This window comes from Papio anubis, chromosome 6, assembly GCF_008728515.1.
Source record: "Papio anubis isolate 15944 chromosome 6, Panubis1.0, whole genome shotgun sequence".
Classification (NCBI taxonomy): Eukaryota; Metazoa; Chordata; class Mammalia; order Primates; family Cercopithecidae; genus Papio; species Papio anubis.
In genome coordinates, this window is record NC_044981.1 from 66,738,143 (window position 1) to 67,671,145 (window position 933,003).

At 36.4% G+C, this 933,003-nt stretch overlaps 1 protein-coding gene, 1 long non-coding RNA gene, 1 other non-coding gene and 3 pseudogenes across 53 annotated transcripts; 2 read left to right on the forward strand and 4 right to left on the reverse strand.

Annotated features, from left to right (window-relative positions):
- Positions 1 to 108,816: 108,816 nt before the first annotated feature.
- LOC110743012 lies at positions 108,817 to 111,004 on the reverse strand (annotated as a pseudogene).
- Positions 111,005 to 142,292: 31,288 nt separating this feature from the next.
- Positions 142,293 to 143,521, forward strand: LOC101009178 (annotated as a pseudogene). Its single transcript, XR_004184316.1, has one exon. The product of XR_004184316.1 is annotated as a keratin, type I cytoskeletal 19 pseudogene (transcript).
- A 68,390-nt stretch (positions 143,522 to 211,911) lies between these two features.
- LOC116275467 lies at positions 211,912 to 212,049 on the reverse strand. The gene has a single exon (XR_004184600.1). It is a non-coding gene; the product is annotated as a U4 spliceosomal RNA (small nuclear RNA).
- A 228,051-nt stretch (positions 212,050 to 440,100) lies between these two features.
- RIMS1 (regulating synaptic membrane exocytosis 1) lies at positions 440,101 to 932,446 on the forward strand. 50 transcript variants are annotated; one of them, XM_021937427.2, is made up of 32 exons: positions 440,220 to 440,484; positions 520,919 to 520,999; positions 644,623 to 644,836; positions 647,612 to 647,623; positions 708,313 to 708,653; positions 711,016 to 711,881; positions 762,018 to 762,085; positions 763,853 to 763,963; positions 765,589 to 765,688; positions 770,084 to 770,207; positions 773,570 to 773,616; positions 776,258 to 776,370; positions 778,542 to 778,672; positions 779,134 to 779,305; positions 779,428 to 779,581; positions 780,981 to 781,052; positions 786,652 to 786,808; positions 787,523 to 787,648; positions 789,233 to 789,295; positions 794,782 to 794,871; positions 812,411 to 812,482; positions 819,019 to 819,201; positions 820,274 to 820,386; positions 824,304 to 824,333; positions 838,239 to 838,351; positions 844,469 to 844,635; positions 867,353 to 867,588; positions 919,884 to 920,022; positions 922,009 to 922,121; positions 927,539 to 927,640; positions 928,241 to 928,380; positions 929,767 to 930,259. In XM_021937427.2, the coding sequence occupies exons 1-32, from the start codon at positions 440,321 to 440,323 to the stop codon at positions 929,983 to 929,985; spliced, it is 4,833 nt and encodes a 1,610-aa protein (XP_021793119.2). In that variant the 5' UTR covers positions 440,220 to 440,320; the 3' UTR covers positions 929,986 to 930,259. The 50 variants fall into 50 exon arrangements, with proteins under 50 accessions (XP_021793136.2, XP_009203768.3, XP_031523033.1 ...); XM_021937432.2 differs by lacking the exons at positions 812,411 to 812,482; positions 819,019 to 819,201 and adding an exon at positions 803,179 to 803,262; XM_021937433.2 differs by lacking the exon at positions 819,019 to 819,201.
- On the reverse strand, positions 634,409 to 668,833 carry LOC116275304. The gene is made up of 3 exons (XR_004184317.1): positions 668,684 to 668,833; positions 668,494 to 668,561; positions 634,409 to 634,491 (listed from the first exon to the last, which is right to left on the reverse strand). It is a non-coding gene; the product is annotated as an uncharacterized LOC116275304 (long non-coding RNA).
- Positions 847,576 to 848,407, reverse strand: LOC108585258 (annotated as a pseudogene).
- Positions 932,447 to 933,003: the final 557 nt, after the last annotated feature.

Below are 933,003 nucleotides of genomic sequence, written 5' to 3' on the forward strand. Positions count from 1 at the left end.
CATGGTTGCTTTATCCACAGGGAAAGCTTATGAGCTTATGACCTGGGGCAGTTGTGAGTTCTGAATGCAGGCTGCCTGGAACTTAGCTCGCTGCTTCTAGTGGAACACTGTGGGAGTGGGGTTTGCCTCAGTAAGTTTGTGGGATCTGTGTGGGACTTACTGCTGCCTGGCCTTCCCCAATCCCTGCACAAAGTCTTTTGTGCAGCAGAGGCAGAAACATTCCTTTCTGGAACATTAGCTCAGTGGCCTGAGAGCTCTTACTGTTCCCTGACACCTATGGGGCTGCTTCTTGCCCTGGACATGTAGAGTCAAAGTACAAATCCTCCTGACCCAGCCCCTGCCTGGGTTTGCTCTGTTACCCACCCTGGTAGCTTAGAACAAAGGACAAAATATTCGGGAGCTATGTGTCCCTGACCATTGCCTGAGAAACCAGAGTGACTCCACAAGCAACATAAGGCAAGCAAAAATCTCACCGCTACTACCATAACTGTCGCTCTATTGGAAGCACAATCTTCTGGCTGGAGGCCAACCAACACAGTCCATTGCAGCATCTCCTGGTAGAATAACACTGTACCCAGAAAGAAGAAAATGGCTGTGTGACCTCAGCTATCACCACTAGTTGTATCACTATGGATAACCAGAGGTTCTGGAGTCTATTAATGTGACCAGTTTATTACTATTGTAACTTATGCTCAAGAAAGCCAACACACCATGGCTATCTGTAACCAAGGAATCTCACAGAGTCTACATTACTCCTCTGACACCGCAATTAAAGCTGATGCTGCCATCCACTGCTGGGAGACTTGAGGACAGGTCACATAATCAGATATCTTGCAGACACTCCCCAGCACTATCCTGGAGTGAGGCAACTTAACTGGGTGGCTAGACCAGAGGAGCAACAGCACTCACAGTATTCTGGCTCCTAACCACTCCCACTTCTAGGCGATGGGGAGTACACCAAATAAAGGGAATACTTCATGGGAAAAAAGAATCCTGATGGCAGGCCTTGTGCACCAGATCTTTCCACTGGTGGGAAGTTTCTTTCAGCAGAGACACAGTTGCAGTGCTAGGCTCAGCAGGAAAAGTCTTCAGCTCTAACCCAACAGTCAGACAGCCCTTGTGCATGTGAAGAGTCTTGGATAAGGGAATGTCTATTGTTATTTATCTACCAACAAAGGCACATTTTTGGCTTCTCTTACAGGAGCTTGGCATGGGTGCAACTATAGAAAGATTTTCTGGAACACAACAGGGTGACTGCATTGCCACAGGAGGAGCACCCCCCAGGTTCAGGCTTGCATGAGAGACAGAGTCACAATTCCTCCCCACTTGAAATATCAACATTTCTACAGATGAAAATAGGTACCTGTTTGATATGAATAGCCAGAGCACTGGGACAGAAGTGTGTCTGAGAGGCAGATAGCTTTCCTGTTTGCCAGGCAGAGGAGCTAAGGTGACTTCAATTCATCTTTTTGATAAGACCTTAACGTGACTCAATTAAAGCTCCTCCAGCCACCTCTGTCAAGGCTGGGACCTCTGCCCACCATCAAGTATTGTATTCACCCATTTTCTTTAGCCGCAACTGGTCCCGACCTAGGGACACCTCCCTACTGGCCTGAAGGCTGAACCATCAAACCAGTAAATAATATACTGGGCTAAATAAATAAATAAATGCACAGCATGAGGAAATGAGGTAAACTTCAAGAGACCTCTACCATTCCAACCCCATAGGAGACAATGAACTTGCTCACACATCAAACATATTGCTACTACACCCAGCATATGAGAAATTCAACATACAAAGATTCTCTGCAACCAAGGAAATCTTATAGAGTCTTTATCCCTGAAAGCACCAAGAACTGAATTAGGCTATACATAACCATAAGCATTAAAGCTATATCTTTAAAGGGAAAAAAAAAAGCAGTAAAAGAAAACATATATTCAATAATAATTTTTAAAAATTCTACCCAAATTAGAAGGAACCAAAAAAGTAACTCTGGTAATATAATAAAGCAGGATTCTATAACACCCGCAAAAGATTGCACTACCTTTCCAGCAATGGAACAAAATCAAGATGAAATATTTGAAATACCAAGTAAAGAATTCAGAAGATCTATTATTAAGATACCCAAGAAGATCTGAGAGAAGGAGAAAATCATCATAAAGCAATTTAAAAAGCAGTTCAGAATTTAAATAAAAACATTTCTAGAGAGTTAGATATCATAAAATAAAATCATTCAGAACTTCTGGAAATGGATGGCACAGTTAGGAAACTACAAAGTGCAGTGAAAAGTTTTAACAATATACTAGAACAAGTAGAAAAAGCTTTTCAGAGATCGAAGACAAGGCTTCTGAATTTGCCAATCAGGCAAAAATAAAGAAAGGACAATCAAAAGAAATGAAGCCTTCAAGAAATATAGGATTATGTAAAATGTCCAAACCTAAGAATAATTGGTGTTCTTGAGGGAGAAGAGAAAACAAAAAAGTCTGGAAAACTTATTTGGGAAAAACTTTCCTGGCCTGCCTAGAGATTTAGATATCTAAATGCAATAAACTCAAAAAACTCCTGGGAAACTCGTTGCATAAAGATCTTCACCAAGGCATGTAGTCATCAAGCTATCTAAAGTCACCATGAAGGAAATAATTCTTAGAGCAAAATGACAAAAGCATCAGATAATCTATAAATGAAAAACTATCAGACTAATAGCATACTTCTCAGCAGAACCCTACATGCCAGAAGGGTTTGGAGTCTTATCCTCAGCCTCCTTAAGCATAACTGTCAGCCAAAAATTTTGTAGCCAGTGAAACTAAGTTGCATAAATGAAGTAGAAATAAGGCCATTTTATTATAAGGAAATGCTGAGAAAATTTGTCATTACAAAACCAGCACTACAAAAGAAAGCTAAAAGAAATTCTAAACTTTGAAATAAAAGTTTAATATGCACCAAATTAGAACTTCTTAAAAACTTAAAACTCACGGGGCCTATAAAACAATAATGCAATGAAAAAGTGAACTAGGTAGATAATAATTAGAATGATGAACAGAATATTACTTCACATCTCAATATGCTCATTGAATGTAAATGACCTAAATGCTCCACTTAAAATATACAGGAGGTAAAATGGATTTAAAAAATCACAAACCAAATATCTTCTGTCTTCAATAGACTCACTTAATATGGAAGGATTCATACAAACTCAAGGTAAAGGTGTTAAAAAATATTTCACATGAATGGAAACCACAAGCAAGCAGAAGTAGCTATTATTATATCACACAAAACAGACTTTGAAGAAACAACAGTTAAAAAAAGATGAAGGTCATTATATAATAATAAAATAATAAATTCACAAAAATATATTAAAATATTAAATTTATATGCACCTAAAACTGCAGCTACTAGATTCATAAAATAATTACTGCTAAGCCTAAGAAATGAGATAGACAGTAACACAATAATTGTAGGAGAATTCTAAACACCACTGACAACACTAGACAGTTCATCAAGGCAAAACGTTAACAAAGGAACAATGGACTTAAATGATATGCTGAAACAAATGGACTTAACAGATATTTACATAACATTCTAACCAACAAGTTTAGAATATACATTCTTCTCATCAGCACATAGAACATTCTCCAAGATAGACCATATGAAAGAACCACAAAACAAGTCTCAGTAAACTTTAAAACCACATACACAGTGTTCTTACTCATAAGTGGAAGTTGAACAATGAGAACACATGGACACAGGGAGGGGAAAAACACACACTTGTCAGGGGGTGAGGGACAAGGAGAAGGAGAGCATTAGGACAAATTCCTAATGCATGCGGAGCTTAAAACCTACCTGATGAGTTGATAAGTGTAGCAAACCACCGTGACACATGTATACCTATGTAACAAACCTGCATATTCTGCACACATATCCTGGAACTTTAAAAATATTGAAATCGTGGCAAATATCCTCTCACACCCTAATGAAATCAAAATAGAAATCAACTCTAGAAGGAACCTTCAAAATTATACAAATACATCAGAATTAAATAATCTCCCAAATGATGTCTGAGTTAAAAATGAAATCATTATAAATTTTAAAATTCCTTAAATTGAATGGTAATAATAGCTCAAGTTTTCAATAACTCTGGGATACAGAAAAAGCAGTGTTTAATAGGAAAGTCTATAGCACTAAATGCCTACATCAAAAAGCCTCAAAGAACACAAAGGGACAACCTAACGTCACACCTCAGGAAACTAGAGAAACAAAAACAAACTAAACCCAAAGCAAGCAGAAGAAAAGAAATAACAAAAATCAGAGAAGAACTAGATGAAATTAAAACAAAAGAATTAATTAAAAATCTGGTTACTTGAAAAAATAAACAAAATTGATAGACCTTTAGCTAGATGAGCCAAGAAAAAAGAGAGGATCCAAATAAGCACAATTAGAAATGAGACTGGAGACATTACAACTGACACTACAGAAATACAAAAGATTACCTGAGACTACTATGAACACTTTTATGTGCACAAACTAGAAAACTTAGAGAAACTAGATAAATTCCTGAAAAAGTTCAACCCTCCTAGATTAAATCAGGAAGAAATAGAAACCTGGAACAAATAACAAGCAGCAAGATTGCATTCATAATTTACAAATGACCAACATAATAAAAGCTCAGGACCTGAATTATACCAGACATTCAGAGAAATATTGTTATCAAGCCTAGTGAAACCATTTCAAAAGACTGAGAAAAAGGGACCTGATATCATTTGGCTGTGTCCCCACCCACATCTTACATTGAGTTTCCACCTGTTGTGGGAAGGAACCAGTGGGAGGTGATTGAATAATGGGGGCAAGCCTTTTCCATGCTGTTCTCATGATAATGAGCCTCATGAGATCTGATATTTTTAAAAAGAAAAGTTACCCTGCACAAGTTCTCTCTCTTTGTGCCCTGCCATTTATGTAAAATGTGACTTGCTCCTCCTTGCCTTCCACTATGATTGTGAGGCTTCCCCAGCCATGTGTAATTGTAAGTCCATTAAACTTCTTTCTTTTGTAAATTGCCCAGTCTCTGGTATGTCTCTATCAGCAGCATGAAAATGCATTAATACAGTAAATTGGCACCAGTAGAGTGGGGTATTGCTGAGAATATACCCCAAAATGTGGAAATCACTTTGGAACTGTGTAACAGGCAGAAATTGGAACAGATTAGAGGGCTCAGAAAGAGACAGGAAAATGTGAGAAAGTTTGGAACTTCTCACATGTCAAAATGACTTTGACAAAAAATGCTGATAGTGATATGAACAATAAGGTCCAGGCCGAGTGGGTTTCAGAAGGAGATGAGGAACTTGTTGGGAATTGGAGCAAAGGTGACTCTTGTTACGTTTTAGCAGAGAGACTGGTGGCATTTTGCCCCTGCTCTAGAGATTTATGGAACTTTGAACATGAGAGAGATGATTTAGGGTATCTGGCAGAAGAAATTTCTAAGCAGCAAAGCATTCAAGAGGTGACTTGGGTACTGTTAAAGGCATTCAGTTTTATGAGGAAAGCAGAGCATAAAAATTCAGAAAATTTGCAGCCTGACAATGCAATAGAAAAGAAAATCCCATTTTCTGAGGAGAAATTCAATCCTGCTGCATTAATTTGCATATGTAATGAGAAACCATATGTTAATTTCCAAGACAATGAGGAAAATGTCTCCAGAGCATGTCAGAGGTCTCCACAGCTACACCTCCCATTACAAGCCCTAAGGTCTAGGAGGAAAATGTGGTTCCATGGGCCAGGCCCAGGGTCCCCTTGCTGTATGCAGCCTAGGGAATGGTGCCCTGTGTCCCAGCCACTCCAGCTGTGGCTGAAAGGGGCCAATGTAGAAATGGAATGTGACTTCAGAGGGTGGAAGCTTCAAGCTTTGGCAACTTCCATGTGATGTCAAACCTGCAGGTGCACAGAAGTCAAGAATTGAGGTTTGGGAACCTCCACTTAGAAAATCCTGGATGTCCCAGCAGAATTTTGCTGCAGGAGTGGGGCTGTCATACAGAACCTCTGCTAGGGCAGTGTGGAAGGGAGATGAGGAGTTGGAGCTCCCACACAGAGTCCCTGCTGAGGTACTACCAAGTGGAGCTGTGAGAAGAAGACTGCTGACCTCCATACCCCAGAATGGTAGATTCACTGACAGCTTAGTCTGTGTGCCTGGAAAAGCCACAGACACTCAACACGAACCCATGAAATCAGCTGGGAGGAAGGTTGTACCCTGCTAAGCCACAAGGGCAGAGTTGCCCAAGACCATGGGAACCCACCTCTGGCATCAGCATGACCCAGGTGTGAGACATGGAGTCAAAGGAGATAATTTTGAAGCTTTTAAGATTTGACTGCCCTGCTGGATTTTGGACTTGCATGGGCCCTGTAGCCCCTTTGTGTATTTACCAAATGCCTGTATCCCCACTATATCTAGGAAGTAACTAACCTGCTGTTGATTTTACAGGCTCATAGGTAGAAGGTAGTCACCTTGTCTCAGATGAGACTTTGGATTGTGGACTTTTGAGTTAATGATGAAATGAGTTAAGACTTTGGGGAAATGTTGGGAAGGCAAGATTGGTTTTGAAACATGAGGATGTGAGATTTTGGAGGGGCCAGGGGCAGAATGATATGATTTGGCTATGTCCCTACCCAAATCCCATCTTGAATTCCCACATGTTGTGAGAGGGACCCAGTGCAAGGTGATTGAATCATGGGAGTAAGTCTTTCCTGTGTTGTTCTTATGATAGTGAATAAGTATCATGAGATCTGATGATTTTAAAAAGAGGAGTTCCCCTGCACAAGCTCTCTCTCTTTGCCTGCTGCCATCCATGTAAGACGTGACTTGCTCCTCCTTCCCTTCCACCATGATTGTGAAGCCTCCCCAGCCATATATAACTGTAAGTCCATTAAACCTCTTTTGTTTGTAAATTGCCCAGTATCAGTTATGTCTTTATCAGTAGTGTGAAAATTGACTATTGCTGACCTCTTCCCTAAATCGTCCTATAAATCCAGTATCACCCTTATAGCAAAACCAGGTAATGACATTAAAAAAAAAAAAAAAAAAAAAAAAGAAAGAAAGAAAGAAAAGAAAAGAAAAGAAAACTACAGACCAGTATTCCTGATGAACATAGATGCAAACATTCTCAACAAAATACCAGTTAACAAAATTCAACAGCATGTCAAAAATATAATACACCATGATTAAGTGGGTTTCATCCCAAGGATGCAGGGATAGTTTACATACATAAGTCAATAAATGAGACACATCACATACAAAGGATTAAAAGCAAAAACTATAGCATCACCTCAACAGATGCAGAAAAAGCATTTGATTAGTTGCAGCATCTCTATATGATAAGAAGTCTTAAGAGACTCAGCATTGAAGGCACTTACCTCAAAATAGTAGAATGCCATACCTGACAAACCCACAGCCAGCATCATACTGAATGGGGAAAAAATTACATTCTTCCTGAGAACTGGAATCAGAAAAGGATGTCCACTTTCTCCATACCTATTTAACATAGTTCTAGAAGTCCTAGCCAGAACAAAAACTCTTAGATTTGATAAACAAACTCAACAAAGTCTCAGGTTACACAATCAATGTACACAAGTCAGTGGCACTGTTATACAACAACAACCATGCTGAGAATAAAATCAATAACTCAATCTTTTTGACAACAGCTACAAAGAAAAAATAAAATGTTTAGGAATATCTTTAACCAGGGAGGTTAAAGGAGATCTACAAGCAGAACTACAACACACTGTTCAAATAAATCATAGATCACACACACACACACACACGAAATATGGAAACATTCTATGCTCATGAATTGGAAGAGTCAATATTACTAATACAACCATACTGGCCAAAACAATTTACAGATTCAATGTAATTCACATTAAAATACCAACATTTTTCACAGAATTAGAAAAACAATCCTAAAAATTGTATAGAATAAAATAAAAGCTCAAATAGCCAAAGAAATCTTAAACAAAAAGAACAAATCTAGAGGCATCATATTACCAACTTCAAATTATACTATAAGGCTATAGTTATCAAAACAGCATGGTACTGGTATAAATGCTGGCACATGGTCCAATAGAACAAAATAGATAACACAGAAATAAAGCCAAATACATATAGCTAACTGATCTTTGACAAAACATAAAAAATATAAATTGAGGAAAAGACACCCTATTTAGTAAACCCAAAACTCACTTTGAATTGTAAAAATCCCCATGTGTCATGTGAGGGACCTGATGGGAGGCAATTAAATCATGGGAGTGAGCTTTTCCCATGCTGTTCTCGTGATAATGAATAAGCCTCGTGAGATCTTATGGTTTTATAAAGGGGACTTACCCTGCACATGCTCTCTTGCCTGCCATCATGTAAGACTGGACTTTGCTCTTCCTTCACCTTCTGTCATGATTGTGAGGTCTCTCCAGCCATGTGGAACTGTGAGGCTATTGTATCTCTTTCCTTTATAAATTATCCAGCCTTGGATATGTGTTTATTAGCAGCGTGAGAACAAACTAATACATCTGATTTCCTGATAGTATCAACAAAAGTCCAGGAATTGAGTCTCATTGTCTCTAATTAGCTTGACCTTTGTCATAAACTCAATCCTGAATCAAAAACTATAGACAGAGGAATAAAATGTGATTGTTGTAGGCTTATGCCATAAATTTGTATCTATAGAGCTTGTATTATAGTTAGTTTCACCTGAAGTACATAGTGTGAAATTAAAATTAGGATATTTAAATACAGAAAAGTGGTTTCTGGGTGGCCAAAACAAAACAAATGTTAACTACAAGAAAACAGGTTACATAGCAGCACACACCTCAACTAAAGTGTATTTCATATGGAAATATATACTGTTCCTAGTACCAAGAGCTGTCACATGACATTGCATTTAACAATACCTTGTTAAAGTATTCCCATTACATAGACATAGGAAGACAGAAGAGAATAAAGTTCCAAGAAGTACAAGAAAAATCCCAAACATGATGTATAAATGTGTAATGTGAAAAGAGCAATGACAGAACAAACACCAGAAGAGAGCTATTATCTTATAGTCAGGAAAGGTCTGCCCAATATCTTATCTCCTTCCTCACATAGAGTCCTAACTTTATTTATACAGATAATTTTCCAAAGAAATACAATTCTAATGTTACAGAAAATATCAACAGAAAGCAGATTTTTATTTGCATATTTTATTACATTTATACCTAAGTATTTCATTTTGGGAGATGCTAATGTACATGGTATTGCGTACTTAATTTTGGATTCCAATTGTTGTTTTCTCATAATTTTTTAGTTTTAATTTTTGGGGGTATATAAGAGGTGTGTATTTTTTATTGCTTGTACATACAAAAGTGACTGAATGGCTTTTGTACATTAACCTTGTATCATTCAATCCTGCTATAATTGCTTATTAGTTCCAGGATAGTCAACCTTGTCAATTTTTTAAAAAATTATTCTACATGTGCAATCTGCGCACAATAACAACTTTACTGCTTCCTTCTCAATCTGTTTATCTTCTACTTATTTTTTTCTTGTCCTGTTGCATTCACTAAGATTTGCAGCACAATATTGAAAAGGAATGGTGAGAGGGACATCCTTGCCATGTTCCTGATTTTGGTGGTAAAATGTCTGGTTTATCACCATGGATTATAATCTTATCTGTAGGTATTTTTGAGATTCTTTATAAATTTTAGATAGTTTCCCTAGACTACAATACATTTTTATGCCTAGAAAACTTTGAGCTAGTCATGCATTAATAATTTGGTTTCCTTGAGTGTTCTTAGTTTTACAAGGCAATACAAAAATTCACACTCACATGGGGTCCTAGATGAGTTTTCTGCATTTTGAATTGATTATTCTGTACTGTAGGGCTGTCTAATCAGATACTACCACAGTCACTGAAAATGAACGCTTTCATAGATCCTTGCTCTCTTATTCATGTAACCACCATGCAAGGAAGACAGGGAGTGGGGCTGACAATTAGATGGCACACGAGGCTGTATTCCACTCTCAAGAATCCTCACAGGAACGGTTAGCAGCAGTAGAAAATAATGATGGAATCATTTAAAATGCTTTAATTCAACTCTAGGTCATATGCATATTCTTTAACAACAGGTAGTTTATATTCTGGCTTGGTTAGGTAAAGCATAAGTTAGAGGTGAAACGGGATAAGTTTTTGCCTTCCACTTGGAAATTAGAGACCAGTTTCTATTTTTTTAAACGTCTATTGAGAAACGTCTTCAACTATATAAGCAACAAATATCTGATGATACTAGCTAGCCTACTAAAATACAATGTGTGACTACGAAGTAAAGTGGAAGTCAGTCTAATTGTGTCAAACACATACATCAGTTTCAATAACCCAAGGATTTTATTGCTACTTTGAGAATTATTACTCAAATATGGATGGAGTAATAATGGGCAATAATGGGCTTATGGGCACAAACTGAGAAATCACTTTGGATTTTAATAAACTCTCACATCTGATTATATTTTCAATTTTAATGACCAAATATTCTTTTCCCTCACAAGTTATTTACAAATATATGGTGTGTGGATTACCAGCCTATCTTTTCATGGGAAGCTTCTGGTAAGGGCTTCAATGATTGTTTCTCTTTGTTCCATTCATTCTTCAGAATCCCAACATTGTATTGTTAAATCTGCCCCATTCTCTAGTTATAGACCTTGACTTCTAATTACTGCTGGAGAAAATCATATAAAAATGCTTTAATGTTAGGACGAGTGGGGCGGCTCATGCCCGTAGTCCCACAACTTTGGAAGGCCAAGGCAGGCAGATCACTTGAGGTCAGAAATTCAAGACCAGCCCGGCCAGTGTGGTGAAACCCCATCTGCACTAAAAATACAAAAAGTAGTCTGGCGCCATGGCACATGCCTGTAATCCCAGTTACTCAGGAGGCTGAGGCAGGAGAATCATTTGAACCTGGGAGGCAGAGGTTGCAGCGAGCCGAGATTGCACCACCACACTCCAGCCTAGATGACAGAGCAAGATGCAAGACTCCATCTCAAAAAAAAAAAAAAAATGCTTTAATGTTATCTATCACACTAAAATTATGTTAATATGGGGGACATATACAGCACTTTGGGATATACCTCTATGACATATACCTCTATGACATAGAATTACAACTCAACATGTAAACTAGAAAACTTACAGTAATTTACATTGATATTAAGTTACTTTCTCCACTTTATGCATCAATATATGTTTAATCAATGTTTTCAGCATTTTTAATCAAAACCAACTTCAAATATATGAATATATGACCATATATATGGTCACAGAGGCTGGTGTTGAACCTCTGGTACAGATTTTAATACATCATCCTTGCTTTGTTACACACTGTCATTACTAGTCCATGTGTGGTCCTGTTTTGCTTTTCTAATTAAGTATATGGCATATACCTCTACGACAGATTATAGTACAAAAAGTGGAAGCAAGGCTTTTTTCAAAATTTATGACAGAAAATCATTTAACTTGCCATATTGAGGTCCTTATACCACAGTAGAATTATATAGTCCTAGAAGACATACCAAGGGACCCAAATTTAGGACAAAAAAGTCAGAAATATGTTGAAATCACAGAAAATTAAGTTTAATTTTCAGGCATACAAGACATCTTCGGAAAAATCCAGAGATACTAAGAAAATGATTTGCATTGACTGAGGTCCTATGAGTGTTGGTAGAAACAAAAACCAGTAGAATTTGAGTTGTTAATAACAATTCACAAGCTGGTGTTGAACCTCTAGTACAGATTTTAATACATAATTTTTGTCTTGTAACACTCTCATTATTAGTCCATGTGTGGTCCTCTTTTGCTCTTCTAATTATATAGAAAATGCCTGAGAATTAACAACCCAACATAGAAACTAGAAAAATGACAGTAATTTACATTGTAATTAAATTACTTTCTCCACTTTATGTATCAATATATGTTTAATCAATGTTTTCAGCATTTTAGTCAAAATCAACTTCAAATATATGAATATATTTAGTGAACAAAATTGACATTGTGTCATGTCTAATGAGAAAATATAGCAAGCAAATAGAAGGGGCAGCAAAATAGTACTTAGGTAATGTCTTGCTTAAGATAAAATTTAAAATATAAAAAGGAGTTTGTTAAATGAAGGGATATATGGGGAGAAATGCCTATTTTAGATTGGAAAGGGTCTACAAGGGCTACCTCATCCAATCTTCTCCTAATTTAATAACCACTTCCCCTTATCTGTAAGGGGAATTCCAGCTTCCAATTAAAAACCTTTGGTAAAGGGAAACTCACTACTTCACTGTCTTGTTGCACATTTCCGATTGTTGGGAGATTTACTCTTATGTTTAACACTATTTCTTACACTATAAAACTAAAAACGTTGTAAGACATAATTAAAAGCACTCTCTGAGTGAAGTCCTCGCTTTGACACTTACTGACTGTGAGACTTTAGGAGTTTGTAAATCTCTTTAATTCACAGAGCTATAAATGAAATTACATTGTCATGGTTACCACCAACATTAAATGAATTCAGATTTCTTGTTAAGCATACTCATTTATCATATTTCCTGTATGTGCTATGGAGTAAAATAAATAGACATAACTTATTAGACTGCAAGCTCTAAAACTGCATCAATCTAATTTACCACTGTATCCCTGAAATTTAAAACACACAAAATGTACTCTAAAAATTGTTAAATGAACAACCGACTTTAAGGAATATACAACATCAATTAAGAACATAGATCTGAATGGGTCTTAAACATGAACTGCAAAGAATAAAAGATATGATGGGAAATATTACCCTAGCATTCATCAGTGGCCCCCAATTAACACAGTATTTGAGTTGTGCACAAAACGAGTTGACTGGTAAACAGAAGGTCTAAGGTCTAAAACTGTAGCTTTCCTTGTGTTTATTGTCATCATAATTATCAGTTGTCATTATCATCATAGCAACAATTATTGGGCATTTCTATGTTCCAGGCACTGTGCTTAGAGCTTTACATGAAATAACTAATTTAATTCTCACAATGCCTTAATGAAATAGGTACTATCATTATTGATCTCATTAGATAAAGGGCCTTGATAAATTAACTAAGTTGCACAGGACCAAATCTATAAAAAATTGCAGAACAGTGCCTCAAATGCATTCTATTTTTTATTCAAAGTTGACACTCTGAACCACTATTCTATATTTCTGCAAGAGTCACTCATGCCAGCAAGTGCTCTGGCTTTTCTGAGGCATGCCAGACCCCATGCAAGGGGTCCAAAATTGGGCTCCACCTGTGTCAGTGGCTTTGGCAAGGGTGAGAGTGGAGCTTGAAGAGCCAAGACCAAGGAGCGTGGTGCTGCGGAGGCACAGCTGTGAAAAATGCCTCTCTTAGCATTATGATGTTTTTTTCATCCATTCATTATATTGGCACAAGTCATTTCCAGGCTTTTTCAAAATGCCTCAATCTAAACCAAACATACCCACTTTGTTCTTTGTTACAAGCCCTATCCAGCTAGATTACTTCTAACTAACAGATACTCTTCTGAATCAAAGATTTAATTTACAGTCATGTACCACATAATGACATTTCAATAAATGATGGACCAAATATATGACGGTGCTCATATATGTTTATAATAATGTATTTTTACTGTACTTTTTCTATGCTTAGATATGTTTATATACGCAAGTACTTACCATTGTGTTACAATTCCCTACAGTACTCAGTATAGTCATATACTGTAGAGATCTGTAGCCTAGGAGCAATAGGCTACGCTATATAGCATAGGTTTAGACTGTACCATATAGATTTATGTAAACACACTCTATGATGTTGGCACAATGATGAAATTGCTAAAGGATACATTTCTTGAGAATGTATCCCAATTTTTAAGCAACACATGACTGTATTTGCATTTTAATGGAGTGCTTTGGTTATGTTATTTTATCCCTTAAGAGGTGTACTAAAATGGGACATGCTACCTCGGCAGCAGGTAGGTATAAGCAAACTGCTTATTGTTATCCTATTAGATATCCTGATCTAGACAGCAATACTCCACATACTTTAAGGTCATTCCTGTCTTTAGAAATCTGGCTATAATCTGTTTGAGTGTTGATATTTATGTCTATGTTATATGATATGGTTTTGCTGTGTCCCCATGCAAATCTTATCTTGAATTGTAACTCCCACAATTCCCACATGTTGTGGGAGGAACCCAGTGGGAGGTGATTGAATTATGGGGGCAGATCTTTCCTGTGCTGTTCTCATGATAGTGAATAAGTATCATGAGATCTTATGGTTTTAAAAATAGGAATTTTCCTGCAAAAACTCTTTCTTTGCCTACCACCATCCATGTAAGATGTGACTTGTTCCTTCTTGCCATCCGCCATGATTGTGAGGCTTTCCCAGCCATGTGAAACTGTAAGTCTAATTAAACCTCTTTCCTTTGTAGATTGCCCAGTCTCATATATGTCTTTATCAGCAATGTGAAAATGGACTAATACAATAAATTGGTACTAGTAGAGTGGGGTGTGGCTGAAAATATACCCCAAAATGTGGAAACTACTTTGGAACTGAGGTTGAAACAGTTTGGAGGGCTCAGAAGACAGGAAAACGTGGGAAAGTTTGGAAGTTCCTAGAGACTAGTTGAATGGCTTTGACAAAATGCTGATAGTGATATGAACACTAAGGTCCAGGCTGAGGTGATGTCAGATGAAGATCAGGAACTTGTTGGGAACTGGAGCATAGGTGACTTTTGTTATGTTTTAGCAGAGAGGCTGGTCACGTTTTGCCTCTGCCCTAGAGATTTGTAAAACTTTGAACTTGAGAGAGATGATTTAGGGTATCAGGTGGAGGAAATTTCTAGCAGCAAAGCATTCAATATGTGACTTGGGTGCTGTTAAAGCCATTCAGTTTTAAAAGGGAAACAGCATAAAAGTTAAGAAAATTTGTAGTCTGACAACGTGATAGAAAATAAAATTCTATTTTCTGAGGAGAAATTCAAGCCTGCTGCATTACTTTGAATAAGTAATGAAGAGCTGAATGTTAATCTGCAAGACAATGAGGAAAATGTCTCCAGAGCATGTCAGAGGTCTTCACGACAGCCCCTTCCATCACAGGCCTGGAGGTCTAGGAGGACAAAGTGATTTTGTGGACCAGACTCAGGGTCCCTGTGCTGAGTGCAGTCTAGAGACTTGGTGCCCTGTGTCCCAGCAACTCTAGCCATGACTAAAAGAGGCCAAGGTACAGAGCAGGCTGTGGCTTTGGAGGGTGCCAGCCCCAAGCCTTGGAAGCTTCCATGTGGTGTTGAGCTTATGGGTGCACAGAAGTCAAGAATTGAAGTTTGGGAACCTCCGCCTGGATTCCAGAGGATGTATGTAAACACCTGGATGTCCAGGCAGAAGCTTGCAGCAGGAGTGGGGCTGTCATGGAGAACCTCTGCTAGGGCAGTGTGGAAGGGAAATGTGGGGTTGGAGCCCCCACATAGAGTTCTCCACTGGGGCACCACCTAGTGGAGCTGTGAGAAGAGGGCCACTGTCCTCCAGATCCCAGAATTGTAGATCCACTGACAGCTTGCACTGTGTGCCTGGCAAAGCCGTAGACACTCATCACCAGCCAGTGAAATCATCTGGGAATTAGGCTGTACCCTGAAAAGCCACAGAGGCAGAGCTGCCCAAAACCATGGGAAACTACCTCTTGCATCAGCATACCCAGATGTGAGACATGGAGTCAGAGGAGATCATTTTGGAGCTTTAAGATTTGACTGGCTTGCTAGATTTTGGACTTTCCTGGGCCTTGTAGACCCTTTGTTTTGGCAAATTTCTCTCATTTGGAATGGCTATATTTACCTAATGCCTGTACCCTCATTGTATCTAGAAAGCATCTAACTTGCTTTTGATTTTACAGGCTTATAGTTGGAAGGGACTTGCTTTGTCTCAGATGAGATGTTGGACTGTGGACTTTTGAGTAAACGCTGAAATGAGTTAAGACTTTGGGGGACTGTTGGAAAAGTATTGGCTTTGAAATGTGAGGACATGATATTTGTGAGGGGCCATGAGTGGAATGATATGGATTGGCTCTGTCCCAACCCAAATCTCATCTTGAATTGTAACTCCCACAATTCCCAATTTTCATGGGAGGAATCCAGTTGGAGGTGATTGAATTATGGTGGCAGGTGTTTTCTGCACTGTTCTTGTGAGAGTGAATGAGTCTCATGAGACCTGATGGTTTTAAAAATGGGAATTTCCCTGAAGAAGCTCTCTCTGTTCTCCTACTGCTATCCACTAAGATGTGACTTGCTTCTCCTTACCTTCCACCATGATTGTGAGGCTTCCCCAGTCATATGGAACTGTGAGTTCTCCATTAAACCTCTTTTCTTTGTTAATTGCCCAGTCTCGGGTATGTCTTTATCAGCAGTGTGCAAATAGACTAACAGATTATGTAACAGCAATTAGTAAATATGTAATTAGACACTCCACCGTTAAGCACTTAATTCTTCATTAAAGAAACCCTCCCCTTTGAGCCACCAATATCCACAACATAAAAGCTGCTCACAGAAGAAGATCCAAGTCATTGAAAGTTGCCAATAAAGCAATCATTCAGGATTTCTTACTCCTCCATTAACATTAAGTGTACTTAATGTGCACAGCAACCGCCTGGGTAAAATTCAAAACCTGGATAAGACAGAATATTAGCTTAATAAAAAGGAGGATGGCGACTAGATGATTCTACCCTTACTATTTTATTTTCTACCTTAAGAAGAAATGCAGGGGGTGACATAAAAGGCAAGGATATAACCCCATTATCAAAGACTGAAAGAGCCCTAGAAAGCCCGGGATCTGTTTAAGGAAAGAAATGTATTCTGACAGCTAAAGTCTACACTTAACTGAGGGAGAATCCTTGTGGCCTTGAAGTTTCATCTTCTTGAGCCTCTTTGGGATCTGCATTCCTGCAGCACTTGTAATGTATTATCTAGCTCACTAATACACCTCTTGGCAAACAGCCTGGTATTATTTCTTCTCTGTTCACATGGGAGAGCAGGTATGAGCCTGGTTTTACCGAACTGCCTGAGCTTGAGTTTCAGGTTCTTGTTCATTGCATGTCTAACCTCAAGTAGGTTATTTAACTTCTCTATACCTTAAATTTTCTCATCTGTAAGATGAAGATAGTATTATCAATATACAAGAATATTGTAATAGTTTGTCTAGACAACGTACGTAAAGTACTTAAAATGATTCCTTGTACATTCTATAGACTCAGTAAACATTAGCTCTAATTATATTTACAAGCATCTTCTTACCTTAATGAGATTGTATATTTACTGAGGACTAAGTGCTTGGAGTGGAGTAGCCACTCGCCAAACGTCACTCTTTTATTTACCAAGTAAGAAGGAACAACCTCCTTAAAAATGCTTTGCCCTGTTTAACTACATGAAGACACTGGCTGCCAGACTCACACAAAATAAATATTTATGCAAATGAAAAGGAGAAGATGCCACATATATCTATAATAAAAATAAATACATTAACTAGGTTGTGTCACATTTATATCCTTTACAATGCACTTCCATATCCATTACTTTATTTTACACCTGTGGAAGCTGCAACTCAGAAAGTTTAGGCGATTCACCAGAAGTCATTCACCTAAAAGTGACGAAGCAAGAATTTAAACACATCTTTCCTGAATAGGAAATCCTTTCCATTTATCCCCCTAGTTTCTTTTGAAGCATCAGGCATGCAGCCATCTCAAACCAAACTCTTACACTTCCTAACTTACAGATGGTTGTATTTTAACCTTTTATTTGTAGGTTGGTTGCACTAGGACTCACAATGTATCTTATCATACACACAGTATTATGGCAGTTAAATCCCTACTCCAGTCCACAAAAACCTCTGTAACTCACATGTACCTGAGATCAGAAACCATGTTTTAATCATATTTCTCTCTGATTGCACCTAGAACAGTACCTTACACATACTAGCTATTCAGTGTTTCCTACATTGGCCGGTTAAGTCTGGAAGAGGGCGGCTTTAATTTCTTAACTTAAAGGCACCATTATTCAGTGAGACTTGGAGTCAGACAGTGTTGGCCTTGAGTCTCTACCTTAGAACTTTTGGAGTAATAGCCAGCAAATTCACTCTCCAGAACCTTGGTTTACTTATATTAAAAGTCAGAATAATGTATGGATTATTTAACATTATTTAATGAACACACTTGGCACAGTGCTTAGTGCATTGTTGGTTTTTAATTAAATTCATTGATTTTTTATTTATTTTTAATTTTAATTACTTTTGATACATAATAGTGTATATATTCAAAGAATATATGTGATGTTTTGATACAGGCATACAATGCATAATAATAACATAAGGGTTATAGGGGTATCCATTAACTCAAGTATTTATTGTTTCTTTGTGTTAACAGCATTCCAATTCCACTCTTTTGGTTATTCCAAAATATACAATAAATTATTGTTGACTATAGTCAACTGTTGTGCTATCAACTCCTAGATCTTATTCATTCTATCTAACTTTATTTTTGCACCCATTAATTGTCCCCACGCCACACCCCCACCCCCACTGCTACCCTTCCCAGCCCTTGGTAATCCTCATTCTACTTTCTATCTCCATGAGTTCAATTGTTTTCATTTTTAGCTCCCACATATAAGTGGGGACATGCAAAATTTGTCTTTTTTGTGCCAGGTTTATTTCACTTAATGTAATATCCTTCAGTTCTGTCCATGTTGTTTCAAATGATAGGATTTTATTATTTTTATGGCCGAATAACACTCCAGTAAATATATGTATCACATTTTCTTCCTTCATCTGTTGATGTACACTTTGAATGATTCTAAATCTTGGCTATTGAGAATAATGCTACAATTAACATAGGAGTACAGATATCTCTTCAATATACTGATTTTCTTATTGTTATCTACAGTGTCTGTACTAATTTACATTCCCAACAACAGCATACGAGAGTTCCTCTTTCTCCACATCCTCACCATATGCAGAATGAAACTAAACCTCTATCTCTCACCATATATAAAATCAAATGAAAATGGATTAAAGATTTGAGTCCAATATCTCAAACTGTGACACTACTAACAGAAATCAGTTCAGAAATGCTCCAGTACATTGGACTGCACAAACATTTATTAAATAATACCTCAAAAGCACAGGCAACAAAGCAAAAATGGACAAATGGGATCACATCAAGTTTAAAAGCTTCTGCACAGCAAAGAAAACAATCAACAAGATGAAGAGACAACTCACATAATGGGATAAAATACTTGCAAGCTATCCATCTGACAAGGTGTTAATAACCAGAATGTATAAAGAGCTCAAATGACCTGATAGGAAAACTCAAATAATCCAGTTAAAGAATGTACAAAACATTCAAATAGACATTTCCTAAAGAAGACATACACATGGCCAACGGGTGTATGAAAAAGTGCTCAACATCAATATCATCAGAGAAATGCAAATAAAAACTACAAGGAGCTATTATCTCACCCCAGTTAAAATGGTTTTCATCCAAAAGACAGACAATAATGAACACTGGTGAGGTTGTGGAAAAGGGGGAACCCTCATTAAATGCATTGAATATTTTATATGAAACTGCAGAGTTCCACTTAGGGACACCAAGCAGTCATAATGCTTGTTTTATTCTTATGACTTGCATTGGTGAGGAAAACACTTCTTTAGATACCCACCTTTTCTCCTTTTTCATATATAATCTCTAACAATATAAAAGAACAATAACATGTACTTTTTTTCTGGAGTAACTATCATCCGTTGGCATAGTTCCAGGCACTTTGCATCCATAGTCTCATTTAATCCACACTACAACTCTTTTTCTCCAAGAAAGATGCTTTGTAAGTAAAAAACAAATTTCTGCTAGATATTGTTAAATATTACCTGTCTTGAGATCTATGAGATTTATTTTATTTTATCCTATTTTAAATCAACTTAAATTTTATATTCAGGGGGTATATATGCAGTTTGTTACATGAGTATATTGCATGATGCTGAGGTATGGGATCCAAAAAACCCTGTCACTCAGAGAATAAGCACAGTACCAAATAGTTAGTTTCTCAACCCTCGTACCATTTCCTCTTCTGATAGTCCATAGTTCTGTTTGTTTGTTTGTTTTTTGAGATGGAGTCTCTCTCTGTTGCCCAGGCTGGAGTGCAGTGGCGCAATCTCTGCTCACTGCAACCTCTGCCTCCTAGGTTCAAGCGATTCTCCTGCCTCAGCCTCCCAAGTAGCTGGGACTGTAGTCACACGCCACATGTCAGGCTAATTTTTGTATTTTTGTAGAGATGGGGTTTTGCCATGTTGGCCTAGTCTCAAACCCCTGACCTCAAGTGATCCACCTGCCTTGACCTCCCAAAGTGCTAGGATTACAGGCGTGAGCCACCATGCCTGTCTGGTAGTCTGTAGTTTCTACTGTTGCCATCTTTATTTCCATGTGTGCCCAGTGTTTAGCTCTCACTTGTAAATGAGAACATGCAGTACTTGGTTTTCTGTTCCTGAGTTAATTCACCTTGGATAATTGCCTCCAGCTGCATTCATGTTGCTGCAAAAGACATGATTTTTGTTCTTTTTAATGTTAGCGTAGTATCACATGGTGTAAGTGTGCCACATTTTCTTTATCCAAGCCATAGTTTATGGCCACCAACGTTGTTTTCATGTCTTTTCTATTGTGAATAGTGCTGCAATGAACATATGCATACTACAACTCTTAAAAGAGAGATATCATTAACCTTATTTTACAGAAAAGGGAACTGAGGATCAAAGAAATTTAGAACCTTCTCCAATGTTAGAGAGTTTGTTGATGGCAGAATACAAATTAACCTGTTTCTTATATCATAAAGCTTCATGTTCTTTCTACTGTAGCCACTAATATGTTCACAGGTGATGAGAATCATGAAGTTTTGTATGCCTAAATGAATAAAACAAGATTGATTTGTATTTAAGAAATAAAATTAATCCATAGTTCTAGTTAGTTATCCATTCTTGACATTTTATACCAGGAATGAGGGCATGGGCTGAGGGCTTAGTGGAGACACATAGTAAGTTACTGCAGCAGGGTCATGGGATGGTGTAAAACCAACCAGTAGCGATGGCAAAAGATGAGAGAGTCTCTTGGATATTTTCTCCTGATTTTAACTTCTAGGAGCTACTCTGCCATGGAATTTGTGCAATATTTAGGATGAAATAAACAACATTTCAACAAATTTAGTTTAAAGATCTGATTGACTTTCATTAGCAGCTCATGATTCAGGCAGTGCCTTAAATAAAGAATAAGCTAAGTACTCTGTTGGGCATGGCGGAACTATTGGTTTTTATAAATAAGCTTGAGTAGAAACAAAGAAACAAAATTATACAAAAAGTGGATTGATTACCACCAGCTTACTTCAGGTTGCTTTCATTGTAAAGGTTAAAGCTGAAATAACTTCCTTGATACACAGGCTAAACTGGTCTGTTTGGGGATTTGGCTATCAGCTCTCTCCTGATTTCTCAAAAGGTCAGAAAAACAACTTAGTTTCAGTTTATTGACATGAAACTTGAGCATGAGTGACTCCATTTTGGCTTGGTCTTTTGGGGCATAGTGCAGGAGCTCAGTCCAAATAAATGGTCTCCCATAAATTTTAATTAACAAGGGATGGAGCATGAAGTTGCAGGTTCAGACTATTTTAAAAGGAGGGAAAGGAGACCAGAGGTATCTAGTTTCTAACTTGAAAATGAAAGAGAAGTGGGAGCTCCACATAGAAAACATAATATTTAGTACAGTGCTTTAGGATAACACAGACTGAGTTTCAATCTTTGTTTTAACATGTTTTATTTGAATGACATTGGGGATATTATTTCATTTTTCCAAACCCAATTTTCTCATCCAGGAGATATGGAAAATAATAGTACCCACTACATAGGATTGCTTAAATGATTAAATGAGTTAGTGCTATACTTGTAATGTTTCTGTGTTTAAAAAAAAAAAAAAATTATCTTGAAATCTAAATCCCTAAGGTGATGGTATTACCTTTGGAAGGTGATCAGTTCATGATGGCTTTGCTATCATAAATGGGATTAGTGTCCTTGTAAAAAAAAGGTTGAGAAGGTTTCTTTGCCTCTTTTACACTTTTCACCATGTGAGGACCTAGCAAGAGGCATCATCTATGAAGCAGAGAGTGAGTCTTCAGCAGACATTGAATCTACTGGCACCTTAAACTTGGACTACCCAGCCTCCAGAACTGTGAAAAATAAATTTCTATTATTTATAAAAATTATCCAGTCTAAAGTATTCTGCTAAAGCCGCTTGAATAAACTAGATATAGTGAAGAAACAATTATTGTTTCCCCACACCTTACAAAGACAGATAGTGAACACCAATTAATTAGACAGAACCAGGCACAGAAAATGTCCTCAATTAATGTTAACCATTATGATGACGATAATGATGATGTTGATGACAACAGTGATCATGATGAGCAGGATGATAGTTCCTATCATTGTTATGACAATCACTCTTACAATGGCAACTCAAGGTTTGTGGAAGCCATTTATACATAAGGGACACAAGTCTAGCATATGCGATAGCTGAATGAAATATTAGTATGAGAGGTTTTATGTTTACATCCTATGAGTATGAAGGCTAAAATAAAGTACAAAGGCAGCCATGAGGAAAGCTGAAATGGGACCCTAAATTTGTCTATGGATATTCCATAAAGTCAATAATTCACTGACAGAGAATTCATGAGCTCAGTTCAGCATTAACAGAAAATTTTATAAAAAGGTAAGAAAAGAGGACTTTAAATATTTCAAAGTACTAAATATCCCACATCCCCAAAGATACAGAGATAGGAGAGATGAATCTATTTGAATGAAAGATAAACTCACAGAAGGTGATGTTGAGAGATTAATTTCATTATTACTAGTGTATGGTAAATTATTTGCATTTTACTCAGGTATAACCATAGTCAGACATTCTGCTCTTGCTGATGTAAATTTGAACACAATCTTGTAATAACTTTCATGAATTATGCTGTAATAATACCCTCATTAATAGGAGTGGTAGTTGAGGTTGCTTAATGTCTAACACAAATACTAGACAAAGAGCCGAGAAGTCACTTACAGGGTTTACAGATGAAAGCTGCCCACCACCTCTTAAGTTTTGTGAAATTGTCAATGTCTCACTACAGAGATTCTTTTTGGACAGGGGAGGAGAAGAGGAAAAAGGAGACTGTGATACAGCCTACTCATTGTTGCAAAATTACAATTATTGTTTCTCCACACCTTACAAACATTTCACACAGTTTTACACAGTCCATGCCACAAAACATACCAAGCAAACAACTGACGCATTAGTTAAGAGGCCTTCCATTTTACTTTGACAGTTCACGATAATGGAATTTAATTGTGAAAAAAGCAGAATAATTTTAGCTTAATGTCATTAGGTTCATTCAAACTGGAAATCAGGGACATATTTAACAAAGGTTTTGAAACTTCTTTTGAAATCAGGAAGCTGCTCTGCACAGATAAGAGGAGAGGTTTAAGAATTCTCTATCAGAAATTTCAAGGTTTTTTTCCATCTGCTTTTTCAAATTAACTGGTAATTATCCAGAAAGGCACATAATAGCACAGAAATGACAGAAGCCAACAAAGGTTTTCCTAAGATATGTAAATTGTCAGTGATCAGCAAGGTGCAACAGAAAGGCTTTCTACAGCACAATTATTTATGCTAGTTCAGCTTGCATTTAGGTAGCAGTGAAGGTCTGTTACAGAGAAGCTCCTTATCATGGACCCTGCACATTAGCTTCCACCAGCACTAAGAAAACGTGGCAAAAAGGTTGCTTAAAAGACTGGTGATTGTTCTTTATGTAGAAATTGTTTTCCAAAAAACAATATTTTTTCCACCTACCTGCATATTAAACAATATAAATTTCCTTTATTTTTCTAGCATGCTATAGTTATTATATACTTTCCAGTTAATATTTACATATGAGTTTGTTCCCTCTATGAATGTGGATCTTCTCAAGACCCTATATACAATCAAACTATGTATCCTATGGGCAATCCATGAGTTTCTGGGACACTTTTAGAGCATATGCCCTCCTTATAGAGCCTCTTCCTGCCTGTAAAGTTTTCCCATGACCCATAAAAAAGAATATCCTGGCAAATCTGACTTGTCCAAAGCCCTTGATTTATTCAGTTAATACATTCTCTGGTCTCAAAGTCCTTGATTTATTCACTTAATACATTCTCTGCTCTCTTAACAATTTTCAAAAGCTCAGTAATTTTCCTGATATATAAAAGGAACCTAATAAGCAATAACAATATAAAACTTAAAATATTGATAATATTACTTACAACTATTATTTATGGAATGTTTACTAAAAGAAACAAATTAACTCATTATATGTTTACAACAACCCTATGAGATGCTTATTATTCTCCCAAGTTTACAGATGATAAAAGATACTCAGAAAAGCTAATTAACATGTCCAAGAACAAACTTTGTAGATACTAACTTAAAATTTAGATCCCAGGTCTATTTTATCTCTAAAGTCTATTATGTTAATCACTAGATGACATTATCTCTACAATGAGTATGTGTTGAAGAAAAAAAATAAATGATGGCATTCCTTATTACTTACCTCTCTCCAGAAGTCCCCTGTTTCTATCTGTCTCACTTCTTTTAGATATTCCATTCATTTCTTTTCCATTCCCAGCTTTGACTCTGCCTATGGATCTATATCACGCCTCAACTCAAAGATTCTATGAGAAGCCGTCCAGATGAAATCCTAGACTTCACTAGACCCTTGAAGCCTCTCCCCTTGAATCCTGTTCTATAGGTTGTCATAGTCTTCCTGGTCTTGTATGTAGGGTCTAAATATTGTTGAAAACAAAATATAATCGTCAAGAGAGTATTAAGCATTCCTTTGAAATTATATTTTCCATAAATAAAGTGTTCACCAAACTGAACTCTTCTGTTCTGGCCCTGTTGGGAGGCAGTCAATACTATACAACAGTCTATCTTAGGTTTAAAAATTGTTTCTGCTTTTTTAAGATGCTCTTCCAAAGACAGGATATTTCCATGAAAGTAAATTTTATTTTATTTTTTCTTCATTCTTTCCTCAAATATCACTAGATCTGGGGATATAGCAAATGTTTCTAAAGAGAGCAACCAAACTATTAAGCCTCAGGATAAGGTTTAATATTAACATTAGCTACATTTAAAAGTACTTGCATAATGAGATAGTATTTCGGGGTCTTCCTCTCTTCCAAACTCTCCCCACCATCAATAATATTGCCTAAAATTGTACATTTTAACTTCCAAGCATGTTTGAATATAAGGAGATCATAATCATCAATTTTAGTTCCTTTAGAGTTTTACAAGTGAGGTAATTGAAGTCAATAGAGGCAAAGCAGCACAGCTCATCAGAGGCTGAAGAGGCATGATGTACAGGGCATGTCAGCTATATTTGACTTAACTAAAATTTCCATCTACATGAAATTTTTCTAATCAAATTTCTTGCACAAGGATGCAATTTCAGGCCAGTGTTTTTGTGCGATGTTTGTTTATACCAGAGTGACCACAGGTGGAAACAGAATGTTCAAATAACCCAAAGAAAAATAAATTGTACAGTGACTCATGATGTAGTCTGACAAAAGGAGGTTTGCCAAATTAAAGTAATAGTAATTAATAACAACTACTATATTAAAGGTGCCAGATTCCAGAATTTTAGCTGGAAAATATAAAAAGGATTGTTGAGTAGAAAATACAAAAAGAGAGCAGACACACAGAGAAAAGCAAGAACTCCATGGTGGAAGTAGATGTGTCATGAAAGAGAAATACCAGAAGAAGGGAGAGGGAAGGGAGGGGGAAGGGGAAAAGGTGGAGAAGGAGGAGTAGGAGGTGAGACTTTGAGGCCAGGTGGAGACAGACAGACAGAGAGAGAGAAAAAGAGAGAGAGAGCAAGCAAACATTTATTCATAGACATGCTGCTTTGGACCCTAAAGGCTTCCTACTTCTAATACAGTTCATATGGATTTTGATAACAAATTTCATTTTTCTTATGTTAGTCCCAGTGACTCTCTTGGAACCCAAAGACTTTAAGAAGTACATATGTAAACCAAAGCCATTTGATTTCTGTAGATACAAAAAAGATGAAACATACTCTATTCTATAACCTTTATGTATATTGACTTCTACTATGTCATGGTGTCTCTTTTCATTGTAGCCTTTGGTTATAATCAAAGTCTTTCTTAACCAAAAACTTATATTCTGAAAGTTGAAAAGGCAGTCTATTAAAGCTAAACCTTATCTAGTCTTTCTTTGGAATAATTACCATAACATAGAGAAAGCACATAAGAAATAGTATTTATTTATTACCTATCTACTTATTTAGTTTAAATTGACAATAATTTTATATATTTATAATGTACGATATGGTGTTTTGACTTGTGAATATATATAGGTAGATTCAATCAATGTAATTAACATGTATATCACCTCACCAATTTATCATTTTACATGACCACAGTTAATATTGTATTTTATGTATCAAAATTTCTGAAATAAATTTTCACATTATTCCCTCAAGAAAAAATGTTTTGAAACTCACCTTAACCAACTGGCAGACTGAATCTTAGCTGGCAGTGTTTCTTTTTAATTTTGTGGTAAATGACAACATTGCCATATCAAGTTGGAAATGATAATTTTTACTAAGGCCTGAGATATAGAATTTCAAGAGCATATAAATTTGAAGAATAGTAAGTATTTGAATTGCCTGAAGGAAAGGATGTTGTTATAGAAGAAAGGCTAGTTTCCAGTTTATCAACTGCTGTGCAAACAATGCCAATGAAGCAATGCTGGTGCCATCTATATTCTTTTAAGCATTTTCTAGGAAAATGACAAGTTACATTTCTATGAGACTATTAATTCAAGAACTTCCACCTGCAGGTTTTAAATACAAAACAGAATTGAACAAAATAAGCCTGTATTGCCAATACCTTAGGATCTCAGTAATGATCTAGATTAGCATGGCTGATAATGAAACCCTGTAAAACTTGTTTAACTAGAGCTTTTAATGAACTTTAATTGTGCAGATTAATTTATTATTAGAAGGAATTGCTTTGTAGAAGATGGCAGGTAAAAATTGATATCAGGGATTTAGTCAAAACTTCACTTTGCTACTATTCAGGGTGTCTTTCAGTTTGTTAATATTCAGACTAAACTCTTAGAAACCTTAACATAAACTTATGTATGCAAAATAACAGCGTAGCTCTTTTTTCTAATAGAAAATACAGATTTTCAAATAATACAATGTACCCATAACAGATGATAATTTATCTCAAATGAATGTCTTTATCAATTTACAGTTTAAAATCTGTTAATGTCAGTCAACCCAGGACTTTGGATCTATTGATATGTAATTTTCATGTGTGACCATTAGCTTCTATGATATACCTTTTTGTGTTCCTTCCAAAATTGATATGTTGAATTCCTAATCCCCAATGTGATTCTTTAGGACATGTGCCCTTTTGGAGGTCATTAGGTCATGAGGGCAGAGCCCCCATGAATAGGATTAGTGTCCTTATAAAAGAGGCCTAAAAGAGAAACTCATCACCACTTCATCAGTTGAGAACACAGCTAAAAGGTGCTGTCTATGAATCAGAAAGTGGGCCCTCAGCAGACACTGAATTTTCAAACAACTTGATGTTGGATTTTCCAGTTTCCAGAACTGTGGAAAATACATTTATGCTACTGTAAGCTACCCAGTTTATAATATTTTGTTATGAATAGATAAAAACACTTAGAATGCTCATAAATTTGGCTAAGTTTACACTAGTTCTGTGCCTTACACAGAGTAGGTACTTAACAGATGCTTGAATGAATACATTCTGCACCTTATTTTTTCCTTAAATACTATGTCACTTCTTCTTTCCCATAGGTTCAGAGACTACTTTCCTGATTAAATCTCATGGAAAGGAAGCCTCATTAAAGAGACTAAGGACACTGACAGAGGAAACTTAACCCAAACCTTCAAACTCTGGTAGGTGCGTTCACTCAATTTAAATGCCATGGTGAAACTAACGGGAATATGGGTAGGATGTAGGATGAGCAACCATCCCAACCATCCTAGTTTGCCTGGGATTGTCTCGGTTTCAGTAATGAGAGTCCTATTTCCTGTAAATTGTCTCAATAAAGGGCAAACTAGGATGGCTGATCATGCTGGAGTTAGAGAAGCAGTGAAAAGCACAACAGCAGGCAAATTTGCAGTAGACATAAGGAGTGGCTGTTTAATGAGTATAAAGTTTCAACTATATAAGGTGAGTAGTTCTAGAAATCTGCTGTACAGTGTTGTGCCTACTGTTAACAACGCTGTATTTTGCAGTTAAAAATCTTGTTAAAATGGTAGATATTATTAATACTATAAGTGGTTATATACAAAGCAAACAAAAGGGCATAAAGAAACATTTGGAGACAAAATATGTTTATTACTTTTATTGTGGTAATGGGTATAAGAATATGTCCAAACTTACCAAATTGTATATGTTTCAATTTTTCTTCAAGAAATTTATTTAAAAAACAAAGTATATTTCTCATCTTCACATAAAAAGAAAGAAACAAAACTGATGGATTCAGTTTTACTCTGCTTAAACAGAAAAAATTCTCATCTTCACTATTTCTTTTTCTTTCTTTTCTTTTTTCTTTTTCTTTTTCTTTTTTTTTTTTTGAGACAGAGTCTTGCTCTGTTGCTCATGCTGGAGTGCAGTGTCATGATCTCTGCTCACTGCAACCACCGCCTCCTGGGTTGAAGTGATTTCCCTGCCTCAGCCTTCCGAGGAGCTGTGATTACAGGTGTGCACCACCACACTCAGCTAATTTTTGTATTTTTATTAGAGACTGGGTTTCACCATGTTGGTCAGGCTGGTCTCGAACTCCTGACCTCGTGATCCACCCACCTCAACTTCTCAAAGTGCTGGGATTACAGGTGTGAGCCACTGTGCCCGGCCCATCTTCACTATTTTAAAAATATTGTTTAGGAGATTTCAAGGCTATGATCAGGAGCCACAATATATTCTGTGAATAAGCATTTTAGGTTTCTGAATGAATGAAAGTTACAGCCCCATACATTAATTTTTTTCCTTGAACATTTATTTTTAAGTTCCCTGGTACACGTGCAGGATGTGCAGGTTTGTTATATAGGTAAACGTGTGCCATGGTGGTTTACTGTACAGATTAACCCATCACCTAGGTATTAACCCCAGCATTCATTAGCTATTCTTCCTTATGCTCTGTCTCTGCCCACCACCCACCAATAGGCTCCAGTGCGCCTATTGTGTCCATGTATTCTCATTGTTCAGCTCCCTATTATAAATGAGAACATTTGGTGTTTGGTTTTCTGTTCCTGAGTTAGTTTGCTGAGGATAATGGCTTCCAGGTCCATCCAAGTCCCTGTAAGTGACAATATCTCATTTCTTTTTATGGCTGCATAGTATTCCATGGCACATATGTACCACATTTTCTTTATCAAGTCTATCATTGATGTGCATTTGTGTTGATATCATGTTATGGCTATTGTGAATAGTGCTACAGTGAGCATATCTGTGTGTGTATCCTTATAATAAATGATTTATATTTCTTTGGGTATATACACAGTAATGAGATTGCTGGTCAAATGGTATTTCTGCTTCTGGAATTTTGAGAAATCGCCACACTGTCTTCCACAAAGATTGAACTAATTTGCACTCCTACCAGGAGTGTAAAAGTGTTCCTTTTTCTATACAACCTTGCCACCTTGCTAGTGATAATTTCTTTGGCTGTGCAGAAGCTCCATAGTTTAATTAGATCTCATTGTCAGTTTTTGTTTTTGTTCCTATTGCTTTTCGGATTTTTGTCATGAAAGCTTTGTCTGTGCCTAGGTTCTGAATGGTATTACTTAGATTTTCTTTTAGGGTTTTTATAGTTTTGGGTTTTATGTTTTACATTTAAGTCTTTAATGTATCTTGAGTTGAGAGAAGAAAGATTCAGATGATCGGTAATAACAAACTTCTCTGAGCTAAAGGAGGATGTTCGAATGCATCGCAAAGAAGGTAAAAACCTTGAAAAAAGATTAGATGAGTGGCTAACTAGAATAAACAGTGTAGAGAAGACCTCAAATGACCAGACGGAGCTGAAAACCATGGCAGGAGACCTACGTGACCCATGCACAAGCTTCAGTAGCTGATTCAATCAACTGGAAGAAAGGGTATCAGTGATTGAAGATCAAATGAATGAAATGAAGCAAGAAGAGAAGTTTAGAGAAAAAAAGAATACAAAGAAATGAACAAAGCCTCCAAAAAATATAGGATATGTGAAAAGACCACATCTCTATCTGATTGATGTACCTGAAGGTGAAGGGAAGAATGGAACTAAGTTGGAAAACACTCTGCAGGATATTATCGAGGAGCACTTCCCCAACCTAGCAAGGCAGGCCAACATTCAAATACAGGAAACACAGAGAATGCCACAAAGATACTCCTCGAGAAGAGCAACCCCAAGACACATAATTGTCAGATTCACCAAAGTCGAAATGAAGGAAAAAATGTTAAGGGCAGCCAGAGAGAAAGGTTGGCTTACCCACAAAGGGAAGCCCATCAGACCAACAGTGGATCTCGGCAGAAACTCTCCAAGCCAGAAAGGAGTGGGGGCCAATATTCAACATTCTTAAAGAAAAGAATTTTCAACCCAGAATTTCATATCCAGCCAAACTAAGCTTCTTAAGTGAAGGAGAAATAGAATCCTTTAGAGACAAGCAAATTCTGAAACATTTTGTGACCACCAGGCCTGCCTTACAAGAGCTCCTGAAGGAAGCATTAAACATGGAAAGGAACAACTGGTACCAGCCACTGCAAAAACATGCCAAATTTTAAAGACCATCGATGCTAGGAAGACACTGCATTAACTAAAGAGAAAAATAACTAGCTAACAACATAATGACATGATCAAATAAACATATAACAATATTAACCTTAAAGGTAAATGGGCTAAATGCTCCAATTAAAAGACACAGACTGGCAAATTGGATAAAGAGCCAAGACCCGTCAGAGTGCTTTATTCAGGAGATCCATCTCATGTGCAGAGACACACACAGGCTCAAAATAAACGGACGGAGGAAGATCTACCAAGCAAATGGAAAACAAAACAAACAAACAAAAAAGCAGGGGTTGCAATCCTAGTCTCTGAAAAAACAGACTTTCAACCAACAAAGATCAAAAGAGACAAAGAAAGCCATTACATAACGGTAAAAGGATCAATTCAACAAGAAGAACTAACTATCCTAAATATATATGCACCCACCCAATACAGGAGCACCCAGATTCATAAAGCAAGTCCTTAAAGACCTACAAAGAGACTTAGACTCTCACACAATAATAATGGTAGACTTTAACACCCCACTGTCAACATTAGACAGATGAACGAGACAGAAAGTTAACAAGGATATCCAGGAATTGAACTCAGCTCTGCACCAAGCCGACCTAATAGACATCTACAGAACTCTCCACCCCAAGTCAACAGAATATACATTCTACTCAGCACCACATCACACTTATTCCAAAATTGACCAAATAGTTGGGAGTAAAGCACTCCTCAGCAAATGTAAAAGAACAGAAATTAACAAACGGTCTCTCAGACCACAGTGCAATCAAACTAGAACTCAGGATTAAGAAAGTCAAACAAAATCACTCAACTCCATGGAAAATGAACCACCTGTTCCTGAATGACTACTGGGTACATGATGAAATGAAGGCAGAAATAAAGACGTTCTTTGAAACCAATGAGAACAAAGATACAACATATCAGAATCTCTGAGACACATTCAAAGCATGTGTAGAGGTAAATGTATATACTAAATGTCCACAAGAGACACCTAACATCAAATTAAAAGAACTAGAGAAGCAAGAGTAAACACATTCAAAAGCTAGCAGAAGGCAAGAAATAACTAAGATCAGAGCAGAACTGAAGCAGATAGAGAGAGAAAAAATCCTTCAAAACATCAATGAATCCAGGAGCTGGTTTTATGAAAAGATCAACAAAATAGATAGACCACTAGAAAGACTAATAAAGAAGAAAAGAGAGAAGAATAAAATAGACACAATAAAAAAATGATAAAGGGGATATCACCACTGAACCCACAGAAATACAAACTACCATCAGAGAATACTATAAACACCTCTACACAAATAAACTAGAAAATCTTGAAGAAATGGATAAATTCCTGGACACATACACCCTCCAAACCCTAAACCAGGAAGAAGTTGAATACCTGAATAGACCAATAACAGGCTCTGAAATTGAGGCAATAATTAATAGCCTACCAACCAAAAAAAGTCCAGGACCAGACGGATTCACAACCGAATTCTAACAGAGGTATAAGGAGGAGCTGGTATCATTCCTTCTGAAACTATTCCAATCAATAGAGAAAGAGGAAATCCTCCCTAATTCATTTTATGAGGCCTGCATCATCCTGATACCAAAGCCTGGCAGAGACACAACAAAAAAAAAAACAAAAAGAGAGAGAGAGAGAGAGAGAGAGAGAAAGAATTTTATAGCAACACCCCTTATGAACATCGATGCAAAAATCCTCAATAAAATACTGGCAAACCGAATCCAGCAGTACATCAAAAAGCTTATCCACCATGATCAAGTGGGATTCATCCCTGGGATGCAAGGCTGGTTCAACATATGCAAACCAATAAATGTAATCCATCATATAAACAGAACCAAAGACGAAAACCACATGATTACCTAAATAGATGCAGAAAAAGCCTTTGACAAAATTCAACAGCCCTTCATGCTAAAAACTCTCAATAAATTAGGTATTGGTGGGATGGATCTCAAAATAATAAGAGCTGTTTATGACAAACCCACAGTCAGTATCATACTGAATGGGCCCAAACTGGAAGCATTCACTTTGAAAACTGGCACAAGACAGGGATGCCCTCTCTCACCACTCCTATTCAACATAGTGTTGGAAGTTCTGGCCAAGGCAATCAGGCAGGAGAAAGAAGAACGGGTATTCAGTTAGGAAAAGAGGAACTCAAATTGTCCCTCTTTGCAGATGACATGATTGTATATTTAGAAAACCCCGTTGTCTCAGTCCAAAATCTTCTTAAGCTGATAAGCAACTTCAGCAAATCTCAGGATACAAAATCAGTGTATAAAAATCACAAGCATTCCTATACACCAATAGCAGAAAAACAGAGAGCCAAACCATCAGTGAACTCCCATTCACAATGGCTTCAAAGAGAATAAAATACCTAGGAATCCATCTTACAAGGGATGTAAAGGACCTCTTCAAGGAGAACTACAAACCACTGCTCAATGAAATAAAAGAGGACACAAACAAATGGAAGAACATACCATGCTCATGGATAGGAAGAATCAATATTGTGAAAATGGCCATACTGCCCAAGGTAATTTACAGATTCAATGCCATCCCCATCAAGCTGCCAATGACTTTCTTCACAGAATTGGAAAAAACTACTTTAAAGTTCACATGGAACCAAAAAAGAGCCCACATTGCCAAGTCAATCCTAAGCCAAAAGAACAAAGCCGGAGGCATCACGCTACCTGACTTCAAACTACACTACAAGGCTACAGTAACCAAAGCAGCATGGTACTGGTACCAAAACAGAAATATAGACCAATGGAACAGAACAGAGCCCTCAGAAATAATACCACACATCTACAACCATCTGATCTTTGACAAATCTGACAAAAACAAGAAATGGGGAAAGGATTCCATATTTAATAAATGGTGCTGGGAAAACTGGCTAGTCATAAGTAGAAAGCTGAAACTGAATCCCTTCTTTACATCTTATACAAAAATTAATTCAAGATGGATTAGAGACTTAAATGTTAGACCTAAAACCATAAAAACCCTAGAGGAAAATCTAGGCAATACCATTCAGGACATAGGCATGGGCAAAGACTTCATGTCTAAAACACCAAAAGCAATGGCAACAAAAGCCAAAATTGACAAATGGGATCTAATTAAACTAAAGAGTTTCTGCACAGCAAAAGAAGCTACCTTCAAAGTGAACAGGAAACCTATAAAATGGGGAAAAAAATTTTTACAATCTACCCATCTGACAAAGGGGTAATATCCAGAATCTACAAAGAACTTAAACAAATTTGCAGGAAGAAAATCGAACAACCTCATCAAAAAGTGGGCAAAGGATGTGAACAGACACTGAAAAGAAGACATTTATGCATCCAACAGACACATGAGAAAATGCTCATCATCACTGTCTATAGAGAAATTCAATCAAAACCACAATGAGATCTCACACCAGTTAGAATGGCGATCATTAAAATGTCGGGAAAGAACAGGTGCTGGAGAGGATGTGGAGAAATAGGAACACTTTTACTCTGTAGGTGGGACTATAAACTAGTTCAACCATTCTGGAAGACAGTATGGCAATTCCTCAAGGATCTTGAACTAGAAATACCATTTGACCCAGCCATCCCATTACTGGGTATACACCCAAAGGATTATAAATCATGCTGCTATAAGGACACATGCACATGTATGTTTATTGTGGCACTATTCACAATAGCAAAGACTTGGAACCAACCCTAATGTCCATCAATGATAGACTGAATTAAGAAAATGCAGCACATATACACCATGGAATACTGTACAGCCATAAAAATGGATGAGTTCGTGTCCATTGTAGGGACATGGCTGAAGCTGGAAACCATCATTCTGAGCAAATTGTCTCAAGGACTGAAAACCAAACACCACATGTTCTCACTCATAGGTGGGAATTGAACAATGAGAACACTTGGACACAGGATGGGGAACATCACACACCAGGGCCTGTTGTGGGGTGGGGGGACGGGGGAGGGATAGCATTAGGAGATATGCCTAATGTAAATGACGAGTTCATGGATGCAGCACAGCAACATGGCACATGTATACATATGTAACGAACCTGCACATTGTGCACATGTACCCTAGAACTTAAAGTATATTTTAAAAAAATAACTGTTTTTAAAAAAAAAAAAACAGCTCTCCATTGATTTTTTGAAGGGTTTTTCATGTCTCTTTCTCCTTCAGTTTAGCTCTGATTTTGTTATTTCTTGTCTTCTGCTAGCTTGGGGACTTGTTTGCTGTTGGTTCTCTAGTTATTGTAGTTGTGATGTTAGGTTGTCGATATGAGGTTTTTCTAGCTTTTTGATGTGGGCATTCAGTGGTATAAGTTTTTCTATTAACACTGCTTTAGCTGCCTTTCAGAGATCCTGATATATTGTCTCTTTGTTCTCATTAATTTCAAAGAACTTCTTTATTTCTGCCTTAATTTCATTATACACCAAGAAGTCATTCAGAAATAGGTTGCTCAATTTCCATGTAGTTGTGTGGTTTTAAGTGAGTTTCTTAATCTTGAGTTCTAATTTGATTGTGCTGTGGTCTGATAGATTATTATGATTTCAATTATTTTGCATTTGTCGAGGACTGTTTTATTTCTGATTATGCAATCTATTTTAGAGTAAGTGCCATGTGGTGATCAGAAGAATGTATATTCTTTTTGTTGTTGTTGTTGTTGTTGTTGTTGGAGAGTTCTGTAGATATCTAGCAGATCCACTTGATCCAGAGCTGAGTTCAGGTCCTGAATATCTTTTTTAACTTTCTATCTTAATGATCTGTCTAATATTGTCAGTGTAGTGTTAAAATTTCCTACTATTATTATGCGGGAGCCTAAGTCTCTTTGTAGGTCTCTAAGAATTTGCTTGAGAATCTGGGTGCTCCTGTATTGGGTGCATATATATTTAGGATGGTTACCTCTTCCTGTTTAATTAAACCCTTTACCATTATGTAATGCCCTTGTCTCTTTTGATCTTTGTTGGTTTAATGTCTGTTTTGTCAAAAACTAGGGCTGCAACTTGCTTTTTTCTGTTTTCCATTTGCTTGGTCAATTTTTCCCCATCTCTTTATTTTAGTCTAAGTGTGTCTTTGCACATGAGATGGGTCTCCTGAAGACAGAATACTAACGGGTCTTGACTATTTTTCCAGCTTGCCATTTTGTGTTTTATAATTGGGGCATTTAGCACATTTACATTTAAGGTTAGTATTGTTATATGTGAATTTGATCCTGTCATTCTGATGCTAGCTGGTTATTTTGTAGACTTGTTTATGTGTTTGCTTCGTAGTGTTCCTGGTTGTTGTACTTCAGTGTGTTTTTGTAGTGGCTGGTAATGGTTTTTCCTTTCCATATTCAGTGCTTCTTTCAGGAGCTTTTGCAAAGCAGGCCTGATACTAATGAATTCCCTATGCACTTGCATGTCTGAAAAAGATCTTATTTCTCCTTCACTTATAAAACTGAATATGGCAGAATAAGAAATTTTATGTTTTTTTTAAAAGAATATTAAATATTGGGCCCCAATCTCTTTTGACTTGTAGGATTTCCACTGGGAGATCCACTGTTAGTCTGATGGCCTTCCCTTTGTAAGTGAAATGGCCTTTCTCTCTGGCTCCCCTTAACATTTTTTTCTTTCATTTTGACCATAGAGAATGTGAGGATTGTTTGTCTTGTGGCTGATCTTCTTGTGGAGTATCTTTCTGTGGATCTCTAGGTTTTCTGAAATTGAACATTGGCCTGTCTTTGGTAGGTTAGGGAATTCCTCCTGGATAATATACTGAAGTATATTTTCCAACTTGATTCCATGCTCCTCATCTTTTTCAAGTACCCCATTCAGTTGTAGACTCAGTCTTTTTAAATAATGCCATATTTCTCAGAGGTTTTGTTCATTCTTTTCTAATATTTTTTCTATTCTTGTCTGCCTGACTTATTTCAGAAAGATAGTCTTCAAGCTCTGGGATTCTTTCCTCTGCTTGCTCTCTATTCTGCTATGGATATTGTAATTGTACTGTGACATTCTCAGATTGTGTTTTTCAGCTCCCTCAGTTCAGTTATTCTCCTCTCTAAACTGGATATTCAGGTTATCAGCTCCTGTATCATTTTATCATGATTCTTAGCTTCTTTGCATTCAGTTATGACATGCTACTTTAGCTCAGTGAAGTTTGTTATTACCCGTTTTCTGAAGCCTACTTCTGTCAATATAGGCATCTTAGCTTCAACAAAATTCTGTGCCCTTGCTGGAGAGGTGTTGTGGTCATTTGGAAAAGAAAAGGCACTCTGGATTTTTTAGTTTTCAGCATTTTCACAGTGATTCTTTCTTATGTTTGTGGGCTTATCTACCTTTGATCTTTGTGGTGGCTGACCATTAAATGGGTTTTTTGTGGGGTATTTTTTATTCATGTTGTTGTTGTTGTTGCTTTCTGTTTGTTTTTCTTTCCACACTTAGGCAACTCCTATGTAGGGCTGCTGTAATTTTCTGGGGGCCCATTCCAGATCCTCATTGCCTCACTTCCTCCCACACCTGGAGATATCACCAGTGAAGGCTACGAAATAGCAGAGATGGCAGCCTGTTTCTTTCTCTAGGAGCTCTGTCCCAGAGGAGCACCCACCTGATGCCAGCCCTAATGCTCCTGTAGGAGCAACCACCTGATACTGGCCCTAATGCTCCCGTCTGGAGACCCCTGTTGGGAAGTCTCACCCAGTCTGAAAGAATGAGATCAACACCCCACTCAAAGAAGCAGTCTGGCTGTCCCTTGGCAGAGTGGGTGAACTACACTGAAGGAAATCGCCCTCATTCAGACTGCCTGGACTGTGTAGAGACAGCAGGCTTGAAAGACTAAGTCAGCTAAACCACAGAGATTGCAGCTGCCCCTGCCCCTGGGGACTCCATCCCAGGGAGATATCAGAGTTCTCGTCTAGACTTCTTGGACTCCCTGGAGCCAGCAGGCTAGAATGGCTGACTCAAACTGCAGAGATGGTGGCTTTCCTTACCCCTAAGAACTCAATCGGTCTCTGGCAGTCTCCAGCCTGCTGCCACTGGCCAGCTGAAATTCTAAACCAGTGGGTCTTAACTTGTGAGGTGCCATTGGAGTGGGGCCTGCATAACAACACACTGTGTGGCTCCCTGATTTCAGCCCCCTTACTAGGGGAATGCATAGATATATCCCCCACCTCGTCAGAATTCCCTGGGCCAGAGTATGCAAAACTCCTGGGTTTCTGTGTGTGCTGGAGTGGCCACTTTCCCGAGACTCTGCATGGTTTTGTGCTTCAAACCCAAGGCCCTGGTGGTGTGGGCTCACGAGGGGATCTCCTGGTCGGCAGGTCACAAAGGTCCGTGGGAAAAACATGGCTTCCCAAGCTGGATTGCACAATCCCTCACCACTTCCCTTGCCTGGGGATGGGTGTTTATATGGTTCCATACCACTCCAGGGTTGGCCATTGCCTCACCTTGCTTTTCTTCACTCTCCATGGGCTGAGCCATCAACCTAATCAGTCCCAATGTGAGAACCTAGATACCTAAGTTGAAAGCGCAAAATTCACTTACTATTTTCATTTATCTACCCATACATTTTATGAGACAAATTTCACTTCACTTTTCCTTTCACTCGTTGGGCTCCAGTCACATTGGTCATCTTTCAGTTTCTTATATATAGCAGTGTGCTTCTTTTTACATGCTATTCTTATGGCTAGAATGCCACCTTTCTTATGACCCAATATAGTGTCTGTTACATGGTAATCACCTATTACACATGAGTTGGATAATTTTATTTTTTTGTAGAGGACATTAGCAATAGAGCGGAATGAAACATCCTTACACTTGTTTACCAAAAACCACAAAAACAATTAATAAGTGACTATAAATCAAGAAAGTCGCTCTCAGAATACTCCAAGCAACAAGGAAACAGCAGAAACCCTGTGAAGTACAAGAATAGAGGATGGTCATATAGAAAAGAGTAGAAAAGTTTTTATCAACATCAGCCCATCTCCCACTCCAGAGCAGACCGTAACTAAGGGTGATCCCCTCAAAGGGATTTTCCACTTTTGGGAGGGGGAGGGAAGTAGGAGAGGATACCAGCAGTCCTGTTCACCATCACAGTTACCTGCAGCTTTAGCCAGCAGGGACCCCTGAAGTTTTCACAGTGCTATGCCTAGCTGATAACTTCCCAGAATCCATGTGCAGTGTTCCCCAACAGAGAAGGAGCCACCACTGTGTCTCCCGCTCAGGACTGGAGCTGTCACAGGGCTGATCCATGGCCCCAGAGGCCTGAGTCACCACTGTGCTCTCCCTACAGGAATCAAAATACCATAGCTTCTCACGATCTTCAAGACTGGAGCTGGACTGCCCTGTCCTGCAACCCATCCCCGGGACCTGAATTTTGGCTGTTACCCAACAATACCAGGGATGTGTTGCCACTTTTCTTCACCCAACTCCCAGACTTCTGAGTCATGACTTCAACCCACCATTACCAGGATGCAACAAATAGTTGTATCGGGTGGGATTTATACTTGGCATGCAAGAAAGCTTCAACATGAAAATCAGTAAGTGTGATATACTGCATTAACAGAATGAAAGATAAAACTATCTGATAATATCAATAGAAGGTGAGTAAGCATTTGACAAAATTTAGCACACTTTCATGATAAAAACATTCAAAACACTAGGAATAAAGTAAATTTACTTCACCATAACAAAAGCCATATATGAAAAACCCACAGTGAATATAATACCCAACAAAGAAAAACTGAAAGTTTTTATTTAAGGTAAGGGAAAAGACAAAGATGCTCACTTCTGTCACTTCTATTGAACATAGAAATAGAAGCCTTAGCGAGAGCACTCAGACAAAAAATAAACTGATGACATCTTTATTGGAAAGAAAGAAATGAAATTATCTCTGTTTTCAGGTGATTAGAGCTTTCATATGGAACATCCTAAAGACTCCATTAAAAAGCAGTTAGAATTAGTAAATGAACTCAGTAAAATAACAAGATACAAAATCAACCTATAGAATCAGTTGCATTTCTATACACTAAAAACAGGTAGACTATTCAAAGAAGGTTATTAAACAAACAATCTTATTAACAGTAGCATCAAAACCAAAAGAAGCACATGGCCCAAATCTTCATCTCTACATAGAGGAGCAACACCCCGGCAACAGAGGACAGACTGCAGAGTTGCCTACCATGGCCTGAAGAACCAAATAGAACTTCTGGAATTTAAAAAAAAAAAAAAATCCAGGCAAACCTAGAGGTGGAAGCCTCAACAATAGATTAGACCAAAGAGAAGAAATAATTAAAGAGCTCAAAGACTGGTATTTTGTATTAATTCAGTCAGACAAAAATAAAGAAAAAATTTTTTTTAAATAAACACAGTATTTAAAACATATGGAACTATGTAAAGTGACCAAACCTACAACTTTTTGACATTCCTGACAGAGAAGAAGAAAAAAGCAAGCAACCTGGAAAATATATTTGAAGGTATAATTCAGAAAATTTTCTGAATCTTGCTAGAGAGGTTGACATCAAAATATAAGAAATGTAGATAAATCCTTCAAGATACTATAAAATATGACCATCCCCAAAGCATGTAGTCCTCACACTATCCCAGGTCAATGTGAAAAAAAAATCTTATATGCAGTGAGAAAGAAGATCAAATTACCTATAAATAAAATCCCATCAGACTGTCAGTGGATTTCTCAGCAAGATCCTTACAAACATGAAGAGATTGGGGCCTCATTTTTAGCTTTAAAAAATTCCACCAAGAATTTCACATCCGACCAAATTAAGCTTCATAAATGAAGGATAAATAAAGTCTTTCACATACAAGAAAACAATAAGGAAATTCATCACCACCACACTGGATCTACAATAAATGTTTAAAGGACTTCTAAATATGGAAATAAAGGGATGATACTTCCTATGATAAAAGCACATGTAAGTAGAAAGCCCAAACACCTTATAATGCAACTACAAAATGGAATCTACAAAACAATTAGATAACAACACAATAACAGAAATGAAACATCACATGTAAATATTAATCTTAAATGTAAACAACCTAAATACTTCACTTAAAAGACAGAGAGTAGTAAATTAGATAACAAAGCAAGACCAAACATTCTGCTGGCTTCAAAAAACTCACTTCGTATGTAATGACACACATAGACTCAAAATAAAGGGAGAGAGAAAGATCTATCAGGCAAATGGAAAACAAAACAAAACAAAACAAAATAGAAGGGCACACTCTTTGTGTATCAGATAAAACAGACATTAAACCAATAGTAACAAAAAGGGACAAAGAAGGGCATTACCTAATAATAAAATGTTCAGTGCAACAAGAAAATATAACTATCCAAATATGTATACATTCATATGCACCCAGCTTTATACAACAATTACTACTAAATATATATTTTTAAAAAAACAGCCATAAAATAATAGTGGTAGACTTCAACACACCACTGACAGCTTTAGACAGATCATCAAGACAGAAAATGAACAAAAAAATTCTGGACTTAAATAGAATATTTGACCAAATGGAATTGATATTGATCTAAATAACATTCTACCTAACAACCACAGAATACACATTCTTTCTATCTGTACACAGAGCAGTTTGACAACATTCTTGATCATAAGGTGATAATAAATACATTTAAAAAATCAAAATAATGCAAAGCATCTTATTGTACCAGAGTGGAATAAAAATAGAAATCAATACCAAGAGGACTTATGAAAATTACATAATTAAGTGGAAATTAAACAATTTACTCCTGAATGAATTTTAGGTAAACAAATTAAGGCAGAAATCAAAACGTTATTTGAAACAAATGAAAATAGAAATATGACATATGAAAACCTCTGGGATATAACAAAAGCAATGTTAGGAAAAAAGTTTATAGCACCAAACAACTACATCTAAAAGGGAAATATCCCAAATTAATAACCTAAGGTCACAATGAAGGAACTAGACAAATGAGAACAAGCTAAATCAAAAGCTAGCTGAGTGGAAGAAATCGTTATCATCAAAGCAGGAAGAAATAAAATTGTAATCAAATAACTATTAAAAAATCAACACTCTCACTCATAAGTGAGAGCTGAACAATGAGAACACATGGACACAGGGAGGAGAGCAATACACACTGGGCCTGTCAGGGGGTGTGGTTGGAGGTAGAGCAAGAGGAAAACGAGCTAATGTATGCTAGGCTTAAAACTTAGGTGATAGGTTGATACTTACTTCTCGATACTGAGATTGATAGGTGCAGCAAACCACAATGGCACACATTTACTTATGTAACAAACCTGCACACCCTGCACATGTACTCCAGAACATAAAATAAAATAAAAATAGATACGGAAAATCAACAAATTGGAAAGTTCATTGTTTGAAAAGATATAAAAGATTGATACACTATTAGCTAAATTAACAAAGAGAGAGAGATCAAAATAAGCAAACTTAGAAATGACAAAGTTGACATTACAACTGATACCAAGGAAATACAAAAGATCCTCAGAGACTGCAAGTATTCCTAGTGTTCCATTATTGGAACAATAAGCATGTGGGAGCTATTTATATCCTACTGCTCAAGGTCATCACCAAAGTCTGATTGCAAAACTTAAAAAAAATTGCAGCCTCAGGCTTAAATGGGTTAATACCTCTATACACACAAACAAGAAAATTGAGAGGAAATGGATGAATTCCTGGAAACAGACAAACTTCCAAGTTTGAACTAGGAAGAAACTGAAACCGTTAAGAGACCAAATATGACTTAATAAATTGAATCAGCACTTAAAAAAATATATATATCCTAGCAAAAGAATCTAGCCCTGCACCAGATAAATGGTGAGTCAAATGCTAACAGATGTACAAAGAAGAGCTGGTACCACTTTTACTGAAGCTTCCAAAAAATTAGGGTTTCTTTCCTATCTTTCATTGAAGGCAGTATAATCCTGATACCAATCCTGATACCAAAATCTAGCAAGGACGCAACAAAAAAAGAGAACTACAGCCTAATATCCCTGATAAACATAGATGCCAAAATCTTCAACAAAATTCTACTAAACCACATTCAACAGCCCATCATTCATCACAATGTAGTGGGCTTTATTCCTGGGATGCAAGGATGGTTCAACGTAGGCAAATCAATAAATTTCTGTTATCACATAAACAAAATTGAAAACAAAAACCATATTATCATCTCAATAGAAGCAGAACAATCATTTGATAAAATTCAACCTCGCTTCATAACAAAACCCTAAAAAAAACCTAGATGTTGAAGGAACAAACCTCAAAATAATAGCAGCTATTTATAAGAAACACAAAACAAACATCATACTGAATGGGCAATAGTTGGAAGCATTTCCTCTAAGAACTGTAGCAACACAAGGTTGTCCACTGTTACCACTCCTGTTCAACACAGTACTGAAAGTGATAGCAAGAGTAATCAGGCAAGAGAGAAAAATAAAAGGAATCTAAATATTAAAAGGGGAAGTAATATTATCTCTGTTCATTTTTGATACTACTGTAGATGTAGAATACCCAAAAGATTCCTCAAAAAGACTCCCAGATCTGATAAATTGATTCAATAAAGTTTCAGGATACAAAATCAATGTACAAATACCAGTATCATTTCTATACTTCAATAACATTCAAGCTGAGATCCAAATCAAGAATGCAATTTCATTTGCTGTATCTGAAAAAAAAAGGTGTACCTAGGAATACCTCTAAACAAGAAGGTGAAATATGCCTACAAGGAAAACTACAAATCACTGTTGAAAGAAATTGTAGATGACACACAAAAAAATGGAAAAAATATTCCAGCTCAGAGATTGGAAGAATTAATATCGTTAAAATGGCCATACTACCCAAAGCAATCTACAGATTCAATGCTATTCTAGTCAAACTATGAACATCATTTTCAACAGAATTAGAAAAAAATATAATAAAATGCATATGGTGCCAAAAAAAGCCTGACTAGCGGAAACAAGTCTAAGGAAACAGCCAAGCTGGAGAAATCACATTACCCAACTTCAACCTATATTATATGGCTACAGTAGCCAAAACTGCATGGTCCAACAAAACAGACTCATAAAGAACCAGAAAAGAAAATAGAAACCAGAAGTAGAATTGCATATCTACTGCCATTCGACCTGTGACAAAGTCTACAAAAATTAGCTGTAGGGGAAGGACTCTGTATTCCATAAATGCTTGTGGAATAACTGGCCAGTCATATGCAGATGAATAAAACTAGACTCTTACCCTCTACCATCAAAAAAAAAAAAAAAAAAAAAGTTAACTCAAGATGAATCAAAGACTTAAATATTAGACCTCTAACTATAAAAATCTTAGGAAAAAAACTAGAAAACACTATTTTGGTCATCAGCTTTAGGAAAGAATGTATGACTAATTCCACAAAAACAATTGCAAGAAAAACAAAAATTGATAAGTGAGACCTACTTAAACTAAAGAGCTTCTGTTCTGCACAGCAAAAGAAACTATCAACGGAAAGAAAACCCTAGAGAATAGGAGAATGTATTCATAAGCTGTGCATCTAGCAAAACACTAATATCCAGTCTATAAGAAAGTTAAACAATTCTACAAGTAAAAACCAAATAATTCCATTAACAAATGGTAAAAGGAAATGAATAAACACTTCTCAAAATAAAACATACAAGTGGCCGATAAAAATCAGCAAACATGCTCCAGATCCCTAATCATTAGAGAAATGAGAATGAAAACCATAATGAAATACCACCTCACATCTATTAGAATGCCTATGATGAAAAAGTAAAAAAAAAAAAAAAAAAATTGGTTGATGCAAGACAAAAGGCTGCATAGAAAAGGGAATGCTTATACATTGTTGATGAGAATGCAAATTAAAAAACACTTAAAACAGAAACAGAACTGCTATTTAACCTAGCAATCCCATTACTGAGTATTTGCCCAAAGGAAAATAAATTGTTCTATCTAAAAGACACAGGTACTCATATGTTTATCAGACAACTATTCACAACAGCAAAGGCAAGTAGTCAGCACAGGTGCCAATCAATGGTGGATTTTCATTCATAGGATTGAAGGAAGAAAATGTAGTATTACATGTACACCATGGAACACGATATAGCCATAAAAAACAAAATTATGTCTTTTGTAACAACACAGATGCAGCTGGAGGCCATCATCACAGGTGAATTAACAAAGGAACAGAAAACCAAATACTGCATATTCTCATTGATAAGTGGAAACTAAACATTGGATACACACGGACACAAAGATGTGGACAATAAACACTGGACCCCAAAGTAGGGAGTGAGAGGAACAAGAGCTGATAAAACTACCCATGTGCACTACCTGGGTGACAGTATCAATTTACCCCAAACATCAGCACCATGCAATATACTTGTGTAACAAATATGCATATGAACTTTCTGAATCTAAAATAACAGTTGAACATATTTAAAAAGTCAAATTGAACCCCAAAAGGGCACAAATAGCCATCGTAATTCTAAGCAGAAAGAATGAAGCCAGAGACATCACATTGCCTAACTTCAAACTATACTACGGCCCTGTGGTAACCAAAAAAGCATGGTACTGGTACAAAAATAGACACATAGATCAGTGAAACAAAATAGAGAACCCAGAAATAAGGCCACACATCTACAACCAATTGTTCTTTGATAAAACTGACAAAAGTTAACAATCAGTAAGGGACACCGTAGTCAATAAATGGTGCTTGGAAAACTGGGTACGCAGATACATAAGAATGAGACCCAATGCCTACTTCTCACAATAAACAAAAACTAACTCAAGATGATTTAAATACTTAAATATAAGTCCTCCTACTATATATATAAAAAAAAAAGTACTAGAAGAATACCTAGGAAAAACTTCTTCTGGACATTGGCCTCGGCAAATAATTTATGTCAAAGATCTCAAAAACAAATGCAACAAAAATTGAATTAAACTAAAGACCTTCTACACCATGAAAGAAAATATCAACAAACAGACAACCTAAAGAATGGGGAAAATTATCACAGAATATGCATCTGAAAAAAGACTAATATCCAGGTTATATAAGAAACTTAAGTAAATCAACAAGCAGCAAACATCTTCATGAAAAGTGGACAAAATACATGGACACTCCTCAAAGGAAGACATACAGGCAGTCAACAAACATAGGAAAGGGTTCTCCACACCACTATTCATCAGAGAAATGTAAATCAAAATCAGAATCAGATATCATCTCACACCAGTCAGAAGGGCTATTACTAAACAGTCAAAAATAACAGATGTTGGTGAGGATGCAGAGAAAGGGGAATGCTTATGCACTGTTGGTGGAAATGTAAATGACTTCAGCCCCTGTGCAAAATAAAAAAATGTATGGTACTGGCCTATAAATAGACATATATCAATGAAACAGAATCAAGTCTTCAGAAATAAACTCATGCAGATAAAGATCATTTACTCTTCCAGAAGGGGGCAAAGAACACACTGTGAGGAAATGATAGTCTCAATTTGGAGATTTCTCAATTGACTAAAAATAGAACTGCCATTCCTCTCAGCATGTCCACTACTGGCTATCTACACGCGTTAGAAAAATTGTTCCATTAAAAGTTGTTTGCACTTGTATGTCTATCACAGCACTACTTACAATAGCAAAGCCATAGAATCAGCCCAGATGCCCATCAATGATGGATTGGCTAAAGAAAAATTTTTGAACGTATACATCACAGAATATGATGCATCCATAAAAATGAATAAACTCATGTTCTTTGCAGCAATATGAATGCAGCTGGATGCCTTTATCCTACGTATATTGATGCAGAAACAGAAAGTCAAATACTGCATTTTCTTACTTATAAGTGTGAGCTTAAACTGGATACAAATTTATAAAGATGGAAAAAATAAACACTGGGGGGAAGGAAAGAAGGTGGGGGCAAGGCAAAGATTGACAAACTGCCTATTGGGTACTATGTTTACTATTTGGATGATGGATTCAATAGAAGCTTAAAGACCAGTATTACACAGTATATTTAAGCAATAAATTTTCCCATGTATTCCCTGAATCTATTTTTTTTAAACTTACATCTAGTTGTGATAAAAAGGTGGAATATCTGTACTTTGAAAACTAGGCAACACTGGTAAAATAAATTGAAAACAGAAGTAAATAAATGGAAAAACAGTGTTCATGAATTAGAAGAATTGATATTTTTAAAATGCCCATACTGTCCAAAGTGATCAGTAGATTTCAAGCAATTCCTATCAAAATTCTTACGGTATAGAAAAAGCAATCTGAAAAGAAGAACGAAGCAACAAAAATCTCTGAATAGCCAAAGCAGTATTAAGAAAGATTTCAGTGTTTTTAATGAGAACAAAGTTACAAATCTCAAAATTGCTTGGCACAGGGGCTATTCTTGAGAAAGAACAAAGGTGAAAGCTTCACACTTCCAGATTAAAAACTCTATTACATAGCTATAGTCATAAAAAGTATGGTACTGGCCTATAAATGGCTTATATACCAATGAAACAGAATCAGGACTTCAGAAATAAACACATGCAGATAAAGGTCATCTAATCTTCCAGGAAGTGGGCAAAGAATACACTGGGAGGAAATGATTGTCACTTCAATACATTGGTATTGGGGAAAACAGTGTCCCCATGCATGAACATGGGGAAAACAATATTGGACCATTTTCTTACATAATACACAAAAATCAACTCAAAATTGATTAGACTTAAATGTAATATCTGAAAATGTAAAACTTCTGGGAGAAAAGATAATAAATACAGTCCCTAATACTGGCTTTTTAAATGATTTCTTTTTTTAACTTTTATTTTATGTTTGGGAGTACAAGGGCAGATTTGTTATATAGGTAAACTTGTGTCATGGAGGTTTGTTGTACAGATTATTTCATCACCTGGGTATGAAGCCTAGTAACCATTAGTCATTTTTCCTGATCCTCTCCCTCCTCCCACCCTATACCCTCTGAAAGGCCCCAGCGTGTGTTGTTCTCCTCTGTGTATCAATGTGTTCACATTATTTAGCGCCCACCTATAAGTGAGAATGTGAGGTATTTCTTTTTCTGTTCCTGCATTAGTTTGCTAAGAATAATGGTCTCCAGCTCCATTCATGTTCCTGCAAGGGACATACTCTCATTTATTTTTTTATGGCTGCATAGTATTCAATGGTGTGTATGTACCACATTTTCTTTATCAAGTCTATCATTGATGGGTATTTAGGTTGATTCCATGTTTTTCTGTTGTGACTAGTGCTGCAATGAACATGTGCATGCATGTGTCATTATAATAGAACGATTTATATTCCTTTGGGTATATACCCAGTAGTAGGACTGCTGGGTTAAATGGTATTTCTGTCTTTATGCCTTTGATACAACCAATAATCATATGACAAAAAAATGCTCAACATCACTGATTATTAGAGAAATGCAAATCAAAACTACAATGAGATAAAATCTCACACCACTCAGAATGACTATTATTAAAATTTAGAAAAATAACAGATGCTGGTGAGGTTGTGGAGAAAAAGGAACACTTATAAACTGTTGGTGGGACTGTAAATTAGTCAATCATTGAGAAAGACAGTGTGGCAATTCCGGAAATGACTTATTTTGATGTGACACCAAACTCACAGATAAGAAAAGCAAAAGTAAGAAATGGGACTACATCAAACTAAAAACCTTCTACACAGCGAAGGAAAAGGCAACCTACATAATGGTTGAAAATATTTACAAGCCATATATTTAAAAAGAGGTTAATATCCAAAATATATTAGAAACTCATAATAGTTAATAGTAAAATAAAATTCCAATTAAATATGAACAGAGGCCAGGCATGGTGGCTCACATCTGTAATCCCAGCACTCTGGTGGGCAGATAACTGGAGGCCAGGAGTTCGAGATGAGCTGGACCACCATGGCAAAACCCCATCTGTGCTAAATACACAAAAAATTAGCCAGGCGTGGTGACACATGCTTGTAATCCCAGCTACCGAGGAGGCCGAGGCATGAGAATGGCTTGAACCCAGGAGGTAGAGGTTGCAGTGAGCCAAGGTTGCAACACTGCCACTAAGCCTGGGCAACAGAGTTATACCCTTTCCCCAACCTCCCCTCAAAACTGAGCAGAGGACTTCAACAGACAATTTTTCAGAGAAAACATACAAATGGCCAACAGGTCAGATAACTGCAAATCAAACCATCAGGTAAATGCAAATGAAAACCACAATGAGAAACCACCTCACATGTGTTAGGTTGGCTACTATAAAAATGAGAAGAGATTTATTTGAAGAAGAAAACCCTTGTACACTCTTGGTAGGAATGCAAACTGGATCAGGCATTATGATAAACAGTATGAGGCTTCCTTAAAAAATTAAAAATATAACTCCCACATGATCTAGCAATCCCAGTTCTGGGTATTTATCTGAAGAACATAAAAATAATATGTCAAAGAGATATATGTACTTTTATGTTCGTTGCAGCATTATTAAAAATAACCAAGATATGAAAAGCACTTAAGCATCTATGGATGGATGAATGTATAAAATAATTGCAGTGTATACATATACAATGGAATAGAATTTGTAGGATGTCATAGTTGGAGGATATTGTTTCCTTTTTTTTTTTTTTTTTTTTTTTTTTTTGAGGTGGAGTCTCGCTCTGTGCCCAGGCGAGGGCAATGGCACAATCTTGGCTCACTGCAACCTCCGCCTCCCAGGTTCAAGCGATTCTCCTGTCTCAGCATCCTGAGTAGCTGGGATTACAGGCACACGCCACCACGCCCAGCTAATTTTTGTATTTTTAGTAGAGATGGGGTTTCACCATGTTGGTCAAGTTGGTCTTGAACTCCTGACCTCAAGTGATCCACCTACTTTGGCCTCCCAAAGTGCCGAGAGTACAGGCGTGAGCCACTGTGCCTGGCCGAGCATATTATTTTACTCATTATATGTAAGTGAAATAAATGAGAGCCTGAGAGAAAAACACTGCATAATCTCATTTATACGTGAAATTTAAAATAGAGAGTGGAATGGTGTTTTCCAGGGGATGTTGGGTGGGGAAAATTAGAATATGTCAGTTATAGCATACAAACTTTCATTTATAAGATGAATAATTTCTAGAGATCTGATGAACTTCATAGTAATTATAGTTAATAATAATGTATTATAGACTTAAAAGGAATAGATACTAACTATCCTTATCCTACTTCTGTACACACATACGTACACGAAAAGGTAAATATGCCAGATGACATATATGTTAATTAGATTGATTTGGGAATTCAATACACAGAGAATACTTACATAAAAACATCACATAGTACCTTATAAATATATACATTTTTATTTGCCAGTCATACCTCAATAAACCTAGAACGAGTTACAAAATCTTTAGAAGAATGATAAACTCAGAGTAAAAGAGCTTTTAAGGTGTAAAAATAAAAACTTATTAAAAATGCACTTCTAGATACTTTTTACAAAAATTTAATAATTAATCATACATAACGTGAAAAAACATATATGTAACGAATATGAGAACACCAAATTCAGTTTATTTTACTATACTTTCACAGACCACTTCTGTGACCTCAAATGCGTGGAGAGTTTCCTCACAACACCAAGCAATTTTGTAGATGAATCATTCAGCAGACACCAGTTGGGTGTCCTCTAATTTTTGTCTTTCCACTTTAAATCTTTTTTTTTTTTTTAATTATACTCTAAGTTCTAGGGTACATGTGCACAACGTGCAGGTTTGTTACATAAGTATATATGTGCTATGTTGGAGTGCTGCACCCATTAACTCGTCATTTACATTAGGAGGTATATCTCCTAATGCAATCCCTCCCCCCTACCCCCTCCCCACAACAGGACCCAGTGTGTGGTGCTCCCCTTCCTGTGTCCAAGTGATCTCTTTGCTCAATTCCCACCTATGAGTGACAACATGCGCTATTTGGTTTTCTGTTCTTGCGAGAGTTTGCTTAGAATGATGGTTTCCGGCTACAACCATGTACCTACAAAGGACACGAACTCATCCTTTTTTGTGGCTGCATAGTATTCCATGGTGTACATGTGCCACATTTTCTTAATCTAGTCTGTCACTGATGGACATTTGGGTTGATTCCAAGTCTTTGCTATTGTGAATAGTGCCACAATAAACATATGTGTGCATGTGTCTTTATAGTAGCATGATTTATAATCCTTTGGGTATATACCCAGTAAGGGGATGGCTGTGTCAAATGGTATTTCTAGTTCTAGATCCTTGAGGAATTGCCACACTGTTTTCCACAGTGGTTGAACTAGTTTACAGCCCCACCAACAGTGTAGAAGTGTTCCTATTTCTATATATCCTCTCCAGCACCTGTTGTTTCCTGATTTTTTAATGATTGCCATTCTAACTGGTGTGAGATGGTATCTCATTGTGGTTTCGATTTGCATTTCTCTGATGGCGAGTGATGATGAGCATTTTTTCATGTGTCCGTTGGCTGTATGAATGTCTTCTTTTGAGAAATGTCTGTTCATATACTTTGCCCACTTTTCCATGGGGTTGTTTGTTTTTTTCTTGTAAATTTGACTGAGTTCTTTATAGGTCCTGGATATTAGCCCTTTGTCAGATGAGTAGATTGCAAAAACTTTCTCCCATTCTGTAGGTTGCCTGTTCACTCCGATGGTAGTTTCTTTTGCTGTACAGAAGCTCTTTAGTTTAATGAGATCCCATTTGTCAATTTTGGCTTTTGTTGCTGTTGCTTTTGGTGTTTTAGACATGAAGTCCTTGCCCATGCCTATGTCCTGAATGGTATTACCTAGGTTTTCCTCTAGGGTTTTTATGGTATTAGGTCTAAGATTTAAGTCTCTAATCCATCTTGAATTAATTTTCGTATAAGGAGTAAGGAAAGGATCCACTTTCAGCTTTCTACTTATGACTAGCTAATTTTCCCAGCACCATTTATTAAATAGGAAATCCTTTCCCCATTTCTTGTTTTTCTCAGGTTTGTCAAAGATGGCTGTAGATGTGTGGTATTATTTCTGAGGACTCTGTTCTGTTCCATTGGTCTATATCTCTGTTTTGGTACCAGTACCATGCCGTTTTGGTTACTGTAGCCTTGTAGTATAGTTTGAAGTCAGGTAGCATGATGCCTCCAGCTTTGTTCTTTTGGCTTTGAATTGTCTTGGCAATGCAGGGTCCTTTTTGGTTCCATATGAACTTTAAAGCAGTTTTTTCCAATTCTGTGAAGAAAGTCATTGGTAGATTAATGGGGATGGCATTGAATCTATAAATTACCTTGGGCAGTATGGCCATTTTCACGGTATTGATTCTTCCTATCCACGAGCATGGTATGTTCTTCCATTTGTTTGTGTCCTCTTTCATTTCACTGTGCAGTGGTTTGTAGTTCTCCTTGAAGAGGTCCTTTACATCCCTTGTACGGTGGATTCCCAGGTATTTTATTCTCTTTGAAGCAATTGTGAATGGGAGTTCACTGATGGTTTGGCTCTCTGTTTTTCTGCTATTGGTGTATAGGAATGCTTGTGATTTTTGCACACTGATTTTGTATCCTGAGATTTGCTGAAGTTGCTTATCAGCTTAAGGAGATTTTGGGCTGAGACAATGGGGTTTTCTAAATATACAATCATGTCATCTGCAAAGAGGGACAATTTGACTTCTTCTTTTCCTAACTGAATACCCTTGATTTCTTTCTCTTGCCTGTTTGACCTAGTCAGAACTTCCAACACTATGTTGAATAGGAGTGGTGAGAGAGGGCATCCCTGTCTTGTGCCAGTTTTCAAAGGGAATGCTTCCAGTTTTTGCCCATTCAGTATGATATTGGCTGTGAATTTGTCATAAATAGCTCTTATTATTTTGAGATGCGTTCCATCAATACCGAATTTGTTGAGAGTTTTTAGCATGAAGGGCTGTTGAATTTTGTCAAAGTCCTTTTCTGCATCTATTGAGATAATCATATGGTTTTTGTCTTTGGTTCTGTTTATATGCTGGATTACATTTATTGATTTGCATATGTTGAACCAGCCCTGCATCCCAGGGATGAAGCCCACCTGATCATGGTGGATAAGCTTTTTGATGTGCTGCTGGATCCGGTTTGCCAGTATTTTATTGAGGATTTTTGCATCAATATTCATCAGGGAACAACCTGACAAAACTAGAAAACTAGAAAACCTAGAAAAAATGGATAATTTCCTGGACACGTACACTCTCCCAAGACTAAACCAGGAAGAAGTTGAATCCCTGAATACAACAATAGTAGGCTCTGAAATAGAGGCAATAATTAATAGCCTACCAACCAAAAAAAGTCCAGGACTAGATGGATTCACAGCCAAATTCTACCAGAAGCAGAAGGAGGAGTTGGTACCATTCCTTCTGAAACTATTCCAATCAATAGAAAAAGAGAGAATCCTCCCTAACTCATTTTACGACACCAACATCATCCTGATACTAAAGCCTGACAGAGATACAACAAAAAAAGGTGTCCTCTAATTTAACTCAGTTCTGACACTATCTACCTAGAGATGGAGCTTTTGATTGATCTTGTGCTACTGACTGCTTCATGAATTTCTTCTTGGGTTTAATTTTTCTACAGTGGTTCAAAGAATCAGGGGAACATTTTATTTAAATTTTCCTATTTACTATAAAAGTATTACGAAGGATACAGATGAACAGCCAGATGTAAGAGATACATAGGGCAAAGTATGGGAGAAGGAGCACAGAACTTCCATGTCATCTTTGGTTGTATCAGCCTCCAAGAACCTTCACATATTTAGCTATCCAGAAGCTTCTAGGACTCACTTCTTTATAACTTTTTTTTTTTTTTTTTTACTTTTTAATTGTTTTGTGTACCTAGTAGGTGTATATATTTATGGGGTGCATGAGATGTTCCGATACAGGCATGCAATATAAAATAAGCCCATAATAAAGAATAGGGTATCCAATTCCTCAGAAATGTATCCATTGAGGTACAAACAGTCCAATTCCACTCTTTAAGTCATTTTAAAATGTACAATTAAGTTATTATTATCTATAGCTACCTTATTGTGATATGAAATTATTTTTGTACCTATGAACCATCCCCATCTCCTCTCCCACAGCACCCCACTACCCTTCCAAGACTCTTCTTGGAACCATTCTTCTACTTTCTATATTTATGAGTTCAGTTGTTCTGAATTTTAGATCCCATGAATTTTAGACTCCATGAATAAGTGAGAACATGTAATGTTGATTTTTCTGTGTCTGGCTTATTTCACTTAACATAATAATTTCCAGTTCCATTCGTGTCATTGCAAATGACTGCATCTCATTCCTTTTTATAGCTATTGTAAACAGTGTTGAAAGAAACATAGTAATGCAGATATCTCTTTGATATACTAATTTTCTTATTTTGGGTATATACCCAAAAGTGGAAATGCTGGATCATACAGTAGCTCAATTTTTAGTTTTTTGAGGAACCTCCAAACTGTTCTTCATAGTGGTTGTACTAATTTACATTCCCAAAAACAGTGTACAAGGGTTTCCTTTACACTCTATCCTTGACAGCATTTGTTACTGCCTGTCTTTTGGATGTACGCCATTTTAACAGGGGTGAGATAATATCACATTGTAGTTTTGATTTGCATTTCTTGATGACCAATGATGCTGAGCAACTTTTCATGTCTGTTTACTCTGTTGATCATTTCTTTTGCTGTGCAAAAGCTCTTTAGTTTAAGTAAATTTCGTTTGTCTATTTTTGTTGTCACATTTGCTTTTGATGTGTTAGTCATGAGTTATTTGCCTAGGTCAATGTTTGGAAGAATTTCTCTTAGATTTTATTATAGTATTTTCATAATTTCATGTCTTACATTTAAGTCTTTAATTCACCTTGAGTTAATTTTTTTCATATAGTGTGAGATGGGGTCTGGTTTTATTCCTTTCCATATGGAATCTAATTTTCTCAGGACCACTTAGTGAATATGATGCCCTTTCCCTAGTGTATATTTTTGTTAACTTTCTCAAAAGACTTTTTCAGTCAGCTGGAGGTATATGGCTTCATTTCTGGGTTATTTATTCTGTTTCATTGATCTATGTGTCTATTTCAATACCAGTACCATGTTGTGTTGGTTGATACAACATTGTAGTATAAACATTAATTTATTTTAATTGAAACATTGTAATTGTGTATATTTATGTGGTACTATGTGATTTTTTTTGTTTTGTTTTGAGACAGGTTCTTTCTCTGTCACCAGGCTGGAGTACAGTGGTGCAATCATGGCTCACTGCAGCCTTGGCCACCTAGGCTTAAGCAACCTTCCTATCTCAACCTTCCGAGTAGCTGGGACCACAGGCATTGCCACTATGATAATTTAATGTTTTAATTTTTTGTAGACATAGGGTGTGTTAGTCAGTGTTCTCCAGAGGTATAGAACTAGTAGGATATATTTATATATGGGAGTTTATTAGGGAGAATTGACTCACATGTTTACAAGGTGAAGTCCCACGATAGGCCATCTGTAAGGTGGGAAAGAGAGGAGCTGGTAGTGGCTCAGTCCAAATATGAAAGCCTTAAACCTGGGAAGCTGACAGTGCAGCCTTCAGTCTGTAGCCAAAGACTGGAGGGTCCCTGGCAAGCTGCTGGTGCAAGTTCCAGAGTCCAAACGCCAAATAACCTGCAGTCTGATGTTCAAGGACAGGAGGGCCTGAAGGAAGCATTCAGCATGAGAGAAAGAAGGCAGCCAGAAGATTCAGCAAGCAAGGTTATCCCAACTTCTTCTGCCTGCTTTGTTCTAGCTGTGCTGGCAGTCAATTGGATGATGCCCATCCACATTGAGGGTGGGTCTTCCTATCCCAGTCTAATGACTCAAATATCAGTCTCCTCTGGCGACACCCTCCCAGACACACCCAGAAATAATACTTTAATAGCTATCTGGGTATCCTTCAATCCGATCAAGTTGCCATCTAATATTAATCATCACAGGGTTGTCTTCTTATGTTTCCCAGGCTGGTCTTGAACTCCTGAGCTCAAGTGATCCACCCACTTCAGCCTGCCAAAGTGCTGAGATTATAGGCGTGAGCCACCGTGCCTAGCCCCATGTGATGTTTTGTTCTGTTTATACATTGTAGAAAAGTTAATCCACTTAATTAATATATCCATTACCTCACCAATTTATGTTTTTGTAGTGAGAAAGTTAAAATATATTATTTTACTAATCTAAAAACATATAATATTCAAATCTTAACTCTAGTCACTAGGCAATGCAATCAAACACTGAACTTAATTCTTTAGTGTAACTGATACCTTGTACTCTTTGATCAACATCTCCTCATTTTTTTGTTTTGTTTTTTTAGTGCAATCTTGGCTCACTGCAACCTCCACCTTCTGGGTTCAAGTGATTCTCATGCCTCAACCTCTTGAGTAGCTGGGACTACAGGCCACCACACCCAGCTAATTTTTGTATTTTTAGTAGAAACCATGTTGGCCAGACTGGTCTTGAACTCCTGACCTCAAGTGACCCACCTGCCTCGGCTACCCAAAGTGCTATGATTGCAGTCCTGAACTACTGTGCCCGGCCAACATCTTCTCTTTATCTACCCCTTCCTCTCCCTACCCCTAGGATCTAGTCAACAACTTTTGATTCTACGATTTCATAAGTTTTCTTTTCTCTCTATTTTTTTTTTTTCTTTTTTGAGATGGATTTTCACTCTTTTTGCCCAGGCTAGAGTGCAATGGCATGATCTCAGCTCACTGCAGCCTCCACCTCCTGGGTTCACCTGATTCTCCTGACCCAGCCCCCCAAGTAGCTGGGATTACAGGTGCCCACCACCAGACCCGGCTAATTTTTGTACTTTTAGTAGAGACGGGGTTTCACCATGTTGACTAGGCTGGTCTTGAACTCTCTGACCTTAGGTGATCCACCTGCATTGGCCTCCCAGGGTGCTGGGATTACGGGTGTGAGCTGCTGCACCCAGCATAAGTTTTATTGTTTTACATTTCACACGTAAATGAGAATATGCAGTATTTGTCTTTCTGTCTTAGGCATATTTTCCATAGCATTATGTCCTCAACTTCCATCAATGTTGTCATTAATGGCAGAATTTTCTTTTTTAAAAAAGGTTATATAGTGTTTTCTTGTGTATGTATACCACATTTTCTTTATCCATTTATCTGTTGATGAACACTTAGATTGTTTCCACACTTTGGTATTATGAATAATGCTGAAATGAACATGGGAATGCAGATATCTCTTCTACATACCAATTCCAATGCCTTTGGATATACCCTCATACCTCCATACTTCGGGAGAATTCTTTTTTTTTTTTTTTTTTTTTTTTGAGACGGAGTCTCGCTCTGTCGCCCAGGCTGGAGTACAGTGGCCGGATCTCAGCTCACTACAAGCTCCGCCTCCCGGGTTCCCGCCATTCTCCTGCCTCAGCCTCCCGAGTAGCTGGGACTACAGGCGTCCGCCACCTCGCCCGGCTAGTTTTTTGTATTTTTTAGTAGAGACGGGGTTTCACCGTGTTAGCCAGGATGGTCTTGATCTCCTGACCTCGTGATCCGCCCATCTCGGCCTCCCAAAGTGCTGGGATTACAGGCTTGAGCCACCGCGCCCGGCCACTTCGGGAGAATTCTTACAAGAACCCCCAAGGATATGAAAATCTCTGTACGTTCAATTCCCCAGTTCACCCAGTGGATCCTGAGGATACAAAAAGTCTGCCCTTTAGTTCTAAGAAGCTGGCATTCCAGAAATATTTTACTTTCAATCTACAGTTGAATGAATGCACTGATGTGAAAACCAGAGATACAGAGGGCTGCCTGTATTCCCAGAAGGTGGATTGACAGTTCATGTTGTAATTCTATTTTTAGGTTTTTGAATACCTTCCGTACTATTTTTCAAAATGGCTGCATTAATATACATTTCAGAAACAATGTACAAGAGTTCCTTTTCTCCACATCCTTGCCAAAACTTGTAATCAATTGTCTTTTCTTTTTATTAATGGCCATTTTCTCGGGTGTGAAGTGATATCTCATCATGGTTTGAATTTACTTTTACCTAGTGATATGGTGATATGATTTGGCTCTGTGTTTCCACCCAAACCTCACCTTGAATTATAACAATTCCCATGTGTAGTGGGAGGGACCCAATGGGAGGTAATTAAATCATGGGGTTGGTTTTTTTCGGTGCTGTTCTCATGATAGTAAATAAGTCTTAGGAGATCTGATGGCTGTATAAAGAGGAGTTTCCTTGCACATGCCCTCTTGCCTGGCGCCATGCAAGATCTTGTGACTTTGCTCTTCTGCCACCTTCAGCCATGATTGTGAGGCATGTACAGTCATGTGGAACTGTGAGGCCATTAAATTTCTTTCCTTTATAAATTATCCAGTCTCAGGTATGTCTTTATTAGCAGTATGAGATCGGACTAATACAGTAAATTGGTACCAGGAGTCAGGTGCAGATGTAAAGATATCCAAAAATGTGGAAGAGACTTTGGAACTGGGTAATAGGCAGAGGTTGGAACAATCTGGATGGCTCAGAAGACAGGAAAATGTGGGGAACTTTCTAACTTCCTAGAGGCTTTTTGAATGGTTTTGACCAAAATGCTGATAGTGATATTGACAATGAAGTCCAGGTTGAGGTGGTCTCAGATGGAGATGAGGAACTTTTTGAGAACTAGAGCAAAGGTAACTCTTGTTATGCTTTACCAAAGAGACTGGTGGCATTTTGCCCCTTCCTTAGAAATTTGTGGAAGTCTGAAGTTGAGAGAGATGATTTAAGGAATCTGATGGAAGACGTTTCTAAGCAGCAGAGTGTTCAAGAGTTGACTTGTGTTCTGTTAAAGGCATTCAGTTTTATGTATTCACAAAGATATGGTTTGGAATTGGAACTTATGTTTGAAAGGAAAGCAGAGTTAAAAGTTTGGAAAATTTGCAGCCTGATGATAAGATAGAAAAGAAAAACCTATTTTCTGAGGAGAAATTCAGGCCAGCTGCAGAAATTTGCATAAGTAACAAGGAACCAAGTGTTAATCATCAAGAAAATAAGGAGAATGTCTCCAGGGCATGTAAGAGGTCTTCATGGCAGCCCCTCCCATCACAGGCCTGGAGGCCTAGGAGGAAAAAATGGTTATATGGGCTGGGCCCAGGGCCCCCCTGCTCTGTGCAGCCTAGGGACTTGGTGCCTTGCATCCCAGCTGCTCCAGCCATGACTAAAAGGGGCAAACTACAGCTTGTGCTGTGATTTCAGAGGGTAGAAGCCCCAAGCCTTGGAAGCTTCCACATGATATTGAGCTTGCAGGTACACAGAAGTCAGAAATTGAAATTTGGCAGCTTCCACCTAGATTTCAAAGGAGGTATGAAAATGCCTGGATATCCAGACAGAAATTTGCTTCAAGGTTGGGGCCCTCATGGAGAACCTCTACTAAGGAAGTGAAGAAGGGAATTATGAAGTTGGAGCCCCTACACAGAGTCCCGTCTGGGTCACTGCCTAGTGGAACTGTGAGAAGAGGGTCACTGTACTCTAGAGCCCAGAATGGTAGATCCACCAACAGCTTGCACCATGTACTTTTAAAACTGCAGACATTCTATACCAGGCCACAAAAGCAGCCAGGAGGGAGGCAGTACCTACAAAACCACAAAGATGGAGCTGCCCAAGACCATGGGAACTGATCTCTTTCATCATTGTGACCTGGATGCAAGACATGGAATAAAAGGAGATGATTTTGGAGCTTTAAGATTTGACTTCAGTGCTGGATTTTGGACTTGCATGGGCCCTGTAGCCCCTTTGTTTTGGCCAATTTCTCCTATTTGGAATGGCTGTATTTACCCAATGCCTGTACCCCCATTATATCTAGTAACTAGATAACCTCATTGTATCTGATACCTAACTTGCTTTTGATTTTGCAGGTTCATAGGCAAAAGGAACTTGCCTTGTCTCAAATGAGACTTTGGAATGTGGACTTTTGAGTTAATGCTGAAACAAGTTAAGACTCTCGGGGACTGTTGGGAAGGCATGGCTGTGTTTTGAAATGTGAGAACATGAGATTTGGGAGGGGTCAGGGGTGCAATAATATGGTTCGGCTCTATGTCCCCACTCAAATTTCACCTTGAATCATAATAATCTCCATGTGTCATGGAAGGGACCCAGTAGGAGTTCATTGAATTATGAGGTAGGTTTTCCTCATGCTGTTTTCGTGATAGTGAATAAGTCTCAGGAGATCTGATTGTTTTAGAAATCATAGCACCCCTGCATATGCCCTCTTGCCTGCCACCATGCAAGATGTGCCCTTGCTCTCCCTTTGCCTTCTGCTATGACTGTGAGGCCTTCCCAGCCATGTAAAACTGTGAGTCCACTAAACCTCTTTCTTTATAAATTAACCAGTCTTGGGTATGTCTTTATTGGCAGCATGGGAATGAACTAATACACCTAGGTTTACAATTATCTACATGTTTACCAAAAGATGACAAAATAAACTGTATTGCCTTACATTACAATACTTGCCATTTCAATATGGTGAACTACTTTATATTTTATATATCACCCATCTCATGATCTTATTGATACATCTCAAAATTACCTCAATTACATTAAGTTGAAATGATCAAGAAACAAAACATCACCTGTAATCCCAGCATTTTTGGAGGCCGAAGTGGGCAGATCATCTGAACTCAGAAGTTGCAGACCAGCCTGGAAAACATGTGGAAACCCCATCCCTACTAAACACACAAAAATTAGCAAGGTGTATCAGCTGTAGTTCCAGCTACGTGAAAGACTAAGGCAGCAGAATTGCTTAAGCTCAGGATGGGGAGGCTGCAGTGAGCTGAGATTGCACCACTGCACTCCAGTGAGACTTCATCTGAAAAGAAAAGGAAACAAAACATCTATTTATGTTAGTTTTCTGTTGTTGAGTAACAACTTATTACAAATTTATCAATGTAAAATGAAACATATCTATCATCTCACAGTTTCACTGGGTCAAAAATCAGGCACAGTTTATCTAGATCTCCATTATAGCATCCCACACAACTGCAATCAGGTGTCAGCTAGGGTTATTGGTCTCATCTGAAGCATGGCATCCTCAAACAATTTCATTCATACTGTTGGCAGAATTCAATTTTTATTATGGTAAGAACATTTAACATGAGGACTACCTTTTTGACAAAATTTTAAGTGTGAAATACATTATTGTTAACTGTAGGCATGATGTTGTACAACATATCTCTAAAGTGTAATTATCTTGCATAACTGAAACTTTATACACATTGGATAGGAACTCCCCATTTTTTCCCTTCTCCCAGCTCCTGGCAATCACTATTTTATTCTGCTTCTATTTAACTATTTCATATACTTCTGTGAATTAGTCCATTCTCACACTGCTATAAAAAATACCTGAGACTGGGTAATTTATAAAGAAAAGAAGTTTAATTGGCTAATGATCTCACAGACTGTACAGGAAGCATGGAGCATCTGCTTGGCTTTTAGGGAGGCCTCAGAATGTCCGGAGCTGCGCGCCCCGGCCATAGCAAATAATAATTAATGATTAAACGCCCGAGCTCTATTCCTTTCCACCTTCTACCTCCTCCCTAGATTTGTTGTTTCTCTTTTGTATCAATACCTCATAAAAGATGGTGCTCTTCCTGTTTTTTCTTCACCTGTTTTTCCCCTGCGCTGCAAAAATTGTTACTTTGTAGCGCAGGCACCATCCCGTGCCCGGGAAAATTACCAACTGACAGCGCAGGCGCAACATGACGTCCGACCAGAGAAACCAATACCTACCTAGCCACACCCTCTGCGATGAGATCATCTCCGCCTCTGACCCAACCCCTTCCCCTCCAAGTGTATATAAGGCATTGCATTACCGCCATTAAACGAGACTTGATCAGAGCACTGTCTTGTCTCCATTTCTCGTGTCTCTTGTCCCCCAAATTCCCACTCCCTCCTCCAGGGCCTGCTTCGACGATCCCGCGGGCCGGGATACGTGGCGCCCAACGTGGGGCCTGGAAACGAGGGACTCCGTGAGGAAGAGGACGCCAAAGGACGGTCGACCGCTAACCCAGACAAAAGGAGTAAAACTCTTCCGATCACCGCGGGAACCTGCCGCGTCTGAATCGAAGGTAAGTGGCGCATCCGAAATGGGACAAGAATTAAGTCAGCATCAGATCTATGTAGGACAATTAAAAGAGGCTTTAAAGATACGAGGAGTAAAGGTTAAAGGTAATGATTTGTTTAAATTTTTTGATTTTGTAAAAGACACTTGCCCTTGGTTCCCACAGGAAGGAACTATTGATATTAAAAGATGGCGTAGAGTAGGGGATTGTTTTCAGGACTATTATAATACTTTTGGGCCAGAAAAAATTCCTGTGACCGCCTTCTCTCATTGGAACCTCATTAGAGATTTAATAGATAAGAAGGAGGCCGATCCGCAAGTTATGGCTGCGGTCGCTCAAACAGAGCATATTTTAAAGGTCAGCTCCCGCTCTAACCTTACAAAGCCTCCGCAAGATACGGAGGAGGATCTCATTTCCCTCGAAAGTGATCATGAGGAAATTAAGTCTCCTTCTGTAACAGATAAAGAAATGCCACACAAAAACAAACCAAAAAAATACCCAATTTTGCAGATGCTTCAAAAAGAGGAGGAAATTAATAAGCCTAATCAATCAGACATAAATTGGGATGATTTAGAGGAAGAGGCAGCTAAATATCACAACCCTGATCTGCCTCCCTTTACTTCATACCCGCCCCCATATAATAAGACATATAATGAGGCTTCTGCACCCATTGTTATGGCAGCAATAGATCCCAAAGAAGAATTAAAACAAAAAATTGCTCAACTAGAAGAGCAAATTAAACTTGAAGAGTTACATCAATCATTGATAATTAGGCTCCAAAAGCTAAAAACAGGAAATGAAAAAATACCCAACTCAGACGCTATGGAGGGTTCCTTGCGCCCACCTCAGCGGCCTGGACAACATGTTCCAAGAGGGGGGTTGGTTGCTAGCCGACATAGAGAAGACTCCTCCCCCAAAGACGTTTTTCCGGTCACTGAAACCATAGATGAACAGGGACAGGCTTGGAGACATCATACTGGGTTTGACTTTACTATTATAAAAGAGTTAAAGACTGCTGCCTCTCAGTATGGGGCTACTGCTCCATATACTCTTGCTATAGTAGAATCTGTAGCCGATAATTGGCTCACTCCTACAGACTGGAATACCTTAGTTAGGGCAGTTCTTTCTGGGGGAGACCACTTAATTTGGAAGTCAGAGTTCTTTGAAAATTGTAGAGATACAGCTAAAAGAAATCAACAGGCAGGAAACGGTTGGGATTTTGATATGTTAACTGGTTCAGGTAATTATGCAGACACTCGGGCCCAAATGCAATATGATCCTGGATTGTTCTCACAAATCCAGGCTGCTGCTACAAAAGCCTGGAGAAAACTTCCCGTTAAAGGAGATCCAGGGGCCTCACTCACGGCAGTTAAACAAGGACCCGATGAGCCATTTTCAGACTTTGTGCATAGACTTATGACCACGGCAGGTAGAATTTTTGGAAATGCAGAAACGGGTGTAGATTATGTTAAACAGTTAGCTTATGAAAACGCTAACCCCGCCTGCCAAGCGGCAATCAGACCTTATCGAAAGAAAACAGATTTAACAGGATACATTCGCCTTTGTTCAGATATTGGGCCCTCATATCAACAAGGCCTAGCAATGGCCGCCGCTTTTAGCGGCCAAACAGTAAGAGACTTCCTCATTAACAAAGGTAAAGATAAAGGGGGATGTTTTAGGTGCGGTAAAAGGGGACACTTTGCAAAAGATTGCCATGAAAACCAAAATAAAAATCCAGAAGCAAAAATCCCAGGCCTTTGCCCAAGGTGTAAAAGAGGAAGGCACTGGGCAAACGAATGTAAATCTAAAACTGACAGTCAAGGAAATCCTTTATCTCCCAGGCAGGGAAACGGGATGAGGGGCCAGCCCCAGGCCCCGAAACAAGCATATGGGGCAGTCAGCTTTGTTCCAGCCAGCAACAGCAATCCATTTCAAAGCTTAGTAGAGCAACCCCAGGAAGTGCAGGACTGGACCTCAGTTCCACCTCCCACACAGTACTAACACCTGAAATGGGACCACAAACCTTAAATACTGGAATATATGGACCCTTACCACCTAACACTTTTGGGCTACTTTTAGGAAGAAGTAGTGTCACCATGAGAGGCTTACAAGTCCTCCCTGGAGTTATCGATAATGATTATGAAGGGGAAATTAAAATCATGGCCAGAGCTATTAACAACATTATTACTGTCCCTCAAGGAGTTAGAATAGCTCAGTTAATCCTGCTACCTTTGGTTAAAACAGATAATAATATCCAACACTCTAATAGAAATATAAAAGGTTTCGGATCATCAGAGATATATTCGGTGCAACCAACTACAAATCAAAAACCCTCTCTAACCTTATGGTTAGACGGGAAGGCATTCACTGGGCTAATAGACACAGGGACTGATGTAACTATCATTAAACAGGAAGATTGGCCCTCTCATTGGCCTACTACAGAGACTTTAACTCAGTTGAGAGGAATTGGACAAAGCAGTAATCCTAAACAAAGTTCTAAATACCTAACATGGACAGATAAAGAAAACAATTCAGGCCTTATTAAGCCATTTGTCATCCCTTACCTACCTGTTAACCTTTGGGGGCGAGATCTGCTCTCTCAAATGAAAATTATAATGTGTAGTCCAAATGATATAGTTACTGCACAAATGTTAACTCAAGGATACACCCCTGGTAAAGGTCTTGGAAAAGGAGAAAACGGTATTCCACAGCCTATACTGGTTTCAGGACAACTTGATAAAAAGGGGTTTGGAAATTTTTAGCTCAGGTCACTGACATACCTGCACCCTAAAGGTGCGCTGACCCCATTACTTGGAAGTCAGATGAGCCCGTTTGGGTTGATCAGTGGCCTTTACTCAATGATAAATTAAGTGCCGCCCAACAGTTAGTGCAGGAACAACTGGAGGCAGGACATATTGTAGAAAGTAATTCTCCTTGGAATACACCTATTTTTGTTATTAAAAAGAAGTCTGGTAAATGGAGACTCTTACAAGATTTAAGAGCAGTAAATATCACTATGGTCCTCATGGGTGCCTTACAACCAGGATTGCCTTCACCAGTTGCGATTCCTCAAAAATATTTTAAAATCATTATTGACCTTAAAGACTGCTTTTTTACAATTCCCCTTCACCCTGCTGACCAAAAAAGATTTGCCTTTAGTCTTCCATCTACAAATTTTAGACAACCAATGAAGCGCTATCAATGGAAAGTCTTACCTCAGGGTATGGCCAATAGTCCTACCTTGTGTCAAAAATATGTAGCTGCTGCTATAGAGCCAGTCAGAAAAACATGGACACAAATGTATATTATACATTATATGGATGATATTTTAATAGCAGGAGAAATTGGCGAACAAGTCTTACAGTGTTTTGCCCAACTCAAACAAGAGTTAACAGCAGCCGGACTACAAATAGCCCCAGAAAAGGTACAATTACAAGATCCATACACCTATCTTGGTTTCCAAATTAATGGACCCAAAATCATTAATCAAAAGGCCGTTATACGTCGTGATCATTTAAAAACTTTAAATGATTTCCAAAAATTACTGGGAGACATAAATTGGCTTTGGCCGTATTTAAAGCTCACTACAGGAGAGTTAAAACCTCTTTTTGATATATTAAAAGGAGACTCTAATCCAAAATCTCCCAGGTCCATTACCAAAGAAGCATTAATAGCACTCCAACAGGTAGAGCATGCCATTGCAACACAATTTGTTACCAGTATTGATTATTCTCAGCCATTAATATTCATTATTTTTAGCACAACAATAACCCCTACTGGCTTATTCTGGCAGAACAATCCCATTATGTGGGTACACCTGCCCTCCTCCCCTAAAAAGGTTTTGTTGCCTTATTATGATGCAATAGCTGATCTAATTATCTTGGGAAGAGAAAACAGTAGAAAATACTTTGGAATAGAACCCTCTACCATTATACAGCCCTACACTCAATCACACATTCATTGGCTGTTACAAAATACGGAAGCCTGGCCAATTGCTTGCGCTTCTTACACTGGCACAATTGACAACCATTACCGACCTAACAAACTCATTCAATTTTGCAAACTTCATGCGTTTGTGTTTCCCCATATTACCAGTAAAGAACCTCTCAATGACACATTACTAATTTTCACTGATGGATCTTCCACAGGGCTTGCCGCTTACACCTACAATGATGTAATCGTTAAATTCCAGACCACTTATACATCAGCTCAGCTGGTCGAATTGCAAGCTATAATTGCAGCATTATCAGCTTTTCCTTGTCAGCCACTTAACATTTACACAGACAGCGCCTACCTGGCTCATTCAATACCCCTCTTAGAGACCGTGCCTCAAATTAAACATATTTCAGACACAGCTAACTTATTTTTACAATGTCAACAACTTATTCAAAAAAGGACTACTCCCTTTTTTCTTGGGCATATCAGAGCACATTCAGGATTACCGGGACCTTTAACACAAGGTAACGCAACAGCCGACACGGCAACAAAAACCATAGCCACAGTCACTACAGACAATTTGCAACAAGCACAAAAAGCACATGCCTTACATCATTTAAACGCCCAAACCTTAAGACTTATGTTTAAACTTACTAGAGAACAAGCTCGACAAATAGTTAAACAATGCGCCAACTGCATAACGTATTTACCTGTTCCTCATTTAGGAGTTAACCCCCGAGGACTCATCCCCAACGAAATTTGGCAAATGGACGTTACTCACCACTCAGAATTCGGTCAATTAAAATATATCCATGTATGCATAGACACCTATAGTGGATTCATTATTGCAACTCTCCAAACAGGAGAGGCCACCAAACATGTCATAGCTCATTTATTACACTGCTTTTCTATCTTAGGAATACCCAAACAAATCAAAACAGATAATGGCCCTGGTTATATAGCCAAAGCCTTTTTACAATTCTGTAATACCCTACAAATTAAACATACCACAGGCATTCCCTACAATCCCCAAGGACAAGGTATAGTAGAAAGAGCCCATCTGTCATTAAAAACTGTTATCACAAAATTAAAAGGGGGGAGCTGGTACCCCGTGAAGGGTACCCCCAGAAACATACTCAATCATGCCCTGTTTATCCTTAATTTTTTAAATTTGGACAGTCATGGAAAATCGGCTGCCGACCGTTTCTGGCATCCTGAATCTCAAAAACAGTTCGCAATGGTAAAATGGAAAGATCCACTTGATAATTCATGGCATGGCCCCGATCCAGTTTTAATTTGGGGAAGAGGCTCAGTATGCATCTTCTCGCAAAAAAATGATGCAGCCAGATGGCTGCCTGAAAGATTGGTAAGACAAATAAATCATAACCATTGTCAGTCCAGGGAAGATAAATCTCCCTGAGAAGTTTCTTCCTTTTTGTTTTTCAGAAAATGAAGCCTAAAATGAGATTCCTTTGGAAAATAATCGCTCTATATAGCATAGTGACAGTCTATGCAGGTTTTGGTGACCCTCGTAAAGCGAGAGAATTAATACGAAAACAATACGGCCAGCCTTGTGACTGCAGCGGAGGACAAATATCTGAACCTCCGTCAGACAGAATCACCCAGGTGACTTGCTCGGGCAAGACAGCTTACCTAATGCCAAACCAGTTATGGAAATGTAAGTCTACCCCAAGAGACACCTCACCTAGCGGGCCGCTCCTAGAATGCCCTTGTAGCTCTTTTCAATCTTCTATACATAGTTCCTGTTATACCTCCTATCAACAATGCAAATCAGGCAATAAGACATACTATACGGCCACGTTACTAAAAACACAAACTGGAGGTACCAATGACGTACAAGTATTAGGATCCACTAATAAACTTGTACAATCTCCTTGTAACGGCCAAAAAGGAAAGCCTGTTTGTTGGAGCACTACCGCTCCCATTCACATTTCTGATGGAGGAGGCCCATTAGATACTGCAAGAATTAAAACCGTCCAAAAAAAAATTAGAAAAGATTCATAAAGCTCTATATCCTGAACTTCAATATCACCCCTTAGCCCTGCCTGAGATTAGAGATAATTTTAGGCTCGATGCTCAAACTTTTGATATCCTCAATGCTACTTACAATTTACTTCAATTTCCAATACAAGCCTAGCCCACGATTGTTGGCTTTGTCTTAAAATGGGCCCCCCTATTCCTCTAGCTATACCTAACCTTTTGTCGTCCTATGTCAATTACTCAAATGAATCCTTGGTAAGTAATTCCTGTCCTATTATTTCTCCCCTCTTAGTTCAACCGATGACGTTTTCTAATTCCTCTTGCCTCTTTTCACCATCATATAATAACACGAAAGAAATTGATCTAGGCTATGTTGTGTTTGACAACTGTACCTCCATAATCAATGCCACTAACCCTTTGTGTGCTGTAAATGGCTCGGTTTTCGTCTGTGGAAACAACATGGCATATACTTATCTACCTACAAATTGGACAGGGCTTTGTGTTCTGGCCACTCTTCTCCCCGACATTGATATCATCCCTGGAGATGAACCTATCCCCATCCCTGCCATCGAACATTTTATTTATAGACCAAAACGAGCCATACAATTTATTCCCTTGTTGGCCGGACTAGGAATCACCACTGCTTTTACTACAGGAGCCACAGGCCTAGGAGTCTCACTAACCCAATATACCAAATTATCCAATCAATTAATTTCAGATGTACAGACCTTATCCAGTACTATACAAGATTTACAAGATCAAGTAGATTCATTAGCAGAAGTAGTTCTCCAAAATAGAAGAGGTCTAGATTTGCTAACGGCAGAACAGGGAGGGATCTGTTTGGCTTTACAGGAAAAGTGCTGTTTTTACGCCAACAAATCCGGAATCGTCAGAGATAAGATAAAAACGTTACAAGAAGAACTAGAAAAGCGCAGAAAAGGCCTGGCCGCCAATCCCTTGTGGACTGGACTCGATGGACTTCTCCCCTATCTCCTGCCATTCCTTGGTCCTTTACTTACTCTTCTACTCTTTCTCACTCTCGGGCCTATAATCCTTAATAAGCTTATGGCGTTTGTTAGACAACAAATCGAGGCCTTCCAGGCCAAGCCTATACAGGTCCATTATCATCGCCTTGAGATGACGGAAAATGGTGAGTCTTATTTACCTTAATAAGACCACCTCCCCTGTGTGCTGAACTGGACAGTCAATGACGGGTAAGAGGACACTATCCCCATCGGAGCCTAAGGCAGGAGGTCCGCCCTTGCTGCTGCCTTATCCCATGACGGGCCTAGAAGATGGGGATGAGATGACCCAACCTAAGACAGGCGCAGTTCCCGAGGGGTCATTTCTTATCATAAAATAATAAAAAGGGGGACCTGTCCGGAGCTGCGCGCCCCGGCCATAGCAAATAATAATTAATGATTAAACGCCCGAGCTCTATTCCTTTCCACCTTCTACCTCCTCCCTAGATTTGTTGTTTCTCTTTTGTATCAATACCTCATAAAAGATGGCGCTCTTCCTGTTTTGTCTTCACCTGTTTTTCCCCCGCGCCACAAAAATTGTTACTTTGTAGCGCAGGCACCATCCTGCGACCGGGAAAATTACCAACTGACAGCGCAGGCGCAACATGACGTCCGACCAGAGAAACCAATACCTACCTAGCCACACCCTCCAAGATGAGATCATCTCCGCCTCTGGCCCAACCCCTTCCCCTCCAAGTGTATATAAGGCACTGCATTACTGCCATTAAACGAGACTTGATCAGAGCACTGTCTTGTCTCCATTTCTCGTGTCTCTTGTTCCCCAAATTCCCACTCCCTCCTCCAGGGCCTGCTTCGACGATCCCGCGGGCCGGGATAGAAGCACAGAATGCCACCCAATTTGGCTGGCGGATGGTGAATTGGGGAGAAAGTTGAGCAAGGCAAAATCAGAGATATAGGCACGGGCTAATCACAAAAAGCCCTGAAGGTAATGGGAAGCCATTGGAGGATTTGTGGCTAGAGGAGGCACATGATCTGATTTCAACTTTGGAAAGATCTTTCTGGCTGTGTGTAGGCACTGGATAGTCAGAGGGTGGGAACGCATACAGAAAGAGAAATTAGAGGCTGTTGCAGCTGTTCTGAAGAGTGATAGTTGCCAACTGAACTAGGGTGGCCGCAGTGAAGTGGTAAGAACTGGTTGGACTTGGGATATATTTTGAAGACAGGGCTGACAGGACTTGCTAATGGAATGGGTGTGGGGTATGTGGGAAAGGGAAATTAAGGACAACTCAGCTGTGAGCCATGTGGTTGAAACCACTGTTAACTTCAGGTCTTTCATGTGAAAAAAAAAAGGTAATAACTGGACCTATCTTTGTGATATGACATACTTTATGGGACATTTCTTTAAAAAGCATTCAGCATTCAGTAGCTTCAAGAGATTCTTACTGCTCATGACCTCACTCAAGTTTATTGGAGTTGTTTTGCTTGGGAAAGGCAGCAAATACTGGCAGATACCTGGCTGTGTGAAATGAACTCTTTTCTCTTAAATTTTTGTGTCTTATGGAGACTTTTATTTAAGATTTTCTGAGCCCCAGTTATAGTTACTTCTTCATGAAGATAACACTAAAAAGCAGCTTATTTCTCAATTGCTACATTCCTTCTGCATAGAAAATATGGTCCTGATAAATACAAAAATCAAAAGGCAGTTTTCACTGTAATACAATCAAGCCTTGTGAAGAACCTTAGGTATTCAGTACCTATTTTTAACGCCAGCATGTATTGTTAACAATAACACCTCATGATTTGAAAATGATAAGGCACACAACTATGGGTACTATTTATGTTTGGAAAACTAATAGCAAGTTCTCTTATACTTTATCCTACAAGGGAAAGACCAGCATGAGTCACTGTGGCCATATTATGTTACAGCCCCCTAAATCAGCTGTTCTCTCACTCATTCACACACACAGATCCTAGCTACTTAATATACAGTTAAGTACATTCTCTAAAACAAAATTAAAATTCATTCAAATGCTGAACAGATGTGAATAAAAAGAAGAGGGTAGTTTAGAAATATTTCTGTTGCTATCAGCAATTATTTTGTTCCATGAATGACATTGGCTATTGGTGTGGAATGTGAATAAAGCTGGTTTGGTTACTGTGGGAGTTGGAACAATAGCAAGTTTCCCATTTTCAGTCCATGAGATTGTTTATTGAAAGTTCCTTATGCTTTTCAAGCTATATTTTAAATAAAGCATCAAATTAACATAAAAAATATTTCATATAGATAAGAAAATGATTCTGTTCTACACATTCACATAGATATGGTCATATACAAAATGCTACAAAAGCTGATTTTTAGAATATATTTTTTGAAATATTCTTAAACCTAAAAATAACTATAGCAATAAAAATTATTGCTATCTTTATTAATACAAAAGTATCCCCTTGAACCACATTCAAACAAATTAAATATTTAGAAATTGGTTTGTACTTGTAAGGTACTATTTTATTTAAGTACTACCATTAGTTTACTGGAAGATTAGATAATATAAATGTACTCTAGCAAATCAATTATATACACCAGTGATTTTTGAAATTCAGGGTAATATGAAGAAATCTGATGGGTGGAAATGAACTTTCTAAGTACAAAATTTTTATTAATAGGGGCATCATTTTATAAGGAGTCCATCCAAATGAAATGTCAACCAACTCATGGTAAAGACCAACATTATGATCAAAGGAGACAAAGGAAGCGAATACTACGCTTGAACTTAAAACATGATTCTAGGCCGGGCGCAGTGGCTCACACCTGTAATCCCAGCACTTTGGGAGGCTGAGGTTTGGCGTATCACGAAGTCAGGAGATCGAGACCATCCTGGCTAACACAGTGAAACCCAGTCTCTCTACTAAAAAATACAAAAAATTAGGTGAGCGTGGTGGTGGGCGCCTGTAGTCCCAGCTACTGGGGAGGCTGAAGCAGGAGAATTGGCGTGAACCCGGGAGGCAGAGCTTACAGTGAGCCGAGATAGCACCACTGCACTCCAGCCTGGGCGACAAAGCGAGACTCCATCTCAAGAAAGAAAGAAAAAAAAAAAAAAAAGGATTCTAATAGAAAAACTGGAATCAGAAAAGCTGACATCTCATATTAACCATGAATGACACTGGGCTATGTATATATCTAACTTACATGGAAATAAAACATTGTGTAATATAACTATATTAGTTAGGGCTCCCCAGGGAAACAGAACCAATAGGATGTGTGTGTGTGTGCATATATATATATATATATAAAGAGTGATTTATTTTAAGGAATTGGCTCAATATGATTGTGTAGGCTGACAAATCCAAAATCTACAGGATAGGCCAGCAGTCTAGACACTCAGGAAAAAATTGATATTGCAGTTTGAGGCTGAAGGCAGCCTTTTTGTAGAATTTTCTCTTCCTTAGGAGAGGTCAGTTTTTTTTTTTTTCTTAAGACTTTTAATGATTCAATGAGACTCACTCACAATATGGAGGGTAATCTGCTTTACTCAAAGCTTACTGATTTAAATGTTTATCTCATGTAGAAAATGCCTTCACAGCAAAATCCAGATGTGTTTGACCAGACATCTGGGAACTGTGGCCTAGCCAAGCTAACACATCAGATTAACCATTACAAGAATATGGTAAATCAGTTCTCTCACACATTGATGGTGAATGTACTAACTCTTCAATAATTCAAACAATTTTAATGTTTTATCAAGTTTCAAGATATTTACAGTTTTTTTAAACCAAGTAGTTACGTTTCTATTCTGTGGAAGTAAACCTAAGTGCATACACAAAGAGCATGAATCATAAAGGAAAAGATTAATAGGTGCAATATATTAAAATTAAAAATTTGTGTGACATTAGACATCATACACAGGTTGAAAGTAAGTAATCAGGCCAGGCACGGTGGCTCACGCCTGTAATCCTAGCACTTTGGGAGGCCGAGGCGGGCGGATTACCTCAGTTCAAGAGTTCGAGACCAGCCTGACCAATATGGTGAAACTCTGTCTCTACTAAAAATACAAAAATTAGCCAGGCATAGTGGCATGTGCCTGTAGTCCCAGTTGCTCAGGAGGCTGAGACAGAAGAATTGCTTGAACCCAGGAGGCAGAGGTTCCAGTGAACCAAGATTGTGCCACTGCACTCCAGCCTGGGCAACAGACAGAGACGCCGTCTTAAAAAAAAAAAAAAAAAAGAAGTCAAACAAGAAAGGTACGTGGGACACATACAGCAGACAAAAGATTAGTAACCAAAGTACACAGAGAGCTCTTACACTTCTACAATCAACAAGAAAAGGATGTAAAATCCAATGGAAAACGAGCAAAGGTTAAAGGGCAATTCTTGAAAGAGAACACCTGAATGACTAGCAATCATTCGAAAGAATATTCAGACTAAATTGTAATTAGAGAAATGCAAATTAAGACAACAGTCACTTTTCAAACTATCAGAAAGACCAAAATTAAAAGTTTAACAATTTCAGCTGTTGGTAAGAATATAAATTGGGATAATCACATTGGATAATAGTTTACCAATACCTAGGACAACTGAAGACGTGTATACCTTAAAACCTTAAAATTCTCCTCCTAGGTCTATGTAATGTAGGGAAATTTTGGCACATGAACATAGATGTGCAGAAAGAATATGCATTATTTGTATTATTATTTATAAATGCAGAAAAGAGCAAATAATTTATGTATCCAGCAGCAGAAAAATACATATAGCTTGATATAGTTAGCAAATAAAATATTATATGGCAATTTGAATAAACTAGATTTACATATATCAGCATGGGTTTATCATGAAAACATGTCAAGTGAAAAAAGCAAGTTACAAAATTATATATATCATATGCTTTCTCTTATCACAACTTTAAACACATTTAGTTGAGAAAGTCGAGTAAAAGGTTAAGAAATTATGCTACTGTATTATAGCATACTGTGCTATACTATACTATACATGCATATGTAGTAAGATTATTTTTTAAAAGAGAGCAAAATATCCACCAACATTAAAATATTGTTTATCTTTACAAAAATGGTGAGGGCAATGGGTGGCTGTATGTGCATGTGGGCACTCATGCTGTGTAAAAAGAAGGGAGTGAGGAGTTACAAAAAGGCTTTAACTGAATATGTAATGTTTTAGTATTTTAAACAAAAACAAGTTAAGCAAATATGGCAAAGTAATATGTTAAGAATGTACAACACCAAGAGTGAACACTAAGGTAAGTTTGGGATCTAGGTGATAATGATGCATCGTTCTAAGTTCATGTATGTTTAAATGTGTACCACTTTGGTGCTGAATGTTGATAGTAAGGGAGGCACATGCAGGGGCAGAAGGCATATGTGAACTCTCCGCACTTTCTGTTCAATTTTGCTGTGAACCTAAAACTGCTCTAAAAGTAGTTTACTAATTGAAAATAATGTAGGTGATGTTTACACTTTAAAAATTATTATTAGGACATAAAAAATTTGAAAAATTTAATAATAATATTATTGGTTTTAGGTCACTTCAAAATTTTATTTCAGGTGCATGGATTACTGCTATGTTAAATATAAATATAAGTAAACTTGAAAATTTACTTCTCAAAAAACTAAGATTGATATTTCTTGAGGGGAGATCATTTTAGATGATATACATATATTTATCATATATATGTAAATATATATGTGTATATGTATGTGTATGTATATACAGTCATATGTCACTTAATGACAGGGGCAGTTCTGAGAAATGCATCATTGGAAGATTTTGTCTTTGTGTGAGCATCACAGAATGGTACTTACACAAACTTAGATGGTATAGCCTACTATACACCTAGGCTCTATAGAATAGCCTACGCTCCTAAACTCCAAGCCTGGATAACATGTTACTGTACTGAATATTGTAGGCAATTGTAACACAATGGTAAGTATTCACGCATCTAAACATATTTAAAAATAGAAAAGATACAGTAAAACTACAAAGTAAAGATAAATAATGGTACATCTATTTAGGGCACTTAATAGGAATGAAGCTCTCAGGACTGGAAATTGCTCTGGGTGAGTTGGTGAGTGAGTGGAGAGTGAATGTGAAGGCCTAGGATGTTACTGCAGATGATATAAACACTGTACACTTGGACTACACTACATTTATAAAAACATTTTCCTTCTTCAATAAGGAATGAACTTTAGCTTACTGTAACATTTTTACTTTATCAACTTAAATTGTTTTAACTATTAAACTATATTGAAAATATTTAGCTTAAAACACAAACACATTGTACTTCTATACAAAAATGTTTCTTTGTATCCATTTTCTACAAGTTTTTGGTTTTCAAATTTTATTATTACTTTTTAAAAACTACGTAAACTTTTTTGTTAAAAACTAAGGCACAAACACACATTAGTGTAATCCTACACAGAGTCAGGATAATGAATATTACTCCCTTTCACCTCCACATCTTGTCCTACTGGAAGGTGTTCAGGGATAATAGCACACATGGAGCTGTCATCTTCTATGATAAAAATGTCTTCTTCTGGGATCCTCCCTGAAGGACCTGCCTGAGGTTGCTTTACAGAGTTAACCTTTTTAAAAAAATAAATAGAAGGAGTATTCTCTAAAATAATGATTAAAAGCATAACATAGTAAATACATAAACTATTCACATAATCTTTATTATCAAGTATTATGTACTGCACATAATTGTATGTGCTATAATTTTATATAACTGGTGGTGCAGTAAGTTTGTTTACTCCTTTATCACCAAAGAGATATGGGTAATGGGTTATGCTATGATGTTATGACACACCTAGGTAGGAATTTTTCAGCTTCATTAGAATCTCATGGGACTGCTGTTGTAGATGTGGCCCCTTGATGACCAAACATTGTCATAAGGTACGTGACTATACATACAAACACACACACACACATAAATACATATCCATACAAACATATTTTGCATTTTAGGAACATACTTTTCATTTCTGCAACTTAAAATATTAATGTTTCAGCTTTTTAGGTCAAATATGAGTGATGTATATATCAAGTATTTGCTTTATCATCTTTGTAAGGAAAAACACGTGATTTCCACAACGCTTTTAGTTGACTTTCTCACTCTACAGCTCTCATAGGATTCTACAGTTTATTTCCAAACTTCAGTCACTGTTTCTTGTTGCCAGCTAAATAGGAACCTCAAGATAATGACAAAATTACATATAATTGCTAGAAACAAATAAGTATCTTTATTATTCATAACAGAAAAGTTACTTAGCTCTTGAACAGAAAGGTTTCAGGATATTCCAGCTCAATTGTTCTATAGCTGCAGTTTTTAAAAATTCTGGCCGGGTGCAGTGGCTCATGCCTGTAATCACGGCACTTTGGGAGGCCAAGGCACGTGGATCACGAGGTCAGGTGTTCGAGACCAGCCTGGCCAACATGGTGAAAACCCATCTCTACTAAAAATACAAAAATTAGCTGGGCATAGTGGTGGGTGCCTGTAATTTCAGCTACTTGGGAGGCTGAGCCAGGAGAATCCTTTGAACTCGAGAGGTGGAGGTTGCAGTGAGCCGAGATTGTGCCATTGCACTCCAGCCTAGGCGACAGAGTGAGACTCCATACCCCTTCCCCCCCAAAAAAATCCTAGTGCCTAGGGACATCTCATACCCATTACATCAATCTCAGAGTAGGATCTGGCATCAGTATGCCACCAAAAATCCTTTGATAATATGTAATTCAGAACCGTAACTTTTCTTCTTCTCTTGAAGAAAGATATGTCATATGAGATTTTACAATTAGATTCCTATAGCAGCCATGATAATGCCTAAAATTGGTATAGTCTTCACAGCTTTGAACCTTAAAAACTCTATAAATCTTTGAATTCATAATGGGTCAGGAGCATGACCCATTATCTTGTTAGATTCATCTTATGAATACTGCTTTACTTATGTATGCTTTTTGTTGCTAATGGCAACAGCATCTAGTATTTCAAGTTTTGGCCAAAAATAATATCACAAAAATAGGTTATTTTGAAAAAGTTACAAATACTTACCTAGAGGGGCTTTTAAGAATGATTAGTTCTTTGGTAAAACTGAAAATCTGCAGTTAAGAAACCTCATTTATTTAAATAGCTGGATGATATTTATAACATTTTTTATAAACACAGTGATTAAAATTTTCATTGAATTTTTCATCATTTCCTGGAAGTTGGGTTTATGTTTACCATTGATTTATGTTTTTGTTTCATGTATAAAACAATAAAACCAGAAATGAGTGATGATTAAGATACTCCAAAAGGCAAACTATCCCTAGTGCATAATGTATTTCATAGAAGCTTAGTTACTACGGTTGAACATTGTAATTCAGTTTCAAGAACTGCTGAGAGACAGAATCTTATTCTGGATTTCTGACATTTGGTTATAAAGTTGTATGTCCCTCAATATGTACACAGGTGTCATGATATGCACTGAAGTATCAAATCTCATTTATGATATAATGATGTACTTTATATACGCCTCTCTTATCATTCGAGAAACTGATCTTGTAACTAAATCACCACCAACTTAAAGGTCTTGAAAGGTGAGTCAGACATATGCTGTGGTGGAATATGCAATTACTGATGGAGCATAATTTCAGTGATAATAGAAAGCTATTGTTTCTTTATTCATGTATTCATTTGTTTACTAAACTTAAATTGATTGAGTACCTATTTCATACACTATTTTGTATTGCAAATTATTTATTTTGCAACATTATTGCCCCTTAGGAAAAAGGGATTGAATCTCTTTCATTTCAACGAAATGGAAATTTGACATTGACTAGCAGAAAATCTTTGTAATACTTATTTGCCTGTTGGCATAAATTTGCTTCACAGATTAACTAGCTACTACAGAAGAAAACAAAGTTCAAGGATCTGTGAGGGGAAATTGAAGGGTTCCTCTACAACTCTATTTCACATATTTAAAGATTTTTCTCTTTTGTGAAAACCCTTCTCCTCTTTTAATATATCCCATAGTCATGTTATAATTTTTTTGCTTCTATTTGCTGTCAGCCTTGTAAAAGAAGTGTTCTACTATGCTGTTTTAATATCCTCATTAACAATTCACTTTCAAAAATTAATTATTGATTTTGTAAAGATGACAAATGGCTATTATAGAAGGAAATATAAACAATATTGAAAACTTAGAAAAATAATCTTAGCCCTAATTTTCCACCTCCTGAAAATCACAATCATAAACATTTAAGGAATGATACTTAGGAAATCTCTCTATGCATAAATCAATAGGGAGATAAATTTTAAAATATTAGAAAAATAGGATTATATTATTTATGCTATTTTCAAATTCAAGATATTCAATATTTATTTTTCTTAACTCAATAAGTGAAACATTTCATATACAATAAATTCCATTCATGTAGTTGCACAGCTCAATGAGTTTTGACAGTTATATACACTCATGAAACTATCATCACAATAAAGATACAGCAAACTTGCATCAATCCCAAAAGATTCCTCACTCTCCATTCCATGTCTTTCTGCTCCCTGTCCTAGGCAACAACTGATGTGACTTTTTGTCACTATAGGTTCATTTACATTTTTAAAAACTGGAATTATAGAGACTGTACTGTTCTTTGTCTTTCATGGAGAAGTTTTCTGAATATAATGTTGCATAAATGTCATTTAGATCCATGTGGTAATATTTTCTAGTTCTCCTATGTTTCCAGTGAATTTTTAGTCTCAATTTTCTATCATTTGTTTAGACAAGCATGTAACATTCTCCTCTTAAAATTGTGGAAATATTTGTTCCACTAATTCTATTAAATTTTGCTTCATGTGTTTTGAGGCTCTGTCATTTGGCACATACCCATGTATTATTTTTATGTCCTACTGATGAACTGGATCTTTTTTATTACAAAATGTTTCTCTTTATATGTAGTAGTACTCTTTGTCATGAAGTCTATTTTTGAATTTTTTTCTGGTATCATTTCTCTTTAGCCTGACGAATTCCCTTCAATACAGATCTGGAGGCAATAAGTTCCATTAGAGTGTTTATTTGTTTTACTATCTGAAAATATCTTTATTTCACCTTCATTCTTGCTGGATTTAGAATTTTGGATCAACAGTTTATTTTCTTTCAGTACATTAAGAACATTGTTTTATTGGTTTCTGGTCTTTATGGTTTTTGCTGAGAGGCAAGTGACCATTTGAATCATTATTTTCCCATATGTGAAGTAACATTTTTCTGTAGCCATTTTTAAGATATATTTGTTATCTTTGGTTTCCAAAAGTTGGACCATCATGTTCTTAGCCATGGTTTTCTTCTAACTGATCCTGTTTGGAGTTTACTGAGCTTCCTGAATATGTAAATTTATGGTTTTTGCCATTTTTTAATGCTTTCAGGCATTATATCTATAAATATTTTGTGTTTTGCATTTGAGAACGTCCATCCTCATTCTCTATCTCCTTTTTGGGACTCCAGCTACCCATATAAAGACCTTCAGAAATTGTGCTGCAGATTCTTGAAGCTCTGTTCTTGCTTAGTATAATTTCTCTCTCTTCTTCCTCTTCTTCCTCCTTTTCCTCCTCTTGCTTCCTGTTTTCCTCATTGAATAATTTTTATTGATTCATCTTTAAGTTCACTTACTCTTTCTTCTGTAATTTCCATCCTGCTATTAAGATTTCCAAGGAAATTCTTCTCACTTATGAACATATTTTTCTTTACTTCACTGAACAGAATTATGATACCTGTTGTGTAGTCCTTACCTGATAATTCCAACATCTGGGTCATCTCAGAGTTGGCATTTGTTGATTGTCTTTTTTCTTAGCAATGGGTCATATTTTCTGTACTTTTTGTTGAATAATTTTGGATTGTACCCTGGACGTTATAAATATTATGTTATATAGACTCTAGAATCCATCATATATTGCTTTAAAGAGTGTTGAAGTTTTTGTTTTAATCGATAGTTGACTAGGTTGGACTCAAATTGTATACTTTCATGACTGCAGTTGTTGACAGCTCAAATATAAGTTAATTCTTAGCTGCAAGTTACTTTTGGCTTGTTCCATAAATGTTTAGTTCAGAGATTATCCAGAGACTTGAGCTAAATTTAAGCGTAGAAGTTCGGTTTTTGCTTCTCTGGCTCTCCCCTTTCTCAGGTTTCCTTTTCACTCTGCATCAGGCTTGGTTGTCTTGGGGCCTTTTCTCTGGACATAAGAAAGATGAGGGATGTTTCTATAAGAGTTTTAGCCATTTTTTCTAATCATTCAAGTTTGATTGTCTAGTCATTGTTGACGCTGTCTCTTTTAAAATCTATTATCACTTGTTTCACAAGTACAAATTGTTGTTTCTTTTCTCTGTCAGCTGACTCCCAATGATAGTGATCCATTTTACTCTGTGAATTGTAATTTCTGTCATAGATTGTATGAGAAACCTGAGAGAGTAATTAGTGTTTGCTTCTGCAGGGGACTAATGGATTTTCACTGGTTCCAGATCATTTTTAAGTTAATTTCTCAGAAAGGGGTTTCTGTACCACATGGGTTGCTTTAATACTAACTACACATATGTGTGGCACAGGCCTGATTTTCTTATTTCTCACAGTTAAATATGTTTTTACTCATGGACCTGGTATTTTGACAAACTTTCCAATTGCTTTCCAGAGTCTGGTAGGTGCTGGTTTTCTCATATCTGTTTTGCCTATAGGGTGACCCTTCTTGATTCTAGGATTTCAGCTCCAGCTCTCAGTGAGCTTCCTAGGGCAAGTGTTACTGTCCATCCTAATTCTTGTGTCAAGCCTTCAGATTTAACTCCCTATTACCACTCTGACTTTTAGTTCAGTTCAGCTATGGATTTACTTTTGTGGTTGTAGTATATTTCTCAGTGGTAAAAATGGAAGAGGAGTATTTCACTTGGCATCTTACTCTACTATATTGACTAGAAGCCACTTTTCTATTCTTCTCTCACTTGTAGTCAATTAATGAAGCCTGACTTTTATTCCTCTGATAACCTTTCCTATATTTTATGTTTCCTTTTATTTTCACTCTGGTTCTCTAGCCCCAGTCCAGGCTCTTGTCATATCACACTGGATTAGTGCATTCATTTTCTAATTCCTTTTCCTACTGCCATGGTATCTCTACTGAAATTTATTTCAGATACTGCTATCATAACACTTGTCATAAAAATTCACTGATCATGTCACTTCTGTCTACACAAGTCTTTAATGGCCCTTCAGTGCCAAGTCCAAACTCTGTTTCCAGCATAACATGACTGAAACCTCTCTTTCTAACCATATCTTTCATTACTCTCAGCACAAACTCTGGGTTTCAGGTGAAATTTCTCTGTTCATTTAGTCCCTTTAGTCTGTTTGGTCATGCAACTTCCTCACTACTACTTTACTTCTGTTCTTATTATATCCCAAATGTGGAAAAATGTAAAGTTCCTTCCCCCAATTAGCATACTTTTCCAAATAATATTGACAAAGTTGAAGTCTCTCTCCTTCTAAGGGTTCTTTTCTGAGAGTCTCCCATGGGTCCATGTATATTTTACTAGTTGCTTCACAAGTCTTTTTCAATGTTTTTTTTTCTCTCTCTCTGGAAGCTCCTTGATAGCTGGAAGGGAGGTAAGAAACTTTACCTTCTGAGGAAAATTTGACTTGTAACATTTATTTTTCATAGTTACAAAATCTCTTGCATGTAAGTATTTTTTGATCTAGAAAGTGAGAAGGTAAACTTTGATATGAGAAAAAAGGGTATAAAAAGGAACAAGAAGTACAGTAATAATTGTCACTGAAATCTGGAAGAAACTTGAGACAATGTCTTAAGAATACAAGGGGCTGAAAAATCCCAGGCACTTGATTTTCACCTACTTGATTAGCCATTGTGCTTGGGGCAAGCCTCTGACGCTGCATGAAGGCATAGTCACTTCAAAAACAAACAAACAAAAAAAAAAAAAGAAAAAAAAAACCCACAACGACACAAGCACCAAACACGCAGCTCAATTCTAATGGAACTTATTTTTTAGGAAAAGCATAAAATTGTAAGTTGTTTTAAATAGTCATTGCTTTTGCTATTCTCATTTTTAACTTTTTTTTTAAACAAAAGAGAAGCAAACAAACAAGATAACCTACTAGAAAGTGCATCATACAGATAAATTTTATCCATCCATATCTAATCCTTGATAAAAACAATGACCTTTTTGCTTTGTGGCAGAATGTGTAAAAAATAGCTCAGGTTTTGGCTGACCACAGCTCAGTATCAGCACATAAAATAGTGTGGCAAAAGAAAAAATAATGAGACAGCATTGAACAATTCATACTTAGATCTGGGGACATGATCTTACTAAACACTTTACTCCATGTAGAAATTTCTAGAAGCATAATAACTTTTACATAGAAACGTAGAAACATAAGCACACAGTTGAATTTGTTTCTTGAAATACAACATCCAGGTAGGTGGGGATACCTGCCCCAGGGCAGTGATTTGATAAATGTGTTGGTAATTTTCTCATGTTAGAGATGGCAAAAGGTATTTAAAGAGAATTAATTTTCTCTTTTGCAGAAAAGGGAGTAAGGTGGCAATGTGTTGCTCTAAGGTGCAACAAAAGGACCACTGTGAGTTGTTCTAAAGAGGCAGCTTTCAGCTAGCTATGACAAGACTATAGACATCATGATGCTCACTAAATAGTTGCTCCCATATATTTCCAAGTCCTCCTGAATTTACACAGTGTGTGTGTGTCTTGTTCTGGATAATGAAATGTGAGCAGAAGAGATGAGTGTGACCTCTAGCTTAAACAGTAAATGCCATAAATGATTTTCCAGTCACTCTCTCCATCAAGAAAGTGTTGCATAATGACACCAGCCGCAAAATCCTGTAGTTTTGTCAGCTGCAATGTAAGAGTAGCTGTTTGAGCAGACTCCCCCCAAACTGCTACCATCACATCCCTTACACCTCACGAAACACTAATAGCAACACAGGTGTGGTTCTTTTAAGCCACTGGAATTTACTACCTGCAGATTAATAGAAGACAGTGAATCTCAACTATCTTTTATTAAGAAGATTTTAAAGACTTTTTTCCCTAATTGCTGCTCACCCTTACTTCACAATGAAGTTTTTATAATAATAATAATTAATAATAATAATAATAATCAGCTTGTTACCCAGGCTGGAGTGCAGTGGCATGATCATAGCTCACTGTAACCTCAAACTCCTGGGCTCAAGCAATCTTCCTGCCTCAGCCGCTGGAGTGGCTAGAACTACAGGCATGCACCTCCATCCCTGGCTAATTTTTGTTTTTCTTTTTTTTTTAGAGACGGAGTTTTGATTTGTTGTCCAGGCTCGTCTTGAACTCCTGGCTTGAATAGATCCTCCCATTTATGGCCTTCTAAAGTGTTGGGATTACAGATGTGAACCAGTGTTCCTGGCTTGCAGTTGTTTTAATAGCACAGATATACTGCATATGTATATGTTTATGCATATATATTTACACAAAAAGTAAAATTATTTTGGATTAACCCTAAGAACCAATTCTCCCCCTGTTGAGGGCAATATCGTCCCAAGAATGCAAGATAACCTATAACAACTACACTGGTTCAGTAGTGGAGTGCACTGTCCTTGAGAAGAGCTTCCCATAACAGGGATTGTTCATCCAGAAGGACATCTGCCAAAGATACTAAGTGCGTGCTTCCCATTGCAGCTTCTTGAATTCTTTAAAATTCTTATAGTATTTGACTTCTTCCTCGTTCCTGGCATATTGTCCTCTGGATTCTGCCATGATAAACCACATAGCTTTTGATGTTTCTATCTTTTATGTTTTCTCTTTCTTTCTGTGCATCTCAATTGTGAGTCTTTTATGAGGCTCAGTCCTTCACAGCTGTTTTTCTCTCTGTATTTGCATAACTAATTCAGTCTCAAGGTTCACATTCAGCTCTATGTATATAAATTCCCTGACCTCTCATTTGAACTTCAAGTTCGTATCTCCAATTATTTAAGATGTCTCTACTTAGGTGTCCCGTTATCATTGCACAAGTCCCCCTGTTTCCAGAAACCTAGCTCTTTCTTCCTACTTATTGCAATTCGCTGAAGCCACAATCCATGTGGACTGGCCTGAGCTTGGGGTCACAGCACTGGAACACACTCCAGCAGCAAAAGTATTTTCAAAGTGGTTAAAATTATCTTTTATGGTTGTTAAACATCATGACATAATATGTGTCCACAAAAATGCTTCTTAAAATCCTATTTTCCTTTCCTATCTACTTTGCCTGCATACCATGCTGTTATTCCCAAGTATTTCTTTTCCATAAAATTTCTTCAGCAGTTCTAGGTCATTTCTCTTTCTCTCTTCTCTTAACTCTGCATCATGAAAGTCTAAATTGCTGTTTGGCACAAAGTGGGGGCACATGTGTATGCCAAGTTTGCCATTAACATTACCTATTTTTATCACCAATTGTTGATAGACACCAGCCATCAAAAAGTCTTTTAAAGCTATACTTGATCAAACCCCTAATCAACACCTGTTGGAGTGTCGGCCCAGTATGCAAGCACTCCCTTATCTGCCTCCCTCCATCATAGTGAGGGGCTCTTCATGGTCACTTTCTACAACATCATCATATGGGCCTGGTTACAGATAATTAGACCCAGACTCAAAGTAGACCAATCAGAATTGGTCAATCAAAATTCTAGGGAATTTTCAAAATAGGACTGAGGGATAATTTATCTTGCAAGCTGGATATGCAACTTGTAAGCTCAAGAACTGGCAGAAGTCAAGAGGAAGCACTCATGATTTTCAGAGTGAGGCTACCCCTCTTCTGGCCTCCATACGTCTATTAGAAAGGGTGAAATGACAGCCCTCCCACATGAGGGGCGAGTCTGCCCCTTGAAGGCTTTGTGCCCCATTTGCAGAACTTAGCGGTAAACCCAGATACTCAGTGCAAACCGATCCCTGTATAGAGTCCATTATTCCATCAGCAAGGGTCCAGGGGAAGACCTAATTATCTGGGCTCTCCTTCAAAATCCTTCTCTTTCTCTCCTAATACTCGTAGCTTCAATGAGACCAACAGGAAAACTCTTACCATTCCTGTTTATATCAACTACCACTGGAAGCTTCCATGGTGCTATACTTTCCTTTTCTAACTCCACCTTCAACCTCCCCTCAATACCTAAAATCCTTTCACTGTGCCCTCTGGAACTTTTGCTTAGTTATCAGCATAAATCTTTGTCTCCAAGTTCTTTGCTGATAACTTTCCCTTGATGTTGTTCTAGTTGATATCTGGTTCTGCCCTGAGGTCATATTTTCTTTTAAACCTTGGTCTTGGGAGGGGGAACAGATATCTTTCTTGCTCCTCATTGCTGCTTCTAGACCCTTGACTCTTCCTCTGTCCTAAAAATCTCTGGGACTGAATTTCCTATCAGATTCTAGTATCTATTCTTTGCAGCAGTCATTGACCAGCCTCTGCGTCACTCTCCTTCTTTCTTAAAGACTACCAGATTACTGCTGGTCTCCAGAACACATTCCTGTCACATTCCTCAATGATTTCAAAACCCTAACTTTCTGGCCTTTCAGGAAACTGACCTCTTCTCCACTCATAAACTTTCTTTGAAATTCTCAGTTTCCTCTTTTCAGTAAAATAGATATAATAATGACTTCTTCTTAGAATTATAAGAAGTATTAAGAGATGCTGAAAAAACTAGCTACATAAAGGCTACCTGAAGTTGAATCTGAATGACATACCATTTTTAGCTTGGAAACTGTGCCTTAGATAAAATTTCATGCAGAGGGCTAAAGTATATAAAAGTGGAGCTGCTTTTGTTGAAATGAGGGAGGGTGATGAGAATGGAGAGTTCTGTGGAGCATGGCCAGCTACGTATGGAGGCCCTAGAACAGAATTTCTAGAGCTTGGCCCAGAACAGCTTGAAAATCACTGAACTACAAGCTGTTTAATTCTTGATCTTTTCTGTGTATGACCTATATATCAATTAGAGTCATTTACCTAAAAATATACTTTATTGCTTCATAAACACTTTTTGACAAGAGAAAGATTAAGGATTGAACTACTAATCTTGGCTATTATGGGTAGTTAATAAATGAAAGCTGGTCTTATAAACTTTTTGGTATTTTTGAAAATCTTTTATATATGGAAAATAATATAATTAAATTTTTCTTCTTTAAACTTTGAAACAATCAAATTTTGGGGATTGAAGCTTGAAAACGTTTATCCCTCTTGTTAAATTACTATACTTCCTTATGTTGGCTGATCATTATATAGTGTATTATAGTTTATTTTTTGTCTTGCCTGGAAAAATTTATATAAGCTGTCCTTAACTTATCTTTTTTTTTCAGGTGCAATTATCTTAACATCTTTTTAACTGGCTAATGTTGCTTTCTCCTGAGGATTTTGGTGACGTATATTTATTATGAAAACTTCAAATGTTTTAGCAATAGAAAATATGTAGATTAAAATTAACATGATCTAAATAATAATGTGTAACTAACTGTAGAACAACCATACCTCAATTTTGTTAGTAATTCGTATTTTTAGCTATTTACAATACATTTAAACTTTCAGCAGTTGAAAATACTGCAAACATTTTCCTTCTACAACTTTTTTTGGGAGAAAACACTCATTTACTCAATAGTATGTCCTTAGGAATTCCAGAAATATTAATGTCCTTAGTGAAAGTGGCTATACCTAGTCAGTCATTAAAGCCATCTTTTGATCACAGAAAAAAAAGGAAACATTCTATTCTGTTCAGCTCTGAGTGATAAGAAGCTACTTTATTTTAGAATACTTGTAAAACAGGTTTTAGTTTTGTAATGTTTAATGTTCATGTCAAGAAAAAGAGTGTCAGTTTTTTGGACAAAGTGCCAATAAACAACACGAAAAATATGTTATTTCATTATTGCATCATTAAAAAACTGTAGTTCTTATAACTGACAACTCACTGTGAACATATTGAACATTGTAGCACAGATTGGTAGTATCCTACAATAGTTTTATAAGAATCTATCTTTTGATAGATTTATTTAAAATCATACACTTAAAAGTTGACATTATGTAACAAATAACATTAATCCAAGATTGCCATGTAAACAGTACTGTAGGCACATTTTCCTTTTGAAAAGCACTCATAGAGATAAAAGAATTATAGAGTTTTAAAAAAGACTGGCATTGAACTTTGAATTTTAAGAACAAAAGAACAAATAAAAGTTATGATAAATAGAAATAGGCATAAAGAAGATAATTTCAACACCTAAAAGCAGATTAGATCATAAAAACTAACATTAGTTAATGGATTATAACTAAGCAATATTTTGGGAATAAGGGAAAGCAGGGGAGAAAAGTTGACCTTTTGTGTTTGTTTGAGTAAATGTATATTTGGCATATTTCCAAAAAGATTTTGGATGGAAGAGAATAGCTACAAAGAAGCCTATGTTTAAATATCACAGTTGTGACATAAACTGACAAACACCAGGCCCTTCAACCTGTCACTCTCCTTGCTGAAGAAAACAAAGCAGGGACCTGAGTGAAGAGTGGCATGTCCGTCGGAACGCACAATTTTCTGGCTTTTGTCATTATGTCACACATTGTATTTCTTTTAAAATATGCTTTTTTATTTTACACAAACCTTTCATAGATCTGGGGCATGTGACAAGCAGCCTAGAAAATAAAAAAATAAAAACAAAGGCAGTGGTGAAATTTAAAAATATATCCCTTAATCAATCATGTTAGGTGACACAAGACATGTCAGTGTGGGCAGCATGCTAAATACTGTGGTTAGGGAGACAAGGAGAGGAGCAGAAAACTTTAATGACTACATTTTTACATTTTTGAGCTGTCTGAAATCAACGCTGTATTTTTGTAGTTTATTTCTATCTCAATATGTCTACCAACATCAGTTGGTGAAAGTAATGAGAAACAATAGGTCACAGATTGAAAAAAAAAATGCAGCATAAAACACTATGTTTGGCCATTTCGCCCAGTGTTTATTCCTAATATTTTAGGAATGATTGCCTGACCCAGAGTAGTGTAGCTTTGTTACTGAACACCAAAGGGTGGATGCATCCATCCGCTGTGGTAATGACATCGATCATCCCTGAAACACCTCTTAGATTTGGCAAGTGGAATGCCCATTCTCTAGCGTGGAGTACTGTATACAAAATAAGCACACGACACATACCTGACCAAAACTGACTCCTGGACTTTCACCTAGGAAACAATGAATTACTTAATTCTATGATCTAATGGCCTCAATTATTCAAATCACCGTAATTGCAGCTGTCAGGACTCTATTCACAACTGACAGAATAAAACTCAAACTGACTTTGGGCATTTATTGTCTTATGTTTCTGAAAACTTTAGATACTTGCAGCCAGAGGCCAGATTCAAGTCACCAAATGATGTCATCTAGAATCCCTTTTTAAATCTTTTGGTTCTGTTTTCCTGTGTTTCCCTCTTTATCACACTGGTTCCTCCCATGCACTGGCAAAAATAGTGACTAGCAGATCCAGGCTCACTTCCTAGCAACTCGGCAACCCCAGCCAAAAGAGACCTTCTCTTTCCAAAAATTCCAACAAAATATACCAGATCACATTCATTAAACAGATTTGTTTTATTTGTCCATCTTGAACTAATTATCATGGTCAGAGGATGAAAGAGCTGATTAGCTGGGCCTGTGTCACATTCCCACCATCTCAATATCTTGGAGGGGCTGGAGGGCCTGGGGAGGGATGAATGTTTGGACTAGGTCAAACCCACACAAACAACAGGTTGAGAGTAGGAGAGCCTGATTTGCCAATGGAAAATGACTACCATAATAATCTAACCTTATTATCCCTAGTGTGACTCATCCTTTTTATTTTCAAGATGTCTTTGGACATCTTTCCTTAACAGAACCATATTTGATTAGTTAAATAAGAACTCTCAAAATGTTCCAGAGCTTCATTGTACAAATAACTGTTTTACAAATTTCTATATTTCACACATGCACAAATCAGTACTGTTTGCATGAATCCCATCAATTAAGGATTAGTTTCTACTCTTCATATATTTTACATCCTTGTGAAGAAAACTTAGCAAGCCACACAGCTGTGTGTAACCAGACCAAGTGTTCTATTGAATGAATGCAATCTAGTTATTGTTCCTTTCACATACGTAATAGATTCCTTTACTCATCTTGGCTGAATGAAAAAAGAGGCTGTGTTAGTCTGGATCCAATGAGGAGAGAGCAACCATGCAGTAAGTTGCACAGGGAAAGTTTCATATAAAGAATTATTAACTAGAACGGGGATTAGAATACAAGGGGTTGGGCAATAAGAGCTGGAAAGAATTGGAAAGAATATATGCATAACAGTGTGAAGAGAGACTGCTCTCGGGCTGAGAGAGCTCAGGTTGGAGCGCGCCCTCAGGCTGAGAAAGCTCAGGTTGGAGCACGGGCTAGATGCAGACTTGGTTGGGAAGGATCACTTCCCGGGCTCACTGGCTCACAGCGGAGTTGCTGTGGTGTCCTGTGGGCAGAACTTGTTGGCAATCCACCCTCGAGAGAGCCGGGAAAGCTGTTCATGGGGAGCTAGTTCACAGGAGGAGCTCCATAACAAACCATGTTAAGGGACAGTGGGCGAGGAAGCTGAGTGTGCTGACTACCATGCCCTGCAGGAACTGCACCCAGGAGACGCCGCACATGTCACAGGAGTTGGAAGCGCTCTGCTACAAATTCACGGCGTGGGAGGGGAGGGTTGCTGGAAAGAGCTACCGGCTGCTGAGTGCTGCTGACTACTGCAGACTGCAGAAACTGGACACTAGTGATGCTGTGAGTACCACAGGTACCCAGTGCTGGAACCTGCCGAGTGAGTACCCTGGAACCAGGAAGCAAAATTCTTTTTCTGGTGCAAAGTCTCTCTAGCACCTTCTACTCACAAAGCTTCAGGGCCAGCTGATATATATGTATTTAAAGGGCCGAGATCCATTTTTTATATAGCCGGAAAACCAGGTGAATTTGGACCTGAGAGGCAATAAATAAATAATCAACACAGAGGTATTGAAAAGCCATATTTTGACATTGGTGCTGTAAACTGTGCATATCCTTTATTTTCCTGATTTTCTTAAGTTTCTCTTCTAATGAAGATAGTGCGAATAAACATGTAATTCCATTCCTCAAGCAGTGAGTGCATCGATGATTCTAAACATCACTTGGCCAGCTGTGGAGGACGAATTAGTGAGAAGCCGTCTGAGTAGATTTCAGAAGCAGGCATCAAGTTCCAGACAATTTTAATTTTATATAGTAGTTTTCTTAACAACCCATGGGAAGTTATTTATTCTTTAAATTTAGAGAAACTGATTCTCAGAAGGTTTTAATAACTTTTACCATATATTCAACTCAGCTTATGGTAGGGTTAATTGTTAGTATATATTAAATTTCGGGACATTAAAAACAATGGTTCTTAAACTTCCAAAAATGCTATTTTCATTTTCAAGTATAATATACAAGCGTATTTTAAGTGCACAACTTGATGAATTTTCAAAAACTGAACTCACTTGTGTGACTAGTACACAGTTTTATAAAAGATTAAGGTGCTAGAAGCTCTTTTGAGAATCCAAAGAAAGTTGAAGCCTCTTGTTCTAGAATAGGCACTAACACAAAAAGATTAGCTTGAAATTTCAAAGTTTTCACAGAACCCCAGGAAAGAATGCCTGCATTTATTTAATAATAAAAACAAAGTAGATTTTCCCTACGAGAATACAACAGCCTAATTCATTTGGTTTTAGTTTCTTAGCTCAAAGAACAGGAGCAAATGATAATACAGAACTAACCCCATTGACTCTTGAAATCACTAAATAATTCATGTTGAGTTTTACATTTTAATTGGTAATACATATTAAATAATAAATTGGTACTAATTATATTGCCTTGATTAAAAATTAATGGATTTTGTTGCCGTTTTTCATAAAAAATATATTAATATATTTTTAGATGAATACAAATTTTTCTCAGAAGATAGTTGAGAAATTATCTTCATTTTTCTAAAATGGATTTTTGGCTCTTTTTCAATTTCAACTTACAATTTATTAATCATACACACTTTGGAAGAAATTAATCACAGGTAGAAACTGTAACAGTTTATAGATTAAATATATAAGAATTTTGGATTATGTTCTAAATTCTTCAATATTTGGACTCAATCGGACATTTTCAATTCAAGAAAGCATAGTGTATTCATCATAAACACATTATTGACTGGGAATTATCACTTTGGCCACCAGATGGAGCCAGTATTGTTTCAGAAATGCAATGAATCCTGTTATTTTTCACATTTTCACACTCTAACTCAACCTAAAAGTTTTAAATTTGCTTCTAAATTTGGTCAGGAATTCCAGAACTACTGCTATTAATAAAATATATTATCATTATTAAAAGCTATATTCATTATTTTCTATAAACAAACACCTACATTTCCTATGTGTAAAATGAAGGAACTGTTTTCGGTACCTATTAGGTCTCTTCCTAATTTAGAATTCTCTAATACATGCTGAGAATATTTTCATAGTACCATTTAAACTCCATTATGCTACCTTGATGGCATTCTTTGATATTTTATTATTCACAATCATGGAAGTCATTACCGATATTATAAATGAGAACTTAAAATATACATTAGGTAATAAGATGGGGAGAAACAGAGGTGGAATAGAAAAGATTCTTAATGGTATTTATTATGAAAGTCCACTGAATGTCTAAACAAAGTTCAAAATGTAGAGCCACCTGGTCCAAGAGAATGTAAATTTGTATGTCTATGGCCCCAGTCTGAGGCCTCTGCAAGTTCTGAATAACCCAACGTCAATTCTCATCAGAAAGATCTAGGGAGGTAACACTGAAATGTTAGTTATTTGCAAAGGTTGGAATGTTTAAACATTATCCTATGTTCAAATTGGATTTTTAAAAATTTGATACTTATGAGAACTTACGATATATTGAAGAAAACCCATGTTCATATATGCATAAATGCATGTATGTATCTCTCCCTTTCTAATGTTGGTTTCTCCTGTTCCTTTGTTTTCTTTTCCCATGTTTGGTGCATAATAAATACCTGTCTTCCAAGAAGTTGATTCATGTATGTATATTCTTAATGTTTCAACCTCACTGTTTTTGTCACATACTCTAATGAAATCATTGCTCATGTTCAAGTTTGAACATGAAGTTGCTGGTGAAAGGGAAAATTTGAGCTGAGAGAAGAAACATCCTCACAGTAACAGAAAAGAGCTAATACAAAATGAGGCCATGGCAGCATTTTAGGAAGATTGTGTACACGTTGGTGGCCAGGTGGTGACAGAGCTCAGTAACCTTTCAAAGCCAGTAACTCAGGGGAGTGGAATTCACACAATTAGTCTAAGCATGTAGTGTGAGAAAGGATTTGACAATATGTGAAAGGCAAGAACAGGATGCTGTAATTGATTTCACCGGTAAGAGGCCAGAAAGGAAGTTGTAGGTGAACAATAGGAGAAGTTGAGCTTTTGATGTTATATAAACTTAATGGGCATAGTTCAGAAATGGCATGTGGTCTCTAGGTTACTGTCAATTACAATATAAAAAAAGGAATGGTTGGTCTTGCTAGGACGGTACCTAAAGAGAATTGTGCTATGATTAGGTTAATGAAATATAAAAATCTGTTTTGGAGACTCATTCTGTAAATGTGAAATTAGGGGGTGTGAGAAAGGATGAAAAGGAACAAGGAAGTAGAGCTAATGGCTAAGAATATAGACTCAGAGGTGATATTGCGAGTTCTAATTCCTGTACTGCCACTTTTAAGCTGGGTGAATTCAGCTTTCTACATCTATGTTTTCTTATCTGGAAAAATGGAATAAAAGTGATATTATTGCAAGCAGTTGTTAAGATTAATTGAGATTATATGTAACAATAGTCCTAAATTTGTGATATATTCTTGATAATGTAATGATAATGGTAGTGAATAGTATTAATATCTCCAGACTATTTCTTTTCCAGGAGATGGTTGGATGGCACTGAGCAGCAAAGAACACCTCAGAGCAGGCAGTTTATCCTACTTACTTACTGGAGGAAATAGCAAATGGCTAAGATTTGCCAAAGGACTAAGTGCCTCTTATTATGGCAGGAAAAAGTATTTCATTCAGGTAATGAAGTCCCCTGGGGAAATACTATGAGGAGAAGAGCTGCTACCATCCAGGATATACATTTTCTAAGTGGCTTGCCTGTGGGTCTACTTTCCTGTTTAGTAGCGGGGATCCTTCAGAAATGTTGCTCAAGGACTGGGAAGATTGGACAAGTGTCCCACCTACTGCATCTCTTTATAGCTTGGGAAAGTGTCTAATTCTTAACAGAGCATTTCACTGATAAGGAAATTTTACTTACATAGGACAAAGAAAGATGCAAATATAATTATCTACCAGAAATATAGTTCTGCTAATAGTAGAATTTCTGAAAATTCTTTATTTGTCATGAGGACCTTTGATTGCTCAGAAAGTAGAAGGAGCAACGAAAAGGTTAGAAACTTCAGAGTAATGTGCTATGAATAGCAAACAAGAAGATGGCAGAGAATGGGTCAGGAAGGAGTTCTGGCACTTGTGGGACCCCAATTATTCCAGTCATGAAGGAGAAAATGTGAGCCTGATTCATATAGAAGCCCCATAACTACAGTGGGATACAAGCTAATGGAAAATGACTTATCAGGGGTTTATAAATATGGGGTATGTCCATTGGTTTGGAGTCTTAGTCTTTAAAAAACCTAAGAAGCAACAATTTATCATGTCATATTGGAAAAACCAAAGTAAATTTATGAACTTTAAAAGGAATATCCTCTCCAGGTCTATATGAAAAGTGACCAAGAGGAGCAGTGGTGTATTTGCCCACCACTGACATGGGAATCCACATAGCTCTGTGCACAGATTTGGTCTCTTACATTGTCTTCACAGAGAAATGCCAGCGTTCCTAGGGAAGTAGCGGATTCCGTATCTTAGGCAATGGAAGATTCAAAATAAGCAAAGAGCATCTTACTATTGCTGGAAAGCAAGAAATCTTTTCAAGGATGTTGGAGGTAGTGCTAAAAAAGCAAAAGGGCAGCTTAATGAAGCTCCTTTTGACCAAGTTGCGGCAATCCGATTTGAATTAATGGAAATAAGTATTTTTTAATTCTTGAAAATTTAAGAAATGTCAATATAAGGGGCACAATAACTCGAAGAGAAAATTTGTTTTAATGTTTATTTTTATTTTAAGTTCTAGGGTACATGTGCAGGATGTGCAGGCTTGTTACATAGGTAAATATGTGCCATGGTGGTTTGCTGCACCTATGAACCCATCACCTAGGTACTAAGCCCAGCATGGATTAGCTGTTATTCCTAATGCTCTTCTACCCCCCATGCCACCCACTAACAGGTCCCAGTGTGTGTTGCTCCCCTCCCTGTGTCCATGTGATCTCATTGTTCAGCTCCCACTTATAAGTGAGAAGAAAGAAAATGTAACGGTATTTGTTGTATTGTCTTTAATAAGTAGAGAATATTTATATATGAATATCTTGATTTATTATTAAATTATATTTATAAACTATAGATATGCTTTTATTTTATTCTATGTAATTAGGAATTGAGTGAATCAAATAGATGTGGGAAATGTAGTACCTGGACCAAGAACTTTGGTACTAGTGAGTACATTGAACAACCAGATACAACGGGGTCCCACATTCAGAAGGGTTGGTTCACGTATAACCAAGTAGAAAGAAATCAGCACTAGGGGTACTAAGATTGCGAATTAACTAACAAGAGATATAGGAATAAACAACTGAGCAAGGCCTAGGACTTATTTTCTATGAGATGAAACCTCAATGGTGCCTCTAATAATATGCTATAACAAAACATATGTGAGTTTCTGATAATGTTAGCAGTTCAGGTCCATACAAAATGATGAGATGAGTTATGAAACACCAGCCATACAAGATTGAAAAGGAAATACAGAAAAGAATGTGAGATGCTAGGCTGCAAAAAACCTAGGTGAAAAAAATGAAGTTAAAAAGCCTTAGTGAGCTAAAATATAAGATTTAACTATAAAAAGCATAACAAACAATTCAGAGAGATGACTAGTAGCTCACATGTGACTCATTTTGGCAGAAGTAGGCAGATTCTTTGCCCAGCCAAAAAACAACTGATTGGTTACCCAAATCCTAGAACCTCAACAAATCTGAGATGTTAATTGGAGAAGGAGGAAGCAGGTTCAGTTTCAAAAACATGCTATAATACAAGATGGTATAAAAACAAAAATGAGAAAAATATAAAATAATGAAGAAATACCCAGAAAAAATAAACTCAGAGTCTAACTTCTTACAAAATAGGTGTAAGTGTAGCAATACATTTTATACTCATTGGATTTGTACACATTTTGTCTCTTGTTTTTAGAGTTTAAAAATATTCAAAAGAATTATTATAATAGAATTATTATTTAAATCATGGAAGAGATTTTAATTAAGTAAAGCTTTAATCAATGTTTAACTGCTTAAGGAAATTTAATTTTCATAGTTTTGGAAATGAAGTATATATTTAATAAATTGGACATTAAATAAAATAAAAGTGATGGTAAGTGTTCCTTTCAAATAACAAAAAGCCCTTCCAGATATTAACTAACCTAGTCATTAAGTTAAATTAATAAAATCTTTAATTTAAACCAATAATTCAATTCCAACACTGCAGAAATAGGCCTACCAGAAACCATGTAGTGGGCACTGTCATTAGTAACTGGGCTGGTGTTCACAGTGGGGTGGGAGAGTGGATCAGATTGGGGGTGGAACAAGGAGTGAGACCACAGGTAAAGAAGCTTCATCCAGTGGTATACTTTCTGCTATTATTGGTAGGAATTGGTGAGAAGTGGTTTGGGAGGGTGGCTTCCTTTTCATTAAAAAATTATTTCAAGAATGATTTAGGGAGGATTTCTTCTTTCTCTATCTTTTGGAATAGTTTCAGTGGGATTTCTAAAAATAAAGATATACAAACAACCAACAAACATGAAAAAAATGCCCAAAGTCACTAATCATCAGGGAAATTCAAATTAAAATCACAATGAGATATTAGGTTGTTGCAAAAGTAATTGTGGTTTTTGCCATTACTTTTAACGCAAAACTGCAATTACTTTTGCACCAATCTAATACCACCTTACTTCTGCAAGAATGGCCACAATTAAAAAGTCAAAAAACAATAGATGTTGGCATGGATGTGGTGAAAAGTGAACACTTTTACACTGCTAATGGGAATGTAAATTAGTACAACCACTATGAAAAACAGTATGGAGATTCCTTAAAGAACTAAAAGTAGACCAGCCTGACCAACATGGAGAAATCCTGTTTCGACTAAAAATACCAAATTAGCCAGGTGTGGTGGCACATGCCTGTAATCCCAGCTATTCAGAAGGCTGAGGCAGGAGAATTGCTTGAACCTGGGAGGCGGAGGTTGCAGTGAGCTGAGATGGCGCCATTGCACGCCAGCCTGGGCAACAAGAGTGAAACTCCATTTAAAAAAAAAAAAAAAAAAGAAAAGCAATAACTAAAAGTAGAGCTACCATTTGATCCAGCTATCCCATTATCCCATACTGGGTATCTATCAAAAAGAAAGGAAGTCATTATATTAATATAAAAAGATACATGCACACACATGTTTATAACAGTACAATTCACAGTTGCAAAGATATGGAAGCAACTTAAGTGCCAATCGACCAATGAATGGATAAAGAAAATATGGTATATATACACCATGAAATGCCACTCAGCCATAAAAAGGAAGAAAATAATGTTTTTTTGCAGCAACTTGGATGCAGTCGGAGGCCATTATTCTAACTGAAGTAACTCAGGAATGGAAAATCAAATATCATATGTTCTCATTTAAAAGTGGGAGCTAAGCTTGAGGACGCCAAAGTATAAGAATGATATGATGGACTTTGGGGACTCACTGGGGAAGGTTGAAAGGGGGTGGGGGATAAAATACTACATATCGGATACAATGTACGCTGCTTGAGTGACAAGAGTGCACTAAAATCTCAGAAATCACTAAAAGACCCATCTATGTAACCAAAACATATCTGTTCCCCAAAAACTATTGAAATAAAAAAGTCATTTCAAGCTCTTCCTGAAGATGGATAATAATAAGGTGGGGCTTGTTCCCTCTTCATGTGTTGGTTCTCATTTGTCTGAATGTGAAATATGGTTCTTATGGGGCTAGAATATGTGTAGGTCGGACAGGAGTGAGAGGGGAAGAGGCAAATGCCAGGTCCAGTCACTCCCAGATATGATACAAGGACAGATCTGAGTGACAGGATTTTAAGGCATATTTTTGAAGTTGCCCTGTATTCTGCATGAGCAGCTTTTCTATTCAGATTCCACATTTAATGCTTGATCTGTCATCCCGACAAACAGCATCATTACTCACTTTTCCGCCTTGGATTGCAAAGATTTTCAGCAGTTTGAATTGAGTAACAAGAAGATTCTTACCATTTGCTGCTCAAAACTAGTCTCAGGAATGTCAATAGTTATTTTTCAATATAAGAGGGCTGTGTGGTCAAAAAATTTTGGAAACTACTAGATGAAACATGATTAAAACTATTTTCTTTATTGTAAGACTTTCTTTGGACAAGGACTCATTTTTAAGGTAGCCACTTGTAAGCCCAGGGTTCTTTAGAACATATTGTGGAAATTGCAGCTACTTCCAGTTTCCTTCCCATTCCCAGTGCTCTGAAGTCTGGTTAGGGCAAAAGAGTGGATCAGTAAAAATCAGTAACAAACAAGCAAAAAAGAGCTAAAGGTAAATATGATCTATTATTTGCATGATAGTGAATAACAGACAAAACAAAACAAAACACAACAACGTCCTCTCCTCTCCACTAGACAAGCAAACAAATGGAAACAACAAAAACATGGCCTAAGGTAGTAGAGACACCTGGCTTCACAGGGTCTTCGTTGCTTATGAAACATATGCAGGCACTGGGGTCTAGACCCTGCCTGCCCAGCTAAACTAATAGTGCCTTGAAGGATTGTGTGGAGGGCTAAATGAGGTTATACAATGTAAAATGTCAACTATAGTGCCTGTTACATGGTAGATGTTCAAGAGATGATAGCTGCTCTTGTAATTTTAATATAATCACATTACATTAAAATGTTCTTTTTTGATATAATAAATGCCTTTGAAAAAAATAAAATTTCTTCAAACTTTTATGCTATGAGTACAACCAGTGTCTCTAAATCTAGTTGACTGAAATTAAAGTAATACTGTTGATAAATTTCCCAAAATGTCTAGGTAAGTCTCAGTTTTCGATGTGTACTGTAATTTGATTACGGAAAAACTCCTAGGAGAGCCAGGATACGTTTAAGAGAGACTGTCCACTAAAAGGGTTCACATTTCCGAGAAAACTCTGCAGCACAGGCATAGGCTCCACCGGCTCAGACTCTTCCAACTACTAGGGATGGATTGATCTCTCAGGGTTGTACTGAGAGTATGGGAGCTCCGAAATACTCAAGTACAAACTTGACTAACGAGGCATTTACAATAAAAACAATAACTGCTGAGTGGACTAGGTTCCCAGATTCTTGTGTTTTCTGGCTGGCACAGCCTTTCTCTGAAGTGAGCATGAGAGAAGGCTAAATCATATTCTGAAGTTGGCTTGATGAGTGAGTCACAGAAGGGAAGTGGCTTATAATGACAGCTTGTTTGGTGTCTACCATGTGCCAGAAGCTCTGCAAACAGTATCTCATTTAATAGCTTCAGAAACATTCTGTGTGTTTGGTACCATTTGAGCCCCATTTTACCATGGAGAAAACTGAGAGATAAACTACCAATGAAGACATGGCTAGTGCCTTGGCGTTGTTCTCGACAGCTGTCTCTCTTACCCTCCACATCCAATCTTTCAAGAAATCATATTTTTCTCTCCTTTCGAAATATTTCCAGAGAGACTTCCTACCATTTTCATGACTACCACCCCAGACCCTACCACTGTCATCTCACACTTGAATTACTGCGGGCATCCTTACAATGGCCTACAGTAACCTCTTCTTTTGATTGTATCTCTTACTACTTTTCCATGTCTTCACTCAACTCCTGTCATCCTGGCCTTCTTGAAATTCCTCAAAAGTGCCAGCAATGTTCCCATCTTTGAGGCAGTTGCTGTAGCCATTCCCCCCTGCATGGCATGTTATCCTTCAGCCACTTGCAGACGCCCTTGCCACCTTCAGATCATTTCTCAAATACCACTTTTCAACAAAAACTCCTTGATCATTCAAATTAATTATATCTTGTTTTCATTTTTGTAGTACTTATTTGGTTTCTAAAATACTATATGATTTACCGGTCATGCTTAATGCTTATTGTCATCTGTTCCATAGAGTAGAGGGCTCTCTGTTTTGCTCACTGACACATCATAAGTGTCTAGAAAAGATATTTGGCACATTGTAGGTGCTAAGGAAATATTTGTATGGTGGATGAAAGACTTACCTGATTGCGAAGCCCATGATCCTCTGCTGTATGGCCATCGTCTCAATGAAAGAGAACCAGCCAGTCAGATACTCTGTTCAAAGACCCTCTTACCCAGAGACTTCTTAGAGGAATAATACCAAAGTTTTCATTTCTAATTTTGCTTCCATAGCAGATCAGTACCTTTCTGACAAAATTTTCATTTATATAAAGAAAAGTCTTTTAATATATAACACTCAATCCTGGCATACCTAAAGCTAGTATCTTTAAGGTAATTTTGTGTATCTATGTTTCCTGTTGAGGACCGTCTCAGGTCCTAATTTTTGAGCAGAGGCATCTTGCACAACACACTGAAACTGCCAAATAAATTGCTGCTATCTTGGTACCCACAAGCCATTGAATGTACCAAATTTACAATGTTGTATTCGAAGTAAAGTTTACCAATACCTAGGAAGAGCATTAAAATTGTTTTTGATCAAACCTTTTGTCCAGGGTTTTTGTTTGTTACATGTAGTTATAATGCACATTGGGGACAGCTTTTTTTTCCCCCCAGGGTCAGTTCTTTTCTTTGCTTATTTTGAACAGATGAGAAAATTAATAAGGTACTATTAAGAAAAGTAAAACTAAGAGGGCAGAGGGAAAGAAAATGATATTTGCATTCCCAGCTCTGACTGTGGCAAAACAAAACAACGATAACAAATTAGCCTCTTTTCATGGACTTCCCAATTAATTACATAAGCCAAATAAATCCTTCCCCCACGAAACTCCCCCACCATCCCACTGTTTAACAAAACTGGTTTGATTTTGGATTTCTTGCTTTTGCAACTGAAAAGTCCTGACTAAAAAAACAAGGTTCCACAGCAGAATCACCTAAATGTCCTGCATCTCATTCAGTTACATATAGAATTCATGTATAAAATAATGACCTGATGCTCTGAAAGTATAATGAAAAATCAGTATCAATCAATTATGTTTTAGTTTCTTCCTTTGCCCCTTCTCTTCTTCCCTCTTCTCTCTTTCCTTCCCATTTTTCCTACTCTGTTAGCCTCTGTCTTTATTCCAAAAGGTTTTAACTAGCTGCATCCACTACATAATAGGGAAGAAAAGTGGGTATTATGGGTAGACATTTGTGTCAATGGTTATAACAACACATTTTCTGATTATTCTTCAGCTATCAAGAAATTAAATAAAGCAGCATTCCCGTTCCCCAAATGCTCTGTTACCTGGCTAACAAATTTTCCTAGCAAGTAAAGAATCATTCCATTCCATCATTCCATGAGGTTTGTTTGTTTGCATTTTGCCACTTACTAGTTGTGTTACCTGTTTAAATTATTTAACCTTCTGAAACTTGGTTTTCTTATCTGTAAATGAGAATTTTGAAATCTGCCTGGAATTCTCCCAAACTGTAATAATGTAATAAGATAGTAGATACCGGTTTGGAGTAGATGCTCAATAAATGGCAGTTATTTTTGTATTATCACTATGACATTACTTTCGCCCACTATTTTTGGAATCAGGAAGGAGAATGACATAAAGGTGTTCTTACTCAGTCTTTAAGAATAGCTAAGGAAAATAGGACATTGCTAAGTAAGTAAGAAAACTCGTGTTCCTATTTCATGCTTACGCTTGCAACAATGTAAAAAAGCTAAAAATTAAGGTTTTTTATGGTAACCTCCCAATTTTCTATCCCTGTACCAATGATTTCCTGTGTTTCTCTTATTTTAAAGATTTGATCTGAAAGATAAAACCAGTGAGGTGTATCAGCAGAAGTGACAAAGTCCTAAGGGAAAGAATGTTCTTTACTCCCATGCAGATTCAGCATCCCTTTTCTAGAACAGAGCAAACCAAGCTTTACTGGGTTAGCTCCACATTGCAGATACTGTCCCTTAAGCTAGATTTTTACCAACCACAATAATGGCATCTATTTCTGTTGCATCCTTTCCATTCAACAAATATACATATTTTCAATGGCCTAAAACTCCAAGTATGCAAATCATGCAGCCAGGAAGGGTGAAAGAATGCTGAAAGAAGATTGGGAAGCAAACAGGGCATGACTTTGTTTTATCGGTTTTTCTTGGGCAAACTCTTTTGGATGGTTTTTTTTTTTCTTCTTCCAGTGACTGATTAAATGTTCATGTCTATAGCAATGAGGACCCTTAAAATTAACTGAATATCTTAAAGTACAGAGTTTTTCATAACCATGCAATATGTCTTGAATTAATCTTTTATTTTTCTCATAATAGGTATCACTGCAAAAATAATGTCTTACATTTGCACAGTGCTCAGAGATTTACAAAATGCCTTCATGCACTTTATCTCATTTTATCCTTCTAGTAAAATAATAATGGAGGTAGAGTTTGCCTGCATCTCTCTCTCTGCTTTAAAGTTGTAAAATTTGAGGTTTAATATGTGTAAATATTTGGCCAAAGGTCACAAAGTGTGTAAGTGACATATTTGGTATCGATTTCTGGGCCTAAGTGCAGCACCATTTTTTGCCATAGTATATTTCAAGGGTTTTTTTTTTTTTTTTTTTTTTTTGCTCGTTTAGCTATTTTCTCTGTTTCAACACACTAAACTTGAATATCTTCTTTGTACTAGTAAAGTCTTATTTTTCAGATGAATTCAGAACTCCTTTGTTTTCATTTGAATGAAGAAGTCCACTTACTTTCCTACTCAGTCAAGCTCCTATAAGATACTGATTTGCCTCATCATTTTAGTAAGCTGAAAGTGGTTACTTTGGAAGTATCAATAGCTGGCTTACAGCACACTGACTCCACTTCCTTACCTACTAAAATCCTCATTTAGTTCTACATAGTGGGGGCATAAGACTATGCAGCAAATTCTGCACATTCTTGGGGCATGTGTTTGAGAGTAGCTGTGAATAAATGGGGAAATCTCATGAAAGTTTTCCTGTCCTAAATTATTGAAGATTGATAAAGTGAGTGAGAGAGAGAGAGAGAGAGAGAGAGAGAGAGAGTTCTATGTATGCATTACCTCTTTATCCATGTTTTCTTTTTGTCTTCCTTAGTTGGGTAGTGATAAAAACTGGATGATGATATAGTATGCTGAAACAAAATGTCTGGAAAGATTTGTCTGGACTAAGGATGCTGAATTGAAAATAAGAGAAGTGCTAATATTTCTTATAACCCAGGTTTTGTGCAATACTCCCCTCTATGCACCTTGTTGCCTTCCTTATTCCCCCACTCTTTATTTTTCAATAACGGACCTTCCTTTTTATTTGATATCCAGATGGTTTTTCTCTCTCTCCCTCTCTTTCTCACTCTAGCAACAGCATATCATTAGTTGTTACTCAAGAGTAAATTCAGCCTTCTATTCTCTCAGACCTAATGGTCCGAGGAGTCTACAAACTCATCTGGAACAAGTGCTGGATATTCCTTTACATCTCAGCTCAGCTGAGTGTTCTTGCTCTGGCTCTGTTACTGTTAACAGGATTCATGTGGAAGTCACAAGTATCAAAAAACAAATGAAAATGCAAGAGCGCATGAGACTCAGTGAGATGATTAAACTTCTGTTTAATTGAAATTTCAGAAATGGGGAAGAGAGAGGATGAGGCAGAAGGAATATCTATGGCCATAACTATGTTAAATTCTCCAAAGTAAAGATTCAGGAAGCGCTACCAGATATAAGCAAATTCGTGTTGTATTAAAATGGCCAAAAATCAAAGACAACGCTAAGGAAAATAAGGCATTAAGGAACCACTGGTAAGAAACAGAACTGACCTCTATCACAGAAAATTCCCCATTCCCAGAGTTGTGGACTTTGACAACAAGTGCCTGGCAGGATTGCATAATTGTTATAAATTGGTGACCGCTATGATGCCTCTGTTGCTCTCCCTTCGGAATGTGAGAGTCTGAAGTTATCATCTCCTCATCTCACCAATGTATTTTGGATGTGTGGCATGAAAATAACTACTTAGCTCACAGATCCATGGCTTCTCTCAAAATGCTGCCCTTGAGAAATTCCACCTAAGAAGCCTCATTTGCATCAGGACCTCATGCAGATGACTGACTATAGCCTGGACTTTGAGCCTGATGTAGTGATTGGATGAGATTCTGGGGGTCTTCAGAGGTGGGGAGTAAATCTTGTGCGTGGAAGAGATGTGAATCCATGGGGCCAACAGAAGGACTAGGATAGATTTTTACAATAATACCCCCAGTGAATCAAGCCTCTCAGTATCCAGGTGGCATAAAAAGTAGGTATCTTAGTTAGCTAGGGCTACCATAACAATATATTATAATGTAGATGACTTAAACAACATATGTTTATTTTCTTACAGTTCTGGAGGCTGGAAATCTGAGACCAGGATGATGTAGCATGGTTCTGGTGAAGACTTGCTTCCTGGCTTGCAGATAGCTACTTATTCTCTCTGTCCCACATGGTAGAGAGATAAAAAGAGAGAGTAAGCTGTCTGGCATCTCTTCTTGTAAAAATACTGATCCCATCATGAGAGCACTGCTCTCATGGCCTCAACTTACCCCAACTATCTCCCAAAGGCTCTATTGCCAAATACCATCCATTAGGGATTAGGACTTCAACATACGACTTTGAGGGAAACAGCACTCAGTCCACAGCAGTGAGGGAAAAACAAAAAACAAGGAATCAATGCAACAAATAGAAAATAGTTATAAAGACAATAGATATTAATCCTTTTATATCAATAATCACTTTAAATGTGAGTGGTCTAAATATATCAACTAAAAGACAAAGATTATCAGAGTGGATTACAAAAAAAAAAAAAAAAAAAAAAAAAACAACCAAGTATATGTTGTCTGCAAGGAATGAATCTATGTTAAACATAAAACTCAGATAAGTTAAAAGTAAAGGAATGGAGGAATAAATATGATCCTGACACTCATCAAATGAAAGCTGGAAGAACCACATTAATATCACACATAGTGGATTTCAGAACAAGAAAGGTTATTAGGGATATAGAGGAGCATTACATAATTACACAGGAGTCCATTTTCTAAGAAGATATAGCAACACTAAATTTTCATGAACCTGAGAACAGACTGACAAAATACATGAGGCAAAACTTATAAAACTGAAATGAGAAAGAAAATATTCCACCATGATAGTTGGTAACAGATCTCTAGAAGTACATATAAACTAACAAAGTGATTTTCAGCTGGGAGAGGAACTGTGAATCTGGGGATAAAGACAGGAGAGTGATTTACTTTTTACTTTATGTCATTTTTTACCTTTTCACTTCTGTATCCTTTATATCTACTATGTATTAAAAATGAATACAAGAAAAAAGAAGGAAAAAGTCTTTGGAATGAGATTTGAATTGAAATAACAATTCTGCCACATAATTAATGCCTCAGTTTTCTTATCTGTGAAATATGAACAAGAGTATCACTCTTCCAAAATTACTGTGATAATTGAGGTAGATATGTATGTCAAATGTGGACGACAGTGCCAGACCCTTGATAAGCTCTTACTAACTACTACTTTTATCTTAGGTATGATTCACATAAAATTTAACTGTGGTTGTTCAGCAGCAAAGGTCTCTGTTAATTATTTTTTAGTGCCCTAGGTTCTCCAAATTGTATTGTGTATGTTAATTCTGTAACTTCCTGCCACTTACGTTAGATGATTCATATGCACAGAGCTCAGGAATTTATTCTCATGTCACCAATTGATATCACTGCATTAGACACCAGAGCATGTATAATTTGTGTCATCTTAATTGTGCCATTTTAATTGACACATAATAATTACACATATTTATGGGGCACCATGTGATGTTTCAATACATGTATACATTGTGTAAATGATCAAATTAGGGTAATTAGCATATCCATCATCTCAAACACTTGCCCTTCTTTTGTGGTGAGAACATTGAAAATCCTCTCTTCTAGCTATTTCAATATACTCAATATATTATTATTAACTATAGTAATCCTACTGTGCAATGCAACATCAGAACTTGTTCCTCTTGTCTACTTGTAATTTTGCACCCATTGGTCATTCTGCCTCAGTCCTCTCCTCTCCAGTCTCTGGTAACCACTGTTTTACCCTCTACTTGTATGAGATCAACTTTTTAGTTTCCATACATGAGTGAGATCATACAGTATTTGTCTTTCTGTGTCTGTCTCATTTCACTTAATGCAAAGTCCTCCAGGTTCATCAGTATTGACATCACAAATGTCAATATTTCATTCTTTCTGATGATTGAATAGTATTCCATATATACTTCATTTTCTTTATCCGCTCATCTCTTGTTGGACATTTAGGTCGATTCTATGTCTTGGCTATTGTGAATAGTGCCACAGCAAACATGAAAGTGCAGATTTATTTTCAACCTACTGATTTTATGTCCTTTGATTAAATATCTGGCAGTGAGATTGCTGGATAATGTGGTAGTTCCATTTTTTGTTTTTTGAGGAACCATCATACTGTTTTCCATAATGGTTATACTAATTCAACTTCTCACCAACAGTATGCAAGGGTCCCCTGTTCTCCACTTCCTTGCTAACACTTGTTTTCTTTTGTATTCTTGATAATATTCTAACTGGAGTGAGGTGACATATCACTGTGGCCTTGATTTACATTTCCTTATAATTAGTTATGTTGGACATATTTTCATATACCTGTTGACCATTTATTTGTATGTCTTTTTTTGAGAAATGTCTAGTAAGCTCTTTTGCCTATTTTAAAATCACATTATTTGTTTTTGGTTATTCAGCTGTTTGGGTTATTTATATAGTTTGGAGATTAATCCCTTTTCAGAATTGTGGTTTGCAAATGTCTTCTCTGAAGAGGTTGTCTCTTCACTCTGTAAATTGTTTTCTTTGTAGAGCAGAAACGTTTTATTTTGTCTATTTTTGTTTCTGTTAACCATGCTTTTGAGGTCTCATCCAAAAATCTCTTGCCTGGTCCAGTGTTATACAGTGATTCCTCTATGGTTTTGTTTGTTTGTTTGTTTGTTTTCTAGTAGTTTCATAGTTTCAGGACTTACTTTTATGTCTTCTCAAGTTACATTAAGCTCATTTCGAGCTGATTGTTGTATGTGGTCAGAGATGGGAGTCTAGACTTGTTCTTCTGCAAATGAATATCCAGTTTTCCTATCACTATTTATTTATTTGGAGATGAGTCTTGCTTTGTGCCCCCAGGCTGAAGTGCAGTGGTGCAATCTCAGCTCACTGCAACCTCCACCTCCTGGGTTCAAGTGATTCTCCTGCCTCAGCCTTCCTAGTAGCAGGGATTACAGGTGCACACCACCATGCCTGATTGATTTTTATAGTTTTAGTAGAGACGGGGTTTTACCATATTAGCTAGGGTGGCCTTGACCTCCTGACCTCAAGTGATCTGCCCACCTCAGACTCCCACAGTGCTGGGATTATAGGCGTGAGTCACTGTGCTTGGCCCCATACCACTATTTATTAAAGAAGCTGTCCTTTCCCTAATGTGTGTTCTTGGAAACTTTGTCAAGAATCTTTTTGCTATAGATGCAGAAATTTATTTCTGAGCTCTCTATTCTGTCTCATTGGTTTATGTTTCTGGTTTTTCTTTTTTCTTTTTGACAATACTATGCATCTTTGGTTACCACAGCTTTGTAGTATATTTTGAAGTCAGGTAGTATGATGCCTCCAGCTTTGTTATTTTACTCAAGATGCCTTTGGCTATTTGGGGTCTTTTGTGATTCCACATGAATTTTAGAATAGTTTTTCTATTTCTGTGAAGAATGTCATTGATATTTTGATAGAGATTGCATGGAACCTGTAGATTGCTTTGAGTAATATGACATTTTAAAAACACGAATTTTTCCAATCCATGAACATGGGATATTTTTCTATTTATGTGTCCTCTTCAATTTCTTTCATCAGTGTTTTCCAGTTTTCATTGTAAAGATCTTTTACCTTCTTGATTAAATATATTCCTAGGTTTTTTTTTGTACTTATTGTAAATGAGATTGTTTCTTGATTTCATTTTCAGATACTTTGCTATTGGTGTATAGAAATGCTACTGATTTTTATAGGTTGATTTTGTATGCTGCAATTTTACTGAATTCATATATTAGTTCTAACAGTTTTTGGTGGAGTCGTTAGACTTTTCTATATATAAAATCATGTAATCTGCAAACAGAGACAATTTGACTTCTTCTTTTCCCATGTATTTCTTTCTCCTGCCTAGTTGTTCTGGCTAGGACTTCCAGTACTATGTTGAGTAGAAGTGGTGAAAGTAGTTGTCCTTGTTTTATTTCAGATCTCAAAGGAAAAGTTTTCAGCTTTTTCTCATTCAGTATGATGCTATCTGTGAGTTTGTCATATATGGCATTTATTGCATTGGGATATATACTTTCTATACCTCATTAGTTGAGAGTTTTTTTCTTTTAATCATGAATGGATGTTGAATTTTGTCAGTTTTTTTCTGCATCTATGGAAACGATCATAGGGTTTTTGTCCTTCTTTCTGTTAATGCGATGCATCACATTATTGATTTGCGTATGTTGAACAAGTCCTGCATCCCTTGGATGAATCCCACTTGATCATAGTGAATGATCTTTTTGATATTCTATTGAATTCAGTTTGCTAGTGTTTTGTTGAGGATTTTTGCATGTATGTTCATCAGGAAACTCTATAGTTCTATTTTTTTTATTGTATCCTTGTCTGGTTTTGGCATGAAAGTAATACTGACCTCACAGAATAAGTTTGGAAGTATTCTTTTCAATTTTCTAGCAGAGTTTGAGAATAATTTGTATTAGGTTTTCTTTAAATATTTGGTAGAATTCAGTAGTGAAGTTGTCAGGTCCCAGGCTTTTCTTCAATGAGAGACTTTTTATTACTGCTTCTAATTCCTCACTCAATATTGATCTGTTTAGATTTATTTCTCTTCATAATCCAGTCTAGGTAAGTTGTATGTGTCTAGGAATTTATATATTTCTTCTGGTTATTCAGTTTGTTAATGTATACTTATTCAAGCCTGATTTTATTTATTTGTGTCTTTCCTCTTTTTTTTTTTTTTTTTGGCTTAGTTAATGAATTGTTCTTTTTTTGTTTTTTGTTATTTTAGATAGAGTCTTGCTCTGTCACCCAGGCTGGAGTGCAATGGCATGATCTCTGCTTACTGCAACCTCTGCCAGTTGGGTTCAAGTGATGCTTGTGCCTCAGACTCCTGAGTAGCTGGGACTGCAGGCTTGCGCCACCATGCCCCACTAATTTTTGTATTTTTAGTAAAGACGGGGTTTTACCATGTTGATCAGGCTGGTCTTGAACTCCTGATCTCAATTGATCCACCTGCCTCAGCCTCCCAAAGTGCTGGGATTATAGGTGTGAGCCACTGCGACTGGTCAAGAATTGTTCATTTTGTTTATCTTTTCTAAAAAACTGAGTCTTTGTTAATCTTTTGTATTGTTTTTCTAGTGTCCATTTCATTTATTTCTGGTCTGGTCTTTATTATTTTCTTTCTTCTCTTATTTTTTGTTTTAGCTTGTTCTTATTTTTATCCAGTTTCTTGAGTTACAACATTAAGTCGTTTATTAGAGATTGTTTTTCAACGAAGTTGTTTATTGGTGTAGTTCCCTTTTATAATAGTTTCTGGTATATCTCATAGGTTTTAGTATGTTATTTTTTCCATTTTCTTTTTTCTCAAGAAAATATTAAATTCTCCTTCTAATTTCTTCTTTGACGCATTGGTTATTTAGGAGCTTGTTTTTAAATTTCCATGCATTTGCAAAGTTTGTGAAGTTCCTCCTGTTATTGTTTCTAGTTTTATATCATTGTGGTCAGAAAATATACTTGATATGATCTCTATTTCCTTAAATTTGTTAGACTTCTTTTGTGGCCTAACATGTTTATCCTGGAGAGTATTCCATTTGCAGTTGAGAAGAATGTGTATTCCACAGCTATTTCACAGAATGTTCTGTAAATGTCTGTTAGGTCCATTTGGTCTGAAGAGCAGTCAAAATCCAATGTTTCTATGTTGATTTTCTGCTTGGATGATCTGTCCATTATTGAAAATGGGGTGTTGACATCCCCTCTTTTTTTTCCCACTTCCTCCCAAACACATATTGCAAGTATCACAGAAAATTGTAAACTGGTTTTCAACACATAGTGAGCTCAAGCACGAAGGGTGAGTACTGAAGATCTACAGAGGTCAGACTGGGAGCCCTGCCACAGGAAGTTTGAACCTCTCAAAACAGCTCTTTCCTCCCACAGTCCAGGCTCATCACTTCTTCCTAATCTAAGGTGACTTATCCACACACAGAAATATAGGCTGCTCCATATATGTCAATAATTGCTCTGCTGTGTTTCACGAGGGATCTTCACAAGCCAAACCCTGGCTCAAATTCTGTACTGGAAGTTCCTGTTGCTGTCAAAGAACTCTTGCCCCTTCTGCACTACTTTGCTGCTGAAGCGACCTAGATCCCCTGTCTTCAACTTCTCCAGCTTCTGATCACTTGGCAGCCTACCATCATCAGTTCTTCTGGTGCTCTCAGAATCACTGGCGTACTTCTGCAGCTCTCTCTGACAACCTAGGGCTGCAGCAAGAGGCACAGAGCTCTCCTTCTCCAGATTCTGGCTTCCTTTATTCTTTCCCTTCCATCTCCTTGGTACATTTGTCCTGTGAGTGTTTGACTCTATCACTTTCAAAGCTGTGGTGTGATTCGGGTCTTTGGATGAGGCTTCATGCCCTGGCATAAGCAAACAGCCTGATACAGAGTGCCCTGCAGGGAATGGCTTTGAGGTATTTCCAGGGCCCTGAAGCTGCTAGAGCAAGTGGGCAACCCCAGTTTTCTTAAGGACTTTTTGATCCTGCTTCAGTTTCAGCTCCAATGTGGTTACCAACTTGCTTTTTAAAACTCTTGAGATCACATCAGTGCTGACATCAAAGCCTTCAGCCAACCTGGGAACTGACCAGGGCTCTGCAAATTCCTTATGTAAATACTGGATCTACAACATGGGTTCCCATGTCAGGCTTCTGGGCAGAGCACCAGGTGTCTCCATTTGCCTCCAAATTTTCCGGAATCAGATTGCTTTTTTTCTATCACTGCAGGGTGCTAGGGTAGAGAACCAGTGGCAGAAGCCATGTGTGGAAGCAGGATGGATGTTTGAAGAGCCTCAGGCTAAATCATGGAGCACCCAGCCCTCTTCTCTTTGATAGCAAGGGCAATCGGGCCATGTCTGCCAGCTTAGAGCTGCTCTGCAAACCCAGAAATCTGACACCTAGAGCAATAACTGCCCATAAGCATGCCGAACTCTCTCTAAACTGGTGATGAAATATGTCACTGGTGAAGGGACTAGTGGTTCCAGGGGAGCTGGACACCTGACACTGTGCTCTGGACATTGGATAAGAAGAAACAAGGGCCCCTATGCATGTAGCAGCAGGACTCCTGGAACCAAGGGGGTGTGGCCTGGGGTGCCAGGGCGCAAGGCTCTGCTTCAAGCTGAGGGCCCAGGGAGGAGCCGGTACCTCTCCACCTCTTGTAGCTCCCATTCCTCTGGCTCCTAGTCAGAATCGGGGTCCAGCTCCCAGCTGATAGGGCCTGGGCCTCCACCCCCTAGATCATGAACCCACAGTGAGCAATGGCAACACAGACATGCCAGTCTAGCTAGAGACTCAGAGTAACTGCCATGTCAATGCATATCAGCCTTCAGCATTCTACAACATGGCAGCAACCTGACATCTCCGCTTATTATTGTATTGTAGTCTCTTTAGATCTACTAATATTTGCTTTATATATTTGGGTGCACTGTTGCTGGGTGCATATATATTTATGATATATCCTGTTGCTGAACTGATTCCTTTTTCATTATATAATGATAAATATTTTGTTTCTATAGTTTTGGATTTAAAGTTAATTTTATTTGATGTAAGTGTAGCTTATATTCATCCCTTCACTTTCAGTCTATGTGTGTTCATACAGGTGAAGTGAGTTCTTATAAGCAGCATATAGTTGAGGCTTGATTTTTTTTTTTTTTTTTTTTTTTTTTTTTTTTTTGAGACGGAGTCTCGCTCTGTCGCCCAGGCTGGAGTGCAGTGGCCAGATCTCAGCTCACTGCAAGCTCCGCCTCCCGGGTTCCCGCCATTCTCCTGCCTCAGCCTCCCGAGTAGCTGGGACCACAGGCGCCGCCACCTCGCCCGGCTAATTTTTTGTGTTTTTAGTAGAGACGGGGTTTCGCCGTGTTAGCCAGGATGGTCTCGATCTCCTGACCTTGTGATCCGCCCGTCTCGGCCTCCCAAAGTGCTGGGATTACAGGCTTGAGCCACCGCGCCCGGCCAAGGCTTGATTTTTTAAAGAATTATTTAACCACTATATATCTTTTAATTAAATAATTTAATTCATTTATATTCAAGGTTATTATTGATTGGTAAGACTTACTCTTGCCATTTTGTTAAGTGTTTTCTGGTTGTTTTCTTTCTTTCTTTCTTTCTTTCTTTCTTTCTTTCTTTCTTTCTTTCTCTCTTTCTCTCTTTCTCTCTTTCTCTCTTTCTTTCTCTTTCTGGTTTCCTGGTTTTCTGTAGTGCTAAGCTTTGATTTTTTTTCTCTTTCTCACATTTATGGACTTGAGTATGTTAAACACCCTTGCATCCCTGGTATAAAACCCACTTGATCATGGTGTATTATCTTTTTGATATGCTGTTGGATGCAGTTAGCTAATATTTAGTATTTTGCTGAGGATTTTGCATCCATGTTCATCAGGGATATTGGTCTGTAGTCTTCCTTTTAAGTTGTCCTTTTCTGATTTTTGTATTAGGGTGGTACCGGCTTCATAGAATGATTTAGGGAGGGGTCTCTATTTCACTCTCTTTTGGAATAGTTTCAGTAAGATTGGTGCCAATACTTTGAATATCTGGTAGAATTCACTTGTGAACCCATCTGGTCCTGGACTTTTTGTTGTTGTTGGCAATTTATTTTTAAAACTGGTTTCATCTCACCATTTGTTATTGGTCTGGTCAGATTTTCTATTTCTTTATGATTTAATTAGAAGGGTTGTATATATTTCCAGAATTTATCCATCTCCTCTACATTTTCTAGTTTGTGCATGTAAAGGTATTCATAGTAGCCTTGAAAAATTTTTTATATTTCTGTGGTATCAGTTGTAATATATCTCGTTTTGTTTCTAACTGAGCTTATTTGGATCTTCTCTCTTCTTTTCTTGTTTAGTCTTGCTAGTGGTCTATCAATTTTGTTTATCTTTTCAGAGAATCAGCTTTTTCTTTCATTTTTTAAATATATTTTTTATTTCAATTTCACTTAGTTCTTCTGTGATATTTGTTATATCTTTTCTCCTGCTGGGCTTCAGTTTGGCTTGTTCTTATTTCCCTAGTTCCTTGAGGTGTGACCTTAGATTGTCTATTTGTGCTCTTTCAGACTTTGATGTAGGCAGGTAATGCTGTGAACTTTCCTCTTAGCATCACTTTTGCTGTATCCCAGAAGTTTTGATAAGTTTTGTCACTCACTATTACTGTTCAGCTCAAAGAGTTCTTAAATTTCTGTCTTGATTTTATTGTTAACTCAAAGATCATTCAAGAGTAGATTATTTACTTTCCAAATATTTGTATAGTTTTGAGGGTTCCTTTTAGAGTTAATTTCCACTTTTATTCCACTGTGGTGTGAGAGGACATGATATAACTTTGATTTTCTTTTCTTTTTTTTTTTTTTTTTCGAGACAGTTTCTCTCTGTCATCTAGGCTGGAGTGCAATGGTGTGATCTTGGCTCACTGCAACCTCTGCCTCCCTGATTCAAGTGATTCTCCTGTCTTAGCCTCCCTGGGTAGCTGTGAATACAGGCATGCAACACCACTCCAGATTTTTTTTTTTTTTTTGTATTTTTAGTAGAGACGAGGTTTTGTCATGTTGGCCAGGCTGGTCTCGAACTCCTGACCTCAGGGGATCCACCCTCTTTGACCTCCCAAAGTGCTGGGATTACAGGTGTGAGCCACCATGCCTGGCCAATTTTGATTTTCTTAAATTTATTGAGACTTGTTTTGTGACCTATCACATGGTGTATCTTGAAGGATGTTTCATATGCTGAGGACAAGAATGTATATTCTGCAGTTGTGGACTAGAATGTTATGTAAATATCTGTTAAGTCCATTTGTTCTAGGGTAGTTTAAATTCATTGTTTCTTTGTTTACTTTCTGTCTTGATGATCTGTCTAGTGCTGTCAATGGAGTATTGAAGTTCCCCACTATTATTATGTTGCTGTCTATCTCATTTCTTAGGTCTAGTAGTAATTGTTTCATGAATTTGGGAGCTCCTATATATATAGGATTGTGATATTTTCCTGTTTGGCTAATCTTTATCATTATATAATGTCTCTCTGGTTTTTTGTTTTGTTTTGTTTTGTTTTTGTTTTTGTTTTTGTTTTTTACTGTTTTTGCTTCAAGTTTGTTTTGTCTGATATCAGAATAGCTACTCCTGCTTGCTTTAGGTTTTCATTTGGTGGGGTATCTTTTTCCACCCCTTTACCTTAAGTTTATGTGAGCTCATGTGTTAGATAGTTTCTTAGAAACAGAAGATACTTGCTGGGTGGATTTTTATCCATTCTGCCATTTGTATCTTTTAAGTGGAGTATTAGGCCATGTACATCGTTCAACATTAGTATTGAGATGTAGGGTACTGTTATATTCATCATGTTAGTTGTTTGTCTTCGTATCTTGTGTTTTGTGTGTGTGTTATTGTTCTATAGGCCTAGTAAAATTTATGCTTTAAGGAGATAATATGGTTTGGTTCTGTGTACCCACCCAAATCTCACCTTGAATTGTATTAATTCTCATGTTTCAAGGGCGGAACCAGGTGGAGATAATTGAATCATTGGCACAGTTTCCCCCATGCTGTTCTCATGATAGTAAGTGAGTTTTTATGAGATGTGATGGTTTTATAAGGGGCTTCCCCCTTGACTTGGCAGTCATTCTCTCTCCCGCCACCCTGTGAAAAGGTGCCTTCCGTCATGACTGTAAGTTTCCTGAGACCTCCCAAGTCATGCCTAACTGTGAGTCAATTAAACCTCTTTTCCTTATAAATTACCCAGTCTTGGGTATTTCTTCATAGCAGCTTGAGAATGGATTAATGAAGTAAATTGATACTGCAGAGAGTAGGATGCTGCTATAAGAATACCCAAAAATGTGGAAGTGACTTTGGAACTGGGAAACACGCAGAGGTTGAAACAGTTTGGAAGGCTCAAAAGAAGACAGGAAGATGTGGGAAAGCTTGGAACTTCCTAGACGCTTAGAGAGCTCAGAAGACAGAAAGATGTAGGAAAGTTTGGAACTTCCTAGAGACTTGTTAAATGGCTTTCACCAAAATGCTGATAGTGATGTGGACAATGAAGTCCGGGCTGAGATAGTCTCAGATGGAGATGAGGAACTTGTTGGGAATGGAATAATGATGATTCTTGCTACTCTTTAGCAAAGAGACTGATGGCATTTTGCCCATGCCCTAGAGTTCTTTGGAACTTTGACCTTGAGAGAGATGATTTAGGGTATCTGGCAGAAGAAATTTCTAAGCAGCAAAGCATTCAAGAAGAAGCAGAGCATAAAAGTTTGGAAAATTTGCACCATGATGATGCAATAGATGAGAAAATCTCTTTTTCTTGGGAGAAATTCAAGTTTGCTTCAGAAATTTGTATAAGTAATGAGGAGCCAAATGTTAATCACCAAGACAATGGGGAAAATGCCTCCAGGGCATATCAGGGACTTTCGTGGCAGCTCCTCCCATCACAGGCCAGGAGGCCTAGGAGATAAAAATGGTTTTGTGGGATGGTCCCAGGGTCCCCCTGCTGTGTGCAGCGCAGGGACTTTGTGCCCTGTGTCCTAGGTGCTCCAGCCATGGCTAAAAGGGGCCAAGATACAGTTCTGGCCATGGCTTCAGAGACAGCAAGCTCCAAACCTTGGAAGCTTCCATGTGGTGTTGAGCCTGCGGACACACAGAATTTAAGAATTGAGGTTTGGGAATCTCCACCTAGATTTCAGAGGATGTATGGAAATTCCAGGATGTCCAGACAGAAGGTTGCTGCAGGGAAGGAGCCCGTATGGAGAACCTCTGCTAGGGCAATGCAGAGGAAATGTGGGGTTGAAGCTCCCACACTGAGGCACTGCCTAGTGGAGCTGTGAGAAGAGGGCCACCATCCTCCAGACCCCAGAATGGTAGATCCACCGACAGCTTGCACTGTGTGCTGGAAAAGCCAGCCCATGAAAGCAGCTGGGAGAGGGGCTGTTCCCTGCAAAGCCACAGGGGAGGAGCTTCCCAAGGCCATGGGAGCCAACCTCTTGCATCAGCATTACCTGGATGTGAGACATGGAGACAAAGGAGATCATTTTGGAACTTTAAAGTTTAAAGACTGCCCTACTGGATTTCAGACTTGTATGGGCGTGTAGCCCCTTTGTTTTGGCCAACTTTTCCCTTTTAGAATGGGTGTATTCAGCGAATGTCTGTAGTCCCATTGTATCAAAGAAGTAACTAACTTGCTTTTGATTTTAAGGGACTTGCCTTGTCTCAGGTGAGACTTTGGAATGTGGACTTTTGAGTTAAGTGGAATGAGTTAAAACTTTGGGGTGATTTGGGGAAAAACATGATTAGTTTTGAAGACTTGCCTTGTCTCAGGTAAGACTTTGGATTCTAGACTTTTGAGTTAATGAGTTAAGACTTTGGGGGACTGTTGAAAGGGAATGATTGTGTTGTGACGTGTGAGGACATGAGATTTGGGAGGGGACGGGGGTGGAATAATATGGTTTGGCTCTGTGTCCTCACCCAAATTTCACCTTGAATTGTAATAATCCCCATGTGTCAAGGGTGGGACCAGGTGGAGGTAATTGAATCATGGACAGTTTTCCCCATGTTGTTGTGATAGTGAGTGAATTCTCACAAGATCTGATGGTTTCATAAGGAGCTTCCCTCTTTTCTTGGCTCTCATTCTCCTGTTCGCCTGTGAAGAGGTGCCTTCCACTATGATTGTAAGTTTCCTGATGCCTCCCCCAGCTACGCGGAAGTGTGAGCCAATTAAATCTGTTTTCTTTAGAAATTATCCAGTCTTGGGCATTTCTTCAGAGAAGCATGAGAATGGATTAATACAGGAGGTTCTATTTTGGTGTATTTCAAGGTTTTGTTCCAAGGTTTAGAACTCCTTTTAGCATTTCTTCTAATTCTGGGTTAGTAGTGGTGAATTCTCTCAGCTTTTGTCTGAAAAAGACTTTATCTCTTCTTCATTTATTAAAATCTTTTTTCTTTGTCTTTGTCTGATTGTGTTAATTCTAAAACTTGTCTTCAAGCTCTGAAGTTTATTCTTCTGCTTGTTCTAGTTTAGTCTTGAAATTTTCCAGTGCAGTTTGTATTTCTCTAAGTTTGTCTTTCATTTTCAGAAGTTTTGATTGTTTTTTCTTATAAGATCTATTTCTCTGGAGAATTTTTCATCCATATCTTGTATTGTTTTTTTACATTTCTTTAAGTTGTTTTTCACCCCTCTCTGGTATCTCCTTGAGTAGCTTAATAAACAACCTTCTGGATTATTTATCTGGCTATTCAGAGATTTCCTCTTAGTTTTGATCCATTGCTGGGGAGCTGGCATGATTTTTTGTGGGTGTTACAGAGCCCTGTTTTGTCATCTTACCAGAATTGCTTTTCTGGTTCCTTCTCATTTGGGTGAACTATTTTATTAGGAAGTCTGGAACTCAAGGCCTGCAGCTCAGATTCTCTTGTCCCACAGGTTGATTCCTTGATGTGGTGCTCTCCCCCTTTCTCTGGGGATGGGGCTTCCTAAGAGCCAGACTGCAATGATTGCTATTGCTCTTCTGGGTCTAGCCACCAGTGGGGCTACCAGACTCTGGGCTGGTGCTGGGGAATGTCTGCAAAGAGTACTGTGATGTGATCTGTCTTCAGGTCTCTCAGCCATGGATACCAGCACCTGCTCTAGTGAAGGTGACGTAGACTCTGTGAGAGTGCTTGGTTGTAGATACGTTTAGTGTTCTGGCTTTCTCAAATGCTAGTTATGCTAGCAGTGAATTTGTTGTGTGGACACACTGAAAACCTCTGGTTGACTGGGCACAGTGGGTCACACCTATAATCCCAGCACTTTGGGAGGCCGAGGTGGGTGGATCACCTGAGGTCAGGAGTTTGAGAACCCTGGCCAACATGGCAAAACCTCGTCTCTACTAAAAATACGAAAAATAGCAGGGAGTGGTGGCATGTGCCTCTAGTCCCAGCTACTGGGGAGGCTGAGGCAGAAGAATCACTTGAATCCAGTAGGTGGAAGTTGCAGTGAGTGGAGATCGTGCCACTGCACTTCAGCCTGGGCAGCAGAGCGAGATCAAGATCAAGTCTCAGAAGGAAAGGAAAACAAAACAAAACAAAACAACAACAACAACAAAAACCCTCTGGTTATCCAGGATGTTGCAGGCAGTGGAATTAGCTGTTGTCTTCTTCTTCCTGGGATCAGGGTTATTCTATCAGGAGTTGCTATAATAGCCTGAGTTGGTTAGTCTCCAGTCAGGATTTGGCACTTTCAAGAGAGCACCAGCTGCGGCCAGGAATTCTTTGTTATTGTAATGTTTCTGTAAGTAGATCCAAGATAAGGGGGCACACCAAGCCATGCAGGACCACATGCAGAAGTACCAGGTTGGTCAGGAAACTGAGGGCACATGATGATTTTTATGTGGCCACATCACCCAAATTTATTTGTCCATTTCTAGGCTTCTGAGGATCCTGGCATCTTAGCTATGGATCTCCCAACACCTGCCAGTCACAGCACCACAGAAGTTAACTGTCTAGGAGCAGAGAACACAGAGCAGTGATGACAAGATATAACTATTTCTTTTTTCTTTCAGCACTTTGATTCTATTGTCCTATTGTCTCCTGGCCTACAAGGTTCTGCTAAGAAATGTGCTCAGAGTCTAATGGGGAGTCCCTTATATCTGACTTGACTCTTTTCTCTTGCTAATGTTAGAATTCTGTCTTTGTCTTTGACTTTTGAAGTTTGACCATAATGTCTGTTGGGGATGACCTGTTTGCATTGAATTTGACCATTAAGCTTCCTAGGTCTGATGTCTATATCTTTCAGAAGATTTGGGAAGTTTTAAGCTATTTTTTTGTTAAATAAGCTTCCTGTGCCTTTCCCTGTCCCCTCTTTCTGAACATTGCATTGTGAATATTTACTTAATGGTGTCTCATAAGTTCTGTAGGCATTCTTTACTCTTTTTAATTTTTGTTTTTTCTGACTGGGTTGTCTCAAAATATCTGTCTTTAAATTCAAAAATTCCTTTTTTTTTTCTTTTGCTTGATCCAGTCTGCTGTTGTAGGTGGTAGTTGTATTGAGTTGTATTGTTCATTTCATGTAGTGAATTCTTCAGCTCCAAGAATTCTGTTTAGTTCCTTATAATAATATTTGTCTCTTTGTTGACTTTCTCATTCACATTATGAATTGTTTTCCTCATTTCATTTCCCGTATTCTCTTATGTCTCATTGAGTTTCCTTAAAATTATTATTTTAAACTCCCTTTCAGGCATCTCCTAAATTTTCTTTTGCTTTTTGAGGTCAGTTATCAGAGAATTATTGTGCTTCTTTGAGGGTGTTATGTTTTCTTACTTTTTTTGTTTCTTGTGTCCCTATCTTGATATCTGTACATCTGGTGGGACAGTTGCTTCTTGCATTTTTTTGGGGTAGCTTTCTTAGAGGAAGTTTTTTTTTTTTCCTTGTAGATGTGTCCTAGGATGTCAGTTGAGTAGTGTGCATTGGCTTTGGTTCTAGGTAGGTGCAAAGTGTGCTTCATGGGGTTTCTTCAGCTGTAATCAATGTCAGTGATGCCTGTGAGTTTCTCAGTGGCCTCAGCTGTAGAAGTTTGTGGTGGCAGTGGTATGGCTTTGCTGGGGCCAGGACAATGGGCTGCTTCTCAAACAAAGGGGGTTCATTGTCTTTGCCTCAGCATCCCTGTTGTGCAGAACCACCTGTACACTGGAGAATAGGACACTACATGGGCTTGGGTGCTGGGCTTACAGCTGTTATACTGCCTCGCTTCCAATTATTGATATTGTGGCACTGTAGCCAGGTGTGTGAGCATGGTGGAATGGCAGTGCAGCCTCAGAAATGGAGGAGTGCAGTGGCTACTGTTCCCTGAGCAGAATGTGACTTCAGTGACTTCAGATTCAATTCAGTGTGCCATAGCAGCTTGCATCATGGTGGGGTTGATGGGTCCTAGGGGGTTGGGGTGGGTTCCTCCTCTGGAATAATGCAGCCGTGTGAACTCCAGGCAGTTCCCTAAACTGGGCTAAGGGCGTTGTATTACTGCGGAATTGTCCAGTAGTAGAAACTTCAGGTATCTACAGTAGCAATGGAGTGGCAAACGGAGGGGGCCCCCTGTTTACCTTTTCCCTGCAGGGAGAAGTCTTTCTTAGTTTGGAGCTGATCTCAACTAGGGAGATGGGATGGAAGAGGTGTGGCATTTTCTTCCCTTTTCTATGCTGCCAATCCAAGTTTCTGTTCTCCATATCATTTTCTCTACTCTCCTCCACCCCCATCCATACTCCAGTACTCCCCTTTAGACTCTAGCTGAAATGTAGTTGCTTATTTATTGTTTTGGTCCTTTTTATGAGGTGAGACATATTAGGCACCTTTAATCAGCCATCTTGCTGACATTACTCATCATCTTCATTTTTGATTGGGTTTAGTGCCCAGTTCACTAAGACCTTATCACCTCTGCCATCTGTTGGGAACAGCTCTTAGTAATGAATACCAGCAGATCATTACATGGGTTTTTGTTTGTTTGTTTGTTTGTTTGCTTGCTTGCTCAAGCATCACAGGGCAAAGTGTAGAGCAAAACTGAGCAGAAGCTAAGAGTGTATGTAGGTAGGAAATAAGAGGTAAAATAATTGGTCAGGTTTTCCAGTTGGCTCAATTTTTTTTCCAGATCAATTCCAAAATTATTTGCTTAATAGTTTAGGTAATGAAGGACAATATTTATTTAGGCATAACATTGTAGTATATTGAATCAATACATAATCACTCTTAAGTCACTTCTATTTACAATGTATAAAAAGGTAGTGTAAGTTGGGCTGGGTGAGGTGTCTCACATCTGTAATCCCAGCACTTTGGGTGGCCGAGGCAGGTGGATCACGAGGTCCGGAGATGGAGACTATCCTGGCTAAAATGGTGAAACCCCGTCTCTACTGAAAATACAAAAAATTAGCCAGGCGTGGTGGTGGGCCCCTGTAGTCCCAGCTACTCGGGAGGCTGAGGCAGGAGAGTGGCGTGAACCCGGGAGGCGGAGCTAGCAGTGAGCCGAGATTGTACCACTGAACTCCAGCCTGGGTGACAGAGTGAGACTCTGTCAAAAAAAAAAAAAAAGTAGTCTAAGTTAAAACAGGTGTAATAATCATAGTCATTATTCAAAAGCACAATGCAGAATTTAACCATGAAAAGAAATTACATCACTTTGAGTAAACTTTTGAAGCTTTTTGACATTTTGAAGCTAAGAATTTATAAAAGGTTAAAGGATCAAAAATTAATTCGAAATAAAGGTTGGTTCATGCATTTTAAGGCAGGTCAGCCTTATATAAATGTACTGTGACCAGACAATATTGCTAGTGCTGTGGTATGAAATGTTTACAAAGGAAAAATCTTTGTGCTTTGTTGATTCAGAACTATTTATAATGTGCTATCTTTTCCTGTTATCCCCTACTACTTGTGTCTTTGTATTGTCCTTGAATTCTCAAAAGTGACACCTTATTGAGGTTTATCTTTGTATTTGGCAATTTTCTTCTTACTCCTACATGTCTAAAGTAACCATATTTCTAATTTTAAAAAATCATGTGGAAGTTATGCTTTCAATCGAGATGCAATAACAGGAACTGGATTTACAGTCTGGCCAAAACAAAAAAAACCGTACACATATGAAACAATGGTTTTCAATATATTGGACATCAGGCAATACATCACAGTGATTCCTGGGAGACAAGAAATGAACAAGGTATACAACGTTAGAGCCTTGAGAGTGTTTCCAGGTTGTGGTGTAGGGAGGGGAACCCAGTGATCTCCTTGGGTTAAGGAGACAGAGCTAACAGTCCAAGAGAATATAGTTACTACAGTTTGCTGGGCGGAGTACTGGATAGGAGAGATCTGTACAGAGAAATAACTCTGAAGATCTGAATAAGGTATTCTTTGGTATCTTTGGATATTAGCATTGCCGAAGGAAATATTGTGAACTTAAAGAGTCCTGATCAGTGTATTCAAGTGAGCAAACTACTCAAGGTCCAGAAAAGAACTCCTTGAAAGGTTTAGAGGGAATAGCATCCAACAATTAAACAGGGTTAAGAATAGTGCCAGTTTTTACCTGCTGGAATAAAAAAATCTTTACTTAATAGGGCATTGAGTAAAGTACACAGGGCCTTTCTTCAGTTGTAGGAAATAGCTATAGACTCAGCACTGCTCCAGTCCTGCATAACAAATATTAAAAGCAAGATCTGACTTACTCAAACTGTTGCAGGTAACTTAGCTGCATCCTAGAACAAAAGCTAAGAATATTTATAGCAGTTGAAAAAAATCAGTACTCAACAAGGTAACACAATATCTGGCATCCAATAAAAATTACTATGCATGCAAGAAGCAGAAAATCAAGATCCATAATGAAAAGAATAAGCAATTGAAACTGACCAAGAATTGACATAGAAAATAGAATAGCAGAAGAGGACATTAAACAATTATTATGGTTGTATATAATATGTTCCAAAAGTTAAGTGGAATACATGTAAGATATAAAAAAATGCCCAAATCAAAGTTCTAGAGATGAAAACTAAAATGTGCGAGTTGAAAAGTATGGTGGTTATGACAAATTAGCATTGCAGAAGAAAATATAGTGAACTTGAAGTTAAAGCAATAGAAATAATTCAAAGTAAAACACACAGAGGAAAAAGAATCAAATAACAAAGTACAAGACATTGATAAGTTGTAGAGAAATATTAAGCCATATATGTATGCAATTAGAATCCCTGAAGAGAGAGAAAATAAAAAAAATTTGAAGAAATAATAGTCAAGATTTTTCCAAATTGATAAAAGCCATAAGCCCACATATTCAAGAAATGCAGTAAATCCCAAGCACAAAAATTTTGAAGAAAATTGCATGAAAGCCAGATTGCTAAAACTACTGGGAAGAGAAAATCTTAAGATCGGCCAGAACAAAAAAGACACATAAGAGAAACAAAGAATGACAGAATTTTATTTTCATCAACAATGCAAGCAACATTTTTATGTGTTATATAAGAAAAAATGTTAACTCAAAATTCCATAGTAAAAATATCTTTGAAAACTTAAATGAAATAAAAATTTCATAGAATATTTTTAAAAACTGAAAAAATTCATCATTAGCAGGTCTGCAATATAGGAAGCATCAAAAAAAGTCCTTTAGTGAGAAGGAGAAATATATCAGATGGAAATATAGATTTACAAAAAGAAACAACAAGCACTGAAAATTATAACTGCATGAATAAGTGTATGAGATTTTTTCCTATTGTAAAAAATCTGTTCAAAAAATAATTGTCAAAACAAAAACAATAACAAAGTAGTGTAGGGTTTATAGCATTTGAAAATGTAAAACATATTGCAATGACAACACAAAAACAAGGATGAGAGTTAGAGTAATGTACCACTGTAACATTCTTATACTATAACAAAGTGGTATAATATAACTTGAAAATACACTGTGATAAGTTAAAGATGTATACTCTAAATCCTATAGCTGCTACTAAAATAAAAAATAAAGAACTAGATCTAATAAGCCAATTGGAGATGTAATTGAATCACTTAAAATATTAAATTAATTCAGAAAGGGAAGGAAAAGAAAACAACAGATGGAATAAATATGAAACAAATATCAAAATTATGGGTTTAAATCTGACCATATCAATAATAATATTTAACATAGATTATCTAAATACTTCAATTAAATCAGCAGTTATCAGACTAGATAACAAACCAAGACCCAGCTCTATGCTGCCTACAAAAAAAAAACCCTTTAAAAATAAAGATACAAATAGATAAAAAATACATAAATGAAAGCATAGAAAACATATACCATATGAACATTAATTAAGAAAAACTGGAATGGATATATTAGTATCAGAAAAACTCTTGCTCTGAAATCTGTGTATAAATATATTCATGGATAAAGAAAGTTATTTCATAATGATAAAGGATCAATTCTTTAGGAAGACTTAGAAATATAAAATGTTTTTATGCATCTAATAACTTCAAAATATATGAAGCAAAACACATAGATGGAATCTATTTTTAAAAAATACTGGGACTAATAAATGCTATTGGCAAGGTTACAGGATACAGTATCACTTAAAAAAATCAATTGTGTATACTAGCAATAAAAAATCTGATATTACAATTTAAAATATCATTTAAAATAGCATCAAAATATTTAATAACTGGAAATAAATCTGACAAAAGATGCCCTAGAACTATATACTGAAAATTGCAAAACGTAGCTGAGAGAAATTCAAGAAGCCCTAAATAAATAGAGAAACATAATACGTCTATGAGTTCAGAGGCTCAATATTGTTAAGATGTTAAATCTCCCAAATTGGTTTATAGAATCAATTCAATAAAAATGCCAGAGGGGTTTTTGCTTTTGTTTTGCAGAAGTTCAGAAACTGGAGTTAAAATTCATGTGAAAATGCAGAGGGTTGAGAATAGACCAAACAACCTTGAAAAAGAAGGAAGTTATAGAATTAAAATTACCTGACTTCAAGAATGCTTATAAAGCTACAGTAATTAAGACAGTGTGGTATTGGCATAAAGAGAGGGAAATAGAATAATGGAAAAGAATAGAGAACTCAAAAACAGATTCACACATGTATGAACAAAGGCTATTCAACAAAGGTGAAGAGAAAATTCAGTTGAGAAAGATTATTTTTTGCACTGAATGATACTGAAAAAGACCATATCCATATGCCCAAAAATAACTTATATTTATATCTCATAACATATATAAAAGTTTACTCAAAATGGATTATAAAACTAAATGTAAAACTCAAACCAAACAACTTATAGAAGTAAGCATATGAGGAAATATTTGTTACTTTGGGTTAGGCAGAGATTGCTAAGATAATACAGCAAAACTATAATTAATTTGGCTTCATCTAAATTTAAAACTGCTTTTTCAAAGATACTGTTAAGAGAATGAAATAAAAAAGCCACAGATTTTGAGAAAGTATTTTCAAATCTAATAAAAATCTTGTATCCAGCTTACACAAAGAACTCCCAAACTCAATGTTAAGAAAATGCTATACGCTGAATGTTTGTGCACCTACTCCCAACTCATGTCTTGAAATCTTAACCCCTATTTTGATGGTTTATCAATAGGTGATAAGTGCTCTCATAAAAGACACTTGGGAGGGCTCCCTCACCCCTTCTGCCATGTGAGGGTACAGGGAGAATATGATCGTGCATGAACTAGGCAGCAGGCCCTCACCAGCCACTAAATCTGCTGGTGCCTTGATCTTGGACTTCCCAGCCTCCAGAACTATAATAAATAAACTTTTATTGTTTATATGCCACCCAGTCTATAGTATTTTGTTATGACATTCCAAATGTGTTAAGACAGAAAACAACCTAATGTAAAAATTGGAAAAAATGCTTGAAGAGACATTTCAGTAATCAAGATACAAGGATGGAAAATAAGCACAAAAACAAAGATGTTGACCATCAGTGGTCATGAGAGAAATGCAAATAAAAATGACATGATACCATTATAAACCTTTAAGAATGGTTAAAATAAAAAAGACAAACTAAACTTACCAAGTGTTGGCATGTATGTGAAAGAACTAGAACGCATGCATTGCTGGTGGGAATGTAAAAAGTTGCAAACACTTTGGAAAACAATTTGGTACTTTCTTTAAAAGTTAAATAGATACAATACTTCTCTCTTATCTTCAGTTTTGTTTCCCACAGTTTCAGTTGTCTGCAGTTAACTGTGGCCCAAAAATATTAAATGGAAAACTTTAGAAATAAACAATTCATAAGTTTTAAATCACGAATTGCACACCATTCTGAATAGCATGATGAAATCTTGTACCACTCTGCTCTGTTCTACCTAAGACATGAATTACCCCTTTATCCAGTATTTGTGTGCTGTATACACTACATGCCCATCAGTCACTTAGTAGCCATCTTGGCTATCAGATCTACTGTCTTAGTATTATTTTATTATATTATTAATTATTATAGTTAATCTCTTACTGTGCCTAATTTATAAATTAAACTTTATCATAAACAAACATGTATAGAACAAAACATAGTACTGTATATATAGGGTCTGATATTATACATGGTTTCAGGCATCCACTGGGGGTCTTGAAACACATCCTCCATGAATAAGGGAATCTATTATAATATATTCCCTAGTATACAATCCAGCCATTCTATTCCTAGGTGTTTACCCCAAAGAAATGTAAACATATATTCAAACAAAGAGTTTTGTACAAATGTTCACAGCAGCTTTATTTATAATGTTTCCAAACTGGGAACAACAGAAATGTCCATCCAGATGTGATTAAATAAATATGCTCATGTCTGATTGTCCAGGGGGATACTACTCATTAATAATAATGAATAACCTATAGATACATAGTATAACTTTCAGCTGTGCCCAACCCTTTGAATGTGAGAACTTTTTTGCTTATCTGTGGTGGCAGATATCATGAAAATTATACACGGACCTTTTTTTGTTTGTTTTTTTTTTTTAAACTCATCAGCTATAGTCAGTGTTAATGTATTTTATGGGTGGCCCAAGACAATTCTTCCAGTGTGGTCTAGGGAAGACAAAAGTTTGGACACCCATGAATGAATTGTGTGAGTGAAAATAATTGTGCTGAGTGAAAGAAGTCAGACAAATGGAGTATAAATCTTGTGATTCTATTTATTAATAGATAACATTCTAGACAATGTGAATTAATCTACAGTGACCAAATTCAGATCATTGTTGCTTGATAATGGGAGACAGGTGGGTGGTATGAGGCAGAATGGGAAGGAGGGACATAAGGAATCTTTTGGGGGTGATAGATATGATCTTTATTTTGATTGTGGTATGATTTCATAATACACCCATATATTTATAATTGCGCACTTTATTTATGTCAATTTTACCTTAAGAAAGCCATTTAAAAAAAAAAATACAGGAGAAAGCCAGGAAACAAATTGAGACATACAACCTTAAAATATTTTTCCTGATTGTTGAATTTATAAGGTAAAATACCTTAGAACATATATTTAATAATTCATTCAACAATCATTTAAAAAACTATCTGAAACTATATAATTCAAGGATATCCAAAATGTATACTCACGATGTGCATATCCCCATCTAACTTCTACAGACGTCGATAGTTATCTGGCATTTCAAACTTTCTGAATGCAAATAATCTTTTTCAGGAGATACATTTTATTATTAGGAAACATTAGTAGGGTATTACAGAAAGTGTCTGCCATGGAGTCTTGGCTCAGATTCCTGCTGTTCCTGTGAACTTTGGCAAGTTATTTTACTTCCCAATGTGCAAAGTGATGCTCCAGCAAGATCTTCTGGTGTCCGTTTTACTATCTTGGTGGGCCTTTACCCTGTCTCCTGTGAGCCTGCCAGTTCATTTTCACACCCAGCCCCCATCCTTACACCTCCGTGGTCCTTAGCTGATGACTGACAGTTGTGGGAGTTAGAAAGTCTTGCCTGCCATTGCAGAGGTCTCTTGCCACATGAGGTTTCATGAAGCAGGACTTCGACTGAAATCCTACACATGTCTGGCTTCTTTCTGTCCTTTTCCTTGATTCCCTCACCCTCTTTCCTATTTTGTTGGGAGTGCTTCCTCCAAAAATCACTCGCTCAAGAATCTTCATTTCAGAATCTGATTTTGGGGAGCCAGATTCAAGATACTCCCCCTAAGTAAATGGGGATGGCAAAACGTACCTTGCAAATTTGTTGCTAGAACCATGATGTAAGTAAGGTCTAAAGCTACTGACACACAGGGCCTTCATTAAATAGCAAACACCCTCCACTTGTTTCCTAGTGCAAGTTAGCAGCCTAAATACAGCATAATAGTAAAGAGAAATATTGACAAGTAGAAAAAAATCATGAGCATTCTGATCAGAGCCTACTTGGGCTCATAACTCAGCCATGTCATTTACTAGCTATGTTGCTTTATAAGTTACTTCATTACTTTGTACCTATCTTTTTCTGTAAAATGGGGATAATAGCGCCCAAGGTTGATAGAAGTATGTTCTGTGTTATAACTGAGACTTAGGTCTGTCATGAGTTAAGCAATATTCCCTATTCCCTATGTATCTATTTAAATATCCTGCTGTATCTTTGAAATGAGATAACTTTTAGGAAATACGAATATGAAATGCAAAAATAAAATAAAATAAAATAAATAAAACAATAAACCAAACAAACAAAACCAAAAATTATTGAACATTGCTCACAACCAAGATTCAGACACAAAGAATTTTTAGCTAGCTTGGGCAAAGTGTGACAAGCAAGACAATTTTGGTGATGTGATTTTGGAAGCCCTGAGAATTCACAAAGGGGAGAAGAAGTGTAACACAATGAATCCACTTTATTCAGCAATGGGAAGTGCTGTAAAGGGACTAGTCATTCTGGACAGAGCTCAGGAAATGATTAGAAAAAGTTCTGACTCAAGAGTTTCTCTCACACTTTGTAATACTTTAGATTCCAACTAACTATGCTGTTCCATCCCCCAGAGCATTCCTCAATGGAGCCGTGGTGCTTTCATCTCACTCCCTTCATGCTACCAAATGACAGAAGCCATCTCAGGAGCAGAGGTGAACTGGGAGGGTTCTTTTCTTTTTAACTGTGGTAAGAATACTTAGTATAAGACCTGCCCTCTTAACAAATGTTTAAGTGTGCAATACATTGTAATTTGTCAGAGATACATGTTGTACTGGGAATCTTTAGAGCTTATTCATCTTGTTTAATGGAAACTTTAACCCTATTGATTAGTAACTTCCCATTTCATCCTCCCTTCAGCCCCTGGTAACCAACATTCCACGCTTTGATTCTATGAGTCTGACTACTCTAGATACCATATATAAATGGAATCTTATGGTATTTGTCTTTCTGTGACTGGATTATTTCACTTAGCATAGTGTCCTCAAGTCTCATCCATGCTGTCCATTTTGTGGAATTTTTTTTTCTTTCTTTTTTTTTTTTTTTTGAGACGGAGTTTCACTTTTGTTGCCCAGGCTGGAGTGCAAAGTCACAATCTCGGCTCACCACAACCTCCCCCTCCTGGATTCAAGCTATTCTCCTGCCTCAGCCTCCCAAGTAGCTGGGATTACAGGCATGCTCCGCAACGCCTGGTTAATTTTGTATTTTCAATAGAGATGGGGTTTCTCCATGTTGGTCAGGCTGTTCTCGAACTCCCGACCTCAGGTGATCCACCCACCTTGTCCTCTCAAAGTGCTGGGATTACAGGTGTGAGCCACTGCACCCAGCCTTTTTTTTTTTTTTGCTGAATAGTATCCTTCATTATGTATAAGTTTACATTTTTCTTTATTCATTCATATTTCAATAAACACTTAGGTTGTTTCTACATCTTTCTTATTATAAATAGTGCTGCAGTGAATATGGGAGTGCAGGTATCTCACTGGGATCCTGATTTCAGTTCTTTCAGATATATACCCAGTCGTGGGATTGCTGGATTGGATGGTAGTTTTATTTTTAATTTTTTGAGGAACCTCCATACTGTTTTCCATAGTGACTGTACCATTTTACATTCCTCCCAACAGAGTGCAAGGTTTCCAATTTCTCCAGATTCTTACCAATACTTGTTGTTTTTCGTTTTTATGATAATAGCTATCCTGACAGAGGTGAGAGGATATATCATTGTCGTTTTGATTTGCATTTCCCTGATGAATAGTAACATTGAGCATCTTTTTATATATCTGTCATCCATTTATATATCTCTGGAGAAATATCTATTCAAGATTTTAGCCCAATTTTAAATCAAGTTATTAGTTATTTTTGCTATTGAGTTATAGGAGTTCCTTATATGTATTTTGGAGATTAATGCCTATCAGATATATAGTCTGCAAATATTTTCTCCTACTCCATAGGTTGCTTTTTTTGGGGGGGGAGACAGAGTCTTGCGGTGTCATTCAGGCTGGGGTGTAGCAGTGGTGCACTCTTGGTTCACTGTAACCTCTGCTTCCCAGGTCCAAGCAATTCTCATGCCTCAGCCTTCCAAGAAGCTGTGTTTACAGGCGTGTGCCACCACACCTGGCTAATTTTTGTATTTTTCGTAGAGATGGGGTTTTGCTATGTTGCCCAGGCTAGTCTCCAAATCCTGGCCTTAAGCGATCCACCTGCCTTGGCCTCCCAAAGTGCTGAGATTACAGACATGGGCCACTGCGCCCTGCCTAGGTTGCATTTTCATTCTGGGAAGATTCTGCTCTTCGTGGAGGCAGAGGTCGGGGAGGCAGAGGCATCCAGGTCAGTGCAGAGGGCAGGCAACACTGGTGAAAGATGAGGGGAAGAAGCCAACGATAGGTGATCACTCAGTGGGTTCATGAACACATATTGTACATACTATATATCCAGTAAAACATGAATGGAGGTTTTCAAGAGATTAAGAATTCTGTACTGAGCAGGTAGGACACAGAGCAAACAAGATTGGATATTAACATTAATACAGACAGCCTCATTGTTATCCATGGGCATTTGAGGCCTAGGTACATTCATGCTACACAAGAATCAAGTGAGAAAATAACTATAAAAGGCTTAGTACTAGCCTAACTGTATTAGGCACTTATTTTCTTTATTGCTTGCTTATACGTATATAAGAGCAAGCTCTCTCTTTCTCTCTCTCTCTCTCTGTGTGTGTGTATATATATATATACACATATATACATATATACACATATATACATACATATATACACACATATATACATATATACACACATATATATACACACACACACTCATAATATTCTAATTGACATTTTTAGGAGAAATAAAATGGCATGAAAGGTATTAAAGAGGCTAGAAAATAACAGGAAAAAGTGTACTTACTTCTAAATTAGATAAGCACATTTTATCACATAAGCTTCATGAATAAAAAGCCTTGTAATAAGGTTTAATATTTGAACCTAAATTTCTTCAATAATTCATAATAGAAAAGCCTTGAAAAATATGGCATAATGCCCAAGCAGATTTATTACTTTAAAATGTAAATAAGAATATTCACTTTTTTAACCTCTCCTCCCAAATTAGCCATTAGAAACAGTGCAGCGGTCTAGAACACAACAGTTTGCAGCCTGTATTTCACAGAGCCTTAGGGTTTCCCAAAAAAGGCATGAAAGGTGTGAAGTTGTTAAAAGGAAGCATTGGTGAAGGGCGAATGATCCCTTTACACTTTTTCTGTTTTAAATACTGTGACTCAAGGCAAGATTTCATCTGAAAAAATAATTCTGCTATTGAAGAATAAAGATAACAAAAAGAAGAGGAATAAAAGCCATCATTATAACAGAAAGATCAAGACATGTGGGATGTAATCTAGCCATGTGATTTTAGGCAAAAAACTTACACTTTGAATTTTGACCTGCAAAGATTAAGTGCAACATAGCTTCTTTAACACTATTAAAGGACGCTGGAATGGATTAAGAAGTGATGCTAGTTTCAGCTTAAAAAAATTATTTGAATTTCAATTTCTTAGATATGTTCAAATGACTATAATTAAAATATCTATACCAAGTATTTGCTTTTAAAATTATGTTAATATTTAATACCTTGCCTATCAATAAAAGTTACTATTTATTGAAGTATTATTTCATTTAATTGAATTCATCCCAGAACCCTATGAGTTGCTATTATCTCCATTTTATTAATAAAGGACAATGAAACTCTGAGATATTCAAAGACTTGCCAAAATTAATTGTTTTCCAGACCTTTATGAGCCATGAGTCTTTCCTTCCTACCCCACAGGCAGCCTTCTTTTAGGATCATTTTGGACCAGTGGTGGAATTTATTTGTGGAATCAATGCCTGAGTGTCAAGGATACTTTGGGTTTCTGTAATTTAATGTATCAGTGTCTATTGGAATCAGTCTTAGCAAGAACATATACATGATGACCATACCGTCAAGATTTTCTTGAACAGACTCCATTCCAAGTGTTTTCCACCTGCTTTATTAAAGTATAATTGAGAAATAAAAATTGTATGTATTTACAATGTACAATATAATGGTTTGAGATCTGTATACATTTTGAAATTATCAAATCAACCTTATTAGCATGACCTTTATCTCACATACCTATTTTTTTGTGATGAGAACTATTAAGATCTAATTTCTTAGTAATTTTCAAGTACGCAATACATTATTATGAATTATAGTGACTATACTATACAATAGATCTTCAGAATGTATTCGTCTTAACTGAGACTTTGTACGCTTTAACCAGCATCTCCCCTCTTTCCACGCTCACAGCCCTTGGCCACCACCATTTTACTCTCTGCTTCTCTAAGTTTGACATTTTTAGATTCCATATACAAGTGAGATAATGAATTGCAACTATTTCTCCCCATTTGTTCACTAAGGGCAGAATTTCATTAGATATAACTTGCTTGGCTAGATAAGTGGGAGAGCAGAGCTGAGATTCAGACCTCCATCAGGTTCAAATAGCTGTGCTATTAATATTTGGCTTCCCAACACTTTCTTATCCAGTGAGTTTTAACACACCTCACTATCAACACTTTAATTCCAAAATAGTAATCCAGTTACAAAAATCAAACTAAAAGGATCTTAAGACATTGAGCTTCTTCCTCTCCTTTTCAGCACTTGACTTGTTTAAATGCTGCATCATTAATCCTAACAGAGATCTTATGTCTGAGCAACTTCTAAACTATTCAGTAACTATATTAACTCATTCTCTAAATTGTGGTGTCTGGATTAATGAGGCATATTTCTATGTACATAGAGTTATGTAAAAATGCTGTGCATCAATAAAATACATTTATACAATTTATTAGGCTTTCTTATTCTTGGGTTGTTACTGGATAAATTACATTAAATGATGACTACTCTCACTAGTTGAGTTGACAATGGGAAGATGAACGTCTTTGAAACATAGCTCAAAGTTATAACATTCAGTCAATCACACTGTTTATTGTTACTTTAATTTCGCTTCTGAGATGGTAAGTTATTTTTCCTGATTGTTAATCCAATATTATAGCTGGGTCTGAACTCTCACAGACTCCCTAAGCCTAAATATTTAATATATTAGGCTGGTTAAAATGCAAAATGGCTGAACTAGAGACTTCCAGCCTAAGGCTGCAGTTTAGATTTTCTTCTTCCTTTTTCCCCCCTGTATATTAAACATCACAGCAGGGTCCTGTTAACAATTGGTGTTTATTGGTTATGGGGTTTCTGTTTTACAGTGAGAGAAAAACTCTGCACACCATGAGGTACACAGCAAAAAGACTGCTATAATGAAACATTTTATAATTGGGTTGTATTTTATAATATCCAAAACTGACATAGGAAGAATTAGAGTTCAGACAGTTACCCTCAAAATTCAGAATTGAATCAGTTACTAGTGCTGCTAACATTCCCTTACCTTATTCATTTCCAAAATGATTATAAATATATATTATTACGGCAGCTGTCCTCCAAAGAACCTAAGGCACTTTGCACAGAATAATTCTCTCCCTGCCTCTGGGAAAAGGGGAGGAAGCTTACCAGAAACTGCTCTCACTCTAGTTCTATTCCATAGTCTCAGTGACCTAAGTACTATAATGGAAGATCTGGATTTCCAACCCCATAGGCCAATGGTTATGCATTAAATCAAACATATTACAGTACTATATAATTACATGAACCTGATAGACTGAAAAGTAAGATATATTTATTAATATTATTAAATGTTTCAGGAAAAGTAGTTTTGCATGAGTGTTTAAAAGCTTGGGTTCTCTTTTCAGACTATCTGAATTTGAATTCAGGGACCAGAACAAATAGCTTTGGTAGATTAATTACAGTGAATATAGATGAGCTCATGTCTCTCTCTCTCTCTCACCCCTTGTTTTCCCTTCGTTGTTCCCACTTCTCCCTGTTTCTTTATAAGGAACACTATGAAGAAACACTCTACCGTGCATCACAGTGGAGTTGGTGCAGCATTCCAGTGAACTTAAGGCCACTCAACTTCTAATTGCAGCTCTTTATCCCAATCCATTGCATAATTCTGCTTCCGTACAATAAGGGGGTTGGGCTAGGCCACTAAATGTTTGTTTTCTTTCAGACTATGTGGGAATAAATTTAACATGGTTTTTCTTTGTTCATTCTGAACCTGTGCTACCCATTCAGCTACCTACTTAAACAGGCTCTGGAAATATTGCTCACCTGCGTTCCCACAGAATTCTCACATTTTTGTCTGGGAATGAATAGCAAAGAAAACGCATTATTTTTATAAATTGTGGGTGAATCAGGCTCTTCCAGTTGTAGAAAATTTTGTAATTTAAATCAAATTAAATTTAATATGCATTAGTTTTTAAATTTAAGGAGTATGCTCCTTCTGGTGCTTAAAAAAATTGTAACTTAATTAAATGCATCCACATTCCCGTCCCAAGTCTGAACAAAATTTCTAATTCTGGAACTATCTTTATATGTGTATGTATATATTATTAATATCAACAGTGATATCCTTACTTATGGGGTTTTTTTTTCCAGCTTGTGATTAAGTTTTACCGAAATCTCTAGCTGTCATACTTACTTCCATTGTTTAGCTGTATCTCTTTCAGCTTTCTTTCCCCTATCTTTTATAAATAAAACATGATCCTTAAGAATGAAATATTATTAATGCTGTGTTATTAGACTGAAGGCAGCACAATATTTCATAGGCATGTCTTATAATGAATGAAATACAGCCACACAGAGATGTCCACAAAACAAGCACATAACATAGAAACATGTATTCATACTGAGGATAGAATGCTGAACAGGAATTCTATTGGCTATATTTTGTGATTTTGTTTTTCCTTTTGCCACTAACCTGGTATAAATGATTTAATGTTGTGTCTCGATCTTCCATTTGTAGAGGAAAACCAATAGCAAACCTGTTTAAACTGCAAGATGAGAGTTGGTGGTGACAACTTTGGCATTGGTAAATCATATTCTTAGTAAACCTGAAAACAGTCTGAATCTTGAAGCAGTTAAACTTGGGGATAATCATTTACTTTATCCAAAAGATATATCATTCATTTGTGGAACTCCACACTATGAGTGTCAGTGGACACATATATGAAGAAATATATTTTGGACAAGTATAGGGGACAAAAGTATAGAAATACACTATACATCAAAGCAGAAGATGATGTGTGCTTCAACACTAGCCTCAAGTTCTACAGAAATTAAAAGGTAGAAGGCTCAAGGGACAATTTTACTGTTTCGCTAGCAATGTAATCAGAATAACCTGAATTGGCAAATTAAAGGGGTAAATTACCAAATATCAAATACTGCAAAAAATTAGGTGATATTGTACTTTCCTAAAGATCCTTCTTGAGATTATATGGGTTACATGTTGAATGGCTATGTACTTTATCTTTCAAAACAGGGACAGTTTTGAGAGTGAAAGAAGATATACTAATTACTCTGGATAACAGGTATAAACTAGGACTATCTTGGGCTATCTAGAATGTAGTGTTAACTTTGAAACTCAACAGAGTTAGAGACATTAATATACTTGTAAGCTAACAAATTAGCCTGCCACTGTATGTCTGTATATGTGCATAATGTATGTGTATATATACATATTTATGTGTGTGTGCATGCATTTACACTCTAACAGAAATATGAGACCTCTAGTTGGATCAGAAAATAGATCTCTTATCTCTCTTAATAGAGCATCTTTTGTCAGTTTCCACACCCCAATTCCCCATGTGGCAATTTTGCGAGAGCCAGATATACCTGCACAGGTGGCACAAGAGAGAACACCACACTGTGAAACTCAGAACTTACATAGGGCAGCTGGCATGCCTGCACATCCTCTTTGCTGGGGAGAGAAAGAAAGAGTTAGAGAGATAGATAGAGATTCCTTTTCTCTGGAATGTGAACCAATCCTCTCTGGGGACAGAAGGGGAAGGTGTCTACTTCATCACCTTCACCACTCTGGAATGTAAATGAGTGACTCCCAGGAGCTAAATTTCTATGGGTCTCTGGAGGTATCTATCTTTAAGACTGCTATTCAGTTATCTGTTTTTGTTTGTTTGTTTGTTTGTTTTGCTTTTTTGTTTTGCTTGTTGCCCAGGCTGGAGTGCAATAGTGCAATCTTGGCTCACTGCAGCCTCCATCTCCCGGGTTCCAGCAATTCTCCTGCCTCAGCCTCCTGGGTATCTGGGGTTACAGGCATGTGCCACCACGCCTGGCTAATTTTTGTACTTTTGGTGGAGATGGAGTTTTGCCATGTTGGCCAGGCTGGTCTCGAACTCCTGACCTCAAGAAATCGGGCCGCCTTGGCCTCCAAAAGTGCTGGGATTACAGGCGTGAGCCACCGTGCCCAGTCTCAATTATCTGTTAACCCAGGTGACTGTGCTCTTTGCTCAGAAACATTATAGTGTTTATAAAACATTGCCTGCCAACTAGTCTGTCACCCTAGTTGAATATCACTGGGTGCATGATTATCTTTTCAAAACCAAAGACAATTACAGTTAATTTCAGAATTTTCAGTGAAACCTAATACTTCCCTAGGTTTCTCAGATAGCCTGTTTGGGGCTAATTTATGTATTTATATCTGAATTGCATATCCAGAGTGAATCCAGTTGAATTCCCCACAGATTTCTGGGATGAGAAACATAGGCATTAGGTCATTTTTGGTAGTAAACTATAGAAATCTGATTTGAGCTAGCTTATGCCCCCAAAATAGAATTTGTTGTAAGGCCATTGGGTGTCAGAAAACCTAAGCGAAAGACGAGCTGAAAGGAAGGGTTCTGCTTCCCTGCATCTTTTTCCTGTGTTTCTTCCTCATTCTTCTGTCTCATTGCAGATCAGCTCCCTTTGTGTCTCTGTCTATACGGCTTAATATGAAAAATAAAGAACACTTTTGTTTCAAAAAGTCATAGCATAGCTTTTAATGCATATTTTACATATCTCTCTGTCTTAGGCTTTGTGGCAAGAAACAAAGATTCAATCAAATTACTTTGGGCTATTTGTGCGATAACAAGGGAGACCCTGTGGAGCTTAAAATAGCAAGATTCATAGGTTTCCAGATAGGCAGAATCTGACACTGAGTCAGAAACTGGACTGGGTTAACTTTTAGCACCTAGGAAGTTAGATTTTGTTCATCTTTTGTGTTTAACATAACTCAGAAACACACTCTGTACTTTGGTGCTGCCCAACAATAGCCACATTACCACGAGACCGTCTTTCTGACCATTCCCACCCGAGCACCCTGGCCTCCCTTTGTATGTTTCCAGTTTCTGGGAAGAACTACTCAAGTCTCCTTTTAGTGGCATCTTTAGGATTTCTGTATGGCTGAGGCTCAAGGCAGGCATGAGGTTTGAAAAGGGCATTAAAATTATGTTTTCATTATTAATAAAATTGCCTACTTTAAGGAACCGAGGTAGGGAGTGATAAAGATTATGGAGCAGGAGTGAGTCTCTTTCTCAAGCCAATGTCAGGTCTAAAAATGTACACATTTCTGAAAGAGAAAATCTGATTGGAATAGAAAGTGTCTGTCATCTCTGTTTGGGCAGAGCTTTTGCACTGCCTTCAAGTCTTGTGATCTCTCCCTGACCTAATCAGGAGTGTCCAGACAGGCATGGTCACATGGCGTAGCTCAGGATTATTTCCACAGAAGGAGCTGCCTGGACCGTATTACCCAAGGTTCCCGTATCATCGCCACTGGTGTTCCTTTGATTAAAGCAGAGGGAAGCTTATTTGTAAGAGCACCCAATCATAGACTTGAACCCCAGCTCTGTGGTTTGAAGGGCTGGTGACTTTAGACAAGTTATTTCCTGTCTATGAGGCTCCGTTTTCTTGTGTTTGAGATGGAGATACTGACCCCAATTGAGAAAAGTAGCGAAGACGAAATGAGACAGTGGATATAAAAGAATTGTGTGGTTGGTAAAGCCTTTTGAAAGTAAACGGTTAACATTTGCAATGCTGTAAAACTTTCAGAAGACTTGGCTAATATTAATAATTAAATAGCCAACACTTCCTGAATGCGTCTGCTCCAAAAACTTTGTGCATATTATTTTAATTAGTCATCATAATTACTCTATGGGGTACATACTATTATTGTTTCTATTTTCAGATGACAAATCTAATGTACACAGAGGTTAAGTAACTTGCCTAAGGTCACACGGCCAGTAAGTAAAGTTAGGATTTCAACCAGATAGTCTGGCTCCAAAACCAGTACTCTGTTCTACCTAGGTCTCTAAGACTTTAATGAAGTTTCATGGTAACAAACAGTATAAAAATATAAATTAATCCATAAGGTAGGAAAATCAACTTCTGTACTGTCCTAAGGAGCTAGAGATAACGTTAAGAAACTAAGATTCTTGTATGAGAAGGGAGTCTAATTTATACACAATGAATCAGGCCAAAGTTGTGCCACTTGCTGGTTTAAAAAGATTACTTTTATTTTTTTTTTTAGTTTTGTTTTCCATTTAGATTGGGAGGCTTTCCTTATTCTGTCAGAAATACTCATAGGCGTTAGTGAACCCTGTTGGGTGTGTTTCTGGATTAAAGAAGTGCTAGGCCAACAAATTAAATCTTTTGATCTTTTGTAAAGAAATAGCTCTGTAATTGTCAACTCTTTCTGTTAAGAAACTCAGTTGCCTTGAACCATAAGTGATCATAGGCCTGTACAAACATTGATTTTTTTGAATTCCACAGTTTCTAATTTCCCTAGTTAATGTCTTGATGTATACATATAGATTTTCTGAAAATAACACAGAAAAATTCTACTGCTCAAAACTGGTTCCATAATAATTATGCAAAATTTTATAATTGAAAGGTTAGATGAACAGTTATTTTTTCTTTTTATTTTCACTTATTTTTGTTTTAAAAAATTAACATACATTTCATATTAATGCATAGTTATTTTTAAGTTAAGGGGTCTAAATACTTTGCATGATCCTCACTGTCCATGAACATACAGTACAAAAGTAGTAAGAAAACACTAGTGAATAGTAATTCACTAGTATTGTTATTGTTTTAATAGCTAACAATCATCACAGGTTTACTATGTTTTAGGCACTGTTTTAAATGTTTTTGTATGTAATTATTTTAATCCACACAGCTTTAAATCATTGGGGTGACAGAGATTACTAGTTTTCCCCCCAATTTCTGTTCTCCCCTCTTGCTATAGTGATAAAGTTTTATCAAGGCATGTGGCATCCCTTGAAATTAGATGTGGCCATTGACTAGGTTCTGGTCAATGGGACTGTGAGTAGGAGTGATGTGGGAACTTCTGGATCATACTCCTAAAGGAGATGAGGATATGTTCCCTTTTTTCTTATCCTCTTCTGCTAGCTAGAATGCAGATATCCTGGTGGCAGCTGGAGTAGCCATCATGGTCCATGAGACAGAAGCCACCTTTTGAGAGGGCAGAATAAAAAGACACAAGGAGTCAAGCTCCACAGAATCATGGTGCCACCTTAGCAGCTCTGGACTCCTATACTGAAGAGAAGCAAACTTCTATTTCATTTAAGTGGCTATTATCTTTGTTCTTATTATTATATAGTCAAACCACTACCGTAACTACTGAAGTCGATACCATCATCATTCTCATTTTAAAGATGGATAAAGTGAGACACACAGAACTTAAGTGATAGAGTGGCAGAGCCAAGGTTTGAACCAGAGAATCTAGCTTCAGAGTCTTCCCTCTTAACCACAGCCCTCTACTTTTTTACTTTTTCTGATAAGATACCATGCATATTTGTGTTTTATTAATTTTAACATGTGATTCTCTGCCATTTGTGACTTAGGGATGGGAGGATCAGAAGTTTTTTTTGGTTTTTTTTTTTGGTTTTTTTTTTGCCTTTGTGCCTTTTGTATCATGAAGAGGTCATGTTGAAATCAATCTGGATGTGTCTAGATTCATGTAGGGAAGGATGGTGAGGCCGACAATGGAACCAGAAACAGGGAGGCACAAGTGATGATGTGCAGAAGATAGGGATGGGGAGGTAATGAAATGGAGATGGGAATGTGATTAAAGAGAGCCATTTTCTGCACAGCTGATATGGAAAGCAAATAACAAGTGTGTGGAAAGAGGAAGGAGATAAAGTCAGTATTTTCATATCACTGACAGATCTGGTCCCATGTCAGGTGCAATCAAGGTTGCTTGCATCTTGCAGTTGGTCCTACTAGCTGTGGGTACCCTGGGACAACAATGATCCTGCAGCCTAAAGGAACACATAATGTTCTCGAAACCTGAGTTTCAGTGTGACCTTCTCCACAGGAATCTTTTCAGCTTTAGGTCTTCTGGGGAGGCCTCAGAGCAGCACTTCCTGAAGCTTCATTTAAAGATACTGTTTCGTTTCCCTGTCTGTCCTGGCTTCTCCTTCTGTCAGATTTGTGGCAGCAAAGGCAAGATAACCCTTGGTATTAGAAAGGTATGATGCCTAAAATTAGAAGACTCTGAAATCATTTCAAATTGACCCCTCACTTTTCATATAGGTTGACCTAAATTTCATTTCAGAACAGAGATTCTTCCTCTCACCACATAAGTTCTGAGCATGTTTCTTCACTTTTCTCTATTTCATTTTCCTTAGGTGTGAACAAAACACTTGAACTAAGTGAATGCTGAGGGCATTTACAGGAATAGCCTTCCATGGTTTGCCCTTCTCCATAGCTTAGTGTTTCCAAACCACTGAAAAAGAAGTCATAAACTATGCATTTTCTTCAATACTTCCTTTCTCTTCACTGCCTCAGTTACTTAGATAATGGGACGTTTTGTGTGTTCGTGCCTTTGTCTAAGAAGTCATGAAAGAGGAAGTGTCTCATTAGAAAAGGTGACTTCTATTTACTTACATTGCGACCAAGGCAAAAAGACAATTCCATCTTCAGGAAAGTGGATTTGTTCCAGGGAGAACAATGAGAGGATGTATCTGGACTCCACATTTCTAACATCTGGGATTGCTCTCTCATTGAAAGGAGAATTTCCTAACTTCTAACTTCATAAACATTGCTCTAGGAGAGGAGTAGTAATGACCCTCACTGACAAAGAATGCAATACAATTCAGAATATGCTTGACACAAATCATCATCAAGTTGATAGTGCTTTACACTTGGCAAAGTGCTCTCACAGTACAAGGCCCCCTGCCCAATGTGGGCAAAACACAATGAATAAAATATGATCCCCGCTCAGAAGGGGCCTATAATCCAGGGTAGAAAATAGACACGTGCATAAATAATTCTAACTCAAGACAGACCCCATTTCTGCTTTATTAGAGGTACAAAGAAAATACCAGCAGAACAGCAGAGGGAGAGGTTACTCCCCATAGGGTTGCAAATGAAGGTTTCTTGAAAAAAGTGAGAATGTGTCAAGGCTGTTGCTAATAGCAAACATAACTGGTTACTTTACCTATTTAATTTCTTTTAATTTTTACAATAACCCAAATGAGGATGTAGAAGATGAAGAAAAAATTGGAAAATGTAGGAAATTTGTTGTCTTATGGATACAGATAGAAGGGGTTGATGCTGCTATTCACCCCAGAGAAAACCACAGAGTTGCCTGTGTGAGAAGCGTCTAGATTTAGAGCACTTCTTATAATTGGAGAGTGTGTCCGATGACTTTTGACTTGTAGGCACATAAAGGGAATTTTATGCATGCTTCAACATATATTTTAAGTCTGACTATACCTAACATGCTTATCAACAGTAGTCATTTTAGTATAATGAGAATATGTGATTTTTCCTTTTATTTATTTTCCAAATACGATTTAAGGGTATGCCTTTAATAGAGACAGAAAATAAATAAAAAGAAATTAAAAATTAAAAAGGCATAGTGACAGAGTAAAAGGGAGAGTGAGACATGAAAATGTTTTTCATATATAGGTTTCTTACGTTTCATTTTTTTGTGACTGAATATATTGCAGTGCTTATCTTGATCCTTGAGAGTGCATATTGTTATTAGCAGACACTGTCAGCTGGTGGAAAGGGCACAGATCCGGAGACTTAGAAAGCTTAGATTTTAATCCCGGCTGTCTTGCAAAAAGGAAAAAGAAAAGAAACAAAAAAATCTTTTGGTAATATGCAGTTATGTGCGTGCCACCATCTTTCTTCTTCACTATAGGTCTGTGCTTTTTTTTTTCTTTCTTTCTTTAAAAAAAAAAACCCAAAAAACAGAGTCTCGCTTTGTCGCCAGGCTGGAGTGCAGTGGCAAGTGATGTCGGCTCACTGCAACCTCTGCCTCCTGGGTTCAAGCCCTTCTCCTGCCTCAGCCTCCCGATTAGCTGGGATAGCTGGGACTACAGGCGCGCGCCACCACTCCTAGCTAATTTTTGTATTTTTAGTAGATGAGTTTCACCATGTTGGTCAGGATGCTCTGGATCTCTTGACCTCGTGATCCGCCCGCCTCGGCCTCCCAAAGTGCTTGGATTACAGGCGTGAGCCACCGTGCCGGTCCAGTTCTGTGATCTTAATAAGCCATTTAACCTCAGCCTCAGATAGTCATCTGTTGAGCGGTCATTTCCCTCATCAAGTGCTTGTACGACATTGACAAACATATAATCTGATATTTATGTAAAGTAGCTATTTTTAAAAAAATTTTTATGGCTCCTCCCGCGAATCTCAGCCTCTGGCACCAGGGCCGCTCCGTCCGTGCTCCGCCTCGCCACGACTTCCTACTGCTACAGCCAGTCGTCTGCAAAGTCGTCCTTCCGGGGCCTGGGCGGCGGCTCCGTGAGTTTGGGGCCAGGGGTCGCCTTTTGCGCGCCCAGCATGCACTGGGGCCGGCGGCCGCGGCGCGTCCATGTCCTCCGCCAGCTTCGTGTCTGTCCTCGTCCTCCTTGGGGGGCTACAGCGGCGTCCTGGCCGCGTCCGACCGGCTGCTGGAGGGCAACGAGAAGCTCACTATGCAGAACCTCAACGACCGCCTGGCCTCCTACCTGGACAAGGTGTGCGCCCTGGAGGCTGCCAACTGCGAGCTGGAGGTGAAGATCCGCGACTGGTACCAGAAGCAGGGTCCCGGGCCCTCCCGTGACTACAGCCACTACTACAAGACCATCCAGGACCTGCAGGACAAGTTTCTTGGTGCCACCATTGAGAACTCCAGGATTGTCCTGGAGATCGACAACGCCCGTCTGGCTGCAGATAACTTCCGAACTAAGACTGACACGGAGCAGGCTCTGCGCATGACCGTGGAGGCCGACATCAACGGCCTGCGCAGGGTGCTGGGCGAGCTGACCCTGGCCAGTACCGTCCTGGAGATGCAGATTGAAGGCCTGAAGGAAGAGCTGGCCTACCTGAAGAAGAACCATGAAGAGGAAATCAGTGGGCTGAGGGGCCAAGTGGGAGGCCAGGTCAGTGTGGAGGTGGATTCTGCTCGGGGCACCGATCTCGCCAGGATCTTGAGTGACATGCGAAGCCAATACAAGGTCATGGCGGAGCAGAACTGGAAGGATGCTGAAGCCTGGTTCACCAGCCGGACTGAAGAATTGAACCGAGAGGTCGCTGGCCACACGGATCAGCTCCAGATGAGCCTGTCCAAGGTGACTGACCTGCGGCGCACCCTCCAGGGTCTTGAGCTGCAGTCACAGCTGAGCATGAAAGCCACCTTGGAAGGCACACTGGCAGAAACGGAGGCGCGCGTTGGAGCCCAGCTGGCGCAGATCCAGTCGCTGATCAACGGTATTGAAGCCCAGCTGGGCGATGTGCGAGCTGATAGTGAGCGGCAAAATCAGGAGTACCAGCAGTTCACGGACAACAAGTCGCGGCTGCAGCAGGAGATCGCCACCTACCGCAGCCTGCTCGAGGGCCAGGAATATCACTACAATAATCTTTCTGCCTCCAAGGTCCTCTGAGGCAGCAGGCTAAGGGGCTTCTGCTGTCCTTCGGAGGGTGCCTCCTGGGTGGGAGGATGGGAACGAAGGTACCCTTATCCCCTGCTCTTCCCCTGATCTGCTAATAAAATTTTATGGTCCAAGGGAAATATATATATGTATATGTGCATGTGTGTGGTTGTGTGTGTGTGTGTGTATAAAATAAAAACAATACATGCTTGTTGTAAAAATGTAGAAAACACGGTGAACTAATCAGAAATCCATAAATATCTCCCGTGACTTTGCCACCCAGTGAGATCCACGTTGCTTGCACTTTGTTGAATCTGCTTCCCATTTGTACTTCTGTTTCTCCATTTCTGCAGGCTAAGAAAGGTGAAAGCAGGGAATCCATCTGCCTTTATCCAACTCAATGATCCTGGTCAGGTGAGGAGGCACTTAACCTCGTGTTGAGTGGATAAGATATAAGCATGGTTTCCTTATTCTCTCTCTCTCTCTGTTTGTTGTTGTTGTTGTTTTGTTTGTTTGTTTGTTTGTTTTTGAGACGGAGTCTTGCTCCAGGCAGTGCAGTGGCAGGATCTCTGCTTACTGCAACCTCCGCCTCCTGGGTTCAAGCCATTCTCCCGCCTCAGTCTCCCGAGTAGCTGGGATTACAGGCACATCACCACGCCTGGCTAGTTTTTGTATTTTTAGTAGAGAGGGGGTTTCACCATGCTGGCTAGGATGGTCTTGAACCCCTGACCTCAGGTGATCTGACCACCTCAGCCTCCCCAAGTGCTGGGATTACAGGTGTGAACCATTGCACCTAGCTATTTCCTTATTTTTTTCAAAACTCTTCTTTGTGACTCAGGCTGAATTTATTTCATGCCTTAAATACAGGCCTTCTCAAAACTTGGTACCTCTTGATTTTTTTCAGGGCCTGGCTCCTGTTTATCATTTACTCTCCTAGTTATCTTGTGAGGCTTCTAGGACAGACTTCCCTTGCTCTGGTGCATACTTGTAGAATGATAGAGTGGTGGATGTAGACAGGCCCAGGGAATCTTTTGCTCTCTTCTTTAATTTCCGAGAGGGAAATCCAAGGCATCCAGAGAGAATTAGATCAAAGTTATAGAGAAGGTTCTCTGTGGAGCCTGGACTCACCTTGAAACTCCTGTAGCCCCCAACCCAGAATAGAACATCTAGAACCTGATGATAGAGTCTATCTTGAGATATTCCTGTCCTTGTACAGAGAAGTCAACTAGAGTTTAATTTATATCTCTCCTCCAACTTATGAAGCATTTCTTTGCTGATACAAGGTCTGATTTAGATTTTTTAGGCTTTCCTCCCCACTAACAGTACAAAAAAGAGTCCTTAGGGGTCATCCTCATAGCTGTCACATCGGCTTCTGTTGACCTTAAGTTTTCCTCTCAGAATACCCTGGGGCACATCATTTGGATTCTTTCAGTCTTATTTTTCTGTTTATAGTATTACATGTTCTGTCATCTGTACACATTTTTGTGAGCATAGTCTTTAACACAGGAATAACCAGGAGAGATCTGAAGAAGCCCAGTCAGCAGCCATGGTATGTAGTAATTCATGTTAGCACCTGAAATTATTGTGTTCATTTTAATAGAATTGATATAGTTTAGGCATAAATCTGTGTTGTTTTGGTGCTCAGCTCTACAAAAAACGTCCCCCTTACAATTATAAGAAATTTTCATGTTATCAGAAATAATCCTCTGAAGTATATTTTCGGTGTGGAAAGGCAGGGAGAGTCCATCTTCCATTCATCCTGAGTCTTCTGTCAATTGCTTCCTATGAAGACGCCAGTCGCTCAGTGATCTTGATTACAGGCTTGATTCTCAAGGCCCGGGAGCGGCTGAGCGCATTAAAACACACGCTTTGGGTGCTAAACAAACCACATAGTAATTCTGGGAGAGTTTTAGAAACATTTTGGCTTTGCAAAGGGCTTCAATCACATAATCTCCCATTTTTGTTTCTTTGTTATACATTTTTTTGTTTCTAATTTAATTTACAAATTAAAACTGTATAGATTTATGGTACACCACATAATGTTTTGAAATATGCATATATTGTGAAATGGCAAAATCAAGCTAATTAGCATATGCATTACCCCACATACTTATTAATTTGTGTTGAGAATACTTAAAATTCACTCTCAGCAATTTTCAAGTACACAATACTTTATTATTAACTATAGTCCCCATGTTGTACAATGGCAGCCTCTTCAATAAATGATGTTGGAAAACTGAATAGTACTAGGCCCTTATCTCACACTATATACAAAAGTCAACTCAAAAATAAAGACTTAAATGTAAGATCTGAAACTGTAAAGCTACTAGAAAAAAAATTATGTTTTTAAGAATTTTTATGCAATTTGTGTGTTATTTTTCAATATGGTACAGTTCCATATAATACGTGCAGATCGTTAGTACTGTATTCAAGTGTCAGGAAATTTTAATAAAGTAAGGGGATATATATTAAGGGCCACATATCTTCAAACACATTATGCCCTTCAAATTACTTCCTCTCAATCCCAGCAATGACAGAAATTAATTTTCATATGTAATGGGCTGTTTAAAAATAAAAGCTTTACACAAAAAAGAAAACAAATGGGAAGAATATGGCGATGTCTCTTTTAGCAGCAGGTACCAGTTTCCACACCTTGACCATGCAACGTTAACTGAAGCAGCCGCCAACTCGCTAGCCAGGCGCGCTGGTGAGTCTCCGGCTCCCCACTGCACCCCGAGCGCAGCCGGGGCGTTCTAGGAACCGAGGCCAGCCGGGCGCTCCTTCCCTCCCAGTTCACCCAGGACCCTGCGCTCGCGGAGCGGGTCTCCGCGCTGGCACCGCCCCACTGTAGTTTTCCAGCTGAGCTTTTTAGCCTCCGGTCCCCAAGCAGCGAAGTGAGCTTGGGGAAGGGAGCAAGTGGCGGTGGCGGCGGCGGTAGCCTAAGAGGCAGAAGGGAAGAAAGGTGCAAGGCCTGCGAGAGTTCCCCATGGAAGGAATTCCATTTTGTGCCTGCAGACCGTGGGAAGCTGGGGTCTCCCAGGGTGGAACTGAGGCACGCTCTCCTCCCCAAAGCGCAGAGGACAGGCAGCACCAGTTGCAGGAGGCACTGCGTGCCCATTTCCAGCTCTCCACCAGAGTTCAGTTCGGCGGAATTCTTTTTTTTTTTTTTTTTTTAGGAGTTCGAGTTCTTTATTAAACATATGTCTGTCTACAAAGTACAAACATTTGTATTTCTATGTGCTAAGTAGGGAGGGACAGATGCATGGAGTTGTGAGAGAGGCAGACAGTTCCAGAAAATAGGAATCATGCATAAAACCATAGGTTCTGAGAAGACCTGGGGTAACTTCCACAGCCAGGTCTAAGTGGGGCCATCTGCGTGTGGCCAGATGCTGGCTATCGGCCAAAGAGGGCTGCCTCCCTCCACCACCCCTTAGGAGAGGAAGCTTCTGCCTCATACCTGCCAATGATAAAGTGGTATTAATAAGGTGTGGAGTGTAAAGGGAAAACTGTGAGGTTTCAAGGCCTGGGCTTGTTGGACAGGGAGGAAGCGGGGGAAGAGTATGGAGAGGCAAAGGGTCTCCAAGGTGAAAGAGAGAGAGAGGGGTCTGTTTATCTGCAGTGTGTGGAAGCCAGCCTCCGCGAAGTGTCACTGCATCGCACCCAGCTCATTGGGGCTCCCTGAACGGAATCTTAAGCGAGAATCTGGGAAAGGACTTCCCACAACTAGCGAAGATGTGGCCTGTGGTGGTGGATGGATGGCTGGGCCAATGCTCTGGGCTGGATTTGGTTTGTGGCCTTGTTTGGTTTGAGGTTAGGAGCCAGGATTCAAGACAGAGGCCAACAAACACCTAATCCCTGGATCTGTTCATCCACTCCTGGGTATGAACAGGAAGGTGAAGTTTTCCCACACACCTCTCATAATCAACTAGACGTGGGGCAAGAGGACTAGTGGTGGGAGCTGAGGACTGGGAGATGGGGTGGAAGGCTGGACTCAGGGACAGCCTCAAGATGAAGCAGGCAGCCTAGACCCTTGGCTAATGCCAGTCGCAGCTAAGTTCAACCCTGGGGGAATTTGTCCCTAATTCCACTTCCAAGAACCCACCATTGGCCCCTCTGGTTGATGATTATGATTCATTAATTTTCTGTTTAAAACCTGCAGCATGTTCCCAATATTGGCACTTCTAAATAATTTTTCCCCCCTGGATCGTTATGGAACCTGCATGACTGACCTACCTCTCAGCCCCTTATTTATAGCGTCCTCAAATACGAAGTGTTTTAAAATCCTCAAAAACATGGCTGGCTCTTTGAACGCATTTGGGGCACCCGCTTTCTGGTATTGGTGTGTTAGACTTCTGTCAAAAATACAATTACAATGCAGTGTAAAAATACTGGTTTTTAGCCTTTTTTCCCCCAAGTAATATACAGCGTGAATCACGCTAGGAGCAGAGTCTGGAATTTTAACCTTGTTAATTAACATAATTTCCTCATCACGTCTGTGAGTCACGGTCATGTGAAAACTGCTGAGAGTTAGAAATAAGGTACAATGCAACACACCTTTTCTAAACGGAGACCCCAACGTGCTCCTCCCTACCTACTACAATTTCTCTGGGGATTAATGGGTAAGAGTTTAAAACCTTGTAACTATTAGCGATGGGAGCATACTCGTGAAAAAAGTTGCTAATTTGATTTGGTTCGGTGCTTTATCAATTCAGCTAATTTGAAAAATAATATTAAAGATAATGCTGAAATATAACTAATGCCTTTTGCTGACAGGGAGCAAAATCCAAGTGGGGTGTGGTTAGAGATGAAATTACAGACAATAGAAGATTGTGGGCCAGGGTAAGATATTGAAAGAAAGGACCTGGAGTTCCCAGCTCCCCTCCCTCTCCCTGAAGAGAAGTTCAGCTGAAGGTGTCCCGTTGTCTGCCCATCTTAGTAGGTGACATTTGGGGAGGCCCCCTTCCAGGGGCTGTGAGATTCCACGGCACCTCCTGCCAGAGTTAGCTTCCACCTAACAGTCTTTTCACTGTTCAATGCCCCTTGTTACTTCTCTTGCTAACCATAGGGCTTGGCCCATCTTCTCAGGCTTCCTGGAGCAGAAAAGGCAAGAATGTTCCAGCTTCTCCTGTCCTGTCTCCAAACAACTGTCTCAATCTTTTAAATACTTTGAAGATTTCCAACCCCATCATATAAATATAGAAATTGGAACAATTATACATCCAACTGCATCCTTGGGTTTGAATTCTGGCCCTGTCACTTACAGCTGTGAAAGTCTGGACAAGTTATAAAATCATTTCAAGCCTATTTTCTACATTTGTAAAATGGCAATAGTAATAGTGCCTGTTTCCCAAGGTTGTGGTGAGAACTAAGTGAGATATTACATGTAAAGCCCTGCTACATGACGAGCTATCAATAAATATTATTTCTTTTATTTTGTTCTTGGCTTCACTTCCTAAAAGCTGTGTTATTTTGGGGACAGTTCCTTCATCAAATGGAAGAGGGGCAGGTAATAGTAAAATCTATTGTTGATGTTGTTGTGAATATTACATTAATGGGTGAAAAGCATTTAGAACAAGACTGGGCTTATACTAAACGCTAAAGAATGTTAACTAACTTTATTCCATTCATTGATGTTTAGATCTAGACCCTTAATTAATGGTGGACACAGAAGGAACACAGAGTCAGTTCTCTTTTCTGTTCTCTAGGTGTTCAGTGATGAAGAAAGGAGCACACAGACTTCCTTCAAGAACTCCCAGACTGCTGTTCTCCTCAGTGTCCACTATTGACTTCCAACCTGCTTTCCAGGCTCCACCGCTAGGTCTTGCTCTGACCTGAGAGAGGGACTAAATGGAGGTAGAGCTAGTGTTTGTTTTGGCCCTTTCTTGAGGAATGGAAGACATGCAGGGGACACCTCTTCTGAAGACACAGAATCATCCTAAATGTATGGGATATGGAGTGATCTTGGGCTTTTGGTGTTCTTCAGGGACACTTGTGCTTCCCCCTTCAGGCTGACTGGTCATGGACATCTATTTTCTAGTCTTGATTACTTCAGTTTGAGGCTCTAGCACTTGCTCAATCACATAAGCCCTCGGGAGGATGTATGCCGTTAAGTTGTCTTCAGTCAACATTCCTCAATTCCTGCAGCCAGGATTGACTGAGCATCTGGTATGGAAGGTTGGATATTAGAGGCCAGATATATGGTGAAGAGAGCAGATGTGGTAAGCCCCCTTTACAGACATCAAAGGCATCCTTATAGCCCTTCATTGGCATTTGCTTTGCAGATTATGTAGTGGTGCAGGTACAGTGAACCTAAAGGTGCTAGGTTTTCATGAAGGAGAGAAGGCAGGCCAACCAGATGAGAGGAGTGAAAGAATGGTAACAAAAAGGTCCTTCTTGACATTTTTTTCTAACTGAGTTTTCACAGCTGGCTGCTTAAACACCAGGTGGGCCATGAGAGACAGGTTTGTCTTCTGCCACTTATCTGAAGTTTCCCAATTGCACCAAAGCATACATCATATACACTTTGAGAGGCAAAGCTCAGCATTTTAGTCCAATGGCCTGAGGAAACGGATACCCTGTCACCTGGAAAATGCTGCTTCTTGCTCTTAGGGCTTAATGTCGCTCTCTATAACTGTTTTGAAAATAGCATCACAATTGCGCACTTGGCATCAGGAATGGGGTGGTGATGGGGTTGATGAGAAAGAATGTGTTTCTACTATAAGTTAAAATATTTTAAAAATATTTGGATGTCAGATCTCCTTGGCTGCCAAATTCTTAGTTCAACTTTCTCTTTATTTTCACTAAAACTGAAGGCTTTTCTAAAGACAGAAGGCAGAGTACTTCCTGACATCTAGTACTAGATTTTTGCCTTACTAGCTAATGCTTTAGGGTTAAAACAGAATATATTTTGGCCATGTGGTTATCTGAGAAAAACTTTTGGTCATGTTTAGTTTGTGGAAAGAAAATTTTTTATCCTTTTTTAAGGATGATGAAGGATGGAAATGAGAACCAACTCCCTAGAAAAATCTGCAAGACGGCCTGTGAGATACAGATACTTGCCTCTTAAATGTAGGCAGACTGCTGAGTGTTTTAGATCCAGTGATTACACAATCTGTTACAACATAAATAGATATCAATTTTATGCTAAAAATGGATTTTGCTAGTGGGTCATGTGTAACAGTTCTCTCCAAATGAAAAAAAAGAATCTGATTGTAGTTAACTATGAGAATTTTAGCAGACTAGAACTATAAAAAAGATTAAAGAAGAATCTGTTTTCCATACAGTATATCTTTCTAAACCTAAACCAAAACCAAACAGCTATATGTGGATTAATTTTCTGAATAATCCTGGGAAAAGCCTCAGTTATGCTGGTGATTATATCTGTATACAAATGGTTGAGAACTAAGACAATTTTTTTCTTAAAACTATGCTTTTACTTTCATGGAAAATAACCCAGTGCACACTGAATTGGGTTGTTTGGTAGGCAAGATTTTAATCAGCACTATTGTAGGAGACAGTCAAATTCCTGGCAGGGCCTAGAAAAGAGGGTTTGGGGTCCATGGATATATCCATAAATATACTTATCAGATTTAATGTATAACACACAATATATATGGGAATTGCACAGTCTATTTGGAAACAGCAGCATTGCTAATATCCAAAGAAATGAGAGAAAGGCTTTGGCCTAAGTTCCTGGAACATTTGTGTGATTGCTGTTTTGAGTTCCAGGAATAATTTTGCAAAAAGTAAAGGGCTTTCAGAAAGACCACCTATCCCTACCCTACAGTGTTTAGTTAAATAATTTATAATTTTCAGCCACATTTAATTAATTTTCCACCTCATTACTCTTAAAAATGCTATCTCATATTGAATAATGACTTAGTGTTTGTTTATTTGCTGGGTAGACAAATTAAGTCAGAATAAAGTCAGAATAAAGGCTTTAAATTTGCAAATGTAGAAAACTGTTATTTAAACAATCAAAAAAGAAAATAAGAGACTGAATTTATTATATAGCATTTAACTATGCTATTTAAGAATGTTCACACAAATTTAAAACAGAATTTCTTAACCTGGGTCTGTGAACTATAGATCAATTGTTAGGGCACACAAGGTCTGTGAATTACTGATACATTATCCACAGAATTTCAAATGTGTGTTCCTATGTGCTCTTTATTGGATATGATTTTCTCACTTACATGAGATTGCAAAAGGTGTTCAAGAATTTTAAGAAACCCATTCAAAAACCACCAATTTAAAGGAGCCATGCATGCCAAATTTTAAGTAAAAAAATTAATGAATATGTAGATAATTTGTAAACAGTTCATAGAATTAATCTTCTTTAAATGATAATTGAAGGATATCTGAGAGCATCTCTTCAAATAAATATTTTTCTTAAGTGATTATTACAAGCAAATAATGCATTATGCTTTCTTGGCGTAAGGTACTTGTTCCAATGTTTAAGGCATGGACTTTGTCACACTGAGTAGTGACATTCATTTGTAAAATTGATAGCATGAAAAAATAGAACAAACTTGCTAATCTCAGGGAACTGAATATTTGGATTATTGAAGAATTATACAATGTAATAAACATGGATAACTTTTTTAGCAACTTAATACATATCTCTCACTTTTGATAAGTACTTCAGAGTTTCCCAATCACTTTCATATCCACTATCTTGTTTGAGCTTCACAACTACCTCATCATGCATAGATTGTGGGAATTATAATCCTCTTGTTTTTAGATAAGCAAAGAGAGGTTGTTGCATGAGTTCACCACAGCTAATATGAGCCAGATTTCAGTGTAGGTCTCCTGACTTCTAAAATCGTGGATTTTTTAAAATGGCAACTTATTCTTTCTCTATGTGTAACAATGGAAGCTATTATTCTTTAATAACTTAGAGGGCACTCTCAGGATCACATGTTGATTGTTACTATGACTGTTGTTTTCACTATATAGTTCAAAATGAAACTTCTCATGATTTAAGCCTTCTGATAATTTGGAGTCTAAGCATGGTGATAAACACTATCTCAGGATTGTTTTCTAATAAAAGTAATTTTTAACAAAGCTCACTTTGAAAGTGGCAAGTTTCAGACTCATTCATAGCCATATCAGTAAAATCATTACTTTTATCATATAGTTCATGCCTTAACCACTCTAACACATATCCACATTTTGTTTATATGCCACATATAACAAGACAAGATGTTCATCTCTGCAAAAAGCAGCATAAAATAAATACATTTATGGAATAGGGACATTAGAAAAATTTTCAGGTGATTTACATATGCATGTTTTGTATTATAAAATTCTAAGTTTGGTTCAAAATTATTGACTGAGTGCTTAAATTATCAGGCACTGTGATGGGCTCTAGGCATACAATGGTGAATATTATGAACCCTGATATAAGTTCTCAAGGAACTTGTATTTAATGGAGAATTGGGACTCTAAGATCCAGATTGTGTCCACTGATTTTTTTTATATACAATATTTGTATAGTGAACATGTGTGAATTCGTGGAAGCCAGGATATCGGGATATTGGTAGAGACCTCTTTCTACCAGTTAGTTTCATGTCGTGGATGGAATCTACAGAGTTCATGTTTGGTCTTTCTAGATGCCTGTCCTTTGTAAAGAAGAAAACTTTTCCTATTTAGGATAACACATTCTCTGGTATGAAGGATCTTTCAGCAGGGATTTGACAAGCTCTTGGAGAGTTGTGGAGGAAAATTCAAACATAAGTGAGTAGTCATTATAAGGAAAATTACAATTTTCTTCCAATTAGAGATCTCATGACTTTTGACAAACCATTTGAACTTAATGCGGCCTTAGGTTTCTTCAACTTATAAAATGAATTAAATATATTTTGTCTATATACATTATAGGATTGTGATAGCTCTCTAATTTAACAAATATATATTAATGAATAATTGCTGAAGATTAGCAATTTGCCTTGCCTGTTTTTTGCTTATAGTTTTGTTTTCTAGAAAAAAATCAATAATTTATATCCCTCCCCAAACTATAAAAAAGAGCCCAGATTTTTAATTTCTTGATAAAATCTCATTACTTTGGAAAAAAATATTAAATATAGACTCATTAAATTTACCTTTGTTGTTGGTTTATTGACAATAAATGGAGGGAAAATAACAGTCTTATTAAGTTATAACTTACATGCAATCAAATTCATGCTTTGTAAGTGACAAATGATTTTTAGTACATTTATAGAATTGTGCACTCATCTAGTTTTAGAACCTCCTACCATCCCCAAAATATCCTTCAAACACATTTGTAACCACTCCTTGTTCCTCAGCCCCAGGAAACCACTGATTTGCTTACCGCTTTTATAGACTTGCTGTTACTGGAAATTTCAGATAAGTGAAATTATGCAATCTGTAGTCTTTATAGTATGACTCCCTCTACTTAGCATAATGTTTTTGAGAATCATCCATGTTATCACATTTATCAGTGTTTCTTTCATTTTAATTCCTGAACAGTATTGTGTGGTATGAATATATACATTTTGTTGGTACATTCACTACTTTATGGGCATTGAATTGTTTTCAGTTTTTAACTACTATGAATAATGATGTTGTGAAGATTCACATACAACTGTGTGGATGTAAGTTTTCATTTCTCTTGGGTAGGTAGGCACTTTGGAGTAGAATTACTGAAATTTACAGTAAGTTCATGTTTAATATTTTTAAAAATTGCCATATTATTTTTTCAAGTAACTGTATCATTTTACATTTCCACCAGCAATGCATGAAGTTGCCAGTTTTTTCACATCTTTGCCAACACTCAGCATTGTCAGTCTTTTTGATTATAACCATTCTAGTCGATACATAGTGGTATCTTATGTGGTTTTAATTTTTATTTTTCTAATGACTAATGATTTTGAACATCTTTTTACATTCTAATTATCCATTTGTATATATTATTTGGCAAAATGTTGATTCAAATTTTTTGCTTTTATTTTAATTTGGTTGCTTATCTTATTATTATTGAGTTGTAGACCTTCTTTATGTATTCTGAATACAAGCTTTTTATTAGATACATAATTTGAAAATATTTTCTCCTGATCTGTGACTTGTCTTTTAATTTTCTTAACAGAGCTTTTGGAAGAGGATACTTTAATTATGATGAAGTCCAATTTATTAATTTTGGTTTTAGAGATTTGGCTTTTGGAGTTCAGTGTAGTCACTCTTTGCCTAATCCCAGGTATCAAAGATTTTGCATGTTTTCTCTTTGAAGTTTTATATTTATAGGTTTTACATTTACGTCTATGATTCATTTTGAATTAATATTTGAAAATAATGTGAGGTATTTGGAAAATTGGTCAGGAAAGCACTTTAGGAAAATAGTGCTTTAACTTGGAAAATAGTGCCTTTTGCAAGTAAATGTGTAAGAAACAAACTTCCTAAATGAACTCTTATCTTTTCTATTATAAAATGAGGATGTTCTTAATTCAAAAGAAGATTGGAAGGGATTTCTGATTTGCAGCATTGGAGTAGTAAGGACCAGATTTACCCTCTAACCTGAAACAACAACAACAAAAGGCAAAAATATACAAAACAATGTTTTTTAAGATACTGGACTTCAGGCAACAAAATGTAGTGACCATCGAGAGAAAGTAAAATGAGGTGAACCTTATGATTTCCGCAGTTTAGTGCCTTGACAGAAATTCCAGATCTTGGGCAGGGAGGGAGAAACCAAGTGGAGCCCAGCAGATTTTCTCAACTAGAAGAGCAAAGCACTTAGAATTCTTAGAAGACACAGAAATTTCTTAGAAGAAAACAGAAAGATACATAGGGAGAGAACTCGAGGTATTTGCAAACGGTCCCCTACAGTTTTCGACTGAGTATTGTTTAGTGCATGAATGTGAGAAAACTATGCCAGGCCAGAAAAAGAACTATCCAAAAGGTTTAGCTGTAACAGTTCATGTAGCTCATATCAGACCCTAAATTGTGTTTGTTCACACTAGACAAACTAGACAGTCTCATAATCCACATAGCATTAGAGAATAATTAGCTCTAAACTAAATATGCCCTGGTCCCACCTAAGAAATATAAAAATCAAGGCCCAAGGGGATCAAACTGTTTCCAAGTAACTTAACTGCACCACAGGAGAAAAAAAAAAAACCTTAAGCACTAGTTATAGGAATACAAAAATATCCAGCAACAAACAAGGTAAAATTCATAATTCTTGAGACTAATAAATAATTACTGATCATGCCAAGAAGGAATAAAATAGGACCTATGATGAGAAAAAAATTAATCTCTCAAAATTGACCCAGAACTGATGTTAAAATTTTCATATGAGAACATTAAAACAGCTATTATAACTTTATTTAATACGTTTATAAGTTAAGCAAAAACATAGGTAATATAAAGAAAAACACCCAAATCAAATGTCTAGAGAAGAAAACTACAAAATGGGAGATAAAAAATATACAGTGGGATGGCATTATGGCAGATTACACATTGCAGAAGAAAAGATTGATGATCTTAAAGGTATAGCAATATTAACTAACCAAAATAACACACAGAAAAAATAATAATTTTTAAAAAATCATCTGAGCATCAGCGAGTTGTGGGACAACTTCAAACAAAATTCCTGTATGTGAGGAAAACAGAGAGATCGAAAGTATTTGAAGAAAAATGGCCAAAATTTTTCCAAATTTGTTGAAAACCATAAACTGACATGGTTTTCCAAGAAGTTCAATCAACTTGAAACACAAGAAACAAAGACTACATCAAGGCACATCACAATCAAGTTGCTCAAAGCCAGAGATAAAGAGAAGAATCTTAAAAGCAACCAGAGAATAAAGACACACACACACACACACATACACATACACACATACACAATATAGAGTGACAAATGTAAGTTTGACATCAATATGTCATCAGAAGCAATGGAAGCAAGAAGACAGTAACACAACATTTTAAAAATACTGGAAGACAGAAAACAAAACAACAACAACAACAGTAAAACTCTGGAATTCTATACCCAGAATTCAAAATGGAGACAAAATAAAGACCTCTTCAGACCTACGAAAGCTAAAATAATTCATCACCTGCAGACCCTCACTACCAGAAATGTTACATAAACTCCTTCAGGAATAAGGAAGATGGTACCAGGTAGAAATATGAGTGGGTGATCTAAACAGAAGAGGAGCACCAGACATGGTAACTGTATTTATGTACATGAACTGTTACCACCAATCCTTTTGGATAGTTATTTTCCTGGTCAAGTGTAGTTTCCCTGCATTCATACAATAACAGTAGGAGACAGCTGAATACTGGAGGGGACTCTTTGCAAATATCCAGGGTTTTTTCTCTGTGTATCTTTCTGCTCTCCAGTACTCTCTTCCAATAATTCTAACTGCCTTCTTCTCCCCAATTTAGAGAGTCAGCTGAACTCCACTTGGTTTCTCCCTCTCTGCTCTGTGATCTGGAATTTCTGTAAATACAATAGGGCAGTTATAAGCCTCACCCCATTCATTTCCTGTCTCTCAGTGGTCACTGTATTTTGTTGCCGGAAGTCTAGTATCTTGAAAACCATTGTTTTATACATTTTGCCTTTTTTTGTTGTTGTTGCTCCAGGTTAGAGCAAACAAAATCTGGTCCCTACTACTCCAACGTTGCAAATCAGAAGTCCCTCCCAATCTTCTTTGGTAACAGGAATTTTCTCATTTTCCAATAGACAAGATAAGGGCTTATTCGAGCATACAATTTGTTCCTTACACATGCTAGAGATAGAGTTTTCCAAGTTAGTCTCCTGAGTTTTCCTGATCAATTTACTAAACTGGCAAAATATTTTTTCTTTGACCCCTATTGATCCTTTTAAGAACACAATAATGTAATTGATAACATTACTTTTATTATACAGTTTTCAATTAGTCTTGCTAACTTTCTTTTTATTGCTTTTCTCCTTTATGACTGGATTGCAGTCCCAGCAGAGGAAACCCACTCCTTTTGTCAAATATGCCTCTGAAAAAAAGCTTTTCGGGGCTAACTAGTCTATAGATGGTTTCTTCCAGCTGCAATTTAAAGTGTTGATCTGAAAGGAGAGCCTAATTTATTTGATTTCTGATTTTTATGATAATATAAGTCTCCCTAAGCACAGTAAAGAGTTAAGGTCAGCTGCAGCTAATCATCGCAGGATTTGAATTTCAAAAAAAAAAAATGGAAATGGAAGGTTTTTATTGAAAGCCCTTAGATCTTTTGCTTCCTTTCCAAGACTTACAAGAACATTTTTTTTTTTTTCATTCTCAGGGCAGAATGAAATCATTATTCAGTCTTGTCCTAAAGGAGTAAGACTTAGCTAATACCCATTTAAAAATATTTCCTTTTCTTAGCATGTATAGTCCTCAATGGATTTAGTGAGGACTACTGAGCTCTTGTTTTTATTTTTGTTTTTTATTTTTCCTTTTGTAAAATAGGTCAGGCTCCTTAGAGGCAAGTAATTCAATAAAATAGTTGTCTAACGTGTGAAGTTTAAAAGACATCTGTTTAAGAGGACTAGACAAGGGGAAAAGGGAGGAACTGACCTATATATATATCAAGGCTTCTGCATACAAATATGCCCACTCATTTTGTGGATGGAGACTTACTGGCAAATCCATTAGAGCTGCAGGGGCAGCCAAGGCTGTGAGCCAGGTTGCCTGGATTCAAGTCCTGATTCTTGCCCTTATTAGCTGAGCAATCTTGGCCAAGTTACATATTAAATAATTTCTGTGTATTTCCATTTCCCCAGTAGTAGGTGGGGGTAGTAAAATCACCTCTTTCACAGATTTGATATGAGGATAATTCAAGTTAATATTTATAAAGCACTTAGAATAATTCTTTGTGCACAAAACATACTGTATAAGTGTCATATAAAATATGCATTTAAAAATATATTTACTGAGAAATATAACCATTTGTTGACCCAAGAATCACCCCATATTTGGAACTGTCATTTATGCAAATGTTATGAAAGTCGAGCTCTAGTAAGAAATTTAATTCAAATATCTGTAAAAGTATTTACATAGAAAAGACTATTGTTTCCCACATATAGGAGCTTATAACAAAATGTTTTTAAACTGAAAGTGTATTGAGGGCTCTCCAGGTATTAAGCACCATGCAAGGCACTGAGAATTTAAAGACGAATAAGGCCCAACCTTCATTTAAAGAACACTGCAGTTAAGCAGACAAATAATTGGATCACTTAAAAATAATACACAGGTGCAGTACCAACAATGTTTCCAAAGAGTACCAGGTAAAAGCACCTAATTGCAGGAGTATGGGGGTGGGGAGATTGGGGAAATAGGCCAAAGAAAGCTAACTGGAGTTGTTGAGTGTAAATCAGGCCATGAGGCAAGAAAGGGTATTCCTGGCAGAGGGAGAGAATCGTCATTGTAATCCAAAGAACAAAGTCAGTCATATGTTCAGCATTGCTGGAGCTCCTAATGGGTCACTAGGTTTTGGGACTAGACTCGAGCTCTAAACTTTAAGATACAATTTTATTATTTCTCCCACATGTGAGCTCAGTCTTGGTGTTGAACCATAATAACTAGAGTCATAAGAAGCTGATTTTCAGCCATATATCACATTATGAGTGTACATGAAATTCGAAATCTTGTACAATAGCCAACTGACCATATGTTCACAGAACCTCCAATTTTTAGCCTGTTTGTTGAACTCATTTAGGAAATCAAATTAGACATCAGAATGTTGATCACTCAGCATCAAAATGGAACAAAGGTCATAGACATTCTTGGGACACATTTCCAACAAGCCAGGTTAGTGGATGCTCTTCACTTTTTCAATTTGCAAATATCTCAACCTCAATGACACCTATTGCTCCTTGAGGGTTAGAAGAAGCATCCTCTTCTGGAGATAACTGAATAAAATCTGATAACTTACTGCTTTATGACTCTCTAGTTTTAGAATTTGTGCAGGATTATGGATTTAAGATACCATATTTCAGGCTATTATATTACAGTATGATTGACTTGGCAACAACTTTCTCTAACACCAAATCAATAATTATGTATGTTGTTTTAAAGAAATGCTATGTATTCTTGATTGGATATGGTGGGTTCTTTTCTAGCCCCCCCCCCAAAAAAAATACAAAATCTTTCCCATTGTAATTTAATTCTGCCATGTTGATATTCATCAACTGTTGATTTTTGTTAGATTTCAAAATTCAGAAAATTTTTCTTTATCTTATCCCTCAATTCAGAGGCTTTTTAAAATTTTAATTTACTTTTGTAGCTGACTGCTTACTGACTAATGCACTTTTACTTCTAGGGCCAGGCAATGAAAGAACTGCTTAAATACGCATCTCTGGTATGCAGAGAGTATTAGAATTAAAGCTGAGAAATGAAAACCAAAACACTGTGAGAGAGAAAGTTATTATATCTCATTTTCAAACTTCAGACATAGAAGAGAAACCCCAAATGTACCATATTTTCATTTCTTGCATCTTTCTTCTTTGTATGTCATGCAGGCCAAATTCATACCTTGCCCTCTTCGACATCTTTAAGTCCATTTCTTACCATATAAACTCATTAAAAATTGTTCATGTTTTTTGAAATTTTGTCTTGCATTTAATAAATCAATAAATAATGATTTCCTGAGTTGAACATTGCAATATCTACCAAAGGGGAAAGAATCATCTGTGAAAAACATAGCCATAGTTCTTTGTCATTATGGATCTCGGATTATTATTGGGGAGACAAAATACATTACATGAAAAGATATCAAATATGTTTTTTATTAAAAATCAGTATGTAAAAATTGCTTTACTAGAGAATATAATCACTTGCGTTTCAAACAAAAAACCAGAGTTATAACGGGGGTTTAGAGTAGTTCGGAAGCTTTAATAATTCAGGAGGGACTTGTGGTGATTCTTAAAGCATGGATAGATTAACCAAGAAGTGGCACAGATTTAGAAAAAGATGAGCATGAGAACAAACAGAGATAGGAATGAGTGTGTGTTTGTGTGTCTGTGTTGATGAGCAGGCTGTAATAAATATCCCTATTGGGAGAAAGAATGTTCCTGTTCTGAAAGACAGGTAAATATATTTGAATATGTAAAAATAGCTATCATTTATAAAATGCTGACAATGCTAAGTGTCCTACATAAATTCTCTCTCTTCTTCCTTAACCAAAAATCTGTGAAGTAGATAGCACCATTTTCATCTCCATTTTACTGATGAGGAAGCTGGGGCTTCGAACCTAAGGTCACACAGCCAAAGAATAGTGAAGCCAAGATTGGCACTTAGAAAGCTTGACTGCTGAGTCTAAGACACTTTTAAAGGAGAATCAGGCCACATATTTAATGACCTTAATTACAAGAAACATGAATTCCGACATGATATTTTAAAGTAACAGAAGACCATTACAGTTCTGAGTGACACAATGAAACTGACATCTAAAGACGAGTTACCTATCAGAGGTCCATACAGTGATTTGGGATGAGCTCATGAAATCAATAGGGAGAGAGGAGTAAGAGTGAGGACAAGTCAATGATAAAAATTATCACCACTTCCTTATGTCTGTGCCTTGTTTGACTGTACTACTGACAGATGTTGGGGTATAAAAAGTTGTAGTAGTAAAAAGTTGGGCAGCATAGGCTGCACTCCTCCCAGCACTACTCATCCCCCCATTGAGCTCTTTCTGAGGTAGCTGAAGGAGCTAGACTGGGACCCATGTGGGAGCTACTTTAAGGTTTGAGTAATTTGGCCAGCTGTGGGGAGATTATTTTGTGAGCCAGGAAATAAAATGAAGAATACTCTAGATACCTGGAGTGGGTGTAATTCATTGCTTAAGTATGCATGATACTCACCTCAAGGCTCATTAGACCTGGCTGTAATTCAGGATATGCCATCATTTTTATTGACAGACACCATGACCATGAATGTGTTTCCGGTCTGCTAAGCATGGCAGTATGATATGATTTCTGACTTTCTCTTTTCTTCTTCTACTTACTCCTTGGCTTTTAAGTAAATTCTACTATACAATAGTCATTTTGACTGATTCATGCTTTTAATGTTTTCAAAAATTCCAATGTGCTTTGACACTGGTAGCTCTGTAAAACAATGATATAGGTAGAGAATTGAGTCCAAGCAGCAACAAATTTTTTCTTTTGAATTCAGCAGACAGAAATATTTTAACTTCCTAGCCTATGCAATACAGAACAATGTTCTTGTTAAAAAAAGGAAAAAAATAACTGAAGTATATAGGCACTATAATCCCTGAAATTTTCTGTAACAAAAACAACAAAATAAGAATGCTTTCATATTGTAGATAGCCATATTTTAAAACTCAATGAGCAGTATTATTGCCAAGAGTAATTAAGTTATTCAGATTTTGACCATATGGCATATAGCTACAATAACTGTTTTAATGTCCTTTTTTACTAATTCTATCACCTATGCTGCATTGTACTTTGGAGGCTGTTTCTATTGATTATTTTTTCCTTCTTTATGGGTTGTATTTCCCCACTTCTTTGTATATCTGTAATTTTTGACTGGATGACAGATGTGAATATCATGTTGTTCAGTGCTGATATTTTTGTTTTCTTTTAAATATTCTTAAGCTTTCTTCTGGGTTGCAGTTAAGTCACTTGGAAACAGTTTGATCTCTAAAGTTGCTCCTTTTAAGCTTTGTTAGGTGAGACCAGAGTATTAAATTTAGGACAAAATATTCCTCACTACTGGGGCAATACTCTTCCAAATACTCTACCGAATGCCTATTTTATTATGATTTTTCTCCATATTTTGGCTCGTGGGGATATGAACTACTTCCCACCTTGTGTGAGCTCTGGAGGTTCTCCTGCTTGCTCCTTGCTACTAGTTCTCTCCCTGCTCAGGCGGCTTCCTCACACACAGGTGCTCATCAGTACCCAGCTGAAGCCCTCTACCAATCTCTGGATCTCTCTTTCTCTTTCTCTCTCGCCCTCTCTGTGCAACTCTCTTGGTCATTCTCCTCTCTCTGTGCAACTCTTTCCTATCCAGTATTTTGCTCTGCAAATTCCATCCACCTTTGCCTCTGAATTCTCAACTCCGTCTCCTCAGCACAGGAAGACCTTCAGACTCCCAGCACAGTGGCCAGGAAACACTCTGCAAGCAGTAAGTGGGGACATCCTGGGGCTCACTTAGTTTGTTTCCCATTTCTCAGAGATCTTTCTCACACTCTCTGTTTTTTGATGTCTAAAATATATTTAGACTCGTTTCTTAGTTGTCTAATGATAGTGAGTATATCTGGTCCTGGTTACCTGTCTTGATTGGAAGTGAAAGTACAGTTATTCAAATTTTTAAATATGTCAAAAAATAAAGTAAAAATTTGAAAACTTTTGGTGCTTACAGTAAATTGTGAGACTTGTGCTCAAAATTGAATCTGGACTCAGAATATGTCCTTCAAGCCCTGTGAGCGGAGGATCTCTTCCAGATTCTCGTTATGTCTCTTCACAGCGAAAATTGATGTTAAAATTATATTGTCCTACATATCAAATTTTTATGAGCAGAAATGAGCCAAAAAAAAAAAAAATTTCCAGAACAGCAATTGTGGAAGTCTGTTAACCACATTTGGGATAGAAACAGTGGTGATATGTATATTTATATATATATGAAAACCTACATACTTTGTTTGGAGTGGTGTTATAACTGATTGCTGACAATAAAATGTTTGAGTGCAACAGGTGTTATGATTAATTGGTTAAATTAGTATTAGTTTGATACCTCTTGTTTTATTCCTTGCATTGAAAATCTTTCTAATATTGATTAATTTATATTCCTGGTAACTAGAGAAAATTTGATGTAATTAAGTTTTTGTGAACTTCATTAAGTTTATACTTTTCATATATCTATGATTCAAGCAGTGTATCTAGGTCAAAGTGTTAAACATAAGTAATCACTTTGTAGCACTGTAGATGTGGTTAATGTGGTTTCACTGGGGCTCAATTGTCAGTATATTGATCAGATAAAAGATATTCAGCATCTAGAAAACTAGACACAGATATATTCCCACATCAGGGCTGGCATATAGTCCAGAGGAGGTTCCAGGAGAGCAAGCAGGAAAGGTCTCGGCTAGTGGGGAGGCGACAACTAAGAATCTAGCAGGAGGTAATAGAAGGCTTACAGGTGGGAAGGAAGGTCTGACAGTAAATAGAACACTCCAGATCCAGGAAGACTGTAACTTTTTGAGACCTGGATGTGGGTAACCTGGGAAAACACATGGAAATTAGAATGTTAGTACCTGAAGAAGATGGAGTAGGGAGGGACAGGAAAGGCACTATTCTCCAAGGAACTGGGAGAATGAGAAGAGGGGACCTAGATAAACACAAGAGTAGAAGTACCCAGTGGTATTATAAAGTGACTTGATTAAAGTCATATTTGCTACAGGGATGAGGATGTGGTTTTCCTGCCACCTTGTCTGTGGCTATGGATCTGATCTGTTAAAGTGGGGTCACACTTAAACATGTAAATGACTGTAGACACCCATGTGAGAGACCTTAAAAAGAATGAGCCAGCCAGTTTGTTATAATGATGGAGAATGTGCTGTATGTACCATTCCTAACCCTTTAAATCAACTCCATATAACTCCACAAACATGTGCTGAGAGGGTGTTAAAAGTGGTCAGGGCTTATCACAGGGGGAATCAATCCACACCTCCTCTCTTTCACCTGCTTGCAATATTCCCTCATAGCAGCTCTCTTTGTGTTTCAGGACTTCAAATCCTCCAACTATACACTCTCAATTTTTCTTTTGACACTTGGCGCCTTGCCCTTAAGATTTTTGTTTGGACTGGTCTTTCTGAGCATGTTGGGCCTCCCTCCAGGACATTGCTTTGGAAATTCACTCTCTGATCCTTCGCATGCTGTAGACCTTGTACGCCATCAAAGACCCTGTGGCACTGATTGGTGTGTGTCCTTTAACCCCTTGATCAATGGACAGTCTCGACCCTGAGTTATATCCTAGAAATGACTTATTTGAATAAATACCTGAGGTAAGTTTGTTCTCTTTGGTTTGGTTCAACACCCTTATATTAAACATCTATTGTGAGTCAGGGCAGTTACCTAGTCCTGGAACTGCAAAGATCAGCCTCCACAGCTGAGGAGGTTGCAGTTTAGGGTGAAAAACACACAGGTAGCAGATAGTTACATTAGAGTGTGATGAGTGCTTTGAAGAAATCCACAGATGCATTTGTTAAGAAGAGGGGGCCATTTAACCACAGGAGAGAGACATTTAACCCAGTATGGAGATGAAGGGAAGGTTAGAAAATAGGAATGGTTTTCCCATTTGCCTCTTTTTGTAAACAAAAAGAGCATGGGAAAATTCTAATCAAATAGTTTTACCAGATGATCATAAGAAGTCTAATAATGGATTCAAAATATAGAACCATCTACAAAATACTTTGAGTGGACAGTTTTCATCATAGTGCTCTTGGAGTGTGGTTAGAGCCTAGTTTTAGGAATTACCAATCATTTGGGGTGCTGAACATAATTTCCGGCTCTATCATTCCCGGCTGCATTCATGTCTCCAAGCCTTGGTGTGTCCTGTGCAAGTATAGATAATAGTTGCTTTGCAAGTGTGTCAGTTATTAATTTATTGCCTCTCATTTCCACATGCACTCTTCAGTATATGTTCTATGATAACAGGAGTTTGTTTTAAAGCATTTTGAGCACAATGCTAGGTTTTCTTAATAGAGGATGCTGGAAGGACAATGGGAAGGAAGAGGTTTCCTGCAATTTCGGGTGTGGGCTGGGGAGATGAGCAGTGTGGGTGTGAGGACATCTGGGAGAGACTGTCCCAGTCATAGGCTCAGGATGCAGTTTCTCTGTGATCTTGCAGCCTTGGCCTGACAATGCCCATTCTGCAGCTCACTTTACATGGAACCCGGAGCACTGTGCAGCTTGTATGCAGCTGCAAGGGCCCAGAGAATCACAAAACAGGTCGTCATTCCTTCTGCATTCTCTGCCACATTCCCTGCATTCTGAAGGCCTAGCTGGTGCCCAGATTCCCACGCACATTCATGCCACCAGTTCCTGCTCACCTGCTCACTACTTACACTCTGGAAGGTGGCCTGTCATTTGCCCAGCAACTCTAGACCAATTCTAGCCTGGCCAGATTATCAAATGTCTCCACTCTGTAGTGGTTGAACCACCCCTTCTCCAACAAATCTTACCCACTTCCAAATTTCCTTTATTGGTTACTGTCAGTCCTGGAGTACTATATAAAATTTCTTCTTATCCGCGGTGACTCACGCCCGTAATCCCAGCACTTTGGGAGGCCGAGGCGGGTGGATCACGAGGTCAGGAGATCGAGACCACGGTGAAACCCCGTCTCTACTAAAAATACAAAAAATTAGCCGGGCGTGGGGGTGGGCGCCTGTAGCCCCAGCTACTCGGGAGGCTGAGGCAGGAGAATGGCGTGAACCTGGGATGTGGAGCTTGCAGTGAACCGAGATTGTGCCACTGCACTCCAGCCTGGGTGACAGAGCCAGACTCTGTCTCAAAAAAAAAAAAAAAAAAAAAAAAAAAAATCTTATCTTATAGTTTCTACTTTATTAGAGTTTAATTATTCTTTATATTCAACTTTCCCTGTTCAACCATTATATGGTTTCCATCTCCTGACTGGACCTGGACTGCAGCAGGATTTATCATGAGGAGTACATGATTCCTTATGATCATGATAACAATTATAGCTAATCTTGTTATGTCTTCCTTCTCTCCAACAAAATCCTAAAATTTGCTTGTAAAAATATGTGTGTGTGTTTAAGGACTTGTGTGTGGGTGTGACTAAGTTCATTCAATGCTAGTTGTGCTTCTCCTTCAGTGTGCCACACTGTCACTTACCAGAAATGCAGATTTTAGGACTGGAAGGAAACTTTCAGATCATCTAGTTCAACTTCACAGAAAGAAATTGATTAATAGGAAAGCTAAGATTCTTGCTCAACGTCACAGTGAATTCTGGGTGTACCTGTAAAAGAAGCCATCTATCTTGACAACCAGTCCAGGGTTTTCTCTTAGCTAGAATTTATTCTCTATATGAGTTTTAAAGACAGAATAATCTCGATGGCTGTATTAGTTTCCTAGGGCTGCCATAACAAATCACCACAAACTGGGTAGTTTAAAAAAATGGAAATTTATTATCTCACAGTTTTGGAGGCCGGAAGTTCAACACCTGGCAGGGCTGTACTCCCTCGGGGGCTCTTTGCCTCTCCCAGCTTCTGCTGGCTTCCCCTATTCCTGGGCTTATGGCTGTATCTCTGCCTCCATCTTCACATTACCTTCTCCTTTATATACCTGTCTTCTCTGCTTTGTATCATTTATAAGGATGCTTGTCATTGGATTCAGGTTTCATCTGAATAACCCAAAGTGATCTCCTTATCTCAGGTTCCTTAACTTAATTACATCTGCAAAGACCCTTTTCCCAAATAAGGCAGCATGCACAAGTTCTGCGGACTAAGATGCACATATACCTTTATTGGAGCCACCATTCAGCCCTGTATAATGTTTTGTGTGTTTTTTTATTTTTTCTTTCTTTTTCTCTTTTTTTTTTTTTTGGAGATGGAGTCTCACTCTGTCGCCCAAGCTGAAGTACTGTGGTGTGATCTCAGTTCACTGCAACTTCTGCCTCCTGGGTTCAAGGGATTCTCCTGCCTCAGCCTCCTGAGTAGCTGGGATTACAGGTGTGTGCCACCACGCCTGGCTAATTTTTTTTGTATTTTTAGTAGAGATGGGGTTTCACCATGTTGGTCAGGCTGATCTTGAACTCCTGACCTTGTGATCCACCCACCTCGGCCTCCCAAAGTGCTGGGATTACAGGCGTGAGCCACCGCACCCAGCCTGTTTTGTGTTTTTAAAATAGATTTAGATCCCTAAATTCCAGGATAAAGTGCTCCATTAACTCAGTTAATAAAACACAGAAATGTTTTTCCAATAGTTATTTATTCCATGGGCATATTATTTACCAAAGTGATTTGCTTAGATTTTGTAATAGTAGTCATGCTATGTGAACTTAGTGTGGGAAACACTTCGTCATTTTACTATTATGTATCACAAGTAGGTGTTTCACATAGCTGACAGGCTGATCCTAATGCAAACTTATGTATGACACACCCTTGTATAATATCTTCCCCACACCATCAGGCAGGGGCTTTTACTAATATCTGAGGTTAAGCTTTAGAGAACATATCTAAATCTCTAGGAACTTGCATAAAGCATTAGAAAATCCAAGGAGAATTTTGGGCCAGTGATCACATGGACCAGTCTGTTGGCTACATTTTATAGAGGTTTAACTGCAAAAGTTTCCTTCAGGGGTTCAAATATAACCCATTATTTCTCGCTGTGTTAAGCTGACATGCTGTAGAAGAGTTCCTCTTATAGCCTATAACTTTGCCCCTTTTTCTTTCTCTCACATTACTTTATGTTTAATCCCATTTAGGTGGAAGTGGTTTTTTTTAATATTCATTAAATTAAATGAGGTTAATCTTGAGCATAATAATAGACTCTGCTTGAGCAGAAGGAATAGGTGCTGTGGTTGTGGAAGAGGGAAGAAGACATGTTCTTACATAGGAATACGTAAAAATATGTATTAGATTCAGGATAATTGCTAGTAATTAATTCTAGAATGTAGACAGCTGGGGATGCAGGCTCACTCACCCTCCTATTACCCAACTGGATAAGTCTTCATAAAATTATGTTTTGTGATAGATCATTTAGTTCCATTTCTTACTGGTACTGGTGGTAAAAAAAAAAAAGAGAGATATGATTTCTAAAAAATGTATTGGTGACTATCTTTTCTCCCACATATGTTTGTCTTTATTATTTTGGGATATGCTAGGAGTGATGACTTTTTCTAAACCAAGTTTAGGATCTTAAGATACAAATTAAGTTGGATTGGCTGAAAGCTAAATTCAGATGATTATATTTGCTAAACTTAATGTCAAAACACAAGTTGTGCCTTCTTTTCTTGAAGCAGCTAAAAACAAAAATAAAAGCTAAACTCTGCCTTCTAAAAAATGGAATTCCCTACAGAGAAGATTCCCTACATTTTTTTCTTTCTGATGTTTAGTTGACATTGAGTATCACTGATTCTTCTTACACATGTTTTCTATCAAGAAAAACTCAGAATTTTCTTCGTAAAGGACAAAGCCATGAGTATTCTTGACACACAAATGCTTTAGAATCTGCTTACTTTCTCTTTAAAGTGCTCTCTATTTCAAAGTTCTTACAGTTCTTATGACTTCAGGTGGAAAATCTCAATCAGGATATTCTCTCTAACATCTGCAAATATTCTTTTCTGCGGGAAGACAATAGCAGTTGCATGGTCAGAGATTGGGGGTGAACCTCGCAGCGTGTGGGAGAGTAGCCACTTGTGTTTGGGAACCTGGAAAGCTTTGTCCCGTCACTTTTCACAGTGCAACTGATGAATGGATTAGCGGAATGATAAATTGATGAAATGACAATGGAAGAAAAGAAAGAAATGGGTTTGAAAATAGAGATTCTCTGGTTTGACTGAAAAATACTGTTTATGCTTTCTAATACTCTACTGTCTGCTCTTTGCCTTCTCCTTTCCCTTGGCCACACTCCTTCTCCTCTTCCATCCTGGTCGCAGTCTTTCACAGCTCCTCTTCCACTGCATGCTGGGAAAGTCTAGACATTCGTTCAGTCAGCAAATATTTGTTGGATTTAATCATGTGTTCTGCACTATGTTAGATGGTGGCTATAGAGTAATAAATAAACAAGATGCTGGCTCACATGGAGCTTTTAGTCTAGCAGGGAAGTTAGATCCTGAACTAGCAGTTCTGTGTGGCACAAAGTGGAAGAGTTCTTCACCAGAGTTCCAGAGAGCTGTTTTCTGTAAGGGAAGAGCTTCAGCAAGGTAGACCAGAATCTATATGCAGGGCTAAGAATAGGACGGAGGTTCCCAAGCCTGGTTGCCAAGTGGAGGGCAGACTGGAAGATGGGCAATAAAGGCTCTGGAAGACAGTGAAGAGACTTTTTGTAGCCACCTAGACTGAGAAGTTTTGAGAAGACAGAGAAATATCTAAACTGTTTTTTTGGAAAGCTTTCTGCATGAAGCACTATGTAAAAACCCTGGGCTTTTAAGGTAATACAAATAAAGATTAAAAAAATATATATTCTGGCTGGGCGCGGTGGCTCATGCCTGTAATCCCAGCATTTTGGGAAGCACAGGTGGGCGAATCACAAGGTCAGGAATCCGAGACCAGCCTGGCCAATATGGTGAAATCCCGTCTCTACTAAAAATACAAAAATTAGCTGGGCATGGTGGCACACGCCTATAACTCCCATCTTTGGGAAGCTGAGGGAGGAGAATTGCTTGAACCCAGAAGGCAGAGGTTATAGTGAGCCAAGATTGTGCCACTGTACTCCAGCCTGGGTGACAGAGCGAGACTCCATCTGAGAAAAAAAAAAAAAATCATTTTATATCTGGGTTTCCAGAATGGGATTTGCATTTGTTTGTTTCTAGGTAACAACCAGCACTACTGTGCTGAGAGGAGGAAAGGGGGCCTATAGACTGAGTCATCTCATCAGCATTCTTGATCACTGAGTCTCACTCTGGCTCCCTCTCTCCCTATCCCTCTCCCTCTCCCTCTCCCTCTCCTTCTCTCACTCTTCTTCTCTTTCTCCTTCCCCTACCTAGTGTTCTTAGCTGGTGTTTATTTAATTGTCAGCTGAGTTTCATCCTAAAGAAACCTCTTTTCCAATAATTCCTGCAAAAGTTCTACTAAAACTTTCGATTAACCCAGCTGTGCCACATGTCCATCCCAGAAACGATCACACAGGCAGAGTATGTAAAACTTGGAAGGGCCTCCCTAGAGTTAGGAGTTGCAATTTATTGAATTATGAAACATCTAAATAATTACTTACTAAGTATGCACAAAATGTTTGAAAAATATTTAGGAAAGATGAATGTTAACATAAATGATTAACAATATTTATAGCAGTACACACAATTATATAGGCTGTGTGTCATTCCAATCTTCTATTTATAAAAGTCATTGCTACTCAAAACAGTAAAAGAAAAATAAAAGGAAATAAAATCTTAATCTCTAGAGTAGATGAAATTAAGAGTGTTTTCTTTACATTTTGTTAAATTTTTACATATAAAAATGATGCAGATTATTTTAATAACAAGGAAAAAGAAATAATAAATGTTGCAGTGACTGTTCAGATTTATAATAGTAATACTGAGGAAAATCTTATTTTGCCATAATATAGCATATCCCATGCTAATAAACCACAGGGATTTTTTTTTTTTTCCTGTTAATAGCTAATTGTAATTCTTCCATTTTTTTTTTTTTTTATTTCTTGTAAAACCCTTCTACTATTTATTGATTTAGTGGCCTTGTTCATAGCATTTCTTTGATAATACATAAAGTATCATTTTTTTCTTCTCTTCTTACCTACATATCTTGACCTCTGTTGCCTTTACTTTAAGCCTTTCATTTTCAGACCTGTTACTCACTTTAGAACCTGTTTCTTTCTTCTTTTTAATTTTTTTTTTCTATTTAGAGAAAAGAACTCTGCCCTCACATAGTAACTTAGAAATCTAAGAACGCAGAATATAAACCTCAGTTATTTACTGTGTAGCTTTTTATGTTCTCAAGTAATTCCTTTAAGGTTTATGACTGCAAGATCCTCTGGAGAGATCATAGTTCAACCCATTTATTCTTTCTTTGTATCTTGCATTCAAAAGTGAATAAACTAAGGTTTAGAGGGGTTAAGCAATGGTTGAAAGTCAGAGAGTTATTTAACTGCTGAGCTGTCTAGGACTCCAGACAGCTAACCCAGTATTCTTTCTTTATATGCTGCTCCTGACTTCTTTCCTCTGTAATTTCCTAACCCATAAAATGGCATTAAGTTTTGGCTCCCTAATAGAAAGCAGGTTATCGTGCCATGGACGTCTCTCTGCAGATAAGAGTGTTGTCATTCAATATTGTCATTCAATGTACATACAAAAGGCAAAATCTGAAGAGACATATGTAATATCATAACCAAATACTAGAATATAGGTTATACTTAATGCTGTCAACAAATTTATTACTTCAAATTATTTTAATGCCAAGTACATTGTGTAAGTGTTCCTACTCTGATTGTTTAAGTTTGAATATGACAGAAACTGAACTCATGAGCTTCCTTTACAGTCCCCAAAGGTGTACCATCTCGCCTGTTGAATGAGATGAAACCCAGGTGATTTTACTTTCTCCTCTTTCTCTCTCATGCTTTTTATTCAATCCACTATACGGATCTGTATTAGTTTTAACTTCAAAGTGTCTCTTGCAACCATTCACTTTGTTGCCTCCATCACCCCTGCCATTTTCTCACCCATCCCAGACCTGTCATCTCTTGTAGAGGCTCCTGCAGAACCCCCTGACGTCCACCTTTCACTCATGGTGGTCTTTGAGAAATGCAAATCTGCTCACTAGATTCTCCTGCTGACAAGTTCAATGTCTTTCTTTTCTCTAATGATAAAGGGAAATCATCAGCATGACCCTCAAGCCTGCTCTGTTGTCTTTAGAATCTAACTCTGCTCTTCCTCTTGCTGGCTTTCAGCCCCTGGTACTTACCGTACTCTCCCCTCCTTCCCACCCCAAGGTTTGTGCATATGTTGTTTTCTCTACCCAGGCTACAATTCTCTCACTCTTTTCCTCTAAAGAACTCCTACTCAGTCTTCAGATATTTGCTCAATCTCTTCTTCCTCCCTCCGGGAAGACTTCTTAGTCCATCCTGCAATAGGGAAAAAAATCACTGTTAGATGCTGTTATGGCTCCTTCGTCTTTTCCTTTCCTTTTCTTTTCCACTACTGTGATTTTCCATTTATTTGTGAGCTAATTTGATTAATGTCTTGTTTCCATTAGACCACAGTTTCTAGTTTTTACTTGTAGCATTTAGAAGACACTCAATAACCAGTGATTGAATCAGTGAATGTTTATTTAATATTCTGCAAGTGTTACATTTATATCAGAGAGCCAGCCTATACATTCTCCTGCTGCATCTTGTTTAGGAAAGGCACTGGCTTCCATAAAAATAGGAATTTATCTTTTAGCTTTCAAGGAAATGCTGGAGAAAATCATGCAACTATTTGGGCTGTTGACCCCCAAGATATGTACTGTCCAAGCTTAACGTGGATGCTCCATGACACTTAGCAATCCTTGGCACATACTTGTTCAGCACACTCTTCCATTCATTCCAACTGTTCTTCCAAATCCAAGCTGTTCTCTTTAAGTTGCCTACTCTGCCTCCACAGTCCTCATCATTCTTAACTGGAGAGATCTCACCTGAGACTAGGGAATCTATCAAGACTGAAATCCCTTCCTATGTACACATCTGCAACTGTGCCTGTCTTTATTCCCTTCCCTCCCATCCAAGACAAATCCATGCTTGCATGTTCTAAATCCCACATTTTCTTATTCCCTTTAGGAACTCACTAGACCAATTCACCAGTCTTTCTTGTGTATTTCCAACTTTCTTTCTACTGGCTCTAACCCTCCAACATTTGTATTTATAATAAAAAATGTTATAAACAAAACATAATCTATAAATATATCATAAATAAAACCAGAAACCTCTCTTTGTAAAATGTAAGAAAATTAGATGCACCTTATCCTAAAAAACTGAATGTTTGAATTTGACTAACAGTATCTATACCAGTGATGGATAATACTTTCTCTTTCATTCATTTATGGTGACACTGTCATCTTTGCTATTCCTTGGACACCAGAGTACACTCTCAGTAGAGGGCCATTCTCCCTTTCCCTGTAACACCTTCCTCCAGATAACTCTGTGGCCTCTACCTTTATTCTAGTGTCTTTTCCAATGTCACTTCATCAGTGAGGCTTTCTGTGGCCAACATATATAAACCAGCTCCTCCCCAAACCCCCATCCTCCATTTCTACTCCAGGTTCCTGATCTTCCTCATAATGCTTTATTTTTTTGGCCACAATATAGTTTTGTCCTAAGCTCTTCTCCTCTAAGAAGACTTTCCTAAAAAAACAGATTCACCTCTATTTGTTAATTGATTAATATCTTCTTATCCTTTAAAACTAGTTTATGTCAGTCCTAGAATTTGGAAACACCCCTTTCTGCCCACACTCCGCCATCTGTCGACTAAACATTGTTTTTAGTAGCTCCTTGTGGTAGCACCTCCTATCCCCACGCTGCATCTTCCCTCCTGACTGGACATAGCTGCTTGGCTGGCTTCCTTATTTAACACTGCTCTTTTTTCTTTTATTTATTTATTTATTTATTATTATTATACTTTAAGTTCTAGTGTACATGTGCATAATGTGCAGGTTTGTTACATATGTATACTTGTGCCATGTTGGTGTGCTGCACCCATCAACTTGTCAGCACCCATCAACTCGTCATTTACATCAGGTATAACTCCTAATGCAATCTCTCCCCCCTCCCTGCTCCCCATGATAGGTCCCGGTGTGTGATGTTCCCCTTCTCGAGTCCAAGTGATCTCATTGTTCAGTTCCCACCTATGAGTGAGAACATGCGGTGTTTGGTTTTCTGTTCTTGTTAACACTGCTCTTACATGCGCCCCAACCACTCCATTGGTTTCCACAGTTCCATGCTGGTACCCGTTGCTGTAGAAAGGCCCAGGAACTGTGTCTGCTAGTTTTTCCACTGCACATCAGTGCTTACCCTAAGGTGGGTGTAAGACGCTGCTCAGCGCTAGTTGATTCATCTCCCTAGGTTACTTTTCTTGCAGTGACCCTCCAAACTTTTGCAATCCCCTTGAAGATTCACTTCTGCTCTGTCTCTGAAATGGCCAATTTTACTTTTACCTCGCCACTGGATAAGGACTACCAATTCCCTGATTTATACCTTCTACACAAAAGATAACATGCACATGCACACAAATTAAAAACAAAAAAATCCTCTGTGTTTGTTCTTCTCTTTATTGACTCTTACCTCGGTGGAAGTAGTTTCCTGCCTTGTGATTTGATACAATATCCTTTGATCATCTCCTGTTCATTTTATTCCATTCTCACTCACTCTCTTATTACAGTGATTCCCTTTTGCAACCTCTGAAAGGGCATTGTAAAAAATAAATAACCCCCAAACCCTAAACCAAAAACAGAACAAAATTCCAATAATTCTCTCCATGATGGACAGGGGGATTTTTCCATACACAATCTGGCCATGTGTCTACCTCCTTTCCTGCCCCTCACCTCAGGACATTTTAAGGCTTAGGATACATTTAAAATTCCCTCACATAATCTGTATAGTTACTCTCCCCTCAACTGTTTTAGGCTGTTCACACATTGCTATAACTAAATACCTGAGACTGGGTAATTTATAAAGAAAAGAGGTTTAATTGGATCACAGTTCTGCAAGCTCTACAGGAAGCATGGTGCTGGCATCATTTTGGCTCCTGGGGAGATATCAGGAAACTTATAATCATGGCAAAAGACAAAGGGGGAGCAGGCATGACACATGGTGAAGCGAGAGCAAGAAAGAGAGGGGGGAGGTGCCACACTTTTAAACAACCAGCTCTCATGAGAACTCACTCACTATTGTGAGAACAGTACCATGTGAGATGGTGCTAAACCATTCCTGAGAAATCCAGCTCCATGATCCAATCACCTCCCACGAGGCCCCACCTCCAACATTGGGGATTACAATTCAACATGAGATTAGGGCAGGGACACACATCCAAGCTATATCACCAGCTCTCTTCCTTTGACTGGTCTACACACTTTTCTCTTATCTGTGATAGTCTAACTTCCCAAAAGAATAAGCTACATATTCAAAATCACTTCCCAGTTCCTTCTTAATGCTTCTTTTCAGCATTCCATTGAGACTGCTCTTGAAAAGGTCACTCGTGATCCAAATAACAAGTCACAGCAAAACTAGTAGCCTGCTCTCTATCCTCATTATCCACTCAAATGTTTGAAGATGCTGTCCAACATTTCTTCTTAAATGCCTTCTTTTCTATTGACTTTCAAAGAATAAATTATCTTTTCATTACTTTCCTTCTGTCTCTGAGTTCACTTTTCTTAATGTATTCTTTCTGGGTCATCTTTCTTTCTCCACCTCCTACAAATAGACATTCTTCCAAAGTTATCTTTTCCATGTATTTCCCTCTCTGTACACCTGACTGGATGATGACTTTATTGCCTTCCTTGTGTTCCCAGATACCTTTCCTTTTGAAAGATTGCACTTACTCAAATCAAATCTGCCTAGTGCTAGTTCTACATATAGATAGTTCTAGAAATGCATAATGTATCCTCCTGATGTAGTTTGGCTCTGCATCCCCACCCAAATCTCATCTTGTAGCTTCCACAATTCCCATGTGTTCTGGGGAAGACCTGGTGGGAGATAACTGGATCATGGGGGCACGTCTTTCCCATGCTGTTCTCATGATAGGGAACAAATATCAGAAGATCTGATGGTTTTAAAAATGGGAGTTTCCCTGCACAAACTCTCTCTCTTTGCCTGCTGCCATCCATGTAAGATGTGATTTACTCCTCCTTGCCTTCCATCATGATTGTGAGAACTCCCCAACCATGTGGAACTGTAAGTCCATTAAAACTCTTTCTTTTTTAAATTACCCGGTCTTGGGTATGTTTTTATCAGCAGCGTGAAAATGGACTAATATACCCCCTTAATTCATTCCAGGACTCTTTATAGAAGGAACTGAGCTTTAATAACATTTATAGCTTCTTATATGCCCATCAATATGTGTGCATATTCTACATGCTTAGTATTGTTTGAATTAAATTAATGGAGTTTGGGCAAGCCAAGGTCATACACTAGATAGCATCATCCTATTCCATGACCATAGCTTAAGTCGGGGGCTTCATAGTTTTGCATTTTCTGCATCAAAGGCAGTAATAATTAACACATATGGACTAATAAATAAAATTTAATCATAGATCTTGGCAAAATAAATCAAAATTATGTACAGTCTGTAGTCAGCAGTCAAGTTTCATTAGGAATTGAGTTGAAAAAAATGCTTATTATTTTTCTAATACACAAAGTACAATCCAACTATTGTTTGATCAATCAACCAGTCAAGGAAATCACAGGGTTTTTGTTTTTGTTTTTGTTTTGCTTTGTTTTGTTTTTCTTTAGTATTATGTGAGCCTTTTGACTGTCTTTTAGTTCTGCCCATCAATCAAGGAGCTGGGAGACATAAAATAATACTATTCTCGTTAGCTACAATAACTATGTGCCAGGTATGAGCGGAACAGCTCCATCTAATCCTTACAATGCAGCATGTAAAATGTTATAGTCTCCATTTTACAAATGAATAAGATGAGGCTTATGAAGGTAAAATAACTTGCTCAAGGTAAAACAGCTAAGAGGCAAAGCTAGAAAAAAATGAGGTGGTATGTGACTACAATGCCCATGGTGTTAAAGAGTATGATTTCTAAGTAAGGATAAGAAACCGAGGGCTAGTCTTTCCCTGCAGAGGGGTTCTGTTTGGGTATTGGAGTGTTTATATATATTTCCACTTAATTTGAATGTTTTAGGTGGGATGTCCCCCAGGCCTAGAATTCCTTCATGAAGATCACCTGGCTGATTTGTACATCTGCCTAACACCTTTAGTCATGTGAACTCCTCCTCCATGATGAGGCATTATCTCTGGCTTTACTGAGTTTGTATTAGAACTGAGGGGACAAGGATAGAAATTAAGAAAATGTATCAATATAACAGTTCTAGTAGATGTTATGAAATATTTTAAGGTTCCCCATAGGTGAAGGAAATGCATATGAAGCTGAAGCTCACATTTATCCAGCCATATACTAGAAACAGTGCTATTTTATAATCATCATTTACACTTCCCAATAATTTTCTGAGGTGAGGCTTTCTAAATCACCTTTTATCAATGAGGTGCCTGGATTCTGGAGAGTTTAGGTCATTCCCCCAAGACCACACAGCTGGTAATAGAGGCAAGATTCAAACACAAACTACCAGACTCCAAATCCAAGATGATAAACAGTCTTTCATGCTGCTTCTGATTTGATCCATTGTGGTAAAAATAAAATGGCTATATAGAGGCACTTCTGGTGGGATTTTGAAAAGTAACATTTTTTCAAAGCATACTATATCTACAGAAAGGTACACCTATTAGAATGCACACTGCATTGACTTTTTACAAACTTACTATACTCAGACAGTCCTCACTGACCAGTCTGACCAGATGAAGAAATGGAACATTACCCTCAATTATTCCCACTCTCAAGCTGATGCTCCCAGTTGTTCCCACTCTCAAGGCTAAACACTGTCCTGATATTTAATAGCAGAACCAGTTTTACCTATTTCTCTGATAAACAGACTCACACAGTAAGTCCTCTTTTGGCTTTTGTTTTTCCCATGCATTGTTTGTGAAGTTTATCTAGGTTGTTGCACGTATTTGTAGATCAGTTCTTTAACATGGTGAAGTTGACTGGGATTTTATTATCATGTTTTACTTTTGTATTACATAAAGATACCACTGATTGTTTTCTCTCTCGATGCAGAATAAAATTGATGTTTAACCAGAGATTCCTAAAATACTATTATTTAGGCAGATGCAAAAAGTATTAAAAGGTGAGAACAGCTTATGCCAGGATATTATCCGTATGTTTTTGTAAATTTATAGTAGTTTTGATTGAGATTGTCACAGTCTATTTTGGAAGATTATATATTATCACTTAGTTTTCATAACCTCCTATACATACTTATTTTGTTTAATGGGAATTTTTATTCACTTTTTTGAAAGAGTCTTTATATTTGAAATGAGTCATATACAGGAAGATGGAAAATACCATAAGCAAAATTAATCATAAATATTTACATAGTAAAGTAAATCTCACATCTATGTTTTTAAATAGATTCCATAAAAATTGGGATGAGAAACATAAGCGTGAATAATATGTTTTCACTTACATTCTTTGAATTGTATAATCATTTAAATTATTTTGCCTTTAATCAGTTTATTTTTAATTCAAAAGTTTCTTCAAACCGTCCTTCAACTACTCATATATAAACCTGGAGGAAACTAAAGATTTATATTTAATCATCAATAAAATTTTCCTTTCATTAAGATACTCTCTCCTTTGGGCTTTTCATCCTATCTCTATAGCCCTCTACTCCTCCACCCAGAAGTATATGTTAAACAAAAATAACAAAAACAACAAAAACAGATGGATCTTCCAGTTATAGACTTATTTTATCAGCAAGATTGAGCAAAGGCACAGAAAATGCATGGCATACAGTAATTATTATTTTATAGTAACGTCTCCACTGATCACCTTGTTTTAATCTCTGGTGCATGTACAATCCTACTTTGAATCATTCTTCTGGTTCTGATCCAAATTGTGGTTTGGTTACTGGTTTCCAGAAAGGCCCTAGGCCAGGCTTGCTTCTACTCTGCCTCTAGTCTTGCTTTAATTCTTCTGGGCTAGATCTCCTGCCATCTCCACAGACTTCTCTGCCAGATCCTGGTGCTTTCAACACGATGTTGAACCTCCTGGCTATGTCAGTCCTCTTCCAGTCCATGGCCTGAAAGCAGCTGATTGGTTATCAGCCTGGGAGTTCAGTTTCCTTCAGAGATGGCTTGAGATTATTCTGCTTGCCTGTTGCATTAGAGCAGTGGTCATCAACTCTGGCTAACCATTATAATTAAGTAGGGTGCTTTAGGAAAGTTCTGAAACCCAGATCTCAACCCCAGAGATTCTGAATTGTTATAGGGTGTGACCCAGATAATGAGATTTTTAAAATGTATGCAGCCAAGTTTGAGAAACATTTGTGTTCCTCTTTTCTCTGAGGTGTAGGGTACTTTAAATATGAGACAGATTTCTGTTTTGACAAGACTTTGGGGGAGTATTTAGTTGTTTTCTTTTTGCTGGTACCTTCCTTCTGCTGTCTAATTTTTTGGCCCAACTCTGATTAAGAATACACTTGTATTCTCATCTGAGTTCTTAATCCTCTTACCTATTTCGACTTTCCTCCAGCTGTCTGATTTCTATTTTAGAATCCCACTTCATTTTACATGTGGCCCTTCCAGGAGCACCCACTCCCTGCTCTCCCTGTAGACCAAGCCCTGATCCTCTCCCTGTGGTTCCTCTGTGAACCCTTGGACCCAGTGGCCTTCCTGGATCTCCCCTATACCTTGTATTGTTAAGCTCTGTTTTGTTCGTTTCACCTCTTGTTGTTTGCCTCTGACACTAAACTTGCTTTACTTTGTGGCATAACTTTGAGGTGGAAGGCTGGGGAGTGTGTACGGTGCAGTGTAGGATGATGAGTGCAAAACTTCTCACTAGGGTTTCTCCAGGTCTATCAGTGATCATGTTCTCATCATCTGTTTTTTTCTGACATAGCCCCTAACATGGATGAATTTCTTTGTTTTGTTTTGTTTTGAGACAGAGTCTTACCTGTCACCCAGACTGGAGTGCAGTGGCATGATCTCAGCTCACTGAAACCTCTGCCTCCCGGGTTCAAGCAATTCTGTGCCTCAGCCTCCCAAGTATCTGGGATTACAGGCACCTGCCACCACGCCTGGCTAAATTTTTTTGTATTTTTAGTAGAGACGGAGTTTCACCATCTTGGTCAGGCTGGTCTTGAACTCCAGACCTCATGATCCACCTGCCTCAGCCTCCCAGCGTGCTGGGATTATAGGCGTGAGCCACTGCGCCTGGCCTGAAGTTCTTAACAACATGAATTTATTAACTTATTCATGAACATACACTGAGTATCTTGTGGTCTGTTTTTAGTTTTATAAAGTAATCAAAGGCAGACACATAGAGTCTGTTAGTTATTATTGTATTTTCATCTAGCAGTAAAGATGTCCATAGTGGATAAACATCATTTTATAGAGTCAATTTGCTGATGACTACCAATTTAAAGATATAACAGAAGTAGTCATCAATATCTTTGATACTATCAGAACATATTCTAGAATCTAGATTACTTGAGCAGGGTAATGGGTACTGGTACTACAAAATGAAAGTGACCCTTTTAAAATTAGTCTTTTGATGCATGCAACAAATATTAATTGAGCATTTATTATATGACAGATATTGCTTCTGTCAATATCTTAAAAATATACAGAATGTGATATACAGACATCTAAAAATAATAGTAACAGAATATGTGCCACACATACACACATGTATGAGAGAGGAGGATAATAGATAATGTGGTAGAAGCACAAAGCCCCCAAGAAAGTAACTCTACTTGAGAAGAGGGGCAGTTGGAAAAGTCTTAAAGACGAGGCACCATTTAAACTGTGTCTTGTAAAATTCTAGCAGGTGCGAAGAAGAAGAAGAGCATAGTCATTCCAGACACAAGACACCAAGTGTAAGGGAATAAGGCAGTGCGAAGGCTGCTAGGAGTATGAGTGGTTCAAGAGAAGTATGTACCCAGTACATAGCTCTAAGCAGATATCCTTAGATGGGTATCAAATAAATACCCTTAGGAAAGATTCCTGAAGGAATTCACTAGGTGGCACTCTTTCTTCTTTCGCAGTGTCTTCATACTAAGTGACAGAATATTTGGAATTATTGATGAATTTTTGAGTTTCCTCCAGGTGTGTGGTGTAAATAGATACAACCTGAGACAGTATAGCCTTTCTGTCTCTGTAGATGCTTCATGGAATGCCAAGAACGACGATTCTCAAGTGACATGAAAAACACTGACGGAATAATTGATTGAGATGCTTGCATGTGTGATAATCTGGAATTCTTTTTGCCTTGGTAGGTTTTTGTCTGTATTTGCAATTCTTGCATTTCAGTCCTTCATTTAAAGTTTTCCACTCCTGGAGAATGTTTGTAAAAAAATTTTTTTGATATATCATCTACCGACTCTATTAGAATAGAAACATTTCACTTTTCATTTTGCAAACAAGAATATTAAAACCTAATAAATCTAATCTAAGTTTCAACAATCTCAGTCATAAATAGAAGATGTCACAGAAAAGGATTTTAGTAATATATAGCTAATAATTTTTAATTGCAATGAACTCAATGTCTTCTGGAAATAGTTGAAATATACAAAATTCATAAATAAAATTCATACTGAGTCACATGTTAATTTTGAAATATACAGCTTCACAAATCAATTAATTATATATTATTTTTACCATTGATTTTGGCATCTTTGCAGAGAGACTGGCAGGTATTTGAATAACATGTGCAGTGAAGTGACAATTAAATCTAAAATTCTCTGGAATAATTACACTTCCAATTATCCTTAATAGTGCTGCAGATCACATTTTGTTGTTGTTGCTTCTTAATGAAACAAAAAATATTGTCCTGATGTGCCCTTTTCAGGTTCATCTTCTTAAAATTTTTTTAACTTTTTAGAAAAACTATGAAAAGTAGTTGCAATAGAAATTCACATTATAGCAAGATAATTTTTCAATGGAATTCTTATAAGAAAGTGGCAACAATGTTTTCTAAGATTCTCAGTTAAACTTGCCAACATTCTCATTGAGGATTAAATAATAAAGATAGGAGAGGATAAATAAAGAAAATAAATTTTAAAAATCAAACCTTAAAGAGAAAGTCTTTGTGTAGTATTTCTATGTAATAGATACATGGTTATGGAGAGTTTATTACATGTAGTAGAATATAATAAGCATTATGAAAGGAGAAGAAACAAAAGAAAATATACAAAGTTTGTTGTTTTTCCATTTTCTTATTGTTTGCACCTAAAGCAAATCTTACAGAATTATTGCAAACTTGTCTGGAAATTTCCTTGGGGTGAAATACTGATAACTATTTTGAAAGGTAGCTTTCTTTCACATGTAGGATTACATGGCTGACTCCTTCACTTCTGATTGCACTTCTCCCTGTGTCTCCCTTATGATCCATGGTCTATGTATGACAAGCTATGCCCTTGACATATTCTGTTCTTGAGTCCCAGAATGCCATCCCTGATTTCCCAGTGAACTGTTCTTCAAGGCTCAGGTTGAACATCACTTTCTTTTAAAATATCCTAGAACTCTCCTCTCTGTTCTCCCAGTCTGCTTCCATCCTGCCAAAGATGGTTGCTTGTTGTGCAGGTGGATGCTAATGCTTTTTAACTTTTGGGCTTCTCTTCTTCTTCTTAGGTCCCCATTAAATGATTCCTAGTTCCTTGCAGTTGAGGGGTACCATTTTGATTGTAGCCAATTGAATATGGATGAAAGGGATAAATGCTGCTCTAATATTTCATAAAAGGCTCTCACATGCAAGATTTCACTCTCTTGCCATTCTGACTCTGGAGACTATTTATTGAAGATGATTGCACCACAAAATGGGAAGAACCTGTGTGTCCCTGTGTTACTGCTTGGATTTATTCCACTATGAAGAGAGAAGGAAAGTTCAATGTATTAAGCCACACAATATTCTGGGGTTGATCCATTACACAAACTAGTATGACTGAGGCTCTTTGTCCTCACTCCATTCCTTGTTACCAGGTCTCGCCTCCTCTCAAACTACTTTCACTAAGATCTTCAATGATCTATTTATTGCTAAATCCAATGATCACTCTCAGTTGTTGGACTTTTCATTTTTGGACTACTCCTAAAGCAACATCTAACTCTTACTCCTGAGTTTCACACAGTGCATTAAGTACTTGATATGGTTTGGCTATGTGTCTCCACCCAAATCTCATCTTGAATTGTAATCCCATAATTCCCACATGTTGTGGGAAGAACCTGGTGGGAGGTAATTGAATCATGGGGGCAATTCTCGCCATGCTGTTCTCATGATAGTGAGTGAGTTATCATGAGATCTGATGGTTTTATAAGGGGCTTTTCCCTCTTTGCTCAACTGTCCTTCCTGCTGCCATGTGAAGAAGAAAGTGTTTGTTTCCCCTTCCACCATGATTGTAAGTTTTCTAAGGCCTCCCCAGTCATACTGAACTTTGAGTCAATTAAACCTCTTTCCTCTATAAATTACCCACTCTCAGGTATGTCTTCATTAGCAGCATGATAAAGGACTAATACAGTAAACTGGAATCACAGAGAGTGGGGTGCTGCTACAAGGATACCCAAAATTGTGAAGGTGACTTTGGAACTGGGTAACAGGCAGAGTTTGGAGCAGTTTAGAGGGTTCAGAAGACGACATAAAAATGTGGGCATGTTTGGAACTTCCCAGAGGCTTGTTGAATGCTTTTGACCAAAATGCTGATAGTGATATGGACAATGAAGTCCAGGCTGAGGTGGTCTCAGACAGAGATGAGGGACTTCTTGGGAACTGGAGCAAAGGTGATTCTTGCTATACTCTTGCAAACAGACTAGTGGCAGTTTGCCCCTATCCTAGAGATCTGTAGAACTTTGAACTTGAGAGATATGATTTAGGGTACCTGGCAGAAGAAATTCCTAAACAGCAAAGCATTCAAGAAGAAACAGAGCATAAAATTTTGGAAAATTTGTAGCCTGATGATGCAATAGAAAATAAAAACCCATCTTTGGGGAGAAATTCAAGCTGGCTGCAGAAATTTGCATAAGTAATGAGGAGATGAATGTTAATCACCAAGACAATGGGGAAAATGTCTCCAGGGTATGTCAGAGACCTTCCCAGCAGCCCCTCCCATCACAGGCCTGGAGGCCTATGAGGGAAAAATGGTTTCCTGGGCCAGGGCCAGGCCCAGGGCCCCTCTGCTCTTTGCAGCCTCAGGTCATGGCGGCCTGCGTCCCAGCTGTTTCAGCTCCAGCTGTGGCTGAAAAGGGTCAAGGTACAACCCAGGCCATTGCTTCAGAGGGTGCAAGCCCCAAACCTTGGTAGCTTACATGTGGTGTTAAGCCTATGGGTGCCTAGATTTCAGAGGATGTGTGGAAACTCCTGGATGTCCAGGCATAAGTTTGCTGCAGGGGTGGAGCCCTCATGGAGAACCTCTGCTATGGCAGTGCAGAAGCTAAATGTGGGGTCAAATCCCCCTACAGAGCAGCCCCCCGTGGTACTGCCTAGTGTAGCTGTGAGAAGAGGGCCACCATCCTACAGACCCCAGATTGATATGTCCACTGACAGCTTGCACTGTGCACCTGGAAATGCCACAGTCACTCAATGTCAACCTGTGAAAGCAGTTGGGAGGGGTGCTGTACCCTGAAAAGCAACAGGAGCAGAGCTGCCCAAGGACATGGGAGCCCACTTCTTGCATCAGAGTGATATGTGGATGTGAGACATGGAGTCAAAGGAAATCATTTTGAAGCTTTAAGGTTTAATGACCGCCCTATTGGATTGTGACTTGCATGGCACCTGTAGCCTCTTTGTTTTGGCCAATTTCTCCCACTTGAAATGGGTGTATTTACACAATGCCTGTACCCCCATTGCATCTAAGAAGTAACTAGCTTGATTCGGTTTTACAGGCTCATAGGTGGAAGGGACTTGCCCTTGTCTCAGATGAAATTTTGGACTTGAATTTTGGGTTAATACTGAAATGAATTAAGATTTGGGGGAACTGTTGGGAAGGCATGGCTGTGTTTTGAAATGTGGGGACATGAGATGTGGAAGGGACCAGGGACAGAATGATATAGTTTGGCTTTGTGTCCCCACCCAAATTTCATCTTGAATTGTAATCCCGTAATTCCCAAGTGTTGTAGTATGGACCTGGTGGTACGTAATTGAATCATAGGCTGGTTCCCCCATACTGCTTCCATGATAGTGATTGAATTATTATGAGATCCGATGGTTTTATAAGGACCTTTTTCCTCTTTGCTTGGCACTTCTTCCTGCTGCCATGTGAAGAAGGACATGTTTGCTTCCCTTTCTGCCATGATTATATGTTTCCTGAGGCCTCCTCAGCCCTGCATACTGTGAGTCAATTAAACCTCTTTCCTTTATAAATTACCCAGTCTTGGGTATGTCTTTATTAGCAGTTTGAGAACAGGCTACCATAGTACTTATTTGAAATCTTTTCCTAAATGTTTCTAAAATAGCTTGAATTGAATTCACCATCTTCCTTTCCAAATTTGCTTCTCCCCTTGTGTCCTTATCTCAATCACTGTTTCCCTCTAATCAATCCAGAAACTCCACTTTCTCCCTATATTGTCTATCCAATGAATTTCAAGTACTATTAATTCCATCTTCTAAGCATCTCTATATACATCAGTTTTCTCCCATTTGATGACCATCACCCTAATCTACAATACCAGCTTATCTATTTAGACCAGTGATGTCACCTAAGCATTGGTCCCCCAGAGTTTAAAGTAGTCTGTAGTCTGCCCTGAATCAGGATGATGAAATTCCAAAAATTCAAATCTGTCTATTTAAAACTCGTCAGTAATTTCCCCTTGCCTTTATGGTAAAGCCCTTGTTTTTCCCAGCCTTTCCATGTCCTGTGATTGCATACTTTTCCAGTATATTCCTCTTTCCACTCTCAGCATATGTTTCTAAGATAATAAACTTTTCTCAGCTCTGTTCAATTCTATCTGGCCTCTAGGCCTCCAGACATGCCAATTCTTTCACCTCAGGTTTGGTAAAATCCTAGTCATTCTTCAGGTAAAAGTTTAAATATACTTTCTTCAAGGATGCCTGCTGGATCTCCTAGACTACATCTCTTTCCAGAATGTTTCTTGTATTACATATATATCTTCAGTACTTACACTTTTCACCACTCTATCATAGGATCTTTTTGCAGTGACTAGCACAAAGGAGAAAAATTAAGGTTAACTAATTGAATTATTTTACTTATGAGATGGTAACATAAATGGTATTTTCTTTTTTTTTTTTTTTTTTTTTTTTGAGACGGAGTCTCGCTCTGTCGCCCAGGCTGCAGTGCAGTGACTGGATCGCAGCTCACTGCAAGCTCCGCCTCCCGGGTTTATGCCATTCTCCTGCCTCAGCCTCCCGAGTAGCTGGGACTACAGGCGCCCGCCACCTCGCCCGGCTAGTTTTTCGTATTTTCAGTAGAGACGGGGTTTCACCGTGTTAGCCAGGATGGTCTCGATCTCCTGACCTCGTGATCCGCCCGTCTCGGCCTCCCAAAGTGCTGGGATTACAGGCTTGAGCCACCGCGCCCAGCCATAAATGGTATTTTCATGTGTCTTTCTTCCACTGTATTTTTGAAATCTCTGAAGTCAGAGGCCAGAATTTTCATTGTTAGCATAGTATCTGGCACAGAGATGATATTTAAAGGCATTGAATGAATGAATGATTGAATTAGAAAAAGGAATCCTTGTGTTTGTCCCCTGTACTTAAGAGGTACGCTGTGGCAGTTAAGTGTGATCAGGGTTATGACTGTGGAGGTATAGAGTGCCAAGAGGCTATAATCTCTCTGCCAGGGGCAGGCTCAGGAGGGAATGCACATGCTCTTTAGGGCTCTACTCATCATGTATATGAAACTGGAATGTGAACTACAAATGTATGAGTATTTGTGGGCAGGTTTTTTTCTCTGACCCCTTAATAGAAGATATTGATGGAGCAAATGAGGAGTGAGGGAAAAGCCTTCACTGGTTGGGTAAAAGCTTTCAGTGCAGAGTTGAAAATGAGGTGTGAAGAATGAATCTTCAGACCATGTATGAGAGAAAAGACAAGTGAAGTGAAAGAAGAATGGGAGTGTACAAGGGACTTTTAAGAGCTTGTGGTTTACAAATCTATGTTCATTGAGGAACATAAATAATGATTTTAATGAATATTTAAGTGCTTCAGATATTGGGCTGTTTGAATTAATATAACTCCATACTGAGTGGGGGATCATATAAAACCAAGCAGTTTAGAAAAAAAAAATAAAAGCACCTTTTTTATTTATTTATTTATTTTTGAGATGGAGTCTCACTCTGTCACCAGGCTAGAGTGCAGTAGTGTGATCTTGGCTCACTGCAACCTCCTCCTCCCAGGTTCAAGTGATTCTCCTGCCTCAGCCTCCCAAGTAGCTGGGACCACAGACGTTCGCCACCATGCCCAGCTTATTTTTGTATTTTTAGTAGAGATGGGGTTTCACCATGTTGGCCAGGGTGGTCTTGATCTCTTGACCTTATTGTGATCCACCCACTTTGGCCTCCCAAAGTGCTGGAATTACAGGCATGAGCCATTGCACCCGGTCAAAAAGCACGTCTTAATTGAAATTTTTATTTTTTTAATTGAAAAATAACAATTGTACATATTATGGAGTGCAGTGTGATGTTTTCACGTGTCTACAATATATAATGATCAAATTAGGGTAATGAGCATAATTATCATGTCAAACATTTGTCATTTCTTTGTGGTGAGAACATTCAAAATCTTCTCTCCAAGCTATTTTGAAATGTACAATATATTATTTTTAATTATGGCCACCCTATGTGCAATGGAACACTAGAATTTATTTCTTTTATCTAACTATAACTTTGTACCCATTAACCAACCTCTCCCCATTCCCCCTCCTCCCTATCCTTGCCAGCCTCTGGAAACCACCATTCTAATCTCTACTTCTACTAGATCCACTTTTTTAGATTCTACATATGAATAAGATCATGTAGTATTTGTTTTAGCTGTGTTTGACTTACCCTACCTAACATAACGTCCCCCAGGCTCATCCATGTTGCTCTAAACTACAGAATTTCATTCGTTTTAAATGGCTGAATAGTATTCCATTATGCAAATATATTAGTATCCATTCATCTGTTGATGGACACTTAGGTTGATTACAAATCTTGGCTATTGTGAATAGTGCTGCATTAAACATGATGGTTTAGATGTCTCCTCAACATACTGATTTCATTTCCTTTGAATGTATGCTAAGTGGGATTGCCGGATGATATGGTATTTAATTTTTTGAGGAACCTCCATACTGTTTTCCATAATGGCTGTACTAGTTTACATTCCTACCCACAGTGTCTGAGTTCCTTTTTCTCCACATCCTCACCAGCATTTGTTCTTTTTTGTCTTTTTTTCCCCACACTGTGAATGTATTTAGTTTATTTGGCCTTTTATTTCCAGAACAAAGAGACTAGAGACAAAAATGTGTAAGTGAAGAAGGTATTCGGTATTCAGCTCAACTCTTAGGTTTTCTTTTTCCTTTGAAAAATCATGTAGAGGAGAAAAGAATAACCTGAGGAACAGGACAGAAAATTATGCAAAAACAAAGAGATTCTCCCCCTACACACTATTTAATAAAGATTGGATCAAAATAACCAACCAAGCACACACACACCTACACCCTACCAACCACCAAAAATCTTACAAAATGATAAAGAAGATACTTTTAAAAAGTCAAAAATATCCTAGGAAAACAAGAAAAATTGCCATCAACAAACCAGAAATGTTAAGAAAAGAAGAATGTAGAAAAATTACATCACAGAAAAATAAAATGAAAAGAAAATTCAACTTAAATTGTATGGAGGAGGCATCTAAGGCAAAGATGGGAGCAGTTGGGGAGAGGGTGTACAAACTCACAGTTAAGAGATAAAGAAGTGGGGAGAAGAAACTGAGGAACCGGTCAGGGAAAGTAATGGACGAAAGAGATTTGGAGTAGCTAGGCTAGTCAGCTCCTTCCTCCTCCCTACCTGGTTCTAAATTGGTGCACAGGAAGCTACAGACTGCCAGGAAGAACAGGCATCTCCCACTTTTTGAAGATTAGCTATTAATACACTCTTGCTTTGATTTTGGAGTTTTTAAAATTAACACATATTTCTACATATTTATGGGATACAGAATGATATTTTCATACTTTATGTAATGTGTAATGTATAAGGTGTAAATGTTCACCTCAAACATTTATTATTTCTTTGTGTAAGGAACATTCAAAATCCTCTCTTTTTGCTATTTGAAAGTATATAATAAATTATCCTTAGCTATAGTCACCCTACAGTACTATAGAGCACTAGAACTTATTCCCCTTCTCTAGCTGCAATTTTTTATTATTAACCAAACTCTCCCTACCCTCCCCACATTCCAGCCTCTAATAAGCACAATTGTACTCCACTTTTATGAGCTCAACTTTTTTAGCCCCCACATATGAGTGAGAAAATGTGGTATTTATCTTTCTGTGCCTGACTTATTTCATTTACCGTAATGTCCTCCAGGCTCATCCATGTTGCCATGAGCGACAGAATTTTATTCTTTTTTATGGCCAAATAGTATTCCATTGGGTATATACATACTACATTTTCTTTACCCATTCATCTATTGATGGACACTTAGGTTGCTTCCAAATCTTTGCTATTGTGAATAGTGATGCAATAAACATGGGTTGTATATATTTCTTTCTTCATAGCTTGAGGTCTTGGACTTAAGTCTTTAATGCACTTTGATTTGATTTTTGTATATGATGAGAGATAGGGGTATAGTCTCATTCTTCACATGGATATTCAGTTTTCCAAGTACAATTTATTGAGGTGTTTGTCCCTTCCACAGTGTATGCTTTTGGCACTTTTATCAAAGAATGAGTTTACTGTAGATGTATGGGTTTATTTCTGGGTTCTCTATTCTTTTGCATTGGTCTATGTGTCTTTTTTTTTTTTTTTTTTTACCCCAGTCCCATGCTGTTTTAGTTACTATAGCCCTGTAGTATAACTGAAAGTCAGGTATTATGCTTCCACCAGTTCTGTTCTTTTTGCTAGGGATGGCTTTGGCTATTCTTAGTCTTCTTTGGTTCCATATAAATATTAGAATTATTTTTCTATTTCTGTGGAGAATGTCATTGGTATTTTGACAGAAATTGCATTGAATATGTAGATTGCTTTCAGTAGTATAGATATTTTAACAATATTGATTCTTTAAATCCATGAACATGGAATAGTTTTTTTGATTTCATTTTCAGATAATTTGGTGTTGGCATATAGAAATGCTACTGATTTTTGTATGTTTATTTTGTATCCTGCAACTTTACTAAATTTATCAGATCTAATAGTTTTTTTGGTAGAGTCTTTAGGTTTTCCCAAATATAAGATCATTTGTAGCACTGGAGTAAGTTTGTGTATTCTGCAGCCATTGGGCAAGATGTTCTGTAAATATCTCTTACGTACATTTGATGTATAGTGCTGATTAAATCTGGTATTTCTTTGTTGATTTTTTGTCTGGATGACCTGTCAATTTCTGAAAATGGGGTGTTGAAGTCTCCAGCTATTATCTTCAAACAAGGATAATTTGACTTCTTCCTTTTCAATTCAGATGCCTTTTATGTCTTTCTCTTGTATGACTGCAAAAGCTTTCCATGAGTTCCCATTTAGTATGATCCTAGCTGTGGGTCTGTCATATATGGCTTTTATTGTGTTGTATGTTCCTTCTATGCCCAGTTTTTTGAGGCTTTTTTTTTTTTTGTCATGAAGGATGTTGAATTTTATCAAATGCTTTTTCAGCATCAATTGAAATGATTATATGGTTCATGTCTTTCATTCTATTGATATGATGTATCACATTGATTGATTTGTATATGTGGAACCAGGGATGTATGTGCATCCCTGTGATAAACCTAACTTGGTAATGATCTTTTAAATGTGTTGTTAAATTTAGTTTGCTGGTGTTTTGTTGAGGTTTTTGCACCAATATTTATCAGAAATATTGGCCTGTAATTTTCTTTTTTTGATGTGTCTTAGTCTGCTTTGGTATCAGGGTGATACTGGCCTCATAGAATGGGTTTGGAAGCATTCCCTCTGCCTCTATTTTTTAGAACAGTTTGAGTAGAATTGGTATTAATTCTTCTTTAAATGTTTGGTAAAATTCAGCAGTGAAGCCATCACGTCCCAGACTTTTCTCTGCTGGGAGACTTTTTATTATGGCTTTGATCTCATTAATTGTTAATGGCCTATTCAGGTTTTAGGTTTCTTCATGGTTCAGTCTTGGTAGGTTGTATGCGTCTAGGAATTTATCCGTTTCTTCTTGGTTTTCTAATTTATTGGCAGATTGTTGCTCCTAGTAGCCACTAATGATCCTTTGAATCTCTGTAGTATCCACTGTAAAGTCTCCATTTTCATCTCTGAATTTATTTATTTGGGTATTCTCTCTCTTTTTCTGAATCTTGCTAAAGTTTTGTGGTTTTGCTTATCTTTTAAAAAATCAACTTTTCATTTTGTTGATCTTTTATATCTTTTGTTTCAATTCATTTATTTCTGCTCTGATATCTATTATTTCTTTTCCTCTAATTTTGGATTTGGCTTGCTCTTGCTTTTCTGATTCTTTAAGATGTATTGCTAGATTGTTTATTTTATGTTTTTCTAGTGTTTTGATGTAGGCACGTATAGCTGTAAACTTTTCTCTTAATATTGCTTTCACTGTATCCCACAGGTGTTGGTATATTTTATTTCCATTATTATTTGTTTCAAGGAATTTTTCAGTTTCCTTCTCAATGTTTTCATTGGTCTACTGGTCATTTGGGAGCATATTGTTTCATTTTCATGTATTGGTATAGTTTCCAAAGTTCCTCTTGTTATTAATTACTGGCGTATTCCATTGTGATCAGAAAAAAATACTTGATATGATTTCAATTTTTTGAATTTTTTAAGACTTTTTTGTGGCCTAACATATGGTCTATCCTTGAGAATGATCCATGTACTGAGAAGAATGTGTATTCTGCAGCCATTGGATAAAATGTTCTGTAAATATCTCTTATGTACATTTGATGTATAGTGCTGATTAAGTCTGGTATTTCTTTGTTGAATTTTGTCTGGATGACCTGTCAATTTGTGAAAATGGAGTGTTGAAGTCTGCAGCTATTATTATATTGGGGTCAATCTCTTTCAAGCTGCAACAATATTTGCTTTATATATCTGGATGCTCCATTGTTGGGTGCATATATATTTATAATTGTTACACCCCCTTGCCAAATTGACCTTTTTATTGTTATATAATGATCTTCTTTTCCTCTTTTTATAATTTTTGTCTTAAAATCTATTTTTTTCTGATTAAAGTATAGCTGCTCTTGCTCTTTTTTGATTTCCATTGGCATGTAATATATTTTTCCATCCCTTTAGTTTCAGTCTGTGTGTGTTATAGGTGAAGTGTGTATCTTATAGGCAACAGATCAATGGGAGCTTGTTTTTTAATCCATTCAGCCATTCTATGTCATTTAACTGGAGAGGTTAGTCTATTTACATTCAATGTTATTATTGATAAGTAAGGTCTTACTACTGCCATTTTGTTATTTGTTTCCTGGTTGTTTTGTAGTCTTCTTTTCATTCCATCTTTCCTTCCTGTCTCTCTTTTTGTGAAGGCGATTTTCTCTGGTAGTGTGTTTCAATTTCCTGCTTTTTAGTTTTTTTGTGTGTGTTTTATGTTTTTTGAGTTGAGGTTACCATATGGCTTGCAAATAACATCTTATAACCCATTATTTTAAACTGATAACAACTTAATGGTGATTTCAAAAAGAAACTAACAAACAAACAAAGGGTAACTAATTAAAATTCTACCCTTTAACTTCAGCACCCCTGCTTTTTTACTTTTTGTTGTTTCTATTTATATTTTATTATACTTTCTATGGCTTGAAAATTTGTAGTTATTAATTTTGATAGATTCTTCTTTAATCTTTCTACTCAAGATATTAGTAATTTACACACCACAAATTCAGTGTTATAATATTCTGTGTTTGTCTGCTTACTTCTAATAACCAATGAGTTTTGTACTTTCAGATGCTTTCTTATTGCTAATTAGCATCCTTTTCTTTCAGATTGAAGGAATGCCTTTAGCATTTCTTATCAGACAGATGCGGTGCTAATGGAATTCCTCAGCTTTTGTTTGTCCAAGAAAGTTTTTATTTCTCCTTCATGTTTGCAGAATACTTTCACTAGATATACTATCCCAGGATAAAAGTGTGTGTGTGTGTGTGTGTGTGTGTATGTGTGTGTGTTTTCCTTTAGCACTTCAAATATGTTATGCCACTCTCCCCTGTCCTGTTAGGTTTCCACTGAAATTTACTACCAGACATGTTGGAACTCCTATGTATATTATTTGTTTCTTTTCCCTTACTGCTTTTAGGATCCTTTCTTTATCTTTGATCTTTGGGAGTGTGATTATTAAATGTCTTCAGGCAGTCTTCCTTTGGTTAAATCTGCTTGGTATTCTATAACTTTCTTGTGCTTGAACATTGATATGTATCTCTAGGTTTCAGAAGTTCTCTGTCACTATCCCTTTGAATAAACTTTCTACCCCTATCTAGCTCTCTACCTCCCCTTTAAGGTCAATAACTCTTAGATTTGCCGTTTTGAGGCTACTTTCTGAGTCTCGTAGGCATACTTTATTCTTTTTTTCTTTTGTCTCCTCTTACTGTATTTTCACATAGCCTGTATTCAAGCTCACTAATTCTTCTGTTTGATCAGTTCTGCTGTTCAGAGACTCCAATACATTCTGTAATATGTTAATTGAATTTTTCAGCTCCAGAATTCCTGCTTGATTCTTTTAAATTATTTTAATCTCTTTGTTAAATTTATTTGATAGGATTCTGAATTCCTTCTCTGTGTTGTCTTGAATTTCATTGAGCTTCCTTAACACAACTGTTTTGAATTCTCTGTATGAAAGATCACGTATCTCTTTCACTTTGTGATTGGTTGCTGGTGCCTTACTTAGTTGGTTTGGTGAGATCATGTTTTTTCTGTATGGTCTTGATACTTGTGGATGTTGGTTGGTATCTGGGCTTCAATGGGTTGGTTATTTATTATCATCTTTGTGGTCTGGGCTTCTGTATGCTCATCCTTCTTGGGAAGGCTTTCCAGGTATTTGAAGGGACTTGGGTGCTGTGATCTACATCTTTTGTCACTGCAGCTATATCTGCCTTAGGGGGCACCTCAAATCCATAATGCTGTGGCTCTTGCAGACTCATAGAGCTACCACCTTGGTGGTCTTGAGTAGAATCAAGAGCTTTCCCTGGATTACTAGGCAGAGACTCTTGTTCTCATTCCTGACTTTTCCCCCCCAAAAATGAAGTTTTGCTCTCCATGCGAAGCTACCTGCAGCCTGGTAGGGGAGTAGTGACACACGACCCCTGTTGCCGCCACCACTGGGGCTGCACTGGGTCAGACCTGAAGCCTCCATATCACTGGGTGTCACCCAAGGCCTGCCAGGATCACTTCCTGGTTACCACCAATGTTACTTCGAGGCTCTAGGACTCTACAATCAGCAAGTGATGAATCCAGTGAGGCTTGTGGCCCTCCCTTCAGGGCAGCAAGCTCCCCCTTTTTCTAAGGAAGGTCCAAAAATGTTGTCCTGGAGCCATGGCCTGGACTCAGTACCTTAGGAATCTACTTGGTGCTCTATTCTACTACAGCTGAGCTGGCACCCAAACCACATGACAAAGTCCTTCTTACTCTTCCCTCTCCTTTCCATAAGCAGAAGGAGCCTCTTTCTGTGGCCACCACTGCCCCAGGGACATAGCAAGTACTACCTGGCTACTGCCAGTGTTCACTCAAGGACAAAGGGCTATTCAGCCATGTGGTGAATGCTGCTAGGCATGAGTTTCTTACTTCAGGGCAGTGGACTACCCTCTGGCCCAGAGTCAATCAGGAGTCAAGGCCTGGAATTGATTACCCCAGGAGCCTGCTTGGTACTCTTCCTCACTGTGGCCGAACTGATAACCAAGCTGCAAGGCTGCACGGCTAAGTTCCCCTTACTCTTCTCTCTCCTTTTCTCAAGCCAAATGAGTCTCTTCTCATGACCACCACACCTGTGAATGTGCTGGGTCACACGAAAAGTCAGCACAGCACAGGGTCTCATTCAAGGCCTGCAGTGAGTACTGTCTGCAAAACACTGATGTTTATTCAAAGCCTAAGGGCTTTTTAGTCAGCAGGTTATGAATCCTGCCAGGACTCTGTCCTTCCCTTTAAGACAGTGGGTACCCTTCTAGTCTAGGGTGTGTCTAGAAATGTCCAGGAGCTAGGGCTTAGAATGGGGGCCTCAGGAATCTGCCAGGTGCCCTGTTCTACGATGGCTGAGTTGGTATCCAAGTTGCAAGACAAAATCCTCTTTACTATTCCCCTCTACTCCTCAAGCAGAAGGAAGGAGACTCACCTGGACCTGTGGGCTGTGCTGCCTGAGGTTGGGAGAGGGGCAACAGAAGCACTCACTTGGTTATGCTTGCCAATGGCTCACTAGCTTGCATGCATCCCAAATTCACTGGCTTTGAGCCCAGCACAGCACCAGGACATGTCTAGGAATTGCAGCTGTTTTCTATACCACCTTTCAAGTTTATTTAGGATCTCAGAGCACTTTAGCCCATAATGTCAGGGCTTTCAGGAACTCACATTCCAACCACTGGATAGATGATTTCCCTCTGGCTAGGGCTGATCTAAATGGTCACCAGCCCTGTGGCCTCTTCAGTCACTGGGGATTTCTGCCCTGTGTTGCTTTCCACTCTGACAGGCAGCACTGAGTTCCAATGCAAAGTCCCATAATCACTGTGCTCTCCCTAGCTCAAGTGCACAGATTCTCTCTCTGCACCACACAGCTGCTGCTGCTCTTGAGGGTTGGGGGAAGAGAGGTAGTGTCAATTCAAGTCTGTCTTTTCTTCCCTTTTCAGTGCTTCTTTTATTGATGTAATGTTAAAACCAGGTACTGCAGTCATTCACCTAATTTTTGGTTCTTATAAAAGTGCTTTCTTTTGTAGACGGTTGTTCAATTGGTGTTCCTGCGTGGAGAGGGGCAGCATTTGCTGGAGGCTTCTATTCAGGCATCTTGTTCTGCTTCCAAGTCTTTTTTTATTGTTTTGATAATAGTCATCTTGATTGGGTTGAAATGAATCTTTTTGTGCTTTCAATTTGCATTTCCCTGATGATTAATAACAGTGAACTTATTTTTCATATATTTGTTGACCATTTGTATGTCATCTTTTGAGAAATGTCTATTCAGATCCTTTGCCCATTTTTAATTGGTTTATTTGTGGGGTTTTCCTCTTTTGCTGTTGAGTTGTTGGATTTCCTTGTGTATTCTTAAAAGTAATCCTTGTCAGATACATAGTTTACACATATTTTCTCCCATTCTGTAGCTTGTCTCTTCATTCTGTTGATTATTTCCTTTTCTGTGCAAAAGCTTTCTAATTTGATGCAATCTCATTTGCTTATTTTTGCTTTTGTTTCTTGTGCTTTTGAAGTCTAGTCTAATCTTAAAAATCCTTGCTCGGACCAATATCATAAAGCATTTCTTCTGTGTTTTCTTCTAGTAGTTTCATAGTGTTAGATCTTACATTTAAATCTTATTCCATATTGAGTTTATTTTTGTAAGTGATGAGAAATAGAGGCCTAGTTTTATTCTCCTGCATATGAATATTCAGTTTTTCACAAATTCTTAACAAAATATTAACAAACTGAATCCAACAGTACCTCAAAAATATTTTTCACCATGATCAAGTGAGATTATTCCAGATATTGAAGGATGATTCAACATATGCAAATCAATAAGCATGATACATCATATTAACAGAATAAAGGACAAAACCCATATGATTGTCTCAACAGATGCAGATAAAGCATTTGATATAATTCAACATTCCTTTATGATAAAAACTCCCCACAAATTAAAAATAGAAGGAACATGCCTTAACACAGTAAAGGTCATACATGACAAACCCACAGCTAACATATTGAATGGTAAAAGTTGAAAGTTTTTCCTCTAAAATTTGAAATAAGACAAGAATGCTCATTCTCATCACTCTTACTCAATATAGTTCTGGAAGTCTTACACAGAGCAATTAGGCAAGAGTATGAAATACAGGGCATCTAAATTGGAAAGGAAGAAGTCAAATTGTCCTCTTTTTTTTTTTTTTTTTTGCAGATTACATGACCTTAAATATAGAAAATCTGACAGACTCCACAAAAAACTCTTAGAAATAATAAGAAAGATCAGTAAAGTTGTGGGATACAAAATCCACATCCCCCAAATAAGTAACTTTTTAAAATGCCAATAGCAAACTATTTGAAAAGGAAATCAAGAAAACAACCCCACTGATAATAGCTATAAAAAAATACAATACCTAAGAATAAATTTAATCAAGGGGTGGAAGATCTCTACACTAAAAACTATAAAATACTGATTAAAGAAATTAAAGAGGACACAAAGGAATGAAAAGATATCTTACATTCATGGACTGGAAAAATTAATATTTTTTTAAATATCCATTTTACCCAAAGTAATCTATAGCTTCAATGTAATCCCTATGATAACAACAATGATTTTCTTCACAGATATAGAAAAACAGTCCTAAAATTTATATGGTACCACAAAAGACTCAGAATAGCTAAAGCAATCTTGAACAAAAAGAACAAAGCTGGAGGCATCACACTACCTGACTTCAAAATATGCTGCAAAGGAATAGTAACCAAAACAGCACGGTACTGGCATAAAAACAGACAAAGAGACCAAAGGGACAGCATAGTGAACCTAGAAATAAATCTATGCATTTGTAGTCAACTGATTTCTGACAAAGGCCCCAATGGCACACATTGGGGGAAAGGACAGTATCGTCAAAAAAAAAAAAAAAAAACAACCAAACTTCTTATTGATCTTATTGATGTTCTCACATAGCTGTCTCATTTGAAATCTAATGAGTGGTATGGATTAGTATTATTATACCATTTTATGCACATAAATTAAGACATTGAGGAGTTGGGTGGCCTAATCAAATTCACAGATAGTACATGAAAAAAGGGAAGTCAGCCAGGTCTTCCCACGTTAATCCCACACACCACATGTTCTCTAGTACCCTCTATGCTACCACTGAAAAAAAGAAGACAGAATATTTTATTATTTTATGATTAAGCTTTTAAAAATGAAAATGGTCAGAATCAAAAGAATTATTACTTAAGAAAAGAGTATTTCAAAAGGTACATACAACTTTATGAAACAAATCTTGCCTTTAAACACTTGGAATACCAAACTCATGGCCTATTTGCTAACAGAGGAAACTATTTCTATTTAAGCATGTTTCTTTCTCTGGCTACCACATTAACTAAGCTTATGTATTTATACATTAATTATTTCATCTATTCAACAAACATTTATGAGCACTAGTTGATATCAACCAGAAGAATAAAAGATAAATAAGATGGAGTACCTGTTCTCAAGAAGTTCAGTAATAGCAGGCAAGAAGATATATTAATAGACAATGAAACACAATAACATCAAATGCATTGATACAAAATAGACACAGTGCTATAGGAGTACCAAGATGAGTCATATAATTCATTCTGGCACTGGGACCATGAAAGGTTTTCTTAGAGGCTGACCTGAGCTCAGTTATAGGTTGAGGAAGTAAGACAGTAAGACCAACGTAAGTGTAGAGTGTAGACAGAGAGGCAAGATACATGTGTTTGTGAGTATGTGTATGTGTATTTCAACTATAATCAAGTGCATATCTTGCAGAAGCATAATTACAAAATAAGAGGTGCAGAAAACATGACCAAAGTATGAAAGGTCTTGTACGTCATCCTGCCAAGGAGTTCCAACTTTATGGTAGAGATTCACAATGGAGGAATCATTAAAGAATATGTCATGAATATATTTGCATTCAGATAGGTGTCCCTTGCTATTGGGTGAAAAAATGGACTTAAATAACTGGACTGGAAGTATTTTAATTATCTTTAGGACAGGTTATTCTATGAAGCAAATACTAATCTAATTCATATATTCATGTGAACGAAACAACGGCAAAACAAATGAACAACAACAGACCTTATAAGAGTAGAACATAAGTCAATTTTCTCATATTTTGTAGTTTTGTTTACATAAACAGTGTCTAAGGATTTTGAGACTTTAGATTCTGTGAATTTCAAGTTCAGTGGGTAAGAGTAAATAAGTGATTAAATGATGAAAAACAGGTATTCAACAATACCATCATTAAAAAGAGACATTAACTGCTCAATAGGCAAAAGGTAATTTTTAGTAAGAAGCTGTTTCTGAAAAAAATCTGTAGGAAGAATTTAAAAGAAGGATGCTGGGAGCCTGTGATATGAGATGGTGAGTGATTAAGGTTGACAGATGAGGGCCTACCAAGTTGGTGTAACACCTGGACATTTAGATCACATGATTGAAGGTTTTTATCTAAATGGGTTTCTGCTAGTGAAAGAGCTCTAGTATCTTCAGACAATAGAGAATTAAGAATCCAACCAATGCTTCAAAATGACAGGACTAGAAGGAGTTAATATAATGAACAAGGTTTTATTTCTCTTACATTTTTCACACGTAAAATGATGAATACAGATATACCTTGGATTTAAAATCCCACAAGGAAATTGTATACTATATTTGGGATGACAAATTGTTTTCTATTGATCAGTGTTTCTAGGACCAGAGAAGTAGGCAAGAAAAAAGATCAATCTCAAGTTTTAAAAGCTCAGTTTGAGTTTCTGCAGATGGTATTAAGTGTCTTTCTGAATGATAGTAGTTGCTCTAATATAAAAAATGATACTGTTGAAAATACTCAAAAGAAGAAAAAATGGTGAATATTTTATCCAAATTTTGCCCCAAAAATAATTGTAGCTCTGTATTGCTTGACATGCTGTTACAAGCAAAAATAAAATCTTAGGACATAAGAGAGTTTTGAGGGAGTTCCCCTTGGCTCTTTCTATGGATCAAGTGAGGAGTCTCAAGGAGTAACTTGCATTTAAAGTTACTGCTAAAAGGAAAAAGCAGGTAGAAGATTCCTTTTAAGGAAAAAATACCATATTCATCCAAAATTGATCTTTTAAAAATTCTATATCTAGCCATCCTGACCACTTTAATTATTCTTAAACTTTGTTGGACATGAGAATCACTTGAAGAACTTGTTGAATAAATATCTCTGAGCTCCACCCAAAAACTACTGAGTTGGATATGAGGGAATGTCTCAGAGACAATATCTGCTTTGTGAAATATAAAAAGAGCATTTTTTTTACATTGGTGAGTTATGGCATAGTGCAATAAAGTAAGTTTTAAAAACTGATGGCTACTGTCCCTTGCCTTTGGTCCAGTAACACATATATACTTTTCCAATTTTGCTGAAAAGGGAATTTAAAGGGAAGATTAGTACTAGTTAGTGTAGTCAAAGATTATTAATCATGGCAGTTCAAGTCAGTTAAATTTTAGGATTCAGTTGTCCAAAGAGAAAATAATAGTTATGATAACATTTGAATTTTTGCAATGGTTGTTATCTGAGACTTGCTCTTTGTAGAAATATAGGTCTGAAGTGGGAGAAGTGGTCTTAAGTCTGTAGCTTTGGATAGGAACCACAAGTAAGAAGAGGAGAAACTTAAACAATAAATGCAATTTGAAATCATTGACACAGACATTTGAGAGCTAGGAGAGGGAAATGTCAAAGATTACTAAGGCATTTGGTTATCACTACCCTCTGGAGAAGGGAGCCTACCTGTATCTCCTGAATACAGCAAACTTCACGGCTCTAGAAATTATCACAGTTGCCTAATACAGTCAAATTTCTGTATTTGATGGAAATTTATTTGTCTCAGGGATTGTTACAAAGTTGCTTTAGTTCTTTGTATTTTGTATTCTACAATTGTTACATACAAATTGACTCGAGTACTAGTTTCCTTTTTAAAAAAATTTATTTATTTCTACTTAGCACTGAAAGGAAGTTGAGTTAAAGATTGTTGATGATGTACTCATTCTTTGTTAGGATTAACTGTCTTTGGGTATTTGAGCACCTCGCTCAAGTAATGATTAAATAGAATTTAAAAATAAAATCTTTAAAAATTCACAAAATTAGGTGTTCTGGACTGCCTTTACTTGCTTTTAGGAGGTGCACATATTGGAACATGGAAATGAATTTTATACAAATATCTGTTCTTTCTCTGTGTGTGTTCTTTGGCCAATATTATATTTGTATGATATTTATAAGAGAGAGGAAATTGATTAACTATCAAAAAAAGATTAAAAAAGGAAATGACACACTTTCTAGAACACTCTGTGATGGCCTGTGAGTTGTAGAACATCAAGCTTGTTTTCACAATGAAAACTTTCATTTCCTATATTAAAAAATAGACCATAGTACAATGACTCCAGAGAAAAGCTTAAAAAAAGAAATGCCTTCCTAAGTGACTTTTAGTGATCTTGTAAGAAAATATATTATAAAATAAGAATTAAAACTTTTCATAATCACACATGCATTTTTTATTTTCATAATTTTTACCAATAAATTACTCCAATCTGCAGCAGTTTAACAGTAATATTTTTGTGTTTCTTCATGTAGGCTACACAGAGGATAAATAAAGAAATAGGTTGATTATAGAAGTAGGTAACACCAACCTACACAAAAGTGTGGTATGTCTCACAGTGTGGTATGTCTCACAGTCTCAGTGAGTGATTCTGCTTTCTTCATTTCTTAAGTAAGGAACCTATTTCACCTTTGTGCATTCTGAAATACACTGGTTTGCCCAACTGCCTCCCCTTTGTTTGTCACCCACTTGACTGGCCTAACTGTATGATCAATGATGGCTATGCACGTGTCTCTTTGTATATATTCTGAGGGGTACAACATGTGCAGTAGTTCAAGACTTCTGAAAACACAAACACCAGGATAACAGCATTAACAGCATGGCAAGATATTACGGAAGATGTGGAGAGTCAGAGAAAGGGAATAAGCATCTAGAATGAAAAAGTAGGTGAGTTCAGAAGATTTTATCAAAGGGACAACAAATGAAGGGGTAAAAACACACATGGAATGACAAATCCTGTAAAAGGTGAAAGCTTGGAGTCTTCCCTGTCTTTTATCCCCATGAGTCCTAGACAATATATGATATATAGCGCAAACCTGTGCTCAGCAGCATCCTCACTTTTGGTACTTGGTATTCTTTATTGTGTCCAGAAATTGTTTGCAGGCACATCTCTTTTCTGGAGGAAGTATGAATACTTCAACTTGACTATTAGCATCAGACTTTTAGCAAATGCCATCATTTTTTGCCTTACACATTTCCCAACCAGCTTTCATTTTGGAGGGAAATAGAAGGTTAGGTTCTACAAATTGAGGTAACATACCTTCTGAGCTTTCGAGGTTTTGAGGGAAATACAGTACTGCATCAACTTAACTTTGAGGTGGGGGGGCAGTCAAATATTGATTAAATTACTAATGTATTTGTTTATAGAACAAATATGTAAGTTTGTACTAAATACAATTATACTGATATGGGATAAAATGTACGTATAGATTTTAAGATGAAATAGAAAACGTTAAATAAAGTTTAAACAGAGTTTAAAAGATAAAAATTAAAGAAATAGTTGAAAGCAGAATCAGAATAACACTCAATAAAGCACAACAAAGTAGAAGAAAATAAGAAAACAGTAGAGGATAAACGAATATAAAAATATATTAAAAGCAAATGAATGACATTAGTCCTTAGCAGAATTAAACTGTTTTTCTATCATCTTATTTTTCTTTGTTTCACTGGTATATTAATTCTATTAAAGGTATAGTTCTGTACTTTCATTTTTTTCTTTGTATACAGCTTTTGTTGTCAGATCACATTTTACCAATTTTATTCAATATCTAATTGTAAGATTTTAGTTTTATCTCTTTTTTCTCTTTTATCAGTTAATTTTGTATGTTCACATTATCTTATTTGTTTAATTTTATTTTCTAAATTTTGCCATACATAGAGATACAAATGATTTTTTATCCAGCCATGTTGCTAAATTCACTTATTAATTATAATGGTTTGTAGATTCTTTTGACTTTTTCTAGATATACAAAATTAGGAATGATAAAGACCTTTTTCCGAATTTTTAGGATTTAAATATTTCTTTCTAACTTTATTACACTGATTAGGATCTCAAGTATAATGTTGAATAAAAATGGAAATAGCAGGAATATTCTATATGATGTAAATTCTTTGACATTTCTGGAAACTTGTTCTATGGTTCAAACAATCAGTTTTGGTAAATATACCAAACGTGCTTGGGAAAAATGCCAATGTCAAGGGTAGTGTTCTAAATATCTCAATTAAGACAAGTTTATCAAAATTAGGGATGTTCAAGTCATCTGTATCTTTATTACTTTTGTATTTGCCTCTTCTATCAGTTACCAAGAGTGATGTGTTAAATCTTCCAACTGTAATTTTGGATTTCCCTATTTTTTCTTTTTTTATTTCTGATTTTTAAATTCATGTTGTAAAATTTTTATTCTATTTTTAATTGATGAATAGTTGTATATATTTATGGGATAAATTATATATATGCATAAATATGTATATATTCATGCATCATATGCAATGTGATGTTTTGATATATTCACATTGTAGAATGATTACATAAGCTAATTAAAATATTTATTACCTCACTTATGTTTTCTGGTGTGGTGAGAACATTTATAATTTACTCTTTTAGCAGTTTTGAAACATATAATACATTATTATCAACTATAATTATCATTCTGTACAAAAGATCACTAAAATTTATTCATCCTGTCTAACTGAAACTTTGTAACCTTTGACCAACATCTCTCTTCTCTCCATCTAACTTTCTCCCCAGCACCTGGTACCACTATTCTATTCTCTACTTCTTTTTTTTTGTTTTTGTTTTTTTTTTCTGAGACGGAGTCTTGCTCTGTTGCCCAGGCTGGAGTGCAGTGGCCGATCTCAGCTCACTGCAAGCCCTCCCTGGTTCACGCCATTCTCCTGCCTCAGCCTCCCAAGTAGCTGGGACTACAGGCACCTGCCACCACGCCCGGCTAATTTTTTTGTATTTTTATTAGAGCCTGGGATTCGCCATGTTAGCCAGGATGGTCTCAATCTCATGACCTCGTGATCCACCCGCCTTGGCCTCCCAAAGTGCTGGGATTACAGGCATAAGCCACTGCACCCGGCCTCTGTTCTCTACTTCTATGAATTCAGCTTGTTTCGCTTCCAAGTATAAGTGAGATCATATAGTATTTGTCTTTCTGTGCCTGGTTCATTTCACTTAACATAATATTTTCTAGTTTCATCCATGTTATCATAAATGGCAGTATTTCCTTCTTTTCTAAGGCTAACTAATAATCCGTTATGTATATATGCCACATTTTTTCTTTATTCATTTATCTGTTGATGGACAGTTAGGTTGTATCTCTATTTTGGCTATTGTGAATAATGCTGCAATGAACATGGGTATGCAGATATCTGTTTAATATACTGATTTCAATTCCTTTAGACACTGTCTTACTCTTTTTAGTGCTGCTATAACAGAATACCACAGACTGAGTAATTTATAATGAATATAAATTATTTCTTACAGTTCTGGAGGCTGGAAAGTCTAAGACCAAAGTGCCGCATCTGATGAGGGCCTTCTTGCTGCATTATCCCATGGTGGAAGAGCAAAAAGGAGAGAGGGAGTGGGAAAGGGAGATGGGGAGAGAGAGAGTGAGAAAGGGAGAAGGGGAGAGAGGGAGTGAGAAAGGGACAGGGGGAGAGAGGGAGTGAGAAAGGGAAAGAGGGAGTGAAAAAGGGAGAGGGGGAGAGAGGGAGTGAGAAAGGGACAGGGGGAGAGAGGGAGTGAGAAAGGGAGAGAGGGCGGGAGGGAGCAGGAAAGGGAGAGAGGGAAAGAGGGAGTGAGAAAGGGAGAGAGGGAGAGAGCAAGGAGGAAAGGGAGAGGGGGAGAGAGGGAGCGAAAAAGGGAGGGGGGAGAGAGGGAGCGAAAAAGGGAGAGGGGGAGAGGGGGAGCAAAAAAGGGAGGGGGGAGGGGAGAGAGAGAGAGAAAGAGAGAGAGAGAAAGAGAAAGAAGACTGAACTTATTATTCTTACTCCCAAGGTGACAAACCCATTCCTGGAAAAAAAAAAAAAAAAGCAGCATTAGGCTATTCATCAAGGTTCTGTCTTCCAACATCATCACATTGAAGATCAAGTTTTCAACAGAAAAGTTTTGGGGGGAACACATTCAAATCATATCATCTGCCTCTGGTCCCCCAAATTCATGTCTTTCTCATGTGTAAACTACATTCATTCTATTCCAATAGCCCCCAAACTCATTGTAGCATGAACTCGAAAGTCCAAAGTCTCCTTTAAAATCACATATAAATGAGACTCAAAACATGATTCATTCTGAGATAAGTTCTCCTCCATCTGTGATACTGAAATCAAAATGTATCCACTTCTAAAATACAATGGTGGGACAGGCTAGACATTCCCATTTCAAAACGGATAAATAAGTGAAAAGAAAGGGGAAACTGGTTCCACAAAAGTCCTAAAGCCAACAAGAGAAGCAACATTAAATCTTAAGATTCCAGAATAATCTTTAACTCTTTGTGTTACCTCTGGGCATACTGGAGCAAGGGTTTGGCCCCCAAAGACTTGGATAGCCCTGCCTTCCATGGCTTTGCTGGGCTCAGCCCACGAAACAGCTGTTAATGGTTGGAGACTCATGCCTGCAGCTCTCCAAGACTGGAATTTCAAGCTGGTAGCTTTACAGCTTTGTGCTTTCAGGGGTAGTCCCATCCCCACCGCTTTACTAAGCCTAGTGGGGACTCTGAAGTGGTTTCAACCTTACAGCTCTGCTGGGCATTGCCCTAGTGGGAACTCTGTGGTGGCACCACTCCTGTAGCAGGATTTGCCTAAGCCCCCAGGCTGCCTGATGCATCCTTTAAAATCCAGGTGGCTGCCATGGTCCAACAGCCCACACACTCTGAGGGCCTGTAGAATTAGCACTATGTGGATGCTGCCAAGGTTTATTGCTTGCACTCTCCAGAATAGCAGTCCAAGCTGCACTTAGGCCCACTTAAGCCATGGCTGGGGTGGCTGAGGGGGTGTTGTGCCAGAATGTAGGGAGCAGAGATGAGACATGAGGTGGCACAGGGCAACAAATGCTGAGGCCTCCAGGGTGCCTCTCTGAAAACCTTGCCCCAAGTCCTTGCTCTGGGCCTGTGATCAGAAGTGCAGCCCCAAAGATCTCTGAAATGCTTCCTGGCTTATTCTCCCATTGTCTTGATGAATAATACCAGCCTCTCTTTTCTATACCATTTTTTTTTCTTAGTCTCTTTTGTGTTGCTATGACAGAATATCACAAGTTAGGGAATGTAAAATAAATAGAAATTTATTTCTCATAGTCCTGAAGGCTGGGAAGTCCAAGATCAAGGTGCCATTATCTTGAGAGACACACACACAGAGAAATAGCAAACCTGCACCCAACAGGGGGCTAATATCCAGAATTTACAAAGGATTCAAACAACTGAAAAAAATCCATTAAAAAATCCATTAAAAATAGAAAAAGGAGGCCAGGCATGGTGGCTCATGCCTGTAATCCCAGAACTTTGGGAGGCAGAGGCGGGCAGATCACGAGGTCAGGAGATTGAGACCATCCTGGCTAACACGGTGAAACCCCATGTCTACTAAAAATACAAAAAAATTAGCCGAGCGTGGTGGCAGGCATCTGTAGTCCCAGCTACTATAGAGGCTGAGGCAGGAGAATGGCGTGAACCTGGAAGGAGGAGTTTGCAGTAAGCGGAGATCACACCACTGCACTCCAGTCTGGGCGACAGAGTGAGACTCTGTCTCAAACAAACAAACAAACAAACCAAAAAATAAGGAAAGGACATGAATAAACATTTTTCAAAAGGAGACATATAAATGACCAATGAGCATATGAAGAATGCTGAACATCACTAATAATCAGAGAAATACAAATTAAAACCACAACGAGATACTATTTTACATCAGTCAGATTTTCTATTACTAAAAAGTAAAAAAATAACAGATGCTGGAGACGATGCGGAGAAAAGAAAGGCTAATACACTGTAGATAGGAATGTAAATTAGTACAACCTCTATGGAAAACAGTATGGAGATTTCTCAAAGAAGTAAACATAGAACTACCATTTGATCCAGCAATCCCACTATTGGGTATCTCTCCCTAAGGGAAATAAATCATTATATCACAAGGACACCTGCACTTATATGTTTATAATGGTGCTATTCACCATGGCAAAGATATGGAATCAACCTAAGTGTCCATCAGTGGATGACTAGAGAAGAAAAACGTGATATATATATGCAATGGGATACAATGAAACCATAAAAAATGAAATCATTTCTTTTGCAGCAATATGGATGGAACTGGAGTCATTATCTTAAGTGAAACAACTCAGACACAGAAAGACAAACACTGCATATTCTCACTTGTAAGTGGGAGCTAAACAATGTGTACACATGGATGCAAGAGTGTGGAATGATAGACAATGGATACTTTGAAGGTTGCAAGGTGTGGGAGGAGGGTGTATGATGAGAAACTACTGAATGGGTACAATGTACATTATTCAAGTGAGGGATACCCTAAGAGCTTTGAGTTAACCACTAACTACACAATCTATCCATGTAACAAAACGACACTTGTAGCTCATAAAATTATACAAGTTAAAAAAATGTTTTTAATGATATAGAATTTCAAAGTTATTTTCTTCAGTCTCTTTAATAATATAATTTTCTTTTCTTCTGTTTTATATAATTTCCCCTGAGAAGTTGGTTTTTAGCAGTATCATTGTTCATTTGAAGGTAATATGCCATTTTCCTTTGACTGCTTAAAATGCTATTATTTTGTTTTGTTTTTGACTTTCAGAAGTTCAACTATGAGGCACCTCTGTGTGATTTTCTTTCAGTTTAAATTTATTCTTCTACAGATTTGTAGATTTCTGAATTTGTAGCATAATGTCTTTCATCATTTTGGAAAATGTTTGGTCATTTTCTCTTTATATATTACTGCTGTCATAATTCTCTATCGCCTGTACTTCTGGGACTACAATTGCACATATACTAGAACTTTTCACTATGTCTCACATTTTTCTCAAGTTGGTTTTTAAAATTTTTAAATATTTTTTACTTTGGTCTAATCTCGACATTTTCTATTGACTGGTCTTGCAGTTTGGTATCCTTTTCTTCTGCTGCAATAAATCTGTAATTTTGTTTCTAAAAATTAGTTGTTGCCCTTTGCATTTGATTTCATTTTAATAAATTTTTATAGATTTGATTTGACTTTTTAGTAGAGTCCAATATTGTGGTGAAATTTTCCATCTTTTCATTTATTTTCCTGAGAATCGAATTAGTTATTTTAAAGTCCTCTCTGACGACTTCAGTATCTTAATCACCTAATATTGATGAAAAATAGATCACCACGTATTTTTACTGACCTTTTTTCTCTTGGGTTTGCTAATCCTGTCTTATTTCTTGACATTCCTGTGTGTTATAGAAGATTGAATAATAAAAAATATTAGAGATATTTGGAGGCATTGGCTGCTGTTTTACTCTTCCAGAGAGAATTTATTTCACTTTCTCACAGGCAGTTAAAATACAGGAAGCTGGACTGGAATTAATTCAGTTTTGTGAGATCCACTCTATTTCCAACTTATTTTCACTCCTATGATACTGTTCTTTCTGACGTTTGCCTGGAAATCTTAGATGTTGATCAGGGACCCTTCTCCTCAGAGAGCTCTGGACTCCATTTTTTTTTCCTGTCTTTATGATTTTTCCAAGATCTCTGCTCATCTTTCCAGACAACTAGACACTGCTTTGTGCTTGGCATCTCTTCCTCAAGCTTCTGTGCTGCTTAACAGATAGCACATTCCTGCAACGGAAACATAAGGCAAGGTATTGGGCTCCCCTAACTGTTTTGTTTCTATCTGGATTAATTTTTCTTCAAGTCCAACCTGCATGGATATCCCTGAACTCCAAGTTCTGCCTCCCCAGTCTCCCCAAAATCTTATCTCAGGTTTCTGTTAGCAAGCTCTTTCTGCTTTTCTTTTCTTTCTTTTTTTTTCTCCAGCTTAAAAAACAACAAATGTCTCAAGTGAAAAAGTGCTACAGAGTATAATGTTCACCTAACTGAGTTTCTTTTCCATCTGAAATTCTGTGTCTCATGTCCTGTCTCCTCTGGTCTCTCATTCATTCCTTCAAATGGATATTTTTGTGCTATAGTCTGACTTTTTTAATGGTTCATTATGGGAGTCTTGGTCAATATCAGCTATTCCATCAATACTGAAAGCAGGAATTTTTGTTGTTGTTGTTGTATTTTCCATTCTTAAATTTCCATGTGGTTCATATATATATATATATATATATATATATATATATATATATATATATATATATATATATATTTTTTTTTTTTTTTTTTTTTTTTCTCAGAAAGTTTGCGGGTTTTTTTTTTTTTTCATTTCAAGAGGGTTCATAGTTGCTCTTTGAGGTATTTTTTAAAAATTATAGATGCTTTAAAATCTGGTCACATCATTCCAATATCTGTGCTTTGTAGATGTTGTGTCTGTTGATTGGTTTCTCTCATTAAACTTGACATTGTTCTGGTTCTTGGCATGACAAGTTACTTTTTATTGTATTTAGATCATGTTACTCATTAATACCAGGCTGGGGTGGCAGTCAGGCCCCTCTCACACACAAAGCCTCCACAGACACCTACCATCCAAGAGGGAGCACTATGTAGTTGCTACTGGGTTGTGGTGGTAACGTCTGCTGACATAGTCCTGGTATCAGCTGCTGCAAATGACAGGGTGGGGGAGGGCACATTTTTTCCTCTGGAGTGTTTCTGGTGTCACCCAAAAAGTTATGCCCTGCATAGGCACCCCCTTCCAGGTCCTTTGGCTACAGAAAATAGGCTTATTTTGTTTTGTTTTGTTGGTTGGTTTTTGTTTGTTTTGTTTTGCTTTTTGGGGGTGTGCACTTACCCTTCTTTCTAGCTTGTGAAATTTTCCAGTGTCCAGGCTAGGATATTTAGGAGGCAGAAAACATCCTGCCAGGTTATTCCTTGAGTATAACGTCTCTAAGAAAGATATCTTCTTTTCTTCACATTGCAGAATCTGCTTATGTTTGTTTTACACATTTTGTCCTGGGTTTTTAGGTGTTAATAGGTGAGAGGTATAAAGTGAAATGTGTCTACTACCTTTATATAGGATAACCTGGAAATCTTCATTATAATTTTTTAACATTTATATTCCATTTAAACATTATTTTACAAACGTTTAGCTCTCCAGCATCATGTAGAATGAAATTTTTATAGTGATCTTGCTCCTGGGTGGAAAGGAGCAGCCAGGACAGAGCATTGTACAAATCGCTTAGATTCCGGCCCCTCAGCTCATATGCAGAGGATAGAATCCTGGAGACCAGTATTCTTTTTTTTTTTTTTTTTCCTGTTGTAAAATGAGGCTGATTGTCCTTATTTTTCTCAATATAAAATCTTTTTTTTTTTACTAAATTTTTAAAATTCCTATAATTCTAATAAAAGTTTTAAAATTGTTCCAGATTCCCAAATCCAGGCATAAAAAATATATTTTATCTTGGTATATTTCATTACATTATTTTAAAATTATTTAATATTTTTAAAATTTTAATTTCTAATATCTCAAAACTTCTTCATTAGCAATGAAACATGCATATGTCTTTTATTAAAATTAAACAATAACAGCGTTATTTCCAGACTTTGTTTTCTTCTTTGGCTACCATCTAGCTCCTACTTCACTTGCTAGCCAAATTGTCAAAATATTTAAGTCTCCACTTCATCTTGTGTCACTTCACAAGCTGTTGCTGTCTGGATGCTCTTCAGACCCCTGAATCTTAACTCTGCAGGGTCACCGATTACCTCCCTTCTCCTAAATGTGGTGGACACTTTCTAACCTGTACCTTGCTTGACCTCTGCATTTGATTACTGTTTGACATTTCCTACTCCTTTCAGTTTTTTACTTTAAGTAAAAGAAACAACTTTATTTTTTCCAAGATGACTTTTTATTATTATTATTTTTTATCAGAAATACAAATTCCAGAGGAGGGTGCAATTAGGTTTCTGCTTATAATTTCATTAGATAAAAACTGTATATTTGACATGATACTATTTTGGTACACTTAAAAATATTCTCCTAACTTATGGTAATTGCCCTTTGGCCATCCCCCTTCAGATGATGTGAGCCCATGTCTTCAGAGAATAAAAGAATTTAAAAAATCCTTTCTCTGTTTTCTGGGTTTCAAATATCTGTTGAAACACATGTTAAAATAATAGTTTTGAGGAAAAAAGGTTTTAGGTTATGAAAACCTTTTTGAGTTATGTCCTCAGTGTCTTTTATCTCACAAAAATGATGCTCTCATCTGTACAGGTGTGCAATTCAGAAACCTGGAAATCATTGAAGCGCCTCACTCACTCTCATCCTCACATCCCATTAATTATAGAGTGCTACCAGTTGTATTTCCTAAATATCACTAGATTATTCTAGTTTTCTTTCATCTTTGCTACCATCACCCTAAACTATTAGAATCTACTGTATAGATTTCATTCTATTGTAGATATTATTCTTGTAAATCTCCATCCAAAGCTTATATATCTGGCTCACCTCAAAACTATTTCCATATTTGCAGCTAGAATGATGCTTTCAGAGTGCAAATGTTATTGTATTTTAAAGGTTTCAAAACTCTTCAGAAACTTTTTATTGCTTTAAGAATGGAATTTTTAAAATCCCAATCAAAGCCCTGCATGTTATGCCCCGATTTTAACTCTTCAGCCTCATTATTCATTCTCTATTACCTTACTCTCAGGTATGGTCATACTGGTTTCTCACTTCTTCCTGATATGGTCTGGACCTATTCACACACACTGAATTGACTTCCTGCACTTTCCTCAAAGTGCATTCTTAGATCATTTATCTTTTCTGATTTTTATTACATATTCTGATTTTTCTGTTATATTTTTAAAATTCCCAAATCATTTTATTATCTTGATACTTTCTAGAACTGATTTTCTTCTTTTTAAAAAAATCAGTCTCCTTACAGACTGTGAAAAATTATCAGTGTCAACTACATTGCAAGTCATCATGACAGGGTTTTGGGGGAAAGTTTTCAGTGAGCAATGATTGCATCTCAGACCTCAGTGGCTATGATACTACCACTGTGCAAAGCTAGAACTGATTTTCTTTAATTTTCAAATAGAAAATTGTATTATTCTTAAGTAACATTACCTACTTTACAATATTTATTCTGTCTGATTTCTTCCTTCTTATTTAATTATGTTGTTTAATACTTTCAGAACAATATTCAGTAATAATAGAAAGAGCAGGCATCTCTCCTGATTTTCTAATGTGTATCCAACCATCACACTCTCTCTCTCTCTCACACACACACACACACACACACACACACACACAGAGAGAGAGAGCGAGAAGAGGTAACATGGCAAAGCTGAGACTGCCATCTGTAGAAAGACTTGCTTGCAAGGTTGCCCCTTGGGTGGCATTTGGATCATGGTAGGATTCCTACCATTTCCTGTTAAGAATAGCTTACTATGTCTAAACTGTGCAAACAATATGGTTTATGCTGAACATCTTTCCTTCTGAAGTTTTAGAAAATGCTAGGCAGATAGTGTCTGCGTGACCAGCTCCCAGTAAAAAACTGGGGCACTGAGCTTCTAATGAACATCCCTAGTAGACATTTCACTTGTGTTGTTATAACTCATTGCTAGAGGAATTAGGCTCATTCTGTCTGACTCCACTGGGAGAGGATGCTGGATTTCACCCCGTGCCCTTTTTTCCTTTGCTAGTTCCATTTTCTATCCTTTCACCATAATAAATCATAGCTGTGAGTATATACAACTATTTGCCAAGTCCTGTGAATTCTCCTAGTAAACTATCAAAACTAGAGTGGTCTTGGAGACTCCCAAAACACACAACACCTGCATATATACACATATATAAACACACATGCATATATACATATGTATTATTATGTTAAAGGAGCACTTGCCATTAAAATATTCATTAGATTCTACCAGTGACTTTTTCTCATCTGTTGATATGATATTTTTTCTCCTTTGACTTATTAATATATATTTTATGAATAGATTTCTTATCACCAAGTCATTCTTGTTTCCCGACGCTCTGTCTTGTTGACTTCTGTGACAGTGCTGCACACTGGATTATTTCCCTCCCTCTTTGAAGGCTATTTCCATCCCCTTCCTGCATAAGTTTCTCCTCCTTTCTTTTTGTGTCCTTCAGGTATGTTTGTGCCTTGCCATCGGCTCTTTTTTTTCTCATTTTTTAATTATAAAGATTATAATTAAAAATTTAAATTTATTTCTCAGACTCTTATGCATATTCATTATTTGAAATATGGCCCATACGCATATGACATATCAAACTCAGTCTCCAGGAGTTCTGACCCCTTTCTGCACTTCAGATGCATAGATCGAATTTCCTCCTGGGCATCACCCCTAGATGTCTCATTCTCACTACAAACTCAATGTATTTAAAATTGAACTCATTATCTTTCCCTCACTCACTTCTTTGTTTTCAATCTCAGTTAATTACACTAAGCTATAAAACTGGGCTTTATCCTTGACTCCTTTCCCTCACTCAACCCACACAAATGATCATTCTCCAAGTTCAGTTGATTCTATACATCTTTCAAGTTCATGTAGTTTGTTCCCCCTCTACTTGTACTAGCTCTAGTATGGGTCCCTTCAACTTTGCTGCTATTACTAATAAAGTCTCCCACTGGACTCTCTGACTCCAGGCTGCCCATCAGCCAATACATTACCTACACTGAATTTACAGGTTTTTGTAACACAAATTTGATCAACTCTCTCCCCTGCACAAACTTACCATAATTCTCCATTGCCACTCAGAAGACGAATAGTTTTTACTCTGGCTTACAAAATTTTTCATATCCCCTAACAAATTAAGTTATAACCCCTTAAAAACACACAACTTCAAATAGCCACACTAAACTACTTGCTGGAGAAAAATTAACTGGACATGCTTTTCTGATGTTTCTCCAAGTTTGAGTTGGGATCTCTTTCAGGATGCTCTCCTATCATGTACACATGTGTATTGTAGCACCACGAACATGGATTTAAATTGCCTTTATTCTCTAAGCTAGAAGAGGTGTGAGAGCAAGGACCGTGCGTGCCAATGTTGCCACCTTATGGCGAGTGTTCAGTGCATACGTGTTGAGTGAGTGAATGGTGATACCATAAATGTAGTTTTGATTCCTGCTTTATTTAACATCAACATCAATGTGCCTAGTTCCCACAGGCCTTTCAGAGGGAAACTACTCTTTACTTAACCTAAGCTGAAAGGCAATGACAAACAGCCATATCTGGAAACATGTGGGCATGTGTGTTAGCTTTCCTATTGGCAAAAACGGAATTAATGGGATGGCTTTGGGAGAAAAAGAGACGCTGAGTGGACACATTAGCAGCATCTCTCCCAACTCCTCATGGCTTTTTAAATCCTTGTTAGTTTCACTTCATGTGTATCCTTATGAAAAAATTCCCCCTTACTTGAGATAACTTGAGTGGCTCTTTTCCTTCTAATGAGAAAAAGAGAAAATTAAAACAATAAGTATTTTTCTCATGTCATTTAAAGTTCTATAAAACCCCTTTAAGAACTGAATATATTCAATATGAATTAATGAGTATGTAACACTTTATGGATGTTTATTCAATTTTGTGGGGTGTTTTGTTTTGTTTTGAGAAGGAGTCTCGCTCTGTCGCCCAGGCTGGAGTGCAGTGGCGCAATCTCGGCTCACTGCAAGCTCCACCTCCCGGGTTCACGCCATTCTCCTGCCTCAGCCTCCCGAGTAGCTGGGACTACAGGCGTGCACCACCATGCCCAGCTAATTTTTAGTAGAGACGGGGTTTCACCATGGTCTCGATCTCCTGACCTCGTCGTGATCTGCCCGCCTCAGCCTCCCAAAGTGCTGGGATTACAGGCGTGAGCCACCGCGCCCAGCCTATTTCTTTTTTATTATAAATATCTGTCATATACATTTTTGTATTTTAAAATTTTTGTGTGCATTTAAAACTATTTCTTTAGTGTATAGTCTTAAAAATGGCATTCTGGATGAAATATGACATTTTTGAAAAGGCTATTGGTAAATATGGTCAAATTATCTAAATTGCTTTCCGGAAATTTTCTACTAACTAATCTTCCACTAAAATGGGTTTACTTTTCAAATTTTTATTGCAATTAAAAGAGGTAAATCCTTTGCTAATGGATAGTCATGGGCTGCAAAGTCAAGCTGGCTACTCAAACTCAGTGACAGTTTTTTTTCCCCCTCTCAACCCACTTTCTGCTGCTCTCCCATCTCACATACACAATGTGAGATGAAGGTCAGGTGAGACAAGGGTATTAGACATGACTTACGAAAGCTATAGGCACAGGATAGCTAGCTGACTTCTGGTATGGTAATAACAATATTGGTGTTACTATTTCTATTCCTACTTGCTTTTGGCACAATTGACTGTTCTCCAAATGCTAAAGCTGTTTTCCACTGCCAACATGTTCTTCTAATGATCACTGCAAAAATGCCAGCTGCAGCTATGGAGGGAAGTATTTTTCTGATTTTCCTGACTTTAGAAACAGAAAGAAGAAACAGTACCAAATGAATGTGAATTGGAAGCCAGTTAGGTAGAAGTCTTTCCTTCTCTGGTTCCGTACCTTCTACCCAAAGCTGTCACACTGCACTGCTAGGGATAAAATTCCCCATTTGCCCTCTACCCAGGTTTTTCTACTTAGACTGAGGATTGCATCCTCATTACATTCAGAAATGGGTGGGTCTGATCATTACATTCCTATGAAAATAGGAATAAAGGGCCAACTCTCCTTCTCCTGCACTACGCTGCTCACTAACATCTTTTGAAATTTCTGAAAGGTTTGGAAGGGGAATTGATGCTTCAGACAGTCTTCATTTAGTTTCCTCTGATCTCTGAAAGTGGTACCGATCAGGACCACACTGAGAAAGCACAAATGCTGCTCGGAATTCATAGCCAGAATCAAACTCAACCAGTGACAAGGAAACTACCTCTCTGAGAAGAGTTCTGGGAATGGGAGTGGGCAGGTTAATTGCACTCCACAATCCCCAAGGCCACCTGGCCATAGCATTCATATTTATTTCAGCCGTGGCCCTGTCAGGTTGATTACATAGTTAAAACCAGGATTGTTTTGCATAGGTTTTCTGGAGCACCTCAGCTGCTTAGCTACTCACAAGCGCTAATGACCTGGAATCAGAGTGACAGGAGAGTCTCAGGCCCCATTCCTCCACTGTGAGCTCCTGCCAATGTCTGTTTTTCTTCAAAAGAGCAACTCGAAAATAGGAAGTTTGTCTCAATGTTTGTTTGTTTGTTTTGCTTTTTTTTTGAGACAGAGTCTTGCTCAGTTGCCCAGGCTGAAGTGCAGTGGCATGATCTCACCTCACTGCAAGCTCTGCCTCCCGGGTTCACGCCATTCTCCTGCCTCAGCCTCCCAAGTAGCTGGGACGAGGCCTGGACGAGGCTCCTGCCACGAGGCCTGGGTAATTTTTTTTTTTTTCGTATTTTTAGTAGAGACAGGATTTCACCATGGTAGTCAGGATGTCTCGATTTCCTGACCTCATGATCCACCTGCCTCAGCCTCCCAAAGTGCTGGGATTACAGGCATGAGCCGCTGCACCCAGCCTTAATGTTGTCTTTCATGTACATTTTGTCTTTAATAAAAATGTGTATAATGCTCAAGGGCTTATTCTGTGCTAGAAGCCCTGTGTACATGATCTTCTATTCTTACAACCCTGCTAGATATTTTGGTTTCCATTTTCAAGGTGAGAAAACCAAGGTTCCAAGAGTTTAAGGAATTTCCCAAGGTCACAAAGCTAAAGCTAAAGCTGCTAAAGCCAAGATTTGATTCCAGTCTGCCTGATGACATGAGTTGGGCTTGTCCTCCCTGAAACCACTTCCCACAGTCATCATTCGCAGCTTCCATGAGGGCAGTGGGTATATTTTATCCAGTATTAGTGACTAGTATGATAGAAGGAAGCACAGAGAGCAGTGGTTCAGGCTAAGAACGGCAGCTAAATACATTAGGGTTGGGAAAGAGATATGGTATTTACAATTACCTAGAGATTGTAACATAAAGGACATTCATTATACTTAAAGCTGACTATTAAAACTTCACAGTAAAAATTGAAACTGCTCCACTTTCCCATTGGCCCAGCAGCTCTGACTTCTCTCTTGTTCTCCCAGTCCACACTAGCAAGGATCGAGGGCGCTTCTCAGGCTGTGTAAATCAGATCATGTCACTCCTTCACTTACAAGCCTTCAGTTTCCCATTGCCTTAAAGATTAATTCCAAACTCCATAAAAGAGCAAATTAAGTTCTTTTACTACTCCCCCATTTTTTCTCCAACCCCTCTTATTCCACCCATACTGAATTATCTGAAATTTCTCGAGCAAACTCTCTTTGTCTGTGTCTCGCAGTCATTGTATATGCCATTGTTTTCCGGCAGTAGGGTCTTCACTCACTCAACTCACCCCTCATCCCACTTCTCTCCTCCAAATCTCAGCCATGTCAAAGTCAAATACACTCTGAAGCCCTGCCTACTTATCCTCAGTTCCTCTCATGAAGCCTGGCCATGTGCTCCTTTTCTGTTGCTCTAGCTTTCTATACTGACCATTATCATTGCACCCTATAAGATGGCATTGGGCTACTTGACTTCTGACTAGACTGTGGATGCAGAAACGTGTTTTGCTCAGTAGCACATATTAAGCCCTAATAATAAATACTAAATTTAAGAATAAGGCTACGTTAGGCTTTCTCTGGCAGTTTCTAAATTCTTACCTTCCTTGGTTCAAAGAGGTAAAAGATTTCTGGATTACCACTTTTCCTGAACGATATAACTAATGTAGAATCAGCTCAATTTCAAATATTTACTGAATTTCTACAGCAGGCTTCTCTTGGAGTCCTATTTCTCCGTAGTAAAGAGAAATAGGGTTTATCTAAAATATAGTCCTTATAGAATGGTGTGTCCAGAATTGGTGGGTTCTTCGTCTCGCTGACTTCAAGAATGAAGCCGTGAACCTTATGGTGAGTCTTACAGTTCTTAAAGATGGTGTGTCCACAGTTTGTTCCTTCTGATGTTCAGACGTGTTCAGAGTTTCTTCCTTCTGGTGGGTTCATGATCTCCCTGGCTTCAGGAGTGAAACTGCAGACCTTCACAGTGAGTGTTACAGTTCTTAAGGCGGTGTGCAGCTGGAGTTGTTAGTTCCTCCCATCTAGAGTTGTTCATTCCTCCCAGTGGGTTCCTCCTCTCGCTGGCCTCATGAGGGAAACTGCAGACCTTCATGGTGAGTGTCACAGCTCATAAAGGCAGTGCGGACCCAAAGCGCAAGCAGCAGTAAGATTTATTACAAAGACCAAAAGAACAAAGCTCCCACAGTGCAGAAGGTCACCCAACAATGTTGCTGCTGGCTGGCTCGGAAAGCCTGCTTTTATTCCCTTATCTGGCCCCACCCACATCCTGCTGATTGGTCCATTTTAAAGAGAGCTGATTGGTCCATTTTACAGAGAGCTAATTGGTCCATTTTGACAGGGTGCTGATTGGTGCATTTACAAACCTTGAGCTAGACACATAGCACTGATTGGTGCATTTACAATCCTCTAGCTAGACATAAAAGTTCTCCAAGTCCCCACCAGGTTAGCTGGATACAGAGTGCTGATTGGTGCATCCACAAACCCCAGAGCTAGATACAGAGTGCCCACTGGTACATGTACAATCCTCTAGCTAGACATAAAAGTTCTCCAAGTCCCCAACCGACTCAGGAGCCCAGCTGGTTTTGCCTACTGGATCCCGTGCAGGGGCCATGGACGGAGCTGCTCGCCAGTCCTGCCGCATGCCTGCACTACTCAGCCCTTGGGCAGTCAGTGGGACTGGGCGCCGTGGAGCAGGGGACAGCAACCATCAGGGAAGCTCAGGCTGCGGGGGAGCCCATGTTGGGGGGGATGGGGGGGGTGGGGGGGGGAGGGGGGGTGGGGGCAGGGGGGGCGAGGCAGCTGGGGGAAGGGGCAGGCGCGGGCTCGGGCATGGTGGGCTGCAGGTCCCAAGTGCTGCCCTGCGGGGAGGTGGCTGAGGCCCGAATTATAGCACGACCCGGGTGGGCGGGCAGTGCTGGGGGACCCGCGCATCCTCTGCACCCTCTGCAGCTGCTGGCCCAGGTGCTAAGCCCCTCACTGCCCTGGGCCGGTGGCACTGGGGCTGGCCTGCTTGGAGTGCAGGGCCCGCTGAGCCCGCACCCACCTGGAACTCACCCGAGCCAGCCAGCGCTGCACACAGCCCTGGTTCCCACCTGCGCCTCTCCCTCCACACCTCCTTGCAAGCAGAGGGAGTTGGCTCTGGCCTCGGCCAGCTCAGAGAGGGGCTCCCACAGTGCAATGGTGGGCTGAAGGGTTCCTCAAGCGTGGCCAGAGTGGATGCGGAGGCTGAGGAGGTCCCGAGAGCCAGGGAGGGCTGCTAGCACGTTGTCACCTCGCAATGGGTTACAAGCTACAGTTTTTGAAACAAAAATTTGTTCCAAATAATGTAAACCATATATTGTATGCCAAATTGATGACATGCCGCAGTTGATAACATAAAGACCTGAGTCAGTCTGTACACTGATATTTGCTTTGACACCAAGTGCAATGAGTGGATGATAAGATCCTCTGGAGGAGTTAAATAATGGATGTCAAATATCTGCTTAAAATATATCTTCATGTAAGGCAAACATTTGAAAACAATATGAGTTGATTTGGCTTCAGATATATTATTCTTTATATTTTTGGTCTATGTGAGTGAGAGGAGGAGTTAAGAATAAGATTAGTTTAATAAAAGGTTTGGTTGAGCTTGAAATTAACATGTAAATAATTCAAATGCCTTATTTATGGGCAATACTTGTGTATTCTGTTTAGCTTAAGTAATTTAAAATGTGTAGCTGCACTGTGTTATTTTATACATAAATATCAATTACAAGTGATTGAACCACGGGATGGGACTTAGAAAGTCTAGGTTTTCAGTTCAGACCCTATCACAGGCAATGTGGTCTGCAAATGGATTTTAGTATAGACCCCCAGAGAAAGGATAATGGTAGAGCATATGAGTTTCTTCCACATTGATGGGGATTCTATTCATTCACATCATCCGCAATGTACTTTCCTTAGAAGAGTGCTTTAAGGATCCCTCTTTCAGAATAAAACAGCATAATTCCTTATTGCAGAAAGGAGTGAAGAGTATCATATATGAGTTTTCTTTTCAAAATAATTTTCAATTAACACATTAAATGTATGCATGGATTATTTGTACAAGCATTTCACATTTGAGAGTGAAAAACTAAAAAGAGTAGAGTTGGTCAGTGTGGTCAAAAAGTAAGCAACCTTTACTAGGTTTGAATAACTTGTTTCTAGATGGCTTGCCCTGCATTTCTCAACCTTTTTAAATGATTGTCTCACTGGACTAAAATGATTTTATAGAGCTTAACTTTTTCTGCTTGCACTATGAGCTTCATATTATTTGTTTCCAAAATGTAACAACATATTACTAGTCCAGCACTATGAGCTTCATATTATTTGTTTCTCACCCTTAGCAACGTATTACTGGTCCTGTTTCTGCAAATTGCGTAGTACCCTCACCCTACTACCTTGAAAATCACACGTCAACTTTTACATGCACAGAAGCTAACCCACCACTTAACCAACCACTAGACTTCAAAAGATAAGATTTAGATGAGAAAGTATTTCATGGCATCAGTTTCCTATCCAAAGTTATTATGCAGTTCTAAGGAAGATTCAGAAGATAAAGTATTTCATGGCGTCAGTTTCCTGTACAAAGTTATTATGCAGTTCTAAGGATATTTCCTTTCTGGTCCAAAAGATTTATTAAGGGAGGGGTATTCAATCCTGTAGGAGGTTAACCCTATCCTGTAGGAGGGGTTCCATGAAGTGACGACACCTCGAAAAGGAATTAATGATGTATGAAGTTCACTTCCTTAAAGACCAGGGTGCGAACGTAGGAAGATTAGGAAAACACCCAGTTATACAATTATATTGTCAGCTCTTCCCTTAAACTTCAAGAACTGATGCGGTGTTTCTATAAATGCTTACTTCAAATCTTGTGACCATACCTTCACTTTTAAATATCATAAAAATATCTATTGCTATATTTTTAAAAATAAAATACAAAAAATCTTTATGCCCTGTAAGTTGAATTTAGGTACATGATGAAACTTCATTAAGCGCACCCTAGCTAACAATCGTGACTAAACATTTGAAATTTAAAAGATGAATATTTTAGCCATTTTCCCTCTTGAGAACTTTCAATATGGTAATCTGTTTACTATTTCATTAGGTGAGCAATATAATCAGAGACCCATAGTAGCTGTAGAAATTACTAAGTTTAATGATTCAGGAATCCCCCTGAAGTAAAAATAACAACTAAACTGAATAATCTACATTGATTAGTTTTGCTTGTATCATAACATCTCTTGGGATCATAATATAAAACTTATCACTCCAGTGTTTTCCATTAATTCATTTCTTGTATATTCCAGTACCCAAAAGCAATTCTACAATGCAGTTTACCATTTTATTCTTTTTTTAAAATAAAATTGTTTTTGGCTTTGTTCCTCGGGGACTTTTAGATCTTATAATGAGAAATCATTATGTAAATCTCATAGCAAAATCTAAAGTTGTTTAAAATATGTGGGCTATTTCTCTGATTCTTGAATTATATGATGAAGCACTGTACACATCGTGTGGACTTCTGTCAGTAAATCCCACAATAGCCACTTCATTAGAAATAAAGCTGTTATGCATTGTGAAGAACATGAACATGTTAGGCAAAAATTCTGACCTCATGGAGCTTACAATCTTTGATTTTTAGAAGACAACATATAAAACAATAATTTTTGAATAATATGTGGCAGATTGGTGTGATTAAAATACAAAACATAATTTGTGTACTCAAAAGAATACTGTCATCCAAAGGGTTACTTGGGCAAACTAAGTCCGTTGGAACTGCCACAGCATAACAAATTTGGAATGCTGTCACGTGGATTTGCTTTCAGAGTGAGTTACAAAACCACGATGACCTGTCTCTTATTGACATACTTTTTTTAAAATCTGAAGATACTATTGCCCATTTTCATTGACTTGACTTTTACTGATTTTTCAACTGATTCAAAAAATCACATTTATAATGTCCTCATCCTGAGGATTAAATTAACTTTTATGGCCTTAAAACTTGAACCTTACATTTGTTTTATCTGAGTTCCTTCCTCAGGAAATGACCTTTAGGCCTCTCAAAAAAGTATCAAAAAACTGAAACTCACTAGTTTGCCACATACAGACAATGAGATGCTCAACCGCTTATTCATCATGATTGCTTCCTTGCCCTTCCCTAGTTTCTGTTCTCTTACACATTGTTACATTTCTTCCCTGCTATATAAACTCCTAGTTTTAGTTGGTCAGGGAGATGGATTTGGGAGTGAGCTCCCATCTCCTTGGCTGCATCACCAGATTAAAGCCTTCTTCCTTGGCAATACCTATTGTCTCAGTCACTGGCTTTCTGTGCAGCGAGCAGCAGCACCTAGACTGAACCCCTGGTGTTTCAGCAACACAATAAGGATGTGTGGGAATTATCTTTAAAAATGTATGATATCAAATTTGTATTTCTAATATTGGCATAAAATGTATGTATATATATAACACATATTTGTATGATAGAGTACAATCTTATGGGATTTTAGATGAATGAGATTTGGATAGCAGACAGAAGGGAGAAGGCATTCCTGATAGAGAAAAAAAATTAAAGGAATAGTGGAAGGAATTAAATAATGTTTCTAACCACAGGAAGCAGACCAGTGAACATTTCAAAAGTTGACTGAAAAGTGATTTTGACATATTTCGTAAAGAGGATTAAAAAGAAGGGGGGAAAAAAGATCAAAGATTTCTAGCTTTAGTTATTAGTGCCCATTATAGAATGAGAGGTGTTGACCCTAAAGTAAAGATGGTGATTTTGTGTTTAAAAACATGAAATAACCAATAAACTTTATAATTTAAAGAGATGAACTTTATTATATGTGAATTATATCTCAATATAGGTTTCATTAAAATAATAACAATGAGCTTAGTCATGTAATGCTTTTAAAAACCTTAAAATTAAAATATTTACCTGAAATTATATATTAATATGAAGGCTAGCTCTACCTGAATATACCTAATATGAACTCCCTGGAGTATAGTCCCTTTTCCACATCTAATCTCTACACATTAGAGAAAAGGCATGGGCTATTGAAAACCTTAAATTATACAAAGAACCATTAAATAATACAAAAATCCGTTTATATTTATGAAACATTTGCTACTGATTTTAATTTCTAATATTTTATAGTAAAGTGAAAGCATTATGAAATTGAAATACTTCTTGTTTATATAAGATCTTCAAAGTTTCAAATTAACAGTAAACTAGTTATAAACATCCTGAACAATATAAATATTTTATCTGTTTTTAAAACCAGTAGGAATCTGGTAGGTCAATATGAACTTTTATTCTTTCAAATTTTTATTTAAGAACTTTAAATGTCCCTCTTTGTCAAGGACAGAGTGTTGTAAGTTTACCAATTACGAACAATGAACAGATGTTATAGAAAGTAGTACATTGTTCCAAAATTAGTAGGTAAATAATTCTTGCCTCATGAAAAAGTCTTGTTCTGAAGTGATTCTATTTCTCATGATCATAATCACATTGATAGTTTATAATAACCAAAACAAACCTATTGTGTTGTCCTCGACATGTTTATTGCAGAAGACCTATATGTTTTTATTTTTTGCTATTGTTAATTTGTTTCATTATCTATGATATAAAAATAAGGAGGGGCTATGAGACTGCAATAATTGGGTTTAGTCTATAGTTTGCTTTGTTGCCAGACTTTATATTTGGGATGTCAGTGTGTCCAGAATTGGTGGGTTCTTGGTCTTGCTGACTTGAAGAATGAAGCCGCGGACGCTTGCGATGAGTGTTTCCGTTCTTAAAGATGGTGTGTCTGGAGTTTCTTCCTTCAGATGTTCAGATGTGTCCGCAGTTTCTTCCTTCTGGTGGGTTCATGGTCTTGCTGACTTCAGGAGTGAAGCATAGACCTTCACGGTGAGTATCACAGCTCTTAAAGGTGCTGCATCTGGAGTTGTTCATTCTTCCCAGTGGGTTTGTGTCTTGCTGGCTTTAGGAGTGAAGCTGCAGACCTTCGTGGTGAGTGTTATAGTTCATAAAAGCAGTGTGGACCCAAAGACTGAGCAGCAGCAAGATTTACTTAAAGAGCAAAAGAACAAAGATTCCACAGTGTGGAAGGGGACCCAAGCAGGTTACCAGCTGCTGTCTCAGGCAGCATGCTTTTATTCCCTTATCTGAACCTACCCACATCCTGCTGATTGGTCCATTTTACAGGGAGCTGATTGGTCCATTTTCCAGAGAGATTATTGGTCCATTTTACAGAGAGCTGATTGGTCCATTTTTACAGGGTGCTGATTGGTGTGTTTACAATCCCTGAGCTAGACACAGAGTGCTGATTGGTGTATTCACAATCCTCTAACTAGACGTAAAAGTTCTCCAAGTCCCCATCCGACTCAGGAGCTCAGCTGGCTTTGCCTAGTGGATCCCATGCCAGGGCGTGGGCGGAGCTGCCCATCAGTCCTGTGCCAAGTGCCTGGACTCCTCAGTCCTTGGGTGGTCAATGGGACCAGGCGCCACGGAGCAGGGGGCAGCACTCATCAGGGAGGCTCAGGCCGCATGGGAGCCCACCGCAGGGGTGCTCAGCCATGGTGGGCTGCACATCCTGAACCCTGGGTGGCTGAGGCCTGGTGACAATTTGAGCGTGGTGCAGGCGAGCTGGCAGTGCTGGGGAAACTGGCGCAAACTCCGCAGCTGCTGACCTGGGTGCTAAGTCCCTCACAGCCCGGGGCCGGCAGCACCAGCTGGCCACTCGGAGTGCGGGGCCTGTCGAGCCTGCACCCACCCAGAACTTGCGCTGACCCTTGAGCGCTGCACGCAGCCCCGATTCCCACCTGCACCTCTCCCTCCACACTATTTTAATGTCGTAGGGCGAGGATAAGCCAGTATAGGCTGTATTTGTTCCTTGCTGAGGACCCTGGTCCCTTAGGCTAAGATTAGGCCTAGATATTTGACCTGCCGTAGGCAAAGCTGGGCCGTCGACCTAGACACGTTATACCCTTGATTAGCTAGACAGTTCCAGAGATCTAGAGTAGCCTGCTGGCACAAGGCTTCCAAACTGGTAGCCAAAAGTAAATCATCCACATACTGAAGGACCAGAGTGCCTGGACTTGAGAAGTGGCCTAGATCTTGGGTCAGTGCCTGACCAAACAGATGAAGGCTATCCGTAAACCCTTGGGGCAAGACCGTTCATGTAAGGTGGGATGTGTGGTCTGTGGGATCCTCAAAGGCAAAGAGAAACTGGGAGTCAGAGTGCAGGGGAATACAGAAGAAGGCATCCTCGAGGTCCAGAACCATGAACCATTCTGCTTCCTCTGGCATTTAAGAGAGCAGGGTATAGGGGTTGGGTACAACTGGATATAGAGGAATTACTGCCTCATTGATGAGTCTAAGATCTTGTACTAGTCTCCACTGACCGTTTGGTTTTTGTACTCCTAGAATTGGGGTGTTGCAAGAACTGCTGCATTTCCTTACTAAGTCTTGAGCTTTTAAATGTTTAACGTTATCCCGTAATCCTTTATGAGCTTCAGGCCTTAAGGGATATTGCCTTTGGTAAGGAAAAGTAGTGGAGTTTTTTAGCCTGATTTGAATTGGGCGGGCATTTTTTGCCCTTCCAAATTGTCCTTCCAACGCCCAGCCTTCAGGGTTGATTCCCTCCTCAATTAGGGGACAACAAATGGGTAACTTGTCCCCCATATTCATGAAAATAATAGCTCCAGCTTTGGCTAATATGTCCCTCCCTATTAAGGTTATGGGACTTTCAGGCATAACAAGAGAGGCATGTGAAAAGAGCAAAGTCTCCCAATTACAACCGAGGAGGTGGGAGAAATACCTGGTTACAGGCTGTCCCAGGATTCCTCGGATGGTAACGGACCTTGAGGACAGTAGTCCAGGACAGGAGATTAATACTGAGAAAGCCGCACTAGTGTCCAGGAGGAAGTCAATTTCCTGGCCCTCAATGGTTAAATGTACCCAGGACTCAGTGAGGGCGATGACATGAGCTGGCACTTTCCCCAGGCACCCGTAGTCCTGTTGTTTGATCATCTGGTTGGGGGCTTCTGACCCAGAGAATCTTCATCCTTGACATAGTGGACATGGACAAGAGGGCAGCTTGTTTCTCATTGGATAATCTTTTTTAAAGTGTCCTAGTAAGCCACACTGATAACAAAGCCTACTGGGTGATTGGCCTGCTCCATTTTCTGTCCTTTCTGAACCACCAAGGTTTATTTGTCTGAGGGCCATGACTAAGGCTGTGACCTTTCTCTGATCTCACTTTTCCTTTTGGTCCTGTTCCTCTTGGTCCCTACTATAGAACACCAAGGTTGCCAAGTTTAATAATACCTCCAAATTTTGTTCAGGGCCCAGTGTTTGCTTTTGAAGCTTTCTCCTGATATCTGTGGCTGATTGGGTATTGAACTTGTCTTTTAGAATCAATAGACCCTCGAGTGATTCGGGTGACAGGGGAGTATATTTTCTTAAAGCTTCCTGTAGCCTCTCAAGGAAGGCAGAAGGATTTTCTTCCTTTCACTGAGTTATGGTGGACATCATTGAATTCATGGACTTTTTCCTAATTCTCCTTAGTCCTTCTAGAAAACAGGTTAACAGATGTTTATGACTCCAGTCCCCATTATCTGAGTCAAGGTCCCAGTGGGGATCCATACTGGGGATGGCTTGCTGACCGGTAGGGAATTTGTCCCTTTCTTTGGCTGTCATTCTATCATTTACTTGACTAAGATACCAGGTATCTCCAGACTCTCGGGCTATAGCTAGAGCCGCATTCTTTTCATTAAAGGCCAGGGTTTGATCTAACAATAGCATGCCATCTCTCCAAGCAAGATCGAAGGTTTGCCCTAGACCCTGTAGGACATCTGTGTACCTATCAGCATCATCTGAAAACTTCCCCAGGTCTGCCTTGATCTGCTTTAAATCAGAGAGGGAGAAGGGGACATGTACCCGGGTTGGGCCAAATTCCCCTCCCCCTACAGCTTGAAGGGGACATAACTGATAGCCTGTGGGGTTTTGGGGTCCTTTGGAGATTTCTTTGCTTATTTCTTTCTGGGCAGGGGAGATTAGAGGAGGCTTATCATTAATAGGAAGGGGAGCTATAGGGAGGCTAGGATATGGGGGTAAGCTGAGAGGTCCTCCGGTGGGATGTAAATGGCAAACTTTGCATAGTTGTGTATTCTCTTTCAATGAAAAGAAAGCTTGGACATAAGGTATTTCACTCCATTTGCCTTCCCTCTTACAGTAAAGGTCAAGTTGCAGGATAGTATTATAATTTCTACTTCCCTCAGGTGGCCATTTTTCTCCATCAGAGAGAAAATACTGGAACCAGGCTATAGTGCCTCTTTTTCAGTGTTTTTGGGTCAAATTGGTCCCAATGGCTTAGGATGCATTTCAAGAGTGAGACTGTTGGTGCCTGAGTGTTCCCCATCTGAAAGACAAAACCTCCCGCAGTTTTGGTTTGTTTTGTTTCTCCCCCTGCCCAGGAACCCGCAACAGTCCCTGGACCCTGCTGATTGAAATAGTTGTGCTCACCAACGCAGCAGCAGAAACAACCTCTGCCCAAGACCCCGCAACGGTCCCTGGACCCTGCTGATCAGAATAGTTGCGCTCACTGATGCAGCAGCAGAAACCCTAGTTTTCCTCCCAGACCACAAGGAGGACCGAGGAAGGTCAGATTTAGTGGCCCTTACCAACACATTCTCAAAAACCTGCACTTTTGCCTGTCCTTCTAGACCACAAGGAGGACTGAGAAAAATCGGATTTAGTGGCCCTTACCAACACATTCTCGAAAACCTGTTAGAGTCCTAAGCATTCTCCTGTTTGTATTGGGACCTTACCTGTGTCCTATAAAGATGTTATGCCTGCAAAATGAAGTGGAGGGCCACACCCTGAGGGAGGGAAGGCATCTCCAGAGTTGGAAGAGTGATGCTTTTTTTCCTCACTTATATGAATAGGAAGGATACAATTTCTGAGGTTCCCCATATCCTAGCTTCAGGAATAGCTTTTGTTAGGTCTGCTTATCTGAGGAGGGATCCTAAAATTCCAAATTGTACCCCCTACAATGGGGCTTTGGGCAAAAGTTATGTCTTTCTGATTGGTGAGCTCAGGTGCCTAAAGAAGGTAACAGAGTCCTGTAGTTTATACTAGAAATCATTCTTATAGGAGAAAGTAGAAAAGCACCAGAGACAGGGAGTGGTTTTTAGAAGCGGGGCTGGCCTCAGAGAAGAGAGGCGAGAGGAAGTTTGTCTGACAGGCATTAGGATCCAGGAGGCAAGGGTCAGGATAGACAGGATAGATGGGCGAGTCTCGCTTGGGCGACATGCCTTTGAGAGTTCCGCTCATGACTGCAGGGTCAACCAACTTGTTGTTGGGACCCTGGAACTCAATGGCTTTCCCCTCTGTTGACCCTCGACTCAGACCAGAAGTACAGGAAAAGTGGAAGCTGGTTCCAGGCAAACCAACACTCCCAACTCCGAAGAGTCGGGGGTTGTTAGAGACCCCTTTCCGAGAAAGCCTGACACCCATGTCTTTAGTCCAGCGGCCACGCTAGTTGCTTTTAACTGGCCGACAGGTGCCAGTATTTAACCCCCAAATTCTAGGGAAAAATAGGACAGAATAGCTAGCAAAATGGGTCCAGTGATACTCACCACTTGGTGATAGGTGAAAGTCTTACCACATGACAATAGGCGAAAGTCTCACTGCCTGGTGATAGGTAAAAGTCCCTTCATGGTTGCCAAAATGTGTCTGAAATTGGTGGGTTCTTGGTCTCGCTGACTTCAAGAATGAAGCTGTAGACCCTCGTGGTATTACAGTTCTTAAAGATGGTGTATCCAGAGTTTGTTCCTTCAGATGTTCAGATGTGTCTAATTTTTTCCTTCTGGTGGGCTCATGGTCTTGCTGACTTCAGGAGTGAAGCTGCAGACCTTCACGGTGAGTGTTACAGCTCTTAAAAGTGGCTCGTCCAGAGTTGTTCATTCTTCCCGGTGGGTTCGTGGTCTTGCTGGCTTCAGGAGTGAAGCTGCAGACCTTCATGGTGAGTGTTACAGCTCATAAAGGTAGTGTGGACCCAAAGAGTGAGCAGCAGCAAGATTTATTGTAAAGAGCAAAAGAACAAAGCTTCCACAGTGTGGCTTGGGCAGCCTGCTTTTATTCCCTTATCTGATCCCACTCACATCCTGCTGACTGGTCCATTTTACAGAGAGCTGATTGGTCCATTTTACAGAGAGCTGATTGGTCCGTTTTGACAGTGCTGATTGGTGCATTTACAATCCCTGAGCTAGACACAGAATGCTGATTGGTGTATTCACAATCTACTAGCTAGAGGTAAAAGTGCTCCAAGTCCCCACTAGATGAAGTAGATACAGAGTGCTGATTGGTGCATATACAATCCTGTGATTAGATATAAAAGTTTTCCAAGTCCCCATCCGACTCAGGAGCCCAGCTGGCTTCACCTACTGGATCCCATGCCAGGGCCATAGGCAGAGCTGCCCATCAGTCCTGTGCCACGCGCCTGCACTCCTCAGCCCTTGGGTGGTCGATGGGAGTGGGTGCCGTGGAGCAGGGGATGGCACCCGTCGGGGAGGCTTGGGCTGTGCAGGAGCCCACCACTGGGGGGCTCGGGTATGGCAGGCTGCAGGCCCCAAGCCCTGCATCATGGGGAAGCGGCTGAGGCCTGGCGAGAATTCGAGCATGGTTCCGGCGGGCTGGCAGTGCTGGGGGACCTGGTGCAACCTCTGCAGCTGCTGGCCTGGGTGCTAAGCCCCTCATTGTCTGGGGCTGGCGTTGCCAGCCAGCAGCTCTGAGTGGGGGGCCCGCCGAGCCTGCGCCCACCCAGAACTTGCGCTGGCCCATGAGTGCAGCCTGAAGCCCTGGTTCTCGCCTACGCCTCTCCGTCCACACCTCCCTGCAAGCAAAGGGCAGCCCTGGCCACCGCCAACTCAGAGAGGGGCTCCCACAGTGCAGTGGTGGGCTGAAGGGCTCCTCAAGTGCCGCCAGAGTGGACACCAAGGCCGAGGAGGCACCGAGAGCAAGCCCTGCTAGCACATTGTCACCTCTCATTAGGGGAGACAATTTTTTGTTGCCTAGTCTTTACTGCCGCCATCTTTATTGGCCTAGTCAGTAACTAGTCTGGTATTTTGTGTATTCATCTTAGTGTTGAAGTCCTCCTTGGACATGAAGATCTGCTCTAAATTGAAGACAATTTGATAGGGAATTCTCATACTTTATTTAACTCTTACGAAGTTGTTCTGAGAGGGTGGATATTTTTGAGACGTGGTTTTTTTGTTCCATCACTTCCAATGGTAGATTCTACCTTCCAATGGGCTAGTCTACTTGTTAAGATACTGACTTCTGATACAATATGGATGAACCTCATAAACATATCCTATATTGTATTAACTAGGGTTCTCCAGAAAAACAACAAAAAGTAGAATACATATGAACAGATAGTTTTGAGAGGATTTATTAGGTGAGGTGGCTCACATGATATTGGAGGCAGAGAAGTCCCATAACGTGCCATTTGCAAGCTGAAGAACCAAAGAAGATGGTAGGGTGGTTGAGTCCACTTTTCAAGTCATGAGAACCAGAAGAGCTGATGGTGTAATTCTCAGTTTGAGACCAAAAGCCTGAAAAAGTGCTGGTGGGGAATGGTAGTGGCTACTGCAAGTCCCAGGGTCAGAAGTCTAGAGAACCTGAAGTTCTGATGTCCATGTGATATAGTTTGGCTGTGTCGCCATGCAAATCTCATCTTGAATTGTAACTCCCATAATTCCCACATGTCATGGGAGGAACCCAGTGGGAAGTAATTGAATCATGAAGACTGGTCTTTCCTGTGCTGTTCTCATGATAGTGCATAAGTCTCACAAGATCTGATGGTTTTAAAAATGGGAGTTTCCCTGCATAAGCTCTCTCTCTTTGCCTGTCTCCATCCACATAAGATGTGACTTGCTCCTTCTTGCCTTCTGCTATGATTGTGAGCCCTCCCCAGCCATGTGGAACTGTAAGTCCATTATACCTCTTTCTTTTGTAAATTGCCCAGTCTTGGGTATGTCTTTATCAGCAGGGTGAAACTGGACTAATACACTATGGTCAGGAGAAGATGCATGACTCAACCCTCAGCCTATTCAGTGAGGGTGAATCATTTTACTCAATCCATTTATTTATTCTTCTGGAAACACTCTCACAGATGTACACAGAAATGATGTTTGCCAGCCATCTGGGTATCCCTTAATTTACTCAAGATGACACCTAAACCTAACCATCACATAAGTGAAAGAATCTTGTCACACAGACCACATGGTATATGATTTTGACACTTAATAGTCACATCTATAGGAACAGAAAGTAGACTGGTGCTTGCTTAGGGCTGTGACAATGGGGACATAGGAAAGGGTGATGGCTAAATGATAAGGGATTTATTGGTGAGGTGACAAAAATGATTTAAAATTGTGATGATAGTTGCATATATCTGTGAATATACTAAAAAACAAAATTGCATATTTTAAATGGGTGAATTGTATGGTATGTGAGTTATATCTCAATAAAGACGTTTACAATTAAGCCAAATGAGAACAAGGAGACATGAAAAAAAAAAAAAAAGATTGATCTCTGTAGGAACCAAGTCTGAATTTGCCACATTACTGCATGGGATTCCTAGTTATCCCCGGAACCACTGTTTTCCCTTCTCTATACCCCTACACACAAACACACACCCCTTGAGCTAGCTGCCTGCATTGGTTTCTCTGTTTTGCCTTATTTTGCTTGATTCCAGTTTCCTTCCTTTCATTCAGGTTCACTGCTCCTAGGGTCCCTGTACCTCCAGTGGTTGTGTCCTGTGCATATGTCTTTGCAATGTCTGCACTCTTCCCACTGCCCATGTGAATTATCTAAGATGTGGCACAATGTCTAGTCAAGTTTAAGGCTGTAGTAACTATTTTACTTCATGATAGAAGTAATATTTTAGTTGGGCCTTGATGGGCTTATTCTGCCCATAGATATGGAGAAGGGTCTATACTCCAGGCAGCAAAAGTCACAATAAGGAAAGGCATGCTGTATTTTTTTTCAAACCAAGAACCTTGTTAAAGCAAAGTATAGATGAGATGGATACTAGAAGAGGAGGCACAGCCACAAGTATGAGAGGTCTGACATCTTATGCTGAGAAGAGTCGGGAGGTGGTTAACCTTAGACAGTGGAGAATTCCTGAGTATCTGATAACTGAGTCAAATACAGGAGAAATGTTTGCCTGTGTATTATCACAGTGCCTCTTCATGGCATCAAATTCTATTCTGTATTTGCACCATATGGTCACACAAAACTAATCTTTCCTTGAAATGATCATTTTATGTTTTAAAACCATCATTAATTTAATTTTTATTCAACTCTAATGGTTATCATGAGTCACATTCATTATCATCATCATTATATAAGTTTTTGTGTTAAGTGTATTAACTAGGCTTTTAAATTTATAGCTAAATATTTTATCCCAGAACCTTGGATTTCATACTAGTTATTTTGTAGCCACGGCTGAGCAACCTAAAAGCTTCAAAAGTTTTGGCACACAGGTTGCATAAATTAGAGATAAATAGCTTCTTTAAAAATTAAAAAATAATGACAAACTATAAAATAAAATTCCTAAGCAAAACTAATACAAAACTCTTAGGGATCATACTGATCAGATTGTCAGATTGATTAATTTGCATATCATAGCCACATCAACAAGGTGTCTTTTAGTTATTGGCTCCCTGTCACATTTTATCTGACACCATTTTAATAAGATTCTGACAGGATCCAAAGAATCAGTTTTGTTCACTGTCACTCTATTTTCTTTCAACCTATTTAGGTAATTAATAGTTTGGCTGTGCTAATTATCATTGTTCTATTTACGAGCAGTCTCTAGAACATTCTCAAGTGGAAATGATCGCTATCTTCCCCTTAAGTCCCAGATGTTTCTGTTGTCACACATTACTCCTTTCACATCCTGCTTTGTATCCAGTTATTGTGCACCTTATCTCTTCCACTACTGACATGCTGCTTGAGGTCCAGAACCACATTGTTTTTCCATTCTCCAATGTGCCTGTCAGAGCACCAAGAAAGAGCAGGCACTGAAGTGTCTTTAAACATGAATAACAAAACAGTATCACTATATTTTCCTCATGATCCCCTTTTAAGCTTCCATCAGCCAAGCATTGAGCATCCTTTAGAAATTTTTACTGTCCTCCATACTTTAATGTAAATTATCAAATGCTATTTTGGAAAAAAACACTATCTTAACAGGACGAGGAGTAGACACATACATATCCTCTGTATAAACATACTACATATATATTTTTATGTAGTATGCATTTATATATAATATATATTTGAATTTATATATCCTTAAGAATATATATGTATTCAAATATTATTAGGGAGTACTACAGATATGTTTTATACAATTTAGTTACTAATTCTCAAAAGTGAACTAAAAGAAAATTTTCAAAACTGGAAATTCATATATTTCAAGCAAACAATTTTGGTTTGTCTGTTGTGACAAGAAGAATGTGTCTGTTTGTGCTGCTTTAAATTTATATTGATAACAGATGAGTTCCTTTAAGTTAAGGTCATGGATCAAATTTATTAATGTGCTCTTTCCCTAATCAAAATTATGTGTACATTTTGGTTGATAATTTGTGAACTATTTATTTTGACTTATTCAATGATTGGTTAATTCAACTGCTTTAAGCTTTTAAAACTCTCAGTTCCTATATAAAACTATGGCTCATGATCTTGGGATATATCCATGTGATGTAATTCTTTTTAGTGCCTCATTGTCAAGTGACAGAAAGAAGAATTTGATGGCAGGCTTTGGAATTCTTTTCCTGTAAGTTGATATGCAACACATTCCAAAATAGAATATCTGATATGTCCATAATTGGTAATGAATTTAGGTTACAAAATATTATTGCTACATTTATATGTTAGCCAACAGAAGGAAGCAAATTCTATATCTCTCCAATCTTCATCAAGATTCAATAGGTAATTTGGTTGGCCCTAAGGGTTTCTTGGCTGCTGAACAACCTTGACTAATGGGAAAAGATTCCTTTGAAATACTGTGGATTTTTTTCATAAATTAAATTAGTCGAAGACAATGAAGAATTGAGGATAGAGGATAAATCAGTGAAGAGATGAACCATTGAAAAGGAAGGAGAATCTTGCAGCATAACAACTTTGGGAAATAAGAAACTATAAGCTTACGTATTTGAGGATTTGAGGGCTTAAATGAAAATTGAAAGGAAAGGATAGATCTCTATGAATGATTAATCAAAAAACATAAAACTTAGCCAGAAGTAGTAAAGTTCACAGTCATTATTGAAAGTAAGAATGTATAATTTTTTGAGTTAAAATCTATGGCAAAATATCATAGAACTTGGAAAATAGTGTATCATTTTGGTGCTGCTAAGATAAGAGGAGAACATTGAACTAGAGAAAAAAAATTTCAGAATTTAATTTTGATGAATATGTTTCTGTCATTGTAACTTTGCCAATTATTGTAGTTTGATATTTTTATGCAAAAAATAGGGAAATCAGAGAAATTAGAATGTTAAGTCCAATAAAATGTTTAAAAAATAATTTCTAAAATGGCTTCCCAATTTGAATGAAAGTAAAATTCATAGTGTTAACCATGAATGAAAACCCCACCATGATCTGGCTTTGCTTATTTACCAAGCTTTCTGCCCTGATCTCCTACACCCATCCCTTACTTCAGCTGCACTGGCTGTCTCTGCTATTCCTAGGACATGTCAAGCACATTCCCACCTCAGGGCCTGGCTATGCTTTCCCATTGAAACACTTTTCTCTGTAATTTTGGCATGGCCAGCTCTTTTATTGCCTTCGGATCTCTGCTCCAATGCCACTTTATTGATGCGTCTTTCCTGACATCACTATATAAAATAACACTCTCCTTTTCCATTTCTACCCCCTTTACCTTGATTCATTTCTTTCATGGCATTCAATGCCCCTGACACATTATTTGCTCATGTGTATATTTATCTCCCACATGTAATGTAAGCTTCCTGAGGGCATGAACTTTGATTCATCACTGTGTCTCCAGTACATGAAACTGTGCTTGACATATAGTAGATCCTCAAGAAGTATTTGTCAAATAAACGAATGATCAGTAGTAATATATGCGACCTATTGTTTTAGAACTCCCTTAAATAACATTTTTAAAGGAAGACATGCTCCTGGTTAGTTGTGAGAACTTGTCGAAGGCAGGAGTAGAGCCATATTTGTCTGCTGATCTCTAGCATCCCACACTTCTGGAAAAGAAACAGAATGAACCAGCACAGGTAGACAGTTTAAAACGAATGATCAGTGAATAGTTGGAAGAAGCAGTGACACAGATAACCTGAAAGAGCGAGCAGTCCTAGAATCTTTAAAGTTGTACAAAAATAATCATATGCATACACACACAAAATTGGTGCAAATCTTCCTCTCCTAAAAAAGAATTCTTCATAGAGAGAGAGAGCACCTTCTTTCTCTGCTCATTGTTGTACATCCAGTCTGAACATTTTAATAGGGACTTACAGAGTGGGTAGTGAGATGCAATACTTCTTAATTTACTAGGAATTATCTGTGGAGTAAAATATGCATGTTCATTGACATACAGCCATGACTTAAGTCTAATTTTTTTATAACTTTTAATCTCAGGTGATTTTCACAGAGTGTTTTACAGACACTAATCACTATGAGATAACCAAAAAAAATGAATTCTTTCTTCAAATAATGTTAGAAAAGGCTGGGTTAAGCAAAGTTAAACAGGTTTCCATGACAAGAATTTCAAGATCCTTAAAATATACCTTGTGAATCAGAAAGAAACGGGCATCTAGATTGGCTCTATGCAGCTGTTTCTGACTGAATACCATGTGTTATCTTTCTGTCTCTTTTTCCAGTGTTTATAACATTTGTAATTTAAAAAGTAGAATGTTCTCATTCTATAATCAGCACACAAAGTAGTTGAGCCAGCTCCAGGCAACTTCATCCTTTATTTCGTTTGTTGTTATTTATCTGTCTTAGGTAGAACTGGTTTAAAACTTTTAAATATTTGTTGGAGATTAGTACTGTAATGTAAACTTTTTTTGATTCAAGAAAATATTGTGCATCCTTATTGGTTCTAAGGAAACAAAACTCTGGGAGGAGAGTTTTAAAGTTCAGGGGACTTTGGATTGATTCTTTCAGGGCTGTCAACCAAGTGTTAGTGGTCTTCCTGCTTTCTCCCCAGTTGCGTGACAATAGACAATGTGGAGAAGAGATCTGTGCCAGGGAATGCTCCTGTTGTACATACTATGTGGGCAACCTTCACCAGACTGACTTGCCTGGTCTCCAACCTCACCCTTTATACACTCTTCCCCATTAAGAAGGTATGTGGTGTATCTTTGGAGACTCACAAAGGGGTAATAATCTATTGAAATGCCACAGTTTGGGGGATTGCACTTCTCTTCTTCCAGACTAGCATGAGGTAAAGATCTAGGCAATTGTATCTGCTCAGGAGACCCATATGTTTCCTCGAGAGACCCATTCCAACATTGTTATAGAAAGTACCAATTCCTAGTGATAAATGGTAGATATGTTATTCTTCCCAATTTAAAAAAAATAAACTATTTTTTGAACAGGTTTAGAGTTACAGAAAAATTCCAATAGTTCAGATAGTTACCACATACCCCACATCCAGTTTCCCTATTACTAACTTCTTATCAGTATGGTACCTTTATTCCAATTAATGAACCAATATTGATATATTATTTTTAATGCCCATACTGGATTCAGATTTCCTTACTTTTTACCCAAGGTTCTTTTTCTGTTCCAGGATCCTATTCAGGATATCACATCACCTTAAGTCATCATGTCTCCTTAGGCTCCTCTTGGCTGTGACAATTTCTCAGGTGATCCTTGTTCTTGCTTTACTTGAGAGCTCTGAGGAGTACCAGTTATATAAATTGTAAGATGCCCTCCTATTGGGATGAGCTGAGGTTTTTCTCATGACTAGACTGGGGCAATGTGTTTTGGACAGAAAAACTATAAAAATACCATTCTAATCACATAATATTCAAAGTACTTACCATCAAAATGACTTTTCACTGTTGATGCTGATCTTGATCACCTGGCTGAAGTAATGTTTGTCTCGTTTTTCCACTAAAATGTTACTGTTTTCCCCCCTTTTTATAAGGTATCATAGGCAGCCTCATTGATTGTGCTTCACTTCGTTGCAGTCTATAGATGTTGCATTTATTATAAAGTAATGGCTTGTGCAAACCCTGCACCAAGCAAGTCTATCAGCTCCACTCTTCTAACACTATGTGCTAACTTCATGTCTCTGGGTTACATTTTGGTCCTTCTCACAATATTTCACATTTTCATTATTGTTTTATCTGTTATGGTGACCTGTGATCAGTGATTGTTAATTCACCCATCTTTGATATTGTTATCGTAATTGTTTTAGGGTACCATGAGCCATGCACATATAAGATGATGAATGTAATTGCTAAATGTTGGGAGTGCTCTGACTGCTTCAGTGACTGGCCATTTCCCCATCTCTCTCTCTCTCTCTTCAGGCCTCCCTATTCCCCAAGACACAATAATATTGAAATTCGTCCTATTAGCAAAATTCCAGGGCCTCTGAGTGAAAGGAAGAGTCACACGTCTTTCACTTTATTAAAAGCTAGAAATGATTAAGCTTAGTGAGAAGGTCATGTAGAAAGCCAAAACAGGCTGAAAGCTAGACCTCATGAGCCAAAAGTTAGCCAAGTGGTGAATGCAAAGAAAATGTTTTTTGAAGGAAATTAAAAGTGCTACTCTAGTAAACACACAAATGATAAGAAAGCAAAACAGCCTTATTGCTGATATGGAGAAAGTTCAGGTGGTCTGGATAGAAGATCAAATCAGCCACAGTACTCCCCTAAGCCAAAGCCTAAACCAGTGCAAGACATTTCAAGTCTGTGAAGGCTGAGAAAGGTAAGGAAGCTGCAGAAGAAAAGTATGAAGCTAGCAGAGGTTGGTTCATGAGGTTTAAGGAAATAAGCAGTCTCCATAAAAATGTAAGATGAAAGAGCAAGTGCTGACGGAGAAACTGCAATAAGTTATCTAGAATATCTAGCTTAGATAATTGGTAAAGGTGGCTACAGTAAACAGCATATTTTTGATCTAAACAAAACAGCCTTCTATTGGATAAAGATACCATCTAGTACTTTCACAGCTAGGAGGAGAAGCCAATGCCTGGTTTCAAATCTTCACAAGACAGTCTGGCTCTCTTGTTTGGAGCCAATGCAGCTGGTGACTTTTAAGTTGAAGTCAGTGCTCCTTTATCGTTATGAAAACCCTAGGGCCGTTAAGAATTACAGTACTTTCAGTACTTTACCTGTGCTCTATAAAGGGAAAAAAGGAAGCTTGGGTGATAGCATATCTGTTTATGCCATGGTTTCCTAAATATTTTAAACCAAACTAATCATTTGGAAGAATTTGATGACTGGGGGAGAGGGGCTCAAAACTTCAATGGAGGAAGTCACTACAGATGTGGGAGAAACAGCAAGGGAATTAGAATTAGAAGTTGGGACTGAAGATGTGACTGAATTGCTGCAATCCCACCATCAAACTTGAATAGATAAAGAGTTGCTTCTTATGGAGGAGCAAAGAAAGTAATTTCTTGAGATGGAATCTACCCATATGAAGATTCTGTGAACATTGTTGAAATGACAACAAAGCATTTACAGTATTACAGAAACTTAGCTGGTAAAGCAGTGGCAGGATTTGAGATTTGACTAAAATGTTGACAGTTCTTCCAGGAGTAAAATGCTATCAAACAGCATTGTATGCTATAGAGAAAGGAAGAGTCATTTGCTGTGTTAAACTTTATTGTTGTTTTATTTCAAGAAATTGCCATAGCCACTCAACCCTCATCATCTACTGCCATGATCAGTCAGCAGTGATCAACTTCAAGGCAAGATCCTCAAACAGCAAAAACATTGTGACTCACTGAAGAGTTAGATGATCATTAGCAATTTTGGGGAATAAAGTATTTTTAAATTAAGGTATATACAATTTTTAGACATAATGTTGTTGCACATTTAAGAGACCATAGTATAATATAAACATAACTTTTATATGCAGTGCAAACCAAAAAATTCCTATAAGTCTCTCTATTGTGACATTCTTCCATTGCAGTGATCTGGAACTGAACCTGTAATATCTCCATGGTAGGCCTCTGTTTCAAGGGAAGTCACTGTACAACCCACATTTAAGGAGTGGCACCACCTCCTTGAGGACTGAGTATATTCCGTTCAATTTTACCATCAGGCCTTATATATGTTTGTTTTTATGCAACATTTTACAAGGGTTATGCTAAGTTATTGATGATATTTATGCACGTACAAGACAACTGGCAAACTATTGTGACCTGGGTAAAGGTACAGAACTGGGTAAAGAAAGAAAATGTGCTTTTCATTTACTGGACACTTTGTGTGCAGTAAGACCCTGACCACAAACACAATGCTGTGGGTATCAAAGATCTGTTCTCAAGAAGGTTGTAGTTAAATACAATAAACTAATACAATTTTTTAGGTAGAAAATCTGTATGAAGGTATAGACAAGATAGACAAGAACTTTACGACACAAATAATTTTTTTTTTTTTTTTTTCTGCCTGGAGTCAAATTCCCACAGGTTATTTCAATGTCCCTCAGTCTACTAGGAATTTAGTGTAAATAGACATGCCAAGGTGGGTCTTCCAATGAGCCAGATGTGACCCCGTTGATGTCCTAGAGAAGAGGCATGGTATGTAACCCTTAGCCTTTGCTGGTGGGTTCCCAAAGGACCTGAGGGCAGCATGATCCCCTGAGGCCCCTGTGACATAAGCCATAAAATGACTGGGCCAGTGAAAAATTATTCTTCCATTTTACCCAAATTACTTTTTCACAAGCTGCCTAAGTTTATTTATATCTTCCATTTGGCCTAAAATAGTAATTTTGCTTCATTTCTTTAATCCTTAGCTAGGGCTTTAGAGCCTCAATTGCATATCCTTGACAAGAAGTTCCTAAAGAGTATTTCAGATCACCAGGTCACAGGATGTCAATATATAGTATACAAAAAAAATTTATTTCTACAAGCAAATAATCTTGAAGTTTCATTAGGCTTAGTGAACTTAAGGTTTATTTTCACTCTTTTCTTTTTCTTAATTAGACCTAAAATAAACACAGCTAGAAACAAAAGTATACTAATTGAATTCCAAATTATTCCTTTTTTTCTTTTCCCACACTGAAAGAAGCTTAGTTCTGTATGGTGTCCAGGTTGGCCCATAATGGCTGCTGAGTAAATTTTGATTGTTATAAACTGACTACAGTGATCCAGTCCCACCAGCCCAGAGTTGTTTAAGGTAGATTCTGCCACATTTCTGACTGAGACATAGAGGGAGTATGCTGAGAAGGCTTTGGGAAAGACTTAAGTTAGATGAATAAGGAAGAGATTTTGGATATCATTCTTTATGGATTGGTGCCTGGTCTGCTGTGGCTATTTGTGAGCACAAAGGGCACCTGCTTGGGGGCAGTGACATGCTGAAGATGGCAGAATAGAAAGATGAAAAGAACTTTGCTGCTTATAATGTCACTGAATGACCGAACTGACAAATCCTGGAGCCATTTGTGAGATGACACATTTTCCTTCTTGTTGTTTTAGCCAATTGGGTCAATAGCCAGTTATTTTCCATTTGTAGCAAAAGCATCCTACAAGATTCTAGGGTTGTCTTCATATAAACCACACACATGAAGGGATTTAGAGCTATTTAAGATAGTTCAAGGGTAATGTTGTCTCTACTTAGTTTTGCAATATGTGCAGACTTTAGAACCTCATCTCTGCTAAGAGGAAATGCCACAGAATAGGTTTATTGAAGAGAATTCTTCTTGGTAGTATCTATCTTGTTGTCTTAGACATATTTTGGGTTAATGTCCTAACATATGTTTCCTTTGGGAATTTTTCTCCCGATTATAGTGGTGGGTCTCATTGTATCTCAATAGCCTTAACCTCTAGTTATAGCTTTCTTTGAGATAGAAGGGAAAAAAGTGTTTTTCCTACTATCAAATTCACCACTTAACACTTTTGACACCGGATGTGTGGGCATTTTTCACCACACACCAAGCAGTTCTGCAGTGGATACTGACTAGATGTTCTACAGTTTAACCTAATTCCGATGCTACTCACCTGAAGTTAGATTAAGATCGTACAAGTGAAGGTTTCATTCCCACAAGACTGCGCCCACTTCACATGCCAATTACAAGTCGTTGTAAGTTGTCCCTCATACTTTTGACTGACCAGCTATAAACCGGAGTAACCATTACTCCCTTCTTAACTTCAATTAATTTGCTAGGACAACTCATAGAACTCAGGGAAACATTTACTTATGTTTATCAGTTTAATATAAAGAATATTACACAGGATACAGAATAACAGATAAAGAGCTGCATAGGACTAGTTACGTGGGAAGGGGCGTGGAAGCCCTCTTTGCGTTCATGAAGGTCAGGAACCTTCATGCGTTTAGCTATAGGAAACCTCTCTGTCTTTTTGCATTTTTATGGAGGCTTCATTATATAAGCATGATTGATTATATCACTGACCATTGATGATCAACTCAACCTTTAGTACCTCTCCCCTCCCTGGAGGTCTGAGAGTGGGCCTGAGAGTTCCAGCCTTTAATCACATACTTCATTCTTCTGACAACCAGCTCCTCCCATCCTACCTGGGAGCCCACCAAGTGTTACCTCATTAGAATAAAAGACACTCATATAATTGAGGAAATTCCAAGGGATTTAGGAGCTCTATGCCAGATACTCCTATTACTCAGAAAATGTCGAGGTGTTAGGAGCTCTGTGTTAGGAACTAGGTCAGAGACCAAATATTAGAACAAAAGATTCTTCTAACACCCCTATCTGCAACAAAGGGCAAAGACCAAATATGTATTCCTTATTATATCACAATATCACAAGTTTGGACTGAGATGCATGCCTGGCCCAAGCTGGGCCACTTAGGCCCAAATACTTCCAAGTACTCTCTTCAGGGTATTTGGATTTGGGTCTCCGAGGCATGGGTCAGTTTTTATTAGCTCTTGAACTGAGAAGTGATGCAAATTAAGGTCTGGGTCAATCATACTTGGCCTTGTGCATGTCAAAGTAGAGAAAGCAATTTTTTTAGAAAAAGAGGAAACTAAAGGGAGAAAAGCAGAAATAAGAGACCATGACATTTCAGAAAGACAAAGAGTGATTTTGGCTTTTTTATTATCCAGTTTCTGGATCGATTTGCTTCTGAAGGCTAGCCTTGGGTTCCATGAGATAAATTTATGCTTGCTAATGTTTCACTCTTTTTGTCGAAAAATCAGAGGCTTATGTTACTTGCAACCTTTTAATACTTGACCAAAATACTTGTGAACTGAAAGAGACATAACAGGATTTAATTTTTCCTGTTTTGGTAATGCCTCAGCAATTCACATTCATTTATGGCACTAATTTCAAACTACCTGTTCTTAGAGCTACATAGTGACCTTTGTAAACTATTTGGATAGTGTGTGAGTTTAAGAGCGAAGATTTGCCTTATTCATGTTTTTACTCATTAAATCTGGAGGTATGATTCTTTGCCTATAATAAGAATTTAAAACATTTGTTGAAAGGTGATAGCCTAAAGAAAGAGAAAATATTTTCAGCCATCCAAATTTAGTATTTATTTCAGGTATTTTATGAATAGCTCAAGTGCTGAATAAAGACACATCTTAATAGAAATTATTTGCTTATCCAAAGTTATGTAATACAATTAAATCCTTTTACAGGATTAATCAACACTGTTACCCAAAGAATGTTTCAAAATCATAACGGAAGCCATTGTAAGGTTTTGGCATATTGTTGGAGATTAAATAGTTCTTTTTAAAGCAAACATGTTCCTTTTTAATTAACTTGAAAACAATAAATTCCAAATGAGATTTTATTGACAATGATCTTAGAACATTTTACTAAGAGGAGGCATTGCTGTAGGGGTAGTGTTGCTCTAATTACCCTTCTTTTAAGCCATGCATGAATTATTCTCTTTGAATACCGAGAGTCAAAGAAACCCTGCAAATACTGTGAGCAAGATGGGCTTAGAGGTCCCCTCACCTTGATTAAATATTAGATAATCTTCTTCCCAACTCTAGGCCTATGATCTCCGTTTGCTTAGAGTGTTTACTGTAGAGAACTTGTCATTGCAAATTCTTACTCTGCCCCTCTGAAAGGTTTATAAATGTCCCAGCCTCTTGCCAGTTTTGCAAGTCAGGAATGTCTTTCTTAAGAACCTGCAAGCTATTCCTTTAAAGTGTAATTAAGGAAGATAGTGCAAGTGGCTATGGCTGGGATATCAGATATCTCCCAGTATTGATGTGAGGATAGAAGCCTAGCTTCCTTGGGAATTTTATCTTAAGAGAAAGTTTACATCTCTTTTAGGTAAGGCCAGTTAGCAAACACAGATATCCTACAATGCCTTTCCTCTCCCCACACCTCTTAAAAACTCTCCAGTGGTGCCTTTTTTGGCAGAGTTGAATACAGACTGGTTTCTGGTAGTTTTCCTTGTCTGTTTAACTTAGTCCAGTGAAATTTTTGCTTTGACAGTTTGAAGAAAAGAAAACGGTAATTTCCCTCAGCAGTATTTATAAAATGCTTTTGGGAAATTATCATTATTGAACATTTTCAATTTTGAGATATTTAATTGTCCTGTGCAATTTATTTGTGAGGTAGTAATAGATTCCCCTTAAATAAGGATATGCTAATAGTCTTTACATCACTTGCTGTCAGAGAACACCCTTCCCAGATTTTACTTCTGCCCAGTTTGGTGGGGGGAATGGCTCAGATTCCCTGGTAGTGCTGGGGTGTCTGGAGTTTGTGGAGTCATTTGCTTCCAAGACTCAGGGTGTACTCAAAGAGATCACTTTGTTAATAAGCAAGGATTGTCCTATTGAAATCTACCTTTGCGTACTGTCTGATTTTTACTGATTGTAATGCTTACCTTCTAAATGCTGCAGGCTTTAATAACTTTAGATAATAGACTTTCCCATCTGTATCAAGTATTTTCCCTTGCTTTGATAAGAGCATCTTTTCAGGTGAGCACAGAGTTTTTAGGGAACCCGCTGTAAGCAAATGACTGAACTGCTTGAAGGACTCTCACCTTCCAACTTTCTTTGCCTACTCAAGTACCTGGCTCTTACGGATGGCCCTCTTGTCCTGGGATTTCCCATCAGAAAGACTGTCTGAGGGCTGGATTGGAGAACTGCTCACAGATGAGAGGTAGTAGAAGGAGGAAGAGGATTTGCAAAGGAGTGTCAAGGAAAGAAGGGTTGGAGGATAAATGAGAAGTTACCACATGACATGGAAGAAAACTAGGGGAGCTAGAAGGGATCTTTGACCACAGAATGCTTGAGGAAACAAGAAATTTTCAAAAGAAAATTTTACAGTAAGGAAAAACACAAAAGATGATAAGACAGACACACATTCTCACCACTCAAGATTATTATCTATGAACATTGGATCACATTTGTTTGCACCTATCACCGCATTCAAGAACACAATTGAATCGATTGCGTTAACTAAATGATAACATTTCACCTCTATTCCTGTAATACTACCTATTCTAAAGTGTATTAAAAAAGAATTAAAGAATCATATAAATTTGGACTGTAATAATAGGAGTATTAGAATTAGAAAAAAGTTTCTATATACTTTTTTTACTTCTACTACCTCTTATAGGTATTCATCACTTTTTGAATCTTTGGAATTTTTCAAAGGTTTATTCTAAATTTTAAGAAGTATTTTTAATTTAGAATATCCAAATACCTAGATTGAAATATTTTCTATTTGTCTTGAAGTTTATTTTGAGTAATTGCTACTTAATGAGAGGTTTTAAACATAATGAGATCATAGTATTTTTAATTACTCAAAAGGTGGCCTGTCTGCTGGATCTGGTGCAAGAGAAACTTATGATGGAAGATGCATGGCAAAACCTGTGGAAGATGAGGGTAAAGCCATTGAGTGTGGAAGGTTAGAGAGAATGATAGGAATCCTGGCTATAGTGTGGCAGAAGAAGGATTTGGAAAAGAATACCTATGGAATGTAATATTAACTAAGCTGATTTCTGTGGGGTGTGCATTTAAACCATCCCCCTTAAAATCTTCAGGAGAATCTACTGAAAATATATATAGGAAAAAAATCTATATTTCTTGCTGCTGCCTTTGACGAGAAAGGATTTTTTTATGGTGAATAAAGATAAACGAAAGCTGTCTACAACAGAAGTTACACCTGAGCCAGCTGCATGAGAATTACCTCTAAAAGACTTTGTGCAGAACTCCTTCACCATGTACAAATGGAAGAGCAAATCAATTGTACATATTTAATGAGTACCTACACTGCATGAAATTTTTAATTGAATTTTGTATCTGATAAGAATTAACGTATGCTGTTGACACTATTTATCTTACACATTGAACAAGATGGTTTGTTCCATCATTTGTATACACTCTGGCTAGACATAAATATATAAGCATGACTTTCTTATTCCTTGATTATGGAATTACCCATTTGCTCAATTAACATTTATTAAGCATATACTATGCTAGATGTAATAATGCCAAAGATGGTTTCCTCAAGTTGCTCATGATTGAGGAGCTGAGACAGACATCTAAACAGGTGATTATGGTACAACACAACCTGTGAAATCATAGATGAATTTTTTAAAGTGTTATATAAGCATGAGAAAAAGAGAGTAGTATTTGGATGTAGAGCAGGTTAAGAAAAATACTAAATATTATATCTGCATATTCTATTACATTCCAAACCAGAACTTCCCTGCAACTTTAATAAAGGCTTTCCAATTAATATTTAGGGACAAGAACTGTTCTTATAACACAGATATCATTTGTTAGAATGTGACCGTTTTTTGTTTTCTGGTCAGTTAACAAACATTGGCATTCACATACTAGTTATAGAGATTGGCATCCAAATTTTGGAATGGAGAGGAGATCAAAGCAATCTGCTCCAAAATGAAGCCAACAAGATATTTCTGCCAAGAGATGATGGCAGTGCTCTAAATGGAATCTTCTTGTGATGGTAGAACTATTTCTCATTTTCCTTTCCTTTATAGCATATCTTGTTTACATTTGGTTAATAAATGCAAATGTAATTACCACCACAGAGCGGGCTGCTTTAAACAAGTCTATTTCCAGAGAATTTCATTTAGGCTCTGTTGACCCATATTTATCTGTGGAATGCCATCACTGTGTTATCCACATTTCATGCATCTAGATGTCACCTAGTAACAGGACTACTGAAAACATACTTGGTTTTCATGGGAGATGTTTGTTCATTTAGGCAGGTATTATAATTTCTGTGTTAGCAGTTGAATTCTGTAAATTAATCAAGGCATTGTGTACAAGTTCAAAAACCTGAAAACCAATAACTGATTATCTCTGCTCTACAAGTTGAGGCAAAATAAATATTTTTAGATAAGGAGAATATGCAGATATGTAAAGATTTAAAATTAAATAGTAACAATAAAAGTTTTAATTAAAAAAATTAAGGAAAAATTATAGCATAAGGAGCTTAGAGGATACAAAGCACAGGAGAATACATTGGAATCTTGGATACAAGATAATAGGAGAGAGAAGGAAATGTCCTCTCAGTAGAATACCATCTCCAGATGTGGTTGGTTGGTTGTTGCTGCTGTTGGTGGTAGTGGTAATGTTTTCTTTCTGTCAGTATTTTGATTCCTACTTTAGATAATTTAAAGTTTAACTTCCTGATTAGGATCATTTGTCATCCTGATTTAGTCATACTCTAATATCCCTGAACAAGTATAAATTCCTCAGTACCAGTGGGACCCACACTTTAGTAGGCTCTAGAAATATTTATGGGTGCTTAACTGAAATGCAGATTTCCAAGTTTCTTCTTTAAAATTCTGCATCAACATACCAAGAGCGGAGCCTCTGAAGCTGCATGCCTATGACTATCCCTAGGAGATTTTATCCTTATTTACTGTTAATATATTTGGTATACATTTATATATGGCATCTGTATTACTTCTTTTTTTGTTTGTTTGTTTTTTGTTTTGTTTGTTTGTTTGTTTGGATCGAGTTTTGCTCTTGTTGCCCAGGCTGGAGTGCAATGACATGATCTCAGCTCACTACAACTTCCGCCTCTGGCTTCAAGCAATTCTCCTGCTTCAGCCTCTTGAGTAGCTGGGATTATAGGCACCCACCATCATGCCTGGCTAATTTTTTGTATTTTTAGTAGAGATGGGGTTTCACCATGTTGGTCAGGCTGGTCTCGAACTCCTGACCTCAGGTGATCCACCCACCTAGGCCTCCCAAAAAGTGCTGAGATTACAGGCGTGAGTCACTGCACCTGACCTGCTTCTTTTTGTAGATTACTATTTTGTGTCCTTTGCCAAGTTTTTACTTTCTTTTTACTAATTTATAAAAAATATTACAAAACATATATCATCTTGATATATATCTATATCTTGATAATTGATCTATGGCATATTCCATTACTTAGAGAGAACTAGAGCGTTTGGTTTCAGTGGGATTATGTCTTTGAAATATTAGCAAAATTTTAATTAAATTTCCCCTGGAATTTTCTGTTCCCCTTTGTTCCTCTGTTGTCAATTCAAGGTGAGAGGTTATTCTGGATTCATGGCTTTAGAGTGCTAAAGAATGCGTTGGCAAAAAGCAGCAGAGGAGGAGCTATTTCTGGCTTTTAAATTTCCAGGTTCAGGCCCTGCCAGTAATAGAAAGGACTAAGGGTAGCAAACAATAAATTTGAGACAAAAATATAATGCAGTCTTTCTGCTTTCAAATTTTAGGGGGAAAAAACTAAGGGGAGAGAAGGAACTCTTAGTTTCCTTCTCACTTGGAAGGGAAACTAAGGGTTCTTGGGGACCAGGAGGCAGCCTGTGTGGAATGGGCCTTGTTCCTTCCCTCTCCAGGAGTGAGTGCAGGAACAGAACCCCTTACTTTTGTCCCCTCTTCTTGGTTGATTTGTTAGTTGATCCCTGGGGATGAGGCAAGTACCAAGAAACAATTTTGGTAATGTCCCTAGGAACACAAGACCCCAGCTAACCTTATAAAGTTTCTAGTTCTCCAATATGGTAGGAGGATGGAATGAGTTCTTTATTCTCGAGAGCTGAGAAAAAGTAGCAGAGGTTGACACTGGATCTGTGAAGAACTTGTAGATAGGAATAAAAGATGACCTGATAGCTAATTATGTAAAACAACGTTTGAGGATCTCGACCTCTTGCGCTCCCTTCATCCCATATCTTATTAATGTGCAAACTTGATCCTCTGATTGGATGCAGAGCCAACTTCAGGAAGAACGCAAAGGGAGGATCAAAATATAAATTAAATCAATTTCTGACATCTAGACAAAGGTATAGTCTGTGTACACCCATTCTGTGTGCAGTGCTTAGCCTGGTAAGATGTCGTCTTAAAATTGTAATGGAAGGCCAGGCACAGTGGCTCACGCCTGTAATCCCAGCACTTTGGGAGGCCAAGGCGGATGGATCCCTTGAGGCCAGAAGTTCCAGACCAGACTGGCCAACATGGCAAAATGGCATCTCTACAAAAAATACAAAATAAAATAAAAATTAGCCAGGCATGGTGGCACATGCCTGTAATCCCAGCTACTCAGGAGGCTGAGGCACAAGAATTACTTGAACCTGGGAGGCAGAGGTCGCAGTGAGCCGAGATCATGCCACTGTACTCCAGCCTGGACAACAGAGAGAGACACTGCCTCAGAAGAAAAAAAAAGAAAGAACTGCAATGGAAGCCAGGTGCAGACACAGAAAGGACACATGTTAAGAAGCACTCCAGAACCTGGAACACTCGATTCCCTTCTAGATCACCCCTGTCTTCAAACAGCTTTGTGTCAGTTGCATTATGAAAGTCCCATCTTTATCTTGGTTACCACTGTGGGAGAGGGCAGAGTGAGGTTTTCAAAACAGGTTATTATCACATTTGTGGCAAAACTTTGTCTGCTCTGTTAGTCCCAGGTCTGACCTTGTGAAATCAGTTTGGTATTTACAGAGTGAGCTGCTGAATCTCCTACATCACCTTTTTTTATCTTGTTCTCTTTCTTGATTCTCTTTTATTGGGTCTATAATTCTCTGGTGCAGGTTAGTTGCCTGCGTATCAGGAGGCTAACTTCTGTCTCCTAATCTAAGGCTGTATTTTCTGATTTAAGATCAGAGATTGGCAAACATTTTCTTCAAAGGCCCAGATAACAAATATTTTAGGTTTTACAGGTTATACGGTCTCTTTTGCCACTCTTCATCTCTGCTATTGCAGCACAAAAGCAGCCATGGACAGGATGTAAACGATAGGTAGGCATGGTTGTGTCCCAATAAAACTCTATTTACAAAGCAAGCAGTTGGCCAGATTTTGCCAGTGAGCTTAGTTTGCCAACTCCTATCTTAGATAGTAACTGCCTCCGCTTTTTGTCTAAGAAGCTGCTTGTTGGAAATCAGGACTTGAACTATGGTAGGAGGAATATTCAAATGTAATCTGTTCACCTTTCCAAACCAGATACTGGAATGAGCTTGCACAGCACCGCACTGACTAGACTATTTGTGTTATTTAAGGTTGACTAACACAAACTTTGAGAAGTGGGTTGAGCTCTGATCCTAACTATAGGAGTTAGACAGTCCACATTAATGGGGATGAGAGCCTGGTGTGCTAGCTCACATCTGTAGTCACAGCTGCTTGGGAGGCTAAGGTGGGAGGATTGTTTGAGACCAAGAGTTTGGGACTGCAGTGAGCTATGAGTGTGCTACTGCACTCTAGCCCAGGTGACAGAGTGAGACCCCATCTCCCCAGTCAGCCTAAGGCACGGACAGCATCTTCTCTCTTGAGGGATGAGATGGGCAGTGGGCTTGGGTTACACCTCACTTCTGATACATGGAGAGTCCTGTTGGGAAGGGTTGAGGGCACTTCACTGTGTGTGATCTTCTTGGGTTCTGGTAGGTCCTTAAGGTGGGGTTTGGGATCCTTTCTGGGCTGTCCTTCCCTTATCCCTGAGTTCTCAGAGAGACATAATAAATGTCACAGTTGTTCTTGGTTGTGCTGGGGGAACAGAGGAGAAAGTGCCTCCTCCATAGGCCAGGTGGGCACTTCAGTCATGGTCACTAGTTGTTTGATGGACAACCATCTGTAGCCAAGCGAGTGAGTGGTTGTGGGAGCCAGGGGAGATGAAAAGCAGCTGAAAGGCTCTCCTGGAGCATGTGTGGGCTGGTGACCCTGGAAACTTCCAGAACAGCTGCTAGAAACTTGGAGCAGAGCAAACTTTTGACAAACACACCAGTGGAGACTTGATTTAGAATTGGAATATAAAAAGAAATATAAGCTCATTTCATATTCAACAGCTGATGAGGGCACTGAAATAGGTTAAAACTGCTTTCTAAAGCCCACAGGTATACTTATCAATATACATATATTGTATTATGAGTTTGGTTTGTTGTGTACACCTATGGTCCGTTTTATATGGGGATTTTTTCCAAACATTTAGGATGATTCAAACTTTTCACTGTTATAACCTTTATAGCTATCATTGTGAATACAGTGTAGTCTGTTTTTAAAATGAATTCCCTGAGATAGATTCCTAGAAAGAGATCTGCTGAGTTAAATTACATGAACCTTTTTAAGATTCCTGGTATGCAATACCATCTTGTTTCTGACAGAGTATGAAAGTGCCTGTCTCATTTGGATATTTGGAGAGGTTATTGCTAACTCAATAGATATTTTAATTTTATTTATTTGAATACTAATTACATTGAATACTTTATGTGTTTTTAACCATGTGTATGTTATTTACTTTTTGAATTGGCAAGCATTATTAGCTTTGTTCTCCAGGTGAGGAAGCTAAGGCTGAGAAAGCTTAAATGCCTTGCCTGGAGTCAAACACAGAAAGTTGTAGCCCTGGGATGCCAGCCTAAATTCCGGTTCTTATTCAGGATGCCAGCCTAAATTCTGCTTCTTATTCAGTGCTCATTTCATTGTTCAATAATATCCTCAAAGAAGAAGAAATAGGGCTTTCTCAATTTTCTGTTTCTGATACTCACAAAGCATTCTTTTTTATTATTATTAATTCCTGGAAATTGCAACTGACACCAAAAATCTCAAGAGAAATTTATTATAAGTGCGTACAAAGCCTCATTCAAAGATGAAGGTCAACAGAGACAAAGTAGATACAATTTCAATCTGTTTTAATGAATCAAGACTGATGGAATGAATTCCCTTTTGTGGAAGAAAAAAAGACTGTTACTGTGGTTTCCTTTCAAAAGAAGATTTTATTCAGTCTTTGATTAGACTAAAGAGAACATAATATTTCAAGGACAAAATTCACCTTTCTCCAGATGTAGAATCATTTTTTCATTTGGAATCCATACTTATTTTGTATTAAAAATTAAATTTGTGGGAAAGTAGAATTGGGGTTATGTCAAAAAACATAGAAGAAAAGACTAAGAAAGTCCTTTAGCAAAAGCCGAAAGAAGTCTTCACTCAAATTGTTCCTTTCTGTTGAGTCCTTTCCCTTCTCAACTATAAAGAGCTGTTTGAAGTTCTTGTCCTGAGACTCTTGTTTCTCCTTCTGCCTCATCCTCTGATGTCCCTCCGGTCTGTAGCTCTTGCTTCCAACTTTTAATTTCGCTTGTTTTTTTAAATTAAAATTATTTTCTGTGTGTACATTTAAGGTATACAATATGCTGTTTGTGGATACATATAGCTAGTAAAAATAGTTACCATAGTGAAGCAAATTAACATATCCATGATCTCACATAGTAATCCATTTTTTCACATTTTCTCCGCTGGGGAATCCTTCTCAAAAGATTTCTGGACTGGGGCAGCTGCTAGGGGTGCTTTCCCATCCTGCTCACTTGGGATCCCAGACAAACATTCGCTGCTAGCAGATGCTGCTGCTGAAAATCCCTACTGCCCTGAGCCTCTGAATTTCCTGGACACCTTTCCCTCTTCTAGTGTGGTGCACATTTCCTTTCCATCATCATCTTCTTCTGCTGCCAATCTTTTCATGAGACCCCTCCTTTCAGTTCAGGTATGAAGGCTCAGGGGTGCATGAGTGGAACTTCTCTGTAGAAATGACTTGGGTGTGCAGGACTTTTGATTCTGGCAAGGGGAAAAAGTAGCATCCAGGAGGAAGGTCAAGGACTTTTCCCAGGTCCGTGTCTAGTTTTAGCCTGTGTGAAACAGCCAAAGATCTCGGAGACTCATATGAGGGCTAAGCCTTTTTCAAAAGTTTGAAACCAGATGGAAATTTGGGGTCAGGCTTAAGTTAGTGAAAAGCAATGACTTGAGAACCTGAGAACTCTGGCCATAACAGGAAGCTGTTGAAGATCCAGAGACTTGGAAAGATAACTTTCAAGTATCTTTTAAAGGTGTAAAACATTTGCTATAAGCAGCTGTGTTACTTTGTTGGCCCACTGGTGTCAGGTACACTTTGAAGTGGGTTTAAGGGTATGGCATGGGTACATATGTTAAGACCAATTCACATTTTGTGGGACAAAGTATTTTCTATTTACTATTGAAGATTATTCTTAAGTACCAAAGCAACAGAAGTTCTTCAAAAGCAATTGTGAATAAAAATTAATTTAAACAAATTATTAACTGGTACCTGTGGTCAATATTTTCATTATTTAATGCTTTCTTGATTTTCAAAAAACTCAAAAGTTCTTCTTTGAATTGCCTGAGTCTTTTATGCTTTAAAATATTAAACTCCAAATTCTGGTATGTTTCAATTTGGATGTTTTGTTTGTTTGTCTCTTAACTGTTTTTCTTGTCTCACATAAGAAATTGGTAAATTTACCAGTGCACATAGGTAAATTTACCATGCACATAGGTAAATTTTATTTTAAAGCCAAAATTTTAGATGATGAAAAAGATCAAATTGTTTCCTAAAAATATTTCTCTTTCTTTAATAGCAGAATTTTAATAGTGCATAAATCAAAGTGTATCAAAATAAAGATTACTTTAGAATATGAAATAACTGGAGAATTAAGACTTCAGAGTTAAATTTAAGTATTGTTCTTCTGAACCTCATTTTAGTTATTTAGAAACAAATAACTAATGAGATATTAATTCTGGCTACTATTATTCTTGTGTCAGTTCCAGCAGGAAAAGTACCAATCCCAAAAACTTTTTAAAAGTTTTCTTTTAATTTAAACATCATATTGAAAAAATGTTTTATATGGCATATTGATTTGTGACATTCTAAGATTAAAATGTTTAACCTAATATTAATATATTTAACTAAAATAATAAATACATAAATTTTAAACATTTGTGGAGATAAATCTAGAACTCTCAATTGCATGTATTATAAACATCTAAGTTGAAAGGTTATTCCCATGTGAATGTTCTAAAGGAGAACATATTGGGAGTATAGGTTTGTCATTGTAGTTAATAAAACTATGTGATTTTGCTTTAATTGAAATGTTATTAACAAAGTTCTCCTGAAATGGTGAGTTTTCTTAATGTGGCAACATCCAGTATCAATTTAAGAACTTCCAATGACTTGCCATTTATTGGTTCCTTGCTTAGTTCTTTAACTTAAACAACAAATATTTATTTCATAATTAAGGAAAAAAGTCCTGAACGTTTCAATGGCTAATGAGAAAACAGAAAATAATTTCATGTCTGTTTAACAGAAAAAAATAATGAGATATCCTTGCTGCAAGGGACTTTAGAAATAACAGAGTGGTGGAGCTGTGAGGGGCATCACAGCTTGAGACTTACGACTATAAACTTTTGGATAGAACAGACCAAGGCCCATATCCTAATCTGCCACTCATCAGCTCTGTCACCTTAGGTGAAATTCAGTTTCACCATCTGTAAAACAGAGATACTAACAGTCTCCTTCTCGAGGGATTTTTGCAAATGTCAAATGTGATAATAAATGTAATTGTGCTTGGCCTAAAGTAAGCACTCAATTCACTATAGGTGTTATTATTATCATGAATGAGACTTTATTTTATTAGATGAGGAAGTTGAGGTCCAGGAAGATAAATAACAAACTTAAGGTATTTCAGCTTATCTTTTTCATTCTATGTTAGATTTACAGAATCTAACTTGGTTAGCTAATTGAAATAAGAATTACAATCTGAACACTGGGGTCTCCAACATTCCCTAATATATCTCTCTCTGTCTCTCCACAAATATAAATATAAGGCTATTAAACACCTGAGGAGGGCAAACTCAAATCACACTTCCACAAAGAAAAGTGGAGGTAGACAAATATATCCTCATATATTGAGAAAAAAATGCATTATGTACATTTGCTATGTCATTATAGAACAATTACTCCCTGATGATGGAGAGAATGTTTTGTACATATTTTTATGAGTGTTCTATTCTAGAGACATCTGAAAGATAGACAAATCTAGCAATTGTCCAAGGGTTGGGACACCTGTATTCTAGCTTTTGTACCCTTTCTAAGCTCTGTGATATAAACAAGAAAATTAACCTTCCTTAGTCCTCATGTTCTCATCTATATGGGGAAAATGATTGTGTTTACCTCCCAGTGCTATTATAAAGTTCAACGCTTTTAAGGGTATAAATATGGATTTCAAACTCTAAACACTATACAATTGAGAAGGATTAGTGAACAAGCTTTAAACCCCAGTGGGTAGCAGGTAATTATGAAGGTTTATATAAAAACATGTTTCAGTTAACAAGATGAAAGAAAAGCATAGATTTTTGAGCTAAGGGGAAAATATATCAATAGATTTGAACATTTTATTTTAGCCTGGTCTGCCTTGATAGTGTTGCAATTTAAGACTGATTTTTTTCCCTATAATTCTATGCTGTTTTATTTGCAGTATGGCCTTCCAAATAATTTTATGTTTTGATTTCAACCCAATGTACAATATATAGCTAAAAACCAACCCATTTGAAATAAATTTACTTACAAGCAGTTGTTCATAACTCTTATGTATAAGCTGATAATTTTAGGAAAATTAAAACTTTTATTTTTATTCAGAGGGTACATGTGCAGATTTGTTACATTAATATATTGCATGATGCTGAGGCCTGGGGTAAAAATGATCCTGTTACCCAGGTTGTGAGCATAGCACCCACTAGTAAGTTTTTCAGTTCTTGCCACCTTCTCGTCCTCACCCTCTAGTAGTCCCCAGTGTCTCTGGTTGTCATCTTTGTGTCCATGTGTACCCAGTGTTTAGCTCCCACTTATAAGCAAGAATAGGCAATATTTGGTTTTCTGCAAAGGACATGGTTTAGTTCTCGTGTGTGTGTGTGTGTGTGTGTGTGTGTGTGTGTGTGTGGCTGTACCCCATGATATCTGTATTCCACAATTTCTTTATTAGATCCACCATTGACAGGCATCTAGGTTGATTCCATGCCTTTGCTATTGTGAATGGTGCTGCAATAATAAGTGCACGTGTCTTTCTGGAGGAAATATTTATTTTCTTTTGGATATATATCCAGTAATGGGATTGCTAGGTCAAGTGATAGTGCTAAGTTCTTTGAGAAATCTCCAAACTGCTTGCCACAATGGCTGAACTAAAATATATTCCCACAAGCAGTGTTCCCTTTTCACATAGCCTTGCAAAAGTCTGTTGTTTTGGGGCTTTTTCTTTTGTATTTAATGTTACTGAAGGCTTTATTAAAGCCTTAAAAACACAGAAGTTCTTGAACATACGTTTATTATCTGGAGGAATAAATGCACTCCAAATGCTTATCATCAGAACTCTGGAAAAAGACGTATAAGTTCTGGACTTTTTGGTAATAGCTGTTCTGATGAGTGTGAGATGCTATCTCATTGTGGTTTTGATTTGCATTTTTTTTGATGATTAGTGATGCTGAGCATTTTTTTAAATATGTGTGCATGTCTTCTTTTGAGAAGTATCCCTTCATGTTTTTTGCTCACTTTTTAATGGGGTTATATTTTATTGTTGAATTGTTTTAAGTTCCTTATGGATTCTGGATATCAGACCTTTTTGGAGGCATAGTTTGTGAATATTTTCTCCCATTTTATAGGTTGCCTGTTTACTCTGTTGGTAGTTTCTTTTGCTGTGCTTAAGCTCTTTAGTTTAATTAGATCCCACTTGTCAATTTTTGTTTTTGTTTAATTGCTTTTCCTCAAAAAGCATTTAGAATTTAGTCATAAATTCCTTGCCAAAGCTGATGTCCAAGTTGGCCTTTCATAGGTTTCCTTCTAGGATTCTTATACTTTGAGGTCTTACGTCTACATCTTTAATCCATCTTGAGATAAATTCTGCATATAGTGAAAGGTAGGAATCCAGCTTCATTCTTCTGCATATGGCTACTCGCTATCCCAGCACTATTTATTGAAGAGACAGTCCTTCCTCCATTGTTTATTTTTGTCAACCTTGTTGAAGATGTGATGACTGTAGGTATGTGGCTTTATTTCTTAGGTTCTCTATTCTTTTCCACTGGTCTATGTGTCTTTGTGTCAGTACTATGCTATTTTGGTGACTACAGCCTTTTATAATACCTTTTGTAACAGCATAGTTTGAAGTCAGGTAATGTGAGGTTTCCACCTTTTTTTGTTTGTTTGTTTGTTGTATACGCAAATAATTTTGAAGACAAAGAGGAGAAAAGATAAAGTTGCGAGTTTGAGAAGTATGGAAGAAGAGAATAAGTAGTGCAGATCAGAAAAAGAAGAGTGGAAAAGATTTAAGAGGACAAATGCTGTCCTTAATCTTTTCAGTGATGTTGAATTTGACTTTGCCATTAGTCATTGTGATGAAATCAGTTAGATATTGGGACCCAAAATGTTGTGATTACTTACTATGTAGATGGCAATTTAACTGTTATGAGATGAAATCACCTTAGAACAAAGTAAGGAAAATAACAAAGGCCAGAGACTGAAAAAGGAAACATCATTATTATATTATTTCTAAGCGGTAATGAAAGATGTGAAAAGACAACCAGCAGAGGATATAATCGCTAAATCCAGGGCAATAGCAAGAATGCGGAAGCTTAAGGAATGAAGGAAGGAGAATAAGGCCGGGTGCAGTGGCTCATGCCTGTAATCCTAGCACTTTGGGAGGCCAAAGTGGGTGGATCACGAGGTCAGGAGATCAAGACCATCCTGGCTAATATGGTGAAACTCCGTCTCTACTAAATATACAAAAAATTAGCTGGGTGTGGTGTCAGGTACCTGTAGTCCCAGCTACTCAGGAGGCTGAGGCAGGAGAATGGCGTGAACCTGGGAGGTGGAGCTTGCAGTGAGCCGAGATCGCGCCGCTGCACCCCACCCTGGGCGACAGAGCAAGACTCCGTTTCAAATTAAAAAAAAAAGAAAAAAGAAAAAAAAAAGAAAGAGGAATGAAGCAGAGGAAGATACACAATATATGGAGAATATGTTCCATAAATAAAAATGTAGACATTTTGTAGAGCTGTTTGAATTCATCCAGTTATGATCAAGAAGGGTCTCATTGGAAAGACAGAAAGTAGATATTGAGGGAGTTGGAGTGGGGAAGATACCAAATACATTCTCAGCCATGTTTTAAAATCCTTTTCCATTTGATTAACTGAGGTAATTTTTATTATTATGTATAAGATACTACTAATAGCCAGAAAACAAAAAGTTTGTCTGCAATTATTTTTCCATCATTTTCTAAAGACACTTCTTAGTGAATATATTTAGACATAATGTGTGTTTATGTGTATTTTTTTAATCATCAACATTTGTATAAGAGCTACAATCTTTATGAGAATATGCCAAAACAAGTTCATTGGAATATTTTACGTATAACAAGAACAAATTACACAATAGTGTCAAATCTAACAGAAATAAGAGTGCCTTATGTTTTCAAGGTGTTAATTGCTGTATTCAGAAAAATCACACCATTTTGTCTTGGGATGATTTCCAATTAGATTATTAAAATATTGGGCTACAGGAAAATGGCCTCCTAATAGGAGAGATGATCTAACTCAAAGCACTGTGATTTCAGTATGATTTTTTAAAACAAGTAAAACATGTCACCAGTTCAGTTTAAGAAAACATTAGTATATGAAACATAATGTTGGTAAAAATACAACACACCAAGCTAATGCAATTGAAAAGGTAAGTTTTATACTTTAAGATATATATATATACACACACACACACACACAAATACATGAAATGTTTATCTCATTACCTGCTTGAAAGAAAGAAACCTATTTAAAAATGTTAATTTACAATAGTGAAAACAGTCTCAAAAATTGTATAAGGTTTATAAAGAATTTTTAAAAAGTAGTTACTCAGCAAATAGCCATTCTTTGATTAACTCACTCTCAATACTCTCAATACATATGAAATAAACACCTGCTAGTAGCCAGGCACCACTCTGCATCCTGAATACAGCAGTGAATAACACAGACACAAGGTCCTGATCTTGTGTTGCAAGCATTTTGGTGGGAACACACAAACAATAAGCAAACAAATATGTATGTCAGTTAGTTATAAGGGCTGTGGAGAAAAGTTAAGCAGAATAAAGAGGGATGGGGTGAGAAGCAATGTTTAGACAGGTGGTGAGGGAAGACCACTCTAATGGAAGGTATTTGAAAAGCAACATGTAGGAGGAGAAGAGAAATAGCCATGTGGTCATCTAGGAGAAGAACATTTTGGCTAGAAGAACAAGAGCATGCTTGGAATATTCAGAATTGTGAAGGTGGAGAAAGAGAAGATAGGAGACTATGTAGAAGGCTTTAGAGGTTACTGTAGGACTTACTTGGAAGATCAAAAGCTATTGAAGAGTTTTGAACAGAGGTGTGAAATGACTTGATTTATATTTTTAAAAGATTGTTTTGGCTCTTGTGTGGAGAACAGATTGTAGGAGGAAAGGCAGAATTAGGAAGACGAGTTATAGTGATGAACAAATGCTAGACAAGAGTGGTTTGGAGCACAATGATAGGATAAATGTGACAAGAAGTGGTCAAAATCAAGATAGGTTTTGAGCATAGAGCCTACAGGGTTTGTCAGTTGAATGGCTAAGGAGCAAAATCCAGGAAAATAGCAAGAATGTGGATGCTGTTGGATTAAAGGAATGAAAGAAGAGGAATGAAGCAGAGTAAGAGGGAGAGAGAGAAAGATGCACAATATATGGAGGATATGTTCCATAAATAGAAACATAGGCATTTTGTAGAGCTATTTGAATTCATCCAGTTATGATCAAGGAGAAGGTTCAGAATGAAATCAAATTATTTCACTCCTCTGTTCAAAACTCTACAATAGCTTCTGATCTTTTTCCGAGTACATACTACAGCAAAGAGGAAGAGAAGAATGAGTCAAGGATGATTTCAAAGTTCAGGGCCTGAGCAACTGAGTGAAGTGTAGAATCAAATCTAGGGAACACCCCATGTCAGGGTCAAGTTTTGATGGTGGGTTTGGGAATGATCAGGAGAATAGGTTTGGGTGTGCTAAGTTGGAGATGCCCATTTGATACATAGGACTCCAGAGTTCAGGTGAAAACTATTGAGTGGAAATTCAATTTTACACATGTTTGGCATTACAGATGATATTTAAAGCAATTGGACTGGATGCACCATCTAGAGCATGTGTGTGGCTGAAGAAGAGAAGAAGCTCAAAGGTCTGATTCTTACAGGATCCTAAAGAGGCTCTCCAGCTAGTCCTTTCCTAGGAGGACTAGCAGAAAACACCAGTGTGTTAGGAGTTGAAGAAATTGTTTGAAGGTGTGCGTGATGACCTGTGTCAGATATTGAGTGACCACTGCATTTAGCAGCATGGATGTGAATGATGATCTTGACAAGAGGAGATCAGGTGGAACAATGGTGATGAGTCTTACCTGAGAGTATTCAAGAGAGAACAGCATTAATGGAAGTACAGACAGAGGAGTCACCACTTTCCAGAGTTTTGCTGTATAAGGAGGCAGAGAAAGGAAAATAGTTTTTTAGACGAGGATTAGGCAAAGTTGAGTTTAAGTATCATTTCAAAACATTTTTTATAACTCGGATAATACATATGATTGGGAGTGATAATATAAGAAACCTAGTTATGTTATTTTCAGGTATTCCAGGTGCTTCATTTGCATTTCTGAAAATAAATTTATGTTTTTATGCACACATTATGCTTAAAATTCACTGGAAAAGTTGCCCAAAGCACTGACAATGCTTCTGTCTTTTTTCATCCAAATCTCTTATGATCTTTATATCTAAATATTACATATACTTTAACTTGCTACAGGTAATTTCATTTGTCTTTGAAAATATAACCCAGAACATTTTTAAATCATGAAGATCATGTTAGACATTGTTAGCTGCCTGCCAGCAGCCATATCTCCTTCTTATTTTTTAATAGAATTCCAATTTTGTATAGAATGGCAACCTGTTTAGCTCCCAGTAATGAAAATTCCATTCCCCTTTGCCAGATATCATATGTGTGTATTAATAGCTGTAGTAGCCATCTTGTTATCATGAGGGGAAAAGCCAATAAGCTGAGGATGGGAGAGGAGAAGGATAGTAAGAGACTTGGTTTTGTGTGATACTGTTGCAGTTCTGTACCAAATCAGTAAACCCTCACCACTAGTCTTACATATATAAGATAATTAAATGTCTTTATTGATTAAGTCCTACTTCCTAGGGAAGTAAGAGCTGTCACTTGTAGCTGAGAACATACGTAACTGATACAATTTTGAGTTTAATTGGTGGCTAAAAATCAAAGGTGGAAGTAGCTTAGATTTCTTACTGAAAAACATCCTTTATTTCCATTGTGATGCTTTCATCTAAAGGAATCCATACATGCTTTATTATTAATAATAATAATATCAACAGTAATGGTAGCTACAGCTTATATAGTACCTACTTATATGTTCCAAGCACTGTGCTAGGTACCTTAGTTATATCATTTCATTTAACCCAATAAGGTAAATAATATGTTTTCCATTTTACAGATGAGAAGAGAGGCACAGAGAAATTAACCACTAACCTTCCCAAGGTTATACAACTAGTTATTAGCAAAGTTGAGATTAGAACCTGTGATGTCTGCCCCTGAAGTGTGTACTCACATGGCCAAGATTCCCAAGTGTTATGAAGAGAATCTCTGCTTGCCACTGTCTTCAACTTTTTCACCTTACTTTCCCATTGTGTTCCTATGGTCAACAAATTCTAATTGCCAGTTACCCTATCTAAATTTTTTCTTTTTCTTATTAATGTATCTTAATCATCTTATTCTTATTGTAGGGTGGAACAAATTCTTTATTTTCCAGGAAGAGGGGGCTTGAATGCAAGTATCCTCTCTTCTTGATACTTTGGGCTAGTCCATAATCTTGCAACACATTCTTGGACCTTCTTTCCACTTAGCAATTTTGTGTGATTATCAGTGCTGATTACTCTTCCATTTTCTTGGTAAAAGTAGTATGTTTCCTATTATTATATCAATTTTCTCTGTCAAGCAGCACTGCTAACATACACTGTAAGGAATACATGGAATATATATGGGCAGCCAAAAAATAGAATGTCTGCATGTATCCATAGCAACTAATATACATCATGTACAACCACTAAATAGGATATCTCAATGGACATGTGTATATTCTATAAATTATGTGTTTTAAGGTATAATATAAATTAGCTACCTATACACATTATACATACTGGGTATATTGTCAGTTAATTTTTGCAGATCCCTATGACATATTTTTAGCCCTCATTATATAGAGGCTCAGAGAGGTTAAGTAACTTGGCCAAGATCACACTGTTACTAAATAGCTATATCATCTCACCATAAACTTTTATGACATCTGGTACATCTTCCTAATGGTTATCCTCAATTGTAATGTGTACTTATTTTTATGATTGTTTGATTATTGTTTTACTCATCTATAAGGCAGAGTTTATGTCTTTTTTGCTTAGCATTTTATTACCGTAACCAAAAATAATGACTGATGCATAGTAGCTGCTCATGAGATATTGAAAAAAATTAAATTGTAAAATTATATTATTGTATTAAAGTAAAATATTTTTATACTTTTTTAAAGTAAAATATAGCATAAATAAAAGTTGCAGAGCCTATATTCAGACAAAATCTGACTCCAAATCCAGTCTTCTCTAGCTAGCTTACTGCTCCTCCTTTCAAAGTATCTTTATTTTATTTTATTAATTTTATTTATTTATTTATTTATTTATTTATTTATTTTTTGAGATGGAGTTTCGCTCCTGTTGCCCAGGCTGGAGTGCAATGGCTCCATCTTGGTTCACTGCAACCTCCGCCTCCCTGGTTCAAGCAATTCTCCTGCCTCAGCCTCCTGAGTAGCTGGGATTACAGGCATGCGCCACCATGCCCAGCTAATTTTTTGCTGTTGTTGTATTTTTAGTAGAGGTGGGGTTTCTCCATGTTGGTCATGAACTCCCAACCTCAGGTGAGCCGCCTATCTCGGCCTCCCAAAGTGCTGGGATTATAAGCGTGAGCCACCAGGCCCAGTCCTTCCTTTCAAAGTGTCTAAGAAATCATCTTAGTTACTACGACAGGGGTGTCATCTAAGTTCGAGGCGTCAAGTCAAGCATATATGCTGCCACTCTCTCCTTTTGTTCCCATGACATACATTGCCGAACAGTCATCGCCCCCTTTCCCACTGAGCCTAGATTTGTATTCATAATTCTTCTCCACTCAGGGCTTTAGACAATCACTACCTCTCAATTGTTGTTGACTAAGATGTAAATCTAGAGGATAACTGAAATAAAAGTTTGTCCAATTAAATTCATAGTAACTATTTCTTCCACAAACTATTCCAATACTGTGAGGGGTGGGGGCACAGTCAGAACATTAATATTAGGGACAATTAATTGTATTATGTCATCACATTTATTAACAAATTCTGAAAGTGAAAAACATTTATGTATCTATTTACCTATCTATACATCTGTGGAGGGTGAGAGAAAGAAAACACATGTTACCCTTCTGACAGAATCCCCCGGAAATCCCTTTTCTCAACACATAGGCCTGAAACGATAGGGGCCAGAATAATAGGTGCTCCTTTATCTCAAGTGAGTTATGTTTTTTCACAAAGGTGTCTGTACAGGGAAACTGTTATCTCGATTGGTCTTTGCCTCACATAATGATTTGTCCTTTCAGGAAGACTGCCCATCGATTTTGTCATACTCCCATAGTAGTCAAAACCAGCCTCAAAATGGTTGCCATGCTCACAGTTCTCTTCTGAGGAAACTTGCACATTTCCTGATGAGGGAAGTATCCCTAGGTAGTCCCTTAATAAGCTACCTGACTGGTGCTGCATGACCTCAGCCTTGATCACAAGTGATGGAATTGAATGTGGATATTGATGTAAAGAAAGTACAGTAATAGGCTAGGAAAATGGCTTTGAGGTCAAGTAACCCAGGGATTATCTCAGAAACTTTAAATGAGAGATACTGAGAAAGTTGAGGGTATTCGCAGTAGAAGCAGATGCTGAAAAGACACAGAGAGACACAACAGTAGGCAGAAGTCATGAGGCAATGGGCTTAGCAAGAATTTATTTTTTAAATTTGTACATCTGTACAAAAAAAAGTCAAGGCATATACATCTTATTGGTCTAATGTCCTGAGAAGTAATATTCTCTGTTAATGTGCTAAGACATGTTTTACATAAACCGGGACTTTTTTTTTTTTTAACAGTATCTTTAACCACAAATTACTTTCAATAATGTTCCTCCAGCAATTTCCAAAATATAAAATTAAAATTTATATTTTTTTACAATTTCTGGATTTGACTGTCTTTACCTTTCTGACAGTTAGTTCCTATTTGATTTGTATTCCTGAGAAAACACTTCATCTCTTTATAAATTCTCAGAACTTTATGTGTGCAATTCCCAGGGTGTTCTGGAGGTTATAATGCCAAATGTTTAAATTGGTCAATAATGACAAAGGATGTTGAGTACTTTAGGAAATGGAATTCTAACTTAAGAGACACAGTACCTCACAGAGGAAGAGAGAAGGAGATGGTCATTGATTAGGTGTTGGATGAGTGTATGGTAATGATTTGGGTAAATGGGATTCGCTAATTTTCTGTCTGAGTAAATACACTAATAAGAAGACTCACTTAGGTGGCTGTTAATCAGCATTTCTGTTAGCAATACGACTGAGAAATATTGATTTGGCTGTGATTGTAGGCGTCCAATAAATGTTGTGTGGTCTCGGGACTGGTCTGTTGCCACAGGGTATATTTGGCATAAATCAGGGTAATCAGGAAGCAATAGAGACACGTTAGACAATTCAACATGATCTGATGTCTTTTGCAATCAGCAATATCATCATTACTTATATTTTCTTTACTAATTAATGTGTGAAGATATTTTGAATTTAATATTTTTATTTGAGGCTAATGACAATTTTATAGTATTTATCAATTAATTTAATTGATTTAATTTAATTCTCTTTTTCTAATATATATCTCAATTTTATTTGATTTTCTTGCTCATTTTTGTTTTGTTCTATATGCAGTAGTAGTTATGACTTTTGTTAATATTTTATAGATAATTTTCATTATCTTTGGTTAAATATTTTTTTCTTGATCAGAATGCAACAGATTTTTATTGAAGAAAAGTTAGAACGTGCAGAGAAGTAGGAAATGAAAATAAAAATTCTTGAAATTATAAAGATGGCCAGTCTTTGTCCTGGAACATAATAAATTATTACTACAATAGTTAGAAGAAAATAAGATGAATTTGGGTGTTAGAGGGCTAATATTTATTCCACTTTCATATTTAATAGAGACAAGTTACAAGGGTAATCATATGTTTTTAAACTATAAGATGCAAAAAACAATTGTACCAACATCTTCTATTCTGAATATTAATTCGCTATTTTTACTGGTAAAAATATGAGCAACAAGATTAACTTCAAGTTTTGAAGAAGGAAAATTAATAAAAATAAGAGCAGAATTAGAACATTTATATGTAATAGTAAAGATCAATTACAAGGAGTAATTACAAGGAGTAATAATTTTTCCTTAATATCTATTCTATTTTTATTCTTACTAATATGGCATCCAATATTTAGATAGGCATAGGGTGGCCTAGAATAATAAATGCAAGTGCAGCTAGGTGTAGTTATGGGAATACACTTTGGTAATAAATGCAATTGCAACTAGGTATTTTATGGGAATAGATTCCAGCCAATGATGAGTAAGTGAACATGTTCTGTAGAAGCTTTGGAGAATCTTCCTTCAAAGAGAGCTACTGAATGTTCTCTGCTCTGTTCTTACTTCGCTTTTCCTGTCGTTTGGACCGTGAGAACAAAGGTAAAATGATGTACTGGAATAAACCCAATACTTAAGGTCTCCATGAATAAAGGCACTAATCTGACTTAAAGATCCCTCCCTGAACTTTTCTGGGAGACAGAGATAAAATTCTACATTTATTAAGCAACTGTTAATTGGAATTTCCTTGTAACTGTCATTTAAGCTAATTCTGTCTCATAAAATCAACAAAGCTAAAGAATGGCTCTTTGAAAAGTAATATATTTACAAGTCTCTAGGTACATTTACCCCTCTCTTCCAAAAAAAGGAAAACAAAACATGAGAGAAAGAAAGAAGGTTCAAATCTGCAACATGAGGGAATACACACTGGTACCTAAGTTCTACTGGCATTAGGAAGATAAAAAGAAGATATAGAAAAAGTTGTATCAGTAAGCTTGAAAATATCAATGAAATTCTAAGATTTTATTACTTATCAAATTGACTTAAGAAAAGATAGAAAACTTGAATAGTCTTATAATCATTAAGGAAATTTAATCATATTTTAAAGCTTTCCCATAAATAAAACACTGAAACTATTTTATACGTAAGTTCTACAAAATATTTAAGGCATAGAATATTAGTCAATTTTTGCCAGGTTATACTACATACAAGAAATCTTAAAGTAGCAGTGTCTTATGCAGCATGTCATATTTCTTGCTCACATTATAATATTATTTTGCCGCAGCTTTGCTGTAGCTCTTCTCTAGCTGTGCTTTAGAATTGTGTCTTCTACATGTGTCTTCTAATTCTGGGACTCAAACTGAGGAAACTTTCTCTATCCTGGATATGCCTTTCTCACTACAGGGGACACAGGAGGAAGAAAGACTGCATATGCATCCAGTTGTATTATGGCTCCTGCTTGGATGTGGCACATATTACATCCACTCACATTTCATTAGACTGAGCAAGTCACGTGACCAAGTCCACAGCAGTGGGATCAGAAAGCATACTGTTTTCAGAAAGTATAGAGCTAGGGAAGAGAGATATTTCTGAAAATAGAACAATGGACTATAATATAGTAAAACCTAATATTTAGATGAACTCAGCGTACAAACAAAAGTAAAAACCCTCCAACTTGCTTTGAGAAGATATTACAAAATTGAACCTGAAAACAAGCAGGAGCAGTACAAGAGAGAAATATGACAGCCAATCTTACTCATTAATACAGATACAAAAATTCCAAACAAGACCACAAACCTATATAGCAATATTTGAAAAGATAATATTTGATGACAAAGTTGCTTTATGCCAAGAGTGCAAGTTTTGATTAACGCTAAAAAGTAAAATAATGAAGCTTACCATACTAACTGATGAAAGAAAAAAATACTACCATCATGATAGATGCAGGGAAATCATTCAATACAATTCTCTTTTTAAAAAACATTTATTTTTTAACTTTTACATTTAAGGGTACATGTGCAGGTTTGTTACATAGGTAAACCTGTGTCATGAGGGTTTGTTGCACAGATTATTTCATCACCCAAGCGTTAAGTGTAGTACCCATTAGTTATTTTTCCTGATTCTCTCCCTCTTCCCATCCTCCACCCTCCTATACATAGGTCCTAGCATGTGTTGTTCCACTCTATGTGTCCATGTGTTCTCATCATTTAGCTCCCACTTATAAGTGAGAATATGCGGTATTTGGTTTTCTGTTCCTGTGTTAGTTTGATAATGGCCTCCAGCCCCATCCATGTTCCTGCAAAGGACATGATCTTGTTCTTGTGAATAAAATTCAAAATTGAATATTTCAATTAAAAATATAAGCAAATGAAGAATAAATGAGAACTTCTAAATTTTTAATTAAGAAATGTTTCCTTATGAAACAAGTTTAAACTTACCAAAAACTTGCAAAAGAATTTCTGTATACACTTTCTCAGCTTATCCAAATGTTAAGATCTTCCATAACCAAAGTGCAACTATCAAAACTCAGAAATTAACATCAATACAATACTTACTGAGTAATCTAAAGTCCTTATTCAGATGTCATCAATTATCCCACTAATTTACTTTCTCTGAACCAGAATCTAATCCGGAACCAGACACTTATTTTTCATATCTCCTTTGTCATTTTTAGTTTCTCACTTTTTTCTTTGCTTTTATAATCTTGATACTTTTGAAGAATAATGGCCAGTTACAGGCACACCTTGTTTTATTGCATATTGCTTTACTGTGCTTCACAGATAACTGTGTGTTTTACAAATTGAAGTTTTGTGGCAACCCTACATTAAGAAAGTCTGTTGGTATAATGTTTATAATAGCATATGCTCACTTCATGTTTCTGTGTCACATTTTGGTAATTTTTGCAAGATTTTATATTTTTTCATTTCATATGCTACAGTGATCTGTGATCAATGATCTTTGATGTCATTGTTAATTATTTAGAGGTTCTGTGAACAATGCCCATATAAAACTGCAAACTTACTAAATATTGTATGTGTTCTGGCTACTCCACTGACTAGTTTTCTCTGTCTCTCTCCCTTTTCTTGGAATTTCTATCCCCTGAGACACAATAGTATGGAAATTAGGCCAGTTATCAACCCTACAATGTTCTCTAAGTGTTCAAGTGAAAGGAAGAGGTTCAGGTTCTCTCACTTTAAATCAAAAGCTAAAAGTAATTAAACTTAGTGAGGAGGGCATGTACAAAGTTGAAATGGGCTGAAAGCTAGACCTCTTGCACCAGGTAGCCAAGTTGTGGATGTAGAGGAAAAGTTCATGAAAAAACTTCAAAGTGCTACTTCAGTTAACATGAATGATAAAAAAGCAAGTAGCCTTATTGCTGATATGGAGAAAGTTTAAGTGGTTTGGATAGAAGGCCAAACCAGCCATAACATTCCCTTAAGCCAAAGCCTAACCCAGAGAAAGACCTTAAATCTCTTCAATTCTGTGAAGGCTGAGAAAGATGAGGAAGCTGCAGAAGAAAATTTTGAAGTTAGCAGAGGTTGGTGCAGGAGGTTTAAAGAAAGAAGCTCTCTACAGAACATAAAAGTGCAAGGTGAAACAGCGTGTGCTGGTAGAGAAGCTGCAGCAAGTTACCTGAAGATCTAGCTAAGACAATTGATAAAGGTGGCTACACTAAAGAACAGATTTTTAATTTAGATAAAATTGCCTTTTATTGGAAGGAACAGCCATCTAGGACTTTCATAGCTAGAAAGAAGAAGTCAATGCCTAGCTTCAAATGACAGGTTAACTTTCTTGGTAAGGGCTAACACAGCTGGTGACTTTAAGTTGAAACCAATTCTCATTTAGCATTCTGAGAATCCTAGGGCTTCTTTAAGAATTACTCTAAATCTACTCTGCCTGTATTCTATAAATGAAACAACTTGACCCAGCATATGTTTATAGCATAGTTACCGAATATTTTAAGCCCACTGTTGAGACCTACTACTAGGGAAAAAAGATTCATTTCAAAATATTAATGTTCATTGACAATGCACCTCATCATCCAAAAGCTGTGATGGAGATGTAGAAGGAATGCACCTGGTCATCCAAAAGCTGTGATGAGGATGTAGAAGGAAAGTAATGTTGCTTTAATGCAACATCCATTCTGTAGCCCGTGGACCAAAGAGTAATTTTGACTGTCAAGTCTTATTATTTAAGAAATATTTTTATAAGGCTATAGCTGCCATAGATAATGATTCCTCTGATGGATCTGGGCAAAGTAAATTGAAAACCTCTAAAAACGTCTCACCTTTCTAGACACCAGTAAGAACTTTCATGGTTCATGGGAGGAGGTCAAGTATCAACCTTAACAGGAACTTGGAAAAAGTTGCTTCCAACTTTCATGGATGACTTTGAGGACTTCATGACTTTGGTGGAGGAAGTCACTGCAGATGTAAATGATTGTTACCAGAGACTTAGAAGGGTAACAGGGAGGTGGGGATAAATTGGAGATAGTTAATGGGTAGAAAAATGCAATTAGATAGAATAAATAAGATCTAGTATCTGGTAGCACAATAGGGTGACTATAGTTAATAATAATGTCATATATTTTAAAATAATTAAGTGTAGAATCAAAATATTTCTAACACAAAGAAATGATAAATGCTTGAAGTGATGAATACTTCAATTATCTTGATTTCTTCATAACACATTGTATACTTGTATCAAAACATCACATATAGCCCATAAATATATACAACTATTATGTACTGATAATAATTAAACATAATAAAAAAGAAATAATAGATTTAAAACTACAGCCTGAAGATGTGACTGAACTGCTGCAATCTCACTACTCAATGTAACAGATGAGGAGTTGCTTCTTATGGATGAGCAAAGAAAGCGGTTTCTTGAGATAAAATCAATTCCCAGTGAAGATTCTGTGAGCATTGTTGAAATGACAACGAAGGTTTAAAATATTACATAAATGTAGTTGATAAAGCAGTGGCAGGGTTTGAGAGGATTAACTCCAATTTTGAAAGAAGTTCTACTCTGAGTGAAATTGTATCAAACAGTATGGGATGCTGCACAGAAATCTTTTGTAAAAGGAGAATCAGTCTATGCAGCAAACTTCATTGTTGTTTTATTTTAAGAAATTGCCACAATCACTCAGCCTTCACCAGCTATCACCCTGATAAGTCAGCAGCCAGCAACATGGAGGCAGGACCCTCTGCCAGCAAAAAGATTATGACTCACTGCAGGCTCGGATGATTGTTATTGTTTTTTATTTTTATTTTTTAGCAATGAAGAAAGTTTTAATTAAAACATGTATGTTGTTCTTGTAGACATAATGCTATTGTATACTTAATAGACTACAGTATAGTGTAAACATAATTTTTGTATGCACTAGGAAGACAAAATATTCTTGTGACTCCCTTTATCGTTATATTTACTTTATTACAATGATCTGGAACCCAACCCACAATATCCTGAGGTGTGTCTATATTTTGTAGCATGTTCCTTAATTTGGGTTTGTGTTATAACTCCCAGTTGTTAAACTCGGGTTTCACATTTTTAGCAAGAACATCACAGAGGCAAGGTACCATCTCTGTACATCCTACTAGGAAACTTACAACATTGATATGTCTCATTAATTGGAATGCTATCTTTATTCAACTCGTTAAGGTAGGGTTTGCTGGGGTTTTTTTTTCATTGTAAAGATACTATTTTCCTCTTTCTAAATAGATAGGTATCTTGTGGAAATACTATTTGATTGTGTAAATATTCTGTTTCCCACCACACTTTTGCCCGCAAATTTCAATATTCATTGATGATGCTTGACTGCAAAAATATATTACCCTGGGATTTGCTAAAATGGTCATCTTTGATTTTCAAGATTATGTCTTCGTCTAATAATTGAAATTCAACTGTGAGGAAGAGCTTCTATTCTTCCCCTTTTATTTATTCATTCATGTGTTTATATTCAATACAGACTTGTGAATATTTGTATACTCTCTGGGTTATAATTCGTTACTCCCATTATATCTTTTATTCTTCAAATTATCCTAGTTTTGATAATTGAGTGCCACTTCAAGTTCACTCCTATGACCTTTTAAAATGTCCCCATCATTTTTTGGAGCACTTTCTTCTTTTAAAGGCTGAAAAGATGTTCCAGGCTCATTTTGTACTTTATGCGTCCAGCCTGATAATCGGCCATTTCTTCAAGGAACTCTAGCTCTTTGTATTGGAGAATGAGATTAGAAATGAAGATCTGGATGCAAGATGTACTCAGTGTTACTGATATTACTGTTTTTAGGCCTCCATCAGCAAAACTGAGCTAGAAAGTGTAACTATGTGTATATATATATATATAAATATTTACACACACATCTGCTTATAAATGTGTATTTAAATGTATGTTAAAATCATGAGTTCATGCTGATTATACCAATCCCATCTCTGAATGTATTCTAGCCTCTGGCCTGTCTCCTGAGGATCTGGGTGAGAATCAAATCCTAGTTTCCTGTCATTTCAGGTGGCTGCCCAGCATTGCTAGAGCTCCTTGGCTGTAACCACATCACTCCAGTCTCTTTTTCTGCCTTCCCATCACCTTGTTCTCTGTGTGTCTGAGTGAAACTCCGGACTGCCTCTTTCTTAGAAGACCCTTGTGATTACATTTAAGGCCTAATTAGATAATCCAGAATAATATTCCCACCTTAACATTCTAAATAATATTTATAAACCCTTTTCCCAACTAAGGTAATAATCACAGGTTCTGGGGATTAGGGCATGAAGAAATCTGTGGGAGCCATTATTAGCCTGCCACAGTAACCAGTCTCACTAATTTCTGGTTTATCTTTTCTGTTTTGTTTTTAGTTTTTCCACACATGAAAAGATACATAAATTTTCTTATTCCTCTTTTAATACGTAGCATACGATAGATATGCTATTGTAGCATATAAGGTATCATACAACAGATAATCTTTTGCATTTTACTTTTTTCATTCAACGATATATCTGAGAAATAAGTTTGTATCTAGTCACAGAGATATTTCATTTTTTACAACTTCATAGAACGCCACTTTATGGATCTACTATGGTTTTTTAATCCATTCTCCTATATAAGGATATTTAGGTTGTTACTAATAATTTACAATTTCAAATAGTGCTGCATATGTATTTTGGTATTGCTGGAGATGTATCTTCAGGGTGAATTCCTACAAGTAGAATAGCTGGGTCAAAAAATAAGGGTATATGTAATATTGCTGGTATTTCCAAATTCCCCTTGAGAAGCATCACACAGGTTTGCATTCTTACCACCAATATATCAGTTCCTGTTTCCCTAGTAGCTTCCCCACAGCTTATGTTGTCATACTTTTTAATAGTCACAAGCCTGATAAGAAATGTTTTAATTTTCATCTCTTTAGTCATGGGTGAGGTTGAACGTCTTTCCATGTATTTAAGTACCCTTTAATATCTTTTTATTTTTAATTGTCTTTTCATGCATAAGGGAATTTCTGTGACCAGGTGAATTGTGCCTCTAAGTAAATCTGGAGGCACATCAAATTAATAAATAATTGCTTAAAGTATTTCATTTTAGATTAGAAACAATAAAAGAATGATATTATCATTTTTATTCAACATTGAGTTAATTGTCCTGGCTAGCAAAGTAAAGCACAAAAAAAATAAAAGTAAAAGGATTAGGAAGGAAGAAAACAAAACCACCATTATTCATAGGTAACACAGTTGTCTGTATAGACAAACAGAAAATATTCACGGGTAATATATTAGAACTATTGAGATGACTTAACAATGTTTCTAGTTATAGAATCTAAGACAATTGCATTTATAAATACAAAAACATGTAATTTATAAAAACACAATGAAAACTGAATGTTAAATGCCTCGAAATAATTCAACTTAAACTTTCAAGACATTTATTGAGAAAATTATAAATTTCATATTTTATTGAAAGTTATTAAGGAAGATCTGAGGAATGGAGACATGTTTATGGATAAAAGACACATTGTATAAAATATAACTGTTCTGCTTAGGTTGAGAAGTACTAGATTCTGTTCAAAATCCCAAGCCATTGCAGTGCAACTTGTCTAGCTGAGCCTCACATTTACATGGAAGAGCAAAGACATTCCTATAGAAGTAAGAACCAGATGGAGCACTGGTCCTATGAGAAACCACGACTTCACAGAAGAGGAAACCCAACTGGTTAATAAGCATAGGAAAAGATGCCCAATTGCAGCCATATTCAGGAAAGTGTATATCAAAAATTTCAAGATATCATACCACATTTATCGAGTTAGCACAAATGATTAAGATGAACAAGCATAAACAGAAAGCAAGTGGACACTTTATACCTAGCTGGTGACAATGTAAAATTTAAAAACATAGTCTAAAGCATTCAATTGTATCAAAAGAAGGTAAAAATGGGCATGTATTTTCATTGGAGAAATTCTGTTTTGAGACACATACCTAAAATAAATTATTTGATATATATACTCAGAGATAAGCACAGTAACGCTCCTAATAGCAACATTTTTAAGAATAAAACACTGCTTAGCAACCCAAATTTTCTTCTGCCAAGGAATAAATAAACTATTGTATCATCAAACAATAACAAATTTATATAGTGGTGAAGAAAAATGACCTTCAGCTGCAAGTGTCAGTGTGGATAAATCTCATGAACAATACTGAGCAAAAATCAAGCTGCAGAAGAATATATATTCTATAGAGTTCATAAATAGATAAAGCTAAACAATGTATTGTTTAGGGATACATTGCTAGGGATATGTGGTAAAACCATTTTTAAAAAGTAAGGATATGATAAACACAAACTTCTTGATAGAGACGACATTCAGATGTTGTGGGAGAGAGTAGGCTGATATCAGGAAAGGTCACACAAGATTTTAAGGTTCTAGAGTGTTTTATTGCTTAAAATAGACATACTCATCACACCTTACATATGTGTCACACATACTTTTGTGAATATATAAAACCTGGAAAAAATAAGGATTGACTATATAAAACCTGGAAAAATACAGATATTAATTGGAAGCATCAACATGACTCATTATCCTTTGAGAAAATGGTTATTTATATGTTTTGTTATGAGAGAGCTGATAGCTCCTCTGTTCCTGCTCCACTTATCATTGGCACATACACTTATTCACCGCTGGCTGATTATGTTGGCCTAGAATATCATTCTCCACTAGAAAAAAAAAAAATCCAGATTCAGAATCCAATTTTATGTCTTGGGACAAGCAAAGCCCAGATGAGCTGTGACATCTTAACAGAAAGCAAGAAGCTTTCAGAGAGACAGAGGAAGACCCTTCAGCAGTGTCAGAAAAGGCAAAAAAGGAAGTGAATATTGCTGGTTTCCTAATACTGATAATTTGAATGTCTAAAGGAAAACAATACCATTATTTTGAACCAATCGAGTTTGGAAAAGGTCATGAGTCCATAATAATGCTTGAAAAGAGTAAAATGCTATAAGCTGCTGGAGAAGATCATGTATGTCAATAGGAGTCAATTTAGTAGAAGCCCAGTTTCTCACAGATGAAAACGTGGATTATGTCGAATGGTTTAAGGGAAAGTAGATTACTTTTATTTGTTTAATTAGAATAATGCTAACTTCTCATTGACTAGTTCAAGTAGTTATTGAAGTATTAGTAAGGAGCATTTGCTCTTCGCTGGCTGAGGTATAAGATGTGTCTTACAATGACAAAGAAAGATGAGCCTGCTGAGTTAATACTGTGAGATATTGATCTGAGACCAGAGGCTGGATTGCAAGTGCAGGCTTCAGGCATGGCAGAAGAGAAATACACCTGAGTGCTGAACTTTCAGGAATAAGCTGCAATGTATTTCACCTGGTGAGCAGGCAGGTATGGAGCCAGTATGCAGAACAGTTGAGGGGCTCTCAGGGGCTTCATGGAATGCTCAGTCCCATCAGGTGGAATTCTTGCCCTTTTGTATAGCTGTGGAGGTAGCATTGTTGTGTCCCTGTTCTGCAGATATATCTATTATATACTTTACTTGCATTAAAGTGTATGCATTCTTGGCTTGGGTCTGCCTTTTCATCAATCACTGACATGATTGTGTCAGCTCTGCATGTTTCAAAAACACTAGTTCTAAGGCACTTTGAAAAGTGTTATTGAAAATAAAAAGTATTGTGAGATCAAATAAAAGTGGAAAATTCTGTGCCAGTCAGCATTAAACAGGAGTCGCTGAGACTTCCTAGAGCCTTTAATAGTTATTGTGAATCTCCATAAAAGGAGTTGCATGTAGTCAAAATTTTCTACCCTGATTTTATCATTAATTCCATATATCAAGCAGACTTTCTTCTGATTCATGTTCAGAGAAATGTATTATGACAACTATAAGACTGTTCACTAGATGGATCATTCCTGCCCCTTCTCTGTAAATACCACATTTCCCTGCCTGAAGACACATGACATCCTGTGCAGTTGCGTAAACCAAGTGGAAAATTTGTATTTCTGGAAACTTCTCCCTGCATTACACTGGATTCCTAATCATCTCCTTCCTGGGCCACAAGAAAACAATTTTCCATTCCATTAAAGATTAGAATGTTTGATTTGTTAACAAAATTACTGGTACAATTGATTGGGCATATATGAATGGATAGAAACCATTAATAATAAATAACTTATTAGAGACATTGGAGCAGACCCTCATTATCTTCAGAGAAGACACTTTTCTAATAGAGAATGGAATCTTTAGACTTAGAAATGATAAGCTAAAGTACAAAGCACCAACACATTCATTTATTTTGGAGGGCATGATTTTGGGCTATTAGGCTAGGCATTGAGTCTTACCTAGAGATACAGAGATATCCCCAAGGAGCTCACTCACAGACCAGTAGGGCCTGAGGAACCAGCACAATCATCAGGACAGGGAGATGCATGCATGACAGGTATGTCAAGGAAGCTACTAGCACACAAGAAGGAAGGCACACAGACTTGGGGGGAACTAATTGGCATTCTTACCGACTTAGAGATCTTCTATGACTGACGCCCTGTCATGTTGTCATTAGGTCTAATAGCTCATAAATATGTCCAAAAGGGAACTCTGGGTCCCTATTTTCCAACCACCTTCTAACCCTATTCCTTTTCTATTCTTTCTTTTCTAATGAAGTAAATGCCACTGCCCTCCACCCATAAATTTGAGCCAAAACCCAATGAAACATCCTTGAAGGTTCTCTTTCTAGGATAAATTTTACTTCACCTTACCAATATAATGCAAATCTTACTGTTCTGTGATGAATATGTATCTTTAATATGTCAGCCACTCCTGACAGATTAAACACAGGTCATCCTATGTTTAACCTCTGTAATCTTTCCTCAGGAATGCGGAAATAACCTCCTAGTCTCTCTGACTCCACTCTTGTCAACCCATCTCTTCCTTCTACATTCAAATCTATTCCCTCTATCATTTGGTAAAATTGCATACGAAGGCATGTTATCCTTAAATATTATAGTTTGATGTTTTGTCATTACTTTTAGAGTAAAATCCTCAGTGTTTACTCAAGGCCCTAACACCTTGAATAATCTGGCCCCCGCCCCATTCTTCAGCATCATTTCCTACCACTTTCACCATTACCTACAAGACTCCTGTTTCTCCAACACATGATCCTCTGTCCTGTCTCGGTTTGTTTACATTTGCTGTTCACTTTCCTGGCTCAGATCTATCTTTTGGGTGGCAGCTGAAATGTCACATCCTAAGCTGCATTCTCCCTGACCATCCCATATCTCCTCTCCACCTTACCCAACTACTCATGGTCACATTACCCTCTTTCTCTCCTTCACTACACTTGTCACAATCTGAAATAACATTATTTGTGTGTTCCTGATTTTTCATTTGTATTGTTTTGTTTTTGTCTATTTCCCCTTGATTAGAATGCAAGCTCCACTAAGTAAGGCAATTTATCAATGTGGCTGTCTTCTGCATCCCCAGCACCTTGCGCAAATAGATGCTCAATGAATTCTTGGTGATTGAATGTGGAAGAATTGAGAGACCTGAGTGCATCAGGTCTTTGGGAAGGCTGGTCAATATAGTAAAGTAGGAGCAACAAAAATATCTACAATGGTTGTTATTTATTGAATGTACTTTTATGCCAGGTATAATTCTAGCCACTTTATATACATTATCTCACTTAACCTTTATAACAACCCTGTGAATTAGATATTATTATTGATAATGCAGTTGAGGCTCAGAGAGGTTAAGAAATTTGTCTGAAATATAACTTGTAAGCAGAAGAGAAGGGGTTTAAACGTAAGTCTGACTTTAACATTTGCACTCCCAATCACTCTTGCAGCCAAGTTCCACACAGCAACTTGTGGGAGAGATTTGAGGAATCCATCAGTGATGTGATGGCCATTCTATTGGAATTCCTGCCATCCAGGTTCCTCCTGGAGAGGCTCTATTTGTATAATTAAGGCACAATTAAAAGCTTGTTAAACTATTACCTAAATTAGTTCGTTTGTCTGATTTATCACTTTCTCCTTTCATCTGATGTAGAATATTGCCCCAAGTGAAATGAACATGGTAAGATTGAGTTTGATAAGTAAGATTGCTGGTAGAGGGAAATTTAGAAGCTTAATCAAGTAGAAGAAGGAGACACTGGGAAACTTAACAGGGAAATAGATAAATGAATAAATGTTACCTTTTATTCATTTTTGTTAAATTATTATTCTACTTGATTAAGCTTCTGTATTCTCCCAAATATAGACTTGAGTTTTCATATCAAAATAATATCATTACAGATTTTGTAGCAAGAAGGAACCCACATGAAATCATGCTGTCCACTTTTCTACCTTCAGCCAGCTAAGGTATTATCACCTATAGTTTGTCTGGCAAAGCCCAGAAAAGTTAAATATTTGCCCACATTTGGCCTGAAGTAAGAGGTATGTCTATAGAGAGGTCTCTGAGTTCTAGGCTTCTTCTAGAGATCAAGTTCTTTATAAAATATTGATGGCAGAATGTCCTCTTCTTACCCCTTGGATGTCCAAGTCCTTATCCCTAGAACACGTGAATATGTTACCCTACATGACAAAAAGAACTGTGCAGATGTGATTAAAGTTAAAGACTTTGAAATGGGAATATTCTGAAGTACGCAGATGGACTCATTTTAACCCATGAATTTTTAAAAGCAGGGGACCTCTTCCCTCTATAGTCAGAGGGAGCCATGACCACGTAAGAAGAGTTGGAGAGATACAAACTTGTTGGCTCTGAAGATGGAGAGAGGGAACCATGGTCTGAGGAATATGAGTAGCTTCAAGAAGCTAGAAAAGGCAAAAACTTCTCCACTAGAGCCTCCAAAAATGAATGAGGCCTACTAATACCTAGAATTTAGCCCTAGAATTTAGACTTTTAACCTATAGAACCATATGAATTTTTTTTTTTTTTTTTTTTTTTTTTTTTTTTTTGAGACAGAGTCTCGCTCTGTCCAGGCTGGAGTGCAGTGGCGTGATCTCAGCTTAGTGCAACCTCTGCCTCCTAGGTTCAAGTGATTCTCATCTCACCCTCCCGAGTTGCTGGGATTATAGGCATGCACCACTACACCCAGCTATTTTTTAATTTTTTATTTTTAGTAGGGACAGGCTTTCACCACGTTGGCCAGGATGGCCTCTATCTCCTGACCTCATGATCTGCCTGCCTCAGCCTCCCAAAGTGCTGGAATTACAGGTGTGAGCCACCATGCCCGGCCATAAATGTGTGTTTTTAAGCTACAAAGATTGTGGTAATTGTTATGGGAGCAATAGAAAACTAATATATACAAAATTAGAATTACAAACTATTATTGATATTTTACATAGAAGGACTCAAAACACAGCACATTTTAGTAACTCAGGTTGAAGGCCTGTATGACTTTATTACCCTCAGGATGCTCTCGAGTAAAAACATTCATTCAGTGAACATGGGTTACCTTCCTGCTTGTTGAAGGGACATATTCAGCTAGAGTTCAAAGCCTAAATAACACAAATTCCTCTTTCACAAAAGAACACATATTTCTTCCTTTGTCAGATGATGAGAGACAAAATTTCATAGGGAAGCTATGGCTCTGATTCTAGCCAGCAGACTTTGCTTATTGTTTGTTTTGTTTTGCTTGTAATATGGTTAGTTAATATCTCATCCTTATCATGAATTTGAGTCAGCTAATGAGAATTTAGAATTCTTATACTATTAAAAGATCAAGTCCGAGTTTAAGTTCAATCTGTGTTTTTATGAACCTACCTGCTTTTGGTTAATTTCCTGTTTATTCTTAAGACTATGTAGGAGTTATTATTGCTTCACCTCATTCATTGTAGAAAGTACAATCTCCTGATTTTTAATTCATCTTCTTTACCTTCTACCTTCTTCCCCCAGAAGAAAACAGAAAACAGCTACATTGAGAATTAGAACTGTTATCAGGCTCAAAACATTTAATTAAACAATACATTTTATTATTTCTAATCACGTTGAATTAATCTTCTTAGTTCTGCCTTTGTCAGGAAAGGCTGGGCTATGTTATAGTAATAAATAAATTATCAGTGGCTAAATACAACAAAAGTTATTTATCATTCAAAGTCTATACTATTTCTAAATCAGGTTCCTGTATGTAGTAAGTTAAAAAATCCAGATTTTGTTTTCCAAACTGTGGCTTAACATCTCATTTCAAGACCTCCATGTCTGTCTAGGCAAGAGAAAAGAGAGTGAGATTATTCTAGTGCACCAGCTTTTAAATGCATTGGTCTTGAAGTGGCATGGGTCATGTCTGCCTCATATATTAAGAGCAACCCTAACTTCACGGTAGCTGGGAAATTAAGAGGAGTATATGGGATTCAATAAGAAATATATACCTGCCACAGTCTTTCAAGTCCTAACATTCAATTTCACAAAAATGTCCCTATTACATGCAAAATTACTACTGGGGATTTAAGAACAAGAAATGTTGTAAGTTGCATTTTGTCATAAGGCACCAATTTGTCTGTCTTTGTCATAAAAACTCAAGCACAAGGAAGGAAAGTGGAAAAAAACTAATAAATACAAACGTTAGATCTGAGGCCCCTCAGTTATAAAGGAAAGCAGAGCATATGCAATATGTATTAATAGAAAGAGCATTGGTGAGGAGTTGGTTTCTGTTTCTAGCTCTGCACATAATAGTGCTTGGTAAATACTTGAATGAATTAATAAACTGCCATTGTAATCAGGATAAAGCCTCTTGATTCCTGTATTTTTATCTATAAAATGAGGATTCTGGTTGGCCAATTTAAACTTTTCCCATGCCTAAAACTCTATTAATTGCAGAATTAGAACAACCCAACTTCAAAGTGAATAATCCTCATGATTTATTTAAAGCAATCGTTTTCAAAGTCTGTGGACCCCTGCGGATTTCTGAGACCTTTTCAGGATTCAATGAAATTAAAATCACACATGAGTAAAAGATCCATTCCGAGTGAAAGGTAGACTGCTCAATTTTAATGTAATAGAGTGTGAAAGGTGATCGTGATGATTTTAGAGTCCACATTGCAAGTAATCTTTAAGAAATTACTACCTATTAAGTTTTGATGTAGTATTAATGAAGGATATCCATGATTATTTGAAAAGGCTCTTAAAATTATTTTCCTTTTTTTGACTACATATCTCTGTGAAGTCAGATTTTCTTCATGTACTTTAACCAAAAAACATACCACATTAGATTTAATTTAGGATTAGTTATGAGAATCCAGCTGTCTTCTATTAAGCCAGGCATGAAAGAGATTAGCAAAAATGTAAAACAACACCACTCTTCTCACTTGCTTTTTTTGAAAATTTAGTTAATTTTCATAAAAATAAGAAATTTATGTTAATATGTAATGGGTTTATTGTTTTTAAATGAATTAAGAAATCTGTATGCAAAACCACTCACTTTTAATGTCTACTACGGTACATATTCATATTTAATAATCTAATCTCTAAAATGGTACATATATCAAGAAATATGATGTATTTAAACAAAAACTCTTTGGGTTCTTTAACAGTGTTAAAAGTATGAGAGGGTCCTGAAGAGAAAAAATTTGAGAATGACTTGTTTAGAGGGTAAGTATAGCATTTGACATTGAAAACAACATGTCCTCAAATGTGATTTTTTTTCCATTGTAATTAGAGGGTTTTCATGTGTTTGTTTTTGAGACAGAGCATTGCTCTGTCACCCAGGCTGAAGTGCAGAGGTGCAATCATGGCTCACGGCAGCCTCTGGACCCACTCAGTGGACTCTCACTCAGCCACCTCTCAGCTCAAGCGATTTTCTCACCTCAGCCTCTTGCGACTATAGGCATGCACCACTATGCCTAGCCTACAGGTGTGTTTTTAAAGGCACATATTGAAAGAAATAATAATACTGTATTCTAACTGAGGAATGTGAAATAATTTACAGAATGCTTTTATATACTTTTCTCCTCTGATATGCAGTCTCTCTTTCTTTACTAAAAAAGCTAAAACCTGGGAATGGGGGAGGTTTCAGTTTTATCAGCTATAACGAACTACCCAGACTCCCTTGAAGATAAGTCAGCAAGTACCAGCCAATAAAACAGAATTGATGTAATTGGAAGTTACTGAGTGGGACTTCAGAAGTTTTTAAAAGACAGGGATTTTACTTGTTTTCTTTTTTTACTCTTGTTCCTTTTGCTATTTGCCCTTCTCCTTTTGCAAGGGACTATGATGTATTTTCCGGAACTCAGCATCCATATTGCCAGTGTGAGAACAAGGTTCATAAGGTAAGGATGAAGGAATAAAAAACTAGGAGCAGCCTTAGCCCCTGATAATATCAAACCACCACACAAATCTGTACCTGCCTACTCAGTGTATTTTTTTCTTAAAGAAAGAAACAAGTTCTTGTAGTGCTTAAATCATTGGTATTTGTGATTTCCCGAGTTCTTAACTGATGCACAGGTATTATCTCACTCAGTTTCAGTAATTCCTGAGGAGATCAATAAGAAGGTTGTTATTTTCATTTTTATAAATGAGACTCAAGGTCAGAGAGTTTAAGTGAAGTGCCTTTAATGTGTCCTAGGGCTGCCATATTAAAGTCTTGCAAACTGGTTGGTTTAAACAACAGAATAACTTATCGTCTTACAGTTCTGGAGTCTAGAAGTCTGAAATTAAGGTCTGTGCAGGGCTGGTTCTCTCTGTGAGCTGTGAGACAGAATCTGTTCTATGCCTCTTCCCCAGCTTCTGGCAGTTTGCTAGCAATCTTTGGCATTCTTTGGCTTGTAGATGCTTCAACCCAATCTCAGCTGTAATATTCATGTATTCTTCCTGTGTGCATGTCTCTGTGTCCAAATTTTCATTTTTTCTTTTTTTTTTAAAGAACATTGCTTATACTGGAGGAAGGCCCAAACTAATGACGTTATTTTAACTTGATTACCTCTGTAACGACCCAGCCTCCAAATAAGATCATGTTCTGAGTTACTGGAGTTTAGGACATATTTGGGAGGGGGTCACAATTCAAGTTATAATAGTACCCAAAGTCACACAGCTATTAATTGGCAGGATACTATACTCTAATCTTCTAACGTTAAGTCCAGTGCGTTTTCTCCTAAAATGATGTTTTTTAAAGTCTGAATCACCTTTGCCAGAACTACTTGAACATGCACCTGTGATTACGTTGTTAAAATTCAGATTCCTAAGCTCTACTTCAGGCCGACTGAGTCAAATACTTTGAGAGCGAGAACCTTGAATTTTATTTGTTAATATGTAGTAACATTGATTTGGGGGGTATAAAGTTCTAAGAGACTTAATACATGCACAGATTCATGGAACCACCACCATAATCAGGATGCAAAACTGTTTCCTCATTCCCCGAAAGGTGCCTATGTTATCCCTTTGTGATTACATCCCTATAACTAACCCCTACAACCACTGCTCTGTTCTCCATTACTGTGGTTTTTGTCAAGAATACAAGTGAATAGAAACATATAACATCTTACATTTCGAAACTGGCTCCATCTCCTCGTGATGCCTTTGAGATTTATCCAAGCTGTTGCATGTATCCATGGTGCCTCCCCCTTGATTGCTGAGGAGCACTCCACTGTGGCGATGGAGCAGGGGTGGTTGATCCATTTATCCATTACAGCACAATTATGAATAAAGCTGCTATATACACTTCTGTACAGGTTTTTTGAGAATATACGTTTTCATTTCTCCAGGGTAAATACCCTTGAGTGGGTTTGCTGGGTCATACAAAAAGTTTATGTCTAACTTTATGAGAAGCTGCCAAATTGTTTTCCAAAGTGGCTATACCATTTTTCTCTTGAATCTGATTTTTTAAACTAGCATTTTAGGTGATTCCTAGGAATAGGGCAGTTTAAAAATTCCTCACAAATGCCTCTAGTGGCTCATCCAGAGAGGAAATCTATTAGTTAATAATGATTGTGGTAAAATAGGATTTGTTTTTTCCTAAAAGAGTATTAGCTTTCTGTATCAAGAAAATTATAATCTATGTACAGAATTCTGTACTTTTCACTAATTTTCACTAATCTCCATTTCACTAATTTTCACTAATCTCCAAAGACAATAATACAAATATTCACAGACAACATGCCTTCACATTTAATAATAACTTGTTCTTTATTACGAAAATACTTATTAGAAAAGTTTCAAGGCCGGGCGCGGTGGCTCAAGCCTGTAATCCCAGCACTTTGGGAGGCCGAGACGGGCGGATCACGAGGTCAGGAGATCGAGACCATCCTGGCTAACACGGTGAAACCCCGTCTCTACTAAAAATACAAAAAACTAGCCGGGCGAGGTGGCGGGCGCTTGTAGTCCCAGCTACTCGGGAGGCTGAGGCGGGAGAATGGCACAAACCCGGGAGGCGGAGCTTGCAGTGAGCTGAGATCCGGCCACTGCACTCCAGCCCGGGCTACAGAGCAAAGACTCCGTCTCAAAAAAAAAAAAAAAAAAAAAAAAAAAAAGAAAAGTTTCAAAATGAACTATCTTAAATACACAGAGAGTGGAGGTTATGTATAAATATTGTGCTGAATAACCCAGAATTTTCTCTAGAAGTATATATTATTTAGAAAAACTGTCTCAGGTATATTTTCAATTTTTAGGATTTCCTTAATAAGTGGAATAAAAACTGATTTGAGACCTACATCAATAAAGAGGTAAACTCTTACTAATTCTTGGCTTTTAAAATCTCCTACAGATTAAAATTTGTCTCTTTATTCTGTGGGATTCTATCAATCACTACTGCATGCACACAATAGAATTTGCCAGGTATAAACATAATAAATATCTTTGGACCTTGTATATAGTAGTAGAGTAACATTGATCTAAATCTGTATCACATACAAAATGCAACTGGGCCAACAAAAATAATTAAGGGCTAGCTAAGATTGTTAAAAGAAAATAACCTAGACTCCTGGTACACTCTTTGGGTAACACTGATTTCTACCTCTGTTATTGGAATCAATTTGGTATCATACATACTCTGTAGAATAATTAGTTAATTTTTTGAGGGCATGAAGTTGACTGACATTTTCATATATTTTATTGTAACTGAGAAACATAATATGCAAAAGACTTCTGGTAGAAATATATTCTGCAGTGTTCCATATGGGAGACTCTAACATGGAAGAAAAATTGATAATAATAAGAGACTGTTCTCCTTTCAGGTGTGTATTTTGCAGCTCTCATTAGTCCTTGCATTAGCCAAATTACTTTGATCTATACTTCTTATCTGTATATTTGGAACCAACTAACATTATTGAAAATTGCCCAAACCATCTCTCTTGTTGGGTTTTTGGAGGAATAATTAATGAATATAAAGTGCTTTGCAAATTTAATATACTATTTAAGTACTAAAAATGTCTTTTGTTGCTCAATGAAAAGATCTAATCATTACAGAAGATTAAATTTTGTTTTCATTTATCAGATTATATTTTTGCAAAAGCATCATATAATTAAATGTTCATGGTGTCTTTTTTCATAAAGATTTCAATTTTTGTACACTTTTGTCATGAATGCTTGAAGAACAACCCTTCAGTAGCTACTAGATTTCATCAGAAGAGTGTCTAAATGTGTTTGATGACAAGCATTAATACTATGGAAAAGAATACACCCTCTTTGACATTATAAAAACATCAGAACTACTTTATAATTTATTTGCTTATATGCTAAGTTGCCGCTACCTTAACATTTTTGGTGAATAAATAGCGTATCAACATATGGCCTATGGCCTAGTTTATGAGTGGTTTGGGTTTTTTTTTGTTTTTTTTTTTTGAGACAGAGTCTCACTCTGTCCTCCAGTCTGGAGTGCAGTGGCACAATCTTGGATCACTGCAACATCCACCTCCTGGGTTCAAGGGATTTTCCTCCCTTGGCCTCCTGAGTATCTGGGACTACAGGCACATGACATCACACCTGGTTAATTTTTTTAGTTTAGTAGGGACGAGGTTTCACTGTGTTGGCCAGGCTAGTCTTGAACTCCTGACCTCAGGTGATCCGCCCAGCTCAGCCTCCCAAAATGAGGGTTTTATTAGTGTATCAGTGCTGGACATATTGATTACTGGTTTGTCACTAAGTCATACTTAATATCTCTGAGCCTCAATTTCCTATATATGATGTGAAGATTGATATTTTACTTCATAGAGTTACTGACAAGGCTGTTATTGCAGAATTCAGTTTACTTGATCTTGGAAAACTTTCTGCTTGGAAGATATTTAAGAAAGACTAAAATTGGTTATTCAAAAATTTACCCATTTGATATTTTCTACAATTTTCAGAGAGAACATATTTAAAATATGTTGTGCTTGTTATGAAGTGTCATTAAATGAATGTTCCTCAGGCAATCTCTAAATACTAGTGAAGTTTATATTTGCTGCTTAAAGGGCAAACCCACAAACCTAGGAGCATAGAACTGGACATATAAATGGTGCTCAATAACTGTATTAATAAATGAAAAAAGGGATTCAAAATAATTGAGTTCAGCTATCAAGCCAGGTATAATGATACATCTTCACATTTGTAAGTGATATGAAATAAAATCCTGTAATAAGCAAATTGAAACCCCTCTATCCACACTGAAATTATTACTAAAATGAAAGAGACTAGAATTATAAAATATGTCCTACTTATTATTGTTCCAATCATACACAGTTTGCCTGTCAATGGATGGTCTTAAATGGATGCCAGTAGGAAGATAAGAGCACCTAAATCTCAGAATTAGCCAACAGAGTAAGGCAATGACCATTGCTATATTCTTATTCCTGAACATAAATTCTTTGTTCTAGTAGATCAATGTACCTATGTTCAAATGATCAACAGAGAGAAAAAGCAACATGTCTATAGTAAGTCAAAAAGATCAAACAAAAACAATCTCTGAAGAAAATGTTCTCTATAAAATGTCAAAGCTTGACAGGGCAAGGGTGCTAAGAATTGAATACACTATCCTAGGAAAGTATTTCTTATTGTTTAGCAATTTCTGAGTTTCACTGAATCTAAGATGCCGTTTATTGAAAGGCACACTATTATTTTACATGTGACTAAGGAGCAAAAAGTCACTACCAATTATAATTATAGGATGTTATTAGTTATACAAATTTCAGACATCAAAAATGTGTATCATAGAATGAACAAAATACAGTATGCAAAGCACTAATTGGAGATAAAGAAATACTGACCAGGAAAAAAGAAAACAATGGTCAAAGCCAGAACAATTTGAGCAACAAAATAATGTATTATGTTAGTGCAAAAGTTATTGCAATTTTGCCATTACTTTCAATGGTGAAAGCAATAACTTTTGCACCAACCTAATAATACTGTATCATAGCCCAAAGTATAAAATATATCCATAAGTCTATACTTATACAAATGATTGAATAAATAAATGGGGGAGAATAGAGAAATCTGCCTTGCAGGAAAATTCCGAGTAATGTATATGGATACTCTGCCGTCAAGGAGGTGGCACATAACTCTCTACTGTTTTTGGTTTGTTTGTTTGTTTGTTTTAGACCAAGTCTCACTTTGTTACCCAGGCTGCTTGAGTGCAGTGGCATGATCTCAGCTCACTGCAGCCTCTGCCTCCTGGGTTCAAACGATTCTCCTGCCTCGGCCTCCCAAGTAGCTGGAATTACAGGTGTGCTGCACCACGCCTGGCTAATTTTTGTATTTTTAGTAGAGACAGGGTTTCACTGTGTTGGCCAGGCTGGTCTTGAACTCCTGGCCACAAGTGATCCACTCGCTTCAGCCTCTCTCTACTTCTTAAGTGTGGAGTGTACATAGGGACTTGCTTCTAAGAAGTACTGCATGGAAAGGAGTAAAAAACTTTGTGGTACAGAAACTTGACAAACACTACCTCAGCCAGGTAATTGAAGCCAGCATCAACAGTGATATGTCATGTTGATAGTACATACCCTTAATATGATGTGATGAAAATGACACTTTACTGCTGTGGTCTTCCTTCTCCAAAGCCATAACTTCAGTTTCATTAAGAAAACAGCAGCAAATCCCAATAGAAGGGCATCTTACAATATACCTGACCTGTACTCCTCAAAACTCTCAAGGCCATCAAAGACAAGGAAAGCCTGAGAAACTAACAGTCAAGAAGAGCCTAAGGATACAGAATCACTAAATGTAATATGGTATGCTGTATGGGATTGTGGAGGAGAAAAATCACATTAGGTACATAGTGAGGAAATCTGAATAAAGTATGAATTTTAGTCAATAATGTATCATTGTTAATTATTAATTGTAATAAATGTACCACGCTAATGTAAGCTGTTAATAATAGGCAAAATGGGGTTTGGGGGAGATGGGAACTCTCCACTATCTTTGCAGTTTCTCTGCAAATCTAAAACTGTTCTAAAATAAAAAGGGTGCTTTAAACTATGCATTGCAGAATCAAGAAAACACAGTGTATAAAGCACTCATTGGGGATAACAAATACTGCCCTCCCATCTTCCATCAGAAGAAAAACACTGGGAATGTGATATTGATTTGTGTATTAGCACCTAACGGATCCCTAATGAACTTGCCAAGGATAATTAATAAATATGCTAGTTCATGTTGTGAGCTTAAGTGAAAAATGTAGTTTTTATATTCCTTGAGCAAATTCGTTTTTCAAAGCATCATGCTAGGCACTTAGTTATTTAATGATCACATCAAACCCATGGGGATTATGCCTTTAAAAATATAAAAAAATAAAAAAACTAGTATCTAAGCTGTTAAGAAATATGTTTGCTACGGCTGCCATAAAAAAGTACCACAGACTGAGTGGGTTATTTTCTCACAGTTCTAAAGTTCAGAAGTCTGAGATCAAGGTGTTGGCAGGGTTTATTTCTTCTGGGGCCTTCCTCGGGTTTTCAGTTGGCTGTCCTAATTTCCTCTTCTTGAAAGGACATCAGTCATATTAGATTAGAGCCCACATGAATAATTTCATTTTAACTTAATTACCTTTTTAAAGACTGTATCTCCACAGTCACATTCTGAAGTACTAAGAGTTAGGATGGCAAATTATGCATTTTGTTGGGGGACACAATTTAGCCCATAACAATGTCCAAATTGATCTCTTTGACTACTACCCTCACCCCAGTGATGGAGGTATGATTCTAATCGAGACCTTTAGTACTCCAAAGCTGGTGCTCATTTCTTTATAGTATCATAGTGGTCACCACCCATGGTTTATTTATATCTCCTAGAATAGTTCAGCCACAGTAGAAGCTAAATTCATCCAGCTTTGTTTTATCTTTTTTTTTTTTTTGTCTTTTACATGATAATCCATAGTAAACATTTTACTTAAAAGTGGAAACTAGTGCTATAGTGACATAGTAGATTCCAAGACAGATCTATATTTGGATACTGTTCTGCTACTCTATACTAGTGAGCATTAAATGAGATACAGATAAACACTTGGCTTGAAACAAAAGATGATCAGCATTTCCCTTATTTAGAGAAAATAGTATTATAGCAAATCTACCTCTCTAGTCAGTACAGTAAATACATGAGGAGTACAGTGAAATGTTCTTTAAGAATTTGGAAGTGAAAGAAATATGATTGCCTTTTGAGAGTTAAACTTTAAAATCATCACATAATGGATAAAAACAGTCTCTTCTAGCAGCAGGAGTTGACGTAATACGACTGGAGCTATTAATACAGCTAACGGAAGGATGTGTCACTCCAAGGTAGGGGGTTGGACAGCCCATGGGAGCTTAGGAAAAGGAGTCACAGAGACAAATATTAGCAGAACCCATCTGGGTACTTTTGGGAAACCGGAAATTTCAGCCGGTAGATTTTTTAAAATATTAAGTTCCCATTGCCAAGTTTCCAACTGTGGGATTAATACTTTAGCCTGTTTTACTCTTAAACCATAAAACATTCACACATTCCAATGAGCTTCTTGTGCTTGAAAACCAATTTTACCTGATCTCAGTATGATGTAGATGTGCTTACAGAGATTGTGTGGGTCTATCATGCTAACCTGGGCATTTAGCAACCTGTTGGGGTTTTTTAAACTGTAAGTAAATAGACCTTTATGTACTTGGTTAATGTGGCTGAGCAATGGATCCATTATTTGTGTACTTAGAAAGTCTGGTTTCTGTCTCTAAATGACTATGAACCCAAGTCTTCCATATTTTGAGTTTAACCTATAAGGGCTAAGATTTAGGGTTGTTAGATTTAGCAAATAAGAATATAGAATACCCAGTTAAGTTTGAGTTTCAGATAAACAATGGATTTTTTTCAATATGTTTCAGACAAAATTTGGGATATACTTACATAAAAAGTATTGAATGTTCATTTGAAATTCAAATCTAACTGGCCATTCTGTACTTTACCTGAGAACTCTAGCGAGACCTCTTTTAATACAGCTCCTAGTATTAATATACTTAAAGCCCTTAGCACAGACTCACACATAAACTCTATAAATGGTAACACATTTCATGTCTTATGTAAACAAAGTTACAGTATATGAAAAGTAATCATCTTTGTTGATACCTATTAACTAAATAGAAGGCCCATAAACCTTTGTCCTTTTACTCTTCACAATGAAGACCTCAAAGGTTGGTTATTGACCCTTCTGTTCAAGTAAGATCATGTTGCTTGTATTTTGCCCATAAAGTTTCCAAATAATAAAATATTTATGAAATGGCCAAATAACTTTTGCTTCCCCTCTAAACCTGAGTGATTATAAAATAGTCTAAACTCTTCCCTTCAACATTCCTTCCTGCTGGCTGGGATGGACTTATGGTGCACCTTAACGCAAGAGTCCCAAGATTTAAAAAGTGCTTCTTTTCAACCAAGCCGTACTACTTCTAATCACTTTCTATTAGCACAGGGGATGTGGCATGAACGTGTAACTGACATGAACTGCTCTAAAACTTGTATAGGCAATTTTCCTTCAAGGTAAATGAGTGCCAGTGTAGGAGAGGATAAACATCTTTCCTTCACCTCTCCTAGGTTCATAGCTGAGGCCCCTATAACAAAAGACAGATTGGCAAGAGAATAGCGTACAGATTTATTTAATTTGTATATAAGATACAAATTTGTATGTGATACAGGAGACTTCATAAGGAAATAAAGACTCAAAGCAACAATTAAACATGACTGCATTTTACTGAAGGTTTGAAAAGTGGACCACCGTGGAGAGATATGATAGGATAAAGGGGATATAATCTAATGGAAACTAGGGGAAATTTAGAAAAGCCTGTTTGTTCAGATTCCTCTGTGTCCCTTCATCTTCAAATATAAGGATGTTCCTTTCCTCTGGATATAGGGAGAGCATTTCTCACAAGAGGGTCTTATGATTTGTTTTAGGGGAAGGTCAGAAAAACCTTCCTAGGTGTTATGACCTGTTTTACAATAAGAGGGTAGAGGAAGGTGAGAATGAACTTCCTACCTTGTGGTTTTTCTCAAATTCCTCAGCACTGTTTTTTATCCTAACTATAGTTGATCATTAAGGTCAGAATCAGCAGGCTATTTGCTTTATCCCACTCATGAGCTCCAGGCTCTTGGAGTCCCAGAATTTCTTTGCAGATTCTATTCATAGTACTCTTCTGTCTGGACTTAAAACTAAAGACATATCTGTTCATTCCTATTCCTGAACACCCTTAAGAAAGTAGGTCGGTTTGCTGTGTTTTAATTGTAAAGCATCTTGTGAGTCTCTGTAAAAGAAGCCGAGTAAGTGCTTGTTGTTGTCAGGGTAATTATTTCCTAAGGAATGCACACACTCTGACTTTGCCAACGAAATCACTCCACAAGACACATAATTTAAACCACCATTTTATCTTATTTGTTAAATTAAGTAACAGGAGGAAAGCTAGCCTTTAAAGCATGCTAGAAAAGAAAGGCCAGAGCTTCTACATATAATTCCCATCAATGAAAATTTGCTTTATGATACATTATTTTTCCTTTCAAATTATTGTTGTTATGTTAAAATAGATGTCCACATGAATGTCGAGTGCTGGGTATTAAGCTCAGTATCCGATAGATATCTTTTCTGCTCCTCTTCTCATGTTTTGTGCATTTACTTTTTGATAATGTCATTGTCTTTTCATAATAGAGAAAAAAGATATTAAAAACTCATCCATTAGCCAGGTCATCAGTGACTGACACACCATTTAAGTTGGTATTGGGTTTTGTGGGGATTTAATTCTGGAATGTGTAACTGGAGGGCTGAGCCACCTGAGCCAGGCAGCCAAAACCACCGACTGAGGACTACCCCATCTTAAGCTCCAGGTCACAATAGATTCTTGTATCACTGATGACAGAGGCCAACTTGTACTCTGAAGTAGAGTGTGTAGGGGGTAGGAGAGAGATGTCTACAACACAGCAGCCCGAGCTGAGCTCGGAGCACTTACGGAGTAGAACACCCTGGAGCCAGCAGTATATTAAATACCATCCTGGAGAGGCTTTTGTCACCAACAGTTCCGAAGGCTTTATCTCTCTGACTTTTTAAGCCAAATCAACTTTAGCCAAGTTGATCAGGCATCCACTTTGAATGCTGAGGGCATTTATCATCTCTGGCTGGTATTCCTCACCATTATGATTCTCTCACTGAGAGAAGGAAGAACTGGAACATTTCTTAGGGATTTGGGCTCAGCCTTCTGGTGTTCGTCACAGAGGCTCCAGGCCCCTAAAGGCGTAGTCATCTTCAGATACCTGCAGATGGTCAACCTGTACTATTTTAGTATGGAAATTAGAGTTAATAAAAATCAAGTGTTACACCTAAATTTATGTTTTAATAACAAACATAAAAAATATTTCAACATCAGGGTAGATCAGTAGTTTTCAACCACGGAAAATTTTGTCTTTTCAATTACTTGGTTTTTGAATTACAGGGGATATTCAGCAATGTCTGGAGACATTTTTTATTGCCACTACTCAGGGTGCTATTGGCATCTAGTCAGTATAGGCCAAGAATGCTCCTAAATATCCTACAATGCACAGGACAGACCCCCACAACAAAGAATTATCTGGCCTGAAATGCTGATGGTGTTCCAGTAGAGAGAACCTAGATTAGGTTATGTTGCATTCAAATTATTTTGATCTAGTTAGGGATACACATAAATTGAGAAAGTTTCAAGATAGTGAAATTATGACCTAAATTAGAATATGGGGACATATGCTGCAGGATTTGATAGAAGAGTCCAATTAGAATTGTATAGAATGGGTAGAGAAGCATTCAGGGAGGAGGTAAGATTTCAGCTGGGCTTTAACAATTGTATTACATAAGCAGCAAGGAACCAAGAAGAAACAGCATATCACCCCCAAAGAGAAGTGCTCAAAAGTGCAGCATAATGTTACTATTTCTCCAGTTCCATGCGAATACACAGAGTATTAGGGAGCCTCCAGGAATTTTCCTGTGACTGAGTGCCTTTCTCCTCTTTTCTGTCCCCTCCATATCCCAGGAAGTACCCCTAATGGAGAGATAAGGCAGAGAGCAGGTACTGGGTGTGGATTGTAGAATAACTTGCCAATAGCATGATGGTGCCAAGAGTGCTGCCAGTAAGGTGACCATGCCCACAGCCATGCAGGCTTTTTGATCTGCAAGAAGACTTAACTGCCAGCACATTTGTGCTTTAGTCAGAATGGGCTACTATAAGAGAATATCATAAACTGTGTGACTTGTAAACAATGAAAATTTTTTTTGCACAGTTCTGGAGGCTGGAAAGTTCAAGGCAATGGCAGATTTGGTGTCTGGTGAGGGCCTGCTTCCAGGTTCATAAATGGCATCTTCTTCCTGTGTCTTCACATGGTAGTGGAGGTAAGGGAGCTCTCTGGGTACTTTTTTTTTTTTTTTTTTTTTTTAGGGGTGCTAATCCCATTCATGAAGTCTCCACCCTCATGATCTAATCATCTCTTAAAGGTCCCACATCCAAACACTATTACATTGGGAATTAGGTGTCAATATATGAATTTAGGTAGGACATAAATATTCCAATCTATAGCAATTTGGTAGTTTACCAATTAATGTGCATCTCAATTTTTGTAGGCCTTTTACATTTCCTGTATTTGAGGATATGGGGCTCTGCCTCACTCACATGGGTTTATTAACAGCCTCTGTCATGTACTTCTTTGTCCTGTGTAGTAGCAAAAGTCGTAAGAGTCTCAACAATTCAGATATTTCAATTGGTCTGAAGAAAGAAGACTTTCTTTATCCTTCATAATTAATACATGTAGACACAGCAAAGTGGGGACAAGGTCAGGAAAAGGTGACTCTGAAACTGGAGATAATAATGAATGAAGTTATCCTTTTGCAGAATGGAATTCATCCTTCTAGATAGTCTAGGTGGTAACATATTTCAAGTCTCTATTTAATAGATCAGAATATATTTTCAGGTATAGAAGGGCTTCACTTCAACAAATACACAAAAACTGTTTTCTACAAGATACTGTATTGGGCTACATGACTAGTATTAAGTATGTGATAAGTAGTACTAGTAGTAACTGGTAGTAAGTGGATCTTAGGTAATAAAAATCAGAGGATGTGATTGGCAATTTGCTACCGGGAGGTTAGTGATCTATATGAAGTGTACAGAAAAGAAAGCCAAAGGACAAGTATTTGGTAGTTCATATTCACTAGTGTTCAGAAACAGAATACTTTAATTCTGGAAACTCATTACCTATTCTTGAGTTAATTAGAAACACTCCTCCTAAGTAAGATGGATCATTTCGAGCACTTTGTGACCATCTTTCCCCAATTTGTTTCGATGCTATTTTATTTAGTGACCTTCTGACCTTGAATTTGTTTCTTTCAACAACCTTGCCTAGTAGAGAGAAATGCCCTAAATAGTAATGGGCTTCAGCTCTCAAGTTAAGAACTTCTACCAAGACTTTCCACTTACAAAATACTTGAAGTTTTGCATGAGCTTATTGTACATGCTTGCAAATCCAGTGAGGCCGAGTGAACAGTGGTTTTTATCAATGCAGTCTATGGAAAAGGAAAGTAAGAAAGGCAAATTGGTTTCTTAAAGTTAGTCAGTTAATCTGTGCCAGAGTTGAAACCAAAGAGCGAGCCTACCAACTCTTTCCGTGATACTAATATCCTAAGAGAATTGATAACACAAAGATCAAGAGGTGAAAGAAGGAGCCCTAGAGACAAAACACGTGATGACTGCCCTCTGATACTTCTCCCAACCCATACTCCTTCCAGTTTGGCTGCCTGTCTCCTTGTGGTTTCTAGCACTTTGGTTTCTATTCAGGAGCCTGTTGGGTGATTCACATTTCTCTCCTGCACCATGGAGTCACTGGGGATGGCATCAGAGATGAGGGGAAGAGAAACTGTGGCATCTCTAGAGACATGCTTAGAAGAGGGGAGATTCTTCCATGTGGCCTGTAAGAGGAAGTGACAGTCACAGAGTTGAATGCCAGGGTGGCCTGGGGAGACAGATATTTTGAATCTTAAGCTTATTATGTCTTTCTGGATTTTTAGGTTTGGACAAATTGCTGCATCTGTCTGCCTTGGTATTGTTGTTTGTAATTCTAGAATGAGAATATAAAAGTGCTAAAAGGAATACTAGATGCTTTACTTTTAAAATTCCTGAGCTAACAAGTTAATGTGCTGGAAGGAATTGGATTTCTCAGATCATTTTGAGATTTGGCCAATCATTCATTTCATATACTCACCACATTTAATTAATCAGATATAGTAATCATTGTAAGCCTTAGAAAAAAATTTTCTGCCTTCTTTGTTTCTTAATAGTTAATTGATCCAATTCCTTTGGTAGGGTGACATACATGAGACTCTTTCTGGGACTTAGCTTTCTTTCCAAATTTTAAATATCACATGTTATTGCCATATGTGCTATATTAAGAAATTCTGAAAAATAAAATCTTTAAAGAAAATTCTATAATAGAAGGATTGTGGATAAACTCATCACATTTAAGACAATACTTAATTATCAAAATTCAGTAACATGTTTTAGGGGAATTTTACATTAACTTTTGTGTGATAAATAAAAAGTAGAGTAGGAGTTTGAGAAGTGGAATTACTGTTTTTATTATTACTTTTGAGGCGGAGTGTCACTCTTGTGGCCCAGGCTGGAGTGCAATAGCACAATCCCAGCTTACCACAACCCCCATCTCCAGGGTTCAAGCAATTCTCCTGTGCCTCAGCCTCCCTAGTAGCTGGGACTACAGGCACACATCACTATATCCGGCTAATTTTTGTATTTTTAGTAGAGACAGGGTTTCGCCATGTTGGCCAGGCAGGTCTCACACTCCTAAGCTCAGGTGATTCACCCTCCTCGCCTCCCAAAGTGCTGGGATTACAGGCCTGAGCCACCGCTCCCAGCCAATAAATACCTGCTCCTTATTCTTATTGGTTGTAAAAACTTATTAAATAAACTTATTAATAAAGTGCCACAAAGTCTTAGGCAAAGAGATAAAAAACCTCAGGAAAGTGAATCCCTGCCAGTAACAAGTTAATTATTCTTTTTGGCTTTAAACTGCCAGCTATTAGATTCCAAATTTACGTAATAGCTTTAGGGAAAACCACATTTGTTTCTACTTACGTATCTTCAGATGCAAAGGTTTGTCACCTGGTTTCAGCTTGAAACGATTCCTTTGAAAGCTTTGAGCTTTTCTCCTCAGAGCAGCAGCAATGTGGAATGTCGAAACTCTTAATTTTTTCGTGAAGTGCCACGTGCCTCTGGAGCTGCCTAGGTTCCATGACTATGTACTTTGTGTTCTGCCAATTTTGATTCATTTTTGTTCCTTATGAAATCTCTGTACCAGAAGATTTAGGAATAAAAAGACTTGCAACAATAACTTGTTACTGCACAAGAAGCAGAAACTGCTGCTGCCTATTTTTTTCTTCCCTAATTCAGTAAAGAAAAATGTTCTGAAATTGTATACCATAGAGCCTCCCAAGAACTTTTGCCTGTATCAAGACCCAAATCCAAAAGCCACAAACTGGAAAATTAAAACTTTAAAATACCCTTGACTAGTGTTTGTCGCCTAAATTTAACTGCAGTACACGGACAGGTTTTTAATTAGGAAAGTGTGAAAACAAATGGCATCCTAACCAAATTTCTTACTTTGGAATACTCTTGTGACGCTGAGGATGAAAGTTTGCAAGACCGCGCCTTAGTTTTGTAAAACCTTTTCTAAGAGAAAAGAATTGGGGAGTGATACATACAATATTGAAATAAATAGAAATGTGTGTTTTTAATACCACATGGTAGGCTCATCAATTGCTTGCTGGAAAGCAGATTCTTCTTGCTGTGAATCTCATTCCTGAGACTCTCTTGATTCATTTAATGGTTTATGCTAGGTAAATATTTCTCAAAATTCTCCCTTTCTTTCAGTGTTGTCAGCAGCAGACAAGCAACAATATAGTATTGTGTCCGGAATTGGTGGGTTCTTGGTCTCACTGACTTCAAGAATGAAGCTGCGGACCCTCACAGTGAGTGTTACAGTTCTTAAAGATGGTGTGTCTGGTGTTTGTTCCTTCAGATGTTCAGATGTGTCCGGAGCATCTTCCTTCTGGTGCGTTCTTGGTCTCGCTGTTAGGAGTGAAGCTACAGACCTTTGTGGTGAGTGTTGTAGCTCTTAAAGGTGGTGTGAACCCAAAGCGTGAGCAGTTACAAGATTTATTGCAAAGAGCAAAAGAACAACACTTTCCCCGGGTGCAACACCACCCCAGCACGTTGCCGCTGCTAGCTCCCACAGCCTGCTTTTATTCCCTTATCTGGCCCCACCCACATCCTGCTGATTGGTCCATTTTACAGAGAGCTGATTGATCCACTTTACAGAGAGCTGATTGGACCGTTTTGACAGGGCGCTGATTAGTGCATTTACAATCCTGTAGCTAGACATAAAAGTTCTCCAAGTTCCCACTAGGTTAGCTAGATACAGAGTACTGATTGGTGTATTTACAAACCCTGAGCTAGACACAGAGTGCTGATTGGTGTATTTACAATCCTTTAGCTAGACACAGAGTGCTGGACAGAAAAGTTCTCCAATTCCCCACTAGGTTAGCTAGACACAGAGTTAGCAAGATACAGAGTACCAATTGGTGTATTTATAAACCTTGAGCTAGACACAGAGTACTGATTGGTGTATTTACAAACCCTGAGCTAGACACAGAGTGCTGATTGGTGTGTTTTCAATCCCTTAGCTAGACATAACACTTCTCCAAGTCCCCACTAGGTTAGCTAGATACTAACTAATCAGAGTATTGATTGGTGTATTTACAAACCCTGAGCTAGACACAGGTGCTGATTGGTGTATCCACAATCCCCCAGCCAGACATAAAAGCTCTCCAAGTCCCCACTAGACTCAGGAGCCCAGTCCGCTTCACCCAGTGGATCCCTCACCTGGGCTACAGACTGCACCTGCCCGTCAGTCCCCTGCCGTGCACCTGCCCCACCCAGCCCCTTGGAGGTCTATGGGACTGAGCCCCTGAAGCAGGGAGTGGCACTCATCCCAGAGGCTTGGGCAGTGCAGGAACCCACTGCCGGGAAGAGGGTCGCGGGGCTTTGGGCATGGTGGGCTGCAGGTCCCGAGCCCTGCCCCATGGGTAGGCAGCTGAGGCCCTGTGAGAACTCGAGCGCAGTGCCCCAAGGGCCAGCACTGCTGGGGTACCCGGCCCACCCACTGCAGCTGCTGACCCAGGTGCTAAGCCCTTCACCGCCCTGGACCGGCAGTGCCGGCCGGCCGTTCCCAGTGCAGACCTGCGCCCACGGGCCACGCCAGCGCCCACGGGAACTCGCACTGGCCTGGATCGGCGCGGGCGGGCGCCCTGGTTCCCACCGGCGCCTGTCCCTCCACACCTCCCTACAAGCAGGGGGAGCTGGCTCTGGCCTCGGCCAGCCCAGAGAGGGGCTCCCACAGTGCAGTGGCGGGCTGAAGGGTTCCTCAAGCGCTGCCAGAGTGGACGCCTAGGCTGAGGAGGCACCCAGAGCGAGGGCTGCTAGCATGTTGTCACCTCTCAGTATTATAGTCTAAAAATTTCAGACAGGTAGATGTGATCATATTCAGGAACTATGTACTTTTGGAAAATAATTTATTTGGATGTTTTAGAATAAGGGATGTTTCATTCATATGATACAATAAAGAGGAAAGATAAGAAAATATTGTTCATATTTTGGTGGATAGAACGTCAAAATCTTGGAAACGTTAAGAGATACTCCTAGTAATCTGTTATTCAATTCTGAGAAATGTCTTTCTTGGCACAGTCACACTTGGGAGCACTCAAATGAATTCAACAGAATTGAATTTAAAGCACTTTAGTAAGTGTAGTGGAGGACGCAAAAGTTAAGACAGTGTACTTACTGTATTCTCTCATAGTGTGCTTTGAATGACACTGACTTTAGAATTCTACAAAAGCACTTATATTTATTATTTTTGGACTGCTTTTTCCTTCCTAATAGACTGCGAGTGCTTTGCACAGGAAAGCAGGATCTTGTGTCACCAACAGGTAGTACAGTGGCAGAATCATAGTAGACACTCGAGCGCGTTTGTAGAGTAAATGCTAAATTTTATTTTGTAATAGGAAAAGAAATGTTATCTTACGTTAATACATTTAAGTGTAGTTTCTTCTATTGACCAACGTTGCTAATCCTGCTAGATTAAAATAATAATAAAGAAAAAGAATTCCAGCTCTCCCCTCATTAAATCAAGATATACTTTGTTTACTAGGGGGTAATATCTAAAAGCAATTATTAATATTTCTCTTTTACTGTGCTTTCATGACTATGAATGTCACCCTAATTGCCCAGAGCCATCTTTTGGAAGAAAAACTTAGGGTAGGGAAATTAAGACTGTTACAAGATAAACGTAAAGAGAAAAATACAGGTAGGATGCAGCTTTGGATGCTCAAAGTTAGAAACATATCCTTTCAAGTTATGTTATTTTTCTGGAAAAGGATATTCCAGATTCCTTTAGCTCTCATGTAGCATACCAAGGGTTTAAATTGGCTTTATAGTCAGATAGAAGGATTTGATATAGGGAAAGTAAAAGGAAACCCAGGCTCTTTCCAATGCCTATGGATTATGGAACAAGTAACAGGCACAAGGAGAAAGAGCTATCAGAGCTAATCAGATGTATATGTCCAGATTTTACTTACTTTGTGCTTAGCTCACTAAGGGCTGATAAGTAAGGGTCTCATGCTAGCACACAGGGCCATGGGTGCTCCTAATTTTTAACTCGGGGAACAGATACTTTCTTTAGCTTCCCCTAAACAACTAGGGCGTGGCAACATCAACTGAAAGGCTCAAGGAGAAATTAAAGGCCTGAGGCATTTTTGTTCTCCTATACTACCCAGAGTTGCCTGGGGCATGGATGCTAAACTGAGGTGTAGAGGGTCAGCCATCAGGTCCTTTGTGGCAACAGAGGCTGAGGGTAAATGACCAGACCAAGGCACTGAATGGAGAAAGTGTGCAGATTTAGAGGTCTTTAGGGCATAGGAGTTGAAAAGGGACCCAATCAGCCAGGGAGCTTCACCTAGTTCTAACCAAGCCAATATCATACTGCACATTTCACCAGTCATGAATTGCACCAGCCATGAATGAGGGCAAGCAGAAAGCAGATGAATAATCCCCAGAGACTCCATGGCTGAACTTGACAATTTGTAAGTGAGAACTTCTAAAGGCTATGTAATCATATATGGATGAAAACTTTACCTTTTCTCTGCACATCCAAATTTTAATTAAATTCTGCCAACCTAATTATGAGATAGTAGTTGTTTGCCAAAGTCTGGGAATCGAATGGTCTGGTTTTAACCTGTCAATGATCAGGCAGTGTTGGCACAAGGTGAGGTCTCTCTTAATAGCCATTTGGAGCAATGCACTTGCAATTCTTTAATCAAAAACTGTTACTGATAGGAGAGCCTCACCCTGCTAAAGTCCTCTGAAATTTGTCATTCCAGATCAACTATAAACAAACTTGAGGACATTTATATTGATGGTTATATTGATGGATATAATGACTGCTTTCAATTCATTATTGATATCCATAATAATAATGACTTTTAATCAAAGATGTAAATTCCTAATTAGAAATTCTTTTTCCATTATTTCCTGTGCAGCAACAGAAATAACAGCTTACTGTATATTACATTTAATTTACAAATATAATCTTTTACAATCTCTCAATCACTCTGAGGATAGAAATTATTATCCCAATGTTTGCAACAAACTGACTTTCCAAGATTTCAGGTAAATTGCCAAATATTACAACTAATAAGAGTAAGGAGCAGGTACTTATTGGCCAGGAGTGGTGGCTCACACATGTAATCCCAGCACTTTGGGAGGCCAAGGTGGGCGGATCACTTGAGGTCAGGAGTTCAAGACCAGCCTGGCCAACATGATGAAACCTTGTCTCTACTAAAAATACAAAAATTATCCAGGTGTGGTGGCGGGTGCCTGTAATCCCAGCTACTAGGGAAGCTGAGGCAGGAGAATCACTTGAACCTGGGAGGCGGAGGTTGCAGTGAGCCAAGATCGCACCACTGCACGCCAGCCTGGGTGACAAGAGCAAGACTCCGTCTCAAAGAAAAAAAAAAAAAAGAAAAGAAAAAAGTAAGGAGCAGGTATTGATTAAATAAATCCTAATCATAAGAACTTTCCATAAGTGATTTGAATTAATCTTCAGGACAACCCTATCAAGTGAATATTCATGTCTATTTTATAGAGAAGAAAAATTAAGTAATTTGCTTAAGAATGCATAGCAAGATTAGAACCCAGGTCTGATTTGATTTAAAAGCTGCTGTTCTTTCCACTTTCTATTTTGCCTTATAATTGTGTCTGTGTGAAGATCAATTTTACCACTATTAATGTATAATGTATTAGAAAGCCTCATATATTATTGGAAGGATGAAACAGCAAATTAAAACAACAAATTGCAACACAGTCTAAACTTACTGAGTTCTTATTATTCTATGTTTAATTCTCCTATCTTGTAGGAATGAAATGAGCTAATATATTAAAAGTGAAAAAATAGGCCTAACACATAGTACATGTTTAAATCATTTCACTTCTCCCTTCCTCTATAAACTTAGAATATAGAGAGATAAATGGACAGACCGGTGTGCACACATAAACACATACTCCTCTATATATCTCTTTATCATATATACCTTTATATAGCATATAATACATATATAATTTTAAAGCCATGAAACTATAGTATTATAAAACTATAAAGGCTAAAAATAAAATATTTGAACTACTTGCATTTTGATTTTTTAATGCAAAATACTTTGTATATAAGTGAAAAATAATTTAAAATGAAATTCTTACAAAGAATACTTAATGACCACTTAAATAAAAAGAAATATCACAATTTGATCAAGCCTAAAACCATTCAATTAAATTATTAAAATTACAAAGCTTTATTTTAGTGTTAGTGACTATATATTATTATTGTTGATGTCAAATAAATGGTATTGGCTATAGTCAGGAGAAAGAGCTTAATGTTATTTGAAAATCAAAATGTTTGTTCTCACTCATAAGTGGGAGTTGAATAATGAGAACACATGGACACAGGGAGGGGAACATCACCCATCGGGGCCTGTCAGGGGGTCAGGGCCAAGGGGAGGGAGAGCATTAGGACAAATACCTAACACTTGCGGGGCTTAAAACCGAGATAATGGGTTGATGGGTGCAGCAAACCACCATGGCACATGTATAACTAGGTAACAAACCTGCATGTTCTGCACATGTATCCCATAATTTAAAGAAAGATTTAAAAAAAATCAAAATGTTTTAAAACATATCAAATTATGAGTTTGAAAAAACCTATAATTGGAGAAAATATACTCTGATAAATGCACAAAGCAAAAATACTCTGAAATGCTGGACAGTGGGATGTCTGGATGGCCCTCTTGCTCCCTGGGACTTCAGCCAGTCCATATGGTCATCTAATAGGAAGCCTGAAGACTGTGGGTGATCTTGCAGACCATATGTGCTGCAATACCTAGGAACAACTGGGGCTTGGCTAATGACGTGGCAAAAACCTAAATTTAGATTTAACTTGTTTTTATTGAGCAGAACCCAAACCTTCTGGTATTTTTGCACATTGCTTGCTTTGTTTATCAATAACTTTGAAATGAGACTGTAAAACTATAGCCCTTTCCACTATAGACATGTTTCAAGTGACCTATTTTGGAATGAAATGCCTTTCATTCTACAGAAATATTTTAAAAGCCAAAAGAAATAATGTTGTTGCAATTCTCATTGTGCTGAGAACTATTAAGACCAGAGCCCACCAGTGGTTTGGCATTAGAATTGCATCTGTAAATGATCCAGGGTACCTGTCTAAACCAAGATTGTCCTCTAATCTTAGAGCTGACATTAAAGAAAAGAAAACAAAAACCATGAATGTGTAGTTGCTAGGATTCTAGAAGTCCCTGAGGAGTGCTTAAACTCAGGAATGGACAAGAAGAAGGTCAAAATAGATAGAAATAAAGATCTGATGAGATGATCATGAAAATCATGAGATATAGCATTCTCCCTAAATCTTCACTCTGTTGTCTATCCTTAGATGAGCATCCTGTTTTGTGAAAGTCAATTTCATTTGAATACTTCACCTTCTTTATGTCATTTTAGCACCACTTACAAACACAGCAAAATTTATCACCAGGAAATAGAGTAAAGGAGACAGGGATAAGTAAGATAGAATTTAGGGGGTGTGATATTCTGAGCTGTGTTCTCTGTTTAAACTCACCAATTAATTTTTTGCTTAATCTCCAATTTTATATTGATTAATACACATCAATGAAGTACCAATAATATTAAGAAGCTTATTTTCAACTCAAGATTAATGCAAAATACATTATAAAATGGAGGAAAATTCCTTTACACAAAAGATAAGCGGGGAAATACTTTAAGATGACGGATGCACTTATTTTGAAGAAATTTAACACCTCCAACAAGAGAGATGGGTGTTTTCCATCAACAGAACTACTTTTCTAGCTCTTTGTGAACAATTTGCACTGGATTAAGAGGCATTAATTCTGATCCTCCTTCTTAGGTTTCACATGTCAAAGACTACATCTGATGTTTAGAAGCAAATTGAAATTCCAATTAAGCTTATGTAAATGTCAACATCTATTTAATTTTTTTTTACAGGTTAGAAATCAAAAGGGTGTGGGGCTCTCTTTTAGTTAGTATTGTGTTGCTTTAAATTTCTGTTTGTTCCAGATTATGATTTTAAAACTGGTAAATATGCCAAGGAGATGCCACATTTAATTCAGCAATGTGTTGTCAGATTGTTAGGAAGCAATTTTTATTTTCTTGAACAGAAGTGAGATCACTCGAGTAATATTAACTTTAATGTTCAAAATTGGCTTGGATTACCCTCAACATCACACTTGATGCAAGATTACAAAATGGGAGAACTAATGCTTAGGTGTTTAAAGGGTTCTGAACATGATAAGCACTAAATTCTCTGTTAATTTATCAGCAGGCTATTTGATTATTACCAAGTAACAATTTTTTTTCTATATTTGGGAAACTAATATAGAGAATGATATTGAGACCACAAATTGCTTCTCCATGTAGCAATGGTGTCATAAAGATGAGAAATATACTTCTGTTACTGGTTTTAAACGTTGAAGACTGAATTTCACACCGGACAGAAACTCCTATATACTTTAGATGAGCAACTATAGTTAAGAGGACAAAATAACATTTTCATTCAAAATAGAGACAATAAAAAAGAACAATGAGCAAGTAGAACCATGAAATCATGGTCATTGAGCTACATATAAAAATGAAATTAATATTCCAGATGATAGGAATTTCTATAACAAAAGTCCTGTGGGTATTCTCCCTGAAAATGTTGTGGAAGAGTCCCAATAGAAATAGATTTACTGATCCATTAGCAAATATTTATTGTATTTATCGACCAGAGACCATTCAAGAGACAAAAACCACATCAGTTATGTAAACAGAGAGAATTTAATATAAATAATTATTAATTAGGTATCCAGTTATTAAATAGATACCTAGTTAATGTCACAATTATTGTAATGAGCATCAAGGACAAAGTGGCACTCAAGAGAGCCTGACTTACAGAAAGCTATGATGATGTTTAATAAAACAGGATAATCCCAGAGGCAAGATAGATGGGAACCAAATGAGGGTTTTCTTTAATCTATACAACCCAAAGAAATCAAGGGTGGATGTTTAAGGGGCTGAGGCAGTACCCAATAAACTACCACAGCTCCCTTGATCGATTTAGATACTTGGGCTAGTTTTCAGACCCAGAAACCACAACTGAAGGAGAAGCTGAGTTTCTAGGATTAAGAACTCTGCAACACCATGGCAATTGCATGTAGAGTAATTATCTCTGCTTTCCTCTCCCACCACTTACTCAGGTTATCATACACTGATTAAAAGACAATGTTAACAATTTTGAGAGCTATTCAACACTATATTTGAGTTGACACTTATTCCTGGAAACCCACCAAAATTTTGTCATCCCATTCCTTCTCTTAGAGTAGAAGGTGCATGGGCAACAGGTAATGAATGGAGTCTTGGCTCAGGTCCATACAGCTCACAGTGGGCTGTCTATATCCACCCACCCACTCAGGGATCATTTTCCTGGTTTGTCAATGTATTTTACAGTGGACATATTTTGTAGTTACAGAAACTCACACTGGTTCTTTGACCTGTGGAGTAAGAACTATCACAGGAGCCAGGTAGAAACTTTTTTTTTTGAGACAGAGTTCCACTCTTATCACTCAGGCTGGAGTGCAATGGCACAAACTCAGCTCATTGCAACCCCTCCGCTTCCTGGGTTCAGACAATTCTCCTGTCTCAGCCTCCCGAGTAGCTGGGATTACAGGCGCCCGCCACCAGGCCAAGCTAATTTTTGTATTTTTAGTAGAGACAGGAGTTCACCATGTTGGCCAGGCTAGTCTCAAACTCCTGACCTCAGGTAATCTTCCTGCCTCAGCCTCCCAAAGTACTGCCCCATCCCCACTCCCCAAATCAAGATAGTAAATCAAAAACAGCATTGCATCCTGAGGAGACATCAGGAATTAGTGCCTCCCATAAGGACCTTAATATACAAGGAAGGGATTTGCCATCATATCTTCACTAATTCACCAGCTGTCCCCTGTGTAAATGACATAGATACTAGAGGGTAGCAGTGGAATACTACAAACTTAGCCAAACAAATAGTATCATTTATACCTGCTGTGCTACATATGATAGCTTTGCTAGAACAGATTAATAGAGCTTTGGGTTTAAATATGGCTATTCAGTGACTGCAATAATTCTCAACTGATGATGATTTTTTTTTTCTTTTGCTGTCATGACTGATATGGTGCTGTGGGCATCCAGTAGGTAGAAGCCAGAGATGCTGCTAAACATCATATAACGCACAGGACAAACACCCATGACAAATAATGTCCAGTCCAAATATCAATCGTGCTGATATTAAGAAACCCTGATCTAGTGAATGGAATGCATTTTCCATCTCCACTAAGAGGAAAGACCAGAAGCAGTTTACATTTACATGAGATGGACAGGAATAAACACCTAGATTCTTGGCTCTAGGGCTCTGTTATGTCTTCCATGCTATGTCATTTTATAATCCAAAGGCATCTGGACCATCTGGACATTCCATTGAATGTCACACTAGTCTAATATTAATGACTTCATATTAATGAGAACAGAAGACTATGTGCTCCAGAAGGTTGAAGATAAAGTCCTCAAAGTGTCATAGATCTGTGAAAAGTCAGTGAAATTTGTGGTCTTTAGTAATGTAGGACATGCTAAGATATGCTTCTACAAATTCAGGAACATACTACATCTCTCACTTCTCACAGCTAAGAAGGTAGCATAATGCCCTAGAGGCTTCCTTGTATTCTCAAATTCTGGAGGGGGCATATTACTCACATAGGAGTGGTGCTTAGACCCATTTACTGAGTGACATAGAGGTCTAGCTTTGAGGAGGGCCCAGAGGAGAAACGGGATCTAGGAATTAATGGTTGTAGTCCAGATGTTCCTGTCACATAGACCTTTGTGACCTAGCAGATCTCATGCCATTAGAGGTAACCATCGTGGGAAAAGATGCCACAGTGGAGTTCATGGCAAGCCCAGATATTAGAATCACAAGATAGAACCCAAGAGTTTTGGAGCAAAACCATGTCATGTGCAGCAGAAAATGTAAAACTATTCAAAAATCAGCTCCCAGCATGCTATTGCATCCTGATAGAAACAGCATCCCTGGCCATGGAATAAGTAACCATGGTCCTTAACTGTTAATTATGAGCTAGATTCTACAGGGTTGCATGGGCCTTGTAGCAATCTTTTATAGCACAGAAGTATTGTATCTACTATTGAGCACAAACAAGGCAAGAGGCACCAAGTGTGAAGATCTTTGCATTATTTATTAACAAATACCAGAGACATGTTATCTCCAAAAGTGTGTAATGAGTCAGCTAGTTGTCATACAATCTCTGTTACAGCTACCCCAGTGTTGGCCCCATAGGAGCATAAAGAGAGTATTGTGGTGCAGGGATAAAGGCTATCCAATTGTACTACTCTGTTATGGTATAAATGATAGTGTGTCTTCCAAAATTCATGTTGAAACTTAATTCCCAATGCAAAAGTATTAAGAGGTATGGCCTTTGGGAGGTGCTTAAATCACCTCCATCCTGAATGGAACCTATTATGATGACTAGGATTAGCATCCTTATAAAAGGGCCCAATGTTACAGGGAGTATTTTCTTGCCCTTCTGTTGTCTGCCATGTGAGGACACAGCAACAAGGTACCATCTTGCAAGCAGTGAGCAGCCCTAACCAGGCACCAAATTTGCTGATATTTTGACTTTGGACTTCTCAGCTTCCAGAACTGTAAGAAATAAATTTTGGTGTTTTATAAATTATCCACTCTAAGGTATTTTGTTATAGCAGAAAAAATAGAGTAAGACAAACTCTCATGCACTTAAGCTGACAATAGTTGCTGCTGCTGTCAAGTGTTCAGTTTGCCAAGCAACACTGACCATCCCAAGCTCCTGATAATGGCACCATCCTTTGAGAACACCAGCCAGCCACTTAGTAGAAAGTTGATGTTATTGAACCTCTTCTACTCTCCTACAGACAGCAATTCATCTTGACTAACATTAATGAATATATCAGCAATCTGTTTGGTTTCCTGCCTTTAGGACTCAAACACCACTACTATTCAAGCTTACAGAGTGTTCAATTCAAAAATATAGGAAACTGTCTAACACTGTATAAAACCACAGGACTCATAGGACCACTACAGGACCATGGGATCCACTGTTTCTCTCACATACTGCACCATGTAGAAGCTGCTGACCTGATAGAGTGATGGCCTCTAGAGGTGCTGGTTGGTGATTGGTAAAGAAGCCAACAACAAAAACTCCAAAACCTGTATGGTTAACTAATTTGGGGAAACTCACCATTCTTTCTCTTTTATTTATAGAATATAGAGCTTCCCAGATTTGGCTGCACATTAAAGTCACATAGAAAAGCTTTAAAAATCTGAATGTTCGTGCTATACATCATATCAATTAAGTCAGAACTTCTGGGGGTCAGACCAAGGCATCAGATTTTTTTTTAATTTAAAAAAAACCCCAGGTGATTTTAATGTGTAGCAAACACTGATTACTGCTGCCTTAGAGATTCTTGAGGCACGTTTGTGATTAAAGAGCCTGAGGCGTAGTGCAGTAAAATATCTGTTTTCTTTGTTTAACTTACAGTTTGCAAAATAAAGTTGTTCATTCTTTGTGTATCATTTATAATATCTCAAGTAATCCTCATATCGCATTGATATATTCTGAGAATACTTCTTCAGATAATTTAAACATAGCCTGCACCTTCCAAGTATATAAATCTGAAGGGTGAAACATCGCATCTCATTGTTTTATTCAATTTGCATTTCCTTGTTTATTAGTGAAGTGAACATCTGTTCAGATGCTTCTTTAAAGGTCAGAAAGCTTTCAGTGTTGCTGCTTGTGGTTATGGATAATTCAAACGAGAGATTAGGGGAAGAAGGTTCAGAACATAGAGGAGATGGAAGCCAGTGATCTGGGGAAATCAGTCATTTGGACTCAAAGCCCTGGGTTTTTCACTGATATCAGTGTGGCAGCATGCTTCTCCCATGCAAATTTAGAAAGGCAGTGACGTTAAAGAGCTTGGTCTCACATTCATCTGTGTAGCCGGAAATATTAGCACAGTGCATGTCAAGTTCTCCAAAAACAATGGTGAATGAACTTGTGAATTCAGTCTACTGCCATGGCATTCTGGAACCTCAGTAGGGGTTCATAGACACTGCATTAGTTTGTCAGGGCTGCCATAACACAGTACCATTGCCTGGGTGGCTTAAACAACAGAAATTCATTTTCTCACCATTTTGGAGGCTAGAAGTTCAAGATCAAGGTGTTGCTAGATTGTTTTTTTCTGAGACTTTTCCTCTCAGCTTCTAGATGGCCATCTTCTTCCTGTGTCTTCCCATGTCCTTTTCTCTGAGTGTATCTGTATTCTCATTTCCTCTACTTACAAGAATAACAGTCATATTGAAGGGGCCCACCCCAGTGACCTCCTTTTAGTTTAATTACCTCTTTCAATACTCTTTAAAGATCCCAAATACAGTCACATGCTGAGATCCTGGGGGTTAGGGCTTCCACATTCTACTTAGGAATTTTGTATGAAACACAATTCAGCCTGTGACAGACACTCTGCAGGCAACCATATTTCCAAGTGGTCTAAAGAAGTGGGGCTTTGGAGTTGTATACAAATTACCTGGAGTCATGTATCTAGCCTGAACTTTTGTGGATCTAGAAAACGTTTTTCTTCCTCCCTATCAGTGTGTGTGTTGGATGTGTGTGTCCCAGAGAAAGAGAAACTGTTAGAAACGAGTGCTCTAAATAAGTTAGATTATTGGAATATTCTAACAGGACCCTGGTCTGCACAGGCATTAATAAGGGTGAGAGACTGGTGATATTTCTCCTCTCCTGTCCACTTCCCTTGGAGAATTACATCTTTGCCTGACAGTTTGGAACCTCTGAAAAGGTTCTGGGAGATGCCTGGCAAATGTAGCATTGATGATTGTCTAGCCTCAAGACTGACTACAGATATAGTTCGTTCTTAATATTGCTTCCTTTATGCCATTGTAGAGATAGAATTTAAGGCAAGAAGGGCTTTAAAATACTGTGATAAATTTCTTACAAAGTAGAGATTATCTTTAAGACTTCACTTATATCTAGAGCTATTCTTTGCTCACTGAAGAATTTCAGCAGTGTTGTCTCCCATCTTAGGGTTTCTAATCATTCACATTTCCCTTGTATTACTGGGTTATTTTTACCTCAGTTTAAATGATGTAATTAAAAACAAAATACAAGAGGAGTCTGATAGAATAATATGTGGAACCACTCTTTTTCTCATTGAGTTTTCTGTCCATTGGGAAGACATATTGAATTGCTAATGTTTTCTTCTAGGACCTGTCGATATTTTCAGGTATTTTGTATCTTTCTTTGCAATTCTCAGTCACTTGAAGAAAATACCTACATTTTCATTTTCATTAAAGAGGAACAGAAGAGGCAGCAAATCAATCCAGACCCCTCAACCCCATCATGTGGGGCTAAATTTCATACTACAGTAAAGAGATAAGAATTGCAATACTTCATTAAATTTGATATAGCATGATTACTGAATTTATTTACTAGAAGCTTAAAACTGTCATACTTATGAAAATTTAGTTGCCTATATATTTCATGAATTTTTATATGACAAAAGAAACAAAAATATCTATAAGCCAAAGACTACGTAAAACATTATACTTAGGGAAATTGATTGGAGAAGAAATCTATGTGTGATCTTGCTTTTCTCGCTAAACTAATGCATATAAATGCAATTAACATGTCTCTATAGTAAGGACAATTTCACTTCTTCTGTAGTAATATTTTTCTAATAATGAATATAGGTACTATGAAGACATACAATATCCCAGTTATATCATTTATCTATTTATATACTTATCTGTTTACACTAGTTTAGTGAATTCTACTCTACCTCAGCTACCTTAGCTATTTTAATGTGTGATTAGAAGCTACAGTGTATATTTCTGAGGGATTGGGGTGAACTCTTTAGAAAAGTTTTACTTCTGGATCAACTTCTTAAGGTAAGTGTGCTTGATGAAATAATTCAAGCTATAAAATGGGTGTAATAATTGCATATTGAAATTGTGGTATTAAGTAATTTTATTAATATATTAATAAAATATATAGATACAACACACTAAGGGCTAGGCAATTGATGTAACCAAGGTTGTAGATTGTAACCAAGATTGTTTCAAGGACTCTTGCATGATAGCTGGAACAAGAAAGTAGAACATAACTGGTACAATGAGGAGCCTTGACTTATTGAGGTATGAAAAAGAAACAGTTACATCATCCCAGTAACTGTACTATCTGTGTGCTGCAGAATTCCTGTTTTACTCTGGAGGATGGCTCTCTTAACAACACCCCCAATCGGTCCTATGATTTTCAATCACTTTAGATTTTGTTAATACTGAAGACTCAGTTATGTTTATTCAGACTAGTGGTTAGTCATAATCGTTCTGCTGGCTCATTGTTGATGGCCCTACAGTAGCACATTTGACACCCGGGGAAGATAGTTTTATTTGCTTGTTTGCTTTATCATCTCTCTCTCCCATACAGCAAACTATGCTCAGTAATAATCATAAAATAAAATAAACAATATTAATGGCCAGAAAATAAGTAAGATTTTCTATTTAACTTCATATATATAATCATGCCAGTAAAATTTTTAACTACAAAAAACTATAAAAGTGCAAAAAGGAAAAAACTAATGGTTTGATACTGTTCAATTACACTAATAAATCTTTTGAAAAAGGAGAAAAATCTTGTACCTAAATATTGGGTTGTCACAGCAAAGAATAATAAAATTACAGTTTCTGTTTCAAGACAGTTTTATAAATTTGTCAATGATTTTGTGACAGTTGTCTCTTTTTTGTGCACATACGTGTTCAATAGATAGTATATGTAGATTCAATCCATCTTATGCTTCATTAGTTAACACTTATTAATTTTAATTTTTAAAAAGCTTCATTTTCATTAAACAACAGATATTCCAATTATTAGGAAAAGTTTTAAACATAAGGATACATTTGACAGAGATTTGTAAAAATTTTATTCATAATAAATTTTCGAAATTTCAACATGTGCTTCCCCCCAGGATTAATTGTATTAGCTTTCAAATGCCTGTGCAATGGGAAAAAAAATTAAACACAGTTAAAATCCTCCAAACAGTCATATAGCATGGCAGAATTGAATTAACTCAAGTTGTATCTCTTTGTCTCTATGATCCTTGTGCTTTTAATTGTTTTAACTCAGAAATTCATTGTCCTTCATGGGTTGGACTTACAAACACCCAAAGTGAGCTTGAATTATGCTGAATTATTTGTATCCTTTTGCAAACTTACTCTGTAAAGAAACATATGTGACAGTCTTGTGTGTTGGAACACTTACTGTATAACTGAAAGTTTCCCCACATTAACTCTGATATACATGTTATTTGTATTTAAGGATAAATAATAAAATGTTCTAATTTGAATATTACTCATATGTTATTCAAACTCAACTGTAATTGAAGCAAATGTAAAATTAGAGCAAAAAAAAAAAAAAAAACCACTTGTTTTGTTGTATTTTGTTTTCAGGAAAGAGCATTGATCACTGATACTATTGAAGATGCTGAATATCTGTCTTGCCTGCACCCAGGGAAGTCCTCTTCCATGTGTTCTACTCTTAGCCCTACTGTTAGCAAACAATATTTTACAGGTCTTTCATATTTCTGATTGCTTATAAGTGGCGGCACTAACTGCCTTTGTCCTAGACTGTCTTTCCACAAATGTTTGTATTGAGAACAGTCTTGAAAGATACAGTGTCTTCCTCCAGATTAAAGATATAGTGTCTTCCTCCAGATAGTAAACATGTGCTTACTATCCAGTGTATTAAATATAGTCTCTTCCTCCACAGCAAAGGACAATCATAACATCAATTGAAAAAAAAATTGAAGTTCCCTAACTTTGGAGTTCTCTTCTGTAACACAACCCACTGCATGGACAAGCATCACCCAGTCTTCTTCACATAACCCTGTGGAAATCAGGGCTCAGGAAACTAACATAGATGCTGATATTTTGGCTACTGCTATTGCTAAGAGTAATAAAGTTCTTTATTTCTGACCTGGGAGTCTCATGTCTTCTACCAGCATCCATGAAACTGTACCAGGCTAACATGCTACCTTGCAAATAGGGTAAAATCTCACTTCCCATATAACATGATTCTATTATACATATTTTGAAGATAAATTAACCTGTTAAAAGTACAAAGGAATGTAGATGACCTTTAAAAAATGAATAAGAGACTTTCGTGATTTCTTAGATGGATTATATATAAAATGCTTTGGTCTTTAAATGTTACCTGCATGATGATTGGGTCATCTGTGTGTTGACACAGTGACAAGAAGCATGTCAGGACAAAACCCAGAGACATTCAAGAGTCATGCAAGAAACAAAGAATGAGCAAGTGTTAGATGTGTTCCACAAGAAAGTAGTGGCTTACTGGAAGGGATGCAGCTATGGTTTCATGTGAGTGGTTAAACAGGAAATGCCATAAGGAAGCTGAGTGAGAGGCAAAGGACAAAAGTCAAAAACGAATGATGGCAGAAGAAGGTAAAGTAGCTGAAGGCTGACAGAGAAGGTAGTGCTAGTGCAACCTGATGGCCTTTGTCGGGTCCCCAGTCTTTTAACTCTGTTAAAAATATACATGGGCAATTCCATATCTTAACTTGCCGTCTCAGATCTGAAATCTGCAGGCATAATATACATTTAACTTGCTTTCTATTTCCTTTCTTTATGTATGTATTTTTTTTTTTCATTTTGGAATACTTCCTTTCAAAATTGAACATTTAAAGAGGGAAATCAATTAAAATCAGTTCATTGCAGTTTCCTACCTTTGGAGATCGTTGTGGAAGGGTTTCGATTGTTTGCTTTCCTTTATTTTAATTTACTGTTCATGATCTCCATTACAACTCATTTAGAGACTCTTTTACCCTGGTTACTGATCCCTTTAGAACTGATGGCTATTTCACAAGTACTAATATCATCATTATTATGCACTGTCATGTTCTTAGAGAGACAGAGTAGGAAATAGAAAATATCTACATCTTTTCCCTGTAGGAAACTCTAAATGGACCGTGACAGGGGCTAAAGAGACCATATTAATGTCACAGACTGTAGGGAATATATTATCTGCAGACTTTTATAGTCGTATAGATAGTATATTACATTAAAGATTAAAAATTGTACTTTAGACTAGAATTCTACTATAACTATTAAAGATGTAAAAATTTACATGAGACAGTTGAAAATGATTCCTTATTCCCTGGTTTTTAGAGTTAACTTAAAGCTGTAAGGGAAAGCTCTAGATTGAGAGACTAAGACAATCTGGGCATGCAATTCCATGTTTGTTGAGCACCTACTAGGTTCCAGGTTGGGAGTCAGTGCTATGGATCAGATCAGAGACCTATTAAGCAGCAGGACCTGCTCTTTAAAAACTATAATATTAATTTAAGAAACTAGGCATGAGTGTGAATTTCTTAAAGGATATTTCCAACATTTTAGAAAGGAAAAAAAAAACTTTAAATATTAATTCTAAATAAAAAATGTGAGTAATACTATCTCCTTTTAAAATGTTGATATATTTTTGTTCATTATTGGCGACAGAAATGTTGGTTTTAACCAGGCAAGCCTCTTGAATAAAACAATTTGTTTTATTTATTTTGTGCAATAAGCAACATTTTAGAGACAACTTACAGAAATGACCAGTGTTTCTCAGTACACGCTCTGAAAAAAAGCTCCAGATGAGGAATCTCATTAAAGAGGTAACTCACTGTCTTGAGACTGCACCTAATCACATCCTATCAGGCACGGTTTCAGATATGAAACTAGAGCATGTGAGTGGGAGTGAAATGAAACTTCCCTCCTTTGTGAGCAAGCGTCAGCACAAGTGAGCGATGCCAAATGCTTCTCAAGAGGTTCAGACCGGGTCCATGCCATGAGAGGCTCTGTAACCTCCTCCTTTTATCTCCGCCCCACCCCCACACCCAACCTTTTTTCCAACCACCTTACACTATTTTCAGATATTTGCTTGCATTTTCTCCACCACCCACAGTTTATCAAGTTTATCAAAAAGGGGAAGAACGGCACTTTCTTATTATGGGAAAGGGAAAAATGATTGGATACAATGAAAATCTAAAAATTAATTCAATTTTTAAAATCATCAGATAAAAAATTATTGAAAAAATTATGGAGGCTAAAAACAAAACAAATTTTAAAGAGTATATCTGAAGAATATTTACCACCCCTAACTTCTCTCTTTATTAGAAGTACTCAACTTTTACCAGTTGATATTTATGATGGATAGATTTGTAATTATCAAATGTGGAGCTATTTGTGCCATTTCCAAAGGAGTCAACATTGCTGTAGATACCTTAATCATGTTCATTTGCTGGTTATGTGCTAACCAAGGACAGAGGCTATGTTTTACTTCTAGTGACCATCAAAGAAGGAATGCAATAGAGTCTCCCGTAGACACTCAAAAGTGCTTGCTGAATGAACTAGTTTGCATGTAAAGAAATAGGAAGGGAAGTTTATGAAGAATTCTCCAAAAAGGTTTCTAAATGCATCTTTTTTGTTTTTAGGCGATCTTATACATGTTACATAATAATAATGCACTTATATATTTAACTGGAAATCTTTTCAGGACAGCAACTACACTTTTTTTTCACTTTTGGTAATTCCCCCAAGCCAGCACAGTGATAGAAGCATCACAGAGGGTCAACAAGTGTTTAATGTTTTATCTAATTATTTGTGGCTATTAATTTTTGCTGTGAGCAACAAGAGACCCTCCTCTCGTGCAAAGTTAAAGAAAAAACACAAAGTCTTTACCAAGTGACATTTAAAAAGAAAAAAACCCTAAAAACTTGAATAAATGAAAGACATTATGTTTCTGATTTGAAGATATTCAAATTGGTTTGAATATCTTAATATCTTATATTGGTTTGAATATATCTTAATATTCAAACCAATTTCAATGTTGAATGCAGTTCAATAAGAATGCAAATGAGGAAATAGATGGATAGATAGATACATGACAGAGATATTAATATGTTTTGGAAACTTATAAAGTGATTTCAAGTTTATTCTGACAAAAATAGCCATTTTGGGGAAAAATTGTCACAAGTGGGAAATGTATTAACAGATATAAAAATAAAAAACCTCATTAATTAAAAACATGTGGTTCTGAGAGAAGATGTACAAGCTCAAAGAGATCAGACTAGATAGCTCAGAAATAGACAAGGCATATGTAGAAAATTAGTGTGTGATAAACACGGTATCATAAAATATTTAGGAGAAGAATTGTTTAGGAAACTATGCTAAGTATTTGTATAGTTAAATGATCGCTTATCAGTGATACTGCTTTATCAAAATGGATTATAGAGATATTAAAAGTTAATTAGAAGACATAAATCTATTAGGAAAAAGAAAGACAATATGAAAGGTTCTTTTACTGATCTTGAGATGGAAAATTAAATTCTACATATAAAAGAAATGCAAGAACACTCAAAGGAAATAATTTATATTTTCATTACAAGAAGTAAAGAATTCTGTGTTATTATTCCAATTCAGAGAAAAAGCAGGGTAAATCAGAAAACATATATGTAACATATACAGCAATTTTGTTGTCATTTATATATAAAGATTTCATGGAGAAAACTCACTAAATCTACCCATTAAGGTGAACAAAGGACATCATCGCAGACAGTGCCAGCTGGCCAACAAAATTTCCCTCTTTTTCTTCAGTAGTGACAGAAATGTAGTCTGGCACATGGCTAGACTCACTCCCAGCCTACCTCATGGCCACATATCTAAGTCATCTCCAGTAGAATAGAAACAGAAATGATGTTCCACTTCAAGGCCAGGGCTTTTCAGAGGGTCCACATACTGTACCTTCCCCTCTCTCCTTCTTTCCTATTCTTCCTGTGTGGTATGACCCAATCTCAATAATAAATCTTTAGGGGGTGGTAGAGCCTGGGTCTCTCAAACAGCTTGTGTCCACCTGCCAACTTAACACCTGCTGGACAGGGTGATAAAGAAACCTTCTTTATTTCAGACTTTACTTGATATTAGCTCACCTTAATACACAATGCTTAAAAAAATGCAAATGACTGAAATACATTTATTTTCATTAAAAAACAAGAAAAATTAAAACACACACATACTTTTTGTCTACCAAATAATTATTGCAAACATGGAAACAACAAATGCAAAAAAGTTTATTTTTAGTAAAGGTTCAGGGAAACTACAATTCTCATATAATTACTGAGAATGCATGCTGGTCCCAATTCTTCCAAAATAATTTATATATATACACACATATATGCAGATATATATGTGTGTGTATATGCATGTGTATAAGCGTCTTGAACAAATCACATATTTTAACTTAACAATTTGTCTTTGATAAATTTATTCTAAGTAAACAGTAGTAATAAAGATATATGTGCAAAGATGTTCACTGCAGTGTTCCTTATAATGAAACATTTGGAAGGAAGTTAATACAAATAATAAGATGAATAACAGCAATTTAGCATATTCATATCATGGATTATTTAGACCCATTCAAATTGTGTTTAGGAAGTTTTTAAAATTACATTTAAATACTCATATCGTAATGGTTAGTATAAAAAAGCAGCGCATAAATGAAATACAGAATATGTTATCTAATATATGGAGGGAACACGAGAACTGTATATATTTATAAATATAGACAATTTAATTACACACACTCTTATATATTTGAAAGGATATATGACAAAATATTGTGTTTAAAACAAGTGATTTCTTTTTTATTTATACTTTAATTTCTAGGGTACATGTGCACAACAAGTGATTTCTATAATCTTCCCTTTACCTTTCCATAATTATTTCTTGAATTCTCCACAGTAAGTATGTATTAGTTTATAGCTAGAAAAGAAACAATTTTGAAAAGAGAAAACGGGCTGTCAAAAAACTAAGGTAGATTTGTGAAATTATATTTGTCAATATAGCAACCATTATAGCAATTGATTTAAAACTGCTGCTTTTTAGGGGACTGTGTTAGCTTTATTTAGTTTTGTTCTCTGTTTATAAAATATTTTATAGTTTTAGAGTTTCCAAGATATAGCATTTTCTACGGAGTATTATGAAGCTGACACTTCAGATATCAAATACTTAATAAAACTTTTTATTAACATATACATACAGAAAAAAATGCACATATTTAAAATGTATAGTTTTATGAATTTTCACAATTGAGAGGACCCATATAACCCATACCTAGCAACACCATCAGCACCCAGAATACTTACGTTCCCTTGTAATCACTTACACCCAAGGTAACTGTCTAGACTAATTTTGTAAATGTATTGAAAGGAATGAAATCACATAGTATGTTTTATATTGTGTTTTGTTTCCACCACTCAACCTTACGGGTGTGCAATTTATCCATTTTGTAGCACATATATATTTTTTGTTTTGTTTTGTTTTTTGAGACGGAGTCTCGCTCTGTCGCCAGGCTGGAGTGCAGTGGTGCAATCTCAGGTCACTGCAACCTCCACCTCCCGGGTTCAAGCAATCCTCCTGCCCAGCCTCCCGAGTAGGTGGGACTACGGGCACGTGTCACCCCGCCCAGCTAATTTTTTTTTGTATTTTTAGTAGAGACAGGGTTTCACCATGTTGGCCAGGATGGTCTCCATCTCTTGACCTCGTGATCCTCCCACCTCAGCCTCCCGAAGTGCTGGGATTACAAGTGTGAGCCACTGCGCCTGGCTAGCATATATTTTTAGATTATCCATTCTCGTTGCTGGGTGGGATTCCATTGTGGAAGTACATTCCAATTTATTTGTATATTCTACTGTTGATAGGCATGTGAATAGTTCTGATTTTCAGCCGTTGTGAATAGAGCCTATAACATTACTATACATGTTTTCTAGTGAACATATGTATGCAATTTAGTTAAACGTGTATCTAAATATTATTGCTAGATAATAGGGCATGTATATGATCAGCTTTAGTAGATATTGCCAAACATTTTTCCAAAGTTGTTTAATCATTTATATTCTCATCAGCAGTGCATGAGTTTTAATTGCTCTACATGCTCACTAACACTTAGAAGTATCTATTTTTTTTTCTTTTTATTTTTTTAGTCCTTTTGGTGGTGGTGATTGACATCTTAACAATATTAAGTCTTCCATTCAATTAATGTGGAATATTTCTCAATTTTATTCGTATCTTCTTTAAATTTTTCTCAATAATATATATTAGTTTAAAGTAAATACATATTAGTTTACAGAAGTACACTAAATTTTTCTTTAGATGTATTACTAATCATTGGATGTTATTTGACACCACTGTAGGTGGCATGTATTATTTTTTAAATTTTCTTTTCTATTTGTTTAAAGTGTTCTCTGGTGCTCTATCCTAAGAACTCTAGCTGCCTTGCTTTCCGCAGACTTTCATCTCTGTCTTCCCAACCCAGGGAGTTCTCCCTACTTATCCTGCTTCTGCCTTCTTGTGTTATGGCCTAGACACTCTCTCAAAACACTACGCTGGGATAAGTTTATGTCTTGCCTCATTCAGTTCCTGTTCCTCACAGATCATAGCCCTTCATTTCCTGATGTCCAGTTTCTTGAAAACCATTTTTTTCCATATGTTTTATCATGTGTGTTGGGGGGGGTGGGGTGTGATTGTTTCAGGCAGGAGTACAAATCTTGTTCTTTTTCCTCCATCCTGGCCAAAAAAAAACCCAGAATAAAGTCCAAAGTATTTATTTTATTATCATTTTAAAACAATATGGATATATTTTAGTACTTTTCTATGCATGTCAAGTTTTACATACTTACAATTTTTAATGAAATTCTTAGGATCTATGGAGTCCCTATTTTGAAAAGTTAACACAGTTTGAACATAGGTTAGCATATTATAAGATTTTTTTCAATGCCCTTTTTTGAAACATTAGCGGAGGAAGCAATAGGGGAGCCATACAGAGACTGTGAAATAATAACTGGGGTTTCTGTCACTGGTAAATAGAGGTAGTAAATGGACCACTATTTGTTGCTTCAGTGATGAATAGGTTATACGGGAAGCCTGTAGAAGCAGAAAGATGACAGAGTTGTAGAGTTAGAAATATAAGACCTAAAAGAGCCCTGGTCAATTTAAAAATATACAACAGAACGAGACCATTCTTTCCAAGTTTAGTGGAAAAAGCCTCACTAATTTAATGACTGTTTGGACATTTCAATGGCACTAATTCCCACTTAGGTTTTTGTACTCTTCTAGGATCCTTCCCTAAATTATGTATCTTTCAAAACACATCTACTTTGCTATCTTCTTGGACTTACATCAGTCACAAAAGACTCTAGCTTCAATCTGTTCTTCAGGGAAGTTAATTTGGAAGTCACAATGATAAACTCTCCAGTCCACCCTATCCCCACCACTTACTGTTACTCGACATTATGTCAGTTTCATTCTCTTAGTCTCTTGAAGCATCTGAATTTGTGGCTCCTCTTACTTGTACCCAGCTGTATGTAAAGGGCTTTCACATGTGATGTTTAAGACAACAATACTAAGAGGCAGGAAATTGAAGTTTAAAAATTATACATTATACAGTCAAATGAAGATTTGAACATCAATCTCTCCTTATTTTAGCATCTAATTCCTTTTCACACAGTCATTTGATTCTCCCCTGTCCTGATGGTGATGGTGAGGACAGGGCACAAAAGGAGAGTCAAACATCCGAACCCACCTATATGAGGTGACAACTGCCTTTCACCTGAAGTTGAACACCTGCAATCTGGAAGAGGAGAGAGGCAAAGCAATTCTAACTGGCCTTGCAGACTCAAACCTAAAAGTGAAAGCAAGGTCATCATAACAAATTTAGGTATCAACCCTAAGTCAAAACTCTGAAGAAAGGAGTATGTTTTATTCAGGCAATCCTGAGTTCTAGTCAGTCATAACTCTTGCACTTACTAGTGGTTCAACCTTGGGCAGGTAAGTACAGTTACTGAGCCCCAGTCTCCTACTCTGTAAGATGCAGGTAATAATACTCATACCAGTGGTGTGCTGGTAAATAATTAACGATTGACTCTTTCTGGAAAGTGTTTCCATATTTATACCTATTTAACTTTATTATAAATTTTTGATATAGATACTTTACAAATACTAAGATATGCAATATTATTTTTTTGCAAAGTGCACCTAACCATAGTAATTTCCATGTGATTTGCCATTTCTTTATAAATCCACTATCATTTTTATAATCCAACAACAGCATCACAATATCAGACTATGAATAAATGCTTGATTACTATCCAATTCAGCAAAGAAACTCTTCATGTCATTGACAAGTGAATGTAGTTCTGATGTGAATATTGGTTGATAGTTTTATTTATGTTAATGAGTAAGACAAAAATGAAACAGTGAAGACATGCTAGAATTTCACTCATTCATCAATGATGTGAATGAATTCTTTGTTGAATCTAATAATAGTTATCAAATACTGAAAGAATGTTTTCTAAATTTTTTGTCCTATTCATGGTATAATAGCTACTGACACATAGAAGCAAGAAATGGTCAGCTGTTTCCTGTTTTAAAGAAATTAGGCTAAGGTATATCAAGCTCTTTTTAGTGTGGTTGATTTCTATGATATAAAGACTCTTGCCATGGCCAATTTGAAGCTCCCTATGCGATGTCACTAAACATGGATTTAGGAAGAGAAGTGCAGTAGCACACCATTGCATGTTTCCACTACGTGCATACAAAAAGTATAAGGAGACTCAAGAGCATAATTTATATAAAATGTCCTAAAATAATTAGGAAGTATTGGTTTTAAAAATTTATTACCTGTGTTCTTAATGCAATTTATTTTTAATGTGAGTTTATATAATTTAATATTTAATAAGGATAATGTTTATTAAGTAGCTCAAAAAGTTCTGAAAATATAACAATCAACTCTCACTAGCTGGTGTAAGCTGGCTCCATCACACCCATCACACTCTTACTTCACTACAGGACAGTTGAGATGATCAGAAATTGCATAGCTAAAGTTCCTGATATATAGAAGCTGCTAAATATGTAGCTATAAGCTACACAACCCCCCCCCCCCCCCCCCCTCAAAGAAAAAAGGGCCACCAAAAAAATTTTTTTTTTGTTGTTTTAAAAAAGGTATCATATTGTGGAAAGATCTCTAGGGTCAGGATTCAGTATTTACTATTACTAAGGTTTGCTATTCTAAGCCTGCTTCTCCAGTAAGTAAGGATAATGATTATGTATGCATCATAAGGTTGTTGTACATTTTAAATAAAATAATGTCCACAGAGTCCCTACAACAGCACCTCATAAGTATAAAGTGCTAAGTTTAAAAAGTTATGGGGCAGCAAGTTTATATCTAATCTTGAAAGAGTTTCCGTTATTTGACAAAGGTCTTATTGATCCTTTCTGGCTCTATCTGTACTCACTCTGTTGTCACTCATCTTCTCAGCCCTGAAAACATCTTCCAGACCCCTTCCTGCAACATTTGAATGTGCTCATCACACATTGTGAGCTTTTTTGTTAAAGTGGAAGAAACAACAATATGAAAAAGTCAGTATCCACTCTTGGGTCATTACGCCCCCCAAACTGTATGAATAGTATATTACCCCCATTATAATGCTGTAAAGCATAGTTTTGTTATTTAAAGTGATTTAAAGTTTGATTTGGCTTACAGAATTTTTGAGAATTACATGATACTCCTTGAGATAATTGAAAACACTCCAGGTGTCACAAAATAGGAAAGGGAATTACTAACAGGAGCTTAGGCAAAGTGCTAATAAGCAGGGAAGAGAAAGTGGGCTGAGTGCTTAGCATCAGCTGTCTGATGGAGCAAGCCTGGCAATGAACCTAAGCCCCTAAAGAAGTTTGTACTGAAGAAAACAGATTGCAAAGGGAAACTGCAGTGACTCTCTTCCCCACCTAAGTCTGTGGTGGATTGGGGAAGGAGGACACTGTAGAAAGAGGAAGGGAAGAGAAAGGAATGCAGTGTTCTTTTCCCTCCCCAAAGGCCATTTTGCATGGGATCTGGAGCTTTCAGAATAACTAAGGAGGTGAGCATAGAGCTAGAAGACTGTAGAGTTGTATATTTTCCAAATCTGATTCTAAGAGCTCTGGAAGTTCTTCATTCAAATAAAAAAAATAAGAGGTTTTGTTGGTGGAGCAGAGATCAAGAAACGAAGCAGGAAGATCTTGCATGTCTGCAAGCATTATGAATAAAGTCAAAGATGTATAATGGTCTTAAGGGATCAAATAAGGCTTGTCAGTCTCCTACATCATTCAGTGATAGACTAGTTTAGTTTATGGGTGGGATTATACTGTAACCAGTTTTGTTGATGGGCTGAGCTCAGCAGTGCACACTTTATTTTTCTCTTTCATTGCTTTGAAATAGGTTCCATAAGATCTGTCAGCACTTGGCTAATGTCATAATTTTAGATCACTTTTAGGTGTAAGAAACAGATTCATTATCAGTAAAATCTCGGTGACTTTAAATATATTCTAAGATTATTCCATTTTTAGAGCCCAGGTTTGATCCATAGAATGGATTAACAGCAGAAAAGATAAGGATGGGTTGTAATTTTTACTTTCGTCTTTCTCCTCTTTCTCTCCCATGTACTATGCTATTCCTATGGCTTCTTCAAGTTTGAGAGATGAGAGGCAGGAAAGAAGAAGGAAAAGAGTAATGTATTTTTATTTAGCCAATGTGGCTTGTGATTCCTTTTTGGGGACTGGCATGTCATGGTAGGTAGACAAATACCCGGTCTTCCATAGAGCATCTCTCTAGAGATCCCCTTCTGAGAATCTGCACACCGCACTCTTCCCCAATATGGGTGTTATTCTCTCTGGCTGATTTCCTGATCTCTTGCTTCCTGTAACACATCTTTACCTTTTCTCCTGGAGTCTCCTCCCCTCCACAAACTGCTTTCCAGGTGGAGTCATTCCAAATGACTTGAGTCAAGCTAAGTGCTGTGGCATCCACTTGACTCCCCAGGTGAAAAGCAGCTGCAAGTCTTGATATGCACATGTAGTCTTAATATTCCTGGGTGCATATCTCAAGTTCTCTCAATATCCCTTGTGCTCTATTCTGAATAGTTCAGGAGAATATCAAAATTTCTACAGCTCAGTAGCCATTTAGCTAGGGCAGTGACAATAGGGGATGTCTCCCTGGGTGCAGCTAATAAGGAGAAGCATTTGGTGTAAAAATTTTAAAACAGTAATAAAACTCACCAAAAGTCAGTTTTTAAAATTATTACTAGGCACTTGACAATTCTAAACAGTATTAGTGATAAAATATTCCTTGTGAAAAAATATTTTGTTAGTCTAAATTCTTGTTGAGTATTAATAATACATAATAGGCTTCAAATTAGCATATTGTTATTACTTATCCTTCAGCAAAGGATTCCAAAAGGTCATTAATTTGGAGAATTCTTATTTATACAGTTGCCCCCTAATAGACAAAGTCTTGGCTTCAGGGATTCATATTTGAGAGTAACTTCCTAATAGTATGTAATGGTTGACGCTCACTTCAAGTGTGGTTTGTGTCTCCAACCCCTGTGGTACTACATATTACTGCATTTAAATGGTAGATTACAAATAAATAATGACTGCACAGTGATCATAGTGGCAAAGGAACAGAACACATGTTACTTCATTCCTGTCATTCATTGTGACCTCTTGGAGTTTGTATTTGTGTTTAAAATTTAAAACAGTGAAGCAGGTGCAAACTGCAAAGGGCAATATTTTTGTTTGGTAAATATAAATATTGGTTTACTCGTAAAACACTTTATTAACTTTAAAGCCGGGCACAGTGGCTCACACCTGTAATCCCAGCACTTTGGGAGGCCACGGTGGGCAGATCACTTGAGGTCAGGAGCTTGAGACCAACCTGGCCAACATGCTGAAACCCCATCTCTACTAAAAATACAAAAATTAGCCGGGTGTGGTGGTGCATACCTGCAGTCCCAGCTACTCAGGAGGCTGAGGCATGAGAATCGTTTCAACCCAGGAGGCAGAGGTTGCAGTGAGCTGAGATTGCACCACTGCACTCCAGCCTGAGCAACAGAGAGAGACTGTCTCAAAAACAAAACAAAACAAGACAAAAAACACTTTATTAACTTTAAATAATATTTTAAAAATAGAAACATTCTTTTAAAAAATTGCTTGTGCTCTTATTTTTTATTTAATTGTGCTAAATTGTAATGTTATTCATTACTGTGACAAATCAATATATAGATAGAATTTTATAATGTGTATATTAATGTAACTAACATGTTCATTTGTTGTATATTTCTTTGTAGTATATTTCTTTTTTGTACTGGGATGTTAATTTTGGCCATGCGCAGTGGCTCATGCCTGTAATCCCAGCATTTTGGGAGGCCCAGGCGGGCAGACCAGCTGAGGTCAGGAGTTTGAGACCAGCCTGGCCAAAATGGCGAAACCCCATCTCTACTAAAAATTAAAAAATTTTGCCAGGTGTAATGGTGTGCACCTGTCGTCCCAGCTATTCAGGAGGCTGAGGCGGGATAATTGCTTGAACCTGGGAAGTGGAAGTTGCAGTGAGCTGAGATGGCACCACTACACTCCAGCCTGAACAACAGAGCAAGACTCCATCTCAAAATATAATAATAAATAAAAATTTTATTGTTACTTTACTTTTTACTGACATATTTATGTATATGAAGCTCAATAAAGATTTTTCACAGTCTGCACTTATTTCTGGCTAATATTATTATTTGTTTCATTTTAGGGCTATTACTGATGAGATGTTTAAAAACCACCCTTAAATTCCTTTATAAAATTCCTCTACTCCTTCAGTAAATATATTTGTATGTGCTTGTGCAGGCTGGAGTATTAATCTAATGGAGATCAAAGGAATATGATGGCAAGAAGGGGGTCCTTTCTGACCCATTCCTTTCTGAGCTTGTGTTCATAGAGGGAAAGGTGGCGTAGTGGATTAGCAAGGGTTCTATGGGTTTACATAAGGGTTGATAGGTCATGCTAGAGAGTAGCTGCAGAGGAGCCAGCACAGCAGGAAGACCTACCTGGTACAAAGATGTGCCAAAAAGTTTCTAGGCTGAAGACTGAGACCAAACTTCTGATTTCCTTGTCAGTTAGGAAAGCCTGCACATTTGAAAAGGGAGCAAGCAATCTCAAGGGAGCTTCTGGGTTACAATTCTATTCTACAAGTGTTTGCAATTTATGGTGTGCCAGAAAAGGACAGGACTAGGTTCAATGTAATAGATACTCCCTGGTGTACTATATACCCCACAAAGCAGGCCATTCATTCTCGATGCTTTGTGTGCGCAAGAGTCAGCACAGAGGTGACATTCAATTCTGACATATTTCTTACTACAGCCCCTAAAGCCCTCTGCCCAGTTCCAATTAGCCCCTTACTGAATGCATGATGCATGATGTATTTCAACATCTTCACACTTTGTTGTTAAATGATTTTCATTCTCTAAGTTTGAACTAAAATGCCATTTTCTTGATTAAATACACCATAAAACCCTAAATTAACTATGTTTTCATTTGTATACTCATGATATTCTGATTTCACTTCTTTTATCATTTTTAATTTAATTTTCAATTGTATTTGATTTGTTTTCACAGCTGTTACCCTTGATAGACTTTAAATGCTTTGAAGTTAGATTTCATGTTCTGTGTACTTTCAAACTTATATCTACCTTTCTCTTCAGGGTTTAAGGAAACTAACACATTTAGTTAAATGCTAAAATAATGACTATGTTGATCAGAGTGGTTGCTGCATAGTAATCAAAAACAAGTTCCTAAAAATCTAACCAATTTCCAGTTTTTATTGAATACCTGTTATACTCTATATCATATTAGTAACACAGTAAATATTTCAACTAATGAAGAAAATGTGAAAAGCTTTGCCCGAATGCTTTGAGGATTCAAAATATAATTGTCAGATGAATTGGAACAATTAGGGAAAGAGAGTGTCTTAGTTCATTTTGGGCTGCTATAACAGGATACCTGAGACTAGGTAACTTACAAAGAACAGAAAAATTTTTTCTCATAGTTCTGGAGGCTCAGAAGTCTAAAATCAAGGCGCAGGCATCTGGTAAGGACTTTCTTGTTGTATCATATCATGGCAAATGTATCACATGGGAGAAAGGGAACACCTACTTCCAAGAATATGAACCCACGGCAGCAGTAAGGGCATGAATCCATTCAAGCGTATGGTCTGCCCTTGACTCAAGCACATTCCATTTGGCCCCACCACCCAACAACATTGCACTGGGGATCAAGTTTACAACAAATAAATTGTTAGGGACACACATCATAGCAGAGAAGTACCTTTCTTTGCTATGAGATTTCCGTTATCAATCTTACTGGGATTGATTTAATAAATCTAGATACAAGCCAAGGTCAAGACTCCTGAAATGAAATTGTACAAAGGATGCAGCTAGGAGTTAGCATAAGGTTACCTGCCCAGGTTTAGGGACATCAAGAGAGGGAGATCTGAGAGTGAAGAAACAAAAACCATAAATTAGCACAAGCCTGAGATCAGAGTGAGGTGGTAGGTAGAGGTAATTTGGTTCAGCCCTTACTGAAACAAAATGGACCAGAGAGTCAGATCATCATCAGGAAAGAAACTTTTAGGGGCTTTAAGGTTAGTGGAATCTATCAATGTCTTCTTTTTACTTTTCACTCCCTTTGATTTCTCTTTTGCAGGCTGTATTCCATGTGCCTAGACTAGCTTCCATTAAGGATCCTGATTTATTTGTGATTTTAATACAAAATAAGTATGTAAATAGATAAATAAATCCTCAACTAATTATATGGAAGCCACTTACAAGTTGGTGTATAGTTTTGATACAGAAAAAAAAAAAAATCTGCTTCAGTGTCTTATTCCTCATCTGAATGTTCTCTTTATATTCAAAGTCTCAAATAATACAGATGTGACCCCACTTTCTTAAGAGCAATCAGCATGGAAGGATTCATATTTTTATGATAGAATACCCTTATTTCATTTATCAAAGATGTGTTTAAAATATTGATATTGAAAATAACTTTTTTTGTTCTACTAAAGGTAGATTTTTGTCCATTTTTTATTTGTTTGTTTTTATACAATTCTGATTTACAGAGCTTGACCTGCGGAAAGGGACAAAAAATTTAACGTACCAGGTCGGAAATACAAGCAATTAAACATTCTAAAATGCCAACTGAAATTTTACTTCCTGAGTGAAGCCTTCCCAAGTTTCCTAGTCAGAATCCCTCATGTGAAAAATCAGGAAGGAAACCGAATCACTAAAATCATTTATAGAAGCATATTCCTTAATATAACAGAAAATCAATTATATAGAACTTCGGAAACTAAAATATTGCATAAAATTGTATGTTGGTGTGCCTCCTGCCAAGTCATGGAATACTAACCCTGTGTTATTCAGTATGACACATAGAAAACCTACAAATGCCAGTACTTTTGATCCCCCAATTTAAATCTTACATTTATATCCACCATTGCAGAAGCAAGACTAAAGAGTGCACTTTGTTGTATTAGTTTTCTATAGGTGTGCTATTCACCTACTCTTATTAGAAAAAAAGAATTAATTATGGTTTAGTGAGAAAACATTGGTTTGAAAAAAAGATCTGGATTTGAAAATGGACTTCTCCATTTTTGGGGTGGGTGAATTTGAGGAAGTCTCTCTGCCATTTTCAGATTTAGTTTACTTGACTATAAAAAAAGTAATGAACCTACTTCACATGCCTGTTGTGAAAATTTATTGGGATCATATCTGCAAATCATATTTTATACAATAGATAATCATATTTGTAATTTATGGTTTCAATAAGTTGCATATATCATTACCACTATGTAGAAGGTCAGTACCCCTTGCTTATTTGGTTTTCACTTTTAACAGCATACTGATACATTGTCTGCTCTTTTGTTTATCTGTTACTTTCAAAAGCAAAAGATGGGAGACACTAAAGGATGATATGGGATAATGTAAACTGGAGAGAGGTGTGTGTTGTAGCATAGCTTTGTGGAATTTTTCGTAACTGGAAAGAGCCATATGTGTAGATCCTGAAGGTACCTTGGAAAATCAAGGAGAGGTTCCATAGATCCAGGAATAAGTATGGCCGGCGGATATATTATTTGTTCACTGGGTAGCAGGGACTGGTTGAAGAATGGCCAGCACATAGGTACATTGTTGATGCTGGTGTTGCTTTAATTTGAATTAAGTCTCCTCGAGCATTTCTCCTAATTTTCATATATGCCCCTTATAGTACACAATGTGGAATTTGCTGTACCTTAACCCTTACAGCACGTGAATTTAGTCTCCTCCATCCCTTGGTTTACAGTCAGGTATCTAAGAAAGGTAACTGACTGATCCAGGGCAACGGAGTTCTTCATGGACAGAACCACCCAATTGAGTGGGAGGGTGCTAGCTCCATCTTCCCCATTTCAATATCTCAGAATTTTATTTCCTTTTTTGTAAAATGTGGGATTTGGCTAACACCAGATGTTCTCTTCCCTAGTTCTAAGGCTCTGAATTCAAGTCTTAGGAAGCTGAATCAAATGCTGTTTTCTATACAATCACAATTTCTCCATTCTCTCCTTTGAGGGAATAGGACTTATATACTTAAGAGCCAATAGAAATCTGACTTCAAAAAAAAGTCCCTATGTATGTATTTCATAGATTCAATTTTGCATAACAGAACTAATATACTGCCAACCTATGAACTGCTAAAATTGTTGATATGTAAAAGGAAAGCAAAAGGCCAAATAATTTGATTTTTTCTGATGCAACAAAGAATAAAAGTAATTTTGCATCTACTATTATGGCTATTGCTGACAATTTGTTGTATCAGAAAAAAATGGGTCAGGTTTAAATACTCTCTGCTTATAAAAATATCTGAAACTATAACACAGTCTTTGTATGTCTTTTCTTTGAAAGGGTGGATATTTTAAATGACCTGGCTGGCTTTGTGGATCAAGTCTTTGTTTCCATGACACTGCAACTAGCAGAGGGCAAAAAGCTGGTTGATTCACTGGCTTTTTCTAAGAGGCAGAGCTGACTGCAGCAAGTTTTCCTAACACCTACAGGGAATAAGAGCTTGTTGTATTAACTTGAGAAAGGATAATAGGAATTATAATTTATTTTAGTTAATTTTTACCCAATTCTCAACTTCAGTTCAAGAGGCGATTAAAGAAATTCCCCGAGACTAGGTTATACATTACACATTATACTCTATACTGATTTGTGGTCTTCATTTTATGATCCTCATCATCAAATCCCATATCACACATAATAAAGAAGATTTTGTCTCAATGCCACTCAGTAGGATGATCAAATCACTTATTTTTATTGCATCTTCATCTATGTACAATGACAAGATCTATTTTGTTTTTATCTCATGCTGAAGAATAGAATTTCTGGAGTCCGTCATGTGTTCTTTTATGTTGGGGCACTTGCCATAATCTATTTGCAAGATTATAAATTTATTTAAATAGCATAAAGCCAGCAACCTGACACAACTAAAAATGTACTTAATTTTGTTATTTTTTAAAATTCATCTCTCTCATTTTGATTTCCACCCCTAAGAAGGTCATAGGGCCACTTAGTTAGGGGGTAGAAGGGGGTGAGGAATGACTTATTGCTGCCTATAAATTGAATGAGTGAGGCAGAGAGTCACGAGAGAAGGAGATCTGAAGTTACATAGACCTTGAAGAGGCCACTTGGGGCTGCTTGTGCTGCCAAATCATCAGTATTTATGACATCTTCTTTGAGGCTGTAAAATGCTGGCCCTGGGTATTATATGGCAGTTATATTACAAGGGTCACCTATCCTGCTTCTGAATTTTTGCTCAAAATATTCCCTATGTCTAGACTTGTCTCTCCCTGCTCCTCGTTAAGTGTGACTCTTGTACCTAAACTTGAATCTAAACTCTAAACTTGATTCTTCAAGAAATCTTGTCTGAGTTGATACAAAAAAGGCATACCATCCTACCCCTCTAAGCATTCTTTTCAACTTTCTAAGATAATTATTTCTATGAAGTTTACATTTTAAAAGTATTCTAAATACCTACTATAAGACAAGCACCATAGTAGTTAATTTTGTAACCACCTTTGTGTGTATTGTCAGAATTTGCAAATATAGAATCTCAGATGTGACGAGAACTGAGTAGGACCTTCTGACCCAAGACAACCTCCCATCAATCAGGGCAGGAAATCCAATATGCCTTGGCCTTCTCTCTGGTTCTAAATTAAACACTCAACCCATGAGGGAAGTGACAACAAAATTTGTCATTAACACCTAGATGTGATGGGTTTACTCTTCAATATTAAGGGTCTAGAGAACTCTTATAAGGAAGAGAATGTGCTGTAACTGTAGGTATAGGTGACCATCTGAATCAAGCCCACAGCTTCCACATGCATCTTGAGCCATGCAAATCAGCTTTCCAGTGACCTTCTAGGAATTACTAGGAGCTGTCTCTGGTACAGTCTTCTCTCTAAGACCTTCTCTTCAGACAGCCAACTTTAAAAAAGAGAGACGTGTATTGCACGTTCAAAAGTGTTCTCTTTTTCATAGAAAATCAAAGAGCTCAAAATAGTTCATTCTCATCTCTAAAGGAACACTGTTACAACGTGAGTTTTCCTGAAGCAGAACCTCCTGACTGTGCCCTTGCTCTCATGACCTGTTTTGCTGTTACTTCTTGTAATGATAAAAAGGTCTTTCTGGTATTCCTCTATCTCCACTAAGGTTGCTTATAAAGCAAAATCATTTGTAGCAAACCCCATCTCTCCATTTACACACATTTAGAAGTAGGACATGGGTTTCAGTGAGGTGCCAATGAATCCCAGTCTCTGGAAGCCCTCACCCTGAACTTATTGCTCAGGTTGCTTGTAAGACTCCATTATGCACAGCCGAAAAACACTACACACAGCTCTGTTCTTATTTACTTAGGCAAAAATCTCCAGGACTTGTTTGGAATAAGTCTTTGTGGAGGGTTTAACTTAGTGGGCTCTTTGCCTTATCAATTGTAATACATTAAAAATCTGTATCAAATATCACTGCTTACCCATGAAGGAAACTCTCAGTATCCCTGAGGGCCCTGTAGTAAATGTTTGAAATGAAAAAAGAAGTCATTAACTACAGTTAAAAGAGTTGGCTTATTTGACAATAGAAATCTGACCTAGAGAAATTGGCTCTTCCTTCCTTCCCTTTCTTTCCCCTTCCTCTCTCAGACACACAACTCCCACTCAAAGGGCTGATCTCACCTAGTGTGATCTTTTTCCAGCAGGTGACAATGAAGTGTGATGGCTGTGAGATCTAACCTATGCAATGAAGACGTTTTAATTCAATTTCCCATTTCCTTGAGCTGGCAGCCTTCCTGTATCCCTGATTTGTTCTTGGAGGTATCCTAATTCCCTTTTTCCTCTTAGAATCTGGACTGCCCTTGCCACATATGCCTCTGACCTTGGTAAGGTGTTCAACATGTCACAGGGCTGAGCAAAGACTCCATCCAAAACAAAACATTAAGATTGTCAAAGCAAATAAAAAATCCCAGCAGAAATTCCCGCTTACAAAGGGTTTGAGTAATTCAGTTGTGTATAGAAGTGCTGCTGCAACAAATAATTCATTATTATTTCTACTATTACTTCTGAGTACCACATTTCCCCCTTTATTTTCTTAAAATAACTTCCAAAATATTTTTAATAATTCAAAAATTTTTTGCCAAACTAATACTTGAACACAGCTTAAAAAGTCAGTGTGTTCTAAATGGCAGGCTTACTGCACCCTTGCCCTATCCCCTAGTTTTGATCCTTAGAAACAATCACATTTAACTCTTTTACCTGTTTCTCTGGCACCTGCTTTCATATTTCTAGCTAGTATTCTTATTCGGCTTTATTTGTTAGTGAGTTTTGGCCATTACCTTTTTATTTGAAGACAGACAATTTAACTCGAAATCCAGACTCTTTCCTGCACTGCTTCTTTCCCATAAAGGGTAAATCAAATATTCTGTGTTTAAATTACTATGATTATGTAAATGCTGTTCTTACTCTGCCAAATATTGAACAATAATTTCTTTTCTTGTACAAATTTTTGATAATCCTGAAGTTAATAATTAGCTTGTTTTGTCATTTGATGAGTTTTACTTGTAAAGATTACTAATTCTTTCCACAACTTTCTTACAACTTCTTAGTGCGATTTGCCATATAGTCTTATGTTTCATTTTTACATTTTTTCTAGACACTTTCCTCCTGGAGCTCTGAGTCCTCCAGTTCAGTGCAGATTGCTGGCTCTCGAGGCCTGCTTGCGGATGCCATCTTGGAACTTCCTTATACCAGCATCCAGAGACTTCCCTTTGCCTCTTTTCTGTGTGGAATCTCCTGATAGCAGGACCCCCCAGTGCCTTCTCCTTTCTTGGTTAACTTCGTTGTTTTGTAGCTCATACCCTTGTTTTACCTTCTAAGAAAGGATGCCTAGGATGTAAAATTTTGAGATCTTTTAAATCTGCATATTTTTAATTCTGCTTCCTCATTATTTAACCAATAGTCTAAAAATCTAATGTGAAAATTATTTCACTCAGAATTTTGCAATTTTGCTTCTCAAAGTGATGTTGAAAAACTGATGTCATTCTAATTTGTATTACATTTTTATGTAATCTATGTTGTTCCACCTTGGAAAATTTTAAAGATTGTCTCTTTATCCTAGGTATTGTGAAATTCATAATGCTGTGTCTTAGTGTGTCTTTTTCTTTTTTCATGTATTCTGCTTAATTTCAGTAGACAATTTTAATTCATTGATGTATGGCTTTTGGTTTTAGTAAATGTTTTGTATTATTACTATTATTTTTTAACATATCTGTTTCTGTTACTTGGGAGTTTTATTTGGACACTGAAACCTTTAGAATTATTCTGACAATTTCTTATATTTTCTCTTCTACTGTTCATCCCTTTGCCCTTTCGTTCTACTTTCTGGGAGTTGTCTCAATTAGATTTCTGGGGTAGATATTACTGGTGCTCATCAACATATATGGCTCTCCTCTCTTTCCTGAACATGTGAAATTATTATGATTCCTTGTGTCGTTATACTTCAAAGAAGCTATGTGGCTTGGTTTAGCGAATGAAATACAGGGACTTTGGGTAAAACCATTTAAGAGCTGCTATGTGATTGTCCATGTTCTCTTTCCCTTCCATGGTGAATCCAGAAACATCATATTTAAATAGAAGCTTCACAAGTTTGGAGCAGCCTAGTGGAGAAGCTAAGACTCATAGAGAGAATAATGATGTTAGAGAATCACCCAGGTCAACAACGATGGTACAAACAAGAAATAAATTTTCATTGTGTTAAATTCCTGAGTTTTTTTAATGTTGTTGCCACAGCAAAATTTTGTAGATCCTAAATGATTACATTTTCTTGTGATTTTATTGGTCTTTTTCTGTGGCAATGCTTTCCTGTTTCATGGATGTAATAGTGTCTCATAACCTAAATGTGATAAGAATATCATGTTACCTTCCATTGCTTCTGTATAATCTGGGTACATTGTGATTTCCTAGTCTGCATTTCTTGGCTTCTGGCTTTCCTCAACTTTCAGGGGATTCTTAGTTTTCAGTTCCTTTTAGAGTGAGGCACTAAGAAACTGATTGGAAGAACTATTTCCATGGCATGGCTTTTTGGTTGTTGGACTTCACTGTACCATAGTCAGCATAGTCAAATGGAAGCCTGAGAAGTGCTCCTCTCTTCTGCCACTATTTTGCACTTCATGATACAAGCCTAGTTGCAAGTGTTAGGGGAGATAAGTAGATGAAGGGAAGTAGGAGAAGATTTCACCTCCCAGTATGACTATTTTAAATTAACTTCTCTATTTGTTAATCCATACCCACTTATGTGCTCTTGTACTGTCCCTGAGTCCCCTTCTCTGGTTCCAATTTTCCAGACAAAAAAATAATAAATCTCCATGCTCATGTAGAGCTGGGGCAGAAATTGGACTGTTTAGGGGCAGTGCTGAGGACCTGAAGACCTAATTGTTCCTTGAGCAGGACTATAACCAATTCTTTTTTTCTGGCTTCATGGTCATCCTTGCCTTTCACAGTAATTGCACCTATGGAAATTCTGAGACAAGCTGGGGTTCTGTGAGCAATTCTGCTTTCTTCTTATTATATCACTTCTGTCTGCATTTAAGTTCAAGTTTCTCTACTCTTCCATGTCACTCATCTCTCCTCTGCCTGCTGTTTATATTCTAACAATGGGTTGAAGCCTCTCATCTGCTGATGCTCTCATTTTCTGTTCCTTTCAGTTTTATACTTAATTTATCCCTCTACCGCCATTTTGGAAGATATTTATTTTTGAACAGGCATAAAGAGATATATGAAATCTGCCTGGTTTATCTAGAATTGTCTTTTTAAAAAACTCATATTATGAATTAAGATGGTCAACATTCAGAAACTGATTCATTCTATGAAACGCAATATGTGCCTTTGTGCCGTATGATGTACCAAGTCCTATATGAGGGGCTGTAAAGAATAAGTTGGAAACAAGGAAAAGTGAGAATGAGGTGTGCAAAGACACAAGATAAGCGTCAGTAATTGAAAGAAGGTCAGCTAGTTGGAGCACAGCATGGAGAAAGATAACGTTGGAGAGAATTGTAGGAGTAGTCCTGAATAGCCATGTTAAGAATTTGAAATTTTAATCGAAGGGTAACAAAGAGCCACCATTGCCTTTTTAGGAAGACAAAAAGTGACAAGATCAAATTTGCATTATGGAAAAATAATTCTGGCTGGAGTATGGAAAGACTAGAGGCAAGAAGACCAATTAAAAAGTTATCAGAAATGGTAATAAAATGATGGATGTTAACAAAGAAATGGGTATGGAGAATATGATGTGATATTTAGGGATACTGAGTTTGTCAATGATAATCCAATATGACCGATAGACAGTGGGAATCTGAAGCTCAGAAGGTCAGTATGACTTTTAAATGTACATTTGGGAAAGTAAATTGTAGTAGAGTACGTGGGGATTAATGAATAGCCAGAGTATGTGTAAAAATGACAAGAACAGCTGGCTTAGGAATCAACATTTGAGAAATGGATAGGAAAATTATTATCAAAAAGAGTCTGAGGAGTGATTAGGTGGAAAAAACTAAAACCAACGAAGTATTCGGCTATAGAGACCAAGGAAAAATTGCCTCTGGAGAGAATGATCCATAGTATCCACAGCTGAAGAGATACCAATCAATTTGAAAACTGAACAGGATGCGACTGAAGGATATTTAGGAGGTATAACTGACAGGAATTCTAGATTGGTTGATTACAGTGTGAGGAAAAAAATCTCCCAAGTTTCAGGGTTGGGTCCCCAGATGAACAGTGGTACTATTTCCCGAGATTAAAACTCCAGGAGAATGGTGAAGTTTCAAGCTTGGACAAGCAAAGTTTTGAGAGTTTGAAGTACCTCTCAAACATCCAAGTCAAAATGTTCTGTGTGGGTGTGTTTTTTGTTGTTGTTGTTTGTTGTTTGTTTTGTTTTCTTTTGAGACAGAGTCTTGTTCTGTTGCCCAGGCTGAAGTGCAGTGGCATAATCTCTGCGCACTGCAAGCTTCACCTGCCGGGTTCAAGTGATTCTCCTGCCTCAGCCTCCTGAGTAGCTGGGATTACAGACACATGCCACCACGTCTGACTAATTTTTGTATTTTTAGTAGAGATGGGGTTTCGCCATGTTGGCCAGGCTGGTCTTGAACTCCTGACCTCAGGTGATCACCTGCCTCAGCCTCCCAAAGTGCTGGGATTACAGGCGTGAGCCACCATGCCCGGCCCAAGACAAAATATACTTAATGAAATTTTATATGTGGGTCTCAGGCTTGGGATAGGAATCTGGTTTTCCTGATGTCAGGGAAGATAAGGACTAAGAAGACGATGGTTTATTCAATAATAAGGGCATTGTTTACCTTGATGAAGCAGATGCAATAGCTTGGTGCAAGAGAGAAGTCATATTACAGTGACTCTGGGAGAAAACGAGAGCGGATGAAGCAGATTCAGCCAGTGTGTGGGTCCACCGCCAACTGCATAAAACTTTTCCCTAAAACTTAGTTCAATAGTCATATCCACTCTCTATCTCACTCCCTTTCCCCTTCTGCTTCTCCAAACTTTCCATAACTTTCTGGTGTCATCCCTATATTCATAAAAAATACTATACTTACCCTGCCAATCCTTAAGGCTAAATTAATACAATCTCTGGCTTTTCTGCTCTATACCCAAGCTGTTAAATAATTTAATTAAATGCACATAACTTTATGGTTTGTTTCAAAAAAAAAAAATGTATGGTCACAAACCCTATTGTGGCATGGAAATCTTAAATAACTATTTGCTTTCTCATAATTCTTCAGAATTATTTCAAACCTCCAAAATTGTTATTGAAACTGAATGCTAACAACTTGCTTCCACTGGAAAAGTTCTGAACCCAGTGAGCAAGAGGAGGTCCTTCACATTTGTACCTGCAAGAATATGCATCTCAAACCTAAATATGCTTTCCTTCTTCTTGTAAAGGATGGTTTAGCACAATTATCACCTACTTCCCACCATGGAGGAGACCACAGGCAATCTATAAAGTGCCCTTATAGATAGGCCTAGAAGACATAGTTCCACTTGTCCAAACAATCCATCTCAAGCCTGGATCCATCTTTTTAAAATGCAAATGTAACTATGTCGCTGCCCACCTTGACTTGCTTCAAAGCTTCCTATTGCCTTCAGATTGAATCCAAATTACTTGGCATCCCGAATGTACTGTATGCAAATACATAGAATTGTGAACAAGCATGGTTCTTTAGGAGAACTGAAGTAGTATAGAGGTTGATAAAATATGGCTTGGTATGAGACTGAAGAGGTAGGTAAGGAATGGAACATGAAAGACATTGTATCACAATAATAAGTTTTTCTGTTAGTGCCCAGAAAGAATGAAAAGAACGAAACCACAGCTGATACGTCAAGGTGCAAAGGTTGGTCTCCATTGTGACCAGATAGAGGCGATATGGAAAGACAATTTAATATTTTATGTGATGATCTTTTGGTCTTAGAGTGAGTTCCTCCTTATTTCATTATCACTTGGAAGAATGTGGCCATTGCTAAACTAGGCTTGTGGGTAGGGTGTCAAGGCTGTGTTCACAGCCTCAAGTAACAGTATTCATTTTCAATTCATATAATTATTTCCCTCCTATTGGAGTTCCTGGTCAGGTCTACCATGCTTGCCTCTTTCTGCCCATACCTTGTATACAACCAATTGTAAATCTGAAATCTGAGTTAACCTTATATATTGGCAATGAGAAAGTACATGTCTAGTCATTACTAATATGCTCCACCTGTCCCCAGACAACTATTGGTTTGCTTTGCATCAGGTTAGTTTTTATTCCCCAGAGTTTTATATAAAGGAAATTATGTAATATGTACTTTTTGACCTGGCTTCTTGCTCTCAACATAATTATAATGAGATTTATTCATTTTATTGCATGTATCGGTAGTTAATTGTTTTCCATTGATGAATAGTAGTAGTTCATTGTATGGAAACCAAAATTTTATTTGTCCATTCACCTGTTGATGGATAATTAAGTTGTTTACAATTACTGACTATTACAAATAAATCTGCTATAAACATTGGAGTACAACTCCAAGTTCTTAAATAAACATATTCTTCTATTTCTTTTGAATAAATACCTAGAATTGGAATGGCCTGATAAACATGTATGGGTATTTTTAATTTTTAAGAAACTGCCAAGCTATTTTCTGAAGCAGTTTGCCATTTTTATAATTCCACCTGTGGTGTAGCCAGGTGCTCCACATGGTCATCAATCCTTAGTATAGTCCATTATTTTTTAAAATGTTAGACATTCTAATAGGTATTGTACATTTAGTTTGTATTTTCCTAATCATTATGATGTTGAATATTTTTTTCATGTGCTTGTTTACTATATGTATATCTTCTTTGGGATAGTGTTCAAGTTTTTTGCCCATTTGTATGGGTTTCTTATTAGTGAGTTTTGAGAGTTCATTATAGATTTTGGATAAAAGTTCAGTATTATACATATTCTTTGCAACTATTTTCTCTCAACCTGTGGCTTGTCTTTTCATATTCTTTTAAAAATGTTTTCAAAGGGTAATATTTTAAAATTTTGATGTTTAGCTTATCAATATTTTCTTTAATAGATCGAAAGTTTAGTGTTTTATCCAAGATAATTTTGCCAAACTTAAAGTCATAGTGATTTAGTTTATGTTTTCTCATAGAAATGTTAAAAGTTTTAGAATTTACTTTTGTTCTATGGCCAAGTTGAGTAGTTTTGGTATTTGGAATGAGTATGGACTAAGTTAAGATTTTTTGACATAGGGATATCTGGTTGTTTCAGTTCCATTCATTGAAAAGCCTATCATTTATCTACTGAGTCAACTTTGCTTCTTTGGAAAAAATCAAATATATATATGTCTGTCTCTGAGCTATCTATTTTGTTCCATTAATATATTTGTCTAAGTTTAATACCACCCTATCTTTGTTACTATAGCTTTATAATAGCTTTAGAAATCAAATAATGTTTTTCTTTCTACTTCATTTTTTCAAAATTGTTTTGGCTATTCTATGTCTTTGTAGATCCATATGAATTTTAGATCTCCATCTCATTTTCCAAAAACAAACACAACCCTGAGATTTTTGTTGAGATCACGGTTAGTCTATAGATCCTTTTGGTAAAAACTGTCTTCTTCACAATATTGAGCCTTCCAAACTAGGAGAACGCATATCTTTCCATTTAGTTAGATCCTCTTTAATTTCTCTCTGCAATGTTACACAGATTTCACTGTACAAGTCTATTCCATGTTTTATCATATACAAATGCATTCCTAAAAAAAAAAATACAAATGCATTCCTGTTTTTGATGCTGTTGCAAACTATATTGTTTTTCAATCTCAATGTCTTAGTGTTTGTTGCTAGTATATAGAACTATGATTGCTTTTTTGTATTTATCTTGTATCCTGAAACGTTATAAAACTCATTAGTTCTGATAGCTTATTTGTAGATTCTATTGATTTTTCTGCATGAACAAACATATTAGCTGTACACAAAGACAGTTTTACTTCTTCCTTTATCAGGCTGTACAGCATTATCTTCTTTCTTGCTTTATTCCACTCTCTAGAACCGCTAGTGCAATGTTAAATAGAGTTAAAAATAGACATTCTTCTTTTGATTCTGAACTTAGGGGTAAAGCATCTGGTCTTCCATGAATAAATATGATGTTAACCATAATTTTCTCAACAATAATCTTTGTCAGGTTAAGAAAGTTTTCTTTCATTCAAAGTTCTCTGAGAGTTTTCATCTGGAGTGGATGTTTGGCTTTGTCAAATGTTTTTCTTTATTAATACAATCAACTGTTTACTTTTTAAACATGTTTTAATATGATGAATTATACTGATTTATTTTGAATGTTAAACCAAGCCTGCATTGGTTTTGAATTGATATCATTTTGTTAAAAAATTGCACATCTCGGTTCGTGAGGTGTATTGGTTTGTAGTTTTATTTTCTTGTAATGTCTTTGTGTATTTTCATCATCAGGGAAATGCTGGCCTCAGAGAATGAGAGATACCTTCTTTACATTTTTCTGCATAAATTGGGGTAGAATTCATATGACTTCATTTTTAAATGCTTGGTAGAATTTTCTAATGAAATCATCTGAGCCTAGAGTTTTCTTTGTGAAAAGTTTTAAATTATAAATTCAATTTATGTTGCCCATTTCTTTTTGAATGGGCTTTGGTAATTTGTGTTATTTGCTGCATAAACCTTTAGGATTGTTATGCCCTTTTGATACATCGATGCCTTTATCATTATGAAATTATATTTTGTATCCCTGGCAATATCCTTTGCTCAGAAACCTGCTTTGTCTGATACTAATATAGTCACTGAAGCTTTATTTTTGTATTATTAGCATGGTATGTATCTTTCAATCTTGTATTTTTGACTTATATTTGTCTTTGTATTTAAAATATGTTTATTCTATGTAATATATTGTTGGGTCTTGTGGGGTTTTTTTAATCAATACAACAATTTTTATCTTTTACTTAGGGTGTTTAGGCCATTTATATTTAAAGTATAGATTATTGATTTGATTAGTTGTTCATCTATTATCCTGCTATTTGTTTTCTACTTTTCCCCTTGGTTATTTATTTTTCTTCTTTTTCTGTCTTCCTTTGTATTAAAAAAAATTGTTTTATTGTATTTATTTTATTGGCATATTAGTTAATAACTAGTTTTGTCATTTTAGTTGTTGTCTTAGGGCTTATAATATACATCTTTAACTTATCACAGCCTAGCTTTGAATAATATTTTAGCACTTAATATGTAGTATAAGGACAATATTTTCATGTCTTCCCTCCCGTATATAGCCTTTATGATATTTTTGTCATATATTTCAAGTATACACATGTTATAAACACCAAAATACGTTGCTGTTATTTTTGCTAAAGTGTCAGATATTTTAACAGAGGTTTAAATAATAAGAAAAATATCATTATCTACTCACATAGTTATAATTTCTAGTGTTGCTTGTTCTTTGTATAGACCCAGATTTTCATGTAGCATCATTTTCCTTCTGCCTGAAGTACTTCCTGTAACAATTCTTTTAGTGATAGTTTTCTGGTGATGAATTCTTTCAGTTTTTATATATCTTCACCTTAGATTTTAAATATATTTCTGATGTCTAATGAATTTTATACTGAGTTTTCTTTCAGTGTATTTTGTGTTGTTCCACTATCTTACCAGCTTGAATTTTTTACAACTAGAAATCTGCTGTTGTCCTTATCTTTATTTCTTTTTACACAATGTGTGTTTTTTATCTTACTACCTTTAAGATTGTTCTCTTTATCAACGATTTTGGACAATTTGATTAGATGTGTATTGGTATAATCTTTATCTTTCTTGTTCTTAGGATTTGTTCAGCTTCTTGTATTTGTGTATCTGTAATTTTGTAAACTTTGGAAACATTTTGGTCATTATTTTTTCAAATATTTTTTCTGTTCTTTCTCTTTTCTGTCTTTTGGAGACACCACTTACACGTATGTGAATACATTTGGTATTGTCCTAGTTCAATGGTGCTCCTTTTATTTTGATTCTTTTTTCTCTTTCAAAGTTTTTTTTTTTTTTTGAGTAGTTTATATTGTTATATCTTTAAGTTTACTAATTATTTATTCTTCAATGGCTGGCATTAATCTGACATTGATTCAATTCTGTGTGTTTTTCATCTCAGACATTTCAATTTTCATCACTAGGAGCTTGATTTGTATTTTTACATTATTCATGTCTCTAGTTAACATCTCAAATATATGGAAGATATTTTAATGTTTTTTAATGATCTTGTATGCTAATTCTAATATCGATATCATTTCTGAGTCAGTTTCGGTTAGTTGAGATTCCCCATTATGGGTTATATTTTCCTGTTTCTGTGTATGCCCTTTGATCGGGTATCAGATATTGTGAATTCTGCCTTGCTGAGTGCTGGAAATTTTTGTATACATATAAATACTCCTAAGTAAGTTGTGTTCTGAGATACAGCTAAGTTATTGCAAACAGCTGGATTCTTTCATGTTGTGTTTATAATATTTTTAGATGTGATCATTTCAGTGGTTAGTCTAGGACTAATTGTTCTTCATTACTATTCAAGACCAGTCTGAGTACTTTACTCAATGGCCTGAGAATTATGAGGTTTTTTTTTCAGTCTGCTGGGGAGTATGGGTACTGTTTTAAGCCCTGCATGACCACCAGGTACTGTTCCAATTCTTTTTCAAACATTACATAGTGTTCTTACACACAAGTGTTAGTACACTCAGCTAAGTATTTGAAAGGACCCTCTGCAGATCTTCAGAATTGTCCCCATGTGCAGTTCTCTCCTTTCCATTACTTGTACACACTCTAGTTGTGTCTCTCGGGATGTTCACTTCCATCTCATCAACTCTGAGATTCTGCTAGGGTCCACTTGGGTTAAATCCTCCCTTCACTGCATCCTAGATATTCACTCAAGGAAATGACCTGAGGGAGTTGTAGGGATCCCCTCACTTGCATGTCATTTCTCAGAGATTATTGGTTTTTGTTACCTGACGGGTGGTGTCCTGAAAACTGTTCTGCAGATATCTCGTCTGGTCTTGTGACAATTTCAGAGGGCAGAGTAAATCCAGTCCTTTTTAGTCTACTTTGACTGGAAGCGAAAATCCTGACTCATTTATTTTTAAAGTTTGCTTTTAAATGATAGGAAGATTCGTCTCTAGTATGTCGTTTTAGCTTACAGTATATTTTTATGGTAGATAATAGTAGTTTCAATTTATGCCTTGTAAATCATTGATGTAATTTTTCTGTCTGGTTACTTTCCTTATCCTTGTATTTAGAGATTCCCATCAGATAGCTTTTCATTCACAGAAAAGTGTTTGTTTAGATCATAATTTTTGCATTGAAATCTCCTTAAAAGTCCCTATATTAACTAATTCTTTTACACATATTCTCAATTTTATAGCATCCTATTATTAATTTTTACCTTTCTTAAGACCTACATAACTACAATTAAAAAGATGCTGAGCAGTGGCCATTATTTCCACATGTGATGTAAGCTTTTTCGTTACAATTTTTTAATAAGTTGTAACAAAGTCAATTTTCTCAGGAATACACTCATTTCAGAGCAGGTGCACAGATTTTTAAAATGTAACTTAGTATTTATATACTCCAATCCAAGGCACATTTTGCCCTATATTATATATTTATGAAAATCATAATTTAAAAAAGTGTTTTGCTTTGCTGGGGCAAGTATGACTCAGGAAAGATCTTCCCTGAAGCAATCTATTAATATACTTTTTGGCAAGAGTCAAGATCATATTTATAAGGGGGCATGTGATAGGTCAGTTCAATTTTTATCATATGTATATCTTCTCTTTTCATTGAAGTTTAATGTTGAGAAGCCTTAGTAATACTTTTTAACCTTTATTCTACTTTTTTTTTTTTTTTGCCACAGACTCATTGTTTAAGACCCAAACTCTTACTTGAACACTCAGTATGAAAAACATGAAAGCAGGTTGTGCACTGTTGGATTACTGACATCATGGAAGCACTGAAGCAGGAGGTATTTATCTCTTTTGTACTATTTCATTGGTGTCTTTTGATGATACCAAAGTGTAGGCAGAGCACCCCATATTTTCTTAGAAAGCCAGTAGTCAACATCTGATCCCAGTCCAGAGTTGGTGTGGACAAGCAGTTAGACTTATAAAGATTAAAAAGTTGTTTCCTGTCTCTTCCAAATTGTGTGATAGAATATGGAAGCTCTGGCCCAGCACGGTTGCTTATGTCTGTAATTCTAGCACTTTGGGAGGCCAAAGCAGGAGGATTACTTGAGCTCAGGAATTCGAGACCAGCCTGGGCAACAAGGTGAAACCCCATCTCTACCAAAACTACAAAAAATTAACTGGGCATGATGGTATGCACCTGTGGTGCCAGCTAACTGGGAGGCTGACGTGGGAGGATGGTTTGAGCCTGGGAGGTGGAAGTTGCAGTGACCAAACATTGTGCCACTGCACTCCAGCCAGGGCAACAGAGTCAGACCCTGCCTCAAAAATAATGATAATAAGTGAAATTTAAAATATAAAAGCTCTGATGGATGAGAGTAGCTTAAACAACCATATTTATGGCTTTTACATTGCTATCTGTGTTCATTCAATCAACTATTTGTGAGCATTGTGAATTGAATATTATAAAGAATATTATGGGAAGGGGGGCAGGCAAGTGGCTCACACCTGTAATTCTAACACTTTGGGAGGCTGAGGCAAATGGATTTCTTGAGCTAGGAGTTTGAGACCAGCCTAGGCAGCATGGTAAAACCCCATTTCTACAAAAAAATACAAAAATTAGCCAGAAAGGGTAGCACATGCCTGTGGTTCCAGCTACTCAGGAGGCTGAAGTAGGAGGATCACTTGAGCCCAGGAGCTCAAGGCTGCAGTAAGCCAAGATCATGTCACTGTGTTCTAGCCTTGGTGACAAAGTAAGATGCTGTCTTAAAGCAAACAAACAAAATAATATTATGGGGGACTAAGAGAAATCAAATTTATGGCTCCTGGCTATAACTTTGCATTCACCTTAAGCTCTGATGTCCTCATTCTTTATGAAATGAGAGTGTGAAACTGCATGTCAGCATTCAGTATGACAGGAGCATTGGAGCAGATTTGAAAAGGTGAGTTTCAATGTTTATAACAGCTTAGGGCATAAAACTGCCCAAATAGGTAGATCATCTAGTGATGCTTATATGGTATAATCTGTGAGCCAAAGATATCATAACTCCTCTGGGATAAAACGTGTTTTCTCCCTGCTGATCATACAGAGATTTTAAATCACTATTGCATAAAATTAATTCCAACTTTTCTAAATTGGGTCCACTGTCAATTAAAAACTGGACTACTATTTTCAGGGCAAAACTTTATTTATTTATTCATTTGTTTATTTATAATTCAAGTAAATATACATATGTAATTTATCTTCTTTATGATTTTTAAGTGTACAGTTTAGTGGTAAAAAGTATATTTATTTTTTTCCCTCTTTATCCCTCTCTCCTTCCTACCCTTTCTGACCTCGGCTAACCACCATCCTAATGTCTGTCTTCAAGAAATTCACTTTTTAACCTCCCACATGTGAGTGAGAACATGTGCTATTTGTTTCTCTGGGTTTGGGTTATTTTACTTATTATAATGGCCTCCAGTTCCATGTATTTTGCAGAAAATGATAGGATTTCATTCTTCTTATGACTAATATTCCCTTGTGTATATGTATCACATTTTCTTCATCCATTCACATGTTGATGGGCACTTACATTGATTTCATATTTTGATTGTTGTAAATATTGCTACAATAAACATGGGAGTTCAGACAATATTTTGAGCCTGGGATTTCCTTTCCTTTGGATATATACCCAGTAGTATAATTGCTGGATTATATGGTAATTCTAGTTTTAGCTTTCTTGAGAAACTTCTAGACCATTATCCATAGTGGCTGTACTAATTTACATTCCTACCAACAGTATACTAGGGTTTTCCCTTCTCCATATCCTCACAGCAGCTATTATTGCCTGTCTTTTAGATACAAGTCATTTTAACTGAGGTAAAATGATATCTCATTCTGACACTGATTTTCATTTCTCTGATGGTTAGAGCTGTTGAGCAGTTTTTCACATACCTGTTGGCCATTCATATGTCTTCTTTTGAGAAGTATTTTTTCAGATCTTTTGCCCATTTTTATTGGATTATTTGTTTTTCTTAATTTCAACTTTTATGTAAGATTCGTAGAGTACATGTGCAGTTTAGTTACATGGGTATGTTGTGTGACACTGAGGTTTGGGGTAAGAATGATCCCAACATCCAGGTAGTGAGCATTATGTACAATAGGTAGTTTTTCAGCCCTTACACCTCTTCCCTATCCTCTCTAGTAGTACCCATTATCTATTGTTGATTTTCTGTGTCCATCTGTTCTCACACTCTTATAAAGAAATACCTTAGACTGGGTAATTTACAAAGAAAAGAGGTTTAATTGGCTCATGTTTCTGCAGGTCCTGTAGGCTTCTGTTTCTGGGGAGGCCTCAGGAAACTTAGACTCATGGCAGAAGGTGAAGGGGAAGCAGGCATGTCTTACAAGGCAAGATAAGGAGGACAAGAGAGAAGGTGGAGGTGCTATATACTTTTAAACAACCAGATCTCATGAGAATTTGCTCACTATCACAAGAACAGCGTGGGGAAAATCTACCCCCATGATTCAATTACCTCCTATCAGGTACCTCCTCCAACACTGGGGATTATAACCTGACATGTGATTTGAGTGGGGACAGAAATCCAAACCATGTTTTTCCACCCTGACCCCTCCAAAACCTCATGTTCTTCTCACATTGCAAATACAATCATCCTTTCTTAACAGTCCCCCAAGTTCTTAACTCAAAAGTCCATAGTCCAAAGTCTCATCTGAGACAAGACAAGTCTGTTCTGCTTATGAGCCTGTTAAATAAAAAACAAGTTAGTTACTTCCAAAGTATAATAGAGATACAGGCATTGGGTAAATACTCCAATTCCAAAAGGCAAAAATCAGCCAAAAGAAAGGGGCTACAGGCCTCAGGCAAGTCCAAAACCTAGGAGGACAGCCATTAAATCTTAAAACTCCAAAACAATCTCCTTTGACTACATGCCTTACATCCAGGGCACACTGTGCAAGGGGTGGGCTTCCAAGACCTTGGGCAGCTTTGCCCCTGAGACTTTGCAGGGAAAGTTCCCATGGCTGATTTCCTAGGCTTCTGTTGAGTGCCTGTGGCTTTTCTAGGTGGATGGTACAAACTGTCAGGAGGCTGCACACTGCAGCACATCCCTGGGCCTGGCCTATGAAATTATTCTTCCCTCCTAGACCTCCAGGCCTGTGATTGGAGGGGCTGCTGCTGAGGTCTCTGAAGTATCTTCAGGGCCTTTTTCCCATTGTCTTAGCTATTGCTCTTTGCCTTCCTTTTAGTTATGCCAATTTCTGCATCCTGCTTCAATTCTTTCCCTGAAAATGGGGTTTTCTTTTCTAACACATGGCCAAGCTATGAATTTTACAAACTTTTACACTCTGCTTCCCTTTTAAATGTAAGTTCCAGTTTCAGGTCATGTCTTTGTTTCCACATGTGTGCATAGGTTTTTAGAAGCAACCAGGCCACATCTTGAACACTATACTGCTTAGAAATTTCTTCCACCAGATACCCTAAATTATCACTCTCAAGTTCAAAGTTCCACAGATCCCTAGAGCAGGGGCACAGTGCCACTGGGTTGTTTGCTAGTGCATAACAAAAGTGACCTTAGCTCCACTTCCCAATAATTTGCTCATCTCCATCTGAAACTTCATCAGCCTGGCCATCTCTGTACAGATCACTATCAGCATTTTGATCATTCAAGAAGACACTAGGAAGTTCCAAATTTTTCTTCATTTTCCTGTCTTCTTCTGAGCCCTCCAAACTGTTCCAGCCTCTGAACATTACCCAGTTCCAAAGCTATTTCCACATTTTCAAGTGTCTTTATAGCAATGCCCCACTCCTAGTACCAATTTTCTGTATTAGTTTGTTCTTGCACTGCTATAAATAACTACCTGAGACTGGGTAATTTATTAAAAAAGAAAGGTTTATTTGGCTTAAGTTTCCATAGGCTGTACAAGAAACATGGTTTGGAAGGCCTCGGGAAACTTTTAATTGTGGCAAGCCTCACAAATTGCTATTTCCAAAATGGCAGCATAGAAGCAAACTGGCTTTGCTCCCTGACATCCCCTCAGCACAGAAAACCAAAAACAAACATAACACTGAGGTTTTTTTTTTGGTTTTTTTTGGTTTTTTTTGAGATGGAGTCTCACTCTGTCACCCAGGCTAGAGTGCAGTGGCACAATCTCGGCTCACTGTAACCTCTGCCTCCCAGGTTCAAACAATTCTCCTGCCTCAGCCTCCCGAGTAGCTGGGATTACAGGCACATGCCACCATGCCTAGCAGATTTTTTGTATTTTTAGTAGAGCTGTGGTTTCACTGTTAGCCAGGAAGGTCTCAATCTCCTAACCTCATGATCTGCCTGCCTCAACTTCCCAAAGTGCTGGGATTACAGGTGTGAGTCACCAAACCCAACCAACACTGAGATTTTTACCAGTAATGTACTATAGCTCAAGTATAAGGATGAAATAGTTCCCACAGCCACAGAGAAGTGAAAAAATTTCAAGCAGATGATAAGAGAATCAGAATTCTACGTCCACAATGCCCCATCTCCCATTCTGCTTGTTACCAAACACTTGAAAAGTCTCCCCCAGCTCATAGTTTCTAAACTGGAAAAAGTGAGATTGAGGCTGTTAGCCATCTTCCCCCATCTTGGGTGCCTTTTCAGGAGACTCATCTTTGCTTTAAGCCAAGAGTTATAGAAGCAATATAAGTATGTGAAGAGAGAAGTATCCTTGAGGACAGCTGGAGATAAAGGATAGAACTACTGAGAGGTGAAGCCCGCTGGGTGTCTGGGTTGGGTGGGGACTTGGAGAAATTTTCTGTCTAGTTAAAGGATTGTAAACACACCAATCAGTGCTCTGTGTCTAGTTAAAGGTTTATAAATGCACCAGTCAGCACTCTGTAAAAATGGACCAATCAGCACTCTGTAAAATGGACCAATCAGCACTCTGTAAAATGGACCAATCAGCACTCTGTAAAATGGACCAATCAGCACTCTGTGAAATGGACCAATCAGCACTCTGTAAAATGAACCAATCAGTTCTCTGTAAAATGGAACAATCAGCAGGATGTGGGCAGGGCAAATAAGGGAAAGAAAGCTGGCCACCCAAGCCAGCAGTGGCAACCTGCTTGGGTCCCCTTCCATGCTGTGAAAGCTTCGCTCTTTCACTCTTCACAATAAATCTTGCTGCTGCTCACTCTGTAGGTCCACCTTTATGAGCTGTAACACTCACTGTGAAGGTCTGCAACTTCACTCCTGAAGCCAACGAGACCACAAACCTACCGGGAGGAATGAACAACTCCAGACACACCATCTTAAAGAGCTATAACACTGCAAAGATCTGCGGCTTCACTCCTGAAGCCAGCAAGACCACGAACCCACCGGGAGGAATGAACAACTCCAGACATGCCACTTTTAAGAGCTGTAACACTCACGGTGAAGGTCTGAGGCTTCAGTGCTGAAGTCAGTGAGACCATGCACCCACCAGAAGGAAGAAACTCTGTACACATCTGAACGTCTGAAGGAACAAACTCAGGACACCCATCTTTAAGAACTGTAACACTCACCGCAAGGGTCCACGACGTCATTCTTGAAGTCAGCAAGACCAAGAACCCACCAATTCCAGACACATTTTGGTGACCACAAAAGGACAATCACCAAGCGGTGAGTACCATTGGACCCCTTTCACTTGCTATTCTGTCCTGTCTTTCCTTAGAATTTGGGGGCAAAATACCAGGCACCTCTCAACCAGTTAAAAGTGACTAGCACAGCCAGTGGACTAAAGACACGGGTGTCAGGCTTTCTGGGAAAGGCCTCTCTAACAACCCCCGACTCTTCGGAGTTGGGAATGTTGGTTTGCCTGGAACCAGCTTCCACTTTTCATGTACTTCTGGGCTGAGTAGAGGGTCTACAGAGAGGAAAGCCATTCAGCTCCAGAGTCCCAACAAGTTGGTTGACCCTGCGGCCATGAGCGGAACTCTCAAAGTCATGTCGCCCAAGTGAGATTCACCCCTCTATCCTATCTATCCTGACCCTTGCCTCCTGGGTCCTAATGCTTGTCAGACAAACTTCCTCTCGCCTCTTTTCTCTGAGGCTAGTCCCACTTCTAAAAACCACTCCCTGTCTCTGGTGCTTTTCTAGTTTCTCTTATAAGAATGTTTTCTAGTATAAACTTCAGGACTCTGTTACCTTCATTAAGCACCCAGGATCAGCAATCAGAAAGACATAGTTTTTGCCCAAAGCCCCATCTTAGGGTGACTATCTGGAATTTTAGGAACCCTCCTCAGACAAGCAGGCCTAACAGAAGCTATTCCTAAAGCTAGGATATGGGGAGCCTCAGAAAGTGTTATCTTTCCTATTCATACAGGTGAGGACAAAAGGGGTCACTTTTCCAACTCTGAAGATCCCTACCCTCCCTCAGGGTATGGCCCTGCACTTCATTTTGGGGCATAACATCTTTATAGGACATGAGTAAAGTCCCAATACTAACAGAAGAGCACTTAGGACTGTAACAGGTTTTCGAGAATGCGTTGGTAAGGACCCCTACATCTGATTTTTCTCAGTCCTCTTTGTGGTCTAGGAGGACAGGCAAGGGTGCAGGTTTTCGAGAATGCATCGGTAAGCGCCACTAAATCCGACCTTCCTCGGTCCTCCTTGTGGTCTAGGAGGAAAACTAGTGTTTCTGCTGCTGCATTGGTGAGCACAACTATTCTGATCAGCAGGTCCAGGGACCGTTGCAGGTTCTTGGGCAGGGGGAAAAACAAACAAACCAAAACTGCAGGAGGTTTTGTCCTTCAGATGGGAAACACTCAGGCATCAACAGGCTCACCCTTGAAATGCATCCTAAGCCATTGGGACCAATTTGACCCTCAAACCCTGAAAAAGAGGCAGCTCACTTTTTCCTGCACTATGGCTTGGCCCTAATATTCTCTCTCTGATGGGGAAAAATGGCCACCTGAGGGAAGTAGAAATTACAATACTATCCTGCAGCTTGACCTTTTCTGTAAGACAGAAGGCAAATGGAGTGAAATACCTTATGTCCAAGCTTTCTTTTCATTGAAGGAGAATACACAACTATGCAAAGCTTACAATTTATATCCCACAGGAGGACCTCTCAGCTTACCTCCATATCCTAGCCTCCCTATAGCTCCCCTTCCTATTAACGATAAGCCTCCTCTAATCTCCCCCACCCAGAAGGAAATAAGCAAAGAAATCTCCAAAGGACCCCAAAACCCCGCAGGCTATCAGTTATGTCCCCTTCAAGCTGTAGGGGGAGGGGAATTTGGCCCTACCCAGGTACGTGTCCCCTTCTCCCTCTTTGATTTAAAGCAGATCAAGGCAGACGTGGGGAAGTTTTCAGATGATCCTGTTAGGTATATAGATGTCCTACAGGGTCTAGGGCAAACCTTCAATCTCACTTGGAGAGATGTCATGCTATTGTTAGATCAAACAGTGGCCTTTAATGAAAAGAATGCGGCTTTAGCTGCAGCTGGAGAGTTTGGAGATACCTGGTATCTTAGTCAAGTAAATGATAGAATGACAGCCAAAGAAAGGGACAAATTCCCTACCGGTCAGCAAGTCATTCCCAATGTGGATCCCCACTGGGATCTAGACTCAGATCATGGGGACTGGAGTCGTAAACATCTGCTGACCTGTCTTCTAGAAGGACTAAGGAGAATTAGGAAAAAGCCCATGAATTATTCAATGACGTCTACTATAACTCAGGGAAAGGAAGAAAATCCTTCTGCCTTCCTCCTGCGGTTATGGGAGGCCTTAAGAAAATATACTCCCCTGTCACCCTACTCACTAGAGGGTCAATTGATCCCAAAAGATAAGTTTATTACTCAATCAGCCACAGATATCAGGAGAAAGCTCCAAAAGTGAGCCCTGGGCCTTGAACAAAATCTAGAGGCATTATTAAGCCTGGCAACCTCGGTGTTCTATAATAGGGACCAAGAGGAACACGCCCAAAAGGAAAAGCAAGATCAGAGAAAGGCCGCAGCCTTAGTTATGGCCCTCAGACCAGCCTGTAAATAGGTATTTCTCCCACCTCCTCAGTTGTAATTGGGAGACTTTGCTCTTTTCACACGTGTTTCTTGTTATGCCTGAAAGTCCCAGACCCTTATTAGGGAGGGACATATTAGCCAAACCTGGAGCTATTATCTACATGAATATGGGGATCAATTGATGTTACCCATTTGTTTTCCCCTACTTGAGAAGGGAATCAACCCTGAAGTCTGGGCATTGGATGGAACAAACTCAAGCTCCAGCCTTAAGCCTTCCAACAGGAGAAAACTTCTCTTTATATGTCACAGGGAGAGCAGGAATAACTCTTGGAATCCTAACTCAGACTCGTGGGACAACCCCACATCAGTGGCATACCTAAGTAAGGAAATTGATGTAGTAGCAAAAGGCTGGCCTCACTGTTTAAGGGTAGTTGCAAAGGTGGCTATCTTAGTGTCAGAGGCTATCAAAATAATACAGGGAAAGGATCTCACAGTCTGGACTACTCAAGATGTAAATGGCATACTAGGTGCCAAAGGAAGTTTATGGCTAATAGACAACTGCCTAATTAGATACCAGGCACTACTCCTTGAGGGACTGGTGCTTCTAATATGCACATGCATGGCCCTCAGCCCTGCCACTTTTCTCCCAGAGGATGGGGAACCAATCAAGCATGACTGCCAACAAATTATAGTCTAGACTTATGCCAGCTGAGATGATCTCTTAGAAGTCCCCTTAGCTAATCCTGACCCTAACCTATATACCAATGGAAGTTCATTTGTGGAGAATGGGATATGAAGGGCAGGTTATGCCATAGTTAGTGATGTAACTGCACTTGAAAGTAAGCCTCTTCCCCCAGGGACCAGCACCCAATTAGGAGAACTAGTGGCACTTACCTAAGCCTTAGAACTGGTAAAGGGAAAAAGAATAAATGTGTATACAAATAGTAAGTACGCTTATCTAATCCTACATGCCTATGCTGCAATATGGAAAGAAAGGGAGTTCTAGGAACTCCCTAGGAACAGCAGGTTAGACCTCTGAGGGAACCCCCATTAAATACCACAGGGATATCATGGAGTTATTGCACGCATGCAAAAACCCAAGGAAGTGGCAGTCTTACATTGCTGAAGCCATCAAAAAGGGGAAGGAGAGGGGAGAACAGCAGCATAAGTGACTGGCAGAGGCAGGGAAAGACCAGCAGAGAGAAAGAGAGAGACAAAGTCCGAAACAGAAGGAGAGAGAGAAAGAGACAGAAAGAGACAGAGAGAAAGAGAGAGGAAAAGACAGAGAGACAGAGAAAGAGAAAGGAAGTCAAAGAGAAGGAGACAGAGTGGAAGAGACAGAGAGACAGAAAGTCAGAGAGACAGAGAGAGGAAGAGACAGAAGAAGTCAAAGAGAAAGAGAGATAGAAGTAGTAAAGAAAAAACAGTGTACCCTATTCCTTTAAAAGCCAGGGTAAATTTAAAACCTATAATTGATAATTGAAGGTCTGCTCTGTAACCCTATAACACTCCAATACCACCATGTTTGTCGGTGTAAACAAAGGTATAGCCCGAAAGCACTGAGACCACTGACAACCTGTAGCCTTCCTATCAAAAATCCTTAACCCAGCAGGTTTCCTAACAGGGGATGTAAATCTTAATTAATTACCATACAAAGTTCCAACCAGATCTAGGAGGAACTCCCTTCAGGACAGGATGATAAATGGTTCCTCCCAGGTGATCAAGGAAGAAAGACACAATGGGTATTCAGTAAATGATAAGGAAACTCTTGTAGAAGCAGAGTTAGGAGAATTGCCTAATAATTGGTCTGCTCAAATGTGCAACCTGTTTGCACTCAGTCAAACCTTAAAGTACTTACAGAATCAGGAAGGAGCCATCTATACCAATTTTAAGTTAACATAGACTGAACGAGGTCTTATTAATAGCAGAGAATAACTGAAATCACAAACTTACAAGGTTTTCAACAAAAGTAAACTTTGCTAAAAGTTAACAGTGTAAACATTTATTATCCTAACTTCTAATCTTGTGGAAATCAGACCCTATCAGTATCTCTCAAAGCTCAAGTCCATCAGCACAGAGCCATACAACTAATACCCCTACTTATAGGGTTAGAAATGGCTACTGCTACAGGAACCAGAAAAGCCAGTTTATCTACTTCATTATCCTACTACCACACACTCTCAAAGGATTTCTCTGACAGTTTGCAAGAAATAACGAAATCTATCCTTGTTGGGAGCAAGCCCCCCAAAATCTGGCCATAAACTGGCCCCAAGACTGGCCATAAACAAAATCTCTGCAGCACTGTAACATGTTCATAATGGTTCTAACACCCATGCTGGAAGGTTGTGGGTTTACGGGAATGAGGGCAAGGAACACCTGGCCCGCCCAGGGCAGAAAACTGCTTAAAGGCATTCTTAAGCCACAAACAATAGCATGAGTGATCTGTGCCTTAAGGGCATGTTCCTGCTGCAGCTAACTAGCCCAACCTATTCCTTTAATTCAGCCCATCCCTTTGTTTCCCATAAGGGATACTTTTAGTTAATTTAATATCTATAGAAACAATGCAAATGACTGGTTTGCTGTTAATAAATGTGTGGGTAAATCTCTATACAGGGCTCTCAACTCTGAAGGCTGTGAGACCCCTGATTTCCCACTTCACACCTCTATATTTCTGTGTGTCTTTAATTCCTCTAGCACCGCTGGGTTAGGCTGTCCCCAACCGAGCTGGTCTTGGCAATCCTTACTCTACAATCCCAAATAAATTCTTTGGAAGCAGTGACTCTCCAAAACCTCCTAGGCCTAGACCTCCTCACTACTGAGAAAGGAGGACTCTGCACCTTCTTAGGGGAAGAGTGTTGTTTTTACACTAACCAGTCATGGATAGTATGAGATACTGCCTGGCGTTTGCAGGAAGAGGCTTCTGAAATCAGACAATGACTTTCAAACTCTTATACCAACCTCTGGAGTTGGGCAACATGGCTTCTCCCCTTTCTAGGTCCCGTGGCAGCCATCTTGCTATTACTCACCTTCGGGCATATTTTTAACCTCCTTGTCAAGTTTGTTTCCTCTAGAATTGAGGCCATCAAGCTACAGAGGCTCTTACAAATGGAATCCCAAATGAGCTCAACTAACAACTTCTACTGAGGACCCCTGGACCAACCCACTGGCCCTTTCACTGGCCTAAAGAGTTCCCCTCTGGAGGACACTACAACTGCAGGGCCCCTTCTTTGCCCCTATCCAGCAGGAAGTAGCTAGAGTGGTCATCGGCCAATTCCCAACAGCAGTTGGGGTATCCTGTTTAGAGGGGGGATTGAGAGGTGAAGCCGACTGGGCTTCGGTGTCCAGTGGAGACTTGGAGAACTTTTCTGTCTAGCTAAAGGATTGTAAACACAACAATCAATGCTCTGTGTCTAACTAAAGGTTTGTAAATGCACCAATCAGCACTCTGTAAAATGGACCAATCAGCAGGACGTGGGTGGGGCCAAATAAGGGAATAAAAGCTGGCCACCCCAGCCAGCAGCAGAAACCCGCTGGGGTCCCCTTCCACTCTGTGGAAGCTTTGTTCTTTTGCTCTTAGCAATAAGTCTTGCTGCTGCTCACTCTTTGGGTCCACACTACCTTCATGAGCTGTACCACTCACTGCAAAGGTCTGCAGCTTCACTCCTGAAGCCAGTGAGACCACGGACCCACTGGGAGGAACAAACAACTCCAGACGCACCACCTTTAAGAGCTGTAACACTCATTGCAAAGGTCCAGATTCACTCCTGAAGCCAGCAAAACCACGAACCCATTGGGAGGAATGAACAACTCCAGACGTGCCAACTTTAAGAGCTATAGCACTCACAGCGAAGGTCTATGGCTTCACTCCTGAAGTCAGAGAGACCACAAACCCACCAGAAGGAAGAAACTCTGGACACATCTGAACATCTGAAGGAACAAGCTCTGGACACACCACCTTTAAGAACTGTAACACTCACCGTGAGGGCCAGTAACTTCATTCTTGAAGTCAGTGAGACCAATAACTCACCAATTCTGGACACACTACCATCCCCAGCCCTGGAAACTCTGCCCTGCTACTCAGCTAAGGGAGATGCTAAATTAGAGTGACTCTTCAGCATCACCATGGGGTAGGAGAGTCCGTGGTTCAATATGCATAAATTCCCTGATTCATAAATCCCTAGTTCCCTGGGCATAAACCTTGACACATTCCTGGGATAAATCCCTTGGAACTTCCCCATTTCAGGACAGGCTGCACTCCAATCATTTACTTGAACTAAAGCAAACTTGGGCTTAAGGTGCCAACTAGAGCTGGAAGGAGGCAGCAATCTAGTGGTAAAGATTAAGCTAATATATTCAATAAAAACCAACAGGCCATTCATAGAAAACTGGAGTAAATAACTAATCCTTCAATGAAAGACATAAATATATACTCCCCAAAAGGACAAATCTAATATCCATTGACTGACCCTAATGAGATGGCAACGTGTGAGCTCTCACCAAGAATTGAGTGCAAATCCTGAACAAAATTTCATAAACGATAAGATGTTCTTGGTGAGTTTCAGAATCCTAATTTTGAACTTTTTTCCCCTTAAACTGCTTTCTCCAATATAGTGATTTCTATGTTTTCATGTTGACCTGTGTCAGCATTTAAAAAAATTCCAAGACAGTTGCTTGGGAGACACGCATGCTAACCTTGTTTCTTCCACTAAGTAGCAGTTTCCTCATCTGCAAAATGTGGAATTTTACAGGCATAATATCTAAAATTATTGAAAGTTACCAAATTCTGAAATATTTAAGCTTCCCATCAAGGGGGAAAGGACTTAATATTTCCACATAAAATACTGGTAACATTTGTCACAAATAAAAAAAAAAAATGCATCTATAAGAGAGATACACTTAAAATGAATGTGCCAAATGTTGACAACCTTGGAATTAGAGCTTCATTATTTCTGCTAACACTATCATTCTGGGCCACTCAAATAAGCACACTTTCCCTTTCCGTTTGGATATGCTTTTTATTCACTTATGTACTTCACAAATACTAACCTAATAAATATTTACTGAGTGTCTTTTATGTAGTTCTAGGTGCTGTTGCAAATACTTCTAATTTCAGATTTTTTTCTACATGCTAATATAAAATGTAGAAAATTGTAGGATCTGAAGCAAGTACTCTATAAAAGTATGACACTGAAATGTATGTAAGAGGATGATCTGTCCACCAGCTGCCTCTCTCCCTATTCTTACACCCACCTGTGGCAGCGGTCCTCTCACGGGGGCACCAGTTGTGAGGGGTCTGTCCCTTGCAGACCCCTGACCGGAGGACAGACGAATGAAGTAACTGACGCACAGATATTCTGCTTTGCCAGTCCAGCTAATGGTGTCCATGCCACTTAAAGACTCCCTGCTGAGTGCTGCAAACAGTTGTGACTTTGAGTGCTGCAAACAGAGCAGCTAGTGAGACTCACATTTATTCAGTAAGATTAACAAAGGCTTTGGTCAACACTGTTAGAGGGTAATTGACATTGTGGACTTCCCAAGTAAAAAGCACTTAAGCACCCGCCGTTCCTCAAAGGTTAGTCTGAAGTTCATATGAGTAAACAAGCTAGCTAGGTAAACTACTCTGCCTTCCTTTATTACTACTTTAATTTGTTTAGCTAAAGGTAAAGGGACCAGGCTGCCTTCAGCCAGATCTGTTACTGAAGTTATGCAAACTTCTCGGCCTTCCAAGGAGATTTGTGTCTATCTCTGTAAATATCTCTAATATTTTTTCCACCAGCCTGATTGAACGCCAACACCCATCCACATCCTGACCAGTCCTTTAAACTTTCTTCCCAAATATTTTGGATGAAAGGGAGGAGATAATTTTGATGTATGAGGCAGAAATTATAGAAGGCATTATTTGTGTAAAATACTAAGGTGGGCACTCTATCCAAAGGATGGAGGAAAATATAGCCAGATGAGATGGAGGAGTCTAAGAGTAAAAGTGCGTATATACACACACACACACACACACGTATGTGTATATATATGTATATGTATACATATATATATATATATTTGCCAGCAATGTATGATAGCTTGTCTTTATGCATCACAGAAATAGATTTTTTTTGGTAAAGGTGCAGCCTGAATATATGTGTGTGTGTGTGTGTGTGTGCGTGCATGCACAGACAATTGTGTTTTCCCCCCCACAGAGAAAATATGTTTTAAATGGCTAAAGGTTTTTGTGTTTTTTACCTGCAGACATTCAAATATCCCATTTATTTTATCATACTTAGGATAAGTCTGCACTTCAAGGGAAGTCCCGATATGCAAAACTATAATTTAAAAAGACATTTGCATTAGAAATAAATGCCTTAAAGTAGTGCCCGCTTCTATGAGCTCAAGACTGAATCCTTCATGTCTAAACTATAGCATCCAATTTTTAAGGTTTCTCCAAGTCTCAGACTGTCATTTGTCATCATCATTTCATTGTTTACATGTTTATTTTGGGAATGCAACATTTAGAAAACTGGAATCTACTTCAAGAAATGTGAAGTGAGAATTTCATCACAAAGTAAATACTGAAATCAAGCAGCATTTATTTTCACACATCTTTTATTGAAATTTATATTTTTGGATATCACCTTTTAGCAAGCTTGCAATGAACAGGATATAAGACACACACCAACTGTCAACTGAAATTCATATGTTAAATTGTGTTAAAAGTTTGAAAATTGGAATTGATTATAAGGCAGTCTTTTTTCCTTTTGACTTCAGAAAGCTGAAAACCTAATTGTTGAGAAACTGAACAATCTTTTAAAGTCAAACTGCAAGCTAAATATCCTAAAATATCAGTACTGAAAGGCTTCAGAAAACATTCTGAAGCCACGATTTATTTAACAGATCCATATTGAAAACCTGAGATGTGTAAAACATGGTGATAGTCATCGAACAGGAAAAGAAACAATTACAGAAAAGTATAAGGCATGGGATTAACCCAAAAATGTTTACAATAGGAAAAAAAAAGAATTACCTCTGCAACTCTAGTAATCGACTTGTTGATAAAATATATGTCAGACACTTATAACATTTTTCTGTCTTTGGACAAACTAGAAATCATTTGCCTCATGGCTACTAATATTATAATACTAAGCAAAACTGATCTAAAGAGAAGCTCTTAAAATTCAATAAGAAACGTTCACCATAAAAGGGAATCTCCATCTTAGAAAGAAATCACTATTCTTGTCATTCATTCAACACTAGCTCAGACAGATCACAAAATAATAATGTTCACTCAGTATCCTGAGGAAATCAAGATGGCTCCTCCATACCACCAGCATGACATACCTGGCATTTTATGTTTTCTAGAGGTAAATTAGTATGTTGCAAGCTGCCCTTGGGATGACCATCAACATCATCACCTTCAGTTCCACTGACCATCTATGTCCACAGTTTAGTTCTTTAAGGAATCTCCACACTGTTTTCCATAGTGGTTGTACTAGTTTACATTCTCAACAGCACTGTGGAAGTGTTTCCTGATCACCGCATCCATGCCAACATCTACTGTTTTTTTATTTTTTGATTATGGCAGTTCTTGCAGGATTAAGGTGGTATTGCATTGTGGTTTTGATTTGCATTTCCCTGATCATTAGTGATGTTGAGCATTTTTTTGTTTGTTGGCCATTTGTATATCATCGTCTAAGAAATGTCTATTCATGTCCTTAGCCCACTTTTTGATGGAATTGTTTGTATTTTTTCTTGCTGATTTGTTTGAGTTCATTGCAGCTTCTGGATATTAGTCCTTTGTGAGATGTATAGATTGTGAAGATTTTCTCCAACTCTGTGGATTGTCTGTTTACTCTGCTGACTGTTCCTTTTGCCCTGCAAAAGCTCTTTAGTTTAATTAAGTCCCAACAATTTATCATTGTTTTCATTGCATTTGCTTGTGGGTTCTTGGTCATGAAATCCTTGCCTAAGCCAAGGTCTAGAAGGGATCTTCCAATGTTATCTTCTAGAATTTCAAGTTTCAGCTCTTAGATTTAAGACCTTAATCCATCCTGTGTTGATTTTTGCATAAGGTGAGAGATGAGGATCCAGTTTTATTCTTCCACATGTAGCTAGTCAGTTATCCCAGCACCATTTGTTGAAAGGGTGTCCTTTCCCCATTTTATGTTTTTGTTTGCTTTGTTGAAGATCAGTTGGCTGTAAGTATTTGGTTTATTTCTGGGTTCTCTACTCTGTTTCATTTGTCTATGTGCCTAATTTTATACCAGTGCCATGCTGTTTTGGAGACTATGGCCTTATAGTATAGTTTGAAATCAGGTGATGCCTCCAGATTTGTTCTTTTTGCTTAGTCTTGCTGTGGCTATGAGGGCTCTTTTTTAGTTCCTATGAATTTTAGAGTTGTTTTTTCTAATTCTGTGATGAATGATGGTGGTACTTTGATGGGGATTATATTAAATTTGTAGATTGCTTTTACAGTATGGTCATTTTCACAATATTGATTCTACTCATCCATGAGCATGGCATGTGTTTGCACTTGTTTGTGTCATCTATGATTTCTTTCAACAGTGTTTTGTAGTTTTCCTCATAGAGGTCTTTCACTCCCTTGGTTAGGTGTATTCCTAAGTGTGTGTGTGTATATGTGTGTGTGTGTGTGTGTGTGTGTGTGTATACATGCTATTGTGAAACAGGTTGAGTTCTTGATTTGATTCTCTACTTGATTGCTGTTGGTGTATAGAAGAGCTACTCATTCATGTACATTAATCTTATATCCAGAAACTTTACTGAATTCTTTGATCAATTCTAGGAGTTTTCTAGAGGAGTTTTTAGGGTTTTTGATGTGAATGATCATATCATCAGTAAACAGTGACAGTTTGATTTCCTCTTACAGATTTTGAAGTCCTTTATTTCTTTCTCTTGTCTGATTGCTCTGCCTAGGACTTCCAGTACTACATTGAAGAGGAATGGTGAGAATGGGCATCCTTGTCTTGTTACAGTTCTCAGAGGGAATGCTTTCAACTTTTCTCCTTTCATTATGTTGGCTGTGGGTTTGTCATAGATGGATTTTATTACAATGAAGTATGTCACTTGTATGCCAAGTTTGCTGAGAATTTTAATCATAAAGCAATGCTGGATTTTGTCAAATGCTTTTTCTGAATCTATTGAGATGATCATGAGATTTTTAAAAAATTTCTGTTTATGTGGTGTATCACAAAACATTTATTGACTTACATATGTTAAACCATCCCTGCATCCCTGATGTGAAGCCCACTTGATCATCATGGATTATCTTTTTGATATGTTGCTGAATTCAGTTAGTTAGTATTTTGTTAAGGATTTTAGCATCTATGTTCATCGGGGTATCGGTCTGTAGTTTTCTTTTTTGGTTATTTCCTTTCATGGTTTTGGTACTAGGGTGATGCTGGCTTCATAGAATGAATTAGGGAGGCTTCCCTCTTTCTCTATCTTGTGGAATAGTGTCAATAGGATTGGTGCCAATTATTCTTTGAATATTTGGTAGAATTCTGCTGTGAATCCATCTAGTCCTGGACTTTTTTTTTTTTTGCTGGTAATTTTCAAATTATCATTTCAATCTCACTGCTTGTTATTAGTCTGTTCAGGGTATCTAATTTTCCCTGATTTAAGCTAAGGGAGTTAAATTTGTTTTTCAGGAGTTTATCCATATCTTCTAGGTTTTCCAGTTTATGTGCATAAAGGTGTTTATAGTAGCCTTGAATGACCTTTTGTATTTCAGTGGTGTCAGTTGCAATATCTCCCATTTCATTTCTTACTGAGACTATTTAGATTTTCTCTCTTCTTGTCTTGGTTAATCTTGCTAATGATCTATCCATTTTATTTATCTTTTCAAAAACCAGCTTCTTGTTTCATTTATTTTTGTATTTTTTTGTTTCAATTTCATTTAGTTCTGCTCTGATCTTGGTTATTTACTTTATTCTCTGGGTTTGGGTTTGGTTTCTCTAGTTCCTTGAGGTGTGAACTTAGAGTGTCAGTTTTCCATTTTTCTGATGTAGGAATTTAGGGCTATGAACTTTACTCTTAGCACTGCCTTTGCTGTATTTCAGAGATTTTGATCAGTTTTGTCATGATTATCATTCAGTTCAAAGAATTTTTTTAATTTCCAACTTGATTTCGTTTTTGACCTAATGATTATTCAGGAGCAGGTTATTTAATTTCCATGTATTTGCCTGGTTTTGAAGGTTCCTTTTGGAGTTGATTTCCAGTTTTATTGCACTGTGGTCTGAGAGAGTGCTTGATATAATTTCAATTTTCTTAAAATTCTTGAGAATTTTACAGCCTATCATACGGTCTATCTTGGAGAAAGTTCCATGTGCTATTGAATACAATGTGTATTCGGCGGTTATTGGATAGAATGTTCTGTATATATCCATTAAGTCCATTTGTTCCAAGATACAATTTAAATCCATTGTATCTTTGTTGACTTTCTGTCTTGAGGGCCTCTCTAGTGCTGCCACTGGAGTATTGAAGGCCCTCACTATTATGGTATTGCTGTCTATTTCATTTCTTAGGTCTATTAGTAATTGTTTCATAAATTTGGGAGCACCAGTGTTAGGTGTATATATGTTTAGGATTGTGATATTTTCCTGATGGACAAGGCCTTTTACCATTATATAATTTTCCTCTTTGTCATTTTTCACTTCAGAGCATTTTGCATATCTATAAATGTGTCCAATGTTTCCTGAAGTTTTGATTGTTGTTTCTTTATGCTATCTATTTCCTTGAATATTTCTCCCTTCACTTCTTGTATCGTTTTTTGGATTTCCTTGCATTGGGCTTCGCGTTTCTCTGGTGCCTCCCTGATTAGCTTAATAATGAACCTCTTGAATTCTTTTCCAGGTAAATCAGGGATTTATTCTTGGTTTGGATCCATTGCTGGTGAGCTAGTGTGATTTTTTTGGGGTGTTAAAGAGCCTTGTTTTATCATATTACCAGGGTTGGTTTTCTGGTTCCTTCTCATTTGGGTGGGCTCTGTCAGAGGGAAGGTCTAGGGCTGAAGGCTGTTGTTCAGATTCTTTAATCCCATGCAGTGTTTCCTTGATGTAGTACTCTCCCCTTTTTCCTATGGATGTGGCTTCCTGAGAGCCAAACTGTAAAGATTGTTATCTCTCTTCTAGATCTAGCCACCCAGCAAGTCTACCAAGATCTGGGCTGGTACTCGGGGTTGTCTGCATAGAGTTCCGTGATGTGAACCATCTGTGGTTCTCCCAGCTGTGGATACCATCACCTGTTCTGGTGGAGGTGGTAGGAGGGTGAAATAGACTCTGTGAGGGTTCTTAGTTTTGATGGTTTAATGCTCTATTTTTGTGCTGGTTGGCCTCCTGCCAGGAGGTGGGGCTTTCCAAAGAGCATTAGCTGTGGTAGTATGGAGAGAATGGTGGGTGGGGCCCTAGAACTCCCAATAGTATATGTCCTTTGTCTTTAGCTACCAGGATGGGTAGAGAAGGACCACCAGGTGGGGGCAGGGCTATGCATGTGTGAGCTGAGACTCTCCTTGGGTGGGTCTTGCTGCAGCTGCTGTGGGGGATGGGGATGAGGTTCCCAGGTCAATGGAGTTCTGTACCTAGGAGGATTATGGCTGCCTCTGCTTAGTCATGCAGGTTGTCAGGGAAGTGGGGGAAAGCTGGCAGTCATAGGTCTCACCTAGCTCCCACACAATCTGAAGGGCTGGTCTCACTCCCACCATGCCCCCTACTAACAGAACCAAGTCTGATTCCAGGCAGTTGGAAAGTAGGGCTGAGAACTTGCCCCAGGCTACCAAGCTCCCAGCTGCAAAAAAAAAAGGGGGGGGGGCTTTAGTTCTTCCCCTGCCTGTTGAGTCTGCATACCAGATTCACACCCTCCCCCATGTTCTGGCCAGGAGGCTTCTCAACTGGTTCGAATTGTTACAAAGTTTAGCTGGAGACATCCTTCTACCTGTGGCATTTTTTCCTACACCTCTGGCCACCCACCCGAATGATCCGTGTGATGCCAGGCAGGAATGGCCTCCTCAGAGACCCAGCGAGCTCCCAGGCCCTTTCCCTCTCCTTCCTCTAGCCCTATATTTCACTTGGCTCTCTAAATTGACTCAGTTCCAGGTAAGGTCAGAGTCTTCTCCTGCAAGCTAGACCTTCAGTTTCCTCAGTGGGGGTCTGTGTTTGGGACTGGAAGATATCCCTTTGCCACTTCCACAGTTTGGGGACTCACATTATTTGGGGTGTCTCCTGAGTCCTGGGGGAGCAGTCTTCTTCCTTTAGAGGGTCTGTGGGTCCTCTCAGGATTCCTGACTTATTCCTGCAGTTGTTCTGGAGGAAAAATTCACAATGCAAGTCTCTGCATACTGCTCTGTCCATCTGAGTTGGAACTTTAATCTAGTCCTGCCTCCCATCTGCCATGATGATCCACAATCTCTATTTTAAAAGAGAATTTATTTTAACTAAGAACAGTCAAATAAAAAGAAAACAATCACTAAAACCTAAAAGCTTATTCACAATTTATAAAATTGATTTTAGCTTATTCATTTAACAAACATATTTTATAGATAAGACACTTTATCATACAGATGTAATCATAATCTTAAGTAATGAACTTCACTGATAGTGTTTCTTCATTGGGCATACATAGCTGAGGGATGTGTGCAAAATCTTCTGTACACTGAAAAATTCTCTTATCTGAGTGCTTGGACAAAGCCATCGAGATCATTAGGAAGGAGACCTTGCTCATTTTCTCTCTTATACTTTATAGTTTTATCTCTGCTTTGGATCCTCAATCTCAGTATACAAACATTTGTCTCCCCATATTCCTTTCATAAACTTAAGGATCCTCGAGGTACCACTATTTTTTTCCTTTCATTCTCTAAAAAGCCACTAAAAAAGCAACTAAGCAAGAAAAACAATAAGATAACATCTGCCTTTTCCATGGCCGTCTACTTCACCCCAACCTTCTCTAAATCATTGATATGGTTTGGCTGTGTCCCCAGCCAAATCTCATTTTGAATTGTAGCTCCCATAATTCCCATATGTCATGAGAGGGACCTGGTGACAGGTAATTGAATCGTGGGGTTGGGTCTTTCCCATGCTGTTCTCATGACAGTGAATAAATCTCATGAGTTCTCATCATTTCATAAAAGGTAGCTCCCCTGCCCACACTCTCTTGCCTGCCGCCATGTAAGGCATGCCTTTGCTCCTCCTTCACCTGTCACCATGATTGTGAGGTCTCTCCAGCCATGTGTGCATTAAACCTCTTTTTCTTTATAAATTACCCAGTCTTGGGTATGTCTTTATTAGCAGCATGAGAATGGACTAACACACGCATGATTAGGCAGCACATAGCATAGTAGTTTGGAATGTGGGCTCTGAAGCCACACAACATAGGTTCTACTCTTGATATTACACCTCCTGACTTTGTGACATCAGTTAAGTTTTCTTAATTTTTATTTGCGAAAATAACTTCATTTGTAAAATGAACGTTATGATCGTACCTACATCTTAGGATTGCTGAGAAAATTAAATGAGATACTTTTAACTACTTAGAAATGATAATACACAGTACTTAGTGTGTTCTGGAAATTGTCATTGTTATACTTCTTCTAAACCCATCATCTAAATCTTTTACTGGCAGAGATCATGAATGTCTCAAGTGACTATATTTCAAGAATTCCAGGGACAGTCCCAGTGTACACCTGTTGTCTCAGCATAATGATTGGTAGCATTCTGTTTTAATCTCAAAACTCTCTCAGTTTGGAAATAAATTACATGCTCATCCTAACACTGACTTGCAATTGAAAAAGCCAGTAGGCCCATTTTTGTACCTTTCCAGCATTACTTTAAACTATAGTGCATACTTTTATTTCTAAAATTCTTATTCTCAGGCTTCTGTAATTGGAAGAATCATGCCCATATCCACTGTACCTGCCCATGAGGGTTGCAAGCACTAGCGGGTGGCAAGCTCTCACACAACTTCTCACTGTGGTCCAGGACTTCCAAGGGAATGCTGGCTCATGGATTTGACCAGATCCACAAAGATTATACCACTTTCGCAATAGTCCTGTGATTATTATGTTCATATGTATTTATATTGAATATCACCTATACAACATTTAGAAAATAACTATGTCCCATTCTTATATTTTTCTAAACCCTTTCAGTAGCTGGATTTCCATTTCTTCTCCATGTTTTTAATTTATGGCTTTAAAAATTAAGGATTCTTGCTTTAAGTTCAACCCACGACATCTTTAATGAGTTAAAAACATCAGGATACAAAATAGCAGATTTCATTACTGAAAAAAAAATAACCCATCTAATTCAGAAAGTCTGTTTCTCTCAAAAAAAAAAAAAAAAAGTTCTCTGTGCCAAAACATGTGAAACCCTTGTCAAATCTCAATCCTGTGCATTCACTTTATGCCCCCAGAATGTGTTTGGAATAATGGAGCATCAGGTTAACTATAGCTGAACCAATGACCAGAAAATATCTTCCACCAGCATCACACTTTTTAAATCTTGACCTTATTTAAGAGAAGGGATGAGAGATGCCCAAGTAACAACTGAAATTAAGCCACTCCCCTTCATTTGAGAACAGATAATCTAACGCCATTGATTCTTCTTCATCCCAACCAAGCCATTCTTTTAATCAATTAAAAGCAGAGACTAATGCACCAAGGTGAAACTCTTACCTGTGTGTAGCAACAATATTGCAACATTCCCTGATTATTGTCAGGCCTTAAGACTCAGATTCTGCTCCGATTCCTCAGTTGACCATCTTTCCAATTAATACAAAATCTTTATGGGCTTGGATCAATTTTAAACTTGCAGTTCATTTAGCAGAGGCCCACATATTTTTCAATATACTTTTCAGTCTCATTCTAAAAACTATCTGGCCCTATCCATACTTCCTTGCCTGGATCTTAGCTATACAGAAAGAGAGCTCAGAACGATTGTTGCTGTAGATCCGACTCTTAAATATTACCTACTAACCAGATTCATTGCTTCCCACTTAACTGGATGTTCTAATAATAATGACTTGCAGAATTTGTTAGGTAGCAGTAGAGTATTCTTATTGGTTAGTTCTCCAGTTCCTCCCTTTGCCTCAGGCCTGGAGTATGCCTCTATTATAATATTCTCCCATGCTTTTGGGCATCCAGAGTGCTCAAGTCTGAATATATCCAAGCAAAAATAGTATTCTTTTGCTGCCACTGATTAGCTGTGAGATCTTGATACATTTACATATTACTCCTGTGACTCAGTTTTCCAATTTGTACAGAAGAGGATAATAATACTTTATCTGCCTATTCAACAGATTTTCTAGGGATGAAACAAGACTGTGATGTTATTCATTAAATGCTTTTTAATTATAAACTAATATACAAGTTACAGTATATTATCATGATGCTAGTGATTCACAGATGGATATGTATATAACTTCATATAATGCACTTTATTAGAAATAGAATCTTTGGTGTGTTAACTTTAATGTTAAATTTTAGTGTTTCTTTATGTCTCAGGCAAAACAAGGACTAGCTAATGCATTATTTACAATGGGGAAAACCACAGAGAAAAATATCATGTGACTATTATTTCTTTTTTTTGTGTGTACCTTGTCGCATTTTATATAAGCCTGATTCACTTGTCATTTTCAACATATAGGTGACTGTGGTGACAGGATAGTCAGCTTTGTAAAAAATGCATTCAAACCTATTGCTCCGGACAAAGGCCATCAACATACATTTAAATCATAAAAAGTGGATAGGATGCTGGACAGTCTAGTCCAAAGACTTGTCACCTTAGGTGAGCATAATACTGGAAGGGCCCTAAAGCTGCAAGATGTTATCTTTTGAGACATACTTTTTTGGATAATTAATTTTCTTATTATTTACCATTCTATTGCTGCCTTGCTTTTTACTCACTGACCTTTGTCACTTTTACTAATAACATTGTTTTTCTATCTAATTTATTTTGCTTATACCTTTCAATGGTAGATATTTTTAAAAGATGTGTAAATTTATTTGTAATAGCATAGCACCATAATTTTATACAAAGTAACTAGGTAGGATTATTTGACAAAAACATATATTTGAAAAAAAATTCTGAATACTACTGAAGTAATATAAAATGACAGTGGTAGATGAATTTCCAATGCTAAGTGTACAGTACTGATTATATTCCTGAAAAGCATGAATTTGTATTGCTAAACCTTCTATGCCAAGACTTTTCAGATATACTAACAATAGAACCTGTATTTATTGAGCTCACTCATTTTAAGTAAAACAAGTATTAAATACTGACAGATTAAATATACAGTTACAAAGAATCATTCACTTGCTGAACCCTTATTTTAAAAAGGAAAATTTTAGGAAAAAACAGTGAAACTTAGAACATGTTGTAAGAGAGAAAAGAAAGGAAGCTTGCATTTATCAAGAGGCATTGTAATAGTCTGTTTTCACACTGCTGATAAAGACACACCTGAGACTGTGCAATTTACAAAAGAAAGAGAGAGGTTTATTAGACTTACAGTTCCACATGGTTGGGGAGGTCTCAAAATCATGACCGATGGTGAAAGGCACATCTCACATGGTGGCAGATGAGAGAAGAGAGCTTGTGCAGGGAAAGTCTCCTTTTTAAAAATCATCAGATCTCATATGACTCATTCACTATCATGAGAACAGCATGGGAAAGACCCACCCCCATAATTCAGCCACCTCCCACGACATGTGGGAATTGTGGGAGTTACAGTTCAAGATGAGATTTGAGTGGGGACATGGCCAAACCATATCAGGCATATTCATAAATGGGGAAATAAAAGAGATTAAATTTAAGATTTGGTTGTTATGGCCTATGGGGCACAGGATCAGGAGACAAAACTCACAGGTAGAACAATGTGGAAAATATCATTGGAAACATCTTCATGAAAGTCTGGAACTCCAAAGAGCTCCTGTGTAAGAGCAAAGTAAAAATAACACCTATTATAAACTAAAAGAAGAAAAAATTACCTGTCTCAAATCTTGGCATTGAATTGAGTGAAAAACTCTCCTTTGGTTTATAACCATGAACTGTTCTTTATTTAAGTTTGAGGAAACTCAAATTTCTCTCACAGGTTAAAAATAAAGTCAAGTGGGAAGCCATGTTCAAGTTGACAAAGTGGTTGCAGCCACTCAGCACACTGATCAGCCTGGCACCCCACCCCCAAGGAAGCCACAGTTGAGTCAGCAAAGCAGCTGTGTCCCCTCAGTGCCTGAACTGATGTGGCACAATCTACCTTGCACCACAAATACCACAAAGCCCTGCAGCCACTGTTGACACAGATTACAGCTGAAGAAGCTGCACAAATAGTACACTACTACACCCACCCAGAACCAGAGCCTACCTACCCTACTCAAATGATATCCTAAGATGCATCTACAGATGATAGTGTTTCCTTACAAAACACACTTTATGAAATTGGAAGAGGTGTTTTTTACCCTGTCTGCATGGTTATCAATGCTAGGGCACAAGAAACATGAAAAAGCAAGAAAACTTGTCTCCACAAAGGAACATAATGTTTTTCCAGTGACTGACCCCAAAGAAATGGAAATTTATAAATCATCTGAAAATGAATCCAAAATAATGATCTTAAGAAACTACAACAAGATACAGGAAAATGCAGATAGATAATTCAAGGAAATTAGAAAAACAATTCATGGTCTAAATGAGAAATTCAACACATAAATAAATGTAATGAAAAAGAACCAAGCAGAAACTTTGTAACTGAAGAATTCAATGAATGAAATAAAAAATGCAACTAAGAACTTCAACATCAGACTAGATCAAGCAGAAGAAAGACTCTCTGAATTTGAATACAGGTCTTTTAAAATAACCCAGGGGAATAAAAAAGAAAAAGAATGAAAAAGAGCAAAGTAAGTCCACTGGACTTATGGGACACAATTAAGTGAATAAATTTTGGCATCATGGGAGTCAGAGAGGAAAAAGAAATGAAGAATGGCACAGAAGTCTTATTTAACAAAATAATTACTGAAAATGTCCCCAAGTCTTGGGAGAGATATGGACATCCAGATCTGCTGAACCTCAAAAGTACTCAAATAGATACACCCCAAAAGTGTTCTCTCCTAGGAACATTATATCAAACTATCAAAACTCAAAGACAAGGAAAGAATTCTAAAAGCAGCAATAGAAAAGCATCAAATCTCATACAGGGGAATTGCATTAGACTATTAGTGAGTTTCACAGCAGAAAATTTGCAGGCTAGCAGAGAATGAGATGATATATTTATAGTGCTGAAAGAAAAAGACATCTTCTAGAAAAGAATACTATACACAAAAATGCTATCTTTCAGTTACAAAAGATATATAAAGTCTTTCTACACAAGCAAAAGCTGAGGGAATTTATAACCACTAGACTGACATTACGAAATTATTAAAAGAATGCTTCTACTGGAAGAGAAGGAACAATAATTACAAACACAAAAACATATAAAAGCATAAAACTCACTCGTCAAGGTAAATTCATAATCAAGTTCATGACACTCCATTATTGTGATGGTGATGTATAAATATTTCAAATATCTGGTATACAGGTAAGAAAACAAATGGCCAAACATAACTATAATAGCTACAATAAGTTATAAAGGAATACACAGGCTGGGCATGGTGGCTCACGTCTGTAATCCCAGCACTTTAAGAGGCCAAGGTGGATGGATCACAAGGTCAGGAGATTGAGACCATCCTGGCCAACACGGTGAAACCCTGACTCTACTAAAAAAATACAAAAACTTAGCTGGGCATGGTGGCACACATCTGTATTACCAGCTACTTGGGAGGCTGAGACAGGAGAATCACTTGAACCCAGGAGGCGGAGGTTGCAGTGAGCCGAGATCACACCACTGCACTCCAGCCTGGGCCACAGAGTGAGACTCCATCTCAAATACATAAATAAATAAATAAAAAATAAATAAACAAACAAACAATATAAAAAATGTAAATTTTTGCAAGAAAAATATAAATTGTGTGTGTCTAGGGGGTAAAAGTCTAGAGCATTTGTATGTTACCTAAATTAAATTGCTACCCCATAAGATAATCTATTTTAATGATGAGATGTGCAATATAAGTCTCAGAAAACACAAAGTAAAAAATGACATTACATACACAAACAAGAAAGAGAAAGGAATCAAAACAGCACCATAGAAAAATTACCAAATCACAAATGTATCCATGAAGAGGGGGAAAAAAGCAACACAGGATCTATAAAACAACCAGAAAATAATTAACAAATTATAAGATTATGTTTTTACCTATCAAACATAACTTTGAATGTAAGTAAATTAAATTTTCCAACCAAAAGACACAGTGACTAAATGAATTTTAAAAATGAGATATAACTATATGCTGCCTGCAAGAATCATTTTTAGCTTTAAGGACACACATAGGCTGAAAATAAAGGGATTAAAGAAAATATTTCATGCAAGCCGTTACAAAAATAAAGCAGGAGTGGTTATACTTACATGAGATAAAAAGGATTCCAAGTCAAAAACTATTATAAGAGTCAAAGATAGTCATTATTTAATGATAATGATTCAATTTATCAAGGAAACATAACAAACATAGATATATATGCTCCCAACACTGGGACATCTAAATATATAAAGCAAATGTTAATGGACATAAAGGAAGAAACAGATAGCAATACAATAATAATATGAGACTTAAATACCCCTCTTTCAACAATGGACAGATCAATCAGACAACATTAACAAGGAAATGCTGGGCTTGAACTGTACTTTAGACCAAATGGGTCTGACAGGCACCCATAGAACTTTTTATCCAACAACAACAGACCGTACACCCTTTTCTAGTGTACATGGAACAGTCTCCAGAATAGAACATATGTTAGGCCACAAAACAAGTTTTAACAAATTCAAGAAGATTCAAATTGTATCTATATTGTTTTTGACAACTGTATGTAACTAGAAATCAATAACCAAAATTCTTGGAAATTTTCCAAATGCATGGGAATTAAGCAACATGTTCCAATGAGCCCCCCCACCCAAAAAAAAAAAACCAAAAGGAAATTTTAAAATATCTTGAGATACAAATGCGTACATTAAAAAAGAAGATACATTTCAAATAAATAGCCTTGAATTATACTTCAAGAAGCAAGAGAAATAATAAAATATCAAGCCTAAAGTTAGCAGAGAGGAAGAAATTATAATAAAGAATAGAACAGAAATAAATCAAATCGAGAGCAGAAAAATGGTATAAAAATTAGTAAAACCAATAGTTGGTTCTTAGAAAAAATAAACAAAATTGCCAAACTTATAGCTACACTAAGAAAGAAAAAGAAAGAAGGCTCAAGTAAACAAAATCAGAAAAAAAAGTAGAGACCTTACAACAGATGCCTTGGAAATAAGAATTATAAGGTACTATTATGAATAGTTATGTCCCAACAAATTGAATAACCTAGTGAAAAAGGATAAATTTGTAAAAAAATATGACCTATGAAGATTGAATCTGGAAGAGATAGAAAGCTTGAGAAAACCAATAACAAATAAAGAGATTGAATAAGTAATTTAAAACCTTCCAATAAAGAAAAACCCAGGACCAGCTGGCTTCATGGCTGAACTCTACCAAACATTCAAAGAATAATTATGACTAAGACTTCTTCAATTCTTCCAAAAGAAATGGAGCAGAGGAAATGCTTCCAAAGACACGTCATGAGGCCAGCATCATCTTGATACCTAAGCAAGGCAAATACACTCCACAAGCCAATATCTCTTCTAAGAAAAACCCCAGAAGCCAATATGTCTTCTAAATATCAATACAAAAATACTCAATAAATGTTAACAAACCAAATTCAACAACACATCAAAAAGATTATACATCCTAAACAAGTAAGATTCGTCTTGGGCATGCAAGGCTGGTTTAATATAAACAGATCAAACAATATGATACATCAGATTAACAAAATAAAAGATACAAACCACGTGATCATTTAAAGCATTCAACAAAGTTCAACATTCTTTCATGATAAAAGCTTTTAACACTTAGAGTAGAGAAGGAAAGTTCCTCAACACAATAAAAGCTGTTTATGAAAACCCCACAGCTAATTTCATAATCAACAGAGAAAAACTGAAAGCTTTTCCACTAAGATTCAGAACAAGGCAAGGATGTCCACTCCTTTCACTTCTATTGACTATAGTAATGGAAGTACTAGCAAGAGCAATCGGAAAAGAAAAATGAAATAGAAGGCATTTAAATTAGAAATGAAGAAGTGCAATTTTCACTATTTACCAATGATATAGTTTTATATGTAGACAACCCCCAAAACTTCACACACACACACACACACACACACACACTGTTAGAACTAGAAAATGAATTAAAGTTGAAGAACACAGAAATCTACACACAAAAAATTAGTAGCAATTCCAAACAAATAACAACCTAGCTGGAAAAAAATCAGGAAACAATCCCACTTACAATAGCATTTTTTAAAAGTACCTAGGATAAATTTAATCAAGGAGGTGAAATATTTATACACTGAAAACAATAAAATATTAATGAAAGAATTTGAAGCAGATACAAATAAATGAAAAGGTATCCCATGTTCATGGATGGAAAAAAATATGCTTAAAATGTCCATACTATCCAAAACAATATATAGATTTAATGCAATCTCTATAAGAACTCCAATGGTATTCTTCACAGAAATAGAAAAAACAATCCTAAAATTTGTATGGAACCACAAAAATACCTTGAATAGCTAAAGCAATCTTAAGAAAGTAAAACAAAGTTGGAGGCATTTCATTTTATAATTTAAAATTATATTACAAAGCTATGGCAATCAATACAGTATGGTGCTGGCATAAAACAGACACATAGACTAATGAAACAGAAGACAGTTCCCAGAAATAAATCCAAACATATATGGCCAAATAATTTTTGACAAGGGCACCAGGAGGAAACAATGGGAAATGGATAACCTATTCAATAAATTGTTCTGGGAAAACTGGTTTTCCACCTACAAAAACGTGTAAGTGAAAACTTATCTTACACCATACAAAAAAATCAATTCAAAATAGGTAAAAAACCTAAAACCACAACACTCTAAGAAGATAACATAGAATATAATCTCTACTTTGGTCTTGGCAATAATTTTTTTGAGTCTGACAACTAAAGCTCTATCTTCAAAAACAAAAATAAATAAATTGACTACATAAATCAAAAAGTCTCTGTACAGAAGAGGGAACAATCAACAATATAAAATGGCAATGTTTGGACTGGGAAAAAATGCAAGCCTCATATCTAATAAGGGTTTAATATATCAAATGTATTAAAGAATACTTAAAACTCAATAGCAGAAAAACCAATAACCCAATTAAAAAAGAGCAAAGGATCTGAACAGACATTAATCCAAAGAAGACATAAAGATGGCCAATAGGTATATGAAAAGTGCTGAACATCACTAATCATAAGGTAAATGTAAATTAAAACCACTATAAGGTATTACCTTTTACCCATAAGTACAGCTATTATCAAAAAGACAAGAGATAACAGATTTTGGTGTGGATGTGGAGAAAAAGGAACCCTTGTTCACTATTGTTAAAAATGTAGATTGGTACAGCCATTATGGGACAGATTATGGAGGTTCCTAAAGAAATTAAAAATAGAACTAGCATATGACCCAGCAATCCCACTTCTGTGTATATATCCAAAGAAGATGACATCACTACTTCATAAAGATATCTGCACATTTATGTTCATTGCAGCATTATTCTTAATGGCCAAGATGTGGAAACAACCTAAATGCACATTGACAGATGAATGGATAAACAAAATGTGCTATATACACACAGTGGAATATTATTTAACCTTTAAAAAGAGGGAAATTCTGCATTTACCACAACATAGATGGATCTAGAGGACATTATGCTAAATGAAATAAGCCAGACAGAGAAAGAAGGAAAATCTTGCATAATCTCACTTATATATGAAATATATTTTTTTAAAAAGTCAAACTCACAGAGGTAGAGAATGAAACAGTGGTTACCACAGGTTTGAGGAGGGGAGGAAATGTGGAGAGGTAGGTCAAAAGATACAAAAAAGCAAAAATTTGGGATGCACCAGTCTAGAGATCTAATATACAACATGAGGACTAAAGTTAATAAAATTCTGTTACATTCAATATATTTGTTAAATAAGCATATTCTAGCTGTTCTTGTCACAAAAAGTAACTATGTGAGATGACAGGTATGTTAGCATACTTTACTATAGTAACTATTTTACTGTCTACATGTATCTTATAATGTCATGTTGTAAACCTCAAATATACACAATAAAAATTATTTGGAAAAACTGAAGCCAATAATTTAGTTTAAAACCATTATTGTTTTATAGCAGATTTAAGCAATTGGCAGAAGTGAGTGCTGAGTCTCTCTGGAGCAAGTCATTTACAAGACTGTAAAGTATTCTCTCAGATAAAGACCTAAAAAGGATGAGCTCGCAATAAAAATAAAAAGAAAATATGAGGAAGTGCAAACAGGAAAACTGACAGCAGTGCAAAACCTGCACATTTTTAATATTTTGAAGTTGCTAGACCAAAATATTGGTAGTATGTATGATACGTTCAAGTAAATAAAAGGAACAACTGAAAATATTTGCAAGAACAGACTATTAAAGTGTCTGAACACATTTCAATAAAGACTTGAATGAAACCTCTAGCTGTGGAAAGTATGAACATTGAGATAAAAATTCAATAGATATGTTTTATTGGGCTAAAGAGAGAATTAACAAACTTAAATAGAAACCATAAGCTTTGTCTAAATGTTGTCCAAAGAGAAAAAGTGATCAGAAATATGGAAAAGTGTTAAAGGTATAATGGATACATGAAGATCTAATTTATATCTTACCTAAACCAGAAATGAAGAGAGGTTACATGGAACAATGAGCAAATACTATGGTAATATGTGATTAATCTAACTAAACATTGATTATATAAACCACAATTAAAATAATGCATTGCATGATAAAAAAAAATAGAACAAAATGTTTGGCAATATTCAATAGATTAGAAAATGGTCATTGTATTTTAAGTATAGGGAAGCTAAGTGGATTTCTTGGATAATAGTAACTACGTTACCAAATATTAGAATTTAAGAAATACACATCTTAAAAACTTCTTGAATTACTATGTAAAAAAGTAAAATAAATTGTACAATAGTAGTAGCAAAGAAATAGAATGAGAAAAAGTAATATATTTTAAAATGACCAACTATTAAAAGACAGAATGCAGACATGATAGGTCTCATAAAAATTACAAAATAACAAGGTATAAATGCTTTGTTTAAAAAAACTGAGTAAATTAAAAATGAATTCAGCTATATATTATTTGCAATACTCATGTCTGTATATATGTATACAGAAAGGTTGAAAATAAAAAAGATAAAAAGAAAATACTAAAAGAAATACAATTTATCTATATTAAGATCAGAAAAAAAGCTTTAAAGCAAAAATAATAATTTCCACTGCTAAAGAGGATTAATTATAATAATAAAAACTTCAATTTTCTAGGAAGATATAACAACTTTCTATGCACCTAATAACATATCATCAAAATGTTTAAGTCAAACCACAAAAACCAAGAAGAACAGTCAAATCCACAAATCACAATGGAGATTTTGATGTAACTTTCTCAGAAATTGATAGATGAAGTAAATAAAAATTAAGCATGGATTTAAATATCAGAATAACATAAAGTTTTTGCAAATAAAGTGATAGAATAAGAGTATCTTAGATTCTATACAGTGTATAACACATATCTCATTTGAACATATTGGGAGGCCGAGACAGGCGGATCACAAGGTCAGGAGATCGAGACCATCCTGGCTAACATGGTGAAACCCGTCTCTACTAAAAATACAAAAAACTAGCCGGGCGAGGTGGCGGGCGCCTGTAGTCCCAGCTACTCGGGAGGCTGAGGCAGGAGAATGGCGTAAACCGGGTGAGCTGCAGTGAACTGAGATCGGCCACTGCACTCCCAGCCTGGGCAACAGAGAAAGCCGAACTCCCGTCTCAAACACTCTGCCAGAGTAGGTTCCACAGCAAGTCACAAAAAGTTTCAGAGAATTGACCTCTTACAGACCATGTCCTCTGATCATAACTAATAATTATGATTGTAGTAAATAATATAACTTTTTAAACTTCATCTGTATCATATTAAGAAACATGCTTTTAAATAACTCATAAATCAAAATGAAATAGTAATTAAAATTTTAAAAATTAGATTCAATGATAATAAAACTATACAATAGTCAAATTTGTGGTATCTAGCTAAATAGTATTTAAAGAGGCGTTTATAGTGTGTGCATTAGAAATAAAGAAATTGTGTAAATGAATTTACTAAATATCTAACATTGAAAGTTAGTAAAGAACAATATAATATGCCCAAAGAAAGGAGAAGGAAGAAGATACAGATCAGAGTGAGAATACAGATCAGAGTGAGAAGCTAATGTAATAGGAAATAAACATAATATTAGAATCTGTAAAGCAAAAAGTGAAAAAAGTTACCTGAAAATATTAAGTATTGAAGTGATTAGAGTACTCATGTACTGCAAGTGCAAGTGTAACTTTTTTCACTTTTTACATTAGAGTACTCATGTACTGCAAGTGCAAGTGTAACTTGGTACAACCACTTTGGAATACAATTAGGCATATATACTATAGTTGAAGATGAACATACTGTACAACCCAAGAGTTCCAGTACTAGTTTATTATTTTTTTTTATATAATACAGAAACTATGGAGACTGTACACCTGGAAATAGATGCAGAAATCTTCATAGATGCACTCTCTGGAATAAAAATATATATATATATTTTAAAAGGTATGCACAACACAAATGACATTAAAAGTAAAATGGCCAAATTATGGTATATTCCTACAATGAAGTCCTAAAAAGTAATAAAAATTAAATTATAGCTACATGCAGTAATACTGACATATCTTAGGAAAATAATATTGATATAAAAGAGAAACTCAGAAAATAATAAGTGCTATATATTTTAAAATTTAAAAAAACATGCAGGAATAAATAATATACTATTATAGATAAATAGGCATATGGCAAAAGTATAAAGCAAAGCAAATAAATACAAATACAACTTCAGGATAGTCTTTTTTTTTTTCCAGAGAAAATGAGAAAAAATAAAATTTTTTTCTGTTGGAATCAGAAAGGGCCATGCATGCATCAAAGAAAATTTCTCTTCTGATATTGGGTTGTGAGTGTAGGAATGTCCATAGCTTTAGTACATTTATATCTTACAGATAATTTATAAACATTAGTTTGTTTCTACTTAACACTTAATAAAAATATTTTTTAAAATGAGCCCTACAGTTGGAAGATGAGACCTAAGGAGAAAAGATCCCCTCACTAGGGTAACTTGGACTGAGTATGTGGGCAAGTTGTGGGCAGGCTAGACAACCTGAACTAGAAAACCTGTTCACAAATAAGAAATTCGTAAAATTTTTTAAATGTGCTTTTTGAAATAGAAATGTCCTCTGTAAGAATCAAGCTCATAAAATCTTTACACGCCTATGAGCATTGCTTCAACCAGCCATTCCTTTCATCTACTCAGTTCTCTCCATGTCTGCACTACAATTAGTCCAAGTTGCCATTCTTTCTTCTTTGGACCACTACAGTCATCTCTGAATGAGCTGCCCCTCATTTGCCCAAGCTTCCTACGATCCATTTGTACTGCATAGTCAGATAATTTCTTCCTTCCAACAACAACAACAAAACATCCTATTACCCTCAACTCTTCCGTAAACTCCTACTCAAATTGTGCTTTCAACGATTTGTCATTGCTTTCATCACAAACACAAATGCCTTAGCTGCATCTGCAAGGCTTGGCACGGTCTGGCCCAAGCTTCTGCCTCTTTCTTTTGCACGTAAAGGAAGACATACAAGCAGCCACAAACATGAAAAAGTGTTCAACATCACTAATCATCAGAGAAATGCAAATTGAAACCACAATGAGATACCTTCTCATACCAGTCAGAATAACTATTATTAAAGAGTCAAAAAACAACATACGCTGGAGAAGCTGCAGAGAAAAGGGAATGTTTATACTCTGCTGGTGGGAATGTAAATTATTTCAGCTACTGTGGAAAGCAGTTAGAATATTTGTCAAAAAACTTAAAACAGAATTACCATTCAACCCAGCAATGCTTGCTGGGTGTATACGCAAATTAAAATAAATTATTCTAGCAAAGACACATGTGCTATGCTCATTGCAGCACCATTCACAATAGCAAAGACATGGAAACAACATCGATGCCCTTCAACAATGGATTGACTAAAGAAACTGTGGTACATATACATCATGGAATACTATGCAGCCAAAAGAAAGAATGAATTCATGTCCTTTGCAGCAACATGGATGAATCTGGAGGTCATTATCCCAAGTGAACTAATGCAGGAACAGAAATCAGAATATCACACATTCTAACTTATAAGTGGGAGCTAAATATTGAGTACAGCAGGACAACAGTGGACACTGAGGCCTACTGAAGGGAGAAAGCTGGAAGGAGAGTGAAGGTTGGAAAAAGACCAAAAAAAAAAGGTGAGAATAGGAAGAATTAATTTAGACTAGAGGGTTAAAAAGGAAAAACTACTATAAATCTTATATCATCAGGGGACATGATGTGAAGTGGTATGGCAAAGAAAAAGAGAATAACTCTTAACAGTGGAAAACAAAAATAGAGTTAAATCTTGTGTTGTGATGAACTTGGAGAATCAAGTATTAATAGAAGAGGACCAGTAAAGAAATTAACAGGAATCTAAGGTCTGTCATATTCTGTGCCATCCTGACATCTCTGTTTTCTGAAATAAACCCTCCTCTACATCCAGGTTATTGAGTGTGCACCAGTTGGGATTTGCTGGTTTCTCTCTTTTGCCTTTGTTCCTGCTGCAACTTTCTCCCAGAATGCTGTGCTATTCTCTCCTCCATTCATATCATGTATTTTATTCAAGACAGAGCTAAAGTTTCACCTCTCATAAGAAGCCCTCACTAATCATTTCCTACTCTAAAGTACTGTATATGTTCTAGTACTTAAGATTCCATTTAGTACTTAATTACTTGAGGTGATGTACCCAATTACCTAGGAGTCAGGCATCTTCAATTTCAACCATCCAGAGTAAAACAAGGAATTGGAAGCAATTTTTTCAAAAAAAAAAAAAGAAAAGACAGATGAATTGTAGAAAAAAATTAGCACTCTTTTAATCCATGCACGCATGAGTCAGTGTCACTTAAGACTCTAAATGTACCGAGGAGCCTTCTGGTTTCCCCAGAACACACAGGAACACACATATGGTTCACGAACTCTACCCTACTCTACTCTCTCAATTCCTGTTACAAAGACAATCAAAATTCTGTTTTGTTTTCACTTTCTGACAACCTAACTTCCTAGCCCACTGTATTGATCTGTTTTCATACTGCTATAAAGAACTGCCTGAGACTGGATAATTTATAAAGAAAAGAGATTTAATTGACTCACAGTTCCATGTGGCGGGGGAGGCCTCAGGAAACTTACAATCATGGCGGAAACAAAACCAGGAATGTCTTACATGGCAGCAGGGTAAGAGAGAAAAGAGCAATGGGGGGGAACTGCCAAACACTTTTGAAAACCATCAGATCTCCTGAGAACTAATTCATTATCACGAGAATAGCCTAGGGGGAAACTGCCCCCATGATCCAATTGCCTCCCACCAGGTACCTCCGGAAACATGTGGGGATTATAGGGATTACAATTAGAGCTGAGATCTCGCTGGGGGCATAGAGCCAAACCATCAACCACTAAAAATCAACTTTGAATCAACTGCTATGAAAAGGCCGTAATGTCAGGAAGCAAGTACTAATAAGATCCACAATACCAATGTTATTTTGGAGGGGAGACTTAGATGAGAGGCTGTGTTAACTATATTTAGGACAATTTTTATTTGGGTAATTTTGAATGGAATTGCACTCATATTCTAGGCATTATTTGAATCTGCGTAGAAAATAAGTGGATTTGGAAGAACATTGAATCTTAAAGGAAATGGAGAATCTATGCAATATTATAGAATTAACATCAGCAGAACTTCATGACAGTAATATTCAAACTGTACAGCTTACACCCTGCTGTTAAAGTTTTATTTTTCTAACTTAGTTGCCCAAACCTTCAAAGTTCAACAGGACTAGGGACTTATTTAGTGAGTTTTGGAAAAATTGTCCCAGGCCGTAGTAGAACAGGAAACATCTGATAAATCAAAAGTCAAGCCCCATCTGCTGATCACGTCTGAGCTTTTTGTTGAGTAGTTGCCTCAAGGCTGTATTTCTCAATCTGTTTATTATTATTAATTATTATTATTACTGCCCCTTTAAGGAGCTTTTAAAAATCAGTGTGACAAGACAGATTATCTGGGCCAGATTATCTATGCAGTTACCATTACCACAGAGCAGTCTCAGTAATGGTCACTCCAGCCTATTAATTCAGCATGTGGTTCATCATATGTATATATTTATCCTTTACCACATAAATAACTAAAAGGTGATAAAATATTTTATCTCGATTTTTCGAAATAAAAAAGGTCAACTATAAAAAAATATTTTTTCCGATCACTCACCCATCAAATTTTAATATCACAGGTGTAGTCTGTATCTGTTTATATAATCTATATTTTATATATATATATATCTATGTTTTATTTGCAAAAAGAATAGTTATTTTAGTTCAGTGTAAGACTAAGTACAAGTTTTAAACTAAAAGCTAAATTAAAAATCGCAAAGCTAATACATTTAATTTTTTAACTGTATTTGTTGACTGAACTTATTTAGTTACATAAATTACAGTGTTTCAAGATACACATTTAAGATATCAATTTATATAAAAAAATTTTTTTCTCTCTCTCTCTCTCTGTGGCTGCAGGCAAGTTTACTAGCTGAGTTGCAAAGCCCTGAACCAAGTCACTGACTGGTGTCCACCTGGGAAATTGCCAGCAGTAGCAAGGCAGGCTGCTGACTGGGGAGGAAAGCATTGGGCACCAGGAGGAAATAGGGGTAGAGAGGAAACTTGTTCTCTGCAGCTCCCAGTGGTACCCCTGTCTGTTGTGCTGTAGGTCTAGATTTGGCCTGTAGGTCACAATTTGCAAGTCTGTAACCTAAATTATTAACTTGTAAGCAGTAAATAGATTAGGAGGCTAAAGTGTTATGTGAAATTGTTCCATTGCCCAAAATGTTACATCAGTGAGTAACATTATTATGCTGTACTATATTTCTTTTTGTTTCCAATTAGCAGGGACATTTTTATTGTATCTGTTGATGGAAGTGTTTCTTTAGAAACAAAGTCCTCTAAACCAACAGAGACCAAGAATACAAAAATAGGAGGCAACCTTAGCAGGTATGTTATTACTGGGAGTGATGATACATCTACTCATGATTCCCAGATGTATTTATTTTGACTGTACCCTGTTCTATGGCAGAACACACCAATTCTGCAAGGGGTAATTTTGCAGATGGCAGTATAACTGAGCCTACCATGGGTCATTTTATCATTCCGCTGAGCCAGTAATTTCTGAGAAATGGAGTAAGTTGTAGGATTACTGCAATTCAGAAACATTGTCACAGTTGTTATGTTTCTTTTGTGGTGAAATGAGTCACTTAAGTGGAAACAATGTTATGCAGACTATGAAAACAGTCACTATGGCAATTTGAAAGTCCATAGATGATGGTGCTAGCAAAAGAGTGTGACAGCCATGGAAGACAAATCTATATCTGGAACATGTGTCTTTTGCTCTGAGGATATGTCTCTACCTCTACTATGAGGAAGATGAAGCAGATCTGATATAATTTATGGGTTAAAGTAGGGGGACCAAGGAACAAGTGGTCCCTCCAGGGCATGATGATTATTGACAACTAAACATTGGCTCCTGATGTTGGTAGGTTGGGCATTTAGCAGTGGTGGTAGTTGTCTCACACTTGGTGAGGTAGATGCCCTGCTGTTAAGTCCCTGCATAAGCCTCTATCACCGCCCTCATGGTCACTTTGTACATGGGTCCATTTGGCAAGTAGCAGGTGGCTGAGTAAAGAGAATGACTGACATTCACAAGCTGGTTCATTTAATCCACCTAATTATTAATAGCCTCGCAAAATTATACATGTTAATATTTATGTACCAAACATCTTGGTGGTTTAATAAACAAAATAAATTCTTCCAGAAAATCACGAAGAACTAAAAATTTGTGCACAAAATTATAGTGTTAGATTTTAGTATATTTTTTCAGAACTTAAACATCAGTAGATAAAATAAATTAAAACTGTATTTGAAGATTGAGTAAATGAGCTCAGTTTTTATTAATATAAATATACATGTAACTATATATGTGTTTGTACCTATACTCAAGACATTTTCTATTATGTCAGAAAACACCAAACTAATCATATATTAGACTGAATCACATAAAATAGCCATTTTTACTGATCAAAGTAGTAAAATATTGGTAATTTCATATGGTTTGATCTAATAATTAGAGAAGAAATTAAAGAAATATAATAAAGGCTATAGACAGTAATCTATGAGACAAGCAAACAATAAAACCTCTCCTGCAAAAAAACAACTAATAATCAAAACTAAAATTACAAGTTCATTAAAAAATTTAAGAAAGGAGGGGACAACATAAAAATCTATGGCATCTACATGAACTAAACTCAGAAGAAATTGTATTCTTAAAATGTACAACAGCAAGTTTTAAAATCAATGTATGAAATGTTAAGATTAAGAAACTAGAAAAGTAGTAAATAACTTTAAAAAATAGAAGAAAGGAATTATTCAAGATAAAATTTTAAATTTGATCTTAAAATCTTAAGATTAAAGAAAATAGGGTAGTAGGGAAAGACAGAAGCAAGCACCATATATATATGCTTCTATATGTATACATATGCTTATATATGTGTGTGTATGTGTGTATGTATATATATATAGAGAGAGAAGCAAACACTGTGTGTGTGTGTATATATATATTTACATACAGAAATAAAATTGATTCTGGCATTGTTGACCTTGAAATCTGTAACCTTGGTGAAGTTACTTAGTTATGATATCTTTTTACAGGTTCTTTAGTATCTTATATATATATTTCTTCCTTTCCCCACCCCATCTGTATTCCCTTCCTTCATTTTTCCTGTTACACTAACTAGGACCTCTGGTGAAATGTTGAATTTAAAAAGTGGGCCGGGCGCGGTGGCTCAAGCCTGTAATCCCAGCACTTTGGGAGGCCGAGACGGGCGGATCACGAGGTCAGGAGATCGAGACCATCCTGGCTAACAAGGTGAAACCCCGTCTCTACTAAAAAATACAAAAAACTAGCCGGGCGAAGTGGCGGGCGCCTGTGGTCCCAGCTACTCGGGAGGCTGAGGCAGGAGAATGGCGTGAACCCGGGAGGCGGAGCTTGCAGTGAGCTGAGATCTGGCCACCGCACTCCAGCCTGGGCGACAGAGCCAGACTCAGTCTCAAAAAAAAAAATAAAAATAAAAATAAAAAATAAAAAATAAAAAGTGAAAGTACTTAATAACCTATCCCCTGTAGGCTGCAGGTTGTAGGTTTCCTATTCTATTTCTTTAATCACATTTAGCAAATTATCTTCATTACTAATTTGCTAATAGTTTTAATCATGAATTAATATTGAACTTTGCCAAATGCTTTCTCTGAACTGTTGAGATTTGTTTTGTTTTGTTCTTTTTAGTCTGTTAATGTGGTGAATTATTTTGATTAATTTTAGATGTTAAACCTATCTTGTGTTTCTGGGATAAATACAACTTAGCAATTATATATTATTTTTAAAATATATTATTGGAATCACATTGTTAATATTTTGTTAAAAATGCTTACATCTACGTTCATGAGAATGACACTTTGTCACAGTTTTGTGTGTAAGGCATCTCTCTTGTTTTTGTATCAGAGTAATATGGGCATCAAAAAACGTTTTGGGATACATTCCATCTCTTCTACTTTCTGGAAGAGTTTGTGTGGGGCTGGTATTATTTCCTCTGCATGTGTTTGTAGAGTTCTCTGGTAAAGCCATCTGGACCTGGATTTTCCTTGGAGAAATGTGTTAACCATGAATTCCATTTCCTTAATAAACACAGAACTTTCAGGTAATCTATTTCTTTCTGTGTGAGCTTTGCTAATATATGTACTGTGAAGAATTAGTTTGTTTCACTTAATTTATTGAATTTATTGGCATACAGTTGCATAATATTCTCTTACCATCTTTCTATTGTCTACTGGATGTGCTCTGATGTTCTTTTTGATTTATATGATATTGTTTGTTAATTGGTGCTTTCTTTGTTTCTTGATAATTCTAGCTGGAGGCTTATCATTTTGTTGATATTAAAAACCACTTGTTGTTACACTGATTTTGTCCATTATTTTCTATTTTCTGTTTCATTGATTTCTGCTCTTGTCATCACCATTTCCTTCCTTATGTTTACTTCCAGTTTAGTATCCTCAGTTTTTCTCTAATTTAAGATAGAAGATCAGAGTATTTATCTGAGACGTATTTCCCTTTCTAATATATGCATTTAATGCTATAAATTTCTCTATTAGCATTTAGCTACACTACATAAATTTTGATATGTTGTATGTACATGTTCATTCATTACAGAATATTTTTATTCTCTGACTAACTTGAATTTTGGGTCCATTTTCTATTTATAAGTATGTATTTTTGTATTTTCTAGACATCTTTCTAGTTTAATTCCAGTGTGCTCAGAGAATATGTGTTGCCTAATTTTATTTCTTAGTTATTGAGATTTCTTTGATGGCCTAGAAAATAGTCTATCTCAGTGACTATTATTATGAACACTTCAAAGGAATGTCTGTTCCACTGTTGTTGGATAGAAAGTCTTCTAAATGGGCCAGGCACGGTGGCTCATGCATGTAATCTCAGCACTTTGGGAGGCCGAGGCGGGTGGATCACGAGGTCAGGAGATCGAGACCATCCTGGCTAACACGGTGAAACCCCGTCTCTACTAAAAATACAAAAAAAAAGTAGCCGGGCATGGTGGTGGGTGCCTGTAGTCCCAGCTACTCGGGAGGCTGAGGCAGGAGAATGGCATGAACCCGGGAGTTGGAGCTTGCAATGAGCCAAGATCACACCACTGCACTCCAGACTGGGTGACAGAACGGGACTCCATCTCAAAAAAAAAAAAAAAAAAAAAGTTTTATAAATGTAAATTCATTCATGTTGATTAATAGTGTTATTCAGATTTTCTATATTTATTGTTTTTTTACTTAAATCAATTACCAGATAAGTTATGTTGAAATCCCCAGGTATAATTGTAGATGTGTCCATATCTCCTTTCATTTCTAGAAGTTTTTATTTTATCTATTTTGAAGTACTGTTATTAAATGTGTGCACATTTAGAATTTTTTTCGTTCTTGGCTTGACCCTCTTTTCATCATGTAACATCCTGTTTACCCTGCTTCTACTCTTTGTTCTAAAGTCTTCTTCATCTGATATTAATAAAGCCCCTCCAGATTTCTTCTGATCAGGCTTGGATGGTACATCTTTTTTGAATTCTTTTACTTTCGCACTATGTATATGTTTATATTAGGGTAGGTTTATTGTAGACCATTAGTAAGTGGGACTTACATATTTATCAAGTCTGGCAATCTCTGCCTTTTAATAGACATGATGAGATCATTTACATTTAATGTAAATTTTATAGAATTGGATTTAAACCTATTGTTAGTCTATCATTTTTGAATTTGATCTAATTATTCTTTGTCCTTTTCTCTTTTTCTGCCTCCTTTTTGGATTATATTTGATTCCCTTTTATTTCGTTTAGAGACTAGTTATACTTCTTTGTTTTGTCTTTTTAATGGTTGCTTCAGAATTACAATATACTTTTATTTTCTTTTACATATTATGGTCTATATGCAAATAATACTGTGTCAGTTTACATATAACATGAAGACCTTTTAATTACATTAAGTTTCATCTTTCAAAGGGATTAAAAATATCCAAAATGCATTGTAAAATTTATTATCAATTCTATAATTTTCAGGTTTTTTATTCCTTTGCATAGATTCAAATTATATATTTCAAAATTCAAATATAATAATTTTCTTCATGTTTGAAACATTTCTCTTAAAAACAGTCCTTGTCTATTGGCAATAAATTCTATTTTTGCTTTTCTAAATAATTCTTTATTTCATTTAAGTTTTTGAAATTTATTTTTGTTGGACCTAGAATTTTAGGTTAACAAATTTTATTTTCTTCTGTCAGTAATTTACAATGTTGCACCATTGTGTGTTGGGCCTTATATAAGTTTCTGAATACAAGTCTTCTGTCATTCTCTGTTCTACTATACAAAATATATATCTTTTCTGGATGCCTTCAATATTTTATTTTTATCTTTGGATTTCAGCAGTTTGGTGATGATATGTCTGCATGAGTTTCTATTTATATTTACTTCGTTTAGAATTTTCTGAGCTTTTTCAATTTGTGGTTTGTTGTATTTTATTAATTTTGCAAAATTCTCATATATTATTCATTAGATATTTCTTCCATCACTTTTTCTCATTCTCTCTGCTTTTGGGACTCCATTTAAAAGTATGCTAGTTTGATATTGACCCATAGCTCCAACATGCTTTGTTCTTTTTATCCCATTCTATTTTTTAATTTTTTTCTGTTTGAGAAAATGTTATTGACTTATAATCAAGCTCACTGATTGTTTTCTGTATTGTAATCAGGTTGTAAATGAGCCCCTCAAAAAACTCCTCTGTTATCATGGTTTTCCTTTCTAGAGGTTTCATTTGATTCTTAAAACTCCCTATCTGTTCATTTATGTATTTTACCTTTTCCACTAGATTCTTTAGCCTATTCATCATAATTACTTTGAAGTTCATATTAGGTAGTTCCAATGTCTGGCCTATCTCTGGGTCTGATTCTGTTGACTGTCTTATGTATTGAAAAATGGACCCTTCCTTCTTATTTTTATATCTATCTTATGATATTTGATTGAGTGACAGATGTTATGTGTAACAAAACAGTCAAAAGGAGGAAATTGTATATATGTCCCAAATGGGTATGCCTCTTTAACTTTTAGGCCTTTAATGTGGGGGTTGAGTAGATCCAGTCAGTAGTTTTAAACTAGAGTTGAGTTTTCTTGTTGCCATAATTACATTCAGTGTTTCATAGGTTTCAAATTCCCCCAATGGTGAATTGCTGATATCTTATGCCTTGACTGAGATCAAGACTACCAGAGAATGGTTTTCAGTGTTGCTCCTCCATCTTCTGTGCCACTGAAGCAGGTCTCTCCCAAGCTATCTCCATCCCTCTGCAGTAGATTGCTATTGCTTGTTATTCAGGACAATACTTTGTGTGTGAGCAGAGTAGAGTTCTTGATTCTTCTGCTCCAGTGTCAGTGTCCAGCATTTGGCAGAAATTGTGCATCTAAATTTCATGGGCAGGGCAGTGTCAGTGTGTCAGATTGCCCTTTTTTTCTCTCTTTGACTGGGACTATCTCTGTCTTCTTTCACCCAGGCTGGTGTGATCACAACTCACTGTAGCCTTGACTTCCCAGGCTCAAGAGATCTTCCCATCTCAACCTTATGAGTAGTTGGGGCTACAGACATGTGCCACCAAGGGCAGCTAATTTTTTTTTCTTTGCTTTTCTTTTTTTTTCTTTTTTGTAGAGATGGGATGTTGCCATGTTGTCCAGGCTGGTCTTGAACTCCTGGGCTCAAGTGATCTGCCAAAGTGCTGGGACTACAGGTGTGAGCCACAGTGCCTGGCCCCCCTTTCTTAATGCAGGGTTTAGGTGCATTTGGTTTCCTGCTTTCACATTTTCCCATGGCAACCAAATTCTGCCTTGTATCATTTGGAGTCTTTAGTGTGAACAAACATTTGAGAAGCTGATCTGATATGGTATATTTACAATATCTAGTGTGAATGTATAGAGTGACATATTTATACTACCTATAGTAAATGGAAAAAAAAGAAAGAAAATGTGAGATCCCATCTCAAACAGTATAGATTTAAAACCTCTCATCTTGGTCTTAATACTATAAATTCTTGAGACTATGCTGATTAAGGTTAGTCTAAATGTTTGAAGTTTTCATGTATATTGGACACTTGCTTGAACCACAATCTGTCTGGAGACAGATCAGGAACTTCAGATGCTCATGGTAGCTCAGAAGCACAGAGACTGATGTTTAGGGAGGTAATGCATGTCAACATTTTGAGCTTAAAACTTACCAGTTTTTGCATTGTGAGATTCTAAGAGATTACCACAGAGTCTCTAGAGATGAAGCAGAGATTCTTCTGATGAAGTCCAGTTTTTAATAAAGTTAGATTCCAATTCTACTAAAATGAGTTTTTCTCTATGGATTCTATATCATACTTGATGTGGCATGTGGAAGGAAAAATGTTAAACTTTAGAAACTTTAAAGATTCTAACCTTATAAATTTTGAGATTACTCTGATAAATGGAGGAGGCAGTTTTCCAGAGATTGGAAAAGGAAAAGGCAGGCTGATGAGAGACCCAGACAAAACGTTGAGAATTACAGGCACATTTGGAAGAAATTGGGGCTGTATCAGCTGATTTTTATTGAAAGCAAAAACATACCTAGCTGCTTTAAATGAGTTCAAGTTTCCAGGCACTGATGAATTTCATTTCAAAGTACAGAAAATACTTGCAGATATGATTATATAATCAATGCTAGTCATTATATGGAGTTGTGGATCAAGAAAGAAGATTAAGAATATGAGAGATGAATGAGCTTTTAATTTTCAAAGTTCAAGAAAGCAGTAGATTCTGACTGGAAATAACATGGGTTTAAGATAAATTCTCAGTGAAATTTTACAGTTGTTTATTAGGCATATGGCTAGTGACAACTGATAAAAGGAGTTCACTAAAACATTATGAATTTTCTAAGAGCATGTCTTGTCAGCCAATTTAATTTTATTTCCTTTTAAACATTATGAAAACACAGTGTATTTTGAGGCATCAGACAAAGTCTCTCATGAATATATTGTAGATATGTGGAAATACATTGTGAAGTTGATTTATGATCTTGATTACAGGGTTCAGGTAACTCTGCCTTCAGCTCTGCCCGGTTTAATATTTCATCAACAACTTAATTGAAGATAAACGTGTCATGCTTAGCACATCTGGAGGCAGCAGAATCAGGAGAGTGGTTAACATGTTAAGTGGCAAAATCAGAAATCTAGAAGAACACGATAGCTAGAAATAACAAACTGAGATGGTATCTAAACAGAGTAACATAAAATCCTTCATTAAAATTTTAAAAAGTAAATCATATAGCCATAGACAAATTAACTTTGAGCCTAAAATCTATTTATTCGCTTCTTTTTGTTTAGCATAAGCTTATACTGACAAGTAGGCTGGGAGCATTGCTTTTTTTTCTTTTCATTTTGCTTATTCCTCTAATAAGTCTGCCTATATTAAGGCATTGCTCTTTGAAAGGGAACAATTCTTGTGACAATGCACATTGGTGCTGGCTTGGCAGGAATCAGCGAGCCTGGTTTAGGTCAATTCAGTGACCCAGACTGTGGTTGGAAAAGGATTTTGGTAAAGGATTTACAAAATAAGGACATGTTTCCAAGTCCTGAGGTTCAATATTTTGAGTAAGGGTAAGCATAATCAGGGCCTCAGACCAAATCCAGCCCACCTATTTTTATATGACTGATAAGCCAAGAATGGTTTTTATGCGTTTAAATGACTAAAAAAGAAGATCAAAAGAATAATATTTTATGACACTTGAAAATATTTGAAATTAAAATTTAAATGACTATAAATAAAGTCTTATTGGAATACAACCACCATATTTTGCCATTAATACATTAGGTCTTCTACTTCATTCTTAATGACCTTAGTGCATCCTTTTCTGGTGCCGAAAATATATGATGAATCTCTTAGAGTACCTTTATGCTTTTTGAAAATATTTTTGGAAACTCTTTTATAAACAGTGTCACTTGCAACAAACTTCACATGTTCATCAAAGTAACCAGGTACAGAGAGAAACTTCCTGAGCCCTATTTCTTACAAACTTTAAAGCTTTATCGGGTATAATTAATTTCCACATTTACACTTGGTTAACTCCTTCACCTTCTTCTTAAGAGGTCCTTCTTTGCCAACTTATTAAAATTGCAATCTACCCAAATATCCATTCTTGAATTCTACAGCACTTATTACATTCTAATGTACTCTATTTTTTGTTATTTATGACACTTATTGTTTATTATCTTCCCCCTTCCACTTTGGTGAGACATTTGTCTGTTTTATTTATCAGGTATCGTAAAACCTGAAACAATGCTTGTGACACAGCAGTATTGAATAAATATCTGCTGAGTGAATAAAGAGAGCAAAATATTTTATTGCTAGAAATCCTCCGTTTTCCTGAAGTAAAATGTAATGTTGACATCATGATTATGAAGTCTATTTCAACCTTAAAACCAGGCAGAAAATTTCTGATTATTCCTGTCACACGCTACATACTTCCTTAGAAAAGATTATTGTATGCATTCCCAGGTTTTAATTTAGCGGAGTCGCCACCAAAGCAATTATGCAGCTTTGTAATTAAGTAGGGCATGTATATGCTGGCTTTTGTGGCGAGCATAAATCACAGTCTACCAACTTAGCTGTGCAAGTCTCTTTTCATTTTTTATAACTCAAATTAATATCTCACCCCAAGCTACTATTTTACTGGTCTAGTAGAAAACTGAACATCTGTCCTTTTAGAGACAGAACCAAGACATTGGTAGAGAGTGAGCTGAGGGATATTAGTTCTCCATCATAGATCTAGCAGATGCTATAGAGACCAACATCACCCATACCCACCTTTCCTTTTCAGGTTCAGTGGTTGTGCACTGGGACCTATGGCTCTATTGCAAGAATGTCTGTGACCGAAAGTACTGCTTAGGAAGGAAGATAGAGCTTCTCTTTTATCTTCAGAACCATAGTCCTCTGTCTTGGTTCTACCTATCAAGCTGTGAAAACCTCTTTTTAATCTTTGGTCTTTGGGTTTTCTAGACATTCTGTCTATGTCTTGAAATTCCTTTCTGCCTTTTAAATCATCTTTAAATGTTCTAAGTTCTCCTAAGAGCCTAGGCTTTCAGAAAGCAAAAACCAGAGAGACTTCCATGTTATTTTGATTTTCATTCTGTCATACAGTTTCTCATGGGCATGAATAGCTGGTGGCTTCTTTAAAGAAAAAGGGGAAAATGGGGGAAAATAAAAACAATACTATCTCAAATTATACAAAACTTATTTTTAAAACTACCTTTACTCAGATGAAAATCAATGCCTCAGAGAGGTTATTAAATTCTCCTCTTCCTGGCTTTGCTAAGTGATTTTTGTGTCAAATAGGTGACCTCTCAGATAAATTAGGTAGGCATTAAAAGATAATTTTGAACATTTTGCTATTTTTTCAATCAAATAATTTTTAAAATACCTTCTTGCATTTTTAAAATGCTTCTTGCATGGTATTGATCATAGAGCCTTATTGATATATACAATCAGAGCCATGTTAAGAAGAAACAAAGCTTTATATGATTTAAGAGTAGCTTTAGTCTTAGGTGTTTTATGAAGAGGGGAAGGCAATTTAAAGTGAAAACTGCTTCAGGCTTTAGGAAGAAGTTTTTCTGTGCTGGAAATGACTACTTTGCCTAATTATTATTGAAAACATATTTTAAGCATATATATATGTATGCTTTTAAGCATATATATATGCTTAAAATACATATATATGCTGAAAATACACACACATATATGTACATATATATATATGTATATATATATGTATTTCTCAGAAAACTTTCCTTTGAGCCATTTCTTGCTAAGGATTCACTTCCTTCAAATAAAGTTACATAACCTTTTCAAGAAAGGGAAAAAAACAACTCCCCCCCCCCCCCAATGCTCATCTCTAGCAATTCCTTTTGTAAAACATTTTTATTGTGGTAAAAATATATATATTACATAAAATTTGTGATTTTAACCTTTTTTTTTTTTGAGGCGGAGTCTCGCTCTGTCGCCCAGGCTGGAGTGCAGTGGCGCGATCTCGGCTCACTGCAAGCTCCGCCTCCCGGGTTTACGCCATTCTCCTGCCTCAGCCTCCCGAGTAGCTGGGACTACAGGCGCCGCCACCACGCCCGGCTAATTTTTTGTATTTTTAGTAGAGACAGGGTTTCACTGTGTTAGCCAGGATGGTCTCGATCTCCTGACCTTGTGATCCGCCCGTCTCGGCCTCCCAAAGTGCTGGGATTACAGGCTTGAGCCACCGCTCCCGGCCGATTTTAACCATTTTAAGTACACAATTCAGTGATTCTAAGTACATTCACAATTCTGTACAGCCATCATCATTATCTATTTCCAAAACTTTTTCTATCACCCCAAACAGGAACACTGTGACTATTAAAAAACAACTCCTGCCAGCCCCTGGTAACTTCTTATTTGTTTTCTCTCTCTGTGAATTTGCCTATTTCAGATATTTCATGTAAATTGAATCATACAATATTTTGTCCTATTGGGACTGACCTATTTCTCTTAGCATAATGTTTCCAAAGTTCATCTGTGTTGGAGCATGTATGAGAATGTCAATCCTTTTCATAGCTGAATAATATTCCACCATACATATATAACACATTTTGTTTATTTACTCATGTGCTAATGGACCCTTGAGTTATTTACATCTTTTGGCTAATTTGAATAGTGCTGCAATGAACACTGACATACCAATATCTGTTTGAGTTATATATATATATCTGTTTCAATTATTTGAGGTATATACCTAGAAGTGGAATTGTCTGATCATATATAATTCTATTTAACTTTTTGCTGAATTGCCAAACTGTTTTCCACAGTGGCTGCACTATTTTACATTTTCACCAGTAGTGTATGAAAGTACAAATTTCTTCACATTCCTGCCAACACTTGTTATTTTCTTTTTTATTATTTTTATTACAGCCATCCTAGTAGGTGTAAAGTGAGATCTCATTGTGGTTTTGATTTGCGTTTCCCCAGTGACTAATGATGGTAAGTATCTTTCCATGTGCTTATTGGCTTTGCATATCTTCATTGGAAAATTGTCTATTCAAGTACATTGCCCAATTTTCAATTTTAAAGAAAAGACTTTATTATTTAGAGCAGTTTTAGGTTCACAGCAAAACTGAAGGATGGTACAGGGATTTCACACATACCCCTTCCCCCACATATACATAGCATCTCCCAATATCAAAATTCTGTACCACAATGGAGCATTTCTTATAATTCATGAATCTATGTTGACACAAAATTACCACCCAAATTCCATAGTTTACATTAGGATTCTCTCTTGATATCATACATTCGGTGGACTTTAACAAATGTATAATGACATATACTCACCAATGTAGATTCATGTAGAATAACTTAAGCACTAAAAATAGATCTGTCCCTCCACCCAACGACCACTGATACTTTTACTCTCTCCATTGATTTGCCTTTTCCAAAATGTCATATAGTTGAAATCATGCAATATGTAGCCTTTTTAGATTGGCTTCTTTGACTTAGTAAGATGCATTTAAGTTTTCTACATGTTGTTTCATTGATAAATCACTTCTTTTTTAATGCTGAATATTCCATTGTCTTAATGTCACAAAGTTTATTTATTCATTCACCTGCTAAGGAACATCTTGGTTGCTTCCAAGATTTGGCAATTATAAATAAACCTCCTATAAACATTCATGTGATAGTTTTTATGCAGATATAAGTTTTCAGTTAATCTGGATAAATACCAAGCAAGACAATTTATGGATCATATGGAAAGAGTGTGTTTAGTTTCTTTAAAACTAAATTGCCAAACTGTCTTCCAACATGGCTGTACTATTTTGCATTCCTCCTAGCAACGAAATAGAGACCCTGTGGCTCCACATTCTTGCCAGTATTTGGTGGTGTTATTGTTTTGGATTTTGGCCATTCTGATAGATGTGTAGTGGTATCTCATAGTTTGCAATTCCCTACTAACATATGTTGCTAAGTATCTTTTCTTATGATTATTTGCCATCAACATAATTTCTTTGATGAAGTGCTTGTTCAGGTCTTTTGCCCTCTTTTAAGATGTGTTGTTTGTTTTCTTATTGTTGAGTTTTAAGAATTGTTTGTATATTTCGGATACAGTTTCCTATGTGGTTTGCAAATGTTTTCTTCCAGTCTGCAGCTTGTATTCTCATCCTCTTGACGGTGGCTTTCACAGCACAGAAGTTTGTTAATTTTAATAAAGTCCAGCTAATCAATTATTTATTTAATGGTTTGTGCCTTTGGTGTCATTGCCACACCCAAGGTAATTGAGGTTTTCTCCTATGTTATCTTCAAGGAGTTTTACAGTTTTGCATTTTACATTTAGGTCTGTGATCCATGTTGAGTTAATTTTTGGGAAAGGTGTAAGGTGCATGTGGATATTCAGTTGTTCCAGGTTCATATTTTGAAAAGACTTTGTTTGCTCCATTATATTGCCTTTGCTCCTTTGCTGAACATCAGACATTTATGTAGGTCTATTTCTTGGCTTTCCATTCTGTTCTATTGATGTATTTGTTCTTCCCCCAGTACCGCACTATTGTGATTACTGCAGCTTTATAGTAAGTATTGAAGTCATATAGTGTTAGTCCTTCAATTTCTCCTTCAAATGGTGGCTGCTCTAGGTCTTTTGCCTCTCCATATACTTTCGAAACAGTTTATCAATACACACAGAATAGCTTGCTGGAATTTTGACTGGGATTTCATTGTACCTATAGATCAAGTCAAGAAGAACTGACATTTTGATGATACTGAGTCTTCTTATCTATAAACATGGACTATCTCTTCATTTATTTACTTCTTTGATCTGTTTTAATAGAGTTTTGTAGTTTTCCTCATATAGATCTTTTGCATATTAGATTTATACCTAAGTATTTCACTTTGTAGGACACTAATGTAAATAGTATTTTGTTTTCAATTTCAAATTCCACATGTTCATTGCTGCTATATAGGAAAGTGATTAACTTTTATATATTCACTTTGTATCTAGCAATCTCACTATAATTTCTTATAAGTTTCAAGCATTGTTTGTGTGTGTGTGTCAGTTCTTTTTAAATTTGTACACAATCATGTTTTCTGTGAACAAAGATCATTTTATTTCTTCCTTTCCAATCAGTATGTCTTTTATTTCCCTTCTTGTTTTATTGCATTAATTCAGATTTTCAGTGTGATGTTGAAAGGAGGTTGTGAGAGAAGACATTCTTTATCTTGTTCCTGGTCTTAGAGGGAAAGCCTCTAGTTTCTCAGCGTTACGTATAACATTAGCTGTAGGTTTTTTGCAGTGTTCTTTATGAAGTTTAGGAAATTCCCTTCTATTCCCGGCTTGCTGGGAGTTTTTTTTTTTTTAAGTTGTGAATTGATGTTAGATTTTGTCAAATGCTTTTTCTACATCCATTGATATGATAATGCAATTTTCTTCTTTAGCTTGCTGATGTGATGAATTACATTTTTGAATTTAGAACCAGCTTTGCATACCTAGGATAGATCCACTTGGTCATGGTGTTTAGTTCTTTTTATACATTATTAGATTTGATTTACTATGACTTTGTTGAAGATTTTGACAGTGGTATTTATGAGAGATATTAGTCTGTAGTGTGTTTTGTTGTTTGTTTGGTTGGTTGGTTTTGTTTTTGTCCTTTAATGTCTTTGGCTGATTTTGCTCTGATTTAAATACCTTAGTCTGATCAGCCTCGCAGAATGAATTAGAAAGAATTTCCTCTGCATTTTGAAGAGAAAAGATTACAGAGAATTTATATAATATTTTCCTTGACAATTTGATAGAATTTGACAGTAAGGCTATTGGGGCTTGCTTCTTTCTGCTTTGGAGGGTTATTAACTATAGATTCAATTTTAAAAATAGACATGGAGCTATTTAAATTGTCTATTTCTTCTTGTGTGAGTTTTGGCCAATCATGTTTTTCAAGGAATTGGTACATTTCATCTAGGTTGTCAAATTTGTGGGCATAGAGTTGTTCATAATATTTATTATCCATTTAATGTTCATAAGATCTGTAGTAATATCTTCTTTCACTTCTGATATTAATAATTTGTATGTTCTTTCTTTTTTTCTTAGTTATCCCAGTTAGAGGTGTATACATTTTATTGATCTTTCCAGAAAACTAGTTTTTGATTTTGTTGATCTTCTCTATTGATTTCCTATTTTCAATTTCATTGATTTCTGCTGTAGCCTTTATTATTTATTTTCTTCTGCTTAATTTGGATTTTATTTTCTCCTCTTTTTCTGGTTTCCTAAGGTAGAACTTAAATGGTTAATTTTAGATATTTAATCTGTTCTAATAGATGTGTTGGATGCTATAAATTTCCCTCTAAGCACTGCTTTCACTGCAACCCACACATTTTGATAAGTTTGATTTTCATTTTCATTTAATTCAAAATGCTTTTAAATTTTTCTTGATATTTCTTCTTTGTCCCAAGTGTTATTTGAAAGTGTGCTATTCGATCTCCAACCATGTGGGAATTTCTCAAATATCTTTCTATTGTTGACTTATAGTTTAATTCCATTGTTCTTTGAGAGCAGACATTGTATTATCTCTATTCTTTTTAATTTATTAAGGTGTGTTTATGCATCAGAATGTACTCTCTCTTGGTAAATACTCCGAGTGAGTTTTAGAAGAATGTGTAATCAGCTGTTGTTGAATAATCAGTATATTGGTCTTGCTATTTAGTTCAACTATGTCATTATAGATTTTTTGCCTGCTGGATTTGTCCATTTCTAATAGAAGGGTGTTGAAGTCTTCAGCAATAATTGTGGATTCATCTACCTCTCCTTGAAATCCTATTAGTTTTTGCCTCCAATATTTTAATGCTCTGTTGTTAGGTGCATACACATTAAGAATTTTTATATCTTTTCAAAGAATTGATCCCTTTATCACTATGTAATGCCCTTCTTTATCTCTGATAAATGCTCTTGCTCTGAGCCTTTGCCTCTAGACTATAAACTTCACACATGCTTCTCAGTTTTTCCCTCCTTAAGGTGGGCTAGGATGAATAAAATTGGCTGGAGTTGGGTATTTCCATTCTCCTACAGAGGCTGGAGAGGGCTCTAGTTGGATATTTTTCTTGCCCCAGGTTGGTTAGGCGCTGAGAAAAACCTGATAGTTTATGCTTTGGTAAATAGTTTCTCTTGAGGGCAGGCCTTAAAAGTAACAAAATGCTCTTATGTATTTCAAAATGGTTAATTTCCCATCCCTCTCCCAGTAGTATGAGGGAATTTTTCTTCAATCTTTCCTTTGAGAACCTGGTTGATCTCCTAGAGGTAAAAGTCACAAATATGTGCGGCCCCCCCTTATAACTGGGTCTCCCTGGAGTTTTTAACTCTCTGACTTGTCCACATTTACCTCAAAGTAATTCGTTAATTGCAGTTTAGGTTTTCCTACTACTGTGGTAGTGGGTCCCTCAGAGTTTCTACTTGTGCTCAGGTAACTTGGTGATTCTTTGTATTCACCTGTCAACTCATCCAATTTTGGGGCAGCGGTTTGCCCTGTGACTTCACTTCTCTGACAGATCTATGAAGAGTTGTTGATATTTCATTTTGTTTAGCTTTACTTTTTGTTGAGATGAAAGGAAGACTTCCAAGCTTCTTTCAGGCTGAACCAGAAACCAAACTCTCCTTTGTTTATCTTTAAATTGGGTTTTCTATAAGATTTTCTGTTTCATCTAGGGTCAGTTTAGGTAAACTATTTGTTTCTAGGAATAAAAATTCCTTTTTAAAAGGATTTGTGTTTTTGTGTAAGGCAGAGAGTTGAAGTTTACATCACTTTATTTCAGCTCATAAACTTTCACCCTGTACCTTAAAATCATCCTATAGCTCTTCTTAAAACTGAAATGTTTAACTTTCTCATTAGTTGTCTGTAATTATTCATCTCAATCTTTAAAATAAATTCAATAAGGCTCTTACACAATTATCTATATCCTGTGACTAATTTTGCCTCATCATTAGTGTTACAAAGGGCTGTGATGTGTGGTTAGCTGTTAAAGAACCAAATTTCTACCATCCTACCCCATCTGTCTCCTCTCTCCTCACTGTTCAATGGAAGCGAATCAAGGTTTCTCTTGCAATAAGTCTATTCTAACTGTGTAGGTGCTTATAACTGACTTACCCCTCAACTACCTGACAATGGTCACACTAATACATTTTTAAAGAGTATTCCACTTCTTAAAGGTGATAAGCTTTCAATATGTTAAAACAATGATCCTTTATAAATATCACTCTATGTATACAACAATGTTTTACCAATATTAGCAGTGATACAGTAATAGGAAAATAAGCAGAATGTGGATGTCAGATCAATAAGCCCAGCTCAGAATTTCAAGAGGTGCTTTATAATACTTGGTCATGTTCCTGTATGATGATCTCATGATGTAAGGTTTTTTTTCCAACCAGAATGACTATATTGTGTATATCACTATATACAACAGATAAATGGCTAACATACAAAAGAGAGGAAACATAGCTGTCATGTAAAAAATGGTTTTAGTTTCTCTTTATATCTTTTCTCTTTTTAAATAATGACAATGGTCACTGTTTCACAGGTACAATTTGTGAGGAAAAAATTATAATTGAGATTAAAAGTTCAGTAAATGAAAGAAACATGAGAATTATGTTAGCACATTACATTCTATGATAACACATTTTATGGTAAATAATTAGGCATCAGGGCAATTGTGAGCAGGTGTCTTAAAACAACTAACCTCTCAACTAGCCTTTGGGCATGTGTTTAGACATTTGACTGTTGGTACTGGTTCTTCTGAGAATATTGTCTCTGGAAGGCTTCCCCAAGGAGTTTCTTTCCACCTTCATCTTTTCCTAAGCTGGTGATGGCTATAGTCCCAGCGGGCTTCTGTTTTGCTTCCAGGGCTCTATGACTATCACTGCCTCTAGTAGGAGACTCCCCAAGGAGCTTGCAGCTACCTGCATCACCAGGTTCTCCAGAACTGAAGCTGTGCCATCTTCATTAAAGAATAAGCTCCTGTCTTGCCTCGAAATTTGGTTACTCATGCTGTGACTATAAAATATCACAAAATAAATCAAGATAAATCATGCTAATAAACATGAAATTTTTTAAAAATCTGTAACTATTACTGAACTGCTATCTAAGTTATTCCCACATCAAATACAAAAGCTACTGCAGTTAATTCTAAGGCATAATAATTTCTACTTTATTCTGAAAAGGAGTATATCCATGCTATCATTTCTACTTTATTCCGAAAAGGAGTATATCCATGCTGTCATCATAGGCTAAGGACCATTTCCCCAAAAATTAGAGGAATGTTATGCTACTGGTAATTATGCTGCTTTCACAAAACATTTCTCTGAAGATCCAAGAAGTAGCATTCCATCTGGAAAACTAGCAATATCAAATTCAGTATTTTTGCTAATTATTATGGTATAGGGCTTCCATATATAATTTTAGGGATTCCAAAAAGCATTTTGCTAATGATAAATTAACTATGAACATTTTGGTTCAATATATGTTACAGAATCATGCCATCTTTATCTTTCACTCTTATAATTAGAGAAAAATACATTACTTAAAATATAGTTCTTAATTTAAGTAAGCAACATAAAAGTAAATATTTATGCAACCATAGATTAGAGCATGACTACCTATTTTACAGAAAAGAAACAAAACCTTAGTTTATATACGGGGCTGGTAAACTATCATCTGCAGACCACCTGTTTTTGCAAATAAAACTTTATTGGAACACAGTTCCAATTAAGTGCTAATAATATCAAAGATACAAGCAATCAAGAGGAAGTGATGAAGCAGAGAGAGGTCCAAGACCTCCAGTGCAGCCTCCACACCCAGTACTTCATTCCTGAAACACCCGTCCTAGCCCTTGTTCCTGATCTGCTCATTTACATTTTTCCTGTGGCTACTTTTCTGATACAAAGGCAGAGTTGAGTAATTACAACAAAGATCATATGGCAAGCAAAGCCTAATATATTTACTACATGGAACTTACCAAAAAAGTTTGCCAATACCTGGCTTAGATTTTCAAACAGAGTGATAGGCATGATATCAATGATAGGCATCTCTGATGAATTTGAGGGTTTTCTTAATAAAACTTTAGCTTACTCATGACTTTTTGTGAGTGTATCTGCTATTTGTAGGAGATCCACCCATACTTACAATGACTTTGAAAAGCCCCATAATTTCCTTTTAATGCAGAAAGTCATTGGTTAATGTTCTATTAAAGGATGAGAGGTGATGCATAATTCTATCCTTTTTATATTAGGGACAAAATTGGTTGTCTATTAGCAGCAACCTATGTTTATATTAAGTAGCCAACCATGTTCGTATTTTGTACCAATGGATGGGGTATGGTGGGGCATGGGAACAAAGACTAAATTGACCTTTGGTTTTTAATACTTGTTCGTCAATGTCTGCAACTTTTTTGCTGCTTATCTACAGAAAAAAAATACACTACACTCGCATAGTGCAATCCTCTGTCTTTTCTGCAGTTATACCCAGGTTGCTTAGTACTGTTGGAGAAAATGTGCACATCGTTGCAAATTGGAGACACCAGATACCCATGATCTAACCTCAGTCAAATTTTCCTAAAATTCTTATTTATATGGTCATCTCCATTTCCCATTCCCATATATTTATTATATAACTTCATCATGATTCTTTCCTCATGAATTACTCTCAAAAGATTATCTTTACCTCTTCTTTTATCAAATGGCAACTTCCTCTATGTCCATCTCTTTCCCTCCAACATGCATTAATCTCTACATTCATACTAATTATCTGCTTTTCTTTCATTTCAAAATGACACAGAGGATCACACTTTAAAATCAAACTCATGTGAATCAGGGCTTTTATCCCTAGAAAGCTTGCTAATAATTTCAAAGATACAAGCAATCAAGAGGAAATGATGAAACAGAGAGAGGTCCAAGACCTCCAGTGCAGCCTCCACACCCAGTATTTCATTCCTGAAACACCCGTCCTAGTCCTTGTTCCTGATCCCACCCCAACTTTTCTTACTAACCACTCTTCGCCAGTGTAGATGATGCCTCTTCATTTGTTGCGACTCAATTTAGGTGCTGCTGCTTTCAGTAATCCTTCTCTGAATCCCTGTCTGGGCAGAGATGCTCAACCCATATGATTCCAGACACCCATGCTTGACTGCATCATGGTGCTCTCCTCTCTATATTGTATTTGTTTTTCTATCTCCTCCCTGGATGGTAAGCAATTTGTAAGTAGAATTTTTTTTTCTGTATCTCTAACTATTAGCCTGGTGCCTGCACCAAATTAGGTGTTTAATAAATGCTTGTTAAAGAATAAAAAATATTAAGGATCTCTGCCCTCTGGTACGTTATAGGTTAGAATGGGAAAAGCCACAGGGAGAGAATCGATATAAATACAGTGTAGCAAGGGCTTTAATAGATGAAAAAACAATAAGAAGATCGGGGAAACCACTAACTCTGTCCCAGGTAGTCAAGAGAATTTCATAAAGGCAGAGAAAAAATAAAGCTGCATTTTGAAGAGAGAATAGATTTTTTTCCAGGCAGAGACAAGAAGGAATGATGTGTGGGGTAGAGAGAACACCACATCTGAAGTCATGATTATCATTCTGCAAAACTCAAATATAACGATGAAAATTAGGTACCTCATGTGATAAATTATTCAAGTGTTATGCTTTTGTTTCATTATAGAAGGCATCTGGTATTTCAGTATTTACAAAGGAAGTGAATTTAGCCCAACATGTATTATTGGATGATGGAAGTATTTTTAAAATTAGTGCATAACTTGAATACATACTTTTTGGTGGCTCATTATGTAATGATTATTACAGATGTACTGTGAATTATTGATTTAGAAAGCAATTGAGTTTTAAAACTGCTAAAACTGAACTAATAAGCATTTCTTTTGTATGATTCATGCATCGGAGTACACAAGCCAATTATTTATATTTGTTAGTTAAGCAATTATTGTTATTAATTAAATGTTCAAATAACAAGTGGAAGTTCTCCATCATTTGCCCTAACATTCAAGATGAACTTTAAGGTAATATTGAAATCTTAAGGTACTATTTTCATTGTGAAAATGGATAGGAAAGATACTTTTGTAAAATAAACCAATGACACATAAGCTAGTTTTAATGGTTAGTGCAATGTACAGCATCTGATAAACATATCAAAATCTTTAAAAATTACATGTAGTGAATTGTAATTTGCAACAAGAACTTCATTTCTCACTGGTTGTTGGTATTCTCATTGTGATTTAATCTCATTACTGACCCAGTTTGGAGAATGAATGGGCTGGGAGAAGGTATAGGAGATACACAGAGATTATGAAAGTTTCCTGTGCTTTGAGTATTTACCCAGACAATTGTTTGTGGGTTTCTAGGTCTCCAGAGGAAAAAAGGATGCAGTCCACAAGGACATTTACATACTAGGGAAACCAGGCCCTGCCCACAGAGGATTATATATTCTATATCCCTGGAGAAACTAAAGAGAAATGATATACAATGGAAATAGTGCAGAAGGGACAGAGAAGGAAGCTCTAGAAGAGTGATTCTTTACCTGTGCTGATTGTGTCCTTCTCTTACCCCCAGGAGGAGATATTTGACAATATATGGAGACATTTTAATTGTCACAAGCAGAGGTTGCTACTGCCATTCGGTGGGTAGTGGCCAGGGATGCTTCTAAACATCTTATAATGCATAGGATCATCTTCACAACAAAGAATTACCCAGCCCAAAATGTCAAAGTAGTGCCAAGGTTAAGATACTGCACCATTACTGGCTGCAGTTGTTTTTATGTGAAGAAACAAAAGAAATATGGATAATAAATTAATTGGCATTCACTTTTAGGTTATAAATGCAAAATACAGTTTTATATGGTATGCAAAATGAAACATTTATTTGGCATATACAAAACAATATAAAGAAAAAATAAAAAATATCATCCCACCATCCAGAGGAAACCATTATTAAATTTTTAAATTAATTTCTAGAAGTTATTGCGTATTAGGTTAGAAGGACACTATTAATCAGATGGTAAATCTGCTGCATTGGAAAAGGGCATGCTATCAAGGTAAATCGGTAGAAATAACACGAGAAAAATTGGTAAAATTAAAGAAGAAATGTACAGGTTAATGAGAAATTGTGAAGAGACAAACAAGGAGAGAGAAGCTCAGGAATCTATTTTGAATGAATTGAGTAGAGTTAACTGTTTGCAGTGACACACACGCCCCATTTCCCATGATTCTAGCAATGGGACTAGTATCTTCTAATGTTGAATTGGAAAATAAAAACAAAACACTTGCAAATGAAATAAATAGTAGAAGCAGACACCTTGATTGGCAAGAACAAGTATGTGTACTACAGTCAGAATATGATACCTTGGGGGAACATTTTGCACTATGTATAAATTGGTTTAACTAGACCTGCATAAAAGAGAACTTTTGTATATGACATGCATTTGTTTCTTCCAGTGGTTTGTCTCAACCAGTGCCAATCACCCTAGCAATGAAAAATGCATACATCTTCATCTGTTCTCTACTTACTGACATTGTTGCACAGAAAACTTTGTATTAGGCAATGGCAGAACATTTTTTCTTGATGGCGTATGTCAACGGGTTTAGAATTAGAACAATTGTTAGTCAGTCTAACAGATCCTTCCTGTTGCCCAAATCAATGAGAGGAACAACAGGAATAGTACAAGAGGTTAACAACATGCACTGTGTAAACACACGCGTGTTATAATTATGTTATGTAAAAACTTGGGGTCATAAAGCATAGAGATTTAGTAGTCTATTTTTTCATTTGGCATATGACATGAGCATCTTCTCATTTTATTGGACTTCTAGACATAATTTTAACTGCTACATATAGAGAATTCATCACATGGCTCTACCATAATTTACTAATCCTATTGTTGAACATGTAAGCTGCTTATAACTCTTCTCTGTTTTAAAATACCTCACATCAAGCATCATTATACAATAGTTTTTAAAATGAAATATATTTAGAAATAAATGTTGGGTGTATAATCAATTCATTAGACTTTTTGCTATTAATAGCTTTATTGAAGTATAATTTACATATCATACAATTTACTCATTTTATACATATAATTCAATGATTCTTAATGTGTTTACAGAACTGTGCAACCACCACTACAATCTAATTTTAGAATATTTTCGTCACTCCAAAAAAAGTCTTGTGCCCATTTACAATCACTCCCTTCTGTCTCTGTAGATTTGCCTTTTTTGAACTTTTCATATAAATGGAATTATGGAGTATATGTTCTTTAGTGTCTGACTTCTTTCACCAAGCATAATGCATCTGAGATTTATCAATGTTGTGACATGCATCAGTACTTCATTCCACACTGGGCTTTTAAAGCTATCAATCACCGATCATGAGCATGCATGATTTAGGTAATTTGATTTAGAAACTTCTTTTTTTTCTTCCAACTTTTAGGTTCAACGGGGACGTGTGCAGTTTTGTTACATGGGTAAATTGCGTGTTGCAGGAGTTTGGTACACAGATAATTTTGTCACCCAGGTGATTGGCATAATACCCATTAGGTAGCTTTTCAATCTTCACCCTCTTCCCACCTACAAATTCAATAGGCCCTGGTGTCTATTGCTCCCTTCATTGTGTCCATGTGTTCTCAATGTTTAGCTCCCATGTATAAATTCTGATGTGTCTCACTATCTGGTGAGCAGGGTTGATGGCAGATCTTGGCTGAGTATCCACATGCCTCTTACACACCAGGATGTGAAGTTAATGACCTTTATTTTAATATTTGTATGCAGGTTAGGGCCTAGAAATTTCCCTGTTCTTCTCAGTTGGAAAACACATGATTTCTTCTTGCATTCCTTTTTTTCTAGGCGAGTATTTCAGTCATAAGATTATCCTGTTAACTCTAATAATGATTGATCAAAAGACAAAATATATATGTCTGACTGGAACTTTTCACCTAACTAATGATACTTTGCTGGTGATTAGCCATGGACTTGATTTATCATGGTAAGAGAGACACAAATATATTTTTAAAACAGTAAGTCATGTTTCAAAAATCCAATAATCCAGAGTACTTAAACTTAGTAGAGGATAGTTTACTAAAACCTCATAAACAAGAGTAGGGAAACAATAGAATGGCCCAGGATATATTCTAAAATATCTGAGGGGAAGGGATGTTTTTTGGAAATATTATTAAATGTCAAATTGTTCTAAAAATAAAAGCTAAGAATATAGATAACTAAGGTAGAGTGTGGTAAGCAGCATGATGACCCCCAAATGTGTGCACATCCTGATCCAAAATGAACTTGGCAGATGTGATTAAGGATCTCAAGATGGAGAGATTATCCTGGGCTGTCTAGGTAAACTCATATAATCACAAATGTCCTTACAAGGGAAAGAACAAGATATGAGAGTAAGAAAAGGAGATGTGACAATGGAGGCAGACATCAGAGTTATTCAGAACCATGGGCCAAAGAGTGCAGGAGGACACTTGGACTCCTGTAGCTGGAAAAGGCAAGGAATGGATTATTCCCTGGAATCTCGAGAAGAAACACAGGCTTGATTACTCCCTAATTCTGGCCAAGTTCCACCGCTTTGGATTTCTGACCTTCAGAATTATAAAAGCATATATTTATTTCATTTTAAGCCACTAAATTTTCAGTAATTTGTTATAACAGCAATAGGAAACTAACATATAGAGGCCTATGATAAGGGGAGAGGGAGAGGACTCTGACCAGCATTCAGGGGGAAATGCAAGGGAGAGGAATGCCAGGAAATCCTGAGCAAACCCAGCTTCTGGAATACATGCTGGGAGCAGGCCTCCAGCAGCAGTATCCAGGCTGGGGCCTGGCTTGTCCTCAAAAAGCTCTGAAATTCGAGCATCACACATCTTTCTGCTCTCCCTTCCCGCAACACACAAATGACTCCAAAATGACTAATTCCAGTTTACCTTCAAGATGGGGCTTAACTAAAATATAACTTAAGTGCCCCTTTGTCTTATGCTTTTACTTTGCCTTTGTATGTGAGATTGAAATTGATATTATTAGGCAGATCTAGTTTTGAACAATGCTTTTCCTACTTTCTAGCCATGCCGTGGTAAGCAAGTGACATAACATATTTACAATTTAATTTCCTCATCTAAAATTGAGGAAATATTCGTATCTACCTCATGGGGTTGCTAAGGAGATCAAATGAAGCAAAATGTTGGTGTTTAGACGGACATTGAAAACAGTAGCCATTATTTTTATCACCACCCCCCCCATTATTATCGTTTAAAATCACTTAGTACCTGACACATAGTAAATGCTGTATGTGTTGCCAATATAAATAAAAACAAATTAGGGGTCAGGTAGGGCCTGGAAATTGATGACCCTGAAAAACTCTGTGGATGTCACAGAATTGCTGATGGTTGGCTCCACTTATTTGCAAATTTGCTGTGAAAATAAAACTACATGCAGAGGTATTTCATCCTGCTCAGCAGGGCAGCCTCTTACTTTACCAGCTTTAAATAAAGTGGGATTACTTCAAATATACTTCTAGAGCTTACTTAATGGAATTAACAATAATTTGCTATTTTTTGCCCTGTCTGTATGATCATATAGTTGTAATTACAGGAAAAGTTTAAGAAAAACCCTTGATTTGTTCCATAAACAAAAATTATATCTGTGAATAGCCTTATTTTCTCACTAAAATATCCCTGCATTTAGGCCGGGCGCGGTGGCTCAAGCCTGTAATCCCAGCACTTTGGGAGGCCGAGATGGGCGGATCACGAGGTCAGGAGATCGGGACCATCCTGGCTAACACGGTGAAACCCCGTCTCAACTAAAAATACAAGAAAATTAGCCGGGCGAGGTGGTGGGCGCCTGTAGTTCCAGCTACTTGGGAGGCTGAGGCAGGAGAATGGCGTGAACCCGGGGGGGGGGGGGGGTGGGGGGGGCCGGGGACCGCGCCACTGCCCCCCACCGGGGGCCACAGAGAAAACCCCGCTCTCAAAAAAAAAAAAAAAAAAACCAAAAAAATAAAATATCCCTGCATTTTCCCATGTTACTTATGTTTTATTTTATACTACATGTAGTCTTATAACAGATGATGTGTTAAGACTTTATTTAACTCGTTTGCCACAGTGGGATGTATCTTCAGTGTCAAGTGTGCAATTAAAAAGATTTTTTTCACAATGACTGTGTACAAAAAAGATGGACAGTGTCAGTACGTTTTCCAGAGTAAATGTATTGCTCTAATCACTTGACTTGATGAAAAGAGCCAGTGTCTGCTTCCTCAGGAAAGTTCATAATGCATCCCTCATGTTTGATTATCTGTGTGGCTCCCTCTCATTCCTTTCAAATATTATCTTCTCAGGAGACCTTATTATCCAACAACCACTTTATTTAACTATCGACTGTTCCTTTTTCAGCATTCATTCTCTTTACTCTTCATTGTATCTTTCTCAGAAACACAATCTCTGCCACAATATATATTTTATTTATTTATTTACTTTCTGTCTTATCTGTCTCTCTATATATTTCATGAGGGCATGATTTTTGCATATTTTGTTTACTTCTGTGTCACCAGCTCTTATAACAGTGCTAGGCAAATTGCAGGGATTCAGCAAATATTTATCGAGTTAATTAATTAGCTGTGCTTTGTGTCTTGCTTCTCCAGTTCTCTAGTCCCAACAGGTTGAAGTAAAACTGCAAAATAGTCAAAATCTCATTTAAGGCATTTACTGCAATTTGTGGGAGGGTATAAGAGATAGCTTGGTGGCTGTTGTCAGGACATACCCCTTGTCCTCACAGAAATGGTGACAGATTGCTAGGCTTCAATCAGGGAATTAAGGGATGACGATTATTTCTGGGCTCGGAAGCTCAGGTGTAAGAGAATTTGAAATGAATTAGATCTGTATAAACCATCATGTATCCCCTTAAACCATTAGGCCTTATAGATCATTAATTAGACCGTTATCCCCATAGACCATTCTGTCTGATCTATGTGGCAGGCGGAGGAGGAGCCCAGGTGATAAAGCAGCCAGGCATGGAGACCAGTGCCTTCCTCATGGGCACAGGGAGGATTCAGCTACCCAATGAGGAGTTGCTGTCTTTCTTACCACCACTGCATGAAAATGGACTAATGACAACTTACTTAATTTTGAAGTGGCTTGAGCAATGGTGGCTGCTATAGTACAGAGAGTGATAGACCTGACCTGTCAGAATGCAAAGCACATTTAGGCGCTTATACAACCTGAATGAGAACATGTCTAATGACTCACGGTGCCCTGGCTCCAATTCCAAGTGGCAATGCCCCTATTTTAGGAAGATTTCCCTTGCTGGAGTAGAGCCCTCTTCTGGTTCTTATCCGATTACCCTGGATTGAGAATTAACAAGGCATTATTTCCTAATTTGTTAGGGCTTAAACTCTTAGAGTGACCTTTTACTCTGTTTCAATTAGGATTGTAGAAGAAATCCAACCACACTGGTTTAACTAAATATTTTCTTTTCCTGTCATGTAAAATGGAGTTCAGAGATAACTATACAATGTTATCAAGATTCTGTCTCTTTCTACATCCCCTGCGTGTGGCATTCATCCCTTTACTAGATGATTGCTACAACTCTAGACATCATGTCTATATCCTTTTCCCATGTTAAAGGAGGTGGGTGGGGGGAAAATACAAAAGGGAGATGCTAGCCGAGACTGTCTTCTTTTAATCAGGAAAATAACCATTTTCCATTAGATTTCTGCTTACATCTCATTGGATAAACTGGACCACATGGCACTCCTACAGGCAAGGGAATATGAGAAGTATTTTTGACTGAAATCACTGTGACACTCAGCAGAATCAGAATGTTCAGTTAGCATAGAAAAAGAAAGGAAGTCAATATTAGTTAAGCATTTAATATTAGTTAAGCAACATTCATTAATAATAGCTAATCAGAGTGTGCCATAAACTATTACCGCTTTCTTGCCTCCACACCCGCTTGCTTTTTCTTCCTCTCAGCCACCTTCCTCCACGGTTTCCATCCCACTGTGCTATCCTTATTGACATCCGTGCCATCTCCTGCATATACAGAACATGAGACACTCACCACATAGTGATCCCTGCTCTTTAACACTGCCACCCCAGATTCCTCTTCCCAAAGGAACACTCTGCATCCTTCCCTCACTCAGAAGCTTTCATTTATAAAACTTAGGTCTGGTTGGGCGCGGTGGCTCATGCCTATAATCCCAACACTTTGGGAGGCCAAGGCGGGCGGATCACAAGGTCAGAAGATCGAGACCTTCCTGGCTAACACGGTGAAACCCCGTCTCTACTAAAAATACAAAAAATTAGCGAGGCGTGGTGGCGGGCGCCTGTAGTCCCAGCTACTCGAGAAGCTGAGGCAGGAGAATGGCGTGAACCCAGGAGGCAGAGCTTACAGTGAGCCGAGATTGCGCCACTGCACTCCAGCCTGGGCAATAGAGCAAGACTCTATCTCAAAAAAAAAAAAAAAAAAAAAGTAGCCCTTAGTCTTCTATTCAAGGCATAACCTCAACTACTCTAGATGATGCAAGCTCATCCTCCAAGCCAGTCAGCAATGCTTATTTTTCTCAAATACTCACAGGGAGCCAGGCACGGTGGCTCATGCCTGTAATTCCAGCACTTTGGGAGGCCGAGGTGGGAGGATCACCTGAGGTTGGGAGTTCGAGATCAGCCTGACCAACATGGAGAAACCCTGTCTCTACTAAAAAATACAAAAAATTAACTGGGCTTGGTGGTGCATGCCTGTAATCCCAGCTACTCGGGAGGCTGAGGCAGGAGAATCGCTGGAACCCGGGAGGCAGAGGTTGCAGTGAGCCGAGATTGCGCCATTGCACATCAGCCTGGGCAACAAAAGTGAAACTCTGTCTCAAAAACAAACAAACGAACAAAAACAACTCATTGGGTTTTCCACACTTACAGAGTGTGGAATTACGCTTCCCTCTTTTTTTTTTTTTTTTTTTTTGAGACAGAGTCTCGCTCTGTCGCCTAGGCTGGAGTGCAGTGGCGCTATCTCAGCTCCCGGGTTCACGCCATTCTCCTGCCTCAGCCTCCCAAGTAGCTGGGACTACAGGTGCCCACCACCACGACCAGCTAATTTTTTTTTTTTTGTATTTTTTAGTAGAGATAGGGTTTCACCATGTTGGCCAGAATGGTCTCGATCTCTTGACCTCGTGATCCACCCACCCCAGCCTCTCAAAGTGCTGGGATTACAGGCGTGAGCCACTGCACCCGCCTATGCTCTCTTCTTGAGGGTGAAGTACCCACATAAATTATTTGGAATTCTTCTGCATAGGATGTTTGTTTTACTGCCCCATTTATTTATTTATTCAATCATTTATTTTATCAGTATGAAATCATGGCTATTTTATTTTATACTTTGGGTTTTAATTCTGTAATGCACTGAATGTTTTTGTCTTCCCAGAATTCTTTTGTTGAAGTCCTAACCCCAATGTGGTGGTGTTTGGAGGTGGGGCCTTTGGGAGTAATTTGGTTTGAATGAGGTTATGAGGCGGGGTTCCAGGATGGGATTAGCGTCCTTATAAGAAGAGGAAGAGACAGCAGAGCTCCCTCTCTCTCCACCAGGTGAGGACACAGTGAGAAGCCAGGGCAAGCTGGTAAGATGTCTCTTCCCACAGGGATTATTCAAGCCTCCTTTCCTTGTTTATTTATAAGATTTTGCTCTGGCAGGGAGAAACATGGTTCCCATGTACTGTCATCTCATGACACAATTGTTCAGTTCCATTATCAGAACTGTTAACCTGCACTCCCACAGGTAGTAACTTTATCAACTAAGAATGTTTCTTCTTGCATTTTGAAAGTTATTTACACTGGTACCTTTTACACTACTGTCTTCACTGAAGTTGTTTCATACATGGGTAATATGCTTAGATTTTCTTATCACAATCTGCATTCTTTCCTGTGACCTTCTGTCAACCTTCTAAATATATTTTTAATTAGCATGCATTAAGATTCACTCTGTATTGTGCAGCTCTATGGGTTATGGCAAATATATTACACTATGTCTTCACCATTACAAAACAATTCAGAATAGTTTCACTACATTAAAATTGTTCCTATGTTTCATCTGTTCAATCCTCCTTCCTGCTGGCAATCACTGGTCTTGTACTCTCTCTGTAGCTTTGCCATTTACAGAATGTCATAATTATAATCATATAATATGTAGCCTTTGTGGAACAGCATTTTTTCCTTAGCGATATGTGTTTAAAGTTCATTCGTGTGTTTGTGGCTTGATAGCTCACTCCATTTTATTGCTGACTAGTATTTCATTCTTGAATGTACTGATGTTTGATTATCCATTCACCTATTAAAGGATATTTTGATGGTTTCTAGTTTTTGGTGATTATGTGTAAAGCTATATATTTGCATGCAGATTTTTATGTGGTTACGTTTTCAACTGAATTGGTTAAATACCTAGAAGAGCAATTGCTGGATTGTATGTTTAGCTTTGTAGGAAACTGTCAAAACTGTCTTCTAAAGTGGTTGCACCATTTCGTATTTCCACTAGCAATGAAGTAGAATTACTGTTTCTCAGCATTCTTGACTGCATTTTCAGTTGGTTTGTTTGTTTTATCTCATTTTAGCCTTCCTAATAGCTGTGAGGTGTATCTCACAGTTTTAATACACAATTCCCTAATAGTAAGTTATGTTTGTCATACTTTTTTTTGTCATCAGTAGATCTTTTTTAGTGAGATGTCTGTTCAAATCAAATATTTTGCCCGTTTTCATTTGGGTTGATTTTGTTCTTATTATTTGAGTTTTAAGAGTTTTTTTGCATGCTTTGGATACAAGTCCAATATGATTAGATGTGTATTTTGCAAATACGTGGATATCAATCCAATAAAATTAGATATATGTATTTGTAAATATTTTCTTCCAGACTGTGGCTTGTATTTTCATTCTCTGAGCAGTGTTTTTTCACAAAGAAGAAGTTTTTTTATTTAAACATGCGTAACTTCATTCTTTATTTTATCATCATGCTTTTGATGTTATCCAAAAACTCATCGTCAAGCCCAAAGTCACTAAGATTTTTCTAATGTATTATTCTATAAGTTGCATAGTTTTTCACTGTACATGTAGATCTATGATTTACCTTTAGTTAATATCTGTAAAAAGTGTAAAATTGATGTCTAGATTCATCATTTTTGCATATGAATGCCCAATTGTTCAGCACTAGCTGTTTAAAGAACTACTTTTGTCTCCATTGAATTGTCTTTGCGCCTTTGTCAAAGATTGGTTGACTGTAATTGTGTGGATCTGTTTCTGGGCTCTGTATTCTGTTCCTTTGAACTATGTTTCTATGATTTTGCTAGTAACACTGTCTTGATTACTGGAGCTTTGTTGTAAGTCTTGAAGTCTGACTGTGGGGTCCTACAACTGTGTTCTTCTTGGCTTTTATTATTATTATATACTTTAAGTTCTAAGGTACATGCAGGTTCAGAGTAAACAGGCAACCTACAGAATGGGAGAAAATGTTTGCAATCTATCCATCTGACAAAGGGCTAATATCCAGGATCTACAAAGAACTTAAACAAATTTACAAGAAAAAAACAACCCCATCAAATAGTGGTCAAAGGATATGAACAGACAATTCTTAAAAGAAGACATTTATGCAGCCAACAGATGTATGAAAAAACGTTCATCATCATTGGTCATTAGAGAAATGCAAATCAAAACCACAATGAGATACCATCTCACTCCAGTTAGAATGGTGATCATTAAAAAGTTAGGAAACAACAGATGCTAGAGAGGATGTGGAGAAATAGGAATGCTTTTACACTGTTGGTAGGAGTGTAAATTAGTTCTACCATTGTGGAAGACAGTGTGGCGATTTCTCAAGGATCCAGAACTAGAAATACCGTTTGACCCAGCAATCCCATTACTGGGTATATACCCAAAGAATGATAAATCATGCTACCCTAAAGACACATGCACATGTATGTTTATTGCGGCACTATTTACAATAGCAAAGACTTGGTACCAACCCAAATGGCCATCAGTAATAGACTGGATACAGAAAATGTGGCACATATACACCATGGAATACTATGCAGCCATAAAAAAGGATGAGTTCATGTCCTTTTCAGGGACACGGATGAAGCTGGAAACCAACATTCTTGGCTTTTTTTTTTTTTTTTTTTAACCTATTTTTGGCTTTTGCCTTTCCATATAAACTTTAGAATCAGTTTGTAGGTATTTACGGAATAGCTTATGAGATATTGATTAAAACTGAGTTAAACCTACAGATAAATTTGGGAAGAATCAGCATATTAATAGTCCTGAGCCTTCCTACCAATGAATATGAACTATGTCTCTGTTTATTAATATTTAGGTCTTATTTGCTTTATTTCATTGGTGTTTTGTAGTTTTCTTTATACAAATCCTATACATATTTTTTTACATTTATACCTAAGCACTTCTCTTTTTGGGGGTGCTATTTTAATTTTTTAAATCTCAGATTTCAATCTTTTTTGCTAATGTATATGAAAGCAATTCAATTCTGCAAACTTACTATAATCTCTAGTTAATTCTAGGAGTTTTTTTGTCTTCTTCTTTGAAGTTCTCTACTTAGATAATCATTTGTAAACAAGGAAAGTTTCATTTCTTACTCTCAAATATATTTACATTTTATAGCCTATTTCACTGGCTAGGACTTCCAGTATGATCTGGAATAGAAATAGTAAGAGGGGATATCCTTGCCTTGTTCCTGATCATAGGGAGAAGGGAAATGCCCTGCTTCCCGCAATTAAGTATCATGTTAGCTGTAGATTTTTTAAAGATTTTTTAAATCAAGTTGAGGAAGTTTTCCTATGTTCCTAGTTTCCTGAGAGTTTTTAATCATGACAATTTTAAAAGCCTGACTTATCAATACTTTTTTCATGAATCATTCTTTGATATTATCAAACATGTAAAATATTTTTTCTGCATCTATTGATATTGATATGTTTATGTTGTTTTTTCTTCTTTACTCTGTTGATATGGCAGATTCTATCATCTGATTTTTGAATATCCATTCAGCTTACATACCACTTGGTATAATTATTTTGTACATTATTGGATTTGATTTACTACAATTTTCCTGAGGATATTTGCATCTGTGTACAAAAGAGACAGTAGTGTGTAGTTTCTTTTGTTTGTTTCTTTCTTTTTTTTTAATGTCTTTATCTGGTTTTGGTATTAGGGTAATGAAAGCTTAGTTAAGTAAGTTTAGAACTATTACCTTGGCTTCTATTTTCTAGAATACATTGTGAAGAATTGATATCATATCTTCTTTAAGTGAAGTAGAATTCGACAGTGGAACTATTTAGGTCTAGTGCTTTCTTTTTTAGACTATTAATTATGTATTAAATTTATTTAATAGATATGGGCCCATTTATATGATCTACTTTTCCTTATGTAAGTTTTGGCAGTTTATGACTTTCAAATAATTGGTCCATTTCCTTTAAATCATCAAATGTGTGAGCATAGGGTTGTTTGTGTTTATTCATTATCCTTTTAATGATCACGGGCTCAGTAGTGATGACTGCTTTTTCATTTCTTATGTTAGCAATTTCTCTCTCACCAATTTTTGAATAGCCTGGATAGCAGTTTATCCATTTTATTGATCTTTTCAAAAACACCAGTTTTTGAGCTCATTGATTTTCTCTAGTGTTTTCCATATCATTGATTTTTGCTTTAATTTTTATTTCTTTTGTTCTGCTTGCTTTAAGCTTAAATTATGCTTCCTTCTCTGGTGTAATAAAATGGAAACTTAGATTATTAATTTTAGCTCTTTATTTTTTCCTAATATATGCACTTTATGATAAAAATTTTCCTCTAAACACTTCTTTGCTGTATCGCTCAATTTCTAATATGCTGTTTTTTTCATTTGGTTTAAAATATTTCTTAATTTATCTTGAGAGTTCTTAGACTCATGTTATTTAGAAATGTTATTAAATATCCAAATATCTGAGTATTTTCCAGCTGTCTGTTATTGATTTCTTATTTACTTCTATCATCTTCTGAAAACATTTTTCATATTATTTCTATTCACTTAAAATTTTTAAGGTATGTTTTATGCCCCAGAATATGATTCATCTTAATCTGTCTTCTACATGAGCTTGAGGAGAATTTGTATTCTGCTGTTGCTGGAAGAAGTAGTCTATAAATGCCAATTTGATCAAGTTGATTGATAAGTACTCTTAACGTCAACTATATCTTTACTGGCATTCCAACTCCTTGATCTATCAATTACTGAAGGAAGGGCATTGAATCCTCTAACTATAGTAGTGCATTGGTCTATTTCTCCTTGAAATTATATCTGGTTTTTTTCTCATGTATTTTGATATTCTGATGTTAGGTTCATACAGGCTAAAAAATATTATGTCTTCTTGGACACTTGATCTCTTTATCATTATGTTATGCTAATTTTTCCCTGCTAATTTTTCTTGTTCTGAAGTATACTTTGAAATTGATACAGCTACTCCCACTGTCTTTTGATTAGTAATAGCATGGTGTATCTTTCTCAGTAAAGAATATCAGTGGTAGTTTTTTAATTGGTAGATAAAATTGCATGTATTTATTGTGTACAACATGAGATTTTGAAGTGTATTTATATTGTGGAATAGTTAAATCTAGCTAATTAACAAATGCATTACCTTAAACAGTTATCTTTTTTGTGTGTGTGAGAACACGTAATATCTACTCTTTTTGCATTTTTCAAGAATACAATATATCATCATTCCCTAAAGTCACCATGCTTTATCATAGAACTCTAGAACTTATTCCTCATACCCAAATGTAATTATATATTCTTTGAACAACATCTTCCCATCTTTCCCTCCTCTCTAACTATCCCAGCCTCTAATATCCCCACCCCAATCTAATCTCGAATGAGATCTCGAATTGTAATCCTCACGTGTGGAGGGAGGTAAATGGTGGGAGCTGACTGGATCATGGGAGTGGTTTCCCAATGCTGTTCTTGTGATAGAGAGGGAGTTCTTATGAGATGTGATGGTTTAAAAGTGGCAGTTTCCTTTCTCTCTCTCTCTCTCTCTCTCTCTCTCTCTCTCAATCTCCTGCCACCATATAAGAAGTACCTTGTGTCCCCTTCACCTTCCACCATGATTGCAAATTTCCTGAGGCCTCTCCAGCCATGTGGAACTGTGAGTCAATTAAACTTAATTTCTTTATAAATTACTCAGTATCAGGTAGTATCTTTATAGCCATGTGAAAATGGACGAATGTACCACCATCCTACTCTCTACTTTTATGAGATGAACTTTTTTAGGCTCCATTACTTGTGCCTGGCCTATTTCACTTAACATAATATCCTCCGGGTTTTTCCATGTTATCACAAATGACAAGATTTTGTTCTTTTTTATGGCTGAATTATATTCCATTGTGCAAATATACCACGTAATTTTTATCCATCTGTTCATTCAATGATGGACACTTGAGTTTATCTCCTGTCTTTTGTGAATAGCATTGGAATAATCATGAGAGTGCGTATATCTTTTTGACATACTGATTTCATATCCTATGGATATTTACTCAGTAATGGGATTGCTGGATCATGTGGAGTATTACTTTTAATATTTTGAGAAAACTCCATACTTTTTTCTATAATGGTAATAATCATATGCATTCCTGTTAGCAGTATGCAAGGGTTCCCATTTCTCCATATCCTTACCAACACTCATTATTTTTGTATTTTTGATAATAGCCATTATAACAGAAGTGAGGTGATACTTCATTGTGATTTTGATTTGCATTTCCCAGATTATTACTGATAAACAGTTTTTCATATACCTGCTGGCCATTTGTATATCTTATTTAAAAAATGTTCATTCAGGTTTTTACTCATTTTTACATTGGATTATTTATTTTCTTGCTATTGAGTTGAGTTCCCTAGACAGCAATACATAGCTAAAATATGATGATATGTCACAAAACTTTTGTAAAGGTTTGTAAAGTGATTTTGTCATGTGACTATTATAGAGTATACTTACACAAATGTAGATGGTATAGCCTATAGCTCTTAGGTTACAAACCTGTATGGCATGTTATTGTACAGAATACTATGGGCAATTGTAGTACAATGGCAAGTATTTGTGTATCTAAACATAAAAAGTATAGTAATAATATGGTATTATAATCTTATGGGACAATGGTTTGTTGCTGACAGAAACATTGTTATGTAGTACATGACTGATATTTTGTATATTAATTCCTCACCAGATGTATAGTTTGCCAATATTTTCTCCTATTCTATAAGTTGTCTCCTCACTCTGTTGATTGTTTCCTTTATTGTGCAGAAGCTTTTTAGTTTGATGTAGTCCCATTTGTCTATTTTTACTTTTGTTGTCTGTGCTTGTGAGGTCATATCTAAAAAACCACCGTCCAGACCAATGTCATAGAACTTCTCACCTACAATTTCTTCCAGTAGTTTCATAGTTTTAGGTTTTACATTGAAGTTTTTAATCCACTTGAGTCAATTTTTATATGTGGTAAGATATAACAATCTGATTTATTTTTCTTTTTTCTTTTTTTTTTGCAAAAGGATACCCAGTTTTCTCAAAACCATTTATTGAAGAGATTTTCCTTTGATCATTATGTATTTTTAGCATCTTTGTCAAAAATCAGTTGGTTGTTAATGCCTGGATTTATTTCTGGGCCTCTTTTTTCTGTTCCATTGGGTGATATGTCTGTTTTAATGCTAGTACAATGATATTTTGTTTAATATAGTTTTGTAGTATATTTTGAAATCAGGAAGTGTGATGCTTCCAGCGGTGCGTTTTTTGCGCAACATTATTTTGGCTATTCATGGTCTGTTGTGGATCCATATAAATGTTTGGATTTTTTTTTTCTGTTTCTGTGAAGAATGTCATTGGTATTTTGATAGGAATTGCACTGAATCTTTATGTTGTTTTGGATAATATGAGCAGTTTTACAATATTTATTCTTTCAATCCATAAAGACAGGATAACTTTTCATTTTTGTTTACTTCAAGTTTTTCATTAATGTTTTATAGTTTTCAGGGCAGAGGTTTTTTCCCTTTTTTTCAGTTTTAAGTTGTTGCCCAAGAGCTCACAGTATACATTCACCATTAATCCAAGCACCTGTTTAAATAACATTCTACCACTTCATTTGCATTGCATACCTCTTAATAGAGTGTTCCCAATTTCTTTTTCCCATGCCTTATAACATTTTTATCATTTATTTCACTTATCTATAAGATATAATAACACAAACCATTACTATTATTGTTTCCTTAAACTGTTATCATTTAGGTCAACTAAAAATAATAAAAATAAAAGATTTTATTTTACCTTTGTTTATTCCTTCTCTTATCTTTTTTTTTTTTAAATGCAGATCCAAGTTTCTGACTTAGATGGATTTCCTTCTTCTTGAAGAATGTTTTTTTTTTTAACATATCTTACAGAACATGCCTATGGAAATGAATTCCCTCAATGTTTCTCTGAGAGAGTCTTAATTTCTCCTTCACTTTTGAAGGATAGTCTTGCTAGATATAGAATCCTATGTTGGTAGCATTTTTTCTTTTAACACTTTAAGAATTTCATTACACTCTCTTCTTGCTTGCATGTTTTCTGAGGAGAATTTCACGGTAATTCTCATCCTTGTTTGCTTTTGGTTTTCTATAGTCTGAATATGATAAACCAAATAATAGTTTTTTTGTCATTATTTACTCTTCTTAGTGTTCTCTGAGCCTCCTGGGTCTGTGGTTTGATGTTTGTCATTCATTTTTGTAAAGTTTTCAGCCATTTTTCCTTAAATATGTCTTCTGCCTGGTTCTTTCTTCTCTTTCTAATATTTATATACATATTACAACTTTTGAAATTGTTCCACAGTGCATATTCTGATTATAGTTACTGTTACAGTGTCTTTGATATCTATCATTTTTTATATTTTCTTAGAGTTTTCATCTCTGTGCTTATGCTACCCACTTGTTCTTGCATGTTGTCTACCTTTTCCATTAGACCCCTTAACATATAAATCACAGGTATTTTCAATTTCCTATTGATAATTCCAAAGTCTATGTTTATATCCAGGTCTGGTTCTACTGCTGGCTTTGTCTTTTCTGAATAGGCTCTTTTTTGCCTTTTGGCACACTTTGTAACTTCTTATTTTAAAAATGGCTTCTTATTCTCTTCAGTAGGAATTGAAGAGAAAGGCCTGTGGTGTGAGGTTTTGGTTGATCTGGCTAGGAGTTGGCTGTGTTTACTGTTTGCTGTGGCTGTAGTAGCCAGAAGCTTTAAATTCCTCTAGGATTTTCATTTTTATTTTCCTGTAGGCTTCCCTGGAACACCTCCTTAAATATTATTTGTGCTTTGCAGTTATAATCCAGTCTTATTTTGTTGGAACTCTGTTGCTTTGGTGATAAATTACGGAGGAAGGGGAGTACCTTATAATATTTTGATTAAATCTCAGTTTTTCATTAGGCCTTTCTCCCTAGAATGTGACATTCACAGTGTTTCCTAACTTTGCTTCTCCCCGTAGAAGAGAGATTGCAAGACTAAAGGTTTCTAAAGTTGAATAAATACCCTTCTCTTTAGGTGTAATAAGGCTATGGTAAAGTCTTCTCCCTAGAGAGTAACTCTTTGCAATGAAGAAAACTCTGGGTTTATTGCAAAAAATTAATTTCCCTCTCCCCCTTATTAGAGCCACAGGAGTGTTTTTGTTTTGTTTTGTTTTGTTTGTTTTTGTTCTTTTGGCTCTGAGAACCTGGTGGGATTCCTCAAATTAAAATAGATGAAATGTGGGGCTCCTCCTAAGACAGCAGCCTCCAGAAGTTCCCCATTCTCACACTAGAACACAATCAGCCCCCAGAAATTAGTCAAAATTACCATTAAAGTTTTCCTACCAGTTACTGGCCCCAGTGGTTCTGCTCCCAATAGGCTGATCTCAGCTGTAATTTTCTGTGTTCACTTGTATCTTGAGATTTCAGGGTAGTAGTTTGCTCTGCAACCTCAGTTCTCTAATGGATCTAAGAAAATTCCTTAATTTTCTGTTTGTTCTCTTTGGTTCTTATTGTGAGGATGGTTCTTATTGTGAGTGACAGCTTCCAAGCTCTTTTCATATCAAACTGAATCTAGAAACCCCCATATAGTTTTTCATCTTTCCATTGATTGCCACCATACATTATCTGTCCAGTGACATCACAGGCTCCCAATACATATTGATCAAATCTAGCCAGGCACTATTGATTACTGTAGCATGTAAAGTGTAAGCAGCACCATGATGTAATACCTCAGTTTCTCCTTCTGAACAAGTGCGGTCAAGACAGGGCATTGTTTTTATTTTCATTGGATCAGGTCAACTTGGCCTTTGTCAAAATTATCACACTTATTAACATTTGGTATTCAACATATGATTCTGCTTGATTGAGTTCTATGTGAGAATGATCAAGGAGAAAAGGGAAAAATGATCTCTACTTGGTATTAAAATATGAATTTCCTTATAGTACCTAGAAAATGTTTGGATCACAACAGGGAAGATTTATTTCCTTGTCTGGGAAAAACAAGACTATTCTATTATTACAAATATAAGAAAGAAAAAAGGAACTCTAAGGCAGTTCCTTTCTGGGAAACATTGATAGTTGAGTAAATTATACTATAATTTTCACTTGCTGAGTCCAAAAACATTACCAGAAAATGACATTTAGGCTTTTGTAGTCCAGGCACATAGTTAGAGAATTTTTCCTGATACAAGTAAATATTCCACAAAATATATTTTTATAAGTTAAGTATGATACAGGTTGAGGAGATACATTTATCCTAAAAATATCAATGATAGATTCTAATATTCCAGTAGTTAAGTCTTAGAAAATAGTGGTATTACTTGTAATTAAAGTTAATAAGTAGAAAAATATTCAAATTTGAGGCATAGAGTGAGAATTAAAGGAAGAGGGAGGAAGGGAAGAAAAGGAGAGAGAGAGTGATCACATGTGGAAGTAAAAAGAAGAGAAGCTCTAATAGTTTGGGTGGGTTTTGGAAAATTGTGGATCATAGAGTAAAGATTCAAAAATATAAGCTTTCAAAAACAGGAACTTTAGTCTGGAACATACGAGTATGCTAAGGTCACCTGGACACAGGATTCACTTGAAGGCTGGAGGCCAATACCAGATTATTTCTCATGACTCAGGGAGTAAGTAGAAGTCAAAGGCTTAGAAGGGGCTCTAAGCTAAGCCAGACAAATGGGACCACTGAGGCAAGTACAGGAGGCCAGGGCTGGGTGTGGTGGCTCATGCCTATAATCCCAGAACTTTGGGAGGCCAAAGCAGAAGGATCACTTGAGGCCAGGAATTCAAGACCAACCTGAGCAATATAGTGAGACCTTATATCTATAAAAACGTAAAGAATTAGCCCCCAACACATGCCTATAGTTCCAGCTGCTCAGAAGGCTGAGGCAGGAGGATGGCTTGAGCCCAGGAGTTCAAGGCTGCAGTGAGACACACCCATGCCACTGCACTCCAGACTGAGCAATGCAGCAAGACCCCATCCCAAGAGGGGGCAGGGGGAAGTACAGGAAGCCCTGGAACAGAAGAAGCCATAACTAAACTCAACTTTGCCTCTGAAATATTGTTTTCCTTCCTTTTCCTGAGTGTGGCCAGCCAGCTTGGGAAGGCTAGCCAACTTCATCTGCCATTGCAAAAACTCAAGAGTTAGGTGCCAAGCCTCATATACAATAAAAGGGAAATGAATGACTGTGAAAATAATGTAAGGGTCATAGTAAAATCTGATGAGTCTCAATCATAGGAATTGTGAATCAAAGAGAAGTATAGTAATATCTGACTTCAGAAATTGTCAGTTCAGCCAAAGAGAGCAGCAACTATGAATGAAAAACTGATACATTATCTGAATATAGTCCATTATTTGATAAATGTATGAGCCCGTGTTGCTACTTGCTGTCTCAATCTACTTCACTAAACATATGACACGATTTATAAATCTATATGTTGGTCCACACACTTCTGCTGCTCAAACTACTAGTTGTGAGGGATACAGCAATCTGTTCAATGCAATTGGAATATGGCAGCCCTGCCTTTAACTCTTCTGTGACTTCCCTCCCCCTTCTTATTAGGGCCAGAATTCATTGTTACCTACAAGCTTTTACATGACCTGGCATTAACTACCCTGTAGTCTGATCACACACTCATGATTGTTTATGGAAGTGATATTCCATAGAACTCTCTGCAATGATGGTAATGTTCAATAGCTTTAATGTCCAATACAGTAACCAATTGTCACATGTGACTATTTTAGTTAAAATTAAAAATTTAGTTTCTCAGTTGCAATAACCAGATTTCAAGCACTCAGTAACCATATGTACTAGTGGCTATTGTACAATGCAGAATGCATTGGCTATTGCATCAATGCGGAATGGTCTATTTGACAGTGATCCTTTAGATAGATTAACCTTGCTTCAGTTATTCAAATACCCCAAAATTCTTCTCACATGAAAGCCTTTCCAGATGTCCTCTCTCTCCCTACCTCTTTGCCTAGCTATTTCCTATTCATTTGGGAAGAGGTTTTAGAACCCAAAGGTTATATTCCTGTGGATTACCTCCCCTTCACGGTACTTTTAATAATTTTAATTAATTATTGATTGATTCTTTCTCACTGCATTGTAATCTTTATTATGACAGAGACTATGTCTGTACACCCATTTCTAGTACATCTGACAATTAATGGTCATTGAGGGTTTATTTAGTAAAAGAATAAATAAATGGATAGAAAATAGATGACCATATAGGATCGAGGATATTTTTCTTAAGAAAATGTTTAAATAAGAGAGTTGGGAAAAAATTAGTTTTGGTAAGAAGCTTAATATTAGTTTATTATTAGACATTTTATCTTTGAGATGATGGTGGGCCTGCCTATTTAGTCATTGGAAATGTTGAACTGAATGCTGGGAGAGAAAACTGGTCTGGAAATGTAAAAGTCACTTGCCTAACTACAAGAGTTGAAGACCTGGGAGTGAGTGAAATCTATGCAATAGTATAGTTAGAGACCAGGTGACAAAATGTGTTCCACCCACCAGATGGGGAGAGAGAAGAGAGAAATCATTAAATAAACCAAAGAAGGGTCAGTCAGTGAGACTAAAGTGCTCCCAAACCATCTAACATCATGGAAACCAAGGAAGGAGAGTGTTGCCAACAGGGTCATGTGATAGGCCCAGTCCAATCAGAAAAATTTGTCATTTAATATCCTGCTAGAGAAATAAAAGGTTAACCAGGGTTGGACGTAGGTGCAGTCAACATTGTAGAAGAAAAAAATAGTGCTACGGTTTGAATGTAGTTTCCTCTCCAAAATTCATGTTGAAACCTAATCACCAAGGTGATGGTATTGGAAGGTGGTTGAGTCATGAGGGAACCTCCCTCATGAATAGATTAAGGCCTTATAAAAAAGGCTTGCAGGAATGGGTTCACTATCTTCCATTCTTCTGCTATGTGAGAACAGAGGTCACCCCATCTTTCTCTTCCACCTTCTCCCATGTGAGGATGCAGCAAGAAGGCCCTTACCAGACACCTTGACCTTCGACTTTGAGCCTCCAGAACTGTGAGAAATAAATTTATAATGTTTATAAATTACCCAGTCTGTGGTATTTTGTTACAGCAGCTCAAACAGACTAAGACAGGTAGCAAAGTAGCCTATGAATGAAGGCTTAATCTAAGCGGGAGATCCTGGAGCCCAGGTTGGTTAGCTGTCATTCTATTCACACAAGCAGGAGTAGATGGGCTTCCTGGGATGGAGGATTTAGTGATCACAGACAGTGATTTGAATAAATGTGCTTAAGGCATTGAGAAGTGCAATGTATGTTTTACAGGTCAAGTTCTCCAAGAAACAGACTGTAAGACTCTGATATTTGTGCATAGGAAGTATTTATCATAAAGTGTTCTTGGGATCAACACCTGGGAGGAAACAAAGGAAGTAGGACTGACCAAAACAAAAGACTAGACTGTGATGAAGGGAATTATAACAGTGTCTTCAGCCAATCCTATAAGGAACTCTGAAACTGAGAGGGCCCTTCAGAAATGTCACTATCCTTTCTTTCTTTAAACTATATAGATGGGGCAAATCCTTATTTTTTAGATTTGTATAGATGAGCAATTAGCCATTTCCACAACTGCCACCCCGTCAACCTTCTTGCTTATTATAACTGTATCCGTCTGACCTCTATAATTTTGGCATCCTGTCATCCTCACTTCTGTCAGGGAGCCTAGTCCTGTAACAGCATCTCTTAATATCACTTCTGGCATAGAGAGGGCAGCCACTATTGAGATTTTAAAGGTGCTGGTGCCTGTTCCACAAGCTTATTCCTCATTGTTTTGGTAAATGGATTGTACTCCAGGCTCTTGTTCAGAAGATATTTGGCTGTTAGTTTTTTTGGCCTTCTATCGTAAATCCACTCTAGCATGCTCCTTTCTCTGATGTTTTTGATCCCGTCTCCCACTGTCTGTCCCAGAAGTTCTGGCATTTCTAATTCACTTATTGTGGTCTGACACTTTTCTCCATGTTTCCAAGAGCAATCCCAGGAATGTGTCAGCACTGTCTCCCAGAATCCTTGTGAGGATGTGCATCCTGTATCATGAGGAAGTGCTTCTATATCCACATTGATAAACATTCCACTATCCAACTTTATTTCCAGTCTCTCTTGATCTAGTATATTCAGGGTCCAGGACCGTAAGTACTTCTCAACTCCTGCTGATACATGTTGGCAAGGTCCTATCATTCCTTCAGAGTCTAGTCCCTGTTCTCTGTGAACAGGCTCAGCACTACTCTGGCTGGGTTATATTATGACAACCATAGTTACTATTGGTCAGGTGGTCAGAAAGAAAGGTGAGGTAATATCTTATGAGAATACTGAATCTGTCTTCAGATGAGGACCCCCAACCCTTTAACACAAAGGAATGAGCTACTTTGGCTCAGAGAGTTCAAGGTAATCTGGGTATTTAATCTTTCTGAATGCATAGACTGACATATTCTTATCCCATGTCTCAAGGTTCCAAGCCTTCTCAATTCAGCTCTGATCTTGGTGGAGCAGGGTTGCTGAAGTTGAGCATTAAACCAACTAAAATGTTTTATTACTATTAGAATTAAGACCTGGGTCTGAATCTCATCTTTTTTTCTGTTTTCTAGCTGCAGGAGATGAGGCTCTTTTTTACATGCTGCTATCTTCATCTGTTTTGTGCTGCTGTAACAAAATAACTGAGACTGGATAATTTATAAAGAACAGAAACATATTTTCTCATAGTTCTGGAGGGTTGGAAGTCCAAGATCAAGGTGCTTATAGGTTTGGTTGTCTGGTGAGGGCTGGTTTCTGCTTTTAAGATGGTGCATCCTACAGAGGAGAGGAATGTTGTGTCTTTAGAGGGCAAAAGGTGGAAGGGGAAGGACAAGCTAACTGAATGTTAGGTGTAGCTTCTTTTCTATGAACTTTGATCCCATTAACAAGGACAAAATCCTCATGACTAATCACCTCGTAAAGACCCACCTCTTAATACTATCACACTGACAACACCTGAATTTTGGAAAGAACACATTCAAACTGTATCAGCCACCAAGGAGGTTCCTTTGACTTTTACACCTAGACCATTATTGGTGATCAATCACCCTAAGGCACTCAATGTCTTTTTCCAATGCATCAGTGAAACCTAACAGCAACCATCCAATTCCATAGTCTTCGTAGTTATACTTCTCCCGTGTCTCTCAAATGCCTGGATTATTGCACTCATAAGTGAAGTCCTGTTTGTTGGTGTTCTATCCTAGCTCACTACCAATACAAATTCTAGCAATTGCATTATTGCTAAATGGGAGGGGCTATACATATTCTACCTACAATTAGTGACAGGTTCTTCATGGTCAGCTGGCCAGCAGGTGATTCAGCTCCACAATTACATTTTTGAGTCTACTTTATTGGACCATTTATGGTAGAAACTGTTGAAGTTCAGGTTCCCAGGGAAACATTATGAAACTCTATGATTAGCATGCAGGAGGTTTACTGTGGTATACTTTAGAGAACACCTGTGAGGGAGAAAGAAAGTAGGAATTGGGCAGGAAGAAAATTTAGCTGCCACACACCTGCAACTGTAAACTCCACCAATTGCATGGGGACCTCTAAGGTTAAGATGCCCTCCTCCTTATACCAAATGAAAAGCCTGATTATTTGTAATTTTGCAATATTAGCCAGTCATGGAACAAGAACGCTTCTTCTCAGAAGGGTATATAAGGCAAGAATGCTTTCTTAGTCTCAGGACACAGCTGTGTTTTGTGATCAGCCAAACTAGTGGCCTCAGTGGTGATATGTACTTCAGTTCTGAAGGGGGATCTCAGTGAAATATGACAACATCCACTACAGTATAGATTCCACTGGAAAAATCAGAAGGTACTGCACGTAAGATTTCTGAAGTACAGTCGACTGAAAAATATAAGGTTAAGTCTGTGGATTGAGGAAAACATGCAGAAAGTTAAGTCTTGGAGGAAATGGTGATAATATGTTGCCATGGATATCAGAATTCCCAAAGACTTTATGCGACTAGAGATTTCATGACTATGATTTTGTAATTCTATTATGCTCATCTATATCTTGCAGTAGGATCATTATTTTTATACTATACTCACTGCATATATTGTACTATAACAGAGAAGGGATAAAATATATAACTTAAACATTATACAGATGAAATGTATTTTGATGTAGAATGAAATGATGTGTTATTTTCAACGTCATCTGCATAGAATATGCCTACCTATCACCAGACATAGGCCAATTTGTGAATCGGTACCCGTGGCCAAGGTAATACTATACACTATGGTGAGAAAAAGAAAGTTCACAGCATGGCTTAGGCAACTAAGTCCCAATCCTGAAACTGGGGTCAACCCCCAAAGCCACACATTTATAGGGGTAAAATAGATGTAGATGCGAGCACTATTTGATGTAAATAAGAAATAAGATAAATGGCAACATTTTAAGCTTTTATTTTGAAATATTTATAGACCCACAGAAGACTGCAAAAATAGTAGAGTCCAATGTACTATCACTAAGCTTCCCTCAATGGTGACATTTTATATAACTGTAGTAGAATATTAAAACCTGGAGGGAATTAACTTTGGTACAATTCTGTTAACCAGACCCATTCCATTTTATTTATTTAGTTATTTATTTAGAGATAGAGTCTCCCTCTGTCTTCCAGGCTGGAGTACAGTGGTGTGATCTTGGCTCATTGCAACCTCCGCCTCCCAGGTTCAAGTGATTCTCCTACCTCAGCCTCCTGAGTAGCTGGGATTACAGGTGCCTGCCACCACACCCAACTATTTTTTGTATTTTAGTAGAGATAGGGTTTCGCCATGTTGTCCCGGCTGGTCTTGAACTCCTGACCTCAGGTGATCTGCCTGCCTTGGCCTCCCATAGTGCTGGGATTACAGGTGTGAGCCATGGTGCTCAGCCCCAGTTGCAGTATTTTTTAAACATAGAATCTTATATGTATGAGGGTGAGGTGAAAGGGTGTAGTTCTAGCAATTATATCTCATGTATAGATTCAGGTAATCACTACCTGCTGTTTTATCAGCATAAAGAAACCACCTAATGCTCATGCTTTACATCTATATTCACATCCATTATATTACCTCATCTCTATCCCCTAGCAAACACTAATCTATTCTCCACCTCTATAATTGTATCAATTAGAGAATGTTATATAAGTGAAAATATATAGCATGTGACTTTTTGCTCTCATCTTTTTTCACTCCACAGAATTCTCTTAAGATCCATCTGAGCTGTTGCATGTATTAACAGTTCATTATTTTTTTTATTGCTTAGTAACATTCCATAGGTATGCCAGTTCCAGGATTTCTTTAACCATTTACCCACAGAAGGACATTTGGTTTGTTTCCATTTATTTGCTATTACTAATACATCTGCTACAACACATATGTATATAGCTTTTTGTGTGAACATATGTTTTCATCTCTCTGGGAGTAGTGCTCACTAATGTGACTGCTCGGGTCATATAGTAAGTTCAAGTTTAATTCTATAAGAAACAACCAAACAATTCTCTAAAGTGGCTATAACATTTTACATTTCCACCAGCAATATATGAGAGATTTATTTTCTCTTCATCCTTGCCAGTATTTGCTATTATCGCTATTTAAATTTTAGTTCTAATAGGTTTGTAGTGTTATCTCATTGTGGATTTAATTTGCATTTTTCTAATGACTAATGATGTTGATAAATAATCAGGTTTTTTCTTCTTTTTCTTTTTTTCTTTTCTCAAGCCTATGGTAAACCAGGAGATAAATGATCAGCTTTGATTCAAATAAATTGGCTAGGTTAATATTTCTGATTTTCCTGAACATACCTTTTCATTATATGATACTCTTATTTCATAAAATAATTCTTAAACTCTGTTAAATACTGACTGCCATATATTGTTTACTACCTTTTTGTACTTTAGAATGTTGGAGATTTCTAGATCCTTAAAGATTACTGGTGAAATCTGTAATTTTACATAGTAGTAAACTGAGGCCTAGGAATATTAAGTAATTTATTCAAGATCACGCCATCAGAGCTAGAATCAGAATCCAGACAACCAGTCTCTTGGTTCAGCACCGTTTTTTGATACCACTGTGTCTTGTGAAACTGTATGTGTGTACCCACAGATGTATGTGTGGTTGATGAATGGTTTTAGGTTTAATACTTTTTTAGCACCCTAGCCTTCCAGTACCATTAATTGGAAGAATAAAAAAAAAACCACATATCATTATTTAAACTTATACAACATTGCAAGTTCTGTCTAGCTGGACCCCTGGGGACATATAAAGTTAAGGGAGTGGGGATAGGGTGACCAGGGAGAAATAAGGGTAGATGCAAAATTCAGTCAGTAGAAAAGTGAGCAGAGCTTTGAACTGCTCAATTTTGAAGATGGAGAGAAATACAGAGAAGTAAATCTAGAGAAAAGAGAATACGTTTAGAAATGGATACTCCCATGAGGTAATAAACTGGGAAAAATTTAACTGCTTGATAGCTTTTCCTTGAACTAAAATAAGGTCAATTTAACTGCTCGATAGCTTTTCCTTGAACTAAAACAAGGTCATATATAGCATTTAATTTAAATTTCTTCCCTTATATTTTATAATTTGCTTTGGTTCCTACTATATTTTTGATAAAGTCTGATATATTCACTGCAATGGTCCAGATGTTTGTGTGCCCCCAAAATGTATATGTTGAAACTCAATCCCCAATGTGATCATGTGAAGAGGCGAAGTCTTCAGGAAGTATGTCATGAAGACAGAGCCCTCATGAATGGGCTTGGTGCCCTTATAAAAGAGGCATGAGGCAGCTTGTTTGCTCCTGCTGTCATGTGGGAATGCAACAAGTCGAGGCCTTCAATGAACCAGAAGATGATTCTCACTGGACAACAATTCTCCTGTCACCTTGATCTTGGACTTCTCGGTCTTCAGAACTGTCAGAAATGAATTTCTGTTGTTTATAAGCTACCCAGTCTATAATATTTTGTTATTGCAACCCAAATGGACTAAGACATTCATCTTGATAAAGTCTGAGATACACTCCTAACTCTCTGTGGAGATGGTAGATGGAAATAAGAGTCAAGACCAGGTGAAAATGGCCTTATCTTTCTTACCCCATTCACTATAATGGTTCTGAAGCACCATCAACCAGGATGCTGAGGGTCTGTAACCTCCAAGTTCCAGCTGACCTTGAGGAAATTGTGCAACTGGCCATGGCAGAGAGAAGATAAAGATGGCCAGAGAAGTAGCAGGAAGCAGGCAGTCCAACTGAGAGAATACATGAGACAGCACACTCTGCTTGCTTCCCTCTTCAAAAATACTAGAAGAAGATAACCACACGAATGGGGAGAAATAGGATTTTATATCACTAAAGAGGGAATTATGTAATATTGGCTGACTATGAAGGTAAGTAAAACTAAAATCAGACTCAAACGGAAAAAATAAGATAACAGTGGATTGTAGGTATCCAATTTATCAAAGAGCTATAGAAAGTAATGGTACTTGTAGTCAATAAAGGGAGATTTGAATTGGGGACTTTTGGAAATGGTACAGTTTATACCAGAGTCTAGGGAATGGCCATGAAAATGGATGCTGAATGAAGTAGATTTGAGAAAACTGAGATATGCAGAGATCAAGGTATTAGACGGATCATCTATGGGGATGTTGAATATATTTCCCATGAGAGCAGAAGAGCAGATCTTGGGGTGAAAAGGAAGACTGTGAACTAAAGTCTTTGGTAAATGAGATCAGGGCATGGTAGAACAATTCTGGAAAGGAGAAAGGGTTGTACGCAACACATTAGAACACATTGTACAAATTGGAAGGAGAATAATAATCTGAAAGCTGCACTTGAGGGACCAAGGAAAATACTTGGTCTAGCTCCTGATGCTGTGAAACAGAAGATGAAGGACAATGATCTACACCAGTCATGCTAATATAATAGAACCCCAAAGGATATTAATAATGCATACCCATTGTTAGAAGAAAAAATATGATAATGCATCTAGAACATTTAACACAGGCCAGGAACATTTAATAGGCTCAGTACATGTTATTACTTTTATGCAAAAGCTGAGAATATTTAAAGGAAATATAACTGTTTCCATTTTACAGCTAAGAAAATTCAAACTCAGAGAGATTAAGTGACTTGCTCAAGTCTGTAGGCCTGATGAGTACATGAATAAGGAGCCAAATCCCTGTAGTCTTCTATCAGATTTTCTCTTTGCCTGCAGGGGCTGTGCCACTATGGATAGAAAGGAGTTTTGTCTAGGACTTCTTTGTGTGGGGTTGGATTGCCCATCTCAAAGTAGTGAGTGGAAAAGAGGAAAATAGTCAAAAAATCTTACCAGGAAATAGTTTCAGGGTTTCAAATTAGAGCATTCTAGGAAGGAGTGTTTATTTAAATCTGATTTTTAAGTATCTCTATTTAAATCAAATATTATTTTAATAAAAAGATAATAAAGATTAAATCTAGTAATTGTGTTTTCCAACTTATTAAAAAACTAGCGCTTATAAAATAATCTAGCCTTAGAAATTATTACCCAAATCCATTTTCCACTTAGGAAAATGAATGTTTTTAGCTTTTTAGATGGTAAAGATAACATTTCTTTTAAAGTAAATTTAATATGTCATACTCTCAAGCAGAGATCCATCATAATTAGAGAAGAATCTTACTCAAAAGCTGGACTAGGGAGAATGAGCTCAAGACTTTCGCACTTCAGCTGGGCTCAGTGGCTCACCCTATAATCCCAGTACTTTAAGAGGCCAAGGTGTAAGGATCCCCTGAGGCCAGGAGTTTGAGACGAGCCTCTACAACATAGCAAGACCCCATCTCAATACATACATACATACATATATACATGCATAAAAAGTCTTTGACATTTCAGTCCATCCAGCATTAGCTTACAGAAGACACTCTCAGAAAAATAAAGCTAATAAATTGTTAACGTATCTAAAATGAAGACACTTTATATCAGATAAAATCAAAATAACTCATAAGAAATTACTGAATGCAAAAAAGGAAATTGGAAGAGAATAGAATGTGGAGAAATTACTCTAAAACATTGCCAATTAAACATGTTAAGTCTGACTAATATGGAAGGTGATCAGCCTCAGAAGAATGCAAAGAGTCTGTGAATTCTGATTTTGAATGAGGAGACAAGTATTGAAGAAAAATACCTCAAACTGAAAATAGCTAAGAATGTTAATCCTTGGAGGAAGTATATCCATGGCTGGTATGACCAACCAGAAAAGAACAGAATTATGTCCCTTCTTCTAGGTCCAAGGACAAAAACATTCCCACACATTGAATTCCTCAAGAAATAAATGACAATAGTGGAACCTTACCAAAAATCAGATTAAAATAGGTATTTGGCTGAATTTGAGCCAAAATATGATATGATATCTAGTTTCAGCCAAATATGTTCAGTGAAATCTCTTGAGAGCCAAATGTTCTTTGAAGCCAAAAGACTATATTTTTGCAAATTACTATAACTGTATATAAATAGAGTGGCAATATAATCTATCATACAAACTAGGACACTTTTAAGTGAAAGGAGGTGCTGCTGATAATTAATGCCAGTACAACAGGGGCAAACTCAGATGGTCCTGGACAAATCAAGACATATGATTACCTTATATATGAAGCATTTTATTATGTAATATATTATGGTGGTGCTCACAAAAGAGTGCTGAAAAAACATAGGTAGACGTGATGATAACAAGTCAAAACTCTAGGATTTGAGTTTATTGGTTAGTCAAGACTCCATCTCATTAGGTATTGAAGATATTCCAAAATAATTTATTTCAAAACTTTCTAGAAATTAAAAACAATTATAGCTTGTGTGTACAAAATCTTGAAACCACAAATCTGTTACTGGCTTATTTTTTGGAGTAGAAATTAATTGGTACCTTGTTTTTAGTTCTTATGTGAATGAGAATGTGTGCACAAATTTCTACTGATTATACATTAATGGAATCTTCACCTTTCCCATTATCAAGAGAGCTACAAAGACCCTTTTAGCCTTCAGGCCAATCTTTGATAGAATTTTCAAAAGGAAAAGAAACATTGCTTTTTTAAATTTTAGGGAAAAAAATGGCCAGAGAAATCAATTAACAAATTAAATTTAAACATATTTCTCCTTTTGAAAGTTTTGCTGCTGATGATGATAGTAATGATGATGATGACAAAATGATGAAAGGCTCTTGATGTCCCTATCTTACCACCTGTTCCTTCTCTTAACACACACCCAAATTCCCCATCTCACTATACGGAACCACCACCCACTGACTTACCGCTCAGACCAAACAAGGAATGATAATTGATCTTCTCTTCATACACTCCATGCCTCATCACTCAACAGATCTCCAGGCTCTATTTGCAAAGCACATCTTGCATGTGTCCACCTTTCTCCATTCATATCACACTACACCAGCCCAAGCCACTTTAACTTCTCCTAACCAGAATTCCTGTTTCTTCACTCCTTTGCTGCCACAGTTTTCCCGCGACCCACAGAAGGAAAAATCTTTTCAAAAATGCAAAGCATACGTTTAACTTCTTACTTAAGCTCTTCACTGGCTTCCCAATGTACAAGAATAAAATTTCACTCCTTGACCTGGCTGACCAGGCCCTCTGTGAGCTCATCTCCTGCCATTTTCTCCTCCCTTTGCAATGGTCCTGCCTCACTGGCCTACTTTCTGTTCCTCCAGAACACTGCTGTTTCCTGACTCAGGGCTTTGTCTTTAGCTTTCCTCCGCTTGCAACACTCTGTGTTGAGCTCTTCTTAGGCTAGTTCCTTTTTATCCTTCAAATCTCTGCTCTACAGGACCCCTTCTTAAGATTCCCATGGCTACCTATTTTACCTATTTTCTCAACGGTTAGGCTTTATTATATCTGGCAAGTTTTTTCTAGAGTAATTATTATGCACTAATTGTTCTTGTGTGTATATTTATTTATGCCTATTTTCTCCAAGTATATTGTCAGCATCTAGAGCAAGGGTCAACAAACTTTTTTCTATAAAGAGGCCGATCGTAAATATTTTAGGCTTTGTGAGACATATGGCTTCTGTTGCATCTGCTCAATTCTATCCCTATAGCATGAAAGCAGCTATCGACAATACATAAAATAAGTGGTGTGTCTGTGCTCCAATAAAACATTATTTACAAAACAAAATAAAAATAAAACCACAGTCATTGGGCTGAATTTGGCTCATGGGCCATAGTTTGTCAATCCTCTCTAGGGCCCTTATATGCTTTTTTTCCTACCGTATCCTCAGCACCTCACACAAAGCAGGTGTTTGGGAAATACCGAAAGAATGAATGAATGAAGTTCCTTCTATTTTCCAGGCACTATATACATATTCATAACCTTTCATCCCTAGTAAACCCCTGGAAGCTAATCATTTTTATTTCCATGTTATAGAAGAGTAAAATAAGGCTCAGAAAAGTTTATGAATTCATCAAAACCTCCATAGTTATTGCATTAGTTTCTTAGGGCTGCCATTGTGAAGTACCCCACACTGTGTGGCTTAAAACAACAGAAATGTATCTTCTCACAGTTGTTGAGGATAGGAGTCAAAAATCAAAATGTCAGCAGGATCATGCTCTCTCCAGAGTCTCTAGGGGAGAATGATTCCTTGCCCCTTCTAGCTTCTGGTGGCTCTTGCCATTCCTAGGCTTGTGACGACATAACTCCATTCTCTGCCTGTGTCTCCACATGGCCTTCTTTCCTCAGTGTCTGTGTGTCTTCATATGTGGCCTTCCCTGGGTGTCTGTGTGTTCTTTTCATTTATAAGACGCCAGTCATTGGGTTCAGCACTCATCCTAATCCAATATGACTGCATTTTAACTATTTTCAATCTGTAGGGTCACGTTCTGTGTTTCTGGATGAACATGATTTTGTAGGCGGCATAGTATTCACTCCGCTACGGCTATAAAATGGTAGTGTGAGGATTTGAACCTAACACCATTTCAATAATTTTTCATTCTGAAGTTATAACCTCAGCTATTAAGTTAAATTAACAGTTAACAGTGGTGTCAAACTTTAGAGTTCTTTTGAGAAAAGATGATATGCGAGCATCAGTGGAAAGGAGAGCTAAATACCTACCTTTTAGGAGTTTTGTGTATGTCATAGTTTCTGACTAATATCCTAAATATAATGTTACTGTTGAATTTAAGGGCATTTGATACATATTTTATTACTAGAAATTTAAGATGTGTTTCTACAGATATCATTGGTTGAACAAGGAGAATCACATCCAAAGTTTCCGTTTCTTTGATTAACATCTTTGCATACCAGGCCTGTAACTCAGGGTTTTTCCCAAAGCTTGTCTAAAGCATGTTTCCTCCATCAGGGAAGAACATAATTCTATGGTCTAATCCATTTGGGAAACGCCAACCCAAACCAGGTAAGACAGATTTCTTTATTGCAGTAAATACTTGCTTGTTAGCATTGTTTTTATTTATTAGAGTGTCCTGTGAATTTCTAAGAGAGAGGTATTATGAAGCTTTTTCCACACTGATTGAGCATTTTCAGAAACTAATCTGTGCTACACACTTCGGCACACTTACTTTGGGTATTTGCTCACTTATCTAAGTGCAGATAAGTTCTCTTTTTCTGGAGGTAAATCTGTGAAGACACTTCTCTTGGGTTTTAGAAATTGATTCTGAACCCCTCTGAAATGGATGAGATTCCTAATAGAAGAGGAGATACTGTTGGGTTGCACCAAGGCTCTACTAATTTACTCATTTACTCATTCATTTATGCACTCACTTATTTCTCAAAGACACATGGAGCCCAGGGAAATAACTATAAAAATGATTGAGAAATAGATTTCTCTTCATTAAGTTATCCAGATAATAGACATCAATCATTATTTCTCACAGTAATTTTAATGAATGGAAACCACCTATTACGGACTGAATTGTATCCCTCTCAAATTCATATGTCCGAGTCCTATCCTCAATTACCTTAGCATGTGACTGTATTTGGAGATAGTGTTCACATTAAAGACATAATTAAGGTTAAATAAAGAAGGGTCCCTAATCCAATAAATCTAGTGCCCTTATAAGTAGAGGGAGAGACACCAGGGATGCATGTGCACAGACAAAAGGCCATGTGAGGACACAGCAAGAAGGTGACCACAACAAGGCTAAGTAAGAGAGAGGCCTTGGGACAAATCAAACCTGTTGACACCTACACCTGGGATTTCTAGCCTCCAGAACTGGGAGAGAATAATAATTTCTGTTATTTAAGCCACCCCGTCTGTGGTATTTTGTAATGACAATTGGAGCAAATTAAGGCACTGCTATTAATTGTTCATTAGGTCCTTGCCTTCAAGAGCTTTCCTCAGCTAGTTCTAATGTCTACTGAAACTTTATAATTCCTTTATTTGTATTTTAGAAGAATTTTATTAGAACCAACTAGATTGTAAACCTCTTGAGAACAAGGCATTTGTCCATTGTATCACTGCATTTCCTCACTGACTCACAGAAAGGCATCTGTGATGCTATCATCTATATTTCTACTTCCTCTGTATATTAATAATTGAGGGATGACCTAATACATCTCTTGGAAAGAGCAAGAAATAAGAAAAAGAGAACTACAAAGTGTTAAGCCCATAGTTAAGATGCTTCACGTGTCTTCTTATTTAATACTTTTCTTCTACTGTGAGATAAATACCTTTATCCCCATTTTGCAGATGAAGAAACAGAGTTCAGAGAGGTTAAGTGATTTGCCCAAGATCATAAAATCATAAAATGTCATCAATTGCTTAATTATAGGAAAGAGGAAATCTGGCTATACAGCAGAACTTATGAAAAACAACTAAAACTTTTAGTGGACTACATGTTTATTTCAGTGACATCCTTATAAGTGATACGGCCATCAAAAAGTTAGAGCAATGTTAAGTTATGCAAATAAAAATAATGACTATACTGCGTTATTGGGCATTCACTAAGTGTCAGGCACTGTTCTTGGTTACACATATTCTTGATACATATTCTGGAAGGCTAGTGAAAAAAAACTTAAGTGTGTTCAAAGGCAGATGATCAGTCTTTAAAATGAGGCTATACTGGTTGGATAAACTGTGAAGATTTACTATGGAGAAGATTGAAAAGAACGTGATAGCTGTGTCAAATATTTGAAAGGTTTTCAGTAAGAAGAGGGAGTTAGATGTAGCAATGGAATTCAGAGGAAGTGAACCTACCACTACTGAAAGTATTAAAATAGATGTGTCCACGTAGAAGCAACTCCTGCATTTTATGGGAAATCAACTAAAGTCTTAAGTTCCTTACACTTGAAGATTTTAAGATTAATAAGTATCATCATCCTAGTCATCTTCTCCATTAACAAAGTTAGGCTTGGAGGAAAAAACATGAGTGCTGACTTCCTTCTGGAGCTATTCTGAACAGCGAAATAAACTATCATCAAGGTGAACAGACAACCTAAAGAATAAGAGAAAATTTTTGCAATCCATCCTCCTGACAAAGGTCAGATATATCCAGAATCTACAAGGAACTTAAATAAATTTACAAGAAAAACAACAAACAACCCCATTAAAAAGTGGGCAAAGGATATGAATAGACACTTCTCAAAAGAAGACATTTATTCAGGCAACAAACATATGAAACAAAGCTCAATATCACTTATCACTAAATAAATGCAAATCAAAATCCCACTGAGATACCATTCATGCCAGTCAGAATGGCTATCATTAAAAGTCAAGAAACAAATGCTGGTGAGGCTGTGAAGAAATAGAAACACTTTTACACTGTTGGTGGGAATGCAAATTAGTTCAGCCATTGTGGAAGACAGTATGGCGAGTCCTGAAAGACCTAGAACCAGAAATACCATTTGACCCAGCAATCCCATCACTGGATATATGCCCAAAGGAATATAAATCATTATACTGTAAAGATACATGCACATGTATGCTCATTGCAGCACTATTCACAATAGCAAATACATGGAATCAACCCAAATGCCTGTCAACGATAGACTGGATAAAGAAAATGTAGTACCTATACACCATGGAACACTATTCAGCCATAAAAAAGAATGAGATCATGTCCTTTGCAGGGACATGGATGGAGCTGGAAGCCATTGTTCTCAGCAAACTAACACAGGAACAGAAAAACACCAAGTTCCCACTTATAAATGAGAGCTGAACAAGGAGTACACACGGACACAGGGAGAGGAACAACACACACTGGGGCCTGTGGTGGAGCGCAGGGAGAGCATCAGGACAAATAGCTAATGCACGTGAGGCTTAATACCTAGGTGATGGATTGATAGGTGCAGCAAACCACCGTGACACATGTTTACCTAGGTAACAAACCTCCACATCCAGCACATGTACTCCAGAACTTTAAATTAAATTAAGTTAAAAAAAATAGCCTAGGAGAGAAACATATCAATTATCTCATCATCTTTGCTCAGGAGTCTTGACTAGGAAATTGTTGTTCAATTTGAACCCTTTTCTATATTGATTATTTTATAATTATATCAAGAAAATTCAGTCTCCAGGTTTCAAAGCTGATAGCATTACCTATTTTGAAAGGATTGCCTATTTATTTTTGCCTTTATCAGCAAGAGAAGCTCATCCTTAATGCCTATCATTGGGCTAGGCATTAGCAGAAGCTTCTTAAATACAATAGGATATGGTTGAGTGTTTTTCTTATCTGGGATCAGTGTTTCTTGAGAAGTAGCTACAGAGATACTCTGAACTACATGTGAGTGAGTATGATGATAGTGAGCATCATTAGAGGAATTAGAGTAGATAACCCATGTGCAAGCACCAGAGAGCAGTTATGTGATGTGATGGGGCTACCTACAGCCAAAAATGACAAATGAAAGAGTTACCGTGTTGTGGGGCATCTTGATACACTGCAGAACAGTCCTAGTGAGGACGAGTCAAGAAAGACACTGCATTGATGAGTACAATGTACCCAGAAAATCTAGGCTGTTGGAGGATGTGTGTGTCTGTGTGTGTGTGTATCAAAAGCATCCAAAAAAATCACATTGTTGTGGCTGTGAACACTTAACTAGTAAATAAGAAAGACACGGTGGCAGGGAGGAAAAAGAAAATGTATCCACAGGGTGTTCCATTCTGCCGTTCAGAACATTGTGGTTGCTCAAATAATATTAATGCTCTATGATGAAGATGGTAGCGAGGATGATGATGATTAATGCAACCCATGCAAAATAGGGCTGAGGAGGATGACACAGGCGAGGGACCAGAAGAGGGAGGATGACTCATGGGTGAGGGGTACCTGGGGATAGAGCGAGGTGCTGTGCACGTTGGCGGGTGTGAGGGGAGCGGCCGGGGCACGCGTGGCTCGGACTCGGGGAGTGGGCGGGTGGGTGCCCGTGGGCGGAGCGGCTCCGGGACTGAGTGGCTGGCAGCTATGTCTGCGAGAGCAACGGCATCACCCTGGATGGAAGCCTCCGAGACTCCGCCTAACTGACACCCAAACTCTCCCTCTCCCTCCCGCAACCCCAAACTGGAGGCAGCAGAGCCTGGGAGCAGCCTCCGCGGCGGCAGCGGCCGCCACAGCCCCAGCCCCAGCCCCAGCCCCAGCCCCAGCCCCGCCCCCGCCCCGCGCCCCGCCTGAGACGCCCGGATCGGCGGAGCCTGGCGCGAGCCCTCACCCCCTCGCCGCGCCCGCCGCGCCTCCGCCTGCCCGCCCCCGCCGGCCGAGGCTGGGCTGCGGGAGGCGGCCGGGCGGCCCCGAGCCTCGCTAGGGCGACCAAAACAAAGGCAGCATCCGGGGCTGGGTGGATGCAAACAACCATGAAAGACTGGGTTCTCGCTCTCCCCGGCTCTGCTGCTGCCGCCGCCGCCGCCGCCACCGCCGCTGCTCCTCCTCCTCCTGCCGCCGCCGCGAGGGCTCCGCTGTGAGGGGAAAGCAGGGGCGCAGCTGCTGGGCGTGCATCGGAAAGGTGAGAGCCAGAGAGCGAGCGGAGGGGGCGGGCAGGCCACGAAAATGTCCTCGGCCGTGGGGCCCCGCGGTCCTCGCCCACCCACGGTGCCTCCCCCCATGCAAGAGCTGCCCGACCTGAGCCACCTGACCGAGGAGGAGAGGAACATTATCATGGCAGTGATGGACCGGCAGAAGGAAGAGGAGGAAAAAGAAGAAGCCATGCTCAAGTAAGCCAGCCCCAGCCGCGCCATCCGTGCCTCCGTGCCTCCATCCGTCCATTCACCACTCACTCCCCTAGTCCTCGCGGCTGAGTGTGGGGAAGGGGCGGCCAGGGTGCTGGGTGCGGACGGAGGCGCCCGCCAGGGGCGCGGGGCTTGAGCAGGGAAGAGGTCAGGGGACTGGAGGAGGGAGGGGATATGCCACAGATCCAGGAACCCAAAGACAGGGGGAGGATGGCTTGAGACTGGGGTGCAGAGGAGGAATGGGTGGACAGGGGCCACGCTCGTGGTGGGAGGTGCAGAAGCTGAGAGGTGCTGATCCCACCCAAGTGGAAGGTCCCTGGGCTGGGAGCAGGTTAGGGGGCAGGGGATGAGTAGAAACAAGGGGAGGCAGGATGAAGAGGTGCTGAGGACAGCTCCTCTTCTTTTCTTGGAGTTGTTTAGCTGGTCGGGGTTACCCCAGTGAAGGTTGCCTATATTTATATAATAAAAATGCTTATTTTTATTGTTAATTTGAGTAATCATTCATCTCACAGATCAAGGTTGGGTCTTTTTCTGGGCAGTTGCCATCTTTGGTAACCTGCCTCTCCAGCTTCTCTTTAACCTTTTATTCAGAGTCTTCTACACAGCATACCTGTGTGAAGACAGATTCTCTTCCCCACATGTAATGCCATTGGCAATACAAAGTTTTTAATCATGGGAGAAGCTGCCAGGGGGACTCTGGCCTGAATAACATAGAGGTTCCTCTTTACTGCTTTCCAAGAGACCTCTGGGGCCTGTTCAGTTCCTGGAGGAAACAGTCCAATAAGGGATTGGAAATTTGCACTCCTCCTCACTTCTTTAGAGCACATCAACCCTTCAAGGGATCTCTGTCTGATGCCCCATTTTCCTGGGGATAGAGAGAAGATGGGGCTCCTTGCTGGTGGTGCAGGAGTGTGTGACACTGTCTATGCTGCTACTTGCCTCAGACAAAACTGCTTACAAGGGACTGGCAGAGAGATGGGGCTTTCCTTGCTTAGCATCACCCATAGAGTGGAGGAGAAGGAGGCTTCAACCGTGCCTTCTCTTGGGAAGTCTTCATGTATTCAGGAAAGTTTTCACTCTGAAGCAGGGGAATTTAGGGGCCCTGACTGTGAGTGACTCCTTGGTGTCCCCTGCTTAGGCTGGAAGGTGTATCTGGGGTCAGGGAATTGGCATGAAGAGCCAAAGGGAACCTGTTGCATCTGGAGTTAGCTGATAGCGAAAGAGGGGTGGGGAGGGAGCAGGTGTGAAACCCAGACACAGAGCACACTCAGCATGACCTCTCCCCCACCCCCTAGAAGTGCCTCCTGGAGAGAAGACGCTGCCGAGGAAGATTTCTTCCGCTTCCCCTCAGTGCAGCAGTGCCTCATAGGAGAGGAATGGAGGGAGGTTGCATTCACAGACTGTTGGCTCCCCAACCACGGCAACTGACACTCAGATATGGGAGGGGGATATTGAGGGAGAGATGTGGCTGTTAGGTCACAGCAAAATAGTAGAAATCCAGTCATTCCTGTCCTTTCATTGTAGATTCAGAAAAGGGCCATTAACTCCGAAGGCCAGAGCTGGCCTGGTTCTATAAAGAGCAGCAGGTTTCTGAATTCCCTGCTCCTTCTCATCCAAAAACCAAATACTTTAAGCCTGCCGGCTTGAGGGAGGCAGTACCCTTGTTAATCTGCTGCCTGTCCCTAGTGGAAGAATGACGTCCCTGATGCTGCAGGCTTCCCCTCTTCTGAGACTGGAAGTAATGGATGGTGTCTAATGGTGCTGCTGTCTGTCTGTCTGGTTGTCAGTCCATCTGTCCTCACTGGTTGCAGCCTTTGCCACCTGTCCTGAACACCTTTTATGCTTGTCAGGATTTACAGGTTTGCTGCTGTTCCTTTTGCTGTTTGCTGCAGACAGCAGGTGGATGGAGGCCTCCAGTAGCTAGTGGAAAATATGGGCTGCTGCTTGCCAGAGTCCGGATAGGAAGGGGAAGGCACAGTGCAAGTAGTGGCCATCACACCTCTTCACTGGCTGTCTCAAGCGTGGTGGAGAGTGAGGGATTTTAAGTGGGAGTGGGTGAGTTTTAGGACAGAATTCCAAATCTGCCAACTGCCAAAGGACAGCAATTATAGATTGTATGGGCTTATGTGGGCAAATACAAATTAGGAGCACTGTCCAACTGCTCGTGTCTAACACATCTTTTCCACTGCTTTTCCTGTGACTGCTTTCTACTGGCTTGCATATATTGTTCCTTTATTGCATGGATTCACAAAATATCACAGTATGTGATGCTGTTATACAACAGCTCTCTGTAATCCTGGACCTCTGTATTAACTTTATCAGTCAGCCTCCTCTGCTAATGTCTTGGCCTTTTGGTCAGTGACAGATTGGTGAGTGTTTTGGAATCCCAGTTTGCTGCCATGTAAGCATGTCATATTGTCTGCAATTAGTGGAAAAGTGCTGTACTTTTTTTTTTTTATAGGGGACACTTTATGTCTTAAAAACTGGGGATAATGGGAACTATACAGATGACACATATATATGAGGACATAATGACACATAGTCATAGATGGTTGCCTTTTTAAAACTTTGTGTTAAAATAGATTGGAAAACAGGATTCTTTTAACAGAGCTTTAAAATATTGTTACATCAGAGAAAAGTTTTTGTGGTAATTATTGGTGATCATAATCACATATCTGAGAAATTACTTTCACAAAAGGCACTACAAAGCTTAGTTCTGGCAATACAGCAATTAGACTTAAAATTCACTTGTGTTATCAGTGCAGAACTATCTCCTTAATCTACCTACTATGCATGCTGTCTCTCTTCACAGTGTATACAAATAGGCACCCAGAGAAAATAGAAAATGATGGATGAATCTGTGAAACCAACATTAGAAAATATCAATTAAAATGTATTTGTAAGTTTCATTGGCCTTGATTGTAAATTACTAGTTGAATTTGGTTTTGAGAATGTCTTTAAATATGTATAAATGGAAAAAAAATCAAGCTACTTTCAAGTCAAGATTTTAGAAAAATTTTATTTGAAATTGAAAGTACTTTATCATAAAAAGATTTCATTTTGTTGGTAAAGTACACTAATTTTAAGTTCCATGGCCATATAACTGGAAATAGTTGGCTCCCACAAATTATGTTTAATGATTGACTTAATTATCTGCAAATTAAATTAGAGGTCTTTTCTTAATAGTGTTTTGGATGTGAGTGTGTGCATGCATGTGTACACACACGTATATTCTGAAGGCTTTCTGAAACCTAACTTTCTCAATGAATACTCCTTCAATTAACTGTTACTAGACATCATGAGCCAATATATTGCATAGGCTGAAAACTGCATTATCTGGGACCTAAATCAGAGAAGAACTCATTAGATCTAGAATCTTACTCCTTTTTGTAAAAAAAAAAAAAGAAAAAAAAAAGCAAAAAAAAGTTTCATAGAGAAAGCAGCTACTGAATAGTAAGAGAAGAGAAAAAATGTAGAGAGTTAAGGCGATGATTTGAGGATGAGAATTGAGTACCATATTGGAATATAATGTAAATAGCTAACATTTATTGAACATTAACCTCACACTAGCTCTTATTCTAAGTTATTTAATCTAATGCCAAATAGTTAAACTGTGCTCAAGTTTATTATAAGTATAAATATTTGGATTCTCACAATAGCCTGTGCAGAAGGTAAACTAAATAATATAATTCTCACATCCTCACACTACACTCAGAGAAGTTCAGTAATATCCTAAACTGACTCACATAAACATGGTCCAATCAGGATCCAAAATCAGACCTTTTGGTCTAAATCCAAGTATTTGCCTGTACACTACACTGTCTTCCTACCAAGAAGAAGCGTCTATTTCATTTATCTTTTCTTTAAATGAATTTATAGTCTTTTCTCAGTTGCAGAGAAGTGGCTTGGCAAAAGATTAGGCTGATTCAGATCAACTGCTTCAGATCATAACAGAGCCTGGGGCTTCACCTATACTCTTTCATAGAGTGCTAGAAGATAATGAAAAGTGTCACAATATAGTGGAAAGACCATTAACTTTGTATCCAAGTGTTTTTAGGTTCTAGTTCTAGTTCTGCCACTTACTGTGCAAACGTGGACAAGTAAATTAAATTGAGATTGTATGAAGTTTCATTCTTTCCTACAAATCCTTAAATCCATGGTATGAATTGATTTATAAAGAGTATTGACTTTGGGCTTCTCCTTCTCTTCTTAACAGGTAACCTAGCATTTGCTTTCTAATCATCCATAATTACTACTTTTTTCCTGCAAAGGAGACAGAAAGTAGAATGAGAAGAATTCCTATAACTTCAGCTTTCCTCCTCCTTTTACTTACTTTACACAAATACAATATTGTGGCCTGAAATATATCCATAAGGCTCATTATGAGAGATCCCAGTTACCAACTGGGAGAAAAAGAAAAGTGGAAGGAAAATCTGGGAAACCTTGAGGGGGATGAGGATAGAATTCGCATGTATGCAGGTATCATATTTTCATTATGGTTTGCAAAGATTTTAATACCTTACACCCCAAAATATGAAAAAGGCATTATTTAAGTAAATAGATTACTAAATTAGAAGGAGAATATGGAAACCAGTGTGGGCTGGATGTGCTACTGCTCACTTGACTAATAGGAGCATAATGTCTTTGGAATGTTATTTGCTCAACTTTTTAAAAGAGGAGAACAATTTGTGTAAGCTTGTGCAGTGAGCTTCCTGGAAAGATATCAAATACGAATTCCTAAAATCATATTATTATGCTCCCATACCTGTAATAAGCAGATGGATGAGGTTGCAGTACCGTGGATTATAAAGTCCATTGTATTGCATTTCATTTGTCCTCATGGACTGTCTTCTACTTTTATACATTGGGTCATGTGACATGAGTTGGGTATTTTAGAGCTAGTCCTGAGAGTCGAAGTAAATTTGCCCGAGGCACATGGCAGCTAGCATAATGAATCCAGAACCCATGTACACTGACATCCAACCTTTAATGTTCTTTTAAGTCTTTAAAAAAGTGCATTGAGTGGTGGGTATTATGTTTCCTTCATCTATTGGGAAGAAGACTAACATTTATTGTGTGCCTTCTACATGTTATGCATTTGGCTGGATGCTTTATGAATTTTACTCACCGAGGCTCACCTGTTGATGAGAAGTCTAGCCTGTGAGTATTTATTAGTTTTCCAGTATTAGTGAAATTTCCCAGAACTAGCTCGGTACCTTCCTGACCCTTTGGTCATGACATTTGATTCTGGAGTCCAGAGAACAAAACTTAAAGGAGTAAAAGAGGAGCTTCATGTGACTGGTAACATGTTCCGCCCTTTTCTGAGGGTGGGCTCTCCAGAACTGTCTGGCCTCCCCTGTTCTGGCCCGTGGTGACTCTCTGACCTCATTTGTACCTGGAGTTTTCCTTATCTGCTTGCTGTTTTGCCCATGGGGTTCCCTAATACCATAGCATTTTCCCACCATTCCACCTAACCATGAGTTATCTTTGTTTGCCACTATTGTTCTGAATTTTACTTATTAAATAGACTATTTCTAACAAAGTGTTATATGATATTTAATTCAACAAGATCCTCATTTCAGGTATTAAAATTGGGTCAAGCATTAGGCTGTTGGGGTAGAATAAAGGCAAATCCTCTGCTTACAGCCCAATGTTGGCTGAGTTCCTATCATTTTATAATTGCCATAGTCAGAAAAAGAGGTGAGTGTTGGATAGTTGGATAGAACACTGGACTAGATTCTGGTCTTAACATGAGTTTTTATAGGTGTGAACATTGTCAAGATAATCCATCTAAGCATCAGATTTTATATGTAAAGTGGAATTTATAATGGCAGTCCTTCTAATTTGGGAAGCTTTAAAATGATAGTGGAGGCATCGTATCCTCCAAATTGCTGTTTCCAAGAAAGGAGCCATTATTATGCTTAGTCATTAAAACTGTAGAAGAATACCAAGATTATATCTTCCGGTAGTCTTTGAAGGTACTAGGGGGCTTGGGAAGATGAGCTCTTGGAGAACAGCCCATCTATCCTTTCATTCTAGCAATGCAGTGTTGCCAGGGTTGCAGCTCCCAGCGTGAGAATTTGACAAGGTGTTAAAAGGTAAAATGAGTTCAGGGCTTGGTCTGAGACTGTATTTACCTTCTTTCTTTTCTTTTTTTTTCCCTCTCATTAAATAGTTTGTACATGTTTTTAGCACAAAAAGGAATGTGGGCAAAATTGTAAAGTTTGAAAGATGTAAAAGGCAATCGTAATTAAAAAACGAGAAGAGAAGAGAAGAGAAATTAGCTTGGGGTAATTTCCTCATCTTTTACAGAAAAAAATTTGGAGAAATACAATGATAATTTTAGTGTCACTGGGTTTAATAAATCATTCATTTTCAGAATTAGCTGAATAAGGGGTCGTATATTTGTCAGGTAGTTTTCTTTCATGTAAACATACCAGTTTACCATTGAGTGATGTAATAAATTGCATGTGTTTAAGAACTTTTTAAGATTCTTTATTGGACCACTTAGGTTTTCTGTATTTATATTCTGACATGCTTACATCGAGTTCATATACACTTATTTTGACTAGGTTACTTTTGTGTGGACAGCAAGAGGGAGATATTCAGCAGAATTGATTTTAGATGTTTCTGCTTCTGTTGCAATATTGTGAAAACTTCCTGTTCATACGAATGCTTACTTAAAGGCAAAATAGAGCTGTTTAAAAGGAAGGTGACTGCACATTTTGATTTTCCTTTGTCTCTTTATACCAATTTCCTGCTATAATTATGTGTGGTAACCTCTTCTCTCAATTTTGAGTTTCAGCCCGGATGATAAATTATATTGTCTTCCTCTTTTTAAATCTTGCTTTCTCTGCCCCAAATTCTTCATTTATGACTTCAGAAAATCAAGTAATTAACAGTCTTAAAATATATCTCATCAATAAGTAATGCAAGCGAGTGGTAGATATAAAATCTTGGTCATTGTTTGGTAAATGGGGAACACTGTTTCTGAGAGTGAGATATTATCAGCCGGGCGCGGTGGCTCAAGCCTGTAATCCCAACACTTTGGGAGGCCGAAGCAGGTGGATCACTTGAGCTCAGGAGTTTGAGACCAGCCCAGCCAACATGGTAAAACTGCGTCTCTACTAAAAATACAAAAAAGTAGCCAGGTATGGTGGAGTACACCTGTAATCCCAGGTACTCAGGAGGCTGAGGCAGAATCACTCGAAACCAGGAGGCAGAGGCTGCAGTGAGCTGAGATCCTGCCACTGCAGTCTAGCCTGGGCAACTAGAGACTCTGTCTAAAAAAAAGCAAAAAAAAAAAAAAAAAAAAAAAAAGGGAAATAAGGTATTATCTTGTATGGAATCTCAACAGAATGACACTTTTTATGGCAAAGCTGAATTTAAAATTTCAAAACAGTTTTCAAATAATAGTGGTTATGAATTGCAACTTCATACAGGAATCTCTTTATGAGAATCCTCCTTTGAGCCTTGCAAAGAGCAGCCTGCAGTTTAGCGAAGACATCTTTAATGTGTGAGAATTTATTTAAATAGATTTTGGGATGTAATATTTTGATATTCCTCTGAGTTTAGATGGCAAAATAAGGTAATGTTACAGAAAGTAATTTCATGTTATTTGTAATATTTTGATAATTCCTCTGATGTTTAGATAGTAAAATAAGGTAATGCTATAGAAAGTAATTGCATGCGATTTGTTAGTAATCAATGCGCTTAATTATAATATTAGCTATTTTGAAGAAGCATAATGAATGAAAGATATTTTATGTAATACAGAAAATAATACCATACTAATTATTGATACATTATTTAGTATTTGTTTGTATTACCCATCATTATGCCAGGTAATTTAATTATGGTCTGGAAGATGCTAGTATATTTACGTAGAAAAGGTATGTGAATTGAAAACCAATTAAGATATCTGTACTGTCATATAAATGTCTTACACTACTTAGCTTCTTTTAATGGACTCTCATGCATAATATACACACTGACAAGTAGAAACTAATGTAGTAATATTGATGGAGTTTTCTTGCTGTATTTGCTAGACTTTGCATCATCTATTTGATTAGTTCACAACTTACATACCTACATATGGCTTTCTATACTTAAAGCAGTATTGCTTAATATTTGAAGACTATTCTTAATCTCAGGAATATATTTTAAAGTTGTAAGTTATTGGTGCACAAGCATTGTGTGCCACATTATTGTTTTTGTTGTTTAAACATAGCTTTTAACAAATGTAGCAAGAAACTCTTTGAGGCCGGGTGTGGTGGCTCATGCCTGTAATCCCAGCACTTTGGGGGGCTGAGGAGGGCGGATTACCTGAGGTCAGGAGTTTCATACCAGACTGGCCACATGGCGAAACCCCGTCTCTACTAAAACTAAAAAAATTAGCCAGCGTGGTGATGCATGCCTGTAATTCCAGCTACTTGGGAGGCTGAGGCAGGAGAATCTCTTGAACCCAGGAGGCGGAGATTGCAGTAAGCCGAGATTGCACCGTTGCACTCCAGCCTGGGTGACAGAGCGAGACTCCCTCTCAAAACAAACAAACAAACAAAAAACAGAAAGGAAAAGAAACTCTTTGATAGGATGTCTAGCTGTTTTGTTTTCAATTTATGTGGTTTTTATTCTGGAAAAAGCAGGCAGATTGTATATGAAGTACCTAGGGTATGTAAAAATCAATGTATTGGGTTTCTTTAACTATATGGTAGTATATATCCACATTTAGAGGTTCTATCGAGGTCAGAAAGATTACTTAGTGTGTTGGTAGAAAGAGACGAAAACAGAAGTAAAGTAACCAAATGGCTTTTCCTTTTATATTTCACACAGCTTAGCAGATTTATCTTCCTTGGCTATCTCTGTATTGCAATATATTGGAGCTTAAGTCTTCTTTCCTAACCCCTTTTTTTCTGGGAAAAAATGAAGACATTTTACATCCTAGTATCTGAAATAAAGGGATATTGAAATGAACAGTCTCATTTATTTTAGATATTAAAATTTTGGTAAGATCCAAAATCCTAAAGAGATTGTACTTTTATATTATTCATGATCATGACAATTTTCATAAAATGTAATTTTGAAAAATAAAATACAGTAAAATCTTCTTATACTGAGAATGGATATTTCAATTTACAACTGTCTATGTACCCTAGGTCAAATCTAGCCACTTAATATATAGCAACCTGGAGTAAAAACTTGATGCTATTCTGAAAAAGATATTATGGTCTAAGTATCATGCCAGACACAAGCATTAGAAAAGGATTTTATGGTATTTAGAGCTCCAAAAGCCTAAGCTCTAGCAGTCACTATTGGGTGCAACTATGACTGATAAACAGTCAAGGGGCTATCTAGTCCCTGACTTCCATAAATGCAGCATAGTTAAAGGCTGTAGGAGGTCCACATGCAATATACCAGGCCACAAGAAGATAAACATGGTACCAGGCCACAAGAAGCAGATACTTTTGCTGGTAAGGTTGTGCAAATTTTTAAAAATATGACATACGCACTTTGGGAGAAGACTAAATACTCAAGAACACAAAATAGTGCAAATTGAGTGGTGGTTATGATAAGAGGTGAAGAAACTTTTGAAGCTCCCTCTTGCCCTTGCTTCTATAATTCCATATCCTTTTGATTTGCCTTCAGTGTTTCTAAATGCTTCTATTTTATCTTCTCTCGAATCTCAAATGTTGGCATTCTCATGGGGTCCTATTCTCCATATTCTCCCATTTTATATGCAGTTCCTTGTGAATCTCCAACAATGGCTCCAACCATATATATGTCAATGATCCCCAGATCTATATTACTGCATTAGAATTTTCTACTAAATTCTGGATTCATGTCCTTAACCACCTGTTAAATTTCTCTACCTGAGTGTCCTGTAGGCACTTCAACTTTATTGTGTCCTGTTATAAATTTCTTGACTTTCTGCCTGAAATCAGTGTCTCTGTATTTCTTGTCTGTGCAAGTAGCATCACCACTGCAACTCCTCATTTCAACCATCATCAAATCCTACAGATTTAATCTTTTGGAATATTTTAAATGTCTATCTTATTTTCCAATCCCATTGTCATTACCTTAATGTAGGCTCTCTTCAGTACTTATCTGGATGCCTGAAGGAACCTCCTGATTCATTTTTCTACCACTAATCAGAATTCCTCCAATCTGATCTGATCTCCATATTGCTGCCAGATAAATATTTCTAAAATTCGTCTGATCATGTCTCTCCCATAAAACCTGCTTGCTTTCAGAGTAAAGTTTAAACTTCATAATCTGGATCCTACTTGCTATTTCTGTTCTCTGGTCTGTGAATACATTCCTGCCATAGTCTTGCTGAACTAGTTCTGAAGGGTAATTGCTACTTCACAACATGGTGACCCAACTCATACTTTTCTGTCCATCAGAAATATCGTTTTAAATCTGACTAAGTTTTACCTAGCCTTTTTAATTAGCTCAAGTGACACCTTATTTGTTATATCTTCCCAGACTTTCCAAATAGATTTTGGTATTTGTCTTAACCTCTTTTGATTGTTTTATTTGATTTTTGTCATAACCTCTTTCTCTTAACGGTTTCCTCTCAGTACAGCATAAATTCTGGAAAGGAGGATCATTCTTATTTGAATCCCTCATATAAGCGTATTACCTGGAATAGAATAGGTGACCATTTTTTTAAACTGTGTGTATGGATGAATGAATGAATAGATTCAGGGGATGTGGACTGGAGGAGTCACCCAGGGCTGCTAAGGGTATAAGTAGGAGGATAGAGTGGGATGGTTATTCTAACCACGGGAATTCAGTCAGCAAATTTTGAAAACAAGCAGTGAGTTGAGTGCTTTTGGTTATTGAGAGAACCAGGTTGACTAGAGCTTATGAGGAAAATATATTGGACACTAGACATTATAAGATAAAATTAATGTATAATTTTTGATGGCCTGTTGTATCTTGATTTATCATTCTTAGGTTTTTGAAAGATGGCATTCCTAAAGTATTTGAATATAAGGAGGATGTAAATAATATATTTTAAAAAGTAATCCTCTGGACGGACATGCTTAATGGAAACATTTTCTTGAAACAAAACATCACTAGCTTCCATGACAATGTATCACACAGTACTGTTAGTTTTCTGATTTGATATTTAGAACTAGATCAGTAGTGTTTCCAGAAAGCATTCTACTGATTATATTTTTAATGAAAGGATACCTCAGTTAGGTCATCTTCTAGACTTAAAATCCTTGAAGGCAGGTATCTTATATTAATCATCTTTTCATTTTCATTGCCTAATTCTGTAACCCATACGTAATGGGCCTCCAGCAAGTGCTGTTGAACTAAGTTGTATAGCCTGTGTGCCCAGGACACAACAGCACTGACTTTTGCATTTCAGAATTAGGCTGAGTTGAGGTGTGAGTGGGAACTCAGTGTCTATGTCATCCAACACTGGTAAATTCTCAGCTCACCTGCAAATACCTGTACCTAGAGCAGCATCACTAATACATATCAGATGTCTCAGAACCTTTCTGAACATAGTGGTCCGGGCCATCAACTAATAAGAGTTGGCAGGAAAGATGGCAATAAACATTTAAGCCACTGAGGATTTATTTCTACTCTAAGAAGAGAAAACTGAGGCCAGAGACTCAGGATTTCGTTTTTAATTAGTGAGAGAGCTAGGGATAGGACTCCAGATCTTCTGTGTCCTAGTACAGTGGTTTTTTCCCACCGTCACCCTTTTGACACTTGGTTTCCTTTTAACTACCAACACATTCGAACATTTAATTTTTTTTTCATTTCTGGTTTTATTTGCTTGCTCTTTAAGATACTATTTGTTATAGAAAACTCCATGAGAACTTATAATTACTTTGTTCATTTTGAATTTGGTTTTATTAAGTAAATAATATATAAGTAAATTATTGCCGGGTTATATAAGTACATTAGTGCCAGGGACTAAGAAATATTTTATTTAAAGATTCCCTTTGGAATCGTATTTGTTGAAATTTTATTTAAGCTATATCAACATTTCTTGATTGTGATAATTTTATTTTTAATTTTAAATTTTTCCCTGAAAAGTACATTTTTACTAGCAGTAATTTATTTATGATTCCAAATAACTTTTCCTATTATGCTTTTGAATTATGTATATATCAAAATATATATTTTTTAATATATATATATATATATATAAATATATTTTTTTACTTTTAAAAGCCAGTTGATTTTTGCTCACAACGAAGAAGAGCTTTCTTTGGTTCCTCTTCACTTGGAGGTTTGACTTCAATTAGACTGTGGGTCAATAACTCAAGGAAAGTTAGTGGGATGAGGCATGAATGACTACTCATATATATATCTAAGAACTTGTATTTGTATACACACACACACACACACACACATATATATATATACTCTCATCTCACCTGTGCCTCCATACATATAATCTCTCACACCCATGTTCCTGAAGTCTTGAAACATTCTTCCTATAAAGTCTTAAGGAAGTTAATTCTATCTAATTTACCAGAATTTGTATATTTGTATGATCTAGACATGCCTTGCAGTACCTTCTGCACCCACAGCCCTTTCTATGGATTTTATGCCAGTGGCTATTCTGGAAGAAGCAGCCCTACATCCATATGATCCCAACATGGCTATAGCTAACTGGACTAATGGTGGACAGTTGACCCAAGACCAGGTGATTTATTGACTGGTCAAATACTAATGAGAGTGTCTTTCAAATTAATTTTTAAATAGAAAATAATCAGAGGGCCAAAGAAAATGAATGATCCACATTCGTTTGTTCTTGAAGCAAAAATGGATTGAGCACTACTCATGATATACTAGGTGTGGTACTAGAATTAATAGCCTTTTGTAGAAGGAAGTAAATTTTCTTGAATAATCATCCATGTAAAATTAAAATCTATGATAAAGGCAGCACAGAACATTGTGTAATATTTTGATAAAACAATGCCTATCAGGAATGTTGACTAAGATCAGGTTATCCAGGTGTACTTCCCATGGAAATGACAAGTGAGGGCTGAGCTAAGATCTGAGAATGAATAGGAGTTAAGCAGGCAAATAGGGGTGAAGTACCCTCTAAAAGGAAAGAATGAGAGCCACTGATGGAAGGGGGAGTGGTGAGCCTGAAGGACTGGAAGGAAGCCAGTCTTGTGGAAGAGGAAAAAGTCTGCAAAAGGCAGGAGGTGTGTGGTTTGAGAAGAATTTGGAGAGGTAGGCAGAAACTAGACATGGTAGGGTCCACTAGGTCATGTTATAGAGTTTTTTCTTTAAGAGCCAAAGGGTTTTGAAGAGAGATATGATATAATCTTATTAGAATTTTTAAAAGATCATTCTGGCTGAAGTATCAAGAATAGATTAGATGAAGTCCTGGGGCATGTATGTGTAGAGACCAGCTGGGAGGCTATTGTAGAAGTCCAGGTGGCAGATATTAGAAGCAAAAACTTCGGTGGTGATGGCAAAATGTTAATATTTCAGAGAGATTTGGGAAGCAAAAGCCACAACTGTTGTTATTGTTGTTTTAATTGATTGAATATGGGTTGATGTCAGACTTGTGCCACCAAGTTTTGGGAGTATCTGGAGTGATAGAAGAGAGATCCCAAATTCAGTCCTGGTTATTTGGCTTTGTGGTAACTTAGAGAAATCCAAGAGAGATATTAAGTAGGTTAAAGGTCAGGAACTCAGAAGAGAGTGTGGGCTAGAAATGTAAATTTATGAGTCATGTGTACACAGATCGCCATGAAGCTATGAGTGAGGCTGAGTGATTAAATTCAGACAAGAAGAAAGTCTAAGGATAAGCTTTAATGAAGTTTCGCTTTTAAAAATTGATAGAGGACAATAGCCCTGCAAAAGCATTAAAGAAGAAATGGCCAGAGATATAGGATAAAAACCAGGAGAGCCTTGTTTCATCAAATCAAAAGGAAGAGAGTATTTTAAGGAGGCTAAGGCACACTCACTATGATAGCTAAAATTAAATGAACAAACAAAGAATACTGGAATCTCCTAATGTTGACGAAGATAATGAACAACTAAAAGTCTTATATATTGTTTGTGGGCATGATAGAGCCACTTTAGAAAACTCTGGCAGTTTCTTAAAGAGTTTAGCGTGCATCTACACTATGACATAGGAATTCCATTCCTAGATATTCATGTAAGAAAAATGAGAACATACACTCACAAAAAGACTTATATGAGAATGTTCATAACAACCTTATTGTTAATGACCCTAAAATGGAAATAGCTCAGATGTCCATCAGCAGAATGAATTTAAAAGCTGTGAAATACTCACACAGTGAAATATTTACTATTCCACAATAAACAGGAATAAAACATTGATACATAAACAACATGGATGAATCTCAAAAACATTATGGTAGATAGGAAAAGCCAGACACAAGTCAGGTAGCCTGCATGATTGATTCCATTCATATGAAGCTCCAGAATAGGGAAAACTAATCTATGGTGGTGGATATCAGATTGGTAGGCTCCTCTATGGTGGCAAGGGTGAAGGACTGGCTGGAAAGGGGCAGGAGGTGACTTTCTGGAGGGACGTAAATGTCTTAAATATTGATAGAGGTGTGTATTATACATATGTATGCATTTGTCAAAACTGGCCAAACTGTTTACTTACTATGTGTGCATTTCACTGTATTTAAATTTTACGTGAATCATTTTTTTTCAAAAAGGGAATTCTGCAGAGACATCAAATAGGATGAGAACTAAGAAAGAGCTATTGTATTCAGAAACAAGGGGATCACTGGTAACTTCAGGAAAAACTTTTTCTGTAAATTTATGGGCCCACAGCTAGATTGGAATGGGTAGGATGGGAGAAAGATGAATAAAAACATATAGTTATGACATGTAAACCTTTCAAGGAGCTTGGCTAAGAAGGGGAAAGAAGCATGAGGAGATAGCTAGAGGAGAATGAGGAGTTCACTTTGGGTTTCTTTAAGATAGAATTTAAATGGATAAAGTTAAGAATGTTTAGAAATCAAAGAAGGAGAGAATGCAGTGGAGGAGGTGGTTTGAATAAAAGGGAGAGTGTATTTTATGACTGGAAAGAAAAGATGAGGGACCTTCTGGCTGTTTCTATTTTTTTCTGTAAGTAGGAGTTGGTTCATCTCTTGAGAGTGAGGGGAGTTTGAGATTTGAGGATAAAGAAAAACGTCTGAAATAGGTGAGTTGGGGAGCAAGAATGTGGGTTTATCAGCAAGACAATTGATTACTGATTTACAGATGAAGCCATGCTGGGTCATGTACAAGATGAGTCAACAGAAAGGGAGAGACTGACAAAAACACATAGATAAGAGAGGCTTTTTGGGCCATGGGACACCAAGAGAAGAGTCTTTGATATGACCTCTGAAGCTGAATCATTGTGAAGCCTGGGTCAACAATTCCCTATGTATGTGATCTTTCTTTTTTTTTCTTGAACTGTTGTTTTAAGTTCTGGAGTACATGTGCAGGATATGCAGATTTGTTATAGGTAATTGGTGGTTTGCTGCACTCAGATCAACCAACCTCCTAGATGTTAAACTCAGCATATTTTAGCTATTCTTCCTGATGCTCTCCCTCCCCTGCCCCCCGACAGTCCCCAGTGTGTTGTTTCTCTCCATGTGTCCATGTTTTCTCATTGTTCAGCTCCCACTTATAAGTGAAAACATGTGGTATTTGGTTTCCTGTTCCTGTGTGTGTTTGCTGAGGATAATGACTTCCAGCTCCATCCATTTCCCTGCAAAGGACAGGATTTCATTCCTTTTTATAACTGCATAGTATTCTGTGGCGTATATGTTTCACATTTCCTTTATCCAGTCTATCACTGGTGGCCACTTGGGTTGATTCCATGTCTTTGCTATTGTGAATAGTGCTGCAATGAACATACATCTGCGTGTATTGCATGTACCTTTGTAATATAATGATTTATATTCCTTTGGGCATATACCCAGTGATGGGATTGCTGGGTGAAGTGCTATTTCTGAGTCTAGATCTTTGAGGAATTGCCACACTGTCTTCCACAATGGTTGAACTAATTTACATTCCCACCAACAATGTAGAAGCATTCCTTTTTCTCTGCAACACCACCAGCATCTGTTTTTTCTTAACTTTTCAATAATCGCCATCCTGACGGACGTGAGGTGGTATCTCACTGTGGTTTTGATTTCTGTTTCTCTAATGATTGGCGATGTTGAGCTTTTTCTTCATATGTTGGTTGACCACATGAATGTCTTCTTTGAAAGTGTCTGTTCATGTCCTTTGCCCCCTTTTTAATGGGGTTCTGTAAAACTCAAAACTATAAAAACCCTAAAAGAAAATATAGGCAATACCATTCAGGACATGGGCACAGGCAAAGATTTCATGACCAAAACATCAAAAGCAATTGCAACGATAGCAAAAATTGACAAGTGGGATCTAATTAAACTAAAGAACTTCTGCATAGCAAAAGAAACTATGATCAGAGTGAACAGACAGCCTACAGAATGGGAGGATATTTTTGCAATCTATCAATCTGACAAAGGTCTAATATCCAGAGTCTACAAGGAATGTAAACAAATTTACAGGAAAAAAACCAATCCCTATGTAATCTTAAACTGACTTTGTTTGAGTAGTTTCTATTTCTCCCAAACAAAAGATCCCTGATAAGAATTTTGTAGTGTGTTTTTTTTTCTACACAGAATTAGACTAAGTCTGCATTCATATTAAGTCTGCACTAGAAATAGCTAAGTTTTGAGTTTCCATGTTGAGACAAAAAGGATATTTCCATTTCAATAATTAATACATCTGTTTTTATACATGTATCTGTACATGCATGTACATATACACAAATGCATATGTAGTCTCCATAAATTGGCATCCTGCCAACAAGGTAAATTATCCTTCCTCTTTTTCACATGCATTTTCATCTAGTCAGTTTATGTTTTTGTCCTTTCACCTAGGATGACCTTGTTTATTTTAACTTGAAAGGTTTGGAGGATACAGAATAAAGAATGGCATTATTTCCTTCAGATCTTTTACCATGAGGGACAGTCTGATACCCACAGTGTGATAGGGAAAGCTCTGACCACACTAGTTTGACTTGTTTCCCATTTCATGGTTGCAGAGGAATTTGGATTTGTTTTAGGCCAGGCCCCTCAGAAGCAGACTCTGAGATGGAGATTATTGTGCAAGAAGCTTATTAGGGAGTACTTTCAGGATCAACACCTGTGTGGGAAGGGAACTCAAGAGGTTGGAAAGTAGGAGAAAGTGGACTATAATACAAATACAATAAGGCCTCAATGAGTCCCTTGGGAGTTCTGAGACTAGCTGGAATATCTTGCTTTGACCAGTCACTGGATTCAGGCTGCCTGGGGAAGAAGATCTAGCCTTAGGAGAGGTGGCTGGCTTTAGCAGAGGGCGATTTCAAAGGGAAGTCTGACAACTAAGAGCATCCTGACATCTGGAGGAGTAAGACCCCAGCCCGGCAACGGACATCTGGGCAGCTTAGTGCAGCATCCACTCACTGATTTTAGCTGAAAATTCAAATAACAAGTTTGGGAAAGCTAATATTTCTTAACTACCTAAACATTAAAGGAATTCACAGGTGAAATATCAAGTCAACCAGTAGGACGATGAGAAACCTAAGACTTATTGACAAAATGGAATATATAAGTCAACTGGTAAGACTGTCCAGATTGTGGGCCTCTTTTGGGGATTTACAACATCATCCAAATCTTAAATTGCAAGTCTATCTATAGAACACTTGCAAATGCCTGTGAGGCAATGAATAAGAGTTGTGGAGGGTAGTGACTTCACTGAGGACATTTAATTTGAAAGGTTTGCTCTCATGAAATCTTTAGCTCTATAAGATTTCATTTCACTATTTTTTTGTAAATAAGACAATGTAGCAGGAATCTTATACAGTATTGAAGATATGCAATAATGGGATTTTACTTCAGTGACCTAAGTTATAGGGCAACTATGGCATATGGTCTTTGGAAAATTCCCTCCTCCCATTGAAGCCATTGTTCCAAAAACAGTCCTTACCTCTTCCTTTGGTGTGGGTGCCTTCTGTTAGCACTAAACTCTGACGACTCTTTTTTTATGTGGGAAAATACAGCGGCACATTTTAGAAGATCTACTCAGTAATTTAGTCCAAATATCTCCGCTAAATTAGAAGTGTGTTTTTGTTAGAAAAATTAACACAAACAGCTTTCACATCTTAGTAACCTAGCATGATAAAACTTCCTCACAAGCATAGGTCAGTGTGGATCAGGTGGTCCTCTTCTATCTTGAAGCAGTGATTCCTGAAACACATGGCCACAGCTGGGGAAGAGAGGGATAGAGCAGGTAGAATTAACATACGTTATTATTGCCATTGGCCAGGACCAGGCAACTGCAGGAGATGACAGGAAATATAGGAGAGCACATGGGATATTTGGTGAGCACTAATTTCAGAAAATTTAAGTTAGAATAATTTAGCAAATTAATATTTTATTAATTAAGCTACCTATTTCCAAAAATGGAACTAGTTTACTTTCCTTGATTTAAGAAAAATAAAATTAACTTGTTAAAGACAGAAACAAACTGGGATGTGTGGGATTTGAGTGAGAAGAGCGTTAGCCTCCAGATTAGTGGTTTCCACACTGTGTCTGGTGCAGTTATCCCAGAGTGTTGGGGAATAATGTTGACTGGACAAGAAGGCAGCAGGGCAGGCTCCAGTTGTCTTGGCTCTACACACTACTGCTTGATTGCCAGCTCTTTGTATTTATCTGGTTTGTATTTTGTGATTTGGGGGAAAATTAGTTCTGCTGCAAAAGGAAGTATCTGGTAACTACTCATCTACTCTATCGCCCTCCTTTTAAAGCTATGGGGTTTTACACAACCGTCTAACCAATACTTTGGGGCTGTAGGGACAAAGTCCCTGTCCTCCTTATGCTTGTACTCCAGTGTGTCCCAGAAAGGTCCAGTGATTTCGCAACATCAGAATAAGATCTAGAACCCATTTTTCTAACTTTCAGTCCTGCCTCAAATGACAGTGAGATTGTCAACTGAGAATATTCTGAAAATTTTGGCATGGAAATGGCTATCTAGGGAGTGTCTAAAAGAGTGGCTTCTATCTTGGAGAAGGGACACAAACCTCCTAACAGTTATTTTAAGTCTAATATGTGGACCTTGTTTGGGCTTCCCTTCTTTCTCACTTATAACATTTAGTGGTGAACAAATTCTCCTCTCAGAGTACAGTATGTTTGTTTTACAGCAAAGTGTCATCATCAGCAAATAACATTGCACCAACAGCAAAAGTGCTCACATGTGCACTCCTTGTTATTCTTACTCTGACTCCCTGCAGTTGATGTGACAGTTATTGATACTATCCCTACTTTACAGAAAATGAAACAGAGAAAAAATAATTTAAATGAAGGTTACACAGCGCAAGTAGTAAATGTTCCACAGAACTGGGAAACAAAGTTAACTATTATTACAACTTGATACTAAAATGCAGGTAATAAATGAGAATTTAAACTCTTACCACTAGTAGTAGTAATAATTATTATGGGATGCATGGAGGGGAGTGCCTGAGTGTGTGGATTTCTAAATCAGTGAGGCCTGGGTTTGAATCCTCAGCGCCGCCACTTACTATATGGTCCTGATAGGTCATTTAAACCCCTCCCAGTTGTCTTATTTGTGAAACGGGGATGGGTGGGAGGAGAAAATAAGATAACAGTGGTAATATATTAAGAATACACTTAGCACAGCTTCTCATACATAGGCAGGATTAACAACTTTTGGCTATAATAATGATTATTTTATAACAGTGTGAATTCAAATAGTATTACACACTCAGTATTCACATCTCTTTGAGTATAAGGACAGGTGCATCTACACTGTGTGAGCACTGTTCCAGCTCAAAAGTACAGTACTTGCTGTGTTGATGCTATATAAAGGAATTTTGAATCACAATTGGAGCTTTGGTTCTTACATTGTGCTAAGCCAGAAGACTATTATTCATTGTAGTGATTTTAGCACAGTGCAGTTACCTGAGCTTTGGGAACACACATAAGTTGGGGGCTTTCTTTTGAACTAGGGTAGTAAACCTTCTTTTAGCAGCACTTTGGAATAGATTTACCCTGCATTATGCTCACAGATTTAATTCTTCACATTTGTTGTTTTACTAAGGAAACATTTTGGCTTACCCCTTCAGTTTATAATCTCATATGAATGCATGGGGATTTACATACATTATTCATATGGTCTGTCTTCAGTGGAAAAAAATACCCTATCTTGAGTTTTTAGCATGGAGAAATACCCCAACTAGGGAAATTCACTGTATAAGAATACCTTACTTAAATAATTAACAGATTTTTCACCCTTAATCAATGGCATTCCGGAGAAATATTTAAAATAAATGCTGTAAAAATATCTAAAATGCTCTTTAAAAATGTTGCTTGAATGTAGGTCTAATGTGGACTTAGAGCACAGAACAGTTGACATAATGCTGATATTTTCACACAAAATTAGAAGTGATAGTTTAAAAATTTTCTAATATTTTAAAAATACAGACATCACAGCTCTACACCTTTGCTGAGATCAAAAGTATAATAAAAATATTCAAAAAATAATCCAATATGGAATAAAAATTTCTAACTATCAATACCAAGTTCTAGCTCACAGCGTGTAAACATACTTCCATAATACCACTTACATGTCAAATTATCTACATTTAGCTCATGAGAAAATCAAGTGCATGAAACAAAGACCTGTGTTTTGTTGGTGAAACTCTAGTAAGTTGGATATATTTTCCATAGCATTTAATGACAATTTTCTAAAAGATGAAATCCTTCCAGAATTTTATTTATACTTAAGCTGGCAATGACTTAAAAAGGATTTGTGTAACTCTGAGAATTAGTCCTTAATTATTTTTCCTTCAAATTTGAAAGCAAGAGGCTTTTGCCTTTAATGTAGCAGGCATTGCTAAACCTTTCACACCACATGGCATGAAAAGTGGGCAATGTGTTTCTATTTACCTTTTTGGACTCTTGGTTCAAGACCAAGCCTGGTCCTGGACCCCTGCCTCTACCCTGACCCCGAAGAGGCAACTCCTTGGCTTTTAGTTTCTGTTTTTATTTCTTTAGGGAAGAATTGATGGATAACTTGGGAGAAATTTAGTCACTTTATATATATATTTCCCTTTCTTTGCTCTCTCCTCCTTCTCATTACAGGAGACAGAAATTTGAGAGCCCCAGTGGGGAATTTTCCCAGAAGACAGAAATGAGGCATCTGCTGGTCTATAATGCCAGTCATTTCCAGAGAGGAGTGATTTTTCTTGTCTGGCCCTTAGGGCTGTCTTCTTCTGGGTGAACCTAGCTCTTTGTGCCATCTGCCTCAGGGATACTGGGAGGGAGACCTGGAGAGGAGTGGTAGATATAGGAGGTGGACACTACTTAATTTGAGCCTCCTCTACATAACTGCTACTTCTTAGAGAGTCTTTCTGTCAGGGTGCAGTCACCTTCTCTAACTTTAAATGGGTGGCTGCATATAAGTATCTAATTTACTCATAGGCTCTGAGGTGTTAACAGGCAAAACAGTAACTCTGAGTGAGGCAGAAAGCACATTTAGAAAGGAAGAGGATGCTGCGTTGGCAGCACAGTCATTGGTAAAGTTTGAGCACCCCCTGTTATTTTCCCTTCAGCATGATGTTACAATATGTTTTGTTCAAGCCTAAATGAACCTTTTCATCTGGTAATTAACATTTTTACAGTGTTTCTCCTACCACCATATATTTTTGTTTAGAAAATTAAGACCCAAGCCAAAGTCAATGAGTAATATGTTTGTTTTGCAAAGAGTATGTATTTAAACCTGTAAGAGATGATTAGAGAAAATTAACAATAATTTAATCTCAACTTTCTTGATTTCCTCATATATCAATATTTAGATTCTACTGTATTTCTTTTTCCTTTTATTTTATTTTATCCTATTTTATTTTATTTTTTTGAGGCAGAGTCTCACTTTGTCGCTCAGGCTGGAGTGCAGTGGCACAATCTTGACTCACTGGAAACTCTGCCTCCCGGGTTGAAGGGATTCTCTTGCCTCAGCCTCTGGAGCAGCTGGGACTACAGGCGTCCACCACCATGCCCAGTTAATTTTCTTTTTTTTTGTATTTTTAGTAGAGATGGGGTTTCACCAGGTTGGCCAGGCTGGTCTCAAACTCTTGACCTCAAGTAATCTATCTGCCTCGGCCTTCCAAAGTGCTGGGAAGGGTCCAGCCCTTCCAAAGTGGCCAGCCTGCTGTTTATTTCATACTTAAAGTTTTAAATATGTTGATGAAACAGTCTTTTTCTAACATTAAGTGATAGATACCACTGAGTGTATTTAGTGGCGTACCTTTCATGACATGCATTTTGACATATACGAAGAGTTGACTCTGTGAATTCTATGGGGCAAATTGACATCCTAATCACAAGTTAGCTGAGGAATTCCTGGATTCTAATCTTGATTCCACTGTCTCTTATCTAACCCTCTAGGGTCTCTGAGTTTTCAAGAATGTTTCATTCATCTTAATTAATTACTTAATTAAATAATGTTTTCACTCTGGCTTGCATTAGAAAATACAGAGGTGCACTAAAATTAACAATAATTATGTGATTCTGTAACTTACTGCCAAGCCTATTAAACTCTCAGGAAGCTCTAGTTTTTATGTATATGTCAGAGCTAGTTTTTAATTTATCTGAAGTGGTTTGTAATTATTGGTAATGCTAATAATAAAATTTATACTATACTGTTTGGATCAGAAAAAAAATTAAAGTAGACTCTGCCTTTTATTGAATACAGTTTGGATTCTAAAATGTGCTTGCTGGCACAACAATCTGCATATTGTTGGTGTGATCCTGTCTGCCCTCCTCTCATAGAACACAAAAAAGCAGCCCGGATGAGGAGTCAACTTACCTCTTTCTAAACACTAATTATTTGCTGTAAGTTAAATGGTCGGAGGATGTCAGCATGACTGTCTAGGTCTTTGTTTAAAGATCTAAAAGGCAGCAGGGAAAAGTTAACTTAAGTATGGCAAATAACTTTTCAGTAGTAAGGACCTCTGGAAGGCTATGAAAATCAGAAAAAGAGAGAGAGGTACTTATCTGAACACATTCTTCTCCTGGTCAGGAGAAATTTAAAAATGACTACCCATTTAACATAATGTCTGTTAGATAAGCAGACAACCTCAGGTTTAAGTATAAATACAAAACTCTGCATTTAAAAAATATATTATTTTTAGGAGTAAAGATCACAAAGTAAAACAAAGGTCTCAGTGTATTTGTCTGACCCTGGAAGCTTTGAAACACAGCAAAATATTGTGCATTCTTGGACTGGACATATTTTGGTCAATATGCTGACTATGGAATCCCTGGGCTGAAAAATGATCTGGCCCAGGCAGTGGTAGCCAGTCGGTATACAATGTCCAGTCCATGTGTACACACTGGGCCATATTATGAATACTGTCCAAATTTTATGACTTGAACATATTCTTTCCTGTTCACTCTCTAGGTCTTATCAAAGCACCTACTCCCTTCACTCTATTCTGTATCCCTAGTTATCCAGAATTTATTTTAGAGACACTTCATATATGTTTTGTGGTGATGTGTAGCACACATAATGTTGTTCGTGGAGAACCTTGCATACATATTGTGTGCCTCTGGTAGAGTGCACACACAGAGAACAAAGCTGCGTGGGGTAATTTCTAAGTGAGTTTGGATATTCCAAGGAAAGCATGTAAAAGGTGCCCTCAGATAATTTGAGCATTTACCCTGAGCCAAAGTTTAATTAATTTTTCACTATCTTTTGGTCTAGTAAACAGTGGAGAAGAACTTGGGGAGAGTTGGCAGCTCTGGAGGATGAGATGATCAATCTGGCTGCAACAGGAAGATTAGATTGGAGAATGATAAAGGGATATTGGGATGATTAAAGCTGTGCCAGGGTGAAGGTTATAGAGAAATCGAATCTAATTTAGGCATTAGGTTCTAAAGGTAGAACAGTATAGAAAGAGCCACTTGAGTATTGTTGAAAACCTCTTTGGAAGAAGCCATATTGAAGACAAACATCACAGTTATGTCCCACACAGGCAGTTTGCCCTTCGACATTTGAATGATGCAGTTCTGTTGAGCTCCAGATTCCATTGTTGGCTTATGTTTTAAGGGCCATGTTGCATTGAAAAATGTGTCCATGTGTCATTGAACTCATTGAATACCACAGTCTTACTCAACTTGGAGAGGTCATCTGTGGATGAGAGCCACACAAGAACTGAATTTGCCCCTTGAGTAGAAGATCTTTAGGCTCATTTAGGGTAAATACTTATGGAGATAATTAGAATGGTGAATGGACTTCTGCCCACTATTTAAAACAATTTTCTTATCTATCTCTCCGTCTCATGCATATGGTTAAATTCTCATAAGTTAGATGTTTGTATGATGCAGATGGATTGTCCTTGTGGTCACTTGGCAATAGTAAAGGAAAGAAGCTTCCCTTAGATCCCTATACTCTGGCCCTTGCTGGATTTAGCACTGGAAATATAAACATTCATTTAAATAAAATATTTCTCTTTTCTCCATGGATCACCTCTATGGAAATAGGCTACTGTTGTTCTCACAAAATCTCATTCACCAAAGCTTTGAACATGCAAAAGTTCTGAGATCTTTGCTTCTTTAACACATATCTGTCTAAAGGTGAACTACTGAAGGGTGCTTATTTGTTAAAAATCTGTTGGTGCTTTCAAAGTGTAAGACATTGGCCCTGATGAGTCAGTATATAGCAAGAAACACGTATTTCAGGTCTTGAAGGGATTTCCACTTTTGGCCTTGCTATTTTTTATGTTTGATATTTCTTAAATTTGACCTCCCTTTACTTTGGTTTAAGACCCCTGGGAGTGAACTCCTATCAATGGTACTTTTGCTGAAAGAAGGAAATGCTCTTCCCTCACCAATGTCAAAACTTTTGTATTCAATTTCAAAAACATGTTCTGAAATTTTTACTGCTCTTCTATGGATATAAAATTTTTATTAAACCTTCAGGTTCATATCTTGAAACTAGTCAGTTGAGTCAAGAGAAGAATTTGGAATTAGGTGTAGAAGAAAACTGAAGATGAAGAAGTTAGCTTAAAATGTGGGACTTAACCCTGTCTCTTCTGTGGTCTACAAACCTACATCAGAAGGAAATACACGTTTCAAAGAGGCAAAGACAATTCTCTTGTTTTAGATAACACATTTTTCAGTTAGTCATAATTTATTTTGTTATTGAAACATTTGAAAACAAATCTCTGATACCCAAATTAATTATTTCTCACCATTCCTCCCTTCCCCGGGCTATTTATTTCTTGCTTTGTTGTGTCTCCAATAAAGCAAGCATAAAATACTGATGTAAAATGTTACAGTAGAATTTATATAATCTACCTTGTTATTGCTGTTGTTTATTATAACTGCTATTAAATTATAATAGTTTATTTATAAAGCCTGAGTGCCTTTAATGACTTTTTTGTATGATTACATATTTATTTAAAATGTCATAGAGTTGTTATTAAGGATAGTTCCATAATCTTCTCAAAGCAGTGACTTGTTGCAATGACCAGGAACATCTTAAATGGTAAAGAAGGTGTTCAAGAGGTCCCGATGAAACATTTGGCAAATATTAGACCTTAGAAATGAACACAAGCTTAAACATTTAATTTAATGGAACAAATATTTATTGAGTAAGTATTATGTGTCAGGTACTGAATCATATTGCCCAATAGAAAAATCTATTAGCAAAATAAATAGAATTTAAAGGAGAAAAGTATTTTCTGTCTACTGTGAACCCAGTGGCATGGGAAAGAAGGATTTGATTTTTCAGTATTATTTTGCAAACAAAAGACAAATACCTTTATTTCAAAATTCTAAGTAAAAACAAATGTGAAAAATGAGCTTCTTGCAAGCTTCTTAAATTTCACACACCATCCTTTGTTCTGAAAACAATTGAATGTAATCAGGTATGGTTTGAACTTTTTAAGGGAAATGGACTCAGACTCTCTTTTTCTTTATTCAACCAAAAGCACCTTTGATCAAATTACTAAATCTAGTACGTATGCACTAATGCCTTAATATAGCCCAAAGTTTCTATAGTGTCTGTTTTTATTAAAAGATGTATACTTATTTGAAATATGTGAAATATTTTATTAAAAATTAGTAATATAATTGTATATTATAAAATACTTAAATGTGGGTCTTATTAAAAAATGTTGCACGGAGATAATTAGGCTTGGCACCTCCACCCATAGATAAATAGATGAATTGACATGATGCAAAAAGGAGGGGCTTGAAGGGACAGTTACTTGGTAGAGCACCAAATGTATTTTGACAGACACTAAATGCTTTCTGTAGACAATAATGTTGTTTTGGGAAAATCAGTTTGTCTTTTTATAAGTTTTGCAATCTACTTGAATGTGCTTGAAGAATGTATTTTATATTTCTCCTGCCCCCGCCCCATCTCTTTGTCTATACTGGGAATTCCATAATGTAACACCCTTAAATAGAAAACCGTTACAGCTAATCCTATTTAAAATGGTTGCTAAGGGACTATTCATAGGAGCTTAGAAATGACTCAAGATCTCCCTTTAAGGAGTAAAGGAGGAAAAGTAAAGAAAAGAACACTTCTAGGAAGAATTTTAACATATGGCTCTGTGTCATGTGGTTTCTGGTATGTAGGATGTAGGAATCATTTCCCAATCTGTGAGTTCCAGGCCTTCCATTGAGCCCTGAACCTAATGCCAGCACACTTCTCTCTCCTCAACTCCGGAGGACACCCCTGGGCAAATGGGGTTACACAGCTGGGGTTAGGGTAAGAGGGACACTTCCTTTCTCTACAACTCAGGTATGGTAGAAAGTGACCTTATGATAGCTAAAAAGTATCTATAGCACTACTAACCAGCTCCTTCAGAAGAAGAGCCAAAGTGGTCACTGGGGTGTGGTGGGGAATAAGGATAGCTGACCAGCTGTACTCCACTCTTTACTGCCCATTTTAGGAAAGGCGGAGTCCTATTCCATTGTGCTCTGAATGTATGACTTCTCCTTTTCCTGTTTCAGGATGAATGTGCAATATATAGTTTTCTCTTCATCTATGAGAGTGACTTGTATATTACTTTTTGAATAGGAAAATATGATCCCGGGGTTTGCCATATACCAGGCAGATTATGCTTCTACTATAAACAATGTTTTCTCTCTCTTTTTTTTTTTTTTTTGGTCAGTTGCAAATATTCATAAGCTTATAAGATAAAACTTAGAATGCCAAACCAGATATTCCTTCTGACAAACAGGAAGTTAGAGATTTCTTTTTCCACACAAAAAATTTAAGAGTGGATACAAAGACTTCTTTAAAATATGGCCAAAGATTTTAGAGCAAATAACACAGTCAGAAATTTCTAATTCTAACTAAAAAAAAAGGGTTAGGGTGAATTAGTTCTCAAAACTAAAAGTAGAATTAGGGTGTGATTAAATATCTAATTTTAATGATAAGTGCCTCAAATTATTCTTAGATGTTTACATTAAGAGTAATTTAGATATGTTAGAATTTATATTTAGAGTAATTCAGATATGTTTATATACCTATGTTAGCCAATACTTACTGATTACAAAACACAGATTTCTTGTTCTATAAAACCACTGAATCGGGAAATCATTGTAGTCTGCACCTCACTTTGCCAAAAAGCTTTGAGATCTATCTGAGACACCATAATTTTATTTGTTTTTCTTTCTAAAGTTGACTCTTTAGGGACAAATGGCCTCTGATTACAAGCTTCTCAAATCCAAACAAATCAAATGTTAAGAAACAAAACATGCTACAAATTTAGGGCCTCTTCTGCTGGTTTTAGGTTGCATGAGGATCAGAGTCATCCTAAGTTAACAAGCTTTGTGTTTCCTGCATCACTATCAGAGTACCTTAAGTACAGTGGGCACTCAGCAAATATTTGAATGAGTTTAAGTATATAAGCAAATGTACTACTTTGATTTAATCCTATTTGAGGAGCTTGTTTTTTTATAATGATGACATCGATTTCCACATGGCGAAAGTATCCCTAAATTTTGCATACAGACCCAAGGCCTTCTATTCTTGTTTGTGGGTTATTATTCAGTGTTTTCCTATCTGTCTAAATCCTGTCCACCTATATATTGACAACTTTTCTATTTACAGTTATGCTGACTAATGATATGTATGTATATGTTTTCTTTCTTTTCCAGATATTACTCTTTATCCTTCCCCAGTTCTGTCACTTATACTTTCCACTTTTATCTCCACTTTCCAACTATGGTCAGGCTGATCCAGAAGAAATCAGTCTAGTGACATATGAGATAATCTGCCTTTCTTTAAATAATAGTTCTGAATGTAAAAGGCCAGCATCATGGAATGTGTTTGCTCTGTGTAGGTGGTCCAAGCTATTTTCTAATTGTTCCCATGCCTTTTTTCCACACACCTGTGAGTCTTTTTCACTCGAGAACACCTAGTATCCCTTGCTCCACAAACTCTGGTTCTTCTCCCTCATGTATAGCAACAGTATGGCTACTAAGAATGTCAGGGAGATAGCGGAGCTTAGGCAAGTCACTTAGCTTCTCTGTGACTCAGTTTCCTCTTCTCACAGGATTGTTTGGAGAATTGCATGAGGTAATATTTATAAAGCATTTAAAATAGTGACAGACACATAGTGAGCACTTTATTAGCCTGTTCTCACACTGCCAATAAAGACATACCCAAGGCTGGGTAATTCATAAAGGAAAGAGGTTTAATGGACTCACAATTCCATATGGCTGGGAAGGCCTCACAATCATGGCAGAAGGTAAAGGAGGGGCAAAGTCACATCTTATATGGCAGCAGTCGGGTGTGTGCAGGGGACCTCCCCTTTGTAAAACCATCGGATTTCATGAGACTTATTCATTGTTGTGAGATCAGCCAGAGAAAGACCCTCCCCCATGATTCAATTACCTCCCACCGGGCCCCTCCCACAACACATGGGAATTGTGGGAGCTACAATTCAAGATGAGATTTGGGTGGGGACACAGCCAAACCATATCAGCACTCTCAAATTCTTTGGTAAATAAAATGGTCATGGAGGAAAATTAGTGGTGAGAAAAATGGCAATATTTAGAAAGCAGAATAGGAATTTCTCACTTCCAATGTGAAGAGTTTAAGAGTTTTGTGGATTAGTGCTTGGAAAAGCTGGAATGAACTCCCTGGATAGGTTTTCAACTCAATAGTCAAGTTGCTTCTAGCAAAAGCTAACTAGAGTAACTGGAATTCAAAAAGATCATTTCATTGATTAGAGTGTTTGTAGGCTGTTTCCAAGGTTACAGAGCATTTTCTCACAGACTCTGTAGCTGAAGCCATTGTCCTACTAAGCAGTAATAAAATTTTACTTTCCTCTATCTCTTCTAAAAATGTACTGCCTGCTCTCCTTCCCAGTGGTTAATGAGTCACCTGAACCAACTGGTATTTGTATTCTAAGAATTCACCCTATCTTTGAGTAATTCTAAGCTGATTTTTAAATTACCCTTATAAAATTATTATTGCTCTGGATTTCTGAGTATATAATTAATTTTCTAATCTGGAGATCATTCCTTTCTAGAATTATAGTGAACCAGGAATACTTTTTGAAAGATGCCTTGAGAATTCAAAAGGGATATTGCTCAGTTAGCAAATTTTATCTTAAAGACTTGATTCATAGGTAGACTTGCAGGCTCACACTAAGCCCGTTTATTCTAACTTGTCTAGGTTATGATGTAATTAAGTAAGTTAGTTAATTAGTTAGTTATTGCCAGTTAGTATGGGAAGTGGGACAACCAGAGGCTTTATTTCTTCATTTACTATTTATTAACTGAGTGCCTGTGCTTCAGAGGATGTTACAGTAATGACAGTCAATGATCCTACCCTCACAGAGCTTACATTCTAGGAACTAAATGTAGTATTGTGCAATTGGAGGTGTTTATATTCCAGTGTTTGAGGAAAGACTTACATTGTCATTCTGCTGCCTACTGTGTGACTATGACAGATTTTTAACTTCTCTGTGCTTGTTTATATGTAAAGTGGCAATAATAAAATTACTTACTTCATAGGGCTGTTTTAAGATTAAATGAGTTAAATACACATAAAGGGCTTAAAACAGTGCCTGTGACATAAGGACTATATAAACACTGGCTATTACCATTAATTAGTTATATAACATTATATGAAGTAAGTGTATAAAGTGGGGCAGAATAAGGGGATAGAGAAAAATAGGAGCTGCTGTTTCAGGTAAGATTGTCAGGAAATCTTTGCCTGAGAACGGGATAATTTGAGCCAAAACCTGAATGAAACAGATAAATGAACAGTGCTAACATCTGGTGGAGAAGAATTCCAGGCATAGGGAGCAAGTAGTGAAAATGGCATGAGGTAGCGGAGTGCTTACATGTTGAGAGTAGTGTGTAAGTCTGTGTGATGGAAGTTCAGTGAGCCAAGAGAAAGGATTAAGCTAAGAGACTGAAGAAGAGGGAAGAAGGTCACCTAGGGCATGGTGGAACAAAATTTTCAGCAAGGGATTATAAATTCTAAATAATGAAAAGCAAGCAGAGGCTGAATCAGGGGAGTGACAGGATTCTGTTTGAAGAATATACTGTGAGGAGACCAGCGTGGACCTTAGGAGACCATTCAGTAGTCTATTGCAGATATTCAGGTGAGAGATGGTTATAGCTTGAACCAACCACAGCAGTAATGAGGATGGGTTGGTGAGTAGTGATTGAGTACAAAACATATTTCAAAAGTGAAGTGAAAAGATTTTCTTACAGATTTGATTGAGTGTTAGTAGAATAAAGGAGTCTAAAATGTTTCCACTTTGGGGCCTGGGTATCTGGATGACTGAGATACCATTTGCTGTGATGGTGTTCACTTGGAGAGGAGGTCCAATTGACGGGTGGTATTTTGGGACGTGAAAACTTTGAGATGATGATTAGGTATGCAGTTGGAGATACTAAGTAGGTAGTCAAATATTCAAGTTGGGGAGTTTAGGGAACTATTTGGGGCTGAGGATATAAATTTGGAGTGGTCAGATTGTAGATGTTTTAGGAAGCCACGGAACTTGAATTAGATCACCAAGACTAAAGGAGATGAAGAAGACAGGAGAGGTGAAGATTGAGCTGTGGAAGTGCTAATTATTAGATGGAGAGAAGAGATGCAGAGCCAGTAGAGGAGATAGAGAGAGGTGATCAACGAGATAGAAGATGACCAGGAAAGTGTAGAGTTCTGGTAGCCAAATGGAGAATCATTTTTAAGAAGGGTAGAATGAAATAATCCTGCCAGATGCTTCTGAGGAAGGGAGTAAAGATGAAGGATGACAGTTGCCTGCTGAATTAGACACTGTGGAGGTCACTTGCACCCTTGTCAAGAGCAAGATCCTTGGAATGGTGAAGACAGAAACATAATTGGAGTGGATTCAAGAAAGAATGTGAAATCGCAAAGATGGGCAATTCTTTTAAAGAGTTTTGATATAGAGGGGACAGAAGTATGGGGATAATTTGATGGGGTCATGAGGTTAAGTTTTTCTTTTAAAGGAGAAATATCACAGTGTATGTGCTGTTGAGAACAGGCCAATTAAGAGTTTAAAAGAAAAATCTTGATGGTGTATAGGAGAAAGGGGATAATTATGGGATCAAAGTCCTTGCATGAGCCACTGGGGATGAGCTTCAACAGAAAAGAGGAAGAATAGACTAGAGAGCCAGGATGGTTCATGCATTGAAACTGATAAGAGGTAAATTAAATGGATACAGACCAGGAAGGTAGTAGATGTTAGAGTGAACGGCGTTTGCTTGGCATTAGCATCCTTCTGTCTGACTAAGGCCAGAGAGAAGGCTGGGTAAGAGAGAAGGCCCTAGTCAGATAAAAGGATGCTAATGCCAAGCAAATGCCTTTCACTCTTAGGCAGCAAAGATTAAAGCAAGACTTAAAGGTGTACCTTAACTTTTTTAACAAAAGAACAACATAGTTAGATGTGGGTTTCAGGAAGATAAATTATGCATCCCAGTGTCCATTATTGGAGGAGGAAGAGTTTGGGGAAAAGAGTCAAGTTAGGAGGTATTAAAATAGCACAGGCAAAGGGCACTTTATATTTGTTTTATAACTTATAAGTGCCCACTATGGTTGATGCTACTAGTGATAGTGTCAGTGGGGAGAGATAGGTGGGAAAAATTAATGAAACTAATAGAGATTCAGTCAATAAATGTGGACAACTGATTGGATGTGGTATTGAGGAAAAGATAAATGGGGGTCAGGAAAATGCCAAAATTTTGACCACGGCTAACCTGAGATAGCATGGTATCATAAATGTAAACAGAAAACACAGGAAGGAAGAAAAAACAATTATGGGTGGGAAGATTATCAGTGCAGTTTTGGCATATTCAGTTTGAAATGCCAGCTAGCATCTAGGTAAAGTTGTCTAGTAGGTAATTTAAAATTTAAGACTGGCACTTGGGAGTCATCAGGATACTGCTGACAGTAAAAGTCATGAGACTAGAAAAGAAAGCCATGGAAAGGGTGAGTGGAAGAGAGAATTAAATAGTGTCAGTGATGCAACTTCATAGCCTATTTACATTATGGAAGGAGAATGACGAAGAGTAGCTGGAGATTGAGGTAGATGCTGGGTGGTGAGAGCCAGCTAAAGAGTAAGCCCAGAAGACTGTAATGTTACTGAATCTAAGAGAAAAATAAAAATGTTTTAAAGAATGAAAGCGCTGTTCAATGGTATCAGAAAATCCAAAGAGGTTAAGAGCAAGAACTCAAAATAGGTTGTTGGATTTTGATCCTTCATAATTGATGGATGATAGCCAAACAACATAAGTAACAACAAGCACCACAACTCTGACTTCAACTCCAAGCTTCAACTCTATGACCAACACAACAACAATATTTTGCCACCAGGGGAAGAAACAGACAATAAAAACACCATAAACATGAGAATGTACTCAAATTTACTGCTGTCTGGGGCCAGCTAGTATAAGATTCAAAGAATGCAACTCATTTCAACAAACCCTAAAGGAATCAGTAAATTATGGTTTAGTGTAATTGATGCTTATAATGTTGAAACATGAGTCTTTAAGAGAAGATTAATTCACATTAGAAATTCTTGGTTTAAAAATCAGTTGCACTAAAATGCAATGTAGTATCCTGAATTGGATTCTGGAACTGTGAAAGGACATTAATAGAAAAACTGGTGAAATCCAAATAAAGTCTGTAGTTTAGTTAATAGTCATATACCACAGTCAATTTCATAGTACAATATGTCTGGTAATATATAACATTAAGGGACACAGAGTAAAGGGTTGTCTAAACTGTCTTTACTATCTTTATAACTTTTTCATAAACCTAAAATTATTACAAAATAAAATGTTTAATTTTTTTAAATGACCAAAAAAAAAAAAAAAAAAAATCCATTGACACATGTAATGTAGACAGATTTTCTACCCAAATAATTAAATGAATAAACTCTTGGTGCTTATGTAGGTAAAATTTAATTAATGGGTATTCTGTTTTTGAGAATTAACTCATTCCATCAATGTTTTCATACAAATGAGGTATTATGTTCTGAGACTAAGTAGCAATATGAATAAATCTTCCTATAAGTCATCTGCTTTCTCCAGTTGACTTTTAGATCTATAGCTTAACTAGCCGGCATTAAATGAGCCTATTTACACAATGAAATGAACTGCAGTTCTGCTTTTGTATTTGGTCTTTCCTCACAAAAAATAGTCAATCATATTCCTTCTTAAGAACAAGAAAGAGAAAGGTACCACTGTTTATTAAACAAACCAACAAATAAGTTGTTGTAATATTTTTTAAAAGCACTTATTACTTATTTGCCCTTCCTGAGACATACATCAGATAAGTTTAGTGGGTAATTATTTGCACATGTAATTCATATTAACAATAAGCAAAGCCATTCTTCTAGAAGTCCTGGATCGGAGGACATCTGTGCAGCTGAGGCAGACATGCCTCTCCCTGGTCTCAATGAAGTCAGTGAGGTTGTTAACTAAAGCTCTGGTCGTCAATACAAGCCATTATTTAGCTACTTTCTTGTCAAAGGGAAGCTAAAGTTCCAAACTCCTATTTTCCAATGCAAGTATTAAACTTTACAGACAATTGTTCTGAGCATAGTGATTCACAAATACAGACTTGATTTGGCCTCTTGCACAATGATATTTACTGAATTGCATTTTGGCCTTACAGGAAGTTTGCCTACTGAATTAGCAAGCATTAAAACAAATTTGCTTATGAAAAAGGGATGACAAGTTTTTGAAGGCTTTTTTCATAAGTAGTGAATCATTCAAAATCTAAACTTTGTATATATATCATACTTCCTCTAGTGGGAACCACAAGTGTAAAAAAAAAAGTCATTTAATACAGATAGCAACCATAAAGAAACCTATTTTTGTCTTTATTACGCAAATGCAGTTGAGGAAACTTGCCACCACATCTTGAGGTATTTCCTTTATGAGAATTTCTGATGACATTTCTCTCTGGTTTCTTTACCAGCACTTATCCCAAGCAATTATTCTGGTTGTCATTTTGTGGATATTGTAAATTTTTGTTTTGGTTGCCAAGAAAACCAGAACTAAATTCGCATCTTACCTTTAACCATTATATAGGATCCAGTGGCGTACATATGTATCCTCACCCAACTTCGGTCTATTTCCTACTCTTATTTCCACGTAGTTCCACTTCTCACATATACATAATGCTGTTTACACATTTCTTAGTTCTTCCTCAAGTCATTTTTCACTGTACTAATATATATATATATAAAATATATATAATACTTATCATTTTAAGCATTTGTAAAGTGTACAATTCAATGGCATTAATACACTCGCAATGTTATGTGATCATCAGTATCTATACTCAACTATATCTTGATCCTCAAGAAAAACCCAGTACCCAATAAACAATAACTTGCTCTTCCCCCCTCTTCTCATCTCCTGGTAACTCTATTATACTTTCTGTCTCTATGAATTTGCCTATTTTAGGTAACTCATATAAATGCACTCATGCAATATTTGTCTTTCTGTGTGTGGCATGTTTTTGAGGCAGGTCGATCGATTGAGCCCTGAAGGTTTAGGCTGCAGTGAGACATGCACTGCACTCCAGCCTGGACGATAGAGCGAGATCCTGTCTCAAAAACAAAACAAAACAAAACAAAAACCAGAATAATGTTTTCAAGGTCCATCTATTTTCTAGCATACATCAAAGTTTCATTGCTTTTCATGGCTGAATAATATTCTCCCAAAATCCTTTTTGAATGAAGTAAGGTATACATAAAAAAGGAGGAGGAAGACGAGAAAGAGAAGAAAAAGGAAGAGGAGAAGGAAAGCTGGTATAGTTTATTCCTATGAGAGGAGTATTAGGTTATGTGTTAGCAGAAATGGAGTAGGATGTTAGTAGATGTTAGCGGAAATGGATATTGCTGCCTGCTAATTATGAGCTTGGAAAAGTCGTCTTATTTTCTCAGCAGTAATTTCTTGTGTTCAGTAGGAGCAGTGACCAGACTCCATGGAGGAATAAATTAAATAAAATAAAATATGGGAATATGCCTAAGATGTACATGTTCCATAAAAACAATAACTTGAAAAAATATTGGTGTTTAATTGGCTGGCACCCAAGATCTGCCCATGGGCTAACTTGTGAGATAAGTTAAATTGAGATTTAGGACTTTTCTCCTGTCCACTGTCGGGGCCTCTCTCTCCTCCCTCAACTTCCATCCTACTCTTCCAGATCTCAAGGCACTCATGTTTCATTTGTAATGTTCTACAGTTTTCAGAGATAGGGTTCTATATTTAAAACAGTTTCTAAACAGTTCCCAACTTCTTTAGAGTTCAACTCCTAATTAACCTTAATAGGCTAGCATGTGATAAATTCATAAGGGGCATTAATATTTAATAACAAGCAAAAAATCATGCAATGCTCTTTGATTGATTGAAAGGTGTTAGAATTCTAGTTTAGAATTTCTGATCCTACAACTGTCTTATGTGGTGAGGATTTTCCTCAGGATACAATGTGGTTAGATGGGGGCACTGTCTTTCTCAGTCTCCTTAAGCCATATTAAATGGAAAGGGGCATGCGTCACTGTCATCTCCACCCTGTGGTAAGGACACCCCTGTCGATAATGGTTACAGGACAAGTTCCACACCTCAACATGCTGCCTAATACTATACCTCTTTTTGTGACTTTTTTTTTTTTTTTTTTTGAGATGGAGTTTTGCTCTTGTTGTCCAGGCTGCAGTGCAATGGCGTGATCTCAGCTCACTGTAACCATAGCCTCCCAGGTTCAAGCGATTCTCCTGCCTCAGCCTCCCAAGTAGCTGGGATTACAGGCATGTGCCACCATGCCCGGCTAATTTTGTATTTTTAGTAGAGACAGGGTTTCTCCATGTTGATCAGGGTGGTCTCAAACTGCTGACCTCAGGCGATCCACCCACCTCAACCTCCCAGAGTGCTGGCCAGGCGTGAGCCACTGCGCCTGGCCTTTGGGACTCCTTAAAATGGCATTTGAGGAATCACACTACCTAGATATATTTTGTTGCTTTTTCTGCTTAGAAAAGAGGGACTGATTCTACTCTTGTTTTGGTAATTAGCTAATCATGTGTATGTGTATACATTTTCCCTGAAAGATCTTACTAAACTATCTTTCCTTGCCATTGTATTCTTTTTTGCCTCACTTTCTGCTAAATTGTTTGTTTGATTGTGGTTTTGTCTTATTAGACACTTGCATGTTTCATACTTGAAGTAGTTTTATTTTACTATTGGATAAATTCTACCATCTAAATATCTGGTAATTGGGACCTAGGTTAGAGCTTATAATATGATGAAGAATACAAACTACATATAAACAGGAATTATGGGGGTAAGGCTGATGGGAAAAATAATTGCTAAAGGGAAGGTAATTAGGTATAAATGCAATTGAGAACAATGATGTAATAGACAATTGGTGTTCTACTAAGTTGGAATATCAATTTGATGTGGTATATAAAATTTGACTAGTTAGATGAAATTTTTAACCACAATGTTGGTTGATATTACAAATTATAATGTCATAGAGTAGAATTTGTGGGAAATGCAAAGGTGCAAAATGGTCCAGCTGTTTAAGTTAATGACTGGATTACTGCATATTCTAATTTGAATAAATAAAGAAAAATTTAGACATTAAAATAAAATTAGGACTTTGTTAAAACTTTCAAAACTAAGGATTGGCTTTAGTCTGAGTGATTATGTCTTTGGATAACCATGTTGTTGTCTTACCAACTACATTATTTTACAGGTATTATCTCTGTGAATTTTTTTACAAGAAATGTTTTTACTGAAATATACATAAAGAAAAGTTAACATATCATAAATAGACAACTTGGTACATTTTCATAAAGTGAATACATCCTTGTAACCACCGAGCATATCAAAAAACAGAACATTTCTGTTCGTTCCCCATTTCAACTGTTACTTTCAAAAGTCAATACACTCTTTTTTGTTGTTGTTGAGACTGAGTCTTGCTCTATCACCAAGCTGGAGTTCAGGGGTTTCACCATGTCGGCCAGGATGGTCTCGATATCTTGACCTCGTGATCCACCTACATCGGCCTCCCAAAGTGCTGGGATTACAGGTGTAGGCCACTGCGCCTGGCCCTTCTTGTGCTTTTTAAAATATCAAAGATTATATTATATGTTTAATCTGTTAGAGAATTGGTAAAGTGCTCAATTAATTCAGTAAATGTAGATATGAATTTTGAATTGCTAAAATAAAAAATATTTTTCTCCTCTAGAAAACTTTCCCATGTTTAACTATACAAAAGTCTTCCATCTCAGGTCACATGAATAATGACACAGATTTGAAGACCCAATATTTCCAAGTATGAAATAATATCACACACATTAAAATACTGCAATAAAGTCATCTATATAAAGCTGATGTAATTTTTAAGTGTTCACATAGATCTCTGCTCAGCATTGTACAAACAAACCCAAACCTGTCTCTCATTTCTTCAGTATAATCAGAGACCAAATATTGCTATTACTTGCTTCGGGGATATAGTTGATACCCATCAATTAAGTTAATGGGTAAACCTATTATAGAATTCAAGATATAACAGTAGCCCAAACATTTCTAAGTGTTTAACGTCTAAGTTAACACCAGCCTTGTAACTTTTGTATTAGTTATGATGTAAAATTTAACTACATAGGTATGTTTCATGGTCATTTTACAAAATCAGGATATAATATTTGTTAACTACCACCTAGACCAGCAGAGATAATAGGCATTGTGCTGGGTGTAGAATAGAAGGATGAATAGGTGTTATTACATTGATTTCAAATATTAGAAAACAGAGTGAAGCTTATACACCCAACAAATGGCAAACCAAGCTATATCCTGAGTCTGTTTGGATCCAAAGTCAGTGTTCTTTTCACTTTGCCATATTGCCATTCCAAAGTACTGCCATTCCAAAGTGAACTTTATCTGAACTGATTAGAGATACAGAAAGAAGGCAGAAAATATTTTAAAAGAAATGAATGGCAATTAATAATTTATCCACATGTGTATTCACTCTAAGATAGGAAAATGGGGAGAATACAAGAATCTTTCTCAATATCTGTGTCCCACTCTACTCTCTTCAGCAACCTTCTGTTTTAAATTAACAGAACATGGCTACTTAAATATAAACTTAACAGAGTTACTCTGAAGGATGAAGACATTCGGAGTATTTAGACCTGACTGATTCACAATTTTCTTGCTTGTTACTGCACAATGTTGTGCAATGGTTTGTAAAATTATTACAGTTAACTGCGTAACATAATAAACTCAAATAGTGTTGAATATGTATAAGTGTATCCTGTGATGAATAAAAAAAGTCACAGTGAGTTAGAATTGAAAGGCTAGTCTTCGGTGAGTAAAGGCAGATGTTATTAATTGACTGATTAGACAAAATTCATTGAAATTCTCAAGGGCATACAGTATGAAATACAAGACTGTGAATTTGACTGTGTGGAAATATGTTAGGATTATTTTTGATTACATAGTAGGGAAATATGTTATTGAATGGTACTGAAAGTTATTGTTTAATTTATAGGGAAATCTATACTCCTTAATATTCTGGCTACATACCAAGTAATGGTTAGCTCTTCTTTTTTGAACATTATCATTACTTTGAAAAAGGAGGACTGTATTAGCATTACTATCCTAAAACCGCATATGTTAAAATAAAAAAATTAAAGATCAATTTATAATATTTGAAAAATAAAATTAAATTGCCAGGTGGGCAGAAAGCTTTTATAAATCGCCACTTGCCAATTTTATTTTTGAAACTACACAATCTTTTACAGAATTCTACAGTTATTTTATGGTTGAAATCATGGAGGAGTCTTTATATTTTTCATAAGCTAGAAAGTTAGTATGCTCTGCAGAAATTGCAGAAATCAGAATCTTACATTTTTCAAATAATAGAATGCATGCTCATTTTTTTAAAGAGCTGAGCATATGGTAGTGTATTAATGAAAAGACAAACTCTTTGCCCTGCCCCAATCACATTCTGCAGAAAAGTATGTGATGATTCCAGACATTCATTCTTTGCATATATAAACAAATTTATCAGTATTTATACGTACATCTTTACATACATATAGGTACAACAGATAATTTCATTAAACTCTTTTGAAATCTGATTTTTAAAAGATTTAACAATATTCCCCGATCATCCTTTTATTCAGAATATGTGGAATGACATTATTATTTTAAATGTTACCGTATTCCTGTAACAATGTTTATTTAACCAATTATTTATTGATAGTTTTTCCTTGTCATTATTTGAAATAATGCTCAAAGTCCATCTTTCTACATATATCCTCTAAACTGATTAAATTTGAATTTATTTTTGCCAACTGTTATCTGATTATCCTATGGAAGGTATATTAAAATCAATATTAATTACTGAGTTATAGAAAATTTTAGTTTGTACATGTTCTTTTCTATAAGAATAACATTTATATCTATATATTCTTTACTAATCTATCATTTTGACTAAAAATTAGCTAATACTTTTTTTCTTCATCAAGTCCTTGAATTTCTAGAGAGCGCTGCATACAGCTGTGTTTCTCAATCTTGACTGCACATTGTATTTTAAAAATCTTGATTCCCAGGCTGCAGCAATTGAATTTGAATCTCCAGGGGTGGAACCTGGGCTTAGTACAGTCGTCCAGATGATTTTAACATGCAGCCAGTGTTGAAAATCATTGACTCAGAGTAGCTTATTTTGAATGAGATGTTTCCTGGAGAAAAATAGAGAGGAAATAAGAACAATTTTAATAAATCTCAAAAGAAAAATTTTACCAAGTTAATGTGTCATCAAGAATTTACTGTATGTGGAAAACATGCTCACATAGTGCTCTTTTTTGGTAAGAGACTGAAAGGCTTCATTTTCAGGTGGAATTTGGTTAGTGAAAGTAAAGAGAGAAATGGCAGCATCTTGCTGTTGGTCCTATTGCGTGCCATAATAGCTTGTGGGCACCTCTCCTTAGCACTTGTCTGGGTTGCACTGTCTATTTTCTGTTTTTTTGTTTGTTTGTTTGTTTGTTTTGTTTTTTTTTTTGTTTTTTTGCATCATTATTTAATTCCTGTTTTTCTTCCCTGGTAGAGGGTACTCTTCATGAGAGCAGAGCTTCAGTCTGTTTCAATTCATGCTGTGTTCCTAGGGTCAGGTATAGAGCCGACACAGTTGGTGATTGGTCAGTATTGGCTCCATGAGTTAATGACTAACACTTTGGTAATTCAAAGGAAGGTAGAAGGTAATTAGAGAATAGAGGTGACAGCATGGGAGCAGATAGCCTTTATTTTGCATTGCTTAAAACTCTTATATGCCACATTTAGAACAAAGTACATTTTATTTGGAGAAGTCAAATGGGGAAAAGTGTGAGAAAATGATAATAAAGAAAATTATTGGAGAGAAAAAAGACTATTTAACAAGTTAGTGAGCACATTTTTTAGTAAGGGAGAAAACCAGTAAGGGAGAAAAGCCTGTCATGTATTTAGGCAGGGAATTATTCAAAGAGGACTTGGTTCCCATAAAGTCCATTTTAATCAGAGAAGATTTGGAATGGAATGAAGATAGAATATAAAAGATCTGGGTCAGTTCAGCACTAGAGGGAGGTTTTGAAAACCCTAAATTATAAAAAAATTGTCTAAAAGTTCAGTTGAGACCGCAAAAGATACGAAAGTTATCGTGTTTAACATGTAATATTAAAATTAATGGGACTGGCATCACGTGAGAAAGAATAAGAATGATCCTAATGTGCTCCAAGACTCTGTAAAACTTGGTGTGAAATATTGTATTCCAATTGCCGAGAAAACAAACAAACAAACAGTATTTTGGTCTAGTTTTGAAAACTTTTATTTGTATATTTGAGGAAATAATGAGTAATATTTTAATGGTCAATGACATTATGCAGATGATGACAAATATTGTCAGATTAAGATAGACTTGGTTTTATCGTGTAAATCCTGAAAAGTACCAAGTGAATGGGAATATAGGTGTGAATACATGAAAATATGTATGTGTAAAAAAGAAAATAAACTAGGTGGCCTATTGAAATGTTTATAGTTCCTTATTTTGTCGTATTCTCATTTCTACCAATACTATTTCTCACTCTGTGCCTGCTGAGAAAAGGACAGAAGAGTATTGTAATAATGCTAAATGGTGGCATTAAGAAAAATTCTAATTAACATTTAGAGACATTTTTCAAGACTATTTAAATATGATATCTTCCATCTTAATTTATTTTAGAATATTTTAAAAATTAACATAACAAACATGATAAACAAGAAGGTTATTATAATAAACCTGAAATTCAATAAAACTTGGTATCATTTTTGTGATGCTAGTCTTTCAGATTTTAGAAGGTCTGAACATTTCATAGAATCAGAATTCTATTGCTGATGGAAAGACCCTAGAGATTAGTCAGTCTCTTACCTTGTTTTATAGATGAAAACTGAAGTCCAACAGGTAGTTACTTTGAAGGCTATGAGCCATGATCAGAATCTAGGCTCCTTTAATTTATTTTCTGTTGCTCTTCTGTATAATATTTTACTGGATTTTTAGTGAATCAGGTCCAAGTTTGTGTCCTCTATGATTTCCCTTTTCTTTTACAAACTCAAAATTCCTTTTCATAACAAAAATCAAAACTATCTACTCTCTATGCTCTGAAGCTTGCTTGAAGATTTACAAATGGAAATAATGTTAGCACAGCCCAAATGTGAAGATGTCTGGTATAAGTGTTTAGATTTTATTAAGGTAAAGGTCAGGACTGGAAAAGTCAGAATGGATTAAAAGCAGAACCAGTGTAAGCACAAAGACCAGCATCCACTCAATATGCAAAGCAGAGATTGGCCTCATATTGACCCTTTTATATTATGAAGCCACTAAAAATAGAAATAAATCCTGATATAACTAAATACATATTATTGACACTGGTGTTTTTGACACTTGGAATAGATTTTTGTATTCATGGTGTCATGTATTCCTGTATAACTGCTATTTAAAATACCAAATTCAAATACATTGACCCTTAAGGAACTTAATGCTTTCCAGTTCAAAAATAATAAGCCCTAAATAATTTCATCAAATTATTTTGCATTTAAAGCGGTCATGTAAGACCTCAGGAGAAATACTTGCTTAATGTCATATATTTAAATACAGGGCATTTACATCCAAACTCTAATTTACATATGCTTATGAAATATAAAAGAGAACAGCAAGAAAATCTGACAGTAATACAAGATTTGACCCAAAGAAACGCAACCTTATTTTCAACAAGTAGGCTCTACCATGTATCGAGGAATTTAAAAATAGCCATTTGCAGACATATTAAATTATCTGTCATCTAATAATAATAATGACAAATTCATCATTAGTGATGACTAGTGAGTGTCTTTCAAGAAAACATAGCTTGACTTTCAAATGTTCTACAACATGCCACGAATTTTTTCTTTTAAGAGACAAGGTCTTTTGAAAAGTGTCTGTTCATGTCCTTTGCCCACTTTTTTATGGAGTTCTTTGGTTTTTTTTTTTCCTTGTAAATTTGTTTAAGTTCTTTATAGACCCTGGATATTAGACCCTTGTTGGATGCATAGTTTGCAGAAATTTTCTCCCATTCTGTAGTTTGTCTGTTTATTCTATTGATAGTTTCTTTTGCTGTGAAGAATCTCTTTAGTTTTTTGTTAGATACCATTTGTCAATTTTTGCTTGTGTTGTAAATGCTTTTGGCATCTTTGTCATGAAATCTTTGCCTATGCCTATGTCCTGGAATGGTATATATGCGGTCAGCAATCGTATAAAAAAAAGCTTTAACATCACTGATCATTAGAGAAATGCAAATCAAAACCACAATGAGATACCATCTTACACCAGTCAGAATGGCTATTACTAAGACGTCCAAAAATAGTAGATGCAGGCAAGGTTGTGAAGAAAAATGTACGCTTATACACTGTTGGTGGAAGTGTAAATTAGTTCAATCATTGTGGAAGACAGAGTGGCAATTCCTCAAAGACCTAAAGACAGAAATACCATTTGACTCAGCAACCCCAATACTGTGTATATACCCAAAGGAATATAAATCGTCCTATTATAAAGACACATGCACACTTATATTCACAATAGCAAAGACATGGAATTGACTTAAATGCCCATCAATGATAGACTGGATAAAGAAAATATGGTGCATATAACCACAGAATACTATGCAGCCATAAAAAAGAATGAGATTGTGTTATTTGCAGGGAGATGGATGGAGCTTAAGGCCATTGTTCTTAGCAAACTAAGGCATGAGCAGAAAACTAAATCCTGCATGTTCTCACTTATAAGTAGGAGCTAAATTATGAGAATACATGAACACATGGAGGGGAACAACACACAATGGGGCTTTTCAGAAGGTAGAGGGTGGGAGGAGGGAGAAGATCAGGAAAAATCACTAATGGATACTAGACTTAAAATCCAGGGATGAAATAATCTGTAAAACAAACCCCCATGACACAAATTTACCTGTGTAACAAACCTACATTTGTACCCCTGAACTTAAAGTAGAAATTAAAAAAAAAAAGAGGTGGAGTTTTACTGTGCACTATGTTGCTCAGGCTGGTCTCTAACTCCTGGACTTAAGCAATCCTCCTCCCTTAGCCTCCGGAGCAGCTGGAACTACAGGCTTGTGACACCATGCCTCACTGTATTTTTAAGTTAGAATATCCCATAATAAAATTTTGTGGAGTGAGATTGGGAAGTATGTTAATTTGAGGAAAGAAACTTTAAAGTGACATGTTTGGAAAAAAAAATATTAAAAAAAGAGGAGCAAAAGGAATATAAATTTAAAATTCTTCATTGGGTTCCTAATATATCTTTTTGAAATAAAATTTATTGAGCACGTACTTTTACGTTCAAGGCGCTGTTCTAGGTATTAAAGGATATAACAGTGACCCAAATGAACAATACTCCATCCCCTCAAGGAATTTGCATTCTAGTGATTTGCACTTCTTATTATCAAAGGCATATCATCAGTGCTTCAGATATGTATAAAGAATGGGAGAGTGGGGAGTAAGGTGGAAGATTAAAGAGAAAGAGGATAGAACAGGAAGCAGTGAAGGGCAGAAAAATTGTGAAAGAGAAGTAGATTAATTTCTGGGGCTATGTCTATTGTGAAACGTCCTCTGACTCCACTTCTACCTGCGGTATCCTCTCATGTACCCTAGTAGGTTTGCCTGTTTTCACCTCGGCATTCATCATCCCACTTTTTTTCCTGTGTGTTTTCTTGTCTTTCTCCCCAGTTGACTCTGATCTGCTGAGTCATTGATCTTTATATCACAGAGTCAAACATGGTTTCTGGCACACAGTAGATGCTCTAATCTATATTATTTGTTCAACAAATAGTAATTGCAGTTATCTGACAAAGTATTCAGTTATTTTGGAGAAACACGCATCTCTGTATTTGACCATCTGCATTACATTGGAAACGGAAATGGACTTTTTTATTGATACATAATTTCCCTTTGAATTTTTTAAGACCAAAATACCAGTGGCAGAGAGAAGAAATGCTGTGAGGCAGAGGATTTTAGCTGCCTTACTTCCCTCAAATAAATGTCTATCAGCTCTTCCTCAATCACACACACACACACACACACACACACACACAAAAATTGTATTGAAATACAATATGAAATTAGTTTCAAAAGAGTTTCATAGGACTTTCTTCCAATCAGATTTCCATTCTAACACAGTCATTCCAGAACCAATACCATGCAATTACTATCCATTGGAAATAATTTCAAATCTTAGGAACACTTTAATGTATCTTTTAATTATTTAATAATTTTATAAAAACGCAATATGCAAAACAAAAGTCCAACCTGAACCTCTTACTCTGTGGGCCTTACTGGACTAAGCGAAATCCATAACTTTGATGATTGCAGGTAAAAGTATACTTGAATTAGTGCCTGGAGAACTCTCCCACCTCCTCAAGTTTCCATGGCAAGTACAGTTTTAAGTTCTCTCTCAACTCTGTGCAGAAGATCCGGGATGTGGGAGTAAAAGGGTGAGCATCAGTGTGTGCTTAGTTCAGTTAAAATTAAATTCCAAGAGTTCCCTAGAGCACTTTTATATCAACTTGACCCAGCATTACCTCTGGTATCTGCTTCAGCAAATCATTTAAAACACATAACTGTTGTCTTTGTTTTCAAGTTTATAGTCAGAGTGGTTTGAAAACTCTTGGCGCCTAACATAAAAGCCAGAAATAAATATGGAACATATTAACACTGAATATAGGTTGTGATGAATCACAGTTTGTCAGCTTTCAAGTATTACAATTATCTACCTAAAAATACCCTACTGTACTCAGTCACCCTCCCTAGCTGTTTACCCTGCTCGTCACTGTAGCTTCTAATGCTGTTATACGTTTGTTTTTAAGTTGTAATTTTAGCAGCCCTCAATATTTTATACTTAACAGTTATCTTTGAATTACCATATGTTTATCTTTTGAGATAAATACAGTGGTTCACTAATCACACTAATTGTAGGTGGGCATTGCTAGCATTACTGAGATTTATAGATTAGTCATTGTGGGAAGGAAAGGGAATCAATATTAGTGGGATTATATTAGTGCTGGCTAATTGAAGAGGAAAAAATGTTAATGCAGACTTTGATCTTGGACTGAGTCTCCTAAGAATAACTCTCAAATGACACCAAATTCCTGCTGTTTAATATTAAATATCTGAAGCACATCTGTGCATTTTATTAGCACACTTGTGCGATTATTGGAGAGCTCTGCCATTATTATGTTTATTTATAAATTCCCTGAATTGTATTTGTAGAAAAACCACCTTTTCTTCCAGAATTAATGTGTATTTGTGTTCATGTGTGCATGTATGTTCGCCTGTAACAATAGAGGTGAGATAAAATTCAGAATTAAAACCCTAAAATTGGTTTTTAACATTGAGACCAGTGATAAAGTAAGCAAGTTGAATAAAAAGATAAATTAAGTAAGTGCAGTTTGAGTGGTGAAAAAAAGTGTAAACAAAGAGAAAGCATCATACTAAGGTAGCCAGATGGATTGGTTTCCTTGGAGCTTTTCTTGCAGTTCTGAGTGAGACAAAAATTAACCTAAAGAATTAACCCTTTTCTCTTACTTCTCAGATACTAAGTTAGGTATTATATTGGAAACTCTTGAATTCAAACAGAGATGAAGAGTCAATATTTTATCAAGTAATATGGATTGATGAGGCAAAAGGATTTCCTTTCCACCAGCCCCTATCTTATTCTGTAAGCAAGACAAGATAATTTATGTATCAATTAATAGTATGTCAGACACAATCTTACCTGATTTAAGTGTTATAAATAATTTTTCTGATGCCATATATTTTCATATGTGTTGTTTTCATTTTGATAAGAAAAAAATGAAAAATTTTTAATCACATAATCTGTTAAAAAATGTTTTTAAAAGCATAGGGTTTTCTTGGGCAAATATGGTTTGGTGTAGATGTGGTAGCTGGGCAAATTAAAGTAACAAAATAGCTTGTTCTTGCTTGTATAAATATTTTCCCTCTGGCCTGTTTGCTTTTTGCCTCTCTTCTTATTTATTGCTGTGTCTATCCTGTCTGGACTCAGACCCATTCTGATATGGCCTTAAAAATGTGTACAAATACGAGTTGTAACTGAAGGCTGCAGGAACTGGCTGGACTTTCTCCTGTCTTGTCAAAGCCATGACTAAAAGTTTAAAGTAGATTCTGTGAACACAATTTCAAAATCTCCCTCTCATGATTTCTGCTGTTCTCTCTAAAATATTATGGACATAGAAATTTTCCTGAAGTAATCTTTCACTGGGAGCACCAAAGAATCAAAACTGAAAGTATGAACTACTGAACAATTAATCATGGCTGTTTATGCTGGAAGCTGACCAGGTAACTTCTCCAGTTCACATCTCAGAAAGAAAATACTGAGAAATCCCAGTGACTATCCTTTGGGCGCTGATAGAACAGTTGTAAGTTTGAAGAAAAGGAAGTTGTGAGGAATGGTTATGAGGGACTGATGACTGTAAAGTACAAGTAAAAGGGTTCTGCACCTATGGATTAGTTAACCAGCTGCCCCCCTACACCACCTAAAGCAAAAATAATCAACAAAAAGCCAATAAAATGCCCACACAAAGCAGAATGTTAGTTCAGTTCTTCCCTTTGGAAATAGTAATTTAGAACAATGAACAGTATTATCTTGAGAAAGAAAATAGAGCTTCCTCTATGGAACCTGCCCTAGATTTCTGTGTTTTTTCTATTGGAATTAAGCACACAACTAGCTGAGTTTAGAGAATGATCTGGTAGATGAGAGAAGTTTTGGAAGATTGTTTTTGGCTTTGGGGGATAAAATGCCTTCTGGTGACTACTCTTCTATCCAGGGCTGCATCCATTTTGTAAAACTGATTCTGAATAGGAAGCCCTATAAAGCCCACTTTTGCTAAAGAAGGTTGTGTGTACAGTAGAATTAGAAGTTACTCCCCATGTTCTTTTACAGTTCTCTTAACCATCAGCTGAACAGTGGTGTGGTCAAATGGCTCACAGTCAGGGAAGACTAAAGTATTAACTTTCTATCACTGTCCAGTTCTGCTGTTGAACTCTGGGAATCTGGAGGAGTTTGAGAAGAGGTATCACTCTCTGGCTTACCTCTGGGGTCTCACCAGCTGATGGTCGGTGCTTTCCTGTTAGCCAGTGTAACTATTGGCTTTTCTGCCTCAACTTACCCATGTAGGCTTAACAGAGGCAAGCACTTTTCAAAGACAAACTAATGGGGACCAGTGTCTTAGTCCATTTTCTGCTGTTATGCCACAAAGCCACAGAATAGGTAATTTATAAAGAATAGAAATGTATTTGGCTTGTAGTTCTGTAGATGGAAATTTTTTAAATTTAATTAATTAATTTTTTGAGGTAGAGTCTTACTCTGTCACCCAGGCTGGAGTGCACTGGTGCAATCACAGCTCACTGTGGCCTCAACCTCCCAGGCTCAAGCGATTCTCCCACCTTAGAATCCTGAGTAACTGAAACCACAGGTGCATGCCCAGCTAATTTTTGTACTTTTGTGGAGACAGGGTTTTGCAACGTTTCCCAGGCTGGTTTCAAACTCCTGGGCTCAAGCAGTCTGCCTTCCTCGGCCTCCCGAAGTGCTGGGATTATGGTGATGAACCACCACACCTGGCCAGATGTGGGAATTTTAAGATTAGGGGCCACAACTGGTGAGGCCTTTTTTGCTGCATCATAACATGGCAGAAGGCATTGCATGGCGAGAGAGGGTGAGAGTACATGAGACAGAGGGGGAAAATGGGGGCCGAACTCCTGTGATAATGGCATCAGTCCATTCACGAGGACAGAGCCTAATAACCTCATCACCTCTTGAACGCCCCACCTCTTAATGCTGTTTCAGTGTCAGTTATATTTCAACATAAATTATGAAGAAGACATTTAAACCGTAGAATTCTACCCTGGGTCCCCAAAACTCATGTCCTTCTCAGATACAAAATACATTCATTCCATCCCATTAGCCCCTAGAATCTTAATTTATTCCAGCTTCAACTCTAAAGCCCAAAGTCCAGAGTCTCATCTGAATAAAATAGGGGTGAGACTCAAGGCATAATTCATCCTGAGGCAAATTCCCTCTAGCTGTGAAATCAGCCATGTTTTCTACTTACAAAATACAATGGTGAGACAGCCACAGGATAAACATTCTCATTCCAAAAGGGAGATACAGGCAAGAATAAAGGGGTAACTGGTCCCGAGTAAGTCCAAAACCCAAAAGGGTAAACAAAATTTAGTCTTAAAGCTGGAGAATAATCTCCTTTGACTCCATGTCCCACATCCAGGTCACACTGAGGGGGTAGGTTGGAGTTGCGCCTGCAGTCTTCCCATGCTACAGTTGTATGCTGGTGGTGGATGTACTGTGCTAGGGTCTCTGAGGTGGCCTTACTTTCATGCCTCTACTAAACGTTGCCCTTCGGGGACTCTGGCAGCTCTGACTTCACATGTCCATTTGGCATTTCCCTAGTAGGGGCTCACTGTCATGGCCCCACCCCACAATAGTTTCTGTCTGTGATATTCTTTGAAATCTATGTAGAGAACACATGCCTACACAACTGTCGTATTCTGCATGCCTGAAAAATTAGCACCACATGGATACTATTCATGTTTATGGCTTGTATCTTCCAGAGTGGCAGGTCAAGCCATACCTGGATATGCATGAACTGTGACTGGAGTGGCCACAGAGCACTGTGCCAGAATTCAGGGAGCAGAAACCTGAGGTGGCTCTGGGGAGTGAACATGGTGGGTACACTGGGCCCACCACCTAAAACATTTCTGCCTTCCTACAGCTCTGGACCTGTGATGGGAGGGGCAACCTTGAATGTCTCTGAAATGCTTTTAGGGTCTTTCTTCTATTGTCTTTTGAAGACATAGTACCTGGCTTCCTTTTATCTATACTTATCTCTATATCAAACAGTCCTTTGATCACACCCTTGGTTTGCTTTCCCGAGCACTCTTTACATGATCAGGCTGTGAATTTTCCAAATCTTTTCATTCTACTTCCTTTTAAGTTATAAATTCTGTCTTTAAGTCATTTCTTTCCTCTCACATTTCACTGTGTGTAGTTAAAAGAAACCACCCAGCAGCCTGAATGCTGAATGTTTTGCTGTTTAGGTATTTCTTCTACAAGATATCCTAATTTATCTCTCTTAAATTATGCACTCCATAAATTCCTAGGATGTGGACACAACTGTGCCAAATTCTTTGCAACTATATAACAAAGATGGCCTTTACTCCAGTTTCCGGTATCTTGTTCCTTAGTACCATCTGAGATGTCATAAGAATGGTCTTTACTTTCCATGTTTCTATCGACATTCTGATCACTCAAGTAATCTTTTTGTGAAGTTCTAGACTTTCCCTACAACTCTCCTCTTCTGAGCTCTAACCAAGATCAATCTTTATGCTCTACTCCTGGCAGTACAGGCTTTTGGTAGCACACTTCTCCAGTTTCTTCCAATCTGTACACATGACCCTGTTCCAAAGCTGCTTCCACATTTTCAGATATTTGTTATAGCAACAAGTCCACTTCCAGTACCAATTTTCTCTTTTACTCTGTTTTCTGCAGCTATAACAGAGTATCACAGACTAGATAATTTATAAAAAATAGAGGTATATTTGCCTCACAATTCTGGAGGCTGGGAATTTCAAGACGGAGGGGCTGCATCTGGTTAAGGGCCTTCCTGCTGCATCATGACACTGTGGAAGGCAACAAATGGCAGAGAAGGTGAGAGTGCAAGAGACAAAGAGGGATAAAGGGGACCGAACTCCATTATAATTGATCTAATTTATTCATGAGGGCAGAACTTTCATGACCTAATAACTGCTTAAATGTTCTACCTCTTAATACTGTTACAATGGCAATTAAGTTACAATATGAGTTTTGGAGGAGATAGTCAAACAGTGGTTAATATTACTAACTCTAATTTGGTCTTCTGAGATAAATAACTCAATTGAAATAACCATATAGTGGTAAATGGAGCTACTGGGCCTAGAGTTAAATACCCGCTCTGTTACTAAGTATCTGTGTGAACTTAGGCAAATTAATAAAGTTATCTGATTTTTAATTTCCTTATCTGAATGATGGTAATCACCATATTCACCTCACTGTGTTGCTATGAACATTAAATGAGACCATTGTCATGAAGGATGGTGTCTGTCCCTTAATAACTACTCAAGTTATAATAATCATTCTTACGAGGAATTAAGATGTGTTTGGGGCTACAGAATGGCATTATAACTAAGATTCTGGAATTCTTTCTTCTAATCACATCCATATTTCTGTTCTTGCTCTTTTCACAAGCATTACTATAGTAGCATATATCCAAAGATGAAACAAAATATTACTGTACTATCAGCTGGCAGAATTTTTCGACACCTCACTGGAAATTCGGGAAAACACAGGGTTCAGACTTGGAGTCCAGCAAAAATCTAAACTCCCTGCAAAACTTTAAACCTTAGGATATTACTCTATCAGTATGGTTGCATGGACGGAAGAGTGAAGAAGAATGCTGAACTACCCAATCTCATGGAATGGGTCAAAGAGAGTGCTTTTAAAAGCACAGTAAACTTGCCCACAAATAAAGTGTGGTCTGTCAAAGAAAACTGTACTGCGCAGAGTTAAATCGGCAAGGAAGACTTTATTCAAGACTATTGCAATAAGGGTTAAAACTATTGCAATAGGGGAGAGAGATTGAACTGAATTCTGCTAAAACAAAATGCAGAGAGATTTTCAAGTGCTAGGGTGAACTCATGGAAAAGTAATGGAAGATTTGGGGAGGCAGGTTGGCCAATGGGATTAGGGCATCTGTGTTTGCTAATTGGCACTTAGTAGAAGTTAGGTTTCTCCATTCCCACAGAGAAGGGAGTTAGGGGCATTATCTTCTGTGAAGATTATATTTCAAAAGGATGGCTTCCAGGTCCTTGAAAAAAGACATTTTAGGGTTGTGAAAGTGGCAAGAGGCTCAAAAGATTTATGTCTCAAAAGGGCTGAGAAAGAGTTTGTAATTGCAAGGTTTTTTTTAAAGTAAATTCTTTGAGAAATGGAAAGTCAAGGTCTCATAGTCAGTAAGAAACTTGTCAAAATGTAGTCAAGTTGAGAACTTTAAGGCTGACTTGTTCGGGTCTATGATTTTCACAATACAATTCCTCTTTCTTTATATCGTGATGTATCAGTGTAGTTTTTTTCACCAGGGTATATTTAGTTCAGTACTTTACTCACCGAATAAACCTATGTAATCGTCCATTTATTCTTTTTATAAATAGATATGTTTTTCTAATTATAAAAATAAATGTTATTGTATAAAAGTGTTGTACCTAAATTAAGAGAGAGAAAATAAAATTTACCACTACTTAAAGATAATTACTCTTTGCATTCTGTTGAATTTATCTACCCCATCTTTTGCTAGTTACACACATTTGTTTTATAAAAGTGGCAATCATAATTGTAATATCCATTATCATCTGCTTTTCTACATAGAAGTGTGTTATAAATATTGTTCTGTTATTATTTCACATTCCATGTTTTATTTACATTTTTTTACTTGTCCCTCAGTTTTGATGATTAGCAATTTGGTTTTATTTTTGGCTGTGGTCTAACATGCAAGGTTTTCTTCCCCCTCCTATGCCATCTTCCGAGTTCCCTCATCCTTTCTTCTGTTTCTTGCTGCATAGAAGTCAGCCTTTTCCTCCACAATATCTCCAGCTGGTGGAGCTAGCCTTTTGCTCCATATTATGTCTCCTTTGAATCCACTTGTCGCATTCCTAGTTACTGCTTCTCTGCCCAGATTCTTCTGAGTAAAACATGGGTTGAACTGTCTGCTTGGTTTTAGTGGGACATTATCTTTCAGAACTCACACATTACAGCAATTGGGTGCTACACCAATCCAGGGCAAGCCTAGGCTTCCTGATCTGGAATAGGGAGTCCAGGTTCATACAGGAAATTAACAGTCACTTCCCATCAGTACTCTTCTAATTCGATGCCAGTTTTACAAGACTGTCTTTTCTGCCAGTTGAAAGCTTGCCTTTGAAAGAGCAAATCCTTGGTAAATGTATGTGTAGGCACTGATTGATCAAGTTATCTTCTTTCCCTTTCTTTCTGGGTTTTCTGGTGCCATGCTTTAGAATGTTCAGGAATGACAGTATGTACCACCATGGTGCCCGAGTGGAGGCTGAGAGCACTTTCTTTTATTCTGCAGATCTTCATGGAATTCCTTGTCGTGGCCTTAAACACAGCAAATGGCAATCATTGACTCTGTGTAAGGCCACTATAGGTAACTCCGTAACTGCTAAAACTGAGTCAGGCAACTAATACTATGTTCATTGCTGTGCTATTAATGTAACAATTAAAAATTAACTGCTTAACTCCTCCCTTGACCAGACTCCACAGAGAGGAGTCATTTAGGTTGTAAATGACACCTAAAATTGATCCCTCTAAATTTAGTTAAATATTTTTAGTAGAGGTCATTTTCCTTGGTTTATATAGCTATTATACATATATTCTGGCAATTGGAATTTTTTATTTGGATGTCAAAATATTCAAACATGTATAGTAAAATACTTTGTTATTTTTCTGCAGCATATTTTATGTATGTTATATATTATGGTTACAATTTTATGCTACATTTTATTGTAACATTTGTTAAGCAACACAGGGATACAGGTAGCTCTTCTAGATTCCTGGAGGGTTTTTTGTTTGTTTTTTAAAAAATGTATAATCTGTTACTATATTATCAGAAGTTACCTGGTATTTTGTAAAGAGATATCAAAAGTGACAAAAAAATTAGCTTTGAATCAAGAATAAAAAAAGAAAATCATATATAAAAATTAGATGCTTATAAACTATAGTTTTTTCTGAATCTCTGAATATTTATGTTTATCCATGGACAATTTATCTAAACATGCACTAATTTTGAGCACTACTTTTAAGTGAAAAATGGGTACAAATATTAAACGTAAATTTATATAAATATTAAAACTAACCATAAGTATTTAACGACTTGTGCTTTAAAAAGGGAAAATGAGTACTAAAAGGGAAAGACATGTTTTAGATAAGATGTAAGTCAAAATATATTATAACTAGTATTTTAAAGAGTCAAGATACCGTACAATTTATTTGTATATGTTCTCACATACCATGGTTACTATTAAAATAGTACTGGCATGTCTTTATGAAAAGAAATAAAAAATATTTTTACCTACCACTGAGTTGTAAATAATTAATTTCATTTGTAGCTTGAGCTATTTTTAGGTGACATTGTACCCTCAAATTTTAACTATAATTTTCTAATTTGGTTACCATATTTTCTGACTATGCTTAGCTATTTGAAACCCATTATATTGGTGACCAATCAGAACACGATTCCTTTGGGAACAATTTGTTGATTTCTGTTAATTTTAAGGTTATCTAGGAGGGATGACTTTATATATAATTTCCCACTGGATTATTCCAAACATTTTTGCCCAAAGACTCATCATTCTGAGAGGGGTTAGAGTTTGTGATTTCTGTGAAAAAATATTTAACATGGATGAGGAACCAGTCACTCTTTGAGAAGGACAAACTTTCCTCTTTAATTTGTTGAATTTTTACCTGTGCTTAAATTTAGCACTGCTTTAATAATCAGTAATTCTAATGATGCAGTGATTCTGTACACATCAAAGGACTGGCTGTTAGTGTGAATGCAGCATAATGCAAGCTGGTTACTTAAGGGCAGTTAAACTTTGTTCAGCATGTACCATATCATATAGGTGATAAGCATTTTTTTCCTTTCAAAAGTAGCAGTTAATTATTATAAATGTCAAAATTGTAGCTGTCATAGTTGTTTTGCTTCCAAATCATTGCAGCATATCAGCTTTCTGATGGCATATTTGAACACTAAAGTTATGATCCATTCTTTGAGTGGAAGCCCTCACATGTAAAATTGCTGATCCAAAGTCTTTAATGGCTTCAGTCTACTAAGTGATAGGAACTTACAAACTGGTAAACTTAAGTTATTTTAATATTATTCAACAGATACAAATTGTTTAGTTAGAAATTTTAATGTGTAATATAGGAAATCAAATTCCTTTAAAACTTCTTAATTAAGCATTTTTAGTTAATTTTCTTGGAACATATCATAGCTACATAAAATATATAATGCCTAAAATAGTTGATGCCTGTCAAACTCTTTAAACATTACATCTATTACTTGGCAAAATCTTATTATGGTTAATATAAAATCTAAGATAAATTAGGTATTATTTGCATCTTTACAATGTGTCTTATTACAAAAATTAACTGAGATATTTAGTATTTAAGAATAGGCTACATACATGTATGTGATTCTGTATTGCTTAAGACTTGTAAGTGACTGCTGTGTGCATATTTTGAGAAGATTGATAGAAAATAGATGTATAAGCATAGAATTGGGTAGAGAAGAGGAGGCACCCCTTCCTCTTGTGCTTGTAGCCTCCTACCTGGGGGCACAGTGTTGGGAGTGGAGGGACAAGCCAGCACTTGTCAGGGCATAATGTGCAACCATTCTGGGAAGCTTTGCTTAACTCTGATGTGAGAGAGGTATTGAAGGCTATGTTGAGGAAGATGGAGTAATATTAGAAAATGTGGAGTTGGTGTGAAATGGGTGTTAGAGAGAAGAGAAAGGGAAGTTACCATCCTGGTATGAGGCAGAAGAGTAGTGAGACCATTGAGAAATAAGAGAAAATAATGGAAGTAAGGCTGGAGAATTTTTATGAAAAACAAGCTAAAGATTTTGTAACATTATCAATAAAATCCATCCGTAACATTGGCGTGTGGACTTTATCTCATGTGATCTACATAGAAATCATGTGAGATGTTGGCCTAAGAATACGCAGCTAAAATATTACAATGTATGCACTGGCATTCAGATCAGACATTGATCTTTATCTGGATTATAGAAAAAAAACTCTTTTTTGACAATGTGCCACTGACTTTCAGTGAATTATTTAGACATTGGATTGTTATCTTAAAGGTAGTCACAAGGGTCTAGGTAGTAGCAGAGGTGGTAAAGGGAAGGGTCCTGCAGATTTGGCCCCATACAGAGAAGTATAACATCTATGTTTTCCTGAGTATACTACGTGCAAACTTTCAAGACCTCTATCTAAATTATCTCCTGTACTAGTAGGGTTCTAGTAGGAAAGAGATGACATGGAAAAAGTGGTAATTTGGACAGAGTTTAATAAAAAGACTAACTACAAAAATGTGGGCAGCATTTAGGACAATCAGCAAAAGATGGTGAAGTAATTCAAAGCCAGTAACAGCACAGGACTGTGCCTTCCCAGTCCTGAAAGAATAAGGAGAAAGAATACTGAAAGCCAGAAAGACAGCTATGGGGAAAAAAAGAGATATGGAGGGTTGCAGCTCTCAGCAAAGGGACACAGCACTGGAGGGACATACACATGGATATGATCTAAAAGGCAGGGTGCTGTGGAGATAAATACCTCATCCAGCTCACTCTCCACCTTCTGGTTTGCCTGTGTGTCCCTTTCATTGGCAAGACCAATCCAGAGCCAGAGGGAAGGAGTTCTATTCACACAGTACAAATAAGTAAGCCTCCCAGGCCTCAGAGCAGTGAATACATGAACACAATAGAGACCATGTATGACAAGCCCATAGCTAGCATCATACTCACCAGTGAAAAGTTGAAACCTTTTTTCCTAAGATCAGAAACAAGACAAGGATGCCCACTCACACTACTTCTATTCAACATAATACTGGATGCCCTAGCCAGAGCAATAAAAGGTATCCAAATTGAAAAGAAGAAGTTAAATTGTCTTTGTTTGCAGATGATGTAATTTTTTTTTTTTTTTTTTTTGGAGATGGAGTTTTGCTCTTGTCACCCAGGCTGGAGTGCGGTGGCCTGATCTCGGCTCACTGCAACCTCCGCCTCCAGGTTCAAGTAATTCTCCTGCCTCAGACTCCCAAGTAGCTGGGATTGTAGGCACCTGCCACTATGCTCAGCTAATTTTTGTATTTTTTAGTAGAGACGGGGTTTCAGAAAACCTTAAATATTCCACCAAAAAACTGTTTGAACTGATGAATGAATTGAGTAAAGTTACCTGATACAAAAGCAAAATCCAAAAGAGAAATTAATGAAATAATCTGATCTACACTTGCTTCAAAAAATGAAATAAAATACTATGGAATAAATTTAACCAAGAAGGTGAAAGAGGTATACACTTAAAATTATAAAGCATTAATCTATGAAATTGAAGAAGATACAAATAAATGGAAAGATACCTGTGTTCATGGATTAGAAGAGTTAATATTTTTTAATGTCTGTACTAGCCAAAATGATTTACAGATTCAATGCAATCCCTATCAAAATTCCAATGACATTTTTAAAATAAACAGAAAAATACAATTCTAAAATCCATATGAAATCACAAAAGACCCCGACTAGCCAAAGCAATCTTGAGCAAGAAGAACAAAGGCAGGGCCATCACACGATCTAATTCGAAAATTTACCACAAAAGTGTAGTAATCAAAACAGCATAGTGCTGGCATAAAAACAAACATGTAGACCAATGGAACAGAATAAAGAACATGGAAATAAATTCATACATTTATGATCAATTTGTCTTTGACAAAGGTGCCAAGAACACACAATGGAGAAGGGACAGTTTCTTGAATAAATGGTACTGGGAAACCTAGATATCCATGTGAAGAAGAAAGAAATTAAACCCTCATTTCACACCATATACAAAAATCAACTCAAAATGAATTAAACACTTAAATGTAAGACCTGAAACTCTAAAACTATTACAAGAAAACTTATAGGAAAAGCTCTGTGACATTGGCCTGGGAAAATAATTTTGGGGTATGACCCCAAAAGTGTAGGCAACGAAAAAATAGGCAAGTGGGATTATATCAAGCTAAAAAGCTTCTGCCCAGCCAAGAGAACAATCAACAGAATGGAGAGACAATCTAGGGTTTTAGAGAACATATTTGCAAAATGTACATCTGATAAAAGGTTAGTATCCAAAATATAAAAGGAACTCAAATAGCAACTCAACACCAAAACAACTCAATAGCAAAAAGACAAATAACCTGATTAAAAAATAGACAAAAGACCTAAACAAACGTTTTTCAAAAGAAGACATACTACTGGCCATCAGATATGTGAAAGAAATCCTCAACATCAGTAATCCTCAGAGAAATGCAAAGTAAAACCACAATGAGATATCACTTTACACCGTTAAAATGGCTAATATAAAAAAGATGAATGGTAACAAGTGTTGGCAAGGATATAGAGAAAAGGGAATGCTTTTTAAATGTTTGTAGGAATGTAAATTAATACAGTCATTATGAACAACAGTATGAATATTCCTCAAAAGATTAAAAATAGACCTATCATGTCATCCAGCAATGCCACCATTGGATATATATATCTCAAAAATATGAAATCAGTTTGGTGAAGATATATATGTACTCCCAGGTTCACTGAAGCATTATTCACAATAGCCAAGATATAGAATCAACCTGTGTCCATGAACAGATCAATGGATAAAGAAAAGGTAGTATATATACATAATGGAATACTGTTCACCCTTGAAAAAGAAAATCCTGTCATTTTTGACAACATAGATCAACCTGGAGAACATTATGCTAATTAAAATAAGCCAGGCACAAAAAGACAAATACCACGTGATTTCACTTATATGTGGAGTGTAAAAGTGAAACTCAGAAACAAAGAATAAAATGGTGGTTATCAGAAGCTGGGGGTGAGTGAGAGGATTGGGGAGATGTTGGTCAAACGACATAAAATTTTATTTAGATAGGAGCAATAAGTTTAAGAGATTTATATTACATCATGGTGGCTACCATTAATAACAATATATTGTATAATTGAATATTGATAAAAGTAGGTTTTAAATGTTCTTGCCACAAGAAAACAATAAGTATTTTAGGATAGGCATATAATTTAGCCATTGCATAGTGTGTACATATATCAAATATGTTACAAACCGTAAACATGTACAATTTATACTTCTCAATTAAAAAATAAAATTAACAAAATACAAACATATACATACACATATATATTATATATGAACGTACTCTATATATCATAGTAGATATGTTTGTACAGGCACTCTAAATTTCTTAGTAGGCAGGCATTATATTTCATAACTAGTTTTAGCTTAACAAGTACCTAGAACGCTAATCTCTCATTAAATTCTTATTAAATAATTATAAGTGAATATATTTAAGATGGATAAATGAATGTGTTCAAGATACTAAAGTAATGAGATTAATTTCATAAGACATCAATTGAAATCAATATTATTAGCAAAGAGTCACAGTTTGTGTATCTAATATTCATTTAGTTCATTTCTCCAGCATCCATCAAATAGGCCTCATACATATTACTAAATGCTGAGGATATCAAATGAGCTAATCATTAGTGTTGTTCATCAGATATTTTTGGTTTTCCTTCTTCTTTGCACTTGCTAGGATTATGCTTCTCCAATCTCTTAAATTAGGCATGGTCATGCAACTTACTTTGACCAACAAAATGTGAAAATAAGTAACATTGAATATTTCTTAATAGAAGCACTTAGGAAGCAGTGTTCAGTTTGCCACCTTTGTCTCCCTTTTTCTCTGGCAATTTATGATGACGCTAATCATAAAGCCTTCTTGAATGGGAACAGTATAGAATAGAGCCCCTGCCTACCTGACATGGCACATGCTACATGGCTTTCTGATGATACACGATTTCTCCTCTGTAAATTAGAGACAATAAGACCAACCTCATAAGGATGCTGTGAAGATTTAATGCTCTTAACAAAGTGATTGGCACATAATGAGTGTGCAAAACATGATTTTTATAATTATTACTAGTAATACTACATAGGCCATAATAATTTCATTGATGGAGAGAATAATAGGTTGGGCAGTGGGGATGGGCACAGCTAACCTAAAGGAGAAGTCAGGAAAGAACACTACAGGTTGAAGTGACCTGCGAACTCCTCTGGGCTGTCAGAACAGGGATGCCCTGGGGATGTGAAAGATTCTGTAATGCTGACCTTTCCAATTCGCATCCCCTTATGTTTTCAGTCTTTAAAGATTAAGGAGAATCTAAGTTTACTCATCAAACCTATAAATAGAGTGAGGGCATAAGCTAATTCAGGCCTGCAAAGCAGAGGCCTGCAAAGCAGAGGCAAGGGACAATTAGCAGGGCTTCAAGTACAACCATCATATGTAAAGGCTGCCTTGTCCCTGGTGATTAAAGTACATTTCAAACTCTGCTGAATACATTTTTGTAGTATGAGAATTGGTCCATCTAAGTGCTTATGGGTATATTTTTATGCCTTTCAATGCAATATCCTAGTGCGGATTCGGGATATATTGGAATAGGAATGAAAGAATGAACATGACTTGCAACTCTGATCTCAGTACCCTATATTAGGATGTATACTCTTTTGGCGACATCATCTCCTAAATTCCTGGTTCTGGGCATAACAAGTTAACAAGAAAGGTCCTCTAAATTATATGATTATCTTTTTATCTTCTTTCTCCAAACATGGGGAGAGAAAAGAGTGAGAGAACAACTCTGTGCTCTATTCGCCATGCATCATTAAATGCATTTTTTGTAAGCAACCACCAGTTGTCTTCTACACACTGAGGCAGGCTATGACTGAGGCTATAGACTGCCTCAGATAATGTTTGAAATTTGTCACTTGTTTTATGGGCAAAGTCACCCCTCTAAACTTCAGTTTTCTCATCTGAAAATGAAGAATAATAAATATACCCTCTTCACAGGATACAGGAAAAATGAAATGAGCTAGCCATGCTCATAATCTCCATAAATGTTAAACTTACTTAACTCAAATGGCTGTGAGTTGTCAAGTCATCATGTGGTATTACATACAGTGTTTAATTATAAGATTTCCATTTAAGAGTTAAGGACAGAGTAAATGGAATTCTCTTACACTGCTGACAAAAATCTAAAATAGTATAGCCACTTTGGAGAACAGTTTGACAGTTTCTTGTAAATTAACATACACTTGCCATATGACCCAACAGTTCCACTCCTAGGTATTTACTAGGGAGAAATGAAAATTATATACCTTCACAAAGACATGGCTTCAATATTCATAACAGGTTTATTCATAATAGACAAAAGCTAGACACAATAAAATGGCCATCACCTGGTAAATGAAAAAACAAGTCATGGTAAATCCATAAGGTGGAGCACCAGTCACAAATAAAAAGGAACCAACTACTGATACATGCAGGCACAAACAAATCTCAAAAAATTATGCTAAGTGAAAGAAGTCAGACAAAAATTACAAATTAAATTATTTCATTTACTTAACATTCTAGAAAGGGCAACATAGAGATAAAACAGACATCATTGATTATTATGGGGTCTAATGAGGAAAGGGGAAGGAGGTTGACTACAAGAGATAGTAGAGAACTCTTTTGGGTGATAGAAGTGTTCTTATTTTTACTATGGTTGTGGCTACAGGACTGTGTATATTTGCTAAAGCACCTCTAACCGTACACTTAAAATGGGTGAATTTATTGTATGTAGATTATATCTTAATCTGAAAAAAAAGCAGTTATGATGGAAAACTAGGTAGTAAGAACACCAGAAACTAGTCAAGAATTGCAACCCAGAAAATAATTCCAGAAAGGAGAAAGCCAGAACTTGGATATTGAATGTTCAGCCTCCCTGTTCACAGTAGTAGACACTGGACATTTGAGCCTATCATTAAAGATTTGGTGATAGCAAACTAAGTCAAGATGTGAATTAAAAGAACAACCTTTAGGACACCTTCAGTTGCAAGGTTATTAGAATAATTTTGGAAGTTCCTTTTCTAATTTCTGTATGTGTGTCTGAGAACTAAGATTTGTCCAAACATTTCAAGATCTGTTTTTAAAATAGCTTGTTTCCCTCCAGAAACATTTTTTCCCTATTGAGACAGCTTCTACCTTTACAGCTAGTTTTGAAGTATTATAATCTGATGCATTTTTATCCAAAGTGATGAAATAACATGACTTTCTTGATTTTATTTTTTTTTTAAAAAAGGGGAAACTCAAAAGGAAGAATGCCTGAAGCAAGCCTTTTGTGCATGCTTGTTTTTCTTATTTACATATTTTATTGGGCTGCCTTGACAAAGAAAGCCAGCATTTTAAGATATTATAACATTTTAAATGAAAAGACATATACTGTTAAATAGCTGTAAATCTTGGCATTTAAATTCGTTCTTAAAATCAGCATGCAAAAATCAAATACACTAATGGTCAGTCCACAGTTGTAAGATTGGACTTACAGTCTTACATGATAAATCAAAATAAGCACGTATGAAGATTAAGATGTTATTTTTATACTTTTTTTCCCTTTTCTCATCTATGAGGTACTGTTCAGATTATGTTTCCTTTGGTGGATGGATAACATGGTGAATGAAGACATGTTTTCTTTAATTATTTTTCTGCCTAAGGCTTGTATCAACTTCAACTTGGTTAGCTCTTTATTTCAGGAGGTTTTGTTTTGTCTATTTCTTGTTTTCAGAATCACCTGATGCTGACAACATTGCATCACTGTATTAAAATGACGACATTCACTCAAGTGCATTCTTACATTCAACCAAACATTTTGGAGTGCCTTTCTAATGTAACATTTCAAGTAGGGTAAAAGACCATTTTTTCATTTTTCTTTTTCTTTTTTCTTTTTTTTTTAATTTGTGACGGAGTCTCCACTCTGTCACCCAGACAGGAGTGCAGTGATGCAGTCATGGCTCACTGCATCCTTGACCTTCTGGACTCAAAGGATCCTCCTGCCTCAGCCTCCTGAGTAGCTAGGACCACAGTGGTGCACCACCACACTCAGCTATTTTTCTTTTTTTCTTTTTAAATAGAGACAGGGTCTTTCTGTTTTGCCCAGGCTGGTCTCGAACTGTTGGGCTCAAACCATCCCCCACCCCAGTCTCCCAAAGTGCTGGGATTATAGGCGTGAGCCACCATGCTTGGCCTATTTACCTTAAATTTTCTACTCAGGCATGTAGTAAACCAAGCCTTGAACTCAAGTCTTCTGACACCTTGCCCTGTTGCCCTACCACACTTGCCTTTCTTTATAAGACAATATCCCTGCTCCCTAGTAAGATGAAAATTGGACAATTGAATGTGGATGTGAGGTTGTCATGCTTTCTCCACCCGGGTCTCATGGAATGAAGTCAGATGGAGTGTTAAGAGTCCAGATTGGTGGCCCTATGACAGTTCCATCATGGACAGTCCTGACCCTGACTTACAATGTGTAATGTGCAGTGTTGTGTACTCTTATGTAGAGTTGGTGGGAATCCTACCTGGGATTATTTATGGAACCCTAGGAAAAGCCTTGTGAGTCTCCAGTTTACCTCCCACTGCCCCCACTTCCCACCATCACTCTATGCCAAAATTCTCTAGCAACTCTGTTATTTGGATGAATGTATCAAAGTGACCCACTAAATATAGTCATTATCTATGTTGAAAGAAAAGTTCTAGTATGTTTATTCATTTATTTAGCAAATATATATTGAGCACCTATTATGTGCCAGACAATTTCCTAGCAACGAGATATAGTAATGAATGAAACAAAGTCCTGTCACAGAGACTGTAATCATTCTCATTGATATTACTACAGATTCCCTTCTGAAATAGAGAAATTTGTGAGGCCCTTGGGAATCTATATTGAATGAGGTAACTAGTTGATGGAAGAAGGTGGTGTCTTCTCAGAGAGTAGGCCTAGGGCAGGTTCCTACTACGAAATACCAGGAAAACTGGAACTTGGGCATCCTGAGAATATGCTAGGAAGTTTGGACTTTCTGCAATGGGAGGAAATGTCTTTTTTGAAATCGTGTAGCTGGATATCCCCACAGGACTAAGTAATGATTCTGGAGTAGAGAGGAGAAATATGAATCTCAGGGCACAGCGTTTATTTCTTGGGTGGTCTGTGGGACAGCTGAAGGGTCCCTGCTGATCTCAGCTGGGCTTACTCATGCTTCCTCAGGTTGGCTGGATGGAAGTCACCTATGCTAGGCTTGGCAAGGCCAGGCCTTCAAGCTGCAGATTGGGCACAGATTTGTTCCGTGTGTTTCAGGTTTGTCTCACGATAATGGCAGTCAAGAAGGAAGCACATCTTTTTTCTTTTTTTCATTTTATTTTTTGAGACAGAGTCTCACTTTGTCACTAAGGCTGGACTGCAGTGGTGTGATCTCAGCTCACTTCAACCTTTGCCCACTGGGTTCAAAGGATTATCCTTCCTCAGCCTCCCAAAGGAGCTGTAATTAACAGGTGCATGCCACCACACCCAGCTAATGTTTTGTATTTTTAGTAGAGTCTGGTTTTCCGTATGTAGCCAGGCTGGGCTTGAACTCCTGACCTCAAGCCATCCACCCACGTTAACTTCTGAAAGTTCTGGAATTACAGGTGTGAGCCACCTCACCTGGTCAAGGAGCACATGTTAAGCCCTTTCTTGTGTTATTTGCTAACATCGCATTGTCCAAGGCAAGTCACGTGGCAAGGCCCAGTTCACATGGCAGGAAATAAATACACCTTGGCTACTGTGAGGTTAAAGCAAATGGCATAGCTAAACTTGGTAACAAAGAAGTGGGACAGTGGGGTGGAGGTAAAAATGAGTGAGTATTTTTGAACAATACTTGAAACAGAGGGGGAAAAGGTGTTAAAAGTAGAGAAGTAGATCCATTGATGTAAATTGTTTTTGAAAGCATGTTAACATTCTGACTTATTTCTCATTATTTTTCCATTATTTCATATCCTCCCATTACCACTGTACTTTTCCCTTTCAGAATTAGTTTCTTTCCTAAATATAAAAACATACTTACCTATTAGAATAACAGTACATTGAAATAGCTTAATTTAGTGACTTCCAGCTGACTCTCCAGGATTCTCAAACCACTTAGGACTGAGTTTTCAATGAGGAAGAAAGCCAAAGCAAATGCACCTGCTCTTCTGTTGCGACCACTGAGTTGCAGCAGCTCTAATAAGTACATGAGAATTACAGCTCTGAGACTATTTTCATGCTTCTCCCCAGCCAAAGAGATTGAATTAAAGGAGTGTTGCTTTTTACCTTTAGAGTTTTAAACTATCTATGCCTATAGAAGAGTTAAAGAGGGTTAGAACATAGTGATGGACAATTTCCACTTATTTATCTAATTTTTAAAGCAGTAGAAGTAGATGAGACTTTCATGGTTTTTTTTTTTTTTTTTTTTTTGCCTTTTTAGGTATGTTTTTAATTAAAATAATTTTTAAAGCCTTTGGTATGAGATGTTGCTGTTAGATACTGCAGCTAATGCCCAGGATTTGTTAGAAAATAAATGTCCTTTTCCTTACCATAAGATATATGATGTAAGACTTATTTTGGTTCTACATGGAATGTAGATAAAGCCTTTCAAAATATCATTTTTAGGATTTTCTCAGCAATAAATGTTAATATAATCTTAAGTAATATTTTCTGAGAAATGTTGAATGCAAATTTACCTTTCAAATAATCTACATAACAGGTAATGCTTTTTAGCATACAGTACCATGGTTTGGACTTTTCCTGAACTTTGCTTTAAAGCTCCTTTAAGATTTTCATGTATATGAAACAATTGATCTTGATGCAGAATTTTCCTACATAAACCTATTTCTTAGCTTTAACTATATTTACATTTAACTATATTTACTTTAACTATATTTACATCTGATTCCAACATGGTATAAAGAAGTAAATTATTTTCTTTGAAAAAGTATATTAATTATTTGACTTCCATAGTTGTTTATTGGAATGATTGCTTTCCAAAGCACATTAAATTATATTCCACTGGCATGAAGGATGACATATCCTTAAATTAGTAGAATTTTGACTTTTTCGAGTCTATTAGTAATTTTTCTTCTTTTATTTTTTACTTTTTTATTGAAATATAACTTATAAAATAAAATGCACAGATCTGAAGTGCCTAGTCTGATTAGTGTTCACATTTGCATGAACTGTGTTACCACAATCCAAACCAAGCTATAAAACATCACAATACCACCCCTCAGTGTGCACGCACACACACACATGCATGCACACACACACCTAGAGGCAACTACTTTCTGATTCTTGTCATCATTGATTACTTTTTGCCTATTCTTAGGCTTTATAAAAATTGAATTATATAGTAAGAACTCTTGTGGCTGGCTTCTTTGCTCTAAAAATATTTGAAATACCTCCATATCATTGCATATGTTAAAATATATTTTATTCCATGAATATGCCATTTTTTTTTTCAGTTAGTTATTCTATTGATGGACACCTGGATTATCACTAATTTTAAGCTATTATGAATAAGACTGCTATGAACATTCTATGGACTTTTTTTTTTTTTTTTTTTTTTTTTTGGTGAGACAGAGTCTTGCTGTGTCACCCAGGCTGAAATGCAGTGGCGTGATCTCAGCTCACTGCAACCTCTGCCTCCCAGGTTCAAGCAATTCTCTTGCCTCAGCCTCCTGAGTAGCTGGGTTTACAGGCACCAGACACCATGCTTGGCTAACTTGTATTTTTAGTAGAAACGGGGTTTCACCATGTTGGCCAGGCTGGTCTCGAACTCTTGACGTCAGGTGATCCTCCCATCTCAGCCTCCCAAAGTGCTGGGATTACAGGCATGAGCCACCGTGCCCAACCTATGAACATTCTGATACAAATCATTTTGTAGACCTATATTTTTGTTTCTCTTGGGTAAATATCGAGAAATCAATTCCTAAGTCATAAGATAGTTTGCTTTGTTATTGATTTACAGTAATTCTTTATGTATTCTGGATTGAAGTCCTATCTATGTACACATATGTAATATATATGTATATGTACATAGGTACCTAATTATAAGTAATTTATATTTAAGATATGTAATGCAAATATTTCCTCTGTGTCTAGGAGTGCATATTTATAATTTTAATAGTGTCTTTTGGGGAAAATTATTAGGATTCTGCTAAAGTTTAGTATTTAAATTTTTACTGTTAAGGAAAGATCAGTAATTCTTAAGTACTTTGTGTCAAAACTAAAAGATTACTTCTAAAGTAAGGGGGTTATTTTGAGTTACATAGCAGCAAACTATGGGTGATTTGAATTGATAAAAACAGTGTCACATTTACTGTTTCTTGCCAATGTTTTAATTGGCTAATTTACTACTTAATGTTATATGTAAGAGGAAAAGGCAGCAAAGTTTTTCAATAAGGTAATTACGTAGTTTTAGAGACAATGTCTAACAAAATTTCTCTATAGGTAAAAGAAGATATAGTTATTTGCCTAAAAAAATACATATATGAAATGTATGTATGAACAGTAAAAATGTTTAATTTGTAATATTTCCACTCTACTGTTAGCATGATATATGTAGTCTTCTTACTGCAAGGATTAAATTTTCCCACATATCTAATTTAGGAAATACAGAAGTACTTTAGGATTTTAAGATTGTTGTATTGTTAGGTTTTAATCTTTCTCTTTCTTTCTCTCTTTCTTTCCACAATTCTATTTTTCTTCTCTCAACAGGATTTCACATAAGGCATTAATATAATATAAATTAAAACTTACAACCAAGAAAAAATTGATATTATAAACATGTTTGCTATGTAAACAGAGTTATTATAGTAAACTTTAAGTTTTGCTCTGAGCTTCCTTTGATCCCCAACCAAAACAAATCATGATAAACATTTGTAGTATAAGAAGAGTATCATTTTTCTTGGTGTTAGATTTTGAAAAATAATAATGTGGAGTTTATTAGAATGGAATCAAACTGATGTAATAGTCAGCAACTTCACCACTATTTTACAGTAAAGACAGAAACCGACTTCATGCAGCTATTTCTTGTATCGACCTCTCATAAAAGCTGAAGGCATAACATTAAAATGCAGTTCAGGGAAAGCTCTTTTATGACGGACTATGATAATGTGGTCCAAGTTTTGAAGTCCTCTTGTGGTTTAGTTTCCTCTAAGGAAAGGACTCATTTCATCTAGTTGAGTGAATGAATGACTCATTCTTCAACAGCAGTTCCCAAACACCTGCCTGAACACACTAGAGTCACCCAGGAGAGCTAATAATATGAAAATTTCTGAGCCCAAATCCCAGCTCTGTAGGTCCAAGCTGGGACCCAAAGAAGTCTTCCCTTTAAAAGCTTCTTTAGATATTTCTGATGGATAGCCAGGTTTGGAAGCCATTCATAGATAATTTGCCCTGAATTTCATTTCTGTCAGTTGGTCTTTTCACATGATCTGGTTATTGGAGAGGGTTGTAAAATCTGCATTTGTATTGGACCTAGAGTAAAAATATTGCACAACAAAGGGAGTCAACTTTTAAGAAAGTTATTAACCAAAAACTTCTCTGGAGTAGTTAGGTCTCTGGAATATATGCTTAGTGAGAGACAGTTGATGGACTGGTGAAAAACAGAAGTGAAGAGAGGATAAAGGGGAAACAGGACCACTAAATTTAAATATATGCAGAGATGTTCTTTTAGAAGAGCAACAAACTTACTCTATGCAGCTTTTCAAGAGCAAAGTTATAGGAGTGATGTATGAAAGTTACATAAAGGCAGATTTCAGTAAACATTTTAAAAATAATATTCCAATAGTAAGGAATTTTTAACATTAGAGTTAGATATCCCAAGGCCGATGAATTCTCTGTAGTTTTAGGTTTGCCTACAGTAGAAGCATGAATGCTAACGAACAAGTTAATGGCTTTGACAAAAGTGGTGACAGATTTCAGTCTTAGAGTTTGAAACACTCTGATGTTTTTCTATATACATGAATCTATAAATAAGTACATGCAAAGTAAATGCCGGGGTTAATTAGAACTCTGGAAGTGACATTAAAGAGCAAGGTGAATATTAGTTATACATGATAATATAATTAAAATTATTTTACAACCCTCAAGAACACTAAATGACATGACAGTGTATATACATATTAAAAGTATAATAAACTAAAATTTTATTATATAAAATAAATATATTTTATATTTAACATTTTAGGGTAGAAAGAGTCAGCCTTTATTATGTTATTAGTTCAAGATTCCTATGCTTGATCTTGTTATTTTTATCTATATTTGGATATAATTAAATTTTAATTAAAAATTAATTTAAGCAACTTCAAGGAAATAAAATGGTTTAGTAATAAAATAAGAGTTCAGCTTGTGAATCTAATGCTGTGGCAACTTACACAGGGCAGAGCTGTGTAAAGGCTTTATCAAGATGTTATTATTTAACCTGCTTACCACATAGAGTTGCTGTGAGGAACAAATGAGTTAATGCATACAAAGAGTTTAAACAAGTCCCTATCATAAGTGCTCAATAAATATAAGTTATTATTATTGCTACTATTGATGAATAGAATGACTTGTTTTTGGTTGGTGATCATAACATTTGTCATGGTACGTGGCACAGAGCAGGTTTCCTGTATTTGTTCATTGATTACATTCAATCACTATGTAAAGATTCGATGTCATAATCATCAGGGTTTCCCAGTGAAGCTGTGGAGTCCACTACCATTTCATGTATTTCCAATGTAGACATTTCTTGAATGTTTTCCCAGTAGCTGGACTGTTGCTATTAAACAAATTCTCTTATGCTTATATAAGAATGCATGTTTCCTGAAGAAGTCGGTGGTGGATAAATGAGAGTCCATAGCCTGAACTTATTTCTGGAGTTCATTACATTTGAGTTTTGAAAGGACTAAAAATTAAAGGAATGGGAGAAGGGGTCAGGTAATTTGATGTAAGAAAAGTAGAATATGGAAGGGAGATTAAAGTGACAAAATGATGTTCTAAAAATGTGACGTAGATTTATCTGACTTAGGTAATAAACTATATTAGGAATTATGAATTTTTGGTAGGTACAGATTTAATACATGACAGGTAATGGGAGGTGAAGTCTTGAAATGACAATTCAGGAATAATTAGCTCAGGTGAGGCCACAAAAATGACAGCCCTATCAGGTCAAGGAGGAAAGCAGATGTCTTGGAGCATGTTCACCTTTGTTAGCGAGGAGTAAGAAATCCTATTTGCTAGATTAACTTTTCAAATGCTGTACTGTTCATCCATATTTTCCTAAATGTTTGCTCATATGTCCATCAGTTTGGATGAAGGGGATGAACAAGTTATTTACAAGATTTATTTGCTTTACTCACTCTACATGCAAAAGACAGAGAAAGAAGCAATCATATTCCAGTATTAAAGTTGTCATGTAAGTGTCAAACTGATTTGGTTTCCTTTTTTTTTTTTTTTGTCATATTTTAGGAAAAAGAGGCCCATGACCTCTTGACAAAATAAAGAAATATTCATTCACAATAGAAAATGAAAAGTGTATATTTCTCATATGGCACTTAAATATTTTTCCAAAAGTAAAAGCCCATGTAATAACACATTTTCATATCTTATTGGCTCCAGTTTTCTCTAACTTTGTAGGCAGGTGAATCAGTTGAAAAAATAGTTACAATTAATTGAAAGTAGTGCCTGAAATGGTTCATTAATGCTTTTCCAAGTTTCATTTTCCCATTTTATTTTAGCTATTTAAAATCCACTTAAATCCCACCAAGGAAGAACCATTGTAGGACCTCTCAGTAGATATGTATTTAGCTATTGGGCTCCCAGATGAGGGAGGAAAATTAATGCTTTGTGGGGAAAAGACATACTTAGATACATAGAAGTACCTAAAAAACATTATTCAAAGAGCTGTGATTTTGTGATACAAATAGAAAACAGAAAACTCTTAGTTGTAAAATAACTCTGGCAATTATCCTTACAAATGGCATCAATTTCCCCCTCTGCTACCAAATTTCATTTTTTTTATCCTGAACATTTAAAGTGTGGACAACCATTATCTGACAACTCTCTCTTACTCTTTTACAACATTGCAGTAGGCAAGAGGATGTGAATTAAAGACTAATGCTTGCAACTTGAAATATTCTATTGTAATTTTATGGCTCCTGCTACAACTTGAGTGACAATGAAATAATTTATTTGCTCAACACAAAATACTTCACAGATATCAGGTAATTTTGAAATGATGAACTGTGCTTATAAGAAGAAACTATGATATTTCACAAATAAATTTTGTAATTTGGGTGGCATTACCCTTTTTTAAACTCACAAAGCACCAGTAATAATATATGATATGTGACTATGTGGCATGACCAAAAGCATGTGGGATTCAGAGCATGGTTCCAGGCCCACTTTAGGTGCCAGAAATCTTAGCTGGTGTTATTAACTGTTGTTTTCCTGTCTTCTTCTTGTTTGCTTTTCATATCAAAATAGGTTTACATTTCTTGACATTCATCTTGTTTTGCTGAAGTGATTTTTTAAGTTAATTAAGACCATTTTTAGTTATTTGCCTCTCTTTGAGAAAGTTAATATACCTGTTTAAGTTGATCTTATTGCCTACTGAACAGTCTCTCACCTCTCTCTCAATGAAGTTAGTGATTGTTTCTTACGATGGAGAGACTACACACAGCCTGGCTTGTGACAAAGCCAGCAGGTGAGACTAGTGGTTTTCAATTGGGCTGTAAGACATAAATTAGCTGTGAGGGGTGTTGGAATTCTTTACTAGTAGAAATGGAAATACTAAAAGCTATGAACAATTTCATCTTTAAGATAACCTATGTTAGTTCCTAGATTATTCCTGTAATACTGTCATTCTCACTTTTTGATCAATATGTTTTCTTTAGTGGAAAAGAAAATGACTGGGACTTTTGTTTATACAACTGAAGCCCATGATGATGTTTCACACAGAAGCACCTTCTGTCATGGGTCATGGAACAAAACAGGCTGAATCTATGGATCCAGATTATGTTTCCTACCTTGCTGGAGATATTAGACGTCCTTGTAGTTTTTCTCATGTCCTCTCTAATTACTGCAGATTGTCATTCCCAAATTAGTTTTCTTTTTTTAAAAAAACTCACTCTAAATCTAAAAGACTAACCCTTCTAAGCAGGCTTCAGATGTGTTTACCTAAATATTCAAGTAGACATGGGTTAGTGAGAAAGAAAGAAAGAGAGTTAGCTAGAGTTAGAAGCCTGGCAGAGTCTGCCCCACCCAGGCCTGCCCAACAGTGCTTCCTGTAGAGAAGCTGGGTACTCAAGAAAAAGTGAAAAAAAAATTTTTTTTTGCATTCAACAAGCCAAAGAGGAAATTGCCAATTTCTTCCTGCAGAAGACATAGTGACCCCACTAAATAGTGAAAACGTAACTATTAGTGAATGATAGGTGGGAAGAGAGAGTCCTCTCAGATGTCTCCTCTCTTCCCCACCTCTGGTACAGGTACAGGTGGGAAAGAAGTATCAAGCCAAAGTTTCTGCCTCTAGGAACTGAGTTAGAAATACGTGAAGAGATAGAGAAATCATTTTCATTCTCTAAACCTTTCCAAAATGAATCTAATGCAGCATTGTCCTGCATGGATCTTTCTGGGAGAAAATGGAGATGGCCATTATGGTCAAATGAAAGGTGACATTTTGAGAAATAATTCCCTATGTGTTTATTTCATGTAATCCCTGTTTACCTCCTCAGCAACTTTGTTTCCTCACTAAACTCTTCTCCTCTTCTCTCCCTCTCCCCCTTCCTCACCCTACCACTTGCTTCCACTTCCCCTTCTCTCTTCTCTTTCTGTATCTTTAACTTCTCCCTTTCCCATGGGTAATTACTCACCTAGAATTATACCCGTTAGTAAAAAAGACCATCTTCCCTTCATTATACCCTCTTTTCTCAGTTTGGCTTTCGTCTATGCTTGTAGCAATTATCTTCATTCTCTCTTTATTTTCACATCAACCTACTTCTCAGCCCACTGCAGTTCCACTTGAGCTTCACCTCTTTCTCCTTCTGGAGAGTTCAAAGCATGATTTCAGACCTCATGTTATTTGATACCTCCTTCTGATACACTGACTATTGCTTCCTCTTCTGGAAATTCCTTACTTCTCGATGGATAGGTGTTGTTTTGTTCTGTTATCATATGGAATGAACAGGTTTTCCTTTGCAGGTTTAGTGGCAGGAAATTTCCGGCATTCTAAGTTTTTCTAAAGTTATGTTGGATTTGCAGGCAGCACATGGTTTTTGGAGAATTAATGCAGGTTAGTAAGTAGAAAAAAAAGCAAATAGGAGAATGAATATGTAAGGAATGGTAGCAGATATAAATCCATAAGTAAGTAAAGTAAGTATAACATTTTAAGAATTGCTGGATGGAGAAATAAACTGATTGTGTTAACAGAAAATAATAGCTTGAGTAAAAAGAGGTTAATGGGACATGTTGCCAAAATATTGGAAACAATATGAGAAACTTATAGAATCAAGCTTGTTTGTATGCTGGAGATCTAAAGGATGATAAAGGGGTGGATTTCAATGATTAAGAAGACCGGAGACTTGACTTCTTACCTATTATTTTCTTTTCTTATCAGTCTTTGAAAAATTTGATTTCCAAAATTTAAAATCTCCCATTAATCTCTGCAGTGAATCTTTAGTTTGTTATCACCTTTATTTTAGAATCCTAGCCTTTTCATATTGTTTTGTGAATAATTTCCTGGGCTCTTCAGGGGAAGGTCAACATTTCTCATCACTAACTGTGAAAAATGGCCAGCTGGTTTCCCTTGTCTTATAATTAGGAACCTACTTCACCTATCTTCCATACCTTTTGAAAGTAAAAATTACTCATAAACTCCTAAATCTTCCCTGAATACACACTGGTGGTGTAACAGGACCTGATGGTTTGCGATTAGTGTATCTGGGTTTTTGAAATGTCAACATTCGCTTTTCCCTTCTGGTGTAGAATTTTCACTGTTCCATCTTCATCTTATGGGTAACAGTCATCGTGCTCATTTCTTCACTGATAATTGACATGAATATACAAATTTCTATATAAAATGAGTTTTAAAATAATATTCTTCAGCTTTTCCTCTTTTAGGATTTGTGAATGGAAATGAGGTCACTTTTAAAGACCTTCTTTAAAATATATATTTGAAGATATTTTTATCAATTGCATGCTACTTGTCTTGCAAAGGAATCTTTTGTCTTTTCACCTTTCTTTTTTTTTTTTTTTTTATTATAGAAACCCTTTCTCTATGTACCAGGTAATTTGTCTTGAATTTCACATTTTGCAGTATTCCAGTTTTGCCATTGGTCTTAAGGTCACTTTACCCTTCTAGTTTAGCCAGCTCAATATTCTGATGTCACCATTGTTCTGCTGTTATGTAATATTTCGTGAATATGATCTGGTAATACTAGAATAATGTTTAAAGGACACTGAATTATGTAGGATGATTTGAATACTTTCAGAAATATACCTATATCAGGAAATCAATGATATCGAAACATGTCTGAGGATGCTGGACTCTGTAACTTCATAGTTGATGTTTATCAGTTTCCGTTCATCTTTTAAGTATTAAAGACAGATGGCTGCCTGGAATGGTGGAAAGCATGTTAGTTTTAATACCAAACCAACCTTAATTAAAATCCTGACTTCTTACGGTTTCAACATTTGCCATTTATCATTGGAAAAATAATTTAACCTCTTAGATCCATAGTTTCTTCATCAGCCAAGTAGGAGAATCATATCCCCCAGCAGGGTGGTATGAAGAATACGTGACATATGCTGTGGGTATTTTGGTACATGATAGGTATCAAATAAGTAGAAGTTCTTCTTATTTTCCTACCCTCTTCAGAAAAAATCAGAAAAAAAGGATGAGTTTTCTCTACTATTAAGAAATTTCCCCATATATAATTACTTTACTGTTTTATTTGATAAAATATTGGTACACCAGATGTTAAAAAGTATTTCACTGGTTCAAAGCAGTAATTGTATATTAAGGAGTCCTTTCCACTACATAAGTCATATTCTATGAAATACTCTCTTTCTTGTTGAGAAAGAGAGTGAACCGTACTCAAACCATATGAACACAAATTTAGTGAAGTTAGTGAAATCATAAAACTTGTTGGTCATTTATATTTTATAAATACTGTATAGAAACTTGCTATGACAAAAACTATTACCTAGACTCTGTTTTAAATCACTGTATTTTACCATATTAAATTAGTTACTCAAGCTTGAAATCCATAGATTTTCATTCTTTGTATCTTCTTTATTCATTGTACAAATATGTGGTGAGTTGCTATCACATGTAAGACACTGTTCTAGGCTCTTGGCATATGTCAGTGATCCAAACAGACAAAGATCTCTGATCTTGAGAAGTTCATATTTCAGCAGTAGGAGACTGTACATCTCAGAAAATAGTAGAGCAACGTGAAGCGTGCATGGAAATATTTGGATGTGATGAGAGGAGCAGATTGTAGTAGTAAGTAGGATAATTAGAGTAGGAACCATCAAAAACTTGACAATTGAGCAAAGACTTTAAAGAAGTAAGGGGTTTAGTCATACCAGTATTCGGAAGAGCTATCCAGACAGAAGGAAAGGTTGGTGCAGAAATCTCAAGGCAGGAAAGGTAGATGCAGGGAGTAGTGCTGGGAGTTCTGATGCTATCCTAAGGACTCAGGCACTTCCTTGTGAGTAAAGTAGGGAACTATTGGGTAGAGATGGCAGGACCTGATTTATATTTCAAAAGAGTCACTTTGGCTGTTGTGTTGAGAATAGACTCCAGGAGGAGAACAATAGTAAATGCTGGGTGACCAGTTAAAAATCTATGGTGAGAATTCAAATGAAAGACAATATTGGCTCAGGACAGGGTGGCAATAGTGGAGGGGTTGGTAAGTGGTCAAATTCTGCACAAATTTAGAAAATACATGCAGTCTGGTAGATAGGACACAGGATGTGAGAGAAAACAAGGAGTCAAGTCTAAAGTTTTTCACCTGAACAGCTGGAGAAACGTAGTTATGAACAGCCAAGGTGGAGATGGCTGCTGGTGGATCAAGTTCGGGGGGAAAAAAAGATGAAAAGTTCCATTTTGGAGATGCTGATTTTGAGAGGTCTATTAAATACCCAAGTAAAAATGTCAGGAGGCAGTTAGATGTCTGACTGGAGCTAAGAAGAGAGACTCAGGCAGGAAATAGGAATTTTGCATGGATTGGGGGTACTTTATGGTTAATGTCATGTTGATGAATGGCATGAAGCACTGAATGGGGAGTGTTGAAGGAAAGGTGGCCAGCTACAGAGTCCCTGAAGTCTCTTCTTGTCTGTTTCTAGGTACTTTTAATCAGTGATCAGCAAATCAGAAAATTGTATATTTAAAAAACATTTCATTTTGTCAATCTTACATTATCTTAACTGCTCCTAAGGTCTCTTAGGACCAATGTGGACTACTACAATAACACTTGGGAAGTAGACACAAACACATGTATTTCTCCAACACTGTTTGGAGATAATTGTCTCCATTTATTATAGGAAAATTCAAAAACCATAACATTGAGAACAGAAATGTAAACGTGCTATAGTCTACTATTTGGCTGCTTCCTGCACAATAACTAGTTTCCTGACATTAGTCATGAAAGATAAAACCATTTAAAGTTCAAATTCAGATAAAGTTTAACATAAAATAGTGGTTTTTTTTGGGAGGGAAGGTAGAGGGTAGTGATTGCAGGCACCAAAATGGAAAGTCAAAAGAGAGAAGGTAATTATGTAAATTGTGTTTCTTGAAGGCATTTAGAATTTTTAATTCACATACTCTAAGTATCTGAAAGCACATTTAGTTCCTGTTTGGAGAGATGAAAGCCTTGCCATAGCTTCATCTGCAGGCTTGTGGCAATGTTAGTCTCTCCCGTGTGTACGTGCACTGAAGAGTGGAAGTGGCTGAGTGGGCAGTTGGCAACCATTCATCGCATTGATTGCAGCCATTCATAAAACCCAGCAGCGCTGAGGGTGGAGTCAGGAGGAGCATTCCCCTGAGGCGGTTGCAGAATGTCTTATTTGCATAAATCTTCAGTGATGCTTCAGTGATGAGGGAATGCTCACATTCAGTTAGAAAACTGTGGAAGAGCCCCAATCTGATAAAACTGAGTAATTAAAGACTTTGCAAAGGACAAGAGGTCAAACCCTTTGAATTCCTAGTCCCTCAATCCATGGTAATTCTGGGAAGTCAGCGTTGTGGCAGCGTTTGTGGTCTTCTTATGTCTGGCTGAAGGAGTAAATTACACACAGAGACAAACACCTTAAAAGCTGCAACATACTGAAATATCATTGTTGTGTTTCTTAAAGTATGGGGGGTTTATATTATTATACCAAGTCTAATGCATAGGAGATAGTGGAAATTGCTGAGGTTACACAGTTTCCATATGTTAAAACTGTCAAAAGTGTTAAGGTTTTATCCCTCCAAACTGATGCAATTTAATTATAATTTTAAAGAAATGGTAACCTACACAAGCAAAAATCTTGTGAGTATACTTTTGATGTGTCTTACTCTGAGTGTAGGGAACTTTCTTCCTTTTCTTTCTTATATCTAGAAAAAATTTTAGCTAAAAAAAAGTCAAATTAGAAAATGCAGGAATATCTATTGCTATGATTTAGAACCCCCTGAAATTGGGTAAATAATTAGCAACCTGAAACAATTAGTTTCCTCCCTTTAAAACGCAGATTCAGCAGCTAGCTGCTTTGCTCTAGTCTTGAATATTTGTCCTGTGGCCAGGATATATCCTATTATGGAAAATGTGTTGTTTTCCTGTTTTATTCAAATTAATTCTAAATATGTTGCTTTTGAACACTAATGTGTTTATTTTTATTATTCAATAAAACTTTAAAGTTCAAAAAATTGAATGAAATTTTTATCAGAAAGATTCTATAACATACGTAGACAGAAACAGTATATCAACTTGTAATTTTAAACCAAAACCACTGGGACTTGAAATTAGACAAGAATTTTCTTACAAAGATAGGGCCCTTTTTAAATTGTTATTTTATTTTATTTTTTTGTTTGAGATGGAGTCTCGCTGTGTAGCCCAGGCTGGAGTGCAGTCGCACGATCTCAGCTTATTGCAACCTCTGCCTCCCGGGTTCAAGCAGTTCTCCTGCCGCAGCCTTCTGAGTAGCTGGGACTGCAGGCATGCACCACACACCTAGCTAAATTTTGTATTTTTTTAGTAAAGATGGGGTTTCACCATGTTGGCCAGCCTGGTCTCAAACTCCTGACCTCAACTGATCCACTGGCCTTAGCTTTCCAAAGTGATGTATTACAGGCGTGAGCCACCACGCCCAGCAGATAGGGCCTTTTAGTCAGAAAAAAAAAAGTTTGCTTACAAACCTACCTTTAGTGTTGCTTAATACCTTATATTTGTTAGAAAATAGTTACTTCAGCACATATTTTTAAAAAACTATTAAGTAGTAGATTTGTTTTCTTTGAAAGCTTTGTATGAATACCTATGACATGAGGGGAAAAAAAGAGATGAATTAAGGTTTCTCATAGATTTAATTCTTTAGCATTTTTCCAAGTTGGTGATATTTCAGATATTTTCACAAATCAGTGCGTGTAGATTAAAAATGCTGCGGCCAGGCGCGGTGACTCACGCCTGTAATCCCAGCACTTTGGGAGGCCGAGGCGGGTGGATCACGAGGTCAGGAGACCGAGACATCCTAGCTAACACGGTGAAACACCATCTCTACTAAAAACACAAAAAATTAACCAAGCGTGGTGGCGGGCGCCTGTAGTCCCAGCTACTGAGGAGGCTGAGGCAGGAGTATGGCGTGAACCCAGGAGGCGGAGCTTGCAGTGAGAGGAGATCACACCACTGCACTCCAGCCTAGGCGACAGAGGGAGATTCCGTCTCCAAAAAAAAAGGGCATATGTGAGAATTGCTAAACATTTTCAAATGCTATGAAGTTTAACTTGCTGGACTTTTTAGCTTGTGTAAGTTTGATTAAAATTTCAGAGCTCAGAAATCCTAGGACATTACACTTCCCTAGCAACTGCCTTCTGAATGTTTTAAAGGCTGATGCATGATTGGCCTTCTTCCACGACACTGGGGAAAGAACACAAGGCTTTGTGGTTCCTGTGGATGTCGTTGACTCACATCTCTTGACCAATTCATTAAAAGTTTAGCATCAACTCTTGATGAACACCACTTTTTAAAATTTTTATCCCAAAGGGAAGGTGTGTTGAGGCTTTGAAATGGCACCGTTTTCTTTTCTTGTCACGTTACATATTGATTTGGAAGTCTTACTGACCTTGTTTGGAATGAGCAGTGTGTGTGTGCACGTTTCTGTGCGTTGTGTCCATGTTTTCCTGTATCATTTCTTTCAGAAGTGGAGAAATTTGCCATGCAGCTTTAAGCTCTGGGAAAAGAGTTTATCTACCACTGCTTCACCAGCGATCCACTTCTGGAATAACATGACTGGCCATAAATATGAGCAGGGTAGTCAAATCTCCAAGAAGCCTCCATGAAAGCTCTTAAGAACCAGATTCATATTTGAAGCCTTCTGGATCCTAAGGGGCATTCCATTTAGCAAAGACTAAGATGTGAGGTCTAAGTTTTATAACCAAGCCTTCTCTATTCAAAGCTATGTTTATTTTAAAGCTTTTGAGGAGAAGGAATATCTGAGCCATCCATGTTCATCCTCAGAGGGAGGTGTTTTCTGATTTCTGCCAATAAATGTCACCAGTGCTCTGTAAGCGCTGTTTACATGAAAGTAGGAATATCTCTTCCTGCTGCCCTTTGGAGCTTTGTTATATTGTCTACCATCTACATTTATTTTGTGATGGATGACTTATGACACAAAGACATTTAATTACTTTTTTCACATTTTGGAGTATCCTTTCTTATTTTACGCGCGCGCGCGCGCACACACACACACAGACACTTTATATATGAACCTTGTCTTTGATCTCTTCCTCCCTCTTAGCATGAGGAAATTTTGAACAAGGGGGATGCCTTGAGGCCTCTCAGATCTTTTTGCACAAACAAAGACCTGTGTGGTGATTGATGGTGTGAAACAAAAGTCCGTATTTTTTAGTAAAACAGCAAAAGCCACAGAATATCCTGCTCAAAATGTAACATATCAACGCAACAGCTGTTCCTATTTTTAAGCTTTCAGACATCTTCATGTGGTCATGCCAAAGCTTTCAGTAGCTTTTCTGCTATGGGAAAAGCTGCTGACAATCATGTTATTGATGCTAAAAGGAAAGTCAAATACAGAGGCTAGCACAGATTTTATTTGGGTATAATTGAGCTTTTGGAAGCCTGAGTCAAAGATTTCCAACTCCAAAGACTTTGCTGGGGCCCCAAGGTTAATATTGAAGGGGCTTGCAAAGACTTTCCCTTAGATTGTTTTTCAGTACCGTGTTTAATTTCTAGATATGTTCTACCCTTTTTATAATTAATAGTGCGTTGTGCTGTCTATCATGCGCCCCAGGTGTGTTGTCAGGGACATGGCGAAGCCTGCTGCCTGCAAAACACCAAGAAATGCTGAAAACCAGCCCCACCAGCCTTCACCGTGAGTATGGCATTGGTTTTATTGACTGAAAATGTCGTCTCTTACGCAGATCATGGTTACAGATTTATTCACATTGCATGTGAGAGTAGATACTGTGGCTGCTTTTGTATATGTAATAAAAAGGCTACTGTTGAATTAGATACAATTAGCTGAGCTCTGGATTTAATATTTTTGTTAAGTGATGTTTCTAATACCATATTGAAAGGATTAAACTAGTTGGAGGAAGGGGACTGTTTTCTTAGGGCTCTAAAGTGACAGTAGTTCTTTTCCTGTTTGTTTGTTTGTTTGATTGTTTTAGATTTGGAATGCGTATGAGCTGGAACATAATACCTCAGGGAAGTAGGGAGGCAAAGTACAGACAGGCTGCCAAGTGGGGGCTAGTGTGTTTAAGGGAAATGCATAGGTAGTCCATTATCTAACCTTCAAGATATATTATTTAAAGGTAACTGACAATTTTTAAAAGTGGATTGTCAGCTGGGCGCAGTGGCTCATGCCTGTAATCCCAGCACTTTGGGAGGCCAAGGCGGGTAGATCACCTGAGGTATGGAGTTTGGGACCAGCCTGGCCAACATGGTGAAACCCCGTCTGTACTAAAAACACAAAAATTAGCTGGGCGCCGTGGTGGCCGTCTATAATCTCAGCTACTTGGGAGGCTGAGGCAGGAGAATCATCTGAACCTGCGAGGCGGAGATTGAAGTAAGCTGAGATCGTGCCACTGCACTCCAGCCTGGGCGACAGAGTAAGACCCTGTCTCAAAACCAAAAACAAAAACAAAAGTGGATTGTCCGTCTAGTTTCATTTTTATTATTGAATTCTTAAGTGTTGGATTAAATGACCAACCAAAAGAGTCTCATTCACTTTTGAAACTCAGAGTTGACTGATTTGATTTTTTCTCTACTCCCTGCTTTACCCTTAATTTGGTCATTGAAATGCTTATATTTTGTATATTACATACAGTAACATATCATTTAAAATTATTTGTGTTTTAGGATATGAAATGTGGTAAATTTCAGGAGGTTTAATAGGTGTTATAGGTTTTACCTCAATAAGTATACTTGAATATCATCTTCTACATTTAATCAGTATTTTCCAAGGAATAAAAACAGTTTTGAATTAGTAATAGTAAAAATGATTGATAATTACATTTTAAAAAGTACAAACTTAAAAGAAGTACTTTAAATGATGTTGTCATTTTTCTTTTTTCTATAGATATTCTGACTGTATATAAAGCCATTTTTGTATGATGGAACTTTTTGGATAATTCATAGAAAACTTACATCCCCAGTTTTCATCTTATATTCTAGGAATTAGAAAACATTTCAGTTATTTTAGAATTGAAGTTCTTTGAGGAATTAACGTTGATTTTAAAATCTCTTTATATTCCACACATCGAGGTTTCATTTTAATTGGTCTTACCTATTCCAAAGTTCATTTTAAATTAGACATTATTGAATATGAACTAGCATTTGCCCTCCTCCAAAACAAGACGTTAGATAATTTTTCTCTTATTTTGTTTTCACTTTCCACAGACTTACAGCCGTGGGAATCTGTTGTCACTTTAATTGCAGCTAGTGGAAACTTCCCTGTGGCTCTTTGAGTTTAGTGGCCAAGAGGAAGCAACTGTAGATTCTTTGGATCCTGCTTTTTGGCAATCTCTTTGCTCACTCAATTCTTTTCTGTTTAAAATAATGAACCTCTCTGTCGGTGACTTGAAGAATTTAAAGTTTGCTTTCATTCCTTATGATAGCTGATTCTCTGTGGAGAGTAATGTTTGTGAATGGAACTCTCCGTAGCCACATAAATCCCTTTTTAGGTTAACATGGAAAGGACAAAAATAAATTGGAAGGGGATAATTGAGGACAGGCTTTAGTTTATAGATCAGTATTTTAAAATTTGTAATTTATGATTTTCAGTGGGTCTGAAAATCAATAGAGGCTAGTGACCAGACCTCTTTTAATATTTTTTAAAAAATAAAAGATAGTAGAAAATCTAGGAGTGCCTCCCAGGTTAGTATTTTAGGACAGAACTTAGATTTCTCTATATGGTAACTGTGTCAAAATACAAAATTTAATAAACAGTGCAGTTATTTATGAGGATTGCATTAATGGGTTTTAATTAGGAGAATGGCATAAGCAGATTTGCTTTATCAGTAGATGTATGTATATAGATAATATGTATTAATTGCTTTGGGAGAAGTAGGGAAAAGGGACTGTGAATGTGAAGTGGGCAAAACTAGAGACAAGTAAATCAATTAACAAACTATTGCAATAGGTCAGGGAGAGATAATACGGTCTTAACTTAGAGGAAGGAGTAATAGAGGTTATGGGAAGGAGACATTTCAAGAGCTAAGTGAGAAGTAAAATGGCCAATGCTTGATTGCCAATTGAATATGGGTTGTAAGGAAAGAGTTTAGGGGGATTACCATATTAATGACTTGGGTGACTAAGAGCCGCTACCAAGAAGTTGAATTAAAATTGTAAACCAAAACTAGGCATAGATGGTGTATTAGTCTGTTTTCATGCTGCTGATAAAGACGTACCTAAGACTGGGCATTTTACAAAAGAAAGTTTATTGGACTTACAGTTCCACGTGGCTGGGGAGGTCTCACAATCATGCTGGAAGGTGAAAGGCACATCTCACCTGGCAGCAGAGAAGAGAAGAGCTTGTGCGGGGAAACTTCCCCTTATATTGCCATCAGATCTCCTGAAACTTTTCACTGTCATGAGAACAGCATGGGAAAGACCTGCCCCCATGATTCAGTTACCTCCCACTGGGTCCCTCCCCCGATACATGGGAATTCAAAATGAGATTTGGGTTGGGAACACACCCAAACCATATCAGATGGACAGTGGTGAGTTCAGATTTTCATATAGTGATTTTTTAATACCTGTAAGCTATCCAAGCATATATATCTAACAAGAGGTTGGCTCTGTGAACCTTTAGCACTCAGTTAACTGGGGAAATAGATGACATCACTAAAGATTACATAGAAAAAAAAAATAAGAGTGAACCCAAGGTAAAAGCAATGCTTAAGGAACGGGTAAATTATGAGGCCAACTCAGTCAAGAAGTAATAGTTAAAGAATCATAAGAACCAGAAGCCAAGGTAGTACAGGGATTCAAGGGGAATGCCCAACAGTGTTAAATGCAGCAGAAAATCAAGAAATAAGGGATGAAAGGTGTGCTTTGGTTTTGGTGACATAGCGGCCATTGGTGGCATTTACCATAGCATTTTCAACATATAAGTGGGTGGAAATGGTGTGTTTCTGTAGGCTTGAGGAGGAAATGAAAGTCAGGAAAAGGGGAGGGTAAATGTACATGACTTTTTCTAAAAGTTTAACTGAGTAGGGGAAAAGAAATAGAGAGATTGGTAGAGAGGAAGCAGGGCGATAGTACTCATATCACTTGGTATATTCTATCATGCAAGTCTAGATTGATGGATACACATGTCAATATACTTTATATTTTTGATAACTATGTATATAAACTATCCAAGTGTTCCTTTTAAGTTATTATTAAAATGTCACTCAGTCATATTTTAAGCATGCTGCCTGAGTTGTCATCATTTAATTGAAGTAATAAATATATCAAAATATTACTGGAGTTCAACAAATTGAGTCATATGCCTGCTATTCCTTGGGTATAAGATAGAAAAATGAGATATATAAATGAGATAGAATCTTTTTCTTAAGAATTTCTTCTCAAGTTGGGGGAGGAGAGGATAGTTAGATAATCAAAATAATACTCAATAATAAATACAATACTAAAAATGTGTTTAAAAAGAAAAAAATGATTTATTCTGTTTGGGCTTGATGTGGTCAGGGAAGGATTTACAGAGCCTGCAACAATAATATGGATTTTTTTTTTTTTTTTTGAGACGGAGTCTCGCTCTGCCACCCAGGCTGGAGTGCAGTGGTGCGATCTCGGCTCACTGCAACCTCTGCCTCCCAGGTTCAAGCGATTCTTCTGCCTCCTGAGTAGCTGGGATTACAGACATGCACCACCACACCCAGCTAATTTTTGTATTTTTAGTAGAGACAGGGTTTCACCATGTTGATCAGGATGGTCTCAAACTCCTTACCTCGTGATCCGCCCCTCTCGGCTTCCCAAAGTGCTGGGATTATAGGCGTGAGCCACTGCACCTGGCCAGTAATACGGATTTTAAAGACTGAATAGTTTAGTAGGTATGCAAATTTGAGGTACAGTCTTCTAGAAGCAGAAAACAATTACCCTGAGACCCAGAACATCAGGTTGTACTGGGTAATTTAAACCATATACTGACTACTGGAATCTCTATGCATTGTATTTTTCTCTACTTTGGTCTTGAGGTCTCTCTTGAGAGTTGCTATAAACTCTAGCCCTGTGTCAGTGGGGCTCCAGCATGGTGGTCATGGATGTTCACAGTGTGCCTTTCATAGAATAGTTCTTCATCTTTGTGGACAACCTAATGCTGAAGTGCCTCACCCGTGACCAAATGCCCCTCTCAAAGGAAATTTGTTCATAATGGCAGACACCCCTGTGGCTCTTAACTGAGCTGTGTCCAGTTTATTTCTACCAAGATGTCAGGAGAGTTGTGTAGGACAGCCCTGGCTAGGAGGAGAGTTAGGTTCAGGTGTGTCAGTCAAGGGAGACACAGAGAAGGCAACACAGTAAAACACATGAAATAACAGAAGCAGTGTGTCACTGACAGATCCTAGCGAGAAGGGGTGGGCATGCCTCCAAGGGCCAACAGGAAGCTGGGAGCTGTCCGAGAAATGCACGTGCAACTAGCTGGTGGGGAGCAAGAAAGAGAGAGTGAGGGACTCACAGGCCAGAGCCTTTACTGGTGTCCAGGCTGTTACCCACGCAGGTTTACCTCATGGAGTTCTAATTGGTGAGTGTAGAGCAAGCAGGGACTAGCTCAGTGGAGTCATGCTGTACTGAGGGGTGGTCCCTGTGGCATATCTGGGGAGGTGTTGGGGGTCGGTGGGCAAGTCACATAGCTGTAACTAGCTGTCCCATGGGAAGTTGTCACCAGGAGGCAGTTGTATGAGGTAGATCTGTATTGATCATCTTAAGGGACAGGGAGGAGGCAGAGAACTGGCAGCTGGGCCAGTGGTGGCTAAGCTCTGCTTCTGGTATGAGAACCTTCAATTTATATTTAAAATGGATGCCAAGGTAACATAAAATTATAAGAATTCAGTGCAGTGTGTGTGTATGTGTGTATGTGGTTTCATGAGTGGGTGGGAATTTGTGTGTGTGGGTGCATATGGGTATACATGTGTTAAAGAGAGAGAAAGATCAGAGGCAGGAAGTGCTGCATCAGAAGAATAGGACAGTTATCTAATTTGGAGAAAATAAACAACTCGTGCCTTAGCTTTGGTTTTACTTTTAATACTACTTTTTATTTTGAAATTTGATGTAAAATAATGGGGTTTTTGTGTTTTCCAGACTTATCATGGATTTAAAAAGTCCAAGAAACACTTGGCTACTCTTCAATCTCAGGCACATATGTTAGGGAGACTAGGTAGAAGAGGCAGGAGGTAGCGAAGAGTTGAGAAAATTTCACATGTGGTATAATTAGAGTATAGTGATTCATTAGATGTGATAGGAAAGCAAAGGAGGCAAGATAACTCATTTTAGCTCAGGAGATTAAATGGATGTGATAAAATCAAGAAGAGAGCTAATTTAGGCACTAAGGCAGGTTTACACACAGCATTAGATTCGAGTATTAATAGCCAAGGAAATCTCCAATTGGAACACTCAGAAAACAGTTGGCTATTCTGTTTCAAACTCAGGAGAGACTTAGAAAAGATACACTAATTTGTAAGCAATTACCTTATAACATTAACCATTAAAACAAGTGAAATTGCATTGGGAGGAGGTGTAGAGATAAAAGGAAGGAATATAAACCGGTGATGGGTGCACCAGGTTCTCACAAATCTCCACCTAAAGAACTTACTCATGTAACCAAATACCACCTGTATCCCAATAACTTATGGAAAAATTTTTTTTTAAAAGCCAGACACCAGTGATACTGAGACATTAAGTGTTATGTCATTGTTTAGCATAGAGTAGGTGATAAACATCATGTTATTAAAAATTCTGTCAATATATAAGCATTTCATATATGCAAAAAAAAAAAAAAACAGTCTGTAGTGGGTATAAGCAGTACTTAAATGAGGATTGGAGGACTTAAGAAAATTATGCAACGTCATGCAAAAACTTTCCATGTTTTAGCACTAAAAATCCCATGTTCTGAGAACTTCTGTTAGACCTAGGCAGACTGAATGGTTGGTCACCCTAGAACTAATAAAGTTAGAATTTGAAGGTAAAAATCCAGAAAGGAAATATGATAGCCAAGGAAAAACTATGCTTAGCCAAATTATGTTTGTGTTTCTGTGGAAGGTGACATTATTAGGAGTAAATTGAACCATGGTACATGAATCGGTAAATTCTGCTTTTTTGTTTTATTTTTAGTTTTTGCTGACGATTACCTGTTTTTAAAAAATTGAGATACAACGCACATACCATACAATTCACCTTTTTAAAGAGTACAATTCAGTGGTTTTCAAAAAGCTGTGCAGCCATCATCATTATGTAATTCAGGAATGCTTTCATCACACTGAAAAAGAAATTTCATACCTTTTAGCTTTCATTACCCCATTCTCCTCAAAATACAGCCTCTGAAACCATCGCTTTCTGTATTTACGAGTGTGCCTATTCTGGACATTTCCTATAAAAGGAATCATATTATATGTGTCTGTTTATATCTGGCTTTTTTCATTTAGCATAATGTTTTCTAGACTCTGAGTATGTATCTGTACTTTATCCCTTTCATTGCCCAGTGATTATATCAATATATCAGGTTTTGTTTATTCATCCATCAGTTAATGGACATTTGGATTGTTTCTATTTTTGACTATTATTAAAAATATTGCTATTAGCATTTAGGTACAAGTTTTTGGGGGTATGGGTGTTCTCAATTCTCTTGAGTATACACCTAGGAATAAAATTGCTGGGTCATATGGTAACTGTACATTTAACTTTTTGAGAACCTGCTAAGCTGTATTTCAAAGTAGCTGCATTATTTTACATTCCTATAAATAAGAGAATTTCAATTTCCCTAAATTCTTGTTAACACTTGTTATTGTCTGTCTTTTATATTATGGACGTCCCAGTGGGTATAAAGTAGTGTCTTACTGTGGTTTTCATTTGTGTTTCCCTAGTAAATAATGACATTGATGAACTTTTCATGGGCTTATTGGCTATTTCTATATCTTCTTTGGAGAAATATCTATCAAAATATTTTCTTCAGTTTTAAGAATAAAATTGGTTTTCTCTAAAGATGATCCACCTATCGAAATATGAGTTATTTGTCTTTTTTATTGTTGAGTTATAAGTGTTCTTTACATGTAATGGATAGAAGATCTTTGTCACATAAATGATTTGCAAAATTGTCTCCCATTTAGTGAATAGTCTTTTCATTTTCTTTTTTTTATGATTTTTTTTATTATATTTTAAGTTCTAGGGTACATGTGCATAATGTGCAGGTTTGTTACATATGTATACTTGTGCCACGTTGGTGTGCTGCACCCATCAACTCGTCAGCACCCATCAACTCGTCATTTACATCAGGTATAACTCCCAGTGCAATCCCTCCCCCCTCCCCCCTCCCCGTGATAGGCCCCGGTGTGTGATGTTCCCCTTCCCGAGTCCAAGTGATCTCATTGTTCAGTTCCCACCTATGAGTGAGAACATGCGGTGTTTGGTTTTCTGTTCTTGCGATAGTTTGCTGAGAATGATGGTTTCCAGCTGCATCCATGTCACTACAAAGGACACAAACTCATCCTTTTTTATGGCTGCATAGTATTCCATGGTGTATATGTGCCACATTTTCTTAATCCAGTCTGTCACTGATGGACATTTGGGTTGATTCCAAGTCTTTGCTATTGTGAATAGTGCCACAATAAACATACATGTGCATGTATCTTTATAGCAGCATGATTTATAATCCTTTGGGTATATACCCAGTAATAGGATGGCTGGGTCATATGGTACTTCTAGTTCTATTTCCTTGAGGAATCGCCATACTGTTTTCCATAATGGTTGAACTAGTTTACAATCCCACCAACAGTGTAAAAGTGTTCCTATTTCTCCACATCCTCTCCAGCACCTGTTGTTTCCTGACTTTTTAATGATCGCCATTCTAACTGGTGTGAGATGGTATCTCATTGTGGTTTTGATTTGCATTTCTCTGATGGCCAGTGATGATGAGCCTTTTTTCATGTGTCTGTTGGCTGTATGAATGTCCTCTTTTGAGAAATGTCTATTCATATCCTTTGCCCATTTTTTGATGGGGTGGTTTGTTTTTTTCTTATAAATTTGTTTGAGTTCTTTGTAGGTTCTGGATATTAGCCCTTTGTCAGATGAGTAGATTGCAAAAATTTTCTCCCATTCTGTAGGTTGCCTGTTCACTCTGATGGTAGTTTCTTTTGCTGTGCAGAAGCTCTTTAGTTTAATTAGATCCCATTTGTCAGTTTTGGCTTTTGTTGCCGTTGCTTTTGGTGTTTTAAACATAAAGTCCTTGCCCATGCCTATGTCCTGAATGGTACTACCTAGGTTTTCTTCTAGGGTTTTTATGTTATTAGGTCTAACATTTAAGTCTCTAATCCATCTTGAATTAATTTTTGTATAAGGAGTAAGGAAAGGATCCAGTTTCAGCTTTCTACTTATGGCTAGCCAATTATCCCAGCACCATTTATTATATAGGGAATCCTTTCCCCATTTCTTGTTTTTCTCAGGTTTATCAAAGATCAGATGGCTGTAGATGTGTGGTATTATTTCTGAGGACTCTGTTCTGTTCCATTTGTCTATATCTCTGTTTTGGTACCAGTACCATGCTGTTTTGGTTACTGTAGCCTTGTAATATAGTTTGAAGTCAGGTAGCGTGATGCCTCCAGCTTTGTTCTTTTGACTTAGGATTGTCTTGGAGATGTGGGCTCTTTTTTGGTTCCATATGAACTTTAAAGCAGTTTTTTCCAATTCTGTGAAGAAACTCATTGGTAGCTTGATGGGGATGGCATTGAATCTATAAATAACCTTAGGCAGTATGGCCATTTTCACGATATTGATTCTTCCTATCCATGAGCATGGTATGTTCTTCCATTTGTTTGTGTCCTCTTTTATTTAACTGAGCAGAGGTTTGTAGTTCTCCTTGAAGAGGTCCTTTACATCCCTTGTAATTTGGATTCCTAGGTATTTTATTCTCTTTGAAGCAATTGTGAATGGAAGTTCATTCATGATTTGGCTCTCTGTTTGTCTGTTACTGGTGTATAAGAATGCTTATGATTTTTGCACATTAATTTTGTATCCTGAGACTTTGCTGAAGTTTCTTATCAGCTTAAGGAGATTTTGGGCTGAGGCAATGGGGTTTTCTAACTATACAATCATGTCATCTGCAAACAGGGACAATTTGACTTCTTCTTTTCCTAACTGAATACCCTTGATTTCTTTCTCTTGCCTGATTGCCCTAGCCAGAACTTCCAACACTATGTTGAATAGGTGTGGTGAGAGAGGGCATCCCTATCTTGTGCCAGTTTTCAAAGGGAATTTTTCCAGTTTTTGGCCATTCAGTATGATATTGGCTGTGGGTTTGTCATAAATAGCTCTTATGATTTTGAGATACGTTCCATCAATACCGAATTTATTGAGAGTTTTTAGCATGAAGGGCTGTTGAATTTTGTCAAAAGCCTTTTCTGCATCTATTGAGATAATCATGTTGTTTTTGTCTTTGGTTCTGTTTATATGCTGGATTACGTTTATTGATTTGCGTATGTTGAACCAGCCTTGCATCCCAGGGATGAAGCCAACTTGATCATGGTGGATAAGCTTTTTGATGTGCTGCTGAATCCGGTTTGCCAGTATTTTATTGAGGATTTTTACATCAATGTTCATCAGGGATATTGGTCTAAAATTCTCTTTTTTTGTTGTGTCTCTGCCAGGCTTTGGTATCAGGATGATGTTGGCCTCATAAAATGAGTTAGGGAGGATTCCCTCTTTTTCTATTGATTGGAATAGTTTCAGAAGGAATGGTACCAGCTCCTCCTTGTACCTCTGGTAGAATTCAGCTGTGAATCCATCTGGTCCTGGCCGTTTTTTGGTTGGTAGGCTATTAATTATTGCCTCAATATCAGAGCCTGCTATTGGTCTATTCAGGGATTCAACTTCTTCCTGGTTTAGTCTTGGGAGAGTGTAAGTGTCCAGGAAATTATCCATTTCTTCTAGATTTTCTAGTTTATTTGCATAGAGGTGTTTATAGTATTCTCTGATGGTAGTTTGTATTTCTGTGGGGTCGGTGATGATATCCCCTTTATCATTTTTTATTGCATCTATTTGATTCTTCTCTCTTTTCTTCTTTATTAGTCTTGCTAGCAGTCTATCAATTTTCTTGATCTTTTCGAAAAACCAATTCCTGGATTCATTGATTTTTTGGAGGGTTTTTTGTGTCTCTATCTCCTTCAGTTCTGCTCTGATCTTAGTTATTTCTTGCCTTCTTCTAGCTTTTGAATGTGTTTGCTCTTGCCTCTCTAGTTCTTTTAATTGTGATGTTAGAGTGTCAATTTTAGATCTCTCCAGCTTTCTCTTGTGGGCATTTAGTGCTATAAATTTCCCTCTACACACTGCTTTAAATGTGTCCCAGAGATTCTGGTATGTTGTATCTTTGTTCTCATTGGTTTCAAAGAACATCTTTATTTCTGCCTTCATTTCGTTGTGTACCCAGTAGTCATTCAGGAGCAGGTTATTCAGTTTCCTTGTAGTTGAGCGGTTTTGATTGAGTTTCTTAGTCCTGAGTTCTAGTTTGATTGCACTGTGGTCTGAGACACAGTTTGTTATAATTTCTGTTCTTGTACAGTTGCTGAGGAGTGCTTTACTTCCAATTATGTGGTCAATTTTGGAATAAGTGTGATGTGGTGCTGAGAAGAATGTATATTCTGTTGATTTGGGGTGGAGAGTTCTGTAGATGTCTATTAGGTCTGCTTGCTGCAGAGATGAGTTCAATTCCTGGATATCCTTGTTAACTTTGTGTCTCGTTGATCTGTCTAATGTTGACAGTGGGGTGTTGAAGTCTCCCATGATTATTGTATGGGAGTCTAAGTCTCTTTGTAAGTCTCTAAGGACTTGCTTTATGAATCTAGGTGCTCCTATATTGGGTGCATATATATTTAGGATAGTTAGCTCTTCCTGTTGAATTGATCCTTTTACCATTATGTAATGGCCTTCTTTGTGTCTTTTGATCTTTGATGGTTTAAAGTCTATTTTATCAGAGACTAGTATTGCAACCCCTGCTTTTTTTTGTTCTCCATTTGCTTGGTAGATCTTCCTCCATCCCTTTATTTTGAGCCTATGTGTGTCTCTGCACATGAGATGGGTCTCCTGAATAAAGCACACTGATGGATCTTGACTCTTTATCCAGTTTGCCAGTCTGTGTCTTTTAATTGGAGCATTTAGTCCATTTACATTTAAGGTTAATATTGTTATGTGTGAACTTGATCCTGCCATTATGGTATTAACTGGTTATTTTGCTCGTTAGTTGATGCAGTTTCTTCCTAGCCTCGATGGTCTTTACATTTTGGCATGTTTTTGCAATGGCTGGTACCTGTTGTTCCTTTCCATGTTCAGTGCTTCCTTCAGGGTCCCTTCCAAGGCAGGCCTGGTGGTGACAAAATCTCTAAGCATTTGCTTATCTGTAAAGGATTTTATTTCTGCTTCACTTAGGAAACTTAGTTTGGCTGGATATGAAATTCTGGGTTGAAAATTCTTTTCTTTAAGAATGTTGAATATTGGCCCCCACTCTCTTCTGGCTTGTAGAGTTGCTGCCGAGAGATCTGCTGTTAGTCTGATGGGCTTACCTTTGTGGGTAACCCGACCTTTCTCTCTGGCTGCCCTTAAAATTTTTTCCTTCATTTCAACTTTGGTGAATCTGGCAATTATGTGTCTTGGAGTTGCTCTTCTCGAGGAGTATCTTTGTGGCGTTCTCTGTATTTCCTGAATTTGAATGTTGGCCTGCCCTACTAGGTTGGGGAAGTTTTCCTGGATGATATCCTGAAGAGTGTTTTCAAACTTGGTTCCATTTTCCCCCTCACTTTTAGGCAACGCCAATCAGACGTAGATTTGGTCTTTTTACATAATCCCATACTTCTTGCAGGCTTTGTTCATTTCTTTTTCCTCTTTTTTCTTTAGATTTCTCTTCTTGCTTCATTTCATTCATTTGATCCTCAATCGCTGATACTCTTTCTTCCAGTTGATCGTGTCGGTTACTGAGGCTTGTGCATTTGTCACGTATTTCTCGTGTCTTGGTTTTCATCTCTGTCCGTTCGTTTATGGTCTTCTCTGCATTAATTATTCTGGTTATCAATTCTTCCACTCTTTTTTCAAGATTTTTGGTTTATTTGCACTGGGTACATAATTCCTCCTTTAGCTCTGAGAAGTTTGATGGACTGAAGCCGCCTTCTCTCATCTTGTCAAAGTCATTCTCCGTCCAGCTTTGATCCGTTGCTGGCGATGAGCTGCGTTCCTTTGGAGGGGGAGATGCGCTCTTATTTTTTGAATTTCCAGCTTTTCTGCCCTGCTTTTTCCCTATCTTTGTGGTTTTATCTGCCTCTGGTCTTTGATGATGGTGACGTACTGATGGGGTTTTGGTGTGGGTGTCCTTCCTGTTTGTTAGTTTTCCTTCTAACAGTCAGGACCCTCAGCTGTAGGTCTGTTGGAGATTGCTTGAGGTCCACTTCAGACCCTGTTTGCCTGGGTGTCAGCAGCAGAGGCTGCAGAAGATAGAATACTGCTGAACAATGAGTGTACCTGTCTGATTCTTGCTTTGAAAGCTTCCTCTCAGGGGTGTACTCCACCGTGTGAGGTGTGGGGTGTCGGTCTGCCCCTAGTGGAGGATGTCTCCCAGTTAGGCTACTCAGGGGTCAGAGACCCACTTGAGTAGGCAGTCTGTCGATTCTCAGATCTCAACCTCCGTACTGGGAGATCCACTGCTCTCTTCAAAGCTGTCAGACAGAGTTGCTTTCGTCTGCAGAGGTTTCTGTCTGCTGCCTTTTTTTTTTTTGGTGGTGGTGGTGTTGTTTAGCTGTGCCCTGCCCCCAGAGGTGGAGTCTACAGAGACTGGCAGGCCTCCTTGAGCTGCTGTGAGCTCCACCCAGTTCGATCTTCCCAGGGCTTTGTTTACCTACTTAAGCCTCAGCAATGGCAGGCGCCCCTCCCCCAGCCTCGCTGCTGCCTTGCAGTTAGATTGCAGACTGCTGTGCTAGCAATGAGGAAGGCTCTGTGTGCGTGGGACCCTCCCGGCCAGGTGTGGGATATAATCTCCTGGTGTGCCTGTTTGCTTAAAGCGCAGTATTGGGGTGGGAGTTACCCGATTTTCCAGGTGTTGTGTGTCTCTGTTCCCCTGGCTAGGAAAAGGGATTCCCTTCCCCCTTGCGCTTCCCAGGTGAGGCAATGTCTCGCCCTGCTTCAGCTCTCGCTAGTGGGGCTGCAACAGCTGACCAGCACCGATTGTCCGGCACTCCCCAGTGAGATGAACCCAGTACCTCAGTTGATAATGCAGAAATCACCTGTCTTCTGTGTCGCTCGCGCTGGGAGCTGGAGACTGGAGCTGTTCCTATTCGGCCATCTTGCTCCGCCCCAGTCTTTTCATTTTCTTGATAGTACTTTTGAAGCACAAGGTTTTAATTTTGATGAAGTCTAATTGATCTATTTTTTTCTTTGGTTATTTGTGGTTTTGATCTTGTATCCAGGAAATCATTCTCATATCCAGTGTCATTAAGATTTGCCCCCATGTTTTCTTCTGAGAGTTTTATACTTTTAGATCTTACATTTAGGTCTTTGATTCATTTTGGGATAGTTTTTATATATGATGTGTGTGTTTTTATACGTGTGTGTGTGTGTATACTTTTCCCATAGCATGTTAGGAAATATATATGTTTATGCTTGAAAACATGATTTCTCATTTATAATCACATATCTCATATTGCATTTATGTCTTACATCAGTTAATAGATTAAACAAAAGTGTGAATGGGTCTCTGATATTGTGAATAGTTGGATAAAAGCTCTTGTCATTATTTCTCTAGGACTTTAAGCTCTGCATACTAGACATGATCTTCAGGCTGTGTGGTCTAATGTTCACAACTCTGTGTCTTCCTACAGTAGTGGGTGGCAGAAATGTCAGGGACAACACAGAAGAATGAATAATCCACTTGGAGACTGTTACCACCTCAGACACACCCCTATCATGAATATAATTTCTCCCAATGTCTGGGAAAGACCCTATGAACATTGAAAACTAGCCCACCTTTCTGTTTTCGGAGCTGTTGCCCCTTTGCTGCTGCTGAACCATGTGGTCTTTCCTTCTCTGTTAAAACAGCTTTGGCTGAGAAGGTAGCGTTAAAAGGAAGAGAAATGAATTTCTTCAACTGGTGGAAGAGTGTGCAGTAGAGGAAACAATTCATTGCTTTTATGCCATGAATTGGCCTATTTATTCTCTCTTCAACAAATATTTAGTTTGTACTGTGTGCATAACATATTGCCAGGCACTGGATATTATCATGAACAAAGCAGAGTCTTTGTCCTTGTAAAGCTTGGGGTATGGGAGGAGACAATCTAAACAGCAAACAAAAATAGATGATAAAACCCTTTACTTTTAACGAAGGCCTAACCTGAATGCAGTGAAAGAGAACTACACTGGGAAAGCTATTTAGAAAGTATGCTCAAGGAAGGCTCTAAGAGGAGGTGGCATTTAAAAAGAGACTTGAAAGGTGAGAAATCAGTCTTGTAAAGAGCCAGGAAAAGGGAATTCCAGGCAGAAAAGATGATGGTATGTGAAGTGGTCCTTATGTGGAAAACAGAGTATCATGTTTAGGGAAGTAAAGAAGCCCAGAGAAAGCAAGTAAGGAGAAAGAGCAATGTCTGAGACAAGCAAGGGTTCCATCCTAGAGCTCTTGCAGGTCTTTGGCTTTTATCTAAGACCTATATTGAGAAACCCTTAAAGCACTTCAAAGAAGGGGGAATCATGATCCAGTGTTGTGTAGCAAATGGGTTGTAAGGAAATAAAATAACTTTTAGGAGATGGTTGTGGCAGTTGCGGCAAAATATAATGGTGGTCTGGATTCTACTGGTGGCAGCTGAGATGAAGCATGTGGAATTTGGCCACATGCCAAAAATCATGAAGTTTTGAAAGCAATGAGGGAGAAGAGAGAAGAGGAGCTTCTGTGCACTAAGGGGAGGAGGCTCCAATCGTATGTGTAATCTCTAATATGCTTAAGAGGATCACTGTTCTTTGAATGCAGAATACGTATGTACTTATTTTCTCATTAAATCCTAAGCATCCTACTATGGATGCAATTGTATCTTAAATGGCATCTATTATTGAATACTTTAGAAATCTTGCTTGTGTTACTTTAGGTATACTTATATAACACTTGAAATATTGAAGGCAAAAATTATGAAAAGTAAAATTGAATAAAAATGGAAACATTGCTAGATTTTTCCACTTATTTAAACTTATTTAAAGTTTGTTTATTGTGATTTTTTTTTTACTCTGATACTCTTTTGGGACAGAAGATTTAGTAATTTTGTAGGTGTTTGGATACCCGTGAAGAAACTGATTTTTAAAATATATGCTAGATACAAATATTGCACCTTTTAAAAATATATCTCATTTACTGAGTAAAATTCAGTCAAGAAGAAAAAGAATATGTTATCAAATGCAAAGGATCTTTTAGTCATATATTTCATCATGAATGAAAGTTATTTTTCAGAGACAGGCCTTCTCTGTACTATTTTTAGCCATGTTTATAACAAAATTGCATTGAGTTTTAATTTCTTGCTTGGTTAAAAGTTATTTTCACATAAAATAAGAGATGTTTAATATCACAGGCTGTAGTTGTATTACCACCTGCAGTAGGGATTAATATCAATTTTCTATTGATATTAGAAAAAAGATCCAACTAGGAAAAAAAGTTTTCGCCTTTTAGAATAAAGACAGTAGAGCCAGTAATTTGAAAATAGAGAATTCTAGGAACACTGACATTTCCAATTCATGGTTATAATTAGGAAGTGACAGAATTTTAAAAAGTTGTGAGGCTTTTATAGTCTTCATTCTTTTTATATGATTTGCTGGCTTATGCAAATCATTCTATGCCAATTCACAAAGTCTTACAAAGCCCCTTGTTCTGCCATAGCTATTTTAATGATAATATTGTGTTTTTCTCTTTCTGAATGCTCAGAGAAGATGGTGCCCTCTTCAATTTCTTGGCTATTAAAAGCATTTAGTTCTGGAAGAGTAGAACTTAAGTAGTTCTACTGTGTATGTGTGTGTGTGTGCGTGTGTGTGTGTGTAACTAAGGTCGTGCAAGCCCAAGCAGACTTTTGATTGAGTTTATTTAATGGCAGCTTTACATTAAGCCACATGATGTGGCAACAACCAAGATCTGATGATGCTTGTACTTGGCCTGCATATGGAAGACAAAACATGAACTATATTAGTGGCTTGCCCCAGGGTCACCCAGCAGGACAGGGGAAGATAACTGGATTCTAGACCTGAAAATCCATGAAATTTTAGACATATACTTTGAGAGCATTGTGTATTCCGTAAAGTTCTATATAAATATTGTTCATATATTCTACTCAAGTATCAGTGAAAAATCTCTACTTTATTCATTTATTTCATTAATTTAACAAATATTTACCAAGATCTTATAGTGTACTTGACACAATTTGAGAATAAATTTTCTGGTCAATCCTCTCAAAATATAGGCTGTATCTTTATCTCTGTATGTTTCTTATTGAGGGAAATGATGTAAAAAGGCATAGAATCAGTTTTTAGAAGGTTATATTCCATGACACACTACCCCATTATGTATCAAATGCTCCTTACTATGCATGAGTAGGGAAGCCAGGAAACATGTATTTGGAAAATTTTCCTAAGTGATTTTGGCATACTCTCTTGATTTAGAATCATTGATATGTACCACTAATATGCTCAGTAAAAATGAAGATTAGATGAGATGGGTGACAATTTTGTAAGTCAAAATTAATGTGAATATCACTGAATTGGACCTCTCTTTCAAAACTCATGTACAGATGTTGCAAGGATAAATAAATATTGGCAATATTATTATTAGAAAGTTGCTGTGCCTCAGGGCTCAGCCTGGTTACTCTGTGAATCACCGGTATTTCCTCTGCTCTCCTACAGAGTCATTTGTCCAGGATGAGAACAGTCTGCCTGTGCCAAGAAAACAGTTGGTTGTTGTGAAAAAAAACAGGAAGCTTATAGGCAAAGAAGGCAAAATATGATGGTGGTGTGGACTCTACTGGTGGCAACTGAGATCGGTACCCACTGGCTACTGCACTAGTGTTAGAAGGAAGATATTAAATAAAAGAAAAAGATAATACCTAGGACCTTGGGCAAAGCATGCAGTGAATTAATGTGTATTTAGTGAAAAATGATAATGGTGAAATGAATGCACTCATCTATTATACATATAACAAATCTTAAACATTATGAATGTGGGTAAAAGTTCAGGAGTCAGAATGAATTAGCCAGGCAATGGGGACATTGAAAATATAGTCTGATTTGAAAAGTGTATTTGGCCAGTGAGTTAGAGGAATGCAAACCTGTGAAAGGCAGTTGAGGCCAGTTTATGAATGTCCTTGAAGTCCATCTTTGATAAACAGATTTTACTCTGAAGGGAGATGTGAAAGTATCTGAACATGGAGCTATCCAGTTGAAAGGAAAGTTTCAGGATAATGAATTTGTCTGGAATATGCATGATGGATGAGCCTATGGCATTCCTGAAGACAAAGGGACCAATTAGTAGATGATTAGAATAGATGAGACATGGCTAATAATACTAGGAATAATGGCAATGACTCCAGAAAAAATGGATGAGAAAGATATCTGAAAGAAGAAACTGGTATGCCTTAATGACAAGTGGATGTAGTTATGAAAGGGACAAGGAAGAGACAAGACAAAAATTTTCTGAGATTTTGGGACTGGGAATTACCAAAGGAAAGTTAATAAAAAATAAGGATAGAAAAGGCAAGTACTTTTAGGGAATTACATTCCCTAAAGTATGCATTTCTTTTCTGATTCCTTAGAGAAATCCACAGAAAAGAAGATTCTGCGGCACAATAGAGTCATTCCATATGGGAACATCAAAAAGAAAAAGAGCACACATCTAAATTTTCAAAACTTCTCACCGGTCTAAGTTCTGCATAAAATTAAAGCAGAAGAGTGTCTAATTTTAGCTTTTTGCTGATTTTCTATCAACTCTGGTAACAATAACTGCAATTATGTGCTATTCTGTTTTAGGCACTTTGTGTGCATTTAACCCTCATGAAACTTTATAAAGTATTGTTACTGTCTCCATTTTACATATAAGGAAACTGAGGCACATAAAAGAAAATTATTTGCTCATTTGCATTTACCCACTAATAATCATGTTCATTTACCCACTAACTTCTGGTTATTCATTTTAACTATTCAGATCAGGATTCACTGGCAGCATTCTTCTTGCTCAATCTACTGGGGCTAGAAGACAAGAATACCGTAGGATTCTTAATTCAAATAATTTATTCTAGTATGGTAGGCATGATATATAATCAGTGAGTAGGTCACGCTCTTTGTGGTATTCACCCATATTAGAAAAAATTCATAGAAAAGATGAAAGTTGACAGAGAATGTACAAAATTACAATTGGTAATGTTTTTCATCTAAGTTTCATTATTTATAAACCATGAAGGCTCTTCTTTATTTTGTTTGCAGAAAGGGGGTTTAATCTCTAATCCTGCAATACTTTTAAAGAGCACTAGTCATTTGGCAGTAAGTAGTGTGCTGTCTAGGGATATGTTTTCTCTGGTAGCCTTAGTTTATTATTATTTTTTAAATCATTCACCTTTTCGTTTCCTTTGTCTTGTGTCCCCAGCTGCAGTGTTCATCTCTTGAAGAAAGAGACTGTATTGAGGGGAAGTCATTGGTGTACTATAATGCATATGACTAAGCTATGCCATTGGAACTTGATATAAATTGCTTTTTTGTTGTTGTTTGAACTATGATTTGATTTGAATACTGAATGCCAATTGACAAATGATTTCAAGATGGATTATATTATCTCCCTTATTGATAATGGCAAACTGAGCCGTTAAATTATGGAGTAGAGGATATGGAGGATCAGGGAGGAGAATAAAGGCATCTTTCATTTTATCACTTTGATTTTTCTAACTGCATTTCCATGCAATTCCAGGGAGCCATTTCCACCTTCTATTATCCTTTGAAGCATTAAAAATACTCAGACTGGTCTTTTGCAGTGTTACTTTACTATGAGGCCTTGTTACTTAGTATGATACCTCAGCTGATAGTCTTGGGACACATTTATGAGAAATGTTCAGGCTTGGAAAACGTGTGACTTTGAGTTCTATTTCTGTGTGTGTGTGACTGTAGGTATTAACACAAAACTTAAAGTTTTTGCCTCTCTACAGTGCATGCTACTTTACACATAAGGGTGCTCAAATATTATGTTGTTTGTTCCAAGTTAAAATGGAACTGAGCTCGGTATTTCCTTCCACATCACACCCCAACAAACCCAAGCACAATCACAGTCATGCATCCGTCTTCACCTTCTCTCATCTATTTATGACATTTCATTTCTCACAGTCACGCAGATGGGAAACCCCTGAGTCATCTTCAGCTCCCCACTTCCTTGTGTGCTCCCTAAGTGTAATCAGTCACTGTGTCCTGTCAGGTCTAATTCTGAATCTCTGAATCGTCTCACATCTGTTCCTTCTGTCAGTTCTCACTCCCATCCTCATATTTCAGGCTCTCCTTTTTGCATGGAGTTGGATACCCCTTGGCCTTTTGTCTTCTATTTCTTTGCTAGTCTAATTCATCCCACCCAGCTTTGCTCAGAGCAGCTGCCCTCTCTGGAGGCCTTTAGGCCTGCACAGCGCCTAATTGTCTTCTCTTTGACAGTACCTTCTCTGGTCTAAATGTTTTACAAAACCACATTATTCCCTACTCATTGAAGATGTCCTTCCCTTCTATTTCCACCCTGAGCTTTTGCCACTACTTGTTTTAATATCTCACCCACTCCTCCTTTTCCACCAATGATAATCCTGCCTGTGGCTCAAGTCTCTGCTCCAAAACAATTTCCTCCAAAACTTACTTGGCCACCCCCCTCACCAAAAGTTTTTCTTCCCTGAGCTTTGGTTATATCCGTCTTACCTAGAGCACACATCATGTTCTACCTCTTATTTGTGTGTTTCTTGGATCTGCTGTAAGTTTATGGGTTCTCTTTTAGTTCTCTATTATTTTCCTAATTGTTGTAAAAAAGGGTCAATAGGTTCTTAAGTGGGATTGGATACCAGAATGAAACCACCAAGAGCGTGCTCATGCTCTCACTCTCATACTTGGTCTCTCTTTCTATTTCTCATTTAAATATTAAGTTTAGAGATTAAGTTATACAGGGAAAGACCCAGTCAGTATTGTATAATCAGAACAAAAGAGCTTTTTTATTATTGACATAAACTTGATTTTTTTCTTTTCTTTCAACATTGGCATAGGGACTGTGACTTTTTTCTTTTGAGAAAATGTCAGATTGTACAGTAAATCTGTACAATCTGACATTGGTAAATTCTCAGTTAAAAGTAAATAAGTCATCAGATGTGGTTACCAGAAGAGTGATGTTGTAGAATACACAACAAGAAAAATGATTACTTGCCATCTTCTTTGTGTTTTCTTTCCAGACTGTCCTGAATGCTTAGATGTGGAGCACAGGGACAGATTTATGTTTTCTTCTGCACAGATTTTATGTCTACTAATTACACAAAACTTGGGGAAAATAAATTGTGGATAAATTTTAAGTACAATATGAAGAAGCTACTTACATAGCAAACCATCTTTTATATTTAAAAGATGTTCTTTCTTAAATTCCATTTTTATCATATTACTGTCTGATTCAAAAATGTATGTTGGTTTGCTGTTGCCTATCATGTAAAGCCTAAATTCCAGTGTCTGGATTTCATGGCATTTCTCTATCTTTGTTAATGTATATTATGTTTATCATAGGTTTCCACATGCTTTCAGTAACATTCTGTAACTTATGAAATATGTTAATTTTTACTTACTGATTGATTTGTTTATAATCAATTGTAAGTATAGTTGATTGTTTCGACAGCTGTAACCAGAATGCATTAGACACAAGGAAACTGTGTCTAATGAACATTGGATTTCTCTAATATGTTTATATCAACCTGAGAAGAATGCAAAAAGGCTTAAAAAACATCTCTCTATTCTGAAATGCTAAATAATTCTTAGATGAAATAGAAGGAGGCACAGAAAGGGAAATGGGAAGTAAAGGTTGTGGACATGCCTAGAGGGACTCAAAGCTAATGTTAAGAGGATGATCTTGGAAGGAAAAGAAAAAAAAACTGTATTGCTGGAGCTATACTGTGACAAATAGGGCTGTGTCTCTACCTTTTACAGAAGCAGCTTTACCTTTTACAGAAGCAGCAAATGCACAATCTTATAAAAAAAAGTAGAAACCACAGTGATACTAAGATTTTTATCTGGCAATTTATAATTTACAAGCCCTCAACACATTAAACCTTAGGTAATTTTTTTTCCCAGAGAAGAAGGCATTATTATATTATACTTTGTGCTTTGAGAAAATTAATTCTCAGACTGGTTACCAGTAAGTGATGGAGCTATTACTCAGACCTCTGATTCCAGGTGCTCTTTTTATTTCATTGCATAGAAACAAACAGAACACTGTAAGCTGAATCCTGTAAGTTGAGATTGTAAACCTTCATCTCTATGTATCCATCTATATATATATGTATGTATGTACATATCTATCTATTTATCTATTATCTTTGTATCTATCATCATTATTGCCTATCCATCTATCTTTCTATAAGCTGATGAGGGTGGTATAAAAGGAAGGTCCAACATCCTCCCCTTCGCTATCCCTTAGCACTCCTACACTCTCCACCCTTCACACAAACACTTTGTACTCCACCAATACAGATTGTAGTTCACCAGCACACAGTAATGTACATGAGACAGCCCATACTAGCTTGGGAGAGTCAACTGTTAAATATTCAAAAAGTTTGCAATCTAGTTTAAATAGGGCTATTATTAAAATTGAATTATGACGGGGCATGATGGCTCATGCTTGTAATCCCAACTCTTTGGGAGGCCATGGCAAGAGAATTGCTTGAGCCCAGAAACTTGAGACTAGCCTGGGCAACATAGTGAGATCTCTGTCTCCAAAAAAATTAAAAAGTAAAACATTAGCAGGCATGGTGGTGTGTGCCTGTAGTCCCAGCTACTCGGGAGGCTGTGGTGGGAGGGTCACTTGAGCCCAGGAGTTCGAGGTTATAGTAGGTTATGATTACACCATTGCACTGCAGCCTGGGTAACAGAGTGACACCCTGTCTAAAATCAAATCAAATCGAATAAAATAAAATAAATAAATTATATTAAAATAAAGGTAAATGCTCAACTCACCAACTTCCTAATTATATTGATACACATCACTGTCTATGCTCTTGAGTTATGCACATCCATTATATATTATATCTTCATGGTGGAAATATTACACTACACATCTTTTACCAATTCCATGTTAAAGTGACATCCTATTTAAAGTTTGAAGTATGTCTTGGGTGGGAGTATGTACACCATGGAAATTGACAAACCCTGCAATTCAATAATTGGTATTTTTTTTCTTTTCTGTTTTTATTTATCTAGTTTTGAGAAACAATTTGTTAAACATTATCAGCACGCCACTGCAAACACAGTGTGTTGAGTCTCTCCTTCCTGCCTTTGCAAGTGTTCTTTCCTCTGCCTAGAGTGCCCCTCACTTTGTCTGAGACATACATGTATATGTATGGACACACACACACACCAGTAAACTTCTTTTAATCACTTTAACTGGTGTCATTTCTTTCCAAAGGCTGCTTATGCCTCCCAGGCAGGGTTAGTCTCTCTACTTTGTTACTATAGTTTGAATATCTTTACTTTAACATATGTCATTATTTATTACACTTAGAATTGCTAGATTTAGCAAATAAAAATATCAAGCCCTCAGTTAAATTTAAATTTCAGATACAGTTAATTTTTTTTTCATAAAAGTATGTCTTATTCGATACTTGGGCATACGGATACTGAAACATTATTTGTTGTACATCAGAAATTCAAACTTAACTGGATGTCGGGAAACCATAAGAACTTTGGGTTTTGTTTTGTTTCATTTTTTAAATGTTTCACCTTCTTTGTAGAGAGATACTAGGTCTTTTCTCATGGTATCCATAATGTCTAGCACAAGAATGCTCATAATAGGAAGCTTGTTTTAGTAATATCTATACCGTGACTTTTTCTTATTCCTCGTCTGACTGAATCACTTGTAAATGTTTCTGGTGGATGAAATCAGGAAAATGGAGATGGTGGAATTAGCACAACCAGATAGAAGGCTAAGGCAATAGGCCAGATGAGCGATGGCAATGTGTGATCAAGAAACTGATGATACCTTGTGGTGGGGAGGAGAGTATGGATTATGAATAAGAATCTAATGCAAAAACAACTAGACATCATCACTGGATATAGATGTTGAATAAGGGGAAAATAGAAATTACTCTGAAGTTTCTTATTTGAGCAGTGGAGTTGATGGCACCATTAACTGAGAGAGAAACAAATGATGTGTAGTTGATAAGAAGCAGTAGAAATAATTGAGGGATTCCATTTGGGATATTCTAAGTTGGATGTATTGTGACCAGGCATGATATGAAAAATATTTATCCACCAGTGCAGTGTGGGCATTACCAAATAGAATGAATATCAATCAACCAGAATGGGCAATAGCCCAAGGGTCCTGCTGTGTGACAGTGCTTTCGACTCAGTAAAAATGTCCAATAGGGAATCATAACTAAGGGTCTGAAACTCTGGGCAGAATTTGTGAAAACTGTGGGGTTCCTGAGTTAAGGTGACACTGATGCTTAGGGAGTGGATGGTAGCATTACAGAGTATTTGGAGAAGAGGATAAATGATGGAGCCATAGAGAATATTAATATTTACAGGACGTACAAAAGAAGTAAAAATAGTCAAAGAGAAAAATGCAGAGTGGTTAGATTTTGTATATGGTAGAGGTGATGGATTATTTTGCTTTCACATCAAACTGCTCCACATTTTTTTTTGATAGAGCAATTGTTGTGTTATAACTGATATTGTATAAACCTAGGGGCTTCTGTAAAATATCATCTTGGTTCAGGCTACTATTTAAAAATGCTTTTGACTAGGTAGCTTTAAAAGCAGACATTTATTTCTCGTAGTTCTGGAGGCTGAAAGTCTGAGATCAGAGTGCCAGAATTGATTAAGTTCTGTTGAGGACCCTATTCTTGGTTTACAGACAGCTATCTTCATACAGTGTCCTCACAGGCAGAGAGCAGAGATAGACGAAGCAAACTCTCTTGTGTCTCCTCTTATACGGGGCACTAATCCCATTTATGAGGGCTCTGCCTCATGACTTAACTCTCAAAGGTCCCACTTCCAAATACCATCCCATTGGGGATTAGACTACAACATAAGAATTTTGGGAAGGTACAAACGTTCAGTCCACAACAAATACCAAACACCACAGATACCTAGAGACTTGACCTTTTGTGCTATAATAAGACTACACTGGCTAGACCTAGTGGTTGATGAGAGATACACAATATCATTATCATTCCAGAACGGTCAGCTAGGATAGAAAACAAAGATATGTAGACTGAGAGGAAGGTGAACTTATTAGTCAAGGGTTTGAGGTTGATTGGCTGAGCAGCCTTTCTGGTTTCATTTTGTGAGAAGAGAAGAAAGGGCTGGGAATAGAGAGTTGCCTGTGGTGTGTCATTGATTGTGTCCTTAGAGGGCTTTTGCTGTTGTCATATTTCTCAAACTTGATAATAGGAGCAATTTTGAGTTGATGAGAAAGCATTTGCATTTGAACAGTGAGTGTTGTTCTAGTTCTGTTACTCAAGGAGTTTCTAAGGAAAGTAAGACTGCCAAAGTCCATATGGTCTGGAAAAGAACACCATGCTCAAATATGTGTGGGTCAGCAGACTGCTGGAGTTTTTTTTTCTCTTCCAATTCTGAAAGGATGCTTAATCATTTGTCCCATTATTGCAAATGTCACAATAATAATTATAAATGGTTCTTTGTTTCCTATAGCAGCAAATCTGAATTCTTTCAGTTGACATCAAGATTCATGCTAGCCTGTTTTCAGTAACCAATTTCTCGTATCTAATTGCCCCAAAATTATACCACCAGCTTTACTGAGTCTGAATCCTGATTGCCACATGGGCTCATCTTGTTGTTTCCTATTGCCATTTCCTCATCTATCTTACTCTTTCCATTCAAAATTCCATCCAGTTTCTGCTTTGCCTATCCAAGTTCTTTGGGGTCCATGAGAACTAAATTCAGAATCCGAAATTCTTTACTTAGGAATTAAAAACAAAAACAAAAACAAAAAACTATGTATACTCATTGAGCTAGTAATCCCATTTCTGGGAATATTTCAAGCAGAAATCAGATGTCAGTATGTAATAATATATATACCAAAAGTATTTACTGTGATAAATTGGAAAAACATGAATGTCTACCCATAGAAAAATGGCTGAATAAATTATGGTATTGCCCTCCTGTGAAATTCTTGTTATTCTTTGGAGCTTCTGAAAAGAATTCAGCATCTTCAACTAACCAGTGGGTGAACCAAGAGAGTTGTTGGAATAATTAATTAAGCTGTACAATTGTGACTGGCCCATAGCAATCTGTAATACAGAGTAACCATTATTACAACTATTGGTAACTTTTTTTTTTTTATTAGAAAACATAGGAACAGGATATTTTTAAGTGAATAAAGTAATTTGTATGTTACCATCTACATGCGGGGGCCATTTGTTAATACAACAACATCATATATACATGCCTAAGTTGGACTGATTCAGATTATTAAACAATTATTAAACAACTTGTAAGGAAAATGCACAGCTTAATAAAAGGTACCCTAGCTCTGAGCAGCTGGATTGCCAACACCAGTTTGTAGCTAGCTCTTTAAAAATCCAACACCAAAGACTATTGTATAAACAATGGAAGAAGTATGGAAGTATATGCACACCATTGTCAATAGTGGTGCATTATACACATGGGAAGGGAGAGGAGGAGATCATTCTACTAGAATACTGCTCTTGCCTGAATTGCTACAATAAGCATATATTACTTTCCAATTAAACTGACTCAAATTAAAAATAATGCTTTTTTAGTACAGTGACTAGCACATAACAGGTGCTCAATATTTGCTGTTATTGTCATTATAGGCAGTCATTATTACTGCCTCAAGTTCCATAAACTCCAGAAATCTTCACTAACAACATCTACCCTATCCCTCAGAACGGAACACTGATATGTGCAGCTTCTTTACAAAGCACTTAATTTCATGGGTAAGGCTTCACTCACCAGGGGGTTGCCTGCATTGAAGTTTTGTTTTGCTCTAAGGGCATAATTTTATTTAAGATGAATTCACATTTTGTACTTAATTTGTCTCATCCCAAAGCATGAGAAAAATTACAATTACAATTAATTACAAACAAAATATTGGCAAACAGTTGCAATCAATTTATTCCAAATGGGTAAGAATGTATGTGCTACAGGTTCTTGATTACATTTGGTGGTAATCATTGATCGATTCATTAATGCAGTAGATACAGGTTGAGCATCTGCTACATACCAGGTACCATGCTAGGAACCAGAAATACAACAGTGAGTTAGACAGATAAGGCCCTTCCTGTCATGGAATAGGAGCTATTCTGCTGTCAAACTCAAAATAAGACCCACAGTCTTTGCTGTGCCCTGCATGACCTGGCCTGAGCCTGCTCCTCCAACCCCACCTCAGGCCACACTAACCGTCGCTCAAAGTGTTCCAGGGACATGTTGCTTCTGATCTCAGAGCATGCTGTCCATCCTGTCAGGGACACCCACGTTCCAGCTTTTCCCAGACTTTGTCTCCTCACTTTTCAGCCCCTAGGTCTGTCATGGAAGCTATCTCTGATTTCTGTATTAAAGTAGGCCCCTTTGCTATTCTCTACCATTGATTGCCCCTATTCATTTAATTCCTACCTCCTATCACAACCTCTATATATTTATTTATATATTTACAAATATATATTTACAGAGTTTTATTTGAATGTCACCCAGAATTACATAAACTACACAAACTCCAGAAATGTTCCATAAACTCCAGAAATCTTCACTAACAACATCTCCCCTATCGTTTGGAACAAAACACTGATATGTGCTTTTTTTTTTTTTTTTTTTTGTTGAGACGGAGTCTTGCTCTGTCTCCCGGGCTGGAGTGCAGTGGCCCGATCTCAGCTCACTGCAAGCTCCGCCTCCTGGGTTCACACCATTCTCCTGCCTCAGCCTCCCGAGTAGCTGGGACTACAGGTGCCCGCCACCTCGCCCGGCTAGTTTTTTGTATTTTTTAGTAGAGACAGGGTTTCACCGTGTTAGCCAGGATGGTCTCGATCTCCTGACCTCGTGATCTGCCCGTCTCGGCCTCCCAAAGTGCTGGGATTACAGGTTTGAGCCACCGTGCTTGGCCGTGCTTATTTTTTTTTGATACAGATTCTGGTTCAGTCGCCCAGGCTGGAGCACAGTGGCGCCATCTTGGCTCACTGCAAGCTCCGCCTCCCAGGTTCACGCCATTCTCCTGCCTCAGCCTCCCAAGTCCCTAGGGCTACAGGCGCCCGCCACTACACCCAGCTAATTTTTTGTATTGTTAGTACAGACGGGGTTTCACCGTGTTAGCCAGGATGGTCTTGATCTCCTGACCTCGTGATCCGCCCATCTCGGCCTCCCAAAGTGCTGGGATTACAGACGTGAGCCACTGGGCCCGGCCAAGTGCAGCTTATTTACAACGCACTTAATTGCACCGTGAGGCTTCACTCACTGCAGGGTTACCTGCATTGAAGTTTTGTTTTGCTCCAAGGGCATAATTTTATTTAAGATAAAGTCACATTTTATACTTAATTTGTTTCATTAAACAAATTGAATTAAAGATAATTAAATACATTTAATGAAGCCTGGTAAGACTGTGGTCAGCTATTATTAATAGGTGATATTATTCGATAATGCCACTATCAAACTTGGAATAAAACCTGCAGTCTCAACTGTGCCCTGCATGACCTGGCCTAAGCCTGCTTCTCCAGCCTCAGGAGGCCCAGAGGGGCCTAATTTAATAAAGAAATCGGAGATGGCTTCCAAGTGAGACCTGGGGGCTGAAAAGTGAGGAGAAGCGGTCTGGGAAAAGCTGGGACATGGGTGTCCCTGACAGGATGGGCAGTAAGCTCCAAGATCAGAAGGAATGTGTCCCTAGAACAGTCAGAGTGAGGGTTAGTGTGGCCTGGGGTGAAGCTGGAGGAGCCTGGGTCGTGCAGGACATGGTAGACTGCGGGTTTCATTTCGAGTTTGATAGTGGTATTCTCACATAATATCATCTATTGATAATAGCAGACCACAGTTTTATAAGGCTTCATAAAATGTATTTTATAACAAGATAACAGAATGCTGTCACATCTAAGAAGGCATATCTAACAATGCTCTAAAATATAAATTTATGTACATTAGATTTTGGTCTCAAACTATATTTAAGGAAACAAAATGAAACAGAAAGACCAATGGGTTTTTTATAAGGTCAAAATTACCAGCCTCAGTTATATACGATTTATTTTATCTAGGACTTGCTTCACTAAGCCGTACTGAAAGGAATGTAGCAACCACTTTATTTTTATAAATGCCTTCCTTTAAATTGCAGACTTTATTTTTGAAATTGCCTCTGGACTATATGAATCACTTGTCGTTTTAATTAAAAAAAGAAAAAACTTTAGTTTTTTAACAGCGTTTTATGTCGATTTCCCCAGAACATCTGAATATGTCTTTTAAAAATGCCTAATTCTATACTGTTTACTTTATCATTTACTTGGCCATATTCTTTTTTAGTAGCACATCCTAAAACCCAGATTCTTTCAGTATTTTTAGGTCATACAAACGACTATGTTTAACAGATATTCTCCAAATTAAGTGTAGTTTATTTAGTATTCATTTAGTCATTGAACACAAGCACATACTGTGTACGAACCACTAGGTTAAATATTATGACAGATATCAGACCGGATTCCTGCCTTCAAGAATATTCGGTTTCATAGCAGAGTTTCAGTCTAGTGCTCAAATGAAATGCAGAGTCCTTTATATGTTACATTAACAGGGGAGAAATAAAGTACTGTAGTTTAGAGACATCATATATCTAGTGAGAGATACAAATGCATTGTTATGGGAACTTACTTATTTAAAAAATTAGGCAAAGCACGGTGGCTCACACCTGCAATCCCAGCACTTTGGGAGGCCAAGGCGGGTGGATCACCTGAGATCAGGAGTTCGAGACCAGCTTGGCCAACATGGCGAAACCCCATCTCTAATAAAAATACAAAAAGTTAGCCAGGCGTGGTGGTTGGCACCTGTAATCCCAGCTACTCAGGAGGCTGAGGCAGGAGAATCGCTTTAACGGGGAGGCAAAGGTTTCAGTGAGGCAAGATCACACCACTGCACTCCAGTCTCGGCAATAAGAGTGAAACTCCGTCAAAAAAAGAAAGAGAGAGAGAGAAAGAGAAATTATAGAAAATAGAGAAGTCAGGATTTTGGAGCTGAAAGAGGTTGAAAGGATCATCTAATCCAGTTCCCTTGCTAAACATGTAACGCCATTGAAGTTCAGAGAGGTCAGATTAGAATATCCTGCCCAATGGTACACAGGGAGTTTGGGTGGGGTTTTCCTGACTGTCAGAGGTACTTGCTTCCACTGCAGTAGTGTCATTGGTGCCAATTTGTGCCAGGAATGTTATGCATGACAGCCAAGGCTTATCCGGAGAATATAGTTTAATCTTTTTTCCTTTTTCTTTGTTTTCTTCTTTTTCTTCTTCTTCTTCTTCTTCTCCTCCTCCTCTTCCTCCTTCCCCTCTCCCCCTTTTTTTTTTTCTCCCCCCCCCCCCTCTTTTTTTTTTTTTTTTTTGAGACACGGTTTTACTCTGTTGCCCGGTAGGGGGTGCAGTGGCGTGATCACAGCTCATGGCTTACTGCAGCCTCAACCTCCTGGGCTCAGGTGATCCTCCCATCTCAGCGTCCCAGGTAGCTGGGACTACGGGCACACACCACCACACTTGGCTAAGTTTTTGTATCTTTTGTGGAGATGGGGTTTCGCCATGTTTCCTAGACTTATCTGGAACTCCTAGACTCCAGCGGTCCACCGGTCTTCGCCTTCCAAAGTGCAGGGATTACGGGTGTGAGCCACCATGTCTGGCCTTTGTCTTTTATAATTTTCAAATAATCACATTTCATTTTCAAAGGACTGCTAATTGGAATTTAAATGAGCAACTGCACTTTAATCAGGTTCTTTTTATCTAAACACACAGAAGACTGTTAAGGAGAAACTGGATTTAATAAAATCAGTTGAGAAGTTGATTAGTTATAGGAAAAGCTGCTTCTTGATGTTCAGATAACTATAACACCACAATGATCTGTTAAGAGAGGTTTTTAAGACTCAGTCCCCATCATTTTAAAAGAGAGAAAAGAAGATTGTTTTGCCTACAGGTCCCAGACAGTAACTGGCCACAAGGTCTCTCAAGGCCCCTCTGTTCTGTGACTTTATTTAAATTTTCTTTTGATTTGTTTTCAACACTGTGTAGAGAGGGAAAGCTCCAGGTGGAATCTGCTGATTTCTGTTTGTTCTCTTGCCCAAAGTTCATGACATGCAAAGCAGAAACATAAACAGGAACACTGCTATTTTGGTATGATTGGCATTTTGACTTGGCATATTTTTGGTGTGATTGGCATCTTAAATTGGCCTATTTTTTAAATGGGAAGACTTCCTTGGTAGAAATTAATCATGGAAAGGTCTCTGTTTCTTCTTCCTGTCTTTGGTACATTAAGGACAAAACAACCAGAAACCTGAGGACAAAGCAACAACAAACCAGTTGAACATGTCCCCTTGCAGCATACAAACAGTGACAGCTCTGTGTGAGTTTCAAGTTGAACCTACATCAACTATTTTTATTCTTTTCTAGGTTTATAGTTATTTTCAAATTGCAAAGTTTATGGAGTTTGGTATATAGGGGATTCTATCTAGATTTCATATAGTGGTAGGGGGATATTTCCTTACAATTTTAAAAACTGGAGTTCTTTCAGAAATTATGGCTTAGGTACGCACACAATATATTTTTATTTCTATTAAATGGTCACAAATTGAAGATTTTTATATTATCATTGGTTAAATGAACAATGTTTAAGCAATTTTGATAGTCAATATTCTCACTGCGATTTTTGAAATGTTTTATTTTCTAAAAATAGATCTGTGTGTGACTACAATTCAAGAGCATTATACTCTAAAGTCAGTGAGAGTGGAGAATGATCAGTGATGGTTATAGTTTGTTTGATCAAGACAGCTCGTGGGAGATGGTAATGGGAATTCCCCTGGCTTCTTTTGTTTATTTTTATCTCCCTTGTCATTTTCAATATGGAGGATTTATTTGGGTAATTTCATGTTATTACTTTAAAATTGATCTTCAGAAAGATAAAGCAAAAATCATTTGGGGTTTGGCAAAACATTTTATTAGAAAAGAAGAGAAAATATTTTCAGCAAATACATGTTGTAGAAACCCTCTTGGCTTCTTTACCTTACCATATGTTGATAGGCCAGCTGTTGTTCAAATAATGCAATGAAACTACTGGATAATTGTTGTTGGAAGGATAAATGTGCCAACAGAAAGTACCCGCCCTCAAGAAGCATAGAACATAAGACACAGCATGGTATTGGTATAAGGCATTTTAAGAGCACTATTTAGACAAGTCATTTTGATAATATAATGGGGATATTTTGTCATGTCTTAAATATAGTTTTTTAATTGCCCAATGAGTCTCAATCTATTCCTGAGCCTTATCCAAATGGTATTTTTCTATTTAGCTGCCTCAGAATGCTTCACCCTTGTCATCATAACTACCCAAAAGAATGTGTCAATCTCACCAGCTATTCTTTTGAATAAAGGAAAATAAACTGGGCCGGGCGCGGTGGCTGAAGCCTGTAATCCTAGCACTTTGGGAGGCCGAGACGGGCGGATCACAAGGTCAGGAGATCGAGACCATCCTGGCTAACACGGTGAAACCCCGTCTCTACTAAAAAGTACAAAAAACTAGCCGGGCGAGGTGGCGAGCGCCTGTAGTCCCAGCTACTCGGGAGGCTGAGCCAGGAGAATGGCGTAAACCCGGGAGGCGGAGCTTGCAGTGAGCAGAGATCCGACCACTGCACTCCAGCCTGGGTGACAGAGCGAGACTCCGTCTCAAAAAAAAAAAAAAAAAAGAAAATAAACTGAAGTGGCAGTCCGGTTTTGCCAGTGGAACGAAGATTGTATATTACACATATTAAAAAGATGTGTTATAATTTCTTCCTTAAATTATGTTTGTTGCCTTGCATGCTTCTTTCTCTAAAGCTGAACCATCATACTAAGTGCCTGGGGAAGGAAAGGGCGGGTATATTGCCCAGAACACAAAGGCCATTGTTCTGCTTTTGCATCCCAAAGCCAAGTCTTTTGTTCTAGTCTTTAGAAAAGAAATTATTTTGAAATATTGCCTTTATTAGAAAGAAATAGATGTTCTGAATTATGTGAGATCTATTAACATATCAAGAAGTAGGCTAGGATCACAGAATTCTTCATAGTATAGATTTAATACTCTTTCTATCATGAAGGGTGAACCATGTTTCTCTGGGAAGAAAAGACATGTGATGTAGGGGAGGTCCATTGAGCCACTCCTTAGGAATTATTTATAAAAAACAGAGAAAATGAAGCAGAACTTTGAAAGCTGAGCTTATGTCTAAAATGCACTGTTCAAAACTAAAAGGAAATTAATTTAGAAATGACTGTTTCCAAATTGAATTTCCAAATGTTAAGCTAGTTCCTCAACTATTTCTGCCTCAGACTGTATTTTCTTTGTACTCTCGAGGATAAGTAAATTGTAAATCACTATCCCCTTTTACAGTGATGCAGTATGAACTGAGGCAAGCTGTTCTGTCTCTGGTTTTAGATTATTTTAATCTGTAATACGCTGTGTGTTTGTGTATGTGTGTGTGTGTGTGTGTTTGTGTCTGGGCCTCTCTGCTTATTTGTGTTTGTGTGTCGGTGTTTACTGGATGTGTTCTAGATGATCTTTTTTTGTATTTGTTTTCTTGGGCTGCCATAACAAAAGATCATAGACTCAGTGGCTTAAACAACAGAAATGTACTTTCTCACAGTTCTGGAGGCTGGAAGTCCAACATCAGTTTCTTCTGGGTTTTCTGGTAAGAGCTCTGTTACTGGCTTATAAAAGGCAGCCATCTTATTATGTCCTCACCTGGCCTTCCCTTGGTGCCTTGCTGCATGCAAAAGAAGAGAGCTTGAGTTCTCTGGTATCTATCTATTCACGTATGTTTTTAGACAGTCTCACTTTGTCGCTCAGGCTGGAGTGCAATGGCGCGATCTTGGCACACTGCAACCTTGGCCTCCCCAGTTCAAGCAATTCTCCTTCCTCAGCCTCCAGAGTAACTGGGACTACCACCATGTGAGTGCCACCATGCCTGGCTAATTTTTGTTGTTTTAATAGAGATGAGATTTCATCATGTGGGCCAGACTGGTCTCAAACTCCTGATCTCCGTGATCCGCCCACCTCCCAAAGTGTTGGAATTACAGGCATGAGCCATCACACCTGGACATCTATTCTTATACGGACGCCAATCCTATCAGACCAAGGTATTATTTAACCTTAATTTAATCATCTCTTCCTTAGAGGCGTCATCTCCCAAGTATAGCCACACAAGAGGTTAGGACTTCAACATACAAAATTTGGAGAGCCTCAAACATTTAGTCTGTAACATCTTCAAGCCTAAAATTTTGTATTCAACATATACCATGATGTTAAGTCAATCCCATTTTTATATAATCAAATTGGCTATAAATAGCATCTATGTCTAAGTTCAAAACCTTATTAAAACCTTGCCTCCCTACTAATGCTAAGTGTTTGTGTTTTATACCTTTACAATCTATACTTTCACTATTATGTTTTTCACATTTATAACTAGCAGAATCAAACTTACAATGGCTAAAGGAAAGAGAATTTAATGGAGAGATTCGGGGGTACATCAAGACCTAAAGTTCTCTTTCCTAATTTGTACTTTATTCCTTTCTCTTTCAATGGACATTTTATCTGCACTATTTATAAAGACTGAAGAAAATGACAAGCTCATCCATGAGCTTACATTACCTCCCAGCCATAGTGCCTGTGATCACTTCACTGACATCTATTGTCTTTGTACAGAGGGACTGTGTAGGTACAGACCAGGGGTTCTGACTGGCACAGCCTCTGCATAGAGAGAAGTGACAAAAACAAGGCAACACAACCTTGGAGACCCATCATGCTGCTGGAGGAGCATTTCTTAGGGGAAAAAAAGGAGTCTTACTGCAAAGGTACTTTATACTCTGCCCATTAAAATTGCGCTGGATTTGATTAATGATACAAGTTTCAAATTAATAATGAAATTAATTTGTAGATTTTATAATTGATAGGTAATAACTAATCAGATGTAGTAACTGCGCTATAATCATAAAGTGTGCACATGGAATGACAGATCAATTTTCATCAGTGTGGTCTTACTGAAATTTTAAATTTATTTTGATAAATCACTTTTTCCTTAAAGCAATACCAACATTTTGGCTGAAATATTTCTTAATGACTACTCTGCACAGAATGTATAATATGAAGTAAATTAATTACTTTTGAAGAAAGGCAAAGTTAACTTTCATATAATTTTAGAATAGAGGTAAAATAAACTTTTTCATATTAATGAAGATTGGGATTACCTGCCCCTAAAATGATTAAACCTTGGCATAAGTTTTCAAATTTAGCTTCATTTTAGACTAATAAGAAATAGAAATAAATATATTTAAAAACTAGATGATAACTATATGCAGCAAGGTTTCTTTGAATACAGTATCAAAATTCCTGGTTGTAGAAAGCAAGCTGGCTAGAATTCAAAAGGAATGCAAAAGCCATAAAATAAAATAGCCATTTACAATATTTAATGAAGTGTGAACAAAGCTCATGTGCTTTAAATGGTTGTCCCTTTCATTAATTTCTTCTCTAAAACCTAAACAATTAGGCTGAAATGTTAGAAATCATCACAAAATTTAAATAACACTTTGGGGAATGAGGTGTTTTGAAGGAGGTGTTATTGCGTAAGAACTGCAAACATGAAAATAATTTTATCTCATCATAGCAAGTTAGATGTGTGTTCTATATAGAATGGAAAAAGAGAAAAAGGAAATTTTAATGCAATTATAGGCAACAGGAACCATTACAAATATGCATGTTCTTGTAAGAGAAGCTGGCTAATCAGGCTCCTATTTTAGAATCTTATAGTTTTTAAAATACTAAATGAAATTGATAGGAAAGCAAAATAAGTACAACATATCCAGGTGACTTTTTTAAACCTATCTCTGTGGTTACTACTTTGCCACTCTATTCTAGAGAAAAACAGGTAAATTAACTTGCTCTTCTTACAAACTTTTAATGGTGGAATAGTATAAAAATGTATAAGAATTGAAGGAAGTTGTCCAGCATGAACAAATGCTGGACATTTGTTCACATCCAGCATTACCAGTAAAAAATATTGGCATCTAAAATGTTTAATGATTACTGGCAAAGATTAGAGAAGCTTCTCTCAGGATGGGATCCGTGAGTCTCCTGCCACCGCCTCCTCCCTTTCAATATGGTATTATGCTTAGAATGTTTCTCAGCACTTTATTATTTAGGAACATTTACCTACTTTATGTGGATTTTCAATATTTTTGTTTCTAAAATTTAGAATATTTATTGTAATCGTCCTCAGTGGTCAACTCACTTATTTACTGCTTTCCTGGACACGTGCATGGTTGGCCGTCCCCGCCATTCTTCAGTTTCCTGTTTCCCTTTTTCGGAAGGAGCTTTCCTGGTGCCTTTATCTAAAGCAGCGCTGGATCAGCACTGGTTCTTGCGCCTCTTCCCTGTGCTGTGCTATTATTCCTTATGTTGCTCATCACTACCTTCACTGAGTTGTGAATCTGTTTGTTTATGGCATATCTCCTCCATTAGAATGTAAACTCCAAGAGAGCAGGGAACTTTAATCTCTTTCCCACTCCCTGTTCAATATTTAGAATAATGCCTAGTAAATGGTTGTTGCTCAATAAATCTTTGCTGAATAAAAGGCTAAATTAGTAAATCCATATAATCGATTTGAAATTGCACATTTTTCATATGTCTATCTGTATGTTGATAGTTTTTAGAGTCTCTTTTTCTTTCAGATCCATTTTTGAATGCTACATTGTGTTCATTAGTATTGCTTTAATATACACTTTCATACCTTAAAAAGCAAAGAGCAAAGAGCTCCTCATTTCCTTTCCATTTCGAATACATTCTGACTATTCTATATTTATTTTTCCAGGATGAGCTTTAGAATAAATCTGTCAGATCCCAATGAACCTCTCATTCATTAGACTAAATTTATAAATGAATTTGCCTCTTTTAATATTGTCTTCTAATTCCAGATCAAGAGTAGCATTACCCTTTTTCTCATTTATTTTTATGTCTATCGGATTAGTTCTGTAGTTTTCTATATAGGTCTTTTGCAATTCAATTTAGGATATTGTTATGATGTTTCTTTCTACTTTTTAATATGACCCCTTTTATAATATTTTTCCCTGACTATAGAAATATCTTTATTTTAAAATAGATTACAACTGATCACCTAATCAAAATCTAATTTAAATACATAATTTTATTTCTGTTTGTTATTCTTTCAAGATAGACAGTCATACCAAATGTTGGTAACCTTACTTTCTCTTTTCTAATTTTTAGATTTTTAATTTTATGTCTGTATTGAAATACATTGGAAAGGACTTCCAGAACAATACTAAATACTAATGATGATGATGATCCTTGTTTTGTTCCTGACTTGAATGAGAATGCTACTACTGTTACCAATACACATAGCATACATAGTCCTGGCTATTAGTTGGTGGGATGGACAAAAAATACAGAGATTCAGTCAAAGATAAGGATATGAAATGAGTATCTTTTGTTCTATGAATTATGTATTCTGTGCTATCTTTGTTAAGTTTTCCTTTCAGAATTCTGTTGATTCTGCAAAATAAATTGACAAGAATCCTAACCTTGGATGGTTTTAATAGTATATAAACATTGACGGCTTAAAATTTGGTCTCAATCTGGCATTTTGAGGTAAGAAGGTGTAATTCTTTGGTGATTAAAATTGTCCGCCTTTAATAATATTTAATGCACACCTCTTTTAAATTAAACGTTGATGTTTACTAGTGTGGCATTAAGCAGGCAGGACAATTACCTGAATTTTCTAATTACTTTTTGTTAGTTGTGGGGTGAGATGTCTTTAGTGAAGTATTTTCGTCTTCTGTAGTCAGCACATATTTCTAGCCTATCTCTCTCATAATTGGATGTTGATTTTTTTCATAATTTCTTCCAGTTCCTGTGTCATTTTACTGTTCTGAAGGATAGTTGAATGTCAAATTCCACCATCTTATTACACTTTAGATTGAAATACTCTCTAACAGGTAGTTCTCAAAATTTAAGGTATTAATCTGTTGTTCATTATTTTTAGCATTGATGAACTTTTCTTCTCTAATTGGTTCATTTTAATCAGTTTCTGAGAATGGATCAAATGAGGGAAAAAGAACAGTGTAAACTTTCAATTTACCCTATCCTTCTTGGATATCAGTATATGATATGATATGATATATTAATAACATAAATCTTATATGATATCAATAAATCTTATAAATCAAGTGGAAAAACATATCCTGATTCACAAGTGATACAGAGAGTTCTTGGGATATAGTATAAAATAACAACCCAAATTTTCTCCTGTAGGTAATTTATTTTTTATCAACTGAGCTCAAGATATGGCAAAATTTCAAGTTACATAAATATATTCCTCAAGCATATCTAGCAGATTTATAACACTGTCTTTGGAAAATAAATGACTAATAAGTTTATCACCTCTGAGACTCAGTATGGTGATTGCTACTACATTCTTTCATCTTCTGTTTCTCTTCTCTACAGTCTTTTCTACAACTCACACTTAAATAATCTTACCATTTGCAAATAAACAAGTGGATGAGCCTTTCCCTAATGCATCTACCCCACTTCTCCTGCTGTTCTAGCTTCCTTATCTTTTCTATCACACCTCATCAAAGGGAGGGCTGCTTCTAAAGCCTTAAAGTTTGACTGCTCCTCTTGCCACTGCATTCAAGGCTGCCCCCTCTAGCCACAAATACATTTCCAGTTACCAAATCTAACTGTTTTATGTTTATTGTCATGAGACTTCCTTAGCTTTGGACATTTTCCAGTGTTTATAGTCCTATCTTTTATGAAATTCTCTCTTCTCATTACTTTTACAGCTATTAACTTTCCCACATCCTCCTCAATAATCCTTCCCTCAAAGTCTTTTTCTGTCAAGCCTCTTCTGTCCACTTCTCAAATGTTTTTTTTACTACTATTATGTTGCACATGTAGAGATACATTATGTTGTACATTCTGTCAACTAAATATTGCTGTCTTCATAGTCTGCGGTCATCCTAAATTTAAAACACCTGTGCAAAATTCATATTCTCTGCTTCTAGTCACTGTTTCTCAATTCAATTAAGGTCATCAATTTCACTCATTATCTGAAGCTGAAAATATCAGAATTACCTAAAGGAGGAAACTTGATCTCCTTAGCATACTATATATGACTCTCTAGAGCCTGACCATACACTACATTTCCAGGCATTCTGTTGCCCCAGCCTCACTGCACATTCTCATCATGCTCTTCTGGTCTTCATCCTTGTGCATTCTTACACATTGATATATTTTACTTTGTTCTTCTCTTGTCCTGAAATGCATTTCCATTCTTCCATATATGAAAAATATTACTTAAACATTAGATTGCAGTTCACATATAATCTCATCCTCATAATTGGCATTTTGTTCTGTATGGATCCACCGTTCTTGGACATGTTACCATTTCAGAACTAATTATATTACTATTTATTGTTACTGATACCTTTTTCTCTCTTCTTTCTACTCACCCCCCTGCCCCATATACACCTGAATGTGCTCTTTGTTAGGGAAGGAATAATATCTAATGTAATAGTATTATGTAAACAACAAAGTTTTGCTAAATAATAAGCATAAAGAAGGATGGGAGAAAGGCAAGCATTTATTCCTATAGGTTACTATAGACTAAAACTTTGACTAATCTAATACTGATTTTGATTGTATGTTGTATCAAACCCCACATATTATAGTTGTCTATAGCAGTATAAATAGTTTTCTAGGGCTAAATTTTAATGAATTTGTATTCCTTGAGGTTTCCTGACTATCCGTAACCAGGGACATCCATCTGATATTTTGGATAGCGGAAGGATCTTATTCTGCTTAAAATGTGGTACAGAACATTCCACAAAGTAAATAAGTGAATGAGTGATGAGGATGAGGATATGGAAATCCTCAAAAGAGCTTAAAATGTTCATTTTATCTTCACATCTCTATAATGTAAGCTGTTCAAATGACTTTAAAAAGTCGTTAAGTTAAAACTAAGGACATGGTAGGAGAGAAGTTTGTTAAAGTTTGCCACTGTGTTGGTAAGAAAGCCAAAGATGAGAGATCTCACACTCCATTTTCTGGCTCTCACCAGTCCATCTTGCTGTTAAATGCATGCTGAGTTATTACTTATAAAAAAGTTACAAACGGCAGTAGGTTAAGAACATAAAGGAAAAAAATGTCAAAAAATAGGAAGTAGCAGAACGTTTTTAAAAGTTGCTTGAACTCTGTCCTGGGAGCAGCTGTCACTAAGGCTCCAACAGGAGGAAAAGATGTTATTAGCAAAAAAATTCCAAAGTTCTAAAATGTACAGCATATGAAAGGTGATGCAGCAGCTGAGGCACCATTATTGTCACACTTGGCCAACAATACTCCAGAAGTCTGGAAAGGGGAAAAAAAGGTTCAAAATAGCATCCTAAAGATAAAATGTTTAAAAATACCTCAGTGGGACCGGAGAGAACAAAAGACCAAAGTTGTATGGGGTGGGAGTGTGCAGACGCTGCCACAGTGCTCCTGTAAGCACATCATCCCAGGCAGGGAAGCATGCGTGGCATCCTGAGGAGGTGGCAGTGACAAAGCTGGATTTCACTGAGCAAAGGCAGAAAGCTTGTGCATTCAGAAACAAGATCACTAGTGATGCCTGTGGAACCCACAAAGCTGTGTGAACAGGGAACTCAGGGCAGGATCAGGCAGGATGTAACAAAAATAGGACTGGGTAGGATGAGTGATGAGTAGATGAAGTTGAAAATCAGAAGTACAGGAAAAAAATAGAACTCACCTGGAGTGCTGTTTACCCTTTCATCCAATGAAAGAAAATGGCTAAATCCCATATCAGAAATCCCATAAAGGAATAAAGACTCAGTGGAGTAATTGTCCTTTTACATAGCAGAACCTGTGTGTCTGAAGCTGCTAGTCTCCTTACTTCTGTCTCTATCTCCTGCACCAGTGGGGTCACAGATATGCTTTCTAGCCTCTAATGAAACATCCGTTTTTATCTTTTCTCCACAGGGTCAGCTTACAGGGTGGCCAGATTATAAGAGAATTACCACAACTCAATGGCTGAAGTAGGGGAGAGAGGAGGGAGGACTCAAAATAACTCTTAAGGTGATTATGGGGGTGACTGTGATAGGTTGGGTATAGAGGGAATGATCTCATCGACACCCTGATGTGCTTAGAGATCTCTTCATTGTCAGATCTTATGGCCCTTTTCTTGCCTAAGTTCTTAGTATTTCTGTAACACTTGGCACCCTTACTTAAACTTTTCCTTCCTGAAATGCTCTCCTTTTCTGTATTTCTTGGTATCAGATTTTAAGTTCCATAGGGCAGTGATCTTATTCCCCATGGCACTTCACAGAATGCCTTCCTACCTGCCTGAGTGGATGAATACATGAACGAACGAATGAATGAATGAATGACAGTTCAGCCGTCTTCCTCACTATTCCTTTCTATTTTTACTGACACCTAATTTTCAGCTTACTAAAGTTATCAGATTTAGCAAGTAATGGGTTTCTGAAAAACAAAAATAATAAAGTTATCAGATATATAGTTTTGCTTGCAGGTGTGTGTGTGTGTGTGTGTGTGTGTGTGTGTGTGGTCTGTGTGTCTGTGTGTATGATAAGAATTTACCTAGACTCTCTGCCTAAATTATCCCTGCTATATGACTGTGTCCCAAGTGTATGTCTCCAACAAAAGTGGTCAAGTCACCTGCTGAATATAGCTATGTACTTTTAATTAACTGTTCACAATGGTGGTTCTTTTTCTTCCGTTCAATTTTAAGCAATTTGAGGAATGAGGCTAGAGATCATCTTCCTTTTCTTTACCCCTTAGGAATTAATACAGAGCTGATCAGTAAGTATTTGCTGATTAATCAATTGCTGGGAAACAGGTTACTTACTTTAGCTTAAAAATTATTTGCTGTTTGAGAAAATTGTATTTGCTTTCCCTTAAATTCAGGCAAGTAAGTAGATTAGAACCATAATCAGGTACCAGGAAAGACACTGACTTGCCTCTATTACAGTAATTCTGGAATTCACGGTCCTGTTGTGCTGGTAAAGAAGGCTGTTTTTAACAATATTTACTTATTCAACTAAAAAAACATGCTAGATGGCTATTCTGAGCTTAATACTAGAGACAAAGTAAGGAATTCGATAGTTTGATCTCTCCTGACATGGTACATGTAGATTAGTGGGAGGCAAAATATAGTTCAGAAAACAAGTAAATGAGATATTTATGAAATCATAGTTCTATCAATGTAACACAAGATATAGTAAATGGAAAGACTGATGTCTTAGTAAATTCAGGCCGATACGGCAAATTATGATAGATTGGTTGGCTACTAAACTACAAAAATTTATTTTTCACAGTTTTGGAGGGTGGAAGTCCAAGATAATGGTGACAGCATGGTTGGGTTCTGGAAGTGAGGGCTTGCTTCCTGGTTTACAGATGGCCTTCTTGCTTTGCTCTCAAGTGGTGGAGAGCAGAGAGAGGAAGCAAGCTCTCTTGTGTCTATTCTTATCACGGCACCAATTCCATTCATAAGGGCTCCACCCTCATGACTTAATTACCTCCCAGGGGTTCTACCTCATAATACTATCCTATTGGGGATTAATATTTCCACATATGAATGTTGCAGGGGACACAAACATTCATTCCATTGCAACTTAGGGTTTTCAAGAAGCACCTATTTAGGAAGATAACATTAAAGTTGAGACTTGAAGGATTCATAACTAGTCATTAAAAACAAATAACAGAAGTGGAGCTTGTGGGGGAAAAAAAGCAACATGGGCATATGTTTTGAGGCATTGAAGAGAACTTGATGCATGGTGGGACCTGAGAGGACCTGAGAGTGCTCAAAAGGATGGTGCCACAAGGTGAGGGTGGAGAGATGTACACAGCAAAGTTATAATGAAACTGCCTGGCATTGGTGAAGAATTTAGATTGGATTTGGAATGTGATGTGAAGCCTTTGAGACCTTTAAGTAAGAGAATCACATGACTTAAATTATGTCTTAGCAAAGACCGCTCTGCTATATTTCCGGTATTGTGCGCTCAGGTGATAAATCAGAGGTGTTTGGATTAAATTGTATGTTGAGAGCATTCATTTTGTGAAAGTATGCATTCCAGGGTTATTTGATCTTAGGGCATGTTTTGCAAAGGCATCACTGCATTTGGAATCAAGACACCTGTGTTTAAATTATGCCTCTCACTATGTCTATGTAGGTGACACTGTGCAAACCACTACTTTCGTTTTTGGTTTCTTAAACATTGCTAGGGTGGATTTTATCACAATGACTCTTAAAGTCCCTTCAAGCACTATAACTATATAAATCTATTCATGTATTTGTGTGCCAATCACACGTATAATGTGCCAAGTAGACCTATTAGAGAATGCCCAGGAAATAACCCCAATATTGCCTAGGCCTATCTGGAGATAGCTAACAAATCTCTGAACACCGGTCTTTGCCCATGAAAAGAACAGCAATATAATTTATAAATATTATGTCATAATAAGTACAGGATTTATAATTAAGAATATTTTTTACTCTAATTCTGATTATTCTGGCCTTTTATTCACCAACCATCTTTTAAATGTCCAGTGTATATGTTAACTGTACTAAATGCCATGGCTATGTAGATAGTATAAGACAAAATATGTGACCCTTACAAGTATCTAGAGAAATGAAAAACACTGACCTGTGAACATATGATGACAATATACTGTGATTGTTATGTGAAAATATGGACTGAGTGTCCTGAGAATCCAGAAGAGAGGCAAGCAGTTTGCCTAAGGAGACAGTAATGACATTTATAAGGCTAGGTCTGTCATTTTACTTATTGGCTCAATTTCTCCTTCATTTCAAATGCTAGATTTAGGAAAGCTTAAACTCAGTAGTCTTCTTTTAAAATAACATCTTTATTGATATACAATCTACATACTATAAAATTCACTGTATTAAAATGTGCAATTCACTGGTTTTAGTTTATTCACAGAGTTATGCAACCTTCACCACTATGTAATTGCAGAACATTTTCATCACCCCAAAAAGAAAATACATACTTATTCACAATTGTTCCCCATATATTTTATACCTAATCCTTGGTAACCACCAATCTACTTCCTATCTCTATAGATTTGCTGAACCTAGACATGTTACATACATGGAATCACACAATATATGGTCTTTTATGTCTGACTTCTTTTCACTTAGTGTATTAGTCCATTCTCACACTGCTAATAAAGACGTACTCGAGACTGGGTAACTTATAAAGCAAAGAGGTTTAATTGACTTACCGTTCAGCATGGCTGAGGAGGCTTCAGGAAACTTATAATCATGGTGGAAAGGGAAGCAAACATGTCCTTCTTCCCATAACAGGAAGAGAAGTGAGTGGCAAGCAAAAGGGGAAGCCCCTTATAAAACCATCAGATCTTGTGAGAACTCACTCACTATTAGGGGAACAGCATGGCAGAAACCACCCCCATGATTCAGTTATCTCCATCTGCTCCCTCCCATGACACGTGTGGATTATGGGAACTACAATTCAAGATGAGATTGGGGTGGGGACACAGCCAAACCATATCATTTAGCATAATCTTTCAAGGTTCATCCTTGTTGTTGCATGGAGCACATACAAGTATTTCATTCTTTTTTATTGCTGGATAATATTCCATTATATGGAATACCACTTTTATTTATCCAGTCATCAGTTGTTGGACATTTGGGTTATTTCCACTTCTTGGCTATCATAAATAATGTTGCTATGAACATTCATGTACAGGTTTTTGTGTAGGCATTTGTTTTCAATTTTTTTTTTGACATATAAATAGTCATGTGGTAACTCTATGTTTAACATTTTGTGGAACGGACAAACTGTTTTCCAAAGTGGCTGCATCATTTTATAAACCCACAGGCTATGAATGAGGTTTCTAGTTTCTCCACATCCTTGCCTTGTCATTATCAGTCATCTTGATTTTAGCTATCTTAGTGGGTATGAAGTGATATCTCATTGTGGTTTTATTTGCAAATCGCTAATAAATAATAAGGTCAAGCATCCTTTCATGTGTTTATTGGCTGTGATATATCTTCTTTGGAGAAATACCTAATCAAATTCTCTGTAACTGATGTAACAGGACATGCTGCCATCTCTTTCTGTTAGTGTTTATTCCCTATTTTTATCCCTGCTCTATCTTAATATTTACGTATTTTGGTTCAATTATTAATACATAAATTTCATTTTAATGGGAGCACATTAAGGCTGAAATATATTGCCAGTGAAAACTGTGGTAGTAATAATTTGCTTTTTTGTAAATAACACAAATGCCATTATGGTGGTTTGGTAAAAACTACACTTTGCTTCTTGAGATGGTGTACAGTACCTCTGTAGATGTGATTCTTTCCATTTTACCAATTGGATATGACAGAGCCAAATTCTTTTATTTTAAATAAGAAATAATACACACAATGGAGAACTAATATTAAAAATAAAGTAAGGTAAAAACATTAGCATGGTGGATGTACACAGTGCATCACAATGTTGGCAAATGTTTATTTATTTAAAAATATTTCAGAGCATTTATTACGTATCAGAAACTGTTCTCGATTCTTGAGATACAGTAGTGAATAAGAAAGATAAATTCTATTAAGGAAGAGTCATGATAAATAGATGCAGTTCAATTTTCAAAAATACTTAAGGAGAAAAATTTCAAAATAAAAGAGAATGGGGCAGGGAGTATTGCCACAATATTGCAGTAATGTGTAAGAAAGTGACATTTCAGTAACAACCTGAAAGAATTGTGTGTGAGCCATTCTGGGCAGAAGGACATACAAGTGCAATATCCACAAAATGGAACTGTGCTTGGATCACTGGGGAGCCATGTGTGCTCACAGCAGAATCAAGGCCAAAGAGGTTTCAAATGGCAGATCTTTATCAGCCAATGGAGGCACTTTGGATTCTGCTTTGTGTGAAGTAGGGAGACACGTGAAAAGTTTGGCCTGAGAAGTGATATGATCTGAGGTACATTTGAACCATATCACTATAGCTGCTGGGCTAAACATAACCCATAAGAGTGCAGGCTAGAAACAAGGATATTACTTGAGGGCTATTGAAGTAATATAGATGAGAGGCAATAACTTTGCTAAGCGTAGTAGCAGCCTACGTTTTAAGTATTAGTTGAATTCTAGATATATTTTGGAGGTAGAATTGAAAGGATTTTCAGAGTCGAAATGAAGAATTTTCAGAGTAGAATTGAAAGGATTCCAATAAAAATGGAGTGTAAGAAAAAAGAGTCAAGAATAATTAAGTTTTTTTGGTCTCAACAAACATAAAAATGGAGTTTCCATTTACTGAGATGGGGAAGACTTTTAAAGAAACGGATTTACGTGTATGTGTGTGTGTGTGTGTGTTGGTAGGGGTGGAGGTTGAAATATCAATAGCTTGATTTTAGACAAGATAAATCTGAGGTGCCTATTAAACATCATAGATGGATATATAGAATAGACGTTTGTATACACAAATCTAGAGTTTAGGAAGATGTCTGAGCTGGATAGATAGACTGAAATTTATCAGGATACAGATGTCATTTAAAGCCATGGGCTGGGAAGATAACCAAGGATGAGAGTATTGGGAGAAAATAGCAATGATCCCAGGTATGAGCCATGGGGACATTTCTCCATTTAGAGGCTGGAGAGAAAGGCAGAAAACCCAGAGAGTGTAGTAACCTGGAAGCCAGTGAAAGTGTCTCAAGGAAGACAGTGAGCAGATTAAGACTGAGACTTGGCCATTTGGTTCAGCAATATAGAAATCATTGATTAAGCAGATATTCTCCCCAAGAATGTAAAATTTATAATTTCAATGAATTATGTGCCATATTGTAGACCATAGTGCTCAACATTTTAACGGATGTTAAAAAAGATGCTGAGTTGGAATGCACAATCATAGTCATTAGGGAAGAAGGCCTCCACTGGCTTTTTAGATAACCTGCTTGATTAGATAAGAAATTGACTAAGAGGTGGTAGCGTGATTCCTGCCCTGTGTTGATGTATCATGGAGTTCTTGTAAGACAAGTGCAAACCTTGTGGCTTTCCCTATATTTCCATACTGAAAAATCCTTATGTGGTATTACTTCGCATTTGAGGTATGGTAACTCCAAACCCATTGGATGAAAATATTTATATGAATTTTGAATGAAATCAGATTTGTAGGTGTTTGTACATGTATACTTGTGCTGTCAGTATAGTATAATTGGCTTTCCATTTTAGAAGTTTATTTAGGCACTAAACTGTTGTGATATCTGAGATCCCTTTATAGATTGCAGTCAACACAAACCTTGGTCAGCAAATGAGGTCACTAATATTTACTGTGTCCACTTGCCAGTGCTCAAGTGAGGATCAGATAAGAAAATTAAAAGGAGAAAATCATGTGACATTGTCACGTTATTCATAAAAGGTTTTTATATATAAAAACCTTTGCAGGTGTTATAGTGATCACTATAGTAAAACCCTTTTACATTTTCTATTTAAGGGAATTTGTGATAGAGATAATGCAAAACACAGACTAATCAAAATGTGAATTTATATTTTGGATTTTTGTAATGTAATTTGAATGGCTGTAGACTTAACATTCTGGAAAATTATTTCTTCCTGATAATGTGACTAAAGGAACTAGGAAATTATTTATATATATTTTCCTTTTCCCGTACTTCTTGGTTTCTGTGCTGAATCTTGGCTCTGTGGGAATGTGGGTCCTATGTCTTTGGAGGGGGATGAGAGTGATGGCATTTTATCAGTTTAGTTTGAAGTCTGGTTAATTGTAGTTTTTTTCCCCACATAGGCATGTGAATTTACATATATTGCCCAGATGCTTGGTCCTAATGTGGTGTTCACTATTGTCTTGTAAGATCCTTGAGAATTGGGGGCGTGTCTTGTTTGCCAAGCTATACCAGATATTCTATAACTCTGAGAACTGATGTAAGAACACCCCAAAGAGCTTAGGCTTCAGAGGCAGAAAACTGCGGTTCAAATCCTCCTCTATCACTTCCACAACAAGTCACTCAACCTCTCGGAGTCTGTTTTCTTATTTAAAAATAACAATAATTACACTTACTTGGAATAACATATCAAAGTTAGTTCTACATATAGTCAGTTCTTACTCTTCTTAATATAGCAGTCAATTCGTATTAATTAATAATTGCTACTAATACTATAATGATAACATTCTATGATGCAAGTTTGTCCTACCTTCTTTTGAGGTACTGGAGACGATAAAGTGTCTGCATTGCAAAATCCTTTTCAAATAGTTTGCACAATAGCCAAAGTAAACCTTTAAAATCGCGTAGTTTTTCCTGCTTAAAGCCTGTTGGTGTTATGTTTGTGAAAACGTCTTCAATTGTTTGGAAAGCCATGATCTAAACTCAAGCCCTTGACCCACTTAGCCTCTTTGCACCATGTACCAGCAGCCCTTGCCTTCCTTCTGCTGCCTTGTTGTGCCAAAGTCTTTCATGCCTCAGAGTCTTCACTACCTGCTAGGAGTCTTCTCACTCTCCTTCCTTCGTTCCATCTATTGGTCAATTCCCACTCTCCTTTTATGTCTCCATTTACAGTGCACTTGATATTTCAATGGTGTTTGATGGTTTGTGGCTGGAAAAGTCAGAGATGTTGGACTAATCTTCCCATGAAATTCACAAAGAACAATAACACATGGCAAAGAACTACTGCCTCTTTAGTGGGCTAGTGCTGGGAATTCACAAAGGGTACTTTAGTGAAGCAAGTTGGAGAACATGGCTTAGACTGGCTAAAAGAGTGCAAGAAAGATGCCCAGACCCCATTAGGAATCTGACTCAATTTACCCATATTTTTAAATGTAAGCATTCTTTTCTGAAACTAAAACCTGTTAGAATACTACCACTATTTTAATATGCTATCGCTGAGCACCTGCTATATGTGATATTGTACTGATTATTGTATTTGTTTTCTTTTAATTATAAGATATTCCAGATCCATTTTCTAACTAAAGTTGTAGTGAATGTGATAGAATAGATGATTCAGGCACTCTAATTTGGCTACATTCATAAAAACGTGCCCGTAGATAGATAAAAGTTAATGATCTTACCCCATATTTCATCATAAAGAGTTGGCTCACTTTAGATTGAAATTGTCTCTTAATTCTCCCTCCAAGAAGGCATTCTATGTGAAACCATAATTTTTTAAAACAATAATCTTAATAAATTTGTTTCTTTGATTGAAATTAAGGAATTCACATGTTTATGTTGAAAGAACTTGTTGTTTCATGCAAATATGCTAGAAACTTTCAAACTGCTGTTATAGGGGTTTGGGTATTGAAACTGACAGATGTTGATGAACAGTACTTGCCAGTGATATACTCAATTTGGTATACAACAACTCTTTTTAAACATTTATCAAATCTATACTATTTTCCATATGCTTGGAGATTACAAAGGTAAATAGAATGCAGTCCCTGTCCTTGAGGTCCTTATCAAGATGAATAAATAATTGTAGCAGCATGTAGTAAGTTATGTGTAAAACTTAAGCCCAGTATACCTAGTGCACAAAGAAAGAACACAGTGTCAGTTGGGGTTATATTTGTCTGATAGTAATAATAACAACAGAATACCCCAAATAACAAGATCAAAATTTACTTTTCTCTCAGGTCCAACAAGAATATAGTAGGAAGTGTGTGGTGCCTCACCAGGTCCAGAGCTCAGGCTTCTCTCCTGTCCTGTTACTCCCCTGTTTGTGGCTTTCATTCCCAAGCTCTCTCATGGTTCAATGTGACTGCTGGTATACAGTTAGGTCTGCATGGAGCCATCAGAAAGCAGGAAGGGGAGAATATAGAACTCACCCTCACCTTTGAGGAATAAGTCCCAGAAATTGTACTTAGTACATTGGCACATATCCCATTGACTAAAAAGTGGCCCCATGGCCATACCTGCATATACTGAGAGTTTGGAAATACAATTTTTCTTCCAAGCAGTTTTATCCTCAAGTAGAATGATAGGCTATCTTGCTATGAAAGAGAGAAAGAATGGATGTTAGGGGACAACTAACTATAACAAAATCCCACCCAGCTAGGAGTGAAAGTGAAAAGAACTATCAAGTGTTAATAATAAAATAATAACATTAGTGTGTGATGTTTTCACTTCAAGTTATATTATTTTTCAAAAAACATTTACAGAAAATTTATAGTTTAATTGAAAACTCACCATAACAAACTTGCAGCCATTGACAGCGAAACGTTTAAGTTGTTTACACATAAAGGTGGAGCGTGCTGCAGGGGTATCTTAGCAGTTCTCCCAACAAGATGGAGTCCCCTGTTTCCCTTGTTCAAACTTGGGCATTATCGTTATTATTTCCCCAAATTATTACATGTAAATGCTTATGTGAAAGTGCAAAAGCTCCTTGTAGAGAGTAGGTGATTCACCTTTCTAACATATTCTAATACATTAGGTACATTTATATTACATATTTGTTGCAGTATAGAAGAAAAAGTATTCAATACCTTAGTGTATTGTTGTTAACTTCAGACAAAATACGTAAGCTCATTAAGCTCATTAATCATTAAATAATTAGGCAATTAGTGTCCTAAATGCTGTACATTATGCAAAAAACCTTGGTGAATTGTTAAGTATGTTTAAGAAGATTTTAGTCATGTTCAATGAAATTGGTTCAAGATGTTCGGATAGGCTTTAAGTTCTTTATTATTTTTTTCCCATTTAAAATATTGAAACACAGACTCTCACTATCTGAAAATTTACTATCAAACCCATTTTCTGGAACATATTAGGTGCAAATAAAGAGGAATGCCTCTAATGAATGAATTCCAAAGCAGGAGGACACAGTAGGGAGGAGACTGACTAGAAAGACAGAGACTTTTTTCATAATGTATTCTTAACGTAATATGAATATTGAAAGATGATTATTATATGTGACATTAAACACACACATCCAGATACACATAAAGTAGAGATTTGGGTCCTTTCATTCCCTTACCTTTGACTGCTTACTCGTGCATGAGTTCTCCATCTATGGAAACAGTTGAGAATTGCAGGCTATTTTTTTTTAAGGAACAACTCTGGAGTGATTTTTGAATTATTTTGCTTTCTACAGAGAAATTCAACAAAGGAAAAAAATAGTCATTTAATCTTAACTGGGAAGCTTTTCAATATGATTTAAATTATCCAAATCATGCAAAAGACTCATTTACATTCTGAAAGAGCAAGAAAAATATTGTTAAACGTTTGATTTGACAGCTAACATATACATTTTAGGTCTAATTTATGATATAGAATGGTGTCATACTTACATGTTTTAAATAAATAGCACAGTAGCTTTCTAATGTAATCAAAGTTTTAAACACACTTGATAATTTTAAATAATTCATATATAATTCCAATAACTTAAATTGTTACAATATTTTATAGTTGTAGGTTTTAAAAATTATTTTAAAGTATCTAAAATTCACTCTCAAGAAATCTAGATTTACATTATGTTTCCTATAGAAAAATGTGATCTTATTTGATAAAACATTTTTTCTAGTCAATGTTTTGAAAAATAGAGAAAGAGAAAAACTTGCAGTAATTATTATGTTATTTGAGGTATGGGAGACATAGGTTTGTGATCTTTTTTAATTTGTAAGTGTTTTTCATTCCTATGCTATTTGTAGCTTAGTCAAGAATTTCATTGATTTGGATTAGACAGAACTGTTACATAGTATCATTAAACTATGCAGGTATCTTGTTTGTGTAGAATATTGAAACCCAATTTATTTCGTGCTGAATTTATAGAGATACTTACTTCATAGAGATATTTACTCCATAGAGATACTAACTCTTAGAGATATTTAAATAAATACACTTTAAATGTCCTAAATAGTATTTAATAAGAATCTAGTGTTAAGCAGATGATATGTTTCAGACCCTATACTGAAAATTTTATGTAAGCTAACATGTGAAAGGTTGACTCCTTCAAAGATCATGTCCATCTAGAAGATGAGAGGACTGTGTCCTAATGAGGTGAAACTACAAAGCTTTAGGGTCTCAATAACTTATCACAAAAATCAGCCTATAAAACATGATTTTAGTGTACTGATTAGCTTTAAAGGAAATCTACAGGTGAACTTATGAAGCAAAGTTCCTTTACTTGCATCTCAAGGATTTCTCTTACATCTCTCTTTCTGCCTACAGGTTTTTTATTTTATTTTCTTAACTCTTTCTTCCTTCTTGGCTTCTTTGTTCCTCATTGTGATGTATGCCCATCTTCTTCTGATTCCTAGGATTTCTCTACAAATTCTCATTTTTACTCTTATTGTAGTTTTCTCTAGCAAGATGCACTCCTACTTCTGAATCTAATAGACTTTGACTTTATCAAAATTTACACATCATCTCTTAGTCTTAGTTTCTTCATTTGTGAAATGGAGATGCCAATCCTGACCTCATAAGGTTATTATGAAGATTAAATGAAATAATGAATGTAAAATGTTTGACATATACAAGGCACTCAAATAACATTTGTTATTTGTATTAAAATTTGGCTCCCAGGATTTCACCTAATATCATTGTCAATATCTTTAGTCAGCAATGGGTTCTTTAAATTTTCTCAGTTTTCAGGGGTCTGCAGATCATCTACACTTGATGATTACTAGGCTACAAATATCTCCACCAGTTTTCAACTTAATAAAACCAAAATAACTTAAAGTCAAATGAAATACTTACAAAGCCTACTCTGTAACAGGCAACATATTGGGCACTGTCCCATATATTATCAATTTAAGTCTCATAGTACTTTCCTATTTTTCTGAATAGAGTGGTAATAAATTGAAATTTAGAACAACTGACTTGTCCAATGTCACATAAATAATATATAGTAGAGTAGAGTACAGAGTTGAACTCAAATTTCTTAAAATATGATTTTTAAAAAAATTTTTTTAAATTTTTTATTTTTTGAGGCAGAATCTCCTTGTTGTCCAGCATGGAGTGCAATGGCACTATCTCGGCTCACTGCACCCTCCGCCTCCTGGGTGCAAGCGATTCTCCAGCTTCAGCCTCCTGAGTAGCTGGGACTACAGGCTTCTGCCACCATACCCGGCTAATGTTTATATTTTTAGTAGAAACAGGGTTTCACCATGTTGGCCAGGCTGGTCTCAAACTTCTGACCTCAAGAGATCTGCCTGTCTCAGCCTCCCAAGTGCTGGGATTACAGACATGAGCCACCACACCTGGCCAAAATCTGCATTCTTTTTTTTTGCCACATGCTCTTTATATTTGTTTTAGACTTTTACAGACATTTGCTTCTTTGAGTTTGGTTTTTCCCAAGGGTCCTTTATTGTGATGGTAAGTAGGGCAGCTTCGCACTCACAAGTAGTGTGAAGATGTGAAGGGATTTACTCACATAGGTGGAAGAGCTGAAATTTAAAAACAGGTTAATCTACTTCAGTGTCCTGCCTCTGCTGCTTCTCTAAAATGAAGCTAGTAGTTTGCAAAATAGTTGTATATCTCTAGATAATAGTCTATCTATAATGTGATAGAAGTAATATACCACACACTGTTATTCTACCTATAATGGAATGTGTGTCAATACTGCACACATAGTGCACACAGTTGCACTAATTTTCCAAAATAATATTTTGTCTAGTAGAACTCCCAGTTGAGTTGATGGCTGGGACCTTTTTGTATTAGTTATCTATTGCTTCACTCTCATAAATTACCCCTAAATGTAGTATCTTCGAACAACTATAATCGTCTCTTATATCTCATGGCTTCTATAGGTCAGGAATTTGAGAAAAATTTCTATGAATGGTTCAGGCTTGGATTCTTTCTTGAGGTTGCAGTCAGATGTCAGCTGATGCTGCGTTCAACTAAAGACTTGACTAGTGCCGGAAGATTCGCTTCCAAAGTGATTCACTGATGTGACTGGCAACTTGGCTAGAAAAGGTCATCCTTCTACAAATGAATCTCTCCATGGAGCCACTTGTGTATCCTCACAAGATGTCAGCTAACCTCCTCTAGAGCAAGAAACCCAAGAAATCAAGGCAGAAGCTGCATGTCTTTATGGCCCAGACTTAGAAATCACATACTGTCACTTCCTTCATATTTTATTAGCCTTACAGACCAGCCCTGCTTCAATGCGGAGAAGGCCTAGATAGAGCCCGAATATTACAGGTGTGGATTATCAGTGGCTATCTTGGAAGTTGGCTACCACATTTCAAGAAAAACAGCAACATTTTATTATTTGTTGAGCACAGAGAGGCAGTCTGTTGGGTCTGAAAGAGGACAGATGTTGAATCTGATAGCTCTACCTTCCACCTCAGATTTATCACATACCAGCTGGTGGCCTATGGTATATTATATCTAAATTACCTTTTAGAAAACTTTGGTGATTCTTTACTGTCAGTTGAACAATGTATACACACTAGCCTGGCATTGTAGACTCAAAAATTCTGTCCCTAATGTATTCTTCTCCCCCCACCCTCCCCCCGGCCTTTTATTTATTTATTTTTTTTCAAACTATTCTTTTTGACTAGGGAAGAATTTACCAATTTAGAGTCCATTTGGGTTTTTTGAACTGTTCAAACCTCATGAATTATGTAAAATAACATATATAGGAATATGTCCTTTGTTTCTAGAGAAATTTGCTCAGATTTTCTACCATTCCTTCCTTCTTGGAACAACTTAAATGAAAACTTATACATGAAAACTTTAATCAACAGATAGAAAGATCATTTCCACCATCACCTCACATAACCCCTCAAAAAATTAAATATTTCGTTTTCAGTATGTAGTGGCACTTTTTGTATACTTCTTTGTATCACCATTTTTTAAGTTCATTTATTATCTCTTCAAAAAACTTTTAAAACCCTTGAGGGCAAAAGTCATTTCTAAATTACTTTTGATTCTTCCAAGACTTTTGATTTTCTAATTCAAATAAAACGAGTTCTTATTAGAAAATTTGGAATGTATAGAAAATGAGATGGGAAAATCATTTTCATCCATCATCTGCAGTTTAAGCTCTAAATTCAAGGAGAGAAATGAAGAACAATACATTAACGAATTTTAATCACGTGTGCATATAACTATGAATGATTTAAAATGTACTAATATATTAATATTGGTCAAATTATTTGGACAGGCAAGATTTTTTATTGTGTAATGTGACTCCTTAATTTTCTATGTATTCTAAGACCAAATTGGCATTCTTCTGGTTTATTGGCAGCTATGCAAACTCTCTTACATCAGAAATAGGTGAACCCAGAACCTGAGCCCAGGAGGCCTTGTGGCTCATTAGCCTGGAAGACTGGAATTGCCAAACAGGTCATGTGACCCTGTGACTGGGGCAAACAATTTTTTGCCTCTCTGAAGGGGCAACCACAAGAATGAGCTATACAAAATGATCAATTTGACAACATTTCTACCACCAAAACTCTTAAAAATTAATATGACACATATAACAGGTACTTCTTGGGAATGCCCTCAGAGAATGTAAATAGTATATATCAAAGCAGATTTTTTATTTGCTGATAACAATCTAATATAAATATTCCCTTTTTACATGACCTGTAGTCCTATCTCCCTATCAAGTTACTGGAAATGAACTAAAGGAATACTCCACACTTAGAAATGTACACTTGCCTCTCTCTTCATTGAACAAAAAAAGCCCTAAGAAATTTCCTTGGTCTCAGCCTCTTTCATAGATAGCTTCTTACTGTCATAAAGTTATCACATGAGACTATATCCCATGCCTTAATTAATCCAATAACAACAGTTTCAATTTTTATGGGTTTTTTATGGGAGTATAGGAGAAATTAGAAACTCAAGGATTATCGGGTTTACTTTGCATGATTTAGATTTTGAATACTTATCAATAGATGTTCATGGTAGCATCAATAATAATAGTCTTGATGGTTGTGTTTTGCTATGCTGTTGAGGCATTAAGTATATTAGAGACATCTGTTTTCATTTCCATGTATATTTGTTTTTGCTCAATAACAACAGTGTGCAAAATTACTTATCTTTAGAATTCAAATTAAAGGAAAGCTTAATCAAACTGATATGTACCAGGTTGTATAGGCTATCGAATTGTTATTAAATGGAGGGAAACATATTCTGAATTCTGACTGGATGTGTTAAGTACAATGATTATTTGATTTAGCGAAGCAGTCAACAATAACTGGTCTTATCTAGTCATGCAATATTAATTTAGTAAAAAGAATCATGTAGCCCAGTGCAATTCTTAAGCTTTTGGTCATAATATTTCTAATATAACATTTCTAAAAGAGTATCTCATAAGAAATAAATATTTAGATATGTTTGTTAAACTAGTAAATATTTTGACCTAAGAAGTCTATGTAATTATTTGGTTACTATAACTTAACTTTGTAGATATTTCTTGTAAATATTTTATTTTTAATATCTGTAACAACCTAAAAATTTGAAAATATATTTGCAGTGTGGAATTTCACACGTAATTTGGAAATCTACAATCTGCCAGATAGGCCAACAATGGAAGCTGAGTAATATTTGACAATCTTGTCCTAAATCAGTATCATTTTCAACATGATGGAAAATGAAATGCTTCCTTTTTCACCTTCTTCATTATCACATTGGTGATGAGTCAACACACCTTTCTACCAAATTCCCTGCTAAAAAGACAAACGAAAGCATGGATGCCTTTCAGTTATTTTAGTTAAATTTCCTTAGATTAAAATAGGATATTTCTTAAAATATTTTAGAGACTAAAAGTACTCAGAAGTATTCAGAATATATATTTCTTTTACCAAACATACAGACTCTTAAAATCATCTGGATGCTGAAAGAAAAGTCTGTGTAAAAATGGAGATTCAATAAACATACATGTATTGTGCACCCTCTGTGAGCTCGTCTTTCCTTTATATTCTGCAGAAGCAGTTGGACACTGGCTTTACTTATAGTCAGAAATGTGCCATAGTGGTTCTGAAGAAAATGGATAATCAAGGTGTTAGACTTTTGTCTTGTCATATCTGACATTAAAGTTTTTATTGAAGTTTAAAGAGTTTGGTAACCACAGTTCATGTAAAAAGGGAGTATGGAAAAGAGTTTTGCTTGGAAACTCTTTAAGCTTCAATAAACAAAATTCAAGATGAATTTTTGCTTTATTATTTTCTATGATGTGGCTTGATCCTGCCACCTCTCTCTCTGCATTTTACATACAAAAGTCTCAATAAAACTATTGAGATTTTTGGTCAAATGCAGCAAACATTTGGATCAAATGCAGAAAAAATACTTTGTGATTTTTATAAGTTAGATAAATAGCTCTCCATGTAATTTTCATGTTAAGTTATAAATAATAGTTTCTATATACTGTAGTCTGAATATATCTCCTCACAAACATATATGTTGAAACTTCATTGCCAGTGTAAGAGGTTGGACCTTTAGGAGGTGATTAAATCATGAGGAATTAGGGCCATTACAAAAGAGGTTGAATGGAGATGCCTTGCCCCTCTGCCATGTGAGGACACAGCAAGAAGGTGACATCCAGAAGGAACAGGGCCCTCACCAGACACTGAATTTGTTGGCATCATGCTATTGGACTTCCCAGCCTCTAGGACTGTGAGAAATAAATTTCTGTTGTTATCCAGTCTAGAATATTTTGTTATGGAAGCCTGAACAGGCTAAGACTTACTACAAGGTAGCACCAAAATCTTTGAAGTAGTGAATGAAGGTGGGAGATGGAGGAATATCAAAACATCTGTCCCATATGTTCAAACACTCTAGCTCCTGGCATTTTATTATCTCCAAAATTAAGACATTAAGCAATTCCAAAGATGTAGCTAATGTAAGTTACTACTGTTATATTTGTTGAGTGATGTCATACTTAGGCAAAGCAGGTAGATACATCAATTAACATTGTCACATAAAAAAAGAACATGTGAGTGAATGGGAACTAGAAATGGTATATTTCAAAGAAGGGACAAGATGCATAGAGAGACCAATCTAGATATGATTTGGCCTTGAGAAGTCGCATGCAAGTAAGCACCCGAGATGCCAAAGGAAGACTAAAGGAAATCAATGTCAAAAGTTTATTCAGGGCCAGACCATGTCATAGGTATGAATGTTCTTTGATTTCAAGGTACGGACCAGTGCTTTTCAATCTTTAATGAACATACAAATCACAACTAAAATGCAGATTTTGATTCATTAGCATGTGGTGGTGCCCAAGATTCTGCATGTCTAACAGGCTTCACGTAATGTGATGCTGTGGGTCTTTGGACTACATTTTGATGTGGCTATTGGTTGCTAAAATTATTTTACTTGATTCAGAGAGACTTTTCCCTCTATCAGTTACTACAGAGACTTTATCTATAATTTTAGCAGAATATACTTTTGACCTTTTATTTTTACTTAAGCTATTCTACTGTTAGTACTATCATAATGGATGTTTGAAATTAATGTATTAAAACATAATGGAATATAGATGTGTTGTGTTAATATGTATAATTGCAATGACATTTTTCCATAGTTTTTTGCATTAATTTGCCATGTCATAGACCATGATTTATTTCTATGATTATAAAATAATATGAATTTTAAAAGATACACTACACAGTTACATTTTAATTATAATAAATTTGAGATTTAGTTTTTAAATGGAATTTTTAATGTTATATTCACTTTTCCAAAATCTTAAATGATGTAAAGAAATCTTTGAATTCAAAATCCATGTGATCTTTTTAAACAACACTATTATGCCATATAAATAGAAAGGCAAAATTTAAGAAACATTACTTTCAATTGCTAACTTTTATTTCCATTCTATTTTCACCAAAATAGATCACAGATCAAAGAAAGATTTAGTTCAAACTCTGTTTGTCTTACTGTTCTATTGTTAGGAAAGACAGCGCACAAAGTAAAGAGCACAGAAGCTATTGAAATATACTTTCTGTGGATTTTTAACTTTGGTTCTATTATTTGTCTACCATCCCTTTCTAACAAATCTCATGTGAAGGCTTTGAGGTCTTCTTGTTAGAATAAAAACAAATAAGTAAAATAAATACAACACATGGCATGACAGTTTTTAACATTATATCTTGTGATTATGAAACTTTCTTTTGCAAACCTTTACTTTACCTGTGATCACTCCCATGTGACAAAAGATTACACAGATGGTCATAAATAGCAATAAGAACAAACTATAAGATGACAGCTTGAAGCTACATTAAAAGAAGTGCTAAAAGAAGAGATATCACCTCTGATTTTCTGTCTGAGGGAAGTGTGGGGATTTTAGTTCCACCACTTCCTGTACATATTTAGCAGTATATAAATGATTAAACAATACTTCTGTCAGAGCCCCTAGCCCATTCTTTATATCTCAACGGATCCACCCAAGAAAGCATTTTCATTTATAGCTTAGAATAGCAGTTTATACTTGAGTATAATTTGCTAGTGATTCCAAATAAGGAAATGTTATTCTTGCAACTGGGATTAAAAATATAGAAAATGTTTCTCAATATAGGAAAGTAATTATAGAACTCAGATTCTCTTGAATTGATGTAAACTAAAATCCGGGGAACATAGTTGGATAGGAAAAAATTTCATATGGGTAAACACTCAGGAAGCAATAAAACAAACCTAGGGCATTATGGTCCAGCTTCTGAAGTATGTGGTGGTTAATGCCAGGCAGAGGTAAAAGCTTCTCTGAATGTCGGTATGATTCATTTGTGGTGAAATCCTGAAATCCTTACATTTCAACATCTATTTATTTCTATTTAGTTCTTTATTTATTTATTACTCAAATACCTATTACTTGAACATTTATTAGATGCACAGCAATATATGCTGTGTTATTAAGGGTGAGAAAAAGCAGATTAGAAGAGAAAGACTTTGCCTTTGAAGCTGTAATAATGGAGATGGAAATAATAAGCATACATAAAATAATTAGAATGCATAAGCAAATGTTTGATAATATAATGTAACGTATTGGCTTTAAGAGAAAACAATGAGGAATATATTCAAGGAAATCTTCTTGTAGATGGTCATACTGGAGACTAATGATGCATGTATATCAAGGGAAAGGAAGGAATGCAGAGTCTAGAGAACATAAGCAAAGTTGTATAAGAGAGAGTGAGAGGTGTGTGTGTGTGTAGGGGTGTGTGTTTGTGGGGAGGTATATGTGCATGTAAATGTGTACATGTGTTAGGGTATTTCCGTGTGGCCTTAGAAACAACAGATCACCCATAATTAAACAGAAAGAATGGAATGTATGAGAGGACTAAAAATACAGCAAGAACTGATTCGTTGTCAGTTAGAAGTACTGTCTTCCTCAGTTGTTTCATGTGTGAATTTCCAGACTCCTCAAATAGACTTTAGCTTCCTGGAGCTCTCTCTGCGGTACTCACATTATACTGATATATATGGGTTTAGAATTTGGCTTGTCCTAGAGTACTGGGCTCTTTCCTTTTAGCTGGAAATGAATGGTATCTGGGAGAGAAGACGGGATACCCCTGGCACATCATGGATTTATATTTATTCATGAGGGTTTGTTTAAGAGGAGTTCTGTCTGTATAAATCCTCTGTAAATAAAAATGCTCTATTGCATTTCACCCCCACTCCTTAAGAAGAACTGTAGAATTTTAAAAAATAAAATGTGTAAAATAAATTCACAATGGGAAGCAGACCATGAAGAAGTGGTATCTGAATGAAAGATCTTGTATGTAAAATTCTGTGATCTATATGTCTGATTATTTCTGTCCTCTATCTTACATGACCACTTATGCATTTATTCAGAAGGATCTATGTGCCCTTATGAGTGACACAACTCCTATTCTCAAATAGCATTTGCCTTGTAGGGGAAAACAGACATTTGGAAACCTAACTCAGTCTAATAAGACAGTGGCTATGTGGGAGCACTGAAAGGTATATAAAAAATACCAGGAAGTTCTAAAGAAGAAATAACTAGCCAGGCCTGCAGCGATTTGTGCAGATGGGATGACAAAAGACTGAGAAAGATTTGCAGAGGAGGAAAACTGGAATTGGGTCCTAAAAGATAAGTAGACATTTTTCAGGAAGTGAAGAAGAAAATGAACATTCCAGGCTTGCCTGACCCTCCCATTTCTTTGTAACTGGCTGTTGCTTTTTCCAGAATTCATCTTTGTATCTCTTTGTTCACCTTAGATCTACAGTTTAAAAACCAAAATCACAGCTGCGTAGTTACCTTCTGTTCACTAACCATCCAAATTAAAGCCCTTTTGACAAGTTGTATGTTACAGTATGCTAACCTCAGTGGCAGTGTGGGGTTATATGTGGGCATCTTGCCCTTATTCCACCAAATAAGCTCCTGCCTATTGCTTGCCCTATCCTGGGCATGTAATTGTTTCATGTTAATTACCTAATTAACAATCATTTACATCTATACTTATCACATCATGTGCCTCTTTTCAAAAACAAGTTTCACTGATCATCTCTTATCTCCAAAATTGCATTTTTTTTTTTTTCCTTGAGACCATGTTTTGCCTTTGTCACCCAGGCTAGAGTGCAAAGATACGATCTCGGCTCATTGCTACCTCTGCCTCCCAGGTTCAAGCGATTCTCCTGCCTCAGCCTCCCGAGTAGTGGAATTATAGGCATGTGCCACCACGCCTGGCTAATTTTTGTATTTTTAGTAGAGACGGGGGTTCACCACGTTGGCCAGGCTGGTCTTGAACTCCTGACCTCAGGTGATCCACCTGCCTCAGGCTCCCAAAGTGCTGGAATTACAGGTGTAAGCTACCATGCCCGGCCATATTCTTTATTTTGTTGTTGTTTTGCATGAACGTTCCTTTCTACTAGTATAACAGCGATTAAAGAAAAACCATTAGGAAATTAAAGGACAACAACTCTGAGAGGGTTAGTTTATAGAAATTTTTGTTTTAATATTTTACTACCCATAGCCTGTTTGAATAGTAACCAGTATTACAATTTAGTCTTTTTCTATATAAATGATAATTTGATGTTGGATAGGCACAGATGTCTACAAAATGAGGAAAATTAAATGATACCTTAGACTAGCATTTCTCACATGCATGCTCAGTGGTTCGTAAGTTCTAATTATTTTATTTTGGTTTTCTATTTTCATCTCAAGTGAGTGATTCATTTACTAGTAAAATTACCAGAAAAAATTACAAGTACCCAGTAAAATTTAAATTTCTGGTAAACAGTGAATGATTTTTATTATGTCCCTAAAACTTTTAGTATGGTACATACTTATCCCTTATATGGGGATGTCCCTCAGGAGGACATACTGAAAAGTTATTCTATGTTTATCCAAAATTCAAATTTAACTGGTGTCCTCTATATTTATTTGCTAAATCTGTCAATCCCACTTATTAATAATAGAAAGCAAATTTCTCTTTGTGAGGATGATTCACGAATACAAGATATTTCCACGGTACGAGAACTGAGTTTTTGGAATCAGTATTTCTCAGACTGGGCAACTATAGGAATGTGTTTTGCAGCTCTCAGGAATTATGTTTTCCTGGAACAGGTGTGGTGCTCCATACGCTGGCTTTTAAAACTCTCTTATTAAAGTGGCAAACTGTAAAATTATGGAAATGCTTCCTCATTATCTGAGTTATTATCAAGTAGATAGAACAAATATCGAGAGACAACAGAATTCTAGGAATTTGGAGTTGCAAGAAATATTAAATGTCACTTTGTCTAAGTAATTTTTATTATTGCTAAGAAACTGAGCCACAGCTTCTGTTGTTAAGTGACTTATTAACGAGTTAAGTTAATAAGCTGAGACTGATCCCAAGTCTTCCAGCTCTCAGTCTGATGTTACACAGGTATGTAAATATGAAAATGTGTGCTCCTATTTACATATGAGCTTAATTGCATAATTAAGATGCATAATTGTTTGGTTGTTTAAATGAGCAAATTAATTGAATACAAGAACTTTGAAACGCTTCTGTTTGGACATTATAAACCATAATAACAATCTCCAATAGCACTAATTGTTTACTATACTCAACTACTTATCCATTGCCAGTTGTAACAGCCGGGAGCCATACTGCTTAGTTTAAATCCTTGCTGCACCACCAACTCGCTATGTTACTTTGGGCAAGTAACTTCTTTGTTCCTCAATGTCTTTATCTATAAAAAGGGATTATGGTAATGATAGCTACATCAAAGACTGTAGTAACAAATTATGAAGATCTCTGTAAAGAATTTCTAGTAATGCCTCAAATTGGTAAGGGTCTAATAAGAATTACCTATTATTATCTTGTTGTTATTCTTGGTGTTATTAATATATCAGATACCTACAAATGGTGAGGACTGATTATTTCCCAACCTTTATCAGAGTATATGTGATTAAGAATGTGATAAAAAGCTGTAATTTAGATATAGATTTTTAGTACTTTTATGGAAGACTCAAAGGCATAACATTCAATGCTTTGTAAGGTTGGTGCTTTAATGTTTTTAAAGCGCATTAGACTCCCCTCTTTTAATTTAGCAGTAAAGACAAATATCCAAGTTTCTGTCCTACTGAAGGCAGTAGGACATGTCTGACATTCAGCCCCCATTTCTCCTCTCATCTTTTTAAGGTTAGTTAGAAAAATGTGCCCATAGTAGAAAATTATTATTTGAATTTGTGTGTTTATGCCATCCTTTCAGTGACTCAAGAAAACCAGTCATGTTAAGCCTCAGGTTGCCTTAGTGACTTCCCAGGAGGCTCACTTGTTCACTCATGGGAAGAAGAGAAAGAGTGGCTTCCCCCTTCAGTTCTGTTAATTCCAATTAGGGATTTATAACCAGCAAGGTTTGGGATATGTTTCCAAATTTAGTGGCTGTAGTGTGTTAAATTCTAGAAGAACCATAGGGGAAACTGATATATTTATCTCAGTAATACTTTTGGGCAAAAAAGACCAAGTAATACTTTTGAATAGAAAGGTCTTAAAAAAAAAAAAAAAAAAGATACTCTAAGGCACAGAAGAGCTGCATTTTTTTTTCCCCTGAAATACTCAAATTCATAAAATTCTGCTAACAGTTTATGGCAACATGATCCAGATCAATTTCCTTTATGTTGGTCTCTTAGCATGACTGTGGCAAAGAGTGAATCATTGTGTGTTCCTAGTCCTCTGTGAGACCTAGGGAGACCTATTACTTGTTGTTCTTTTAAGAGCTGGAATTTAGTTAAGGAGTTTCTTCATTTCCAAAAGCTGTAGGTAAGGAGAAGTGAAATGTAATACAGAAAGGCAAGACTCTCCTGGTTTGCAGTAATGTCGGGAATATCTACTGTGGAAAATCGTATCCATTCATTTCTTCACAGACCTGTTTGTATGTTTATTCATGCATCCCTGCACTTACCTATTCATTCATTCATGCCCAAGGACTATGCAAGGTATAGGAGATACAAAGACAAGTAAGTATAGTACCTGTACCCAAAGCTGCTGTTGGAAATTTATACCAAAGCCTACAAAGTAAACAGATCTACTTCCAGCCTCAGCTCTATAAGTCTGGCTCTAAAATAAATTTAATAAAATCCTGGAAAATATTTTCACTTAATAACTGAGTTTTGAAGCAAATTATAATCTCCATATTAGCAGTAACCACATATTTAAAACTATATTTTCACTGTGCATGACATATAGTAGATAAATAGTTGTTTAAAGAATGGAGTAATAACTAGATATATTCTTCAAAAAGCTGTGTGCTTTTTAGGTTCAAACAAACTGTAAGCCATCTAAAATAGAGAGCTGTTTACGTTGTCATGCCTATAAAGAGTTGTTCTCAAGCTAGAAGTGAAAGGGGGCAACATGGGAAATTTTAATGCTGTAGTGGAAGTTATAACCTCCACTTTGCTTTTAGATCAATTAGTAAATATTAGCCTGAACTTTCTCGTAGCAACCAGAATCTCCAAGTAAGTATCACATTCATACCAGAAACAACAGCTGTGATTTGTACATATTAAAATGATGAAGTTCTTTCCAGGTCTCAGGCCCAGAACCCTTTGCCATCACCCTTTGCCATCATAAAATCCTTAGTGAACTGAGTTATGTATATTTACTTCCTTATACCAAAGGCGGTTTGGAGGTTGGGGGTGGGGGTGGCAGGCAGCATTCTATTTTGGCATGTGGCTGAGGTGACGGGAGGATTTTAGCAGCTCGTGGGTGGGTGTTCAGGGAGCAGGTGGCATTGGGAGAAGGAAGTGACTGTCAGGATTTAGTGGCATTTGGGGGCGTGTATAGGCAGGCATTAAAAAAAAAAAAAAGTTGGATATTCTAAAAACACTTTGGTATTCTCATAATGGGAAATGTAATCCAGGGCTTTTGCTGTTCCAAGGCACGGCATTTTAGTTTGTCACCCTGTGCAGTTTTAGGAAAAGAGCCCAAAGGGTTAAAGTTAAATAAGAGCAGTAACGAATGCACAGAGTGTGTTAACAAAATACGAATGATCCCTTGAGGTTTTAGTTTTTTTAAAACAGCTTTGTTGAGGTGTAATAGAAGTATCAAATAAAACTACATATATTTAATATGTACAATTTGATGAGTTTGGACATATGTGTAGACCATGACACCATCATTACAATCAAGATAGTAAACATATCCATCAGCTGCAAAAGTTGTCTTGTGCCCCTTTGGGTTTTTTGTTCTTTCTTTTGGTGCTTGTTTGTTTGTTTGTTTTAAGGCAGTGCTTTTGCTGGTCAATAGTAGCCTTTTTAATGTTCTTACTTTATCAGAGAGCAAACAGTTTTTACCTCACTGTTCCTATTTTCCATTGATTTGAGGGACATCAATTGCCTCAAATGAAATGAAGCTGTTTCTGTGTATCAATTAGAACCGTATCAACAACTGGTTACCTTTAACATGTGGTGTTATGTGGCATATATGTCCTGAACTGCATCTTGAGTTGCTCATCTCTTAAGAAATCTGGGCACTCTGACGTGTACAATGAAAGCATTTCTTCAGTTATTGATCTAACCATTATGATCCCAGCCTCTTTGGAGATATGGGGAGAATCAGTTTTGATTTAGTTCTCTGTTGGACAAACAAGCAAAACATATATATATAATCCATATATAACTTCCCCACCCCCAGTTTTTCAAGGACACTATTGAAGTCTTCAGTAAAAAAGGTTAAACAATAGAGATATGAAAAACCCAGATATATTAACCACAATGATGTTACAAAGATATTTCTAGAAATGAATAGCAAGTCTCTTTTTTAAGTAGGCTTTTGATAATCTGTGGTAATTTGTAAACACTGTCACATCAGAGCCGTAAAAAAGACAGTATTCAAAATCTTTGGGAAAATAGTTTTTCATAATTCAGTGTAATGTTTAAAGATAAGAATACCCTTCAAATGCTCATGTCACTTTAAAGACGTGTTAGGGCTTAAACACCTTAAATGTAGAAATTCAAATAGAAATTGATGTATTAGGCCTTAACTGCTGAACCTTTATAAGCTCATACTGAAATGGGAAATAGGGAGTTTTAAAACAAGTGTTTACTTAACCATTTATTAAGGGTTATGAAGGGGAAAGAATCAAGGTCAGTTATGCAGCAAATCAGTGGTTGTGTGGTGAAAGCGGCGTCAGTAACAGATAGCCCCAACTGAATATTTTGTTCCTCACAGGAAGAGTGTTCAGGCTGCAAGTACATTGGAAATAACAAGGGTATCTCTTGCTGTTCAGGGCTTTGCAAGAACCTGCTGGGAATGAAGTATCCAGGGCTCTTATGTAGTTTGTGTTGGGATTTCTTCAAGTTACCATAATGAGGTATTTTCCTATTACCCTGAACTGGCTGGGCTATGAGAGTCTGCTTGTGCAGTGATTGTTTTAAAGTGTCTCCTTCTTAGGTGTCTCCTAATATATTTACAGTTTATAACTTGAAAAAATATTTCTTTTAATTAGCAGTGATAATATGAAAAAAATTAAAATAGGATTTCACTGACAATTCAACATGAAAATGACCTTATTTGACTTTTCCTGACAGTTTTCAAGTGGTTTTTGAATGCTTTTTTGTTTGTATTCATTTCTCCTCCAGAAACTACCATTCATTAAGTGCTTTCCAAAAGAAGAAATGCCAGTATTTTTCATAAGTACAGGTGTGAATTAGCAACATACCTGTTTCAAATAATGTTGATTACCAAACATTATAGCATATTGTCATCATTGGTGTCAAATATAGAAACCAATTTAATGATTCTTATATATTTTTGGCAATGAAAAGCAAAAAATATGAGGCATGTTTCTCTTAATCTTACAAATGCAGAGAGAAAATGTTAATTTTTTTCTGAAGCAGATCTTCCTTTGTACCTGACATTCATTTTGACAGTATGAAGAACCTGTAAATGGATTGATCAAAGTGTGTTGACATTTTAGTGGGTTTTAAATGATTCTGGTTATTCAGGCAAGGCTGATGGCTTCATCTGCAGGTGAGCCATATTGTTAAAATATTGAAACACTTCCTTACTGCTCAGAAAAAGGTGCCCTGCATTAAATGTCTCCAAAGTACCTCTGCCTCCCAAGCACCAAGACCCTCTGTGATCCAACATCTAAGGGAGTTTTGGGACAATATATTTTTTGTATTGGACAGTCTATCTGGTTCTGTGATTTGGGTGGAGTTATTAGTTTGCATATAAAAATGTATATTCAGAAATATTCATGGGTTGTTATTATTTTAAAACCCCAAAGGAAGTTTTAACCCAATGTGTATTGTATCAGAGAGACTTATCTAATGCGAGTACAATGATTCAAAGCATTCCCTGTATTTAAAAAAAAAAAACTGGTATAATTAATATGGCATTCTTTGGTGGGCAGGATTAATAAGGAAGGAGAAAGAAATACTGGATCATACCAATTATTACAATGTTTGTCTTAACATTGTTTTCACTTTTTTTGCATAACTAGAGGCTATAAGCCAAAACTGGTAACTTAAACTCACAGAGACTGCGAATTAGCATTGTTCACAGCACATAGGTTTAGCTACTAACACACACACACAAAATTAAATAATTATTTTGCTCCTGTTAGACTCTATGATATGGGATAGAAGGTACTTAGTACCTAGGGACCTTAACTTTCTCATCTGCAAAATGCAGAGTAGAACTAGGTTCTTTCTTCAGTTCTATAATTTGTATTCTTATGTCCAATTTTCCCTTATGCATGATAATTCCACTGGAAGACTAGTGAAGATAGACCCTGGTGTCCAGTTACAGTTTCTAGCCATCTGTTATTTGGAGCTAAGTGAGAGCAATAACAGGACTTAATGAATAGTAGTCACAGACTTTCCTAGGCAGCATGACAATAATGTGATGTTTGAAAATGCCTGTCTAGATTTTGAATTCTAGCATATAGGATGATACTTTTATTTTACAGATAAGAAACACTGTGCCCTGAGAGTTAAGCCTGAAGTCAAGTTAGACAATTTCTTGAACTGAAATTTAGGATTTGGGCAAGTATATTTGGGGGACATAAGTAACATTTTGAAAATTAGACCTGTACGCTTTCATATATTATAATTACTATTATATAAAATATGTAAGTACTTTTAGGATGAGATGTCTCAGCAAACTACAGAATCTATGATTAAAAGAATATCAGTGCCATACAGTAGCACCTAATGACTAAACAAACTTGGAAAGCTAAAATAAAGCTAATAAATAGTAGATTGTTAGGTAAAAGACCATTTTATTGTTTCACTTTACTTTTGTTTACTCATCATTTTTCTAATATTCCTTTAAATTTTAACTTTAATTTTATAAAATTCTTTCAGATGTTCAAAAGATATAATTTATTTTATTATTAATAATATGGTTTAAAAAATACTTGGTGTGTCTCTACCACCGTACAACCCCCCAAAAGCCTAATTGTTATCCGGCGGTCATTTGTTTTTAGAATATAATGACTGACTTCATGCTTACGTATGTTTGTGTGCTTATATGTGTACGTGTGAGTGCACATGAGAATACATATTAAGTAGCTCCAGATGGGCTTTATGCACATAATTATTCAATTTTGAAAAAATAAACAAACTGAAGTTCTTTCTGTCTATCTGTCCATCTGACTGGAATCACACTTATTGAGAAGACAGAACATCGCATTCTGGCCATGGAGAAAACACTGAATACCTGGCTATACCTGCTAAAGTCAGCCAATGCCAACAAATTTTGTAGATTTTTTTTCATTTTTAGATAATAAAGAGGGATTTTGAAAAGGCTTTATAAGAAGGTTGTACAATGTGAAATCCTAAAAGGTTGTCTGGATATGGTATCAAAAGTAATAGTTTTTATCTTGATGACTTAAGATGAAGGGAGGATGCTTTTCTATTAAAAAGCAGAGAAATGAGATCAAACTCTTTTCTTAGGTTGTATCTCAATTTTAGGGCTTGATGAAATTTTACATGTGTATGAAATCTGTTTTACTAATATATTTTAAATTGTACTGCTGCTATTTCTCTCTCTTGTCTAATAAGATGTGGCCTTGCTCCCTTTTCCCTGCAAGTGAGATCTCCTTCCACATGTCTAAGCCTTCACTGAACAAAACATAACTATAGCATATGCATGAGTTATCAGGGAGCATGGACCCCTAGCATTGATGTATATTTATTACTGAGCACATATTCAATGTTTTGTGCAGGCACAAAACACATATCTTCCTTGTATGTCATCGTTGAATCTTCACAATAACCCCATAGGGTAGTTCCTTGTCTTATTTTATTTAACAGTTAAGGAAACTGAGACTTAATAAGGTAAAGTAATTCGCCTACGTAAACAAAACTGATAAATGACAGAGCAAGGATTCACACCAAGACTGACCTAACCCCAGACTTCAACTCTAAACCATTATGTTATCCTACTTCTCTCCATGATAGGAAAATTTTACTTACAACATTTGTGTCTGAGAAGCCCAAGTCTCGCTTTATACTGTATTTTTGTCTTCTTATAGTTAAATATTTGTTGATATCACAAAAACATCTTTTCTAAATGAGCATATTTTAAGATAACATACAACATTGCTATTAGTTTCACCACAAATTTACTAAACTTTCAACCCAGATCAGATAGTACAGAAAGCTGAAATGTCTTGTATTAGTAGTAGAAAGAGGGCTCTGCTGCACACTCGCTACAGTTGGGAGAAGAAACTCTGCTGATCAGGAACTGCCCTCTTTTGGAGAAAGGCTATGGCAACATACTTTTACGGAAGTATTATTCCGATAGCTGTGCCTTAAGATCTCACAAGTTTCTACTGTTACTTACAAAGATTTTTTTAAGACACTGGATAAATAAAAGACAGTTATAAAAATTACTCCCAATTGTATTTCCATGTTTAATTAGGTCTTAAATTATATGTAACATTTTATGTCAATGAGTGTTCTTGAACCACATTATATTTAATATTTGGAGAATATTTCCCTGTATACATGTGCCATAATTTATTTTTAAAATTCTTTACCCACATCCTACATAGTGTGTCTCCAATTTTTCCAAATTACTAACAATGCTGTATAACACTTGTACTTTCTCCGCATGCTGCATTTTGTTTCTAAGGTTTTCCTCTGTTGAGGTTAACATACTGTGCTTAGGATTTACAAATAAATAACAATCTGTTCTATCTCTAGGAGTATTTCTAATGGAGTTGCCTTTCCCTTTCACATTATAAATGCTCTTAACAGGCAGACCATGATAAAAACTTAAAAATGGGTCCCCAGAATTTCCCCAAATGATGTTTGAATAAGATGTAAAATGACCACCCACAGTACTTGGCCAAATAAGTATTCTGTGAAATTAGTCAGTGGAAAAAGCAATATCCTTTTACTACTCAAAATGCTCAAAAGAAATATAATTTTAACAATCAGAAATCACCCGAGAGCTAGCTTCAGACACTTGAATTGGATATGAAAATGAATTCCAACTTCTACTTTGCTTTTTTAGCTCTTACACTACACCCACTTGGTACTAATTATAATTTTTGCCATGTTTCAATTTATCTTAGACTCTGTGCTGTATAATGCCATAGTCATAGAACTTGCACACACACACACACGCACACACGCCTGCAAGATCACTTACATCACTGACACTGGGAATGCAAATAAGAAATTCCTGAAAAGGCAAGTTCCGCCCTGCCAAAACTATCATTCTTATGAAATAAGAAAGAGAAAAGGTATGATAAAGAAAGAAAAATGTTTATAGTTGTCATTTTTATCTTTCTACCTTAAAATCTAGGAAGAAAATCTTTTAAAAGAAAATCAAACAATTCTTTATGTTTTGTATGCACTGTATGATACTAGTGGAAAGTTCCTGATGACCTGTGAGTGTGAGAAAGGAGGTCAAAAGTAGAACAACGTTAAAATTGGATGTTACGGCACAATGAAATTTTATGGCTAAATCATTCATTGACTTTTTATCTTCTTAAGGATATGTTCTGTTGAGAACATTTGGTTTAACTTTAAAATTCTGAGTCTGTTCCTTTGAGAATATTAATTTCACAGTAAAATTGTCAAATATAATCTGATGCTTTTAGTAAATGCTAATGTAGTATTAACTAGATTTTGTCCCCTTTTCTGCCTGACTTAGTACAACCTTACTTTATTTACTGATGTAATTATTAATTCTACTCATAGCTTAAATAAAAAGTAACTCTGAAGAAGCATTGAATCAAAAATTTTAATGAATAAAATTTCAAAGTGTTTATTATAATTTGTATATACATTAATGAAGAAAAATTTAATGAAATACATAAAAGAAAAGTAAAATTACCCATGATTAACCCAATAATCCCTGTGTGTATATTTTGGTACATATAGTCCAGATATATACACACTGTTTTGCTTTGCCAGCTTTTTCTTTTTACCTAATGACATAATTAACATCTTAATATATTATTAATATTTTATTAAAGCATTTATTAAAAACTGATGTATATTTTTGTGAGAAGTCAGTAAATGTTTAAAAATAAATAGGTTTTTTAATTAAGTGTGGAGACCTTTTCAAAGATGCCAAAGTAATTCAATAAACATTGCTGAAACAACTGGATATCCATCTACAAAAAACAACAACAAAAAAATTTGGACCTGTACCTCACACCATATATAAAAATTAACTCAAGATGGATTATAAACCTAAATATCAGAGCTAAAACTAGAAAACTATTAAAATAAAATATAAGAGAAAATATTTTTGTTTGTTAATTGGGTAAACATTTCTTGGAATGGCCACAAAAGCATAAAACATAAAAGGAAAAAATTGATACATTGTATTTCATCAAAATTAAAACTTCTGTTCCTTGAAAGACACTGTTCAGAAAATGACTGAAAACCAGACTTAAAGAAAAAGTTTATAAAGCACATTTTTAATAAAAGACATATACTAACTAAAGACATATAACTAAATAATGAGACAGCAGGCAACTCCCTGATAATGGGCAAAATATTTGAACAAATCCTTCACCAAAGATGTAAAATGGCAAATTAGCATATGAAAAGATTTGCAACATCTTTAGTTACCAGAGAAATACTAATCAAAACCACAGCGACATACCCTTCATACCCACTAGAGTGACTAAAATTAAAAACACAAACATTAACAAGTGTGGACAAAATCTTGGTGTAGTTGAGATTATCATAGGTTGATGTTGGGAGCATAAAATGGAAAGCTACTTTGGAAAGCAGTTTGGCAATTCCTTAAGTTAAATATATGTTTAATATATTTCCCAGCAATCAAACTCCAATTTAGCCAAGAGGAAGAAAAACTCACATCCGCACACAGATATATATTCCAGTGTTCACAGCAGTTTTATTCATAATAGCCACAATCTGTAAACAACTCAGATGTCTTGGCTGGTGAATGAATACACAAATTATGGTATATCTATACTACTACTGTTAAGCAATAAAAAGGAACAAACCATTGATACATAAAACAACACTGATGAATCTCAGAAACATCATGCTAAGTAAAAGAAGTCAGACTCAAAAGTCTACATTCTATAGGATTCTATTCATATAAAATGCTAAGAAAAGCAAAAATGATAAGGTCAGAAAACAGTAACTGGGGGAGAGAGTGGGAATTGACTGCAAAGGGGTATAAGGGTACTTGTAAGGATGATAATATTTTATATCTTTATTGTCAAAATGCACCAAACTGTACACTAAAATATGATGAGTCATATTATATTACTTTATATTTTAGTTAATTAACCTGACTTACAAAAAATAAAAGACAGAGGAACACTAGATCCCTCTTAGAGATTCACCAAACATATTCATTATCTTAAAAACTCTAAGACCTGAAGAAAACAATTTTTATTTCACTTTAGTAGGCTGGGAAATCCATAATATTTAATCTCATGGATAAAATATATTCTAACTTATTTAAAATGCTTTCAGCATTTTGTAATTATTAAAAAAGCTACAGTGCTATTTTATTAAAATTAATTAGAATAAATTATAAAAGTTTAATGCTTTTGTTATATATTGACAGATGTCTTCCTGAAAGGCTGTGCCAATTTTCATGACAGTGACTATTTCCACAGATGCACAGGACGTTGTATGTTTTTAAATCTTTTCCAGCTTTATAAGTAATAAGTGGTTCTTTTTTATTATTTTCATTTTTTTTTTACTACTAATAGTAAATATAAATATTTTCCAGATGTTTATTGGCCATTTATAATGTTTTCATTTTGAATTTTTTATACACATTCTTTATTCTTTCCCCTCCCTCAATTTGTTTTTTTGTATTATTTAGTGGTGTATAAGGTTTTTTCTTAATTGAAACCCTTTAATTTAAGATGTTATGTTAAATTTCAGTGTTGTTATTTTTGAAATACATTTATTTTTAATGTTTTGATAATAGAAATTTTCCCTTATAGTGTATATGTCTTTGGAATAATGTTAAAGACATAATTTTCTTTTAAAAAATTATCACTGCTAATATAAAAGCAATGTATAATATTTTGCTTCACAGATAAGAGGTTTAGTAATTGGACTGATAGTGACTGATTCTGCACTCATGTGTCTCTTTTGAACTCTTGTTGTTGAGCTCCTGGGACCAGCCTGTGATGGTATTAACCTTAGTATCAAGTTGTCTATTTACATAACCCTCTGGTCGGTTCAAAAGGTGCTGCCTGGTGCTGTTCTCATATCCATCATTGTGTGTGTGAGAAAAAGGGTTGGGAGGGGAGTGAGATAGGGTAGAGATTTTATTGTTGGGGGAAGGTGTTGACATGGAAGAACTTTGACCATGTTTAGATGCTAGAGTCAATAATTCCCGAAAAGTTTGAAAATAGTATTCCTGAGAATATTGCAGGGGTCCACATCCGAACACATTTAGAGGGATTAGCCTTGATTAGAAGAAAACTGTTGCCTACTAGGCCACACAGAAGGATGGGAACAGGGAAAGGGATATTTGCAAACAAGATGTGGGAGGACTTTGAGGTGAATCTTACCCAATTACCCATATCATTTCTATGGAACAGGGCAAGGTTGTTTGCTACAAATTGGGGGTTCAAGGCAGGTACCAGTTATTCATTTGAAAATTCTTACTGAGAATTGGAATTTTAAAATTCATTTTTGAAAACAAGGAATTCCAGAAGAGTATTTCTTACTTTTGTAAGAAATATTTGCCTTAAATATTTGTTTCAGGCCAATAGATCATATAAAATATATGTCTGAGACTATTTTAACAACTTCTACTCCCATATTTATACTTCTCTGTTCTTTTAACTATGAGCTATAGTGTTATATAAAAAATTACAATAATACAAATAAATTACCCCCAAAGAATGCTTTTTGTTTTGTATTTAGGAAATAAAATTTGAAGTCATATGACTCAGGAAAGTAAATAATATTTAGTAAATAAATTACTCAAATACCTTTTTCACTGTAGGAAGGTTATGATATATGTTTGACCAAAACAAAGTCTGTTTTAATGTTATATAGCCTAAAATGAAATGTTTTGTAATTTACAGTGTCCTATGTAAAGAAACAATAGATATTTTTTAAAGCAACTTCAGGTTTCTAGTTTTAGCTCCTCATTGCTTTTTTGTGTGACCCTCCAACTTGCAGATTGATTTTCTATGTGTGCTTCTGTTGCAGTTTTGAGATTCTTTGAATAAGCTCATCAGACATAAACTACTTAGTAGAGCTTTATTTCTGAGAAGCACCATTGTGACACTCAACAATTCCAAATTAATTCCCAATGCAAACCATGGAATTTTCAGCTTCTCCATTTCTTTGAAGGCCTGATAAATACTGCAGAGGAGGGATTCTGGGCTGAAGTAATTCTAGAAATGATGATCACATTAGACATTGCTGAGCTACCTTATTTTAATTTTCACCAGCCTTAAGCAGTTTATTAATCTGCCTGAACTAAACACCTTGTAATCTCAAAGCTAAAGATTTGAGCATAATATGTGAAAGAAAGAAGTTTAATGGAACAGAAAAACAGCTTTTAAAACATGTACCTACTAGATCTATAAACTGTGGGGGCTAGTTTGCAGCTATTTTGGCCTCATTGGCAATCTGGAATGGAATAAATTAGAGGACATACAAATAATCTAAATTCCCTGCTTTGATAAAATTTACATTAGGCCACTAAAAGAAGCAAGAAGTTAGTATCAATTACATGATTGAATTAGGTTACTTTTAACATCATCTTCCCAATCAGAAAGTCTTTGTTAATTCTATTCTCTTTATGTGGTTTGTGATTGAATATGTCAGTTGGATACCGCTTGGGACTATTCACCAAAATCTTTGGGTTTATTGGGCAGTTTGTTTGTATTTGCTTTCTACTTCTGTTATTCCAGTTAGTAAGCAAGTCGTAATGGATTCAAACCCATCACTTCTACTAGCAAAATAACTTACACATTCAACAATTATTTGCTCAGCACTTGGCACTTTTCTATGTATTTGGAACACAAACTGAACAAAGCAAACAAAAATCCCACTCTCATGAAGCTACATTTTATTGGAGAGTGACAGAAAATAAACAAAATACAATGTTTTTACGTAGGAATGGTAGACAATGGAGCACAAAATAAGTATTTAAAAAATCTTCATGTGGCAAATGTAATAAGAGCTATTTTGACTCATAGTCCAAAAATCTAGCCCTGAACCAGAGCTCTTTCATCCAAAGCAAGAGGATTTCCCACTAAAACATTTAAACATTATCAGCTTCATGGGTGTCTCAGTGCTTGCTTTCTTCCAACGAAGTTCCTTTGCTAGGGCTTAGCCAGGACGGCCTGTGTCCTTTTTGGCTAACACCGTAGCCTTCTCCTGAGTCCTGAGCCCACAGCACAGTATTCATTAAAGCTGACAATAATTTGGTTTCATTCATCAGTGACTTTCAGAAAAATGTGGACTAAAAGTTGCCTTCTCAAGAGTTGTGTGATAACATCTATAGGATATAGAAAACAAAATAAAATAGAAAAAAAGTTTGAGAAAGGACAAACCTGAATCTGCAGCAGTGGGTAATACTACCATAATGAAGGATCTGGGCCTGGTGGATGAGGTGTTCCATCAAGAGCCTGCTAGGAAATAGGTTAAATGCAAAAATGTTAATGAAAAACGATATTCTCCTATCAAAGTTATTTTCTTACCTTTAAAATTTAATCATGAAAATAGATTGAGACCAGAGAGTAAATTCATTTTTAATGTCTGAGATTAAGCTCAAATTCCCACTGGAGTTAAAATATTGAGGAAGGGGCTGACTGCAGTCTGTATAAGCCCTACCATGTGTTGACTTTTCACCCTTGACCTGCTGTCCCTATCCTGCCCTCATGGTGGGCATGATCCAGGGCGTTGGCAGGTGAGACAGGGAAGAAAAGTAAGGATGCAGGGAAAGATTGCACAAAGCTGGGAGGTGGCCATAGGGGAGAAGGTGGAGTGCTGCTGATGCAGAGGACTCCGAGTGTGGCTAAAAAGCAGGACCACCAGGGGCTGAGCTCAGAGCAGACCAAGCCTACACTGATTCAGGAGGACACAGGGCCAGAGACCAAGATCAGGAGCCAAGTTCAGAGGATCCAGAGTCAAATAAGAGACTGAGGAAACAAAAGTGTCTGAATCCTGGCAGCCTGGGCCCCAAAAAGGACACAAGAACTGGGAAAATTCTGCCTTGCCCTGTTGTGGGGAAACAAGTTTTTTTTTTCCTTATATGTTCACTAACTGGGTTGGAATTAACTTCCAGAGTTCAGAGCCCGTATCTGGGAACTCACCCCCTCTTTCAATTTAGTAGGAGGGCAAAGATGACTGAGAACTTTTTACTACAGAATCATCCATCACAAGTTGCAACATCTGATTATACTTTATTTCAGATATGATCAAATTCAATAGCAGTAAGATAGTGGGCATTCTAATAACATTAAGTGTAGCATCAGGAAGTGAGAAAGTGGGAGGATTAAGTGTCATTGCTTAACTTAAGCAACAAAGAAAGAACAGTTTCCCAAATTGCTTAGGTTTGCATAATACAGAGATACAAGGTAAGGTCACAAACAACATAAAAGAAAATAAGTTCTTACTTCACTCCCAACCCTTAAAAAGACTTTGGGTATAATTTTTGCGTTGTAGACATATGGCTTTTGTGTGGGGAAAAAATATTAAGGATAATGTGGGAGAAAATATTAAAGGATAATTAAGGAAGAAGTGCAGTAATACTTCTTAGTGCTTCCATTATTGATCCTTGTCACCTATTTTTAGCATTTTATTCTAATATTTTCACAGTTTTTTTTTTCAGAAAAAGCACTTATTTTATATTATAAACTCCACATTGAGTAAGTATGTATTACTCTTGTGAAAATTCTCTTTTTAAGTGTAAAATTGAAGAAGCAATAATGAAGGCATGGTCAGAGAAATTAAAGAGAATAGGATGACTCTGCTTCCCAAAACTTAGAGAATTACTTAGGGAAAAGTAAAAATGATTTTTAAGAGGCTAAAATGTTAAATATCAATAAAGAGTTTGCACCTGACCCCCCTCCCCACCCCCACCATTGGTTCTGCTGAGAGATGGATCTGGGCTGAGTGGAGGATGATCCTGAGCACAGATTTGTGTAGTGTTCTTGACCATGGCAAAAATTGTAATATCTACTTTTTAAGAAAATGTTTTGATTGAGAACTCTCAACTTAGAAGGACTAGACATCAAATTATTTCTATTGTTTTCAGTGAAGACTACCTCCTGAGAATTCTCCTGCTGTGATTCTCCTGCTATGAATTCATCTCTCTAAAAGTATTCTCTATCCAATTCTGTCACTTTTCAGTCACTTTCATTTAGTAAGGATAAACTGGTGTCAGGAGTGAGTTATCCACCCTCTTTAATATTTCAATCTCACATTTGATCCCAGGTTCCTTCCTTCCACACCTTGCTCTCTCCCCTCTCTCCTCAGTATATGTCACTGTGGCCCATACCCGTGGTGGAGGGTGTGGGCTTTGGGGTGTGAGCGTGTCTTCCGCCCTCAGACACTTGCCTGCCTCTTCCTGCCCTGTCCTCCTACTGCTGGGGCTTGGAGCTGGGAGGGGAGAAGACAGTCCTCCTGTGGCATCCAGGGTATGTCTGGCCTTCCTTGGGGAGTCGTCACTGCTTCTCTGACTCACATTGACCAGCCCTCAGTTCGCTCTGTGGGATGAATATCCAAATGCCTGTCTTCCCATAAGGTTTATGTGGTAGACTTTTAGAAGGCTCTATGGGAACCTGCACAGTGCTCCAGTGTGGGACATCTTCCTATCTTTTCTTGCCAAATGGTGAGAATGCAGTCTGCTAGCACTCTTCATATTGCTCCTTTTTCCAGTTCCAATGGCATCAGACATACCTTTGAGACAAGAAGCAATCACCAGTTCCCAAGTCACAGAATTATCAGTGTGAATCAAGTGTGAATTACCAAATTTCACACTTGAAAAAAGGAAGTGTGAAATTGAAGGGAGAGAGAGAGTCACCATTATTTCAGTTCAGTACATCTTCCAAAAGATAGTTTCTTTTTTCCTCCTACCCTTTTCGTTATCTCACTCTGACAAAGGCCAGAGGCTGCTTTGTCTTCTTTTGCCTTTGAGGGTATGAAAAATAGGACCCACTTTGAACTTGGCCCTGGAAATTTTAGGGGTTTGTTTCTCAACTTTTCTTTTTTCAAGGTACCATCTTTGCAATAATCTCATTCTGTTTTGTGAAGGGTAGGGAGAGAAGGACTTTACATTATCCTTCTAGTAATACTAAAAGTTTACTATGTGTTTAGAGGTATTTCCTAACTCATTTGAAACTGAGGCCCAGAAACCTTTGTCTTGTCTGTCCAAGGTCACGCAGCTAGTAAATGGCAGAGTCAGAATTTAAATCTGAGTAGTCTAGCGAGAAAGGCTGAATTCTAACCACTTCCTCTTGAGGCTTGTAAAATGTAATGCCTAGTCTTGGCTTGTGAAAACCTAATCCTAAAACAGTAGGGTGTGGCTCTTAGAGGACACACCTGAGAATATTCCTTTTACGAGTGAGAATTCCAAGTCTTAATGCTGTGAAGCCTCATTAAAGCTTGGTATCAGCTACAAGACAGTAAATCACTGACCCCAGAGATGGTAAGATCCCAGTAAATTTGCTTTCTGTCTAAATAAAAAGCTTATTAAAACAAATGATACTTATTTTAGTGTACTCTCCTTCTGTGGTCTAATTAACCACAAAAGTGGTTAATCTTGCAAAGTATTATATAATTTAGTGCCCATTTAGCTGTTTTCTTTTTTCAATTTAGCACACCCAAACATAAACAGTAGTAGATTTATTAGATGATCACAGAAGTTTTAAAAAATTATGCTCACAGATTAGTGGTAGATTCAAGCAAGGTGGAAACAAATGAATAATTTTATGCACTTTTCATGATATATTATGCTTTGTAAAAATTTCACAATCAATGGTAAATCTCAGAAATCTAAAGCTATTTATTGTAAAGATAATGGTGTACATAGTTTAGTTTCAAGTGGTTAAAACTATGTTGATGTCCTTTGGAATACAGTTGCACTTTCTCAAATGAAATGTTGATTCTGTCTCCTTCAAGATGAGAGTGTAGTCCTCACAACGTTAGAGGAATCTGAAGCTCCTCCAGCTTCCTTGGTTATCAGTTAAAGGACCTGCTGCCTCTGTAGCACATGTATGTAATAGGATATTTTCCATTGTAAGTTCAGGGAACTCTCTAGGTTGCTTAAGGGATATTGCAGTATCTTGTGGAATTCCAGGAGGAATGATGTAGAAGGAACAGAGTAATAGTGAGAAATAGGGACAAGAGTACTCAGAGGAACCCTGGAAACTTTCACTTCCACTTTATCTCTGCAGGTGTACTTCCCTGGTTGACCACTCACTGACCTGCTTTCACTCTTTTTCATCTATTAAAATTAGAAAATATTCATCATCTACATTTCTTTGAAGTGTAAGCATGGTAGACTGTAAATATCATGGACTTTGAAATTGGACTGACCTAGATTTTGTGTTTCGGTTTTGCCACTTGCATATGTTGGGCAAATCATTTAATCTGAATTTCCTTATGTGTAACAATAATATGAGATTTACTGAGGTTTAATGAGAACTAAATGAGATGCCATAGGTAAAGCATCTGTATTTTTTTGTCTATGTGTTATTCTCTTACTTGTTGATTTAGTTGTTGTTTGGCTAATAATATAGCACAAACATAATCATGCCATACAAGACACTTTGTTTGATCGGGTGTTTGTCAATTTACACTTTTAGTATGAAAAGGGAAAGCACAAAAGTTGTATTCCCAAGCTGGTGGGGAATTTGCTTCTGAGTGAGAGGGTCCCTGCAGTTGCATTAGTTCTACTATGTTGGACCACAGGGTTAATCTTATTTAACCCATTTACTAGCTGGAGAGACAGGAAGAGCTGAATAACCTTCCAAGTTTAATTAGGTCCCAGAACCCAGGCTGTTTCTATAAGCATTTCTCTCAGGATCTATCCCAAAGTCTCCAACTAGCCTTGGCATACAACTGACTCCTCTCTCTAAAGTGTCCCCAGTCCCTTTGTTTCTCACCATGACCAGACTCTTTGAACTGTATTTCTTTCCTCCCCATGTCTCATACGTACATTCTGGTAACTGTAGCTCATGTAGAAATGTTTGCGCCATAGTCTCCTTCCATCTGATTTTTTAGATGGCATATTTATGTTGCCTATTTAATTTCTTTCTGTGTTTCTCAAATTTCTGAGAAAGAAAACAGAGGATCAGTAGACCCTTGGCTTTGGTGGAGAATTATCTGTTGGATTTACTCTTTATGAGTGACCCCGTCAGCCCCGTTCCTGTAGTGGTTTGTTACTTTGTGGAAACAGATTTGGATTGTTTCTAGCATGAGATAAGATAGACAGGAGTAAAGATTACACAGAATACTTGCCATCTACCTAGAGTGTTTCTGGCATCTCCTTGAAAATTCATGGACTGTATTCATAAAGATATATGCAGTTATTCTCCCTAAGTGAGGTGCATTTCATTCCTTTGTGAAGAATGTTCCTGGAAATGAAGCCTATTTTAATGGCTGGTATTGGAATAGAAAAGAACACAAAGAAGTCAAGGAATAATGCTTTTGAATCAGGAAATAAATTCACGTTTACAAAACTTAAGAGTAGAATATCAGATTTGGCAGTAATTAATATATGTGACATGAATAAGTTTACAATACTCTGTAAATACAATCAAGCAATAATGATTCATAAAACTGTTTCACAGAGTATTGAAACCAGTCCCTAAATTTTATTTTATTATTTTTATTTTTATGTTTTTATTTTGCTTTAAGTTCAGGATACAAATGTAGAACGTGTAGGTTTGTTACATAAGTATACGTGTGCCATGGTGGTGGACTTATCAACCCATCATCTAGGCTTTAAGTCCTGCATGCATTAACTGTTTGTCCTAATGTTCTCCCTCCCTCGCCCACCACCCCCAAACTGGCCCTGGTATGTGTTGTTCCCCTCCCTGTGTCCATTTGTTCTCATTGTTCGAGTCCCACTTATGAGTGAGAGCATGTGGTGTTTGGTCTTCTGTTCCTGTGTTAGTTTGCTGAGGTTGATGGCTTCCATTTTCATCCATGTCCCTGCAAATGACATGATCTCATTAGTTTTTATGGCTGCACAGTATTCCATGGTGTATATGTACCACATTTTCTTTATCCAGTCTATCATTAGTGGGCAGTTAGGTTGGTTCCATGTCTTTGCTATTGTAAATAGTGCTGCAATAAACATACGTGTGCATGTGTCTTTATAGTGGAATGATTTATATTCCTTTGAGTATATACCCAGTAATGGGATTGCTGGGTCAAATGGTATTTCTGGTTCTTGATCCTTGAGGAATTGCCACATTGTCTTCCACAATGGTTGAACTAATTTACATTCCCACCAACAGTGTAAAAGCATTCCTATTTTTCCACAGCTTCACCCACATCTATTGTTTCTTGACTTTTTAATAATCGACATTCTGACTGCCATGAGATAGTAGCTCATTGTGGTTTTGATTTGCAGTTCTCTAGTGATCAGTGATGTTCAGTTTTTATTCATATGTTTGTTGGCCGCATAAATGTCTTCTTTTGAGGAGTGTCTGTGCATATTCTTTGTCCACTTTTGATAGGTTGTTTGTTTTTTTTCTTGCAAATTTGTTTAAGTTCCTTATAGATTCTGGATATTAGACCTTTGTCAGATGGGTAGATTGCAAAAATTTTCTCCCATTCTGTAGGTTGCCTGTTCACTCTTTTTTTTTTTTTTCTCAAATTTCTTATTTATTTATTTATTATTATTATTATATTTTAAGTTCTAGGGTACATGTGCATAACGTGCAGGTTTGTTACATATGTATACTTGTGCCGTGTTGCTGTGCTGCACCCATCAACTCGTCAGCACCCATCAACTCGTCATTTACATCAGGTATAACTCCCAATGCAATCCCTCTCCCCTCCCCCCTCCCCATGATAGGCCCCGGTGCCTGTTCACTCTAATGGTAATTCTTTTGCTGTGCAGAAGTTCTTTAATTTAATTATATCGCATTTGCCAACTTTCGCTTTTGTTGCAATTGCTTTTGACGTTTCATCATGAAGTCTTTGCCCATGCCTATGTCCTGAATGGTATTCCCTAGGTTTTCTTCTAAGATTTTTATTGTTTTGAGTTTTACGCTTAAGTCTTTAATCCATCTTGAGTTAATTTTTGTATAAGGTGTAATGTCCCTCTATTATTTTCATCATGAAATAATAGAGGGACATTAGAGAACTGGGGAGTTCACAGAGGTCTTGGGATGTAAACTTTGTGACTGTTAAGAAACTGCTTTTCATTTCTTTTTAAAATAAGAATAACAGTGGCATTTCATGAACACCTGCTACATTCAGGGCACATTCCTGGGTGTTCCTTATTTATTATTATTTTTATTTCTCACAAGTACATGAGGGAGATCTTAATTTTCCTTTAAAGATAAATAAACTGATTCACAGGGGTAAATTTTCATGTCGAAAGTCACACAGTTTGTGTTTCTACGAGTAATCCAAAAACATTTTCAAAAATACTGTAAACAGGTAGAGTTTGACTTCTTCTCTTCCTATTTACATGCTTTTTATATTTTTCTCTTGTCTTATTGCTCTGGCTAGGATTTCCAGCACTGTGTTGAATAGGAATGGTGAGAGTGGGCATTCTTGTCTTGTTCTGGTGTTCAACGGGATAGCCTCCAGCTTTTGTCCATTTAGTATGATGTTGGCCATTGGTTTTTCATAGATGGCTCTTATTATTTTTACATCACTAATTATTAGAGAAATCAAAATCAAAATCATAATGTGATATCATCTCACTTCAATCAGATTGGCTATTAAGTCAAAAAATAACAGATGCTGGTAAGGTTGTGGAGAAAAAAGAATGCTTATGAACTACTGGTGGAAATGTAAATTAGTTTATCCATTGTGAAAAGCAGTTTGGTTATTTCCCAAATAACTTAAAACAGAATTAACATTTGACCCAGGAATCCCATTATTGGGTATATGCCCAAAGGAATATAAGTTGTTCTACCATAAGGACACATTCATGCCTGTGTTCATCACAGCACTATTCACAATAGGAAAGATATTAAATCAACCTAAATGCCCATCTATAGTAGACTGGATAAAGAAAATGTGGTACATATGCACCATGGAATACTATGAAGCTATGAAAAAAGAATGAGATCATGCCCTTTTCAGCAACATTGATGGAGCTGGAGGCCATTATACTAAGCAATCTAACACAGGAACAGAAAACTAAATGCCATATTTTCTCCCTTACAAGTGGGAGTTAAACACTGAGTACATATGGACACAAAGAAGGGAATGATAGACACCAGAGCCTACTTGAGGGTGGAGGGTGGGAGGCAGTGAGGATCAAAAAAAGCTGCTTATCAGGTACTATGCTTATTACCTGGGTGACAAAATTATCTATATACCAAACACCCATGACATGTGGTTTCATGTCTAACAAACCTGTACATGTACCGCTGAGCCTAAAATAAAAGTTGAAACATAAATTTAAAAATGTAAATTATAGAAGTTTAAAAAATAACTATAAAAGAATGCCTTATGCATTATTATGCATAACTGAAATTGTTACTCTGATTTTTCTCCTCCAAACTGGAAAGACAGTAGACTTTTTTCCTTTCATATTTTCATATTTTGACTTCGGTATATGAATTCTCTTGCCTAAAAGCTTAATTCTACCATGCCAGCCCTATGAGTGCTGCATTTGGCCTCTAATCACAAATATGACCATTATCTTTTAAATGGGTAGTTGTCTTAGAATATTTGTTTTAATTCTTAATTTCAATATTCATTTAGCACTTTTACATTTACAAAGGAAGTTGAAATTGCTTGTAAGTTAAACATAATAGAAAATAAGAAAATTAAGGTTAAATAAGTAAATAGATTACCTAAACTATATAGAGTAGATATTAAAGAATACCTAAGAGAAGCTCCTTTGTACACCTAGATTCTAACATTAGTCTTAGTTTTGTGGCAACTAAAACAAGGAAAATACATATTATAATCTACATTACTTTTCTAACACAAAGTAATCTGCAGATACTTTTCTGAAGCTATGCTTAAGAAGAGCCTATCAGAGGGTAGAGGATGGGAGGAGGGAAAGGAAAAATAACTAATGGATACTTGGCTTAATACCTGGGTGATGAAATAATCTGTACAGCAAACCCCCATGACACAAGTTTACCTATGTAACAAACCTGCACATGTACCCCAAACTTAAAATAAAAGTTAAAAAAAATTCAAACTCACATATTCAGGTGTGGCTTTCCAAACTGGCGAATTTCATTTGGTGCTGAGATAGCACTGTCTGAATTCACTGCTTTCTGGACATCCAACCATATAACCAATACATACTCCAAATACAGGAGAATGGATACTACCATGCCAGCAAAATTGTAGCATATATTGTCTAACTAAAAGAGAATCATTAGCAATGTTTGGATGCAGCAAATTCAGGCTCGGATTCTTTGACATGGCTGTCATGGGGATAACCTTCTCTACTAGTTAAAGGTTCTGTTGTTATTATAATTATTGTCCAAACCAGTACAATTTTGACAAAAAAATACCAACAGAAACTATCCCAGGCAAACTGGGATGAAGGTAACCCTAGTAAAAGTGATCATTTGTTTAGATACCAGCCAGAATAACAATTGTTAAAGCTGTTGGAGAACATACTTATATATTCACCCATGTAGAGGCTTCCCTACTTAATATAGGTGCAGTTGCATAGGTGCTTAGAAATCAGAATTGCTTTACACAATATTTCCAACAATATCATGGATTTATAAGGTACTTACTTGATTTCCCTGAAGGTGGATACAAAGTTGTTAGGGAAACCAACTGGTCCTCTTAAAGCAAAAGAAATCAAACGCTGATCTTGTAAATTTTATATAGAGAAAAGACTTCACAGCATGACTTTCTGACCTTGACCTTTATTCCCAGAACTTACCTTACTTTTTGGAATTTCTCACTTATCACCATTAAAACCTCCAGACTCGCCTTAGAGAGGTTCTGTAAAGACACATTTTCTGTAATTCTTCTTTTCAGAGATACACCCATCTTTATAATTTAAACAAAATTTTACAAAAGGATCCAAGTTTATAGATAGAAATACCCAGAAACTGATAAGCATCTTGATTACGTGGTTTGATTACAAAATGATCTACCCATCTTCATTTTGGAAGCCCCTCTGGGGTTGCACTGCCTGCCAGGTTCTCAGTGTATCTCCACCTGATTGAGTCTGTCTTTTATCGCCTATCCCTGTAGGACCCCTTTCATATGTGTTTGTGCTCCTAGAGGTTCATGCAGAGGAGAGGGTGGCCCAGAAATTTGTGTTTTCTCTCTTCCTGCTTTGGGTTCTCTCCTAGGTTCTGGTTCCTCCCCAAAGACCTTTTTCTTGAATTATTGACAGCAGGTCTGTGGACCCATTCAGAGGAGTACTCCTTCATCTTATTTCTTGCCGAGGACATCCCAAATTCTATGAGCACACCTTATAAGACAACTTAACATGAACATGAGAAATACAAAGTTTCCTGGAAAATGCTTTGCTTCACATAATTCACAGAAGCAGTGCACTTGGTCTGAAAATATTTGTTAAAGTAGTACCAGACAACCTCTTTATCTGTATAATAAGTATTGAAAATATTTGCATTATTAAAACTAGCTGTGGAAGAAAACAGCCTCCTGACTGGGTGTTTAAGGTACTACAATAGAGCTATTAATTACTCATTTTAACATATTAATAGTGGTAGTAAAAGGAACCTCCATTCAGAACTATGTATCTACTATCTGTACTATCTTCTTATTTCTACCTTTAAATTCATGATTATCGTTGGGAACTACTATATGGTATATATGCAGAATATAACAATGACATGGTTCTATTAGATTTTTCATACAAAATATATATGTTTCATGAGTTCATATAACTATGACATGTTTCTGCTAGGTATTTTGTTTCATTTTTAATTTTTTTGAGACAGATTCTTGCTCTGTTGCCCACGCTGCAGTACAGTGCTACAATCACAACTCACTGCAGTCTTGATCTCTGGGGCTCAAGCAATCCTCCCTCCTCTGCCTTCTGAGTAACTTGAAACCCCAGGTTTCTGCTACCATGCCCTACTAATTTTTTAAACTTTTTGTTGAGACAGGGTTTTGCCATGTTGCCTAGGCTGGTCTTGAACTCCTGGGCTCAAGCCATCCGCCCCCCTCAGTCTCCCAAAGTGCTGGAATTACAGGTGTGAGCCACCATGTCTGACCCTCTACCAGATATTTTAAATGACTTCTAAATCATATTGATTTAGACTTGTTAACTACTTTGTATTAAAATTCAATTTATTGATTGATTAAGGTATAAGAAGGAATAGTTAAACATAATAATGCCATTATACAATTTGATGCCTTATTAATTTATGTCAAAATCATTCTAATGTACTTATAGTGGTGGTCCTGTTGAAAACTGATAGCCCATGAACTGAATTCGTCTTTCAGTCATCAATCAATGAATCAATCAATTAAATGTGAATTATTTTAAATGTATGAATTAGAAAGTTTCACATCAAAATCTGGATTTGCAGTTTTTCTGGAATAACTGAAATATTTGGTAGAATTGGATATGCCAAATTTCATATGAGCTAGGACTGAGTAGGTCCTCAATGAAGCTACTTTTTATTTTTATTTTTTGAGACAGAGTTTTGCTCTTTCCTGAGTAGCTAGAATTACAGACATGTGCCCCCACGGCCAGCTAATTTTGATTTTTTTTTTTTTTTTGTAAGTAGAGACAGGGTTTCTCCATGTTGTTCAGGCTGGTCTCAAACTCCCGACCTCAGATGATCCACCCGTCTCGCCTCCCAAAGTGCTGGGATTACAGGCGTGAGCCACCGCGCCCGGCCTGAAGTTGCTTTTTATGGAATCTTCCTGACCTTGATAAGCACTTGAATTTGCAGCCCCTGATCTAAACACTTACTATTTCAGTGCCTCCTACACTCTGCCTCCAGATTAAACTTCCATCTGCATTACAGTAAGTGTGTCTCTCTACCACTTTTAGTAAACTTCCTCAGCTCCTCATTGACTCTGTGACCTGACCTCCAAGGCCTTCCTGTTCTGCCATCTACCTGTTTTTGTTCTGCCTTACTTTCTGCTCTCCACCACTAGGTACTATTGTTCTGATCAGTAGGGCTACTTGTTACCAGATCACAGCTTGTGCATTTATACCTCTTCTCTTTCTTATGCATTTTCTTCTCTCTCAAATTCCTTCCCATCTGTAGTTGTGTATGAATACCAAAGCCATTTTTTTAGGTCCTCTAAGCCTGGTTCAGCATCTCAGTTATAGCTTCCCTGAATAGTGAAGATGGTAGTAGTTCTTCCCTCTTTTAGACTCATAACACTGATTTTTCTGACTTTCAAATTACTGAATGCATAATCTTTTATATTGAAATTATGTGTGACCAAGGCTTTTTTCAAGTACTGGATAGGGTCTAAATCTTGTTCACTTTGAATTCCACATGTACTTAACACATTTCCTTATATTTATTTGCTGCTCAATAATTATTTGTTGAACGAGAAAATTTTCTTCTTTTTCTTTTTTCCAGTGTACTCTATGTGAGTAACATCTTCTGAGACACAGATATTGATATTAATATTTGCATTTCAATTAGGTAAATGATAGATGTGTTTATTTAAAATATTGACTTTTGTGAAGTATGTGATTATTTGGAACTCTAGGGCCTTGTATATAATCAAATATTTGACCTTCTTAATCTTTTTTTCCCATAATTACCGTGATACAGCTTGGTTCTTAATAGCTCGGACTTACTAAAATAATTCAGAAGGAATTATGAAATACCTGCACTATATCTTTGTTGACATTATAATACTATTATATACAAGCTATAAGAAAAACTGTTAATTCAAAATTGTAATGTGGTGTTAAATATTAGGTTAACTGGATTAAATGTGAAGCTTGACTGGAAATATTGTGGCATGACACCAGCAAAATTTAATATCCTTTTAGTTGCACAGTTAGGCTGGTCATTGCTCAATGTTACTAACTCAAAAACATGTGCTTACATTTAGATTATGTTGAATAGTAACTATGGGTTGACAGTCTGTTTGTTTCCACGGATGGACTGGTCCGCTTTGCACTTACTCAGCTGCTGTGTATTACCGGCTTTCTGACTTCTGATCCTCTTCTGGCTTTTCTTCTGTTTCTTGTCAAAGTGTGGGTTTAGGTAAGGTGGTGGTGGTAGATGGAGAGGCCTGGAGTTCACCCTTGGTTCCCGGACCCTCCTCTAGTTTTCCACTAAGCTTGTTTCAGCATCTCCGAGAAAATAGCTGACTGTAAAATGAAAAGAGCCGCCAAAGTTGGTCAATGTATCACATGCATAAAGTTCAAGTAAAAGTATTTTTTCTTTTAATATTTGAAATATGTTACCAGTAATTCTAGAAAAGATTTATACCACAATAACATTTTTATTTTTCCCCTAGGGGGAATCTTTAATTGTTTTTAAGACAGAAACAATTGCAGTCTCATAAATATATTCATGGCAGTGTTCATAAATATAATTATTCAGCACAGCTATGTCAGCAAGAACTACGGGGATAACTTGTGCTTGACCTTTACTCACAGTAGAAAATAAACCATTTCATGTTGGCACTTTAAATCTCTCAGGGGACTATTGCGACAGAGTAATATAGCCTGCAATGAATAGCATTTAAACTTATGTAGTGTCTATCTAACAGGGAACTTTGAACATGTTTTCGAATTCATTATTAGATTTAGGGGTTTTTTTCCTACTTATTTCTTAATATTTTATATTTTATTTAAAAGGAGTAATGAGGCAACTTAGTATGACAATTCTGTCTTTGTGACACAACTATAAACTGGCCATTTCCAAATAGTAGTTCAACTTATTTGATCTATATTATGTTTTTCAATTATCTGTGTTTATGTGTACAAACTACTTGGATCCTTTTTTTATACCACTTTCTCCCTTCTTCCCTCCTTCTTTCCCTCCCTGTCTCACTTCCTTTCCAAACCTTTGTTAAGTACTGACTATATGGAGAATGGTTTGCTAGTTATCAGAAGGGTTAAAAACAGCAGAAAGCTCAATGTTTTTTCTAAAGAATCTCAAAGCCAATTGGAAAAATACATTTTAGTTAAGCAGACTCTGAGATAATAGTTCAAGTTCAAGTAGTTTATTTGGGAGGTAAAGGAGCTACCTGTAAAGAATGGAAAAGTGAGAAGACAGGTATAATGGTTTCCTAGGGCTGCCTTAACAAAGTACCAAAAACTCGGGGGCTTATAGCAAGAGAAATGTATTGCTGCACAGTGCTGGAAGCCAGACATCAGAATCTGGGGATTAGAAGGGCCATGCTCCCTTTGGAGGCACTAGGGACAGAACGGTTCCATGCCACTTCCGTAGCTCCTGGTAGTGTCAGGTGTCCCTTGGCTTGTAGAGGCATCACTACAACCGCCATCTTCACAAGGCACATCATCTTTCCTCTGGACTTTTCTGTCTCTGTGGCCGATTTTCCCCTTTTCATAAGCCCTAATGGATTAGGGCTTTCTCTAATAATCTCATTTTAATTTAATTACTTTATAAGGACTCTGTTTTCCAAATAGTCACGTTCAGAGGTACTTGGGATTAGGACTCTAGGACTCCAGGATATCTTTTTTTGGGAGGACATAATTCCACCCATAACAACAGGTACGATAAGGAAGATGAAGAGTGAACTTAATTCCAGGAAAACAACACCTAGGAACAGGCTGAAAATACAAGTCTCAGAGTTGTCACACTAAAAGGGACAAAGGAGCAGGAGTATATATTTACAAACTCCTATCAGTCATGGGAGAGGAAGTATTAATTCCCCCTTACCTTATTTCTGCTCTGTACTTGAGGCAAAGCAGGCTCCAGTGCTCAGAGAAAGCCCTGAGGCACAGAAAGGCAAGTGATGGGAGCTGGGGGAATATGACTCCCCAGTGAAATGGAGGAAGGGAACGTGGGAGGGACACCAATGGCATCTGCGACAATGCCTGAAACAATAAGTGTAAAAGAACACAACCCAAACTGGACTAGGGAGATACCAAGCGAGTTAAAATCTGGAGTAGCAGATGTTAACCAGAGCAGGACTTTGGGCATACCTTCAAACCCTGAAGGAACTAGTGAATGTTGTCCACTAGTGAGAGACTGACCAAGGAAGCCACAACACTCAAGGACTGGATAAAGTAGGAAGCAATCCATGTGGAATAGATCAGAGGAGGGACCCTGCAACTACAGTGGTGTCTCGTTCTAGGCAGGTGATTCACATTTACTTCTAGGTGAAATTTCACATTTCTTAACATGGTTCTTAATGATGTGGCCACTGCATGTTTCTTAAATCTCATCTCTGTATTACTCTGTATTTGTTTTATCTGTGAAAACTAAAGTTGCCATCAGTTTGCTAGGGCTGCTGTAACAAAGTACCACAGACTGGATGGCTTCTGGAAGCAAGAAGTCTGGGATTGAGGTGTGGCTGTGTTGGTTCCTTCTGAGGCCTCGTTGGCTTGTAGATCACTATCTTTTCCCTATGTTCTCACATCATCTTCCCTCTTTACCTCTTTACTTGTCTTTCCTAACCTCCTTTTATAAGGAGTCTAGTCATATTAAATTAGTCTAATGAAATTACTTGGCTGGGCATGGTGGCTCACACATGTAATTCCAGTACTTTGGGAGGCTGAGGTGGGCGGATCATCTGAGGTCAGCAGTTCGAGACCACCCTGGCCAACATGGTCAAACTCTGTCTCTACTAAAAACACAAAAATTAGCTGGGCATAGTGGCAGGCGCCTGTAATCCCAGCAACTCGGGAGGCTGAGGCAGGAGAATTGCTTGAACCCAGGAGGCAGAGATTGCAGTGAGCTGAGATCGCGCCATTGCCCTCCAGCCTAGGCAACAAGAGCAAAACTCCATCAGAGAGAGAGAGAGAGAGAGAGAGAGAGAGAAGGAAAGGAAGGGGAGGGGAGGAGAGGAGAGGAGAGGAGAGGAGAGGAGAGGAGAGGAGAGGAGAGGAGAGGAGAGGAATGGAATTACATTTTGAGATACTGGGGGTTAGGACTTCGGCATATGAATTGTTGAGGGGGCATGATTTATCCCGTAACACTCTGCCCTCTGGGAGGGAGGGAGGGAAGGAAGCAAGAAATTCATAAAGGGAAGAAGATCTGCCCACTTGATAGGAAGCTGTGAATGCAAGGCTGTGACAATGTGGTTCCAGCACAGCTGGGTGCATCATCTTGATCAAGCGATTTAACCTCACTGGACTTCATCTGGTAAATAAAAGAGCTAGACTTTGTTTTTCATCTCTATGATGATGAAGTTTAAAAAAAAATTGTTTTTCAGCAGCTGAGAGTGGATTTAAGATGTGCTCAGGGCAGGCTGGGCTCTGAAGGACCACCCTAGGAGTCTGTTGTATAAATACAGGTGTGGGGTTCTGTTTGAAAGAAAGCTAAAATGATGAATTTTGTTTGGGGTTATGGTTTGGACATTCAACGCCTGCATTATGTTCCTGTTTTTTCTAGTGTATACCTTTGCTGGCATGTGTTTGCTGTAACATAGGCGTGGTGTATACTACAGTCACCTCTTTAAAATACTGTTATTCATTTTCAGTATATAATAGAGAGCAATAGTATGAAGGTTATTTATTTGAAGTCCTGTTTAAAATATCTGTTTATGTTGTTAATCTAAATTGTGGAGATATGATTAGTTATTAATTATCTGTGATTAGAGAACGTGTCCTGGTGAAAGGTGCAGGGAAGTCTTTCATGGATTAACATGGAGCAAAAAGAGAGCCATTTGGAGCTGAACAGGTCTTAGGCCAAACCCAAGCCTGAGAGTGATTTTGTGGTGCCTAATGGATACCAAATTCTTGTCAAGGCTCCTCTCTCATCTGCACTTGTGTTACCAGTAACTTGACAGAAGAAGGAATTATTTTTATGAGAAGTTGAATCACAGTATCCCATTGAGATCTGCTGAAGACATGTATGAAAGAATAATAACACTGCCTAATTTTACTAATAGAAATTGCAAAAGGTTTGTCAAAAACCTTTTGTCCTTTTAAATGTTAAAAATTTTAAAATTATTAATTTTAACTTTACTTTTTATAATTTTTATCTTTTTGTTGTTTATTCCTCTCCTAGGGAAAAAGAGACAAAGGACACTTGGAATTCTAAGTACATGTAAAAATAATAGAAATAATAGAATAATGACAATAATAATGTTAAACTTTTATTGATCTCTTACTCAGTGCCAGGTACTTTATCAAAGGTTTTGTCTTTATTTATCTCGGTTGATACTCATATAAGGAATATTCTATTATCATGTCCATTTTACAGGTGAAAGCTTCCATAAGGCACAGAAAGGTTCTGTGACTTGCCCTTGACCGCATAATGGTAAATGATGGAGCTGAGATTCACATTCAGGCTAGCTGACTCAAGAAATCATGCTTTTAACCAGATATGCTATATTTATAGAAGTTGATAATAATCACTTGCAGAATAGGAATCAGAAATAATGTTGAGAGAGAAACAATAGAATGAGAAGCCGAAAAAGAAAAGGAATGTTGGATGTGGATATTCCAACTGAATTTATATTGTTTTAGGAATACTCCAAGATTAAGTACAGGAACACATGCCTTTTCAATTCAATTGAACTTTTTCTCAGGGGTAGTTATATATATGCAGGTGAAGACCATGGAGGAACTCAGATTAAATGAAGTATATGGACAACCTCCTTTCTTGAGATATTTAAGTGCGTTTGAGATACACACAAGTTGGTAAATGATTCATTATCTTCTCACATATTTACAGATTTCAATATTCCCTTTAAATATGTAGTTAGCCAAGATAAAAATATTTAGAGTTTTCAGTTTTCTTCGTTGCTTTCCAGGTACATCCTTGGCAGATTGGACCTATTATGTGACTTGATAAAATATTTCCTTGCATTTCACTGACTGAAAAGCTGGAATCTTCTTTTTGAGGTCATTCAGTATTATAATTAATGCTATTATTGGATCTCAGTCAATTTCCAAGTTTGTTTTGTCATCATACATTTTCAGATTTTTGCTACTGACTGCAGTTGGATTTATCTCCTCAGCCAACGCAAATATTAGTCCACCTATTTATAAAGAAACTGGATCCTTTTCCTCTTTTGTTTTCTTTATAACCCTTCCCTGTGCTCAAAAGCAAATTATTTTGTTTCTTCAAGCCTGTTTTCTCTTCTGTAAAACTGAGATAATAATAGTTCTTACATCTTAGAACAATATGAGCATTAAACAAGACTTACATGTGTATCTTTACCCCAAACCACTTTCCCGAGGGCCTGATACTTATAAATAACTGCTTATTCAACATCTTCATTCACATATCTAGTAGGCTTCTCAAACCTAACTTAATCTAGATGCTACTCTTGAATTTTCTCCCTCAAATAAACTCCTCCCCTGACTTTCTAATCTTCATAATTTACCTAATTGCTGGAGTCAAAAACTTAGGAGTCACCCTTAAAACTTCTCTTCCATTCATACCTTCTAGCTGATACCTTAGTAAATTCTGTGAGCTCCGCCTTCAAAATAAGACCTGAATCTGGCCATTTTCAGTACCTCCCTTGCTATCACCCTAGACCATCCTCCACTTCATACTACAGATATGATTTGCTCTGGTGAACCCCATCTTCTTCACCAGAGCAATTCATAATAAGACCTGAATCTGGCCATTTTCAGTACCTCCCTTGCTATCACCCTAGACCATCCTCTACTTCATACTACAGATATGATTTGCTCTGGTGAACCCCATCTTCTTCACCAGAGCAATTCATATCTGTTCTTTCTACCCCCTACTCTTGACTATGGATTCCTCCTGCCCCTAGAAGCAGCCAGAGTGATCCTGTGCATCTTTCAGTGAGATCATGTTTCTCCCCTGATTAAAATACTCCAGTCAGGTTTCATCCCACTAAACATAAAATGTATGCAATTTGTCATTGATAATAGGACCCTACAGCATCTGCCCCCTGGCCATGTATTCAGTTTCTCCTACATTGCTCATGCTGAGGCTGCCTCACTCACTTTCCTGCTGTTACTTAGTTACTTCAAGCTTGTTCCTCCCTCAGTGCCTTTGTATTTGCTATTCCCTCTACCTAGAATATTCTCCCTTAGATATTTGCATGACCTGTTGCCTCACCTTATTTGCATCTCCATTCAAATTCACTTGCTCATAGAGGGGCTGGGTCAGGCCTTTTTAGGATAATTTATCTAAAACTGCCCTCCCACATGCCTAGTTACTCCTCAGCCTCTTACTTAGTGATCATAGGATCTATTATTTGTTGTGTGATGTCTTTATTTGTTTATGTGCTCTCTCCCCATCTAGAACATATACCCCTTGAGTTCAGGATCTTTGTCTTACTCAACATGATATCCCCAATGCCTGCAATAGCACCTGGCACATGGCAAATTTGCAGTATAGATTTGTCAAAATAAGAATTGATGAATAAAAGGCACTTAACATATATTGCCTGGAGCATACTGAGTACTATACTGTTTTCCAATGACACACATTAGAAAATCAGAGCCTGTTATATTCTTCATTAATGTGGCTCAGGTACTGTAAAAAATCTATTTATATATTCCTCGTAAATTATGTGAGTGCAATGTTTCCATTTTACAAATGGAATAACTGAGAGCTTAGAAAGATGGATAACTTTTCCAGAATCACCTTATCATTAGAAGTTCATGCTTGACCCAAACTGTTCAGGAATCATACAATAGAAGGTGATTTAAATGAAAGGATAGCACTCTTTTGATCACAAGATTTGGCTGATGTCACTGCTGGGCCAGTGCCTCTTCTTTTTCATGCGTGGAAGAAGATAGAAACATCCCACAGGGCAGGGGACCAATTTTTTTGGTCCATGGTAACGAGTATACTAGAAAATGTTCTAATATCCAGTGATATTATGCCTCACAAACCCCTGCCATGAAACCAGCCTCAATTATTTTTTTCTGTCAAGCTTTGTAGCTTTTTTTTTTTTTTTTTTTTTTTTATTGATTTTCAGCTTACATGGTATGGGTAATTATTATGCAAAACAATTTGAAACCGTTTTTTTTTTTTTTTGTCCACAAAAAGGAATCATGCTTAAGTGCTTATAGATAAAATATGTTCTTTACTCTTACACACTAATTGCAGGTCGGCTCAGTTGTCCTCAAAGGCAGAAAACAGGTGAGGAAGAAAAAGCAGATAGCAATAAAACTGGGAGAAGTGGAGGAGTAGGGGGAATAAATGAGAAAGAAACAGTTCAAAGCTATGAGAAGATTGAAGGGAGATGACCAGAATTGCAACAGTATCATCAGTGATGAACAAGAAGTGGCAATGCCTGATAAGAATTTATAAGGTGCCATGAGCCGATGGGACTGCTGAAAGGAACTGAAGTGAAGCAAGCAGAGGAAGAGGAAAGCTCCAGAAATAACAAACAGAGGGAGTAATCTATAGGAGATGGCGAGGTGTTTGGGAGTAATACAATTAAAGTACACTGGACATACAGTGGAGGCTAACAATGGTTGTAACAGCTAAGGAAGTGAATGTAATATTGTCATATGGCGGAAGCATGACTTTAGTGCTTTACTGAGTTGGGGGAAAAATGGGAAGCTGGACCTGATTTTCCCTGCTACTGATTTTACTGCCATAGGAGATACTCGTGGCACCTAAGTGCTTTGCTGCTGTTAACGCTGCTATAGTATTAGAATAGCAGCCGCTTCTGTTGTGGCAGTGCAAAAGGAAAAGGTAGCTGAAGGCCCTGAACAGTCAGGGAGCTAACAAACTGTAGCTCACTGTCCAGCTTCTCTAATAGAAGTCTCCGGTGGTTTGTTGAGCCTGTAAGGGCAAATTCAGCAATGCTTGTGATAAATATCAGATTGAAATTATTTCAGGAAGCTTTAGCTCTGCAAGTTAGTGTTGTGGCAAAGGTAAATGAAAAATATATGTCTCAGGATTTTCAAAAATGATGCAGTTGTTTCTATTTCTTTTGAATATGAAGTCAATGCTTTGTTTCCTGAGTACCTGCATTAATATTACTCACCCTGTGATCTACATGTTGCTGCTCAAAACCTTTATTCTTGATGCTCCTGAGAGATGAAGCTCTCTCTTTTGTTCTTACAGTATCTTTGAGCATAGGCCAATTATATGATTTTTGTTTTTTACTAGTAAATTGAGGCTTCAGATTGAAAAGTTCATCTTAGATCATCACTACAGCAGTCAAGACCTCTCCTATCCATGCAAGCATTCTTGGTTTTGTTTTCTGGTCCATGCTTAACTTCATTTGATTTATTTGTATGTGTTGGGATGAGGTAGAGGTGCAGATACAGTGTTCAGAATAACTATATGAATTGTTGCTCCCAGGAAAACATGTATGACACTTAAATTATGTTATCAATAGTTTCAGCGGAAATTTTAATTTGACACAGTTGTTTTGCTTATCATACCTTCCCAATTTTTCCTTTAATACCTTGCATATTATTCTCTTATATTAATGTATTTAATTAACATACTTGAATAACAAATATTCTATATGCTAGGCAAGATTCTAGGAACTAATAATACAATGATGAGCAAGATAGTGTGTAAAAATTAGCACACAGATAATTCTTGGATCATTTTATAAAAGAGGTAGTTTGAAATCTGTCATTTAAAAATATGTAAAATGGAAAATAATATGAATTATTTTTATTCATATTTCATATTTCATTTTATTCATATAATCATATGAAATATTATTACATTTATGAACACATATTGATTTCTGATTATGAATAATACAGTGATATTAGCCCAAAGGAGCTTATGGTCAACTAGAGGAAAGGCATTATAATAAATGATTTCAACAAAATATCATTATATGATGAAGTCTGTTAGGGCAAGTACTGTTGCCTGTGTTGCTCACCATTATATTCTCAGTACTTAGTCATAAAAACAATAAAGATATTCTTCAAAAGAAATTCAGAATTTTGAATTTCTTATTCCTTTTTTTAGACAGAGTTTCACTCTTGTTGCCCAGGCTAGAGTGCAATGGTGTGATCTCAGCTCACAGCAACCTCTGCCTCCCATGTTCAAGCGATTTTCCTGCCTCAATCTCCCTAGTAGCTGGGATTACAGGCACATGCCACCACGCCTGGCTAATTTTGTATTTTTAGTAGACACCGGGTTTCTCCATGTTGGTCAGGTTGGTCTCGAACTCCCGACCTCAGGTGATCCACCCACCTCGGCCTCCCAAAGTGCTGGGATTACAGGCGTGAGCCACCGCACCCGGCCTGAATTTCTTATTCTTAACAACAACTTTAAAATCAGGTTTTAAAACCTGTGCTGTACCAAAGCGACGTCCAGGTAGTGTTTTCAAAATACACATTCCCGAGCCACTCTCCTGAACCACTGAACAAAGTTTTGTGGGGGATAGAGCCTCAACTTTACATTTTAAAATTTCTTTGGTCAATTTTATTGCTAAGCCCTCGTTATGAAGGAATAACCTGGAGGGAGGTTTTTGTGCATGTCAAGGAGCTTTGACAAAGGCCCTCACATTCACATCACTTTTAGATTAGCAGTCAGCAAACCATAGTTTGGCCTGTGGGCCAAATCCCTCCTCCCACCTGTTTTTGTATAGCCTGTGAGGTATGAATGACTTCTACATTTTTAAATGGTTGAAGAAAATCAATAGAATAATACTTTGTAACATGAAAATTACATGAAATTTAAATTTCAATGGGTACAAATAAGTTTTATTAGAACACAGATGTCCTCAGGAAAAGTTTGCCTATGGTGATGAGAACAGAATATACATTACATTTCATAAGATATAAATCTAGGAAAAATAGGCTCAGCACAGTGGCTCATGCCTGTAATCACAGCACTTTGGGAGGTGAATCACGTGAGGCCAGAAGTTCGAGATCAGCCTGGGCAACATAGTGAGACCCCCCTCTCTCCAAAAAAATTTAACAAATTGACTGGGTGTAGTCATTCATGCCTGTAGTCCCAGCTGCTTGGGAGATTGAGGTGGGAGGATAACTTGAGCCCGGGAGTTCAGGCAGCAGTGAGCCCTGATCACAGGTACCACTGCACTCCAGTCTGGGTGACAGAGTGAGACCTTATCTTTAAAAAACAAACAAAGAAAACTTGGAGAAACAGTAAGTTAGATAAGATAGTCACAGTCTAAAAGTATTTTGTCCTTATGGAGGTATGGGCTAGATCTAGCAAGATAAAATTCAACAGGTAAGACAGTAAGGTCCTGTATGTTGGCCTAAATAAAACAACCATGCAATTAGAGCAATTTAGCTTTTGGAAGTGTAAAAATGACATTGGAGTTTTAGTTGACATTAAGTTCAAATAGGTATCAGTTGTGTGATTATGACCAAGAAAAATCTAATGTGATATGGACCTATAAATAGAAGTATAGAATGTAAAATAAGGAATAGAAAGACTACACCTAAATAATTGATTCCAGTTTGAGATGTCCTACTTTCATAATGGAATAGATATCTGAAGCATTTTCATGGGGAAACTATTAGGGTGGTGAAGGGCTAAAAGATTGTGCCAAATAGTAAATGACTTAGCCTGAGGAAAAGAAGACTCAGGAAAGGACATAGCAGATAGTAGTCTTCAAATATTTGGATTAATGTCATGTGGAAAAAGAGTTAGGTTTATTCTGAATAAGCCAAAAGGGTAATGCCAATTATGGAGATAGGGCAGACATGTTAAGCTCAATCTAAAAAATATACTAATTATTGTAAATATGGAATTACATGCCTCACAAGGTGATTCCCTTATCTCCCTTGAAGGTGTGGGCAGAGTCTGGAAGAACTCTGGGTCAGGATGATGCTGAAGGGATTTGAGGATCAGAAGGAAATTTAGATTAAATTACACCTAAAATCTCTTTCTACATGAAGTGTCTCAGAGAATAATTCTGTTGTATTATGCATATATTTTAATATTCATTGAGCATTCACTATTTGCAGTGTGTTTTTTAAATAATTGTGAAGGATACAAAGGCAATCCAAGATATGGCTTCCAGGAGACAAAGGAATTTTGCAAACAAGACAGAGCCACATAAAACATCAGGAGGAATGGTACATAAACTGAAATTCTATAGTCATTCAAAGAAGGTGGGATCAGTGAAGACCTCCAGAAGGAAGTGAACTCCGAAAGGAGCTTTGAAGATTGGTTTGAATTTGAATATGTGGTGGTAAGGCACAGGGGGTCTAGGTAATGAAACAAGCAGGAACAACTATCAGTTGGGAAGCAGATATGTATGATGGGGAAGAAAACTGCTGGCTAGAACAACATTCATTCATTATTCATTCAACACTTAAGGAGCACCTTGGGAAACCACAATGCAAAGCAAGGTGTGAAGGGGGTTACAAAGATGAACAAAAAAAGATTCCTGCCCTCAAGCAGCTCCCAGCCCAGTAAAATGAAAACCAATGTCAACACCTCCCTTCTATAGTAACTTAACTCCGGGTGATTCAACCATAAGATAAGTTACTGGAAATTTCTTGGACTATATTCCTGCAGCTTAAAAAGCTCATCAACATTTCATTCAACAAATATTTAATGAACTTCTGAATTGTTCTATCTCCTTGGTATATATCAGTGAGCAAAATAGAGCCCTCATGCCGACCAGTATGTAAGCCAAACATATATTTTTGTTATTCCCTGGTTCTCCAAGAAAAATAAAACAATATTTATTGTTTTACAAATTTTGAGAGAGCAAAATCAATAGAGAAATACCTTTTGGGGCTTTCAGAAGGGTATTTCGAGCCCTGGCGGTGGAGCAAATGGCATGAGTTACTCAGCGGTATCTCTTTAAACCTGTGCTCCTTTCTTGAGCAGCATTTATATTTTTGTCATCCATGCCATTTTTAGGGGGTTTTGTTTTTGTTTTTTACCACCTGCAAAATTTAAACTGGAAATTTCATCCTTTGTGTCTTAGCTCTTGTCACTCTAAACATCTCTTGTGTGAATCCGTATTGGCTCTTCATACAAATAAAATGCAAATCATATCCTTGCCAGAGCTAAACACTTATCTCAACGAAATCAGAACAAATACTTGAAGGTTAAAACTGAGACTCACTGCTAGCAGAATAAAGAGAAAAACACTGAATACAACATGAATTTTCCACTGAGATGAATTCAAAATGCGAGCCAAAAATTCAGTAAAGATAAAAAACTTCTCATGTCAAATGATGGGTTTCGCTCTTGATAGATATCAAACTTCTATCTCCACCATTTTTCTTTCACATGAAACTTAACACTGAGCATCTGATTGCTTCTCACTATTGAAAAATGCCATATTAAATTTCACAAAGGGAAGCATGTTACCTTTGGTGTCCAGGTCAAATGACTATTCAAAAGGAGTGGCTTTTCTGGTCAAACACAACTAAGTATTCTGCTCACTGATGAGTCAGTGGCCTGGATTTTGTTCAGTTCTGCCTTTTTCTATGTAATTACTTCCCTGGTCCATGGTTTCCTCATTTGTTAACTCTATGAGGCTATGAATATCACTATAGGGAGGTCATTGCTTTGCCCCTTTAAGTACACATCAGTTTATTATATTACATTTTTTAAAGTATTCTCCTTAATGTGTCCAAGAACTTAAAATGACAGTATGTATGCTTACATTAAAATTGTGTTTATTTAATATTTTGATAGCATTTTAAACATAATTAGTTGCCTTTATTATTCTATGTATTTTCTGATATATGCTTAAAAATATTAATCTGAGAAGGGATCCATAAACTGCCAAAAGAGTCCATAACACAAAATTGGTCTGGAACCCTTAAGTCTCATATATTTCTGGTAAGGGAGTAGGGCACATTCTCTGACCCACTCTCCATTTGCCCCTTACTACCTCAAGAGAGGTAGTACTCTAACTAGATATGCTAATAAATGAAATAAGATACCCACAAAGCAACATTCATTTACATAGTGGATTGTATTATATGGTATTCATAGTTATTTTTTGTGTTCTTGGTATATTTTTATTTTGTTTGAAATCTAGGCAAAAACAGAAATACTAAAATTTAGATTTGACTTATTGAAAATCATATTAGAGGTCAAGCACAGTGGCTCATGCCTGTAATCCCAGCACTTAGGGAGTCTGAGGTGGGTGGATCACTTGAGTACAGGAGTTCGTAACCAGCCTGGGCAATATGACAAAACCCCACCTCTGCAAAATATACAAAAAATTACCCGGACATGGTGGCCCACACCTGTAGTCCCACCTACTCAGGAGGCCGAGGTGGGAGAATTACCTGAGCCTGGGAAGTCGAGGCTGCAGTGAGCCGTGATTGTGCCACTGCATTCCAGCCTGGGTGTGGGAGTGAGATCCTGCCTCCAAAGGGGAAAAAAATATATCATATTAGAGTGAAACATTGTGTCCATTAGCAGGGCAGTATCTTGAAGATTATTGAGCTAAGATAATTAAAGTATGCGTATTGTTTCTGCAGTTTAGATAGCTGCTGCTGTAAACAGTAAGTACTTTCCAAGAGTGTAAGCTGATTTCCGGATTTAATTAACATAAGCAAATATCCATCACAGAATTCATAGACATGAAATCTGTGGATTAGTTAATAGAAACTGTGCAATTGTAGTTATCCTTTTAGGTATTTTCTTTTTTATTTCTTTTTAACTAAAATTAAGAAATCAAGTCTCACAGTATTACCAAGGTTGATCTCAAATTCTTGAGCTCAAGGGATAGTCCTGCTCATCCCCCAGGTAGCTGGGAAAACAGATGGGAGCCACTGTGCCTGGCTTCACTCTTTTGTTTTGAGACAGGGTCTGGCTTTGTCACCCAGGATGGAGTGCAGTGGTGCAATCACAGCTCACTGCAGCCTCGAACTTCTGGGCTCAAGCAATCTTCCCAGCTCAGACTCCCAAGTAGCTAGGACCATATACCACCACACCTTAACTAACTGAAAAAAAAAAAAAAATTGTAGAGATAGGGTCTTACTGGTTTTTCCAGGCTGGTCTCAAACTCCTGGGCTCAAGAAATCCTCCTGCCTCAACCTCACAAATTGCTGAGATCACAAGCATGAGCCACTGTACCTGGCCTCTTTCAGTATTTTCTGACAGGAAAAGGGGAAGTTATCCTTCTAATGATAAATTCCATTATTCAGAAATCATCTTAAGAAGAAACTTATAGTAATCATTTGGAAGAGGTGTTACTTTATATCATATTCTGGTCGTGGTAAACTTCATTTTTCACTTCTACACGGACTATCATGTAAAGAGCTTTAATCCTGGCATCCGCGCTTAATGAAGTTAAAAAAGATTATCATTCTGTTTAACTAAGATTAGAAAGATGAAAACAGAATGTTCACCAGCCCACCTGTAATCCTCATCAGTTCACTGGAAATCCCGTCTATGTGTCTCTAAATAACACAAAAGTTCAAACATTACAAGTCTATATCTGTCTTACAGCTCTAAATAAGATTTTTTAAATTAAATAGTAAGAATTGTTTTTATAGAATTCTTCCATGAAGGCTGTTCTTTTAGACTAGATGTTTAACATATTCATCCAGCTAGGGGAAAAAAGAAACACAAAAATTCTCTATGAGTAAATACACAAGTATGTGACCTGTTTGTTCATGTGTGAACTACATTTATTGTAAATATTCACTGGCAAGCTTGAAGACTTTTAAAATTATTATTCCTATGAATTTAACCGTATTAATCATTATGACTTGAGAATATTTTAGTTACATTAATTGTGGCTGCTATTTATCCAGACACTGTGCTAAGTCCTTTACTTATTTTATTTCATTGAGGTCTCACAACAATACTATGGAATAAACAATATTATTATTCCCATTTTACTGACGAGGAAACTCAGTATATTAGCTTAGGCTTCCATTACAAATTATCATCGGCTGAGTGGCTTAAAGTCCATGATAAAGGTGCCCATCAATTTTGTTCCCTGCCAAGGGCCATCCTTCTGGCTTGCAGATGGCCACCTTCACACTGTGCTCTCACATGGTGGAGAGAGGGAGAGGGTTCTGGTTTCTCTTCCAAGTATTGTATGGACACTCATCCCACCTTGAGACCCCCGCCCATATGGCCTCATCTCCACCTAATTATCTTCCAAAGGCCCCACCTCCAAATATGACCCCTACACTGAGGGGTAGGGTTTTAACATGTGAATTCTGGGGTAGCACAGATATTCAGTCCATAACACTGAGGGTTAAAGGAAGTAGAGTAATTTGCTTAGTGTTACAGAGCTAGTAAGTAGTTACAAATGAAGTGCACTCCAGAGACTTCCAGGGATGATGCTATCCTGGGAAATAATTTTCTCTGCTAAAATAATATTTTACATTGGTGTGAGGGCTTAAAAAAAATCCTCAGCTTGACTTTTCCTTACTACCTCCAGCATAAGCACTCTTTCAAAGAACCATGTGGCTTGCCTCTCTCCGGGACTGCCTTGCTTATGGTCTGGTTTCCCTGGGAAAAACAAAGGGATTCTTTCAATTCTCTATCTCATCATATAAATTTGTCAACAAAAATCCTTTAGTGGCCTCCCATTCTACTTAGAAGAAAATAAAAAATCCCCTCCATGGTTCTCAAGGCATTCCTGACTTCATGTAACTGACCTTATCTCCAATCCCCACTCCACTCTGCCTTGTTCACCCTGACCCAAGCTCTTTCCTGTCCAGCCTTTGCACTGGCTGCTCCATCTGCCTGGAATCCTCTTCCCTACACAGGCAGAAGGCATGTTTCTTCTCATCCTTCAGGATCCCACTCCTCACTCAGGCTTCCCTGACAATCCTGTCTATGTAGCCATGCCCTACCCCTAGCCAGGGGCGTGTCTGTATGTTTCCCTCTTTTATTCGTCTTCCTAGCTGTTAAAGCTACCTGTTATTTCTCTATGTTCTTTTGTTAATGTGATTTAACAGTTGCCTCTCTTAGTTACATACAAGTTTTCTGTGAACAAGGACTTAGTTTTGTTCATGTTTATATCACCTGGTATGCAGTAGATGCTCAATTATTATGTGTTGAATTTATGAATGTATCACTCTTAAGAGAGAGAAAGAATCCCAGCTCAGAAGTGCTAAGGGGCTATGTCCAAAGTTGTCCAGGATGTAAGAGACAAAACTGCAACTCACACTTAGGTCTTCTTACTTTATTGGACTTTCCATTCCTCTCTCCTACCATTTTCTGTAGAAACAGAATAAGGGGCAAACCATACTCCTCTGAAAGTTGAAAGTGGTGAAAGAGAACTGAGATCTACTAAGCATTAAAGCTGTGTCAGATATTACACCAATATTCTCTAAAGTCCTAAGAGGTACAGTTACTACCCTCAATTTACAGATGAGGGAAATAAAGTTTATATGGACTAATTCACTTATTCATGATCACTCAGCAAATCACTGGCAGAGCCTTTCTTTCAACCCTGGCTTGTGTCTGGTAATAATGCCCTTACTCAGAGGATGCTGACCATGGACATTCAATGAAACACTTTTCTGGGCTTTCATTAACTCAGGAATCAAAGAAAGGGGATAGCTTCACCTTAGATGATAGTGAAATTTTCTAAAATTTATAACACAATCCCCCCTTGCCTCATGCCTCTACGCTTTTGTTTACTATGATGGTATTTAAAGCTAAAACAAAACCCAGAAATCTTTGGGTTTTGAAAGCAATCTGTTAAAAACTATAATAATCCATGTATCCTTAGACTTGAGAGCATTTCTAAATGAAGCTTGCAATCTGATCATTTGGTGATGTTTGGATTATGTGGTTATAGTAGGATTTAAAATGCCTTTTCACACCGATACTATAGAAAGGTGAGCAGCAGGATGCACACAGTGACAAATTAGCGGTGCTCTTAGCCAGGCCGTTTAAATTATTTTTAGGCAGGAGACATACTGTACACACCAGGTTTTAGATGCAAGTAATTAATATGAAATGTTACCTCACTCTTTGCCTGTAGTTAATCTGAGCTCTCCTTATTTCCGTCTCTTTCCTTCCAGTTCTATTCCCTAGTACTTCATGTATTATCTTCCTTGCAAGTTCCCTTTTTCTGTGAAATTGTTTCTTGTTATATTGGCAAGGATACCTATCCTTACTAAACTGGTGGTGGCTGCAGCAGCCATGCCCAGAGCTTACTATGCAGAGACTAGTGCCTATATCTGGAGTTGAGACAGGTTACTATACCACAACTATCTTTAGTTCACTACCTGTTTGCTCCATTAGGTAGAAGCTTTCTCCTAGACTTACGAGAAGCAAAAGCAAACACAAACAAACAAAAACAATGCTCCTTTATTTAAAGGAGCATTTTCTCAGCATCTGAACCAATTATACATGCCTATTTTCCATATCTAAATTTATAGCAATGCACAATGAAAACTCATATTAAATTGAAGACTTTGAGGGTCTGCTGTATCCTGGATCATCTAACAAAGTTTTTTTTAATATATTTATATGTGTGTATATATCTGTAAACACATACACACAGATACACATGCATACCCAAGCACTGTACATACTAAACATTTAACATATTTGAGGAAGTTAACTTTATCACATCACAGTTCACATTTGTGTAACTTCCTAAGAAAAGGTGAAATCTACTACAAAACAAACAGAAAAAGATGATTTAAAAAGCCCTTAAGAGTTGGAGCTATTTTTATTCCTTCATAGAGCCTGCATTCTAATAACCATTTAATATAACCTCTACCTTGATTTGTACATGGACTAAAAAGGTGTGACCACTGGGGCTTGGCACTGAAGCAAGAAGAAACAAAAAAAGGGTTGAAGGAACATGACTTACATAAGATTTCCAGACGTGAGATTACTGTGTATTCAGATTCCCTACACAATGTTAATAGCACATATAAAATAACTAAAATTTCTGGGAACTTTAAAGCTGTTTGATGTATCAAGCAGGGTCTACCTTCACGTTACAGTGATTGCCAGGTTTTAGATGCTGGGTAGGTGTCAGGTGGGTACTTCATTCATGATGCCAATAGAGTGTCAAGTAAACATGGATTTTCTGACTATGAGATAATATATTATCGTACTTCTGCATCCTCTTCCAATTATGAGACACAGTTTTCTTTGATGTCACTCAGGCTCGGAAAGTTGAACACCCTTCACTTGGTGTGATTTGGCAATAATTGTCTTTGATGCTGAGAAAACATGCACAGTATGAAATAGAAAAATGCAGCTGGGTGAGGTGGGTCATGCCTGTAATCCCAGCATTTTGGGAGGCCAAGGCAGGAGGATCAGTTGAATCCAGGAGTTGGAGACCAGCCTGGGTAACATAGTGAGACCCTGTCCCTACAAAAAATGTAAAAATTAGCCAGGCATGGTGGGGCATGCCTGTAGTCCCAGCTACTTGGGAGGCTGACATGGGAGGATTGCCTGAGCCAGCGACTGAGGCTACAGTGAGCTGTGATTGTGTCACTGCACTCCAGCCTGCGTAACAGACAGAGACTCTGTCTCAAAATTCAATCAATCAATAAAATAAAATAGAAAAATGCAACCTGATAATCGTGTTTTTAAAAACAAAACAGGGGCTGGGCACGGTGGCTCACTCTTGTAATGCCAACACTTTGGGAGGCTGAGGCAGGAGGATCACTTGGGGCCAGAAGTTCAAGACCAGCCTGGCCAACATGGTAAAATCCTGCCTTTACTAAAAAAAAAAAAAAAAAAATACAGAAATTAGCCAGGCATGGTGGCAGGTGCCTGTAATCCCAGCTACTTGGGAGGCTGAGGCAGGGGAATCACTGGAACCTGGGAGGCAGAGGTTGCAGTGAGCCGAGATCATGCCACTGCACTCCAACCTGGGCGACATAGTGCGACTCCATCCCAAAAATAAAATAAAATACAAAACAAAATACATAACAGTCATGAACATAAAATATGCTTGCCTACACAGACTCTGGGAGAACTAAAGCAAGGTAGAAGGAAGATGTATCTGAGCACTCCCCACCTCCACTATCAGAGCTATGGTCCAGACTTCTATTGTTTGTAAACTGGATTATTGCCAGGCCTCCTGACTGGAGTCTCAGCTTTCCTCCTTGCTGTCTTCTATTACAAACATAAGAGCCAGAGGGAGCATATGAAAATGTCAGTCCAGTTATCTGATTCCTCCACTCAGACTCTTCCAGTGACTTCCCATTCACCCAGAGTAAAAGCCAAATCCCTATGACGGTGAAGAAAGCTCACATAACGTGTGTACCCTCTTCCTCCTCTGCCTTTGCTCAGTCCTTCCCCACCACAGGGGCCCACTCGCTTTGCCTCAGCCTCACTAGGTGGGCTCCCACTTCAGGCCTTTCACACTTGCTGCATCCTCTACCAAGCCCCGATCTCCGTAATGTGCTCCCTCACCTCCTTCAGTTCTTTGCTCAGATTTCATCTTTTGGTGAAGCCTTTTCTAACTGCCTTACTTAAACTTTAAAAAGCAGGGAAATCAGTAGTAACAAAATGTTACTTAGCATTCGAAGTCCTCAGATGATGATACAATATGAATTTCAATTTAAATAGCTACAGTATTTTCAGTATGCTAAGTTTAACCGTAAGAAGGGCAAAGGGCAGTACAACTTAAAGAGTCAAGGGACAAGTAGATTTCTCCTTAGAATCACAGGGTTTCTTTCCTGGGCTACTGCACTGAATAGCTTTCAGTTCAATTGAACTCTAAATATTTACCAATTGCCTGTTATAAGGGACCTGATGCAGGGGTTAGTGAATTGGATAAGAAGGCATGAAACCCAGATTTTAAGGTTAAGATGATTCATCAGAGGGGATTACTCAAATACTCAAAAGAAATGACCAAAAATATATAAAATAGGGTGTTGCTCATAAGTGAAGTATAGCAAAGTGTTTTCATTTTGACCGATTGCTACAAAATCAATAGAACTGTTGACTTGGAATTAGATTGTGATTTGATTGTATCATGACAGTGACAAAAACTGCAAGATTTTCTGTCCAGGGTTCTGACAGTCTATTGAATTAAATGTGGTTCAAATTCAAAGTACCTTGATATTATTCACAGTTTTTCATAGATGGTGCAATATTAGGAAAGGTAAAATAACTGCTCCTAGCTTTGTGTGCACTGTGATTAGTGAAAGCATTATGATACGTTTTTTTTTAGTATCTAAATATACCATACCATAAAACGGTAAGTTTTAAAAATAGACTTGATTATTACCAAGCAGTGGTTGGTGAGAGTAGAAGAAGTTGTCTGGAGTTGATTAAACAATGGTAGGGGTTCTGGGTTACATGAAACAGATATAGAATACATCTGTATTTGTATAAATTAAAAATTCTTCTGATATTCTCTGGAATTTTATATTCTACATTAGCAGTAATATTTGAATTATTTGTTTTATGATCTCTCTTTCATAGATATAAAAGAACTTAAGTTATTTACAACACCTGTTATATTATTTAGATGATAGTTAGGTTTTATATGCATATTAACAATGTATTTTAATTAAATGATGAAAACAGATGTCATCATTAGCAAATGTAATGGGAAGAAAATTACATCTTGTCACTTACCTTGAAATGCACTCCAGAATGCATTAGAAAATACTGTACCTAATGATAGTTGGCTAATTCAGTACACTGTGCAAGTAAAATTCAGGAAGCTTGTATTCCTCTGCTTTTAAAAGTGAAAAAGAGCAAGTCTTTTTGGAATAAACTTTTTATTACCAAGCTATTCAACTTAAGCTTTAGAAATAGAATATTTGATGGCACTGCTTTCAAGAATCTGGACTCAATCTATATATTTTATGTCATAATTCTAGATCCTATTTATGTATTTCAATCCATTGAGTAATGTTACACTTCACAGGACCATAATAGAAGTTTTATCTGATTTTTGTTCACTCTTTTCTCTATACATTATAAAATAGCTAATATTTTACTGAGTACTTACTATTGTCTCCACCTCCCTAAGTACTTTGCACATACATATTAGCCATTTTAATCCTCACAACAACCCCACAGTAGGTGGGCATTATTATACTCATTTTACAGAGGAAGAGGTGGAGTCTTTGCATGTTAAATAACTTGCCAGGTCAGAAGCTAATAAGAGGGAGAGCCCAGGAAAGTTTTGAACCCAGGAAATTTGGCCCTAGAACCACTGGGCTCTGCTTTTTTCTCAAGTATTGGCACACACGGAGATTAAATCTAAAACCAAGAAATATGCTTGTGCATTCACTTCTTGGGGTCAAGAAGCAAGTAATACACTTTCCTTCTACACTCAGAGTAGGAGCAGTATATCTTCGTTATCCCCTCACTAGGGATAAGTGGGTGTTCAGAACCTCTGAACAGACAAGAGAGAAATGTCACAGGTGGCCACATAGAGACCCTGGTAACCAGATGGGTGAGCACAAACTTTACCAACAGAAGAATTTGTCCAGGGAGATGAAGTCATTAGATGTTCTGGAAATTAGGGGACATTGCACTTCTCATTTATTCCCTTGTGGCTCTGTGATTTCTGAGAAACAAAGCAGCTTGAAGAGCTTTATAGGACCATTGAGGTTTTAAAGGAATTATTCTGATCAAATATTAAAAATGTAAGGTAATACTTTGTCAAAGTAACATTGAAAGCCCCTTTCCCTTAACTAACACATGCCTGAACATAGTTTATCATCTAAAAGAAGAAAAGGCAACAAAATGTGGTTAACTCACTAATAAGAAGGATACATTCGATGTTTGTAAATTTATCAGACATTAAACATGAAAAGGAAAACAAGTCTTTCACATTAAAATTTTTCTGTATATCATTCATTCACCAAGTATTTCAGAGCATTGGAAATATTTGTGATTCAGGCAATTTACGTTTATCAGTGCAGTGATAATACTAATGATAATATTCTTTTTATAAATATCAGATTTTTAGAATCTCCTTTCTTTTTGTTTGTTTGTTTGTTTGTTTGTTTGTTGTGAATCAGCAATGACCATAAAAATGCCAAAAAAAATTTCAGACAAAATTACACATGTTCCACTAGTGGTTGTATTTTCTGGAGTTTCCACAAAACGGATTTTACTTGTGGGTTCCTTTTTCACTCTGACTTCCATCTTACAAGATGACCTTTTTTCCCCTCACTAGTGGTCTATTGATAGATCATCCAAGCCACTCATACTAATCCCCATCTGCCAGGAAATCCTGCCAGTCATCACTGCCTCCCAAAGTTATCAGCTAAGTGTACTCAGAAACTTAAAAGCAAAGTACTCTGTTTCCCTCATGTATTATCTATGTCTACGTATAATAATAATAGCTAATATTTATTGAGCTTTTACCATAGGCTAGACACGGTGCTAAGCACTTTACATTGATTATCTCAATTAACCCTCTCAACAATCTTACAAAGTTGCTATTATTATCACCAGTTCATAAATGAGGAGACTGAGGAACAGAGTTTAAATAACTTCTTCATGGTCATGAAGCTAGGAAATAGAACTAGATTTGATCCTGACCACACCAGGCTCACACTTATGTCTGAACTATTATATTTAATTCCTTCCAAAAAGTGTCCCGTTGTATAATGTCAGTGGGTTGGTTTTTTCCCTCCTTATAGTAACATAACAAAGCAATTCTGGTGAAGATAGTTGACAATACAGCAAAGGCAGTGTTTACAGTGGGTTGTGCATTGCAGAAGATGCAAGCATGAATTGGTTACCTAACACTTTGGCTTGCTCATATGTGTAGACATCACTGTCTTCTAAATTGCCAACACATGGTGTTTGCTCTTTATGCATTAGGTAGGTTGGCATGATCACGTGACACATTCTGGAAACGTTTGCATGGAGTATGATTAGACCTATTTAATATCAGTTGATTACATATCTGTTATATAGATGATCCCAATATTACCTATTAAGATTATTTCCTTAAAACTTACCTTCATTCCTTTTAAAAATTATATTCCTAATTCATATCCTACTTTATGATTTCTCATAATTTTACTTGATTTTCTTCTCTTCAGTTGTACTGTGAATGAAATAACTTGTTTGCCAAAATATTAAAATGACCCTTTCTTGAACCAGGTTTTCAGTTTCAGACCTCTGATATATCTCTAATATTAGAAAGCAGTAATATTGTTCCACAATATCTAGAAACAGTATTTCTAGGACCTAACATATGAACCTTCTACACATGCAGTACCTCACAGCATTCAGGAACACAGTGAAAGTATTTATTGGGAGATGGAGTGCAGCAGAAAACTTAAATCTATGCTAGTGGGCTTCCATGTCCTCAGATGTCTTCATTTAATGCTTACTCAGGAGTGGCCTCCTATGGTAAATTGAAAATGGAATTAAAAATAAATGCTTGACTGAAGTAATAGACTATACAACACAAATAGCTAATCATCAGTTATGCTCTTATTTTTCGTAAGTGTCATCTCTCAGTGCTTTCAGAACACTGTGGGATGCTGATTGGATGAACTTCATTTTTAACAATGCTAAATGGAGGACCATAAAAACTACCAACAATAGAAAAATATACAAAAACCCTTAATATATAATATTTTAAAAGGTTATGTAGAATGATAGTCCTCCACAAAAGAGCAGAAGTTGCAACATTTTATAAATTTTTCTTTTGTTCTTTTTCAGCCACCTCTGAAAACACATTTTCCTAGTAACTCAAATCTCCTGCTGATTGTACTAATTTTTTTTTTTTTTTAACACGTAAGATGTTTTAAAAAGTAATTTAAGTAACTGTGACAGAATTGAATGCAAAAATAAAAAGCTTTAGTGCCATCTGCTGGATATTTGCAATAAGAAAAAAGTATATTCATTTTAAACTAAAGACCAAACGTGTTTTTAAGATACAAACTGATAATTTGTTGAACTGTAGTAATTTTCAAAAATTACTCAATAACATCGGGGGTAAATTTCTGAATTACTGAGATATTTAGAATATTGCCTCTGAAGCAACCTATGTTTAAGCCTGTGTACAAAACACTATGATGCTTTTTAAAACTCACAAATGTGCACATTTCTTTGAGTCATAAAATTGTAAGTTTTAAACAATGATGATTATCAGGTTAAATATGTGTATATACCATAATATTAAATTATTCAGCATATTTCCAGAGGGGTAGTGCCCCAGATTTTGCATTTACGCTTAAAATTTCATTGGGATGATTATTTTTATGATGTGAAATGACAGATCTGTGAAAAAATTGCCTTCATCTTCAAGTTTATTCTTAATGTTTGCAGTCTCCGCCACATGGTGGTCTCTGGATAATTTGCACCAGAACTACTAAAAAAGCTTCTTCCTGGAATTTATCCCAAACCTACTGAATCAGAAGCTCTGTAGGTTCGTCCAAAAATTTGCATTTTAACAAACCCTTTAGATAATTCTGATGCATATTAAGTTTGAGGATACCAAGGAAACCCCTCTTACAAAGCAATAACTTTCCATTCCTTTAGCCATAATTAAAATTAGCATTCTGACAATAGAATGGTGTAGTGGAAAGTTTGAAATAGAGGACCTAATTATCACCAACCATTTTACTAGCCTTATGTAAGGCACATAAAGCATGTCCCTAAATGTTCCCATTTATAAAATGAGGAAATTGTACCCTCTAATCTTCAGAGTTTCTTCTCCTGTGTCTGTATTTTCCCAAATATTTTCATTTTACACTGGGTTTTGGAATCCTTCCTTTATCTTGTCTCACTCTAAGAAAAGTGTTTAAACGATGTCATAGTGATGAACCCCAAGTCCTGGCAAAGAAGAAAACCATCGTTTTAAGCTTGTACAACTAGATTTCTTAAATTTCAGCAGTGATTCACAAAAAGAGTTGAAGCAGACAACAAAGGCAAATGGTAGAATAATACATAGTTCTTCCAAAAGAGAGCCTGTATGCTCATATCTAGAATAGCGTATTATATCCTTACAGCTGGTGTTAAGTGAAAAATTCACCTAAGTAAATTTATATTAGTAAAGTATTGATAAGTTTTGATGATACTTGGTAAGGGTTCAAGCTATGAAAGGAAGTTCAAAGCTGAAGGAAAAATACACTGCTGTAAAAGCGATTTCATCTGAGTTACATATGTTTGCAATTGCAGTCACTTCCTTTTGCAGGATACTATGCATATGCCTGACACCTGTAAACAACTTGTATTTATAATAAGAATATCAGGTAATAAAATAATTGAAACTCAAAACCTTCTTATGCTACTTTCTTTGTACTCCCGGAGCCTTAAGGAGTGTGGGTTGTGCAACAGACCTCAATGTATGTTTGTTGAATTGATGTTTGGAAGATTCTACTGTGTTTGACAAATAGCTAGAAAGTTTAATTTTATTGTAGTGTAAGATGTATGAGAAAACGTATGTGAGAGATTCTAATAGATAAGAAAGTGGGGACCTTGTACCACAGGATGAGAAATTGAACTACCTCAGAGATGATATTTAATCAGTAGATTGACATGATTGGTTCCATTTATTAGGAAGATCATTCAGGCAGTATGAAAGATGCACTAGAATGACGGAATCCATCGGCAGGAAGCCTAGTTAGAAAGCTAATGAAATAATCCGAGCTAAGAATAATGAAGGCCTTCATTCACATGGGATAGATTTGTGCTGTTCATCAAATCACTACGGAAAGAAGGAGGTTTTTTGTTTGTTAGATTGTATATGTACCTTGTATCTCAGTCCAAGTTTTACGTTGATTTACTGTCCCTGCAGCTTTTTAACCAGATAAAATGAACTAGACAGACACGCGTACATATATCCACAAAGTTTGTAGGAAAAAAAGGGATTAAAAATTTAAAAATTGCAAACTTTATTTCTCAACATAAGATCTATGAAGTTCAAGACACTTTTATAACCCTTGATACTAGCCATTTAGGAATTCAATTTAGGACTGTAAGGTAGATGCCTAATGATTGCCTATCAAAACTCTGGCAGAATTGCCCTTGTTTGATGAGAGAAATGAGCAAGAACATTGTCATGGTGGAGAAGGACTCTCAGATGGCACTTCCCTGGGACTTTTTCTACTAAAGATTGGCTAACTTTATCAAAACACTGTCATAATAAGCAGATGTCATCATTCCTTGGTCCCCCAGAAAGTGAGCAAGCAAAATGGCTTGAGCATCCCAAGAAACTGTTGCCATGACATTTGCTTTTGACTGGTCTGCTTTTACTTTGACTGGACCACTTCCACCTCTTGAAGGCCATTCTTTTGATTGTGTTTTGTTTTCAGGATCATACTGGTAAAGCCATGTTTCATCTACTGTTAGAATTCTTCAAATAAATGCTTTAGCATATTTATCCTATTTTAAAATTTCCATTGAAAGCTCTGCTCTTCTCTGCAGCTGATCTGGGTGCAATGGTTTTGGCACCCATCAAATGGAAAGTTTGGTCAACTTTAATTTTCCAGTCAAAAATGTGTAAGCTGAACCAATTGAGATGTCTATGGTGCTGGCTACTATTTCTGCTGTTAATTGTCAGTACCCTTCAATTAGGGTATGAACAAAATGATTTTTTTCCTCACAAATTGATGTATGTGGTCTGCTACTGCAGGCTTCATCTTCAGCATCATCTCATTCCTTCTAAAAATGAGTTATCCATTTGTAAACTGATGATTTATTTGGAACATTGTCTGATAAATTTTTCATAAAGCATCAGTGATTTCACCATTCTTCTGCCCAAACTTCACTTGAATTAATTTTTATTTATTTTATTTTGTTTTGTTTTGTTTTATTTTTTTGAGATGGAGCCTCACTCTTGTCCCCCAGGCTGGAGTACAATGGCACTATCTTGGCTCACTACAACCTTTGCCTCCCAGGTTCAAGTGATTCTCCTGCCTCAGCCTTCCGAGTAGCTGGGACTACAGGCACCTGCCACCATACCTGGCTGATTTTTTGTAATTTTTAGTAGGGATGGGGTTTAACCATGTTGGCCAGGCTCCAGGCTGGTCTCGAACTCCTGACCTTGGGTAATCCACCTGCCTCGGCCTCCCAAAGTGCTGGGATTACAGACGTGAGCCACCGTGCCCGGTCACTTGAAATTTCATGTTTGTTCTTGCTTCAATTTTAGAGGAATTCGTGTTGCTCTCATAGGAGCTCTTTTCAAACTTATGTTTTATCCTTCTTAGTGCCTCGAACTGTTAATAGATACTTTTCAGACATGTTATAACAAGTTAGTATAAGTTCATTTTGGTGCAAGAAACTTTTGGAATCTATGCATAGCTTTTTAGTAATACTCATTTTCTGTGAACTTTTTGAAGACCCCTCATATAAGTAATTTGCTTGGGGAACTGAATCTATTTTTTAAAATTTCCTGGTGGTGGTGAAATGCTTTCCATAGTAATGTGTGCTTAGTGTATGATGAAGAAAAAGAGAGGGAGGAAGAGGAGAGAAACGAAGAGAGGGAAGGAGAGGTGAGGGGAGCAGAAGGAAAGGAGGGAAGGAGAGGGAGGGGAGAGAGATAAAATGGAAAATGAATGGGAAAGGGAGATCTTAGGTATTGTTCACCCATGGTACAGTGGAAGGAATTAAGCAATTTGACATAGATTAGAGGTTTGTAGCTGAAGTGGAAGACTGACCCTCACAATATATATTTCAAAATCATTTTAGGAAGTCTTATGAAAAAAGTAGAAATCTGAAAACTGAATTACATAGACTCTCCTGCAGCTAGAATCCCTGATGTAATTTAGGTTCCATCAGTCGAATGTGCTTGCATGAGATTTGAATGGAAACTGAATTAGATGCAGAGCCGAAACAACATACTGGGCATGATTTTCCTGGGATCTCCTGATGTGGCTCTGGTGGTGGCTTCTAGATCAGAATACCTTAGCAGAGGTGGTAGGACAGTAGCACCAGCCATTTGGACAGTGGCTTTCTGATTTCTGCAGCTTTCTGATTGAGCAGCTTTGTTATTTTTGTTTTGTTTTGTTTTTTTGTATTCGACAGGATCTCACCCTGTCACCCAGGCTGGAGTGCAGTGGCATGATCATGGCTCACTGTAGCCTTGACCTCTGAGGCTCAAACAATCCTCCCACGTCAGCCTCCTGAGTAGCTGGGTCTGCAGACATGCACCACCATGCCTGGCTAATATATTTTTAAATTTTTTTATAGAGATTGGGTCTAGCTTTGTTGTCCAAGCATTTCTCAAATTCCTAGGCTCAAGTGATTCTCTCACCTTGGCCTCTCAAAGTGCTGGAATTACTGGCATGTGCCACTGTGCTTGGCCTGATGGTGGAACTTTGAGGAGTTAGCTTGTGATCTTGTTTTGAAGGGCATTCCAAGAGACCAATCCAAGACACCACAACCATCCCTCTTCCAACTGTTTTGTAGCAGAAAACCCCATTATTTAACATTTTGGTCAAAAAGACTGTGCTGTTTATTATTTTCTACTCAACTCTGACACAAGAAGCCACTATTTGCAAACATCATTAAAAAAAAAACAATAGTGACCCTTGAAATTTTGTGAAATTTTACAGCTCCTCTATTATGGAGTGAAATCAAAAAGGCAGTTTCACTAAAAGGAGGACAGTTGTGTTGTCGGGACAAGAAAGAGTTTTTTAACTGTACAACTATATGACTTACTGTCCTTCTTTGACCCTGGTACATGCTGTCATAAACTGCTAATTTATATTTATGTATAACTTACTTTCTAAACAGATTATTCATTGAAGTCAAGAACTGTGAATTTATGTTCAACAGTATAGTGTGATGTCAAAATGTGTATAAACAAGCCTCCAACCTACTAGACTAGAAAAACATTGAATTTCAGACATTATTAGGGCTCCCTCTTGGACAACCCCATGTTTTTTGGAGGCTCTTAATCAGTCCATCATTCTCAGAACAACTCTCCTGCCTTTAATATCCATGCCACTAACCCCATAAGGCCTTGGTGGTGCCTATGTGCTAAGGTTGACGAAGGGAACACATGGTGGATGGTACTGATCTGTTTTCTGTGCCAAGGGCGACAAGGGAAACAGAGGCCATGCTTATTGTTTTCAGCACCCATGCCCCTACGCCAATGTATACACATCCTAAAGCAATCCTCCATTTGGGAGTACTGCATGCAAACTATCCTGGCCTCTGCCCTGCTTTTATCTCAGAGAAAGCCCTCACCTGCTCTTAGAACCTGCCACTTGGAGTTTTAAAACTTTAAAATGATAGCTTCCATCCTTTCCTCCTCTGGAAAAATCCAGTTCTATTTGCCTAGACCTCATAAAAGAAAGCCAGGAAGAAAGGTAGAAGTTTCTGCTAGATTCTCATTTCTTTGGGAATGGGAGAAGAAAAAATTCAAAACAGAAAAATGTGAATTGCTGCGCTAATTAGAAAGATTTCTCTACATTCCACTATTACTATTTACTTGTTCAACAAATACTTATTAATTTGTGCAAATGTCATCAATAATTGCTTGTTTAAATTATTTATTTTGCATTGATCACATGATATTTAGCTTTTGAGACATTTACAGAATGATATTTAGGTTTTTAGGCATTCATCTTTGTTTCTTTCAAAATATATACTATTAGTCACCCAAACAACTTGTTTATAAATTAAATTTTAGAGTTTCTTGAATTGAATGTACAATTATTAAAATAATGCAACAATTATTATATAGTAAAACAATGAAAAAAAATCATATCCTAGGAGAAAGTTTCAGTATCACTGCTTTTCTTTTGATAGCATTGTGTATTTTATAATACTCTCCATTTTCCATATGGATAATTTAAATCTGTGATTTGCGATTATATATTTTGTCAACCTCACTAGTCAATAAGAATATATTGTTAACTCTAAAATTGAAGTGTACAAATAAATTTCACAAAAAGCTTTTACATTTGCAGTCCCACATTTACTATAAGACCATATAATAAAATATGTATTTCCATTTATTATTCATAATAGAACACTGTCACAAATTTGATATAGATTAAAGCATTAAAACATCAGATACAAAAAATAAATATGCTGTTTATGGTTTCACTACCAGTATCTTGCTTCCAAAGGCATATTTTATTATGAGGACAGCATCTTGACAGCATGAGATATCAGAGTAATGTAAGGGGAATATGAATTGAGAAAAGGGCATTAAGGTTGTATTTTAAGAGAACAATTTAATAGAGTAGTGCAGGTTATGGAGTAGGTAGAGATTTATGATGGAGGAGGAATTCTTCCTTCCATCCTCCTGGCCTCCCTTTGCCTCCTCCCCCTTCCTCCTTCCTCCTTCCACCCCTCCTCCTTCCTTCCTTCCTTCCTTCCTTCCTTCCTTCCTTCCTTCCTTCCTTCCTTCCTTCCATGTCTGTAGCTAAGGAGCATCCAGGAAGAAGTTGGAGAATGATGGGGACTCCATGGCTTTTTCTTCCAGAGTAGAATATATAATCCATTCTAAAGTAAAGGAAAAAACCCAGAAAGAAAATACTCAAGATCAAGAGAAAAAGCACTTTTCTTCCTTCTATAATTTACTGGGATGTCTATACTAGTAGTTTAAACAAGGACTGCTGCTGAAAACGAAAAAGGAATTTCTAAATTTCTAAAGCACATGAGAGGAAGGCATAGATGGGTAAAGTTCACCAAGGGCCAGCATTCAGAAGGATGTGATTCCTTGTAGAGTTTGGAGTGATGACTGTGTGAATGGCCTCATCAACTTTGGGAGGAAGCACTTGGTGAAAAGCTGCCCCAGGTCACTTAGGTATGTCCCTCTGGGAGAAGAACACTGTCCCCTGGTGGCTGTCTTCCTTAGGACCTACTCCAAGATCCCCCATGGAGAAAGTGAGAAGCTAGAGATCTCACTGTCATACCTCAGTGGGGAAGTCTCATCCAACCAGCTCATTTGCCATGACCAACTAGAAAAGGAACAGTTGCTGCCTACCCACCTGTCACAGCCAGGAGACCTTCAATTCTATGTAGCCCTGATTTGTTGTTCAATGCTATTTGATGAGCTAGAAATGAATCTTTTTCTTTCTAATATTAAATTGTTCATACATACAAAACAGTATTATAAAACATATATGTAAGGTGTAAACAAAAAGTAAAACCTACGTCATGTAACCCCTCCTCCACCAGCTTAAGAAATAAAATGATTTTAGTACTTTTGAAGCCCAGAGTTTGGGAAAAGTTTAGATATGTGTTAAGCATATGTGTGTGTGTGTGTGTGTGTGTGTGTGTATAAAAGCATGTGTATGTATACGTATATACATATATACACACACACAGAGAGAACTCAACAAGATTAACAAGTGAGTTTAATCTACTGTATAGATACACATATGTTATATGCAATTAAGTTTATAATTGTCATGTAAAAAATAAAATGAATACTTTTTAATAGAAGTTTACACTCTGTAGTAATGCTTTTAAATTTAAGTTCTATACCAGTTTTTGTTTGTTTGCTTTTCTGTTTGTTTTTCTTAATAATTCCCTGGGATCTCTTTTTTCTATCCTTTTATTTCAAACATTCTGTGCCTTTATGTTTTGGGTATATCGCTTCAGAACTTCATTTAGTTGGATTTTAAAAATCTAATGTGATGATCTTTGTCTTTTGATGATGCTTCTTTTAATATATAATACTTGTGATTCCTCATGTGTTAGATTTTTTTTTTTACCATTTCATACTGTCATAATTAATTGTTCTGCTTTGTTTATGTTTATGTATTTATTTATTTTAATTCTTATCTTCTTTGGGTTGACTTTTTTCTCATTCCATATTTTGTCCGCTACTGGTTTGGATATCATGCACTCTATTTCAATTATTTTTGGTGAATACCTAACTAAAATTTTATTTTCAATCACTTGTACAAGAGTTAAAACTGAAGTTCTTGGTCACAGAACCTAGTACATGTTTCTAGCATCTGCTTCAGAGATATGTTACTTTTCTGAATTACTGCTTCTCTTTCATTTTTGTCCTTTGAGAATTTTGCATACTTTCTCTCCAGCTCAAATGTACATTAAAAGTTATATTTTTAAATATTACACCCAGAATTTTCAATGTTTTGTGAAGTAGGGTGTATTAGGATATTTTGTCCTCAATATGAACTTGTTTGTAAATTGTATGGATTTTTTTTCTCAAAACAGACTAAGAAAAGTAATACGTATATGTATAAATTTTCCATTCAGCAAATATGAGAAGTATATGTCTGAACTGTTTGCTAAACTGTGGACTTCTAATATTGTTTACTGTTTGATAGAAGAGAGGTGTTAAGTACAGAAATAGCAATAAAACATAGTAAAAATATCAAATGGTCTATAAGTGACCCAGATGAAATGCTATGAGATTGTAATAGAGTAAGGTTTTCTCTCAGTGGTCAGTGCCCTGCATGTATATATTGTACAAAGATTTCCTGAAACAAGTTCCCTTTTGATTGGGTCATATAAAATTCCTTTATGTTTGAATTTAAAAACACGCAGAGGCTTTGGTTTTCAAGCCATTATATCTTAGCATAAAGCACATACTAATCTGGAATTGACAAACTGCTTTATGGGCAAAATCTGGACTACTATCTATTTTTGTAAATAAAGTTTCACTGGAGCATATTTACATTCATTCATTTACATACTATCTGTGGCTACTTTCCTGCTACAGCAGAAATGAGCAGTTGCAAAAGAAACTACGTGACCCTCAAAGTCTAAAATATTTACAATCTGCCTTTTTTTCCGAAAAGTTTGCCAACACCCGTACTCCATCATGTTCTATATTTTAGAATAAGTTTATAGGGAAACTTTCCTTAGCCTAGTTTTCGCCTTCTCATTTATATTTACTTAAATGGATTTGATTTGGTAGTTCTCACAATAAGTATTTATTTATGTACTCCCTCTATGCTTGGAGTTTCCTTGGTTAGAAATATTTCCTTGCTCCCATTCCTTAATTATTATTATTATTATTATTATTATTTTAATATTTTTTTTCTTTTTTTTTTTGATGGAGTCTCGCGCTGTCACCCAGGCTGGAGTGCAGTGGCACGATCTCGGCTCAGTGCAAGCTCAGCCTCCCGGGTTCACGCCATTCTCCTGCCTCAGCCACCCAAGTAGCTGGGACTACAGGCGCCCGCCACCACGTCCGGCTAAATTTTGTATTTTCAGTAGAGTCGGGGTTTCACCGTGTTAGTCAGGATGGTCTCAATCTCCTGACCTCGTGGTCCGCCCGCCTCGGCCTCCCAAAGTGCTGGGATTACAGGCATGAGCCACTGCGTCCAGCCCTTCCTTAAAATTATTTTCTTTAGTGGAAGAAGTAAGATTGTCACTGCAATTTTACATGATAACTTTTGAAATAACAAATGCCCACACTTGTTTTCTACTAACTTGACCCTAGTTTTTATACTTAAAATATAAAAACATCAACGTATCAAATAACTCTTCAATAAATTGACCAGGTATTCTTGCATTCATTAAATGAAATAACACATATATTCCTTTGTAAAGTGAAATTAGCTGGCCTTTTAATTGGGAAATATTTCAGATCCTAAACTACACTGTTATGTGCTGGTGCTTGTATGTTTGCTTTAATTATTGGAATTAAATAGAAAAGGTGTCAGCTGGCAAAACTGCAAAGGGATTTGAGAATTTTTAAGGTAATCACAGAAGTTCTGCTTAAGAACTATTACGGTTAAAAAGAAAATATAATGAAGTCTCAATACCTCAAACACTGCAGTACCTGGACCTAACTTATTTGATTCTATTTCCAGGGAGTATCAGTTCCTCACAGTTATCTTAGATTGAGAACATCAGACTAACTGCCTGAATTAACAAAAGCATCCGTGTACTCTGTGTTCTAGGGAATACTCAAGTCTGGAAAACTAGCTCAGATACCCAGATGAATTTGAGCAGGAGTCCCTCTTTTGGCAAAATAGCCAATAACTATTGGCTAGGCTCAGGACAACTCTCAGTTCTCATTTTCAAAACCAAGACATCCTTCCACTGGGGGATTCACTGGATGTTCTTGTGTTCTATTCAGAACAGCAAACAGTTCTATTTATAGAGATTTAAGATTGGAATTTGAACTGATGGTGATGGGAGGAGACTTTAATCACATTAAATGTGAACATTCTAATGGGAAGTTTCCCAAGACAACTTTAGCTGTCCCCACAGACGGTAGTTAATCAGGAGTGGTTGCTAGCAAGCTTCATACATATTACCTGGTTAAAATAATGAAAAATTGGACTGTGTAAAAATCTGCATGTCTACAAGGTAAGATTTAGAACTTTTAGTGTGAACTGGAAGAACTAGGAACTCAAATATAATGCAAAAGCTAACATTCTGTGTAATGTATTAAATTAGATACTTGATGCCAAATAGGTAAGTAGCTTCCAGGAATGGGGGCAAAGGAATCTATTTTGTAGAAGACAGATTGCCCAGCAACATAGTCTAAAACAATATTTTTCAAAGTATGCATCATGCTCAAATACTGGGTCATGGAATCAATTTACTGTGACAAACTTATTTTTGAATTATATTCAGTATTAAAGTTAGAATAGGATAGAAAATATTGGAGCACATCGTATGTATTTAGGCTAAATATTTTGTGTAATTTTTGTTTCAGTTATATGCACACATGCCTGTAGTTGTAAAGTGTTAAGCTCTCAGTTGAAATATTTTGAAAAATCTGAAAGAAACAGAGGCAGGGAATAGCTACACAAATTTCACTGCTGGCGATAAACAGTGCTTATATAGATTCTACATACACATAGTTCAGTGCTAATGAGCAAAACTGGGATTATGGAATCATGCTAATACATATCCTACCTTTGAAGGTAAGGTTAGTGGGGAAAATAGCTTGTATGTTTTGCTTTAGTTCAAATAGCTATGCTTCCTTTTTGTTAGAAAAATTCCTTGTTTTGTTTGTTCTGGTTTTGTCTTCCACCATTTACTTAGTTTGCTACCATTTTCTCTTTTGCCTAGGAGATTGCATCAACAGTTTGAAAGCTATAAAGAACAAGTGAGAAAAATAGGGGAAGAAGCACGGCGTTACCAGGGCGAGCACAAAGACGATGCTCCAACTTGTGGAATCTGTCATAAAACAAAGTTTGCTGATGGGTGCGGTCATCTCTGCTCCTATTGTCGCACTAAGTTCTGTGCACGCTGCGGAGGCCGCGTGTCTCTACGGTCAAACAACGTGAGTATTCCATGAACATAAGGGGCGTTGTGAATGTGGATAAAAACTATTATGCCTTCCAAACATGAGAACACATGCATCTTAGAAAGCAGACATGTGCATAAACATACACATTAAAATTAACCTCCCTCATTTTGTTCATGTCCTTAATAAGGTAGTGGAATGCTGATGAAAATAATTCCTAAAAAGAAGTTACTTTATCTGTATTTCTTAATAAATGATTCCAATTCAAAACCAACAGATTACCTGTGAGAATGCATTTAGTTTTTGAAAAATGCAGTTAATGTAGATTTAATGTTATCATGAATTATAAAACTCTTGAAAGTTATGACCAATTATTTTTAAAAAGCTAATTACTTTTGATTTCTGTAACATTAGTGTTCAGATTGAATGCACGTGAAATGCAAAATAACTGGCAATGATTAGCCTCTATGAGAGTAAATTCAGATTTACTGACATGTTCCAAGCTTATTTCATGGAAATTATTTAGATATTTAAAGATGATTGAGATTTGCACTTCTCATTTTCTTCTCTATAAGATATATTCTCACCTGATGATGTTTCCTTATTTGGCTTAAAAAAGAGCTACTCCTCTTATGCCAGTACTTTAAATAAATGCAATTTTTGAAGCGTTAAGATGCTAATATGGTAGGAACCAATATTATTATTTATGAAATACTAGAGTAATTCTAATAAATATTTAGTTTAGAATACATTTTAATGTTATACTTTATCATATTCTCTAAAATAGTACAGTATAATTATTTATAGGGAAATCTGAGTTTTCTTTAATAGAGATCTGCAGCTTAATGTAGAACAGTTACAAGTATGTAGCTAATGAATTCCCAGTGTTTCTGTAAAGAATTTGTCATATTATCTAATCATTAATAGATTATAATATAATACAAGGTCATGTTTAAAAATAACATGAAATCTTTAAGCCCTTTTGATATTTCTCTAATTTGCATATTACAGTTAAATTTAAAACAAATCTCCCAATAAACATTATATTCTTTAGTAGTCTAGTTGAGTTATAAGTCAGATATTCTAAAATTTATTCCACTGGACTTAAGACACTGAGTATCATATATCTATCTATCTATCTATCTATCTATCTTGAGACAGAGTCTTGCTCTGTCACCCAGGCTGGAGTGCAGTGGTGCTCGGCTCACTGTAAACTCCACCTCCTGGATTGAAGTGATTCTCCCACCTCAGCCTCCCGAGTAGCTGGGATTATAGGTGCCCGCCACCACACCTGGCTAATTTTTGTATTTTTAGTAGACACAGAGTTTCACCATGTTGACCAGGCTGGTTTCGAACTCCTGACCTCAGGTGATGCGCCTGTCTTGGCTTCCCAAAGGGCTGGGATTACAGGTGTGAGCCATTGTGCCTGGCTGATCGATATATCTTATACTTTAAGACGAGACTGTTACTATCTCTGTGGCTTTAGGAAGATAATGAACTTCTCTGAACAGTTTCTTTACTATGAAAACTAGATAGTAATATTTACCTTGTATGGTTATGAAATTTTAATAAAAATAATTAAAATCTAGATCTTTATGATATGTATATTTAATCTTTCTTTAGGGTCCCATTCTTACGACTGCATAAGTTTTATTTTCCTCTCCTAATAGTGATTTGTTATAAGCCATCCTCATATGCCACCTTACAGGCTTTCTAAAATAAGCTTGGGTAGTAAGGTTGTATCTGGCACATAGAAAGTATGTAAGATCTATTTGTTAACTTCCCCTTCTATAGTGCTCTTTAATACACTATTTTGAAATACATTCTTACAGGTAAAACTTGGAGGCAACATCAAAATATTTAACAACCCATGTGGTAAGGACACTGTTCAGTCCGAAAAGATGCTGGCAGTGAACAATGAGGTGCAGATCAGCTAAGTGCTAGTGCTAGCTAAGCACCCACAACTGTTAAATGCTTTTAACTTCCCATTAGAGGTTTGAGACAAGTCAATAGCAATACAGTTAATGATTGATATATTAAAGTCATCAGGTCTTAAAAAGGAGAGGGTGTTTAAAGAAAATTGAGCTAGGAGGTACTTACGCTTTAGAGAGGACACTCAGGCCTAGTGTAGTTCATCTTTACTAAACCCAACCAATCTTTAAAAAATATTTAAAGGAACAAAATAAAAGAAAGCACACATCTTAAGATATTTCAATTGGAACACAAGACAAAAACATTGTATACAGTTGTTTTTTTTCTATAACATAAATGTTGAAATGTGTAGCACAAATAAGTATTGCCGGTGGAATAGTTTATAGTCAAAATAGTTAGCATATTTCTCTTCCCATTTTTATTTATTACAAACATTTCTCATTCCTAGATTTTCCCAAGTTATGACTCTCAATATTTTAACAATAATTTGACAAAATTATTCATACAATTTTATGCATTTTAATAAAATATTTTTCAATAATAGGAAGACTACATGTGGTAGTGAATTAACCTTCTTTATGAAGAATATTTTAAATCTAGATTTACTAATCCAAGTTCTAAAATTTTAGGAAATTATTCTGCCTAACTCGTATCTAACGTATAGCAGGACCCATAATATGGGCATTTTCAATGAAGGATTGAACAATGACTAATTTTTAGGGAGAGTAAACATTTACTTTTCAAAATTGTTGTGCTTTAGTACTTTGAAGAAACACATAATTGTTTTCTTAAAGCCAATTTATTAATACATGGCTCAATTTTGTTTTTCTCTTCTTTTTCTTCTTTCTCTACCCTGCTTCCTTGGATGCTTTCCCAAAGGAGGACAAAGTGGTTAGAATCCATACTTTCTTTTCTAATATTTGTTCTTGTATTGTTGTGAACTTTATTAAGTGAATGTTGCACCTAGTGTTGTGAATAACTATATTTCACAAAGAAATTATATACTAGGAAGAGCTCATTTCCAGTTCTCATGAAAAAAAAAATGAACATTTAAGGCTATTACAGAGTTTGCTATTAATAGATGAAGTCTGGATAGTTTGAGTTCATGATGACAGTGAAATTTTAATATAATTTATATCATTGCAAGCTCATTTATCTGCTTAACTCTGAGTTTTGATGATTATTCCAACTACTTTCAGAAACAATAAATTCTAATGGGCTCTACCATTTTCAGCATGCAAAGGCAGGTGATTTGAAACTTTATTGTGGAAGGAATGGAAAGCACTTAGTAGAGGGAATGGATCAAATGCAAGTAAAGAGGCCAAAGTATAATCGGTTTTCTATAGAACACAAGTAGCAGAGTTGTCATATTGAACCACATTTTGCCTTTTTCTTCTCTCCTGTGCATGTGAATAACTTGTTAGGAGAGTAAAAGGTCACTTTTAACTCTTATCAGCTGTAGAAACCACAGAGGCTGTTTGTGCCTGGGAAGATAGGATCCAAGTAGACTCTTCAGTCAGCCTTTCCTTGGTATACATACTATACACCTTCATTTGGTGTAAATTACAACTTCCTCACAGCTCATTAATCTACGAATATGAGACTGAGACAATGAGTATTTCAGGTTCAATATATCAACTGAGCTGCCTTTGTTCAAAAATTGTATAGCTTATGTGATACCATGCAGTGCATAATTAGCAAGCATGACATTAAATTGAACATTAATCTGTGTTTTTAAACGTATGCTAGTATATGCTCATCAATTTTTTCTATGAAAAAGAAATAGAGTTGAAAAATCATATAGGGTAATCTATTTTTGCTACTTATTTTTGCCTGTGCCATTGATTGTATGTGGGATAATTTTAGGGGATATTATTATAATGCCAATTTTATCAATATTATTACTTTGGATGAGTCCACAGTCAAACGTGGGTAATTTTAAGTTCCTTTTAAAGAGTAAAAGTGTAAGTAAATAATGCTGACATTTAGGCAGATTTGGTGATGAAATTTAAACTGCTCTCCTGTAGGGCTGGCCAAACTCACTATCCCTTTGACAGCACTTCCCATAATGGTAGGTTATTTGTGCTTGTTATGATTATAGTGTAATGAGAATACAGGTGGGTTTTGTAGACTCAGACTAAAAATAGAGTGGAAAGACCTGTAAAATATAATCACTTTCAATTATTTTCTTCACTTTGGTTAGAATGCATACATCTATCAATTTATTTTTAAGTACTCTGTCATAATTTCTTTAAAAACCATTTTAGCCTATTGAAGGAGTTCAATGAATGACCTTTCTAGCCAAGGGAAACTGAAGCCACATTTTGTCTTAGCCATGTTAAAGAGCATAACTGACTATTAAATGAAATATTTCGTTGCCGGTTCTTTCCCTATTCCTCTGATCTCTTTTATTTTTTAGTAGAGAAATCATAATTTATATGTGTGTGGTGTTGGCATGGGTGGAAAGAGAAGAGAGATAAGGGTGAATAAAACTTTTCTAAAGGTAATCTTCATCTTGATCAATATAATAATAATAAATTCTACTTGATCTGTTAAATTGGTGAAGAGCTGTGATTAAAATAAAGGAGTATGTGATATGAAGTCCTAAGAATAGCTAATTTATAAATATTTCCTTTGTTAAGTCCAGCAAAAGTATTGTCATATTTTCCATATCAGCAATATTTTATTTTAAAACTTCATCCTCAGCCTAAATCATATCTAATAATAATTTGGAAGATTTTGTGTTTACTTGTAAAGAAAATTGCTGTCATAAAGAATGACTTTGTAATGGACATATGTAATGGTTGATAAAAGAAAATGATGTTGTCAAGTACATACTCTCATTGGCAAAATTATGATTATATTTTTTACTTCATTAAAAGCCCTCCTCGAAGCCTAAATATATAGCAATACTGTAAAATTTCCCATAGCCTGTTTAAACTACTTTTATCTTTGTTTTACTATTTGGTGGCAGAGGATTGAATTTAGATAGCTCTCTTGATAATATTTAACACTTTGCTGCTGTTAAGCCAACTGAATTGAGTCCTGCAAATTTAATTCCTTGGGGATTTCCCATAAATTTTCATCACTATTTTTTTTTAGTAGGGACGATTTGTTGATGACTATAGCAACTAAAATGAACTTGCTATGTTTCTAGTTAATCTATATTTTCAGAAAGAAAGTGTCAGGTTTTATAAGTTAAGATTATTCTACAATAAATGTTAGCATTACTCTGAAAAACAGAACCTTACTATTTTCTTATTCTTTCAAAATATGAAAGCTGAACATACCTACCTTTTAAGTATCACATATACAAAATAATTTTTATATCAAAGTAATAATAAGGCACTAAATTGACAAAGTTAAAATTTTCAACTAGTTTTTCATAACTATCCATTGATGTTTAAGACATCATACTAAATGATATGTTAGTAAATAAATATAATTTTATAGAAAGACTTATAAAAGGTGGGAATTGGCTTGGATGGGACAGGATGTTGGCTTGAATGGTACAGTGCCAACTGAATTTGAAGCTGGCTGTATTATAAGGTGATGTCTGTGGGATGGTTGATTCTTAACAGCTTAAAAAACATTACTCTCAGACTCAACTCTTTAAATACCAAAGTGATGATTTGTTTTTTCTCTGGCTAGCATTAAAGGCAACAAAGAATAATAACCATTTTAAAAATGATTTGCATGATTGCATTAAATATTTATTCTTATTATGAAAAGTCTTCTCAGAGTTATCCATATTTAGCTCTTGGCATGATGAAGCATATGATTCTAATTTACAACCTTCAATCTTTTGAAAAAGTTATTGTAAGAGTTTGCCTGGACCCACTTTTATGTTTTCTTCTTTTCATCTGAAAGTTTTGATAGATTTCTCTGTCAAAAGTTCTCTTTGAAATTCTTCCCAGAAAAATAACATAAGTCTGTATAGAAAGTTTATAAATATAGATAAATATATCAATAAGAAAAGTTTAGAATATATCTAGAGAACTTTCATTTGGCAGTTTGGGTGATTAAATTTCACAAGTTGTCTGGTTTTGCTGAGCTTATCCTAGAGAGGAATAAAACATCACATTGCAGAAACTTTTATGGAAGATAATTCAGAAAGCTGTGAATTTTTTATTACAAATCTATTTTTGAAATTTGCTAGCCTGTTTTTGAGATTTGCTAGCCTGTTTTAACATCTTGCATTCAGCATTACTATTCTTTAAACTTCATATGATTATTGCATATTGTGTATTATTGCATATTATCAAAGTCCTGGTTAGTCTTGGTTTTGTACCATCCTGCATCATCTTTTAGTACAGTTATAACATCTGTTTCAATAAATTATAATTTTTCAAATCAGTATTAAATAAGGATTCACAGTAGGACTATGGGAGCTGCTCAAGGGTATAGAAAAGTAGCCTTTTCTAGTGTAAGGAAAGGGCTATGGTAGAAACAACTTCCACAAAGCTAAGGACTATGGACAAAATTATTGATATTTTGGTGAACATACATTGTCAAATCTTATGTTTATGTATCTAGGAGTGGAATTACTGGGTCACATGAAAACTCTATGTTTATCCTTTTGCGAAACTGCCAAATTTTCCCCAAGCAGCTGCATAGCAGTAAATGGGGGTTTCAATTTCTCCACGTTTGTCAATGTTTGTTACTGTCTTTTTGATTAGGAGCCATCATACTGCATGGAAATGAAGTAGTCTCTCATTATGGTTATCATAAAACTTCTTTTAGCCAAAATTATCAAACTTGTTTGATATCTCCAATGATTTGGTTTGTGTGAACTTTTGTTAATACATAAAAATGCTTCTAGGTTACTAATTTCTTGAGAATGAGACTTTTAAAGACATAGTCAAAGTATTAGAAATTCGGTGTTTTCTTCTCTGGGGATTCTTTATTTCTCTAAATTAGAATTATATAGGTACTTATTAATATGTATAAGTCAATCTGAACAGGAACTCTGAAATTTAAGGTAACTTGGAATTTAATATCTGTCTGTCTGGACTAACTATCCCTAGGATGAAAAGTAAGAGATTTTTATGACCAGTTGAAATGACTAATTTTTAAGGTCACAAAGAGAACTAGCAGTTTCAGTTTTACCTCTCAGCCGTAGGTCCACGATTAACAGTGAAACTTAAGTGCCTACTTTAAAAGGCTATTCTTTCATGGTGCATAATGTATTTTCTCTAGTGAGTTTTCAGTAGCATTCAAACAGAGGCACATAAATACTGACAACCAGATTTTCTGTCATCTGCCACCCAACTTTCAATATACGCCTCATACCTGCCATCCAACAGATTTCATGGGCAGGGAGCCCCTGACCACTCCACTGCAGGTACCTATAATGGAGCTTCTGAACCATAGAGCTGGAAGTGGGGATAAGAAATGTTGGTAGCTGCTCATTCTGGGACTGATACTGTAGTCTTTGAGAACTGGGGAGAGAGAGAGAGCCCATGCACTTGGCTGTACCTACCAAGAATATAATTTCCATCTTGAGCATGGAGCAGAGAAGAAAGGAAGCTGGTTGTGGCTCAAGTCTCTTGGTGTTCTTATAAAAATTTAGTAGAGTTTCTTGAATAAATGTTTCTACATTTGCTGTATACACTTCAGACAATTTTCAGATACTTTAAATGGCTGTTTTTTAAAAATATAATAATAATTTTTATTAGTTATAGTGGTTTTGCTGGGAAGAAGGATCTGCAGAGGTCCTTACATTACCAGTCTGGAGCTACACAAATAGACTTTTCATAGTTTTGTGTTAATTCATCCATGCACTTATTTATTTATTGAGTTATTTACTTTTGAGAAAGGGTCTCACTCTATCACGCAGACTAGAGTGGCCGTGGCACAATCACAGTTCATGGCAACCTAAACCTCCCAGGCTCAAACCGTCTTTTCACCTCAGCCTTCTGAACAGCTAGGACCACAGGTGTGCCTGGCTAATTTTTTAAAAAACTTTTTTAAAGTTTTGTAGTTATAGGGACTTCCTGTGTTGCCCATGCTGGTCTCAAACTCCTGGGCTCAAGTGATACTCCTGCTTTGGCCTCCCAAAGTACTGGAATTACAAGTGTGAGCCACCACACCAGCCTTTTTATTCATTTTTTTATTCATTTATTTATTCATTTGTTGGCTTGCTGTCATCAGTAGTCTCATATATAATTATTTTTATTTCAAAATTACTATCTCATTATTTTCAATAAATGCATTTTGCCTGGTAATTCATGCCAAGATGCTCTCTTTCTGTTCATTTTAATATAAGTTATTTGTAGTCAAGAAAATTCAATTGCATTTCATCACTAAGCTTACATTTGTTTAATCAAGCAGCCACTAATATTAATTATTATAATTAAGAGTAAAGTCTATTCCTTGGGTTACATGAACTCATTCATTTATTCATTCATTCAGGGACTTTTAATGTAATTTTATTAAGATTACATTAGGTTAAAAAGTTAATACGCAACATAGATAAACACTTTCTTTTGCAAGTTTATTATTTAATAAATTCAGCTTAAAATGTGTATCTATATGCATATGTATACTTATCATATAACTATAATGCTATATTGATGCATAATAATTTTATGGAATGTTGTATTAAGGAATAAATAGAATTCCCTCAAATTTCCCCTTAGTGTTCGGGATGACAACTGTCTAGTAATTCAGCCAACACCCCACCAAACCTTTTAGTGCCAAAAGCATCTTGTGCCGATTGGCTTTTAAGCCACAAACCTACTAGACTATGACTCTTCCTCGTATTCTATTTATTAAAGCAGTTTTGAAGATATTTTTCAAATATGGGAAAATATGTTCTAAATTTATTAGTTTTGCAGTTACTTTAAAAACTTTAAAAATATGTTCTAAATCTTGTAATCATAACTTGAAATTAGATATGTAGATCTTAAAAAATCCTTGTTTTTATTTATGGCCTTACTAAGGCATTTAACAAATACATTTATTCATTGGCCAATTTATTTTGTTTTTGTATGTATATATATATATGCAATAGTTTTTTCATACATAAGCTTCAACAGCAAATGTTTTGTTTTCAGAAAGTAAGCCATTTGAATCACTTTATAATTGTGGAAAAATAATTTTGTGGATTTAATTTATGAACATCTTTATTATAAAAGACTTAATTTTTATAAAAATCAATCAAGTATTTTCATTGACCAATAAAGTGCTGTTACAGCAAATTATATGGGAAAGAGTAGAAAACTAAATCTTTCTTGGAGAAAATAATATGCCTCATGACTCTTCAACTACTTCTACGGAATTTGAAAATGTCCATGTCTTTTAAACTACATAGAAACACAGAAGACCAACAATGTCAGTCATTGAGCCAATGTGCAGTTATAATGTTTTTCAACACAAGCTAAAACAGGAATGACAATCACAAGGAGAAGATGCACTTAATGGACAGTATCAGAGAAGTTTCTAGGTAGGGCAGTAAGTCAAGCCTCAGATCGGTAGTTGGGATTTTTCTTGTTTTGTTTGTTGCTGTTTTTATTGTTTGTTTGTTTATTTTAATTTTAGACATGGTTAAAACTTGCATTACGGCCGGGCACAGTGGCTCACGCCTGTAATCCCAGCACTTTGGGAGGCCGAGGTGGGCGGATCACAGGGTCAGGAGATCGAGACCATCCTGGCTAAGACGGTGAAACCCCGTCTCTACTGAAAATACAAAAATTAGCTGGGCATGGTGGGTGCCTGTAGTCCCAGCTGCTGGGGAGGCTGAGGCAGGAGAATGGTGCGAACCCGGGAGATGGAGCTTGCAGTGAGCCTAGATTGCACCGCTGCACTCCAGCCTGGGCAACAGAGCGAGACTCCACCTCAAAAAATAAATAAATAAATAAAAATAAAACTTGTATTACTTTTTACAATGACTTTGTTAAATTATGTGTCAGACTAGTGTATGATTGTTCTCCATAAAAAATATATCCCTCTACACACTGCTTTAAATGTGTCCCAGAGATTCTGGTATGTTGTGTCTTCATTCTCATTGGTTTCAAAGAACATCTTTATTTCTGCCTTCATTTTGTTATGTACCCAGTAGTCATTCAGGAGCAGGTTCTTCAGTTTCCATGTAGTTGAGTGATTTTGAGTGAGTTTCTTAATCCTGAGTTCTAGTTTGATTGCACTGTGGTCTGAGAGACAGTTTGTTACGATTTCTGTTCTTTTACATTTGTTGAGGAGTGCTTTACTTCCAACTATGTGGTCAATTTTGGAATAAGTATGATGTGGTGCTGAGAAGAATGTATATTCTGTTGATTTGGGGTGGAGAGTTCTGTATGTCTATTAGGTCCACTTGGTGCAGAGCTGAGTTCAATTCCTGGATATCCTTGTTAACTTTCTGTCTCGTTGATCTGTCTAATGTTGACAGTGGGGTGTTAAAGTCTCCCATTATTGTTGTGTGGGAGTCTAAGTCTCTTTGTAAGTCTCTAAGGACTTGCTTTATGAGCCTGGGTGCTCCTGTATTGGGTGCATATATATTTAGGATAGTTAACTCTTCTTGTTGAGGTGATCCCTTTACCATTACGTAATGGCCTTCTTTGTCTCTTTTGATCTTTGTTGGTTTATAGTCTGTTTCATCAGAGACTAGGATTGCAACCCCTGCCTTTTTTTGTTTTCCATTTGCTTGGTAGATCTTCCTCCATCCCTTTATTTTGAGCCTATGTGTGTCTCTGCACATGAGATGGGTCTCCTGAATAAAGCACACTGATGGATCTTGACTCTTTATCCAATTTGCCAGTCTGTGTCTTTTAATTGGAGCATTTAGTCCATTTACATTTAAGGGTAATATTTTTATGTGTGAATTTGATCCTGTCATTATGATGTTAGCTGGTTATTTTTCTCATTAGTTAATGCAGTTTCTTCCTAGCATAGATGGTCTTTACATTTTGTCATGCTTTTGCAGTGGCTTGTACCTGTTGTTCCTTTCCATGTTTAGTGCTTCCTTCAGGAGTTCTTGTAGGGCAGGCCTGGTGGTGACAAAATCTCTCAGCATTTGCTTGTCTGTAAAGGATTTTATTTATCCTTCACTTATGAAACTTAGTTTGGCTGGATATGAAATTCTGGGTTGAAAATTCTTTTCTTTAAGAATGTTGAATATCAGCCCCCACTCTCTTCTGGCTTATAGAGTTTCTGCTGAGAGATCTGCTGTTAGTCTGACATAGTGTTGGAAGTTCTGGCCAGGGCAATCAGGCAGGAGAAAGAAATAAAGGGTATTCAGTTAAGAAAAGAGGAAGTCAAATTGTCCCTGTTTGCAGATGACATGATTGTATATTTAGAAAAGCCCGTCATCTCAGCCCAAAATCTCCTTAAGCTGATAAGCAACTTATGGAATCAAAAAAGAGCCTGCATTGCCAAGACAATCGTAAGCCAAAAGAACAAAGCTGGAGGCATAATGCTGCCTGACTTCAAACTATGTTACAAGGCTACAGTAACCAAAACAGCATGGTACTGGTACCAAAACAGAGATATATACCAATGGAACAGAAAAGAGCCCTCAGAAATAATACCACACATCTACAACCATCTGATCTTTGACAAAACTGACAAAAACAAGAAATGGGGAAAGGATTCCCTATTTAATAAATGGTGCTGGGAAAACTGGCTGGCCATAATTAAATGAGAGAAGAAATAGGTTCATTTCAATTCTGACATATTATATGTATATTAAATGTTAATAGTGTAGTTGCAGTAAATCATTCTTAGAAACTAATGTTTATTAGGCATGTCTTTCTCAAACACTAGATTGATCACAAAGCCTAATTCCTGTGGTGTTTATATCAGAGATTCCACAACAGCCTTAGCATTTGCTCGTATCAGCCCAATTCCATTCTGTTTTTTTGTTTGTTTGTTTGTTTGTTTGTTTGTTTTTGGTTTTGTTTTGTTTTTTTCAGACAGGGTCTCATTCTGTTGCAGGGCTTACTGCAGCCTTGACTTCCCTGGGCTCAGGCTGTCATCCTACCTCAACCTTCTCTAACTGGGACTGAAGTGAATCTCCTGTAGCTGAGACTGACGTGGCTGAGGCCATCTTGGCTTCCTGCAGCTGGGACTACAGGTGCCCACCACCACACTTGGCTAATTTTGTGTGCATGTGTGTGTGGAGACTAGGGTTTTACCATGTTGCCCAGGCTGGTTTGGAATTGTGGGCTCCTGCCTCTGCCTCCCAAAGCACTAGGATTTCAGTTGTGAGCCACTGGGCCTTGCCCAGTTCCATTGTTTTTAATTGTTATTCTTTGACCACATCATCACCGCTGAACTATTTTAAGAAACAAAACAATACTGTCACCTAACTTAGTATTTCATTTCTATTATGTACGAGGATCATATGTTCTCTTATTTTTTATTTAAAGTTCTCTCTTTTCATGGAGATTGAGGAAACAAAAGATTATCCTCCTGTCCTCACTGTGGGTTAACTACAAGTAAATGTATCTCATTTTCCCCTATCTATATTTGATCCGATTTTTCCTCTATCTTTGAAATTTTAAAACTAAAGTTTCAGTTTTTAGTGAAGAGTAAAAGTTGTGATCATAAGATTAATTTGTGGATATGGTATATAAAAGGTAATAGGGAGTGTCTAAAATAAAGAAATTGTATATTAGCACTTCTTATGTTTCCACCTCAAAACTATTCTTTAAAAAGCAAAGTAATTTTGATGAGTCTGTTTTGGATGTCTTTAATGTTTCTTTGTATTCAAGATAAAAGAAAAAAAAAATGTTTAAAGACATAGATAATTGGCAGTGTCTTATTAAAGTTGCTTAGTTCTTTGTGTGTTTTTTTTTTTTTTTTGGAGACGGGGGTCCCCTTGTTCGCCCGGGTTGGGTTGCGTGGGCCGGATCCAGGCCCACTGCAAGCTCTGCCTCCCGGGTTTACGCCATTCTCCTGCCTCAGCCTCCCGAGTAGCTGGGACTACAGGTGCCCACCACCTCGCCCGGCTAGTTTTTTGTATTTTTTAGTAGAGACGGGGTTTCACTGTGTTAGCCGAGATGGTCTCGATCTCCTGACCTTGTGATCCGCCCGTCTCGGCCTCCCAAAGTGCTGGGATTACAGGCTTGAGCCACCGCGCCCGGCCTTTGTGTGTTCTTTTGATCTGTAGGCATGCCTTTCTTTAGCCTTGATCATTGTTTCTCACCTATCTACTTTGACCTCTCCTTTCTATTACCCAATGTATGTTGAATTATCTGTACCTACCTTCTCATACTTTTTCTCATCATCTTCACCACCTTCCATTAGTAATATTTTTCAAAATCTCAAAGCTACGCTTACATGATTATTCATCCAGGTAAATTTGAATGATCTGAAAACAAAATTTTGTGATATCACGTTGTCCTGTTTTCATGGAAAAAATGTCTTCTCATAACCCCTTACAAATATGAATTGCGTTTTCTTTTTAATGTAATTTTCCCAGATTCTTATAATACTGTATAATATGGCCGTTTCTCAGAGAAACATTTGCTCTGATTCCTCAGTAAAGTTCCAGTTTTTTGAGTTTTCATCCACTGGTTCGTTTTTGGAATTTTATATTGATCTTCTTCTAAATTTTAGTTTTAGATAAAGAGGAGAATTTTACTTTTCTATGAGTCCCATCTGTCCATTTCTTGAGAAGTCTGTGAATGAGGCAACGAGTAGGATGCCAGGTAGCAGGGAGTTCAGGGCGGGGTTTCTGGGAGAGGTCTCTCTCTGGGCCACTCCCACTCTAGCATTCCTAGTCTGCATTCCTTTGGTAGCGTCCTCAGTACTGTTCAGGGGATTCAGATTTCTTTCCCTCCAACTGTCCCGTGGATCACACTTGTCTCCAGCCTCTGGAGGTACCTCTGAACTTCCAAGTATCTATAACAGAGTTCTAATTGTCCTAGTAAATAGTGAGACCACCAAAGAGGCTTCAGCCTGGTAGCCAAATATATTAGCAGATGTTTAATAAGCATCTCAAATTTAACATGTAAAACCCAATCCCTGCTTTAGCTCTCCAAACCTGCTTATTTCGGCCTTCTTCATTGCAGTAAATGACTAATACATCATTAAAGTTAACAAAACTAAAAACTTTGGAATCCTCCTGGCCTTTCTTCCCTCCGCATCTAATTCATCAGGAATTTGGCTCTGTCTTCAAAATATATCCACAATGCAACCTCCTCTTACCACCTCCACTTTCGTCAAACTGGTTCAAGACACCTTCTAGTCTGGTTTATTGCATTGAACCCCTAATTGGCCTTTCCTCCTCAACACCTCATCTTCCTCCCCACTCCCAAAGACAAATCTGAGTGAGAATAATTGTTTGAATGTGTAAACCAGACCATACCATGTACATCTCTGCGCAGAACCCTCCAGTGGCTTCCCGTCTCATCCAAAGTGAAAGCAAAGACACTACAATTATACCCAACACCCTGCATCATCTGTACTCTACACATACACACGTCATCTCCTGTCACTGTCCTACCTGCCTGTTACCTTCTGCTCACTGTGTTCTTCCTGGTCCTAGTGCATACTAAACAAAACCCTGCCTCAGGCTCCTAGCATAACTCTTTTTTTTCCTGGAACATTATTCCCACTTCTCACTCCCAAACTCTCTTCAGGTCTCTGTTCAAACATTACCTTATCAAAGAGGCCCACTATAATTACTCCATATAAAATTATAGCCACAGCCCAACCATAGAACATCCTTTCTTTTTACCATGTTTGATTTTTCTCCATAGTACTTCACCCTGTGAAATACATATCTATCTATTTCTTTGTTCATTGCCAGCTCTGTAGAAAAGGGGGACCTTAACTTTGTAGTATTCTCAGTGCCAGCAACCTTGCCTGGCACAGGTAGGCACTCGAAATATGTGATGAATGTTGAGAAGTGTTTGACTTCTGAGTTTGTGGAGTCAGCTTCATGTTACTGGGGCAAAGTATCACCTCTCAATTGGCACAATCCCTCTACCTTGAGAATCCCAACAGGCAAAGCCCTGCTGTACCTGGTATGCTATATTTGAAATGGAAAGGTAATGAAATAAGTGAAATTTGCAGCCACAGGGCAGTGTGCAGGGTCATGGTATAGTTATTAAAGGCTTTTTCTGCCCTTACCCACTACACCTCCCGTTTGGTCTGTCCTTACTCTAGGATCATGTGTCATTTAATTTAGGGATCTCTGGAGAAAACCTGTTTACTTCAAAGGTTTCCCTTCATCTGTCTTAGATCGTGGATTGACCATTGTTTTACTAGGCTTGATTCTCATCTCCATAACTTCCAAAATTTTCTCAAGGTTTCTACTTTATTAATGATATCCATCCTTGTGTCATGGAATATGTCTAGATTTTATTCTTATTTTTATACTTACATAGCATTTGAAAGATTAGGAAATTGTGTTTTTGAACTGAAACTCTGTTGAGTAATTTTGATAAATTTGAACTTTTGGAAAAATAATAGAAGGCCTTGAATAGAGTAGTAGCCCTCTGCCAATTGAATAACTTCTAGCTTTTATGTTGACATTCTACATGATTAATTTTTAAACTTTCTTTTGAATTCTAGAATAAGCAGCAAAAAATAATTAAAAATTACTTTTTTGGTAAATATATTCAAATATTACTTTAGTACTTTTATTTTCTTTCTAATAAACCCCAAGTGTTTTTTCCTCTTTAATTCTTAATATTTTCAACTCTCACTGGGCTGACCATGCATTAGTGAAATTCAATGAGTTTGTATCCTAGTGACTGCAATGGGAAAATACACACCAAAAATGCAAATGATATTGAAATATCAGAGAAAAATATAGAATTCTCAATTAGTGGTTGGTCCTATGCAATAAATGCTGTATGCAAGCCACTTTTTAATCATTTCACTCTTTGCCCTAAAACACATTAAAAGACACAAATAATGTAATCTATAGTATATTCATTTTTTAATAATGGGACTGTTTTATGAACTATAATTATGTCAAACATCAAATGAACATTGAGTAATTATTCTCTAGTGCATCTTGAAATTATTTTAAAGAGAAAAACGTTTCAATTGTAGAAACTCATTGTTGAACTGTAGCTACTTTGTCATTGGTGAAGTAAGATATTGTGATGATAAGAGAAAATGAGGAAATTAGAATTTGACTTGACACAGTGTAGTAAATGTAAGTCAGTCAAAAATATACTTTTATAATTTGTTTTTAAATTTGTGTATTATTTTAAATGTATACAGAGTAGTTTCTAATATGCATTATTTCATGGAATTTTATTCACACTGGAGTCATATTAGTTATTACAGGCAAAATTCTTTATAGGTATATAAGAAAAGTGAGGCCATAGAAGTTTAGTGATTTTCTATACATCATAAAGTTGACAGCATGTGGTTGAAAATCCAGGGCACTTATGTCAGAGCTCTTAAATAAGATCATTTGATCATCATTTATGTCAAGACAAATTCTTGTTATAAAAATTTTATGCTTATATATTTTAAAGGAAATATCAAAAATTTTTTTGTTAATTTCTTCACTTTGCTGTTTGCCTGGGTGACGTGAGCCATGCTTAATTTCCATGGTGCTTTTGCTCGGTGTTTATAGTGCTGCAAGTATAGTAAACACTCAGTGAACTTTGAATGAATGAGTGAATGAATGGCACTTCTCTATACCTTTTTTTCCTTAATTAAGTTGTTTTGAAACTCCAGTGTTTGAAACTATAAAACATAATTTTGTATTTTGGGATATCTGTTTCCTAAAATAAAATCATTAGAACTGTACTTAGCTATTGTTGTGGAGCTGTCTCATCAAACCTATCATCTCTGGCTTTGAATTCTCTATTCAGATTTTATGGTATGAGAGGGATGTTTGGTCATCTTCCTCACACAAAGTTCTAGAAGATACTTGAGTTGAGCAGAATAAAAAGAGGCTCCCACAAGCTCTTTTGTTTAACCATGTCCAAATATAAATTGCCTACTGAACACTGCATATATGATAAGTGGAAACAGATAGATTTTAATGTTTTGGACCATTCACTCAAATATTTCAAGTAATCCAGTTGCTGTTTCATGAATGCGTCTTAATCTTACACTTCTTGGTCAGTGATTTATTATTAATTAGAATGTATTACTTAAATTCATACCTTTGATTGGCATATGAGTTTGATTACAGACATTGAATTTTCTTAGACATACGTAAAATAGCACATTTTTAACAAAGCACAGTATTATTAGAAACTGATTTCATCCATTACTTTAATTCACATTTTTATTAGAAAGAGCATCTATTTAGAATTCTGTGACCTAAATACATAATGTATATAGTATTTTTGCTCTCCTTCTTATGTCAATCAAATGTACAGTGTCAAGCTGATGAATTTACAAAGTGATTAAATTTGTTACCTATATTTGAGATTGCCTTTATCTAGATTTGTCAATACTCTGTAAGAATTTCTTCCCACTTAGACTTTTGGTTAATGCATTAGAAAGTATTTGAGTAAATAAAATATTCTAAAATAATATTATTCCATAATGTTACTGTATGTTTTTGTGATTTTTAGAGGCTTTTGCTGGTGTTATTTTTGCTTTTAAATTTCAGGAAGCTAAAACTTTGTAACAAATTGTACCATGAGAATTGGATATAGCAAATAACTAATGTCCTACATCTCTCTCAACTGTAGGGTTAATACTATTTAATGTAGGGTATATATGGAAAAATCACAGCTGAAGGTTCATTCGTATCCTTTAGTTCTTTTTTTCATATCTTTTATTTCTTATATTAAGATGCTTTCATTCGAACCCAACTTTTTTTTGTTTGCATTCACAGAAACCTTCAAAAATATCTTTAAAATATTTCATTCAAAATTGTGATACAGATGTAAATGTACATGTTTAAACATATTTTAGAACTAGAAACTATGGCTAGCAGGAATAATTCTTACTGACAGAATATAAATATGTAATTACTGTATATTTTTGTTTAGGAATAGTATCCATCTTTTCTATTCCTACTTGATGTATTTCTTGTGATATTGCTGAAATGACCAGTGAGGCAGTCTGGACTAGAGTGAGAAGCACTGCAATGAATGCTAGAGAATCTGAATTTAGTCACAATCTAACCTGTCTTCTAAGTATTGGCAACTCACTTGAAGTATCTCTTCCTCAACTCTTACACAGAAAAATAGGCAGTGCCCAACACTATTTCTCTTACTGCTTGGCTTAGACCATGGGGATCTTTATTAGGTTGGTAACAAGAGTCATCAAGATGTATCAGTACAGATGTTGGAGGAAGGGATGTTGTCACATCAGAAACTAATTCTGAGTGGGAGTCAAGGTGTACAAAAAGGAGATGAAAGAGAGCTAGCCCAGAGACCATTGTTAGAATCCAAGAAAACTGGAAGTAGACTGAAGACAGTTTTGCTGTGTAGTGTTTCATATAAACGTAACACAGGATGCAGTTCCACAAATTTATGCTCACATGATTTACTCTTTCAAATCCCCACTTACGTACATTTAGGCAATTATTTAATCTTCTTAATTTCCCTACTTTATAGAGGTCTGCAAACTTTTTCCATAAAGGACAAAAGAGTAAATATCTTAGGCTTTGTGAGCTTTACAGTCTCAGTTACAACTATTCACATTTGTCTTTATGCCTATATATAGTCATAGATAATACAAATAGATGTGGCTATAATCCAATAAATTACATATGGAAACTGAAATTTTATGTAATTTTTATGTGTCATGAAATATCAATTTTTAAATTTCTTCTCTCACCATTAAAAATATAATAGCTATTAATTTCAAAACATTACCATTGAAAATATTACCAATGGCAGAGGCAGACATTTTTGGACTAATATTTATTGAGCACATAATATTGTTACAGTGTTCTCGGTTGTAAGTGTGTGTGTATCATAAATTCATGTGTTTTTATTTAATCATCATGACAACCTTATTAATATCTCCATGTGAGAGATGAGAAAATTGAGTCACAGCACAATTGCTCCAGGTCATGTTTGATTTGCTCTATGCTTCTCTTGGAGAATTCCGTTCCTCTTATCTGGTCACTTTAAACTCTAAGCCAGTGCATATACATCTTCTGAGGGGCTTGTTTAAAGGTAGGTTTGTTGGTGTCACTCCCAGAAATTTTAATTCAGTAAGTTTTGAATGGGGCTAAAAAATCTGCATTTCTAATAATCTTTCTCTTAGTTCCTGAGCCATACAAAATGGATGGCAGGCAGAATTTGGCCTGTAGGTCATAAGTTTCCGACCCCTCTTTAGTACAATAGCTCTTTCTTCTGATCAGTACTGTCAGTCAGTCCTAAGTGGAACAAAAGAAGCAGTAAGAATGTTCTGTAAGTATCTGTTAAGTCCATTTGTTCTCTGGTATAGTCGAAGTCTGTTGTTTCTATGTTGACTTTCTCTCTTGATCTATCTAGTCCTGTCAGTGGAATATTAAAGCCTCTCACTATTATCGTTCTCATCAGCCCATATAACATTCTCCAAGACAGACAAAAACAAGTCTAAATAAGTTTAAGAAAATCAAAATCATATCAAGTATCTTCTCAGACCACAGTGGAATAAAACTGGAAATCAACTTTAAAAGGAACCCTCAAAACTATAGAAATACATGGAAATTAAATAATATACTCTTGAAAATTATTTTTAGGTTAACAATGAAATGAAGATGCAAGTTAAAAAATTCTTTGAAATGAATGGTAGTAGTAACACAACTTATCAAAACCTCTGGGATTCGGCAAAAGCAATGTTAAGAGGAAAGTTCATAGCGTTAAATGCCTACATCAAAAAGTCTGAAATAGCTCAAATAGACAACCTAATGTCACATCTCAAGGAACTAGAGAAACAAGAGTAAACTCAACCCAAACCTAACAGAAGAAAAGAAATAACAAAGATCAGAGCAAAACTAAATGAAATTGAAATAAAATAATACAAAAGAGAAATGAAAGTAAAAATCAGTTATTTAAAAGATACACAAAATCAATAGATCGCTGGTGAGATTAACCAACAAAAGAAGAAAGAAGATCCGAATATGCTCAATTAGAAACAAAACTGGAGATATTATGACTGATACCACAAAAATATGAAAGATCATTCAAAGCTACTATAAAAACCTTTATGCACACAAACTAGAAAATCTAGAAGAGATGGATACATTCCTGGAAATATACAACACTTCTAGATTAAATCAGGAAGACACAGAAACCCAGAACAGATCAATAACAAGATTTGGTATTTGCCATTATGGGAGGCTTTATCCACTGATTCTCCCTATTTTATTTTATTTTTTTCAGTAATTAAAAAAAAAATGCGAATAAGTAAAAGTCCAGGGCCAGATGGATTCACAGCTGAATTCTATCTCTCAAAGAATTGATACCAATATTATTGAAACTATTCCAAAAAAATATAGAAAGATGGAATCCTCCCTAAATCATTCTATGAAGCCAGTATTACCCTAATACCAAAACCATGAAAGGCCATAACAAAGAAAGGAAACTACAGACTGATATTCCTGATGAACATGGAATAGATGCAAAAATCTCCAACAAAATACTAGCTAACTAAATCCAACAGCATATCAAAAAGATAATACATCATGATCAAGTGGGTTTCATACCAGGTATGCAGGGATGTTTTCACATAAGCAAGTCGATAAATGTGATACATCACATAAACAGAAGTAAAACAAAAATCATATGATTACCTCAATAGATGTACAAAAAGTATTTGACAAAATCCAGCATCCCTTTACTATAAAAATTCTCAACAAAATAGTTATAAAAGGGACCTCATTCAAAGTAATAAAAGCCATATATGATAGACCCACAGCAAACATACTGAATGGGGGAAAAGTTGAAAGCATTTCTCCTGAGAGCTGAAACAAGACAAGGATACCCACTTTTACCACTTCCATTCAGCATAGTACTGGAAGTCCTGGCCAGACCAATTGGACAAGAAAAAGAAATAAAAGACATTCAAATTGGGAAAGAGGAAGTCAAACAGTTGCTGTTCACCATTGATATGATTGTATACCTAAAAAACCTTAAAGACTCGTGCATAAAGCTCCTAGATCTTGTAAACGAATTCAGTAAAGTCGCAGGGTACAAAAATCAATGTACACGAATCAGTAACACTGCTACACACCAACGACTGAGCTGAGAATCAAATCAAGACCTCAGTCCCTTTCACAATAGCAGCAAATATTTATAAAATACTTAGGAATATACTTAACTGAGCAGTTGAAACACCTGTACAAGGAAAAGTGCAAAATGCTGCTAAAAAATAATAGATGACACAAGAAAACAGAAATACATCCCATGCTCATGGATGAGTAGAATCAATATTGTGAAAATGACCATAGTACCCAAAGCAATCTACATATTTAGGACAATTCCCATCAAAATACCATCATCATTCTTCACAGAACCAGAAAATATAGTTCTAAAATTTATATGGAACCAAAAAAGAGCCTGAATAGCCAAAGCAACACTTAGAAAAGAGAACAAATCTGGAGGGATCACATTACCCAATTTCAAATTATATTACAAGGCTATAGTTACCAAAACAGCATGGTACTGGTATAAAAATAGGCACCTACACCAGTGGAACATAATAGAGAACCAAGACATAAAGCCAAATACTTACAGCCAACTGATCTTTAACAAAGCATACAAGAACAAAAATTGGGGAAAGGACACCCTATTCAATAAACAGTGCTGGGAAAATTGACAAGCCACATGTAGAAGAATGAAACTGGATCCTCACCTCTTACCTTAAACAAAAATCAGCTCGAGATGAATCGAGACTTCAATCTAAGACCTGAAACCATAAATATTCTGGAAGATAACATTGGAAAAACTCTTCTAGACATTAGCTTAGGCAAAAAATTCATGACTAAGACCCCAAAAGCAAATGCAACAAAAACAGTAATAAATAAAATGGGACCTAATTAAACTGAAAAGCTTCTGCACACCAAAAGAAATAATCAGCAGAGTAAGCAGACAACCCACAAAATGGGAGAAGAGCTTCACAAACTATGCATTCAACAAAGGACTAATATCCTGAATCTACAAGGAACGCAAACAAATCAACAAGAAAAAAAAAATAATTCCATCAAAAAGTGGGCAAAGAACATGAATAGACAATTCTCAAAAGAAGATATACAAGTGGCAAACAAATATATGAAAAAATGCGCAACATCACTGATTATCAGGAAAATGTAAGTTAAAACCACAATGAGATACCACCTGCAAGAATGGCTATAATTAAAAAGTTTAAATAAAAAAAAAAGATGGTGACCTGGATGTGGTGAAAAGGGAGCAGTGCTACACTGCTGGTAAGAAGGTAAACTAGTACAACAACTATGGAAAACAGTTTGGAGATTCCTTAAACAACTAAAAGTTGAACCACCATATAATTCAGCAGTCCCACTACTGGGTATCTAGCCAAAGGAAAAAAGTCATTATGTGAAAAAGATATATACACATGCATAATTTTGAAAATGAAGATCCAAAGTTCCTTCTCAAAGCTTCTGTGTATTCATGTTTGGTAAATTTGCTTATATCAGAGAAGAAACACCCATCCCAATGTGTATTTCTCCACTACCAGAGGATTTTTCCATATATTTTGGTGCGTAGAGATGGTATTATTGACGTTATATTTTATATTTGTCTCTTTTCAGCAAAAGAAAAGTATCAGGTAGTTTTTAATTTGAGAGCTTGAATTTACTTCACCAACTATAGCTGCATTAATACCAGTACATGCTGTGAAGGGTTTTTTTTTTTTTTTTCCTCCTTGTGTGTTTTGTGTCACTTGTGTATATTCCACTGAAATGTATTCTGTTTTTCAACTTTTAGGGATATAAACTGTGCAGTGTACATAAAGTTATTTAAATTATCTTAATTGATTTTCGTTAACTTAATTATGTTTTAAGAGTTTATTTTGTGAGGCCAGCCAGGAAGTCAGTCTCAGTAATCATTGAAATTTAGTCCTCCAGTTCTCCCAGGACCTCAGAGATGTACCTTATATAGACACTATCAAAGCACTGTAAAGGCCCTTCCAGTCATCAAGTCTACACTGGCTACTACAGACACTCTCCACAGGTTCTATGCCCTACTTGATGCATGGCTATCTTTGATGAAGCTGAGTCCCTGTTCCTCTGGTACAGCTTTTGGGGGAAATATAATTAAAAATAAAATCTTCTTCCAACCCAGAAATCTTCTTCATGAAGGTAGTGGAGAAAGAAAACACTTTTTTGTTGAATAAGCATTAAGCCAAAATGTGATGCCTATTGCAGGCAATCTGCTGAGATTGCAGAGACGGAAATAAATCTCACCCTTACATACAACCAAGTAGATACAACCCATTCCATACATGTTCTCAAGATTAAAAATAACTAGTCCTCTAGTAAGACTTGGCAGCAGCATTTAGCACACATAGTTTGCCCTAAATTGGTAATTTGGGTGAATTGGTAACTATCTGTGTTAGGGAATTGGCTTCGTCCAAAGGGAAAATAAGCTTCTCCTATCCTTACGACAAGAGGTTGTTTGGCAACATGGAGCAAGGTGCCTGCTGAAGTTAGATCCCTACAATTCCACACAAACCTAAAGAGGGGCGCTATCTTCCTGGATGATTGCATTTCAAACAGATGGCTCCAGGTCCTTAAAAAAGACAATACTGGGTCATAAAGCTGGCAAAAGGCTTATTTAACCTTAAAAAAAGATGCACATATATTTCAAAAGACAGAGAAAATTTAAATTAAATGCTCCAAGGAAACCAGAGAAGGAGGGAGTACTTTCACTTACTTTTAAGAAGGAAAACTGTCTCCTCCTCTCCTCTCCACTTCCTTCTCCTCCCCTCCTGCTTCTTGTCCCTTAAAAAATAAATAAATAAATAAATAAATAAAAATAAAATTGTATTTGCCCTTACGGAGCTTCCCTACACCCAGAACACAGCCATCCTCTTAAAGGTGTTACCACATTCTCAGGACATTACCAGCTAACCATGAGTGAGTCTCTGCTGTCCCCTAGGCTGCCAGCCTCCAGTTTCTTCAAGACTGGGGAATCTTCCAGAATTTCTCTCTTAAAATTCACAATGTGTTTGCTATTGTACAGAAAAATAAGAAGTCCCTGAGACAAATAAATCAAGAATATTCTGTCTGATTTGAATGTGACTTTAAAAATCCAGGAACAACAAACAGAGATTAATATCTTAAATTACTTTCCACCACACCACCATCATTACTTTTACTCCTTAAGTGTGTTTGAAATAAACCAAACTGACCAGATTTTATTAAATACAACAATTTTTTTGTGTGGAAATATTTCTTCTTTCTGTAGCCTTAGTACCATATACATCATTGAGGTGTTAATTTCCTTTGTGAGAATAATACTCATCTTTAATATTCCCACCTTGTATACAGTAATTCCAGATCATTTTATGACATTAAATCAACTCATCAGAATCTGTAACATAGCATAATTATTGTTCCCATTTCATTACTGCCTTTAACAAATTTTACATCTGTTTCCTCCACATTTGAATTTTTTCCTTCAAAATTGTTTTTAATATGCTCTGTTAGCTCTTCTGGATTCCAGGAAGCCTGTGTCTTTTAATTTGTCTTGCCCTAAAATTATGTTTGAAAATTTAAACTGGTGACAAGTTTACATGTGGTTAAAGAACCATTTATATTGATCTATCCTTATGAAATACTATCTGTGAAGCATCATAATATTCCATAATTACCTCAGCAGCATGTGAATCTGTGTGTCGAATGGTATATACATTTCACTATATAGAGAATTAATAATTTTCACTGGGTATAAGAGGTAGCCATGTTTAGGGTGATGAGATTAGTGACACACTAGGAGTTGGATCATTTTGGTCTGAGTTGCAGTCCTGTCACCTGAAAAAAAGAAAACTCACAGCTTCTCTAGGTTTTGTTCTTACTTGTAAAAATGAGAATAATATTATTACCCAATACATACTTCTTAGAGCTATTGAGCAGATAAAAATAGTAAGAAATTTCTAATATCAGATTATATCTTATTAGTATAAGGGTTTTCTAATTTATGTTTTCTTGCATATAATTTGGATTCTAAGTAAAACAGAAAGATCTAAATGAGCCTTAATCAGTACTTCTCATTTAATGCAGATGGGACCCTTTGTGATTTACTTCTCTTAAAATGTATTAAACCAGAGAAAACTGCTAAAAAAAAAAAAAAAAAACATAGTTCAGCTTTGTTGGTTTGTAATCTTTGCGGTAAAATGGCAACTGCATTCAACCATTACTTTAGGGCTGCCTGACCAAATAATCTTGAGAAACATACATGAATTTTAGTAAACAAAATGTGGCCTGGAAGGTCACGGTGCAAAACTAGATCATCTGTTACTTATGATTTCTGTTCAACTATTGTGATGTATGACTTTTCTGTGATTCCTCCTTTACAAGTTTTCTTTTCTACCTACATTATTTCAGGATAATATCATTTTCAGTCTTGTAAAATAAGTAGAATTAAAACCGGTTCAATAAGTTGATTTTAGTTAGAAAGTTCAACCGATTTTGTTTCACTTACTCTGGAAAAATATATTTATTTACTTTATCTTGCTGGCTACTTTGAAGTTGAAATTATTGTTTTCTCTGAATGCACCAATTATTTGTGGGAGCCCAGACTCTCTTGACAAGATGATTATTTCAGAAACCTTATTATTTAATATGTTGAATGATATTTACTTTTATGTGGTGTAAGCCATTCCCAGCTACTTTTTTTTTCTGAATGTATTATTTTGTATACCCGCCTTATTTTTCAGAGAAAATCATTTTTTTACCTTATTCACATATTCATTTCTTTGCTGTGAGGTTTGAATATTTTTAGGTCAAAATTTAACAGTGCTATTGCTGTGCCATTAAGCATAAATTGTGTATATTCTGCTTCTGTTTTTAAAATATAATATCAAGGTAGGAACCGATTATGAAAGTAGGTCATAATGATGGATAATCTCCTTAGAGACATGTGTTTTGGGGATATTGTGCTGCTTGATCCACTAAATTCTATTATGGTAGCAGCAAGATGATAGTGTTATTGTACATTTTTTAGTTTAGTCCTTTTATTGTTTTAGTTATTACCTTTCTTCCAACACACATTGTTTTTAAATATATTTTGGAATACATATATGAGAGACATTTATGTTGCAGGAAAATATTAAGTACCACAACTATTTGGGGAGTTTATAAAAGGTAAAAGTATTGACATTTTGATATGCCTTGAGGAAAATACACTAAGGCACTGAAAAATAATATTTATAAGGCCATAGTAAGAGATACAAAGGCCAGGCATTTCTTTGCAAAAATGAAGAAATTGGCAATATATTTTTCAAAAAGCCTTGAGAGACTCCCCCAAACAGGAAATATTCTATGTTGTTATTTCAAAGAAATTCAACATTTCAGAAAGTGCAAAGTTAAAAATGAGAGGGAAAGAAGGAACTAGGAATTTTCAATTTGGTTTCCCAGACATTGATTAATTTCCTATGGTGTTCTTAATATATCTTTTTGACTTGGTTCCTTCCTTTCTAATGGGGAAAGTACCATCTCCTACATCTGTTGATATTTCAAATTTTGATTGGAAAGGAGAAATTCATTAATCTTCATTCTTCAACATTAAGGAAGTTAGAATTCTCCTATACTGAGCATAGTGGAAAGTGGACCTGTTTCTCTCTAAAGATAAAGTAGGAGTATGATGACCTAACAACTGTGACTAAATTATCATTATTGACAATTAATGTCAATAATATCATAGAGTTAATTCATAAAACATCACTTGAAAATATCACCAATTGTTGAGGCAGACATTTTTAGACTAATATTTATTGAGTACATAATATTATTGTAGTGTTCTTAGTTGCATATGTGTATGTCATATATCTATATATTTTTATTTAATTGTTAATGTAAACTTATTACTATCTCCATGTGACACATGAGAAAATTAAATCATAGCACAATTGCTCCAGGTCATGCCTGACTTGCTACATGCTTCGGTTGGAGAATGGTATTACTCAAATATGGTCACTTTAAACTCTAGGCCAGTGCACAAATCTCTTAAGAGGCTCATTTAAATGTAGATTTCTTGGGCCCACACCAAACATCTTATACTCTCATATTATGTCCTAAACCTAGAATGTGGTTTAGTAATGAAGTAATAGCTCATTTATCCAAAACTCAGCTCTCTATCAACTTCACTTTTCTTGTCTGAAAAACAGACATTTTTGGATTAATATTTATTGAGCACATAATATTAAAACAGTGTTATTTGTTGTATATGTGTGTAAAATATCCATATGTTTTTTATTGTCAAAACAACCCTATTCCTATCTTCTTGTGACAAATGAGAAAATTGAGTCACAGCACACTTGCTCCAGGCCATGCTTGACCTGCTCCATGCGTCACTTTGAGAATGCTGTCTAAAAAACAGACAGATAACAGGAAATCAGCAAAAAGATAATGTGGAATTTCACAAATAATTTGATCATGTCAAATCCATGCCATTGATTCATAAGAGAACTTAGTGTACTCATAGTTTATTCATAGCTGTCTTTTTTTTTTTTCCTCTCTCTCTCTCTCTCTTTTTTTTTTTTTTTTCTGAGACAGAGTCTCACTCTCTTCCCCAGGCTGGAATACAGTGGCTCAATCATTCATAGCTCTTAAAATCTAGGTTTTGTTGCTAGCCTTCAAGTTTGTAAAATGCGTTAGAAAAAAAGAAAAGCTGCTCCAATTTAGCAGATATGATGGGTGAGAAGAATCTTACAACTTCAGAAGATAGTCAAAACTGGAAAAACAGACACAAGAATTCAAAAACTTAGCAGTTTGGATCTATGACATGCACAGTCCAGCTGGCTTGCACATATCGGTTGGACTTGACTATTTACAGTTCTCCCTCGCTGCAGCATGAGCAAATAAATCCGCTTCTTCCAGTGATGGCTATAGAGAGAGAAAAGAGTATGTAGAGTAAAATATATTCCATTTGGAGTAGTTTCAAATCTCATCTCATCTACTCACTGACTGTAGATGACACTAAGTTTTCTGCAACTAAGTTTTTTGTTTGTTTTTGGTCTATGAGGCAGTCATAGCAACAACCTCCCTAGATAGAGTAAATAATGCAGGTGGGAAAATTCCCTATCAGGATACCTAGCACATAGAAATCCAAGCCTTTCCTTTGTCATCTTCCAGAAGCATGGAAGATAGTTACAGAGGGTGGGATATGGTGTCAGGCAGCTGTGGACTCAGATCCTGGCTGCATAGTTATTAGCTGGATAACTTTAGGAAAATGATTTCAACTCTCAGTGCCTCGGTTTTTTCATTTGCAAAGTGGAGTTAGTAATGCCTATTTTTCTGGGTTAATGTAAGAATGATCAATAATATAGATACAGCACCTTTAATATATTAGGCCTTCAATAAATAATAGTAATTATTATATTCCTAATTTTCAATGTCTTCTTTTAAAGACAATACTGCAGATGTGTTATACATTTTGGAAAGATTTGTATCCTAAATCATAAACCATTAGTATTTCAATATAATTTATTCATCATGTTCCTGGTTGTTTATAGGTTAATGTTTAAGCCTCACCTTCATACAGAAAAAAATACATACTTTATTATTATGAATATTTATTGTGATATATATTTATATTTATAAACATATGTTTATATGTGGATTTTCATTTTTCCTACATTCTCAGCATTACACACAGCTTTATATCTTTACTCTTACAACATTAGCTTGTGTAGATTTATTTTGGGATGAGAATTTCAGATTTTAATACACTTTAATATTGTTATTATTACTACTTAGGAAACTAACAGAAAAACACAGTTAGGATTCTGAACTTAGAAGTGTAAAATAATTAAAACCAGTTGGGCACAGTGGCTCATGCCTGTAATCCCAGCTACTCGGGAGGCTGAAGCAGGAGAATCGCTTGAACCTGGGAGGCGGAGGATGCGGTGAGCCGAGATCGTGCCATTGCACTCCAGCCTGGGCAACAAGAGTAACTCTCTGTCTCACCAAAAAAAAAAAAAGAAAAAAAAGAATTAAAACCTGGCTTCTCTACTTGTGAGTTCGGTAACTTAGGATGATCTATGAAACTTCACTGAGCCTCAGTTTCTTATTAATAGAGGCAATAATATTCCCTACTTAGTATTTGGGGATTATTACTAGCATTTATAATGTGTTTAACACGATACACATTATAAATTCCTAAGATGAGGTAGTCTAGTCTATTTTTCATTTGACTGTCACATTTGATAGTGATAGTAATAAAATTTGATTACTTAGTTTTCAATAATTAGGTTCTAAAAAAGAAATAAAAATACATTCTCCCTAGTTGCAAGGACAACACACTTAATAGATAGACAAGCATAAACAAATGAATACCAGTAAGGATCACGGATGTTTTAGATGTTTTGAGTAAGTTAAATGGGAGAAAGAAAGGGAGTGATTAATTCAACCTGGAGAAATCAAGGCTTTCCAGAATGTGACATTCAGTTTGACTACATTTAGCTCAAGCACAAATTTTCCATTAAATGATAATAATAAATATATAATGCATAAGACTGGATCAAGATACTGACTAGAACACACATTTAAACACCTTACCACCCACCCAAAATTCATTTAAATAACAAGGAAAATTTTTAGATACAGACAAATTCAGAACAAAGTTAAATGTAAGAAAAGATGTTATTAGCAGACCATAACTTTTTAAATACTCCTCAAAGACAGAAAACCCAAAAGAGTTAATTAATAAAAGCAAACCACATCCGAGCTCAAAACACAAGCGATAGAAAATTATTAAAACGATAAAAGCTGGAGAGTTTATTATGTTTATTGATAGGCAATATAAATATTAAAAGAAGAGGAAACTGTCAGTGCAATTAGTCAAAAATATCATGCATGCTGCCATGGACATTTGAGTTCACCTCACCTCCCAGCACTACTCCTTATATATCCACTTAAAGAAAAAATGCAGCAGCTAACACTCTAACGCTTGAGAACTTGTAGTCAGTAATCTAAGAAAATTTAGCGACTTATTTGAGGAAGATGCTTAGTATGGGCATCGGTGTCTGAGAATGGATGCTTAGTGTGGGTGTCAGAGTATGAAGGAATTAGAGAGCCTGAAGTAACTTGATATCCAAAACTGACTTGGAAAGGAGAAGAAAAAAAGTTAAAGCAGCTACATCACAGGGAAATTCACTAGGATATTCTACAATCAGAGAATGGCCAACTTTGTTTCAATAAGTGAAAAACTAAGAAATGTTTTTATGGGTTTAGGTAGCAGTGGGTGGTCACTGCCATTCTGCACATGTGTAATATGCCTAAGTGATACAACAAAGCCAGTCGGTCAAGGTACCTACCCATTTACACCAAACCCACAGTGACCCCATCTGTTTAGAAGATGGGGACCCTTAGAAAATAACCCTATTACCTGCATAATGGCAGAAGAAATTCACTCCAGAATGAACAAAGATGATTCCATGAAATCTGAAATAACAAAGATTTGCATACACCAAATAAAAACAGTCTGCTGAGGAAAGGGGCAATGAGAGGATAAGAATGAGTTAGGAATTAAAATAGATTTGCAATAATTGTTTTTAAAAGTTAGTTTAACTGGTAAATAGAGCAGACAGAGCTAAGGATGGAATCAGTAATCTATAAGATAAATATATGATATTTTCACTGGTTTAAGAAAAACAAATACTTAGAATGTTAGAAGAGTTAGTCATAGATACTTAATCAAGGAAGTCTAACTTCAACTAATAGGAGTTCCAGAAGATGAAAAAAGAAAATAATCAAGAACATAAATACAAAAATGGAGGAAAATATTCCCAAATTGTTAAGTATAATTGTTGAAAAAATACTTATACAAATATGCATCTTGGTGGAATTTTATTACTTTTAGTATAAACAGAAGAATCTAAAATAATTCAAGGCCGGGCGCGGTGGCTCAAGCCTGTAATCCCAGCACTTTGGGAGGCCGAGACGAGCGGATCACGAGGTCAGGAGATCAAGACCATCCTGGCTAACACGGTGAAACCCCATCTCTACTAAAAAAATACAAAAAATTAGCCGGGCGAGGTGGCGGGCACCTGTAGTCCCAGCTACTCAGCAGGCTGAGGCAGGAGAATGGCGTGAACCCGGGAGGCGGAGCTTGCAGTGAGCTGAGATCCGGCCACTGCACTCCAGCCTGGACGACAGAGTGAGACTCCGTCTCAAAAAAATAAATAAATAAATAAATAAATAAAATAAAATAATTCAAGAAGAAAATGAAGGAAATGTGGCACATATACACCATGGAATACTATGCAGCCATAAAAAAGGATGAGTTTGTGTCCTTTGTAGGGACATGGATGCAGCTGGAAACCATCATTTTTAGCAAACTATCGCAAGAACAGAAAACCAAACACTGCATGTTCTCGCTCATAGGTGGGAATTGAACAATGAGATCACCTGGACACGGGAAGGGGAACATCACACACCGGGGCCTATTATGGGGGGAGGGAGCGGGGAGGGATGGCAATGGGAGTTATACCTAATGTAAATGACGAGTTGATGGGTGCTGACGAGTTGATGGGTGCAGCACACCAACATGGCACAGGTATACATATGTAACAAACCTGCACATTGTATCACATGTACCCTAGAACATAAAGTATGATGATAATAATAATAATAATAATAAATAAATAAAAGAAAATGAAAAGGTTTACTTAAAAAGAAATGAGAAACATTGCATTCTGATTTATCTTTAACAAAACGTTAGACATTAATTAAGCAATATATTCACTGTTCTGAAACAAACATAAATCTTTGAAATCTAGAATTCTGTGTCTAACTAGTTGTGAGGGCAAAGTTAACAAATTTTTGGACATACAAACATTCAGAAAGCTTATCTTTTACATACTGTTTCTAAAATAATCACTGCAACATTTAGTGCAACCAAATGATCAAATAATGTTTACTTTTGGAAGATAAGGATGGTTCAACACCAAGAAATCTAACAACATAACTCAGTGTATCAAACAAGTAAAGAAGAAAATTGTATAATTAAATCAATAAATGCCTGAAAAATGTTTGGTAAAATTGATGGTGAGTTCTAATGAAACACTAGCTTTAAATATAATAAAGCCTCCTAAATATGAATAGGAACATTTACCAAAAGTTAACAACAGTTACTATTTTTACAGGTGAAACACTAAAACTATTCAGTAAAAATCAAGACATGGGACACTAACTGATTATCATTTAACATAGTCTTGGATGTTTTAGTTAATGTGAGACAATAAAATAAAATAAGTAGAATAAAAGTGGAGAGAAAGAAGTAAAGAGGTATCTTTTTGCTGACTGTAAAATTGTATACCATAATAAAAATTAATGAGAAATTTAGTGAGGTGGCTAAATATAACATAAATTTGAAAAATCCCTTATGTATATCCCATAATTTATTCACCATTGTTGTTGTTTTAAGGATTTTTAAGAACAACACCACAGTTTTCCTTGTGCATATATTCTTAGTAGCATTTTATATTGTAAGAATGAATTCCAAAAAAATAGGTTATTTTCAAACTGCTTTCCAAAACTGTTTTAGTAATTCAGTAATATCTGAAAGTATACATTTCTCACATAGTACCAATAATAAATGTTAATACTTTTCTTTGAATCCTGTGAACATGATACATGTAAATTAGCATTTTATTAATTTAATTATTTGCATTTCTTTGATTTGTTAAGCTTATGCATTATTTCATGTGTTTTGAGACATTTAATTTTTATTTTTCTGAGAATTATTTGCTCGTAACCTTTGCTCATTTTTCTATTGAGTCGTATTTTTCTTGTCCATTTGTAAGCACTCTTTTTATATTAAATGTGTTAGCATTTTTAGCTATTAAATGCATTTTAAATATGTATATATTTTCCAATCTGATATTGTTTGTTTACTTTATAGCTTTCTTGTTTTGTTCTTCTGTCCTAAAATTAAGATGCAAAGTTGTCTGCAAAAATTAACTCTATACAGTCTTTATGCAAAGATCATATGTGAGTCTGTGTGTGTGTGTATGTATATGTGTATAGAAGGTTCAAAAAGGTAGACTTTCCTCCTTTTAACTTTTAGGGATATCTATGATACATTTTTATTTAAAAAAGCAAGTTGCTAGAAATGTGTATACATCTTTTTCTTTAAACAATTGATATATACAAATGAAACTTATTATTTTGAAATGTACAATTTAATGTTTCTTAGTAACTTTCAGTGTTTCTTGGTAATGTTACAGAGTAATGCAATCATCACCACAAATCAGTTTTAGAACATTTAATCTTCCCAATAAAATCCCTTAAGCCCATTTACAATTAAACCTCATTTCTGTCCCCACCTTCAGGCAAAAACTAATCTACTTTTTATCTCTATAAATCTGCTTTTTCTGGACTTTTCAAATAAATGAAAATCAAATAATTTTATATATGTGTAAAGATGTTTGTGTACGTTTGTATGAATAGGAGAAAGCTGAGAAGGCATACACATCTGGCTGTCAACATTGGTTAAAATCGGAGAAGTGGGATGAGAACAAGGGAGGCAAAACAAAAACGACCAAATAGACACTCTTAAATAAAAAATAATTCAACAAAAACATATGAAAAGTAAATTTGCATAAGATATATCACCAAAAATGAAGAAACATATTTTAAAAAATGAACTGTAATGAGCAATGAAAAATCATTTTCACTATCAGATTGACAAAAATTCATAAGACTAATAACACCTAGTGTTGTTGGTGGTTTTCAGAAGTGGTCACTATCATATGTTGCTGGTGGAAGTGTAAGTTACTACTGCTTGTTGTGAAGGGCAATTTGTTAGCCTCCATGAACATTTAAAAGGAGTTCACCATGAACAATTCTACTTTTATATTTTTAAATTCTATGGAAATTACATATGAGCAGTGCTGTATTTTATAATAACTTAATTAAAATCCCTATAAACACAAACATAAATGCATATAAGTGTCTACATATATATATATGTAGATACACACATGTACGTATACATAGAGAGAGATACCTCTCCCTGTGTGTCTGTGTGTGTGTGTATGTGTGTATCGAGTGTTGGAAGGATACATATGAAAAGAGCCTGGCCTTTTCTAGTCACTAAAACGTCCTGTTAGAGCTGTAGGGCTCCTCGTCTTCACCACACCTCTCCCAACTTGATCTCATCTTCTCATATAATCCCCTCCAAACACAATGGTCACTTTGCTGTTCATGAGCACACCAAGTAAGGCCTTGACATTTTCAGCTTCCTATTCCTAGAATGACTTCCTTTATCACTCTGACCCAAGGTTTGTGCCTCTGCTCACTTGGCATCTCATTGGAGAGGCCCTTTCTAAAAACTCCTTCTTAAAAAGCATTCCCTACCCACCTCTCCTGCCCTGCACTGGCCCTTTTTGCTAATTTACATTTGATATAGCACTACCTAACATAGTATATACTGTCAGTGTATCTGCTTCTTCCCACTATATTATAAGCTTTGTGATCATGGAGACTTGTTTCCCTAGGGTCTGATTAGTACTTGGCACATAATAGACACTAAATAATATGTATTAAGTGTTATGTGGATGAACTAAATTATAATAGATTTGGTATAAAGGGAAAGTTTCAGATTTCAGTTCTTAATCTATATAGTTCTTTATTTTTAATATTTTTTTCAAAAGAATACATTTCCCTACTGTGTACATTGTTGTTTTATTAAGTTATTTAAAAATCACAGACCAAATGCAAATCAGTCTCTCATCTTTCCAAATTAATCCAGGAGGCATGTTTTTAGTTACATTTTTCCAAATTACCTAAACAAATTCTAACTTAAAATTAAATAAAGCCTTAATTTTACATAAGAGGCTTGAAGGTTGATTTAAGATATTACATGAACAGTCATGGAGGAAACAGCATGTTAATTTCTTTGTATTTAACTTTGTGGGCTAACTGTAGCATTGGTCCAGACAGGGAACAGGTTTCCTTATTTCTGCTACTCTAACCGAAAAATGTTCCTCATTCTTGTGGACATCTGAACTCTAACTAAGTGGAGCTGCCTTGGTTTAGAAAACTGTTCTGATCAGTAATCTATAAAACACTGATTTATTTTATTGTGACCTTTTTTATTTTAAAAAAATCACTTGAACTGCCAACCTTTCTAAAGACCTTTTTTCTTCACTTTAATACTTTTAAATGTATAATTATCAGCAAGGAACACTATTATTTTAATTTCCATATAATCCTATCTGCCAAGTAGTAACAGAATTCAAAATCAGAAATTATGTGGGTAACATAATTAAACAGAGGCTACAGTCTATATAAGGAGGATATCAAGATATTGAATCATTCCAAGGTATTTCAGTACATTTAGAATTTTAAATATTCTTTAATATTTTCCCTGGCAGAATTTACAAAGCATCGGGAAGAGAAAATGTCCCTATCATACAGTATGATAGATAATGGTGAAATATTTCCACTTGGCATGATTACTATATTTAAAACTTAATGCCTTGCACCCTTTATGATAGTTATTTTTATTTTGTCTGAGTTTATGAGAAAAAGCACCTTGATTTCTCCAACAAGAAAGCAGAGCCCTGTTATGTGTGTCAGGGCTGTAAGACCTCTAACATCCCAGAGTTTTTGAGATCAGAAAAGAAGACATGTAGATTGCATTTCCCATCTTTGGATTATCAAGGATTACAGACCATTTTAGTTCATATTAGTATTTCTGTCCTTAAAATACATCAACATTTATATAATATGCACTCAAATATAACTGTTTTCCTGTTGTCATATCGATGTAAAGATACTTTTTAGCAAAAGTACATAGTTTTCCTAAGGGTTTGGGGTTGAGAAAACTAAGTTGGGAACGAGTCTCCAAGGAGGGAGGAATTTATTTCTTAAGATGATGATGTTCTCTATCCTTCTGCAGGATGGCAGGAAAAGCTTGGTAATTTACCCAATTGATGAGTAGTAGGTTATACATATCTGTATTTTAAGGTGGGTATGACTTCCAATATTTCCAACAATATTTTGATAGACATTTCTGCATATCTTCTAGGAGTAGATAATGTTTCCACTAATAGTTTAACAAACTATTTGAAACAAATCTATAAAGTTAGCCATCTAATAACACAGTTGTGGAGTTTAGATAAAGATTCATTGAGAAGCCGTATGGTCTATGAATATATGGGAAGGATAATAAAAGCATCAGTAACATAGTGCCAGACAGTTGAGCATGAAGGCCATCAGCGTGCTGTTACTAGAAAACAACTCCAATGGAACTTTTAATGCTATTAATTTTCCAAATTCCCTCCTCCCCCTCAAAAAAGATTTAAATGTACTTCCAGGTTTTGAGTATTTAAGTCAAATGACTAGTAAATCTGATAACCCATTATTGTGACACTTGGTAAATTAGAGGCTGCAATTTGAGGCAACGCTCTCATTAAAGTTACATTTTCCCTAAGAATAATAGTGTTGAATGGTGTCCAGCATGCTTAGTACTCAAAAGGATAAAACTTGCCTTCAAATGAAAGAAAATAAGGAGGGTATTAATTTTCCTCATATTTTGACATTTTATAAAGTTATTTAAATTTTACCACACAATTTAAATAACCCATGATACAGTAAATACTAAAATTTTAAAGTTTTAAATAAGCGTTTAAGCATAGTGAAAAAAATCTTTGGTGTTGTATTTTTAAAATGTGTTTTTCAGAGTTTCATGGTAAGTCACTAGACCTGAATTAAAGCAGTTGGATCTCACCTCAGCTGAGCTGATAGTAAAATTTATCACTGTGGACAAGTTATCTAAATGTAGTTTCCTTTCCTAGAGAGTGATAGGTATTGAATTAGGTGGCCTATTATCTTCCTTCAAGTTCTAACATTTTTGTAATAAAAGTAGTTATAATTTGTGTTCTTTGATAAAATATTTTATATTATGCCTTTAAGACATCTATTAAAAGTGACATTCTGCATTTGTCTTAGTTGTTAGTGGGTCTTTTAAATGTTATATAATGTCCTATAAGAGATCACTGTTTTTAAATTTGTACACTAAGTACATGACTGAAAATTAATTTAATCTGGCCCCTGTAAATATCAAGCCATTTAATAGTTTATCTCTTCTGGCAGAAAAAAAAATCATTGGGTTAAACATTATTGTCCTCCCTTTATAGGAGAAAAGTAAATTGACCTACTATATTTACAAAGCAGGTATACCTAACTCCAAAGACTATGATTTCCCCCCCTACAGTGCCATTTTAAATGAAAACACATTATTTATTCCTTAGAACAAAATATGTGGTATTTTGTTGTTATTTTAAAGTGATATTCTGACAGAAAGTAGTAGAACATTGTTTTATGTATTTTAAGAGGTTAGATGGTAAATTCCTTGTCTATGATATGACCTTTTTCTATTTCCTGAAAAAAAGTAGACAATTATTCATATATTGCTTTTAAAATCTATCAGAGCCACCCCAGATCATCAATAAAAGATAGCTCTTTTATGAGTGGTCACAGACTGATCTCAGTGTGAAATCACTGTCAAATAACATTTTCCATTATGTATACAGAAATGAGGTTACCGCCAGCTTAAAATTAAGCAGGAATCATCTTGCAATGACAGCTGTTTCTGCTTTGTTATAATATCATTTCCATGGAAACTAAACAGAGCACCATAAAGGAAGGATTACGTTAGCAGGTGTGAAATAAACAGCAGGAGGACACTTACAAAAACTTTATAAAAACTTGAAGATAGATGACATTTTTAATAAACATTGCAACCAGCAATAATACATATGGACTTAGGAAGGGAATAACAATTTTACCAAGTCTACGAAGTACATGGTGAAAACTATTGTAATACTAATTTATTAGAAGTAGAGAAATTTATGCAACCAGCTTTCTCCATAGGACAGTTTTATTTAAGTAGGCTATTTTTGCAAATTCTTTGATCACCATGGTAATTGTGATCAAAGAATCATGATGTTGTGATGTATTGGTGTAGTGGATAAAATTATATCCAGAATATAGTGTTCATGGGGGTTGGTGTGCCTGTTTTCCTTTATTTTTAATTGAAAGCTGTTTCCATTTGTTTCTAACATGTAGGCTAGTGATAAAATTCTCTTAAATATGATACTTATCTCAAGACTATGAGCAGAAAGATATATAATTTCTTTTTAAATATATACCTAGTCTTGGTTTCTGAGAGGAAGAAATACATTTTCAATGACTGGGATGTGGATTTTGCCTTGTTTCTATTTCAATTTAAGCTATATCAAAATAGGATATTGTTAAAGTGCATAGTTTTGGAGAAAAGACAGTCAGTTTAAATTACTTAATGGGAGCTGGGCATCATAAAGGGAATCCAAAACAAAATACTGGGTTCACAATGTCTCAACCCAGGGCCTTCGTATTTGGGAAAAAAGGGTCAATTCCAGAAAGTAGATCTTGGTTGAGGTCGGGATGAAGTCAAGCGGCTGTCAGCAATGGAATGTGGAAATGTGTGCAGTATTTCACAACTTCTGTGATTATGGGCTATGGCACTGAAGGCAGAGTGGAAGGTTCTACATTGAAATCTTGGTGATGAACCAGCCTTCCTTCTGTCATGCTCTGTTGGTGTTTAGTTGATGTTTAGTGCTGACTATGAAGATCAAACTCCAGTTTGAGCAGAGGATGGCTCCAGACAATGCCAAAGGGGATATAATTAATTTCTAAACACAGTTAATACTTTCTACATTACCATATTTTCACATCTATTCTCCTAGAAGCATTGCACTTCAACAAATGACACATTACTGGATAAAGCCCCATTTCTTGAATGAAAACTCTGAGCCATCTATAGTTTTTGGAAATTAAAGGATAGCATATGTATCCTGGAATTGGTGAGTAAGAGCATAGGGAAAAGTAAAGAAAAGTAAGGTTGGCAATAATAGCAAGTAAATATGTCCTGGACCACAGTATTTTAGGTGGATAAAATTATTGCATGAAATTCATGGCTTTCAGTTCTTCCACTATAGCAGCGGATGCAGGCCAGTATTACTGAAGCAGCATGTCATTATTTAAACCGATTTAATATACAGTCACAACAAAAATGACGACTATTCATTATACATCTATTAATTGTTATTCAAGCAGTTGGTCATTAACAAAACAGTGTACTTTAAGGCCATATTCATTTTTACTCAAGATTACTTCTTGCCAGTGCATCAATGGTTCTGAATTTCAGAAAAACAGCTAATATGCACTCTGTCAGAGATTACTGGTTGGTTCACGAGAATGAGGGTTAGTCTAAAATGCAGACAAAAACTTAAAAACAACTAATGAGACTAGAATGCAATGAGAAGTGTATGAAAAGCTTTTTGTTTGTTTGTTTATTTTTTGAGATGGAGTTTTGTTCTTATCACACAGGCTAGAGTGCGGTGGTGTGATCTTGGCTCACTGCAACCTCTGCCTCCCGTGTTCAAGTGATTCTCCTGCCTCAGCCTCCTGAGTAGCATGATTTTTCTCTCTCCAGTTCTTATTTGTGTTAAAAACAAATCGTAATAGAACTGAGTTGTTTGTAAAATAAACTTTAGTCTTATACTTAGCCTGATTATTTGCATAAAGTAATAATAAGCAACAAAAGTAATTATGTTTCCCATAGGCTTTTTAAAATTGGCTTTGATGGAACTCTGTTTCATAAGGAATCTCAGATAAGACCTTATAAAGCCAAGGCCAGCCATGGGTTTGCACCTTCAAATACCTATGGGTTGGGTAAATTCCTCTCTTCTTGATGTCCCCAAGATAACTTGGGCTTCTAGACCTGTTAGAAAGTGACATTTTTGGCTGGGTGTGGCAGCTCATGCCTATAATCCCAGCACTTTGGGAGGCCAAGGCAGGCGGATCACAAGGCCAACAGATCCAGTCCATCCTGGCCAGCATGGTGAAACCCTGTCTTTACTAAAAATACGAAAATTAGCTGGGCATGGTGGCACGTGCCTGTAGTCCCAGCTACTCGGGAGGCTGAGGCAGGAGAATGATTTGAACCTGGGAAGCAGAGGTTGCAGTGAGCCCAGATCACGCCACTGCATTCCAGCCTGGTAAAAGGGTGAGACTCCATCTCAAAACAAACAAACAAACAAAAAACCAAACAAACAAACAAAAAAAGGAAGTTACATTCTTTACTGACGACAGGTTAGGAACTGGGTATAAAAACTGTGTAGGCAAGTTATGAGGCCAGACCAGTTTTCCCAAGGGACTTCCATTGGCTCTGCAAGTTAAGCTTGATTCCTTAAAGGGGAGCACACCTTTCCAGTCAAAGCCTTGGCAAAAACAAACAAACAACAACAAACAAAAAACAGTTTCTCCAATTGCATCCTGTTGCAAGAGAAAACAGATTCTTACTGAGCTTATGCAAATAGCTGTATTGTCATAAGTTAAGAATACTCACGAATCGTTTCCAAATTGTGGAGAAACCAGGCAGAGAGAAACAAATATGCTGGAAATTTTGTTCACAGAAGTATAGCTTACTCAATTGTTAAAAGCTGTAAATAGCTCAAAATAGAAATTTTCTGGACTCTGAAGAACAAAGGATCAGCAACATTTTAAGCAAAAAATAAAAAATGATTGCTTCAGTCCTTTATTAGTTTAGTTCATTCAGTTAATTCTTGTTCTGCATGACATTCATGAGTCCTGAACATTTTTCCTCTATTCTAATGTCACAATATCTACAGTTATCAGAAACCTGCACTTTACGACTTGTCAAAGTCCTATAGCTGATTATAAATCATCTTTAGAAGGGGGTTAAAACAAGACAACAATTGTTTGTGAATGACAAAATGTCTTAGGGTAGATTCCTTATGCCTGAGAGTGATGGGGGTGAGAGGTGGTGGCAGGGCCATGCCCTCATCCTGTCTTCTCTAGCCATGCCATTCACTTTTAACAGCCTAATTGGAGGTACAGTGCTTATCTGCCTTCAGAAAAAAGTCTGAGGACAAAAAGTCTTGGGAAAAAAGTGAAGAATCGTATGCCCACATTCACTCACCCTCTGACAATCCTGGATGAGCCCCTAGGAATGATGCAGGATTTTTCTTATTCAGTTTGGTAGTTGGGGGCTTCCACAGCCAGTGACATCCTTGTTCAAGCCTTGCTTGGCCCTAGGGCTGCTGCAGGATGTGTCTCATTCACTCGGCCCACTGGGCCACACCTGCCTTGCACAACCAGCCTGGATTCTGTGCTCACCAGGGGTCCGTTCTCAGCCTGTGGCTGAGCATGCCCTAGCCTGCCTGTTTTACAGCTCATACTCATGGTCAGTGGTTCCCAAATTCTTTTTCTACATGCAAGAAGAATGAGGTTACACTGACAATCGAAAGGTGAGGAGGGTGGAGAGGAATTTTATTTCATGACAGAACAGCTTTCAGCAGAGAGGGGATGTGAGGGTGGTCCCCCATCTAAAGTCGGGTGGTTTCTCTCAGTGGGCTGGGCCTGGGGCTTTTATGGACTCAGAATGGGGAGGGCATGCTGATTGGTTTGTGAGTATGCAAAAAAAAAGGCTAAAAAAAGGCCAGTCAAAAGTGGGCATGACAGTGTAAAAAAACCAGTTATGGAAGGGTAGGTATATGTAAAATATGTGAAGGGTGAGGATCAATTGGAAGAAAGCACCAAATGGGAAGAGAGGTTCTCAATTTGGTCTGTGGATTTCACTTGTATTTTGGCTTTCAGACTTTAAACTGTCTTTTGGCTTGAAGGTGGGGTTTCACCAGGGACCCACCCCTATCTGTTTAGGATTTGTCTGCCTCCTGCCACTATTATCAGGACATGCGATATTGAAGACATTGAAATATGGGTTGTGAAGACTTTTTCTCATATTTGTGAGGAAAAATATTCGAGAATATTTGACCCCATTGTCCTCATTAATCATAGATACAGGTTATTGTGCAGAAATCTCTCAAGCTAGTATAGCCAGAAATGTGTCACCTTACATGTGATCTAATGTCACAAACTAGTTTTGTAGGAACTGAAACAAACGAATATGCAATAGTAATTGCCTGTTCCTTTTGTTTGCTCATTACTATTCACATGTCTCATTCCCCTAAGTCTGACTTTTTGTTTTCCTTTCCATTCTACCTTTCAGGGTTCCCCTCATGCTCTTTTCCTCAAATTAAGGACATCTGCTCTAAGGTGAAGGGCCACAGGTTCCAGATTATATTGTTGCAATTTGATGTCTTTTTCTGCTTTTTAACCTTGAGGAATGTAATAATTGCAGACAGAATTATTGTTATATTTGGTTTAGATGGATCATGGCGACAGTCATAAATGCATTTGAAATCATTTTTGGTTAGGGTTTCTGAAAGCAATTAACAAAAGTTGGAAAGACATATATTCTATTTTAATGGAAACTGTAACCAGCTGAATCAGGATTAAAGTCTAAAGATGTGATATCTGAGTCTTAAAATTATAAAGAAGAAATATTGAGAGGTTTTCTGATTTTTCTATAGCTTCCTCATTACAGCCTACTCATATTAGTGAACTAAAAATACTCTGATAGGGAAGAAAAACTTGCAGTCCTTATTTTCTGAGCTGTATTTGGCATCTTGTATTGTCAATAAGTTCTTCCTCATATCAGATGCTAATCCTTGCCAATACAGTAGGAGCTCTTATCACTAATTCTTTGTTCTTATTCTTTGAATTCTTTGAATTATTTCCTGAAATATGTCATTGCATATAGGGCAGGACATTTTACTTTAAGAAAGGATAGCATGGTGTGTTAGTTTTTGTGTTGCTATAATGAAATACCTGAGGCTAGGTCATTTGTAAGGAAAAGAAGTTTAATGGCTTACAGTTCTGCAGGATGTACAGGAAGTGTGGTCAGTATCCACTTCTGGTGAGGGCCTCAGGAAATTCCAAACATGGTAGAAGGCAAAGGAGGAGCCAGTGTAGCACATGGCCAGATTGGGAACAAAGACAGATGGGAGAGGTGCCACCCTCTTTTAAAAGAGCTCTCCCATGAACTCATAAGGAGGACTCACTGATTACCATGAGAATGGCACCAAGGCATTACTGAGGGATTCTCCCCCACGATCCCACCTCAAGTATTAGGGATTACATATCACTATGAGATTTGGAGGGAACAAATATCCAAACTATGTCACATGGGTTGGATGCAAAATACTCATTTTTAAATGCCATATTTCATTTTCTTAACCAACATTTTTATAGCACTTATTATGTGCTACGCATTATTCCAAGCACTTCACAAATGCTAATTTAACTCTTACAACACCCCTATGGGAGAGGTACTATCACTATGCCTATCGTACAGACAAGAAAACTGAAGCAGAGAACAGTTGGGTAGCTTGTCTAGGATCACAGACTGGTTAAGTGACAGAGGTGACTCTTAGCCACTATGCTATGCAGCTCTTTGTGAAATCATCTGCCTGCTTTTCTGACATCTTTAAGGCATTTTTTATGGTTCTGTTCTCCAACTGTATCACCAACTTTGGATTTATACTACAGATTTTTCCAGTGTTCTTGTGCAGTGTATATCTACAATGTATATGCATGTGCTTGTAAATATGTGCTTGCATGTGTTTGATATTATCACAGCACTTCAGGAGATTCTGGCACAAGTGAAACCTTACATTAGGAGGAAAGAATATATTATATATTCCCCTTATGTCCTCCAATAAACCTCATAACGAATTGCATGTGAGACCATGGACAATTTATGACACTTCTGAATCAATTCAGTTATATTCAAAATAAGGGAGTTGGACTAGTTGATTTTTTTCATCTTTAAATTCTAGACCTGAATCAGGAATTTCTAAAGCAACCAGTAAGGAGATTTTTTGTTTTTTCAGTATAGAGCAAACCCTTGACATTTGAAAGAACTACTTTCTATTTTGGTTAAATATTTTAAACCTTAAACAAGCCTAAGACTTTTAAAAATCTCTAAGTTTGTAAGAACCATAATAATATATCATTTTCTAGTATAAAATAAGTAAAATGTTTACATGGCCATGTTCTAATCTCTATTAGCTCTAAAAATACTGCAGTAAATAATATATAGTTTTTTTTACAATAAATTATGCAATGAAATAAAAATGGACATTACTGCATTATATAATAATCAGATAAAACTACCCCCAGTATACTTGCAGTGAAACAAAATTTGTGTTCTTACTGCACCAAGGGAGAATATTCCAGAGGAACTTTAGAAAACATTTGGAGGAGGGGCTATGGAAGAAGACCTAATTTGATTGGGTCTGCCCGTTCATACTGGTATCTTCTTAAATATTTTGAAAAATCTGATGAGTATAACAAACAGCTGCATTTATTTGTTTCTTTGTATAGGTGGTTGTAATGCTAAACTCTTTTTATCGTTTAAAATGCTAAAAAGTGTACAAAATATTGAAATGTATAAGGCATGAAAAAATAGAACATCTTTGCCTGCTAACTAGGTATAAAAATGCAGAAGGAGATACTATTGAGAACATAACTCTTACCTAATAAAGGAACATAATTATTATCTTGAATATGCAAATAATTATACTACTTCATAATGTTTCCGCTTAGCAGAGTGCTTGATTCCTGGAAAGAGAAAAAAAACACACAAGCACGCACACACACAGACAGGATATATGGAATAGCTGTATATGAAATAGCTATAAATTTGCATGCTAGGAGAATAATTACTTGTGGAAAAAGTTATGTGTTTTACAGACAGCAAAATCTTTCCATTTTATCTTTTGCTTGAGTTTTTTGGCTCCTTCTATGAAGGACTATGTTGCTATTCTTGCAGACAACTGACTGATAGATGGATGTATTGATTGTGTAATTATAAAATACATGGCATTAGTTATGCCTAGGACATATGATGTTTGATAAAACAAAAGGAAAAAGATTCACCTGTCAAGGAATTGCGGTTTATTAGAGATTAAAATAATGACCAAAATAGCAAAAAATCTAAAGACTAATGTAAAGGCAAAAATGTGTCAAAACATAATATGAGAAGTTTACAAATGAGAACAACCTGTTGAATTGAATGAGTAATATCAGCAAGATGAGAGACTAGACTCTTTCTATCATCATGCCCCTGTGCAAGTATCAACTTTGACAACTACCCACAGATAAGAGTACATTTGTGAGAATCTAGGAGTTCACTGAAGTTCCAGCACATCATCAAAGCAAGAAATTTAAGAATAGAAACATCAAAGAGGATAAGAAGAACAGTTTCACTTCTTGTATCCCACTTTCCTCAAGGTGGCACAGCTCAGTTCTAAGAGAGACTTTTAGCCCACTATGTATCCCATGGGGAAAAATGAGAACATAGTGCTTGAACTCCTGACTCCTTCTGCTGTGCAGGATGCTGCCCTAGAGGCATACTTCTTTCTTGCCTCACCCAGATTACTGAGGTAATCATCATAGCCGAATGGTTGAGAGAGTCTGGGAGCAGGAAGAGAGGCTGTGGGCTCTACTTACCACTCCATGGATTCTATCAGGAAGCCTGACAATGAACTGCTCTCATGTTGACACCCCTTAACCCTCTCATGGGCGCCCCAAGAATCTTGCTGCTGACACTAAAAATAAGCATCTTGCTTAGAGAGCTGGTTCGCCAGGAAACCATCTTCTCCTAGGCCTCCAGGCCTGTGGTGGGAGGGGCTGCTGTGAAGGCCTCTAACATGCCCTGGAGACATTTTTCTCATTGTCTTGGGGATTAATCCTTTTCTATCACATTGTCAGGCTGCACATTTTTCAAACTTTTATGCTCTGCTTCCCTTATAAAATTGAACATCTTTAACAGCACCCAAGTTACCTCTGGAATGCTTTGCTGCTTAGAAATTTCTTCCCCCAGATACCCTAAGTCATCTCTCTGAGCCCTCCAAACTGTTCCAACCTCTGCCTGTTACCCAGTTCCAAAGTTGCTTCCACATTTTCAGGTGTCTTTTCAGCAACACCCCATTCTCAGTACCAATTTACTCTATTAGTCCATTTTCACGCTGCTGATAAAAACATATCCAAGACTGGGCAATTTACAAAAGAAGGAGGTTTAATTGGACTTACAGTTCCATGTGGCTGGGGAAGCCCCACAATCATGGTGGAAGGCAAGGAGCAGCAAATCATGTCTTACATGGATGGCAGCAGGCAAAGAGGGTGCTTGTGCAGGCAAACTCCCATTTTTTAAAACCATCAGATCTAGTGAGGCTCATTCACTATCATGAGAACAGCTCAGGATAGATCTGCCCTCATAATTCAATCACCTCCCACCAGGTTCCTCCCATGACATGTGGGAATTATGGGAGTTACAACTCAAGATGAGATTTGGGTGGGGACACAGAGCCAAACCATATCACTGCCCCACAGGTATATCAGTAGGGGCTCAACATCACTAATCATCAGGGAAATGCAAACTACAACCACCATGAGATATCACCTCACACCTATTATCAAAATGTTAGAAGATAACAAGTATTGGTGAGGATGTGGAGAAAAAGTAACCCTTATACACTGTTGGTAGGAATATAAATTGACATAGCCACTATGGAAAACAGTATGGAGTTCCCTCAGAAAATTATAAATAGAACTACTATATGATCCAGCAATCCCACTTCTGGGTATACATCAAGAGCAAATGAGATCAATATTTTGAAGAGATATCTGCACTTCCATGTTCATTGTGGTGTTATTCACAATAACCAAGAAGTGGCAACAACCTAAATGTGCATTCACAGATGAATGAAGAAAATATGATAAAAACATACAATGTAATATTATTCGGCCTTAAAAAAGAAGGAATTCCTATTATTTGTGACAACCTGGATGAACCTGGAGGATATCATGTTGAGTGAAATAAGCTAGGCACAGAAAGAAAAATACTACTTATCACTTGTATATGGAATCTGAATAAGTTGAACTCATAGAAACCAGAAGAATGATTGCTAGGCAGGGCCTGGGGGGATGAAGGAAATGGAGAGAAGTAAGTAAAAGGGTACTATCTTTGAGTTATGATCAATAGGTCTGGCTGCCTAAAAGACAGCATGTTGACTGTACTGAATAATAGTGTATTGTATACTTGAAATCTGATAAGAGAATAGATCTTAAGTGTTCTACCTCCCCACACAGGCAGAGAAAAGATAACCACTACTACTTGAGGTAATGGATATGTTGATTACCTTGATTGTGGTAATCATTTTACAATGTTTATGTACAATGTTTGCATATCTCAAATATATATAATTTTATTTGTCAATTACAGTTCAATAAAGCTTAGAAAAAATGCGAATGGATTAATTAGAAAATTCTTACAAATGCAAAAGCATTTATCCACATGTAGTTAAACATTTTATTAATTGACATTTACGGAAAGAGTTAAAGTACATGAATATAAGACTACCAGATAATCCAACATGTAATCATGTATAGGTATCTTATATTAATTTCTTTTAGAGCAGATAATAGTCATCTACCTAAATAATATAGAAATAACTGTGATTGGTCTAGTAGCACTGATACTTAAAAAAGCAATCTGTCTGTACTTTGGAATGCTGGAATAAAAAACAGTATAAGTCTCTTAAATTTTTCTCTTTCAAGATTGTTTTGGTTCTTCTTTGTCTTCAGAATGTTCATGATAATTTTAGATTCTCTTTATACAATTCTCGAAAACCTTTTTGGGATTTATGTGTCAGGTGTCTGGGGGGCAGACTGCATCAAATATATAGAGCATTTGTAGAACAACATATTTACACTTCTTATTCTGTAGTTAACAAGCACAGCTCTTTTTATATGTGTCAGTGAGATCAAATTTTTCCAACTCTTCTATATCCTTGCTGTTTTTATTCTTTATGTTCTGTCACAGATGTGTTTGTCTCCCACTATATTTGTGATTTGCCTATTTTTTAATTTAAGTTTATATAGGTTGAGACTATGTTGTTACTGCATATGAAATTAGAGTTGTGTGTCTTTTCGGTGAAGTAATTTTTCATCATAATTAAATGCTCCTTTTCATCTCTAGTAAGGTTTACTGCATCAAGTCTACTTTGTGTGATGGCTATGTTATCGTTATTATAACCATACTAGCTTTCTTCTATTTAGTGTTTGTATAGTATTTCTTTTAGTCTATCTTTCTGAATCCTTAAGCTATAGTAGTTTTTCTTCTAATTAGCAAATCACTGGCTTAGGTTGTGTACAAAGTCCATTGTGATGATTGTTTGAATGGGAAGATTTAATTTTCTTACATACTGTAGGTGGCACTGTATTTATATTGAAATTTGACATCTTCCTTTATATTTCTCATTTCCCATTTTATTACCTTCTTTTGGATTAGTTATATTAGCATTCCATCTTTTCATTATCTTGCCAGTAATACACTCTTTTGCTATTATTTTGATATTCATAAAATCTTATGTTATTAATGCTTTGTATATACTAACATATTTACCATAATATAAGAACCTCATTCCACATTAACATAGTTTATCCCCACAAATCTTTTATGTTATTATTGTGTGATTTATTCTGACAACTATTTTAAATTATGCTTGTTTATCATCAGTATTCATTTATATTTACCAACTGTTGCTGTTTATTCTTTCCTGTATTTTTACAAGGCTTCACTGTGTTAGCCAGTATGGTCTCAAGTGATCTGCCCACCTCAGCCTCCCAAAATGCTGGGATTACAGGCATGAGCCACCGTGCCTGGCCCTAAACTAATTTATTAGTCTCAATAGTGTTTTGTAGATTTTTTTAGGATTTTCTACATATACTATCATAACTTCTGCAAGATAGATTTACTTTTTCATTTTTAATCTTATTTTTATTGATTGATTATATTTATTATGATCTCTATTACAATGGTGTATAGAGGTTTAAAAAGTATATATATTTGCCTTGTTCCTGATCTTTAGTAGAGAACATTTGCCTTCTATCCTTGCATGTACTGTTAGTGGTATGTTTTTTGATGAGTACTTTATCATACTGAGGAATTATTCTGAAATCTTTTTTATGTCAGTTTGCTGAGCATTTTTCTCATTAAAAGTGTTGGATTTTGTCAAATACTTTTTCTTAAATATGTATTTATACACACATACACATATATTTTATAATATAAAATATATATTTATTTTGCATATGTGTGTGTATATATATATTTTGCATTGCTAGGATAAATCTCACTTCGTAATAATGTTTTTATGTGGTTATATAGTACTGTATTAGGTTTGATAATTTTTTTCTTAAATGTTTTTGCTTCCCTGTTTGAGAGACATTGGTTTTTAATTTTTAATCATTTTCAAAGTTTGTTGTGTCAGGACTTTAGTATTAAGGCTAAGCTGATCTGATACAGTGAGTTCAGAAGTGAGCATGGTTCTCCTCACTCTTTTTAAATATTAAACTTCATGTAAGATTGATATCATTTGCTCTTTAAATAGGTTTTAAGGAATTTGCCAGTGAAGATATTTTGTTCTGGCATTTTCATTATAAATTGGCTTTCGGCCGGGCGCGGTGGCTCAAGCCTGTAATCCCAGCACTTTGGGAGGCCGAGGCGGGTGGATCACGAGGTCAGGAGATCGAGACCATCCTGGCTAACATGGTGAAACCCCGTCTCTACTAAAAATACAAAAAACTAGCCGGGCGTGGTGGCGGGCGCCTGTAGTCCCAGCTACTCGGAGGCTGAGGCGGGAGAATGGCGTGAACCCGGGAGGCGGAGCTTGCAGTGAGCCGAGATCGCGCCACTGCACTCCAGCCTGGGCGACACAGCGAGACTCCGTCTCAAAAAAAAAAAAAAAAAAAAAAAAAAAAATTGGCTTTCAATTATTAACTCAACTTCTTTAATAGCTAAAGGACTATTCAGGTTTTCTATTTCTTTTTTGTGTCAGTTGTTGTAGTTCGAGTTTTTGAGAAATTTTTCTATTCATGTTACTGAATTTATTGACATACAGTTGTTCATAATATTCTCTTATTTGTATTTTTAATAATTCTAGGCTCTGTAGTGCTGTCCTTTCTTTGGGTAATCATATTTTCTGTTATTTTTCTTGACCAGTGCTGTGGGATGTTTATCAATTTTATTAATCCCTTTAGCGAGCAAATTTCTGGGTACATTGATTTTCTCTAGGTTTTATTGGTTTTCAGTTTATATTTCATTTATATTCACTCTAATATTTATTATTTTCCTCTTTATGTGATTTTTGGCAATTTAAAATTTTGAAAGATCTGGAAATGGTATGGATAATTTATTGCAGGAGCAATAAAAAAGGCAAAAACATCAATTAGGATATTAGTTATGGCAATACTTGCTGTTAGAGATGATGGCCCAAATAAGGCAGTACAATGGGGATAGACATGAGGGAATAAATTTGAGTCATTATGCTCCAGAATCAGAATTAAGAAGATTTGATGAAGGATTGGGGAGAGGGTGTTAGCAGTGGCAAATCCTTATGAGTGTGCAGCAACCTCAATTCTTGCCTTCTTAGATGAAAGAATTTGAGTGAAAGGCATAAGGCAGATGAAGAGACTAAGGCAAGTTTTATAGCAAGAGTGAAAGTTTATTTAAAAGTGTTGGAGCAGAAATGAAAGGAAAGTATACTTGGAAGAGGATCAAGAAAGTGACTTGTGAGATCGAATGCACGGTTTGACGTTTGGACTGGGGTTTTATATGTTGGCATACTTCTAAGGTCTTGCGTCCCTTCTTTCCTGATTATTTGTTTGGGGTGAGCTGTCCACATGTGCAGTGGCATGCTAACACTTGGGAGGGGAGCATGCACAGTGTGTTTACTGGAATTATATGCAATGCTCACTTGAGTTTTTCTTCCTTTACCAGTCTAGCATTCCTAGAGGAAGGTCATATACCAGTTAAACTCTGTCATTTTGTCTCACAGTGCACGTGCTTGAGCCCACTCACCGAACTCCTGAGATCTTACTGGGAAGCTGCTGATCACTAGTTTCAGGGTTTTTTTTGTTTTGTTTTTTGTTTTTTGTTTTTTTTTTTATTGGGAGACTGCCTTTTCCTGCTGCCGGCTGAGATCAATTATTATTTTAGAGAGACAATTAACAACTTTGCCCGACCATCATCTGATAGTCGCCTGACATTCCTGGTGGTGGCGGGGAGCCCTCTCCTGCCCTGCTCATGTCTGTCTACTGTAACAACAGTAGGCTAAGATCAATTTTTGATCAACATATCGAGTTACTCTGCAGATGGTGGTACTGTTAACTAAAACAAGAAGTACTGGACAAGAAAGTTTTTGAGAAGCATAATCATTGCTGTTTTGTATATTTTAAGTTTGAGGCTCCTGTGTAACATTTAAGTGGCCATATATAGTAAATAAGAAGATAAATGGATTTGGATATTTGTAAAGGTGTCTGAGCTAGAAATTATGATTTTAGAATCAGCAGTTTATAGTGCAAGCTATTCTTTTTGGGTACAAGATAAAATTGATATACTATTGATATTTTTATCTTATTTTAATTTCTACTTCTGCATGTTTTATAATGCAAATGCAGTGTTATTCTAATAGGCATGCATGCATAATGCATTACACAAATATTTATTGTATAAGCCTTCTCAAAAATATTTTTTCACAGGGCTTGAAATCAAAATGTTTGGAAAACTTCACATCTTTCATGAAGCCTATTTAAGTAACAAATGTAGAAGAGCAAGAATTGAGTCCTGTGTAACATCAACATTTAATAAAAGAGTAAAGAAGGAAGATTTTAGCCAGGAATATGAGGTGACACAAATAGGAAGAAGACCAGAAAAGAAAATTGTCACTGAATTTTAGAAACTAAAAATGAGGGGTGGTTAGGAATTACAAATACTCAAAGAGCTTATTAAGAGGAGAGTTAAAAAGTTGCGCTAAGTAGAATTGGCACTATGGAAGGGATCACTAATGTCCTTGGAGGAAAAGTGTAATTGTAGGGATGAGTCAGATTTCAAGATGGTGGGATTAAATGAGGTGTGAGAAAGTTGAGAGGCTATGAGTTTAGGTTACTTTAACAAGTGGCTTAGTTTTAAGGAGGATAATGAAAAAAGTGACGAGAAAGAGGAGGCTCAATTTGTTATTACTGGAAGAAAAGTCTTGATTATTTTGTGTACTTTTGTGGTTATATGCCAAGAGGAAAGGAGTAGTAGAGAAGATGAGATTGAAGACTAAGGAAAATAAAGGAGTCAATGATAAGCGAGGTCCTCAATCAGCAGAAAATGAAATTCAGTGCATGAGTCTATGCATTTACTTTTGATGAATGGAGGACCTGAGATAAGACAGGGAAGTAGGAATTGCTGCATATTCAGGTGCTATCATAACACAAAAATTATCAGTTGGATCCAAAATACATTTCAGCCTTGTGTATCAGAGGTAACACCTCCAACAAAGTAACACAAAAAGATAAACTAAAGGAATGAGAGAACACATCTGGTAAAGATGAGCTAAAGGAGAGCAAAAATTGCAGTAATAGAATTCAAGTCACAAATATTCCATAATTGATTCCCTATATTTTATTCTCAATCAACAACCAAAGAGATCCTATTAAAAGCCAAGTTATATCTGGGCATGGTGGCACATGCCTCTAATTGCAGCACTTTCGGAGGCCAAGGCGGGCAGATTGCTTGAGCTCAGGAGTTCAAGACCAGCCTGGGCAACATGGCGAAAGCCTGTCTCTACCAAAAAACACAAACAAACAAACAAACAAAAAAACCACAAAAATTAGCTGAGCATGGTGGTGCCTGCCTGTAGTCTCAGCTACTTGGGAGGCAGAGGCGGGTGGATCACCTAAGCCAAGGAGGTTGAGACTGCAGTGAGCTGTGATGGTGCCACTGCACTCCAGCCTATGTGACAGAGTGAGACCCTGTCTCAAAAACAAAAGATATATGAGATGACTTCTCTGCTCAGAATCTTCCAATGGCTCCTCATTACTCATCATAAAAGTCAAAGTCATTGCTATAGTCCACAAAGACCTACTGGGTCTGACTCCTTACTCTACTGAACACATCTTATACGACCTGAACCTTCACTTACTCGGCTGCACCTGTGCTTTGAAACCACCAGGTATAAGCTCCACAAAGTCCTTTTTATTTGTTGCTTTTACAGCCTGAGATGCTTTCCTCCAGATACCTGCATAGCTTACTCTTACTCAAGTATCACTTTCTCAGTGAAGTTTTCTTTGACTAGCCAATTTTATATTGTATTCTACCACCACTCGGAGTGCCCAATGCCTTTTTCTTTTGCATTTATTCCTCAGTACTTATCACCATCTATAATACCACATATGTTTACCATTATGGGTTTTTCATGGTTTTTTGGGTCTTTTTTTGAGTCAGAGTCTTACACTGTTGCCCAGGCTGGCATGCAGTGGTGTGATCTTGGCTCACTGCAACCTCCACCTCCCAGGTTCAAGCAATGATCCGGCCTTAGCCTCCTGAGTAGCTGGGATTACAGGTGCCCACCACCACACCTGGCTAATTTTTTGTATTTTTAGTAGAGATGGGGTTTCACTATGTTGGCCAGGCTGGTCTCGAACTCCTGACCTCATGGTCCACCCACCTCAGCCTCCCAAAGTGCTGGGATGAGCCACAGCGCCGGGCCTACCATTATGTTTTGTTTCTGTCTGTCTTTTTTCACTAGAACATAAACTCCTTGAGGAGAATTTTTGTCTATTTTTTTCAGTGCTGCATCCCTAGCACCTAAAACAATGCCTAACACATAACAGGCACCTAAAATATTTGTTGAAATCAAAAATATGTACTGAGTGTAGCACTTTATATTGCAAAATAAAATAATATTTATTTACCTGCAGTTTGAAGACACATCAGCAATAAATGTTGTATGATGCTAATAAAAATATTATTGAATATTTACTATGTGTCAAACATGGTTTTGTATAACTCAGTCCTAACATAGAGTCTATGAAATCATTATTATTATTCTCCCTGCTTTATAAATGACAATACTGAAGCACAGAGAGATGATATAATCTGTCCTAGGTGGGATAATGAGAATGTCAGCAAATAAGGATTCAGGCCCATATATTCTACTTCCAAGGGCTGCTCCTTAACCATGATTCAGTATTCATTGCTGCCTTTTACCTGCCATTACCTACACAGAATCAATGTCATAAAAATTTTAGTCATTTACAGAAACAAGAGAAGTGAGTGACAGACCATTAGATAGTGTGTAAAATCAACTTTAAAATGTAGAGACTTTAAATAATGTAATTCATATTATTGAATTTATGTATATAATACATATATTTTTATATAATACATATACATACATATATAATATATACAATAAATACATATATGTAATACATACATGTGTATATATATATATACACACACACCCCTCCATGGGAAGAAATAATTTTCATTAAGATATTGTATGAATCTGATAGTCGCCCCGAACCTTTTGGATAATGATAAAATAACCATTATAATGCTGATAATACTTGCTTCCTATATTTCAGGAACTATGCTAAGCAATTTAGATGTATTATCTCATTTAATTCTCAAAATAACTCAGTGAGATAAAAACTATTATTACCCCCTGTCTAGAGATGATGGCAATGAATCTTTGGGAGGATATGAAAGTTGGCTTGAGCAAATTGCAAGTAAGTGGATTGACAGATGGACCTGAGATGAGAACCTAGGCAGTTTAACTCTAGAGATCACTGTTCTTTGCAGGTTAATAGTGAAATGAAGTATCCTTCAGTAAACATGTTGAGACGGTTATCTATGAAAAGAAATCAGTGTAGTTCCCTAACACTTGTTATACCTCAAAATAGATTCTGAGAGATCAAGAAAGACAATGTAAAATGTTCAACCATATAAATAGTCAATGAAAATAAAAGTGAATATTTATGAAAGCACTTTCTGAGCTAAAGTACAACAGAAGGATTGCAAAGGAAGAGAATAATAGATGATATAAAATGAAAATCATCTTTATGATAACAGAAAGTAACCAATATGGCAAGTAACAAAATTAAAAAAAAAAAAAACTGTATCAAGGAGTTAATAAATCAATTAAAAATGGTAAGAAATCCTATGAATTTAATTGATAAATACACAAAAACCTGATTAGTTTACATGCTAACAAACATGGAAAATATTCTAAACAAAATGTTTACCTTAATGGTACAACTTAAATGAATAAAAAATGATAAAGTAATCAATAAATGGTAAATGATCCAAAAAATATATTTTTTATCATATTATGAATATGTTAAAAGATAAGTGTATATGTAATACTACATATAACTATGTAACTGTGTATATGTGGATAAAAGATGAAATAGAAGGCTTATAATAAAGAGCAAAAGTCTTTTGACTATTCTTCCCGAACTTTTTCTATTCATGAGCGACAAGGCACTATTAAGCATTTATATTTGGACTAATCAACTCTTCACAGCTCATATAGTATTGCAATGACATATAAAAATAAAGGAAGATACCGAAGCACAGAGATGTCATTTGGACACTCCTCTGTCCTTCCACCCAGAATCTCTATTTTGTTTCTTCTATGGTTAACTTCTGCAGCTTAACACAATTATTATTAACCATAGAGCCAAGCAGCGAATTCAGATTATGCTTCTTATTTTATGGGTCGGATATCATGACCACTGTCCTACTTGATGGGAAATGTTCTTAGCTTCAAATACAAATGAGTCCTCCCTTTAGCTAATTCCTTTATCCTATGAAGTTTTTGTTTCATTTGTTTTGTGTTCAAAATCGCACTATGCATTTGATCAATTTGCCTTTGTGTTGTTGCTGTTGTCTTCTGGTTTATTTAATTTTTGCTCCCAGAATCCTCATTCTAGAGTCCATTCTCCTGCTCGAAATTTCTCTCTAGGGTTTCAAAAAGGGCTCTTCATCCTGGGACGTCCCTTAACACTTGCTCTTCTGTGAAAACCATTTGCTTCCTGGATTTCCTCTTTCTTGGTAGACTTTGTTTTGCTAACAAGGATATGTGAGTGGTAAATTTTCCAAGTTCTTCCAAATTCTGATAATTTCTTAAACTGCCTTATACTTGATGGTTTACCTATATATAAAATTTCAGGACCCCTATCATTTTCCCAAAGACTATTGATAGTATTTCTCCCTTGTCTTCAAACATCCAGTATTGTTGATGGGAATTCTGATACCATTCTATTTCCTATTCCTTTCTCTAGGACCCAGCCTTTGCTTTCTGGAAACTTTTAGTATATTTTCTTTAGCTTTGTTATGTGGAAATTTCATAATGATTTTTATCTTGGTAGTTTCTTTTTCCATTCATTGTGTTAATATGCAATGACTTGTCCATTCTGGGAATTTGTCTTCTATTATTTTTGCAACTTTATTCCCCTCCATATTTTGTTCTTTTTTTTCTAGAACTCTTATTTTATCTCATGTTTTTTATTTCATGTTTTATCTCTCTAACATTTTATCTCATGTGTTTTATCTCTTGGTTTTTCATACATCCTTTCTTTTAAATTATTGGGAGAACCCACTGCCGATGGTTATGTGGGTTCTTTTATATTTCCTAGGTGTCTTGGCTGGTTTGAGAAATAAAGGGAAAGAGTACAAGAGAGAGAAATTTAAAGCTGGGGGTCCGGGGTAGACATCACGTGTCAGCAGGATCCGTGATGTTTCCTGAGCCGTAAAACCAGCAAGTTTTTATTAGCGATTTTCAAAAGGGGAGGGAGTGCATGAATAGGGTGTGGGTCACAGAGATCACATACTTCACAAGGTAATAAAATATCACAAAGCAAGTGGAGGCAGGGTGAGATCATAGGACCACAGGATGGGGAGAAATTAAAATTGCTAATGAAGTTTCAGGCATGCATTGTCATTGATAACATCTTATCAGGAAACAGGGTTTGAGAGCAGACAACCTGTCTGACCAAAATTTATTAGGTGGGAATTCTCCTCCTCCTAATAAGCCTGGGAGTGCTATAGGAGACCGGGGCTTATTTCATGCGTTTGGCTTCGACCATAAAAGATGGCACGCCTTAAGGGGGCCGTCTGTAAACCTACCCTCAGGGTGCATTCTCTTTCTCAGGAATGTTCCTTGCTGAGAAAAAGAATTCAGCGATATTTCTCCTATTTGCTTTTGAAAGAGGAGAAATATGGCTCTGTTCTGTCCGTGTCACCGCGGCCAGAAGTCTTATCTCTGGTGTTCCCTGAACATTGCTGTTTCCTATTCTTTTTTCAAGATGCCTAGATTTCATATTGTTCAAACACACATGCTCTACAAACAATTTGTGCAGTTGATGCAATCATCACAGGGTCCTGAGGTGACACACATCCTCCTCAGTTTACGAAGAAGATGACAGCATTAAGAGATTAAAGTAAAGACAGGCATAGGAAATCACAGGGGTATTGATTGGGGAAGTGATAAGTGTCCATGAAATCTTCGCAATTTATGTTCAGAGATTGCACTAAAGACAGGCATAAGAAATTATGAAAGTATTAATTTGGGGAACTAATAAATGTCCATGAAATCTTCACAGTTTATGTTCTTCTGCCGTGGCTTCAGCTGGTCCCTCCGTTAGGGGTCCCTGACTTCCCGCAACATTAAATCCTTCTTTTATTGAGATAATTTTACCATTAATTTTAAAAGCTCTTTTAATTTTGACATCTGAACACTAAGTAGAGGTTATTTTAAGGTTTCTTTAAGGTATTTCCTGGAATTATCTCTTACTCTTCTAACATTAATTCTTATCTATGTTGATTTTAGCCTTTCTCTTCAATGTTATAGTTTTTATTTTAATAGTTTAGTGTTCCTTGATTAGCCATATATAGGGGAATAAACAAAAACGAGGCATGAGAATGGATGATTGGGGTGTGTGTTTGTGTATGCATATGTGGGAGGTGTTTTTGAGTGAACAACTGGAGAACCAGCCATTAGGATAGAGAAAATCTACCTGCCAGAATGAGAAAGGCTCTTTGCAGGTCAGCAACACCTGTCTGTTTCAGATTTGTGAGAAAGTGGTCATTCTGCATATGGAAAATAAACTTAAAAAAAAAAAAGACAAATAGTTATCTGTTTTAATTCTATTTCTCACTTCTCTCCTGCCATAGTATCTGCCATCTAACCTAGATCTTCTCGTGGGTTCTGCAGAGAAGATCAGCTCCATTCTTGGTTACGGCCCTCCTCCATCTGTGATTTGAGCTACAGCTTCCTCCATTTTGTTTCACTTACCACTCTTTTCCATGCATACACTTAGCAGCTTCTAGAAATTCATTGTTATCTCCCTTCCTTGAGGTTCCTTTTTGCTGTGTGGCTTATGATTGTATTATCTAAATGAATCTCACTATATTATTTCAAATTTGAAACATTTGTAAGAGTATAGGGTTAGGGGCATTATTAAGTCATTAGATTTTAAAGTGCAGAATTGATATTGTCACTTTTGGGTACAATTTAGCACCCCTTTTGGGAAGCTATTTTGCAAATTATACAGAGAGCCCCAGCTATTACCACACAGTGATTATAAGAGAGGAGCTTTAAATATGTTCTAAAATTTTACCAAATAATTTGATTTTTTCCAATGTATCCTAAAAAAAAGACCATAAATATGAAAAAAAGTTTGATCAACACACTTTTCACTGCAGAGTTCAGTGTTAATGTGAAAGGTTATAAGCAGTTTAAGGGCTAGGTAAGTGATATTCCATCTCTATAGAATATTTTGTAGATATTAAAATTCTTTAGAAAAGTTTAGAATCACTATAGCACAAGTAGAAATACTTGTGCTATAATATTAAATATATAAATAGGATATAGAGTTACAGTGGAATCTCAGTTATTTTAAATTTGCATAGAAAATTATATTAAAATGCTAATAGTAAGACAGTGGTATTGGATGTGATTTACTCATTAAAAAGAAACATTCTATATCATATTTTTGTCTTTCATAAAACCACATATTTTATGAACTTCCAAAGGGAAATAAATTTATGAAATAGCAATAACAACAAAAAAAGACTAAGAGAACATACCCACATACCCCCACCCATTCCCACCCACATACACATTCACACTACCAGAACCAAAAGGAACTCATTCTCATTTATTCTGACATCTACTGTTTTCTACCATCTCATCTACTTTTATCAACAAAGTTGAAATATTGCCTTGATAATTTTGTCCCTAGTTTCTGCTAGAGTGAGTACTTATTGAATAGAGAAAGTAAGGAAAATGAGTAAAAGTATTCAGAAAATGCAGCAACTGCAATTGAGTATCTCATCTTCTTTTTCATGTTTTTCAAAATGGTAGCATAATAATTTTTAAAAACATCCTATATTAGTTGAAAATCGATCTTAACATTTATCTGTAAAAATATCAAATGAAAATTGAATCACAATCTCTGTCTTTTTTTAAACCTTCATGCTTATATTTATTCTTTATGTTATAATACTAAATACCTCAGATGGATTCTTATAAGGAAGACATTTGTGTTAATATAAGAATTCTGGGTTGGGTGCAGTGGCTCGCACCTGTTATTCCAGCACTTTGGGAGGCTGAGGAGGGTGGATCACCTGAGGTCAGGAATTTGAGACCAGCCTGGCCAACATGGTGAAACCCTGTCTCTACTAAAAATACAAAAACTTGCCGGGGTGGTGGTGGACAGCTGTAATCAGCTACTCAGTAGGCTGGGGCAAGAGAATCGCTTGAACCTGGGAGGTGGAGGTTGCAATGAGATGAGATCATGACACTGCACTGCAGCTTGGGCAACAGGAGTGAAACTCCATCCCAAAAAAAAAAAAAAAAAATTATCCTGGACCTTGTCATGAATCACCTTAGTAATATCATCAAGAATAAATCAAGAAATACATTTCTTTTGTTCTGTGTCTCCAGCTCTGTAAATATTTCAATATTTCTTCCACTCGAATACCTTTTTAGTTTTTCTGCCAAACTTGTGGTTTTATCTATGGAATTTTCTGTATATGTATAGCAGAAAGTGTTGCAATTTTTATTTCTCTGGGTAAAAAATTCCTGTGGGTTTTATAAAATAGTTTAGTGTACTGCTTAAGAATTAAGAGGAAAAGACAATTAAAAATGCAGTTACAGCAAAAAGTCAGAATACAATTTTCAATCCTTCATATTTTCTGATATGTGGCATGGTGTTTCAAAAGTCATGTAACTTCACAATAGTATTTGAATCAAGTTTGTATGTGATTGCTTAAAATCTGTAAATTGTTAAGATCAGTTATTGCACAGGCCTACTTTAGATTAGTTTGGAACATATCCCAGGGTATTTAATCAGGGTATAATCCTCCATAGTGCAATTTCTAAAAGGTGTGTTTGTGTGCTTTAAATAAATAGCATTTTTTTGTAGACAAAGTTGTGTCTTAAACTCTTTCTTAAAAAAAAATTGTTAAAAATGTCTCCCTACCGCACTCCTGTATTATCTATAGCTTCAGGCAAATATAATACTTAATACTGACTTCAAAAAATGTATTATAGAGGTCTGCAATGTTTGGTATTAACTGTGCTGAAATGTATGACAATATTCTATTGTAATCTTATATATTTTTCTTTATAACTCATATGAGCAATTTATTTTTTATTTGTAAAATTTGTGGTATGATTAATTTTTAGAACTGCAAATAGACTGGGAGGTGATATTTTAATAAAAATAAATATTTTAACATTGTTATGGTTAATTTTAGTTTCAATTTGGAGGATGGATTGACTACACTCATAGTTAATTTAAAAATACAAATTTAAAAGTGTGGTATACAAGGAAATAAGACATAGGAAAAGTTTGGAATTATACAATATTTTAGTAAATGTTAAAAATAGAAAAAAACTAATGAAGCATCACAGACTTAAATGAATACACAGTATTTTAATAATATTATTTAAAATGCCTATGCTGTTTTGACAAAGTCACTAATGTAACCTTTTGAATAAACAGGAAGTGAAATTAAATTGTAAAATTCAACTTAATAATAATAAATTGTGTTTCTTTTAATTGATCTGGTAGCAATTCTGCACATATTCAAAATCTGGAACATACCCAAATCTGGCAGTTAGTTCTCATTGACCCATTTTTTGTAACGTTTACAAATGTGAAGCAATCAAAATAAGATTGTGATAATGATTTCTAGAAAATATTCAGATGTAAAATGAAGAGTATCCTTTACCCTTCTATCAGTATTATTGTGCTCCTTTGGGCTTCTTTATTTGGCTTTATTCAATTTTAGAAACTTTGTAATTGTAAATTTGTGTTTTCTGAATGGTTTTTTAAAAACTGCATATTTATCCTAAGTATACCTTGATATTTCTGTAGTAAAGAACCTACTTTATTTTATTTCTTATTATTTCTTTTGAGATAGAGTGTCACTCTATCACCCGGGCTGGAGGACAATGGTGGGATCTCGGCTCATTGCAATCTCTGCCTTCTGGGTTCAAGTGATTCTCCTGCCTAAGCCTCCTGAGTAGCTGGGATTACAGGCGTGTGCCACCACACCAGGCTAATTTTTGTATTTTTAGTAGAGACGAGATTTCACCATGTTGTTGGCCTGGCTGGTCTCGAACTCTTGACCTCAGGTGATCTGCTCCCCTCAGCCTCCCAAAGTGCTGGGATTGCAGGCGTCAGCCACCACACCTGGCTGAAAAGAACCTACTTTAAATGATGAGTAATAAGTTGCTTATTATTAGTCTAAGAAATATTTATTTGATGTAAAATAGTCAAAATTTCATACCAATCTTCATGAATTACAGGATTTCAAACTTATCACAGTCTTGTCAGCTAAAGAGACAAAAACAACAACAACAACAACAACAACCACCTTCCTGCCGCACACATGTCCCCTGTCCCCACTCAGGGTTCTGGGCAGAAGAGACTCAGTGTCACTGACTGTTCATGAAGGTCCTGGCCCTGGAGTATTGCACCTTTTAATGTTATCCTTGATATGTCCATGTTCAAACAATCAGGACTTCTGAGGGACCATCTCAGTAATAGATTTTGTAAAATATACCCTTATTTGGCTGGCACTTAAATTCAAGTTGCTTTCCATAAACCCCTTATTTTGATATAGGCTTATGCAATGAATTGTTCATCTTGTTTGACATCTTGGTAGATGAGAAATCCGTAACACTGGTTATTATGCTTTGTGTAGATGTTATACCTAACTGCTTTTTTGAACCTAGTACACTTCATTTTATGACTGGGAGTCTAAATAAATCAATTAACCTTCATGAATTTTAAATTTTTTATAGCAATTATTTCTCTTCAGTCTTAATTTTTCCTATAATCCATTTGAGTTTTCTTGCCTGGAAAGCAGTTCTTAATTCATCTGCAGTATTTTCCTTTTAAAAAAATGTATTAGTTTTTTTCCTGTCTTTTTCTTATTTTAGCTTCATCTTATTCTATGGCTATAGTTACAGCTTTTCCCTATTTATCTGAATATTTTCAGTAGTTCATTTTCTTCATTTGACCTACTAAACAATGCTTCTTTTACTATTTTCTGTTGCTTCTCAATTAATGTATCTACGATTTATTCATCCTGATACAATATTTTTGAGTACTTGTGGATTGAGTCAGTATTTGTGAAAAGGAAGCCTAGAGTTTGGTAATTAGCTTTTCCTGTGGAGGTAGTTCCTGACGTACAAACAAACACAAAACACCTGAAGTGCCTTTGGAGGCATGCAACTGAGGCAGCGATGTAAAATCACAGCACAAAGAAACAGAGGTACTGAGGATATTTGAAAAGATGGCTCATGGGGCTCTTAGCACCTATCTTTGCCCCGTGACAGCTAGTCATTGCTGCTATTATTATTTTTTATTACAACAATCGTCCTCATTATTACATTCATTTTAAAGGTCATCAAATGGAGAACGGATATATAGGTTTATTTTAAGTGGTGCTACATCTTATAATTTATCAGTGGATATGTTGCTAAATGATGGTTCCCAAATAGCTCTCCTTGGGAAACATTACATTGGAGTGGTCACATATGAATAAACTCAGAGTCACATTTATTGCTTTAGTAAATATGTGCATGGAAAATTATATTTTATAGCATAAATAAGCTTAAGGTTAGTTTATTGCTAAGAAACTAGAGAAAATATACAGATTGACCTTTTTTGTGGGCCTACTTTTTTATGTTTGTTTCTTCTATATGAATATTTTTAATATTGCCTTTAATTGTGGGTGATTTTTGAAAAGACAGGCTTTTTAAAAATACTTGCAAGTACTGTATATACATATTGATTCTGTAGTTCTGGGTAACATTTTTCTTTTTTCTTTTATTTCCTGGTAACATTTTTCTAACCAGTTAACTACCTTGCTTGGAACATTTTTGCTAATACTCCAGAGTCAATTATAAAAAATATGACAGATATATGGTAAAAGGAAAAACAGAATCATCAAATTAGAAATGCTGAGGAAAAAACTCTATTCTGGCTGCCCAGAGGTTCTCTAGCCTCAGACAAGTCCCTGTCTAGGCATTCATATATTTGACTATGACTTGTGGGAGGACCATTTTCTCAAGAAATTTGCAAGGATAAATATGAAAATGAATACTGTTCTTTTTTCCTTACATTTTAAGATACTGAAAAATTATTTCCAAGAGGGCATAAAAATTTATATTGTTCTTTCTTCTTCAAATAGGTTATGTGGGTATGCAATTTATGTCGAAAGCAACAAGAAATCTTAACCAAATCTGGGGCATGGTTCTTTGGAAGTGGCCCTCAACAGACAAGTCAGGATGGAACCCTGAGTGATACAGCTACAGGTGCTGGCTCTGAGGTACCAAGAGAAAAGAAAGCACGACTCCAAGAGCGATCGCGGTCTCAGACACCCCTGAGCACAGCAGCTGCCTCCTCCCAGGACACTGCTCCTCCCAGCGCACCACCAGACAGGAGCAAAGGGGCTGAGCCCTCACAGCAAGCCTTGGGGCCTGAACAGAAGCAGGCTTCATCCAGGTCTAGAAGTGAACCTCCTAGAGAGAGGTAATAGTTCTTTCACCCTGTAAGCAAAAGGCAAGATTTTGCTAGGAGAGCAAACGCGTTTTCAAGAATTTAACTTCTATTAATGGAAGGAATATGTGGAAGTACTAATTCTCAGATCCCACATGGAAAAACAACAGGCCTGAGGGGTGTTGTCTATCTCTAGAATGTACTCCTTAGGAGACCTTTGTTGAAAGCTTTTCTTTCATATCAAGCACAGACGTAAACACGAACTAAGTCACCCAGCTGAGCTACCAACTTCCAACGGTGAACTCAGAACAGCTCTTAGATCATGTTTCACTTATAAACCTAGCCCTTTAATTAAAAGTGCTCTGAGAGCATGTGATGGGGGAATCTGACCTATCAGAAAGTATGTGGACACATCAGAGAAACCTTCTTTAAGGACATTTCTTTTATGCTGAGCTCTAAAGAGTGACTTTGGAATTAACCAGGAGAAGGGTAGGATGGGTGCTCCAGGTATCTGCACAGGCACATGGCCTGAGGGAACAAGCCCAAGGTGAGGGTTTCCTAAAGGATAGCTGCTGGCTACAGTGCAAGTAGCAGAGGGAATGTTGGGGAGAAAAGGCTAGTGAGGTAGTGAAGGGACAGGTTACATTTTATAGCTTTTATTGTAGGCGAAAGGGAAACCACTGAATATTTAAACAGAGACTAATATGATCAGATTATTTACTTTGATTGATTCATTCATTCAAAAATGTATTCATGGGCAAACATGAAGCTATGCACTGGGAAAAAGTGTTGACAAGGAAGACAGGCTCACGAGGCTCATGGTTTGGGGACCAGGACTTTTGTTAGGACCTAGACTGGGCTTGTTATTTTTATATGTGTAACCATTACTTGGAGAAAGGAGGCTCCAAGGAAAGCTTTTGAACCCCTTTTCAAGCAAAGCCCATACAGTAAAAGATCAAGGACTTCAAAGTTAAAGAGGTCTGGATTCTAGTCCTGGCTCTGCCACAATAGTCAGTAAAAACTCACTTGCAGGGTTGTGGCAGGTATTAAAAGAGAACATGTGTTCTTCCCAAGCTGGCACATGGTAGACTTTCAGTGAATGTAGCTATTATTCAAGCCAGCAGTCATTGTGTATTTACTACAGATAAACACTGTGCCAGGAACCAGAGGGTATAAAGATGATTAGAACATACATGGTCGCTTTTCTGACAAATCCTAGGGAAGAGACCACACACTATCCTAGGGAAGAAAGACACCTAGGCGATTAACCAGGATGCTAATTTGATCAAAGCTAGGCAATACGTATAGTATTTTGAGAGCCCTAGGAAAAAGGAAGTGACTTCTGAATTAAGCTTTATAAGGTACTCAGGAGTTGCAGGGGAGCTACACAGCATATAAGAGGGCAGTACGAGAGAATGAGTGTAACTAAGCTATTTGGAGAAAGGATAGAAAGGACACCAGAGATATCTCGGGGAAGGTAGAATTAATAGCATTTGGTGACAAATTGTTGTGGGAGAAGAAGAGACAAAAATACTGAAGATGCAGTTTGGAACTGGTTGGAAGATGATATCTTTAAATAAGATAGAGAATTTGGAGCTGTAAAGTTTCTAAAGAAAAGAGTTCTGTTTTTGACATATAGTGAAAAACTACAAAAATTTCAAGAACGAGGGCTGAATAGAGACTTTTTGTTCTGACTTTTTAGTTAAAATTTGAAGATTGATAGGTAGGAATAATTTTACTAATGATATAAATTCATAGGAAAGCGATGAGGAATTGGGAGGTACAGGAGCAGGAAGAGAGGTGGCCGGTGTAAAGAGCTGGCCAACTTCAGGGAGAAGCAAGATTGAAAGAGACACTGTTTATTTGTTTTAAATTACTGAAGAATTCTTGACCATAGTTTGTACACTGTCAAGGAGTCAGAAACAGAAAATTAAAGGCAGAGATGAGAAAAAGTATAATTAGTAGAACAAAGAATCAGACACTGGAGAACTGCTTCCATTTGCATGACACTCTACACTTTCATAAAACATCTTCACAGATGGTGTCTCTAATCCTCACATGAACCCTGCAAGGTAAGTTTTATCAACGTTTCAAGAAAAGTAAATTGATTCAATGTAAACTTCTAACAAGAGCAACGACGCTTCAGTGAGCTGCTAAATGTAGTACAATCATCACACTCATGAAAACTCTATTTGGTAGTAATTAGTACGTGTTCCCATTAGATCCCTTACACATTGTAAAATTCCAACACCTTTACAGTTCCACCTTCAGATCCAAATCCCTATAACTAATTATTTTAACTGAAATGATTTAAGACTGGAATGAAAAGAAAACACGTTTTTTATGTCTATAAGTTTATAAATTGCTCTCCTTGACGTTTCTTTGTATACCATAGAAAGAAGACCCCAGGGCTTTCCGAGCAGAATGGCAAAGGAGCCCTAAAGAGCGAGCGGAAACGCGTGCCAAAGACCTCAGCGCAGCCCGGGGAGGGGGCCGTCGAAGAACGCGAACGTAAAGAAAGGCGGGAAAGCCGAAGGCTTGAGAAAGGGCGATCACAGGATTACCCAGACACGCCGGAAAAACGGGATGAGGGCAAAGCGGCGGATGAGGAAAAGCAAAGAAAGGAGGAGGAATATCAGACCAGGTACCGCAGCGACCCGAACCTGGCTCGGTACCCGGTGAAACCGCCGCCTGAGGAGCAGCAGATGCGCATGCACGCCCGGGTGTCCCGCGCGAGGCACGAGCGTCGCCACAGCGACGTGGCGCTCCCGCGCACCGAGGCGGGCGCGGCGCTGCCGGAGGGCAAGGTCGGCAAACGCGCGCCGGCGGCGGCCAGGGCCTCGCCGCCGGACTCGCCGCGGGCCTATTCGGCTGAGAGGACTGCGGAGACCAGGGCGCCGGGCGCCAAGCAGCTAACGAACCACAGCCCGCCGGCGCCCAGGCATGGGCCGGTTCCCGCAGAAGCCACGGAGCTCAAAGCCCAGGAGCCCCTCAGGAAGCAGAGCCGCCTGGACCCCAGCTCGGCGGTCCTCATGCGGAAGGCCAAGCGCGAGAAGGTGGAGACCATGCTGCGGAACGACTCTCTGAGCTCAGACCAGTCCGAGTCGGTGCGGCCGTCCCCGCCCAAGCCGCACCGGTCCAAGAGGGGCGGAAAGAAGCGGCAGATGTCGGTGAGCAGCTCTGAGGAGGAGGGCGTGTCGACGCCCGAGTACACCAGCTGCGAGGACGTGGAGCTGGAGAGCGAGAGCGTCAGCGAGAAAGGTAAGGGGGCGGCGCCGGCCGTGCGGGGACCTCAGCCAAGTGCAGAGGCCCGTGTGCTTGGCGAGGTGCAGGGTTCCGCAGTGAGGCTGGGAATGCTCACAGATGAGATAGCCTTACCGCCAGTCTTATGTTTATTAATTTAATTTTATTGATTGATTCGTGGGATTTTAAAACACAACAACCTCCAAGTTGAGGCTACAAAAGTTCTTGGTGATTTTGTGTCCTGTCATTCTGGTAAATTTGGTATGCAGTCTAATATTTTTAAGATATTATTTTAGAGTGGATTTATTATTCTGTGAAAAACAATTTGTTTGCCAGAAAATGAAAATTATGCCTTATAAAGGAAGTAGATATTTTTAAAAATCACATCAGTTATGTAATACTCCAGTTGCAAAGGTAGGTTTTTTTTTTTCAAACTTCAAATTAATCTTTTCTCACAATTTGTGAACAGATTACAGCTTATTCTTGAACAACACAGATTTGAACTGCATGAGCCCACTTATACGTGGATGGTTTTTCAATGAATATACTGGATTTTTTTTTTTTTTTTTTGAGAATTGCAGCAATTTAAAAAATTTGTGGACGCACCAGGTAGCCTGGAAATACTTTAAGAAAATAAGAAAAAGTTAGGTATATCAGGAATGCATGCAATATATATAGATAATAGTCTGTTTTATCATTTACTACCATAAAATATACATGAATCTATTATAAAAAGTTAAAATTAATAAAAACTTACACACTTATAGACTATACATGGTGCCATTTGCAGTGGAAAGAAATGTAAACATGTAAACATGCGGTGTTAAATCATAGCTGCGCGAAGTTAACTGTAGTGCATACTGTATTACTGTAATAATTTCTTAGCCTCTTCCAGTGAGCGTTACTGTTGCGCGCACCACTTTAAAATGCCCTGTGATGCTTATCATCCCCCTGTGAGCAGTTTCTTTCTCCAGGAAATTGCGTGGTATCTTGTGGTTCTCACATAGTTTTTGTGATGTTTAGTATGATACCATTAACCTTGAGTAATACCATGAGACCCATACAGAGTGTCATTAGTGACACTAGAAGTGCTCCCAAGAAGCAACGTTATGACATTACAGGAAAAAGTTGAATTGCTTGATGGGTACCGCAGATTGAGGTCTGCAGCTGCAGTTGCCCACCATTTCAAGATAAATTCATCCAGTGTAAGAACCACTGTTGAAAAAGAAATTTGTGACACTGTTGCTGCAGCTACGCCAGCAGGAGCAAAACCCTTGCACTTTGTGTGAAAAACTTTGATCTCGCCTTAAAAATGCAGCTTTTCTGTGGGTGCAGGATTGCTATAAGAAATGTGTATCTATAGACCCTAATATTAAGAAAAAGCAAAGTCATTATATGACAAAGCAGAAGGATAGTGAAGGACCTACAGCTAGAGAATGTAATGCCAGAAAAGGATGGCTTGATCATTTAAGGAAGAGGTTTGGCTTTCAAAAAATATCAAAAGTAGAAGCAGCTTCTATGGACCAGCAGAGATGAGTTCTAGATGCCATTAAGAAAATTATCGAGGAGCAAGTATATGTGCCTGAACAAGGTTTTAATGCAAAGTGCTTTATTCTGGAGGGGAAAAAAAAAAAAAAAAGTGCCATAAAGAACATTGAGTAGTAAGGAAGAGAAGGAAGCACTAGTATTTGAGGCAGGAAGGGATAGGCTAGCTATACTGTTTTGTGCAAATGCAGTAAGGGCTGCCTCTGTATATAATGTTGTTAACCCTCTGAGTGTTGAAGGGAAAAAATAAACACCAACTGCCAGCCTTTTTGTTGTACAAGAAGGCCTAGACAAGAGTTCTTTTCCTGGACTACATACATGGATGTTTTGTCCTTGAAGTCAGGAAGTACTTAGCTAGTAAAGGGACTGTCTTTCAAAGTTATTGTTATATTGAACAATGTCTCTAGCTACCCAAAACCCCATGAGTTCAACACAAAAGGTGTTGAAGTGGTGTACTTGCCTCCAAACACAAAGATTCCAGTTTGGCTTCTGGACCTTAAAGGCTCATTTCACATAATACTGTATGGACAAGATTGTAACGCTATGGAAGAGAACCCCGATAAATAGAATATCATGAAAATCTGGAAGGATTACACCATTGAAGATGCCATCGTTGTTATAGAAAAAAAAATGAAAGCCGTCAGGCCCAAAACAATTCATTCCTTCTAAAGAGAACTGTATCAGATGTTGTGCATGACTTCATAGGCAAATCAAGGAAATCATGAAAGAGATTGTGGATATGATGGAAAAAAAAGGTATGGAGTGAAAAGTTTCTAAATATAGATTCCAGAGTTAATAGACACCACACCGGAGGGATTAGCGGAAGATAACTTGATAGATGAGTGCTTCTTAACCAATGACAGACAGTGAGGAAGAAGATGTAAAAGAAGCAGTGCTGGAAAACAGGTTGACATTAGACAGTCTGGTAGAGGTTCCGGTTATTCAAGACTCCTTTTGACTTCTTTTACTACGTGGATCCTTCTATGATAGAGACAATGACACTAAAGCAAATGGTGGAGAAAATGTTGGTACCATACAGAAACATTTTTAGAGAAACAAAAAAGCAAAAATGTCAGGCAGAAATTACCATGCATTGCCATAAAGTTACACCAGGTGTGCCTGCCTCTTTTGCTTCCCCTCCCATCTCCTCCACTTCTGCCTCTGACATCCAGAGACAGCAAGGCTCTTTCTCCTCCTCCTCCTCAATGTGAAGACGATGAGGATGAAGACCTTTAGGATGAAGACGTTTTTGATGATCCACTTTTACTTAATGACTAGTAAATATATTTTCTCTTCCTTATGATTTCCTTAATAACTTTTCTGTCACTTACTTTATTGTAAGAATAGAGTATATGATACGTGTAACATACAACATTTGTGTTAATTGACTGTTTAGTCTCAATTAAACGGTCAACAGTAGGCTGTTAGTAGTTAAGGTTTTCTGGAGTCAAAAGTTTTACTCAGATTTGTGACTACTTAGGGGTCAAACCCTAACCCCTGTGTTGTTCAAGCATCAACTGTACTTCACAAGTATTGTATCAAGCAAGGTGTTATGTATGGTGTTCTGGGTAGTAACTTTGAGGTAAAAAGTTCTTACTCTAAAACTTGTGGGAATATTGTATAATAGTCTGAATTTTCATTGTATAATACTGTAGCCCCATGTAGCTATTTAAATTAAATAAAATGAACTTAAAACTCCCCTTCTTCTGAAGAACTAGCCAAAACGCCTGGTGCTCAAGAATGATTATCACAAAAAGTTCCATTAGATAGTGCTTATATAGAAAATGTTTCAATGCAATATTAAAATTATGTGCTTATTTTGAAGATTCTCCTCATTTTGCTTCTGTTCACTCAGATTTAAAGTGGCCACAGTCCTAAATTCAATGGTGCTGGTCATCATCCTTGTAGAAGTGTTGGAGTCTTTTAGTGTTTCTTAATGTTTTTGTATTTAGGGGGACTGTTTGCAGTTTTGGGCTTTCTTTATAATTGCCAAATTGCATAATAAATTATATACAAAACATTATAATTTAAGAATTACTTCGCTTCCTTATTCTATGTCAAAACTGCATGTATATATGTATCCCCCCATATATATGTATCAATACAATCTTATACTATATATAGGAACAATTAAAACTCATTCTGGCTGGGCGCAGTGACTCTCGCCTGTAATTCCAGCACTTTGGGAGGCCAAGGTGGGCGGATTGCCTGAGCCCAGGAGTTCGAGACCAGCCTGGGCAACACGGTGAAACCCCATCTCTACTAAAATACAACAGATTAGGCGGGTGTGGTGGTATGTGCCTGTAGGCTACTTGGGAGGCTGACACAGGATAATTGCTTGAACCCGTGAGGTGGCAGTTGTGGTGAGCCGAGATTGTGCCACTGCACTCCAGCCTGGACGACAGAGCAAGACTCCATCAAGAGAGAAAGAGAGGAAGAGAGGGAGGGAGGGAGAGAGGGAAAGCTCATTCTGTTATTGTTGCTGCAACCCAATTTAAAATATGGGATCAGTCAGCTCACCTTCCAATGACTTCTCTTTATAAGTTGCATATTATTTATGGGCTTGTAAAAAGTCAGATGGCGAGTAGACTCTCTTGACTGCCTTTTGTGCCTTAATATTGTTTTATGAACACATATGTTTTCCCTGAAGTAATAAAGTAGGTGTTAAATAATAAAAATGTAGATATACTTAATTTGTGTCCAGATACTTTTTATTTATTTATTTATTTTTTGAGACAGTCTAGCTCTGTCACCAGGCTGGAGTGCAGTGATGTGATGTTGGCTCACTGCAACCTCTGCCTCCCTGCAACCTCCATTTCCCGAGTTCAAGTGATTCTCCTGCCTCTGCCTCCCAAGTATTTGGGACTATAGGTGCGTGCCATCACACCCAGCTAATTTTTGTATTTTTAGTAGAGACGGGGTTTCACCATGTTGGCCAGGATCATTTCGATCTCCTGACCTCATGATCCGCCCACCTCGGCCTCCCAAAGTGCTAGGATTACAGGTGGGAGCCATTGCGCCGGGCCCAGAAATCTCTTGATGGAGATTGATATGTGTATGAGGGTTCTCTAGAGGGACAGAACTATAGGATAGATGTATATATAAAGGGGAGTTTATTAAGAAGTATTGACTCACATGGTCACAAGGTGAGGTCCCACCATAGGTTGTCTGCAAGCTGAAGAGCAAGGAAGCCAGTCTGAGCCCCAAAGCTGAAGAACTTGGAGTCTGATGTTGGAGGGCAGGAAGCATCTCACACAGATGGAAGACTGAAAGGTTAAGCCAGTCTAGCCTTTTCATGTTCTTCTCCCTGCTTTTATTGTGGCCGTGCTGGGAACTGATGAGATTGTTCCTGCCCAGGTTGAGTGTGGGTTTGCCTTTACCAGTCCACCGACTCAAATGTTAATCTCCTTTGGCAACACCCTCACAGACACACCCAGGAACAGTACTTTGCATCCTTCAATCCAATCAAGTTGACAGTATTAACCATCACAAGTCCACCGCTTGTCAACTTGAACTCGTACACATCTCCTGAAATCATACATCATCTTCAAATAAAGACAATAATAAGGTCATAATTATGCCTAACATAATACAACTATTGTTTGTACAACCAGAAAGTACCAGTCCCCGACCCAAATGCTATTACATGAAGTTAACAACACTTAAATGCTGATATGAAGTCAATAAATCTTATGTCACATGATAAAGGAAGAAGGAAATAAGGTGAAGATATTTTCTTAGTACAAGTGTATACATGCACAAATATGTTCTTAACAAAATAAGGAAGAAATGCTTATGATAATTACAGTTCTTGTTTCTGCACATGGTCACGTGGCCACAGCTGGAATTGATGACTACCTACTTCTACTACCCATTCTTTATTTCCTTTGTCTTCAGCAAGCACTTCAGCAGTTTGTGTTTTTTTTTTACCTGGTAGAGTCACCCAAACCTTTATTCCTGAAGGGTTTGGGCCATTTATAGTCCTGCCTGGATTGTGCTGTTGTAGTTTTCCATTTACCTCAATCACAGGGCATGGCAATACTAAGAGATACCCTAAGGGATCTCCTGTAAGGGATCTCCTGTATTCCATGCATACCCTTCCTTACCTCCATTGTGGAGTAGTAGACTGATTTCATCTTGATAGTCCAGGTCATTCACCCAAGCCAACACTACAATTCCCTTCTTGGCCTGTTGACTTAAAGGTAGGAGGACCCCAAAGTGGCCAGGTAGCAATATTAACTTACAGTTTAATGGAATCGTTGTGTCTCCTGGTGACAGGTTCCTTTCTCTGGAACTAAGACCTTTAGAGCAGCAGAGCTTAATGTTGTGGGAATGGGAAGCAAAACTTTTGCTAGTGGGTTTCTAGGGATGATGGTGAGTGGTGCCACTTCCACTTCCACCTCTTGATACCTGAACCTGTGAATCCTGGCTATGAGAGAAAGAGTACCATATATTGGACGCTGATTCAGAGCATACACAGCCCTCTGGAGAACTTTTCCCCAGCCCTGCAAAGTATTGTCACCTAGTTGGTGATGTCATTGTGACTTCAAAAGGCCATTCCACTGTTCTGTCAATCCAGCTGCTTCAGGATGATGGGTAACATGGTAAGACCAGTGAATTTTGTGAGCATGAGCCCACTGCTGCACTTCTTTAGCCGTAAAGTGAGTGCCTTCATCAGAGGCAATGCTGTGTGGAATACCATGACGGTAGATAAGGCATTCCAAAAGTCCATGGATGATAGTCTTGGCAGAAGCATTGCATGCAGGATAGGCAAGGCCATATTTGGAGTAAGTGTCTGTTCCAGTGGGGGCAAACCACTGCCCTTTCCATGATGGAAGAGGTCAAGTGTAATCAACCTGCCACCAAGTAGCTGGCTGATCACCCCAAAGAATGGTGCCATATTAAGGGCTCAGTGTTGATCTCTGCTGTTGGCAAATTGGGCACTCAGCAGAGGCCATAGCCAGGTCAGCCTTGTGAGTGGAAGTCCATTTTGCTGAACCCTCGCGTAACCTCTGTTCTTGCCACCGTGGCCACTTTGTTCACGGGCCCATTGGGCGATGCCAGGGGTGGCTGGGAAAAGAGGTTGTGTGTTGTCCACAGAACAAGTCATCCTATCCACTTGATTATTAAAATCCTACTCTGTGGAGGTCACTCATTGGTGAAAACTCATATGGGATACAAATATCTTCAGTTTTTGACCACTCACAGAGGTCCATCCACATACCTCTTCCCCAGATTTCTTTTTCACCATTTTTCCAGTCATGCTTCTTCCAAGTCCCTGACCATCCAGCCAAACCATTGGCCACAGCCTGTGAATCAGTATGTGTTCACACATCTGGCCATTACTCCTTCCATGCAGAGTGCACAACCAGGTACATTTGTCAAAGTTCTGCCCACTGGGAAGATTTCCCTTCACTGCTGTCCTTCAGGGATGTCCTAGAAAGGGGGTGTAGAGGGACTAGGGGTGCTGGCTCATGCCTGTAATCCTAGCACTTTGCAAGGCCGAGAAAGGCGGATCACCTGAGGTCAAGAATTCAAGACCAGCCTGACTAACATGGAGAAACCCCATCTCTACTAAAAATACAAGATTAGCCGGGCATGGTGGTGCATGCCTATAAGCCCAGCTACTTGGGAGGCTGAGGCAGGAGAATCATTTGAACCTGTGAGGCAGAGGTTGCTGTGAGCCCAAATCATGCCATTGCACTCCAGCCTTGGCAACAAGAGTAAAACTCTGTTTCAAAAAATACATAAATAAATAAAAATTTAAAAAGGAAGGGGCTGTAGTGCTGCAGCTGCCCGCTTTCAGGTGGTGCCTGCATATGGTGCAGAACCATCTGTGAACCAGGCCCTAGTCTCCTCTTCCTCTGTCAACTGATTATAGGAAACTCCCAATGAGACCATCAGTGCACGCTGTGGGAAAGAAGGCAGGCTGGCAGGAGTGGAGATGATGGGCATGGGCATTTGAGCCACTTCCTCATGTAACTTACTGGTGCCTTCAGGACCTGCTTGAGCCCGATCACGTATATACCACTTCCATTTGATGATGGAATGCTGCTGTGCACACCCCAGTTTATGGCTAGATGGGTCAGAAAGTACCCATTTCATGATAGGCAGTTCAGGTTGCATGGTAACTTGACCCATGGTCAAACATTCAGTTTCCACTAAAGCCTAGTAACAGGTCAAGAGCCATCTCTCAAAAGGAGAGTAGTTATCTGCAGAAGATGGCAGGTCCTTTCTCCAAAATCCTAGGATTCACCTATGGGTGCCTGCCAAAGGCTCCAAACAGCATCTCTGTCTGCCACTGACACCTCAGGCACCACTGGATCTGCTGGGTTATATGGACCAAGTGGCAGAGCAGCTTGCACAGCAGTCTGGACCTGTTGTAGAGTCTTCTCCTACTCTGGACCCCACTCAAAACTAGCAGCCTTTTGGGTCACTTGATAGATGGGCCAGAGTAACACGCGCAAATGAGGAATGTGTTACCTCCAAAATCCAAATAGGCCCATTTGGTGTTATGCTGCTTTCTTGGTTGTAGAAGGGGCCAAATGCAGCAACTTATCCTTTACCTTCCTTAGAGGGAGTATCTCGACAATCCCCACACCACTGGACCCCTAGAAATTTTACTGAGGTGGAAGGTCCCTGAAGTTTAGTCGAATTTATTTCCTATCCTCTGGCACACAAATGTTTCATCAGTAAGTCCAGTGTGTTTGCTACTTCATGCTCACAGGATCCAGTCAGCATAATGTCATCGATGTAATGTGATACCTTGTGAAAGGGAAAAGCAATCAAGCTCTCTCAGAACAGGATTATGACACAAAGCCAGAGAGTTGATATACCGCTGAGGTAGAACAGTAAAGGTATATTGCTGACCTTGCCAGCTGAAGGCATATTGCTTTTGGTGGGCCTTATGGACAAGAATGGAGAAAAAAAGGATTTGCCATATCATTGGCTGCATACCAAGTATCAGGAGATGTGTTAATTTGTTCAAACGATCAAACCGCATTTGGTATAACAGCTGCAATTGGAGTCGCCACCACTTGGTTAAGCTTATGATAATTCGCTGTCATTCTCCAAGATCCATCTGTCTTCTGCACAGGCCAAACAGGAGAGTTGAACGGGAATGTGGTGGGAATCACCACCCCTGCGTCTTTCAAGTCCTTGATGATGGCACTAATCTCTTCAGTCACTCCAGGGATGTGATATTGGTTTTGATTTACTATTTTTCTAGGTAGAGGCAGCTCTAGTGGCTTTCATTTGTCCTTTCCCACCATAGTAGCCCTCACCCTACCAGTCACGGAGCCAATATGGGGGTTCTGCCAGCTGCTAAGTATGTCTATGCCAATTATGCATTCTGGTACTGGGGAGATGGCCACAGGATGTGTCCGGGGACCCACTGGACCCACTGTAAGTTGGACTTGAGCTAAAACTCCAATAATTACCTGACCTCCATGAGCCCCTGCTTAAACTGGAGGACCACAATGATATGTTGTGTTCCCTGGAATCAGTGTTAGCTCAGAGCCAGTGTCCAGTAGTTCCTGAAATGTCTGATCATTTTTTCCTTCCTCCAGTGCACAGTTACCCTGGTAAAAGGCTGGAGGTCTCCTTGGGGAAGGGTGGGAGAAAGAGTAACAGCATAAATTTGTCGATAATGTAGTGGGGTCCTTTCTCAAGAGGACCCAACTTCCCCTTCATTCAATGGGTTCTGGGTCTATAAACTGTCTCAGGTCTGGAAGTTGATTGAGGGGCCATGATTCTCTGTTTTAATAATTCAAATTAGTCTTTTGTCCACTCAACCTGGAAGTTTTCTGCTTATACAAATTAAGTAATAATGCATTAGGCGTCCTATCAATTTCACTTCTAGGAACACTGTGATTAATTAGCCAATGCCAGAGATCTACATGAGTCAGGCTATTCTGATTGCTGCTTTGCCTCTGCTGTCCATTATGGTAGCTATGCCTACCTTGTCTTTGACGGTTGAGTGCTGCCCTTGGCTCCTGCCATCTGAGTATCTAGTTATTCCAATTGCATTCAAATTTTGTAGTTGATGACCACAGTTCCCAGTGTCAGATTTGGCATACAGAGAAGAGCAGTCACCGGGCTCTTCAAAGATACAAGTGCTGCCCTCACAAATCTGTTTCTGAAAGTATTGGTCAAGGGTATATTTTCTGGACCCTCCCAGCTGGGATGTATAGGTCTAAAGTGACTTATCCACCCTAGCATTCCGATCGCCCTAAGTTTTTGGAAACCTTCCTCTACATTAAACCAAGGGAGATTAGGCATTTCCAGCTCACTCACGGTGGGCCATCTTTTAATCCATATTTCAGCTAATTAAGCAAATTAACTATCAGAACCTTGTTTTAACTCCCCGAGCTGCAACATTAAATGCAGAATCCCTGTTTAGTGGGCCCAAGTCAATAAATTCTGCATGATCCAACTCTGTGTTCCTCCCACCATTATTCCACAGCCTTAATATACATTCCTATGCCTGTTTTCCAGATTTCTGCTTATATAAATTAGAAAACTCGAGCAGTTCTTTTCAAGTGTGGCATACCTTCTCATGGCTCACACTCTGAACCATGCCTCTAGGGACCTGTCAGGACTTTAGCCTAATTATAGGTCTAGAAGCAAACAGAGGTGTTGGGGGATGGGTCCTGAGGAAAATCAACATTGTCTTGCCTGGCAGCTGCCTCAGGGGAGGCAGACCATCACTCTTGCCTCAGGCAACACAGGGTTTATTTCCCCAGACAAAGGTGGAAAGGCTGATGTCAGCATGGGTCAGGAGGGGATGTTGCCACTACTGGGATGAGGAAGCTGTTTCTTCTGGCAAAAAAGACTCATCAGAGTTTACAACCTCAGTGTCCTCAGCTTTGTCAGGGTCCTCCCACATGTCCCCATTCCATGTTACAGGGTCCCATTCTTTTCCAATCAATGCTCTCACTTTAAAAGTAGACACCTGGCAAGGCTGTGTGTATACACACCTTTTGTTGCAGGTTAGCCACTCACATGATAAGAGCTTGTGTCTGATTTTCCACAATTTCATCTCTTTTTGTATAGGAGAAAAGACTGTCACTCAGGGCAATGTGAGAAGATTTGAGGCTCAGTATCTGCTTAGTTTATCATTTTCTTTTATCACTTTGCCCAGTGAACTTAGGAGCAACCATCCAACTTCATTATATTCCTTGGTTCTCCACATATGGTCAAAGGTATTATGTATAGAGTCACTAAGCTCCTTGCCTCTCACAAGCAGTGAATCAGGAGTGCCAAATGCATTTATTTTGCATAACTCTCTAAACAGTTTACGCCAAGGACTATCAGTATTGTCCATACTATTAGAAGTAGAGTCCTTAGCATTTGGGGGTCTAATCCAAACCCCAAAACCAACAAAATAACTCCATCCTTAATATTCTGTTCCTCTAATATTCTGTACCATTCCCGGTGCCAAATCTGTATTAGTTAGGGTTCTCTAGAGGCACAGAACTAATAGGATAGATGTATATATAAAGGGGAGTTTATTAAGGAGTATTGACTCACACCGTCACAAGGTAAGGTCCTACAATAGGCCATCTGCAAGCTGAAGAGCAAGGAAGCCAGTCCAAGTCCCACAGCTGAAGAACTTGGAGTCTGATGTTGGAGGACCAGCAGCATCCCACACAGATGGAAGGCTGAAAGGCTAAGCCAGTCTAGTCTTTTCATGTTCTTCTAACTGCTTTTATTTTGGCTGTGCTGGCAGCTTATGAGATTATGCCCACGCAGATTGAAGGTGGTCTGCCTTTCCCAGTCCACTGACTCAAATGTTAATTTCCTTGGCAGTACCCTCACAGACACACCCAGAATAATGCTTTGCATCCTTCAATCCAATAAAGTTAACACTCAGTATTAACCATCACAATATGTGTATTTTCCCATTCCTTAAAGGGCTCTTCACCAGTTTTTTATTGAATATGTGTTATAAATCACAGTGAGCATGCAATCAGACATAATTAAATTCTAAAATTATTTACAATAACAACAGATGATGAAAGAAACCTGACTAGTGGCATGGGTAGTTGGAGGGATGGAGCTTGTCTGATGCGAGGAGCTTATTGCCTCACCGTTATAAAGAATAATTACACAATAAAATACGAGTTGATAAATGCCTCAAAGGAACATTTCTCTTTGATGTATTGATATAATTTTCCTGTGTGTTCTGCTGTCTCACAAAACCAAAAGATAACCTGGTCAAAATGGCATCTGAAAGATAACACAGCCTTTATAGTCAATATAATCTTTTAAATGTAGTTTAATTCCTTTTAATACACATATGCATAGCGCGTGCACACACACACACACACACACAGATTAACAATGAGCTCTATCTAGTGGGATTATCTAAAAATTGAGGTTAACAGCCAGGTTTTACAAGTAATTGCCATTTATACTGCTATTGCCAGGTGAGAAAAATTGGGCATCTCTTGTCTTTTAGCTTATAAATATTAACTAATATAAATCTCTCTAAATGGAAGAAAAAGAAAGTGAACTAAATCCTGCTTATAAAATAACAGTTAAATTTAAATGAAATATGTATTATAACTCATTGAGAGAAGATGTACTGAAGATTCATACCTGTGAGGAATAGAGTAAAGAGGCCTAAGAATAAGCAAAGAAACAAAGGTGCTGTCTTGATCCAAGGGAAAGCCACTTATACTTAAGGAACTTAATGTATAAATCCTAAGGCAGGGAATTGGAAGAAGAGCCTGGCATAGGATAACAGGATTTCCTTCTTTCTTTACCTTCTCCTTGCTGACTTTCAGTAAACTGAGAAGGTACAACGCTAATTATGCCTTTGAATTTCTACAGTGCTTTGTGAATGGCTTCAGATGTCAACCTATATAACAAGGGGCTATTGGTTGGTTTATAACTGTTACTGCTAGGCAGTGTTTAGCAGTCTTTTGAGGAGCATAAGGTTTCTGGATTAGTCTAAGAAATGATACCTGCAAGAATATCAAACAATGAGTAGCTGAATAAGACTGAGGACCCTTAATAACAGATGTGACTTTTACCCCTAAATATAGAGATAGTGTTAGGGGACCAAGGGTAGATTGTGGGTAATATGAATAATTGCCTGTTAAGTTTGGGTACCTGACAATCATTGGGGAATCAGGAACTCTTATAAAAATAATGTGATACATCCTTTAAATGTAACTTATGCAATGGTTTATATGATTACTTAGTTCTTTAAACGTACTGGGTTTATCCTCTTTGGGCTTCAGCAGTACAATGCCTACTGCTCACATAGTGCTTATAATTTTGACTAGAAGTGTATTAGTTCATTCTCATACTGCTATAAAGAACTGCCTAAGACTGGGTGATTTATAAAGAGGTTTAATTGATCATAGTTCTGCCTAGCTGGGGAGACCTCAAGAAACTTAGAATCATGATGGAAGGGGAAGAGTCGTGTCTTACATGACAGCAGGTGAGAGAGAGCCAGAGTGTGAAGGAGGAACTGTCAGATACTTATAAAACCATCAGATCTTGTGAGAATTCACTATCGTGAGAACAGCATGGGGGACACTGCCCCCATGATCCATCATCTCCCACCGTGTCTGTCTGTTGATACATAGGGATCATGGGGATTACAGTTCAGGATGAGATTTGTGGGGGACACAAAGCCTAACCATATCAAGAAGTTATTGGTTTATGTATATTTCCTGGGAGCAAAGAATTAGTGTTCTTCTCATAGTCCTAGTATTTTTTCTTATAACATTAAGAGGGTTTGCAATTCAAAAATTTGGCTATTATTTATTTATTCATGTATTAATTGGTTTAATAAATATCTACAAAGAACCTACTGCATTATGAGTGCACTGTTCTAGCTAGTCAATTAAAAATGCCATGAATGCAAGGACCATGGATATTTCCTTATCTATCCATCTATCTGTCTCTCTCTCTCTCTCCCCCTCTCTCTCTCTCTAACTGTGGACTTTATAGAGAGACAGGATGCTTCAAAACAAAATCAGGCTCTGTGGTAAGAATTTAGCTACACATATTTTAAAAGTTGTAACCTTAAAACAATTACAACTTAACCCATTTCCCGTTTGCCCTAAAAGTACTGTGCTGGCAGCCAGCTGCACTTTTTTTTTTTTTCTAAAAGGGAAATGGGTTAAAAGGAGCTTTCTTTTCAAATGGCTGTCAAATCTCAGCATTTGTTTTTCTTACTCCATGGGACTCCCATAAAATACTCATAAAAGTGATGAGAAAAGGTGAACTATGGGTAAATGAGATGTTTATAGAAGATGGAGAGGGGAATACAGCCTGCTTTTCCACATAAGAGCTTGCCAAGTAGGCATGAGGGTGTGGTGGTGGAGTAGAGAGCTATTTGCCATAAAGCATCTTGTGAAGACTTCAGGCTCAGAGACATCAGATTCAATGGAGCTGAAGTGAGAGGGGGAACTTCAGGTTGGCACGTCCATTCGGTATTGTTGACACACTCTTTTACATCACTCTTCTTACCATTCCCCCTTCCTCTTTATTGTCTTGCACACAATAAAGGCCCAACATTTAAATCCCAGGTAAATATCAAGAAGCAATTCAGCGAACTGCTTAAGCAAAAATCAGATACTGGGAGTATGTGCCTCTCCATTGTGGAGTCCCCATCCATACCATCCTGAAGTTGAGCTTCACACCTCGTTCATCCTAAAGTGAAAGGTATCCATTCACGTACTCTATTCACAAATGTCAGAGATACACTTAGTATCTAGTAGAGCAGCCAAGCTAAAATGATCTACGTGGAAACACTCATCAGCCACACAGGAAAATCCACCAATTGGTTGCCCATTTTGAATATGAATGAACAACAAAACCCAAGAGATAGCAAGAGATAGAAAGAACCAAGATAAACTAAGAACCAAGATAAAGACCAAGATAAACCAAGACATGTTGACCCTGGAAATAAGAGATAATTCAAGAGCAGAAGAATGTTTAAAAAACAAACAGAACAAAATGCCGCACATGTTGGTCAAGTTTAGTATAATACGTCCTGAAATATCTAACCTCCACCCACGGGGAAATTTGTTCACCCAAACACACAAATATTCTCTGTAAAACACTTTTTTAAGTATTAAAGTTATTAACGGAGCTCAAGATAAAGAGAAAGCTCTGGGAACCACAATTCAGAGCATTGAAGTGCTTGGACAAAGGTGACTGGACAAAATACAAGATTATATGACCAAACTCAGTATCACACACTTGCCTACAGGTATGATATCTGGACAATTCTCCAAGCCAGGAAATAAAATAACCTGATCTTAGGCATTAAAATAAAACCTGAAGTAAAAATGATGAATTTTGAAACTACAAAGAGGCAAACATTAAACTTACCTATGAGGAAGCCCATACAGCCATGGGGATGCCCAAAGATGAGTATAAAGATTATAATTGTGAAACATAAGAGGAACTCCAACACCATTAAAGATGCCGAGGAAAAGGGGAAAAATGTATAAGCTTTTGGAGGTTAAAAAATAAACCAAGTCATATACAAAAAAGAGTTAACTGCCTTTATAGTTCTCATCAGCAATGATAAACTACAGACTGAACACAGACTACAGTTGATGAATGCCTTCAAAATTTTGAGATTTCTCTAAAAACAAAATAGAACAACCATATAATCCAGTAGTCCCACTACTGGTATTTATCCAAAGGAAAGGAAATCAGAATATCAAAGGGATACCTACACTCGCATGTTTATTGAAGCACTATTCACAATAGCAAAGATACTGAATCAAACTAAGTGTCCATCAGTGCCTGAATGGTTAAAGAAAATGTGCGTATACACAATGAAATACTATTCACCCATATGAAAGAATTAAATCCTCTTATTTGCAGTAACATGGCTGGAACTGGAGGATATTATGAAATAATCATCATCATCTGCAGTAACATGGATGGAACTGGAGGCTAAGTGGAATAAGTCAGGCAAAGAAAGCAAACATCACATACTCTCACTCATATGTGGGAGCTAATAGAATTGATTTCATGGAGGTAGAGAGTAGAATGATAGTCACCAGACATGGGGAAGGGTGTGTTGAGGGGAGAGGGATGGAAGACAGAGGATGGTCAATGGGTACAAACATACAGTTAGATAGAAGGAATAAGATCTAATGTTTGATAGTAGATAAGTATAATATAGTTAACAACAATGTATTTCATATTTCAAAATAGCTAGAAGAGAGGACTTAGAATGTTCCCACCATATGGAAACAATAAATACATAAGATAATGGATATCTTAAACACCCTGACTTGGTCATTACATATGCTATGCATGTAACAAAATATTACATGTACCCCGTAATTATGTGCAAATATTATATGTTAATAAAAATAAAACATACAGAAACAATTATAAGCAAAGTAATTTTGAAGCCACAATTCTGTATTCATCTAAACTATCAACTGCAAAGGTCTCAGAAAACCTACTTGTTATTCTCATTCTGAGAATGTTATTTAAGGATATATGCACCCGAGAAAACTGAATAATAATCATGTAGTCAAGACAAATAATAAACGAATAGTAGAACTAACCCATAAATTCAATGCAAGGAAGTCCCCGAATGACATGTGCAAAAAGAAGTTCATTCAAATTAAAACTGGAGGTCATTTCCGGGAGGCTCCAATAAGAATATCTGTATTAAGAAGAATGTCATGGATTCCAGGAAATAACCAATGATTAATGAATGAGTTACATGACATCATAGACTTGGTAAAGAAAGGCTGTGCCTTCTTTCAACAATAAAATGGGGCAATTAAAAATTGATAAAAAATAAACTTAAAAAAAATCCTTGTCCAAATGTGAAGCAAGATAAAATATGATATAATTTAAGTGACTGATACAGCCAATTGGGCTATAAAGTTAACTACATTTTTGTCTGAGTGCCTGACAGTGCATCTATAGAAAAGGAAATTTAACCTTTGCACATTATTGCCTTTTTCTTGGTTCTGGAGTATTTAGATGTAATGATATTGTAAAAGCTGCTTATTGGTTTTCAATTTTTAGAATAAACCCTTTTCTACATTGAATACTTAAAAATGTCTACACAATTGAATATGAATATTGTGTCTGCATCAAAATAAAGGTAAAACTGACAGATATGGGAGCTGAAGTACTCTGAAGAGGGCAGAGGTGGAGGGATAGGCAGGAATATGAATAGTCTTATGTAAAATGTTCAAGAGTTAAAAGATTCTGTTCAGATTTTAGGATGAGAAATAGAGGATTAAGTATGTTTAAATATAGAATTGTAGAAAGATAAAACTATTGTCTTCTGAAATCAAAATGTTGTAAATAAAGTGAGCATCTCTCTTTAATCAGTTTTAACAATAGGTAATATTTTAAAATTAGAAACTAGTAGATAATATTACAAATAAAGCAGTCAACATATAGAGACAAATTATTTTAAAATTAGGATGTTTTCCATTAGAACAACTAAGAAAATACCTAAAAATAAGGTTGGGAAGTAGAATTGATACTGTGGGAAGAAGAGCTATGAGGAGAAACAATTACTATAGCTATGCATGGGAAGCCCTTATTTATTTTAATTTTTATCATATGCATGAATTAATTTGATATTGTTTCAAATAAGAAAATAAAAAGTTCTATTTAATATTCCTTTTATTAAATTGCACATAACCAATTTTGGTGTCGTCTAGGGCCTGCCATAATTGGTATTTTATCAATCAGAACATCAAAAAGCAGTGGGTTCACATGGAACCGTAAAAGCCTTGACTTCTCTTTTTATAGGTTTCTCTTTCCTTTCTCTTCATATATTAATTTTTCATTGAGCTTCCACTATATGACAGGCACTTACCGGGTTTGGGGAATATATTGATTGAGCATAGTCCCTGACCTCAATGGCCCTCTCAAAAGAGTCCACCTGATTTATTTTGTGTTTATCCCTTTTATCTACATCTGCCCTGGCCCCTTTCCCACATAAGGTGAGGAATACACTTTCAGATACCTCTACCTCCACTTCTCAACAGTGAGCAAAATGCTTTCTGTAGTTTCTTCTTTAATTATTCTAACAGAGGAAAGAAATTGCTATAGGGAAGCATTTGGACAGTTGGACAGGTTGACATTTCGCACTAATGCGCAACAGTTTTACCTGGCCTGACTTTTTTTGGTCTTATGAAGGACAGAGATGAGAATAGGCATAAAACAGAGGACAGACTACTGTCTGCCATTGATGAGGGAAGGATAAACAATTCTCCCTCTTAACTACTGAAAGAGAGACATATGACTTGGGGCATTAGATGTTTCAATCTAATGCCCTAGAGAGAGAAAGTCTGAGAACTAATTTATTCTTACTGTGGATATGGAATGGACATTAGCTGTTTTAATCGTCTGTGCAATTTAAATCTTGATAAGAGATTGAAAGAACACTTGTGTGTGTGTGTGTGTGTGTGTGTGTGGTCTGAGCTAACATACTAATTTCTAATTTCTAAGAATATGCATTAAGAAAAATTTGGAAATCATGGTGAGAGGCTGGATTTTCAGCTTCAATTTCTGCCTAATATATAAACGACCGAAAAAAAAGTCTCCTTGATTCTAAAACAGGAGTTATGACTAAACATAAGTTCTATAAAAAGGAAAGAAATTAAGTTGGTAAATCTAACATGATTATACCCAATAATATTTCTTCTAAATTAGTCCATGGCTAGAAATATTAGTCATTTAGTTGCATTTGAAAGAAATTTCTATTCTTGAATCAGGAGAAACTAAATTAACATCAAGGCTACATTTTCAAAAATAATCATACAAATTTTACATGTAATATATGCTTACAACTTTAATATAGAACTTTTAAAAAGATATGTAACTACAGGTCAATTTAAGGGGAAACATTTATACTTCAAAGTTCATTTAGAAAAAGATTTGATATTGAAGATTTCAGTATCACCTGTTTTATCTCAGTAAGTTGTTCTTCGGTATCCTTTTAAAATGCAGAATCATACTGCAGTGTTTTTGACCCATTTTATCCAGTGAATGAAAAAGTTGTCCTTACTTTTGGTTCAATATAACAGAATAACAGAAATCTCAGACCTGAAAGAGGGTTCAGAAGCAAACAAAAATCTCTCCTTTCACGCAGTGTTGATCAGAGAAGGCAACATGGGTGTTGAGATCTGCTGGATTTCCTGCCCTTGAAGTCCTTTATTCTTTGCAGATGGGAGAGCTTGAAATTCATCGTTTCCAGCTTCAGCCAGACCCTCTGAGGACAAGCATTTACTCAGTCCTTCTACTTGTTCTGTCTGCAGTCTGGGCTCAACCCTAGCAATCTTACTTTTAACGTATTCCTGAGACGAGGTTCCAGAGTTGTGCCTTATTTTGGTTATTAGATCCATTTCCCTAGATCTTGTGGCTGAATCTGATTCTGTTGCCCAAGTCTTTAGAACTGAAGCTTTTGCTTGCCCTCACTAATCCCTGTCCAGGAGTTAGATAGAAGCCGGATCCCTAGATACTGACTGATGTCACCTACTGTATTGGAAATTCAGATATTACCTTCCATTTCATTCTTATTTATACCTTGTGGGGCATTTCTGATTCTTACTGCTATTCTAGGTTTATTATATATAGCCATTTTCTTTGTATGTCTTGTTTTAACTACTGAGCTGAACTTGTGCAATTGAGTCTTTTTAAAAGCACATGTTTCATCCCAAAGGGCAGATCTAATTTTAATTCCAGTAAATGCTTCTGAGGCTGCTGTGTACCACATGAGATAATAATTGTATTAGTTTCCAAGAGTAACCATAACAAGATACTGCAGACTGGGTGTCCTAAACAACAGGAATTTATTTTCTCATAGTTCTGGAGGCTGGAAGTCTGAGATCAGGGTGTTGGCAGGGTTGGTTGCTTTGGAGGAACATGGGGAAGGATCTGTTCTAGACCTTTCTCCCTGGTTTTTCCCTATGTCTTCACGTGATCTTCCCTCTGTGCATGTTGTGTCCAAATTTCCTCTTCTTGTAAGGACACCAGTCATATTGGATTAGGAACCTCCCTACTGGCCTCATTTGGTTTAAATGCATCTTTAAAGACTATCTCCAAATGTAGTTACAGTCTGAGGTAATAGGGGTTAGGACATCAACAAATGAGTTTGGAAGGGGACATAATTCAACTCAATGATAATATTCATAGGAGGAAAGAGACAAAGGCCTGTAGATGTTTGTGTACATACATGATAAATACTGATTTTGGCATTTGTCTCCATTGTCTGTGAAAAACATATGATCATGAAGAACCTTGTTGAGTAGTTACTTTATGAAGAGGGTTTAATATCGCAGATCATGAGGACATAAATAAGTTTTAGACATAGCCAGAGACTAATAACCCAGGACATGTTACTTAACTCCCTCTCTAAGCCTCACGTTCAATCGTTTTAGAACCTGGAAATAATAATCGCATATACTGCATGAAGTAGTTGTAAAGATTAAATGAGATTATGTATGGCCTTGTGTGCCTTGTACCTGATACATATCAAGCACTCAATAAATATTATTTCTTTTTTTTTTCTTTTTTTGAGATGGAGTCTCGCTCCGTCACCAGGCCAGAGTGCAGTGTTGTGATCTCGACTCACTGCAAGCTCCGTCTCCTGGGTTCATGCCACTCTCCTGCCTCAGCCTCCCAAGTAGCTGGGACTACAGGCACCTGCCATCATGCTCAGCTAATTTTTTTGTATTTTTAGTAGAGATGGGGTTTCACCATGTTAGCAAGGATGGTCTCAATCTCCTGACCTTGTGATCTGCCTGCCGTGGCCTCCCAAAGGGCTAGGATTACAGGCGTGAGCCACTGTGCCCGGCCCCATAAATGTTATTTCTATGGCAGCAAATAAGATGCATAGATAAAAGATTTTACAAGAGCGAGGAGGGAAGCTTGAATGCCAACCTTTAATATTAGAGCTGGGGTAGATTTTGGGCAGAAATAACCAATGTGTCATTCTAGTGAGGGAGACTGGCATGAATAAAGAAAGACAAGCATACACACTGTTATAGGAAGAATCAGCTTATAGACCTGTAGAGAGAAAAGAGCCCAGAGGTTACAGGTTGAGGGAACAGTTTATCCTAGTTCTGTCAAGAACTGGGTTACCTTGGGCAACAGAAGGAGAGGGTTGGATTAGATCAATGACCCTAAAATTTTTATATACTTATAAAATTATCTGAGGAGCATTTAAAAATATGTGCTGGGGGAGCACCAAAAACTAATCTAATTTAGTCAACGTGGAGCAGTGCCCCAAATTTATTTTAATGTGTAGTTGAATACATTCAGTGCACATTGCAATCACTTGAGGGAGGAGATTTTTGAAAAACCTGCTGCTATTCAGGTCCCAAGCCCACAGATTTAGATTTTAGTGTTCTGGGTTGGGGCCTGAGTATTATTCTTGGCAAATCTCAAAACTGACCCTTCATAAATTATGAAGTGCTAGTCCTCCCATGAGAATTTTTATTTTGTATCGTAAGATGAGCTTCCAATAAAAAGTTGCATATTAATTTGATGAGCCCCCAATAAAAAGTAGCATATTAATTTGAAGACACATTTGACTTGGAAAGTATCCAAAATGATTGAACTTATGTTTAGGGGGTAAAATACGGAGTTATATGTTTCCAGGTATATTTTGGAACTCTAATCCAGGAATTCACTTTCTGACTGACTAGCAGGTGTAAATTCTGCCTGGGATAGCTCTGTAGTGCTTGGGAGAGATTGAGGAACAGAAGAGTGACTTTGCATGTATTTGGAACAGAAACTGAAAGTCATGTCTACTTTGAGATAATAAATGGGAAAGTACTGCTCAGAGTCTTGAGGATCATACAAAGGTAGTAATTGTAACTGTCCTAACACGGTCATTCCAGTCGGTGTGGTGGTGAAACTCCTATAGGTTAGGTTATCATTATATACAGAATGAAATCCAAAAACTTCAGCCAAGCCCTTCAATCTTCACAGTGTAGCCCTAACTTGTCCTCACACAGTCCCCTCTAGAACTCTGTTCTTCCTGACTGATTAGCATTTATTTCCTATATTTCACACTTACCGTACACTTTTCCATCTCCATTATTTGGCAGCGTTCTGCCTTTTTAAAATGTCCTCTATCTCTAGCTGTGATTTAAAACTAAAATCAAATTTCACCTTCTCCTCAGTCATTCTCTTGGAGTACTCAATTTTATTCTTAAGGTTTGCATGTGCTTTCCCAAGGGAAATTAATTATAAGCATAAATGGAGAAATCATCTTTCTACATTTATATACTGTTTTATAGTTACTGAAGTGATAGTTTACAGTTACATACGTGGAATTATAGTTGTTGGATTAAGTTGTACACTGTTGAATCTTTTTTTTAATTTGTAGAAGTAATTAGAAAGTAAGAAACTAATAAATTTTATAATTGTATATAGAGAAAAGATGTATATCAAAGTACTACTGAGGATGATTGGGTTTGAAAAAGGGTAGTTTTTCTTGTCTTCTAATTCTTGGTATATCTGTTAAGTTTATTGATTGTATGGCCATGCGTTTGGGAAAAATTACTTAGGTCAATAGGTACCTTTTCATTGGATGACAGAATATTATTTACTTTGTTTCTTGTGTAATTATGGAAACTTCTAATTACAGAGAAGTAATTACTTCTGTGTTCTCAGGATTCTGTTTCTTTAATTATTTTAGTAATTTGGACATTAATTTTTGAACTACAAACAGGTAACTGTAATATTCCTACCATTAGACATTAACTTAGTGTGTATTTTAATGAAAGAAAAAAAAATATGCACAGAAAAACTACATGAGTTATTGAGAGAATTGCTATTCGATTTAAGAAAGAAATAAAGCAACATCACTAACATCAATAATAATAGTGAAAAACAAAACAGATTAGGAAGCTCAGACTGACAAGTAAGTGATCAGAAGGAAAGAAGCTGAAATTTTAATTGTCATAATCCCTAGAAAGAATAAGAGCTCTAAATTAGGTGTAGGGGCTGCCAAGACAGCTCTTTCTTTGGGAAACCATGAGTTAGGTTAGAAATTAAGGACTTTTGGGAAACTGAGTTGAATTGAGCATGAGATTGTGTATTTCACAGTTAATGGGGGAGCTAGAATAGTGATTGGAGTAGCTCAAACTCAAACAAGCCTGGTATTTGGAATTGAAATCATGTAAGAACTTGTCTGTAACCCAAATAATGAGTCAACTTGTCAAATTTATTTAATAGCTGCAATCATTAACTCTAACTGACTTATTTATATTTAGTTTATAAAATGTGGTTGAATCACAAAGAGTATCTTGACATAATAAATACTTTATGATAGATATGGGCAAATATTTTTTATGATAACAAACTCTATAATATAAAAATTGGAAGTCAGCTTAGTTTCCAACAATAAGATACTGGTTAAAAGGCACTGTTTACAGGAATATTGTGTAGCCATGAAAATCTTGTTATATATTGTTATATTTAATGACATAAAAATATATTTGTGATACTTCAGGGAAAGGGATTGCTAATTATATGTATACTATATGGTATGTTTTTGAAAAAATGATTACATATATGCACAGAGAACTAACAGGATATATATCAAAATGAGTATACTTATATTTTTTTCTGTTGTCTTTTTGTTTTGTTTTGTTTTGTATTTTTAAACCCCTACCATAGACATATTCTCTTGTATTTGTATTTGCTCAGGTTTTCTATTTACCATTCATTCCTTGGCTTTGCTTTTTTACCTTTCATGCATTGTTAAAGATAGAACAAGTTGTTTTCCATGTCTCTTCATTTCTTTTAGAGTTTAAGGCATTATGCATTTCATTTCTATCCTTTAATGCAAACCTTAACTTTTCAATGAAGTACTTAATTTTAGAACTTTTTAGTAAAATCTAAAATTAAATCATATGTCTACGAAAGAAGACTTTAGCATTCTTTCACTTTTCTCAAAAATTTACTGTCTTTATTCTATCTTCTATGATATGATTTGGAATTTAAGTTCAACTTATGTTTCAATATTCACATAAGTAGATATCAGTGTTATTATGGTTAATACTTAATTGCCAGCATGTTTAAATGATTTCATTGTTCTTGGTTACTTCTCATTTTCCCTTTCTGCTTTATTTTTCTTCTTGTAAGGGCATGTCCTTTGTTAATTTATTCAGTGAGAGTCTGGGGATAGTAAGATGCCGTTAGTTTGTTATCATTTCTTGAATGATATTCTTGTTGGGTATATAGCATAGACTTTTTTCTTCCATAGTTTCCAGTACCTTGATCCCAAGTCACAGGGTATATGGCACATTGCAAGTAGCAACCCTGGGAGAGATTGATTGGGGTTTCTTTTAGCCCAATTAATGGGAGGAGCTTTAGGCATGGACTGACTTCTCTCCTGGCAGGACAGGACATTGCAGCTCCAGTAGCCTCTACCCACCTGCACTGCCTTTCAGTGGGCTGGGTGGCTTCAGCCACTCTCACCACTTTACTTTTTAAAGATTCTAGCTCTACATTTGTCTTATTTATGTTTTATAGTGTGACTGTTTATTTTTTGAAATAAATATTGTTCTAGAGGTAGAAGACTATATGTGTATCTGTATCTTGACACAAAGTTCATAAATATTTTTAAGAAAAAATTTTCAAAATTATTTGAGAGAAGAATAAACAAGCAAGAAGTAGTCTGGTCCTGTAGGCAAAGTATAACCCAGAGAAAGTACTGGCCTTATGTGATTTGGTTGGAAATTTAGCTGAGGTAGAATTTAGGGAGCCTTCTATTCTGGAAAACCACTGGTTTTGATTTGTTTTGTTTAATTCCTAATAGATTTTCAAAATACTTCTCACATAGAGAGGACAACAGGTGGATACATATAAATAGAAAAGTAGAATGATGTGCAGAAATAATGGAGTGAGACACTTCTGTGTAGCATTTAATTACTTAGCTTATACATCATGTAAATGATCTTGACTCGACTGTGTGCTTTCTTTAATAACTTGGTATTTTAAGTCTCGTCATATTTTGTGTAACATTTCTACTTAGCTTGTTTGATTTGTTGATTTTTTTTTTTTTTTTTTTTTTTTTAGCGAAGAAATAGCTGATGTCCATGACCATACCTAGGAAGCAACTAGGTGTGTAGGCAATAGGATAATAAAGAAGGCACTGTTACTTCAGATAGCATTACTTGAATTGTAGTTCTGTGAAGACAAATAAATATATCCAATTAATGGCATTTGAACTGACAAATCAGATTTAAAACTGTCAGCATATCAAAGGGAAAAAGCTAACTAGGACACCACTTGAAATTACTTCCAGTTTACAGTAACATGGCTGCTGAGGCTAAAGAAATTAAAAGTAGGCAAAACAAAAAAACAAACAAAATTCTCCCCAAACCCCCCAAATTCCACTGAGAAAACCTATAAATGATGCATAAAGATAACATTTTTAAAAGCATAGCTGAATTTGTGTGAAAGAGAAATCTCCAACCTCCAAGTGCCGGAAATGAAATGAGAAAATTAGATCTGTAAGTATGTGAAGTGATACTTCAGCAATATGCCTGAATAAATCAAGACTTACAATGGTGGGGGGGCTTGCATTTTTAAACCACACAGGGCCATGAGAATGTTTCCCTCCTAAGAAGCAGGAAATTGCAAATTTTTAACCTCTTTTTTAACTTTGCATCTTTGTACAAGACCAGGACACTCAGAGTGCTTTCTCCATAATGAAAGGATGAATGTAAAACTTGACACAGCTTAGGTAAATGAGTAATCTTATTTCTGTCTGAACCTTGGGTGAAAACAAAAACACACAATAAGTCTGTTGCAATAAATTGAAATCTCATTCTGCTCATCTGTTCGTTAAGTGGATTTTATAGACTGAATTTATATTGCCTACATTGTAATATAATCCTACATCAAGAAAATAACATTAAATTTGGTCCTTGGTCAGTGATACCTCATTCTATAATACCTTTCCCACCTAGTTTTAAGCTCAAAACTTTTTCCATTCCTGTGGGATCAATTATTAAAGTTACAAAGAACAGGCAGATGCTCAGAAATGGTGCTCAGAGAGCTAAAATGTTGGCTTTGTAAATTGGAAACCTTTTTCTTCTGACATGTTTTTTGTCTTTTACAGAGGAATACAGTAATGACTAAAACATTTGTGCCCATCTTAAGACTGAAATTGTCAGCTTGTGATTATCCTTTAAATATCTCATCACCATGAAAAGCACTCAAAAGATCTCCTGTAGGTAATGTGTAAGATCAGTCAGAAGGTAAAAATTGGAGGAGAGACATTCCATGGTAGTAGGTGAATCAGGTTTATTAATTAGGCACACTACAAACTTACCTTTTATATCTTTCTTGATCTTCCTGTCCTACCCAAACATCGTCTCTCCAAATCTCCTAAAAATATTATCTCTGAAAAATTCCCTTCTCAACCCTGGGTCACATCCTGGCACTGTCTGACATTTTGACATGTTTGCTATTGTGATCCCTTTTATTCCATATCCAGTAATTGCCTCAATTTCTCCATATGGTTAGGTCAGGGTCTGGAAGCTGTAGGGCTCCTTAGCTTAGAAAACATGACAAATCAAAGCAAATGATACAGACCAGTTCTCATCGAAGATCTCTTTTAAACATGCTTGTCCTTTAACACACTGTAAAACAAAGAATATAATTCATTGGGTGCTCATATTCATTTATAAGTAGCATCATTACTACACTTTGAAAACAATAATTTCCATACCTGTAACTTAATTTGAATTTGAATTTCAGAGCAATTTGGGATCCAGAGGCCCCTTGATAGCGTCAAATACTTGGAGTCTTTTTTAACCTTTTACATTTTTCCAGTTAGGCATTTTATAACCAGAGTTGCTTCTAATGTCCAAACCACCCTTGTGGAAAGCCTATAAATAGTGATATAAGAGGAATTGAAGCCTTATAACTCAGGAAATTGTAATTATGAAAGAGATTCTCAATCCTGGAAGAAATTGAACTAAATATGTTAATTTCCCAAATCCTAATATTTTAAGAATTCTTATGTCTTCAAAACTAATTTTGCCTTCTATCTTGTTATTGTTACTCCACAAATTGTATCTTGAATATTGATTTATTTTGTGTTTAGCTATATGCAATTGGAATTTACTGGGCTATGTCAGTTGGACTTTGTCTTGAAATATTTTAAGTTTCAGCAAAAGAAATAAACATATGCCGGGCGCGGTGGCTCATGCCTGTAATCTCAGCACTTTGGGAGGCCAAGGCAGGTGGATCACGAGGGCAGGAGATCAAGACCATCCTGGCTAACACGATGAAACCCTGTCTCTACTAAAAATATGAAAAATTAGCCGAGTGTGGTGGCGGGTGCCTATAGTCCCAGCTACTCGGGAGGCTGAGGCAGGAGAATGGCGTGAACCCGGGAGGCGGAGCTTGCAGTGAGCCGAGATCCCGCCACTGTGCTGCAGTCTGGGCGACAGAGCGAGACTCCGTCTAAAAAGAAAGAAAGAAAAAGAAAGAAAGAGAGAGAGAGGGGGAGAGAAAGGAAGAAAGGAAGAAAGAAAGGAAAAGAAAGGGAAAGAAAGGAAAAGAAAGGAAAAAAGAAAGAGATGGAGGGAGGGAGGGAGGAAGGGAAAGAAAGAAAGAAAACTAAAAACATTTGCCTCCATTTGATTATGTAGAGTTTAATAAATGGAACTTTGGTACAGAAGCTGTCCATCTGGGTCAGGAGGGATGGCTGAGCTGATAATTTGTGGTAGCAGAAACACAGATACCACAGTGACAGAACAAGACATGAGTCCCTTTTATTACAGAAACTACCTAAAGGAACGACATGGTCCTGAACATCAACTCTTAATCTATAAAATGGGATCCAATACTTCTCTCTCATTCTTGTTCCTCAGGATAGCTTAACAAAAATCAGAATACACAGTATTAATAATGCAAGCATTTTTCCAACTATTACTGCAAAATAACGGGCTTAGTAAATGTTGCCAAAAATATTGTTTATGCTCAAATAAGTTTAGCCAGTGCTAACTTTAGCTGAAAGTGTCCTCAATGCAGGACTTCTGACCACCTTTTCTGGTAATGTGCCTTGTTACTTTTCTAGAAAAGACTAGAATATGCAGTGTGTCCTGAATACATGTGATTGGGGCCCTTTTATTTTAAACCATCTGCTAACATCTCTGTAAACTGGTGTTGTGAGATCATGGCATGGCAGAGCTATACTGGATTCTCACAGAGGACCTTAGCCAATAGCATAATGTATGTTTTACTTAGTGCAGATTTATTTGCCTCAATCACAAACTACCAAGAACACAGCCTTGAACCAGATGTCAGGTGAGAGCCCCCAGATTTAAGGAAGTGGTAATGTAAAGCGATATTAACTTTGATTATTATTGCTTTTGTTGAATTCAAATTCTGGTGTTGCCACTGACTTGATATGTCATTTATCATACCTAAGCCTCGGTTTCCTCATCTGTAACATGGGAATAATAATAGCATTTAAACGTTTAAGGCACAGACCTGTTCTGTATATTTTTTCCTTTTACTCCAGTGCTTAGTATAGTTGATATTCAAAATTTTTGTTAGATGAAAGAAGTTTTGAATGCATGCATGCAGGGATCAGTGAAAATTGGAAGAAATAACAGAATGAAAGATTATGTAAGACTGGCTCTCCCTTGAAGACCTAAAGGGAAGTACTAAACAATAAAAAGATTAATGTGCATTGGGTTTAGTCATTGAAAACCTCTCAGAGGAGGTATCGTGAACCTGAACATAATTTTATGCCATAACCTTTCATAAATATTACATTCTACTCCTGGTTGTAAAGATTAAGAATCTTGGTATTACTAAAAGGATCTAGAGTTTCCACATGTACAGATTAAAAGACAATATATTTACCCTCCTCTATCCAGAGTTTGTCCTGCTATTGATTCTTAAGTGCCAGTACGTTAATACAATATAGCAGGGCTCACACAGCAGATTTAGACAGTCAACTCAGTAGTAATGTGTTAGTTCTACCTGGGCAGTCTTCATTCTGTAGTCCATAAAGAATGAGATGCTAGATTTACATCCTATCAACAGTAAATTATGTAGACATCCTCATTATTTAAAATGATTGGTATATTTGTTTATATGGAAGTATACATTTTTTACAAGGTATAATTGTAAGCAACAGATGATATTACATAAGTAAGTCAGCTATAGATGAGTAGAGATGTTTTTCAGCTTTTGAAAGTACTTTGGAAGAGTTTGGAAATAATATATACATTTTTTGTATAGTACTTCAGTACTGTCCCTAATACGCTGGTGGTGTACAGAACTTAGAAAATCAATACATTATTGATTATTACTTCAAAGGATACTTGTAGGAGATTTGTGATTTGAAAATCAGATTTATTTTGCGTATGGAATTAATACGACTATGGAGGAATAAAAAGGAATTTCTAAGATATTATATGTGATTAATATTTCAACATTAAAAATATTGGCATTTGATAGAAATAGGTTTTTATCTGTACTTTCTGGCTATATATTACTACCAAAGTTTAATTTGAAAATGAAAGTTTGGTGAAGTAGAAGCCTTAGGTTAGTGACTTAGGAATTTCATTTCCAGGATAAACCAGTCTTGGTAATACTCCATGTCTGTTTCTCTACATGGTTGATTCTCTTGTTAATGCTGTCCATCTTTGTTACCTCTCAGATTCATTTTGAAGCACATGAATATTATTTAGGAAGTGTGAAATATATGTAAATGCAAGGTGATTGTGTTATTTTTGCTATTTACAACATTTTCTCTATTGAACTCCAAAACATTAATAATTACCTGCAGGAATATATGCTTAAATTAAAATTACATGTGGCCGGGCGCGGTGGCTCAAGCCTGTAATCCCAGCACTTTGGGAGGCCGAGACGGGCGGATCACGAGGTCAGGAGATCGAGACCATCCTGGCTAACACAGTGAAACCCCGTCTCTACTAAAAATACAAAAAAAACTTAGCCGGGCGAGGTGGCAGGCGCCTGTAGTCCCAGCTACTCGGGAGGCTGAGGCAGGAGAATGGCGTGAACCCGGGAGGCGGAGCTTGCAGTGAGCTGAGATCCGGCCACTGCACTCCAGCCTGGGTGACAGAGCCAGACTCCGTCTCAAAAAAAAAAATAAATAAATAAAAATAAAATAAAATAAAATTACATGTGAAATTTTTAGTTTGTTTGTTTTAGTGAAAAGACTACAGTTAAGGTAGATAAATATACATATTTTTTTCCATAAAGTAGGAAAATGCATCTCATTTATCAGAAGGTACAGCTCTTCATATTTCAGAAGTGTGTATTAATTTTGTACCATGTCACATATAATAGGAATCTATATATAATATATTCACATATATATGTGTTTGAATCTGATAGAAAAATAAAACAATAGGGAAAGAGGACCTACTTTAAAAAGTTTTTGTAATAAGAGGTAAGTATTATGTAAAGAATATATAATAGTTAAAAATACAGCCTAAGTTCAAATATTTCAAGAAGAAACAAAAAAAGTGTTTTTCTTCATAAATCAAAGATATAATAATAAGTGCTCCCATTTAATTAATTTTAATAGTACTGAACAAAAGCAGAAGAGTTATGTTAAGAAATCGTTCTATGGGCCAATGGCCATTTCATTGTCATAAAAATCCTTTATTTAGCCTTCTCCACAAATAAGCTCACAGCAGGACAAAGGACACTAGTTAGAGTAATTTGGGCGATAAGTAAACAGAAGGAATGGCTAGGAGCATAGTGTCATCTGGCAGAGAGCTTATTTCCTGAATCCTGTGGATCTGGTTAAAACCCAACAGAGATGCCAATATGCTTCTCCTCAGTAAATGCTACCAGTCCCCACACCACCAGGCCCACCGAAGCTTGTCTACAGTATTTTATCCAAGCAATCCTTTGGGTAACTGCACAGTGCCTGCAGTGACCTGAGTCAGTCATGCAAGGAGACTTTCTTGTTTTCACACCAATGTTTTATTTCAGTTTCCGTTTTCTGCTGGTCCTGTTGTTCAATGATATAAGCAGAGTGATGAAGGAGGCACTTCACACTCTTCTTAGATAAGATCTTGAGCAGCAGAGACTGGTTTAAACAGCAAAGCTTAAATCTCTGAAGCTGGATTTATTTGCAAGGTTGCTGTCATGTGCGCACCTGGGATTCATGTCTCTTCAGAAGGGTGGGAAGAAGTAAGGTCTGTTGATTCCGAAGAGAGAACAATTGAAGCTCGACGAGGAGTTGCTGGTAAGAAATAGATAATGGTAATCCCACTTCATTTTTGTCCCAGTTGTACCCAGATCTCTATTTAACACTCCCTCTGTATCTATTTTCCAGTCAAAATATTTCTATTCTCTGTGTGTCAGGGGTACAGTGTTCTTAATTGAATAAAGTTTCCAGTTACCAACTTTATCTTTAATCTGTTTCTCTGAAATGAGATTGTAGGGTTTATAATATAACCCTAAAGATTTTAAGATGATTAATTATATTTATGATTTATTCCTGTGTAATAGTCACATCAAGAAAGATTTGAAGATGAGAAAATCAATGTCCTGTGAAAATAATTTAAAAAATAGCAGGTTACTTAATTGTGCATGGGTTTTCTTTTCTGTCAATGTGTTCTATGCTTTACTATCTCATACAAAGAATGAGAGATACATGACAAATTGCAGTCATCATTAGTGGAATGTCAATTCAAAAATAGGAAGTTTGTGTCACTTTTTAAAAATAATGGTTCCTGGGTTCTTGTGAAAGAACCAAAACCTTTTCACAAATGCAGGCCTTGACCTAAACTACAATAGGACAAGGTCAAATGGAATATATGAAGCAAGCTCAAAATTGCAATTGATGTTAGATTTTATGTGTTCTCTCCCAAGGGAAATCAGTTTTCTGGTCTTTGATATAGCTGTGGAATCACAACTAAGTATGAGGCTGTGAAATATATAACCCAGAAAAAGGATATATATGACTCAAGATGGAAGAGTTGTAGAAATATTTTAAATGAGTAAATATTGTTAACATAAATTTTGGAATTTAAAAAATGAAAATAGAAAGATTTTTTTCTACTTTTACCTAGACAGTGGCTCCAGTGAATAACACTTGTTACTATGCATGAAAGCTCATAGTATGTGGTACCCAGAAATGAGTGAGGATATTTTAGAGTAAGGTCAACATTAATCTCTTCTAATATTGATTCTCTGCTTTGATTCTGTAATTTTGAAAGCCATGAATACCATTTTGATTAATAAACCCTGTTTGGGTTTATTAAGTAGTTTCTGTTAGAAATGCAATTTGTTATCAAACCCTCTTTGGTCTATTAAGTATTTTCTGTTAGAAATGCAATTTGTTACTATTTGATAAATTTTCTTGTATCAAGGCACTTTAGGGAACTCAAGGTAATTATAATAAATTAATAAAAATTCATGAGATGGAATGAGGGACAAATATTAGATTAATGACATTTAAAATGATTTTATAATTTGAAATAAGCCCATACTGGATAATAAACAAAAGAAATAGGAATAGAGAAATAAATATTTTTTTAAAATCTCACAACTCAAGCACAACAATAGACACATGCAGTGTATTAAAATATTTTATTTCAGTTGACAAGCCTACATAGGCTTATATGATTCATGCATTTTTTTTGGGGGGGGGGAGATGGAATCTTTCTGTCACCCAAGCTGGCGTGCAATGGCACAATCTTGGCTCACTGAAACCTCTGCTTCCTGGGTTCAAGCGATTCTCCTGCCTCATCTTCCCGAGTAACTGGGATTACAGGCACCTGCCACCACACTCAGCTAATTTTTTGGATTTTTATTAGAGGTAGGGTTTCACCATATTGGCCAGGCTGGTTTCAAACTCCTGACTTCAGGTGATCCACCTGCCTCAGCCTCCCAAAGTGGCGATATTATAGGCATGAGCCACCGCGCCCAGCCTGATTCATGCATTCTTAAATTCTAGTCAAAGAAAAGTATATGGTAATGATTTCGACCAGACAAAAATGAGTATGTTGGTTGTTGAAAGTTTTGACTCGCTTTCTATTGTTTCTCTTCTGTATACTTGCTGGGCCAGCAGGTCTACCTCTAGACCATGCCATCTGTATGTCTTCTTAATGACCATATCATAATGGAAGCAACTTAAGTTCAGCAAGTATAAGACTTCAGCCCCATTAACTGCTCCGGAAAATCCTCACCACCTCCAAACATGAGAAATAGAAGTTTATCATTATAGGGCCCCGCTGCACCGCCAACAAGTCACGAGTACTTGCACAAAAACTGGCATAACTTTGAAGTAATTCAACAAAATAATTGCAGGAACTCCTAACTACCGTGATGTAGTGAAAAGCTCATACGTGGCTTTCAAAACAGAGAAAGCCAACTTCAAATTCCAACTCTGCTAATTATAAATCATGTGACTTTGGGCAAGTTAACTAGCTTTTCTAAACCCCATCTCTAATATAGGATAAGTATTACTGATTTTTTATATGCCTATGAGAAATAAATTTATTAAATAAAATTAATAGACAGTATAATATTTGGCACTTAATAAGCATTCAATTAATGTTTATTTCCCTTTTGCTTTTCCCAACAATAACTTGGTCAGGTTTTGACTACAGCTAGCTTTAAGCATAGGCGGAAGTTTGAGAAAAGAAAAAAAAATATTCTGAATGAGACCATAAATATGTTCTTTTAAGAGAGAAAAATTGTTCAAATTAGTGATTTCATTTAAGGCTGATATTTTGCAGTTGTTTTGGTAATGAGATGATCCATGGTTCAGTTTTAATTTTTTTCTCATGAGATAATTATTTTTGACAAGTACATGTAATTTAAGTAAACATAGTGCCATTTGTTTTAAATAAATGAAAGATGTTCCTCATTTTCTCTCTGTTATCATTTGACCATTTCATTTTCTAAAACAAACTAGAAGCAGTCCACCTTGATTGTTCAGCAAATAATCCCAAGATGATTAGAGAAGTATGTCATTATTCATTGCTGTTTCTGGAATCTGAATGTTATACTACATTAAAAATGTAATTGAGATAGTAACAATTTCAAATCAACTAATTTTGTTGTTACTGTTGCTGTTGTTCTGTAACACAAAATATGGGTGAAGTAAAATGTAGGTGACCCAATGAGAGGATAATTATTCTGTGTCTCAGAAAAAAATCTATTGTATTATGAATTATGCATCTACAGTCATCAAAAATATGCATCTTTAAAAATATCAGAAATACGAGCCACCTTCTCCTGTCCCCAACTCCCTGGCAAAACCTATTTGAGGTTGTCCTTTTGCCCTCTGGAGATGAGCCACCATTAGCACTAGGCTGGCTGTACCAGATCAGCCTGAAGAAGCGCTTTTGCCTGTGTTCCCAACAATCGATTGTATACTCTTGGTTTATGCTTTCTGGTGCCAGTTGTTGTCATTGAGCTGAGTAAGATTCCTCAGTTAGGGAAACTGCAGAGGAAATGATCTGTTACACAGGGCTTGGCAGGACCATTGCCAGTGATTGATAATGGAACCAAATCATTTCAGGTGAGTTTTCTGTGGTCTGACGGTCAGGCGTCTGCTCAGCCTTGTCATCTTAACCCATAGGTATTGCAGTGAGTGTCAGTGGGTGCAAGATGAGCTCCTGAACATTTGCCTGAGTCTTTTCTTCTGTGTTAGCTTTAAGGACCACAGCGTTTCATCTCTCTGGCTGCAGGAAGGTAGCAGCTTCTGTACATTGTTTTAGGAAATGGTTAATTGCGGAGCTAAAAGAGCTTTAGTGTATGCTACTCTGGGAGCCACTTTAGTACAGCACAGAGCACTATAGATTAATGCTGTAATCAATGAGAATCTGTACACTGCAGAGATCTGTTTTGATGACAGCAGCACTTATGGCCTTGTTTAGTGTCACTGTTGTATAATGTTGGACACTGCAGGCTTTTTTGACTTTGATTTAGAATGCAAGGACCACTGGGAATTTTATTTAAAATTTTTTATTTTGGTGGATTTTTTAATTGTGTTGTGCATTTGCTGCCATTGCTAGCTGAAATTTAATGATTTGATGCCAGTGGCATTTAGTTAACCACTCCGATGCTGCTGTTATGTTTGCTGGGTTTCTGCAGTTTCTACTACTTCATACATTGCACTCAGAGCACAGGTAAACTAAATTATATTAATCTATGGATAAATGTAAAGTTAATGGAATTTATTGTTTAGTTATCCAAAAGAGTAAGATATTAAAATGTTTCATTTAGATTCTATCAGTAGAGAATAAGGATGTTTTGCTTTATATAAATATGTTATTTTAGGATGCTATAATGATTACTTGTATTACATGAAGTTATTTTTATGTTTTAAATGTTTATCTGAAGTGCACATTAAATTATATATATTTTAGTATTACATTTAAGTCTTAACTTGAGATATATATATAATATACAATTAATTCAGAAGGTATACATTTTTCTTCTCTGATGGATCAAAGATTTGCTTTCCCTATTTAGTGACTTTCACTAAAATTAGAAAACGTCAGAGCTTAATCTTCTTGAAAATACAAAGATTTAAGTATATATAGATTGTTCTTTTCAAGTGTTTAGAAAAAAGTCTGAGAAGGATCGGTTTCTCCTAATTGACAGTCCTGATTATAGAACACATTCATGGAAATGTCTGTGTTTAGTCTGTTGACTAAAGGGAAAACTGTTCAGATGAGGGGAACAGAGAGCCCAAGACACAAAGAAGGAAAGAGAAGTGTAGTCTTTTGCATCAGAGATTTAGGTGTGTGACCTTGGGTTAAAAGAGTAACTAGTGACTAACCCCTTCTGACCCTTGTTTCCCTTCTGCCAGTTTGGAAAAAGACTCTCCTGTTATTCTCTGTAGGAATGGCAAAACATTCTTTTGGGTGTTCAAGATCATCTATTGATGATTTTCATGTAGAAAAAAGACACAATTATTAAATGTTTAAAGGTATGCGGTTTTCCTAATACAGGGGGGTAAATACAGCTTTCTTTTTTTTTTTTTCTGTTTTTATTTGTAGTGTTTTAGCTGCCAAGGCTTTTTTAAAATTTATTATTTATTTATTTATTTATTATTTTTTGAGATATGCCTCTTTTAAATTAAGGTGGTGAATTTATTGGCTTCATTGTAACTATTTTGCCAAATAGGCATTGAGTAAGTTTGAGGTGTCCCGAGGGCACCTGCCGTTAAGACTACACTCCTTGGGAGAGGAAATAGGCATCACAGTTGTGCTGCAGCCTGATGAGGACCTGGATCCTGAGAGGCACTGGGGCTCTCTGAAAGTTGGCCAGGGACAAGGGCTCTCCTCACTGCTCCCTTGCTCCTTGTCAGGTTCAGTGTGTATTGCTGAGGGCAGCTGAAGAGAGCTCCTGCCTTCTTTTCTCAGCAAATGTTTTTCAAGAGGTCCATTTTCTGATGAAGGCAAGCTCAAAATCCAAAGGGTCAGAGACAACTGGAAAAGCAGTAACCACCTTCCACTTGCAAAAATATGAATCTGATTGCTGCCTACCAAATACTAGTTGAAGTTTGTGAGTCTAGACTAATTACATACATTCTTTAGTGAGAATGGGAGGATTTTATTGTAAATTGAACAGTGTGCTTGCAGAGTAGCTAATCATTGCCAGTTTATAATGATCATGAATCTTGTGTTCATGTTTATACTTGCTGGTTCTTCTTAATAATAGACACCCACCATTATGAGAGGAAGGCTAAGGCAATGATGGTTCATGCTCCCACACATATGTACATGAGAGACAAAAGAAAAAGAAAAAAACAATGTGATTGATTTATGTGTCTACTTCTGAGGAACCAGTCTGAATTATGGTCTCTACACATATATTTATGAGGGCAATAACTTTATTAGAAAAGTGATTATCCATTCCATAGAAGTTTATCTGCTCAAGTCTCTTCCAACTTTCTGATTTTATGGGGTGCTGCTATTTATTTATTAGTGCATAGTTAGGAAGATCTTCAAGGAGAATAAGATATTTTCGTTTTGAAGTATTACCTGCGAATGTTCCTCCAAGAGTTCTGTTAGAGAAATGAAGAAGTCATTTGGAAAACAAAAACAAAAATTAATCTCAATGAACAGCAAATATATATTGTCCTCTGTCCTTCCCCAGGTCATCTGTAAACACTTTTAATAAGTAAAACAAATGCTTGCCATTCTCAATTTTCTAAGGCTAGGGAGATTGGGAAGAAGCATGTCAATTTATAAAAGAAGATAAATTAATGAAAGAATTCGTGATTATTTTATACTATGATAATAGTCAAGAAAACTTTTAAATACTTATCAGGCCTGTAAGTTGTAGGCTAATGATTTTAGATTTTATGTAACCTGCTTCAAGTAGGCCAATCTTTTGTCTTTAAGAAGGGAATCGTCAGAATCATATTATGAGTTGGTCAATTACTTGCAGAAATGTAACCAAAAATCTTGATTGCATAGTTAATTTAAATAAGTTTTAGAGAAGGTTTTATGTGACTTCTATGAGTCTTGAATGTCTGGGAAATAAATTCTTATCATGATGAACTATAAACATTGAACAGATATCAAAACTGACTTCAGAAAGGGGGGCATATTGATATAGTGGCTGGTGAGTTTTAACAAACGTATTTCAGTACTATAACATCTGTCATATATTTTAGGCTTATAAATAGCTTTGAGGGTTTTTGTTGTTGTTGTTACAAGAGGATGTTAGCCCTGCAGTGTTTTGTTGTTTTTCTCTCTAGAGAATGCTTAGCCCTTGAAACTTGTTCTTCTGAGTAGGTTCAAATTGCAACAACATTTTTATCCACTTAAATTTTTTTTTTTACTTTTATTTCAGGATTATGTTCTGTAATCGCTTATTTAGATTATATGAAGTTTGTTATATTTTCTATATTTTCCTATTTAGCATATATCTTTGAAATTAAGGTATTCATCAGAGAAGAGATGTTAGTATATTTGTGTGTAATATTTCTCTTGCCTATTCTATATTAAAGGCTTTTTAAAAATATAATTCATTAGAGTCTTGATAGGTCGTGAAAGTGCTTTTTGAGGTGAATTCCCTTGCTCTCTATATGTACTCACAAAGCTCATTTTCTCTGAGTATGGTTTTTTGATTTCCTCAGTGCCTGGCTTAAATAGTGATCTTAATAAAAGCATACTGCTGAGGCTAGGCACCTGCAAGAGAGGATAATTCCGGGAGCTAAAGGTAAAGCAGCAAGTCCATATCATAATACCCTACTCAGAGTCACTCATTCCTTTAGTCCCTTTAACCATTTGTTCTTAATTTGGAGAGAGATCAGAGGCCTTTGAGAAATAAAGAAAGCAATGGACTCTTGGGAGAAAAAATACTTTTGCACACAAAATTTTACTTAGAATTTAAAAGAGTGCGTGGATCCCCTAAATATAATTATGGACCATGTAAAAGGACTTGCACAACTCAGGTTTATAATCCTTTCCTTAAAAGTCACAACAAAAAAAGTACTTGACATTCAGTGGTAGAAAAAGTCCTGCCTACACAAAGGTACACCACTTCTCTCTATGGTTAGTGAGTAAGCCCAAGACCAGCTTCAAATTGCTCTTGCTAAAAAAAAAAAAAAAAAAAAAAAAAGAAACCTTAGTTACTATTTGCTGTTTTCATGGGCTCTGCCATTTTATATCATAAACAAATGCACCCAAAGCTTAAATCTCCAAAAGATAAATATGTGATGATTAGACCCATCATTGACATTAGCAAAGACATCAGGAATGACTGCAAGTTCATTGAGCTTGTTTCCATTTGGAATGGCTTGACAGAGACTAGGTTTCTTATGACAATAGGCTTCTTTGGCAAGTATGTTGTGATTTCCCGATTTCAGAGGCTAGTTTTATTTTAGGCAGACATTTAGTTATAGAGTTCTCTAGGTAAGGTTTGTTATTATGAGATTTTACTGTAATCAGAGCTATTCAATTAAGGCATAAAAGTGATGGAAAAATTAAGCACAGAATAAGGGGCTCTAAGACATCTATTTAATATGAAAGACCCTTTGAGTATTGGTAAGAAACATGTGGTTTGTAACGAGAATAATCTTTCTGAAGTTTTTGCTTGAAGCTGTCCTCTTTGAGTTTGCTATATAGAGTCTTTAAACATAATATCTTTTTTCTCCACAGATTTCCTGGATGGTTTAACAAAACTAAATTACAATGGATACAGTTTGCATACTTGTGAACTAAGTGCACATCCATATGTGTGATCTGAAATGTGATACAGTGATAATTATGTGAGAGATTATGTAGGCCCAAAGATCTGGGTGTGTGTGTGTGTGTGTGTGTGTGTGTGTGTATGTGTATGTGAGAGAGATTTTTTTTTTCCCTCATTAAAACTATTGAAAAACAAATAGAACCATAGAGCTTCTTGGTAATAATTTAAATTATAAAGGTCAATCAGATGTTGTTTTTCAGTGTTTTTAGTCCCTTTCAACTGTAAATAATGCAAAATGGCTAGCCTAAGGTAGTAATGAGTTTCTCATTTGAAAACTAAGCCATTAGAATACAGTTGCAACGATTATCACAAATTCTTTACAAATATATTTCAAATGTGAATAATAAACATTTTATAAGGTAAACGCTACTTACAGTCTTGCCAGTTAAAAAGAAATTGAGGTTGAGTTTAGAATGTGCTATTGACTGGCTCTTTTATTTTAAAATGGAGACCAGCCTTTAATTTTATTTATAGTATACCTGTATATAACATAATGTCTTGTTTTATAAAAGATAAAATTAAGCTATGATATTTTTTCTTCATATTGGGATTATTATAATTACTATAATTCGGTATTTCTCATGGATTCTATATTTCTCCAGCTCAATCCTTCTGTGATCAGTAAGATATTTTAGCTAGCATTTAGGTTGGTTTTTATAGAAATTAGATGAAATAGAATGATGCTATATTGTTAAGATTGGTGACATTATTAGGTCAATCTTAAATGTGCACATTTTTATTGAGAGAACTGGGTTAAAGATATTTACTGTCTTTGTGAGTGATGTAACCTTATATCTCAATGGGGAACATTTTGTTATGGAGTTATAAAAAATTATAAAGTATGAAAAATTGACTTTTTAACATTACTAAAATAATATTCCATTTAATTTTTTATAAATGTAATCTTTCAAGTGGTAATTTTAATTTTCAAATTTAGTGTTATTGAATAGTTTATCAGTGCTAATGGTTTGCAATTTTTTTTTTTGACCTAATAGCTCTTAATTTCACAATTTAATTCAGTTACATAATTCTCTAAAAATATAGTTTTGTTCACTTGATTTGCTCTTACTTGAAAGCCATTGATTTAAGAATCTTTAAAAGATAATTCAGCTACTCTGTGTGGGGAATATTATGCAAAGAGCACTTGATCTTTTCCGTTTTTTTGTACTGCATTCAAAATATATCAGGAAATAGCACATGCAAAGGGATAAGAGTTATTTACAGTGCATTTAATCTTTAAATTAAATTCATGATTAATTTGAAGCAATATTTAATAAACAGTTGCTGTTTCTGCTTTTTGTTGCGTTGATGAATAATGACTTAATTGTAAAAACTTAGCTTAGATACCTTATTATTGACAGCTGAGTTTTTCGATGTGCCAAATATTTGCCAACCAGCTTATTGTTATGATTATTGCTATTTGTTTACATTGTTTTAATTAAAATTTATCTCAGAATTATAATTTACCAGCCTTTTTTTTTTTAATTGGGAAAGCTATAAAGGGATTTCATCCTTGTTTTTATAAAAATTTACATGCTATAATGTCTTTAGTTGTTGCTTAATGGATATTGTTTTAACATCAATGTTTTGCCCTTTAATCCAGTTGTGTTCATATATAACTGTTCATGCACTCTTTAACACAGTTATGTTCATAGAGCTACACACAGTATCACAGTGTTGAGGGCACATAGACTCTTAGCTGATTTGTTTGTTTTTGTGTATTTGTTGTTGGTTTCTTTAGGTTTCCCTGTCCCCTTTCTTGTGAATAATTGTTGTTGTCAATGTGTTTATTTGAACAAACCATTTTCCCATTTACAGTGTGCATCTTTAATGATTTTGTGGGGTTGAATACCAAAGAAACTCTTGTATTATTGTGGCTATAAAGTTATGAGTGAGGGCCTAGTGTGTTTTTCTAGGAATAAAGTCTAGGAGCTCAGATTTTGTTCTATTGCTTTTTGCCAGATGAGAAGACCTTTTCACTTACTTCCCATCCTTTGGCAGGACTCTCAAATAAATTAAGATAACTTGCTATTTACTGTAAACTAATACTTGCACATTAGTTCCATTTTGTTGTTTTCTGTTGAATCAAAGTTATTTTGAGTTTAATGGAGGGAAAACTGCATTTTAATGAAAATAGAGTTACAATAAATATACTAAATTATATTGTGTACATATTCATTTAATCTGATTTTAATTGCTATGTTAATGTCATTTTAAAGCCTATTTTAATATCAGAAGTGATTTACAATAGCAACGAAAATGTAAAAATGTAGCCATGTGAAATAAATTTAAAATACATAGAAAACATCAGTAAGGGAAAATAAGGGTAGAAAATTAGACTGCATATTTAATCACAAATATCCCAACACAAAAAAGTGTCATTCATTACAAATGCACAACATCTTTAACATAAAAATAAGTCAGTTGCGGTGGGCATGGTGGCTCACACCTGTAATCCGAGCACTTTGGGAGACCGAGGCGGGCAGATCATGAGGTCAGGAAATCGAGATCATCCTGGCTAACACGGTGAAACCCTGTCTCTACTAAAAATACAAAAAATTAGCCGGGCATGATGGTAGGTGCCTGTAGTTCCAGCTACTTGAGAGGCTGAGGCAGGTGAATGGCATGAACGCGGGAGGTGGAGGTTGCTGTGAGCTGAGATCGCGCCACTACACTCCAGCCTGGGTGACAGAGCGAGACTCCATCTCAAAAAAAAAAAAAAAACCAGTTGCATAAGTGCAATTATTCCTGTTACTGACACCAAAAGAAAGTTTATTTTCTGTTATTTCATAGAGGAGATTATCAGCAGGAGCAGAAGCAGCATGATCCACATACTATCAGAATCATCACCACCGTGATCTATATAGTAAACACCCTGATATAGTAATGATAAAGAACAATACAATAAAAGGAACTGTAGGGGCAGCGAGGGGAGAGGGACTGTCTAGAAATATAGTGTGTTCCAGGTGCATGGTTGTTTGATGGTGTGAATTAATTCATAGTTTTGTTTTAGAAAATATAAGTTGATTTACCACATAGCCCTCACAAAGACTTCTGTATATATTGTTGCTTTATGTTAAACATTTCAGAAATTTGTAGGGCAGTATCTTCAAGGATATATTCTCTAAAGTGTACTTGTGGGTAGTTCCGTGCAGCTAGTGATTGTGAAGTCATGTATTTAAACAACCAGGCAAGCTGGGAATTGGATTCTCTTGCACCTGTGACAAAGCCAAGAAACCAATGTTGAACAATTTTAGTCTAGGTCAGTGAGGCTTACTTATTTTTTAAAGTAACAATTCTAACATGAAGATATTTTTAAATAATTATGCTGGAAATACAGATTTAGAACTATTTATTCAGTCAAATATTTAGGATGCCTGGAAGATAATTTCTTTCTTGAGTCAGTAAGTTAATCTTTGACCAACATTAACTTAGTTTGCTTTTTAATAAAAATGGTATATACAATCCATATGGATTTGTTGATATTGCTTCTTTATCCTCAGTTTTTTGTGGTTTATCTTATTTAAATTATTTACTTCTGTCACATGGAGTTGGAGTACAGTTGAAAAAAAGTGACTTTATAAAGCTTGACCCCTTTTGCATTGAGTCAGAGATTTAGACCAGTGACTGCAGTGTTTTGCAATCTCATTTCCTATGGCTGTAATTTTGGAGTTTTATGAATATGGCTATCTAGAAGTTTTCTCAGAAACAATGCTGAGGCATAAAATAAAATGTTCTCCAAACTTCTATTCCTGGTGATTTTCCACTGCCAGTCAAGGAATTTCCAACTTAAAAATAAAGTCCTTTAATTTATCTATAAATTATTTGTTTGCATAGCCAAAATGAAAACAAAGACAAACAAACCAAAAAATAAGTAGAATAAAATAGAAAAGAAAGGCAAAAACAACTATTCATAGTCACTCAAGGGATCTCTGGTGTCAAAACTGGTTTATATTACCCACTATTTGCTACAGTATAAACTTTTCTACTTTTCTACTTTTTTTGTAGATTAATAGTATATTTTAAAATAAGAAGTATCAGTCCCACATAAGTACTTCTGTTTTGTTCTGTGTACCCTTAAAATTCATCTTTATTATCATCTTACTGTTTTCATTTATATCACTAAAAGCATATATCCATCTTTACATTTTTATTTCCTTGTCTTTGGGATATAGAGGCAGGTAAAAATTGATTTGACATTCAGAATATTATTTCAACTTAATGCTGTTTTGCTAGTGTTGCCTGGGTCTGGATAAGGACTAACATTTTCCTTTATCAAAGATATTTATATGTAGAGTTTGTTCTTGTAATGTCACTGCTGTGAACTTGCCCAGCACAACAATTTCTTAAACCTATGGTTAACATCCAGTCCCCAAACAATGAAAACAAATAAACCCCAATTTTTTCCACAGGGTTTCCTGGCTGGTTATTCCGCGACTTTGCACTTGACAACCTGTTCTCCCACGTGAATGGAATACTCAGTGTCAATGTGGAAGCCTGGTCAGTTGGAAAGTTGCAGTAAAATATTTCCCTCTGCTGTACAGCACTTCCCAAATTCTTATTTATGAAGAGTCATTGTGTTGAAAAAACAAGTATCCCTAAGATTGTCAATTTTGTGATTTGTTATCCAGGTTACCTTACTATTCTATATTTAGATTCTGGGGGAGAAATTTCTCAGTTATTAGGCCTCAGGTCATATTTACACATGAAATTTATTCTTCTCCAAACTGTTATGTGTGGAAAGCATTTTGGCCATTATCAATGACCTTGGAGACTTTTATTCAGATACATTTTCATTGTCATTTAATACAGATAATACAGTATGGTCTACATTTCTTGAAGACCATGACCACATCCTTATTTTATAATCCTAAGGCACAAAGTTGTGTGTGCATGCATGTGTGTGTATGTGTTTGTGTGTTTGGTGTCCAAGGTTTCTGGAATTTTAATTTATAAAATTTATCTAAGGCCTTATAGCACCAGGCCAATGTAGAGGTAAGAAAGATGGCATTGAACATCATGGTGTTTTGGGAATGTTTCTGGACCCCAAAGCTTCATGTTATGTCAAAATCTAAATTTATATAAATGTACATAACTTTTAAAACTAGGAAGAATTAATCCGATGACTGATATTTACTATCTCCAATTTCTTTTAATTTCTCAATACCGATTACCCTTTTCAAAGCAAACCCACAATGTTTTCTGTGTTTTCTCAAAGCCCCATTATCTACAGTAACCGTATTTCATGTTTAAAGTTAGAATAGTTATTTTCTTACTACTGTCAATCCTATTATTGTTTAGATAATTTTTTAAGGAATATAAACCCCAAAAATGAGTTACAGAAAGTTAGGAAGCTTACAACCTATTAGAAAATAAATATTAAAATATATTTTACGACTATTGTCTACTAAATAATTTTTAAGGTATAATACAAGCTGGCTTAAAGGAAACATTGTTAGGGATATCTTGAATAATCTGGCCAGTTAATAAGTTTTACAAACAACAGGACTTCATCATTTTTCTAAGCCCATTTCAAAGCATATTTTGCAAAGATTACAGATATTACGTATATTTTGTTTGCGATCACTAATTAACTGTAAGTCTGATCTCTAACACCATGATTTCATATTCTTCATCTTAAGTGTGTAATGAGACATTAAGCTCTATTTCTAAACTCCTTTACAATTCACAATACTGACATATTTCAGTTAATCCTCATAAAGTGCTTATGAGGGGAAAGGCACTATTCTTATTTTGTAAAAGAGGACAAGGTTAATAGAGATGAGGAGATATTATCAAGAGAATGCACCTCATTTGGCAGATTTAGGATTAGTCACAAGTCTCCAACTCTGAGTGCAAAGTTCTTTTTACTGCATAATCACTGATTTTATAAGTGTTATATGAATATGATTATAAATATTAGCATAAAATAATGTCGATGGAGAAATTAAAGCATAATGAAGTTTTGTGATTACTCAAGATTTCAAATAAACTGGGTAGAAAAATACATTTTTCTTAGTTTGTACATGCTATTAGAATTGACAGAAATGCTTGTAATTATAAAAATGCAAACTGTTTTTAGTATACATTTTTATACTCTGACAATGTGGATTTCTGTGGTGCTCTATACTTATAAAACAGTTTCGTGCACATGATCTCATTCTACCCTCAGAAGAAAGAGGGGTTCTATGAGAGTTATCTTCTGAGTTGAATGACTGAGCTTATGATTCAGCCAGAAATTTTGATTCTGAGTTCCATATAACTGCTTTGTAGAGTTGTGTCATGGTGGTGTCTGCATCCCAAAAATTTGCTCTCAAATTAACGAACAATACATACAACCAGAAAGAGTACTGCCTCTACCAAATATGTTAATAAAGTTCCCCTTTCCCTGGACCAGCTACTGAGTTTCCTTGCCTGTGTCCTAAAATTGTAAAACATAAAGGTGGCACCACACGGCTTCAAGCAAATATTTAATCACTCTCTGGGGTAGTTCAACTCTGGAGGTTTCACTGAGTGTGAATAATTTCTGAATACAAACATCTTTGTCACACCAATAACTTAATAAATAATAATCGATACATTTACATAAATCAATTCAATAATACTTAAGTTTACCTGAATTATCAAAGTTACATATCAGAGAGAAAGACACAGGGATGTTCTTGGTTTTAGGATGGAAGCAGAGTGCAATTATGAACAAAGCGGAACTTTAAAAGGGAAATATTTTTCTTTTTTAAAAAAGCACTTCATTGAGGTATATTTGACATAGAAAAAGCTAGGCATGTTTATTGTATACAACTTAATGAGTTTGGAGAGAAATATCCACTCCTAAAACTAGCACCACATTCTATGCCATAAACATATCCATCACCTCCGAAACTTCCACCCTCTTTATTATTTTCTTTTTTGTAATAAGAATACTTAAAGTTAAGATTTACCCTCTTAGCAAATTTTTAAGTATGACACACAGTATTGTTAACTCTAGACACAATTCTATACAGTAAATCTCTAGGGTTTATTCATCTTGTATTACTGAAACTTTGTACCTTTTGACTAATACCTCCCCATTTCCCCTGTTCCCCATCTGCTAGCTACTGCCACTCTATTCTCTGTTTCCATGAGTTTGACTATTTTAGATTCCTCATATAGTACTACTTATACTCCTCATTATATTCCTTGTATAACACTGTCCTCATCTGGCTTACTTAGCACAGTATTCTCAAGTTTCATCCATGTTGTCAAAAATGGCAGGATTTCCTTCTTTTTCAAGGCTTAGTAATACTATGTTGTATGTTTATACCACGTTTTCTTTATTCGTTTGTCTGTGGACATTGTTTCAACCTCTTGGCTATAGTGAATAGTGCTGCAGTGAACATGGAAATGCAGATATATCTTTGAGATTCTAATCTCAATTCCTTTGGATAAGAAGTGGTATTGCTAGACCTTATGGTAGTTCTATTTTTAATTTTTTGAGGAACGTTTATACTGTTTTCCATAGTGACTGTACTGATTACATTCCCATCAGCCATGTAGAAAGATTCCAAAATTTCTCCACATTCTCATCAACACTGATTTCTTTTTAAATTTTTATAATAGACCATCCTAACAGGTATGAGATGCTATCTCATTGTGGTTTTGATTTGTATCTCTTTGATTGTAATTTATGTTGAGTATCTTTGGTGGTAAACATAGCTGCCATCCAAAGTGAAATTTCTAAGATGCATTTAGAAAACAATAGCGCTAATGAACTCCTAATGGCTAGAGATAATATGCAACTCTCCCAAGGATTTATACCTTTTCTTGGTCCTAGAACCAAAACAAGAAATTTGATTTTAAGTTACTTAAAATTGTTAAAGACGTTCTTGCTGAAGCCCCGTGATCTGGAGAGGCCTCTAGCCCTGCTTTAGGCCTTGAGCTCAAGGGACAAAAATCTGTATTACCTAATTTTATGCAGTGTTTGCCTTCAGATATGTTTAGGGAGTGAATATTGGCCTGAATTTAGAATAAAATTAACAAAAAGTATTTGAGGACCAGTATTTTCACTATGCTAGGAACTTTGACAATAATTCAATCATGAATGACAGTAATTCAATTGTGAAAGATAATTTATATAAATTTTGCAACAGTACACATAGATTTATTTATAAAATACACTTTAATGTTTTATAGATTGTATGATTAATGATTAAATTTAACAAGTGTATCTTCTCATTTTATTGTAATGCCTAGATAATAAGCACTATTAAATAATATTTGTTTCTTATTCCTGACCTCTAGTTAGGTGAAATTAGACTTTCTAGGACTTTGCTGTATAGCAAATTACTGCTTATTTATTCCAAAGTTAGCTCCTCTATTGTATAATCTAGGGGAAGTGGAAGCATACTTTTCCATTGTAGGCATGGAACCATCTTAAATAGACTTCTGAAACATGAAGAAACATTTCAAAGTGGTATTTTAAGTATACTAATCCAGAGTTAAGAGTTTATCTTAGTTCTTAGACTTCAGATTTTAACTCTTGTCTATGAGAAGACTGTTTCCCAAATGAATATCCCTGTAAAATATTAAAATGTGTGTATTTTTAATATCACAGTGTAACTAAAACAATATTTAACTCGTGTGTGCTGACCATGGTACGTGTCCACGTGTCAATATCTTACCTTGTCTCAACTTGAAAACCTGTTCTTAGAACTCACTTGGCTTTTTGTGTATGCAGTGCGTAAAAACATTCAATAAACATATTTTCTTCAATGTTTCGTTTAGTTCCAACTCACATCCTGCTATAGAGGACTCAAAAAAGTAAAAGACGAAAATATTTTAAGAGGTTCAGCAAATACGTGGGAAGGATAATTCTGATTCTTGGTCTGTGAAATTTACTTTTTTTTTTTTTAATGGAAATCTATTAACATCTAGGAAGAACAATCTCTTTTTGAAGGTGACTGCATGTATGTATTTGAAATTGCTATTCATTACTGTGAGTTGCTGCGAGCCAATCTTAGAATTGGTTTGAATTCCATCTTTTATTATTATTCATTATAATGATATTAAAAATACGCTGCATATTACTTCTAGAGATAGTCAGGAAGTTCAAATTTTCTAATACTTCAAGGCTTTGGGACAGATAAGGTTTCCTTTACTACGTGCACATTCACTTGGTCAAGTAGAGCTGTCATGTAAATTGCTAAATAGATATTTAATATTTGAAATTAGAGGAATGAAATTAAAGTAAGTAAAACTTACTTTTACTAAGTATACTAACATACACGTGCTCAATCGTGCATGTATATTATTTGAAGGGAATTTTGTTTAATTGGCATTGATTGATCTTATTGAAATCTATTGTGCTTTAACACTAGACATCATAAGATACACAATTCTAAATTATAGAGATAGAGATACATGTTTATGCCTTGTTACATACTCTAATAATAATGACCTGGGTTTAGAAAACACTAGTTCTCTTTATAGAAAATTCGTGTGTAATTTAGCTGACTTTTATTTCTGCCTTGATAGTTGTGTGTTTATTAAGTTTAATAACCTACTTTTTCACGAGGTATAGTATAAAAATTTTTAAATCCTTCACAAAAAATGATTTTCAAAATTACAACACTTCATTGAACTTGGCTAGTTATGAACTTGAGACATTTCCATAGACACAAGCAGCTAACATAGTTCGTGATTCTAAATTAATGGGAATAGTGAATTAGTTCCTTGGGGATTCCATTGGCTGTTAGGACCAAGGTGCTTTTGTGTTGACTCCACATGCAGATACCATGAATTTACCATTTTGCAGCTATGCCATCTGGCAGTCAATATCTTTAATCAACTATTACAAAAATAATCAAGGAAAATGTTTTGTGTTAATGAAATACTAGATTCTGAATATTTTAGGAGCATATTTTGTTGGGTGTTGCTTATTCCGTTAATAATAGTGAAATCTGAGTTATAAAGACCAATTAAGAGTGCTTAGGAGTTCAGTAATATCTTTCAAACAGTAATTACAGGGATAGAAAAAACAAATATAGTTTACAACTAAGTATTTAGATTTTAGATTTTATTTTTTATAAGTCTTTAAGCAAAAGTGTTATATTTTAATGGGTAATGATGAAAACTATTAGAAGCCATTCAGAATATGAAGGAGGTATGATTGTATACTAAACTATATACAAGTATTGTATGCTAAAATAATGAATGTGTTTTTTACATTTACATTTGTTGGCAATATTTAGTAGATAGCTACAAAACTATGTATGACCAAAGTTGGAAAAAGCAAAATTTGTTAAGCTGCAATATCTGTAGCATCCGTTTTATTACAGGATACTATAAGAGTCCTGGCTGCTCACTGGAATCATCTGACAGACTATGTGTAATATTTATCCAGTACCAAACCAATTAAATTAGATTCTCCATTCAACATCATTGTTCTACAAAGCTTCTGTATCATAGAATAGCACTGCTTAATAGCACTGTTTTCATAATAAAGTGTGTTGAGTATCACCATTGAATCTTACCCAGAAACATCAGCTTTTGGTCCTTTGCCTATAAGGAACAATTTTTTGCAGATTGAGTATTCACCACATATATATATTCACCATATATAGTTTCTCCATATATATATTCACCATATATATACACACACATATATATATATAATATGGTGGTTCAACTCCATGTTTCACTCATATTAGATGTATAATATTAATAGATTCACTTAGGATAATATGAGTGAGACAAGGGGTTGAACCACCATGTGAGAAATTGGGGCATGAACGAGAGAAGAATCCTGAGGAGTAGTTTTCAAGACCTAAGTCAGGTTATTGAGGGATACAATGAACTTTTGTTTTCTTGAAGTGTTTAGGATGAATTTTTGTCATTTTTTTAAACTTCAAAGACTTCTTAAAGTAGCTTTTAATTCAATGATCAATTTTTCTTTTTGGGGGAAATATAATTCTCTTTCTCTGCAAATATCTCAGTGTTTCTATTAATTTATCACAGAATTTCAACATGAATCAGCATTCAGGAAGTCACTAGGCATTTTTACTAAGTTTAAATTATAGGATAAAGTTTTGCAAATTGCAATAATTACCTTTTGAATAACAACATTTGTGGGAGTAGTAATTTCAATTTTATTAATTTTCTGTACACTTATATGTGTTTCCAGACTGATTTATGAGAGAAAAAGGTAGTCATTCATTGTATGAAGTGCATTTGTAGCATACATTCATTCCAGTGATTCAAGTCACAACTTTTGCAACACAGATGTGCATCATTCTGCAATGTACACGCTCAAGCTTATGATATTATAACGCTTTACTTTATAGATTGAAGAAGTAAAGCTTAAAGTGATACACTCTTCTCTTTAACACCATTACACTTTTCATTCTTTTTTCTATTGCACAGGTGATTTGGATTATTATTGGTTGGATCCTGCCACGTGGCACAGCCGGGAGACATCACCTATTAGTTCGGTAAGTTTTCTGGGAAGTGTGTTTGAAGTTTAGGGAATGTGTGTGCTCGTTCATTGTCCTTTGTCTGATATGTGATATCTGCTCCATTATTCATTTGGTAAGGGCAAATATTGATTTCATTTAAGATAGTACAGTTTTGAAGAAAAAAGCAGTTATTACTGAATAATTACAACAAATTTTAAGTTAAGTAAAAAACGATTATTAAATAATGACTGTAAGAAAGATTGAGATGTTTAGTTATGGATATTGACATTAACAAGTCAACATACAGAATCAGTTTTCTTTATATAAGCAGATATATTTTTAAATTTCAATTAATTCCATTTTAGAACCATTTAAAAATGTATATTTATTTGCCAACCAGTTTAAGCAACTTTTAGTATAAATTTCTGCTACAAATGAAATATAGTTATAAGCCAAGGATGGAGTCCACTGAAATTTCCTCTAGAGTGTCTTTTAACTGAGGAAATTGCATCATGCTACAACTAATAATTTGTGTCTATAGGAAAGAAAGCAAGTTGTTTACTTTTTAAAAGTTTAATAGGCCTTTTCGAGCAGTTTTAAGTTTACAGAAAATTTGAGGAGAAAGTACAGAATTCCCATATACTTCCTTATTCCACCCCTTTCCACCTGTTTAGCTGGTTATTAACATCTTGCATTAGTGTGGTCCATTTGTTATAACTGATGAGCAAATATTGATGTATTATTATTGACCAAAGTCCATAGTGTACATTAGGTTCATACTTCATGTTATACATTCTGTGGGTTTTAACACATTTATAATGTCATGTATCCACCATTACAGTATCACACCGAATAGTTTTACTGCTCTAAAAATCCCTGGCACCACTTATTGATCCCTCTCTCCTTTCTTCCCCGCTGAGTCCTTGACAGCCACTGATCTTTTTATTGTCTCTGTAGTTTTTCCTTTTCCAGAATGTCCCATGGTTAGAATCATACAATTTATAGCCTGTTCAGATTTGCTTCTTTCACTTAACAATATGCATTTAAGGTTCTTCGCTGTCGTTTTGTGGCTTGGTAATGCTTTTTGGTTTGTTTATACCATTGAATAATATTTTTGTCTGGATATGCCCAGTTTATTTATCAATTCCTTAGGATTTAAAAATACTTTTAGGTTGATATTATAAATGAAAATATTTTTCAATAATGATTTCTAAGTTACTCTGCCAGTTGTTCCTATTATTTGTCTTATATTTTATTTTTTAATTGACACATAATAATTGTACATATTTATACAGTACATAGTGATGTTTCAGGACATATAATGTATAGTGATCAGGTCAGGGTAATTAGCATATCCATCACCTCAAACATTTATCATTTCTTTGTATTAGGAACATTCAATGTCCTCCTTCTAGCTTTTAGAAACTATATATTATTAACTATAGTCATCCTATAGTGCTATAGAACACCAGAACTTATTCCTCATATATAGCTGTAATTGTGTATTCTTTAACAAATTTCTCCCTATCCTTCCCTTCTCCCTGCCTTCCCAGCCTCTATTATCCTCTGTTTTACTTTGTACTACTATGACATCAACTGTTTTTTTAGCTTCCACATGTGAGTGAGAATATGCAGTGTTTAACTTTCATGCAGGAACTAACATGTCCCTGGCTTATTTCACTTAACATAATGTTCTGCAGTTCTATCCCATGTTACCTCTAATGACAAGACTTCATTCTTTTTATAGCTGAATGCATTCTACTCTGTATATATTACTTTTTAAACTCGTTCATGTTTTAACAGCATCCTGTAACGTGGCAGCCATCTAAAGAGGGGGACCGATTAATTGGACGTGTTATTCTTAACAAGAGAACAACCATGCCCAAAGAATCGGGTGCATTGCTGGGTCTGAAAGTAAGTATGCTGGTTTAAAATGTTTCTTAAAGGGTGAATTACACTATGGTCTGCATTCATCAGAGTTTCTGGCAATGATTTTTAAATGTCATTTTAATATTTTATATAATTTTATTGATATAGCATATAGATGTGTTAGGAAAATTGAATAAACTTTAGGGAAACTAATGTATTTTTTTCTGACTATAAAGTTCAGGATGATTTCTTGCATTAAGATTTAAATGGAAAGTAGCATAGATAATGTGGACTTTTATTGTAACTTGAGCAGCAACATAAACATTAAAGGGATCACTTTCTAATTACAAGAGTTTTGTAAGAATTTTTTTAAATTGATGTACTTAATAGTGCCCTCTTGTTGATTATTACCGTTAATTACTCCTGTGTGAAATAATTCTGATTACCTCCACTAATGGGTGTGCCACTAAAGAATTGTTGATGAATCTCAACTTTTGGTGATATTCTCTTCATTTTAAATTATATATATTTGAGCCCCTGCATTGGAAGAACTTAAACATAGATTTTAAAATATTCTATAATAAAACTCAGATTTTGATAGTCTTATGGGCATAGATACATATTTCAGATGAGATGGTCAGCTGCAGAGATGCATTTAGGCTATTAGGCTTTGCACAATGGTAAATTGCTTCCCCCAAATGTCATTTGCTTGGCTTGAATCTAGTCTTTATGGTCATAGACCTACATTTTACTACAGATATACAAAAGAGATCAAGATCTGATCAAGATCTGATACTGACAATGGGATATTATCTTCATGTAGAAATAATAATTCAAATGGTACACATGAATTTGAATGATAAAGAAAAATGAACTTTAATGTAAACTGTCAAACACTTGCTGTTTGATACTAAGTGAGGAAGACCTGGCACCTGTTTTCTAAGTATATGCATTATTTATGGTGCCCTTTTATTGTTAGGTCACTTTAAGACGGGGCTGTTTAATCTTTTGGCTTCCCTGAGCAACATTGGAAGAAGAAAAATTGTCTTGGGTCACACATAAAGTACATCAACACTAACAACAGCTGATGAGCTAAAAAAAAAAAAAAACCTCATAATGTTTTAAGGAAGTTTACAAGTTTGTATTGGGCCACATTCAAAGCCATCCTGGGCTGCTTGTGGCCCACTGACAGCGGGTTGGACAAGCTCGCTTTTAAGAAATCAGTACAGACTAGGTGCAGTGGCTCATGCCTTTAATCTCAACACTTTGGGAGGCAAAGGTGAGAGGGTCGTTTGAGCCCAGGAGTTTGGGACCAGCGTGGTCAACATGGTGAGACCCCTTCTCTACAAAATTTAAATTAAAAAATTAGCTGACTGTAGTGCCTGCACATGCCTGTAGTCCCAGCTATTTGGGAGCCTGAGGTGGGAGCATCACTTGAACCTGGGAGTTCATGGCTGCAGCCATCTATGATCATGTCAGCTGCACTCCATCTGTGGGTGACAGAGTGAGAGCCTTGTCTCAAAAAAAAAAAAAAAAGAGTGTTTCACTTCATTAATGTTTCTACATGCAATTTCAAGTACATCATAAAAGAATGTAGGATTAATTCCTCAAACTAATAAGCTTATGTTTTGGTATGAGTCTTGGAAACTTAAAAATTTGTAATTATCCAGGTTGTTGGAGGAAAAATGACTGACTTAGGACGACTTGGTGCTTTCATCACCAAAGTAAAGAAGGGTAGCCTAGCAGATGTAGTTGGACACCTAAGAGCAGGTAAAGTTTCTTTTTTTAATATTTAAACAGTGTTTTCTCCATACATGAACATGAGTTGGTGGTTTTCAATTTGGGGTTAGTTTTATACATACATACATACATATGTATATGTATGTATGTATCAATGAAGTCACTAAATTTTAATGCATGAATACAGATTTTTTTCCTGATGTAAATATTTACCAATTGCAATAGTAGGTAACTCTACATCAGCAGCAATCTGGAGAGTAAGGATAGGAATCTTTTTTATTTATATAAAAATAAAAAGATGTAAAATATAGAAGAATTACTCATTTTTGGAGATGACATCATAATATTGCTACAAAACTTGAAATCTAAAACAATTTGTGAAAAAAAAATTATATCACTATTTAGTTATTTAGTTTATATTTTAAGCTACAGTAATTACCAAATTTTTCAGAGCGGTCCTGAAACACTTATTCAGGAGCAGTGTTTTTAGTAAAACATAATCATTATAACATTTCTTACACAGATTGTATAATAAAATATTAGTTAATTTAAAAGTGGCATATACTGTACTCATGCAGATGTGCTGCCTCTTGGTATTTAGAAATTTATTTTTGTTGCCCTATAACTGAACATGGCACAATGGAATTATTTAATATATGTTAATGTATCATATATTAAATAGTAACACATTTTAAAATCTATTTTTAGTAAATAGTTAACTTTTCATTTTCGTTAAAATCACTTTAAAATATTTCTTCCAGTTGACTTTACTGCAGAGCTTAGTAGAAATATTTTTGTTAGATGGCTGTTTATGTATTTGCCAGACAACTATAAAGGAAACACAGTTGGCTAAGCTGTGGAATTAAAGATTAATAACCCATAACACAGACTACATTTCCAGGTGATATTCTTAACTTTTAAACCTTAAGTTAGTGATTCTTGAAAACTTTGGCAAAATATTATAGGACTCTTAAAGACTTTTCAGTGTGTTTGTTTACCAGGATATCAGTTCAAAATCATTTTAGTTTTTTTTCTTTTTTTTTAATTTGACAAGGACTTGCTGTGCAGGTGTATAGGAAGAAAACTCCATACAGATGGATTTTTCTCCATCTGCTATATGACTTTGAATATGTATAGAGATATGTTACACTGTTATTTCTTATGAAGTACTAGTTATGATTCAGTAGGAAAATAACTCATTCAGGGTTTATTGTGTCAGTAAACTGAGTGTGTGTTTGTCTAATGACTCAAAAATAAGCCTCAGAAAGTCTGAGAATCCCTTGTTGGCTAATGTAAGATAACTTTAACTACAGAAACCTGAGTTTGCAGACCACATTATAAACATTATATACACATTATACACACATTATTATGTTTTAATGGGAAGTTACTTAGGAAGTAAAAGAAGAGGGGTGTTCTATATAAAATATCTGTTAATGATTCATTTCAAGAGCCAAGAGCCCGAGAAACTTAAATCTGAAATATTAAAAGCTCAGCTTAACTATAAAGCAGACAAGTGTACTTTTCATTCTAAGCAATTTATGTATTTGAAGAAAGTAAAGTGATTTTACAGACTCAATCATCTATCCTATTTGATTTACATTATAATTTAGGAACTGACTAAATATTTGCATATTTGCAAATAGAATTATTTGCATATAAACATCTTTAGCCAGTTTTTTAAAAATCAATGTGACTTTTATTTAACATTTGCAATCTTGCTTTAATCTTGCAATATCTTTATCCAGTACTGCCCCGCTTCAAGTCTATGCACTGTACTGCTACTTCATTTAACCTTGTAAAACACAAAAATGACACTGACACTCTCTTTATTATGAAGATCCTTCAGTGTTTCCTAGTTATCATTTGTTCAAGTCAAAGCTCTGTAGCCTTGTCCTCTACTAACACTTTCAGCTGTCCAGGATGTTGGTCCACCTGTAGGTTCCTGTCAGGCTGTTTCCCACCTAGAAGACGTGGTCAATGACTCTTGTCTACCTAGTTTTCTACTCCTCCTGTTGAAGGCCTTTCCATCCTTCACAATTCATCTGAAGTTGCCTTAATTCTGAAGTGGTTCCTAATATCTCACCTGGAACAATAACTAATTACTATGTTCCTGGCACCACTTGACTATTTCTGGTTCTCAAATGAACTTCTATTGTTGCATATAAAATATTTTATTAAAGTTATTTGTTTCTGTATCATTTCTTCATGACCAAATTTAAAGACCAATAAAATGTCATTTTCATCTTTGTACCCTCGTTGTCTACATCCCTGCTTGATTATCCACACATAAATAGTGTTAAAAAAAAAAAAAGCATTCTGGTTTAGGAATTATTAATCTGTAAATAAATATGCATATGTATTAAGTTAATTTATATTAAAAGTTATGTGTCCAGGTTGCTGCTTATGAAAAGGAGAGTTTTAAAATGCAGTGCTTTTGCAAACTGCTGGTTGCAACTTATTATTGGGTAGTAAAATCAATTTAATCGTTTGCACCTACCACTTTAAAAAATTGAAGTAGAACATAATAAAATAGAAAAATCAGGGTAAGTATTGTTTTACAAATTTTTTAGTGTGTATATATATGTATGTACTCATATAATATGAATGTATATATATACACACACACACATATATATAGTGTTCATATTATATGGGTACAGGACCATGATGTCAACTTTGTTTCTTTTCTTGGTCAAAAAATTTTGAAGGCACTCTTGATGTATTATAAATTTGTAATTATCATTTTTCTTTCTTTTTGTTTTTTTTACAGTGAAGTATGTTCATTGCCTATTTGAAAAGCTTTTCTAGGTAACAGCTTAGGGCAGTCTATTAGAATTGGTGGCCGGGCACCGTGACTCACACCTGTAATCCCAGCACTTTGGGAGGCTGAGGCGGATGCATCACCTGAGTTCAGGAGACCTGGCCAGCCTGGCCAACATGGTGAAACACCGTCTCTACTAAAAATACAAAACTTAGCTGGGCATGGTGGTGGATGCTTGTAATCCTAGCTACTCAGGAGGCTGAGGCAGGAGGATTGCTTGAACCTGGGAGGCGGAGGTTGCAGTGAGCCAAATCACGCCACTGCACTCCAGCCTGGGCAACGAGAGTGAAACTCTGTCTCAAAAAAAAAAAAAAAAATTGGTGATTACCATAGTATCTTACCAAACCAAAGCAGCATCATGTACTTTTCACATATTTGCTTTTTACTCTTCAGTGAGCAAACAACTGGAAAATATAATTACTTTAAAGTAATACTAGCAAAGCAATTTTCCTACTTTTATTTAAAAAATTCTAGCTACACATTGAAAAGATTTTATGCTTATACTTGGCTGTAAAATGTACACTGATGATATTGACCCAGTATGTCAACACAAATTTACTTTGCTCATAAAATGTTCTAGATACTGAGAACAACAAAATAAACATAAACATCAACAAATTAAGACACCTCAGTGCATCAATGAGGTTGGAATATTTCAGCTGAGACTACCATTTTGAATTGAAGGGTCTAAGGCAGAGAACCATTTGGTACCTACAACTTCTTAAATATTTATGAAAATAAATAGTTTTTTTCACGTGACCTATGGTGTGAAAACCGTAGTTAAAATAACAACTATAAGTTGTTAGCCTGTATTTTTTTAATGCAACATCTTTTAGCTCCCCTTGATTAATCTTAGAATATTTAAACTACTACGTACTATATTAATGTTTTGTTAAAGTGTTTTCTACTTGTACTTTAATGTTCACAATATAGATTATGTATAGTATATATGTGTTTTGAACATCTGGAAGTGGGTTAACTGTCATGCAACAGTTTTACATCTGCTTGCTTTGTAATTTTGCCATAGCTACCTGCGTTAACTGATGGGTGTGAATTCAAATCCTTTCATGCATTTTTATTCTGTTGTGCATCTGGTGAAGACATTGAAGCATGACTTGTAATTGGGAAATTCATGCTAACAAATATTAATTGCTCTTTCTTCCAAAAATAAAACAGGATTTATGCACAGTTTAATAAGAATATTTCAAAAATAGAGCCGCCTACATTTATTATATGGAGGGCATGCTGCTAATTATTATTTTTTAATGTTTCCAAATAGGCTGTGCTAATTCCATCCCATAGCATGAGATTATTTTTATATGATTTCTGGTATATCTCAAAAGACAAAGGTAGTTTTGTATTGTACTGTTTCCAGTCACCAATAATATTCTGGGGGAAAAAAAGAAAAACAAAGAAAAGAAAAAGTGTTTAGAAGAACCATTTAGCTGACATTATATGGCAATCAATTTGCTTTTGAAAGCAGAGCCTAGACAATTAAACTATTTGTATATGTTTTGCATTTCTTTGTTAAAAAAGAGAAAAGATACGAAAAATAAACAGAATATATAAGGTAAAAAAATACCCTTTTTTTTAAATTCAAGGGGATGAAGTTCTAGAATGGAATGGTAAACCCCTGCCGGGAGCTACAAATGAAGAAGTTTACAACATTATTTTAGAATCAAAATCAGAACCTCAAGTTGAAATTATTGTTTCAAGGCCTATTGGGTAAGGCTAAAAAAACTTACTTCTTAAGTTTAGTAAATTACATGTATTAGTAGGGTTTTAAAAAGAATTTTATACATTCATACAGTACATGTTAACATGGATAGTTTTTTCATCAATTATGGGCATACATTTTTAGATCATTAAAAATTTCTTAATTTTTTAACTGGAATACTGAGTTTACTTCACTACATTTTAGAAGCTCCACACTTTAATAATTGTAATATCAAAAAATATCAATATGTACTTTTTGCAAGAGAAATATAAAGTAAAATTTTCTTTTAATGGCAGATATATTTAAGTAATTCTAATTTAATAAGTAGCATTTCCTTTAAGAGAGACATTAACAAACTCCTTGTGTTATTTAAAATATTAATGATTTCATATGTCTACAGGAACTTTTTATTATTCTACTAAAGAATAGAACATTTTTTTCTGTCTCTTTACCCGTAATTTCAACTTTTATTTAAAATCAAGCGAGAAGTATTAAATATTTTAACATTTTAATTGGTCGTAATGATATTTTTAAACCTCAATTTTCTGTACAATTTAATTATCTATAGCCAGTGGGATATTTTCTATGTATGTATATAGATTTCCCCATATCATTACCTTTTTTTGGCAAACCCACATGGTCCAAAATAAATATTCATTTTGCCAGTCTGTAATTTTTAAAGACATTTTGAACTGTTTTATTATACTTGGCTTAATGTTTAAATGTATTCTTGGAAATGATTCTTTTTTTCCCTATTCTCCAAAATATAATACAGCCATTACTTCAAGGCTTTTTATGTTGAAAAAGTGCTAACCTTTAATTTGTATTGGCCTCTTGAATATATGTCAATGCAAAACATACAAGAAAATATAATTATCATAATTCTCAAAGAATGAAAATGTATGATCATATATCAAATAATATTAATATATAAAACTCTAAAATAAAGGCAAGCTTTTAACCAATTTTAACTGGTGATTATTAAGAGTGAACACTGAAGACATTTGCAAAAGTGTTGTACATTTCCATGTAGACTTTTAAAATAACAATACTACGATTTATGCTAGTTTTACATGACATATGTTCTAGTGCTGAGGTAAATATAAGGCTGGAAAAGAGGTAAGTAAATTGGAAAATGAATCAAAAGTATGAAAGCTAAAGTTTAGAATCAAGCATTGTGCACTTGCCAAATACTTTCAAATATATAGTGGTTTAAAAGTCAACAACTAAAACAGAACTGATTCATGGTGACTTAAAAAAGTAACAGACAATTAAAGTAGACTGGAGTAACATTATTTTTACTTTTTATGAAAATTAATTAAGAAGTAATCATCTACACAGCCAAATTCTAAACACATTATAGATTATAGAATTGAAAGGAACATAGAATACAAAAATTATAATTTATAGATTATAGAAGTCAAAGGATGTGGAATGCAAAGATTATAATTGAATCAGAATCAAAGGTGATACCAACTTTCTAATAAATACATTATTAGAATCCTAGAAAAATAATTTTAGCTACTTCTTTTTTTTTTTAAGACACGATATTGCTCTGTTACCCAGGCTAGAGAGCTGTGTTTTAATAGTAATATTTAATGTAGTTCTGTTTAGCAACTATAATTAAAGGAAAAAGAAAATATTCATAATTTAGTGGCATAGTGATTTCAGGAATCATTCTAAATATAACTTGCAATCACGTTGATCAGTATACACTAAGAGGCATCAGCCATCTTGAGGTATTGACTTTTTTTGTGAACCCACCAAATACAATATCTTTGACCTTTATGCTTTTAATTGTTCCCTAACTGGTAGGTAGAACTAATAAAGAATTCCACTGGATATGTAAACATCCAGTGGAAATTTATGCCTGAAAATATTACTGAAGCAATTAACATGAATAAATTTTAACTAAAAGTCACTTTGACATATTTTCAACAACTTCGCCACCATTCTTTTTTCACAAGACGCGTAAATTCCAAAGTTTGTACCTGGCTTTAGAGTTTCAAATTCTGATTCCATAATGGACTATGAAGCTGATTTTTTAAGAAGTTACACTATCTAAAAATTGATTGTTCCTCGATTTTTTTTACAATTTACTTTTATTTGCTTACATTAATTTAGAAGAAAGTAGCAGAATATAGTTTTTTGTGTGTTTTAGGTATTATAAATTAGTCTCTTAATTATAAATTCATTCAAATGATTTTATATAAATGTATAGTCATACAAAAATATATAATAAAATATATAAAATACACAACTTAGGCCGAATTGTCATTTTTAAGAAGTATAAATTATAGTTGGTTATGAGAATTACTTTGCACAAAATAGTCAAAATGACAACTCCAGAGAACAATCAAACAGGGAAAACTCTTTTTGTTTTCATTCCCCCAAAAAGTGAAAAAAAAAAAGTGAAGTTAGGTCATAAGGTAAGTGGTTAGAAATTCTTAAAAAATATGCCGATAATGTTGTTGAGACTAGCTAACTCCAGTCTGCTTTAAATGTCATGTTAATACTTGCATATTGTTAATCTTCTTAAATTGATATTAAAACATCTTTGAAAAATGAGAAGTAATATAGTCCTATGCAGTATAATACCTAAGCCAAGGTGATCTAGGGTTCTTAAGGGCACAGTGGGTAATGGATTAAGTTGAGACTATAGTACATATATTTCTTCAGAGTAATTTATCAGTGTGGCAGGAATGGGTGGTCTCACAAGTCACTTTCTAACCATATAGTAAATAGCCATATATTTAGCTAACTTCAGTATAGAGATATGGATCTCTATAAAGGGTATATATGTGTATATGTATTATATATTCACATATATAAAATAATTTGGCTTTTTTGTTGCAAGCTTGAACCATTTTTACTTTCCAAAGCAACTCATCCTTTTCATTTAACTTTGCCCATGATATTCACCATATCATTTTTTTATTGAGATGTTCCCATCCCTTTCACTCAGTAAACTCTTTCAGATGTGTTTGTAAAGCATATTACTGATTTGTAAAATTTGTGTCATTTTGATTTCCTAGAATTGAAGGAAAGTGTTACCTTTAACATTTTTTATTTCCAAACCTGCTGTTTTGGTAGTAAAAATATTGTGGTGATTTTAACCACAATATTAGTCTGATTGTTGTCATGTTAAAGTATTTTGCTCTTAAATATATAAAAACTTTTTTATTGCAGTTTTTTTTTGTGTGGTGTTTGACATTCATGCACATTAGTAGTTGCCTTAATAGTAACTCCTATTCATTTCCACACCTGTAAAGACCCAGCAGGATTTTTCACATCACATAAAATGGGCTATGATTGCCTCAGGCAGGGTCATTTAGTTAATGGGATTTTCACCATATCCTGTTTCTTTTAGTGACATTCCCCGGATTCCTGAGAGCTCCCACCCTCCGCTGGAGTCCAGTGAGTATAAGATTTCTTTGTTATTATAAAAGTATTGAACTAATTGAAAGTAAAGATTTCTAATTTTCTTTAGTTATTTGATATAATGAATTAGGATTCCTATACTAAAGATGTCTCCATTGGTACTAGATGTTGGCAATGATGCCAGTAACTGGAAATCCAAAGAAGTTCTACTTTAAGATTTTTCTTCCTCTACTTTTTTATGTGGTTTAAAGAAAAAAAAAAATCTTTACCGGGAATACTCTTCAGCATCATAACAGTCAGGACCCTTACAGAGCTTAATATATCAGGAATAGTTCTATTTACATAAACATTTATTGTGATACTGGATTATTCAGTTTGATTGCTAAGCAGCTCAGTCTCAAGAGCAGCCTAGTGAAGAAACTAGGTAGGCACTTTAACAAATAATTGTATTACCAAATAACTGTCTTGCTCGTCTGTGTGAAGAGACCACCAAACAGGCTTTGTGTGAGCAATAAAGCTTTTTAATCACCTGGGTACAGGCAGGCTGAGTCCGAAAAGACAGTCAGCGAAGGGAGATAAGGGTGAGGCCGTTTTATAGGATTTGGGTAGGTAAAGAAAAATTACAGTCAAAAGGGAGTTGTTCTCTGGCGGACAGGAGTGGGAGTCACAAGGTGCTCAGTGGGGGAGCTTTTTGAGTCAGGATGAGCCAGGAAAAGGAATTTCACAAGGTAATGTCATCAATTAAGGCAAGGACCTACCATTTTCACTTCTTTTTTTTTTTTTTTTTTTTGAGATGGAGTCTCGCTCAGTCACCCAGGCTGGAGTGCAGTGGCGCGATCTCGGCTCACTGCAAGCTCCACCTCCCGGGTTCACGCCATTCTCCTGCCTCAGCCTCCCGAGTAGCTGGGACTACAGGCGCCCGCCACCACGCCCGGCTAATTTTTTGCATTTTTAGTGGAAACGGGGTTTCACCGTGTTAGCCAGGATGGTCTCAATCTCCTGACCTCGTGATCCGCCCGCCTCGGCCTCCCAAAGTGCTGGGATTACAGGCGTGAGCCACTGCGCCTGGCCCATTTTCACTTCTTTTGTGGTGGAATATCACCAGTTAGGGCAGGGGCAGGGCATTTTCACTTCTTTTGTGATTCTTCAGTTACTTCCGGCCATCTGGGTGTATATACATGCAAGTCACAGGGGATGCCATGGCTGGGCTTGGGCCCAAAGGCCTGACAATAACAAAGTGTGTGGATTGTTTTTAGAAATGAATGGGTAGAGTAAACTTCACTAAACATAATGGGTCAAGGGACTGTGAAACCAGAGGGTTGAAAGAGTTATCTGTATGGGAATTAAAGTCATTTCTGTATGAGAGAAGATGATATTGTGTGCAATAAAGTATAGACAATTAAGTTTTCAGTGATAATGCAGAAGTGACCCAAATATTTTCTTTGCAATGGATGGGAATTAAGTTAATACTTGGACTTGATTCCCGAGATGTTCTTACAGAACCCAGGTTATAGAAGTAGAGAATAAAAGGTGATTTAGGGGAAAACCAGTGATAGTGATTAGAAGGGAGAAGAAAATATGAAAGTAGGATAAACAAGGAAACAGACACTAGGCTAGGTTATCATCTAAAATGCATACCATCATGTTCTGCTAGAGGTGTACCCAGTTTTGGCTTTGAGCTTTCTGGTGATCAATACAAAGAAGAAGTGGGACTAATTGCATAATTTATATTATTGATATGATTAAAAAATACACTGATTGCCATAATATTACAAACAAGCATTATTAGAAATAACAACGTTCCTGTTGTGAGACTCAAGGAAATGTATTTTAAATATACCTGGGAAAATACACCCAGTAACAATTTTATAGAGCTGTTTTTTATCACTAACAGTTTTTGGAGGGCACAAAATATGACATGAGAATTAATTTGTAGTTATAGAAAAAATGTGTGGATTGCACATACTCAGGCAATGCTTCATAAACAGTATTTCTCAATGAAGCATTGGCTAAGTTTGAATGGTGGTGAGTTCAAGGTTATACTTTCTGGATCAATAGCCTTCTATAAACACTCTATATTGCTCTGTGTGTCAGGGTACACTTGAACAGTGAAGAACTCCACCAAGTGGCCAAGAGGAGACCCAGCCTCCTTCGTGTGAAGTTGAAGCAAATCACTAGTCGTGAATTACTTGAAGTAGCATTTTCAGAGGTTCAAGATACTCATTTATAAGATCAAAACTAAGATAGATGGTATATCTGATTTTAAAACAATGACAAAATCTGGTTTAGATGTGGTTCATAAATTATATTATGTATGCATTCGTTTTAATTTCTCAGTAAGAACTTTAGGCAAGATAATTAGTGTTAACAGGCACTATCTTCCTTATCGCTGAAGCAGACCTTTACCCATATGTGAAGTCATACAAGAGTCTGTGTAATACCATGCACTCCAGAAATGTAGATCAATTATTTCCAATTGAAATAAGCACAACACTTCATTATATCATTCTTAATATTTCTCAAATAGACAATTAACTGAAGACAAAATCTACCCGATTAAAAGTAGGTTCTGTTATCAGTGGTGGTAATTATGGTTTTATGCAAATAAGGATGCATTTAACATTTTATTAAAAATATTTTCTACACTTACAAATATTACCTTTTTTTCTTTTTTTAGGTTCAAGTTCCTTTGAATCTCAGAAGATGGAAAGGCCTTCCATTTCTGTTATTTCTCCAACAAGTCCTGGAGCTCTAAAAGATGCTCCACAAGTCTTACCAGGGCAACTTTCTGTATGTATTTTTTGTACATGTTGGAGAGTGTTAGTATTTGCATATACTGTCTGAGTCTGTCTTTAAATATGTTCCCTTTTCCTTGAAGCCTGCAATACGTAGTCATTTAACACCATAATCTACTTCATTAGTTTTTCATGCATTTTTTAATTATTCCTTTATTCACATATTTATTCAGAAATACTTACTGAGTGCTTGCAATGTGCCAGATACTCTGAACATTAATTGATGAATGGTAACATAAGTAAATATTCATATTTTTGGTGTAAAAGTTTCTAAGGTAAATAATTGTTTACACATAATATTAGGAATTCATGCCCCATTTATGTAACAACCTTATGAGCCTAGAGCCTGAAGAGCCTAAATTTGGAATATTCTTTTTAACTTCCTAAGGCATTTGGCAAAACTCTTTGTTGCCACTGAAAGCTCTCTGAAAAAGCTACCATTTTCTCACTATTGCCTTATTATGTGATCTGGAGAAACCTGGAGTGAAGAAACTAGGGTTAAGTATAATGAACAGCCATATATTTGTAGCTTATGATGGAAAATGTTATGTTGATATTATAATTTAAGGACTTCGGACTATTTGTTTCAAGTTGTTATACAGAAAATGACCTTTTGCTCCTCTGATAATGTGTGGATTTCTGTGGTCTGCCTTTGTGGTTTTCTCTTGGTTTTAATGAGACAGAGAAGATATATACAAGCTTATTTCTCTAGGGCTTTTATGGTTTTAACTTTTATTTTTAGTATATTGAATATCTTTGTAATACCCTTTGGGTTTATCTGCCCTGCCATCTTTTTCTTCAGTGTATGTGTAAATCTCTCGTATTCTCCACATATTTTAAAAGAGGATGGAAACCTATTCTGGTTCTGTGAAAACCACATCTTAGGTATCAAGTGGGAATCAGACAGATCCAGGTTTGAATTCTTAATCTGTTCCTTACCATGAAAAGCTAATCCTATGTTAAATTAGTTTATTTCGTTATGATGACTCTCAGATATGTTCTAACATATACCCATTAACAGCATATGCTTACTCAAACATAGAATGAGAAGTAACTTCTAAATTAAAGGAAAAAAATTAAAGGTGATGACATTGTTAAAGTGTCATTACCACTGCCAGGGCAGATACTGTAATGACTGATAAAATCCAATTCTTATGAGTTTGACAGGATTTTAGTATGTTACTTCCCCAGTATTCTTTGGTCTACTGTCATGAAATCTTGGTTAATAGAAATATCATTTGGCCTTCTTGTAGTTTGAAGATATCGTTTGTGTATTGTATCCTTTGTTTTTTCCTCCTTCTCTCATGAAAAATAACGTGTAATAGGTTAATTCTAAAAATTAAATGAGGGCTTGGTGCAGTGGCTCAGGCCTTTAATCCCAGCACTTTGAGAGGCTGAAGAGTTCAAGACCAGCCTGGGTAACATAGCAAGATCCCCAATTCTATAAAACATTTTAAAAAATGGCCAGACATGATGGTGCACACCTGTAGTTCCAGCTACTTGAGAGGCTGAACTGGGAGGATTGCTGGTTCCAGGAGTTTGAAGCTGTGTAGTGAGCTATGATCATGCCACTGCATTCCAGCCTGTGACAGAGTGAGACCATGTCTCCAAAAAATAAAAAAAAAATGTGAGAAAAAATACCAGGAAATACTTAGCAGTGCCTGTATAAAATAGGCCCACAGTAAATATGTTTTATGATCTCTTCTAATTCTTTGTATGTCTTATTCCTAATATCCAAACTCTTTTTTTTTATTTTAACTACCTGTGACACCAGAAAAAGCATTTAGTCATGCTATAATCATTTAGACACATATAATCCTCAAACTCTTATTTTTAACATTTAAGAACAATAGTAATGATTTTATATCTCCCTCTTCCCTTAGTTTTTTGGAAAAATTATTATTAGTTTTATTTTATAAAATGATATGTGAGAATGTACAGTAACACTGAAGGCCTGCCAGTTGTAAGTTATATTTAAAGTACTCAAAGAGCAAAGTAAAGTTCTGTGTGTTTATGCTTTCAAATTGGTATGTTTTTAGAAATATCTGTTTTGCATTATATTGTAATTCAAAATTTCCTCCTTTAAATATAACTTTAATTTTGTTTTACGTAAAATTGTAATGCCTCATGATTTTTACAAATAATTCCTTTCCTCATTGCTTCTAGGTGAAACTGTGGTATGATAAAGTGGGACACCAGCTGATTGTAAATGTTCTGCAAGCAACAGATCTACCTGCTAGAGTAGATGGGCGTCCTCGAAATCCCTATGTAAAAATGTATTTTCTTCCAGATAGAAGGTAGTGAATAATTTTAGAAAAAAAGAAAAATCCTAAAATCTATACTAATAGAAAAGGTAGAATTTTCTCTTTTGGGATATTTTTAAAAAACATAATAGATAATTCTTTCTGAGGGGATAAAAGTACATTATCTCTGAAAAAGGAAGTCCCTCAAGCCTTGTGTTGGAAATATTTGAAAATAATCTGCCAATTAAAAAAGAAATCTATTACCTTGTTTATAGACATATTAGTCTTTGATAGCGACACATCATTTAGAATGTACCTTTGTATGTGTCCCTATAATTACAACTACTGCTTATATTGTAATTGAAGTTAGATTATTAAACTCTAGTATCTTTTTATAGACTTTCAATGAGTTATAAGTTAAAATAATATAAATACCAATGGCAGTTTTACATGTGACTACAGTAGATGGCAGCATATACTTGCTTTTTCATTTACAAAACATACTTATTTTTCAGTGATAAAAGTAAAAGGAGGACCAAAACAGTAAAGAAAATACTAGAACCAAAATGGAATCAAACTTTTGTCTATTCACATGTACATCGTAGAGATTTTAGAGAACGAATGTTAGAAATAACTGTGTGGGACCAACCCAGAGTGCAAGAAGAAGAAAGTGAATTTCTTGGAGAGGTGATGTATATTTTAAAAACTCAAGTCAAATAGTTAATAAAGTTTTGTGATATTTATTACGATTGCTATTACATTATGTTTTGATAAAGGTACTTGATTTAATTTGAGAATTACCCTCTCAGATCCTCATAGAATTGGAGACAGCGCTTTTAGATGATGAACCGCATTGGTATAAACTTCAGACACATGATGAGTCTTCACTACCTCTGCCTCAGCCATCACCTTTCATGCCAAGGCGACATATTCATGGAGAAAGCTCTAGCAAAAAGCTACAAAGTAGGTTAAGGTTGTTTTAGTTGCCACAAAGTAATTATGCTGTAATGATCTAATTAGTGATTAATAATTCAAGATGTTTTTGTTTTTCAAATGTTTTATTAGAGATCAAAATATTGGAAAATTGTTCATTTTTATGAAGAATCTTGGCAAAACTGTTTCTACATTTTCACAATGAAAATAATATAGCATAGCAGAGTAATTCCAGAGCTGAAAGCCAAAAACCTCTGAATTAAAATTCTTGCACAGGGCCAATTGAGCTGTTGATTATTGACTGATGGAATAATTTCTATCATCATTGGTGGGTTGCTACATGTGAGGTCTTAATAACTTTATAGTTCATAGTTTTGTTTTTGTTTTTGTTTTTCCCCCGAGAGAGTCTCACTCTGTTACCCAGGCTGGAGTGTGTTGGCATGATCTTGGCTCACTGCAGCCTCCGCCTCCCAGGTTTAAGCAATTCTCCTGCCTCAGCCACCAGAGTAGCTAGGATTACAGACACGCGCCAACACGCCTGTCTAATTTATTTTTGTGTATTTAGTAGAGACGGAGTTTCACCATGTTGGCCAAGCCTGGTCTTGAACTCCTGACCTCATGATCCACCCCACTCGGCCTCCCAAAGTGCTGGGATTACAGGCGAGAGCCACCATGCCCAGCCAGTTCATAAATATTTTAATAGTTATTCATAAGAAATATTGTTTAAAATATTAGAAGGTTATGTTTATTACGATTCATCTAGTGATTGGGAAAAGCTACTTTTTTCTGTACTTATCGAGTAATTTTGGAGTCATAGCTACATTTCTAAGTTAACAACTGAAAGACGCCTCATTTTGGTAATCTGGAACTAAATTATTTTTCTCACATAATTAAATATTTCATGTTGATGTTTCCCTGATCAGTAATTTCCTCAAAGTCAATGTTTAGTGAAGTATAGTGACTAACTTGGGGAGCTAAACATAAATATTTTATAAAGGGCCCTGATGTTTTTTCATAAAACAGGCTGAATAGAGCTCCAGCCAAGAAATGTCTCTGAACCTTTCCACTCAGCCCTATCCTCTCTGAACTGCAGAGGAAAGCACTTAATTGTGTAGAAAACAATGTACTGTATATACTGTGCTACAGGCTTTTAGTATAATATTTTAATTAAAGAATTAATCCAAAAATCTTACTTGGTAAAATCCCCTTGTTTCTATATGTCTTTGGTGTAATGAGGAGAAAATACTGATAAAATGTTATCCTTAGAGAACAAACATTTCTTTTAAAATTAGCTCAGTGTGTACTGTATTAGTCTTCGTAAGTTTTCAGTAGTAATGTAATTTACTTTTTTAAAAAAGTTTAACAATGTCCTTTACATTTCATAAACCAACCAGACACAGAGGTATCTGTTTGCCTTACTGTTGTGCAGGATCTCAGCGAATCAGTGATAGTGACATCTCAGATTATGAGGTTGATGATGGTATTGGCGTAGTTCCTCCAGGTGCGTGAGTGAAGAGCATGGCCCTGCTTCACTGTGCTGCTTTGCTTGTTTTCTCTGTCAGCTTCCAGACCTCTTTGGGATACTAAACTGAAGATTTATATCACAGAGAAATCAGTATTATATTATTCCATGGTGACTTACATTTCAAATTATTATGTTTATTTTATTTTATTTTATTTTATTTTTAGACGGAGTCTCACTCTGTCACCCAGACTGAAGTGCAGTGGCCTGATTTCGGTTCACTACAAGCTCTGCCTCCCGGGTTCATGCCATTCTCCTGCCTCAGCCTCCCTTGTAGCTGGGACTACAGGCGCCCGCCACCACACCCAGCTAATTTTTTGTATTTTTAGTAGAGACGGGGTTTCACCGTGTTGGCCAGGATAGTCTCGATCTCCAGACCTCGTGATCCGCCCGCTTTGGCCTCCCAAAGTGCTGGGATTACAGGCGTGAGCCACCGTGCCTGGCCACATTTCAAATTATTAAGAAAGTTTTAAATGTACTAGTCTCTGCTAATTAGCATTCCCACTTATTTTAGTGAGGTTCTTCCATAGAAACATGGCTAACTAGGTGAAACAAATCATTATTTCACAATGCTCTGAGCATAAGTGAAAATATGAATTTTATCTTGAAAAGATGGGGTTATTAAAAATTCCGTTGTTCTATGTTTTATATTGCATTTCTATGATTTTCCTTCCACCATTTCTGAAAATAATGTAGCCTTCCATGGAATATACTGAGAAAAGTGCATGGCCAGGTTTAAAATTGCATGTGTGGCCTGGCTATAACTTTTAAAGCTTTTGTGATGTGTTCCCCACTGATTGTAGCTAGAATGTGTGTATATGTTTTAAAATAGTAATATGTTTAAGAAAGATGAAGTACTCATTTGAAGTGAACATCTTTTTGTCATTGTGTAAGTTAGTAAGACTTCTGTGATGTTCTACGTTTTAAATGTTTCTCATCTGACTTTTGTCAGAGAAGTGTGTAAAATCAAGTGATAAAGACTTTCTTGGCACTAATTCTATACTTTTTAAAAATTTACTAATGAGAGGAGAAGTAAATATTCAAATAAGAAGAAATGAAAGAGACAGTCTTAAAATGTATAAATATGAATTTTAAAGGCAGTTTTTAAAGACAATATTGAAATGTATGCCCTTCATTTATGTAATTTCTCAGATGGTAGTGTACTTAATTTGAGGGCAATGGTTTTGCTCAAGTTGATAAATTCTACCATACTAACTTCACAGTTTGGAGAGATGCATACAACTTTACTAAAACTGGGAGAAAATTATGGAGAGTTCTCTAAAATCAAGTTGCATTTGTTCCCTATAATTCAGAGAAAATATAGTATGTATGTAGGTATGTATGTATTTAAGACAGAGTCTCACTCTGTCGCTAGGCTGGAGTGTAGTGGCACGATCTTGGCTCACTGAGACCTCCATCTCCCAGGTTCAGGTGATACTCCTGCCTCAGCCTCCGCAGTAGCTGGGACTACAGGTGCGCACCACCATGTACAGCTAATTTTTATATTTTTAGTAGAGACTGGATTTCACCATGTTGGCCAGGATGGTCTCGATCTCTTGACCTTGTGATCTGCCCACCTCGGCCTCCCAAAGTGCTGGGATTACAGGTGTCCACCATGCGCAGCCAAAAATGTAGTATTTAATCACTGTGTGAAAGTAGAAAATATTGTTAAAATAATAAATCTAGTGCTGTGAAAATCTATATACTTATATATTAATCTTTAATGTCAGTGTATTGGTGAGAGATTTAGATCATACTGGAGAGCATTTCATTTTTGCTTTCTGTTTTTATTTCTTAGAAGGCCATAATAATTACACACATTCTCAACAAAAAAGTTCACACAAAATGTAACATCATATTAGTTTGTCATTAAATTGAAAGAGTAAAGTGATTATACATTTAAATTAATTTGGGATATTCAAATAGGAATTAGATTATTCCTGGTGGAAAAATCATCACCTCTAACAAGAATCTTTACCATTAATCAACCTTAATGTTGTCATTACCAGTTTATCTAAATAGAATTTACTTCTTTGAGTGGTTCCCAATTTTTGTTCACCTGAAATTTCATATTTTTTGTTATGAGACAGGACAGTGAATGAAATAAATGGCCAATTAAATAAATCCTTACACAAATGATGAGTTTCTTCCTCTTTCTCTGAGAGAGCAACATGGATAACATCTTGTGAGAAGTCAAAGTGAGTTATGGAATCCACCAGAGATGGGATTAGTGCTTAAGTATCAACAAGGAGCACTGAATTCTAAATATACCTATATTCCATACTGAAATATACCATGTCCCTCAGAGTGTTTGCAAACATGCATAATCTCTGTTATACAGAAGCAGTATTTTTCAAATAATATTGTTCATTTTTATTTAGCATTTTAAAATGTAATGAGTCAAACTTTAATAGAATGTGACTAGTAACTTATAAAACCAATAAGTAATATTTTATGTTTCAAAGATCTCCTCATAAATTAAAGGAGATCATGTAATTCATTAATATTTTCAGATACACTCTTCATTGATCGATTGTGATTATGTGGTAGTATCTGTATGGCAAATATCGTTAGTCACATAGTAATATACAATACATTTTAAGTGAAGAGGAAAGATGAGTCAGTAAAATAAGGACAAGAAGCTAAAATAAAGTGAGGTGATAAGTTAGCACAGTGCATTCCTACGTACTTTTAAATGTTGGTTACAAATTTGCTTCTATATTTCTAGCATCCAATATGAAGAAAAAATTTGTTTAGATATGGAAGTCATCTTCTATATATGTTTAATGTACTCAAGGAAGTTCCTGGTTGTATATTATCTAGAGAAGCTCAAAAGCTCTATACAAAATGTTGTACTACAGGCAAAACTTAAACTTCCTAATGCCTTGGCTTTTCTAGAACACAAAATTCTCTGTTTTTGTTTCATGTGCTTACTATCTTTTTCCAGTTAGGGAAATATAGCAGGTTTTCAGCAGTTGAGACTGCCAGAGCCACATTTTATTAACTTTGTAGTTATAGCCTTATTGTTATTTAAAGTAAAAAATTTTAGCTGATTAAGAAGAATAAAAATGACCATATACAGAATGCCCTCATCTGAGGTGAGGAATCTAGCAACTTCAACCGGAAAATGAGAAAAAAGAATCTCTAATATCTAACTCTGAGTCAACTAAAACATTGGGATTACCACAAAATAGTTTCATCCTAGCCGGGCACGGTGGCTCATGCCTGTAATCCCAGCACTTTGGGAGGCCAAGGTGTGCAGATCATAAGATCAGGAGTTCCAGACCAGCCTGGCCAATATGGTGAAACCCCATCTCTACTAAAAATACAAAAATTAGCTGGGCCTAGTGGCACACACCTATAATCCCATCTATTTGGGAGGCTGAGGCAGGAGCATCACTTGAACACGGGAGGCAGAGATTGCAGTGAGCCAAGATCATCCAGCCTGGGCGGACAGCGAGATTCCGACTGGGAGAAAAAAAAAAAAAAAGTTTGATACCAGTCGTGGTTCTGAAGATAGAGTGCATGTTGTCAACAATAAATTAAACATCATGTGAAGAAAATAAAATTTTTTTTAAAAAGCAACTATAAATTTAAAAAGCAAAGAACTTTTTCTTTGTAAATTGCAAAGAACTATAAATGCATATTTATTTGAGATCATTTACTATAGAGTCAAATGTTAAAACTTTGAATATTATAGCATATGTTATATTCAAAATTACTTTGAGTCACCAAAATAGTACACATTGCCTTCAGTGTACTTTCTCTTTATGAATTCAGAACTTTCTAAGTTACATTGAAAGTTGTTAATATATTAAAAGTTTTAAGATTTCACTTGTTTCCTTAAAGTCCCTTCTTAATAGGACAAAAGAGACATTAATTTCTATATAAACACAAAGAATCCAAGAAACAAATTATATATCTTTAACAGCAAGATGCCAAAATTCTCTAAAATTTATTCTGTAATAATTAATTTTACAGAATCTATTTATATACCTTGAATATGCGCTTAAATCTCGAAATAGGGCTCATAAGTCAATATTGGCCTTCCATAAAATTATTGTATAATTGATACCAAATGGTAACTAAAAATGTTTAAGTAATTCAGACTATGGATTAATTGTCTTTAAAAAAACAGTCACTTTTTTTTTTTTTTTTACAATGAGCTATGTATTAATAGTGTATGCACTACATGTTAACTTAGTGGGTCTCTTTCTAGCCTTAATATTATAATTTCTAGTCTTAAAATTACAATATAATATTACATGTGAATAACAGACTTTTTACACAAAACTCAATAGCTTAGTTGGTATTTTGATAAGATAAAAAATTAAAGTATTTGAAATTATAAATTATACCATTTATGATCATTAAACATATGTTTTTACAGAGTGACAAAATGGTTGTATTTATTTGGTCTGAATATTGTCAAAGTAAGTGTAATGAAATGTTTGAAGTCCCTTAAAAGTAGGCATAAGATCATGGATTCACAGTATATAAACTGCTAGGGACTATTAGCCTGCCTTTACTCATGATGTTTCATAACATATTTTTGAGATAATGTGAGAGTTACCAAGTAAAAAATGAGCAACAGTTTTAGCTTCCCAGTTAAATTTAATGTATTTATGGTTTATGTATGTTTTATGTAGTTGTAAATATAGTTTTTTGTTTTTACTTTGGCCACATAATTTTTTAATTTTCCTTATGATAATAAAAGACAGTGACCCTTGTGAAAAAATTTTAAACTCTAAACTCTTATTTTGGTTTTGAGATTACTGTTTTATCTTAACCATATCAGAGACAATATAAACCTTAACTTCAGGGGAAAAGTAGCTGTTATAATTAATTTCAAATTGCAATATGTTAACTATATTATCTTAATTATGCTAATTAAAATAATTATGGAGTAGTTTCAGATGTGTAAGGCAGATTTGGCAGTTGGTTCTTTAGAAGGGTTCATTTTCTCTACATTATTGTGATCGTCATCTTCAGTCATATACTACATTTGAAAATTGCAGTATTATTTGTGGTTTCACAATCAGTATAATGGTATACTTAATCAGTATAATGGTGAAGATCTCCTACTCTTCTTTGTTAATTAAAACTGAAATAATATATTTGTTTTCTTATTAAAGAGGCCATTTGCAATCCAACTAAAGTAATTTATCCTCTACAATAAAATTGAAATGAATAATTTATTTAAATTTATTTAAATTTATTAAATATATTTCTAAGCATTGACTTGTATATTAACTATAGTTTCCTGTCAAGCGCTTCATTTGTGTTACTAAGTCACGAACTCATTCATTATTTACATTGAAACAGTATCCCAACTCATCATAATGTCTGAGGCATCAACTGTCATACTCGTATTAGTATCTCCATGGTACCTTTGAGCCAACTGTAACCTGTTTCAGTGCATGTATATGTTACACTCTATGTAGGTATACTTAACTGATTGCATGACATGTATTCTTCATAGATCAATGGCTGCTTTAGTGTAATTTTATATTTCTGTGTTAATGTTTGCATTACGGAAGAATACTGACTAAATGTTTTCTGTGTGTACTCTTGCCAGTAGGCTATAGGTCTAGTGCTAGAGAAAGTAAATCTACAACATTAACTGTGCCAGAACAGCAAAGAACAACTCATCACCGCTCACGTTCAGTATCTCCTCATCGCGGCAATGATCAGGGAAAGCCACGTTCACGTTTACCAAATGTGCCATTACAGAGGTAGGCTTTGAAATGGGCTCAGTGTCCCTGGCAGTGCCCCAGACATTTTTATTATAATGCAGTGTAAATTGCTGCAAAACTAACTGAAATGAAAAAATAGTTTGGTCAAATTATTTTTTTCAGAATTAACTGTAGGCAAAATGCTTTTTTATTCTTTGTCCAACCTATATGGCAGTCTATTTTAATCTGAATAAATTCCCCAGGGAGTAGAAATCGTTTGTGTCCTAGGAATAGTTTTTGAATAATTGGCTTGTATTCTGTTTGCTAGTTTTCTTTCTTGTTAGAAAAAAATTGTAGCAAATCAGAATTGTGGAGAGAAGTGGCAAAGAGGATAAGGTTGAGACAGAATGGACTTTGAAGAGTTTTAGGATTGTCTCTTTGAAGCACTTTAAATGATTGGAAATATAAATAAAACATATAATATACTGCTCTACTTCATTTTACTCTGATACACACTCCTGAAATTGTAATTAATTATGCCGATGAAAATTGTTTTTTGGTAGAAGTGTGAAAGAAGGTTGGAGAAATGCAGCCACAGGCAAAAATTCGTAGAAAATAAATACTCTTAACTCATTGATAAAATAGGTTTTGATTATGATGCAAATACTTTTCAGTGTTTATTTGCATATCACTGTCAGTTCCTTCACTTTAGTCTGTCTGCCTGTTTTGGGAAGATGAAACAATTTGACACATAGAATTTTGTAATCATTTTAGGAGTTTAGATGAAATTCATCCAACAAGAAGGTCACGTTCTCCAACCAGACACCATGATGCCTCCCGAAGTCCAGTTGATCATAGAGCCAGAGACGTGGATAGTCAGTATTTATCAGAACAAGACAGGTATTTGTCAAAATTATGATCTCAATGTTATGAATTTTTGTTCTGTTTTAATATATGCAGATATTGTGGCATAGCACATTAGAGAGTAAAAGTATCACTCAAAAATGAACTTCTCTCAAGCAACAGCTGTTAAGATATTCTAAAATGCAACTCTAGGAAATATTTGGCTAATATTATATTGTTATAATTATCCAATTTCTTTTACAAAATCAGAATTTATGCTTAGACAGCTTTAAAGGTACAGCTTGTTGACTTAGATGTTGACCTAAATTAAAGAAGGGAGCCTGCATAGGCAGTTTTTAAATACTTTATTTATTGTGGATCACAATATTTGAGGTATTAGTAATCATAAAAATTATGTTATTTATATAATTTAAAACATTGTGGATACATGTCATTTGAAAGTTAATTTCAGAGTTTCTATGAGGACTTCAATAATAATGTTTCTGTTATATATCTCTTTTCATAAAATCTCTTTCTAGAAAATGTCTAGAATACGAACTATTGAGATGAATTCTTATGGGGACATGTACTTAGATTTAATTCTGCATTTGTGAACTAATGTTTCATGGAAACAGTTACTATAAGTCTACATTATGAATCTGTTACTTTGCATGCCCACAGACTTTCTTCTTGAAGTAACCATATACCTGTACATTTAGCCTGATTATAAGCTCAGGATCTGATTTAAGGTTTTGTAATACCCACCTTGTTGAATATTCTCTTCTGGCTTTTTAAAATGGAGAAACTTTCAGTAGGAGTAGGGTCATGATAGTGGTGCTAAATGATTTTTTCGCCATGGAGTCAAGGACACAGAACCCAAGTAGAACTTCTTAACCTACCTAATTGCCATCCTACTGTAGAAAGTAGGGTTGTGACCTTCAAGAATGGAGTCACAATAGGTACCAGGATGAAGAGCTGCTCTGAGGAATAGGATTCCAGACATCTCAGCTTGAGTTGAATGAGGGCTGTTTTATCAACATTCATTTGGGACACCATGAGTTTAGGTGAGGAGGGAAAACACAGGGCTACTTGACCAGGGCAGTCAATATTGTGAAATTAATTTGGATATAAAGTATTAATTTTAAAATAAAAATTCTAATCAATTATATTGTTAGTTGGTTAATAAGAAACATAATATGGTATTGCATTTTCAGTGGCTATAAAAGCCAAGAAAACTACCATGCTTTAATTTGTTACAGAGATATAAAAATGTTCGGAGTTCCCATTGGTATCAGGCCAAATTTATAGTATTAAAAAAATGCTCAGTTGTCTATAATTGGAGACAGATTCCTATATCTTATTTGAGGAATATTTAATTTTGTTTTGTTTTAATATTCTATAAAATCATTTTGAAATACAATAGCAAATCAGCAACAGCTAGGACTTCAATCATAATATTTGTACTTTATTGTTTAAAATTTTTAAATGCTTTCATGTTTATTTTTGTTTAACCTCTCAAGCAAATATGCTAGTGCAGACAATCTGGTTTCTTCCCTTTTCATGTTTTCATTGGCATACCATTGGCATAACCCATGTCTCATAATTTATCTGTTTCACTCACCACCCATCCTGTCTGTGCAGTGAGCTTCTTATGCTGCCCAGAGCAAAACGAGGACGAAGTGCAGAATGCCTACATACTACCAGGTAAATACAGGGATTTGGTAATGGTGATTGTGTGTGATGACTCTCTTTCCATTCTATTATTCTTCCGTCTCTCCCTTAGTGGTATTATTACAAGCAGGTCAAATAAATTTCCCAAGTATTCCAAATTTGTTTTGTTTTATATTGAGGTTATGGAAGACGTTCCAAATATATTTCAGTTCTGATTCAGGCAGACTACTTTGCCATCTCCACATTCAAAAATCCAGAGACCAGTGGGCCTCTCTGGGACTGTTTTAATTCCTAAAACTGAGGAACCAGTTTCTGCAATTAAAATTCTAAATGCTCACTGTGAGTGCCCCCAACTTCCCACACATATTCCTGTCTAGTCACAAGAGGTCTAATCTGTGTATGGCAGTATCATTGTTTCATAATTGTGAGTTTGCTCTGTTTTAGTCTTTTTTTATTTCCTTTTAGAATTTATTGTTGTTTATATTCTGTTTGCTTTTGATAAAATCTTTAACAGTTCATTTTTAATGGCTGAGCTTCAGCTTCTTTCCTGATGAAAAATGAAGATGTTCAACCTGATCTTAACTATCCTAGCCCACTGGTTGTCAGAAATGCTGTAGTACAAACTTTCCCACAAAGGCATATAACAATATGAATACCTCTTTAGAAGCGACAAAATATATACTTTTTGCTTCTAAATTGGAGCTTAGAGCCTGATGCTTTATGTTAATCTCATTACATCTTTAATTTCATATCCAAAGTAAAACTTCTTACAGATTACTCATGGAGCATATTCTATAAATACTTAATGTATATTTGAAATGAATATAGAAGTTAAGGAAGTAGTAAGTCAGTGAAACAAACTTAACACATAATAACCAAACTCAAATATTTTAGCCAATGAAAAGTAAGAGGAAAGAGAAGGAAAGAGGTATAACCGCAGTACTTGCGATGCAAAGACAAATGCATGATTTATGATGTCTGTGTGTAATATGTAGTTCTGCCCAATAATGCAAACAAAATTGGGCTAATAAAATTTGTTTGAACTTTTTACAGTCTAAAATTATACTACTGATAACTGCTGCCATGTTTGCTTGAAGTGCCACAGGAAAAAATCGAGGAAATTATTAGTTCTATTTGCTGAGAAAAAAATGTAAAATCATGCATATTATAAAAACCTACTGAAAGTCAAAGCATAAACTATCCAGGTTTATTATGACTTGTTCTTCTTAACAAACAATTTCATAATAATAATGGTTTATTTACTAATTCTGAAAGTTTTCTCACAGTCCTGTTGATGTGACTAAAGCTGCAAAAGAAAAAAAAAAACACGCACACAAAACAAACACAAAAAAAATCATTACATTTTAAGCTACCTAGTATGTGCCTGGCACTCAGTGTATGAATATTTCTAGGATACTCACACCAGTAGTCTAAATATAATAACTAAAGGTATTTTTTCTTTCCCTTATTTTGTACTTGTAAAATATTATATACTTATATAATATTATATAATAGCTGCATCATTTTATACAATCTTATCCTTAAGATTGGTGCTTTGCTAATAATTCTGAGCTCTGCAAGTCCTATTTAATAGACCCTGTATGTTGACTTTGCATTTCCTGATTTAAGCAAATAATCATATTTGTATGTATACAACTTAAAAATAGATGAGTATTCAGTGAGGCAGATCACGTTCTGTAGACAGGTACTACAACAAGATAGGAAGCGGAAGCTGAGCTAGCCAAATGTGTCAGAGCAAAACGTATGTCACCAGTGGCTTTTCTCCTTCCTGTCTTTCATTCTGTAATGTGTAATGCTAAAAGTATGGAGATAGAGACAATATGAGTTCAAAAATATGTGCGTGTATGTATATATAATCTCTTCTATGTTTATATTCATGTATTTATAAAAACATTTATATCTGAATAAAAACGAATGTCAAAATGTGTAAATATATATAACCACAGCTTTATATGGATATATCAATAATATAATTTGGTTTCGTATAAACTATGGACATTTATTATTTATATAACTATCCATGGCTAAAATCTAAAGCTTTCAAAATACATCATACCATGTTCACTTAGGACTTTTAAAAATAAAGTCTGAGGATTTACTAGTCTCCAGTAAACATAAGGAAAATAACACTTATTTAATAACAAGCACAGTGTTAAATATTTAATGTACTTTATGTCAATTTCCTGACAGTAATTATATGTTATGAATATTATTATCCTGATTTTAGAGATGAGGAAAAAAGCTAAGAAAGTTTATTTGACGACTAATAGAGCAAGGATTCAAAATCAGATCTACTTGATATCTTCTGCTTAACTAGTTTTTCCAAAAATAGGGAAACTTGTCCTATGAGATGTTTCACCAATAAAAGTTTTTGTGAGTCAAATACATTTTGGAAACTTTGCAAATGAGTGTCTACCTTGAAATTTAGTACACACAGCATATTAAAGTCATGTTCTAAAGAAATCTGTATGTTTAATTTCTTTTCTCCCAAATTATTTAATTGCCCAACCTTTTTTTAGTAAAATGTGTCTCGAGGAAGTGGTAGTATAGAGAAAAAGTTGTAGTTGCCTTACTGTATCCTAGTGTGTCCTAAATATTGTATACGTGTTATCATATACCCCTGTTAAGTGGATGTTATTTCTCACATTTTGTGGATGTAGAAACAGGCTTGGAGACTTAATGGAATTATCCAGGTCACAGCCAATAAGTGGCAAAGCCAAGACAGGAACTTGAACATTCAGACTATAAATTTTGTGCTATTTTCTAGCTGTTTCCCATTCTATGTTGGTCCCATTCTTGAAAAAAAAAAAAATCACTTTTGAAGCAATACTTAGAAAAGTTTTATAGCAACCTATTACTAAAGATATTTGCCTGAGGTTAGGAGTTGAAAAGAAGACTCCACTGTCTAGAAAGGAGGCTAAATCCTTAGTTTCAGTAAAATTTGTCCTCAACTTGTACTTAATAAGGAGGAAGCTGAAGCGGGCAGATCACTTGAGGTCAGGAGTTTGAGACCAGCCTGGCCAACATGGTGAAACCCCATCTCTACTAAAGAAAAAGGAAAACAAAACCAAAAACACAAAAATTAGGTGGGCATGGTGGCAGGCGCTTGTAATCCCAGCTATTTGGGAGACTGAGAGAGGAGATTTGTTTGAACCCAGTAGGCAGAGGTTGCAGTGAGCCAAGATCACATCATTGCACTTTAGCCTAGACAACAAGAGCGAGACTCTCTCAAAAAAGAAAAGAAAAGAAAATGGCATTTTAGTTCATTTTTTAACTGAAGATTTATGAGATTTCCTTTGATTTGATCATTAATATAAACATGATTAAACCAGTGAGGTGTTTGATGTTTAGGAAGTCTTTGAGGCCGGGCGCGGTGGCTCAAGCCTGTAATCCCAGCACTTTGGGAGGCCGAGACGGGCGGATCACAAGGTCAGGAGATCGAGACCATCCTGGCTAACGCGGTGAAACCCCGTCTCTACTAAAAAATACAAAAAACTAGCTGGGCGCGGTGGCCGGCGCCTGTAGTCCCAGCTACTCGGGAGGCTGAGGCAGGAGAATGGCGTAAACCCGGGAGGCGGAGCTTGCAGTGAGCTGAGATCCGGCCACTGCACTCCAGCCTGGGCGACAGAGCGAGACTCCGTCTCAAAAAAAAAAAAAAAAAAAAAAAAAAGGAAGTCTTTGATAAATTTTTATTCCATTCCCTCTTGGTTGTGCTTTACTGCTAGCTGAAGTAGACGATAGATTTTCATAATTAGTCAATTAAATTTATAGAACGTTATTAAATTATCAAAAAATATATGGCTTGAACTAGTTTGTCCTTCATGGCATAGACAGTCCAGAAACCCTCACAGATTTTAAAGGAATCAGGTGCTGTTGGGCCAATTTTCTGCCGGTTCAAAATCCGTATTCTGGTTTGCATCTAATGCCTACCTTATCCTACTTCCAAAGGTAAATTTCCTGTGATTGGGTCTGGATCCAGACAGAAGCTGATAAGTAGAAAGAACTTGCTCCTCTGCAATCAATTCTTGGCTTTTTGCTGTTTTCTTTTTTTGCTGCTGTCTGGTACTATAACCAGCTGTGTCCCTGGAATGCTAGTCAACACTTTGTTTTGTTTTAGAACATTAACTCTTTTAGTCATATTGTAACTCCAAAATTATATAAATTAGTTGATTTTTACTTTTAGCTATGAGTTGTTTACTTCCATAGAAGTAGGCGTAATATTAAATCAGAGATTAAGTAGCACATTTAACTATTGATCAATAATTCCTAGAGTTTGGTCAGCAGGTATTTTTCTAATTCAGATAATTAAATAATGAGTATTTTATGAAGTCAAATGTCTATGATTTCATATTTTAATAATTGTCTTCCCTTCAAATAGTTATTGTGGTTCTTTTGAGAAAAAAGTGACAAAAGATTTATCTATATAGCTTTATAGGCCTCCTACTTTCTGAATATCTTAAAAAAATTGGTTTCATATATATTTTTCTGTTTCCTGCGTGTTTGTGTTGCTACGTTCCAGACATCTTGGTAGGCACTATAAAACATTACCTCCCAAGATGCCTTTATTACAGAGCAGTTCTCACTGGAATATTTACAGGTAAGAGCCACAACAGTGAGTCCCACCCAGTTATACAGTAATTCCTAATCCCTTGCCTACTAAAAATAGAAAATTCACATTCTAATAAAACATTAAATAGAAAATATTTACATTCTAATAAAATATTCTTTTGAAATAATTATACAGTGAGAAACATTAAATTAATGATATCTAAAATCGTTTTAACTATAAAACTTACTACTAGAATAATTCTCTAAATGAAATCTACTAACTCAAATGTCAGAAGTCTAGTTGCTTTGTCATTTGTATATTGTACTTGTTGATTTTAATTATAATTTATTTTATTTTTGTGTAATTTTAATTTGTGAAGCTCAGTTCTGCCTGCACATACTAAGACCAAATCAGTGACTAGACAGGACATTTCCCTTCATCATGAATGCTTTAACTCAAGAGTATTGAGATTTACTGATGAAATACTGGTTAGGTAAGAACATATGGAAGTGATATCTTCCATTTCCCTTGTCTATTGTTGTGAACCAAAACAGTTGAGTTGTAAAATTATTTCTCCTCTGATGTCCTTCATTTTGTTTTGGTGTGGCATCTGTTCTTGGTAATGAAATTCTAGGCATTTTGTTTTATTGCTTTCTGTATCCAGTTTTTTTCATAAGTAGGTGTGATTTAGTCTCATTTTTCAGTCTGAGACACTTCTAAAAATTATGCAAAGCAATTTAAGCATAATCTTTGTTTAGCTTCATTTTCTAAACAAAATTTTACACTGTCATTCTGTCAACTCTCTCACACCCTTATGAACTGAATCCCAGTGATTCTACATTTTGTGTAAAGGGGACATTATTTTATGCTTTACTCTCTAACATGGTCTTCCTTTCTTTGTTTTCTCTGTCTTTCTCTTCTACCACTGGATGCAATGCACTGGCACTAGTGAACTGCAGCCCTTTCTTGACAGGGCTAGGAGTGCTAGTACCAACTGCTTGAGACCAGATACTAGTTTGCATTCACCAGAACGAGAAAGGTATAAAATAAAGACTTTCTTAATTTCTTATCATTTGTACTAGTGATTTTTTTTCAATCACTTTGTTTTGTTTCATGACAGCCTCACAGGTTTATTCACTCATGTTCACTTTGCTAATTGTCTACATTTTCCCCTCCCTTATTATACATGTCTATGTAGAGATATGCGTACGTGGATAAACCCAAGGGTACACATACACATATTTCTATGAATGTTGTTGCAAATGGTGTGATGTAATTTGTAACTGCTTCTGGCTGCTGCTTTTCCCCTTTTGTTGCTGTTCAGTCGTTTTATTGACTATTCAGGAAGCCTTCAGTATGCTGATAATGTTATAGGGTCCAGTGAATTATCTGAAGGGGAGGATCACTTTCCTCTTAGTACCACTGATAAATAGTATTTATAGGTTTAACAACAATCTTATGTAAACTCATAACAGGAATTCTTTTTAAATAGAATACTTCCTTTGTATATCTACATTCATTTTTAATCAATCTACTCTTCAATATAATGTTTTACGATAAATTATGCTTTGACAACAAAAATGATGTTATTTATAGATTTCCTGATGCCTAACAAAAAGAAATACATATATACGTACACAGACAATTTTGCTTAAAACTTTAATGAATTCTGATTTCAATTCAAATATATTCATTGATGATGTGTTACACTGTCTCTTAGCTGTAAGCATCTAATTTTTCCATTGTGATGGAACTATTTTAATAGACTTAGTTATAATTGATAGTCTTGTTTATAATTGCTATCTCTTTTTAATTAGAGGTCATTCAGAAGACATTTGCATACTACCTCTTTACAAATCCTGAAGAAAAACATTTAGTTGTGCTAATGTAACCCACTTCTCCTTCTTAGTAGGCTACTCAAAGCTTTTCTTTAGGTATCTTTCTAATCTGAGTCTATTCATTTATTTGTAAGATATTTATTTCTGGAATTGAACAATAAGTACAGGTGTGTATATACCTTGTTTTAGCATCTTAAGAATTTACTTTTAAATTGTGTATTCTTTTATATTTGTAAAATGTGTAATAGAAAAAAGTGAAATTTAATTTGTCTTGTATCCCTTTTGTAATATAAATTTTAGTTGAAATGACTATAGAGTCTTCTAAAATCATAATTGGAATCGTTTTATCATTCTCTTTAGTCAAATATAACCCCTCCCCCAAATAATTTCAAGAGTAACAAGAAAATTTTAAAATATGTTTAGTTATTATTTTCTTACATGTTTCTGGTTAGTAGTAAAACAAGGATAGAAATTCTCAAGTCAGTAGAATCTTCTGACCATAGCAGCCTGACATTTTCAATATTATCCATATCAGTGCCATCTGATAGAAACATAACACAAGCTGATACTTTAATATTTCCTAGTCGCAATACTAAAAAGATTAAATTAATTGTAATTTTTTAACCCAGCATATTCGAAAAATAATTTTCACATGTCATTATTATACAAACTGTTAGATATTTTGCACTCCCTTTTTTCAGCATAATAAGTCATAGATACTAAAGATAGTTTGTACTTGCAGCACATCCCACTTTGGACTAACCACATTACCGTGCTCAATGGTTTCATGTGGCTTGTGGCTTCTGTACTGGACAGTGCAGGTCTATTGTTATGGTGAACCTATCTAGCATGTGTTCCCTTGTGACACTGAAGCCACAGAGTTTATAAATCTCTGTGTTGGTAAATTTAAAACAGCTCAACCAGTAGACAAATAATCTAGGGTCAGTTGTTGCACAGGTTGTTGTAAAGTCCAAGTGAGTGTATTTACCTTGATTAGAAGAAGAAAAAATATCATTGAAAACATATATTCACTCTACATATTGAATAAAAAGGAATTTTTCATTTAAAAACTCAATGATAACAAGTCTTGGTATTATCAATTATCCTAAGTTTATTGGGATCACTTTGTTGCCAAGAGGAACAGCAATTTTATGTAATGTAAAATAAACAACAATTATTTTATGTAATGTAAAATAAAACTTAGATAAGGTTTCATCAAATAATTACAGAAGCTGTAGATGCTTATTGGTTTGGAGGATACAGACTACATGTACCCTTTGTGAACATGCCTATAAAGCAGCTTTGAAGCAGAAGATAACAATATCAAGAGTGGTGACTTTGTTATCTTTGGAGAATGCATCTGAAGCCCCCAGACAGTATGCGGAGAGTAGGAGAAGGGAGTCTTAGAGGGTTTTGAGGATACTTAATTTCTCTAATTTACCACAGGGATTATTGTATTAATGTCTAATATATACATAGTAGATAAAATGTTAGAGCAAATGTTTTAAAAACTTAATTTTATATTCTTAAGAGATGAACATTATTTCTACAAATTTGTGAACTATGTATGGTCAAGCAATTTGATTATTCTAACCCATTTTGATTAACATTTACATGCCTTTATATCAACTTAACTCCTCACCTTTAATACAAGTTTTCTGTTAAGATAAAGGGTGAAATTGTCAAAGCACACTCAGTACTCAATATAATACTTTTCTAATGATTCAGAAGATAAAAGAGCAGCATTCTTTTTCTGAAGGAGTTGAAAACCATCAGATACACCTGTCTTTTCTCTCTTGTTACATGGTTTGGCCTATTTTAACAGATGACTTTTGAATAATGCATGTAAAAAGCAGTTTGGAAAGGAAACCGTTTTAGTTTAGGAGCACCTCCATTTCATGTTCTGTTGATTACACAAATGGAAAACATACTTATGGGTTACCATAATTCAGTGAATTATTCCAATTCAGTTTTGCTTCTTAAATCAATATATTTGAGGTTTATTTGCGATAAGAAATAATTTATCATTTATATCTTCCCATTTCCCTTGCTTCCCTGGATTGGCAAGGAGTGAGTTACAGGCCTGCTATTAACCTTTGTTTTTCTAGGTTTTCAAACAAATTATTACTTACATGTTCAGAAGCAATGATTTTTAGAGCCACTAGAGAAAACTTACTTTTCTTGGATGGTTTATCTTCTTCCTTGACCTTTCAGAGCAATCATATCCTTGATGAAGGCTTATGAAAAGGTAGTTTATACTTACTGCCTGCATTTTTTACCTTCCAGTAATTCCTGCAATCTGACGTCTACTCATTCCTAGTGCTCTGTAGCTGTGCTGAAATTCTTCTGTGGTTTACATTGGCTCCCTAGTTGTTCAGCAGCATCTTGCAACATTTTACATTGCCCATGCTGTCACTTGAATCTCTCCTCCATTAAGTACCTCTACAGATTTTCTTAAAACCTCTGTTATGATGTCTCCTTTGAAGGCTTGTCTTTCTCCCCTGTCCCATAAAGATAGGTATTTCCCTAGCTCCACCTCCAGTTTTCCTCTTTTGCCCTACCATACTGTCCTGTTCCTTAAATTTTATTTCTATAAAAGGTTCCCACTCCAATACATATGAAGACAACCCTCCACTGTGATTGACCAGGCCTAAATTTCTAAATGGTGATGTCTAAATCAACTTCGTTATCCCCGCTTCAGTCCCTTTACAGCAAAATGCTTCCTCTTTCTAAATATTCCTCTCATTTTATGGTTTTGACATATAACCAGCCACATAATCTGGAACTACTTCTCTTCCTGCTCCGTCACAAATTCAGTCACAATAAATTCAATCACTTCCTTTGGAACAGGTCCCTCACCTTGAATATATTGATAGATAGCCCTTCTCCAATTCCAGTGACACTCCTGCTCCCATTAATTTTCTTAAGTTCTAATAGTCTTTGTTAACTTATATCTCATTTTCTTTCTATTAAAATTAAAATATTCTTCTTTGTTGTCTGCCTAAATATTCTGCTCATTGTTCAAAAATATAAGTTAAATACCATATCTTTGTAAAACCCTTCTTAACCTCCTCCCCTGTTCTCAGTCCTCCCATCAGCATGCACGCATACTTCCCTTTCTTTTGCCAGTCAGAATTATTTACTACCTTTTCTGGGCCCACCTAATTTTATATACTTATATTAAAATACATTGTATTTTACTTAGTACTGTAGTATGTTTGTGTCTTCCACTATATTGTGCTGTTCTTCCATGATATCACCATATAGTGGAAGAAACACACACACTAGGCTTAAGGAAAAGGAAATTCTTAGCTAAAAATCAACAGCTGTGCATTGAATTGAAATAGATATCATAGGTCTTGTTTCAGAGTATAACTATCTATTAATTAAAATAAGTTAAATTTAGTTTAAAACAATATTGGGGAAAAAATCAAGGACTGAAGTGAATAATGAGAACAGACAATAAAAATACATATGTGTATAATCAGTTACCTCATTTGGTTTGGTTTTTAATATTTCTAATTGAGGGCAGGGATAATATCCTATTTCTCTTTTCCATCTTTAGTGGCAACATGATATACTTCTTACTTGGTAAATGTTTCATTTGGGGAGTTTAGGGGCTTAAAAAACACCTTCTACTTTTCACTTCAAATTTGGATTGAGCTGTGAGTTAGACCCAGGTACTAGAAAGATAGGAGATTTCATTTTCACTATAAGTACTTTGAACAGAATTGAAAGCTGTGGCTTTGAGTCTGCAAGATGGCTAATAACTAATCCCAGAATCAGCCAGATTCACTGAGCCACACAAACTTCTGCTACAGGGTCAGGCCTCAGATTTCATCACTGCTTTACAAGTCTGTCTGTTGTGCTGTTTGCAGGCATCATAATTTGGAAAAAGGAATCCAGAAAGGGCTAAGTTTCCTGTGCCCGATTCTTTACCATGGTCACCCATCATATAAGCCACTCTTTCCTCCTTGGGGTGCGATGAGGAAAGGCTTACTTGAATGAATTTCCCTCATAATGGAAACATGAGACTTAAGGGAAAGGAGGTTCCTACCTAAAAATCAATAGTTATATATTGAATTGAAATATATATCATAGATCTTGTTTCAAAGTATAAGTATTGGATGGGCGCGGTGGCTCACTCCTGTAATCCCAGCACTTTGGGAGGCTGAGGCGGGCGAATCACTAGGTCAGGAGTTTGAGACCAGCCTGACCAACATGGTGAAACCCCGTTCTCTACTAAAAATACAGAAAGGAGCCGGGCATGGCAATATGTGCCTGTAATCGCAGCTACTAGGAAGGGTGAAGCAGGAGAATCGCTTGAACCTAGGGAGCAGAGGTTGAAGTGAGCTGAGATCATGCCACTGCACTCCAGCCTGGGTGACAGAGCAAGATTCCATCTCAAGGAAAAAAAAAAAATATATATATATATATGTATATATGTGTGTGTGTGTGTGTGTGTGTGTGTGTGTGTGTGTGTGTGTATGTACATATTTATAAGTGAAATTTAGTTTAAAATAGAAAATTTTAAGGACTAAAATGATTAATGAAAACACAATAAAAATATATGTGTATAATCAGTTATCTCATTTGGTTTCTAATGTTAAAATACCTCATATTTTTAATTTGTGCTATTTATGGAATTAATGATTTACATTTTTATATAATGCCTTTTTTAGATAATTAAGCTTCTTAGCCATGTTCTGCCAAGACATATGCACCATTAAAAGATGTGTCTGTATGCAAGTGTAGGTGTTAATAGCACATTTAAACACACATATACATTTGTTTTAAAGTTTATCAATGCCTGGGGGAGAGGGAAGAGCTCCAACATAAGTATCATTTAATTGCTTTCTGAGGCCTATCAATTCTCAATCCCTTTATATCAATAGCACTCTTTATTTCTTGGTTAAGGTTCTCATTATTCCTTATCCCCCAAGCCAATAGCCTTATATCATTATTTACTTAAATATTCACAAATATTTATTCTGTGCTATGCATAATGGATGCAATTGTCAAAAAAAAAAAAAAGCCTCACTATTTCCTTCTGCAGGGAGTTCACAGCCTGTTTATTCAGTCCTATAGCCTTCAGAGTGATCTTTCTTCTTTTCTTCTGATCACAGTGAAAGGAGTGGGCTCCCAAGAAATAGATGTTCCTCAATTAGTGAATTTAGAATACCTGATACTAAAGTACTAATGATTTCCTAAAGTAACTAAGCAGTGAACTTTTAGGTAGGCTGGTTTGGAAATACAAATCAAGAAAGGACTGGTTTAGTTCAACTTTATGATTAAAATCTCCAACATAGCCTGCCATATTAGCTTGTAAAATGAAAATAGAAATGAAAGTTGAAGCTATGTATATTTCTCATTAACCAGAGTTGGGAAGAGAGATAAAGATTCTAAGCTTGGTCATTCCTTGTAATAGGAAAAAAATAGAAACAGCACCTATTATAGAAAGCATATAAAATATGCTAGTATAGTTAAAACTTAGAAAGATGTGTTATTAAAACTCAAGTGACATCTGTTCTTAGGACGAAAACTTGGATGTAAATTGATCCTGCTCTTGTTGTATCCACTGTATGTGGGAAAAAGCAAACAGATTTATTCTGTTGGTACTACATATCAGCATATTCAGAAGGACTTTAAGTGTACAAATATACATGTATTAAGCCAAATATTTGTTTAAAATTACCTTTTAATCGCTTGCATTCACAATTGCTTGTTTCTAAATGTACATCTTTCTCCCTCACAGCTTTCACTGCATGTTTCATAATTAAGCCATTTTTACTTGCTTTTTCTTTACTTTTATGTTTAAATAAGCACAAGGACTGGAATTTTACCCTAGGAAGCAAGGTTATTCATAATTCTGTCAAGTTAATATTATTGCTTCACGGAAAAATACTAAGTCTATATTTGTGTTTTCAAATAACACCAAAAGTTTTAACACAACGGAGTATATACTTTAATGTAGAAAATGCTGTCATTGTAATTGTTTTCCAATTGTTTTACAAATATTTCTTTATTTTATCTATAGAACAAAAGCCAGTACGGTGAAAAGAAACTTTTTAAAACATTCAGATTGGATTGACCAATCCTTGAAATAATTTTAAAAAATTAAATAATTTAAAATTAATGCAAAATGTTATTTTATAAACATTTACCACGTTTAAGAGTATGTTCCACACATTTTTATCTTCTGCTCAAAATTTGCTATTCAGTATCTTCACTTGCTTCATGGCTTCTTCAAAGCCTGACTCGAATCATGCCAAGTTTGTCTATTTAAGATTGATTAAACAGAGGCTTCCAGAGGATTTCAGAATCAGTATCTGATGACCTCGCATATCCTGAGTGACAAAAACCCTTTGCTATGTTTGGCCGGATGGTCTAAAATATCCAAGTTGTATCTGGTAAGTTTTCAAAAAGAAAACTTTCTTTTTGAAATGTTAGGACTAAACTCCTTTGGAGAGTTATAAAGTCTTATACCTAAATGAGTCTTTTAAGACTATCCACTTATTCCTTCTTTCATACAAGAAAGCCAATATCTATAGAAAAATATCCTGTTAGAATTTTCATATATAATAAATAAAAAAATTTAATTCTGACCCATTCAGTGTCTTATTTCCTCAGTTTTAACTAGATGTTTGAAATCTGTGGCTGTACACAGACAGAATCTAAAGGTAACTTAACAAAGGAATGAACCAGTTGTCTAACTTGGGTTTACTGTTAATCACAAGAAAAGTATTATTGTAAATGCTGAGCTAAAAAGCATCCATTTAATTGACATACTTTTGCAAATAAAAACCAGTGAAACTAAAAAAAAATTAATGCTAATTTATCATTTCATATGTCTGTGTTCTTTGCTTTTGTTTATCAGTATCGTTTACTTACAGCTTTTAAAGTTCAGTAATTAGCCCTGTGGTTTTTGACAAGAAAATTTAAGAATTCACTGGTAGCTTTCCCATGAATTATTTCTTCATGTCACTGTTTCAACACTAAATAACATTTTTATTTCTTCTACCTAACTGTGTTCCTACTTTGTATTAAATTCACACATCCCCACCTTTGCAACTCTACACAGTAATTTCAAGGCCTGGTATCACAAAATCATTGGTACCTTATTAAACCTATTTATTCAAACATAAGCCAGATTCCTGAAGATGCATCTTTAAAAACTTAAAGTTACATTAATATATATATATTTATAGATTAAATATGCACATAGAAGCACATTTTGGAAGAACAAAACTACACTTACTAGGCGGATTCCAAACATCTCCTAAATAAATTGTTTCTTTATTCACTTGTAAGATTATAGGTTTTAATGTTCTTAAAGTATTGTAACTTATCTTTCCAAGGCTTATAAAAGTGAAAATTAAATTATGGAGCAAAGAATCTACACTTTGCCTTTATGGGGTGCTTTTCCAGTCCTGTTGTTCCATGTATTCTTTTATTTTAGGAGTTACTAAATGTCCTGTTTTTTCCTGTCTTGTTCACTGGGCAAACAGGGGTAGATGGTCCCCCTCCCTAGATAGGAGACGACCTCCTAGTCCCAGGATTCAAATCCAGCATGCGTCTCCGGAGAATGACAGGTACTAGTCAACTCCTCCTCACAGACAAGTGGCTTCTAGAAGCTTATAGGCCACCAACTGAAGGATAACCAAGAGAAATGTTGAATGTGATGTGCTTTATTCCAGAAGCCAGAGCCAGATATGTTGGATGTAGCCAACTCTAGTAAAGCACCTCAGAATATTTACTGAAATGAGGATAGCATACAAATGGCAGAGTTTAAACACAGTGAAGTCAGGATCCATTGAAAGAATGTTCTGTTTTGAAGAGCATTGTGTTTTGAATTTCTGGAAACAAATTTAAATACTGTTTTTGTTGACAAGTAAATAAATAAAAATTCTCAGGTGCTTTAGATTATACTAAAATCTGTCACAGAGCCTATTGTTTGTTATATTGGTTGATGATTTTATCTCAGTTGTCTTGTTTTGCTGCTGTGTACACTCATTAACAATGAGGTTTAGGCTTTGATTATATTAAGAAATGTCTGTTTTATAAAGTAAAATACCTGGTTTTTATGTATTTTATAAATATTGTATTGTTAAACACAATATTGTCCGGGGCTAAGGCGTCAGTACACAAGGTAGGTTTTTAAAAATAGCATCAGTGCTTTGAATCCACTTTATGCTGGTATGTCAGAAGTGCCACAACATATATTTTCCATTACTTTGTTCTTCTCAGTTTGAAGTTGACCCAGTTTTCCTATTTTATGGTGTTTATAGGCTTTATCTTTAAATGTGTTTTCCTGACTGGTCACAAAGGTTTTTGGGTGTTTGAGATGCTTCTCTTCTGGTTCAAGCAGAAATTCAGCCAACACATTGGTAATATTTATTCAGCAGATAAGTAGATGTGGTATCTCAGAAGCAGCACAACTAGTCATGTAAACATACAGATTTTTTTTAGTATCTGTATGTATAGCAGAGTAATTTAAGTCCTAGTTAAGCGCGATACAATTTATTTTCTGTGTTTGTAAACAATCAAGATATCCTCAGGATTTTAGCTTGAAAGAAAAAGGAAACATTGTCACCAAGAAAAAAATTAAGGTTGTTTTACGGATATTGGAAAATACTACAAACTGATATTTTATGAAGGTTTCAGGAAAGTTTTAGCATCTTTTAATCTCTAAGATACTTGCCTCAATGTGATTTATACTTACGTATTTGGAAATTAAATGTAATTCTTTCTGCTACTGTCTGATTTCTAGGATAGAAATTCTAGGACTAGAAAAACTAGTAACCAATCTAAAAAGTGTTACAAATGTAGAGTCTTCTCAAAAAAGAATATATAATAATTGTGTAAATTAAATAAAAATTTATATCTATATTGCTACTCATTTATTCAATAAATACTTACTGTACCCCTACTATGCACCCTATTCTAATGACTAGGTCACAACAGTGATTAAGACAGACAAAGTCCTGGCCATCATGGAACTTAGAATTTTCTTTTAGAAAAGATAATTCTGTGCCAGGCATGGTAGCTCACACCTGTAATCCCAGCACTTTGAGATGCCAAGGCCAAGTGGGGAGGATTACTTGAGCCCAGGAGTTTGAGACCAGCCTGGGCACCATAGTAAGACAGCACCTCTGCAAACAGTTTCAGAATTAGCTGGGTGTGGTGGCACATGCCTGTAGTCCCAGCTACTCAGGAGGGTGAGGTGGGCACACAATCTGTGAGCCTAGGAGGTCAAGGTTGTAGTGAGCCATGGTCATACCACTGCATTCCAGCCTGGGCAACAGAGTGAGACCCTGTCTGCCTCTCATCCCCAAGAAAATAAAAAAAGAAAAGATAATTCTAGAAAACCTTTGTGTGCATTCCAAAACAAATAAAATAGTAGATTTCATCTTCTGTATTGACTGAGTATAGGAAAATTAAACATGATGATCTTTGTAATGAATATAAATGTAAGTTTATCTGGGCATTGATTAAGCAAAATGGAAATTCAAATAATACTTTCAGTTCTTACATACATGAGATGTTATTAGCTGAATTTACTGGTATATGAATTATTCCATTTGATTGTCTAGATTGTATATATAACTATAAGAATAGATTTTGGGAACAGAAATGATCCTTTTAGATAAGATTATTAAAATAAATTCTTACTAAATACATAATTTTGAGTACATATTTTGCTTTTTTATGATGACATATTTATAGATAAGTCCTATGTTCAACCAAAATAAATACATTTTATATCTCTTGATACTATTATTTATTTCTGTAGAGAATAGAAAATTATTACAATTGTATTAAAATATAAGATGAATATGTACTTATAAAATGAGAGATAAATTATGTCAACTAATGTTACATTCATAGGTTACCAGGTCAACCACTTGACAAATCATAATGAACACTGGCATTTCATTTCTCATCAGCTCTGATTTTACTCATTCAGAAGTTTCTGCCAATTTCTAAATGAAGTAAATATGGCATGAGATTTGGATATAGTGAATGTTCATAAGAATTTAGGCATTAGGTCACTTTTATCATTGGACACTGGTAGCCAGGAAAATATTCTAAAGTTAATAATAATTTATACAATTCAGTTTTGGATATCTTCTATCAGGGCCGTAGTTGATTATTTTGAAAATAACATTGTAATGCAGAACGTAAATTATTCCTTAAGAGAGTTCTCTAGTACATTCAAATAAACTGAAAAGTATTTAGTTGCCCTCTTGTTTCCCACAGCATATATTTGTACACAAACACATAATGTTTAGTGAACTATTTCTCCATAATTTAATTTTAGTAGTAAGCATTCTCAGTTTTATCTCAAGTGATACCATAGATTTATTTGGAATTAACATGAAGATAGGTTTATCTAAGAATATTTTCTAGAAATTGAGGAAATTTAAAACATTGATGAAGAAAAAGTACATAAATTTGGAATCCCAGGGCATATTTCTGATTTTAAAATTATAGTGAAAATTTTCTTGTAGTTTTATTTCTAAAACTGTTGACCCTTAAAAAAAAATCATTCCAGGCCGGGCGCGGTGGCTCAAGCCTGTAATCCCAGCACTTTGGGAGGCCGAGACGGGCGGATCACGAGGTCAGGAGATCGAGACCATCCTGGCTAACACGGTGAAAACCCGTCTCTACTAAAAAATACAAAAAAAACTAGCCGGGCGAAGTGGCGGGCGCCTGTGGTCCCAGCTACTCGGGAGGCTGAGGCAGGAGAATGGCGTGAACCCGGGAGGCGGAGCTTGCAGTGAGCTGAGATCCGGCCACCGCACTCCAGCCTGGGCGACAGAGCCAGACTCAGTCTCAAAAAAAAAAAAAAAAAATCATTCCAATAACAAAGCATCTCCTTATAAATAACATTATTTTAATACATGAAAATACTAATGAATATATATGTAATTGTATGAGTTTTAATTAAACTTAGATTGAGTTGTAGCTTGAAATTAACCAAAATTTGTCAATAGCCATTTAGAAAAAATATATTTTAATATGGCCCTGAAGCATCAGAGTTCTGAGTTTAGTGCTTACAGTTTAATCGGTCATCTTTAAGAATGAAAGGCCAGTGTAAGTTATTATTGAATAAAACTCTAAACTATTTTGGTAAATGTTTTATTCAAGAAAATGCAATATTTTCATTGGGTCCATTTTGAGGTATATTTTAACATGTCACTGGCTTTAACAAATTACTGGAGTTACTATCTTCAACATTTTGATTGAGAATGGTATATATACGTATGTGTGTATATATATGTGTGTGTGTGTGTATAGCACATTAAGACAGTATAAGCCATCTAAGTAGTCAGCCATATATATACACACATATATGTATATACACACATATATATGTATATATGATTTTTAAGGGTACAATTTAGTAGTGCTTAACTCAAATACCAAAAATATTTGGTAAAATAATCTTATTTCCAGAACTTTAAATTTTTCAGTTAAGTAAAGCATCCCACTATATTTAATTTCTGAGTTGTTCTGCTAAAGTGGCTCTAATTTCTTTTGCAGATAACCAAATTTGTGTGGTTTCCTATGCCTATCAGTTGGTAGCAGCTACTTGTCTATAAGAATCCTCAACCAAAAGTGTCAAGTGGTTTATTTTGATTTAAAATGAATTAATCTTATTCCTCCTTTGAAAATATTCTGGGACAAACAAGTCACAAACTTTTTCACTTCCAGAATTCATGGCAGTTGCCACATATTTTCAGAGTTGGTGTAGAACCACTTATAAATAAATTCAGTACGTTACCTTATTTCTTTTTGATCTATAACATCCTTTATTATCTGTGCTTTTCAAAAATACTCTTTGAATGAATGAACAAAGTGTATCCATGAACTAAAATATGGTGAGTCTATTTAATAGCTACAGTCATATACATAAATATCAATAATATACAGGAAGATAAATGTATCTTAATTGCATGCATCCATCTTCACTGCATAGGAACATCTCTTGTTTAGGTTGATTCTATTCCAATTTAATTTTTCCTTCCCAAACTTAATGAGTAAATAGGGTGATAGAAATTTGCATTGCACATTAAGACAGTATAAGCCATCTAAGTAGCCAAAATATAGACAGATATATTCTTATGATACAAGTGTTAGCTCTAATTAAATGAAAACATTATGTAGTAGGCTTTTGCTACAGTATTTCCAAAGCAAAAGAAAAGTCTACTACGTAATGTTAATTTTGTCCTTTAATAACATTTTAGTATTAATTTTGTCATTTAATAAAATTTTAATGCCTTCAGAAAAGCTTTATTTACCTATGTCTTTAGGGAGTTACCCTAACTGAAATTAGATATTGAAAAGGAAAAGAAAACACATAAATTTTTAACAATTATCTCTGTTTTTCATCAGTTCATTTTATAAATCTTCACACTAAATTAATAGAGAGGAAATAATCACTGAAAATGGAACTTCAAAAGAATTCAGGTTTAAGTAGAAACATCCCATGTTCTGATTTTTACTCTTGCTTTGATTTAATAATAAAATAATTGCTCTATACCTCACATTTGAATGTACCTTTATAGCTTTAAAAGAATTTCTTTAGTACACTGTGAACTAGAAAGCATAAGGCCAAAAATTACGTAACAATTCAGTTGTGAATAAAGAGAGAAAAACTCAAGATTTCTGATTCTTGCATGTGTAAACCAAGTAAATATTCTTTATGAATAATACTGTAAAGATAAAAAACTTATACCAGAACAAAAAAGCATGTTTAGACTTAAAAAAAAGTCTAATGACTATAAACATAATGAAAACACTGAAACAGTCTTGTGTTGTTCACTCGTGCCCAGGGATCTCTCAGGTAAACATCTAATCATTCAAAGTGAACATGTGGCAGAGTCAGCAGATAACTTAAGCACTTAGGGGTGTGATGGTGTTATCCTCATCAACTTATTAAGGTCTGTCATAGCTTGGATAAGACACTTAAACTTTTGTGGACTAACTTTCCTCGTCTCTAAACTTAACTAGTTATACATGGAATAGTGGAATTTTAATGTCTATAGGATTTTAATGTCTATAAAATTCCTATGGATTGTTCTAACTTTTCCTATTTTACATATCTCAATCCAATTTATTCTAAGAAATGGCTGTGTTAAAATATACAATATTTTGGCTATAATTTAGGATTGAAAATAGAAAATAACGTTAGAATTTTCTATTTTATTCTCTTCTGCTTTACAGGAAATTATTGCAATTAAGTGCATATCATTTTAACTCAATTTGCATATTCTTTTAAGGGGTTAGAAGAATTGTAAAGACATATCCTTTGTAGTTATCTTTAGGAGAATCTTTAATGAAAGTAAATTTCATTGATATTTGAAGAGAAAAAAGGGGCATCCTCAATAAGAGGGTTAAAAATGAAAACAAAAATTAAAAAGTTAGATTATGAGCCTTTGCATGAATATTTGTTATCCAGTTATAGAGCACTGGCTCTGAGTTTTATATTTTTATAAATGAGTAAGAAAAGTCTTTGCCTTCAAAAAACAAATATTTAAAGCAATATTTTAATAGCACCACTTGCTAATTCCAAGTAATGCAAAAAACAGTCAATTCTAATTCTATGTAATACTACAAAAACTACAAATACTACAACACTAACTACTGAAATATTTAAAATTAGCAAAATCTGTGCAGTGGTAGTGGTATTATGGCCACTCTTTAGGTAAAAGAAAACTAAAGCATGGAGACATTAAGTAACTTCACCAAAATCGCCTGACTAGCCAGAAACAGAGCTGAGATTACACCCAGTCTGACTCTAGATTTAATTATTTTAGCCACTTATGCCAGAGATACAACATGATTACTGCTGTTCAGATTATGGACACTCAGTTCACCTCCTGGCTAGATGTTGAATGACCATGTAAGCTAGAACAAAGTAATCTCTAACTCTCAATTTGCTTATTCCTAAAAAGAATAAAAGAGTAGTACCTACTTCTGAATTGGAAAGAAGGTATAAGATAATGCAGATAAAGTGGACATGCTAGCACAGAGAAAGCTCTCAGTAAATGTTATATATTAGTAATATCATCATCACTGTTTTAACAATCATTGATTACTGTGATAATCTAATATATGAATCCATTACATTTTAGGAGATGAAAAGAGGAGGAGGAGTTTGAAAGTTTCACAGAGGAAATGAAATATCAATTGGGTCCAGAAATTAATAGAAGTTGCCAGGGATCAGAAGAAAAGCAGGCTATTTCAAAAAGATGCCTATAACCCTTTGATTGTGCAGAAGTCTTATTCAAGGGCCCACCAGATTCTACACGATATCTCTGTCTTCTCCTATAAAATTTTTCATCTGAATCACCTCTCTTGACCTCTGCCTCCTTATTATTTCTTATTATTTCTTCCCTTTTCCTGAGATACTTTTTCTCTAACAATATACATGGCTATCTCCTTCACTTTACGTCTTTGCCAAAATGTCACCATTTCAATAAGTCCTTTCCAACCACCCTACTTAAAATTGCAATCTGCCCCTGCCCCTAAACTCCCACCTTCTTACCCTGGTTTACTTTTGTTGTTGGCATGTATCACCTTTTCCCATACTATATAATGTACTTATTTGAGCTACTTTTTGTTGTTTATTTTTTGTCTTGTATCAACAAAATGTACATTTCTTGAAGGTAGAGATAATTGTGTTTTTTTTCCACAGACATATTCCAACCACCTAGAACAGTGCCTAGTACATACACATGCACAAGTATTTGTTGGATGAATGAATGAATGATTGGAAATCTTAACGACAGTGAGTTTTGTGGGTCTTCCTGAATCTGTCCACTCTCATCTGCTCTACTTGTGTTGAAGATGAGAAAAGGAGCATTTGATCTTCCAGTCAGTTGCCCAAGCACTGTGGGGACCAAGCGTAAATTTCCCATAACTATATTTTTATTTCGAGCTCCAATACCTCCTGAGCCTGCAGATCTAATTACCAATCCTCTCTTCTCCCCTTACTTCTCATCCTCCCACTATGCTTATGCCTTCTTCCCTGTGCTTCAGGAACAAGATTCCATTCCCAACAACATCTCCCATTGGTTTCAGCCATGAAATCAATCATGAAGTCTCTGCCCGCCTACCACCCATGATCCCCTCTCCTGACCATAGAAGCAATCAGGTAAATAAGAACCTTAATGTCAGAGAGAGAGAGTCATCTGTTAGTGATTTCCTGGCACCTGATTTCATGGTTTCATTTCTTCATTCCAGAACAAAGATACACCCATAAGGCGTGTGTTAGAATCTATGTCTTCCACTCTCTTTGCTGTATAGTATATAACAGAAACAGCTTAGGAGCCAGATAGACTTAGATTTTAATCCTAGCTTTGCCACTTTCTAACTGAGTAGCCTTTCCCTAAGCCTGTTTCTTCATCTACAAAATGGAAATGACACATTCTTAAAGGATTTTCATGGAGTTTAATACGTTCATACCCCCCCCCCAGTGCCTGCCATAGTTATCCCTCAATATATTGAGTACCCTCTTTTCCAACTAGTAAGGGAATATGATGTCTCCTTCCTCTATTTCTTCCTTTTTTATCTTAGAAGTGGGATGTCAGATTAACACGAGTCTGAAAACACACAGCGGAAACGCTGAATTGAAGGGGCAAGAGAGTGTGAACACAATTTCTGGGGAAAGTGGAAGAGATTGGGAGAGATGAGCAGTGACAGGCTTGTACCTTGATATGTGTTCCTAGTGCCCAGCAGAACTTGGTATATACTAGATACTTAATTAGGATGTCACACATTAATAAGTAAAGACAGATACTTGTCTCAACATTGTTGGGGGAAAGGGATTATCAGTAAAGAAAAATAAGCTTAATTTGTAGATAATAACATTAAATACACATTCTTAGGGTTTCACTCTTTTTTTGTAATAAGTGTGAGCTTCTTGACCACAATATTTTACATTGCTTATTTCAAATATATGGTACGTCAGACATTTTAGGCTAATTAGACATACGTAAGCTGCCGTGGAGAAGCAAACTTTTTATAGAAAAATTATTTCTGTGGGAAAAATGCATTTCAAATGTTCAGTGTACACATGTACTTTTAAACAGTAGAATAAACTGGGGACTGTGGTTTGTAATGTGATTAAAATGCTATGTGCTTTTTAAAATACTATATAATTTATACAAGCATCTTTATGAAAAATTTTTTAATGATTTTAATAGTTTATATAAATACTTTCATTTATGTAAAACATCTTTAACTATAGCATTTTTCTTCTCTTTTCTTCACAATTTGTGGGGAACAGAACGAAAAAATCTTTGTAGCACCAAGTTTCAACTTGTGAAAGTGGAGGGCATTTCACCCCTTTGAAGCCTTTCAGCACCTAAACTATTACCATCATCACATTTATCATTATTACGTTTCACCATTGTATTTGTTTGGTCATCGGCAGAGGCTGAGTTGCTCAGTAGGGGTTCATATTGTAGACATATTTGTCTAGACTAATGAAATGTCAGCTTCTCACATCTTCTGTTGGGCAACTTGTGTCTTCCACTTGGCACCAATTCTGGTTTTCATTTTATTTATTCATTCATCATTCATTCGTTTATTTATTTTTGAAAAGTACTGACTGACAAAATCATTTAGGTAATATAGTTGCCATTTTTCATGTCTATTGCGTTTATCATTGTATGATGTTAATGTAGCTTTATTCATCATATATTTTGTGTTTAACATTTCATTCCACAGGCACTCCAGAAAGTCTGAAAGATCTAGCATCCAAAAACAGACTAGGAAAGGCACTGCCTCTGATGCAGAAAGGTAGGCTTGGTGTTGTGGTGTGCTGACATCTTCCATTTTATGAGTATATTTAGGGGTGCTGTCACTCTCATTTTACATGATCAGTTCTTAAACACAAATTGTGATGTTTAAAGGCATTCATGTAACTAAACCTACCCCTAAATGGAAATGATCTCATTGAAGAAGAGAAGGATAATTTCAAGGCATTTCTTAAATCTTAGGGTTCAAAAAATAATTATGTATTTTTCTTAGTGATCATTCTGATTACTAATAAGGATTAAATCCATACTCATTCCTATATACATATTAGAACATTAATATTTTGTTTCTGATATCATTTTAAATGTTACCAATGAATGTAGTGCCTGGAATATGCAAATTATTGACTGTCTTATTTATCTAAATAATGCCATCTTTTAAAAAAATCACTTTTCTACAAATGTATATTCTAATATTCTACTGGTATATTATAACCAAGGATATACATTGAGTTAGTGTAAAAATTATAAGGGATTGCTAACCTTTTGTTTGCAATTTGTCCAATTCCACAAAGGTTTTAAGTATTTTTAGGTACAACATATTGACACTTTTTGTTGTTAACATAGTGTAAAAAGATCTAAGAATTGCAACTAACATATATTCATTCACCCATTCATTTATCCAACAATGATTGAGAGCATGTAAAGGGACACAGATGTAAATAAATGAATGTATTCAAGTATCACAGCTTTCATTATAGAGGTATGCACAGGTACAGTATGAACATAAGGAAAGGTGTGGGGTAAGGATATAATTAGGAAATGCTTCATAAACAGATGTCCCTTGAGCTAAATCCAGATACATAAAAGTATGTGTGAAGAGTGGAGTATTCTAAGAGGGGACAACGTGAGAAAACACTGAGATTGGAAATATTTTCTTGAGTTTGGGGAAATGGTACCAGTTTTGGGATGGAGAACAGGATTCAGTGGATAGAGAAGAGGCCTGAAAATAAAATCAGAGAAATTCTGAGAGGTTAAATGAGTGACATCACTATGCCATGTTAATACCATGCTAAAGAATTTCAACTTCTTTATTGATCTGTGAGCCACAGGTGTACTTTAAACATGGGAGGCAGAGGATCTGTTTTGAGTTCCAGAATTATAAATCACTTTGATTTTTGGAAGGTGGACCAAAGGACCTAGGGGTAGATGCAAGGCATCAGCCAGGCTATCCCAATAGGCCTAGTAGAGATAGAATTTGTACAATTCAGTGATTCATTCATTTAACAGATATGTACCAACTATGTGCTAAGTTCAAGTAATAAAATAACAAGTAGCAAAAAAGAAAAGCTTTCCAGAGGATATTAACACTGAGTTGAGATCTGAAAAATGAGTAGGTGTGAGACATATCAACAGATATGGTAGGTAAAAGGGAGATGAAATTTACTTCTGGACAGTGGTCCGTGGAGATGTGACTATTTAGGGAACTTGATTCACAATGGAGTAAGGATACAGGGGACTCACAAAAAGTGTTGAGTAGTAAAAGGAGTTGGACTTTGAGGAAGGAAATTGATCGATTGATAGATAGATAGCCTTTGATGAACCAGTGTTTGTATTTTCACATTCTTTAATCCCAGCTCAATTAACTGCAATTTCTTTACCATCATTGTAAATAACTATGATTTCTTAGATAAATTTTCAGTCTTCAACCATCATTTTCAGCCCCCTTTACAGAATTTCAATTATTTTGATACGACTAAACCTTTTCCTTGAAGTTGTGTTCTTTTAATTCTATTCAGTATTCTTTCATTCATTTTTTAAAAATACTAGTTGAAGCTGGGCGTGGTAGCTCACACCTGTAATCCCAGCACTTTGGGAGGCCAAGGCAGACAAATCACCTGAGGTTGGGAGTTTGAGACCAACCTGGAGAAACCCCATCTCTACTAAAAATACAAAAGTAGCTAGACATCGTGGTGCATGCCTGTAATCCCAGCTACTCAGGAGGCTGAGGCAGGAGAATCGCTTGAACCTGGGAGGCGGAGGTTGCGGTGAGCTGAGATTGCGTCATTGCATTCCAGCCTGGGCAACAAGAGCAAAACTCCGTCTCAAAAAAAAAGAAAAAAAAATTGCTAGTTGAGTGACTACTGTGTGTAGTTATATATTAAGGATATATCAGTGAACAAGTTTTTTGGCAATAGTGTACTATTTTAGAAAATGCGATGATGTCAGAGTCAACTGGAGGTGCTTAACTCCAGATTAGTGATATTGAGGCATCTGCCTTTGCAACTCTGAAAGTAATCTGTGAATAAACACTAATCCTCCAATCAGAATAGCAAGGATTTGATAGACTTTCATTTTCAAATGTATGGCACTTACAAATTATATTCCTAATACCCTTGCCTTTCTTTTGCTTATAGTTTAAAGCAGAAAGCTGTAACCTTTTAGATGTGCTTGGTTATAATTAAAGCTTTTCATTGATTTTTATTAGAGTGTAAGCTACATGCCTAGTTTCTGTGTGAATTGTTGAATAGCAAGTTACAAAAGAAGAACTGTCCTGGGTTTTCTAATTTATGTTAGCTATGAATAAGAGCTATCAAGAAGATACCTTGAATTTACATCTAGCTACACGTGAACCGAAGACACAGCATAAATGCTTTGGACACTGACTCCTGGCCTTTGAGAGTTGATACTTCCCAAAAGGAGTCATACTACACAGTTTTGCATTGGTTTCTGGCAAAATTTGCTGTTTAATGATCATAATTTTAGAGGCCTTTTATTGCCCTCAACAAACGTAACCTCATGACAGATAGCCTTGTAAGAATATATTTCGAAAGAGATGATGACCAGTTGTTGTTAGGAGACAAGTAGAACTGATTTATATCTTTTGTGCCAAGCCACTTAAGCATCATATTTTCTTGGGAAGCTTCTTGATAAGATAAAAGTCTAGCTTTTCATGTTCATGTGAATTCACCCATGAGAACTGCTGCCCATCATTTCTGCATTCCATTCTAGTGACTTCTCTTCTTGTGGAAACTACACTCTACATTCTAACTGGGGGATGCTTTATTTCTTTATTGGGACTACTATTTAGAATTGCTTACATAGGCATTTTATGGTGTGTTCTTGCAAAAGAGCCTGTGCAGGCCTGTAAGGGACCAGCACAATAGGAACCACTTTGAAAATTTGACCTTAAATACCACATACATGTCCATCCTTTAACAAGTTGTTTAAAAACAAAAACAAAAAACAAAACCATATTTTTTTTTTTAGGTTTTGGTATAAGCAATTTACTGCAAGTCCATTTGCAGCAACAAAAATGTCTGACTAAAGATTCAAATTTTTATTGAGAAGTGTGTTTTACTTAAGTGTAAATCAAAACTCTAGTCTTAGATGAAGGAGAGTACGCATGGATTGAACTCAGTGGTAAATGTTTAGATACATATTTGGAGATGGTGAACTAGAGTCAGACATACATAAGTTTGAATTAAACCTCTTTTTTTTTTTTTTTTTGACAGTCTCGCTCTGTTGCCCAGGCTGGAGTGCAGTGACATGATCTTGGCTCACTGCAACTTCTGCCTCCCAGGTGCAAGTGATTCTCCTGCCTCAGCCTCCTGAGTAGCTGGATTACAGGTGCACACTACCATGCCCAGCTAATTTTTGTATTTTTAGTAGAGACAGGGTTTCACCATGTTGGTCAGGCTGCTCTTGAACTCCTGACCTGGTGATCCGCCTGCCTCAGCCTCCCATAGTGCTGGGATTACAAGCGTGAGCAACCATATGCGGCCACAAACCTCATTTTTTAAAAAGGAAGAGATACAGATATACATATTAGAGTGGTAGTTGTTAAATACCATTGTCCATATATTTTGATTCCACAAACTCTCAAACACAGTTCTGTTAAGTCCTGCCAAATAATTTGATACTTGGACATATGATTTGTGTTATAAGATTCATGGTACATCCTGAGATGTGAAATTACCATTTTTTTCTCATGATACGCAAACAATCCTATCTCACTAGACAGAAAAGAGAGCAAGCATTGGAGCTGGACAGACCTGTGTGGATCCTGCCTCTACCACATTTTAGCTGTTTATCTTTCTCCAGGTCACTCTATGACCCTCAGTCATAAAATAAAATAGTAATAATAACACTTCCTAGTGTGTGAGAATACAAAAAGGTACATAGGTATATACTTGTGTGTGTACACATATAGATACATGTATGCATGAATACATGCAGCGTGCCTGCATATGCGCGCAAACACTTTCAGTTCCTGTCATGAATAGATGACCCTATATTGATCCTCAGTAAGGAACAGCTGTTACTGTTATGTTATTTATCCATCCTACACTCCCTGTTTCATTCTCTAACGGGTTGTTCTAAATCTCTGTCATTCTTCTTAACATCCTTACATTCTTAGCACACCCCATTTCACTGAAAAGATCAGGGCACAACAGCCTGGATTCTTTCAACTTTACACCCTGTGCCTCAGAATTTCTTGATTAATTGTCCTTTCCTCTTGCCTAAAAACAAACTATACTTGGTTCTATTATCTCTCCTCTGCAAAACCTTGCTCTTCTCTCTCCAAGCTCTGCATTTTTCCTCTCCCCAGCTTCCCCTTCATAATTCATCATTGCTACCACATTCCTTACTTCCTCTGGCAAAGTGGCTTTCTGTGCTTCTCTTTTGGTCTGTGATCTCATGCTTGTTACAGAGTGGCTGGGGGCAGGAACTCTTTCATTATTGAGGGACTTTTCATGTCAAAGAAAAAAGCATATCTTGTGCTAAACGATTAACGTCAAACATTACAGGCTGTTTTCAGACACTGCAAGCCTTGTGGTTCAGGAGATGGAACACTATATGTGGTTGAGCTGTGAATATTCACCCAGGAAGCCATTTATTTGCTCCTGAAATTGCTTTTTATACTTTTGCCATTTAGTTTGGTGTCACAGAAAGTTCACCTAAATTATTTACATTTCAAGTCACATTTGAGTTTTTCTTTTAGTGCTTGTGAATTGCTTTAAGGAATGGAGCAAGATTTAAGTGAAATTGTAATATCCATGACATTTCTCAGTAATAAGGTGAAAACTGTGTAATTCCATTTGCAAGCCACGTTTAGAAAGTGTATCTTGAACAAGGATTGAAGTTTATTGTCATGATAATGGCTTTCAAAGAGTAATAGATAAAACTCTTATCGCTGGAAAGGACTTGATGATGTACTCTATCCGATAGAAATTAATTCTATATAGTTGAGTTAATGTCGATAGTCAATTTAGAATAAACAGATTTAATATATAGAACACTATGAGTTACTTTTTATTTTAATTTGGAAATTGAGGAAACAGCCCAGGTTTCAGGGTTTGAACTATAGTGTGATAAAGCACTAATTGATAGCTCAAGAAAGTAAAATACACCTTTATTAAAAATCTAAGCTGAACATCTTTTTGTTGTCTTCAACCTGACTTTTTCCCGTTTTGTTGTTCTTAAATGAATAAATACTCAGAATCAAAATCATTATAGCTTTAAAAATAATTTTACTTAAAAGAAAAAGAAAAATTGCCAATCTGAATAGAAGTTGAATGACACTGCTTTATGTGCTTTTGGTAATAAATATGTATTCTTTGTTCTCACACATTTTTAGTCACTAAGTGAATTTTACAGTATTGCTTTAAAAGGGATAAGGTATCATTTTATTTCTGTCAAAATAATACATGCTAGGTATTTTAATCATGCATTTTGTTTAAAATATATACCAAAATCAATGAAAAAGGCCAAAGCATGCCTTTATAAAAATAAGTACGTATATATAAACATCGTTTTTTAATTTTTAATTCATTAATTGGCTTTACAATAATTTTAAGCACCATAGTAATATAATCATCAAAATATGGATACATACATTTTCAGATATAGTTATATCTGAGAGAACATGTTTTTATCCATATTTAAGCCATTTATATTTAATCAGATGTATAATTAACGAAGCATTCTCCATCTTATATTGTTTTAATTTTTTTGTCTACTTAGATTAACCTCAAAAGCAGCCTTCTTCTGTTGTTTTTGGCATAGTCTTGCTTATTAGAGTAAAATTATGAACATTGTAAAAACATAGAGGCCTACAGTATTTCTTCTTGAAGGCAAGCACTTGAAGCTTCCTTGTATTCATCATCCTAATTACAGTCACTCATTCAAGCAACATAACCTTTATTGAGCTCTTGCTCTCTATGCAGCTATGTTGTAGGCACTCGAGATAGAGCTCTATAAAACAAAACAAAACAAAAACAAAACAAAAAGCAAACAAAAAAACAGAGACAGGAATCTCTGCCCTTGGTGGAACATACAAGAGGTTTATTACGTTAGAACAACACCAATTAGCCTTTTAAAACCACATGGCATTCACATTTGCAATAATAACTTGTCAGTTTGATTGGAATTCCATTTCAATAATTGCGTGATGGGTTCTCTTCTTTGAAATTACTGTCATGTATGAGTAACCAGGTTTTCCTTGGACAAATGTGTTGGTATCAAAGTTAATGTGAACCTGCTGACTGAAGATCTTTTTTGGCCCTAATGTTTTAGGGTTCTCCCAACATGTCTTTCTAGAAGGGGACACGCAGCCCCAAGAGCAACTGATCAGCCAGTCATTAGGGGAAAACATCCTGCTCGCTCAAGGTCGAGTGAGCACTCTAGTGTCAGAACACTGTGTTCTATGCACCACCTTGTCCCTGGAGGGTCGGCGCCACCTTCTCCGCTTCTGACAAGGTCGCTATTCAGTGTCCCCCTCAGCATTCATGTCCTGCCTCCGGGTGTTGGTGTGGTGTTGTACCTTCCTGAGCACTCGAAGCTTTCACTCATTTTGACACCATAACTTTTAATCCTTTCTTTGTGACACTTAAATCTCTCCCACATCCTCTTTTACTTGCATCTATCTTCACTGTGCTGGTGGTATTCTATAGTTTCTGCCAATTAGCTCTCATTGAAAATTAAATTTGGCTGTGTTATGTCCTTTCATCTGTTTGTGGCATATTCATATATAATTTTTTTAATTATGTGAAATTTTTATGATAAATTACCTGGAATTAAATGTGTGCTTACTTTAGAACGCATAAGAGGAAATTTTAAGAATCTTTTATATGTGTTCATTAAAGTGTTAGAATGTATTAAAGTTCTTTAGTTTGAAAAGTGTTTAAATGCTAACAGATGGAAGTCCGCATAATCCTGGGCAGTAATAATACATCTGCACACTTCTCAAATTTTTATTTGTAATTTTAATGCTAGCACCAGTGTATTTCATAACATATGTCCAGGATTATTTTAAGTATCTTTCAAATTTGTTCCTATTTAGAAATAAAGTACAAGTGAGTGGTAATTTATAAAAGTCTGCAGCTAGAATTCTTATCAGTTATAAATAATTCTATAGTCTAGATCAACTTAAGAGTAGCAGTTTAGGCAACAGCCTTTCTTACGTCGCTTATACATATTGTTAAGATCCAGAGGCTGTAATTAGATATATTTGGTTCAGTAATGCCGAAACTGAATAACTTGCCCAGGTAGAACAACTTAATAGAAAGTTAATGAAAAGAAGTGAATTGGATTCTGCTCAGTTTAAGAATTCATTATGTAGAACTGTGTGTGGTGCACATTGCCCTATCTCATTTAACCCCTTTTTGTAATATTCCATTTATACATATCATAAAAAGTGTTTGATTCTGCTCCCATTGGCCCAGTGAGGGGGGTTATGTCTATTTTAATAGTAACAGAAAGGAGGAAAAGATTTTTGTCAGACCACGTTGGAATTTCATTATTTCATGCCCACTTTGCTTTTTGCCTGCAGAATGCACCGACAGAGAAGTCCAACACAATCTCCTCCAGCAGACACATCGTTCAGCAGTCGTAGGGGAAGACAGCTCCCACAAGTGCCAGTGAGAAGCGGCAGTATAGAACAAGGTATCCGATAAAGAGAGATCATTGTCCAAAAATCTTGGATTTGAGAACCTCATCTATTTATACCCCTTTTATTAAATGAATAGTATTTTGATTATATATAGTTTGCTGAATCCTAAAAATTTAATTTTCTTACAGTCTATCCCCAACACCTAGTGACAGTGGTTCATGGCATGCACACAGTTTTTGCTGAGTGAGTTTTGCTGGATGAATGAATTTTAGATGGTCGTTTAACAGAAGGGATGGAGGCCTAGAAACATCTTATTCCAAAGGGACAAAGGAAGAAAATAAAATTTTAAAATCGCAGTACGATATGGCATTTTATGTGTTAAAAGAATATTTTACCTTTAAAATATGTTTTAAAAATTAAACTTAATCATTCTGAATCCTTTACTATTTTTTTCGTTTAACTTGATTAGCAGTAGCCTATATTTTAACATAAGTTTGATGATGAAAAAAATGACAGAACACATGTTTTAGTGTCTTCAGCAATTCATATTGCTTAAAGATTTTCTTATTTTATGCATATATTATTGCTTCATTTTCTGAGCAACAAAGAAGGAGAGAGAGAGAGAGAGAATGTATACAGTCTGATTTTAGTAGAAACTAAATTCTCTAAACTACCTGAGCTAGATGATTTAGACACTAGGTTAAAGTAGTATTCTTCATGTGACCCAAAGTGCTATCACATATCTTAGTAGGTGAAATGATTTGTATCATTATTTTTTATCACATATTTTTAATCAGGGATTTGGTAAGCAATTTACTAAAATAATTTCTACTTTGGGATTGTAATATAAATGTAATAGAATCATTTTTAAGATATTTATTAAAAACCTTCATCCCTGTGAAACAACTGAAAGGTTAACACTTTGATTATTTTTTTTAGCAGTGTTATTGTTGCTGATGGAAAACTTGCATTTCATTTTATATTGAGGGTACAGGGGTACTTGTTTTTCTCACTTAACTGAAGTTCTTTACTGAATGTATCACAGAAATGTTAAAGATCTCAGAAGGTAAATGCATTGTTTCAAAGACTGATGTGGCATAGATTGCCATGCAGAATACTTGATTATAGGAAAATTAGTGTAGATTTTTAAAGGTATCAACTTATTAATAGAGTAACACTGGTGTGATAAACTCTTGAGTTTATATTTTTAAAAATACATTCTATTGATGCTCCATGCTTTAGTTTTCAGGGTTGCTAAAAGGGTTTTCATTTAGTGAACCATGAAAATATGATGCGTTGTGAAACTCTGACTTTCTTTTTTAAAATAGCAGTTAATTCATTGGAATTATTAATTGACATGTTTAACATTTTTCCTCTCCTCTCTGGGAACATTTTAAAATTATTCATAATTAATCTGGCAATAACCCAGATGAAATTGTTTTAAAATTTATTTTTTAAAACAAAAGTTGGTGTTTATTTAACGTATCTATTCATGAGCTCCTGTTGCACAACTGAAAGAACTACAAATGTGGGTGTTTACTTACAAAGTCGGTGTTACCGATCATATTTTACTAAAGATTGATATTCTAAAACTCGTGTGCTCCTAAAATTCTTTGCATTTCCTCCAGTTGCAAATAAAATATTTTATGGGTTCAAAAGCATATAAGGGTACTGCATATAACTCTCCTATAGTGAGATTGTGGTTACATTATTTCATTATTTCTGTATAAATAAGAATTGCTTCCACAAAATCAGTTATATTGTACGTTGGATTTTGGTTTTTTTAAAAAGCTCATGTTCTATTGTTAATATCAATGTTACTGTTTATGATATTCGTATTCACAGTTGTCTTTCAGAGAAATCATCAATTTGTAAGGATTGAATTAAGGTGGGAAGAAGGGAATGACTACATTGGTGGAGTTATTTTGATATTTAATATGACAAATACACTAATAAACATTTTGGTTATTTGAGTTTCCTGAAATATATGATCCTTAGAGTTATATATGTACAGCTTTTAAAAAATGTGACAACAAGCGTGTATTTTATATATATAAATGTCCTATAAATAAAAGAGACCTGGTGTTTTTTTATGATATAAATATGTGCTTTGGGACTTTTGGTAAATGATCATACTGTCTGCCATCATCTTTTTATGATTCTGTTTCAAAATGAACAGTCCACATGACAGCTTTGTTTGTCCTAAAATATGTTTATAAAAGTAAATTTTGATTTGATGTATGAGTTAGATAAGATTTAGCATGTTCTATTTAAGATTGATTTTATTGTTGTTCTTAAGGCTATAGAATTATGTCATTTTATTCTTTTGATATTATTTGTTAAACTTTAGTTCCATCTCCCATGAAGATTAATGCTGACCACAGTCTATTACAATTGATTAAGCCCCTACTGCATGTAACTTCCTTCCCATTTTTTTTTTTTTTATTTTTAACAAAGGGTGGTTTTCTGTTTAGAAAATAATTTGATAAACAGCTGATTGGTAAGAACAAATATTTCAAATGGTTTAGATTACTAAATACTGATACTCCTTCTTGAGGCACTTATAAAATAATTTTATTCATACACAGTTTCTGGGTACAGTTATCTACATTACTGATTTTGGAATGTATGCCGGGACAATTTGACTGTTTCACCGAAAGTATGTTTTTTTTGTTTTTTGTTTGTTTGTTTGTTTTTTGTAAATCAAATATACTACTCTCTATTTATACCATAAAGGCAGTAGCTCTTAAAGGCTAACATACATGAAAAGACATGTTTACTCAATTTTTGAAAAGGTGTTTTAAAGTTTATTTTAAAAATTTAGAATGCTAGCCTGTTTGCTACATAGAGCCTGATTATGTTAAAGTAGATTTAGGGGAAAAACAAAGAGGTGATCACAATACAGATTTTTGAGGTAGAGTACTTGAAAAAGTAGCCTTATAATTTAAGTAACTCTAATGGTATGTGATAATTGAAAGCAAAGACTTACACAACATTTTTCTGGTTATATTTCAACACGATATCCCAGCATATCCCTTATGTATAGTAAGGCTGAAGACAGCTTATTTGGTTGTATAAAAATGGATTTCTGAAACCAACCAGTAACTTTTTTTCTGCTCAACTGGGTCTTTTAAAGAAGTATTTAGAGATCATTCACAAACTAACAGTAAATGATGTGTTAGTTATGTTTTATATCTTCCATTATTATATCACCTACCTAAAACTCCAGTGATATTCCTCCTCAGGAATATAGAAACAGGCCATTAGTCTTCTGTAAATAGTACAAAATGAAGAGGTGGATATAAAGCCTTATAAAATGTCTAAGAAGTATAGTCTCTACAAAACAACTAATTTTACTTTGGTGTATTTTAATGTAATTAATTTGAGAAGAAAGAAAGGATTACTTAAATTAGAATTTTCTTTCATGTGGAAAGTGTTACAGAATAGTTTCCATGGTGCAAACAAAGTGTAAAAATGGAGTTCATTTTTTATTTATCAGATAAAAAAATAAATTTCATTTTATCATATGAGACTTTATCATATGAACTTTCATTTTTGAAATGATAAAAATTTTTGTTATGAAAATTAAGTATGCTTTTAAATACTTTTCCAACAAAAATCACAATGGATTTGAGATGTTTTAATAAAATTGGTACTGAAATTTTATACAGCTCTTAAAAGGAAAGAAAAAATAATACAGAATATATTTTTCAAATGCCAAACATACTAATTTCCCAATGTTTTTGTTTCATTTTAAATCTTTAAATTGCTGTATTCATTCTTTCTTTGATTAATTTTAGTACCATATTTGGGAACTCATGGTTTTTCATTGCAATTTATCATGTCACATTATATGTTATGCATTTTAATTATTCATGCCATTGTGTTAATTCACATTTCCATGTCTAACTATAAATTTGCTGATTTCTTTCTTTTGTTTCCATCATTATGTGCATTTAATTCATTGAAGAACAAGAAAAATATAACTCTTCCACAAAAGGTAAATATTAACATAACTTTTTAACCATTTAATATTGTTACTTTTAAAAATAATATACAAGAGTTATATAACGGTATTTATTGAAATAATGAGCAAAATTAACAGGTAGCTATTTTCCTGAAATGACTTTGTAGTGTATTTGATATTAATTATTTCATATTCTATGTTTACATCAAAGAGATTACTTTAAAATTAATGTTTTTTTTAAAAAATTATTTAAAATTAATGTTTGTTTTTTTTTTTAATTTATCTACACTGACAACTAGAAAACAACTCTCCTTGGAAAATGACATTTTCTTTGTTTCTGTTTGTTTGCATTCCCCTGCTCTCATAGATAAAAGATTTAATTCTTCTATTCAGGGTGATACCTGGTAAAAGTAGAAAATCTCTGGATTTTACTTTCCAGATAGCAGTAACCTTAGTGAATGTTCTGGCCCTGGCTGCAGTCATACATCTGAGAAGCTGCTGCCTAAATGTTACTTTGGTTTGCCTCAATACTGTTAAAATACCCACTAATTTTATCTTTCTGAGAGTCATAGGAGAGGAAAACCATTCAGCACTTTTGGTCTTTGCACTTGAATTTCAAATAGGTTGCAGGATTCCCCCCACGGTCATATGCTGCCCACACCATTTTCTGTTCAGAGTTGCTGTTGGCCTGATGATTAACTATTTGAACATACGTTTTCAGCTTAATGTGATAAGGTTAATTATATTTAATAATTGTGTAATTCTGTATAATTTAATAAAAGTACATTTTCTCAATATTTGAAAGTGGACTAACGATTGAATTAATTTGTTGTCCATAGTAACAACAAATTAACGCAAAGCTAGTTCTGAAAATAGCATCATTCCTATTTTATGAATAAGGAAACAAGTTTAGAGAGAATATGACATTTGCCCAAACTGCTCTTCAGTAGTAGACTACAAACCCAGATCTTTTTACTTTTGACCTTTTCCACTACATGTTGGTGTATCCTATTTTAGTAAGTACAAATCCCAAATATATTATTTCTCACTCTTAGTGTATCTAGTTATGTGTTATGTATCTCAGTATTACAAAGAGAACATTTTCAGTTACATATTTAATCTGTATTTATAAAAATGTATTTAACAATATTTATATTCAGGCACTATACATATATATTATTCTGGCATAGTGTCTGATATATTAGGCAATACATATATTAATTAAAAATTTAAAAATTCAATGAGATCAAGATGTTTTGGCCATAGATTTTGCATAGATTTCTAGCCATCCTGCATTTTTACGTCAGATATTGGAAACACAACATTAGATTCAGTAGTACAAGAATGACCAATGTAATTTTACTTAAGTGCAGAAAAATGTAGTTGGATTTGCAAGATAAATTTTAGTGTGCTAAAAGTATTAGATTCATATTAGAAATGGCCATGACCTAATTCCTTTATCCAAAAGAAAGAAAAATATAATAATTCTTCATTTAGAGCTCTTTCCATATATATTACTAGGAAAAGCTGTACTTAGCTAAATAAAACAAAACAAAATCCGTAAGTATAACGTAAAGTCTGCATGAAATATGCACATTTAGGGCCTCTCTGCAGAGCATGTCAATTTATGTTTTTATATAGTCAGTGTGTCCTGACTGAGAGGTGTCATCACCCTTCCAAGCATTCCTTGGAAACAGGATGTAGAAATGCCTCACAGAATAGACCTCATTTTTAGAAACAACCAAAGAAGCACATCCCAAAATGCATTCAGCAAGGTATAGGTCAGAAAAAGGATGCTGCGCCTCTTCTTAGGGATTTAAGATGGCACACTTTAGCCACTGAACATGGCTCTCAAAACCTCGAAAGGATAGAAGCAAGCTCAAGAAATTTCATTAAAATCATATTTTAAGCTCACATAGACCAAAAGAAAGGAAGAGTTCACAGCATAGAAATCCCACTTCTGTGAGCTGAAGTTTATCTTTACTGGGATCTCTCTCATTAGAGAATTCAGATTATCGTGAGTAAATCCCGGATAAATGAAGACCAGTACGCAAGATAAGGGGTTCATTAGTCACGGTTTGTTTTTGATTAACTGTAGATGAACTTGTAGGACAACCAGTGGTTCCAGTTTGTCAGGGACTGAGAGTTTTCCCAAGATGCAAGACTTTCAGTGCTAAAACTGGGACACTTCTAAGCAAACAAGAATGGTTGGTTACCCTATAGGGAATCAGTCTATTAATTTTCCAGCATATGTTTGTAAAGTCACATAAAGAGAAGTGTAAAATACTGAAAACATTACTAATGGTAGATAGGCTATATTGAGCACTTACTATATGTCAGTGACTCTACTAAAAGTGTTACATATTTATCTCATTATATTTTCACAACAACCTGAGATCTGACTATTACTATGCTTATTTTCCTGCTGAAAAGTTAAAAGTTAGATTAAAAACTTGGCCCCTTGTCAGTCAGTATTTCATTTTATAAATGATAGAATAGGAAACGAGACAGAAATCCCTCTCCAGGGAACTTGTTCTCATCCACTTTGCTCTGTAGGCTCTTCAACATTCAGACAGCATTTACTGAGTACCTGCTTTGCATGCATCACCACATAATTATAGTAACACATATACAACTGCAAGGAAGGTTTTTTTCACCCCATTTTATTGAAATCAAGGGAAAGAGGTTAAGTTGAATGCCAAAGGTAACAAAGCTGCTGTGAGGCAAAACCAGATTTTGAATCCACAGCCCATGTTCTGTGCCCCACACAATGTTCCTGTAACAATCACCACTCAACACTGGGATTTTGGAGAGGCCCACTTAGTTTTTCCTCCCTTTCCTTATTGATTCAGTTTTGCATCTCTCAGTTAAACCTTCTGCATTTGGCCTGCTCCTCCAATTGACATACAGATAACAAATCCTTTGGCTTGAAAGTTAACAAAGTTAACAAAGATAACACATCCTTTGGCTTGAAAAGTTAACCAAGGAACTATAAATGTTCATAGTACTTTGTTTGCATTTTAACTCCCTCTTTTATGTTGACAGCTTAAAGACCATATCATTTTAGTCTTCACAAACTGCTTTATAGGCCTATTTTAAATTATTCATTCTAAAAGTAAGCCAATTTTTCCCTCTCTGCTACATTTCTTGGACAGTTTTAAAGAGCCCATGAATGTAGTTTGGGGGCATCGAAATAATGATATAAGAAGATCAAAACTGAACCAGAAATTAAATGACTTCAAGGTGAGAAAAAATGTTATTGTCATAATAAATTTATGATTTATATGCCTTTAGATAGAATTTTTTAAATGCATTAAGTTCTTGGCTCTTGGGAGCAATTTTGAATCATAACAAAACACATCATATTATCTTTTCTACAAATATGAATTTCCTTTATCATAATGGTGTGTAATTTATACACATGGATAATGAAAGGCAATTAAAGTAAGTAAATTATTTATAGGAACAAAATAAATAGCATTTTGGTCCTTTTTGCTTCTCTGTTCACTAATAAAATATGTAATAATTATTGTAACTAGATCTTAGAGATTGTAACTAGATCATTAGGATTGTCTCTAATCAACTATATTTTTAAGTACCAGGTTTCTTTAATAAGTTCTCTAATAAGTTAACTTTGCTTTCCTTCTTTAAATGTCAGTAAGAGCAGTTTGAATGCTAAGTTATGCAAACTATATTTTCCGCAAAACTTATGAGCATTAACTTTAGTGGAATTCAAGTAAAGAAGTGAAAAATATTAATTTTGGTAATTTTTTTACAGTTGTATAAATAAAAATTAAGCACATTTCAATAGCGTACTGTGGTTGGGAAACACTCTAAGAACAAATTATGTACTCTTTTTAAAATAAGTAAACCAATTTTTGCATTTTTCAGAATCAGCATTCTTTTAACTGTCATTAAGTAGCAAAGGTCTCAGTTTTATTTACATTTTTATTATTAGTGGTAGATGCATATTGGGCCAGGTGAATCATTTTCTGTTATTGTGTGTTAAGATTTTGAAAATACAAGTTTCTTAATATTCCTGGGCATTGCTTCTCCTGAACACTTATTATGAATCTTTAAGAATATTTACTCATAATATTTAGAGCTCTATTAGGAAAAGTAATTTATCCATTTCTTTTTTTTTTTTTTTTGCATAATCTCATGAGTATATTGTCATTCTAGCCTTCTCTTTAAACTTCAGGAATCCAGAGGGTTAAGCAGATTGATTAGAAAAATTCAGAAGTAATGCTTTTGACCCTGTTTTCCCATTTGGTGATTCAGATGTGTTTATTTATAGTATCACAGGCTTTTAAAGCTTCAAAGGCTTTAACACATATTAACCAAGACGCAACTTGGAAGAGAGACCTAATTGAGGGAGAATGGATGTCTAACCATGAACCCATGAACGGGCTCTTTGATATATTTTCTCTGAAGTTGTATATGTTCCCCAAATATTGTAAAACACAGGAAAAGACTTTCAAAAATCAAATTGAATTTAGCAGAATTGTGCCAATCAAGTCTTTCAGGATAGATTCTGGATCCATTAGTATTATTGGAGTAATGAGAAATTATGGCTAAATATTTTAGATATCACTTGGTATAAACAACATGACTTCCTCTGTGATTGGTTTTGTTATCCCCCAAAGAAGGCTTAATTACACAGGTTGCTTTTTATAAAAATTGTATTTGAAGCGCATCTTATGGGAGATAGTGTTCACTCTCAAAACCTAAACATGCTTTTAAAAGCTGTTTAACTTTGTGTAACCCTAAAGGACAAGGTATATAACAAATTTTTTTATAAGAGCCTGACTTTCTTACTTGTCAATGACTAGTATTTTCAGTGACACTCTGGGAATTGGCAGTTTTTACATTGAGAAATTATGTCTGGAGTTGGACATCCTGAGCTTCAATTTAGATAGTTCAATGGGCATAAGTACGCTAAAACAGGAGATGGTCTTGTAGTTTTGGCTGCAGTGAGACTTGAGTGATTATATATACAAATTGCCTCTTTCGCCAATGCCAATGTTCAATTTCACTTATCTAAACATAGGAACTTTAAAAAGTCCATAAGGCAATGTGGTATTTTCACTTATGTGTTATTCACTTATTGCATTTTCTGTTTCTCATGCTGGTAGATGTTTATTTTATTGGTAGATGCTGGGTAGATGTTCTTTTATTGTTTACATTATTATAACATAATCCTTAACATCCAAGAGAATTATATAAGACAAAAAGGGAGACTACTTGGAACATTTTTACACTTACAAGTTGAAAGGGGTCGTTTTATTCCAAGAAAATGTGCCCGAACTAGGGCATTTCTATGTAGTCAAAATATTTTAAACATTTAATCTTTATTTATAGTATATATATATATATGTGTCAAAATGTGGAAGTTGGATATGCATTACATCAAAGTTTCTCACTATGTTTGCATGACTCCAAAAATAAGGATCAACATGAAAATAAAACATTGCAGTTGGCCCACAGCATCCATGGTTTCCACGATGGTGGCTTCAACCAACCATGAATCAAAAATCTTTCAGGGAAAAAATGATTGGTTGCATCTGTACTGAATATGTACAGACTATTTTTTTTCTTGTCATTATTCTATAAACAATACAGTATGACAGATTTTTGAGATGTTTTTAAGTCATAAGCCATTTAATAATATGAAAGGGATAGATTTAGAAAAATACATATAGGCACTGTTTGCATGACATTTTCCTTGTATTAGCTCTTATAAGTAACCTAGAGATGAAAGTATATGAGATGGGGTGCTTAGGTAATATACAGATACTATGCCATTTTATATAAGAAACTTGAGAATCCGTGAATTTTGGCACATGTGGTGGGGGGTTCCTGGAATCAATCCTGAACAGATATTTTTTAAATTGGGAAAAGAACATGATAGAAAATAGTGGTGTAAAATACAACTGGTGATTTTTTTTCCTCATAACACCTATAGTAAATTGGCAAATTTTAAAATGCTGGAAATTAGGTAATAAAGCAAGAGACAAAGTCATTGAGATTCCTATTTTTTGCAAATAAGAAAAAATAAATATTTTAACAATACCCTATTGAAATACTATAGAATCATAGACTATAACTGCTGGAGGGTTCTCTGAGCAGTCTCTTCTTTTTTTTTTTGAGGCGGGTCGCTCTGTCCTCCGGGCTGGAGTGCAGTGGCGGATCTCAGCTCACTGCAAAGCTCCGCCTCCAGGTTCACGCCAGTCTCGGCCTCAGCCTCCCGAGTAGCTGGGACTACAGACGCCCGCCACCTCGCCCGGCTAGTTTTTTGTATTTCTTAATAGAGACAGGGTTTCACCATGTTAGCCAGGATGGTCTCGATCTCCTGACCTCGTGATCCGCCCGTCTCGGCCTCCCAAAGTGCTGGGATTACAGGCTTGAGCCACCGCGCCCGGCCCAGTCTCTTCTTTTTACAGATAAAAACTCTGTAATGGAGGGATATATCAGGAATTGATCAAAGGAACATTGAGGAACTGATGAATGGTGATGGATCTAGGGCTGTAATCTATGCCTAGTAATTCCCATTCCTAGGTTCTTACTATTTTGCCACATTTATTCCAGGTATATGCAGAATGCTTATCCACATAAACAATTCCTGTTTCTCTGAAGTCTAAAAAAACTGTGAGCAGAGACTAGTATTGTATTTTTGAATTTTCAAATAAACCATCTTTCTTGATATATTTTAAGACATAGTTTATACCTTAAATATTTAAGATCTGATCTTCCTATTAAGTCTTGGTATAGTCTATATTGATTCAATTAGCTAAACGTTTTTCAGCTTTTCTTGTTAATCTCAGCTCTTTTTATTTTGCTGCAGTCAATAACTGAGACATAGGAGGTGTGTCATTTATATTCCTCAGTCTACCTGACAACTTCCAAATAAGCGGTCATTTATCACTGCCCTTCCTGAGAGATTACTGGAACAAGAATGGGACTGCACTATCATGGAACTCTCATTCTGTTGCTATGCAGCGAATAAGCAGAGACACTAATTTTTTCATTCATAAAATATGATAGCACATCTTAGTTAACTAGACAGGCTTAAATATCCTGTCCAGATGTTATCATGTGTCAACTTTGATACTTATATGAGCTGAACTTGTTAAAAAATAATTTTACATTAATATTTTAATATTATAAAACTTCTACTTATTTCTGTCCTTTTACAGTCATATTTCATCTAATGCTTGAAAATATTAGGAGGTTTACCAGTATATTTATATAAATTATTTTTTGCCTACAAACACAAACATTTGAAATTTCAAATTCATTTTAATTTCAAGCAGCATAGAGAGAAATGTGAAAGATTTAAGGAATTTTGAGATCCAAATTTATTTATTTATTTTTATTATTATTATTATACTTTAAGTTCTAGGGTACATGTGCATAACGTGCAAGTTTGTTACATATGTATACTTGTGCCATGTTGGTGTGCTGCACCCATCAACTCGTCAGCACCCATCAACTTGTCACTTACATCAGGTTTAACTCCCAATGCAATCCCTCCCCCCACCCCCCTCCCCATAATAGGCCCCCGGTGTGTGATGTTCCCCTTCCCGAGTCCAAGTGATCTCATTGTTCAGTTCCCACCTATGAGTGAGAACATGCAGTGTTTGATTTTCTGTTCTTGGCAATAGTTTGCTGAGAACGATGGTTTCCAGCTACATCCATGTCCCTACAAAGGACACATACTCATCCTTTTTTATGGCTGCGTAGTATTCCATGGTGTATATGTGCCACATTTTCTTAATCCAGTCTGTCACTGATGGACATTTGGGTTGATTCCAAGTCTTTGCTATTGTGAATAGTGCCGCAATAAACATACGTGTGCATGTGTCTTTATAGCAGCATGATTTATAATCCTTTGGGTATGTACCTAGTAATGGGATGGCTGGGTCATATGGTACTTCTAGTTCTAGATCCTTGAGGAATCGCCATACTGTTTTCTATAATGGTTGAACTAGTTTACAATCCCACTAACAGTGTAAAAGTGTTCCTATTTCTCCACATCCTCTCCAGCACCTGTTGTTTCCTGACTTTTTAATGATCACCATTCTAACTGGTGTGAGATGGTATCTCATTGTGGATTTGATTTGCATTTCTCTGATGGCCAGTGATGATGAGCATTTTTTCATGTGTCTGTTGGCTGTATGAATGTCTTCTTTTGAGAACTGTCTGTTCATATCCTTTGCCCACTTTTTGATGGGGTTGTTTGTTTTTTTCTTCTAAATTTGTTTGAGTTCTTTGTAGGTTCTGGATATTAGCCTTTTATCAGATGAGTAGATTGCAAAAATTTTCTCCCATTCTGTAGGTTGCCTGTTCACTCTGATGGTAGTTTCTTTTGCTGTGCAGAAGCTCTTTAGTTTAATTAGATCCCATTTGTCAATTTTGGCTTCTGTTGCCATTGCTTTTGGTGTTTTAGACATGAAGTCCTTGCCCATGCCTATTTCCTGAATGGTATTACCTAGGTTTTCTTCTAGGGTTTTTATGGTATTAGGTCTAACATTTAAGTCTCTAATCCATCTTGAATTAATTTTCGTATAAGGAGTAAGGAAAGGATCCAGTTTCAGCTTTCTACTTATGGCTAGCCAATTTTCCCAGCACCATTTATTAAATAGGGAATCCTTTCCCCATTTCTTGTTTTTCTCAGGTTTGTCAAAGATCAGATGGCTGTAGATGTGTGGTATTACTTCTGAGGACTCTGTTCTGTTCCATTGGTCTATATCTCTGTGTTGGTACCAGTACCATGCTGTTTTGGTTATTGTAGCTTTGTAGTATAGTTTGAAGTCAGGTAGCGTGATGCCTCCAGCTTTGTTCTTTTAACTTAGGATTGTCTTGGAGATGCGGGCTCTTTTTTGGTTCCATATGAACTTTAAAGCAGTTTTTTTCCAATTCTGTGAAGACACTCATTGGTAGCTTGATGGGGATGGCATTGAATCTGTAAATTACCTTGGGCAGTATGGCCATTTTCACGATATTGATTCTTCCTATCCATGAGCATGGTATGTTCTTCCATTTGTTTGTGTCCTCTTTTATTTCACTGAGCAGTGGTTTGTAGTTCTCCTTGAAGAGGTCCTTTACATCCCTTGTAAGTTGGATTCCTAGGTATTTTATTCTCTTTGAAGCAATTGTGAATGGAAGTTCATTCCTGATTTGGCTCTCTGTTTGTCTGTTACTGGTGTATAAGAAAGCTTGTGATTTTTGCACATTAATTTTGTATCCTGAGACTTTGCTGAAGTTTCTTATCAGCTTAAGGAGATTTTGGGCTGAGACAATGGGGTTTTCTAAATATACAATCATGTCATCTGCAAACAGGGACAATTTGACTTCTTCTTTTCCTAACTGAATACCCTTGATTTCTTTCTCTTGCCTAATTGCCCTAGCCAGAACTTCCAACACTATGTTGAATAGGAGTGGTGAGAGAGGGCATCCCTGTCTTGTGCCAGTTTTCAAAGGGAATTTTTCCAGTTTTTGCCCATTCAGTATGATATTGGCTGTGGGTTTGTCATAAATAGCTCTTATTATTTTGAGATACGTTTCGTCAATACCGAATTTATTGAGCGTTTTTAGCATGAAGGGCTGTTGAATTTTGTCAAAGGCCTTTTCTGCATCTATTGAGATAATCATGTGGTTTTTGTCTTTGGTTCTGTTTATATGCTGGATTATGTTTATTGATTTGCATATGTTGAACCAGCCTTGCATCCCAGGGATGAAGCCAACTTGATCATGGTGGATAAGCTTTTTGATGTGCTGCTGGATCCGGTTTGCCAATGTTTTATTGAGGATTTTTGCATCGATGTTCATCAGGGATATTGGTCTAAAATTCTCTTTTTTTGTTGTGTCTCTGCCAGGCTTTGGTATCAGGATGATGTTGGCCTCATAAAATGAGTTAGGGAGGATATTAAATTTATAAATAATATTTTAAATATATTAATGCAAGTTTAAATTATAATGGTCCTAAATTACATATAACTATAAATTTACGATATTTTAAAGCAAATTACAAATATGTGATAAGTCAAAGAGGTTTCCTAGAAAATTACATTATATCTATGAAGGATGTTATATTATAGAAATTTTTAAATGATGGATTAGGGAAGATTTTTAAAGGATTTTTGAGGGCATTTTTTAGAGTAATAGGCCTTTTAATAATACGAAAGGGACAGATCTAGAAAAATGCATATAGGACAAACAAGATTATTGAATGATTTTAGTTTCTTCATAGATTTGTTAAAGATCATTGATAACACTCAGTTAGGAATCCTTAGCAAAGAATTTGAAAAGAAAAGTAGTTATTTTAATATCTCTATTTTTAATACTAATACTTTCCATTTGAAAATTGTGATAATTACCGTACTTTGTAGATTGTATTTGCTTTTCTTATCTTGCATACTCCAATCAGATTCTTTCTTGTTGAGCTTTAGAAGACAAGAAATTATTTCACAAATACGGTTTTCATTTAACTCTTAAAAATAAGTTTCAGTTTTATACTTTCTTAATTTTAGCATTGAATTGATTTGTGACATACATAGATTAATTATTTAAAAAAACCACAGCTTGGAAAGAACAATGTATTTAAAGTTGGAATAAGTAAAATGGATCTTGTTCAATATATACATTTTTGTAAACTAATATGTGCTTTTAGAAAATACCATTTTTTAAAACATAAGACACATAATTCAGTTTGTACCTTATAGTGAAATATTTCAACCCTTCAAACCCATTTTTATAAAATTACAATATTACATCTGAGGAACTAGGATACATACATTTTTGATATATAATCACAAAATCTATAATTAATGCTGAAATACAGTCTATAGTAAATATCCTTATCTTTTGACTTTATTATGCATAAGCTAAATTTTCATTAAAAAACTAAATGAAATTGCATGGTAATTATATTTCTTGTAAGAAATGAGAGGTATTATTTAGCTCTTGATTATGTGGCATTTATGAAATTTTTAAAAATAAAAATCCCATAGCCTCCCAGTTTTAAATGTTTTATAAAGAAATAGCAACTGGCATTTTAATGATTTAGTTAGTTTACAATACTGTTAACGTTCAGAATGTTCCTAAAATGTGAATGTAATGCTAGGATTTGTGGGATAATTGGAAAATATTTTATTTACTATTTTAGTTTTGCTGTTGGGTTTAAAATTGTTAAAATAATATAAAAATTTTAATGATAGTAGTCTTTTTTTAAAGGAAGATATTTTAACTGAGTTACAGTTAATTTTACTTATACTAAGATACTAGAGAGACAATCACCTTTCAATTAACTTTTACTCGTTACTACTATTCTCCACATAAATAATATAACTTATTGGAATAATGCCTTCTTGTTCAAATTTGTGGTGATTATCTTATTTTCTAAATTCGTCTTAATATTTGGCTCAACACATCTGTAATCCAGAAATAATGTCATTTTATTCTAGATATATAGTTGAAAAATAAAAATGGAAATCATGTAAGATCTTTAGCAAAGTTAGAGAATCTCCACGTTTACACTGAAGATTTTTCAGTGATTTTGAAAAAACTTTTACTGAAGCACAATAACTTGTATAAACAGTTATTTCAGAATATGCACTAAGGCACATGTCACTGGGAAATAATGAAAAGTACTACAAAAATGTGTGTGATATTATGTAATTATCTGGCTTTTTGCTAAGAGTAAATAATTGTAAGCTATTGGCATTTTGGTTTTGTTGCTGGAATCCAAGAGCAAGCGGTGAGGATAGCGTAGCAACTACATCTTTGATGGAGAGTCAAGGGAGTCTACTCATTATTTTGAATAATAATGTTAATTTGGAGATTATTTTTTACTTTCACAGATTAAATAAGGTCAGTTTTAACTTCATTGGGAATAAATATAGTATAGTAATGATTTGAGGGAGGTAAATGAAATAATTTAGAACCATTTTTAGATTCATTTTAGTTATGTTACCACTGTCTTTTTATGATTTAGTTTTACATTTTGCAAATAAAGATTTAAGTGCAGCCATAGCATAAGCTAAGTAATCCTATTAATGTTTAGAGAAATGAAGTTTTGTCCTAGCAAGATTCAGTCCCTAGATCTGTGTCAGACTGCTCCTGGCCAGTAGCTATTGGGAGATAATTATCAGTGTCTAAGTAACCATCTACCCTGAAAATTACATGGCACTAAAAGATTGCAAAGCTGTGGGCTGATCAGTGTCAACATAGTTTTAAGCAAAGTTAATATTATTTTATGAGAATAGTTAAGCTAACACCATTTAAGTCTGTTTTTATTGCAAATTGAGATTGTTTTGAGTTGCTTTAAGCTTTAATTATAGAGCAGAACTAAATTTGCAGTCCATTTGACTTACTCAAAACTCAAAGCAAAGTAATGAATTTCTGAATCACATTTCTCAAGCTCTCCAATGAACTATCCTGTAATGGTAACAATAGTCACAATTTATTATCTCTGAAGTCAACATTATTAAAGCAGGGGTGTATCGTTGCTTAGTTTGCATAACTAAGGGTTGTTAGGGATTTGAGATTGGTTATCTACTGAATTGAAACAAAGTGAAACATTTTATAATTTAGTGCTAAAAGTATGATTAAAACACTTAGCCACAAATTCCAAATTTTATTATCTCTTGTGCTATTGGTCTGCACTTGAACACAATAAAAGTTACAGATTGATTTCTTTTTTTAAAGTATGTGTTGGCGTTTTATAATCAAGGATAGTAGGCCACATTTAGTCATTGCAATGGAGAAAATTGTCAGCAAATGCCTTTATGAACTCCTTGTAAGAGATAAAATCAGCAGCCAAGTCAATCAGACATGTCAACATTTCCATTAACTCATAAACCATTGGTCTCTTGGCAAAAGCTCCCAGTACATCAGTCACCAATAAACAATTTTCCATACACATACATGTGTGTGCACTCACACACACACAGCCCTATCACTTAAAAATCTGAACACTTGTTGCAGAAGTTGAGTTGTCTGGGAAGTTGGTAAATGTTGTATAAAGTAAACATAGGTCTCATACAACATAAGTATAAGCTTTTGAATCGTTTACCCTACACATGACTGTACCTTAGCTGTTTCTTTCTCTTTCATTTGTAAAAATGCAAAATTTAAAGGCAGGGTTTTGAAGTGATGTTGCTGATGGTAGATTCTAACTTAGAACAATTCATACTTTATCAAAGGCTGCAATTCTTGCCCTCCTGTGCTACTTAGGAGGTTGATAAAAGCTTAAAAGCATTCTTTACGTATTATAAATTAAAGGGCTAAAAGTCATGTATTCGTTTTCAAACTTACAAATTTTATGTATGTGGTCCAGATATAGCCGTAAGAAATAGCGAGCTAATCTTTTAGTAAGTCCATTTTAAGGACTGACAAAGTCATGAGAAGCCACTGACAGAAATTAACGATTTATAAGAATGCCTCAGTAAAGTAGATACTTATTAATTAAAGCAATTTTTAGGTGACTACTGTTAGCCGAGGGTGTTAAGTGGGTGTGTGCATGCATGTAAGCATGTGCATATATGTGTGATGTTTTAAGTATGCATACTTGTTTTCTCTATATATGTACATGCAACAAACAGTTGTTTAAATTGAAAACATATTTTTACAATTAAATTTGGTTTCACATAATCATTTATGAAGGAAATTGAAAATATGTCATATAAAATCAAGAAATAAAGTGTATTTTGTTACTAACATTTACATTCCCCATTCTATGTAATTTGAATCATGTTCATCTTTAGATTAACAGTTGCTAGTACTGTGTATTCTGCATTTTGTTTAATTTATTAATCATGTGTTATTTCTAAATTTTATTTAATTGAAGTCATTTCAAAAGCATTGAAATCTTAAACCATTCAGTTCCTGAAAGGTTCTTCATGTGTTTTAATAGGCTTCCATTATGTGTTTTTGCAGCAAGCTTAGTAGTGGAGGAGCGAACAAGACAGATGAAAATGAAAGTGCATCGATTTAAGCAGACAACAGGGTCTGGTTCTAGTCAAGAACTTGATCGCGAGCAGTATTCCAAGGTAAAATTAGTAGTATCCAACAAATAGTTTCCCTTTTAAAAATGTGTAGTGTCTATACCAGACAGGATTAGAAAGCACCGAATTATATAAGAAAAGGTATCATTTGGGCCGGGCGCAGTAGTTCATGCCTATAATCCCAGCACTTTGGAAGGCCAAGGTGGGCACATCACCTAAAGTCAGAAGTTCAAGACCAGCCTGGCCAACATGGTTAAACCCCGTCTCTACTGAAAAATACAAAAATTAGCCAGGCGTGGTGGTGTGCGCCTGTAATCCCAGCTACTTGGGAGGCTGAGGCAGGAGAATCCCTTGAACCTGGAAGGCAGAAGTTGCAGTGAGCTGAGATCACACCACTGCACACCAGCCTGGGTGACAGAGCGAGACTCCATCTAAAAAAAAAAAAAAAAAATAAGAAAAGGTATCATTAAATAATAGTCCTGCATCATAATTTCTACCAAAGCCGGAAAAAAAACCCTCTTTCCTCTTGATATTTTCATATGATATAACTTCATTGAAATATTAACTTGGATTTGATTTTTTTCTAAAAATATATAAATATTTGATATTAAAATCATTGATGATTGATTAGCATTAGTCAAATTCACATAAATAAGCAAGATATATGAAGCCATTTTGTTGCTTGAACATCATTTAAATATTGCATTTAAGATATTAAGGTATATATTTATAGTCTTAAATACAACTTTGGATTGATATTTGACTATTGATATTTGTGAATGATAAAAATTATGTAATATGAGATTTCTTATTGCTCTGTCTTTAGTAAGAAAAGTAACTGATTTCAAACTTCTAGAAACTGAAATTTACACAGTTTTAAGTGCCAATAAGCATTTAATTTTTATTTCAATAATATTTTCTAAGGAAACACTAAGGAGTTTATAAACTGCTAACATCTGATAATTTTAAATAAAATAGCATAGATTTTTGTTCTTTATAAAGTAATTTCAAATATATTATCTGGTTTATTTAAAAGCCTTTTTTCTTTATAGAATACTACAAAAGTAGCAGCAGCCATTATAGGTCGACCTTTGTTGTAATTTAATATCACCAAACTCTTTTGGAAGTAATAAGCTATTAGAAATCAAAAGTAAATAAAGCTACACTAAATTAATATTATTAGCTTGAAATATGGACCTAGAAAAACCTACTTATTTTTAAGCAGTGGAAGTGGTTCATTATCTTTCCAGATATTCTGTGACTAAAAAAAAAAAGAGGTAGCTACAAAATATGATTTATCACCAGGACTGCCATAGAGGCATGTGTGTTTGATACAGTCTATCACTTTATGTGTTAGGTTAGATGCAGAAGGGCTTCCAAATGATACAGTGCGGAGGGTCACTGTGATTGGTGATGCCCAACTCCCTAAGAGTCTTACCAAAAAAATAGTAAGCAAAGTAACTTGATGTCCCATAGTATTGGCTATTTCAGCTCTGTGCAGATTTATCTTCTCTGCAACTTGTTATTTATGGTATTATCACCTAATCAGCCTATTTATCTGTCTTCATAGATATCATCATTGTTTTTGTTTTCTTACTACAAATGCAGTTTGAATTAGACGGCAGGGTAATTTGGGGTTTTATTTTCCCTCTACAGTTGGATGCAGTTATTTGAAAGTTTCTTTAAACTGGAAATGCTCCTTTTAAGCTGACAGTTTTTATCAGTTTCTTAGCTTTATTTCAAAAGATGAGGTCAAATAGAACAGCAAGGAGAGGTAGAGCCAGTATAGGAAACAAGAAAGAGGCAAGTAAAGAATCAGGGTAAGATACTGAAAGCCTTTCTGGATCATCCTGAGCTGGGACTCTAATCATTAATTAGTCGATCCAAAAAATCAATGAAATGAAGTACTCAGAAGTCTAAACCCCCACTAATAGTCATAGTAAACCAAAGGTAGGTGTATCTTGTTTGGCAGACTCCAAATTCTCTGACTCATAACATTAAAAACTTGAAAATACCTCAAAATCTACTCCAGCTCACTTATTTACCAAATTTATGAAAACTGGGGCTCAGAAGCAAAGAGGTAATTTATTAAAATTTGTATTAAAATTAGTAGAGCCTGTCTGTATAGTGAAGAGGCCTAGAACAATGGATTTGGGACTTAGGGAATGACTTTGTTCTACTTATATCATTGAAATGAACACATTACTCTAGGTTCCCATGTGGCTTTCAATTTACATAAAAATTAAATTAGCATATTCTGTCTTTCCTCCCTCCTTTGCACAGGCACCCTTTTTCCTTTCCTCTCTCTTATTGTATTTGAATATTTTAAAACCTATTACTTTCAGATATAGTACTATGACTCTTACTGAATAGATACTACTATGTTAAATAAAATTATAATAGCTAAATATGAGATCAAAGTTATGGTAGCTTTAAAAACTTGTAAGAATATAGGATAGGAAATTATATAAGATAAAATAAATGATTAACGTTTTCTTATATGTCAAGTAGAAGATAAAATACTCTCCACATCTCTAATATTTATATTATATACTAACACAATAGAATTTTTTGTTTTCAGTAGCCATTTTTGTTAATTCAAACCTTTTGCATATACTTGAGAAATTATCTTTTTCATTTTTATTATTTTACATCACGTATTTTATAACTATTTTACAAAGATCTATTTTATGGCTATAATTAAGAGCCAGTATTGGCACAAATTTTATATTGATTAAATTTTGAACCTTAGTCTTTTACTGACTCTTTTTTAGTATCTTAATCCATTTGACATTTTGGATGAAGCTACAAACCTTAGTTGAAATTTATACCAAGCAGAAGTTAGTTAACCATTCTCAGAATACTTTTAATCAACCACTAGTAGAGCTGGACTTTTTTCAGGGCAAAACATTGTCAGACAGTTATAATTCCTGAGATGCTTCTTGAAACCTAGTACCTCTTTTAGAAGATTAAATGACCCTAACATCCATCCTGAGTAAGGAATTAGCACTAACTTTGCTTTTGAAAAAGCACAATGATGCTGCTTAGGTATCCTTGAAATGTGTCACCATTCTATTTTTTTATTGGTGTTATACAGAGTTGCATGCCTTAATGATGAAGTGAAATTCATAATAAGGAAGTGAAATCACATTTAGGCACTCACAATTTAAAGAATGTTTATGTTTCTGTAACCCAGGAACAGCAACCAAGAGTGATGTGATGGGTTTTGTAGGTAGCTGAAGAGTGTTTATTATTACTTACTTCTAAGAATAGTAGTATTTTATTATTTCTCTCACATCAATGACTTATTTTCCCTCTGTAGGATTGGTATAAATTCCTCCTGAGGAATTATGTTCTTCAAAATATATTTTATGTATTTGCATTAAAATATTAAATTGTTACATTTGAAATTTAACAGATCATGCCTGATGAAATTCAAAGTGATTAAAATGTTAACATATTAAATAGTTAAAAGTGAATATAAAAGTATTTCACTTTCTTCAAATAATCAATGTGATTAAAACTGTGATATCATATCAGAATGATAGATTGTTCTTTATCTCAATGTAGAACAATTTATTATGGCATAATTTTTGAAATCCCTTTTTGTCCACTTTCTGGAATAAGCAAGGTCTGTATACAAAAAGGTTGAAGAAAAGGTGGCTTAAGTAAAGCCATCTTTTGGCTTATTTCCAACTAAAAATACTTTAGTTGGAAAAATATTTTCATATACATTCACATACCTATATGCTTTAGTGTACATTGCTTAATATTGTCAAATATCAAATAAGGGGAGCATTTGCTCTGGGTGTCAGCACAATACTGACACCTAGAACAGAGAATATTTTATGTTCTGTCATGGGCAAGGTATCATTCCAATACATTTGGAAACTATAATTACATAGCATCTCTCTTTTAGCACAGTGTTTCAGAAAACCAACAATATAGGAGTTGTGTTTGTAATGCAGCAACAGTGTTAAATTCAGGTTTTACTCTGTAAACATAATTGAATTTTTAGCACATATACCTGTAAACTGAAAACAGATCTGATTAAAATGAATTGTGTCAGTCAGAATCATGTTATTAAATATAACTGATTTTGCTGGTAAACCATATTGTCACATTGCTTTCAGTACATTATCTTAAATCACATTAATTTTAGATCAAACATGAAATCATATAAATATAGCTCAGTTTAGATACAATAACATATATGAATTTCCTTTAAATTCTAATTTGGCATATGACCTTGAGAGATAAATCACACAGTTATGAAAAATCCTTGGGAAAAATAATTGTATATATATCCTATATATTGGGAATTATTTTCATGTCTGATATGAAATTATTTTACGAACACATACACATGAGAGGCAAAGAAATGAAACTCACATTCAGGAAGGCCAAGGCGGGTGGATTGCCTGAGCTCAGGAGTTTAAGATCAGCCTGGGTAACACGGTAAAACCCCATCTCTACTAAAATACAAAAAACTAGCCAGGTGTGGCAGCCTGCGCCTGTAGTCCCAGCTACTTGGGAGGCTGAGGCAGGAGAATTGCTTGAATCTGGGAGGCAGAGGTTGGAGTGAGCCAAGATCACGTCACTGCACTCCACCCTGAGCAACAGGGGAGAATGTGTCTCCAAAAACAAAAACAAAACTCACATTTAAATGTTTCAATCGTAAACTACTCTCATATAAGAAATTATTGAATAAACATGAGACCTTTCTCTAGGATAATTTTTTAAGTGTTATTGTCTAATCTTCTTTTTAGTACATATAGACCCAGGTTGTAGCATCAGTTAATTTAGTATGTTTTGGCAAGATAGTTCAAATTCATTAAAATTCCTCTGACATGGAACATCACAAAGGATAGATGACTTTTTCTACAGATTTAATAAACATTTGATATTTTCATACTTAATTTCTCATAAATCTAAAATTAATTGCTTGCGAAAAAACAAACACCCATATGTTATTTTGTTTTACAAAAGAAGTTATAGTATCTTACCTTCCAGTATCTAAGAGAACTACTTACATTTTAGGTATCTTTCAGTTATTTATAGTTATGTAACCTATTTATTACAATTATAACATGTATATAAATAATATGTAATACATAAGCTATTCACTGTGTGATTCATCACAATAAGACAGTGAAGTAGAAATAAGAGTAGATAATTGCTTTGACAGCTTTGCGTATTTTAATCTTTTACTTGATTCCTAAAATTTTAGGCAATGAATATCAGAGACAAATTTAAAGACATCTTTGAATATAAGATATAACGTACAATGAAATTTTAATAGGGATCCAGTATTCTAATTTTGATACTAAGTTAGGTTAAATCTGAAACCGTCTAATGAAGCCATAGTAGAAAGGTAAAGACCAGTCACTACCTCTTTACTCAGTCTGTATCAGGCCTTGTTTTTGAAAAGTTATATATTTTTAAGAAATGTTAGACACTATAATGTCTTGCCAAGTATTTAACTAAATTGACTAGTTTCAGAAAGTATCAAAAAGTATGTACAGATGGAACCAGTCTATACAGGTCAAGTATCCCTTACTCAAAATGCTTGGGACCAGAGGTGTTTGATATTTTGGATTTTTTTTTCATATTTTGGTATATTTGTACCATATACATTGTATATTTTCCAGTTGAGCATCCTAATCTGAAAATCCAAAATGTTCCAGTGAACATTTCTTTTGTGCATCATGTCGGTGCTCAAAAAGATTTTGGAGCACTTCAGATTTTGAATTTTTTGATTAGGAATGCTCAGCCTGTGCTTTGACTAGAGTAGAAGGTGAATAAAATGGACAAGAATGAAAATGAAAACAAAAAAGAGAAGCATATGTACTAGAAAACAATGAATAATACACTTTTGAGGTTCTAAGTATATACAAATAATTTAATGAATTTTCTAATCAAGCATTTAATGATTGTGTTTAATTTATATTTCAGTCTTCCTAAGCCATCTCTTACCACTCAAAGGATAATGTTTTTATACTTGAAATCATATGTTAGCATTTGGATTATTTTAGATTCTACACCTACTTTTATGAAGGTACACCTTTATTTGGTGTGGGCTAAGTAGTCATTCATCTCACCATCTATGTCTTTTCCATGGTCTAATGATGGAGCTCACACTTTCTTGTTTTTAATCTTTAGTATAACATACATAAAGATCAGTACAGAAGCTGTGATAACGTCTCTGCCAAATCATCAGATAGTGATGTCAGTGATGTGTCCGCCATTTCCCGAACCAGCAGTGCCTCACGCCTCAGCAGCACAAGCTTTATGTCAGAGCAATCTGAGCGCCCCAGGGGTAGAATCAGGTGAGTTGGCAATACTGTTTATATAAGCTGGATCTTTATCTGTGGTATAAAAATACAAGTAGCTTCCTGAATATTTTTTCTGTAATACAGTTTAGGTCACAGTGGGTTAAGTATTGATCGACTACTATGTAGTATTGCCAACAGAATGTTTAGGATGGACTACTATCAGATACAGCTTATAACCCTAGTCATAAGTTTAGAGATCACTCTGAGTCACATTTGTAGTAGTTTCCTCTAATATTAAATTCTCTTCCTTTAGTCCAACATCAGAAAGTGTATTCTGTAAAGGGACAGATAGTAAATATTTCAGGCTTTGCAGGACAGTCTTTGTTGCAATTACTCAACAATGTCATTATAGTATAACAGCTATACAAATAAATCAACATGGGTGTGTGTGTGTGTATATGGGTGTATGTGGGGTTGTAGTGGATGTATAACAAAATATACATCCCTAGTTATGTTACATGAATTGTAAGGCATTTGCATCAATTTTGTTTGAGTCACCAGTAGTGCTTTTGTGTTCTTCAAAGACAAATACCCTGCCGAAAGGAAAAAGACCCCAGACATCCAAGTACTATCTAAACTAAAGCAGATTGATTATGGACAAAGCATATTTTGTATTAGTTCTTTACTAGTTTTCAGAAGTCAAAGTTTCATATAGTTATAGTTGTGTAACCTAAATATTTATTACAGTTGGAGGAATTGTGGGGTTGATGAGAGGTCCAATAAATATAAGTGTTAAAAATAGGAACAAACACTTTTCCAGTACTCTGAAAGTCTGATGTTAGTGCACATTTTGGTGATGTACAATGAATTGTATTTTGAAGATTCTCTCTTGTTTGTTGAAGCAAATTAAAAGTAATCAGCCTGCTGTTATTTAACAATTTCATACTCTGATAATCTAACATGAGCAATTTCAACTGATAAAGATATTAGTAGAAAATGTTTTATCTTTACTTTTGGTGTTCTCAGCATTTGATTCTGAAAGAATGTACAGTTCTTTAAAGTTTAAGGAAGAATTATAAGAGCTCAAGAACGTAGCCATATTAAGCTGTTTAAGATCAAGGGGTAAGAAGTATTCTTATAGATTCCTTTTTATTAAATTCTTAATAAGATAGAATGTTTTAAAAACTATTGAATACCAAAGAATGTAATAAATAGGACCTAACCAAGGACTTTGTTTTTACCTTTAAAAAAAGTATTTTTTTACTTTTTTAAGTAATTTTTGTTTATATTCACTGTAGAGCCAAGTACCTTGAGCCCTATGCTTTAAAGTATTACTAGTGAATAGAATTTGTATTACTAAGCAATTGCATAGAATAACTTGTGAGTTCATTTTTATTCTCCTAAAATTTCAGAAGTAGAATTCTTCAGAAATTTATCTTCCTATAAAATTTGGCTATGCAATTTCTTTTAGAAAGAATAGGGAAACAATGTCAAGAGACTGATTTTATACAAGGAGAATGGGGGAATCTACATGGTAGTAGTGTATTGGAACCGGTGTTACTTTGTGGGGAACACGGCAACTCAACAAATCAGCATGGACTGTAACTATATCATGACAAGAAGCAAAAGATAGAGGATTTTTTTCCTTCATTGCTTCATATGAATTTTCATATTTAGTGAAGATGGTGGGAAGAGGGGTGGACCTGGAAAGAGTACAAAGAAACTTCTTAGTGATAAATCTATTTTCTCTAAGGACTTTTTTGTTTTCAGCTTCCTTTCCCTTCTTTGTAGTTTAAAACCCATATAAACTGAGAGTTTATTTTATGTAAGTGGATTATGTAAATTTAAGCACTACAGCTAATAGTTAAACAAATTTAACCTTAAGCTAACATGAAGAGCTACTTTTCTTGTAATCTCATGCTGTATGTCAGTGATTTGTCATATGTGGTACATATTTGATCTTAGAATAATTAGGAAGAATAGAGAGAAAAAAATAAGATGTGACACGTCTTCTGACATTCATAGACAAATTATCCCTTCATATGCTTTCTTCTGTCTACATATTCTCATAGACACACATGCAGCAATACACACACAAACACACACACACACACGAAGTTATTTTTCTTCTGTCGTCAATCCCGTGGTAAAAACCTGAGAAAGGATAGTTTGAAATGATAAAAAATAAAATGACATCAACATAAAAGCATCAAAATCCTGTGAACAAGCCTTGCAGGCTCTTCAGATATAAATGTTCCCTGCCCTTATAGGTAACACTATGAGGAATAATTTTTCTTAATATATTACTGTTTCTTATTTATTTTTTAGCAACTAACATCTGCATAATTTTTATAGTTCTGTTTACTCAGGTTCATGGTTAAAAGATGAACAAAGCTAATGAATTATGATAGAATATATTTACATATAAGTTGTAATAATAAGCAGCAAAGTTTTTAGTTCCTATCATGTATAAGGACTTTATTATCTTTTTTAAAAGACAAACAAACAAAAAAACATTGTAAATTCCTGTTATCTTCCCCCCACCAAGACCATGTAGGGTCCAGTCTACTCCCTAACCTTTTTCCCAGAAAAGGTGCTACCTCCTTCCCAGACAGATGACAGAGGGCAGGACTTCAGGCTGGATCTACCCTTAGGCTCTCCCTCCCCCAGCCTGGAGCACGGGAGGGGAGGTGACACCTGGTGATGGATGGGTGGTGGACTGAGAAGAGGAGACATGAAAGGGCTATTCCAGACTCAGCCCTGCTCCTCCAGCCTTGCCTCTGGCATAGGGGAAACAGAGGCATGACTGACCAGGATCAGGGTCATGCCCAGCTGGGCCACAGCCACGCGTGGGGTAGTCCAGTAAATACTGTGGACACTTAGCAAGGCTGCTGCCTGGTGGTTTGAGTCTGCTGTGGTCACAGACACCCTCCTGGCATTGGCTCCCTATCAACAAGCTGGGGGTGGGAGGTGGAGAGAGGAGGAGCCCCTGCCTTAGGAGCCTCGTGGGCTGCACCAAGAGAGCAACCAGCCTGGGGCAGGAGCTGCCAGGTCCCAAGGGTGACTGACCCAAACGTCATAGATGCTTTTGTTGGGTGGCACCTCCTGGAAGAGGACATCTAGATCCCAGAGCAGTCCTGGGGGCCCTCAGGTTTCAGAGGCCACCCCCCCAGTAGGCAGGGCCAGTTGATAGTGGACACTGGGGGCAGTAGGTGGGTGATGGTGCCAAGGGCATTACCACATTGGGAGTGTAGATAGGCAAGTAGGAGGTGAGCAGCTGCCCCTAGAGGGAGGCTCTGTGTCCCCCAATGGACAGCCACCCAGGAACTGAGGTGTCCTGCAGTAAGTGGAGAGACCAGGCCGTAGGCTCTGTGGAGAAGGTCGAGGGCCCCATGGCTGCCTGCTGGGAAGCCTCCCTCTCCATTCTTACGGGGCTGGGAAGGGGACAGAGGGGCCACAGAGGCCTCTCAGAAGAGGGCAGGGGTGGGGTGGGCACCACCTCCTCCCCACTGCTCCCCGTGCCTGAAGGAGCTGGGCTGCTCTATGGGACCAGGGTGCCTCCTCCCCAGAGTCCCCTGGCAGGGACTTGATGCTGAAGCCCTCACTGGGTGGCAGCAGGGGACTGGGCACACCTTGCAGCAAGTAGGGCCCCAGGTCCTTGGTGAAGGCTCCGCGTGCACCCCATTTCTGCCAACACCTACACAGGGCTGTGCTCTGCCACCATAGCGACTCTGCTGGGATCAGGCTTATGTCAACCGCCCAGAAGTTCCCCTTGGCCTTGGGGCTTTGCAGGGTCCACAACTATACATTTAGTAAAATTTGGCATTTGATGTCAGTAGGCATAATAATCAGTAAGCATATACTGAAAGGAATATTCTTCTATTTATTTGAGGATTTTAAAACAATGTAGGTTAAATTATTTGATATTTTAAGTTGTGATAGCAAATGTAGAAGTTAATATCTTCTGGAATATCAATCTTGATATTACAGTTATATTTGAAAAGTGTTATGGAAAATAATTTCAAATGCCTCCTATTTCACAATATTTCTTCAATTCAGTAAGAGAAGACAGGATAAAATTCAAAAGTAATCCTTGGATTTTTGTGATAGCATATGAAAAGTACTTAACTACAAAATTGCTTGCTATTTTAATAGCTAAAATCAATGAAACTTTTATTTTATATGCCCACTAATTATTATGCCTACTAACATCAGATGTAATCAAGAGTGAACAAAAGGGATTATTATTATTTTATTTCTTTTATTTTAGCTATCCACACTTAGTTTTGCCTGCCTGTCTGTTGTCCTATGGAAAAACAAAGTTTATTGAGATCTACGAAAATACTAAAAAAGAGAAGAAAATATTTTAGAAATTAGATGACAAGGAAAGATGAATCTGAACACAGTGAAAAATACTAAATATATGAGAAAAAATTTATTTTAGTTTTTTTTCTAATGTTTCGTTTCATAACATTTTGATAGTTCAAGGTTGATGAACCATTCCCACTACTCTTTCCTGTAAATAGATTAAAGCTGGACAGAAAGAATGTGGCATGTACCCTTTAAAAAGACTCTAGATGTATGGCAAATATATTAATAAATTACTATATTATATTTACTAACATACCATATGACTGAATCAATCACTGTGCCATATATATAAATTGGCATTGTTATATTCATAGTGGCATTGTTATATTCATACCATAATCAAAATACTGCTTGAGCTGTGAATACATGTAACCCAAAAGTCTTGATAATAGCCAAATACATAACTTTTGGGACAGGTAACTTTTCCTGGTTAGGTTCTTCCTTCCAAACCATTTAAGGCTGCAGTTTGAAGTAAGCATCACTGGTACAGTTTGAGACAGCTGCAGAATGCTTTGTTTTTACCTTTATACTCTGTGAGTTTATTATAGATTTACTAACATATGTTTAATCAAATTCTGGGAAGTTCAGTGACATGTAAGGTGAATTTTACTGTATAATAGACAATGACAATGGTCAGTTATAATAAAGTTTTCAAAATTTAATACAAACCAATAATATCAAGATGGGGTTATATTTGTAGATATGACCATGCACAATTAGATCTTAAAGACTGTTACCTTAGAGAAAATAACTACACATTGTTTATGGCGTTTTAAAAGTACATCGTGCAACATCTCATTATTTGTAGAAATGTCATTTCCTGTAGCTTTATTTTCTTTCTTAGACTAAATTAGATTATTTTTGTAACATATTGAAGCCTTCTTAAGCTAATCATTTTGCCATTGGATAGCTAATACGGCATTGAACATCGTTAATATAACTGGTCTTTGTAGTAATTACATGTCAAAAAAAAAAAAAGGTCAAATAAGTTGCCCTTGAGGAAGACCTCATGTGCTATAAATGTGTGTTTATATGTTTATGTTTGCATATTAGAAAACCAAATGCTTATTATGAGCCTAGCAATGTTATGTCAACTGGTAACTAATTGTTTTAGTGGTCCCCAGGCATGAACTCTGGTTATCAACATTAAATACCCTCTCTTTGGGCAAGTATTCATATTTCTGCAACAATTAACATATTTGGAATATATACAATATCCTTTAGTACTCCAAATCAGTGCTTCCCAAATACCTACTTGATGTGTCACTTTCATAAGTTTTTCCATAGCATCTATATTATTACATTTTAATGTAAAAGAATATTGTTATTTATTAAATATCCTTTATAAGTAGACCAGGTATTCTGATAGGTGACTTATATGCAGTATTGTTACTGCTAAAGAGCCATGTCATGTAATTGCTAGTAATCTCATTTCACAGATAAAGGTAAAGCAGCCTGTTGAGTTCACATGACCAGTAAGTGGTAGAGCCAGAATTGAGAAGCTGCTAGCCTAGCTCAAAAACACTTTCCTGCATTTAACCTAAACTTTTTTTGTAATTCGTAATGCAATATTTAAGATACACGAAATGTATAAATAATAATAAAGGCTTAGGTAACTACCACCAAGCTTAAAAAATCAAATATTACCATTGTATCTGAATCTCATTTTACCTTTCCAAATCAGTCATTTTGTATTTTAGGCCCAGTCTTTCACTGATCTAAATGCTGCTCTGTCCTTTGTCAAGACTTTACAAACACTAAGTCTATTTCTAGCCTGCATTTCTTTGGTGTATCTAATGTCTATTCCTGTACTAAAACCACTCTGTCATAATTCATACAGCTTATTGATATAACTAATAATACATACCATAGTAGTGCAAATCTGCCTGTTTTATTCTTATTCTTATTCTTATTATTTTTTTTTTGAGAAAGGGATCTTGTTCTATCACCCAAGCTGGAGTACAGTGGCACAGTCACAGCTCATTGCAGCCTCTACCTCCTGGCTCAATTAATCCTCCCACCTTAGCCTCCCAAGTAGCAGGGACTACAGGAGCATGCCACCACACCTGGCTAATTTTTGTTTTTTTTTTTTCTGGTAGAGATAGGATTTTGTCATGTTGCCTAGGCTGGTCTTGAACACCTGGGCTCAAGCAATCCACATACCTCAGCTCCTGAAAGTATTGGAATTACAAGTGTGAGCTACCATGCCCAACCTTATTCTTGTTCATTAGCAGGAGTGTCATGGCTGTTTTTGTCCTTTGTTCTTACATATTGATTTTAGAATAAGTGTATCAAGTTCTACGGAATAAATCCTTAGTTTGGAACTATATTAAATGTATAAATTGATTTATGGGTAATCAGAATCTTTAGAAGATTGTGCCTTCCAACAACGTATATCTCAATTGATTTTTTTAAATGTCTCTCAGTGAAACTTTACATTTTTCTCAATAAAGTTTATATATAGCTGTTGTAGATATAATTATACATACCATACATTTTTGATGTCATGATTGGCATCTTTTTTAATATTTTCTGCATGTTGCTTTTGTAAGAATGAAATTCATTGTTCTATTTTTTCTAATACTGTATTATTATAAATAAGTTTAACTTTCCTTCCCTTGAAATGTGGCTTTATCTTTATCTCACCAATTTTGGTTTGTAATATATTCATTTTTTATGTAATTTTAAGTATATTTAAATTTCTTCACATTTTTATTTCCTTTTTATTTATTAATCATTTAGAAGTAAGTCTTTAAATTTCCAAAAGTATGGAGTTTTTTTATTTATTTCTAACTTAACTGCCTTAATGGCATTGTGGTCAGAGTGTGTTGTGTTTGATATTGATTATTTGAAGTTTTTGAAGTTTGATCTGTCACCTACTTTTTGGGTCATTTTTGTATATATTACACATGTGGTTGAGAAGAATGTATATCTCTAAATCTTCAGTTAGAGTTATCTATATATCCAATACATGAAGCTTATTATCCAAACCATTCAGAACTTCAGTTATTTTACTACTCTTTTGCCTATTTGATTTGGTATTTACTGAAAATGCTCAGTCAGAATCTATGAAGAGGAGTTGTCAAGTTTTTTTTTATTCTGTTCATTTCTTCTTATATGAGATAATTAGGTTCAAGTTCAGAATTTCTTTTGTCTTTCTGGCGATTTAACCTTTTATTATTATGTAATAAATCTCTTTATTCCTATAATATTATTTTGTTTTAAAGTCAGTTTTCCTACATGATAACACAAGCTATTTTCAGTTAGTGTTCAATCTAACTATTCACTGTTCACATCTTTTTGTGTCAACTTTTCTATGACCAATGTGTTATACTCGTGTAAACAGCAAATAGCTAGATTTAATTTTTTTCTAACCACACAATCTCTATCATTTAATTTGGCTAGCTTATCAATTTGCATTTATTTTGATTTCTTATAGACTTAGAATTCTATATCGGTGTATGCTTTTAATTTTTCTTATTCTATTTTTTCTCTTTCCTGATTGTTTTTTAATTGAATTATTTTTCTTTCATTTCCCCCCTCCATTACACTGGAAATCATGCAGTTTCTGTGATTTTTACTGACTAGTTTCTCAAGTTTATAAATTGTGTTAAGTAGTTAATTTGAAGTTAATACTTACCTCTACTTCCTCCTAGGGAAAAAAATGACTGTCATATGCTTAGCTGTGCTACTGTCCCTCCCGCATTTGCATATTCTTGTACAAAGTTTTAATTATAGATTGGTTCATTTTGCCCTTATTGCATGTTATTTTTTTAAATGTCTTATAGTAAACCATATGCATTCTAGTTTCTTTGCTAATCATTTTTCATGCATCTTAGACCTTCATTCTGGATCATTCTCCTCTCTGAGAAAAGTACATTAGAAAGCCACCAGTGAGGTTCTATGAGAGCTTAGACTGAGATACACATTTTTCCTTGTTGTTCTTTAAGGGTCTTGACTCATGAGGATTTCTGTTCTAACTCCTCACTAGACCTGCAATATTTCCAAAGACATTCATCATTCACTTTCCAACCTGTTTTAGTTCTCGTTTGGTTTTTGGCTAAGGAGATATGCCTTTCTTTCTTGTGACCTCAAGTTTGTATTTTAACAGGCATTTGTTGTAATTTTCCCATCATAATGAATAGGCATTTGGAAGTGAAAGGATTTTTTGGAATCAGAATATATCATCTACCATACTGCCAGAAATAGTTCCTATTTGATGTGTTACCATTTAAAAAAATTTTTTTTTTTACATTTGCTCACTCGAAAAGGATAATATTTAAAAATAATAAATAAGAAAAAACATGTAGGTGTGAAAAGTAAGAAGGATCATGGCCCTAGAGACTTTATCCCAGGTTAGATGGCAAATGCCAAGGCAGAGCAAACAGAGTTGGATCTTGAACTGGAAGTAATATCTAAGGGGCTTAAAAAAAATAACAATGAGGAACATAGAAGGAGATGGTGAACGGAGCCAAGAGCTGTAAAACTTTTGGGAAAGAAGAGAGCACCAGCAGAGACAGGACCATTTCAGTCATGAGGTGGAATGGAAGCGGGGAATGAAGAACTAATGTGGGAGGTAAAGGCAGATACAGCTCAAACTGAGAAAGAGATTCTGAAGTCTCAGAGGATAGTTGAATATAAAGGAGAAGAATGAAGTGAGTCTCAAGTTAAGGGAGTGGTTAGTGATTGCTGAATAAAGAGCATCTTGTGATCAGAGTTCCCATGCCAGGACTATGTGAATTCTACCAAGCCTGCCCTTAAAGACTGCTTTTGACTCAGATGTGAATCTTTGGTTCCATCAGCTATGGCTCAGTACTTTTACTAACCAATATTGAGAGCTTCATTCAACAAGTGTACAACTTCTTTAGACCTTGATTTTTTTTTCATTTATTCGTACATTTATTCATTTACTTATTCACCAGTCATTTATTGGGTACGTCTTATATGCAGGTGCTGTGTACTATCTGGTATAAAACAAAACACACATGATTCCTAGATCTATGTTTTTAGTGGATTTTCATACAAATGTAATAATAATATTAAATGTATATTCGTCTGAAAAATGTGAATCATACCTGCCACTCTTACCTTACAGGACTGTTTGAGAATAAAATGAAATAGTGTATATCAGAATACTTTGAAAATATAGCATTGTGCTTCATAACTCAGTTACTGCATACATGGTATGAAGTATTAGATTAATTACTTTATACTTTTAAAAGTCATCTTTGAATGTCTTATGAGAGATGGCTAAAACATAATATAGTGCAACAGCATTTAAAATTTGAATTTTGATACTAATATTTAACTTATCCACTTCACGGTGCTTCATGGTGAGCTGGATGAATTTAACTGTTGGATTTGACACTTGAAGAGTTCAGTTTTATTAGAGTGGTTTTCAAAGTCATGCCCATGGACTGTTGGTGTTCTGATGCTCCTTATTGTCTCCAAGAATTGCCTCATAGACAGGAGAAAACTGTCCAAGGAGCAGGAGAAAAACTAAACAGGCAGGAGAATTCCTAGACTGCAGGACTTCAGCAACTTCAACTAAAGCAGTTCTACTGGTATTTGTTTAATACAACAGAAGTCTGTGAAGTAGTTTATTTTTAAAAAGGAAGCTAGGCACTGCTGCTTTAAAAACATATTGTAAACCAAAATATATGGCACAGTAAATTCTAGTGCTGTTACTTCCAAGGAAAAAATTAAAATATGAGATGTGGTTCTACTTCTCTAGTTATTACCTGTTTTTAAAATTCAGATAGTACCATAATTTGGCTGAAGGATTATGCAATGTGTAGTGAGACTTCAGTATAATACACTAAGAAAAAACAAATTTCAAAGAAAAAGAAAACTAGTAGATTGTTCTATATTGGTCTGAGTTGGTCTGTTTTTCTACTATATATTATGTTTACTATACACTTGGTATATGAGATAGATTAAATACTTGTTATTGTTTTTTAGCATTTTAGCTTTAAATAACATTATATAGATTGTCCAAAGAAATATATATTATTTCCAAGCTCATTACTTCAGCTTGTACAGTTAATAGACTTTATACTACTCTTTTTATACTAATCTTGATATCTGTTCAATTTAAAGCAATGTAGGAAAAATTTTAAAGTATATTTTTACTTTATCTTTTTTATTCATTTAGATAATCATTTAAAGCTTTGTTTCTTTACTCATTTTAACATATGATTACCTTGATTTCAGCTGGACTATCCTAAAGCACAGACATGATAACCAAGTGTGGATTGATTGGTATTTGCTAACTGTATACATACTACTTATGCAGCGTAATGAATAAAGAAAGCATAGACCTTAATGTATCCCGAAGATGACATACATGCTGTTTTCTTGTAATTAGTGGAAATATTTTCAAAGTTTTCTGAATCATCTGAAATAATTAATTGTATTATTTGTTACTTTGTAAACTACAACAGATACATCAAGGCAGCATTTGTGTGTATTCATCTTTAATTTTATGACTTTATTATTTGTGACTCATTTATATAGTTTTATGGTCCATACATGATGTAAGTAATTGTTTTCTCATGTTTTGGTATTCACTGAGTATGTATATCAGCTTTTGTTTAAATATGTATTTGTTTTTGTATGTGTTGCATTTACAATAGAAATACATGAGCATATATATTTTTAACTGGTTACTTGTAAAACAACATTTCTTAGAACAAGTGTGAAAACATTATTGGCTTGTTTAATATTTGAACAGAATAATTATATGCTTTTTACGCCATGATCCACCCAGTTCTCAAATCGAAAAACTGGAAGCCACCCAGATTTTTACCTCTCCCCAGTCCTCCTCCTAATTCAATGATTCTCAATCTTTTTTTATTATCACTCCCCTAAGGAATCTTTTAGGTGTTCCTTTCCTAATTGCCCTTCCCACATGAAATTTTAACACTACAGACATACTATTTATATACTGCGAGCCTTTGGAGGACCACTAACCTATTATCTTAAGATTTTTTTGTTCCCTCTACCTTCACCAAGAATCAGTTATCCCCTTCTGAGGACAGTGTCACTCCCAGTGGGAATGCATGTTCAAATGAGTCATCAAGGCCTACTCATTTTACTTCTCAAAGAGACCTCATGATCACAGATTTAAAGTTACAGAGAACAGATGTGTTTACTCACCTCAATTTTATAAGAAGACTAAAAAGACTAAAAACTCCATCTAACGTGAAACTAGGATTTAACCACATCTGTAAATTATAAACTATAGAAAGCAGTTTTCAAAATCGGTGAAATGTGGACCAAAATGAGAGGAAATGCCAAAAGTAGATGCTTATTTATTCAGCTATTGAACAGAATGTAAAGCTCTCTAAAATAAATACCACAGCTTTAAAAGGCCCAACGAAAAATTCCCTTCTAGAACATGTAGGAGCTAGGGGAAGTTTTTGCCCTGGAGTACCTCGAAACAGTATTTTGTACCTCTAGAGTAGCAGACTACGTGAACTCAAGAGGACCATCTCAGGTCTGCCATTCTGTGGCAGAAGCAGGGTATTGGGGGACTGTATATAGGAATCAATGTGGCAAAAGCTATTCAGTTTAATTTACAAATAAATTGCTATAGCATGATTTTAACGTATGTCTTCATTATGAAACCCTATGAAGATTTTGATAACAACATAACTGGTCTACTTCTACCATTCAAAAATAAGCAGCAATATGACATGGTCACAGTTCCCCAGGCATGACAGTGTAGTTTATATCATACTAACTTCTCCACATATAAAACTATAAAAGCTAAACAAGAACAAACAATGAACAACAACAGCAAAAACTATTGGAAGGCATTTGAGAGCAACAAAGCAGGCAGAAATTTGAGTAGTTTCAATTTTTGAAAGGAGGGGAAAACACAAAGTAAGTGGTAAATTCATCCTAGTTTCCTCTGAGGTTACTTTCCAATTTGATGACATGGGATAATAGAGCCTTAAGCAGAGAGCAGTGTTCTTACTTACTAGGCTGAGAAAATAAATTTCACAGTTGAGACACTGACAGAGAAACTGGAAATTGTGAGGGTGGAAAGTTTCAAATTTTGCTGTAGATTTCCCTCATACGTTGACCAATGAGCTGTCTATGCACAGCGAAGGTTCCGGGAAAGCAAACAAAAAGCAGCAGCTGGAAGGCCAAAGAGCCAAGCACAAATTCCAGCAGCTGCCAGTGCTGGGGAGATGGATTGGACTTCAAGTTCCCATAGTTAGAGGGGTTTGACAAACACCTTTGGTTCTTTTACGTATCTCAGAAGGGCCAAACTCTAGAAATAAGCATTACACTCTGTGAGTAATAGCAAATCTTTAAAACGAAACTTTGTACAAGAACAAGACGAAATCTTTCTGTAAATCAAATGAGAATTTTACCTATTTTGGAGGAAAATAATATCATCCAGAGCCTCCACAGGGTTTCATCCACTCAGTTTTATATCTGATTAAAATGTATGAGTCATGTTTAACAACAACAAAAAAGGACTACCTGGCTAAACACTAACAAGAGTTACCAAATGGAGCCTTTAAAATATCTGTGATTAATATGTTAAAGAAATCAAAGGAGAATGGATTATTTAGCAGAGACCTGAAATCCATTTTAAAAAATTAAATTATAATTTAAAAAATTTTTTAAATGTAATAGATGGGTTTAATGACATGTGAGAAATAGTAAAACCAAGGATTAGTGAACTAATTAGTAGAAAGTATATGAGTTGATGCACAGAGAGAAGAGAGAGAGAGAAATTGGAGGAGAACATAAACAAGTGGAACCTGATGAAAAATTCAAATGTATTAGAGTCCCAGAAGGAGAGGAAATGACAGAGCAATGCTTGAATACCAAAATACAAACCGATAATTTTCCAGGACTGATATAAGACGTCAAATTACAAATCTGAAATCTTTACATACCCAATAATATAGGTAAGAGAGAAAAAAATCAGCATTATTGTAATCAAAGTACAGAAAACTGAAGAAAAACATTTCTTAAAAGAATCTCAGGGGAAAAAAGACATAGTATCTTTAGAGAAGTAAAGATATTAGACTAGCTGAAATTTCAGCAGATATTATGAGACCCCAAATTTGGTGGAATGGCCAGAAGAAAGATTGCTGAAAGGAAAAAATAAAAATGTCCAACCTGCAATTTTATGCTTAGTAAATATTACCCAGAATTGTCTTTCAGGAAATAAATGAGTGCATGCATAGATAGATAGATAGATAGATAGATAGATTCATCCCGAGGTGACCAGCACTACAAAAAAATACTAATGGGAGTTCATGTGGAAGAAAAGTATCTCCAGTTGGAAGCACTAGCCTTGAGGAAGAATGAAGAACATTGGAAAGAGTTAATAATGATAAAAACAACATCTTGTGTTAGTTAAAACATATGTAGAAGTGAAAAATATATAAAATACCTAAGTGAAAGGTGGGAGGGGAGTAAATGGAAGTAAGTTATTGTACAAATCTTGCATTATTTTGAAATTGGTTAAAATGTATAACTTAAGGAGGATTTAAGTAAGTCAAAGTGCTTATTTTAATCTTTAGGGTAGTTACTAATAACATAATAGAAGAATGAACAACTCAGATGCTAATAGTTGAGAAAATGTGGAATAATAAAAATACCTAATTAGACAAAAAGGAGAAGTAAAACAACAAACAGATGGAATGACTACAAATAAACCGAAAGTGGTGGACTGAACTACATCTGTATCAATAATTGCATCAAAGTAAATGAACTCAATAAAAATTACCAATACCACTGAATGAAAAAGGGACAATAATACATATTATACAGATATATAAATGATACCATAAACAACTTATGCTGGTAAGTTTTTCGATTCAGATCACAGTGAGCAAACTATGGCCAGCAGACTAAATCTGGCCCACTGCCTATTATTGTGAATAAAGGTTTACTGGAACACATCTATGCCCATTTCCTAATATATTGTCCATGGCTGTTTTCCCACCACAACAATTGAGTGGTTGCAACAGAGTCCAGTAGTTGTAACAGAGTCAGTAGGAAATATTTACTGTCTGGCCCTTTACAAAATAAATTTTCCTAACCCTGGCTTACATGAAATATACAAATTTTCTGAAAAGTACAACTTACTAAAAATGACATAAGAATAAACTAAAAATCTGAAGAGTTCTATATTTAGTTTCTTAAATGATTCTGTAATTGTTTTCAACCTTTTCACGAAGAAATATCCTGACCCAGGTAAATCCTGATAAATAATTACAAATATTTAAAGAATAAATACTCTGTCTTACACAATTTTTTCCTAAGGAACATTTTGAAACTCGATGATACCAGCCTTTCCTTGATACATTTGGTAAGGACATTACAGATAGAAATAATAGGCCAAAACCTCTCATTAAAATAGACCCTAAACAAAATTTTAGCAAATTGAATCCAGATAGAGAGAGGGATGATAAATGATGGATGAATTTATGGATCATTATTTACAGTTTATATGATTATACATATAGGAAATATATAAAATATTTTCATGACAAACTTAGCTAAAGACAATTACAGTCAATTTACATATATTCAATCCACTAAAAGGACCTAGAAGTCTATATAAAAAACAATTTTTATGTGTCTATTTTATATGTATGTTTTATATGTATAAAAAGGAATTTTATTTTTATGTACTAGCAACAAACCTTAGGAAATGAAATTTATAAAATGCCATCAATGTAATGTAGTCAGAAATATAAAATACCTAGAAATAAATCTAAGACCTAGGAATAAACTAACGAAATGTGCATAAGCCCTCAACACTGAAGACTACTTATAGCTTCACATAAAACTCAACACGTGTGTGAGCGGGAATGAGATTTCATAAAAATTACAGGGATAATTACTTCTTAAGGTCCAGCTTACTTGAAGAGATTGAATATAAATAGTGATCTAGCTTGAGTTCATTTTTCAGTTCTGATTCTTATTATCAAAATGATCTACCAGACACCTTTAGGAGGTATTTAATGCCACCTTGATTATTAATCACCAGTCCCTGTGTTACAACCACTGAAAATTATAGGATGGATGCCTAGAGATGGCTTCTTAATATTGATCAACAATATTGATCTACTCTTTGTGGTTAGTAACTTGTGTATTGATCCAGATGTAAGTGCAGGACTCATATAATTTTTGTTATTTAACTTTTAACATTTTTGTAAACAGCATTGTGAACTTATATGCATTATTATTATTTATACTATTTGTTCCTCCTTAAGGCTTACAATAGAATTGTAGTAGACTTCTAGGTTCTTTTAGTGGATTGAATATATGTAAATTGATTGTAACTGTTTTTAAGCTAAGCTTGTCGTGAAGAGTGGGAACGATCCTGACATAGCCCCTCATGTCTTCTGAAAACATTCTCGCTTTCTGAAAGAAGGTATTTTAGGACTTCTATTTTTTATCCTCTTCCAAAACGTTGTGTCAGCCTCCTTACATTGTAATAATGAGCCAAAATCTGGCAATTGAAGGTGCAGTTTGATTGTCTTACATCACCCATCACTTCTGTATCTATAAGTAACAGTCTATGTTTGGGAAAGTAAGCTTCTGATGTTTTAATGTTATTTTATTATTATTTTAAAAAATTATTGTTTAAATTCGTTTGTCTGTTACCGTAATTTAATTGATTTTATCCACATTACTTGTTTGTATTTTACCATCTATACAGTCAGTGCATATTCTCCAATCGATGGCATGTCATTGTTTAATTAGCATTTTTCTTTCTTAGGAGAGAGACTCCATACCCCCATTCCAGAGTTACTTGGTCTGGTAGGCAGAACAATGTGCCCCCGACAAATCCTAATCCTCAGAAAAATGGGGAATTGGGGTGTCAGATGGAATTAAGGTTGCTATCATCTGACTTTAAAGAAGGAAGCTTATGCAGTGTTATCCAGTGGGTCCAGTGTAGTCACAAGAGTACTTATAAGTGAAAAAAGGAGGGAGCAGAGTCAAAGACAGATATATGACAATAGAAGCAGAGGTCACAGTGATTCCACGTGAGAAAGATGCAACCAGCCATTGTTCCCTTTGACGATGGAGGAAGGGGCCATCAGATCAGGAATTGGGGCAGCCTATATAAACTAGAAAAGGCAAAGAAACAGATTCTCCCCTAGAGCCTCCAGATGGAACATAACCCCGCTGACATCTTGATTTTAGGCCTTTTGACCTCCAGAACTAAAAGATAATAAATTTGTGTTGTTTTAAGCCACCAAAAAAATTACATAAAATTATGATATGTCTTAATACTGATGGCATCTTTGATTTGGCTGAATGTGTATAGATACTTTATCACCTTTTCCATTTAATGCTTAATTATTTCATACCAAATCATATGTGTAATTTATAATGTGGACCAAAGTGTTATTACCACCAGATCTCATTTTCCGTAGCTATCAGTATGAGGTTCCAAAATTCATTTCTTTTTATGGTTGATAATATTTCGTTGTGTGGATTTAACACATTTTGTTTCTCTGTTTATCAGTTGATGAGCATTTGTTTTGTTTCCATTTTTTGACTTTTGCTAATAATTTTCATATGAATAGTTCATATATGTTTGTGTGGATATATATTTTCAATTCTCTTATGTACTTAGGAATGGAATTGCTGGATCATATGGTAACTCTAGTTTACCTGTATTTAAAGTGCCATCATATTTTCTGAAGCAGCTGCATCACTTTACATCCCCATCAGCAATGTTGAGGGCTCCAGTTTCTCCTAATTCTAGTCAACCTTTGTTATTGTCTATTTTTTATTATAGCAATCCTAGTACATTTAAAGTAGAATATCATTGTGGTTTTCATAAACCTGCTGTTAAGCCAAAATTATTAAACTACTTTGCTATCTTCAAGAATTCACTTTGATTCTGCTGAGTTAGCAATTTTTTGAAAAGGGATTTTTCTTAAAAGGATAGCATTTTTAAAGTATTAGGAGTTCAATTCCTTTATTCTCTGGGGATTCTTTAATTCTCTGTGCTAGAATTATGTAAGTACTTACCTGTACAGATCAGTCAGAACAGAAGTTCTATCAAATTTAAAATACCATTCTACTATAAAGACACACGCACATGTATGTTTATTACAGCAGTATTCACAATAGCAAAGATTTGGAACCAACTCAAATGCCAATCAGTGATAGACTGGATAAAGAAAATGTGGCACATATACACCATGGAATACTATGCAGCCATAAAAAAGGGTGAGTTCATGTCCTTTGCAGGGACATGGATGAAGCTGGAAATCATCATTCTCAGCAAACTAACACAGGAACAGAAAATAAAACACCATATGTTCTTACTCATAAGTGGGAGTCAAGCAATGAGAACACAGGGTATAGAACATCACACACCAAGGCCTGTTGAGGGATGAGGGGCTAGGGGATGGATAGCATTAGGAGAAATACCTAATGTAAATGATGGGTTGATGGGTGCAGCAAACCACCATGGCACGTGTATACCTATGTAACAAACCTGCATGTTCTACACATGTATCTTAGAACCTAAAGTGTGATAAAAAAGCCCCCCCAAAAATCTTATGTACCCCATAAATATATATACCTAGTATGTACCCATGAAATTGAAAATTAAAACATTTTTTTAAAACAGAAGTATAAAAATAAAATACCTTGAGATCTAGTATTTGCTACTTGAACAACTATCCCTATGGTATACACAAAGTAAGAAATTTTTTTGTCACCAATTGAAAAGATTATTTTTGAGCAAACAGAACTAGCAGGTTCAGCATTACCACTCAGCTATAGGGTTAAAATTAACATAGTAACCTAAGCCTAGACTTTAAAGGGTTTTTCTTCTTTCAGTGTGCACAATGTATTTCTTGAGTGATGTGAGTTTTTAGTAGCATGCCAAAAAAAAAAAAAAAACATGCAAAAAGTCTACCAAACTAGATTTTCTATTATCTGCCACTCAGCTTTCAATGTATTCCTGACATTGAAATCTGTTGGCCAGCCATCTGACAGATTTCACCCATAGGTAGATTCCCTATTGTTACTGCTACTAGTTGAGAAAGTATTATTAGTCATAAGCAATGCAGAATCAGAGCCAGTCTTGCCAAGAACCAGAACCAGAAAGAAAGAAAACAAAACAAAATCAAAACATGCATAGAAAACCAGAGTCAGAAAAAAGAAAACAGAAAGAAGACTGTGCTGTTGCCTCTTGAGGTTAAATCTAGAAGCCAGGAAAAGGCATCCTTGGGCTTATAGAGCCCATGAAATGCCCTGCTTGGACAACACAGCTAATTGGCTAAGTAGAGAGTTCATTTAAGTGTCTTTGGTGGAACTTCCAGTACTGTCAGAATGTAATTCTCCAAATTAAAACAACAATCACCAGAAAAATAGCAAATGTTGGAGTTTTAATTAATTAGTGAGAAAACCAACAGTATAACAAGCTGTTTCCAAAGATGATCCAAGAAACCCTTGTAATTTTGTACACACACATATAGTTATTGGGGAAAAATGGAATACTAAAATTAGTTTACTAAGTTAGATTCAGAACTGGATAATGTATTCTAAGTCAATGAAACTATGACTTACTGGTTATCCTCTCTAGGGCCAGATAGTAATCATTTGCCCTTTATTAGTTGTTTTTTTTTTTTTTTTTCAAATTAGCATCTAACTTTACAAAGAATATAAAATATTTGGACTATAATTATACAAGTAAATACTAAGTCAAAATTTTACACTTCTGTAGACAGCCAAATGACCTTAGGTGCTCTTGTTAGCCAGTGCACAAGCACGTTAGGGAATGCTCAAGAAAAGTGGCCAAGAAACCAATTTGGTTGGTTGGTTGGTTGGTCTTGTCTTACTTCCAAGATTGGATATTTTGTTCTTACTCTGAGCAGTTGGGTAGATGGGTGCCTCTGATGTGATGTGGAAGACTGGAGAGGGAGCAGGTGTTTTGAGGGGTTGAACACTTTATGTTTGAGAGCCTTATTAGATATATCCAAGCAGATATGTCAGTTGACAGCTAGATATATAAATCTGGAGTCCAGGGTTGAGTACAAGGTGCAGGAAAACAATTGGGATCTGCAGCATATAGATACTACATAAAGCTTGGAACCAGGTGAGACATCTATGGAATTCATTTCATGTGGAAGAATATAAGCCAAAGGGCTGGACATTGAGGTGCTCTAACATTTAGTGATAAAAGAGGATAAAGGTCCTGCCAGTGAGGCACAAGTTTGGAAAATCCATTAGAATAATGTATTTCAAGACAAAGGAATCAAATTGTTTGACAAATGCATGATATATTGAGAGGTCAAAAGGATTAGGACTGGTAAGTGACAGGATTTTGCTATGTGGAGTTATTGGCGACTGATAAAAGGCAGTTTTAGCGAAATGTTGGGGACAAAGCCTGATTCAAATTTGTTCAGAAAAAAATAGGAGGAGAGGATATATAAATAACTACTTGAGATTTTTCAGCAAAAAGTCTACAGGAAGAGGGGGGATCAAAAAGAAAGGAATTTTGTTTGATTTTTTAAAGATGGGTTATATCACAGTATATTTCTATACTGATCACTTTTTTTCCACTTCCTACTCATAAATCAATTCATTCAGCAATGGGAAGGGGACTGTAGCAGTTTTAGTGGTGCATAAAGTGCTTGCTGTTATGAAATATCAGAATATTAATATAACCAGTACAAAATATGGAACAAAGGACCAGGAGACAACAGTCATGAAGCTAGAGAGACTGAATAGCTTTATAAAGCAGAAAACCTTAAGATGTGTCTTAAACGATTCAGATATGTATAAGTGATAGGAATAATTTTTCAAGAAACAGAAGCAGAACAAATGGAAGTTAAGAAATGGGGCAGTAGAAAGCATATTTGTGCTGTAATCTTCAGATTGATTAGATTAATCTGACTGATTAGATCCTCTGAACTGCCTCAATTAAAAGAAATGAAAATACCTTAAATGTTTTTTCATTGAATATTATAATATTATAGACTGTTTAGGAATCTACACATGTCCTCATAAAAGAATGCTTTTAAGCATCTAGACATATATTTTTTGAGAAAAAAAGCACCTCATATTTTATTCACCCAATCATTTTTCGTATAACTTAACCCCCTCCCAATGATAACACTTGTTATACATATTTTTCTATGTTTTCCAGAACTTTTGTCAAAATTGTAGAATATTTCACTGCTAAAATTGGATATCCATGAAATAAATTTTTGACTCTTCCCAGCTCATCTTAAATTTTAATAACAAAATATGATAGCAGACATTTCCGTATACTCTTAAACTTCTTTATAAAGTAAAGAACATTGCCCAGAATTTCACAATGGTGTTTTTTTGTAGACCGATATTAGAGAAATTTCAAGCTGTAATAGAATTCCATCTTTATGGAAATAATGGGAAGAAAAAAGGGTACATGTTAATTAATTCATACTTTCCTTTAAAGGTTAAAAAAAATCATCAGAAGAGAAGTTTTCAGTAACCACTGTGGAGAGTGTGCTAAAAAGATTGATGAGAGATGAGAAACCACTGCTTTCTCTGTTGTAGGCATTTTACTGAGCATGGACATTGTAACTATGAAATTGACCAAATCCTGCCATTTCTGTAGATTCTCCAGCAGAATTCTGCAAGTAAAATAGTAAAGAAAAGCAGATAGAGTAGCCGTAAGGATGGGTGGCATATTTAGCTAATGCATTCCAATATGTTGGTGAAGACACAGAAGAAATTGACCATAATATTTATCAGGAAAGAAAGTCTGCTGGAGTTGGGAATATAAATCCCACAGGAATCAGTTTGGGACGGATGATATATAATAATACTCTCATTTGTGTCTCAAAAAATGTACATAAAATGCATAGCAAAATTATCAGATTTGCAAATGACTTTTAAAACTTTGAATTAATGAAAATGACTAGAATACGTTGAAAGAATAAGAATCATTTATTATTATCAGAATTTCGATGTGGACAAGTTCAAGTAATGCAACTAAATATTGAAAATTACAAATTGTCCTCATCAATAGAGGTCTCAATATTCAATTCACAATCCATGAAGGATCCTAAGGACCAGTCTTAATCTCTTTTCCATAGCTTATAAACTCTCCTTCTTGATCTTACTCTCCCACGTTTCTGAATTCACCTCATACCAATTTCTCTCTTATTATATATATGACAACAAACTTGTTACATAATCCCAAGACTTTCTGTTTTACAATTTATAATCATATTAGGATTTATTCTGACTTACATATTAAATGTCCTCACTGTTAAAGATGCTATATCAGCTAGTATGTAATTTGTAGTTCAAAACAAGAAGTAGAAAATGAAGATCAAAATGGTAATAAGGGTCATATAATTAGTTTTTGCAAATATTTTGAGGAAACAAAATTAAAAGGGTCATTTTAGATGTATCAAACCAGGTTTTTATTAGACAGAAATGTACTGGTCTAGATGGATAATAAAGCTGCATACGCATTGTAATTTAAAAGGTTGTAAGAATCCTAACATCCCTGCTCCCTGCCTGCTTGCCCTACCTCTCCTCAACTCTCAGACATAGTTTACTTTGGCTAATAGTAAGGAGTTTTTCCCAGCTAACTTTCTATGCTGCATAAAATAATTAACAATAATATATTCTTTGGGGAGAGAAGGAATCTCTTCAGATAAACTTGTACAAGCCGGTAACATAGACAAGTTTTGATAGGAAAGGAAAAAAACAAAAAGAAATCAGTCTACATCATGCTAGTGTGAGGCACTGAAAGAAGGAAATGAGATGAAGAAGTTTGTGTGGAGAAGTGGAGCATGAGGACACAAGGAAGGAGGAGGGGCAACTAATCCAAAAGCATTTTTTGTTGTTGTTTTCGTTTTAGTTTTTGCTTTCTTTGCAGTCTTACTTAGACTCATGAAGCAAGGTGTGTTAGTTATAATCCCAAAGGGAAATTAGAACAAATACTCTTCATTTCTTAAGCCTCGTTATGTGGCACATTTAAAGAGTGTACGTTTTTAAAAATATTTTTCTCTCTGAAATGTATATGAACTTTTCTTAATAATTGAAATATTTTAGTTTTTCTCTGGTAACATAGTAACTATACTATTTACAAAATTGGTCAGTAACATTCTTCTCCCCATGTATGGCATTTGTTGCACTTATTTTTATAATCTTTAAAAAGTTTATAAATTATTCCATCTTGAAATGGCATTGTTTTAAGCCATGTCTAGTAATAAATATTTTGCGGGTGGTGGTGTGATACTAAACTATTTGTAGGTGTAGAACCACTACTCAACTGCATTTTTCCCCTAAAAATGTGTCTGGATTATTTCAAAATAAATTAGATTTAGAATTTCAGTGATGCTGACCTGTAATTTATGGATGCATATATGTTTTTACTTTGTAAATATAGTTCATTTACCCCCAAAATGCAAGGCAGACGGATGGGGACTTCAGGAAGAGCCATCATGAAGAGCACCAGTGTGAGTGGAGAGATGTACACACTGGAGCATAATGACGGCAGCCAGTCAGACACAGCTGTTGGTACAGTTGGAGCAGGTGGAAAGAAACGGAGATCCAGCCTTAGTGCCAAAGTGGTTGCCATAGTGTCTCGAAGGAGTAGAAGCACATCTCAGCTTAGTCAAACAGGTGAGTGATGTGAATTCAACCTAAACAACTCAATTCTTTATGGAGAGAAAAAATTGATTTTCATACTATGGCTTGTGATGGAATTGTGGCATGTATTTGGTTCTTCTTTGAAAAGAAAATTTATTTTTATGTCTCTGAAAATCTGCTAAATTTATGGGTTTATTTTTTCTGTACAGCTGTCTTCACAAGGTATCACTTTTAAATCTGTAAAGTGAACAGATTTTTTAATTAAAAAAATTAAGGTCATATTTGCAAATATGCAAGGAAATGCAAAGAAGTATTAAACATCCAAATTTATTTACATGCAACAAAAGCAACGGGGTTCTCTTTTTCAAAATGTTCCATAATTCAATTACTTATTTTTGGCTACATCTATACTTTTTATAGAAAAGAAGGTCAGTTGTGCAACTTGACATATACTCTTCAAGGTACTGTATAAATATAATAATTGAACTGTACTTGTTATAGTTTCAATATAAGTAAAAACCCAGCAGCGATTTTTACTTTAGAAAAATGGGTCAGTGGTTTTATACAAAGAATAATGTTTTAATACGAATATGTGTTTCAGATATTTTCTGCTGCTTATAAATTTAAAAGCGTAATGCCCTAAAGGTATATATTTAAAAAACAAATACAAAAGGGAGGATGGCTATTTTTGTATTGTAAAATATAACAAAACACTGCTTAAAATTATATAAAATTGGTCAGACAGGTTAGACTATTCATTACTATGCTCAATATTATGTAAAATCAACGGTAAGTGAAATATTGAAGCGATTTAAATAGTCAGCAACTGTTTTTCCTCTTAAAACCAACATTGGTTCCATTTTCTATTCCTTAATAGCAAGAACCTTATCACAAAATTTACTTATACCAAAAAGCTTTTCACAAAATCCTTTTTATGTCTCACTCAGCATTCTGGAAAGTACCTATTTTAAATTATTCATTCTACTGGATATATTGGCAAATAAATTAGAAGTAGGAAATTTGAGTCATGTCTTAAAATTACAGGATTAGAATGAACCTAAAATAGCTAGCATCCCTGTGATGGATCTGCATCTTTGTGCTTCCAATCAGATGAGCTGTTCTATCTGTTATGGAGAATTATTTGTCTTCTTTAGAGTCAGGTTCCTTTACAGTAAGTATGAGGCATTTTTCATTTGTATTGTTTATTTTGTTTAATTTTTTTATGGTGGTGCTTCCTGGGTTTTGGGGTGTGTGTGTGTGTGTGTGTGTGTGTGTGTGTGTGTGTTTATACTTTAAGCTCTGGGATACATGTGCAGAAGGTGCAGTTTTGTTACATAGGTATACATGTGCTGTGGTGGTTTGCTGCACCCATCAACCCGACATCTACATTAGATATTTCTCCTAATGCTATCCCTCCCCTAGGCCCCCACCCTCTGACAGGCCCCGGTGTGTGATGTTCCCTTCCCTGTGTCCATGTGTTCTCATTGTTTAAGTCCCACTTATGAGTGAGAACATTTGGTGTTTGGTTTTCTGTTCTTGTGTTAGTTTGCTGAGAATGATGGTTTCCAGCTTCATCCATGTCCCTGCAAAGGACATGAACTCATCCTTTTTTATGGCTGCATAGTATTCCATGGTGTATGTATGCATAGTATTCCATGGTGCCACGTTTTCTTTACCTGGTCTATCATTGATGGGAGTTTGGGTTGGTTCCAAGTCTTTGCTATTGTGAACGGTATTGGAATAAACATATGTGTGCATGTGTCTTTATAGTAGAATTATTTATAATCCTTTGGGTATATACCCAGTAATGGGATTGCTGGGTCAAATGGTATTTCTGGTTCTAGATGCTTGAGGAATCACCACACTGTCTTCCACATTGGTTGAACTAATTTACATTCCCACCGACAGTATGAAAGTGTTGCTATTTCTCCACATCCTCACCAGCATCTGTTGTTTCCTGACTTTATAATGATTGCCATTCTAACTTGCTTGAGATGGTATCTCATTGTGGTTTTGATTTGCATTTCTCTAATGACCAGTGATGATGAGCTTTTTTCCATATGTTTGTTGGCCACATAAATGTCTTCTTTTGAGAAGCGTCTGTTCATATCCTTTGCCCATTTTTTGATGGGGTTGTCTTTTCTTGTAAATTTGTTTAAGTTCTTTGTAGATTCTGGATATTAGCCCCTTTTCAGATGGATAGATTTTTATTGGTTTTGAAGTAATTATTTACAGCATGAGGTGGTGGAGAAAGTTTTGACCACCAGATTTCAAAATACTTAGATGAAATAGAAACATTATTTGATGTCCTTGAAGGAAACCAGTGCTTCCTATGTGAGAGATTATAAGTTTGAGAGTTGATTTTTCTTCTTCCCTCAACTTTCCAGTCTGTCTTTTTCTCTCTTTTTCTCTTTCTTCTCCCTCTTTACGCTCTTTTCCTCTCTAGCTAGTTAGTGCCCTATCATTCATTACTTGAGCATAGTTTTCTTATGAAACACAACAGTAATTTTGCATAAAAACTATTATTGTGGCTCATCCTTGTATTAATAGGTAATGGGTTCAAATTATTGTCATTAAAACACTTAGTCTCTTTGCTTTTTTCATTTGTGTTTTATCTCAGTTATGGTCAGATGTTGACATCAAATAATATCTTCTTTCCCAGAAGTTGTGTTGTTAATAACTTCATGGAATACCCTCTTTTCAGAGATTAGATTGCAGTGTACAGGTGCAAAAAGGAAATGGGATTATGAAGCCAAGATACCAAAATATGTAGTTCTGTTCCAAAGTGACTCAATGAATGAACTTTGACTTCTCTCTACAACTCAGTTTTCTTGTATAATGATGGGTTGAATGGGATGTTCTCCTGTGGACTTTCTATGTGTAAAATTTTATGCTTCTCTTTCTACATAATAATTTTACCTTTCATTTGATAGCCTATCCTTAGGTTTCAATCTTCTTGATCTTTCTAAAGCAAGTGACAAATGTTGATAACCCTCAGTTATCACCCCTCTTTGTTTTAGTGCATAGCCTGATATTTCTCTTTCTTAGGACTTCTACTAATGATTTTCCCCATTAATTTAATTATATTTCATCTCTCCTACAGAGATTTAACAAAATTCAGAATTATTCTAAGAAAGGTTAGTTTTTATTGCTTCAGCTTCTGCATTGACCATGAGATCTGTATTTCTGGATTCCTATTCCCCCAAGAAATATTACTTAATTTTAATCTCCCATAAGAAAGCCCCTCTTAGATGTCTCTCTTTAAACAAGTTTGGATTCTCTTAATTTTCAGCCCTTTCTTTCAGTATAGATAGAAAGGGTATGAAGTAGTAAAGAATGGCAAATGTTAAGAAAATGTTCCTGAGCCAGAAATATTTTGGAACTGAATGAAGCTCTAGGTAAACTGCAGGTTGGGTTTTAAAATGTAAAATTTTTAATCTCTGCTGGTTTTAATGGCCCAGCCTGTGTAGTGTAAGGAATTGTCCCCTCACTCATATACTAACTGTATAATATTCCATACAATATCCTGTATCTTCTCCTCACTTGAAAATGAAAACATTATTGGGAAGGTTCTACAAAACTGTGCAAAGTCATTTCTAAATATACTTTTGAAATTATACTAATCAGTTTCATAAGAATGATAAGTATTCATGTATCTAAGTGGATAAAAATAATATATCTACACTTCTAGAGCTTTTACCATGCTCTCCTAAGTTATGTTTGTGTGAGTGTATACAGTTTCACTCCTTCATTGGTCACAAGAAACTTATGAAATGTTTTTATTCCCATTTTAAAGTTGAAGACACTAAGACTTAGAGGGATTGGGTAATTTTCCCAAGGTCTCATAACTGATTGGGCCTGAATTTAAACCCAGGCGACCTGGTGCCAAAGCCCATGCTTTTAACCACTTTGCAAAGAGAGAGAGAGAGAGAACAAGCACATTTGAGATTTTGAAATAAGTTCAAGCATTTGTTGAACATCTTTGTGGTTAGTATATGCTAGACATCATGCCAGGCACTGGGATAAGAGCTAGGGATAAAGGGATGGCGTACTGTTCCTGCCCTCAAGGATATCACAGTATCGTAGAGCAAATCACATATAAATATTTTAGCTCAGAAAACACAATTATTTTAAATACAAGTGTCAGAGTAGTAGAACAGAAGCACAGGAAAGGACGAGACTCATTCCGAGAGGCCTTCTTGAAGAGGTAAAGCCTGAGCATAAAAACACAAATAAATCAGGATGAGTACACAAGGAAGGACTTTGCACAACAGAGGGAAGAGTACATTGATTAAATGTTGAAAATGATGCTTAGTTTCCTGGGATATGAAAAAGAAATCTGTGTGGAACCTAAAACTATATGAAATATTTCTCTAATTCCCATGGATACCTCATCTCAGGACAGATCTCATATCAAATAAGTTTCGTACAACTGAGACTATGATTTCTAATAGAACTTTTAACTTTTATGAAGAAAACATCTGTAAATGTAAAATATCAGCTTTATAAACTAGAAATTACTCAATTTACTTTAACTTGTACTATTGGGTAACTATCTGCAGTACTATCCCAGGCACAGTGGGTGTTTCAAAAATAGAAGTATCATTTACAGTGGAAGGAAATCACACCTGAAATACACACGAACCAACGAACAAAATGAAAAAAAGGAAAGTAAAATGCCAGAAATAATAAAATCTAGTTCCATTTATATATGTTATCAAAGGTAGTGGGGAGAAAAATGGGTCAAGGATCTAAGTCCCTACGATGAGGGAACATGCAGAATTGGTAGATGATTTGTTCTAACCATTTAGTAAAATTATTTATTATATCATTAACAGCTGAAGATACTTTGTTAGAGTAATATATTTTCTCCAAATACTGACAAGATGTTGATGTTTATATTCTAACTATGGAAAATATTGCAGGACTCTTTCACAATTTTCAAACAATTGTCAATTATGATGTGGTATGAATGTGTTAAAAATCACTTTTATGCTTCTTTAGTAATAGGTATTCTGTACCTTTCCAATATTTTTCCACTATCAAAGTTTATTTCTCCCCTGTGCAGATCCTTTCCTTCAAGACCCTGTTCAAGACCCTCTAACTCCATATGTTGTCCCCATTATTTCAACAGTTTGTTTTTCTGAATTCCTAAATTGAGCTCTCTGACTTCACTATCAACTTGCTGCCCATTCCACTCTCCATTTTGTCATTCATTTCAGCTCCCTCTCTCTAACCATCTCTATCTTAATTCCCCTTCACAATTAGATTTAGCATGCAGTTCTTGTCATGGGTGGGAAAGGCTAGAACAGGAGATACTCTGGGGTGGAGCTCAAGGGAATAGAGCTAGAAGGTACACAATGGGTTAGAATGAGGCTGCCTTCACCATCCCTAAAGTCTGTTCATATGCATGGTGCTGGGGCTGGCAAGATGGATAAATAGAGGTAACTCTTATGAACTTTTCTTCAGGGAGCTTAGCATTAGGAAGGAAAGAGATCAAACGTAGCAGTCCTTTTTTCTTTGATTCTACCAATATTTATTAGCACTTTTCATGTACCAGACTCTGTAATTGAGGGAGTAGTAGGAGTAAGAGGTGTGTGTGATGTGTGTGTGCATGCATGTTTCTGAACAAAGGAATCTGATCATTTTTCCGGGTGAAGAGTGGATGTAACATCTCTAGATGGAGAGATTGAAAGATATGATACAAATAATTTTAATTGTGCAAAGTTCCAGAGAACAGAGGCGATAATTCAAGAACACAAGTTTATTCTTGGAGACAGAGAAGGTTGATTTTGTTTCCCTGAGTATGATAGAAAAGAGGAAATGGCTGAAATACAAAGGAATATTGCAGTGGGAATATTGAAAGCTGAAGGAGCTTGAGTCAGAGGCTCCTTGATCTTCTCAGTGCAAATGAGGTATTAACAAATGGAGAGAGTGAGGATATAGGGTGAGCTATGTTGTAAGAAATTAATTGGTATGATTAAAATCCTGCTGAGCAGCACTTACCCAGCTAAGTTTGGATAATGCAAGTCATCTGGAAAGTAACTTTAAAAAAACATTTATCAGGGATCAAGGCCTCCCTTGCAGGTATCTGGTTCACATTAGCCGTTCTTTTGTCTTTCAAGATTGTCATCCCCTGCCTTTGTGCATCTCCAGTGTCCTTGCCAAGGTGTCTGAAATCACCAAAAGATTCTTTGAGAATATATTGCCACATTCTTTAAGACTTTGAGAAAATATCTGGTTAAGTCTAGATTCTTATGCCCATTTTAGTGATTCACCTGTCTTGGGCTGCTTGCTATTTACTGTTTAGTCTGACTCTAGCATGCGTATTATCACTCTTACTGGAGAAAATTGAAGCTCTGCTCTTTCATTCTTATCTATTAATATTGTGTCTTCCCAAGAAATGAGAAAATCTTACTCTTTTCTTTCTTCTTCTTCTTCTTTTTTTTTTTTTTTTTGTTTTTTGTTTTTTGTTTTTTGTTTTTTGTGTGTGGTCTTGAACTCCTGGCCTCAAGTGATCTTCCTGCCTCAGCCTCCCAAAGTCGTGGGATTACTATCATGAGCCACCTCACCTGGCTCACTTTTTCTTAATATGGCTCTAAATGGCTTTTTTTTTTTTTTTTTTTTTTTTTGCCTTGACAATTTATTTCTAGGAAATTAAATAATTCTTTCATTCTAATCAAGGGAGTGAAGGACTTCAGGAAGTCCATAGTGGAGTTCAAAACTTTATGGAGTTCACTATTCTACAAGATTCTACAGACAATAAATATAAGTATTCTAAGGTGTTTTAGGTAGATTTATAGATGTTAGATTTCACAATGGGTTAATAAGTGTTTATGAATTTCCAAGGCATATCACTAACTTCTCAAGATGAAATCATATGTAGAAACTATCAAAATTTTCCTTGTTCTACTGTCAAGAAATGAATAATATACACTGAAATAACGGTAACTCACATCTAAAGGGATAGTGCTTGAATAAGCTAATTTACAATGAGTTCAAGGTATTATTTTAAAATTCTTACTGTCTTTAGACAATAATTATGCCAATAAATATGCAAAATATTAAATCTCCTTCTGTTAGTTTTTTCCAGTTTTATTACCCAAAAGTTACACAAGTAATGTAGGTCATGAAATAAATCAAATGAGAACCTTCCTGGAGAGCATACTTTATTCACCTTGGGAAAATGGATAATACTTGCCTTAGGACTTATTTTTCTCCTTCTAACCAATACAGTTTACCAAAATATTCTCTGTATTTTAAGTCTGGTATGGCTTTGTGAAGACTGTCTGCCTTTTCTCTTAGAAAAATAATGTTATAGCTGCAGGGAAGGAAGGCTAAGGTAGTGTCTTTGAACATTCTAAGAAATGTTTTCTTGGCTCTGCTGATTATTAACAATATAAGCCAAAAATTCTTACAAAGGATGTTGGCCCTTCCAAAGTTTCAGAAACTGAAAGCTACTGTGGATCAAAATATTGCTGAAATCTAAATTCCTTGTTCATGCCTTATTGCCTCATTTACTTGATTCATTTAATGGCACAAGAAAAACATTCCGAAGAACGTAATGTTTCATGTTCTTTGTTTCCTGAACACAAAATCATGGTGCCAGAAATGATTCTCAAGTCGGCGAAACCATCAAATGAATGTAAGCATGGATTCTTTTATTTACTGTTGCTGTCTGCCTTAGGAATTCACTACTGTTAATAGAGATTCAATTCAGATAAAGTAACTCATCTTCTGAAGAGATGCCCTAATAAGGATTAGTATTTTCAAACATACTCCAGCTGGTCTATGTTTGTTCTTTTCCTTGCTCTGAAATATAAATTTTGAGTTTGGCTAAGATGTAGATATACTTTTAGGTTGGCTTGGCAGAAAAAAGTTATCGATTTCAGTGGAATTAATTTTCACAATTAATTTGTATTTCAGGATTTGGAAGAGGAAAGGAAACTAAATTTATTAAGTGCCTTCAAAGCACAACACTTAGCACTAAAATAATTACACATGGTGATATTGTTCACTATACTAAGATAATTGTTAAGCCTGAGATCAGTTTCAGAATAGGTGTCACAAAACATTTCAGGCAGCTAAAGACGTAACAAGAAATGTGTCTGATTGTTTTTAAAGTGACAATACATCCTTATTTAATTCAGAGTGTTAAAATGGAGAGTTTTGTGGATTTATTTTACTAATGATTTTCACATTACAGAAAGGCACATGTACAGAAAGGCAAAAAGTAGGTATATAAAACTCCTGTGGTATCACCACTAATTGCAAAGTCAGTGTGAAAATTATTATTGGATAATCGTTCTATGCATTTGTATTATTAATATTGATAAAACCATTAGCAATAATAGTTGTGATTTACTGAGCAATTACTACATGCCAGCCAGTGTTTTAATTTTTTATGTGTGTTAATTCCTTCAATTCACAAAAAACAGCCATGAAATACTATTATTATTGCCATTTTACTGGTTCTATGACTTGTCTGAGGTATCACAACTCTTAACAGTTGAAGTAGAGCTTATGTTCTTAACCACTTTACTATAATCCCATTCCAACTGTATGTACACACAGAGAGAAGCCTTTTTGATATAGGTTTTTTAAACAACCATAGCTTTATAATATTTAATTTTGTTCTATAATATTGCCTTTTTCACTTTAAAAAAATATGTATTTAAGACTGCTTAGTACACCATCATGGGATGCTTGTAACTAGGGTGGAACTGGAAGGAGCTTAAAATTATGTCTTAGAATAAATAGTCTTTTGTATCTGAGCATTTGGGCAATAGGGAGGAGAGGAATATTAGAGATAAGGGTACGTGATGTTGCCATTTACTAAGAGGGTGATTGTTGGGAAAGGACCACATTTGCCAATTCTGGCCATGTTGAGCTTGGGACTGTCATTGTAAATGTGTTTTAGGCAATTTGAGGATCAACAACATAGAACTGGCAATTGAAATCAATGAAGTTACTTAGGAAAGAAGTATAAAATAAAGAGGATCTAGAAGAGACTCCTGCAGAAAACAAAAAGGTAAAGGTCCTTTTTTAGCCGCCAGTTTCGCAACTCTAATATGGAAGCATAAATGGTACCTACCTCAGAAGACCGTTGTGAAGATTAAATAAATTTTTTAAACAGTTTAGCAAAGTAGCTGACACATGGCAAGGGATCAGTAATAATAATTAGCAGTTTTAATAATTCTGGGGAACCAAATACAAGGGTAAGTAGATAAAGAAAAGGTATCAGTAACATCATTCATGAATGGTAGTCAGGGGCAGATTAATCCAGCTAATATTTTTATCTGTTCATTACATGTAATTAATAGAATACAAGAATAGAATCTTAATATCTAACGCTTGAGTTCTTCTAAGTCAGTATTTCTCAAAGTTCCTCCAGTCCACCTTTGAGGATCTGGTGAAATCTGTCAGTCCTAGCCTCAGTAAATTGCACTTGTTCACTTACACCACCGTGTAAACAAACATGAAAGATGTTTATGAACTCCCAGAAGTATGTTCATCCCAAATTAGGCATAATCTGCCAGACAGAAATCCAAGTTTTCTTTTTGCCAGTTCCCTCCCCTCTGCTCTGTTACTCAGCCTTCACTCTGTTAGGTTAGAGGTCACCAAAGTCTGGCTTAGAGCCTGGTTTTTAGGGCCCATGTGAGAATAAATATTTTTATGTTTTTTAAGTGGTTGAAAAAAATAAAAATGTGAATAATATTTTGTGATATGTGAAAAGTCTGAGAAATCGAATTTTTATGTTCATAAACAGTTTTATTGAAATACAGCCATGTTCATTCATTTACATGTTGTCTGTGGCTACTTGCATGCTACAAAGTCAGAGACTGCTTAATCCACAAAGTTAAAAATACTTACTGTCTAGTCCTTTAAGGAGAACATTTCTTAAGGTCTGCTCTAAGCCAGCAACTTAGTGCCTGCAATGCAGAAGAAGATATTAGTAAACAATAATCATTTCTATCATTGTTCTCTGCTTCTCAGAGTCAAGGGTTAATTTACCCTACTTCCAAGACTGTGTTTTTTTCCATATACCTGTCATGTTTACATTTATACCATACGTCTGTTGATATCTCTTGTTAGACACAGTGATTCTCAGAATGAAGACTTATGCCCCCATAGATAAGGCTCTTTATATCTTCAACTTTGCCCTAAAATTGATACCTGGCTTAGCTGTTTACATAAAACAGTAAAAGCACATCACTCAACCCTAATTTTCCCAGTTGGGGGCTCAAGGACCGTGTCTGTGATTTCAGTGATTGTATCCCAGTATGTAGCACAAAGCCTGTACCACGTACACAAAAGTTTTCTAGAATGAAAGAAACTTTTGAAAGAGTTTTCTGTATTCCCTCTCTTTCTGAGGCCACTCAGTCCCCCTCTCACTGCAATCTGAATTCTGTTTATTCAATTTCCCCAAACTGTCCTTAGTAGATCACAGAAAGTTTATAGATAGGAACTTATTTTAGTAATTTAACTTATGGTGTAGGCCACAGGTATTGTGCACATGTGAAACCAATGTGATGTATGTAACAGAAAAATGTCCACTTTTATTTGACATGAGCAAATGATTCTTATTTATGTTCCATCTCTCAAATGTGTAACTTCATTTCTTTCTTGCTTCAGACCTGTCTTCCTTGGGTTCACGAACACAAAGCGTCTTTCTTTGTGCCTCTGCAAGTGCTTTACCCAGAAAATTCTTAATCTTTCAGTTTGTCTGTCAAAATCTTTCTCTTCATTCAAGCCCTACGCAAATTTCAACTTCCTACCAGGACCAAAAGTAATTTTCTTAAGTCCTATAAGACTTTTGGGGAGTTCTCATGTGGTACTGTTTACATCTGTAGAATTCATGTCACAAGATGAACTCTGAAGTAACTCAAGGGTAATGACCATGCAACAGGTTTTTTCTGGTCTTTCACAACAGTGCATTTAATGCAGAAGAATCTTGATAAACATCTATTAGACAGGCGAATATGATGTTTGTTCAGTCAAAGCATAAGGCTCAGATGGTAATTAATTGATCACATTGTGACAAGCAAGCTCTTCTTAGTGGGTAAGTTTTTCTTCTATGTTTGATTTGTTATTCCTAGGAAATAAAATCATCTTTTTTAAGTTGTAACAAGTACAGTTGACTCTTAATGCAGTTTGAACTTTGCAGGCCCGCTTATTCACAAATTTTTTTGTCAACCAAATGCAAAGTCAAAATAAAGTATCCATGAGAGTTATTATAGAAACCTGCATATGTGGAGGGATAGCTTTGATTTTGGTATACATGGTGGTCATCCTGGAGTCAATCCCCAACGTTTACTGTCGATGACTGTAGAAGTGATTTGTCTATTACTCTGCAACCTCCCTTTTCCTTTCTTTCTCTTCTTTGCTTATATATCACTTCAAAAGCACCTGAACATTGCTCTTGATACATTTAACCGGTTAATTCTACCTTATTGTTTTTAAATATTAACTCTTTTATAAGGAAGAATAAATAATTATCATTTTAAGATTTTGATTTTTTTAATAGATTCAGAGGGTACATTTGCAGGTTTGTTACATGGGTAAATTGCATAATGGTGAGGTTTGGGCTTCTAGTGTACCCATCACCCAAACAGTAAACACTGTACCCAATAGGTACTTTTTTTCAGCACTCACTCCCTTTACTGCCCTCTCCCCCTTTTGGAAACAGAATTGGTGCTGATTTAACTATTTTGCCATTACAGTAAATGTCAAATAAAGTAATATTTTATTAGAAAATCATTGAAAGAAAAAAATGTACGTTTAAGAGGAATAATAGTGATTGATAAAGATATTAATTTACAACATCTGTTTATATCATTTATAAAAGGTTTTTTAACCTTATGAAAATATTAAGTATTTAAGCAAAAATACCCAGATTTTTTGGAAATCTTCTTTTGTTGGGCATAGGGCCAGAGGAGACTTGTGAATAAAGGATCTGCTGTAACTGATTTTCAAGTGAGCTAGTGAATTCTTACTTGGGAAACAAACCTCTGATATTGAGCCAGTACATTGTGATACTCATTCCAAAATCATTTATACTGTAAAGATTCTTTTCTTACAACCAAAGAATGTGGTACACACAATGGTTAGTCATAGTTTTAGTGAAGCTTAACAGACTTCATGTTCTAGGTCTACAAGGAGGTAAAAAACATTCTGTATTCTAGATTCAAAGTCAGTGCCATAGGATGTTTTTGTAAATGGAAATACCATACTTATTTTTCTCTTAATTTGAAACTATGAAGATTCTGGCAAGTAATCAAACAGTAAATAATTATACTACACTTAGGAAAGTTTCAACTGAAAAAGATTAAAACTTATTTGTAATAACTAAAGTTACATTTATAAGTAGGCATATAGTTGCATTGAAACACTACTATATCTAGTGATGTAATGATGTAAAAGTATATTAATTGGGAAATATAAAAAATTAATTAACACATATTAATATTTTTATCACTCTGAATTTGAAATTGTAAGAATGAATCTTTGACCTGTCTACCTGCATTATTGAAACTGAAGATGGATGTAAATCCTCTAATGAGGAAGGGTTCTTTAAGGGAAAGGGTATTGATTAGAAACCTACCGGAAACGGTTGATTAGAAACCCGCAGGAAAAATAAAGCCAAAACAAAGTTAATCATCTTTAGGTCATTTTTTTTTTTTTTTTCTTTTTTTTTTTTTTGAGACTGAGTCTGGCTCTGTCGCCCAGGCTGGAGTGCAGTGGCCGGATCTCAGCTCACTGCAAGCTCCGCCTCCCGGGTTTACGCCATTCTCCTGCCTCAGCCTCCCGAGTAGCTGGGACCACAGGCGCCCGCCACTTCGCCCGGCTAGTTTTTTGTATTTTTTAGTAGAGACGGGGTTTCACCGTGTTAGCCAGGATGGTCTCGATCTCCTAACCTTGTGATCCACCCGTCTTGGCCTCCCAAAGTGCTGGGATTACAGGCTTGAGCCACCGCGCCCGGCCTCATCTTTAGGTCATTTAACCTGCTGCTGACAATGCTAGTTCCTGCTTATAGTTTCTACCTTGATAAATATACTCAACCTATTGTTCAATTGTTTTTAAAAAGGAAAAAACACCCAGAAGAGTCATTTTAAGAAATTATTACATACAATTTATGGAGATTTATAATTAGTGTAAGATTCTGTGATCTTCTGCTAACCAAAGAAGAAAACATACTAGTTGTCATAGGTATTGGAGACTTATTGAGAAGATTGTTGTAAATAGCAAGGAAAATAGTACGAAAAAATTACCTTTGAAGTGAAAATTTATTCTCAATTCAGTTCTCTGGCTTTCTATAATACTTAATAATTCCATATTCTCATGGATCATTCTTGATTGTCTCTTTCAAAGAACAGCTTGAAAAGTGTATTTTTGTGGGAAAAAATATTTAATAAATCACATAATTAATTTTAAAAATCTAATTTTTATACACAGAGAAAAGGAAGGAAAAAAGGCTAAATTCAGATATTTTGATGTTGCAGTAAATGTGTTGACCATGATAATAAAGCATATTTTTTCCAGAGCTGCTTGAATTTGCTCTAAGTGCAATTGCAAGCATTGACTTTAATTTCTAAGAGGTTTGTGGCTTCGGTGATGAGTCCCTTGGTGCCTAAATCAAAGTGGCTCTATAATAAGTGAGCTCTGTTGGCTCCTTTCTGCTGATGGCACTGGAGGCAACAGCATGTCTTCTAGAGGCCTCTGCCTGTGCTTTTCTCTTCATATTCAGCATGTCCTAGTTTCACTGGCCCAGATAGCACAATACAGCAGGCAGCTTTTTACTCTGTAAATGGCTTAGTGACATTATTTAAAGTAATGCCAGTTGCCTATTCTTTTGTTCTGCTTTTATATTTTCATAGTTGTCACTCACTGCACACCCTTTGGCTGAAGCATTTGAGAAGAGCCTATGCCCTTTAGAACTTGGCACTGAGCACTGTTTATAGTACATAAGAAGTAAAAGCATTTTTCTTGCCCTGGAGTTATTTACAAGCTCATTTACTAAGTAGTATATCAACAGGCAAAGAGAGATCTTTTCTTTATGGAACTTCAGCTTTTACAAAGCCCTTTAATGCTCACCAGCTCATGAATGCAAAATTATTGAAAGCTTTTAAAATAAAAGGCTGATCAGATTGGGAAAGATTAAGAATGTATTAACTAAGGAAGGCTTCCTGAAGAAAATGACATTTAAAGTAAAATATAAATATCTGCTTTTTATTCCTCAAAGTTTCCGTAAATTTTAATATGTTCTTAATAATTCCCTTTCTTCTCATCTAAAAAAAAAATTGTGAGAATTAGATACAATTTTAAAGGAGCATAAATATTTCATATTTTATATACATGGTATATGAAATGTAATTTTTTAGAGAATCTGTTTTTAGTAACATATCATATTGCATTTATCTTATTTATTCTTAGTTGTATCCTACTCACCTCCCCAAGATGTAAAAAAAAAAAAAGAAAAGCCATTAGTTCTGTTTTAAGCTTTACCTTTGTTTCCACCATTAAATCTTTAGGTCAGCACTGCCTGAAACCAGCAATCATTTTCCACTGAACTTAAATGGCTACTATTTTTGTTTTCACTCATCATTGACAGTCATGTTTAGGTGATGCCAAACATTTATTTCATTCATTCCACAGATACTGATCAAGTGGCAAATAATTATAATTATTTTTAATAACTATAATTATAATTATAATTATTTTTAATAACTATAATTATAATTATAATTACTAATAAGAATGGTTAAAAGTTGTTTAGCCTATATTATGTAACTGGTCCTTTGTAAGGCTTATAATGTGTGGTGTCACATTTAACCCTGTCAGCAACCCTATGACATTGATACAAGAGACTGTGACACAGAACTCTGAATATTGGCTGCATTCTTCAAGGAAAACACAGAAGCTGAGAGAAGTTAAGTCACTTAACCATTGTCACACAGCTAGTAAGTGGCAAAGAAATAATTAGAATTTTAGTCTATGCCTGTAGCCTCAGTGCTTAGCCACTATACCATATGGCTTCGGTATGTTTAAAGTGCTATTACATACTAGTTAAATGTATAACTGCCTGTAAGTATCCAGAATCTCCAGTGTCAGTGGTGAGCATTTTGTCATTTATAACCAGAAAAATATTTAATTTGGACTTCATTTTTTTACAAGGAGAAATTTATAACATGTATATCCGTATAATTTTATACCCTAAGACTAAGCTGAAGCACACCACTATTTTTTCATCTTCAGTGATATGCCTCACTTTATTAGTCCCATTTACTCATCAGGAAACTGAAACATAGGGAGGCATGTAACATGCCTGCGTTCACATAGTAAGGGCAGAGCTGGAATTTGAATCCAGCAGTTGGGCTATAGAGTCTGTGCTCTAAATGGGGTATGTCATTGAAGCTGGCCAAGGAGGTGGCACTGTCAGTGAGCCTTCTGACTCTGCAACCATTTTATGTACTAGACTCTCCTAAACTGTTCAGAATGCTTCTGTATACTTACAAGAAAACTGGATTCATTGGTTCTGCTTATTTAGCTAATTCACTCATCCGCAGGGATAAGCCTAATCGTAGATATTAATAAAGGCTGGGTTTATCAGGTACATACAATGAGTCATACTGGCACAATTCTAGCACCTTAAAACAGGTACCATTATTATCATCATTTTATTTAAATAAGGAAACTAAAGCTCAGAAAGATTAATTTGCCGAGGATCACATAGCTAATAACTGCTAGACACAGCATTTGTGTGGTAGAATTTATTCTTAGCCATCATACTATTATATCATCCCCAAGTAATTTGATATATTAGCTAACATAATTCTAGTTTCTATAAAACTTTACCCTAAATGTATAAAGGCTCACATTTAGTAAAATTATATTTTTTGTTAATTTAATAATTTGAGGCAGATGCTCGTGGCAGGTTATCAACTCTCCTCTGTGCAGTGGTTCAGGTGCCCAGGTTCTTTACATGTTATGCATTTTTGTCATTCAAATCCATATTGCAAAAGTATGAAAGGGAAATGGAGAACATATATCTGACTCCTAAAGCCTTGTTCTAGAAGCATCACATGTCATTCATATTAATGCTCTATTAATGACAGTGAATCACATGGCCAAGCCTAGATGCTAGGGATGGGAGCCGAGAAATACAATCCGTGACTTAGCAACCAATTACTATGAATTGTTTACCTGCAAAGGGGAGAAACCACTAACTGAGTCTCACACACACAACTTGAAAAGGCTTTCATTATAAGTAATGAAATCATTTGAGAGTTTATGTTCTTTTTTTTTTTTTTTTTTTTTTTTGAGATGCAGTTTCAATCTTGTTGCCCAGACTGGAGTGCAACGATGCAATCTCAGCTCACTGCAACCTCCACCTCCCTGGTTCAAGCGATTCTCCTGCCTCCTAAGTAGCTGAGATTACGGGCGACCAGCACCACGCCCGGCTAGTTTTTGTATTTTTAGTAGAGATGGGGTTTCACCGTGTTGGTCAGGCTGATCTCAAACTCCTGACCTCGGGTGATCCACCAGCCTCAGTCTCCCAAGTGCTGGGATTACAGGTGTGAGCCACTGCGCCCGGCTGAGTTTAAATTCTTTTCCAAAGTAGAGTCTGAAAATACTGGTGCTTTCTTATGTTACTGTAAAATTTGTGCACTGCCAGTGTAATTTGAGAACCCCTTTATCCCAGTTTCAAAACCTGTCAGAATCCAAAACTGACCCCACAATTTTTATTCATTCATCAGTTTTAAAATTTCCCGGCCTCTTTTGACTCTTAGAGTCGAGATTCCCCTGTTCAGTACAACATAGACTGCATAAAGTTTAGCCATTTCCTTGCTTTGTAAAAAAAAAAAAACAAAACAAAACAAAAAAAAAAACCCTTGTTAATGTCCAAACTTTATGAGTTTAATAGACTTTGATGAGGAAACTGTTGGTCGTGGGAGGACTGGAGGAAAGGTGATTGGGAAGTGGTCATGTCACAAAGCACACATTATTTTGATCTTTTTCTTTCTCCCTCTTCTGTCTCACCTCTGGTGCTCAGTTACTACTCCTGGCTTGTTTATGTCTACAAATAACAGACATTTACATTTATGTATCATTTACTCTTCCAGGTTGTTTTATCAACACTATTTAATCTTCAAAACAGGCCTATGGAATAGGTTCTGCTAACATTTTTCCTGTATACAGTAAGGAAACTAAGGTATAAAGATTAAGTAACTGGGGGTTGGCAGAGCTAGTATTAAAACCCAGGCTTTGGCCAGGCACTGTGGCTCATTCCTGTAATCTCAGCAATTTGGGAGGCCAAGGAGGGTGGATCACCTGAGGTCAGGAGTTAGAGACCATCCTGGCCAACAGAGCAAAACACCGTCTCTACTGAGAATACAAAAATTAGCCGGGCATGGTGGCACGTGCCTGCAATCCCAGCTAGTAGGTAGACTGAGGCAGAAGGATCACTTGAACCTGGGAGGCAGAGGTTGCAGTGAGCTGAGACTCCACTCCAGCCTGGGCAACAGAGCTAGACTCTGTCTCAATAAATAAATAAATAAACAAACAAATAAAACCCAGGCTTTGCGCCTACATATTCTGTCTTAGCTACTCCATGGGGACAGTTTTCTCACTATGGAAAATTCTAGCCTTAATTAAGAACTCTATTTTATTAAATTTACTTCTGACACTAAGCCAATTTTTAAAAAATTTTTGTATGCACATAAAAGGTATATATATTTATGGGATATATGACATACCAATTTTTAACCTACTCATGTATTTGCTGTAGTTAAAATGATTGTAATGATTACATAGCACATCTTTAACAAAAAAAAAGTAAAATGTGTAATATAATCTAAAATTTGGAATTGCATACATTTTGTGTCTTAGATGCTCTATATGCTATGCCCGGTGTTACTTTTTAAGTGAGAGAGTTGCTGTTGATTGATTTAACTATAGGAGACTTGATTTATTTGTAATTTTTCCTAGTACTCTTTTGCTATGTAGAATATAAAGATTTTGATGGATATATTCAGTTTTATTCACCTTATATTTGTAAACCCATAGAACATCTACGTAGCCACATCTCAGTGTAGTTGGCAGACCTCTTTAGTGCTTTAGACCTTTTGGGGGCTTGTTAACATAAGTCTAGGTCAAGAAGTAAGTCTAAACATCACCTGAGGTCTGCCCTGTTGCTGCTTTATATATAAAACCCAACTGCCGATGTTGGATTTTACTCTTTTTAATTCATTTTTTGTGCTCAGTGGCATGTTTACATATTAAACATGTGAGGAATGTTCATAGACCTATATAGCCAAATTGGTGTGGAGAGAACTGTTATGTGTTATAATAGTGCACTGAAAATGCTATCAACCAGTAAGGTAGCATTTAGAAAGGAGAATGAATACTTTCATTTTGTATACTTAGCTAAAGCTTTATTTTCTGTTTTTAAACAACAGTTGTGTCACTTAATAATTTTTGACAAAATGAAAATATGGGTTAAAGGGACATACAGCTATTTTCTAATCAATCCATAGTTGATTTTATATTGTCTCTAAACTTCATCGTTCAGTACTTACATAAAAATCCCTGTAAGTATTAAAATTTATCATACCCTTTAAAAAATAGTTTATTTAGAGGATTTACTTGTATTACAACTAAATCTTAACTTCTCAAAACAAGAAAATATATGTATTTATATACTGTTATTAGAGCAAAAATAACCTGGAAAATAATAGCATTACAATATATTTGGGGTTATAAAGATTTTTTAAATTATTAAAAGTATTGTTTCTTGATTGTTCCTTTTTTCTTTATATCCAAAAGGCTAATTGTGTTGTTATTCTTTTGCATGCATGAAGATGGGTGAAAACACCTTTATAACAAGCAGTTGATTTTTTACACTGAAAAATTGTGCAGCAGTTATGTTATCAGGTTAGAGACTGCCACTTTGAGATGCTGGATATTTCCATCTCCTATTCTGCATGATATTTTAATAAACATACATGTCTCCCATCTAGTTTCCCAGTGGTTTATTGCTTGGTTAAATGAATCATTGAGCTCTCTGTGAAGTCTTCTGACATGTCTAATTCTATACCCATCATTTATAACCATCTTTCCTTCCTCCCCCAACAATAACAAAAAAATCATAATGAGCATAATATCAGATTTGCTGATAAAACACACTTTTGATATTTCTGTGATTACACATAATGACTCCCACTGTTGATTCTCCGAAGATTCTGTTGTTGCGTTCTAGATACTTATTTGGCTTAGATACCTCAAAAAGTACAAAGAATACTGTATATCATCATTGACATAATTCTTCCACATTATCTGGAAGGTGATTCCAGTCTAATATATTAACCTTTCCTGTGATACCCCAAACACAGGTTAACATCATATATCCAGTCAGTTGACATAACAATCTCTAAATTATGTCCACTTTATGCTGACAACTGACCTTAATGGTATCTTCAGAACATAATTATTTCCTATCTTTGGAATGTATGAACTAAAAACTACTTTAACTCCAAATCACTAAGCTTCAAGAAGATTTGAAACTCTATGGCTTGCTTTTTGGAATTTGGAAATGTACTGCCAAGGTAAGTTTAAAAAAAAAAAAAAAAAATGATGTTCTGTGTTTCTTAAACTCTTCCACTTGAAGGCCTCTAATGGCAAAGGAAAGTAGTGCATATCTCCAGAAAGACAGAGCATAGCCTCAAACAGCAGCTAAAAGAGGAATATTCTTTTAAGTCTTCAATTTTATCTAAAAAATCATGAGACGTGGCCTGGCATAGTGGCTCACACGCCTGTAATATCTGCACTTTGGGAGTCCAAGGCAGGTGGATCACCTGAGTCAGGAGTTTGAGACCAGTCTGGCTAACATGATGAAACCCCATCTCTACTAAAAATACAAAAAATTAGCCAGGTATGGTGGCAGGCATCTGTAATCCCAGCTACTCAGGAGGCTGAGGTAGGAGAATCACTTGAACCCCAGAGGCAGAGGTTGCAGTGAGCCAAGATCGCGCCACTACACTCCAGCCTGGGCGACAAGAGCAAAACTCTGTCTCAAAAAAAAATAATAAAAATAAAATAAAATAAAATGAGACTTTAGCCTTCTGCTTATCATATACTCATGTTTACTATAAAATTTTTCCAAAATATTTCAGTATAAAAGAGCATTCTTCTCTAAATTCTACATTTATCTTTGAGCTTCAAATATCCTCTGAAGCACTGCTTAATTCTTCCTATGAACATAATTCAGAATTTTAAAGCCAGACATACATACGTGTGGGTGAACAGCAACGATTTTTTTTGAAACCGTAGGATCTGTGACTGTAGGATAAAGCACAGCTGAATACCACAGATATCAAACTTCTTTTTACCTGGCACCAAAATTTGTCTAAGCTATTCAGTAATTTGTATTGAGTTCAGTTTAGCCTGTGGGCCAAAGAATAAAGATTATTTTCCATGGAGCCTCTAGAGAAAAAAATTCCCTTTAACCTTCCAGGTTTAGGGTTGCTTTGATGTTTAATCCTCAACTAGGTTCAGTTGGAGGGTGAGTGGGACCAGCACTTTGGGCTGAAATGTTCTCATAGCAGCCCAAGGGCATCCTGCATAGCACCCCTCTTCACTTGGATGAAGGATCAGTTCTGCTGCTGAGTGGTGCACATACATGAACTGCACCAGCCTCTCATGCTGGGATAGGAGTATTTTATTGGTAGAATATTCTAAGGTATAACCAATAGACTTAGGGGATTGTTCTGTATGTATGTTTACTTGTATTAGAATATGTACCGTACTGAGGGTAAACAGACCTGGATTTCACGTACCTCTCTGCCAGAGGCTAGCTGTATGACTTTGACAATTTTCTTTTCACATTTTCAGCCAGTTTTCTTTGCAGCAGGATCATAAGATTGGATTCTACAGGGTCTCTAATACTTCCAAGCTCTACAGTCTGTGGTTCTCTAACTTGTTTTTCACAACAGTGACTTTAATCAAATCCTTCTTTGATTTTTACATGTATATGATATTCAACATTTAGCACTTCTGTAAGCTTGGAACCAAACTTGCTCATAACCATATCTCAGTCATAATTCCACTTTTCTGAAATTTTCTGAAATTTGCATTATTGGTAATTGACAATGCTAAAAGTATCACCTAACTTTTTAATTTTTTCTAACTATGAAAATATTTTGGGTCTGGTTATTCATAGAGATTGAGACATCAAAAAATAGCAGTTTTGGAGTGATGCTCAACATCTTTACATTTCACTTTTATGCAATTGTAACTTTCACACATTATACATTGATTTCAAACACAATCAATGGTCCCTGTTAGGAAGCAGTTTGTTTTCAACAGTATCACCACCTTGTCTGTACAGCACAGTAGAGTCCCAAAACAATTACTGGATTTATATAATTATATGAAATTGTTTTTTCCCTTTTGCTGCTCATAGAAGTGAGTAAAGAACAGAAAGAAAAAAAAGGTGCTGATAGATTAGAAGCATAGGTATTGTAAAATATAATCCAACAAAATACAATTAAAGACTATGGCCAAGAATCAAGGTAGATAATGAAAGTGTTAGAGAAATCTTTACAATTCTGTTTTGAGGATCATTATTTCTGAAACATTTCAGTGAGTATTTTTCTCTTTTTCACTGAGTACTTTTCTCTTTTTTTTTTTTTTTTTTTTTTTTTTTTTTTTTTTTTACTGACTATTTTTCTAATACAAAGTAAAGTTCTCATTTGAATGAAAACTGGAACAAATATTTTGAAGTGGCTGCTGAGATTCTAGAATTACTGGTTAGCAAAGACTGCTTTGATAAATTCAAGAGAATTTGTGTTTGCAAAATGGTACACTTACCAGATATTACATGGGGACAGAGAAATAAGACAGTTGTTTAAAAATTGTTCTCTGAGATATGAACAAAGAAAGGGAGGAGTTAAGTTTGTCAAGGAAGAACATGGGTTTTGAAATACTTATATTCTATTGAAAGGAAGATTTTAAGATAAAAAGATGAGAGAATTTAATCTAATAGCGCCTGGTCTATTGTTTGAAGGCAGGAGGGATCACATCCAGCAAGAGGGAAGACACCTTTTGCATTGTTACAGGAGAGAAAGAGGGAAAGAATAGATGTGGGAAGTTTAGTGGTGCAGTGATCTTACACATCAGGCTCCAGCTAACTACCTAGGTGCTACCTAAGTCCACAGGTAGGTCTTCCCATAATACACTGACTGCTCTTGGGACATAACAGAGCCTTAGCCATGAATATCAGATCAGATGAGACATCTTAAACCTCAAAGAGGCCACCTAAGGGTCATTCTTTAATCTCCCATTTATTGTGTTCTCTAGGCTTCATCTTCACTTTTAACTTACATCATTAGAAAGCAGTGTTCTGTGGTGAGCAAGTATAAGCAAACCCACCCCCAAAGCCCAACAGAGCTGAAAGGCCAAAGAAGGAGGCTAACAAATACAGTTTATCAGAAAGAATTATTAACTAGCAACTTACAAACAGAAGTGATAGGTGGCTGCAAGATGGTGGATCCTTGCACCAACCTCCAGAAATAATTCTTCATATAGCAAACTTTTAATGTGCTGATCACATCTTCAGACTTTCTTACCAAATGACCACTGGGGAGATTAGATAAACATCTTCATGATTATCTATGCTGCAGGCATTGTTTAAAGATGTTACTGAGAACACCTTTACATGTGGGGGTCAAACATCGATTATTATGGTGGCTTCACTTCAAGATAGAATCACTCTTGCCATGCAACAGGCTGTTTCCCTACAAGCAATTTGGTTTCGTTTTGTTTTGTTTTGTTTTATCCAGAGACTGACCTTTCCAAATATCACAAAGCCAGTTAGGCACATCTTCAATGACCTGCCTTAATATTGACTATTTCACACTATAATATAAATAGCAAAGCTCATTAAATTAACATATAGCACCCATAGAGTCATCGAAACCTCCCTAGTACTGGAAAATTAATTGACTACTATATTTTGATGTTCATTTCTTTTAACTAATGTGCAAAATAGCAAGGGTTCCTATCCAGTTGACAATTTCCTTTTGAGGGTCATATGAGAGAAATAACACAACACATAAATCACAAAGTGCATCCCAAGGCTGAGTTTCAAAATATGTTATTATGTTTTAAATTGCTTTCTTCCCATGAGCAGATATCTAAAGAATTATTGTCCAAAATCATGAAAATGACCCAATATATAAAATGCTTGTTTTACCCAACTTTCTGACAGCATTGTGTACTCTTTTAACTACAGAGACCTTAAGATAGAGACTTAATATGCAATAGTTTTCATAGATTTCTAACACAAGTTGTATAAAAATTATCAAGTAGGTCTGTTTGCCTTAATTGGAGTGATTGGATTAAAACAGAAAAATTTACAAGTCAGAGTTTTGTTCACCCTCCAAATTCAAATTTTATAGCCATCTCAAACTGCCAAGCAGAGACTAGTTTCTGCTTACTCACTGAGTGACTCCTACATTTCATCCCGTCCTCACCATACCTTGAAAAGCAGGAAGTAGCATCTAGCTTTTGTAGTATTTTGATTTGCATCCAATAATAGACTATAAACACCCTGTGAATAATCATAGTTAATGCTAATTAAAAGTTTCTATTTTCATAAGATTAATCTGTTCTATTTATCACATACCTTCTGACCAGAGCACTGTGTCTTTCTGTACATTAGTCTTCCTGTTAGCATCTGCTTTCAAATATATATGGAAATGTTATTACTCGGAATCCTTATTTGTGAGAAAATGCCAAAGGGTCTACAGTACACTGTTATTCAGTGGATAAATCTATCATTTCCATTCCTCCCAGCAAACTGAGCAATTTCCACTTTACTTAAAAAGAAACTTAAACAACTTACCAAAAGTTGTATCAGTGCTAGCGTTTGGATTTAAATCTAGATTTGCACTGAGTCTTAATAAAAGGGAAATATATACCTACATGTATATGTGTGTATATGCATACTATATTTATATATTTAATATATTCTATGCTATATATATGTATACTGTAGATATTTTTACTATATATATTTTTTTTTTAAAAAACCATGGATACAGTCCAGCTTTCTAAATCAGATAGGAATAAAGACAGCGTTTTACTTGTTGTGCATAGTTCTTTAATACTTAATAAATATTTGACTAAATATATTCTAATTACAAACAACTCTATTTTTCATAGGTGGGAACATAATAATGGGTACAGTGGATATGTTTTCTAGCCTTAGAAATCCTCTGTTTAAGTGGTAGGTTTTTTTTTTTAAGCTATTTGGAAACCATATTATTCTCAGAATTTGGATCATGAGATCTTTTTATAAATATTAGAGAACTTTAGGGAGGTTCCTTTTTGTAAAGTGATAACTTTTTGAGTACTCTTCTGTAGTAACTGGGTATTACTTTTATTTATTTTTATTTATTTATTTATTTATTTATTTTGAGACAGAGTCTCACTCTGTTGCCCAGGCTGGAGTGCAGTGGCACAACTCAGCTCACTGCAAGCTCCATCTCCAGTTCAAGCAATACTCCTGCCTCAACCTCCCAAGTAGCTGGGATTACAGGCACGTGCCACCATGCCCTGCTATTTTTTGTATTTTTAGTAGAGACAGGGTTTCACCATGTTGGCCGGTCTGGTCTCAAACTCCTGACCTCAAGTGATCCACCCACCTCAGCCTCCCAAAGTGCTGGGATTACAGGTGTGAGCAACCACGCCCGGCTGGTATTACTTTCTTATTGCTGCTATAATAAATTAACAAAAATCACAAATTTTATATCTTGTTTCAGAGGTCAGAAGTCTAAAATGGGTCAAAGTATTTTCAAGTATTTCAACTATTTTCAAAGTATATCAATAATTTTGTCTTCAAAGTTTGATTTCTAACCATCTCTTCATCTTTATCCATTTATTTATGTCGTTTTCTCTATTAGTTCAGTTGTTCAATTCCATGTGTTCTGGGAGATGTAGCACAAAGAATATGGCATTTGGGGCCAGAAGACCTTGGATGAAGTCCCTCCTCATTCATTCATTCAAAATATATTTATTAAAAATCTGGTACATGCCAGGCACTATGCTGGGCTTAGAGAATACAGTAATAAGCAGGACAGACATGGTCCTTACCCTCATGGATCTTATAATGTAACAAGAAGACAGAAACAGGATGGTCATCTCAAGTCCGTTAAATGTTATGAAGGGGTGTAGGGCCCTGTGAGTGTCCTACATGGGGACTTAACCTAGACTGGTGGCAATGAAGTCTGCTACTCCAGGACCTGAGGGATGAGGAAGGGTGAGCAAGGCAGAAGGGAATAGTGCAGGGGAAAGAAGAGGACCACATACGAAAGGAATATTATGGATAATGAACTGTGATGGAAAAGGTGAAACTAATTTTAAAGAAGTAAAAAAATGTCGAAACAGTAGCTTATAGGGAGAAAGAGAAAAAGTGGCGCAAAAACATTCTTAAGAGGGCCGGGCGCGGTGGCTCAAGCCTGTAATCCCAGCACTTTGGGAGACCGAGAGGGGCGGATCACAAGGTCAGGAGATCAAGACCATCCTGGCTAACACGGTGAAACCCCGTCTCTACTAAAAAATGCAAAAAAAACTAGCTGGGCGGGTTGGCGGGCGCCTGTAGTCCCAGCTACTCGGGAGGCTGAGGTAGGAGAATGGCGTAAACCTGGGAGGCGGAGCTTGCAGTGAGCTGAGATCCGGCCACTGCACCCCAGCCTGGGCGACAGAGCAAGACTCTGTCTCAAAAAAAAAAAAAAATCTTAAGAGCAAGTTAGGGCCAACTCCAGTAAGACTTTGTGACCATGTTTACAATTTTGGTTTCATCTAAAGTGCAGTAGAATGCCGTTGAAGGGTTTTGAGCAAAGATGATGCATAATTTGGTTCGCAGATTTAAAGCTTTTCCTGTTTGCTTTGGAGAATGGAGCTGGGGCAAGAGGAAATGGCAAGAATGGGTGTAAGAAAATGAGGATGAAGAGAAATATTTGGAGTTGAAATATAAAGACAAGTTAATTAGCTTCTAAAAAGGATTCCGATATGCACCCCTTTTCATTGACAATGACTCTTTTTTTGAAAATATTTATTAAGCACTACTGAAGACATGCAAAAAAGATCAAAAGCATACCTCATTGGCTGTTTTTGTGCTGAGATTCATTTGGCCTGTGTCTTTAACCAGGGGTTTGCATTTTATTTCAAATTGTATTATGAAAACAGTTTCCCTAAATATGAGCATTTCAGGCATCAACCAACTGGTAAAGGACATAATTGGGGTATTAGAAAGCTCCTTCTCAAATCACACCAGGCTTTCTTTAATTGATTTTAAAGACTATTTGATTTAGTACTTGGTGGTAGTGTGGGGGTGGCAGGGCAACTTCATCCCACACAGCTTCCCATTCCTGTGGGCTTAAACATTCCAAGACTACTGATCCTAGAGGCACCATGCCTTCCTCACCAGATTGCATGGAACATGAGGTGTCTAGAGATGCATCGCCTGGCATCCACTCCTCCACTCTGGGCCTTTCCTTTTGCCTTTTCATGCTTGGCAATAGGCCAAGCCCTCTCTTCTACTTCTATTAAAATAATTATATTCTGGCTTGCCTGTTTTTCTGCCGTAATATTGCCAGTGACATCATCCCTTGTTTTCTTTTTGGTTTTTGCATATCTTTATCCAGCTTTTTACACTCTCTTGTAAAAGCTTACTGCCCCGTCTGATACATTATAATGAGGAAATGTATCACTGGGATACATTTCTCTGTTGATGAAGATCTAATTACACCTTTAAAAATAGTCAAGATGGATAGCCGTATAAAAATTATTCCATAGAGCATGAGGATCTGAAGGAGGCTGTACTCTGTGTGCAGTCCCCACATGCTACCTGTGTAATGTGAGTCATTTATAGTCTATGGCAAATAAAAGTTATGTCATTCTAATATTTATAAAATACTAATCAATTGACTAACTAATGAAAAGTTCTCTTTTTCAAATATTGGCTAAACCACATGGCCCTCCAGCCTTACAAAGTAGAGTGAGCTTCTCTTTGGCAACTGTGTTGGTCAGGCTCTCCTGAAAACAGACCCTGAAACAAAGGTTTGAGTGCAAGTAGTTTATTTGAGAGGTGATCCCAGGGAAGCACGAGTATTGATTGTGGGGAAATGAGACAGGGAAAGGAAGTCAAAATGTGGTGTTTAATTATCAGATATCTGCTGTAGGCAATTGGGGTTTTATGGGAGACTATGAGAAGTGTTTCCTCTGAGCGTGAGGAAACTGTAGGATTTATCCAACATCTCTCACTTGTCCTTGGCTATGGGACTGCTTGCAGAGTCATTGACTTCTTCAGGCCTGCTTTCCTTCTGTTCACAGCTGACTACACAATTGGAAGAAACCCTCAGCAGAGGGTTGGAGGTGCTTCCAGTAAGACAGCATCCTTGCATACAGAACAGTGAATGTCAAGGGGGCATAGCCAGGAAACCAACAGCATCTGCTCCCATAGCCTTCTACCCAAGGTCTCCACCTAATTATGTGGTTTGGTCTTCGCACAGAGGTGCCCAGCCAGTGAGAGCCTCTAAGGCACAAAAGTGCTCTTTGCCCAAACACAAGTTCTATGAGGTTATTTCTATTTCTAATTTGTTCAGATTTGCCTTATGTGCTTGAGGAGGCCATTCTTTCACCTCCTTTCTCTGTGCCTTCTCTTCCCTGCTGGGGTCCTCTGGCAGGATTTTAACACTGTTCATATTCCACCTTTATTCAGGGCACCCTACCATGGCATTCCACATGGATATGGCAGCCTTCTATAAACCCAGATAAATACTCCAAGTTCTGAGAGGCAGATACGTTGTTTACCAAGGTACCAGTAGGCTAAACTTTTGAGTTACATAGACTTCATCCCTTGCCATTTCAATTTTAGTAACAGTCCTGTCAAAATTCCAAAATATCACTTGCAATTTTGAGGCAGGTTTAATTTAACTTGTATTGCTCTACCACTTACATGTCTATTGACTATATAATTTAGCATCCAAACTGGAATATCTTTGTGAGTAAAAGAGGGACACCATTAGTAATATGCTAAAACAGGCATAAACCAGGATTATCCTGGTTAACCATGAAAAATGATCACTCTTGCTGACTTTTACCCTTCATGCTGTTGACACAGCCCTGGAGGGAAAAAGAGGAAAAACAGAACACTCTAGACTCTAATGTTTTTAATTCCTTAGTGCCATTTTGGAGGTGAGGAGGAGCCACACATAAATATGCTCTTATGGTACAATGATCCTGTTGTTTCCATATTCCCTCCGTGAACATGATGATATAAAAAGAGCTTAAAGAGCTTACACACGTTTGGAGAAGACAGGCCTTAGAATTGGCTTGTGTTTTGGGGGGTTTTGTTTTTGCTTGTGGTGGTAGCTTTGCTGCTTACTACTTCTTAACTCTCTGAACTGAGATTCAGAAAACATAGCAATACCAATACCAGAGAATTATGATGAGGGTTAATGGAAATGTGTATAAACCTCTAAGCATAAGGCATGGTATGTAAAAAGTGCTCAAAGAAAGTTGGAACCTTTTTTTTCTAAGCTTTTCCATTTCCAGTGTTCTAGTGTTTTTCTCCTGGCAGGAGGGCGGGACCTGAAACACAGGAAAACCAGCTGAAACCTACCAGTGTTTAATAAGTACATATTGAAAGTGATAATTTTGACAGCTTAAGTGTATTAAATGTGTATTACAAGTGCCAAGTGAGTACAACACAAGAGATCGATATGGAACCTTCCCCTTAATTGTGTAAAAACCTTTTAAACAAACCTATCCTGGAAATCATGTATTAGCCCTGAGCTTTATTTCTCTGAGATTTCTTACCTAATTGGAGAAGCTATATTGTATTTAATAAAGTAAGCAACATATTTTCATTTCATTTGATTTAAATGTCTTTGTTACATAGTTTGTTTAAAATGTTGTGACTGTGGCAGTTTTCAAATTGTGGCCCTTTAGCAGTTTTCAAATTTATAAGATGACAAATTTGCTTAGTGATGTTACACTTTATGGTCTTACAATAAGCTATAGAAAAACAGCACTGTTGACAGAAGTAATTTAATTATATTATGTATATGCATGAGAAAGAGAGAGAGTCGGGAGGGTGAGGGAGGAGGAGAGAGAATGAGAGAGAGACAGAGAAGACAGTTCACAGACAGCTCAGACAGATATTCCAGCCAGAGACCGCACAAGTTATTTAAACCAGGTCAAAGCTGCTTTGGCGTTCAGTTTTCCCCAGAGAACAATTTAATGCTGATGCTTAATTTTTTCAAGATAAACAAGGTAAGTCTATGTTCCATGTATGTATTTACTAAGTTATAAGGGGAGTTTGTTAATTTATCACTTTTCATAAAACCTAGTATCAAAAGCCAAATTTCTGTATTTGTCTGAAGCTTTCAGTATCGTTTAACAGTTTTCAAAGGTAGTGTTATACTTCGGATTGCAAATAATTAAATGAAAATGAAAAAACATAAAAATTACTATGCAGCGGATGAAATAATTAAAAAATGATGTTGCAACAATAGATTTATTTATAGCATTGTAATATCCAAATATGATTAACTTTAAAGCTAGACTTACAGGATTTTAAAGGTGAATTTGAAGTTGAGCAGTCCTTAAACTCATTACTACCAAAACATAAATCTTAATGGTATCATAAAGTTAAATTTTTCTTTAAAGTAACTTTATTCTCATTTAAAATTTGTCAACTAAACTGTATACAATATAGCCTTTTTAGGTACAATTCAATGCAAATATATGAGCATTTCTCTTGGAAATTCAGAAGTATATTTACTTTGCATTTTGAAATTATCAGTCACATTTTTCTATTTAGGCTTCCAAAATTTTGCCTTTTATTTTGTTATGTTCAGGCAAGGACCAGGGAATTGTCAGCTTTTAAATCCAAAGAAAACATATGTGTTAATAATTTGATGAAATTTCAAAAATAGATTTATTTTGTGCTTTCAGAAAATGTGTGGGTAGAAGTATAACCTGATAATTTATTTCTAGAATCATTTTCTTATTCACTGATATTCTGATGTCACAAACAGCCTGGCTGAAATTGAAAGTGTACAGTTGTCACCACTAGAGTCTGAAAAGGACAGTCTTACATACATATATATTCAAAAACAGTGCTGTTCTCCAAAGACTAAACATATAATCTATACGGTAATATCCATATTTATCAGTAACTTACTTTCTTCTTTCTAAATTAACTGTCAATCAAACTATGATGGAGAATACGTTTGCAAATGAAGGGCTTTATAGATTATCCAAGAAGAGTCTTCTACATGTTGCTTGTGTTTTGTTTATATATTTTTGTTTTATATTCTGAGTAATACTTGTATAAATTAATTCCTAATTTCAGTTTTATTTAATAATTACCTTCAGAAGCAGGGCTTATCCATGGAATAATGATATAAATATGCTTAGGATGGCTTTAATACATTTGTAATTTATATTTTTCCCTCCCATAATTCCAATTTAGTTTCATTCGTCTTAAAAGGAATCTTAACATCTGTTTGGTTTTATGCCATCATCGTGCTTAACCAACCGAGTAAAATGTCCTCTTATTTTTATCTGTGCTTGTTATAATATTTATAGACAGCAATAAATTATTTTTCTACCTAGGTATAAACTTGGTGTAAGACCAACAGTACAGAATCAGTGTTGTCTAATTTTTTTTTTTTTTTGAGACGGAGTCTTGCTCTGTCGCCCAGGCTGGAGTGCAGTGGCGCTATCTCAGCTCACTGCAAGCTCTGCCTTCTGAGTTCACACCATTCTCCCGCCTCAGCCTCCCAAGTAGCTGGGACTACAGGCGCCCACCACCACGCCCAGATAACTTTTTTTTGTATTTTTAGTAGAGACAGGGTGTCACCGTGTTAGCCAGTATGGTCTCAATCTCCTGACCTAGTGATCCGCCCGCCTCGGCCTCCACTTTGGGCTTCTTTGAAGATACACACACAGTTAATGTTATAAGTTTTAGTTACTAAAATTCAGTCACCAGCTCACTCAGTGAACAAGTGGTAAGCACCAGTCTTCACAAAGCACTCTGGCAGGAGTGTGTTGAGGGGAGAGATTTAGAAGCATATACATTCAGATGACAAGTTAGATAAAAGGGAAAGATTTTATTTAAAGTTTATTGCATTAATCTGTTTTCATAGAGTAGTTCATGGTCAATTATTTATTTACAGGGAAATAATATAGGAGTTTAGAGAGCAGTATCACTACAGTTTAGGGTGGTCACACTTGGTTATTGGGAGAGATGTTTTGAGGCAATCTTAAAGGATTGGTAGGGGAAACACAGGAAAGGACATCCCAAGTAAATGGGATAAGGAAAGGCTTGGAGGCAGAACATGTCAGCTCATGCAGAGGAAACAGTATGTAACCAGGTTGGTTGGAGCAGAGGTTTGCTGTCAGGGAGTAGGAAGAGGTAAACATGGCAAAGGTGGTGTGAATCTAGTATAGGAGCACAGTAAATGTTATGCTCGACTAGGGGAGAACCAGTAAAATTTGAACAAGAGATCACTATGCCATCTCTATGAAAATTAAGCTGTTATGGTTGTACCAAGCCAATTGAAATGATAAGAATCTCAATATGGGAAGGCCAATTGAAATAAGAAGGGAGGAATAGGTAGAGGAGATAAGGCAGTTAAGATTAACAGTCACGTTTTGGTAGTGAGAGGACAGCAGTGCCTTTACCAGAAATGGGAAATTCGTAGGAGGCCAGTTTGGGTCTGTATATCTCAGTCAGATTCTAACCAGTAAAGCAGAATCTGTAGGAGATGTATATTAAAAGATGTGTTACAAGAAACTGCCTTATATGACTGTGAGAAGTGGCTAGGCAAGTCTGAAATCTCTAGGGCAGGTCATGAGAGAAGGGTACACTAGAGCTCTCAGGCACTGGCTGAAGCTGCAGTCTGCAGGTAGATTTTCTCTATCAGGGAAGCCTCAACTTTGCTTTTAAGGGCTTTCCACTGATTGAACCAGGTGCACTCAAATTATCTGAAATAATCTCCCTTACTTAAAGTCAAGTGATTCTAGACTGTATTCACAGCTACAAAATACCTTCACAAGGACACCCAAATTTGCGTTTGATTGAAAAGCCAGATTAACTGGCAACTGTAGCCTAGCCAAGTTGACACACCAGAAAACCCCGAAGTGTTGTAAACACTAAGATGCTAGTAGGATTTCTAGGTGAAAAGTGTCCAGAAAGCTGTTGGAAATTAAGATTTGCAACTCACGAAAGTTACGGAGATTAGAGATACCACCCTGGGAGTTATCCATGTGAAGAGTTAAGGAGATCCTCAGAGAGTTAAGGAGAACTCCGGAGAAGGCTGTAGAACTTCTGCATCAAAGATTAATTCTTGGAAGAAACCATTTTTGAGGGGCAGAAGAAAGAAGAGTTAAAGACAAAGGAAAAAAAGATTAAAGAGCTAAGAAAAGAACTATAAGAGCATATAGTCATAGTTGTTCCTCTGTTTGCCATACTTTCTCCCTGGTTTTCCAAGATTTCCAATGGGGCAAGGAACACAGCATTGGTTCCCCTGTTATCCACCTGTATTTGGGGTCCTTGCTACCAACGTTGTGGACAGAATTTGCCCTGATAAGAGGCTAGTGGTTTTATTGTGAACTTTGAAAGTACGATTTAAGTAAGATTGTTAAAAGGGATTCCAGATCTCAGGTATTTCAAGACGCAGTAGATAATAATGAATTAGAGGTACAACTGTAACGATTACTTAGTGAAAAGACCCTTGGGACCTTTGCCCCCACAATCATGAATGCCCTTTGCCTTTCTCTTCTGTCTAGCAAGTTATATTTAACTTTCAAATTATAGTTCAAGTATCTCCTCCCCAGCAGGAAGTTCTTTAACTTACCCCAGGAGAGATGCTAACTTGATCCCCTGTCTCATCTCCCTTAGGAATATTTTTTACTTCTGATCCTACTGAAATAGAATTGTATATGTGGTTTCCTTTCTCCCCCACCAGGTTGTAAGTGTCTTTTAATTTTTAATCTACAGTGCTTATAACAATACCATTTAAGTGCTGCATATATATTTGGGAAGTGAAGGTGTGAATATTTGTACATGTATGGATAGCATTTAGAAAGCAGACATAAATATAAGCAGCTTGTGAAAAAAGAAATTTGGGGAGTACTGGGGCTTAAAGAGTACGAATAAAGAGAATAAAGTAGAGAAGAAAAGGAAGGAAGGGAACTATGTGATAGGAATGCTGCAGAGGAGGAGGAAGGATACCATTCTCTCAGTACAGAAAAGGAGGAGAGGTTTGATGTAGAGAAGGATGTAGTTGGGAGGAAGTATGAGAGAAATCTGTCTTCCCATGAAAGTTAAAGACAAATGGATATGAGAAAATGTGCCTTCTCCTAAAAATACGAGATTTTTTTTATATGAAAAACTTGAAATTTTCAAATTATATTTGTCAACTCTGATCAAAAGCATTTAAAGTATAACAATGAAAGCTGTTCCTTTTCTCTCATATCTCTATGTGTTTGTGTGTGTGTGTGTGCTGTGTGTGCACATGTGTGGTTTGGAGGGTCTATTATAGGTGGTTCTTACACAAATTAATTTATTTGATATTTCACCTGTGTGTGACATCCCCCCAGCCATATGCTATCATAGGATTAATTACAAGCACCAGTAAGTCAAAATATGTGTCCTTGAAAAAACTCATGGATTATTACTCTGGTAAAATAACAGTACTCTCCTGGAGAAACATGATTTCTGCAGATGCTAAGATGTGTAAGCAAACTGTCATCCTGTTTTTCTTTCTAGTAGAGCACTATTATGACAATTTTAATTAAGACTTGAAACTTTGTCCATATTTGAATTTTACAGTTTTATGTTTATTTGCATATGTAGTTGAAGTGTGAAGTATACCCTGAAAAGTTGACTAAATTCTCTCCCAAGGACACCAGAAAGGTGAAAGGAATCAGGAATCAGTTGAAGGCCAGAGTTAGGAAGAGAGAAATGTAATGTGTTAGGTCACGTCCTGAAGTGCTGGCCAGCATTCAAGAGGAAGTTAGGAGGCAATGGGCAGGACCCAATCAGTCACTGTGTAGATAGACAAACCCCTTAGCCATAGTTCACCTGGTGCCTTTTAAGGTGCAAAGCTTTTGGTAACTTGGAGCTAGAACCCCTGAATTTGAGTTCTCATTCTGCCATTTACTGGCTATGATCTCAGCAAAATCATTTAACCTCTCTCATCCTTGGTTTCCTCGTCAAAGAAACTGAAAATATTTATCAAATAGTGGAATTCTTTATGAATGAATATAATTATTCTACTATGGGTTGCAGTCTAACCAGGAGACAGTCTAGATCATCTTGGGCTCACAGCAAGTCAGAATGTGAAGTATTAGAATAAAGGCAGCAATCTTAACAGCTGTTTCAAAACAAGAATCTAAAATACCTGGGCCGAGGATTCTGGGCCTGTGGTTCTAGAAGCCTGTTTGAAATTTCTGGATCAAAATCAGACCTCATAATCTGTGTTGGACAAGCCATAAATGTGTGTTGGTGAGAATGATGACTTTTCATATCAATATTATATTGTGTGTGGTTTCTTGAGAGGAAAATAAAAGGTAAAAATATCTCATTCAACAAATGAGATTGATGATACATATTTCCATGGTATTTAACCTTTACAAAATTACCCACCATTTCTCATCAAAATTGTTAATGTACTCCTGAGATAATTATTTTTGCCATGCTTTCTAGGGTTCCATCTTTTTAATATTTTAAAGTGTTTTTGTGTTTAACTTAGCAAATGGTAGGTGAAACATTAAAACCTACAAAAATGCTCTGTTTTCCTCAGATTGATTTAGAACTTGACTGCTTATTTTCTTTCCAAAAAATGTGAACTTATTGTATAGAGAAATACAGCCAAAATCAATTTACCAAGAATTTAGAGTAAACAGGGACATACAGTACTTTTCTCCCTTTTGTACCTTTGTAGGGGCATTTTGAAGGAGCATACTTAGGAATTAGGTTTGCAAACAAAATCTCCCTGTCTCTAAGAACATCAGAAAGAACTAAAAGTGGTTTCTCTGGACTGTGTCTAATCTTCAGTGATTGGTTTGCTATTCATTGTTGGGAAACTATATATGGCTGCCGCCAAGTTGCATGACCTGTTACATAACCATTTATTGAAGCAGGGAGATGCTAAAGTCACTGGAGGTTGGACTTGGCCTGTTAAGAGTGTGAACAAATGGAGTATAACAATGTGTGTTATTTCTGAAACAAACAATCCTGGGAATAAAGGACACAGTCCACTGCTTCCATAATAAGACAATTCTTCTTTAAACAAAATTAAAATTAAAGTTTTATCTACAGTAAAGGTCAAAGACTTAGAAGTGGAAAGATTAAGGCTCTAATTTTCATTGTGTTGGTAAGGAGCTAAGTAACCACAGGCTAAGGGTTTAACCTTACTGCACCTTGCATTCTTTGAGCAGACTTTGGAGTCCATCATTTATTTTTAAGGTTTCAGTGCTAAGTTTCTGATCTGTTCTATTCTAAAATGGATCAATTTAACCCACCTATAATTTGAATTTCAGGGTTTTCAGCTCAGTGCTTATTTTTAGTACTGCTTTAATATTGCATAAGCCAGTGTTTAATATTCTTACAAATGTACACCTGCTCTAGTGAAAAAGTATCAGATTTGTTTTTGCCTTGTGAATTACAGTGTTTTCCTTCTCAGGAAGAGTTATCAATTCCACATTCGTGGCCATGTTCATTCATTCCCACTTATTGAAGTGTAGCTGAACCAGAATCAAACATTTTTGTGTGTGATTAACACTGAACATACCTCCTACTCCTCAAACTATCAGGATTGTCATTTTTTATAGTCAACTTAGGACAATGCCTTGAGAGTAATAAGCAAACTGGAAAGAAGGCAGAAAGTAATTGATTCTGCTAAGGATGTCAAATTAGAGTCAGTAATATGTTCTCATTCTTATCTCTCATTTTGTTAACATTTTCATTCATTAAAGCTTAGACATCTGCTTAGGCACATTTGTTTTTCTCACACAGAATCATTAAATACTGTACTTGAAGTAATTTAGCCAATTCCTTAAGTTACAGTAATGCAGTTCTGAAGATTGGTAAACCTTAATCAACCAGATTTTTTCTTCACCAGTATACTTTGTATTGTATTGCATATTTCAAGTTCATGTTCATCTAATTTTTAAAAGATGAGTAGTAAAATGAAAACTAAAGACCTAGTTTTTAATTATTATTATTTATATTTTATTTATTTTTTTTTTGAGTTGAAGTCTGTGTTGCCAGGCTGGAGTGCAGTGGCGGGATCTTGGCTCACAGCAACCTCTGCCTCCCAGGTTCAAGTGTTTCTTCTGCCTCAGCCTCCCAAGTAGCTGTGACTACAAGCTACCACACCTGGCTAATTTTTGTATTCTTAGTAGAGATGGGGTTTCAGTGTGATGGCCGGGATGGTCTCAATCTCTTGACCTTGTGATCCGCTTGCCTCGGCCTCCCATAGTAATGGGATTACAGGTGTGAGCCACTGCGCCCGGCCCTAAAGACCTAATGTTTTTAATACTTCATTGTACCGATTCTCACCACCAAACCATTTCTTTTTATTTCCTAAGAGTTTTCTTCTGGTCTTCAGATACGCAACTATGTTTTGTTATTTAGTACCTATTCTAACCACAGTCAGTGGAAAAGCAGCCAGCCAGCAGTTTCCCAAAACCTTTAGGCACACAGGCTCAAATTAAGTTTTTATACATAAGTTATATTCTTCCCAGTCATGGAATGATTCTTTATCGGTGTCGCACAACCTACCCTCAAATTACTACCAAGGCCTGTGTGGTCAGGCCTCAAATTAGCACAATTTACATTATTTGCCTATTTGCCCTCTTGTCATATCCATACTTTGAGCTAGAGTAGATCTCAGTGCCAGTCTGAAATGAAGCAGTCAGAGTATTTGCTTTAAAACAGCGGTCGGCAACCTTTTTGGCACCAGGGACCAGTTTTGTGGAAGACAATTTTTTCATGGACCGGGGATAGAGGGAGAGGATGGTTTCAGGATGATTAAAGTACATTACTTTTATTGTGCCCTTTATTTCTATTATTATTACATTGCAATATGTAATGAAATAATTATACAACTCACCGTAGTGTAGAATCAGTGGGAGCCCTGAGCTTGTTTTCCTACAACTAGATGGTCCCATCTGGGGGTGATGGGAGACGGTGACAGATCATGAGGTATTAGATTCTCATAAGGAATACACAACCTAGATCCCTCACATGCACAGTTCACAATAGGGTTCATTTTCTTATGAGAATCTAATGCTGCCTCTGAGCTGCCAGGAGGCAGAGCTCAGGCAGTAATGCAAACAATGGGGAGCAGCTGTAAATACAGATGAAGCTTTGCCCACCACTCACCTCCTGCTGTGCAGCCTGGTTCCTAACAGGCCACAGACTGGTACCAGTCCATCACCCAGAGGTTGGGGACCCCTGCTTTGAAAGGACTAGCCAGTCAGAATCACATTGTGCTGATGGCCACCCTCACTATCGTAATCTCTTTGCCTCATAAAGTTTAGCGTTTCTATACCTAATAAATAATCTTGATACTTTTTTCTCCTGTAAAAACATTAATCACATTTCTGATCACTCAGCAAATATATACCCCTTTTTTTTTTTTTTTTAGTTTTCATTCCATTTCCTGTAGAATAGGAATGTCAGTTGGATGTTAGAAATTACACTGATGAACTAACTTGTACCAGTCACATGTAGCTGGTAATCATAAATCAAAATAAGCCTCCAATTATGATATAACTAAACAGAGTGAAACATTTCTAGATGATAATATTTGGGGAGAGTGCAGCTACCTTGAGTAGTTATTACTTTTCACAATTGAATTTCCTTCTTCTACGATGACAGAATCTCCTAGAGTTGTATGCAAGTACCTCTGGAGGGAGTGGGGCAAGGTTTGGGTACACCAGGGGGACAGTAAGTTTGGATTGTTTTGTAACTAAGATATGGCCTGTAGGGGATCTCTGCAGTATTTGCTGGCTTGCTCCTTGGAAGCTTACTGTAAAAATGTTTGTAATCTTTGCCTACTGAATTATCTGCCAATAAAATTCCAAATTTCCCTTTTAATAAAATGGAAATGGAATCTTTGTAAGTTAGAAATGGTAAATATCTCTGACCAGCTTCTTGCCTCTTGGTTTTATAACTGCAAGAGAAAAGAGATGGTTTATGGTGCATCTGAATTTGCTTTCTTCTAAAAATTATGAAGTTAGAAAAAAAATGATGTGATTTCCAATAAGTTTTGGAGGGACTGACTCTAGTACCCCAGTTTTCTTTTAATATCTTCTTAAATCAAATCGTTGTAAATAATGCTTCCACATTATATTAAAAATATGTAGAGACATATTCACCTAATTAAGTGAGGATCGTAAACCAGTCATTACAATATGTGCTAGTATATCCTTGTTTTATTCTGTGAAGTGTAAGTTTTGCTACCCTAAACCTCTGACTACTCTGCTGTCATTTCACCTCACTTTTATCTAGGTCTATAGATTTCCAAGTCCCCGGTGTGTTAATGTGAAGATTATTCCCTGCAGAGACAGAAGTGAGGATTGAGTCTCCAGTAGAGCTGTTACTCTTCTACATCTGCTCCTTTCCTTGTAGGCCCCCAAATCTTCTGAACTAAGGAGAGAAAAAACTCTATAGAGAAGAAAGGCTGGGCTCCGTGGCTCATGCCTGTAATCCCAGCACTTTGGGAGGGTGAGGCAGGCAGATATCAGGAGTTCAGGACCAGCCTGTACAACATGGTGAAACCCCATCTCTACAAAAACATACAACAATGAGCTGGGCATAGTGATGCATGCCTGTGGTCCCAGCTACTTGGGAGACTGAGGTGGAAGGATGACTGGAGCCCAGGAGGCAGAAGTTGCAGTGAGCCAAAATGGCACCATTGCACTGCACTCCAGCCTGGGTGACAGAGAGAGACTGTCTCAAAAAAAAAAAAAAAAAAAAAAAAGTAAGACTGTGCTACTCACGTAAGAGTTCTTTGGGTTTTTAATCACAAAAAATTATCACAAGTTTTTCAGAGTCTGACAAAAACTCCAAACAAAATTACCCAACAGACTTGTTCTAATGAAAATTCCTTCAAACGGATCAAAATAAAGGATTCATTGTTTATGAAGCATGGGACAGTTTTATACCTGAGAGATTCTAGGCTTGCTGGAGGCCCTGAGCAATAAATGGAAGTACACATACATGTATGCCATTTAAAAGTTATAAACCAAACTAACAAAATGCTAAATAAAAGTTCTTTTAGTCTCCTTCCTTGACAAAAATATCTTTTTAGTGACCAAGGAGGCCACATTTCAATATAATTCTCAGGCTTTCCAGGGTTCTGTGCTTGGGCTTGGCTTACGCCACCTCCTGCTGAAACCTGTCACCCACCTTCTATTCCCAAACCTTGGCTCCGTCTTGTACCTTGAGGGTCCTTGCACATACGTTCAAGCTCTGTCCACTGCCACTTGGACTTCAGGGTGTGCACGCTGCTGATACTATCCATCCTCAGGAGAGTAAACCCTAGAAAGACATCTGGGCTATCCCTGGGATTGGATTCAGGGTCATTTAGGCAGGAAATTCTAGGATCCTATGGATCTGAAGGTTAGTTCAGAAGGGAATATGGGCTCTGAGTGGGCATGGACTCTAGGTGGGCACATCCTCTTGGCCCCCTCTTGTTCTGTGGGACAGGGAAGGCTATATGCTGTGTGAAGAGGTAAGATCAGAAGAGGGCAGAGCAAGACCCTTTAAAGCAAGAACAGAGTAGAGTTCCAAGCAGGGGTTTGAAGGGCAAGCTGAGACTATCTTTTCATAGTGTCTTGAATATAAATAGTCTTATGAACTGCCTGTATTGATTAACTACTTCACTGATTTCATCTTTGTGAATTTTTTTTTATATACAGACCTATATTCATCTTGTTTCTTAGGAAATCATGGCCAATCCTGATATGATAAATGTATACAACTAAAAGAAGTAAAGGAATCAAAATTCCTCTTTACACAAACTTTGCCTTTAGGAGATTATCAAACATATTTTATTCTTTCCTTGTAACATTTAACTACTTCATGTGAACAGTATTAATTTTGACTTCTCAGTAATCATCGTGTAAGTTCTTCTAAGTGTTTAGCTCCCCCGTCCTTACAAAAGTATACTTACACATGCTGTCTGTCTCTACATTGTAGATTGGGAAAATCATAAGCAGTCAAGAACAAATAAATACCTGCTCTGCTGTTCTTTCAAGCTACATTGAGTCCCCCAACAAGAAACTGCCCAATTACCCCTTATCACCCTACCATTTAGAGTACCTGATGCTGTGATTTTGAGTTTCAGTGTGAGGGCTTCTTTAGTGATAACTAATTATATATGCCACATCTTTCCTAGATCAATTGCACTTCTGTTTCAGGTTCTCTCAAGAATTGCTGCCTATCTCTTTAATTTGCCCTGCTGGGTCTCCCAGAAGGAATTTCACATATACCACGTACTTGCATTCTAAATCAAACCATCCCAATTTTGATGAAAATCCATCTAATTCATTTTATGGAATGTGGTAAGAAGTACAGAGAATCTATTTTGTTTTACAGAACATAGAAAACACTTTTTCTTAATTTTCTTTGTGATCTAAAATCCTCTCTTCTATCTATAACTTGTACAGTACAGTCATTGCCACACAATAATTAAGAACTTCATACGTGCATGTTTATTTCAGAATGTTAAACTCTTAGAAAAGGACACCTCTGGGCAGGTGTGGGGGCTTAACGCCTGTAATCCCAGCACTCTGGGAGGCCAAAGTGGGTGGATCACCTGAGGTCAGGAGTTCACGACCAGCCAGGCCAACATGGCAAAATTCTGTCTCTACCAAAAAAAAAAAAAATACAAAAATTAGCCAGGCATGGTGACAGGTGCCTATAATCCCAGCTACTCAGGAGGCTAAGGCGGGAGAATCAGTTGAACCCAGGGGACGGAGGTTGCAGTGATCTGAGATCACACCACTTCACTCCAGCCTGGGCGACAGAGTGAGACATCATCTCAAAAAATAAAAATTAAAAAAAGAGAAGAAAAAGAAAAGGACACCTCTATTTATTGTACCCTGCGGAGTGTCATAAGGGTATTTAATAAATGGTGTTTATTGCTAGAATCTTCCCCTCTAAGCCAACATTCTCTGAGACTTTGTAGGGAAGAAAAATTTCCATTAACTCTCTTGTTAGAAGAGGAACCTTATTCTTCCAAACATGAAACTGTAGAGGACTAAAATGTTCTTTCTGAAGCTAAAGAACTGAGAGTATTCTTTATTCTTCCTAAAACTACTTTTATTATTTTTAAAACTCACATTGGATTTTATTTAGAATATTATCTTCTGTGGTACATGATAGGGTGCTGTAACGAGGCATCCACAGATACAGTGTTTAATCAAGACTCTTACATAATAGTCCCAGTGGGCATCCCAATCTGGGCTGTTATGGTGACTCCTTCATGTCAGAGGACTAGGCTTCACCAGTTTCATCAAATTCTCCTATCCTAGACCCAAAGTAGCTGCTCTAGCTCCCACCATCATGTCCCCATGCCTTCAAGAGCAGAGGAGGGAAGGGAAATGTGGTCAGTCCTTAACTTAGAGGATGGGAAGTTTACCAGTGAAAACAAAAAAAAAGGTGAGAATGGATATTGGGGGCACATGTAATTATCTGCGACATGTTGCAACTTAATTGTACTGCATTCTAAATAGCATTTGGAGTTAAATGTGAGGCCCAGAAAGAACATGTGCTTTGAATGGAACAAGGAGAACTGGCATCATTCTACTTGAGGACGTAATCTGTGCCGAATACTTTGAGATCTTATTCTGTAACAACAGATAACTTTAAATAGGTACCAGGCACTTTCCTGAGTGCTTTACATGAATTATCTCATTTAATACTCAACCCTATGAGCTAGGTATTTGGATTCCCCCATTTCATAGATGAGGAAACTAAGGTGTAAAAAGGCTCAGTAGGCTGGCTGCCTGCAGGCACAGAACTAGTAAGTGGTAGAGCTGGTACTTGAATCCAGGCATTCTGACTCCAGAGTTGCCCCTCAAACCATTTCTGGTCCAGGTTCCATTTGGAATATTAGTCTGCCTGTTGAGATTGGATAGGAGGAAAGATTCCCCAAAACCTTGAGTTTAAATAAAAGTTTTTTAAAATATATGAAACAATGCAATAAAGCATTTGCTGCTTTCTGGGCTTCAGCCTGAAGTATTACTTTATCATTATAGTCAAGGTGATAGATAGTAAGGAGATACTCTTTTTTTTTTTTTTTTTTTCCTGAGACAGAGTTTTGCTCTGTCGCCCAGGCTGGAGTGCAGTGGCGTGATCTTGGCTCACTGCAAGCTCCACTTCCCAGGTTCACGCCATTCTCCTGCCTCAGCTTCCCAAATGGCTGGGACTACAGGCACCCGCCACCACACCCGGCTAATTTTTTTGTATTTTTAGTAGAGACAGGGTTTCACCGTGTTAGCCAGGATGGTCTCGATCTCCTGACCTCGTGATCCGCCCACATCGGGCTCCCAAAGTGCTGGAATTACAGGCATGAGCCACCGCGCCCCGCCAGTAAGGAGATATTATAGGTTTATGCTTAGTAAATGAAATGCAGCTTCATCTGAGGTATTAACTTAGAACAAAGAAGAGTAAAGAAAACAAATATGAAGTAAATTTTTGCTACTACTGAGCAAATAAAATCTGAGCCTTTATCTTCCTGTTGTCAGGAGTTGTTAATAAATGATTTCAGTATACCCATGTAATACTTCAGATGACTTTTTTTTTTTTTTTGAAATTGAGATGAGGTCTCACTGTGTTGCCCAGACTGGTCTTGAACTCCTGGACTCAAGCAATCCACCCACCTCGGCCTTCCAAAGTGCTGAAATTACAGGCATAAGCCACTACTATGCCTGGCCTTCAGACCACTTCTTATTTAAGGCAACCTGAAAACCAAGTCCATCCCAGCATTTGGGGCTTAATCTCATCCTCACACAATTTAGGTGATTATTTATCCCCACATGCTTAAAGTATCTAAATCATCACAATTATTAAATAACATGATAAAATAAAAAAATCCACTCCCCAGATGTATTTGTTTACTATGGCTGCCATAACAAAATATCATAGACTGGATGGCTTAAAGAGCAGATATTTATTTTCTTAACATTCTAGAGGTCAGAAGTTCATGATCAGTGTGTCAGCAGGAGTGGTTTCTTCTGAGGCTCTCTTCTTGGCTTGCTGTTGGCCGCAGTTTTGTTGCATCTTCCTAGGGTGGCCCCTCTTGTGCAGGTGACCCCTGGTGTCTATGAGGCCTGATCTCCCGCTCTTATAAGAACACCAGTCCAATTGGATTAGGGCCCACCTTAATAGCCTCATTCTAACTTAATCACTTCTTTAAAAGGCCCTTTCTACAACTACAGTCACTTTCTGAGGTACAGTGGTTAGGGCTTCAACATGTGTTTTAGAGGGACATAATTTAGCTCCTAACACTAGAAATACTTTGGAAACACTGAAGCTGTGAAATCAAACAATTTACAAGAGTGAGAAGTTCAGCATTTGGATGTTTCCCCCTCTCTTACCTGGCTTTAGCCAAAATAAGAGGTGGTACAGATGGTATGTTTCAGTGAATACAAATCTCTTTACTTAAATATTTTTGGGCAGCCTTATTAAGTTTAATATGAAGATTATTTAAAACATATGAAATGCCATGTTGAACTTGCTATTATTTATACTTTCAATAGCTTGGCAAATGGAAAAATCAAAGTTATATTAGCTACCATTTTGCTGAAAGTATAAGTGTGATTGAGTGAGCTAAACAGTTCTGACAGGCAAGGCTTTATAGTCAATCATAACAATACCAGGTTTTTAATGAAAGAATAGCTATTAGCCATGGAAGAGCTGAAAATAAAAATAAAGGTCAATGTTCAAACAGATGAATCCTTTTCTGAAGTAGTATCTGTAAACAATTTAAAGTACATGGTAACAAAAGAAAACATTTTATATCTTTTGGGTTAGGGAAATGGAATAAAAGTGGATAAGTCCATCACTAGGAAACATTTGACGTATTCTCTTGAAGGAAAATATCATCAAAAGAATGATTCCATCTATCTCACAAAAGTACTCAGAATGAGTTTTTAATTTCTTGACCACTCTATTCTTTCATTAGAAATACCTTTGGAAAATGGAAAAATGGAAGGAAAATAGTGGAGTTTATGATTGATAGGATTAACCAGGAGAATAAGTGAGAGAAAATGAGGAAAACAACAAAAGTCAAAGAACTCTCGTGACATTTTCTAAAAATAATTCTCTGACCTATGAAATTTTTACAAGTTGCACTTATCTGGCCTGGGATAAAATATATTCAAAAACCTTGATGCAACACAAAAGGAACATTTGTGTTTATTTGCTTAAATACTAAAGAAAATGATGGCACTATTAGGGAAGACTAATAAAAATTTCCAACTACATGGTTACTACACATTGGAAGTATCTGACATCAACAAAGGAGAACTGTGTATTTTCTTTTAAAGAATAATTGTTAGAGATATATAGCAATACTACTATATTGTATTGCATGTAATACAAAGTACACACAATTTTATATGGGTAACATTGGTATGAGGAAGACCAGGACCTTGAGATTATTAAGAACAGCGTTAATAACAATACAACATCAGCTCAAATGATATGTCACTGTGCACCCTGAGAGCCTTAGATAAAAGGCCCTCCCAGTGTTTATTTCTTTGGCTTCATACGTCACTATCTTCACTCACCATTAAATTAACTCTGGTGATTCAGGAAATGTAGTTATCTCGAGGGGCCATACTCTTTCTCTTCAGGACCTTTCAGTGTGCTGCTCTCCTGGCTTGAAATACAAGTACACAGTTCCCTTCCACCCTGCCTCCATCCTTCCTCCACCTCTGCACAGAGTTAAAATTTCCTGTGAAAATCTCTTGAAGAGCAATCTATAGTGTCTCAGTAAGTCCAATACTGTCTGCTTTTACACAGTTTGACTACATTGGTGCTGTTTTGTTTAAACACCAGATAAAGCCATTGGCTTGCTTTTAGGGAACCTTTTTTTAGAAATCTTCATAAACACCAGAATTATCTTGAGGAACTGAAACAAAGGGGAAGATTTGCATTTTTCAGCTCATGATCTCTCCAGGTTACATGCTCATTAAGTGGCATTGCAAGCTGTGATTCTCACTCACTGCTTGAATTATTCTCGCCCCTTCTCTTCCTCTCTTCGTATCATTGAATTTATATAAAATAAATACATAAAGTTTAATACATATAAAATAAACCCATTGCACAGCACTTATACCACATCACAAGGAGACTTTTACTTGTCTGTGTCTCCTTCTAGACCATGAAATGGCTGATGGGCTTCTTTCCTTTTCACACTTACATATATAGTATCGGGGCACAAATCACTAAGGAAATAGTTTGTTGAATAACTGAAGGACAAAATGAACGAAGTGTATTATACTAACCACAACAATTTTTTTTTAAACTGAATTTTCAAGTTCTCACTGCAGTTCCACAATAAAAAAAAAGAAAGAAAAAAACAACTGAATTTTGTCCAGGCGCAGTGGCTCATGCCTGTAATCCCAGCACTTTGGGAGGCCGAGATGGGAGGATCGCTTGAGCCCAGGAGTTTAAGGTAACAGTAAGCTGTGATCACACCACTGCACTCCATCTAGTGATGGCATAATCATAGCTTACTGTGATCTTGTTACTGAGACCTAGCAAGACCCTGTCTCTTAAAAAAAATAATTAATTTTTACAAAATGACTGAATTTGTCACCACAAAAATAAAAAAATATTATTTCAGAATAACCAAAAAGGTTGTACTTACTTGATACTTTGTTTTTGTGAGTTAACAAACCATTATTGCATTTATTTGGGACCTAAATTGCTTAATCAATCAGGTGATACTCTTACTGATTTTTCCAATTAATTGATGGAATTGGATAGTCCATCCAATTCCATCACAGACTGCTTTGGCCTCAGAGACTACTTTGATTGGAAGATGATTTATCTGATGTTATCTATCTTTATACATCTCTCCAACCCATAATATTAAGCCTAACAATGTGTTTCTCCCTGTTCATCTAATTATTCCAATCTACACAGAAACAACTTCTACTACCACGCATCTTAAAGAAAAGGACAACCTCCCCTAATATTGTGTGACTTTCCAAATACCATCTCTCAATCACAACAAACCTATACAAAGTAGTCATAGGAGCTGTCTCTGTTTACTCACCTCTAATTCCCTCTCCTGACTGGCCACTCCTTTTAGGCACCTAACCCTACTGCTTCACTGAATCCACTCCTCTCAGTCAGTTATCTCCGTGAAGCCAAGCACTGTGGTCCCATCTATATTTTTTTCTTACTAAACCTCTTAAGTAGCAATCAACAACATATTTTTTTTTTTTTACTTGACACACTTTCTTCTTCTGATTTCTGTACCATTGCACTTACTGCTTTTCCCCCACCTTAAGAGGTCCTCCTTTTCAGCCTCCTTGACAGTCCTGATTTTCTTCTGGACATCTAACTGTGGGAATATTCCAAGCTCCATTCTCTTTACTCTTTTTATCTGTATTTCCTCCCTAAATTGTCACATTTAGCACCATAGATTTTAATTGTATCTGCATGTCAATATATTCTGTCTCTCTTGTCTAGCTTTCTAGCCTTGATCTGTTTCTCATGGTCCTAACTTACCAATACAGATTTATTGTATTCCTTATTCTATTCTGTTCTTACTGTTGTATCTGAAGCACCTAGAACAATGCCGATATCATAGGTTCTTGGTATTTAATGAGTATTTATAGAATGAATTTGTAAGTCAGTGGCTGTTTCTAAATATAATACATATCTCTAAATTAGCAAAGAGAGAAAGAGTTCACATGTAAATATGACACCTTTTGGAATACTCTTTGAGAGAAAGTTTGCCCTTCCGGAACACGAGTGAAATATTTCCCGCAAACATTTTGGAATTTAGTAATTTTTCATGTGACTAAAGAATATTAAAATGTACTACTTATCTAATCTTTTTTATTCTTAATAGAATACTTGAGATGGTATTCACAAATCAAAGGTTTCATGTCATAATTTGTAGTAGCCTTCATGTCTTTAGAAGGTTAATGATTCTTCAATGGATACAAATAATTAATAATGATGGCATTCCTAAAAGCATAAAAGCATTTTCTAATATTGTATATATTTTAATGGACTATATTGACATTAAACATGTTACATAGATGTAACACATTTTTGTTATAATTACAGCATATGTACATAGATGCAGATAATTATACGTTTGTGCTTGTATAGAATATATGTGCTTTTTAACAAACTTTTACAAATTAACTTGCAAAGCCGTATGTGAATGTATACATGAAAATACCTGTGTAGATAGACCATTGTTCTATTTGCAAAATAAGTAAGACCAGACTTTACGTGTTCCTAAAATGTTGTATAATGGAATGATTGCAAGACTAAGATTTAGAAAGACAGGTTTCTAATTTAGCTTTTGCTGCTAACTAGTGTGATGTTAAGCAAGTCATTATATCCACTAGAATGTAAGCTCCACTGGGACAGGAATTTTGTCTGTTGTGCTCATTGCTGTATTGCCAGCATCTGGAAAAGACTGAACCCAGAGTAAGTGCTGAACTAATTTGTTGCATGAATTCTATTTCTCCAGATTTACAGTTTCCACATCTATAAAACAATGTTTCTTCTAATGCTCACATTCCAAATTAATATTGGGGCCCTTATGAATTTAAATAAGGCAAATTCCAAACTAGAACTGTTTATTGAGCTTCTGCCTAGACCTTTATATTGCTTAGTCAATTGAAGCTCTTTTCATGAATATTTATTAATATGAGTAAGACAACAGTTAGATGTCAGTTCATCTGCCATCTTAATTCAGCAGGACTAAAAGAAAAACTTTAATATTAAAAATATATTATTCAAATTCACAAAATCAAGTAAATATAAAAGAAAATTCAATAACTAGCCCCTCAAATGATGTTTTTTGAGCATTTGTATCCTTTACACTGTGGAAGCTATTAAAGTTTAAAACGGCTGTAGGAATTTTGAGATACCCTGTAGATATATCCTTCTTTGAGAAAACTTGATATCTCAACTAAAATATACAAATGAATAAAGATTATTCGCTTTTAAGGTTTTTCTTTTCATTTGTCACCAAATATGTAATGAACAACAATCATGTGAAACCTGTGTTAGATAATGCAAGAGAAATCAGTTATTGACAGTCTGCACTTCACCGTCCTCTGGACTGCCAGCAACACACAGAGCCCGAGATCACTGGTGACAAAGCCTCTGGGTTGGAGTCAACATCGGCATTACAAAGACGAGAGGAAGCCTGGAGACCTGTGCACTACTTGCAAGACTGTAGCCCTCCCCTTCCCCTCTGCCACAGCCACCATTACTCACAGCCTCCCCTGTCACGAGGACCAATCCCTGCTGTGTACTGCTTCCCTCTTTCCTCATGGCTTGTGTCCTCACTTCCCCCTGCACTGCTTAATCAGACCCTGGCTCCTTTTCAAACAAAACAATTCCTGCTCTACCTCGTCACTCTCTACCCCTCTCATCCTGCCTAATTTTTTTCCCATAGCACTTATCAGCGATATCGTATCTTTGTTCACTGTCTTTCTTGTATATACATGTGAACTAGAATCTACACTCCTTTAAAGCAGGACATTTCTCATCCATCCGTACATCCCCAGCACCTCGAGCACTGTATGACACGTAATAGATGCTCCATAAATATTTGTTGAATAGGTGAATGAACAAAAAGCAGAATGAACTAACACTCTAACCTGAACTTGCCATATTGTTGATCCTCTTAACTGTTTCTCCCCCAGTTTCCAGCAGCACCTCACCATTTAAAGTTCCTGTAATTTCTCTAGCCATGATCCTCGTTATTTTCAATAACTGGTGTTCTACCCAGATTTTGTTATCTCATGCTGCCTTGGATAAACACTTGTAATTCATCTTGGCTCAATACTTTGGTAATATATCCCTGGGGCTTACCCCTGTCCTTCAAGTGAGGTCTGGCCAGTATGTGGCCATGAATGGCCACTGCTCTACCACAGTGACTTCATAAATGAATTACCTCTAGAAAGGAATCGGTATATAAATGAATAAATGCCAAAACTAAACTAAACAGCATTTACAATGGCCATAGATGAAGTCCCTGCCTTGGATAAGTGTGCATGTTCCACAATGACAAGTCAAGTGGACAAGACAGAGTCCAAAAAGGGGAAAGGTAGAGAATTCTTGAGCCATAGGTAGGTAAGTGGGAACATCCATATGACTGTTGGTAGGAGTATAAATCACTACAATGTTTCTCAAGGGGAATTTAGAAATAGCTATTTAAATTAAACAGATTCCTACCCTTTCAGTAGCATTTCAACTTCCAGTAATTCATCCTGTAGAAGCTCTTCTATAACCACTGGAAATATCCAATAGCCCATCAATAAAGGGATGGTTTAATGATGAACCACATAGTCATAAAATGGAATAGTGCAATCTTTAAAAAGAATAAATATATACCTGTTTGTGTTACATTATATTAAATGGAATGTGAAAATTGCACATTAGTATATGTGGTGTGATTTCACTATCAACAGTTTATACCCCTGTTCTAGATATCAAGAGTAACAGTGAACAATACTCACAATGACCCTGCTCTCACAGAAATTAAATTCTAATTGGAAAACAGACCACAAACAGATAAAGGTTTAATGGCAGATGAAGCACTGCTATGAAGAAAAATAAAGCACAGCAAAGGAATACTATACAAAGCCTCTCTGAGGAGACAGCTTCTCTTGAAGCAGAAATCTGAATAAGGAACAAGGCAAGAAAGAAGGGACAAACAGAAGCAGCATGCTTGCAGACTTGAGGAAATGTAAGGAAGACAGTGTGACTGGAGAGCATTGGTCATATGGAATGAGGGACAGAAGATGAGATGTGAGGTGTCCAAAGACAAGATGATATGGCATTTCCTGGGCCACGATAACAATTTTGGATTTTCATTTTATTTTGGTGATTAATCATTATAAGATCTTGAGCAGGGGAATGATATGTTCAGATTTACATTTTTAAAGACTCACCATGGCTGTTATGTCAAGAATATTCTGAGGAGGAAAAGAATAGAAGCAGTGAGACCAGCTGTATGGGTATGGCACTGCTCTTTTGAGTGATGACAGTGTCTGGACGTAGGGTAGGAGCTGTGGAGAGGAAGAAGAATGACCAGATTTGTGATGCATTTTGAAGGCAAAGCCAAGAGGATTCGCTGATGGATTGGATGTGGGGTGTGTTAGAGGAATCAAAGACGATTACAAGGATTTAGGCCTGATCAGCCAAGTGAATTGCAGTACCATTTACTGCGGGAGGAGGATTTAGTAGTAGGAGGTGGTAGTGTGGTGGAGGTGGGGAAGAGTTCTGTCTTGGATATGTTAATGTTGAAGTGCCTATTAGATATGTAAATGGAGCTACTAGGCAATTGAATTAATGACTTCAGCATTTAAGAGAATGGTTAAGACCTTGATGTATATTTGGGAGGCACAATGGCATGAATGACTTTGTTAGCTATGTTAAAGCTATGTTAGAGATCACCTAGGAAGTAAGTGTTGAAGAAAGCAAAAGGTCGGAGGCCTGAGGTCTAGGGATCATCTATATCTAAAAATCTCAAAGAGGAAAAATGCAGCAGAAGAGACTGGGAAGTAACAACCAGTGTCAAAGAAAGGAAAACGGAGAGTGTGGATCACAGTAGCCAAGTGAAGAAGCTTGTATAGGTATAAAGAAAAAGTAGTTCCCAAATTATTAACCATTGTCTTCCTTGAGTGGTGAAATTATAGGGGGCATTCAATGTTTGCAATTTCTGTAACATTTAAATATTTTGTAATATACATATATTGTCTTTGTAAGCAAAAATAGCAATAAAAAGGTTAAGAACAATAAAAAGTAAAAATTTTAATGAACATACTAAAACAATGTGTAGGAAGCATCAGCATTAAGTTCATATGGCATAACCTATTATATCTTTGATTAGACAATTTACAAAAGGAATCCAATGACCAAAAATGAGAGGGAAAAGATGCAGTGTTTCAAATGGCTTATGTAAGAGTGTATTTAGGTACCTTCTTTGTAAAGGTTTTATGAGGATTGAAAAGTTAATGTGTTTATATAGTAGTTATGTATGTAATTATGTATATAGAGCATTTTTCATATATTATTAATGGGTATTAAATGATACTATACAAAAACTAAAGCAAAACCCAGAAATGTTTATAGAATGTATAGATGGAATAAAGTCTAGCAGTTTTCCTAACCTATTGATACTGCTTATGCATGTAAGCAAGTAAATAGTTTAGAATTTATTTCCATGCTATGAATAGAATGCTGGTTAGTGCATTTCAAAGTGGCTCAAGAAAATTCTTCTGAACTTATCAAGAACTGAAATGCAAATGCATGTAATACCCAGTGCAAATGGAGGTGTACACCCCAAAACTGCCAGTCAGAACTCATGCAGCTGAGTCAAAAGGCCATGAGATAGCTCAGTAGTCTTTGAATTAGGATAAAACCTGTTATACCTAACTCTGTAATCTATATGCCATCTCAAATGTGTATAAATATTATATAGTGTATGTTAAAGTGTTACAAAAATCATCAATTAAAATACTAGTTTCTCTTTATGAGGATTGCTGATACGTGATAGTACAAAAACTGTGGTATTGTTCATACTGGGTTCCAAATGCACCTTCTCCTTAAAAGAATACAACTTGTCCTTTGAGACTATTCATATACATTTAGTGAATTCCATATTAGGAGAAACCTATTAGATTGTTCACCATTATCTTTCCACATAACAGTTGGGTGCCAAAATCAGATTTTCATTGAAGTTGTCACCATCAATAATACAATGATTTCATTTTGGCTGATTGAGATTCAGGCAGTCACTGAAACTGTGGCCATGGTGTAGCATCCAGTGCTACTCCTCTTAGCCAAGCACACTTTGGCAGGGAGCCTGAATCAAGCAAAGTACTCCCTTAGGTTACTATTTTTCTGATCAAATTTGTAATTATGTGTAAAATTAACTATTATATTTGCAGGATCAATTGATATTCAGGGGGAAACTGTCTGAATAAAACTTAGAGTTTCTTTTACTCTCTCCTGTCAGAGTCGGGCCACAAAAAGTTAAAAAGTACCATCCAGAGAAGTACAGAAACAGGCATGGCAGCTGAAATGAGGAAGATGGTAAGGCAGCCGAGCCGAGAGTCTACTGATGGCAGCATCAACAGTTACAGCTCTGAGGGCAAGTAAGTGCTGTCAGCACGTCTGCATGGCTGTGGAACCACGAATTGTGTACTAATCAGTAAAATAACAAAGCCACTGAGTGTTACTGTGCAGCTTCTCTATTTAACCAGAAGTTCAACCATCCATTTTAAACCACCCTAATGGCTTATAAGTAAGTACACATGGACACACCTCTACACCTGGTCATTCATACCTTTCAAAGGGTGAAGAAATTCTGAGTCCACATGAATAAATTCATTTCCTCCATCTAGGAAAGCCCAGAATAGTTCCTTACTGGATGTTTAGTGTAGAAATGCCACAGGTAATGGACTCTTTCATATGGGAAATTCATAGTTTGTCCCTGTCACCAAAGTCTAAATTAAAATTTATAAGTAAGGAACTGATTTCCCATTTTCTTGATTTTCTCCAAGCTAATTTGGACCCTAAGCTTTTCTAAGTCTAACACTGTCATATATGTAACTTACATTTTCTTGTTTTTGAAACATTGCTGACTCATTTTTACCTTAGGAAATAATCCAGGATCTATCAGCTTCATTATTTTTCTGACTAAAATGTTTTAGTTAATTCTGAGAAAATAGAATACAATTTTTAAAAATTTACTCAGTTCGATTTTTTTTTTCTGACATTTTATATGGATCCTGCACAAAACCTGCTATTTCCTATGCTTGAGAATATTTCTGGTAAAACTGAATTTTTATTGAGGTAGTGGATCTTACAAATAAGTAGTTAATGTGTTGTTTTGGATTACATGGAGATTCACCACATATAAATTTTCTATAATTATTTGTTCATTACCATTCACATTACTCATATACCAATCTAATATTTTTTGTCTTTACTGGATTTTTTGTTTTGTTTAGAAAATTTAACAGAATTATGCCAGATTACTGTTTGTGATATTCTTTCCCATTCCTGAAACTAGTTGGTCTTTGTTTAGTTGGTCAAATGATTGGCTTGTTATGCATGCTTCCAGTAAGGAATATCTAAGAACAAAAATCATCAGGTATGAAAGTTATGGAGATAAACTTACTGACAAAATACCAGTATTGAATGAAGTAGCATAAAGTAATATACAAATGAGACTTGAACACGTCATTTTCTGATACAAAAAAGTAACAAATAAAATTTGCCTCCATCATAAACCACTTAATCTCTTGGATTTATTTTCATGGTCTCTGGATGGGATTATAATCTGTGTCCCATTTAATTCCCTTAGTTAAGAGAAATAATAGATGTGAAAGCACAATGGAAAGAGTAAGTCTCTATAGAAATATATTCATTCAAAAAATGCTTACTGAATGCCTATTACATAATGAGCATAGTTCTTATTACCCAGTGATAACTACATCAGTCAACAAGAAAAGCACAGGCACTATCCTTGTGCAGCTTACATCCTGGGGCTATCAGGAAGTCATATTATAGGGGGAAATACAGATTTTTTAATCAATTAATTTCAATTGGAACCAAATAAAAGTCTCAAATAATTTAAACATTTAATTGATTCAAAGATGAATTTAACCAGAATTGATTCAAAAATGAATCAATTAAATGTTTATAAATAAGAACTTGAACTATAACATTTATTCAAGAAATTATTGGTCACTTTAAAAAAAAATTAGCATTAATGTTACCTAATGTTCATGAGCAAGTATCTGTGTGTAGTTTATGATATAAAAATTTGCATCTTATGGTTTTTTGTCAGCAACACATTTATATAGGGATTTGGAACTTGATATATTAAAAACTATAACTGAGCCCTCTTGAATAGAGCATTAGGTATCAAACTGAGAGTTTACACCTATCCTCAATCAATATTAAGCCTCATATGCTTGGCTCAAAGGCAATGCAAATAATCAATTAAAAAAAAAGATTGTCTAAGTAATATTTATGCTTCATGATCATAATTAGTCAAATGGAAACTAGTGAAAAGAATTCTAGAAGATTTCATGGTTTTTTTTTTCCTTTGGTTTTTATCCTTCTGCTGATAGTTTAATATTTCCTGGAGTGCGACTGGGAGCTGACAGTCAATTCAGTGATTTTCTTGATGGATTGGGACCAGCCCAGCTTGTTGGACGCCAAACTCTTGCCACCCCTGCAATGGGTAAGAATCATTTTTTTCCTACAGGAAAATTGATGTTTTGTGTTTGACAAAGTCATTTAAAATATTTAAAATTGTGTAATAGCAATACAAGTGAGAAGCAACATTTTAGCTAGGGAGTTACTGTTTGCAAACAACTATTCTAATTTCAAGTGTATTTTTCTAATTTGAGATATTATGAAACAGGAAGTAAAATTAGCCATAAATATTTGAATTACCAGGAACCCTGATATAATAGATCTAAATGTAGGACAAGGGTGGCATTTCAGAGCATGGAAGAAAAAAAAAAAAAAAGATAGACTGTTCAGTTAATTATAGTTGCATAACTATTTACCTGTGTGAAAAAATGTACAGAATTCCCTCACCCTACACAACTTACCAAAAAAGTTAATATTTTAGACTTAACTATAAAAAAGAAAAGGGAAGGTGGAGAAAGATACTAAAAAGTACTGGAAAACACTTAAGTTAATCTTTCTGTAATCTTGCAGTGGGAAAGAACTTCAGCAAAATGCATGAAAATAGATCAGCTTGAAGACACAATATAGTGAAATTTAGCAACACTGAGGCTTGATAGAAAAGCATACAAGCTTCCTAAGAGGAAAAATAATTTTACAAAAAAACTATCAAAAATTAGATTCTCACTGGGTGTGGTGGCTCATGCCTGTAATCCCAGCACTTTGGGAGGCCGAGATGGGCAGATCACGAGTTCAGGAGATCGAGACCATCCTGGTTAACACGGTGAAACCCCATCTCTACTAAAAATACAAAAAAAATTAGCTGGGCATGGTGGCGGGTACCTGTAATCCCAGCTACTCGGGAGGCTGAGGCAGGAGAATGGCGTGAACTCAGGAGACGGAGCTTGCAGTGAGCCGAGATCGTGCTACTGCACTCCAGCCTGGGCGACTGAGCGAGACTCCATCTCAAAAAAGAAAACAAAAAAAGAAAAAAAATCAGATTCTCATTGGGCTCTTCATATTTTCATTGGATTCTTCAATATACTGGAAGCCAGAAGACTATTAGCATTACCTTCAGAATTCTCAATAACAATAGATTTCCAACCTAGAATACAAAAGCCAGCCAAACTATCACGTAATTTTGAGGCTAGAGTGGATACATACTCGCCCCCAAGCAAGGCCTCAAATCATTTTCCTCATTGCTAACATTTCTCAGAAAGCTGCTAGAAGATTTACTTTGACCAAATGAACTAAGCGAATTTTCAAAATTATGAACTAAAAAAAAAGGAATCAATAAATAAATGCTTCCTCACAAGATAAAGATGATTGGGATACCCAGGGTGATAGCAAAGGAAGAACTAAAGGTAGCTGCAGCAAGGTTTCAAAGCAGCATTCAAATTGCATCATGTCAGATTTCATGAGATAAAAATCTATAGAATACCTAATGGGTTTGATTTTTATGGAAGAGATGAGCAACCAGGAGAGACTAAGATTTGAACTAGTGAGGTCTACATAAAAATGTAAGCAAATGCTTTATTAAAAGACACTAATTAAGTGTAGGGAAAAGGAAGATCTAAGAAATGAGAAGTGGTTATAATCTAGTTCACACAGTTATGCATAAGGTTATATAGTCGAAATAATATTAATATTGGGAGAATGGGATGACAGAAATTGTCAAGTATGTAGTAGGGATAGGAAGGCAGTGAAAGAGATCAAAATTGGAAGTCAATAATACTATCTAAAACTGCAGAAAGGATAATATAAGTAGTGCTTAGAAATAATGAGGCAAATGCCAGAAAGTAAATCAGATAAAAATATTGAAAATTTTGGAAGCAGTAAGTTTTGGAAGACAAGAAGTTGAGAGAGGGGTAGAAGTTAGTTATGTATAAACATAACAGGTTTTATAGAACAGTTGGGGATATGTGTGTGATTTAAAAAGAAATCTTTAAGAAACATTAAAAGGACAAAAGGGGAACAGAAGACTTCTAGGAACTGTGGTCTAAAACAGAATTATAAAACTAATGAGAATGTCTAGAACAACAAAGTTGATCAACTGACCAAAGAATCCATGCCTGAGAAAATGGAAATGATTCAAATAAGTAGAAATAACTTAGAAGTTTTCAGAGATAAAGTATCATATAATCCACAGAAAAAAAACGCCAAGAGGTTATTAAACAAAAAACAAGCATATATTTTTAAGAAAGAAAGTTAGAGAATGGAAAATATAATGACTTAAAATTTAAAACTCAGTGGATGAGCTAAATAGTATACTGAACAAAGCTTAAGATATAATTAAATACAAGGAGAACTATAGAATACCACCAATAACATGGCCTATTTAAATTAAAAAAAAAGAAAATCTTTTATAAGAGAGGAGAATTCGGGATGTAGGAAGAATAAACCAAAAAGTTCAAACTTACTCTAACAGGAGCCTAAAAAGAGAATAGAGAGACAGTTTTTGGGAGAAAATAATGATGCCTGAGTGTTTAAGAAAAACATAAAACCTGAGAGATTGAAAGAGCACATTGAGTGGTGAACTGAACAATCTGTACAAAGCAAACAAACAAGGAAAATCTTTTTAATGCAATTTTAGGACATCATCTCAAGTCATGAGGAAGAGAAAGAAGAGTACCTAAAATAAAAAACAAGATGGAGAATTTCATCAGAAAACTCAAATCTTTAAGAGCCCAGTAGAAATTATAGAATTGAAAAATATAACTAAAGTTAAGAATTCAATGGATGAGTTACCAGCAGTTTAGACAGAGTTGAGGAGATAATTGGTTAGTGGTTAACTGGAGGATAAAGCCTTAAGAAAGTATCCAGAATTAATTGGACACACAAAATAATGGAAAATATGAATAAGAAGTTATAAGACCGAGCAAAAAAGTGAGGTCTAATATATGTCTAATTAGTCCCAGAATAGGGAAGGAAGGAGTATAGGCCAGACGCCATTGAAAATATAATGTTTGAGTGAGAATTATTCAAATGTTTCTAGCATAAAAGAAAAAACAAATATTTAAGGTAATGACATCCCAATTACACTGACTTGATCATAATAAAGAATATGAATGTATTAAATTATCACATGTACCTAAAAAATATGTACATATATTATGTACATATTATGTATCAATAAATAAAAACGAAAATGGAAAACAAAGAGTGTAACAATAAAAAGTATATATATAATGATTGATAGATTTTTCAGAACTGAAAATATAGTCATACTTTCCAGAGTCCCTCATGAACCCCAAGAAAAGCAAATTCAGCAATACCAAAAATAATATTATCACAACCAAATGGGATTTTTTTTCATGAACACATGGTTGGTTTAATATATGAAAACTAATTAATATAGTTGATCACATTACTGTAATGAAAAGAAAAAATGACCATCTTAAGTATGCAGAAAAAATGTTTGATAAAAATTCAGTTTTAATTTATGAGAAAAAATTATCAAACTGAAAATAGAGTGGAGTTTACTTATCTGTTAACATTTCTACAAAGCACACATGTATATGTGTGTGTGTGTGTATGTATGTGTTTGCATATCAGATTGTCCAAATTGTTTACATCTTTCAATATAAGTAGCAAAGATGCTTAGAAATATGCATTCTCTTACACTGCTATTAGAAGTGTAATTTGGTGCAGTCACCAATTGGAATAATATGGCAGCATCTAGTAAAAATAAAAGTGTGGATGTGCTGTGACCCAGCAATACAACTTCGAATTACATATCCTCAAGAAGCTCTTTGCAGCATTTTGTTGTAGCAGCACCAAATAGGAAAGCCAAGACCCCTAACTGGAGAGTAGATAAATATGACATTCATGTAATAGACTGTAATAGAGAAATTAAAGGGAATGTTCTAGATCTCAACACATCAACTTGGATGGATATCTAAGAAAATGTAGTTAAGTGAAGAAAGAAAATTGCTGAATGATACCACTTATGCAAATGCTTAGGCTGGACGCCATGGCTCACACCTATAATCCCAGCACTTTGGGAGGCCAAGGCAGGCAGATCACCTGAGGTCAAGAGTTTGAGACCAGCCTGACCAACATGGTAAAACCCTGTCTCCACTAAAAATACAAAAAATAGCCAGGCAGGGTGGCGCATGCCTGTAGTCCCAGCTACTTGGGAGACTGAGGCAGGAGAATCACTTGAACCCAGGAGATGGAGGTTACAGTGAGCGGAGATCACACCACTGCACTCCAACCTGGATGACAGAGGAAGCCTCTGTCTCAAAAAAAAAAACTTAACATTTGAAAATTTATTTGAGATGAACAGTTGTTAAAAAATATAACCTACCACAAAGAATTTAAGAGTAAGTAGAAAGCTGAAAAAACCTGAGTAGAACTATAACTGTCAGTATTTAACATTCTACTTACCAAAAAATGGGGAGAATACACCCAGGTGTTTTCATAGAGGAGCTCTAATAAATACGAGCTCGAGAGACATGAAAACTATGAAACAAATATTTTCATGAAATAAAAAGGAAGGGACTCATTCTAGTTGCTGATCTAATTTTGTATCAAACTATACATGGGCTACATAATGCTCCTTAATAATCAAAGAAATGCAAATTAAAATATCGTTTTAACCAGATTGGCAAAAATTAAGCATATTTTTGATACTGGTATTAGACATATTGCTAATACCAGTATTAGTGAGGGTGGGAGGCAGGAAGAGCGATATTTCTGGTGATAGTGCAAACCTTTCTGGAGGAGTTGGCAGAATGCATGGAATTTTTGGATGTCCATACTATTAGATATGAAAACTTAAAATATTGGAATTTTGTGTTCAAAAAATAAATTATTCAAGAATGTGTGCAAGAATTCTTATAAAACTGTTCATTATAACCCTACTTACATACACTGCACCATAAAGTAGTTTATGTAAATAACCTTTATTTCCATCAATAGGAGTCTGATTTAATAAGTAATGACATGTCCATGCAGTAGTCCATACAGTCAATAAAATGATGATATATGATCATGATTGCTGATTGATAGATAGATAGATAGACAGATAGATAGATAGGCAGATAGATTGATAGAAGTATGAAAATGCTAGGATATTCACCAAATATTAATGGTGGCTTTCTCTGGATAATGAAAATACATATGGTTACAATTTTTTAGTATATACTGGATGAAATAAGAGTAAGAAATCACATTAAGTACAAGAATTATAGAAATACTTCAGTGTTGTTATAGTCATTTATTAACTAATTTGCAAATCTCATAAGAGGGATTAATACCAGAAAAAATAAGAGAATCATTTCCAAATTTGATTTAGAGGCCAAGAAAGAAAAGTGGGTTGTGGAGTGAGGGGGTCTAAATATTAGTTTCTCAACAAAATCATGAAGATAAAAATCTGTAGTCTGTTATGGGCTCTCCTTTTTGTTTTAACTGCACTTAACTGGAAAGAAGCTGAAACACATCTTGCTTCCCCTCCATTTGCAGGTGATATACAAATTGGAATGGAGGACAAAAAGGGTCAATTAGAAGTTGAAGTTATTAGAGCACGAAGCCTCACACAAAAGCCTGGTTCCAAATCTACACCTGGTAAGGAGAAGTATTCCTGAATTTGGTGAAGGGGCTATTTAATAGGCAAACAAATAAAAACATTTGCTGTATTTGAATTTCATATGCTCTGTTTTGCATCATCTGATTAATTTAAAAAGCAGTGTTTCTGTGTTCTTTGATGTTATTAAAATGGATTTGGGTTTTCCTTGCACAGTTATTCTTTCAGAAGGTGTTAGGAAGTATGTTATAATATTTTTTAAAGTTTAGTTATGGTTGTTTCTTAGCTAGTGTCAATTATTTTCTTTCTGCACATTTAGAAAGGCAAAAGAAAAAAAGAATATATTCTAATTGTAAAAGGGGAACAATGAGCTTTAAGATATAAACCTGCATTGTAACCCAAGTAAGTCAACGTCTTCAAATAACTTTGTATACATTGAATCAAAATGAGGAAAATGGCAGTAATGGTAACATATAGATTTAAGGAATAGAATTTATGGAGCAATGAAAATTTTAAGTAATTTAAACAGTCGATGGGAAACTTTCAGTAAGCATCTCTAATTCTCTAATAGGGAATTCTCTAATTAAAAAAACAGTTGAATTTAAGGAATAATTCTTGTATGTTAATATAACTTTGTTTAGCTCCATATGTCAAAGTATATCTTTTGGAAAATGGGGCCTGTATAGCCAAGAAGAAGACAAGAATTGCACGAAAAACCCTTGATCCTTTGTATCAGCAGTCTCTGGTTTTTGATGAAAGTCCACAGGGTAAAGTTCTTCAGGTCAGTAATTGTTTGGCTTTTTACATTGAAATGTTTGTATTATTCATATATCAAAGAGATGGTAAAACACAAAGAGATAAATGTAGGATAACATTCTTGAGTAGAAGAAATTCAAATGGTTAGTTTATAATGTAAATAATGTATAATATTAAAAATATTTGGTGGATCTAATAGAGAACAATTTTATTTTATCTCTCTCTCTTCTTTTCTTTTCTGTCTCTATCCTCTCCTTCTAGCTTTGCCCTGTTCCCGCCCCTCCTCACTCCTCACTAGATAGATAGGTATAAATAGATAGAGATATATCCTCACTAGATAGATGGGTATAAATAGATAGAGATATATCCTCACTAGATAGATAGATGATAAATAGATAGAGATATATCAAACAAAACAATGCTAATAATAGCTGGTTGAGCATTGCTCTCTGCCAAACATGGGATACAAAGAGGAGGAGGGAGAGGAGAAGAGAATGGGTCCTGGTTGAATGCCAGATGCATTTCTAGGTGCTTATATGCATTATTTAAACTTTGTAACTAACATGCGCAATACTATCATTATCCCCATTTTAAAGATTATGTCTGAGATTCAAGAGGTAAAGTAATTTCACAAAGTTACTCAGTAAAGTTTAAAGGTGGGATTCACCACCAACTCTGCTTGTATAAAACAGGTGAATGAGTCCAGTTGGGAACCTTTACAGATGACTGAAGTATTAGAAAATAGAACCCGGGACTATGTGTAATGGAAGGCTTGTCTGACACCAATAGCCAATAGAAGTTGACCTAGATTGTGGTAATTTTTAATGATCTAATTGAAATATTAATCATCTAAATTAAAATTGGCAGGCAAGTCCTCAAAAGGTACCAGCCCACAATTATTTGTTTGATCTACCCCTTCATTAAAAAGACCGTAATACAAAAGAAATCAAATGAGTACTCTCATTCTTTGTACATACTTTCTTGTACATACATTCCATGGTATACTGAGTTGGATTGCTCATCCTGCCCTCCTAAATTGCACAAATTTTAATTTTTATATTTTTATGGTCCTGCACATCGCTAATTAGATAGTAGTTACACAAGAAAGGTGTTGCATTCATATAAAAATAATCTTATGTATTTATTTCTTTAACATGGCTTATGTAGATAATACTCCTCATTGACTAGGAACACACAATCCTTCATTCCATCAGCCTAAAAATTATTGTGAAGTGTCTATAAGCATCTTAAGGTTAGTGTATCTTCTTATCTGTGCCTTCTCCTTGGTGATAGTTGTATTCATTTCCTCTGCTTCACTGACTGACCCACTTTTACAGCATAGTTGCTTTGAGCCCCTCGGATATGAAGGAGAGAGAAGTCCAGGTAATGTTGCATTTCTCTCTCTCTGCAGGTGATTGTCTGGGGAGACTATGGCAGAATGGACCACAAATGCTTTATGGGTGTGGCTCAGATCTTGTTGGAAGAACTCGACCTGTCCAGCATGGTGATCGGATGGTACAAATTGTTCCCACCGTCCTCACTGGTGGATCCCACACTCACTCCCCTCACCCGCCGGGCTTCCCAGTCATCTCTGGAAAGTTCAACTGGGCCTCCCTGTATTCGATCATAGTGAACTCATACCAGAGTCATTCCAATAAAACTCTACCTTTCAGGATAATAATCTGAACCAGATATTTCATGATCAAAAGCATTGTTGGAGACAGACAATCAACTTGTGTTTTGCCTGTAGTAGTTTTTCAATAATATGTCCCAATTGTTATTTAAAACATGGCTTCATATGACAGAACAAGGCAATCTATCAAATTACAGGAAGAATCAACGTGCTGGTGAGAGTCACTGATGCTTCTAACAAATAGAAAAAGAAGAAACTTTAAATCTACACATACACCTACACACACACACACACACACACACACACACACACACACACCCCAAATTGAACAAACTGGAAACTCTCACTCTGTGAAAAGTTGTATTCTACACGTTTCTGCACAGACCACAAGCAGTGTTATTTCCCTGATGTTTGAATTGTTTTGTTCTTTTGTGTGTTTTGTTTATTTGTGTGTTGTTTGTTGGTTTTCGTTTCTTGAGGTTTTTTTTTTTTGTTTTCACCACATCTGTTATTTCCACTAGTTTTTTTGGCTGTGTCATGACAGGCCTCATGATGCTAACAGAGACTCTTCCCTTCTTTTTTCCAAAAGCACCAAAAAAAGGGCTGAAGTGGTCTCTGTGGCATCTCCCCAAAGTGTTAAACAGCTACATAAGGTGAAGCCAAAGAAGGGTTTCACTAGCTTTCATTTTATAATTCTTTAAAGTCTTACGTGTGGAAACCCAAAAGACAAAAAGTTATCTTCCAAAATAAATAATCACAGAAGTACTTTTTTAATGAAGAGCCTATCTGTTTGCATTCTAGAAAATTAATTTATGGTTTCCATTGTTTTGCATGGAAGACTTTTAAAGAAGTCAATCTGCAACTAATGCTGGGGACTAAAACTAACTGCATAATTGTACTTTGAAAACACTCCTTGTATTGCCTTTTTCTTCCTGATATAAAAAAAAAAAATGCTCATGTGTATAAACCATACTTTGACTTCCCAAAAATGGTGACTAGGAATGGATTTGAGCCTAAGACACTTTGAGCTACGCCCAGGCTTCTCAGCCATGCCTCAGTGTAGACACACCCATCTGCCCTGGAAAGAGCATGGTATGAGCTGTTCAATATTCCACTGGAAATTCCAGTTGAAATATTCTGCACTAAACTAATGTTTTTATCGAATTTTAGTTTACATTTCTTTGAGATTGATGCAAGCACAAAGCTTGATTTTTTAATGCAAAGTATCTTACTTTTGGGGGGAAAAATAAACAAAGTCAACTTTCAATTTGCATTTTCTTCATTTAGTTTTTCTTGGCCTTGAATTTCCCTTGTGACATTCTGTACATGTGCTACAAACTGCAGTCTCTGCGGGTGCATTGATATGTTCTCCCTCCTTTTATGAGTCACTCCACTTTTGTGATTACACAGATAGAGCAGCATGACTTGGAACTGTTCAAAGCTGCATGCACATTTTGTAAAAAAAATTTTAAAAAGAAAAGAAACAAAAGGTTATTTAATAATGTATGTTAGTTCCACATAGGCCAGCTTGTATGTTGCATGTACTTGTACAGTTTGCTTGTTAATTACTATACCGAAATAACCAAGAAATCTAAGCCATCCATTTTTGTTATAGACATTTTGCAGGTTTTAGCCAGACTCAGTCTCTGGGTCTGTGGTGAAATGTCTATAGATGGACTTTATTTTTTACCCTCCGGAAAACGTGATGTAGTACGGACCAAATTCCTTCTAATAAATATTTTGGTGTAGATTCCTACTGTGGGGCTGTAACACATGTAGACACTGTGTACACATTAGGTTTTAATTCATAGACATACTGCCTGCACCAAGTGAATTATTTATTATTATTTACACATGCCAGAATTATCTGCCCATCATTCCACAGGGCACAGATTGACCACTGCTCACCATGCTGAGCAGGAGGAACTGAAGCATTGGTGCACTTCTACTAGATTCCGTTCTGTCTTAGTGGCCAACAATCAACTGATTATAATTGGGTAGTATCTTTCTATTTTGACCACTTGTCTTAACACTCCCCTGTGCTTTTAAATGAAATTCCAACTCATGTATGTAAACATGTTTAATAAAATTTACTTTTCATGTCAGTCAGTAGCCATCTGTGTTCTATGTCTTGCCAGATTTCCATTGTGGGTTCTATGGTGCAAAATGGGAGCCAGACCATGGGAAGGGGAGGCTGGGGTTTGTTGTCTGCTGCGGGCATTTGACTTGATTTGTCACTGCACTATATTATGTCTTAATCAATGGCCCAAAGGGTACTTTGCATCACATACAAGTTTTCACTTTGTCAGCCTGTCTAAGTGAGCACATGACTATACTTCTGAAAAGTGGCATTATTAAAAATAATAAATCTCAGTAAGAATCAAATGGAAGGTTGTTTTCTGCTGCTGTTTGAATGTGCTAATAAAAGAGACAACTCTGTTGTCCAGTTGCCAAATTATTTCAAGTTATGTGGCATATCAGAAAATTGATTCCTGCGTCTCTCGTCACAGTATATTTCCCCTTTCCATCTTTTTCTCCTGACCCCATGACTAATTTGTATAACTTTGGTTTAGAGGAGACCAGTTTAACAAAAAATAAGGAATACATTTACTCTGAATTATATTTAATAGGATCTTAGGTAATAAAAGTATCTTCAAATATAGATAGATGAATATCCAGAATAATATATTCAAGGAGATATTACTAACTTTTTAGGTTATTTTATGATTTCTTCTTACCTAAAAGTGTGTTCATATATTTAATAATCGTCGCCTCTCACAATACACTTGGTAAGCACTACTTTCATCTTGCATTGTAGTAAAATAACTTTTGTGATCTAGTCTGGTCTTTCTAAGGCTCTTAATTTTGTATAGACCACACTGGCTTTAACTTGTAAAGCAGAGTAAACACAGTTACAGCAACATCAAATTTGAGGCAATAAAGAGATTGAAGACATGAATGCATCAGTTATTTATAGTTTTTAAACAGTTGACTGAATTTTACCCTATTAAGTCA

Excerpts from the sequence above, each read along its gene's own strand:
- RIMS1 (XM_021937427.2), top strand. The coding sequence starts at position 440,321 with ATGTCCTCGGCCGTGGGGCCCCGCGGTCCTCGCCCACCCACGGTGCCT. Across the intron at positions 781,053-786,651 it reads TATTGGCGTAGTTCCTCCAG|TAGGCTATAGGTCTAGTGCT; the intron begins GTGCGTGAGTGA and ends TACTCTTGCCAG. Across the intron at positions 819,202-820,273 it reads CCTTCTCCGCTTCTGACAAG|AATGCACCGACAGAGAAGTC; the intron begins GTCGCTATTCAG and ends TTTTGCCTGCAG.